Source organism: Aquarana catesbeiana, linkage group LG09 (assembly GCF_042186555.1).
Source record: "Aquarana catesbeiana isolate 2022-GZ linkage group LG09, ASM4218655v1, whole genome shotgun sequence".
Lineage (NCBI taxonomy): Eukaryota > Metazoa > Chordata > Amphibia > Anura > Ranidae > Aquarana > Aquarana catesbeiana.
In genome coordinates, this window is record NC_133332.1 from 301,798,213 (window position 1) to 302,773,889 (window position 975,677).

Sequence of the window (975,677 nt, forward strand, 5' to 3'; positions counted from 1 at the left end):
AGCAGGGAGCAAAGAGGACAGAGTGAGTACATCAGCACACCCAGGGATTCACAAGGGGAAAGACTGCCACATGTAGCAAGCTTTTAGTAGGACAGCGCTGTGCTTAACCCTTTCTATCACTTGCCCTGGGAGATCTTTGGAGCTGGTGAACAAGCAGCCAGGATGGCTGTTGGTTCCTGCAGGCAGTAGAGCTGGGAGCAGTTCTACAGAGGAGAGGAGATACTCCTGCCTGCAGCTAATAACATAATGTGCTATTTTCTAAGGCGACTGAGAGTTCCTAGTCCTCAAGGGCCTTTCACTTTTGATCACTAAAGACTGACAGTTTCCAGAAAGGGGGACAGGCCAGGATTTTGTACATAGGGAGGAAGTTGTCCCCGTGCATTGTTTTAGTCAAGTTGGGCATCCCATAACCCCTCTACCCATCCAAGTTATCACCCCTAATAAGACAATAAAACCAAGCTCAAAGACTGTTCCTTGTGTCTTGTTCCAACCCCTGGTCTGCATTAGATATGTGGTACAGCGCTCCCCACTAGTACTGCACAGTAAAACACACTGATAATGTATAATACGACACACTAAGAGCACACTACATGTGAGGTCCTATACATCATTAGAAACAAATACATTGTGTGGAATATATAAATAATAAACAACAAAAAAAACTTTAAATATACATCACTGTGATGCCTAAACCAGTGATAATCAGTTATAGGCAATTCCAGTGATAAAAAGTAAGCTTGAAACACAATATACTGGACTTTGTTGGCAAGTGACATGCTGCATCCAGTGGCAGGTGAAGTTGGCAAGTGACACGCTACATCTGGTGGCAGGCGATGGTGGCATGTGACACACTGCATCTAGTGGCAGGCGACGGTGGCAAGTGACACACTGCATCTGGTGGCAGGCAACGATGGCAAGTGACAAGCTGCATTTGGTGACAAGCAATGGTGGCAAGTGACACGCTGCATCTGATGGCAAGCAACAGTGGCAAGTGACACGCAGCATCTGAAGGCAGACAACGGTGGCAAGTGACGCGCTGCATCTCGTGGCAGTGAGGTGATAAGTGACATGATGCATCTGATGGCAAGCAACGGTTGCAAGTGACACGCTGCATCTGAAGGCAGGCGACGGTGGCAAGTAACACGCTGCGTCTGGTGGCTGGCGACGGTGGCAAGTGACACGCTGCATCTGGTGGCAGGCGACGCTGGCAAGTGGCACACTCAGGGCTCCCACTGATCCTGCATTATGGTGAGTGGAACTATTTCCTTGCATATTACAACGTAATAATAAAAACAATGCGCTTCAATCATGCTGACATCATATCAGTCATGGTGTCGTGATGACTAAAGTGCTAACACCAGACATTGCAGAAAGGTTGGAGACTGCTGATACAAAACGTCCAGAAAAGGACACGGGATTTGCACGATTGCTGAGTGCAGGACTATGAAGTGTTAACTTTGAACGGAGAAAACTGCTTTTGCAGATCTTTCCGGATTTTGGTATGTCCAGATGGGGCTCTGTAGTTTGGAGATTTCAAAGCACTGTGGGAGGGAGGAGATCTCCAACCTGGTGTCTGAACTTTGTGAAACACCAGCAGGGTGTATGCCCAGGTGCACACAGCCCGTTCAATAATGGTCTGGCGAAAGTTGCACGTGGAGTAGGAATGGGAGTTAGAGTTGCAGTGGCTGCCGTGTGGCGACGATCCCCTGTCAGCAGAGCTGGTGGTGCTTTTCAGAGACTACATCCCTGATGTAGGTTACTTCTTCAAAGAACTGAGAAAACCGGGACAGTTACATGGGCTTGGGTGACCAAGAAAGGGTCTGGGAAGCCAAGAAAACTGAGGCAGTTAGCTGGTCCAGGATGGCTGGAGGAAGTCTGGAGGTTTCTGAGAAAATGGGTGAACCCAGGGGGGTTATAGAATCTTGTTGAGGCCAGGAGTAGGCTGTGCAGAGAAGTTCTGCAAACTGAGACTAAGTGAGCCGGGGAAAAGCCAAAGGTGACTTGGCATTTTGTTGCTAGCATTATTTCTATTTTGCTGGAGAAGAACCCCCGCATGGGCAATACGTCTTATGTTGAACTTTTTGCCTTTTTCTGTTTCAATATATTTAATAAAGGTTTCAAAGAAGTATACAAATCATAAGCAAACTGCTATGTTTGCCTTTTTAATAACTGTGGGCTACCAGGCCCCGAAATAAAACAGACTGGCGTGAACTGATTTGCAAAAGCATCTACCACTAGCGCTAAACAACCTCCAGATCACAGTACAGACACTGCACAGTAACACTTCCCTTGTTCTTTATGCTTGGTGTCATTCTTAGTACCTGCTCCTATTCTATGTGTACGGATGATAGACAGTAACACTAATCTTATCCTACACAGTAGGTGTAATTCTAAGATCTTTTCCTATTCTGTATGCATAGAAATTGCACATTAACATATCTTTTCCTGTGTTTGCTGGGTGTAATTCTCAGTATATGGTATTGTGTTTTCAAGGACACAGCATGGTCTTCCACCCTGTAAGGCTGCATTCACACCTGAGCTTAGCGTCTTTGAGCATTTTTCTATTGTTTTATTTTTTCATTAGGGTAAGGGATTAGAATTAAGGTTGGGTTAGGGTTAGAAGAAGGAGTTGGGTTAGGGTGTCACATACCTTGGTTGGAGGCCGACTTGACGAGAGGGCTTCCCCTGCAGCTCTGGTCCGAGCACCCCTGAATGTGGTGACAGAGGCTCAAAGAAGCAAGGGTGCCAGTTGCTTGATAGCAGGTGACTGCCAAAGTCAGGGACGTAGCCAAGGTGAGCCGGGGTCTTACACGGTAAGATGACAGGGTGGTCAGGAGGCACCTACATGTCAGTGCACACTGGATATTAGCATGAGCACATCTGTGTGCTGGTACATATCCACAAGCATTATCTGTATAGGAATGAGAAATATAATTGGTATTTTATGTTTTACAATTTTTACGTTGAGCAGAAAATCGCACACAAATGCGCTACAAAATGCGCGAATGCATACAAAAACACGCAAATTCATCTCTATGTGTATAAAAACATGCCACAACTGCTCAAATCTGACCGATTTGAGCTACAAAAAAAAAAAGCTCCAAAACTTTTTAGAGCTTCAGGCGTTTGGCTTTAGGTGACTTGGAGTGGAAATGTGAACCAACTTCATAGAGAATAATTGTTTTTTTTTCTCCTCCAGCGTTTTGGAGCTTACAACTTCAAGCTACAAAACGCTGGGGTGTGAATGGGGCCTAAGTGATTCTTGGCATCTGTTCTCATTTGCAAAGTGCACTGTTCATCTTCCTATGACTGCTCAACATCTCTATTTTCACTGAACAAACGCATTAGTTTCCTTTTAAAGTCCGACTATGGGATGGAGAAAAAAACATCCCTTGCAGCAGCTCCCTTTCACCAACTTACGATGCAAGAGAAAATGCTCATTAGACCTAGGGGAAGCTGAAGAGAATGCAAAAATCCAGGCTGTGGAACCTTAGTGTCATCACGTATGATGCAGGCCTATTAACTCTAAACTGTGCATGGAGGAGGCAGGTGTATGACTGCAGCTATGAGTACTTTAGAAGGAAGGCTGGGAGGCTTTATGGGAGCATTCGAAAGTCCAGACAAAAGGTAGACATTTCAGGCTACTGCTTAGACACGATTAACATTAAAACATTTCCACTAAAGCATAGGAAATCTTCAGTTTTTGAGTTAAGTTCCACTTTGAGCTGTACTTCTGATGCATGTTCACAAAAAAAAAAAAAAAATTGAAACAATATCACATGTTTTATGTAGACCATTATATACTGTATACTGTGTATAGTAGAATCATTTCAAAACTCTTATGTTGCAGGTTTTACATTGACCAGCAGTGGGCAGCCTAGCCTGCTAAATGGCAGCAAACCACATGTACTATTTAACTATAGAAGTCCTGTTTGGCTCCAAACTTTTCTATACATCGATAAAGGTTTGCAAATGTGCAAAATATAAGGCAAAAAAGTCAAGTATTGTTTTATTTTTTCAATACAAAGAATCGCCATAGAGGCTGTTACCATACCATATAGAAGCATGGAATATATTTGGAAAATAAGCTGAAATAATAAATAACATTCACTGATCCAGGTAAGGTTTGGCCTGTCATGGATTACAGTCCAGAAAACTTTTCATTCAGCCTTAGAATTTAAAACAAAATGAAAGCAGCAAAAAAAGTCAGCAGTATATTTTATATATTTATATTTATGATTATATTTATCATTTTTAGAGTGTGGTTTATTTATGGGCCACATGACTGGTAGTGTGGCGGATATGTTCTTTACATAAATATTCTGGGCTAAAAGGTATTCCTAGTATGTTAGTTCTTATTGTAAAAAATTTTTTAAAAAACATAAATAAAGTGAGCCGCCACACCACCTTTAACCTGCCTTAACATTTAAACTTCTCATCAACCAAGCTCTAAAACCAAATGCTTTTACCAAGCATTACTGCAATTCGCATAAATGAGCAAAATGCATTTTGAATGCCCCAGTGCACTACTGAAGTAGAGGATGACAAACCTACGCTGCAGAACACCACAATGCACAGTGTACGCTGGGGAGTGCTTAGTAACAATATGTGTCAGGTACATTGTCTACTGTGCTAAGGGTTTTACATAAAATAAATAGTATGCCCTAACACAGTATGGGCAGTAATGCATTGTGTCAATGTCAGTGCAACTAAGTCTGAATGGGCCTTATACGGACCCTAAGTGCAGTTACTCTACAGGTTTTGAGACTTTTTTAGTTTTGGATGCCGTTGTGAGGGGTCAGAACCACTATAAGTCTTTTAATTACAGGATGTAGGGATGTCACCAGAAAAGGAGGTGAGGGAAACCTAATATTCTTTTTTTTATACCTGTATGTATAAAGGTCAGTTCATATTAGCCCTGCTGGAATTGCAATGGAACATTGCACATTCACAGATATTTGTAATATTGTGGCAAATGCGTGGCAAATGTGCTGTTAGTAAATTATACACTTGTCTACTGTTAACAAATTTTACATTTGCAGAAACTTAATGTATGCAGGTTTCAGCAGCAAATATACAGTATGAGCAATGTGTTTCCTAGAAAATGTGCATTTGGAACTGTCCATGGTGCTGCTTTTAAACAAGCCGCTATACTTTAAAGAAAAAAAAAAAAAATGTAATCTCAAAGCTTGGCTCACCAGACATAAGCCTGGTATCTCCATCACAGTAAAGTAGCAAGATCCCCCGGTTTTCAGGAGGGGTGCCAGCATAGGGGAGTTAATGTGCAACCTACATGTCAATTAATGAGAGCCAACTAGGCTGCCACCACTCTCCAGTCAAGGGGGAGGAGCACTTACTGGTTCACCAGTGTACATAAACATGTATAAAAATTAAATATAGCCTACAATTTTTTCCAGTTACATCCAAAAGAATAGAGACATGAATAGTCACATGGGTTTGAAAATAATGGTTATGGTGTATTGGATTAGCACTATATACAGTGGCTTGAAAAGGTGTTCAGACCCCTTGAAATTTTCCACATTTTGTCACGTTATAACCAAAAACATAAATGTATTTTATTGGGATTTTATGCGATAGACCAAAACAAAGTGGCACATAATTGTGAAGTGGAAGGAAAATAATAAATGGTTTTCAAAATTGTTTACAAATAAATATCTGAAAAGTGTGGTATGCATTTGTATTCAGACCCCTTTACTCTGATATCCCTAGCATTAATCAGAGAAGCAGCCAAGATGCCCATGGTAACTCTGGAGAGGCTGCAGAGATCTAAAGTTCAGGTGGGAGAATCTGTCCACAGGGCAACTATTAGTCTTGCCTTCCACAAATCTGGCCTTTATGGAAGAGTGGCAAGAAGAAAGCCATTGTTGAAAGAAAGCGAGAAGCCATGTGGGGGACACAGCAAATTTGTGGAAGAAGGTGCTCTGGTCAGATAAGACCAAAATTGAACTTTTTACGTCAAAAAAGTCTGACGGTCCTAGAAAGAGGACATGTTCTAAATTTTTCCGACTGAACCAATTCCTATCTGGAAAACTGCTCGTCTGCATGCTGTTCCGACGTACCAAAAACGACGCATGCTCTGAAGCAAGTACGAGACGGAAGCTATTGGATACTGGCTATTGAACTTCCGTTTTCTAGTCCCGTCCTACGTATTGTACGTCACCGCATTCTGGGTGGTCGGAATTTGGTGTGACCGTGTGTATGCAAGACAGCTTGAGCGGAATTCCGGCAGAACTCCATCGGAAAAACCTTCAGAGTTTATTCCAACGGGAAAACTGGTCGTGTGTACAGGGCATTAGAGACTGCAAAAGACTTGAAACTGGGGCAGAAGTTCACCTTCCAGCAGGACAACGATCCTAAACATACAGCCAGAGCTACAATGGAATGGTTTGGATCAAAGCATATTCATGTGTTAGAATGGCCAAGTCAAAGTACAGACCTAAAGCCAATTGAGAATCTGTGGCAAGACTTGAAATATGCTGTTCAGACGCTCTCCATCCAATCTGACAGACCTTGAGCTATTTTGCAAAGAAGAATGGGCAAAAATAGGATTTTTATAACAGCTTACCTGTAAAATCCATTTCTTGGAGTACATCACAGGACACAGAGCCATAGTAGTTACTATGTGGGTTATAGGCCACCTTCAGGTGATGGACAGTGGCACACCCTAAGACAGGAAGTCCAATCCCTATATAACCCCTGCCACTACTGGGAGTACCTCAGTTTTTGTAGCAAAGCAATATACGTGTATTAGAAGAGGGGAGGGACCTCTGTGTCCCGTGATGTACTCCAAGAAAAGGATTTTACAGGTAAGCTGTTATAAAAATCCTATTTTCTTTATCGTACATCATGGGACACAGAGCCATAGTAACTACTATGTATGATGTCCCACAGCAATGCCAACTGAGCGGAGGGAGACACAACAAAAGTAGGGCACCATGAGACTAGAGGACTTATACTGCTGCCTGCAGCACACTACGCCCAAAGGCAATATCCTCATGCCTATTTACATCCACCTGATAGAATCTGGTAAATGTATGGACTGAAGACCAAGTTGCGGCCTTGCAGATTTGAGCCATGGAAGCTTGGTGATGCACTGCCCATGAAGCACTAACAGCCCTAGTGGAGTGCGCTTTGATTTGATAGGGTGGAATCTTCCTCTTCAAACCATAAGCTTGAACGATTACTTGCAAATCCATTTAGATATCGATGCTGCCTGTCCTCTTTTAGGACCTTCAGGCAACACAAACAAAACATTTTTAGAATCTGAGCAGTCGCCTTCAAGTAGACTTTGACTGCTCTCACCACATCCAGAGAATGTAGAGACTCCTCTTCCGTAGAACCGGGTTCTGGAAAAAACGTAGGTAGAACAATATCCTGGTTTAGAGGAAAACCTGACACTACCTTTGGTAGAAAGTTAGGATGAGGACGCAATACCACCTTATCCTTGTGAATAATTAAATATGGCTCTTTATAAGAAAGAGCAGCCAACTCTGATACCCTTCTTACAGAAGATATGGCTACCAGAAAAATTAGTTTCCTTGTCAAAAGGACCAAGGCAATATGCCATATTGGCTCAAAAGGCTGTTTCTGCAATGCCGACAGAACTAAATTCAAGTCCCAAAGGGTTCAGAGGCGACCTAACCGGAGGATTAAGCCGTGTTACCCCCTGAATAAAGCTACGAACCAAAGAATGCAAAGCAAGTTGAAATAATACCGATAAGGCCGAGACCTGGCCTTTGATAGTACATAAGGCAAGCTTCATTTCTAACTCCATCTGCAGAAAGTAAAGGATTCTACCTATGACATACTTCCTGGGGTGCCAACCCCTGGATTCACACCAGGAGATATATGCCTTCCAGACTCTATAATATATGATTCTGCAGGCCGCTTCCTTGCATTAATCAAGGTAGATATTACTGAACCTGATAGCCCATGCTTCTTCAGAATGTTGGTCTCAATAGCCAAACCGTTAAAATTAGCATTTGTAAGGTAGGATGGAACACCAGACCTTGCGAGAGAAGGTCTGGACATAGTGGTAGGGTCCACGGGTATCCTACCGCCATCCTTATGATCTCTGCATACCAGGATCTTCTGGGCCATGCTGGGGCCACAAGAATCACCGACTTCCTTTCCTGCTTGACCCTGCGAAGAAGTCGTGGAAGCAGCAGAATAGGAGGGAATGCATAAATCAGTGAGAACTGAGTCCACGGGAACATCATCTGTTCCGCACGCTAGCAGTCCCTTGTTCTTGACACAAAGTTGTCAAGCTTTTTGTTGAACCTGGACGCAAACAGATCTACGTCTGGGATCCCCCATCTTTGGCATATTGTCAGGAAAATATTGGGGTGAAGGGGCCATTCTCCTGGGAACAACTGCTGGCGACTCAAGTAGTCCACCAGTAGTCTGCCAATTTTCTATTTCTGGAATGAAGACTGCCGATAGGCAAGGTACACTGATTTCTGCCCAAATTAGGATATGATTCACCTCTTTCTGGGCCGCACAATTCTCGTGCCCCCTTGGTGATTGATATAGGCCACTGCTGTGGCATTGTCGGCTTGAATCCTGACAGGACAATTCCGTAACCTGAACGTACAGGCTCTCAGGGCGAAGCGCACTGCCCGAATCTCTAGAATGTTGATGGGTAAGGTCATTTCTGATCTGGACCATTTCCCTTGGACAGTTGTCTCTTCCAGGACTGCTCCCCAACCTGAAAGGCTGGCATCTGTTGTTACTACCTTCCAGGTAACTGGTAGGAAGGATTTTCCCTTCTGCAGATTCTTGGTTATCAACCACCAACTGAGGCTCCGGCTCATCCTTGGAGACAGACACATTGGGAAATCTAGAGCTTGGACCTTCTTGTTCCAAGCCGATAGGATACTATTTTGCAGCAGCCTCAAATGAAACTAAGCATAAGGAACGGCCTTGAATGAAGCCACCATCTTTCCCAACAACCTTATGCAAAGTCGAATAGAATCCTTCTTTTTTGCCTTGACCCCCTAAATCAGTTCCTTTATGGCACTGATCTTCGCCTGGGGCAAAAATACCCTTTTCTGGGCTGTATCTATGATCAGACCCAAGTATTTAAATCTCCATGATGGTTTTAAGAAGAATTTCTCTAGGTTGACAATCCAACCTAGGTATTCCAGGTAGTTGACTGTGCTGACCATACTTTGGTCTAAGCGGGCTACCGACTGGTCTATCAAGAGCAGATCGTCTAGGTAAGCTATAATCGTTATACCTTGGACCCTTAATCTGGCTAGAGGAGGAACCAGGACCTTTGTAAACACTTGAGGTGCAGTAGCTAGACTGAAAGGCAGAGCTACAAACTGAAAATGAAGATTTTCTACCTTGAAACGTAGATATTTCTGGTGAGCGGGAAAAATAGGCACATGGAGGTATGCATCCTTGATGTCGATTGACGCCAGAAGTTCTCCACCTTGTAGGATGGAGACTACTGATCGGATTGACTCCATGCAAAAAGAGCGGATATTCAGAAACCAGTTTAGATCTTTGAGATCTAGAATGGGTCTGACATCTCCATTTGGTTTTGGTACCGTGAAAAGGTTTGAATATAACCCCTCTTCCATGGGGACCACTGAGATCACCTTTTGAGACAAATGATGGTCTAATGCTTGAAAGAGAGACTTCTTTTTCTCTGGATCCCTGGGAACGTTTGATCTGAGAAAACAAGGAGACGGGAACTTCCGGAACTCTAGTTTGTACCCTAGAGTTATTGAGGAAGTCACCCATCTGTCTCGACACTCTTCCTGCCAGACCCTTAAGAACTGCAAAGCTCATGCACAGCTTGAGGAGGCTTTAGCAAACCCAAACAAGAAGGGGGCTTATCAACTGACTCAGTTAGGGGTAGCATAAATGTGGAACGGACCATTTCAGTAAAAGATTGCACCATCAATCTTTCAGATTGTGCAGCTGATCCTTCCGCATTTGACCCCTCAGAAGAGGAGTCATCAGTCTCTTCTTCTCTCTCATGGTCCCCTGAGAGAAATTCATCTTCTCCCTCCCCCAGTTCCTCAGTTTGAGGGTTCTGGGTAAAGGAAAGGGACCTGACGCGTTTTGTCCCACACTTGGATGCGATTAAAGCTGCTAACCTTTCTTGCAAACCTATCATGGCTGCGGAAAAAACCTCTTCAGTAATATAGACAGGGGATGCAGTGTTGGAAACAGTTGCAACATTTGACAGCCCTGATGGCTCACTCTGACCAGCCACCTCAGATCTCTCAGGGGAGGATGCCATTGTAGAGATGAGTTTAGGCTTTTTTGAGCTTGAGGGAGTCCCTTTTGAGCCCTTTTTTGGGGTGATTCTACCTCCCCTTCTGACCATAGCCCGATGCACAAATGCAGAGGTACTACCAGAAGAAATTACATCCACTGCTTGAGCAAATAGTCCAGCAACTGCCGCTGCTATTAGTGCTCAGCCTGGTGCTTTAGTAAATGTGCCAAGGGAATGCCTGTGTCACCACTTACATGCCCCTTTTTTGATCTTGTGACCCTCTGACAGCTGCAGTCAGCAAAATGGAGCTTTTTAAATGTACTCCCGCGATGTAAGTTGCTGCACGCCAATGCTGTGCTAAGCCAAGCCCCATCCGTATTCGCACCACGTCCCCCCTCCTCTTTTTTTAAAAAGAGCATTTTCACGTGCGAGTGAGGGCCTCTGATCCGACGGGATTGGCGTGTGTGTGTGTGGGGGGGCGGCAAGGTGGAGAGCTGACAGAACCGCCGCGCAGAGGCGGTGGAGAACGAAGCGGCATCTGCCGATCGTTCTGGCTTCCCCCTCTATCCAGGGAGAGCTTTTGTCCAGGTGGGGGGTGTTTTTGTAAAAAAAATCCCCCCCAACATCTTGCCGGAGGGAAGTCTGCAGCTTCTGCTGATACAGAATGATCTGAGGAAAGCATGACAAGGTACATGCTCTATACAGCCCCCAGTGGTGACTTTTAGGCATGACAACATTTACTTTTAAAGGAGACAATTCATAAGAAAATTAAATTCCTTAGAAATCTCCACTTACTTTCCTGCCGCAGGGATTCTGTGGTAAAACCAACAGACCCAATCTTCACCCCTCACGGTGGGCTCCATTAAAAAACCTTCAGGAACCGGGGCCCCTTTTTATCAGGGGATCCACACTCCTGGAGCCGTAAAGCACCCCGCCAGGAAAATTTTATGGCTGAAAAAGTAAAAGCACTGGATCCCGGGGTCCAGCTCTCTAAAAAGAGAAGCGTTATGGGCTCCCCTCCCTCGGCAGACCCTCATGTTCACTGGGCCAGGGATGTGAGGAAGAAGCCCTTGTCCCCATCAAGTGTGCTTGTGGCCTCAGCATATTGTATTTTTGTTTTGTCTCTGTTGTGCACTTGTTAAAGATTGTGGAGGTCTGTAGATCTAATGGTGTTATATGCATGTTAAAGAATGTCTTCTTAACTCACTGTTGGGAGCTGTAATTGTTATTGTATTATACAACACAACCCCAAGGTTCTAAATAAGGTCTCTTAGAAGTGCTCTTGACAGTGACCGTATAACTTTTCTCTGTGCAAAGGTCTTCCATGTGCATCTTACTCTTAAAGCTAGTTATAAATTAAACCAATTGGCATTTTTGTTTAGCTAACTGGATCTGGCATGGGAACACCTTGGACGCCTTTAGCTGCCATTGTGCTCTATGTGGCTTCTGATGTGTCCCTGCTCCTTTACAGAGGAATAGGCTCCATTCAGGTATACCTGTCCTTAATTTATCCATTGCTAAATGGGCTCCACTATGGAGGATCTCATAGATTTCCGTTAAGACTGCACTATACAGAGGAGCTTTTAGGAAGCAGTGTGGCTTCCACATATATCTGCAAATGCTGTTTAAACTAAAACCTGTTGTTAATGCAAATTGTTAGAGAGTGTAATTTGTTTTATTTGGGGCTAGCTGGTAAGTGTGATAAAAAATAAATGTTGTTTTATGGACTCTCTGCAAAACTCTTGCATGTGCACCTTACTCTAATCCTATTTATAAATTGGGGTGGTTGTCAATTTTTAAATTACCGGTGCTCAGCACAGTGGCCATAAGAAGAAATTCTTTACCATCATTATGACTACCATATCACAGAGAACCCTTGAGATTACAAGGCAGGGCATAGGATGGAATTAATTTTTTTCCATGTTTAGAGTGTTCACCGAACGCTCCTCCAGTCCCCAACGGGTTAATGTGTTCCTCCTCTGCCTTGTCCAGCTTACTCTCCACCTTGATGCCCCGAAATACTGTGCCGTCTAGCCAGACAAGCTGATCTATTACAGGCATAAGAAAGAGGAGGAAAAATAGACCGAGCCGATCCATTATTCAACGCGAAAAATGCAAATTAGAGAGAAAAAAATTAATGATCATTTTCCCAGCCTTCTTTTCTCTGTATCTCCCCTTCTCCCGCAGAATGTGGGGTTACTGACAGGCCTTGCATAATTCCAGAACAGCCTGAGGCTTGATGCTGGCACAGAGATGCTTTGTCTATATATTATTGATGCAGAAAAAATTCCCAGAACTTTTACAAAAGGCAACAAACGGCGGATGTTTTAAGGTAACGGCGCAGGTTTTTACAGATAATCGTGCAATAATGGGGAATTAATAAAATATCTAAAGCTAGTTGAGTACCATCAGAATGGTACTCACTCTGGCAACAATCCCTAAAGGTGGTACAGGGGGGCATCCAACAGGATCAAAGTGTCTAAAAATAAAAAAAATACTAGTATACATTGCAGTATTTACATTAGTGTCACTGTTTTCAATTTCTTTTTTTTTTTCTTTGCTTCCTCTTCTTTTTTCACCTGTCAGTAAGTGGCCTTTCTGAGCATCCGATACTTGGGTGAGCACACTCCCTGAGCTGCCCCCTAAACAGGAACACCGTTGTTATCTTAGAATGGGGGATGTGTACATTTAAAAGACTGCATTTTAAAGACTTTACCACTTGCCGCCAAATCACGTACCTAGTACGTCATTTGAATTCAAGTGGTTGTACCGGGATGATGCCTGCCCTGGGAACCGTTTTATTAGAGCCAACGGTCTGCTCTCTTGTAATAGCAATCAGAGTGGCTAACTAGCCACACAATTAATATTACAAGCAGCCTGAGGGGACATCTCCCCGCCTTCCGCAACTCTCTCAGGCTCTCCCGTCCCAATGGGAGACCCGAGCTACTAGCCGACACATTCGCCGGCTGGCCGGACAGCAGTATAAATCTGAAATTGGCTTTGATCGGGTCTCCGCTATGGTAACCCAGAAGCTATCACATGACATCACTTCCGCTTTACCTGGCTCTCAACGGCAGCATTTTTTGAAAATCGAAAGTATTCATAAACGCTGCTCTTGGCATTTTGAATGCTTACAAGTGCAAGGAGGGATTTGGGACCCCTTTTGACCCCAGATCCCTCCATAAAGAGTACCTGTCACTTGTCTAATGCCCCGTAATCACGGTCGGATTTTCCGATGGAAAATGTGCGATCGGAGCGTGTTGTCGGAAATTCCGATCGTGTGTGGGCTCCATCGGACTTTTTCCATCGGATTTTTCGACACACAAAGTTTGAGAGCAGGCTATAAAATTTTCCGACAACAAAATCCGATTGCGTCAATTCCGACCGTGTCTGGACAATTCCGACGCACAAAGTGCCACGCATGCTCAGAAGAAATTCCGAGACGGAACAGCTCGGTCTGGTAAAATTAGCATTCGGAATGGATAGAGCACTTTCGTCAGGCTGCAATGTTAAAAATTGTTTAATACAGCGCACTCTCTTCTTCTTTACAATGCAGGAAGAACAAAGTAGTTTTGCTGCTGATATTCACACAGAGTTCTTACAAACTTCTTTCTTTATTATTTATCGTGATTCCCTCAATATATTATGATTTGTCACATCTGACCAAAAATCTATATCATTTTTTTTTGTGTTTTTTTTTTTTTTTTCAAGCCTGATGTGATTTTTTTTATTTTTTTTTGGTTTGTATTTTTTTCAAGGCTGATCTTGTTATTTTTTTTTTTTTTAGCTATTTAACATCCAGAATATTTTTGTGTGTGTTTTGTGTGTCGAGTTACCACAACACCATTATTATCTGGTATTATTTAATCTCAAGGAGGTTGCTTGGTGTTGGTGTCTCTTGTTAATTTCACATTGTATTTTTGAAATGTACCTGAATCCTCACAAACAAACTGTCCTTTTTGAAGGAAAACATACATAGGCGAGTATAATTGAAACAAAAATTCCTTTATTAAGGGCTCAGAACCAAACAAAGAGGGAGGCAATGCTGGAGAAATATCAGAAATTGGCGAAGCCTTTGACCCCCAGAGCACACATCAATTATTTGACAGCAAAATTGGTGGCCTGAGGAGTCCTTATCCTTACCAGTGCAGTCTGGTCCAGAAGTCACAGAGATCCGGAAAGCAGCAGATGACATGTATGTTCCCAGGCTGTGGTACTACAAGAGGCTGCATATTTTGCCAGACCAGACTGAACCCAGATCATCACTCTCTGGTCTTCCTTCCACGCTTCCTTCCCGGCTGTGGCTCTGGTGTTGGAGATGTGGCAGGAGGAGGAGTAGGACCTGGAGAAGGAGGAGGAGGACCTGGAGGAGGAGGAGGACTATGGGTGAGGTGACAAATGTCGGTTGCACATGTGAGTTGGCCCCTCAACCCCTTATTTAGAGCTTCCAAAATTAAGAACTCACACAGGAGTCGTTGGCCCTCCTCCATCTGCATCATTTTGCAGGCAGTTATGCCAGCAAAGTCCTCCTCCACACTGTGGGGTGTTCTGAGGGCCTCAGTAGCCTTCCAAAAGAGGCCTATTGCAGCCTCCTCCAGGTTACTCCTCTTCCTGCTACTTTTTCTTCGAAGGTGTAGGGGAGGGACCTGGATATCAGGCAGCCTACTTGGCCCAGCCATCTCCTGGCTGAGACTTCCCTGTGTATGAAAAAGGTACATGGTTTTAGTTTTTGCATCATCAATCACAATCATAAATTAGTACTCCTAACTAACATCTATTTAACATCATTGATTGGACAACCAGAAATATTTAGAAGAATGCTATACCTGGCTCAAGCTGGGCTCCTCCACGTGTTGCTGCCTGGAAGGCCCAGGTTGGGCATCTGAAGCCTCAGCTGGGGGGGTAGGAAGCGTGGAAGGAAGAGTGGAGAGTGCTGGCCTGGGTTCAGTCTGACCTGCCAGAAAATGCAGCCTGTCATAGCACCACAGCCTGGGGACATAAATGTCATCTTCAGCTCCTGATCTCTGGGAATCCTGGACCTTCTTGTGCTCTCTTAGATAAGTGCTCCTCAGACAACCAATTAGAATCTTCAAATAGGTGATGTCTGCCGTGGGGATCACCGGCTTCACAAATTGCATCAACTTATCCAGCGCTGCCTTCCTCTTTGTTTGGTTCTTATATTAAGGGTGGTTTATCTGCCACAGACAAGGCAGCTCCCTGAACATATCTATGAAGATTGGCATAAAGTCCTGATCCTTCAAGATATCCATTTTCACTGCAAGACACAACACAAGACAAACCCTAATGTCAGCCTAAAGTCTTATAAACTTGTGCAAATACAGGCCTCAATCTAGAAGCAGTATAGGCCCAATGTTAAATCTTACCTTCGCTATCATGATCGGCGTCTCCATTACTCCTTCCTCTGGTCACAGATCGTACGTACTACGCACGCATGTTACGCTTTATAGACACTGCGCATGTGTAAAACTCCGCCCGCCCCTGACGTTCTTTCTAGTCTATTCCCCACCCCTTCTCCTTCGGCGCAGTGGGGGAAGAGCACATGGCGGAGACACAGCAGGTGTCAGATAATTACACCAACGAGGAGGAGGAGGAAAGCCCGGAGCCAGAAACGTTCTGATTCAGAAGGAGACGATTTAAGGCATCGAATATGTCCTTTGGGGAGATGTTGGAGATGGTCGATATCCTGAAGAAGGCCGACTATGACGGGAAGTATGGACCTTACCACCAACCCCAATGTCAGAAAGGCCAAGATCATGGCGAAAGTGGTCAAGAGTCTGCACCGGAATTTCGGGGTACGACGATCGAAAGATCAGCTCAGGAAGCGGTGGTCGGACCTCAAATTAAGGGAGCATGAGCAGTACAGAAGGATCAGGAGAGTGCTGCAAAAAAGTAAGTAGTTGTGCAGTGTTCCTATTCTTTATGTCTTTTACGTTCGTGCTGCTCCATGTGCTTTTCTTTACTGTTGTACAGTTTAAAATGGCAACTTTCATGTTCATGGGCACATTATTCGTTCGTATGAAACATTGTTCGTTCGGCCTAGAACACACCATTGTTTTGGCCATATGCATTTTAAAACATTTTTTATGGCCTACTTGTCTGAAAATAATTTGGTTGTGTAGATGGGTTTGTAACTAGAATGAAATGCAAACTAGATTCTGTGTAAGGAGAGGACACTCAGCAGCAGTTTTCACATCTGGACACTGGAGCACTAGTGTGGGACACAAGAACACCCTTTTTATTAGGGGGCCCCACACAGGTGCTTCAGTGTATACTATAGGGGTGACTCCATCTGTGAAGCTTGTACTAAACAGGTAAGTATTCAAGCTTGACAAAGGACAATAAAATTTCAACATCTTGGAACTCTGCCAAAATAGACAATTGTACCCCACTTCCAAGCAATATTTCATATTTATAGTTCTGCCATCAAATATCTGTGTGCTAAGTATACCTATTTGTTTTTACATAGGGGATAAAAGACTCGGAGGAAACCCCTCATCCGAGGAGACCACAAACCCCCACCTCTGGAAGAAGGGGAAATCCACCCAAGCCAAGCAGAGCAGGAGGAGGAAGACATGGTGGAAATTGTCACCACAACAGGTGAGTGTCTGCAACCACAGGCTCAGGTAAGAGATGGATGCCGGCATATTTATAATACATGGTGTGTTTTTGTTTCTATCTTTTTAGGTGATCGTGATGTTGTGGATCCAGGGCATTTCACCTCAGAAAGTGCACAGAACCTGATCGGGGAGATCGGGGGGTGTAATAAGGACTTGGAAAACATCCTGAAAAACATCAATGATATTAAAAAAAAATGAAGAACGTCATTGATGTTTTAGGGAGAGTTTAAAACCCCTCCAAATTCCTTTGGTTTTTTGTGAGCTAAACATTTTTACCATTTTTTTACATATTTGCGAAAAGCCAAATTTTGAAGATGCACACAGTGTGTCAACATGTGCTATCTGCCATCACGGGAGATCAATGGATGCGTTTTGGGGGTGCAACCCCTTCCTCAATAATAAAGTAGCTGTGAGGAAGGGGTTGCACCCCAAAAACACGTCCCTTGATCCCCCATGATGGCAGGGAGCACGTGTTGACATTCGGCAATTTGTGTGCATCTTCAAAATTTGGCTTTTCCTGGGGTGACTTCACCCCATCTGAACGCAATATCAAACACAGTTTGTAAATACTTATGTCTGATATTGCCTTCAAGTTCTACCAAATGTGAACTTTGTAAGTTCAAGATTTGTGTCTTTCTTGTTGGTTTTAAACATGCCTGTTTTACCTTAAATGGACATTTCTACTTTTTCTAATGTGACCCCAAAAATTGTTATACAACAAACATGTTGGTTTGTTTTAAAAAACCTTTTCTAAATGCACATGTGATTGTGCTGGTATTAAAAAGATTGTTACTCAAGAATGTGTGGATTATTGTTTCAATGCTCCCAAACTTTTGTTGTGCTCTAATTGGTGTTTCAGTAACAATGGGGGTTATTTATTAAGGTAAAATACACTTTGCACTACAAGTGCAGTTTCAAGTGCACTTGTAGTGCAAAGTGTCTTTGCCTTTAGTAAATAACACCCAACAGCTTTGTAATGTTACACAATCACACCTTTCAGGACTCACTACATTTCTGTCAGGGTCAGCTAAAAGAAATACAAGCAGTAAATGTCACCAAAGATTTTAGTAGTTATTTTTTTATTATTATTTTAAAAAGGTTTCAGACATTGTCTGGCATATTCATAGCCCCCCTACCCACAAAGTATTCAAGGTATCCTAGCCGGACATCACGGGCACTCAGGGGGGGCAAGTCAGGACGGCCACTTTCAAGCGCCGTCAGGGTTGTTTCATTTAGAATTCCGGCCTCAGGCCCAACTGAGCCAGCATAGTTGGCAGAATGTTGCCGTAAAAAGCTGTGTAGAACACAGCACGCCAGGATGATATGATTCAGTTTGTACTCCACCATGTGTATGGGTGTAAGAAATAGGCGGAACCAGCTGGCCATGATTCCAAACGTGTTCTCCACCACTCTTCTGGCTCTGGCCAGCCGGTAATTAAAAACCCTCTGGTCCGGGGTGAGGGTCCTCATAGGGAATGACCGCATAAGATGGTCCCCCAGCGCAAGCGCTTCATCCGCAACGAAGACAAATGGGAGTCCTTCCGCATTGTCTTCTGGAGGTGGCAAGTCCAAGCTGCCATTCTGGAGACGTCTGTAGAACTCCGTCTAGGCGATGACTCCACCATCGGACATCCAGCCATTCTTCCCCACGTCCACATACAGGAACTCATAAGTAGCCGACACCAGTGCCAACATCACAATACTATTGAACCCCTTATAGTTGAAATAGTATGACCCCGAGTTGGGTGGTGGGACGATGTGGACGTGTTTCCCATCAATTGCCCCTCCGCAGTTAGGAAAGTCCCACCGCTGGGCAAAGTGGGAGGCCACAGTCTGCCATTCCTGTGGGTTGGAAGGAAACTGTGGAGTCAAACAACAACAAAAAATTAGTCATTTTGCACATAAACAGGGAAAGCAGATTAGACACAAACATTCTTGGCCAACATCAAGATAACATTTATTTGGAGGAGTTTTTAAAGACCAAAGTATAAGGTACACCTATCAGATTCCCCCTCCCCCCCTCTCATGGGCCATTTCTAACATTTTAGGGGGGGAGCTCTTGGACAGGTAACCCTCTCCACTTCATTGAGAAATGAATGCCTAAATAATGTGTATTACTTTGGCCAGCCCCTCCTTAGTTACACTCTTGACAGCCCACTGGACAGGTAAGAAGTGTCATAATACAAAGATATAAATACACATTGTACACATTTTAGCACATTTTTACATTCTGCAATTACCTATCAAGATAATAAAAGGATACAAAAACTTTAAACAGTACCATTTGAAAGTATTCAGGCAGGCCCTTGCACTACATGCTTTGGGGAATCCATCCATACATCTGACCACAAAAGAGGTGGGTATAGTGTGTATGGGTTTGGCAAAGTCAGCATATAGATGATTGAGGATAGATAGAGAATTGGTATCAGCTGACTTAGCAGTTGGGGGGAGGGTGGGTTCCAAATGATTTGGGGACCCCCCAAAAAAAGCCTCTGGCACTCTGCCAGAATTTAAAGCACAAATCCAATTTTACAACATTTTAGGGGGTGTTTGGGGTAAAGCACTACTATGGAGCTGATAAAATACATTGTTAAGTGACTACATGAGGTGAATATAGGGCCAGGAGACCATGCTGGGGAGGTAAGTGAAGGCAAATATGCATGAAGGACAAATAAAATAAGTACATAAAAATCCAGCATGCATGAGGACAAAAGGGACATTCACAGCATATTCCAATCATTGTAATTAGGGAATGAGGAAAGAAATACAATAAATTATCAAACATTAAATACACTAAAATGTGATGTTAAAGGATAAAAATCTTACCTTAATATACTCCTTCTGCAGGACCTGGATGACAGCAGAACAGGTCTCTGGGATAATGATCTCCAGAGCCTGGGGGGAGATGCCTGTCGGAGATGTCCTGCAGGCTTCTCCCCTTCGCCAAGTACCGCAGGGTGGCAACGAGCCTCTGCTCCGGAGTGATGGCTTGCCTCATGCAGGTATCCTGCCTGCTAATATAAGGGGTCAGCAAAGCCAACAAACGGTGAAATACGGGGTCCGTCATCCGGAGAAAGTTCCTGAAATCATCAGGATTATTCTCACTGATCTCACGGAGCAAAAGCATGTGACAGAACTGGTCACGCTGGAGCAACCAATTCTTGGTCCATGAACTCCTCCCCACCCTGTTCATGGACTGGGCTTGTGTCAAGGTAAGGACCCCAACACCAAGCCCCCGCACAGCACGAACTCTGCGAGGAGTGCGTATACGCAACATGGCTAGAAAACGGCCAGCCGCTCAGAACGAAGTAACAGAACGCACTGAAGAACAGCAAGGCCCGTGAAAAGTGACCTGAAAAACAGTAGCGGACGAACAAGAACACAATGACAAGAGTCACGCGTAACTCGCTGCACGCACTGAAGACCAGATGCAAACCCACAAGCACAAACTGAACAGCAGAAAACAATCTGAAAACCACGAGTCTGAAAAAGCGTGAATCGTCTCTCACCAAACTTTTACTAACACGAGATTAGCAAAAGGAGCCCAAAGGGTGCCGCGCTTGGTTCGGACCTGCCCTTTTCTAGTCTCGTCGTACGTGGTTTACATCACCGCGTTCTTGGCGATCGGAAATTCCGACAACTTTGTGCAACCGTGTGTATGCAAAACAAGTTTGAGCCAACATCCGTCGGAAAAAATCCATGGATTTTGTTGTCGAAATGTCCAATCAATGTCCGATTGTGTGTACGGGGCATAAGAGTGTTTATATTCCTTGTGACAGCAATAAAAGTGATACAAAAATGTAAAGCAACAGTGTAAAAATAAATAATATAAAATAAATGAATAATTAAAAGAAAAAAAATGAAGTGCCCCTGTCCCCCTATACAAAGGTGAACGTGTGCGTCTGTCCCGCACGCACACAAACAGTGATGGTCCCATACATGTAAGGTATTGCCGCAAGCGTCAGATCATGGACAGTAATTCTAGCTCTAGACCTCCTCTGTAGATACAGTCAGGTCCATAAATATTGGGACATCGACACAATTCTTATCTTTTTGGCTCTATACACCACCACAATGGATTTGAAATGTAACGAACAAGATGTGCTTTAACTGCAGACTTTCAGCTTTAATTTGAGGGTATTTACATCCAAATCAGGTGAACGGTGTAGGATTACAACAGTTTGTATATGTGCCTCCCACTTTTTAAGGAACCAAAAGTAATGGGACAATTGGCTGCTCAGCTGTTCCATGGCCAGGTGTGTGCTATTCCCTCATTATCCCATTTACAAGGAGCAGATAAAAGGTCCAGAGTTCATTTCAAGTGTGCTATTTGCATTTGGAATCTGTTGCTGTCAACTCTCAATATGAGATCCAAAGAGCTGTCACTATCAGTGAAGCAAGCTATCATTAGGCTGAAAAAACAAAACAAACCCATCAAAGAGATAGCAAAAACATTAGGTGTGGCCAAATCAACTGTTTGGAACATCCTTAAAAAGAAAGAATGCACCTGTTAGCTCAGCAACACCAAAAGACCCGGAAGACCATGGAAAACGACTGTGGTGGATGACCGAAGAATTCTTTCCCTGGTGAAGAAAACCCCCTTCTCACCTGACCTGAATCCGATTGAGCATGCATTTCACTTGCTGAAGACAAAACTGAAGGGAAAATGCTCCAAGAACAAGCAGGAACTGAAGACAGTTGCAGTAGAGGCCTGTCAGAGCATCACCAGGGATGAAACCCAGCGTCTGGTGATGTCTATGCGTTCCAGACTTCAGGCTGTAATTGACTGCAAAGGATTTGCAACCAAGTATTAAAAAGTGAAAGTTCGATGGATGATTGTTAATCTGTCCCATTACTTCTGGTCCCTTAAAAAGTGGGAGGCACATATACAAACTGTTGTAATTCCTACACCGTTCACCTGGTTTGGATGTAAATACTCTCAAATTAAAGCTGAAAGTCTGCAGTTAAAGCACATCTTGTTCGTTTCATTTCAAATCCATTGTGGTGGTGTATAAAGCCAAAAAGATTAGAATTGTGTCAATGTCCCAATATTTATGGACCTGACTGTATAAAGTGGTAACCTATAAAGGCTTTTAAAGCATTGCCTATGGCAGAGCCCCCCCCCCCCCCCTGCCCCAAAGCACACCCCCCATGTTGAGGGCGTGTGGCCTGGTATGGTTCAAAAGGCACTTGTTCACCCCCCCTTTCCTGGCCTGCTGGGCTGCATGCTTGGATAAGGGTCTGGTATGGATTTTTGTGGGGGACCCCATGCCATTTTCTTTTTTAAATTTGGCATGGGGTTCCCCTTAAAATCTATACCAGACTTTTCTATATATGTGGCATTCTTTTGTTTACAGTTCAGCTGTCAACAGGGAAGCAGAGTCATCGGCCCGCTCCTTAACCTGGCCCGCTCCTTAGCAACCAGCTATTCTTCACAAATAATTCAAATTGGTAGATCATTTTTCGACTGATCCGAATTTGAATCGTTCCAAAAATTTGGAATTTGTTAGGAAATTAATAAACAAAACAAAATTAAACAAAACTATACATATTCTGAAAGAAATCTACAAAACAAAATTAGTGACATAACAAATCTATCTGAAACAAAATAATTTTTCAGTTCTGCGCATGTCTAATAACAAGAGAGTTTTTTATTTTTAAAGAGTAGGGATGCGTTAAAACTGCTGTCATTTTGAACAGGAAGTAAGAGAAATTCCCCCCAAGTGAGGCAAAACCTCCTCTTAGCTAGTAGTAACCCGAACACAAGAACAGGTGTCCTCATTGGTAGATTTCCCAATATTTCCTTTTCTGGGAAGTTGTTGATGTTTTGTTGGATATAGATATACTAAAAACTACCTACACACACACACCCAATGAAAGATCATTACTCAAAATTGTATGTTCACATTGGGAAGATGTTTCTATGGAGGGGATGGAACTAAAAGTGCTAGCCTATAATGAAAAGAAATAATAGAGATTGAAAGATCAACACAGGCCATCGCCTCACCTGTAAGAATACACTGCCAAGGTTTTTGGAGACATTGCTAAGAGCCTGCAGGCATAAGAGCATTCATCCAATGGTTTAGGATAGAATGGAAAATGAAAAGCTCTATATATGAAAGCCAACCACATCTTGAATCCTGGCTTTTATTTGCAGTTATGATCACAAAACATGTTGGTAAATATCCTAAAAAGGATATACGGTAGAATTATGGGTAAAAGATCATGGCATGCTTTTAAGTGAATACCTCAACAAATGGGTTTATAGAGCTTCTGATGATATAGAACAGTGACTTGTGCATAGTACCATCTCCACCTCAACAAAGTACTGCTGGTTTTGGCCATGTAGGCACCAGATCAGTGCCTTCACTATAGTGCAAACTACAAGATGGGAAACTTCAGGGGATGCTCCCTTGGAAACTCAGGACAATAAGCAAGGAGATGTAGGTAAATGACAATTTTTCATGGCAGGCCTGTGGCTAGTACTATTTCAGTTTCTAGGCTTCATCAGTGCAGTGATTGTGACAAAAAAGTATATATGAAAAAGCATAATCACGTGTGTCATGAGCAGTATGAACGCTAAATATGGGTCATGGTACATGTCTTTTTTTTTTATCAAAACATTTTTATTTTTATTTGTTGCATAAAGTGACTGTACAATTGCGCATAGTTATAGTCATATCAGGTGTTCAAAACTATCCATCAGCATACAGATTAAGCATCAATAAGTCACATCATATAGATTAACATTCACAATGACATAACAGATATTAGAAAACTAGCACTTGAAGCAACTTCTATAGCATCAGTAGGAAGCTTCTTAATTTTTTTTAAACTAAAAAAAAATCATAAATTAAGCACTTAACAAAACAAAGTTAGAACATACAATTCTCTTCTCTCCTTCAACGTATCCCCCACTTACGACTCCTAGTGGGCTAAAGTGTCAATAACCTATCCATCACTAACTGTGGTGGGGCAAGGCTAGGGTCATCTAACCAAGGCTGCCAGATAAGGTTAAATTTGGACACAGCATTTCTATGCAGATAGGCCAGTTGTTCCCTGAGAAGAAGGGAATTAACATAGGCAATCCATTGTTTCCCAGAAGGTACTGTAGAAGCCATCCAATAACGAGCTATGAGTTTTCTAGCCAGGTACAGTAGTCTAGTAATCATATTATACATCCCCTTCTGGTACATTTTCTCATCGATTGCACCTAATAGGCACACTAATGGAGTTAGAGGTACTGTTACCTGGGCTAGACGAGATACACACTGTATGATCTTGGTCCAATAGCGATTACGTTTCGGCCACCTCCAGATCATATGTATGAAATCTCCTTGCTGAACTTTACACTTTGAGCATATAGGGGAGTCTTTCAAACCCTAGGCGTATAGTCTCTCAGACTCTGTACAATATAAATAGCTGCAATAGCCTATGAGACGCTGAGACAGAAACAACTGGAATTGACTCTAAGGCCATATCCCACTGGTCTCCGTCAATATCTCCAATGTCTGTCACTCATCGAGCTCTACATTTTAGTGAGGCATGATCTTGGCTAGAAGACAATAGTACTGAGTTTATTTTAGAGATTAAACCCCTCCTAACATCTGCCTGGGGGATCTCTAGCAACATAGAAGAGGAAGACACCTCTAGAGGGAGTGTTTGCCTTTGGGTATACAGAGCGTGTCGAAGCTGGAGGTATTGGTAGAAGCATCTCTTGGGCAAAGAAAACTCACACACAACTCACACACACAATTGTGTATAGGACTTTAGTAAAGTCCCTGAATAAATCTGAGGGAAGAATTATATCCCTTTTTGTCGCCATATAGAAAACTCCTGTAGTTTGTTTAGTTCCGGGTATTTGGGATTGTTCCAAAGAGGGGTAAACCTCAACAAGCCCTCCACAGATAAAGCTTTCCAGGTTGCCTTCCATACCCTTCTAAGGAGATCTGTTGTTGGGGAGGACTGGGGTAGGCTAGGCAGATCCATCTCCATATGTGAGCCAGCTTTTAGTGTTGGGCAGGACCGGGTCACCAATTGTACTATGGGATCATCATTATCATCCTGGCCCCATCCTGCTAATTGCTCCATTCGTGAAGATAAAAAGTATAGTTTAGGGTGAGGAACAGCAAGTCCCCCCTTATTCTTTCCGTATTGTAAAGTTTACAAAATGATCCTAGCCCTCCTCCATTTCCAAATGAGATCTCGCATCTGTGTGTCCACTCATCTAAACCACTTATTGGAAATCCACATAGGTGAATTTTGGAAGATATACAAGAGTTGCGGGGCCCAGACCATTTTAATTAAGTTCACCCTCCCCACTACCGAAAGGGGGAATTTACACCAGCTGAGGCATTTCTCCCTTTGTCTATCCAATAATGGGCTTAGATTTAACCAAAGATAACTAGTAGGGTCTGGGGACACTACTACACCTAGATATTTAAAAGAATTGGCAACAGTGATTTGTCTGGCTCCCAGAGGCAGGGGCTCAGTTAGTGGGTCTAGGGGCATGAGGATAGATTTCGACCAATTAATAGAAAAAAACGGAGAATTCCCTGAATTTTGTAATGGTCTCAATTACCTTCTGTAAGGAGGTATTGGTGTCCCCTAAGTATAGCAGAGCATCCTTGGCATAAAGGGACACTTTTTCCTCCAAAGGACCTCTACGAAACCCTACAATGTCAGGTGAGTTGCGTATCAATATTGCCAATGACTCCACCGCCAGGGCGGACAATAAAGGGGATAACGGACACCCTTGATGGGTGCCCCTATGTAATGGCATCGGGAGACGGAGACTATTATTAATACACAGCCTGGCCCTGGGTGCCGAGTAAAGGACCTTTAACCAATTTATGAATTGTTCCCCCAAGCCAAAGCGAGCCAGGATCTCCCAGAGCTATGGCCATTCAACTATCAAAAGCCTTGGCAGCATCCAAGGACAGAATGGCCCTACCCCCAGGATTATCCAGTGGTGTCTGCAAGTTTAAGAACAATCTTATAATATTATTGGCTGTGGACCTAGTAGGGATGAACCCAGATTGATCCCTGTGCACCAACCCTCCAACTACCTTAGAAAGTCTAGTAGCCATAGTCTAGTTATACTGCGGCAGGTTGGCTCCCCTGCGTGAGCCATCGTAGCTGTACGTTGGCTCTTTAAGACGCCTCCGGCGGCGCGTGCGCCTGAAGCGTGTTCCTGGAGCCGATGCGAGTGCCCGGCAGGTGCACCCACGATTGCTCGTTACAAAATGAGAACGGGGATGTGTGTGTGTAAACACACAAATCCTGGTTCTCTCAGGGGAGAAGAGACAGATCGTGTGTTCATACTAAGTATGAACATCTATCTCTCTCTTCCCCTAGTAAGTCCCATCCCCCTACAGTTAGAACACATCTAGGGACACACACACAGTTAACTCCTTGATTGCCCCCTAGTGTTAACCCCTTCCCTACCAGTGTAATTTATACAGTAATCAGTGCATTTTTATAGCACTGATCTCTGTATAAATGTCACTGGTCCCAAAAATGTGTCAAAAGTGTCCGATTTGTCTGCCACAATATCGCAGTCCCGATAAAAATCACTGATCACCGCCATTACCAGTAAAAAAAAAAAAAAAATAATAAAAATGCCATAAATCTATCCCCTATTTTGTAGATGCTATAGCTTTTGTGCAAACCAATCAATAAACGCTTATTGCGATTTTTCTACCAAAAATATGAAGAAGAATACATATCGGCCTAAACTGAGGAAAACATTTATTTATTTTTTTTAAATTTGGGATATTTATTATAGCAAAAAGTAAAAGATAGTGTTTTCTTTCAAAATTGTCGCTCTTCTTTTGTTCATAGCGCAAAAAATAAAAAACACAGAGGTGATCAAATAACAACAAAAGAAATGTTTATTTGTGGGAAAAAAAGGATGTCAATTTTGTTTGGGTACAGCATCGCACGACCACGCAATTGTCAGTTAAAGCGTCACAGTGAGGTATCGCAAAAAATGGCCTGGTCATTGAGCAGCCAAATCTTCCGGGGCTGAAGTGGTTAAACTATGTGCAGAGAAGATGACTACATACTGGTTATATTCCCTGTAATGTATCCTTGACGTGTATGGATCTTCAGCACAGACTAACGAAATGGACATATTGTTTGCCTTATAATTGATTGCGTCAATGTCTATATATTATTGATGTGATGTTCTGTACCTGCCTATTCCTGGTTTAATTAAAATATTTGCAAAAAAAAATGCTTTTTCAGGCAGTCAAGAAATAGCTGAAACATAAAGCATAGATGAGGCACAAATCATCCACAGAGATAAACAGAAAATTGGATAACATTTTGAGCCTCTTGTGACACCTACTCTCGGAGACTAATGCAGCTGTTTGAGCACAACTATGGCAGAACAGTGGAAGAATGGCCACCTTAAGATTTTAGGTGTGCCCTATTGGTATTCATATTGTTCAGCGCTGTGTTGATTGCTGAGTTAGGAGTAATGTCCAGCCCCCCATTGGTGACCTCCTCCCTTGTTTTACAGTCTCATGATTAATTCCTGCCTGCAAAGGCACGAGAAGCTGTGCGTCTGTGACAGGCAATCCTCCAGGAGGCAAGATTAGCTCACCAAGCAAATTTCTGTGCTTCGGTCTCAATCCATCAGACCCTCATTAGAATAGCTAGGACAGTTCATTGGATCCCACCCTTTACTGCTGTGCCCAGCACTCTTTACTCTGCTTGCCACTGTGTACACAGCTCTATTTTCATGGTGTATTAAATCTGTGACCACCAGCACTGCTTTCTTCAAAACAGACCATCACTCCAAAATACCCCTTTGCCCCATTATTTTCCTCCCTTTCCCTAATTAAAAAAAACAAAAACACTTTATCATTTATTTAGTTATCGTCTTTTCTTTTTATGGTCCACCCCATCCTCGTCTCCATTCTCACCTAGGTAAGAATGACATCTGCAGTGGCGGCTAGTGTTTTTTTTTTTTTTTTTTGGGGTGTGGCAAACAACCACCCACCCCACTCCCACCCACTCGTCTGCCGGTCGGTCTAGCACTTACCCCATTTAAGTGGCAGGTGGCAGGCAGCAGGCATCACCCAGCGGGCGTCGGCATTGGGAATCGGGCAGCGGCTCCTGTGTCCATTACTCCATCATGGCGGCCGCGCGTCTCCTCCCCTCCGCCTAGGCATCCAATAGAATCGCCTGTCCTTTCAGGCAATTTGGTGACAGGTCTCAAGACCCGCTTCCTGATTGGCCAGGAGGAGGATCAGTGCTACAATAGTGAACATTAATTCGCTATTGTAACACACCTAGGTGGGCTCCATTCGCAACTTCTCTGCGCCCCGAGCCCACCCTATTTGGAAGCCTATTAAAGCCTCTGGCTCTAATTAGGTGCTTCAAAAAAACACCCACGCCCGTGCGCTGTTAATGGACGGGCCGCTCCTGGACATCAGTATGCTTCTGTAGCTTCCTGGGATATTTACATCACATATCCCAAAATGTATCAGCTGAGGCATTCAGCGCTGAAGGACGAGGGGCCCAGGTGTGCACCATCATTAGGCCAGCTTCTAGAACCTGAAAGAGACAGCTGTTTTCCGATTACATCAGGGAGGTGTAGCCCTCTTTCAGGGAGGTTACGAGAAATGACATAAAGATCCCCACCAGTATAGAAATAATACCAGCTTTATATAACAAACGATTAATAACAGTACATACATTCAACATACAAATAGATATTATCAGCAAAGAGCCTGATAGGAGTCCTGGTGGAATTGTGCGTATACTGTATACCCGGGTATACACTCACCAGTCACTTTATTAGGTACACCTGTTTAATTGCTTTTTAGCCAATTAGTTATTCACATGGCAGCAACTCACGGCTTTTAAGCATCTAGGTGTGGTGAAGACGACTTGCTGTAGTTCAAATTGAGCATCAGAATGGGGAAGAAATGCGATTTAAGTGACTTTGAACAGTCACTTAAACTTAGACTTTGGCTGGTCTAAGCATATCAAAAACTGCTGATCTACTGTGATTTTCAAGCACAACCATCTTAAGGGTTTACAGAGAATGGTCTGCAAAAGTGAAAATATCCAGTGAGAGGCAGTTGTGTGGACAAACATGTCAGAGGTCAGAGGAGAAGGGGCAGGTGGTTCGAGATGATAGAAAGGCAACCATAACTCAAATAACCACTCGTTACAACCAAGGTATTCAGAATACCATCTCTGAACCCACAACACTTAGGACCTTGAAGCAGATGGGCCACAGCAGCAGAAGACCACACTGTGCCACTTCTGTCAGCTAAGAACAGGAAACTAAAGCTACAGTTCACAGGCTCACCAAAATTAGACAATAGAAGATTGCAAAAATGTTGTCTGTTTAAATGCCACAGCCTACCTGAGTATTGTTGCTGACCATGTCCATCCCTTTAGGGCTACAATATAGCCACCCATCTTCTCATGGCTAGTTCCAGCAGGATAATACATGCAATCCATGTCACAAAGCTCAAATCACCTCACCACTGGTTTCTTGAACATGGCAATGAGTTCACTGTACTCCAATTGCCTCCACAGTCACACAGTCACCAGATCTCAATCCAATTGTCAATATGGACCAAAATCTCTGAAGAATGTTTCCAACACCTTGTTGAATCTATGCCACAAAGAATTAAGGCAGTTCGAAAGGCAAAAGGGGGTCTAACCTGGTACTAGTAAGTTGTACCTAATAAAGTGGCCGGTGAGTGTATATAGTTAATCATAGAGATACCTCCAGATGAATGTTGCAGCAAATTCTTGTTGCAGGGTGTAACGAAACGTCCCACACCCCTCTTGAGTGCTTTCGTCATATACCGCTTCCTCCAGTCTGAATATAGATATCAGATATTTCAACAACCAAGAACTAGACAGTACTCATTTTAGCTGCTGAACATGAACTGTTTATTAGAACACAGAATACAGGCTTTTAAACATTTGAGTAGGAGGTTCCTGTCTCCTGCTCATATTACTCTAACAATACACCTGTAACCAGAAACCTAAATTAACATGAGCTAATTAACTAATCATTTCCAGACTAGGTAACTCAGAGATATGACCTGTCATGGCAACCTTTTTGTCTCCTAGCTCCCTAACTACAATACACATTATAGCAGGCAATCCAAGACAGGTGGCTGGCTGATGACATCAGCATTGGCTATGAGTCCCAACAGTGTGAAGCAGTCACTATTTCCAATATGGCATATAGGCCCTATACAGGGTTCCCAGAGTCTGTGTGTCTTGGGGGGGGACATGGACTTCAATCCAAAGTAACATTACTTCAAGGGTCCGCAGGCATACACCTCACAAAGAGTATTGTTCCGTTAAAACCCAGGGCCCATAATCAGTGGGTAAGAGGCTTGCTCCTAGTCCTCTCCAGAAGCCGCTATCTTGGTTAGGTCTGTCATATTTCTCCCCCCATCAAAAGTCGACTAACAAGGTCCCAGACCTCCACCTGGTCTGGACATGCGTTAGTTGGGCAGAGTGAACTCACATAGTCCGTAAGATCTCCATTCTTGGCTGCAAGGAATAGTTGTCATCAGTAGGTGTGGGGCAGAGGTCATTGACTCTTTGTCCAGCTGCCAGCGCTTCAGCTGGGTGGTTTCTAACATTCCGGGGCTCGGTCTGCTGCTGGGGAGAGGGGCCATTTGCCCCAGCTCCCTGAAGCTGTAGAGACACTGTAGATGCTGGGCAGAGGCCAGCGACACTCTGTCCCGTTGCCAGCGGTTCAGCTGGGAGAAGAAGCTTCACTACATCAGCTTGTCGCTGGGCAGGAAGGCCGACCGCCCCGGCTCCCTGGAGCTCCGCAGTTGTTGCCGCTGCTGGGCAGAGGTTGGTAGCACTCTGCCCTGTTGCCAGCACTTCTGTTGGGTTGCTGTTAGTGGATACCGCAGGCCCATCCACCGACACTAGCTTAAGGGACAGTTGTGAGGTGCCAATCGCATTCTCCCCCTGGATGCTGATCTGCCGCTCGGAAGTGACCGCCACCTCCTCACCCTGGGCCTCCAGAGCTGCTGCAGGTGTGGGGCAGAGGTCTTGGACCCTCTGTCTGGTTGCCAACGCTTCAGCTGGAGAAGTTTCTTGTAACTCCACAGATGCTGATGGCAGGAAATCCCATGTTCCTGTTGTGGGAGAAAGGCCGGCTGCCTCTTCTCTCAGGAATCGTGAAACTGTTGTTAGTGCTGGGCAGAGCTCAGTGATGTTCTGCCCTGATGCCAGCTGTTCCACTGGGAAGTAAACTGAAAAGTCGGTGGCCATGCACAACTCCAGGGTCACTGAGTGTTGTAGGCAGAGGTCAGTGGTGCTATTCCTGGATGCGCGCTCTTCTGCTGTAGGCTCATTGGGTTGTTCCTCCTCAGCAGACAAGTCTATTAAATCATCAGTCTCTGGAACTGGTGTCTGGGGATAGAAGTTCACCATCTCCTGTCTCTGAAACCCAGGAGATATTTCCAGTGCTGGGCAGAGGCTAGCAGAGCTCAGCCCTGTTGTTAGCACTTCAGTTTTGTGGACGGCCATCTCCAGAGTTTCCACTGCCGATTCTCTGGCATGCTGCTGAACGTGTTCTAGCAGTTCCCCGTATGCCCTTTCCAGATGCTGTTCCTTCCTTAGCAAATATTCCAGGTCCGGTTTAAGCTCTGAGACCCCTACAAGACTGAGCATAGCCTCTCTGTAAAAGATAAATAAAAAACAAATAAAAAAACATAAGGAGCTGTGCTAAAACATATAAAAACTAAAAAACCTGCAATTGAATAAGATCAATCAGATCAATCACTCCGATCGAATTGTGAAACAAATCACAAAGGATGACTACAAACAAGGCACATAATAAGTGAGCATTAATGATAAATAAATGAATCCACAGTCCTTGAAATCTCCAAAGAAAGGAAATTTTTGATAAGACACCATGTGATACAATCTTCAGTGATTTCTTATAAGACAATATGAATCCACCACCACATAGAGTGCAAGCTTACCAGCTGCACAAGCTGTCTAAGCTTGTGGCTAATACCCATCCAGGGCCTTTGATCCTCCCATCACCTCCAGTGACTGATAACCCAAACGTTCCTGGAGACTTGGAGTATATCCACCGGTCAGCAGCCAGTCACAAGAATGACCTCCGTATGAGTATTATACCAGCAGAAAAAAATAGAAGAGAGCTGCCATCGGTAAAACCGGGTGGTATTTTATTATATTAAAATCCCTTCATCTGGATATGCCAAAATCCTTGCTTCTTCAGGCTGAAGTAATGGAATTTACCAGAGTAGTATGAAGGATCTGAGCCAAAGATAATCTCACCTCCCGGGCTTGATTGAGTATCTCTCCTTTCTGTAGTGTTCTGCTAGATCTGTGACACCATTTCACATGTGTTGCTGGACTTCTAGCCTACTACTCCAGTAAATTTCATTACTTCAGCCTGAAGAAGCAAGGATTTTGGCATATCCAGATGAAGGGATTTTATTATAATAACTGATGGCGACTCTCTTCTACTTTTTTCTACTGGTATAATACTCATACAAGGTCATTGTTGTGGTTGGCTGCTGACCGCTGGATATACTCCAAGTCTCCAGGAAAATTTGGCTTATCGGTCACCAGAGGTGCTGGGAAGATCAAAGGTCCTGGCTGGGTATTAACCACAAGCTTAGACAGCTTGTGCAGCTGGTAAGCTTGCACTCTATGTGGTGGTGGATTCCATTTGTCTTATAAGAAATCACTGATGATTGTACCATATGGTGTCTTATCAAACATTTCCTTTCTTTGGAACTTTCAAGGACTGGATTAATTTATTTATCATTAATGCTCACTTATTATATGCCTTTGTTTGTAGTCATCCTTTGTGATTTGTTTTACAATTCGATGGGACTAATGGATCGGATTGATCTTATTCAATTGCACGTGTTTTTATATGTTTAAGCACAGCTCCTTATGTTTTTTATTTATATTTGTGCGTATTTCACTTTGAGTTGCAGCTGGTGTGGAGTATTTTTAAACAGCGCATTTTTTTTCTTTAACATTTTCTGTATTTTTGCAGGTCCTCGAAGGTAGGTTCCCCTTCATCGCCAAACACAAAACGATCTGTAAGGCTCTCCCACAGCAATCCAGGGCCGCCAAAGTCATATCCTTCCGGAGAGCATTCTGTTGTCTTCCCTAAATATTCCTGCTCTGTGTGCCGTTGAAGAGCCCGATAACGATTGTCCAGCTCTATCTCCTGCTGGACCAGCCTGTCCAACTCAGTCACCCATTGCTCCTGGGGCCACTCTCCCAGAATGCCAAAATGCCATCCTCATCCGCCCGTTGGTCACTGACCCGTTGCTCTGGGGTTGGAAAGCACTTTCCCTGTTGCATACCAGCGGCCTGGAGGGCTCCAATCCAGAGTCCTACCCGAATGTGCTGCCTGAGCTCCAGGTATTCATCCACAGACACAGTCCTGGAGTATGCTGAAAGGATGATCTGCAGCAGCTCTGGGAACCCTGATGCAAGATCCATATCTCCGCTGGGGTGACTGAAGTCTGCTATCCCGATCTTGTATCCTGTTGAAGGTTTGGATGTCCCAGACTTCAGGAAGCATCCCACTGCTTGCCACCAATGTAACGAAACGTCCCGCACTCTGCTTAAGTGCTTTCGTCATATACCGCTTCCTCCAGTCTGAATTCAGATATCAGATATTCCAAACCACTGACAACCAAGAACTAGACAGTACTCATTTTAGCTGCTGAACATGAACTGTTTATTAGAACACAGAATATAGGCTTTTAAACATTTGAGTAGTAGGTTCCTGTCTCCTGCTTATATTACTCTAACAATACACCTGTAACCAGAAACCTAAATTAACATGAGCTAATTAACTAATCAGTTCCAGACTAGGTGACTCATAAATATGACCTTTCAGGGCAGCCTTTTCGTCTCCTAGCTCCCTAACTACAATACACATTATAGCAGACAGTCCAAGACAGGTGGCTGGCTGATGACATCAGCATCTGCTATGAGTCCCAACAGTGTGAAGCAGTCACTATTGCCAATATGGCATGTAGGCTCTATACAGGGTTCCCAGAGTCTGTGTGTCTTGGGGGGACATGGACTTCAATCCAAAGTAACATTACTTAAAGGGTCCCCAGGCATACACCTCACAAAGAGTATTGTTCCCTTAAAACCCAGGGTCCATAGGGTAAGAGGCTTGCTCCTAGTCCTCTCTAGAAGCCCCTAGCTTGGTTAGGTCTGTCACACAGGGGCCCCTGAGGATGATGCCGCGTCTGTCTTTGCGTTAGAGACCTGAAGACAAGACCAGGAGTCCCAAGGGTATCCTCTAACTGTTGTCTGACCAGCCTGAAATAGGACTTCTCACTGGCAGGACATTTGGTGTAGCACTAGAACTCAGAGTCAGCCTATCTATTCTGCCCATTGGTCCCTTCCTAACAGTTTATAATAGTTCATTCCAGTCTGGGTGGAGTCCCCTTTACATCAGTGCCCCCTTTAGAGTCCCCCCTTACAACAGTGCCCCCATCAGAGTCCCCCTTACATCAGTGCCCCGATCAGAGTCCCCACTTACAAGAGTGTCACCATTAGAATGCTCCTTTGATGGCTGTGCACCCCAGCTGTCGGGAGGGGGAGAGACAGCGACTGTAAACATGAGCTGTAGGACAGATAAAATCATCAGCTACGGGCTAAATAAAATTTTGTTGCGGGCCATATGTGCTTTAGTTTGGAGAACTAGGGGGGGCTTCTCAAGCTAATGCTCCAATATAATATAATCGTTGAATATAATAAAATATTTGACTATTTTTACATTGCCGAAACTTACCCTGCATGGACATCTCTTAGGAGTAACTCCAGCAATGGAAAATTAAGTGGTAAAGGACTCTCTCTGTGGCTCAAGTACTTCAGAAGACTCTCTACAACTCGAGTAACACACAGCCGCCTTCTTTTCTTTCTGCCATGGTGGACTGTAATGTCCAAAAATAACTAAGCAAACTGGTTCTTCCAGTGCTGCATTTTGCCATTAAATAAAGCTTTGAGGAAAAAGACTAAATTAATAAATCTAAAATAATCCATTCCTCTCTGCCAGAAGCCATCAAAGTTACACCAGTCAATCAGCAATTTGCATATTTATAAATTCATGTTTTGTTTTTTTTTAACTCTTAGATATTCACACCTAGTTTTCACGAGTTTCCTTCAAGGGAACATTAAAAATGAGCTTTGGCTTCATCTGAACATGGTGTGTGTTAGATATTAAGCTTGTTTGGAAGAGTCCTGATTTAAAGAGAAATGTTTACCATAGAGAAAACGAGTGCCCCATTCAGGGTCTGGCTCCATGTGACATGTGAGTATCTCAAAGAAATCCAAATACCTGGCTGTCATCTTGATGCCCTGGTTTTTTTTCTGAGTAAACTTTATGTGAAATCCACAAAGTGACACTTCATTCATGTCACTGCACAGCAGGGCAGTGACATGCAGCGCCATCCAGAGCAATGTGATATTATGCAAATATATTTCATACTATTGCACAGCTTTGGAACACCGAGAGATTCACACTGCATTCTGGTGTGAATGTGACACGCAGAAAACAATAGTCACTGGGCATTGCCATTGCAGTTACCTGGGTTTATCAATGAGAAAAAAAATGCAGGTAACTGCACATAGTGTGAACAGGCCCCAAATTAAGTCAGTTTTCTTTTTGTACTAGAAAGGCCAATGACTCGTTTTCTTTAATTATATAAAACTTGCATTACATCACCCCCTGCAGCATGACTATGCAGCTTAAAACACTGGTGCCCACATACTAAACCACTCTGGTGTGCAGGCAGCAGCATTTTGGAGTGTGGGCTAGTGTGAATAGGCCCTCATGTATGCTCATCCTAGGTCAGTGATTTATAAGTAATACAAATCTCCCAATTGTCCGTAATTTTGAGAGACTGACGCTGATTTGGAAGAAAGTCCTTCTATTCCTCTTTCCTCATTAATGTCCCTCATTTTGGTTTGATCCATACAGTTGTATATAAAATTCATTTTTTATCTTTCAAAAAATGTTTCCCAGTACTAAACCTTTCATCCAATTTCTAAACTGCTGCATTTGTAAATATCAAAAGCCAATATAAAGGAATAGTAGCTGTAAAAAAAAAAGCACTTGTGGGTTTAAGTAATCATTTTTTTAATGTATAATTCTCCTTTAAGGAACGTGTCCTATTCCTACATACTTTTGCTAATAGGTATCCCTCGTTCCCATCTCAAAAAGTTGGGAGTAATGGTAATGTAGTTCAATATGGCCAAGAAACCAGAGGTCAGGAATGTTAGTTCCCATATTTATCTCATGAAAGGTTACTTTCAAGAGGAACTTCATGGAAATTCAGTAACATATGAAAGCTGCGCAAACATGGTCTCTTCACAGCAATGTCTGTGTGACTCAGGGTAACCCGTGGCTGCATAGCATATTCTTTATAAGGTTTCTTGCACAAGGGTGAAAAAAATGCTGTTTGTAGTCATATAGCCACCTGAAAACAATATCATTGTTGTTTATGGGACAGTGCTCAAAGCTGCCTAAAGATCTGTAATGCAACGATGCTTTTAAAAAAAGCACATTTAATGTTTGACTGCAGTAATTTATGCAAATACACAAGTACATACAAGGGTTTACATGTAAATTGTCAGACAGAAGTGGACAAAGAAGAATTTTATGCATGTATACACGCCTGTACTCATGTATACACAAGGTCTTTAGGGAACATAAATTGCATTTTTTACTCAGAATCTCTCAGCCTCTATAACCACAGACTATGACAGAGAATCTAGCTGAGAATCACTACTTCAGTAAAACAGTTCAGAACAAAAATGTGTGCTTATTCTCATAGACAATGTGCCTCTTAGTGAAGTCCAGGGTAGCTCTGGTAACACAGGTGAGCAGTTAAAGGGGTTCCAGACCCAAAAACAAAGAGCCACCCCACAGGAACCAAAGTGCTCTGGTAGCAATCAGTGAGGGCCCCCCCCACAGTAGCCGGGTATCCTGGAGAAGATATATGCCATTAAGCTCTGGCCCTGCTGCCCATTTGTTGGTTCTGTTAGTAGTGGTCCTCCCACTGCAGATCACTTGCCCAGCTACCGCTGCCTCATTAGGTGTGGCCTCTGTAAACTGCTGAAGAAGAGAAGATGAGGAATTTATACTCCCTGGATGTGTCCTGTCACCCGGGGAGTTGTGGGAAATGGAATTAAAGGGGCCTGCACCTCTATCTGAGCATGGTGAGTAAATGGGCACTCCACTACAATAACAAAAGCTCATAGAATATGTAGTGGAGCGGTAGATGACAATGTCAGTTCACAACAGCTAAGTTTGTGATTGTACAATATTTATACTGCACACATAATTGAGTGATCAGAAGTGGACATGTTCGTGGCCTCACACTAATTCAGATTCATTTAGGGAGGGGGAGCAAAAGAGATGCGGAGGAGGGCCCCTCATTTACTCCTGTCCAAAAAATGTGAAAAACAAACCCCGCTGTTGAGCACTAATTAATCCACAGGAACTGCACTTCAGATCCATGCAGACCACTTAAAGTGTTACTAAACCCACAATAGTAAAATCGGTCTGTATATGCAGTAAATCATGCTTGTTATACTCACTGTGGAACCCAAGGCATTGTGTAAAAAAGGCTGTTTGATCCTGTTTGCACAGATCCTCCTCTTTTTCCGCTGACTCCAAAACATGTCCGGATAAAGCAGAGTTACTGGAGGCAGGCTGCACATGCTCAGTTTGGTGTGTATTGCTAGAGAGTTTTTCTTTTCTTGGGAGAGTGCATGTGATCAGCACAGGGCCAATCAGCACTGTCCAGACAGAGCTTCAGGGGTCCTGGATCCTCATAGAACAGTCAGAGTAGAATAAAAACTCCTCCTACGAGCTTTAACCAGACACTGATAAAAGTCACAAGACTGCTATATACTGCTGATGAAAAAAGATATTTAGCAGTTTATATTTACTAAAATAATTGCATTTCCATGTTCTGTGTACTGTGGGAGACCAGATATAGTGAATGCAGGGTCATGGGTTTAGTAACACTTTAAGGTTAAGAACTATAGTACTGCACTTGTTACTTAAAAGGAAATATAGTGTTTTTTTAATTGACCTCATTATTTTAATTTTTTTGTAGTGTTTACCTTAAAGTCATTTTTTATGTTTTTCCTTTTATATTTGTATTATTGTATTAAATATAGAGAATTGTATAATAGCCACTAGAGGGAGCTTCCAGTGCAAACACTCTGCCCCTCTCTCCTTTCAACTGCTAGAATAAGATATTAGCTGCATGGGGAGTGCATTGTTTTAAAATTAAGTTTGCACTATGAGAAGGTGGTATAAACACACATGTGTCACAATGGAAAGCAAGAAGCAGAACCTGTATATGTAATGAGTAAATATGGCTACACACATGTATATATATAAAAGTACAGGCCATATGCAGAAACAACTGAAAGCACAATAAAAGTCAAGGTTGCCTATAAGAATACACAGTAGTAATTAAGTATATGGCACAATAAGTGTTGTATGTACATAAATGTCTATGCAGAACAGCAAAAAGCTCATAGAGTCCAACTGGAGCGTTCAGGATAACTTCCCGCTAATCTCAATTCACCAAATGCAGAACTTCTTAAGAGATTGAAGTATCTCTAGAAGAACAGATAAGAACAGCAGGGTGCAATCTGAATGTAGCATATTAATGTATTTATTGTGCTGAAAAGACAAATGGCAACTTACATTGTGACAGTTAAAATTAGGCTCATCACATATTAAAGCTCAACTCCATCTTTTGACATACTTTACAAAGTTTGTTTGGACCAGCTTGGCCCTAAGAAATTATGTCCCTTGCTAACAAGTGAGGCAGCTGGATGTGCAGTATAAACTGTATGTAGCTGCAGCTACATACACCATACCGCACCGTGTTTTCCGGGTTCGAGCTGAGACTTCCAGACCCATGGGAGCCCTTCCCTTCTACAGCGAATGATCACCACAGCATCCTATGGACTGATGAGAGGGCTACTTGCCCATTGATAATAATGATAACAGGGACTGAGCCATTTAGAACAGGCCACAAAATGTACCCAATCCATTTGGCACCCATACTGCCTCTATACCTCACTTATTCAAAACCTAGACTGCACCTATACCAACCCTATACTGCATTATACTGAACCTTTACTGCATCTGAACCACATCTACTTTGCACCTGTGCCAAGACTAACTGTAGCTATACTGCATGCAGGATCATTGGGACTAGTGTTAATTGCACTGATGCTCTTAAAGGGCCCCAACGATAGCTGCCATAAGAAATTCTCAAAGGACTACCCCTTTCGTAATAATTATTCTCCCTATGTTCCTCTGCCCCCTCTGCTACCATCCTCCTTTTCTTTTGGATAGTACAAAATCCCCATCTGTCTAGTACTAGCATTGCCATCATTATTGTGCTCTGGCAGTACAGTTTCAGAACTTATTGGGTTGAACTTTACAACTACTCACTACTTACTGCACTTGGGGTGTCCTTGTTACCATTGATGTTGATCTGGATGCCAAATGTCATCTTATACCTAGTCCCTACTGTTAATCACTTTGTATGCCAAATTGTGTTATTACCATTGTTAATCTATTTTATGCTTGCCTACTTGCCAACCAAATTGGGTGATAATATATTAAGTTTTCATTTACTACCTGGTGTGGTGCTGGTTTCCTTTGATATAGAACAACTATTTGGTACTAAGTATTACTGTTATTTCCTATGATATTGTATGTTTGTATATTCAACCTTATGTGTCAGAGTATCTGAGGTTCTTGAGGAGGTTGAGGCAAAGAACAGGACCCATCGTTTCCAGTGGCTCCTACAGGGGGAAGTTCTACACACCATTAAAAAAAAGGTTCTGGTGTCAGGTATGTAGGATCTATATAAATGTTGCTATTTAGGGAAGATGATTGACGCGGATAGAGTCAGCCAGCACCGCTTATCTTGTAGAGCACATAAATGATTACGCCAGGCTTCCTAATTAGCCAGATCAACTGTATCCACTAGCTGGCAAGATTGATGCATTCCTGATTTTGTAGCCTGATCTGCTAAAAAAAACAGCCAGATCAGGCACCTATCTAATCCTATTAGTAAGGACCTCATACATACAGAACTGAAGGAAGAAACTCAGTATGGAATTTGCTCTGTCTTTGTTCTGACCTTTCACCTCTAAGGCTAGGCCAGGGCACTCTCAGATTAAAAATGCATTTAATATTCATTATTGCGCAGCAGCCAGTATGGTTCTTTTATGTCTTAACGAGAACTATTATAAATGTAAGGTTTAACCTTTAGGTGTCAGCACTATTCACATCTCAATTACAGTTTGGGAGGTCACAATACACTGCCAAAATTATTTCAACGTGCCTTCTATTTAGGGGAATTGGCTATTTAAAGGAAATGTGCAGCCCTTTTATTTTAGATCATAAAAAAGTGTAGCGCTCCACTTCTGATAGTGATGAAGTTAAAATGTGAATATATACTGTATATTCAGCAATAAAATTACTAACTCTCTTAACTAAAAATATTTACATCACATAAATCGCTATAACATTTATGATCCAAAATTAATGAAAAATAAAAAACATTTTAATGGCACTCCACCCAAAAGTGTCACAAACCTATGTGCTCCATTAATATATGATTATAAACTCTTATGCCCTGTACACATGGTCGGATTTTCCGACGGAAAATGTGTGATAGGACCTAGTTGTCGGAAATTCCGACCGTGTGTGGGTTCCATCACACATTTTCCATCGGAATTTCCGACACACAAAGTTTGAGAGCTTGCTATAAAATTTTCCGACAACAAAATCCGTTGTCGGAAATTCCGATCGTGTGTACACAAATCCGACACACAAAGTGCCACGCATGCTCAGAATAAAATAAGAGACAAAGCTATTGGCTACTGCCCCGTTTATAGTCCCGACGTATGTGTTTTACGTCAACGCGTTTAGAACGATCAGATTTTCCGACAACTTTGTGTGACCGTGTGTATACAAGACAAGTTTGAGCCAACATCCGTCTGAAAAAATCCATGGATTTTGTTGTCGGAATGTCCAATCAATGTCCGACCGTGTGTACAGGGCATTATGCCGCGTACACACGAGTGGAATTTCCGTCGGAAAATTCTTGGATGGCTTTTCCGATGGAATTCCACTCGAGCTTGCCTTGCATACACACGGTCACACAAAATTTTGCTGAACATTCAACCGTCAAGAACGCGGTGACGTACAACACTACGACGAGCCAAAAAAATGAAGTTCAATGCTTCTGAGCATGTGTCGAATTGTTTCTGAGCATGCTTAGGAATTTCGTGCGTCGGAAAATCTTTTTCGGGCTTGAATTCCGCCAGCAAAAGTCCGATGGAGCATACACACGGTCGCATTTTTGGACCAAAAGCTCTCATACTTTTGCTGGCGGAATTTCCGCTTGTGTGTACGGGGGGCATCAAACGTTCATTAAAGTGTCCACAGAAATTAAACTGTTCATAAATATTTATCCAAAGTGCTCTTCATTCATTGTCACCCTGTGATCACTACACATGTGCACAAAATGTGCTCACAGTCAGAATTTGACCCCTATATACTGTATATAGAAGGTCAATGAACACTTGCTATCATATAGATATTATAGCCAGGTCCTCGGTCACACTCTCTCAGTTGAATGCCAGCCAATGCACTAAATTCTCCTTTTAGGAAGACATCTCTTTCACTGCTTGAAAATGAACAGAACTAAACAAAACAGAAATTTTGCAAGTAATGACACCTGTGTATTTACTCCACCGTCTGCTCTCACTGCAATCAGAGCAGCCCTTCACCGAGTTCACCCAAAGCTTTGCAGACAACTCCTCCCAGTAGCATGCTGATGTCATGGACCATCCTTGCCTGACGCTTTGCATCCCAGTGGGATTTCCTCAGAAGATTGTGCAGCCAAGTTCCTGGGTAAGAATGGCAAGTGAGAGAAACACTGGCTGCAGCTGCTCTCTGTAGCTGATGCCCTGCAGTGCTGAACTGGTTAACAGTTATATCAGCAAGATTGAAGCTGCTAATCAGAAAAAGATCAATAGATTCACTCACAAAGCATTGCACTGTGGGAACTGTAGTACAGTGGAGAGAGACTTTTCTCAAGCTGTACTGGACACAGATTCCTCTTACCATGAAGGAGTCAGGAAAGTGCATATTGGTGTCCGGTGTGCCACCACTGCTACATAAGGCCGGACTGAGCAGGATCCGGAGTGCTGAGACCAGGTGTGCCGATAGCCAGAGTCCACTGGGTTCAGAGCAGAATGTGAACTTATTGCTGTGTGTGACTGAATGGTGAGCTGCAATATCACTGGGACTGGTTAGCGGCTGCTGTGGAGATTTACTATCAGCTATTAGAGAGACTGATCCCTTTAGGAACTGGGCAAACAGCCATCTAGCAGCCTTACTGCAGCCTTGACTTGGACTATTCTCATGCGCATCAATGCTACAACTGGCCCCAAAACTTTATTAGTCATTTTTTTTGGTGCATATATTTTCACATTTTGATTTCATCATTATAAGAAGTAGAACGCTACACTTTTTTATTATATAAATCAGTCTTGAGGTATATATGATGTGCTTTTTGGTGTTAGCTAGCTCTACGAACAGGTTATGTGCTGCATGGTGAGGAGTGCTGCATGGTGAGGAGTGAAAAATGTGGGTGGAACTCCGCTTTAATGTCCTAAAAACCTTGTGTCTATGGGATTGATTTACTAAAGGCAAATAGACTGTTCAGTTTGCAATTTCCCTCAAAGCTTAGTAAATGCTGTGCAGCTCTGCTAATTTCCATCATCCAGTCGTGTGCAAGCAAAAACATTTCTTATTGTCCTTGCATGTGATTGGATTTTCTTTGCAAAGTGAAATTCCACCACATTCCCTGGGGAAGATTCTCATGCAAAGTGCAGCAGTCTAACTTGTCTTTAAACCCCTATGTGCAGGGTGTATTTTTTTGCATGTACAAGTGGGAACCAATGTTGTGCCACTATGTTATCATTACAATTGGTAATAGAGCGAAGGAGTAATTGCAATGGGCCCTCACTCCCTCTAGTGATTAATTTACAAATTTCCACAATTAATAGATAACAGAACTATGTAGAAATAAGACAGAAAAAATATTCAAATCACTTTCACCTTGATGCTGTGTTCATTTTTGGAAGGCAAAAAAGTGCATTCTCCATAGGAATGTAAGCAATCCATAGGCCAGAAATTTGTGGATGTTTATATTGCCCTGACAAACACCTGATTTATCCATACAATCATGATAACGTGTGGTTGGCACACTCTGGTAAACACAGGGGATTAACAAGCAGTCCACAGCATACACACGCACTGAAAAAATGTCATGTCATCATATAGCTAATAATAGTTCCATTCAGCTGGTCTTATTCTCTAATGTTAAATCCATTTCACTGCATATTCAAACAGTTTTTGGGTTTTAAAGTGTCCTTGCTGTTTTTTCATTTTTCTGCACCAGTTTCAGTTGATTAGAACCAAAGAAGCTCTGAACAAGTCCAGTTTAAAGTAAAAATAGGATGATGCCAAAAGTATATTGATCAGTTTTCCTTACTGGAGAGAATACTGTACTTGAGGACCTGCAGTGGAAAACTCTCCCTGCTTTATTCATTCCGTGGACCTGTAATTTTTGGATGTCTGCTACTGTTTGATCACGAGGAAGACTCCTACGTCAAGATAGCTGTCTCTACAGAGTGCAGAATAAGACATGGTAAGGCAGTAATGGGGAAACGATCAGCTGCAGGGGGACCACAGGCAATATTGGTGACAAGTCTTTTTTTGAGAACATCTTCCACAGCTCTGGGCCTCTTTAAATATCAACTCAACAGACGATGAGCTGGTGAACTGTGCTGCTACTCCTACACTAGCTCTACACTAGCTCTAGCACTACAGCTTTAGCATTTAAATTCTGATGTTTACTGTACCCCTGTCTTGGACGGGCGAGGTCTGGGGGGCCAGTGGATTATAGGCAAACTCAGCTGCATGGAACAAAAACACCTTCAGTCAGCAGACAGGGTCTGATTACTAGACAAGTGTTCGCTAGAGAGCTTATTAGCATCTGATTAAACCAGACCCCTGTCCTGCTTTGTTCCAGCATTTCATGATCTGGATGGATTAAACAGCAGACCATACAGTACAGGGAAAGGAGAACGAGAGGTAGAGGAATCATAATAATAATCTAAAATATCTTGTCTTGATTTTCTCGTGATATCCTGCTGAGCAGGGGCGGACTGACCATTGAGCCACTCGGGCACTGCCCGAGGGCCCTAGGCCACTAGGGGGCCCCATCAGGGTTGTCAGCCTCAGTAAAACCAGGGACAGTATGTATAAATCTGTGTTTTTTTTGCATCTGTCTGTGTATACTGTGTGTACATGTATGTGTATACTATGCTGTGTGATTGTATACTGTGTGTGTGTATACTGTGTGGCCCCATAATCTCTGATTGCCTGTGGGCCCCATAATCTCCTATTGCCCGGGGGCCCCATGAGTTATCAGTCCGCCCCTGCTGCTGAGCCTTTTTTTATTTAGAGCCCAGGAGTGGTTCAACAGCTTATGTGGACCAAACTTAATTATGCGGTCACACTACTTGAGGTGAGCACAGTCACACAGGGAGGGAACGCGTGTGTGAAGTCACCCTCTTTTAACCAGGATTTTCATTACAAGAGTCACTTTATGGGACATTATTGTATATATACATTTCAATTTATGTGGACTTGAAGACAACTGAGAAAAAAGTTTTTTGGACACTTGATACTAATGAAAATATTTTTTCGTCTCCGCCGCTTACCAGAGCCATCAGTAGGGGCAGAGACGATCGCGTCCTCTCTCCTGACAGACCTGGAGCCAAGTGAGGGAAAGATGGCCCCCACTCGACTCCATAACATTATATGGCTGAAGGGATGTCAAAGGTCACTTCCGCCCAATGGTCTTAAAGGGGAATTTTTTTTTTTTTTTTGCAAAAAAAAAATGACATTTAATTTTTTTTTTTTTTTTTTTATGAATTTAAGTGTAAATATGAGATCTGAGGTCTTTTTGACCCCAGATCTCACATTTAAGGGGTCCTGTCATGCTTTTTTTCTATTACAAGGGATGTTTACATTCATTGTAATAGGAACAAAATTGATCCACATAATTATTTTTTTTTTTAAAGGACAGTGTAAAAATAAAAAGTAAAATAATTTAAAGTGCCCCGTCCCGCGGAGCTCGGGAATGCATGCTTAAGTCGCGCCCGCATATGAAAACGGTGTTCAAACCACACATGTGAGGTATTGCCGCGATCGTTAGAGCGAGCGCAATAATTCTCACCTTAGACCTCCTCTGTAACTCAAAACTGGCAACCTGTAGAAATTTTTAAACTTTGCCTATGGAGATTTTTAAGGATCAAAGTTTGGCGCCATTCCAGGAGCAGTCGCAATTTTGAAGCATGACATGTTGGGTATCAATTTACTCGGTGTAACATTATGTTTCATAATATAAAAAAAAATTGGGCTAATTTTACTGTTATCTTATTTTTTAAGTCAAAAAAGTGTATTTTTTACAAAAAAATTGCCCTTGTAAAACCACTGTGTAAATACGGTGTGACGTAAAGTATTGCAATGACTGCCATTTTATTCTCTAGGGTGTCTGACAAAAAAAGAATATAATGTTTGGGGTTCTAAGTAATTTTCTAGCAAACAAAACTGATTTTAACTTGTAAACAAGTGTCAAAAAGAGGCTCAGTCCTTAAGTAATTAAAGTATAACTAAAAGCAAAACTTTTTTTTTTTCAGTTTTGGTTGGAGTGGAGAGGGATTAGACCTCCTGTCAGGTTTGTATTGCTGTTTGTGCCCCCATTAGGGAGATTCATCCTCTCTATTTGTCCCGTTTACTGTTAACATTAAAAGTAGAAGAAAATCCCAAATTTTGGGTTGTCCCCAGAAAAATAATAAATAATCGTAAGAGCAAGACTACGCATGCTCAGAATCGAAAGACTACATACAAAACTATTCAACACATTGCGTCACTTCTGAAGTTGTATTCTGTCGTACAAGAATTTTAATATGGTGAGTAACCTTTTCACTTTTGACATGAGACTAGTATGCAACAAAAAACGGACGAACAGTCATCTGAAAATCTGATCCTGTGTACGAGGCTTTACTTTAACTGACAATTATTCTGTTGTGCGACACTGTACACAAATAGAATGTATGTCCTTTTTTTGCCACAAATTGAGCTTTCTTTTGGTGGTATTTGATCACCTCTGCGGTTTTTATTTTTTGTGATAGAAACAGAAAGAGACAGCCAATTTAAAAAAAAAATATATATATATATTTTTTTACTTTCTGCTATAAAACATACCCAATAAAAAAATGTAAAAAATCAAATTTCTTCATAAATTTAGATCAATATGTATCGTGCTACATATTTTTGGTAAAAAAAATCCAATAAGCGTATATTGATTGGTTTGTGCAAACGTTATAGCGTCTACAAACTATGGGATAGATTTATGGAGTTTTTATTTATTTATTTTTTTTTTGTACTAGTATTGGTGGCGATCAGCAATTTTTAGTGGGACTGCGACATTGTGGTGGACAAATCGGACACTAAGTGACACTTTTTGGGGACCAGTGACACCAATACAGTGATCAATGCTAAAATAAATGCACTGTCACTGTACTAATGAGCAATGGCGGTGTGTCCATAAGGGCGCACGGGCGCCGCCCCCTCTCTCCTGCCACCCCTCTAGCACAAATAGATAGATTCCTGCATTGCATGAATCTATCTATGGCCACTGCTGCCACCCCCTATTCAGGCGCCCCGGCCCCTTTTCGGGCGCTGGGCGCCTGAATTACAGTGGCGGCGGGTGGTTTTGAAGCACCTGATTAGAGCCATAGGATCTAATAGGCGTAAAAAAAGGTGACCTGCGAGCGCCATGCCTCTCCGCCAATCAGGCTGAAACGACAGGCGCTGTGATTGGACGCCAGGCATTCAATCATAGCAGAGGACGGGAATAGAGGACGGGAAAAGACATCGAGGAGCATCGAGGAGCTGTCCCACCGAGACAGGTAAGTGCAGATGGCAGGCCAGTGGGGGGGGGGGCTCACTGGCAGCATTTGATATGGCACAGTGGCTGCGTTTGATGGGGCACAGTGGGAGCAACTGATGGGCACAGTGGTGGCAATTGATGGGCACAGTGGGAGCAATTGATGGGCACAGTGGTGGCAATTGATGGGCACAGTGGCTGCGTTTGATGGCACAGTGGCTACATTTGATGGCACAGTGGCGGCAATCGATGGGCACAGTGGCTACATTTTATGGGGCGCAGTGGCTGCATTTTATGGGGCACAGTGGCTGCGTTTGATGGCACAGTGGCTGCGCTTGATGGGCATGGTGGCTGTGTTTGATGGCACATTGGCTGCGTTTGATGGGCACAGTGGCAGCATTTGATGGGCACAGTGGCTGCGTTTGATGGCACAGTGGTGGCAATTGATGGGCACAGTGCCTGCGTTTGATTGCACAGTGGCTGCGTTTGATGGGAATAGTGGCTGCGATTGATGGCACAGTGGCTGTGTTTGATGGCACAGTGGCTGCATTGATGGGAATAGTGGCTGCATTTGATGGTACAGTGAGGCTGCAATTGAGGGTTTTTTTTTCAGAATTTTTTAGTTTGTTTGCGCCCCCCAAAAATTCTGAGCACCAGCCGTTACTACTAATGACACTGGCAGGGAAGGGGTTAACATCAGGGGCGATCAAAGGGTTAATTGTGTTCCCCAGGAGTGCTTTCTGACTGTGTGGGGGTGCATTTACTGTGGAAAGACAGAGATCTGTGTACCTGCTTAGCAGAAACACAGGATCTCTGTCTTCCCTTATAGAGCGGCAATCTGCCTCGTTTACACAGGCAGACCACCGTTCTGCTGATCTATGTAACGAATGTCGGATCCCGATGGACAACGGGTCCGCTGGACCTGCTGGTTGGCTCCCACAGTATCCAATCACAGTGGGAGAGGGTTGCCAGCAGAGTGCACGCCTGCCCAAGACCCGGAAGTGTCAGATTACATACTAGGTACATGATCTGGCACAGAGCAGCCACCCTGCCACAGTATATCTGCGTGGGGCGCATCACCCGGTGACCACGCCCCCTAAAACGTCACAGTCCCAGCATGCCCAGGGACTGTGACATCATAAGGGGGCGGGGTCTCCGCCTATATAAGTCACAACGGAGCCCTCAGGGAGCAGTCCAGCCGGAGAGAGAGCGTCGTGTCAACATCTGGAGAAGAGAAGAGGGAAGAAGACAAGAAGCCAAGAAGCCCAGAAGTCCGGACCTCCGCTGGCAAAAGAGCGGCCTGAAGACAGCGGAGGAGCCGGCCGAAGAACTGGAACACCGGGAGAAGAGGCCGGAGAGAGCGGAGAAGAACCAACCGGACTCCGGGAGAAGAGGAACCGGAGGGACCCCCGAAGCCGGAAGAAGACCCCCGAAGCCGGAGGAAGACCCCCCCGGAGCTGTTTAATAAATTATTTTAAAAACCTGTGTAGTGTGTTTTATTATTGACACTTTTTCCCTAGGTGAATGGGTAGGGGTACCATGTACCCCATACTTATTCACATAGGGTGGGGGTCGGAATCTGGGGGCCCTCTTATTATAGGGGGCTCCCAGATTCCGATAAGCCCCCCGCCCGCAGACCCCGACAACCAACGGCCACGGTTGTCGGGAAGAGGCCCCTGTCCTCATCAACATGGGGACAAGGTGCTTTGGGGTGGGGCCCCCCCTCCCCCAAAGCACCCACCCCCCATGTTGAGGGCATGCGGCCTGGTACGGTTCAGGGGGGGGGGGGCGCTCGCTCGTCCCCACTCCCTTTCCTGACCGGCCGGGCTGCATGCTCGGATCGCGGTCTGGTATGGTTTTTAAGGGGGTCCCCATGCCGTTTTTTCGGCGTAGGGGTTTCCCTTTATAATCCATACCAGACCTAAGGGCCTGGTATGCCCCGCGCTCGCCGCAATAGGAAAATGTGTTTTTCCTATTGCAGCGAGCGCGAAATGCAATACCCTGCCCTTGCATCGTATCTGGTCCATTGGACCAGCATACAGACGAGCTGGTTTTCCGTCGGACCAGCACACAGACGAGCGGAAAGATTTAAAACATGTTTCAAATCTAGGTCCGGCGGGCTTTTGGGAAAAAGTCCGCTGGAAAAGTCCACCGGAGCCTACACACGGTCGGATTGTTCGGCGGACTCCGGTCCGCCGGACCAAGTATGCCGGAAAGTCCACTCGTGTGTACGCGGCATTAGTGAACTGAGTCCACAGCAGTTAAATAGAGGTTTGTGGAAGGAACCACAGAGGAAGTGTGCTAGGAAGAGTGCCGTATTATGAAGACCTTTTAAGGGCCCCTCTTCAAATCTGCAGAGTTTGGCAGCCGGGCAATTGGACATGTAAGTGTAGTTAGTTTACATAGCATATAGTAATCATCTGGTTTTATTCAAAAGTAGTGGAAGGGGTGCTTAAAAAGTAAAGGGTCTTTCCTTGACTGCATAGTAAACATGGCAGAGACCAGGATTTTACCGTGAAGAAGTCTAGTCGTTTGTTAAAACCCAGCAAATGTGATTCAGTAGGGAAAATTTATAAGCGAATGCGGGCAGAAGGTTTTCTTTTCTCTGATGGGCATTTGGTGTCAAAAAGTATTAAAAAGAATCCCTTATTGATCCTTTGTCACTGTATAACAATGCCTAGATTAACTGTATAAGTAGGTAGGGGGAAGACCAATGATGTGAAATTGCAGGTTTGGAAGAGTGGTGCCGCTCTCCTTTTTTGGTAGGTACAGTTCTATTATATTTGGTTTTGGCTATACATGTACAGTATCTCACAAAAGCAATGTAAAGTAGTGAGTGTACAGCTTGTATAACAGTGTAAATTTGCTGTCCCCTCAAAATAACTCAACACACAGCCATTAATGTCTAAACTGCTGGCAACAAAAGTCAGTATACTCCTAAGTGAAAATGTCCAAATTGGGCCCAATTAGCCATTTTCCCTCCCTGGTGTCATGTGGCTTGTTAGTGTTACAAGGTCTTAGGTGTGAATGGGGAGCAGGTGTATTAAATTTGGCGGTACGGTACTGCTCTCACTCTCTCATACTGGTCCCTGGAAGTTTAACATGGCACCTCATGGCAAAGAACTCTCTGAAGATCTGAAAAAGAATTGTTGCTCTACATAAAGATTGCCTAGGCTATAAGAAGATTGCCAAGACCCTGAAACTGAGCTGCAGCACGGTGGCCAAAACCATACAGTGGTTTAACAAGACAGGTTCCACTCAGAACAGACCTTGCCATGGTTGGCCAAATACGTTGAGTGCACGTGCTCAACATCATATCCAGAGGTTGTCCTTGGGAAATGAATGTATGAGTGCTGCCAGCATTGCTGCAGAGGTTGAAGGGGTGGGGGGTCAGCCTGTCAGGGCTCAGACCATACGCCACACACTGCATCAAATTGGTCTGCATGGCTGTGGTCCCAGAAGGAAGCCTCTTCTAAAGATGATGCACAAGAAAGACCAACAACAAGCAGTTTGCTGAAGACAAGCAGACTAAGGACATGGATTACTGGAACCATGACCTGTAGTCAGATGAGACCAAGATAAACTTATTTGGTTCAGATGGTGTCAAGCGTGTGTGCTGGTAACCAGGTGAGGAGTACAAAGACAAGTGTGTGTATCTTGCCTACAGTCAAGCATGGTGGTGGGAGTGTCATGGTCTGGGGCTGCATTAGTGCTGCCAGCACTGAGAAGCTACAGTTTATTGAGGGAACCATGAATGCCAACATGTACTGTGACATACTGAAGCAGAGCATGATACTCTCCCTTCGGAGACTGGGCCGCAGGGCCTTATTTCAACATGATAACAACCCCAAACACACCTTCAAGACGACCACAGCCTAGCTAAAGAAGCTGAGGGTAAAGGTGGTGGACTGGCCAAACATGTCTCCAGACCTAAACCATATTGAGCATCTATGGGGCATCAAACGGAAGGTGGAGGAGCGTAAGGTCTCCAACATCCAAGAGCTCTGTGATGTCATCATGGAGGAGTGGAAGAGGACTCCAGTGGCAACCTGTGAAGCTCTGGTGAGCTCCATACCCAAAAGGGTTAAGGCAGTGCTGGGAAATAAAGGTGGCCACACAAAATATTAACACTTTAGGCCCAATTTGGACATTTTCGCTTAGGGGTGTACTCACTTTTGTTGCCAGCGGTTTGGACATTATTGGCTGTGTGTTGAGTTATTTTGAGGGGACAGCAAATTTACACTGTTATGCAAGCTGTACACTCACTACTTTACATTGTAGCAAAGTGTCATTTCTTCAGCGTTGTCACATGAAAAGATATAATAAAATGTTTACAAAAATGTAAGGGGTAAACTCACTTTTGTGAGATCCTGTATCTCTTCAGCTGCCCATTAGCTAGTTATAGTAAATAGTAAAGTAAATGTTCTCATGTTCTACCATACTGAGATGAAGTCACAGGAACTGTAATGAATAAAGTACAAAAAAATGGCAATATGGGAAACTAAGTGCTTATTCGGATTGTGCTAATGAGAAATGCCATCAAATCAGCTTTTACTTTACCGCTCACCAATTAATTAGCGCGCCTCATTTAGGCTGTCTACAAGCACATTCATGTCAGGATCACCTTGGTTTTGCTTTCCCTATAGGAGCAGCTGAAGGATCCAGAAGTTGACCGTAACAAGATTAATTAATGAGAAGCTCTTTGACCCCGTTTTAATAACATTGACAAAATTGCTCCACCAAGCTGGGATTTTTCAGACTTCTGTATTTTGTAGGTTCATTGGTATTTAAATGTGGTTTAGGGTGAAGTTTGATTCTAATTATTCCTTCCAGGTGCGGCCTGAACTGTTTCCCTCACGCTCTGATAAGTCGGACTGGCTGCTGTCACTAACAAGCAGAAAATTGCTCTTGCTTGACTGCTTTCAAGAATTCACATTGGTCTAGCAGATGATTCCTTGTTTCAAAGCCACAGAACACCTCATGGGACAGGCCATCTCCTTTAGAGTGGAGACAACTGTTACCACCTGGGAATGCACAGGATTATGCAGCTTTGTCTTCAGACTCACAAGACAGCATGAGCAGTTATTTATTTATTTCAGGTACTTATATAGCGCCATCAATTTACGCAGAGCAGTTCTTGCTGGGAATGGAGCCATTACTGATCCTTAGCCACAAAAGTATGTATTCATGGTATATAAACCTTTCCCATGTGACCAGTTTTAAGGTACCTACACCTTACCATTCTGCCAACACTTACTGCCCCCAACCTCTACTCTCACTGACTTAAGCTACCTAGGTTCTTCAAGGACAGAGTGACTGGAGTAACCAGATACAACTGCTTGACTGAAAGCTGTAACAGAAACTCTTTCTCAATGCAACAACACATTTACTATACTCAGTTCAATCTCACCAATGTGGCAGTTGTTAGCGGGGCATTCTCACTAATTTAGCAGTCTTTGCTGGATAAACTTTGCCTGGTTCTCTTCTCCAGGAGCCTTTTGTCTTTCCCTAGTTGAGTAGAAACAAGGATAATGAACATGTGCCCAAAAAATGGGGGGTGTTATCTCATTTTTGCATGCATGTTAAAATTAAGATTTTATGACAAAAGCAGAGACTCTGGAGATGGTGATAGTTGCAATTTTTTAGGTCACATGACCCATAGAAAAGAAATGCAATCAAGTTTATTTGAATGCACATAAACACAATAAACTACCTATTTTTTTGATAAAATATAAAATTTTAGGTTGTCCAGTAAATAGAAACCAAACATACCAAGCCTGAAAAATGCATGTGCCTGTGAAACAGATGCAAACTTCAGTAGCTAGAATTGTCCATTGGAAAATTTAAAAGCCTTTACAGGTCATCAGTTTAGAGTTAACTGTGACTGTTGGCCCAATAATTATTGCTCTCACTTTGGTGTGCTTTGTGATACTTAATTTATATGGCACAACTGTGGTTTCATTTGTAGATGTACAAGGCACAAGCGTTTACACTTGTATGTGTGTGATTGTGAGCAACTTTAATTTTTACACTTTTTTTCACACAATTTTATTGCTATCACATAGTAATAGCATAATGGACAAGATGGGGCTTCCTTGATACAACGTCACTGATCTAATAGACCCCTTATGTCTCCCTTGCAACTAATGAAGTAAAGATAGTGCTTAAATTAGCTGCAGCAGCCAGGGAATGACAGTTCTGAACCTGGAATTGATGCAATACACATCGCTTCCAGGTTCATCCACCAGAGGGACAATCAACAAATGGATGTTATCTGAGCTTCCTCTGCTCTACATTGAGCCACCTGCCATGTATGCCCTAGGCCCACAAGTGGAACAGCGGAGCCCAGGATATATAGCAAGGGTGAGGGGGGCATAGGGAATATTCCAGTGGTTGTGGAAATGAGCCAGTGGTTTTACAGTTCCCCAAATAATTTCCTTCAGAAAGCTGGCTTGGCTAGGCAAGTGTTCACACACCCCTGGTGTGCCCAGCCTATTGCATTAGGGCGTGCACCCCAAAGCTCTAACACATATGTGTGTGTGTACATGTGTATATATACCAGGGCTGTGTTTTGGCCTAAGCCTAGGGCGGCACTTTGCGTGGGGGGGATCAAAAAGGCCTGCCCCCCCCCGCATGAGAGGATGCCCCCCCACCCGTCTTGCCGATTCCCGGCTCCCGCTGCCGCCTCCCGCACACATGCAGCCCACGGCGGCCGGCTTTCTGTAGCGGTGCCGCGGTGTATTAGCGTGCTTGGCAGAGGGTGGGGGCGTGTACCTCATGCCCCCCCACTCTCTGCCAAGCATGCCCATACACCGCGGCGCCGCTACAGAAAGCCGGCCGCCGTGGGCTGCATGTGTGCGGGAGGCGGCAACCGGGAATCGGCAAGACGAGTGGGGGGGTTTTTCTCATGCGGGGGGGTGGCGTGTGTCACTCGCGCCCCTATAATCAGCAGGTGACAGGTGGAGCCTTAAGCTCCGCCTACCCTCCCCTGCAGTGAATCTTCTCCTCGGCCCTGGGGCGGGATCTGGCTGTGACGTCAGATGGAGGAGAGAGGAGCACGAGGGAAACCCCCAGGACAGCAGGTATAATGATTAAATAAATTATATCAGTGTTATGGGCACTGGCAGCATCTGATGGGCACAGTGTTAGCATCTGATGGGCACAGTGGCTACGTTTGATGGGCACAGTGTTAGCATTTGATGGGCACAGTGTTAGCATTTGATGGGCACAGTGGCTACGTTTGATGGGCACAGTGGCAGCATTTGATGGGCAGTGTTAGCATCTGATGGGCACAGTGGCTACGTTTGATGGGCACAGTGTTAGCATTTGATGGGCACAGTGTTAGCATTTGATGGGCACAGTGGCTACGTTTGATAGGCACAGTGGCAGCATTTGATGGGCACAGTGTTAGCATTTGATGGGCACAGTGGCTACGTTTGATGGGCACAGTGGCAGCATTTGATGGGCACAGTGTTAGCATTTGATGGGCACAGTGTTAGCATTTGATGGGCACAGTGGCTACGTTTGATGGGCACAGTGGCAGCATTTGATGGGCACAGTGTTAGCATTTGATGGGCACAGTGTTAGCATTTGATGGGCACAGTGGCTACGTTTGATGGGCACAGTGGCAGCATTTGATGGGCACAGTGTTAGCATTTGATGGGCACAGTGTTAGCATTTGATGGGCACAGTAGCTGCGTTTGATGGCACAATGGCTGCGTTTGATGGCACAATGGCTACATTTGATGGCACAGTGGATGCGTTTGATGGGCACAGTGGATACGTTTGATGGGCACAGTGGTTGCGTTTGGGCACAGTGGCTGCGTTTGATGGGGCACAGTGGCTGCAATTGATGGGCACAGTGGCTGCAATTGATGGGCACAGTGGCTGCGTTTGCGCACAGTGGCTGTGTTTGATAGCACAGTGGCAGCATTTGATGGGCACAGTGGCTGCGTTTGAGGGCACAGTGGCTGTGTTTGATGGGCACAGTGGCTGTGTTTGATGGGCACAGTGGCTGCATTTGATGGGGCACAGTGGCTGCGTTTGATGGGGCACAGTGAGGCTGCAATTGATGGGCACAGTGAGACCCCCCCCCCTGTGATAGCATTAAAACTCAGCAGCTACAAATACTGTAGCTGCTTACGTTTAATATTAGGACACTCACCTGTCCAGGGATCCAGCGATGTCGACACCTCAGCCGATTTTCGGATTGGCTCTCGGTTTTACCACTATCATTCATGGTAAGGGAAACCGACCGGTTCCCTACTGCACATGTGCGAAGCGCGTTGCACTTTCTGAATGGCCCAGTGGAGGAAGGAGGAGGGGGGGCAAACTTCAGAGGGGACAGCGCAGTCTCCCGGAAGTGGGGAAGGGTACCTGTCAGAAACAGGTACCCGTTCCCCCCTGAAAGGTGCCAAATAAGCCTAAAGAGGAAGGGGCGTGGTTTACAGATGATAGGGTGGGTCTTAAACAGGAAGGGGTGTGGCCTCAGCAGGATGGGGTGGGTCGTAGGGCAGCACAAAACCTAAATACACCACTGATATATATACTGATGGTGTCAATAGAGCAGTGGACGGTGTCAGTGGTTTTTATTTTGATTATTTGATTTTTTTTATCATTTTTTCAATTTTATTTTTTTAATTTGTATTTTTACTATTTTTTTTAGGATCTCCGGGGAATCTGCATCGCACGGTTGATTAGGGTGTGCCCAGGCACACACTGTCCGCACGCCTATGAGTGACAGTGAAAGGTTTAAGTATATCTAAGGCAAACACCTATTTTTAGTTTTCAGAAGATTAAGGAAGTGTAGCCAGGTGCTAGGCCACAGGAATATGGAGAAGGAGACATTACCTGTTATTCTTCTCTCCCTCTATTGAGATACTGATTTTATGCTGCACCACTCCCCTCCAGCCAACAGGGGTAGAGCTAAGCCAAGTAAGCCCATAGACATCTATGCAGAGCACTTAGAATCCTGGGAGTTGTAGTTTGAGACTGCAGCCATATAATAGGACGAATGGATTCCTTACACTGCAAAATCCAATGAGCACTGTGCAGTAGGAGTGGCAAGATGACTTTTATTAACTGCCAGGGAAAGTTCTTCCTCTTGGCACCAAGAGAGAGCACCTCTGTTTGGATGTTCACCTGCCAGCGGGAAACCATACCAGCAGAGATCCGAGCCTGAGCCTGGGAGTGGGGACACCCTGAGACAGTTCAGCCCCACCTATATCAAAGCACGTGCACCACTGCCGCAAAGAGACTGGAGCGTCCACTCATTCTCAGTTTACCACTGCTGATCACTGAAGGCTTTCAGGGAGAAACCGTGGGACCCCCCTTCTACAGCGAGAGGCCACCGCAGCATGCCAGGAACTGGTCGGATTTCTATTCGCCTATAGCTAATACACTAGCAGGGACTGAGCCCCTGAGAGCAGTACATATTGCACCCATACTGCACTCTATAAGGCACTTATTCAAAACCTAGACTGCACCTATACCAATCCTATACCACACCTTTACCGCATCTACCTTGCACCTGTGCTGAGACTATACCGTACCTATACTGCCTGCAGACTAACTGGAACTGTCGTTAAGTGCACTGACGCTCTTAAAAGACCCCAACAACAGCCGGCAGAAGAACTTCTAAAAGGACTGCTCCTCCCATAACAATTATTCTGCAAGCCCCTGTTGTTCTTCTGCTACTATCCTCCTATTCTTTTGTACAATGTATACTCAGTCTGTCTAGGACTAGCATCGCCGCAATGAATGCACTCTGGTAGTATAGTTCCAGCGCTTGGTAGATTAAACTTTACTACTGCTCACTGCTGCACTTGAGGTGGCTTTGCTGATGTCTACGCTAATCTGGACGGCAAAATGTCATTGTATGCCTAGTCCTATAGTTCACTTTGTATGCTAAATTTTAATATTACCATTTTTAATCCATTTTATGCTTGCCTAGTTACCAATCATATTGGGTGACAGTATATTAAGTTTTCTTTTACTTCCTGGTTTGGTGCCTGTTTCCTTTGATACAGCACTACTATTGGGCACTAAGCATTTTTTTCAGAGATTTTCTATGATAATGTATGTTTGTACACTCAACCTGTTGTGTCAGAAGGGCTGAGGTTCTTAAGAAGGTCAAGCCAAAAAACAGAGGACCCCTCCTATCCAGCAGCTCCTATGGAGGTAGCGCTACAGAAGGGTTTGAACTTAGGTTATTCCTTTTGTATGAGTTCCCCACTGGGGAAATTCACTCTCTCTATTTGTGCTGATAACCATTGTCACTGGGACTGAGGGTGATGGGAACTGTAACATTTTGAGTTGTTACCATAATAGGAATAGAGGAAAAATCTTCTAACAGGGACATTTTCTGATGAAAACTGTCAAAGAGGGGATTTGCCTCACTTCCTGATGTATTTATAGAACAGGAAGTGACGGGAACATTCCCCATTGTGATACAGACAGCAAAAATAAATGTAACTGTCAAGCATCTACATAAAGTTGAAAAAGCAGTTTAACTGCTGAGGTGAACTGGTCTTTTTTAACACTCATTAATGAGTTCATGTGTATAAATAATATAAATATATATATGCTCAATAATAAATATGTAAAGTGATGCGTAAATTGGTGGCGCTATATAAGTACCCCTAATAAATAAATAAAAATAAATATCAAGTTGACCATTTTCAACTACAAAATCATACCTGAATGCCTATTTATTGTGTATGTTCACATCACGGCTACAATTGTTGGATAGTGTTTTTTCTTCTGATGGCTACATTCAGAAACAAAGAGCAGACACTAATTCCCTTCCAGATGTATAATGAATGTGGTTTTGTTCATGCAGCCCTGCTTTAATTCCATGGGACGTAAGAAATATGCACCCTGCATGCAGATAGGAAGAGGTGCAGCGAGGACGCATGGGTCTTTCAGCACCTCGCTACGCCCCTTATCTAAATTATTCATGTCTGTTTATTTTGGTCTGATAAAGTCACCTTGTTCCTCAGCTATGATGGGATGGAAGGCAGCAGTGACGGAGATTGTCAGGCGATAATGCTGCCAAACCAATTGCTCAATATATAACCACAAACCCTTGTTTTATTTTTGCATTCCCTCTTACAAAGAGAGAATGTGATAATGAAGGTTAATATTTAGAATGTATAATGCCATAAAAAAATCTTTTTCAGCTCCACCCTCAGCTTCACAAAGTCTTAATTTTATCTAACAATACCATTGTTTTTTTTACATTCAATCTCTTTGAGCATCCCAAAAACTTTGAACAAAATAGGGAGATTGTATCCTACAGAGATTTGAGCATCCCCAAAATTTTGAACAAAATAGGGAGATTGTATCCTACAAAGAACATGTCAGGTAGTCTGCGCTGGGGACTGTCATTGGCAAGTACCAGATGTGGTGCTAATTGTGGGACAGGGATATCACTGCATGTGATGATATTTGGGGGGGGGGGGGGGGGTTGCCCAAGAATTGGCATCACTTCCAGATGTCAGCCAATAATAGCATGAATTGAAGCCCTGTCTGTGACATGTTCTCCTTAAAAGACAGCTCAACAATATGAACAGCATTGATAGTCAAGTGGTTAGCACTCCTGCTTTGCAGATCCTGGATTTAATTCCAATCAAGGACATTATCTGCCCTGATTATGTATGTTTTCCTTGAATTACACTGTATATTAGGAGACAACAATAAAATATATACTTACACCCTGGCCTAGGGGTCAATGATGTCACATGTCTTTCAGTGAAATCCTGGGACCGCTGAGGACCCCAAATCTCATGAGCAGATTCTCTTATGCCATGTACACATGGGCGGACTTTCCGACCGGACTGGTCCGATGGACCGATTCCGGCGGACAATGCGACCGTGTGTGGGCTGCATCGGACTTCCGATGGACCGTTTGGTCGGAAATCCGACAGACTTTAGATTTGAAACCTGCTTCAAATCTTTACGTCGTAACTCTGCCGGACTCAGTTCCTAACGGAAAGCCCGTTCATCTGTATGCTGGTCCGACGGACCAGATACGATGCAAGGGCAGGGTACTACATCTCGTGCTCGCTGCAATAGGCAAAACAAATTTTCCTATTGCGGTGAGTGCGAGGGGGAGGTGACGATGTCCCTTAGGTCTGGTATGGATTTTAAGGGAAACCCCCTATGCTGAAAAAACGCCCCCCAAAATCCATACCAGACCCCTATCCGAGCACGCAGCCCGGCCGGTCAGGAAAGGGGGTGGGAACGAGCGAGCACCCCCCCTCCTGAACCGTACCAGGCCGAATGCCCTCAACATGGGGGGGGTGGGTGCTTTGGGGGAGGGGGGCGCCCTGCGGCCTCCCAACCTCAAAGCACCTTGTCCCCATGTTGATGAGGACAAGGGCCTCTTCCCAACAACCCTGGTCGTTGGTTGCCGGGGTCTGCGGGTGGGGGGGCTTATCGGAATCCGGGAGCCCCCTTTAATAAGGGGGCCCCCAGTTACCGGCCCCCCACCCTAAGTGAATGAGTATGGGGTACATCGTACCCCTACCCATCCACCTAGGGAAAAAGTGTCAATAAAAAAACACACTACACAGGTTTTTAAAGTAATTTATTAGACAGCTCCGGGGGTCTTCCGACTTCGCTGCTCTCTCCGGCCTCTTTTCCCGGTTCTTCTCCCTCTCTCCGGCCTCTTCTCCCGGTGTTCGACCTCTTCTCGCGGTGTCCGGTTCTTCTGTCAGCTCCTCCGCTATCTTCTGCCGCTCTTTTGCTAGCGGTGGCCCGGACTTCTGCATCATCTTCTTCCCTCTTCTCTTCTTCCGATGTTGACACGATGCTCTCTCCCGCTGTAATGCTGTGTGAGCGCTCCGCAATGACTTAAGACGTCACAATTTTGGGGCATGTTGGGACTGTGATGTCATAAGGGCGTGGTCATCGGGTGATGTTGACCACGTCCCCTTATGACGTCATGGTCCCAACATGCCCCGGGACTGTGACGTCATAAGGGGGCAGGGTCACCGCCTATATAAGTCATTGCGAAGCGCTCACACAGCATTACAGCGGGAGAGAGCGTCGTGTCAACACCGGAAGAAGAGAAGAGGGAAGAAGACGACGCAGAAGTCCAGGCCACTGCTAGCAAAAGAGCGGCAGAAGATAGTGGAGGAACTGGCAGAAGAACTGGACACCGGGAGAAGAGGTCGAACACTGGGAGAAGAGGCCGGAGAGCAGGAGAAGAACCGGACACCGGGAGAAGAGGCCAGAGAGAGTGGCGAATTCGGAAGAAGACCCTCGTAGCTGTCCAATAAATTACTTTAAAAACCTGTGTAGTGTGTTTTTTTATTGACACTTTTTCCCTAGTTGACTGGGTAGGGGTACGATGTACCCCATACTCATTCACATAAGGTGGGGGGCTGGGATCTGGGGGCCACCTTATTAAAGGGGGCTCCCGGATTCCGATAAGCCCCCCGCTCGCAGACCCCGACAACCAACGGCCAGGGTTGTCAGGAAGAGGCCCTTGTCCTCATCAACATGGGGACAAGGTGCTTTGGGGTGGGGGGGGGGTGTTTGTCCCCACCCCCTTTCCTGACCGGCCGGGCTGCGTGCTTGGATAAGGGTCTGGTATGGATTTTGGGGGGACCCCCACGCTGTTTTTTCGGGGTAGGGGTTCCCCTTAAAATCCACACCAGATCTAAGGGCCTGGTATGCCCTGCGACAGGGCTCGCAAGGTGTCAATCTCGCCAATAAAAGCGGCGAGATTGACTTCCTTTTCTAGTCCCGTCGTACCCGAGTCACGTTCAAAATGAACGGACTTGTTCGTGTGTGGGCAAGTCCGTTCATTCGGAAAGTCCATCGTAACTCCTTCGGGAAGACTGGCGGACATAGTCTGCCGGAAAGTCAGATCGTGTGTAGGCAAGTCCATCCGTAGTCCGTTCGTGTGTAGGCAAGTCCGTTCGTAAAAAAAAGTCTGTCAAAAGTCCGTCGGAAAGTCCGCCCGTGTGTACGCCCCATTAGATTTTCTTCAGATTTTTGTCTTCAGATTAACCAAAACCATATAATATGAGGTCAAAGCTTAAGAGTATCAATTTGTATGCAATCAGGCAGACCCTTGCACTACATGGTTTAGGTAAATCTGAAGACAAAAATCTGCAGAAAATGTAATAGTGTGTATGTGGTCTTACACTGTGCTTGAATGTTTTGGCATGAGCTTTGGGATCCTTACCTTTTCCAGGATCTTGCTGGAAAGCTAGTTAAGTTACTGAGTCCTAGGTGTTATGGGCTGAACCCAACATGTAAATAAATGTCTTTTTTTTTGTATTGGTGTAATTCATTGTTTATACACGGTGGTGGTGGTTATGGTGGGGGGGGGCTCTAATATATAAATAGGCCTCACATTTTACAGGTTTCCTCCAGTAATACCAATCCCCACCCAATTTCAGCTCTATTATTTACAGTGGGGAAAATAGTTATTTGATCCCCTGCATATTTTGTAAGTTTGCCGACTTACAAAGAAATAAACCATTTTTTTTTCCTTTTAGGTTTTACATGAATAAAAGCTGTTCATTGTAAGCACCCCTGCCAGTGTTAAATGGGTTGTCTCATCTCTGTAAATTTGGTACAGCTGAAAGATAGCTTTTTTTTTTTTTTTTTTTTATAAACAGATGACCAGATAAAAAGTGAAGAAAGAAAGCTTAAAAAAGAAAACGAATGCAGCCATCACATCTAAGAATTGCTAAGCTGCAATATAATGTTTGATTTGGGATTTAATACTGTTTTAAGCCCTGTTGAATGGTGAAATGAATTAGAGTTTGAGGACCAAGACATGGATGTGCTGCTTTCATCCAGTGGAAAAAAATGGACTACTGAATCCTGACATTGGTGAGCCATAGTGGCTGCTTTATTGGATTGCTATATCAGAGAAGGAGAGCTCAGCAATGGCTCCCTCCATGTTTCTCACATAACAGCTTTCCTTTAAAAACAGAACAGAAGCAGGATAGAGAACCAGATTGCGGAATATTAGGTAGAGGGACTGGGAATCTGAGGGAGGGGGTCTCTGAAATTGCAGCGAGACAGCATTAAAAGCCCAGAATGAACTGAAATGAGCCATCTAAAATGATGTTCCAGACAGATATTAATATGTCATATATCCTGCATAGCAGAGCCTGGCTGTGATAGACAGATCCCATATTGTGTTACAGGCATTTCAGTTTCTCAATTACCTTTGCATTGTTTATTGGATCACAAGTGACACATGCAGGACTGGGTGTAGGTGAAAGGATGGTCATGTCTCATTCGACAGCTTAATTTGTCTTTTTTTTAATTGTGCCAAGTAATAGATTTGTTACTGTCTATTGCAGCTAATACCAGGAAAGTTCAGAAAAGAAGCACAGGAGGTCCGATGGATAAAATCTATCATTTAACATACAACGTATGGTATGGTTTTCTTGGTGGCTCTGTTACTTTAACTGCTTCAGCCCCGGAAGATTTTACCCCCTTCCTGACCAGAGCACTTTTTGCGATTCGGCACTGCGTCGCTTTAACTGACAATTGCGCGGCTGTGTGACATAACACCAAAACAAAATTTGACGTCCTTATTTTTCCCACAAATAGAGCTTTCTTTTGGTGGTATTTGATCACCTCTGTGATTTTTATTTTTTGCACTATAAACAAAAAAAAAGCAACAATTTTGAAAAAAAAGCAATATTTTGTACTTTTTGCTATAATAAATATCCCCAAAAATATATTAAAAAAACACATTTTATTCCTTAGTTTAGGCCGATATGTATACTTCTACATATTTTTGGTAAAAAAAAAAAATCGCAATAAGCGTATATTGATTGGTTTGTGCAAAAGTTATAGCGTCTACAAAATAGGGGATAGATTTATGGCATTCTTCTTATTTTTTTTTATTAGTAATGGCGGCGAGCTGCCATTTTTATCGTGACTGCGACAATATGGCGGACACATTAGACACTTTTGACACTATTTTGGGACCATCGTCATTTATACAGCGATCAGTGCTATAAAAATTCACTGATTACTGTGTAAATGACACTGGCAGGGAAGGGGTTGAACACTAGGGGGCGATCAAGGGGTTAAGTGTGCCCTAGGGAGTGAGTCTAACTGTGGGGGGATGGGCTACCACTGACATGACAGCGATCATTGCTCCCCATGACAGAGAGCAGTAGATCCCTGTCATGTCACAAGGCAGAACAAGGAATGCCTTGTTTACATAGGAATCTCCCCGTTCTGCCGCTCTGTGACACGATGGCGGGACACCGGCGGTCATTGTGTGCCCACTAGCCCTGCAAATTAAAGGGCATGTACAGTTACGCCCAATTGCCTACCGCTGCCATTGTGCTGACGTACATTGGAGTGCGGCAGTCGGCAAGTGGTTAAAGATGACATGACTCACTGGGGGACATTTTCATTTTTAATCACATAGACAAAGCACCATTGATTACCTTGATGGAATGATTGACCAGTGTTGCTTCATGCTAACTCATAGGTTGCTTTTGGCACCACGTCATTCACTTATACCGATTCCCCAGACAGGACCTGTAGTGGCAGCGTAAGATAAACAAACTATCTTGAGCCAAGGGGCGGAGCCAAGCAGAGCAGACATGCCTGTCTGAAGCTCTGCTCTCTGAGAGAACGATAAAGCCGAACAACGGCGGGTGTTCGCCATACACCCGCACATAAAATATATCAATTTGTGCCCACAGCACTCCTGAATTCGGGGGTCTCGGTCCCGGTGTCGCTGGACGGAATATGGGTCTCAAAATCAACAAAACAGTGCCGCCTCACAGCACAGCCAAAACGGCGCTGCAGGCATATAGACACAGGAAGGCTCCAAAAAAATTTGACCTTATATGGCAAAACTGGCTGGATGACCCCAACCTTGCTCCAACCCAATTAAAAATGGATAGAACTCTAATGCCCTGTACACACGGTCGGACTTTGTTCGGACATTCCGACAACAAAATCCTAGGATTTTTTCCGACGGATGTTGGCTCAAACTTGTCTTGCATACACACGGTCACACAAAGTTGTCGGAAAATCCAATCGTTCTGAACGCGGTGACGTAAAACACGTACGTCGGGACTATAAACGGGGCAGTAGCCAATAGCTTTCATCTCTTTATTTATTCTGAGCATGCCTGGCACTTTGTCCGTCGGATTTGTGTACACACGATCGGAATTTCCGACAACGGATTTTGTTGTCGGAAAATTTTATCTCCTGCTCTCCAACGTTGTGTGTCGGAAAATCCGATGGAAAATGTCCGATGGAGCCCACACACGGTCGGAATTTCCGACAACGCGCTCCGATCGGACATTTTCCATCGGAAAATCCGACCGTGTGTACGGGGCATAACGCTGTACGTAGGCACTCCTCTTGCGCCTGAGGCCTCTCCTGTAATGCATATGCTGTGCAGAGGGTAACCCATATGGTAATAAGGCCCATTGACAAGCCTGGAGGAGTGAACCGATGTCTTATAACATTTAATATTATTGTATTTTATTTTATTTTCTGTTAGCTTATTTTTGCTATTACCTAGTAGGGTGAACTTTCTCCCGTCTCCCTTTTATTTCTCTTATTTTCTTAGTTTTGTTTGTGTTAAGTTTATGTTCTACAAAAAACGAAGGTATGTGTACCTAATCCTTGGTAACGGTGTTATATGTATGCATATGTTTGATGTCATGTATAATTACAGAATGTATGCGCCCAGTTATTGTAAAATGGTTAGCCATTGATTCTGGTCAATAAAAAAGTTTTGATTTAAAAAAAAAAAAAACGACGCTGCAGCAGTCTGCCTCAGGTACCTCCAGCGGTGATGATATCAACTTAAAGGCATATACTGTCACACAGACTGTGTCATATGAAGTACACTGTGAGTATTTGGAAGATTCACCTCAGAACGAAATTACCTCACCAGTTACACTGAAACAAATAGAAAAAAATGCTTTAAAAAGCATTGAAAAGCACCTCTGACCATATTACTATAAGCCTTACCAAGGAAATAAGAGAGCTGGGTCAGCGCTTATCCACACTTGAAACCAGAGTAGATGACTTAGAAATTAACAATGTAGAATGCTATAATGAAATTGACAACCTTAAACAGGAAAATGCAACATTACAGACAAGATTGGAAGACTACGAAAATCGTGCTAGACGCTCAAATTTGCGTATTAGAGGTATTCCTGAAACTGTAATTGACTTACGAGCTACAATGACAGCACTTTTTCAGGAACTACAACCAGCTATCCTGATAGACCGTCTGGATATGGACAGAGTTCATAGAGCCCTAACACCTAAAAAATCAGATGGTCCACCCCGCGATATCATTGCAAAGTTTAATTTCTACAGAACAAAAGAACAACTACTATCTGCAGCAAGCAATAAAGGAACTCTTAACTTCCAATGACATAATTACCAGCTTTTTGCAAAATTGTCCCAACTTACAATAAATAAAAGAAGGGCCTTAAAACCCTTACTACAAGTATTACAACGCAATCAAATTATATATCAATGGGGATTCCCCTTTTCAGTGCGTTTCGCATTTCAAGGCTCTAAATTTACATGTAGTTCTGCTAACGAACTCCAAACTACCCTTCAAGACATGCATCTGCTGAACTCAACACAGAATCAAGAAACCACTCGACGAAGACCGACATCATCTTCTCCAAACAAACCTTCTGTGTTGCCAAGGAGAAATGAACACCAGAGCTCACATAAAAGGGGCCAATATCAATCACCTGATCAAGCCCCTGATGACTCTAGATTACTATATACTCATATTTCTCTCTCTACTTGATGGATAAGTTCACCAATCCTTACTGTCTATTTCACATTTTGCATCTAATTAATTCTTATTATATTTAGACACACTCGGTTATGATAATGTGAAAATGAGCTATCTTTTCCATTTTCATAACTTCATACTTCTATAATGCTTTCTTCATCTATCTCTTGATTAATAAATTTTTTTGTCATTTATCGCCTCAAGGAGATACTTTAATTGTCTTAACAAGTTCTTAATATAACATATTGTAACAACTGCTTTACTCCAGATCCAAGATAAATAGCTTAATGGTCAAAATGGATCAATTTTCAATATCCTTGTTTCTTTTCCATTATTTGTCCCCCAGTTCCTGCTAGTGCTAAAATATTCTCATTACTTATATACTTATGGAAACTTGCTACTAGTAGGCTTTGTTGTTTTTTCGGGAATGTTTCTTGTGCTCCCTTTTTGCTACTCTCGGTTAATTCTTTGATATAGTGGACAATCTACAGCGGCCAATGTACCCTTGGGGGGAGGTTTTTACCCCCCCAACAGAAATGTTATGAGATTATATATGTTTTATTTACTATTCAAAATGAAGAATATTTATGTTTTATTATTAAATATTCTACCCTTTCCTTTTCTATCCTTCCCTACCCCCCCCTTCTGGAGGCAGGTCTATCTACACAATGTTTTGGAAAACATAATATTTTACCTCATACATTCATAACCTTATGGCTCCGATAAATATACTATCCTTGAATGTTCAGGGCCTGAACATCCCACAAAAACGCACCAAAGCCTTTCGCTTCTTTGCCACTAGAAAAGCACATATCTTGTGCCTTCAAGAAACCCACTTCACACCACAATCCACTCCTAAATTTTTCAGCAAAATGTACTCACAGGTCTACATGGCCTCAGCTTCAACTAAACAGTGAGGCGTGCTTATTGCATTTCACCGCAATAACCCATTTACATTATTAAAGGAGATTAAAGACCCGGAAGGACGATATCTGATTCTAACAGGATATTTGCATGATACTGCCATAACAGTAATTTCATATTATGCCCCCAACAAAAGTCCTACTTCGTTCCTCTCTCACCTTTTACAGGTAATCAAATCACATAAAATAGGAACGTTACTTTTATGTAGAGATTCCAATCTAACTCTCTTTCCCTTTCTAGACAAATCACCTATATCTCAATCAAATGTCCCTAATACACACTCTTTTTCACAACTTATTACAAAACATAATTTAGTAGACTCCTGGCGTGAACTGAATCCAACTAAAAGACAATTTACGCATTATTCACATCCCCAACGCTCATTCTCAAGAATAGACCAGATATTCCAAAATTTTACCAATTCCATGATCGGATCATAGTGCAATACTTACCACTATAGCCTCTACCATTCCAAAAGCACATGATCTGACTTGGCTTCTTAGAGAATACTTACTTAAAAACCCAACACATAAACTTAATATTGAACTTGCACTGAAAGATTACATTGTAGACAACTATACCCCCATATATCCCTGCTTACTCTGTGGGAAGCTCACAAACCAGTTTTACGTGTTAAATGTGAGACAAGCGGCTCTATTTAATCCAGAACGTAGAGCTTTATATAACAAATTAGAAACCAGCTTTAACACTGCTACATGGCATTTCAATCCAATCCTACCCCTTTGTTACAATTGCAACTGGATAAGGCTAAACTTGAATTTGAAAAATGTACATATATGTGTCACTGGCGCAAAAAATTGTTTGTAGACAGTATTAATTATCTTATGTTTGAGTTGCTGCAATAAAATAAAAACACCGTTAAGTGAAAAAAAATATATACTGTATGTGTTGAGTGCGCTACCCTATTTTACAATACACCACTCTATTTAGCCTTTGGCCCGCACTAATATCTTAAACTCATACTCTATGTAATAGTGCCTTAAAAATCAGATAATATTTCCATAAAATAAATATCAGTATGTAGAACGGCAAACAAATAATGTAAAATTCAAGCATGCAAGAAATTCCACAAAATCATGTGCAAAGTAAATTCCAACATGCAAAAAATACAAAAGAATGCAAAAAAATCCACAAAAAATATAATATATAATGTCCAAATTCATGTGCAAAGTGCAATGTGCAATAGTTTGCAGTCTTCCTGTAGATTTACAATATGTGTTATCCGTGACTCATCGTTCACCACTTCCGTGACAAGACCACCACCATATGGATTGGCCACTCACCAGATGTTAATGACCAATACGCCTTTGGTTCATTAATAGGGATAACCACTCCACCTGAATCTTGCCTTTGCTGACCCCAATGCTCTATATAAGAGCCTTAGTTGTCCTCATAAGAAATAATAAACAGCGATCATTGCGCAGTATGTTTAAAAGCTGTTTATTATAACCAAGTTAAAAAAGTAAATTCAACACTCACATTTGGAAGTGCCCATGAGCCGGCACCAAGCTGTTCCAGCAGCTAAGGATGGGTGTAGTGATGGATTCGTTTGATTCCTGTACCGGCGTGCGATACAAGCCTCGTTCTCACCCGGCTTATGCTTCACCCCTCGCTTTCGCCCAGTCCGGAAGTGACGTATGGACGTGACAGAAAACCTCCCAGCAGCCTCTACGCGTTTCGCATCATAGTATGCATCAGCAGGAAGCTTCCTGATGCCTTCAACTCTATACTATCAGGTCACTCATTTAGACAGGAAACATTAACAGAAATTATTTGTATGCTTCCCAAACCAAACTCAGGCGATAACATCTGTTCAAACTATCGTCCTATCTCTTTACTAAATGTAGATATTAAAATATTAGCCAAAATCCTTGCTACTAGACTTAATACATTCATTGGTAAAATTATACATAAAGACCAAGCAGAATTTATCCCTATCTGACAAGCAAGTGATAATATTAGATGTGCCACCCTTCTATCACATGCTGCAAAATTATGCCGCATCCCAGCCTGTTTCCTCTAATTAGATATAAAAAAGGCATTTGATTCCATTTCATGGTCCTATATGCACTATACTCTTAGTAAATGTAGATTCAGCCCCCATTTCTTACAATGGATCTAAGCACTTTACTGCAAACCTAAAGTGTACATTAAATACGCAGGTTACAAATCTGAAACATTCAACATAGAAAGGGGCACATGTCAAGGATGCCCGCTCTCACTTTTATTATTTGCTTTGCTTATTGAGCCTTTAGCACAAAGAATAAGAATGGAACCTTCTATAGCAGGCATAGAAATGGGAGGTTGTTACCACAAGATATGTTTATTTGCGGATGACATCCTTCTATTTTTATCTTCACCTCAAATTTCAGCTTATAACCTTATAAATATACTAAAAATGATTTGATCATGTTAGGCCTTATGGTTAATACTCAAAAATCTTCAGCACTGAACATCTCGTTAACCACTGCAGAAAAATTAATTGTACAAGAATCATTACCCTTTAAATGGGCTACACATAGGATTCCTTATCTGGGTATCCAGCTCACTGCCAGCCACTTGGATTTATTTTCCACCAACTATCCTTCTTTACTAAAATTAACTACAAACTTGCTTTTAAAATGGTCATCTATACCGACTTCATGGGTTGGGAAAATAATTATAATAAATATGGCCATACTTCCTAAATTCCTATACCTTTTCTGAGTTCTTCTAATACACACCCCAGCCTATTTCCTTAGCATAATACAACAAAAATGTATAAAATTTACTTGGGGGAAACTCAAACCACAAATATCTAGAGAAATCTTATTCCTTCCCAAAATTCATGGTGGCCTAGGATTTCCAAACATCTCATTATATTATAAAGCCGCTCAACTAGCACAATCCATAAAATATCACTCCAAAACTTCCCCTGTGGGTTACCATCGAAGCAATAGATTGTGACCCTCTCTCCATACACAATATTTTATGGCTATGTCCAATAGATCGTAAAACTTTAAAAAACCCAACCACTAAACATACTCTAACTATCTGGGATACACTCAAAATCTCTCATGGTCTGCAATCCAAACATAATCCACTTCTATCTTTTCTCAAAAACCCATCTTTCTACCCAGCATGGACTTATTATCCCAGATCTTTCTGGGCTTGGTCCAAAGCAGGTATAACATGTTTACATCACATGATCCTAAATACAACAATCCGTCCCTTCCCAGACTTATGCAAGTCTTTTGGGCTCCTCCAATCAGAAATATTTTGTTACCTTCAAATTAGGAACTTTCCCAAGCATTGACGACTCTGTAGATGATTTTACTAAGTTTGAAAATATATGCATGAAAGACCCTCATGCCAGGGGTCTCATATCAACAATATACTCCATATTGCTTGTTAAATCAGATGTTAAGTTACCATGTGGTGAAATGGAAAAAGATCTTGATCGAACTATAGATAAAACAGAATGGTCTGCAATGTGGTCCAATATCAAATCTTTTTCTCCTAATGTGATAGATATTGAAACCACCTACAAGGTACTCTCATGCTGGTATTTGGTTCCTGCTACAATAGCTAAATTTGTGCCTGATTACTCAGGTCTCTACTTTCGCGGCTGTTCAGGACAAGGAACATATATACACATGTGGTGGAATTGTTCAATTATAAAAAAAAAAAGAAATTGCCCTTTTAAATATAAAACCTGATTACATGACTTGTAAACAATTCAAGCTATTCATACAACTTATGACGGCCGCGAAACAGACAATAACTAAAGCATGGAAAACGTCCTTACTAAACATAGCAGAAACCAAGCACAGAATGAATCGGTCATTGTTGCATGCAAAAATGAAAGCCCTAGATAAAGAAAATCTGAAAGGATATGAAGGTCTATGGAAACCAGGGATCACACATGTTGTTCACCTATAAACTTTGACCACCAGGTACTCCAGTCATGGTAACTAACATTTTTATATGCAACAATGATAAAACTATAAGAATAGATTATGCCTCCAGAACACTCCATGCCCTCTGCCCCCCCCCCCCCCCACACCTACCTTTCCTTACCCTTATTTTCTTTCTTTTTTCTTCTCTTCCTTATTTCTATCTTATTATCATTTCATAAGGTACCTAACAGCAACAGGTGATATGGAATATATTAAAAATATCACACTCAGTAGTTTGATACATATACTTTATTCAAATGTTTAACACACATAAGAACTCAGACACAAAAAGACCTAATTTTCTTTCATTAACTGATAATGATCCTCTAAATATTAATGTAAGCTAATATTGAAACAGTCTGAAAACTCTGTATCATTTTGATAATATGGGAACTTATCTAACATTAATTTTACCATCTGTGTGTTATATTAATACAATGTCGTAACCTGCTTCTTTATTTTACATGTAACTACTAAAATACCTTTAATTGATACATTATACTTGTTACCATATGTTAATCTTTCAATAAAAACCTTTGAACGAGATAAACAAACTATCTCAGTTTTTTCCATCAATTGCCCTTATGCTCTCACCATAAACATTACAAGCTGACTATACAACTACCTATTCAATTTGTCTCCATCCAGTTAGGCCAGGGTCTCCAGATTTTCTAAACAAAGGGCCAGTTTACTGTCCCTCAGATTTTAGGAGAGCTGAACTATGGTCAGTGAGAGTAGAAGATGCCCTAGCATCAGTGGGAATAGACAATGAGGTTGATTTACTAAAGGCAAAATATACTGTGCACTGCAAGTGCAGTTTTTCTAGATCTGTTTTTTTATTTTATTTTCCTTGCATGTTCTCCTCATATCTAGAGCAAGTGCACTTGTGGGTGCACTTGCAGAGCACAGACTATTTGCCTTTAGTAAATCAACCCCAATGTCTCAGGTTTTGTGGTTGTTGGGAGTAAAAAATTACATAGTAGTTGTGGGCAGTAGGAGGTGGAATAGTACCCCATCATTGGCATTAGTTGGAGTAATAGGCGTCAGTGAGAGAAATTGTGCTAAATTATTTATATCAGTGGGAGGAATTAAACCCTATTGTTAGTGTCAGCAGAAGAAATCATGATCCATTATTAATGTCAGTGGAAGGAATAATGCCCCATCATTAATGTCAGTAGGAGGAATGATGCCTCATTGATGGTGTCACTAGGACGAATAGTGTCTCTTATTAAAAGGGAAGAATAGTTCCTCATATCAGTGGGAGGAACAGTTCACAAAGGGCCACATCCAGCCCACAGGCCACCGTTTGTAGAAGATTGTACAATGAGCTTATTAACTTTGGCCAATATACAGCTCCACAGTCGGGAGATGTGGTGCTCTCCTTATGATTATAGGCTTATTTGGCAAGGTCTGTGGTCATCTTTAACGGTTGGTGCCATCATCTGTGTAGCCATAAGAACATTACCAGCATATCATACATGCTCAGCTTGAGCTTTTTATTTATTCACATGCAATATAAGCATTGTTTCAGAATAGTCGCTTCCTCAAATTATAGTGATGCGCTAAACAGGTAAAATCACGAATAAATAATACACATAGCCAATCAGCAGGAAAGTACCTTCGCGAATGAGAGAAAACACCCCCTGTCAAAGCATAAGCAAACAATTAACTGTTGTCAGGATGACAGGGGATTCCAACTTTCAGCATATTTGGCGATAGGCAGCCTCTCAAAACGTTGGCTAGTTACGTTGAACTTTTGGTTGTCAGCCCCATGGCGCAAACCTCCTCTGAACTTTTTGCAATTCTACACCACAGTCGCTATGAAAACACAAGGTCCCGCACTATGAAAGTGGGAGGTTCAGATACTTTCACATAATAAAACAAATGTGTGGATCTGAAGAAAAAGATGTTAATTGGCTGTTTAAAGTCCAACTCGAGACAAAACTGTTTTTCGTGTTTGACAGAACAAATAAGGATTAGAGCCCTTGCCTGATTTTGCTTCTTGTTCCTTCTGGGTCAGGACAGGAAGTAATGAGAAATTTCACAGTCAAAATCAGATTCTTGAAGAGTAAGTAAGAGGTAGAAATTCTGACAATATATTAATTGCTGTTGTAGCCAGGATTCTGATAAATGTAGTCTTAAAGAGGCACTGTAAAATGGAAGTGAATGGCTGCAAGAACTACAGGGACCGAAATCTCTGTACACAAAGGAGAGCCACAGGATGTTTTTCTTGGGCCAATCGAGATATGGAGGGGTCTGAGAGGAAGCCATGCTGCGTGATGTATTGTCTTTGTTGAGCCTGCACACAGACGGGGGCTCTTGCTGTGTCCACAAGAGCCTGATGACTGAGCTTCAGAGGGATCCCTTGCTGTGCCTACACCAGAGCTGGCAGACTGAGCCTTGTGGCATACTGGACTTGCAGAAAACCAGGAAGAGTAGAGCCGAACATCCATGCTTATCTCAACACTGATAAAGTTAATGCATCAGAGACTCCACCTTGTTTAGCAGCAGTCCACAAGCCATCTGCTGCACACTATTAAACGGACAGCTACACATGCACCATTTGAAGAAGGGTCCCAAAATAAGACGGCCAATGCAGACAATTAGGTTCCAGGTACTTCCAGACACCTTCAGGGATACCTCTATGTCAGCAACACATATACGCCCACCTGCTATATGGTCTGTATGCATAATGTACGCACAAGGACCCTTTAATTTCTTGAATTTGTTAATACTAAAAATTCAACCCTGTTGCCCCAGTTATAACTTTGCTGAACATTGTTATAGTTACATTTTCTGTCAGCTTGTAGATCAGTATTCATTTACCTAGTAGGATATCCTTGAATCTCTTCTTTATTTGCCTGTTAAATGGCTTGTGCTTTGTTTGACTTTATTTTGTCAATACATTCATATAATCCCCAACCAGTTGTTTGGACTAATTTCTGTCCATTGCTATAGAGTGGTAGCCTAATAACGTTTAATTCACACAGGTACGAACAGCCTCTAGCCTACGACCAGGTGGGTCAGTGGGGACTGAGCAGCTTTAAAAGTCATGGCAGAACCGAGAACCCATCATCACCAGCCGCTCCTGCAGGTGTAGCGCTACACTTTTGTTGCAGTGGCAGGCCCCAAATTCCAAACTGTGCCTCTTTCTCTTTGATTTTACCTATTTATGGATTGCAAGGGTCAAGAGTAAGATACACACACACATATATATTCTCACACACACAGTTAAACAGTTGTAAGTAAATTTGCTTCCAACGTAAGGGTTTTTTTTTGTGACAGCAGGATGCCCGCTCTTCCAAGTGCTAGGTGAGTCTACAGCATTGGATGGTAAAGGTTGGAAGCAAAACAGGTTAGAACTAGGGGGCAGAGCAGATACAGCCATCCCATCCCTCCATCCTCAGATCTCTTTATGGTGGCCTGGGTCGCACTCTGGCGACTGCTGAGAATTGGCAGTGATCGGTGCTGGACACATATACTGACAGCCAGGGTTTTTAATGGACCTTTTCCCCCGCATGTGAGGAGGAGGATGCAGCTCACCACATAGCACCACCCCCACCCCACATGAAAACACTGCACCCAGAACAGATGCCCCTCCTGCCCCCTTTCCCTTTTCATGGCCCTAGGTTCAAGCCATCCTGTACTAGGGACAACTTCTCCTCCCATTTCTTGTTCTGGTGTCACAAGGATATCAAATGAGAGGAATTCGCCCCATTCTGTTAAAAAAAAAGTAACTACAAGTCTCAGACAAGGTTCGCTGATTGTCCTCACTTCACTCCAGGAGAAAAAACAAGTATATTACATTTCTGCAGTTACGTTGCTTTTAATGTAACATACGTCACCTCAATCCATATCTTGGCTCTGCTCCTCTGCGGTTTAAGTAGTAACGTTTTTCACTACGTCCAATTGCTACCACTCATAAACACATCCATCACCCCAATCAGCATTCTTACAATGGGGAACATCAGTACTATAACTGATGTGCCTTTAATATGCACCAAGGACAAACAGATTGCTGATTCTCAGTTTTCCGTCTCGGTTACTCTCCATCAATCCCTGTGTATTGATCACACATTGGGTCCATTTTCCAGTCGACAATATTTTATTCCCTCTCCTAGTTTTAGTTCACCTCTTGGGGTTTCATTAAAGAAGGTGTGTTACTGACTGGAATACGATGAGTAAGAGAGGTTGATAGAGATACAAATCATTCATACATAGTGGACTTACTTGTGTTGCTGCAGGGAAGAAGCAATACATATAAGCAGAGTTGACAAGGGAGGAGGGTGGCTAAGCTCTTTAATATAGGCTTGTGAGATAACACACAATTGGCCATTATGTCGACTGACCAGACCTCCCCGATTTCCAGGGACATTCCCTGTTTTCAGGAGGTTGTCCCTGGAATTAAAATGTATCCCTGATTAAATATTGAGTCCCCAGCCTTTTAATCTACTTAGCAACCTGTTTGCACTGCCATCTCCATGACAGCTGTGGCCTCTTTGCTGTGTGAGGATGGCTCTCTTGAATAGGTGGGGAGTGCTGCAAGCTGTCACCAGAAGTGAGGCAGAACAATGCAGGCCCATTCATCTGTCACAGTGATACCTGGCTCCTCCTCTAATTGGTGACACCCCATAAATATTGCTTGCATTTCAGTGGAGTCAGTAGGCCTGTGGTGTCACTGCAGTCCTGCTTCTAAGGATACCACAGGCCAATACTAGCTAGTCTGTTGGAACTAAGTTTGTGTGTGAAACCACAGTTACAAACAAGATATTTGGGGGGCACACTCTAAAAAATGCATTAAAGATGGTGCAGCCATAAGACCATACAGTAGAAGAAAATATTACAGCGCACACATGCAAAAAATACATTTACCTCAAGCAAGGCTAGTTTAAAACACCTAAGCATTTCTAGAAAAACATTATCAAAAAATATGGGGATTTGGTCACACCATATTGCTATATGGTGCTAAGCCCACTTACTGCGACAAAGTACCCCATAATCAGTGGGTCCTACACTATCCATGGAGTGGGAGAACCTGCATCTCTGAACCATGAGAGCATTGCACTCTTCACCCATGACACAAGTGGACACTAATTAAAGGTACTTATGTTATGTAGTGAGGTGCTCCACACCCAAAAGGATTTGGTCAGAATCCATACAATATACAAACAAGATATTTGGGGGGCACACTCTAAAAAATGCATCAAAGATGGTGCAGCCATAAGACCATACAGTAGAAGAAAATATTACAGCGCACACATGCAAAAAAGACATTTACCTCAAGCAAGGCTAGTTTAGAACACCTAAGCATTTCTAGAAAAACATTATCAAAAAATATGGGGATTTGGTCACACCATATTGCTATATCAGTGGACCCACTGATTATGGGGTACTTTGTCGCAGTAAGTGGGCTTAGCACCATATAGCAATATGGTGTGACCAAATCCCCATATTTTTTGATAATGTTTTTCTAGAAATGCTTAGGTGTTTTAAACTAGCCTTGCTTGAGGTAAATGTCTTTTTTGCATGTGTGCGCTGTAATATTTTCTTCTGAAACCACAGTTATGCCCCGTACACACGGTCGGATTTTCCGATGGAAAATGTGTGATAGGACCTTGTCGGAAATTCCGACCGTGTGTAGGCTCCATCACACATTTTCCATCGGATTTTCCGACACACAAAGTTTGAGAGCAGGATATAAAATTTTCCGACAACAAAATCCGTTGTCGGAAATTCCGATCGTGTGTACACAAATCCGACGGACAAAGTGTCACGCATGCTCAGAATAAATAAAGAGATGAAAGCTATTGGCCACTGCCCCGTTTATAGTCCCGACGTACGTGTTTTACGTCACCGCGTTTAGAACGATCGGATTTTCCGACAACTTTGTGTGACCGTGTGTATGCAAGACAAGTTTGAGCCAACATCCTAGGATTTTGTTGTCGGAATGTCCGAACAAAGTCCGACCGTGTGTACGGGACATTAGTGTTTCCCTGGGTGATATTGGTGGGTTGTTCATACACACAGAAGACGTGTTACAAGGTAATTTCTTTGCAAATAAAGGCATAAATGTTACATGATGCTAAAAGATATACTGTATGTATATTTACATCAGGTTCAAACTGTGTGTTCAACACCATGGGATGATGGTTTTGGTGTGTGTGTGTGTGTGTGTGTGTGTGTGTGTGTGTGTGTGTGTGTGTGTGTGTGTGTGTGTGTGTGTGTGTAGGGGATAACTTTTGGTTTGAAGACAGTTTGTGCTTATCTTACATTTTACCTCTGAACTCTGTACATTACTTACTCCTGACCTTTCCTCTCCTTGTGTTACATACCCCTCACCTTTGCACTGTGTGCATTACTTACTCCTGACCTTCGCACTCTGTGTGCTCCTGCAGTCTGTGAATTGCTTATTCCTGACCTCTGCACTCTCTGCATTACATACTACTGATGCCTGCACTCTGTGAGTTATTTACAGTGTATAATGCACTCCAGACCCCTGCACTCTGTGCGTTACATGCTTGTGACCTCTGCACATTGTGATGTACTTACTCCTGTCCCCTGAACTACTCTTGCCCCCGATATCCTATGGGTTACTTACTCCTGAACCCTGCAGTTGGTGGGTTACTTATGGTCGGTTGCCCTCTGCACTCTGTGTGTTGCTTACTTTTGATCCCTGCTACTATTAGCCCTGCCTCTACTCTGCTTCTGCCCCACCCCCCATTAAAGTGGATGCAGTCAGTAGGGTGTCCCCAGATTTAATTTTGAAAACCTGGTCATCTTATGCTAAGAGTTACCTAGGATGGCTACAACAACTGAAAACAACTATGTCCAGGCAATAATGGCACGTACAGTTATGGGCTGTAAAGTAAGCACACATCTGGTATGGAAACATAACATTTCATAGCAACATTAGACAGGAGTTACAGTGCTAGCATCTCTGTGCTGTGTGACTTTTAGCTTTTGCCACTGACAGCCCTGTCACTGCATCAGGTAAGTATGGGACAAAATTGGTCTAGAGGAGTTAAGTATTATCAGTAATCAGCTTAAGGGTTAGATTAGGTAAAAAGACAGAATGCAAGCCTTGGTGGGGTGACCAGTGGCAAAGCAAGCACATATTGCTCACCTGTCCCACTGCCTACTTCATCAAATTCTTCTGCACTACAGAGAAATTCTTGAAAGATTTCAGGCATTTGACACTTCTGGGGTGTTGGATGCCTGTGTCTCCACTGTGCTCTGTGGTTCCCTCCACTAGCCACTGTGATCTTAAACTGGAACTGAACTGCTGAATGAATTGCCTTCCCCTCAGCCCTTTTCCGCACTGCCATTTTTCATACTCGGGTGAGTGCGCATATGCGCCACTAGTGTCTTCCAGTTATCTAGGACCTGGCAGAGACCAATGGCACACCTGCACATGCATGGCAAATTTCTGTGCATGCACACAAATGCTGCAAGCTACTGGCCAATTGCCATTATACCACCTGGCAGCATTTGTGCGTATGCGCAGAAATATGTCGCACAGTTGCGCCTTAGTAACTTACCGCCTCTGGGACAGCTGTGAAGTAGCAATTACAGGAGGCAGCAGTGCCTGGCCTAGGCCTGGAACCAGGAAATGCTGCCTTGCAGCATAGATAAGATCTGAAAAGTAAAAATTATATTTTCTTTTTCAATTTCTATAAGAGGGAGGGGGAGGGATAAAATAAAAAAGGTTGATGTAATGAGTTTAGCTCCAAGTTTGGGTGGTCGGTGGATAGAACCACAAAGCACATAGTTGGGAATCCAGACTCAAACCCTCCCAGAAATGTAGATTGTCTTTAAAGCGGAGTTCCACCCATAATATAATCTTTACATAAATCAGCAGCTTATAGCATGAACAACAACATTTGGGCAACATTTTTTGTTTTATTTACTCTGTCAGCATTGTTGCTATGAGGTCCCTTCTAATCTGCCACTTCCAGGCCATGGCAACTTACACCATATCCCACAGCGCCTGTGCTCCAGGGAGATGTGTGTCATCGTTTCCCAGGAGTCAGTGGGCAGCGCCGAAGGCTAGCATCACGCTCTTTCAAAACAAGAAATGATGCAAAATGCTGGAGATTAATTGCTTATCTTCATTGCCATAACAACGGGGCGGGACATTCCTCTGTCGCCGCCCATTGTGATGGCAACGAGACACACTGTCAGCTCTACGCCTGACTAACAATGTGCATGCGCGAGATCGAGAGGTACATGCTGGGTAGCCAGCAGGCACTTATCCTGGAAGAGAGTCCTAGTGGGCTTCACATGCCCACAATCAAGATGCAATCGCTCAGGAACACAAAAATAAGTAAATTATTAAAAAAAAAAAATACACTGGGAATGGGATTTAAATATATACATGTGTTAATGTATATTAACACATACAATCAAAGGGGATGCCTAAAATTAAAAAAATATATATATGTGGGTGGAACTCCGCTTTAAGCTGAGTTTGGTGGCATTCATAGCAAAACAGATGGGTTTTAATTGCATACTTTGCAGGGAAAACCACTGGTCAGTTTTCAGATATAATGACAAAGTCACCCTAATGTCGAAAACACAAAAAAACAAAAAAATACTGCGCTACCTATAGAAAATATCCCCCCAAAAAGCAGCAGTTAAACAGTGAGATGTGCACTAAAATAACTAATAAAAAAGAAAAAAAAAAGAGCGGTCATCCTAATGTCCACCCACCTCTGTAATCTTCATCTTATGGGCAATTACACCAGAAAACCACAATTCTAATTGTTTTCAAGAGGTTAAAAAAAACTTGTTGTTTAGCCTGACAGCTTCATCTTCTGTGCTTCTGGACCCCACAGCAGCTGCACAGCCTGCCATTGTTATAATAATGCACTTGGCTGGCATCTATGAGGGGACAGCTCCATGGTTCTGCATCACATCAATGTAATTATGCACATTAGAGGCCTCCAGAGTTCTGTATAACTGACCTTCCTAAGGAAAATGTTTCCCAAAAAGAGCATAAGCACACAGCGGAAAATAAGGAGCAGTAGCTGACACAAGGCCTTGAGGAGGGAACAGCACTATTTTTCTATGTCTTCATCGATATGAGCTCCCGAGGCAAGCAAAGAAAGAGAAGCAGAAAACGGCCATGAAAAATGCATGATGGAAGGGGGAAGAAGGCTCCCAGGTGACTCAAATAAAACAGTCCTGAACACGTGTGCAATGCTGACACTGGAATAAAGCTGAAGACAGAGGAGGTGAAGTTGTAAATCGGAAAACAAAAAAGCCCAAGAAGCTCTTCTGCCAGAGCTGCTTTTCTGTCTGTGATATCGTGATAGAGCTGGGAATACTTGTCAATTTTCCTTATATAAACATCACATCCAATCTATCTTGTGTCAGAAAGTAAGGTCCCTTTGTGAAGGATGGTGTAATAGTGAAGACTTTATTATTTCCGGAACATCTCCATCCAATGCCCTAAACTCTTCTACACTCCCCATTATGTTGGCTTCTTGTTTACTATGTTGGAGAAAACTAAATGATATGGGATGCCTATAGCACTGATCTGGCTAGACTCCTTTTGTAGACTGCTATGGCATTTATTAACAGCCCTCCTTTGTATTTTAGGTGTGTGATTTGGCAAAAAATTTCAGTACATTTCTGCAATAAAATCACATTTCACCATGTTTTACCCCTGTAAAATACTGAAAGTACAGTAAATACTTGTCGATCTGCCAGAAATACTTGTCGATCTGCCAGAAATCCAGTGTTTTCTGTTTGATCTCTGCTGTACTGAAATTCCCAGGAGTTGCAGAACTCTGCCTATCCCCACCTCACTCTGTCCCACTCCAGATGCATACTTTGATTTCTTTTCCAGCAGAACAATGCTGTTGTATTGACTGCCAAGAGCCTGTTTACACATTGTTTGCAGGAAAAGGGTTCTTGAGTTAAGAAGTTCTGGGAGTGTGCCTAAGCCAACAGGAACTGAGGCCTCAAAAATGCTTACAAGCCTGGTAATTATGTTAGAATGAGTAATAAAAGCTGTTTCATGCTAAGTGAAAGAAAATAATACTGGGACATAAGCTAGAGAGGGAGGTTTGGACATACATTTTAGAAATGCCTGGACATACACTTTAAAGAGCACCTTGAGTGTTGGAGAAAACATTAGGCTTCACAGGATTTAGGGGTTGCTTTGGTTTACTCTCACAACCCAAATATGCATTCATATGTTGATACACCTCCACTTACGTTGGTTCTTCTGCATGTGTGTGAGGGACATTAGACCCTATGCTTCTTCAGTCAGGGCTGGATTTATGCATAGCCAACATAGGCTCTGGCTAAAAGCAGCCTACAGCCACCCCCAGATTATGGTGATGACTGTCAATAATATATATGTATATCACTAGGTAGACTGCTGCCCTGCCTGTTATTAACATCCTATGGAGTCATCATTGTTATTGTTTTTTTTTTAGCTCATTCATCTATGTAGGCAGTGCTGTATTTTGGCCTAGGCGGACAAGGCCAGGGCCTAGGGTGGCACTTTGCGGGGGGGCAAAAAAAGCTGCCCCCTGGCACAAAAAAAATCCCTTCCCCTCCTCCCACACGCAGGGCCGTACAGCTGAATTCCGGAGCTCAGTGCCACAACAAGTTTCGGCACTGAGCCTGTTTACACATTGTTTGCAGGAAAAGGGTTCTTGAGTTAAGAAGTTCTGGGAGTGTGCCTAAGCCAACAGGAACTGAGGCCTCAAAAATGCTTACAAGCCTGGTAATTATGTTAGAATGAGTAATAAAAGCTGTTTCATGCTAAGTGAAAGAAAATAATACTGGGACATAAGCTAGAGAGGGAGGTTTGGACATACATTTTAGAAATGCCTGGACATACACTTTAAAGAGCACCTTGAGTGTTGGAGAAAACATTAGGCTTCACAGGATTTAGGGGTTGCTTTGGTTTACTCTCACAACCCAAATATGCATTCATATGTTGATACACCTCCACTTACGTTGGTTCTTCTGCATGTGTGTGAGGGACATTAGACCCTATGCTTCTTCAGTCAGGGCTGGATTTATGCATAGCCAACATAGGCTCTGGCTAAAAGCAGCCTACAGCCACCCCCAGATTATGGTGATGGCTGTCAATAATATATATGTATATCACTAGGTAGACTGCTGCCCTGCCTGTTATTAACATCCTATGGGGTCATCATTGTTATTGTTTTTTTTTTTAGCTCATTCATCTATGTAGGCAGTGCTGTATTTTGGCCTAGGCGGACAAGGCCAGGGCCTAGGGTGGCACTTTGCGGGGGGGCAAAAAAAGCTGCCCCCTGGCACAAAAAAAATCCCTTCCCCTCCTCCCACACGCAGGGCCGTACAGCTGAATTCCGGAGCTCAGTGCCACAACAAGTTTCGGCACTGAGCTCCGGTAACTGGGCAGACAGGGGTGCGCTAGCGCGGGCACCCGGGACATCTGCCGTCCGGGGTCCCGCAAGCTGTGGATCTTACAGCAAAGCCCTGGCTATCTCAGCAGTGGGGGTGGTGGTAGGAGAGGAATCTGGGTCCCTGACAGTAACAAAAACTCCATGTTGGGTTCTATCCAACAACATACATTTGTACATTAAGAATAGGCTGATGAACACACCATTAAGAAAGTGGCAGCATCTAATAGGGGCCTAGCAAATCGGTGGCTGTTAACATAGCTCCAATACCCCTATGTTGGACTGAGTATAGATACAGCAATATAAAATATTGTTATCGCCACAAGTCAGGTGTACCCAAGCAATTTTTCAAACATGACGAAGAAGAAACTTCATCTCAGAGAGTAGCAGACAGACAGGTAAGGATAAGCAGAGAAAGAACCAGAGCAGGTCCAATAGAAATCATAAGAAGAGGAGGGAAAAGATTTAGGGGAGGGGGAGGGGAAGAAAAAAGGGGGGGTTGGTTGTAAAAGCGAATGGTTATGCAATCATGCACAGTTACAATTGCTCTACCGAGGGGGTCACAAAGGTGTTTTATTAAATTGTTCCTCCTTTCGATGCACAGCTATCCACTGAACAATTGTAGGGGATTCTGAGCATTTCCACTTTTGTGGAATACATATTTTAGCGACATTAAGAAGATGGATCAAGAGGGACTTCTTATATTGACGCCTCGACATTGGAGTAAGGTGGAGTAAGCACTGCGCAGTTTCATCTGCCAGTGAAATGTCTGTCAGTCAAAAAATCACACGCCGGATAGCGTCCCAGAAGAGGCGGACCCGAGGGCATTTCCAGAATACGTGCAGTAGTGTACTGTCCGGTTGTTGACATCGCCAGCAGGTGGAGGGAACTGAAGGGTAGATCTTATGTAGGAGTGTGGGTACTCTATACCAGCGGGTCAGAATCTTAAACCCCACCTCCTGAAACCTACTCGCGATTGAGGAGCGGTGAGCAAAAAACAAAATGCGTTCTCTCTGGTCCTTTGAAAAGGCCCAACTTCAGTCGAAAGGGAGGTATAAAGCTGTCTTGGGGCTCAATCAGTATCCCGTACATTAATGACAGTAGATGGCGGAGAGGGGCAGGATCTAGATATAACCTCTCAAAGTCAGATGTGGAGTAACTAGCGGAAGGCAAGAAATGCGAGGAGGTGAGAAAGTGTCTTATCTGTGTGGCTAGCCATCTATCTGGGTTCTACCCTATTTAATGCTAGCCAAATAGAAAATATAATTTGATGGTGTTCAAATTTAAAGCTAAATTACAGGCACAACAAATATTTAAATGCACAAAGGATATAAATCCACTTTTTGTGTACCATATGCTATGCAAAACCCAGAAGTGACCTTGTAAAAGTGGCAGTGGCATTATCGCTGTACAGTATATTGGCTGTGTAGAGAGTAGAGCTGTAGGATTGGCCAAGAAAACTACAGGAGGGAGTAGAGACAAGACCAACCACCCTGAACAAGGAGAGAGAGCAGAAGTGACCTGTCTTTATTACAAGAAGCTTCTGCACAGAGGCAAATTTCACACTGGATTACTGCACAGATCTGGAAGAAATACACAAAGCACACCGATTCAAGTAGAAATAAAGATGGCTCTTGTATTTAGACTTGTTACTTATCTTGGAGTTCAGATTTAAAGTGTTAGTTCATCTAAAAGTGATGGTGAACTTGCACAGTACATCTTCCCCGGTCTCGGCTGTACTTATCTCCGGGGGTGCTAAGCTTTCATTGTTCATGTAGCCGGTTCAGCAGTCCGGGGATTTTATTGTTCTGGTCCATCCCAGAAGCATTGTACAGAGAAGAGGGAGAAGCATGAGAATTTCAAATCCCTGGACCCAGGGCTGGGACAAGGGGTGGGCAGGAGGGACGGCTGCCCTGGGCACAATGGTTTACTGTTGCGCAGTTTGGAATCTTTGCCCTGGGCACTGGATAACCTTTCCCAGCACTGTCTGGACCACTGGGCCAGCTGCATGGGTAATGAAAGCTCAGCAGACCCTGAGGTGAGAAGACAGGAAACCGGGGGGTGGGGGGGGGGGGTTGCACAGTGTTAGTTCACCTTCACATTTTTTTCTGCAAAGGTAAACACTAAGGATACTCTGGGAATTCCCATTAAACAGCTCTCAGCTCTGCTTAAGGTCAGCGTGACTCTGGAAATATTTTACAGTTTATAAATTAGTTATTGGAAAGAAGTAATAAATACAGGTATGAATTTTTAATTCTGATATAAGGAAGGATCATATTGGCTTTAAAAAGACTTACAAGACTTTGAAATGTCTTACATCCTTAAACTTGACAGAAAATTACTATTCAGAAATGGGGCATAAATAAAAAGTTAGAGAAAGTTCTCCCATGTTATAAAAATTCACTGCTTGTATATAATTATACTGATAATTTAGACAGGGGGCTGTAATGACCTTTTCAAAATGTGCAATTCATTTGGTACTTCTGTTTAATCAATGCCTAAAAGTGTGCTAAATCTCCAATTAGATCCAATAGCAGACACATTTAGCTTTATTATAAAGTACCATAAGATTAGTAGTATACAAATCTCATCCTCATTTAGGAAGTCACTACTTGACCTATCTTCTCATTTGATATGATGAGCGAGAGGGTGCAGGGCCAAAAACAGATTTCCTAGGCAAAAACATTGACAAGACAGAGAACACATGGTTTTGTGGTGTTGTAGAACAGAGCTAAATCTACATTAGGTCTCTATTACACGGCGGCCAAAAAAAGGCAGTTGAGTCGCGATTTCACCGCCTCCTGACCACCCACATAAACCACAGAAATGCAGCTGCTTAGGGCTGTACCATGCTGCGGGAAAAACATTAAATGGCATGTTGCATTTGGCAGGTACTTTTTTTTTCATTTAATTTAGGTGAACATGGTATCTTGTATATATCTATATATTTCCATCCAACAGGTGGAGCTCTAAGCCTCTTTTCACATGTTTTCTAGGCTAATCTTAAAGCCAAACTCTAAGCAGGTATAAAAGACACAAATTTGTGTAGATCTGTAAACATTAAATATCGTCAAATTCATTTTTGAAATGCAAGAAAGTATGTACCCAATTTTGACCTGGTATCAGCTTCTTACAGCTATGTTGGAATGTGAGAAAAAAAAATCATTACAAAGAACAATGTGTTCATGTGCTAACAAGAAATCTTATTGTTCTTTTGCATCCTCACGTAAAACGCAAGACTAATGGAACTGTTCATTGGACTTGATGATGTCAGAGGCCCCACCTATGTATAGAGCTGTTTGCATAATGCCCCGTACACACGGTCGGACTTTGTTCGGACATTCCGACAACAAAATCCTAGGATTTTTTCCGACGGATGTTGGCTCAAACTTGTCTTGCATACACACGGTCACACAAAGTTGTCGGAAAATCCGATCGTTCTAAACGCGGTGACGTAAAACATGTACGTCGGGACTATAAACGGGGCAGTGGCCAATAGCTTTCATCTCTTTATTTATTCTGAGCATGCGTGGCACTTTGTCCGTCGGATTTGTGTACACACGATCAGAATTTCCGACAACGGATTTTGTTGTCGGAAAATTTTATATTCTGCTCTCAAACATTGTGTGTCGGAAAATCCGATGGAAAATGTGTGATGGAGCCTACACATGGTCGGAATTTCCGACAACAAGGTCCTATCACACATTTTCCGTCGGAAAATCCGACCGTGTGTACAGGGCATTAGACTGAGCAGGGATGCCTACTAATAGTTGCAGACAGGAAGCCCCATTATAAGCAATTGAAGCCTGACAGCACCTGCCACTATTCACGGCCCTTTGCATGTTATTGCTCATGCAGCCATTAACTGGGGATGCTGGGCCCTGGACACAGAAAGCAGAAATTACTTTTCTTTTTCCCTTAGACCTCAACTTGCATTCAATCCTTGCAGTGCGACAAGGGCAGCCCCACCTGCAAAACAAACATTTTTACTTTCCTTGGTGTTCAGCTTTAACTTCTGTGCTTAAAAAAAAAAAATGCCTATTATTGCCAGAGCGTTTACCAACTGAAATGCTGAACATGTACATGTAGCTAAATACTTCAGAGTGACCCTTTTCCTGCCTGCTCTCTACACACCTATACAAAGTTTAAATTAGCTAGAGATAGTCTAAAAGGAAACAGCTTCTGCTGTGCTTCCAATGTAAAAAAAAAACATAATGCTCCCTGAATCTAGTGTCATGGACAAGCCAGCATTAAATGTTTATGTGAAAATAATAGTATAACAAATTAAAGCTAAAATAATTAATAAAAATATTTTACAAAGCCATTATAAATGACACAATAAAAAAATATTTCCAGAGAACTTCTAATCACGAGACTAGTGATTGTTCTGATAATTTTTTGCCTGTGGTTAATGAGGGGTTGATTGTAAACACAGTAAAATGATTGCTGTTTGTAATGTGAAACGGCTGGATTGGGGAGGCACAGGGCAATGGTGTGTGTCTACATATATATGGCCCTGGCACATTGATCTACCTGCCGGCACAGTGAAAGAGAAGTGCATAAACACTTATTTTATTGCAGAGCTGGTAAGAGGGAGATCTTTCCCATCTTCCTGCTGGCACACAGAGTGATAATGCTAATGCACATGAGGTGAATAGGTTGTGCCCAAACACACCCGGCACACCATGTTTGCACGCCTATGATTTTTGGATATGTTGAAAAAATTATATTGATACACTTGGATAGAGACATCCCAGTTTTTGAGGATGTTTCTGAGTTATACATACTATTGTAAGTTTCATTTTTGAATAGAAAGAGAGTTTGTGTTCATGAGACTACATACTGTAAAGCAACTAAATATAGGAGGGGTTTTGGGATTATTAGAAGGAGAGTAAAGGGGATGTTAAATGTGTTGAATGGGTTACTGGGCATAAGTGTGGGTATGGAATCTGAGAGGGTCAAACACATAAGGGATAATTGTGGGTGTTGTATGAAAATAAACTATATTTCAATAACATTGTACATAGAGAGTGGTGAATAAAGGGAGGCGTAAAGGCTAACGGGGATCAGATGTGATAAATGCAAGTTTTACATAAGGTTAAGTTGTGGTTCACTTAGTGAAGCGTGTGTTGTATTGGGGAAAGTAAGGAATAACAGATGATAGGAGAAGGTGTCGGAGTGTAACAGGTGTTGGACAAAGGTAGTATTTATGGGCTGTTACTTGAAAAGCATTTATATACTTGTTGAACTGGGAAGGGCATGGGGTAATGGGGAGATGATGGTTTAGTGGGGAAGTTATGGATTAATATTGATTGGGTTCGTGGATACAACAGGCTGAATTCAGAAGAATTTAGGAGCTCTTGGAGAAGAGGTTAAGGTGCTATAAGAAAAATAGTGGTAAAACATAGCCTACACACTATAGACAGATCTACTGCTGATACAGAGAATACGCTAAAGAAAAATCAGAAAGTGTGTGATTGAAATGCTAATTTGATTCTGATTGATGTTTTGTATCCATAATAAAGCATGCTATCATTCTCGCCCTGAATTAAGAGTGTCATACTCTGAAAAGCCATTTCATTACTTCACTTGCACTAGCTCTGAATACAGAGGCTAATTTGTGTAATTTCATTTAAGTCACAAAATATTGAGTTTTCTGCAAAAATTTGATTCGTATTGAATGTAGTCTGTAAAGATTAAATTCAAAACTGGGAATATGGTGGCAACATTTTCCCATATTCTCTTGTAGTATCATTTAAAGTAAATTTATGCCAATACAATCAGAGTATACAGTATATGTGCATAAATAGTACAGGAAGCATACTTTGTAAAGTACATGTGTTGCTTAATGTAAAATGGTTATAAATCCCAACGTAATAAAGAAAGGTCTCTTATGCCGTGTACACACGATCGGAAATGCCGCCAGCAAAACTCCGATGAGAGCTTTTTGTCGGAGCTTTTGCGACCGTGTGTATGCTCCATCTGTCTTTTGCTTTCTGGAATTCCAGCCAGCAAAAGATTGAGAACATGCTCTCTATTTTTCGGTCGGGGAAAGTTCCTATCCGAAAATGCGATCGTCTGTATGCAATTTGGACGCGCAAAAAATCACGCAGGCTCGGAAACAATTCGACGCATGCTCGGAAGCATTGAACTTCATTTTCTCGGCTCATCGTAGTGTTGTACATCACCGCGTTCTTGACGGTCGAAAGTTCAGAGAACTTTTGTATGACCATGTGTATGCAAGACAAGCTTGAGCGGAATTCCATCTGAAAAACCATCCAAGTTTTTTCGGACGGAAATTCCGATCACGTGTGCGCTGCATTAGAGTTGAACTCAGAGAAGGTTAAAAAAAAAAATGTATTAGTTATGTATTTAAAAATATCCCTTTTACTGCAATCAGTATAAATGCCTGCAATTGTTTCATATTGGGAGTGGGAGTGCCGATATCATGGACAAGCTGCAGTATGCAAATACTTACATAGAACATACTAATAAAAGACAGATGACCATATTGGTTTTCTACTCTCCTTCACCGTCCATTTACAAGCTAGGGATGGGAAGGGGACCAGGTTGCATTGCATAACTGCAAGAAAAATCAAGTCACAAGCCTTACTGTCCTCTCTGGCAAGGTTAAGTAAACCTCAGGGTTGGCTGGGCAGAAATACAAACCTTTTGGCACGAAAATCAGCTTCCAAATAGATAAGTCACCCATGTATTTAGCTGTTTAACTGGAGTTCAGCTTTCAAGAGAAAAAAAATGCTACACAAAATGTCATTTTTAATTTTAAACATATTAGGTGCAAATGAGGAAATTGGTAAGCCAAAACACCTACTGTGATATTCCAGGTTTCTGGAAATCTAGTGTCATTGTTTCAGGCTTTGTTCTGTATAAGGTGAACTGAATGAAAACACCACCTATTCATGGTAGCCAGTTGGTTGAAGCCAGGAATGTAGCATCTCCCAGGTAAACATTACAAGCGAATGCTTGCTTTAATTTACCAGTATTACCTAGGAACTGAAAAATGGAGATTAACACACTGACTTGGATGTAACATATATGCGGCATTAGGGTGTGGCATATTTTTTGTGCTGTCGCAATTTATCACCACTGTGACAGCCAATCATAGTGATGACTGTAAATGAAATCCATACTTGTACTGTTGCACCTCTGCAAGGAAGAAAAATGAATTGTATTTTTTTTTCTCCTCGCTAAAAAATCAGGTCTGTAAAAAAAAGAAAAAGATCAATACAAATAAAAAGGCTTATGCCCTGTACACACGGTCGGATTTTCCGACGGAAAATGTGGGATAGGACCTTGTTGTCGGAAATTCCGACTATGTGTAGGCTCCATCACACATTTTCCATCGGATTTTCCGACACACAAAGTTTGAGAGCAGGCTATAAAATTTTCCGACAACAAAATCAGTTGTCGGAATTTCCGATCGTGTGTACACAAATCCGACACACAAAGTGCCACGCATGCTCAGAATAAATAAAGAGATGAAAGCTATTGGCTACTGCCCCGTTTATAGTCTCGACGTACGTGTTTTACGTCACCGCGTTCAGAATGATCGGATTTTCCGACAACTTTGTGCGACCGTGTGTATGCAAGACAAGTTTGAGCCAACATCCGTCGGAAAAAATCCTAGGATTTTGTTGTTGGAATGTCCGATCAATGTCCGACCGTGTGTACGGGGCATTAAAGTGATTGTAAACAATCATCTTATAAAATTAAAAAAAAAATTCAGGTTATAACAGTAATGAAAGGCAAAACATTTGGGTATAGATATATATATAATTTTTTTTAAGAAAGCAAGGGGACTGGCAGGAACAATGGTATTGCATTTAGTGGGTGTACCATTTTTAATGTATGTTAGGATGAAAAAAAAAATGTTTGTATTTATTGTCAGTACCAGTGTTGGTGTCTTTGTGTTTAGGTAGGATAAAAAAGTGCAAAATGCACACTATTGCTTCGGGGCCCCTACTACAAGCATAAACAACAAATAATGCACACATATACACTCACGGGCAACTTTACTAGGTACACCTGTTCAATTGCTTGGTAACACAAATTGCTAATCAGCCAATCACATGGCAGCAACTCAACTCAACTCACCATGTCTAGATGCATTTAGGCATCTAGACATGGTGAAGATGACTTGCTGAAGTTTAAACCGAGCATTAGAATGGTGAAGAAATGGGATTTATGTGACTTTGAATGTGGCATGGTTTTTGGCACCAGATGGGCTGGTCTGAGTATTTCAAACACTTCTGATCTACTGGGATTTTCAGGCACAACCATCTCTAAGGGCCCTTTCACACTGGGGCGGTTTGCAGGCGCTATTGCGCTAATAATAGCACCTGCAAACCGACCCGAAAGTGCCGCTGCTTTGTCTCCAGTGTGAAAGCCCCTAGGGCTTTCACACTGGAGCGGTGCGCTGGCAGGACGGGAAAAAAAGTCCTGCTAGCAGCATCTTTGGAGCGGTGAAGGAGCAGAGTGTATACCGCTCCTTCACCACTCCTGCCCATTGAAATCAATGGGACAGCGCAGCTATACCACCGGCAAAGTGCCTCTGCAGAGGCGCTTTGTGGTGGTTTTTAACCCTTTCTCGGCCGCTAGCGGGGGGGTAAAACCGCCGCCGCTAGCGGGCGAATACCAACGGTAAAGCGCCGCTTACAATAGAGGCGCTTTACTGCCGACACCGCCCCCGCCCCTGTGTGAAAGGGCCCTTAGGTTTACAGCGAATGATTCAAAAAAGAGAAAATAGCCAGTGAGCGGCAATTGCGTGGAGGAAAATGCCTTGTTGATGTCAGAGGTCAGAGGAGAATGGGCAGACTGGTTCAAGATGGTAGAAAGGCAACAGTAACTCAAATAATACATTTTCCTCAAAACCCCCCAAAAAAATGGATACAGTGAGAGTGATTACTCGCTATTCAAACCAACATAACGAGATCAGAAAAATTCTGAATAGATCCTGGCCTCTTCTGTCAGCAGACCCGGTGGCCAGGAAATACATTAAAGATTTTCCAGAGATTACTTTTAGACGCGTTCCCTCTTTGAAGGACCGTCTAGTTCATAGCCATTTTAGTGATGTTCTAATCACTAACAATTTAAATAATAGGGTTACCTCTCCCTGTGGACACTGTGATGTTTGCGAGTTTGTGGACAATAAATCCCGATTTCTACTCCCCAATGGGAAATGGCTTTCCACAAAATCCAGAGTGACCTGCCAAACACCAGGTGTTATTTATTTAGCCCAATGTGTTTGTGGTGGTTTTTACATCCGGAAAACAAAGCGACAATTCCTAAAACGCATAAGGGATCACATCAAACCTATAAAGAAAAGAAAAATGGATACTGCCATTGGCAGACATGTTGGCACTCAACATGATTTTAACCCTCACACCATTAAATTCCTGGCATTAGAGCATGTCCCGCTGGATGAAAGAGGGGGCAGCGTTGATCGGACGCTGCTCCAGCTTGAAGCCCGCTGGATATATGACCTCAGAGCAACTACCTTTCCAGGTTTTAACGAAAGTTTGAGTTTCAGGCCTTTTCTATAAATTCAGTTTAGAAGTTTCCTCCCCCTTCCACCTCCCATTGTCTGCCTTTTTTCCTTCCTTCCCCTTCCCCCTTCTTTTCCTGTTTTTTGAATTTTTTTTTTTCTCTTTTATGTGCATATTGTTTACTTGCTTATGTAATGTACCTATTGGAACTTTCTTATATTTCTGCAATAATTTGGACATATAATTGGAGAGTGCAGGGTTCTTGCGACATATTGATGGGCTTAAGCTGTGGGTGGTCCTTTTGCCAAGTCCGTCATCTGCCCCGTCAGTTTTTCTCCTTTCTCGGTCTATCTCAGCTTTTCCCCTTTTCCACTTTCCCTGCTCGGGTCCATGGCAGTCACACGGACGCCCGGGGCACATCGTGACCTCACTTTGTGCCCTATTCACGCCTCGCCAGCAGGAGGTCAGAAGCCTCTTTTCTGGTTATGCTTTTTAGCGGTCCCATAGTAACATCCTACAGCCCCGGGATCCTACCGTGGACTGTGTGTGGGCGGCGCGCCGTTCACCCAGTCAGCAGTCTGCGTGTCGGTCACAGCCCTCGTACTGCCGCGCTGCATCCTGGGGCTTGTAGTCGTTCAGGCCCTCGGCTCTCTGTGCACACGCGCTCAGGCGTCCACGCGTCCGCATCGTGTTGGTGACGTCACACGCCAACATGATGGAGGACAGATATAGCCGGCCCTTCTGTCGGTTCTGCTGTCAGAGCTGAAGGGTAGGACTCTACACAGGCAGTGTCCGTGACTGGTAAGTTTTTGCCAAACACTGCACTATCTCTCTGCATCATTATCCATTGCCAAGTCTTTTATCACCCCTTGCTAAGCTGGTTCTTAATTTTCTTTAAAAACAATGCTTAATTGATTTATTATTTCATTTATTTATCCTTCTATACAACTTGGTGAGACTAAGCCCCCTGTATTATCTATTTACTTTAGATATTTATTTAAACTCACCACCTGGCTATATACCTCATTAAATAACTGGACAATTATTCCCTCTCTATATTTCCTTTTTCATTCCATTTTTTAATTCCCTTTATTTTATCTTTATATATATTTTTTTATTTAATAGCCACCAGAATGTTTTCCTGCAATCATCATCAGCAGGCTTTCTGAAGTGTTCCCCCCACCACATGCTTTGTTAATTAATAGTCTAAAAGTAAGTACTAACTGACCTTGTCTGATCTCCCTGGCTGTTTTCCTATCTTGATTGAGCCAGGATTTGTTCTGTCGTTTCCCCCCTTATGGATAGTTACACATACATATACTATCACGTATATATGTATTCTTTATATATATATTTTACGTTATTTTCAGTTTTACTTTTCTGTCCTCTGTGACTGCACCGATATGGCCTTGTCAGGGTCTCAGTGCCAGTTGTTGGTTGTGCGGTGATTGACCTGAGAGAGGACTACTGTGGGGTAAGCGCTTTTCTGTGCTATGTCTAGTGGACACTGTGCTCTCCTTCCTAATTTTCTTGTATTGTATTTTTTAAAGCATGATTTATATGTATTCCTTATTTTGTTGCTCATACCTTTGTGTCTCTATCATTAGAATTGTAGAGTGTTTGATGATAATAATCCTTGGCCTACATATCCCTTGAGAAAGCAACTCAGCGAAACATATCGGGCTAGTATGCGGCCATATCATCTGAAAAATATATCTGCGCTCTGTGTGACCACCGTAATTATAAAAACACTGCGACACCTGTAAAATAGTGTTTTTCATATGTTTTTTTAACCTTGAATGTACATTAAAAATTATATTTTTATTCATTATCATTCCTTTCTGTGGATCTTTCTGCACCGTTAAAATCCCTCGCTCTTCCCTACTGTTACCAAATAACCACTCGTTGCAACCAAGGTATGCAGAGTACCATCTCTGAATGCTGAGGAATGTTTCCAACACCTTGTTGAATCGTTGCCGAAAAGAATTAAGGCAGTTCTGAAGGCAAAAGGGGATCCAACTCGGTACTAGCAAGGTTTACCTAATAAAGTGGCCAGTGAGTGTATGTTATCCCCATGCACAGCATGAGAAGAAAAATATATTTTACACTGGTCTTTGGTGGTGGGTTATGTTAATGGCAAAAAAATATACAGCTAAGATTTGAAAATTAAATTTTGTTTGTGATTTTGGTCCCGTTTTCTTTTGATAATAATAGAAAAAAAATCAGAAGTCGTCTTGCAGGCTTTAAAAGTTGCAAAGATACAGTATCTCACAAAAAAGAGTACACCCCTCACATTTTTGTAAAACATTTAATAATATCTTTTCATGTGGCAACACTGAAGAGATTACACTTTGCTAGACTGTAAAGTAGTGAATGTACAGCTTGTATAACACTGTAAATTTGCTGTCCCCTCCAAATAACTCAACACACAGCCATTAATGTCTAAACCACTGGAAACAAAAGTGAGCACACCCATAAGTAAAAATGTCCAAATTGGGCCCAATTAGCCAATTTCCCTCCCCGGTGTCATGTGGCTCATTAGTATTTCAAGGTCTCAGGTGTGAATGGGGAGCAGGTGTGTTAAATTTGGTGTTATCACCCTCACTCTCTCGTACTGGTCACTGGAAGTTCAACATGGCACCGCATGGCAAAGAACTCTCTGAGAATCTGCAAAATAGAATCGTTGCTCTACATAAAGTGATGGAGAACCTTGGCACTCCGGATGTTTTGAAACTACATTTCCCATAATGCTCATGCACTCTGCAGTGTAAAACATCTGGGGTGCCAAGGTTCGCCATCACTGACCTAGGCTATAAGAAGATTGCCAAGATCCTGAAATGGAGCTGCAGCACAGTGGCCAAGACCATATAGCCGTTTAACAGGACAAGTTCCACTTAGAACAGGCCTTGCCGTGGTCGACCAAAGAAGTTGAGTGTATGTGCTCAGCATCATATCCAGAGGTTGTCTTTGGGAAATAGACGTATGAGTGCTGCCAGCAATGCTGCAGAGCTTGAAGGGGTGGGGGAGGGTCAGCCTGTCAGTGCTCAGATCATACTCCGCACACTGCATAAAATTAGTATGCATGGCTGTCGTCCCAGAGGGAAGCCTCTTCTAAAGATGATGCACAAGCAATCCCTCAGTTTGCAGACTAAGGATATGGATTACTGGAACCATGTCCTGTGGTCTGATGAAACCAAGGTAAACTTATTTGGTTCAGATGGTGTCAAGCGTGTGTGGCAGCAACCAGGTGAGGAGTACAAAGACAAGTGTGTCTTGCCTACAGTTACAGTCAAGCATGGTGGAGTGTCATTGTCTGAGGCTGCATGAGTGCTGCTGGCACTGGGGAGCTACAGTTCATTGAGGGAACCATGAATGCCAACATGTACTGTGAAATACTGACTCAGACCATGATCCCCTCCCTGGGCTGCAGGGCAGTATTCCAACATGATAACAACCCCAAACACAACTCCAAGATGACCAATGCCTTGCTAAAGAAGATGAGGGTAAAGGTGATGGACTGGCCAAGCATGTCTCCAGACCTAAACCCTATTGAGCATCTGTGGGGCATCCTCAAATGGAAGGTGGAGGAGCGCAAGGTCTCTAACATCCACCAGCTCCGTGATGTTGCCATGGAGGAGTGGAAGAGGACTCCAGTGGCAACCTGTGAAGCTCTGGTGAACTCCATGCCCAAGAGGGTTAAGGCAGTGCTGGAAAAATAGTGGTGGCCACACAAAATATTAATGCTTTGGGCCTAATTTGGACATTTTCACTCCCCATTCACACCTGAGACCTTGAAATACTAATGAGCCACATGACACCGGGGAGGGAAAATGGCTAATTGGGCCCAATTTAGACATTTTTACTTATGGGTGTGCTCACTTTTGTTTCCAGTGGTTTAGACATTAATGGCTGTGTGTTGAGATATTTTGAGGGGACAGCAAATTTACACTGTTATACAAGCTGTACACTCACCACTTGACATTGTAGCAAAGTGTAATTTCTTTAGTGTTGTCACATGAAAAGATATAATAAAATATTTACAAAAATGTGAGTGGTGTACTAACTTTTATGAGATACTGTATGTACAGTATTACTAGGTTTCCATATCCAAGGTTTGAGGAAAAGGCAGTGCCTCGAAACATGTAATTTTGGAGATGGTGCATGTCTATTGGTACTTGTTGGTGCTGAAGACTCCAAAAACATGAAGATTGAAGACTTCCTGTCAAGCGGTGACATACTTCCGGTGTGACAGTCTGGATTTCCTTGTTGGCTTGCATGCGCTCACATTCATCCTCTGCAGTTGTGGATTTTTTCATACCAGTCAGCTGTATGATACATCTTTGCCCTCCATGCCTGTTCCAATTGAGCACATATCATGCTGGTTCCTCATTGCACATTGCAGATACCACAGTAAGCACCTTAATAGTGATTGTGAAGTGTTATTATCCTTTTTGTGGACTTATTTTTTATTGAATAAAGAGCTTTAGAGCAAGTTTGGACATTTATTATAGTGCTGCAACCATCATAGCACAATGCTCACTTGGTCATATGTGGCTTTGAATCAATCCTATAATGAATGATTGAGGCTATATGTTTTATTTGTGAACAGACTGACAATATTTCATCAACCGCAAAGTTCTTGTGCTGTGTTTATATGCCTATTCCAGTTTTACTAACACATGCCTAACTTGTAAAACTGGTTTCAGGCATTAATATATATATTTTACTGTGATCATTATTGGGTTAACAAAGATTTCCGCTTACAAGGAATGCCTGTAAAGATTACCCCCCCCCCAAAAAAAAAAAAAAAACAAAAAAACTAACAAAATATATTATAAGGTTATGCACATTTGAAATGACTCCCTATTTACGAGATCCAGCTGTAACTCATAGGGATATGTAAATCAAATTTCATTATGTGTAATGGCAAATTGGTGTTATGGCCATAAAGAAGTGCCTTTATATTCTCAAGCAAGCTTTGTTAGCTACTACAGGCCCAAATGGAAAAGGGCTGTGTTTTTTCACATGCATACAGTGTATGTATGGTGGATATGAGTATAGCTGTTTTTAACAAATCATTCAGTTACATGCTATACTATGTGAGATTCCTCTTTTTTGGTACAACAACTTGCCAGCTTGATATCCTGAGGAGATAAAGCACAAGGATCAAGCAGATTGAATCCTGGGGGAGCAGATAATTGAAGCAGAACTTTACCCAACTTGACAAAAAAATAACGTTCTTAGCAAGGAATATACATTTCACATTAATAATTATGCTACCACAATTAGTGTGTGCTGTAAATTGTCTTCAGCATTGTTATGTTTCTTCTTGCCGGAGGCTGCCATTTTGCTGAAGCCTGGAGCCCCTGAACAGCAGTAAATCTTTAGGCTGTCAGCAGATGAGCCTCCAGTGGCTCCAATTTTCAGCACAGTGCCTGAAAATAGAGAACAACTGAGCATGTGCAGAGCAAGGTGAGACTGTATTACTGGAGGTAAAATAGTATAGGCACTTTAGGCCTAAATGCCTTACTTGAAAAAGTTAGACAGATAAATCTGGTCAGTGCAGTGGTGTGTCTCGATAAGTGGATGCACAAGGGATTCGTTGATGGAACAGATCAACACATAGTGGAATTGATTTATATATAGCTACCTGGTAATGATTACCTGGACATATTTTTGGACACTTTTGTGGTGGAATATATTTCTACACTATTCACTCATTTACATTTGGTTTTTGAACTCTGTTAAACGGACATTTTGGATTTTTTTGTTGTTTAAGAAAATAGTAACACTTTAAAGAAAACACGTTTATTGGGACTATAGTCGATTGGTAATAAGCTTTTGTTTGTTTTTATGTTTCACTATGTAATACAGTGAAATATATTTATTTTCATGTTTGTTTTTGATTTTAAGCACTGGGCTTGTTGGGGAAAATGTATCATCTTCAACTTTTTTTTAATACCTTTAAGAATAAACAATGACAGCTCCAATATTGGTAGTTTACTTTAAACGTTACTTATTGCACGTTGTTTGTTGACTGCAGCATTTTTCAGGGAATTGTATTAAAAAGAATGCTTGCTATAATATGTTTATTCTCGGAATTGAACTCACCAGTTTTACAATGGCCGGTTCCTCCCAGGTAAGAGAAAATCTGCATGAAGCACTTTAAGAGTTAAGGCCATCCAGGAACTGCCATAAAATAGTATGAGGAAGGTAATTGTGTGGTAAGGATGATCAATAATGATTATCAACAAGGCCTTGTCTCACTAGTCTTTGTAAGGACATGATACATTTGCTTTTTATGCTTAATGGTTTGCTTGTAGTACAGGCCAAGATGTCACCCAGAGAAAGCAATAGTATGTCAGGCCTAAGCAAGCCTTCAAGGGAAGGTTCTTTACGGCAGACAGACGCCAGGCTGCTGCAGGTGAAATGGCCAACTGCTAAAAGCTCTGCAGGCGCTTCATAGATAAGGACAAGCCCCATATATAATTTATGCTACTTACATAACTTCCAAAATTGTGCTGTCATCGGGTAATTCCTAGACTACATGCTACTATGGGAAGATGACTCTTAAAGTGAACCTATCCTCACCAAAGATTACCTAAACTAGCATTAGCACTGAATCAGGTCTGTGTATTACTGTCCTACCTAATACATGTCTGCAATATTACTTGCAAATATTGGTATTCATTGTGATTTCATAATGCAATGTGGGTGCATCAGTGACCTACAGAGGTATAGTTATGGTATATGAGCAGGGCCACCATTAGAAATCATGGATTCCCGTATAGCCTATCTGACAGGTTCACACCACACCCCCTGGGCACCCAGAAGAGGAGAAAGAGGCAGCACTTTTGGGGGAGGCAAAATTTTGCTAACAGTAGTGGGACTTGAAACTTGAGCCTACATTCAGAGTACATGTATCTGGAGTATTTAACATACAGAGTACAGGCTGTGTAATGCTGAGAGTGCAGGGGTCAGATGTACAGTATGTAAAGAACAGAGTGCAGGAGGTCAAAAGCCAACAGAACAATCCTTCATGCCACGGATCCTGACAAATAAAGTTCTGGACAGCCTCAGTGGACTGATAGAGAAGAAGAGGCCTGAAATTTAATTTAATTGTTGGAAGCCATTACATGGAGAAATACTCCACCTGCTCCAGAAAACCAGTAAATAGGTTCTACTCTGTCCCCAGCCCCTTGCTGAACAAGGCCCAACTGTTCTTTAATTGCTGGGAGCTGCAGAATTACTCTGTGATCCTTGGTACTTAAAGAGGACCCTCATGCCTCTGGCCCCCTGCTGGACTGAGGGGGTCCTGGCCCAATACAGAAAGGCTGTCTTTATCCACCTATGAGCAGTCATGTACATTATATTTATTGTTATATTAGGTAAAGTAAAACCCAAGTCAAAACTTTTTTTTAGGTTTTGGATACAGAAGTGGAGTGTTAGGTCTTTTATTGCTGTCCTTGCTGGGGAGATTTCCCCTCACTCCCTGCCAGTATAGAATGTAATAGGAAATCCCTCAAACAGGGGAACAGACACAAATACGCATTCTTAAGGAGAGTGGGGGAAGGGTCAGAACTTTTGGCAATATTTCATTATTGTCCATTCCTTCATGTCCCAGTGATAACCTCTACCCCATGTCTTGGTCTCACAGGAACAGGAAGTGAAGGAAAGTCTCCCCAATGGAGGCACGGGTAGGAAAAAAAAAAAAAACTGACAATAGATGTAGCTATTCCAATGTATTTGCAAAAATTGTCTAGAGGAAGGCTTTAAAGAGGAAGTAAACTTCCTCTGCTGACATTTACCTATAGGTAAGCCTATAATAAGGCTTACCTATAGGTAGTGTAAATATCTCCTAAACGTGCACCATTTAGAAGATATTTACATTACATGCAGCCAGTGACATCACTGGTGCATGCGCTCTGAAGGAACAGCCACCCGAGCCATTCCTTCTCAGTACTGTGCTGTGAACAGCGTATCCCGTGCGCATGCCTGGGAGTAATGTCTTCGCGGCTCCAGCCAGTCACTGAGCCCACAAACCCAGAAGCCAGATGAAGATGGAAGCGGCTGCAGCGCTGACATTGCGGCACTGGCTTCGTTATAAAGCAGGGTTCCACCCAAATTTTGAACAATATCTGTATGTATTCTCTTCCTTGCATAGATGCTGACATGCCGTTTAAAAAAATTTAAATCGCCGTAATTACCTTTTATTTTTCTATTCTTCTTTGCACTTCCTGGTTCTCCTCCCGTGGGAGTAGGCGTGTTTCTAGCCTCTCCCAGACTCCTGGGAGCTAGTCTCAGGCTTCCCAGGATGCCACTGAGCATGTGCGGGAACGAGCGGTGAATGCTGGGAGCACAGCATTCACCGCATCCAGGAAATAAATGCTTGTGGGCTTCAAATGCCCACAATGAAGATGGAAACCGCCTGCAGTGAATAATATAAGTTATTCTTTCCGACGAAATCTGACACAGGCGGACATATTACACACAATATGTGAGTATGTAATGCTGAGAAGAAAAGTTTGTGAATGAACTAAAAAAAAAAATAACGATAGATAGGTGGACCCCCGCTTTAAGGTAAGTTTCACATAATATGCAGTGCATAATAGCACATTGTGACTTTACCTTGCAGGAAGAAAAAAGAAACATCCAGCGGTATACAACCGCTTTAACAGTTAAAGAATTGTTTTAGGGGTTATGTGTTCAGTCATAGAAAGGGTTAAAATCTAAGGAAAGCTTTAGGGAACATTCAAACTTTACCACTGCATTGGGCTGTAATAATGAACACCTGCTAAATCACACATTTGTGTGTTTCATGAAGGCAACCCATTCATTTTGAGTGGGCTGTCAACGCACCACAATGCAGCCTACAGCAGGCATGACTCTTTTTTTTTTTTTTTTTTTTTACACAATTTATTGCACTACAACATATGGCATATGCATTGTGGTGTGCTGAAGTGTGGGTACATTGCCTGCTACTGTATTAGTACATTTTCAAAAACCCTATACCAAATACCGCAAACTGCTAAAAACTGACCTTCCCAATAAGAGCTCTTGAAATATCAGTTTATTTTCTTTTGTTGTTTTTCATCTCATCTTGCACAGCATCACATGCTCTTCAAAGATTGGAACTGTGACAAGTGTTGACCAGCAGATGATTAATAGGATTTATTACCTGGACTCCCCCCCACCCCATTAACAAATTCCCAGCTGTAGGAGAATGACCAAGCTCAGCACAAGGCCGATCGGGAACATGTGATCCACCCAAATCTAATTAAAGAGGAGATAGACTAAGGCGTTGTTGCGCTAGCTAATTATCTCCACACACAAAGATATTTTTTATTGGTGCTCTTTCCGTGAACCCTACTGGGGTGTTGAAACTGTTAAGGGGATGCTCACTTTGTCACCAAAAAAAAACCGTCGTGCAGGAATCACAAACTAGACAATTCAAAACTGATAAAAAATAACCTTGCTTCAGTTTATTGCATTTCCTCGTGGTCTTTTGATGAAGGCTTTTATCCACCTGGACTATATAAAGTCCAGGCTTCACCTATCACAGTGGACCCCACTTTTGAAGTCGTCTATGTAGTTACGCTAAGAATGATTGCTCAGTGGAGTCAAATACATCCATCACCTTAGGACACAAGCACAAAAATGAAGACTTATGGTGTGGTGTAGGGTTATCAGGGAGGCATATCCTCGAAAGCTTTGCCAGTGTCCAATCACCTGAAGGTATGAGCTTATAACCCAGGGTCTATGAATATGTTGACTGTGTCCTCTATGTATATGATAGGTTTTTATCCACTTTAGGTCAGTTACGATAAAGAGGCCACAAACTGCCTAACTGTGACAAGTAAGGCTTTCAGTTTCAAGCATTACAAAAACAAGGGCCTATGTAGACAGATTTTTTTTGAGTTCAGAACTGCTTCTATTCTCATATATCAATAAGAAAGGACAGAAGGAGGTTAAGTGAAGAAACGTATAAACTGTTGTTAAATGCAAAAAAACAGATCCATAGCTCCGCTTCAGACTGGCCTCTTCCGCACACGGATAACCTGGGTGCAGGCTATCACAGCCCGTCTCCACCCTCATTGAAAATAGGAAAAAATCAACCACACTCCAATTAGCTCTTCTTACAGTATTTTTAATAATCAGTGCATTGACTGCATACAGTAATGTCTCTAACCCAAAACCACCCTTCCTTTCTTGGTGCGTTTTACCACTCCTGGCTTGCTCAGGACAGAGGAATTCCCCTATCCTTGTGAGCAAGCCAGGAGTGATAAAACGCATCAATTAAGGCAGGATGGTTTTGGGTTGGAGACATTACTGTATTCAGTCAATGCACTGATTATTAAAAATACTGCAAGAAGAGCTAATTGGCGTGCGGCTGTTTTTTTCTTTCCTGTTGTCAAATGCAGGCCAAATGTACCAGACAGTACACTGACACTTAAGCTGTTTCTTCTTTCTTTAGAAGCGATAGTGAACACCTCCAGGGGTTTCAGATGTTTATAATGTTTGAACAGAGATTTTGCTGGAACATCTTCGTGCCAACTTCGTGCGTGCACTTGTTGCTTCTATAGACATTGGGGGGGTCAAAAGTACCACACTGTCGGCATCGCTTGAGTACTGTAATGTGCCCCAGGGCTATAGCAAGTCTTATCGGGAGAGACAAATATCTGCCTGTTGTTCTTTGCAGATACTAACCGGTCTATGTTCAATTTCAAGCCAAAATAAACCACTATATTCATTTTCAGCAAGATAAAGTTGCTGTGGTAGTTTTGAGATTCATAGCTTTTATCAGTAAATTTATCACAGTTTGCTATAAATGTGAATGACTAGGCACTCAATCATATGAGCTCTGCTGTAAGGAATGGTCAGAGTTCAGACTGGCCGATTTTTCTTTTTAGCAGAAATCATATGGCGCCTAAAGCTTTATGCATATAGTCAGCACTGAAAGGGGCTGACAGCAACATTTCCTCCAAGAAAGGTAAGAAATTCAGTTCTTATATTTACTAATTATTGATGGCAGCAAAACATTTAATATAGCTTTATGGTAACAATTTAATATAGGTTTTTATAAATTAAATATTCTTTCACACCCAGAACATCTCTGCTCACCCTCCTCTTAAAAACTTTTTTTTAAAACTTTCGAATAGACCCCCAGTTTTTACTGCTGCCTTATTCACCACACTGTTACTGATAACCATTATCATAAAAACTGAACGTAAGGGAGAATTCAAAATGTTCAAGCTGTCCCCAGAACAAAAAGTTAACCACTTGACCACTGGGCACTTAAACCCCCTTCCTAACCAGACCAATTTTCAGCTTTCGGTGCTCTCACAATTTGAATGATAATTACTCAGTCACGCAACACTGTACCCATTTGAAATGTTTGTCCTTTTTTTCACACAAATAGAGCTTTCTTTTGGTGGTATTTAATCATCGTTGGGTTTTTTATTTTTTGTGCTATAAATCAAAAGACTGAAAATTCAGTAAAAAAATTATTTGTTTCTGTTAAAATTTATTGCAGAGTATTGGCATAGTATGGCAGAGTACTGGCAGAGTATGGGCACTGAGCAGCGCTGTGGGCTGGATCTGTAGTGCCCACAGTGCTGCAAACAATCTCTCCCTCTCTTCCCCTCTCCTCTCACACTGTACTGATCGGTAGAGAGAAGGGAGGGAGGAACCGGCGTCATGATATGACGCCGGTTTGTTTATAAGTGATGCTCCATCATTAGATGGAGCAATCACATGGTAAACGGCCGCTATCAGCAGCCATTTACTATGATTTGTGATGCGCAGGGTCCCCCGGACCCAGCAGTCACGGATGTGCCGGGTGCGCGCGAGAGCGTGATTCTGTGAGAACGTCCATGGACGCCCACACAGAATAAGCCGACCGCGCTGTAGCCTTCTTTCAGCTATGGCCCAGTCGGTATGTGGTTAGGGGAAATCTCCCAATGGGGACACTTGTTCTGGGGACACCTGTCTAAGAGGGGAATTCTCCATACTTTGGGAGAATTACTCTAATGCTCTGTTGCATCCCTGGGACATAAAATGAAGGGAAATGTCCCCAATGGTACACAGACAGAAAAAAAACAAAAAACCTGTCAGGAGGTTTAACTCTTCCTTATTCTATCCAAACCTGTAATTTCCAATATTTGGAGTACAGACACATGCAAAGTATTTATAGTCCCTTGTGATTACAGGCTTGTACCTTCAAGTGATTGGAGGGGGTTGGTGCTTTCCCTACCTAGCTCCATGAGTCCTCCGTTAGCAATGCAGAGTAACCAAGGAACTGAAGGATGGGTGGTCTGTGTCTGTACTGTACTCCACTCCATGGAATTTATAGGCAAGTCAAAATTCCTCTTATTTTATTCGTACAGTACAAAACACAGACAAGTCTTCATAGACCCTGGGATGTCCCCAAGCAATTAATGTGAAGGGTGGGCAACAACTAGGCAAAAAGGCCCAACATCAATAAGGGTCAAAGGACCCAACGTCAGAGTGCCGTTGCAAGAACCTTGCGGCCAAAGCTGCATCCGCAGAAGATTAGATGTTCACCTGGTTGAACTCTGTAAAGCTATGAACAGAGGACCAGGTGGGCCTTACAAAGCCGAGCAAGATGCCGGAAAGCCCAAGAAACTCCCATCGATCTGGTGGAATGGGTGAGTAAAAGAGCAGGATTTCTTTGATAGTGTAGATAGCTTTTAGGGTAGATTCTTATGTCTCTGATTATGTCCAGGAAATGAAAACATATTTCCTTTTTATGATTTGAAGAAGGGCATAAGGATAGGCAGGCCTCTGGGGTTGATTTACTAAAGGCAAATAGACTGCGCAGTCTGCAAGTGCAGTTGCTTCAAAGGTTAGTAAATGAGGTAAAGCTTCACTTTATATTTGGCCTCTATAAGAGTAGTGTTAATGGAAATCTTGGCTAACTGATAAGCATATGTTGCCATTCAGTCAGATCAAGAGTAAGGTTCAAATCCCTTTCCCACTGGTCCATATAGGCAAGTTTTGAATCTGGCTCAGTGAAAGAAGTATATATCGCAGATATATACCAGAGGAAGCCTCTGGCCTGACATGTTAATTCAAATGCTGTAAGTGTGAGGGGGCCCACCACTTGGTTAAGTTTTGATCTAGGAAACATTGTGATTTGGTTGTATTGAAATATTTCGTTAGGAGGCATTAGAAAATTGTCAATCACGTGCAAGGAAAAACAACCTTTTTGCTTATACACAATTGGATGATGGAAGTCAGCAGAGCTTCTGCTCATTCATTAAGCTCTGGAGCTACTGCACTTGTAGAGTGCCACTATAGGATTTCCAGGTACAATAGTAGATATTTCTGGAAGTGTCTTTTCTTGCTTTCAGTGAAGTAGGAAGAGCAGATTCAGATTCACCTGTCTCTGAAGACCCAGGCTTCAACATGCCAATAATGCCAGAGTCTGAGAAGCAGGATGGAATAGAGGGCCCTGAGACAGTAGATCTGACCTGTTGGGAAGAGGCCAGGGGGTGTTTGCTAGAAGTCCGAGTATGTCTGTGCACCAGTTTCTTTAGGGCTATTTTGGTGCAATGAGAATCACAGTCTTTCTTTCTTGCCTTAACTTTTTGAGCAGGGGGGCGTGTCTGGACGTGCACGGGAGAGGACGTGTCTCGGCTGAGCTCCTTCAAGGCCTGGTCAATCCAGCACCATCCAGGCTCCAATCCTCCCTGGGAGCCTAGTCTTACACCTGGGCGGCATCCTGGGCTATTCTGCTGCACAGCTGGAGAACTATTTCCCGGATTGCTTCTCTCTCTGAGTCCCGGGCCTGCAGACTGCTTCGCGCCGGAGAGGCCCGCCGCCATCTTGGGGCCTACGTCCCGATCGCTGCCTCTGGCAAGCCTCCCCCTGTGAACCGGGCATTGTGTGACTGATCGTCCCGGTCGGGCAACCCTCCGTCCCCCCGGGATAATAAAGGGAGAAAGCGCCAGTGATCCCGGCCCTTCTGTCCGGCTCCACGGAGGCCTAGTCCCATCCCGCGGCCTGCAGACTATCAAAAGCCTCCAGAAACATCCGATCTGCTCCATCTGCATATCGGAGCTAGCGCACAGTGGATCTGCATCGCTTTGGGCCGCAGTGAGTAGCAGTTTCCCCCCTTACTCACTCCACATTCTCTAATAACAGCGGCGCTCACCCGGCCGGTTACAGCCGTTAGGAAAGTCCCCGGCTTCGGCCTACCTCTGGAGGACGGCGGCCATCTTGGTACTCCAAGTACCCCTCCAGCCTCTCTGCTCCACCTATTTATTAAATCTCTCCCTCTACACTCATCCTACAGCAAGATCCTTTATACACACAGCTTTGTTGTTAATCTAAATCTGGATACTTATAATATCTTAATAGGCCTGTGTGGGGACGAGATTCTATACACACCTTACCTGTCTTGCTCTGCTCGCAATATACCCCTGCACTATTTAAATGGTGATCTGAGCACATCTTACACCACAGTACCTCAAACACTCCACCCTACAGTGTCTCAAGCAGATGTAATTAACGAACGAATGATGGCAGTTCCGCTGAGAATGAACTATGTGCATTAAATGAGCTTGGAGACCCGTTTGCTCACCGAAACCTCTGCTACGCCATATTAAGCACCTATAGATTCAGAGGTAAGCTAGATTTCCTGCCACAACTCCTCCTTATTACATGGGCAAAGTTGGCCAACAACAGCGAACATATAAACCCCTATTCGGGTCACGTGAAGGTCCAAATATGGAACGCTATGTCACCAGAACACAACTTATGACCTCAAATACCCCCTCAGACCCCTCTATGGGGATGGACATACCCATGGGAGCAGAAAACACTGTAAACTTATCTACTGTTGCTCAAGGTCCAAATCTCGACTCTTCTACCCCACGTGAGATTCTTACCCCAGACATACTAGACGCCAAGCTTGATGCCAAGTTACAGCTCCTGTTACAACAAATTACAAATAATGTCTCGTTAGAGGTAAATAAGTTAGCTACGGAACTAAGAGGAGAGATCGATCAAATCGGTGAACGCACTGATACACTCGAAAATAAATTTGATGAGATGATAAATTATGTGCAAGCAATTGAAGAAGAAAACCACAATTTGCGTCTATCAGTTTCTCAATTCCAGTTACAGCAGGAAGATTTGGAAAATAGAGAAAGGAGACAAAACTTACGCTTTCGTGGTATCCCGGAGACGGTGGGAGACTCAGATCTACGTACCTACCTTCTGGGTCTCTTTAATACTCTGGCCCCTACAGTGGTGGATATTGACTGGCGCCTTGATAGGGCACATCGGTCCCTGGCCCCCAGACCTCCGGTGGGAGCCAGACCCAGAGATGTCATAGTGAAATTTCATTATTTCGAAAGCAAAGAAACACTCATTATTGCCACCCGCAACAAACCCCAACTTACATACAAGGGGGCAAAACTTCAAATTTTCAGCGATCTGTCTCCCATTACCCTTGCCAAACGTAGGAGCCTATGCCCAATCACACTCCACCTACAACATCACAAGATCCCATATTATTGGGGCTTTCCATTCCGTCTCATCGTATCAAAAGATGGAGTACAGCATACTCTACGTGAGTTATTGGAAGGTGAGGCATTTTTGAAAAGTCTGGGCCTGCCACCGCTCCCGGAAGAGGACTTAATCCCCCCAAATAATCAGGCTCGTCCTCCTCCCAATACACCCAGCCGCATCTGGACCCCGGTGAGAGACAGGTCCAGGAAACGCTTCTCTACACCTCAGCGTCTTCGTAACTCCAAGCAACCTCCTTGAAAGCACAACACTTGTTTTCCATGGATCCATACCCACTGCACTACTCGGAACATTTTACATGTTTTTAGAGTGGTAGAAATTAATACTCTGATCTGTTATGATTCTTTTGGCACTCACCCTGCTCCCTTTGGTTTTTTTTTTTTTTTTTTCTCGTAAGTCTTATAGCTAATTCTCATTTTTCTTCCCGGTCATGAGTGACTCAATTGACATACCGTTTAATACACCTCGTTAATTTGCTAATCACTTTAGTAATGACAGAATCTATTTTTACGCTAACGAACGCATAAGGTGAGCGGCGGGTACTTCCTGGTTCTCTACCTGGAATCTCCTGATGGGAGTCCGTATACGCCCCTACCTGGCCTTGACATCTGTTCAAGGCCTCCTGAGACGCAATTGCCTCTCAGGCCTGAGAGAATTTTTGTTTTTGTTTTTACTGTTTTTCCAGTTGGTTCTTGTTTTTTTTTTCTTTTCTCTCGTTTTTTTCATGTTCAAGGATATCACTCTGGTGCTAAGGATACAAATGTTTCGTTCTTACTTGTCTAACCAAATGCAGTTTTATTATAGGTTATGTCTGCTGACATGTGAGTGTATCTCTTTACCCCTTGGTGTCTGCAACCTTACAAAAGCGAATCTATTGGGTCTATATATATGGCTTTGAAAATTATGTTGTATAATGTCAAAGGTCTGGGTTCTGTTCGCAAGCGCTGGATGGCCCTGAAGGATTTCAGGGCCTCTGACGCAGATGTGGTAATGGTTCAAGAGACCCATTTTAAGTCTACTGGTACGCTTAAATTTGCCTCAAGGTTTTTCCCCACTTCCTTCCTTGCCTCGGATCACTCGGGCAGGGCGGGAGTGGCGATTTTGATTAAGAAGGCATGTCCCATTAAGGTAAAAAGATCTTATGCTGACCCTCTCGGTAGATATCTTATCCTAGATTGTGATTATGCAACTACATCGTTTTCTCTCATTAATGTATACGCTCCTAATACTGGCCAGATTGAATTCCTTAACACATTATTTGATTCTCCTCACTACCCATCGCAACCTTTCATGATTATAGGAGGGGATTTCAATCTGGTTATGTCCCCCAATAGAGACAGACAAACCCTTTTTAATACCGTGCCTTCTAAAAAGATTTTATCCCAAGCTAACTCTTTTCGCAAATGCATTAGATCTCATGGGTTGTTCGACTCATGGAGGATCCGACATCCCTCCTCTAAACAGTTCACCTTCTATTCCCCAGCCCACAAAATGTATTCACGCCTTGACCATTTTTTTATATCGGCCCCACTCATATCTTATGTGACTGAGGTTGATATATCACCTATTACATGGTCAGACCATGCCCCCATCATGTTACATCTTGCGCTTTTTCAGGCCCACCCTAAGTCATGTCATTGGCGTCTAAATGACCATCTACTACAATCTGAAGTTTCACGTAATATACTGGCAAAAAATTTAGAAGAATTTTTCCAACACAACATAGGATCAGTTTCAGACTTCTCCACACTTTGGGAAGCACATAAAACTGTCTTTCGCGGTGCCTGCATATCCGAAAGCTCTAGGATAAAGAAAGATAGAAACAGTCTTTTACAGTCTCTTACCGCTGCTCTGGTTGCTGCAGAGCAGAGATTGTTGAGAGGCCCTACAGTATCAAAATTACGAAGGGTAACCTCTCTTAGGGAGCAAATCAAATCACTTCATCTAGGTAGGGCAGTCAGATCTTTGCTATGGACAAAACAGAAGTTTTACGAGTACTCAAATAAACCGCATAGAATGCTAGTTAACAAACTCCGTCCACGCCCTTTCAACTCATTCCCTGATTTCCTTCAGCAGACAGATGGATCTAGAGTTTACTGCCCCCGTGGAATGTCTAGTGTCTTTGGCAATTTCTACCATAAATTATACAACTGCCTCACTCCTGAGCATGGTTTTAACTTTACTCAAGAAAAATTTAAAAAATTTTTTTCTAAGATAAAACTCCCGAAGCTAACTTCTGCAGACTTAGACAGTTTGAATACAGATATAACGACTGAGGAACTTCTGTCCGTAGTTAAGAAACTCCCACTACATAAATCGCCCGGCCCTGATGGTTTACCCTACTTTTATTACAAATCTTTTTTTGATATTCTATCTCCACATATGCTAACCCTCTATGAATCCCTGCTCAAAGGTATATCCCCTATCTCACAATTCTCTCATTCATTTATCTCTGTCATTCCAAAGCCAGGTAAGGATCCCTCTATCCCAGATAATTATAGGCCGATAGCTGTTCTAAATTCAGATTATAAGATTTTTACAAAAATTCTTGCATCCAGGTTATCTAGGATTATCCCCAAATTGATCCATGGGGACCAGGTGGGTTTTGTGCCTGGCAGGCATGCGGGGGACAACACCCGTCGTACAATAAACTTAATAGACCTTCTAGATAGAACCTCTAGACAAGCGTTGATCTTGAGTTTAGATGCACAAAAGGCCTTTGATAGGTTAAGCTGGCCCTATATGTTCAATGTTTTAGAGATGTATGGCTTTCGGGGTCCTTATCTGAAGGCTTTGAGGGCTATATATTCAACAATCACAGCTCAAGTACAGATGTCATCCTTCATGTCGCCAAGCTTCCCTATGACTAACGGTACTCGACAGGGCTGTCCTTTGTCGCCATTACTTTTTATTCTCTGCCTGGAACCCCTGGCCGAGTCCATTCGCACCCATCCGGATATTCAGGGGGTGGTTATGCGACAAGGGGAATATAAACTATCACTCTTCGCAGATGACATCTTGCTCACGATCACTAATCCAATGATTTCCCTCCCCTCTCTACACAAACTGTTGTCTTCCTTTGGGGCCATCTCGGGCTATAAAATTAATACGTCTAAAACTGAAGCTCTGCCCATACATATCCCATTACCCATACTATCACAACTCAAAGAGTCCTATCCCTATAAATGGTGTAAAACCTCTCTCAAATATTTAGGTATCCTTCTCACCCCATCCTACTCTTCTCTATACTCTGCTAATTTTCCTCCCCTGGTTCTGGAAATTAATAAATCCTTGAGGTCTTGGACTAAATACCCATTATCCTTATTGGGCAGGATAAATGTTTTAAAAATGTCTATTTTACCTAGACTATTATACTATTTTGAAACTTTACCAATTGCTTTACCCTCATCCCAATTAAAGACACTTCAACGTAACTTTCTAAAGTTCATATGGGGCGGAGGGGCCCATCGTATAGCCAGTTCAGTGGTGTTTGCTCCGAGGTCCAGGGGTGGAATGGGTGCCCCGGACATTTTCAAATATTATTATGCTTCACATTTAAGGCCTATTATTTCTTGGACATCCCTCTTTGCTCCAAACCAGTGGTCCGCTATTGAGAAGGGTGTGATATACCCGGTTCACCCATGTACCTTGGTTTGGGATGATTCCCTTCCTATAGATCCCACTTTTAGACACCAGTGCACTGGCCCAATGAATTTTACTATAACTATTTGGCGTAAATGTTTCAAAAAATACCAACTCATCTCACCCTGCTCTCTGCTCATCAATGTACTGTTAAACCCACTCATACCAGATAGTCTCTCCTTGAGCAGGATCTTCCCATGGCTCAACGCCTCCCTTTTTCAACTTCGAAATTTAGTAAACCCGGTTACGCGAAAGCTACATTCCTTTGATACCTTACGTGAGAAATGTAATATCCCCAACCAACCTTTTCTACTTCTACCTGCAGGTCAGACACTTTTTCCACTCCAAATCTTCATCATTATCACTCGAAAGTCCAACTAATTTCGAATACATATGTGCTCAGGGACCCCACCAGTTACACCTAATATCCTCCATCCATCGTGTCCTTCGTGAGTCGACACCTCTGACTGAGACCACACATCATTATATGGGAAAATGGTCCCATTTATTGGGCAGAGCTATATCAATTCAACTATGGGACAAGATTTGGTCTTCTGTCTCCAAATCTTCTAAGTGTGTGACCCAACGGGAGACTTCTATGAAAATTCTTATGTTCTGGTATAGAACCCCTGATGTTATTCATAAATACGACCCCTCAGCCCCGCCGCGCTGTTGGCGTTGTGGGATTGACACGGGTTCTTTATTCCATATATTTTGGCAGTGTTCAAAGATACAACCTTTCTGGGGGGAGGTGGGGCTCCTGATACAGAAAGTGCTGGATAAATCTCTCCCATTGGACCCGTTACACTATTTGTTGGGCCTCCCTTTCCCTGACTTAACCAAAAGAGCTAACCGGCTTCTTTCTTATATACTATTAGCTGCCAAACGACTTATCCCCCTTTGTTGGCTGTCCGGTGCTCCTCCCCCTTGGCCCAAATTTTTACAATTAGTAACTGATATCCGAAGGATGGAATATCTAACGGCCTCAGTACATGATACTATCCCCCAATTTGAAAAATTGTGGAAACCCTGGGATGAGTGGGAATTTGGGATTCCTATGCCAAACACCGTTCTTTAAGTTATGATATCCCACCCCCCCCCCCCCCACCTGCCACATGCCCCATTTTCATATGTTTTACTTAGAACTTAAAATCACATACCACATGTCCTCCATAGAATCTATGCTCCTCTCTCTTATGTAACTAAATTTTACACTTCTGATCCTGCACTTTTATTTTAGGAATAATATTTTTCTGTATCCTGGACAAAAGTACAGAGCGGTTTATGCTCTGTAATTCTGAACTTTGTTCTTATGTACTTATTTTGTTTTTGCTATAAAGATACTATCAAAACTTTATATTTTATATTGTACAACACTACTGCTGTACTTGTTCATTGTATATTGTTAAAATCTAATAAAAATACAATTATAAAAAACTTTTTGAGCAGGCAATGCAGAATTCACACAGGGGGAAAGTGCATAGATTAGCCTGAACTGAGACCATTGAATAATCAAGGCCTTCCAAGGGATCACTGGACAGTGAGTTTTTGTCCATGCTCTGAGCATCAGATGTTGATGGGGAGATTGGCTTCCACCGATGACCATGTTCCCTGGGCCATGTTGGACTGGAACAATCCTCCCCGGCCTGAAACACTGGCATTTGTTATCACTTTCCAGTGATAAGGAAGGGAAGACTTCTCTATTGTTAAGACTGGGTTGTAGATCCGCCAAATTAGCAGATTCCCTTCCTTGGCTGGTACAAGCATGGGTAGAACGAGGGAAGAAGCATGCTTGTTCCAGGTTGACAAGATGTTGTGCTCAAAAAGTCTGAAATTAATTTCGGTAAACAGTACAGCCTCAAATGAGACTACCATGAGACATAGGACTTTCATGGCGAATCTCACTGTGGGATGTTCTTTTTTTTTTGAAAATTTCTTTTTATTAAATTTTTTCAATAGCATGAATACAGCTGGGTGTGTCAATGTGACACTAACCCAGTTACTTGGCCTCGCTGGGCCTAACATGCCTAATTCTAACATATACACTTCTATCCTAACCGATACCCTTTATCCCCCCCCCCCCCGCCCTCTGACTTGTCACGGCTCAGATATATATACTGCCTAAATTATTGTCAATTGTATTTTGCACTTACATATATTCCATTTGTGGTATCACAGTAATTTCATCTTTAGCTTCTATAACCTCATACCTAATATCACTGCTATTTATGTGCACATATTGTATTTCACCTTTAAACCTTCTCAACAAGGATTTATCCTTTACCAATTAAGTTTTGTGGAAGTGTCACCTAGCCCACTGTAGTATCAGCTTCCCACCATACCCTCCATATTTTATCGAACTTTTTCTCACATCCTCTCGCTCTGTACGTGGATTTGTAAAATGGTAGCATTCCGTTGACTAACTGTTTCCAAAACCCACTCTCTGGAGCATTCTTATTCTTCCATTTAAGTAAAATAGCCTTTTTCCCATAAAACAGGAGGATGGTAAGTAACGGTCTCAGAGCCCTGGTTGGGACCACCTCATCCACCAGACCCAACAAGCAAACCTTGATTGACACTGGGATGGGCACTGATATCAGCTCCGAGATACATTGTATTATTTCCTTCCAATAAACTTGAATGAGTGGGCATGACCAGAATATGTGCTCCGCATTAGCTGGAGAGAAAGAGCATCTCCAGCACTTTGCCGAGTCACTACCATATATTTTTGCAAGCCTAGCCGGTATATAGTAGCTTCTATGTAGATATTTAAACTGTATCAGTCTATCTCTCGCTGAGACTAGATGATTAAACGGTTGCGCCCATAAATCATCCCAATCCTCCCCCTGTAATTCCGGAACCTCTTCCTCCCATCTAGTTCTACATTTAAGTACCGCCTTGGGAGTAGTTTTGAAGAATTCTTTATAAGTTGTTGAGAGGGTTTTTGGCAGGTCCTCCATGGAAAGCATAGACTCGAGTGCCAAAGGCAGAGACTCCACCCTTTACTCCTTGAATTGTGTTTGGTATGCTTGTCTGAGTTGGAGGAATCTAAAAAAGTATGAGTTAGGTAAGTCATGTCTGGCCTTAAGTTGAGGAAAAGTCAAAAGTTCACCAAATGAGGTAATGTCTTTAAGTGTCTTAATACCCTTGGCTGCCCATATCACAGGGTCCGGCATGTTGTAAAAATGTGGCAGTCGGGAATTCATCCACAGCGGGGAGGATGGCGACATCCCCTGATAACTAGGAGATGATAATTTTACTGCCAGTCCCCAAGCCCTAATTGTAGCTATCATTGACAGTGTGAGAGATAAATCTGTTTTTGTGCCCCTAAACAGGGCCAATCTTAGGCTTTCATATGACCCAAGATGAGCCGCTTCCAAAACTGTGGCCGCATCCCCATCATCTGATATTAGCCATCTGCGAGCAAAAACCATTTGCCCCGCCAGATAATACTTATACCAGTTCGGTAAAGCCAACCCGCCCTGTGCACTCGGCTCTTGAAGCACTTTTAGTCCTACCCGGGGGTACTTAGGAGCCCATAGAAATGACCCTAACAGGCTGTCTAATCACTTGAAATAAGTCTTTGGTATCCAGACCGGAGCATGTCTGAGAAAATATAAAATTACCGGAAGGATTTTCATTTTTAAAAGACATATTCTGCCCATCAAAGAAAGGGGTAGTTTAACCCATGACTGTACTTTTTGCTTAAGGAGAGTTATTAGTGGGAGTAAATTTAGTGTGTAGTAGTCCTGTATTTTCGCCGTTATTTTGACCCCGAGGTATTTAATATTGTCCACCCATTGTAATTGAAGATCTGGGTCCGCCCCTTCCTTAGCTTTAGCATCTATAGGCAATATGGATGACTTACTCCAAATCACGCTGAGCCCTGAGAAAAGGGAAAATTTATTTAAAATATCTAAAACTGCTTTTAAGGATTTCCCAGGGTCGTCAAGAAACAGGAGCATGTCGTCAGCATATAAGGCCAAAGTTTCATGAATAGTACCCACTTTAATAGCCCCTACACTACCAGAGGACCTAAGAGCTATGGCCATTGGCTCCATTACTAGTGCAAAAAGAAACGGGGATAATGGACATCCCTGTCTTGTTCCTCTACCCACTTCAAAATATGAAGACACTGTAGATCCTAATTGTATGGCAACTTTTGGATTCCTGTAAAGCATAGAGATCCATTTCCTAAAATGAGGACCGAAACCCATGGCCTCCAGCACCTTGAGCATATACTTCCAGTCAACGGAGTCAAAAGCTTTTTCTATATCTATGGAAACCACTATCCTTGTATCCGAGTCTGTGGGCGGCAACTGCAAGTGGGTGAACAGTCTTCTCAAGTTTGTGTCTGTAGATTTGCCTGGCATAAATCCCGTCTGGTCAATATTAACTAAGGCCGGTATTACCGTGGCCAGTCTTGTCGCTAGTATTTTGGTTAAAATCTTTAAGTCTGTGTTCAAAAGTGCTATTGGTCTATACGACGCACATTCCGTCGGGTCCTTCCCTGGTTTCAACAAGAGAATCATATATGCCTCCAACATGGAGCTTGGTAAGGAGGAATTCTGGTGACAGTACTCCATTAGCCAGCCAAGCCTACTCGCTAGCTGCTCCACATTAGCTTTGTAGAAATCTATGGGAAACCCATCCGGCCCAGGAGCCTTATTAGGCGGGAAGGCAAATATTGCTGCCTGTATCTCTTTAACTGTTATGTTTGCTTAGAGTATTTGACGGTCCCCATCCAACAGCTTCGGGATGGGTAAACCTTCCAATAGCTCAGACATAGCATCTGTATCATACTCTGGGATCGGTGAGTACAGGGAGGAGAAAAAAATCAACAAACTCCTGCATTATGGCGGACGGGTCCCTAACCAGTGTACCCTGCCCGTTCCTAATAACTGGGATATGAGCAGAGGGCAACCGATCCGCCACCAGCATAGCCAGGAGCTTACCATTCTTGTCCCCCTCTGCAAACACCATGTGAACCACTCTTGTCATTTCAGAACTAGTTATACTTTTCACATGTAAGGACAATCGCCTTCTTGCCTCCAGCAGTGATTCATAGGAGGTCCCAGATGGAGACCCAGCATGAACCTCCGCGCACTGCCTCTCGTACTGTTTCAAGGTGTCCAATTCCTCATTTTCATTAACTCTAACAGTTTTGATAGCTGATATACATTCACCTCTAGTTACTGCTTTAAAAGCATCCCAAACCATTGGTGGCTCAGTAGAGTCAGTGTTTATTGACCAGTATGACTTTATGGATCCCTCTAGGTGGGCTGTCGCTCATTTTGCAACCAACTAGCCGAAAGGCGCCATCCTCCCCCCCTTGCCCCGGTCGGGAGGGACAGTGCAAGAGAAAGAGGATTATGATCGGAAATGCTCCCCGCCAGATATTCAACATTTTCCACATACTGTAATAAATTATTATTACCAAAGGCTAGATCAATTCTCGATGCCGACCTGTGTGTCAATGATAGGTGAGAGTAGCTTCTGTCTGTAGGATGCTTCCATCTCCACAACTCCGTTAAACCTGCCGTGGAGGCCCATCCACACAGGTCCGCCGAGCTCACTCTACCCAGATTAGAAGAGTCCAACGCCGCATCCAACACAGCATTGAAATCTCCCATCAGGAGTAAAGGGAGATGCAGAAACTGAGCCAATCGGGTCAGCAGGTCATATAGAAGCTGAACCTGAAATGGAGGGGAAATGTAAAACATTCACTAGCAGTATCTTAGTGTAGAACACATCCATTACCACCGCCACATACCGACCATTGGGGTCAGTTATAATCTGGTGTATATTACACGGAATTGCCCTACTAACCAGCATCGACACTCCTCTGGCAAAAGTGGAATAGGTGGAATGGATCGCCTTTTGTATCCACGGTTTGCGTAAAGACAGCACCTTGCTACCATCCAAGTGTGTCTCCTGCAAGAACACAATGTGTGGTTTTGATTGCTTTAGGTATTGAAACACAGATGCCCTTTTAAACTTATGGTTCAGGCCTCTGACATTCCAAGATACAATGTGCAATTTAGCCGTCCCAGTCATTGTAGTGAAAAAAATATCTGTGACCACATATAGAAGAACACTCCCCCCTCCTGCATACTGCAAACCATATTATAATATACTCTACATCAAATTTATGAATCTGAGCCGTGACAAGTTTCTTATTCCCCTCCCCCCTGCTATTATACCAGTAAACAACCCCAACAAAACACAAAAAAGTCTGGCATGTAGCTTTATCCCAAAAAACAAAAAATCACAGCGGGCATCTGCCGCATCCGTCGAAAGTCTGGCAGCTCTCTTTAAAAACTCCAACCTTCACGGAGCTCCGATTGTCATAAGTTGTGGAGCGTGTGAACATTTAAGAATGTTGGGGACTTGTATAGAGAACCCTTTCTCTGAGATCAACCAACTGGAGAATTTTAAGGTAAGTAGAACTAAATAATTGTCCTCCATGTGACACCTACTCTAGGGGAGCAAAACCTTTCTATTAACAAGATGAAACCCCGGCATAGTAAAAGATAAGGACAATGGCGGAGCATTGAAAATAAAAATTAAAAAATATATAAAAAAAAGGGGGGAAAAACAAAATATGAAAAAGTAAGGCACCAAGTGAACGGAACAACCAGGAAGGTTGTCAGGACTACTGTCATACCACCCAACTTTGCTGGTTCCTGGAGTATGGAAGACACCGGATTCGCCGACCCAACCGATATAGGCAATACTCCTCTGAAATGTGATGATGATTCCAAGAGCACGTGTCCTTACTTTTATAATATTGTAGGGTACGCCCTCGTGACTGAAGATACGACCAAGAGCCAAGTGGCTCATTACTGTCTCCAACAGCGGGGTTTGGGGGTTAGAAACTTCCATCCTTGCCTTTAATAGTTATGCCCTTGAAGGAAGTTAAACAACAATGGACCATCTGGGCACAATTTTCCATAGTCTGCATTTAGGAGAGTTCTTTATCCATCCAGTCGCACGCTTCCGCGGGGTTATCAAAAAATCTCACATTTCCTTTATATTGTATCCGGAGCCTGCTTGGATATAGCATGCTGTACTGCACCTCTTTTTCACGCAGTCTTCTGCGGACATCATTGAAGGAACGGCGCTGTTGTTGCGTGGCTGCAGAAAAATCTGGGAACAGCATTATCTTGGCATTTTCATATTTCAACTCTTTGGCCTTTCTGGATTGTGTCAGGATCAGGTCTCTGTCCCTGTAATTTAGGAACCTGACCAAGAAGGGTCTAGGGAAGGCTCCTGGTGGTCTTTTACCAGTGGGGACCCTGTGCGCTCTCTCCACTATGTATGTGGGGGGTAAATCTTCCAGTGAGAGGAGTTTGGCAAGGAACTTTTCAGCAAAAAGTGCAGGTCTATCCCCCTCTGTACCCTCAGGCAGGCCGACCACCCTGATATTGTTTCTTCTTTGGCGGTCTTCAGCATCGTCTGCTCTGCGCTGAAGGGAACTGACCAAGCCACGGAGTTCAGCAAGCTGGGTGCTCTGGGTATGGGAGGTATCTTCAACCCCTGACACTCTGTCCTCCACTGTAGTAAGGCGTCTTCTGATTTTATCTAGGTCGTGCCTGATTAGTGTGCATTCAGATGACAAATGGTCTATTCTCCCCATTAACTCTGACTTGCTGGCACTAATAGCCTCCAGGATAGGCCTGGTGATCGCATCTGCATCAATCGCTACTGTTTGTTCCTCAGCGTGTCTGTGTCAGCCAGCAGCTCCTCTGTATCCTCTGCCTGCGCCATCCTGGATGTGGCTTGTTTGGCGCGCTGTTCAGGCTTCCGGGAAGACAAGATGGCGGGGGCGGAGCCTCTGTCCGTCCCCTTAGTGGAGCGGGTCTGGCGCTGATCAGTGTGCCCCTTCTGGAGCATTTTAGAGGCTGTGGAGGGCATCGCTGTGATCCTCTCACCTTCCCCCAGGTTCCGGAGCTGTTGTGGATCAGAGTATGTTGCTTCAACACAGCGGATCGTGCTCAGGATAGACGGAGCTCTGTAAAGGTGCTAGCTGCCTCGCTCACATCCGGCCACGCCCCCCCACTGTGGGATGTTCTTTGACCTCAGTTCTAGAGTGTGAGCTCAGAGAGAGAATTTTCCTATTTGGAAAAAAGACCTTTGTTTTGGGATGTGTCCAGGACCAGACCCAGGTATTCCAGGCAAATTGAAGGCTGGAGAGTAGATTTTGAAAATTGATCACCCAGCCGAAAGCCTGGAGCATCTGAATTGTCTTGTGGACAATTGCAGACAGCTGGAAAGGAGATGGGTCCTTCAGGTGAAGGTTGTTTAAATATCCTGTGTCCTGGATGCCCTGAGTTCTGAGAAGGGCAAGAAGAGATGCTAGGACCTTTGTGAATACCCTGGGAGGAAAGGATAGGCCAAAAGGCAGTGCAACTGGAAATGACTGTATTCCACTGCAAGCAGCAGAGGACGCTGATTATGTAGATAAATGGGAATATGCAGACAGGTTTCTTGGATGTCTACAGACACCAGGTATTTCTCTTGTTATAAACCAGGTACCCCTGTGAGAAGGGATGGTAGAGATCCAGAGTCCCGGGATGTCCCGGTCGCGGTCTCTGGGACAGGATTCACGATTGTAGGAGGCCTTATACGTGATCATCTGCATTGTGTACAAAATTTCTGAGATTGAAAAAACAAAAAAAAAAAAAATGAAAAGGAGAAGAGTGGAGAGAAGAGAGGAAGAAACAAGGGAAAAAGTGAAAGGAGAAAAGGGGTCGTCCTGGAATTCGCTATGGAGTCGAAATGTAGTCAATCCATGGTTCCCAATTGTTATTAAATTTCTTGGTTTTATTCTACTGATTTTTTGGGTGTTTCGTCAGCTAATTGGGGAATAGGGCAGCTTCAGGAGATCTGAGAATGTTTACCCCCATCACTGAGTTGATGAAATTCAAAATCTGAATCCAAAATCTGATTACGAGGGGGCATTGCCACCAAATATGGTGCATCGTCCCCAACTGTCCGCATCGTCGGAAGCAGTTTGGCGAAGTGGAAGGATGCATCTTAGCTACTCTGGTGGGTACCAAGTACCGACATAGGAGCATTTTTTAGTTGGCCTCTATAAGAGTAGTGTTAATGGAAATCTTGGATAACTGATAAGCATATCTTGCCATTCAGTTAGATCAAGAGTAAGGTTCAGATCCCTTTCCCACTGGTCCATATAGGCAAGTTTTGAATCTGGCTCAGTGAAAGAAGCATATATCGCAGATATATACCAGAGAAAGCCTCTGGCCTGACATGTTAATTCAAATGTTGTAAGCGTGAGGGGGCCCACCACTTGGTTAAGTTTTGATCTAGGAAACATTGTGATTTGGTTGTACTGAAATATTTTGTTAGGAGGCATTAGAAAATTGTCTTTAAAATATTGTATAGTGTGTAATTGATCCCCATTCAGAAAATCTACAATTCTCAGCAACCCCTTATTGAGCCACCACTGAAACAGTTGCAGAGTCAAACCAGGTGGAAACTCTGGGTTACAGAAAATGGGAGCTAGTGGTGCATGAGGGGATGGATAAGGGACTGCAATTGTGTTCCCTATCCCATATTGCCAGAGAATGTGATAAGGTGGGGCATAATATAGGCGGGCGTTGACGACTGGGAAGCCACATTAAGGCTCCATGTCTGAATGAACACAGGGAGCTGTGACTCGGCTCGGGAGCCCCCATAGCAAGCTGCTTGCTGTGGGAGCGCTAAACAGGAGGGAGGGGCCTGAGAAAAGGAGGATCCAGGCTGCTCTGTGCAAAACCAACTGCATAGAGCAGATAAGTATAACAGGTTTGTTGTTAAAAAATAAAAATAAACAAGACTTTACAATCAATTCAGGGTATTCATTGAGGGGTTTTATGTCCAAAATAGGACACAGTCCCCCTGTTGAGCTTTGGTACTGTGAACAGGTCTGAATAAAAACCTTTAAACCGGTCTTGTGTACTCCCTGGGACAAGAGATGGCCCTGGGCATTCTGCAAATCTGACTGTCCTTTGGCAGTTTTTAGTTGATTTGACAGAAGAAAGCAGTGTCAGGGTAGAGTTTTGAACCCTTTTGAAAACACAGACTGATCCACTTAGGCATGAGGGTGCCGCTCATTACTAAGAGGGTTTCGATGAAGACTTGGTGGGCTTTGCAGCCCAAGTTTTGTGCCAAAAGGAAAGGCTGAACTTAGGCATTGAAGTTAAAGCCTGGGTAAAGTAGCTAGGTGCTCTGCAGTTTGAGGAGGTAGAGGCTCCTGAGGAAGAGGGTTTTTTTTTTTTTTTTTGACAGTAAAGTTTTTTTATTACTGACACTTTAACAACTTACAATGCAATGACATTTGAAAGGATAAAATCTTTGCACCACATCACAGGTTTACATCAGCATTTCAGACATAAGGCGAGAGGTATCAATTAGAAGATACAATCAGATGAAATCGGAGCATTTGAGACTCTCTAGCTGAGCAAGGGAAAGGATTGGTCAGAGTCTATACGAACAACCACCCCACAGCAGTGTCTCCCCCCCGGCCCGGAAGGGGGGGGGGAGCAGGAGAGAAGTTTGATGGTACCAAGGTAGGCCGAGGTCACCAGGGCTTCAGCCATAGGGGTCGACCCAGCTCAACCAGATTTTATCAAATTTTGCTGGATAGTTTCTGCTCTCATACGTGATCCTGTACAGTGGTAACACCCTACTAATTGCAGTCTGCCAAGAGGATTTTGTGGGAAGTTCCGGTCCCCTTCAGCGTAGAATAAGGTGAAGGTGATGCATAGTTTAACATACCTATCTCCCTCATTGTCTCCCAAATAGTTAAGCAAGAACAGACGAGGATCCAGTGGTATCTCCACTCCACATATCTCAGACAGGGCTTCTGCCACCTCCTGCCAATAGGTGTGCAATCTGGGAAAGGACCAAACCATGTGAAAGAATGATCTGGGCTCAAGTGAGTATCGGGTGCACAATGGACTCCTGGAGGGATATATCTTAGCCAACCTCTGCAGGGTGTGCCCTATGCAGGAACTGTAGCTGGATGAAACAACCCCTGGAGGCAATCATGGAGGGGACATAGGAGGGGACACAGTCCTCCCACACCTCCTCGTTAAGATCGGGGATTTCAGTGCTCCATTTACCCAAAACCACTGCAGTATCAGTATCGTGAGCCACTGTGAGATATAGGTAAAGGGATGAGAAGGGCTTCCCCATTACACCCGATATCAGGAGATGCTTGATCGAGTCCGACTCCAGAGTCACTGGGTCCGGGAACTGCGAGTTGAGGGCATGTCGCAGCTGCCAATATCGGAATTGGAAGGAGGCGGGGAGGTGGTAAGTCGGTCTCAGGTCCTGAAATGACATGACCTTACCATCCAGGATCAAATGCCGAAGGATAAGACTTCCCCGTCGAGCCCATATTGCAGGGTCAGGTACCTTATGCAAGTGAGGAAGGAGGGGGTTGCCCCAAAGTGGGGTGTAAGGGGAGACAGTCTTTGGTTTAGTGCCCGTCGCCCTGGAGGACCGCCACACATCTATGACAGTTTTCCCTGTAATGGAAGGGTGTGCCTTACATCCCCTATAAAACAAATTGGAGAGGGCCGCGTACGAACCCAGAACGGTGGCCTCCAATATGACGGCCGGATTCTGTGTGGGCTGAGAGAATCACCACCTAACTGTAACACGTACCGCCGTCCAGTAATATACAAAGAAATTTGGGAGTGCCAGTCCACCACCCAACAAAGGGAGGTAGAGGATGCACCGCACCACCCGTGGATCGAGGGATAGGGGCAGGGGTCTGCCTGAAAAAATATAGCAGTTTGGGTAGGTAAATAATTTTGATAAGGTTCCCCCGTCCCACAGGCGTGAGGGGGAGGTTACGCCAGGAAGCACACCGTTTGGTCAGTTGGTCCAATACCGGGAGCACATTCTTGGCTAGGTAGCTCCCCGATTCGAGACCCACCCTCACTCCCAGATAGGTAAATTCCTCAACCTAGCGTAGGGGTGTGAGAGAGTCTATTCAGGGACGGGTGAAGCAGAAACAGCACTGATTTGTCCCAGTTGATGCGAATCCCCAAGAATCGTCTAAAGGAGTCAAACTGGGTCAACGCATTTCGCAATGAGGCGGAGGCGTCCGCCAGGTATAACAGAGAATCATCCGCATATAGTGACAGCTTTTCTTCCAATGGGCCCGCCCGTATGCCTCGAACCCCTGTGTCCCTCCGAAGATGAGCAGCCAACGGTTCCAGTGCCAAGGCAAATAGAGCTGAGCCGTGACAGTAGGCAGCCCTGCCGGATCCCCCTCCCTAGGGAGAAGGACTCCGAAAGGGTTCCGTTGGTGCATATGCGTGCTCGGGGGTGGACATACAGCATCTGTATCCGGGACAGGAAACAAGGGCCGAAGCCAAATCTAGAAAGGACTGTCCATAGGTAGCCCCACTCGACCGAGTCGAAAGCCTTCTCAGCGTCGAGTGAGGCCACCATTCCAGGGTTGTCTGGGTCTGCAATTGCCATACGGGTGTGTAAGCGACGTATAATTATGTCTGTGCCCCGCCCTGGCATTAGGCCCGTCTGGTCCGAGTGGACCAAAGTAGTATTCAACCTGTTGGCAAGGACCTTAGCGAATATTTTTGCGCCGACGTTGAGGAGAGAAATGGGGTGGTAGGAAGAACAGTGGGTGGGATCTTTACCTGACTTGGGGATGACCACTATCACCGCCTCACTCATCGGATCCGGGAGAGCCCTGGACTCTGAGACCCAAGATAAGAGCAACTGCAATCTAGGGGCAAGGTCCTCCATGTACGTTTTGTAAAACTCAACTGGGAACCCCTCTGGACCTGGAGTCTTACCCACCTGCATCATTTTTAGAGCAGCCGGCAGAATCTCCTCTATTTTAAAGGGGGCATCTAGTTTGTTCACGGAGGAGGGGGCAAGGACGGGGACATCAACAGCCTCCAGGTAGCCCGTCTGGTCCTTCTGGTCATATGCCACTCTGGAGCTGTAGAGCTGCTGGTAGTAAGTAGCAAAGCACTGGTTAATCTCCTGAGGAGCAGAGTGGAGGGCCCCGTCCTGGTCAAGGATTTGGCCGATGGTGGTCACTCCCAACTGCTCCCTGGATAGCCAGGCCAGGAGTCTCCCTGTCCTCTCCCCCTGCTCAAAAATATGCTGGGATTGATGAAGCAGTTTCTTTTTCGTTAAGGATGTTCCTAGAAGGAGGGCCTTCTGGGTTAAAGACTGAAGTCGGGCATATTGTTGGGGATCCCGGGACCTAACATAAAGGGCCTCCTGTCTGCACGCCTCTTCCTCCACCCTAGTGAGCTCTGCCTTACGCTCCCTCCTCACCTTAGCTATTATCAACTGGTAGTGCCCCTGGGAGGAGGCTTTAAAGGCGTCCCACACGGAGGTCTCAGCAGCCGTACCTGGGTTGTCACTCCAGTATTGTCGCTGTGTGTCGTGAAACTGGGATTTTACCTCTGCGTCCGAGATCCAAAACCTGGCGAGTCTCCATAGCCTGTCAGTCGGGTCCATTGACATTACCATCCTTCCTAGGGGGATGGTAATGTCCCGGACCATGGGCAAGACAGGCGCCCCCACATAGGCCAGGTCGATGCAGGAGAAGGATTTGTGAGTAGCACAGAGAAGGTCCGAGACATAGGGTGCCTCCACCTCCACACATCTGTGAGGCCATATGTATTGGCCCACGCCATCAGACCTTGACGGGTAGTGCCAGCTGAGGCGCACCTGTCCATACCAGAGTCCGGAACAAGGTTAAAATCACTCATCAGCACCACATTGTCAGAGGGAATTGCGCCAACCTAGCCGAAAGCTGATTCAAGACCTTAAGGGATGCAGGAGGTGGCAGATACAGTCCCACCAGAACCCATGGCAAACTGTGGATTAAAGCATAGACCAGGACAAACCTGCCATCAGGGTCCAAGACTAAATCAAGGAGCTTAAAGGGGAGTGATTTAAGAATGAGGACACTAACACCCCTGGCAAAATTGGAGTAAGTGGAGTGGTAGTGGTGACCTACCCACAGTTTCTTAAGGCTGAGGGTCTTGCTTCCCAGGAGATGCGTCTCATGGAACACACGCACATGAGGGTTATACTTCTTAATAAATTGGAACACTAAGGATCGTTTAATCGAGGAGTTCAAACCCTGTGTGTTCCAGGAGAGGACGTCAAGAGTAGCCATATAAACCTAGAAGGGAGATACAATAAGGAGCAGCAAAAGTCAAGAGCCATGGAGCGCTCCAAGCAGCCAGCATAGAGCTGAGGAAAGATCCATGTCTCCCTAGTAGTGCAATTAAAAGAAACATCAACATTACTGTCATGCAACATAAAACATTAAACTGAGAGCCAATAGGGCTTCCCAACTTATCCACCCCCCCTCCCACCAAACACGGAAGAGGGTTTGCTTCACAAAACAAACACCAGCCCTCAGGCTGGATATGAAGGCAATGAACAAAAGGCTATCAGCCTTTTTACGACAGAACAGTCAAAGGTTCCTGACTAATCTGCTGCAGGAGAGTTTGTGTAGAACACCCTGAGCCACGGGGGCACAGTGCTTAAAAGAACAATTCCTGAGTCTCCCAAAACAGCATTAAAGCAAGGAGGGGGCGGGAACAGCTCTCCAGGGGGGTCTCTGCATGGATATAATAGAGGATGTGAAGGTGTGGGCTGGGGTCATAACAGTACAGGTCCAGAGTCTGAGCATCCAAGGCAGGAAAAGGGAAAAAGGGGGGGGGGGGACGTGACACAAGGTGCTCCGGTGAAGCTGTAGAGCAGCACAAGAGCTTAACCCCTCATGTCTGGCGGAGTCGACCAGGATTGGGAAGTGGAAGGAGTCTAGTTACATGCTCAGGGAGGAAAGTGGGGGCACAATCCTGGAGTCGGGGCTGCTCGTGTCCCCTCATGGCGGGTAATAGTCATCAGCCTCCACGGCATGGTGGCATCCCGGGGTGGCCAAGTGTCAAGGGAAAAAAACACACCCTGTGGCCCATCACTCCTCTGGAAAGGCTGCAAGACCCCCCAGTCAGAATACTCACAGTTTAAGGCAGGGAGAAAAGATGCAAGGGGATTCAGCATGGCAGGGTCTCGGCCCAGGCAGCCGCGTCTCTGGGGGAGGTGAAGAATTGCACTCGTTCGCCATCTTGCACCCTCAGCTTAGCAGGGAAGAGCATGCTGTATTTGATCCCTTTCTTCCGCAGCATGGCTCGGACCTGGTCAAAGGACTTGCGCTGGTGCTGTGTCTCCATCGAATAATCCGGAAAGATCAATAGGCCGGTGTTTTCAAATTTCAACTCACCCTGTAGGCAGGCCGCGTAGAGGACCGTGTCTCTGTCCCGGTAATGGAGGAGCTTGAAGATGAAGGTGCGCGGTGGTGCCCCCTGCGGCCTCCTGGTCGCCAGTATGCGATGGGTCCTCTCGATGTAAAAGTGTGGGGAGAAGCGCGCCTTAGGTAGCAGAGAGGGAAGCAGTTGCTCCATGAAGGCGGATCTGATCCCTCCGCTACCTCCGGAAGGCCCAGCACCCACAAATTGTTACGGCGCTTTCGATTTTTGGCATCTTTAGCCCTGGCCTCAAGGATCTTCACCCTGGATTTTAGGGACAGCAGGTCTGAGTGGTGGTCTCTCTGGATGTCCTCAATGCCAGAGACCCGTCTCTCCACCTCCGTCACGCACTCTGAACTTGTCAATGTCCCAGCGGATGAGGGCCGTCTCTGTCTGTACATGGTCAATTTTGACGGTAAGAGTAGATTGGCAAGTAGTAATCGCCAGCATCAGGGCATCAAAGGTAGCAGAGCCGGTTTGAATCGCGCCATCCAGTGGAGCTTCTGTCTGAGTCTCCATGCAGCAGGGCGAGACTAAAGCAGTACGCCTGGGTTTTGGCATCGTGTTCACAGCAGCAGCGGAACGTCGTTTTTGACTCCTGTTTTTGTTCCTTCGCATTCCCCGGGGCTCAGGAAAGCAGGGAGGGATATGGGAGCAATCGGTGCCGGTTCCACACTAGGATTCATGCAGGATAGGATTCCGGAACGGGAGCTCTGTAACAAGACGTCTGCTCCCAGCGCCATCTTGGATACGCCCCCTGAGGAAGGGGTTTTGGAATCCTTCACTGTGGAAGTAAAACATTCCCCCTCCTGTGACACCTTTGATGAATTGGTCAACTGCTGCCCCAAAAAGAAGTCTACCTTAAAGGGGCATGTGTACGAGGTGATTTTTTCAGGCAGATTCAGCTGTCCAGGGTTTTAGCCACAAGATTCTGCACATGTGAACAGAAATGAGAACCATTCTGGAAATTTGTGTCATGACATGTTCTATGGCATCCACACAAAAGAGCAGTGCAAAAGATAACGGCTGTAATTGCGCTGATAAAGCACAGTCCTGGAATACAGGGCAAAATGGAGGTTCACACAAAAATTGAACCTCCACTTTTTGGAACCCTCCCCCCTTCTGGAGTCACATTTGGCACCTTTCTGGGGGAGGGGGGGTGCAGATACCTGTATAATACAGGTATTTGCACCCACTTCCGGGCATAGACTCCCGCAGGAGTCTACGCCTCTTCCCGCCCCCCGCTGTATGCTGGGAAACACACGGGTCCCAGAGACAGCAGGGACTATCCGGATTGCACAGCGCTACTTGTGCACTTGCTGCAAGGCTTCACTTCCTGATTCCCTTACCAAAGATGGCGGCGGCAGCACCCAAGAGCTGAGCGACAGATCGGCGTCGGGTGCCGACATCGCGGGCGCCCTGGACAGGTAAGTGTCCATATTTTAAAAGTCAGCAGCTGCAGTATTTGTAGCTGCTGACTTAAAAAAAAAATTTCGGTGGACCTCCGATTTCTGAGAACTGGTTGCAGGGCTGGATCTGCAAGGTTACAGAAAGCTTTTAAGAGCATCTCAAATTTCAATCTTCAGAATCTTTGCATGAAGCAACATCTTCAACTGGTACAGTGAGATGTTTAAGACTGATGGCAGGATCAACTACAGGGACAGACCACTTTTTAGTGAACTCTTTTTCCACTGTATAGAATTTAGCGAAGATTTGTGGAGGAGTGAAAATCTTTTCTGGAGTCATTCAATCTTCATAGATTGCACATTAACAGGGACATTTTTTATAGATTTTGCAGGTCTCTTTGTTCTCAAAAGGAACATGGCTAGACAGGAGAGAATCAAGTTTTACAATGCCAAAACTTTTTTGCACAGCAGCAGTGAGTTTATTAGTAGAAGGGAAAAACATTTATAGCTTCCTCTAACACTGTTACAATGATCCTTCTCATTCCCTTCTGTGCAGAATTATATGTAGAAACCAGTGTTAAAATAATTTTCAACTCTGGTGTGAGGGAAACATCATCACCCTGGAGTCGAGTGTTGAATGAGCTTTTAGCAAAGCAAATGTTCGCCTGAGATTTAGCCATGGCTCCCTTTGACGTGGTTTCCGTCATAGCCAGGGGTGAGGGTATTCCCTGTGGGGTTCTTAGGGAGTAGCGTGTATAATATAGGGTAATTGTTTCCAGGAGTACGCAGCAACCCAGGTGTAGACTGTCCTGTAACAAATCCTCGAGGTAAAAGGATGGGAGGAAATGCCTGGGTATCTTTCAAGGGCTCTAGGAGGAAGTTGCGCAAGTTTGCAACCTTTGGTGTAAAGTTGAATACATTCCAAATCTAGCCCTGGTTTTTACAGTAATGATCCGAGATACAGGGTGACCCTGCCTTACCTCTTCATAACCCTGGACTGTATATTAAGTTCAGTCTTTAGTGTACCCCAAAGGGGTCTTTAGCGTCTGGGTTTCATAGCAATGCACCACAACCCTGGACCTGTATAGTAGCCTGAGGCTGACTACAACACATTGCAAGCGGCAAGCTGAGAAACACTACAGGATGTCCCAACGGCATGGGGTCCAGGTAAAGCTTGCGCGGTTTTATGAAGGTTACGCCGATTTGGATGCACTGCTTTTGTTTTGATAATAGTAGGCAGTGAAAGAGATGGTGGAAGAGATGAAGAATTCAAAGATAAAACAAACTAATTAATATAAGAGTAATTACTCCACAAGAGAGAAGAGGTCCAATCATCTTAGGTAACTAGGAAAAACTAGTGGGGTAGGGTTATGGGGAAGGCACCCACAGAGTGTGGTAGGGTTATAGGGAAGACACTCAGGGGGTGTGTCCTCCAACTCTTTGCCAGTGTTCAAACACCTGAAGGTATGAGCCTCTAACCAGGTTCTACTATGAATACTTTCAAATGGAAACAGATGTATAGGCGCTACAACCCCCCCAACCCCCCCAACAACAGGTCTGCCCTGTGGTCAGACCTAGAGGCGTCTGACACCTCTAAGGTACCAGAATAAGGAAAGGGATGGTCGGCACTCAGGATGACATCCAAAAAATAGTCTTCTTTTATTGAAAAGACATGTAAAACGCTGTAAGAACAGCCTACACATTTCGGATGCTAGTCCTTGATCATGGTTTTACAGCGTTGTGCATGTCTTTTCAATAAAAGAATACTATTTTTTGGATGTCATCCTGAGTGACGACAATGCCTTTCCTTATTCCGGTCTATGAATATTTTGCCTATGTCCTGTACTGTACACTTAGAAGCAGAAGTCCACTGTAACACTAAAATCCCTGCATCTACAGACATCTACAATCTAACACTAACCTATCTAACCCTGTAAAGAAGAAATCAGTATACATAACGTTTTTGAAACCGATCTGACCCAATCCCACACTGAGCTGTCAGCTGCGGCTTCGCTGTGGAGGCGGGTACAAAGGACACATCCGACAACTGAAGCCCCATAGTCAGTCTATGGTTGACGTCACTCCCCATTCTTCTTACAGCTGATGTCGGCTGTGTCCTCTGCAGAACTTCTGCTGCTGGAAACCGGATCGGCTTCAAAAAGGTATGTATACCGATTTCTTCTTTACAGGGCTAGATGGGTTAGTGTTAGATCGTGGATGTCTGTAGATGCAGGGATTTTAGCGTTGGGCTGGACTTACACATTGGCTAAGTATACAATTTATAATTTCATTCTCAGCAAAGCAGTGAAGTAGTGATTGAGCTGGGACTGTAGGTGCTTCTCAGCAGTTCTCTTTACTCTTTGTCTTCTGCCCTCCATGCTCTGATTCTTGAATATTGTTACTCAGTATGTGGCTGCCACATAACGTCTGCTCTCTATGATGCCCAGCATTATCCAACCCCTCCTTTGGGGAAACACACTCCTGGTACTTTGTCACTATGTCACCAGCATGTCTTGTCAACTGTGTATTGATTTCTGAAATAAAGCAACAGCTTAGGCAACATCTGTGAGCCATATCTCTCCTTACAGCCCATTCCTATGCTACAGCTGGCAAGGACTTTCACAGTCACGCAGCAGCTAATATGTACAGCTAATTCATGAGTCAGCAATCTAGGGTATGCATGCCATGGTGCTGCAAAGCGATTATAGTGGCACCTGAGATATCAATAGTTACAAATCTACAAAAATATTTTTCATTAAAAACATAACTGTAGAAAAACATGTTAAATATTATATAGCCTGTAGTGTCAGTTACGAGTCCTGGAGCTTGTCTGGGTTCTTGTTGCCCACACCCGAAGCGGATGGTCCTCAGAAAATCTTAGTAAAGGACAAAGAACGGCGCCCTCTAATTGCAGCGAGTTTATAACCTTTTAATTTATAATAGGTAAGATTAAAAACACTCACAAGAGAGCGATAATTTCCAGCATGGGTATATGTAATACAGGTTTCATCCGCACAGTCCCTGAACGGTGCTAGGCATCACTGGCTGGTGGAAGCGTTCAGGTGTCCGGCTTCTATCCGGTTGCACTGTATGCTCACAGTGCTTCCGGAAGGCTGGAATGTGGTTCAGTGATGCTTCGTGATGTCATTTCTGGGAACAGGGTCAGTGGGCGGCGCTTCGCGTTTGGAGCATGAGTGCTCCTTCGTCAGGCTTCGGTTGTGGTCATCTTGGTGTAAGCTAATTATGCCATACAGGGGAGGAGGACTGGATAATGAGCATGCCCAGTAACCATAGAAATAGGTGGAACCAGGCTTAATAGCACGACAATATTAGTTATACTAAATATACTAAAAGACCTGCATAATAGCGTGGCTGTAATATGGTATTATCTATTACTACTTAACCTACTACAATACCATACTTACAACAGGCGACCGGTGGGATCATGACATTATATCTATAAGAAAATGATAATAATGATGGATGATTTAAAAGTTATATAATAAATACATAAGTATAACTACTAAACTATATATTAAGCTATATTATCATATATATATAATGTATAAAATATTTAAAAAAAAAGGGGGGAGGGGGAAATATTTTATTGATATTAGTGGCTGGTTGTTTGTCAATTGATTCAGTCGATTAAATAAACCAATCATAATAGATGGTGCTAAAAAGGTGGGTAGGGAATGCAGGGCATGGGGGTAGAATTGAATAAACTGGATTTAAAAACACTTTACATATCTCCTAGTTAAAATAGGACTAGCATAGGTGGGATAGAGGAAACCGGTAATAGGGATGGGGATATTTGGTATTGGCAATTATTTATAAGAAATAGCTCTTTACCAAATATGAGTATTAATAATTTTTCTATATTTTGTTGCACTGGTGTTTTACAATGATTAATAACACAAGTGTTGGAACCACATATCCATCACTCTAAGGTCAGGTTAGAATCATGGTAGAAATTTGTGGTATAAATTCCCAATAAAAAATTCCAATAAGAAAACTCAGTAAATCTTAGCCTGCTGGGGGTCTAGGCCTCCCAGACTTTGAACTTTATCACAAAGCAGCCATTCTGACTAGATTATCCGATGGGTTCCATCACAAGTCTGACAAAAGAGGGGTCCAACTGGAACAAGCTCTCTCCCCCCTTGACCTACGGGCTCTCCCTTGATTGTCAATTACCCAATGACTGCCGCTAACCTCCCTTCATTACCTGACCCAACACCTTCTTTCCCTTTGGGATATGTTTTTCCACGTGGACCCGTGCACAGACCAGGCCCCTTGATGCCTATTTTTGACAACCCATCTTTTGGACCAGATCTGCAGACTGCTACGGTAAGCATTTCTATCCAGAAAAGACTTGCTTTAAGTATCTCTATTCTACCCAGATTGCCAAGCCTGACCCTCCTGCCCTTCTACCACTGTGCACAGTCAGCAAAGGCTTCCTTAGCTCTAGCTCTCTGTATTTCTCCATAGGTTTAGGACTGAGGCCCGTCCAGTTCCTGATGTCACTCCGCTAGAGTACATTCTCATACAGGATGCACCCCCAGACCATACTGTATCCCAGTTGTATGGGGTGCTGAGAGAGGGGACTTCCAGGGGGGGATCCTCGATTTACATCAAAGTGGGAGAAATATCTTGGAAGCGCGTTTCACGAGGAAGACTGGAGGAAATGCTTTATCCTTACCCACAAACTCTCCACGTTTTCTTATTTCCAGGAGAAGAGTTACAGATAGTGTCACTATGGTACTGGCACCTGAAAGTTCTACATCGTATGTACCCGACCACCTCTAGCCTGTGCTGGAGATGTTCAGAAGGCTCATATCTCCATGGCTGGTGGGTTGCCACCTGCTTTTGTGGTTTTGGCAGAATGTATTCACTTCATTAAATTTTATGTGCATATCTAATGTACAGTCGTCCCCAACGGTTGCCCCGTTGTCGATGATCCCTCGGTCCATTTCAAAAATGTAAAAAGACATTTTACGGCATTGCCTGTTGGCAGCCTGGGTAGCTATATTCCGTCACTGGAAATCTACTTCCCCCTCCCCATCTTTTGGAACGGGCCCACATACTCAAGGACATTATAGCAATGGTTTCTAAACATTAGTGGCTGAATTCAGCCCCGACCCAGAAAAAAGTCTGTACCTCGTAGATGTGCTGGCAGAAGTATAGTGACTCACCTGCATTTCAAGCTTTGGTTGCAAAGTAAGCTGACAAAGATTTTTCAAGCGTTTTAAGTTCAATTACTTTTCCTTATCCCACCTCCCCCCATTTCCCAATGCTCTAGCCATTTAATGGCGTTTATACTTGTGCCTTTTGCAACTGAAATAATCCTCACAATTGTCTTTCGGCTCAGTAAACCTTCACAGTTTTTTTTTTTTTTTTTGTGCGTTTTACTTTGAATTTTGTATATTATGATCATTTAGATATCTATACATTGTTCATTTTTGGTTATCATACCTACATTTCTCTAACAATATGTACTTCAAATATGTTAACAATTTTGGATAAAAAGATATTTGACGGAAATATAGCCTGTAGTGTAGTGAGTTTACCAGACAATCTTTTATGTTTAGATAAAAATGTTTTTAAAAAACAAACTTCTTCATCAGTTTAGGCCAATATATATTCTTCTACATATTGTTGGAAAAGAAAAAAATCGCAATAAGCGTATATTGATTGGTTTGCGCAAAAGTTATAGCATCTACAAACTATAGGAAAGATCTATGGCATTTTTATTTATTTATTTTTTACTAGTAATGATGGTGATCTGCGATTTTTAGCGGTATTGAGACATTGCGACGGACAGATCGGGACACTTTTGACACATTTTCGGGACCACTGACATTTATACAGCGATCAGTGCTATAAAAATGCACTGATTACTGTGTAAATGTCACTGGTAGGGAAGGGGTTAACACTAGGGGGCGATCAAGGGGTTAAATGTGTGTTCCCCTCAGTGTGTTCTAACTGCATGGGGATTGGACTGAGTAGGAGAGGAGACATATCGCTGTTCCTACTTACTAGGAACAAACAACATGTCTCCTCTCCTCTGATAGCACAGGGATTTGTGTGTTTACACGCACAAATCCCTGTCCTGGCGCTCATGCATGCGTTCACGCGTGTCCGGTGGCGATCGCCGGCCACGCACATCGGGTCCCCCGCCATGCAGCGGGCGCGCGCCCTCTGGCGCCTCTTAAAGGAAACCCCGTACGGGTTTTTGCACAGGGGAGCCATTCTACCCTCATAAATAGACATGAGGCAGTCGGGAACTGGTTAATACAGAAATGTTGACTTACGGAAAGGTTTGTCCATGTACAGAATAGTATGCACTCAATACTTGGTCTGGGCTCTTTTTGCATGAATTACTGCATCAATGCGGTGTGGCATGGAGGCGATCAGCCTGTGGCACTGCTGAGGTGTTATGGAAGCCCAGGTTGCTTTGATAGCGGCCTTCAGCTCATCTGCATTGATGGGTCTGGTGTCTCATCTTCCTCTTGGCAATACCCCACAGATTATCTAAGGCAGGGGTGTCCAAACTTTTTTCAAAGAGGGCCAGATTTGATGAAGTAAACATGCGTGAGGGCTGACCATTTTGCCTGACATTCTTTGAACCATTAAAATTCGGTCTAAGTGTGTTCATCCGAGCACTAATACACTGCCCAACAAGAATTCTCTTGCCTTTGTGGCTGTGTGTGGTGAATAGATGAGCTTGGGCGTGTTATTTGGAGATATATATATATATATATATATATATTGTAATGGTGAGAGTCCCTGTCACTATGAAAATGGGGTTAAAGTGGACACAGAATATGCACATTTGCTTGGTGCAAGGCTGCAGAGCATAAATGTGGACTGGAGAAAACTGCTTTCGCAGCTTTCTCCAGATTTTGAGATCCACCAGCATATTGACTGGTCAGGTGTGTGTTGGGCTATTTGTAGACACCTGACCATAGTTCTGGGCTCCACCCTCCCGAGGAGTCCAGGCAAGCAAGGGAGAAGTGTGCATGTCTGCACAGGTCTGTCTGTCAGAGCAGACAGAGGGTCTAAGCCTGTGGGCTGGAAAAGAGTGCTGAGGTACTGGGTGTACAGGAAATCTGTTATAGAGCCGAGAGGGCTGAAGCATGTGTACAGGAAATCTGTTATAGAGCTGAGAGGGCTGAAGCATGTGTACAGGAAATCTGTTATAGAGCCGAGAGGGCTGAAGTATAAGTCTGAGCAGCAGTGCTGCTGAAGAGAGCCAGGTGGCTTGGTATTTTTGATTAAACTTACATTGTTGCTGTGGAAAGCTGAAACCCCTGTGTGGGCAACACTTCTGTTATTGGACATTTTCTTTCTTTAATAAAAGTGGGCCTACAAGCCCTTAAAACTGCGTATCTGGCGTGGACTCGGCTCACTGGTAAGCTCTACCTTTAAGCTAAATGAACCCCCGATGTTACAAGTGGTTGTTGGATGCGGGCAGAAGACGGTGGAATCCGGGTCCTTGCTCCACAGTGAGTTCAAGTCAGGAACTATTGGCTGTGTGTGGAAGTGCAGCCAGGCAAAAGGCATTGCATGTTGCAGGTGGTGTACCTGTGAATGAAAAGTCAAATTTTTTTTTTCTCTGCTATGAACTGTGTTTGTGTGCATGAGACAGCACAATCTGTGTGTGCACTGTGCAGGTGAGGAAAGCTTGCATGAAGTGAAAAGCAACTTGCTCTAAAGTGACAGTACTTCATTTTTTGCTGGAGGCCGCAAAAGTGCAGTGGAGTGACTGCGAATATGGAAAGTCCACCAGTGTTTGAATCGGCTGTGGACTGGTGCAAACGGCACCTGGCAGCGCTGGACAAAGCTACAGAGGAAAGAAAGCCAACCCTCAGTGTAAGGGGAGAGCGGCTGGATGTCCATAACTGGAAGAGGGGTGTTGTTGCCCCTGGTAACGCTGCTGCAGTTAAAACAGTAGCTATTGTGAAAAATGTCAACGTGTCAGGATCCAGCAGAGAGAAGCCCATGCTATTTACAAAGAGAGAGGCTGATCAAAGGCTGAGACCAAGAGTGGTTGCCCGTAGCAACAGAGAGGAAGCCAGTCGGGCTGTCTGTGTACCATGGGGTATGTCTAACCAGGATCGTGGCAAGTGGCTTCAGGAGAAGCCGATACATCATGTTGGAGAGAGCCAGCAAAGTTCTGCTGGGAGAGCGCGATCTCCCATGGCGACGAGAGTGAAAGTGGTGCCGGACAGGAGAAGCTGCAGAGGAGATTTGGCTCAGCGTCCCCGCAAAGAGGCTTGTGCGTTCCAGCCAGCTGGGAATCGCCAGGAGAGAAGCGCTCTGGGAAAAAGTCGTCCAGTACCATGCCTGGAATGTGGCCAGCTGGGGCGTGGCATGTTTTCTTGTCCTAGGTTCTGGAATTCAGCTGGAGATAATATTGCTGAGAAAAGGTCTTTATCTGCGGGCCCAGATTCCTGTGAAAATATGTTTGCAGTCACCCCTAGCAACAAGAAGGAGTTTCCTGTTGTGTCGGCAGGTGGTGCTAAACAGTGGAAGATGCCTGCTGTAGTTTCATCCCGTGGCCACCAGGGGGAGTTGGCCAGTAAAAGTGCAGCAGAGGATTGGTTCATAAGACAACGTACTCAAATGAAGATGGTGACCCCAACTACTGCGGTGGGTAAGACTGTCTTTAATGAAATGGTGGCTGGAACTGTTGATTTCCGGTATAAAAGGACTGGTTACAAGACTGTCCCTGATGATGTGAGAGTGACCCCAGTTAGTGGGGCCACTGAATGTGTTCTTGAGGGTGACTTGTCCCTGTGCAGTACCCTGTGCAGTGGGGAGGCAGGGGTTAAAGTCAAACCTGCACCTGTGTGTGCATCTCAAGAGGAAAATAGTGATGTGTCTAATGTCTGCCAGTCTCAAGTTGGCGGTGGGCTAGGACAGCCTGCAAGAGGTACAAATGCTGTCAATGTTGATGATTATGGAAAATGTATTGCTGTTGGGAAACCCCCAGGTTCTTGCAGAGCAAAAGCTGTAGTCAAAAATGGGCCATTGCCCATAGCAACTGGTAGTAAGACATCACAGTTGTCCCTAGACATCTCCAGGGAACTTCATTTATTGGAGCCGGAGGTTGCCCTGGACAACTGCGATGTCACTCTGGTGGGACAGTGTGGAACTGTACCGTGTAATGGTAATGTGTTAGTGCAAACTGCTAGTACTAAAAATGTGCAGGTAAATGGTGGGTTAACACAACCTGTGAAAAATGCAAAGGTGTGTGAGGTTTATGAAGCACCAGCCGAGCAAGGTGGTGAACATGGTATATTGCAACCTTCTGTGTTAAAACATGTATTACCACAGGCTAACATGATTCACAATGATTTGTGTAATGAGCCTGAGCCCATCTGTTATGTGTCCCCTTGGGCGGATGGATCGGTTCTGAGGAGTACAGGTGAATGGAGCGCACAAACAATGGATTGGGATAGTTGGAGTAAATATCTTATCTCCCTGATAGATGAGGTTTTTATGCACAAAACTGAGGTTGTCATGGAGTGTCAAAGTGACGTTGTCACTGGTAATGTTCTGGAGCCGTTCACTGATGCTGAACCTGAGAAGTTGGGTATGAGTCCAGCACCTGGCAGCGCTCTGGGTGAGCACCAGGCTGTGGTTACCTCCAGCTGGGAGGATGTTGGTTTGACAATTGCAACTTCTCAAGTCTCAGCCAATGAGTCTCTCTGCATTCCCAATCTAATGAAAGTCCCCAGAACGGACTTGGGTCTAGGATTAAGGGTCTGGTCTGTAACCAAAGCATTAAAGGAGCTGCTTAAACTTTGGGATGTACAGCCAATCTATATTGGGGTGTCTCCTCCACAGTCAGATGGCCTGGTACTGTGGAGTACCACTAGGTGGAGCACTAAATGGCAGGCTGTACAGAACAAAGGAGAACAAGACAGGAATGGTTTATTCTTGAAAGTATTACTCTTGTTAAAAGTTGCTTCTGGGTATGCTGCTGGGTTAATTCCTGAAAAAATGGTATATGGGAGATGCTTTGGAGAAACTAAAAATGAGTCAATGTCTGAGGTTTCACCTCCTAACAGCCCGATGGGAAGCATTTCTGCGGTTATGGTCCAGGGTGGTGCTGGTCAGTTGTCGGTGAAGGGCGCGTATACTGCACCGGTGGAAAAACCACGTGAGATGGAAGGGCCGAGCATGGACCAGAAAACAGCAGAAATCCTGACCGGGGCTCAGACAGAGGTGGTTAAAGAGACTGGGGTCACCAGTCCAATAGTAGGTTTATGTGACAAACCTGATATGGTCCCTGAGACAGGGAAATGGGTAAAAAGTGCAATAAGGTTGGTACGCGGATCAGACGAGAGCTCGCCTGTTCCGGTTTTGGATAGAAATCCAGGTGGTATTAAAGGTCAAGTGGTAGGACAGCTGTCTGCAGAGTGGGTGAACCCAGGGGAGGTGACATCCTGTGAGGTTCCTGTGGGTGATGGCGGCCCTCCAGTATGTGTGCCCTCTGCAGACTCTGCCCTAGCAAATGCTGAAAAAAAAGGCATTGGTGACATGTGCAACATTGAGAGGTGTAATGTTGGTTTGAAAATGTCTATCAATGATGAATCAAGTAATGTGTTAATGGTACATTATAATGTGGTGTCCAAAGGTACAGGTAAACCTGGTAAACAATTAGTGACTGCTGAGTCAGGTACCAGAAATAAGAGGAGGAGTCCCGTTAAAAACACCATAAAAATAGGCCCCCTACAGTCTCAGAACAGTAATGCTGAGAGAGGTTTTGGGAAACCAGGAAACTTGAAGCGGGGAGGCAAAAGAGTTGGTAAACCCAAGAGACCTATTGTGATGGGGAAAACGGGTACCAGTGAGGGAAAAGGTGGTTACTCATCAGGCGTAGTGTCTGGAGGAGGTTCTCTACAGAATCAGGAAACTGAGTTGGAAGGAAGTAGCAGAAAAGGCAGGGGGCCAACAGAAAAGAAATGTGAGCTCAGGAACCCCAAGGACAGAGGGAATAGGCTGAGTATAGGAAAATGTAGGACCCTGTTAAGATCCAGGGTGGGACGTACCTGGAAGCGCACCCGGAAAAAAGGTTGGGCCTACGTGGCTGACAGCCAGCGCAGAGGTGTCCCAACCATGACGGGTGCTGGTGTTCCTCCCTCCGGATCGAAACAAAGGGGGGGGATATGTAATGGTGAGAGTCCCTGTCACTATGAAAATGGGGTTAAAGTGGACACAGAATATGCACATTTGCTTGGTGCAAGGCTGCAGAGCATAAATGTGGACTGGAGAAAACTGCTTTCGCAGCTTTCTCCAGATTTTGAGATCCACCAGCATATTGACTGGTCAGGTGTGTGTTGGGCTATTTGTAGACACCTGACCATAGTTCTGGGCTCCACCCTCCCGAGGAGTCCAGGCAAGCAAGGGAGAAGTGTGCATGTCTGCACAGGTCTGTCTGTCAGAGCAGACAGAGGGTCTAAGCCTGTGGGCTGGAAAAGAGTGCTGAGGTACTGGGTGTACAGGAAATCTGTTATAGAGCCGAGAGGGCTGAAGCATGTGTACAGGAAATCTGTTATAGAGCTGAGAGGGCTGAAGTATAAGTCTGAGCAGCAGTGCTGCTGAAGAGAGCCAGGTGGCTTGGTATTTTTGATTAAACTTACATTGTTGCTGTGGAAAGCTGAAACCCCTGTGTGGGCAACACTTCTGTTATTGGACATTTTCTTTCTTTAATAAAAGTGGGCCTACAAGCCCTTAAAACTGCGTATCTGGCGTGGACTCGGCTCACTGGTAAGCTCTACCTTTAAGCTAAATGAACCCCCGATGTTACAATATATATATATCTCTAGATCAATGCAGCCTCACCATTGCCATCAATGCAGCTTTACCGTTGCAATCAGTGCAGCCTCATCATTGCAATCAATGTAGCCTTACCATTGCAATCAATGCAGCCTCATCATTGCAATCAATGCAGCCTCATCATTGCAATCAATGCAGCCTTACCATTGCAATCAATGCAGCCTCACCATTGCCATGAATGCAGCCTTACCATTGTTATGAATGCAGCCTTACCTTTGCCATGAATGCAGCCTCACCATTGTAGCCTGATCGATGCCCATCTACAGCCTCGGAGGGGACAGGGAGGGAGGCAGGAAGAGCGCCAATAGTTTACTCCTGTTTACTCGGCGGCCTCTTTAATACAAAGTCCCGCCTCCTATGATAGACAGAACAGTCGTCCAATGCCAGCCCAGGAGATGGGACTTCCTGTTACAGACGCCACAGAGTAAAAAGGAGATTCTCCTGTATGTAATCTGATGGCGCTCGTCCCTCCCCCTCCAAGGCAGCGCTGATAAATACAATTTATATCTTTTTTGGCCCTGGAAACTTCACACTTGACCTCATGCGACTTGGATTATGGATTATATGCCTCTCCATTCTTCCTCCAGACTCTGGGACCTTGTTTTTCAAATAAAATGCAAAATTTACTTTCATCCAAAAAGAGGACTTTGGCCCACTGAGCAACAGTCCAATCCTTTTTCTCCTTAGCCCAGGTAAGACGCTTCAGACACTGTCTCTGGCTCGGGAGTGGCTTGACACAAGGAATGTGACAGTTGTAGCCCATGTCCTGGATACGTCTGTGTGTGGTGGCTCTTGAAGCACTGACACCAGCTGTATTCTACTCCTTGTTAATAGATTTTTTCATACCTGAAAACAATGTCCATCTCAAAGTCGATTAAGGGTTGGTTGACACCACAATTTCTGCATTGCGGATGTGTTTATGCATGCGTTTTCCAAGCATTCCATTTCATTTTTCCCCTATTTCTTCATCTCAGTTGTGTTCCATACAGAAAGGCATGCAGCATGTTCTACTTTTGTTGACTTCACTGGAACACTGCACTGGTGTGAACTAGGGCCCTGCCAAGTGCCCCCATAGCAAGAAGCTTGGGAGTAAGCACCTGAGCAGGCTCACTCCCAAGCCACTGCTGTGTGTCCATTCACACATGGAGTGCTGCTCAGTACTTCCTACAATCCCTCCTCGATGGCTCACTGGCTGTGATTGAAAGTAGCGGGCGCCAATGGCACCCGCTTCTGCCTCAACCAATGCGGAAGAGCTGCTGCTCTCATGCACATTGCTGGATCGAGATGGGGCTCAAGTAAGTATTAGAGGGGGCTGCTGTACACATAGAATGCATGAAGGTAAAAAAAAAAAAACTTGAGCCTTTACAACTACTTTAAACACTGTTCATACATTATTTATGCAGAATAAAAATGCAGTGGACTGCATTTGGTGTGAACCAGCCCTTACAACAGATAATATAGCAGCATGTGTGCAGCTGAAATTGCAGCCAAACATTGCACAACTAAGCTGTGAAAGAAAGAGAAAGGGATCATGTTGAAAGTTCAGCTTGCTGTGCAGTACAGAACGTGAATTATGTGTGCACCTGATAAAATAAAAAACTAATTTCAACCTGCCATTACCAGAACTATGAGGGCAGAATTTGAAAATAAACTATACGAATATAGTGCTCTAGTGCTCACTGGTTGTCTAATGCTTGTAAATTGACACTTAGGGCCAGTTCACACCATAGAAACGCAGTCCGGATGCGTTACAGATGCTTTTCTGCATGAGCATTTTTGATGCGTTTTTGATACAGTCCAGTGCGTTTTTCCCTCATCTTTTTTCTTACCCTTAAATAAGGACAAGTGTGTTGCAGTGCGTTTTTTGGTTCATTTAGGTGCGTTCCGGTGTGTTCCAGTGCGTTCTAGCATGTTCTTTTTTTATGGAACTGGAACGCACTGGAACTGCAAGCACTGGTGTGAACTATGCCTTTGAAAACCATATAATCTACTTTCCATGCGAATTGATGCAGAAAAAAAGCGCACTGGACTGCATGTGGTGTGAACTGGCCCTTAAAGTGGAATTCCGCCCCACCCCCCAGCAAAGAATTCAAAGTCAGCAGCTGCACACTGTAGCTGCTGATTTTTAATATTTGGACACTTACCTGTCCCGGAATCCATCGATGTCAGCTCTTGGGTGCTGCCACCACCATTGTCTGTAGGGGAAACCGGCAATGAAGCCTTGCTCCTCCCAGGAGTAGGGACAGGTACCGGTCAAAAACAGGTACCCACTCCCTCTTCCCTCCCGAAAGGTGCTAAACGTGGCACCGGAGGAGTCAGATAAGCGGAGCTTCCACTTTTGGGCGGAACTTTGCTTTAATGTGAAATGTTGCTGATTCTTATCTATAGTATTTACAAAGTATATTTTTAGGAAGGGGATGTTGCTAATGTACAATGGAAGAATAAGGCTAATGAATAAATAATATGTTTAGTATCCTGGATTTCGGCTTTAAAGTCACTTACATGTTTCAAATACACAGTCATACCTGACAACTGATTATAATGTTTCCTAAACAGGAATCTCACTTCAAAATAAATCTAGACTTTCCCTCTAAATTATACCACACACTCTAAATGCCTCTATAGGTCTGGCATTTAACACATTCATTGAAAAGAGAACAACCAGTGCATATAGCTGTCCGTGAAAAGCATAGTCATAAGTGATGCTCCATGCAGCATTAAAGACAGTCCATGGGGAAGATGCCCTGAACAAAGGCAAACACATTTATACAGCCTTATGCACCCCTACTGAATTCTATTTTCCAGTTTATGGACAAATTCATAGCTACAAAGATGATAAAAACATTTTATCAAAAGCAAAACAAAGATATACAATAGCTCAATATGTAGCAAAACATGATAAAGGATAGAAAATTCTATATTTTTCTGGTCTCTTCGGAGATAAAGATGGCATTTGATAAGATGAGAAAACAGCTGTATAAATCAGGATATTCCCAACCTCCCCTTAGTTTTAGAATTCAGCCATATCTAAATGTCATTGATGTGCCCCAGTCACTGAGAATTGGCTGTACATTAGTTGAGCCTTTAGAGAGTTTCTTTTCTCATCTGTGGGGTTCAAAGGTCCACTTGTGGGTTTCAAACTTGTCCAGAACAATCACAATAAAGTGGCATGAAGATGGTGTCCCCAAAAGCCCCCACAGAGATCAGCTCTTCGACACTACTGGCGGCAGGTATCATGAAAAGCCTCCAAAGTACGGAAATCTCTCCATGTGGGTGGCAGGCCGTCCTGTAAAAACTTCCCGCAGCGTTGGCAAGGAGCCTGAAACAGCTTGATATAACTTCTTAACCAGGTCTGCAAAGAGGAGGGAGAGAAGGAGAAGTGGTGAAATTACAAGCATCACCCTCGCTGTCATGTTTAATGCTCGTGGTAACAAGATGACACACTCTGGCCCAAATCCAGCAAAGACACACTGAATCTGCAGGAGCATACAAACTGTGTCCCCCCTCTGTTTACAAGGTCACAAGATAGCTGAGCTGAAGGCTTTGGACTGGACTTTTTTTTTTCTCTAAGACTCAGCTGTCCTAAAATTGGCCTTCCATCTGGTAGGGAACTTTTTATTCAACACGCAGAAAAACCTCCACACTCTCCAAAAATAAGCAAAGCTGCATAGAGACTATGCTATAAATATATAGCTAAAACGCAGGAGTTTTGCAAAACGTAGACCTTTTAAATAAAACTGATCTAACCCATATTTATAAGATTTTTAATTAAAACCTGTGCAGGAGCGTAGGCTTGTGAGGTCTAGTCCGCAGGGTTCCCAGGTGGCTGCAGAAAGGACAGAGTGGCGTCTATGATGTCTAGGCAAATGAATGTGTGGGAGCAAGGGTCTGTGGTAAGTTTTTACTTTTTGCTGCAGTTTTTTCCCCTTTTTTTTTAGCATGAAATTTTACACGGGAGGTTGAAGACTAATAAATAGAGGTTATGCCTCTAACAAGTTCTCAAAAACACAAAATTATGCTGCAGGTCAGAGACAGGGGCTACAGCATTGTTGCTTTCTTTATAAATTATATGCGTGAAAGTGATCATCTTCCTGAAACAAATTCATAATGATGTGTGTTAATGTTTTCAAGTATACATAAACCCAATCACTAAAATGTCATTTAAAAAGGTAACATTTTTAGATCAGCAGATTTTATTAACCCCTTGACGCCGAAGTGGTACAAATATGCAGCCCCATTGCACAGGGATTTTTGCCGCATATTTGGGTATCTCCTATTGTGCTGGAAGTGCCCCCGCAGACGTTCTGGACTTGTCCTGACCCCGGAAATGAATTTCCCATGTACCTGGGCTATATAAATCACTGCTTCCTTATGCATGCAAAACTTTTTATACTCCTGATGATGTGTGTGTGCTGAAACAGCTGTAGAGGAGTGTTACTATACAACACTTGAGATCCTGGCTGCCACTCTGCTTCAGATCGGCAGTGCTTCATGTAAGTGTAAGCTTACTATCCACACATGATGTTTTGTATTTGAGGTCCTGCCACCATTTTCCCTGGTTGGATTGGTGTTTTTTTTATGTAAGTGCTATAGGCACAATTGTTTTATAGGTTTATTTTTATGCTAGTTCACCAATAAATACTGCATCATGAGATTTTTTTCTTTTTTGTCATTGGTGACTTATTACTATGGATGGGATAAACCGAGTTGTTTTTACCAGGAGAAATAAAGCTGTCTGGTCATGATCCATGCACCTGCATACATTCTAAAAGAAGGTCCTTTGAGTTGGATAGAGGTGGAAAGAGCGAGCTAAATGATGACTACATACCTCTGATGACCTAGATCTTATCTTATACGCAATTTTTCCTATTCTATTCATTATACAGCAACTATATTTAATGAGTGCATTTTCCTGGCATTGGTGGAGGTCGCATTGGGTGGTTGAAGCACTAGAGGAGGGAGATCACCTGAATCATATTACTTAATACTTCTTTACAAGATTTATTCTGAACTATTTTATATTTGATTTTTTGAATATTTTCAATGTTAGACTCACTATTTTAACACTTCAGGTGTTTTGAGTTCTATCATACTGTGCTGGGCGATGCAATTTTTCTTTGTTGTTATCCCAGTGTCTTGTATATTTGCACTAAGTGCTAGCAGCTATATATATATATATATATATATATATATATATATATATATTATCTATCATTAAGCGCCAACACAATTTTTTTTCTTATTCCCAAGTTCACATCTGGGCAAGCAGCAACCACCCGTACAGAAAAAACATGCCTGATGTGTGTGGGTGCTATTCATTTTTGCAGTACTTTGCACACACTGGAAATCGCACCCGCACTGGGAACTGCACTACACTTGCAATTTCCGTACAGGTTGCCATTCCAGAAAAGAAGCATGGCAGCCCATTCAAAACACGGCTTGCAGAGCCACATCAATGTGAACCTAAAGTTGCTGCACCATCACAAATTACACAGGCATAGTGCACAGTCCCCCGAGGAAACCTGCACTTAGAAATGCCATTGCTGTCAGGTTTTTATTGCAGGCTGTGCCCCAGTTAGCAAGATTTACTCTCGCTGTTTGACCACTGTTTCCGGGACTGACAGTGATGGGGAACCCAACAATTTGTGTTATCGTAACAGGAATTGCGTGCAAATCTTTAAAGGCACTTACTCTGGTGACAAGAGGGCATTTCCCCCATTTTGGAGAGATTTCCTCTTATTTCCTGTTGTGTCTACAGAACAGGAAGTGAAAGGAAATGTCCCCAATAGGATACGATGAAATGAAAGGGGTTTAAATATTCCCTACTCTATCCAAACGTAAAAAAAAAAAGTTTTGATATACTTTAATTGGAAACATTTTAGTTGCAGTCAGTTGGGGAGGGGGCATTGAATACACATTTAGTATTCTTATGCAAAGTCTTCTTTGCCCAATCAATAATTGGGAGAAAATTAGGGATTGGCTGCAGACTGGGTCCTGCATTTGTCTGTGCTCAGCAAACTGCTTCCCTGCAGTATCTGTCAATATGTTTTTCTATCACAAGCCAAGCACTTAAAGAGCCAGAAAAAAAACCTACATTAAATGTTAGCTTTATACGAAAGACTCAGCAATGATATCATTTGATTTTTATATGCTTGACTATATATAAATATATAGATATCTATATCTAGATATCTATATATTTTTTGGGTTAGTTTCCCCTTCGGTTTGTTGTTTTCAGACACTGGCAGCTAAAAAGCTGACTGCAGTGTATTTTATTGGGATTAAAAGGTACGATACGATCCAGTCCTATTAGAAAATTAAAGCCTTGCAATGCAAATGTAGACTAAATGCCGCTTACTCAGGGCTTCAGTTTTACATTGAGGCATCGTAATCCATGCCTCTTCTCTGTTGTTGGTGACCTAATGATCTGGGAACCCCTTTGCATACAAGTGGTGTAATGCAGGAACGCTATTCATAATCACATTTATGAATAGTGTTATGACATTTATGAGGTGGCAACCCTTAAAGAAGGGTTGCCACCTCATCCCTTTAAACTTGAACGAATAAAATTACACAGGTTCTGAGGCTAACAGAACCTGTGTAATTAATGTGTGTTTGGTTTTAAAGGGATGAGGTGGCAACTCTAGGGTAAAGGCAATCAGCCTGAACTGGACCCAGGCTCCATTGGATCAGTAGTGGGGCCTTGGCACTACAGGCCCCACATGCAGCTTTCCCGGGCCCAGGCCCCTTCTTAGAACAAAACCTTTCAGCGGCACGCTGTCACTGCTGAAGGTGCTTCCATCTTCACCTGGTCTTCCTTCCTCTGGCCTTTTGATTGGGCGCACTGCGATGCATCACTCCTGCGCATGGGAGTCACAGAGCTTTCACGGGATGGCACGGATATGCCATCCCTTCAGAGTGCATGTGCCAGTGACATCACCTGCTGCATGCAGTGTGAATATCTCCTAAGCAGTGCAAGTTTAGGAGATATTCACAGTACGTACAGGTTAGCCCAATTATTATATTATTTTACAACTGTACTTCCACTTTAAAGCCAAACTGTACTTTGCTTAAATGAACTAAATACATTCCAGATGCATCAAAACAAAAAGGTTTCCAAGCCTTGCAGTTTATTTTTAAAAATCAGCCTCCTTCTGAGTAAAAAAGCCACCCATCGCTCTCTATGTGGGAGCAGTGGTCTCTCTGTGGATGTCCGACAGAGCTCTCCAATCAGTAAGTAGCCCTGAGCATTGCTGATTACATGTTTTACTCATCACACTATATTGTGGCGCTAGCTGTCGAACAGTAACTCCTCTAAAATGGATGTTCAGCAAAGAGTTCATAACGTTCATATGGGACACATCATAGGCTAACTAATTTCCAACACTCAGTGCAGCTCAAGAGAGTGAAAAATTCTATAAAGCAACAAAAAGAAACAAGAGGGCGCATCCGAGTGTAGTAAAAACACTCACATTTATTGATAAACATGACACCCACCAGTGGATAAAGTTCATATGCTTAATTGTTCTTCAGTCGTTTAGTCATGTTCGACTCTTCGTAAACTCATGGACCATAGTGCGCCACGGATTGCTGTCCTCCACTGCCTCCCCGAGCTTGCTTAACTGCATGTTCATTGTTTCAACAATGCTATCTATCCATCCCGTTTTCTGTCGTCTCTTCGACTTTTTCCTTCCATGTTTCCCAGCATCAGGGTCTTTTCCTAAGAATCCTCTTTGCATTAGGTGGCCAAAGTATTTGAGTTTCAGCTTCAGGATCTGTACTTCCAGTGAATATTCAGGGTTGATTTCTTTCTAAGAAGTACTTTACTCCTTATTAAATTTGAGTTGCCATTGTTGTTTTTATCTATAAAGTATGTCTTTTTTTTTACTGCATTTGGATGCACCCTCTGCTGTTCTTTTTTTATCACAGAGAGAGCAAGGGTGTATGTTTTTTTTTTTTTTTTACTGCACTTGGATGCGCCCTCTGCTGTTCTTTTTTGTTATCACAGAGAGAGCAAGGGCCCTTCCCCTACAGCAGGTTGGCAGGGGTCACACTTTTCTCCTGAGGTTCTGGCTGCCTTCTACAGAAAATTAACTGCAAGGCTTTGAACACTTTTTTTATGCCCCTGGAATGGATTTAGCAGATTTAATCTGAAAGTTCAGTGAGCTTAAACATGTTAAAGCTTTACTAAAATGTAATTAACTAGATCTACATATATTTTAAATTGCAACTAACTTGACAGACTGAATGAACAATTTCGAGCTCCCAACAGCTTTTTGCAATGATGTGCAAGTATGTGCTGCCTACTTGCAAATTATGGCAGACTTACCCAACAAAGCGATCACCTCCAGCGCTGTGCTGTCCATGAACCCCTTCCCACTGATGGTATGTCTATCCTCTCCCAATCCTCTTCTGATGTTCATAGTCCTTGGCCACTTCAATTAGCCAGGATGACCTAACTTCCACACATGAGCATGGAAGTTATATTATCCAGGGACTGCATCATGCTAAGACTATACACCAAGCTGTGCATGCAAGTGTACATTGCAGAAAAATGTTCTGACAGGCAGGTAGAAGCATCTATGAGAAAAAGCTTGTTTTGCACATGTTAAAATATACACTTTAGGCCTGAAGATTAGTTAAAAACCTCAAATGCTATATATTTTCTGAATACAAAGACCCTGAAAAATAATATGGTGGTAGTTCCATTTTTTATGTCACGCAATATTAGCACAATGGCTTATCAAACGCATATTTTCAGTAAAAATGCACTAAATTTAATATTAGTGCACAGAAACACAACATATTCCTTTTTTTTTTTTATACTTGTAAAAAGATAAAAGATAAGGTTGTGCTAAGTAAATATATAACAAACATGTCAAGCCTTTAAGTTACATACGCCTGTAAAATGGCGACAAACTTTTGTACGGAAAATAATCCATAGGCAGTACTTTAAATGCCATTCCGAGTCATCAGTTTAGGGCTGACCATGAATAATGGCGCTAGAATTATTGCTCCCACTGCAGCTTGCGCAGCAATATATAACACCTGTAGCGCAATAGTCCATTTCATATATAGCCACACCTGAAACATGTATACGCATGTACACGAGGGTTTAAAAGAATCATTTGTTTTTATATTCATCACTAGGCTTTTTTTAAAACACTTTTTTTTACTTTATTGCTATCACATAGCGGGCCAATAGCCCTCCCCATGTGATGATATAACTTGTTACAGGCTCTCTTTAATGAGACATCAAACATCTACTGGACCCATGATGTCTCCCCTGCACTCCAGTGAAACTAATGGAGCACAGATGGTGCTCCATTAGCTCCTTTCCCAACCAATGCTCCCAAACGGAAAAACGTCTCTGAACCAGAAAGGAGCGTAAAGGAACGTAATACACATTTGCTTTCTCGTTCATTCACCGAAGAGAGGATTAAGCAAACGGATGTTTACTGAGCTTCTTTTGCCCTACCCAGCGAGACCCATCTTGTCTGCTCTAGGCATGGTGCTGGGACAGCAAAGCCTAGGATACATGATGTGGGGGGGGGGGGGGGGGAGTTCTAATGCCTGTGAAGTAATCAGGTGACTTTACAAATGTCAGAATAACTTCTACCAAATGTGAAATACACATACTTTCTCAAGCGCCCGTTGGAAGTGTATGTAAAAGCCACCCAACATTGGTTACAGATGAACTCTGAATAATAATAATAATAAAAAAAAAAGCGAACACTAGCAGCATTTTTTCTTATGGTACCATTGAAAAATAGGATTTTTATAACAGCTTACCTGTAAAATCCTTTTCTTTGAAGTACATCACGGGACACAGAGCCATAGTAGTTACTATGTGAGTTATAGGCCACCTTCAGGTGATGGACACTGGCACGCCCTAAGACAAAAAGTGCACTCCCTATATAACCCCTCCCACTACTGGGAGTACCTCAGTTTTGTAGCAAAGCACTACACATGTATACCAAAGAAGGGAGGGGCCTCTGTGTCCCGTGATGTACTTCAAAGAAATGGATTTTACAGGTAAGCTTTTATAAAAATCCTATTTTTCTTATCGTACATCACGGGACACATTACCATAGTAGTTACTATGTGGGATGTCCCATAATGCCAACTGAACGGAGGGAGAAACAACAAAAGTAGGACACCAAGAGACAAGAGAACTTATACTGCAGCCTGCAGTACACTGCATCCAAAGGCGATATCCTCATGACCTTTTACATCTACTTGATAGAATCTGGTGAATGTATGGACTGAAGACCAAGTTGCGGCCTTGAAGATCATAGCCATGGAGGCTTGGTGATGCATTGCCCAAGAAGCACTAACAGCCTAGGTGGAGTGCGCTTTAATATGAAAAGGAGGAATTTTCCTCTTTAAACCATAAGCTTGAACAATCACTTGACGAATGCATTTAGAAATAGTAGACTTCGACGCTGCCTTTCCTCTTTTAGGACCGTCTGGCAACACAAACAAAACATCTGTTTTACGAATCTGAGCAGTCACTTTCAAATAGACCTTGACGGCTCTCACCACATCAAGAGAACGTAGTGACCTTTCTTCCGCAGAATGAGGTTCTGGAAAAAATAAAGGCAGAACAATATCCTGGTTTAAATGAAAACCTGACACTACCTTCGGTAGGAATTTAGGATGAGGCCGCAATACAACCTTATCCTTATGAATAATCAAATATGGCTCTTTTACAAGAAAGAGCGGTCAACTTTGATACTCTTCTTGCAGAAGATAAACACATTGGGAAGTCCAGAGCTTGGACCCTCTTGTTCCAAGTTGACAGAATACTGTTTTACAGCAGACTTGAATTAAACTGTGCATAAGGAACGGCCTCGAAAGAAGCCACCATCTTTCCCAATAACTTCATGCAAAGTCGAATAGAAGGACTCTTCTTTGTTTTGACCAACTGAATCAGTTTCTTTATGGAACTGATCCTTTCCTGGGGCAAAAACACCTTCTTCTGAACTGTATCTACGATCAGCCCCAAGTACTGCAATCTCCTTGATGGTTTTAAGGAGGATTTCTCTAGGTTGAGAATCCAACCTAGGTATTCTAGGTAGCTGGGTTTGGTTGCATTCATCTTTGTTGTTCCACCTTTTACCCATCACTGTTTACCCCTTTTTATTCACCCATTTTTATTCAGCACAATTTAAATAAGTAAGGCATGATTCATATACTGATACAGTATTTTTGGCCTCTTTTGGGGTCACATATAGTTACCAGATACACTATTTTTATAATTTTTTTATATATTTTTTATATATTTATCATTTATTCAAGATGGATGTTGAGATAGATTGATTTTTGTTTCATAAGTCATATTTGTTCTATAGATACCGCTATGATGTGCATCAAATATGAGATAAAAGTTCCTCTTGTATATGTTTTTGAGTGTTACCAAGGAGTATATGAGTTCAGGAATTGATGTCCCCATGTTTTTAATATGTTTGCTATGCTTTTTCATTCTGATCTTTACAACAGTTTCGCCATGCTAGTACATCTGTGCTTAATTTAGGACATCCGGTGTCACATATAGCTGTCCACCTGCACTCGATCCTTCTGTGCAAAGATGATAGAGCGCGATGGGTGGGCGGAGCTACGCCCCTCCACATTATACATCCACACTAGCCTCTTCCTTGTATGATATTGAGGCTTGAAACACAGAGAGCCAGAGCGTGGGGAGGACTTCCTGCAATGTGATGTCAGGTGGTGGTTTTGGCAGCCCGTGATTGGGCTGCTATACCACCACAACCCACTCCTATCCACCTAGATTGTGATTGGTTGTGAGGTCCGCCCTACAGCGATCAGTCACAGCTGATAGGACATACTCAGCTTCTTGTGATTGGATAGCTGAATAAGTGTATGTTGTTCTTACTTACCTGGTTGTTTATTGGCTGTGAGGTCCGTTTCACAACGTTCTCTCACAGCTGATTATAGTCTGACAGCTGAAACAGATTTTAAATCAATTATGTGTCTATATATACACAAGCGTGATACCAGACAAGGGACAATATGCCCCATTAGAAGGACCTCTAGTCCGAAATATGTCGGGTTGCGATCGATTTTTTGTTCCTGGTACCACGCTACTTTTTATTGTGATCACTTTTATCTTGGCTGCTGTTATCTGGATTTTTACTCTATTTGGTTTAAAATAAACCTGCTTCTTTGGATTTAAGCACTATGTGGAGCCTTTTTTTCCTTTTCCATGTCCCCATGATGGCTTTGTGAAAGGTGCATTTCTCCTATATACACCTGTCGGAGAAGTGCGTACAACCAGACCTGGAACATCTGATGTCTTTAGTTCGTTTACCATTGCTACAAAGGAACCAGTGGAACCTGCCGTATACGCCTCTACAACAAACACCTATTTGAATCGATCGATCGATCCTTAAGCCTGTATGACACCTAGCCGTACGGCAAACGTGTCCACCTGTTCCGGTAAGCATATTTGCTCCATTCATTCTTTGCTGTGGATACTGAGTATTGGAACACCACCTCTGTGAAACCACGTAGCACCCTTGAGATACTTCTCACTCATCTTACATTTATACTGCTCACCTTTGTTGAACATTTACATGATCACAATGTTCACGTTATTGGTCGTTAATATGATCATGGACTCACTATAATAATACAATATTGTATTTTGCTTCCTGCATTTTTTATATTTAGTTATATACTATCATGCTGCACAGCTGATAGTCACATTTGTGTTGATTTTTATGTATAGTGCTGCATTGTTTTTTCTTTTCACTATTCTAGGTAGCAGACTGCAGTGACCAAACTTTGGTTTAAGCGGGTTACCGACTGATCTATCAAGAGTAGATCTTCTAAGTAGTCTAGTATCGTTATACGTTGAGCCCTTAACCTGGCTAAAGGAGGAGCCAGGACCTTTGTAAACACTTGAGGTGCAGTAGCTAGACCGAAAGTCAGAGCTACAAACTGAAATGAAGATTTTCTACCTCGAAGCGTAGAAATTTCTGGTGAGCAGGGAAAATTGGCACATGGAGATAAGCATCCTTGATGTTGATTGATGCAAGAAATTCTCCCCCTTGTAGGATGGAGTCCATGCGAAAGGAACGGATATTCAAAAACTGGTTTAGATCTTTGAGATCCAAAATGGGTCTGACATCCCCGTTTGGTTTTGGAACCCGTAAAAAGGTTTTAATAAAACCCTAATCCTTGCTCTTCCAAGGGGACCACCGATATCACTCTTTGAGACAAGAGATGATCCAAAGCTAGAAAGAGAGACTCCTTTTTTACTGGATCTCTGGGAACGTTTGATCTGAGAAAACGAGGAGACGGGAATTCTCGGAACTCTAGTTTGTAACCTAGAGAAATTGAGGAAGTCACCCATCTGTTTTGACATTGTTCCTGCCAGATCCTTGAAAACTGTAGAAGCCCCCCACTTGAGTGAGCGGGGGCGCCCCTTCATAAGGAGGCTTTAGTATTTTGTTTTGTGGGTTTCCTCCCCCAGGTCCTCTTTTGGCCCTGGGACTGACCCTGAGGTTTACCTCTTGAACCTGACGCCATTGGCACTGGAGAAGAAGCACGTTTAAAAGAAAAATGCTTCTTAACCGGTAAAAGGGAACTTTTCCCATTAGAAATTCTTTGGGTATACTTATCCAGATCGTCTCCAAATAACCATTCACCATGAAATGGGAAAATGGCCAAGGGCTTTTTTTGCATGGTGTTTCGGCTGACCAATTTTTCAACCATAGGATTCTACGCACATGTACCAGCCCTAGTATGAGCCGTGAGGCCTGGAGAATAAACTCTTTCATAGCCTCTACTGTAAAACACAACGCTTCTGATATACCGGCCAAATCCTGGGCCTGCTGATCAGGAATAACCTTGAGTACCTCTATAAAATGTTCCTTTAAGGACTGAGATACTCCAATCACTGCCAGCACAGACTGAACGACTGAACCTGGGAGCGAAATATAGTTTTTGAAAAGAAATTCCAACTTCTTATCTGTTGGAGCCTTTAGCATATGAGCATTGTCCACTGGACAAGTCAGGTTTTTGTTTACAGAGGATATATCAGCGTCAATTACTGGAATTCCCCATTTCTTATAGAACTCTTCCTCCATAGGATAAAGTATTGAACACTTTTTTGGAGGGAAAAACTGTTTATCTGGGTGCTCCCACTGAGAATACATTAGCTTTCTTAGCCATGAATGGATAGGAAAGGCATGAACAGATTGGGGAGGCTTTAGTGAACCCAAACCAGAGGTGGGCTCATCGACTGACTGCGTTACTGGCAGTAAGAATGTGGAGCGAACCAATTCAGTGAGAGATTGTACCAACAATCTTTCCTGCAATCCTCATCCTTCCATATTAGGTTCTTTGGAAGAGGAGACATCAGCCTCTTCCTGGTCCTTTGAGAGAAATTCATCATCTCTCGCCCCTTGTTCCTCAGCATGAGGGTCCTGAGCAATGAACGGGGACCTGCTACACTTAATTCCACTCTGAGATGCGATTAAAGCATCAATTTTTTGCTCCAAACTTAAGATGGTTGAAGAAAAAAACCTCCTTAGTAATATACACAGGGGCTGCAGTGTTAAGAACAGCGGCAACACTTGCCCCTTCTGATGGCTCACTCTGACCAGCCATATTACTCTTAGGGAGGATGCCATCTTTTTTGAAATGGTTCTAGGCTGCCGTGTGACTATAGTCTTTCTAGAGCCCTTTTTTGAGGTGTTTTTAACCCCTCTTCCGACCATAGCCCGATGCACAAAGCAGAGGTACTATCAGAAGGAATGCATCCACTGCTTGAGCAATAGTCAAGCTCTGCCGCTGCTATTAATGCTCAGCCTGATGCAGTAGTGAACGTGTCAAAAGGAATGCCTGTGTTACTAAAAACCTCTTGCATGCCACCTTTGCTCTTGTGTCCCTCTTGCAACAGCAACAATGGTGGTTTTTAAAACACACCTTCCCGCGCTGGGTGTTGGAGGATGCCAACGCCGCGCTAAGCCCTGCCCCCCCTGTCGTCTACAGCCCTTCCTCTTATTTTAAAAAGAGTTTTTCCTGCGCGAGCACAGGCTCCGATCCTATGGTATTAGAGGGAGAGAGGCGGTAATGGCGAATGCGGGGCCTGGAAGCCGCCGAGCGGCGTGCCGTTCGCCCCTTTTTTTCATGCGCTCCTTCCCCAAGAAGAGAGGAAGAAAAAACAGCACAGGGGGAGCATATGGTGGGGAGGTAAAAGCCCCCCAGACTTACCGGAGGTCTGCTGCCGGCCGGAGGAAGAGAAAACTGCTGTTTCCTGGACACATCGTGAGCTCTCTGAGAAGCAAGAGACAGTAAGTGCTCTACACAGCCCCCAGTGGTGACACATAGGCATGACAACATTTTCTAATTAAAGGAGACATCTTTAAAAATTTCTTAGAAGACTCCACTTGCCTTTCCCGCCACAGAGTTTTCTGTGGTAAACCAACAGACCCAATCTTCACCCTTCACGGTGGGTTCTGTTAAACCTTCAGGAGCTGGTGATCCTTGAGGAAACCCACAATCCTGGACCCGTAATAGCACCACCGTCATGGCCTTAATACCAAAAAGTACTGGATCCCGGGGTCCAGCTCTCTAGAAGAGAAGCGTTACAGGCAAAACCTCATTTCTTCAGACACGAGGCCCAGGTACCATTCAATTTGGCCAAAAAGACACTTTGAATGGATCCAGCTGCATGGCTAGCCCCAGCAAGGATTGCTCCAGTGGAGCTCAGCACAGCACATCTTTACTCGTGAACAACACCTTTGACACTGGCAAAAAAACAGAGGTACTCCCAGTAGTGGGAGGGGTTATATAGGGAGTGCACTTTTTGTCTTAGGGCGTGCCAGTGTCCATCACCTGAAGGTGGCCTATAACCCACATATGGCTCTGTGTCCCCTGATGTACGATAAGAAAGCCCTATTACTTACTATATTCCTCGCTCCCCCAGGCCTCTGTCATCATCATGTATAATTCAGGACAAGCATTCCTGCATGTAAGTAAGGATAACAAGGGCGAGCTCACAATCTAGGAGGATAGCGCCGGCTGCTGAGGGTGCGATGAGTAAGATAAGTAAAAGTGTTTCTTACTAGTACCCTAGGCAACAATGAGCATTTAACCATTGCAACATGATGGAATCCACACTGCATAAGGTAGTTTTTACATTTCCATGGAGTTCAACTTAAATATCTACTATCTCATGCTTATCACTCCCTTTTTCTTTTGTTTTTTTTTTTTTTCTTTTTTTACTTGAAGTGAAGGAAACATAGTGGATATGCACATAACATGTACAGCAGGTTGTGAGATCCACCATGAAATTAAAGCAGCCCCTATGCTGAGGGTAATTAAGACATGTCGGTACTTTACAAGCTTCAATGCTCTGCTGATTGGTGCAAGAACCAAAATATTGACACTTCCATTGAATGTCTGTCAGATGTTTAGGAAGCTGGACTCAGCTGGAGTTTTACAGATCAATCAAGGAGCCATCCTTCCCCTACTGATAATAAACACTGAATCCGCTTGCTGATTCTTCCCTAGTCTGGTGATTATGAGACCTTTCCACCTGTCAGACCAGATTGGCTAACTTCATAATGGGACAAGACGAGAAATCGGAGTAGATCGATGTAACTTTCAGCTTTTCCATGTTAACATCAAATGCAATGACTCCAATTAGCAGTTAAGTATAAAACAAATATTGTACAAAAGAAAAAAAGAAAGATATGCCCTTTCCTTGGGATAAATTATGAGGACTGCTTTGGATAAATATTCAGAAACAAGTATTTTATGGCTAGGCTTTGATATACTGTACGTAGTTGGGAAAGAGTTAGGCCCCTTTCACATATGCGGACCGTTTGCCCGTTTTTTATCCATCCGTTGACGAAAGAAAAAATGGACATCAATGCATCTCAATCGAAAAAAAAACGGATGTAAATGGATGATAATCCATTTACATTTGTCTTCATTTGCTTCCGTCAACATACCTTTTTTTAGAACAGATCAAAACCCTATGTTTCTTCCGTTAAACAATTGGATCAGACGAAAAATGGATGTAAAAGGACAAACGGTTTGTTTTTGCATGAAAGAATGGCTCCAGGACTCATGTGGTTAAGGACTCTAGCTGGCAGATGTAAAAACAGATGAAAAACTGATGTAAACTTCATACATTTTTCTTTGAAAAAAAAAATACTAAACTGATGAAACGAACATTCTGCATGTGTGAAAGGACCTTAAGCTGGCCATACACTGAGTGAATTTTGTCCGGTTTCTGTCCAAAATTTGCTCAGTGGGTGGCCTTGTTCTGCCTGATAAGTCAATTCCTCAATCAACTTTTGCTGGAGGAGCTTGTTGGAAAACCTTCAACTCAGCAGCAGTTGCGTCCAACCAGATGCAGCTGCTGTTGGAGTAAGCTGATTGCTGTCAACATACAAAAGCTCAGCAGGGGGTGGATGGCGCATGGATGGAGGAATCTTACATATCTTTTATTCAGTTTGAATGAAATAAATCTAACAGTGTGTGCCCAGCTTTAGTTGGGTAAAAATATGTGGAAGCAGGGATCAGCAAGGTGTCCGTACACGGACACTGGTGTCCTTGAGCGGTCCTTGCAGGGTCCGCGGCCACCCATTACACAGACATGGGCACTGGACTCTCTGCCCCCTGTACCTCCCCCAGCAGTTTTCCAGCCTCTCTCCTGCAGGCTGCTTGAGTGGGTGGGAGCCTCCTGGCTTCTGCTGCTTGAGTGGGCAGAATGGGGATGTTCCTGACCCCTGGGGGTCACGCCCACCTGGAAGAGGGAGGTGTGAGCAGATGAGCAGAGGGAGCCGAGTGAATGTTCCTGGAGGTAAGCTCAGCTAGCGGTACATCGTGGATTCATTTACAGGCACCTCTAAGGCAATTGTACACTTAAAAAAGGGTGCGCTTGGCCAATATAGTAAAAGACTGCAGCACTGAAAAAATCCCTGGATTGGTGGGATGTGGTAAATGTGGTATTATGTGTAAAGTGCACTGTCAAAACTAAATGTATAAGTTCATAGACTTATCTGCAAATACCAACGGTGTATAAACAATTGATAAAAAAAAATGACAAAAAACTTGCGGTGTATAAACAATTGATAAAAAAAATGACAAAAAACTTGAAACAAACCAACAAAGTCTGAAAAGCAAGAGTCCTGAAAAGAAAGTTCAAAGTTCAAAATGATGGGTATGTTAAGAACAACCTTAATGACAAAAAATGTGTGTATAAAAATTAGTCCATCTGTGAATCAACTGCTAGATCCAATGAAAATGTCCATCCAAAACAATACAAAAGTAAAGTTTCAGTGCAAACATATCCAAAAATGCTTCAGCATCATGCTAAGGAATAAATAGATGGCAGCTTACCAGATCCAAAGATCCTAAAAGGATCTATATGCACGTGTCTCCACAAGCAATTAGTGATCACTTGCTGAAACTCAGGCTGAACACTGACTCCCCCTGCTGATAAAAAAATTCCAACAGGATTTATATGTGTATCCCCACCAGGGTAATTCAGGTAGTTATGATCAGTCGCTGGGATTCACATTAGACACTGGCTTGAAGTGCTCAAAATTAAGCGTGTTGGAGAGGTATAAAAAAGCTCATAGTGCATTAACTTTTTAAACAGATAAAAGTTTAACTAAAAGATGTAATTACAAAAAATTAAAATAGCACAATAGTGTGTGCATGACCGCCTGCAGTACGGTCTGTGCTCTAAAACGCCACGCTGCTAGCTCCTTGTCCAACGCGTTTCCCCTGAATAGGCATCAACTGGGATTGGGAAAGCCCCTGCCCATTGGCTGAGATACCCCATATACCCATAACCTGACCTTTCCGTTGCCCTTCTCGTATCTAGTACCACCAAGTACACGGCCACCTAGTGGTAGAAGAGAAAAGTGCAACAAGGCCAAACTTAGGGATAAATCAATAGATCTCTAGCAATCAACCAGGATAACTACTCCTGGCAAGTAAATTTGTGAGGAGCTCCCTGCCTAAACCCCAGGGTGCTACACCTATTAGAGTTTTTTTGTACTCATAATTTTATTTCATTTCAGGACTCTTGCTTTTCAAACTTTGTTTCACTGGTTTGTTTCAGGTTTTTTTGTAATTATTTATCAATTGTTTATACACGTCTGGTATTTGCATATAAAAGTCTAAGAACTTACACATTTAGTTTTGACAGCACACTTTACACTTAATACCACCTCTATGCTAAGTCTGCTGAGTTACTGCAGCTTAGCATAGAGGTGCTAGCTCACAAATGGGGTTTGCATCTCCTTTTCATGTAGCACAGTGAGAAACTGTCCCATGTGCCATGTATGCAATCCCTGACTGTCCCATGTGCCATGTATGCAATCTCTGACTGCCCCATGTGCCATGTATGCAATCTCTGACTGCCCCATGTGCCATGCATGCAATCTCTTGACTGTCCCCTGTGCCATGCATGCAATCTCTTGACTGTCCCCTGTGCCATGCATGCAATCGCTGACTGTCCCATGCATGCAATCGCTGACTGTCCCATGCATGCAATCGCTGACTGTCCCATGCATGCAATCGCTGACTGTCCCATGCATGCAATCGCTGACTGTCCCATGTGCCATGCATGCAATCGCTGACTGTCCCATGTGCCATGCATGCAATCGCTGACTGTCCCATGTGCCATGCATGCAATTGCTGACTGTCCCATGTGCCATGCATGCAATTGCTGACTGTCCCATGTGCCATGCATGCAATCGCTGACTGTCCCATGTGCCATGCATGCAATTGCTGACTGTCCCATGTGCCATGCATGCAATCGCTGACTGTCCCATGTGACATGCATGCAATCTCATACCACAAGCAGTTTTTATATAAATGTTATTTTAAACTTATTTGTACTTGTAGAACTAGGCCAGAGAGTAGACAGTGTTTTTTGATGGTTTTAATTTGAAATGTACCTTGGTGTCCTTCACTAAGGTCTGTACTTTGGAAAATGTCCGCCACAGCCTTGGTCCATGCCTATTCCTGTGTAGAAGGGGTGGGGCCAACTCAACTTTTACCAAAAGAAGTGAATTTAAAAAAAAAATGTAGCTGTCTATATCTCTGTAGCTATCAAGCTTTTTGAAACGCAGTTTTTACAGAAGTATAACTTCTGCTTATGTGTCTTCTTAAAATATTCTCAGTCTGAATTGCTCAGGCTCATGATGGTTCACTTTAGTCATATCGTATATGTACATCGGGGCAACCATATTGAAACATTCAAACTGTGTTTTTTAGAGATGAAAGGTGATCGTGTTTTACTTCTGCTATCCATCAATGCAAGTCTATCAAACTGGCTGAAAACGATACGATATCTAGGTGGCTAAGGCCGGGTTCACACTGGTGTGACATACGCTCTGACTTTGGGAGCACATGTCGCATGACATGTACAAATCAATGGTTCCCTATGAGACCCGTCTTAAGTGGTCTGACATAAGTCGGTCCAACTTTGAAAAAGGTTCCTGCACTACTCTGATTTGGGCATGATTTCAGCCCACTGATTTGCATGTAAGTCGCATCCAAGTCATATCTTCCTCCTAACTGATCCGACATGTGGCATACGACTTGTGTTCTGAGGATTTTGAGGGGGGAACCCCATGCCTAAACTGATAAAATAAAAAACGGCGTGGAGTCCCCCTCAGAATCCATACTAGACCCTTATCCGTGCATGAAGCCCGGCAGGTCAGGAGGGGGGGGGGGAATGAGCGAGAGCCCCCCCACCTCCTGGACCATACCAGGCCACATGCCCTCAACATAGGGGCCCCCCACCCCAAAGCACCTTGTCCCCATGTTGATGAGGACAAGGGCCTCTTCCCGACAACCGTGGGTGGTGGTTGTGGGGGTCTGCGGGCAGGGGGCTTATCGCCATCTGGAAGCCCCCTTTAACAAGGAGGCCCCACAGCCTGTGGCAATCCGGTGACGTCATCCGGTGACCCCGCCCCATTGTGATGTCATCCCCCGGGGCATGATGAGCGGTAACGTCACATGAGGGCAGGCTCTCCCGATGACACTACCAGATGGCCACGCCCCATGGCTATACAAGTAATGGCACACGCCAGAGCTAACACAACAGTGGGAGCTATCATCGGGAGAAGACACCAGGAGGGAGAAGAACCGGAAGGAGAACCAGAGGAAGAAGACAGCGGGGGGAGAAGAACCCGAGCCAGAAGAACCAAAGGAAGAAGACAGTGGAGGGAGAAGAACTGGAGGAAGAAGACACGTTGGAGCTACTTTAATAAAGGACTTTGTCAAAAACCTGTGTACTGGTTTTATTTATTTTTGACGCTTTTTTCGGGTGAATGTACCCCATACTCATTCACATAGGATGAGGGGCCGAGATCTGCGATGAGCCCTCCACAAACACTGCCCACTGTTGTTGGGTAGACAACATGGGGACAAGGTGCATTGGGGTGGGGGCCCGCAGAGGGCATGTGGCCTGGTATGGTCGAGTGGGGGGGGGGGCTCGCTCATCGTCCCCTTTCCTGACCTATCCGGCTGTGTGCTTGGATAAGGGTCTGGTATGGACTTTGGGAGGGGGACCCCACGCCATTGTTTTTAAGATTTTAGCGTGGGGTTCCCCCCCCATACCAGACTCAAAGGGCCTGGTATTGTCGGATCCTGTTCATTGACGTCGGACATGAAGTCGTAGGGCAAAGTCGGATCAGATGTCGTGAAACTGTCTTTATCCTGGTTTGGCAACTGTTGTTCAGAAAGCTCTAAGTTATAAAAAAATTATACTTACACCTTCACTAACCTAAAAATTCACCTTTTTAGAATAAAAACGAGAAGATGAACACCCTTCACCAGGGGTGTCGAATTCAGCATCAGCATTATAGTTGCCATCAATTGGCCAGTTGCATCTCTAAGACTATATCCATCTGTAATTTTTTTTCTCTCAATAGGTGCAGGAACTCAAGCAGCCCCCCACACCCGTGGGAAGATCTTATCTAAATGCCAGAAGTGCTTATGCTGGAAGTTCAGGGGTGCGCTATGTACAGAGTGCAGGGTTCAGGGGTGCGCTATGTACAGAGTGCAGGGTTCAGGGGTGCGCTATGTACAGAGTGCAGGGTTCAGGGGTGCGCTATGTACAGAGTGCAGGGTTCAGGGGTGCGCTATGTACAGAGTGCAGGGTTCAGGGGTGCGCTATGTACAGAGTGCAGGGTTCAGGGGTGCGCTATGTACAGAGTGCAGGGTTCAGGGGTGTACAGAGCAGTGTGTCTCAATTCCAGTCTTCAAGGCGCACCAACAGGTCATGTTTTCAGGATTTCCCTCAGATGAAACAGCTGTGGTAATTACGAAGGCATTGAAACTGATCAAATTACCTGTGGAAAATAATGGCGAGCCTAAAAACATGACCTGTTGGTGCGCCTTGAGGGCTGGAATTGAGAAACACTGGTACAGAGTGCGGGGTTCATTCAGTCCACGGGCCTTGTGTTTGAAAAGTGTGCCCTACACCCTCCTCATCCCCCCCCCCCCCCCCCGGTCCCTGCTGTACTTACCTCCATGGGTGATGGGCTGTCAATGCCCTGCCCAACAAGTATAGCAGTCCTGGGAATTTAAATCCTTGCTCTCCTCCTACTTCTTTCCAGAGGACTTTCAGGACGGATCAGAGCAATTCTGATTGGTCAGTGGCACAAAGAATTGCTCTAATCCATCCTGGAAGCCTGTCAGAAAGAAGGGGAAGAAGAGCTTTTAAATCCCTGGACCTCTACACCGGCTGCGTGGGCACGGACAGCGGTAAACTAACCCTCTAAATGTGCCTTGTACTAAAATATGTACTCACTAAAAATACACTTTAGCTGGTTAAAATATTCAGCAAGCACACAATATTATTTTTCAAGTTATAGATATAAATTAGAACATTCCATTCTTACCATAAAAGATCGGACCACTACATCTGGCATCTGAGGCAGCTGGTAGTGCAGGAGGGCAGTTGTGGCATGATCGGTAACCTGAAGGATTAAGAAATATTGTTTTGTCAATGCTTAAAATACAGCATTAACAAGGGTGTTTTTGTCAGCACATTACAACACAACACTGCATTAGGACTTAAAACACTGTGTATTTTCTGTTTCATGCAGTACTCAGTGGCTCCTCCTGCCAACCCTACACAACCAAAGTATACAGAAATGACATAGGGGTCAGTGGAAGGAACAACTGAGTGCAGTCTGGGACCAGGAAGCTCTCTGGATTACAGCAGCAATCAGTGGCACAGGTACCAGGTGATGTAAGTATTTACTGTATTATTTATAGGGAGGGATTTTACTCAGGAACTGATTTTAAGGACAATGCCACTGTTTGTCTTAGGCTTTGTTCACATGGGCAAACTTAAAGTGATTGTCAAGCCACTTGTAAAGTCTCTCCAATTCCCTCTGTTAGATAATGCTATGTTCCCTAGTGTGTGTGATTAAAAAAAAAAAAAAAAAAAGCTGCTGTGTACCTTATTCCATAGCACCGATCGCTGCTCACGTGACTGCCCAGCTCTCTCCTTTACCAGGCTGACAGCTACAGTGGGAGGGGCCGAGAACTCCGGCTGATGTCAGCTGGGAGCAAGAGAGGAGAGCGCTGGGCGGTCACCTGAGTGAACATAGCATTATCTAACAGAGGGGATTGGAGAAACTTAACACTGTTATTCTATTATCAGGAAGGGAGGATTGGGGAGCTGACAGGCATGGAGGAAGGGGGGAGAGGACAGAGGAGAGCTTCGGATGATGGAGGTGCGTAAACTGACCATGGTGTCAGTGCTCAGCAGCCATGATAAACCGTGATCAGTTTACAGGGGGGGAGGGCAGAACCAGCCAGGTATTTCAGGTGATACAGGGGGGCCAAATTACACAGCACAAGCATTGTGCTGTATAATATGCTTTAAAGGAACAGGATCTGTCAATTAGAACACAGTTGCTGCTCCCAATATGACATCTGTGTCAACAAATGCATGCTGTCTGCGTTTAAGGGAACACACCCATACCCAGATTGCTGTCAAATTGGGAGCAGCGGCTGTGTCCATGCAGCCACTGTGTCCCAAGTAAAACAAATGGGGCTGCCTGCATGGGAATGCACAAAAGACTTGTGCATCCTTGTGTGCACAGCCCTCACAGAGGCTTATGCTTAAGAACACTTGTGTGAATGAGGCTTTATTCTGCAGATGCTAGCTGCCTGGATGTCATGCTGACTTCAATACTTTGTGTTACTGACTTGGAACTAGTATATGGATAAAGAGTACAGACTTCTGACCTACTGTAATACCTTCCAGAAGTTTGTGTTCAATTGGCTTTCTTTAGAAAGAAATAATGCACCTTATAAAACTAATCACTTCATAAATAGAGTTTGGATTAAAACGATACCACAGAAAAAGTATGGCTTTCACCCCACGAACAAAAGGATAAAACGCCTGCAGTATCCAGCAAGCCTAATCTCTGATTGGGACTAATTATGAACTGACTAATGAAAAACAAGAAGCTGTGCCAAGATGGTAGAAAGACTTTTTTTTCCCCTTTTTTTTTTTATATAAGATGATTTACCAGAGAAAACGGATTGTTTCCATTCACGCTTTTAAAAAGCCGATAACAGGCAGACGCAGACAGCTGCCCCGCGGAATATTCCCACATTCCCCGAAAATAATTTGACACATCTAAAGCGTGTAACTACACATCTGGCAAAAAACAAGCCTGCAGGCAACAGTGCTGTCAATCGGAGAGACAGCCTTTATCCGAACAAACATGAGCAAGAAAAACACTGAGATCAATGCTGGATGGAAGGCCGAGAAACACTGAGACGCTGGTGCTTTCAAAAATAAAAAAAAGAGCGAGAGAGTGATGGGAAAAGAAGAAAGAAGGTAGTTGGCAAGAGAAATGCGCACTGGGCAGAAATGAGAAGTGGGTGGTACATTGTCGACAGCTTACAAGGAAAGATACAGATCAATGATAACAAGAAAGTGAGAAACAGGTTTATCATCACCATCGTCAGACGTTGTCTTAAGAAAGACATGTTCTTGAATTTTCTTGCTTGTCGTTTGACGTTGCTGTGGGCCAAAATAAATTGCGCTCCCAAATTTCTTGAAATATTTCCAAGAAAAAAAGAAATGCGTCTGTAGGCAGTGCCATGTGTCAGTAATCTGTGCGGCTGTTGCACAGGCCCTGCAGATAAAGTATGACCTCTTAATTCCACCATAGGATTGGTGCTCAGTCACTTGAGTTTCCATATGAAATTGGGTGTATATTTTAGTCTGAGATCACACTTAAAGGGTTTTTACTTTTTGAACCGCAAATAGTCCCCCCTGTGACAAACTCCATTCACTGTTGGCATTCTGGTAGTGCTGCAGGTAAAACTCCAGTTGTTGGTCTCAGCAAAATGAGCGCAGAGCTAAAAGAAAAGGCCTTTTAAGGGCGAAGATTCAAGGATATTTTATTTTACTTTAGATTTAAAGTAAAAGTCCATGCAAAAACTAAAATTCCTGCATCTATGACCACCAAATGTTCTAACACTAACCTATCTAACCCTGAAAAGAAAAAATCAGTATACATACCTTTTCTGCAGGCGATCTGACCTGATCTCCAGCGGTGGAAGCTCTACTGATTACATGTCCGACAATGACTGTGAAATGAATGGGAAGTTACAGTGGGGATGGAAAGTATTCAGACCCACTTAAATTTTTCACTCTTTGATATATTACAGCCATTTGCTAAAATCATTTAAGTTAATTTTTTTTCCTCATTAATGTACACACAGCACCCCATAGTGACAGAAAAACACAGAATTGCTGACATTTTTGCAGATTTATTAAAAAAGAAAAACTGAAATATCACATGGTACTAAGTATTCAGACCCTTTGCTCAGTATTTAGTAGAAGCACCCTTTTGATCTAATACAGCCATGAATCTTTTTGGGAAAGATGCAACAAGTTTTTCACACCTGGATTTGGGGATCCTCTACCATTCCTCCTTGCAGATCCCCTCCAGTTCTTTCAGGTAGGATGGTAAACGTTGGTGGACAGCCATTTTTAGGTCTCTCCAGAGATGCTCAATTTAGTTGTTATGAAGCCACTCCTTCGTTATTTTAGCTGTGTGCTTAGGGTCATTGTCTTGTTGGAAGGTAAACCTTCGGTCCAGTCTGAGGTCCTGAGCACTCTGGAGAAGGTTTTCGTCCAGGATATCCCTGTACTTGGCCGCATTCATCTTTCCCTCAATTGCAACCAGTCGTCCTGTCCCTGCAGCTGAAGAACACCCCCACAGAATGATGCTGCCACCACCATGCTTCACTGTTGGGACTGTATTGGACAGGTGATGAGCAATGCCTGGTTTTCTCCACACATACCGCTTAGAATAAAGGCCAAAAAGTTCTATCTTGGTCTCATCAGACCAGAGAATCTTTTTTCTCACCATCTTGGAGTCCTTCAGGTGTTTTTTTTTAGCAAACTCCATGAGGGCTTTCATGTGTCTTGCACTGAGGAAAGGCTTCCGTTTGGCCACTCTGCCATAAAGTCCCAACTGGTGGAGGGCTGCAGTGATGGTTGACTTTCTACAACTTTCTCCCATCTCCCGACTGCATCTCTGGAGCTCAGCCACAATGATCTTTGGGTTCTTCTTTACCTCTCTCACCAAGGCTCTTCTCCCCTGATAGCTCAGTTTGGTTGGACGGCCAACTCTAGGAAGGGTTCTGGTCGTCCCAAACGTCTTCCATTTAAGGATTATGGAGGCCACTGTGCTCTTAGGAACCTTAAGAGCAGCAGAAATGTTTTCGTAACCTTGGTCAGATCTGTGCCTTGCCACAATTCTGTCTCTGAGCTCTTTAGGCAGTTCCTTTGACCTCATGATTCTCATTTGCTCTGACATGCACTGTGAGCTGTAAGATCTTATATAGACAGGTGTGTGGCTTTCCTAATCAAGTCCAATCAGTATAATCAAACACAGCTGGACTCAAATGAAGGTGTAAAACCATCTCAAGGATGATCAGAAGAAATGGACAGCACCTGAGTTAAATATACGAGTGTCACAGCAAAGGGTCTGAATACTTAGGACCATGTGATATTTCAGTTTTTCTTTTTTAATAAATCTGCAAAAACGTCAACAATTTTGTGTTTTTCTGTCAATATGGGGTGCTGTGTGTACATTAATGAGGAAAAAAAATGAACTTAAATGATTTTAGCAAATGGCTGCAATATAACAGAGTGAAAAATTTAAGGGGGTCTGAATACTTTCCGTCCCCACTGTACGTCACCCATAGAGTTACTATGGGGCTTCCATTGACAGACGTGTCCTCTGCACCCACCCACACAGCAAAGCTGCGGCTGACAGCTTGGTGTGGGATCAGAGCTTCCGCCTCTGGAGATCAGGTCGGGTTTGCCTGTAGAAAAGGTGTGTATACTGATTATTTTCTTTTTTTCAGGGCTAGAGAGGTTAGCGTTAGAATGCTGGTGGCTATGGATGAAGGGATTTTAGTTTTTGCATGGACTTACACTTTAAAGCATATTTAACCGCTTCACGCCCGCCTTATGCCAAATGATGTCCTCAGCTTTGAGCGGGGACATCTGAATGATGCCTGTAGCTACAAGCATCATTCAGATATCGTCTTTTAGAGCCGGCGAATCTGTGCACCATAAGAACAATCATAGCAGCTGTTCCGCCGCTTGATCGTTCTTACGGGAGGCGGGAGGCGAGAGGGGACTCCCCCCCCCCCCCGCTGCCCTTTGGTACTTCTACCGACTCACCGCTACGATCAGTTAGTCGGACACAGGATCCGCCGGCCCCGGATGTTCAGAATAGAGATTTCCGGTGGACCAGATGGTCACCGGAGTCTCTGTGATTGTTCGGAGGCCGGGCACGATGTTATGACATCACGCCCGGCCTCTGTATTAAAAAAAATGGTGCCGCTTCGGCTGGGAAATGGTGAAGCCAAAATAAAGTAAAATTAACAATAAAAAAAAAAAAAAATGTTAAAGCGCCCCTGTCCTCTTGAGCTCGCACACAGAAGCAGAAGCGAACGCATATGTAAGTCCCGCCCACATATGAAAACGGTGTTCAAACCACTCATGTGAGATAGCGAGAGCAATAATTTTGGTCCTAGACCTCCTCTGTAACTCAAAACATGTAACCAATAAAAATTTTGAAAGCGTCGCCTAAGGGGATTTTTAAGTAGTGAAGTTTGGAGCCATTCCACGGGCGTGTGCAATTTTGAAACGTGACATATTAGGTATCTATTTACTCGGCATAACTTCATCTTTCACATGATGCAAAAACATTGGGCTAACTTTCCCTTTTTTTTTTAAAGCACAAAAAAAAAAAAAAAAAAACGCATTTGAAAAATTGCTGTGCAAATACCGTACGAGATAAAAAGTTACAATGACCTCCATTGTATTCTCTAGGGTCTTTGCTAAAAAAAAAAATATATAATGTTTTGGGGGTTCTATGTAATTTTCTAGCAAAAAAATTATGATTTTTACATGTAGGAGAGAAATGTCAGAATTGGCCTGGTAGGCAAGTGGTTAAAGGGTAACTCCACTTTCGGGAGAAAAAAATAGCAAGTAAAAAAATAATAATATAGTATATACAATTGGGAGACATATTGTAATTGAATGTTATTAAAAATGACCTTTCCTTTTCAATCTGCAGCACTTTAATTTTCTGTAAAATGCAATGCAATATGGCTACCTGGAGGTGTTCTGTACACAGAATGTGTACAGAACGCCCACCAGAAACATCATTTCCTGTTTGTGCAATTAGCTCACTGATTTTCCCAGAAGTCTGCTCTAAGATACAAGATGCTAGTCAGATTTCCGGCATCCCCTGCAACAAAAATTTTTGGTGAGATACTCCAAATAGGAAATCACATCTAACTGAGCGATCAGCGGTGATCAGCTCAGTTTTCAGTCTTAGAGCCAGCGGGGGGACTGATGCTGCATCCACCTAGGTAAGTATGATTCTTGAAAAAAATTAAAATAAATCCTGAACTTCTCTTTAACACCATCCTTCAGTGAAACACCTGAACTCAATAATTTGAAGGGGTGTCCATAATGTGAGAGATTCTTAGCGAGCTGATGACTGCTCAATCATCTCAGTGCAGAAGTCAAAAGAATATTGTTGGTTATTAAAAGAAAGAGACCAAAAAAGCACACCTGGGAAGATCATTGTATTTTGTGACTTCCTATTGATGAAGTAGCTCAGTGAGCAATCTACTGCTTTCCGGGACAGCCTGGAAAAAGTCTACAAAGGCCAAGTACACAGGGATGACCAATGCCAAATTTGATTTCTGCCCACGGAGAAGTAAACATTGCACAGGATGCAGTTATGCTTCAGGAGGTAGGTAAGAAACTCAGGGAGCGCAGCTTATTTTTTTGTTCCAAATAGAGGATTTGTTGTTAAATCACAGTTTTCCTAGAGTGATCCTGACACATTTCCTATTCATGGAAAAATAATAAGTTACTCTTTAAATTAGTTTTCTTCCCCAAGCTAGCACATTAGCACAGAGATTATATTTTTACATCAAGCTGATCTTTATTACATATATATAAAAAATAAAATAAAAAAATAAGACTAAAATTTTCCTTTGAGGTCTGAGTAAGTCTGACAAGTGTAACATTCAACCCTTATTACCTACAAAGTTGCAGAACACCCTGAACAGTTGTACTGAAGTGCAACTTGCCTTTTAGCTATTGATGTTTGCTAATGTACGTCCGCCCGGACATGATGATAATGTGACATATGCTTCTTCATGTTGACTGTACGAAGGGTATTGATCGCACTGCACAAAGGAGAACTGATAAATACGATTTGGTTGTAACATTCCGACCCTATTAGTCTCATTTGAAGGCTTCTGGGAAGACAGATGGGGGACGGCTTTGTGAATGACCATGAAGTTGTGCCCTCTCTCACCTTGAGCACGTATTATCAATAGGCCGATCTATGGGCCTCATGAATGCATTCATCGTCTGGCACTTTAGCTTACTTGCACAATATTGATGAGAATACATTTTCATACATTACGCAGCTAACTCTGTCTCTGCAAGGGCCCCAGAGCACCTCTTCTGTACAGCAGGGGGGCGCTTCTGCCCTGCGGCCTTACCCAGTCACATCTCACATTCATTTACCTGGCCACAGGAAACAGGCCAGTCTGTGGGACAAGCAGAATTTACACTAAGGGGTCTCTGTGGAGATCTTAATATTTTAATTTTTTGTGTTTGATTATTACAGCAACAAGAAAAAATAGCAAGCCTTCAGGAAAAGGTGAGAATTAGAAAATATTCAGATTTAATTATTTCTTTAGAACAGGGAAATCACATTTAAAAAAAAAAAATGTAAATGCGATTTATTTTATGTAAACCTCCTAATCTTGTGCGTTAAGGTTTTTATTCCCTTATTTCTACATATAACCTAAATTTATATGCCATATTTTACTCATTGTGCTGACTGACAGCCATTGAATGGTGCACACACAAATATATCTAAAACATACGTTATCGTTTTTTGTGTCCCATTGGGTTCCTGTCTTGGATACACAACTGGAAGTGCAAGAAATGCTCTCCAAAATAAGGGGATATCCCCCTTGGACAGTTGTCATGAAAAAGGGGTCTCTTGAAAGGTTTTAAAAGGGGAAAAAGGTTACCAGGAAAGAGAGTGATAGCTTAGAAAGAAAGCAACTGCAGGTTCGGAAACACTATAAACCCAGAAGCTCCTGCAATGAATATAAAAAAAAAATAAAGTGTAAAGTAATTGCTATCGAAATCACACTATTTGCCTTTAAAGCAATTTTTGATACGATATATTTTTATATGCCTACAGTGCCTTGAAAAAGTATTTATACCCCTTGAAGTATTCCATATTTTGTCATGTTACAAACAAAAATTTAAAAGTGTTTTTTGGGATTTTATGTGATTAGACCAACACAAAGTGGCACATACAGTGGGGATGGAAAGTATTCAGACCCCCTTAAATTTTTCACTCTTTGTTATATTGCAGCCATTTGCTAAAATCATTTAAGTTCATATTTTTTCCTCATTAATGTACACACAGCACCCCATATTAACAGAAAAACACAGAATTGTTGACATTTTTGCAGATTTATTAAAAAAAGAAAAACTGAAATATCACATGGTCCTAAGTATTCAGACCCTTTGCTGTGACACTCATATATTTAACTCAGGTGCTGTCCATTTCTTCTGATCATCCTTGAGATGGTTCTACACCTTCATTTGAGTCCAGCTGTGTTTGATTATACTGATTGGACTTGATTAGGAAAGCCACACACCTGTCTATATAAGATCTTACAGCTCACAGTGCATGTCAGAGCAAATGAGAATCATGAGGTCAAAGGAACTGCCTGAAGAGCTCAGAGACAGAATTGTGGCAAGAGACAGAATTGTGGCAAGGCACAGATCTGGCCAAGGTTACAAAAAAATTTCTGCTGCACTTAAGGTTCCTAAGAGCACAGTGGCCTCCATAATCCTTAAATGGAAGATGTTTGGGACGACCAGAACCCTTCCTAGAGCTGGCCGTCCGGCCAAACTGAGCTATCGGGGGAGAAGAGCCTTGGTGAAAGAGGTAAAGAAGAACCCAAAGATCACTGTGGCTGAGCTCCAGAGATGTAGTCGTGAGATGGGAGAAAGTTGTAGAAAGTCAACCATCACTGCAGCTCTCCACCAGTCGGGGCTTTATGGCAGAGTGGCCCGACGGAAGCCTCTCCTCAGTGCAAGACACATGAAAGCCCTCATGGAGTTTGCTAAAAAAAAACACCCGAAGGACTCCAAGATGGTGAGAAATAAGATTCTCTGGTCTGATGAGATCAAGATAGAACTTTTTGGCCTAAATTATAAATGGTATGTGTGGAGAAAAATAGGCACTGCTCATCACCTGTCCAATACAGTCCCAACAGTAAAGCATGGTGGTGGCAGCATCATGTTGTGGGTGTTTTTCAGCTGCAGGGACAGGACGACTGGTTGCAATTGAGGGAAAGATGAATGCGGCCAAGTACAGGGATATGCTGGATGAAAACCTTCTCCAGAGTGCTCAGAACCTCAGACTGGGCCGAAGGTTTACCTTCCAACAAGACAATGACCCTAAGCACACAGCTAAAATAACGAAGGAGTGGCTTTACAGCAACTCCGTGACTGTTCTTGAATGGCCAGCCAGAGTCCTGACTTAAACCCAATTGAGCATCTCTGGAGAGACCTAAAAATGGCTGTCCACCAACGTTTACCATCCAACCTGACAGAACTGGAGAGGATTTGCAAAAAGGAATGGCAGAGGATCCCCAAATCCAGGTGTGAAAAACTTGCTGCATCTTTCCCAAAAAGACTCATGGCTGTATTAGATCAAAAGGGTGCTTCTACTACATACTGAGCAAAGGGTCTGAATACTTAGGACCATGTGATATTTCAGTTTTTCTTTTTTAATAAATCTGCAAAAATTTCAACAATTCTGTGTTCTTCTGTCAATATGGGGTGTTGTGTATATTAATGAAGAAAAAAAATGAACTTGAATGATTTTAGCAAATGGCTGCAATATAACAAAGAGTGAAAAATGTAAGGGGGTCTGAATACTTTTCGTCCCCACTGTAATTGTGAAGTGAAAGGAATATGATAAATGGTTTTCAAAAATTTTCACAAATAAATATCTTAAAAGTGTGGCGTGCATTTGGATTCAGCGCCATTCACTCTGATACCCCTAATTAAAATCTAGTGGAAGTAATTGCATTCAGAAGTCACCTAATTAGCAAATAGAGTGCACCTGCGTGTAATTTAATCTCAGTATAAATACAGCTGTTCTGTGAAGCCCACAGAGGTTTGTTACAGAACCTTAGTGAAAAAACAGCATCATGAAGGCCAAGAAACAGACCAGACAGGTCAGGGATAAAGTTGTGGAGAAGTTTAAAGCACAGTTAGGTTAGCAGATGCTCTCCATCCAATTTGACAGAGCTATTTTGCAAAGAAGAATGGGCAAAAATGTCACTCTCTAGATGTGCAAAGTTGGTAGAGACATAACCAAAAAGACTTGCAGTTGTAATCACAGCAAAAGGTGGTTCTACAAAGTATTGACTCAGAATACAAATGCATGCCACACTTTTCACATATTTATTTGTAAAAATTTGGAAAAAACATTTATCATTTTCCTTTCACTTCACAACTATGTGCCACTTTGTGTTGGTCTATCACTTAAAACCCAAATAAAATAAATGTACATTTTTGGTTGTAACATGACAAAATATGGAGAATTTCAAGGGGTATGAATACTTTTTCAAGGCACTGTCGTTTTGTTATGGTCTTAAATAAAGATGTTTGCATGTTTATAGAGAAGCTTTAGATTTGACTCCATATAATCATCATCTTGTAACACTGTTTGTAATAGGTCGGGCAAGAAACAGTCCTGTACTTATAAGGTAGAGCATAGAAGCACAACCACTGTGTAGCATAGCAAAGCAGGGAGCACAGCCTGGATTAGTAATGAGCAAATATGGCTGTTCCATGTACATGTACAGTGGGGATGGAAAGTATTCAGACCCCCTTAAATTTTTCACTCTTTCTTATATTGCAGCCATTTGCTGAAATCATTTAAGTTCATTTTTTTCCTCATTAATGTACACACAGCACTCCATATTGACAGAAAAACACAGAATTGTTGACATTTTTGCAGATTTATTAAAAAAGAAAAACTGAAATATCACATGGTCCTAAGTATTCAGACCCTTTGCTCAGTATTTAGTAGAAGCACCCTTTTGATCTAATACAGCCATGAGTCTTTTTGGGAAAGATGCAACAAGTTTTTCACACCTGGATTTCGGGATCCTCTGCCATTCCTCCTTGCAGATCCTCTCCAGTTCTGTCAGGTTGGATGGTAAACGTTGGACAGACATTTTTAGGTCTCTCCAGAGATGCTCAATTGGGTTTAAGTCAGGGCTCTGGCTGGGCCATTCAAGAACAGTCACGGAGTTGTTGTGAAGCCACTACTTCGTTATTTTAGCTGTGTGCTTAGGGTCATTGGCTTGTTGGAAGGTAAACCTTCGGCCAAGTCTGAGGTCCTGAGCACTCTGGAGAAGGTTTTCGTCCAGGATATCCCTGTACTTGGCTGCATTCATCTTTCCCTCGATTGCGACCAGTCGTCCTGTCCCTGCAGCTGAAAAACACCCCCACAGCATGATGCTGCCACCACCATGCTTCACTGTTGGGACTGTATTGGACAGGTGATGAGCAGTGCCTGGTTTTCTAGACACATACTGCTTAGAATTAAGGCCAAAAAGTTCTAGAATGGTCTCATCAGACCATAGAATCTTATTTCTCACCATCTTGGAGGCCTTCCGGTGTTTTAGCAAACTCCATGCGGGCTTTCATGTGTCTTGCACTGAGGAGAGGCTTCCGTCGGGCCACTCTGCCATAAAGCCCTGACTGGTGGAGGGCTGCAGTGATGGTTGACTTTCTACAACTTTCTCCCATCTCCCGACTGCATCTCTGGAGCTCAGCCACAGTGATCTTTGGGTTCTTCTTTACCTTTCAGGTGTGTGGCTTTCCTAATCAAGTCCAATCAGTATAATCAAACACAGCTGGACTCAAATGAAGGTGTAGAACCATCTCAAGGATGATCAGAAGAAATGGACAGCACCTGAGTTAAATATATGAGTGTCACAGCAAAGGGTCTGAATACTTAGAACATGTGATATTTCAGTTTTTCTTTTTTAATAAATCTGCAAAAATGTCAAAAATTCTGTGTTTTTCTGTCAATATGGGGTGATGTGAGTACATTGAGGAAAAAAAATGAACTTAAATGATTTTAGCAAATGGCTGCAATATAACAAAGAGCGAAAAATTTAAGGGGGTCTGAATACTATCCGTCCCCACTGTATAATACTATAAACAAAAAAAATTTTGCTTACGACAGCCCCACTCCCCCTTGATGATTTTTTTTTTTAACGAAACAGAATGTTCCTTTATTGAGACAAAAAGGTAAATCAAAAGACATAGTACAGGCAAGCATATTAGGCAGGTAATAGCGTGTACATCAACTAAACGACAATCCACAGTCGTGTAATTTAATTCAATCCTTAGTCTGCTTTAGCTAGGACCACAACAAGGCATAGCAGCCTACATTATCGAAGTCCTTCAGCAGGAGATAAGTCCTTCCTAAGCTGTCCATGGCTGCCATATTTTGTTGAACTTCTTAGGGCAGTTCCTATTGAGGTACGTCATTTTATAAAGTGGTAAAACAGCATTTATTGATTTTTCCCATGAGCCCACGGAGGGGGGGGGCAGCTGGAGGCGGCCATTAATAGATTCCACTACCTCCTTCCAGTATCTGGCAATCATCGGGCAGCTCCAGAACATGTGGATATATGTTCCTACTCCGTTCCGGCACCTAGGACAGTCCTGCAACCTTTGTGGGTACACCCTGTGCAGTCTCTGAGGTGCGTAATAAACCCTGTGTAGAAATTTGACCTGTATTAACTTTTCTTTAGAGGAAATCAACAAGCTAGTACTATCTGCTAAACAGTCCTTTCTGTCTAGGTCTGGAAGGTCTATTTTGGTGGAGTCAGCCCTCAGTAAGTCCAAGTATAGAGCGGACAGGGGTATTGACAGCTGTTCCTGGGCTAGTAATTCCTCTATGGGATCCATACTCAACCGAGGAGGGGTCGGGAACTGGGCCCGAGCAGCATGGTGTATCTGTAGGTATCTAAAATACATCCACCCAGGTAAATGGTATTTGGCTTTAAGGGTTGTGAAGGGGAGCAAGACACCCACCGAGAAAATATCTAATAAGTAATTTAACTCCATATCTAGCCAAAATCTGTGGATCAGGAAGAGATCTGAAATGTGGGAGGCTAGGATTCCCCCAGAGAGGGCAGAAGGGGGACCATCTATTAGGACTCACAAACCGCCGTCTGGCTACTGTCCAAACCTCGAGGGTCATTCTAGTAGGGTGTGGGAGGCTACCATATGCCCGATGACCCCTATAAGCTAAATTGCCCAATTCCCGAAGTGATCCCAGGACAGCTGCCTCGAGACACACGGCGGCATTGGATCTGTAGAGCACCAGTAGTAGGTTCGGATATATTATGGCGGACACATCGGACAATTCTGACACATTTTTGGGACGACGGGCATTTATACAGTGATCAGTGCTATAAAAATGTCACCGGTAGTGACGGGGTTAACACTAGGGGTGCGATCAAGGGTTTAACTGTGTTCCCTGCTAAATGTTCTAATTGAAGGAGGGATGGGACTTGCTAGGGGAAGAAAAAGATTGATGTTCATACTTTGTATGAACACACGATCTGTCTCTTCTCCCCTCAGAGAACCGGGATCTCTGTTTACACACACAGATCCCGGTTCTCGCTGTGTCACGAGCGATCGCAGGAGCCCAGGGTCATCGTGACTGCCGTATCGGCTCTGGGGGCAAGCAGCGGGCGCCCCTAGTGGCCACAAACAGAAGCAATGTAACATGACAGCGCAGCCGAGCCATGTTGCCGCATAGCTTCATAACTTAATTTGCAAACTTTAAAATTTTGACATTCAATTTTGGAATGAATGGCCTTTCCCAAATGAACGCCACATACACGGTTAGAAATTCTTTCAGGAAAAATTGTCCATCCAGCTCCTCCAAAATCTCATGCGACTGTGGTTCAAAACAAACGCTGATTTGATCCCACTAACAAATAAAAAATTGAACAAACTTTCTTAAAACCCCACATTTTGAACAATATTCTACTAGTGTATGACAAGCTTAAATATAACAGGAGATCACCTCAGAAGTCCTGAAAGCAGTGCTTTTAGTCTGCTCATAAGAAATCTGTACCCCATCCTGGATTTCAGGCTCTTGCCAGACCATGCAGTAAAAGGTGTAGGTTTTTAAACATCTATGTAAGGTATGATACCTTATTACATTTTTCATTGTAAATAAGCTGGGGGTGGTGGTGGATAACTTGTCAACTAAAGTGCACTTAACATTTATTAGGACATAGGGGTATGTGTTTAACTCACTGCTAGATGTTGGGCTTTTATCAGCCTAATGAAATATCTGTGAAATAGTTAATGTGGAACAGATAAACTTAATCAGGCCATCCTCCCAATGGTGCATTCAGAGCTTTTGTTTGGTGTTTTTAAAGCTCTGCGTGCCGCTGACTGTTGTGTTTACTACTCGCCGTCATTTATTTATCCTTCTCTTGGCTACCTGGAGTTCCATCAGAACAGGGCATATCTTCCAGAACCCTTTATGCCCAAAGGCGATCAGGGAGGCTGGCCAGAGCTACAGAACACACTCTAAACAGCCCATTTACTGGGAAAGTTTAAATGCCAAGTTAGAAAAAATAGAAAGAGAAGTGGAATATGCCTATCTGTGGTCAACAGGGAACCCTATTCATCCTCTATTGTGCCAGCTCCCCTTTGAGAATCAAACTCTCCCTTTTATCCTGACTCTATTGTTAACAGACAATGCCAGTTAGATTTAGACTTGCTGCATACAAAGGGAAGGCGTAGAGGCAGGGCTCTGCTCCCTGGTATGAAGTTCATGATCACTCCAGAGGGTGTTCAGTAATGTGAAGCTTAAAATTAGTAGCTATGAGACCAGTTCCTCATCCATAGTAAGAGCTGTTATTTAAGATATAATGTGCTATAATGTCAAAAAGAGGACACCAAATAAAGCATTTTCTTGCTATTAAATGTGATATCAGAAAAAATAAACAGTAGTCCAGTCTTAATGTGGCTCTTTAGACCAATTAAAATAGTTAACTGACAGTATACTATAAAACAATTTTAGTAAGAATAATTTTTTTGCTAGGGCCTCTGTGTTCTCTGTTCACTTTAATTTCCTTCTTGTCTAGCGGCACCAAGAGTATGATTTATTCAGCCTAGTGACACCAGGTAGATGAAATTATTGTTGTGTCGCCACGGTGGTGAGCAGGTGACACATGGGGGAGAGGAGGTTGGGAAACAGGGGCGGAATGACAACTCATGGGGCCCCCGGGCAATAGAAGATTATGGGACCCCCGGGGTTAAAGATGGCCGTCACGCCAAGAGTAAATAACAAACAAAACAACATATAGAGTACAGCAGTCAGGATGAGTGCCACGCTCACATCAGAGTCCTCCCTTACATCAAAGTCCCAACATTCTCCCTGTAAATCACAAGCCACAGAGTGCCACCTTATGGCAGAGCCCCCAGAGTGTCACCTTCCATCAATATCCCCTTACACACACCTTTGCAACTGTTACAATGCTTGGTGTGGCAGGCAGCTGTCTGGAAAAGGCTTTTAATTAGAAAAAAATCCACTTGTTGCAGCCTCTATACTGCACAAGCGAGTCTTAGAGCCAGCGGAATAGTGAACTGCTGTGGTTGGCCTCAGATCTGGCAGCGGGGCATGTGAATAAAGGCCATGCTTGATGTGTGCCATGATATCACTGCACAGGTGTATACCCAGACCTGCTGCCTGATCCAAGGCCGAGCTCTGCAGTACACTAATCAGATGGCTCCAAATGGCAACAAGTGTATTTTTCACGGGCATGGGATTGTTAGATCGACTTCGGTTGAGCAGCAGTGGGCACACCTGGTTCATACAGTATACACACATGGATGCACAGCATAAATACATATAGACACACATGCACAGTATACATAGACACATACAGTAAAACATGGACAGAAGAGGCAAAAATCAGCTGAAGATCAGCAGCATTGAAACGCAAAGAAAGATTTTTAAAAAAATTACACACACACACTATACATATAGTATACACACAAACAGTATAAATACACACATACACATATAAGGTATACATACAGTTTACATACACTATACACACACACATACAGTATAAATACACTATACACACACACATACAGTATACATACACATGCAGTATAAATACACACACACAGTATACATGCACAGTACACACACATACAGTATCAGTGGCGGTGCGTCCACAAAGGGCGCACAGGCGCCGCCCCCCTCTCCTGTCACCTATCACCATAGATTCATGCATTGCATAAATCTATGGTCGCCGTTGACACCCCCTATTCAAGTGTCCGGCCCCTTTCCAAGCATCGGGCACCTGAATTACAGCAGCGGGATATTTTTTGTAAGCACCTGATTAGAGCCATAGGCTCTAATAATAGGCACCCAAAAAGGTGCAAAAATGCTTGGCGCTTGCTGTTTACTAAGCGTTGGGTTAGCAAAGCGAATTAATATTCGCTTTCCTAACACTGAACTGCCTCTCAGCCAGTCAGGTGCTCGGGTCTGTTACCTGATAGGCGTCGGATCACAGCTCCTGTCGTTTCAGCCAATCGCAGAGGACAGGAAGGAACGACGGGAGAAGACATCGAAGAACGTGGAGGACACCGAACACCGCTCGCCGCGACCCACGAAGACAAGGTAGGTGCCGGACGTGTGGGGGATGCACGCTGGCAGCATTTGATGTGCAAAGTAGCGGCAATTGATGGGCACACTGGCAGCAATTGTTGGGCACAGTAGCGGCAATTGATGGGCACACTGGCAGCAATTGATGGGCACAGCAGCGGCAATTTATGGGTACAGCGGTGGCGTTTGATGGGCACAGCGGCTGCGTTTGATGGGCACAGTGGCTGCGTTTGATGGGCACAGTGGCTGCGTTTGATGGGCACAGTGGCTGCGTTTGATGGGCACAGTGGCTGCGTTTGATGGGCACAGTGGCTGCGTTTGATGGGCACAGTGGCTGCGTTTGATGGGCACAGTGGCTGCGTTTGATGGGCACAGTGGCTGCGTTTGATGGGCACAGTGGCTGCATTTGATGTTTTTTTTTTCAGTTTGTTTGCGCTCCCCCCAAAATTTTGAGCACCAGCCGCCACTGTACGGTATACATAGGTGGTGTAGTAGAGATTGGGGGAGAAATTCAGGACATGTTCTTCCTACAGGAGCATTGCACTTCTCGCACACAAAATCAATTTAATAGCCTCAGAGACAGGAGGAGCTCTGCTAGAGGTAACACATCCTCCCTCTCTGCTCACCAGGGTAATCCACTGACCAGAATCCATTTGCTCAGCCAGCTTACATTTATCAGGCAGCAGCCCGTCCCACACTGCAAGCTGTGTCCCCGCCTCCCTCTCCTCTCCTCCAGCAGGCAGCATCGCCTGCTCCTGTGTCAAAAAAGCAGCGCTGTGGAAGGGGGCGTGTACAGCATGTTCCTATTGGCTGAGGGGGCAGTGCAGAGGCGGAGCAGATATAATCTCAGGATTTTCACATCAAAATGATGTCAGTGTCAGACATTTCAGGGACAGATGTAAAAAAAAAAAACATAGATTTTTTTACATACTGTCCCTAGTTTTGCTGAGGCTGGCCACCCTGATGGGGGCCCCTAGTGGCATAGGGCCCTCGGTCCGTACCAGAGTGCCCGAATGGTCAGTCTGCCCTTATTGGGAAAGGTTTGTCTCTGACATGCTGTTGGTTTTGCCTATTGAAAAATGGCAAAGTGTATTTTGACTGCAAGTATAGATTTAGCCTTGGTGGTGACCACCAATGATAAACAAGCATTCCCTTCTTAATATATTGGGGTTTTCTTACTAAAACCAGAGTGTGCAAAACCTGTTGCAACTGCACAGAAACCAGGTTTTATTGCCAAAGCTCGATTGAACAAGCCGAAGTTAAAAGCTGATTGGCTACCAAGCACAGCTGAACCAGATTCTGAGTGCACCAGTTTTAGCAAATCTCCCCCAATATGTCCATCCAACCTCCAAGCATTTGTAGGGTAAAAAATCCTTTTTGTTACAAAAATATAACAATTTAGAAAATATGCTGCTAAAATAAAGTGCTTGTAAACCTAAAAGCAAAAAACTCTTCTATTACTTATGATTTTTCATCCATACTGAAAATAGAGAGCTAACACTTTGTCGGAGCCAAAGAACTTCATTAAAATAGCCAGGGATTGCTTAAAGCGGAGTTCCACCCAAAAAGTGTAACTTCCGCTTATACGCTTCCTCCCACCTCTGATGCCACAGGGGGAGGGGGGAAAGGGGACCTGTTTATGACAGGTCCCCTTCCCCACTTCTGGAGACAGGGCCGCGGCCTGATCTCCCGGAAGTTTGGCCCCCCTCCTCCTTCCTCCGCCACCGGGCCAATTAGAAAGGGCAGCGTGCTTTGCGCAATTGGGAACCAGCTGTGAAGCCGTAAGGCTTCACTGCTGAGTTCCCTTACCAGGAATGGCGGGACAGCACCCGGGAGTCCCCAGGTCAGTCTGTACCCGAGTACAATTCTACCTCCAGTTCAGTCCCTCCCCAAGGTCAGTCTATACCCCAGTATAATTCTACCCCCAGGTCAATCTGTCCCCTGGTATAATCCCCCCAGATCAGTCGGTCCCTCAGTATAGTCTTCCCCCACCCCGGTTAATCTTTTCCCCGGTATAATCCCACCCCCTGTTCAGTCTATCCCCCAGCATAACCCTCTCACCAAGGTCCCTTTTGTCCCCAGTACAATCCCCCCCACCCCCAGGTCAATCTGTTCTTCCAGTATAATCCCTCAAGGTCAGTCTGTAACCCAAGGATAATCCTTTCCCCCTCAGGTCAATCTGTCCTCCAATATAACCCGCCCAAGTCAGTCTGTCCCCCAGTACAATCTCCCCGCCAGTTTAAATCCCCACTAAGGGCCCTTTCACACTGGAGCGGGGTCGGCGGTAAAGCGCCGCTATTGTAAGCAGCGCTTTACCGTCGGTATGCGGCCGCTAGCGGGGGGCAGTTTTACCCCCCCGCTAGCGGCCGAGAAAGGGTTAAAAACCACCGCAAAGCACCTCTGCTGAGGCACTTTGCCGGCGGTATAGCCGCGCTGTGCCATTGATTTCAATAGGCAGGAGCGGTTTACGTAATTTGGGACACCGCACCTGCATGGACATTTGCTGTTCCCAATCTGAGATCTGTGTGGGTGCACAGCCCAGAATGCAAACAGTGTGAAAGTTCAGGGACATGCACCCGTTCCCACATAAATGCCAAATTGGGAGCAGCACGAAACACCTGTGCATCCCTGTGGGTAAACACAGTCTTGCACAGGTGTACGCTATAGTATGCTCCATGTAAATGAGGCCTTACTTTTTTTTTTTTACTTTTTTTTTCCTAGGGGAGAAAGGAGGGGTGGGGTTGGTAAAACATCAAGGGTCCAAAGAAAACCCTGATGTCTCTTTTTTGACACACATGAGGACATAGAGTCCTCTTTCTCTGCAGCCTCAATTGCACTGCCAATGAATGAAGTCTCTGTACAGAGGTTCCTATTCATTCATAAACTGAAGCATATTAAACACAGTTTACACTGCTTCAGTGACGAATGAACACAGTAATGATCAATACCGATCACTCATTGTGTTTATTTTAGAAGGGGCTGGTAAACATGACATCAAGTCTACATTAGTAGTCTGCGCCATGGTACAGCCTGGCAGCTAGCATAAAATATAGATTGATATACAGATCCCAAAATAAAATAAGAAAGGAAACATGCAGCGCCAGTGCAATATAATATCCCAATAAATATAAAATCCCAGTATGGTGACAAAATAAACAAAAATATTAACCATAAATGCAAGCAAATAAAGTCCCTTAAAGTGATTGTAAAGTCATTTTTTTTTAATAAAAATAACAAACATGTTATACTTACCTGCCCTGTGTAGTGGATTTGCACAGAGCAGCCCGGATCCTCCTCTTCTCGGGTGCATTTTCGGTGCTCCTGGCCTCTCCCTTTCTGTTGAGTGCCCTCACAGCAAGCAGCTTGCTATGGGGGCACCTGAGCCAAGGCACAGCCCCGTGTGTCCATTCAGACACGGAGCTGTGGTTCGGCCCTGCCTCCTCTCTCTCCTCATTGGCTAACTGACTTTGATTGACAACAGCGGTAGCCAAGGGCACCACTGCTGTGTCTCAGCCAATCAGGAGGGAGAGTCCCGGGAGACAGAGACACTCGTGGACATCGCTGGATAGAGATGGGGATCAGGTAAGTATTAGGGGGGCTGCTACACACAGAAGGGTTTTTATCCTAATGCATAGGATGTATTAAGATAAAAAGCCTTCTGACTTTACAACCCCTTCAAATCAAAGCAAGTCCATTCACGCAAAAATATGAAAATGTGACACAAACACTCATCAATTGAGTAAAAATGATTCAGGTGTGTATAATAAAAGGATCCTCCACCAACCAATCCAGGTTGTATTCAGATTCGTCTGTGTGTGTATATATATATATATATTCTGTCCTCTAATTTATCCAATGGCCACTCAACAGAAACCAATGCTACAAATGGCATAGCAAACACAGAATTTTCTTTCAGGTAAAGACCATATCAGCACCAGCCCGTAGCAGCTCACATTCGCACCTTCTTTCCAATATTGGACACTAATCACACAAAAGCAAGTGTGCGAATGTACCAATAGTGCAGTATTTTATTAAAAGACAGAGCATAAAAACATTCCTTTCATAAACAAACTGGTATAGCAGATATAAAACTTACTCACATGTAAAGCCACTGCTGACAAGAGATCGTGCAGCGGCATGATATCAGCACACAGACTGCGCTCCAATGCGTCCATTCCTCTAATAGGAGAGTCTCTGAGGCTCCCCTGCTGTAGTTGAAGCTGGTAGCACGGCAGGGAGGGGGTGCTGGGGGATTGGTAAGTGGGGCTCAGTGCAGGAGGCAGTTGGAGCAGCAAAGGCCTCTATATGTGAAGACATATTTGGCCCCACCCCCCCTCAAGGCCTGTATGCACTGCACATATTGCACAAATGGATGATAAGCCACTGATCCTGATAATCAGTAACACGTCCTCCTCCTAAGTGTCAACGATCAGCTGACTCATTAAGCTGCTGCAGCATTGCTGCCACAGTGTGCCCCCCTTTCTCTAGAAAGTAAGCTGTGTCTACACGTGGCTTACTGTGTGGGCGCAATGCTCCCAGCCACTCAAATCACCGCAGTAACGTCTGCAGGAGAGAGAAAATGTCTGACAGGTAGGCAGGTCCATCTTTATTCATTGATTGGACCCTGGGCAAACATTTTCTTGCCCCCCCCCATGCAATTTCTCTCTCCACCCCAACATCCCAGGTACTCTAGGCAGTTCATTGATGCTTCCTGTCATTCAGTAACTGTCTGCTTGCGCGGGGTACAAGCAGACAGCGCCATACACTGACAGTCTGTAGGAGTTCTACATCGTACCCGTGATCAGCTGATCGCAAGTGCAATGCTTTGCAGGCTCCTAATAAAAAATAAATAAATGCACAATTTTTTACCTGCAAAAATATTTGCATTTATTATTTTTTTTAAAAAGGCAAACATCCTTTAAGTCAGGGGTCTCCAACCACAGGGGGCCGCGACCCACTACCTGGCCATAGCATCCCTGCAGCCGGGCTGTGGCAGGCGGCATGAAATTGCAAGGTGAGCAGGCGGGCGAGAGAGCCCGATGGATCAGAGAGGCAGGCAGGTGGGCAGATGAGAGAAGTGGGCTAGCAAGCAGAGATGACATCTCTCTCCGCCCGCCTAGCATCACCGCTCTTCCGCCCTCACAGCGTGCGGAATGTCGGAGGTGCGGCGGGGAGCAAAGAGATGACACCATCTTTCACCACCCGTCTCGCATCACCACTCTCCTGCCCTCACTCAAGAATGACCACTGCACAGAGGCTTGCCTCTGTGCTAAATGAATCAGTGCCAGCAATGCAGTGACATTCCTAATCTGGTGGCAGCCGGCATGGCAAGTGGTATTCCTCCACTGGTTACAGGCGGCGTGGCATTCCTCATCTGGTGGCAGGCAGCGTGGCAAGTGGCATTCCTCATCTGGTGGCAGGCAGCGTGGCAAGTGGCATTCCTCATCTGGTGGCCGGCAGCATGGCAAGTGGCATTCCTCATCTGGTGGCCGGCAGCGTGGCAAGTGGCATTCCTCATCTGGTGGCAGGCAGCGTGGCAAGTGACACACTCGGGGCTCCCACTGATTCTGCATTATGGTGAGTTGAACTATTTTAATTATATTACAATGTAATATAAGAAATAATGCACTTCAATCATTCTGACACCATACCAATCATGATGCCATGATGACTGAAACGCCAACACCAGAACACCAGCTATTGCCCGCAAAAAATTGCTTCCCCCCGGTGCCAAAAAGGTTGGGGACCACTGCTTCAAGTGGTGATAACACATCTAAAGACTTATGTAACAGATTTCATGTCAATGAAACCAATAGAATGACTTTACTTCCTTATGGATACTTAAAAAAAAAAAGGCTTAGTTAAATCATAGTGGTTCTAAAGGTTTTTTTTTAATTTTTTTTTTAAATAACACATCATACCTGCTAAATGTAATGGTTTTGCATAGAGCAGCCCTGATCCTCCACTTCTCTGGTTCCTCGCTGGCACTTCTGGTCCCTTCTTCTTCACAGAGTAACTCCAGAGCAAGCTGCTTACTTTAGCACGCACAAGTGCCCCCAATGTGTGAACCCAGGCTAAAGGTTTTTACCTTCATGCAAAGAATGCATGAAGGTAAAAAACCTTCACCCTTTACAACCACTTTAAGTCTTAGGATAAAATATGGATTGGACATCTCAGAGATGACAATAGATAGCAGTGTTCCTCTGCTGTGAAAAATCTTTCTTGCCAATTGGATTACCCACATTCAGAGCTATTACACATGTCATCAGCAATATTTAAAGACCAATTAAAGAACATCAAGCAGTGTGTCTTCATTATGTGCTCTAACTGGCACAGACCAGGAATCAATCCAGAGGCAGTCTATGGGACATAATGACATGGGGAGAAGACTTTACCTGTCACCATCCGATCTGCGGTGTGGGGGCTCTCAGTGCTGCCTCTCCCACTCCTATCCCAGCTACTAGTGCAGCATTAGCCTCCCAACCATACAAAGGCTGTATGGGGTGGGGTCAGAGTGTCAGTAGAGCTCCCGGGTCCCCAATTGGCAGGCATCACAGGCTCATGGGGCAGCTGCTTTGGGTTCTACAACGATGATTGGGCCCGGGGTAGCTGTACCTTTTGCCCTGCGTTAAAGACGGCCCTGCAGGTAGGGCTGCTCTGTTCTGCATTACCTGAGGGGAGGGAATGAGAAAGCTTCAGCAATGTCAACAGGATATTCAGGGCTTGGTCCCACTCCTGACCCATGCCATGCTGAGCAGAATAGAAGAGTAATAAAGTATTGATACTATTAATGGTAAAGTGCTTTCCCTGTAAACTGATTGAGGATGGCGGTTTCTGATGGAAACTTTTTTTTTGCATGGGCCTTTCACTTCAATGCAGAGATAGTATTTCACAAACTGCCAAGAGTGTATTTAAATGTATATCCTAGTAAAAATTGAAAAATTACATTTGACCTCACTGGAGGAGGTGGGGCAGTGCCTACCCACCGAATAACTCTAGCTTTCATTCTGTGAAGCTGGCTGCTAGTATAAACTAAAACTAAACTTCTGCACTTGCCAATATTCTTGTTAGTCAGGCAGAAGTATCCTTGATCAGAAGTCCAAATCTAGGTGCAGCCATTCGTGAATTACCATTACACATCTATAGCGATGGAGTGTAGCATGTAGGGCAATAAATCGATAATGAATATGCAACATTCACAATTTGGGCAACCAATTGCTACTACATGCAACTATATGTCACAATTGCTGGTGATTTTAGTAGCACAATTTCACTAAAAATCAGAACTGAATGGAACAGAGAATTTACTTGTATATATCAGGCATGTTGAAACTAAAATAAGCTGCAACTGTCTTGGAGGTAACAAAATATGAAAACAATATATGCAAGGCTAAAACATTTTACTAAACAGGAGTGCCTTTGAATGACATCTGTCCAAAGAAAAAAATACACGACCATTGCTCTCCTCTTCCTGGAAATATAAGTTACTTGGCAGTCATGCTAACAGGGGCGGCCCGTCCATTAAGGCGCACGGGTGCCGCCCCCTCTATCTATGCCACCAACTATATGGTTAATGGACAGATTAATACATAGCATGAATCTATCCACGGTCACCCCTTATTCATGCGTTCAGCCCCTTTCAGGGCGCCGGGCGCATGAATTACAGTGGCGGGGGTGTTTTTTTGAAGCACCTGATTAGAGCCACATACTTCAAAATAGGGTGGACTCGGAGCACAGAGCATTGCGCTCGGAGCCCACCCAGGTATGTTAGAAAAGCAAATGAATATTCGCTTTTCTAACACTAAATCGCCTCTCTGCCAATCAGTAGGCGCGGGTCTGATACCTGTTTCCTGATTGGCTGAAAGATCCTATTGGATGCCTAGGAGGAGGGGAAAAGATGCACGGCGGAAGCCGTGGTGATCTCAGAAGAGAAGAGGACACAGGAGACGCTGCCAAATGCCCGTCGCAGCCTGATCCCCGCCGCTGATGGGGTAAGTGCTGGTGGACCAGCAGACAGGGGGTTGGAGGTTCCCGCGCGAGGGGGGAGGGGTTGGTTTTTGTTTGCCGCCCCCCCCCAAAAAAAAAAAAACACCAGAAGCCACTGCATGCCACCCCATACTTTGAAAATCCTTGGGCTTTATTACAGGTATAGGGCAAGTGACATGAGAACTTAAGGTCTGCATATTCGTTCTCAGGGTATTGAAGACTGAGGAAAATCGACATGACAGCCAGGCACATAGCAAAGCCCCTGCATTTGACTCATGATACGCTTCCTTTATGCTCAATTACAAGTTATGTCAGCTACAATATCAACTGTAAAAGACTGCAACAGGGCACAGCCAATGGATGTCTATGCATACTTTTGGAAAGATCTTTCATATTTTCAGCTCTGACTTCAGTGGATAAAGACTGAGCTTACTCTTGTAAATCTATTTTTCCACCAGCATGGGCATTGTATGAGATATGGAATAGAAGATGCACAGGCTCAGAAAAAAAACTCACTGCTCCGGGCCCTTCTGCCAAGGCAGGGGTTTCATAAACAAACCTAACTAATAAGGCAGACTTGCTGACTCAGCATGTATTGAGAAGCGAGCTGCAGAATGAATTTGTCTTGGATCTGGTGAGGCTGCGGGGTTGATGTCTCCCAAACATGAGAGTCAGGAGAAGGCAAGAGACAGATCTGTGGGGAACTCCTTACCATCTTGTTTCCAGATACAATTCCCAGTCTTATGTCTGGTACACACACGTCTTTTTTCGTTCAAATCAGCAAGCTGAACGAAAAAAACAAACAAACTGAGGAGCTTGCTGTACTAACTATGCAATGTTAGTATAGCGATCTTCCCACTGAACTATTGTGTTGTAACAGGGGGACCGCATTCCTGCCAGATCACACCAGTCAGCTGCTGGTTTTCCAACATGCATGTTCGACTGAAGCTGTCCGTGAGATCAGCTTCTGTCAGACAAGGACCTGCACACATGAGCCAAATGTCGGCCGTTTTTTTACCATACTAATATTGGCCCATGTGTACGGGGCTTAAGTGTTTGATGGTCAGAATAAATACAGGTGTTAAGCCTGGTACACACAGGTGTTTTTTTTTTTTTTTTGGTCAACCCAGGGTGCTGAACTAAAAACAACTGAAGAGCTCGCTGTACTAACTGAGATGTTAGTGCAGCGATCTCGCCTCTGAGCTATTGTGTCGGGCAGGCTGCTGTACACACTCACTGAATGTTGGCTGGTTTCTGTTAAACCGGCTAATAACAGGTAATAAAGCAATGTTACAGGGGAGACTCCGAAAAATAATAACTGCTGCGTTAATGTTAGTGGCAGCCTGTACTGTCTATCTTTTTTTTTCCTTGCTCATAGTTACCCTTTACATTACTCAACTAGGATAAGATATATTGCAAGATCTACAAAAAGAAAAGGGTTTAATCTTTGAAATTTAAACTAAAAAAGTCAAGTGAAAAAATGAAGTAGAAAAATAAGACATGCCAAAGAAAGAGTTAAATAGCTATCTCTAGAACTTTAATTAACAAAATCAAAGTTGCATTGACAAAGGATTATTCGTGTTTGTCTTAGCGCTACCTGACATAGCAAAGCAAATGTGCTATAATTATTTGGACAGGTCTCTGCGGAGCAGCAAGGGCGAGCAATGATGTTCTTTAACCATTAGGTTGGTTGTGATGGTTGTACATTAGAAGATCAGAGCAATAACAGACCTTTTGTAGGCATAGTATTTACATACAATATTGCATAATAGCAAATTATGTTGATCTTACCTTTTGAAAGACCTGATAGTTGGACTTCGACCAAATGTCCAGCTGTAACAGAAGAAACAAGCTGGTTAGATGTTGGTCCAGCATTACTTCAGAATCTATTTCAAAAATATATTATGGACAGACATGGGTGGGTTGACTCGATCAACAGCTGTTGACATCTGTTAGGGAGCCCACAGACACCACCAGGGAAACTCTATAGATATTTAACCACTTCAAGACCGGACCGTTTCACCCCCTTCCCGCTTAGACCATTTCTCAGATTTCAGCGTGGTCACACTTTGAATGACAATTACTCAGTTATGCAAGACTGTACCCAAATAAATTTTGCATAACTTTTTTGAGACAGATAGAGCTTTCTTTAGGTAGTATTTAATCACCGCTGTTTTTTTTTTTACTTTTTTTGGACCAAATATTTTGAAAAAAAATGTTTTTTCTTAGTTTCTGCTAGAAAACTTTGCAAATAAATTTTCTCCATAAATTTAGGTCAATATTGTATTCTGCTACTTTTTTTTGGTAAAAAAACTGGTGTATATTATTTAGTCTGTGTGAAAGTTATAGAGTCTACAAACTATTTAAAAATTGATCCATCCTGCCCATTTCAATTCTCAAGGCCCTAAAATGCCAGGACAGTACAAATACCCCCAAAATGACCCATTTTTTGAAGAGCAGACAGTTCAAGGGATTTTGTAAGATGCATGGTGAATTTTTTGAAGGTGTTTTTTTGCCACAATTCTTTGGAAAATTATGAAAGTAGACACTTTTTTTTTTTTCAGAGAATTTTTTTTTAATTACAGGTACATATATAGCATAATCAATTTATACAGTGCTTTACACATATATATTGTACATTCACATCAGTTCCTTACCTCAAGGAGCTCACAATCGAAGGTTGCTAACTCACATTCATACATACACATACTAGGGGGAATTCAGGAGCCAATTAAACAATTAGCATGTCTTTGGAGTGTGGGAGGAAACTGGAGTACCCAGAAGAAACCCACGCAAGCACAGAGAGAACATGCAAACTCCAGGCAGGTAGTATAATGGTTGGAATATGAACCGATGACCCTGGCGGAAGTACTAATTACTTAGCCACTGTCATTTTAACAAGTTATTTCTCTCCCAAGTATGGTGGATGTATGAGACTTTTTCACAGCCTAGACACCTAGAGGGGCCCAAAATCCAAGGAGCACCTTCCGGCTTTCTAGGGACATAGATTACTGATCTAATTTCCTGAGTAACATTACACATTTCTGGAGACCCTGGAGCACCAGGATGTTGGAAATGCTCACAAAATGGCCGCATTTTGGGAAGCAAACACTCCAAGGTTTTTTTTGGCATGGTGAATTTTTTGAAAATGTAATTTTTTTTTTTTTTTTTGCCACAAGCTTCTGGAGAATGTGGAAAGACAATCAAAATGTATCTTTTACACATATTTCTAATACAGCGCATAGGCATACTTAGAATTACACCCCAAAACACATTCTGTCACTCCTCCCAAGTATGGGGATACCACACGTGAAACTTTTTTCAAAATCCAAGGAACACCTTAAATTGCTTGTTACCCTAAAAAAAAAAATATTGATCTTGTTCCTGCAAAGCATGAACAGCACAGTGCTTGTGTCATTTGGCCCTTTCTATCACATGAAATACCTGGCTGATCCTGCCTGGTTCTGCCCTTCCCCTGTAAACTGACCACGGTTTATCATGGCTGCTGAGCCCTGACACCGTGGTCAGTCATCCGCAGCGCTCCTCTCTCCCTGTCCATCAGCTTGTGATAGTGCCACCCCTCCCCTCCTGCTTCTGAAATTACTTTGTAAAGTACATACAATCCTCTCTGTTAGAAAACAACTTATTTAAATAATTGGGACACGTTGTAACTGCCCCACATCCAGAGTTGCAGCGTGGTAGTCCAGCATTTAGGGGGTTAAAAATGGGCAGTGAGACGATACAGCAGCTCCTCACTGCATGTTAAATGCTTTTTGAAGAGAAATCTGAACATGGATCACTCTACAGGGCACGGCAAGTGTAAATGAGCCCTAGATAAACCAGAGCAGTGCAGTGTCACCATAGCGACACTGTACTGCTCTGTTCAATGATCAGATACACTGCATGCCTTACTGGCATACTGTGTCTCTGATCACTAACCAGAGCAGCGCATCGCCATAGTGACACTGCACTGCTCTTGCGACAGTGATCATTTATATTTATTTATTTATTTTACTTCTTGAGGGTGTAGTAGAGTGCCCAGCACTGCAGCCTTTGTTTACATGAATGATCGCTGTGGCCGAGGGACACAGCAATCACAGGTAGCCCCACTGTGTGGCAAGAATGTAAAGACGTATCATTACATCCTCCTGGGTCAAGGAAGCTCTCTCACAGAGCTTACGGGCAAATAGGTGGTTACATTTTTTGGCTGGGAGATCTCACCACCAAGAATCACAAGAGAGAAATAATCAGTTGTCAGTGAAGGTTCACATTATGATACAGCCAGTAGTAGGTTCAGCTGGACTTGTTCTGTAAAGCTGAATTTGTAACGTCTTCAAGCCACTTCCTCAGTTGTATTGTCAGGAAGATACCTCAGCATTAAGGCCTCATGCACAGGGTGTTAGAAAAAACAAGCTGCTTCACATGCTATGGAGATGCCCAAAACTCAATCGTTATTGGGCTGAGGTTATACAGAATGTCTCCCGTCTAGTCCAGGTACCTGTGCCTTCCACCCCTCTAGAGTGCCTATTGGGAGCAGTAGATGAAGAATGTACCAGAAAGGAATGTATATTATGATTACTAGACTACAGTACCTAGCTAGAAAACTCATAGCTAGACACTGGATGGCACCTACAGTACCTACTGAGAAACAATGGATGTAAATTCACTTCTCCTTAGGGAACAATTGGCTTATCGCCATGTGTCAAAATTTGATTTAATCTGGCAGCCCTGGTTGGCTGATCCTAATCCTACCCCTCCACAGTTAGTAATGGATAGGTTATTGCGGCTCTAAACTGTTAGGAGTCGGTGGAATGGATAGGCAGAAAGAGAAAAAGCAGTTACAACGTGTTTTCATTTTGCTTTGTTGGACACTTGGTTTATCTAAATACGATAGCTTAAAAAAAGTGTTTCCTACTGATTCAATGGATGTTATACCAGGTACTGAAGGTTCTTTCTATTTGTTATGACTAGGTGAATTGCAACCTATATGTTTTCATCTGCTGATCTTTAAACAGTTTTTGGACAGATTGTAACTATTATTGGATTTGTCTATCTATGGCATACATTTGTATGGTCATTTTGTGCATTAACAAATAAAAAAAGTTTTGATTTAAAAAAAAAAAAAAAAAAGAAAAAAAATGAGCTGCAAAGCCACTACCAACGCCAGGCAAAAAGTGGTTGTAAAAACTTTTTTTAGTAGCGTTTTGCATTGGTGTTAATGCATGTTTACCTGCACTGGCTTTTAGCAGAGTTTCTCTGCCTCTAGTCAAAATCAATGGTTCCCTATGAGAGATCATTGATTTGAATAAAAGTCGCACCATAAGTCGGATAACAGTTATCCGACTTGCAGTGCGGCTTGTGCACTGAGGATCTTGAAGGGGAACCGTCGCCAAAATGAAAAAAAAAATTGGCGTGGAGTCCACCCCAAAAGCTATACCAGAACCTTATCTGAGCACGCAGCCCGGTAGGTCAGGGAAGGGGGGGGCGAGCAAGGCTGCCCTCAACATGGGGGTGAGTGCTTTGGGGCAGGAGGGGCCCTGCACCCCCCACCCTAAAGCACCTTGTCCCCATGCTGATGAGGAGAGGACATGCTGGAGCTGCATTAATAAATGCCTTTGTCAAAAACCTGTGTACTTTTAAAATTTTTGACACTTTTTTTGGGTGTATGTACCCCATACTTATTCACATAGGTTGGGGGGCTGTGATCTGGGGACCCCCTACCCGCAGACCCCAACAACAACCAGCCAGGTTAGTCGGGAAGAGGCCCTTGTCCTCATCAACATGGGGACAAGGTGCTTAGGGGTGGTAGGCGCAGGGCCCCCCTGCCCCAAAGCACTCCCCCTATAATGAGAACATGTGGCCTGGTATGGTCAAGAAGGGGGGTCCCCGTTTCCTAATCTGCCGGGCTACGTGCTCAGATAAGGGTCTGGTATGGATTTTTTGGGGCGAACCCACATCAATTTTTTTGCTGTGGGGTTCACCTTAAAACCCATACCAGACCAAAGGGTTTGGTATGCTTTTAGGGGGGGACCCCACGACAGTTTTTGTTTTCATTTTGGTGAGGGTTCCCCTTTAAGATCCTCAGCGCACAAGCCGCACAAGGACATAGAGAAAAAAAAAAAATCAAAAATATATCTCAAAGAGACAACTAGAGACTGAACCAGAACCGAGCGGGCTTCATCCCAAAATTATATCCTACAGTGGGGAACATTACCAAAGGCAAAAAGTAATGATATTAAGGAAGCTCTAAGCTACAATGGGGACGGAAGGTATTCAGACCCCCTTAAACGTACTTTTTTACAAAATTTTATAACAGAAACGAAGAAAAACTTTTTTTCCCCCAAATTCTCTTTTTTTTGTTTAGCAAAAAATAAAAACCACAGAGATGATCAAATAACACCAAAAGAAAGCTCTATTTGTGGGAACAGAATGATAAAAATTTTGTTTGGGTACAGTGTAGCATGACCGTGCAATTGTCATTTAAAAAGTGGCAGCGCTGAAAGCTAAAAATTGGCTTGGGCAGGAAGGGGGGTAAGTGCCTGGTATTAATGTGGTTAATGTGACCTATAAACTGTACAACTCAGTTGAACAACAAACTGAAATCTTTTAGGTGGAGGGAAATAAAAAAAAAAAAAACTAAAATAATATGGTTGCATAAGTGTGCACACCCTTAAAATAATACTTTGTTAAAGCACCTTTTAATTTTATTACAGAACTCAGTCTTTTTGGATGAGTCTAGCATGGCACATCTTGACTTGGCAATGTTTGCCCACTCTTTGCAAAAACACTCCAAATCTGTCGGATTGCAAGGGCATCTCCTGTGCACAGCCCTCTTCAGATCACCCCACAAATTTTCAAATTCAGGTCTGAGCTCTGGCTGGGCCATTCCAAAACATTAATCTCCTTCTGGTGAAGCCATTCCTTTGTTGATCTGGATGTATGCGTTGGGCTGTTGCCATGCTGAAAGATAAAGTTCTTCTTCATTTTCAGCTTTCTAGCAGAAGCCTGAAGGTTTTGTGCCAATATTGACTGGTATTTGGAACTGTTCATAATTCCCTTTACCTTGACTAAGGCTCCTGTTACAGCTGAAGAAAAGGGGCCCCAAAGCATAATGCTGTCACCACCATGCTTCACGGTGGGTATGGTGTTCTTTTGGTGATGTGCAGTGTTGTTTTTACGCCAAACATATCTTTTAGATTTATGGCCAAAAGGTTCAACGTTGGTTTCATCAGACTATCACACATTTTCCCACATTCTTTTGGGAGACTTCAGATGTGTTTTTGCAAAATTTAGCCAGGCTTGGATGTTTTTCTTCGGAAGAAAAGGCTTCCGTCTTGCCATTCTACCCCATAGCCCAGATATATGAAGAATACAGGAGATTGTTGTCACATTGTACCTCATAACAAAGTATTTGACAGATATTCCTGCAGCGCCTTTAAAAATTGCTGTAGGCCTCTTGGCAGCCTCCCTGACGAGTTTTCTTCTCGTCTTTTCATCAATTTTGGAGGGACGTCCAGTTCTTGGTAATGTCACTGTTGTGCCATATTTTCTCCACTTGTTGATAACTGTGTTCCATGATATATCTAATGCCTTGGAAATTCTTTTGTACCCTTCTCCTGACTGATACATCTTAACAAAGAGATCCCTCTGCTGCTTTGGAAGCTATCTATGGACCATGGCTTTTGCTGTAGGATGCAACTAAGAAAATGTTAGGAAAGACCTACTAGAACAGCTGAACCTTATTTAGGGTTATTCAGAGGCACTTTAAATGATGGCAGGTTTGTAATGACTCCTATTTAACATTAGTTTGAATGTGATTGCTTAATTCTGAACATAGCTACATCCCCAGTTATAAGAGGATATGCATACTTATGCAACACCTTTATTTTAGGTTTTTTTTTTTTTTTTTTTTTTTTACTCCCCCGCCAAAAAAAAAATTAATTTTGCTTTTTAATTGAGTTGTACGGTTTATAGGTCACATTAAAGGTGGAAAAAGTTCTGAAATGATTTATCTAGGTCTCATTTTTTTTACATTACAGAAACCTGACATGTTAACAGGAGTGTGTAGACTTTTTAAATCCACTGTATGAAGAATACATGGGATTGGTGTTACATGCAGTACACAACCAAACTTGCCAGCAACTGCTGCACTACTAGCAAAATCGGTGGATTATTAAAACTACCCTTAGCAACTATTCATAGATGAAATTTTAGATTTGTGTGGACCAGTGCTTTCAATTTTTTTAAAGCTTCTGAATGGACTAAGGGTTCCTGTTCAAGATAGTTTTCAGCAGGTGACTGAATGAATGTGTGCTTATAGAGAAGAGTCCGCTAGCTAATAAAGATTATGACTGCACATTGTATAAATGTACAATCCAAACATCTCCAAGGCCGCTAATGTTTCACTGAAATTATACCTAACTTTTTGGTACAGAGGGCAACTCTGGTCTGAAATTCACCAACTCTCTCAGCTTTAACAGCCATTGTCCCATGTGATGTCAACACTTACTAACTGCATAATCTCTTGCCTCCACCACCAGCTGAAAGTGTGCCTAGTAGTGCTTTCATTTAGGTCCACCCATTTCTGCTTTTACACAGCAAAATATCACAGGTTAATTAAAGTGGTTGTAAGCCTTTGAAATGCAAAATGAACAAAGCATATCTTCATATAAAGTGTACTTTCTTTAATCCATAGCGCCTAGCATGGACCCTGGCCTCCCTTTCTTCCTCTTGTATCTGCCCATGTCACTCCTGACTGTTTTATCCAAAACCAGTCCCCCCACCTCTTTCTAGCACACTGGAGGTGACTGACAACTTCAGTGAACTGATGATGTGCATGTTTCCCAGAATGATAATGTAGGGCAGGGATATGCAATTAGCGGACCTCCAGCTGTTGCAGAACTACAACTCCCATGAGGCATAGCAAGACTTTGACAGCCACAAGCATGACACCCAGAGGCAGAGGCATGATGGGACTTGTAGTTATGCAACAGCTGGAGGTCCGCTAATTGCATATCCCTGATGTAGGGGAAGGCAGGTTTGTCTACTCCTCCAGATTCCCACCCACTGCCTCCTGAGAATTATGATCTGCTCTGTGTATTTTGGAGGACTCTGGAGGAGAGATATATTCAGCTTTAGGAGGTACAGCTCATGTTAGGAGGATTTGTGTCATCGTTGTTTATCATGTGAGGCTTGTCATTTCAGTGGGCTTATCTAAAGGTTTGTGATAAATATATTAAGCTGCGCTAAAAAATTGAACGTAATATTGTGAAAACACAAAAATGAGTCACTATAATGACAAAAACGTGTAATAAGTTTGATTTCATTATATTGATTCATTTTTGTGTTTTCACAATATTGGAGTTCAATTTTTTAGCGCTTCTTCATATATTCATCACAATTCTTGCATTTAGTGTCACAGATTGCTTAAGTGCCTGCTCATTTATAATTTATATGTTTTAGCGTGGATATCCTATATGATTTTTGATTTATATAAAGTTTTATTACCACTTTAAAACAATTCCTGCCTTCACTCATTGGATTGTCCTGGAGGATGTGTCAGGAAAGATACATTTGGAGTTCAAAATGCAAATGTGGGAAGCATATTGCTTAGTTATCCATAGAAAGAAAACGTGTCAATATGCGACATATGTCATTTTTCATCAGATAAATATCTGTGAATGGATATTTGCCCAAACAAAATTTGTATAATTTTTTTTCACACAAATAGAGCTTTCTTTTGGTGGTATTTGCAATATAAATAAAACAATAAAAATAAAAAAGCAATATTCTTTCATTTCTGCTACAAAACATAGCCAATAAAGAATAGGGATGGGCCGAACACCCCCAGGTTCAGTTCGCACTAGAACACACCGAACAGGCAAAAAATTTGGCAGAACACACGAACACCGTTAAAGTCTATGGGACACGAACAAGAATAATCAAAAGTGCTAATTTTAAAGGCTTATATGCAAGTTATTGTCATAAAAAGTGTTTGGGGACCCGGTTCCTGCCCCAGGGGACAAGTATCGATGCAAAAAAAGTTTTAAAAACAGCCGTTTTTTCAGGAGCAATGATTTTAATAATACTTAAACTGAAACAATAAAAGTGAAATATTCCTTTAAATTTTGTCCCTAGGGGGTGTCTATAGTATGCCTGTAAAGTGGCACATTTTTCCCATGTTTAGAACAGTCCCTGCACAAAAGGACATTTCTAAAGGAAAAGAAATTAATTTAAAAGTACTCGTGGCTATAATGAATTGTTGGGGCTCGGCAATACAGATAAAAGTCATTGAAAAAAACGGCCCCCCAGTCCATTACCAGGCCCTTTGGGTCTGGTATGAATATTAAGGGAAACCCCGTACCAAAATTAAAAAAAAAAAAAAATTGCGTGGGGGTCCCCCCCAAATTCCATACCAGGCCCTTCAGGTATGGAACCCTGCGCCATTTAAAAAAAAAATGGCGTAGGGGTCCCCCTAAAAATTGTCAGAGAAGTTCCTGAAATAGACCCAGTACCAGGCGCCCCGGGGTGCGCGCGTGCCCGTCGGCGTGCGCACGGCGTTTGGCGCCAATCACCCTATTTAAACTGCTGGAGCACTTTGCTCGGTGCTGTCTGATCTGTCTGGGAGCAGCTCCCAGTACCTGTGCATTCCTGTTTACCTGTCTGAACGTTTGATCTCCTTGATACCTGGCTTGTCTATTGGATTACTCTCTGCTATCTGCCTGCACCTGACCCCAGCCTGCCTTTGACCTTGAATCTGCCTGCTCCCTTGTACTACGCTGCCCGCCTGTTGCCAACCCTGCCTGTGACCTGGACTCTGAACCCGCCTGCTACTCTGTACCATGCTGACCGCCTGCTGCCAACTCTGCCTGTGAGCGGACCTGCCTATCCTGCTCCTGCTCTGCATCTGCTGCCTGTGCTCCAGCTCACCAAGGACTTCCAGTCTGCTTGCACTAGGATCCTGGGCCTTATTTCTGCAAGCCACCCGCCAGGCTCTCATACCACTCTGTGCTCCCGTGCCTTCTGTTTATACTATCAGGGGCCGGGAACCAGATACGTAAGGGAGACCTTCCCCTGCTGTATCGGGCTCGTCAGTTAGGTACGTGAAAGTCTGACAGTATCGGACAGCATGTCCGAGCCCAAGCAGGGAATCTCTCCCATGGAGGAACTGTGTAGACACCTGGCGGGTCTCACACAAGCCATGAAGAGCCTTCGGGAAGGCTATAAAAGACTGGAAGAACGAGTCCAGGTGTTGTCCTCACCTGCCAACCCTCAGGGTGCTTCTGCTGCCGGACTCTCATTTGCACCCTCTGTGGTAATGCTACCCACTGAACCTAGGGTCCCTACACCCAAAAGATTCGCTGGAGAACGTAGTAAATACCGGTCCAACGCCTGCGAACTTTACTTTGCAACCGCGCAACTTTTCTTTGGAAGCGACTAAGGTGGACTTTGTGATTTCTCTTTTGTCCTTTTGTCCTCTTTCTCTTTTGTACACTTCTGGAGCAGAAGTCATCATTCCTGGATAGCCTAGATGCCTTCTTTGCCGCTATGTCTCAGCTATATGAGGATCCCCAGTTAAAAGCCACCGCTGAATCCGCCTTGTACGCCCTACAACAAGGGCGTAGACCTGCAGAGGACTATGTGCTGGAATTTAGGTGCTGGAGTTCGGATACGGACTGGAATGACGCGGCCCTGCGTTATCAATTTTGCATGGGCTTGTCCGACTCGCTTAAAGATGAGCTGGCATGGGTTGGAATACCCCAATCTCTGGATGACCTTATTAACCTGTCCGTTCAAATAGATTGGCGCCTAAGGGAACGCCGCTTCGAGAGGTCCACCAACCAACTCCGCCCTACCTGGGTCCTCCCCAAGATTCCTAGTGCTACCAGCTCTGTCGGCCAAAGTCCTCGTGCACCATCTGCTCCGGTCCTCGATACTCCTGAACCTATGTAGCTCGGTCTTCTCCGCCCGTCTCTACTTCGGAAGAGCGGCAGCGCTGACGTGTCAACAATCTGTGTATGTACTGCGGGGAATCGAGTCCCTACGTGAGATCTTGCCCTAACAAGACACGTAAGTCCCTCTCAACCTCTCCTAAGTTTGCACCTGCCTTGCCTAATCCTGCTAATCATTTTGCTCTCTCCATTATTCTACAGCTTCCAGGACAGGATCTTCCAGTTTCAGTCATAATTGACTCTGGAGCATGCAGCTGCTTCATTGACTTAACTTATGCTGCTAACCACCGCATCCCTCTCCAATTGAAGACTCAGGGACTTGCAGTACACCTTGCTGATGGCTCCACCCTTAGTTCTGGTCCTGTCACCCAGGAGACTATCCCATTGCTGGCCATCATGGGCACTCATCATCGGGAACTTCTTCGATTGGACGCCATCTCTTCACCACTTTTTCCCATTATCCTGGGAATGCCGTGGTTACAGGCCCACATTCCTAACATCGACTGGGTCACTGGGGAAATCAAGTTTCTCTCCAGATATTGCCAACAGCACTGTTTACACAGTACCCCTGACAAACCCTCTCAACTTCTCTGTCTGGACATTAACACTGAATCGCAGCAGGCGATTTCTGCTCCTTATCGGGACTTTCTTGATGTCTTTAGCAAAAAGGGGGCAGAGACCCTTCCTCCCCACAGACCTTATGATTGCCCGATAGAACTCCTGCCTGGAACTGAAGTCCCTTTTGGAAGAATTTTTCCACTAACAGAGCAGGAGCTGGATACCCTTAAAATCTACATTGACGAGAATCTAAAAAAAGGCTTCATCCATCCATCCACTTCACCGGCCGGGGCCGGCATCTTCTTCGTCGAGAAGAAGGATCACTCTCTACGGCCATGTATTGACTACCGGGAACTAAATAAAATATCCATCAAGAACTGTTACCCTCTACCTCTTGTGCCCAAACTTTCCGAATACTAGGTTCTGCAATAATCTTCACCAAACTAGATCTCCGTGGTGCCTACAACTTAATCCGCATTAGAGAAGGAGATGAATGGAAAACAGCCTTCCGTACCCGGTTCTGGCACTTTGAGTATCTCGTCATGCCCTTTGGCCTGTGCAACGCACCAGCGACATTTCAACACTTTGTTAACGATATCTTCCGTGACCTTCTGGACTTGTATGTTATAGTGTATTTAGATGACATCTTAATCTTTTCCTCTTCAGTCACCGAGCATCGCAGGCATGTCTGAAATGTATCAACCCGGCTCAGGCAGCATGGACTTTACGCCAAGTTGGAAAAATGCGAGTTTGAACTCCAGTGCATCCAGTTCCTCGGTCTAATCATTTCTGTCAATGGCATTAAGATGGATCCCCAAAAAGTGAAAAAGGAAAAGCTATCCTGGACTGGCCCGCTCCCTCCGATAAGAAAGGAGTCCAACGCTTTGTTGGCTTCGCTAGTTTTTACCGGAAGTTCATAAGGAGCTTTTCTGCAATAATTGCCCCCATCACTGAACTGACCAAGCAAGGTAACCGATTCTGTTGGTCCCCTAAGGCGCAATCTGCCTTTGAAAAACTTAAGGAGCTATTTACCTCCGCGTCCATCCTGAAACATCCAGATCCTGCCTTGCCATTTGTCCTTGAAGTGGATGCATCAGAGGTCGCAGTAGGGGCAGTACTTTCCCAGCGGCAAGGCCCTCCTCTATCCAATAGCTTTTTTTTCACGTAAGCTATCCACTGCGGAGAAAAATTATGATGTAGGAGATCGGGAGCTTCTGGCCATCAAGGCCACTCTGGAGGAGTGGCGCTGCCTACTGGAGGGTGCTGCACATCCCATTTTGGTATATACCGACCACAAGAACCTGGAGTACTTGAGAACGGCCAAGAGATTGAAACCACGGCAGGCAAGGTGGGCTCTGTTTTTCTCCAGATTTCAGTTCCATATCACGTACAGACCTGGCTCTAAAAATATCAAGCCGGATGCATTATCCCGCATGTTCCATGATTATGGGGAATCCTTACCTCCAGACACTATCCTTCCTGCTGGAAATTTCTTACTTCAAGTGGATCTCCTGTCCCAAATAAGACAAGCCTCCATGAGTTGGTCCCCATCTTCCGAAGACAATGTAAGCATGCAAGATGGTTTGTTCTGGCACAAGGACAAAATTTTGGTTCCAGAGAATCTGAGAGTGGCAGTTCTGGAACTTTGCCATGACCATAAGTTGGCCGGACATCTTGGTGTTCTCAAAACGACGGAGCTGGTACAACGCACATTTTGGTGGCCTCAGCTGGCAAACGACTGCAAGAGCTACGTAGAATCATGCACTACCTGTGCTCGGAATAAGAATAGCTGAACGAAGGCCTGGGGCCTTACCTATTCCAGAAAGGCCATGGAAAATGATTTTGATGGATTTCATCGTAGAACTTCCTCAGGCAGAAGGCTTTTCTACCATCTTTGTCGTTGTGGATAGATTGTCTAAAATGGCTCACTTTCTACCCATGAAAAGCACACCTTCGGCATTGGAAACAGCAAAAGTTTTCATTAAGGAAATAGTGAGACTGCATGGAGTTCCATCAAGTATAGTATCTGATCGAGGTGTTCAGTTCACTTCCAGGTTTTGGAAGGCTCTCTGTGGGTCTCTCGAAATTGAATTGGCATTCTTGTCTGCCTACCATCCCCAGACGAATGGGCAGGCGGAGAGAACTAATCAGACTCTGGAACAATATCTCCGCTGCTTCTCTGCCTTCTCACAGGACGATTGGGTCTCTCTGCTGCCTATTGCCGAGTTTGCCTACAACAACTCTTTGCACTCTGCCATTAAGCAAATGCCATTCTTTGCCAACTATGGCTTCCATCCATCCTTTCTGCCCGGTTCCTTAACCGAGTGTACGATTCGCGCAGTCTCTGAAACAATGGACTTCTCCCTCACCAACAATAAGTTACTACAAGAGACCATGGCTAAAACCCAGGAATACAATAAGAGGATGTTTGATAGGAAGGAGCGAGGAGAACTCATCCTAGAACCTGGCAACCAGGTTTGGCTGTCTACAGCTAATTTAAAGATGGCCTGCCCCTCAAGGAAGTTGGGTCCCAAATTCATGGGTCCTTTTTCAGTCAAGAGGAAAATTAATGATGTGACTTACGAGCTTGACTTATCAGATACATTGAAAGTCCATCCTGTTTTTCACGTGTCCTTGCTGAAACCTGTTATCCCCAATTCTTTCCCCGGTCGAAATACCGGCCCACCTGAACCTGTAATCATTGACGAGGAAGAATTTGAGGTGGAAGCAATCCTGGACTGCAGGAAGAGGCACAACCAAGTCCAATACTTAATTAAGTGGAGGGGGGTATGAACCAGAAGATAATTCCTGGGAACCGGAAAGCAATCTGCATGCTGAAAAACTTTTAAGGGATTTTTGGAGTGCCCACACCAATAGACTGGCCCAGATGGGCATCCGGAGGCTGCCCTTAAGGAGGGGGCACTGTCAGAGAAGTTCCCGAAATAGACCCAGTACCAGGCGCCCTGGGGTGCGAGCTGGCACGCGCCCTTGCGCATCGTTGTGCGGGCGCATGCACGGCATTTGGTGCCAATCACCCTATTTAAACTGCTGGAAGCCCCAGAAGATTTCGGGCCCCGGAAGATTACGCTGCTTAAATGACCAGGCCATTTTTTGCGATACGGCACTGTGTCGCTTTAACTGACAATTGCGCTGTCGTGCGATGCTGTATCCAAACAAAATTGACGTTTTTTTTTCCACAAATAGAGCTTTGGTGGTATTTGATCATCTCTGCCGTTTTTATTTTTTGCGCTATAAACAAAAAAAGAGCGTCAATTTTGAAAAAAAAAAAACCCACAATATTTTGTACTTTTTGCTATAATAAGCTAACACCCACCTGCTATCCTGCTTAAAGGAGCCGACATACAGCTATGCCGACCTGCCAGCATAATGACAGTGGCTGGTCGGCAAGTGGTTAAACTTTTTTTCCCCTACAAAAAAAGCGTTTAAAAAAAATTGCTGCGCAAATACTGTGACATAAAAAGTTGCAACGACTGCCATTTTATTCCCTTGGGTCTCTGCTAAAAAAAAAAAAAAAAAAACATATATAATATTTTGGGGTTCTAAGCAATTTTCTTGCAAAAAATTATGATTTTTACATGTAGGAAAAAGGAGTGCTAGAATAGGCCCAGTATGGAAGTGATTAAGGGAATTCCTTGGGAATCCCCTGGTCCCCAGAATTACTGTCCCCATTAAAGATTTCCCCTCTTACTTTTCTGGGGACAACCAAAAATGTGGGATTTTCTTTTACTTTTACATGATAATGGTAAACAGGACAAATAGATAGGGTGACTCTCTTTAACGGGGGCGCACAGCAATAAAAGCTGATAAGTATTCTAATCCCTCTACAGTACACTATGCAAAACTAAAAAAAAATTTTGCCTTTAGTTATACTTTAACAAAAGAAAAGTAATGCAGCAATCACATCTAAAGACTGGTAAAGCTGCAATTTCTTACATTTTTGCTGTTGGGTTCAGATACTGCCATTATACAAATGAATCATTTGCTGGAGCTGAAAGTAATGCTTCAATATTTTCTGGTAACATCTTATAATATTTTTGGTAGAGAAAAATAAAATGTTTGCGGAAAGATACTTTGTATAACAGTTTGTTTAACTAAGGAATCAGGCACAGCCCTTGCAAGCACTAGCCTGTGTATTGGTATTCTTGGAACCTACCATTGGTAGTTGACCAGGTCACTTTAACATTGAATTCCATGCAGATAAGAAAAACACCATTTAGTTTAGTTTTGTATTCCTTGAGCAATGATTTTTTATGCCCTCAGCTTCTTGTAGTCCACAAAACACTGTTGGCACAGGTTCTAAAAACAAAGAACTGTCAAAAATACTACAATATGGCTCACCTCAACATCTGGCATGCTGAATATTATAGTCCTTCAGCAGCTGAAGACTGTCCCTGACTATTTTGTGCTTGTGTAGTGCTAATTTTGACAAATTCAAAGATAAAAAACTGGATCAAAACTGCACTTTGATTTCTGTTTATTGTTTTCCTTTCCTGCCCTTACTTCCCATAAAAAAGAATTTTAATGAGTCAATGTAAAAGGAAAAAAAAAAAAACAAGAAAACTTTTGTGCACGATAATGAGGCCCCCCCCCCCTAATATAAACCCCCCCCATTCCTGGCCAGACCTGCGTCCTCCTCTCGTTTACTAGCAGAGCGGGACGCCATGCCATTTTTCTGAAGGTCGTTTCGAATGATTTCAAAGTCGATAACGAATCACAACCTTCCTTGCATCTCATATCAAACAGGGACGATGCCAACCCCTATTATAGAAATCAGATTCCGCCCCCTCCCTGCCAGAGCGTTCCCCCCTCCCACGCGACTTCTACGCTCGTCTTTGAAGTGGTAGGGAAGCAAGGATCAGAAATTACCCCAGAGACGGCTGTGGTGATCTTTGAAGCTCGGCTTTGATAACTTTGTGCTTTTCACTTGCTGAGGTTCGGCCGGAGACGAGCAGCGGCTCCCTAGCCGAGGAGGGGTAATTAATGCAACTGTAGTTTTAACAGGAGCTGGTGCTGCTTAACAAGAGAATTCAATGAGGACGCTTAGGTTCTGTAACTGCTACAAGAGAGGATGAGCTGCTGCATGCTATTACCTTTCAATACACTACAGAACCCAGGAGGAATGGCCTGTGTCCTACCGAGGTGCCGATTACAGGGGTTCAAAAGATAAAAAAAAATCCTCAAAGTAGCTCGTGGTGCAAAAAAAGAAATATGAGCACAGAAATGGACCTCCCAGCATCTTTAGATGATCATGTACAAATAGCTACACACAGGCTACATTTTTCTCCTCTGAATGATCAATAAACTTAAAGGCTAGGTTTATATGAGAGGCCTTTGAAAAGTCTTAGAAAAATCTGAGAAGAGATCCGGACCTTTCAGGTGTAAAAATAGGCAAGCTCCTAGAAATAAAATCATGGTTTACAGAACAAAGCTATACATAAAGGATTGAGACTTATTTATAGTATACCTAAAGACCTACAAGCTTTGGAAAGAGTGGGGATGTGCTGAAACCCCTGTCACATTTTTTAATGCGGTCTATGTCCCCACAGGAGACATTTACCCTCTTATTGTACAACATGGAGAGAAGGTTTCAAGAACTGTAAAGAACCTTTTGACTTCTCCCGTAATACTCTGCACCAGCTTCTCCTGCAATTCTCTTGTTGAATTTAGAGCAGATGTAAAACCTGACATTTAAAAGTAAAGTCTACCGTTCTGACCATGTTTCACCCATATGTAGGGTGTAACAGGAAACATGGTCGGAGTCCGCAGCCCTCCACCCTCTAACTGCCCCCTTCTACAGAATCCGGGTGTTCTTTTCCCTGCAGGCTCCTGTCATTTTTTTTTTAATTTGGCATATCTGTATGAGGCTTTGTCTCACAATCGTGCCATCCATTTACAGTGATTTGTGAATGAAGAAACTACAAGTCCCATATGCCACCATAGCATAGGGACTCGGGCCAGGTTCAAATATGTGTGGTTCGTGCCTGGGATCCGGTGCATGTTTGTTCACCGGGTCAGGTGTGATTCAGGTCCGTATTTTTGCCTGAATTCACACCTGAACTGGACCCAAACACACACAGGAGCCTTCTGTAATCCGCTCCGCTCCTGCCCCGAGCCTGTGTAAACTGGCGCCATTGAGAGCGGGTCACACGAATTGGATGCAGGGAAACCCGCATCCAGTTCCCACATATGTGAATCCAGCCTCACTGTTCTCAATAACCATTAAAACCAGGAAATAAAGTTAAAGTGGTTCTAAAGGCTCGAGGATTTTTACCTTCATGCATTCTATGCATGAAGGTTAAACCCATTCTCTGTGCAGCATCCCCAAGCCCCCATAATACTTACCTGAGCCTGATCCTCCTCTGTGTATGAGAGCCTTGGCTCTCCATTTCTCATTGGCTGAGACAGCAGCAGGCGACACTGGTGCTCGTTGTTGTCAATCACAGCCAGCGGGCCAATGAGAAGAGGTAGGGGCGGGCCCAGCCACAGCTCTGTGTGTGAATGGAGACGCAGAGTAGCAGCTTGCGAGCGAGCCTTCCTGGGTGCCCCATAGCAAGCTGTTTGCTCTGGAGGCTCTCGGCAGGAGGGAGGGGCCAGGAGCGCCTGTAGGGGACCCAAGAAGAGGAGGATCAGGGTTACTGTTTGCAAAACCATTACACAGAGCACGTAAGTATAGCATGTTTTTTATTTTAATGTAAAAAATCTGCAGCTTTAACCACTTAAGGACCGAGCCTCTTTCTGAGATTTGTTGTTTACAAGTTAAAACATTTTTTTGCTAGAAAATTACTTTAAAAAATTCTACAGGTTGCATGTTTTGAGTTACAGAGGAGGTCTAGGGCTAGAATCACGGCGATACCTCACATGGGTGGTTTGAGAGCACCGTTTTCATATTTGGGCGCTGCTCATGTATGCGTTCACTTCTGTACGCTAGCTTGGTGGGATGGGGCGCGTTTAAAAAAAAAAAAAATTCTTATTTTACATTTTTACACTGTTCTTTTAAAAAAAAAATGTGTCACTTTTATTCCTATTACACGGAATGTAAACATCCTTTGTAATAGAAAAAAGCATGATAGGACCTCTTAAATATGAGATCTGAGGTCAAAAAGACCTCAGATCTCATATTTACACTAAAATGCAATAAAAAAAGAAAAAGAAAAAAAAAAAATATTTGCAATTTGAAAAAAAAAAAAAAAAGGCCCTTTAACCACTTCAATACCAGGCACTTAGACCCCTTCCCGCCCAGGCCAATTTTCACCTTTCAGCGCTGTCACAATTTGAATGACAATTGCGCGGTCATGCTACACTGTACCCAAACATTTTTTTTATCATTTTGTTCCCACAAATAGAGCTTTCTTTTGGTGGTATTTGATCACCTCTGCGTTTTTTATTTTTTGCGCATCAAATAAAAAATACAATTGAAGAAAATTTTGAAAAAAAAAACAAGTTTTTCTTTGTTTCTGTTAAAAATTCTTATAAATAAGTACGTTTTCTTCAATGACGGGCACTGATATGGCTGCACTGACGGGCACTGATATGGCTGCACTGACGGGCACTGATACAGCGGCACTGATGAGGTGGCACTTACGGGCACTGATCGGCACTCGTAGGTGGCATTGATGGGTACTTATGGGTGGCACTGACAGGTGGCATGGGTGGCACTGACAGGTGGCACAGATGGGCACTGACAGGTGGCACCGATGGACACTGACAGGTGGCACTGATGACACTGATTGGTGGCACTAAGGGTGGCATTGCTGGGCATCACTGCAATATACTGGTGCCAATCAGTGCCCATTTGTGGGCACAGATTGGGCACATGTGGATGGCCATGGGGTACATACATGGCCATCCACATGTTGCCCCTCTCCCTGGTGGTCCTAGTGGCGATCCCTGGTGGTCCAGTGTGGTCATCTGAGGGGGGGAGCTGCGCTAATAAACAATCAGCGCAACTCCCCCTGTCAGGAGAGCCGCCGATCGGCCGGGCGGGAAGTGGTTAAGAGCTATGGGCGGAAGTGACGTTTTGAAGTAGCTTCTGCCCTGCAATGATATGGAGATGGGTAGGGGCCATCTTTCCCTCACTTATCTCCATGTCAGGCTAGGGAGAGGATCCGATCGCCTACCGCCGGCTCCAGTAAGCGGCGGAGGGCACCGGAGTGCGGTGGGAGGGGGTCAGCCCTCTCCCGCTGCCGACAAAAGTGTTCTCGCGGCGAATCTGCTGCAGAGACCACTTTTATCTTGAAGCGGACCGCCCGCTGAAGAAGAAGATACCGGGGTTATGGCAGCTAGCTGCTGCCATAACAACGATATTCCTCTTCAAAATACCGATGTATAACGACGGTCGGCGGACCGTAAGTGGTTAAAGTGTTACTGAACCCAGAACCTGCATTCCCTATATCTGGTCTCCCACAGAACATAAAAATGCAATAGCTTTATTAGATATAAACGGCTAAATACCTTTTCTCATCAGCAGTATATAGGAGTCTTGTGACTTGTATCACTGTTTGCTTAAGCTTGTAGGAGTTTTCATTCTCCCCGATCCTGTCTGGCCCTGTGCCGATTACATGCTCTATCCCAAGAAAAAAAAAAAACAACTCCCTAGCAATACACAGTAAACTGAGCATGTGCAGCCTGACTCCTAATGCTCTGTTCTATCGAGAAATGGGTTGGAGTCAGTAAAAGGACAGAGGATCAAGCAGCCTTTTTACATAATGCAGAGGATTAACCCCTTAGGTTTATCGCATATACAAACTGATTTTAATGTTGTGGGTTTGGTAACACTTTAATATCACTAACAAAATAAATCAAATTTTTGCAAAACTGTCTACTTCTTTCAATACTTTTTCACTGTGTCATTCCATTTTATCACACGTAACTTGTTACCGACATGTGGTGAAAATTTCATGTCAATAGCATTTTTAGAAATATATTCACCTAGAAAAATGGTGACATGTTCAATACTTATTTTACCCGCTGTATATATAAAATAATTTCTTTTATTTTACTTTTCTTCAGTGGCTTCTTGGTTTCTGACTTAGGCCAAAATGAAACATCCCGGGAGCCTTAATGAGTATTTTAAATTTCATTTGGAAGAGGGGCTTTTCAGCTAAGCACATCCTCCTGCAAGCATGCCTGAGCTAAGGGCAAATGGATTCTAGGAAGTAAATGTTAACCACTTCCCGCCCGGCCTATAGCGGATTGACGTCCGGGAAGTGGTTCCGTTATCCTGACTGGGCGTCATATGATGTCCAGCAGGATAACATACCGCCGCACGCCCGCGAATCCCAGCGATCGGTGGAGCGGTGTGTCAGTCTGACACACCACTCCACCGATCTTGGTAAAGAGCCTCCGGAGGAGGCTCTTTACCACGTGATCAGCCGTGTCCAATCGCGGCTGATCACGATGTCAAGAGGAAGAGCCATTGATCGGCTTTTCCTCACTCGCGTCTGACAGACGCGAGTAGAGGAGAGCCGATCGGGGGCTCTCCTGACAGGGGGGTCTGCGCTGATTGTTTATCAGCGCAGCCCCCCCTCAGATGACCACACTGGACCACCAGGGATCGCCACTAGGACCACCAGGGAAGGGGCAACATGTGGATGGCCAGGTATGTACCCCATGGCCATCCACATGTGCCCAGTCAGTGCCCAATCTGTGCCAATCAGTGCCCACAAATGGGCACTGATTGGCACCATAAAATTGCCTAGATGCCCTGCAATGCCAACCTTAGGAGCATCAGTGCCACCAGTGTCATCAGTGCCACCTATCAGTGTCCATCGGTGCCACCTATCAGTGCCCATCTGTGCCACCCATAAGTACCCATTGGTGCCACCTACGAGTGCCCATTGGTGCCACCTACGAGTGCCCATCGGTGCCACCTACGAGTGCCCATCGGTGCCACCTACGAGTGCCCATCGGTGCCACCTACGAGTGCCCATCGGTGCCACCTACGAGTGCCCATCAGTGCCGCATACCAGTGCCACCTATGAGTGCCCAACAGTGCCGCATACCAGTGCCACCTATGAGTGCCCATCAGTGCCGCATACCAGTGCCACCTATCAGTGCCGCCTATCAGTGCCCATCATCAGTGCCACCTCGTTGGTGCCACCTCATCGGTGCCCATCAATGCCGCCGTAGCAGTGCCCGTCAGTGCAGCCATATCAGTGCCCGTCAGTGCAGCCATATCAGTGCCCGTCGGTGCAGCCATATCAGTGCCCGTCAGTGCAGCCATATCAGTGCCCGTCATTGAAGAAAACATACTTATTTACAAAAAGTTTTAACAGAAACAGAAAAACTTGTTTTTTTTTCAAAATTTTCGGTCTTTTTTAATTTGTTACCCAAAAAAAAAAAACTGCAGAGGTGATCAAATACCACCAAAAGAAAGCTCTATTTGTGGGAACAAAATGATAAAAAAAATTGTTTGAGTACAGTGTAGCACGACCGCGCAATTGTCCTTCAAATAGTGACAGCGCTGAAAGCTGAAAATTGTCCTGGGCGGGAAGGTGTCTAAGTGCCTGGTATTGAAGTGGTTAAAATTAATCATTTGCCCTTACTCAATATGGCCATGACTTGTGATTCTCTACAAAATAAAACATGGAGACAAAGATGAATGTGTTTGCTTTGAATATTAAAAATTAATTAAATAGCATTTTTTTTTAGTTTGTGGTGCTCAGGTGCAGTTAAGTTCCACTTTAACAGACAGAGATGTCCCATGCAGCCTGAACATGAGCAGTTTCAGAATACAATCTGCACAGGGAATTCAGACCATATGTGGACTAGAGAATGACACTGGTAATTCTGATAATGTAGCTAAATTACTTTGAAAAAGGATGGTATTTGTAGTGTTTTTTTTAAAGGGGTGACAAAGCAATGGCTAAAGTATGCTTTAAGATTTATAGTTTAAATATCTTTTATCTTCAAGATGTCAAACCCATGAAACAGGTAGGAAAACTTACACAGTGCTGATTTCACCCTTCACTGCAGACTTTTTATTCTGTATATAACCCACACAGCACTAAATACAACAGGGCAAGGTAAAACATCTGCATGCTAATTACACTTCCTGCAGCACCCCGCACTCATTAGAATGTGGCCTTTGGGTCTGAAAGAGCACTGTGTGAGCCATAATCAGTCAGCGGACCTGATTCCCATATTAATGCCTTCAATAAAGCAGGCAGCTCGGACAGAGGTACTGTATGCTCTGCTGGCCAGTTAAACCATCTGCTCCCGGGGGAAAGACCTAGGTTAAGCTTTGCGGATCCAATCCTTAACCCCTTCTGTTGCTGACACAGCAAATTCAAGGTTAAGACATTATTGCAAAGTCAATAGACCTCACAGTTGTATTTAAAGAAGAAAGAAACACAATGACACGTAATCTTAGGTTAGATGCACTAGCTGCTTGATTGTGAGCAGCAGAACACAAGATACGTTCTTCACACCGCAGTTCTTCAACTTAAAACCAACAGATAGTGGATGCTGGAAGGAGTTCACCGATAAACGAAACTGCATTTTGTGTTTTTACTTTTTTAAAGAATGTGAACATTATTATTTAAAGCGGAGTTCCACCCAAAAATGGAACTTCCGCTGTAAGGGAGGTGACCCCCTGACATGCCACACTTGGCATGTCATTTTTTTGGGGCGGGAGCGGATATTCTCTTTTTAGAGGGTCCCAGCTCCCACTTCCTCCCGGCGCACCGCAAGGGAGATCATCTCTCCCCCTCCCTCAAGGCAATCATCTGGGGCACGTCACAGGTTCCAGATGATTGCCCGGCCAGTCACAGCACGGCTCGCACATGCGCAGCGGGTGCCCGGCTGTGAAGCGACAGCCGGGCGCCCACAGTTACAATGCTGGCGCCACAGAGAGGAGGGGGAGACAAGCGGGGCTTCGTTCCCCCACATCGCTGGACCCTGGGACAGGTAAGTGTCCGATTATTAAAAGTCAGCAGCTGCAGTATTTGTAGCTGCTGACTTTTATTTATTTTTTTAAGCAGAACTCCACTTTAATATTAAACTGTCTTATCAGTGGTTGTTCATGTTTGATAACTCTGGTTTTATGCATTGCAGATACAGGTTTCCTGTTCCTTACCGATTCTTTACCTCACTGAAAGTCTACAAGACAGGGTCTGTTTAGCTAAAACAGACTCTCTAAAACCTCTATAGATTCTAAACACTTACCATGCACCCGCAGCCGGAGACCATGAGACCTTGACTAGGCTTTGGTTGGGACCTTTTTTTTTTCACAAGAATGAGACCCTTTTTTTTACTTCAAGTACAACTTTTTTTTTTGTTAATCTCGCGCACAACCAATTGGAATGGTCTTTTGGAAAAATTTGGGAGAGATAGGATATACACTATATTACCAAAAGTATCGGGACACCTGCCTTTACACACATGCGAACTTTGTCATTCCAGTCTTAGGGTTCAATATTGAGTTGGTCCACTCTTTGCAGCTATAACAGTTTCAACTCTTCTGGGAAGGCTGTCCACAAGGTTTAGGAGTGTGTCTATGGGAATGTTTGACCAACCTTCCAGAAGCGCATTTGTGAGGTTAGGCACTGATGTGGACGAGAAGGCCTGGCTCGCAGTCTCCGCTCAAATTCATCCCAAAGGTGTTCTATTGGGTTGAGGTGCAGGCCAGTCAAGTTCTTTAACCCCAAACTTGCACATTAATGTCTTTCCGGACCTCGCTTTGTGCACTCATATTGAAACTGGAAGGGGCCATCCCCAAACTGTTCCCACAAAGTTGTCCAAAATGTCTTGGTATGCTGACACCTTAAGAGTTCCCTTCACTGGAACCAAGAGGCCTAACCCAACCCCACACCATAATCCCACCTTCACCAAATGATTTGAACCAGTGCACAAAGCAAGGTGGTCCGTAAAGACATGGATGAGCATCAAGGTTTGATGTGTTTTGGAGTTTTGCGTGGAATGTGTCAGGATTTGGCTTTTGTTTCTCGACTTTTTTGTCTCATACCAATATGAACAAAAGAAATAAACATGAGAATGTCTAAACATTTATAATTGCAAGAATTTTCTGGGTGAAGTGGTGCATTATCTGACAGAAATGCGGGGGGGGGTTGTGCAGGGAGAATTGGCACATCATTGAATACTTACCACTTGCACTGCTGTGCCTTCTCAACAACTATACATAATATCATTATCCATCAACATTATTATATTAGTGATATGACGACTAGATATTCCCTTTGTTATTATTTCTAGACTACACTTTGCTGGTGTTAGCAATGTTTTCCCTCTTGATTTGCTTTATATCATGAAATGAAACAGTGGCCTGGCTCCTATTGGCACATGTATGTAAAAGTCTTTTTCTAACATCAAGTACACAAGTGGGATTTAAAGGTGATGCAATTATATGGAATTATGAAATAGAATATGCTGTATTAATGTGATTGTTCTTTTCACTAGTACCTCTATACTCCTAATGAAGCTCTTCAGCTAAACATTTTGAGTCTTGACTTGGTCTGTATTCAAGTCTGTATAAAAAAGTTGAATGAAGGAAATTTCGTACACTACATGACAAACTAAGAACTTAAAAAGACAAGTGATCATTTGAGGCTTTCATTGTATGTTGAGCCATTTCACTTTGATGTAACTATGTTGGTATAGACTTATTCATGGAATGTTACATGTTTTTTTTAAATAAATATACATTTTATGGAATAATTTGTGTTGCTGGTTTTGGATGGCACCAAGAAAGTCGCATGCTTTTTCTATGTTCTGTTTTGATCATAATTAGGTAACAGTCTATCTTTAAAGAGGAGACCAACTTAAAGTGGAAGTAAACCCATCCATAAAACCGTTTCATGTATGGCACGTGCCGGAAATGTAATACTCCCATTGGTTGTGCTCTCGACCAAACTGTCAAACCATCCAATGGCTGGTGTTATAACTGATCACATGTGCAGCATCATGGCAGTTGTAGATTAAACAGAGGCCAAGATGGCAGCTTCCTTGGCTGAAAACGATAGGAGTGTTTACTTACGCTTTAAAAGTCAGACATTGAAAGTTGTTGCAGGTCTAGGTGATTGCACTTTATACCTGTTAGCAGCATTTTTGAGGCTATTAAAATCACTGAGTACTTTAAGCATCATGGATTGACCTTGTTTCCAGTGGTGGCCTGTCCATTAGAGGAGCCGGAGCTCCGCCCCATCTATCCACACCCGCCACCCCCATGCTCTATCCACTGCCACTATTCCGACAGGACACCACCACCCCCTATTCATGCATCCGCCCCTTTCAGGACGCCGAGCGCATGAATCACAGTGGTGGGGGAATTATTTGAAGCACCTGATTAGAGCCAGAGCCTCTAATAGGCTTCAAAATAGGGTGGGCTCCTGGCGCAGAGCATTGCGCCAGGAGCCCACCCAGGTGTTACAAAAGCGAATGAACATTCGCTATTAAAACACTGATCCTCAATCCGGCCAATTTGAAGCAGGTCTGAGACCCGTTTTCCAACTGGCCTGAAAAGAGAAGAGTCCCAAATAGCCGTCAAGGAGGGAGGAAACGGAAGCCGCCGCGATGCCCGTGGAGAGCAGGGGAAGGGAAAGCCGACAGCCGCTGTGCAAGGGAAGCTACCGGTGAAGCCTGGGAGAAGCGCTGCGCACCATAGATGGGGTAAGTGCACCAGACCCACCCCACCAACTCCACCCCAAAAAAAAAAAATTGCCATCGGCCGACACTGCTTGTTTTCTACATAGCTGACCTACAGCAGCCCTAATAAGACTCCTTATTCCACAACTCTGTACTATAACATCCAGAGGTACTAGTACTTGAGGTGTTAATTCTGGAAGCCAAATACATGAGCACAGTAGGCTGTGAAAAATATAAACGTTATTCTTAATAAGACGATTATAAGATGACCAATTTTTTTTAAATCTCCGTAAATGTATTCATCTTTGTTGTTTAACAAATTTAGGGAACACTTATACTTGGATAACTCCAGGGGGACAGTAATATATACACCAGAGAAGCAAGAAGATGAGAGATGTGTAAGTGCAGTTTGCTCATCTCCCTTCTGTAAATATCACAGACACCTCGGTGAGATAGTGTTTACTGTGGCTTTCTGTGACCTCGGAATCGAACTACTATTGTCGCCAGTTAAGGCCAACACGCCAGAAAAGCAGAAGGGCACGACAACCTGTGCTAAGGGGCAAGAGGAGGAAAATATGAAGACTGTCACAGACTGATCCTCTCTGTCTTCTGTGTTTTGCTAAAGGGCACATAATGACACAGGGTGACATTAATACTTATCGATGGTTTTATTACACAGCTGAATGACAGGGTTCATACTTAAAGGAAAGCGGTTTCGGTGAAAAGATGATAACTGCAACTGCTGGTTAATTTTAAAGTTATAGGCTCTGGAGCGGTAATTTCTATCACTGCTTTCCTACTTGATAAATCACTAACCCAGAGCAAGTATGTAAGCGGGAAGCTTGCGCGTTTTAGGCTTTACTGTCCACATGCTTTTTCTGACTCAAAAATTCTTTAGGTAGTGATCCTTGATCAGGCTCCAGGACTGCAACTTTAAAAAAAACATTTAAACCTTCTATGCCTCAAAGCGTCCTACCTCCCTAGCTTTTCTGTAAGGGTTTTTTTTTTATTACGACGCTTGAAGTTTTCAACTAAAGCTATCTACCACCCAAGAATGGAAACTAATCTGAATATTAATTTAAGTGGCAATAATTTAAGCAGCAATTAGGTTGACACTACAAAAGTGTGGCGCTAAACAAATATAAAATCAAAATCCATAAAAAGTGTGAAAAACATAAATAAAACCATCCAAAATAATATCCTCCACCATGTGAAATCTCCGCCTCAAATGAAGCTAATCCTTTTTCTCAAAATGACCAACGTAGATCAATCACCAGAATTTCTGGCTGACAAATTAGAAGCAGCAATAAAAGTATAGCACACCACCTGGAATAGTGATGAATTCCCCCACCGTAAAGTATAAATGCACACTCGCCAAAAGTTAAGCAGCATAATGCGTTTAAAACTGAGCTCTGAACTCCTTCTCCTATCTGCTAGGGGCCGCGGTCTTCAAAAGTATAACCCAGGGATATGCAATTAGCAGACCTCCAGCTGTTGCAGAACACTACAAGTCCCATGAGGCATAGCAAGACTCTGACAGCCACAAGCATGACACACAAAGGCAGAGGCATGATGGGACTTGTAGTTTTGCAACAGCTGGAGGTCCACTAATTGCATATCCCTGGACTATAACCTCATGAGAAGTGAAAAACCCAAACAAAAAGGAGCGAATAGTGTAGTATTTTATTTCCCATAAAGTTCATCTCACATAAGTCTCAGAGGTAGAACACAGCATTCCAAATGTAAATAGCTATGATTAAAAGAAAGCCGCTCATCCGCCAACAGTACCAGGTTATCGTGGCGACATACACCCAAGCCCTGTTTAGCGCTGCAAGTTTTTTTCTGTTTATCATTGGTATTCTGCACTTACACCATAATTGCAAACTGCTGAGGTGGACTAGCGCTGACATATAATCTATTATAATCACATAATCTATTAGAACTACAAAAGATCAATCTGCACTAAAAATTCTGTCACCTGAATGAAGGAAACAAACCGTCCTAGGGTTCAAAAACCTGTAAAAACACTCTAGCCTTTGGAGATCAATCCTGTGACCAGCAGGGGCAGCACTTATTTACTGACAGAGTAAACTTGCTTGGTACCCTCCATCCTTCATTGGTAAGGAGCTCTCTGGAATCCTGCTGCAATGCATCACAGAGAACGCTAAGTAAGGTAAATTAAGGACCCCAGCTGGATAAACTAACCACAGCCATACTTTAAATGTATTTACAGTATATGCACACAATACTTAGAAAGCATTGCATGCTTCTTGCCAGCACTGTAAAAATTAATAGACAGGAAAAAAAAGCCGGGAGCATAGTCCGGCCATGAATTGGGGACAAATTGCAGAACGTGGTGTAGAGTAAGTGCAGCATCCAGAAGAGAGCAGAATCTGTTCTCTTCTATAAATAGTCCCCGTAGTGAACAATTAATCCCAAATCCTGGATAGAAATCACTGATTGACTTCACCTGTTGTCCTAGAAAGGACTGATAGTTGATAAGTCACTCACCTTGCCATCTTCTGTGTAAACATTTTCGTTGTAACCCTTCACAATGGTCCGATCAATAAACAGACTACGCATCACTACAATCACTTTCAATACTTTGCCCAATGTCACCTGTAGTGAGAAAATAAAGAAGATGGTTATTCAAGCAGATAATTAACGTCAATATCTTTAAGTAGAACTCCTATGCCTGGTTGGTTGCTGATTACTGTACAAACCATAATCATTTTATCCCGGTTACTACAGGCAAAAGCCTTGTATTCTTTTCACAGAATGCAAATTGTTCTGTGAATGGACAAGGTGAGATGTACTCACCCCCACCTCTCCCAGAACACCTTGTATTCTTTTTGTGAATGGATAAAGGGAGAACATATCACACTATCCCTGCACTGTACACTAGCTAGAACTGTGGGTTGCAGCGCCAGAAGAAAATTTCTACCAGTAGTATCCTGGATGAAAGAAACTAAGATGTGTAAAGTAATCAGCGGAGAAGACAGCAGTGAACACTCAGCATTAGAAATAACTTATTTCAATTGGTGCTATTGCAAACATTTTTTTTTTTTCTGGAGTTCGACTTTAAAGTATATCTAAAGCCCAAACTTTTTTTTCTATTTTTTGCTATAGTAAAGGGGTTACCATTCCTCTTATTTATTTTTTTGCCGTGTCCTGTTGGGCAGAATTCCTTTCACTTCCTGTCCAATGACACAGGAATTCTGCCCCCCCCACCGGAAAAATTTCCCCTCACTTCCTCTTCTGGTGGGAGCTGTAATCTTCTCTCTCTCCTTCTGCTTTCTCCCGCTATCAACGTGTCTCTTGTCAACACACAGGCACTGCCACATAACAAATTGGCCAACTGTTCTTCTCCCCTAGTCTGAGTTCTACTGTGCGGAGGATTGCAAGTGGCTGATACCAAATTCAACTTCGGAACTTACATTTTGTACATTTAAAAAAATGTAATTCAGTGATGTATTAATGAATACAGAGCAGCTTATTCTGCATCTTTTATACCTACCTGAAGTTCAGCTTTAAAGATGGTCATACACAGTGCATTGAACTATATTACCAAAAGTATTGGGACACCTGCCTTTACACGCACTTGAAATTTAATGGCATCCCAGTCTTATTCTGTAGGGTTCAATATCGAGTTGGCCCACCATTTGCAGCTATAACAGCTTCAACTCTTCTGGGAAGGCTGTCCACAAGGTTTAGGAGTGTGTCTATGGAAATGTTTGACCATTCTTCCAGAAGTGCAATTGTGAGGTCAGGCACTGATGTTGGACGAGAAGGCCTGGCTCACAGTGTCCACTCTAATTCATCCCAAAGGTGTTCTATCGGGTTGAGGTCAGGATTCTGTGCAGGCCAGTCAAGTTCCTCCGACCCAAACTTGCTCATCCATGGACCTTGCTTTGTGCACTGGTGCGCAGTCATGTTGGAACAGGAAGGGGCTATCCTGATGCTGTTCCCACAAAGTTGGAAGCATGAAATTGTCCAAAATGTCTTGGTATGTTTCCTTCACTGGAACTAAGAGGCCAAGTCCAACTCCTGAAAAACAACCCCACAACATAATCCCCCCTCCACCAAATGATTTGGATAATGAAGACATGGATGAGCGAGTTTGGGGTGGGGGAACTTGACAGGCCTGCACAGAGTCCTGACCTCAACTCGTCAGAACACATTTGGGATGAATTGCGAGCCAGGCCTTCTCGTCAAACATCAGTGCCTGACCTCAAAAATGCACTTCGGGAATAATGGTCAAACATTCCCATAGACACACTCCTACACCTTGTGGACAGACATTATAGCGGCAAAGAGTGGGCCAACTCATTATTGAACCCTACGGACTAAGACTGGGATGCCAATAAAGTTTATGTGTCACAATACTTTTGGTAATATAGTGTATATATACTTATTATGTGAGAGGGAGGCCTTGTCACTGTAAGAATAAAGGAAAATGTGACACAGGATTCACATTTATGGTTATTGTGAGGTTCAGAACTATTATTTCTGAGTGGAGAAAGCTGTTTGTGGCTCTCTCCAGATTCCGAAGTTCTGGGTCAGAACAGTCAATCCTGTATTCGGGTTTTGCTAGACACCTGCAACCTGGCTGACTACAGGTGTGCAGGGTCATTATATACTCAGGTCCCTCCAGTGCTGGAGATGGAAGGTCTCATCCGGGGTTAGGGGGCCCCAGCCATAAGCCACGAGACAGAGGTCTCATCAAGGGGTCACGAATGCCCACACAGAAACCAAGAGACAGCAAAAGTCTCAATTCCAGGAGTCAGGTTGGCTTCTATCGGGGGAGTCAGGAGAACCCGAATCCATAAACCAGAGGTGGGCCGTGCAGGAGGGTGCTGGAACTAAAGGCTAGAGAGCCAAGTGTTCCAGGAGAGCTGGACAACACAGTCAAAGGGACTGGTAAGAGGAGCAGCAGTGCTGCCAAAAAGAGAGCAAGGTGGCTCAGTATCTTCATTTGTGCACATTGTGTGGAAGAAACCGCTGCATGGGCAACTGATGTACATGTGAACTTCTCCATTTATTGAATAAAAGTGGGCTACCTTGCCCTAAAATACAATTTTGAACTGGCACAACTCATTGCAAACGCACCTACTGCTTGAGTTTAAGCTCCCCAATCCCACTATATATAGTGAATATAAGTTATTGTGCATTAATATTATATATATATATATATATATATATATATATATATATATATATATATATATATAACAATTCCACCAAAATTATCAACAAGTGCGTAGAAGGCAAGTTGCTCCAAACCATTAAATGACTTTATAGCATTGTCATATTACCTGGCACTTGGAAGAACTGTTTGGGCTGACCAATTAAAATCTCACTGTTTAAAATCTGCCTTAGGATTATCAGCACAGAAATAAATTCAAACTCCCTCAAGCAGTCAAGATTTCCCAGCTAAAGAAACAGAGTGAATCATTTGGAAGGGGAAAAGTGAAAAAGTCACTTTAGGGACAGAAATATTTGATCTTAATTACTGTGCATTAAGGCAAATAAATTTGAGTATTAACGAGTCTTGGCAGTTATTGTGCATTAAGAGCTAATATGTTTTTCCTTGTTACATGAATTTCTCCGAATGCGTCGAGGACAAACAAGTCCGGGTTCTGTTTGTCCATCTGGTAGAATAATCAGCTGAAGTATGGTGGAGATTTGTATGTAGTTGAGGTCTATGAGGCTGGAAGGAGGATAAAGACCCTTTTATCCTAGAAGACTGATGGAATGAACTACTTGGCACAAAGACATGTTTCTTCCACTCGCTGGACTGTCAGCCCAAGCATGCTGTGTTCTTGTGCCAGTGCAGATGGGCAATTTCTGCCTGGGGTCACTGACTCTACCAATTGCTGCTGAAAAGAGCTGGACCCACTATGTGCCCAGATGGCAGACCGCTAGGCAAGCTCCGGGTGGCTAAAGTAGTCCTGAGAAAATAACAGGGATGTGTAAAAGTTTGTTTTAGAGTTGTGGGCTCTCGAGGTGTACATTATGTACTCCTTTATACCTAGTGCTTACCACATTTCTTAGCATTAGACACCTTGAAACACAAACTGTAAGGCCTCATTCACATGGGCCGATTTGATCCATGCCCTGTGCAGGAATGTGTTAACCTGCACAGGGATGGACAAGTGTTCTGTGCCACAGCTCCCAATATGACATCTGTGTCGGTGCGTATCCCCAATCTCACCCTGGGTGCATGCAGCTAGACCAATATAGATGTCATGGTGGGAGCAGCAGCTGTGTCCATGCAGACAATGGACAGCTACAGGACTGCCGGGTGGGGATACATGCAACACCTGTGCATCCCCATGCCAGTGAAACGTGGCCCTACACAGGGCACGGAGCAAATCACCCTGTGTGGAGGAGGCCTTAGGTGATTTAACTATTCAGCATCTATAAAAAAATTTTTAAAAAAAAGGTTAAGATGCACAAGAGGGCGTATCTAAGTGCAGCAGATTATTCATTAATAAAAAAGTAAAATGGTCACTTACATGTTGTAGGGTTAAGAAAGGCAAATCATATACAACAAGGTCATCATCTCTGGAGCCCAGGCTGAGCAGTAGTGATCAGAGGCTAGCAAAACCTCCAGCAGCAGAAAACCAGAAGCAATACAAGCCAATCTGACAGCATGAGAATTGTTGCCGATGATTTCAGACACTGGGGGGTGGGGTGGCCAGTGCCATCTTAAGAGCATTATAGGCCCCCGGGCAATACAGTGCACTGGGGCCCTGTCTACACAATCACGCACCCCAGGACTTATGGAAGGTAATAAAACACAGTATCCCAAGACCAGTGGAAGGTAAGAAAAAAAGTACCCCCTGGGACATGCAGAAGGGGTAAGGGAGCTGGCAAAGGAAATAAAAAAAAAAACAGTACCCTAGGACCTATGAAATATATAAAAAAAGAAAAAAAACAGTGCCCCAGGACCAGAATGGAGAAGGAGGCTGCTGTGACCAGGAAGTTGTTTGCAGGAGAAAAGCGCACTAATATTCAAGGATCCTGGAGGCTGGTTTACTGGACAGAAGAACAGAAATGTCAAGTATCGGGGTTCTTTTTTTTTTTGTAATTTACCCACTCTTGCCACTGCCAAACTATTTGCCCAGTAAAATAACTCCTTTATTCCTTGATTTACCTACCGTTTCCTGTGGCAGAGGCAGGCAACAATCCGACTGTGGCGCAGCGGCGTTGGGAGCTGTAGCACGCGGTAGGCTGGATGCGCTGCTCTCCTCAGAGTGATTGACTCCATCCCCGTGAGCAGGGAGCTTGAGCACGCAGCCGCGGACCACAACTCCCATAATCAACCGCGGCGGCCGTCTCACGCGACGTCGCCTGACAGACTGACAGTCAGTCAATAGTGAGTCGAGATTCGGCGGGCGGAAAGTCGGACAGCCGCGGTGCTAACCATTGTTTTGGTATTACAAACAGACATGCTTGGCTGGGGTCGCTAGGCAGGTGGGGCCCCCGGGCAACTGCCCAGTGTGCCCATGCAAAAAAGTGGCCCTGGGGGTGGCTACACATTTTGAGGACCCAACATCTCTTTTTCAAGTCTACCTATCTACAGCTAGTACTCTCTGTTGTATATGCAGTGGGCAGCAGGAGTCTGCACCCCTGGGGTTAGGCATACAATGAGAAAGACTGGGAAACAACAATCACTAGGAACAGATGCATTGGGAAACAAAGTCAAAGATAGGGAGGGGAAGGAGAATCTGCAAACCACTGTAAACACTATTGGGAGAGCTGATGGAACTACTACAGTGACAAGTAATAGGAGTCATTCAAATTTTACAAATGGATTATAAATAAGTAAAACACATTTAAGTAAAGTCAATTAAATAAAGCAATGGGATGATACCCATTAAAATGACAGTCATTAAAGTGGACCTTCAGTCATTTTTTCAACTTTCCATCTATTAAATCTTCTGCCCTTGTTGTTTTAACTTTGGACAGTAAAACATTTTTTTTCTGCCAGTAAATACCTTATACAGTCCACTTCCTGTTTCTTGTCTGGTCATTAGCCTAGGCTTATGACATCATGCACAGCTCTCTCTCTCAGAGTTTGAGAGAGTTGGCCAGGAAGGGAGGGGGATGAGTCATAAGAGGGCCAAGGAAAGCTGCAGAGCTGGAGGTGTGTCTGTGTAAATCCAGGAAGTGAACAGGCAGCAGCTTCAGATGCCAACAGTTAAAATGGCTGCAGCCAGACTTAGTGGAGGGAGATTTCTGCAGCATATTTGGCAAGTACAGAATCACAGTATATATAAAATAGAATCACAGTATATATAAAATAATATGCAAAGTGGTTGGAGTGAAGCTTCAGAATGGCAAACATGTTTTTATTATAAATTATGTCAGCAGACTGCAGTTCCTCTTTAATAACACAAGTAAAAAAAAAAAAATGGACCAAACACCGGCATCTGATGTCATCGCCAACAATTCCCATACTGTCAGATCCGCTTGTGTTGCTTTTAAAGCTTTCTGCTGCCAGTGGTTCTGCGCTCCTTTGCTGCTCAGCCTGGGCTCCAAAGATGATGACCTTGTTATATGTAATATGCTTTTTTTTAATCCTACAACATGTGAGTGACCATTTTGATTTTTTATTATTACATTATCTATCTGCTGCACTTAGTTGCGCCCTCTTTTGTCTTAACCTTTTTTTGAATAGGAGCTTAAAAGTTAAATCACCTACGGTGAGGTTAGAAAGTATTTGATCCCCTGCTCATTTTGTGTATGTTTGCCCACTGACAAAGAAAAGATCAGTCTATAATTTTAATGATAGGTTTATTTTAACAGCTAGAGATAGAATAACAACAAAAATATCCAGAAAACGCATTTCTAAAAAGTTATAAATTGATTTGCATTTTAATGAGTGAAATAAGTATTTGATCCCCTATTAATTAGCAAAATTTCTGGTTCCCAGATGTCTTCTATCCGAGCCATCTCCGAGTATTTCAGAGTCTCTCTGGCATCCCCCACCTCTGGCCACATGCGGTATTGCATGCAATAGAAGTCAATGTGGAACAAATTATCTTCGTTTCCATTGACTTCTATGGGGAAACTCGCTTTGATATTCGAGTGCTTTGGATTACAAGCATTCTCCTGGAACGGCTTATACTCGTAATCCAAGGTTCCACTGTACGAAATTGTAGACCTACACAAGGCTGGAATGGGCTACAAGGTCACCGCCAAGCAGCTTGGTGAGAAGGTGACAACAGTTGGTGTGATTATTTGCAAATGTTAGAAACAAAATAACTGTCAATCTCCCTCATTCTGGGGCTCCATTCAAGATCTCACCTCGCGGAGTTTCATTGACCATGAGAACGGTGAGGAATCGGCCCAGAACTACACAGGAGAATCTTGTCAATGATCTATAGGCAGCTGGGACCATAGTCACCAAGAAAACAATTGGTAACACACTATGCCATGAAGGACTGAAATCCTGCAGCGCCCGCAAGGTCCCCCTGATCAAGAAAGCACGTGTACAAGCCTGTCTGAAGTTTGCTAATAAACATCTGAATGATTCAAAGGAGAACTGAGTGAAAGTGTTGTGGTCAGATGAGACCAAAATTGAGCTCTTTGGCATCAACTCAAATCGCCATGTTTGGAGGAGGAGGAATGCTGCCTATGACCCCAAGAACACCATCCCCACTGTTCTTTGGGGGGGGGTTCTGCTAAGGGGACAGGACAACTTCACCGAATGAAAGGGCGATGGACGAGGTCATGTACCGTCAAATCTTGAGCGAGAACCTCCTTCCCTCAGCCAGAGCATTGAAAATGGGTTGTGGATGGGTCTTCCAGCATGACAACGACCCAAAACACGGCCAAGGCAACAAAGGAGTGGCTCAAGAAGAAGTACATTGAGGTCCTGGAGTGGCGTAGCCAGTCTCCGGACCTTAATCCCATAGAAAATATGTGGAGGGAGCTGAAGGTTCGAGTTACCAAACATCAGCCTCGAAACCTTAATGACTTAGAGAAGATCTGCAAAGAGGAGTGGGACAAAATCCCTCCTGAGATGTGTGTAAACCTGGAGGCCAACTACATGAAATGTCTGACCTCTGTGATTGCCAAGAAGGATTTTGCCACCAAGTACTAAGTCATGTTTTAGGAAGGGGTCAAATACTTATTTCACTCATTAAAATGCAAATCAATTTATAATTTTTTTGAAATTCATTTTTCTGGATATTTGTGTTGTTATTCTGTCTCTCACTGTTAAAATAAACCTACCATTAAAATTATAGACTGATCATTTCTTTGTCAGTGGGCAAATATAAAAAATCAGCAGGGGATCAAATACTTTTCTCCCTCACTGTAAGGCCTTGTTCATTCAGGGCAATTTGGTCCATTCCCCGTGTAGGGCCATGTTTCACTGGCACGGGAATGCACAAGTGTTGATGTAAGATATGCCTTCTTAATCCTACATGTGAGTGACCGTTTTGCTTTTTTATATCATCTGCTGCACATAGATGTGCTTTCTTCTTCTGTCTCTTTACCAACAGATATCTCTTCTACCTGCCGCGGAGCTGCTTTAAGGACAAGCCTACTGTTTTATTCACATCATACTTTATGTGAACTGAAGAACTGGTTACTATTAGTATTACTATTACTGGTTAGTATTTATTCTCTCTGAGTCGACTGGCTGTTTTTGAATCACAATATTTTGTATTTGTCTATTAAAAAGGATAACTGATCTTTTTTTTTTTTTTTTCCCAAACAGCAGATGCAGTTTTGTGGCATGAAGGAACCCACTTCCATGGTGTTTCCAACTGAAATCCATCCAACCCCCCCCTCCCCCCCACTGCTGTTATGTTTAAAAGGATTATTAAACCTGGGTACCAGGTTTTGCAGTGCATTAACAATGCGTGTTAAACTTTTGTGCTTACAGGATCTTTAGAGCCCATTCACACAGGGACGACTTGTCAGGCGACCTAGTCGCCTGACAAGTTGCCTCCCGTTCTGTGCTATGGAACCGTTCTAAGGGGAGCGACGCAAGTCGCTCCAACTTAGAAAAAGGTTCCTGTACGACTTCGGGGGCGACTTGGGGCAACTTGCATAGACTTCTATACAGAAGTCGTTTTGCAAGTCACCCGGGCAGTCGTTTGCAGGTCACCTCGCTGAGGCGACCTGCAAGTCGTGTTGCCCCTGTGTGAATGGGGTCTCAGTCATACCGTGCAAGTATGTGCAGTATATTTGCACATTGTAGCAGACTTGCCTTGTAAAGTTCCCCCCAGCGATGTGTCATCCTCGGTCTCCCTCGTCAATGGTTCTTTCATCTTTTCCCTGGTTCAAGAATCTTTGCCAATCTTGAATGGCTAGAGCGAAGTGGAGTAACAACACGCATGCACACAGGTGTTCTGTCAAAACAGGCAACTTGTCAAAATTTCCAATTGCATTACTACCGGTTTCTCTCCAGTAATTGCAGATTTTCGATGATTTTGCTGTTTTCACAGAAAACCAGCAGTATATACACTTCTGTACACGACGAGTTGGCTGTTTTAACTGAACACCGGGTAAGGAGTAAAAAAAAGTTGTCGCCACTTTAGAGGCCACCATGTTGTTGGTTAGAAGCGGGCAGACTAACAATTTCCTCTCATTATATCGTGTACCGTAGTGTATACGCTGACGGTGTTCTGTAAAAACAGGCAAGTCGTCTAAATCCGCAATTACAGCTGCTGGAGAGTCACCGGAATTGACGTAATTGGAGATTTTGACGAGTTGGCTCTTTTGACAGAACACCGGCACAGACTCCCACATTGTGCATGAATGCTAGTGTATGATTCATAAAAAAACTCCTAGCAGGCAGGGATGGAGATTTTATGCTAGAATAGACATACATTGTCTCTTCCACTGTAAAATATCTATCTGCTAGCAGTTTTTGACTTTCCAAAGTAAGGGGTGCTAACAGCAAAGCTGCAACAATGGTCTTCCTAAATGTATTGTTAAGGTAAGAAATATTATGGATGACCTTTAAAGTGGTTGTAAACCCTTACATATATCCAGTGAAGTGACTGGCTTTAGGTGAGACACAGAGATGATGTCTCCATAAAGATGATCTGTCATCCCTTATTTCTATCACAAGGGATGTTTACATTTCTTCTGATAGGAATAAACGTGTTCAATAAAAAAAAAAAAAAAAAAAAAAAATGTAAAGCGTCCCCGTACGCAGAAGTGAACGCATACATACGTCGCCCCTGCATATGAAAAATATGGTTTGTACGAAACATATGAGGCATTGCTGCGAACGTTATAGCGAGAGCAATAATTCTAGCCATAGACCTCCTTTGACTTTAAACTGGTAACCTGAAAACATTTATAAAGCATTTCCTATGGAGCTTTTAAAGTATCACAGTTTGGCTTCATTTGACGAGCATGCGTAATTTAAACAAATTGGGTTATATATTGTGGGTTTTTTTTGCATTCAAATTAATTCAAGTGCATTTTTTTCATAAAAAACATGTTATGCTCTAGGGTCTCTGCCAAAAAAAAACCCAACATATATAAAGTTTGAGGGTTTCGATTAATTTTCTAGCAAAAAAAAATCAGATTTTTAATTATAGGAAGTAAATGTCAGAATTGGCCTGAGTGGGAACTGGTTAATAACCACTAAAATCTCCAGTAGTTTCTTTGCACTGTCTTTGTCCTATCTACATGCATGCCCTCCTGTGACTGGCTGCATGGCATTTCCCAGGGTGAGTGGATCATGGCTGCATAATGTTCTGAAACGGACACTTATAGTCACCATCAAAAGTGTGTGACATGGAAACAATGCAGTAGAAAAAAAAAAAGGGGGGGGGAGCAAGGGGTTGAGTGTTGTCGCTGTATATCCGAATATGCCTGAAGAAGTACCTTCATGACATGGTCACCGAATGTAATTTTAAAGTGTCACTAAATCCAGGACCCTGCATTCACTATATATATGGTCTCCCACAGAACATGGAAATGCAATAGTTTTAGTAAATATAAACTACTAAATACCTTTTCTTATCAGCAGTTGGAGCAGTCTTGCGACTCCTTATCAGTGTCTGGTTAAAGCTTGTAGGAGGTGGGTTTGGTAAAATTAAACAGGGAAATGTTTTTTTTTTTTTTTTTTAACCAAGTAAAGCCACTCTTCTTTTTTTAGATTAGCATAGTCTGACTTGTAGCTGTCACTGAGTGTGTACATACCTGACAGTTCTAAAAGTAATGCAATTTGATATTCACACATTTCTAACAAGTCAAAGGCAACAGCCTGCGATATACTATATAAGAAAAGGCAGATACGCATTTGCAAAAGATCAGAATTTAACAAAGTGGTTTTGGAATGCAGTAAATGTAGCATTATGAAAAAGTGGCGTTTCCCAAGTGGTCTCACTGAAGCAAGGGGAAAGAAAAATCGGAGATGTAGTTCAAATGAGGCTTACTCTCTTTATTTCATAAGCATTCTCACACCTACAACTGTTAAAAAGATACTTATGCTGTGAATATTCTATAGAGAAAATGGTGTCATTTTAATTAAGTCATTTGCTAATAAAATTACAAGTTCTATTACTGACTCATGCTATTTACAATAAGATTTGCATGATATAATTTAAGTAAACACTCGCAACATCAGGACTGCTGGAGGGCCGACAAAACAGTTTTGAAAGCAATCCTGGCAGCGTCTTTAGATTTTCCTGGCCCTCCTCCCTTCCTCCAAATTAATTCCTGATGCAGGGAGGGTATGCAGGTGGCACAGGGACTTTGCGCATCACCCCATCAGGACAGCTAATAAAGTGTGACACCACCTTGGCAGCAAAGGGGATGGGATGACAGATTGACATCTCTGAAAGCCCCAGACAGGAGATCGGTGAAAGAAAGAAAAACTTGCCCAACAACGGGGGAGCATGAAATATAGATGCATCTGAACACTTCCGAAGCCCACAACTGATGTTAAATCCCCAAACAATTTTCTGCCCAGTGCCCTGAGAAAAGTTGCAGGTCACCAGACAATTATCCCTTTTATCCTTCGGATACACAGTAGGTTAAATGGCCTTCAAAGACCAAAATACAAAGGCAGGAAGGAATTGGGTGTCTGTAATGCTAGTGATGGCAGGCGTGGGGTTTCTGATGTACGGACTGCTCGTGATCTAATTGTATCTGAGTGATCTTTATCTGCAGTCGTTCCTTTGTACTGTGAACAGCAGGTGTGTATAGAAGCCAAAATTCCAATCTGGATTGGGAAGAACACATTTCTTACTTGAAGATATTCAATTCTTCAGAAAGTACAAGGAACGGAACAACAACACTGTACTAATGCTCCAGAACCCAATTGCAAATAACCACCTCAGTTCCATTTTCTGCTATTAGCACTGCACTACTTTAACCACCTCAGCTCCGAAAGATTTTACCCCCTTTTTTTTGCTATTCGGCACTGTGCTACTTTAACTGGTAGTCATACAACGCTGTACTCAAACAAATTTGGTATTTGATCACCACTGGGTTTTTTGGTTTTTCTCGCTCTATAAACGAAAAAGAACATACATTTTAAATAAAAAAGAAGACAAAAAAATTTTTTTTTTTAAACTTTCTGCTATAAAACATATCCAATAAAAAAAAAAACAAAAAAAAACTTCATCAACTTTGGCCAAAATGTATTCTGCTACATGTCTTTGGTAAGAAAAAAATAAGAATCCCAGTAACTGTATATTGATTGGTTTGTGTGAAACTTATAGCGCCTACAAACTATGAGACATATACTGGAATTTTTATTGATTTTTATACTGGTAATGGCAGTGATCAGTGACTTATAGCAGGACTGTGTGGCGGACAATCTGACACTAACTTACACTGGGTGGGAACTCCCACTGACATAACCAGTGACATTAACACAGTGATCATTGCTAAATCTGTACAATGTCACTGTACACTGACACCGGCTGGGAAGGGGTTAACATTTCAGGTAATCAAGGGGTTAAATGTGTGCCTAACAAGTGTTAGTTTCTACTAAATCTCTCTTTGTTTCTTATCCCTGGTTTGGGGATAAGAAGCAAAGAGATTGTTCCTTCTGTACAGAGACGTGTGTTGATTGCCAACATAGGGCTCTCAAGGTACTCAGAAGTATCCAAACTAATGTATACATTTACTACAACTACCTTACCTTGAAGTGTTCAGTTTAGAGAATCCAGGCACATAACAGGGGATAACAGACATCGTGTCTACATTTCTGAAGGGGTAATTTTAAATACTCTGGTGTTGGGTGATGACGGACAACATACAAGTCAGGGTTCTACAGACATATTTGTAACCTTAGTGATTAACAGTCTCAGTCTTCAGGATACAGAAGACATGTTACACGGGGGAACACTGATGAACCAAGAACTTGATGCACAGGATTACTAGCAGGGCTAGTATTAAACCCAAAAGCAAGCATTTATTTTGCTGCAGTTTACAAATTCTTAGATGTGGAGAAAGATTAGAGGGGGAGAGGCTATAATGGACTTTGATGGTACCATATATCAACTGCAGTAAACAGTCGTGAATAAAATAATTTGTAGTTTTTATTACAAATATATATATATGTATGTATGTGCACACATTTAACACTCCAATGATAATCAACAAAAAAACTCTTATGCCGTGTACACACGAGCGGACTTTCGTCGGACTGAACTCCGAAGGACTTTTTGATGGAGTTCAGACGAAACGGACTTGCCTACACACGATCACACCAAAGTCTGACGGATTCGAACGTGATGACGTACGTACGACCGGACTACAATAAGGAAGTTCATAGCCAGTAGCCAACAGCTGCCCTTGCGTCCCTTTTTGTCCATCGGACTAGCATACAGACGAACGGATTTTTCGACTGGACTCGAGTCCGTGGGAAAGATTTGAAACATGTTCTACTTCTAAAGTCCGTCTGATTTTTCGACAGCAAAAGTCTGATGATGCCCACACACAATCAAATTGTCCGGCGGATTCATTCTGTCCGACCTTTGCTGTCGAAAAGTCCGCTCGTGTGTACACGGCATTAGTTCTGAAATCACATAGAGGTGTGACAACTGAATCATTTATTACACCTCTATGTGATTTCAGAACTAAGAGGTTTTTTGATTATCATTGGAGTTTTAATATTTAAGTGTTAAATGTGTATGTTATATATATATATATATATATATATATATATATAGTAATAAAAACTACTAATTATTCACAACTGTTTATCGTAGTTGGTATACGGTACCATCAAAGTCCATTAAGGCCTCTCCCCCTCTAATCTTACTCCATATTGTTGGGACGAAGGTACTATAATATAAATTTTACTGTTGAGGCACCTTTCTCCATTGAATTCTTAGATGTGATGACTGCATCAGTTACCCTTTTTAGGCTTTCTTTCTACTATTTTCATTTGGTGATCCAACCAATAAGTCTGTTTTTTACCAGAAAAGCTCTCTTGCAATTACAAGGATTAGACAGACCATTTAACACTGGCAGGGATGCTTACAATGATCAGCTTTATTTACTTATGTAAAACCTTTATCCCAAAAGCAAATAAAAAACTGTTTGCTGTAACTGTATATAAAGCGGAGCAGAATTAGGAACAGGAACTGGTCAAAATCAAGTACCAGCTTCCCCTTCCCCAAAAATGCAATTCTGTAAACAGGAGCAGGGGAGGAGGCCTAAAAACTGCAACTTACCCTTTTGGGTGAAGCTCCGCTTTAAGCTGCAATATATTACACCTTTGGTTTTGGGTTTAATACTTCTTAACCACTGTAACGGCTTTAAAATTATTTATTTTTTTGCTGTACAGCATTAGTCACTTTTCTACCAGGACAATTTTTTGAAATATTTAGCATTTTTTGCTAGAAATGACCCTTAAACCCCCAGACAAATACATATTTGCTCAAGCAGAGACCCTGGAGCGGGGGGTCAGCAACCAGTAGATCATGGACAGGTGACTGGTAGATCGCGGACGGGGCTTGCTGACCCCCCCCCCACATCCCAGAGCATAAAACAATGCAGAGGGACTATTTGTAAAGTTGTAGTAGGGAACAAGAGCCGCATAATCGGATGCCTCCTCTGTAGTGCTGGCTCCTGTCCCATACAGAGTGATACAAACTGCACTCAATCTCTTATCCCGGCTGGTGGTCTCCAAAGTGGTGCCAGCAGCAGGAAAGAAGAGATCTTCGGGTCAGTGTGAAGCAATACACTGGGCATAATAGTATAGGACTGCTTTCACAGAAATGTGCTGTGGCTTACCCACACCGTGGGTGCAGGTGCTGTGTAGTGCACCTGCAGCTTTCCTGTGGGTTTGCTGTGCTTAGCCATAGACCTCAATTATATCCTGCAGCAGGGGCGTAACTATAGAGGGTGCAAGAGTCCCGATCGCGACTCGGCCCCAGGCTGTGGGGGGCCCATGCGGCTCCCCTGTCAGTTTTGTTTACACTTGTGTGAGCCAGAGTCAGGGGGCGGAGCTGGCGGTCCTAGGTACGGAAGACTGCTTGCCTCTTCACTCTGGATGCAGCTAGCACCAGGCTGGATAGGAGGGCCGGCATATATGAGAACCGCTTCCTGTCTCAAGGCTGTTCCTGCTGCCGGAATGGTAGTAGAAAAGCTCCCTGCCCGAGGCCGCTCCTGGTAAGCCACAAACTCTCTGTCACAGCAGAGAGTAAAAGAATACTGCCCAGTGAGTATAGTGTTCCAGGTGTGCTGCTGACTATCACTCTGCTCCCTCCCATACTACCCCCCCTCCCATCATGCTGTCCCCCCACACTGCCCTCCACTGCCTCCCTCCCATCAAAAACTGTAAAAAAAAAAAACTATAAAAAATAAAATGATAAAATAAAATGGTGAAAAATAATAATAAAAAAAAAAAAACTACTGACCCCATTCTCTGCCCTACTGACCCCGTCCACCGCCCTACTGACCCCGTCCACCGCCCTACTGACCACGTCCACCGCCCTACTGACCACGTCCACCGCCCTACTGACCACGTCCACCGCCCTACTGACCACGTCCACTGCCCTACTGACCACGTCCACTGCCCTACTGACTGACATTCTCAGTCCACACTGACACCACTGGCCGAACTAGGGTTGCAAAGGTCGCACTTGTGACTGGGCCCTGGCCTTCCGCCACCATGGCAAAGCCCAAGACTGAAGGACTGCACAACATGTGAAAGGGATCCGCTGTGGGCCGTAAAGGGTCATGGGATCAGTTGGAAGGGCGTTGGGCTCGGAGGGAATGGCTCAGGTCGGAGGACGGGGGGCCCTTCATGATTTCTTGCACCAGGGCCCTGAAGGTTCTAGCTACACCTCTGTCCTGCGGGTTTGGTGAACTTTCTGAATGCAGGAGTTTTGATGCGCTTTCAGAAAGAGCACCACACTTGCAGGATATAATAGAAGTCTGTAGCAAAGTGCAGCTAATCCAGGAAGGTCGCAGATGCACTGGACTCGCAGTGCAGGTAAACCGCACCACATAAGTATGAAAGCAGTCTTATAGGGGGGTTCAGAACAGTAAGGGTTCATGTACAATTCTAGTTTGGGGGGGGGGGGGGTGAAAAAAACCCAGAGTTTATGTATGTTTTTACCCCTCCCTGCACCACCTTTGGCTGCAGTGACCAGGGGTGTACACATGTCACAGTATGTTGCCTTCTCACCACCTGATTTAAACCTACGATTGCCGTGCGAAGCTTGCAATTGCGACATGGTAGCACAGCAATTAGAGGTCGAAATCAGGTGTGAAGAGGCGACACTGCCCGGTGTTTTTTTTACTTTTCCCATGTTGTTCAGGTAGATTTCCACTTCTTTAAGGTTGCCTATCCCTGTACTAGAGAATAAAATCATGTTGCATGATATTTGTAAAACTGTTTATCAAATGCACGCTTTCAGGGATAAATACACCAAAATAAATTTTAGTGCAAACACAATTTTTTGCTCAATTTTTTTTTTAAATATAAGAGATGGGGGTTTCGTTGAGTAAACTGGATGTGAAACAGGTCAAACCTTAAAAACACCCATGAAATTGCAAAAAATGATGGTACCCAAAATTTACCATAGGCAATGTTCTACAAGTCTTTACAGCTTATTAGTTTAGCGCTAACCATGAATTATAGCCATAGAACTATTGCTCTCACTTGGATGTCTGCATTGATGCCTTACATGTGAGGTGTAATTTATATTTATGTACCGGAGCACACCCTACACAGTGTCTATGGTGGTGAAAGGGGTGCTTTAGATTTTTTTTTTTGTACTTATATTTATTTATTTTTTTCTTATTATATTTTTTCCTAATTGAATCGCTTAAGAACCAGTTGTTGCAGTTATACTGTGACAGGTTGGCTCCCCTGCGCTAATCGCCATCATGGTATGTCGGCCACTTTAAGAGCTCTAGGGGGTGCGTGCCCGCGACGACGCACCAGTGATCGCTCCTGAGAGAGACAGAACGGAGATCTGTCAATGTAAACAGGAGAGAGGAGACAGATCTGTTGTTCCTACTGATTAGGAGCAGCAATCGGTCTCCTCCTCCAGGCATTCCCACTCCCCACCCCCAGTCAGAAACAGTCACCAGGACACACATTTAACCCCTTGATCACCCCCTAGTGTTAACCCCTTCCCTGCCAATGACATTTATACAGTAATCAATGGATATTTTTAGCTCTGATCGCTGTATAAATGTCAATGGTCCCCCCAAAAAAAGTGTCAAAAGTGTCCGATCTGTCCACCACAATGTCGCAGTCCCGCTAAAAATCGCTGATCACCGCCATTACTAGTAGAAAAAAAATGAATACTAAAAATGTCATAAAGCTATCCCCTATTTTGTAGACGCTACAACTTTTGCGCAAACCAATCAATATTCGCTTATTGTGATTTTTTTTTACCAAAAACATGTAGAAGAATACAACAAAAAAATTTGGGGGGGATATTTATTATAGCAAAAAGTAAAAAATATTGTTTTTTCTTTTTCAAAATTGTTGGTCTTTTTTTGTTTATAGTGCAAAAAATAAAAAACCGCAGAGGTGACCAAATACCACCAAAAGAAAACTCTATTTGTGGGAAAAAAAGGACGCTGTGCCGAATCGCAAAAAATGGCCTGGTCATTAAGGGAGGCAAATCTTTCCAGTCCTTAAGTGGCTAACTTAACTGATATTACAAAGGGGCTTAACAAGCCCCCTATGTGATAACATGGGAAGGTGATGGGTCCTCTTTATGGAGATATAAGGGGACTAATTACACCCATAGTAGGCCCCTCGTCCTTCCACTGCGGGTAATCAAGCACAGCTCATGTTCCATTAGAGACTATCCTGGCTCCAGTGGCCAGGAAAAGACAGCTCTGAATCTGAAATGAACATAATACACAGATGTAATAACCATATTTGTTCTTTTTTCTGGCTAGTTTGAAAGTATGCTATGGACCCGTTTTGCACTGTTTTATTTTTTTGTTTGGTTTTTTTAACTGAAGAGTCTCTACAATGAAACTAACTTTTTGTATGTTTTATCATGGCAACTCTACCTGTCCACATTGCCTAAGCTTTTGGAGTTATCAGTGGGTTAAATGCATGCTTATCCAGATACCTGAATTAGAACCAGAAACACAGACTATACCAAGGGAATCAACTTGTAGCTCTGCGCCGTGCTCATTATATTGTTTTACAACAAAGCTATGAATTTCAAGCGTGTAAAAGCCCAGAGGGAAATGCACCAGATACTTATTAATAAGAAAACAATAGCTTGGATCTTACCTGCGCATTAATTCTGCTGCCCTGAAATACACCGCCAATATTGACTACTCACATTTGATCCAGTGTGAACAGATTACTAGCCAATGTAATGCCCAACCGTCGTGAACAAAAGGTCAGCTTAAAAATTCTCTGCTGATAATTGGCCACTTGTAGTCTGTCATGACTTCAAGGCTTAAGTGGCTGGGCTCTATTTTTGCTATATCATGGGTGAGAAACTTATGGCACGCATGTCCACACAGGCACGCAATGTCTTTTACAGTGGCACCCAGAAGCGACACTGCCATAGGCTGTATTATACAGCTTGCTATGTGTCAATTACTAAGCCTGGATGGCCCTTCTGTGTTCACAGCCCACCCTATACTCCCTGACACAGCTGACATTCAGGTGCCCGCTCTCCTTCAATTACCTCCAGTGGCTGCGGATGTAAGTGTATAGTGTAAAGAAATGTCTGTTTGTTGCTGATCTAAGGTGTGAAGATGCATGAATTGGGACGGATCTGATGATGCATAAATTACGGCTGATCAGACTGAGTTTAACAATTGAGTGCAAAAAAGTAAAGATGAACTTCAGGAATTCAGGCGCTCTCTAAAATATGCTGGATTACTATGAGTTAAGTCCAACAATGCGCATGCCACCTCGTGGACTTATCCCTTTACCTTACAATTTATATTTTTACTGAGCACAAAGAGCATAGCTATTGTTATGCTTCAGATGCCGACGCTGGACCTTCTAGTCTAAGCTTCTGTAGCTGTCGAGTCGAATGCAGCTGCAGAATCAATTCACAAAATACAAAGCCTTCTGTGAACGGACAGCAGCTTGGAGGGGCAGGCAGCGATGGTGCTGTGTTAGAAAGCAGTCGCTCGTGTCAAGTGCCAGGGAGTATAGTGAAGGCTAAACTTCCAGGGCTCTCAAAACTGCCAGTTGTTAATAAAAGAGATAAGTCCCTGAGGTGGATTACACTACATTGGACTTAACCCATAGTAAGCCAGCAGATTTTAGAAAGTGTTTGAATCCATGGAGTTCAGCTTTAACCACTTAAGGACCAGGCCTCTATTTTAGATGTGTTGTTTACAAGTTAAAAACAGTTTTTTATGCTAGAAAATTACTTAGAACCCCCAAACTTTATACACTTTTTTTTAACACCCTAGAGAATAAAATGGCGGTCGTTGCAATACTTTCTGTCACACCCTATTTGCACAGCGATCTTACAAGCGCACTTTTTTTGGAAAAAAATACACTTTTTTGAATTAACAAATAAGACGACAGTAAAGTTAGCCCAATTTGTTTTTATATTGTGAAAGATAGTGTTACGCCGAGTAAATTGATACCCAACAAGTCACACTTCAAAACTGCGCCCGCTCGTGGAATGGCGAAAAACCTTTACCCTTAAAAATCTCCATAGGCGACGTTTAAAAAATTCTACAGGTTGCATATTTTGAGTTACAGAGAAGGTCTAGGGCTAGAATTATTGCTCTCGCTCTACTGAACGCGGCAATACCTCACGTGTGGCTTGAACACCGTTTTCATATGCGGGCGCTACTCATGTATGCGTTCGCTTCTGCATGCGAGCTAGGTGGGACGGGGCGTGTTTAAAACATTTTTTTTTCTTATTTATTTTACCTTTTATTTTTACAAGGTTTTAAAAAAAATAAATAAATTGTGTCACTTTTATTCCTATTACATGGAATGTAAATATCCCTTTAATAGAAAAAAAAAGCATGACAGGACCTCTTAAATATGAGATCTGGTGTCAAAAAGAACTCAGATCTCATATTTACACTAAAATGCAATAAAAAAAAAAAAATTTAAAAAAAATTGTCTTTTAAAAAAAATGATTTAAAAAAAAAAAAGGTCCTTTAAGAGCTATGGGTGGAAGTGACGTTTTGACATCGCTTTCGCCCTACAGTGTCATGGAGATGGGTGGGGGCTATCTTCCCCTCACTCGTCTCCATGCACAGCCAGTGAGAGGACCGGATCGCCTCCGCCGCTGCCATGGCTCCAGTAAGCGGCAGAGGGCACGGGGGAGTGGCAGAAGGGGGGCCCTCCGATAAAAGTGATCTCGTGGCGAGACCACTTTTATCTTGTAGCCGACCGCCGGCCGAACACGGGGATACCGGGGTTATGGCAGCTAGCTGCTGCCATAACAACGAAATCTGTCTTCAAAGTGAGGACGTATATTGCCGCTTGGCAAGTGGTTAAAGCAAAGCTAAACTCTCAGAAATACTCACCACCTTATTTCAGGGAAGCTGAAGCTTCAGCAACTGGCTGGCTGGAGATTTTATTGTGGAGCCTCAGTGACTGGCTGGGCTCCATTATTTTTCAGGATTTAAAAAAAAAAAAAAATATATTCTCTTTTTCTAGAAGCTTGGATCCACGAGTGATGATCAGCAGAGTTTCCTTGGCATCTCTTAATTTCTGATTATAAAAATTTTGTTATTTTTTATCTAGTCATTAATTTATATATTCGTTTACTGCCGCACACTGCGTCTCCTTTATCTCTATTATTTATATTACTTTATATATCATAATATGTTTCATGTAAAGGAATTTTTTCCCCTGCTCTAGCAAATTGGAACATGCTTTGTTGTTGTTCTTTGTCTTCCTCTGGATCAACTGTGAGTGAAGTTTTTTTTTGGGTTGAACTAGATGGACTTATGTCTTTTTTCAACCTGACTATGTAAATTGTGTATATTTTATTATGTCTGTTCGTATTTTAGAAATAAAAGCGTTGTTTGTCCCCTGAAGAAAACTGAGTTGAAATGCGTCAACGCTCTTTGCTTAATACTAACAACAGTTAAAAATGTCATGTGACTACACAATTTGCGGCCTGCTTTTAGCAAGATGTTGTATTGTTTGATATATTTCTGTTTTTATTGTTCTGTAATAATAAAGTGAAAGCGTTTTATAAATTTTTTGTTTTTGGTGCCTATAAAATTGCATCCAAATTTCCTTAAAAATTCTAAAAGAAATTTTTTTTTTTTACAGTGGCAACAAAAACTGTACTCCTACACACACATATCTATGACCAGCTTTAAGCCCTATACACACTATCAGATTTTCTGCAGATTTTTGTCTTTACCAAAACCATGTAATATGAGGTCAAACCTTAAGAGTTTTAATTTGTATGCAATCAGGCAGGCCCTTGCACTACATTGTTTTGGTAAATCTGAAGAAAAAAATCTGCAGAAAATCTAATAGTGTGTATGGGGCTTAAGGGTCAGTAGGCAGGCTCCTCACTAAAGCTTGAGAGATTCGGTGTCCTGGGAGGTTTGATGCTCCTTGGAAAAGAACATAACCATCTGAAATGGTCTAGGTAGATTAAACTAGTCAAGGAAGTTAATGTGCCAATACTAGGTTATGCCAACTTGGAATTGGCCCCACAGATAACACAGAATATATAGTGGGGCAAAAAAGTATTTAGTCACCAATTATGCAAGTTCTCCCACTTAAAAAGATGAGAGAGGCCTGTAATTGTCATCAAAGGTATACCTCACCTATGAGAGACAAAATGTGGAAACAAATCCAGACAATCACATTGTCTGATTTTTGAAATAATTTATTTGCAAATTATGGTGGAAAATAAGTATTTGGTCAATATAAAAAGTTCATCCCAATACTTTGTTATATATCCTTTGTTGGCAATGACAGAGGTCAAACGTTTTCTGTAAGTCTTCACAAGCTTGTCACACACTGTTGCTGGTATGTTGGCCCATTCCTCCATGCAGATCTCCTCTAGAGCAATGATGTTTTGGGGCTGTCGCTGAGCAACATGGACTTTCAACTCTTTCCAAAGGTTTTCTATGGGGTTGAGATCTGGAGACTGGCTAGGCCACTCTAGGACCTCGAAATGCTTCTTACGAAGCCACTCCTTCGTTGCCCGGGCGGGGTGTTTGGGATCACTGTCATGCTGAAAGACCCGGCCACGTTTCATCCTCAATGCCCTTGCTGATGGGAGGAGGTTTGCACTCAAAATCTCACGATACATGGCACCATTCATTCTTTCATGTACATGGATCAGTCGTCCTGTTCCCTTTGCAGAGAAACAGCCCCAAAGCATGATGTTGCCACCCCCATGCTTCACAGTAGGTATGGTGTTCTTTGGTAGCAACTCAACATTCTCTCTCCTCCAAACACGACGAGTTGTGATTCTACCAAACAGTTCTACTTTGGTTTCATCTGACCATATGACATTCTCCCAGTCCTCTTCTGGATCATCCAAATGCTCTCTAGCAAACCTCAGACGGGCCCGGACATGTACTGACTTAAGCAGGGGGACACGTCTGGCACTGCAGGATCTGAGTCCCTGGCGGCGTAGTGTGTTACTGATGGTAGCCTTTGTTACGTTGGTCCCAGCTCTCTGAAGGTCATTCACTAGGTCCCCCATGTGGTTCTGGGATTTTTGCTCACCGTTCTTGTGATCATTTTGACCCCATGGGGTGAGATCTTGCGTGGAGCTCCAGATCGAGGGAGATTATCAGTGGTCTTGTATGATTTGTTGATTTCTTCACACCTAGCTGCTTGCCTATTGCAGATTCAGTCTTCCCAGCCTGGAGCAGGTCTACAATTTTGTTTCTGGTGTCCTTTGACAGCTCTTTGGTCTTCACCATAGTGGAGTTTGGAGTGTGACTGTTTGAGGTTGTGGACAGGTGACTTTTATACTGATAAGTTCAAACAGGTGCTATTAATACAGGTAATGAGTGGAGGACAGAGAAGCCTCTTAAAGAATAAGATACAGGTCTGTGAGAGCCAGAAATCTTGCTTGTTTGTAGGTGACCAAATACTTATTTTCCACCATAATGTGCAAATAAATTCTTTCAAAAATCAGACAATGTAATTGTCTGGATTTGTTTCCACATTTTATCTCCCATAGTTGAGGTATACCTATGATGACAATTACAGGCCTCTCTCATATTTTTAAGTGGGAGAACTTGCACAATTGGTGGCTGACTAAATACTTTTTTGCCCCACTGTACTAGAAGAGTGATATATTTTATATATTAACAGATAATATAATACTGAACAGGCTTGTATGTTTTGTTTGATGTACCATTCATTTTTAATAAACCTTGCTGAACTATGAGCTTGCTCCTTTTGTTTTGGTGAGTGGCGGAGCACATTGCTCTTAGGAGCTCAGGACCAACTCTGATGTATAGATCGGGCGAGTCTTATCTGGAGGTTGAAGTGGTCAGCTTCAAGCTCCTTTCACACTTGAGTGGCCTAAAAGTCGCTCGATTTTTGCCACAACTTGAAGCAATGCCTGTGTAATCTTGAGGTCTATAGACCTAAAGTCGCATCAAAGTCAGACTACATTGAAGTCGCTGTGACTTGAAGATGCACAGATATGAATGGCACGCAATGGAAATCATGGGGTACGACTTGTCATGCGACTTTGCAGTTCCAAGTCGCAGGACAAGTTGCACAAGCGTGAAAGGGGCCTCAGAGAAGTGGAATCTCTGGTTGCAGCCCTGCAGTGATTCAGGCTAAGTGCATGCTGATATTAGAGAGTGCATTTGTATTTTTAACAGCTAGATTTCTGGTGAGTGTGTTTTTCATTTAATCAGTGTCAGACACATATTCTAAGATTTTGCAATCAAATTTTTATTTTCACTGCGGCGAAGGATCAGCTCAGCTGAGGATTTGCAGCAATTCTGTGTGGACTTATCTACATTTGATTATGTATGACATGTTACATAGTTATTGTTAATGTTTCTTTTTATCTGCACAAAGTGTTTAGCACATTTTTGGTTTACAGTCAGACATTCTAGGTTGGGAGTATATATTAGCATTGCATTAACTTCACATTGTAACTGTTTAACTTTATTTCTAATTTAGACATTTATTTTGATTCACAAACACTGAGAATTTTCAGGTTGGGCATATATACTGGTGCTGCATTAACACAAAATATATTTTCACATGAGACATACAGTTTATACATCAGTCTTTATTGCTAGCAGCTTTTTTTTTTACAAACGGACATTTTATTTTTTGTGGATACATTTTATTTGTCTTTGTAATGGCCTGGAGAACCCAAGAAGAGCTGAACTTTGAGGCCAAAGAAAAGTCACAACACGCTGACCTTGCAAACCACAAAAGGAAATTTCCAAAGCAGGATGATTGTGAAAGTATTTTTACCCAAAACTAAAAACCCGTTTTAGCTTTAGATTGGGAAACTGATAAATTCACTGTAATTTTTTTTTTTTTTTTGCGCCGTCTGTCCTGTTGTGAAGATTTTGTTTCACTTCCTGTGCTAGAGATACAAAATTTAAAGGGAAATTTGTTCTCAGACAGTTGTCACCAGTACAGGCATCCTTGTTAATTTTCTCTCACCTTTAGTTCCAGTGACAACCATAAGATTTTGGGGGTTTCCCATCCCTTTCTGTTACCAGTACGAACACAAAAAAGGTATCTCCCTCTAGGATCACAGACAGTAATAAAAACCTAACAGAGATTCTAGGCCTTTCCTACAGTAATCAAAAAAATATGTTGCTTTAGATGCACTTTAAGGAGATTATGTCAGGTTTCTAAATTAATGAAAAGCCCAGTTTTCTGCTAGAGAAGAGGAAGTACAGTCATCTCTCCAGCAGCCTATGACCCCCTTCCTTCCCTTTGTAAAGGCTGGTACACAAAGGGCAAATATTTGCTGTTTTAACAGAACAGGGTTGTTGGGGTAGTCCCCCTGTCAGAACACAATAGCTCACCAGGGTAGATTGCTTGTGTTAGTACAGCGATCTATCAATAGTTTTTTCGTTCAGCCCACTGGGTCTCCCTGTGTGTACCAGGCAAGTCTTTTCCACCTCCCAACGTTTCTGGGAGTGTCGGATGCCTATGTGCCCTGCTACACATTGTAATTCCATCCTCACACGCGTCTATCACTGTTAAGTCCTGTAGTGATGTCAGAATCAGTGGGCAAGACCATCGTGCGTGGCAAGCGACACAGGCATCCAACAGCCCCAGAAGTGTTCAATGCTGAAAAGACAGAGGGGACATAGGAGACACGGCCACCAGAGAAGTGAGTATACTATCATTTGTCTTTCAGGCAGCTGACCTTTTGATTCATTTACAGACAGGGTCTCTTGAATTAGGGATTTATTCTAAAAAGAATAAAGAAGAATTTAACCTGGATAACCAAACTGGAAGCATTTCACACCTCTTGTGAAACCATAGATGCACCTCCCTATTTGCTAGCACAACCTGGAAGCAACCACATGAATGAAGCATGGCGAATGTGTTCGAGATTTCTGCTATCATTACAATGTCAAGGAAGGACGATCGGCATACTTTTGTCAAGTGAGTTAGAACAAGGGAATGCGCTACGTAAAATACAGCGGGATCGAAGGAGCATTAACAGCCTTAGGAGTCACTTTGATGTTTCAAAAATGTAAGGTGCTGAAATATTAATTAAGTGCACATTACAATACATCTCTTTAAAAATGGAGAGCTCCTCGCCTTGTAATGTGCAACTTTCAAGGAAAGCTCGAGAATTGCCTGGACTTTTCTCCAAGTCGCTAAATGGCCTAATTATTCCCAAAACATCTCTCGTTTGACAAGGGATCTTCTGAGAAAAAGTTTTGCTGACGGGCTCTGAGGATTGTGCGCGCCTTAAATGCCAGTGACATTGTGCTTGGCTGGGAAGAGAATTGTGCTGGCACTTATAAATATACATTTTGTTACATCAGTCTCTGTAATGAGCAAGAAGCATCTGCAGATAATTCACAATGATCACTGCTAGGAGACTATAAAATGAGACCTATACCAAAGAGGTCTGCTGTCTGGCTGCTCCCTAATTTAAAGGGATAGTCTATAAGAAAAACTAAAAAATGGCTACTTGTAGAAAGATCAGAAAATTTTACTAAATGTGCAATGGTGTGTGTATGGTAGGGGAGGATGCATACTGAACTGCCTGGTAACCAGGTAGTGGAATCTTAGGTAACCAGTCAAAAAAAAAAAAAAAAATTTAATTATTTTACTCACTATAAAATCCTTTTCTCTGAGTCCATTAAAAGACACGGAAAAAGTTATTCTGTCACCTACAGGAGAATTGAATGCGGACAAATATAAAGCTGCAGATCAGCCAAGCCTCAATTTTGTAGCAAAGTATAATCATAAACACAGAGGGGTGGGACTCCAAGAAAAGAATTTTACAGTGAGTACGAAAATTCTGTTTTCTTTGTTGCCCATTGAGGGACACAGGAAGTTTTAAAACCTTCAGGACCTCTAAATGTAGTCCACCTGAGGGGTGGGCAACACAAACAAATGCTAACAGGTCCAGAAAACAACAGAGAACTGGGGACTGCCTGCAGCTCAAAAAGTCACCTGAATGACCTTATGTCCGTGCTGTATCAGGTGAGGGTCAAATGGCTGGAGGTGACCGAGGTCACTGTAGCCAAGCAGCTGGAGTAGACTGAAGATCAGAGTTCCACATGGTGCTTGTAAGCAGAAGCAGCAGTATGGTGGGAAAGAGATTCTGCACTCCACCAAGGGGATGATGTCTGTGCTCAGTCCCACAGGATTGGCAGGCAAAAACTGTCAGGAATAGGGAAAAAAGGTACCCAGTGACCTATGTACAAGGTAGCATCTGCTGCTGGGTCCAATCGGGCGAACTGAGTCTTCAGAGACAAGGCAAGTCCTAGGCAACTCTGGCCCTGAAAGCCTATGGGAGAAAGCTAACTTGTTAGCAGAATGAAATCTGGAAAGTGTCCTATGTGGTACCCATTGCCCTATATTCACTTTCAGACTATCTCTACAGTGTGCTGTCCAAAGAGGTGTGGAGGCAGTAATCCAAAAGCCAGGCTGAAGGTGACTGCACCAGAGAGCTGCAATCAATTGAAGAAAAAAAAAAACACAGCAGAGCTGAAGAGATGATGTCCAACCTTCCAAGACTGTAGCAAAAAAAAAACTGAGGCATGTAGCAAGACATGTTACCCTGGGCTGGTCTATAATTTTTTTCACCAGTGTCCAATCTTCCTGTAAGCAGCAGAATATCCCAAAGTTTTAAGACTTTGTGTCCCCCCCATAGGAGAGATAAACAATTTTTCTCACTTTTATAGCACTGAGAATTTCACATCAGTACCGAATGTTGCCTACCAAAGTCACACACACAAATCAGTCTCAGTGGAAGGTAATCAAAGGAAGAACGGTCACAAAAAAAAAAAAAAAGAGAAAGGAAAAGTATTTATCTCCCCAGGGGACCAAGTGCATATAGCACAGACGCCACCACTAGAAAGGAGACAGATGTGTAACAGGCAGCACTGGTTTCCAGCAGCAAGATCCTTGATCAGTCATTCATAAAAGTGAAAACTCTAATGCCCCGTACACATGATCGGATTTTCCGACAACAAATGTTGGATGTGAGCTTGTTGGCTGAAGTCTGATCGTGTGTACACAAGTCCACACATGCTCTGAATCAAGTACGAGCCGGAGATATAACTAGCGTTCGTAATGGAGATATCACGTACGTCTTGTTCATCACTACGTTCGTAATTGTTGGCCAACATTTGTGTCACCGTGTGTATGCAAGAGAAGTTGGAGCAACATCCTACGAACAAAAATCCACGGTTTTGTTGTCGGAAAGTCCGATCGTGTGTGCAGGGCATTACAGCACTATGTGTCCATCGGTCAGGATGTGTATGTGCAAGGGTAGCCACTAACAGAGACAAAGAGCCACAGGGCTGAGTAATCTGTTACTAGTATGATGAATAGTCAGCATTGCTTGTTCTCTCATTTTAGTAAAAGATCACTCAAAAACTGTGTCTCTGATCAATCTGCAGCTGCTTTTCCACATAAAGGACACTGGCAGATACTTAACACAGAGCCACAGCTCAAAGTGATAACTAAGTATTATGAATGAGCAAGCCTCTGATTGCTCATTCATAACAGTGAAAGATCATTCAGCTTAGAGAGGGATCAGGGCTCTGTGCTGGCTGTACCTTCCCCCACACGGAACACCCAGAATTTTGAGCTACAGCAAACACATACAGTGCCTTGAAAAAGTATTCATACCCCTTAAAATTGTACACATTTTGTCATGTTACAACCAAAAATGTAAATGTATTTTATTGGGATTTTGTGTGATAGACCAACACAAAGTGGCACATAATTATGAAGTGGAAGGAAAATGATAAATGGTTTTCAGAATTTTTTACAAATAAATATGTGAAAAGTGTGGCGTACATTTGTATTCATCCCCCCTGAGTCAATACTTTGTAGAACCACCTTTCACTGCAATTACAGCTGCAAGTCTTTTTGGGATGTCTCTACCAGCTTTGCATATCTAGAGAGTGACATTTTTGCCCACTCTTTGCAAAATAGCTCAAGCTCTGTCAGATTGGATGGAGAGCATCTGTGAACAGCAATTTTCAAGTCTTGCCACAGATTCTCAATGGGATTTAGGTCTGGACTTTGTCACGTTTATAAGGGATTTTTCTTTGTTTTTCATACACTGTGTTCATATAGCCCGATTAGCTACATGGACTGTTTTAAATTGTATATTTAATAACACTCTGTCAATGTCCTTTGACAGTACCTAAACAATCTTGCTTCTCCATTGCACTCCAAATTTTCTTTGCTTTAAAAGTAGCTCACGTACATTTTTGGGCTTCAAGCTTTGAACTACAGCCTGAACACTTACATGTAAACAGGAACAGTTTAAAAGCATGAGATATTAGTTGTTTAGTGTTTTGGAACTTTAAGCTTCAACCTACAAAACGCTCAGGTGTAAATAAGAGCTGACTGGTAATTACAATTAGGTAACTAAAATGAATTTAGGAATTTTGAAAGAAAGCAAAATAAAATGCATTTTAAAATATGCTTGCTGTTCTATTAAGGTGTTTTCTAGTAAATATGCTGATTTGTATAATTCACACTTAAATGTATCCTATATGCCTTGGCATGAACAGGGGCATGACAGACCCTAAGGTGGAACAGAAGAAGATAAAAAAAAAAAACGTTTTTATATGTTGTATGTTCTGCAAAAAAAAAAAAAAAAAAAAAAAGAACCATTTCCCTTCAACAAGCAATTTTGTTTTTTGTATGAGCACTGCTGCCTATGTAGTTGCAGTGCAGCATACACACTGCATTTGTAAGATATCAAAAAGTGGAGCCTAGTGCCGGTAAGGTTTATGGCTGGTTACTACATAGGTGAAAAAGGAACAAGCGAGGGAGACCATGATGTTGTCATCCCAGAGAAACTGAAAGTGGTGAACATGACCCCTTTTTGATAGTTTTGATCAGCGACAGGTACTCTTTTTGGAGACATCAGGGGTCTATTCTCATGTGCCATTATGCACAATTGTGATCATATGGTACAGGTGTGCTGTAATTGGCCTCATCTGTACCATGTGACCAATCACAGGGATCATAATAGTACATGATGAATGGCTATGAATAAAAGCCGTTCATTTTGTACATTTGACATGCGATTGCTGATTGGCCACAGTGATTAAATAGTACTGGGGGCCGGCCTGGTACAACAATCTGTCATCCGCTGTGCCCGGTGGACACAGCAAGTGACAGACCGAGATGCAGCTCATTCGCTAGAGCGTACTTGAGGCATGACACTGGGAGGACGTCATAAGATGTCCTCCTGCAAGAATAGTGTTTGCATTTGGCAGTCATTTAACTATAGGCTGGGCAAGAGGTAGTTAAAAAAAACCCTCTCCCCATGATCCCAAGGTCACACCAAATACATCAGATGCTCTGGATGACATTTGCGTTTACTATGTAAGCAAGTGCAATGTCATTCAGAATTTTAACGATTGCAAACCTTTGAAAATGTCACTGCCATGCTAATTTCTGTTGGCGTGAATCAGACCTGATCTTGTCTAAGTGCCCATTTAAACTATGCATTGCCTTAAAGTGGAACTTCATGATTTTTTTATTTTTTTATTCAAAAGTGGTTCTAAAGTCACAAGACCTTTCACAGGTTGTTTGTACCCCCCCCCCCCCCCCCAAATACTTACCCGAATCCTGTATCGATCCAGTGCTGTGCCCGTCTGCAGCAACGTTGCTCTGTTTCACTGGTCTCACAGGGCAGATGGTGCTGTCAATTAAATCCAGTGAGGAGGGAGCAGGAGGCAGGGCCAAGCCGTGCTATGTGTGTCTATGAACACACACAGCCTGGCTCGGGAGCAAGCCCGCACGTCTGCCCCCATAGCGAGCAGCTTGCTGTGGGGGTAAACATAGAAGAGGAGAAGTGGAGAAGCAGAGAGAACCAGGGGGAACCCCAGAAGGGGTGGTTTGGGAACACTCTGTGCAATATCAGTGTAAACCTCTTTTTTCTTATTTTTTTCTAATACTGAGTTTTAGTGAAAAATATAGCGAGTCAGATAATTTTGCAAAAATAAAGAAGCAACCTGCATTCACACCTGCGAATGACAAATAGCAGAAGGCACATTTTAACCCCCGATAGCGGCTGAAGGAAGGGTTAATAGCGCCCGTGTTGCGCCGCTGCCGAAGCGTTTTGCAGGAACTTTCGGCATCGCTCCCCATTCATTTCAAAGGCAGGGCGTTTTGGGAGCGGTGTATACACCGCCCCACAGATAGTGCTTGCAGGACTTTTTTTTCCCATCCTGCAAGCGCACGGTTCCAGTGTGAAAGCACTTGGGCTTTCACACTGGGGTGGCTTGAGAGGTGCTTTTCAGGCGCTATTTTTAATTGCTAAAACGCCTGAAAAGCGCCCCAGTGTGAAAGGGGTCTTAATGTTGATGAAATCAGTATAAATCCAGTGAAGAACCACTGTTCTCCTAGCATAGCGCATTTATTTCCATGTGGCACGAAGATCCAGGCCTTCAAAGATACCTAATATGCACCATTCAGGGTTGGAAATATTGGGTAAATCAAAGAGAGTGGCAATAAAGTTAGTCATTTGAGACCAGAATGGTCTGGCCTTTTCAAAGCTCCAAATCATGTGTAGGAAATCCTCAGTTTGTTTTTTGCATTTGTGACAATCTGGCGTGTTTTTCTTGCGCATTTGAAACAGTCGCAAGGGGGTATAATATGTTCTATGAAAAAATCCCAAATGAATGCATCTATCTGTGGCTGATATAGTAGTGTCAAAATAAGAATTAGTAAACTCACTCCAATTTTCATCTGAAGCAACAGGAATGTCTTTCAGCTATTTACCTTGCACATTGGTAAGTTTGGTGGGTTTGGCTCAAAGCAGAGTAATACAAAAAGGTAGAAATAAATGTAGTGTGTACTGGCAGAAGTAAAACTTTTTCCAGTACAGAGTTGTAAAGGTGCACAGTTCTGGTCCCCAACTGGGCTTCAGTTGAAGGTATCTAAAAAAGCCATGATTCAGTGATGCCAAACTCTTGCTGAACCACTGAGAAGGATTCAAAGCAGCCATGTTCAAAAAGCTGGTTAACATATTTCAAAACTTTAGAAGTTTGAGTAGAAGGTTAGCAATGGAGAATTGAACCATATTGTGGTTGATTAGGAGGAACTATAGGTAGTCTGGCATCAGGGATACACATTGGGTATAGATTTTTAACAAACCCATCAAAACATCTGTTCCTTCTACTGGCAGTAAAGACTTTCCTGTAAATCAAATTAGCCAAAGTTTTGTAGGATCACCGCCTTAGTTGCATTATTTAAAGTCTTTGTTACCTTAATGCATTCAGGTAAAAAAAAGTCTGCCACAGGATCCCCCCTCATACTTACCTGAGCCAGATTTTCGATCCAGTGCTGGGAAGGAAAGCAGAATCTCTCTCCCTCCTCACAGGGCACCTTAAAATTCTGTGACAGAGGGAGCATCCCTGTTTGGTTCGCTGATGGATGGGGAAAGAATCCAAAACGCAGCCATTAACTCAGAGAGGCGCTAGAGGTTGGATACACAGTATTTGTATCCACTGTATACCCAAATTATCCCCAAATCCAAACTTACATAGGGTATAGAACAAAAGGGGACATTCAATCAAGTCAAATGCTTTGGCATCTAGGGACACTGCTGCTCTAGGAGTAAGGGAAAGATTGGGTATTTGTAGGTTGGTAAACAATTTACAAATATTAATATTCATGGAATTGGACAGGATGAAGTCCATCTGAGGCAAAGAATTTAGTCTGAGGGCAAGAATTTTAAAAAGATTTTTGAGATCCGTGTTAATTAGAGAAATCGGTCTATACGATAAACAAGTCAGTTTTGGGTTTGAGGATTAAGACCATCAGCACTTCCCTCAGAGGCTGGCAATATTTTTTCCTTAGTTTAGTGTGAAGTACCATTCAATAGAAAACCTAATAGAGCATCGCATCTTGTTTTTGGCAAAAGTTTTAAGCCAAAAAAGGCCCATGGTATCTCCTCACAGGAGATACGATCCTCTAGAAGTAGTTTTTAGGAAGGGGTGAGGGTAGGGAAGGGAATGGAGTCCAGATACGTGGAAAGCTCCTGAGAGTATATAATGAGCCTGAGATTCGTTTAGGTCATAATGAAATCTAAGAAGGCCATGCACATTTCATCATTGGAGGTTTGTAAAATTGAATCATGGTCATAAATTCTAGAAACGGTAAGGGGTTCAGGTATGGTAGATGACCATTTCTGTCTCCAGATGAAAAGACATGCTGCACCCGACATAATTTTTTTGAATTTTTGCCATGAACACCATCTCATATGCTCTATGTGAATCCTTCCAGATTTTAAAGTTTTGCAGACAAGTTTGAAGTGTAGATGGCTTTGCTTTCAGTGACCTTTTTCTAATCAATTTTGGGTCATAGCTTCCTGCCATTTATAAAGGACTATAGGCGCAGCGGGCTTATCCTCTATATACATGAGCCAGGTGGCTGCACAGCTTGTAGGCTGAGTTGCAGGGGAGCATGGCCTGACGCTGCTTTGGGTAAATAAGAAATACTGGAAATTTTGGTCAATATGTTGGGAGACACAAAAATCATCTAATCTGGACAGGGTTTTATGAGAGTCAGACTGAAATGAATATCCCCTACAGTCAGGGTGTTCCATCTGCATACTTCAACTAAATTTTAAGCCTCAGCTCATTCCTTTAAGTGGAGGGGGTGACTTTTAATGTTGCAAAGTCTGTCAAGAAATTAGTCCATCACTGTATTAAAATCACCCTCCTCTAGAAAGAGTGAGGACTTTGGCCATGCATTAGGTCAAATTTTGGATGTCAAAAGGAGGGGATATATAGATATTCACTACAGTATAGTACATATCTAAGCAACAAAATGTTAGGATAGCATACAAACTTTGAACGTTGGTGGCCATAACCTGTAAATTAATCAGAATAGGGACTCCTCTAGAATATGAGTAGCAAATGTCGTGAAAAACATAAGCTATCTGAGGTCTTTTGAATGTCATTACTGTTGAGCCAGTCAAGTGATTTTCTTGAAGTAGAATATGTGATTTTGTTCTTTTAATTTGTTAAGGGCCCTTGACATTCCAAGTCATTTAATGATTATGATTGGGGTCATGAAAGCCATGGACCAAAAAGCAGTTTACAGGATGTACCGTTGTGCCAAAAAATCAAAAGCACACCGCTCAGTGATACCTGGCTACAAAACAGCATGAGTCTATCTCCGTGAGAAACAGTAAAGGAGGTGGTTCCTTGTACTCACAGTACCCACCATAGGGGGCATCCAGAAGAAATGTAGCATGTTGTGAAAAGGATTCCTCAGGGTAGATTCAGTAGATCACAATGTATAGAGGGTGCAAAAGACGACATCCTGAAAACATTCGAATTGAAGATACACATACAGTTGTGCTCATAAGTTTACATACCCTGGCAGAATTTATGATCTCTTGGCCATTTTTCAGAGAATATGAATGATAACACAAAAACATTTCTTTCACTCATGGTTAGTGTTTGGCTGAAGCCATTTATTATCAATCAACTGTGTTTACACTTTTTAAATCATAATGGCAACAGAAACTACCCAAATGACCCTGATCAAAAGTTTACATACCCCAGTTCTTAATACTGTATATTGCCCCCTTTAACATCAATGACAGCTTGAAGTCTTTTGTGGTATTTGTGGATGAGGCTCTTTATCTTCTCAGATGGTAAAGCTGCCCATTCCTCTTGGCAAAAAGCCTCCAGTTTCTGTAAATTCTTGGACTGTCTTGCAGGAACTGCACGTTTGAGATCTCCCCAGAGTGGCTCAATGATATTGAGGTCAGAAGACTGTGATTGGCCACTCCAGAAACTTCACTTTATTCTGCTGTAGCCAATGACAGGTCGACTCGGCCTTGTGTTTTGGATCATTAGCATGCTGGAATGTCCAAGTTCGTCTCATACGCAGCATCCTGGCTGATGAATGCAAATGTTCCTCCAGTATTTTTTTGATAACATAATGCATTCATCTTGCCAACAGTTTTGACCAAATTTCCTGTGCGTTCGTAGCTCACACATCCCCAAAACATTAGTGATCCACCTCCGTACTTTTCATCATAGGCCTTGTTGATCCCTCTCCAGATGTAGCGTTTATGGTTGTGGCCAAAAAGCTCAATTTTGGTCTCATCACTCCAAATGACTTTGTGCCAGAGGGTTTGAGGCTTGTCTCTATGCCATTTGGCATATTTTAAGCGGGATACTTTTGCCATTTGCATAGTAATGGCTTTCTTCTTACGACTCGCCTATGCAGCCCATCTTTCTTCAAGTGCCTCCTTATTGTGCATCTTGAAACAGCCACACCACATGTTTTCAGGGAGTCCTATATTTCACCTAAAGTTATTTGTGGGTTTTTCTTTGCATCCCGAACAATTTTCCAGGCTGTTGTGGCTGAAATTTTAGTTGGTATACCTGACCGTGGTTTGGTTTCAACAGAACCCCTCATTTTCCACTTCTTGATTAGAGCTTGAACACTGCTGATTGGCATTTTCAATTCCTTGGATATCTTTTTATATCCCTTTCCTGTTTTATACAGTTCAACTACCTTTTCCCGCAGATCCTTTGACAATTCTTTTGCTTTCCCCATGACTCAGAATCCAGAAACAGTGCAGCACTGGATGAAAGAAGCAAGGGTCTGTCAGGAGTCCAGAAATGCATCGACCTTTTATACACACACACACTAATTACAAGCAAACAGATCACAAGTGAGGATGGTTACCTTTAAAAGCCATTCAAACCCCTTTGTGTCAACTTGTGTGCTTGTTATAAGGCCAAAATCACCCGGGTATGTAAACTTTTGATCAGGGTCATTTGGGTAGTTTCTGTTGCCATTATGATTTAAAAAGAGTAAACACAGTTGCTTGATAATAAATGGCTTCAGCCAAACACTAACCACGAGTGAAAGAAATGTTTTTGTGTTATTCATATTCTCTGAAAAATGGCCAAGAAATCATAAATTCTGCCAGGGTATGTAAACTTATGAACATAACTGTATAAGGGTGGAAGGCTGCACCCTTTGAAACAAACTGAAAAAGAGTAAGGAAATGAAAGAAAAAAGTGTCTGTATTCCCCCATCAATAGAGTCAGTGTTGATGGTGGAATATCTCCTGTGGAGCTATTGTGATCTCCCAGCAGGGGGGGGGGGGGTCATGCGATTTGGGGCACAGGTATAGTCGCTGACAAGAATCACATGCTTAAAACCTGACATGCTGGTTGTACCAAATTTGATCAATGGATCAGCATGCCCAGAGAAGGATCGAATCTCGAGCGATCTCTGCTGAACTGGCCGAGATTTGATTCATCTATGGCCAGCTTTAATCAAGGTGTAACAGGCACCTATGATGTGATAGCCTACCCTAGGCCGTCTAGCCAAGCAGACGCCTCCTCTGATGAGGTTAAGAACTGTGCTTTGCTATTGTTGATCAATACCAGTTTTGTGGAGTAAATCATGCTGTAGATGAGGCGTTTATCCCATAATCTGCGTTTAACCACTGAGAATGCAGCTCTTTGCTTTTGAGTTGCAGCAGAGAAATCCAGGAAGGTGGAAATGTTATTCCCATTGTAAGTAACATCTTGCAGGTTATAAGCAGTGCACAAAATGAGTTCCTGATCTTTGAACTGAAGGATTTTTGCTAGCAGGGGACAATGTGGTGCCCCGGATGGCAACAAGTGCACAGGTACTCGTTGTGGAGAAAAAAAGGAGTCAGAGGGAACACCATCTTCCCAGTTCCCTGCATTAGCCCAGGTCTCAAAGTCATCATTACTAAGTGAGTGTACAGTATTCGGTAATGAGACAGTCGTGCTAGTCTCTGCAAAATGGTTCTAGATGGTACTAGGAGGATCATTTTTACTTGGGAGTGAGACTGCTTGGAGATAGATGTAATAGATTCATCGGCGGCTTCTTTTGCTTCTCTCTCAGCGGGAGAGCACACAGGGAGGAAACTCCGGCACCATCTTTAGAACTGCCAGGAGGAAACTTAAGCGGACGGTTCCCTGTAGGCTTGGGCGCGGTGTGTAGGGATGCACCGAATGTTTTTTTGGGGGCCAAAACCGATACCGAAAATAAATCTTCCTTGATCCCGAAAACCGAAACCGATACTGAAACAGCACCGAAACAGAAAGTGACTGTTTTTAAAAAATATTTTTATACAGGAGATGATCAGAGACTAGGGACATGGTACAGGAGATTGCCAGAGACTGGGGACATGGTACAGGAGATTGCCAGAAACTGGGGACATGGTACAGGAGATTGCCAGAGACTGGGGACATGGTACAGGAGAATGTCAGTGATTGCAGACACATTACAGGAGATGGTCAGAGACTGGGCACATGGTACAGGAGATGGTCAGAGACTGGGGACACGGTACAGGAGATGGTCAGAGACTGGGGACACGGTACAGGAGATGGTCAGAGACTGGGGACATGGTACAGGAGATGGTCAGAGACTGGGGACATGGTACAGGAGATGGTCAGAGACTGGGGGCATGGTACAGGAGATGGTCAGAGACTGGGGGCATGGTACAGGAGATGGTCAGAGACTGGGGGCATGGTACAGGAGATGGCCAGAGACTGCAGACACATTATAGGAGATGGTCAGACACTGGGGATATGGTACAGGAGATGGTCAGAGACTGCAGACATGGTACAGGAGATGGTCAGAGACTGCAGACATGGTACAGGAGATGGTCAGAGACTGCAGACGTGGTACAGGAGATCAATACAGCCTCACCAGTGTCCATCAAATGCAGCTTCACAAGTGCCTGTCAGATGCAGCCTACCAGTCAGTTGTAGCAGCCTGTCTGTGCCCGTCACGCAGCCTCACCAGTGCCTGTGTCCATATGTAGCATCCCGCCAGTGCCCATGCCATGCAGCCTCACCAATGCCTGTGCCCATCAAATGCAGCAGCCCGCCAGTGCCCATGTTATGCAGCCTGCCAGTGCCCATCATGTACAGCCTCCCCAGTGCCTGGTAATGCAATGTCATGCTGTGTGTCAGATCTGAATCTCTGTGCAGCCAGTTTTATCCCGGTACGCGCCTCAGAGTCTCCCCTCCCTCTTTCTCCTCCTCTCACTTCTGTCCTACACAGCCTCCGAAGTGCCTGGTAATGAATGTCATGCTCACACGCTGTGTGTCAGAGATCTGTATCGCCGTGCAGCCGATGTCCCGCCTCCTATGACACACAGCACAATGATCCCTGGCATTGGATCAGAGTGCCATCTATCAGAAGAGGCGGTCTAGGAGGCGGGACATCAGCTGCACGGCGATTCAGATCTCTGACACACAGCGTGTGAGTGTGACATTCATTACCAGGCACTGGGGAGGCTGTGTAGGACAGAAGTGAGAGGAGGAGGGAGGGGAAACTCTGAGGGGCGCATGGGATGAAACATATGCGGCACCTGGCGGGATGGCTCCGTCCCTTTTTTCTGCACCAGTATCGACAAAAATTCTCTTTCGGCTTTTTGCCGAAAGGGCCATTTTCGGCCGATATGTTTTGGTGGCTGAAATTTCGGTGTATCTCTAGCGGTGTGTCTGATTTTAACTATACAGCATCTCACAAAAGTGAGTACACCCCTCACATTTTTGTAAATATTTTATTATATCTTTTCATGTGACAACACTGAAGAAATAACACTTTGCTACTAATGTAAAGTAGTGAGTGTACAACTTGTATAACAGTGTAAATTTGATGTCCCCTCAAAATAACTCAACACACACCCATTAAGGTCTAAACCGTTGGCAACAAAAGTGAGTACACCCCACGTAAAAATGTCCAAAATGTCCAAATTGGGCCCAAAGTGTCAATATTTAGTGTGGCCACCATTATTTTCCAGCACTGCCTTAACCCTCTTGGGCATGGAGTTCAACAGAGCTTCACAGGTTGCCGCTGGAGTCCTCTTCCACTCCTCCATGACAACATCACGTAGCTGGTGGATGTTAGAGACCTTGCGCTCCTCCACCATCCGTTTGAGGATGCATAACAGATGCTCAATAGGGTTTAGGTCGGGAGACATGCTTGGCCAGTCCATCACCTTTACCCTCAGCTTCTTTAGCAAGGCAGTGGTGTTCTTGGAGGTGTGTTTGTGGTCGTTATCTTGGAATACTGCCCTGTGTGTGGCCCAGTCTCCGAAGGGAGGGGATCATGCTCTGCTTCAGTATGTCATAGTACATGTTGGCATTCATGGTTCCCTCAATGAACTGTAGCTCCCCAGTGCCAGCAGCACTCATGCAACCCCAGACCATGACACTCCCACCACCATGCTTGACTGTAGGCAAGACACACTTGTATTTGTACTACTCACTTGGTTACAGCCACACACGATTGACACCATCTGAACCAAATAAGTTTATCTTGGTCTCATCAGACCGCAGGACATGGTTCCAGTAATCCATGTCCTTAGTCTGCTTGTCGTCAGCAAACTGTTTGCAGGCTTTTTTGTGCATCACCTTTAGAAGAGGTTTCCTTCTGGGATGACAGCCATGCAGACCAATTTGATGCAGCGTGCGGCGTATGGTCTGAGCACTGACAGGCTGGCTCCCCACTCCTTCAACCTCTGCAGCAATGCTGGCAGCACTCTTTTTTTAAATCAGAAAGGTTTTTATTTTGCATAGGGAACAAAATCATACATCATACATGTTAACATATTGATTGTACATATATTTTAGAGTATTAGTGCAGTTTGTCATGAACACAGTTGGCCACATTTTAAGATTGTCAAGAGGAGGTTCTATTTGTATTCCACCAAAAGTAAAGGTAATTGCATTATTATCCTTGAACAATAAATTTGACATATAATATGCCTCTTAGAAAGTACATGTCTGATTGTCAAATGGTGTACTCGGATATTGACTAGAATACTATCTCCCTTGTATAGGAAAACTCCTGTGTTATACAGTATCTTTAAGCTGTAAAAAGGGGGAGACACAGTTATCTTCCTATAAAATCAGCGAGATCCACCACAGTATAATACAGCTCTATTATGATTGTCTGTGTTCATTGTATTTAGTGCAATATAACTGTCACGGACCTGGCCGGGACGGAGGCTGTTGGAGAGGACTGTATGCAAGCCTGTTGCCCACCGATTATGGGCCCTAGCATTTGGGGGAATGGTGCTCTCTGTGAGCTGTATGCCTGGGGACCCTGGGGTTGATGTTACTATGGATTCAGCTCCATGTCCCCCCAAAACACACAGACTCTGGAACCCTTTATATGCCATATTAGAATGGTGACTGATTTATACCATTGGGACTCGTACTGTTAAATGCTAATGTCATCAATTCTGCTATAATGTGTTTAGTGTGGCTCTAAGAGTCTTTTCACCCATTGTTGTTTATGTTAATTGAGAGAGCTGATCACATTAGCCACCAGCACTGGCTAATAGACGAATGGTCTAGGCTGAGGAGGGGGGAGATTGTTGTTTGTATTGTTAATTGTATTAATGTGTGAAGCCCGGTGCCCACAAGACTGTCATCTGGTCTGGGTACATTTTGTAGTAAATTAGGTCATGTTAATTAGGTTAGCTTTGAGTCATCCCTGATATAAAAAGGTCTGTGAGATCTCAAAATAAAGGCAGTTCTGATGTACTCCAAGACTGGTGTTGTCTAGTTCTTGGGGTTCCTATAGCCAGATCCATTGAACTCGTGTTCCAGAACTTAGGAAGCGGTATATGACGGAAGCACTCAAGCGGAGTGTGGGACGTTCCGTGACATTGGTGGCAGCAGTGGGATAGCTTCCTGAAGTCTGAAGTCTGGGACATCCAAACCTCCAACTGGATCCAAGATCAGCATAGCAGACCTCAGTCACCCCAGCGGAGATATGGACCTGGCATCAGAATTCCCGGGGCTGCTGCGGATCATCCTTTCAACGTACACCAGGACTGTGTCTGAGGATGAATACCTGGAGCTCAGGCAGCTGATTCGGGTGGAGCTCTGGATGGCAGCCCTCCGTCTTGCTGGTATAAAACAAGGCAAGTGCTTTCCAACCCAAGAGCAACGGGCCAGTGACCAACGGGCATTGCGGATGGCATTCCTGGGAGAGCAGCCCCAGGAGCAATGGGTGACTGAGTTGGACAGGTTGGTCCAGCAGGAGATAGAGCTGGACAATCGTTATCGGGCTCTGCAATGGCACGCAGAGGAGGGATATTTAGGGGAGACAACAGAATGCTCTCCGGAGGGATATGACTTTGGCGGCCCTGGATTGCTGTGGGAGAACCTTACAGATCTTTTTATGTTTGGCGATGAAGGGGAACCTGACCTTGAGGACATGAGAGACTATAGAGAGTCTATGCTCGGTCTTGCAGGGGTCTCAGAGCTCAAACCTGATCTGGACCATTTGCTAAGGAAGGAACAGCATCTGGAAAGGGCATACAGGAAACTGCTAGAACAAGTTCAGCAGCATGCCAGAGAATCGGCAGTGGAAAATCCGGAGATTGCCGTCCCCAAACCTGAAGTGCTGACAACAGGGCAGAGCTCTGCTAACCTCTGTCCAGAAATGATAACATCTTCTGGGTTCCATGGACAGGAGATGGTGAACCCCTATTCCCCGACATCAGTTGCAGAGACATGGGATTTGATAGACTTTTCTGCTGAGGAAGAACAACCTGATGAGCCTCCAGCAGAAGAGCTGCTATCAGGGCCAAAGTTCACTGTGTTCTGCCCAGCACCAACAGTGGCTTCGGCCTTCCTGAGAGAAGAGGTAGTCGGCCTTTCTCCCACAACACTGACAGGGACATGTGATTTTCTGCCAGCAGCATCTATGGAGTTAAAACAAACTTCTCCAGCTGAAGATCTGGTAACTGAACAGAGGGTCCAAGACCTCTGTCCCACACTTTTACCAGTTCCAGAGACTGGGGATTTAATAGACATTTCTGTAGAGGAGGAACCACCTAGCAAACCCCCAGCAGAAGTGCTGGCAACCGGACAGAGGGTCCAAGACCTCTGCCCCACATCTGCAGCAATTGTGGAGGCTCAGGGTGAGAAGATGGCAATCACTTCCCAGCAGCAGATACAGGGGGAGAATGGAGAGGAGGTGTGTGTTGTCCCTCCCCAACAGTTGGCCAGGGTGGAGGAAGTGGGCTTTCCTCCCCAGCAAAGATCCGTGTACCTGGGAGACAGTACCATCGACATGTCGTCCCAGCAGCCAGATGAGGGAATGGAAAAGGAAGCAGCCGGCTCACCTCCCCAATGGCAGCTACACAGTTTGGGAGGGGAGGAAGCCAGCTGCCTGCCCCAACAGTTAGCTGGAGCAGAGGATGCGGAGTCCCCAGCAGAAGTGCTGGCAACAGGGCAGAGTGCTACCAACCTCTGCCCAGCACCAGCAACAACTACAGAGTTCCAGGGAGGCGGGGCAGTCGGCCTCCCTCTCCAACAGTTAGCCGGAACAGATGGTGTGGAGTTTCCAGCAGAAGGGCTGGCAACAGGGCCGAGGACTGCTGGACTCTGCCCTCAACTAACAGAGGATGGATTTCCTGTGAAGGTGGATGGGACTTCAGTCTCCACCTGTATACCCCAGGGATGCTGGGCAGTGGGCCCAGATCCCCAACAGCATGACAGAGAGGTTGGCTGGGTGAGTGATACTCTGTTTGGAATAATTTATTTGGGGTACGGTGTGGGTACAGGCAGTAGAGGACTGGAGCTGTTTACTAACTTCGGAGTCAACCCGTCTGGGGTCTCCTCCTGTGTTAGTCTCCTGCCGAAAGGGGAGAAATGTCACGGACCTGGCCGGGACGGAGGCTGTTGGAGAGGACTGTATGCAAGCCTGTTGCCCACCGATTATGGGCCCTAGCATTTGGGGGAATGGTGCTCTCTGTGAGCTGTATGCCTGGGGACCCTGGGGTTGATGTTACTATGGATTCAGCTCCATGTCCCCCCAAAACACACAGACTCTGGAACCCTTTATATGCCATATTAGAATGGTGACTGATTTATACCATTGGGACTCGTACTGTTAAATGCTAATGTCATCAATTCTGCTATAATGTGTTTAGTGTGGCTCTAAGAGTCTTTTCACCCATTGTTGTTTATGTTAATTGAGAGAGCTGATCACATTAGCCACCAGCACTGGCTAATAGACGAATGGTCTAGGCTGAGGAGGGGGGAGATTGTTGTTTGTATTGTTAATTGTATTAATGTGTGAAGCCCGGTGCCCACAAGACTGTCATCTGGTCTGGGTACATTTTGTAGTAAATTAGGTCATGTTAATTAGGTTAGCTTTGAGTCATCCCTGATATAAAAAGGTCTGTGAGATCTCAAAATAAAGGCAGTTCTGATGTACTCCAAGACTGGTGTTGTCTAGTTCTTGGGGTTCCTATAGCCAGATCCATTGGACTCGTGTTCCAGAACTTAGGAAGCGGTATATGACGGAAGCACTCAAGCGGAGTGTGGGCCGTTCCGTGACAATAACATTCTCCAGTATAGGGAGGAAAAAGAAAATATCAATCAATAAAAAGAAGAAGAAAAAAGAAGGAAAGAAATCGGAAAAAAAAACCATAACAAAACAAAACCAAATCTTGCCATACATTGTAATATTGCATAATCTGTCTCATACCTCTCGGGGAGTGTATTGCCTTGTTTATCCCTTTCTTTTTACATACTTTTATTATCCATATAGTGGTCATGTCCACATTAGCCCAAGAGTAACCTATCTTTGATTAGTTGGTGTGGGGCTAGACCAGGAACATCCAACCATGCCTGCCATATCGATAGAAACTTTTGTGGGACTTTTCTATGTTGGTAAGCAGTCTTTTCTCTTATTAAGAGCCTATTGACACTGTCTATCCATTGCTTCTTGGTGGGCACTCGCGGAGTGATCCACCACTGAGCAATTAATTTTCTTGCCATATACAGCATTCGGATGAGCGCTATGCGGGTGGGTGGTGGTATCGACTCGTCTTCTATCCCTCCTAATATACATGTTACTGGGTTTCTCTCAAGGGGTATCATAAATATTTCTGTTATTGTGTCTAGTACATCTTTCCAGTACCTAAATAGTTTGGGGCACTTCCATATCATATGGAGTAAGTCTCCATGATCACGTTCACATTTTGGGCACATGGGAGAATCTCTAATTCCCCACTTATATAATTGGAGTGGCGTTCTATATGCTCTGTGAAGTAAATAAAGGTGTGAGATTTTCTGAGATGCAGATAGAGAGACCAAGGGGGCGTTTGCCAAGCATGTATCCCAACTATCTCCGTCTATTGCCCCTATGTCTTCCTCCCAGCGCTGTCTACATGGTAGTCTAGAGGGGTCTTGTATTCGCGTGACAAGGGTGTTATAGCAGTGGGATATCGTTCCTTTTTTATTTTCTTCCATGAGAACTTCCTGAACAATCGGATGTTCTGTGTGGTGGATTCTGACAGTTCTGCTCTGGGTTTGTAAAGCATGTCGCAATTGGAGATACTTATAAAAATTGTTATGTGGAATCTCGAATTCTATTTGGATCTGTTGGAATGATTTGAGGGTATTATTTTGGTATAGTTGCGAAACAAATTTGATACCTGCGTCCTCCCAGTTCTTAAAACCTTTTAGTTTTTGTATTTCCTTAAATTGCCTGTTTCTCCAAAGAGGTGTGCAGGACAAAAAACCTGTAACGCCCAGTAGTTTTTTTACAAAAGACCATAGCATGATCAACAATTTAATTGTAGGGGCCTCAGGGTCTAGATGTAAGAACCCCGCTTCCAAATTTGCCAGTGCTGAATAATTATTTTCGTTTTCGTTCCCCACCACAAGCATTCGAATCGGGTCTGTGTGATCTGATAGACCCCATCCTCCCAACTGTTGCAGTTGGGATGCCAGGTAGTACGTTCTAGGGTGAGGGACAGCAAGTCCCCCCTCCTCCTTGCCGTATTGTAATGTGGATAGTTTTATCCTTGCTACCTTTTTCTTCCAAATAAGCTCCCTGAACTGGGTTTCTATCCTATCGAACCATCTCTTAGGTATCCATATTGGGGAGTTGTTAAAGATATATAATAGTTGTGGCGCCCAAACCATTTTAATAAGGTTAACTCTCCCAGCCACTGACAATGGTAATTTACACCATGCTCTGCTTTTTTCCCGGAATTTAGTCAGGAGGGGCGTTAGGTTCTGATCAATATAGGTGTCCGGGCTCGATGTCACCTGAATCCCTAGGTAGCGAAATGAGCTCACCTGTTGTATCATTTCTGCACCCTGGGGCAGCGGGGTATTCAGGGGGTCAAGCGGCATCAGCACCGACTTGTCCCAATTGATGGAGAAGCCCGATAGTTCCCCAAAATCCTTTATGAGGGACATGACCGTTTGTAGCGTATCTTTTGTGTCTCCTAAGTACAGTAGAGTATCATCTGCGTACATGGATACCACATCTCTATTTCCACCCCTCTGAAAACCCACTATTCTTGAGTCCCCTCTAATTTTGGCCCCCAAAGGCTCTAAGGCCAGGGCAAACAGCAGGGGCAACAGTGGGCACCCCTGCCTGGTGCCCCTAAACAGAGGAAAGGGTTCCGAGAGCTCCCCATTAATGCGGATCCTGGCGGTGGGTGTGGCATACAGACGCTGTATCCAGCGGATAAAGGTGTCCCCCAATCCCATGCTCCGTAGTGTCTTCCACAGATAAGGCCACTCGACACTGTCGAAGGCCTTAGCTGCATCTAGTGAAAAAATTGCCCTATTGCCTGGGTTGTCCACTGGGAGTTGTAGATTTAGGAATAGCCGCCTTATATTTTGGGCCGTGGATCTCGTGGGTATGAATCCAGATTGGTCTCTGTGTACTAGTTTGTGAATTACCTTGGCTAACCTGTTTGCTAACATACGAGCCAGCAGTTTAATGTCTGACGTGAGCAATGATATGGGCCTATAAGAGCCAGGGGAGTTCGCATCTTTACCTGGTTTTAAGAGGACAATGATGATTGCCTCGTTCATTGAGTTTGGTAGGGACCCTTCCTCTAGTGCCTCATTATAGACTTTTAGTAGTGCAGGGAGCATAGAGTCCGCGTAACGTTTATATATCTCTGACGGGAGACCATCCATGCCTGGTGATTTGTTATTTTTGGTTTGGGATAGGGCAAGGTCTAGTTCTTCTGCCGTTAGAGGGGCATTAAGCATGGTTCTGTCTTCTATCTGGAGACTGGGGAGCTCACAGCTTCCCAGAAAATCTTCTATTGCACTTTCAGTGGGCATCACCTTTGAGGAGTACAGATTGGTATAAAAATCACTAAATACTTTCAGGATATCAGAGGTAGAGGTTTTCAAGGATCCTTGCTCATCTCCAATGGCGGGAATGAGAGAGGATGATTGCTGGGACCTTGCCATTACTGCAAGCATATGTCCAGTTGTCTCTCCCTCCTCAAAGTGTGATTGTTGCAGAAAAAAGCGTTTATTTTCCGCTAACTGCAGTGCTAGTTGGCCCGACATTGTCTGCGCGCTTAACCACGCTCTTTTGGTATCTTCCGTGGGATCATTAGTGTAGGTATTTTCAGTCTCGGTGACCATATTTCGTACCAGCAATTCCCAAGCCTTAGTGTCAGTCTTGATTTGTGAGATTGTTTTAATAAGTTGTCCTCTCAAAAAGGCCTTCGCTGCATCCCAGACCACCCCCAGCTTAGCAGTGCCAATATTATCCTGCATAAACAGCCTGAGTGCTGCATGTATGGGGTCAGGTTCGGCAAACAGCGAAAGCCAGAAGGGATTAAGCTTCCAGACTGGGCGGCTGGTCTTATTTGGCAATGAAATGGTCACCCAGAAGGCAGAATGATCAGAGATATTCCTATCTGCATATCTCGATTCCAACACCAGTTGTAGCATCTTATAGTTTCCCAAACCCAAATCTATTCTAGACAATCCGGCGTGGGAGGCCGAGTAGCAGGAGTATTTTTTGTCCTCAGGATGTTTGCATCTCCACACATCTATCAATCCTATTTCTTCAAGCATTTTAGCAAAAGGAGTTTTGCTTTGTATTTGACCTGTATTAACAATGGGTATAGGCATTTTATCCTTAGTGGCGTTTAAAAAATTATTATAATCTCCCATTGCCAACAGGGGTACTTCTGGGTATTGGGCCATGAAACTTGCCAGATGTTTAATAATCTCGGATGTATACGGTGGGGGAATATAAATACTAGCAAGAATACATTTTAGGTTTGATATTGTGCATAGGAGAAATATATATCTACCGTCCGTGTCTATGCGTTTTTGTATACAATTGAATTGAACATCCCTCCTGATCAAAATACTTGTACCTCTAGAATAGGTGGAATGGGTTGCATGAAACTGGGTCACATATAATCGTGGGTTGAGGCTGGGGGTAGGGTCCGCCGAGAAGTGAGTCTCCTGTAGGCAGACCACCCCCGCGCCCAACGACTTGAGATGCCTGAGGACCGCCATCCGTTTAATTGGACTACCTAGCCCTCTGACATTCCAAGTCACGATCGTTAGCTTAGCCATCCCCATGTCACTTTAGAAACTTTAGGCAGTCTAATAAAACCTCTAGTAGCACCCACAAGTTGTGTACCGGTATGATACCAATTGTATAATAGAAAAAACATATCAAACTTAATTTCCCTCTTCTTGGGACAGTTAGGCATCTGTGGGCATGAAATCAGAATACAAAACAGCAAGAAAAAATATTTCAATATGTTAGGGTATAGGCACAGAAAAAAATAGCTTTCTAGCTCAAAATATACTGCTCTGTATGGCGTAACTCTAAAGGGTGATAGTGCACCCAACTGTAACAGTTGCATTGTTAGCTTTTCCTCCACACAACAGGTGTGGGGGGGGGTAAAAGCCTTGAAAACTCCCGGTTAACCAGCAGGTCAGTTCTTGCAGGTGTTTTACAGAAGCGGCAGGCACGTAATCCTTCCTTGCTTGCAATTCAAAAAAATGAAAAATAAAGAAGGGTGAGGGGAAGGGGAAAAAAGCAGGAAGAGTAAGTTGAGATGAACAGGACTCCTCATCCGCCTAAGCAACGGATATGGGTGTAGGAACTGTCCACATTTACCAGCAGGCTCAGGTCTTGAGGTCCGCATTCGGCTCAGGCGCCCTCTCCAAAAAAAGGGGGGGGGGGGGAGAGAGAAAGATGGGGGAGGGGGGGACAGCATGCTGGATCCCATCAGTCTAACATCAACACAAGACATAGCGCTTAGGGGGGAACATCTCTTTGTGGTCTAGCTGCTTTAAGGGCTCTATCTTCTCTATCCAGCCACTGAGCCGCCATATCCGGCCGGTCAAAAAAACGGGTTTCTCCAAGTGCGACTACTCGCAGGCGGGCAGGATACAGCATGGCGTAGGGCAAGTTTAGATCCCTTAATCTTCGCTTGACATCCATGAACTTTGCTCGCTGTTTCTGGAGTTCAGCCGAGAAATCCGGGAATAGGGATATCTTGGAGTTTTCTATAGCTAGTTTGCCTCCCATGGTTCTGGCCTTGGCAAGGATGGCATCTCTATCTTTGTAGTTGAGAAGTTTAAAGAGAAAAGCGCGAGGATGATTGCCAGGTGGTAGTGGACGAGATGGGACTCTATGCGCTCTCTCAACTGCAAATAATGGAGAGAAAGCGTCTTTTCCGAATGTGTTGAGAAGCCATTGCTCTATGAAGGTGACCGGGTCTTTACCCTCTATTCTTTCTGGGAATCCCAGTGCGCGTACATTATTGCGGCGCATGCGGTTCTCTAAATCATCCAAACGTGCTGCGTGCTGGTCTACTACATGACAGTTATACTTTAAGTCCCTCTGCATGGGTACAAGATCATCTTCCATCACACTGACCCTGCTCTCTATTGCAGCTGTGCGCTCTCTCAGTTTTTGCATGTCCTGTCTCACATATGATATCTCAGCTTTGACTCCTTTAACTTCATCCGTCAAATGTGATATGGATTTGTTGCATACAGTCACTGCTGAGAGAATGTCTCAGAGTGGGTTCAGTATTATCCACTGGCATGCTTGGTGTCTGGGTGTCCTGACATGTGTGTGATACTGTACTCACTGCGGTCCAATCTGTAGGGGATCCAGTGCCATCCTCTAGTGGTATAGTGTTGTCTAACTCCAGCTGGCCTCCCTCCTCTTCACTGAGGTCGGATGCGGGCGAGGATGGCTCTTTGGAAGACTTGTTGCCAAACAGGAGTCTCTGAGCGGCCTCCTTGTATTTCTCCTTCTGTGATCTCTGTGGCAGAGCGCCATCTTGGGCCTGAGTCACAGGCGGGCCGGTGCCTTCTTTTCCCCGTTTTGGCATGCTAAACAGCCGCGGATCAAACGCCGATATGGACCGGGTTAGTCACCCGTAGTGTGCGGTTCCGATCGGGGGTGTTATCGGGTCGGATGAGTGATCCGCAGGATCAATTACAGGATTCTCGGCGGAGCAGAGGAGAAGTGCGTCCTGCTACATGCGCTGCCTGGCCACGCCCCCCTGGCAGCACTCTTACGTCTATTTCTCAAAGACAACATCTGGATATGACGTTGAGCACGTGCACTCAACGTCTTTGGTTGACCGTGGTGAGGCCTGTTCTGAGTGGAACCTGTCCTGTTAAACCACTGTATGGTCTTGACCACCATGCTGCAGCTCAGTTTCAGGGTCTTGGCATTCTTGTAGCCTAGACCATCTTTATGTAGAGCAACAATTCTTTTTTTTAGATCCTCAAAGAGTTCTTTGTCATGAGGTGCCATGTTGAACTTCCAATGACCAGTATGGGAGAGTGAGAGCGATACCACCAAATTTAACACACCTGCTCCCCATTCACACCTGAGACCTTGTAACACTAAGGAGTCACATGACATCGGGGGAGGAAAAATGGCTAATTGGCCCCAATAAGGACATTTTAACTTAGGGGTGTACTGACTTTTGTTGCCAGCAATTTAGACTATAATGGATGTGTGTTGAGTTAGTTATTTTGAGGGGAGAGCAAATTTACAGTTATACAAGCTGTACACTCACTACTTTAAATTGTAGCAAAGTGTAATTTCTTCAGTGTTGTCACATTAAAAGATAGAATAAAATATTTACAAAAATGTGAGGAGTGTAGTCACTTTTGTGAGCTACTGTAGTTCACTATGCAGGACAGAAGCAGGGTTTGTGAGTAGCAACAGAGTTGCTGCAAAATATCAACAGGATGACTAGTAAGCGGTGCTGTGGGAGCTCAGAGAAAATGCTGCTCACATCCCTGACGCTGGCCACACCCACCCCTTTTTATTTTAGGTTTAAAAACAAAGGAGACTTTACAATCACTAAGTTCCCAATCCCAGTTAAAAAAAAAAAAAAAAAATCAATCTTACCCTCTCCACATTCCAGCACTGTCCAAGACTTCTTCCTTGGTCCAACACTTGGATGGCTTGCAAGTCGCGCCCCTTTCTCAACAGGTCTGTTAAGGGGCGCGACTTGCAAGCCATCCAAGTGCGCATGCCCAAGAAACGCGTCCATCACTGATGACGTCATCCCCCTGCAGCCAGCGGTCTCGTGTGTTACAAGCCTCATTCTGAGGCCGCTCCTCCGTTGTTTGAAGCCGGCTTATTACATCCGGAAGAGCTGTCATTACATTCATCGCAGAGACTGTCCATAGGCACAGGATTGGGAGCGCCATCCATGACTTTTATTACCATGCCTGTTTTTACTGCTACAATGTGAGTTCATTTACATTGTATTAAAGCATTTTATATATATATAAAAACGACTGCACCCAGAGGCGCCTCTCCATTTGTTTGTTTTACAGCCTCGGGAACATGGTTTCTTTCCTATTATGATGGCAGCCCTGCTTGCTCCTTATGGACGTTTTTTAGCCCTCTACCAGCAGAACCACATAGACTATTGGTTTGTGCCTGCTACATGGACTACCACTTCCCATTTTTCACTATTTGATTGAGACACTGATCCATTAATACATGTAGATTTGATCTTGTGAGAACCCTGAGTGACTGCGCTTATACTTGTCAATTTCTTCCTTGGTCCAGCACTGGATGTCCTCTTCAGAGCATAATGGATTTACGCTTTAATGCATGTGTGCCAAGACAATGCCATGCTGTCCATTATGGTGTGCTCTACATTAGGGCATCACATTCATTTTGAATAGATCATCAACACACCTTAACACACAAAAAAAATGACATTGCTCTTTTTTTACTGCACCACATGGTCTGTGCATTGTGGCTTGCATCAGTGTGGATGCCTTGTCTGGTACTGCAACAGTGTGTTGGGATGCCATTTAAAATCAATAGCAGAACACATGCACAGCACATTTGCACTGGTGACGCAATCAAAAATGAATCAACACTACTGTGCAGGTCTCTGAGCATGTCAGGAGCCACACTTGAGACCCCCTATCTTTACTAAGTCGTTGACCACTGGGCTAGATCCTCTGTTGGGTTTTTATGGCTGCCTGTGTACAAATGTTTAGAGATTACTCGCCTTTCTGTTCTGATGATGCAGAGAGAGGAAATAAAGGGAAATCTCCACAGGGAGGACAGCAATAAATTCCCAAGGTTTTAAACCCTTTCCATATCCAAAAATAGTCTTGCCTATTGTTAGACTTAGGTATAACAAATTAGTAGTTTTGGAACTTTTTACTGTACAAGTACAGCACCCTTTAGGTGAGTATCAAAAAAAAGACAGGTTTAGTCCACAGACAGCACTTTTAAGTAAAAAAAATGTTTTTCCACCCCGGAAATTGCACTGGGGTTGTGAAATAACGGAAATGGTGAGGCTGTCCAGAGGCTTGGCGTAAATAAAGAAAATCAAAGCCAAGTCTGTATAATGAAGTGTTTGCAGACTCAGAAAAGCCGTCCGCTTGAGCTACATTAATGATGACAGCCTACCCTCTTGCCGGCGAGAAAGTTTTCCTATTACGCCTTAAACTTGTTCCGTCGATACCCTGTTAGACAGCCCTTTGCTTTTTAATATTTCCCCCGTAGGACGAGCGCCAGCACGACCTTGATGTGGAAAATTTTAATTCAAATCAATACGTGTGCAAGGTCATTTTAAAATTCAATTAATATGAATGGAAATGTATGCTGTACCGATCCTACTGGAGGAAAATGGAGGTGCACAAACTTGTTTCTTTTAACATTATTTGTTCATTTGCTTTGCAACAGCCAAAATAATAATAACAAAAAAAAAAAAAATTAAATTAAAGAAAAATAAGCAACCCATCTGCTACCCAGAAGGGAAGCACAGGCACTTTAATGAGCTATCCTTTTAAAGGGCAAGTTCAGCTTTATAATATTTTCAACGAGACATGTTTTTCATCCTTTCCTCAGTTATTTTGAAAGGCGAACTCCAAGCAGATATATACAAAACTAAAAGCAGCTGTGTATTACCAAGAAATACAAAATGTATTTTCACATACAGCTACCATATATACCTGAATCTGTGCTATTCTCTGCCTTTTAATTTTTCATTTCAAAGATTGAAGTCAGCATCAGGGTGATAATAGGCAGCCAACAAAAGGATTAATATGCAAATCCTATGCAATCAGAAAAAAATGCTCATGAGGCACCTAAAATTATAAACCTAATAATTAAATGTGTTGTATCACGGAATGAGAAATAATGATACAGGCGGTCCCCGGGTTACAAACAAGTTAGGGTCTGTAGGTTTGTTCTTAGGTTGAATCTGTTTGTAAGTCAGAACAGGTACATTTTTAAAATTTAGCTCCAGCCAAAAAAACTATTTTTAAGCTTTTTGGATAGCATAGGGAAGGGTTAACACCCCTGTAACATTTGTTTGCTGTCTGTGCCCCTGTTCAGAAGATTTCACCTCACTTTCTGTCCCAATGACAATTGGATTTTGAAAATTTTGGGTTGTTGTGGAAACAAGGATTGGTGATAAAGCACCAGTCAAGTAGAGCTGCACAATTAATTGTTAAAAAATTGTGATCTCGATTCAACCCCCCTGACGATCTCCATTGCAGACGATTCTTTTATATAACAAGTGGAGAGACTTATCTGCTCACTCAGCTGTCAAAAGAAAACATCCGAGCAGTCTGCCAAGTTTTTAACATGAAACATTGTAACTAACTCTTCCTTCTTAGATCAAAGGGATAAACTTCTGTGAGTAAAGAGAAAATCCAGGCAGTCTGCCAAGTTTTTAACCACATGTAAATGCAGGAAGTTTAACCACTTAAAGTCTAAATCTTTTTCTGACACTTTTTTCTTAAGTTAAAATCAATATTTTTTGCTAGAAAATTACTTGGAACCCCCAAACATTACATATATTATAGAGACCCTAAGGAATAAAACCTCAATTGCTGCAATAATTTAAGTCACACTGTATTTGCCCAGCGCTCTTTCAAACGCAATTTCTTGGGAAGAAATACACTTCAATGAATAAAAAAAAAAAAAAAAAAAAAAAAATGAAACAGTAAAGTTAGCCCAATTTTGTGTTGTTTTAATGTGAATGATGATGTTACGCCACGAGAATCGTGATCTATCTTCTAAGCAAAAAAATTGCGATTCTCATTTTAGCCAGAATCGTGCACCTCTACAGTGGAGACACCTTTTTCCCATAATAACGCTTACAGGTGAGAATTTCCCTTCCTAGGGGTAAATTTCCTCTCACTTCCTGTTGTCGTCCTCTGTTTGTAAGTAGGAGTAAGTCAGATGTTTGTAACTAGGGGCCTGTATATAATAAAGTGAAAAAAAAAACCCCAAATAACCACTACATATCCATCAGTGACAAATATAACATATCATTATAATGAATCAAAGTATCAGAAATGGCCATAAAAATTCTTGTGCTAAAAAGTATACTTCACCACCAATTATTTTCAGGCACCAGATCTTCTAGTGTGTGACCCCACACCACAATCAGGTGGATTGAACACACTGGGGATGCCTCAGTACCATTTCAGACAGGATCTGTGCTGTTCAAAAGACTCAAGTACCCTTGTGGAGTCCAATGACCTTCGTTCACACATACCCTTTAGCCCTGAAAAGGGGAAGGCATTTTTTTCCCCAAAACGCGTTGGTTCAGTCGGTTGGTAGTCACCTAGGTTTCTCTGCTGTCAGAATACACTGATCAGCGCTGCAGCCTATCAAGCCCTGCTGAAGGGGCCAAATTGCAATGCATCTATGGACAGCTTTCCTGACTAGATCACCAGGTGAATATAGAGGAAAGAATGCCTAAAAAAGAAAACTAATTCAGCCATCACATTATTGTTTATTTATTTCAGGTACTTATATAGCGCCGTCAATTTACGCAGTGCTTTACATATACATAGTACATTCACATCAGTCCCTTCCCTCAAGGAGCTTACAATCTAAGATCCCTAACTCACATTCATACATACTAGTGACAATTTAGACAGGATCCAATTAACCTACCAGCATGTCTTTGGAGTGTGGGAGGAAACCGGAGTACCCGGAGGAAACCCACGCAGGCACAGGGAGAACATACAAACACCAGGCAGGTAGTGTCGTGGTTGGGATTCGAACCAGCGACCCTTCTTGCTGCTAGGCGAAAGCACTACCCACTACACCACTCTGCATCTAACAACAAAAGCTGCAATATAATAAATGTCTGCTTTTGGTGTTTATACCACTTTAAGAATTGAAGAGGAGCTGCAGTAGCATCTGCAGAGATCAGACAGAAAGCCATGCAAGGTGTGAAATAAAATTTTACCAAGCTGTGTGGCCGCCCTTTATTTATTGCTTGCTGTAGCCTTCTTCTCTGCCCAGCATGCACTCACTTCTGTTTAAAAAGGACTGTTTGTAAATAGCAAGATAGGTTGCAATTAAGCTATTAGCTGGTAAAACAAATAAGCATGCTAATTAGTTTCTTTACCAGAATGGTTTAGAGGAGCGCCTGGAATTTACCTTTCATTAATCTAACTTAATTGCAAGAGTGCATGTTTTGAGAGCTAAGTCAACAAGGGCTGCAAGGCAAGAAGGGGCAGATTGGCCAGGGCTATTTTGCTGGGTAAACACCAGCAGCAGCAATTATCCCTTTATATTCTTTCCATAAGGTTACCTAAAGGTTACACAATAACAGCAGTCAGGCCTAATGAGCCATTATAGCCGGTTTGAGCTCTGTGAGGCCGGGTGAGTGGGCTGCAAGACCTGCCCGCAAGCTCAACAGTGACAAAAACATGTGAAGAGTACTTGAAGGGAAAACAAGCTAAGGACATTTTATGCTGGATTATGATTGAGACGTTAACACAACATACAAAGAATGGAAAGGTGAAGCTCAATCTCAAGACAAATTTTTTACTTATTAATAGTTTGCTTCTTTTTTTTTTATTTCTACTGCTTTGTGCTAATTAGCATTACTGCAGCACGGTGATGTCTGTACAGCGATGTGACATTCGCACAGTTCGGGGTTTCCCAAAACAGTGGAATTCGCACATTTTCAGCCTGTTCTATTGTGCTGCTTCTATTGTCTGGAGAGCTTTCAGAAGATTGAGTCTACACTATGTGGAATAATGATTACACTTAGGTGATAATCGCCCAAGCCTGGAGTGATAGTGCTTACAGCAGAAATACAACCAAAAATAACTAGATAAAAATGAATAGTCCATTAAAAAAAGGAAAACACAACAAACTTTTTAAGACAATATTCCCTGTCAATCCATTTCTGTAGTACTTTTTTTTCTGCAGCTAGATGTTCCTCAGTCTGATGGCCATCATCGTACCTCTGAGCCCAGGTAGTTCTGGTTATCCTTCAGCCTGATACTGTGCAGTGAAATAAGCAGCACACCGATGAGCTCATCTCTCTGTCACTCTGTTCTCTCCTCCTATCAGCATGCTTTTTGTCAGCACATAAATGGACTGGATCCTTGTTTTGCCTTTCCTCTCCTACACTTTATCCCTGCTGTAGAGGGATTGCAAGAGGCCGATACCAGGTCAAATTCAAGTACTTACACTGCCTGCATTTAACGATGTAATAATGATTTTAGAGTTGCACTATTTCCGTCTTTGTATGTGCCTAGCATAAAGATCATAGCAGCAACATTTTATTGTATGCTATTTACCTGCACTTTACATCATCAGACCTTGATGTCTGAGTCCTGCAGAGTAGTATGTAAACTGTAGTAACAGAAAAGACTGCACAGTAAGAATTTCTGCTATGCACCAAGGGATGAAAAGGCAACAATGATAGGCCTACTGGCATATGGGTAATGGTTATACACAACTGTGCACATAAACACAAAAAAAAACCAAGTATTAACATGAAAACTGCATGGATGACAGTGCCCCTTGTAGAGGGAGCCTATAGTTTCTTCAGTGGGCCTGGTGGAAAACTCCTTTCTAGAAGGTTAAATGAGATAAACAGCCTTAAATAACAAGTATAGAATGTATCTATCCTTGGTCTTGTGTTAGCTGTTCTTCTGTCTCCAGTATTGTTGCCTAAATAAAAAGTATAACTTGAACCAATGAAACACACATTTTCAGACTTTGTGGCCTGCACCGTCCCAATCATTTGCATACGTTAACGACCTCTCCTACAGGTGCCTTCTGCTACAGTCATGGAAAAAAACAGCGAGCCAATCAAATGAGCAGAAAATTACACTTCTGGAGGACACAATCAAGGAAACCATATTGAGGTTTGACTTTTTTTTGTGCCAGATTTAGAAAATCATCTATGGCTGTAGATAGAAAATTATTTTTATGATGTACAGCAACTTACTTCAGCCAAAATTTAATATTTTTAATTTTAGCTTTTTGCAATTGCATGGAGTTGGGCTTAAAACTTCTGTGAGGTTATATTATCTGTCTGCAACCTCCACTGCAGAAGGAAGCAGAAGAGAATTATTGGAATAGTACCACTGGATTGGCGTAAGGCCAATATGATGTCTATACTTAAAAAGGGATCAAAGTCTTTACCAAGCAACTATAGAACTGTTAGTTTAACTTCTATAGTCAGGAAGATACTGGAGAGATTAATAAAAGACCATATAAATGAGTTCTTGCCAAACCATTTGACACAGTTCCCCCACTCACGGCTAATGTATAAAGTCTACAGGCCTGCAAAAATCAGTTTTGTAAATGGATAGAAAAATGGCTAAAAGACCGAATTCAGAGAGTAGTGGTTAATGATTCTTACTCTGAAAGGTCTAAGGTTCAGTGTTGGGACCCTTACTTTTTATTATCTTTATTATTATTATCTATATTATCTTTATAAATGATATAGGGTTTGGGATTAAAAGTACCATTTCAGTTTTTGCAGATGACATCAAGCTATGCAGTGGAATAACGTCCTTACAGGCCTTATAAGCAGACCTCAATGCATTGTTTAATTGGGCAACTGTGTAGCAAATGAGGTTTAATGTTGATAAATGTAAAGTAATGCACTTGAGGGCTAAGAATATGCATGCATCTTACATACTAGGAGAAGTACAACTGGGGGAGTCAATGGTGGAGAAGGATTTAGGTGTTTTGGTAGATCATAGGCTTAAAGTGATACTAAAGTCTTGTTTTTTTTCTTTTTCTTAAAAATAACAAACATGTTATACATATCTGTCCTGTGCAGTGGATCCTCCTCTTCTAGGGTCCCTCTCCGGTGCTCCTTTTATTGAGTGACCCCACAGCAAGCAGCTTGCTATGGGGGCACCCGTGCCAAGCCACAGCTCCGTGTGTCCATTCAGACACTGAGCCATGGGCTGACCCCACCCCCTCTCTTCTCATTGACTGACTTTGATAGCAGCGGGAGCCAATGGCGCCACACTGCTGTCTCAGCCAATGAGGAGGAGAGTCCCGGGCAGCTGAGACAATCCTACAACATCGCTGGATCTAGATGGGGCTGCTGTACACTGAAGGCTTTTTATATTAGATAAAAGCCTTCTGCCTTTGCAATCACTTGCAATGCCAAGCTGCAGTTTCCAAAGCAAGCAAAGTCCTTTCTTGTATTAAGAGAGGTATAGACTCCAGAGAGATATATCGTTTTACCCCTGTACAAACCATTAGTAAGACCTCATCTGGAATATGCAGTTCAGTTTTGGGCTCCAGTTCATAAAAAAGGATATCGGGAACTGGAGAAAGTGCAGAGAGGAGGAATCGAACTGATTAGAGGCATGAAGGAGCTCAGCTATAAGGAAAGATTAGAGGAACCTGAATTTATTCTCTCTTGAGAAGAGGAGATTAAGGGGGGATATGATCAACATGTTCAAATACATAAGTGGTTCATTTAGTGAACTTGGTGTTGAGTTATTCCCTTTAGGATCATCACAGAGGACAAGGGGGCACTCTTTACGTCTGGAGGCGATTTAGTCTCCAAATACAGAAAGGCTTCTTCACAGCAAGAGCTGTGAAAATGTGGGATAGAGTCCCTCAAGAGCTGGTCCTGGCCAGCTCAGTAGATTGTTTTAGGAAAGGCCTGGATTCTTTCCTAGATACACATAATATAACTGGATACTAATATTTATAGGTACCGTTGATCCAGGGAACATATGATTGCCTTTTAGGGGATCAGGAAGCGTTTTTTTCGCCTGCTGGAGCAAATTGGATCATGCTTTATTGGGGGGTTTTTTTGCCTTCCTCTGGATCAACTGTGGGTATAGGATTGTATACATGTTTTTTTCTTTCTATTGGTTAAACTAGATGGACTTGTGTCTTTTTTCAACCAGACCAAGATCCTTGCACTGCAGGACCCCAGGAACAGCTTACTGGCCATCAAGCAGAACATGCAGCACAATAGTGATATCACCAAGCAGGGGAAAACTTCCTTCCTGAATAATTTCATAACTGAACGGCATATTCCAGATGAAGACTTACTAATGAGGTCTCTCTTTCTCTCACTAGAGTATATACCTCTTATTACAAGAAGGTATTTTGCTGACTTTGAAAAATGCAGCTTGGCATTGCATTTAATTGTTACGTTTATGATCTACCAGAACTCCCAGATCCTTCTCCACTATTGACTCCCCAACTGTTCTCCTCCTAGTATGTATGATGCATGCTTTATGCCCCCAAAAGCATACTTTTACAAATTACAAACATGTCATACTTACCTGCTCTGTGCAATGGTTTTGCACAGAGCATCCCTGATCCTCCAGGTCCCTGCCAAGAGCCCCCATAGCAAGCCAATTGCTATGTGGGCACTCAATCGTGCTCACTCCTGAGTTGGCTCTCTGCCACATAATTGCCCAATTAAATAGTGCACTGAGGTTGGCTTGTAAGTTTGAGATATCTTGTAAGGACATTATTCCACTACATAAGTTTGGTGTCATCTGAAACACTGAAATGTTACTTTTAAAAGTACCAAAACAACAAAAAAGTCAATTTGTTCAGGGTCCTGGTAAGGCACAATTACTATTTCTAAACATTCCTTATTAGATAGTAGACCTTCACTTTGAGTTCAACCCCCCTCTAAGGGCTTATGTAGATGGACTATTTTGCCAACAACTGCTATTGGTATTGAATGAATGAAGTGACTTGTATAGCGCTACCTATGTGAACTGAATTGCCTCAGGGCGCTTTTTGCCGCCGGAGTCCATTTGCGGTATAGCACGGTCCTTTACCCCATGGGGTCCTGACACGCTTACAAACACATACACATACAACATACACATATTTGGCCAATTTTTTCGACAGGATCTAATTAACCTACCAGCATGTCTTTGGAGTGTGGGAGGAAACCGGAGTACCTGCAGGAAACCCACGCAGGCACAGCCAAGAATGCAAACTCCAGGCAGATGGTGACATGGTCGGGATTTGAACCAGTGATCCTATTGCTGCTAGGTGAAAGTACTAACCATTACACCACTGTGTTGCCCAATGCAGCTCTGCTCAACCACAAGTGTTTAAACACAAAACAATGCATGTGGTCAACGTTCATTCACATTAGTCCCTTTTCCAATATGCGTCTTTTGTCACATGATTCCCAGAGAGTGACAATGCTCAAGATGAAGAATTCCATTATTCTCAATGGGCTCCTTTACACCTGAGTGTTGTGTCACTTGTCACCTGTCGCATGAAGCTTTAAAAAGTACACAAGCATCTTTGGGGTAGAATTGCGCAATTTTAGCCCCCTAAACTTTATTAGCAGCACCTGAAAAACCCGTGTTTACGTGTATTTTGCAGGCACTCTCATTTAAAAGTGTATGGGGTCAAATATGTGCAATTCTGCTCCTGTACTACAGATCTCACATACAAATGCACAAGTAAAAGCCTCTAAGTCACTTGGCTATACTCAGACTCAAGTGTGAGTGGGGGGCCACTGACGTACGCTGCAATAATCTGAAAAAAAAAAATCCATATGCAAGGCGCCCAACAGGATTGGCATCTGTTGATAGTATATTTGAAGACAAAGCTAATTTTACTGTAAAGTTTAACGTTCTATAACCCTTTCTGATTTCATGGCAAAAGCATTGTCTCATGCGGCAGCTAAACTTGCAACATGAACATTTCATCGTTTTCCCCAACACCTATGTAATCAGACTGGAGCGGTTGTGGTAACCTTGTGAAAAGCAGGTAATGGCTGTTAACAGCAGTGAAAACATGCGCTGAGCTGGGCTCTGGAACGGAGCGATCCTGAATTGTTCAATGATTTAATTAGATATGCTTGCAGAAATGCCTCAGTATGATTCTCATTAGGATACATTAGCAGGATGGGAACAAGTGTCGACACACTCTTAATTAAATCTGGGTGCGAGAGAGAGAGTATCACATTATGCTCTGCACGCTCGTGAGCCATTTTCAGTAATCAAAAAGGCATCACGCTGAACTTAATGTGCTGCCCCCTAGGGGTGGAGCATTCAGCTGCACATTTATTCCCTAGGAACTGCAAAGCAAGAAGGCAGTGCAGAGTGTTTGTTTTGTTGTTCTATTCCCTGTATTCACACAGGGCTGATATAGAACAAAATTGCTTTATAGAAAATTCCAAACCATTAATATCAATGCCCATACCTCTAAAACTTACAATATCAAGTCAACACTGTCACAAAGATACACACACACACTCTGTAGGAGGGCTACTGTATCTGTGAGCTGGACTATCAATATTTTTTTCAGATGTGAGGGGGAACGGAAGCATTTGGAGGAAATCCATACAACCATGATGAAAATGTACAAACATTTAATGGGAATTGAACATCAGACTCCAATGCTTCAAGGCAAGTGAGCTAACTACTTAAAAAGAAAACCTGCCATAAGAGAAATATGTGAGCTGCTGCCCGACCCCCTGAAAATTCTTGTTGCCTGGCTACTGCTTTGATGCCAATGCTTGAGTCACAGATCTGAATTAAAGAGGAGCCCTATCTTGACTAAGGGAAACCGTCAGTGAAGATTTCCATCAATACCAGGTACCTGCTCCCCCCCAAAAGGTGCCAAATGTGGCAGCGGATGGGTGGGGGAGGCAGACAGACGGAACTTCCCTTTTTTGGGTGGAGCTCCACTTTAAGTACATGGATGAGGAATTCTGACTTTTTTATGACTTGCATGGGCTGCATGCTTGTTTACGATGTATCATTCAGAAGATTTGAACACAGACACAGCCAGGCAGCTAGCATTTTTCAAAAGGAGCCAAGCAACTGCAGCTTACATGTTTTTCTAATGACAGATGTACATTAACTACTGTGCTTCTGAGTGTAACTCTTCACATGGGTACTACACTCTGCAGTTCATCAGACTGATTGGGATTCCTCATATAACAATGTTACATGAAGGTGTATACATAACACTAACGTTTCACCTCTAACCATGAATTGAAAATACCTGATGGTTTATCCCTCTAAATCAGGTTTCTCAATTTGGGTTCCTCCAGAGGTTGCTAAGGGTTCCATGAGCAATTTCTGACTCTCAGATAAGTTCCCACTGACACCACTGATCTTTTTAGTTGTCTATGAGGGGTAATTCTTCCCAAATGACCACAAGTGTAAGGAGCATTCTTCCCACTGATCATCACACTAACACAGCATGAGTTGTAGATATTGAATTTTTTTTAGCAGGGATTCCCTAAGCCCTATTTTCAAGGGTTTCTCTGTGTTAAAAAGGTTGAGAAAGACTGCTTTAAACCAAGAACCGAATGTGATATGGCGCAGTTTACAGGTCCTTGTGGCTGCTGGGTTTTTTTTTGGCTACAGTATGTGCTCGTGTGGTACACAGATTAGTCCTATCAATTTAAGAAGTTGTTCCTAAGGACAACTCGTTATGTGTATAAAAGACGCCTGTCCACAGAATCTATTTCTTCTATTCAAACCCATCATGGGCAAGACCAAAGAGCAGTCAAAGGAAGTCAGGGAAAAGATTGTAGACCTGCACAAGGCTGGAATGGGCTACAAGACCACCAGCAAGAAGCTTGGTGAGAAGGAGTCAACTGTTGGAGTGATTACCCGCAAATGAAAGACGGATGAAATAACCATCAATCGCCTTGGTCTGTAACTCCATGCAAGATTTCACCTCATGGGGTAGGAATGATCATGAGAAAAGTGAGGGATCAGCCCAGAACTACACAGGAGGAGGAGCTTGTTGGGACCACAGGCACCAAACAAACCATTGGTAACACAATACGCCGCCATGAATTGAAATCCTGCAGTGCCCGCAAGGTCTCCCTCCTCAAGAAGGCACATGTACAGGCCTGTCTAAAGTTTTCCAATGAACATCTAATTGGGAGAAAGTTCTGTGGTCAGATGAGACCAAAATTGAGCTCTTTGGCATTAACTCGTCTCGCCGTGTTTGAAGAAAGAAAAATGCTTACTATGGCCCTATAAACAACATCCCTACAGTCAAGCACAAAGGTGGAAACATTATGCTTTGGGGCTGTTTCTCTGCTAATAGTACAGGCTGACTTTGGCGCATTGAGGGTCCAATAGACGGGGCCGTGTATTGTAAAATGTTGAATGAAAACCTTCTTCTCCCAGCCAGAACACTGAAGATGGATCGTGGATGGGTACAGGATTGGCTCAAGAAGAAGCACACTGAGGTCATGGAGTGGCCTAGACAGTCTCCAGACCTTAATCCTATAGAAAATGTATGGAGGGAGCTGAAACTTTGAAATGCCAAGCAACAGCCAAGAAACAAGGGTTTCACCACCAAGTACTAAGTCATATTTTGCTTGGGGATCAAATCCTTATTTTACTCACTGAGCTGCAACTCAATTTATAACATTTGTATCATGTGTTTTTCTGGATGTTTGGTTGATATTCTGTCTCTATCATTTAACCGCTTGACATCCGGAGGACGTCATATGATGTCCTCGACTTTCGGGGCTTATATCTGAATGATGAGGCTACAGACATCATTCAGATACCGGCATTTTCAGCCGGCGATTCCGTACACCATAAGAACGATCATAGCGGCTGTTCCGCCACTTGATCGTTCTTACGGGCGGCGGGAGGGGACGTCCCCCCCCTCCTGCCGCGCTCCGGTGCTACTACCGACTCACCTCAGCGATCGGTGAGTCGGATAGCGGATCCGCCGGCGCCGGATGTTCACCATAGAGATTTCCGGCAGACCAGATGGTCGCCGGAGTCTCTATGATCGTTCGGAGGCCGGGCCCGATGTTATGACGTCACGCCCGGCCTCTGCATTCAAAAAAAGGCGCCGCTTCGGCTGTGAAGCGGCGATCGTTTTATTTTTTTTTTTATTTTAGGCTTCCCAGCCTAGAGGTGAGATGTGGGGTCTTATTGACCCCATATCTCACTGTAAAGAGGACTGATCGTGTCATATTCCTATTTCAAGGGATGTTTACATTCCTTGTAATAGGAATAAAAGTGATAAAAAAAAAAAAAAAAATTTTTAAAGTGTAAAAATAAAAATTTTTAAGTAAAATTAACAATAAAAAAAAAAAAAAAATTTTTAAAGCGCCCCTGTCCCCGTGAGCTTGCACGCAGAAGCGAACGCATACGTAAGTCCCGCCCACATATGAAAACGGTGTTCAAACCACACATGTGAGGTATCGCCGCGAACGTTAGAGCGAGAGCAATAGTTTTGGCCCTAGACCTCCTCTGTAACTCAAAACATGTAACCAGTAAAAAATGTTAAAGCGTCGCCTATGGGGATTTTTAAGTACCAAAGTTTGGCGCCATTCCACGAGCGTGTGCAATTTTGAAGCGTGACATGTTAGGTATCTATTTACTCAGCGTAACTTCATCTTTCACACAATGCAAAAAAATTTGGCTAACTTTGCTGTTTTGGTTTTTTTTAAAGCATGAAACTGTTTTTTTTTAAAAAAAATAAACGCGTTTGAAAAATTGCTGCGCAAATACCGTGCAAGATAAAAAGTTGAAATGACTGCCATTGTATTCTCTAGGGTCTCTGCTAAAAAAACATATATAATGTTTGGGGGTTCTATCTAATTTTTTAGCAAAGAAATGATGATTTTTGACATGTAGGAGCGAAGTGTCAGAAATGGCCTGGATGCGAAGTGGTTAAAATACACCTATGATAAAAATTATAGGCCCTTCATTTCTTTGTAAGTGGGCAAACTTCAAAAATCTGCAGGGGGTCAAAACATTATTTTTCCCATTGCAAATCACGGATGGACTTGTGTCTTCTTTCAACCTGACTAACTATGTAACGCACATACTTGTACCGGTATAATGAAAAGATCAAAAAGGAGTAAATAAGAGAAGTTAACTCTTAAAGGGTCACATACTTTTACAATAGGCGCTAGAATCTGCATTCCACAATACACCTATGCACAGTGATATTCCTGTGATTGAAACAGACTAACCCCTACAGAGAGGAAATAAGCAGGAGCCAATTAAAACTGAGCTCCAGGCAGTTTAATTTAAATATATTCCTCATAACCACAAAGGATATAAATTAACTTTAAATGCACCGAGTGCTTTTCCAAACCCAGATATTATCTTGTAATAGTAGCAGTGACTTCCTCACTATGCTGCAAAGGAAGCAGAGTGTGGGAGGGACCCTGCAAGCCCCATTTAGAACAAGCTTCCTGCTACAAGAGGTTGGATACAAAACCAGTCAACTTGCACAAGTAGACTGAGCAGCGCTGACTGGTCTTTATTACAGGATAACTAAAAAGGAACTGTAGTCTGCCCTCCAACGGCTGTGTATATATATATATATATATATATATACACACACACACACACACACACACACACACACACACTGTGATTCTGTACTTGCCAGATATGCTGTATAGATCTCCTTCCACCAAGTCTGGCTGCAGCCATTCTAATTGTGGGCAGCTGAAGCTGCTGCCTGTTTACTTCCAGGATTTACACAGAGACACAAAAAAAACACCTCCAGCTCTGCAGCTTTCATTGGCCCTCTTATGACTCATCCCCCCTCCCTTCCTGGCAAACTCTCACGAGAGTGAGAGCCGTGCATGATGTCATAAGCCTAGGCTAATGACCAGACAAAAAACAGGAAGTGGGCTGTATAAGGTATTTACCAGCAGAAAAAAAAAATGTTTTACTATCCAAAGTTAAAACAACAAGGGCAGAAGATTTAATAGATGTAAAGTTGAAAAAAATGACTGAAGTTCCGCTTTAACCACTTGCCGACTAGCCGCCGTTATTATACTGTGGCAGGTTGGTACGATCCCGCTATTTGTCGTAGCTATACGGTGTCCCCTTTAAGCAGGATAGCAGATGCTGCACAGCAGGGGTGCTGAAGCTCGTGACTGGTGGTCGCGATGACTGCCAGCCACGAGCGATAGCGGGCACAAGAGGTAGAACAGGGACGTGTGTGTGTGTAAGTAAACACACATCCCAGTTCTGTGAGGAGAGGAGAGACAGATCGTGAGTTCATATGAGCTGGGAACCACGATCTCTTATCTCCTATAGTCAGTCCCCTCCCCCACAATTAAAACAGACAGGAAACACAGTTAACCCCTTGATTGCCCCCTAGTGTTAACACCTTCGCTGCCAGTGACATTTATACAGTAATCAGTGCATTTTTATAGCACTGATCACTGTATAATTGTCAATAGACCCAAAAATGAGTCAAAAGTGTCCGATGTGTCCGACATAATGTCGCTGATCACCGCCATTACTAGTTAAAAAAAAAAATAATAATAAAAATGCCATAAATCTATCGCCTATTTTGTAGACGCTATAACTTTTGCGCAAACTAATCAATATACGCTTTTTATTACCAAAAATATGTAGAAGAATACATATCGGCCTGAACTGAGGAAAAATTTAGCTTTTAAAAAAAAAAAAATTGGGCTATTTATTACAGCAAAAAGTACAAAATAGTTTTTTTCAAAATTGTCGCTCTGCTTTTGTTTATATCACAAAAAATAAAAACCACAAAGATGATCAAATACCACCAAAAGAAAGCTCTATTTGTGGGAAAAAACGGACGTCAATTTTGATTGGGTACAGTGTCGCACGACCGCGCAATTGTCAGTTAAAGCGACGCAGTGCCGAATCGCAAAAAATGACCTGGTCATTGAGCAGCCAATTCTTCCGGGGCTGAAGTGGTTAAAGATGGTGCAACCATAAGACCATAATGGGGTACTTTGACACAGTAAGTGGGCTAAAGCACCATATAGCCATATGGTGTGACCAAATCCCCATATTTTTTCAATATGTTCAGGTTTTTTAAATAGCCTTGCAGGAGTTAAATGTAATTTTGTACGCTGTAATCGTTTGCTCTGTTCATATGGTCTTATGGCTGCACCATCTTTAATGCATTTTTTAGGGTGTGCCCCCCAAGTCTTTGTTTGTCTATTGTATGGATCCTGACCAGATCCCTTGGGCTGGAACACCCCATTCCTCCCCACCATTACCTCGTATTCGTGTCCACCTGTGTTATAGGAGGAGTCCTTTAGTTCTTCCATATAGAGGAGTGTATTGCTCCCATGGTAGAAAACTCCCCAGCATGTATTCCTATGTGTTCATGTACACATAGGCTGTTATAAGCAATTTTTGGCAGGGGGCGTTTTCTGGCTGGAAACCACCCCCCAATTTTATATCTTTATGTTTGAAGCCTGAAATGTGGCAAAAGGTTGAAAAGTTCAAGGGGGCCAAATACTTTCGCAAGCCACTGTATAGCCATATGGTGTGACAAAATCCCCCTATTTATTGAATATGTCCAGGTGTTTTAAATAGCCTTGCAGGAGTTAAATGTCATTTTTGTATGTGTGCGCTGTAATAGTTTGGCTCTATATTGTGAAATAAATTACACTGCTAAAGCTGATACAATTAGGTATAGTAAATTTAGGGTACCTAAACAATTGGTTGATTTCAAGTGTCCCATAATTAGCGGTGTCAAAGCAAGCTGTTTGAGCACTTGTGTAGAAAGCTTAGCCACTAGGTGGTGCTCTACCTTCAGTGCATGTGGATAGGGGTTGTACAATACTCAAACTTAGATGATTCCCAGCAACAACACTATGTTTTTTCTAGCATATAAACTGGACACAAAATTAATTTTCGAAAAATGGTCACCTTTAAACAACAAAGGTAACTAAAAACCCTGTTTGGCAATGCATTTTCTGCAGACTATTGCAGCTGAGTAGAGCTGAAGAAGTAATAAGCAAACCTTCCATAATTAAACAGGAACAAACCTGCTGCTAGCTATACTACTGCGACTAGTGAACCAAATTTAGTAGAGAGGGTAGCACAGGCATAATTATTAGGGTACTGAGCTGTATTAGAATGTATATTAAACCTAATTTCTATTGTAAATAATGGTGCAAAATTGTTAGGGATGTTTTAGTTTTAGGCAGCTCCTGGTTTCTGCTATGATTTGCTTACTGCAACATTGAGATCTAAAATAGAGGCCACCTGACCATATCCCATTGTAAAGCTCATGTAAAGTAGAGAAGATATTGCCCCAGAGCATTCTGAAAAATTCAGCAGAGTAGCCATCCGGGCCAGGAGCTTTATTATTTGCTAGATCCTTTATTACCTGGGAGATTTTGTTTTGTGTTTTAGGCGCATGTATCTTTGTGAGATGAGAAAAAGTGACCAGGAGGAGGGTTAGTTTGACCAGAAAGGTCAGTGATAGATCAAAAAGTTCATGGACATACAGAGTGCATAGCTGCCAACATTGTAAAAAAATTTATAGGGACACTTTTTGGCCTGTAGACGGAGTCTTATAATTAGGGGATCGGGGGAATTGTTTTGACGTAGAGGGGGGGGGGGGGGGTTATAAAAATGTGGCGGGCACAGCGCGCCGCGGCAAACAATGGGCGTGGTTTGATCTAACTATTGGGCGTGACTTAAAGGGGGTGTGGTTAGAGTCTGAGATGAACGAGGGTTGAAGGGGAGAAACAAAGGGAGAAAGAGAGCAAAAGAAAGAGAGATAGTGATGCAGGCCCAGATCCTACACCACAATAGAAATATGTGTATTTCAGAAAGTTTAACAATCAGCAGATAAAGATACTCCAAACACCTGTTGGTGCTTCAATCATCCTGGCACCATGGTTGTTATGGTGTCAGGATGATTGAAGCGCATTATTTCTATTATTACATTGTAATATAAAAAGAAATAGTTAAACTTACCATAATGTAGAATCAGTGGAAGCCCAGAGTGTGTCACTTGCCACGTCACCTGTTATAAGGTGTCCCCAGCTGAGTCCCTGCATACACCAGGCATTTCAAGCAGAGTCCCTCCTTACATCAGGCAATCCCAGCAGAGTCCCTCTTACACCAGGTATCCCCAGTAGAGTCCCTCTTTACATCAGGCATTCCCAGCGGAGTCCCCCTTACATCAGATGTCCCCAGCGGAGTTCCCCCTTACACCAGGCAATCCCAGTAGAGTCCCTCCTTACACTAGGCAATCCCAGCAGAGTCCCTCTTTACATCAGGTAATCCCAGCAGAGTCTCTCTTTAAATCAGGTAATCCCAGCGGAGTCCCTCTTTACATCAGGCAATCCCAGCAGAATTCCTCCTTACATCAGGCATTCCCAGCGGAGTCCCTCCTTACACCAGGAAATCCCAGTGGAGTCCCTCCTTACACCAGGCAATCCCAGTAGAGTCCCTCTTTACATCAGGCATTCCCATCGAAGTCTCTCCTTACACCAGGCATTCCCAGCGGAGTTCCTCCATACACCAGGCAATCCCAGCGGAGTCCCTTTTACACCAGGTACCCCAGCAGAGTCCCTCCTTACACCAGGCAATCCCAGCGGATTCCCTCCTTACACCAGGAAATACCAACGGAGTCCCCCTTACATCAGGTATCCCCCAGTGGAGCCCCCCTCTCATCAGTTATCCCCCAGTGGAGCCCCCCTCTCATCAGGTATCTCCCAGTGGAGCCCCCCTCTCATCAGTTATCCCCCAGTGGAGCCCCCCTCTCATCAGGTATCCCTCAGTGGAGCCCCCCTCTCATCAGGTATCCCCCAGTGGAGCCCCCCTCTCATCAGGTATCTCCCAGTGGAGCCCCCCTCTCATCAGGTATCTCCCAGTCTAGCCCCCCTCTCATCGGGTATCCCTCAGTCAGAGCCCCCCTCTCATCGGGTATCTCCAGCAGCAGAGACTCTCTCCGCCATTACAAAAAACAGATCGAACTGGCAATCAGCGGAACATAATAGGCAGAGCCAGCCGGGTGGCTGCCAATAGAAATTGAGCTGCGGCGCCGCCCACCCCCACCCCTTCCCACATCAGGTCACAGACAGACCGGGCAGCAGGGCAAGAGGTGGGCGGTGCTGCAGCTCAATTTCTATTGGCAGCCACCCGGCCTCTTGTTTGTTTTAGTCTTCAGGAAAATGGAGGCTGGTGGAGACATTGTCTCCGCTGGCCGCGGACCTCTAGTGGCGACAAAAAAATGGGAAAACCAAGATTTCCCGGGACATTTCCCGGGAATCGCAAAAAAACGGGAAAAGGGTCTAAATCACAGGAATGTCCCGAGAAATTCGGGACAGTTGGCAAGTATGAGAGTTGAATAATAAACTTCCATTATAAAAGCTGTTCTTCACTTCTGTTTATCATAATTTCCAAGTCATGCAGCCTGGGAATGAGAGTGGCAGCTTCAATCAATGCTTCTCAAAAAGCAATTTTGGTTTGTGATGCATTCCCTTTAACTTGTTCCAAGGCTCATAACTCTTGGCTATTTTGGGAAACATTCATCAATCCCAACAACAAAAGTAAATAAAAGGTGGTCTAGGGGGCCACTGGCTTCACCCACTTTCATAGCCAAGCATTCTACAGTCTCTGTACTGTACTTCCTGTGGCTAATTAGCAGTCTCTAATTTAGAGATGGAAGTCCTTGACACTTCAGAAGGCCTTTTAATAATAATCACAGCCATGCCATCAATCACCATATGCTAATGCCACAGCAGACTTCCTCTTATCTTGTGGTTCATCATCTCTATTTCAATTAAATCCTAGGTCAGGCTCTTAATTTGTGGGACACCAGTAAGTTAATTTCCTGGTGGTGAGGTGGCCACTTTCAGGGACAAGCTTAAAGGGTTTAGTGTGCGTCTCTCTCTCTCTCTCTATATATATATATATATATATATATATATATATATACACACACACACACACACAGTATAGTATACGAGGTGTGACAATTTAATTCCCGAACACCTATACACTAGCGGCTGTTGTCACCGTTAAAGTAGTTTTTGTGAAACAACACACTTTTCTAGGCGACTGTCACTGCCAAAAACATTCCTGGAATTCCTTTTCCGGAACTCTGTGCAGTATCTTTTGAACTATGTGCTGGATGTGCGGAATGTCATCAAATCTGTGTTTAAGCCATTTTTTTAAATGCCATAAACAAGCCATAAGTCGCAGGGTGCTAAGTCAGGGAAGTAAGGTGGATGGTCATGATTCGGAATGGATTTCTGGGCTAGAAACGTGCAAACACTTATTGCACTATGTGCAGGAGCATTGTCATGGAGGAGAATCCACATGCCAGAATTTTGGTCTTTCACACCAAACAGATTACCTCAACTGTTTCAGAATTTCCAAGTAACAATGTTGGTTGACCTTTGTACCATGTTCTGTAAACTCGTAGTGAACTATCCCCTTGTGTTGAAAAAAATAAATAAAATAAAACACACCAGAACGGTTTTGAGCTGGAAACGAGATATTCGCGCTTTCTTAGGGCAAAGTGAATTCTTTGTTTTCCACTGCATGCACTCCCGTTTTGTTTCCAAATCATACAGGAAACACCATGTTTCATCACCGGTAATAAGACCTACCAAACACCCCTGCATTCTTCAAAAGATTGGTTGAAATTTGAAGACAATATTTTATCTAATCTTCTGTCAAGATTCGAGGTACCAACTTTGTGGAAATCTCTCTCATTGCCAAATTCGCTGTTAGAATCTGTTGCACTATTTCCCTGTTCACGTTCAATTCTTCTGCCACCATTCACACATTCAGTCTTTGATGTGAGCGTACAAGGGTTTGCACTCTGTCCATATTTGTATCTGTCCTTTGCGTTCTTGGCTACCCACTTCTTGCATCATCATAGGCAGCTTCCCGTTCTTTCTGTTTCTGCCTATGCAAATTGCCTGCTTATGCCTATTCAAAAAACACTTGACTGCTTCATGGAATCTTCACCGTAAGCCTGTTGTAACAGACCTAAAGTTCCACTCACACGTTTGTCAATTTTCATGCAAAATTTGATGTTGATCCCCAGCTCCAGATTCCTGTCACACATTTTCCACCAACAGCACAACGCACACACATGTTATTTCTTCTACTACTCCATAAAGACAGAGTCAACTGGTCTGTGACCCATGTGAGTGCAAGTTAGAACATGCCAAAACACGCTTGAGAGTGAAAGGCTGCGTGACTCACCACCATAGTGCTCTGCTGTGGGCATTCCGGGAATTAAATTGTATATATATATATATATATATATATATATATATATATATATATATATATATATATATATATATATATATATATATATATACACACACACACACAGTATATGAAATACTAAAAGATAGTCCCAAGGGTAGCGCCACACTACATGTTTGAGGTAAATACCCAGGTGCTCACCCACGGAGAAATCCATTTCAAATCTAAAACAGGTAGAGAGTCACTCACAGGTCTTGCAGAGGAGATAAATCAAAACAGCAGCGGCTTTATTGTTAACGTTTTGATGAAGCTTAGTCCATCTTCCTCAAAACCAGTGCCGGGTTACCAAATAGGCAGAGTAGTCTCTGACCTAGGGGACCCTGTGACAATTGATCAAAATAATATTGATTTGATCTTGAAAAAAAAAAATACAATAAAAGGTTTCTTAAATTGTTTACTAAAGATAGAAAACAATAATCAGCTACAGGTTATCCCACTAGACTAAAAAAGTGAGAGTGTTAATAGCATCCCACACAAGACAAAAACAATAGATCCAGAATAAACACAAACGGTGCACAAAGACAGGAAGACATACCAATGTATGTAATGTAAATCAATACTCCACAACCAGATAGAAAAAACCTGAGGACTCATATATGAAGAGCTGCAGAGGAGGAATGATGGTGAAAACCCCAGGATTTACAAACAACAGGAAAAAAGAACATGCCACCCCAAACAAATAGAATGGGTATGGAAATTTAAAGAGGCTTCCATTTAAGAAAAAGGGTCTGGACACCTGGAACTCCACACAGATCAGTCACATATAACACATAAATGGCAAAACATCGCAGTTTTCACATATATATCAGAGGGTTCGCCAAAGAGATCAGGGTCAGAACTCATGAGTATAAAGAAGACCATTGACTGGCTATCCATCCAGTGAGGGAGCATATATACCACTAAATGTTCTGCCCATCGTTTCTCCCTAAATCATGGTGCAAAAGCACCGATAGGTGGTCATCCAGAAGTTCCAAAGGATAAAAAGCATAAAAAGCAATTGAGACTGTTCATTAATCCCCTTAGGGGCCAAAGTCTGTAATTTATGGATCCATCAGCTTACCCTTTTTAACAGCAGACAATGGCGGTTACTCCCCCCAGGAAAGGGTGGGACATGGTCAATCGGCATGCACTTTAAAGCTGGTATAGAATGACTGTGTTCCAAAAAGTGGCATGCTACTGGTTGGTTAGAAATCCTGGAAGCAATTGGATGGATGGCAGATCTGTGGCTGTTGAGCACATCTCTGAAGGAGGTGACAGTCTTGCCTATATAGCACAGACTGCAGGTACAGGGAGCAAAGATTTAAGACCAGCTAAGAACTGGCCTGGGTGAGGGCAACACTGGATCTCAGGTTGGACCTGGATGGACCGGTAAGTGTCCTTTTATTAAAAGTCTGGATCTTCAAAATTTAGAGTTGTTGATTTTTTTTTTATTTTTTATTTTTTTTTGGGGGGGGGGGGCTACTGAAGATCCTCTAATTGCAGCAGAGGAAAATCAGCTGCCCTCACCTGCCAGGTGGTACTGTGCAGTGTGGCTGAGCTGTGTAACTCTCAAGACTGGACTGTCAGAAATGGAAATTCTTTGGCAGTTAAATCAGCTCCCAAATATGTATTTATTTCATCTGTGTAAATAAATTAGCTGTTTGCCTGGTCAACTTAAAAAAAAAAATGTAAATATGTAAGCCTAATAAAATACGTATGAGTTTCTTGTGCCACCATTTGGCTTGCATTTTCTTTGTAGAGTTTATTTGGGAAACTCCATATTTGAATATAATTAGACAACATAGGGAAAGCTTACTTCCTGGTGTCATCCTTCTCTCACTTCTTCAGACATTTTGTGACACTTCAAAAAAAAAAAAAAAAAAAAAAACTTTGTGTGCAGTCAGGGCTAAGCATGAGTGAAACTAAGCAACCCTACATATCAAAGCATAGTGCAAGTCCCAATTGTCCTATCAGCCTGGAACTGAATTATGCTGAGCTGCAAATAGCAACAAGCAGTGGGTACAACAAAGTTCTGTACACCTGAACATAAAGTAAGTGATATTAATACATAATGCACTTCCTAGCAATACAGATCACTTAGGAAGTCTTTAATTTAATTGCAGGTCTGCGTTAACTGAGGCCATACAGGGTCTGATCCCGACAATGCACCAACCTAGAATCACAAAGTTAGCACAGTGATAGTAATCTCAGGTGACGGCCACAATCACGGCCTTCTGATGTAAATCATGCAGAATAGGCCCCTCAGGGGCTCATTGTAAAAAGCTCAGACTTGGCCGCTTGTACACAGTATGTCAAATTATCCATCTTACACAGGAGGCTGGAGCAATGTGTTATGTGTTTACCAATGCATAAATGGAATATAATGAGAAAGCAAGATTAATTATTCACAACAGCCCAGTGTAAGCACATCCATTCACTACTTTACCTTGGAGCAGTGGCCTGGTTAGAAGAAAGGTAGGAAAGGATTTAATGCAACATTCAGAAAAAAACAACCTTTATTGCTTCAAAGCGAAGTCTTTATTAAAGCCATACCCTTTATAAAAAATAAATAAATAAAAAATCTCCAATATACTGTACATAATGCAATGGCTACACAAACCATTGTGCATCTGGATTTCATTAAATAAAACCTTTCTAATTCCATCACCACTCACTAAAATTTGAATGTCACTTCATCACAGCAAGGCAGCCTGGAGATGCAAGAGTATAGAATAGACCCAGAAATGTCATTCCCTTCTTGTGTGGTCAGAGGTCTTCTATTAGAGCTACAAGTCAGATTACAGGCATCTGTTTTTTTGGCAAGATACTTTCTAAGGCTTATCCACTAAAAAAAAAAAAAAAAAAAATTATATATATATATATATATATATATATATATATATATATACACACACACACTTATTTTTGTCAACTTTTCAACTAGAGGAAATTGTTTTTATAAAAGAAAAAAAAAATGGAAGTATATTTTAAAGCAAAACTCAAAAACTCAAGCCAAAACTTTTTTTCTGTTTAAAATAGGACATGACTATAACCTCTGTCAGATTTAGGGCTCTTTCACACGGGGGTTCCGTATGTCCGTTTTTCATCCTTCCGTTTTCGGATGAAAAACGGACATACATGTATCCCTAAGGAGCGTCGGATGTCAGCGGTGATATATCCGCTGACATCCGACCCGCTCCGATCTGAAAAGTGTAACGGAGGAAAACCCTACTTTTCCATCCGTTTTCGGATCGGATGACGACGGACACTACGGTCCGTCATCATCCGATCCCCCATAGGGGAGAGTGGCGCTCTGACAGGTCCGTCGCTGCACAGTGTGCAGCGATGGACACGTCATCTTCCTGCTCAGCGGGGATCGGCGGAGCGATCCCCGCTGAGCAAGTGGGTGTTCACGGGGCGGATCATCACTGATCCGCCCCGTGTGAAAGAGCCCTTATACTGCAGTTCTCATAAGGACATTTCCTTTTACTTCCTCTGTGGTCATCAGGACAGGAAGTGGGAGCATATCTTCCTAGCAGGAAAACATTTTTTTTTTGTCTGGTCTACCTCCCTGGTAGTCTCCCAGTCTTGGGAAGTCCTAGATTATGCAGACTGCAGTGCTGACTTGAATCCTAGGTGCCATCTGAAAAAGGCTCCTGTGGGTTCTGACCATCATGTAGGCTGGAACTGCCAGCTGTCAGTAACAGCTGGCATTTATCACTAACCCCAGGAGCAGAAAGAGAGAGAGAGAGAGAGAGTGAGAGAAAAAAAAAAAGAGAGACTGAGTTATTTTTTCATTTTTCCTTTGCTGCACTGATTATCAGGCCTGGAAAGTTTTAAAGCCATTAAAGTGGAAGTAAATCTATCTATAAAACAGTTTCATTTCTGGCACGTGCCGGAAATGTAACACTCCCATTAGTTGTGCTCTCAGCCAAACTGTCAAACCATCCAATGGCTGGTGTCATAACTGATCACATGTGCAGGATCATGGCAGTTGTAGAATAAACAGAGGCAAAGATGGCAGCTTCCTTGGCTGAAAACAATAGCGGGGTTTACTTACACTTTAAGTGTGAGAGAAAGGGTTATATTGGTGCATGTATTATTCACCTCACTGAAATTGAGGTGAAAGTTGTGCTGTATGCACCCTGTTAAATTAGAGACAACGTTTGCAGTGTTGTTGGTGTGCTACAACAAACTGAAAGTCTTACCAGCAGAGAATACAATACACCATAGTGAACTAGAAGGGCCAAACGTTGCAGAGGAAAAAAATTACAGTGTCAGTGGGAGAAAAAAATGTTGCAGCATTGGTGGTGTCAGTTGAAGAAAAAAAAAAAAAAAAAGATGGTGCAGTGGGAGGAAAGAAATGTCCCAGAGTGTTGGCGCTGTCAAAAGGAAGAACAAAATGCCCTGCTGTTGGCAGTGTCAGTGAGAGGAAATAAATTCTCCAGTGTCAGCGAGAGGAAATAAATGCCCCAGTGTTGGTAATGTCAGTGGGGAGAAAAGAAATGCTCCAGTGTCAAAGGTATCAGTAGGAGGCACAAAAAAAAATATGCCCTACTGTTGGCAGTGTTGGTGGAAGGAAAGAAATTCCCCAGTGTCGGCAATGTCAGTCTAGGGAAAGAAATGTCTCAAAGGGGGAAATGACTTTCAGGTTTTTCCTGAAGCTTAGGTGTATTAGTGAAATAACACTCCTTTCTAGCACCTATAGCTGCAAACCATACATGAGTGGTTGATTGGTAAACCTTCTAAACTTAAAAACACTCTAAAAAAATAAATCAAGTTTCGCAGATGTCATTATAAGCACTATGAATTACAGCTGGTTGAGCAGAAAGCTGTTGCTGCAAGAACGTTGAAGTGAAAGTACGCAGCTTACTCAAAACCAGCAGCATTCAGCTATTAGCAGAGGAAGCCGAGGTGGAAGAGCAACAGCGTAACCATACAAAAGTCAAAGTCTAGTAATCAGAAGCACAGAGACAGCCAGCCCTTCTTAGGAGTACAGTGCTGGACATTGTCTTGAAGAACATGACTGCTTATGTATTACTAGTCTTCATCATATAGCCTCCTTACACAGCACGGCAAGAAAAGCTCACCAATCTTCACAGAGATGACAACAACTGCTTTCCGTCTCATTGGAGAAGTTAAGGATTTGCAGGAAACTCCAAGTCAGGACCACATTTATCCAAGGTGCCTTGACATGGCAATGTGGCTTCCACATATGTTTGCAACTAAAACCCCTATGTTTAAACAAAGATGTTCAAGCAGAAATGTTTCTTTTTTCTGTCTAGCTTGCAAGTGTGCCCTTTGTTTTCAATCTGCCCATCTATACCTTTCCCAGTTTGCTAGTTTCAGACAGATCAGAGAGGCTACTATTTAACACACCTGCTCCCCCCATTCACACCTGAGACCTTGTAATACTAACAAAGTCACATGACACCTGGGAGGGAAAATGGATAATTGGGCCCAATTTGGACATTTTCACTAAGGGGGTGTACTCACTTTTGTTGCCAGCGATTTAGAAATTAATGGCTGTGTGTTGAGTTATTTTTGAGGGGACAGCAAATTTACACTGTTATACAAGCTGTACACTCACTACTTTACATTGTAGCAAAGTGTCATTTCTTCAGTGTTGTCACATGAAAAGATATAATAAAATATTTACAAAAATGTGAGGGGTGTACTCACTTTTGTGAGATACTGTATATCTATCTGTATTAGCTTTTTGCAACTCATTCAAGTGCCCCCCTCCCCCACTATTTGGAGATACTCAATGAAGTGGCACATGGCCAACAAGAGCAACCATAGAGTGTGGTGGGAGAAGAGACGTGACACACCTGAAAGTGTTGGAAGTGAAGATTCTTCAGGCAGCTTTGAGGTTCAGCAGTGTGAACATTCTCTGAAAGGGCTCCAGAGGCCAGGTAAGGAAAACCTCTCCACCTTTACAGCAGTTTTTTGTTTAAAACATTTTTTTATGTTTAGAATTCCTAAAAAAGAACATGCCCTGGATCATGTAAGAGTTTATTGAATATTTCTTTCACAATTCTGATCTAGTCTTGCATGCCTGCCCATTCCAAAATATTCTGTGAACTGAAAGCTAAACATCAATGAGTCTTGCAAAAAAAAAAAAACACAGTAACTGGACAGTTGTAAGAAACAGGACACTATCCTAAATATCCATAAAACAACATTTAAAAAAACTTAAGGGGGTGGGGGGCTGTGAGGAGGGTTAGAAGAGGTGCTCCAAGGTTTAAGCTTAACAAATGATACAAGACACATTTCAGCTGAAGATCCATCATATTTAGGTGTGGGATGGCAGGTCCAGGGAAGAACTATATTTCAATGGCTTTCATCTCACAGGATGTTCTGAAATGGCCTGTCTACTTTCATAGATAATTTAGGAGGGCTGCTTCACCTGTAATTTATGACAGCCCTACATAATCCTTTTCTTCCCAGCTGAACATAACAAGGGTGTCTTATTCCTTGCTAGCACGGGAGCGGTTTAACAATCGTGTTTTGTATCACTGTGTCACCACAATGGGTGCTGGTGACTTATCGCAACCCCTAAAGCACACCTGTCATCAGAGAAATGTGGAGTGTGGTATTGTTCACCTCTCCTTCTGAAAATGTTAGTTGATTTACTTGTATACTTGCTTTATAGGAGTTGTAAAGGCAGAAGGCTTTTTATCCTAATGCATGCTATGCAATTAAGATAAAAAGCCTTCTGTGTGCAGCAGCCACCCCAGCACCCCCTAATACTTACCTGAGCCCCATCTCTCTCCAGCGATGTCCACGAGTCACTCAGCTATCTGGGACTCTCCCGTCTGATTGGCTGAGACACAGCAGTGGCGCCATTGGCTCCCGCTGCTGTGAATCAAAGTCAGTTAGCCAATCAGAATAGAGAGGGCCGAGGCCGAACGGCAACTTCGTGTCTGAATAGACACACTGAGCTGCAGCTCGGCTCAGGTGCCCCCATAGCAAGCTGCTTGCTGTGGGGGCATTTGACAGGAAAGAAGGGCTAGGAGCAGTGAAGAGGGACACGAGAAGGGGAGGATCCAGGCTGCTCTGTGCAAAACCAACTGCACGGAGCAGGTAAGTATAACATGTTTGTTATTTAAAAAAAAAAAAAAAAAAGACTATTAAAAAAAAAATTAATGACCTGGCACTGGAGAGTGCCCAGTGGTGTTACCTTCACCTAATCGAGCTCATCAGAGGCCAGGTGCTGGGTAAAGCATTTTTACTTCTTTCTTCTAAAAGGTTTATTTTTTCCCTTTCTTGCTACACAAAATTAGGCTCTTGTGTTTTTATGCAAGGGCCACTTGAAAACCCATATCTGGGCAATCCCCCACCCCCCTTACAGTGGGGCTCTTCCCGCACAGTATGGGTCAGCTGCTCGTTTTTTTTTTAGGGATGAGCACAAAGTTTATACTCATCTGATCTGCTGATCCTCTGGAAAACTGCGCTCCTCAATGGTCCACCGGTGGACCTGTCTATGAAGCGTGGTCTGGGTGTGCCAACATCAGGAACGGTCCATTTTCAAGCCCGCTTGAGCAAAGAGGTGCCTGACTAGTCTTATGCTGGGAGAATTGGTGGATCAGGTAAGTATATCTCCACTGTCCTCTCCCCTAGAATAAAACAAGCAGTTAACCCGGGGGGGGGGGGGGGGGGGGACACACAGCCCCACTTCATGGAGTTCAGCTGTAAACTAATAAAAGAGAAAAATGTGAAATGTAAGTAAATTTACTTCCTGGTATGTGTTATAAAAAGAAAAAAAGAAAGAAAAAGAAAAAAAAAAACGTAAAATGTTCACATACTGTGAAAAATACAATAGTTTGTTTTCACTCACGATAAATAAGCAATAAAAAACCTGTGCTAAACTACCAAAATATGATCATTTGCGATCTTTTTAAATGATAACTGGTAAATGTAATGACGGTCCATTGTTATTTTTTAAATCATTGAGTACAACATTTAAAGTTTAGAATTTTTAAATGGAAATACTTCTGCGCCTACGTGTCTTTAATCTTCCAACTGTTGACACTAGAGATAACAGATGATTAACTATTAAAATATATGTATAACTACACCACACTAATAAAAATTATTTTAAAAAAGTCACATGAAGCAGAAGATGCCCCGGAGGCCTTATGCTCACCCGCAGACGGCCTTGCGTTCTGGCTGTGCTTAAACAGAGCACTTTGCAGCACTATGCCTGCCTTAGGAGCCACTTTGATCTGCATTTAGATACAATCAGGCTTAAGTTTATATTTATGTCGGTCCCTGGGCACTGTAACTTACATAATTGAAAAAAGAAAAACTTCCACTTAGTTACAGAATCCTTTTTTATTTTTATTTTTTTTATTTCTACAGAAAACTCTGTTCGCTTTAGTGCAGGCAGCTCATCTGTGTTTTGGCCATGGTTCCCAATAGGCTAGAGAGATCTTCCTGGTGCTATTCTGCAAGGTCATTATCATCAATTATCTGCCTGAGATTAATCAGTTTGTCCCTGGGATAAGCAGCCCCTTTATTCAACTCTTGCAAATGAATGTCAGAATACGCAACAACTTGTGACAATCTAACAAAAAGAGTAGGTGTCTGTGTTTAATGAGATGACCTATAGAACTGCATTTCATAGCATTATGATGGTTTTTGTGTCACACTTATTTTACATTTTTGTTTATAAATTGACATGTATATTTGATTAAAATATAATTAAAATAAGATTCATAGAATCTTTAAAAAAAATAGATTAAGAATTGCCCCCCTTTTAACAAGGACTAGTTTTGTACGTTTAAAAAAAAAAAATTGTCATAAGGCAAATAGAGAGGGACATCACTGTTCTCCCCTTCTCTGAAAAGCTAGTTGCCTGGATACCATGTGGTCCCACCTACTTTAATACAACCCCGATTCCAAAAAAGTTGGGACGTTGTATAAAATCTACATAAAAATAGAATGCAATGATTTGCAAATCTCAGAAACCCATATTTTCGTCACAATAGAAAACAGAAAACATTTAAAAATGTTTAAACTGAGAAATGTACAATTTTAAGAAAAAAAAGGTTCATTTTGAATGGCAGCAACACGTCTCAAAAAGTTGGTACAGGCCAACAAAAAGCTGGCAAAGTAAGTGGTACCAACAAGGAAGAGCTGGAAAAACATTTTCCAACTAATTACATTAATTGGCAAGTCAGTAACATGATTGGGTATAAAAGGAGCATCTTAGAGAGTCAGCAATCTGTGAAAAGCTGAAAGATTGTTGAACAATTTCAGAATAATCTTCAACGTAAAATTACAAAGACTTTATACCATCCTCTACAGTACATAATATCTAAAGATTTTGAGAGTGTGGAGAAATCTCTGTGCACAGGGGACAAGTCCAAAATACAGCATTGGATGCCCATGATCTTCGGGCCCTCAGATGGCACTGCATAAAAACAGGCATGATTCTGTGATGAACGTCACTGCATGGATCAGGATTACTTCCAAATGTCACTGTCTGTGAACACTGTGCCAACGAAAAATACAACAAAGACGATTCAGGACTGTTGAGCAGCTAGAATACTATATCAGGCAAGAATGGGAGAATATTACTCTCCCAAAACTCCAGCAACTGATCTCCTCAGTTCCCAGAGGTTTCCAAAACGTTGTAAGAGATGCTACAGCATGGTTACATTGGCCCTATCGCTACTTTTTTGTGATGTGTTGCTGCCATCAATTTCAAAATTACCCAATTTTTTTGACATGTTAAATTTTTTCAGCTTAAACATTCAATATGTTTTCTATTTTCTACTGTGAATAATATACGGGTTTATGAGATTTGCAAATCATTGCATTCTGTTTTTATATAGATTTTACACAACGTTCCAACTTTTTGGAATTGGTGTTGTATTTTGAGTCAATAACCTAGAAGCATTTTGACTTTTTCCAACTTTCCCAATCTGCATGCTTATTCTGGGTTCGTTACTCAAAGTTTTGAAGCTAGAATCTTCCAACTGCCAGGCAATTAGCCTTTTTGTAACAAAGATCACCAATAGCCACACTCCTGTATTTGTCTCATGACAGGTTTACTTCAAAAGACATTAAAGTGGTTCTAAAGTTAAAGCCTTTTTTTTTTATCTTAATGCATTCTCTGCATTAGGGTAAAAAAGGTATTACCACTTGTTTCTCCACCCCCCTTCCAAACACTTATCTGATTCCTGTTGATCCAGTGCCCATTGGAACCATTGGCTCCAGCTGATGTCAATCAAATCCTGCAGGGAGGGAGTGGGAGGTAGAGCCAAGCCGCACTGTGTGTGTGTATGGATGCACACTGCCTCAGTAACTAACTCAGGAGGAAGCCTGCTTGCTGATGGTCGGAGAAGAGGAGGGGCAGAACGCACCAGTAAAGGACCCCGAAAGAGGAGGTAAAAGACCACTCTATACTTTTATTATTAAATACTCCTTGAGCTATAGAGAGTTCCCCAAATTTACTTGGATGTATATACAATCGATTCACAAATTAAAGGGTGAGGCCTGCTGTCTAGTCTCCCCCTCTCCTCCCCTCCTTTTTCTTTCTTCTCTTCTTTCATTCCTCAATGCTATTCTTTCTCTTCGGATTTTCCTCTTCTTCCAATACTTCTTTCTGTCTCTTTCTTATACTTTTAGTTGAAGACTGACATTCCATACGACCGCTTATGTTCTAGGCTCTCTGTGTTTTTTACAGATAGTCAGGACATTTATAGGTACACTAGACCCGAATTCTGAATTGTAACATAGCATCTTTAGATACGTTTGCTTCCTTGGTCACCGGGCGCAGCAGGCTCCCAAAGGGGCGTCCGGACCAATTGAGCAGTAGATTTTCCGAATGTCAACATTTGATGTAAACTCATAATATCACCTATGGCTCTCCTAATCATTTACGTGTATGTATTGGAATGCATTATATAGATGTTAACAGACTTCAATCATACTGAACCAGCACACCTTCTGTTTGGTGTTTGGCTCAGTTTTTGTTTCTTCATGTTTAAAATGTTTTAACAAACAAATAAAAACTTATTGAACATAAAAGACCACTCTATGCAATAACACTCCACAGAGCAAGTAAAGATACCAGGTTTATTATTTTAATTGGAAAAAAAAATAACACAAGCCTTTACAACCACTTTAAAGAAACCAAAAAGCTCTCCACAAAACTAATGTGATGTAGAGCAGAGCATTCATAAAACAGAAGGTATCTTCAAGCCCAGCATCACAAATCCAAAAAACGAGGATTTATCCATCACTGTAAGATAGCAAAAAGAACCATGCAAATTATTCCTTTAGGCTCCTGGAACAACAGTGCGTGGCTGGCTTGCAGTACAGATAAATCCCAATATTATACAGCAGCATAGATATTTTCCATGTAATGTTCACTTTAACTGGCCAAATATTTGCCTGATACCCACAGCTAAAGAATGAAAGGACAGAATTCACCCTTGTGCTAGCTCTCCACTTCTCAGCCCAATGAACAGCTTGTCTGGGGCTGGTTAAGGTAACTCAGCAAGAAGTGCTGCGGGCTGGGAAAGGCAATCAGCAATCTTGTTAGCTGGAAGATGTAAATATGCACGTTTCCTCAATTTGTTTATAAATTGCACCGGATTGCAATCTATCAAGGTAATAGATCGGAGAGTCACGCCACGTGGAGTCAGATGAAGAATGGCAGCCTCTGTTCCATCTATCACTGGCACTACATTGCGGAGGCACACTGGAAAGGCAAGACGGCAGAACCTTTGCAGGCAGATACTTAAAGGAAAACTTTCTTTAGGATGAAGATTGTCAGAAAACTTATGTAAGGTCAGGTTATGTACAAATGGCATTTTTCCGTTTGTAAGCTGCAGGAACATCTCTAATACATAGGATTTCCCTGCAGGCATAGATGACAGAATGGGATGAAGGAACAATGTAGTATAGATGTAGGCAATAGCTAGTTGGGCATCAGCAGAAGGAAGATTTTATTTTCTGCTGAAGACAAAAACATTACCAAAAAAAGATGAAAACATGCCATTAAGTCACCTGTGACTTTTTGAGCGATATCGTTTATGTGCCCCTAAAACCACAATGTTTTATGTGTTTCTGAAGACAAAAAATTTGCCAGCAAATTTTTGTGTGTTTATGTGGCATCTTTTATGTTTGCCGTTTCATGTATTCATTGTTGCATTGAATATACACATTTGCAGATAGGACAAAATACAGTAACAGTATCATTAAAAAAAAAAAATCTCTCACCATTATAAAGAAACCCTTAAACACTGGTCAAGTGGTTGTGCAAAGGTACAGGTCTACCAAAGACTATACCAGAAGAAGGAGGTCATCTGATTTTTGCAGGCAGTGGGGAACATTGCCTCATTCTTCTTTCCTTTGTGATGACCCTGTTTGGAAAGATTTTCAAAGGTAGCCAACCTTTGCAAGACTGACTGATTTTTACACCAGTGGGTCACAGAGGGGCTGAACTAGAATGTCACACTAGTTGGTCACAAAATAAGGAGTACCTGGGGAAAAAGGCCGATAGGCTGGTCATGTGTGGTGTTTTTTTTTTTTTTTTTTTTTTTTATGGAGGCTGATCACAGATGAAGAGGAAGCAGAGAAACTGGGTTATGCGAGTATATTGGATTTTTACACTGGCTGATCACAGTTAGAGGCAGCAAGTGGCCTGGTAGCCATGTCCTTTGCCGAGCAAACAGAAATCCAAAATGCAAAAATCGCTATTCTTCTACCTTTTTTGTGCAATTCACTGCCCATTATGTGACTGTAATCCTCCTTCTTTCTGATTCTAAGGGGCGGCCGGTGAGAGTGTAGTATACCTTAGCGAGGGTGTGACATGCCCAGAACGCTCTCATGGTTTGAGGATGCTTTGATAAAGAATGTGACATTGTGGAAGGGGCGGGGCAGGGCTGGGAAGGCTGACTGCAGCTCGGAGGGGCTGGGTGTTAGAACAGACACCGAAAATGGTATTAGAAAGTGCGATTGAGCAGCCAAATGCAGGTAATCAGAAAGAAAAGAAACGAGAAGAAAGCACTTCTGTGATGTGAGAGATCAATACAAAAAAAAAAAATCTACACTCACCAGCCACTTAATTAGGTATACTTGTTCAATTGCTTGGTAACACAAATTGCTAATCAGCCAATCACATGGCAGCAACTCAATGCATTTAGGTATCTAGACGTGGTGAGGACAACTTGCTGAAGTTCAAATCGAGCATCATAATGGGGAAGAAAGGGGATTTAAGTGACTTTGAATGTGGCATTGTTGTTGGTGCCAGATGGGCTGGTCTGAGTATTTCAAAAACTGCTGATCTACTGGAATTTCCACACACAACCATCTCTAAGGTTTACAGAGAATGGTCAGAAAAAGAGAAAATATCCAATGATAGTTGTGTGGACGAAAACGCCTTGTTGATGTCAGAGGAGAATGGTCAGACTGGTTTGAGATGATAGAAGAGCAACAATAACTCAAATAACCACTTGTTACAACCAAGGTATGCAGAATACCATCTCTAAATGCACAACACATCAAACCTTGAAGCAGATGGGCCACCGCAGCAGAAGACCACACCGTTTGCCACTCCTGTCAGCTAAGAACAGGAAACTGAGGCTACGATTCGCACAGGCTTAACAAAATTGGACAAAAGAAGATTGGAAAGGTGCCTGGTCTGATGAGTCTCAATTTTACCTGCAACATTCAGATGGTAGAGTCAGAATTTGGCATAAACAACATAAAAGCATGGATCCATCCAGCCTTGTATCAACGGCTAAGGCTGGTGGTGGTGTAATGGTGTGGTGGATATTTTCTTGGCACACTTTGGGCCCCTTAGTACCAACTGAGCATCATTTAAATGCCACGGCCTAACTGAGTATTGTTGCTGACCATATCCATCCCTTTATGATTATAGTGTACCCGTCTTCTGATGGCCACTTCCAGCAGGATAATGGACCATGTCACAAAGCTCAAATCATCTTACCACTGGTTTCAGGAACATGACAATTAGATCACTGTACTCCAATGGCTTCCACTGTCACCAAATCTCAATCCAATAGAGCACCTTTGGAAAGTGGTGGAAAGGTAGATTTGTATCATGGATGTGCATCTGACAAAACTGCAGCAACTGTATGATGCTATCATGTCAATAAGGACCAAAATCTCTGAGGAATATTTCCAACACCTTGTTGAATCTATGCCATAAACAATCAAGGCAGTTCTGAGAGCAAAAGGGGGTCCAACCCGGTACTAGCAAGGTGTACCTAATAAAGTGGCCGGTGAGTGTATATCTGCCCCTTGTGCATATAAAATTACAAACTACACCAAAAAATGAACACACAAGTAAGCATACTTTATAATGGTAATATTCATATATGTAGAAAAAAAAAAAACTACAGATACAACTTAAAAAGAGCTTGAAAGAGTGAAAATCAAGGAAGTGAGGACAGAGCTGATGCACATTAACTTGATAAACCACAGGAAATTTTTTGGGGGGTTTTGATGGTAATTGGTGGTGACACTGAATATATTGTGCATCTTTTCAGCTGATTATGGTTTCTTAATTAGAAACCAGCCTATTGCCTCCTTTCATTGTCTGCTTATTCAATTTTGCCATTCCCATTCTTTCAGAAGCAGGTGTTCAGTTTACTTTTTAATTAGATGCCCTGTTTTACTTCCTCCCAGTCCCCCCTTCACTTCCCCTGAGGCGCGAATAAATGTGCCTCCCAAATGTCTTCAATTTCAAGTCCGGAGTCTACTATGAGGTTAAATTTTCAGCAATATGAGCTAAACCAGCAGAAACAAAGAGTAACTTGTATAGCCTCACAGGCTGTTTAATGTCAGCTTCCATCATGATTTGCCTGTAGAGGTGAGAACATCAATGGGCTTGTTATTCACCACTTTGTTAACTAAGGGCCAACATGGGCAGATAAGGCTCTGAGAATAACAAGCAGAGGAGTTATATGCTCATCACTAAGCAAGTTGTTAAACAGGTGATACTCACCCTTAACCATGATGGTAAGGAAAGTGAGCAAGAGACTTTAATCCTTGCTGCTTCCTCATAGAAGAGTGGAGGATTACAGATGCTCTAAAGCTGGCCAATTGCTCTGTAATTTGATTGTAAAACATGCACACAGGTTTCCTTAGATTTATCAGCAATTATGTAGTGTAAAGGCCTACCTAAATATCAAATTATATTTATATGTAATCAGACAGGCTGGTGCAATGCAGAGTTGTTGGAAAATTTAAAGCTGTACAGTCAGATTGTAATGTGTATAGCAAGCTTTGAGGCTTGCGTCTGAGGCTTTGTTGGGCAAATACAACATGCTTTTGACATTTGCGTCACTTCTGAGAAGATTCACTGCAGGTGCACTTGACCTGCATTTGGCCTACTCCTGATGCTTTTGCATTACAAGAGGCTTGAATACGGACAGAGGCAGTTCTGAAATGAACAAAAGCCCGCTGACGCAGGCCAAGATGGTAAATCACCTCGTGTGTTCTTGTACACCTCCGAGGGGCTCAGAAAGAGTTACTGGGCTTTCAAATCAAAGTGTAGGTAAACACAAATCCAAGCAGCGTAAAGAGGCATATCTCTATAAGGAAAATGCTTTTTGGCGTGTTTTGATTCCACTGCACTCAAGTTCCAAGTATAATTTTTTTTAGTGAAGGCTGAAGAAATAAAATTAAGGAGGACCTTTTCAAACTATTAAAATTCCCAAATAAGAATAGTGTGAGCATTTATTATCTGGAAACCCTCCTGAGTAAACCTCAGGCTAATTTACATTTATTTATTAAGGTGTTGCCTCTTGCTTAAGCTCCACCGACCACAATTACCTTGTGCCCTGAGGGTGCACTTACTGGCCACTAAGGCACTCGTGCACAGGGGTTAGCAGCCAGTGGGGCTTAAAGTTGCTAAGAGAGCCAATTGTAATCTCTTAATTGCACCTTTTTGTCTGTCATAATCTCTCTTACTGCCGTTGGCAGTAACTGTATGTAGAAAAATCCAACATGCTGGTTGTACCCAAGTCACATAATGGATCGACTTGGGTACAATCAGCCTGCCCATACATGGATCAAAATTAGGCTGGTCCCTGCTGAACCAGCACAATTTCGATCCATGCATGGCTGGCTTTACATAGCACACTCTGTACCTGACTTCTGATGGTAAAGTGGATTTTTACACAGAGCTTCAAGCTGCTATCTAGAGAGCTGTGTTAGGAGATAGGGCTTATAGTACAACTGGCTATATGCACATTTACCTTTTGATGAGATAGCAAGACAAATGACAAGCATTCATTCTGAAGTCACACCCCAATAACAAAGTGCAACCACTTTCCCAGAGGAGGTTCTGTAGACAGATTTTTGTAACAGATAGGAGAAAGCATGTTGTGGCATTTACTCACTTTTAAAATGACAGAGAGGTTCAATTTAAAGTGATACTAAAGTCTCTTTTTTTTTGTTATCCCTGATTGAAGCAAGATTGAAGGTGATTGCGCGATGGTACCTTGTTCCAGAACCCCCCTCTAAAATGTATCCGGATTCTGCCCCCTCTTGCTTTAGGGGCTGTGGTCAGGTTGGCTCTGCCCTTGATCTGTAGTGGACTTGTCCTAAGGTCCGTCGTTTCTTGATACGGGTTCATTCCTTAATTCATTTGGTCACCATGATTAACATTACTAAAAACCCTCAAATAGCCTTGCTTAACGAACCTGTGGAGAATATCCCAAGGTCCATACAGACTCTAATTTATTAGTTTTTTTGGCGGCCAAAATATCCAGCAACTGCTTGGAAAAGTCCACTGATCGACTTAGTTTTAATGAAGCGAAAACGAACCTGGGATCACGTTCCATGAAAAACTGGTCAGTGTCAAACAACCCCCGTTTAAAAAGGTGTGGACCCCTTGGTTTTCTTACTTGCAGGTGCCAAACACTTGGGATTGACATTGGATCAGTGTCTGGTTGGTCTCCTGGACAGGTGTGGTCTCGCTTTTTTGCTTCCTTTTCTTTCTCTAACTCACTCCTTTCTATTTTTTTACTCAGGTATAAGATAGGCCCTCTGGTCAGACCCTTTGTCTCGACTTTGGGGTTTCTGTTTAGGCTTTGTATGTAACGATATCCCTCAAAGGATATGATGCTGCTACACTTGATTTTTCTAAGTATATATATATTATTGTTTTTTTTGTTGGGGTAGGATAAAGTGTTATATGACACAAAGGTCATGCTTTGTTATAATTCCATTATGTCTATGGCTTGATCCTTACGAGGCGGATCCGTTGCCATGGAGTCCGCCAGCTCAGCGGGAGATCTCTCCGTTGATTTCTGCCGAGCTGGCGGATGACAGGTCCCTCTCAGCTCACTGGGAGGGGCTTGTCGAGCGCTGCTGGTTACTATGGAGAGATTGGCCGAAAACGGACGGCATGTCCGTTTTCATCAGATCTCATCCGATCCGATAGGGACGGATGCGAACGTAGGGCCATCCGTCTGATTTTAGCGGATCAGGTCGGATGTCAGCGGACATGTCACCGCTGACCTCCGTTGCTCCATAGACGAGCATGGAGCACCCGTTCAGGTCCGCCGACAAAACTGACAGGTGGGCCTGAATGGTCCGACAGTGTGAAAGGGGCCTAAAGCTAGCATCGGTGGTTGGGTCCTGCTTGACCCCTCTGCTGAATGTACATAGTTGGCCTGATGTAAGGCCCATGGGTTGTTTGGCCTATTTGTGGACTATAGACAAATATGTTTTTTACCAGTTTTTTATAGTTGACCACTCTGTCACAGTTCATAATACCCATTGGTGGATCTCCATGGATTAATGTCTTAATTCCTTACTCTAACAACATGTCATCATTGCTGACTTCTTGTTCACTGTTTATATTGTCAGAGCCAGTTTGCACTCTCTTATATTACATTATAATGTTTAACTGCAATTCTGAAAATTGAATAAAAAGATAGAGACAGAAAAAGAACGTTATACTTACCTTCCCTGTGAAGTGGTTTTGCACAGAGCAGCCCTGATCCTCCTCTTCTCAGGTCCCTCTGCGGTGCTCCTGGCCCCTCCCCTTCCTGTTGAGTGCCCCCCACAGCAAGCAGCTTGCTATGGGGCACCCGAGCCGAGCCGCAGTTTCCTGTGTCCATTCAGACACGGAGCCGCTGCCCGGCCCTTCCCCCTTTCTCTCCTCATTGGCTGAGTAACTTTGACAGCAGCGGGAAACAATGACGCCTCGCTGCTGTCTCAGCTAATGAGGAGGGGAGTCCTGGGTAGCCAAAACACTCCTGCAACATCGCTGGACAGAGATGGGGCTCTGGTAAGTATTAAAGGGGCTGAGGGGGGCTGCTGAACACAGAAGGTGTTTTATCTTAATGCATAAAATGCATTAAGATAAAAAACCTTCTGCCTTTACATCCACTTTAATCCTAACACTCTTTTCAGCACCGTGTTAATCAGTCACATTTGCTTTAATGTATAACTCCACCACTAACGCCACATTCTCTAATCCCTCCTCATGAAATGCCATCAATATTTCAGTTTATAGACAACATAGCTTCAACATTATCTGTAGAGCTTTAAAAATGCGGACATAGGTAAATCTTGCATATCAGTCCTGGTCTCCCATGCAAATGAGAACAATCACAGCAGCTCCGGGTTAAAAATAACCAACCTCCCATTATGTTTTTGGCAGGACACTAAAAATGCATTTATTTAGGGTTTGATGTAGAAATTGGTCCATGAAATGTTTTAGCAAGTGTTTACCAAAATGGGGGGGGGGGATAGAGAAAATGTTTGTGAAAAAATCTGTGTGCAATTAAAGCGGTATAACACAAAAATATATACCGTATATACTTGAGTATAAGCCAACCCGAATATAAGCCAAGGCACCTAATTTTACCACAAAAAACCGGCAAACTTTATTGACTCGAGTATAAGCCGAGGGTGAGAAATGCGCAGCTACTGTAAGTGGAAAAGAGGGTTAACAATGCCCATTTGCAGCCTCACTGTGCCCATTTGCTTGCCTCACTGTGCCCATTTGCTTGCCTCACTGTGCCCATTTGCAGCCATAGGTCCGCTGAACTTCAAACTCGGTAGTTAAGGGTTCCTAGATGCCCCCTAGCTGCAGCCAAAACTTGGGGTCTCTGGACCCAAAGGGTCCTGAAATGACATTGCTGCAGATGGACACAGTTGCCTGACTTTGGGGCCCCATATCTCAGGGGTCACTTGGTGCTAGAAACCCCAAATTTGGTGTGCAAACCCTGTGGAACTAGCACTACAACATATCCAAAGCTGGGGTTCTTAGTGCCATGTGGCCCCGAGATACGGGGCCCCAAAGTCGGTTCGAAAAATATCAAGCACTTTTCTGCAGCAGAGAATGACATTTTCCAAACAAACTTTGGGGCCCCGTATCTAGGGGCCAATTGGTGCTATGAACACCAGCTTTGGATATGTTGTAGTGCTAGTTCCACTGGTTTGCACACCAAATTCCAATGGGGTTCCTAGCACCAAGTGGCCCCGATATCCGGGGCCCCAAAGTTGGTTCAGAAAATGTCATTCTCTGCTGCACAAAAGTGCTTGACTCGAGTATAAGCCGAGGGGGGCATTTTCAGCACAAAAAAATGTGCTCAAAAACTCAGCTTATACTCGAGTATACACGGTATATCCTATATTGCAGATTACTGATTCTTAGATAAGGTGGTGGCTTTATTTTTCTGTTTTTATTTTTTTCCTTTATTTTGACTTCGCAATCCAGCCAGTAACACACTTTCTGCCTTCACTACATCTGTGGAAGAGCAACAGAGCCATCCCTGGACAGCAGCACCCTCTGGAGAGGGTACTGTTAAACTTTACATATGTGACCAAGGCAAGGTCCGTTTGTCAGTTTTACAAGCAGACCTAATTGGAAAGTCCATGTATTCCTATGGACAGGCAGGTATAAATGAACTTGTATCTGTTCATAACCGCCTACCTCAGGGTCTAATCGGGTCCACTAAATAAAAAAGGGAGAGGGCTCCCTCCGCTTCCATTTAGGCAGAGTGGATTGAGGTAGCTGGATGTAAATGGACAGCGGAGTCTGATTACTCTCAGCCACTCACAGCAGAGGGGGTTCAGTCCATGTCCACTCTGTAGAAAGTGAGCAGACATGGATGTGTCATACACCTGCTCTGCTCCGATCAGCAGGGAATCAGCTCACAGATCCCATGCTGATCAGAACAGAAAGGGGCCTAAACATTTAAAACCTAAATCTAGCTGACACTTTAAAAGTTATAAAAAACGTTTTTGTTTTTTTTTTTTATTTTTGGGATAAAGATTTAAGCAAATGAATAAAAGATGTCCGTTGTAAGCATCCCTGTCAGTGTTAAATGGTATCGACAGTCTACTTTTGCTGCACAACTTGGTCTGTTAAAGGATGTTGAGAAATAACAGCAGAAACAACTAAAAAAACCGTGTTAGGGTAGATTTACATAAGCTCATGCAATCTGCAGTGGATCACTTTTCAGAGTGTGGCAAAAGCAGCTGATGTCAGGTAATTTAACAATGGAGCTAATTCACTGCAAATGCAAGCTAAGTATTTGGCTTGTAATGGCCGAGTTTGACGTAGCAACTGCATCATGTGAACAGCCTCCTAGGACTTTAGGTGGACGGAGGATGGTAGAACCGCAGGTCAACGGTCTGTTTTTACCACCCTCCAGCTGCCTGTGTGAAAGAGGCCTTTAAAGGCTAAGTTCACCTCTTTTTTTTTTTTTTTTCTAAAATCCAAACCCCCCTATGTACCAATATACCATCAATGTGCTTCAGCTGCACAAAAGTAAACGTTTTCTTTGATTTTGAAAACAAGGCCTTACCTCATCCATGGCTACATTTCTCAGAAGTCTTCACAAACTTCCTGGTATACAGACACAGACAGACCAGCTAGTAAGGCACAGGAAGAAGTTTACCAGCCAACCTCATTAGCAAACCTTCCAGCATCAGCTACATTTTTACAGTATCCCCGGCATTCTTCCATGTGTGCATTTGCCTGGCTTCCCTAGACGGGCACAGGCTGCATGCTAAACTCCCTGGGGCCACATGCAGCCAACAGGACACCCCAAATGTAGTACAAGGGCCTGCCAGATTGTATACAGAGTGATTGGATTGATAGTGTGTTGTCCTATTATATAGTTTTAATAAAGCTAAAGAAGATTGTACAGAGATTATACAACCAAATTGTACAGTGTATGGCCACATTTATACACCTAAAATTACCTAGTTGTGCTTTTAGTTGTCATTGATAACAGCACACCAAACACAGAAGCAATCACACATTTTACCCTATGAAAAAACAGGTGACAAGTACAGTTAAAAAAAAGTGCAAAAATGTCCCACAAGCTACTTTGCCAGGTGTAGTGCAGCCCATTGAAATTACCAGGCTGCCCTATGTGTGCCACTGGAAAAACAAGTCAAAAAACATGCACTCCCCTCTACTCTAGGTGTGAATGGGGCTTGAAAGTGAAATTGGTGCGTTTACACAAGAACAATCAGGCTCCATTCACATCTGTGTGTTTCCAAACGCATGGCAAACTGCACAGAAAATGTGTGCTTTGCTATGTGTTTCAGGAATGCTGCAAATGTGCATCATGTTTGTGTTGTCATTACATGTTAAAGGCTCCCCAAGTGGAGCAAATGCACCAAAAACTACGGTAACACACCATGCTCCGCTCCAGAAATAGTTCTGGAGCTTCTTTTGGACGATTATAGTGTGTAGGGCAGCCCATTTAAGTGAATGAGCTGTCCTATGCGTGACGAGTGGAAACGCTCCAAGTCACCCTAATACAAATGCATGCAGGAATGTGAGTTTTCACAATGTGGAGATGTGAATGAGGCCTGACAACTTAGTGTCCCCATCCACTCCCTCCTATGTACTTGTATAAAGATGGCCATGCAATCTAATTGTGCAAGCTCTGTACAATTTACTTTATATTTTCCAAAACTATGGAATAAGAGGACACACCTGAACAATCAATTCAATTTGTATCTAATCAGACAGGCCTTCGCTGAAGGGAGATCTAAAGGAGATTGTACAGATTGTCTAGGAAGTGGGTGGAGGTGGTATTGTAATGAGGGAGGCGTGGTCCAGAGTGTTGAACACACCCGCTTCTGTGACGCAACAAGGAAGTGAAGGCTTCTGGGAGATGAAGTCAAAGCTGCTACAGGAAGTGATGGAATCTGAAAATCTGTTCAAAAAATACAAATAAACTGACAAGATTCTAAACATTCTACGGACAAGGTAAGTGAGAGAAAAGCACATTGGGATGGCTGGGCTAGAAATGGCATTGGAAAAGGCTTCTATTACGAAAAGTGAATTCCTGCCCGAAAAGGTGAACTTATCCTTTAAGGTCAACTCACAAAAATCAAGACTGCTTTGTTAACGTTAGTGATGGACTGTTTTTTTATTTTGCCTTAGCATCACACGAGTTCTAAAATTAAAGCGGGGTTCCACCCAAATTTTGAACATTATCTCTATGCATTCTCTTCCTTGCCTAGATGCTGACATGCTGTGTAAAAAAATTTAAATCGCCGTAATCACCTTTTTTTTCTAATCTTCTTAGCACTTCCTGGTTTTCCTCCCATGGGAGTAGGTGTGTTTCTAGCCTCTCCCAGACCTCCCACAGTCCCCTGGGAGCTAGTCTCAGGCTTCCCAGCATGCATTGTGCAACAGCGTCATCAAACATCTCGGTGAATGCTGGGAGCACAGCATTCACCGCATCCAGGAAATACATGCTTGTGGGCTTCAAATGCCCACAATGAAGATGGAAACCGCCTTCAGTGAATTTTTTAAGTTATTCTTTACAACGAAATCGGACACAGGCAGACTTATTACACAGAACATGTGAGTAGATAATCATGAGAAGAAAAGTTTGTGAATGAACTCCAAAAAAAAAAAACGATAGATAGGTGGACCCCCGCTTTAAATACAGAAACCTGAAAACTGAGGACAAAATCCAAACTGCCAATAAAAGATTTATGGCAGACAGAAGAAAATAGAAGAAACAAGTAAAAGAGTTATAATAATAAAAACTGTGTTGGGTTAATGTTGGTGCTAAAACAATGATACCTGGAAATCTAGATACAGTACAAGTGAGAGCAGCTGGTGCAATGGGTTAACACACCTTATAAGTGTCCCTTCATGCTAAGGAAGTGCCACTGTATCTGTCTTCAGGTCACTAGGCATCTTCCACACATGAGTAAGCAGCAGGCAGCAGCCTAGGTGTCCTCAAGTAATATCCTCAAATAAGACTGCTAGGAGTGCTGTTTCTGCCTGACAAAGCAGCTTTTTTTCCATAGGGAAACACAAATGCTGATTTCTTGCACTCCATGAGCTAATGGAATTTATATGATGAGGAAGATGAGTGCTGTGTCCTAATTCACGTAGGAAGACCCATATCCATTAATGTTGTACAGCATAGTATGCTGATTCAAGAGATTGGTGCAGATGTTTTTGGTACCGGACCATCAGTTAAAAAGCTTTGAAAGCCAAAAAACATGCATGAGCAAGTTTACACGGGTAATATGTATTAGGCACAAATTTATACTGCACATAAAGGCCAGGGAAAATAATAACTCAAAATCTAAAACTAAGAGGTCCACTTGTAGCTCTCCAATGGTCACTCTAGAATGCGGTCTGCATTTTATGGGTAATAAACTGTGGGCCCCAGTGTGGAGCAATAATCGATTGTTTTTCTAATGGGACTGTTATACAAAGTCAGTGCGTTATTCATGTATAGAGGAGAAGCTGGCATTCTGATTTCTGCTTATATTGCCTTCCCAAATAAGTGAGACAGAAAGCAGTCTGTGCTCTACAATGCACACAGAACTACTGATACATTTCTCAGAGACTGCCAGTTAAAGTGGTTGTAAACCCTTTTTGTTGACTATAGGTAAGCCTAGAATAAGGCTTACCTATAGGTAGTGGAAATATCTCCTAAACGAGCACTGTTTAGGAGATATTTCACTTGTAGTGCGCCAATGTCATCACTGGCGGATGTGCTGTGAAGAAACGGACCACCATGCAGTTTCCTGCTCCAGCGTGTGCCGTGATTGATGGCTCCCGCGAGCATGCGCGGGAGTGATGTAATGCGACCCCGTGGCCCCGGAAGGAAGAGGGGCGAAGATGGACGCGGCCTGCTCAGGGGACAACGTGGGCTTCGTTTGCAGGTAAGTGTCGTATAATGGGCTAGTATGCGATACTAGCCCATTATGCTTTTGATTTGCAGGCCTTGCAGTGTGCAAAAGAGGAAGTAAAACCCCATCGGGTTTTACTTCCTCTTTAACTTCTTCATTGTCAACACAATGTCATAGCAAGGCATTACATTTTCTGTGGAGGCTGAAACACAGCAAGAAACAGAATTCTTTCCACATCAGGAAGTAAGCAGGCAGGGTAAACACTCAGTTAAACCAACCTAGAAGGTTCAACAGAATTATGAAGCTGATAAACTGCTGGTTAATGTCAATCACTTATGATTTAAAAGGTTTGATTGCAAGTCATATCTTTCTCAACCGCCGATTGAGGTACTGCAACTAGGGGGCACTCTCAAACAATTCAGTGCTACCTATGAGATTCATCAAAGACTGTGCCTTAAAATGGAAGTTTAGTCAAACAGTAACTATACTTAAAGAATATGTAACCCAACATTTCATATTCCTGATATGTGGATGCTGTACCATGTACAGTGGGGATCAAAAGTTTGGGCACCCCAGGTAAAAATTTGTATTAATGTGCATAACGAAGCCAAGGAAAGATGGAAAAATCTCCAAGTGGCATCAAATTACAGATTAGACATTCTTATCATATGTCACAAAAAGTTAGATTTTATTTCCATCATTTACACTTTCAAAATTACAGAAAACAAAAAAATGGCGTCTGCAAAAGTTTGGGCACCCTGCAGAGTTAATATCTTGTACTGCCCCCTTTGGCAAGTATCACAGCTTGTAAATGCTTTTTGTAGCCAGCCAAGAGTCTTTCAATTCTTGTTTGAGGTATCTTTGCCCATTCTTCCTTACAAAAGTCTTCCAGTTCTTTGAGATTTCTGGGCTGTCTGTCACGCACTGCTCTTTTAAGGTCTATCCATAGATTTTCAATAATGTTGAGGTCAGGAGATTGTGTAGGCCATGGCAAAACCTTCAGTTTACGCCTCTTGATGTAATCCCCCGTGGATTTTGAGGTGTGTTTAGGATCATTATCCATTTGTAGAAGCCATCCTCTCTTTAACTTCAGCTTTTTCACAGATGGCATCAAGTTACCATCCAAAATTTGCTGAAATTTTATTGAATCCATTTTTCCTTCTACTCGTGAAATGTTCCCTGTGCCACTGGCTGCAATACAACCCCAAAGCATGATTGATCCACCCCCATGCTCAACAGTTGGAGGTTCTTTTCATTAAATTCTGTGCTCTTTCTTCTCCAAACGTACCTTTGCTCATTCCGGCCAAAAAGTTCTATTTTAACCTCATCGGTCTACAGAACTTGTTTCTAAAATGCCTCAGGCTTGTCTATATGTTCATTTGCAAAGTTCAAACGCTGATTTTTGTGGTGAGGATGTAGAAGAGGTTTTCTTCTGATGACTCTTCCATTAAGACCATATTTGCACAAGTATCTCTTTATAGTGGAATAGTGTACCACAACGCCAGTGTCTGCCAGATCTTTCTGGAGGGATCGTGCAGTCAAACGTGGGTTTTGAATTGCTTTTCTCACAATCCTGCGAGCTGTTCTGTCTGATATTTTTCTTGGTCTTCCAGATCTTGCTTTAACTTCCATTGTTCCTGATGACTGCCATTTCTTAATTACATTCCGAACAGAGGATAATGACATCTGAAAACGCTTTGCTATCTTCTTATAGCCTTCTCCAGCTTTGTGAGCGTCAACTATTTTCAGTTTTCTAGACAACTGCTTAGAAGAACCCATGGTGCTGACTGTTGGGGCAAGGTCAGATGAGTCTGGCCATTTAAAACCTTTGAGATTTACATCACCTGGTCTTCCCAGATGATGACTGAGAACAATCCATGACACTGGCAGGTCTCAGCTTTGCAAAGGGGGCAGTACATGCTATAAATTCTGCAGGGTGCCCAAACTTTTGCAGATGCCATTTTTTTGTTTTCTGTAATTTTGAAAGTGTAAATGATGGAAATAAAATCTAACTTTTTTTGACATATTATAAGAATGTCTAATCTGTAATTTGATGCCATTTGGAGATTTTTCCATCTTTCCTTGGCTTCGTTATGCACATTAATACACATTTTTACCTGGGGTGCCCAAACTTTCGATCCCCACTGTACTTGTATAAAACGGTATCCTGTTCTCTTTGTATTGCTTCCTTTGTGTGAAATACCTGGTGTTCCTGCCAGTCCCTCTGCTTCCCTAATACAATCTGACCACACTAGCCATGAGAGCACAGTTTTCTGGTCAGTTTTCTAGCTGTGCTGGGAACTCAGTCTGCCCTTCTCTAATGATCAGACAGTGCTGACACATGCCCCCTGCACAGCCATGGACTTGGAAGACATGTGTAATGCTGTTTTTCCTCCTCCAGGTCTCTAAGCTTATGCAGCTGAGAACAGAGGGTATGTGATCACTTATAAAATAAGAAAAACTAAAAAGGTATTTATAACATTTATATAATTATACACAAATGTTTTGCCTTTCATCTCTATTTTAAACTGAATGGTTTGTTTTACAAGGTAAGAGTTCATATAAAGGGGAAGTTCTGCTTTCTCACCGCCCCTGTCCCTCTTTGGAATTTTCTTTTGGAAAACTGGTACCTAATTTTTTCAGATACCTGATCCTACTTCCCCTAGAATTGCCTAGGCAATACCATCAGAAGTCCCCTCAAGTATTTGTAGCTGCTGACTTTTTAAAAAAAATCTGACTGAAGAACTGCTTTAAATCTACTTACATCCCCACTCTAAGCCTATTCTATCTACCCTACAAAAGTATACTTACCTATTCTGAGGGCACCCCGTTCCAGCCTCATGATCGAGTCTCAGCACTGGATTCAGGGTAAAGGAGAGACACCTGATGTCCCATGGTAAGCCTATGAGTGACATCATCACCCAGGCTCTGCATCCGTTGTCAGCGTTCGATCTCTGCTCTTTACTGAAGCCAGCGCTGAGTACTCTCAGCATAGGTAAATATACAGATCTTTCCTTTACAAGGTAGATAGATTAGGCTTAGAATGAGGGTGGGAGTAGATGTAAGTATAGCTAGTGTTTGAGTGAACTTCCACTTTGAACATACTAACTTTCTAAAGCGGTACAACACTGAAGAGTCACAAGAAAGATTAAAGGGATTTTATGAGCTTAAAGTGTCACTAAACCCAGTAATATGAAAATAGTTCATCCACCCCCCAGTGCCCACAGCTTATAAATCTTCTTTTTTACATTAAAATACTGCCACTATATACCTTTTTGGATGATCTGTATACCACAGTTACATGATAAACTGCACGGTTTCTCCAGTGCTGAGAGTTCAGATAGGAGATTTCCACTACAGCCTGTGACCTGGCTAGCTCTGAGAACAAGTAAATGTTCTCTCCAGCATACAAGACACAACTGAGCATGTGAACACTACCTTGCCTGTGTTAGCTTGCCTTCCCCAGATACAGGGTGCAGGAGGGGGAGGATGAGTGCATGCAGGAAAAAAAAGCCTTTTTACACAATGCAGAGGATTAACCCCTTAAGTTCCACAGTGAGTATAACAAGCATGCTATGTGGTATATACAGACTGATTTTACTGTTGTAGGTTTAGTAACACTTTAATCTAGAGAGAGACAGTTTAGTACTACAAAGACAAAAGCAGAAGGGAGAATCAGATAACTTCATGAATCCAAATTTCATCACTCTGCATCTACAAGACACTCCTCCAGCTCTGCTAAGTCTCTACAATCAAGATCTTCCACTCTCAGCCACCAACTTATCAAAGCTCATCCCAAGGCTGAAGCTTCCAAAATTCAGGCAGCCCTGGCCCAAAAGAAAGCAGAGATAGATGCAGAAGAAACTGAACATAAGAGAGCACTGATGGGAGTAGAAACTGCACACAAGAAAGCACAGATGCAAGCAGAGGTGAAAGCAGAAACTACATCCAATAGAGCAGAGATGAAAGCTTTGGAGAAACAATGTGAGCACGCCACAACCATTGCAAGGTTAAAAGTCTTAGAGCAAGCAACTAGCGGAAGTGAAAGGCGTAACAGCAGCAAACACTCAGTTGTATCATATGCATCATAATCCTCTTAAGGAGCCGGGGAGCCAAGTCCTCTACATTTACCTGGTACCATTGTAAGGGGAGGCCATCTAGACCCGGAGTTTTACTGGTTGGTAATGAACGTATGGCTGTAGTTACCTCCTCCAATGTGATAGGTTTATCTAAGAGGAATTGCTGGAGGGTACTAAGTGCTGGGAATGCAAGTGATTCAAAGAAACCCATAAAGGCTTACTCGGGAGGTACAGTCGTATCCTCATATAACCTGCTATAGAATTCTGCGAAGGTTTGGTCGATAGTCAGTGCATCAGAGGTAGTTGACCCATCTGGGAGTTGAATTTCAGCACTCAAACTGTTCTAAAAAAAATCTGTGTGGGCGAGACACGCAAGAAGCCTACCGTTTTTTTCCCCCATGCTCGTGAATACGAGCAGGGAGGTACAATTGTTGCTTCCTAGTCAAACCCACCATATGAAGCTGCAGCGCACGATGGGCGTCTGTCAGCATACCACAAGTCTCAGAGGAAGGGCTACCCGTGTGACAGGAGCGTGCCTCATCCAGTGCTTTCTGGAGAGCCTCCTGCGTGGTCCGCCCAACGGATCTATAGTGCTTAATGCATGAGGTATAGGAAACCCTGACCATCGCTTTAAAGGCATCCCCGACAGGCCCCCCGGCTTCAGAGTCAGAGTTAGAGGACCAGTAGTTGGCCATGTCAGTTGGAATGGACTCAAGTATGTCCGGTGTGCAGAACCAGAGAGGGCTGAGTCTCCAAGCCCGAAACAAGGGTCTATGGCCCAAAGTCAAACCCACCTGTACTACAGAATGATAAGACACCGTCTGGGACAGATATGCTATGGACTGAACACAAGACAAAAGCACACCCGTGGCCAGTGCATAGTCCAATCTGGAGAGGGCAGCATAAGACCTGGATTGGCAGAAGAACACCTTGTCCCTGGGGTACTTCCAGTGCCATAGATCCACACATCCATAGGTGTTGCACCACACACTAAACAATTTAGATTGTAGAGGCTTCAACCTATATAATTCAGGCTGCAACACAGTGTTAAAAATCCCCAAGAATAAGCATAGGACAGCTAGGCAATAAGGCAAAATGCACACTTAGTTCAGAGAACACTGCAGCCGTGACCAGAGGGGGCAGGTAGACCGTGACCAAAAGGAGGTAAAATCCATATATGGTCACATGTAAAATAATATACTGCCCCTTAGGGTCCAAATAACTTGATGACATGAGAATGATAACCCTTTACGAATTAGAACTGCAACCCCCGCGGGCATAGTTAGAATAAGTAGAGTGGTAGTTATGAGCCAACCAATGTTTTTTCAGAGCTAAAATCTTAGAACCTATCAGATGAGTTTCCTGGAGGCACAGGACATGCCGTTTAGATGGCTTCAGGGCCTCAAATACAGATGATGCTCTTTTACATTTAGAATTCAGTCTGCAGACATTCCATGAACAAATATTTACCATGGACAGAGTAGAAAGGAAGAGGGAGGACACAAATAAGTCTCCCCAACTCCGGTCATAGCTACAGAGGGTCTAGAGCAGGGGGTGTCAAACTGGCGGCCCTCCAGCTGTTGCAAAACTACAAGTCCCATAATGCATTGCAAGACTGACAGTTGCAAGCATGACTCCCACAGGCAGAGGCATGATGGGACTTGTAGTTTTGCAACAGCTGGAGGGCCGCCAGTTTGAGACCCCTGGGCTAGACGGTCGCAGTGGCGCACAAACATACATCCACACATACAACATACACACAAAGGCACAACTATGTACAATAGCATAGTCATTACCCAATAAGGGTATCATAACCCCTGCCCAGCTCCAAAAACATGGATGCATGGCCGACAACAAAAAGCAAAGAATTTCAGAAAAACAAAATAGTCCGTGTTCAACAAAAAAATAGGGGGGTAGAAAAGTTCACCCCACGGCACCTCGGGCTGGCTCAGTAAATGAGGGCCAGTTACTCTCCCACAGGGGAGGTGTATGGTAGACCAAACTTTTGCTTAACAGAGCCTCGATGAAGGATAACAAAAGGACAAGGGGAAAGGGCAGGGAGAGAAAAACAAATCAGCTTTTCAAGCTTAGTGGGAAGACATCCATCAGGCAGGTGGCTTAGGGAGTGAGGTAATGATTCCCACCAAGATAAGGCATCTATGGGGGATTGGAAGAAGTGAACCCTCCCTTGATCGGTAACCCGGTGGGTAGCAGGGAACAGCATAGAATATTGGATATCATGCTCCCGGAGTTTCTGCTTGACATGCCGATAACTGGCTCTTCGATTGCGGACTGTCGCAGAATAATCAGGAAACAGACACCACAGCGTTGTTAATCCGGAGACTTCCCTTCTTCCTGGCTGCCCCCAAAATGGAATCACGATCCCTGTACTTAAGGAGGCGAATCACCATCATACGTGGAATGTGACCCTCGGGGAGGGGAAGCCCAGGGACTCGGTGGGCCCTCTCAATCACGAAGCAAGGGGAGAGTTGATTGCGGCCAAATTATTGTTCAAGCCAGCTTTCCAGGAAGGCTACAGGGTCTGATCCCTCCACCCACTCCGGGAGACCAACCAGATGCAGGTTATTCCTGTGGAGACAGTTCAAGGTCATCCACTTTATCTTTCAACATTGCAATCTTCCCCCCATAGGTATTAAGTTTGGACAGGATGGGGTTAATAGTGTCCTCCAGGTCACTAATACATTGCTCAGTCTCAGTAACCTGGCCACAAATTTTTTGCATGTCCTGCCGCATGATCGTTAAGTTGATCTTTAGGCCATCCACCTTCCCCATAAGGTCTGTGTGGTTAACCTTAATGATAGCGAGGACCTCCGACAGTGTAGGCCCCTCATCATCATCCGTGACATCCTCCCACGGGGTCGCTTGCAGGGACACGGCCGGGGGGTCCGGGATCTCGGGGGAAGGTGATGGGGAAGTGTCCTGGCTTTCCCCAAAGACATCAGGAGAGGAGGCTGGTGATGCACATGGAGGGTACTGCGGTAGACATCTTGGCAGGTGCGGGTAGTGATGGCCATTGTGGCCAGGGGTTGCTTCTTCCCCTGCTGCTTTCCCATCCACCAAAATGGCTTCCTAAGGTGCGGAAAACGTTCCTGCCAGGGTAGGCGTGATTAGAGTCGAGTTTCACTCATGAACGACCAGGATAGTAAAAGGAGAGACTGGAGCTGCACAGGAACATGTCTGATCACATACCGCACTAGGCCACACCCCCCCACAACCGCTTTAATATAGAACACACTACAAGGTAGCGCGGGATAATCCATTCACCTTTTATATCAGGGAAAAATGGGTATCAGTTGAATCGAGGTATAAGAAAAAATCAAGTTTCCTTTCCTCTCTTTTCATACTTCTGTGAGTTCATTATGAGACTTGCAGATTCTTAGAGACCTTGGGGAGTCCAACCCTCTCAGGACACCTTCTCCAAGGCCTGCAAGCTCACACATTTCCCAGAGAGACCACAGAGGTCCTGCAACTGTGAAAAGGACTGATATTCTACTTGAACTTACTCCAGTCCTTGAAAAGACTGATCAGAACAAGAAAACTGAGAAACCAAAAGTCCTATACATAAACTACAACCGCTTTGGAAGCGTATTGACTTCAAAAAGTAACCCTAGCAAGAACACAAAGGGCTTTTAAAGAAATTTGGGGTTTGCCTCAAATGCTGTGCTTCCACAGAACACCATGCTAAAGAAACTAAGGCTACTATAAAGTGCATAGACTGCAACAATGATGATCAGGTGCAAAAGCTTTATTCATTTCGAGACAGTTCTACTCTGTCCAAAGGTGATCCTCCTGAGCAAAGCATGACTGCGAAAGCATAGACCAAACAGCGTTTCATACTCCCAATTTTCTCTACATGTACAGACATCTGTGGAGAAGGACTCTGTGATAAATCCTGTACCAAAATACATTGGTTTGTGTATACCCCAAGGGTCAACCCAGAAAAGCTGTAAGACGGTATGCTATTCTAGATTGCCAGAGTTACAGCTCTCTTGTAGGAGCAAAGCTTTTTGACCGGTTAAACATTAACAGGAGATGCCTTATTACAGCCTTTTTTAACCAGGGTGCTGGTGTCCTAAAAAAACAATTATGTCATTGGTTGATTAAGGAGTATGTGAAGTGCCTAAACAGTATCCTTGTTTGCCCCTCCTCTCTCCCTCTCTGTCAGCAATGGGATCACATTAGCTAAGTGAGGGAGAGGAACTGAGGGAGAAGAGAAACTCAGGGATACTAGTCACTTCCAGTGTGCAAAGGTGTGTTTGCTTTGGAAGAATAAATCACCTCAAATGTTCAGTGTCCTACAGTACATATGTGCATGTCGCTGTGTTATGTAAAATTATTGGGTCGGTTTTTTACATTTTAGAATGGGGTGTCTCGAGATTGTACAAAATTTTAAAGGGTGCCTTGACCTAAAAATGTTTGAGAAACACTGCCTTACCATATAGCCTGGGCCCCTATGCTGGCATTATAGAAGAGACAGGCAGGAGAGCCACTGGTCTGATAACATCGGGACCAAGGTGTTCGTTGTACTAATTAAAAGGAAGCCATCATGAAAGATGAGGAGTTCCTAAGAACTATGAGTTTGAGAAACACTGCCTTACCATATAGCCTGGGCCCCTATGCTGGCATTATAGAAGAGACAGGCAGGAGAGCCACTGGTCTGATAACATCGGGACCAAGGTGTTCGTTGTACTAATTAAAAGGAAGCCATCATGAAAGATGAGGAGTTCCTAAGAACTATGAGTAAGGAGTTCCAATCAGGACAATTTAAACAGCTGGGTAGTATCACTACCATTTCTTGCCTCAAGAAAGAAACTACCAAATAATAATCAACAACCAGAAGCATGAATTATTTTTTACAGCACGCCCTGAACAGCAAACCTGCAATGTAAAAACACTTTGTTGACTTTATGCAGAAGGTGTTTGCGAGAAATTATTAATATACAGGATTTATATAGTGCCAACAGTTTGCGCAGCGCTTTACAACATGAGGGCAGACAGTACAAATACAATACAGGAGGAATCTGAGAGCCCTGCTCGTTAGAGCTCACAATCTACGAGGCGATCATACTGAGTCTGCACCACCCCTCAAGGAAGGAGAGGAATATTGATACCTCCCATGCTTTGGCATGCACCATTCTCACAAGCCGGATGAGATCAGGGTGGTCTTCAACTCACATGCTTGATATGAAGGCGTTTCCCTTCACAAAGTCCTTCCCACATGGCCTAATCTGAACAACAGCCTTGTAGAAGTTTTGCTCTGCTTCCAGCCAGAACTAATTGCTGGTATAGCCGACATTCAGCAAATGCTCCACTGTTCCATCATTTGAGAAGACAACAGGGTACATGTTTTTGGCAACAGCCCTTTTCCTTCTGTAGCAATTTATGGGCTGAGAAAGAACGCTCCAGAAGGTGAAAAAGAATCTGGATCTGATGCATGTGAATTTGTGGAAAATAATTTCTATGTAGATGATGGGATCAAATCTCTGCCTATAGTAGAAGCAGTAATTGATCTGAAAATAACTCAGGATATGCTTGACACTGCCAACCCTAAGGCTTTACAAAATTATCTTTTACAGTGACAAGGTAATAAAGGCAAAGGATACATCCCATGAAGCTGCACATCAATGCAGACCCATTGGTATTGGAATGAATGGCAGTCTTAGCCTGGGCTCTCATCAGGCCACGCCCCAACACAATTCACTTTGCCTCTAGGCGCTTAATCATGGGTATTAAGCATCAAGGCATTAGGGGCATGGCCTGGCGGGAGCCCAGGCCGAGACTGCCATTCATTCTAATACCAGTGGGTCTGCATTTATGTATGGCTTCATGGGATTTATCCTTTGCTTAACAGTTTTATGGAGCCAAGACAATATCCCTCCTTGGCCTGCACTCACAGCCATGGACACAGGACTGCTTTACCTTGTAGCCTGAGCGGCACATAATTTATTATGGTTCAAGGTAATAAAGGCCTTTTCCTCTGATGACAATGCCGGTTGTGTAAAGGGATTTGAGCTAGGAATGGAGCGGACCAACACCAGCAGATGATATGGCTCCCCAAATCATCACTGACTGTGGAAACTTCACACTGGACCTCATGCAACTTGGATTCTGTGCCTCTTCACTCTTCCTCCAGATTCTGGGACCTGGATTTCCAAATGAAATTCAAAATTTTCCACAGTCCGTGATAATTTGGGGATCCAGGTCATCTGCTGGTGTTGATCTACTGTGTTTTATCAAGTCCAAAATCAGTGCAGCCCTTTACCAAGACATTCTAGAGCACTTCATGCTTCCCTCTGCTGACCAGCTTTATGGAGATGCTGATTTCATTTTTCAGCAGGACTTGGCACCTGCCCACACTGCCAAAAGTACCAATACCTGGTTTATTGATCATGGTATCACTGTGCTTGATTGGCCAGCAAACTCGCCTAACCTAAATCCCATAGAGAATCTGTGGAGTATAGTCAAGAGGAAGATGAGAGACACCAGACCCAACAATGCAGGTGAGCTGAAGACTGCTATCAAAGCAACCTGGGCTTCCATAACACCTCAGCAGTGCCACAGGCTGATCGCTTTCATGCCACGCTGCATTGATGCAGTAATTCATACAAAAGCAGCCCCAACCAAGTATGGCATGCATACTATACTGTACATGGAAAAACTTTTCAGTAAGCCAACATTTCTGTATTAAAAATGCTTTTTTTTTATTGGTCTTATGTAATATTCTAATTTTGTGAGATACAGAATTTTGGGTTTTCACTAGCTGTAAGCCATAATCATCAACATTAAAATAAATAAATCCTTGAAATATAGCACTCTGTGTGTAACGCATCTATATAATATAAGAGTTTTACTTTTTAAATTGAATTACTGAAATAAATGAACTTTTTGATGATATTCTAATTTTATGAGATGCACCTGTATATATACATACATATATTTGTTTTTATACACATACACACTGCCCCTGCGTATGCATTCATTTTAAAAGGTCAGTCAACCCAAAACTGATATTTAACTTTTTTAACCACTTCAAGACTAGCCTCGTTTTGGATTTTAGGTGTTTACAAGTTTAAAACAGTTTTTTTTGCTAGAAAATTACTTAGAACCCCCAAACATTATATATTGTTTTTTTTCTAACATCCTAGAGAATACAATAGCGGTCATTGCAATACTTTTTTTTGCACCGTATTTGCGCATGAGCGGTCTTCTAAGCGCACTTTTTTTGGAAAAAATTCACTTTTTTTGAAAGAAAAAAAAAGACAACAGTAAAGTTAGCCCAATTTTTTTTTATATTGTGAAATTTAATGTTACGCCAAGTAAATTGATACCCATCATGTCACGCTTCAAAATTGCGCCCGCTCGTGGAATAGCGTCAAACTTTTACCCTTAAAAATCTCCATAGGCGACGGTTAAAAAATTCTACAGATTGCATGTTTTGCGTTACAGAGGAGGTCTAGGGCTAGAATTATTGCTCTCACTCTACCGGTCGCGGCGATACCTCACATGTGTGGTTTGACCACCGTTTTCATATGCGGGCGCTACTCATGCATGCGTTCGCTTCTGCATGCGAGCTCGTCGGGACAGGGCGCTTTAAAAATTTTTTTTTTTTTTTTTTATTATTTATTTTATTTTATTTATTTTTTCACTGTTTTTAAAAAAAAAAAAAAATTTGGATCACTTTTATTCCTATTACAAGGAATGTAAACATCCCTTGTAATAGAAAAAAGCATGACAGGTCCTCTTAAATATGAGATCTGGGGTCAAAAAGTCCTCAGATCTCATATTTAGACTAAAATGCAAAAAAAAAAAAAAAAAAAAAAAAAAGTCGTTTAAAAAAATGACACTAAAAAAATTGTGCCTTTAAGAGAAGTGGGCGGAGCCGTCGTAATGACGTCGCTCCGGCCGTCACATGGTATGGAGACGGGTGGGCGCCATCTTGGCCTCACTCGTCTCCATACCTCAGCAGGGAAATGACCCGATCGCCTCCGCCGCTACCGACGGCTCCGGTAAGCGGCGGAGGGTGCGGGAGAGCGGCGGGAGGGGGGGTGGCACCTCTCCCGCCGCCGATAACGGTGATCTCGCGGCGAACCCGCCGCAGAGACCACCATTATCGTGTACGGAACCGCCCGCTGAAAAGATGGATACCTCGGTTGTGGCAGCAGCTGCTGCCGTTACCGAGATATCCATCTTCAAAAAAATGACGTATATATACAGTGGGCGGTCCAGATGTTGGAGAGATAAACCACCTGGCAGGTGGCAGGCTAAGCTAGGCCCACCAAGCATGTTTAGCTGAGCAGCACGTATAACTTACCAGCAGCATAGCCGATGAGCCATTGGGTCTTGATAAGTGGATGGTCATCTCTGGAAACATGCGATCTATACGGCTGATAACATCATCGATGTAACTAGGAGAAAGGATACATGATTAATACTTGACTTGAATCTTGCTAAGCTGAAAATCACAGAATTCAAACACAAAGGCAATTATATAATTCACATGTTGAGTATATATTGAACTGATAAAACCATAACTTGGTATTAAAGGCAACTCTTCCAAAAACAGATATATCTGGTTTTGGTATATGTTGGAGATTTAAGTCAACTTGCAATCACTTAGGACCCCCAAGGATCCCAGCAGATTGATCTATGAATCTGGGCCCCCATGTCTGCATACTTTCCTCACCAATTGCACATGTCCCACCTTCAAAGACTGTTAAAACTTAAAAAAAAAAAAAAAAAAATATTTAGACAAAAAAGGTAGCACAAAGTACTAAAGAAGATCACAGTGGCTGAAATTCCAAAGAACAAGTAGACAATAACTGTCACACAGCACAACGGGAGGCGAGTGTGAAGTATAATGGCCAATAGGTAGTTAGCTTTTCCTTCAGTTTTGCTGTACACATTGCTTGTAGGTATTTATTTAATAATAAGTTAAACAACCACCCAGGCTAGGCTCCGAAAAAGAAGCTATGACTTTGGAATGCGTCAGTCAGCAGCAGCCCTGGTGTCCTTCCCATAGCTATCTGGAGACTATTGTTCATGGACTGTTCGCCACGATCAGGTGGCTACGCTAAGCGCCTTATCTCCATATGTTTGTGAGTAGTACTTTATTCTGGTTTTATTAAAAAAATTACCTGGGATAATGCACAAAAAAAAAGAAAAAGGAAAGCACCCCATTCCCTCCATGATCGCGCGCTGAAGTGAACACATGCTTAAGTCGTGCTAGCATATGTAAACAGTGTTGAAACCAAACATGTGAGGTATTGCCACAAATGTTAGAGCACATTATACAAAAGAATTGGGGTAAAAAATTGTGTTTTGGTGTTTTTTTTTTCGTTCATTAAAGTGTATTTTTTCCAAAAAAATAGGATTTTTTAAAACAGCTTACCTGTAAAATCCTTTTCTTTCGAAGGACATCACGGGACACAGAGCCACAGTAATTACTGATGGGTTATATAGGGTATCACTGGTGATTAGACACTGGCACACCCTATCAGGAAGTTCAACCCCTTATATAATCCCTCCCCTTGCAGGGATACCTCAGTTTTGTAGCCAAGCAATATAGTGTATTAGAAGAGGGGTGGGACCTCTGTGTCCCGTGATGTGCTTCGAAAGAAAAGGATTTTACAGGTAAGCTGTTTTAAAAAATCCTATTTTCTTTCTCGAACATCACGGGACACAGAGCCACAGTAATTACTGATGGGATGTCCCAGAGCAATGCTACCTGAGGGGGGGGAACCACGACCAAGTAGGGTGCAATCAGACCTGAGGACCCTGTACCGCTGCCTGCAGCACACTACGCCCAAAGGCGATATCCTCATGCCTTCTCACATCCACCTGATAGAATCTGATGAATGTATGAACTGAAGACCAGGTTGCGGCCTTGCAGATTTGAGCCATAGAGGCCCGGTGATGCACTGCCCAAGAAGCACCAATAGCCCTTGTGGAATGTGCCCTGATCTGAAACGGAGGAATCTTCTGTTTCAAACCGTAAGCTTGAATGATCAATTGTCGAATCCATTTAGAAATGGTAGCTTTTGACGCTGCCTGTCCTCTATTGGGACCCTCTGGCAGCACAAACAAAACATCCGCCTTGCGGATCTGAGCAGCTGCCCCGAGATAGGCCTTAACTGCTCTTACTACATCCAACGAATGTAGAGATTTATCTTCCGGAGAACAGGGATCTGGAAAAAAGGAAGGCAGAACAATGTCTTGGTTTAAATGAAAATCAGAAACCACCTTCGGTAAAAAACTAGGATGAGGGCGCAGTACCACTCTATCCTTGTGTATAATCAAATAAGGCTCCTTACAGGAAAGGGCTGCTAATTCTGAAACTCTTCTAGCAGAAGAGATGGCCACCAGAAAAATTAACTTCCTTGTCAACAAGACCAAAGGAATCTGACTTATTGGTTCAAAAGGCTGTTTCTGTAACACAGCCAGGACCAAGTTCAAGTCCCAGGGGTTTAGGGGCGCTTTAACCGGAGGATTAAGACGCATCACCCCCTGCATAAAGCTTTGGACCAAAGAATGCGAAGCAAGTGGCCGCTGAACTAATACTGATAAAGCGGAGACTTGGCCCTTGATGGTACTTAAGGCCAGCTTCATCTCTAATCTTAATTGTAGAAAAACAAGAATTCTACCTATGACATATTTCCTGGGATGCCAAACCTCTGGATTCACACCAGGATACATAAGCTTTCCAGACTCTATGATAAATCATCCTGGAAGCTGGCTTCCTTGCATTAATCAAGGTAGATATGACAGGACCTGAGAGCCCACGACTCTTCAGAACGTGGGTCTCAATAGCCAAACCGTCAAATTTAGCATTTGTAAGGCAGGATGGAACACTGGACCTTGGGATAACAGGTCTGGGCGTACCGGTAGGGTCCACGGGAAACCCACCGTCATCCTTACTATTTCTGCATACCAAGTCCTTCTGGGCCAAGCGGGGGCCACCAGAAGTACCAACTTCCTTTCCTGCCTGATCCTGCGAAGGAGTCGTGGTAGTAGCAGAATAGGCGGGGATGCGTAAATCAGTGAGAACTGATGCCACGGAATCACCAACGCATCCGTACCGCATGCAAGAGGATCTTTTGTCCTTGCCACAAATCTATCTTTTTGTTGAATCGAGATACAAAGAGATCTACATCTGGAACCCCCCATCTTTGGCATATGGCCCAAAAGACGTCGGGATGCAGAGACCATTCCCCTGGAAGTAACTGCTGGTGACTTAGATAGTCCGCCTGCCAGTTCTCTATTCCCGGGATGAAAACTGCCGATATGCATGGCACATGCATCTCTGCCCAGACTAAGATCTGGTTCACCTCCTTTTGAACAGCTCGGCTCCGGTGCCTCCCTGATGATTGACATAAGCCACTGCTGTGGCATTGTTGGACTGGATCCTGACCGGACAAACCTGTAGCCTGATAGTCCAGGCTTTTAGGGCTAGATATATCGCCCGGATCTCCAGAATGTTGATGGGTAAGGTCCTGTCGGTCTTGGACCATATCCCCTGAACCGCAGACTGTTCCAGAACTGCTCCCCAACCTGACAGACTGGCATCTGTTGTTACCACCGTCCAGGTAACCGGTAGAAAGGATTTCCCCTTCTGCAGGTTTTCAGGTATGAGCCACCAATTGAGGCTCTGACGCACTGCATGCGACAGGTGCATCGGAAAGTCTAACGCCTGAACCTTCTTGTTCTAGGTCGACCGAATACTGTGTTGCAGCATTCTTGAATGAAACTGAGCATAGGGAACTGCTTCGAATGAAGCCACCATCTTCCCTAGTAGCCTCATACAAAGGCGGACAGAGGGACCCTTCTTGGTCCTGACTGCCAGAATCAGCTCTCTTAAAGCAGCGATCTTTGCCTGGGGTAGAAATATTTTCTCCTGGCTTGTATCTATAATCAGACCTAAATACTCCAGTCTTCTTACTGGTTTTAGGAAAGACTTTTCTAGGTTGAGGATACAACCCAGGTGTTCTAGATACCTGACTGTGGTCCTCAAGTTTCCATTCAAAGAGGCTACCGACCGGTCTATCAAGAGCAGGCCGTCTAGGTTTGCTATGACAGCTATACCCTGAGCCCTTAATCTGGCCAGAGGAGGAGCCAAGATCTTTGTGAACACTTGAGGTGCAGTGGCTATCCCGAAAGGCAGAGCCACAAACTGGAAATGGCGCCCTCCTACCTCGAAGCGCAGAAACTTCTGATGAGCAGGAAAAATGGGCACATGCAGATATGCATCTCTGAGGTCTATCGATGCCAGAAATTCTCCTCCCTGCAGGGTGGGAACTACTGTCCGAATTGATTCCATGCGGAAGGATTGAATCCTTAGGAATCGGTTCAGATCCCTTAAATCCAGAATGGGTCTGACATCCCCATTTGGTTTTTGGACCGTAAAAAGGTTGGAATAGAAGCCCAATCCCTGGTCCTTTGCGGGAACTATCATAATGACCTCCTGCGACAAAAGTCGCTCTAACGCTAGAAGGAGCGACTGCTTCTTCTCTGGGGACACTTGATCTGAGGAACCGAGGAGAGGGAAATTCCTGAAACTCCAGCTTGTACCCTAAGGTTACCGTGGAGATTACCCATCTGTTCTGGAAATCCTCCTGCCAGAGCCCTGAGAACTGTCGCAGTCTTCCCCACCACTCGAGTGAGCGGGGGCGCCCCCTCATGCAGAGATCTTAGTGTTTTGCCTATTAGGCTTCTTCCCCCAGGACTTCTTTTGTCCCTGGGGTTGACTCTTGTCTCTGGACCCAGATGAAGGTGGCCGTCGAGACTGCCTGGAGGCTGAAGCCCCCGACCCTGGGGAAAGAGTCTGTTTGAAAGAGGGACGCATACTCTTCTTTTTGACAGGTAAGAGAGTGCTTTTCCCACAAGAGATTCTCTTGATATAGTTATCCAAGTAATCTCCAAACAACCTTGCACCACGCAATGGAAACCCAGCCAGCAGCTTCTTACATGGTGCTTCGGCTGACCAATTTTTCAACCATAGGATTCTACGTATATGCACCAACCCCAGTGAAAGAAGGGAGGTTTGCACGATAGAATCTCTAATGGCGTCAACCACAAAGCATAAGGCCGCTGGAAGGTTAGCAAACCCCTGTTTCTGTTGTTCAGGTAATACTTTGATGACCTGCTTAACATGGTCTCTTAAGTATTGACAGACTCCAATCGCTGCTACTGCAGGTTGAGCCACTGAACCTGCTAAGGAAAAAACATCCTTCAATAGGGATTCCATCTTTTTATCTAGAGGATCCCTGAGCATCGTCTACAGGACAAGTCAGACTATTATTTACGGAGGAAATGGTGGCATCGATGGCCAGTATTCCCCACATTTTAATAAACTTTTCTTCCATCGGATAAAGTGTTGAAAACTTTCTCGGCGGAAAAAAACGTTTGTCTGGGTGATCCCACTCAGAATAAATGAGCTTTTCAAGTAAATTATGAACAGGAAAAGCCCGTGCTGCTTGGAAAGGTTTCAGTGACCCCAAAGCAGAAGAGGATTCTTTAGCAGTTTCAGGTACGGGCAACTTAAATGTGGAGCGGACCACCAATCCAGTAAGGATCTGCACTAAGACTTTCTCCTCTTGGGAAGTCGCAGAGGGTCCCTCTCCACCTGATTCCTCCGAAGAGGAATCGTCTGTCCCATCCCAATCCTCTGAAAGGGACTCATCTCCTTTATCCCAGAACTCCTCTTCCTGAGGGTTTTGGGGAACAGAGGAAGGCCTAGTGCATTTTCTTCTACTGAGTGAAGACGTAATCACGGCCATTAATCTTTCCTCTAGACCATTAATGGTTGAGAAAAAAACCTCTTGTGTAATGTATACAGGGGCTGAAGTGCCAGAAGCAGGAGTAGCCCCTGACCCCAACGGCTCTCCCTGGCTAGCCGTCCCTGGCCCATCAGGGGGGAGGATGCTGCTGACAGGGGGCCCTCAGAACCTGAACGTGATCCCCTAGTGTCTCTGGTTCTTGAACTTCTTCTACCCATAGTGCAAAGCAACAAGGTGTGAGGTATACAAATGAACACTGACTGCTGAGCGATGTAGTCTGGCTAAAAGCCTTGCTACCCAATGCTCAGTCTGGTGTTACTTCAGTAAATGCTGCCTAGGAGAATACCTGTGTCCCACCTTACATGCGACTGTCAGCTCTGTGTCTCTCCAAAGGCTGTGTGCACCTGTACAGAGTGCCTTAATAGCCTGCAGCTGGCCTGAGTGGGAGTCTAAGCACCTGTGCTGACGTCCCGCCCCCCCCTCTACCGCCCCCCCCCTCGAATTTTGAAAAAACCAAGCACGAGCTGGCCGACTCTCCTGTAATACTATGGAGGAAGGCTGGGGGAGGGGGAGGAGGGAGAGAAGCTGGTAGTGAAGACCTGCCTAAACGGCAATGGTCGGAAATGGCGGCCGAGGCAGCGGTGCCCGAGCGGTATAACCACCTTCTAGACCCCTGTGGCCTCTCTCTAGCCTGGGGGGGAACATTCAAACATGAGAAATCCCCCCATCCATCCTACCTTTGCAGCCGGCCTGAGACGCTGTGAAAAACATGTGCAGCATCAACACTGAGACAGACAAGCCAGCATGTGAAGGTTTGTGCTCTTGGCAGCCCCCGGTGATCACAATAGGCATAGCATGCATTTACCTTAAAGGAGAAACCTACTAGAATTAGAAAATTCTGTGGAATCTCCTCTTTCCTTATCCATCCGCAGGGTTCAGTTTACACAGACCCAATCTTCACCTCTCACGGTGGGCTCCGTTTGAAAAAAACGTCAGAGACTGGGGCCCCCTACGAATAGGGGGATCCTGCAGTTCTGGGCCCGTAAAGCACCCGACTAGAAATTAGGCTAGAAAACCATTTTCTAATATGCGGGGTCCAGCTCTCTAAAAAGAGAAGCATTACAGGTAAAACCTCGTTTCTTCGGACACGAGGCCCGGGTACCATCCAATTCGGCCTAGAAAGGACACTTTGAATGGATCCAGTCTGCCTGGCTTGCCCCACTATAGGATATAGGATATTCCCTTTGGAGCTCAGCACAGGACATCTTTACACGTCCATCACCTAAGACACTGGCGTAAAAACTGAGGTATCCCTGCAAGGGGAGGGATTATATAGGGGATGGAACTTCCTGATAGGGTGTGCCAGTGTCCAATCACCAGTGATACCCTATATAACCCATCAGTAATTACTGTGGCTCTGTGTCCTGTGATGTTCGAGAAAGAAAAATGTGTTTGAAAGACAGCTGCGCAAAAACTGTGCGGCATAGGGGGCGTGGCCTGGACGGAGACCGTGATGGCAGCATAAGCCAAGAGCTCCTGTGATCCGGGGACAGATCTTAGCTAAACGGGGAGCCCACACCTTGATTTCAGCATGAGCAGATCCACCCGGAGTTCCTCAACGTCCCGTACCACATTGGACCCAGGTACGCAACTCAGTAGGAATATTCCTGACATATTCCGCACCCAAAGACCGTCCGCACACGTGGCCTCACAGGCCCAAACACCGGCCTCTCCCACTGAACGGCCCGACATGCAGACCATGGGTACTCTCACTCCCACAACCGACTCCGGACGAACACACATGCTAAACCTATGCGACCTGGAAAAAGTAGCATCGGACATTAAAAGCACGGTGACAGCAGCTATTGCCGACCTAAAATCAGACATGCAGGCGATTGCACACCGTATTGAAACGGTAGAACAAACAACCCTGACTCATGCAGCAGCCATCCGCCAGGTCCAATCTGCCTATGATTCACAACTCTCCCAAATGTTTGACCTCCATAGACATGTGGAAGACCTTGATAACCGCGGTCGCCGGCATAATGTAAGGGTAAGGGGTATACCCGAAAGCATTGATCCAAATTCAGTACAGCAAACCCTCTGTGCACTATTTAATGATTTAATAGGAAGACCTGCAGATTCACCCATTGACATGGAAAGAGCACACCGCGCTCTACGCCCCCAGCCCAGGGAGAATGAACCACCCAGAGACATTGTTTGTTGTCTGGTGAACTTTCCCCTCAAGGAGGAAATCCTACGGAAAGCTAGGGAAAGAGGCCGAGTAATCTTTAATGGGTCTGAAGTAAAGCTTTTCCAGGACTTGTCGCAGATCACGCTACAAAATAGAAGAGCCCTAAGACCTTTATTAGAGGCACTACGCACTAGGAACATCCAGTATCGCTGGAAATTCCCCTTTGCTTTATCTGCGTCCACCAGAGGTCGCACTGCCATCCTCCGCACACCAGATGACTTGAAGAATTTCTGCGATCAGCTTGACCTTCCACGGATCGAACTTCCGGAATGGTATGACCTCTTCTTCCCCTCGGAACCATGGCAGCCGGTTACTCTCAACCCATCTCCGAAGGCACCACGCCAGAGATCGCGCAGGCGTAAAGCAGGATCGGCATCACCGAAACCACACTCATCCCGTCGAGATCTCTATCAGCAAAGTCCTCCTCGTGCTCCGATGTCTCCCCCGGGACGCAATCATCAGGAAGACTGAAGTCAACCACATTGCAACAGCAGTGAGTTTTCGATTTAACCCCCGATGCACACTACCCCCTCATCGTACTCTGTACTCTAAATCTTGCAGCAGGAACGCAGTCACCTGATATCCCTTGGCATCTCTCATCCACATCCGACTAACCCCTATCTAGTTTTTTCCATCTTATTACTCACAGGAACCTCTTCATGTCTCACTAACTGGCCAAATTTCCACATATAAACACGCAGGAGTTGAAGGAACAGAACTTTACAGCTTCCCCCTCCCCTTTTTTTTTTTTTTTTTTTTCCTTTTTCTGAATGTGTCTAGTCCTGCCTCACTTATATTTAGTTATGGTACTATTTCTTCCTAAGCCTTAAATATCCTTGCCGGGGGATGAGGATCAGCAGATTTTACAGATTTTTTTTTTTTCATTGTTATCCACATACCAAAATTACCTTACTTATATTTTCCAAAAGACAAATTATGATCTGCTTTCCTTCTCCCACTGTAAGACAAGACCATGCATTTCCTCTTTGTATATAAACGTAGATGAGGCATGTATGTCATTACCAGTCTGTAAAAATGCATAATAAGCGATATCTTTATGGTAAATGATCTTATACATATAGCAAAGGTAAACTCATAGCTACCCTAGTCATCAGGAAAACTGTCCTTACCCGAACTGAGGTACCCCCCTGAAGAGTTCCACTTCCTTAACTTAGCTCTAATTATCTCCCGCACATTCTACACCTGAGGTGGATGGGAAAGCTTCTATTATCCCAGATGTCTTTGGCCTTCAGTGAGCAAACCACCTATCATAGAAGCTAGATCACATACAATGCGCTTTATCAGGTTACTGGCTCCTCTGATAGGGTTATGGAAAATGCCATAACCTCACAACTTCAGGATCGCATGGTTAGTCCCTTTAGCCCAAACGATAACAACAATTATCTCCCCCCTCTCACCACCCTTCTCCCATACCATCCCCCCTTACCTCCTTCTCTCCCTCCCTCACCCCTGCTCCCGACCCACCCTACCCATCCAATCCTCCCCCTCCTTGCCCTTCTCCTTTGCCCCCCACCATGAGATCTGCCATCTTACCTTCCGCCTCTAGGAATAATGCTTAACCTCTCGTTTATTAGGAAAAGCATAAGCTTGAGTTTGTTATCTTTCTTACAGTGTGCATTGGATGTCGATTACCCTTATTCCTGTTAAAATTCTTGTATTTGTGTTAAGGGAATCAAGCTGTTATAATTTTTTATTTCTCCCCCTTGTTTGATACGCACAATACATGGTTGAAACGATAAGGTTCGCAACTTATAGGTTATTTTTACTAAGATGTATTACGTTTATGTTCTCCTGACAAATGTTTTGTGATCTTCTACATGGATCCTTTGACTGTGTGACCTGTGGCCCTATAGTAAATCATAATGCTGAGTGGGCTCCCCTCAAAACCACAAAAACACAAAATCATATATCTGCAGCTAATATCTCTCCACCTAAACTGTGAAGCGGACCTGTACCCCGGTTCACACCCGATCTAGGTTCCCCGTCTTCTCTCACCCCCCCACACAGCAAGTCCCTAAGGACACTAGCTGACACTCCAGAACCCTTTTTCCTCCCCTAGGCGAGGTAGACTCTCTAACCTCGTCTCTGGTATATTTTCTTTGCCCGATCCCTCTCCTCTCCCTTATCCTACCCTACACTACCTACCCCTTCTTCACTTTCCTCCTCACCTCACCATCCTCCATTCCCATTTCTTCTCTCCCTACTCTCCTTTACTCAATACTCACTCTTGCTGCTTTTCTCCTCTTCTATCCCCTCCCCTCCTCCTCTTTTCTTTCTTCTCCTTTCTCCTCTCTCTTCCTTAGCCAATATCCCCCCTCTCTTGCCCCGCTCCTAGGCTCCGGGGGGTGGCTGACCCCGCTCAGCCCCTTACTTAACAGCCCTCACATACTGTACACCGGCACCCACCGAACTACACCTGGGTGGGGTCTGACTCCCGGACGTTAACAGTGCATAACCATGCAATCGAAACCATTAACCAATCTTTCCTTAACACTAAAATGTATATCCCTCAACGTGAAAGGTCTCAACCTTCCTGAGAAACGCTCCCAAGTCTTGACATCTCTTTCCAAACACAAAGCTCATTTTATTTTTTTGCAGGAGACCCACTTCCGCTCCGACTCAATACCCAAACTTTCGAACCACATATACCGTATAGCCCACCATGCTACGAACCCAGATGCCAAAACGAAAGGTGTATCAATATTAATCTCCAAACATGCAAACTTTTTTCTCTCAGACTCACTGATTGACCCAGCTGGTAGATATATCTTCCTCAAAGGGAAATACGCAAACAAACCAATAACTTTGGCGAACGTTTACTGCCCCAATGATCACCAAGTCTCCTTTTTTCGAGACATCTGCTGCCAGCTGGCAACCTTTCAGGAGGGTTTAGTTCTCCTTGGTGGAGACTTTAACGTCCCCCTAAATCCACTATTAGACTCATCATCAGGCTCTTCTACCCTAACATACATGGCTTTACGCCAGATTAAAACCCAACTACAAAACCTGACCCTCCACGACACATGGCGTACATTATCACCCACAGTAAAAGATTACACATTTTTCTCGGCCCCACACCAAAAGTATTCTAGAATAGATTATTTTTTCCTTTCTCAGTCAGATCTCTCATCTCTAAAACAGTCAACGATAGAACCCATGTTTTTATCAGACCATCACCCCATTACGGTTACCCTATCCTTCCCTGAAACTCAACCTCGAACTAAAGTATGGCGATTTAACCCCTCGCTGCTGGGGGATCCGGCCTCCCTAGACCACATGTGTACATGCATCCTCAACTACTTTGCTGAGAATTCGTCACCTGAAATCTCTCCCATCTCCCTTTGGGAGGCTCATAAGTGTGTGGTCCGGGGGGATCTGATTGCTTTAGCGGCTAAAACCAAAAAACGGAACCAAGAACTTATTAATTCACTCATCGACACAATTAAATCCCTAGAAAGAACACACAAACAAACACAGGCAATCGCCACCTTACAAGAACTGTCTCATACCCGTGCTCTTCTTAAAACAGAATTAGACAAACGTTCTAGTAGGCGCTATATCCTCTCCCAGAAGATCTTCTACGAGCAGGGGAACAAATGTGGACGCCTACTTGCTCGCTCAGTTCAATCTGCTAAAACCACCACCAGAATACATCAATTACGCAATCCTAAGGGAGATCTCCTGGTCAAGAATGAGGAAATAGCTAAAGAATTTGAGATCTTTTACTCAAAATTATATAACTTAAACCCTGACCAAAGATCTCAAAACACACAGAAAACCCGCTCTGACCTCATTAAATCTTTCCTCTCCAAAAATAGTCCCAAGCCTATATCGCCCCAACTTAAACTAGAACTCGATAAACCCATATCCCTAACTGAAATTGAGGTGGCAATAAAACAAATGAAACTAGGCAAAAGCCCTGGCCCTGACGGCTACACTCTCCAATATTATAAAACATTTTTAGATATCCTTTCCCCTACACTCTTATCCACATTCAACGCCCTGGCTGATGCCCAATTCGATCCTTCCAAAATGCTAATAGCCCACATCTCGGTCATACCAAAAGAGGGCAAAGACCCTTCATCAGTCGCGAACTACAGGCCAATATCCCTATTAAATGTAGACATCAAAATATATGCAAAAATCCTCGCAAATAGACTACTCCCCTTAATACCAAACCTCGTGTCCCTAGACCAGGTAGGGTTTGTCCCGGGCAGGGAAGCCCGAGACAACGTAATCCGCACGTTAAACCTACATCACTGGATCTCGGCTACTAAAACCCAAGGTTTTCTCCTCTCCCTAGACGCCGAGAAGGCGTTTGACAGGGTGGCCTGGGACTATATGCACGAAGCTCTTTCGGCGATCGGGATCGGAAATCGCATGCTTTCCTCTATTATGGCACTATATTCTGGTCCCACCGCTGCAGTTAGAGTCAACGGCCTCCTGTCAGACGCCTTCTCGGTCAGGAATGGCACACGCCAGGGCTGCCCTTTATCACCACTTCTCTATATCCTCACCTTAGAGCCCTTCCTCAACAAACTAAGAAACAACCCTGATATCCGTGGCATCACAGTGAAAGGGAGAGAATACAAGGTAGCGCCATTCGCCGACGATATCCTGCTGTCACTACAAGCACCCCGGGTTTCACTCCCAAATCTATTACATGAAATTGATCTCTTTAGCAAAATTTCCAATTTAAAAATCAATCACACAAAATCACAGGCCCTGAACATTTCACTCCCCCTTCAAGAAGTGACAAGTTGTCAAGATTCTTTCCCGTTTCAATGGCAAAAAAACGCCCTTACTTACTTAGGAATACAAATCCCACCCCTCTTATCAAACCTATACGTATTGAATTTCCAGGGAGCTCTACTTAAAGTCCAAAATCTCCTCAAAGAATGGAAGATGTTAAATGTTTCTTGGTTCGGAAGAGCAGCCCTGATTAAGATGCTTATCCTGCCACGCCTGCTATATCTCATACAAACAATACCAATAGCCCTGCCACCTAGCTTCTTTACAACATACCAAAAAATCTGCTCAACATTTTTATGGAGAGACTCTCCCCCTCGCATTAAGTACTCTAGACTCACCTTATCTAAATCCAGGGGTGGAATTGGACTTCCAGATCTGGGCAAATACTATAGCGCAAGCCATCTCACGAGGGTAGCGGATTGGAATATCCACGCCCTCAAGAAATCCTGGATTCCCCTGGAAAACGCCATATCACATCTTCCTATACATTTACTCCCATGGCTTTCCCCTAAACACTGGCCGCAACCGATAACGACTCATCCACTAATCTATCCGTCCCTACTTGCATTTAGAAAGGTCTCACTAAAGGGGAACTTGGCCTCAATCCCGGGCCCCTTAACCACATTAAGAGGAAACCCTGCCTTCCTTCCAGGCTCCCATAATAATTTCCTACAGAAAGAATGGCCATATGATGACGTTCTAGCCATGCACTTTTACCAAGATGGGAAAATCATACCTCTTGAAAAACTCATAGAATTATCCAAAACTTCAACATTTTCCTTTTGGACTTACAGGCAAATCAGACATTTCCTGGAATCTCACATCAATCAAACTCAAGTGCTTAAACAGCTCACTCAGTTTGAAACCCTGTGTCACCGTAAAACTCCACAAAGACATCTCATCTCTCTCCTGTATTCACTACTTAATGACCCCTTAACACCTACTACTTCACCTTCTCAGAACTCATGGAACAGGGATCTTCCGACACCTTTAACTAGCGAGGAATGGAATACGGTCCATGAGTACATACATAAGGGCTCATTGAATGTCACTACACAAGAGAATGGGTATAAGATAGCTACCAGATGGTATAGAACCCCCTCAAGACTCCACAAATTTAAATCCTCTATCCCCAACATCTGTTGGCGATGCGGAGCGGAAGTGGGCACTATGCTACATATATGGTGGGATTGCGCAATTATCCAACCTTTTTGGAAGGAGGTTCATAATTTAATAGCACAAATCACCACATTTACTCTAGATTTTACCCCAGCCCAATATCTTCTGCACCACACTTCATTATCCAAGCGTAACTACTTTAAATCCCTAGCGATGCATCTGGTGAATGCTGCCAGACTATGTGTCCCAAAACACTGGCAATCGACATCTGCACCATCAATCAGTGAATGGTTTGCAAGAATCTCCAAAACGAAAGACATGGAAGAGCTTATTCATGTTTCTCAGGATAGGACGCAGAAGTTCACGACTACATGGTCTTGTTGGATACACTTCACGACCACCGAAGGATATCGTCAATATCTGCCAAGAGTGTCCACACAAACATAATCGCGTATAATCAGGAGGGCACTCCTGTTGATGCCTTCCCTGTAGATTCTGGAGGGGCGGATTCGGTCACTCCCTGGAGCCGTCCCCTACTAGTTTCTCTTATCTCACCTCCAAACATCATTCTTCCTATTCCCTTTTTTCTTTCTTTCTTACACACCTCACTTTTTTCTTCCCCCTTCCCCCCTACCCCTTCTACCCTTTCTCTTCCCCTTCCCTCCTCTTCTCCCTCTTTTTGACTATTCTATCTTCCCTTCCCTTGATTAGCAACTCTTACACAGTTGTCCTACGCATAGTAGGCCCTAAGATGAAGGCACCCTCTCGTCATTCTTGAAACCTCGAGACATTCAACATTGGTGCCCGGTGGGGTCACGACACTCCCTAAACCCCTACCCGGGACTGGCACGGTGCCCGACTCTCCCCCTTGTACTCACCAAGAGATGATGTGAGTGGAGAGAGTCCTGTACTGGATAACAACACCCTATTAAGAGGTTTCATGTTTTTACCCCCAACATTACTAAAAATCCTTCTCCAGATCAACCTCCTTTTAGCATTTTGTTGGAAAATGTATGTATTCAATACTGTTTGCTCTTTATGCCACGAGATGATTGTGCAAGTTGCTATGTACGATTTCTGTATGTGTTATATATTTTATATACAATAAAATCTTTATGGAAAAAAAAAAAAACTGTGCGGCATAAAATATTGCAGTGATAGCCATTTTATTCTCTAGGGTCTCTGCTAATTATATATATATATATATATATATATATATACACTGTATATAGATAGATAGATAGATAGATAGATAGATAGATAGATAGATAGATAGATAGATAGATAGATAGATATAATGTTTGGGTGTTCTAAGTAATTTTCTAGCAAACAATGCTGATTTCAACTTTTAAACAAAAAGTTCCAGAAAAAGTAAAACTGAAAACTGTATATGTTTGCTGAAGAATAGGAGAATTCTTCACATAATCTATCCTCCGATTCATAAAGTATGGAGGAAACTACATTTTTTTTCCCGTGATGTCCACAGCAAGCAATCAAGTTCTATCAAGTGCAGGGTGCCAAATTGAAGGAATGCTCTGATTAGTTATGGGGGAAAAACCTATGTTCAGTATTTGCAGTATAACGTATTGACCAGGACATTTTTCCATTACAGTATTAAATATACTTTCTAAATGCATTCTGGCTTAAGCAACTGGTTTAAAAAAAGCGAAACAAGTGCCTGTTAAAGCACAGTCTTGAACAACACTATTTTGCGAAGCACTCTTTCACACTTTTCTCTGGTGTGAGTGACAACCAGCGCCATTACCACAGTCCAGCGCCAAGCCCGACTCTTCTTCTGAGCTCAGCAAAACCATGTTGTCGCTTTGCAGAAGAACAAAGGTCAACACTAACTATATGCTAATAAAGACATAAGGCATTTCTCTTCCGCCGATGTGCAATCAATAAACATCCTCAGTCTTGGACACTGGCTACAGCATGCAGAATATAATGAAGCAAGCTCAAGCAGTGTGAGATCAAGACAAATTGGAAAAGCTTGCTGGAGAAATAAGGTGGGTGCATTCCGGCATACTACAGTCCAGATGTAGTACAACCTCCATTTGAAATAGATACTGGGGTTGATTTACTAAAAACTGGAGAGTGCAAAACGTGGTGCAGCTGTGCATAGAAAACAATCAGCTTCAAGTTTTTTTCATTTTTTTGTCAAATAATCGTACAAGCTGACGTTAGAAGCCAATTGGCTACCATGCACAGTTGCAGCTGATTTTGCACTCTCCAATTTTGGTAAATCAACTCCACTGTATTCACATATGACTTAAACCACATGATATAAAACACATAGAGCAAATTATATAAAACACATAGATAAGAAATTGGTCTAAAACATGCAGTTTAGAGTTTTGTCAATGGAAACAGCATTATTTTTATCTTCATTTATTAAAACAATATTTGCCAGAGAGACATTTTCCAGAAAAATCAGTTGGAATTATTTTTTCCTATTTTCCCCCTCTAGTAATCTTTTCGCAGGTCGATTTTGCCATTGTAGGATAATGAATTGCACATAATACACACAAAGATGAAAATTCAGTTTTGATAGTACTTAACATCACTGTACATATATTGTTTGCACACAGTTAAATCCACAATGTTGACACCATAGCTCTAAAGGTATTTTAGAGCTTGAGATTATAAGTCTTCATATAAGGACTTCATCACAATCATTCACGGGTAATACTTCACCAGTGCTACCCTCTTCCAACTCCAATCTTTCTCTGAACAACAAAAAAACAAAAAGGACGCAGAGGCCTAGTGCATTACCAAATGATAATTTATTAAAAGACAATCATCAAAAAAGATATACTCGCAAGCAGCAAAATGGCTAAAGGTGTTGAGAAAAGCAAAACCCAAGTGACAGTCAGGTCAAGATGGTGGACATGTTGCACAGAGACCGAGGACTCAGATGCACATGCTAACACATTTCAAAAGGCTGAGAACTCTTCCTCAGAGCATAGCATATATGCTTTGAAGCAAAGGGCTTGTCCTTAGAAACACATCAGTATGTACGTCTGAGAGATTCACATGCAGGTTTCTATACAACATGTCCACATCGTGACTGGTCATGCTTGTTTTGCTTTTCTTAATACCTGTAGCCCTTGTGAGTATGTTTTGGGCATTCATTTTTTAATCAATTGTCATTTGGTAATGCACTAGGGTCTTTGCTCCCTTTTGTTATTTTTGTTTAGGACATGTATTTTAGATACAAAGGTTTTTAGAATAAAAAGTCACCACTGTTTGTGGAACAATCTGTTCTATAAAACTTGGCATAGCAGATGAAATGGCCTACACACCTATGGTAAGTTTATCCTAAGGTCTACCACCAGCTTAAAACACAACTGTTCATGGTACAGAGTCCACCAGAGTGTGTGACAATGTAGCCGTGTAAGAGGATAAATGCTCTCAATAGTCGAGAACCAGTCTCATTTCAATGTTTTGTTTTTTTTTCCAAAAAAAAAAAAAAAAAAAAAGAAAACTATAGGCAACTAATATAAAGATTTGGGTATTTATACTAGCCAAATGCCTTTTAGACAGAGTGGCTAAGGGGGTAGAACCTTTGTCATGTGTTTATTGCAGTTTGTGTCCCCACTAGTGATATTTCCCCTCACCTACTGTTCTGTATAGGAAGTAACATGAAAATGTTCTCATCTTTTCCAGTAAGGGAAGGAAGGGTTTGAACCTCCATCAGTTTAGGCGTTCCTGTCTCAATGACAACTAATCCAATGGGGTCACAGGCAGCGCTAAGAACTTATACATTCTTATCAAATCTATTCTAAAATGAAGACAAAAGCTTTGGTTGGAAACGGGCATTCCATTTTTAATGTCCCCCCTGCCCCATTTTTTAAGTTTTTTTTTTTTTTCTTTATACTCACCTTTTTATGCTGCTTGAAGATCGGTCACATGACAAACAGGATCCTATTCTCTTCCCTGGTGCTAGATGGACCTAAATGATGTCCCTGAAGTCATGAGGTCGATGGTGATTCGTGTATTATTTTATATATGGGTGCAGGGTGCCATAGTGATGTCCCCCAGCGTCATTGAGCCAAGAACAGGATCAATGTTGGATCACAGGGCAAGTAAGCACAGGGAACAGTGCAAGAAAGGAGGTGAATATTGCAACAAGAGCTGCCTTTCTTACAACACTTGGGCTATTTTTTTTTTTTTTTTACTTATAGTTAAAAGTTAGAGTTTAGGAAACGGACTTGAATAAATGCTGATCAATAATAAAAAAACAAAAAAAAAAATGTTGATATGTTAACTGTGTTGAGGTACACTACAGTTATAGGTCCCCGTTCTTGATTTATGCTACTCTATGGGAATCCATTCTGCTAACTTCCACAGAGGCAGGATCCTATGGCATTTGTCAACAACCGCAACTCTATTAACATCTGGACAGATGGTGACGAGTTTGAGTCTGACCCCTCTTCTGGGGCTGGATGAGTTCCAGTGCTGGTGTGATGCTGCTCAGTTTCGTTGAAGATTTAAATAGCAAACGTATCCCACACAACGTGTAAGAGACACGCTGTTCATTTCATACACCCATGCAAAGTTGAGAAATTAGGCATCTCTAACATGAAAACAGCAGTATTGAGGGAAAACAAAAGGCCACAGCAGCTAGCATTAACATGCACAAACTTCACTGTACAGAAGAGAAAGAGACTCTGATCCCTGTGTACAAAACTTAGCACATCTGAAAATAATTATTTTGCCCAAAGCAGTTCAGATATGGTGCACACCCAAAGAGGAAAGTTCCGCTCCTCCTTTTACTTATTTTTTCTTCTTTAGCAAGTACCCACTCCCACGTCTGGTCAGATCACCCAGGCATTTTTTTGTAACTTCTTACTTTTAATTTTTTTAACCCTGGGTTCACACTGCAGCACAGAGCGGCTCACGGCAGGGGTCTGGTGCATCCCCGTTAACCGTTTCAAGTCCGATTTTAACCCGAATTTGGACCTGAAACAGACCAGAAGACGCACAGGACTCCTGTCCAATACACACCGGAGCCGCTATGGAGATGTGTGAACCGGCTTCATAGAGAGCCGGTCACAAGCTCCTGACATGCAAATTGGATGCGGGGGGGGGGCATAAACAGCCATGGTGTTAATTATATATTTCTTTGCTGAAGATGTGGACGACACCCTGATACTAATTTGATCCATCTCCTCACACAACATGCTGCCACTTCCCCTCCAGTTATTCATACCTCCTTTAAGCCTAAGTCTATTTTTAACCCTTCCCATATTAAAGGCCACTATATAGAGAGTTTTTATAGGGTCGTGTTTGCTGACTTCCAACAACTGTCAGTCATCCAGCACCATTAAAACCAGTAATCTGTCACCCCAGGAGATTGGTGCTCTCAAATCTCTGATGGAAGCAGACATCCTCGTTATAAAATCAGCTGACGGGGGGGGGATTGTTACAAGATAAAAATGATTACATTGAAGAGGCTAGGAGGTTACTTTCTGATGTTACCACATACAAAAAAATCAGCAAGGACCCTACTTTAGAATTTGCCAAAGAAATCAATATTTCGGTCTCTAAGGCCTTCCAAAATAATATTTTGAATAAATCTGAGAAGTCCTTTCTCCTTAAAGACTTCTATCAAATTCCCTATTTTTACCATCTTCCCAAAGTGCATAAAAACCTTGACAATCCTCCGGGCAGACCAATTGTAGTTTACGTTTGTATATCAATCACTTTCTTCAACCCATTGTCCATCAGTTGCAATCTTATATTAGGGACGGAACCCACTTACTTGAACTCCTTTCTGCATACAAGTGGGAGACAAACTATGTTTGGCTCTCACTTGATGTCAATTCATTATATACATCCATTCCTCACTCCTTCGGACTATTGGCTTTGGAAAGTTTCCTAGCCAAAGATCCTTGCATTAACCCCCGGCAGGCAGCCTTCATTTTGGATGCTACGTCTTTTTGTTTGACACATAATTATTTCAATTTTGACGGTGATTTTTTTTGCAGATACAAGGAACTGCTATGGGTGCTAATTTTGCGCCCTCCTACGCAAACCTATCCATGGGTTTTATGGGAGAATCTATATATTTTCCAAAATAAACCCTTCACACAAAATATCATTTTTTCGGTCGCTACAGCGACGACATAATCATAATCTGGGATGGTTCTGTCGACGCGATTGACCTTTTTGTGGAATACTGTAATAAGAATCAATACGGGCTGTCTTTCACGTTTGTCACTAATTCCAATACGCTACCGTTTCTTGACCTCGAATTAGGTCACGATGAGGTCACTTCCACCATAGTCTCAAAAAATTATATAAAATCTACTGCAGTTAATTCTTACCTTCTTTACAACAGTTGTCATAATCCTAAGTGGATCAACAATATTCCGAAGGGTCAGTTCTGTCGGTTACGACAAAACTGTACGAGAGAGAACGACTATGTTGATCAGAGTTTGTTACTGAAAAAGAAGTTTAAAGATAAAGATTATCCTGAAGCTCACGTTGATCAAGCCTTCCAATACTATCTAAAAGGAAAACCTCCTAAAGTGTCCCATGAACAAAACAATTATACTGCACGGTTTATCACCATCTTTCATTGTAACTTCAAAAAAATGGAAAACATTTTGAAGAGACATTGAAGCATCCTATTGCAGGACCCATTATTGGAACCGTTTATTCCAGAGAGACCGAGGGTCACATACCGTAGGGCACCTAATCTGAAAACAAAAATAGCTTCTAGTAAAATTAAATCTAGATGCAACCCCTCTGATAAGCCTGTTCTCATCCCACTGGTCGGTATGTTTCAGTGCCGTAAGCCCCTATGCAAAATGTGTAAATATGTTCAACATGGTCAAAAGTCCTTCACCACAAAAGGGAAAATGTATGAATTGAAGGACTTTTACAATTGCTCCTCAGATTTTGTTGTTTATGGGCTCAGCCGTCCATGTGGCCTAGTTTACGTAGGTCAGACTAGTCGAGCCCTCAGGGTTAGATTCAGAGAACATAGGAGAGCGATTGAAGGTCGTACTGACCCGCATAGTATCCCTAGACACTTTTTTGAAGCTCATCAACAGTCTACGGTTGGCCTGCAGGTCTGGGTGATCGAGCAAATCTCTAACTCTATCCAGCAGCAGAACGTTTTAAAAAGCTGTGTGCGAGAGAAACGTTCTGGATTTATAATTTAGACGTTCTCTCACCTGGTAGAATTAACGAAGGAATCGAAATTTCCACCATTTTATAAGAATATAAAATAATTTATTATTCCTTTGTATTAGCTTTTACGTTTTTGGCATTATCTCTAGCTTCTATTGGTTGTTTTTATTAGTATTTACTACACCTAGTCTCATTGTTCTTAAATATGAGTATTTTTTAGATTTTATCTCTCTTTTTATTACGTCTCCCCTGCCATGTGTTTATTTTCTTAAAATTTTTATTACATCACCCCTGCCATTTCTTTTATTACGTCACCCCTGCCATGTATTTTTTTTTTTATTACGTCACCCCTGCCATGTGTTTATTTTTCTTAATTTTTTTTTATGCCATTCCAATGGTAACATTATATTACATATGACCTTTGTCCAGAACCGCTTATATGATTGATTCTTTTTTAATTGCCCTGTTTTTTTATAACTGCTTAGTTTTTAGCTTCATATTGTGTTTGTTCTGTATACATGCCCCTTATATCTTGCTCGTTACATGACCCCGCCCACGTTCCCATGTCAGCCCTCTATAAAGTCTAGACATGGTATTTCTATTTTAATCTGTTGACAAAGAAGCGTGACTTGCTTACATCCAAGTGCGCACGTTCTCGAAACGCGTCCAGCTTTGATGATGTCATCCGTTCGCAGAAAGCTGTCCTGTGCGTTCCACACCTCGCTCTGAGGACGCTCTCTGGAGCCGGCGTCCTCCATCTGCCGGAAGATCTCACAGTTGTCAGCAAGGATTCCATACTGCCTAGGACTTGGGGATGCGTCACTGTATTATTAATACCATGCCTGTTTATTCCTACAAAATGTGAGTTGATCTACATCTATTATTAAAAGCATTATTTCTTAAATACTGCACCCAGAGGCTCCTCTCTACTTGTGTTTTAAATGCTGTACCAATACTCAGGGATCAATCTTAGGTGTCTTCCCAAATCTGAATACCATCATGCATTCACCATTGCTACAATATGCGCACCACCACCCCCAACCCCACCCCACACACATTTTGTAAATCGCCAATTACTTCTAGATCTTTCTTTGTTAGTTTGTAATCTGCTTGAAGAGCTCTAATGCATACTAGTATTTGTGTAAAGGACTGTATAATTATGAAAGATTGAATAGTAATAAGGAGCAGGGTCGTGTTCTAAGAAATTAAAATACAGTGTAACTCACTGCCTCTATGTGTTAGTGGTCATCTTATGTTTAAAGGGGTTTGTGTCTGTCCTTGCTGGACTGGATCCTTGGCTCAATTCCTACCAAGGACACTATCCAAATGGAGCCTGTACATTGACCCTATAACTGTGTGGGTCTGCACTGGTTTCCACAGAATCCAAACTGGCCCTACTGTGTATACATGTTTGTGTGAATAGGTTGTGCCATACTGTTTATACCTCAACTTTGTAATGTGTTTTCCATGTGGTCCTACTAACCTCTATGTACAATGTATCTGCTGGAAACCACACCAAAGGTGCAGGATGTAGCATTTTTTATGCACACCTCAATGAACTGCATAGATCTGGGCACAGATGCAGAGGTTCAAGTGCAATGTTCAGTGTGTTCTGTAAAACATTTCAGAGCTACATACATGAATCTGTTGTTATCGCTGATTACAACCCCTCAGTTTTATCGAACCTTCCACTCCACCTCCTTTTCCTTGAGGTTGATTTTTCATTTATTTATTAACCTGTGATGGGAAAAATAATATTTTCATCTCCAGCACAGCTGTCTCCAACACAAGTCTATACATGCCAGCAGAGAAATAAGCTCCGTCCTAGCAACACCAATTAACAATGTTTAATAGAGCAGAAAGGGAGGGAAGGTATTTGGAGGGAGCGCTCGGTGACACATGTTTATTTTATTTATTTATTTATTTCAGGTACTTATATAGCGCCGTCAATTTACGCAGCGCTTTACATATATATATTATACATTCACATCAGTCCCTATACCCTCAAGGAGCTTACAATCTAAGGTCCCTAACTCACATTCATACCTATACTAGGGCCGATTTAGACAGGATCCAATTAACCTACCAGCATGTCTTTGGAGTGTGGGAGGAAACCGGAGTACCCGGAGGAAACCCACGCAGACACAGGGAGAAAATGCAAACTCCAGGCAGGTAGTGTCGTGGTCGGGATTCGAACCAGCGACCCTTCTTACTGCTAGGCGAAAGTGCTACCCACTGCGCCACTGTGCCGCCCGCTAGTTGAGTGTTCAATTCTCCCCAATAAAAAGAATGATGATAATCTGGACTGCAAGAGGGCCCGTTGCACTGCTGACTTAGAAAAGAACCTGACTAATCAGGTGACATTACAAAGCAGAGAAGGGGAAGCCTAAGTAGGTAGATCAGCACTGATGTACATCTGGTTTACTCTTTAGAGTTGATTTACTAAAACTTAAGAGTGCAAAATCTGGTGCAGCTGTGTATGGTAGCCAATCAGCTTCTAACTTCAGCTTGTTCTATTAAGCTGTTAAAAAAAACCTGGAAGCTATGCAGAGCTGCACCAGATTTTGCACTCTCTAGTTTTAGTAAATTAACCCCTTTGTGTTGTTGTGATCACCAAGTCGGGCATTTTAACTCAATAAGTCAAACAAAACCTCTTCATATATGAACAAAAAGATAGTAAGAAAGTAACAATTAAATTGTTTAAAGAGGTTGTAAACCTCCCTGCAGTACCTATAGGTAAGCCTAGAATAAGCCTTACCTACAGGTACTGTAATTATCTCCTAAACGTGCACCATTTAGGAGACATTTACTGTATACTGCGCCGATGAAGGAACAGCCGCATGTGCCGTTTCATCAGGAGCGAGTGCCGTGACTGGCGGCGCCCGAGCGCATGTGGGGGAGTGACGTCACGTGACTCTGGCCAGTCACATAGCTGGAGTCCGCTGCACCGGAAGGAAGAGGGGCAATCAAGGATGCGGCCTGCAGTGGTAATGGCTTCATTTGCAGGTGTCACATAATGTGCTAGTATGCGATGCATACTAGCACATTCTTTACTTTGCAGGGAAGGGGAAAATTTTTTTTCCCTGCAGGGTTTACTTCCTCTTTATGACCAGAGCTTACTCAAGTCTAGATACCCAGATCAATTGTAGCCGCTGCACTCTATTTAAAGCAGGATTACGGCCAGCTAAAAAAAAAATTTAAAGTCAGCAGCTACAAACACTGTAGCTGCTGACTTTAAATAAGTAGACTTACCTGTCCCGGGTGCCCGCGATGTCGGCCGCCCGAGGCCGAACCGTCCCTCGGCTCTCGGGTCCCGGCACCGCCATCCTATGTAAGGGAAACAGGCAGTGGAGCCTTGCGGCTTCACTGCCAGTTTCCTACTGCGCACGCACTAGCGGCGCGGCGATCTGTGAATGGCCCCGTGGTGTTCTGGGAACACACACAGTTCCCAGAAGACAACGGGGCTGCTCACCGAGGAGAAGAACACGCCACGGAAGAGGCAGATTAGGAAGACCGCCTAGCAACAAGGGTTTAGGTAAGTATAAAAAAAATTTTTTTTTCAAAAGTAATTTTTAAAAATTTTTTTAGGAATTTTGGTGATATTTTTTTTTTACGGGTGGCCCTCCGCTTTGATAACCCTATGACTAATGTTCTTATGTCAATGTTTTTAGGCAATTTTATTTGTTTCTTATTATAATCTGTGAAATAAATAATTATTGGTTCATTTCCACATCGACAGATTTTATTCAAACTTTTTTTAATTTTTTTACACACTGTAATAATTTCCAACACAGTACTTCTTTCTCTGTTCACAGAAAATACACAAAGGAGGCTTAATTCCATCTGCAGTCTGGAGAAGTTTGTTTTTAAGGCTGGCCATACATGGTTCGAAATAAATCGGCCGAGATTCGAACCGCTAATGAGCATTCTGAATGTACCAAGTCAACTGATTGATCAGCTTGGGTACAACCAGCCTGCCGGATTCTCTTATGATTATCGCTAGCAACTGCGATAACCACTGCCTTCTGCCAGTGGGGATGGCAGGAGAATACAGTTGCTGATTCTCCTGTCAGAATTGTCTGTGTTGAAGTGGAATCATGCAAATTTCTTTCTGGCAACCCGCGAATTTCCCAAAATTTGCACCGTGTATGCTGGCCCAAACTAGATTTATCATTACGATTGTCTGTTATGGTGATCACATGATCAGTAGGCACACAGTAGCTCTTAGCTGAAACATAAAAGTTGCACATGGCACAGTAAACTCTCTGGAGGTTAAGAGAGATATGTGCTTTTATTCTATAGTCTTCTAGTATGGAAACCAGACCCTATTAATTAGCAAAGGCTGAAGTTTCGCATTTAGTAGTTGTCTTATGCTATCCTCCATTTTATATACAAACAGTACTTTGCTGAGTAGTTCATTTTAATAAAGAGTTGTGTTGAAGTGTTGCAGCCTGATCAGCATGCAGCAGGTTCACACGCAGAAAAAAAAACATTATCCGCAAAGGTGATTTCTGATAAAAGTTTTGGAAGCATTTCAAGACCAATAAACCTGGCTGGAGGGGAGTAATGCCTTTAAACATGGAGATGTGGGAACCCAGTGCCAAGCAGTGACAGATGAGGGGAGTTGCTGTCAATTTGCAGAATCTCAATAATGTTGCCCTGTTGCAAGACCTGCTACGACTGCACAATGTTTCCACCCTTCAGGATTGATGGTGGATGAAGAAGACTGCCTCAGCTCACCATATGCCTGAGGCCATTTATACATTTATCTACGCCGAGCTTCCATTAACAAGAGGTGAAAGGGGCAGCTCATTCTTAAGAATGGCTCTAAAAGCCCTGAATCAGGAGGGATGCCTTTGAAAACAGAGATCTCATGTGTATGTAGATACACTGATACATAGTACCATGTCAGTGCCACATAGAATTTAAGTGTATTATCTACACTGACAGTCTCCATGCATGCAAAAAGAAAAACACATTAGCCCAAAACACATAGCAAACATATATGACACTGGAGTAGAGGAAGGGGTTAGAGAGGTCTATTAGTTGGCATTTACCAGGGGGACCAAGTCTACCCCATATCAATATGCTATCAGATTGGTCTAGTCAACATACAGTGTCTTGAAAAAGTATTGATACCCCTTGAAATTTTCCACATTTTGCCATGTTACAACCAAAAACGTAAATGTTTTTTACTGTGATTTTATGCGATAGACCAACACAAAGCAGCACAATTGTGAAGTGGAAGGAAAATGATAAATGGTTTTCAAATATTTTAACAAATTAATATCTGAAAAGTGTGGCGTGTACTTGTAATCGCCCCCCCCCCCCCCCCCCCCCCCGAGTCAATACTTTGTAGAACCACCTTTTGCTGCAATTACAGCTGCAAGAAAAGTGAACAGCAATTTTCAAGTCTTGCCACGGATTCTCAATTGGATTTAGATCTGGATGACTGGGCCATTCTAACACATGAATATGCTTTGATCTAAACTTTTCCAATGTAGCTCTGGCTGTATGTTAAGGGTCGTTATCCTGCTGGAAGGTGAACCTCTGCCCCAGTCTCAAGTCTTTTGCAGACTCTAACAGGTTTTCCTCAAAGACTGCCCTGTATTTGGCTCCATGCATCTTCCCATCAACTCTGACCAGCTTCCCTGTCCCTGCTGAAGAAAAGCATCCCCACAACATGATGCTGCCACCACGTTTCAGGGTGGGGATGGTGTGTTCAGGGTGATGTACAGTGTTCATTTTCCGCAACACACAGCGTTTTGCTTTTAGGCCAAAAAGTTAAATGTTGGTCTCATCTGACCAGAGCACCTTCTTCCACAGGTTTGCTGTGTCCCCCACATGGCTTCTCGCAAACTGCAAATGGGACTTCTTATGGCTTTCTTTCAGCAATGGGTTTCTTCTTGCCATTCTTCCATGAAGGTTAGATTAGTGGAGTGCACGACTAATACTTCTCCAGAGTTACCATGGGCCTCTTGGCTGCTTCTCTGATGAATGCTCTCCTTGCCCAGCCTGTCAGTTTAGGTGGACGGCCATGTCTTGGTAGGTGTGCAGTTGTGCCATACTCTTTCCATTTTCGGATGATGGATTGAACAGTGCTCTGTGAGAAGTTCAAAGCCTGGGATATTTTTTATAACCTAACCCTGCTTTAACCGGTTCAATACAGGGCATTTTCACCCCCTTCCTTCCCAGAACAATTTTTAGTTTTCAGCGCCGTCGCATTTTAAACGACAATTGCGCGGTCGTGTGACGCTGTACTCAAACAAAATTGATGTCCTTTTTTCCCACAAATAGAGCTTTCTTTTGGTGTTATTTGATCACCTCTGCGGTTTTTATTTTTTGCGCTATAAACAAAAAAAGAGCGACAATTTTGAAAAAAAACACAATATTTTTTACTTTTTGCTATAATAAATACCCCAATTTTTTTTAAAAAAAACAAATTTTTTCCTCAGTTTCGGCCAATACGTATTCTTCTACATATTTTTGGTAAAAAAAAAAAAAAATCGCAATAAGGGTATATTGATTGGTTTGCGCAAAAGTTATAGCGTCTACAAAATACGGGATAGATTTATGGCATTTTTTAAAAAAACATTTTTTTTTTTACTAGTAATAGCGGCGATCGCAATTTTTTTTCGTGACTGCGACATTATGGCGGACACATCGGACACTTTTGACACATTTTTGGGACCATTCACATTTATACAGCGATCAATGCTATAAAATTGCATTGATTACTGTATAAATGTGACAGGCAGGGAAGGGGTTAACCACTAGGGGGAGACGAGGGGTTAAATGTTTCCTAGGGGAGTGATTATAACTGTAGGGGGCGGGGACGTACAAGGGGAGGAGACCGATCAGTGTTCCTCTGTACTGGGAACACAGATCGGTCTCCTCTCAACTGACAGGACATGGATCTGTGTGTTTACACACACAGATCCACGGTCCGGCCCGGTTAACAGGCAATCGCGGGTGCCTGGCGGACATCGCGGCTGCGGGGCACACGCACCGGGTCCCGAGCAACGCGGCGGGCGCGCGCGCCCCCTAGACGGCCGGGAAGCTCAGGCCGTCATATGACGTCCACCCAGGATGGGAGATCCTATCTGTGGACGTCATTTGACTATGGCCGGGTAGTGAAGGGGTTAAACTTCTCCACAACGTTATCCCTGACCTCTCTGGTGTATTCTTTGGCCTTCATGATGCTGTTTGTTCACTAAGGTTCTCTAACACAGAACAGCTGTATTTACACTCAGATTAAATTACACACAGGTGGACTCTTTTTACTAATTAGGTGACTTCTGAAGGCAATCAGTTCCACTAGATTTTAGTTAGGGGTATCAATTATGTCCCACTTTGTGTTGGTCTATCACATAAAATACATTTACATTTTTGGTTGTAACATGACAAAATGTGGAAAATTTCAAGGGGTATGAATACTTTTTCAAGGCACGGTACACCTGTATTAGGAAATTAAACTATGTTCAGAAAATTGACAGCACTTTTAGCAGATGTCCTGATAATTCACAGGCTCCATAAACAGATAATATGCAGAAACAAACTTTTCTTTAAATGGAGCCCAAAAAGAAAAATATGAAGACTGCCATTTCTGGCCTTCTGAATTTACAAATTATTTTGAATTTTAGTACTACCTGAGTCAATGACCCACAGAAAAGTCAAAAGTCCTTATCTGCCATATGTGCCTTACAATTAAAGCCTCTTTTACACAAGAGGTCAGATCGGGACCAGCTGTCAATTTTACAGCCGGACCCAATCAGAGCCTCCATTCTTTTCTATGGGCATTCGGATGTAAACGGTGTCTGTTTACTCCCGGCTAACTCTGGGTCCAATCTGGCAAAAAAAAAAAAAAAAAAGAAAAAAACAGAAGGGGAGTCATTCCCCTCTGTCTGGCTGGATTGGATCGGAGGGCAGTCAGGCGTTTATATTTAGCTGCCTGTAAAGTAGATTGGGCTGTGTCCGTGTCCACTCTGTATAAGTGGAGCAGACAAGAACCTGTTCCCCTGCTGAGAAAAACAGATGTGGCCCTTGTGAAAGGGGCCTAAGGGGTGCAAAATACTGGAGCAAGATGGTTACTCTCACAGCTAGACAATACATATATTCCAAAGGAGAGGTCGTCAGTGAAACAGTCCATGTTTTCTCATCAGAGGACAAATTTTATTATCACGTTGTATATAATTGGGTGCGACCTGGGAACTCTGGAGATAACTTAACCAAATCAAACACCACGGAGTGACAATCCAAAAAAATTTGGATAGTGTGTTGAAGGGTTAGAACTTCCAACTGGTATTTTTTCCAGTCCGCACTCATTTTTGTTATGAAAACTAGTCACGGTATCCGAGGCTCTGTTATTGAAGAAGCTACTTTAGGTGAAGGTACCCATAAATCTGAATTGTGCCTAAATGTTCTCCCTTGAGGCTCATCAATAAAGAGGGAAAACGTTTAGGGGCACAGTTTTGATATTTACATCCAAGGTAGCTCCCCAGATCTTAAACATTACTATTTGAGGCAGGTGTCTTACTTGAGTATTGCATTTGTTCTCTGTTACCAATAAATCTGAAAAGGATGGGACTCTTAAATGGGCTATACATTAATAGATTTTCAAACAATCTTCCATACAAAAATGCTCTTCAGTACCTTTAATGGCATGGTGAATGTTGTTCTAAAGTACTTAAGAAAAAGTTTGCTTTTACTATTCAGTTTTTGAGAGAATCGACTTTCCTGAATGAAAGCAACATACACTGGTAGAAATCTGGTCATTTGCAAAAATGTTCCAACCTGCTACTTCAAATTTCTTTGTAATGTAACAAAAATTGAGACTGAAGCACCGCACCATTGCTAAGAGGTCCAGATAAAACTTTATTCTGAAAAAAGTCAGGAAAAGTTCAAAAGGTAGGCAATGTGGGGCCCAAGAACTACCCCCTGACCAAGGTCAAGGCATCAGTTCATCTAACATCAGTTCATGAGCTCACAAATGAGCTTCTGGAAGAATGGTCAAACATTCCCATAGACACACTCCTAAACCTTGTGGACAGCCTTCCCAAAAGACTTGAAGCTGTAATGGCTGCAAAGGGTGGACCAACTCAATATTGAACCCTATGGACTAAGACTGGGATGCTATTAAATTTCATGTGCATGTAATGTCCCAATACTTTTGACTATATATATATATATATATATATATATATATATATATATACATATATATATATACACACACACACATTACACACATACATACACACACACTTTATATAATTGTGCAAAAGTCTTAGGCAGGTGTGAAAAATGCTTTCAGAAATAGAAGTGTTAATAGTTTATTTTTATCAATTAACAAAAAGAAAAGTAAATGAACAGAAGAGAAATACAAATCAAATTAATATTTTGTACCATCAATTCAGAACAGTGCATGCTCGTGAGTGACGTCATCGTGGCTCGGGCCATTTAAAAGGTTGGAGCCAATGTACTTGAAAGGAAGCCTGGGCAAAGATGGAAGCCCTATCAGCAGTGACAGCGCACCACTGGAGGGATCCCTTTTACAGGTAAGTCTGTCATAATGCAGCATCGCAAAATGTCCCAATGGCACATTATGCCATTGGGACATTTTCTTTTTTTAAAGGACTTTACTACCGCTTTAACCATACAGGTGTCTGTTAAACAATTTTACATTTCCCAAGTTGCAAAGTTCATCAGGGCTGCAAAAGGCGGTTGCAAATGCACAGACTGCTCTTCTAGAACAAGCCACTATATTCCAGCAACAGATATTTTTATAAATGTATAAGTAGCTATTTAAAGACAGCATGCACACATTTCCACTTAAAGCTGAAAAAGGGAAGAAAGTTGATACTTGGCGTGACGTCACACCTCCATGGGGAGAAGCAGCCAGTCTGCTAAAACCCCAAGTTTGCAATTGGTAAGTCTGTTCTATTCCCACTACAACCGAATGTGTTGAAAGCTCCAGTTCCTTCTGGTTGACTCTCTTTGAATAGTAAGTTGGAAAGGCTGACATATGGTCACATATGTTCAGATATTATATAAATACCAGCAGATGAGACACTGGATGGAACACCAGAATACACTGTGCTCACACTTGATTAAAATATAGAAGATGAAACTAATATTAATCATGCCGGTTTTAGTACAGAGGTCCAATGAGTTTGTTTGCAAATATAACACTGTGAAAAAAGAGAGAGAAACAGCAATGAACTTTTAGCTCATACAGTGCAGATCTAAGCTTCTCTGATGTGTTTTTGTCACACAACACTGTGGTCAAGCTGCAGGACTCTGAGTACCTCACAAAAGACTGATGATTTTTAGAAGGCTGGAAGAAAATAAAAAGCAAGTTATAGAATAAATCATTTAATCTGGAAGATATCATGGGTTCAAGGGGGAACCACACTGTTTTTAAAACTGAAATCTAAACTAAAAACATACATTTTCTTAATATAAGAAGCATGTGTATATTCTTTAACCACTTGCCTACAGGGCACTTTCACCCCCTTCCTGCCCAGACCAATTTTCAACTTTCAGCGCTCTCAGACTTTGAATAACAATTACTCAGTCATGCAACACTGTACCCAAATGAAATTTGCATCCTTTTTTCACACAAATACAGCTTTCTTTTTTTGGTATTTAATCACTAGTGGATTTTTTATTTTTTGTGCTATAAATAAAAAAAGACTAAAAATTTGGTGAAAAAATGCCTTTTTCTTTGTTTCTGTCATAAAATTTTGCAAATTAGTAATATTTCTTCATAAATTTTGGCCAAAATTTATGCGACTACATATCTTTGGAAAAAAATAACCCTAATTAGTGTATATTATTTGGTTTTTGGAAAGCTGACACCCCAACGTATAATCTATGAGGCATAATGAGTCTTTTGAACGGTTCATTTTTTTTCAGAAGTTTTAGGAAAGTGTGGAAAAAAAAATGAAAATGCATTTTTTCCCACAAAGTTGTCTATTTTTAAGATATTTCCAACACATAGCATAAATGACACCTCAAAATACATTCTGCTACTCCTCCTGAGTATGGCGATACCACATGTGTGAGACCTTTTATACAGCCTGGCCACACACAGAGGCCTTCCAAGAAAGTAGCACCTTCAGGCGTTCTACAAGCACATCTCATTTCTCAACCACCTATTACAGTTTTGAAGGCCCTGGAGCCCCAGGACAATGGAAACGCCCACAAAATTACCCCATTTTGGAAATCAGACACCCCAACATATAATCCATGAGGCATGAGTCTTTTGAACTGTTCATTTTTTTCCAGAAGTTTTAGGAAAATGTGGAAAAAAAATGAAAACGCATTTTTTTTTCCACAAAGTTGTCCATCTTTAAGATATTTCCAACACATAGCATGTACATAGCAAAAATTACACCCCAAAATACATTCTGCTACTCCTCCTGAGTATGGCGATACCACGTGTGAGACTTTTACACAGCCTGGTCACATACAGAGGCCTGCCAGAGAAGTAGCACCTTTAGGCGTTCTACAAGCATAAATTACACATCTCATTTCTCAACCACCTATTACAATTTTGAAGGCCCTGGAGCACCAGGACAATGGAAACGCCCACAAAATTACCCCATTTTGGAAAGCAGACATCCCAATGTATAATCTATGAGGCATAATGAGTCTTTTGAACTTTTTTCCAGAAGTTTTTGGAAAATGTGGGAAAAAAAATGAAAACTCATTTTTTTTCCACAAAGTTGTCAATTTTTAAGATATACATTCTGCTACTCCTCCTGAGTATGGCGATACCACATGTTTCAGACTTTTACACAGCCTGACCACATACAGAGGCCCACCATTGAAGTAGCACCTTCAGGCGTTCTACAAGCATAAATTACACATCTAATTTCCTGACAACCTATTATTTTTGAAGGCCCTTATATTTCTAACACATCGCATTTACATACCAAAAATTACACTCCAAAATAAATTCTATTGAGGAAAGCGTAAAAAAAAAAAAAAAAAAGTATTACCTGTGGTTTTAGTAGTGTCCCCAGAGGAGAGAATTGGTGCAGGCAGCAGGCAGGAATGTACTTAGCAACAATAGTAATTATCCAGGCAGCAGGCAGGAATATTGTCTATAGTCAGCACAAGGATATCGTCAGCACAGCCAAAGCGTTTGTCCATAGAAATTGTCCAGGCAGAGACAGCCTGCACAGCCATAATATTGGTCCTGGTACACCGTTACCTCCCTGCACTCATTATTGTACCTCTCCCCAGCCCTTCTCTTGCTAATTATTTCCATAGTCCAGGTAGCAGGCAGAGGTGTGGTCGGTTTTTACTGCAAGCAGGGGGATGGCATCAGTAAGTCAGCAGCAGGCTGCGGGCCACAATCAGGTAAGACCTGTGCACAGGGGTAGAGGCTTCGACCCACCCAAATCTCTATGAAGCCTCCGGACTCCAGACCCTAATCCGGAAATTACAAAACCCGGAGACAACAAAAAAAAATGGTTCTCTCCATCCAGAAAAACATTTCTGGAGCCCCTCACATGTGAGACCCCTGTGTCCTACAGTAGCAGGCCAACAGATCAGTCCAAGCGGTAGGCAAAAGCATAGTCCATAAAACAGGCCAGGGTCAGATAACATGCAAGCAGTCCAAGTGGTAGGCAGAAGCGTAGTTGGTAAAACAGGCCATGGTCAGTTCACATGTAAGCAGTCCAAACGGTTGGCAGAGGCATAGTCAAAAAACAGGCCAGGGTCAGTTCACGTCGAAGGCAGTGGCATGGTTATTTGAGGAAGCATGGGAAATGGTCAGAACAGATGGTGAAAATGGGGAAATGGTTAAGAATATGGGCTAATATTTTTAGGGATGTGTGATAAAGTCTGAAGCATTCACCAATGCAAAGGCCGGGTTCAAAGGGACACTGGGGATAATGGTAGCTGGTATCTCTTCGAAATCCTTTACTGCTGCATACTCGACATCTTTTTTGGTGTCTTCAGCCTGCTTCAGATGGTGGAATGTGGTCCGGGAAGTGGCGTTCATGAAGTTGGCTAACAGCATCAGAGCTAAGGTTTTCTGGGGGGGGTCTTTGATGGTAGATGAGGGACGTGACAACTTCTTCAATGAATTTTAGGAAGTGGGCAGGGCTTTCGGTGGATTTTGGTGTAAATTATGTAGGCATTATAAATGGCCAAATGAATTAAATAGAGTGCTACTTTCTTGTACCAGAAACGGGACCTCCTTATTGCTAAATAGGGCTGAAGCATTTGGTCATTGAAATCCCCCCCATGTACAGATTGTAATCTTGTACACATTTTGGCTTTACAATGGGACCTCATCTTCTCTGAACTTCAACTGTAGTGTAGTCATGGATGGTGGACATCATGTACACATTCCTGGTATCCTTCCACCTCAAGGCCAGCACATCGTTGCATCTCAAAGTTGCTCTTTCTCCCCTGCGCAATTTCTTATTTACTATGGCTTGTAGGAAGCCCTTTCTATTCTTTCTGGAGGTTCCACAGGCCAGGGTTTGTGCGAGGTATAGGTGTTTGAAAAGGGGCAGGCTTGTATAAAAGTTATCCAGGTATATGTGGTAACCTTTGTTTAGCAGTGGGTAGGCCAGGTCCCATACAATTTTACCAGTTGTGCCCATGTAGGTCGGGCACTCAGGGGGCTGGAGCTGGGAATCTCTTCCTTCGTATATGCGGAACGCATACAGATATCCCGTGACTCTCTCGCAAAGCTTATAAAATCTCACTCCGTATTCGGCCCTTTTGCTAGGAATGTATTGTTTTATTCCTAGCCGTCCTGAAAAGGGTACCAGGGACTCATCTACACATATATGCTTATCGGGGACATAGAGTTCTGCAAATCGTTGGGAAAAGAAATGAATGAGTGGGTGAATTTTATATAATTTATCATAATTTGGATGATTGCGGGGAGGGCACTGGGTGTTGTCACTGAAATGAAGAAAGCGCATTATCATTTCGTATCAGGACCTAGACATTACAGAAGAATAAATGGGCATGTGGTGAATGGGGTGGGTGGACCAATAGGCATGGTGTCCTTCATTTTTTTTTGTAAGCCCTATGTTTATGGTGAGGCCCATAAACATTCTGAACTCCTCCAGAGTCAAATCCTTCCACTCGAATGGACGGGCGTATGAAGATTGGGGGTTGTTGGCAATATGCTGCTGGGCATATAAATTGGTCTGGTCCACGATGAGTTGCAGCAAAGTGTTGGGCAAAAATAAATTAAAACAATCTATTTCAGAAAAATTTTGGGTATTGGCCTGCACACCTGGCTGTGCGGTGAACGGGGAAATTCTTGCTGATCCTGAGTCTGAAGGCAGCCATGTTGGATTGGCAAGACCATCTGGGAGATATGTAGCAGCCCTGGCTCTTGGGGGACGTGGCACTCCTGTGCTGGTAGTTGGAGTGTCTGTGCTGGCATTTGGGCGTGATGCTGCGGAAGTGCTGGTACTGGGCATTTCTTGTGGCCTTTCGCTGGCGGCAGCTCTGGTACTGGGCCTTTGGTTTTAGGGTCTGTCGCTGACAGCAGCGCTGGTACTGGGCCTGGGAATTTGATCCTGGGGTATATTGCTGGTGGCTGCCTGGTTTCCAGAGCGTCGTGCTCTTTTAGGAGGGATCCATTCTTCCTCTGATTCGTTTGCCGATCCACTACTATCGATCGGTTCAAATGCTGAATTCGATTCACAATCGGAATTGGCATTTGAATCTGATGAGAACTCCCCGCTGCTCTCATCAATCATGGAGAGGATCTGAAACGCCTCCTCACTTGTATAAAATCTTTTGGACATTTTTTCTGATGGGCTGTGCGACAGGTGACAAATTATGGGCGCTGATGGGCGACAGGTGATGGGTGACAGGTGGCGGTCACTGATGGGCGACAGGTGATCGGTGACAGGTGACTGTCACTGATGGGTGACAGGTGATGTGTGACGGTCACTGGTGGGTGACAGGTAACGGGTGACAGTCACTGATGGCAGTCTCTGATGGTGACTGGTGCACTTTATGGGACGGATAGGTGACAGATGAGGGTCACGGATGGGTCACTGATGGGCGACAGGTGCACCGCTGACAGCAGTCTCTGACGGTGACAGGTGCACTTTGTGAGCACTGATGGGTGACAAGTGCACTTTGTGGGCACTGATGGGTGACAGGTGCACTTTTATGGGCACTGATGTTGTGACTGTTGGGTGACAGCTGTAATGGGGGGGGGGGGGGCGATGTGACAGGTTCTCTTTTATTTGTGGTGTTGGTGCAGTACACTACAAACATAGATTGGTCACTCACTGCTCCTGGCCGGTAACAGCTAGTAACCGGTCTTTGTTTACATTTAGTGATCGGCTGTGAATGGATCACAGCCGATCACGTGGTAAACAGCCGCCAGCCACCGACATGACCGCGCTCCCGATCGCATGCGTGGTCTAAAGCGGGGAATACCCCTTTGTGATCGGCCGTGACGTAATCACGGCCGATCACATGTGAACAGCCATGCCCAATGGCTGTTCACCCCTGTCGGTGATGCGCTGTGTCCTGGGGACACGGCGACACCGACAGAGCAGCCCATGCCCTATGTGAATCAACCGCCCAGCGGCCCAGAACAAGAGGTGCACCGCTCCGCCGTCATATGACAGTGGGCGGGCGGCAAGAGGTTAATCACCTCCTGCCCGCCATATAGACAAATGACAGAGGCGGGGTTGCTCTCTCGTTCTGGAACGAGCAAGCATGGCAATCAGCAGCATGCTGTGTCCCTGGGGTACAGCACATCCTTGATCCCAGTAAAGAGCCAATGATGAGGCTCTTTACCCATGTGATCAGCTGTGTCCAATCACAGCTGATCACATGTAAACAAGAAAATGCTTGTTATTGGCTTTCCTCTCCTCACACCGACAGCGTGTGAGGAGAGGAGAGCTGATCAGCAGCATTTTCTCACAGGGGAGACCTGCACAGATAATTAGGGCACTGATCATTGGTGCCATGATTTTCGGTGTAGCCCCAACAGTGCCCAGCAGTGATGCCAGTCAGTGCCCAGCAGTGATGCCAGTCAGTGCTGCATTTTAGTGCCCGCCAGTTCCACTTATCAATGCTGGCTATCAGTGCCACCGATCAGTGCTCATCAGTGTTGCATATCATTGCAGCCCATCAGTGCTGCATATTATTGCCTGCTCATCAATGCCCATCAGTGCTGCATATTAGTGCCTGCTCATCAATGCCCAACAGTGCCTGCTCATCAATGCCCATCAGTGCTGCATATTAGTGCCTGCTCATCAATGCTCAACAGCACACATCAGTGAACAGTGAATCAGTGAAGTTTTTCTTCAAAAACCTACGCTTTTTTTTAGTTTAAAAAAAACCCCAGTGGTAATACATTTTTTCATCTTTCCATCTATTAAATCTTCTGCCCTTTTAACTTTGGATAGTAAAACATTTTTTTTTCTGCCAGTAAATACCTTATACAGCCCACTTCCTCTTTCTTGTCTGGAAAAAAGCCTAGGCTTATGACATCATGCAGGGCTCTCCTTCTCTCACTTTCATGAGAGTTTGCCAGGAAGGGAGGGGGGATAAGTCATAAGAGGGCCAATGAGAGCTGCAGAGCTGGAGGTGTGTGTCTGTAAATCCAGGAAGTGAACAGGCAGCAGCTTCAGCTACTCACAGTTAAAATGATTGCAGCCAGACTGAGTGGAGGGAGATTTCTGCAGCATATTTGGTAAGTACAGGAGCACAGTATATATAAAATAATATGCAAAGTGGTTGGAGGGAAGCTTCAGAATGGCAAAGATGTTTTTCTTACAAATTATGTGAGCAGACTGCAGTTCCTTTTTAAATACCACCAAAAGAAAGCTCTGTCTCAAAAAAATGATAATTTAATTTGGGTACAGAGTTGCATGACCGAGCTATTGGCATTCAAAGTGCAACAGTACTGAAAGCTGAAAATTGGCCTGGGCAGGAAGGGGCTGAAAGTGCCCTGTATTGAAGTTGTTAAACACCTGCTGTCCAGGGCAACTTTTCACACAGTCCCTGGAGAATAACATACACCTAGATGAATTTTAGTGCAAACACCGAATAATACCCAATTGGTAAAATATAAAAGATGACGTTTCATCAATATATACCAAACATCTCAAGATTCAAAACTGCACATGCCTGTGAAACGGGACAAACTTTTGTGCTGAAAATTGTCCACAGGTGACGCTTTAAAAGCCTTTACAGGTTATCAGATAGGAGTTAATCATGAAATATGGGCCTAGAATTATTGCTCTGCTGTTCATGGTGGTACCTCACATGTGTGGTGCAATCACCATTTACATATACAAGCCAGGCCAACGCATTAATTTGCATTTGGTGTATGCACAGGGGGGTTCTTTTCATTTTATTATTTTTACAAATTTTTTTTTCCCTTTACATTTAGTTCCCCGTGCCAGATAACAGGTACTCTTTAGGGACTCTTAAGAGGTCTATAAGACCCCTGATGTCTCCCCTGCCGTCAAATTAACTAACCGATCAAGATGTTCCTCCATCTTCTCTGTGGGAAGCTGTCCTGACCATTTACCGTGATCCTGGGCTCGCCGATGGAATGGGAGAGGCTGGGAACCACTGCAGGTGGCAGGGCCTTTGCAGCACTGCAAAAGTGATTAGGCTATAAAGCCGCCAGAATAAATTTACAAGACAGCTGACCACCAGCTGAAAGGAAAAGCAGTATAACCGCTTGCCGACAGGGCCTTTTTATACATACATCGGTCAGCAGGTATTTGTCCCTACAAAAATTGCCAGAGTGTTTTTTGTATGTCTGCACATGTTAAAATGCATATTTTAGGCCTGAAGATTAGTTAATACCCCCCACACATTAGGTGTAAAAGCCACCACTGCCACCAACATAAGACTTACGTCAGTGAAGCGGTAAAGGCAATACCAGTACAGAGTAATATCTGTTGATCTGCCAGAAATGCACTGCAGGGTTGACAGCATACAGCCTTTTGCGGACTGAGTGGTATCAGCCCAACCCAGTTTTCTCCTGCCAAACTACTCAGACCCACCTACTCTCCCATCTCCCCAACACAAATGCTCATCATTTTCGAAGTAAGAACTGGGAGGGCTAAAAACTCTCCCCGAAATAACACAGGAACTGCGCACATGACACAGCACAGCTCCAAATTTGCGGAAAAATGCAGATAACTGCACATAGTGCGAATGGGCCCTTAAGTGCAAAGGGTCGATCAGGCAAGTGTAAAAAAAATGTTGTTGCCCTGAGATAAACCAGAAGTTGGAGACTTCTGTCCACACATCCTCCTTCCTGCTCCATAGCATGAACACAACTCTTGTAGCAAAAGAATTCCAATAGCCAAACCATATCTGTATGTCTGCCAATCCGCTGATGTCTATGGCCCCCACATGGTGTCGTTATGCTCCATAATTTATCACAATCAAGTCTCCACATCCTTATTCTCTTTCTACTATATAAACTTTACTGGACTCTCCATTTTAGCTTCATTAGGTAAACTGATTACAGATCATTATAATGTTCAGCCCCTGTGTTTGTGTGAAATAAGCTGCTGGATGTGATTCATCTACATGTTGATAGCTATTGTTTGGAGTGAGCAGAAGCCAAGTAGAGACACAATCTGTCATTTAGTAAGTGTAAAAAAAAAAAAAAAAAAAAAAAGAAAAACGTGTTTTGAAGCTGCCCACACTAGTAATCAATGAATTGGGCAGTATGGATATTATTTATTTGGAGATGCAGGTGTCTGCCACAGACTGTTATAGGATGGTCTCTCCTTCACCCCTTGAACCTTCCCTATTGATTCTTAAATGTGATTAAAGGCCTTCAATGGCCAAAGCTTTCAATAAGAAAGGAGATCACCTACTTCTTTTAAAATAATGTTAACCAAAAACAATCATGACTGCATAATTTAACGGATCAGAAAACAACCACTAGCATCAAGCTGAAATGCTACCTTGAGGTGGGGTGACATTAAACCAGTATGCTGCAAATAAAGACAAAGCAAGGAATTTGCATACATGCTTTAGGTCAGTGGCTTAAAAGTGATTGAAGCCAGAACGAGGCAGCTATACAGTCCCCATATAGCTACCCATGACAAGGTTCCTTTATATCAAGGGTCTCCAAAACTGCGGCCCTTGGCTTGCCTTTATCTGGCCCTTGGGGAACTATTCATCCCACTGATATGAGACACTATTCTGCCTTCTGACATCAACAATGGAGCACCATTTCCCCCACTGCCACCAAAAATTGGGGCACTATCCCTCCCCCTAATACTAAAGATGGGGCACGGTTTACTTCCACTGATGGCAGAAAAAAAAATTCTATTCCTGCTGGCCACTGTCCGACCCCCTAAAGTTTGAAGGACAATAAACTGGCCCTTTGTTTAGAAAGTTTGGAGACCCCTGCTTTAAAAAAAATAGCAGGCTGGAGTTTGAGCCGTGAAAATAATGTTGCTCCCAAACAGATTTTGGCAGCAGGTAGGACAATAGTTATGGTTAGGTACATTTCTAAGGACAAGTCAAACCCACCACTGTCCACAAATATTACCCTGCAAAGGATTAACCATAGCATACTAGAGGAGGTTTATCATAGAACAAATAATAGTTATAATAATATACTCTGTATGATGGCACCGGTTTTTAATACACTAAATGTCAGATCAAAATCACAAAAATGGTTGCCTTCCACAGGTACTGCGATAGACACTTTAACTTTCCAGATAGTACACTGTGATGCGGCTAAGAAGCTTGTGCAGTGGACAACTTTTAACAGGTGCTTAAAATGCGACATGCATCACTGCCGTAATTTATTTATAAAGTGTAGACAATGTATTCTGCAATGCAGCACAATAGGTGTGAAAATTAAAATGATAGGATAAATATGGCTATGCTACTGCTGGTGGGCGCTTCCTTTAATCTCTGAGCATGAAAGGTGAAAATGGGAAAAACAAGAATGATGGTGGGGGGGAGATGATGAGTCTAGCAGAATTTTTTCTTTATATTAAAATTTAGGAACTTCAGGGTTGACGGCAAAGATGCCCATGTTTTGAGGTGATTGGGTGGAAGTTTAAAGTGGCATGCTTGCTAACATATTACACCCTACAGACTTATTGATGTACAACATATGCAATGTAAGGATCTAAAAGTAACCTGAAAAAAACTTTCCACTTTGAGAAGAAAGCATATCTCCAAAAAGCTTTTTCTATTAATAATAATTATGCTTGAAGAGGGGAAAGAATTGGAACCTCTGACAGTAGGAAAACAGAGGGTCATTATCAACTTTATGGTGCATCTTCTATGACCTGCCAGAAAAAAGAAAATGAAAGCTGATGGGTTCAGGAATACCCCAAGCATATTTAAACCCATCACTTTACAAATTTTTAGGAATAAAATGATTTTTGGATGTTTGTCCATTAATATTATTCCTGGATAAAACACAGAAAATACATGATGATAGATTTTCTTCCCTGCACGTATTGAAGATTTAGTTTTCCATTATGACTGCCATGTTTCTTTAAAGCTTCAGCATCATAAAGCCCCATGGATGCTAGAGGAAGCTGGGGGGGGACTGTGAAACAATATCTGAGAAAACAGCTCTTCCACCCACCTCCTAATGAAATGCTCTCTGACACCTTGTGTGTCTGCCTTCATTAGTCGTTGTGATGGCACACGTTCAGGCGTAGGGACTGTTGTTTACAGGGAAAGTTAAAAAGAAGCCCAGCGTGAGGAAGAGATTCTGGTACACTGTGTCCAAAGAACGCGGCAGACCGCAACTTGTCACAGACATCTATTGATTTAATTAAATCCAAGAGGCTAAACGCTGTTTAGATTAATGGCGACGTAGATTCTCTGTCTTCTTTAGCGCGCCCGTCTCTCCTCTGTCTCATTTTTAACTATATTATGCCCAAATACTGATCATTTAAGTGTCTTTTCATCTACCGCAGGTCATTAATGAGCCCCAGTGAGGAAGGGAAAAAAAAAAAAGATTTGGAATCTTTTACTTGGAACTTTTACTTTTGAAATCTAAAATATAGCGACAAGATAAAACAAAACAGAGAATCTATTTTCCAAAGACAAACTAAAAAAATCAGGGCAACTGCAAATCCTACTCACATTGCACAGAAATGCCACCATGACTGGTTTAATTATGTCCTGTTAAGTGCAGCAAGAATTTGGACAGTTTAGAGTTTACCCCATGCCAAAAAGTTTAAAAAGGAAGCTTAATATTGATAACTGTAGCGCCTCAGCTTCTCCCATCTGCGAAATTAGCCTCAACCTTCCAATGTTCAAGCCTGACTAGTACAGGCTCTGCTATTGGGACTGTTGTATAATGGAGCTGGCTTAACATCAGCTAAAGCAGAAGTCTGGGTTCTGTATGCAGCCTGGCCCTAGAATCAAGGGGCTCCTGAGAGAGAATGCTTTGAAAATGATTTGCAGGTAAAACAAGACATTAACACTTTACAGTAATATTAGCTGAACCAGTTTTTAGAACATGACAGTGTAATTTCAACATGCATTTGAGTCTGTGGACTAGAGCTGCATGATTAATCATTAAAGATTGTGATCTCGATTCGACCCCCACACGATCTTACTCAAGCATTTCCACGATTCATGTAAGTGCAGAGCAGTTTCCTTGCTCAGAGCTGTCAAAAGAAAAAAAAAAAAAAAGCAGCCAGCAAGGTTTTTTTAAATTATTATTTATTTTAATTATATCCACATACAAAAACTAATTCCGTAGGTTCCAACATTATTACATTTATTGTATACATTTTACATCCCCCCTTGTGAATCCCCCCCCCCAATCACTTCTCCGCCCGCCCCCATCCCTTATCTAAATTTTCTCCCTTTCCCCCAGTTCTACCGGTTTACCCTATCTTATCCTCCTACAGCCTTCACATATCTCGTCGTCTTCTTAAACGCCTTAGAATCTTTCCATCTGTTTATCATTCCCTCTATTCCCTCCTCTTCACAGTATCTCAGATATTCCATGTTATATGTCTCTTCTACCCTTCGGAACCAATCTTTTATTGTGGGACTTTGTTTCTTGCCAATACCTTGGTATCTGACTCTTAGCTGCATTGATCGGGTGAGGTATCACGGATTATTTATATTGTTTTATTGAACTTTCTATCCCGTGAAACAAACTCGTCCAAGGTTCTTCTAAAATTTCTCTATTAGTAATTTCTTTTATTAACAGTAAGATCTCTTTCCAGTAGCTTTTTATTTTTGGACAAAACCACCATATATGTGCCATCATTTCCACTACTTTGCATTCCCGCCGACAATATGGTGATTTCCCTATTTGATATTTACTTATTTTATCTGGGGTTATACATCACCTTGTAAAGGCATTCATAGTTCATCTCAGCTGTTATGCCCTGTACACACGGTCGGATTTTCCGACGGAAAATGTGTGATAGGACCTTGCTGTCAGAAATTCGGACCGTGTGTGGGCTCCATCACACATTTTCCATCGGTATTTCGGATACACAAAGTTTGAGAGCTTGTTATAAAATTTTTCGACAACAAAATCCGTTGTCGGAAATTCCGATCGTGTGTATACAAATCCGACGCACAAAGTGCCACGCATGCTCAGAATATATTAAGAGACGAAAGCTATTGGCTACTGCCCCGTTTATAGTCCTGACGTACGTGTTTTACGTCACCGCGTTCACAACGATCGGATTTTCCAACAACTTTGTGTGACCATGTGCATGCAAGACAAGTTTGAGCCAACATCCGTCGGAAAAAATCCATTGATTTTGTTGTCGGAATGTCCGATCAATGTCTGACCGTGTGTACAGGGCATTAGTGTCAACTGCAGAGCTATGTACCAATCTCAGAATTTTTTTTTTTTTTGTTCCCTCGTGTCCCCAATTCTTTTCCCCATTTTTTTATGTATGGTGGGACCTCCAGCCCTTCCTCTGCCATTAGAATTTTATAAATCCTTGATATACCATTTTTTTGCTTGATGCCATACTCAGCCGCTCCAGCGGCGTTATGTCTTTCACTGATCTTACTGGTTGTGCCAAAGTTATGACAAAGTGTTTCAAATGGAGGTACCGCCATTCATTAATCACCATCAAATCTGTCTTGCGTTTTAATTCTTGAAATGTGCATAAATTCCCCTTTTCTGTTATATCATTTAATTGTGCATTTTCATTTTTTTATCCAGTCCCAAATAATTTCCCTTTTCCCAGTGTAAAATTATTTGTTTCTTTCAGTGATATTAGTGGAGAGTTATATTTCTATATGCCTTGTTTATGTATTAGATCCCAAATTCTAAGTACAATTCGTGTCATTGCACGTGTATTCTCACCCAGTGCTCTATATTTAGGTGGAATCCAAATGATTCTACCCAGCCGTGTAGCACTCATTATGTTCTCAATTTGTACCCATCTTTTTTCATTTTTCTCCCTTGTCCACGCCATTACTCGTGGAATTAAGAAATGGGGGAAGCTGCGCTAAAAATGAAGTCCATAACGTTTACCATCAAGGAAAACAAAATGTCCATAGGGAACATGAAAAATAATAATAATAATAACACCACAGTGTGCATATACAAGCAGTGTGCCCAACCACCGTAGCTGTTGATTGAGCTTACCAGACGGCAAGCTTAAAAAGGCAGATGGCTATAGCCCAGCCAAGGCCTCTAAGCTTGCTGATGACCACAGTGTTCGGATGGCAGGGGATCACTCAATAAGGCCCACTTTTATCTAGTCAGGTTATCACATGACTGGAGAGAGGAAGGAGAAGCTGCCTTCAAAACTTCTTCTCTTCTGGGCTACCTGGGCTTTCTATTGAGTACGTGGAAACCGGAAGTGGGCCTTATTGAGTGATCCCCTGCCATCCAAACACTGTGATCATCAGCAAGCTTAGAGGCCTTGGCTGGGCTATAGCCATCTGCCTTTTTAAGCTTGCCGTCTGGTAAGCTCAATCAACGGTGGTTGGGCACACTGCTTGTATATGCACACTGTGGTGTTGTTATTATTATTTTTCATGTTCCCTATGGACATTTTGTTTTCCTTGATGGCAAACGTTATGGACTTCATTTTTAGCGCAGCTTCCCCCATTTCTTAGACATTGTGGTGTTATCGCACTGTATGCTGCTGCTTTTTGCCACTGTTCTGTTAGCGCGGTATTTCTACATTTCTATACTCGTGAAATTAACACCGCATTATAGCATTTTTTAAAGTCTGGTACCTTTAGCCCACCTTGTGTTTCATCTCTCTTTAATACCGAGAATGATATTGTCGGTTTCCTATTCTGCCAAATAATGTATTTATTATATTTTTTAATGTTTTAAAATATTTCTGAGGTAGGGGAATAGGCAACATTTTGAATTTGTACATAACTTTCTGTAATATTGAGAGGGGCCTTGTTGCAATTTTTCCTATTTCCGTTTTTATATCATTTAATAGTGGGATAAATATAATTTACCTGGTATAATTTCCCGGGGGATGATGTTAATCTTATTCCTAAATATTTTAGTTCTGTCTTCAATATAAATTTAAATTCTTGCTGTTGGCACCTTTCTTCCTGTTTATTTACGTTTATGTTTAAAATCTCTGATTTAGAAAGATTTATTTTTAAGTTTGATAATTCTCCGTAATCTTTCAGAGTCTTCATTAGATTGGGCATTGTAATCCTATGGTTAGAAATATAAAAAAAACATCATCAGCGTAAGCTGCTATTTTAAGTTCCTCCTCTCCTATCTTAAACCCTCCTATGTCTGGGTTGTTCCTTACTGTTGCCAGCAGAGGTTCTAGTGATAATACAAATAAAAGGTGTGATAGGGGTCACCACTGTCTCGTTCCGTTGTACATTTCAAAGGGGAAAGATAAAGTCCCATTGACCTTTACATTTGCAGTAGGATGCTTATATAATATTTTAATCCACTGGACCATCCCCATGGCTTCCAAGGTATTCATCATGAATCATATGCTATTGGAAATGTACTCAGCGCTGATTAATTAACGGACAACTCAAAAGGTAAATGCAAGCAAACACTAAGGTAAATTCAACAAAACCTCAAATGCATAAAGTAGAAAACAGTGCTACACAAATAAAATGTCCTTGAAGTAATATATCAAAATAAAACAGATGAAGAAAGGAGATGAGACCACCAGTGGACACTCAGGACGACAGGGGATGTTTGTTGATTGTTCATCATGAATCCCCAGTCTACCCTGTCAAACGCTTTTTCTGCGCCAATCAACAGGAGTAGACCTGGGGTATTTTCCTCTCTAATTTTCTGAAGCAAGAGCAATGTTCTGACCCCATTGTCTCTCCCTTCTCTGCCAGGGAAAAAACTCAACTTGGTCCGCATGTACCAAATCAGTCATCAGATCTTTCATCCTGGTAGGTAATACTTTTGCAAATAATTTAGTGTCTGTGTTCAGCAGAGATATTGGTCTGTAACTTGAACATAAGGTACTATATTTTCCCTCCTTTGGGATGATTGTGATTGAGGCCAACAGGGCTTCTCTTTCAATCTCATAATTTGTTCCAAGTCGATTCATATGTGAACATAATTTAGGTAAAAAAAATTTCTTTACATTTTTTGTAATAATAAATTGTGAACCCGTCAGGACCTGAACTTTTTCCCCACTGCCGATTCTTTTAAGCCTGTATTGATCTCATCTTCTGTTATGGGTTTTTCTAGCTTATTCTCGGTTACTTGAGGTAATCTGGCATTTTTTAAGAACTCTTATATTTTCCAGTCTTTCACTTCCCTCACAGTTTATGGTTAGCTTCAAGGTCGTCAGTCCTCACTTCTGCACACTATTTCCTTTTTACTAGCACGGGTCCCCTGCCCACCTTCTCATCCTCACTCATATCTTAGAGACTTCCCAGATTCACTTAATATTTTCACTTCCTACACAGGAGTGCCTTGTGGTTCCATGCCTGCCCTGGTTGATGCTTGTGTGGGTCGTCCCTGCCGAGTTGTCCGCCACAGCTCCTGGTTGGAGGTGCCCTCAGATGGCTTGGGGTGCCCGGCACCATATCATCAATACACAAACTACAGTAAGCATGCATCGGATGTAGGGTCTTCTTTACCCTACATAATAATTCTATTTTAGATACATCACGCGCTTGCTCCTGACGAGTGGCTCAAATGCCACAAAACACGTAGCGCTACCAGACGTGTTTCTACTATTACTTACCCAGACCTTTAAGTCATTATGCAATACCACCTTTACAGGACTAGTGATGCCATGGGTCCTGCAGGCACTATTTAACAATTTATGGTTTTATACAATCTTGCTATTGGTGAACTATGAAACATTATTGTAGTTATATCATGAGATACCAATGTAATTACCATGTTTGTTATTACCATTCTCATTGTCTATAATTGATACCAGCATTATATGTATGAATATACTATATAAAAATCAATACATTTCCTATATGTTCACCAATTTACTCTATTGCAACCACGTGCTTCATGTAAAGTCCCACTCTCTTGCTCTCCTCATTTTTGACTTCAACAGGGATGTAAATACATGACCTTACCAGGCCATGGCTTCATTTAAAGTCCCCAGGGATGGAAATGCCAAAAAAAACCCTCCACTTTATCACTCTAAATAGGGATGGAAGCACATGGTAATGCTCTATTGGTTCAGTTCTATTACACCCCTTTCATTTAATTGACCTAATGCTAGCCTCCCCTAGTTTATCTGATCTACCTCCTTATCAGTAGTATCTTGTTATTCGTTAATTCATCTTTTATAGTTCAATTTGGACATATAAACTTTGGCTCGTTGTCACTGTTGGTGGTGTGCATGCTCGGGCTGCCATGCCGTCTGTCTCCTTGTCCGGGAACTGTGATGCGCCTTGCGGGCCTTCTCCCATCCCCTGCCTCCTAGGATGCCTGGGGGGAGCGGCTGCACCGTCACTGCGCATCAAGGTCACGCATTCCACGCTGGACGTGCGGCATCCTTTGGGCGCTGTCACACCCATGCAGGTGGTTTCGATGCTCGTGAGCAACATGGGAGATATGTTGGTGCCGGTTGGCCAGGAACATAGCTACCCGGTTGACGGCGCCCCTCCTCCCACTCTGCTACACAGCGTGACGATGGTGGGCTGTTCTGTGGTGGCGTGTATATGGGCGTCTCCCCGGGCAGTCTTGGCACTTGAGGCTCTCTGCACACCAGACTCCACGTAGATTGGGATCTTGTTTTTTCCCCTCTCCTCGGTTTCTTCATCTACATTAGGTAATATTGCACTCCTTATCACTGCCCCTCGGGCCTTCCACTCCCACCTCCCAGGTGCCACTGGTGGGTAACAACTTCCCTCACACTTTCATCCCACAGAGTTTATATTTAGCTTCAGATGTCAGCCACAGCTCTTGGTTGGAGGTGCCCTCGGATGGCTCACGGTGCCCGGCACCATACCATCAATACATAAACTACAGTAAGTAAGCATGCACTGGTTGTGGGGTCTTCTTTACCCTACTCCTGTTCACGTTTATATATATCACACTATTCATATATAATAATTCTATTTTAGATACATCACACGCTTGCTCCTGACAAGTGGCTCAAAAGCAACAAAACGCGTACAGCTACCAGACGCAGTGTTTCTACTTTCTACTTTACTGGACTGGTGAGGCCATAGGTCCTGCAGGCACTATTTTGCAATTTATGGTTTTATACAATCTTGCTAATGGTGAACTATGGAATATTATTGTGGTTATATCATGAGATACCAATGTCATTACCATGCTCATCGTCTATAATTGATACCAGCAATATATGTATGTATATACTATATAATAATCAATACACTTCCTAGATGTTCACCAATTTACTTTATTGCAACCACACGCTTCATGTAAAGTCCCACTTTCTTGCTCTCCTCCTTATTTCTGTCATACCTAAGGAGGGAAAAGACCTATCCCTCTTGTGGTAGCTACAAGCCTATCTCTCTCCTAAACATTGACCTAAAACTGTTCACTAAGATCTTAGCCACACATCTCGCACACCACTTACAGCAAATTGTTAATTTAGATCAGGTAGGATTCATTCCATCAAGAGAAGCCCATGATAATACAGTTAAGGTATTAAACCTAATCCATGTAGCGAATGTGACCCATACCCAGTACGTTATCTTAAGCACAGATGACGAGATAGCGTTTGATCAAGTGAATTGGAAATTTATGTTTTAGGTCATACATTACATTGGCCTAGGTAACATGTTACAATGGATCACAAAGATATATTCTGACCTGGCAGCTCAGGTCAAGGCTAACAGAGTTCTCTCCAACCTGTTTTCTATATCTAATGGAACCAGACAGGGGTGTACCCTTTCACTCTTCTTTTTGCTTTACTCCTGGAACCTTTCCTCTGAAAAATATGTCTTATAAGAGAATGTATAAACAACTTTGACTCCATTTTAGATTCCCCTCCATTTTACATAAAGTAGAAATGAACTTTTGTATGTATGAGTTTTGCTATAAACAGCTTAACAGTTTGCACAGAACCACAACCTACGAGTTACTGTGGTTAAGCTGATTCCTGGAGCAACATCCTGTGTCAGCAAGTCATCAGCTATTTCTTGTTATCTAGTCAGCAGTCTAACTCATGATAAGAAAGTACTGAGTGTAAGTTTGTATAACCCTTAGACACGTATATATAAAAACGCAGCCATTCCCTTCTTTGTTTTATTGTATATAAGCTACTGTTGTACGCAATAAAATCAGACACCTTATGAAAACACTCAAGCCTTTTTCCCGTGTCTCATGGATCCGAGGGTCCCGGTGGTCTGCCTGCATAAGGGTGGTCGTCAAGGTGTACAATTCCTTTCAAATGGAGGCTCGTCCTGGATAAAGCAATCATCTGTGGTAAGTAAACTTTTGTCTTATTTTGACAAATTATTTTCTTGCCTCAGCTCTGATAAAGCTTTAGTCCCTTAAAACTTATATAGAAAGGAGACGGACCACGCCTTAAAGTGTGAACGGTCTTTGGGAGACCCGAGGGTCCTAAAGAGAGGATTCATTAACATTAGACAAAACAGTACTGTAACTCCTTTTGGGAAGGAGAGAAATAGTTTATGGGGTAACCACCACCGTGACCCAAACCTCTGTTTGCTTTGTCTTTCTGTCGCATAAAAGTATAAGATAATTTGTTGCGTGGAAGAAGCTGTAAGGTAAGACAGTCTCTCGTTAACTGTAATATGGGTCAAGAACATGGCAAAGAGTAGCCGCCTCCCCCTAACCCCAGGGAAACTTGTAAGGATTATAAATACAGAAGGAGAACTAAAGGGATTTTGACGGTGCAAATAGACTATACGTACAAAAAAATATCTTTTTTTTCTTTAAAAGAACACAATTTATTGTTTACATCAATTAAAAAGAGAACGTATAGATTGTACAAAGTATCACAAACACTTTTTCTTTTTTTCAATCATAAAAGCATAGGTGGTCAGAGGGGATGAAAAGTGTAACACTTTTCATCCCCTCTGACCACCTATGCTTTTATGATTGAAAAAAAGAAAAAGTGTTTGTGATACTTTGTACAATCTATACGTTCTCTTTTTAATTGATGTAAACAATAAATTGTGTTCTTTTAAAGAAAAAAAATATATTTTTTTTGTACGTATAGTCTATTTGCACCGTCAAAATCCCTTTAGTTCTCCTTCTGTATTTATAATCTTTGCCCAGGGATGTGGTGCCTATCAATGAGGGTGTTTTTCCCATATTCGGAACCGAAACCATAAACAATTGTAAGGATTATGTTGCTAGGGTTTGTGGTACTGATTATGAATTTATAAATCCTTGGGTGTCAAATTTAGCAGGGTGGACTGAAACTATGCATAGTAGTGATCCCTTCCCCCGAGATGGAGATAATGATGAATTTCATATGGATATGGTGAAAGGTTTATGTCTTGGTGACATGAAGGCTTTCCCATGGTTTTCAGGAGACCCTCAGTGGGATATGAAATACATGAAAGAAGGAGGGGAAAATTGGCTTAAGTTTGCCCCATACTGGTTTCAGAGGGATACAACAGACACAACAGCCAGCGGCACAAACTACACAGGCACCCGCCACCCCACAAAGACAAGCATCAAAATATTCTGAGGATAGCGATAGCGCCTCAGAAGAAGCAACAGGGGGCCACACACCGACTACCCAATCCCCCCCTGCTGTTATAGTAGAAAAGGAAGATGAGGAAGATGATCTTGACATGATAGGAATGACAAAAGCTATTGGAGGTGCTATTGTAAATTTTTTAAGCTCAAACAGAAAAAAAGAGTGGAAAGATATATGGGATGGATGCAGATGTACAGGGTGTCAGCATAAAGGCTTCTTTTATGACTATAGAAAATGACATGCTTAAAAAGGTAATTGACATTGAAGATATAAATCACATTATTAAAACCTGTCCTAAACCCACTCAATCATCATCCGCTACACTGAGTTACTTAAAAAGGCTTGTAATGGTAGAAATTATACACAGGAAGATATGCGCTTGATTGTTGATGGGGTGATTGGGCATACATCTGCCATTGATTGGACAAAAGTTCCCAGTATTTCAACAATAGAAGCAAATAATGTTCGTGCAGATCAGTATAGTCTAAATACAGACAGGGGCAGAACCACAATGTGGGACCAATTGGAGGCAGAATTAAAAAATGCTTTTAAAAACAGGACCTCTCTCCCCACTGCCATAGCATGTAAATAGAAATCTGGAGAAAGTGTATTAGAATTCTGGAAAAGGTTTGTAGATGTATGGACACAGGAAGCTGGATTATCCACATTGGCAAATATGCACAGCTTAATGATCCAAACTTTCATTAGCAACCTTAAGTCACACAATGGCTTAATGGTAAAGCAGAGGATTTCTGATTGGCCCACAAAATGGGGGTCTTTCAGAAAGCCCTGACTGAAAAGGATGCAGCATGTTGCTTTGATATACCGAAGGATAAAGCTACAGGTACCCTTCTTCAAGGAGATCCACTTTAACAGGATATAAGACCACAGGATAATTCTGGGAATGGGAGGCAGTGGGGTAGTGGAAGGGGGAGATGAAGAGGCAGAGGGAGAGGAGGAGGGAGAAGTTTTTCCAGAAGACCCCTCCCTCTAGAACCGAATGCTTTAATTGTGGAATCAATGTCCTTATGAGATCTATGACCCAAATAATAATTGAATAATACTAATCCTGGTCCTCAAAGATCCCAGAGTCAACCAGCTCCTGGCTCAAGGTTTCCAATCCAGTGGACCCAAACGAAACAATAATGAAGTTGCCCAGGAGGTTGTATCCCAGCATTTCCTCTTGTGTCTCACGCTTTTGATGACCAACCTCTAGTGACCCTACATGTAAATGGGTTACTGATCCCGTTTCTCCTCGGCTCCGGGGCGACTCAGAGTACTTTAAGCCAAGATTATTATAGAGGTGAGACCACAAATGCTGAGCCTTCAAATGGGAATTAATGGGATACTCACCAAGACCTACAAAACCTCTCCCCTCCCGATTGTAGATGATTAACATGGGTCCCTAATAATCCATCACAGTTTTAGGATCATACCAAATTGTCCTGTAAATCTCCTGGGAAGAGATTTGTTGGGGAAGCTGGGCATGAAATTAGTAATGTCTCCAAGTGGCAGTCTAACTGTATATTCTAAAAAAGGTCCCCATAGTACCTATTCTAGCTTTAAATGTCGAAGTACTGGAAGAGGAATTTTCAAAGGACTTACAAGGGTCCTGGTTGGATGGACCTCTGGATGTAGGTCTTATCTCTTGTACCCCATACAAAGCCACCCTCAAACCTTGGGCAGAACCTATATACCACAAACGATACCCTTTGTGAAAAGAAAGGGAGGATGGAATTGCTTCCATGGTGGAACATTTCCTTAAAGCGGGGTTCCACTCAAATTTTTAACTTAATCTTACCCCCTTCAGTTAATTGCATAGATGTTCAAATGCCGCACAAAATTTTTTTTTATCGCTGTAATTACTTTATTGTGGCACTTCCTGTCTCTCCTCCCATGGGAGTAGGCGTGTTTATTGCCTTTCCCCGGCACTGTCTCCTGGGAGCTTAGTGTCAGACTTCCCAAGATTCAGTGCGGGAACAATGATCATGCGTGTGAACAAGCTGTGAATGAACAGCATTCACCGCATCCAGGAAATCAATGCTTGTGGGCTTCAAATGCCCACAAGCAAGATGGAAACAGCCAGCATCACATTTTTAAAGTTATTCTTCAGTACGAAAACAGACAGAGGCGGAAATATTACACCCAAACTGTGAGTATTATTTTAGGATTAGCAAAGTGTCTCAATGACCTAAAAAAAAAAAAAAAAAAAGGATTGGTCACCGGACTCCCACTTTAAACAAAGAATTTTAAAAGGAAACAATTTCACCTTACAACACTCCTATAAATCCAGTCAAAAAGCCGGATGGCAGTTATAGGTTTGTTCAAGACCATAGGGCCATAATAATCTTGTAGTACCCATAGCACCTATAGTACCTGATGTGCCATCACTCCTGACTTCCATACCATCCGTTGCAGAGTATTTCACGGTAATTGATTTAGCAAATGCATTTTTAGCGTCCCGGTGGATGAAGAGACACAGCCTATTCTTGCATTTTGTTTTAGAAATCGCCAGATGACCTGGTGCAGAATGGCCCAAGGGTATGTAGACTCCCCTATAGTCTATTCAGTTGTACTCCAGGCAACCCTGCGGTCCTGGACTCCCTGCTATCTTTTCTTGGTATGATTGGTTACTGCCGCCAATGGATACCTGAATGCTCTTTTTATGATAACCTGAGGCAAGCCACAGGCTCAGACATGCCAGATTGTGTAAAATGGACAGATGACATGTGTGATGCATTTGTGTACCTTAAGACATCAATGCTAATGGCCCCTGACCTCGGATTGCCTGATTATAGCATGATGTTTCACTTGTTTGCCAGGGACAATTGTAAAACAATGGCGGCAGTCCTGGCACAGGAACACGGAGGAAAACTCCACCCTATTGCATTTTTTTCAAGAGTAGTGCCAATGCTGGTACAGGGCATGCCAGCGTGCCTCAGAGCTTTGGCATCCTGTGCTATGGTAGTAGAAATGGCTACTTTTACTCTAGGACATCCAACCAACTTACATACTACTCATAATGTATCCATTTTGTTAAAAAATATTTACATCCAACATATGTCAGCCCAAAGATTGAGTGAATACAAGGTTATTCTCCTCTCAAATCCAAATCTTGAAATAAAATATGCTTCACCCACTTCAGGCCCAACCCCAATCCTAAATGCGTTACTAGGTCTAAAAGGAGAAGATGGTGGAGGTAGTTCCTCAACAAGAATGCAATGAAATAATCCACCAGGACACATCTCCACGTGCAGATATGTCTTCCACTGCAATCCCTGAATGTTTTTGTTGATGGTTCTTGTTCTAGACCAAATGACAACACATATCATGCAGGATATGCTGTAGTCCAGTTGCCTGATGTAGTGCTCGAAGCAAACCCAGTCCCATTTCAATCAGCACAGGCTGCAGAACTGATTGCCCTTACAAGAGCATGCCAGCTCTTTGAAGGACAAGATGTGAATATTTATACGGATTCTAAATACGCATTCGGTGTAGTCCACGATTTTGGTACTCTCTGGTTAAGAAGAGGGTACATAGCAGCAGATGGCAAATTAATTTCACATTCAGCATTAGTGTCCAGTCTTTTGGAAGCAATTAAATTGCCTCGCTCTATAGCTATCCTCCATTGCAAGGCACATACCACAAACCAAGATGATGTTTCAAAAGGAAATGTCTTAACTGATAAAGCAGCAAAGGAAGCAGCTTTCTAAACAAGACGCTACCATACAAATGCCATCACTTGCACCTGAAATGCCCCTGTTAGACCAAACCTTGTCAGATCTTCAGACATATGCTACAGACACAGATATTCAACAATGGAATATTGCAGGAGTGCAGAAAAGCCCAGATACTGGACTTGTCTGTCAAGAGTGGAGACCATGTATACCTGTAGCTAGTGCACCTTTATTTATTTTTCAGTATCATGGGGTAGGGCACAGAGGCTGGCAGGTCACATGTGAATTATTTGACAATGATTTCATTATCCCCGGTTTTCCCTCTTCGGTCAAATTATATGTTGCCAGATGCATCTGAAACAACCCAAGAAATCCACACAAGGCAAAACATGAACACCTTACATATCCATCCACACCTTTTACACACTTACAGACTGACTTCACCCATATGCCTAAGTTAGGTAAAAGACAGGAATATTTACTTGTGATAGTAGACATGTTCTCAAGATGGACAGAAGCATTTGTAACCACAAAAGAAGATGCACAAACAGTTGTAAAAATCCTCATGCAGGAAATTATCCCTAGATGGGAATGCCTGCTCCAAATAAATTCTGACAATGGTCCTGCCTTTATTTCAAAAGTGTGCCAAGATTTAGTGAAAGCACTTAAAATTGATTGGACATTTCATATACCTTACCACCTGCAGAGTTCAGGTATTGTTGAGACAATGAACAGGACCATTAAAGATAAAATAAGAAAAGCAACAGGAGGCACATATAATAAGTGTCAGAAAGTTCTACCAGCAGTTTTGGCCAAAATTTGAATGACCTCCTCTAAGAAACAGGATACTCTTCATTTGAGGTCCTTATGGGTAAGGCCATTTCCCACCCCATGGGCCAGACAACCACTTATGTTAGAAAGAGGGGACCTAGAAGTAATACTGGGAGAGTATATTAGGAAACTCATTGAAACTCTGGACAGAGTTGAAAGAAATGTTGCTCCCACCTCTCCTTTCTCTTCACAGGAACCTACATACCCTTTCCAGGTAGGAGACATAATGGTCGTCCAACAGCTGAATCGTACTAAGAAGCAAGTACCCATTCGGACCCCCCGACCACTGTGATCGCAGTCACACGTACCGCAATCCTTACCAAGGGACAACAGTCCTGGATTCATGCCAGTCGTGTGAAGAAGGTGAACCACACACCTAAGAAGCAAGCCAAGGATAAAGGAGGTGAAGCAAGTGAAATAAAGCCTCAAAAAGAGAGTGAAGCCGGTAAAAAAAGTCTCTGAACAAGATGACCTCGCTTATGGCACTACAGACTTCTGGGAAGGCATTTTGCCTCCTGTTCCTAATCTCTCTGATAGTGTTCCTACCTACATGGATCATAACTAATTGTATTTATCATCCTGAGGACTTGGGAGCCCTTAAAGGCACATGTGGGTCACCCAATAACACCACCGATAATACACATACCAGACACAAGAGAGATACACAATCAGATAATGAATGGGTTAAAACCAATAGTTTTACAGACAAAATGTTGCTACTGAAATTCAAATATAACTATGCCCAGAAAATATGGTATGAGAAATGTTGGATATGCAGTAAACTGCATCCTAGTACAAGCCGTATTCCCCTTATGCTGTACCCTTAAATAAAACCCTTTTTTTAAAAGGAACTCCTCCCGTTGTTTTAACCAACATATCAAGTTTATATATAAACACCACCGTTACTTTTCCAATAATGGGTAGGAGTCATTCCCCTGACTGGTGTTTTAATTTAGGGAATGAGACACAGACCAACTCCTCTACATGCAGTGAATATTTAACATTTTCACATGTAAACCTAAGGGAAACTCCTCCTATTCACTGTTCCACATATCTGATCCTGATTTAAACACCGTCTAATTTTTCTTCACTCCCTGATAATGTAAGTGATATACTAAACCAATTCATACTCGCAGCACAGAACAAGGACACTCATGGGCTTATTGCTAAGAAACCATTTGCACTAGGACAAAGTGTCTGTGTGTTGTGGGAAGGTATGCTATCCTTGGGTCCCCCTCCATGTCCAGGGATGGTGTTATTTGGCCTCTTTAGTCCCGATTATGGGAGTAATGGGTAACAATAAGGGAGACCACCTACTTGAGGCCAGTATGCATCCAAGATACCCTCTTAAGCACAGAATGAAGTGAGAAACGTTTCTTGAAAAGGACATGGCATGGACATGGTTTCCCTCAGGGACAGGATGGGAGATTGATATGATTTAGAAATTAAATCATTATTCTAAGATACTAGATGAAATACTGGATACAAATTCAGATGACATCACTAAGTTAAATTTGGAAACGAGCAATCAGAAAACAACTAGAACTTCATGACATGGCCATAGAAAGTATGAGTGCAGCCCTTACAGCAGTGGTTCTCAACCTGGGGGTCCAATGATGATTTGCCAGGGGTCACCCAATCCTGGGCTGTTCCTGAAGCCCGCATCGCTCTCCCAGCCTTTTCGCAGCCGCCCAGCAGGGCTGTCCCTGGAGCCTGTGGCCGCCCATTCAGTTCACGGCATGGCTGGGGGGGCAGAGACTAGAGGTCAGCTGACTGGTAAGGAATGTGAAGTGGGAGGGGCTGGATGATAAAGAGAGATAAAAGGGAAAGAAAGGAGAACAAAGAGAAAGAGTGGTACATCCTAAAATGTACCATAAGGGATTAATAAATTAATATTGTAGGAGTGGAAGGGACTCAAGGAGCGCTAAATGTCCGTGGATTAGGTGCGCAATTTATTTGTCTTGCCTTGGGTGCTGATAACCCATGCTACAAAAATTTTACTGTTAAGGGTCCCCGCAGCTTGGGAAATTTTATCAAGGGGTCACGGCACTAGAAAGGTTGAGAACCACTGCCTTACAGAGTTATGTGAGATGACTGAAGACTATGAATGTTGTACTTGGCAATAGTGTCATTTCCCAATCTTCTCCGCAAATTAGAATCATATGGCCTGCTATTTGTACAAAGACCCAGGAAAACCATTATAAATTTATGACACGGTGGTACCATACCCCTCATATGCTACACAAATTTTACTCTAACACCACTGATCGCTGGAGATTCCAGGAGGATAGGGAAAAGCTGCTTCATGTCTTTTGGTCTTGCCCTAAACTTGATAACCTTTGGAGTGAGGTCCGGAAGGTTATCCGGGAGTTTACCGATTTTGAGACCCCCGATGACCCAGCTTTTTCTTACTACATGTCTTGACCATCCCGGAAAAAAAGTACAAAAAATCCATAATACGTCACCTACCGAATGCTGTAAAATCTTGCATAACCATGGATTGGAAAAAACAGCAACCGCCTAGTGTCAGTCGTTGGCTTCATAGGATGGAAGAAATAATATGGAGGATATAATATTTATAGCGCAGCATAAACGAGAAAAGTGCTCCAAAATCTGGAGACTATGGAATGTTTGTCCTTTCTGAAAGGGGGAAAGAGATTATAGGTTCATGATTTTCTTAGCAGTCTTTGATCTGGATAAAGCCATGTCCTGTTACTGGATATCACCTTAAACTCCCAGTACTCCTCATCCTCCACCCCCCACTTTTTTTTTCTCTTCTTTTTTCTTCTTCTCTTACTCTACCTCTACTTCCTTACGACTCTACAAAAAATATAAAAAAGGAAGTGAACGCTTCTTAACGTTTGTTTGATACACCATTGGAAATACCATTGTCCACATATTGTTGTTGTACTGTATTGGATCTGCCTGTTTCTAACCTTTAAATAAAAATATTCCCCAAAAAAAAAAAAAAAGTTATTCAGAATCGTAATTCTCATTTTATTCAGAATCATGCAGCTCTACTGTGGACAAGGCAATAATATTAAGCCCTGTGTGGAGAATCTCTTTATTTTAGACCATGTATCTTTATTTGAGAGAAAAAAAAGCTGCAAACTTTTGTCAACTTTGGAAAGTCAATTGCTTGATTTTTTTTTTATCAGGAGCACGGGCAACAGATATTCTCCAAGTGATTATGAGCTACAAATTGGTAGGGTAAGGCACGCTGGAACTTCTGGTTCTCTGTAGTCCTGCAGGCTGCTCAAACATGACTGCCACAAGCATGAGCTGAGTTTTAAAAACTACAGCAGCATGTGGTAAGAAGCGCTAATGATGACCTAAAGGCTCAGCAAGGCTGTTGCATCAGGGCCGGCTGACTCATTTATTTATTATCTGTCAAAAGACTTGTTACAAATGCACCGGGATCATTTGCCAATATCTCCTGAAAGAGATTGGGGCATTCTGAATGTTCTTGAAGCAGGCAAAACTAAGATATAGGGCAAAACGCTGAATAATTTATTAGTAACATGGAAAATGAAACGCATCCAGTACACTTTAAGGCTACTAAACAGCAGTGCCATCCTTTCATGCCCTTAACCCTATCAGTACGAGGAATTATTGCAGGACAGCCTAAGTGATGACTGAAATCTGATTTACTTTCAACCATTTTTAACTTGCTGGCTATATATTCTTCATGATCTCAAAGTAATATTTATTCACCTTTCAATGCTGTGAATGCCCAGTTATGGGTGACTTGTACACATATTGTACCCATATCAATGCAATCGTGATCTACTCTGATTTTAACTGCTGGCCATTGTACACCATAGCTTAACCATCTCAATACAGGGCACTTACACCCCCTTCCTGCCCAGGCAATTTTTCAGCTTTCAGCGCTGTCACACTTTGAATGACAATTGCGCAGTCATGCTACACTGTAACCATGTGAAATTATTATAATTTTCTTCTCCTGGGTTGTTTATTTTTTCCTAAAAAAAAAAAAAAAAAAAAAAAAAGACCAAAAACATTTGGGGAGAAAAAAAAACATTTCTTAGTTTCTGTCAGTAAATTGTGTAAATAAGTAATTTTTCTCCTTCACTGATGAGGCGGCACTGATAGGCTGCACTGATGCGGTGGCACTTATAGGCACTGATGAGGACGCACGAATATGCCGCACTTATGGCACTGATAGGTGGCACCGATATGTGGCACCGATATGTGGCACCGACTGGCATCACTAATGGCCACTGATTGCTGGCACCTGTGGGCACCGATTGCTGGCACAGATTGGTGGCAATTGTGGGCACTGGTTGGCACTGATTTCTGGCAGTGGTGGGCAATCATTGCTGGCACTGGTGGGCACTTAACTGTAATCAGGGAACTGATGATCAGTACCCTGATTACACACCTAGCTGTCCCCTGTGAGGAGATGCCGCTGATTGGCTCTCCTCTACTCACACTGTCAGTGTCAGGCAAGGAGGGCCGATTATCAGCATCTCCGTGTTTACATGTGACCGGGTGTGACTGGACACATCACATGGTTAAAGAGCCGCAGCTCTTTACACAGATCGGGACCACGATCGTCGCGCTGCGCATTCCCGGGGGTGCGCAAGAGTGGTCATTCTGGGAGGCCGTCATATGACATCCACCCAGAACGAGAGCTGCACCGCCCAGCCGTCATTTGACGGTGGGCGGGCAGCAAGTGGTTAAAGTGATAAAAAAAAAAAAAAAAAACAACAAACATGTCATACTTACCTGCTCTGTGCAGTGGTTTTGTACAGAGCAGCCCCGATCCTCTTTTTTTCACCACAATATATACGTTTAGGTATGGCAGCAATTATACCGGGATCATGGTTGAGACTACAACTGTGATCCCTGTAACAGTTTTTAGTGCCATGTGTGGGGGAGTAGGAGCTGCTAAGCCCTTTACTTCATTACATAAACTAAAGTAAAATTCTTTGAACTTAAAAATATGAAAAGAAAAGATGTATAGCGATATATCGTAAGAGTTATCAGCAAGCGCATCATAAACTTGCACTTTAAAAGGGATATATTGTAAAAGGTAAAATCACTAATTGGCTAATTAAAAAGCCAGAGATTGTTCTAAAATGATGAGCTAATGGAAGGACCAAACACAAGCAAGTGAAACAGCGAGTTTTGTTGGAAGAAAAATAAACATTGCTTTCAAGTCAACTGTCTACATTGCAATAATTTAACAAACTTGATTGCAGGTTTCTGACAGTTGTTCTGTGGATAGCTGGGTCTATTCAACAAACGTACTGAAAATGAAAACCAGGTTGTGTCTACAAAACAGCCCGTGCTGCAATGATAATTTTTCAAGCCTTACCGCTACTAGAGGGTTCCCTTAAAGAAAACAAGTCATGATTGCACCTATGCAAAGTCCTAAACTGTTATGCAATAAGTATAGACTTTCTTATGAAACATTTTACTGAAGTTTTTAAATTATATATACACACACACACATATATATATATATATATATATATATATATATATATACACACACACACACACACACACACACACACACAGTGAGGGGGAAAAGTGTTTGATCCCCTGGTGATTTTGTATGTTTGCCCACTGACAAAGAAATGATCAGTCTATAATTGAATGGTAGTTTTTTTTTTTTTTTTTTGTTTTTGTTTTTTTTTAACAGTGAGACCGAACAAAAAAATCCAGAAAAACGCATTTCAAAAAAGTTATCAATTGATTTGCATTTTAATGAGTGAAATAAGTATTTGACCCCTTCGCAAAACATGACTTAGTTCTTGGTGGCAAAACTCTTGTCACAGAGGTCACACATTTCTTGTAGCTGACGTTTGGTGACTCAAACCTTCAGCTCCCTCCACATGTTTTCTATCAGATTAAGGTCTGGAAACTGGCTAGGCCACTCCAGGACCTTAATGTGCTTCTTCTTGAGCCACTTCTTTGTTGCCTTGGTCTTGTGTTTTGGGTCATTTTCATGCTGGAATACCCATCCATGACCCATTTTCAATGCCCTAGTTGAGGGAAAGTTTCAGCACGGGGACCTTGCAGGCGCTGCAGGATTTCAGTCCTTCATGGCATAGTGTGTTATCATTTGTTTTCTTGGTGACTATGGTCCCAGCTGTCTTGAGATCATTTACAAGATTCTCCCGTGTAGTTCTGGGCCAATTCCTCACTGTTCTCATGATCATTGAAGCTCCACGAGGTGAGATCTTGCATGGAGCCCCAGACCAAAGGAGACCAATAGTTTTTCTGTGTTTCTTCCATTTGTGAATAATCGCACCAATGGTTGTCACTCCTCTCACCACTGCTTGGCGATGGTCTTGTAGTCCGTTCCACACACACACAGTGAGGGGGAAAAGTGTTTGATCCCCTGGTGATTTTGTATGTTTGCCCACTGACAAAGAAATGATCAGTCTATAATTGAATGGTAGTTTTTTTTTTGTTTTTGTTTTTTTTTTTTAACAGTGAGACCGAACAAAAAAATCCAGAAAAATGCATTTCAAAAAAGTTATCAATTGATTTGCATTTTAATGAGTGAAATAAGTATTTGACCCCTTCGCAAAACATGACTTAGTTCTTGGTGGCAAAACTCTTGTCACAGAGGTCACACATTTCTTGTAGCTGACGTTTGGTGACTCAAACCTTCAGCTCCCTCCACATGTTTTCTATCAGATTAAGGTCTGGAAACTGGCTAGGCCACTCCAGGACCTTAATGTGCTTCTTCTTGAGCCACTTCTTTGTTGCCAGCCTTGGTCTTGTGTTTTGGGTCATTTTCATGCTGGAATACCCATCCATGACCCATTTTCAATGCCCTAGTTGAGGGAAAGTTTCAGCACGGGGACCTTGCAGGCGCTGCAGGATTTCAGTCCTTCATGGCATAGTGTGTTATCATTTGTTTTCTTGGTGACTATGGTCCCAGCTGTCTTGAGATCATTTACAAGATTCTCCCGTGTAGTTCTGGGCCAATTCCTCACTGTTCTCATGATCATTGAAGCTCCACGAGGTGAGATCTTGCATGGAGCCCCAGACCAAAGGAGACCAACAGTTTTTCTGTGTTTCTTCCATTTGTGAATAATCGCACCAATGGTTGTCACTCCTCTCACCACTGCTTGGCGATGGTCTTGTAGTCCGTTCCAGCCCAATGTAGGGCTTGGTCTCGGCCATGGTGGAGAGATTGGAATCTGATTGATTGCTTCTGTGGACAGGTGTCTTTTATACAGGAAACAAGCTGAGGTTAGTAGCACTCCCTTTAAGAGAGTGCTCCTATTCTCAGCTCGTTACCTATATAGAAGACACCTGGGAGCCAGAAATCTTGCTGCTTGATAGGGGACCAAATACTTATTTCACTCATTAAAATGCAAATCAAATTATAACTTTTTTTCTGGACCCTCAGAGAGTTCTTTGCCATGAGGTGCCATGTTGAACTTTCAGTGACCAGTATGAGAGAGTGCGATAACACCAAATTTAACACACTTGCTCCCCATTCACACCTGAGACCTTGTAACACTAACGAGTCACATGACACTGGGGAGGGAAAATGGCTAATTGGGCCCAATTTGGACATTTTCACTTAGGGGTGTAATCACTTTTGCTGCGAGCAGGAACAAACATTAATGACTGTGTGAGCACCTGTGGGGTCTGCAAAGTTATTAAAATTTAGTAAACCCAAAATTTCATATTCCTGATTTGTGCCTGTATTGCTTCTATTGAGTGAAATCCCTGGTATTCCTGCTAGTCCCCCTGGTTTCTTATTAAAAACTGACTACACTAAGCAGGAGAACATGCCGTGGGCAGTCCTCTAGCAATGCTGGAAACTCAGTGTGCTCTCCTCCAACTATCAGACTTGTCCCCACTCCTGCACAGCCATTCACTGGGTAGATCAGTGTGCTGCTTCTTCTCCTCCCCTAGCTCTTATGCATCTGAGAACAGAGGTAATGTAATAACTTATAAATAAGGGGAAAAAGGTATTTATAGTGTGTGTTTTTTATCTACACATACTCACATTTTGCCTTTCATTTCTGTTTTAAACTGAATAGGTATTTTTTTTTTTTTTTACAAATTAACATTCTTTATTCAAGAAAAGTAATGGTTACAAGATATTAGCAGTTATGATGCAATCATTGTACAGTTATAAAGAGAAAATGCTATAAAACAGAAAACATTAAGAATAATAGTGTAGACATAGATGAGTGTTGACATTAACATGACACGTCCTAACTTCACTAATGTACTGTAAGGAGAATTTGCCCTGCATTCTCCCAGTTCAGATGGGGTCTTCTGCCATCTCATTACTTGTGGAGGCCTTTTCCATCCAGGCATCCCAATTTTTTTTTCCATATTTGGCAGGACATCCTCTATGAGCATAAAGCACTTTTTTGTAGGGTAGCACGTTATTGATTGCGGCTATCCACTCTTGAACAGTAGGTAGTAGTGCCCTGAGCCACTTTTGTGCTATAAGCAGTCTAGCTATAAACAGTGTTTCCTGTAGGAATATGTGGTGGAACTTATCAGAGTCTCGGAACATGCCCAGTATACATCGTTTAGGGCATAGTGTAAGGGGGACCCCATCTTGTCAAGTATAAATTTCACTATTTGGGACCAATAGTCCTGTATTGTCAGACAGGACCACATAATATGGAAGAAGGTGCCTGTAGAGCCTTCGCATCTGGGGCATAGTGGACTATAATTGTCTCCCCAGTCCATCTGTCTTTTAATTGGTAGGCGAGAGCTGTAGCAGTTGGGCGTAGGAGATAATTGTAAAATGTAGAGATGTTAGTTTTTGAGACTCCTACCCGAATATTACACTCAGATTATCTAGTTGTTCTAGGTTTGGGGGGGTGTCTTGGAATTGGGTCTGGAGGGCGTGGCAGAGCTGGAGGTAGCGAAAATGCATTGAGCTGGGGAGGCTGAACTTGTCCTTAAGTTGCTGGAACGACTTCAGGATATTTCTACAATAAATGTCTGTTAGGTATACCATTCCCCCAGTGATCCAAAGGCTCCCATAAGGGTGTCTGCTTATGTGTGAGGGGGGGGTCCCGAGTTTGCGCCTCACCACCTCTAACACCTTACACTGATTGTATAGTAAACCCTTTTGACTTTCCAAGGTCCAGGGGTTACCAGGATCCCCAAGGAGAAGTTGTAAGGGGTGCTCGTGAATTCGGGTGAAGGGAGAACATACGAGAGCCAAATATCGAGCCTTATCTCCCCTGTCCAGGTAAAAAAAAATGAGATAGTTGCGCTGCCAGATAATACAGGTTAAAAGTCCAATAGAGCTGTACCCCCTAAATCAGTGGGGTTCTTCAGCACTTGCCAGTTTGTGACGAGCTTTACCCCACACAAATGAATTTAGAATGGCTTCTAGGGATTTGAAGATTCGCAGAGGTATATACACTGGAGCATGCCATAGGACATATAGAAATTTGGGTAATAGAATCATTTTAATTATATTTATGCGGCCTATGATGCCCAAAGGTAGTCTGGTCCATGTCTGTGTTTTCGTTTTTAGGATCATGAATAGGGGTTCTAAATTCAGTTTAACGTAGTCTTCTAGGTAATTATAATGCCAAGGTATTTCATAGAGCTAACACGAATCAAAGGGGAAGAAGCTTGCGTCTCTGTTGGAGCCCCTATGTCTAAGGGAAGGATCTGGGATTTGTCCCAGTTGATCTTTAGGCCTGAGTATCGTGCACATTGTTTTATTACATCTAGAGCTGTCATTAGAGAAGGTCCTGCGTCTTCTAGGTATAGTAACATGTCGTCTGCGTATAAGCTAAGCGTTTCTGTCAGTTGTCCGCAGCGTAGACCCCTGATCCCATGTGCACGGAGCGATGTTGCTAGGGGATCCACCGCGAGGGCATATAATAGTGGGGAGAGTGGACAACCCTGACACATGCCCCTGGACAGGGGGAAGGTATCTGAGATTTACCATTGTCCAAGATCCTGATAGAGAAGCTGAATCCATTTAATAAAATTGGGTCCGAAGCCAAACCGGGCCAGACATTCCCAGAGATAGTCCCATTCCACTGAATCGAATGTCTTTGCGGCGTCTAGGGACACTACAAGTCTGGAGCCTATTCAGTCACGTTCAGCCTGTAGATTCATGTAGAGTCTACGCAGGTTAAATGCTGTGTTTTTTGCAGGCATAAACGCAGTTTGTTCTGAGTGGATAAGATTCAGCTTCACCTTATTTAGCCTTAGCGTCAGGATCTTGGCCAATATCTTAAAGTGGAGTTCCAGCCACTTTTACAACTCTTCAGCATCCCTCACTAAACTGTGCACTGTAAACGAATTGGATATTTTTAAATTTTTTCTCAGCACCTACTGTATATCTGCTGTATTCATTTTTCACTTCCTCCTCCCTGGCCGTGGCTCATCACATCATTTCCTGTTTGCAATGCCTTCTGGGAAGGGGCGGCAACTTCCTCTGACACTGCCATTGCTATGGAAACCTGACCCGAAACTTATTACACTGCTTGTGCTGCACTGAGCATGTGCGAGATCTGTAAGGATGAGATCCAGGAAGAAATACAGTCTGGCTTCAGATGCCCACACTTAAGATGGCCACGGCCTGCTGTAAGTTTATAAAATAACAAAACAGAACCTTAGTTTACAGACTAACTTTACTAGAATACATTAAGCTTGTGTATTATAGAGGTATTTTTATTTAAAAAGTATAATTTCGGCGGGAACACCACTTTAAGGTCCAGTTGAAGGAGGGAGATTAGGCGGTATGATTCGGGGAGTTCTGGATCTTTGCTTGGTTTGGGTATAAGTACAATTAAGGCTTCGCCCATCGATTTTGGTAGGGAGTTGGATTTGAACATATATATATATATATGTTAACAGCTCATGCAGTTTGGGGACTACGAATTTCACTATAGGTCGTGTAGAATTCAAGGGGGAGACCGTCTGAGCCAGGGGCCTTGGACGGGGCAAGGTGGGACACTGCTTCCGCAATATCGTCTTTGGAGATGGGAGTCTCCAGCATCTCGACCCGAGAGGAAGTTAGCTTAGGGAAATCAACGGTGGATAGAAATTCCACTAGAGTCTCTTTAGGGTTGTTAATGGTGGACGAGTAAAGGGATGCGAAAAATGAGCGAAACTCCTTGGCCCCCATGTCTGGGTCACATATTATTTGGCCGGCTGCATCTCGTAAAGAGACCACAGTGGGTGGTTTATGCTCCAAGTGTGCCAAGTAGGCCAATAGGCGGCCTGCTCGCTCCCAATACTCGTATACCCTTTGTTTGCTATAGTAGATTTTCCTTTCTGCTCTTTCAAAGTGGGGGCTGTTTACTATCCGGGCCTGTAGTTTTATCTGGTCTGCCATCTCTGGCGTGGGGTTGTTAGAAAAGGTTGCTTTCTCCACTTATGCCATTCTTTGTTCTGCCTGTTGACTACCTGGGTAGAGGTCTTCATGTATCTAGAAATATGTTGGGAGAGTATCATGCGAGCATGGGATTTAAATGAGTCCCAGTTCCTGTCCGTTCAGCAAGGAACCTGCCCTGCGGATCGGATCTCAGCGCCAACAATGAAAATTGGGCGGTCTTAGCCACCAGTATTGCAATTCCTCTAGAATGTGCAGTGTAGGGGGCTTGGTATAGCCATCCCACCCAGGGTTTCTTAAGGGACAGCTGCAGCTGACCCATAAGGTGGGTTTCAACCAACACCATGACGTCTGCTCGTTGTGCCTTAAGGTAAGATAGGGCAGCATTTCTCTTAGGTTTGGCTCTGATGCCGCGGACATTCCACGTGAGACAATTTATGTTAGGCATGGTAGGAGGCTCAAGTTATTAATGTCTAACCCTGTCCACACCCCCACTGTATATGTGGGAGGTGCTGCATGTGCAGCCTGGGCTGGTGTAGACAGATTGCAGGGGCAAGATTTGTGGAGGCATGGAAAGCATGTCAGCAAAGTGGGCACCTGAGAATTGCTTACATGCAGAGGCGGCTCTCTAATTAGGCAAATTAGGCAATCGCCTAAGGCCACGCACTCACAGGGGCCTCGCGGCAGCCTAATTTGTCTGTGATCAACACTGATGTCAAGGTCTCATCATGGAGCATCCCGGTCTGGTGGCAGCAAGTGCGGGGAGCGGGATTATAGAGGCCTCTAGGTGGCGGCAGCGGCTGGATAACAGCATCTGGCTCCAAGGCATGTGGGTGGCATGTCCATGTGGGACCCGCAGCTAAGCTGCTACTTCAGCCTGCGCCGCTCACCCGACCTCTCCGCACCTGCCTCCTATTTGGTTCTGTAGTCAGGGCCGGGGGGGGGGGGGGGTCGCTGAAGCTATCCAGCTGAGCTGCCCCATGATTGTGAAGAGGAAGGAGTTCTTATGCTGCCTGGCTGACCAGAGAAAAGATGAGTGCCCGTGCAGCCTCCCTGTGTGCCTGAATAGGAGGAGCGGTGGGGAGACTGAACATAGTGGGACTGATTTTTCCATATTCCTCCATGCAGCCGCTGAATGTCTGCAGGAAGGAGAGGAGACGTGATCATTCAGCGGCTGCATGGAGGAATATGGAAAAATCAGTTCCACTATGTTCAGTCTCCCCACCGCTCCTCCTATCTAACTTTTTCTGCATCCTGTGCTCTCCAACCTTTCCTTGTGCTCCCTGGCTCCATCCCTCCTGCTCTCCAGCCCCTCCGTGTGCTCCCTGACTTTGCCCCTCCTGCTCTCCAGCCCCTCCTTGTGCTCTCTGGCTCTGCCCCTCCTGCTCTCCAGCCTCTCCTTGTCCTCCCTGGCTCCGGCCCCATTTCACCAGCACTTCCCTGCTCTCCACTCCAATTCTTTCTTCTCCCCCCTCTCAAGCTCCCCTCCAGCGCTCTCCAGCCCCCACCCCTCCTGTGCTCTCCACCTTTCCCAATTCTCTCTGCCCCCCAGCACTCTCCGGCCCCCACCCCTCCAGCACTCTCTGGCCCCAGCACTCTCTGGCCCCCACCCACCAGCACTCTCCGGCCCCCATCCCTAGCACTCTACCCCCACCCCCCCCAGCACTCTCTGCCCCCAGCACTCTCCACCCCCCAGCACCCTCCGCCCCTCACCCCCAGCACACTCCAGCTCCTCCCTGCTCTTTGCCCCCCCTCAGTGCTCTCACAGACTGGGACATGGGGCACAGGAGGGGCTGCAGACAGGGACATGGCCAGGGATCTCTCTCACCCCCTTTCCCTCACCCCCTCTTTTTCACCTCCCCCCTCTCTCTCTTACCCCCTCTCACCCCTCTCTCTCCCCCTCACTCCATCTCTCCCCCCTTCTCTCTCTCTTACCCCCTCTCAACCCTCTCTCTCCCCCCTCACTCCCTCTCTCCCCCTTCCTCTCTCCACCTCCCCCCTCTCTTTCTCTCTCTCTCCCTCCCCCTCTCTCTCCTTCCCTCCCTCCTCTCTCTCCCTCCTCTCTCTCACCACACTCCTTCTCTCTCTCTTACCCCTTCCTACCATTCCCTCCCTCTCCTCTCCTCTCTCTTCCCCCTCTCACCTCCCCTCCCTCTCTCTCTCCCCTCCCCCTCTCTCTCTCTCCCCCTCCCCCTCTCTCTCTCTCCCCCTCTCTCTCCCCCTCCCCCTCTCTCTCTCTCCCCCTCCCCCTCTCTTTCTCTCCCTCCCCCCTCTCTCCCTCTCCTCCCTCCTCCCCTCTCGCTCACCCTCCCTCTCTCCCACTTTGCGCACCCTTTCTCTACCCCTCTCTCTCACCCCCTCTCGCTCACCCTCTCTCTCTCCCCCTCTCGCTCACTCTCTTTCGCTCACCCTCTCTCTCTCACCCACTCTCCCTCCCCCTCTCTCTCTCCTTCTCCTCTTTTCTATCTCCCTCCCCATTTCTCTCTCCCCCTGCGCTGTACTGGGATCCCCCCACTCTACTTCCTCTATGGATGTGGAATGACTCAGTGACATCCACTCCCCATTCTCCCAAAACACGGGAAATTCTTAGAGGAGTTGCCACCTTGCTGGGTCCCAGATGTTTTATTGGCTGCATATGTCTAATGGGTGAGGAGGGTGCCCTGGAAGTGGTGCTGATGAACTGTGTGCTAGATCTATGCATCTTTTTGCAGCCATTTTTATTGCTTTTTTTCCCATTATGAGCGTGATTGGGGCCTCATGTGTAAGTTTCGCTTAAGGCCTCACAAAGCCTAGAGCTGCCTCTGCTTACATGTGATACTCTTGTCTGTACATATACATTTACATCTCTTCATCTCATCTAAGGGTTGTAGAACAATTAGCCAATAGCAAAACTTTAAGCAAACTTGAACATATATACTGGCCTGGCTGGGTGAGCATCATCTAGGGTATGTGCCAGTGACAAAAAGATGTGTCCAGACAGGCCAGGGAAACAACACTTGGGTTACGTTGCAAACAGTGCAGTTGTAAGTTTGAACAGCAGGGTCTGGTGGGACTCCCTTATCTAGGGAGGCGAACATCCGCTGAAGAACGAACAGCAGCATGAGGGGTATGATCCCCGCTGTAGGGCATCCAGGATAACATGCAGGGGGGAGGTAATCGGATAGGGGAATGTACACCCATGTCCCGGACATCAGAGCGGGTAGCAGCTTGAGGTGATCTAGCTGTTGTGGCTTCTGTCTTTTCCTACCAGTAGTGGCTTGAGCATAGGGGATAGGTGGGGATATGTGGTACATATAGAGTCTTGTGCATGGAATGGGGCCTATGGTCTCCTATGTAATATTGAGCTAGGGACCGGGCACACAGTACCTTTCTTGGGCAATTCACACTATCAAAGCAGGTTAAATGTCTGGCATGTGTTCCCACTTTGCGTGGCCGAGGTAATGGGTGTCAGGTAAAGGCTGGGTTCTTATGCAGGGGCCTGATTGGGTGCCGCTCGGTCCTCCAGCCAGGCGAATGAATGGATTGTTTTACAAGGTGATTGTTTACAATCACTTTAAAATCATCCGATTCTTAACCTCCAATGCATACCAAAGCACAGCATATTCCTAGTGGTTTTAATCGTTTTCTTCAGGCACTTTGCAAGCTTTGTTTTTGAACATGTATTAAGCTTCTGGTGATTGTTTTCTGGGCTGGACAAGGGGAGGAGACGAGTCCTTTAGGCGCAAAAATGCACACAAATGCATGTCACGCAATTACAGATGCACCCATTAAAGTCAATAGGGGTAAAAACCAGTAGAAAAAGCTCATGTACTCTTTTGAGCGTAGGGCAGAGTGTTAAAAGTGAAACTGTCAACAGGAACAGTTAGAAAGCAATTTTTTTTTATCTCTTATGGTGTACATTGCCCACAGCACAATGCAACGTATGCTTCCTGGCCCTTGTATATTAAAATACATTCATATGGTACAGAGACTGCAGGCAGATGCAGGGACAATGAAACTTCAGCAAGCATATGCAGGAGTTGCATCATCAGTGCTTGCCCAATTGCCAAGAAAAAAAAAAAAAAAGAAAAGAACACCTGACCCAGAACAAGAAAAGAAAAATAGCATTGGAAGCAATAAAAAAGAAGTCTCAGTTGGCAAGTGTGATTAAAGTGAGGTCAGACTGAAATGCAGAGAGAACAGGAGCACCCTTCACTTCAAGCCTAAATTTCTATATTTGTGCAAAAGGCAATTGGTGAATGGTTCTCTTGGGCCTATTATAAGTTTTCTTATTCTTTATCTTTATCAATATTCTTTATCATGCTGCTCATAATTGCATTGAAAAGAAAAAAAAAAAAAAAAAAGAAATGTATACAACGTACAATCTTTAGGGTGTGTTAGGGCCTACAGTTTCTTTTTTCATCCTAAGATGTGTTTTTCAGGAAGTGTTATCCATGTTCTTGCCTTTAAAAAAAGTAAAGAATTCTAATCTGTCTGTTGCTCGTACGATATACTGCACTAAAATGGCCTAACCATGTTTTGTACTGTGTTTCTGTGAATTCTATAGGCCAGTAAAGCAAGCAGGAATGTGGTAATAAGCAATCAAGCCACGTTTTCTCTGATATGTTGCAGTGCAGAGGTCCAAACAGTTATTTACTTTCACGGTTACTCTGTGTTTGCCATGGTACTTCAGCAGTAGCTAAATGCAATCTATTGCTGGAAACCACTTTTACTGTTAAGGGAGGCCTCGAGGCCCTGTGCTTTGTGATTTGTATTTATTTCTGAATAACCTAACCCTACAAAAATCCTGCCTCTCCCATGAAGCTCAGCAGCTGGCTGGTTCAACAGACGGCAGGCCAAATGTTACTCATCCACCTACCTTTAGACTCCAAATATTTCCATAATTAAACATGGGCACATTTATATGCACGCATTAAATATTTCAGAAGGAGAAGACGCAGCTGAATACAGAGAGACCCTCACTCTGCGGCGCCTGGCTGGTTGCAGATGGCTCTCATGCAATTGAATTAAAGCCCATTCTTACATCTCCCACCATAAACAGGAGGGGTCAATCAAGATGTAGAGCAAAGGGGGAGAAAAATGTAATTACACCTGTGGCCCCAACTAAAGCTGCTGATGAAAGGCTTTTAAATATGCAGATGATTGACAGGAGCAGTGACATTACAAGGTTACTGACACCTTGATAAGATACAGTGGACCCCTCGCTGGCTGCGGCCTCTTGTCAAAGCAGGACTGACAGTTACAGGTTCCATCCTTCACACTCTCCTTGTAACCAAGTGCTACTCCATCTGAGCAAGATATTTCAGGAATCACAGTGCCTGTTCTCAGACAAGTCAGTCCTGAAAACGCATAGAAAAAGGACAGACATGTGTTAGGATATGAGGTTTGATGGATGTGTCTATGAATAAAACCTCATGTGTAAGAGCTTGTGTTAAAGTACATAAAAAATGACTATGTAAAAGATGTATGGTGCAATTAAGAACATTGGTCATAAGAAAAATACGGAGATAAGGCTATGGATTTCCTACTGAAGATACTAGTTGCCTGGTTGTCCTGGGCTTTAATACTTTCTAAGAAACTGCTTGAGAGAAAACATGCAAGTCCTATCACAATAAAGTCGAAACTGTATATTTCTCAATAGCCACAAAGGATATCATTCTTTGTTAGCACCAAATGCCTTTGCAAGACTAGTTATTACCTTGTAAGAGCATGCATAATAAGGTGCATGTACTGGGCCTATTTGATCTTCAGGATTCCCCCAGCCTAAGCAAAATGCCTTAAATTGTCCACATCTGGAGCTATTCTACCACTGAGGCCTTCCCTAATGGAAAGTGTATGGCAGGATTGTGCTGGAGCTCCATAATAGAATAGGTCCAGGCCTCCATCCTATTGAGTGCTGCCCAGCTTAGAGTCTTCTGAAGATCCTTTGGACCTGTTCACATTTCTTACTTAAAGTGATTGTAAAGTCTTGTTTTCTTTTTTTGGAAAACATGGAATCGCGCTAAACGTATGAAAAATATATAAAGTGAAAGTGCTCTCATGCACCAATCAAATGGCAAAAAGAGGTCATATAACTGAATTTGTATGACCATATAGTGAACAACAAAAGTATACAAATTATAAATTAATTAATTGGTGTCCATCCATAAATGGTGAAATCTTCACAGTTGAATGAAGGACTAGTGCAGAAATCCACCACCAGAATATAAGGGATTACTGCTTACCGGAAGGCCGTGATCCCCCGTTACAGAGGATCAAGGGAAGCCTGTTTATAATAAGCCCTCCAGAATATATCAGGTACATCAACTGTCCTTGATGTATTTGGGGTGATAGTACGATCTCCAGAAATGCCCAACGACCCTCGTAACATTCCAACACTCTTCATTTCATTTCAAACTCATGTGCATGGCATGGAAAGATAAAAGTGCTCCATAGTGAAAAACCTTCAAGTTTATTAAGTATTAAAAGCAGTATTGCACTTACATAAGCAAGCAGATAAAACGCCTTGGTGTCTGGTGCGCCGGCCGGTAGCACACATTTTGATATTTTTTGGACCTTTAATACACAAACTGTATAGGTGTTTGTTAATTTATAATTTGTATACTTTTGTTGTTCACTATATGGTCATACAAATTCAGTTATATGACCTCTATTTGCCATTTGATGCATGAGAGCACTTTCACTTTATATATTTTTCATACGTCTAGTGCGATTCTATGTTTTCCAATTTGATTACTGTATTTATGTTGTGTAGGAGAATTGCTGCTGGTATTGTATACACGGTATTTCACTTAACCATTAGGATTTGGTATATGTGTTTTTTATTTTTTTTTACCTTAGCACAGTTTGTTTTTTTCCTTTTTCTTGTTTTGTTTTTCTCTAAAAAAAAAAACAAACATGCCATACTTACCTTACCTCTGCAGGGGTTTTGCACAGAGCAGCCCAGATCCTCCTCTTCTCGGGTCCCTCTTCGGCTCCTGTCAAGTGCCCCTAAAGCAAGCAGCTTGCTATGGGGGAACCTGAGCCGAGTCACAGCTCCCTGTGTCCATTCAGAAATGGAGCCCCAGTTCGTCTCCACCCCTTTCTCTCCTGATTGGTTAACTGAGTTTGATTGACAGCAGTGGGAGCCAAAGGTGCCACTGCTGTGTCTTAGCCAATCAGGAGGAAAGTCACGGACGGCAGAGGAACTCATGGACATCGCTGGACAGAGATGGAGGACCAGGGGACAGATGCAGCATGGGATCGATGCTGCATCCACCTAGGTAAGTATGATGGGGAAAAAAAACCCAAACCCATACTTCTCTTTTAAAGCAGACATCAGATTCACAGGATTTGCAGTTCTGCAAAGTAATATATCCTAAACAAATATCACATTTAGTGTTTTTAGTCATTTCAGAAGACTAAGTTAAAACATAATATACAGAGGTTCTATTAGAATGGTATTCTGGCCTTATGTTTAAGTAATGAAGACAGACAATAATTATTTCTAATGCAAATGACAATGTAGTGTAATCATACAGTGAGCCATAACGTTGGCACTAGGCACTGAATAGCCTGGTGTGTGCCCATGCATAAACAGAACAAGCAGATGTCTTGTGACATCAGTTATGGCATCATAGCAGGCCCTCCAACCTCTTCTCGCGTGTCACCCCGCAGTCACAACACAGTCAATACAGAACCACAGCAAACTGTCTGACAATTTATGCTCTGCTCTCCTGCTATGTCAAGAATGGTTTCTGCGATTTTGTCGATTCATTTGGCAGGTAATCACCTGCAGTTCATGAGCGTTCATTAGGGTTAGCACGCTGAATACTGCCACAGGGCTGAGATAGAAAGACTGCAGATGTCTGGACTCCAAGCAAACAGATTTATAGGTGGACTGACTTACTGTTAATCTCTATTCAGTATATACTATAATGAAATATACATGTAAGGCAAATACATGCTCTGAAATCTGAAACATTGAATTGATGACATAAAAGTGAGCCTTTATTTGTTAAAGTTACAGAGAAACCAACTCAGTGTGTGTAAGTAATATCCAATTTTATGAACTCAAAGTAGAGCTCCAGTCTCCCCCAAAAAATTAAATGTCAGCAGCTACAAATACTGTAGTAAATATAAAGACACTTACCCGTCTAGGGAGGGGGTAAGTGGGGGGGGGATTTTGACAGGTACCCGACCCACTTGAGCTCCGACCGCCTTGGTGACCAGAAGCGGAAGTTCTCCTCCCTCCTTGCAGTCTTCTGGGACACGTGACAGGTCCACAGTTACGATGCCGGCGCCAGGGCCAGACCACAGAAGGAGAAAACGGCTGAGGTGAGCCCATTGCTGGATTGTGGGACAGGTGAGTGCCGGTTTAAAAAAAGTGAGCAGCTACAGTTTTTGTAGCTGCTGACTTTCAATTTGTACACAGGAGACTGGAGCTCCTCTTTAAAGGGGAGGAGGCAAACAAGCGGAACTTCCCCTTTTGTGTAAAGTCCTGCTTTAAACACCAACTGCTGTGAAGAGCAATTTAAAAACACATGCCAGAACCTGCATATAGTGGGGTTGATTTACTAAAACTGGAGAGTGCAACATCTGGGGCATGGTGGCCAATCAGCTTCCGAATTCAGTATGTTCAACTAAGCTTTGACAAAAATCCTGGAAGCTGATTGGTTTCTTTGCAGAGCTGCACTAGATTTGCACCCTCCAGTTAATCATCCCCTATGTGTATGCTATGCATTATGGTATGAACAAGCCCTAAGTTGTAAAGTGAAGACAAGGATGACCATGGAAAAAGCTTGCTGCTTCAAAACCATGTCAGCAATAGCTGCTCCTATATTTATGTTCTGTCATATTGCCACTAAGGCCCCTGACATTTATCAAACAAGTGCTTGCATTTGTTCTCATCCATAAATTCACATGGGTACAGGGACAATAAAGAGATATTGCTCAGCTTTATCTACCCCGAACGCTGACAAATTAACTGTAGGGTGCCTATTAGCATTCTGATAATCCTGTGGTCATTCTTTCTTTTGTCACCATATATTCCGCAATTTGCGCCTGATACAGTCAAAGTTACAGGTATCAGATGATCAGAACGTGGCAAGTATGCTTCTAAAGAGAGAAACAGATTTCTAAACTGAGCATTATGCGCCATTCAATAGCAAATTACACAGCGCCAAGGGTAACGTGAGCAAGTGGCGTCTGCTGCTCCAGCTCAGTAAAGAGCTTTATTACATGTGAGCAAATGTTCGGCAGCTCATCACAAGCGCTGTGCAGGCAGTTAAACAAATCTATTTTTTACTGTAATCTGCTAAGTAAAACAATTAGCAGTCAATTAAACTGCATCGCCTGCAAGCTGTTCCTTTTTAACTTACCTTCTAAATGACTAGTAGTGCTTTAAGGTGACAAAAGAACCTTTCAAAGCTGCCTGATCGATTAGCAGTTAGTAAAAATAACAGATTTTACTGTCATTACAATTCAACGACACGCTCAGTATTTATAAATATTTGACTACTTCCAGGATGCAAAAATCGAGAAAAAAAAAAAAAACCTGCCAGTTATTTTTAGTCAGGTGTTCTCAAAAGAGTCTTAGGGCCTGTTCAAACCAGCGGCATCTGCCTAAGGTCGCAGAGCATCACACTTTTTCCATTTTTATTTATTGAAATGTCAAAAAGTGACAATTCATTGGGTTCTCTTGGCCACAGCGTTGTTGGTGGCAGTGGGCTGCCTCACACTGGACTGTGATGAACAAAAGAGTACAGCATGGCATGCTTTTTTCAGCACACATAACGCAGTGGTATGAACTGGCCTGGTAACAGGCTTGCGATGGTAATACAAGGGAATAGTTGCCCAGCGCAGTCCCACCGCACCTGGTATGAACAGGCGCGTACTGATTTTTAAAACTGCAACCAGAAATACCTAGTTCTCACCATTTAAAGCAACCCTGTCACAACAAACTAGTAACTCAAACTGAGCATATGATGAAAAAATGGATCATCAGAGGCTATTTACAGAGAAGACCAAGCTTCAACCTAATCAATAGATCCAGAATTACAGACTGCTGAAGTTCTAGGAGAATGCTGGCCTTGCCTTCTCCAGCCTCCAAGGTTCTTTAATTTGATAGGTGTCCTCAGTGATCAATAGGAGACTTGGGAGGTGGAAGAAGGTGAGCCAAGCTCAATTTTTACAGGCAAAGCAAGATCTGCAAAAGGCACCAGATGCATTTACTTCTAGATTTATTGATCAATGACTGTAAAGAGGTTTTTCTTAGGTTTACTTTAACCACTTCCCACTCGTAGGGATCGAATGATCCCTGCAGCTATTATTTACATATCTTTTTTTTTAACAGGCAATTCCCTGCAAAATAAAATCAACCATAGCAGCTGTTTAGCCGCTTGATTGCTTTTACAGTCAGCGGGAGGGGACGTCCCCGCCTCCCATGCTTCTCCCAGGCTTGCCTTTGTGATCGGGCAGCTGGAGAATGAATCCGGCGGAGGTTTACCATAGAGCTGGCCAGGGACTAGATGGTCCCTGGCCAGCTCTATGACCCTCGAAGGCCGGATGCAACTTCATAAGGCTCTGGCAGATGTAAAAACTGACGTTTTTTTTGCTGGAAAGACTGAGATCATTTTTTTATTTTTACTATCTCAGGCTTTCCAGATTTTTAAGTACCGAAGTTTGGTGCCATTCCATGAGTGTGTGCAATTTTAAAGCGTGACAGGTTTGGTATCTATTTACTTGGTGTAATATCATCTTTCACGTTATATAAAAAAATTGGGCTAACTGTAGTGTTTTGTTTTTTTAATTCATGAAAGTCGTTTTTGAATCATGTTTGAAAAATTGCAGCGCAAATACCGTGAGAAAAAAATGCAACAACTGCAATTTAATTCCCTAGGGTCTCTGCTAAAAAAAAAAATATATCTAATGTCTGGGGGTTCTGAGTAATTTTCTAGCAAAAAAAAATTACGATTTTTACATGTAGGACAGGAATGCCAGAATTGCACGGTATGGAAAGGGTTAAATACATGAGAAAACGTATAACCAGAACACTTTTTAGAATATAGAAATGACACAAGCCACTTCGACTGTTTGAGTGGTGAAGGCCTCATAAATAAATGTATCAGGCATAAGAATCTAAACACTGGCCTAATTACCACCTGTAGTGTAATTGAAGAGAAAATGTAGCCTTTTTAATATTTTTTTTCTTTCAAGATTTACATTTTCTAAATGTATTTTCAGGTTTCAAAAACTTGTCTATATGCAATTTTAGTACATTAGGACAGACATATTTGCTCATTAATTGCTTCCCGCCCATGTCATTGTAAAATGAAGGACGGGAACCCTATTGTTCTGGGACATCATATGACGTCTTCCTGGGAACGAGCTACGCGCCGGTGCGATCTGTCACTCACTGTGTCCACCGGACACAGCGGATGACCAATCACTATACCAGCCTACTGCCGGTCATGTGATCAATCACAGCAGAACATGCCATTCATTGTATACAATTGTGTTGTTAGCTGTGATTGATCACATAGGAACAATCAGGGCCAATCACAGCCCATTTGTACCATGTGATTAGCTGTGAACTCCTCATAGTGGTACAGTTGGTACAGTTGTACCATGATAACACTGTATTGTTAAAAAACAAAAGAAAAAAAAAATGTGAAAAAATTGAAAAAAAATATATATATATATATTTTTTACATACTGTCACCAGTCAGTGTGCCTGGTCACCATCATACCAGACCAAACTATTTTTTTTCTTTATTTTACAAAAAAGGGACAAATAACTTTAAAAAACATGCCATGCCTCTTACTAATTACTTCAGACTGTCATTTGGGGAGTACTTGTACTGTTCTGGCATTTTTGTGCCTCAAGAAATTAGATTGATCTTGAGAAATGTGTCGTCAGTACATCGAGATTGATACATTTTCAGATATATATCATAGTTTGTGGACTCTATAACTTTCCTACAGACTAAATAATATACACTGATTTGGGTTATTTTCGCCGAAAAAATGTAGCAGAATATAATTTGGTCTACATTTATGAAGAAAGATTTATTTCCAAAACTGTATAACAGAAACGAAGAAAAATGCAGTGGTGATTAAATACCATCAAAAGAAAGCTCTATTTGATAAAAAAAAAAAGATAAACATGTAATTAGGGTACAGTGTTGCATGACCGCACGATTGTGATTCAAAGTGCGACAGTGCTGAAACCTGAAAATTTGCCTGGGCAGGAAGGGGGTAAAAGCACCCAGTATGGTGGTGGTTAAATATGCTGGCTTACTAGTAATGCACAATGACTGCCATACTGATTCTCCTATCGTGTCTGCAATAGTCTCTTTTCTCCAGTAATGGGTAAGATCTACAATGCTCCTGGCAGACAGAGAGCATGTGTTCTCTTCATAATGGGTAAGTTCACCTTTACAGAAAAATCTGTACGGTGAACTTACACAGGACCCCCTCCTCAAACCCCCCCCCAGTCCCGCTGACCTGGAGCGCAGCGATCTCCCGTTATGAGCCCTGCTATAGCCACCTCACCGGCCCGGGGCTTAGAAATCCCCTTGGCTTAATCTCCAAAACGTACCCAGTCAGGAGGTACGTTTAGGAGCATTCTAATTGGTCGGTGTCGTCACATGGGCAGCGTGGACCAATCAGAACCCGCGTAGCCCATTTTGTCAGCAGGGAAAAAGAAGAGAGAAAGCCGAGGGTGTTTCTAAACCCCGGAGCGAGGGGGTGCTGTGTAAGTTCACCTTAAAGATTTTTCTGTAAAGGTGAACTTACACTTTAAAGGGGTCCTGAACTGCTCCAAAATGTTAAACTTGTTCTTTAGTGATGTGATCGTTCTGCAATAAAAGCTTTGGACTACATTTGAAGATCTATGGTGTGCTGGCAAACATGTGCATTGATCCGTGTTGCATCCAGTTATCCAGCTGATAGTCCCTACAGCCCCCATTGCTGATGAGCCTTGTGATCCAGGAAAGTGCACAATGGGAATATAGATAAGACTTCTTACATTTTAGGTCACACCAAAGGAGCATTTTTTTTACAACTCACATAAAAAAACAGTACTTTTTTGTACCCATAATAAGAATTAAAAAAAAATGGTACTGATAAGTGTTCTTTTGATATAGTCTAAATTTTAATAATTCTGTAGCTTCACCATAGTTTAACATGGAATATATAAAATTCAAAGAACATTAAGGCTATATGCTACACAATGTCAACCTACATGTGTCAAACCCGTGCTGGAGGTACAACCAAGTAACAGGTACTTTGTATCATATGTTCTTCATATTTCTTATATTCAGCCTTTCTTCCAGTCCATGATGCAGCTGCTGGAACAAACTTCCTCTAGATCCTCTGCATTGCCTTTTGGGGCTTCATTTTTCTGGTATCTCCAAGACTTCCATAAAATTGGCTAACCATATTTTCACGGCTGCCTGAAGATTGATCTCCTCCCATTGGAGGTCCACCATACCCCCTCTGGCACAACTTCTAAATACTATACTGGCTATACAAAGAATGGAATCACTTACAGCCAAGATTCATCTCAGGTTGGAACCTTTTAATCAGATTTGGCACCTGTTCTCCCTATGGTCTCTCCCTAAATTCTTCATATTCCTTCGATGATACTAATCAGTCTTATTTGAGATAATTATGTTAATTACCCTTTGCCTGGTGTGCACCCCTACCATTTTCCTTTTTAAAGCGGACCTTCAGTCATTTTTTTCAGCTTTCCATCTATTAAATCTTCTGCCCTTGTTCCTTTATCTTTGGATAGTAAAACATTTTTTTTCATGCCAGTAATACCTGATATAGCTCATGTCCTATTTTTTGTCTGGTCATTAGCCCAGGCTTGAGACATCATGCACAGCTCTCTCTCTCACTCTTGTGAGAGTTTGCCAGGAAGGGAGGGGGGGTGAGTCATAAAAGGGCCAATGAAAGCTGCAGAGCTGGAGGTGTGCCTCTGTGTGTAAATCCAGGAAGTGGAACAGGCAGCCGCTTCAGCTGCCCACAGATGCAGCATATTTGGCAAGTACAGAATCACAGTATACATACAATAATATGCAAAGTGGTTGGAGGGAAGCTTCAGAATGGCAAAGATGTTTTTATTACAAATTATGTGAGCAGACTGCAGTTCCTCTTTAAGTAGGACATAAGCAGTGTATTTTATGGTAACATTTACACAGTTATGTATTAGATTTTGTTTCTCAGTAACTTCATTATGGCTTGTGTATAGCTGATGTTCACGGTCTCCTTGGTTGTTTTTTCTTATAGACAACATTTTTGAAAAATGTTGAAAAAATGACCAGTTACACTTACCGGTAACTGTGTTTCTGGGAAGTCTTCCAGGACGGCACCCTGAGAGATGACTGGTCCACCTGACAGGAAACACAATCAATCAAAGAGGTTAAAAGCCCCCGCTCTTCCCCGTGCTCATCAGTTGTGACAAAGTATTGACCCACACCAGTGCACAAGAGTGAAGAAAACCAACACTACCACACTCTATACATTAAATTATCCCTACAAAGAACAGGTGGGAAGTAGGCCTGCCGTCCTGGGAGACTTCCCAGAAACACAGTTACCGGTAAGTGTAAATGGTCATTTTCTCAAGTCGTCTTCCAGGACGGTACCCTGAGAGAGGAGCAAGTAGCTCAGGCCTACCTTAGGGCGGGACAACGGCTTGTAGGACCTTCCTGCCAAACACCAGATCCTGAGGGGACAGTAACTCCACAATGCAATGCCTAAGGAAGGTGTTCTGGCTTGTCCATGTAGCAGCTCTACATATCTGCTCCACCAAAGCTTCAGCCCTTTCCGCCCAAGAGGTTGCCAGAGATCGCGGGGAATGTGCTTTAAGGTCCCTAGGAGCTGCCTTACCAGACTGCTCATAGGCTAAAGAAATTAATCCTTCTAGCTATGGATGCTTGTTGGCCCTTCTTTTGGCCGGAAAAATTAAAAATTACCCTTCTGTTTTTCCTGCGGGCGAAGAGATCTATCTCTGGAACGACGAACTGCTGACATACCAGGGAGAAAACTTCTGGATTCAGTTCCCATTCTCCCTGCAGAATTGGCTGATGACTGAGATAGTCTGCCTCTGTATTCAAAGTTCCCTTTATGTGAACTGCGGAAATGGAGAGAATCTGATGCTCCGCCCAACCCAAAAACTCTAATGACAGGGCTAGGAGAGTTGTAGATCTGGTGCCCCCCTGATGATTCAGGAATGCCACTGCTCTGGCATTGTCTGATAGGACCTGAACTTCCTGGTCCTTGATCCTCCCTTCGAAGGCTTTTAGTGCTTCTCCGATGGCCAAAAGCTCTCGAAAGTTGGAGGAGGACCTCCTCTGTCTCAAGTCCCAGGACCACTGGGCTCTTAGATCCTCTAGGTGGGCCCCCCACCCCCAGAAACTAGCGTCTGTAGTTATCCTGAGAGGCTGAAGCTGACTCTAAGGGAGACCCCCTTGAAGCCTCTAAGGGAGAAGCCACCAGCGAAGAGAGTCCTTTACTTCGACCGGAATGACTACTTTATGTCCAGAGAGCTTCTTTTCCTGTCCCAAGAGGATAGGAGGAAGTGCTGGAGGATCCTGGAATGTAGCTGTGCCCAAGGAACTGCCGGAATAGATGCAGTCATAAGGCCCAGCACTCTCATAATATCTCTGTATGAGATCGTCTTTGCCTCTAACAGGGATGTGGCTGCTGAAACTAGGCCCTCTACCTTGTTCTGAGGAAGAACTAATTTCTGTTCCGAGGAATCGACCAGGAAACCTAGATACATTTTTGTCTGGGCCGGAACCAGCAAGGATTTTTCCTTGCTGATGATCCACACCAGAGATTCTAAGGTCTCCACTACCCTGGTTAGATTCAAAAGCAGCTGTTCCGGATTCTGATTGTAAATCATAATGTCGTCTAGATAAAGGATCAGCGTTATTTCCTGGAGATGCAGGAAGGCCACTACTTCTGCCAGCACCTTCGTAAAGACCCTTGGACTGGATGACAGTCCGAAGGGGAGGGCCGCAAACTGCCAGTGCTGAATTCCCTGTGGAGAGGCAAGTGCGAATCTCAGGAAGGTCTGATGATCCTGAAATATAGGGACATGAAGGTAAGCATCCTTTAAATCCAAGGTTACCATAAACGCATCCTTGAGGAGGTGTTTTCTTAGGAAATACACACTCTCCATGCAGAATTTCTTGTACCTCAGGAAGACATTGAGGTTCCTTAAATTTATGATGAGACGATACCTTCCTGAGGGCTTGGGTACCACAAATATGTGGGAGTAAAACCCCTGACCCTGCTGGCCCTCTGGGACCGGCACTATGATCTCCTGACTGGTCAGTTCTTCTATGTTCTGTAGGATTCCTGCTGCTTTGCAGGGATCCCTGGGAAGGCGAGTCAAAAGGAACTTGGGGGAAGGAGGGGAGAGAAACTCTAATCTGTAACCCTCTCTTATGTTCTGTAGCGGTTCTTTGGCTGGGGGCCTCAAAAAAACCTCTTCCTATCCCTCCTTGGTTTAGTGGGGAATTTCTTCCCCTTTTCAGTAGACTTAGCAAGGGCCTGATCTAAACCAGTACCCAAAAAGGAGGAAATCCTCAAAAGGGAGGCCACAAAGACGTGTTTTGGATGACCTATCCCCATCCCAGGTTTTAGCCCAGAGGGCTCGCATGGCTGAGTTAAGTAAGGCACCTGATTTGGCGGTAGCACACACCGTCTCAACTGCAGCATCCGCTAGGGGTATGCGACAGCACTTCCTATGACCTCCAATGAATCTAAAACTTCCTTAGATTTGGATGTTCGGGATACATGGTCCATCAGCTTACAGACCCACATGTCCGCATTTCTTGCGATGCAAGCTGAGGCCAACGCGGGGCTCATAGCTCCCAGGCCCTGCGTAAATTGGTTTCAGCCCTCCGATCCTTGATGTTCCCAGTGTCTTCAAAGGAAAGATCGGACTGCTTAGAAACCTATGCTAGGGAAGCGTCTAGCCTAGGAGTCTTGAAAAACTTCTCCTCATTCTCTTCAGTAAAGGGGCATCTACGCTTCCACATTTTGTATTGCAGGAGCCTCCTCTCTGGTTCCTTCCATTCTCTTAAGATAACATCTTTAAGGGCAGAATGTACAGGCAGAACTCTGGCCTGGGGTTTAATTAAGCCTCTATACGTTTTATCTTGGGCAGAGACCTGCTCGGTGGGCTCCTGAATTTCTTCGGAAGCATAAATGGCCCTCAGAAGGCCCTCCATGTCGTCAGATGAAAAGATATGCCTACTAGACCTGAAGTCCTCCTCCTCATGCTCCTCCTGACTGTCCACTACCCCCTCATCCGAAAATCTCTGCTCAAGGGATTCAGACTCAACTTCGTCCTCTGAATCCTGAGAAGGGAAATACTTTGGGTTATCCGCCCAGCGTGTAGACCCCCTAGAGCAGTAGTTCTCAACTCCTGTCCTCGGGACCCACCAACAGGCCAGGTTTGCAAGATAACTGAAATACATCACAGGTGATATAATTTGCTGCTCAGTGATTGCAGTATTCTAGTCTGCATCTCCCCAAGGTAATACTTAAATTCTGGACTGTTAGTGGGTCCCGAGGACCGGAGTTGAGAACCACTGCCCTAGAGGAAGCGGAGCCCTCCTGGGAGGAGGCGTCCTTACTGGTATGGGCTTAAGGGAGGATTGAAAGGCTTTTAAAGTGGACAGCATCTGTGTTTGTACTGTGAGAAACTCCTTCATAATCTGAGATGTCTCCTTCCCTGTCAGCTTCTGTATACACTTAAAGCAGAAGGGTTTAGGATGATCTGGGGGTAATCTATCATTACAGTTCCCGCATCTCTTAGAGGGGGTAGAAGGTTTCACGGGACAGCTGGCAACCTCGTGGGTAGTGGCATCGTCCCTTGAAACAACATAATACAGGCATCATGATATAGCACTGTAGCTCCCAGAGGAGAAGAGTTGGGGTAACCTCCCCCATCTAAACCTCCGGCGGCAGTTCAGACTCACCCCGTGGTCTCCTCCATGGCCGTGGACCCTGTGGGTCTCTCCTCATATTCCATTCTGCTGGGCTTTTGGCTCTTGTACAGAAAGCGGCAGCTGGTCTGTAGGAGAAGTCGGCACCTGCTCCTTCTGGATTTATATCCTCCTTTTTTCTCCCCACCGTGCTGACGCCACTGCCATTTTGCCAAAGACCGGAAATGATGCGACGCGTTGAGCTCACTTCCTGTCTAGTGGAGGAAGTGATGTCATTCCTCCACAATACTCAGGAAGATGGCGCTGAGCTCACAGAACGCTGAGCGGTGTCCTCAACACATGTAAAGAGGGAAAAAACGCGCGAGCACAGCTGGGGGCGCAGGGCGTGGGGGGTGCACAGCGCATCCCAGCCACAGACTCACCCCTGCTGATTAAGGCAACAACCCTGACTGTTGGAAGGAACACTAGACTTCCTTTTTGTACTGCCACCGCACAGGTAAGGAGAGGAGGCAGGAAATTTGGCCCCTGAAGTTCTGGGTACACCACTGTACCCAGGGTCCTTCAGCTCTCAGGGGGGCTCTTCCAGTTTCTGCTGCCCCCCCTGAGGAAAGGATAGGGGAACCCACCCAGGAAGAATAAAAATATCCTGCCAGACCCAGAGGCTTCCCAAGCATTTGGTCTCGCTCCCAGGGGGAGACCACCAGCCCCAGGCTTCGGGTCTTATAGGAAAAATAACAAACGGTTTCACTGTGAGGAAACACAATCAAAAACTGAGGAGCACGGGGGAAGGGCGGGGGGCTTTTAACCTCTTTGATTGATTGTGTTTCCTGTCAGGTGGACCAGTCATCTCTCAGGGTGCCGTCCTGGAAGACGACTTGAGAAATAAAATAACAATTATAAAAAAACAATAAGGCTGCATGCACACCTGAATGTTTCCTAAACCCACAACAAAAAAAAACAAAAATGTGCGTTTTGCTGTGCATTTTGGAAACACGCTGCAAATGCACTGCAATCAAGGGTTGTGCTTGCAGTGCCTTTAGTTGTTATATGCTATATTTTATTTTTTTTCCTACGAAAGTGGAGTTATCCTTTAACCACTTCAGCCCCGGAAGAATTTACCCCCTTCCTGACCAGAGCACTTTTTGCGATTCGGCACTGCGTCGCTTTAACTGACAATTGAGCGGTCGTGCGACGTGGTTCCCAAACAAAATTGAGCTCCCACAAATAGAGCTTTCTTTTGGTGGTATTTGATCACCCCTGCGGTTTTTAACAAAAAAAGAGCGACGATTTTGAAAAAAACGCATTTTTTTACTTATTAATATAATAAATATCCCCCAAAAATATATAAAAAAACCACATTTTTTCCTCAGTTTAGGCCGATACATATTTTTCTACATACTTTTGGTAAAAAAAAAAAAAATTTGCAATAAGCGATTATTGATCGGTTTGCGCAAAAGTTATAGCGTTTACAAAATAAGGGATTTTTTTTTTAACTAGCGGCGATCAGCGATTTTTATGACTGCGACATTATGGCGGACACATCGGACATTTTTGACACATTTTTGGGACCATTGTCATTTATACAGCAATCAGTGCTATACAAATGCACCGATTCCTGTGTAAATGACACTGGCAGTGAAGGGGTTAACCACTAGGTGGCAGTGTAGGGGTTAAGTGTGTCCTAGGGGCATGTTTCTAAGGGCCCTTTCACACTGGGGCGGTTTGCAGGTGCTATTGCGCTAATAATAGCGCCTGCAAACTGACCAGAAAGTGCGGCTGCTTTGTCTCCAATGTGAAAGCCCCGAGGGCTTTCACACTGGAGCGATGCGCTAGCAGGACGGGAAAAAAAGTCCTGCTAGCAGCATCTTCGGAGCGGTGAAGGAGCGGAGTGTATACCGCTCCTTCACCACTCCTGCCCATTGAAATCAATGGGACAGCACGGCTATACCGCCGGCAAAGCGCCTCTGCAGAGGCGCTTTGCGTTGGTTTTTAACCCTTTCTTGGCCGCTAGCGGGGGGTAAAACCCGCTAGCGGCCGAATACCAACGGTAAAGCGCCGCTTACAATAGAGGCGCTTTACCACCGATGCCGCCCCCGCCCCAGTGTGAAAGGGCCCTAACTGTGGGGGGCATGGCTGTGTGTGACACTTCACTGATCTCTGCTCCGATGACAGGGAGCAGAGATCAGTGACACTGTCACTAGGCAGAATGGGGAGATGCTTGTTTACATTAGCATCTCCCCATTCTTTCTCCCCGTGAGGCGATTGCGGGTATCTCCGCGGCGATCAAGTCCGCGGGACCTGCGACCCGTCTCACGGAGCTTGCCGTGGGCGTGCGCACGTGCCCGCCGGCGGTCTCTTAAAGGGGAACGTACAGGTACGTGATTCTGCCTGTACGAGCCCTTCTGCCGCAGTATATCTGCGTGAGGTGTTCGGCAAGCGGTTAAGCTGCGAGCCATTGAGAGTACTCGAACACCAGATTCTTGCTGTGTAAACAAGTCCATTACATCTAATGCCCCGTATACACGGTCGGATTTTCCGATGGAAAATGTCCGATCGGAGCGTGTTGTCGGAAATTCCGACCGTGTGTGGGCTCCATCGGACATTTTCCATCGGATTTTCCGACACACAAAGTTGGAGAGCAGGAGATAAAATTTTCCGACAACAAAATCCGTTGTCGGAAATTCCGATCATGTGTACACAAATCCGACGGACAAAGTGCCATGCATGCTCAGAATAAATAAAGAGATGAAAGCTATTGGCCACTGCCCCGTTTATAGTCCCGATGTACATGTTTTACGTCACCGCGTTTAAAACGTTCAGATTTTCCGACAACTTTGTGTGACCGTGTGTATGCAAGACAAGTTTGAGCCAACATCCGTCGGAAAAAATCCTAGGATTTTGTTGTCGGAATGTCCGAACAAAGTCCGACCGTGTGTACGGGGCATTACGTCCACTCCTCTTTACAACACATAGGGAAAAGGCAAGTATGTTTCTGCAACACAAAATGTCCATTGAGTTGCAAAATAACCAACTCACAACTACAATCCTCTGCCAAGCTACAGTCTTTCTAGGCTTATCAGAACCACAAAGTTGAATAGGATTTTTAATTGAAATATAAAATGCTTTGTTATTTGTTGAATGGCATAAGTTTTGAAAAAAAAAAAAAAACACCCCTTTTCATGAATTAGCCACACATTCTCCTTACAAGGACAGTAGGTAAATGGTGACAATGGTTTATTTATAAGCAGTTTAATTGCTCCTCAGCTTAAAATGGTGTCTGCCATTTCCACGAGGTTGCAATGGTGCTTACAAATAAAGACATTTCTACCTAAGCGGGATAGTTGACCAGTGTATGCTTTGTTCCAGTAAGCTGTGGATGAACGGTTTGTGCACTCTGAAAACAGAGTTATTGACATGTAATGCCTCTTGGCCCAAAGCAGAAGTAGACACTTTCCCCCCTTTTGTTAGGAATAAAAATAATCCACCTGGGGCTCTCTATTGTCTGTGTACTCATCTGAAGATTCCGCACCACACTGTGAGAGCCTCGGATAAACCGCCATTCACCCTCCCAACGGGAACAGCTCTCCTGGCCTTGGAGTATAGATTTACTTTAACAAGACACGGTGGGAGGAAGGGAGAGGAAAACAAATAGATCTCAACCTACCTGGTAGGGTTCTCCTATATGTTTCAATGTTTGGCAGTTGGTGGAGATATCGCGAAATGAACTGCCAATTGTGACTGGGTATATAGGGTGAGTTACCAATTACTATTAATATCCAGGAACACTACGCTATTTTAAAGTGTAATTCTTGTAAAGCCTTAGGCTACCCAGCAGTAAAGGAGAAGTCTTACTAAACAGTTAATTTCAAGTTGAAAGTTCGCTGATATAAAAAGATAAAGTTGTGCTTCAGCAACTGCCAGATTTAAAAATCTTTCCATAGATCTGACATTTTTCAGCCATTTTCCAATGAATGATTTATTTGCATGTCTTTTTTCCCCCTACTGCAATAATAAAATCAATTACCAGCCTTTGGAATTCTCCTATAACAGGTTCTCTTTCATTATTGTTTTAGTAGTATAATTCAATTCAATCACACACAGCAAAGCATTTTGGGAGTTGTGGTCCAGTCTATTACCTGGCGCTGATTTATACTGCAGATATTTTGCGCTAAAATTAGGACAGCAGAGATTGTGTGTGCAGAGAGGGGAAAACTAGAGGAATCTCAGCAGACAATAGGAATAAATTACAGCGGGCATATTATTTTTAGCCAAACTTGCACAATTCCAGAATTGATTTTCTGTCTGTCTGATTCCAACAGCTGTCTCAGATAGAAGAAATAATAAAATGAAATAAAGGATTAGGTTCTGAAAACATCAAACATGCATGAATTTCCCCAGTCAATGCCAACTGGATACTAAATATACATCAATTTGAAACCAGATAAAAAAGATACCCGCACTTAGCAGTCACAACCAAGCATTTCACATTCATTTTCTGTTTTTACTTGCAAATGTGCACTAAATTGTCCAACACATTAAAGACACCTTAGCTTCTTTAAAGAGAACCGGTTGGGAATGAGACTGCCAAGCTCTTCCAGGTTTACTTACAGTGGCAATTTAAAAAAACTATATTGCAGTTATGTATCCAATAAATAGATAATTTTAAAATATTCAATACAGCTAATATGAATACAACATGTCAACATATTGGCTTCCTGTAACCCTGTGAGCAGATGTGCTCAGACTGTAAAGCGGCACACTGACCCCTTTGAGGACATGCTGCAGCTGCTGTTCCTTTAGCGTTCTGTCCAATTACAAGCTCAGGGAGCAGAGGTGACTAAGGAAGCAGAACTTCAGCAGCCATATTTCCCTAAAATCACCAATCACATGGATGTGTGTTCCTACCACAATGGCCTCAGAAGTGAACAACGGTACAAGAGAATTATAGCCAAAGATTTTTTGGCCATACTTCTCTTCTGGGTCAAAGGAGTGCACTTACAGTGGCTATAGAAAATAATCATCCCCCTTTAAAATAGAATCTTGTTGCTTTGCAGCCTGAAATGAAGACAAACTGTTCTTGTTTTATCCAGCTGTATTTATTCAGTGCAACTTGTAACATCCAAGTGAAAGATATAACACCAACATGTCTTAAAAAAATTAAAAAATCCAAAAACAGAATCGCTCAGGTTGAAAAAGGATCCCCCCTTGTCTCAGTATTTTGTTGAACCACCTTTTGCTTTAATTACAGCCTTTAGTCTGTTGGGATGTGTCTCTACCAACTTTGCCCATCTAGACTTTGCAATATTTGCCCACTCTTCTTTGCAGAACTAGTCAAGTTCAGTTAAATTTGATGGTGACCATTTGTGGACTGCAGTCTTCAAGTCATTCCACAGATATACAGTGGGGTTTAAATAAGGGCTGGGGAAAAAAATCGATTTTAATCTTGAATCGAGTTGAGAGGTCAAATCGATTCAAAATTTCAGCAAATTGATTTTTTTAGATTTTTTTTTTCCATAGGCCGAAGCCGCGGCCTCGCCTAAAAACTGCTGTCTGTAGCTCCCCAGGACTGGCGCTGACATCGCGCCGGTCCTGAGGAGCTGCGGGCAGGAGTTTTCAGGTGAGGCCGCGGCTTCGGCCTAGTCCGCAAGGCCGGATGCCACGGACTAGGCTGAAGCCGCGGCCTCCCCTAAAAACTCCTGCCCGCAGCTGCTCAGGACCGGCGCGGTGTCCAAAAAAAAAAATTGATTTGAATCGTGAATCAAGTTTGTTTTTAAAAAATTGCTGATTTTTTTTTTTTTTTTTGAGAAAATCTCCCATCCTAGTTTAAAGTGGTTGTAAACCCTTTACAACCACTTTTTACTACAGGTAAGCCTACGGTAAGGCTTACCTGTAGCTACCCCGGATATCTCCCAATGAAGTAATGGCACGTACAGTGGGGACAGAAGTATTCTGACCCCCTTAAATTTTTCACTCTTTGTTATATTGCAGCCATTTGCTAAAATCATTTAAGTTTATTTTTTTCCTCATTAATGTACACACAGCACTCCATATTGACAGAAAAACACAGAATTGTTGCCATTTTTGCAGATTTATTAAAAAAGAAAAACTGAAATATCACATGGTCCTAAGTATTCAGACCCTTTGCTCAGTATTTAGTAGAAGCACCTTTTTCATCTAATACAGCCATGAGTCTTTTTGGGAAAGATGCAACAAGTTTTTCACACCTGGATTTGGGGATCCTCTGCCATTCCTCCTTGCAGATCCTCTCCAGTTCTGTCAGGTTGGATGGTAAACGTTGGTGGACAGACATTTTTAGGTCTCTCCAGAGATGCTCAATTGGGTTTAAGTCAGGACTCTGGCTGGGCCATTCAAGAACAGTCACGGAGTTGTTGTGAAGCCACTCCTTCCTTATTTTCCTTGTTGGAAGGTAAACCTTCAGTCCAGTCTGAGGTCCTGAGCACTCTGGAGAAGGTTTTCATCCAGGATATCCCTGTACTTGGCCGCTTTCTTCTTTCCCTCGATTGCAACCAGTCGTCCTGTCCCCACAGCATGATGCTGCCACCACCATGCTTAACTGTTGGGACTGTATTGGACAGGTGATGAGCAGTGCCTGGTTTTCGCCACACATACCGCTTAGAATTAAGGCCAAAAAGTTCTATCTTGGTCTCATCAGACCAAAGAATTTTATTTCTCACCATCTTGGAGTCCTTCAGGTGTTTTTTAGCAAACTCCATGCGGCCTTTCATGTGTCTTGCACTGAGGAGAGGCTTCCGTCGGGCCACTCTGTCATAAAGCCCCAACTGATGGAGGGCTGCATTGATGGTTGACTTTCTACAATTTTCTCCCATCTCCCAACTGCATCTCTGGAGCTCAGCCACAGTGATCTTTGGGTTTTTCTTTACCTCTTTCACCAAGGCTCTTCTCCCCCGATAGCTCAGTTTGGCCGGACGGCCAGCTCTAGGAAGGGTTCTGGTCGTCCCAAACGTTTTCCATTTAAGGATTATGGAGGCGACTGTGCTCTTAGGAACCTTAAGTGCAGCAGAATTTTTTTTGTAACCTTGGCCAGATCTGTGCCTTGCCACAATTCTGTCTTTGAGCTCTTCAGGCAGTTCCTTTGACCTCATGATTCTCATTTGCTCTGACATGCACTGTGAGCTGTAAGGTCTTATATAGACAGGTGTGCAGCTTTCCTAATCAAGTCCAATAAGTATAATCAAACACAGCTGAACTCAAATGAAAGAGTAGAACCATCTCAAGGATGATCAGAAGAAATGGACAGCACCTGAGTTAAATATATGAGTGTCACAGCAAAGGGTCTGAATACTTAGAACCATGTGATATTTCAGTTCTTCTTTTTCAATAAATCTGCAAAAATGTCAACAATTCTGTGTTTTTCTGTCAATATGGGGTGCTGTGTGTACATTGAGGAAAAAAAATGAACTTAAATGATTTTATCAAATGGCTGCAATATAAACAAAGAGTGAAAAATTTAAGGGGGTCTGAATACTTTCCGTCCCCACTGTAAGTGCCATTGCTTCAGTTAGTGTGCCATTACCGGTGGCTCCCGAGCCACCGGTAACGGCTGGATTCATAGGAGACCAGGCAGAATTCTTGCTGCTACAGTAGACATGGTGGCAGGTTCACAGAAGACAACCTGGGAGCCTAGTTACTGCAATAACGTGAACAGATGTTTTAACAGCATGATGGGACATACATCCCTAAATTGACAAGGGTCCACGAGTAGGATTTGGAAAGTCCTTGTAAATCTCCTTAATATGTAAACTATCTGCTTTTGTGACGCAGCAAGTAGGAACGAGTGGTGGAAAGGAACAGAAAGAGGACAGCAATAGAAGCTACTTTGTGTACCTCTGTTAAAACTGAGTGAAATAAAAAGTCCAGGACATCTCTGCACTAAGCTGGAACAAATGTCAGTAGACATCCTTCCACATCTAGGGGTGGAGGTAAACCTTCAGTGTGAAGAAGGCTTCTGAGCAGGTCTGGTGGGCTTACAGGTGGAGGGCCTACCATGAAAAAGATGAACCTGCAGTAGTTAATGACACTTGGAGGGGCGAACAGATTGTATACATAAGGCTCAGGCAGACAAATCAATTGGGAAGAGTAACTGAAGATAACCACCTCAATGTATTCATCAAGAGATTTTGTAAACAGGAGCTCACCTTCAAAAGGCATGTGCAAAAAGCACCGTTCTTGAGCAGGGTCAGTCAACCAAGCTCTATGCCAAAAAAAAATGCAATCCTTATACACTGAAAGTAAAGACATTCTGGAGATTTGATGAATTACATTCTCCGTGACGTGTAAGCAGAGTAATAGGGCTGAGGGCAAGAGTTTTTATCTTACGGAAAGAAAGGGATTATTTATATCAAGAAGTTCACTATTGAGTTCTGCAAAGCAGTTTGCCAAAGTCTGGTTAACTGATAAGGTGGTAATAGCAGACTGCAGGGCTGGACCTGCCAGAGCAAAGAACCTCCAAAGGCCTATGAACTGAATCCTTAAAGTGGATGTAAACCCACCATTCATGATTCTAAACTCTTGCCAGCATACTAAAATATATATGTATACATGCCTTCTGCATGTATCCCTACCTATTAAAAGTCACCCCCTTCCTTATACAGAGCCCCACAATTCTCTGGATTCGATGGGTGGGTCTTTGCTCCGGCGCTCGGTGGGCAGAGACATGACATCACCTCTACACTCCCCTTGGCAAGCCAGCCACGCTTGTTATGATGAGAAGTGCATGCACTGGGGACACAGAGCGCCTTCTGGGCAGAAGTAGAGCGTGCTCACAGCCCCCTGTGACTCCTGTGCATGTAGAAGGACTTCCCTTACCCGTGGAAATGGCTATTTATTTTAGGAGCTGCTTGTTCTAGGGCAAAAAAACATTAACTATGCGAAAAATAATTAATTTAACCGAGCTCTCTAGTGCCTTGTAAGGAGGAGCTTCTGCGCATGTGTCACACTCTTAGAACACAGGCTGTGTGAGGGGGATGTGAAGCTGGGTCTGCTAGCGCATGAGATAAGAAAATGAGCTAGTTTTCTAACTAAAAAAAGTTAAGAGGATTGCTCAGAGCTGAATTAACTCTTTGTGGCAAGACTGGGCACAGATGACATGACATTGTGTACTCTAAAAGGTACAATTCTTCATTTAAATTTTTTTTTTCGAGTTTACATCCACTTATGAGGGAATGCCTTCAATAGAAGCAGTTGATCAGTTATTTAGTACAAGAATAGCTGTGTCAACAGTAATAGCCTATTTCCTTTTGAATTCTTCTTCCATAGGGTACAAGGAAGCAAAAATGCCAGGATGACTAATAACCTCTCAGAATTGGGCCAGTTATTATACAAAGCCCAGTCGGCTTCATCAAGCATAGGGAAAGGCTATCTAAGAATTGCCCTCTTTTTCATGACTATTGGGAGTATGTGGAAGGTGTGCAGAGCTAAGTGTGGTTAGCCAGATACGAATATACACTGCATGATCAATGAGTCCTCCATAGCCAGAATGTGGCAAGAAAGTGAATAATAAACCTCACAAAAAATTCTGGTAGTGAAAAACCTTCATCAGCCTCTGCTAAGATGTCCAAGTCCCCTCTGAGTTCTGAAAATGTGGCAGGCAACTGCCTCTTAAACCCATGAATATAGTCAAGGGGAGTGGAGGCAAAGGAGCGCTTATAGCTCTTGGCATCTTCTTTTTCCAGAAGTGGCAATAGTCTTTGGAATAGATCAGACAAATCACCAGGAGATTCTGCTTTAGTTAGATGGGCCACATGTTGCATGCCTGTGCCTGTTAAATTAGGGTGAAGCCACGTCAGTGTAAAGCTGGCCATACATTATAAAATTTTCTTGTTCAATTTCCTTTAGATTTACATTCAACTACGTAGTAGAAAAGCCTGCCTGATTGCATACAAAATTGAAAGTATTTAGGTGTGACCTCATATTATATAGTTTTGGTAAATCTAAAGAAAAGTTGTAGAAAAAAAATTTGTATAATATATGGCCAGCCTAAGACCTTGTCACGAAACAAGGAAACTGCTATCAACCTGAGAGAAACTTCCTCAGAGCCTGCAGCAGAATTCACGCTGTTTGCATTATATGCTCCCACCCTAAGCACCTGTAATCTACCATTCTAAGTGAGGATTTATCCCCGTGGAGTACTCACAAAATGGATGTGGACTAAAAAGTTCACCATGTTTGTTATGAAGGAATTGCTGTTCCTGTGGCTGTGTCAAACACGGAACAATCAGCTTGCGCTGTAGGTGGATGTCACTAGCCAGAGAAAAACTTTCGTTAGTGAGGTGGAAGAAAAGACCACCACATTTAAATAGGTAAAAGCTATAATACCATTATCAATGCATTTACCTATAAGGTCAAATAACGCAAGACAATAGTAGCCACGGTAAAAACACTCAGTGTAGATTACCCCATAACCAATGCCTTAAAATCAGCTTGTGTACTTAGCACCGTGGTGTGTCTTTAGGATAGAATGTAATGTGCACTACAGATCCAAGTAATGATCCAACAAGACATACACTATATTTGTATCTCACAAATGCACTTCTGGAAGAATGGTTAAACATTCCTATAGACACACTCCTAAACCTTGTGGACAGCCTTCCCAGAAGAGTTGAAGCTGTTATAGCTGCAAAGGGTGGGCCAACTCAATATTGAACCCTACGGTGTGTCTAAAGGCAGATGTCCCAATACTTTTGACAATATAGTGTATATAGCCAGGAAGCAGTATGTAAAGGCTCTGCTACTGTGGGGTCTGCGTACGGTTCCCAGGATGTAAATCAAAAAGTAGCCAATATGGAAACTGCTAGTGAGCCATGAAGCAATAAGCATTCAGAACTTGACAGAAGTGTCACATGAAAAAGGAAAAGAAAACCAGTGAAAAATGAAAAAAATCTTCTCCAATAGCAGAAGGGGTCCATCCACTAACAAAAAGTTGGAGCTTCAAGGAGTGGGTAGGATTATATGGGTACACTGGGGGGCGGTTTCCAGCAAAGCTTTTGCCAGTGTCCAATCACCTGAAGGTAGTGGCAAATAACCCATGGTGCAAGAAACAATTCCTGTGTCCTGTATGATTAGGATAAATATGAAAATATTGTAGCTAGGAATGAGGATAGTAGGGGGGAGTGTGGTCATTTTATATGCCTCCGATTATAGAAAAGAAGCTCTGAGACAGTAAGCCCCGGTTCACACAGGGGCGGCACGACTTACAGGTCGCCTCACCGAGACGACCTGCACATGACTTCCACGGCGACTTGCAAAACGACTTCTGTATAGAAGTCTATGCAAGTTGCCCCAAAAGAAGTACAGGAACCTTTTTCTAAGTCGGAGCGACTTGCGTTGCTCCTATTAGAACGGTTCCATTGTACAGAACGGGAGGCAACTTGTCAGGCGACTAGGTCACCTGACAAGTCGCCCCTGTGTGAACCGGCACTTAAGCTCTAGTTTAGAAGGCTCCAACCTCTCTTTTCAACAATTAGCAATCCTAGTGTCTTATGGAGTATTATTTTAAATATATTGACTCAATAATTAGTAGTTGAAGTCCCCCACAAAACCTGTCTTTTACCATCTTCCTAAAGTGCATAAACACCAGACTTCTAGAGGAATGTCCTATTGTAGCCGGCATTGGCTCCTTGGTAAGTGAGTGGCAACATTTGGTGTTTAGATCAACAGGATGTGTAGGTTACACCAAAGCGGTGACATCCTAGTTACAGCAAATGCAATGGGAACAGAATTGCATGTGGGTAACTTTGGATGTTCGGGCACTTTATTCATCCATTCCTCATGACAAAGCTGTCACTGACGTATAGTAACTTAAAGTAATCAGAAAATTCTCTGCACAAGCCCTCAACAATTGAGCTGCATGCACTAATAGGTGTAAAAGTGATAAAGCAAGATAAGTGCTGTGCTACTGTACAAATACAGTAATATAGTTTAAATGTGCAAAAAAAAAAAAAAATAGATAGAGATTGATATATATATATATATATATATATATATATACATATATATATATATATATATATATACACATACATATATATATATATATATATATATATATATATATATATATATATATATATATATATCACAAACACATGAGAAATACAAAGTGATAATGTTCAAAGTTTTTTTTATAATAAAAGTCGACAAATACTGAATAAAAAGTGAATCCAACAAAGTATATGCCACCTCCACCAGGACTCCCAAGGGTGTGCTCTCACCTCGTAGCTTGACCCCCCAATACAAAGGTCAAAAAAGCATGGACAGAGGGATATCTCAAAGGTAAATCCACCCTGAACACTCCCACAAAGAATGAAGACACTTTCCACTGCTTTCAAATAAAAATCAGCACCACAAGGTTTATCATTACATTTCTGTAGCACTGTGCGTCCAAGGCTAGGATCCAAAGTTCACATCAGAGCTTCAGATTAAAAAAAAATGTCTTTGGTGATGTACTGTAATGCCGTGTACACACGACCGGACTTTGACAGCAAAGGTACGACGGAACGAATCCGCCGGACAGTTCGATCGTGTGTGGGCTTAATCACATCTTTGCTGTCGAAATAGAACATGTTTCAAATCTTTCCGACGGACTCGAGTCCGGTCGAAAAATCAGTTCATCTGTATGCTAGTCCGACGGGCAAACAACAACGCAAGGGCAGCTATTGGCTACTGGCTATGAACTTCCTTAAGGGCAATATGGATTGTTTTTCGTTCTCTTCCAAAGGGAGATTTACACTGTTTTATATTTAGGATTGGCTGATTGACAGCTGCAGGAGCCAATGGCGCTGCTGCTGTGTCTCAGCCATTCAGGAGGAGTGTCCCGGATGGCTTAGACATTCGTGGACATCGCTGGAGAGAGATGGGGCTCAGGTAAGTAATTAGGGGGCTGCTACACAAAAGGCTTTTTATCTTAATGCATTAAGATAAAAAACCTTCTGCCTTTACAACTCCTTTAAGACCAGAATGCCCCTCGGACCTAAATTTAGGTGGGACATTGACCTCCTTATCGAATGTCACCATGTAACGTACCCCCTCCCCCCACCTTCATATGCAGTGTTGTTTGTATATTGCGTCTGGTGAGCATTTTTTAGATGTGTGATTTGGGGATCCTGCTGGTAATCCAGTTCATTGTTACCATTTCCTTGGCTTTGCCTACCTTGATGAATGGGTATACAACTATAGGAGTTTCCATCCATTCTTTGCTACAAATAAGGTTTTGTATGGTATTTATTCTGTACTTGCCAGGAAGAAATAAGCTGGCATTTTGTGGCTTATCAAGGGTCTAGTGATATGATAAACCTGTCCAGATTGTAATTGAATCTAGAACACCAGAGGTTTCTTGTCCAGTGTGCCCCACCTGTGGCACAGACCTTGCTAGATGCGGAGCAAATACCCCAGGATCCAGATGATAATGACTTAAAAAGTCTGCCAATTTTCTACGCCTAGGATGTAGAAAGCAGACAGGGCTGGAAAGTGCAGTTCTGCCCATGAAAGGATAAAGTAAATTTCCCTTTGGGCACCAATACGGCCTGCGAATTCCTGTTGGTATGCCTAACTGGATTCTTGTTGGGTAACCTTGCAACTGAGGTGTCCAGCATTGAAGGTACAACTAAATTACCCTGAGTTCAAGAATGTTGATTGGAATAATAGCTTCTTCTGATGATGAAGTTCCCTGCACTAAGAAGGCATCAAATGTCATGAGCACTTTCCCCATCTTTGAGTTTCCCTGACTCCAGTTCCAGATTGGAAATCCATCATGCAAGAGAGACTATGGCCTTGCAGGTCAGAAGCATAGGGAAGTCCAAGGACCAGGTCTGTTTGCCCCACACTGCCAAAATATTAAAGAAATTGTAAAAGAAAAATTTTTATTCTAAAAAAAAAAAAAAAATCACGTCTATTTACCTGCTCTGTGTAGTGTTTTTGCACAGAGCAGCCCAATCCTCCATGGGTCCCCCAGCACAGCTCTGCCCCCTCCCCCCCATTGCCGAGAGCCCCCATAGCGAACAGCTTGCTGTGGGGGCACTCATACATGCTCGCTCCTGAGCTGGCTCTTTGCGTTCATAAGACACAGTGTGGCTCAGTCCCGCCCCTCGCTTCCGCCTCACTGGCTGTGATTGACAGCAGTGGCAGCCAATAGCCCCTGCATCTCAGCCAATCAGGAGGGAGAGACCCGGGAGAGCCTCTGGTCTTGTGCACATTGCTGGATCAAGATCGGGCATAGGAATGTATCAGGGGGGTTGACAGTAGAGCTGCACACTGAAGGTTTCTTAACCTTCATGCATAGACAACCAATTTAAACTTTTACAACCAATTTAAGTTGCAATGGTCTGGAGTAAATCTGAGTGTATGGCACTGCTTGGAAAGAGGATAAAGAGGGATCCAATAAGATGGAGCTTGGGTCTTGGGCCATGCACTTAATTTAAGCAAGGTTCTGGCAGACTGCCATGGAAGCAACCATAGATTGCATAATGGAGCCCGCCAAGGAAAAAAGTCCTTAACCACTTTTCTATCAGAGCCATTTTTTCCGGTTTTGCACGTTAGCTAACCACCCCATATATTAGAGCTGCACAATTAATCGTTAAAAAATCGTGATCTCGATTCACCTCCCCTGACGATCTCTCCTGCTGAGTTTGACGATTCTTTCATATAAACAAGTGGAGAGATTATCTGCTCACTCAGCTGTCAAAAGAAAACATCCAGGCATTCTGCCAAGTTTAGAACTTGAAACATTGTATCTAACTTCCTTCTTAGCTCAAAGGGATAAACTTCTCTGTGTAAACAAATAACCTGGGCAATCTGCCAAGCTTTAAACAACCTGTAAATGCAGGAAGTTTAACCACTTAAAGTCTAAATCTTTTTCTGACACTTCTTAAGTTAAAATCAATATTTTTTGCTAAAAAAAATTACTTGGAACCCCCAAACATTAGAGATAAAATATATATAAATTATAATATGGAATAAAATGGCAATTGCTGCAATATTTTATGTCGCACTGTATTTGCCCAGTGGTCTTTCAAATGCAATTTTTTGGGAAAAAATACACTTCAATAAATAAAAAAAAAAGAAACAGTAAAGTTAGCGCAATTTTTTTTGTTTTAACGTGAAAGATGATGTTACGCCGCGAGAATCGTGAGAGAATCGTGATCTATCCTCTAAGCAAAAAAATCGTGATTCTCATTTTAGCCAGAATCGTGCAGCTCTACCATATATACTGTATATTTTCTGAAAGCAGAGACCCTGAAGAATAAATTGGCGGTAGTTGCAATTTTGTCACATATTAGCATGTTTATCAAATGCATATTTTCAGTGAAAAATACACTAAAACTTTTAGTGCACATAAACAATATATTACCCATTTATTTTTGTGAAATATAAAAGTTGACATTAGGATGAGTAAATAGATACCAAACATCTGTCTGTGAAATAGCAACAAACTTCGGTACCCCAGGTTGTTCATAGGAAATGCTTTAAAAACCATTACATGTATCAGTTTAGATAAGGTCTTATACTGCTCTCAATCTGACATTGAAAGGTGATATGTAACAAGTGTAGAGCAATTGGCAGAAAACAAGGCTATGCCATGTGGCCTAGGCATAGAGTTCCAGTGCCTGGGGACAGAATTTAATGGCACAAGCAATGCCCTTACCACAGCAGGCATCTTCATACCCAAGTCAGAATTCAAGGAACCAGACTTGATACTGATTTCACTCTCTATGTTGGCATACCCCTGAAAGGGTTCACCTGGTATGGGGCTCCACTGCCCTGGGACCCTGAACCTGTCTAGCACTCTGCATCATAAGCCAATGTGTGCGCCCACGCAGGTTCCAGAACTTGAAGCAACTTTGCAGGTCAGCCCCGCATCTGCATTCTGGAGGGATTTTGTGTATATTGCCAAATGCTCAGCAGAAGAGTCAACCAATCCAGAAGCTGCAAAAGGAAGGGACAACTATGCATTTTGGTGCTCAATAACACAGATGCATTTAGAGTTAATGTATATTTGCATTAAGTCGCTATTCAAAAAGAATGGCTGCGCAATGCAACACTAATATAACGCAAAAGGCACATCAAAAAGCACATTACCACAATGCAGCTGTTTAGAGCCAGCTAACCCCCAGCCCCATACCAAATTTCCAGGTGCTGTAAAAGGTTTTTAACATGTCAAAGATTTTGGGTAGCAGTTTTTTTTTTTTTTTTTTTTTTTTGCAATAATACTTATCTGATACTTATATAAACTCATAATAATCTCTTCTTTGATGGAAAATTTAGATACTATACATTTTTTGTGTGCAATAAAATAATGCATATATTTACTGAAAATATCGATTTCATAAACATGATATAATTTCCATCCACCTGGCTGACAATGTAACACTGGGGAGCGTGTGACTCTTTCTCCTCTAATGCAGCGCTGGGTTGCCTGAGCAGTGAGGGTAAGAGGCAATTAAAAAAAGCCTGTTGCTTTTCCCTGCATAACCAAAGCAAAGGTTCACTTTAAGCAAGGAACGGTGGAATAGAACTACAAAATATGTTTTATACAGGACAACACAGACAGAATGATAAGCAAATGCTCCTGATTGACTGGCAAATCATCAGTGAAGCTTTGTTGCCGTTCCAGATCTCCCCCCCGTACTATAACAAAAGTGCTAATTGGAACCACAGTAACAACATCACAGCTTTGATGTCGGCTTCAAAAATGAACTTGAGCTGACTTTTCTGTCTCTGTCCGACTGTATTAAATGTTTTTAACTCTATTCACAGGCTGAATTATGGCGTACAGAGACAGACAGGGGCATCTTTAACAATGAATGCTGATTTATTATGACAGTTTGGTAATGAATTTATTACATTGCTGGCACCTATAGGATGTTAATGAGACCTGTACAACGGGTGCAAGATCCTGGAGACAATACCTAAAGTGGAGATACGGGGGAAAAGGGGGGAAAGGGGGGAAATTGTGTCCCAATAGCCGGCAGTTGCCATTCAATTATTTATAGAGGTCATCTTCTATAGTCCATGTAAAAAACTCAAGCAGAACACAAGACAGAAAGCAAATTACTCATAGTAATTACTTGGTCCTAGCATACCCTATATACTTAAAACGTTTCTACTGACAGTGCCTGCATTTGTCTCCTTTTATCTGACCCTCTCCATTGTTCCACTTCAGTTATTTGCTATTATGGTGCTCTGTGATACAGCACTGCTAGGACTAAAATCTTTATTTAAAAAATCCTGTACAAGTATATCAAAATTTTCCAAAACTATTTGAGGACAAACTTATATAATTTATTCAATGTGTATCAAATTGCACATTATATAGTTGGCAGATCTAAAGAGATTGTACAATCAGATTGTATAGCGTATCGTTTTAAGGCTTCAGGCATCAACTCTCAGTGTGCTCAGATGCCAGCACTTGTGTCACATCCAGATGTGTCAACTCAAGTTGGTAAACGTGGCTCTGTGTGACCGACTGCTGTACACAGGAGCAGAAGGGCCAATTCACACTGGAACGCAGAGCGCAGGAGAGATTTATCGCTTTGGCCGCTCTGCTTTGCTGGCTGTGCTAGGGGGCAATCTTGTGCACGATTTATTGTATCGCACTGCTCCCTTTTTTTTTTTTTTTTGGTTTGTAGGAGCTTTATTTCAAGTGTACACTTCATTCACTTCAATATCCGGCAGCATGCTTCGCTGCCTGACATTACAGTGTGATTTGGCCCGGAGCATTAACTGCATATCTGCATTTTATCACAGCACACTGCAGGTTGCAGTATGAATGGGATAAATAGGAATTAACTGCGGTGACAGACGGTTTATCATGTGGTAGAATGTGTGTCACCGCACATCATGTGACTTGGCCCTAACTCTATAAGTAAAATTGGGAATTCGACTCTAAAGATGCTGGCATGTATGTTTTTGGCAACTGGTCACTGGTAAGCAAGTAATTTTTTTCAATAAATATATAGCAATGTTGTTTATGCTGTGCATGTACATTCCAGTAGGGCTGAAACAACTAATCGATTATGTAATTAATCGATTACTATTTTCATAATCGATTAATCGGCCAGTAACATAAAAAAACTAAAATTAGCCCTTTATAGTACAAAAAGAGTAAATCGCTACTGTAAAATATGAACCCCTTACAGTAGTGATTATCTGCTTTTTTTGTACTATATAGGGCTAATTTTTCGTTTTTTTAACCCCATTATGTTACTAAACGAAAAAGCAAACTGCATAGGTGAGTACCGAGCCTTATGCTGGCCACACGGATCAATTTTCAGGCGAGAATATTCAGATGAAAAATCTTTGTATATTCACTGAATGAAAGAATGTTTGAAATTTTCACTTGTTTTTAACATTCTGTTTTTAAAATGAATTTCTGAACGAAAACCACATACACTGTCTGAAAATTCCTTTGACCAAGACGTTTTCTATTTTCCCGTCACTGTGGTTGAAAACGAACGTCGATTTGACCCCACTAACGATTAGAAAATCGAATGAACGTTCTTAAAATTACATTTTTTTTGAAGGAAGGCATTGTTTTTTAATAAAAAAATGTGATCTCTGAGTCTGATGACATTTACCAGATTCACCCTCTAATAGTATATACAGTATACCTCCTCTAATAGTTTACACAGTATATCTTCTCTAATAGTATATACAGTATATCTCCTCTAATAGTATATACAGTATATCTTCTCTAATAGTATATACAGTTTATCTCCTCTAATAGTATATACAGTATATCTCCTCTAATAGTATATACAGTATATCTCCTCTAATAGTATATACAGTATATATCTCCTCTAATAGTATATACAGAATATCTCCTCTAATAGTATATACAGAATATCTCTTCTGTCTGTTAATCTCAGAGTGGATTCGATATTTTGCTCCCTAACCATATAGTTGGTTATTTATATTTACCACTGCATAGAGATATTTGAGAATGAATTGCCTTTTTTAAAAACTTTACATATTAACTAAATTATACACCATACTTTTTTTTAAGGTTATTAACCGATTAATCAATTAATCCACACAATAATCGGCCAACTAATCGATTATGAAAATAATCGTTAGTTGCAGCCCTACATTCCAGAATAATGCATAATGCTTTAGAAACCATGTTAATACTTTTAAAACCGCCACACTCCAAAGACATGCTGGTAAGTTAATTGGATCCTGTCTAAATTGTCCCTAATATGTATGAATGTGAGTTAGGGACCTTAGACTGTAAGCTCCTTGAGGGTGTAGGGACTGATGTGAATGTACAATGTATATGTAAAGCACTGCGTAAATTGATGGTGCTATATAAGTACCTGAAATAAATAAATAAAATAAAACACATTTAGGGGCATATTTATGAAGCAGGTTATCTGACATTCACCAAATATTCACTGCAGGTACATTTTCCATGTGTAAGCATTTTAAACAACAGTGACTGCTTCACCACCAGTGAATGTTTGGTGAAAGTCACATTCACTGCCCCTAAATGACTTGCTCTTAACTTTGCATAATCTTAACCCCTAAAGCAAATCTATGCTTTGTCCATCCATGGTATCCATAGGTTTTATTTAAAAGAGAAGTATGGCCAAAGCTTTTTTGGCTATACTTCTCCTGTGGGTCACAGAAGTGCACGTTACAGACCTGTAACAGGCTTCTGGGCGGATCGACCATATGGTAGGGATCCGCCCAGAAGCCTGGGCTAGCTGCTGGCTCAGCCTCTCAGCGAGCCAGTGGGAAGCTTGAGCCAGTCGCTCCCACCCCCTCCACAGCCCAAACCTCCAGTGAGCGCTGAAGGGGCAGAGCAGAGAGCCAATGAATGACAGTCACCAGCTCTCTGCAGGCTGAAGACTGAGAGCTGAGCAATCGGTGGTGTCCGATCGTCCAGTTCTCGGTCGTAGAGGCAGCAGAGGACAGATGCAGCTGGGATCAGTGCTGCAGTCATCTAGGTATGATTTTTTTTATTTTTTATACTTTTTTTTTTTTTATAATTTTTTATTCTTATACTTTTGTTTTAACATTGAACTCTGGCTTTGTTAGAGGTAGAGGAACAGGGTGTAATTATGACCTTATTCCTTGCTTTAGCTTGACCAGTGCCATCCTCTTTTCTCAAAAACACTGGGCTGAGTGGGGTCTTGATGTCCTCACACAATGCAGCACAATTGGTTCTGCATTGTACTTGATGACATCAGCATGCAACTGCTGGCTGGAGCGCTAAAGATAAGGCTTCAGAGAATGGGTCATGCAGTACGAGGAAGCCTGCTGGAGAGAGAAATTAGGCAAGTATTGCACCTTATTCCTCTACCCCAAGACTTAATAAGCATTTAAAGTGGTATTTAAACCCAAAAATCGAATATATTGCAGCTTACCAATCACTAGTTGTGGCTGCATCAGTTTTCTGTTCTTTGGCTTTTTTCCCTCCTTTTTCAAATGGCCAGTAACACACCTCCTGTATAAGTGAAACACAACTCTAGAGGAATGCGCACATGAGGCATAGCAGACAGCAGCATTGTCAGTCTGGGAAGAAGGGTAGTGTTCAATCTATTAGCAGATTTAGATACACTAACAAATTGAAGCCAAACTCCAGCTCACACTTTATAATCAGTTACAGAAAACAGTTTTTTTCCTTTTGGGATAAAGGTTTTGTATGAATTAATAAACACTGATCTTTTTAGGCACCCCTTGAAATGTTAAGAGGTTTTTCTGATCCATGTAAACATTCTGCTGGAGAGCTTGAGCTTGTGAAAAACAACAGATTTGCTGGCTGGATCACAAGACGAAAATAGAAGAAAGCTAGCCTAAAAAAAAAAAAAAAAAAAAGTGTAAACAACCATCACATCTAAGAATTGGTAAGCCGCAATATAATAAATGTTTGCTTTTGGGTATAATACTGCTTTAACCCTTGTAGTGTGTGTGTGTGTGGGGGGGGGGGGGGGGGGGGGCACTGCAAGATCATTTTTTTTGCCTGGAGTGGAGCTTTAAATATTTATATATTTTTAACAAGCAGTAAAAAGTTTTAAAAAGGTAAATGCATAGTCGTTCCCCCCCCACTTTTAGCTCTTCTAGTTTGTGTCTGTAGATGTCTGTATTGAAGTGAACCTGTTGCTTTCCCCTGTATAAGCAAAGCACAGATTAACTTTAAACTGCCCATAGACAATATAATACAATATAAATGGTCATTATACATCTTAAATGTGTTCCTGGATCTGCACACTTGGGAGTATTATGAGGGGTTCCCAGTCGCAATGTGATTTTTTAAAATGTATTTATTTTATACTATAGAGCAACAGAAGGAGCTGGAACATGCAAAGATTGGGGGGGGGGGGCGACACCTAAAACACCCAGGTGGGCTAGAACAGTATTAGGAATCACAGCAGTGAGATCTTGCTATTTGAGCTAAGATATATAAAGTTGCCAGGGGCATCAAATGACACCTATAAAAAAGAAAAACCAACAGCGAAGGTGGTCAACAAAATATGACGTTTACTGGGGTAAAGGCTGAAGTAAAGAATGCCTAACCCTTGAATGCAGGGAAAGAAAGGTTGGACAGACAAAATATGTCCAAACAAAGGGAACAACCAGTTAGCAGCCATAGGCTCTATAGCTTTACTGACCTAACTTACCTCTGTCTCTGGTCTAAATTCAATAGAAGAAACGCCCGACAGGGACAAGTCCTCTCTTCCATTGAGAAAAGTACTGTCATTGCTTTCACCGCATGTGCACAATTTTGTGAATGGTGTACAGGGTTCTGTCATATATCTCACTTTCCATCCAGTCAGTTACAGGAGGAATTCTTGATTTTCTTCCAGGAAGATGATCTTGCAGCCTCCGGTTGAAGTCCAGCAGAGGTCAAATTAAAAAAAAACTGACCAGAGAGATTCTTTGACATTGGGAAACTGACTGGATAGAATGAACCAGACTTATGGTGTAGAAAAGTGGATATTTCTGTAAGGAGAATCCACCCAGAATGAGAAGAGGAGAAAGAATAATTCCCAATCTTACTAGAGTTCATCAATAGTTAGCAAAGTTTACCGGTCCTAAAGGACCAGTGATGTGCACTGTCCAAATTTCACATTCTATAGCTTTGGAGGAGAAACAAAAAGTACTAGGAGGGAAAAATCGGAAGGACTTTTAGCCTCAACATCTGCTGCTTGAGTCAGAGGTAGACTGAGAAAGTCTGCGAAGTAGAAGAGGAAGAATGGGGATCTTCTGCTCTGAGGCAGACACACGTCCTTAGCAGTAGAGGCATCAGGGGGTAACAAACAAGGGTAAAACCAAATGGATGCCTACCCTTAAAGGCTGGGTAAATTGAATGCTCCTTTAGCATATCTTCGGCGTGCCAGGCAGAAAACTGATGTGCCTTATGTCCATGCGAGACACAAGCTTAAATGCTTGCAAAAGACATCACAGCTGTACTGCAGTATTCCAGAACATAAGGAGGTATGAATAGAGCAGTATCATTTAACAGGGTTGATCCACATTGACATGGATTTACACATCTGAATGAATCACTGACAATAAGCAATGGACAACAGTTGCACCAGGTACCTGAAATCGAGATCTAAATAGCGAATCTAAATGATAGATAGTGAAGTCCCTAAAGGTAAGAATATCATCAACCTGTTTGGTAGTATGTTTATTAAGGTGGATGACTGGCATGTCTACAGTGGGCACATGTCATTTAACAGTAAATTGATTCCCTTTCAAAAGGGAAGAAAGCTAATCCACAGTGTAAGAAGGAATGTCACCACAGATTGTTCCCAATCCTCATAGAGGAAGGTCTTCCAAACTGAATGCATTGGGAATGTCTAGTAAGAGTAGGCTTATCCTCCAAATGTAGGGCAGAACACACTGCTGCCTGAGGTAGAGGCCCTTAGTGGCTTGAAACGTAATTTTCTGTTGGTGACAATAAAGTGTCCTATCTGTTTATGTGAACATGGTGTGCTGTGCATATATTTTGGACTAGACTTATACTTTGGCAGCCTCATTTCACTACAACACCCTCCTCTGACTGGATCTCATTGCTTTATGTCGTGTGCTGGACTCTTTGTATTTCTGATTTTCAAAGATGGGTCACACCAGAGGCTGTACCACAGTTCTGAACCTGGAAAGCATCCCGTGACTAACACAGTACACAGAGTTCTGGAAAATGCTACAATACGGAGCCCAGGAACTGAAGGTCAGATTCAAGGCTAACCATGCAATCTTCAGTCCTACAGGATCTGGGTTCGGCCTCCAAAGCCGAGGATATGCAAAACCAGGTAGTTGCTGGGCAGAAACTAGCTCAAAAAGTGTTCCTGTGGCGAAACATAAATGAAGATATCCAACCTCCTAGGACACTAGCACAAAACATGAGAGCTGAAGTTAGGGTTAATACAGGAGCTGGCTTACCATTTTTGTCTTCCATTGTCCAGACAACTGAAGGCAGCAGTATAACCTAAATGCCTAAGAATATACTACATTCCCATGTGTGGTTTTAGCATTGTTGAATGCTTGGCATGAAATCCACATAAAAATTAGTTTCCTCCAAAAAGAGAACCAGTGTTTCTAAAATTAGAAAATGCTAAAAAAACATAACTGGTTTACATAAACCTATCATTGGTCACTGGGGGGATCTTCAAAAATGAAAAATATCTCAAGATATTTCAAGCAAATCTTGATGAGATAAAGCAAAGGCACCAGCATGAGAAAATATATATATCTGAGCCAGGAATGACGAGTTCTGGCTGAATCTGTGTTGTTCAATATTTAAAAGGGCTTGTTAGCACTATACATGTCCATTCATATGATTTGCAAAGTATGGATGAGCAGGCCTGCTGGAAAGGAAAGAATATACCCACAGTCATTTAAATCTCAGTAGGGAATCTAGGCTGAGACGGCCACCAGCTAGAATCAGCTGTCTACTGTCACGTTCGGAAAGAAAGAAAAAAAATCTCCCTGGATTAGATCAGTGGAAAGGGTTAGACACATACGAGGCAGACTTAATATTGTATCAGATACCATGAAATGAAACATGGGAAGTATAGACAGATATGTCAAGCAGGATGTAGCAGGAAACATTAAGCCAATTGTGATTTAATGGCTTGGTCACTAAAGCCTCTCGATAGCTTTATAAGCCATTATTCAATGTGATGAATGGGATGTGGGTAGACAGCACAGATGTGTACTAGGTCTAAAGCACAAGGTTTTGTGTGCGGACAGGCTGGCACAATATTTTTTCTGTTGTTCTGTGGCAAAACGAAGGACAGGTAAAAGGGGTGAAAGGGGGGAATTTAAGCTTGGAAACGGAAGCAATACATTCTACTTCTATACTAAAGCGCAACTCCATTTTTTTGGACAAACTATAGCAAGGCACGACAAGGAATAACAACTTTGTAATAATAATAGTAATAATAATTTGTTTCATTATATCTGAACAGTGTTTTTAACCACTTGCCTACTGGGCACCTGCCCAGACCAATTTTCAGCTTTCAGTTTTCTCACACTTTGAATGACAATTACTCAGTCATGTAATACTGTACCCAAATGAATTTTTTGTCCTTTTTTTCATACAAATAGAGCTTTCTTTTGGTGGTATTTGATCACCTCTGGGTTGTTTATTTTTTGCGCTATAAATGAAAAAAGACCGAAAATTTTGAAAAAAAAACGCATTTTTCTTAGTTTCAGTGATAAATTTTGCAAATTATTAATTTTTCTTCATAAATTTTGGCCACAATTTATAATGCTACATATCTTTGGTAAAAAATAACCCAAATTAGTGGATATTTGGTCCGTGTGAAAGTTAGCGAGTCTACAAGCTATGGTGCAAATCATAAAAAATTGATCACACCTGATGCGCTGGCGGCCTATCTCATTTCTTGCGACCCAAACAAGTCAGGAAAGTACAAATACCCCCCAAATGACCCCTTTTTTGAAAGTAGACATTCCAAGGTATTTAGTAAGATGCATGGTGAGGTTTTTGATGTTGTCATTTTTTCCCACAATTCTTTGCAAAATGAAGATTTTTTTATTTTTTTCCCCACAAAATTGTAATTATAATAGGTTATTTCTCTCGCATGGCATGTATATACCACAGATAACACCCCAAAATACATTCTGCTACTCCTCCTGAGTATTACGATACCACATGTGTGGGACTTTTTCACAGCCTGGCCACATAGAGAGGCCCAACATGCAGGGAGTCCCAACACGTGTTCTAGGAGCATATATTACACATCTAACTTGTTGACTACCTATTACACTTTTGAAGGCCCTGGAGCACCAGGACAATGACACGTGACACTGACGTGGCACTGATGACAGATGGCACTGATACGTGGCACTGATGACAGGTGGCACTAATACGTGGCACTGATGACACTGATGACAGATGGCACTGATACGTGGAACTGATGACACGTGACACTGACAGGTGGCACTGATGACAGATGGAACTAATAAGTGGCACTGATGACAGATGGCACTAATATGTGGCACTGATGACAGATGGCACTAATATGTGGCACTGATGACAGATGGCACTAATATGTGGCACTGATGACAGATGGCACTAATATGTGGCACTGATGACAGATGGTACTGATGACAGACGGCAGTGGGGACAGACGGCAGTGGGGACAGACGGCAGTGGGGACAGACGGCAGTGGGGACAGACGGCAGTGGGGACAGACGGCAGTGGGGACAGACGGCAGTGGGGACAGACGGCAGTGGGGACAGACGGCAGTGGGGACAGACGGCAGTGGGGACAGACGGCAGTGGGGACAGACGGCAGTGACAGGTACTGTGTTCACTTTTTTTTCCGTTTTTTTTTTTTGACACTCAGGCTGCAGTGGTTCGCTCTACCTCCTCACGCGCTGTCTCTGTTTCTATGTTTACATATGAGATCATCTCTCATTGGCACCCCCGATCGCACTGTAAATGGCCGCTGTGATTGCCCGTTTACGGCGATCTGCGACTGGCTGTGTCCAAGGGACACGGCCAGCACAGAACTTCCCCGATGCGTGCCCGCGGGAGCGTGCATCGCAGAAGTAAACAGCAGGACGTCCAGGGACGGCCTCCCGGCAGTTAGGGTCCGCACTGCAGCCGTCTTTCGGCTATAGCGCGGGCGCGAAATGGTTAAAGTGGATGTAAACCAGAATTTTTTTTTTTTTTTATGTCATAATGTGGAGTATAAGATTTCCTATCATGTGAGCCCAGTCTTGCCACAAAGAGTTAATCCATCTCTGAGTAATCCTCTTATTATTCAGTGAGATAAACCTTGACAAACAGAGAAAAACTTTGTCAAATCCTCCCCCTTGCTGTGAGTGACAGGTGATTTACATATCTCGTGTACTAGCCTAAGAAATGCATTGTTTTTTAATTCCCACCCCCTCTCCTTTTCTTCAGCAGCTCTGCAAGGATTGGCTGTTCCACACCTCAGCATGATTTGGCATGCTGAAGTCATGTGGTTACTTTCCTGTCTTTTCACTGGATGTTAGAGATCATAGCAGAAGTTCAGTGTAAGAAATACACAGGAGAAAATGCATATTGACAAGGGGAGTGTAGAGGTGGGCGGGGAGTCTACTGACATCACGACTCCACCCACCGAGCTCCAGACAACAGACCCGCCCAGAGAATCTGCAGTTTTTCGGGTCTAAGACCCCTTTCACACTAAGGGCGTTTTGCAGGCACTATAGCGTTAAAAATAGCGCCTGCAATCCGCCCTCAAACAGCTACAGCATTGTCTCCAGTGTAAAAGCCTGAGGGCTTTCACACTGGAGCGGTGCGCTGGCAGGACGTCAGGAAAAGTCCTGTCAGCAGCTTTTTTGGAGCGTTGAAGGAGTGTTTACCGCTCCTCCACCGCAGCTCCTCATTGAAATCAATGGGGCAGTGCTGGGATACCGCCGGCAAAACGCCGCTATTGCGGTGCATTGGCGGGCGGTTTTAACCCTTTCTCGGCCGCTAGCGGGGATAAAAGCCGCTAGCGGCCGAAATGTGCCACTAATCCGACGGTAAAACGCAGCTGAAAATAGCTGCGTTTTACCGCCGACACTATGGGCGGCTCGGTGTGAAAGGGCTCTAATAACAGAGGGGAGACATTTGACAGGTAAAGATACATGCAGGATATCCTTATAGATAACTCCTATGGCAGCAGTTTAGAAAGGATGACATTGGGTTTACATCCACTTTAAGTTTCAACTATGTGCTAAAGGCAGTGGTCACATTTTCTTCAGGGCAACCATACAACTGATGACAGAAAGTTAATCAAAGTAACACTGAGAGAAAGCTGTTGTCCAGTGTAGATAACTACATAGGAAATGGCTACAAGGAAAAGCTAAACATTCTCCTACAAAAATCAAGGGGTTTGAGTTACTAAAGGAGTTGGGACTATTAATTTGCAAAGCTTAGTAAATAAGGTGAAGCTAAATCACAAGCAAATAAAAATTCTATTTTTTTTTAATTTCCCTTGCACATGATTGGGTACTTAAAGTGGTTCCAAAGGCTAAAGCTTTCTTTTACCTTAATGCATTAAGGTAAAAAAACCTTTTTAAGTGCAGCACCTCACCCCTCCCTAAATACTTACCTGAGCCCGATCTAGGTCCAGCATTACTGCTCTCTCTCTCCCTCCCAAACAAATCCATCCTAATGAAGGAGCGGGGGTGGGGCAGAAAAAAAACAGACACTGCACATTCGGCGCAGTACAAATCCCATATCAAATCAAATCACTGTGTGGCTCGGGGGCAAGGTACCCACCTAGCAAGCAGCTTGCCAGGGGGGTACTCAAAGGCAGAAGGAGCCAGGAGCGTCGGTGGAGGATCCCAGAAGATGATCAGGGCTGCCCTGTGCAAAATCATTGCACAGAGCAGGTGACTATAATATGTCTGTTGTTTTTTTTTCTTTTTTTAAATGATTTTAATATTACTTTAAATAGACATTTTCTAATATTTAAGTAAATCAAACCCAATGCACACATGGGCCTCTAAATGCATACATGCAATAATACCTTAGTCTATTCCTGTTCACCTGGGAGCTTTAGATGCTCCCTTTTACCTGCATGTTTTTGTTCCTCTTATTGCAATTTCAGGGAGAGGGGGTACCCCTCATAATGGGCACAGCGGGTGTGCCGGGAACACAACACACAGGTCCATCCCCAACAGAGTACTTGAGACTAAACCATCAAGTGGTTTAGGCTGAGTTCACGCTGGAACACTTTACCTCTCCGGGAGCTGTCCGTTCCAACTACAGTAGGAGGCAGTGTAGTGTACAATTCAGCGCATGGTGCACGATTTTTTGTATAATCTTTATTTAAAGTTTACAAAAGTACACTTCATTCACGTTGCTGTACAGGGACATGTGAACCTATATGGTGTGTGGAGATAAAATGCAGCATGTCACACAAAAAACAATTGTTTTCTGTGTGTCCTTACAGCGACTAGTGTTAAAACCACACACGTAGTGCGAATTAGCCCTTAACTTTCCAGTATCTACCAAACATTAAAATATTTGTGAGTGTACTGACCCTCTAATGGAGGCAAGTATGGATTCATGTAAAGTTTTCCAGCAAATGTGTTTAATGTTCTTTAATCACTTCAACCCTGAGCTTCTTTTTTACACTTGTTGTTTACAAGTTAAAATAATTTTTTTTGCTAGAAAATTAATTAGAACCCCCATATATATATATATACATATATATATATATATATATATATATATATATATATATATATATATATTTCAGTTAATTATATAGCGCCATCAATTTATGCAGCACTTTACATATACATTGTACATTCACATCAGTCCCTACCCTCAAGGAGCTTACAATCTAAGGTCCCTAAATATATATATTTGCGCAGCCATCTTACAAGCGCACTTTTTTGGGAAAAAATACACTTTTTTAATTAAAAAATAAGACAACAGTAAAGTTAGCCAAATTTTTTTTATATTGTGAAAGATAATGTTACGCCGAGTAAGCTGATACCAAACATGTCACACTTCAAAATTGCGCCCGCTCATGGAATGGCAACAAACTTTTACCCCTAAAAATCTCCATAGGCGATGTTTAAAAATTTCTACAGGTTACCAGTTTTGAGTTACAGAGGAGGTCTAGGGCTAGAATTATTGCTCTCACTCCAACAATCCCGGCGATACCTCACGTGTGGTTTGAACACCGTTTTAGTATGCGGGCGCTACTCACAAATGAGCTCGCTTCTGCGCGCGAGCTCGTCGGGACGGAGTGCTTTAAAAAAAAAAAAAAGTTTTTCTTATTTATTTTACGTTTAAATTTTTTATTTTGACAGTTTTTGTTTTTTTTTTTAAATTTGGGTCACTTTTATTCCTATCACAAGGAATGTAAGCATCCCTTGTAATAGAAAAAAAAGCATGACAGGATCTCTTAAATATGAAATCTCATATTTACATTAAAATGCAATAAAAAAAAAAAAAAAAAAAAAAAAAAGTTACTTGGAAAAAAAAAAATTCTCCTTTAAGAGCTATGGGCGGAAGTGACAATTTCCGCCCTCCCATGCCATGGAGCCGAGCAGGGGCAATCTTCCCCTCAGTCGGCAGCCAGGCATCCATGGGAGAGGACACGAAATGAGTGCGGCGGGAGGGGGGTGGGCACCTTTCCTGCCGCCGATAAAAGTGATCTCGCTGCGAATCCGCCACAGAGACCACTTTTGTCTTAAAGAAAAACACACAATGTTCCCGAAAATACCAGGGTTATGGCAGCTACCTGCTGCCATAACCCCAGTATTTAGCGTCAAAGTACTGACGTACAGGTAAGTCGTTTTGCGTGAAGTGGCTAGTTTGTAATAATATCTGTATGCACTGTATGGACCACCACATTTCCTTATTAAACATGTGTGATCTGCTTATCCCTTAGCAAAACTGCACAGTTTTTGCACCTTGCAGATGACTCACTCAAACCTATCACACAGGGTCTAGCCTGAAAAGTAAGAAAAAAGAATAGACACTTAACCATCTAATTTAGATGAAAAAAAAAAAACATTTTTTAAAATTTTGTTTTAGATTTAGAGTAGGGAAGGGTTAAATCCCCTTTCAGGTTACTGTGGCCACCTAGAGAGATTTTTCTATATGTCAAGCCCTGGAGAAGCAACAGGAAATGGGAGGAAATCTCTAGAAAGAGAAAGTTCATTTTCAGGTGTCACCCACAGCAGGATTTCCCCTCACTTCTTGCTCTGCTAAGAACTTTACAATTTTGTATTTCCTATCATTTTCTGTATAATTAAAAGATTATTTTCCTCACCGTATCTCCACAGATTGGTACTGTGGATACGATACTAAGTTAAAATTATTTTGCCACGTCCCGATATTTGGAGTATAAGAAAAAGATTTTTGGATGATGGACTTTTTAGGCATAACACATTCTTTATAAAAAAAATTTGATATTTATTACAAATTTAAAATCAAGACAATTACATAGATTTCTCATATATTTCATTCACATAAAATAGCCTATGAGCATGAAAGGCACACCACCCATAAACAATAAGGTCAAACACCGGAGGGCCGGACTGATCACTCTTGGAATGATAGAGCTTGACGAGGTAGCGTGTCATAAAATGCTCAACTCTGCTCTACATGTTACGCATAAGGGAACGCTTCTTCAGGAGTTATGGTGAATTATTTAATCATAGGTAAAAAAGAAAGAGATGGGATGAGGCAGAGAGTAATATCCTCAATGATGGTAGAAATTCACAACAATTCAGAGGCAGGTAACACTTCAGGAACCATATAGGTTTAATCTACAGGGTAATTCTATGCCACTGTCAACAGGGAACAGCTGTCCCTGCTATCTGTGCGGTGCGGTTGCCAAGAGGAGACTCTGCCAGGTACCTAGTGTCTAAGGGACCAGTGTTTATGGGACAATAGGCATGGATACAATGGGAGGATTCCTTACATTGAACAAGCCAGCGTTTTAATAGTAGTCCTGTGTACCATTTTTTACCTTAAAGACTACTTTCTAATTGTTGACAGAGGCATAGAATTACCCTGTAGATTAAACCTATATGGTTCCTGAAGTGTTACCCGCCTCTGAATTGTTGTGAATTTCTACCATCATTGAGGATATTACTCTCTGCCTCATCCCATCTCCTTCTTTTTTACCTATAATTAAATTATAATTAATATAATTAAATAATAATCCAAAAGTCATGCTGGTAGGTTAATTGGCTTCTGTCCAAAATTGTCCCTAGTATATGAATGGGGACCTTGGATTGAGGGTAGGGACTGATGTGAGTGTGCGATGTACAGGGTTAGGGACAAGGGTCAGGGTTGTAGACACACACCCACACACACTCAGGTTGAACTGGATGGACTAGTGTCTTTATTCAACCTTACTAACTATGTAACTATATAATTCACCATAGCTCCTGAAGAAGCGTTCCCTTACGCGTAACATGTAGAGCAGAGTTTAGCACTTTATGACACGCTACCTCATCAAGCTCTATCTTTCCAAGAGTGATCAGTCCGGCCCTCCGGGGTTTGACTATATTGTTTATAGGTGGTGTGCCTTTCATGCTCATAGGCTATTTTATGTGAATGAAATATATGAGAAACATATGTAATTGTCTTGATTTAAAATTTTCCTCCCATTTCCTGTTGCTTCTCCAGGGCTTGACGTCTCTCTAGGTGGCTACAGTAACCTGAAAGGGGATTTAACACTTCCTTACTCTAAATCTAAAACAAAATTAAAAAAAAATTTTTTTTTTTTTTCATCTAAATTTAGATGGTTAAGTGTCTATTCTTTATTCTTACTTTTCAGGCTAGACCCTGTGTGATAGGTTTGAGTGAGTTATCTGCGAGGTGCAAAAACTGTGCAGTTTTGCTAAGGGATAAGCAGATCGCACATGTTTAATGTGGAAATGTGGTGGTCCATACAGTGCATACAGATAACCCTCCGGGGTTTGACCTTATTGTTTATAGGTGGTGTGCCTTTCATGCTCATAGGCTATTTTATGTGAATGAAATATATGAGAAATCTATGTAATTGTCTTGATTTTAAATTTGTAATAAATATCAATTTTTTTTATAAAGATCGTGTTATGCCTAAAAAGTCCATCATCCAAAAATCTTTTTCTTATACTCCTATAATTTTCTGCCTCTGTGACGACTGTCACAAGACAAATAGAGGGTTGAAATGCAAAGCACCCTTAATGTTTTTAGAAGTTCTAGTAGCCAGTCATGTCAAGTAGTCAAGTCATGTTATTTAGGTCGACAGGAGCCAAACAACCGGCTTCTGTCGGACCGGCTGACATACACACTGGCTGAATGTCAACAGTTTTTTTTTTTTGAACCAGCCGATATCTCCCGACATTCGGCCCTTGTGTACTAGGTATTAGAAACCTTAGATTGTGAGCTCCTTAAGGACAGGGACTGGTGTTAATGTACAATATATGTACCTAAAGTGCTGGGTAAATTGACTGCGCTATACAAGTACCTGTAATAAATAAATAAATTGGTGGGCTTATTATAAAGCCAATTAAGTGTTATCTGTTTAACTGGAACGTGCATCATGCGGTAGGGAGCCTAACATACAATAGCTGCTCAAATCCTGCTTGATTCTATCTGTATAAGACTTCCTCAACATTGATCTACATTATGGGAGGGGTCATTTGAAATGTCTTTTTAGGTCTGTGAGTGGTCACACTGTTCTCCTGTGTCCAGCTTCTAAAAGGTTACATATTTCCCTTTGATTATCGTTTGTCTGCCTTGCTTCTTTGTGAAACCGCCGGAAGGAGAAAAAAATTTAAATCATTTACTAGCCAGATAGAGACAGAAGCACTATTAGCCATGATGACGTCACAGGGGTCAGACGACAGGTCCTCAAGACTAGCTATTAGTAAACTGCCTGCTGCTTATCACAACATGGCATTCTAAAATATCCTAGTCATGAGTTACTTTCTATGGTAGACTAAAGTAAATACATATATATTTACATAAGATGTAAACACAATTGGAAGAAAGTCAGTGTTTTCCACTTAATGACAATAAAATCTGAGATGCCTGAATTTCAGTCTTCTAATGAACGGTAAAGCTATTATCAGTTGCTAACGATCAATTACATGGAAAGGTTTTCACCCAGATTACTGCTCTTAGGAAGGGTAATTGCAGACTTCTGGGAGGTAGGGCAACAATACCCCTCAAGTCATAATAAATATATGTAGTTATTTAAAAATTACATTGACGTCAGTAGTTTTGTATTAAGCATACATTGCTATAGTTAATATGCATAAATACTCAAAACTGCAGTAAACTCTGCTCCAGTAGGGTATTTCACATACTGTCTATACATAAAAAAAAACAAATAACAAAAACACAATTGTGTCTAAAAAATAGCTTGAAATTGAAAAGTAATTAGAATTCATCACCATGCATTCCATATTTAATTAAAATCAGATTTTTTTTTTTTCTGAACATATTCATTTTTAAATAATAAAACAAATAACAATGGCACTGACAAGACTGACGAGAACCTTAACCTAATACTTTGTTGCAGAACCTTCAAAAAGAAAAGAAGCGCAGCACTACTCCTACAAAATCAGGAGGATATTCCACTCACTATGTGAATATTTATATAGTTGGAAAAAAATATACTGTAAACTACTAAAATGTTTTGTAACACTCCACACATGTTGTGGATATATAAAGTATGCAATAGATCTAAAAGAATCTGTGATATCACAATCCCAGTGCTATAGAATAAATCAAAATAAACTATACATGAATCATCCATATCGCTGGATGATGTAATAAATGAATGTGCAAAATGTCCACAATAAATAGAGATATTTTGCTGCAAACATATCTACAGTGCATTCATAAAGTATTCAGACCCCCTTGACTTTTTTAAATGTTATGCTGCAACCAGATACTACAGTTTTTTTAATTCTCATGAATTTACACTCAGTACCCCATAATGACAAAGTGAAAACAGAATTTTAGAAATGTCTGAATTTATTAAAAAGAAAAATAAACTGAAATATCACATTGGCATAAGTATTCAGACCCTTTGCAACACTTGAAATTTAGCTCAGGGGTCTCCCATTACTTTTGATCGTTGCTGAGATTTTTCTACACCTTGATTGGAGTCCACATTTGGTAAATTACGTAAATTGATTGGACATAATTTGGAAAGGCAAACACCTCTCTGTAAAAGACCTCACAGCTGACAATGCATACTGTATCATAGTAAGGCCTCATGCACACTGGACATTATAAAAACGCCAGTAGCGTTAGCTGTAGAAAACTATAGAATGAGTTTTGCAGCGTTTTTTTTTTAAGAAAAGCTATACTCCCACAAAAACTTGTGGCTGATAAACGCTGAATAGCTGCATTTTTCAGAGATAGAGCGGTTATACAGCTGAAAAACTCTATTCTGGGTTTTTTCCCTGCCATAAAACGCTGATAACAGCCTTATGGGCGCATGGACAAAAAGGACAACATGCTGGGGAGTTTACTGGCCACAGAAAAATAGTGTCTGGAGCCAAAAACAGCAGCTATAAAAACGTCCAGTGTGCATGAGGCCTAAAAGCCTTGAGGTCAAAAGAACTGCCTGCAGAGCTCAGAGACTGGATTATTGCAAGGCACAGATCTGGGGAAGGCTACAAAAATAACTTCTGCTGCACTGAAGTTTCCCAAGAGCATAATGGCTTCCATAATTCTTAAATGGAATTAGTTTGTCACAGCCAGAACTCTTCCAAGAGCGGGTCGCCTGAACAAACTGAGCAATCAGGGGAGATGGACCTTAGTAAGAGAGGTGGCCAAGAACCTGATGGTCACTCTGATTAAGCTCCAGAGATCCTTTGTGGAGATGGGACAAATTTTCAGGACAACCATCACTGCAGCCCTCCACAGAACTGGGCTGTATAGCAGAGTGGCTAGACGGAAGCCTTTCCACAGTGCAAAACACGTGAAAGCCTGCTTGGAGTTTGCAAAAAAAGCACCTGAAGGGCTCTCAGACTGTGAGGAACAAGATTCTCTGGCCTGATGAAACCAAGATTGAACTGTGTGGCGTCTGTTCTAAACGGTATGTCTGGGGAAAACCAGCACCGCTCATCACCTACCCAATACCATCCCAACAGTGAAGTGTGGTGGTAGTAGCATCATGCTTTGGGAGTGTTTTTCAGCAGTAGGGACTGGAAGACTGGTCAGAATTAAGGGAAAGCTGAAGGTAGCAAAGTACAGAAATAGCCTCAATAAAAATCTGTTCCACAGCGCTCAGGACCTCAGACTGGGCGCAGCCAAGACAACACAGGAGTGGCTAAGGGATAACTCTGTGAATGCCCTAGAGTGGCCCAGCTAGAGGCCTGGCGTGAACCTCCTTGAACATATCTGGAGAGACCTGGAAATGGCTGTTCACCGACAGTCCCCATCCAACCTGACTGAGCTTGAGAGGATTTGCAAAGAAGAATGGCAGAAAATCCACCAATCCAAGTGTGCAAAGCTTGCCGCTTCATACCCAAAAAGACTTGAGGCTGTAATTGCTGCCAAAGGTGCTTCAACAAAGTACTGGGTATAGGGTCTGAATACTTAAGTACATGTGATATTCCAATCTTCTATTTTTAATAACTTCACAGGCATTTCTAAAACTCAGTTTTCACATTGTCGGTATGGGGTACTGAGTATAGATTAACCGCTTGCCGACCAGCCACTGCAGTTATACTTCGGCAAAGTGGCTCAGCTGCGCAAATCAGCGTAGCTGCAAGTCGGGCTTGTTTACGGCCCAGTGTGGGCGCGTGTGCGCCGATTGGCCAGCGGGGGAGCCAATCAGCAGGTCCGGTGGACTCGATGTTCGCCAGCCACCCACAATCGTTTCCCACAGAGACAGAACGGGGATCTGCCGAAGTAAACAAGTTCTGACAGGGGATGACACAGATCTTGTCTTTCTGTTATCCAGGAAGACGAATCTGTGTGTTATTGCAGGCAGCCCCATCCCCCATACAGTTAAACACACCCAGGGAACACAGTTAACGCCTTGATCACTCCTGATGTAAACCCCTTCCCTGCCAGTGTCATTAGTACAATGTCAGTGCATATTAGCACTGATCACTGTAATAATGTCACTGGTTCCCAAAAAAGTGTAAAAAATGTCAGTGTCCGTTCTGTGCACCGCAACGTTGCAGTCCCACAAATAATCGCTGATCACTGCCATTACTAGTAAAAAATAAATAAATAAAAATGCCTTAAATCTATCCCCTATTTTGTAGACGTTATAACTTTTGTGCAAACCAATCAATATACGCTTATTGGGTTTTTTTTGTTTTTTTTTTTACAAAAATATGTAGCAGAATACATATTGGTCTAAATTGATGAAGAAATTCGATTTTTAAAATATTGGATATGTTTTAAAGCAGAAAATTTTAAAAAATGTGTCGTTTTTTTTTCCAAAATTGTCGCTCTTTTGTTTATAGCACAAAAAACAAAAACTGCAGAGGTGATCAAATACCACCAAAAGAAAGCTCTATTGGGGGGGGCATCAATTTTATTTGGGTACAGCGTTGCACGCCCGTGCAACGGTCAGCTAAAGTAACGCAGTTCAGTATCGCAAAAAATGGCCTTAAGGGGGTAAATCCTTCCGGTCCTCGGTTCACACAGGGGCGGCACGACTTGCAGGTCGCCTCACAGAGGCAACCTGCACACGACATCCACGGCGACTTGCAAAACGACTTCTGTATAGAAGTCTATGCACGTCGCCTCAAGTCGCCCCAAAAGAAGTACAGGAACCTTTTTCTAAGTTGAAGCGACTTGCGTCGCTCCTATTAGAACGGTTCCATTGTACAGAACGGAACGGTTCCATTGTACAGAACGGGAGGCGACTAGGTCGCCTGACAAGTCGCTCCTGTGTGAACTGGCACTGAGTGGTTAAGGAGAAAAAAAATGAATTTAAACAACTGTATCAGGCTGCAATGTAACAAAATTGAAAAAAGTAAAAGGAGACTGAATACTTTAGGAATTCGCTGTAGGTACTACCATCCTAAAGCTGGTCATAGACGATCCGAACCGTATATGGGCAAAGCTGAATGTACCCAAGCTGATCGATCAACTTGGGTACAACCAGCTAGCCAGAATTTACATGCGATTATGCTAGTGGCTGTTAAAGCCGCTAGAAATAATGACTGTGTTTTCCTGTTCAAAGATTTTCTCTTCCCAAAACAACAATGAAGAGACAAGCCTAAGGGAATGCAGGTATTTCTGCTTCCAATGCACCTTGTCGCCTGCTGCATTGTCTTGTTACCAAACAAGCACCTGTACTGAAATTCAACTCGCAATGAGACACAATTCTTTTAGGGCTGGTTCACACCAGCTGAAGTACAGTGAGGTTTATTTTGCATCAAAACCGTATGGACAGCGTTTAACAATTATTCCAATGACCCTAGTTCGCACCAGTGCAGTGGCGTTCCAATGCAGTCAACAAAAGTAGAACATGCTGCATTTTGTCTGTATGGAACACAGCAAAACACAACAGAATGCACATGTTCTCAATTGAGGCGAAGAAAAAAAGAAAGGGGGGGGGGCACGATGGAACGCATCATAAATGCAAATACAAAAAGGCCTTAGAAACTCAGAAATTTGTGTGTGAACCAGCCCTTACAGCTTACCTTGTTCACCTGTAAGAAACACTATGAGGTTAATCAGCTACAGAAACACAAAATTAAAAGGCTCAGGTACTTGGCATGACCTTGCCATCCACATCTAGCCTCCAACTAAAAGCTACGTGTCCTTTGTGGACCGAAGAGTGCTTGAGACTATCTTGGTAGCAAGAGAATGTGTCCACTAACCAAATATCTGCTAGTGTGTGGAAGACATTTTTACAGAGAGTGCAAGGAGTAAAGTATCCACAAAAAGCAACCAATATGCACCTACTGAAGTTAGACTGCACTTTGCCTTACTGCTTTGTTCCTTGCACTTTTCCATTATATAGACAGAGAATACACTGTATGCACCCATACATTGATCTGCCATAACGTTATGACCACCCACCTAATGTTGAGTAGGTTCTCCTTTTCCTGCCAAAGCAGCCCTGACCCAATGAGGCATGTATTTCACTAGGCCTCTTAAGATATGCTGTGTTATCTGGCACCAAGTTATCAGCAGCAGATCACTGCCAGCTTGCCTTTCCCCTCTATAGTGCATCCTGGTGGCATTTCTTCCCCACATAAGTGAAACAAATGCACCCAGTCGTCCACATTGTGTAGAAAAAAAAAATTAACCAGAACAGGCCACCTCCTTCTATTGCTCCGTGGTCTAGTTCTGATGCCCAATGTAGGCGCTCTTGGCTGTGGATATGGGTCAGCATAGGCACCCTGACCAGTCTACAGCTACGCAACCTCATACATGACAAACTGAGATGTGTGTTCTGACACCTTTTATATCAGAACCAGCATTAACTTTTTCAGCAATATGGGCTACAGTAGCTCTTCTATTGGACTGGACTACATAAGCCAGTCTTTGCTCCCCATGTGCATTAATGAGCCTTGGCCGCCCCCATGACTCTGTTGTCAGTTTTCCTTCTTTTTTACATTTCATTACCTGTTCTGCAATTTTCAACAGTTTTTTTTTTTTTTTTTTTTAGAAGCTAATAGAAGTTCCAACTACACTGGTGGAATACATGATTAGGGTTAGTGAATCATTAGAAAAAGTCTAACACAGACCCCAAAGTGGTCTGGCAGTTTTGTCCAGGTTCTATTCCCTATGATCTAAACAGCAACAAGGCACACAGCAGCTCCACAGTCACACAACTCAAGAAACAGGCAGCACATGTCTTTTTGTAGTTTCATTCTGGTTAAACTTGGTTAGGGAAGAGGGTAGGCCTTGGGATACTCCAAATTTAGTGAAAAGTACAACAGAGGACACTTTTTCCCTATAATGGAATTCTTCAAGGTGAACCCCTTTGTGGCTAGTGGCAGGTAAACATACCGTTCAGGAAGCTCCCATGAATAAGCAATCCTGAGCCAGAAACTCTGAAACAGTCCCTTCAAGGGTCAACAAGGACAGTCACGAGGATCTCTTTCTCAGGCCTTTACGCACTGTGTCCTGTGTACCTAGATGTCTTCTTCTATGTACCAGCCAGACTCTGTATTGTGAGCCTCCAGGCCAGGTCCTTAGTAGACTTCCTCCAAACTGTACCAGCAACTCACGAAATTAGTTCCTCATCTCCCAGGCATGAGGCACTGATGGCCTCCTGCAACCTCCAGTAAAGTGACCCAGAGAGCCACAGCCCTCCAGGTTGGGTCTTCCCCAACAGGAGAAGGACCCTGCTGTTGCAGGTCCCAGCCTATTTATACACTAAACTCACTAAAAACCAAGGAGAAGCAGTTGCTTCCGCTTGCTCCCGCAACCAACAGAACAGCTAAAAGCAATCAAACTTTTCCTCCATTGGCTACAGAGGAGCCAAAAATCAAAACACCTAACTAGGAGGTTGCTGCAAAAGAATTATGGCTATAAGGCAGGTACACTAGTCAGTCGAGATGCATCGAAGTTTCAGCGGCTGCAAAATATCGTCCGAAAATGGTGTTATCGGCATTTTGCCAATAAGAGAAAAAGGTGCCGATAGTGGCACCGAGAGCGCACGCGACTATCATGATTTTACTATGCCTATGGAGTGTTTTTCATCAAAAATGCTTCAATAACGCACCAGGGTTATGTTTTTGATGCCGTTTTTGAGTCACATGACGCAACTCAAAAACCGCATCAAAAATATAACACTGGTGCATTACTGATGCATTATTGATGCGTTCTTGCTGCATTTTCAATGCATTTCAATAGGGAGGTTCATTTTGTTTTAACTGACCAAAAATGCAGCAAACAGGATTTTTAATACTGCAATGAACCAGTGTGAAGACATACATAGAATTTAAAGGGATACATTTTTATTTAACTTTTCTTGTGCTAAAAGGTGCCAATAATGGCCAGCAATAAATTCATATTCATTTAAATTCATGATATTAATTAAAAAGTCAAATAAAATATAATTATATATAAAAAATGTATATATTTTTTAAAAACTGTCTTTTTCGGTCAAGTGCATCCTGCATTTTCGGTACCAACATTTTTATTCGGTGCACCTCTACTAGTTAGTGAACTAGTTATTTTTGAAGAAACTCGCCATTAGGGGAATTCTTTCTGCAAAAGTTCACTTTAAGGAGACACAAGGTCATTTTTGTCCATCCAAGACAAACCGACACTGACCCCAAAAGAGGTCCCTGGATCCATTAATTGATCCCCTGCTGCTTTATCCACTGCATTAGCTGGGGGAAAAAAATCTGGTGGTTCTGGATATGAGAAGCATGTAGCCTCCTCCCATGCAAGATTGTTAGGGTCTAACTGCCAATCACTAGGCCCAAGTACTGTCACATGACTGAGGAAGTGATGCCACTGCTCCCCTAATCACTGTTCTTTTCTCCTGACAGCATATTTGAAACAGTCAGACCTCACTGGCTTAAAATACATGTAATTATTTATTTAAATACAGATCTGCATTTATGGATTTTTCCCGTTTGTGCCTGAAGTTCAGACTTTAGCAAACCTGTTGCTTTGTCCTGAATAGACAAAGCAACAGGTTTAGATTAAGCTGCCCAACCTTGTTACAATCTGACTGTACAATCTCTGTATGATCTCCTTTAGAGTGGGTCACAACTGCGTAGATCACACATCTTCACAAATAATGCAATAAATTATTATTTAAACTGAAGGTCTTGCATACTACATAGTTGTTGGGCAACCAGATTGTTACATGTGTGTCCAGCTCAAAGGTAACTCTGCTCAAAATTGATATTTTAGCTCTGACATTTGCCTTTATATACAGTATCTTTCAAAGCCTCCAAAAGGGAGATTTCCTTTACCAATTTCTATCAGTTATTATGCCCTTCTAGAAGGCCAATAAAAGGGTGTCCATCTCTCACAGGGATATTCCCAATTATTTTTACAGTATGGGAAATTCACTGGGGGGTGGAGCCAGATACCATTATCTGGATTTGGTAGTTATTGTGGCACCTAGTGGAGCTAAGAATTCCTGTGGGAACTAAACAGATAATTCATATGAGTAATCTCACCACTAGGGTCTGTTGTAATGTGTTGGTAGATGTATGTGGGATTTTATATTATCACATATATGTACACATACAGTACAAGATTAACCAGGCCAGATTTCAGCTGACGATGGTTGAGTTGTTCGAGCCAACTCAATATTGACATATCAAAGGGGAAGTGGCCAAACAAGATTTACTCCACATATCATATAAAGGGGACAGATAGTGACTCTGGGCTATGTTTATGGCTAGGGGTCATCGTCTGTCACTCTGAAAGACAGAAGCAGAACAAAGGCCTAATGGAAACGGCCAATCAAATTGCTCAGCCAGTGTATAGAGAATATAACATGGCGTTCAGACTATTCACTCTGGGTGATTATGAAGGCACAGGTCTAGGAAACATGGGACTCTGAAGGCCAGTATATTTACTAGCGTTGTCATATTTACTCTGTTGAATTTTATCATCTGTTGCAAGACTTTGTTCTGTGTTGGAAGTCAATAAAATGCATGTCTCTGGAAGAATTGGGTTGCTGCGGAAGATTACTTAATTAATTATCTACCCATTATACTATATCACTACAGGGTCCTTAAATGACAAAAACAAAATATTGGGGTTTGCAGTGGACGATGATTGGAGCTGAGAGCTTGTGTTGCGATATCTCACCTCTGGCCCCCAAATGAAAAGAAACCAGTGAATGTGAATCACCAGGCAAACCAATGGAGTTGTCCTTTAAGATATACCCCCAGGAAGTTATTTGTCCTATGCCCATAAAACCTATTTTTTCAAGTTTGCAGAAAGGCTGGTAATGCATCCAATGTCTTTATATCTCCAGAGCTGCTGTGATGGATTGATAAGGCCTAGACGCCACATCCATTTGTCCAAGCCATCAAACAGCTCACCATGTCTGGGAAAAATTGTCTTCAATCAAACGCCGTTAAGTGAATTTGCAGTCTCTTGAATGTCGAGGAACAGAATTATCATATAACATCCTGAGGACTCTCAAGTAGATAAAGCAAGTGCCTGAGTGTGTTAATGCAATTGGATGGTCACAAGAGACTCTTCAATAGCTGGTGAAAGCGCATGATGGTCTGACTAATCAAATATCACACGAAAATTGTGTACCAATGATAAAACATGAGACGACTTTTCTGCTCCGGTGAATTTAGTGCCACAACACGAAGAGAACTTTCCCCACAACACAAAAACAAAGGCACATTGCCATCAAAGCAAGTGCTTACAGGATACAGAAGCCACTAAATCTGACATTTTTATCAAAGCCAGGGTGGATTTGATTTAAATCATAATTTTTGAAGAGCAACTGTCATCTCTGTCCCACAGCATCTCCTCCTCTGACCTGCTGTTGACTCACCGACAGTCCCATTCACTTTAATGGGATGGCTGGTGACCTAGCCAGGTGAGGGACGTGGTGGCAGCAAGTGAGTGGATGCCCGCTAACAGGCGCTGCCATGATGGATCTGAAATGACAGGTGCTCTTTAAATGTAAGGACTTATTCTTGCTAGTAGTTAGAATCTTTAATATTTGCAAACAAAATTAAGGTTTCCTATTTATAATAATATGATGTCAGGTTAGTAAAACAGCGATATCCGAACCGATTCAATCATACAGTTTGTAGTGTACATAGATTTGCAAAACAATGGGATAAAGGAATATTCCTGAACTTTGTTTTTATCGCATGCTTATTGTGACATTGTGTGAATGCATCAATGCAGTGCATGTTATCTCAGCTTGCAGAGCTTGGATTCATTGAATGAGTTTACCAAAAATGTAAATATTGCAGAATATACAGCCTCATGCTACATAACTAAGCTCCATTTCGTGCTGAATAAACAAAATTATTAATGTATCCTAAATAGAAAACTATCTTTAGATAGACTTTTACTCCAAAAGCATTTTATTAAAATAAATTTGATAAAAATAAAATAAAAAAAATAAAAATAAAAAATCGATTTAAAGAAAAAAAAAAATCAGATTTAAAAAAAAAAAAAAAATATATATATATATATATATATATATATATATATATATATATATATATATGTATATATATGTATATATATTTATTTTTTTTTTTTTTTTTTTTTTTTTTTCATTGATTTATATCCACCTTGGTCAAAGACAATTTCAACTTTTTCCTTCTCTGATCCAAAGCTAAAAATGGCCATAAAAGTGCACATTCTTGTTGCAGTCACATGACATGTACTGCAGATACTGCATATAACAGGCGGCTATAACAGACTGATTCCAATATGAGGAGAGGAACAACAAGCACTTCCAAAGTTTGACTTATCCCGATCATTGTATTCACATTGCCTAGATATATTGGTCTGCACAAGGCCAGCTGTCCTTGGGAAGTCTGGTGCAGTGCTTTTCTACTGGACAAATATAGAAGAGGACTTTGAGCCTCATTAAAAGGCAACCCCATCTAAATTGGATTATTTAGCTTTGGCTTGACTAGTACATTTTTGCTCTTGCATGTAAAACACTTAGGGACCCTAAAAAAATACAATCACAACATGTAAAATCAAGGTTCTGCCCTATGCAGCAGCCATGATGACAGTGGCGTCACCTGGGTCTCCCAGCCAACCTTCTGATTTTTACAAGTATGGAAAACCAAGCTATCTTGCTTCTTCCAATGTTGTCATGTTACCATTAAATAGTACTAGTCTCAAAGCAGCCATAACACTGAGATTAACCAGGCATTATTAAACTAGAACGATCAATTCTTCAACAAGACCGTCCTTTATATATTGCTAACATATTCCACAGTGCTTTGCATAATACACCAAGCCATTTTCAGCAGATTACCAAAAGAGCTTAAAATTCAATTTCTGTATCCTAGTTATACAAATGTATACACTATACTGTGTGAAAAAAAAAAAAAAAAAAAAAACAGCATATCCAGAGAAAGCCCATGGAAACATGAGACATAAAAGTTCCATGCAGACAGTATCCATTTCAGATTTCCAACCCAGGACCCCGATGCTGCAGTGGAAGCAAACTAACCAAATAACTATTCTACTAAGCAAAGAAAACCAACACTGACCAAGATATGTGACTGTGCCTGGTAACAACTATCCAGATTCCTTTTAAACAAAATCATTATATAAAAAAAGGATTATACTTTAAAATAATCAGCTTGGCAGCTCCGACACTTGTCACCCATCAATCCTTTACATTCTGTGTATCTTAGGTCCATCTATATGCTACTTGCCTGGATTATGACCGTTCCCGAACATTCGCCGTTGTTGCAAGTACATTTGTTTCTTCCTGCAATCTGGACAGAGTTCAACGCGAAAGGATGATCAGTATGGTGGCAGCAATTTTTAAAGACACCTTGATCAATGCTTATTAAAATAAAAGTGTTTTCAATACCGGGGGGTGGCCATCTTGGATGAAACCAAATCCATTAAGGAATGGATTATGACATGCTGAAGGGCAGCCAGGAAGGAGAAGGGTGGAAGGAGGAAGCACAGAGTTGACAAGGGGGAGCACAGAGGGATGTAGGTAGAGGTGTAGGATCCTGGCAGCTGCCACCTCTGATACTGGCTACCTTCATTAAGTAAAAATAACCTTGCTGCACAGTAGGCACTGTCCTGATTATGACCTACTACCCAGAGTCACTGCTTCACTGACTGCCAGTGCAAGAGAAGGACTACAAGCTCTAGCCTACATGGAACTGGATGGCTGCCAAATTACGATCCCAGGAAAAGAGTAAGACTACATTCATCAGTGTGCTTAGAACTGTGTGGCTGTGCCAGGGACTATTTCTAATGTTCCATCCCAAGAGCCAGAACTGGGACTTGCGAACTATAAGTGATGAAACATTGCACAGTAACCCCTGGCACTGCATAGCCACTAAAAAACAGAGATCATGTGTATGCTAGGACCCAGCAGGGAAGACTTATCATGTCTGTGTGAGGCCATCCTGCAGTAAGGAAGATTTTGCATTCATTACCAATTTGTGAAGTGGGCCCCTCATATCTTTCACCGGGTCATCAGAGGCTGCACCCACATCCTTAGGAGTGGTGAGAGACTGTAGGGCCGACAGACAACTCAGGGTCCCAGCACCAGCCAATGTTTCACACAGTCTACTGTCGTGTTTTTGCCACATTTTCTGAAAGTGCACCAAAGATGCAGCATGCAGAACTTTTAGTGCACTTTCAGAAAATGCAGCAAAAATGAGCAACCTAATAGGAAGCCTTATGGGAGCGCAGCTAAAACCAGGGGTAAATTACACGAAAGCGATCGCCAAACCGCAGTGCATCAGTGTGGAGCTGGCAAAAGAAATGTTCAAATCCAACCAGTCCCATTATATAATGATTTTGCTATGTCAAAGAAAAAAAAAAAACAAACAAACAAACTAAAAGGCAGACTCCCAACTGACAAAGAGCTGTTTACAGACAAAAGCAAACTATAAAAATAGCACCAAAAAAAAAAAAAAAGGTAACATATTTGCACACTGCTGATAATTTTGCTGCATTTATCACCAACAAAATACATAAAGGTAAGTTTGCTTGTTTAAACTTTGTTTATTTATCCACATAATGGAGGTGCTCCCTCCCTTCCCAAGCAGGGGTAAAACCGTGTACTAAATGTTTACCTGCAGCATGCCAAAACAACACATCTTGTAACGTGTTAGCTGCACTTAATGCTGCAGGCTGCTAACAAGGTATCCTCAGACCGGAAGAGCACAGGAAGCTCTGTAAGGGGTCGTCATTAAGTAGTAAACTATTACACAATTATTCCAATCTCCAAGTCATTTAGCCTACATGCAAAATGACAATAATAGCCTGGGATCCCTTTTGCTGGAGCGCTGCATGGAATTTTAGACAGCAACCATTAATTCTGCCAGGGTTCTGGGGACGCCAAGTAGACAATCCCTGAGGTTTCAGTTAATGGCTGTGGCGCAGAAAAGGATCTGTCAGTGAAGCGTAGTAAGCTATTTAAACAGGCTGTCGTCCTGGCCCAACGATTCTGTAATTATGTTCTCTGCCAGGGAGAGACAGGCGCTTGGTTAACAATCACAAGACACGGTATGTTAACACAGAACGTTTTTCAACGATGCCCACGAGGGATTGGAAAATTAGTGAATTTCGCACCACACCCAAAAAAATTATCTAGTTTGTATTCTAAAATGTGGCGACAGCTGTGCTAATGAAAAAAATCTAAATATAGGACTTCTCTGTACTGCAAGAAAAACAGAAATGGAAGATGCGCACACCTAATGCATTACCAGACATCATTTAATAAAAAGAAATTTTTGTCTAAAAGTGGGAACTCACAAAATACAACTGACAAAAGCCCATGAACACAGTGCATGGACATGCACAGAACACGGGGTACAGCCAACGCGTTTCAGGGGCGCACCCCCCTTCCTCAGAGCTAGGCCTAGCCTTTTTACAGCTGAAAACCTCCTCTTAAGCCCTGTCAAATTGCATGTCAAATCGGCAGCAATTGCCATCAATGGCACCTTCCTAATCGGTGCGACACCGCATCTGCGGCGCCGCACCGATTTCAAAAAGTAGTTTCTGTACTACTTTTTGCGATTTGGGGCTGCAATTTACATTGACATCTGACAGAAACATGCACAGAAGTCTCTGAAATTGTGACCGAAATCTGGACTGACATGCGGGAGCAAAATCCTGCGAGTTCAGCTGAACTTGCACGGCTTCATTTCCGCACCTCAATGTGAACCTGGACTAAAAACCACTAGTTCTGGGGGTTTTTTCCCAGCCAGAAACACCCCCCCATAAAAAACACTGATAACAGCCTGTGTGCGCATGGACACATAGGATTACATGCTGGGGAGTTTACTGGCTGCAGAAAAAGACAAAAACCACAGCTGTAAAAACATCCAGTGTGCATCAGGCCTAACACTTCCAAGAAAGCAGCACCAGGACACAAAACATAAAGCTGCTATAGCTGCACAGTGCAGTCACATTTTATGTACTGTAGATCACTCCTGCTCTGCTCCTTCAGCTTTCATTTCAACAGTGTACTTACTCCAGCATTAAACTTTCTCTGTGCAGGAGCTTCCTGTAATAAAGACAGATCAATGCTGAGCTCTCTCTTTTTGCAGGGTGACTGGTCTGGTCTCCGCCGCCTCCTATAGTTTCAGCAGGCAACCTGTAGTGGGTGGAGCCTGCTCGGCCCCTCCTGCAGTTCTGCTCTTTACACAGGATATGCACAGCACAGAGATGATGTCACGACTCCTATTACAAGATAATAACTGGCTTTGCAAAGGTCACCGGCGCATACAAAGTGGATTTAAATCCTTTGTGGCTTTTGATGAATACATTTAAATTAAATATTTTGTTTCTGGAATTCAGCTTTCAGACCAGCGCTAAGAATTTTTGATGTAAGGCTTGTCAGCCGTGATTTCCTTTTACTTTGCTACAGGGCCCAAATTTTCCCAGTTGTCCCTTGGCATCTGCCCTTTCCACTTTCCTATTAAAGAGCCTCTTTAGCAATAAGGACACATTCGCTTTTCAGGTGAATGGTAGTTGACAAAGCTTAGCCAGGAAGTCAGAGAAAGTCAGGCATCAGTAACACAGTAACGCTAAATCAGAGAGAGGCGCAGAAGATGGGTGACCGTTCTTAGGCAAGATGTTCACTTTGTAAAGTAAAAAATACTGCACGTTAAAGACAATTGTAAGATCAAATCAAGAAAAATTATAGACAAAAAAAAATCCTATAACGGACTCCAATAACAGCTGAGGTAATTTTAAATGAATGTACTTTCCTAAATAAAATGTACAAGCATATAGGAAGCATCTAAGGCAGGGGTGATGTGGTTTTACTTTGGTCTGCCCATGTGGTTGAATGGTAATGTTGCCTGCCAGCAAGGCGGAATGCTGTACAAAGTTGTGGTACTGTAAGTAGGAGATACAGGGCAGAGTTCACAGCCAAGAATGCAACCCTGCCAGCAGCTGAGATGGATAACATTGTAAGTGGTGATAAAAGTCACTTTGTGGAAATCATTACTCTATGATGTGTGCTCTGTAAACTTTATCAAAATATTTAATGTTTTGCAGGCAGCAGGAAAACTATATAGACAAAAAGCAGGCCCAACACACACAAATCAATCTGCAATTTAAAAGAGAATGTTGTTAGCAGGCCACACACACAGCTACAAATTGTGTTCAGGTCTTTTACATCACTACAATCACATCACTCACACAGGATAGAGAAATGTGGGTACATTAGATACCATATTATGTACTGTAAAATCTCTTACAGGCAAACTTTGCTCCCTTTTCTTATTGACTGGACCATAAATGGAGTTGAACCCACAGCAGACAGGGCAATTCCTTGTTTAAGTAAAACGGAGAAAATAAAATTGCCATTTTGCAGGCCCTTTGGGGGCTCAAAGGGGTATAATTAATTAAACCTAAGCCTATTTTCTGTATACACTGCACATATAAAACACACAGCCCGGGTCGGGAGCACACCCACATGGGTGCCCCCATAGCAAGCAGCTTGCCAAGGGGGCACTCCGAAAAAGAAGGAGCAGACAGCGCCAGCTGGAGACCGCCAAACAGGAGTTAAGGGACTGCAATACTACTGAACAGAGCAGGCAAGTATAACATCTTTTTTTTTTTTTTTAAAGTAAAACATTAGACTTTATAGTTGGGAACTATTTAGCAACCAGCAACTGTTGGACCCATGCACACATTGGTCTAGACTATAGCATACTCTACATAATATAAAATAAAGAGTGCAGGAGCAAGGAGTATAGAATTGTACGGAGTGCAGGAGCAAGGAGTATAGAATTGTACGGAGTGCAGGAGCAAGGAGTATAGAATTGTACGGAGTGCAGGAGTTAGGATCACATAATGCTTATAGTGTAGGGGAAAGGAGTATAGAATTGTACGGAGTGCAGGAGCAAGGAGTATAGAATTGTACGGAGTGCAGGAGCAAGGAGTATAGAATTGTACGGAGTGCAGGAGCAAGGAGTATAGAATTGTACGGAGTGCAGGAGCAAGGAGTATAGAATTGTACAGAATGCAGGAGTTAGGATCACATAATGCTTATAGTGTAGGGGAAAGGAGTTTGTATCGCACAGCGCACAGGGCTCAGGAGTACTTAACACACAGCATGCAGGGCTCGGGAGTATGTAACACAGAGGTTACTAGTATGTAAACAACAGAGCACAGTGCTGATGGTTACAGAGTGCAGGGGACAGGACTATGTAACATACAGAGGGCAAGGGGAAAGCAATGCAAAAAGGAGGAAAGCGCACAGGGGACAGCAGGAGTATGTAAGGCACAGCGAGCAAGGGCCTGGTGTACGTAATGCAAAAAGCATAGAAGCAGCCAAATGCACATCACACACAGCTAGAAAAATGCAGCTCTGAGCATAATTTGCAGGGATCAAAGGCAAAGGCATTACACGTACTGGAAAATCCCTGCATCCCCAAACTCTGATATTTCCCAATTCTATTCAGAGAGCAGAATGCAGTTTTGAGAAAAGGAGAAGAGAACCTGCTGTTCTTAGTCAGATATCTGCTCACTCATGGTCACTCTAAAGGTGCCTTAACATGTATGAATACAGTCATTTGATAACCAGATATTTTCCTAAATGTCTGTGATAGTGGAAGCTGGACACAAAGCATCTTTAGTTTACCTGCATAACCCTTCACAAACCACTCAAATTTCAGGTATGAATTTAAAAGATTTCCAGGTACAGATGTTTTACATAGTTATATTGGTCCAGCTTGGACCAGTGTAAGCATGCATATTCCACATCTAGCTGATCCTTGTGGAAGTGGAGGATCACTGTAGCAGGATATTTCTAGCTATAATAGTAGTGCTAGCCATATATGGCTTACATTTCAGACAATTTCTGTTGACTAGTCTAAAATGAGAGCCCCGGGAGCTGGACAGAAAACTGCAAGCTCAACAGTGACAGCATCCAATTAGCCACAGTCACTGTTTGGGTATCCAGACAGCCAAGAGAACCGTCTGTCTGAATGCAATAGCCGGCAGAGGGAATTACTCCATCTACAGTGTTTAGCACAGGACGGGGTAAACATGGGATTTCTCTCGTTCAGCCCAATTCCTGAACCAGAGAAATTTAGCCATGTAAGTTAGAACATATGTATAAAACATATATCGGAATTAAGATCCCAAGCTAATAATTTTTTCCTAGCGTTCCACTCTGTTTTCACGTGTACAAAATCGCCTCATGTGTCTGTATAACGTGGATACTTACACCAAAGGAAATAAATAAAAGCCTACCAGTTAAAGACCTTAATTAATAAAGCCCAGCTTGAAATAAGAAGGGGAAGAAGATTACTGCAGACTTTGTCGGCTTTTCTATTCTTTCTGCCATTGGACAGAAAACCCCGCCTCACGTGCTTTTGAACGCGTCTATGTGTAAGGAGATTATACAGATTCTGTTAAGGTCAAAAGTCTAAATAAGGATGAGGGAATCAGATGCGGCTTCTGCCAGAAAAAAGCACATCCATCAAAGTTTCGCTGAAAAGTTGCATTATAGATCAAGACCCTGAAGCAAAACTTGCTGGGATGCTCAGTCCCTTTAAATGACTACTATACCACCTCCGGAGGTGAAATCTCTTTTGTGTCCATCCACCAACACATTTATCAATTGCCAGTTTCCAAATGAGACTTCTTCATTTGAATCTGTAATAGTTTTACACTCGGGATACCAATGGGTGATCTGAAACTTTGTAACGGAAACCAGAAGGTTACATACCACCACCAGCATCCACGGACTACTAATATAGGGTGACTCGGCATGGCCTACTACAGTTTGGACCATCGAGCACACAGTAAAGTGTACATTTATGGCTTGGTTTAATGGCCTACAAGATTTTGGAAGGACTGACAATGTAAAACCAGGAACTGGGCTCTTTCTATGAATTCTGAACTTACCAAAACGTGGCAGAACACAAAATACACGGGAAATACAGATCATGTTTGGAGCAGACAGTGGTGTTTGTACCCTATTACAGAACTGATACACCATGTAGAAAGAACTTGGAGCAGCGCTAAGGAAACATAAATTAATTAAATAAAGCGACCCTCATAAAACACAAAAATATATATCTACCACCATAAAATATATATATATATACATCATAACCAATATATCACATTTAAATTGCATCTGTCTTTTTAAATAGGTGCAATAGAAGAAAAAAGGTCACTGCAAAAAAGTTCCAAAAAAAAAAAAAAAAACAAACAAAAAAAACAACAATGAGAAGTTTTCACTATGCGCCTGCTGAAATCACACAATGCCTAAAGTCCTTAAAAATCACTGTGCTTATGTGCTGTGACCATCCCAATAATATATCTTCAAAGTGCGGGGGGGGCACAACATACTAGCACATTATGAAATACTTACCTTAGAACGAGGCGCCGGTATCTCAACCGATCCATGCCGAGGGAGCTGTCATTTTTCCTCGGCGTGTCTTCCGGGTATCACGGCTCCGACGTTGTGAGTGGCCGGAGCCGTGACCGCGCATGCGCACGGGAGACTTCTTTTCAGCAAGGTCCGGCGTCTGCCGGACTTTCAGCCGAGAACCCCCGTAACGCATGCGCTGCTGAAGTCAGTGACTCATTGCGAGGGGAATATCTCCTAAACTGTAGAGGTTCAGGAGATATTCATTTTATCTAGAGGTAAGCCTTATTATAGGCTTACCTCTAGGTAAAAGTTAAAAAATTGACTATACTACCACTTTAAAGATGAAAAATGTGCTTTTATCTATGGTTAGAAAGAAATGCCTCTTCGTGATTTTAGGTATTTCCAGTTTCTTGAAAATCTCCTTTCCCCTGCCCAAAAACACGAATAAACAGGAAAATTATTATACAATAAAAAACAACTGCTTCTTTCGGACATCAATTAGAGAAAAAAGTGCTAAAATATAAAATATTAGACTAGCTAACATTTCTGGACATTGTCCATCGAACAATCATATCTTTTCTTGTGTTCTGCATTTAATACTGCAAATTGGATTATAAACTTCTTGCTGGTGTTTACCGTCAACTAATAGACCAGGATTAACACGTATTAATAATAATTAAGCTTGTATATGTAGATAATATCAGTGAACCTCAGCAAGTAATCCTGGAGGCGCTTTAAAACACAGCGACACAGATCTTAGTCGAGGCTGCGAAAATGACTAACATTTCTGTTTACAAAGCATACACACATAAAAGCTATCAATATCAAAGTAATAAGTCACTAAAAAGTTGCCTGAAAGTAAAATGTTGTTGCAAATTCTCACTGCCAAAGCTTTATACAGTTTATAAAAGACAAATGAAAAGAAAACATAGTCTCCATTTTTAATCCTTGTTGCAGTTATGTTTTCAGATATCAGGGAATGGGCACTGGATAGAAACCGACCACACTGTAAAAAGGCAGTAGGATCAAAATTGCAGCATGTTTTAGGTTTATTAAAAAAAAAAAAGGTAGAAAACATATTGAATTATAACTAAAACTAAAGACAACTTGTAGAGGCTGCAATTTTTGCTTCTGCCCAGATTAAAAACCTATTCAGGCTGGGTTCACATTAGTGTGCTGTGAGACATCGCATGTGATTCGCACCGCACTGCTGTGCAAGTCACATGCGATGTCTGTGCATTGCAAATTCAGCCATACAGATTGTATGGCTGAATTTGCATCGCATTCGGACCAAAGTCATACAGGACAGTAATAAGGAGAGCCGGCAAAACTGTAATCCTTGAAGTGACGTTTATTGGTACATCAACAACAAAACAAAGCTGACGCGTTTCGGCAATAGCCTTAGTCGTAGCTTAAGTTGTAAAGTCATACAGGATCCTTTTTTGGTCCGCACCAGAATTAGATCGCATGGGTTCATTCATGTCTGAATTGACAGTTTGCACTGCGATATGCGAACCAATCTGGGGGTGTCATTGACTTTGTATGGACACTCTCAGCAGTTCGCATATGGCAGTGTGAATTGCCTGTGAGTCGGGTGAGAAGTGGGAACCTGCATTGGATGTCGCCGGGGCTTCCCGCATTGCACCAATGTGAACCTAGTCTAAAGCATAAGTTCGCCTTTGGAGAATGTTACATGTTCCTCCCGATTTTAACATGTGGAACATGTAACACGTTTCAGCGAATGCACCTCCTAATCCCCCCCACCCTATCTGCCCCCCTCCGCTCACACAGCCAAATAATTTATTCATAGTTTCCTGTGAACAAATAAACTACAAGTACCGTCAACCACCATGGCAGACATAAAAGTTTGAATGAACGGCGGGTGCACTGATCAGCACTCCTACAGCTCTGCAATGACAGCCTGTTCAGAGGTACGGGCAACAAAGAGTTAGGCAGTGGGTGCAGGAGCCTGACACTCAATCTGCTGATCGTGGGCACAATGCTTTCCAGGCTTCCATTTTTAAAAATAAAAAATGCACATTATTTATCTGCCAAAAAGTTGTTGTGCATGCATTATTTTTTATGTAAAGGTGAACTTTAAAGACTGAATTTAAAGCTATCTGCATTTACATATAATATGCACTATTATATAAACTAGCACTGCATTGTTGTTGACAGTGGTACACCCAAGCTTGGGATGTGTTGTTGAAGACCTCTTTAAAATAAAACTGTTGATTCTTGCTATGTAAGCTTGTCAGTTGGGACACAAACTGGTGTTTTCTTGGCCACTTCTGCTGCTGTAGCCCATCTGCTTCAAGTTTTGATGTGTTGTACGTTCAGAGATGGTATTCTGCATACCTTGGCTGTAACGAGTGGGTATTTGAGTTACTGTTGCCTATCATCTAGAACCAATCTGCCCATTCTCCACTGACCTCTGACATCAACAAGGCATTTTAATCCACACAACTGCCGCTCACTGGATATTTTCTCTTTTTGGAGCATTCTCTGTAACCCTAGAGATGGCTGTGCGAAAATCACAGTAAATCAGCAGTTTTTTAAATACTCAGACCAGCCCATCTGGCACCAACAACATGCCATGTTCAAAGTCACTTAAACCCCCTTTTTTCCCCTATTCTGTTGCTCTGTTTGAACTTCAACAGGTCGTCTTCACCATGTCTGGATGCCTACATGAATTGAATTGCTGTCATGTTATTGGCTGATTAACAATTTGTGTTACCAAGCGAATCAACAGGTATACCTAAAAAAGTGGCCGGTGAGTGTATATTTTTTTTACCATGAAACACAAAATTCTGGGGACTGATCTGACCATTGCTTTAACAAAGTCAGCAGCTGTGTGTATATACATCTTTAGCTGCTAGGGGCCCTGTTGCAATGGAACCATTGCATTCTAATTTGGTCCATAAAGCTGGCATGAATGGCATGTAGCTGTGGTGGAAATGATATGACCAATCATAGCACAGTCAGAGAGGCTGCATGCTAAAACTGAAGAGAACCTCCAAAAAAACGAATACAATTTTGGAGATCAGAACCCAATAATCTGCTAGATGCAGGATAACAATGCTAGTGTATGTGTAAAGAATAACTCCATATGTTCAAGGTAAGATCACATTGCTGCATTTTATGGTTCTGTAGCATTACCACGGCAAACTGTGAATCCACCCAAATCCCCCCAGTAATATGAAGAGGAAAGAAATGGCTAAACCTGGTAGTGTCCAAAAAATGGCCCACACATACAAAAAACACTTCATAATTTGCACATAAATAGCCCAGAATAAAATAGAAAATGTGAACTTTGCCTCCATACCTGGGTTTTAAGTAAGAAACTATAAACTAGAAATATTCTTTTTTTTGTATACAGCGGGAAAGAGGTGTTAATAAGGTTTTATAGTTCTCATTGAGGGAATATTCCTTCAATTCCTGTCCATAGGACAGTAGAATGTCCCCAATCCCCCCCCCAACAAGGCAGTCACCCACCAAAACAAAGATTAAAAACATTTTTTAAAAATTCACAAAAGATTCCAAGCCTCCTCCAGTCTCTACAAACCACAAATTGTAGTACACCTCAGCCGACATTACTTTCTGACCCATTCAAGGGCCGGGATATGTTTATTAGCAGAACTCCTTCCTCCTAGATTCCAGGCTAAGGATGGGTTCCCCCCATACTGGGCAGTCTGCAGAGAGTCAGTCTTCACCACAGTGTATAATAGACAGACGATAAACACTATGCAGACCCCAGTCAGCGAATAAGATGTTTTTTGCTAAGTGAAGCTTTTCAAAGAGTTTATTTTCTGTAGCGGCTAAGTGGATGTGAATTTGTAGGGGTTTTTTTTGTGTTTTTTTATTTATATGTGCTTATTTTTAATTAAGCCCGGATCTTTAGAGCGCTTTCACACTGCCAGTGCCCGAAAAACACTGGTAATGCGCCGCTTAAACTAGCGGTGCTTTACCAGCATTTTTCGAGCGCAAGCGGGGCAATTTTAACCCCCGCCAGTGGCCGAATAAAGGGTTAAAAGCGCCGCTGCCAAGGCTCTTTTCGGGCACTTTTCAGATGCTTTCCATTGATTTTAATGGGAAGGGGCGCTTTAGGAGTGGTGTATTCACCGCTCCTAAAACGCTGCAAAGAAGCTGCTTGCAGGCCTTTTTCTGAAGTCCTGCCAGCGCAGCGCCTCAGTGTGAAAGCACTCGGGCTTTCACATTGGGATTGCAGATGAGGCTTTTTTCAGGCGCTTTTTTTTTAACGCTAAAGCGCCTGAAAAACGCCCCAGTGTGAAAGGGGTCTTTAAATTCCCCCAGTTAGTAATCACTCCCAGAGAACGCATTTAACCCCTTCCCTGCCAATGTCATTAGTACAGCAACAGTGCATTTTTTTTTTTTTTTTTTTTAGCACTGATCAATGTATTAGGGTCACCGGTCCCCAAAAAGTGTCAGTTAGGTGCCCGATTTGTCCGCCGCAATATCGCAGTCCCACTATAAGTTGCTGATAGTTGCCATTACTAGAAAAAAAATAAAAAAATAAAACAAATAGATAAAAATATCCTATAGTTTGTAGACGCTGTAACTTTTGTGCAAACCAATCAATATACATGTATTGGGATTTTTTAACAAAAATATGTAGCAGAATACATATTGGCCTAAATTGATGAAGAAATTAGATTTTTTTCAATTTATTTATTGGGAATGTTTTATAGAAGAAAGTAAAAATTTTTTTTATATATATATAGATAGATAGATAGAGAGCGCAAAAAATAAAAACCGCAGAGATGATCAAATACCACCAAAAGAAAGCTCTATTTGTGGGAAAATAAAATTTTATTTGGATACAGCGTTGCAGGCCCGCGCAAATGTCAGCGAAAATAACGCACTGCCATATCGCAAAAAATGGCCTGGTCATGGGGGGGGGGGTAAACCTTCCGGAGCTGCAGCGGTTAGTAGTTAGACATTTATAAACCATCTTATCTCTAAAGAACGTCCTTACCGTTTCCTACTAGCATACAGCCAATACCCATGCAGTGGAATTCTCTCAAGGGAACAACAATGTAACCACTGAAAATCCTCAACGACTATTCTCATGAGCGTCTGATGGAGTTTGAAGGTCAGCATAGTTAATGTCTATGTCTATGGGAACGTTCTTTGACAGAACTTCAGTAATCTACAAATGAGGCCAGAGCATGAGAACAACAGTGAGATTTCCTTTTGCTGCCAATTTAACAATGTTCTTGTGGGTTAGTCTAGCCCAGAGAATAATGTATGAGCTGACTGATAATGAAACTTATTGGACACTGATCTTGTTCTTATTAGCTCAATCCCGGCCTTGTACAAATACCTATCTTGGTGCGCGTAAAATGCAAACAGTGTTTTAATTTTTAATTAGGCTGCTCTTTGTGCTCAAATTCAAGGGAGGAAAAGAGATGCCGCTGTAAGGATTACTACTTCATTACAAGTTATCTGCAAGCTATCCCGTCAATATTGGTAGTTAATACATTGCAATAAGGAAAGGGGGCTTGTGGCAAACTCCCTAGATTTTCTGAGATTATATGGAAATATAGGGAAATTGAAACAATAACAGTGCACTTGAACTTGACCTCTTCCCACTGGCCGTATACATATATGCGGCCTCTCGGCAGGTGGGCTTTAATGCAGAGAGGCCACATACACTATATTACCAAAAGTATTGGGACACCTGCCTTTACACGCACATGGCCTTTAATGGCGTCTTAGTCTGTAAGGTTCAATATTGAGTTGGCACACCCTTTGCAGCTGTAACAGCTTCAACTCTTCTGGGAAGGTTTAGGAGTGTGTCTATGGGAATGTTTGACCATTCTTCCAGAAGCACATTTGTGAGGTCAGGTACTGATGTTGGAAGAGAAGGACTGGCTTGCAGTCTCCGCTCTTATTCATCCAAAAGGTGTTCTATTGGGTTGAAGTCAGGACTCTGTGCAGGCCAGTCAAGTTCCTCCACCCCAAACTCGCTCATCCTGGTCTTTATGGACCTTGCTCTGTGCACTGGTCCAAATAATTTGGTGGAGGGGGATTATGGTGTGGGGTTGTTTTTCAGGGGTTGGGCTTGGCCCCTTAGTTCCAGTGAAGGGAACTCTTAAGCCATCAGACCAAGACATTTTGGACAATTTAATGCTCCCAACTTTGTTGTTCCAACATGATTGCACACCAGTGCACAAAGCAAAGTCCATAAAGACCAGGATGAGCGAGTTTGGGGTGGAGGAATTTGACTGGCCTGCACAGAGTCCTGATCTGAACCAGATAGAACACCTTTGGGATGAATTAGAGCTGTGACTGTGAGCCAGGCCTTCTCGTCCACATCAGTGCCTGACCTCACAAATGGAAGAATGATCAAACTTTCCCATAGACACAATCCTAAACCTTGTGGGCAGCCTTCCCAGAAAAGTTACTATAATTCAGGGAAAGGGGGAAATTGGGACTTTAAATGAGGCCATGGCCTGGTAAGGTCATGTGCTTCTATCCCTGTCAATATAAGAAGGAAGAGGGTGGGATTTCTTGCACACTTTATCCTCATCATTCAGTCTTTACTAATAACCACTTAATTATTTACATAGTTTTCACACTAGGTTACTTGGTTTATTTACTGATTACCAATATCTCTCACGCTTTGTATGCCCAGATCAGCCCCTGATTGTTGCCTATGATGGCTGCCGCCACTGAGCATGTCTCCTCAGCTCCCGATACTGGAGCCCTTGGGTGGCCTACGGTCCCTGACATTGCGCCATCAAGTGCACATATACCTGTAAGTGATCTTTAGGGGGCGTGTCTCTGGATCTATCCTCCCCTTTATTTATACAATTAAACAGGAAGTTGGGACTTTAAATGAAGCGCTTGGGTAGTGGAGGTAAAGTAAACCATATTTGGAGATGCATTATGAAATGTTTATTGATTATACACAATGGCAAACAATACAAAAGTATTCATTTCATATACAGTAAAACGTTTTAATAATCTATATGTATAGGAGATGTACACATAGCATGATAAAAAATATACACATATAGTAGCACATGATCTAGTATAGATAAAAAGAAGTAATAGAGCAATAAACCTTTACCTTTACACTTATTCCTATGTTATCTACCCATAGGCAAGATCCCCATACACACACACTTCTATCCACGTATATTACTACCTGTCTTGGAACTCACTGGGTTCATTATTTACCACTTAACTATCTATAAGACTACTATAGATCATACATACACTAATGGATTATACTACTTTGTTCCCAGATTCATATGTTCCCATGACCAATACATTCCCGCCTGTGGATACACTCTGCTCCATCTTGTTTCTCTCTCCTGCCCGATGTCGCATCTATATATATCTATGCTGCCTCAGCTCCCGTGGAGAGGCCATGCCCTTGGCCCACCCTGCACCCACCTCCGCGCACTGCACTTGCTGCCTGAGCTGGTGAGTGTGCTTTGCAATAACAGCTACATAGATTTAATGTTCATTTGTCATTTTTATATGGACACTAAGGTTCATTATATATATATATATATATATTTTTTTTTTTTTTTTTTTTTTTCTATATATATTTTATAGGAAATTTCACTCCATCAGCTCCTGATGAGTGGGGGAATACCCACGAAATGCGTTGAGCTTTAATACTTTTTGATGCCCCAGCTACATCCTACATGGAACCTTAGTTATTTATATTTTTTACTCCTTCCAACTATAGTAATTGTTTTCATACCCAATAAATGTACATTCACCATGTGGGTGCACGTGTCCCCACCAGGCATGTTGTTGCTAGCAATTATGCTTTATTGCTCTATTACTTCTTTTTATCTATACTAGATCATGTGCTACTATATGTGTATATTTTTTATCATGCTATGTGTACATCTCCTATACATATAGGTTATTAAAACTTTTTACTGTATATGAAATGAATACTTTTGTATTGTTTGCCATTGTGTATAATCAATAAACATTTCATAATGCATCTCCAAATATGGTTTACTTTACCTCCACTACCCAAGCGCTTCATTTAAAGTCCCAACTTCCTGTTTAATTGTACCAATTACCGGGATGGAGCCACTTAATTGTGCCTCATTTAAAGTCCCAAAACCCCTTCTTATTTCCCCTTTATTTATACAAGTTAGCTTACCTAGACAACATATTTTCCATTTCAGATACAACACGTGCTTGCTCCTGAAGAGCGGCTTAAAGCGCGTCCACCTATCAGATGCCGTGTACCATATGATTACATGTTGATCAGATTACTGTGCCATTACACATATACCTTATATATCGTGACAGGGATTAGAAAGATCATAGACCATGCAGAAGCTATTGTACAATATATGTATATCCAATCAAGAATTTTGGTGGAATCCTTAACCTTATCATGCAAATCATTTTTTAATCATGTTTTAGAAATCAACAATACACAAGTGTGAATTTCTATGTACTGTATATGGTTATTAACGTATGTAAATATTTGCTTATGGAAAATTAAATCATTTTATACCCACCACTGTACTCAACTGCTACCACGTGCTTCATTCAAAATCTCACCCTCTTGCTTCTTCCTTCCCAGAAGAATTGAAGCTGTTATAGCTGCAAAGGGTGGGCCAACTCGATATTTAACCCTACGGACCAAAACTGAGATGCCATTAACCACTTCCGGACCGCCGAACGCTGATATACGTCCTTGAATACGTCCTTAATTTGAGGACAGATATCATTGTTATGGCAGCAGCTAGCTGCCATATCCACAGTATCCTCGTGTTCAGCCGGCGGTCCTCTACAAGATAAAAGTGGTCTCTGCAGTGGATTCACCGCAAGATCACTTTTATCGGCAGCGGGAGAGGGCCCCCCTCCCACCGCACTCCAGTGCCCTCCACTGCTTACTGGAGCCGTCGACAGCGGCGGAGGCGATCCGGTCCTTCTCCTGGCTAGACATGGAGACGAGTGAGGGGAAGATGGCCCCCCCACCCCTCCCTATGACATTGCAGGGCGGAAGCGACGTCAAAGCATCACTTCCGCCCATAGCTCTTAAAGGGCCATTTTTTTTAAATGACAATTTTTGTTTTTTAATTGCATTTTAGTGCAACTATGAGATCTGAGGTCTTTTTGACCTCAGATCTCATATTTAAGAGGACGTGTCATGCTTTTTTCTATTACAGGGGATGTTTACATTCCTTGTAATAGGAATAAAAATTACACTTTTTTTTTTATTAAAACAAAATATAAAAAAAATAAAAAATAAAAAGGTACAATAAATAAGAAAAAAAAATTTAAACGCTCACCGCCCGCCGAGCTTGTGTGCAGAAGCGAAACGCATACTTGAGTAGCGCCCGCATAAGAAAACGGTGTTCAAACCACACATGTGAGGCATCACCGCGATCATTAGAGCGAGAGCAATAATTCTAGCCCTAGACCTCCTCTGTAACTCAAAATATGCAATCTGTAGTATTTTTTAAACGTCGTCTATGGAGATTTTTAAGGGTAAAAGTTTGTCGCCATTCCACGAGCTGGCGCAATTTTGAAGCATGACATGTTGGGTATCAATTTACTCGGCGTAACATTATGTTTCACATTCTAAAAAACAATTGGGCTAACTTTACTGTTTATTATTATTTTTTTATTCAAAAAAGTGTTTTTCCAAAAAAAGTGCGCTTGTAAGACCTCTACGCAAATACGGTGTGACAGAAAGTATTGCAACAACCGCCATTTTATTCTCTAGGGTGTTAGAAAAAAAATGTATAATGTTTGGGGGTTCTAAGTAATTTTCTAGCAGAAAAAAACTGTTTTTAACTTGTAAACAACAAATCTAAAAAAGAGGCCCGGTCCTTAAGTGGTTAAAGTTCACATGCGTGTAAAGGCAGGCGTCCAAATACTTTTGTTAAAATAGTGTATATGTGGCCTAAATGTAAACATTTCTGTGCTGAGCGCACGCACACTGCATGGTCCCAGCACAGTTGCTGGTGGGGATCGGGAAGCTCCCGATCCATACTGCGATCGGGGGCTTGCCAATCACAGCAGTCACATGACCCAAATGTCCGCCTCCATCTCCTGGCATCTAGAAGCTCTTAAAAGGCCAGAAGGAGGCGGCGTGAAGGAGTTAAAAAAAAAACTGGTTAGGGTCACCGAAGATAGTGCATCTGAGCACCACAAACCAAAAACACACTATTTAATTCATTTCTTTTTTTCATGTCTCCAGGCTTTATTCTGTTTGAAAAATACCCCCCTAACATTTCTGGCTGCAGCCATCTTGAGTAATTCATGTAGCATTTACTTCCCTGGAATCCATCTGCCCTTAGCTCGGGCATGAAGGCTGTGAAGAGGCTGTGCTTAGCTGAGAGAAACCCCCCCCCCTCCTGAAAACTCTTAGAATGTAAAAAAAAGCATAGGGATTAAAAATAGTCAAAATTGATTGAAAGAGAGTGAAGTTCCACTTTAAAGGACTATGCCACATAAAACAGAAAATGTACTTTTTAGCCTTCTTAAAGGACAAGTTCACCTTCATAACATGTTACACCCATATTCAGGTTATGTGATGGGGGTTAATCAACTGACTAGTACCAGTCAAAGCGAAGCGGGTCACATGCTCCCCATATCTTAAGGTAAGGGAAATGAAAGCACTGGTTCCTGGTAATTGGCCTAGCACCATCATATGGGTCAGGCAGCGAGTCCTCAGCCCTGTATGAGGCGCAAAGTCACAACAAAGGTTTTTTGCAGGGTTTATTCTGTGTGATTCTGGCAGCTGAATGGAGTGACAGATACGCAAAGGGAAGTTGTGCCTGTGTTGCTGGAGAGAGGAAAAGAATATTGAGCATATTGTTTTACCCTGCATAAAGGGCAAGCTCCCTTTTAACATTTTAAAGAGGAACTGCAGTCTGCTCACATAAGTAATAAAAACATCTTTGGCATTCTGAAGCTTCCCTCCAACCACTTTGCATATTATTTTATATATACTGTGATTCTGTACTTGCCAAATATGCTGCCGAAATCTCCCTCCACTAAGTCTGGCTGCAACCATTTTAATAGTGGGCAGCTTGAGCTGCTGCCTGTTCACTTCCTGGATTTACACAGACACATGGTGGCACGCCTCCAGCTCTGCAGCACTCATTGGCCCTCTTATGTCTCATCCTCCCTCCCTTCCAGGCAAACTCTCATGAGAGAGAGAGCTGTGCATGATATCATAAGCCTAGGCTTTTTACCAGACAAGAAACAGGAAGTGGGCTGTATAAGGTATTTACTGGCAGAAAAAAAATGTTTTACTATCCAAACAACAAGGGCAGAAGATTTATTAGATGGAAATTTGAAAAAAATACTGAAGGTCCGCTTTAAATATGCTTCCAGCTTCCTCTTTTACTCATTCTACAGTGTCACAGTGTTGATTAGAGTAACCAAAGAGGACAGCATTGACTTCTCTTTCCATACAAAGAAAGCATTAATATCAGATGAATGCAGACAGAAAACAAAAATGAACATTAATGGGACACAGAATAGCGAATTTCAAAACTAAAAAAGATTCACTAAGTAACAACTGAACATATCTGGTATATAAGACCAAACTTACTGTGGTGGAAGAACGAGGGTTGTAGGCTGGGCCTTAGGCCGACGCTTGGCAGACACTCCCATCTGATTGGCTGAACGTTTTAGTGACTGCTGATTTAGCAGACCGGAAGCTAGGCCAGAATGGTACTGCAACTGGAAAAATAAAGCAAATAAGTATGGGTCAATTCCCAAAGAGAAGAAAATTCAAGCTAAAAGAACAAACAAAAAAAACACCAATTTTCCCATGCAAGTTAGATGCATTAGGGAATGGTTGAAATCAGTCAGAATTTTGGCCATCTGGGCCTCATTCGAGAGATTTCCACTAACTTCCTGTCCTGTAAAAAGCATAGGAAGTGGGAAGAAATCTCTCCAAAAGTGAGAAACATTCTAAGTCAGTTGATGAGATTCCTCATTTTCTCTTCCAGAAAACTCAAACGTTTGGATTTCTGACTTTAGATACATTATCTTTGAAATATAGCAAATTCTTGGTGTACACAACAGTAATTGTTTGCAAAATAATTTTCTGTTTATTCAGCATGAAATGGAGCTTAGTTATGTAGCATGAGGATGTATATTCTGCAATATTTACATTTTTGGTAAACTCATTCAAATAATCCAAGCTCTGCAAGCTGAGATAACATGCACTGCATTGATGCAGTCACACAATGTCACAATAACCATGAGATAAAACAAAGTTCAGGAATATTCCTTTATCCCATTGTTTTGCAAATCTACATACACTACAAACTGTACGACTGAATCGGTTCTAATATCGTCGTTTTAGTAATCTGACAGCTTATTATTCCAAATAGAAAACCTTCATTTTGCTTGCAAATATTAAATATTCTAAATACTAGCAAGAGTAAGTCCTTACATTTAAAGAGCAAATGTCATTTCTGAACCATCATGGCAGCGCCTGTTAGCGGGCATCCACTCACCTGCTGCCGCCACGTCCCTCACCTTGTTGTGTCACTGCCGCATCACCAGCCGCCCCATTAAAGTGAATGGAACTGTCAGTGAGTCACCAGCGGGTCAGAGGAGGAGCCTCTGCGGGACAGAGATGACAGTTGCTCTTTAAAAATGATGATTTAAATTGAGTTAATTTAAATCAAGCCTTTTTACTAGTGATTTAAATCAAATCTACCCTGATGTGATCAATTATAAAAAAGGAAAAAAACTACACACAGTTTTAAACTGAATGGGTTGTTTTATAAGGTGATCGTTTACAATCACTTTAAAGCAGAACTGCCTTTGTAGAACAAATTGGTTATACATAACTGTCCTCTACGAAATCCTGTTATGTGTGACAACCACTGCAACTTTTTCCTCTAAAATCGGGTCACACGATCCCTCTTTCCTACTTCCTATTCGAAAAGTTTCAGCTTGGAGGACTGATCATTGGGCTGGTAACATGTTGTTGTCAGATTACTAAAGGGAGATTTACTCTTCAACACATAGAACAGGTATGACACTGGGAGATACAATGATGTTAATCAGCCAATATGGATGTAGGCAGAGACTGAGCTGGTGTCACCGGAAACCGCTTTTTGCTATTTTAATGCAGTTCCATTGCTACAACACACAGGAACCATTATTTGAGATTTAGTGCCGGATATATTAAGAATGCCGGAGGCAAAGCATGTAAAAGGTAAGGCACATTGATCAGGGAATCTACAGATGAAAAATCATTTTGTCTCAAGTTCCTCATTAATTATTATCCAAAATAAATAGCCACTCATTCTTTACAGAAATAGAAGAGAAAGAAAATCATTTTATTTAAAAAAAAAAATGAAGAAAGGTCTTAAATTTTAAACTGATCACAGATAACAAAACCATTCTGCCCAAAGACAGATCAACCAGAAAATCTCTGACGAGACTATAAAAAGACCTCAAACCTTCTGGGGTCTTCATCAACAATGGCCTCTTACCATACCCAATGTTCATTAACTGCCAGCTGATTGAGGAGAAGAGAATTTAATGAACGAGTGGACTTCAAGCAATTTAAGCACAGGCAAAAGAAAAAAATAAATAAATAAATAAATAAAAAAAAAAAAAAAAAAGAGTATTTGACACTGAAGATAAAAAAAACCCTTTTTTTTATCCCCCTAAAGATACATGCAGGATCGACACCAATTCATTCTTTGCCGTAATCATGTCGGGAAATGATGATGTGACTGCATACTACACGTCCACTTCTCGGAGTTCCCAGTATCAGCTTCCCAGGCTATTGTGTTCTCTACTCACTGTCATGAAGCCCTTTATAAAGTGCCTTCAGGCAGACATCCAGAACACGACTCTTTTTAACACACGTAGAACTATATTCAAACGTGCTGCTTGCATCCCAGTGCCTAAGGGGGCTTTCAACTCACTATCCAAACTAATGATAAGAAACGCAGCTCTTGCAACACCAAAGTTAGCAATAGACAGAATACTCTAAAAATACCCAGGTTTAAATGTATCTTTGTTTTTTTTCCAATATTCAGATCAAAAGTTTGAATGTGAATCTCCCAGCCATTTTGAAATGAATAAAGTCAACTGAATTTTGTTAAAGTAGTGTAAAAACAATGAACTGTAATAGCATTGTATACATTTCTATTTTAAGTTTTATTAATATGTGAGTGTTCATGCAAGCACACATACAGGTACATCCCAAAAATATAGAATATCAAAAAGTTCATTTATTTCAGTAATTCAATTCAAAAAGTGAAACTCATATTTTATATAGATGCGTTGCACACAGAGTGATATATTTCAAGCATTTTTTTTAATTTTGATGATTATGGCTTACAGCTAACGAAAACCAAAAAATGCAGTATCTCAGAAAATTAGATTATTACATAAGACCAATGCAAAAAATAAAGGATTTTTAATACAGAAATGTTGGCTTACTGAAAAGTATGTACAGTATAGTAAGCACTATACCAATACTTGGTCGGGGTTCCTTTTGCATGAATTACTACATCAATGCGGTGTGGCATGGAGGCAATCAGCCTGTGGCACTGCTGAGGTGTTATGGAAGCCCAGGTTGCTTTGATAGCAGCCTACAGCTCCTCTGCATTGTTGGGTTTGGTATCTCTCATCTTCCTCTTGACAATACTCCACAGATTCTCTATGGGGTTTAGATCAGGCGAGTTTGCTGGCCAATCAAGCACAATGATACCATGATCATTAAACCAGGTATTGGTACTTTTGGCAGTGTGGGCAGGTGCCAAGTCCTGCTGGAAAACTAAATCAACATCTCCATAAAGCTGGTCAGTAGAGGGAAGAATGAAATGCTCTAGAATTTCCTGGTAGAGGATTGATTGTGGAAACTTCACACTGGACCTCATGCAACTTGGATTCTGTGCCTCTCCACTCTTCCTCCAGACTCTGGGACCTTGATTTCCAAATAAAATGAAAAATTTTCCACAGTCCATGATGATTTGGGGAGCCATTTCATCTGTTGGTGTTGGTTCACTGTGTTTTATCGAGTCCAAAGTCAGCGCAGCCCTCTAGCGGGAAATTCTAGAGCACTTAATGCTTTCCTCTGCTGACCAGCTTTATAGAGATGCCAATTTCATTTTCCAGCAGGACAAGAGCACCTGCCCACACTGCTACCGATACCTGGTTTAATGATCATGCCATCGTTGTGCTTGATTGGCCAGCAAACTCGCCTGACCTAAACCCCATAGAGAATCTGTGGGGTATTGTCAAGGGGAAGATGAGAGACACCAGACCCAACAATGCAGACGAGCTGAATGCCACTATGAAAGCAACCTGGGCTTCCATAACACCTCAGCAGTGCCACAGGCTGATAACCTCCAGGCCACGCCACAGTGATGCAGTAATTCATGCAAAAGAAGCCTCGACCCAGTATTGAGTGCATACTATACTGTACATGGACATACTTTTCAGTAAGCCAACATTTCTGTATTCAAAATATTTTTTTTTTTTATTGGTCTTATGTAATTTTCTAATTTTCTGAAATACTGAATTTTAGGTTTTCACTAGCTATAAGCCATAATCATCATAATGAAAAGAAAGAAATTCTTGAAATAAATCACTCTGTATGTAATGAATCTATGTAATAAATGAGTTTCACTTTTTGAATGGAATCACTGAAATCAATTAACTTTTTGATGATATTCACATTTTTTAAAAAACACCTGTACATACACCAGTGCCGCCAAGTGTCAGAATTTGTATTGGTAGCTCGTAAAAAACAGGCACCTTTCGCCTGCAAGTAACAGTGACAGGAAAAGGTTGCCAATTAAAATATGGCTGTGATGCTTGGCTTGGAACTACACAAGCGCAGTTCTGATCCGGAGCCACCGAGACCATCTGATTGCCTACTAATGTGTGCAGGCGGCGGTTCTGGCAGAAGTGGTGCCTGAACAGGTCATGTGATGTCATGGCACAAGGGAGCGGAGTGGCCAAAGCCGCATGTGTGGGTCGGGAGCAAGGCAAATCAGGAGTGGGACTGTCAGCGCTGTTTGGACTGGAGTGGACTGAAGGGACCACCTGGTGTGGGGAGAGACTGTCACTGCGACTCAGGAGGAGACGGGTCATGTCGGTGATCTGTGCTGCTGCACACGGCTGTCAGTGTCACTGTGAGAGTCAATTTCATGTGTGTGTGCCCTCCCATTCTAATTTCTTGCCCTCCCGAGTTCTGTCCCTGAGTTACTTACTTACAATATCAAAAATAAAATAAGAAATATGTTTTTGCCTTAATATCTACCTTAAATCACATTGCTAATGCATATTGTACATTTTTGTACTTGTAATTTTGTAAATGTCAGTAAAAATGTGGTTGTGCCAGTAAATTTTGGGTGTCATGTCAGTAAATGTCTATCTGGTAGGTTGGCAACACTGATACACACACACAGTATGACAGAGGACGATCTTCACACTCACAATTTGAGACAAACCTGGTCAAATCCAATGTGCTAAACTAATAGTAGTAGGGCAATACTATGAATTTTCAAATAGCAATACTGGTTTTCAAGAGCTTTATTATGTGACCAATGTTTTGGTGGGTTGCAGTCCTCTATCAAAGCAACATGCACAATCTTTACTTAACAAATAAACATTTAATACAGGGTGCACTATACAAACCACAGATGAAAAAAAAAACATTCAGTACATCCCTGGAAAAAAAAAGCACATTCCCCAAGGTTTTGTGCCCTTCAAAAAGCTGCAAGAACAGAAAAATACTTGTTAATCAGACAGAAATAAAGTAAGCTTCTAACTTTCTGTGCATTCAGCTTCTGTACTGAATTCTCAAATCTCCCCAGTAGACTACAGAACACTTTATGTTGAGAGATTAGCAGAGAGTGAGGTGTTCTAACAGATCACGTCCTAGGGCAATGATGGTGAACCTTGGCTCTCCAGATGTTTTGAAACTACTTTTCCCATGATGCTCATGCACTCTGCAGTGTGGTTGAGCAGCATGGGAAATGTAGTTCCAAAACATCTGGGGTGCCAAGGTTTGCCATCACTGTCCTAGGGTCACATCACTGCTTCACCACAGCTACAATACAGTGAGTGAGCACGGTCACCCTAAGATAGGAAGCGTGATACTGGCAAAATCACCCAGTGAAAAAAGCCTAAAAAACGAGTGCAGCGGCTAGATCTAAGGTAGGGGTGTCAAACTCAATTTAATCACAGGCCACATCAGCATTATGGTTGTTCTCCATAGGCCGTTTGTATCTGTAAGACTGTATTAATTTCATCCAGGCTTTTTCTTCCCAGAGAATATGTGCAGGAACTCAACCAGGGCTGCACCCTCTGAATCGCATCAAATTGTGAGTGTGGCAAAATTGCAGTGGGAATAGCTTAATGGGGTGTGTTATTATACAGAGTGCAAGTTTGAAGAGTACACTACATACAGAGTGTTGAGTTTTGGGGTGCGCTATGTAGAGAGTGCATTGTTCAGCTTTCACAGGTTGTCCACATCTCGCTTCCACACCTCCTCAGCTCTGACCTCTGAACCACTCTCCCCCATTCCCAACCTCTCCCTCCACAGCCCTCATTTTTCAGCTCCCCCTCCCCGAAAGCTTCCTCACATTTCACCAACCTGGCCAAGCTTCAGTACCTGCTGGCAGTATAGGCAGCTCCGCTTCTCATTGGCTGGCATCCGTGCACCTGGCCACAGATGGGAATTACAGTGCAGCTTACCACGTGATGTCTCCTCCCACATTGCATCTCCCTTGTCCCAGCCATGAGTGCAGGGCAGGCAGGAATCTGGGAGAGTCATTGAGAGGAAGGCTGTCCTTGTAAACATAGAAGGTTTCTGTGTTTACAATTGACAGTGGTGAGTGGGGAGCGAATGGTGAGAGCCAGATGTGATAAACCACAAATGATGTACCATTAAAGCGTTTGTTATCCCAAAAAAAAAAAAATCCTGTATCCCCCTCTCTGCGCTGACCACGAAATTCATGGTTTGCTAAGCCATGACCACCGTGGTGGTCAGAGTACATCCCACCATCATACGTTGCCTGCTCTCAGCTCTCCTCCCTCCCCCTCAACCCCCTCCTTCTTGCCTCTCAGCTCCCTGTCTGTCTCCGCTCAGCCCCCCCCCCCACCCCCAATTATTGAAAAAAATATAAAAAATTGTCACCTCACAGCCTCTCTCTCTGGCATACCACACCGTGTGAAGCATTTTAAAAAATGAGCAGTGTAAACTACCATTTTTCAGCTGTCTTCAGGCCGGCCACGTGACTCATGGCCGCTTTACAGCTATGAGACTGGGCTTCTGCGGGTGGAGCCGAGGAGCGGCCACATGAACTCCCTGGCTGACGTTAGAAGGAGATCACATCCCCTCCCGCAGAAGCAATCCATCGGAGCTGGAAAGTGGCCGCGAGTCACGTGACCGGCCTGAAGACAGCTGAAAAACCGTATGTGCCTCCACTGTGGGGACACTTATAAATTAGTGTTAGGTACCACAGATACCAGGGTGCCTTGACGAGGCTCTGTGGTTTACGCATGCATTTGCAAATGTGTGCAGACTAAACCCCTGCTTTTAACGCATACTGTTAGACATGTTATTTGGTTGTCTGCGGGACGGTGGTAAATAAGCTTGGCTTTTCCCTTGGATTTATCCGTGGTCTTGTTTGAAAAACGGTATTTACACTGCTCATTTTTTTAAATGCTTCACACAGTGTGGTATGCCAGCCTCTAATAGAGGGGCTGGCATAGACTTAGACAAATGGGTTCACAAACCCTTTAACTATACATCTTTGACACTCCTCCTGGGGAGGGGGAGGTTGGAAAGTGACCTGGAGCGACTTGAGGTCTGACAAGTCGGATCTCAAGTCGCTGTAGTGTGAACCGGCACTTAGTCAGATACTGGTGTGTCCTCATCACAGACAGCGTTAATTTTAGTCTTAGGACTAAAAATCACATGCACTTATTGATTTAAAGCACATAACACTTATACTCAGAGCAGTGAAAAGAAGTGTGCATTAAAAAAAAAATATTCCATATAAATGTCTCTAGTAGGAAGTATAGCATACCTACAGTGGGTGCAAAGCCAATCGTTCTCATGCCTTACAAGTTTCAGTCCCTTTGTTGTGAATAAAAAATTTGCAGGTTTTGTTTTCTTGGGAGGACGTCTGAATTTTCAGACACAGATGTTTGTGTGACTCTAAGCTCTTAAATCTGCTGTGCTTTCCCTGCAGATGTCGCCTTGCGCAGCCAAAAGGCCTATGCTGCTATTTCAGGCCAATGAATTACAAACTTAAATAGCTGGTCAATAGCAAAACAAGGGCTCTGAATAGATAAGTATGTTTATATGTATTTGCAGAAATGCTCAAAAAAATACTTTTTGAAGACAGCACCCTCACTTCATGCTACAAAGTTCTTTTTGGCTAAGGAGGCATTTCAGTGCCAGCAATTTCGAGCAAACAAATCTGCTGTAAAAAATTCGTTTGTAATTCAGGCAGATGTTTAAAAAAGATTAGTTAATACAGTTATATATTCATATAAATAATGTTTAAATGCGGTTATCTGTAAATACAAACATTTGACTTATTAGCTTTCTGCAACTCCTGGTATACTACAGTATAGTGTTCAGATTGGGACAGTTAGGAGCATTATGAGGAGTTACATACCCATGAGCAGAAAAGGAATATGTTGTCTATCTGTTTGTCCAATCATAGACAGAGCTGTGAGGTGACACAGAAAAACTATAGTAAAGCTGACTGGACTGTCTGTAAATCGCAAGACTGGATGGACAGAAACACAAATTCTTTGGCAGGTAAAACTGTCGGACATGTTTTAACTATGTATTTATGTGGTTCTCTGGAGTTCAAAAGGGATGTTAAAGGTTGTTTTTTTTTTTTCTTACGTGGTTCTAAAGGCTGAAGGTTTTTTTTTTGTTGTCTTAATGCATTGTATGCATTAGGATAAAAAACCTTCTGTGTGCAGCAGCCCCCTAATACTTACCTGAGCCCCATCTAGATTCAGCAATGTTGCAGGAGTGTCTCGGCTGCCCAGGGCTCCCCTCCTCATTAGCTGAGACAACAGCGTCGCGCCATTGGCTCCTGTTGCTGTCAATCAACGCTAGTCAGTCGATGAGGATAGAAAGGGGATGGGGCCAGGCTGCAGCCCTGTGTCTAAATGGACACCAGGAGCTGTGACTCAGCTCGGGTGCCCCATAGCAAGCTGCTTGCTGTGGGGGCATTCAACAGGAGGGAGGGGCCTGGAGCACCAAAGAGGGACCAGAGAAGAGGAGGATCTGGGCATAACCATTGCACAGGGCAGGTAAGTATAACAGGTTTGTTATTTTAACTAAAAAAATTAAACAAAAAAAAAAAAAAAAACAAGACTTTAAACACTTTTACTAAAATAATAATAATATTCTACTAACCTGCCCTGAGCAATGGTTTTGCTCAGATCAGTACAAACCCTTTTTTTCTTGGGTCCCAGCCATTTGCTATGGGGGCACTTGTGCATGCTCCCTTTCAAGCCTTGTTCTGTGTTCCCCACCACCTGCTCCCTCCTCACTGGCTCTGACTGACAGCAACACGAGTCAATGGCTTCTGCTGCTGTACCTAAGCCAATAAGATGCGAGAGAGCAGAGTGCCTCAGCTCTTGTGCACAACACAAAATCAAGTATGGGCTCAGGTATGTACTGTACTAAAAAAAACACCTGCATACAGCTCCCCCCACAGCCCCTCCCAAAGGTCTGAGGGTCCCTGGACCTGGTGACAAAACTGCCCGGTTGCTGTTGAATTTAGGTGCCAGAAGATCCACATCCAGGGTACCCCATTTGTGGCAAAAGGATAATAACACTGTCAAGCAGAGAGCCCATTCCCCTAGATCCAGAGGCTGATGGCTGAGAAAATCCTTCTAGCAAGTTTCCAATCCTGTGATTTGGATGGCCAACAGTGCCAAAACATGCAGTTTCAACCAACAGAGAATCAGGTTAGATTCTCTTTTGAGCAGCATGTCTTCTGGTGCCTCCTTGATGGTTGATGTACACCACTGCTGTCAAGGGCCAATTTCGAGACTAAAAAGCCCAGGTACACAATCCAAAGGACAGTTTGCCCCAGAGTAGGAATATCATGGACAAGGTAGTGTCCAAAGTCAGGCCCAGGTAATCTAATCAGTGAGACTGCTTAAGCAATGTCTTCTGAAGGTTGAGGATCCAACCAAATCTCTGCAGATCATCCAGGTATCGCACAATACATATCCCCTAAGAAAGGATCAGAACTGGGACCAGGGCAAATAACTTGGTGAAGACCCAAGGGTCATGAACAGGCCAAAGGAAAGTACAACAAACTGGTAGTGCTGAGCGCCCATAGTAAAATGCAGATATCATTGGTGAGGAGGATCTGTTAAAATAGAGTTAGGGTCTCAAGCCATATGCCAAGTCCTGACAGCAAGGATCTGACAAATGGTCACTTAGACAACAACAGGCTGCACAATGGAGACTGCCAATAAAAACTGGGCCTTCAAGGGGGCTTCTATCCTAAGTGCCTAAATACAGTATTATCTTCCACAGAGGTTATTTGTGTCTTGTTGAGTCATGAACTGGCTGGGTCAACCACAGGTATTGTCCATTTTTATAAGAAACCCTCCTCAATAGGATATTGCTGAGCAAAAACCTTAGAGGCAGCAAAAAGCAATTCAGGGTGAAGTCAGGCTCCAAAAGAAAGTGTAGGGGGAAGGTCTTAGCAGGTTTGGGCAATTTCACAAAACCCTAGGAGAGACATGATCACTCCTTTCAGGACCTGTGACAGGAATCTAAGCCTACTGAGGCCATCTGCCCCCTTTGAAGTAATCTCTCAAGAAGCAAAGAGCCTTTAATGGCTTTCAATCATTCACCAAACACCACTGGTCACAGCTGATAAGGGCTCACAATATTTACCTTGTCAGAGGTTACACAACCAGCACTTTTAATGGGTTATGCGATCTCCAACTGCCACACATAGCAGACACTCTGCAATAAAAAGCACGAAACATATTGCCATGTGAAATAAAATTAATTTACCTAACTTGAGATAAGCAAGTCCCACTGTGGAAGACAATGTAATTAAAATAATTGATTTAGTAAAGAGAGTACAGTACACAGCAATGCATTCAGATATGAAGATAAAAGCAAGTAAACTCATGTCCAACAACTTTACGTTGTGGCCACAAAAAAAAAAAATGTAACCCCAAATATATTTTTTTGATCTTTCAGACTTTCTGTAAGGGAAATCACCAAAAATAAAAGAGTGACAGTGGGTATGAAAGACAAGTGTTTTGAAATGTCAGCGGCTCAAGGCTTCGATCTCCAATATTGGAATTTGCAATGAAAGCAATATGTAGAGTGTGTTATGGAATTAAAGCAAGTGAGACAGCTTGGCACACACAATTCACGCTCTCAAATGTTCCTTTAACTTCTCTCTGATCTTCTCTACTAGATGCGGCTTATTAAGAGCTGGTTGCAAGCTCAGCCATTTAAAACACAGCTGGCTATAGGCTTTCCCTAAAGTGAACATCACAGTTTCTGTTATATCTTCATAGACAGCAGAGATGCACTAGAAGAGCGTTTTCAGGCAACAAGTAAAATCAGTCAGTGAACTGTTATGCAATAGGGGAAATACAGCAACTGTGCTAAATAAGCCTGATATCTACTGTAAATTCAGCATGCTTTTCACAGCAGCTCTGGACCAAACAGCAGCCTCTTGCCATTGGGTTGTGAGCATCATCTCCTACATCTGTGTTTCTCAACTGCAGTCCTCAAGGCGCCCCAACAGGTCATGTTTTCAGGCTTTCCATTATTTTGCATAGGTGATTTGATCAGTTTCACTGAAAACATGACCTGTTGGGGCGCTTTGAGGACTGCAATTGAGAAACACTGCCCTACATGATTCAGTGAGCTTAACAAGAGTTCTGTGCAAGAATTACTTGGCACTTTCGCCTGCTTGTTGCACACTAAGATACAAGGTCTTTCAAAAGATGAAAATACCATCACACACAGGGTTTTAGATTGATGAATAAGTCCATGCCAGGGTAAGTCAGCTGGTGGAAAATTTGTGCCTCTGGGTCAAGTGCATAGTATTTGTGGACTTTAGGCCACTTTCACACTGAGGCGCTGGCCGCATTGACGGTAAAGCGCCGCAAGTTTTAGCGGCACTTTACTGTCGATTTAATAGCGCTTTTCAGCCGCTAGCGGGGCGCTTTTAACCCCCACTAGCAGCCAAAAAAGGGTTAAAAGCTTTGGCAGTGCTGGCCATTAATTTCAATGGCAGGGGCATTTTGGGAACCAGTGTATTCACCGCTCCACAGATGCTGCTTGCAGTACTTTTTCTCCTGTCCTGCAAGAGCACTGCCTCATTGTGAAAGCATTTGGGCTTTTACACTGGGGCTGAAAAAGAGGAAGTTTACAGCGCTTTTCGGGTGCTATTTTTAGCGCGAAAACACCTATAACACGCCTCAGTGTGAAAGTGGCCTAAAGGATAGCTTGAATCCTCCTTTGCAGTGAATGAAGTAGATGGTGGCCACCACTGGAGGGAGCCATTGGAAAATAAGTTATGTCTTAGGGTAATGCGTATCTATCAATGCAGCCACAGCAGGATGCAAACAGGCCCTTAGAAGGCTTAAACCAGGGATATACATTTAGCGGACATCCAGCTGTTGCACAATTACAAGTCCCATCATGCCTCTGGGTGTCATGCTTGAGGCTGTCAGAGTCTTGCTATGCCTCATGGTACTTGTAGTTCTGCAACAGCTGGAGGTCTGCTAATTGCATATCCCTGCTTTAGGCCACTTTCACACTGGGGAATCGGCGGTAAAATGCCGCTATTTTTAGTGGCGCTTTACCGTCGTTTTTGCAGAGGTTTTTGGCCGCTAGCGGGGTGTTTTAACCCCTGCTAGGGCCTCAAAAAGGGTTAAACCGACCCGATGCAGCAGTGCTTTGCTGGCGGTTCTGCTCATTCATTTCAATGGGCAGGCACAGTACATCCATTGAGTATACACCGCTCCTTTACTGCTGCTTACAGGAGTTTTTTTTAACGTCCTGCCAGCGCATCGCCTCAGTGTGAAAGCACTCGGCCTTTCACACAGACTGCAGGGGAGCCGTTTTTCAGGTGCTTTACAGGCACTATTTTTAGCCCAAAAGTGCCTGAAAAACGCCTCAGTGTGAAAGGGGTCTAAGACTATGATGCATCAGACACAATAATTCAGACGAGACTGGGAAGTAAAGAAATTTCATTTCTTTCAAGGGCTAAATAGAAAAGGGCACTTGAAGGATGTGCACTGCAAGTACAGTTATCATTCAAGTAGGGTTTGTATGAAAACAAATGTAGTTATAAACTTGACTATCAGATCCCAAAAATGGTATTCAGTTGCTTAACTGATGCTCACAAAAGTTACAAGAGCATGTTTTACACTCTCTTATTTCCTGGTACCTATATGGTTGCATAAAAACAATTGTAAAATACTTTCACATTCCTGTGAAAAATGGATTATTATTTCACCATTTTGAGAATAAAAGTCATAGTGAGAGGGACTTAGACCAATCCCTTCCAGAGTCTAAATCAGAGGTCTCCAAATTATCTAAAGAAAGGGCCAGATTACTGACCTTCAGACTTTAGAGGGGCCAGACTGTACCCAGTTGGAGTATCAATCCCCACCATTGGTATTTGGGGAAAAAAGTTGGTATCAGTAGGAGGAATAGTGGCCCATCGTTGGGGGCAGAGGGAGGAATAGTGGCCCATCGTTGGGGGCAGAGGGAGGAATAGTGGCCCATCGTTGGGGGCAGAGGGAGGAATAGTGGCCCATCGTTGGGGGCAGAGGGAGGAATAGTGGCCCATCGTTGGGGGCAGAGGGAGGAATAGTGGCCCATCGTTGGGGGCAGTGGGGGGGGGGGAATAGTGGCCCATCGTTGGGGGCAGTGGGAGGAATAGTGGCCCATCGTCGGGGGCAGTGGGAGGAATAGTGGCCCATCGTTGGGGGCAGTGGGAGGAATAGTGGCCCATCGTCGGGGGCAGTGGGAGGAATAGTGGCCCATCGTCGGGGGCAGTGGGAGGAATAGTGGCCCATCGTTGGGGGCAGTGGGAGGAATAGTGGCCCATCGTTGGGGGCAGTGGGGGGGGGAATAGTGGCCCATCATTGGGGGCAGTGGGGGGGGAAATAGTGGCCCATCGTTGGGGGCAGTGGGAGGAATAGTGGCCCATCGTTGGGGGCAGTAGGAGGAATAGTGGCCCATCGTTGGGGGCAGTGGGAGGAATAGTGGCCCATCGTCGGGGGCAGTGGGAGGAATAGTGGCCCATCGTTGGGGGCAGTGGGAGGAATAGTGGCCCATCGTTGGGGGCAGTGGGGGGGGAATAGTGGCCCATCATTGGGGGCAGTGGGGGGGGGATAGTGGCCCATCGTTGGGGGCAGTGGGAGGAATAGTGGCCCATCGTTGGGGGCAGTAGGAGGAATAGTGGCCCATCGTTGGGGGCAGTGGGGGGAATAGTGGCCCATCGTTGGGGGCAGTGGGGGGAATAGTGGTCCATCGTTGGGGGCAGTGGGGGGGAATAGTGGCCCATCGTTGGGGGCAGTGGGGGGGAATAGTGGCCCATCGTTGGGGGCAGTGGGGGGAATAGTGGCCCATCGTTGGGGGCAGTGGGGGGAATAGTGGCCCATCGTTGGGGCAGTGGGGGGAATAGTGGCCCATCGTTGGGGGCAGTGGGGGGGAATAGTGGCCCATTGTCGGGGGCAGTGGGAGGAATAGTGGCCCATTGTCGGGGCAGTGGGAGGAATAGTGGCCCATTGTCGGGGGCAGTGGGCGAAATAGTGGCCCATTGTCGGTGTCAGTGAGCGAAATAGTGGCCCATTGTCGGTGTCAGTGAGCGAAATAGTGGCCCATCGTTGGTGTCAGTGGGCGAAATAGTGGCCCATCGTTGGTGTCAGTGGGCGAAATAGTGGCCCTTCGTTGGTGTCAGTGGGTGAAATAGTGGCCCTTCGTTGGTGTCAGTGGGTGAAATAGTGGCCCATCGTTGGTGTCAGTGGGTGAAATAGTGGCCCATCGTTGGTGTCAGTGGGTGAAATAGTGGCCCACCGTTGGTGTCAGTGGACGAAATAGTGGCCCATCGTTGGTGTCAGTGGAAGGAATAGCGCCCCATCGGTGTCACTGGAAGGTATAGTGCCCCATCGTTGGTGTCAGTGGTAGCAGTAGTGCCCGATTGTTGGTGCCAATGGGAGGAATAGTTTTTGATTTTTGGTGTCAGTGGGAGGAATAGTTCCCCATCATTGGTGTCAGGGATATTACCTCAGATAAAAAAGGTTGATTACATTCATTTAGGCTGTTTAATCAGGAGTCTCTCTCATCACTGCAATACTTTGTGGTCTGCCCCAAGTATGGTGGCTGGGCTTAGCACCCTGGCTCTTAGCCATTCAGGGCACAGTGACAGCCTCCTAAAAGTTCACCTCACCTATATCTCAACCCCCTATACTTACCATCTCTCATACCCACTGCCCCTCCATTAGAGGATCCGTAAAATAACAAGACGGGACATTTATAAAGCAAATTGGTAACATGTGGACACAAATCATTTAGCCTGCCAGTTGAGTCTATTTGTGTGTAGATATATATATGTGTGTGTGTGTGTGTGTGTGTGTAGATATGTGTGTAGATATGTGTGTGTAGATATGTGTGTGTGTGTATGTGTGTGTGTGTGTGTGTGTGTGTGTGTGTGTGTGTGCGTGTGTGTGTGTGTCCGTCCCCTGGTACCTGTAATCCTAGGCAGCAAACTACAACAAATTTGCCACTAAAGAGGAGACAGATTTTCACTCAAAACAGATGCATAATTAAGAAGTTGTCAGCATTCAGTTTTGCTAATGCTAGTGCTATTTCAGAGCGGCTTCAGAGGAATTTATAAATTACGTTGCCTTATTAAAAACAAATCTGTCTCAATTTTATTCTCACCGTTTTCAGGTAGGGGGAGCATGTGACCCTCTCCCATAATGCTGGGCTTGAGTAGCCAAATGACAAGCCCCAACACTGTCACAAAAAGGAGGAAGGGGGTTATCAATAATCCTGTGTAACTCCATCAGGGAGGCTCAGTTAACCAAAAATGGTAAGACAACAAAGCAATGGAGCATGGGGAAAATGAGTATAAGTGGGTCACAGGGTGTGATTGCCTTAAACAGGAGAAGCGGCGGTATCTTTAAAGGGTTTATTCATCTTTACTAAAAACTTTCTGTGCAGGTAAGGGGTGCCTGAAAATCTACAAGAGAAGGTATTAACCCCCCCCCCTGCCTTGTTGCTAGGACATTGCAAAGACACTCCTGGCCAATTCAAACCCCCTCACATGCGTTCTCTCTCTCCCCTCCCGCAGTAGCACTGAGATCAAAAATGCGGCAATAGAGAAGATAGTGGCTCCCACGTGCATGGGCTTGGGCACTCACTCCTGTGACGATGGGGATAAGCAATAACAGCTGAGAATGTCTTAGCAATGCCCTAGCAACAAGGCAGGATGGGATGATGCTTTCTCTGAGAATTTTTCAGTCAGGCTTTAGGAGGTACATAACTAGCCTACAACTAAAGTAAGGGCATTATTCAACTTTGGTCAAAGCTGCAGAGTTTTTCTCTACAGGTGCCCTTTACTTATATTTGTTTTTGGTAAAAGTGAACTAACCCTAAGGCCCCTTTCACACTTGTGCGGCTTCAAAGTCGGGTGATTTTGCCGCGATTTGGAATCAGTACTACTTTGTACGACTTTACAGGGTTGGGGTTTACAAAAGCTGCTTGTGCTTACAAAGTTGTACTGAAATCGTGTCTATATTATTCAGGTACAACTTGCATGCCTTTGAGGGTTTAACATTGAGGTCTATGGACATCAACTCGCATGGAAATTGGACCAAAGTAGTGCAGGGACTACTTTGAAGTCGGCACGACTTAAAGTCGACTTAAAGTCGTGCCAATATGAATGGTAGTCATTGAAAATCATGGAGCATGACTTGTCATGAGATTTTGCAGTAGAAAATCGTGGGACAAGTCGTATAAGTGTGAAAGAGGCCTTATTCTTTTTTTTTTCAAACATCTTATTCCAATTTAGTTGGTACATTTCCTTTACCTGCCGCATTTGAGGAAAATGTAATAAAACTTTTGTAACTTAAAGCAGCACAGACTCCACGTTTTATTGTACAGTTAGTAATTCTTTTTAAGGTGCATTGGCAACCTGACAGCTGGGATTTGTTTAGGCCCGCCGAAGAAGGTAACAAAGATGAGCCATTAGTCATATGAACATATAACAAAAATAATCTCCAGAGAGTTGTATTGCTTACTATCCAATGACAATACCCTGTACATGGCCATCTTAAAAATCCAAAAGCTTCTGTTGTGCTAATCAGAACTGCCATCAACCGTCCTTCCAATGACCAGGGCTTAAAATCTATACAACATTAAATATTTAGCCAGCTTCTTTTTTAATGGGCAGAAAGGTCAAAGTTAATAAAAATGACCAGCAGTTTTGGTCTGACCAGATCTATTTATAATTTATGCATCAAGGTAATATGAAAGCAAACGCATTTTAGAACTTTAAAGCGAAGTTTCGCCTGGGGAAAAAAAAAATTAAAGTCAGCAGCTACAGTATTTGTAGCTGCTGACTTTAATTTTTTTTTTTTCCCCAGGCGAAACTTCGCTTTAAAGTTCTAAAATGCGTTTGCTTTCATATTACCTTGATGCATAAATTTTAATAAAAGGACACTTACCTGTCCAGGGAGCCCACGATGTCGGCACCCAAAGCCGACCTGTCCCTCAGCTCCAGGTGCAGGCGCCGGCATCCTTACTAAGGGAAACAGGAAGTGAAGCCTTGCAGCCTGTTTCCTACTGCGCATGCGTGAGTCACGCTGCATGTTCTAAATGGTCCCTGCTGTCTTCTGGGACCTGTGTCTCTCCCAGAAGGCAGCGGGGGAAGAAGGAGGGGTCAGACATTGCATAGTTCGCTGCATCTTTCCCCGGAAGTGGGAGCAGATACCTGGATTTGACAGGTATCCGCTCCACGCTCCACGCTCCCCCCTCCCCCGAAAGCTGCCAAATGTGGCACCGGAGGGGGGGATGAATCCGATCTGCGGAAGTTCCATTTCTGGGCGGAAAATTTGTGAATTTGTGGGCACAATGGAGGATTTAGAATTTTACTTACTGCAAAGCAGACACCCCCTTTCCAAATGCTTGGAGAATTTGCACTGAAACTGGCCCAGCACATGTGAATAGGCTCTAAAGAAAAGCCTGTTCCTGCTAGCATGCTGTAGAGACCTTTGGTCTTAGTACGGTCTTAGTACGGAAGCAGTGGTGTCTCTGCAGAGGTCCAGCACACCCCTTCCTGAGTCAGACCTACAGCTCTACAGTCAGTAAAGTTCATGCTCTGCCTTTGAGGAGGTGTTTGTCTCATCTCTTCAGAGAGGAGAGCATGCTGACAGGGGACTGGCTTTTCTACTCAGGCTGTGGCTGCATTTCAAAGAGAATATGCAGTGGACCTCTTTTGTGTTGGGCTGCTTTAAACCAAATAATTACAAGAAATTAGCATTTTCGGAAGGAGAGCTGCACTGGTAGCCATAGCACATGAAGGGGCTGTCCTTTATTTAAAGAGACTTGCTTTTTTGGAAGCAAATTTTTCTGTCCCTCTTTCTAGTTTGCCATGAGGACCTTTATAAGTGTACTATTTAACAATATAATGTATTTTTTATCTACCCTCTAAATTATTGCAGAGATAAAATAAAGGACTTATATGGGTTTAACATATCAGTTTTTACATATTTATTCTTTGGGGGTGCAGCAGAGGTGTGCCCCTTTTCCTACACATTTTGTAATGAGAAGTGTCCCCTTTTCTCATCACAGAAACCAGAAGGGACCAAATAATTATCTCTTAAATAAAGTTGTAATTAAATTAGACACACACGTAAAAACTCAACTGAAAGTCCAATGTTTTTACTACTTTGACTGTTTTTTGTACAGCAAATAAGGAGAGGATTTGGCATAAATGATTCAATATAAAGGATACCATATGTCAGAGACCTTGCCCATCTTCCTTGCAGTGTCCATATGCATGGACTAGAATATTGCCATCTGATTTACATGTTAAAACATACAATGTTTGTGAAACAGAATACAGAAATATCCCAGGAATAACAAATACAATTTTCCAGCTCCCATTGGAGAATGGCCAGAAATACTAAAACAACTTCAAGCAAGATGCAAATGTAAAGTGTGTCATGGGAGAAGTGTGTGAGAAAATGTATACCAAAGTGGGTTAAGGATATCCCACAACATATATTTGAATGGCAAAACTAATAAATTAAATATTGATAGGTATGTATTGAAATGTATCAAATTTGTAAACAGAATTTCTTAGCTGTTCTCTCACACATGCACAAAAAAGGGTCTTTTGGGTCACTTTTAGAACATACTGCATATAAAAATGCAGAGAGAACAGGAGAGGAGCAGAGGGGACAGGAGAGGAGCCGAGCAGAGGGGACAGGAGAGGAGCCGAGCAGAGGGGACAGGAGAGGAGCCGAGCAGAGGGGACAGGAGAGGAGCCGAGCAGAGGGGACAGGAGAGGAGCCGAGCAGAGGGGACAGGAGAGGAGCCGAGCAGAGGGGACAGGAGAGGAGCCGAGCAGAGGGGACAGGAGAGGAGCCGAGCAGAGGGGACAGGAGAGGAGCCGAGCAGAGGGGACAGGAGAGGAGCCGAGCAGAGGGGACAGGAGAGGAGCCGAGCAGAGAGGACAAGAGGGAAGCAGAGCAAAGAGGATAAGAGCAGAGCAGAAAAGACAGGAGAGGAGCAGAGCAGAAGGGACAGGAGAGGAGCAGAGCAGAAAGGACAGGAGAGGAGCAGAGCAGAAGAGACAGGAGAGGAGCAGAGCAGAAGAGACAGGAGAGGAGCAGAGCAGAAGAGACAGGAGAGGAGCAGAGCAGAAGAGACAGGAGAGGAGCAGAGCAGAGGGGACAGGAGCAGAGCAGAGGGGACAGGAGCAGAGCAGAGGGGACAGGAGCAGAGCAGAGGGGACAGGAGCAGAGCAGAGGGGACAGGAGCCGAGCAGAGGAGAACAGGAGAGGAGCCGAGCAGAGGGGGCAGGAGAGGAGCCGAGCAGAGGGGGCAGGAGAGGAGCCGAGCAGAGGGGGCAGGAGAAGAGCCGAGGGGACAAAAGCATAGTAGAGCAGAGAGGACAAGAGCAGGGCAGAGCAGAGAGGACAAGAGCGGAGCAGAGCAGAGAGGACAAGAGCGGAGCAGAGCAGAGAGGACAAGAGCGGAGCAGAGCAGAGAGGACAAGAGCGGAGCAGAGCAGAGAGGACAAGAGCGGAGCAGAGCAGAGAGGACAAGAGCGGAGCAGAGCAGAGAGGACAAGAGCGGAGCAGAGCAGAGAGGACAGGAGAAGAGCCGAGCAGAGGGGGCAGGAGAAGAGCCGAGCAGAGGGGGCAGGAGAAGAGCCGAGCAGAGGGGGCAGGAGAAGAGCCGAGGGGACAAAAGCATAGTAGAGCAGAGAGGACAAGAGCAGGGCAGAGCAGAGAGGACAAGAGCGGAGCAGAGCAGAGAGGACAAGAGCGGAGCAGAGCAGAGAGGACAAGAGCGGAGCAGAGCAGAGAGGACAAGAGCGGAGCAGAGCAGAGAGGACAAGAGCGGAGCAGAGCAGAGAGGACAAGAGCGGAGCAGAGCAGAGAGGACAAGAGCGGAGCAGAGAGGACAAGAGCGGAGCAGAGAGGACGAGGACCGGAGCAGAGAGGACCGGAGCAGAGAGGACCGGAGCAGAGAGGACCGGAGCAGAGAGGACCGGAGCAAAGAGGACCGGAGCAAAGAGGACCGGAGCAGAGAGGACCGGAGCAGAGAGGACCGGAGCAGAGAGGACCGGAGCAGAGCAGAGAGGACCGGAGCAGAGCAAAGAGGGCCGGAGCAGAGCAAAGAGGACCGGAGCAGAGCAAAGAGGACCGGAGCAGAGCAAAGAGGACCGGAGCAGAGCAAAGAGGACCGGAGCAGAGCAAAGAGGACCGGAGCAGAGCAAAGAGGACCGGAGCAGAGCAAAGAGGACCGGAGCAGAGCAGAGAGGACCAGAGCAGGGCAGAGAGGACAAGAGCAGGGCAGAGAGGACAAGAGCAGGGCAGAGAGGACAAGAGCAGGGCAGAGAGGACAAGAGCAGGGCAGAGAGGACAAGAGCAGGGCAGAGAGGACAAGAGCAGGGCAGAGAGGACAAGAGCAGAGCAGAGAGGACAAGAGCAGGGCAGAGAGGACAAGAGCAGGGCAGAGAGGACAAGAGCAGGGCAGAGAGGACAAGAGCAGGGCAGAGCAGAGAGGACAAGAGCAGGGCAGAGCAGAGAGGACAAGAGCAGGGCAGAGCAGAGAGGACAAGAGCAGGGCAGAGCAGAGAGGACAAGAGCAGGGCAGAGCAGAGAGGACAAGAGCAGGGCAGAGCAGAGAGGACAAGAGCAGGGCAGAGCAGAGAGGACAAGAGCAGGGCAGAGCAGAGAGGACAAGAGCAGGGCAGAGCAGAGAGGACAAGAGCAGGGCAGAGCAGAGAGGACAAGAGCAGGGCAGAGCAGAGAGGACAAGAGCAGGGCAGAGCAGAGAGGACAAGAGCAGGGCAGAGCAGAGAGGACAAGAGCAGGGCAGAGCAGAGAGGACAAGAGCAGGGCAGAGCAGAGAGGACAAGAGCAGGGCAGAGCAGAGAGGACAAGAGCAGGGCAGAGCAGAGAGGACAAGAGCAGGGCAGAGCAGAGAGGACAAGAGCAGGGCAGAGCAGAGAGGACAAGAGCAGGGCAGAGCAGAGAGGACAAGAGCAGGGCAGAGCAGAGCGGACAAGAGCAGGGCAGAGCAGAGCGGACAAGAGCAGGGCAGAGCGGACAAGAGCAGGGCAGAGCGGACAAGAGCAGGGCAGAGCGGACAAGAGCAGGGCAGAGCGGACAAGAGCAGGGCAGAGCGGACAAGAGCAGGGCAGAGCGGACAAGAGCAGGGCAGAGCGGACAAGAGCAGGGCAGAGCGGACAAGAGCAGGGCAGAGAGGACAAGAGCAGGGCAGAGAGGACAAGAGCAGGGCAGAGAGGACAAGAGCAGGGCAGAGAGGACAAGAGCAGGGCAGAGAGGACAAGAGCAGGGCAGAGAGGACAAGAGCAGGGCAGAGAGGACAAGAGCAGGGCAGAGAGGACAAGAGCAGGGCAGAGAGGACAAGAGCAGGGCAGAGAGGACAAGAGCAGGGCAGAGAGGACAAGAGCAGGGCAGAGAGGACAAGAGCAGGGCAGAGAGGACAAGAGCAGGGCAGAGAGGACAAGAGCAGGGCAGAGAGGGCAAGAGCAGGGCAGAGAGGGCAAGAGCAGGGCAGAGAGGACAAGAGCAGGGCAGAGAGGACAAGAGCAGGGCAGAGAGGACAAAAGCAGGGCAGAGAGGACAAAAGCAGGGCAGAGAGGACAAAAGCAGGGCAGAGAGGACAAGAGCAGGGCAGAGCAGAGAGGACAAGAGCAGGGCAGAGCAGAGAGGACAAGAGCAGGGCAGAGCAGAGAGGACAAGAGCAGGGCAGAGCAGAGAGGACAAGAGCAGGGCAGAGCAGAGAGGACAAGAGCAGGGCAGAGCAGAGAGGACAAGAGCAGGGCAGAGCAGAGAGGACAAGAGCAGGGCAGAGCTAGGTTAGGAGTAGAGCTTTAGAGGAGAGGACAGGAGGGGAATGGAGAGGACAGGGGGGGAATGGAGAGGACAGGAGGGGAATGGAGAGGACAGGAGGGGAATTGAGAGGACAGGAGGGGAATGGAGAGGACAGGAGGGGAATGAAGAGGACAGGAGGGGAATGAAGAGGACAGGAGGGGAATAGAGAGGACAGGAGCGGAATAGAGAGGACAGGAGTGGAGCATTGTAGAGAAGACAGGAGAGTAGCGGAGCTGAGAAGACAGAAGAGTAGCAGAGTAGAAAGAGGAGCGATCCAGAGAGGACTAGAGAGGAGCAGAGAGGACAGAAGAGGAATGGAGCAGAGGGCAGATGAGAGCAAAGCACAGAGAAAAAGATAGGAGTGAAGCAGAAAAAAAAGAAGTAAAGTGGAGCAGAGAGAACAGGAGATCAGCAAAACAGAGGACAGTAAATCAGCAAAAGAGAGGAGACAGGGGAGCAAGTGAAGCAGATTAGCGGACAGAGGAGCAGCAGAGCAAAGAGAACACAAACAAAAGAAACAAAAAGAAAACATGAACATAGTTTGCGCGCAATATAAAAAGAGGAATAAACTGTATGTATGGACAGATGGATAATGAGAGGGATTGAAATGACACAAGTGAAATTATATAACAAAAAGACAAAAAAAATGGATAGGCGAGTCCCATGGTGGATTCAATTTAAATCAAGTCGATTTAAATCACAATTTAAATTATGATTTAAATCACTAGTAAAAAGGCTTGATTTAAATCATAATTCTTAAAGAGCAACTGTCATCTCTGTCACACAGTGGCTCCTCCTCTGACCGGCTGTTGACTCACCAACAGCCCCATTCACTTTAATGGGATGGCTGGTGATGCGGCAGTGACACAACAAGGTGAGGGATGTGGTGGCAGCAGGTGAGTGAATGCCCGCTAACAGGCGCTGCCATGATGGATCTGAAATGACAGGTGCTCTTTAAATGTAAGGACTTATTCTTGCTGGTAGTAATCTTTAATATTTGCAAACAAAATGAAGGTTTCCTATTTAGAATCATAAGCGGTCAGGTTAGCAAAACAGCGATATCAGAACCGATTCAATCATACAGTTTGTAGTGTAGATTTGCAAAACAATGGGAAAAAGGAACATTCCTAAACTTTGTTTTATCTCATGGTTACTGTGAAATTGTGTGAATGCATCAATGCAGTGCATGTTATCTCAGCTTGCAGAGCTTGGATTCATTGAATGAGTTTACCAAAAACGTAAATGTTGCAAAATAGACAGCCTCATGCTCCATAACCAAGCCCCATTTCATGATGAATAAACTAAATTATTAATGTAACCTAAATAAAAAACTATCTTTAGATTCATTTTTACACCGAAAGCATTTTATTAAAATAAATTTTTTAAAAAAATCTCAAAAAAATCAGATTTTTTTGTTTTTGTTTAAAAAAATCATTGATTTATATCCACCCTGGTGAGTGCAATAAATGACAAGGGATTTCATTTTGCAAAAAATACAATATATTAAGCGATTGCAACTGATAACAAATTTAACCAAAGGAAATGCACATCGCTTCTAAATGTCTACATGATAGCAAAAAACTGTTCTCAAAGAATAAAACTAGAGAAAAAGACAATACATACACATACTGTACATACGTATATTAGATGCAAAACTATTTTTTTTTTTATTATTATTTTACAATAAAGCTGAGCCGATCTAAATACCTCATGTCAGGATATCTCCTTTCCCTTAGGGGAATCAATGCATTATTTAACAGATGCCAGGGCCTAATAGGCATAGGCTCCTTTATACATGCATTTGGCATAGACGCTTCTGTTCCCTTTTTAAAGAAACAAAAAAAAAAAAACATAGGCCCTTGTTTCTCCTCATTAAAATCTTTTTCTTTTTCCCCTGTTAATGAGGGAACGTTTTTTTTTTTTCTTCTACTCTGAGAAAAATGCAGCTCGTCTTTTGAACGCAACTCTGAGCGGGCAGAAGCAAGCGGCCCCTGGTTTCATCCTGGTAGAAGAAAGCTAGTGAGAGAGAAAATTACACCGCTTTAATTGATTAAAGAAAAGCTCTGCGGTAATGAGCCCAGTTTGAGGAATGTTTGTCGTTCAAACAGCGTTTGATCCGCTAACAGGGAGGTAAATTCTCAACATGGACAAATGCCGCATCCAGGGTGGCTCTCTGGTTATTTACCCTGTTCGGGACTTTGTTCTTCTGCGGCATTTCGGGGCTTTCAATTAACGAGTAACCGAGGCGCGCTGTGAGATGCGGCCTGTTTTCTCTTCCAATTAGGTGACCATTAGTTAGACTGTGCTGAGCAGTGGGAGGGGAAGAGAGTCAAGCAGAGGCAAAGAAACATACAAAGGGTCAGGCAATAATGGACCGATGGAATCAGTTACCAAAACAAGGGTAAGCAGAACATTTAGAGGTGTTCCCAACCAAAAGTCACAAGGATTTTTCCAAACTCAATCAAGCAAAATAAATGTAGCTGGGAGTCTATTCTTTAAAGGGGACCTTACGGGAAAGTGATATAGAAGCTGCCATTGCAGACCTATTATTAAAGGGAGGTCATTCTTGCCTCACAAATAGGCATTCAGCTAGTGAAATGTCGGGACGTCAAACCTGCATTCTTGTCAGTGGGCAACATCAATCTATGTAGCTATCAAGGATGGTGATAAATACCCTGGTTGCATGCAGCTTTTAAAAAACAAACAGTCTGTAAAGGCAGGGCCAAATTTCTATCCTGATGGGCTACGTTTAAAGACTCTCACCCAGCAATTTATATACTTTGCAAAGGTTTTAGCAAATGTCACTACAGAATCTGTCTACTCAAACAGGTCACTAACGTCCTCAAGTTGACTATTAAATGGGAAGGTCTGCCTGCTATACTCAAACGACCTCCATGTTGTGAAAACAGAAAATGTACATCTCAGCATCCCTGTACACATGTTTTGGCCAGTAACTCAATTTGATCAATTGATCAACCTGGGTATAACCAGCATGTCAGATTGTTCATGCAATTATTGCCAGCAGCTGTAACTGCGTGTTCTCGCTCTGTGTGTATCGCCTATCATTAAGCCTTGCACAGAATGATGCACACTCTCAACTGGCTGATGATGTTGAAAGTCAGACTAAAAAAAAATGATCCTCCTCCTAATATAGGCTAGCCAATGGCCAGCCTTCTAACATATCTTCAAAAATAAATGTTTGCTCCCCCTTATGTTGCAAAGTCAGCGTACTGGGTTGTACAAATGCCTTGGCTGTGATGCTTTGCACTGGGGCATGGCAGAATTTATGCCCACTGTTGCTCTTGGCAGGGCAGTACCGCCCCCTAAATGCAACTCATTCAACTAAATGTTAGCGCATGCAATGCACGGTTGGTGGTTGCAGCACAGTGTTGTGGGTGTTTAAGGATTGAAACAAGCAATGAGGATGCAATACAACGTCTCCTCATTGTCTGCCAAATGCCAGCCTCCTCGGCGCCTGTTAAACGCTTGCCGACCGGCTCACGCCGATATACACCGGCAGAAGGGCACACACAGGCATATTAACGTACCTGTACATTGCCCTTTAAGAAGCGGTTTGTGGGCCCGCGCCCACCCGCTGCGAGCTCCGTGAGTGTGATCGCAGGTCCTGTAGACTCCATGTCCAAGGGGATACACGCGATCGTCTCACGGAGAGGAAGAACAGGGAAATGCTAATGTAAACAAGCATTTCCCCATTCTGCCTAGTGACACTGACACTGATCACCGCTCCCTGTAACCGGGAGCGGTGATCAGTGTCATGTCACGCATAACCCCCCCCCCCCCCCCCCCACAGTTAGAATCACTCCCTAGGGCACACTTAACCCCTTCACTGCCCCCTAGTGGTTAACCCCATCACTGCCAGCCACATTTAATGTTAATGTCGCAGTTACGATTAAAAAAAAAAAAAAAAATCGCTGATCGCCAACATTACTAGTGAAAAAAAAAAAAAAATTATTAAAAAAAATGCCATAAAACTATCCCCTATTTTGTAGACGCTATAACTTTTGCGCAAACCAATCAAAAAACGCTTATTGCTATTTTTTTTTTACCAAAAATATGTAGTAGAATACGTATCAGTCTAAACTGAGGGAAAAAAATGTTTTTTTATATATTTTTTAGGGATATTTATTATAGCAAAAAGTAAAAAATATTATTTTTTTTTTAAATTGTCGCTTTTTTTTTGTTTATAGCGCAAAAAATAAAAACTGCAGAGGTGATCAAATACCACCAAAAGAAAGCTCTATAGCTCTATTTGTGGGGAAAAAAGGACATCAATTTTGTTTTGGAGCCACGTCACACGACCGCGCAATTGTAAAAAATAATGTGTTTTTTTCAAAATTGTCGCTATTTTTTGTTTATAGCGCAAAAAAAAAAAACGCAGAGGTGATCAATTACCACCAAAAGAAAGCTCTATTTGTGGGGGGGGAAAAGGACGCCAATTTTATTTGGGAGCCACGTCGCACGACCGCACAATTGTCACTTAAAGCGACGCAGTGCCGAATCGTAAAAAGTGCTCTGGTCTTTGGGCAGCCAAATGGTCCGGGGCTTAAGTGGTTAAACGTCCTCTAAAGAGCAAACCACGGCAGGTTGCTCTTCAGCTGCCAACTGAAGTGTAAATAAGCCCTAAAAGCTTAAAAACTTTTTTTTAAATATATTTGCTGGGTATAAATACACTGTGCCATATAAAATAAGGTAACAATTATTTAGGTTATTAGGCCTCATGCATATAGGGCCTTGGCTTTGCTCCTCTTAACTCCAGGACTGATGGCAAGAAAAAAAAACTGCTTAAAAAACGCACCTAAAGTTGCGTATTGCACATAGCATTTAGGCACTTTCAGTGTTTTTTCTGCTCTTCAGCTCCTCTAAACAAGCTTTTGATCTTTTTTTTTCCCAGCCTGTAAACGGTTCTTTTGTAAAACACATGTAAATGCCTATGTGTGCATGGACACTTAGGCTGGGTTCACATATATGAGAATTGGATGCGTTTTTAACTGCATCCAATTTGTATAACATGTGAATATGACTGGCTTTCAATGAAGCCGGTTCACACATGTGTGGTGCGGTTTTGAAAAGGGTGCAAATTCAGGGGAAAATTTGCATCTGAACCAGTGAACATAAATGCACTGGACTCCGGTATGCAAACCGCATATACAGTGCTCAGCATAAATGAGTACACCCCAACAGATTTGTCAGAAAAGCTTTGCTTTCCTTTCACAATCAACATTTTCTATTGGACGCTATACTACAAAATACTCCCACAAATGCGGGCCATTGCTAGCAACTAGGGCTGGGAGACTTTCTTAAAAAAAAAAATCTTCAATTCTCTTAAAAAAAACTCGATTCACGATTCGAATTGCGTTTTTTTTTTTTTTCTTTGGAAACCGCGCCGGTCCTGAGGCGCTGCGGGCATGAGCTTTTAGGCAAGGCCGTGGCTTCGGCCTAGTCTGCGGCGTCCGGCCTCGCGGACTAGGCTGAAGCCACGGCCTCACCTAAAAACTCCTTGCCCGCAGCTCTTCAGGCCCGGCGCGGTGTCAGCGCCGGTCCGAAGGCGCTGCGGGTATGAGTTTTTAGGCGAGGCCACGGCTTTGGCCTAGTCCGCGGCGGCCGGCCGTAGCCGCGGCCTCGCCTAAAAACTCAAGCCCGCAGCGCCTCAGGACCGGCGCGGTGAAAAAAAAAAAAAAAAAAAATCTAAAAAAATCGATTTGCCTAAATTTTGAATCGATTTGACCTCTCAATTCAAGATTTAAATCGATTTTTTTCCCAGCCCTACTAGCAACAAGATTTGTTCATTTGCACATACACAAAAAGTATTTTTTCTAACAAATGCATTTAGGACCTTGTTGCAAAAATAAATACACCCCAATGAAAGTCTTAGGAGCAAAGCTACATTTTTGACAACACAATCCTGGGGCTCAGGTAAGTAATTAGGGGGTGCTGGGGGGGCTGCTACACACAAAAGGTTTTTTTATCTTAATGCATAAAATGCATTAAGATAGAAAACCTTCTGCCTTTAAAACTCCTTTAACCACTTCAGACCCAGAAGATTTTACCCCCTTCCTGACCAGAGCACTTTTTGCGATTCTGCACTGCGATGCTTTATCTGACAATTGCGCGGTCGTGCGACGTTGAACCAAAACAAAATTGACATCCTTTTTTTCCCCACAAATAGAACTTTCTTTTGGTGGTATTTGATCTCCTCTGCGTATTTAATTTTTTGCACTATAAACAAAAAAGGAGTGACAATTTTGAAAAAAAATGCTATATTTTTTACTTTTTGCTATAATAAATATCCGCCAAAAATAAATAAAAAACTATGTATTCTTCTATATATTTTTGGTAAAAAAAAAAAAAAAAAAAATTGCAATAAGCGTATATTGATTGGTTTGCCCAAAAGTTATAGCGTCTACAAAATAGGGGATAGATTTATGGCATTTTCATTATTATTTTTTTTTTTAAATTAGTAATGGCGGAAATCTGCGATTTTTATCGTGACTGCGACATTATGGCGGACACATCGGACACTTTTGACACTATTTTGGGACCATTGTCATTTATACAGCGATCAGTGCCATAAAAATGCACTGATTACTGTGTAAATGACACTGGCAGGGAAGGGGTTAACCACTAGGGGGCGATGAAGGGGTTAAGTGTGTCCTAGGGAGTGATTCTAACTGTGGGGGGATGGGCTTCAACTCACATGACAGCGATCACTGCTCCCGATGACAGGGAGCAGTGATCTCTGTCATGTCACAAGGCAGAAGAGGGAAATGCCTTGTTTACATAGGCAGTTCCCTGTTCTGAGGCTCCATGACATGATCGCCGGGCACGGTCACACTGTACACGGTGGCGCGCGCCTGCTAGCCCCGCTAATTAAAGGGGACGTACAGGTATGCTCATTTGCCCACCGCTGCCATTGTGCCGATGTATATCGGTGTGCAGCGGCCGGCAAGTGGTTAAAATCTTTAGGTTATCAGAGCGGTGCTTTTACACACGGAAAAAAAAAAAAGCACCAGTAAAAGCAACATTCTGAATGAAGCCTTACTATTACTGTTCTAGAGTTATTATTAAGTTAACCGACACATACTGACACTGGTAAATTTGGGTTTAATGACCTATGGCAGCAAACCTTGGCACCCCATCATCCCATGATGCTCATGCACTCTGCAGTGTAGTGGAGCAATATGGGGAATGTAGTTCCAAAACACCTGGGGTGCCAAGGTATGCCATCACTGACCTATGGTCACATAAGAGGTAAAACACCAATCCAAGAAATTATTAAAAACCTTCATAAAAAGTATAACGTCAGCATTTATCCCTTTCACTTATGCAGCAAATTAAACCAAAATCACAGGTTGATTTTAAAGTAAATCTATCAACCATTTTAATTTAAAGTCCTACCCAAGAGCAATCATAATGGCAACAGAAACTACCCAAATGACCCTGACCAAAAGTTTACATACCCTGGCGATTTTGGCCTGATAACATGCACATAAGTTGACATAAAGGGCTATTAAACGTAACCATCCTCACCTGTGATCTGTTTGCTTGTAATTAGTGTGTGTGTATAAAAGGTCAATGAGTTTCTGGACTACTGACAAACCCTTGTATCTTTCATCCAGTGCTGCACTGACATTTCTGGATTCTGAGTCATGGGGAAAGCAAAAGAATTGTCAAAGGATCTGCAGGAAAAGGTAGTTGAACTGTATAAAACAGGAAAGGGAGAAAGGGATAGAAAAAGATATCCAAGGAATTGAGAATGCCAATCAGTAGTGTTCAAACTCTAATCAAGAAGTGGACAATGAGGGGTTCTGTTGAAACCAAACCACGGTCAGGTAGACCAACTAAAAATTTCATCCACAACTGCCAGGAAAATTGTTCGGGATGCAGAGAAAAACACACAAATAACTTCAGGTGAAATACAGGACTCTCTGAAAACATGTGGTGTGGCTGTTTCACGATGCACAATAAGGAGGCACTGGGCTGCGTGGTCGAGTTGCCAGAAGAAAGCCATTACTACACAAATGCCACAAAGTATCCCGCTTACAGTACGCCAAACAGCACTGTAGAGCTGCACGATTCTGGCTAACATGAGAATCATGATTTTTTTGCTTAGACGATAGATCACGATTCTCTCACGATTCTCGCGGCATAACATCATCTTTCACATTAAAACAAAAACATTGGGCTAACTTTACTGTTTCTTTTTTTTTTTTTATTCATTGAAGTGTATTTTTTCCCCAAAAAATTGTGTTGGAAAGACCGCTGGGCAAATACAGTGTGACATAAAATATTGCAGCAATTGACATTTTATTCCATAGGGTCTCTGCTAAAATATATATAATGTTTGGGAGTTCCAAGTAATTGTCTAGCAAAAAATATTGATTTTACCTTAAGAAACAAGTTTCAGAAACATATTTAGACGTTAAGTGGTTAAACATCCTGCATTTACAGGTTGTTTAAAAACTTGGCAGACCGCCTGGATTTTTTTTTTTTTATTATTTTTTTACACACAGAAGTTTCTCTTTGATCTAAGAAGGAAGTTAGTTACAATTTTCATTTTAAAAACTTGGCAGACTGCCCAGATGTTTTCTTTTGACAGCTGAGTGAGCAGATAAGTCTCTCCAATTGTTATATGGAAAATCAGCAAACTCTGCAATAGGGATTGTCAGAGGGGTTGAATCGAGATCACGATTTTTTAACAATTAATTGTGCAGCTCTACAGCACAGAGACAAGCCTCAAACCTTCTGGCACAAAGTCATTTGGAGTGAGGAGACCAAAATTGGGCTTTTTGGCCACAACCATAAACCCTACATTTGGAGAAGCGTCAACAAGACCTATGATGAAAGGTACACCATTCCTACTGTGAAACACGGAGGTGGATCGCTGATGCTTTGGGGATGTGTGAGCTACAAAGGCACAGGAAATTTGGTCAAAATTGATGGCAAGATGAATGCAGTATGTTATCAAAAAATACTGGAGGGACATTTGCATTCAGGAATGGGAAGCTTTACCATCTGAGAAGATAAAGAGCCTCCTCCACAAATACCACAAGAGACTTCAAGCCGTCATTGATGTTTAAGGGGGCAATACATGGTATTAAGAACTGGGGTATGTAAACTTTTGATCAGGGTCATTTGGGTAGTTTCTGTTGCCATTGTGATTTAAAAAAAAGAGTAAACACAGTTGACCGATAATAAATGGCTTCAGCAAAACACTAACCATGAGTGGAAGAAAAGTGTTTGTGTTATCATTCATATTCTCTGAAAAATGGCCAATAAATCATAAATTCTGCCAGGGTATGTTAACTTATGAGCACAACTGTGTGTATATGTATATATATATATATATATATATATATATATATATATATATATATATATATATATATATGGAGAATATATATTATATTATATAGGGAGAGAGAGAGAGGAAAAAAAAACATAAGAATCAGTCATTATCCATTCCTTATAATTCTATAGCTCCTGCCTATCCACTAAATTGCTGTACATAGCAATTGCACAAAAAGAGGGTTTCAACGCATTCTCTGTATTAATCTTCTGGTATCAGTTCCAGTTTGCAGTTACATAGAAGGTGGAATAATAGAATGTACACCAATCTGTCATATATATGCTGCTTGGCAGGAGCCCTTAAAACAGCAAGAACAAGATTAACTTCTGAATGTACAAAACCTATAACCTCTTAAATGCCACAGCTGGGTCGTCAAGCACCACCTGATACAAAGACCAAGAATGACTGACTAGAGCTGGCTAATATTAAAAGACAGAGGGCTTAAATCACAAAGCAGTATTTAGCGCTTTAAAGTGATTGTAAAGTCTCATTTTTTTTTAGTTAAAAATAACAAACATGTTATATTTACCTGCCCTGTGCAATGGTTTTGCACAGAGCAGCCCAGATCTTCCCCTTCTTGGATCCCTCTTTGGTTCTCCTGGCCCCTCCCTCCTGTTGAGTGCCCCCACAGCAAGTAGCTTGCTATGGGGGCACCCGAGTTGAGCCACAGCTCCCTGTGTCCATTCAGACATGGAGCCGTGGCCCGGCCCCGCCCCCTTTCTCTTCTCCTTGATTGACTGACAGCAGTGGGAGTCAATGGCGCGTGCTGCTGTCTCAGCCATTGAGGAGGGGAGTCTCGGACAGTCGAGCCGATCCTGCAACATCGCTGGATCTAGAGCAGTGGTTCTCAACCTTTCTAGTGCCGTAACCCCTTGATAAAATTTCCCAACAGTAAAATTATTTTCGTAGCGTGGGTTGTCAGCACCCAAGGCAAGACAAGTAATTTGTGCCTCTAACCCACGGACATATAGCGCTCCCCGAGTCCCTTCCACTCGTACAGTATTAAAATCCCTTATGGTACGTTTTAGGATGTGCCACTCTCTTTGTTCTCCTTTCTTTCCCTTTTACCTCTCTCTGTCCCAATTTCTTGTTTTTTTCCCCCATCCCTCTCTCTAGCCATCTTTCTTGTTCTTTCTCTTATTCTTTCTCTCCCTTTTTCTTTGTTCCTCCCCCTCGTTTCCTCTTCCTTCCATGTATTCTCTATTTTTATTCCTTCTCTTACTCCTTGGTGGGGGGTAGGGGAAATGGGATGAGTGGCAGTGCTGGCAGGGAGTTGGGATGAATGGCAGTGCTGGCGGGGAGTTGGGATGAGTGGCAGTGCTGGCGGGGAGTTGGGATGAGTGGCAGTGCTGGCGGGGAGTTGGGATGAGTGGCAGTGCTGGAGGGGGGGGGGGGATCAGTGGCAGTGCTGGGGGGAGTTCTAGTCATCTGCTGATCTGAGAACTGTAGTGGGGACTTTTAATGGCAACTATAAAATTACAGGCAGTGTCTCCGGCTTCAGTGTGTCTCTGACATTGTGGTGTCTCGCAGCAGTGACACCTAAAACCAGGAGATAGGGTCTCCTCCAGCCCCTCCCACTTCACATTCCTCACCAGTCAGCTGACCTCTAGTCTCTGCCCCCCAGCCATGCCGAGAACAGAATGGGCAACGGTGAAGAGGCTGAGTGGGCAGCCGCAAGCTCCAGGAATAGCCCTGCAAAGAGGCTGGGAGAGCAGTGCCTCAGGAACAGCCCGGGATTCGGTGACCCCTGGCAAATCATCATCCGACCCCCAGGTTGAGAAGCACTGATCTAGAGGAACCTCAGGTAAGTATAAGGGGGGCTGCTGCACACAGGAGGCATTTGATCTTAATGCCTCAATGCATAACTTAGCTCCTTTAGCTGTATACAGCAGGTTTCTGTGATGTCACACCTCCACCTGCCTGAATTTTTAAGGGATCTGACTTCCAGCTTCCTTCCCTTGCCAGTCCTGATACTACATGTCCCATGATCCTTCGAGCCTCTGTAGTTTCAGGGCGAGCTATGGGAGTCACTTGTACCAGTTATGGGAATTGACGTGGGTGGGTGTTTCTGGACCTGAAAGGTGTAAATATGTCACAACTCCTCCTGTGTCATTCCTATCTTGCATCATGCAAAAGAATAATGGCTTACTGCAAGACTACAGAGGAAGGGCTATGGGAACTTATTATGGAGGTGTTTCCTTCATATGTAATCACTTCACAGAGAGCTGGGCTCTAAGAGGGTGGGATCCGAGGGCCAGGCCCATATTTAACTGGGCAGGATTAAATTCGAATTGTGAGCTAATCAATCCTGCCCAGCAGCAGCACAGCTAGCTTCCAGAATAGGCTGTGTAAGAAGGTGTCTCTTTCTTGAATAATGCTGTGACCTGTGAGGCGGGACTTGGGAGGTTTGGACTCTTCCTGTAGGTGTGACTGGGTGGGATTGAATGCTAATTAGGATGTATTGAATCCTACCCATCATCAGAGCTGTGAAAGAAGTTCTATTATTTGTAAAGTCTGAAAGACTACAAAGAGGAGTGTTATAGATTGTAGCTGCTGCATGAAGTGGCTGTGGAAGGAATGAGTCTATCAGCAGGATATACAGAGTCACATGATACAAAGCCACAACTAAACCCCGCATATCAGGAGATCTACAGACAACAGAGCAACATGGTACAGAGGTAGGATCTATGCTTGGACTGATCATTCCATTCAGTTCTAGTCAAAAGAATGTTGGAGTTTAGCTTTAAAGAATCTTCTACTGATGTGTGTGTGTGATTGAGATTTTATGATATATATATATATATATATCTATATATAGATATAATATCTATATATAGATATACATACATACATACACACACACACAAATACACACACACAGTGTACATCAGGGCTGGGAGATTTTCTTGAAAAAAAAAATCTTCGATTCTCTTAAAAAAAACTCGATTCACGATTCGAATGGAGTTTTTTTTTTTTTTTGGAAACCGCGCCGGTTCCGAGGCGCTGCGGGCATGAGCTTTTAGGCGAGGCCGTGACTTCGGCCTAGTCCGCAGCGTCCGGTCTAGCGGACTATTCCGAAGCCGCGGCCTCACCTAAAAACTCCTTGCCCGCAGCCCTTCAGGCCCGGCGCGGTGTCCGCGCCGGTCCGGAGGCACTGCGGGCATGAGTTTTTAGGCGAGGCCGCGGCTTCGGCCTAGTCCGCGGCGTCCGGCCGTAGCCGCGGACTAGGCCGAAGCCGCGGCCTCACCTAAAAACGTATGCCCACAGCGCCTCGGGACCGGCGCGGTGAAAAAAAAAAAAATCTAAAAAAATCGATTTGCTTAAATTTTGAATCGATTTGACCTCTCAACTCGATTCAAGATTTAAATCGATTTTTTTCCCAGCCCTAGTGTACATATACATACATATATTTATATATTTATTAGAGAGTGAGACACACACACAGCCAGACACAAAGATGCCGATACCAGCAACCCTAGGGATCATACATTAATGGCTACCAAATGGTATTCCAGTTGGACATCAGAGGCGTATGTCCTATACAGGCTATTCATATAATTCAAATGACCCACAAATCTTGGCCTGCATTTTCCTCATGCAGATTTGCCAGTTATGGTTATACGGTTTCTAGATTGAAAGCTCAACGAGCAGGGCCCTCTGATTCCTCCTGTATTGATTTGTATTGTAAGTGTACTGTCTGCCCTCATGTTGTAAAGCGCTGCATAAACTGTTGGCGCTATATAAATCCTGTTTAGTAATAATACTATATAAACTCACTTCCCACAGAGGAGATTGCAGTGCAGAGTTTTAACAGACTCAGGTAAATGATAAATTGAAAGATGACACTTCTCGTTGAAGAGAGAAAAAAACAACTAAAAATTATGGGAAAATGCTAAGTAAAAAGATCTAATTTCAGCAAAAGGATCGTCAACATAAGAAGACAACAAAATGAGTCACTTGTTATAAGCAGCAAGCAGAAACTAAACCTGATGTCTGTCTCTCTCTAGATATTGGCCTGGAACAGCTTCCTAGGCATCCGCAAACTGCTTTTGTAGAAGGGTTTTTTTTTTTTCTGTTTTTTTTTTTGCCTTTGCAAATTTTTTACATTCATTATTTTGTTGCTGTGTTCTTTATTTTATTATGATGAGGATGTTACAGAAGGCTCAGGCATTTCTGCTGTAAGTGATGTTTTAATTATCCTCGCCCTCTTTGGAGTGCTGCCGTTTCGGTCGGATTTCTTAGCCTCATCTTCTCAAAACACTTCCCCTTAGGGAGAACGCTGACTGCGGAACACGGAACCCATCAAACTTGTCCTTGATTTTCATTTGAGCTGACAGGGGAAGCGCTGTTTGATGGGATCAGCAGGATAGGGCATTGGGAATGGAGCAAGGGAAAAAAGGAGGTTTAAAAGGAAGATTATAGATTAAAGTACAAGTTGTTCCCCCAGAGATCAAGCAGCCTAAAAAATAAAAAACAAAGCAGGTGGAAAAAAAAATGTCTGTCCACTAACAGGAAGGCTCAGTGGGGTAGACTAAATGTAAAGTAAAACTCCAGGCTGCTAAGAAAAAAAAAAAGATTCCTTCTATTATAGTATGCCTGCAGATTACACTGCAAAGATTGCAGCTCGTGTCATTGCTCGGCTCTATAGCTACTGAGACGGATCTTTGCAGTGTATGTCCAGAAAGTAAGTGCATTGAGAAGACTTCAAGAAAAAGCTATGGAGCCAATGCCAGGAGCCTGGCGGACAAGATGGGTGAACTAGAGATACTGTTGTACAAGGAGGATTTGGATTTTGTGGGAATTTCAGAGACCTGGTTCAACAGCTCTCATGATTGGCTGGCAAACATTCAAGGGTATACCCTATACCACAAGGACAGAGAGGGTAAAAAAGGGGGAGGGGTATGCCTATATATCAAGAATAATGTACAAGTGAATGTGAGAGATGACATCACTGAGGGGGCTAGGGAGGAGGTGGAATCTTTATGGGTAGAGCTCCAAAGGGATGAAGCTAAGGGGAAAATAATACTGGGAGTATGCTATAGGCCCCCTAACCTGAGGGAGGAAGTGGAGACGTATCTCCTATCACAAATTGGATTAGCAGCAAGGATGGAAAGTGTTATCATAATGGGGGATTTTAATTATCCAGACATAGACTGGGCGGAGGGAACCGCGCATTCATTTAAGGCTCGCCAGTTCCTTAGTGTCTTGCAGGACAATTTTATGGGTCAGATGATAGACGCACCAACTAGAAATAAAACATTACTAGATCTACTGATTACCAACAATACAGACCTGATAACAGATGTGGAAATACGGGGCAATTTAGGTAACAGCGATCACAGGTCAATTAGTTTCAGTATAAATCACACAAATAGGAGACATGAAGGGAACACAAAGACACTGAATTTCAAAAGAGCCAACTTCCCTAAACTACAAACCTTGCTAAAAGGCATAAACTGGGATAAAATATTAGGAACAAAGAATACGGAGGAGAGATGGGTTTGCTTTAAGAGCATATTAAATAAGGGCATTAGCCAATGTATCCCATTGGGTAATAAATTTAAAAGAGCGAACAAACATCCTGGATGGCTTAACTCCAATGTAAAAATGCATATAAAAGCAAAGGAGAAGGCCTTCAAAAAATACAAGGTTGAGGGATCATCCACAGCATTCAGAATTTATAAAGAATGCAATAAGAAATGTAAGGGTGCAATTAGGATGGCTAAGATAGAACATGAAAGACACATAGCTGAGGAGAGCAAAAAAAATCCCAAGAAATTCTTTAAGTATGTAAACAGTAAAAAAGGGAGGACAGACCATATTGGCCCCATAAAGAATGAGGAAGGACATCTGGTTACAAAGGATGGGGAGATGGCAAAGGTATTGAATTTATTCTTCTCCTCAGTCTTCACGAGTGAATCGGGGGGCTTCAGTAACCAAAACTGCAGTGTTTATCCTCATGACACAACACAGGAAGCACCTACATGGTTAACAGAGGACGGAATTAAAATTAGACTTGAGAAACTTAACATTAATAAATCACCGGGACCAGATGGCTTGCATCCGAGGCTACTTAGGGAACTCAGTCAGGTGATTGCCAGACCGTTGTTCCTAATTTTTACAGACAGTCTATTGACTGGAATGGTACCAGCTGATTGGAGAAAAGCCAATGTAGCACCAATATTTAAAAAGGGCCCAAAAAACATCCCTGGGAATTACAGACCAGTTAGCCTAACATCAATAGTATGTAAACTCCTGGAGGGGATGATAAGGGACTATATACAAGATTTTAGTAATAAGAATGATATCATTAGCAGTAATCAGCATGGATTCATGAAGAAATCGTTCTTGCCAAACCAATCTATTAACCTTCTATGAGGAGGTGAGTTGCCATCTAGATAAAGGAAGGCCCGTAGACGTGGTGTATCTGGATTTTGCAAAAGCATTTGACACAGTTCCCCATAAACGTTTACTGTACAAAATAAGGTGCGTTGGCATGGACCATAGGGTGAGTACATGGATTGAAAACTGGCTACAAGGGCGAGTTCAGAGGGTGGTGATAAATGGGGAGTACTCAGAATGGTCAGGGGTGGGTAGTGGGGTTCCCCAGGGTTCTGTGCTGGGACCAATCCTATTTAATTTGTTCATAAACGACCTGGAGGATGGGATAAACAGTTCAATCTCTGTATTTGCAGACGATACTAAGCTAAGCAGGGCAATAACTTCTCCGCAGGATGTGGAAATCTTGCAAAAAGACCTGAACAAATTAATGGGGTGGGCGACTACATGGCAAATGAGGTTCAATGTAGAAAAATGTAAAATAATGCATTTGGGTGGCAAAAATATGAATGCAATCTATACACTGGGGGGAGAACCTCTGGGGGAATCTAGGATGGAAAAGGACCTGGGGGTCCTAGTGGATGATAGGCTCAGCAATGGCATGCAATGCCAAGCTGCTGCTAATAAAGCAAACAGAATATTGGCATGCATTAAAAGGGGGATCAACTCCAGAGATAAAACGATAATTCTCCCGCTCTACAAGACTCTGGTCCGGCCGCACCTGGAGTATGCTGTCCAGTTCTGGGCACCAGTCCTCAGGAGGGACGTACTGGAAATGGAGCGAGTACAAAGAAGGGCAACAAAGCTAATAAAGGGTCTGGAGGATCTTAGTTATGAGGAAAGGTTGCGAGCACTGAACTTATTCTCTCTGGAGAAGAGACGCTTGAGAGGGGATATGATTTCAATTTACAAATACTGTACTGGTGACCCCACAATAGGGATAAAACTTTTTCGCAGAAGAGAGTTTAATAAGACTCGTGGCCACTCATTACAATTAGAAGAAAAGAGGTTTAACCTTAAACTACGTAGAGGGTTCTTTACTGTAAGAGCTGCAAGGATGTGGAATTCCCTTCCACAGGCGGTGGTCTCAGCGGGGAGCATTGATAGCTTCAAGAAACTATTAGATAATCACCTGAATGACCGCAATATACAGGGATATGTAATGTAATACTGACATATAATCACACACATAGGTTGGACTTGATGGACTTGTGTCTTTTTTCAACCTCACCTACTATGTAAGACTTCAAGAAAAAGCTATGTGCTGTTTCGCAAACAGGGATGTGAATGCTGAAAACTCCTTTCCTCCAAGAGAGTATTGTTGCTACATCTGCACAAAGGCGAAATCTGATTTTTTTTGACAGTTTTAGAAATCCACAGCTTGTGACAGAGAAAATACAAAAAGTATTTTGTTTTAACATTAAAGTAACACCTGTTATGGCCACAGCAAGCAAAGTGACCCTGCAGGCACCTTCAGATAACAAACAATACCGTTACATCTGCTTGCTGCTTCAATATACTGCTTTAGCCATCAATCTTTCTAAAAAACACCTAAGGTTTTAAGAAATGTTCTAACAGGTAGCTTTCCATAGCAGAAGAAAGTTTGAAAGTGAATCTTAAAGTGGAAATACACCCAAAAATGGAAGTTCTGCTTGTTTGCCTCCTCCCCCCTCCTCCTCGCTACCATTTAGCCCTTTTTTAAAAGGAGGGGGTGGGCACCTAGTTTTGACAAGTACCCGCTTCCACTTCCACCCCTCTTCGCTCGCAGCTTTCTGGGTCAAATCACAGGTCCAAGAAGACTGTGGGACCATTTACAAAGCACATTGTTAAGCCTGGTGAAATTAACAGGCATCGAAGGGTGGCTATGAAGCGTTAAAATTGCTGAATAAATGCCACTTAAATGCAGGGTATTGGTGTACATGTGAACGAGCCCTTACAGAAAGCTACAGTGTTTTAATATATTAGAGCTTAAGCCAGTCATACATGGAGCAAATTTCTTTCCTGCAGCCAAAAAGGAAAGAAATTTGCTTGATTCCCCCATTAGCACAGACAGTGCCGATGCAGAAATCCCTCCTGCCATTGTCTTCTCCTGGCGGGAAGCCACCCCCATCAGGAGAAGACAGTGATCATTGCTAGCGATAAGCGCAAGGGAATCTGGCAGGCTGGTTGTGCCCAACTTGATCAATATATCAACTTGGTACATGTAAACCCTTACAGACCACTTTGTGCTACAGGTGTGTACCTACCCAGGATATCTCCTAAACCTGCACTGTTTAGGAGATATCCCCTGTACGCGTCATCGGCACATGCGCACTGACACAAACTGAAGCAATGGCACGTATGTGCCGTTGCTTCAGTAGACGTGCCGTTACCGCACGCATGCGCAGGAGTGACGTCATTGCGGCTTCGGCCAATCACAGCGCCGGAGCCACAATATCCGGAAGTAACCCCTGGGAGTGATGTCGCCGGCCGGTGCTGTGTACGGGCACCGCAGCAAGGGCTTCGACCTTAGGTGAGTATTACATAATGAGCTAGTATGCTGTGCATACTAGCTCATTATGCCTTTGTCTTGCAGGTGTTAGTTTTTTGTTTTTATTTTTTCTTTCCAAAGTAGGTTTACAACCACTTTAAGCCTGCCCATTAACGGTTCGCATCTCAGCCGGTTCCTGCTGAGATGCAGAGGTTGCAATAGTTTCCCTGATTTCAGGCTTTTTTTTTTTTTCTTTTTCACTTGTTGATCTGGTCAGTAAGTCCCCTTACACACTGAGGCGCTTTCATGCCAAAAAAAGCACCTGAAAAGCTCCTGAAAACTGCTTCCCATTAATATCAATGGATGTTTTCATACTGGGGCAGTGCGCTGGCGGGGCGGTGAAAAAAGTCCTGCAAGCAGCACCTTTGGAACGTGTTTGGAGTGCTTAAAAAAGCGCCTCAAAAATGTCCCTCTCAATTAAAATGAATGGGTAGCACTTCAAAAGCGCCTGAAAAGCGCACAAAAAACTATTCAAAAGCAGTGCAAAATGGTTCTTTTGAGTCACGTGACCTTAAAAAAAGAGCACAGCTAATGCCTCAAAAGCGACGCAAAAAGCGCCCTATGTTTTATGGGTAGTTTTCAAGCTCCTCAGTGTGAAAGGGGTCTAACACACTTAGTGAGTTCACCGCTCCAAAGAAGCTGCTGGCAGGACTTTTTCTGACGCCCTGCCAGTGCACCGCTCCAATGTGAAAGCCCTCAGGCTTTCACACTGGAGTGAATGGAGCGGCTGTTTTAGGACGGTTTGCAGGCACTATTTTTAACGATATAGCGCCTGCAAAATTCCCCAGTGTGAATGGGGTCTTAGGGGTTGATTTACTAAAACTGGAGAGTGCAAAATCTGCTGCAGCTGTGCATTGTAGCCAATCAGCTTCAGATTTAGTAAATCAACCCCTTACTGCTCTTAAAGGCGTAAAGTCAGAAGGTTTTTTTTTATCTTGATGCATTCTATGCATTAAGATAAAAATCCTTCTGTGTGCAGCAGCCTCAAATACTTACCTGAGCCCCATCTCTCTCCAGCGATGTCCACGAGTGCCTCAGCCACCTGGGACTCTCCCCGTGTGAAAGGGGCCGTAGGCAGCAAAATATGACATCTGGTTATTGGATTTAGATATCCTTTATAAATCTTTGAAACTGATATTTTATATCTGTTTACCATTTATATATAATCTTTGTTGTAATAATAAACATTTAGTACAGGGAAAACTCATGATACAGGATGCACAGAGCATTATGATTTTTTTTAAATGAAAGAGCAGAGCAGAAGCTGTTTAATGGCAGACTGTCACTGATTGAAACATCATGGGGAGGGATGGATCTCTGCACTGACTCAGAGCTGTGTGTATATTTCAGCTTGAGCTATACAGTTCTCTAAACAAGATTATTCCACAAAGTAGAAGTATAGAATATAAAACACAAGCAAATGAGTAGGGGTGCGCATCTTCACTGGCCTCACGATTCAATTCGATTACAATTATCAGGTCCACGATTCACGATGCATCACGATTACTGCGCGCGGTTTTCATCCAAAAAAATTAAGTAGTCAGAAGAACTCAATTTTTTAAGTTTTATCTGTTCTTAAAAAAAAAAGACAACACTCCTTGCATGTAGCAAAGTGTAAACAGTGCAGACAACTTAAAGAGGAGCTCCAGACTGCCCCCAAATGACTACAGAAGATGGTCAGAGACTGCAGACATGATACAGGAGATGGTCAGAGACTGCAGAAATGGTACAGGAGATGATCAGAGACTGCAGACATAGTACAGGAGATGATCAGAGACTGCAGACATGGTACAGGAGATGATCAGAGACTGCAGACATAGTACAGGAGATGGTCAGAGACTGCAGACATAGTACAGGAGATGGTCAGAGACTGCAGACATAGTACAGGAGATGGTCAGAGACTGCAGACATAGTACAGGAGATGGTCAGAGACTGCAGACCTGCTGGACATGGTAAGGGAGGTGCCAGACTGTCCTATCCAAGATGAATAATACCCCGCCCCCCTCACCACTAACCTGTCCCCATATAATACTATTACCATAGCGCTCCCATGCCCAGTGTCACCACAGACTAATTCCCATCCTTCTTCCCCCACCTCTACACAGTGAACATGCAAATAGGGCAATAAATCAAAAAATTGTGTGCAGAGCTTTGTGGTGATAATAAATGCACAAAAAAGTCTTACTTATTCAAAGTAATTCCAGTGCTGAGTGTTCTCTGCTGTGTTCAAATCATTCACCAGAAATCAGGAATGGCACAGCAGAGAACACTCAGCACTGGAATTACTTTGAATAAGTAAGACTTTTTTGTGCATTTATTATCACCACAAAGCTCTGCACACAATTTTTTGATTTATTGCCCTATTTGCATGTTCACTGTGTAGAGGTGGGGGAAGAGCAGAGGTGTCCTCCATGCGGCCCCCTTACCTGGCTTGACATGCCGCGGCTCCACTCTCCTCCTCGGAGCTCCGTGCTCCACAAGCTGGCCGCCGCCACTCTTAGCAGCAGCAGCTCCAGGTCCCCGCGAACATGCATACAGCGTCGCTCCTCGCAGGGCAGCAGGGGGATGACGTAAGTCAGAGGCAGCATGAAGGAAAAGCCGGCGCGGCTTACTTCCGCGGCTCTTCGGCGGCTTTCGGCTCCCTTCGGTCGCGGAGGTGGGGCATAACGCGGCGCGAGGATGACGTCATCCTCAATCGATGCCTTAAAGCTATAGCATCGATGCCGCATCGTGGACGGTCGGATGCCGATGCATCGATTCGGCGATTAATTTCAGCAGCCCTACAAATGAGTCTATTGCTATGTAGTGTGGCTAAAAATAAGAACACAAACTATTCACAAGCACCAACAAGAAAAACAAACAAAAAGAAAACCCGCACACACACAATCCTATACCAACATTTCATACTAATTTAATAAATGTTTGCTTTTTGATTTCTTAGTGCTAATCATAATAAATAGAATATATAAAAAGCACTAAATGTAACAAGGTTTTCAGCAATTTGCAGCTCTGAAACAAGCAAAATTCCCTCAGTTCGGATGTTTTCCATCAATTCAGCCCAAGGCAAAACTAGAAAACTGATATACATTATAATATTAAGAAGACTACCGTGTGGAGGGTTTCATAAAAAAGAAGTTTGGGATTTTTTTTTTTTTTTTTAAGAATCATACTTACCTGGGTGGATGCAACATTGCTCCGATGCTGCATCTGTCCCCCGCCAGCTCTAAGACTGAGAACCGAACGATCAAACACCGCTGATCGCTCGGTTCTCAGAGCTCTGCGACATAAGCAGAGAGCTGCTGACTGTCACCGCTGTCTGCTCTGACCGCCCCGCCCCAAACCCCCCTCCCCCTCCTTAGCGCTTACTGGAGCACTGGGCTGTGGAGGGGTGAGAGCAGCTGGCCCAGGCTCTCAGCGGCTCCTTGAGAGGCTGAGCCAGGTGCCGGTCCAGGGTTCTGAGCAGATCCCGACAAGATTGTCACAATCTTTCCTGAGCCTGGACTGGCTCTGTGACGTCAGCCTGATGTCTCCTGCAAACAGGTAACAGGAGTGCAGAATGCACTGCACTCCTGTGATCCACAGGAGAAGTAACAAACAAGCTTTTTCTCAGTGGCCACAATGCAATTTTAGACATAGGACAGATACAGCACAGTTCCCATGCTCTACAAATAATTTTAAAGCTGGGTGGGCAAAGACAACAAATTATTCTGATGGCTGGTTTAGTAGATCAGGAAAATGTGTATAATGATAATACTAATAAAAAAATAAAAAACAATGGAAGTACTCTCTTCAACTGAATCCAAGACCTAGTAAACAGGTAACACACGAATATCTAATTAATACCCTATTAGAAATAACACAAAGGTTTATGCTTAGACAGAAGATCTTTAATATACACATCTAAGCTATAACATAAAGCACATAAAAAAAATCTACCATTCATGTTGGTGATACATAACATAGGGATAGCTTCTATATAAAAAAAAAATTAAAAATAAAAAGTCAAATCTCCCAGCATTCGCTTCAATTCACAAGGCGGCCTGGAGAGGAATGTTACAGATGAGATGCAATACAGTTTAAAATTGGTGACTATATTAAAATACCAAACTATGAGAAAGATAGGAAAATGCAAGAAATTTCCGAGTGATTGATAAACCGGGAGGTTTTTTCTTCCTTTGCAACCGCTGTTGCTTTAGTCTAATTTGTTTTCTTGGCCGTTTTGCACTATGCGGCACATAAATCAAAGAAATGCTAAGAGAAGCACATGCTTCAAGGATTGGCATTTCAAAACGACTTGCAAAACGTGTATTGGACGCAGGGCAAGAGACAGGACTGGGTGACCCATGCAGGCGGCAAGCAAAGCCATGGTGATGTGGTTAATTAAGCTTGTTTGGAAACTTTCTGGCCTACACAAAATGGCTCTACAGAAATGTTCTGCCTTCAACTTTTAGTACTGCTTTATGGCAAGATTTAAGACTCAAAGTACAACTATAGGCAAAACATTTTCATGTTTAATTTTTGAATAAAGGAGGGTTATGTCCCGTTATTTTGTATTTGCCATCTGTGTCCTGTTGGGGTGGAGGGGTATTTACATTCACTTCCTGTCCCATTGCCAAAACCGGAAGTGATAAGAGGAAATCCCCGCAAATTAAGGGAATCCCTTGGGGCCCCCCAGGTCACCAGAACCAGTCTCCCCGTTTGAAGATTTCCTCTCTATACTTTTCTGGGGAAAGCCCTGAATCTGGGTTCTTCTTTTACTTTCAGTTACAACGTTAATGGGAAACAGGAAGCATAGAGAGGGTGAATCGCCCTAAAGTGGGCAGACAGCACAAAAAAAATAGGATTTTTTCATCATACTTACCTGTAAAATCCTATTTTCTTTTTCATACATCATGGGACACAGAGTCAGGCTAATATTCATTACCTGCTGGGACGTCCCAGAGCAATAGCCTTGAGGGGAGGCAGACACCCTGCCAAACAATAGCCATCAGAACTTATACCGCAGGCCGCAGTACACTGCAGCCGAAAGCCGAATCCTCGGCTGCTCGAACATCCACTTGATAAAATCTTGTGAACGTATGCACTGAAGACCAGTTAGCAGCCTTACAAATCTGAGCCACAGATACCTGATGGTGAAAAGCCCAGGAGGTTCCTATACCCCTTGGTAGAATGAGCTCTCACCCTAAAGGGAGGAGCTTTATGTTTCAGACCGTAGTGCCTGAATGATCAATTGACAGACCCAATTGGCAATGAAAGCCTTGGAAGCTGCCTGCCCCTTTTTGGGTCCTTTTGGTAAAACAAAAAAAGTAGTCTGATCCTCGGATCACAGCAGATCTAGACAAATAAACCTTGACTGCTCAGACAACATCCAATGAATGCAGTTGTCTCTCTTCTGCCGAGCGAGGTTGAGAGAAAAAAAAGAGGGCAAAATAATGTCCTGATTTAAATGAAAGGCCAACACCACCTTTGGCAAAAAGGATGGAACAGGTCGTAACATACCCTGTCATGGTGAAGGATCAAGTAAGGTTCCCTGCACAAAAGGGCCGCCAAACTTCGACACCCTTCTAGCCGTGGTGATGGCCATGAGGAAGGCTGATGGCCATGAGGAAGGCCTAGCTTGTGTGACAGCAAGTCTAATGGAATTTCCTTGATAGGTTCAAATAATTGTTTCTATAACACAGACAGCACCAAGTTCAAGTCCCAAGAACACATAGGTGACCTAATGAGGGGAAGCAAACGAGTCGCCCCCTGCATAAAAGTTCGGACTAACAAATGGAATGCTAAAGGCCTTTGGAAGAATGCTGACCTCTGATTGTACTCAAAGCCAATCTGCAGAAAATGCCTAGCTATGATAGCCTGATGAAGGAGCACGCATGCTCCGAACGCGAAGCACCGCCCGCCTCACCCCGCTCCCGGAAGTGAAGACGCAGGTCAGCACGGCGCTCCACGGAGGATCCATGACCGACATCCTGGCCGCCCGGAGGCTCTGAGGACCCTCGGCACCACTGGAACAGCTACCAGGACCCAGGTTACAGGACTCACATCCCAGGAACCCCTCCACTGGCCCGTGACACCCACATACCCGAGAGCACGCGGATGAAACTACTTTACATGCTGGTTTTTAGCAACTCAAATGTGAGTGTTTTTATCTATTGTAATAAATATTTTTAACATACATGCTGCACTTAGAGGGCGCCGTCCTTCTTTCTTTTTTATTTGTTCCAGAGCTTCTTCTAGCTTTTATAGACTGGCTGCCTTCCATTTATTCAGCATAATTTTATCCTTACATGGACTAATACCCGAACTTGTTGTGAAACATTAACTACCACCATCAAGTTCCCCCTCTCAGGAACCCCCAACCCACCCCCTTCCTCCCACCATTTTTAGTTATATGTACTCGGCTACCTCCATTGTGTGCCATATTAACCCCTTGATCGTTTTATTTACCAGCCACAAACTGAGTACTTGAGCGTAGTATTAAAACACCTCATAAGGCAGACCCTTTAATAGGGCTCACCAAGCCCCTATGTAACAATCCCGCTAAGCACCTTTAGCCTGCCAAGCAACAATTGGTGTCTCACGTGACCCAGGTAAGGCGGAATGAACCACTGCAAGTGTCTGTTCAGAGCCTGCTCTGTGTCCCACAACTGCCTTCTGCCTTGGGTGTGCGCCGGAACGTCCTGTGCGTGCGCACACCCGTGCGCGGTCCTGGCAAACGGGCGTGGCTGTATTCGCATATGACGCAAATCTTTGTGCGCCCAGATACATGCTACTGTGCATGTGCAGTGAAGCCGCGTGCGCCATGGCCGCCAAACAAACTGCTATGTCCAGCGGCGCTTTTGCGGATGCATGTGCGACACGGTGAACCAAAGAGAAATGGCGCACCGTCGTTCGCCATCATACAGGTAAAAAACAGCCAGGCACAAGCAAAAAAGGTACACTTTGCAAACACCCACAGCTAGCCCAAAACTCCCCTGTATGGTCACCACACACAGGTGTCCAGCCTCTAGCTAGCTTGACTGATTGTTACAATCACTGGGACATCCCACAATAATAAATAAAGGGGTTTCACTTACCCGTCCAGGCGCAGGGCAGCTTAGAAACTAAGAGGCCAAACTTCACCCATCACAGCGGGTTCCTGTCACTTGAGGACCTTCAAGGACTGGGTACCCTTTTCATGTTTAGGGTCCACTCTCTTGGACCTGTACAACACCCTGCAGGAATGCCTTAGCGCTGTGACATTGCTTCAAGGGGTTTTACCAGGGTGATGCATGCAGCTGCATGCATCACCCCGGTATCGTTCTTTAGAGCGGATGGTCGGCTTTATTGTAATAAAAACCGATGCGACTCAGCAGCCGCTCAGCTATTATTACAAGCAGCGAGAGGGGACGTCCCCCCCCCAACCGCTGCTCACACCGGCTCTCCCGTCCCACCGGGAGGCCCGAGCAACCAGCCGGCACGTCCACTGGAAGGCCGAAGACCCAAAACAAAGTCAATGCTTTGTTCGGATCTTGGATCTAGTAATACAGAAGCAATGTTATTACATCACTTACGAGATTATTGGCATCTTAAAGGTGGCAGTTTTAAAAATAATAAAGTATTCAAATACCCTGATGTTGACATTTTCAATACTTTGAAGTGCAGAGGAGGGGTTTGAGGTCTTATAGACCGCCCGATCTCTCCATAAAGCGTACCTCTCACATGCCTATTACTGTCACAAGGGAGGTTTACATTCCTTGTGACAGCAATAACAGTGATAAAAAACAAAAACATTTAAAATAACAGTGTAAAATACATTTTTTAAAACGTAAAAAAATCAGCTATCGGCAGGAGAGGTGGCCGAACTATTGGTATTTTATCGGCACCGAAAAAACGATATTGGTTGAACTCTAATGCCCTGTACACACGGTCGAATTTTCCGACGGAAAAAGTGCGATCGGATTGTGTTGTTGTTAATTCCGATCGTGTGTGGGCTCCTTCGGACTTTTTCCGTCGGAATTTCCAACACACAAAGTTTGAGAGCAGGCCATAAAATTTTCCGACAACAAAATCCGATCGGTTAAATTCCGATCGTGTGTACACAAATCCGACGCACAAAGTGCCACGCATGCTCGGAATAAATTAAGAGACAAAAGCTTATAGTCCCGACGTACGTGTTTTACGTCACTGCGTTCAGAACGATCGGATTTTCCGACAACTCTGTGCGACCGTGTGTATGCAAGACAAGTTTGAGCCAACATCCGTCGGAAAAAATTCATGGATTTTGTTGTCGGAATGTCCGATCAACATCCAACTGTGTGAGAGGTAAATAGAAAACACCGCGCTAACCAGTAAAATGAATGAAAGCTGCTGCATACAGTTTGACAAAAACAACAAAATAGGCATATGGAAAAATGCAGCGCATGTACAAATGAATATAGGTCTTTAAAATGGTGAAACAGTCAAGAAATAACTAATTGACCACAGGTGCCTTGAAACACAAACGTCCATAGATGGATGTAAATGTCCAACCGCACAGGAGGTATAAGTACTCCAAGGGGTGGTGATGGTCTGATGGTTGTCAGAAAACACCTGGCATCATACAGCGACTTCCCAACCGAGAAACCGGGTCCCAATGGGTCATTCAGAGAAAGTGCAAAAAAGCCTCTTACCAGATCCTGTGGATTCCCATGTCAGCGACAGGGAATCGCATGCGCAGTTTGTCACAAATGACGTGGAATGGGAGCTCAGGAATCGCCAATCTCTTGGATTGTGGTCTGTATGGATCTCGGCCAGCAACCGGATGGGTCCTCACAACGAACCGTCCTCACACCGAACCGTCCCAGCGTGCATCAGAAGTTTCACAAACGGTCCCCCGAAAGGAGCAGTTGGAGGGACTGGATCTCATGCGGTAAATGTGGAAACAAAAAGAATGTGCCTCCACATGGTGCAGATAAAAAAGGGTGTTTTTATTGACAAAAACGACCATACACAAATAAAAGCGTGATCACGGTGGATAAAAACAAATGGGCAACAAAGAGAGTGGTGTATGTACCCGACGCGTTTCGACCTAGGGGTGTTGAAGACCCCTAGGTCGAAACGCGTCGGGTACATACACCACTCTCTTTGTTGCCCATTTGTTTTTATCCACCGTGATCACGCTTTTATTTGTGTATGGTCGTTTTTGTCAATAAAAACACCCTTTTTTATCTGCACCATGTGGAGGCACATTCTTTTTGTTTCCACATTTACCGCATGAGATCCAGTCCCTCCCTCCAACTGCTCCTTTCGGGGGACCGTTTGTGAAACTTCTGATGCACGCTGGGACGGTTCGGTGTGAGGACGGTTCGTTGTGAGGACCCATCCGGTTGCCGGCCGAGATCCATACAGACCACAATCCAAGAGATTGGCGATTCCTGAACTCCCATTCCACGTCATTTGTGACAAACTGCGCATGCGATTCCCTGTCGCTGACATGGGAATCCACAGGATCTGGTAAGAGGCTTTTTTGCACTTTCTCTGAATGACCCATTGGGACCCGGTTTCTCGGTTGGGAAGTCGCTGTATGATGCCAGGTGTTTTCTGACAACCATCAGACCATCACCACCCCTTGGAGTACTTATACCTCCTGTGCGGTTGGACATTTACATCCATCTATGGACGTTTGTGTTTCAAGGCACCTGTGGTCAATTAGTTATTTCTTGACTGTTTCACCATTTTAAAGACCTATATTCATTTGTACATGCGCTGCATTTTTCCATATGCCTATCCAACTGTGTGTACAGGGCATAATAGTAATTAAAAATCCAGTCTTTATGGAGAAACAGCAACTTAATAATCATACCAATCTAACAGGGGTTCTAATCACTCTCCACTCTGCTCAAAACAAAAAACTTTGCCTTTAGTTATACTTCAAGTTCATAAAACACAGCCCCTTATGGGGGGTTCTGTACAAGTGAAGATAATGATGTATTCCAAAAGCAACCAATCAGTAAATGGCCTGTCTCTTTTGTAACAGTAGTAACATGTCATAGGCCACAAATGGAAATGTGCCAATGGCTTATGTACATTTCACCAAGCCCCTGATGTCTGCAAAGTTCTGTTGAATATTCATCAAGATGGAAGTTTGGCAACCAAAGAAACTCAACAGTGTACCTTAGAACTGAAACCACCTTAACCTGTGTAAACTCAGTCATGGGGTAATGCCAGAGTAGTAAATAAAGAAACAAAAAAACATGTTTGCCTCCAAAAATCATCTGATCTCAGCTGGGCCAGCTAAGTATTCCTCATGTCAACAGTTGTCTTGATGGTCTGAGAGCTGCTGTATCTTTCCATGATTCCTTCGGAGTCTCATGAGAGGTTTAACTTGTGCCAAAATCCAACAACAGTTGATTGAGAAAAGCAAAAGTTAGTGCGCTTGTACAAGACTTTGGCACATCATCAGTGTGCTGACACCCCCCAACAGGAAGGGGATACTGGTCCTTGGGAGTAACATGATGTGACCAGTTCCTTTGGGGCAGCAGAAGATTCATCTGCTAATCGGAAAAGGTTTAGTTTAGAAATAGAAAGAAGAAGCACTCAGAGGCCTCCCTACTTTCTACCAAAGTTGAATCTAAATTTTTGACTGGAGACGTTTTCTAAAAGGGTAACTGGAATTTTGAGCAGACTTTTAGTGGTTAACAAAGTGCGTCTTCTTTAATGCACTACACTTCATGCACCCAATAAAAAAAACACTCTTGCAGTGCCCCCCCCCCCTGCATTGCAAGGAATAAATTCTTGTTAAGTCTTAAGGTAGAGAAAAAAGTTGCAATGCTTATCTTGCTCTTTGTTCCATGCTGTGCAACCAGTTCCTCAAAACCTCTTCTCCATGGTGCTCCACTGTGACATCATCGCATACAATGCAGCATCAACAGTCCTGCACAGTATGTGAGGATTGCAAGGACCCATCCACAACCTGGAGTGTCAGGAAAAAGAGTTGAGTGGTTGAAGCCTGCTGGAGCAAGGAATTAGATAAGTATTTTACTTTATTCTTTTACCCCTACAGCATTTACCGTTGCATAGCTGTTCTGCCCCCCCCCCCCCCCCCCCCATTTCTTATCCCAAAGTTCAGCTTTTGGGGCCCAATATATCAACTTACCTTAAAAAAACATCCTCAGGAAAAAAGAAAAAAGTTTACACCAGTAAGACCCCAGTAAAGCTCTCCATAGACAGCAGCAGAAAGAAAAAAAGGTTTTATATTATTGCTGAAAACTTGCTTGATTTGTGCAGATATAAGAACAAACAAGTATTCTTTTGAAACACTTCTGCCCCATCTCACTGGCATTCTATAAACATCAACTGAGAAAGGGTTACATCCATCAAAAAACAGCCATTAGATTAGCCAAGTCTTTAATTAGTGCCGACATGCAGTTTTCCGAAAAGTAAAACATCATTATTTGCTTTATATTACAAAAATCGTCATGGAAACTTGAACTGTAAGACTGTGTACATCAGAATCTTACAAAATGTTTCATCATTAGTGTTTGCTTGAAGAAAACACACTATATATATATATATATATATATATATATATATATATATATATATATATATATAGACACATATACACACACACAGAGAGAGAGAGAGATAGATGTGTATATTATATATATATTCCTGCCAATTATTACACTATTCAGCCTGAAAGCTGACAAACACTAAACATAAGGTAAGTACAGATTTAATGAGCCCGAATGGCCGGTGTACATCACTGCCAGTAACTGGGTCATGTTCACACTTCTTAAGAACTCAAGCCTTTAAAGAACAACCTGCAAAACTAAATTTAATGGAAAACATCACCCTAAATAAACGGTTTAATTTTTACTGTAAACAAAGACTATGTATTTTACATGTATTTTCTTTTTTCAAATCTACACATAAGATTGATGAGTTTAATGTGAAAATCTTATGTAAGTTTACAGTATGTTTAAAGACCTGGTTTATGTGTCTAGTTTCTAACAATATAGTTACAAGGGGCCGCCATACTTCCTCTTTACACAGGCATGTTGTATTTCATGCATGGTAGTGCTGCACAGAGGTTGTGCCTTAGGGCCCATTTCCTCTGGTTTGTTAGGTTCTGATGTGTTCCTGCATGCACGTTAACGTGCAACATTGCAGCCCATTCATTTGGAGGGATTTAAAACGTTTTCTCAATACAGATTACCTCAACGCACAGATGGTTCACATAGGTATATTGCAGTGCATGACCACATAGGACATTATCAAAGTACACATTCACCAATGGAACAAATTGCATCTGTGGCCTCCACCACCCTCTTTCACAGCATTTAGGGCCCTTACATTGCACTTGAAAGCTCCTTTCCAGTGTGACCAAAGTGCATCAAAATGTTCTTCTTTAATTCCTATGTAAATTTTCACATCGCTGTGGTGCATTTGCGATGTGGTCTGAAAAGTCGTGCATGAAGCATTTTTGGTGCACTGTTCAAAAAAAAAAAAAAAAAACCACACACACACACCTTCCATTGTAAGTCAATGGAATTGCACCAAAAATGCACCCAGGGTGAATTTATAGGTGCGTTTTTGGGGGTCACATTATTTATTTTTTTTTTTAAGATGCTGGTTGTTAAAGTGATAGTACTCTTCCATTAGAAAAAAAAAAAAAAGAAGAGAAAGAAAAAAACGTCTCCATTGCATACTAGCACATTATGACAAACTTATCTTAAAGTGGTAGTAAAGTCAGTTATTACAAAACTGGCTGACAGGCAGGGTTTTTATAACAGTCATAACTGTCATAAATCTCCCCCATGCCTGTCAGCGAGTAATGTGATCTGAGTCGCACATACAAAGCTCAGACCACATTTACAGCCCGCTCTTGCGTGATCTCGAACCGGCATAGCTAATCAAGCGGTCGGAGGTGGCAATTCCAGAAAAAAGACCAGGTGAAGATGGAAGCTGCAGGGGACAAGGGAGAGTGGTGAGAGCGCAGTACTGGAGGGCTGCATTTGTAGGCAAGTCTGTCATAATGTACTAGTATACAGTGCATACTAATACATTATGGCTTAAAGCTGCAGGGGGACCCATTTCTTTTAACAAAACAGTAAAGACTTTACTACCGTTTTAAAAACAAAGCTCTCCAGCAGCGCGCTGTCATGGCTTCCATCTTCATCTAGTCTTCCTTTCGGGTTTGCAGGCTCCGGACGTTTAAATGAGCAAGCTGCAATGACATCACTCCTGTGCACGCACATGGGAGACATGGCCGCAGCACAGAGCTCTGAAGGGACAGGATTAGTATTCCATCCCTTCCGAGCGCATAAACCAGTAACGTCATTAGCTGCAGAAACAGTGAATATCTCCTAATCGGTGCACATTTAGGGTTAGACACATTATATTAACCAGCTATTCATCACATAAGCATTGCACTAAATTTTAACGCAATGTACTTAAAATGTGTTATATGTGCTTTTTAAATTGCATTGCATGTTTTAGAAGTGTGGCAGTGTGAAAGCAGCCTTACTACATTACAGACACTGATTGTATTAAAATTTATCCTAAAGAATTCTGCCATCCATCAACTCATCACGCATCAAAAAAAGAAAAATGCCGGTTGTCGGCTTTTCTCTCCTCACACTGACAGCGTGAGAGGAGAGCAGATAGATCAGTGGCATTTCCTCACAGGGGAGACCTGCACATACCCGCTTCAATAATTTGAGACACTGCCCAGGAGCATAAGTGATCATCATTGTCCTGATTATCAGTGCAACCCCAACAGCACTCAGCAGCAATGCCAGTCAGTGCTCCCTTCAGAGCCCGCTTATCAGTGCCTCCTCATTAGTGCAGCCCCATCAGCGCACATCATTGAAGGAGAAAAATTACTTATTTACAAAATTTTCTAACAGAAACTAAAAAAAACTTTTTTTTATTTTTGGCCAAAAAAATTTAAAAAAACCACAGTGGTGATTAAATACCAACAAAAGAAATCTCTATCAGTCTCAAAAAATTATAAAAATGTAATTTGGGTACAGCGTTGCATGACAGAGCAACTGTCATTCAAAGTGTGAAAGCACTAAAAGCTGAAAATTGGCCTGGGCAGGAGGGGGGTGAAAGTGCCCCGGATTGAAGTGGTTAAAGAGGTGTTCCAGCCTGGGGGAAAAAAATGTAAATCGTCAGCAGCTACAAATACTGCAGCTGCTGACTTTTAATATATGGATGCTTACCTGTCCAGGGAGCCCGTGATGTCGGCACCCCAGCCGATCTTCGGATTGGCTGTCGGGTGCTGCCGCTGCCATCTCCACTAAAGGAAACCGGCAGTGAAGCCTTTCAGCTTCACAGACGGTTCCCTACTGCGCATGTGCAAAACGCTTTCTAATTGCCCCGGCGGCAAGAGTGGGGTATCCTGGAAGTGGGGACAGGGACTTGTCAAAAACAGATACATGTTCTACCCCCCCAAAGGTGCCAAAAGTGGCACCGGGGGGGCAAATAAGGGAAAGTTCCACTTTTGGGTGGAAGCCTGCTTTAAATTGCCACTTCCTCCATTCAAGGTGATACAATTGGTGTCCAGTCTTTATCAGCCACTAGGGGGAGTGTAGTGTTTGTGGAAATTATGCCATCTAGGTGGATCACATGTAGACTCTGTTGAGTCCCTAATGCAGCTCTGCTACGCATTTCAGGTATGAAGACACAGAAAAATAGGACTCCAAGGTTATATTAAATAGATACAATTAGTCTTGCACTGTAAAAAAAATAGATACAATTAGTCAGATTGTTGCTGCTTTCGTGCCATCAAAAAATGGAATTGCGGTACAATGAATGACGATGTTACTTGCGTGTCATCTGAAAAAGCAGGAAAATTTTCCACTTTGGTTTCAGGTGTAACGATGCAAAGAATCCTGCTTCAATAGTCTTTTTAATACACCCATCATTTGATTCTCATACGCCTAAGATGTTTAATATATGTATGCTTTATGTGGCCTACGCACTGCAAATTCCAGTATATTAACACTAACCTTTAGAAAGTAAAAGCCTTTATCTATTAGGCTAATTTGTACGGACGTTCGTGCACCACCAATAAAGATTTGAATGCATAGAGGCCGAAGCTTTCAGGAAGACAATTGCAAGCAAAGTTTGTGCCAAGATTATATGGAATAATGGTCCCACACAAACCCTACTGTACCTGTCCCCTTGAGTCGCGTTCAAAAGATTTCTATAAGTTATATTGCCTCATACGGGTCACAGTCCTCATACAGGTTAGATTTCTGGACTGGGTATCTTGCTTGTCGCAGGCCATAGTTAAAGCGATTATTTTATGAAAGAAATAGAGGGGTTGAAAACTCTACATGCCTGGCTATGTCTTGCTTCAATAATTTGAGACACTGCCCTGGAGCATGCATTCTGTAAATGAGAAAAGGGGTCCGAATTTCATATTGCTCACATGTTTGCAGTCAGTCACTCAGAAAGCACTGAAGGAAATGCTTCAGCACAACAGCCAAGCAACTAGAATTTCCAGACGATAGCCAGCAACGGCAGCCTTCATATTTCTCTCATGACAATATCCTTTTAATGCCCTGCATTTTACAATATTTAAAGTATTCCAGGTATGGATATTTTATACATACTTAAATCATGCATACTGTATACCATACCTGGTCAATCCCTCTGGAAGCTGGAAATCACTGTGGCAGACACCACTACTCCAATGATCTACACTTGCCTCTGGGTCCAGTGGCTTCCCCGCTGCACACAGGAGCTCTGCCTAGGTGTCATTCAGAGAATGCATTTGAATTCCCTGAATGAATGCAAAGCGTTCTCTAATTGGACAATGTGTAAAATGTGATGGCACTGCCCACGCCTCTCCACATCCTATAATCAGAGCATGTTTTATATTAATTCAGAAAACGCAAAGTATTCTCTAAATGATGCCAGTGCTGGATGGCTGACATGATGTGTTCAGAATGTAGCAGCACAGCCGCTCGGCATGGGACCTGGAGGCAAGTGCTGATCACAGGCGTAGCAGTGTTTACTTCATGCATAGTTACATTGTTCCAGGTTAGACCAATGTAGCTCTCTAGAAAATATCGCTACCTGGAATTCTTCTTTACAAAAAGGATATGCATGCACAATACTAATTTTAAAACAAACAAGGCTGCTCTCTGTTTTATGATGGCTTTTTATTCTGGTAACCCAACCACTCTCAGCACAGGGCTTTGATATCCACCTCCAGGCTTTGTAATAAGAAAAGCTTCAAATGTACGGTCTCATGCACACCGGGCTTAAAAACGCCACATTTACTGGTACTTGGTGGGTTTTTCTTAGACTGTAAAAGCACCTCTGTGTTATCGGCTATGTGTGCATGAACACAAAGGCTAACAGGCATTTTACAAGAGGAGGTTTACATGCTGAAAACAAAAGCCATCACCAGCGCGTTCGGGAGAGGAGCATTTGAGCAGAAAAAATGCTAAATACACCTAAACACATCTAAAACACTGGGTGCTTTTGAGTATTATTATTACTACAGGTACCTGTATAGTGCGTACATTTTACACAATTTTATTGTACATTCACATTAGCCCCTGCCCTCAAGGAGCTTACAATCTAAAGTCCCTCATTCACATTCATATATAGACATACTCAGACCAATTTAGATAGAAGACAACCTACCAGCATGCCTTTGGAGTGTGGGAGGAAACTGGAGTACCCGGAGGTAGTGCCATGGTTGGGATTGGAACAGACAACCCTAGTGCTACTATGCGGAAGGGCTTACCACTTAGCCACTGTGCCATTAGCCACTATTTTACCCAATGGAATCCATTAAAGTTTGACTTGCATAGACAAGTGTGCAATATGCAGTTTTAGGAGAGTTCTTTTAAGTGGTTTCCAGTTCAGGCTTTCAGGGGAGAAAAGCAAACCCCAGTGTGCAAGAGGCCTAAGAAGATCCAGAAACAAAGTTGGAATCTACAGTATGTCCACTTCTGTCACTAAATCCAACTGACTGCACAATCCATTAAGCATTAGTGCAGTGAAAGTTCAATACATCACTTTCTCTTCACTCATTTCTACTCCCCTATGGCATGTTAAAATTCTAATTTGTACACATTTTAGATACAGACAGTGTTTAGTGGAGTTCTCCTTTAAATGCTGCAAACACTTGCACATTTCAAGATGTTGAGGTAAGGGCAACTGGGTTAAGCAGCAACTCACTCTATCACCGAGAATTAACATACTGTGCAGCATAATGAGGGCAGGAAAGTAGAACTGCGTGTTCCAACACAAACTGATTAATTGGAAAATTGCACGAGACCTTAACTGTCACAACACTCACTTTCACCAGTCAGTAATACACGTGGACACCGAACATATGGGGGACTGATCCTGGAAAAGAAATCTTTTGTATGGGTGGGTAAACCTTGTCAGTCTACAGCACCTCCTGCATTGGTTACAAGGGAAAAAAAAAAAAGAAAGTGGATCTGCAGCTGATATGGAACTAAAAATTTGAAAAAGCTCAAGCTTATAGTTGAAAAGTAGACTTTTAGCTGCAGGCTAACTAAGCAACAGGCATTATTTAATACAGTAATGTTGGGTAGATCTCAGAAGGCAGATAACCCATGTGAATAAAATGTTATAGCTGACATCTGTTTAAGCCTAGGTTCACACTGGGAACCGCATCACATTCCTGTGTAAATCACATGCAATTCTGTGTGGTGCGATTTGAGCCAGTTCATGTTTGATGGCTCAAATTGCACCACATCCACATCAAAATACTAACTTTTAATTGACACCCGCAGAACACAGTGCAGTGTGGGAAACAAACAGGATTCGCTGCGTTTCCTGCACTGCATCAATGTGAACCAGGGCTTAAAAGGAGTTGTAAAGTCTCAAGGTTTTTCACCTGAAAGTGGAGTTCCACCCACAAATGGAACTTCCGCTTTAAGTAGTCGTGACCCCGACATGCCACATTTGGCATGTCATTTTTTGGGGGGGAGCGGGTACCTAGTTTTCACAGGTACCCAGCTTTCACTTCTTTTTCCTTCCACGGCGCCAGAAGGAAGTTCACCTCTCCTCCCTCTCTGCGATCTTCAGGGACATGTCACAGGTCCCAGAATATTGCCTGGCCATTCATAACGCGCAGTGCGTGCTCTGCTGTGAAGCTTCAGCCGGGCGCCCACACTTGCAATGCCCGCACCACAGAGAGAAGGGGAGAGAAGTGAGGCTTCAGGCAGCTGCATCGCTAGACCGTGGGACAGGTGAGCGTCTGTTTATTACAAGTCAGCAGATACACTTTTAGTAGCTGCTGATTTTTAAATGGGTGGAACTCCACTTTAATGCATTTTATGCATTAAGGTGAAAAACCTTCTGTGCTGCAGTAGCCCCCCAGAGCCCTCCTTTTTCTTATCTGAACTTGATCGTTCCAGTAACAAGAACGAGCCCAGCAGCTCCAGCCGCTGTCTTGGGTCTTCATTCTACAGATTAATAGCAGCAGGAGCCATTGGCTCTCGATGCGGTCAATCAAATCCAAAGACGCAAGAGCTGGGGGGCGGGGTAGAGTCCTGCTGTCTGTGTCAATGGACGCAGCAGCAGGACTCAGGAGTGTGCCCGCTTCGAGTGCCTCCATGGAAAGTGGCTCTTTGTGGGGGCACTCGAGGAGGAGGAGCCAGAAAAGGAGGCTCGGGGACACTCTGCAAAACGTGCAAAACCCTTGCACAGAGCAGGTATGACGTGATTTTTTTTTTTTTTTTTTAAACCCTTTACAATCACTTTAAAATAAAATACCAGCTAAACCTCTTTGTCTGGTGCTCACTTCCTGTGTTATCTCAAGAGGAGTAAATTGCTTTTCCAGAACTTATCTCAGGGCTATAAAATGATTAGCCTTTATTTTGTGAAGATGGTAATATGGGAAAGTCTGAATAGTTTGGCAAGAGAGAAGGGCAGGGCTGAGAATACTTAGGCAGGCCATAGATGATGCGATTTTCTTTTTTGCAACCACAGGTTGCAGGAAAGTAAATCGCTTGATTCCTCCATCAACAATGACTGTGAAGATACTGTCAAATTTCAGCCAGTCCCTGCTCAACCTGCTGAGATTCAGACCATCTATGGTCAGCTTTAGTGCAACATAATGCTGAGGATTATCAGCCCACAACAGGACATTAGAGTCGAGTACATTTCTAGCAGATAACAAATATTCTTCTATACTTGCAGAGTCATTATAGGGATAAAAAAAAAAAAAAAAAAAGGGAAATGTGCACATACTGTAGATAAGTAGCACAGTGGCTAAGTGGTTAGTACTTCTGCCTAGCAGCACTAGGGTCCCGGTTTGAGTCCCAACCATGGCACTACCTGCCTGGCGTTTGTATGATCGGCTCCTGTCTAAATCGGCCCTAGTATGTGTACGTATGAATCTGAGTTAGGGGGGTAAATTGATGGCGATATATAATAAAAATAAATGTACTGTGTGTCTTTTTTTGTTTTGCCCTGACATGTGCTTTATCAATTTATTTATACTTTATCAATAGGTCTTTTTATGTAGCAGATTGTGTACTCTCCTCTGTTCAACCTATAAGCATTGGTGAAATGCTTGCATCTTGTGAGTAACTGCTCCCTCCCCTATTCCTCCACCGAATACTGGCAAAAGAGAGACAAAACAACAACAAAAATATCCCAAATACCCAATATCAATACCGATTCCCAGGATTTTTTGTAAGGATGTAAGTACCACACCTCAGCCTCAGTACAGGCATGCACTAGTGCTTCAAGGGCAAATGCAGCCTTATGTCACATGGTTTTATGATGTATAGTTTAGGAGAGGGGTGGGCAATATTTTTTTCAGAGGGTCAAACCAAACTCTGCTCAATATTGATTTTAGACCTGGGAGGGTCCGCAAGTACATAAACACAAACATTTGTCAGAGTGCCTCTCTGCACCTGTCATATTCCATAGTGATGGATTAGGCTAACACGGCAACTGGTTGATAGATAGATAGTGTATATAGATGACTGCCCGGTAGTTCAGCCTTAACTTTAATTCTATAGAGCTGTTATACTGGTAAAATCAGGAGTTACTGATTATATCAAAAGAGAGCTTTGTTCAATATTTAATCTGTAAAGCATATCAAGCAAACGTTTCTGTAAATTTTATGATAATCTGGCCACTGGGGGCACTGTTTTACAAGAGCGCATGGCTTCACTCTGGCAAGCAAACTGGGAGGTCCCAAAGATGTTCTGATATGCAAATATGAAGATCAAGGAGATATTCTGCTAAGCAACCTAAGCTCATATGCATTATAAAAATCTAAAGCAAAATAAAATGGGGAAATGAACCCATACGTGAGTATTAAAAACATAGAACCAGAGAAATAAGAGCACATTTTATGCACCACCTATTATTTTTCTGTAAGGTCCATTGGTCTCATTAATACGTCTGCTTTTACTACTGTCTAAACATCTTCCCAACTCAAACCTGGCAACTAAAATATAAGACCATCACAGATACCAAATATGTCAAGCCTCAAACATGCACAAGCACCCAAAACAGCAAGAAAGTACAAACCAAAGATTGTACATAGGCAATGCATTCAAAACCTTTATAGCTCATCAGTTTAGTTAAACATAAAAGAGTCCTTGAAGTGTGTCTCATTCCAGCGTGCATGGCGATACCCAACATGTGTGTACAAACTACATGCACTTTTGTTTTTGTTTTATTCACTTCACTTTATTGGAATTAGAAGACAGCCAACTATCCCCTATAGTAGGGGTGCCCAACCAGTGGCCCGTGGAGCCCTCTGATGTGGCCCGTGACCTCCTGCTCTGGGATGGAGGATTGGCAAGTCCAAATTGTGGACTGCCGACTGCCAATCAGTGTGAATGAAGCTGTCGATGCTTCCTGTATAGCGCCAACTCCTGTCACAAGCGAAGTGATACGAAGCTTTGGTGCGCTTTTTAGAAAGTGCACCACACCTGTAGGATATAATAGAAGTCCAAGTGCGGCTAACCCGCAGGAAAACTTCAGGTGCACTGCGCTGCACACTCGGTGCGGGTACACCACAGCACATCAGTTTGAAAGTAGCCTTAGGCCCCTTTGACATGATCAGTCCAACCCAATCTGACCCTCCTTTCACCTCTATGGACAGGTAGATGCAAACGGAATTGTGGCCATTTACACTCCACCTACCTCCAATCCGATCCACTAAAAAAAAAAAAAAAAAAAACACAGAATGGGATACGTCCCCCTTCTATCTGGGCAGATCGGAGGGGCCATAGAGCAGAGCGAGCTGTGTCTGTGTCCGCTCTGCATATCCAGAGTGGACACGGACCTGTCATTCATCAGCTCCACTCATTGTGGCCCGCGACCGGTTACCAAGTCGCTTAAGTGGCCCTCACTCTTCAAAAGGTTGGGCACCCCTGCCCTATAGTATACAGCAGGTGACAGTTCCTCTTTATGTAGACATTAAGGGTATTGTATTCCCCCAATGTCTCGACTGCTCTCTGCACAGGGGAGTTTGGGGACAGAAAGGACAAAAACAGTTGGCGCTGATCTCTGAAGTGCTCAGAGCTGCACACATCTGGGTTCATATGCAACAGAGGAGAGTAAGGAAATTATGTACCATAATCCCCTGCTGCTTGCCATCCTAAAAAAAAAATTTTTTTTTTTGCCCTAGAGGAGCAGGTGAGCCCAAGAACCACAGGGCAGGGGCAGTACCTTCTGCAGCCTTTATTATAAAGTCCAGAAGAAAAAACTTTCATGGCTGCTACTGCACAGTTCCACAATATACAGCAACAGTAGAATTAAAAAAAAACTGTACATTTTATCATAAAAACACCTGTGCTGCAGTCCAGTGATTTTGACCAGAAAGATGATTGAGGCTCGGTTCACACTAGGGGCGGCACGACTTGCAGGTCGCCTCACACGACTGCCACGGCGACTTGCAAAACGACTTCTGTATAGAAGTCTATGCAAGTCGCCCCCAAAGTAGTACAGGAACCTTTTTCTAAGTCGGAGCGACTTGCGCCGCTCCGATTAGAACGGTTGCATTGTACAGAACGGGAGGCGACTTATCAGGCGACTAGGTCGCCTGACAAGTCGCCCCTGTGTGAACCGGCACTTAGGGCTAGTTCGCATCAGCTGAGCTAATCCGTGCAATGCCAGGGCACATAGAAAGCAATTGTTTTCAATTTACAATATACCGTGTTCACACCACAACACTGCTTTAGCTGGGCTGTGGTGAAGTATGTAAAAATGCATTTTTTTAGTCCTTAGATGTGGTAGCTGCAAAAGTTTTTCAGGCTTTTTCCTTTATATTCACCTGGTGATCCTGCTAGTAACACACCTCCTCTCCTAGCAGGACAACGTTCACTAGCTGTACTGCATTCCTGGAGGAGCAGTGTGATAAACCTATGACTGGACTAGAGCTTCACAATTCTGGCCAAAATGAGAATTTACGATTTTTTTGCTTAGAATAAAAAGATCACGATTTTCGTGATGTAAAATCGTTCACATCATACAAAAAAATTGGGCTAACTTTACTGGTTAGTTTTTTTTTTTTTTCTTTTTAATTCATTAATGTAATTTTTTCCAAAAAAAATGCATTTGAAAGACCACTGCTGTTGCAACAACCGCCATTTTATTCTCTATGGTCTGTACTAAAAATATATATATATATAATATATATAATGTTTAGGGGTTCTAAGTAATTTTCTAGCAGAAAAAAAAATGATTTTAACTTGAAATCAACAAATGTCAGAAAAAGGATTAGTGTTTAAGTGGTTAAACTTTCCTCATTTAGGCCCCTTTCACACAGGGCTGTCTGTTTTCACTACTCCGCTTGGTCAGCAGGGATCGTTCCGTTGATCCCCGCTGAGCCGGCGGATGACAAGTCCGTCTCTGCACACTGTGCAGGGACAGACCTGTCAGAGAGTCAGTTTTCCCCTATGGGGGGATCGGATGATTACGGACCACCTGTCCGTTTTCATCCAATCCGATCCGCCAGACGGATGGAAAATAGGACATCCATCCATCTGGATTTTGCAGACAAGATCGGGACGGATCGGATGTCAGCAGACATGTCACCGCTGACATCCGATGCTCCATAGAGCTATATGGAGCAACCGTTCAGATCCGCCGGAAAAAAAACGACAGGCGGATCTGAACGGTCCGCATGTGTGAAAGGGGCCTTACACACAAGTCTATTCCTTTGACAAATTGTTACAATGTTTATACTTAATTTCCACTGCTAAAGAATGCTGTGATTCTTGGCAGACTGCCCAGTTTTTTTCTTCCTTTCTTTTGATGGCTGTCGGCTTTAGCAGAGCAGAGAGAATTCTCTGCATAGAAAGAATCGGGAAATGCTTGTCAAGATCGTGATAACGATTCTTGACGATTAATTGTGCAGCTCTAGACTGGACTACAGAATACTTCAATTCTCCCACAAGAAAGGCTTGGGGTGGTTAGTAATGCATAGAGATAACTTAGGTAGACTGTACCATTCCTTACAGGATCAACGGGTAAAAAACTAATTTTACACAGCAGGGTGGCCTGGCTTTTTTAAGAAAAATAAAAGCCAAAAATATTTAAATGGTGCCACTAAAACGATTTGTATTGTCCGCTGTCGAGTCAAATTGGAATGTACCTTTAAATTTTTATAGACAAACTATACCAACGCAGGTGAAACTGGACGTTCAGCAATATTTTTTTATCGTCTTCCCTTCCGCTATTTAAAGCCAAATCCTTTGTGGTGATTTATTAGCAGGGAAACGATGCCTAATTGAAGAGCATTATTGGGAAATGATTGATGCACGTTTCTTTTCTCATGCATCAGCTAACTTGTACGGACACTGCACAGTAAACGCAGCAAATGGCAAGAGCCTAATTACCTTTAAATGTCTCCTTTTTCCAGACCCGGATAAGTGCTTCCTTTTTTCTGGCACGGTTACGGTCTCACTAGAACTTGTGCCGAGCACACACAAAGGCCAGGACAATGCTCAGGCAGCAGGAGGAGAGATTCATCAATATACGGCCCGAAAATACCAAGTGGGGCGGAAGCTCGACTCTCCCCTGTGCTCTATTATTAATGAAGTCAAAAAAGCATTCCTATTTCATTTCACGCCTTTGTGCTGGCCGGCCAGAATGACAGGGCGAGTAGAGGACAATTGTAAAAAGCAAGCTTCTTGTCCAGAGCCAACGGAGATGGAGATAAATCCAAGGATAGAAGAGAGCTTCAAACCCCACTCCAGCCAAAACCTCTTTTTTACTTTTCCTCGCTTCCTGTCTGACGGTTGTCAGAACATGGAAATTAGAGGAAATAAATATATATATATATATATATACACACACATACACACATACATACATACATACATACATACACACACATATATAGTTCTCTTGTTTTTGTAAGGTGAGGAAAGGTACTAGTACCTGTCTTTTCTTTTTTTTTTTTTACAGCTGTTTCCACTGGGAAGATGTCCCCTCACTTCCTGTCCAGGGGATTAGTGTTGGTCCTTACTGTGCTTGGTAAGAGAATGAAAGCAAAAGTGGAGCAGTGAAAAAAATGTCCTTAATGCGAACCTGTGGCCAGGCAAGGAATCTAATCAATTACAAGTACCATAAGCAGAGTTCCAGTATCTTAAGTGAAAATTAAGTCAGCAGCTAGAAAAACTGCAGCTGCTGACTTTTAATAAACCGCCACTCACATGTCCCTCGATCCAGCAGTGTGTTCACCCCAGTCGTGTTCTCCCTCGCCTGCAACTTCACTATGGGCATTCGGCTATTACAGCTTGCAGCTTCACAGCCGGGTGTCCACTGCGCATGCGTGAGCGGCGCTGCGCTCTGTGAGTGGTCCTGAAGTCTTCTGGGACCTGTCATGTGTTCCAGGAGACTTTGGGAGGGAGGAAGGAGAATTTTGCTTCCGGTTGCCTAAGGTGATTGGATTGGACGTGGGAGTGGGTACCTGCCAAAATCTGGTACCCCCTCCTCCCCAAAAGCTCCATTTCACAAACAGGAGCCGGAGAGGAGGGCTTAAATTAGAACGTCCCTTTTGGGTGGAGCTCCGCTTTAACAAGCATGAAAATACCTCATCAGTAAGATTCCTGATCCCAAAATGTGCAAGTATATGCCTTAAGATAGTGGCCATATCCCCACAATGCAATGTCCGGCAACTGGCCAACCAACATTACCACACAGGAAGCAATTATATCCCTATCATCTAAATTTCTGAAAGTCCGCGCTGGAATAATACTTCTGCAAAATATAGTTGTTTAGTGCAGCCAGCCTTGTGATTAGGGTACCCAGTCTTGTGATTCAGGTATCCATGCCCTTGTGACCAACTCCTATCCTGAGGCCATCAGCCTTTTCTCTGGTTCCTCTGTTACTAAGGTCCCAGTGTAAAGCTGGCCATAAAATGGTAGGGATTCATTAGAAAACATTTGGTTTTCTACTGAGGAAGAAGAGAAGAGGGAGGGGGTGGGGTGTAGATTTAGAAAGTCCAATATATATGTAAAGTGCTGTGTAAATTGATGACGCTATATAAGTACCTGTAATAAATAACAGAAAACTTCTTCCCAGAGCTCTGCTTAAAGATGGTGTGTTTAGTCTCCGTCAATGCTCTTAATAACCAGCTTCTATCCATAAAGATTCTCAAGGGATCAAATTCTTCTCAGGAAGTAAAATGTTCTTTGGGAAGCCCATTCTACCCGATGGGTGCTTCAGTGAGTACAAATCTAATCCAAGCAGTGCTGCTCGCCTTAAAAATGCTAATTACATCCAAAGATTAAATACCTACTTTGCTTAAATACTCTTGATAATGAGTTTTTTCCCTTTTTTTTAAACATCTTTTAAAAGGTGTTTCATGTTGGCAACTGCTGGAATCTGGGCTAAATTGTTTTCATTTGAAACAGCACCATCTGTTGTTAACATAACCAAGCATGGGACTAAAGCAGCAAGGCAGCCCTGCAGAGCAGTCACCGTTCTGTCAGAACGGGAAGGGGGTAGACAGGGGAGACCGACTTCAAGACAGACTAAATGGTGAGAAAATAGCACAAGAGCACTGAGTAAAGGAAATCCCCAACAGCATTATTTTAAATGGTAAAAATATATACCTACGCATGTTAAATAATTATTGTTATGGGTATGGCAACTGTGGCTTATATCTCTTTCTTATGCAGTGCTGGGTGGATTACATGGGACAAGGACATCAAAGTTTATCTCTGCAATGTACATTACAGCAGCTTACAATTACAAAAAAACATGTAAACTAATACACTCACAAGCACTGAGAGTAAGGTGACCTCAGCGGCCAAAGGAAGAGCAATGCTGGTTCTTGAATGAGGAACCCAATGTGCTGCGACCAGTGGTGGGGTTTATGAACGAAAGGAACTTTCCACCATATGATATACATTTCAGAGCAGTTTGGTGAATGGTTCATTGTTTGTTATGTAGTCTTTTGCCCGTCTCCCTGTGTATACGAGTGACAGATCTAGTTTCATCCAATTAACCAATTGAGTACCAGCCTGTATATAACTCTTAATTCCGGTCTCTACTTAGACCTCTTTCACACTGGGGCGGTGCGGGTTTTAGCGGCGCTTTACCGCTGTAATGGCGGCGCTTTTCGGCTGCTATCGGGGCGCTTTTAACCCCCGCTAGCAGCCGAAAGGGTTAATAGTGCCTGTGTTGCAGTGCTGCCAAAGCGCTTTGCAGGCGCTTCAGCAGCACTGCCTATTCATTTCAATGGGCAGGGGCAGTGTGGAAGCGGTGTATACACCGCTTCCGCACCGCCTCAAAGATGCTGCTTGCAGAACTTTTTTTACTGTCCTGCAAATGCAGGACGGATTCTGTGGATTCTGGCTCTGTGACTGGCTGGAGTCGTGTGACGTCACTCCCCAATCCCCCCCCCTGCATGTGCGCAGGAGCCGCCTGTCATGGCAGGGGCCCTTTAGAAACGGCAAGATCGTGCCCTTTCTTCAGTGCACATGCACCGATGACGTTGGCACAAGCGTATATGGTAAATATCTCCTAAACCGTGCAGGTTTAGGAGATATTTCCAGTACCTACAGGTAAGCCTTATTATAGGCTTACCTGTAGGTAAAAGTGGTGTAACTAGGTTTACAACTACTTTAAACAATGAACTCTTAGCTACTGCATCGGCTCATCATCCTTTTGTACCCTTTGCTCCTCCCTTTCAAATTTGTAAGCTTCCAACAGCAAAGCCCTCCTGACCCTCTTGTATTAAATTGTAATGCAACCTTTTTTTCTCCCTTTATATTATAAAGCTCTGCACAAACGTTTGGCGCTATAAAAATCCTGTAGAATAATATTAATATAAATAATAATAAGTAGGTCATTTTTGTGGTGCAGTGATACTTTGGCAACTACTCGGTCATGCAACACTGGACTCAAATGTTATCATTTATTTCTTTTGCAATACATTTTTATATAATCCAAAGACAAACGCAAAGATACTTCAAACGTACAAGAGTACACATCTTGACACTGGGTACAATAAGGGTCGGTTCACACTGAGGCAGCACGACTTACAGCGCGACTGTCTCAGGCGACCCAGGACACGACTCAGCGGCGACTTGCAAGACGACTTCTGTATAGAAGTCAATGCAAGTCGCCCCGAAAGTCGTACAGGAACCTTTTTCTAAGTCGGAGCGACGTTCCATTGCACAGAACGGGACACTACTTGTCAGGCGACTAGGTCGCCTGACAAGTCGTCCCAGTGTGAACCGGGGCTAAGAAAGTAGATATGAGTACATCAAATTGTCACACATGGCCAAACTGTATGTATCTTTTTTTTTCCATACAGTTTTTTTTTTGGTGGTATTTAATAACCACTTTTTTTCACAGACACTCAGCAGGCACTCTGGTCATCCAAGTGTGTTTTTTGCAGCGTCTAAATAGTTTTCTAAAGAGTACTTCAGAAAACATTGTCCTGCTTGCCATTTTTTTCTTTTTTACTATGTGGTGGTAGTAAGGTGTTTAAACAGTATGCCCAGCCAAGATTTTTTTCCTTTAATTCTGGATAATAGAATATGGAGCAGTTAGAACCCTTGTCAAGTTTCCACTGCTGCCATGTCTGGGTGACCATGCTGATTTAGGTATAAAGTGATGGGAAATCCAATATTTAAGAGCTGTCACCAGAATAAGAGCTGAAGGAAAATCTTACTAGGACACCTGTTGCAATAACAACTGTTAATTTCCCATCACATTCAGCAGCATTTGCGAAACAGTAATGCCCCGTACACACGGTCGGACTTTGTTCGGACATTCCGACAACAAAATCCTAGGATTTTTTCCGACGGATGTTTGCTCAAACTTGTCTTGCATACACACGGTCACACAAAGTTGTCGGAAAATCCGATCTTTCTAAACGCGGTGACGTAAAACACGTACGTCGGGACTATAAACGGGGCAGTGGCCAATAGCTTTCATCTCTTTATATATTCTGAGCATGCGTGGCACTTTGTCCGTCGGATTTGTGTACACACGATCGGAATTTCCGACAACGGATTTTGTTGTCGGAAAATTTTATATCCTGCTCTCAAACTTTGTGTGTCGGAAAATCCGATGGAAAATGTGTGATGGAGCCTACACACGGTCGGAATTTCCGACAACAAGGTCCTATCAGACATTTTCCGTCGGAAAATCCGACCGTGTGTACGGGGCATAAGAGTAGCGATGTCTCCTGTAATGATGTGTAAGGTCAACAGGAGGAAACAGTGAATGTTTCAGAGGATGCAGGAGAATGACAATCCCGGAAGGGTATGTTTTCCAGCAGACGTTCACATCGGCGCGATTTGACAGGTCAAATTGCAGCCTATTGCCGGAAATGGGAGCGTCCCAATTGGTGCGGCGCCACACCGATTTCCCAAAGTAGTTCTTGCACTACTTTTGGCGACTTTGGGGGCAACTTCAATAGACAGCTGTGCATGAACCCGCACAGATGTCTTTCAAGTCGCCTCCAAAGTCAGACTGAAATGTGGCTTTGAAATCATGCAAATTCAGATGAACCCTCACAATTTCTTTTCCAATATTTTTATTCAAAAGATTTTTAACAAGTACAAGATCAACAGTTTCCATTGTTGTAGGGAGTAATTGTACATTTAACAGATCGGTTATGATTCGGTTCAATCACAGTATTTTCTATTTATGTAAGGATTTGTATATCATGGTCCTCATTTTAGATTTATATAGTATGGTCAAACCTGAATCGAAAAAAAGGAAGAAAACTTCTAGGTGGTGCGCAGGTGTCCTCCAACATGCAGCATGGGGAGCCATGGGGGGAAGGATCCCCATCCCCCCTTGTTACCATTACTAGAGGCACCCTATTGAACTCACACAATTTCAAAGGCATGTTTTTACCAAAACCATGTAGTGCAAGGGCCTGCCTGATTGCATACACACTGAAACTCCTAAGGTTTGACTTCATATTATATGGTTTTGGTAAATCTGAAGGAAAAAAATCAGAAAAACTGATCGTGTGTATGGGGCTTTAGAGAGAAAAGGTTTTGACTTTACATACACTTTAAACAGACCCTTGTCTCTAGCTTGAAGGCCTCATGTACAAGGACTTATTTTCATAGAGAGCATTATTTCTGTCAGAATTTGGCAGAAAAAAAAAAAAAAAACACTTCTATGTTACAATATGGCATTTGCGCGTAAATGCATTATATTAGCCAGAATATTCATTTAATTTATGCAATACATTTAAACACATTCACGTGTGTTTTTCTGCTCAAAAGCTCCTCTAAGAACCCGCCTTTGGTGTGGTTTATTTTTTGCCTGTAAACACACCTCTTCAAATCCACCTGTACGTGGCCACATAGGATAACAGAGAGATGCTTTTACAGGCTTAAATAGCTTGTGTAAAAGCGGCATTTTTTAGGCTTTTTTTTTTTCCCAGTCTGTAAAAAGCACATATATAAATAAAAAAGCCAGTGTCCTCATGCACACGTTTGCAGGCTTGTTAGAAAAGGAGACTTTATTGCCTAAACGTAAAAAAACGCTAAACGCTTGTATAAGCGGAGTTTCAGCTTCATGAGGCCAGAAAGCTGCAGGCACTTGACTCATGCACACAGAGTTAAAGCAACAAAATGCAGCTTTTACAGGCATTGAGCTTTTTTTCAGCTTTTTTTTCAGCCTGTAAAATCACCTCTTTATGACCCTGTGTATTCATGCACAGGCATGTTAGAAAAGAAAAGGAGAGTTCACGGTCTAAAAAAAAAACCCCAAAAAACAAAAGGCATGACCAAGAGAGGAGCTGAAGAGCAGAGAAAATTCAGAATGTGCCTAAACTTGCATTAATGTATTCCAAAGGCCAGAATAAATTAAACCTTGTGGGTTTTTTTTTTTTACCTTAATGCATTCTATGCATTAAGGCGAAAAACCTTCTGTGCTGCAGAAGCCCCCCCCCCCCCCCCCCCAGAGTGCCCCTTTTTCTTATCTGAGCCTGATCGTTCCAGCAAGGGGGACGAGCACAGCAGCTCCAAGTCTCCAAGCTCAGTCTTAGCTCTTCCTCTCTCAGCTGTTGGACTGGTGAGCTGTTTTAAATGTACTGTGATGTTGTATTGATGGCACATTCTACTATATATGTAATCATCTGTATGTTTATGGACTACAGCTTTTTAACTCCCCTCCACCTCCTGAGGAAGCGTGATCCTCCCACTAAATGCGTGAGGTACAAACCTATATAGAAGACATATTGAATGAGTGTTAAAGTAATTGGACTCAATTACTGGATGACCACTTGTTTTGTTACCGCTAATTCTTAAATAAAAATTATTGTACCAGAAAATGATGGTCTGACACAACAGAGTGTTTTTTTTTGTTTTTTTTTTTTTAGGTACAATGGAAGATACCCTATTTTAAAGCGGGGTTCCACCCAAATTTTGAACAATATCTGTATGTATTCTCTTCCTTGCCTAGATGCTGACATGCCGTTTAAAAAAATTTAATTTGCCGTAATTACCTTTTATTTTTCTATTCTTCTTTGCACTTCCTGGTTCTCCTCCCGTGGGAGTAGGCGTGTTTCTAGCCTCTCCCAGACTCCTGGGAGCTAGTCTCAGGCTTCCCAGGATGCCACTGAGCATGTGCGGGAACGAGCGGTGAATGCTGGGAGCACAGCATTCACCACATCCAGGAAATAAATGCTTGTGGGCTTCAAATGCCCACAATGAAGATGGAAACCGCCTGCAGTGAATAATATAAGTTATTCTTTCCGACGAAATCTGACACAGGCGGACATATTACACACAATATGTGAGTATGTAATGCTGAGAAGAAAAGTTTGTGAATGAACTAAAAAAAAAAAAAAAACGATAGATAGGTGGACCCGCGCTTTAAGCATATTTGAGGCACCTCAGAAGTAATGCTATGTTCAAGAGACAAAAGGTATGGAATTGAGGGTGAAAACTAAGCAGACATTGTGTGCTATTATTGGTGCTGGACAATTATATCAGCAAGAACATTTAAATTAATGTACTACATTAAAATGCAAGACAGAGTTAAAAAAAAAAAAAAAAAAAAAAAAAAACAACTATCTGCAATGTGTATATTACATTTTATATATTTGCTCTCCATGATTAATAGGGTCCCCTTCAAGAGGACCAGCCACCAGGTCAGCTCTCTCTGATCACATTTCAGCACATCTACATAGCTGTTCAGAGAAAATATATGTTCTCAGCATGCTTCACTCCTGTTTTATGCAACCCCAGCAATCATTAATCTTTGCAGGATGAATGCAGCAATCAATAAACTTGTACTATTCATAGTAGTTCTATTGTACCAATAATTTGTAATTATTTAACTAGTCCCTGTAGAAATCAAAGGGCTCCTTAGATTTACATTCATATATTTTGAAACGTCTCTCGTTTATTAACCAGGATACCAATTTTCCTAACATTGTTTTGTCCTCTTCCTCATCAAGATGCTCTAACAGTTTGCTCCGGTCCAACTATTACAGTACAATGGACATATTTTTATCAACCCTTTGTGTTACTTGCATGACTAAACAAATTGAGGGCTTAAACCCCCCCCCCCAAGAACCCCACAAACTTCTAGGTACGGGAAACATTTGCATACTCCTGTGGCTTTCCCACTATGCACTGCTCAGTGCCTAAAGAATTGATTGAGCACCAGCAAGTGCAAATATCAACATTAATCACTTCAATACAGGGCACTTATACACCTTCCTGCCCAGACCAATTTTCAGCTTTCAGCGCTGTCGCAGTTTGAATGACAATTGCGCGGTCATCCAACACTGTACCCAAACTAAGTTTTTAGCATGTTGTTCCCACAAATAGAGCTTTCTTTTGGTGGTATATGATCACCTCTGCGGTTTTTATTTTTTGCTAAATAAATAAAAACACGAAAATTTTGAAAAAAATAAAAGTTTTGCTTTTGCTTCTGTTTACAAAAATTACAAAATTTTGAAAATAAGTAAGTTTTCTCTTTCACTGATGGGCACTGATAAGGCGACACTGACAGGTACTGATAAGACGGCACAGATGAGGTGGAACCAATGAGCGGGCACTGAAAATGGGCACTGGTAGGCGGCACTGACGGGTGGCACTGATATGCAGCACTGATGGGCACTGAAAGGCTGCAAAGATGGGTTCTTATGGGTGGCACTGCTGGGCACTGAGAGGCGGCACAGTGGTGTAGTGGTAGCACTCTCGCCTAGCAGTAAAAAGGGTTGCTGGTTCGAATACCAACCACAACACTACCTGCCTGGAGTTTGCACGTTCTCCCTGTGCCTGCGTGGGTTTCCTCCGGGTACTCCGGTTTCCTCCCACACTCCAAAGACATGCTGGTAGGTTAATTGGCTTCTGTCCAAAATTGGCCCTAGTATATGAATGCGAGTTGGGGACCCTGGATTGTGGGCTCCTTGAGGGTAGGGACCGATATGAGTGTGCGATGTATATGTGGAGCGCTGCCTAATTTGACGGCACTATATGGGTACCTTAAATAAATAGGGATAATTGTAGACACACACCCACACTCACTCAGGTTGAACTGGATGGTGTCTTTATTCAACCTTACTAACTATGTAACTATGTAACTATCCCTGGTGGCACTGGCAGTGGTAGGCATTGTGAGTGGGCACTGATTGACAGCTGCCTGGGCAGTGATTAGTATTTACCTGGGGGTCTAGGGGGCATACCTGGTGGTCCAGTGTGGATGGCTTCCCTGGTGGTCCTGGGCGGCTTCCCTGGTGGTCCTGGGTGGGAAACCCATGGGGGGCTGTGCTGATAAACAATCAGCACAGACGCGCCCCTGTCAGGAGAGCAGCCGATCGGGTCTCGTGTCTGTCAGACGCGAGTGAGTAAAAGCCGATCACCGACTCTTCCTAATTACATCGTGATCAGCCGTGATTGGACACAGCTGATCACGTGGAGTCTCCGTCAGAGACTCTTTACCTAGATCGGTGTTGTGGGGTGTCAACAACAATCGCCGCAAAGCGCACCCCCCAGGAGCATGCAGCGGCTCAATATACTGGGGACGTCATATGACGCTCAGTCAGGATATTGAAACCACTTTGCCGCCGTCATTCTTCTATATAGCGGGCGGCAAGTAGTTAAAGAAACCCTGTTGACCGATCATTCATTTCAACAATCTTCAAATGAGGTAGTGTGCATTAAAGTGGAACTTCACTCTCTCAATCAACATTGACTATTGTTAATCTTTATGCTGCTAGCATTAGTAAATAGATAGGAAAGATTAATTCCCTTGAGAATGTCACGTGACCTGTGACGCAACGCGTTGAGAGGAGGAGCCAGTGACGTCAGCCACGAGTGTGGAAACACTCGATCTTGCTGAGAGGAGGAGTGATTACCTGACTGCTGAATACACTACATGCGCTGCTGTGAGAGCGAACACATGTGAGTGCAGCAGCTTGAGACGGCTGTCTCATAGTCTGTCCAGTACAATACTATTGTGATTTCTCTTTTTTATATGTCGGATTGTGGGAGAAAATGGTGAATATTAGGAATAAGTGATCCAAACACCTGGGCACAATTCACCATCGCATGCAAGAGTTACTGATTTCAAAATCGGGTATTTTTTCAGCTTGCTACTATATGTTCATGTGATTGCATCTGCCTACACTTCATCTCTATTAGGATAAAAACATTTTTCCTTTTTATGACAGTTTCTTAACTGCAAGCACTTCTTATAAAGCATATGGTTATGTTCTTAAAATTCACGGTTTGTATGTAATCAATTCACATTTATATATCTATTTATTTTTACGCACATGTTTGCGGTCTAGTTATTATAGCACTTTGCAGTGGTGGTCTAGAATCACAGAGAGACCATTTTAATGCACAGCAGTTTTGCACAAGAAGATGCACACAGGCCAGCCGCTGCCTGCCAAACTCTGCACACAGGCCAGCCGCTGCCTGCCAAACTCTGCACACAGGCCAGCCGCTGCCTGCCAAACTCTGCACACAGGCCAGCCGCTGCCTGCCAAACTCTGCACACAGGCCAGCCGCTGCCTGCCAAACTCTGCACACAGGCCAGCCGCTGCCTGCCAAACTCTGCACACAGGCCAGCCGCTGCCTGCCAATCCCTGCACACAGGTCAGCCGCTGCCTGCCAATCCCTGCACACAGGCCAGCCGCTGCCTGCCAATCCCTGCACACAGGCCAGCCGCTGCCTGCCAATCCCTGCACACAGGCCAGCCGCTGCCTGCCAATCCCTGCACACAGGCCAGCCGCTGCCTGCCAATCCCTGCACACAGGCCAGCCGCTGCCTGCCAATCCCTGCACACAGGCCAGCCGCTGCCTGCCAAACCCTGAACACAGGAAAATATCAGAGGGGGGGGGGGGGGGGTTATGTGTGCTTTTACATGCAATTTTTTTTAAGCTGATAAGATCTTTTTAAGGAAGTGGGTATTTACTTTACTGTCAACTGGCCTAATTTTAACACAGCTCAGGTTTACATTAAAGTCAATTCATTTTTAAACACCCAAGCTCTATTATATCCATAAAATCAAGCAGGTTTGTATATATAATTTCTCTCATTTTCATAGGATGAGATTTCGAAGGTCCTGCCAAAACAAACTTCTTTCAATATCTTGATAAAATCCTCTGTAGGTACAAGGCTCTTGGTATACTCATAATAAGAAAGAAGGCATCCCTTTAGATGAACATGCTCTCTAGGCTAGTTCACAACCGTTTGTAAGGGACATTTGAACATACAAAGACATACCTTCTACCATCCTGAAATACATCATTCCTGGCACTCGATTAAAGTATATTTTCACTTTTGCAGTCAAATTTGTGGAAACCCTTATACCCAATAATGTTTAAAAAATATTTCTTACCTTTCTAAGCATTTATTTGGACATTCTGTCCCTACTGACAAAGGGGATACTGAGTTTCTCCTCAATAACTTACAGTGTGTAGAAGCCTACATTTTCATAACACTGAGAAGGGCAAGGTAGGATTTTGGGTAACATAAATCCAAAAACAGAAAAAGTTGTCCGTTATACAGAGAAAATGAATAGATAGGCATTAGCCATTATAACAGGTTAATATGTTTAAAGTGTAGTGTTTAAATATAAAAATTCTACTTTGAGGAATGTTTTCTAACCTAGCTCTTTGACTTGCAGCATCACAGCTCGTAACTACCCTGTGCTGCAAATCAGGCTTTTGCTGTCCAAGGTGCTGAAATCTGTCTTTAGCAAAGTAGCAGGGCTAGATTAGGCATAATTTATCAGACTTTGTCCCACCTAAATATGGTTGCCAATGTGGCTAAGCAGACAACCAGGACTAAAAAATTCTAGGTGCTGAAGAGGCTTTTCATATTCAGAATTAAAATGGTAAACCATCTCACACCTTTCCCCATACTCAAGTGCAAATTCAGAAATTAAATCAAAGGCCAAGTTCACCTTAAGTCCTCCGCCACCCTGGGTTCATACAGCTTTCTTCTTTATTAACGATAACAATGAAATAGGTACACCAGAATGGATTAAACCAAGTAACTTGTTTACTTGGAGAAATTAAAATGATTGGAAAATCAACACAAGTTTACAGTTCAGAATGGTATTTCTTATAGGAATGTGATCAATGACCAAATGGCAATCACATATTAATATTAAACATTCAACAGTGAGGACTATAATCTTTGTACACAGCAAGGCAAATACAATGCCTGTGTGAACAGGTTACAGGAGAGCAGAGGAATGGCTCATATTGGTGTCAGACCCCTCTCTTCTATTCCTCAACACATAGATGCAGAATAGTAAGTACAATGTAAGGAACTGTATTGAAATTCAACCTGCTCTTTCAGAGAGTTCTTGGTGAATTGCAGCTCTGTGAGCTCAGCAGAAACAAATCCCTGAAGTGGGGAAGGCGGTGACAAGTAGTCCTATATTACTGTGCGACAATCCGGTTGATCTTCAGCTAGCCCTTGAAGTAACTGCATGCAAGGAATTTCTGAATGGCAGAGCAAAGCAACCAGAATCAAAAAAGCAAATCTTCCTGTGTGGAATAAACTGCAACTGGAATCACAGTGATCACTGACTCAAAGATGATGCTCTCTGTAGAACTACAAGTAGAAGCGGGGTGATAGAAGGTAGAGATGTCTGTATATAGATCCTAGATCCTTGGCACTAAAGCTAATAGAGGGTGGAGGAGGCAATGGTGTCTATAAGGTTGGGCTATTGCCTGCTCACCATACTGGAACAAGAGATGATGACGATGGCTGTCTCTCAAGAAAGCGGCTCAGGGGATGGCATCAGGCCTCTGCCGCACCGCGTTACGGCTCACGCGAATCTGATGTCACTGCAGAATAGATGGAATAAGAGCGGCTTCAGGCTGCCGCCAAACAGCTAAAGGATGCTGCCCGCAGGTGTCCCTCCGAATATCCGCTGGATGGTTCTGCTGATGCAGGCCGTGACTCTGCTGCAGCACACACCTTCACAGAAACCCTGCATTCAGATCCAAGTAGGGTCCCAAGAGAGCAGGCCTCAATCTGTTCCTCTTCTAATCTCTCCCAGCGGTCTATGCTTCCCCATCAGCTATCTGGTAGTTGTAGTTCCTGATGATTCAGGGCAAATCCCATCATTCGGACTACATGTCCCAAGATGCTTTGCTCTGCCTTGTCTCTGTATCAAGGAGGTAACAGGTCAGCATCAAACTCAGCACTAGAGGGAAACAGCTCCCCGCAGCTACAAGTCACACAGTGTCTACAGCAATATATATATATATATATATATATATATATATATATATATATATATATATATATATATTCAGGTGCATAAATATTGGGACATCGACACAATTCTAATCTTTTTGGCTCTATACACCACCACAATGGATTTGAAATGAAACAAACAAGATGTGCTTTAACTGCAGACTTTCAGCTTTAATTTGAAGGTATTTACATCCAAATCGGGTCAACGGTGTAGGAACTACAACAGTTTGTATATGTACCTCCCACTTTTTAAGGGACTAAAGTAATGGGACAATTGGCTGCTCAGCTGTTCCATGGCAAGGTGTGTGTTATTCCCTCACTATCCCATTTACAAGGAGCAGATAAAAGGTCCAGAGTTAATTTCAAGTGTGCTATTTGCATTTGAAATCTGATGCTGTCAACTCTCAATATGAGATCCAAAGAGCTGTCACTATCAGTGAAGCAAGCCCTCATTAGGCTGAAAAAACAAAACAAACCCATCAGAGAGATAGCAAAAACATTAGGTGTGGCCAAATCAACTGTTTAGAACATCCTTAAAAAGAAAGAACGCACCGGTGAGCTCAGCAACACCAAAAGACCCAGAAGACCACGGAAAACAACTGTGGAGGATGACCTAAGAATTCTTTCCCTGGTGAAGAAAACACTCTTCGCAACAATTGGCCAGATCAAGAACACTCTCCATGTGTATGTGTGTCAAAGTCAACAATCAAGAGAAGACTTCACCAGAGTGAATACAGAGGGTTCACCACAAGATGTAAACCATTGGTGAGCCTCAAAAACAGGAAGGCCAGAGTTTGCCAAACAACATCTAAAAAAGCCTTCACAGTTCTGGAACAACATCCTATGGACAGATGAGACCAAGATCAACTTTTACCAGAGTGATGGGAAGAGAAGAGTATGGAGAAGGAAAGGAACTGCTCATGATCCAAAGCATACCACCTCATCAGTGAAGCATGGTGGTGGTAGTGTCATGGCGTGGGCATGTATGGCTGCCAATGGAACTGGTTCTCTTGTATTTGTTGATGATGTTACTGCTGACAAAAGCAGCAGGATGAATTCTGAAGTGTTTCGGGCAATATTATCTGCTCATATTCAGCAAAATGCTTCAGAACTCATTGGACGGCACTTCACAGTGCAGATGGACAATGACCTGAGGCATACTGCGAAAGCAACTAAAGATTGTTTAAGGGAAAGAAGTGGAATGTTATGCAATGGCCAAGTCAATCACCTGACCTGAATCCGATTGAGCATGCAATGAAGACAAAACTGAAGGGAAAATGCCCCAAGAACAAGCAGGAACTGAAGACAGTTGCAGTAGAGGCCTGGCAGAGCATCACTAGGGATTGAACCCAGCGTCTGGTGATGTCTATGCGTTCCAGACTTCAGGCTGTAATTGACTGCAAAGGATTTGCAACCAAGTATTAAAAAGTGAAAGTTTGATGGATGATTATTAATCTGTCCTATTACTTTTGGTCCCTTATAAAGTGGGAGGCACATATACAAACTATTGTAATTCCTACACTGTTCACCTGATTTGGATGTAAATACCCTCAAATTAAAGCTGAAAGTCTGCAGTTAAAGCACATCTTGTTCGTTTCATTTAAAATCCATTGTGGTGGTGTATAGAGCCAAAAAGATTAGCATTGTGTTGATGTCCCAATAATTATGGACCTGACTGTATTTGTTTTTTTGTACTTTTAAAATATGACATCACTGCCCAAGCAGCTGAAGCTTTCTGTACTGTTTCTCGTGGCCTTGTTTTTAAAGGATTGTGCACAGAAAATAACACTTTGCTGAATGGCATAATTGTTGCCATACTGGATTTGCAATTCACCACGCTCTGCATGCAAAAGCAAACATAACCTCTCCCAAAGTGCTTTGTATCCTGCCCTGAATACAGAATATTTTTGGTGGCATTATAGCTTGCCTGAAACGCCATTGACAGCAGATGCCTTCAGAGCTTAGTGTTCGTCTGTGCAAAAACCACTCAGCCTGTTAGTTAAATAAATCATAGCTTCTTCACGCATTGAGTGCTGAAGTTCCCACCAGCCTTGTCTTGTGGCTGACACAGCAAGAGTATGGGAGGTCTAAAGTAAGAGGCTAGTCCAAAGGAAGCAAAGAGAGAGAACATGAGAATGAGAGAAGCTCTCCTGGGACATCACGTATGTGACTACTGCAGACCGTTCTGGGTCAAGTTACTGCTGATTCTAAGGTCAACAGTGAATTAATTGCTTTTACTGTGAATAAAGAATAAACTCCCAAAGGCTTGTTTAAAACTTCAGTGCTAAGTGGATGCAATGTCAAAATATAACTAAAAATGAATGATTAGTGATAAAAATGTAAAGCTCCGTTGTGTATAAAACAACAGTATCAACACTTGTGACATAGAAGTATATATATATATATATATATATATATCTGCAGCCAGCAAACTTAAGAGGAGGTCCAGTCCCCCCACAAAAAAATTAAAAGCCAGGAGCTACATATACGGTAGCTGCTGACTTTTAAATATTCGGACACTTACCTGTCCTGGAAACCAGCGATGTCGGCACCCCAGCCGATGTTTTCATCGGCTCTCGAGTGCTGCTGCTGCCGCCATTGTCTCTAAGGTAACCTGGCTGTGAAGCCATGCGGCTTCACAGCTGGTCCCCTACTGCACATGCAAGAAGTGCTTTGTGAATGGGCCAGAGGCGGGGGGAAGGAGGTGGGGGGGACGAACTTCCGGGGGACGTCGCCGCATCTTGCTGTAGCCAGGTCTCCTGGAAGTGGGAACGGGAACCTGTTCCCCCCTTCCCCCGGAAAGGTGCCAAATGTGGCACCAAAGGAAGGGAGGAAGCAGATAAGCATAGCTTCCACTTTTGGGTGGAACTCCACTTTTATATATCTTAGAACAATCTCAGCCCCAAATCTATCCAACATTTCTGTGGGTAAATTGTTGGCACAAAAGAAGTTATTTTGTCAGTTCCATCAGAACTGTAACTCAGAGGGTGCACTGAAGGTGGAACCCTGCCATTAAAACAATTCTGAATCAAATCTAGAGGATATCTAAATTGTGCGTCCTGTACAAATTCACACTATCTTAACTATATCATCATAAACGTTGTGTATGTTGTAAAACTCCAGAATTTTTTTGTTAAAGCTTTGTCAAACAAATCAAGTTTCAAGGTTTTTGATGTCATGAGTCCCCCAAGATTTCTTCCAACTTCCAGTCTTAGTGTCACTGGGAAAGGAAATGAGTTTTGGCTTAAGTGCAACGTTAAGGTTTTCTTCTTCCCCTATGGAATTCAAAACCAAAAAACTGATATATTTATAACTGAATTTTGTCTCCTTTACTTGGAAATAGTTAAAATAGCTCAGGATTCAACTTCAGTCACGTTGCACGTATTAGATCCAGAAGGTTTTACCCCATTATCCCCCCCACCAGGCCATTTTTTGCAATTCGGCACTGCGTTACTTTAACTGGTTCCCGACCGGGTCACGCAGATATACTGCCGCACAATGGTTCTCCTGGGTGAAACCCCATATGGGTACATCCTTCCCTTTAAGAGTCTGCCGGACCCACTGATTGGCTCCCCCAATTATATTTGGTATATTTAATTTTGGATGTGGCACAACTTTGCAGTTAACTGTCGATCTACAAAATGTTTTCCTCTGTCCAATCAGCACGCAATTGTGCCCTCAGTGGTGTGTGCGCACGCCCCCAGAGCTACTGCATGAACCGGTGTACAGGTGTGTCGTTTCGCGCAGGCGGGGCGCCTTGCCGCAGTAAATGTAAGGAAGGTAGTCCGGAACCTATTAAGTATGCAGACACGGAGTTAGACAATACCATATTCACATAGACTGTGGTCATGAAGTCCCAGACCTTAAAGTGGTTGTAAACCTCGGGCATGAAATATGAACAAAGCATATCCCTATATAGTGTGTACTTGTATCAATTAGGAGCACCAACTGTCATCTCTGTCTGATGCTTCGTTCCTCTGCTATCAGATTGAATCACTTCTCACAAGTTTTCCTGACACCAAGAAAAAAATGGTGACAGGGGAGGGACCTGCAGCTGTTAGGGTTACGCTTTAAGTTAAAATTCTACTGATATATATTGTGAAGTTTCACTGACAGTTTTTGTAATGGAATGTAGGAAGTTTCCTCCTATTGTTATACGAGTACCCCAAACCCTAGTGGATACGGATTGCTTCCTTGTACAGGAGATGTTGATATCCATCCAGAACCAGAACCTTTCATAAGCAACACAGGTATGGTAATGCACCCTTATTCTGAGCCTCCCTTAGGGAGTGAGGAATTTCTTCTGATTTCTACTCCCGATCCGAGGGCAGAGTTATTAAGAATGTCCACACCATTAGGGCAGATGATCTTGGGGAAGGTTCCTGACATGAAAGCAGAATGGGTGCAAGATCTTGCAAACCACATTGTTGCTCTCTTTAGTAATTAAGTCCTGCTATTGCTTTTAGCAGGGACACACAGTTTAGGATATGCTGTTGTTAACAATAGCCTTTGCTTTACGGCCAGCTGCATTAAGTTCAATCAGCATAGCTGGCAGTGCTGATTCTTCTAATGCTGCTCTTTTGCAGGTTTGTATAATAGGGAAATGTATGATCATCTATGTGTATTTAGATCTATAGTATGATATTTGCCACTGTTCTGGTTTGCCCAAGTTTGTTTTCACATACTGTAGCCATTATCGCATGTTGAGCCCATGCCAAGGGACATGTTTAATTTAAATGGGAAATGGTAAATATGACATCATTTCTAAATTGTATGCATTACAAAAGGTACCTAAACATTTTGTAGCTACTTTCTCTCCTAAGGAACCTGATCAGGTAACATTACTAATTTTAAGACACTTGCAATTGCACACTGATCAAAGTACAATGAAGGGTAACACCATAGGTGTAAGGCCCCATGTACACAGGACGCTGAGACAAAGTCCTCTGAACAAATTTTTTTTGACACCTTGAAACGAGAGTTTAAAACGTCTGTTTAGCCGCGTTTACGTATAGAAGCGTTTATTAAGATTACCTCATTTAAGACCCTCCCCAAGCTCAAAAAACTTTGTAAGTTAACTATTTCAGCCATTTTGACCAGAGTGAGTAGCAGCAACAGAGAGAGCAGCTGTCTACTTGTATTTGCCTCTATTTCTATGCTTTTTTTTTTTGCAATGGATCCCCTAATGAGCATATGTGAGGAAATGCTCTTGACATTGCTCTTGATGAGGCTAGAACGACGTAGAAAATTGCGTGAGAGGTCCAGAGTTCGTCGCTATTGGACCCATCCTTTGATTGCGCAGCGAATGTCAGCAGGATATTTTGTGAACATGTATGTACAGCTGCGTACCTACTATATATGGTCTATGAATCATCGTAGTAATTAAAACATTTTTAACTATCTTTTTTTTATGTTTTTTTATTGTTTTCCATCATATTTTTGTCTTTTCAGGTCTAAAATATAGGGTACCTTTAAAAACGCTTATAAACGAACACGCGTCTAAACGCCGGTACCGCGTTTAGCATCTGAAACGTAGAAATCTTCGGCGTGTGAACCCATTTTTTTGCTTCCAAAGAAACTCTGTTAAATGCATCTGCATAAAAACGACAATAAACGAGACTGTGTAGATGGTCACATAGGATAACATTGAATGAGTTCAGGGGCAGTTGAAAAAAAGCATCCAACTGCCTCTGAACGTACGTTTAACAGCGTCCCATGTACATGGGGCCTAGCACTTATATTTTTAATGTCACTGCTGCGTTCTGCCTTAATTTTATATGTTGACATGCCTTTTTCCCCTCTTTAAAATGCCTGTTTTTGAACTTGCAGATACTGGCTTAGCTGTTCTGCAACTACTAGTATCATATGAGGGGTTTGGGTTATTTACAATGGTTTATTGTCAAACATATGAGGTATATGGAGGATTATATTTTTTCTGCTAACATTTTGTATGCTTATACTTTGAAGTACTAATCGCTTATGATAAAAGGTTATAGATATTCTGTATTGACTTAATATAGTTTGTATATTGCCTTTCTGGACTGTTATGGGCTGCTACCCTTCATGGTTGTTTTTTTTTTTAGTTCTGTTGGGTATCAGGTATTTGTTGTCTTATTGATACAATTTACAGTTGTACCTCTATTTTCTGGTAAAACTCAGTCTGTTCTGCATTTAAACCCCTGACAACAGGGCCTTTTTGATGGGATTACCATTGCTCACATTGTTGCCAGTCTTGCGGGTATTTGAATACTTGTGTATAAGGTTCATGAATTATGCATCAAGTTGATATATTGCTTTACACTGGCTACAATGTGAGTACACTACATGGTATTGTGGTACTCTTTACTTTCATAGGCCCTCTGGTGGTACATACCTGCGATTTATGCAATACATTCTACTTTCTCCCTTCTTTCTAGAACTTGCCTACTTGTAATCTGTCCCAAATGTTTGCTGATAAAATAGAAGTTCCTTTAGTCCATGGTATCCAATCGATTTTTCTAAGCTATGATATTTGTGTGAAGTGCTACATGCAGTGTTGTGGTTTTGTAAGATGTTTTCTGGTTCCATTCAGTTTATTTGCTTGCTCTAGCCCCGATTTACAACATAAAAAAAGAAAGGGGGGGATAGCTGGTGTAATGTTATGTTTAATGAACTAAAATATGATGTGCTAATGACATGGGTTTGTCATAGATATGCATAGGTATATATGTATATGTGTGATAAAAATATATGAAAGAATGCTTTCTGTTACTGAATAAGTGAGTGAATGGATAATCAATGAATGAAACAAGGATAGGTGTATTTGTATAGGTTCTAATCTATTTGTATAGATTAGGTGCAGCGCAAGTAAAAAAAATACCCATAGACCCTCCGATCGCCAAGTGTGGGTAGTAATCACACAGTCCATGGGATATTAGTAGAAGAGTGAAAGGGAGAGGATAACCACCACCGACACCCAGACACACTGCCACTTACCCTCCTCTTTGGACCCTTATTACAGGGGTCAAATGAGCATTGAATAAGAAAGGAACCCTTGTTTTCGATCAGCCACGATCAATCAGGTACTAGCAGGTATAGCAGGATGGATACCAATCTCCACACTCGATCCCCGTGTCCACAACATTGATTCCACACACATAGTTAGCCCACGTAATAAAAATAAATATGCCTCATGGTGCAGTTTTCCTTTAAAGGTTGTTTATTCGTAAAAACAAATGATATTGCACTCACTTCTGGCATATTGTTCTTACTATTAGCATTTTGTCTTAACAATATTTGTTCCCAAATCGTCTATCAGCATTTCTATGAGCTCATTCGATAGAACTTGCTGATCCAGTTATTTAACCACTTGCCACCCACCCACTGCTGGGCGGTGCGGCTCTCATTCTGGGTGAACGTCATATGACGGCTTCCCAGAACGGCCGCGCTCATGCGACCTTTTTCCTAGGACACGGTGCAGCCGCAGCTCTTTAACCACGTGATCGGCTGTGTCCAATCACAACCAGCCACATGTAAACACGGAGATGCCCGTAACGACAGAGTGTGAGGAGAGGAGAGCTGATCAGCAGCATCTCCTCGCAGAGGACATCTAGGTATGTAATCAGGGCAGTGATCATCAGTGCCCTGATTACAATAAAGCCCCCACAGTGCCAGCAATCACTGCCCACCACTGCCAGCAATCAGTGGCCATTAGTGATGCCAGTCAGTGCTGGCTATCAGTGCTGCCCATCAATGCCCATCACTGCCGCCTATCAAATCCGGATATCTGTGCCCACCAGTGCCACCTATTAGTGCCCACCAGTGCCGCCCATCAGTGCCACCTTTCAGTGCCCATAAGTGCAGCATATTCGTGCCCCCTCATCCGCGCCCACTAGTGAAGGAGAACATTTTTTACAAAATTTACTGACAGAAACTAAGAAAAACTTTTTTTTTTTTCAAAATTTTCGGTATTTTTTTTGTTGGAAAAAATAAAAAGCCCCAAAGTGATTAAATACCACCAAAAGAAAGCTCTATTTGTGTGGAGAAAATTATAAGAATTTCACATGGTTACAGTGAAGCATTACCGTGCAATTGTCATTCAAAGTGAGACAGCGATGAAAGCTGAAAAATGGCCTGGGCAGGAAGGGGGTGTAATTGCCATGTATTGAGGTGGTTAAATATGTCCGCTCACTTAAATAAGATCATTGAGTGGTGTTCCGGTCAGTGGTCAGTCCGTGTGGTTTTGCTTCCACCGGCTGTTTCCACCGCAACTCTGATGTCCTGCCTATATAGAACACTTCTATGCACGTCAAGCAGCAATGGTGGTCCCTGACATGGTGGCCCCCGACAAGCAGCACTGGTGGCCCCCGACAAGCAGCACTGGTGGTCCCCGACAAGCAGCACTGGTGGTCCCCGACAAGCAGCACTGGTGGTCCCCGACAAGCAGCACTGGTGGTCCCCGACAAGCAGCACTGGTGGTCCCCGACATGATGGTCCCTGACAAGCGGCAATGGTGGTCCCTGACATGCTATTCCCCGATAAACGGAACTGGTGGTCTCTGACAAGGTGGTCCCAGAAATTCAGCACTGGTGGTCCCTGACATGGTGGTTCCCTGACAAGCGGCACTGGTGGTCCCTGACAAGGGGCACTGGTGGTCCATGACATGGTGGCCCTTGGCAAGCGGCACTGGTGGTCCAGGACATGCTGCACTGGTGGTCTCTGACATGCTGCACTGGTGGTCCCTGACATGCTGCACTGGTGGTCCCCGACATGCTGCACTGGTGGTCCCTGATAAGCTGCACTGGTTTGCATTTATATTAAAATGAATTAATTTATTAATTGCATTAATTACTATATTAATATGCATTTATATTAAAAATCTTTGTATTTATAAGGCTGTAACCTATTATACCGTGTGTTATGTATGGCTTGCTGGCTGCAGAATGAGGGGTGTGATTTATGTTGAAGTGGGCAAGTTCACATTTGCATGTACAAGCCTAGCGTACCTCCCACATTCACTCCCAACCCAAGTATTCATGGGAAATGTATTCTGATTACAGTTGAAAGAGAGAGAAGAGGATATAATGCAATCCCTGTTCTAACACCTCCTACATGCCAGAAAAGATGGTGCATTTTTTGAATCACAAAGCTGACTTCCTGTAAATTAAATCAGTCATATCTCTTAAATGGTAAGAAATCTCACAAATGCTCACAAACTGTTTAGTGTTGTGTGTGTGGGTGTGTGGGGGTGTACTAATGGGGGATTTTTTGAAAATCCCAGAGTTCTACTATAAAATGTATATAAATAAGTGTTATATGCATGCCTTTGAAGAAAATGCTAAGATTTATTGGTGGGAAAGTTTGTTTGGTCACAATTCTAAACTGCCTTTTGGATACTTTACTTTATTTTTACATTATTCACATTCACTATTTTTATTTTCTTATGATAATCATGTATTGCAAGGTTAAGAAACTATGTTCTGAGATAGAATATGTGTTGAAGTAAGGTTTTGTTCTGGGATTACTTGGTTCCACATTTGTCCAAAGGATAAGGAACTGAAGGTGTTTTGCCTCAGGTCACTTCTAAATCCAATCTGAGAATTGGAAGCTTTCTGATTTGTTGAATTCTGCTGCAATATTGAGTGACATGATGGTCCAATGGTGGTCCCTGACATGGTGAAAAATGCTGCTAGAAAACACTTTATTTCTGCATACTTAAAAGTTATTGTAAAGCTTCAAGGTTTTTTTTTTTTTTTTTAAATAACCACCATGTCATACTTACCTCCACTGTGCAGTTCATTTTGCACAGAGTGGCCCCGATCATCCTCTTCTGGGGTCCCTTGGTGGCTCTGGTAGCTCCTCCCCGCATTGTATAACCTCCTAGGAGAAGCACTCTCCCAGGGGGTTACCTTGCGGGCGTGCTCTCGAGTCCAGCATTTGCGTCCGTAGACGCAGAATGCCAGACTGGGCCCCCGCCCACCAGGAGCCGCATCACTGGATTTGACTGACAGCAGCGGGAGCCAATGGCTGCGCTGCTATCAATCTATCCAATCAAGAGCCGAGAACTCCGGGCACAGGAAGAGCGTGTCTCCACCGAAGGAAATTACAGGGCTCAGGTGAGTAAAACAGGGTGGCCAGTCACTAGAAGTTTTTTCACCTTAATGCATAGGCAGCATTAAGGTGAAAAAACGTGAGGGTTTACAACCCCTTTAATGGACTTATGTTTGAATTCTTAAAATGGCAGAATATTTTTTTTTTAATTACCTCCAATGGTTACGAAAGAGCTTATCTATGAGTGAGGTTTATGTGGTTATTCATGCTGTCTGGAGAAATATCCGCCCCCTACACCTTTATCTGGATGTTCTACTTGAAGAAAAATGATTGAAACACCACATGGAAATCCTTGTTGTTACATAGCTATGCAGGAAGTCCTGGAATGATTCCAGAACCTTTAACAAGCCATCACTTTGGAAACACTTCTCTACCTTTACGCAAGCTGAAGGTTGGAGACACCTGTTGGAAAAGTTCCTGGGAAAGCCTAGAGGAAAAGAGCTATAATGCCAACCCGAGGCCTGAAAGTCCAGTGCACATCACGCGAGAGAGATTTGACGTACCAGCCTAAAGACTTGAAGGTTGATTTCTTTGCAACATTAGTTCCGGTTTGTTTGTGGAAGTTTTGTCCTTACTGAGAGGCAAGTTCTTAAGGGGTGGTAGATCTATTCTGGATGCACGAATAGATTAGATACAGAATATTTGGAGGTATTTTTAGAAGTTAGAAAATTAACTTGAGGAGTTCATGGTCTGGAAAACTTATAAATATTTGCAAGGCTCAATACAAGAGACTTTTTTGTTTTTATTTTTTTGCTAAAGACTATTTTATTAACCTAACGACTGTTATACTCTTTTCGTTTCATGGACATTTGCTAAACAATTGGGATAACAGCTGAGCTGATATAGCATTATCCAGCCATATGTTAATTTAAGATGTATATTGTTTTATGTTTCTACACATGCTTATAAAGATATGCCCATGCAATTCAGGATGATGCATATTAAAAAGGCAAGATTCATAATTGTCACTTTGTGACAAATGAGAGGAAATTATTAGGGTTATGGTTTAAGTTAAAATTCAACGGATATATATTCTGACGTTTCACGGACAGTTTTTGTAATGGAATGTAGGAAGTTTCCTTCTATTGTTATCTGACCGGTGGGAACAGTCTTGTTTCCCTGTTATTTTCGCTATTCTGTTATCTTTCCTCCCTGACTTAGTTTTCCTGATTCATACACATCTGTTTCCTTTACGTAAAGGCCTGTGTATGGTTATTTGTTTCTTGCTGACCAATTATTGTAAAGTACTTTTTCCTGTTATACACAGTATGTTCATGATATATATAATATGACGTGTGTAGAACTAAAACAGGATACTGGACTTTCCAGTTTCAAACTGTATTTAGGACTGAGACACAGGAAATAAAAGTTAAGTCAACATTCAGCATGTTTTGAGTTGAGTCCAGAGTGGCTCTGAGATGTGGGACGTGTGGAATGATGCCGGCAAAAGGTTAGTAGAGATTACATAGACAGATAATATAGAAAGAGATAAAACCCTTAGGTAGATAGATAGTTAACTTGTTGCAGTTCTGGGATAATCTTATATTTAGAATAAAGTAATATATAAGGGTAATATGGATATGGATATGTACCATTAATTTGTTACGTATCAGATATATTAATCTATCACGAGCTGATTGACAGACTCAGCTCTGTTCCTGTGTGAAGCTCCTAACTGAGCTCTGCAGAACTTCAGCTCTCTGCCTCGTTTTCTGACGACTCAGACAAGCTTTATAAATTCTGGACTTTGAATGGACATAGAGAAGAGAAGACTGCAGATAAACAAGTACAACTTATGTACGATTATTTTTTTAAATTCTGTGAATCACCTAAGGTCAGTCACTTCACTGGGTATATGGAAGGGTTTGCAACCACTTAAAAGCCAAGAAAACTTTAGCTTAGCTTTGGTTTAAACATTTCTTTACAAGGCTAAATCTAACCATAGCTTAAACATGTACACAATACCACATTCTCAAAAAGCAACTTGTTTCTATGAAACCCATCTGGATTTTAAAAATGACATGCGAAAAAGAAAAAAAGTAAAAAGAACAGGCAAATCTAAAAGCTCATCAAGACTGCCGATGGACTGTTTCCATCTGTGTTTTGACTAAGTATCTGTATTTGTTTGACAAGAATTGTAACTTTCTCCTATCTCCTCTGATAGGAGTTGTACATAAAGAAGCGACTTTATTAATGTAGCAATTATCTGGCAAACAAAGTATACATAGAATGAGAGTGACAAGAGGGAGGACGTGTAGCCAAAGCAAGCTGACTGTGTGTGTATGTGCGAGTGGGAGGGTGGAGAGAGAGTACAAACCCTGCTTTAAGGAACATTATAGAAAACTGACATGATCTATTATGGAGGAATGCACAAACAGTAGTCTGGAACAGACTAATGAGCTTTTGTTTTATAGGGATAAGAAAAACAAAATTTCCAACAAGAAGAGAGAGGTTAATGGTTGACAAATGCATGTAAAATGCAGAAGCAAGTCAAAGCAATCTAGGAGTTTAAAGTGGTTCTAAAGCCAGAAGGGCTTTTTTTTTTTGTTTGTTTTTTGTTTTGTTACCTGAATGCATTACCTGCATTAAAGTATACGTTCACCCTTGGAACATGTTACATGTTCCTGTATATAGGCAATAATGAATCAATTAAATTAGATAAATATATAAATACACAATTATAAATATATAAATATATAAAGTGTCTCTTCAGTATTGCAGCAGCGCTGTGCACCCCAATTGAACAGGGTCTCTTTCTTAATCTATTTCAGAAAGTTCAAACATGGATCTGATAGCCAGAGTTCCACCAATAAATAATCAAGATGTATTCTGTGAGGGTAGTAATCCTTTCACCAAGCGATACACCACGTGCTGGGGTCCCCAATGAAAACTCACTCACCAGAAATCAGATCAATAAAAGCCTTGATTAATAGTAGTAAATCTGCATCAATATCCAAAGCGACCACCAGATGTCAGTATTATTCCCAGTAGTTCCAATAGGATATGTAGAAGAAACAAAAATGCTCACATAGCGTGATACTGCTAAACATCTTTATTTGAACCATCCAAACATCCCCTTAAAACCATGCGTACCAAAATTTAATAAACATTGAGCAAAGATAACAAAGTGCACTGTGCCTGATTGCGTCCTCCAGTCGTGAAAACCTGTCAGGAGCGCTCCCTGTGTGTAACCACAGTCACACGCTTCCTGGTTCCTCGGTTGGTGGAGCACATGCGTCACTTCCTGTGCGACACGTCCCTAACGTTTCGTCACTTCCTGGACTTCTTCTGAGGGCGTGACACACAAGAAAGGAGGCCGGTATTTATATAAGTGGCAGGCGGAACAGCCAATCAGCAGAAGCAGACGCCCGGATGACTCACACATCCCCGCCCCTAATGCTAAATACTGTCAGCAATGTGTGAAATAACATCATCCGGACATTCTGCTCCCACAGGTCGTATTAAGCATGACAATACCGGTTCTAGTGGAAGATGACCTAATGCATAAAAAACAAGTACCTTGAATACCTGCAATCATTCAGTGTATGTGGCGCGGACATTGATCCGCAGCGCTATCATTGAGCAAGCACACTTTCGGTATTCATTAAAACTGATTAAAATATTCTCTCAAAATATAAAAGTATTTAGTAAACAAGAATTGTCTAGCAATTTTACATCATACATTGCTTATCCTATGAATAAAGATAAAACTGCATAGCGATTTCCTAGCATGTATTGAATAATCGCATACGCTAAATTGCACCTGATAAACATATGTTGGAATATTAAAATAAATATATTGTCTAGCAATTTTACATCATACATTGCTTATCCTATGAAAAGATAAAAACTGCATAGCGATTTCCTAGCACGTATTGAATAATCGCATACGATAAATTGCACCTGATAAACACATGTTGAGATATTAAAATAAATATGTATTAAAATTGTATATCTAAAATGTATATATGTACATATATAAAATATATGACAATCCACATGTAAATATATGTATATAAAACATTTATATAAAACGTGATCATATTGGAGTCAAAATTATAATAAAAATTACACTGTGATAAAATGAAACTGGAACCATACCCCAGGGTATGTCTATGTGTCACTGATGAAACAATTTATGTCAAGCTCTATGTTAAGACCCTTGGGGGCAATCACATCCACAGAATAGATCCAATGGGTTTCACGTTTGGATAACTCTCGGATGCGATTTATGCCCCTCCAATGGGACTGGAGATGTTCAACCCCCCAAAATTCCAATCCCGTCGGGTCACTATCATGTTTTAATTTAAAATGCAGTGAGACGTTATGATCCTTATAGCCTATTTTTATGTTGTTTATGTGTTCAGCTATTCTCACCCGTAATAGCCTTTTTGTACGGCCTATATAGATTAAACCGCAAGGACATTTCAATGCGTACACCACAAAGGTGCTGTTGCATGTAATGAATTGTTTAATCCCGAAACTGCGATTATTAATCGGGGAAAGGAAACTATCAATTCCTCTAAGAGGTCTGGAGACCTCCCTGCAGGCTTTGCATCTCCTGCATGCAAAAAAGCCGTTGCGATCCCAAAATGTCGGAGGACGTTTAGGAGGGTCAATCACTTTCTTCACCACTCTGTCTCCAAAACTTGTGGTTTTTCTATAAATGAACTGGGGCTCAGAAGGTAATACTGTGGTGAGTTTCTTATCTAACCGGAGTATATGCCAGTGTCTTCTGAAGATCTCCTCCACTTCCTTGTATTGAGTATGAAATTGAGAAATAAAGCCCCACTCTTTATTACGATTTTTTTCTGTTGGTGCTACCTCAGAACCCACCGGCCGTGATTCTTGTAAGCATGTAATTCTAGGTATTTCAGCCACTTCCTCCACTACCTTCTTCAGTTTCTTCGGGTCATATCCCTTGGCTTCAAATCTCTCTGTAAGGACTTTAGATTGAATCCAGAACTGTGTATCTTCAGAGCAGTTTCTTCTTACTCTCATAATCTGTCCTTTTGGGATATTCCGGAGCCATAAAGGATGATGACCGCTTGAGATGGGCAAATAACTGTTCCTGTCTGTTTTTTTAAAATAAACTCTTGTTTCTAATTTATCGTTCACCCTATAAATGGTGACGTCCAAAAAGTTTATTTCTTCTTTATGCCATTCTGAAGTAAGCTTAATATTATTATTATTATTATTCAAGGCCTGTATAAATGCCCCTAATGACTCAGATGTACCATTCCAGATAAAAAACAGGTCATCAATGAAGCGTTTGTAAAATATAAGTTCCGGCCTTTGTTCTCTAAAAATGGTCTTATCCTCCCACTCCGCCATGAACAAATTGGCTATGCTGGGCGCGAATTTCGCGCCCATCGCAACGCCTCTTTGTTGTGAGTAGAATGTACCGTCATACCAAAAATAGTTATGACAAAGGCAGAAATCCAAGGCATTCCTAAGGAAAATCTTTTGGTTATGGGGGAGATCCTCTCTTTGACTAAGGGCCCAATTGAGCGCCAATAAGGCATCATCATGCTGTATGATGGAATAAAGAGAGGAAACGTCGGCTGTGACCAAAATTGCCTGCTCTCTTCCTATCAGGCTCACATTCTGCAAACAATTTAAAAAATTCTTAGTGTCCCTTATATATGAACGGGTATTAGTGACACTCTTTTGCAAGAACCGGTCCAAGTACTGACCCATTCTGGCAGAGACCGAATCAATACTGTTGACAATAGGTCTTGCTGGAGGATTAGAGGGGTCTTTGTGAATCTTCGGCAAGGTGTAGAGCGTGGGGATCCGACTGCTGGTGGGTAACAGGAACCTTTTCTCTTTGTCCGTTAGTACTCCGCTTTTTAAACCCATGTGTACTAGAATATCCAATTCATCCCTATAGGGCAGGGTGGGGTCATTCTTCAGACGTTTATATGTTACTTCATCTGAGAGCATCTCCATAATCTGGTTATGATAGAACTCCTTTGAGAGTATTACTACCCCACCCCCCTTATCAGCTGGTCTTATGATGATATCTTTTCGTTTCTCCAACATGGTAATCCCCTCACTGATATGCCTTACATTCATTTGTTTATCGGGTTTCAGATGTTCCAGATCTCGTAGTATTAACCCTTTGAATACCTCAACTTGATGGTTGGGATTGTTGAGGGGGTTAAATAGGGACTTATTTTTAAGACCACTATTGATCACCTCCCCTGGCTTATGAGTTACCGCTGATATATTAGGGGTGCATCCCAAAAAATACTTTTTAATATTTATCTTCCTAATATATTTGTGGATGTCAATGAAGACGTCGAACTTATTGATTGGTTTTTTCAAGCCACATTTTAAGCCTAGATTCAGAATATTCATCTCTTTGTGTGTTAGTTGTTTGTCAGTCAGATTGAAGATGCCCTCTACTCCGACTCCCTTCTTCTTTTTTTGGGTCCTAGATCCCGCTCTGCAACCACGATATTTTCTTCCTTTGATTGTGGGTATTGCGGAGGGTCCCTCTTTCGTTGCGGATGTTGAGTCTTCCAATATGGGGTATTGGGGTTGTTCTGGGGTTGCTGGTCCCTGTATTGAACCCACGGGTGGGGTCTCCCTCCACGTCGGGGTTGGTTCCGACCTCTGGACGGACGACCCCTTCCTCTCCCTAAAAAAGGACGGGGGTGTGGGTGATTATTAGCATAATTCTCTTGGTTATTTCGATATTCCTGCAGGGGCTGAAACCTGTTGTGCGTGGGTATGTCATAGGTGTTGGGTTGTGAATATCCATTCTGATTAGAACGTCTTCCATTCCCCTTTAGTTTCCTTCCTCCTTTCTGTATGGGAGTGGAACACCTAATCGGTGAATTTGCATACGAGGTGTTCCCTGCACGATCATTCGTAGATACCGGATAGTTAACCGATGGTAATCCTGGTATCAGTCGCCGGATCTGCTGTGGAGGTGCAGAAGGCTCTTGTATAGATTGATCTCCTGCCTCATTTCTACAAGGCACTTGTTGCCACGAGTAAATGGAATTCTTTTTGAAGTCCTCCAAATCCCTATGGTATTTCTTCAGTTTCTTTTTTTGTGTCTCTCTATCAACTTTTTCCAATTTCTTTTGTATTCTGGCATTAAACTCTATAATTTGTTGACTATCTTTTATTGGGTCTAATTGCTGTTGTAGATCATTGATTCTTGACTCCAAATTGGCCATTTTGCGTTTTTTTCTTTGTAAGACTAACTGTTGTAGCTTGAAACCCACACCGTTAAAAAAGTCCAACCATTCTTGCATGGAACCTTGGTCATCCAACCCATCCTGTGGGGTGACATCCCATCTAAGGCTCCTAATGATGACTTTTTCCTTGATGTATTGTTCAAGACTACATATGTCCCACCAAGTACGTACTTGTTTTTCTAACACATGGCCCAGTGCTGACATTGCTCCATTGTAATTGGTTTGTGTGGTGGTCGGTTCATAACTGGTGAACAAAGCGTCCACATCAATGTGCCTATTACTTAAATACCGTAGGACGTCCATAGCAGCAGAGAACTAAATATGTGCCTTGAATGAATGTATGTTGTATATGCCCGTCCCAAAAAAACAACAATGCTCTGCGCTTAGTACAATATTCTAACGGTGTATGTGCGGCACATAAATAATTATATGACTAGTAGCAGCTGCTTAAATAGTAGAACATGTATATAGGCAATAATGAATCAATTAAATTAGATAAATATATAAATACACAATTATAAATATATAAATATATAAAGTGTCTCTTCAGTATTGCAGCAGCGCTGTGCACCCCAATTGAACAGGGTCTCTTTCTTAATCTATTTCAGAAAGTTCAAACATGGATCTGATAGCCAGAGTTCCACCAATAAATAATCAAGATGTATTCTGTGAGGGTAGTAATCCTTTCACCAAGCGATACACCACGTGCTGGGGTCCCCAATGAAAACTCACTCACCAGAAATCAGATCAATAAAAGCCTTGATTAATAGTAGTAAATCTGCATCAATATCCAAAGCGACCACCAGATGTCAGTATTATTCCCAGTAGTTCCAATAGGATATGTAGAAGAAACAAAAATGCTCACATAGCGTGATACTGCTAAACATCTTTATTTGAACCATCCAAACATCCCCTTAAAACCATGCGTACCAAAATTTAATAAACATTGAGCAAAGATAACAAAGTGCACTGTGCCTGATTGCGTCCTCCAGTCGTGAAAACCTGTCAGGAGCGCTCCCTGTGTGTAACCACAGTCACACGCTTCCTGGTTCCTCGGTTGGTGGAGCACATGCGTCACTTCCTGTGCGACACGTCCCTAACGTTTCGTCACTTCCTGGACTTCTTCTGAGGGCGTGACACACAAGAAAGGAGGCCGGTATTTATATAAGTGGCAGGCGGAACAGCCAATCAGCAGAAGCAGACGCCCGGATGACTCACACATCCCCGCCCCTAATGCTAAATACTGTCAGCAATGTGTGAAATAACATCATCCGGACATTCTGCTCCCACAGGTCGTATTAAGCATGACAATACCGGTTCTAGTGGAAGATGACCTAATGCATAAAAAACAAGTACCTTGAATACCTGCAATCATTCAGTGTATGTGGCGCGGACATTGATCCGCAGCGCTATCATTGAGCAAGCACACTTTCGGTATTCATTAAAACTGATTAAAATATTCTCTCAAAATATAAAAGTATTTAGTAAACAAGAATTGTCTAGCAATTTTACATCATACATTGCTTATCCTATGAATAAAGATAAAATTGCATAGCGATTTCCTAGCATGTATTGAATAATCGCATACGCTAAATTGCACCTGATAAACATATGTTGGAATATTAAAATAAATATATTGTCTAGCAATTTTACATCATACATTGCTTATCCTATGAAAAGATAAAAACTGCATAGCGATTTCCTAGCACGTATTGAATAATCGCATACGATAAATTGCACCTGATAAACACATGTTGAGATATTAAAATAAATATGTATTAAAATTGTATATCTAAAATGTATATATGTACATATATAAAATATATGACAATCCACATGTAAATATATGTATATAAAACATTTATATAAAACGTGATCATATTGGAGTCAAAATTATAATAAAAATTACACTGTGATAAAATGAAACTGGAACCATACCCCAGGGTATGTCTATGTGTCACTGATGAAACAATTTATGTCAAGCTCTATGTTAAGACCCTTGGGGGCAATCACATCCACAGAATAGATCCAATGGGTTTCACGTTTGGATAACTCATGATAGTGACCCGACGGGATTGGAATTTTGGGGGGTTGAACATCTCCAGTCCCATTGGAGGGGCATAAATCGCATCCGAGAGTTATCCAAACGTGAAACCCATTGGATCTATTCTGTGGATGTGATTGCCCCCAAGGGTCTTAACATAGAGCTTGACATAAATTGTTTCATCAGTGACACATAGACATACCCTGGGGTATGGTTCCAGTTTCATTTTATCACAGTGTAATTTTTATTATAATTTTGACTCCAATATGATCACGTTTTATATAAATGTTTTATATACATATATTTACATGTGGATTGTCATATATTTTATATATGTACATATATACATTTTAGATATACAATTTTAATACATATTTATTTTAATATCTCAACATGTGTTTATCAGGTGCAATTTATCGTATGCGATTATTCAATACGTGCTAGGAAATCGCTATGCAGTTTTTATCTTTTCATAGGATAAGCAATGTATGATGTAAAATTGCTAGACAATATATTTATTTTAATATTCCAACATATGTTTATCAGGTGCAATTTAGCGTATGCGATTATTCAATACATGCTAGGAAATCGCTATGCAATTTTATCTTTATTCATAGGATAAGCAATGTATGATGTAAAATTGCTAGACAATTCTTGTTTACTAAATACTTTTATATTTTGAGAGAATATTTTAATCAGTTTTAATGAATACCGAAAGTGTGCTTGCTCAATGATAGCGCTGCGGATCAATGTCCGCGCCACATACACTGAATGATTGCAGGTATTCAAGGTACTTGTTTTTTATGCATTAGGTCATCTTCCACTAGAACCGGTATTGTCATGCTTAATACGACCTGTGGGAGCAGAATGTCCGGATGATGTTATTTCACACATTGCTGACAGTATTTAGCATTAGGGGCGGGGATGTGTGAGTCATCCGGGCGTCTGCTTCTGCTGATTGGCTGTTCCGCCTGCCACTTATATAAATACCGGCCTCCTTTCTTGTGTGTCACGCCCTCAGAAGAAGTCCAGGAAGTGACGAAACGTTAGGGACGTGTCGCACAGGAAGTGACGCATGTGCTCCACCAACCGAGGAACCAGGAAGCGTGTGACTGTGGTTACACACAGGGAGCGCTCCTGACAGGTTTTCACGACTGGAGGACGCAATCAGGCACAGTGCACTTTGTTATCTTTGCTCAATGTTTATTAAATTTTGGTACGCATGGTTTTAAGGGGATGTTTGGATGGTTCAAATAAAGATGTTTAGCAGTATCACGCTATGTGAGCATTTTTGTTTCTTCTACATATCCTATTGGAACTACTGGGAATAATACTGACATCTGGTGGTCGCTTTGGATATTGATGCAGATTTACTACTATTAATCAAGGCTTTTATTGATCTGATTTCTGGTGAGTGAGTTTTCATTGGGGACCCCAGCACGTGGTGTATCGCTTGGTGAAAGGATTACTACCCTCACAGAATACATCTTGATTATTTATTGGTGGAACTCTGGCTATCAGATCCATGTTTGAACTTTCTGAAATAGATTAAGAAAGAGACCCTGTTCAATTGGGGTGCACAGCGCTGCTGCAATACTGAAGAGACACTTTATATATTTATATATTTATAATTGTGTATTTATATATTTATCTAATTTAATTGATTCATTATTGCCTATATACATGTTCTACTATTTAAGCAGCTGCTACTAGTCATATAATTATTTATGTGCCGCACATACACCGTTAGAATATTGTACTAAGCGCAGAGCATTGTTGTTTTTTTGGGACGGGCATATACAACATACATTCATTCAAGGCACATATTTAGTTCTCTGCTGCTATGGACGTCCTACGGTATTTAAGTAATAGGCACATTGATGTGGACGCTTTGTTCACCAGTTATGAACCGACCACCACACAAACCAATTACAATGGAGCAATGTCAGCACTGGGCCATGTGTTAGAAAAACAAGTACGTACTTGGTGGGACATATGTAGTCTTGAACAATACATCAAGGAAAAAGTCATCATTAGGAGCCTTAGATGGGATGTCACCCCACAGGATGGGTTGGATGACCAAGGTTCCATGCAAGAATGGTTGGACTTTTTTAACGGTGTGGGTTTCAAGCTACAACAGTTAGTCTTACAAAGAAAAAAACGCAAAATGGCCAATTTGGAGTCAAGAATCAATGATCTACAACAGCAATTAGACCCAATAAAAGATAGTCAACAAATTATAGAGTTTAATGCCAGAATACAAAAGAAATTGGAAAAAGTTGATAGAGAGACACAAAAAAAGAAACTGAAGAAATACCATAGGGATTTGGAGGACTTCAAAAAGAATTCCATTTACTCGTGGCAACAAGTGCCTTGTAGAAATGAGGCAGGAGATCAATCTATACAAGAGCCTTCTGCACCTCCACAGCAGATCCGGCGACTGATACCAGGATTACCATCGGTTAACTATCCGGTATCTACGAATGATCGTGCAGGGAACACCTCGTATGCAAATTCACCGATTAGGTGTTCCACTCCCATACAGAAAGGAGGAAGGAAACTAAAGGGGAATGGAAGACGTTCTAATCAGAATGGATATTCACAACCCAACACCTATGACATACCCACGCACAACAGGTTTCAGCCCCTGCAGGAATATCGAAATAACCAAGAGAATTATGCTAATAATCACCCACACCCCCGTCCTTTTTTAGGGAGAGGAAGGGGTCGTCCGTCCAGAGGTCGGAACCAACCCCGACGTGGAGGGAGACCCCACCCGGGGTTCAATACAGGGACCAGCAACCCCAGAACAACCCAATACCCCATATTGGAAGACTCAACATCCGCAACGAAAGAGGGACCCTCCGCAATACCCACAATCAAAGGAAGAAAATATCGTGGTTGCAGAGCGGGATCTAGGACCCAAAAAAAGAAGAAGGGAGTCGGAGTAGAGGGCATCTTCAATCTGACTGACAAACAACTAACACACAAAGAGATGAATATTCTGAATCTAGGCTTAAAATGTGGCTTGAAAAAACCAATCAATAAGTTCGACGTCTTCATTGACATCCACAAATATATTAGGAAGATTAAATATTAAAAAGTATTTTTTGGGATGCACCCCTAATATATCAGCGGTAACTCATAAGCCAGGGGAGGTGATCAATAGTGGTCTTAAAAATAAGTCCCTATTTAACCCCCTCAACAATCCAACCATCAAGTTGAGGTATTCAAAGGGTTAATACTACGAGATCTGGAACATCTGAAACCCGATAAACAAATGAATGTAAGGCATATCAGTGAGGGGATTACCATGTTGGAGAAACGAAAAGATATCATCATAAGACCAGCTGATAAGGGGGGTGGGGTAGTAATACTCTCAAAGGAGTTCTATCATAACCAGATTATGGAGATGCTCTCAGATGAAGTAACATATAAACGTCTGAAGAATGACCCCACCCTGCCCTATAGGGATGAATTGGATATTCTAGTACACATGGGTTTAAAAAGCGGAGTACTAACGGACAAAGAGAAAAGGTTCCTGTTACCCACCAGCAGTCGGATCCCCACGCTCTACACCTTGCCGAAGATTCACAAAGACCCCTCTAATCCTCCAGCAAGACCTATTGTCAACAGTATTGATTCGGTCTCTGCCAGAATGGGTCAGTACTTGGACCGGTTCTTGCAAAAGAGTGTCACTAATACCCGTTCATATATAAGGGACACTAAGAATTTTTTAAATTGTTTGCAGAATGTGAGCCTGATAGGAAGAGAGCAGGCAATTTTGGTCACAGCCGACGTTTCCTCTCTTTATTCCATCATACAGCATGATGATGCCTTATTGGCGCTCAATTGGGCCCTTAGTCAAAGAGAGGATCTCCCCCATAACCAAAAGATTTTCCTTAGGAATGCCTTGGATTTCTGCCTTTGTCATAACTATTTTTGGTATGACGGTACATTCTACTCACAACAAAGAGGCGTTGCGATGGGCGCGAAATTCGCGCCCAGCATAGCCAATTTGTTCATGGCGGAGTGGGAGGATAAGACCATTTTTAGAGAACAAAGGCCGGAACTTATATTTTACAAACGCTTCATTGATGACCTGTTTTTTATCTGGAATGGTACATCTGAGTCATTAGGGGCATTTATACAGGCCTTGAATAATAATAATAATAATATTAAGCTTACTTCAGAATGGCATAAAGAAGAAATAAACTTTTTGGACGTCACCATTTATAGGGTGAACGATAAATTAGAAACAAGAGTTTATTTTAAAAAAACAGACAGGAACAGTTATTTGCCCATCTCAAGCGGTCATCATCCTTTATGGCTCCGGAATATCCCAAAAGGACAGATTATGAGAGTAAGAAGAAACTGCTCTGAAGATACACAGTTCTGGATTCAATCTAAAGTCCTTACAGAGAGATTTGAAGCCAAGGGATATGACCCGAAGAAACTGAAGAAGGTAGTGGAGGAAGTGGCTGAAATACCTAGAATTACATGCTTACAAGAATCACGGCCGGTGGGTTCTGAGGTAGCACCAACAGAAAAAAATCGTAATAAAGAGTGGGGCTTTATTTCTCAATTTCATACTCAATACAAGGAAGTGGAGGAGATCTTCAGAAGACACTGGCATATACTCCGGTTAGATAAGAAACTCACCACAGTATTACCTTCTGAGCCCCAGTTCATTTATAGAAAAACCACAAGTTTTGGAGACAGAGTGGTGAAGAAAGTGATTGACCCTCCTAAACGTCCTCCGACATTTTGGGATCGCAACGGCTTTTTTGCATGCAGGAGATGCAAAGCCTGCAGGGAGGTCTCCAGACCTCTTAGAGGAATTGATAGTTTCCTTTCCCCGATTAATAATCGCAGTTTCGGGATTAAACAATTCATTACATGCAACAGCACCTTTGTGGTGTACGCATTGAAATGTCCTTGCGGTTTAATCTATATAGGCCGTACAAAAAGGCTATTACGGGTGAGAATAGCTGAACACATAAACAACATAAAAATAGGCTATAAGGATCATAACGTCTCACTGCATTTTAAATTAAAACATGATAGTGACCCGACGGGATTGGAATTTTGGGGGGTTGAACATCTCCAGTCCCATTGGAGGGGCATAAATCGCATCCGAGAGTTATCCAAACGTGAAACCCATTGGATCTATTCTGTGGATGTGATTGCCCCCAAGGGTCTTAACATAGAGCTTGACATAAATTGTTTCATCAGTGACACATAGACATACCCTGGGGTATGGTTCCAGTTTCATTTTATCACAGTGTAATTTTTATTATAATTTTGACTCCAATATGATCACGTTTTATATAAATGTTTTATATACATATATTTACATGTGGATTGTCATATATTTTATATATGTACATATATACATTTTAGATATACAATTTTAATACATATTTATTTTAATATCTCAACATGTGTTTATCAGGTGCAATTTATCGTATGCGATTATTCAATACGTGCTAGGAAATCGCTATGCAGTTTTTATCTTTTCATAGGATAAGCAATGTATGATGTAAAATTGCTAGACAATATATTTATTTTAATATTCCAACATATGTTTATCAGGTGCAATTTAGCGTATGCGATTATTCAATACATGCTAGGAAATCGCTATGCAGTTTTATCTTTATTCATAGGATAAGCAATGTATGATGTAAAATTGCTAGACAATTCTTGTTTACTAAATACTTTTATATTTTGAGAGAATATTTTAATCAGTTTTAATGAATACCGAAAGTGTGCTTGCTCAATGATAGCGCTGCGGATCAATGTCCGCGCCACATACACTGAATGATTGCAGGTATTCAAGGTACTTGTTTTTTATGCATTAGGTCATCTTCCACTAGAACCGGTATTGTCATGCTTAATACGACCTGTGGGAGCAGAATGTCCGGATGATGTTATTTCACACATTGCTGACAGTATTTAGCATTAGGGGCGGGGATGTGTGAGTCATCCGGGCGTCTGCTTCTGCTGATTGGCTGTTCCGCCTGCCACTTATATAAATACCGGCCTCCTTTCTTGTGTGTCACGCCCTCAGAAGAAGTCCAGGAAGTGACGAAACGTTAGGGACGTGTCGCACAGGAAGTGACGCATGTGCTCCACCAACCGAGGAACCAGGAAGCGTGTGACTGTGGTTACACACAGGGAGCGCTCCTGACAGGTTTTCACGACTGGAGGACGCAATCAGGCACAGTGCACTTTGTTATCTTTGCTCAATGTTTATTAAATTTTGGTACGCATGGTTTTAAGGGGATGTTTGGATGGTTCAAATAAAGATGTTTAGCAGTATCACGCTATGTGAGCATTTTTGTTTCTTCTACATATCCTATTGGAACTACTGGGAATAATACTGACATCTGGTGGTCGCTTTGGATATTGATGCAGATTTACTACTATTAATCAAGGCTTTTATTGATCTGATTTCTGGTGAGTGAGTTTTCATTGGGGACCCCAGCACGTGGTGTATCGCTTGGTGAAAGGATTACTACCCTCACAGAATACATCTTGATTATTTATTGGTGGAACTCTGGCTATCAGATCCATGTTTGAACTTTCTGAAATAGATTAAGAAAGAGACCCTGTTCAATTGGGGTGCACAGCGCTGCTGCAATACTGAAGAGACACTTTATATATTTATATATTTATAATTGTGTATTTATATATTTATCTAATTTAATTGATTCATTATTGCCTATATACATGTTCTACTATTTAAGCAGCTGCTACTAGTCATATAATTATTTATGTGCCGCACATACACCGTTAGAATATTGTACTAAGCGCAGAGCATTGTTGTTTTTTTGGGACGGGCATATACAACATACATTCATTCATGTTACATGTTCCACCCATATTTAGCGTAGAACATGTAACATATTTCCAGCTCCTGCATCCTCCTCCCCCCCACCTCATGACAGGGATCTTCTCCCCGCTGTCAGCGGGGCTCCACCCACATGGCCGCATCTTTCATTCACTGCGTTCTGTGAATGAATGAACTACGCCTACTGTTGGCCTCCACGGCTGACGGCTTGTATTTTTCAATGCACCGCGAGGGGGCTGCAAACCAAAAATAGGAAGCCTGGAAAACACTTTCCAGTAGCTGGGAGCAGTGACCATAACCAAAGTGGGCTACATCAGGGAGGGAAAATGGAAGAGCCACTGCAGCAGCAGGTGAGACCAGAGATGGATGCTGCAGGGGCAGCGGGTATGAGGCTGAGCTGCAAGGTGTCCGGACACCACAGGACTCCTCCCCAGCCATCGGCAAAGCCTGATGGATCAGAGTAGATGTGATGAGAATCACAGCAGCTGTCGGGGCTTGAGCGGTATAGAATTACATGTTTCGGGGTTTAACCCCTTCCTCAGATAACACGCTCAAGATCCAGCATAGAACAGGGATTATTCACGAGGCGGGACAACCAATCGATCCAACACCAATCATCCAATACCTGGATATCGTAACGAATATCATGGAAAAACATTTAAAAACTAAAATAAATATTAATAAGAATTCATTATCGTACAAGAGATTAAAAACACTGTTTATCAAATGAATAGTAACAATATAAAAACTACTCATAGCCAGCCTTTAGAAGCATTTTTTGATCCTCCTGTGGAACATACTAATTTTCGCCCCATCTCTACATTTTACCCTTCACAATCCAAGGAACCATACATTGATACGTTTTATTAAGTAGTCTATAGGGATCTGATACAGATGTGTAATGAGCAGTCACGCCCTACACAATACCTCGTCAGGCTGAACGCCAGGCATTATGCTCGATAGAGAACGATTCTAGTGTCGCTATCAAACAAGCTGACAAGGGAGGCAGCTTGGTTGTACAAAACCATAAGGACTTTTTAGATGAATCCTTTAGGCTACTTGCTGATACCGATACCTACAAGATACTGCCTAGAGATCCCCTTCCTGAATTCCAACTTGACCTGAGAGACTTAGTTGATGAGGCCACAAAGGATGGTGTACCAACGAAGAGCTTTTCCTTCTACCGACACTATGTAGTACTCCCTACTTCTGTCATTTGCCGAAAGTGCACAAATCTTTATCGAATCCCCCGGGAAGGCCAATCGTGGCTGGCACTAACAGTTTTACTTCCAGATTGTCCTAATACATTGATCATTTTTTACAGCCGATTGTTCAATTACCTTCATACATTAGGGATTCTGGACACATTATTGAAATATTACATGAGTATAGGTGGGAGAATCAATACCTATGGGAGTCCCTTGACGTGTGCTCCTTGTACACCTCAATTCCACATGAAGTTGGAATAAGGGCACTTAGTCACTTTCTATGTACTGAGCCACCAATGAACTCACGACAGGCTGAATTCTTGGTGGACAGTACCAAATTTTGCTTAGCGCATAATTCTTTTGTTTTCCAGGATAAATTTTATCTTCACACCAGGGGCACAGCAATGGTAGCCAGCTTTATTTATTTATTATTTATTTATTTCAGGTACTTATATAGCGCCGTCAATTTACGCAGCGCTTTACATATATATATTATACATTCACATCAGTCCCTATACCCTCAAGGAGCTTACAATCTAAGGTCCCTAACTCACATTCATACCTATACTAGGGCCGATTTAGACAGGATCCAATTAACCTACCAGCATGTCTTTCGTGTTATGCCAATATAACAATGGGTTTGTGGGAACAACTTTTTGTTTGGCATAGCAATTCCTTCTCAGAGCACATCGTCTTCTATGGTCAATATATTGACGATGTGCTTCTGATTTGGGATGGTACTAAAGATCTTTTTCTGTCCTTTGTGAAGCATTGTAACGCAAACTATCTGGGTCTCAGCTTCACGCACGTTGTCGACCCAGACCGTTTGATTTTTCTGGAGCTAGAATTGTTACATGATGCCGGCATGATACATTCCAAGAACCATTACAATCCAGTGGCAGGCAACTCTTACCTTCATTTTGAGAGTTGCCACCACCCGGCCTGGAAAAGGAACATATTTAAGTGCCAATTTCTCAAACTGAAAAGAGAAATTGCTCTTAACCTGAGGACTACACATCCCTGAGCCAAACCATGACCAAAAAATTCTTGGAAAAGGGGTATCCCTCAGAATCTTCTTTCAGAGGCCTTTACATTCTGTGCGGATAGTTGTCCGAAACGTAATCACAATAACACTCCATCCCAACAGATTGCTAGATTTCTCACAGGATTTAATAGCAACTATAGAAACATCACTAAGGTCATGAACTAACATTGGCATAGTCTCCAAGCTGACCCGAATTCAGGTCCTCTTTTCCTAGAGGTACCCAAAGTTGTTTTTAGAAGAGCTCGTACTTGACCATGAAAAACATGGTTGCTCCGAGCATCTCCAAATTTCAGTGTGACAAACCGACCAATATTAGAGGTTATTTTGACAGTTGTGTTGGTATTTTCCAATGGAAAAAGGGGGGTGTCTAACCTGCCAGTCCGTCCCCTGTGGCCACCCTTCCATTACAGATAGGGTGGGCAAAGATTATGTCATTAGACAGTTTATCACTTGTTCAACTCAGTTTGTAGTCGATGTGCTCATATGTTAATGTAACCTGTTATATGTAGGCCGGACCATACGCACGTTGCACAATAGGGTAGGCGAACATCACAGATTTATACAGAAAGGCCTGGTCCAACTTAGTGTGCAAAGACATTTCTCTCAACATCATGCGAGAGATTTCAAGACCATGACAGTTTTAGCGACTGAACATATACCCAAGTGGTCCTTTACAGATAATGAGAGATTCTCATTATTAGGCAAAAGGGAAACCATGTGGATATATAAATTCAATTCTCTCTCGCCCCATGGGTTAAATCAGGAGTTGGATACCCATACCCTCATTGAGTCATAATTTATAAGTTATTATCAACCTGCTGGTCCCCCGTTTGCGTCATTTTCTGTTTTTGAGGATTGTATCATATTTTTTTTAAAAACATTGCTGGTGGATCATGAGTTGTGTCCGAGTATATGTGTCCACTTTTTTTCAATATTGAATGGATTTGTATATGTACATGTATGTAAGTATATGTATATATTGATTTCTATATACAATTTTCCTTTTTTTTAAATTGTTGCTATTCATTTGATAAACAGTGTTTTTAATCCCTTGTACGATAATGAATTTATTTAATAATATTTATTTTTGTTTTTAAATGTTTTTCCATGATATTTATTACGATATCCAGGTATTGGATGATTGGTGGTGGATCGATTGGTTGTCCCGCCTCGTGAATATAAAATCGCTGTTCTATGCTGGATCTTGAGCGTGTTATCCGAGGAAGGGGTTAAACCCCGAAACATGTAATTGTATACCGCTCAAGCTCAGACACCTGCTGCGATACTCATCACATCTCCTGCTCTGATCCATCAGGCTTTGCGATGTCTGCCTGCGGTCGGAGTGTGTGACATGGCTGGGGAAGAGTCCTGCGGTGTCTGGACACCTTGCAGCTCAGCCCCGTACCCGCTGCCCATCCAGCATCCATCTCTGGTCTCACCTGCCGCTGCAGCGGCTCTGCCATTTTCCAATCTGGTCATACAGTGATCATGCTTCCTGGATCTGAACCCAGCCTTTCCCCTCCCTGATGTAGCCCGGCTTTGGTTATGGTCACCGCTCCCAGCTGCTGGAAAGTGTTTTCCAGGCTTCCCATTTTTGGTCTGCAGCCCCCTCTGTGACTTTTCTAATTTCTCTGGCTCCTTGGTTTACTTTCTGTGCTTGGCTCCCTGTTGGAATTTTCATTAACTTGACTACAACTGATGTTAAACTCACTGGCCTGTAATTGCCAGCTTCTACCTTGCTGCCCTTCTTGTGGATAGGTACAATATTAGCTGTCCGCCAGTCATGGGGAACTTCTCCTGTTAGAAGAGATTGATTAAAATGATCTGTTAATGGTCCAACAACTATACCTCAAAGTTCTCTTAGAACTCTGGAATGAATACCATTGGGGCCCATTGCTTAATTAAGCTTTAACTGAACCATTTCCTCTGCTACCTCGGTCTTCAGAAATCCTAAAAAATCATTACTAGAACCAATACGATTCCCCAACTTGTTATAGCTAGCACAAATAATTTGAGAAGACTGAACAGAAGTAGTTTAAACGGTTTGCTACTTCACTTCCAGGTCTCCCTCAATGTAGGTGTTGTGCCCAGTTTTATTTTTAGTGATCCCACTGTATTTATTCCTTTCATCGCTAATGTACCTAAAAAAGGTTTTGTCTCCTTTTTTAAAAGAGAAGTGTGACAGACTCACCCAGGACAGAGGCTTTTGGAGGGGACTGAATGCTAGCCTCTTGACTACTGACTATGGGCCCTGGCATTTGAGGGAGCTACAAGCATTTAGGAAGGTATTCTGTTATGTAATGCAAAAGGACATTATTAAGGAGGCCATGATGGTCTCTGCATGCTTTGGACCCATATAGCAGATGTATGTGAAAGGATTGCTGATCAATGAGATGTGGAAAGCCCTGGGTCTCCTGTTGTCTACTAGTGTGGCTTCTAAGAGTATTTCACCCATTGTTGTTTGTGCTAATTAACCCTGCTATTATATGAAGGAGTTCTGTGTCGATGTTATGATAATGTGTATTGTATAGTCAGTGAGCTAGGAGACATGAAGTCTCCCCTAAAAGGTCATATCTCTGAGTCACCTAGTCTGGGTAAATGATTAATTAGCTCATGTTAATTAGGTTTCTAGTTACAGGTGTATTGTTAGAGTAATATGAGCAGGAGGGAGGAACCTCCTCTTTTACTGTATATAAGACTTGTATTTTGGTTCTAATAAAAGAGTCCATGTTCAGCAACTAAACAAGTATCGTCTTGTATTGTGCTTGTGAGCGGTTGGAATATCTGATATCTATATTCAGACGGGGAGGAAGTGGTATATGACGAAAGCACTCAAGCAGAGTGTGGGACGTTTAGTTACCAGAGGTATGGGATTTTTTTTTTTTTTTTTAAATAAGAATTATACATTCCTAGGTGGGTGCAGCATCTGTCCCTCGCTGTCTCCAAGACTGAGATGAACTGAGTGATCAAACACCGCTGATCACGTGGTTCTCAGGACTCCCTGAGAAGAGAGCGGATGACTGTCAGTACGTCACCTTTAATAGATTTAGCCATTTCCCCCTCTTTCTGTGCTTTAGCAGCAGTGATGTATTTGGCCTCCTTTAGTCTATTTTTTTACTCCTCTCTATCAGCTACTCTGTTTCCTTGAATCTTCTATATCAGGGCTATGCAATTAGCGGACCTCCAGCTGTTGCAGAACTACAAGTCCCATGGGGCATAGCAAGACTCTGACAGCCACAAGCATGACACCCAGAGGCAGAGGCATGATGGGGCTTGCAGTTTTGCAACAGCTGGAGGTCCGCTAATTGCATATCCCTGTTCTATATGCTGATTTTTTTCCTTTACTATCCTACTTACCTCTTTAGTGATCCATATTGTTTTTTTTCTTCTATTTACCCTTACTAATTTGCTTGCTCAATAATCTAGTTGCCTCCAGGATTGTAGACTTTAACAGTGTCTTCTGATTACTGGCTGTTTTTACCCCAACGTTTCAATTAATTGTCTAGAAATTCCCCCATTTCAACAAAATTTGTCCTTTTGAAATCTAAAACTTTTGTTTTTGTATACGATTTTTCACTTCTTGCTTTAATATCAAACCAAAGACATTGGTGATCATTAGAACCTCGGTTTAATATCGCTTTTTAAGTAACTACATATCTGGCAGACATGTGATCTGCTGCTAGCTCCCCATAATTCTCTGGATCCCCCCCCCCCCCCGAGGTATATTAGTATGGTACTGTACTATAGTCTTCTGTACAAGCTTAATGCTTCTTATGTCACTGTGCAGAATTTATTGAGCATACTTCATGTGAAAACTATGGTATTGCTCTTTGTATGAACATATCAAAGTGGTTGTAAACCCCATTCATGAAAGCTGAACTGAGCATATATATCTGTACTTAAATAAAATCTTGCAAGCTACCTATACAAAATGCTTACAATTAATACTGTGTGCGCTACACACCAATTTGTGTGTTAAGGGTGATCAGAGGACCAGCTGCCAATACTGATCACATCCCCATATTCATGTGCTAGAATAGGTACATATATCTGTAGTGTTTACTTATCTCTCTCCAAAGCTCTAAGTGCCATTTCTCTCTGGTGCTCTGTTTCTCTTATCAGCATAACTCACTTCTGACAAGTTCTCAACACATGAGATAACATGAGCTAAAAATCTGTGTTCGGGAGGGAGCTTAGAGGGAGATAAGCACACAGCTTGTCTACTCATATTACAGCTCTGCATGTTCCTTCCTTCCTCTGCCTATGTGGCTGGGGTAAGTGTCCTTTTCATCCAATCAGCTCTCACACAGTGTAAGTCCAGTCTCCCCACCCACCCATATGTGCTGCTGAAAGAAGAAGAAAGATTTCTAACACGATCTGCACTTTTCAAAGAGTATAGGAAGGGGAAGACTGCAAATATACAAGTAAAACTTATGTAGGAGGATTTGTTTCATCTGTGTATCACCTGAGGCTATTCACTTCATTGTGTATAGGACAGGGTTTACAACCACTTTAAGCCTTTTTGTGAACCTCCAATTTCAAATGAACTTTGCTCTTCTGAGCCCACTATGTATGCAAATCAGAAAACTGAGAAAATAACTTTATTGTTATAAGAAAATAACGATATATTCTTACAGCGGACCTTCACCATAAATTGACCTAAATTTTGGCCTGACTCCTCCCCCCTCCCTCATGGAATTATGGTCACATGTGTGGCTGCCCTTGGTCAGCCAGCAGCCACTATCGGTGAGTAGAGGGAGCACTAACAGATCGGCCGTTTACGTGTATGGGTGATGTCATGTGATGTCATGCACGAACAGCAAATGGATCACCACAGAGCCCAACACATTTGCACACACAAGGTGTCTCCCCATGCATTCACAATGATAGAGCTGCCATGTATGTCCCAAACTTGCAATGTCTGTGCATGTGCATACAGTATGTTCTGAAGGACTCTGCCGGGTCAGGAAGGGAAGGTGGAGGAGGCAGAGCCAAAAGAAAAGACTGAAGTTTCTCTTTAAGCTGCCATTAAAACTGAAGTTTAGCTAAAAAAAAATAAATCCTACAGCTTTATTGACCTAACTTTCCTGTAATAAAGTCAAAAATTTTGCACCAAACCTGACATTTCTTATAGGTTGCTATTTAAAATTAATACGGATGGGACATTTTTAATAGAACTGGAGGTGGTGATTAATTGCACCCATCTCAAATACACTTCAAAAACCTTCACAGAGAAAAAAAATGGCACCTTCCACTGTCTTTGTCCTCTTTGCAGCCTATAGTGACAAGAGCCCTTTAAGAATATCATAGTTACTGAAACAGAATATCTATAAACTACAAAATTGGTATGTTATGACAGACAAGCTGATCCACTTAAACTTTTCCACACCGGTCTTGAAACTAAAATAGCTAAGCACAATCTTTTTAAAGAATTACAATGTTCAGATTATTAGAGGATCTGTCACCAAGACCAATTATAGACAAATAATGTGAGCTGTTGGGACCGTTTATGCTCAAAGTCCCATTCCAGACAGGCACAACAAGGTTGCAAAATGAGCCATTGTTAAGTGCGCAGTGGTTATATCACATCCAAGGCAGCCCAGCGGAGACAGAGTCACTGACGAGGCACAGAGACACTCATTCTTTAAGGCTTCAATAGTTCTTTTTGCAGCCAATTCCCCAGGAATACACAACTAGCAAACAACAAAAGCTACAATGAGCCCGGACACAGCAGGGGGACTTCATTTTGGCTCCTATTAAACGATACCTTGAATGAAAGGTCACATGGGCTAATTGGTATGAATGCTTCCAACGCAGTTTCTAATGTCCTTGCTGGGCCATGGTGAGGTTTGTGATTCATTACCTGAAGACCCGCGCTGCAATGTCTACCCCCAGCAGGAGCCTGTCATACAGGAGACAGCAAGGCCTGGCAGTATCAATTCTAGGCTCAAAGGGGGAAGCAGAGATAAAAATACTGACAATACAAGGCCATTGTTACAGCTGAATGTGTTTAACATCTTTAGCAGCGCAAAGGGAGCTGTCAGGGACTTGTCAGCTCCAGCAAACAGTTAAATGATGGTTGGTGGCCATCAACCTTTATTAGAGCCAGTTTAGTGGAGCAATAAACTTAAAACACACAGTCTTGTACAAATACTGGGAAGTGGGCAGAGATGAAAATTAAGGCACAGAATAAAACTAATAGGAAACTGCATAAATGGCTAATGCTGAATAAATAATTATTAATAAAGAAACTATAGTGGCTGAGTATAGTGACCAGATCCAGCTGTGATTGGACAAAGCGGGAGCCAATCATTCCCAAGAGAGGCAGAGCGTCAGTCTGCCTATGTAAACAAGGCAGATTGTCGTTCTGCTAGTAGGGAAAACAGAGATCTTGTGTATCTGCTAAGCAGGAACACGGATCTCTGTCTTCTCACAGCCAGACCCCCTCTCACAGTTAGCAAACACTCCCAAGCAGCACATTTAACCCTCCGATTGCCCCTCATGTTAACCCCTTCCCTGCCAGTGTCATTAGTACAGTGGCATTAGTACAGCGATGTTTTTTTAGCACTGATCACTGTATTCGTGTCACTGGTCCCAAAAGGTGTCACTTAGTGTCTAATTTGTCCGCCACAATGTCGCAGTCCCACTAAAAATTGATGATCGCCGCCATTACTAGTAAAAAAAAAAAAAAAAAAAGCCATAAAAATATCCCATAGTTTGTAGACGCAATAACTTTTGCGCAAACCAATCAATATACGTTTATTGGGATTTTTTTTTACCAAAAACCATGTAGAAGAATACATATTAGATTCAAATGATGAAGAAATTAGATTTTTTACATTTTTTGATTGGGTGTGTTTTATAACAGAAAGTAATATTGTTTTTTTTTTTAACCACTTCCCTACCCGCCTATAGTCAAATGACGTCCACAGATGGGATCTCTTATCCTGGGTGGACGCCATATGACGGCCTCGGGTTCTCGGCCGCCTAGGGGCCGCCGCATTGCTCGGGACCCGGTGTGTGTGCCCGGCGGCCGCGATGTCCGCCGGGCACCCACGATTGCCTGTTAACCAGGCCGGACCGTGGATCTGTGTGTGTAAACACACAGATCCACGTCCTGTCATTTCCGAGGAGATCGATCTGTGTTTCCAGAACAGCGGAACACTGATCGGTCTCCTCCCCTTGTGCGTCCCCTCCCCCTACAGTTAGAAGCATTCCCTAGGAAACACATTTAACCCCTCCCCGCCCCCTAGTGGTTAACCCCTTCACTGCCTGTCACATTTACACAGTAATCAATGCAATTTTATAGCATTGATCGCTGTATAAATGTGAATGGTCCCAAAAATGTGTCAAAAGTGTCCGATGTGTCCGCCATAATGTCGCAGTCACAAAAAAAAAAAAAACGCTGATCGCCGCTATTACTAGTAAAAAAAATAAATAAATAGTTTTTTTTTTTTAAATGCCATAAATCTATCCCATATTTTATAGACGCTATAACTTTTACGCAAACCAATCAATATACGCTTATTGCGATTTTTTTTACCAAAAATATGTAGAAGAATACGTATTGGCCTAAACTGAGGAAAAAATTAGTTTTTTTTAAAAAAAATTGGGATAATTATTATAGCAAAAAGTAAAAAAATATTGTTTTTTTTTAAAATTGTCACTCTTCTTTTGTTTATAGCGCAAAAAATAAAAACCGCAGAGGTGATCAAATACCACCAAAACAAAGCTCTATTTGTGGGGGAAAAAAGGACGTCAATTTTGTTTGGGTACAATGTCGCACGACCGCGCAATTGTCGTTTAAAGTGCGACAGCGCTGAAAACTAAAAATTGGTCTGGGAAGGAAGGGGGTGAAAATGTCCGGTATTGAACCGGTTAAAAATGATGGTCTTTTTTTGCCTGCTGCTGCTGTAATCCTTAGAGGCTTCCCATATGTGGTGAGTAGACAAGCCGGCTCCAGGTGTCCCACTACCTGGTTCAGACAGGTGAGTCTGGCTGTGTGCTAGTAATCTACGTGGCATGGCAGGGAATAGGGGGGCCACCCCCACGTCGACATGTTTTATTCCGCCCACACAGGTCCTGAAGAAGTTGTGGTGGGTAAAACAATGCCGATCCTATGCATTTGGAGGCTGGTCCAACTGACAGAGGGGATATGTGATGCTGTATATATTTTGATGAGTAATTAAATTCTGAGGAGTTAGCCTCTGGGTACGCAGTGTTCTTTTTTGTTTTTTTGCTGAATACTATGTCTTGTGAACACACCCTCCCTGTACGTTAGGGGAGCACCACCTCTGAGTATTGGAAAATTGCAGGGCTCGCATGACTGCTAGCTTTTTGGAATAAATAATCTCTAACTAGATGGAGATATAACATTTACGTTAAAGCTCAATTGAACTTTCAGCTTAAATCAGCTTCTAGGTGCACCAAATAATTTGTGCAAACTTTTGTGGTCTGTTTTCTTTAAAAATCAGCCACAGCTTGAGTAGAAAAGCCCAACCCCTGCTAGCAAGATGCAGTGTGGAACCCCTGTTCTCTGTGGGCAGTGATCTCATTGCAGAAGTCCAAAATGAACTATGCTTAATCAGACTCACAGCGATCGATCAAAGGGGAGCGTAAGGTTTTCTGATTGCAGAGCTATAGGTCTGATGGGCCTCTGCAGAGAGATCACTGCTTCCCCACAGAGTGCAAGCGTCTCACTCTGCAAGCTGCTGGTCTACTCATACAGCCATAAAAATTTGTTCACAATAGAAATCATAACAAATGTTTATACTGGTAGAAAACATACAATTTTAGGGGAAAAATAAGATTTTTTTTTTTAATTGATGGCAGCAACATTTCTCAAAAAAGTTGGGACAGGGCCATGTCTACCACTAGAATCCCCCTCTTCTTTTAAAAACATTCTGTAAATTTCTGTGAACTGAGGAGTTTTGGAGAGTTGGAGACTGAATTTTGGGAGAGGAATGTTGTCCCATTCTTGCCTGATATAGGATTCTAACTGCTCAACAGTCCGGGTCTTCTTTGTCGTATTTTTCATTTCAAGATGCACCAAATAGTTCAATTGATAAAAGGTCTGACTCATTAGACAGGCTCCTGGGAAAATCAGTAAGCCAATCACACAAGCAGGAAATTACATTTATGGTGGACGTTCTGTACACCTATATTACAATGGACGTTTTAAGTGTATGTCTATGCAAGGGCCATATTTGCCAGTAAAAGGATGCAAAGGTGTTCCACGCAGGCAGTCCCATTCATGTCACTTGGGACACAGCAGCTGCATGGAGGCAGCCACTGCTCCAAATTTAACAGCTGTGTTGGTGCAAGTCCCTAAATGCAGACAGTGTGTGCGTTCAGGGACCTGTAGCTGCACAAGTATCAAATTGTGAGAAGCTGTTGTGTCCATGCAGCCACTGTGTCCCAAATTACATAAATGGGACTACCTGTGCATCCTCTGGGTGGGCAAACATGCCCTCACATGGGTGTATGCTTAAGTACGCCTGTGTAAATGAGGTCTAAATGTTTACATGCAAAAAAAAAAAAAGTTATAGTATACAAATTTAATTAAATGAAAAAAGATACATCAGTTTACCAGCTTTACAAACAAAATTCTAAAAAAAGATATTTTAAATACATTTAACCAAGAACCATTATTAGACTCCTTTTAAAGCTGCATTTGTGAAAGTCAACCTCAGATTCACCCCAAGTGGTCTCTTAAGGCTATATTTATATACGTATATAAAAAAAAATTCTCAAACACTTCACAAGCTAAGAAACATTACATTGCTCTTTGCTCAGTATACTGTCTTCTTCCATTCCTAATAGAAACACACAAAGCCCTCCACCCCACTGCCGACCTTTCCTCTGAAGAGAGCTTTGGCAGGGAGCCATAGTTATCCTGCTGTAAATTAATATAAGGCTCTAACAACTGCATTTTTCACATAACTGAGAGCAGCTTAAGGTTGACAAGGTCAGGTCAAAAGGGACATATGGGCTGAGAATTAAACCCAACCTAAAATGTCCTCCAGCGTCAGAACTCCTGTGCCTCCTTCCTACTAGGGAGAGCGCTACTGGTATTGGAGCTACAACACTCAATCACCTATTCAAATAATATTTTATTTTAAAGGGAGTCTGTCAGCCATTTTTAGAATGTACACTCCGGTGTTTTACCAAACTAAACTGGCTGCTGGTCTGTTAAACAGGCACCACTTTACAAAAACACAGCTTTTACAATGAACGCTCCTGGAGTCATACTTTCCAGGTGCTCTATAACAGAATTTATGACCTTGGTACAAAAGGTCCCCTTCTGTACCCTCTGGTCTTCTTTTAACTAATAGGATCACCCTTTACATTTTCTTTCCAAAAGGAAGGTACAGGCAAAAGAAAGGGGAGCGCTACAATGCAAACATATGGGCTCTGTTTACAACTTCCATCACAGGGTGTCCACTAACCAAACCAGAAGGTTAACATTGTTGCTCTATCAAGTGTCTGCAATTACAATGTCTCTCTTAAATTTTGAGTAAATCTGTCACAAAGCTGGGCAACTCAATCTGGATATACAATAAAAAAATTTCATAAGCAGCGAAATGTGCATGCCCAGAAAATCAGAAGACCCAGAAATATAAGCGGCAGAAGTATTATGCAAATCTTGACTTTTCCTATAAAAGTCAAGCTTGGTTGACACACATCTCCTGTCATCCAGGCCTCTGTATTGGGTGGCTACTGAACAATGGGGAGGGGTGAGGCGGTATAAAGTAGGGGGCCTAAACCTTAAGCAGACTTGTGGTCTCAAAAAAAGAGTTTGTTCCCCGCCAACCCTCCCCCGTTCCATAATTAAAAGTAGTGTTCCTTTTATTTGTTTGCCTTTTTTTTTCCTCCCGCCCCAACCCCCCTGCCATCAATCTCACCTGGGCAAGGAAGCGGTGTCCTTGGTCCCACAGCTTCCTGGGATACGTCACATCTCTTAATATGCTGCAGGGCCAGGGACACAGAGCAGGCAGATGGTAGGCTCAGCTAGATCACCTGAACAGCGGATTGCAGTTGAAACACTGGATTTACTGGACAATTGGGTACATGTTTTGAAGACAACCCAAAACGGGTATTGGAAGAAAGAATGGGACATGGCAAGAGTGAAGTTCCCCTTTGGTTTTCACTCAAGTGAATCACAAGACAACCAATTTTGTGCCAGAGTGCAACATTCTCAATTCTATGAACACCCGCCAGCTGACACCTCTAAGTGAAAATAGTGTTAGAAAACCTTGTCTGTTTGGTATGGTTTTGCTCAAGAAAATTAATTACTGGTGGTGTCTGGGTTCGCCCCATCCTCCCTTATACATAGCCTAAACATAGATGTCCAGCCAATGTTTATGCAGCAAGCTATATCTAGTGATTGCTGGGTTGTGCTTGCAATGCTATTTTAAGCAGTGAATAGATGGTTTATAGCACTTTTTATATATCGGTGACACTACTTGGGTCTGTCTGTATTTTTTACATTTGTTGATAAATCTTGCAGAAGCACCAAGATGACTCCTTATGAAATATGAAAATAAAACACTGCAATGGGTGAAGGTAAAATAGGTAGATCCAGCAAAAAGTCGCCAAGAGGTGTAACAAGTAAATGAGTGGTCCAACCTTTTCATCATTTGCTTGTACCCAAATGATACATTTTGGAAGGACTGAACCTTTAAGAACACTCTTCATACATGATGCGTATTGTCTACAAATGCATTACAAGCCACCAGATTCCTTTTCTTTCCAATAAGTAGCCCTTGAGTAATATAAATCTATTACAAGTGTCATGTTCTTGCTGGCCTAATCATATACAGTAGTGCTCTATCCCTATTAAACATTACATTACAGCAGCCGATCTGCATGCGCACTCTACACGTACAGGCATCTATTCATCAAAGTCACGGCTCGCCATACCTGTAAGGGTTATTTGTTCCCTGTAATTCAGCATTCTGTGACAATTTCAAAGCCAAATCAGCGTATTAACAAATGCATCTAAAACTACAGGAGCGGACAGATAAAGGAAAAAGGGTATAAAATTCAAGGCTGCTGTATTTATAAAGGACAATTCTGCAGAACAAATAAATTCTTGTTTTTGTTGCCTGGTGCCAAACTGGAGAGACTGTAATTGCTGTAGCTTAATAGCTTTTATACTGTATAAAAAAAGAGGACCATTTTCCAAACATAGGGGATAAAGCAAAAGTTAAAAGGGTTGCGTTCTAGGCACAGCAAGTCCATAGGGTCAAGTCAGTCAACACGAGATTGATTATTTCCTAGTATTTGTAGATGTTGTCTAGGTAAAAAATAAGCACATTTTTAAAAGAAGAAGCAATTTTAAAATGCTTTAGTTCCTTTAAAGAGACCTGACAACCAGACATATGAAACCACACACATCCAGTATAGTATTCACAAAAATAATTACATGTATTTTTACAATCTTGCATAAATACACAAATTATTTTTTGGTCATTAAAGCGGGGGTCCACCTATCGTTTTTTTTTTTTTGAGTTCATTCACAAACTTTTCTTCTCAGCATTACATACTCACATATTGTGTGTAATATGTCCGCCTGTGTCAGATTTCCTCGGAAAGAATAACTTATATTATTCACTGCAGGCGGTTTCCATCTTCATTGTGGGCATTTGAAGCCCACAAGCATTTTTTTCCTGGATGCGGTGAATGCTGTGCTCCCAGCATTCACCGCTCGTTCCCGCACATGCTCAGTGGCATCCTGGGAAGCCTGAGACTAGCTCCCAGGAGACTGTGCGGAGTCTGGGAGAGGCTAGAAACACGCCTACTCCCACGGGAGGAGAACCAGGAAGTGCAAAGAAGAATAGAAAAATAAAAGGTAATTACTGCGATTTAAATTTTTTTAAACGGCATGTCAGCATCTAGGCAAGGAAGAGAATACATACAGATATTGTTCAAAATTTGGGTGGAACCCCGCTTTAACCTGACTGTGGGCAGGTTAATGACCAAGCTGTATTCTTAATGTCAGTAGAGTATAGCAAAAAGAGGAGAACACCAAATTTCAACACAGGATGGATTTGTGGAAATTTACTAGGTAGGGCAGTGCCACGTCCTAACTCTACATATAATTAACAAAAAAGGAAGTGGAAAAAATGGACTTTATAGGCACCAGTCATAACATTAAATATATTTTATTATACACATAGTACACAAAACCAAAAACACAAACATGTTAAAACATTGCAATTAAAGTGCAAAAGACTAGCTAGTTCTCTCTCAAGGGGGTCATAGACTCTAGAGAGGCATACCCTTGAAACAGGGACATATCCCTCTAATCAAAATAAAGGACATCAAACTAAAAAAGCTCTACATGTTTCGCAATTGTATGCTTCTTCAGGAGCTCGTTTGAATAGTCTGTAGAGGAGAAGAGAGAGAGAAAAAACACATAAACAAAAAATACATACAATTAATATTGACTTTGAACCTTTTGATATTACGTCTCAATCAGTAGCAGGGAGTACCATAAAGAAACCAGCGGGTGGACTCCACATACGACATGCAAAAGGTGACAGAAGCTCACATGTGGGGACGTGCCTGGTAGTAGAACCATAAGAAGTGTAAAAAAAAACAAAACGGACAAAGGCAGCAGAGAGACAAAAAGGTTGTAATCTTGACTGCCAAGAATGAGAAAAAAGTAATATGTGTAACCATACCAAGCTTCAAAGGTAGTAAAATAAGAAGTATCACTTCATGCATGGGGGGGGGGAGGAAAGGGGGGGGGGAGGGGTAAGGGGTTATGGTGGTAAAATACAAGCATTTAGAACTGAGCCTACCTTGGGGGAAACGATGAAAAAAATGTGAGTAAAGAAAAGTAGAGGTCATGGTATGTTGTATTGAAGAGGAGTCTGAATCACACAAATGGACGATCACAATATAAACCTAGCTGTTTGCCTAAAGTCCAGCTTAAAATATATGTAGAAAGGAGATCCACACACCAGTAGTTGCTCTTAAAAAAAAAAAAAAAAAAATCTTCATATTTATTCAAGAACCACAGTATACAATCGCAGATAAGATTAGTTGTTGCGTTTCAGCCGGCGATCAGCTATCCGAGTATAACAACCGATGCGGCTAAAAGTCGCTCGGCTGTTATACCGGAGGAGCAGGAAAGGACATCCCTCCCTCCCGCCGCTCTGGAGGGAGGCCCGGTGTTCAATCAGCTGTCTTCGGCGGCTGGGGGCGGGCTGGAACGAAGCTGTGGGCGGCTTCGTTCCAGCCTTCTCAATGTAAACGCGGAAGCGACGTCATGACGTCACTTCCCGTTTACTTGGCTGCCAATGGCGCCGGTTTTAAAAAAATATACAGTGTTCAGAATTGCCGTTTTCGGTGATCTGAATACTTTGAAGTGCAAAGGAGGGATCAGGGGTCTTTTAGACCCCCGATCCCTCCATAAAGAGTACCTGTCACCACCTATTACTGTCACAAGGGATGTTTACATTCCTTGTGACAGCAATAAAAGTAAAAAAAAAAAAAAAAAAATTGTGTTTAAAAAAAAAAAATTGAAAGTATAAAAATAAATAAAATAATAAAAAAAAATTTTAAAGCGCCCCCGTCCCCGCGAGCTTGCGCAGCGAAGAAAACGCATACGGAAGTCGCGCCCGCATATGTAAACGGTGTTCAAATCACACATTGAGATATCGCCGCGATCGTCAGAGCGAGAGCAATAATTCTAGCCCTAGACCTCCTCTGTAACTCAAACCTGGTAACCGTAAAAAAAATTTAAAGCGTCGCCTATGGAAATTCATAGGTACCGTAGTTTGTCACCATTCCACGAGTGCGTGCAATTATAAAGGGTGACATGTTTGGTATCTATTTACTCGGCGTAACATCATCTTTTACATTATACAAAAAAATTGGGGTAACTTTACTGTTTGGATTTTTTAAAATTCATGAAAGTGTCCCTTTTCCAAAAATTTGCGTTTAAAACACAGCTGCACAAATACCGTGTGATATAAAATATTGCAACAATCTCCATTTTATTCTCTAGATTCTCTGCTAAAAAAATATATATGATGTTTGAGAACTCTAAGTAATTTTCTAGCAAAAAATATGGATTTTAACTAATTTGTAAACACCAAATTTCAAAAATAGGCTTAGTCATGAAAGGGTTAATAAATAGTAGCTCTACATATCACAGGCTCCACCCATTGTCTTAATTGACTGCACACAATTGGCAAAGGGGAAAATCAGCTGTAGTGTATACTAGGGATTCCCATCTGTGTGCCACTAGTGTTCACGAACTTCACAATAATAACATACATAGACAAAAATCAAAAACAAATGACAAAAAATAAAAAGTTAGTTAAAACGATAATAAAAAGAGTCATAAAGAGACCAGGAAAGAGAAGGGATACTGGAGAGAGACACTTCATTGTAGGTGCAGATCCAGATCCCATCTCAGGTTTAACCCCCGAGGTGATCTAGTATTTAATCTAAAAATTCACCATGCCCCACTCTCTAGTAACCTTCTCTCTTTATCACCTCCTTCTACATCAAAATAAGGAAAGATCACCCTGATGGCATTCCCTGAAATGACGTATTGCATTGGAAATATTCTTAACATTTAAATTATTTGTGTCACAACAGTGTCCCCCTATTCGGGTTCTCAAGGGACGTGTAGTGCAGCCCACATATTGTAGGATGCATAACGTACAATTGATAAAATAAACTACAAAACGCGTGCCACAGTTGGCATATCGTTGTACAGTAAACTTCACCTGTAGCAACAAAAGTTTTGCCCACCACACTCAAGTGACAGTACCTACAAGTCTTGGAGCTGCAAGGATATTTCCCAGGGTATGATAGCCAGGTAGGCTGGTATTGTTTGGATGAGAAAGCACTGGGTGTTAAAGCATTTCCTAATGTGGATGCTCCTTGACTAGAAAAAAACAGCAGCCTGCTCGCATTATCCCATTTAAACCTTTGTCTGTGTAGAATACAGGCAGATTTCTTTTTATTATCTTAATTATTTTATGATATTCTTGAGAGAATGTAGCTACAAAAGTAATGGGATTGCCTTTTGCTCTATTTCTGAAGTTATAGGGTTTATCTCTATTGTCTTAAAGTGGTTGTAAACTCTAGAAAAAAAAAAAAAAACCTGCAAGACAAAGGCATAATGAGCTAGTATTCATTGCATATTAGCTCATTATGAAATAAATACTTACCTTAGAACAAAGCTGTTGTAGCGGTCGCCGTACACCGCTGTGACGGGTGACATGTCTCCGGAATGTTACTTCCGGGTCCGCAGGCTCCAGCGGGTGTTATTGGCCGGAGTCGCGATGAAGTCACTCCCGCGTATGCGCGGGAGCTGCCGGTAACGGCACAGCAGCTGAAGAAACAGCACGTACGGGCCATTTCTTCAGTGCGCATGTGCCGATGATGTTGGCACATGCGTATACAGTGAATATCTCCTAATATCTAATAATTTTTTTAAATAGTTATTGTGCATATTAGCAGCTCCCCAAATCAAACAAGGAGGCAAAATCATTTATAGGTTACATTTGGACACAAATAGTTGTCCAGCCAATAACTACAATCAGCTGATTTTAAAAAAAATGGGACCTTTAACATTGCTCATCATTGATTCGCAATGCAGAAAAAGTAAATAAATAAGAAATCATAAAATTGCAGCCTCAGCAGACACTAAAGGTCTGGGCTCTATGCAGGATGTGTTTCCTATCAATAGTTATTATGAGGTATTCGTACAGGGTACACACTAGGGAGGTTGCGGAGAGGCGGCTAATCTCTGTTAATCCTACAGCTGCCATAGCCAGGGCTTTAAAGACTGTGGGAAATTGCAGCACATATTTCACCGATTCAAGGACCCTCACTGGAAATCATTACTCTTGACAATCATGAGGAAGACCCCCTTGGTTCATAGTCGAAGGCACACAGCAGCAATTCCTCTGTGTCAATGTCTCCATGCTATATAGCCAAAACAAACACTAAAATGCTAACAAGTTCATATCACTAGGATTTTTAACATAAAACTGTTCACAGGTCAGCTATACACATCATACGGGTTTTAACAAGTACATTCTACATCTTCATCTACCTCTGTTACTTAGAAGAAATATTTTAAAATGAGTGCTAAATGGGAGGAACTACCTTTACTGTAAGTAAATGATTGGTACCAGTCATTTAAAAAATGAACATTGCATACCCAGCGTTCACTGAAATGTTATTATCCTACTAAAGCAGAAAGCTAGGTGCAGCAAAGTGAAGAAATACATTTCTTTATCAAACAAGCTGTATATAATCTGGTTGAATCCAGCCACTAACTGGCTGAAAACTTTCCTTGATTTTTCATTCGAGGGATGTCAGGCGGGAGGTGGCTGACAAGGCCACCCACTTAGCAAATTTCGGTCCAGCTCAGCGTACAGCGTATAGCCAGCCTAAACATAATAGACTCAAGCTTTGTATTTTCCTCAAACATAAAAGAAAAACTAAAACTAAAAGGGTGCACAGAAGTAATCAATGAAAGCTATACAGCAATAATGATAACCTTTTAAACAATGAAAAGGTTTAAAAATGTATTAGATGGATGTAGAAGTAAACTAGAGAATCTTTAGAAAATAAGATTAAGGTATAGACCATAGAGGACTTATCTGGTATTCATTAAATAGATTCCTAGATTACCTGTGCATGCAAATTCTGATTTTGGATCCATTTTTACCCTATTTTGATATCCAGATTGATCGAGTCTAATACAATGATTAAAGATGGGTACAGGCAGTTCCATTACCTGCAATTGTTGTATTTGGCTGAAAAGTCATAGAAAGCGTTCACACTTGCCACAAAATTAGCAACGTATAGCCATTTCCCACCAACACTTGGCAGTACTCGTACAATTCTAGGCTTATACCCCTCACAACTTACAGGACTTAAAGTGACGGTAACGTTACTATGTGACTTTACATGCATCTCCTCTGGTATTCTGCCATTACCAACAGTGTATTTGTTTTTTTTAATACCTTTACTCATACCGCAGCTGTGCGTTCACGTGATCCCCTATGTTGTCCGGCACCGATTCATGGAGAGAAGCAGGAGGAGCCGAGATTCCCATCAGCCGGCCAGCACAGGGGGATCTCGGCCCCTCCCGCTTCTCTCCATAGACTGGGGCCAGCCAGTACAGGGGTTCACGTGACTGCAGAGCAGCGGTGTGGGAAAAGGTATTTAGCCTTTTCAATAAAAATAAACAAATAGACAGTAGTTAATGGCAGGATAATCAGGAGGGGGTACATGTATATTTGCCACATTCTGCAGCTGAATAGTGGCAGAAGTGGTGGGGAAGAGAGACACTCTCATGCTGGGATGGAGGGAGGGGAAGAGAGACACTCTCATGCTGGGATGGAGGGAGGGGAAGAGAGACACTCTCATGCTGGGATGGAGGGAGGGGGAGAGGTAAGAGACTGTCAGAGCAGTGCAGCGGATGCAGAGGCAAGTAAACTGACCTTGGTAATCACATGGATGTGCAGCCATGATTACTGTGGTCAGAACAGACAGGGGGACACGGAAACTGGCAAGATCAATCAGGTATTTACAAGATAGGAATGAAAAAGTACATAGAACGAGAACTGTACTATAAAGCATGCCTTAAAGAAACAGAATCTTAGTTTTTGTGTTTTAAAGGATCTGCTACTGATGGCTTGGTGCAAGATAACACAGAATACCTTCAGAGGTCTAGAGGCTTCCATGCTTCAATGGGTCAGGAATGTTTTGCCGGCAAAAGGGGGGCCTGCTGAATATTAGGTGGGTCATAAGTTATGCCTGATTGGTGTATAAGTTGAGAAAAATTTGCTTTAAGCACAAAAAAAAAAAATAAAAAAAAAAGATCAGTTCAACTTACTAAAGCCAGACCAGCATATGCAGGATTCTAATCGGCTTCTAAGGGTACTGCACCCTGCACTTAGCACTTCCCCCCATATAATATTTTAATGAATACGCCCGATTAAGACCAAGAAAGAGATATCAAAATGAGCTAACATGTTTTTTATGCCAGAGCCCTTAACATCAGAGAACCATTTTGTACCTCCAGCATCCAACAGCGGCTTTAGCAAATCCAAAACCCTCAGCCGTTCAGGCGCTCTGTAGGGAGGGAAAATATAAAGGAGTTTGCTGCTTTTTTAGCTCAGTGGAGGAAAGATCGTGTCTTGGGTCTCTCACTTAGATGGCACTGAAATAATTTCCACTTCAAAACATGATCCTGTCTCCCTGCTTACTTTCATCTGCTACAGCAAGGATTTGTTAGAGCTGTCATGGCAGGAGACTGGAAGGGGGGTTACAGAGGAAAAAATAAAAGACAATTCACCTACAGTCCTGTTCTATGGAACACACCTCTGCAATGGCTTTTATCAAATTGACCTTATACCTAAAAAAAAAAAAAAAACTGTCTGGTTTAAACAAAACTTTTCTGCCATTTTTAATGGCAAAACTGTTTATATGCCTTAACATAGCCATTACAAATATTAATATCCACTTCCAAAGCTGGGAGAGTTGTAAATATGTAAACGAGCTGATCTTCTACACCACATACCAATAAATATTTTGCTTACGTCTTCCTTTCATTAAAATCAATGTAAGTCAGTGGGGACCATGCTGCCAAGCATTGGTAGCAATCAAATGCCGAGGAGGAGTGGCAATGACCAGCTTCTGTGGGATCTTAATCCAAAGATGCGTGAATAATTCACCTACAATGCTCTTGGGTACCCAGAGACCATATGATTTTTTTTATATATACTTAAAAATTACATGTTGCATAGTAAAATATTGTACTCACATTTTGGGGAAGAGTACCATCATCCCTGCTACATACTTTCAGAATATTGCATCCAACAAATAAATGGGACTATCCTGGTACCATAAGAGTCTAGAATTCAAAACTATTAAAACATATAGAATTTCATCCAATAAGGTTTAAAACCGTTTATGTGAATATACAGACCAATGCACATTACAACCGGTAAATTAAACTAGCTGATGGGAGGAAGGAATCCAATGGGAGACCTTCTAGTTATTGGACACAGTGTCCGGTACCACATCCTTGGTTAAATTATATATACAGAGAAAAACCTAACTATGGAAAAGAGGCCTTTAAAGGTACCACGTGTTTGTATAAAAGGTCAATGTTTTTTTCCACAAATATTAAAAAAACATAAATGATGTTTAAGACAAACATATTGCATGTAAACTTTGCAAGTAAATGAGATACTACTATATACCATCACGCATCATCCCTGTCACACTTGGCCGATGGAATGCTTGCTGTAACTTTTGACGCATTTCACGGGTCAATGCCCACTTCATCAGGAAGAGAACAGTCAAGCTCTGTACTTTGCACATAAAACAATCATGAACAGAGTGATACACACAACCACCAATTGTAAGCTTTCTGGAACAGATAGGTCAGCTCCTCTAAAGTTAGTCCACGAAGAGAGGTGAGAGGGAAAACCCTCAAAAGGACTAATATTTTATAATGTTTAGGAATACTTAAGTGCCGTCCTGTTACTTTCAGAGTCTCTCTGTCCCAGTAAGGAGGTAGTGAAGGGGAGGCCAAGTCTCCCTCACGATGGCTGTGGCCGCTGATACAAACCGTAAATAACTTTCACCTACAGGAATAGTATCTGTGACACCATGAAAAGTACAAGGGAATCCAAATCAATAATTATACAGAATCAGTATTGCTAGGATATTCCTCCCAAATACAGGAATTGATAACAAACAGCTGTTCACCAACCACTTACGATGACACTCCTGTTCAAACATACCTCATAAGGCTATTCCTTAACATCCCACACCCAGATTCCCTGAGACCATCCATGTTCAAAACCCAACTCCATTATGACTGTCATCTCATGGATTCCAGGTCTGCACTGGAGCGGTAGTCAAGAGAAAGTAACCAACGATGCCAGGTAGCAAGTGTAAACAACATGGTTTCTGACATGGAGCAAGACAAATACATTTTCTGAACTATATGCAATTTACATGTCATATTAGGTTCTTTTTAAAGCAAAACTGTGCTTCACCTAGTCTAAGCAAAACACCAGATTCACAGACACTAGTAGTTAAAACTGCCCATTGCTCCCCTGCCACCACAATCTCTTAGTTAAGCCTTTTTTAACCAGGGTGCCATGGCACCCCAATGTGCCTTCTGGGTTTTCAAGGTTGCCTTGGTAAAATGCCTAAAAATTGCTCTATATTGCCCTAAAACGGTCAACAAGCTGAATCAAGCATGCCTTTTTTGTTACACAAAGCCACAGATTTTTATTTGTACAGCAATACAACCCAGGGAACCGTGTAGGCCAGCTGCCGGAATCTTTACAGCCAATGACATCATTAGCTTGATGTAGATGTTCTTGAGGGTCCTTTTTACCCCTACCCTGCCCCTCTTCATTAGCATTGGGATCATGTTAGCTGAGTAAATCACCTCTAATGTTTGGTGTCCTACGTATGTAGATGCCGCTGTGTATGTAAAACTATTCATTTCGGGATGCCTCGAGATTGTGCAGAAATTTCAAAGGGTGTCTTGACTGCAAAAAGGTTGTGAAACACTGTGTTGGATCTTAGCAGAAAAAAAAACAGGTCAAAAATTTTCAGAAAAAATGCCAGCCCTTATATACTATTTTGCTAAAAGTTTGTGGAGACCTGACCATCACAACTACAGTAAGTGATCAAAAATATGTGGGCACTCTTTAAAAATTACTGCGTTTGGGTGTTTAATAGTGAAGGGCTACAGAAAAGTTAATGCTATAGGATACAGAGACATTTTCAACAACTGTATCCTTCCAACTCGGTGGCAAAATTTTGAAGACCTTTTTTTGTTCCAGCAAGTCTGTGCCCTTATACTCAAAGCCATATCCATAAAGACATGTTCTTATGAGTTTAACGTGGAGGAACATAAAGAGTAGCTCCAGGCTCCTTATCAAAAAAATAAAAGTCAGCAGCTACAAATACTGTAGCTGCTGACTTTCAATATAATTACCTGTCCAGGGATCCCGCAATGTCCTCACCGAAGGCGGTTCTTCATTTGGCTTTGAGTGCAGGCGCCGGCATCTCTAGATTAGGGAGAAACAGGAATTGAAACCTTGCGGCTTCACAGCCTGTTTCCTACTGCAAATGCATGAGTTGCACTGCTCCTTGTGAATGGTTCTGTAGGACTCTGGGACCTGCGATGTGTCCCAGAAGACTGCGGGTGATCTGAGCTGGAAGTGGGAGCAGATACCTGTCAGAACCAGGTACGAACCCCCCAAAAAGAGTGCCAAATGTGGTCGTGGAGGGGAGGGTGCAAACAAGCTGAGTTTACCCTTTTGGGTGGAGCTCCACTTTAAATGATCTTTACAAAGCCCTGACCTCAACCATGCTGAACAGCTATGGGATGAAATGGAATACAAAGTACAAGCCAGATCTTCTTGTCCACTTTTAGCTAAATAGGCACAAATTCCCACAGACACGCATGAAATCTTGTGGAAATTCTTTCCAGAATAATGGAAGCTGTTATAGCTATAGCATGGGGGAAAGGGAGTGACCTCTAGATTACTCCCCATGGTTTTGGAATGAGATATTCAACAAATTTGTGGCCATGTAGTCTATTTCTTTCAGTACAGGATCTATTTAATTTGTGAAATATAGTCTAAACACATGATAATGAAACTGCCTAAATGCTACGCTTACTGTATAAGAAGCTGGCAGATATTCAGCATTCTTTGTGGACTAAAAACCAGCAAAAGCAGAGACTGAAGCTAACAAATTCTACTTGCACTACATGATTAAAAGCCTGCTGAACTTAATCTTTACCCCCCTTATAATTTCTATTTCAGTAACAAACCCCTTCTCTGCTGGAATAGACTTGCAATATATCTCAGATAATATTATTAAAAGTAGAAAATAACTAGGATGGAGCAGACCCAGCCACCTCAAAGGACACAGAGATGGGAAGAAACGCAGAACACTGACTCAGGAAGACAGGTCTGGAAACACAGATCTAACGGAATCTTGGAGCTGTGCAGACAGCGACACAAGATTAGCCAAGTTACAGTTTATTTAAATTCTGTATCAAGGGATTTTAGTAACCTGCAACGACCCTGGGATGTGAGCGAGATATAAAACCTATTCGGTTAGAAATGAATATGGTGTAGTGATTACAATACAGCAGTTAGAGATGAATAATGTGTACTGACTTGGCTTGTGGATAATGCATTTTTTTCCCCAAGAACTTTAGGTATTAAAGTGAACCTGCCCTTGCCAGACCTAGGGTATACACAAAGCCTGCATTTCTGCCCAATTCCAAATTAGATCCTGCACAGAACTGACAAGAGGCAAGATGGACCTCAGAAGTAGGGAAAATGGGTTACATTAATTTATTCTCTATGTAAAAGGGGATGATGATCACCATTTACATGCAAATAAACAATCCATATAGTGAACCTGATGCAAAGTTATTCACTTTAAGGTCTAGAAGAAAAGAAGTTTAATTCCACATATAGAAAGGCTTCTATGCAGTAAGATCAGTGAAAATGTGGAATAGAGGACCTCAGAAAGTTCTAGCCTGCTCAGTAGATTATTTTCTAAAATTTGGATGCTCTCCTAAATGCACAGATTGTTACTAGATATTAACCATAAGTAATAACATCAGATATTGATGATCCAGGGAATATCCAACCACCTTAGGGGATCAGGAAGGATTTTTGCTCTTGTTGGAAGAATTTGGATAATGCCTGAGGGGGTTATTTTTTGCCTTCCTTTGGATCAACTGTAGGTACAGGGTTTTGTATATGGAGGTTTTAAATGCAATTTATTTTGTATTTTTCTAATGGTTGAACTTGATGAACTTGTGTCTTTTTTTCAACCTATGTTTTATCGAATGCCAGAACTTAAGTGGGGCAGTCATTAGACAGTAGGTCTAATGTTCCTGTGTTTGTATCGCCCCCTCACCCCCCTTTATATTCACCCCAGTCCTATCTTGATCCAGTTCTGTGCTCATCTGTAGCAGCTCTCTCCTCTCTCTGCTAACAGAGGCAGCAACAGGAGCCATTGGCTCCTGCTCCTATCAACCAAATCCTGTGAGCAGACAGCAGGGGGGTGGGGCTGAGCCACATTGTGTGTGTCAATAGACGCACACAGCGTGGCTCGGGATCGAGCCCACAGTTGTGCCCCCATAGCAAGCCGCTTTCTATAGGGGCACACTAAAAAGGAAGGGAGCCAAGAGCACTGGTAGGGGACCGAAGAAAGAGAAGATTCAGGGCTGCTCTGTCCAAAACCATTGCACAGAACAGATAAGTATAACATGTTTGTTATTTAAATTGAAGAAAAATGACCTTGACAAACAGTTTATATACAGGCGGATGAAGCTATATGCTACTCACAATTTTTTCTGTGCAAATTCGAGGATGGCCCCAATTCTTTTTTCTTCTTAAGCCCCATACTGGACTACCCATAGTACTGAAGGACCAATAGGGAAACTTAGGAGCTGGGAGAGGAGATTCAAGCTAATTTTTCACAGAAAAAAAAATAGTACTTTTGACTTGCAAGTAAAACCTGTTTTTTTGGAGTACTCAACAAGACGCAGAATCTTTAGCCTTTATTGGGGTTATATGAAGCTATAATTAGGGAACTGGACAATGGACACTGCTGCTGGGACATCCTCAATAAAAAACCCTTCCACTTCCAGGTAGTCTCAGTTTTGTAGCAAGCAACAGGGAGATAATAAGAACAGAGGGGATGGTCCTGTAATCCTAATGTACTCCATGAAAATTATTTTACTGGCAAGTCAAAAATCCTACTTTCTTAGGCAGACCATGCACGATAATTTTTTTTCCTTCAAAACCACAAATTAAATCGATTCTCCAATCTAAACATTAGGGGTGGATGTCAGAATCTCTTCTGCAGAGCTATTGTATTCTGACAATACACTTATCAGCACTGCTAGTGGCACTTCTGTACAACCAGCCTGTGTATAGATGTATAAAAATACACCCGGTTCAGCAGAGACCAGCCAAAATGTGATATATCTATGCGCATAAAGAGGACAGGACAGATGGAGCGGGTGAATCTCCTTAACAGGGGCACAGCCAGCAATAAAAGCTGGCAGAGGTTCTAATCCCACTCCACTCTATCCAAAATTAAAAAAGAAAAAAAGGTTTGCCTTTAGTTACACAAATCATTTTTTTCTAAATCAGCACAAGGGACAGCATCTACATTTAATGAGAAGATCCCTTGTGCTGGTGGCTATCCTAGTTTAAATCTGCTGCACTCCCTCCTTCCCCACTAAAAAAGAGGTTCAGGAGCTTACAGAGGAAGTTACAAGGGGGCAGAAAAAACAGTTTCTTACCAGTCCCCCCCCCCCCCCTCTATTTCATGAAGCATAGATTGCACTGCCATTGGAAATAAAAGTCCATGTATTATTTTTGGAGAATAAGGATATTGTTTGGTGTCACTTTAACTCAAACACTGAAGATTTTCTATAGGAAACACCTAGAAATGCTAATAAAAGTATTAAATCCCCTATCTAGAATAAAGATATCCCCCCTTGACCTCTTCTATCTGATTGCTGTATTAAAAAATTAAACAAACCCTACCCAAATGTTCCTTTTTACTTACCTTAAGCAGCAGTCTTCTCCCCTTTTGTTTACTTCCTGCTTGGAGTCCTTCTTTGGATGTCCACATCACTGCCTGCATGATGTGGACACTTTCTATTGGATGGGTGCTGACAGGGTCCCAAGTACCAGCGTCATCACACAGTGACAGTAGATGACTGGTGATCTCAGGGCACCGCTGCAGTGCTGGATTAGCACCCCCCCTTCCAAGTACCAGAAGTAATGGGGGCAAGGAACCCTGGTTGGGGAGGGGGGGGGGGGGGTGGAATCCGAGATGAGGAAGCAGACTCTGCATCTAACAATATGGCTCTACACAGACACAGTTTGGAACAAGACATGATATGGCAACATGAGGAAAAGGTTAGCGGCAGAAAACCTACAGAATCTCTCAGTGGTGGCCCGTCTATAAGGGGCGCCTCCCCCCTAATCTACATGCAGGGTGCCGGACGCAAGAATTTCAATGGGGGTTTTTTTTTTCGAAGCACAGGATTAGAGCCAGAGGCTCTAACTGGCTTCAAAAAAGGGTGGGCTTGGGGCGCAGAGCTATTATTTCGCTATTGTCTTCCGGATTTTCCTACCAGCCAATCCAGGAAGAGGGTCCCAGACCCAGGAAGAGGGTCCCAGGACCCAATTGGCCAGGGAGTCTTAGGACTCAGGACTCGTTAGCTTGTTGCCGCCCCCCCCCCCCCCCCCCCCCCCCCCCCCAAAATATTGAGCACTGGCCGCTATTGGGATTACTGCTAACTAGTTCTTTGCCCTCTGCTTTCTCTTTTGGGTACAGCTTCCACTGTACTTGTTTTTACAACTTAAAATGAATTGGGAACACATTATAGCTGCACTGGATGTTTGCAGACTTTATATTTTCCCTGTGATAATTTCATAGTAAGCTCCAGCAAGATTCCATAGAGCAGCAGGCAGGAATCCAGCTGGGAAATACACTTATACGTCGGATAAATACATTAATAAGGAAGCAGCACGTTGCCACATGGTACCAGGCTCCTGCAAACCAGTAACGTGATAAGCAATTTAGAAGAGACATGTACCAACAAATTTACAAGCACTGGCTTGATCACTCAGCAGTGATAATAGGTAAACTAGGCCTGACGATCTGTATGTATGTACCCAAGAAAGCAAAACAGCTAAAATCACTTGAAATAACACAACATAGCATGTTGAAAATAAGACCTTGTGGGCAATAACAGTCATTAGCACAAACATGCATGGAAAAAAAAATCTGCCTAAATCACATCCTGAAAGAGAATATGTCGTTTTTAAATCAAGACGAAAATCCAAGAAAACCGATAAATACACAGCTGAGATAAATATATGTCTACAATTCTGTATGGCCAGTCTTGTGATGTGGACATCCATTCCACGCAACACTGGCAAGTCTAAGGTTGGCCATACACTGCTCGAATTTCAGCTGAATTCTGCTGGTATGGCCAAAATTTGAGCAGTGTATCGTCCAACCAGGATCGGTTCATTCAAAGTCAATTGTTCGTCAAAGGAGCCTGTCAGAGGATTGTTGGCCAAACAACACATGGTTCCATTCAGATGCAGGCACTGTTCAGTTATTCTCATAGACAGCTGGCTGTCAAAGTACAATATCCCAGCGGAGAAGGAGGAGGGGAGGTACATCATCAACTAAATTGTAGTAAGAACACTAATATAAAATATATTTTTTTTAAATAGTAGTAAGTGCTTAGCTCACCAATTACTCAAAAAAAAGTATTTTTTTTCATACTTAATTATGGTTATAAATGCCCAATCCCTAATGTACAGTATACTTGTAAATTAATCTTAATACTTTTAACAGTAACCTATGGTAATTTCCATGGGTAGATCCTTAAATATACTTAGGGCATCTATGGGCTTTATTGTACATTTTCAAGTTGTTAATAGTGTATTTTTTCTTCTTGTAAACCTTAATACATTTCTATGATGAAAATTTCAATAAAAAACAAAAAAAACCCTTACATTAATTGAAGAGCTTACTTTCAAAAAATGTTCATGCAGGCTGTTAAGATTTAGTACGTAAAGAAATTGAAAGGGTAATGAACACTAACAAAACACAGAAAAAGATCCAAAGCTTTATTATTTCTGTTTAAAAACAATGCACACCACTGTACAAAACATCGTACCTCATGCAAACAAATTTTGTTGCGCCAAGTCTTTATCAAGTCTGAGCCCAGGTTCACACCTGTGCGAACACAGACATCCCATGTGATTCGCACCCGCACTGCAGTGCCGATTGCATGCAATTTCTGTGCAATGCGAGTTCAGCCATACAATTGTATGGCTGAACTCGCGTTGGATTCGCAGGAAAATAGCGCAGGAGTTTTTTTTTTTTTCCCGCAGTAGAATCGGATTGCATGGGTGTTGTCACCCATGCGATCTGATTCCTGTGCGAGTTCACAGTTCGCACCACGATCTGTGAACCAATCCGTGGGTGTCATTAACATTATATGGACACCCACAGAGGTTCATAAAGGGCAGTGTGAACTGCCTGTGGGAACCGGCGCTGGAATTGCGCTGGTTCCTGCATCTCATATATGTCAACCTAGGCTTAAAGGAGAAGTTCACCTTAAAAACTAAAAATAAAATAAATGCACTTTTTTTTTTTCTTTTTTTGAGCCTGTAAAAGCATTGCACTAGTCATTAGCATATCAGTCAGTGTATCCGTACATGGAAGCCGATACTCTGACAGAAAGAATCAACGAACTACCACGGCGCTGGTCATTGAGAACTACAAGCCGACAGCCACAAAGGATGTTGGGGCTTGAACTTCATTAAAGCGGAGGTTACAACAAAACCTCCGCTTTTCGGAACCCTCCCCCTCTCCGGTGTCACATTTGGCACCTTTCAGGGGGGAGGGGGGTGCAGATACCTGTTTAAGACAGGTATTTGCACCCACTTCCGGGCATAGACTCCCACAGGAGTCTACACCATTTCCTGTCCCCTTGCGCTGTCTGCGGGGACACACATGGGTCCCGGAGACAGCAGGGACCATTCGAATTGCGCAGCGCGACTCACGCATGCGCAGTAGGGAACCGGGAAGTGAAGCCGCAAGGCTTCATTTCCTGATTCCCTTACCGAAGATGGCAGTGGCAGCATCCGAGGACCAAGGGACGGTTCGGCCTCGGGTGCCGACTTCGCTGGACCCTGGGACAGGTAAGTGTCCTTAATTAAAAGTCAGCAGCTGCAGTATTTGTAGCTGCTGACTTTAAAAAAAAAAAAAAAAACATTTTGTGGGACTCCCGCTTTAACACACAGAGCAGATTTCAAAAAGTGACAGCTAGTACGGGAAACTTCTCCCTGTACTGCTGTCGAGCAGGGGCTGCAGCATTGGGAACATGTCATCCCTGTGGAAAGCAGTGTTTTATACAGTGGTATATATTGTATACAGGCAGAAAAAAAAAAGCTTTGCATTTTACTCCTGTCCTGGGAGGACTGATCATTCGTAATAAGTTTATTAATGTCCATGTGAAAAAGCACACGGATTGTGCACCCCATGAAAGTCAGCGAGTGAGTAAATCAAGCGTGAACTGCTGGCTTCTTCGCATATATGGTTCAGTAACTAACCTGGTCTAGAAAATACGATTAGGGATTCTGGCCTGCTGCAAGCTTGTTCCAGGTCAGTGGCTCAAAGTACTAAAGCCAGAGACAGCCAGGCAAATAACATTTTTAGACAGCTCATAAACAGCAGCCTGCGTATTTCTCTCCATACCGATTTCCTTCAAAGCAATCGTCCAACTTGTGCCAAACCATAGGCAATCTTTTCTACAAAGTTCTGTAGAGCTGAGGAAATGGCTACAACTCTGGGTGCACTGTCAGGTCTACAAATTGCCGGAGATTAGCAGCAAAGCAGAAAGATTCTGGTGTAAGGTTCGCCCCCTCCGCAGGCATGATAACCAGCAAGGAGACTAAAAAGAGGACTGTTCACGCTCAATTGACCATATAGATTTATAGAGATGTCTCTCTCTTTGTTAACTAGAAACAAGTGATGGTACGTTTCACATCTGCTAATAAAGCAGCATCTTGACAGTGGCAGCCAGCCAGTGGACAATATATAGCACCACCAGAGCACAGAAGAGCTAATGTAGCCTGCCAGAGGCCTGAAATGACGGCACAGGACTTTCACCATACAGTATAATTAAGGGAAGTGATATTAAAGTCCATGAAATTTCAGATGTGGTTGTGCTTGGCTTGTGCAGACAACCCAACCAATAAAAAGAAAGCAAAAAAATATTTTAAGTTGTTATAATGGTCACCATAAATCCATTGTGTGCAGGATGTACTTGGTTCTATTAGTGGCCCTCACATGATAGAACACCTCTACTCTAAGGCTCCATGCACACTGGCTTAAAAAACGTTGCTTCTACCGGAGTTTTGTGTTCTGTCTGTAGAAGCAGTTCAATGTTATCCTATGTGTCCATGCACATTAGGACGTTAAGAGGCATATTTTAAGTTTAAAGGCAGAAAAAAAAAAAAACCCTTTCGGTTTGCGTTTCTGATTGGAGCTTGGAGGCAGAAAAAACGTAAAACTCTCCTAAACTCGTCTAAACTTTGTACAAAAAATGCTCTATATGAGCGTTTTTTACTCCCGAGAGAACAGACGTTTTCTTTAAGCCCATTGTTCACGAAGCCTTGGAGTCCTGTTAAAACGTTCTTGCTCTTAAGCAGCCCATAGATGATTCATTTATATATTTTTTTTCAACCAGGTGGTTGAATGAAAATAATCAGCTTACTTTCCCCATCCACACATTCAATGTGTATTTTGGGGTTTACTAGCGGCCATTTTCTCATGGGTATTCATGAGGTTCCATGCTGTAGTATATGCAGGTATGTGGCCCCATTTGAGAGTATAAATCCCATTTATACTCCAAAAAAATGGCCACCAATACAAAGACCTAGAACCTCGACAAAATGGCCACTAATCAATTAGAAACCTATGACGCTCAGTCTGCCGGTGTTCCGTCAGAATCAGCGACCTGTCAGATTAGGTAACGAAAGTGAAGTTCCGACCCCAAAAGACTGCACATACGTCCCACCGTGCTATGCGTTCCACTATTATTATATTATTAAAAATATGTAACAGAATACATATTGACCTAAATTGATCAAGAAATTAGTTTTTTTTACATTTACTTACTGGGTATGTTTTAAAGCAGAAAGTAAAAAATTGTTTTGTTTTTTTCAAAACGGTCAGTCTTTTTTTTTTTTAGAGCGCAAAAAAAAAAAAAAAAAGCAGGAGGTGATCAAATACCACCAAAAGCTTTATTTGTGGGGAAAAAAAAAGGACATACATTTTATTTGGGTACAGCATTGCACTACTGCACAATTGTCAGTTAAAATAACGCAGTGCCGCATTGCAAAAAATGGCCTGGTCAGGAAGGGGGGTGAACCTTCCAGGGCTGAAGTGGTTAAATAAACCATTTTAATTCACAACAATACTGCACCATACGAGACTATTTGCTATCTCCCCATATACGAGTAAGGCATGCGGTCAGCATGAATCTGATGGGGTATTAAAAGGTATAATACCCTAAAGCATTGGATCTAGGAAGAGGTAACAATTGAGGGCTCCCTAGAAAGGAAGAGGAGGGGAACAGCCCTCTAATCTGGGAGTATAATCATGTGTGTGCTATATGACACCTATTTTGAGGTGAGTGTTTTGAGACCACAGAGCACCAGGGTGGCACAAAGTGTATGAAGATTGCAGATACCCATTGGGAGACACGCAATAACAATTATTGGGAGTGCTTTGGCACCATTAGTATATAGTCTAGCACATCGTATCACATGTATTTGATTCTACTGCAATTTTATGCACAATTGCATCACATGAATTTCACTTTAATGGACCTTATTTTGCACATTTAAATCATTTGAGTGGGACACTAATTATGTACAATTATGAAAATAATTGTACAAATTATTGGTATCCCTAGTGGTTACCTGTTTAATTTGAGCACATATTCAGAGCAGCGCGGCATCCATATTGTTATTTAATGTAGTCCTAAGACAGTTCTTTTCCTGGGGTGACAACACTGCTCAGTGCAGCTGTCACTCTAGGACAGGAAGTGTGTTAATGGCAGGATTACCAGGTTAAAATAAAAGAGAAAATGTGAAAAAAGAAAACGAATGCAGCCACCACATCTGAGGACCAGTAAGCTGCAATACTATCAAATTTTGTTCTTGGGTTTAGATACGCTTTAAACTGTAACCTTGTAGTGAATCTGTCCCACAATCCGTCTTACTGCTCTTTTTTAGCACTGCCTTGCTGCGCAACAGAATTGATAAATATTCCCCAGAGTTCTTGATCTGCTGTCTACCCGTTTGTTGCCACTGGGATTCTGACAGCTCTGAACCCTGAAGCATTCAAAGCAAAGTGCTTTTGGGTCATTTAGCCTAGTGGACACTGGTGAAAAGTGGTTCCTCAATCCCTGCCGCCCTTCATAAGGCCCTCTCTAAATTGGTCACAGGCTCATAGAGTAGGCAGGCAAACCCATGGACCATGATGGGGAAGAAGACTCAGCAGAAGTTGTGGAGTTTCCAAACACTCGGCAAAAAAGGCCATGGGAGAACGTGACATTTTATAGGTTCTTGATCGAGTGAAGACCTCTTACGGTTGGGATTGGGGGTCAGCCCTACTAAATACCTTCAGAGATAAGATTAATTAGCCACAGAGAGGAGTATATTGATTTCAGTCTGTCTGTGAGCAGACTCTGTGACTTATCGTTATAGACGGGCAATAAAAACATCATCACAATGCTGTGCTAATAAGCAGGAAGCATACATGTGAATGTAATGCAGTATATATAACTGCACCCATGTAAATTAATATTTACCAATTACAGTATAGAACAGACTGGTTACAATATCCCTTGGAAAAGAAGATTTCTTTAAAATAGTTAACTTTTTATTTTACTTTGACTGCAAACTATTAAAATATTTTTTTTAAATTTCAATAGTCCCGGATGTGCAATTTCTTGCTGAACACTAGACAGTGACATTAAGCCGCATATGTGGGACAGAGTCAAGACTTCCACTAAGCCCCAGTGACGCCATATATCACCCCCTCCTTAAAACGACACACAAACGAAGGTAGCAGCAAGCCATGTCATCCTGTGGCCGCCGGAGAGATGACTGCATGCATGACAGGTTAGTGTAAGCTCACTCATCCATTATTAAACATCAGGACTCAGCTTGTTCAAAAAATGCTAAATTGGATTTAACCTCTCTATAGCCAGGCATACACTAGATAAACAAAACCAAGCATCTTTAGTGGAGATTATCAGACTTAGGAGAAAAGAAAAGTTTTGCCTTTGGCAAGAAGACCTAAGATGGCCATACTTGGCACACATTTTGGCCAATTGCAACTTAAAGCGGAGCTCCAACCAAAAGGAGCTTGTTTGCACCCTCGCATTCCCTTCACTGCCACATTTGGCACTTTTTTGGGGGGGTGAGCAGGTACCTGGTTTTGACAGGTACCCGTCCCCACTTCCTGGTAAGAAGGCCGCACAGCAATCTGTGTCACTTGTCTGTCATTTCCGGCCCCTCCTCCGCTGCCTCCTGGGACACACAGAGATCCCAGAGGATGGTGGGACCATTCAGAAAAGAGGAGCATGACTCACATGTGCAGTAGGAAACAGGCTGTGGCTTACTACAGGTGCCGGCGCCTACACCCAAAGCCGACTGACCAATCAGCTAGGGGTGCCGACATGGCGGGACCCCTGGAAAGGTAAGTGCCCTTATGTTAAAAGTCAGCAGCTACATCATTTGTAGCTGCTGACTTTTAACTTTTTTTTTTCTACAGACTGGAACTCCGCTTTAATCAGCCAAAATGCAAACTGTGGATGGCCCCAGCTTAAAAAAAACTCTTAAAAAATCAAAAAGGTGCCAGGATGAAAATTTTTCAGGCCAACATTCAGTAACATGCAGTCACTGTCAGTATATTCAAGTATCCAAGCGTGCTGCGACTGCTTAAAGTAGAACTTTATTTTGGGGGGGGTGGGGGAGCAGGTACCTGGTTTTGACAGGTACCCACTTCCACTTCTGGTCAGATCACTGCGACGATCAGAGCGAAAGTTCAACCCCCCCTGCAGCTTTCTGGGACACATCGCACGTCCCAGGAAGCTGCGGAATCATTCAGATAGCACGGCTCACGAATGCGCAGTGAGCAACTGACTGTGAAGGTGCAAGCAGCACAGCCAGCTGCCCACAGTTAATATGCTGAAGCCAGGGACCGAAGCCCAGTGAAGGAACTGGCCTGGTGAGGACAGTGCTGGATCCTGGGACAAGTGAGCATCTATTTAACAATAAATAAATATTATATTTATATGAATAAAAAATTACTTAAAATGTATATTTTTCAAAAGGCCACTAAAGAACCTCTTTAATTACAATAGCAGGTACTGGAGATTCCTCCATCCATGCTGTTTAGTGTGGATGGAGGAATCAATAGATTTTCTCTCATTGGTTGTGTTTTGCATATCCTTTGGGGCCAAAATCGAGCTGGAATTGCACCAAAATAGTAGGACCCTTTTCCAAAATGTCATCGTGCTGTGCTCATTCACATCAGTGCAGCACCATTGAAAACAACGTGATTTCCATTACCAAGCGATTCTGTGCATTAGTGTGAGCCGGGCCTCAGAGATTATAAATGTATGTTGCTGTCAACCATACAACTGCTACAGATCAGCAGTGGGTGGTGAGTGAACACACAAAGAGCATTTGGCTTCATAATCACAAAAATTGCTATTACAATCAATGAGAAGCTGAAAAGAAAAACAAGTCAGGTGGCATTATTTTAGGTTATTCTGAAGTTAAGGAACTTGGACTGCTGCACACCTCCTCATCTATGCTAAAATCTCTGTACGCTCTACAAGAAAACTTATGTAAGAAGCCTGAACAGATGGTGTCGGGTAGAGAACAGACTTGAGCTTGAAATAAACTTTTTTTTTGTGTGTGTATCGGGAGGGGAAATGAGAGGGGGGGGGGGGTTGCAATAAATGTGCTGCTTTTTCTTTTTTTTTTTTTTCTTAACCACAACCACAGCCGAGAGATGAAAAAATTAGAAAAAAGAAAGATTTCAGGTAAAAAGATTTTCTACCACAGGGACAAAACATCCAATTAGCATTTGTTTCATCCGCCGTTTGGACACCAGCACTTGTATTTGTTAAACTGCTGATTAGCAAGAGCAGCTCAAACATTAATATAATACTGGAATGAATTAGTAAATATTTTATATGCGGTTCAGTAGATTAAACGGATTTCAGCGCAGCCTGTAGGGAAAGCACCAAAAGTTTCTGGAAACAATTAAAAAGGATCGCTTTTAAGATGAGGCAAGGAAGGAGTTATTAAATGAGGACAACTCAGGATCGCACACAGGAAGTAAATGGGAGATCAACAGGGTCAACCTACTAGGAGGGAGCAACAAGGCCCTAAAATTCTGTGCATATAGGAAATACTAGAAGCAAAACATTTCCAAAAAGGACAAGATATTAGGGTGTCAGTGCTACACATCTCAATGTCAAACATTAGTTAACATTCAGGGATGTCAACAAAACTGGTTACAAAAAAAATTTGTCTCTAGACAACTTTGCCTGTCTGTGCAACCAGTACCACTGCTAGTGTGTGGATTAGTTGATCTTTTTAAAGTTTACCTAAAACAAAAGCTTTTTTAATAATATTTAATTTGCAATGAAATAAATTAAAATCTCCATCATGTGTTTTTTTCCCCCATTGGAAAGACACAAAAAGAAAGCTAAAGGAAATTTTTCCACAATAAAGAAAATCTCCTCCTAGGTAGCTGTCACCTGAACATGGTGTCCCATTTGGAAGATTTCCCTTCACTTCCTGATCCAGGGACAACCAAAAATGCTGGATTTTTCTTCACTTTTTGTTCTGGTGACAATACAGACATAATATAAACATACACCTCTATAGATATTAGAGCACAAATAGCTTCTGTGACTGTGTTGATGGGTGAATCAAGCGACTTTCTTTTCTGCAACCCAAGGTTGCAGGAAAGAAAATTGCAAAATCTATGGGCTTGCCTTACACAGTAGACACATGACTCACTTTCATACCTGGAGTCTCAGGCTTCTATCTATGGACTCGGATCATTTTAAATCTTATTTATAACTTGGGCTCAATAACAATGGTTGGCAATGAACCCCATCTTGATCATGTCTCTTCTGTTGCATGCCCAGTGTGATATTATACCCTTCTAAATCCCTTTCCTCCTTTCTACTCTATATGTTTTTCCAACTCTCCCTCTGTACATTTTGCTTCTTGCACGACACTTACAAAACATCCATTGGTAAAATAACAACAAAAATAATATTTTTCATGGATGATTTATCTGGTTTCTTTGGTCAAATTGGTTATATACAGTGGGGCAAAAAAGTATTTAGTCAGCCACCAATTGTGCAAGTTCTCCCACTTAAAAAGATGAGAGAGGCCTGTAATTGTCATCATAGGTATACCTCAACTATGAGAGACAAAATGTGGAAACAAATCCAGACAATCACATTGTCTGATTTTTGAAAAAAATAATTTGTCAATTATGGTGGAAAATAAGTATTTGGTCAATATCAAAAGTTCATCTCAATACTTTGTTATATATCCTTTGTTGGCAATGACAGAGGTCAAACGTTTTCTGTGTCTTCACAAGGTTGTCACACACTGTTGTTGGTACGTTGGCCCATTCCTCCATACAGCTCTCCTCTAGAGCAGTGATGTTTTGGGGCTGTCGCTGGGCAACACGGACTTTCAACTCCCTCCAAAGGTTTTCTATGGGGTTGAGATCTGGAGACTGGCTAGGGCACTCCAGGACCTTGAAATGCTTCTTACAAAGCCACTCCTTCGTTGCCCGGGCAGTGTGTTTGGGATCATTGTCATGCTGAAAGACCCAGCCACGTTTCATCTTCAATGCCCTTGCTGATGGGAGGTTTGCACTCAAAATCTCATGATATATGGCCCCATTCATTCTTTTATGTACACGGATCAGTCGTCCTGTTCCCTTTGCAGAGAAACAGCCCCAAAGCATGATGTTGCCACCCCCATGCTTCACAGTAGGTATGGTGTTCTTTGGTTGCAACTCAGCATTCTCTCTCCTCCAAACACGACGAGTTGTGTTTCTACCAAACAGTTCTACTTTGGTTTCATCTGACCATATGACATTCTCCCAATCCTCTGCTGGATCATCCAAATGCTCTCTAGCAAACCTCAGATGGGCCCGGACATGTACTGGCTTAAGCAGGGGGACACAACTGGCACTGCAGGATCTGAGTCCCTGGAGGCGTAGTGTGTTACTGATGGTAGCCTTTGTTACATTGGTCCCAGCTCTCTGCAGGTCATTCACTAGGTCCCCCATGTGGTTCTGGGATTTTTGCTCACCGTTCTTGTGATCATTTTGACCCAACAGGGTGAGATCTTGCATGGATCCCCAGATCAAGGGAGATTATCAGAGGTCTTGTATGTCTTCCATTTTCTAATTATTGCTCCCACAGTTGATTTCTTCACACCAAGCTGCTTGCCTATTACAGATTCAGTCTTCCCAGCCTGGTGCAGGTCTACAATTTTATTTCTGGTGTCCTTCAACGGCTCTTTGGTTTTCACCATAGTGGAGTTTGGAGTGTGACTGTTTGAGGTTGTGGATAGGTGTCTTTTATACTGATAACAAGTTCAAACAGGTGCCATTAATACAAGTAATGAGTGGAGGACAGAGGAGCCTCTTAAAGAAGAAGATACAGGTCTGTGAGAGCCAGAAATCTTGCCTGTTTGTAGGTGACCAAATACTTATTTTCCACCATCATTTTCAAATAAATTCTTTCAAAAATCAGACAATGTGATTGTCTGGATTTGTTTCCACATTTTGTCTTGAGGTATACCTATGATGACAATCACAGACCTCTCATCTTTTTAAGTGGGAGAACTTGAACAATTGGTGGCTGACTAAATACTTTTTTGCCCCACTGTATTAGGCCATTACAAATACAATACATTACATTACAAATATGTGTATAAAAACAAACACAAAATGTCAATACAGGGTGAATTGCAAACCCATAATAGTAAAATTTGTATATGCAGTACAGCATGCTTGTTATACTCACTGTGGAATCTAATGCCCCGTACACACGATCGGAAATTCCACCGGCAAAAGTCCGATGTAAGCTTTTGGTCGGAAACTCCGACCGTGTGTATGCTCCATCGGACTTTTGCTGGCAGAATTCCAGCCAGCAAAAAATTGAGAGCATGTTCTCTATTTTTCAGTCGGGAAAAGTTCCGATCAGAAATTCTGATTGTCTGTACCAATTCCGGCACGCAAAATTCCTACGCATGCTTGGAAACAATTTGACGCATGCTCGGAAGCATTGAACTATGCTCATCATAGTGTTGTACGTCACCGCGTTCTTGATGGTCGAAAGTTCAGAGAACTTTTGTGGTTCCGTGTGTATGCAAGCCAAGCTTGAGCGGAATTCCGTAGGAAAAACCATACAAGTTCTTTCCAACGGACATTCCGCTCATGTGTACGGGGCATAAGATGTTAATCCTCTGCATTGTGTAAAAAGGCAGTTTGATCCAGTAATCTATGATCCTCCCCTTATTCCACTGTCCCCAATCCATCTCCTGACAGTACAGAGCCTTGGGGGCACTCTGCTGAGATTGGTGTGTATTGCTAGAGAGGTTTTTTTTGGGGGGCGGGGGTCCATGTGATCAGCACAGCAATCAGTGTTGTCCAGACAGAGGGTCAGGGGTTATGTAGCCTCGGAGAACAGTCAGAGCAGAGTGAAAACTCCTCCTACAAGATTAACCAGTGCTTGGTCAGACAATGATAAAAGTCACAAGACTGCTATATACTGCTGATGAGAAAAGGTATTTAGCAGTTTATATTTACTATAATAATTGCATTTCCATGTTTGGTGTACTGTGGGAGACCAGATATAGTGAATGCAGATCTGAAGAAAGATGGCATCAACAGCATTAGATTACAATGGGGATGGAAGAGGTGCCAGCTCATGTTTGGTCCACCCCAAGCCATAGCCCAGCCAAATATATATCTGATTTCCTATCCTCGCCCTGTGAACAAATGAATCAGAGACATGAGTTTTTTACTACTGACATGTCAGCCTGCTGTAAGATTCCTTGAGTCTTCCATATGCTCTCACCTGTAACTAGAGCTTGCCTGGATTTTGTATCTATTGTCCTTATGAACAGAGATCTCTTTGTATCTCTTCTGTCCTTCCTAATGAAAACACAAAAAATGTATCAAGAAAAAAAAAAAAAAAAAGGAATCAAGGACAGTACTCCACTGAAAAGAATAACAAATTCTTTGGCAGGTATAACAGTTCCTATTTTTCTGTATAAACGGTTTATATAGGAGTTTGACTATCTCACTTTAAAAGAATCTAGTATTCTATAGAAAATAATGATAAAGACAGGAGATGAACCTCTAAATTCAATAGCGCTTGGAATTTAAAAATGATTGGTCTGTGTTACAGTCTCATGACTTTGTGTGACCTTCATATATTATAGTTTACTGTTATCTTTATGAATTTTGACATTTGTAAAACTAATAAAAATCTACTGACGTGAAATATAATGTCACTGAAGGCCACATAGGTCAACTATATCACATGACTCTACTTCCTGAGGTCCCTCAGGAGTTTAGTGAGGGACTGCAGGAATTAGAATTTATAACTGAAATGTCCCTTTAACAAAATTCCATGGAAATCTTAGAGAAACATCAACCCTTTCTGTGTGAAAACACTTCCTGAGCTGGGGGTCTATGGGCTCGAAGATGAAGAAAAATTCAACATACAGCAATCCAATCCTCCTATGTACCTCACTCACTCTGGGCAGCTGCAAAACACTGAAAAATAGCTGAAATTCAGCATCCCTTGGTTCCCAACAGAAGTGACCCTCCCATTCAGCCGTTAGATTGTATTGTAAATATAGTGAGCAAATGACTTCCTCTATTAGATGTCAGTGTTAAAAAAAAAAGCTTTCAGTCCTCTTAAGAAATTATGTCAAAAGCCACCTATTTTAACACATTTAAAACAAAAATAACACAACAGCACACAAAAGCTTAAAGGATAAGTTCACTTTAAAAAAAAAAAATTAATATATATATATATATATATTTTATTTTTTTTGTTAATTTTTTTTTTAAGGAGCCTGGAAAGCATTACACACACAATCAGCAGATTGCTGATGCCATGCAGGTCTCCTGCAGACTGTCAGTGTAAGTCATTTGGTTTGCTCCTACATCGTACGGCCAGGCAGCTTTACACTGACAGGAAGAAGCAATGAACTTCCAGGGAGCTCAACAGCGCCATGGTAGTTCACTGAGAACTACACGCTGACAGCCGCAAAGGCTGTCGGTACTCGTATTTTTCCTATTCACAGAATACTGTGAATGAATGACGCAGCCAGGCAGGGAGAGCCCCGCACGGCCCTGATTTTTTCAGATTGAGACAGCTAGTGGGGGGAGAAGATCCCCCACTAGCTGTCAAAACGGGATTGGGGGGAGAGGAGGCCAGTCCATCTGTAACATGTTACACCCGGATTATGGGTGTAACATGTTACAAAAGGTGAACTTTAATCTTAAAGAAGGAGTCCCGCGAAAACATTTTTTTTTACAAGTCAGCAGCTACAAATACTGCAGCTGCTGACTTTTAAAATAAGGACACTTACCTGTCCCAGGGTCCAGCGATGCCGAACCGTCCCTCGGTCCTTGGATGCTGCTGCCGCCACCTTTGGTATGGAAATCAGGAAATGAAGCCTTGTGGCTTCACTTCCCGGTTCCCTACTGCGCATGCGCGAGTCACGCACTGCAATCTGAATAGTCCTTGCTGTCTCTGGGACCCGTGTGTGTCCCAGCAGACAGCGCGGCGGGATGGGAAGAGGCATAGACTCCCATGGGAGTCTATGCCTGGAAGTGGGTGCAAATACCTGTCTTAGACAGGTATCTGCACCCCCCTGAAAGGTGGCAAATGTTACACCGGAGGGGGGGAGGTTCCGAAAAGCGGAGGTTCAATTTTTATGTGAACCTCCACTTTAATCTACTAGAACACTAGGCTCACTATACTTCATATTAAAAATACCCAAATTATACAGGTACCCTAGGAGTATCATGTGGTATATAAACACACACACACACACACACACACACACACACACACACACACACACACACACACACACACACACTAGAGCGGCACAATTCTGGTCAAAATGAGAATCACAATTTTTTGCTTAGAATAAAGATCACGATTCTCTCATGATTCGGCGTAACATCATCTTTCATATTATACAAAAAAAACTGGGCTAACTTTGCTGTTTTTTTTAAATTCATTAAAGCGTATTTTTTGTTCCAAAAAAAAAAAAATTGTATTTGAAAGACCGCTGCGCAAATACAGTGCATTTTAAAACCCGCACTATTTTATTCTCTAGGGTCTCTGCTAAAAAAAAACAAATAAAAAAAATAAAAAATTATATATATATATATATATATATATATATATATATATATATATATATATATATATATATATATATATATATATATATATATATATTGGGGGTTATAAGTAATTTTCTAGCAAAAATGTATTTTAACTTGAAACCAACAAATGTCAGAAAAAGGTTTAGGGTTAGTCTTGGTTAAACGGACTTCATTTACAGACCGAAGTTCATTCCTTCCTTCCATTCCATTCCACAAAATGGTTTTCAATAAAATGTTACAACCAGGTTTAATACCCTTTTACCAAGATGGAGTAGCAGGTAATTATGCAAATACTATAAAAAAACACTAACAGTATGGATGTTAAGCGACTGTTTTAGATTGAATTAAAATGAAAATCTGACATAAGTAATGGTATGTACAGGGTACATATACTGAGATGCAGAAAGCACACAAATGGCTGCAGGTCAGCAGTGTCGGCAGCTTTGGGTAGTCAGATCCCAGCAAGGCCGGAAATCTGAGCTTCAGGATAAAATGATGAACATAATAAAAAGAAAAATGTTGCAGAAGACACTGATCATTTAAGGTTCTACTGACGCACCCAAAAGGCCCCACTGCGGAAGACATCACTTGCTCCATATATTTCACTGTCACCATTTGTTGACTAGCATAAAACTTTGATCCTTTGAATAAATGGCTGACATGCTAGGACAAGACCGTTGTACTAAAGCGAAGAATTCTCCAAGGAAGACGCTGTTGGATAGAAGCCCTGATGGTGGCTGTCCTGCCAAAACTGTAATTCAGTTAGTTGGACCCTGCTGCTGATAAACTACATTACAATTTAAATGTTTTCAGCGTATCCAGCAATTAAATCCAACAATCTCTGGAACGACCGCTAAAACTGTAAAATTGATGGGAAAAAAAAAAGAACGGAAGAGTAAAAGTTGGAAGAATGAAGTTCCTCTAGTAAGAGGAATGTTTCTTGGATTTTAGACACTGAGGTTCCAAAAGCTAAATTGTGCAAAATTAAAAATATATTTGAGTAGAGATTCACAGTTCACAAAATTGAAATCAAGTTGCAGACATTCAGTGAACATGACCAGTTATAAAGCGCTAATTATGAAAGATTACATGACCTATTCTAGGCGGTAACAGAAGAGAGATCAGACCCTATAAAAAGGAGCAAATCCACAGAAACCATGTAATGCATTCCATTCTTTCCTTAGGTACACCCTTCAACTGCTGCAGACAGGCACGTTACTGTGAACATACAGTACAGGGAAGTAGTTTGATGTAACTGTACACATTATATTGCACTTTACTGCACAATATAATGACTCTTGCCATCATTTTTTTTTAAAAAGCAACAGGCACAAAAAAAAAAATCATTAATTCTGGCATTAATATTCAAGTCAGGCAGTAGCTTCACTCTTTTGAAGAGGTAAACTGCTGAAGAATCTTCCACATTCAACAAACTTCCAGGTACATTAGATACCTAGTCCCCAAATGTGTGCTGGGGCTCCACCTGCTGACCGCTATCATTACTTTTTTCTGTAGTGTCATAGTGGCCAGTGGGAGGAACAACAGTGCGGTTCAGGGCACCAGGCTTCTGATGTACTTGGAAGTGTACTGAATGCAGAAGATTCTTCAGCAGTAATAGCTCTTTAAAAAAAAAAAGACTGGTTTGGATAGTGGGATAAGTAATTCTTAACAGTGAAAAGAGATCTTCCAGTTGGTACACAGGCGGTAATTAGGATGTTTAAGAAAAAAAAACTGATAGGTGTTCTAATCCTTCCACGCTCTTTTCAAAGAAAATGTTTTTGCTTTGCATACATTTTTATATGAACCTATATTTTAAAAGATAAGGGTACCCTATGTGTAAAGTAGGTTTGTTTTCAGCAGCGAACCTCTGTGTGCCAAGAACTGCTGTGCCCCCATACCAAAACCCCACACAAATACCATTTGGGTAAAACAGTTGGAGATGAGATGCCTTAAAGCCCTGTACACACGGGCCGAATGTTGGGAGACATCAGCCGGTTCAATAAAAAACTGCCCCATATTCGGCCCGTATATGTCAAGGTCAGTCGGTCGGACAGAAGCCGGCTATTTGGCCGGCTTCTGTCAGACAAGCATGCTGGTAAAAAAAGCATCAGCCGACCGGAGTGTTCTGGGGGGAGCCATCCCTCTGTCAGAGCACAACAGTTCAGAGGGAGAGATTGTTGTACTAACATCGAATCGTTAGTAGAGCATCTCTGACTGGGGCCGTCTGTTTTTTCTTTCATTTAACCCGCTGGCTTGAACAAAAAAAAAAAACTATTAGTGTGTACAAGGCTTCAGACACAAGTATGGCGGCTGCCACTATTGACCTCCTTGGGGAATGCTAGGTGCCTGGCCAGTACGAAGATCCAAAGAGTGATAAAGTCATAAAACATTTCATACATCTCTGCAATAAATGTTCATTTCCATAATTTCTTTGTATCCTTTTAAAGTCTATCACCAAGGTAAAGAAAAATAGTCCCGTATAGTTGAGCTGTCCCCACACTGCAAGGGTTAAATTAGAATTTCAGCCAACACCTAACGCTAAATCTACTTACAGCCACTATCTAACACGAATCTATGTAGCCATGTAAAGAAAAAAATTGCTATACTTATCTGTTCTGCAGGCACTCCGGTCCTGAGCTGTCAGCAGCAGGTTCAGTGTGTGTGCAGAAGAGGCAGCCGACAACGGAAGCCCCACAGTAACTCTATGGGTGACCTCACTTCCCAGGCATTTCCCAGCCATTGTCGGTTCTTTGCTGCACACAGCATCCACCGCTGAAGACTGGACCGGATCAGTTTCAGAAAAAGTATGTATAGCGATTTCTTCTTTACAGGGCTAGATAGATTGGTTTTAGAATGTGGCTGCAAGTAGGTTTAGAGTTTATTTAGGTTTTGGGTGAACTTCCACTTTAAAACGCTCTTACCCAATGCTCCACTCCCCCAGCAGCCAGAGCACTCTACACTGTGGCAGCAGACTATGCCCCAGCACCCTCATGTCCGCTACAGGGTGATGACATTGGAAGACCTGCGACTGCTAGATCATAGAGAAAGAGGCTGTAGAGATCCGCCTTACAGTGTGTGGGAGAGGATTGCATTAGTAAAACTGCTTTTTGTGGCCCCCCAAGACCTAAACAAGCACTTCAAACTTGCAGTGCAGAAGCAGCCCCAGAGCAGGGAAGCAGTTTCTTTTCCGTAGAGTTCAAATTTACCCATGTCTACTAAGGCACTTTATAAATGTCCTGGAATTCAAGGAGTTAAAGCAAGCTCACATATGTGAGCTTGGTATTGATTTTTTGAGTCAAGTCCCCCCCCCCCCCCAGGCTCTCCTGAAAAAGAGGGGTAATAGTGCTGCCTTGTTCTCTTGTAGATATACATACATATATACACACACACATACACACAATGTAAATCTTATAATAAAGTCCCAAATAATATAACATGTCAACATACGTGCCCATGGTCAGTGCCAATGCTAGCAAGAATTAGGGGTGCTGAAATTAATCGTTGCATCGCGATTCGGGTGTCCTCGATGCGGTAACGATGCATAAGGACCGGAAAATCGATGTCGGGTGACGTCATTACTACTAGCCCCGCCCCTCCCGGGAAAGCGCTCCGAGCATATTTTTAAAATGACTTTATTTTAATAAATGTTGTGTTACTATGGATGCTGTGCCCCCGCTGTATGTGCATTTTAAAAAACTATGTCACTTCATACAGAATTTCGCCGTAGTACGATACGATTCATGTGACTCCCGGCCCGTCACGCCCCTCTCCTCTCTCCTCTTCCGTCTCCTGAGTCCTGACGTCAGCGGGGAATTCTCAGTCCCGCCCGCCTCTCTTCTGATACGATAACTATAGTCAGCGGGCGGGACTGAGAATTCCCCGCTGATGTCAGGACTCAGGAGACACGCGAGAGGAGAGAGGAGAGCGGAGAGGGGCGGGACAAGCCAGGAGTCACATGAGCGGGATCGTACTACAGCAAAATTCTGTATGAAGAGACAAAGTTTTTTAAAAAGCACATACAGCGGGGGCACAGCATCAATAGTAACACAACATTTATTAAAAGAAAGTAATTGTGGGGGGGGTTAGTGATGGCTGCATTTAATGGGCACAGGTGGCTGCGCTTGACGGGCACAGGTGGTTGAGTTTGACGGGCACAGGTGGCTGCGTTTGACGGGCACAGGTGGCTGCGTTTGACGGGCACAGGTGGCTGCGTTTGACGGGCACAGGTGGCTGCGTTTGACGGGCACAAGTGGCTGCGTTTGACGGGCACAGGTGGCTGCGTTTGAAAGGCACAGGTGGCTGCGTTTGAAAGGCACAGGTGGCTGCGTTTGAAAGGCACAGGTGGCTGCGTTTGAAAGGCACAGGTGGCTGCGTTTGAAAGGCACAGGTGGCTGCGTTTGAAAGGCACAGGTGGCTGCGTTTGAAAGGCACAGGTGGCTGCGTTTGAAAGGCACAGGTGGCTGCGTTTGAAAGGCACAGGTGGCTGCGTTTGAAAGGCACAGGTGGCTGCGTTTGAAAGGCACAGGTGGCTGCGTTTGAAAGGCACAGGTGGCTGCGTTTGAAAGGCACAGGTGGCTGCGTTTGACGGGCACAGGTGGCTGCGTTTGACGGGCACAGGTGGCTGCGTTTGACGGGCACAGTGGCTGCGTTTGACGGGCACAGTGGCTGCGTTTGATGGGCACAGTGAGGCTGCATTTGATGGGGAGGTTAAGTATTTTTCAGTTTGTTTGCGCCCCCCAAAAAAATTTTGAGCACCAGCTGCCACTGGTCAGCACAGAGAAAGTATAGGGAACTTCACAGGGCTGTTTGTCATCTGTGGATTCTATCCCTTCTGACCTCCCAGCAGCCGTGTGTGTGTGAATCTCTGTACTTTGTAGTGCACCAGATTAGTGCACTTTTTAAGGGAGTGAGGTTATTTCTAATTCAAAGCGGAGTTCCAGTAAATTTTTTGTTTATTAGAAGTCAGCAGCTACAAAAAAAGTGCATCTTCTGACTTTTAATAAATAGACACTCACCTGTCCCACAATCCAGCGGACTGGCCACCCAAACCCTCCCTTCTCTCCCCTGCCTGTCCACAGCGCTGGCAATACTACTGTGGGCATCCGGCTGTGACAGCTTGCAGCTTCACAGCCGGGTGCGCATGTCTCACTGCGCTGTCCTGCACAGCCGGGCAATCTTTTGGGAACTGTGATGTCTCCCAGAAGATTGCAGGGTGGAAGGGCCGCCCAAGCGGAAGTGGGAGCTCGTCGGTAATCGTGATGCATCGCGGAATCGAATCGAATCGTTGACCAGATAATCGTAATCGAATCGAATCGTGAGACCAGTGAAGATGCGCAGCCCTAACAAGAATAAACAAAAGCGACAATAATATGCTCCAGAAAATGGTTCTCTTGAATGGGATGCCTCTACAGAAACACTATAAAGATCTCACACTGCACTCACTGGATGATACAGACTCCTTGTGTCGAGAAGCGAGTCAGTAGGGAGCTCCAAACAGATCCAGACTTTCACAGCTACTCAGATCCCTTGTGTGGCCTTCATCCAGCTACCCAGTATGGTGAAGAAATTCCCCTTAATGTGACTCAGAGTTTATCCTCCATGTATACACAGAAGAGAGAGGGGTAAGCGTCACATAGTGAAAAGTACTGCTGTATTATAAAAAGGATCCAAAGCAATATTCACGTACATCATAAAACAAAAATTTCTGTAGCCTTAATAATAACCAGGAAGCACCGCTTTCAATATGGCCTCTGTGCGCCTTAGGTAACAGAATGACGTTGGCCGAAAGCACCACATTAAAAAGCAATGTCTTCAGGAGCATGTTCAGTATCCATTTACTGTACTAAAACAACCCCATCTTTATTATTTTGCCAAACAACTGGGTATTATATTGTGTTTGCTCTAAAATTAATTTTAGTGTATATTTTCCTGAAAATATGCATTTGATAAAAAGCAATGCAACATAAAAAAATTTCAACTTCTTTATTTCCAGGGTCTCTGCCTTTAGAACTGTATAATTGTTTGGAGGTTTAAAGTGGGAGTAAATTCATCTCTGACTTTTACCTATAGGTAACTACTGCACTGTTTAGGAGATATTTACTGTACATGCAGCCGGTGATGTCACTGTTGCATGCGCTCTAAAGGAACGGTCACCCAGGCAGTTTCTTCAGAGTCCTGTGCTGTAAGCGGTGGCTCCTGTGACCTCATCGCGGCTCCGGCCACTCACACAGTCGGAGTCCGTGAACCAGGAAGGAAGACCAGGGGAAGATGGAAGCCCTCTCAGCTGTGATAGCCTGGCGCTGGAGGGCTTCCTTACCAAGTAAGTTTCACATAACGTGCTAGTATGCGATGTTAAAAAAAAAAATCAGCAGTTTACTACCACTTTAAAGTGATTTCTAGCAAAAATGCAGATTTTACTTTGTGTGTGAACATTTTTTTAAAATGCCCCATAGTCAACTGGTAAATACACTGCAAGTACAATAAAATAATTGTTGATGTTGCAGGAATATAGTGTGTTTCTACCTCCTTCTTTGACATGACAACAGAGTGCATTTTCATATAAGGCCCCTTTCACACTGGGGCAGGAGGTGCGTCGCTATTATTAGCGCCGCTTTACCGTCGTTTTAGCGGTGGTATTCACCCGCTAGCGGGGCGGTTTTACCCCCCCCCACTAGCAGCCGAGAAAGGGTTAAAAACCACCACAGAGGCGCTTTGCGACGGTAAAGCCGCGCTGTCCCACTGATTTCAATGGGCAGGAGCAGTGTATACACCGCTCCTTCACCGCTCCGAAGATGCTGCTAGCAGGACTTTTTATCCCGTCCTGCCAGCGCACAGCTCGGGCTTTCACACTGGAGACACAGCAGCGGCTGTTTCGGGTTGGTTTGCAGGCGCTATTTTTAGCGCAATAGCACCTGCAAACCACTCCAGTGTGAAAGGGGTCTAATAATTCTTCCCGTTTGTTATAAGCCCAACCTATTTCCCTTCTAATGGATCAAAGAACATAGGCCTCTCCCTCATCCTATCTCCATAACACTTCATTGAACACTGGCAGACAGCACAAGGAAGTCATCAGCTTACACAATTTTTGGCAAAACCAACAGGTATTTTTTGCACCTATAGAACAGATATAACAAAAAATCTTTTAATGGCATAATTAGCAGACCAAATGAGAGCACATAAGCTGCCTACCCCTGAAAAACGAAACTCAGCATCAACGCCAGGCCAGTAACATTTGCACACTGATTAGCCAACAATTTCTACAACTTTTTCTCAGGCAAGGTTTCCTTTAACACTTTAAAAATTCTGCATACAGCAGGGTTTGTTTTTATTGTGTTATAACAATTTGCACCTATTCAATAGCAACTTGTTGAGAGGCCGAGAGCCCTTGACAAAGATGTATTGACCTGGTGGCAAAATATGGGCTTTTGTAAGTAAAACCCAAGTCAGGGAAATGTTGCTTATCCTCACAGTACAAAATCAATTCATAAATGCTGCTGATTTATAAAAGAAAAAAAAAAGGAGCAGCACTAACATTTATTACTACTCACACACTCATAAGGGAGAGCTTGTCAGAAATGTGAAAAACACACTGATTTATTCATAAATAATAGATCAATTATTTATCAGAAGAAATCATCCCTTATTAAAATTCAGATATGCGATATAACAAGGTTTCAGCTATAATGATACATAGTTGCATTTGATTGCATTTGCACTGAAGCTAGAACGTGGAAAAACAATGAATATATGAAATGACTGTTATAAAAAATGAAGAGGATGTATTGTCTTCAATTAAAAATGCACCACTGAGAAGAATCAAAGTATATTATCTTACAGAGGCACTGCTTTCTGAAAGAAAATACATACAGTATATTTGCCAAAGGCAAAAGTTGTGCTCCAATATACAAATTGGTTCTAAAATCTGTTTAACCACTTCAATACAAGGCATCTACACCCCCTTCCTGCCCAGGCCATTTTTCAGCTTTCAGCGCTGTCACACTTTGAATGACAATTGCGCGGTCATGCTACACTGTAACCATGTGAAATTGTTATCATTTTCTTCACACAAATAGAGCTTTCTTTTGGTGGTATTTAATCATTTTTTTTTTTTTTTTTTATTTTTTTTTTTTAGGGAAAAAACAGAAAACAAGTTTTTCTTAGAGCCCTTGCACACTGGGGCGGGGTCGGCGGTAAAACGCCGCTATTATTAGCGGCGTTTTACCGTCGGTATGCGGCCGCTAGCGGGGCGGTTTTACCCCCCGCTAGCGGCCGAGAAAGGGTTAAATACCACCGCAAAGCGCCTCCGGTATAGCCGCGCCGTCCCATTGATTTCAATGGGCAGGAGCGGTAAAGGAGCGGTATACACACCGCTCCTTCACCGCTCCGAAGATGCTGCTAGCAGGACTTTTTTTACCGTCCTGCCAGCGCATCGGCTCCAGTGTGCAAGCCCTCGGGGCTTGCACACTGGAATGAAAGTAGCGGCACTTTCGGGGCGGTTTGCAGGCGCTATTATTAGCGCAATAGCGCCTGCAAACCGCCCCAGTGTGCAAGGGCTCTTAGTTTCTGTCAGTAAATTTTGAAAATAAGTAATATTTCTCCTTTACTGATGGGCGCTGATGAGGCAGCACTGATGGGCACTGATAGGCTGCACTTATGGGCACTGATGAGGAGGCACAAATATGCCGCACTTATGGGCACAGATAGGCGGCACTGGTGGGCATTGATGGGCACTGATAACCAGCACTGACTGGCATCACTAATAGCCACTGATTGCTGGCACTTGTGGCACTGATTGCTGGTAATGGCATTGCTGGCACTGGTGGGCACTTAATTGAAATCAGGACACAGCCGATCACATGGTTAAAGAGCCGCGGCTCGGGGGGGTTGCGCCGTGTCCTAGCAACACGGCACAGCCGTGATCGCCACGTTGCTCGCCCCCGGGAAAGCGCAAGAGCGGTTGTTCAGAATCACCTTCTCATCTGTCCTAACACTGAACCCATCTGCTCATCTGCCGCACCACTGTAACCGGCTATCTCATCTGCCCCACCAATGTACCTGCTGCACATCTGTCTCACCTCTGTTCCCCCTGCTCTCCCGCCCCACCACTGTAACCCCCTGCTCACCTGCCCCACCAATACACCTCCTTTCACATCTGCCCCACTGCTCTACCCCCCTGCTCTTCTGTCCCACGACTGAACCCCCTTCTCACCTCTTCCACCACTGTACCTCCCTGCACATCTGCCCCACCGCTGTACCCTCCTGCTCTTCTGTTCCGCCTCTGAATCCCTCCTGCTCATTTTCCCCACCGCTGTACCCTCTTCTCATCTATGATATGCAGAGTGGTGAAAGGAAGCACAGATGAGACACATCTACCTGTCCTGGCACACTCATCCCGCTGATCCACCTCTCGCATCCAGCCCACGTGCTTGTATGGGATGTATGTGATGTCACATACAAGCATCTGGCATGGATACGCAATGATGAGCTCAGGTCATGGGCTTTTTCTGAAAGCAGTGGGCCTGTGTGCAGGATCATAAGTTGGGCCCCCGCTGCTGAGAAAAAGTGGCTGGGTGTGATTTTCATTGTCCTGAATACTGGCTGTGGCTTAAAGGGACACACAGTGCTGGGGTTCAGTAGTAAGTGATTCAAAGGTTCAAGAATAATTTTAACAAAGTTACCAGAAGCTCAACAGTAATTCCACAAACTGTCATCTGATTGTGGTTTTCTCAATCACAATGAAATCCCTTCTTTCTTAGATTGGTAGTAGCAACCAAGCGAGTCATCTTCCTCCAGATGGTGGACGGGGCTAGCAGGACTGTGATTGGCTTTAGCAGTGGCCGATGACAGTACCCCTCCTCCTGGAAACAGGGACTGCCCCCCCCCAGCAGAACTGCACCCAATCTCTTCCCCATTACAAAAGCTGACGATCTCAGCTACTGCAAAGTTAGAGAACCAAACAATGTTTCCCATCTTTTACAATGTGTGGGAGCACAGTGCCTCCCCCTCAGTGCAGGTGCGGTGTGGGGAATTCTAAAATTGGAATGCATTAGTGTCTCACTGACACTTCCCTGCGCTGCTCTGCTGATGGGGAGGGAGTCGAGTGCTGGCAAAAGAGGTTTCGTGTGCCACTTGCGGCACTAGTGACGGGGGTTGCCTACGCCTGATCTAGGTTATAGAAAAAAATTATTGCAAACTTGTATCAAAACAAAGTATGCACGTTACAAGTAAATATTAATGAACCAGCAGGATAATTTACCTTGCATCTGGTCATATGACCTTTGCCAAGAAAACCCTAAAAAGGGCCTGTGTAGCATTTTTAGGCATTTCAAGACTTTTAGCAAGAGCCTTTTCAGAACAAGAAAGCAATCTGAGCTATGCTGTCCAGCAAACACTGCAAATCTGCAAGTTTAATAAAAATAATATGATACTGGGAGTTCTCTATAATATCTTTTAGCTGACTTGGAGTGTCCTTGTAACTCAGTCATGAAAGAATCGTGGAGGTGGCCATTGCTAAACTCTCCTTTGGAGAATGCTAGCTCCCTAGCTGTCATGCTTTGATGCAGAGTTGCTGACCTGGAACAAGCATAGAGAGAAGGAATACTGGCTAAACCTGTAGTAGGATGTGTGTTCTTTTTATTCAAAAGAAAGTTAAAAGGCAGACATTGCCAGGAAGCTAGCTTTTCTTTAGCAATTGCAGTCCCCATAATTCCTTCATGACAGAGCCACTCAAAGTGTGTTTGGGAATCCCTCTCCTGGATCACAAGTGGGGTTCCCAAAACACATGACCACTGACAAAAGGGAGTGGCGTGAACTGGAGCAGAACAGCAATGCCTGGATAGAAAAAAATGAAAGCATATAAGTATAGGCCCCCTGTTAATTGCCAACCTTTACTCCTCTAACCTTTGCTGAAGCAAAGTGAAATACCCAGTGGTGAATGTGGATAATGCAACCCCCCCCCCCCCACAATAAAGCATTGGGTGCCTAGCTAGGCCCAATCTCTGTAACATGGGGCAAGAAGTGAAAAGACCTGTGCAAACTTCAATCAGACAACACTAGGAGCTTACACAGGGACAACAATTCAGTGAATCTACAGGACAGGACAGAGCACAAGCAGTAGAACTATACTCCAAACTGACAGACGCAATCCCAGAGGTTGCTATGGTCAAGACACCCAATATTCCCCTCTCTGGTTTTCATAATTCAGGCACACCAAGCTAACAAAGGTTTGCTAAGGATTAACCTATCCACTCCCAATTTGTGCCTCACATAAAAAGACATCCTGCAAAAGGAAGATATACAAATCTACAGACATCCATAATCTGTCTTGTAATGAGTTAAGATTTTTCCTTTTCTTTTTTTTCTTTTTTTTTTTTTTTTTTATTAATAACACCGAGTTTAAAATAGTCTGTGGCTTTTCCTCGTTTAATTGGTGTGAAAGCCAGCAGGGAAAAAAAATCTCAAATTCTTAACATAAATAAGCTGCCTCTCTAAGCAAGCATTTCCATCTAGCATCAACCACTCGCAGCCACCAGAGACATCATGCAAATTATTTTTCCTGGGGCAAACTGAGCACGGGCAGATAAACCTTAACCAAATTATGTAAGTACAGTTTGTAGTTACCCTGCAAAGAAAAATGTTTCCAAAGACGCTTTAAACTTTTTGTTGTTGGAATGATGTTACAAGGACAGTGCAAAAGTGAAAGAGTTTGTTATTGAAATGTGTGTGTGGAAAGGGAAAAACAATGACGAGAGTTTTCAACAAAGCACACTAAGGCACATCCACTTTCTACTGGACATTAAAGTTTAAGTAATGGATCACATGCACATGTGATCAGATAGGATGCCAGCCATTCAATTTATCATTCATGTCATGCCTTAAATGCAACCGTTTTGGAAAACTGTTAAAATGGGTTTAGGTCTGCTTTAACTGTGGTGAAATGGGGGACCAGTCTGTGCTCAGACCACATAGTTGGCTTAAAAAATTTACAAATTCTTTAAAATATGAAACAGTTCACACTTACGTATTTCAGCTATGTATTTAAACTTTTTCTTTTTCCCATCTGGCTCTCAGATGGGGATTTCTCAAAGGTAGAGTCCCTGTCAGGTATCTAAACAAACAAAACCATCAGTTCTCTGCAATAGAACATTGAATAAACTCACCTTTCTAGCAGCTTGTGTCTCCTACCTTCCCTCAATTTCAGAGCTGCAGTCTCCAACGGTCTCATCGGCATGTCCCGGAGTGCCAGAAGCCTATGCCTACGCCTCCCGCTGCGTGCCAAGTTGCCAAGTATTCATCCTTCCACCCCTATGTCATTGCTCGATTCAGCAGTGATGTAGGCGTCGGAGGAAAGAAACGCAAAGTGCAGCGCAGTGATAAAGGCATCTGACGCTCTTGAAATGCTGAATGCTAAAGAGTCCGAAGAAGGCTTCAACTCTGAAAGGGTAGGAGAACAAGGCGGTTTCATCCGTTTAGAGACATGACAGGTTCACTTTAGAAGTTCTTGAGTAAAAAGAACAATTTTTGGGACTGTCCCTTTAAATGAAAGCCTACAACTACATATGTGAAAGATGCGTTATCTGATAGAGTTCACCAGAGATCATCTTGCCCTTATGCCAAAGCAAACAATCCAATGTGCAGATTATTCCCAAATAGTTGGGATTTTAAATATTGGCTAGCAATGACCTCGCTGTCAAAGAAAGTATCTTAAACAATGCAACCAAAAAAGAAGCAAAAGCACTCAGGCAACTTTTTAATCTGTACCACCTTGAGAACTGTATGCTGCTGACATAGGACTTTTGATAACCTGATTTTCAAAATTCTAACTTCGAGCTTGTTAAACATCTCAACTTTGATGTCAGATTTACCATTAGCACTTTCAGTGCTCTTATTGCAGAGATTCTTCATGCGCCCTTCAGAAGCGTCCTTCTGGAATTTTGGCCTGTTTTCTTCTACTAGACTATCAGCCTGCCACGGAGTTACTCAACCAGGCAGTAATGTTAGAACAGGCAGAAGGAGGGAGAGAGGAGATGCCCTTCTCTCAGCTCATCAAATATACAAAGTGGAGGCCTTGAAATGGGAGGGGGGACACATTAATTATTAAAATGCAGGGAAAACAAAATAACAAACAGCAAAAAACAGCTGCCACTTCAAAAATGCAACACTAAACAGACAGAAGAACAAGAGAAGAAAGGGGGGGGGGGGGGGGTAGAGAGTAAAATGTAGCACAGAAAAGATGTAGGGGTAGCAAAGATTGCATACAATGATTTGCTAAAAGTCTTTATCTTTTTACCTGCCAGTTAGTTACAGTCTTTTCTCCTAAAGCAGACCCTTCCATACAACACTGACATTAATATAGAAGTTACATTGTTCTGGGCCGTATTCTGCTACAAGTTTCTGATTGCAGCTCGGAAGTTCTCTATGCTGAACTGACAGTACAGTTCTGAAATCCTGGTCTGCTGGTCATGTAACAAGTCCACCTGCACCGATGACTGTTTACAGTCTTTCCGAGGCCAATAAATAAAAATAAAAAAAAGGATGAAAACGGAGCGTAATCTTTTTCCATCAAATCTTTCAAAAGGTCACCTTCAGAATACACTTCTAAACAGAAAATGCAAAGAACATCTGGGCTTGAGAAATACACTAGCAGTTCTGTTATGCAAACTCCAGGGCACAATTGTTACAAAATTGCAGGCATTTATTTTCATCTCTGGCTCTACTGCAGAGAGTAAGGGAGGATAAAAACCCCTATTAGGTTTTTATTTATTTTTTTGCCATCTGTGTCTCCTTGGAGAGAGTTCCCTTCTATTCCTGTTCCATAACAGGAAGTTAGAGGAAGTAACCAGGATCACTAGAACTAATGTCCCAACTGAAAGATTTCCCCTCTATTCCTGTGTTTTGATGACCATTCAAAATTTGGGAATATCCTTTCCCATTTAGTGAGAATGATTACCTGGACAAATAGAAAAGGGTACATTTCCCCAACGGGGACACAGACAACAATAAAAACCTGGCCAGCATATTCATCCCTCTTTTGCTTCAAGTTACACTTTAAAACAAGCTTAAAGCGTCCAACCTTTTTTTTTTCTCAGGTAAACTACTTCGCACTTTCCGATTTCTTGCCTAGGTGAGAAAGATGTCCCAATGTTGCCTGCAACCTCCTGGGATACTCTCGACCAGTGTTAAATTTGACATTAAATTTTTATTTCGTTTTAGACAGTCTTTTGACTAAAATGCCATTTTAGTTTTAGCCATATTTTAGTCCAAAAATCTCCAAATACATTTTAGTTGACTAAAATCGAATGGGTTTAGTTAAATTGTAATGCATTATTTTAGGCATTCTCTTGAATTTCTAAACTCATTACATGTTCCTGGTGTAAAAATCTTACATTGTGTTATTAATGGTATTAAGGTTTGAACATGCACTGCAGACACAGATTTAGCCATTGTGATATAGAACGTCTTTATAAATAAAACCAAGTTTCACCAACAAACAAAAATATTGCTTTTTGACAAACAGTAGTGCAACTTTAAAATATTAAAAAAAAACAAAAAAATAAAAATCGTAAACTCTATTGATAATATATTCAAGTAAAATGTGCAATGGCATTACAGCCAAAAGAGTTTACAGTTGTTTGGGCTTTTTATATTTTATAGTTGCACTTCTGTTTGTCAAAAAGCAATATTTTTTTTGTTTGTTGGTGAAACTTGGTTTTATTTATAAAGATGTTATATATCACAACAGTTAAATCTGTGTCTGCAGTGTATGTTCAAACCTTAACACCAACACAACTAAATTGAAATTTGATGTCAAAATTAACACTGCGCTACCACATAAAAATAAGTAGCGGGCATCTACTAAGCTGCTGAAAGGGGGGAGAAAAAAAATAGCTTTTCTTTTTTTTTCTTAATATTTAACGTTGGGAATATATTCAGGTGATATGTGCAATGGCATTACAACTAACATTACCCATTTTTTTTTGCTCTACAAATAAAAAATAAAAAAAAGACCAAAAATTTTGAAAACAAATATTTTTTTCTTCGTTTCTGTTATAAAACTTTGTAAATAAGTAAGTTTTCTGCTTCACTGAGCACTGATGAGGCTGCACTGAGGGGCACTGATGATGAGGCACTTATATGTAGCACTGATGGGCACCGATAGGCGGCACTGATAGGCACAGATTGGCATCCCACGTGCCCTATCCCACCAGGAAGCCGACACTGCACACGGCTAATCACAGGCAGTGAAACATTTCCCTGTTTGCAGCTCCACAGATCGGAAAATGTCTCACTGCCTGTGATTAGCCATGTGCAGTGTTGGCTTTCTGGCAGGATCGGGCATATGAGATTTCTATCCATCTCTACTGCTTAGATATGCAATTTAGGCTGTTGTATGTCACCACAAGCTCATTGAAAGTTCAACTCGATTTTATAAAAATTATTAAAAAATAGTCCCCCATCACTTTAACAAACCCAAATATCACAGAAGAATGGTGCAGGGAATGGCAAAAATGTGCTGACATCAGTCAGGCTCTCTGCATAACTAAGGAATTCACAGCTCTGGAGAATAAGTAAATAAGAAGACGTCCATGCATGTAAGGGGAGCTATCTAAAAATTTCTGGAAAAAAAAAAAAAAAAGAAAGTAAAATGGGAGAAATCAGCCAGGGACAGCTAGAGTTGAGCTTTACATATTGAAGACATTTTAAAATACAGGTTTGTTTTAAAAAGTGAGTGCCCTCGCTGGGCACTGAGCATTAGTGAGCCCATTCTCCAGATGTTTTATGGGAATGAATGTAGTCCATCGATGCAAGAAGAGCATGGTGCAAATGGGAGGATTTTAAAAGCCTCACCGCTAGGATATCAATGAACTAGGGACAGGTAAACACATGCTCTTACAGAATTGCTAGGGGACAGGGACCCACAAAAGTAACTACTGTAAATGTGTGCTTACCCATTAAACATGTACCGTGTTAAAATACTGGATGTGAAGGAGAACACAGAGCACTGAAACATGAGAATTTTAAACTCCATTGTGATAACGGAGATACCTGAGCTGCAGAGAAGTTAAGCACAAAAAGAGCCCCTTTCAGTAAACTTCCTGCAATCAAACTATAAGCTAAAAAAACATGTAACAAAGAGAACAGCAATATAACTATTTACATGCCGTTTGTTCAGAGATCTGTTTAATGATTCTGCAGTAAGACAACCTTAACTCAATGACTCATAGGCATTACTAAGTACACCATCAGCTATTTGATACAAGTCGAGGTGATGCAGTTATTAAAACAGCACTTTTATGTGTTTAATCTCAAGGCACTGGCTAAAAATGATGATCAATTAATATCTGCACATTTCTCTGATCCTCACAATTTAATGAGCCTGTGTCAGGCTGTAATCTTCCCCTGATAGATGCTGGATAAAATATGAAATGTCTAGACACACCAGTCGACGTTATGCGCCGACAGCACAAAAATTTTTTTTTTTTCAAAGTGAGCGGAAGTTTCAATTTAGACTTTTGAAAGATTGGAAAATGATAGAACAATCTATGAAGATGAATTTGTGTTTGCTGCGCCGCTGCTTTAATAAATCAATCACTCGTCCTCGTTTTAGCAGATTACTGCAGTAAGCGGGGAAAAAGAAAGTGATATCACAAGAGTTACAAGAACTCTTAGGCCTCATACACACGCTTTGATTTTCGGACGACAGAACATCTGATTTTTGTGGCATGCTAGTCTCATGTCAAAAGTGAAGAGGTTACCAATAATACGAGAATTTTCGTGTGACAGAATACGTCAGAAGTGACGTAACGTATTGAATAGTTTTGTATGTATTCTTTCGTTTCTGAGCACGAGTAGTCTTGCTCTTATGATTTTTTTTGGTCGAAAACCATACTAATGAAACGAAAATCAGACGTTGAGCTCACATCCGACAAAAAATTTATAGTCTGCACATCCAGATTTTGTCTGACGAAAAAGAGAAATCGGCTGTCGAAAGCACCATACTAACGGTAAGATTTGCAGACAATCAGTCGTCGTAACACAATTTACGTTCGAAAATCAAAGCGTGTGTACGGGCCTTTACTCTCGGTTTATAAGGAAACGGATGACATGCTCAATCCAGGATCAAAAAGGAGAAGAAAAGAACAAGCATTATAAATTGTAATTAAAACAATGTGAACAGATGAGGTGCTTGACATGCCTAAAGAGACCCAGTCATTAAAGAAAAATCCAAACAGGAACATCTAGAAAAGTACAGTATGAATACTACCATTCCCTCTGTATGTGCCACCAGAATGTGGCTTCACTTCAATCCACTGTTGAATTCTGCCGGGAAAACCAACACTTCCGGTAGTAATGATTTCCTAGACATGGAGGCTGCCGGAAGGAACCACAGAGCAGTGCACCGCAGGACTATCTTGTGAATGGAGCCGCATTTTTTGTTAATGGCAACTCCAGCAAAAACCTTTTTGTTGGTTCTGAAAGTAGTGGGGAAGGTTGTTAAGTTTTTTATTGCAGCTTATGCTTCCATTAGGGAAGGTTACCATCACCTCCTGTCCCTGTACCACCCAACGCCAGGACAAGAAGAGGGCACATATCCCCAGTGAAGAAAAATCAATACATATGTTATGGTTTTAACCCTTCTCCTATCCAAAAATAAAGAAAGTGCCTTGAGATTGGAGAATTGGTAGCCTATTTTCAAATCATTTTACTGGTATTTTTTTCATTGGAAACAAATGTAGAGTGGTGCCAACAGGGCCACTCACAAAATTCATTAGGAACCAGATGAAATTCACTCACATTTTTGCCAGCTTGAGAGGGCATTTCCTCTCTGTCACTCAGGAAGGGGAAGTGAAGTGGAATCTCCACAACTGGACCAATAAAAAAAAAAAATAAATAAACCTTTACCTACTCTATCCAAAACTCAAAATAAAGTGTTGGCTAGAGATACCACAGATCTAAGCCTCAAAGAAAAACTCTAGGATAGTGATAGTAATTTGCACATTAGCCCTGTGTAGTTAGTTAAGCAAAATTGCTAATGCGATTTGGATTAAAATTGTACGCTGTGTACAAAACTCTGTTTTAAGAATCAGTGATGGCATCTTTTTACACAGAATTTTTTCTATATCTGGGCTCCAAGGAGGAGGGATCTCTGAAATGGCGACATCACTTCCCGCTAGGGTTTGTCACCATATACAAAAATACAAATCCCATCATGCCCCGGGATTTAAAGTCTGAATGGCTGGCAGTGTAGGTAGGACTGTGGGCATGTATGAAATAAGTCAGACTCCTGGCTTGTCCATCTAAACTATGCTGTACAGTGGGCTGACCCGAGAGTCTCAGACTCGCTGTCTGATCCACCCACTGTACAGCATAGTTAGATGGACAAACCAGGAGTCTGACTTATCCCATACATGCCCACAGTCCTACCTACACTGCCACCCATTCTGACAGTAGTTTTCAGTAAAGCAAGCTCTTGATGCAGTGGGTGGACCAGATAGTCTCAGACTCCCAGTCCGATCTGCCTACAGTCTGTATGGACGGCAATGTGGCCATGTACGGGATAAATCAGAGTCCTGGCCTAGGCTGTTCAGTGGGTGGATCAGACCAGGAGTTTGAAACCATTGTGCCAACCCCCTTCAGCGAGTAAGGATGTAATCCCCTCACAACTCACTTTACTGAGAACTAGAAGAGGGAAAGTACAAGACCGGTGGCCAGGGGATAGAGGGCACAGAGGCCACTGGTCTCATGAACAGGATATGAGGGGAACAGATGGCTCCTCAAAGGATAGACAAGGCTAGATTTCTGACTTCAAAGGGGACTGTGCACTATAATGCAAAGAAATTATTCAACGGTATGGGAACACCTGTATATGCAGTATTACATTTCTGCCTGGAGTTTAGCTTTAAAGTGAAATACTCAACATGACTGAATGGAGATTGCACCATGCATGCTTAGGTCCTGCTGAGATGACAACTAGTTTTCCGGTGCTAACCAGGCTGCACAGCTGGGCTGGTGAAAGAGAGAGGGGCTAATCAATTAAAATGAAACTGCACTAAATGTGCAATATGTAGATATATGTAGGCTACTATTCCTGACCTATGAATAAAATGTGTTGCACTATCCCTTTATCGAATGTCACTATAATAAAGATTCAGCAAAAACAAACAACTACAGATACAAAAATGAAAAAAGTGATAATCCAACTATAAACCAATAGTGTCAAACCACAGTGTATAAATATAAAATAAACACACAAAAAGAAGTGTCCATCAAAAAGTAAGTGCAGAAGAGAAGTTCAGTATGATCACACACTATATCAATCTTCAAAATCCAACTTCAGTGTCAGACCGAGTGTGCAGGGTGGAGAGAATGTGGAGGGCTGTCATCCTTCCCATTCATCCCACAGACTGGCCATGAATATCAGTTGTCAGTTGTGACAAAACGCATTGGACAGAGTTTACCAGTGACGTCATCATGCCTGCTCAGCCGAGCAGCGGTGTTCTTACGTGTTATGCCATTTACTGTTTGCACATGTACCGTTCTTTTTAAATAAATGGTATATCTTTCTTGCTAAACCTTGGAGTTCCTCTGTTTTATTCTCTATGTTACATATCATCTGGCCTGATATTAATGGAATTTAGAGCTGCCAAGACGTGGTTAGAATTACCTGTGGATTATCCTGGTTTAATTAGGCTCTCTAAGACCAGAGTGCTGAGATACAGTGCCTTGAAAAAGTATTTGTACCCCCCTTGAAATTGTCCTAATTTTGTCATGTTACAGCCAAAAGAGTAAATGTATTTTATTGAGATTTTATGTGATAGACCAACACAAAGTGGTACATAATTGTCAAGGGGATAGAAAGTGATAGATGGTTTTCAATTTTTTTCTTACAAATAAATATGTGAAAAGTGTGGTGTGTATTTGTATTCAGCCCTCGAGTCAATACTTTGTAGAACCACCTTTCGCTGCAATTACAGCTGCAAGTCTTTTTGGGGATGTCTCTACCAGCTTTACACATCTAGGAGAGGGACATTTTTATCCATTCTTCATTGCAAAATAGCTCAAGCTCTATCAGATTGGATAGAGAGTGTCTGTGAACAGCCATTTTCAAGTTTTGCCAAAGATTCTCAATTGGATTTACAGTAGGTCTGGACTTTGACTGGGCCATTCTAACACATGAATATGCTTTGATCTAAACCATTCCATTGTAGCTCTGGCTGTATGTTTAGGGTCTTTGTCCTGATAGAAGATGAACCTCCACCCCAGTCTTAAGTTTTTTGCAGACTTATGCCCCGTACACACGGTCGGACTTTGTTCGGACATTCCGACAACAAAATCCTAGGATTTTTTCCCATGGATGTTGGCTCAAACTTGTCTTGCATACACACGGTCACAAAAAGTTGTCGGAAAATCTGACTGTTCTAAACGCGGTGACGTAACACACTTACGTCGGGACTATAAATGGGGCAGTGGCCAATAGCTTTCATCTCTTTATTTATTCTGAGCATGCGTGGCACTTTGTCTGTCGGATTTGTGTACACACGATCGGAATTTCCGACAACGAATTTTGTTGTCGGAAAATTTTATATCCTGCTCTCAAACTTTGTGTCGGAAAATCCGATGGAAAATGTGTGATGGAGCCTACACACGGTCGGAATTTCCGACAACAAGGTCCTATCACACATTTTCCGTCGGAAGATCCGACCGTGTGTACGGGGCATAACAAGTTTTTTTCTAAGATAGCCCTGTATTTGGCTCCAACCACCTTCCCATCAACTTTTGACCAGCTTCCCTCTCCCTGCTGAACAACAGTATCCCCACAACATGATGCTGTCACCACCATGTTTTACAGTGGGGATGGTGTGTTCAGGGTGTTGTGCATTGTTAGTTTTCCACCACACATAGCGTTTTGCTTTTAGGCCAAAAAAGTTCAATTTTGGTCTCATCTGACCAGAGCACATTCTTCCACATGTTTCCTGTGTCACCCACATGGCTTCTCGCAAACTGCAAACGGACTTCTATGGCTTTCTTTTAACAATGGTTTTCTTCTTGCCACTCTTCCATAAAGGCCAAATATGTGGAGTGCTTTGGACAGATTCTTCCACCTGAGCTGTGGATCTCTGCAACTCCTGCAGAGTTACCATGGGTTACCTCTTGGCTGCTTCTCTGATTAATGCTCTCCTTGCCCGTCCTGTCAGTTTAGGTGGACGGCCATGTCTTGGTATGTTTGCAGCAGAGCCATACTCTTTCCATTTTCAGATGATGGATTGAACAGTGCTCAGTGAGATATTCAAAGCTTGGGATATTTTTTTTATTTTTTTTTTAAACCCAGCCCTGCTTTAAACTTCCCCACAACTGTATCCTTGACCTGCCTGCTGTGTTCCTTGGCCTTCATGATGCTGTTTGTTCAGTAAGATTCTCTAACAAACCTCTGAAGGCTTCACAAAACAGCTGTATTTATACTTAAATTAAATTACAAACAGGTGGACTCTATTTACTAATTAGGTGACTTCTCAAGGCAATTGGTTTCACTAGATTTTAGTTTGAGGTATCAGAGTAAAGGGGGCTGAATACAAATGCACGCCACACTTTTCAGATATTTATTTGTAAAAAAAAAAATAAAAAAACATTTATCAGTTTCCTTCCACTTCACAATTATGTGTCACTTTGTGTTGTTCCATCACAAAATCTCAATAAAATACATTTAGGTTTTTGGTTGTAACATGACAAAATGTGGAAAATTTCAAAGGGGTGTGAATACTTTTTCAAGGCATTGTATCCATCCAGCAGCATTACAAGTCATATGATCCTGTAGTGCACCCTCCTTGGACGCTACCTAAGTTGAGAATTACAGGAAGCCTGCAGTGAGCAATGACGGAGGCTTCCACTGTTGACGCTCTTCCCTAAACACACTGGTTCCCTGCTTGTCATGCTGATCTAATGGTGTGTGTGCTTTTAAAACCTCGGAACACAAATGCAGATTAGAAGCCCCTACTTCACCCGAGTGCCCAAATCTGTATGCTCATCCAGGTGAGTGTTTCAAGGTACTCAAGCATTTTAGGAAGCAATGACAGCCTTCGTAATTCTCTCAGTAGAGGTTTCCTTTACAGTACAGTACCACTCACACAATTTTCGCAGCTCACAAGTGTTTATTTACTGATTACATAAATCTACGCACACATATGTTCACAGAAACTTTCAAAGATGAGTCAGAACAATGAACAGTGAATTATATTTTTAGCAAATGACTCTACTACTCTTCAGTTAGAAGTGACAGCTCTAATTTTGTGCTGTAAGAACATGTAAACATGACTGATTTCTTATACAAGCAATAGGGAAATGTTGTCATTTTGTCAATGCTAAAGAAAACCTGCCACTACATATTGTTATGGAACACTACAGCTGAACAGCTCCATTCTAAATGTAATAAAATGTAGCAGTCTGCCTCAGTATACTGGCCACCACTCATGCGGCTTCTCAAGGTGACAAGAATGGGCAAAGGAAAGAGGAACCTTGTCATCAGGTGATCTGCAGGTCTACCATTGTGAAAGTGACAAATCGCAAAAGAGCAGCAATTTAATGAACAGAACAATTGTATAACTATTTTATATTAAAAGCAGAGTTGCAGCTTTAGTTTTTAAAGCAACCCTGTTAGGTCTTTTTTTTTTTTTTTAAAGAGAAAACCCAGCTCCTGTTAATAGGAGGTAATATACTATAATGTCAGGAGGTCTGTATCTCTTATCTTCACTATTTCAGTGTTGCAGCGGTCAAGCAGTGACATCACTATGCCGGCTCGGATGAGCGGCGGTTAATTCTTGTTAATGCACTGCTGTCTTCTTTGCTTTGAGAGTATGCAATATGGATTTAAATACCGTATTTATCGGCGTATAACACGCACCTTCATTTTAAGTTTCAGGGAAAAAAAAAACATTTTAAATAAAACAACTTTGAAGCAAATTAAGGGTCAGCGCCCATGAATGCAGCCTGATTAGTGCCCATCTGCAGCCTCCTCATCGCCCATTAATGCAGCATGATCAATGCCCATCTGCAGCCCGATTAATACTTTTTTTTAGCCTCACTACCCATCTGCAGCCTCACTATCTCTCATAAAGCATCCTGAACCGTGCAGGAAATCACAGAGCCGTCATCTCCTTTTTACTTGGCTCTCACACACACACAGTCTCGCCTCCGCCATCAGCATTGGACCAGCTCCTGTGATAGACAGAACACTGGTCCAATGCTGGTGGCGGAGGCAGGACTGTGTGTGTGACGTGAGAGCCGAGTGGGAGAGTATAAATCATTCATAAGTACAGCTACACAATTATAATTATAATGAAAATAAAAGTGAAATCCATGTAGATAAAACCAAATGATGCAGGTAGGTGTTTATAAAACATTAAAGGGGTTGTAAAGGCTCGTGGTTTTTTTTCACCTTAATGCATCCTATGCATTAAGGTAAAAAAACACCTTGCAGTCACCGGCCCCCCAGCCCCCCCGTTTTACTTACCCGAGCCCCGAATTTCCATCGGCGCGTCCCCGCCGTCCTTCCCTCCACGGGTCCCGGATCTTGACTGGATAGATTGATAGCAGCGCAGCCATTGGCTCCTGCTGCTGTCAATCAAATCCAATGACGCGGGCACCGGGACGAGTCCAGCATTCGTGTCTGTGGACGCAAATGCTGGACTCGGAAGCGCGCCCGCAAGGTAACCCCCTCGAGAGAGCGCTTCCCCAAGAGAGTTATCTAATGCGGGGAGGAGCCGCAAGAGCTGCCGAGGGACCCCAGAAATGGATGTTCGGGGCCACTGTGTGCAAAACGAGCTACACAGTGGAGGAAGGTATGACATGTTTGTTATTTTAAAAAAATAATAAACAATCCTTTAGCATCACTTTGTGTATACTTTTAAAAGCAACTGGTGTTAATTCCCTGAATTTGGCTTGATATCAGTCTCTTGAAAACCCATGTACTGTAAAGCTCAGACTAAAAGAGGGAGAAGCAGCACACAGAGCCAATCAGTTATGCTGCACTGTTCATATGCTAACAAGGAACATGCTGATAAGAGAGGAGAGAAGAGTGGCAGAGATGAGCTCATCAGTCTGCTGCTTCTTCTCTGTCCAGTCATATGCTGGGGAGGGACAAGCTCTAGCTGTATTACTAAACTGAAGTAGAGAAAGGTCAGGTCACCAATATAGTTGTCTTGTAGGGCTGTGTAAACATGGAGGAATGGACAGAAATAAAAGTTCTCCAACAGGTAAAATAGCCCTCATATACAAATTTCACCTGTGTATTTAGCTATACGCCCAGAGCCTAACGTTAGTTTAGAATATTCATGACTACTTGTCTTGAAGTGAAGGCCTCAGCTGAGGTGCACCACAGACTGTGGATCAGGCACTACCCAGGTGCACAGTAGATTTAGCTAGTAATAAAGGAGCCTGCAGGCACCTTGTGGTGCCTTCTTTTAATCTGTAAGTCAGTTATGACAATTACATGACATCACAGTTTAAATTTAAGGCAACATGCTACTCTCACAATTTAAAAATTTCAAAGGATTGTGGGACTACTATCCTATATGTATACATTGGCAGCAAATGGCAATAGTCATTTTTTTACCTTGTTAGACCACTTGTAGGCCTGAAGCAGCTGGCTGTACAGAGGAGTCTTATCATGTACCGGATCAAGGCTGAGCAAGCCGCTGTTGTGGAGTGGATGGTTTTCAGAAGGTTTCCCAACTAAGTTACTGAGACGTTCCAGCTCACTATCAAGAAAGGAAAGAAAGAAATTAATTCACATTTGTATAAAAGCAGCTTGCATTATTTATGTACACAAATATGGCCTCAAGTCTAGCAACACTCGAGTGCCTGGCCAGCTAGTTTGTTTGCAGTGGGTAGGAACCAATCTGCGTTTTACGGACCATTTGCTCAAACTAACAGACAATCACATTTTTGTACATTTTCTTACAAAATGTCAGAATTACAGCGACACCCTTGGCAGTACCAGGACATCTGCAGGAGTCAGAGAAGGATGCTTATTGCTTGGTTCTCTTTAGAGCTCCACAAAGTAGTAGTTGAAACTCATTGTTGTAGCTCTCCCATAACACTTTACTAAGGAATTAAAGATTTATCTGATCTGGAGATAGCTTGATTATATAGGTCAAATAGTTAAGCCAGCCATACATGGATCAAAATTTGGCCTGTTCTGCAGGGACTGGCTGATTTTCAATCCATGTATGAGCAGAGAGGTTGTACAGAAGTCAATGTCTGCACAACCACCCTGTTGGATTTTCCTTATTAGATCAGTGCTGCAGGCTATAGCAACGCTGATCAGTGTATTCTGATGGCAGGGAAGTCATCCCATTGTCAGAATACAATAGCTCAGCGGGAAGAATTCCTCCATCCACATCGAGTCAGTTTTTTTTCACAGTTGAATGACTCATCTATGGCCTGTCTTATACTCAGGAGAAGGAGATTAAAGTAGATGTAAACCTGATTCATGAAATATGAGCTGGGCACATATATCGGCAGTGTTTTTTTATCTCTCTTCAAAGCCCTAAGTCAACTGGCTGTCTCCTTCTCCGTTCTTCTGTTATCAGCATAACTTCTGGTCAGTTCTCTGTAAACTGTGATAAAACCAGCCTGAATTTTGAGTCAGGGTGGGTTCTATAAATAGATTATCAGAGAGCTGGTCTATTCACAGCACAGCTCTGCAAGCCTCTGCCTATGTGGAAGGGGTGTGCGTACCTTTCCTCCAATCAGCTGTCTCACAGTGTATGGCAAGAATCCACACCCACAGATGAATCAGGAAGTGAAAATTCTAACAGGATGTGCACATTCTAAACAGCATATAAAGATGAAGACAGCAGATATAGATGTAAAACTTATGTAGGGAGATTTGTTTAATCTCTGTGTATCATCTGAAGCTGTTCACTTCACTAGGTATATGTGAGGGTTTACATCCACCTTACGGAAGAGATCACTGGGACACTGTGTTCAAGATGTGGTCAAGTGTCTAATAGCGCCAGAGTTTGTTTGTTTTTTTTCAGCAATGTAAGGGGTACATTGATGTGTGAATAGATGGGAATATAACCCATCGAGTTGTGTCTGCTATAAAATTAGAAAACCTCTCACATGAGAGGTATATAGGCATGCATTCGGAGACCAAAGAAAGAGACATAGCGATCACGCCAAAGTCAAGTTACTGTAGTCATTTTAGCGTTTTTGGGTAATGAGAGGATATGCATCACTGGATGGACAACAGTCCCTGTGTAGGATTTGCAAATCCTCTTATTCTTCAAATCAACTTGGGTACAACCAGCCTGCCGGATTTACTTGCAGTTATCACTAGTGGCTGCTATAGCCACTATCAATAATCACTCCTCTCCTGGAGGGGGGCGGCTACTGCACTGGAAGAAGACAATGTCTCAGCAGGAGGGATTCCCCCGTCAGCACCGACTGTGTTGATGGGAGAATCATGCCTGTAACCCATGGTTCCTGGAAAGAAATTTGCACAGTCTATGGCCTGCCTAAAGCCTCGTACACACTTTTTTTTTTCCATTCAACCCCAGCGGGTTGAACTAAAAAAAAAACCTGTCAAATCAGGTCAGAGGTGCTGTACTAATAATCCAATGTTAGTACAGCGATCTCCCCTGCTGTGCTATTGTGTTCTGACAGGGGGACGGCCCCCAGCCTGAACACTCCAGTCAGGGCTTTCAGCCATTGATCAGGAGCCCCCCCCCCCCTTTTTTTTTTCAGTACTATTATCTTTCTATTTTTGTTTTACATTTCTAGAATATGCTATGGTAACTCTGCCTCATCTTGAACGTCCCTGGTGAAGGGACCCCAAGCGTCCCGAAACACGTCGGGCTGAATGTTTACCACGCATGAACGATACAGTTTTTGTATACTTGTTGTTGTTTTTTAACTTATTATATTTTCGGTGGTGTCTGCACCTGAATAATTTTATATATTGTTTCCTATATATCAATAAAATTTAACTTTTTAATGTTTACTTAGACCCCCCTTTTTTCTTGTTGCCTGAAAAGTCCTATTGTTTATCTGGGGGACATTTGCTCCTTTATATATTGTATTTGGGATTGGCAACTTCCAGCCCCGACCCCCCCCCCCCCATTTTCGGTGGATCTCTTTATCTCTTTAATCATATAGTGTTAAGATTCATTTTGCACAGATGCTAGCAAGTCATTTACATGGCGTCTGCTAATCCTTCTCTAGTTTTTTTTAGTTTTGAAGAAATCCCAGGCTCACCAGTACAAAACATCACAGTACCCACCCCCCTCTCCATCAACAATTTTTCTTAAAGGGAAAGAATGGCCATACTTCTCCTGTGGGTCACTAGAGTGCAATTAGTTCTGCACTCTTGTAACCCACATTCAGCTGACAGTGGGCTAAAGTCTGCTGACGGCTGACATCAAAGAACCGGTCCAAGCTCTGCAGGGATCCCAAGAATGCCAGGTCATCCGCTTAATGTGCTGCTGAGAGCCTGAGCCAGCCGCTACCGCCCCCTCCACAGCCTGGCGCTGCATTGAACGCTGGAGGGGTAGAGCAGAGAAAGCCAGTGACAGTCATCACTCTCTGCTCAAAGTGGACCCAAAATTTGAGCAATCAGCAGTCTTTGATCACTCAGTTCTAACTGTAGATCCAGCGAGGGACAGATGCAGCATCAGATCGACACTGCATCCACCTAGATGAGTATGAAGAATGCTTATTTTTTTAAATCCTGCACGTCTCTTTCAATGTAGAATACATAACCAAGTGCAACTTTCAAATGTGAGACAAAGTTATCTTAGATACTGCTATCCAGGAGGAGTAGAAGCTACCAACTACAGTAGGGAAATTTCATCACTGGAGTTTAGAGAAAAAGCTGAAAAAACCACACACATCAGTTTTGGGTGGAAATACTGGAAAAGAAAGGAAGCATTTAACTGTAAACAAAAGCATGCCCCACTCCATACCACTGCAGCAGTTCAGCCTGTACAAATATGTGCTTTGTGTACAAATATACAGTATCTCGCAAAACTGAGTACACCCCTCACATTTGTGTAAATATTTTCATGTGACAACACCAAAGAAATGACACCTTGCTGTTACAATGTAAAGTAGTGAGTGTACAGCTTGTATAACAGTGTAAATTTGCTGTCTCCTCAAAATAACTCAACACAGCCAATAATGTCTAAACCGCTGGCAACAAAAGTGAGTACACCCTTAAGTGAAAATGTCCAAATTGGGCCCAAAGTATCAATATTTTGTGTGGCCACCATTATTTTCCAGCACTGCCTTAACCCTCTTGGGTATGGAGTTCACCAGAGCTTCACAGGTTGCCACTGGAATCCTCTTCCACTCCTCCATGATGACATCACAGAGCTGGTGGATGTTAGAGACCTTGTGGATGTTAGAGACCTTGTGCTCCTCCTCCTTCCATTTGAGGATGCCCCACAGATGCTCAATAGGGTTTAGGTCTGCAGACATGCTTGGCCAGTCCATCACCTTTCCCCTCTGCGTCTTTAGCAAGACAGTGGTAGTCTTCGAGGTGTGTTTGGGGTTGTTATGTTGGAATATTGCCCTGCGGCCCAGTCTCCGAAAGGAGGGGGATCATGCTTCAGTATGTCACAGTACATGTTGGCATTCATGGTTCCCTCAATGAACTGTAGCTCCCCAGTGCCGGCAGCACTCATGCAGCCCAGACCATGACACTCCCACCACCATGCTTGACTGTAGGCAAGACACACTTGTCTTTGTACTCCTCACCTGGTTGCCGCCACACGTGCTTGACACCATCTGAACCAAATAAGTTTATCTTGGTCTCATCAAACCACAGGACATGGTTCCAGTAATCCATGTACTTAGTCGGCTTGTCTTCAGCAAACTGTTTGCAGGCTTTCTTGTGCATCATCTTTAAAAGAGGCTTCCTTTTGGGACGACAGCCCCAAAATGCAGACCAATTTGATGCAGTGTGCAGCATATGGTCTGAGCACTGACTGGCTGACCCCCCCACCCTTTCAACCTCTGCAGCACTCATACGTCTATTTCCCAAAGATAACCTCTGGATATGACGCGGAGCATGTGCACTCAACTTCTTTGGTCAACCATGGCAAGGCCCGTTCTGAGTGGAACCTGTCCTGTTAAACCGCTGTATGGTCTTGGCCACTGTTATGCAGCTCAGTTTCAGGGTCTTGGCAGTCTTCTGATAGCCTAGGCCATCTTTATGTAGAGCAACAATTCTTTTTTTTCAGATCCTCAGAGTTCTTTGCCATGAGGTGCCATGATGAACTTCCAGTGACCAGTATGAGTGAGAGCGATAACACCAAATTTAACACACCTGCTCCCCATTCACACCTGAGACCTTGTAACACTAAGGAGTCACATGACATCGGGGAGGGAAAATGGCTAATTGGGCCCAATTTGGACATTTTCACTTAGGGGTGTACTCACTTTTGTTGCCAGCGGTTTAGACATTACTAGCTATGTGTTGGGTTATTTTGAGGGGATAGCAAATTTACACTGTTATACAAGCTGTACACTCACTACTTTAAATTGCATCAAAGTGTCATTTCTCCAGTGTTGTCACATGAAAAGATATCATAAAATATTTACAAAAATGTGAGGGGTGTACTCACTTTTGTGAGATACTGTATGTGTGTAGTTGATATATATACACACACACACACACACACACACACACACTACTGTGCAAAAGTTTTAGGCAGCTGTGAAAAAAATGCTGTAAATGAAGAATGCTTTCAGAAATAAAAGTGGTAATAGTTTATTTTTATTCATTAACAACATGGAAGGTAAATGAGCAGAAGAGAAACCAAATCAAATCAATATTTGGCGTGACCACCCTTTGCCTTCAAACAGCATCAATTCCCCTAGGTACACTTGCACACAGTTTTTGAAGGAACTCGGCAGGTAGGTTGGTCCAAACATCTTGGAGACCTAATAAATGTGAGTAGCACCTTTAAGTAAGGGTGTAACATTATTCAAACATAAAACATGTAAACACATAGGTATTGTTACTAGACTAAAGAAACAGTCCATGTATAGCAATTCCATCAAACAGATAATAGTCCATGATAGAGCCACCAATCCAGTGAGCAACAGCAGGGCAATAGCGTCCAATAAAATTAGCAGCCACCAATAGAAAGATTGCAAACTCACCGAATATTTTAGCTGCCATTACAGCAGCATGAAAGCCTCAAACAAATATTAAGGTCCCTCTGGATATCACGCAGTGGATCACTTCCACCAATAGTTCATATTGGGATTCTACTGTTCTTATAGTGTAGTAAGGTTTATTCCATAAGTAGAATACTCAGCAAGTGCAAAATAAAACAATAAAAACTCACATAGATTGCTGCTGGCGACCCAGAATCGCTCAGCAACAAGACGTCAGTGCCAAATGCCACGCCCCGATGAGTTTCCTCCAAAAGGACGTTGTCAAGGGGTCCCATCTTATAGAACTAACCACAGATCTTCTGTGGATGTGGGCTGTCTCAAATCCTTCCGTCTCTTCATGTAATCCCAGACAGATTCGATAATGTTGACATGAGGGCTCTGTGAGAGCCAAACTATCACTTCCAGGACTCCTTGTTCTTCTGAACTGAAGATAGTTTTTAATGACATTGCTTGTATGGTTAGGGTCGTTATACTGCTGCAGAATAAATTTGGGGCCAATCACACGCCTGGCATGATAGACAAGTATCTGCCTGTATTTCTCAGCACTAAGGACACCACTGATCCTGACCAAATTTCCAACTCTATTTGCACAAATGCAGCCCCAAACGTACAAGGAACCTCCATCATGCTTCACTGTTGCCTGCAGACACTCATTATTGTTCCGCTCTCCAGCAAACTACCACCTTCAAATTTTGACTCATCAGTCCAGTAGGACCTGATGCCATTTTTCTGCACCCCAGTTCTTATGTTTTCGTGCATAGTTGAGTCGCTTAGCCTGGTTTCCAGGAGGTATGGCTTTTTGGCCGCAATTCTTCCATGAAGACCACTTCTGGCCAGACTTCTCTGGAAAGCAGATGGGTGTACCTGGGTCCCACTGGTTTCCAGAAGTTCTGTGCTTCTGGACATCTTCCAATGTCGAAGGGAAGTAATCATGATTTGTGTTTTTCATCTGCTGCATGAAGTTTCTTTGGCCGACCACTGCATCTACGGTTCTCAACATTGCCGGTTTCTTTGTGCTTCCTCAAAAGAGCTTGAACAGCACATCTTGAAACCCCAGTCTGCGTTGAAATCTTTGCCTGCAAGAGACCTTGCTGATGTAATAGAACTACCTTGTGTCTTGTTGCTGCACTCATAGTGTATGGCCAGTGAGATGAAACAGTCTTTCACAACCTCACCCTGGCAGCAGAGTTTGGCTGTTCCTCAACCACAACCTACATATGAAATCGGTGATCATTAGCACCTGCTTGGTATAATTGGTTAATTAAACACCTGACTCTAATCCTACAAAATCCCTGACATTATGCAAGTGTGCAAGAATTGATCCTTGTTTGAAGCCAAAGGGCAGTCACACCAAATACCAATTTGATTTAGATTTTTCTTCTGTTGGTCCACTTTGCATTATGTAAATTGATATAAACAATTAAAATACATATTTTTGCAAGCACTCTTACTTTACAGCATTTTTCACACCTGCTTAAAACTTTTGCACAGTGTGTGTGTGTGTGTGTGTGTGTGTAATTATATATACAGTAGGGACGGAAAGTATTCAGACCCCCTTTAATTTTTCACTTGTTATATTGCAGCCATTTGCTAAATTCATTTAAGTTCATTTTTTTTCCTCATTAATGTACACACAGCACCCCATATTGACAGAAAAACACAGAATTGTTGACATTTTTGCAGATTTATTAAAAAAGAAAAACTGAAATATCTCATGGTCCTAAGTATTCAGACCCTTTGCTGTGACACTCATATATTTAACTCAGGTGCTGTCCATTTCTTCTGATCATCCTTGAGATGGTTCTGCACCTTCATTTGAGTCCAGCTGTGTTTGATTATACTGATTGGACTGGATTAGGAAAGCCACACACCTGTCTATATAAGACCTTACAGCTCACAGTGCATGTCAGAGCAAATGAGAATCATGAGGCCAAAAGGAACTGCCTAATGAGCTCAGAGACAGAATTGTGGCACGGCACAGATCTGGCCAAGGTTACCAAAAAAATTTCTGTTGCACTTAAGGTTCCTAAGAGCACAGTGGCCTCCATAATCCTTAAATGGAAGATGTTTGGGACGACCAGAACCCTTCCTAGAGCTGGCCGTCCAGCCAAACTGAGCTACCGGGGGAGAAGAGCCTTGGTGAGAGAGGTAAAGAAGAACCCAAAGATCACTGTGGCTGAGCTCCAGTGATGCAGTCGGGAGATGGGAGAAAGTTGTAAAAAGTCAACCATCACTGCATCCCTCCACCAGTCGGGGCTTTATGCCAGAGTGGCCTGACGGAAGCCTCTTCTCAGTGCAAGACATATGAAAGCCCTCATGGAGTTTGCTAAAAAAACACCTGAAGGACTCCAAGATGGTGAGAAATAAGATTCTCTGGTCTGATGAGACCAAGATAGAATTTTTTGGCCTTAATTCTAAGCGGTATGAGTGGAGAAAACCAGGCACTGCTCATCACCTGTCCAATACAGTCCCAACAGTGAAGCATGGTGGTGGCAGCATCATGCTGTGGGGGTGTTTTTCAGCTGCAGGGACAGGACTGCACAGGACACACAAAACCTTCTCCAGAGTGCTCAGGACCTCAGACTGGGCCGAAGGTTTACCTTACAACAAGACAATGACCCTAAGCACACAGCTAAAATAATGAAGGAGTGGCTTCACAACAAGTCCGTGACTGTTTTTGAATGGCCCAGCCAGAGCCCTGACTTAAACCCAATTGAGCATCTCTGGAGAGACCTAAAAATGGCTGTTCACCAACGTTTACCATCCAACCTGACAGAACTGGAGAGGAGGAAAGGCAGAGGATCCCCAAATCCAGGTGTGAAAAACTTTGCTTCTTTCCCAAAAAGACTCATGGCTGTATTAGATCAAAAGGGCGCTTCTAATAAATACTGAGCAAAGGGTCTGAATACTTGGGACCATGTGATATTTCAGTTTTTCTTTAATAAACCTGCAAAAATGTCAACAATTCTGTGTTTTTCTGTCAATATGGGGTGCTGTGTGTACATTAATGAGGAAAAAAATGAACTGAAATGATTTTAGCAAATGGCTGCAATATAACAGAGTGAAAAAATTAAGGGGGTCTGAATACTTTCCGTCCCCAGTGTGTGTATGTATATGTATATGTATATATATATATATATATATATATATATATATATATATATATATATATATATATATATATATATATATATATATATATACACATATACACACACACACAGTTGTGCTCATAGGTTTACATACCCTGGCAGAATTTATGCTTTCTTGGCCATTTTATTTATTTTTATTTTTATTTTTTTTAGAGAATTTGAATAACACAAAAACTTTTTTCACTCATGGTTAGTGCTTGACTGAAGCCATTTATTATCAATCAACTGTGTTTACTCTTTTTAAATCATAACAGAAACTACCCAAATGACCCTGATCAAAAGTTTACATACCCTGGTGATTTTGGCCTGATGACATGCACACAAGTTGACACAAAGGGGTTTGAATGGCTATTAAAAAAGGTAACCATCCTCACCTGTGATCTGTTTGCTTGTAATTAGTGTGTGTGTATAAAAGGTAAATGAGTTTCTGGACTCCTGACAGACCCTTGCATCTTTCATCCAGTGCTGCACTGACGTTTCTGGATTCTGAGTCATGGGGAAAGCAAGAGAATTGTCAAAGGATCTGCGGGAAAAAGTAGTTGAACTGTATAAAACAGGAGAGGGATATAAAAAGATATCAAAGGAATTGAGAATGCCAATCAGCAATGTTCAAACTCTAATCAATAAGTGGAAAATGGGGGGGTTCTGTTGAAACCAAACCACGGTCAGGTAGACTAACTAAAATTTCAGCCACAACTGCCAGGAAAATTGATCGGGATGCAAAGAAAAACCCACTGTTTCAAGATGCACAATAAGGAGGCACTTGAAGAAAGATGGGCTGCATGGTCGCCAGAAGAAAGCCATTACTGCACAAATGCCACAAAGTATCCCGCTTACAATACGCCAAACAGCACAGAGACAAGCCTCAGACCTTCTGGCAGAAAGTCATTTGGAGTGACGAGACCAAAATTGAGCTTTTTGGCCACAACCATAAACGCTACATTTGGAGAGGAGTCAAAAAGATCACCCCCTAGTGTTAAACCCCTTCCCTGCCAGTGACATTTATACAATAATCTGTGGCTATTTTTAGCTCTGATTACTGTATAAATGTCAGTGGTCCCCAAAGTGTCAAAGGTTTCTGATCTGTCCTCCGAAGTGTCGCAGTCCAGATAAAAATCGCAGCTCGCCATCATTACTAGTAAAAAAATTAAAATGCCATAAATCCCCTATTTTGTAGATGCTATAACTTTTGCACAAATCAATCAATAGACGCTTATTGCGATTTTTTATACCAAAAATATGTAGAAGAATATATATATTTGACTAAACTGCAGGACGAAATTAATTTTTCATTTTTAATTTGGGGATATTATAGCAAAGAGTAAAAAAATAGTGTTTTTTTCAAAACTGTCGCTCTTTTTTTGTTTGGGTGCAGCGTCACACGACTGTGCAATTGTCAGTTAAAGCGACGCAGTGCCGTATCGCAAAAAATGGCCCGGTCAGGAAGGGGCTGAAGTGGTTAAAGCCGCAGTATTTTTATGCAAACTAGACATTTGGCAAGTGTCACGGGCTAAATATAAGCATTTGGCTCCTCTCGGTTTGTAAATGTGACATCTCATTTGAACTGAAGGTGAAGAAATTATTTTTGCTGCAGTTCAGCAAAGTCACCAATTTATTTTAGGAGTCACAAATGGTCGGCAAACTGTCTTTATTGTGTTGCTATTGCTGATCAACCACGTCTTCCAATACTGCATATGTTTTTTGAATGAGGGTTTTTGTACCAAATAGTATCTGCTGGCTCAGCAATTGAAAACAAATGGAAATTGGATTTATAGACCACCTCCTAATCAACAGGCTACTGGTTTGAGCAGCTTGACTGATATTCAGTTATTACAGAATGCAGAGTAATATATTAGTCACCCTCTCTGCGACTTTTAAAGCACAAAAGTGAGTCAGCCACATGGCTGCTCAGCCATTCACAGGAAGCTTTGTATTTTATGAATGAATGTAAAGTTTCCTCTGATTGGCTGAGGTAGATATTGGGATGCCATCTGCCCACCTCTTTGCCTCAGCCAGAGGAATACTTGTATTCATTCATAAGCTGAAAAGCTTCCCATGTATGGCTGAGTAGCACTTAGCTTGACTATTTTGTTCCAGGAGTAAGACAGGAAGTAGGAACTACTTCCAAAACACAGCGCTGTATACTGCATGTAGCTGAGGCTATATACATTTAATACAGCGTGACCAGCAAGCACACCTACTAGTAAAAGTAAATAGTTTGTTTGGGCTAGCCTTGACCAAAATAACTATTTAACCACTTCCCGCCAAGCCAATGTACATATGGACGGGCAGGTGTTCTCCAGTTCCAGGAGGACATCCCTAGACGCCCTCCAGCTGGTGCGCAGCAGCGCTTGCCTATGACCACGTGTCTGGTGGACACAGCGAATCACAGTGCTCGGCACCAGGCTGACTAATCGCAGTGATTACATGACAAGTAAACACAACTGTTATGCACGGCTTTCATTCATGAGAGCTTGCTTAATATTGTAATCTCTGTGAGTGGTCACAGTGAACATATGGTACAGGGCCAATCACATCATTTATAGCCAATCACAATAGTAAACTATGAAAGACATTCATAACAGTTAAATGATTGCTTTTACAGTGATCATCACTGTACAGGAAATCATAGTAGAAAAAAAAAAAAAAAACACAGATCGCCTTTCCAGAGCAGTACAGTGTCACTATGAAAAAAAAAAAAAAAATACATACTGTCACCGTGTTCTTAATAACTGACGCACCAGTCACAGTGTCCCTGATCTCCGCTACCCCAGTTACAGTGTCCCTGATCTCTGCCACCCTAGTTACAGTGTCCTTGATCACCTCCACACCAGTTACCATATCCCTGATCTCTGCTGACCAGTTACAGTGTCCCTACCCAATCCTACACAACATCAGTCCAAGTCATCCGCTGCGGATAACTGCACTCCTGGAACCACAGGAACTCTTTTGTTCTTACTTTCTTTAGCCTCCTGTACTTAATTGCTAGTGAACATAGTATTCCTGAGCGCAGCCACGTACCTGTAGGCTAGGCTTGCCTGGCTTATAGGAACAAGGACTGCTATAGGTGACACTACACTAAGCTATATTCCCTGACCACTCATACATACAGAGGCGACCATTACAGTACATTACTTTTGATACAACAGGTTAATTTGAGTGATATACAAGATACAATGTCTGGCACATAAGCAGTCCAGGCACTGAAAAAGTCTCACACATGCGGTGTCACCATACTCAGGAGGAGTAGCAGAATGTGCTTTGAGTTGTAAGTCTAAGTTTACACATGCTATAAGTGAGAAACATCTTATTAAACTGACAACTTTGTGTAAAAAAAAAAATTTCATTTTCATTGCTCATTTTCCAAATATATGTGGCAAAAAAATTAAATCTTCAAGAGTATTTGCTTTCCAAAATAGAGTCATTTTGTGGGTGTTTTCATTGTGCTGGTGCTCCAAAGCCTCCAAAAATGGGAGTCAGGAAATTAGATGCATAATGTATGCTCTTAAATTCCCAAAAGTGCTCCTTGGATTTTGGGCCCCTCTACGCAACTAGGCTGTAAAAAAAAAAAGTCTCTTGCGTGGAGTACCCCATACTCAGGGGGACACAGCAGAATGTGTTTTGGGGTGTAAGTATTGCTATGTTGTGTGTGAGACATCATTTGTTAAAATGACAACTTTTTTTTTTTCATAAAAATTATTTCATAATTTTCCCAAAAATTGTGACAAAAAAAAAAAAAATAGAACTTCAGAAAAAAAATAAAATAAAAAACACAGCTCACCATGCCACTCATCTGTACTGTCCTGCCATTTTAGGATGTCAAAAAATTAGATAGGCAGTCAGTACATCAGGACTGACCAATTTTCAAATATAGTGGATATAAAAAGTCTACACACCCCTTTTAAAATGTCAGGTTTCTGTGATGTAAAAAAATATGAGACAAAGATAAATCATTTAATGTGACCTATAAACTGTACACCCTTAAACTAATACTTTGTTCAAGCACCTTTTGATTTTTATTACAGCACTGGGTACGAGTCTATCAACATGGCAGATCTTGACTTGGCTTGACAATATTTGCCCACTCTTCTTTGCAAAAACACTCCAAATCTATCAGATTGTGAGGGTATATCCTGCGCACAGCCCTCTTCAGATCACCCCACAGATTTTCGGATTCAGGTCTGGGCTCCAGCTGTTGATTTGGAAGTATTCCTTTGTTGATTTGGATGTATGCTTTGGGTCGTTGTCATGCTGAAAGATGAAGTTCCTCTTCATGTTCAGCTTTCTAGCAAAAGCCTGAAGGTTTTGTGCCAATATTTACTGTTATTTGGAACGGTTCATAATTCCCTCTACCAAGAGTAAGACCCCTGTTCCACCTGAAGAAAAACAGTCCCATAGAATGATGCTGCCACCACCATGCTTCACTGTGGGTATGGTGTTCTTTTGGTGATGTGCAGTGTTGTTTTTGCGTCAAACATAACTTTTGGAATTACGGCCAAAAAGTTCAACCTTGGTTTCATATGACCAGCACACATTTTCCCACATGCTTTTGGGAGATTTCAGATGTGTTTTTGCAAAAATTTAGCCAGGCTTGGATGTTTTTCTTCGTAAGAAAAGGCTTCTGTCTTGCCACTCTACCCCATAGCCCAGACATATGAAGAATATGGGAGATTGTTGTCACATGTACCACACAGTCAGTACTAGCCAGATATTCCTGCAGCTCCTTTGATGTTGCTGTAGGCCTCTTGGCAGCCTTCCTGACCAGTTTTCTTCTGGTCTTTTCATCAATTTTGGAGGGACATCCAGTTCCTAGTAATGTCACTGTTGTGCCATATTTTCTCCACTTGATGATGACTGTCTTCACTGTGTTCCATGGTATATCTAATATCCATGGTATATCTAATGCCTTGGTAATTCTTTTGTACCCTTCTCCTGGCTGATACCTTTTAACAATGGGATCCTCTGATGCTTTGGAAACTCTTTGTGGACCATGGCTTTTGCTGTAGGATGCGACTAAGAAAATGTCAGGAAAGACCTACTAGAACAGCTGGACTTTATTTGGGGTTAATCAGAGGCACTTTAAATAATGACAGGTGTTTACTGACTTCCATTTAACATGAGTTTGAAAGTGGTTGCTTCATTCTGAACACAGCTTACATCCCCAGTCATAAGAGAGTGTGCACACATATGCAACCACATTATTTTAGTTTTTTATTTTTACCCCCCCCCCAATAAAAGCTTTCAGTTTGTTTTTCAATTGAGTTGTACGGTTTATAGGTCACATTAAAAGGTGGATAAGGTTCTGAAATGATTTATTTTTGTCTCATTTTTTTTACATTACATAAACCGGACATTTGAAAACAGGGGTGTGTAGACTTTTTATATCCACTGTATATATACCATAGTTTGTAGACTATATAACTTTCACACAAACTAAATAATGTACACTGTTTCGGGTTATTTTTACTAAACAAATGTAGCAGAATACATTTTGGCTTAAATTTATGAAAAAATTATTGCTAAATTTCTAGAAAAACTTTTTTTTTTTTTTCCAAAGTTTTGGTATTTTTCATTTAAATAGCAAAAAATAAAAAATCCAGTGGTGACTAAATACCACCAAAAGAAAGCACTATCTTTCTAAAAAAAAATATTTGGGTACAGTGTTGCATGACTGGGTAATTGTCATTCAAATTGTGACAGCACTGAAAACTTAAAAAAATGGCCTGGGCAGGAAGGGGGTGAAATTATCCAGTATTGAGGTGGTAAAGTGATATTAAATATGTAGTTAGGCTTTAATCATTTTTAGCATGGATCATTGTAAGCAAGCTTTTTTTTTTCCCAAGGGAGATTTAAGACCCTTAGGCCTCTTCCATGTGGGCTTAGAGATGTGGCAAAAAAACAAGTGTTTGCGCCTATAGCACTTTTCACACATTTAGGACCCGTTTTTGAAGTTTTCACAGCATTTACTTCCTCGTATGGAAAAAAAAAAAAAAAAAACACACAGACAGAGGTGGAGTTTGCAATGCGTTTAATAACAGTGTCTTGAGCAGTGGCGGCTGGTGAAGTTTTAGGATGGGGGGGGGCACCAGATCCCGCCCTTCCTTTTTGACCCCTCCTAGTTCTCATAAGCCCCACCCCTTACAGAATCTACCCGCTCCGTCCCCTGTATTCCACTTGCTTCCACCCATAGTGTCAGGAGTATACAGCTCAGCATCAAAGGACAAATTACATGACTCAGCCTTACAGATCAGGGTATACAGATCAGGGTACAGCAACCCTCCCTCCGCGGCTCTGCACACCCCTCCTTGCGGCTGACAGCCCCCCTCTGCTCGCGCCACTGACAGCCCGTGGCAGCAGGATATGCATCCTCGTGTCTCCTCTGTGCCACCTCCTTCCTAAGCACCAGGCATCCAATAGGATGCCCTGGTGCTTTGGCCAATCGGGAAACAGGTCTGACGACCTGCCTCCCTGATTGGCGAGGAGGAGTGCTAGTGTGAAAATAGCAAAAATGAATTAGCTATCGTCACACAATTGGGTGGGATCAGGGCGTACTCTCTGCGCCCCGAGCCCACCCTATTTTGAAACCTATTAGAGCCTCTGGCTCTAATCACATGCTTTAAAAAGTACCACCCCCTCCCGCCCCTGCCATAGGAATCCATGAGTCCGGCATCCTGAAAGGAGCCGGATGCATGGATAGGGGGGAAGCGTTCGAAATGCACAAGCCACCCCTGGTCTTGAGCGCAGGTTAAAGCTATAGCTGAGTAAACCTGTGTGTCATTTTGCCATAGTTCTTTGCCTATGTAAAAGAGAATGGTACTCTTTTTCTCGTTTTATCTTAGAGCGGAACTTCAGCTCCTCCTTAAATAATACAATACTGTAGCTGCTGACTTTTAATATTAGGACACTTACCTGTCCAGGAATCCAGCGGTGTCTTCACCCGAGCCAATTTTTCAATCGGCTCTCGGGGGCTGCTGCTGCCATCTCCAGTAAGGGAAACTAGCAGGCAAATAAGCAGAGCTTCCCCTTTTGGGTAGAGCTCTGGTTTAACTCTAAAAAGTCCTATCTGGAAGTACTGTTTTGAGAAACAAAATTGCTCTTAATCTAACAGGTAGCTAACGTATTTATGGATTTGATCTGTCTAATATTCTGATTTGCATTCCAAAACTGCCTTACATTGTTGGAATACAGAGTACTCTTTATTCAAAAACCAATAAAAACATCTAAATATAAAAGCCAACACCAAAAAGACATGTTATTCAAAACGTCTGACCTCCTACCAGCATGCTTGTGCCAAGTCAATGACTCACTTAGTATATAAGCTGTGGGATAAACATGACAGAAAGGGGACTATCAACTTCTACAAAAATATCCACAATGACAGTGCCCATATCTCTGTCATGGCAAGTCTAAGTTATGGTTGAAGCCTCTATTATCCTGTTTCTATAAAAAGCACAGGTGATCTTTTGCAGAATTGGGATCTATTTAGCATTTGGTGTGAAGTGTAATGAATGCAGCCGTCATCAATTTCAATCATTCCCTGTTCTAATCCTTAGCTGTAAAAATGCATTATTACCATCTTTCTCATTACACTTAATACAGATGGTTCTTAAAGTACACCATGATTGAGATCCTGGAAACAAAGATGTAATTCAAGTTTTGCCTAGTTAATTTTCTTTAAATATAATGGTAACTGCTACAATTGTATTCCATGTAGAAAACTGACTCTGCTTAATTCCTTATGGATGTAAACAATAGGACCTACCATACACGTCAGTACTGTACACTACATTATTCTGAACAATTAGGAAAACAATGGGGCATTGGGGACAGGGTGGATATAAATCTTTTTTATTTTAAATAAATAAATAAAATGAATCTGATTTTTTAATTTAAATCAATTTTTTTGATTTTTATTAAATTTATTTTAATAAAATGCTTTTGGAGTAAAAATATATCTAAAGATACATTAATCATTTAGTTTATTCAGCATGAAATGGAGCTTAGTTATGTAGCATGAGGCTGTATATTCTGCAATATTTACATTTTTGGTAAACTCGTTCAATTAATCCAAGCTCTGCAAGCTGAGATAACATGCACTGCATTGATTCTGCATTCACACAACTTCACAGTAACCATGAGATTAAACAAAGTTCAGGAATATTCCTTTATCCCATAGTTTTGAAAATCTATGTACACTACAAACTGTATAAATTAATCGGTTCTGATATCGCCGTTTCACTAACCTGACAACTTATTATTATAAATAGGAAACCTTCATTTTGTTTGCAAATATTAAAGATTCTAACTACCAGCATGAATGAGTCAATTTAAAGAGCACCTGTCATTTCAGATCCATCATAGCAGCGCCTGTTAGAGGGCATCCGCTCACCATGTCCCTCACCTTGTTGCGTCACTGCTGCATCACCACCCGTCCCATTAAAGTGAATGGAACTGTCGGTGAGTCAACAGCAGGTCAGAGGAGGAGCTTCTGCGGAAAAGAGATGACCGCTGCTCTTTAAAAATTATGATTTAAAATCGAGTTGATTTAAATCAAATCCACCCTGGTTGGGGATGAGGGCATATTATACTTTAAAATCAAGAAAGAGGTGCAAGTGATACCTGTATTATAAATAATGTATACCGCAGAAAGAGATAATGAAGTACAAGGTATGAATACCAAAGAATTAGAGAGATAATTGTATTGTAAGTTAAACTTTATAATATAAAATAAACCATAGGAAATGAGACAATGGGGAGCAGGGGGGTGTATGTACATATATGTACATTGCATAACAAAATAAAAAAGGGGTGCATACGATAATTGTATTATATGTTATACCTCTACTGAAACCTTAAGCGTAACTTCACTTTTGATGAGAAAAAAAAATAAAAAACATTTCCCTCTAGGTGATCTATGTACAGTACAAGGATTTTAACAAACTTTGTTGCAGATTCCTACCTTTTGTTATTCTGAAGAAATCACTGTGTGTTTGTCTGTGTCCATGTGGGAAAGTGAATCTAAGGCTGCTTTCACACTGCAGCTGTCCGAGCTAAAACGAGCGGCGCTTTACCGCTGTTATAGGTAGGGCTTCTATGCAGTAGCTGGCACTTTTAACTCCCAAGAAGGTGTTACGACCACTTTTTCAAGTCAGTTTTTAGCCGCTTCAGAAGCACTGCCCATTCATTCCAATGGACAGAGGTGGTCTGGGAGTTGTGTATACACCGCTACTAAACCGCCCCAAAGATGCTGCTTGCAGGACTTTTTCTAACGTCCTGCAAGCGCACTGCCCCAGGGGAGGCAGTTTTCAGGCGTTTTCAGTGTGAATGGGGTCTAATGAGAGTGGTTTCATAATTATCAATCAGCTGGGCACCAATGAGGAAAGCTGCTAGGCCTGCATCCCTTTAGATGTGATTTCCTACTGAAAGTATCTCACCAAAAATGAAATTTTTGCTGCAGGGGATGCCTGAAATATGACTTGTATCCTTGTGCAAACTTCTGGGAAAATCAGTGAGCCAATCACACAAGCAGGAAATTTTGTTGCTGGGGGCAGTTATGTACACATTTTGTGTACAGAACACCTCCAGGTGGCCATATTGCATTTTCAGAAAATTACAGAGCTGCAGATTGAAAAGGAAAGGTAATTTTTAACCACTTACCAACCGGCCCATAGCCGAATGACGGCTGCAGGGCGGTTGGATAACTCTGGGAGGACGTCATATGACGTCCTCCCGGAATTCCCCTCTCGCGCGCCCCCTGGGGCGCGCACCCGAACACATCCGTGACCGCCGGGTCCAGAGGACCCGGCGCATCACGGATCCCGGTAAATGGCCGCTGGTCGCGGCCGTTTACCATGTGATCGCGCCGTCAAATGACGGCGCGATCACATGTAAACAGACCGGCGTCATCTGATGACGCCGGTTCCTCTCCTCCCCTCCTGTGTACCGATCGGTACACAGTGAGCGGGGAGGGGGATGGATGGATGGATGTCTGCAGCGCTGTGGGCTGGATGTGTAGTGCCCACAGCGCTGCACAGAGACATCCAGCCATCCATCCATCCATGCTCAGCCATCCCTCACTACTCTGCAATGCTGTGTAATACTCTGCAATACCCCCACAATACTCTGCAATGCTGTGCAATACTCTGCCATGCCCCCGCCATACTCTGCCATGCCCCCGCCATACTCTGCCATGCCCCCGCCATACTCTGCCATGCCCCCGCCATGCTGAGCCATGCTCAGCTGTACTCGCCCTCTGTATGTGGCCAGGCTGTGGAAGTCTCACACATGTGGTATCGCCGTACTCAGGAGGAGCAGGAGAATCTATTTTGGGGTGTCATTTTTGGTATGTACATGTTATGTGGTAGAAATATTGTATAAATGGACAACTTAGTGTTAAAAAAAAAAAAAAAGCGTTTTAACCACTTCCCGCCCGCCGGCCGTCATACAATGTCCTTGACTTTGTGCGGGGATATCTGAATGATGGGTGCAGCTACAGGCATCATTCAGATATCAGCTTTTTCAGCCGGCGATTCCCTACACCATAGGAATGATCATAGCGGCTGTTCCACTGCTTGATCGTTCTTACGGGAGGCGAGAGGGGATGTCCCCCCCCCCCACGCTTCTACCGACTCACCGCTACGATCGAAGCCAGGATCGTTTTTTTTTTTTTTTTATTTCAGGCTTCCCAGCCTAGAGGTGAGATGTGGGGTCTTATTGACCCCATATCTCACTGTAAAGAGGACCTGTCATGCCATATTCCTATTACAAGGATGTTTATATTCCTTGTAATAGGAATAAAAGTGGTTAAAAAATTTTTTTTTTTTGGGAAAAAAGCATCAAACTAAAATAAATAAAGTAAAATGAACAATAAAAAAAAAAAAAAAAATTTTTTTTAAAGCGCCCCTGTCCCTGTGTGCTCGCATGCAGAAGCGAACGCATACGTAAGTCCCGCCCACATATGAAAACGGTGTTCAAACCACACATGTGAGGTATCGCTGCGATCGGTAGAGCGAGAGCAATAATTTTGGCCCTAGACCTCCTCTGTAACTCAAAACATGTAACCAGTAAAAAATTTTAAAGCGTCGCCTATGGGGATTTTTGAGTAGCAAAGTTTGGCGCCATTCCACAAGCGCGTGCAATTTTGAAAGGTGACATGTTGGGTATCTATTTACTCGGCGTAACTTAATCTTTTACATTATGCAAAAACATTAGGCTAACTTTACTGTTTTGGTTTTTGTAAAGCACAAAACAGTTTTTTTTCCAAAAAAAACTCGTTTAAAAATTGCTGCGCAAATACCGTGCGAGATAAAAAGTTGCAACGACCGCCATTGTATTCTCTAGGGTCTTTGCTAAAAAAACATATATAATGTTCTGGGGTTCTATGTAATTTTCTAGCTAATAAATGATGATTTTTACATGTAGGAGAGAAATGTCAGAGTTGGCCTGGGTGCTCTAGAACGCCTGAAGGTGCTCCCCTGCATGTTGGGCCTCTGTATGTGGCCACGCTGTGTAAAAGTCTCACACATGTGGTATCGCCGTACTCGGGAGTAATAGCAAAATGTGTTTTGGGGTGTAATTTGTGGTATGCATATGCGGCGTGTGAGAAATAACCAGCTAATATGACAATTTTGTGGGAAAAAAAAAAAAGTAAAAAAAAAAACCTTGATTTTGCAAAGAATTGTGGGAAAAAATGACAACTTCAAAAAACTCACCATGCATCTTTCTAAATACCTTGGAATGTCTTCTTTCCAAAAAGGGGTCATTTGGGGGGTATTTATACTTTTCTGGAATGTTAGGGTCTCAAGAAATTAGATAGGCCGTCAGTACTTCAGGTGTGATCAATTTTCAGATATTCGCACCATAGCTTTTGGACTCTATAACTTTCACAAAGACCAAATAATATCCACCGATTTGGGTTAATTTTACAAAAGATATGTAGCGGTATAAATTTTGGCCAAAATATATGAAGAAAAATTACTAATTTGCAAAATATTATAACAGAAATAAAGAAAAATGTATTTTTTTTACAGATTTTTCAGTCTTTTTTCTTTTACGGCGCAAAAAATAAAGAACCCAGCGGTGATTAAATACCACCAAAAGAAAGCTCCATTTGTGTGAAAAAAAGGACAAAAATTTCATATAGATACAGTGTTGCATGACTGAGTAATTGTCATTCAAAATGTGAGAGCACCGAAAGCTGAAAATTGGTCTGGTTAGGAAGGGGGTTTAAGTGCCCAGTGGTCAAGTGGTTAATAACATTCAATTACAATATGACTTGTGTCGCATTTTTGTATACACTATATTATTTTTTCTTTGCTATTTTTTTCCCCCACGAAAGTGGAGTTACCCTTTAACCTTATTCTGAAAAAGAGACAATGGGGTGCAGGGACACCTGTACTATGCACTGTATACTGTACAATAAGAGGGACAATGGAGTGCAGGGATACCTATCCTGCTGTATATAAACAGTATACTGTACAATGAGAGAGACAATAACTCTGAATGTTTACTCACTGGAAATCCTCTGTAACCTTATTTTAACAGGATTGTGTATTTATTATATACATATTTATGAACTCCTCTCACATATAACAGAACATTTCACAACACAATAAAGGTGTTTTTCACATCCTAAGGTTGGGTTCACACTGCTCTGACATGGACCATACCAGGCCACATGCCCTCAACATGCCCCCTATGTAAAGGAGTATGGGGTACCCCTACTTATGGACCCAAAAAAGTAAGCAAAATAAAAAAAATCTAAATAAATGAAAAACAGAAACACAGGATTTTGACAAAGTCCTTTATTAATAATGAAGAATGTGCCCCGTTGTAGCTCAAACGTGTCTTTTTTCTCCGGTAATATCTTCTCCAAACGTGAACTCCTGCTGTTGTGTCGGCTCGTGCTGTCTGTAATTCCTTATACAGCCATGAGGCTTAGCCATCCAGTTATGTTGCCCGGAGACCCCACCCCTTATGACGTCACCACCCTCATCATGAAGTCACGAGGGGTGGAGTCTCCAGATGACATCAATGGGTGGCCACACCCCATGGCTTTATAAGAAATGGCAAACAGCAGGAGCCGACAAAACAGATGGAGCTAGCGTCGGGAGAAGACATCAGTAGAGGGAGAATAAACGGCAGAAGAACCAGCGGAAGAAGACATCAGTGGAGGGAGAAGAACTGGACGGAGAAGACATCACCGGAGAAAGAAGTGTTGGAGCTACGATGGGAGACATTCTTCATTATTAATAAAGAATAGAGCTCGATTAATCGTTAAAGAATCGAAATCGCGATTCAACACCCCCTCACGATCTTAAAACAGCTTTTCCTTGGTTCAGTGCAGAGAGTTCTCTGCTCACTGCTGACAGCTGTCAATAAATAAATAAATAAATAAATAAAAACACAACAACAGACAGCCTGCCAAGTTTATCACAACATCACATTTAGTTCTTTTAGATCAAAAGGATGAACTTCAGTCTGTAAATAAGGGCAGTTTAACCATTTAAAGCGGGGTTCCACCCAAATTTTGAACAATATCTGTATGTATTCTCTTCCTTGCCTAGATGCTGACATGCCGTTTAAAAAAATTTAAATCGCCGTAATTACCTTTTATTTTTCTTACTTCTTTGCACTTCCTGGTTCTCCTCCCATGGGAGTAGGCGTGGTTCTAGCCTCTCCCGGACTCCTGGGAGCTAGTCTCAGGCTTCCCAGGATGCCACTGAGCATGTGCAGGAACGAGCGGTGAATGCTGGGAGCACAGCATTCACCACATCCAGGAAATAAATGCTTGTGGGCTTCAAATGCCCACAATGAAGATGGAAACCGCCTGCAGTGAATAATATAAGTTATTCTTTCCGACTAAATCTGACACAGGCGGACATATTACACACAATATGTGAGTATGTAATGCTGAGAAGAAAAGTTTGTGAATGAACTAAAAAAAAAAAAAAAAAAAAGATAGGTGGACCCCTGCTTTAAAGACTAAACCCTTTTTCAGATACTTGTTGCTTACAAGTTAAAACCAGTATTTTTTTTTACTAGAAGATTACTTAGAACCCCCAAACATTATGTTTTTTCTTTTTTTTAGCAGAGACCCTAGAGCAGTGATGGTGGACCTTGGCACCCCCAGATGTTTTGGAACTAATTTCCCATGATGCTCAAAATGTAGTTCCAAGACATCTGGGGTGCCAAGCTTTGCCATCACTGCCCTAGAGAATAAAATTGTGTCTGTTGCAATATTTTATGTCGCACTGTATTTGCATAGCAGTCTTTCAAACACTATTTTTTATTTTTTTTTTAAATTAATAAAAAAAAAAAAAAAACACAGTAAACGTTAGCTCAATTTTTTTGTATAATGTGAAAGATGATGTAAGGCCACAAGAACTGTGAGAGAATCATGATCTTTATTCTAAGCAAAAAAAATTGTGATTTTCAATTTGGCCAGAATCATGCAGCTCTAAAAAAAGAAGGACTGTCAAAAACCTGTGTACTGTTTTTATTTATTTTTGACACTTTTTTTGGGTGGGGTTCCTATCCAACATCCTCAGAGCACATGTTGCATCCCACAAGTCAGATCAGTTAAGATGATGATCCGATTTGGATGCGACTTGCATTCAAATGAACGGGCTGAAATCGTGCCAAAGTCAGACCAAAGTAGTGCAGGAACTTTTTTCAAAGTCGGACCAGTTAAGATGGCCCTCATAGGGAACCATTGACTTATACACGTCATGCGATATGTGCTCCCAAAGTCAGAGCTTATGTCGCACCAGTGTCAACCGGGCCTAAAGAATAACTGAGATTTCAGTGCAACAGAAGATCAACAAGTTTTTTTTCTGTACTTCCAGTGTTTTAAAGAGACAAACCAAGAGGAAATGTGCATGCACTTTTTTGTCCATACATACACTTTAAGCATTTGACCTCTGGAAGATTTTACCACCTTCATGACTCAAGCATTTTTTGCTATTCAGCACTGCACTACTTTAAAGCGGGGTTCCACTCTCTCCGATCAATTTTTTTTTTTTTGGCCAAATGACAATGATTACGATATAGCAATAGGGAACTCACCTGTTCCGTTTTCCAGTAACATTGCTGTCTGTTTTCGCCTAATAAATGAACTTAGATAATTAAATCTACATGGTTGTTATCTTGCCTGTGGGCATGTGAAGCCCACAGGCATCCTCTTCCGGGATACGGTGCTGCTGATCGACCAGCATGCACCACCCGTTCTTTTCCTGATCTCGCGCATGCGCATTACACAAAAATCGGAGCGCCGTCAACAGCTCCGGTTGCCATCACAACGAGCAGCGTCGTAGGAGGTCCCGCCCCGTTGTGATGGCAACGGAGCTGTTGACGTCACTCCCACTATGGAAATCTCGAGATGACTCTTGTAACAGGCTGCCGCACTGACTCCTGGGAACAATGACACAAACTCCCAGGAGCCAGTGTGGCTAAGAGGAAGTGACTAATTAGCCGCTCTAAACACACCCCTAACCGCAGCCTGTGCTTCCTGCAAAAAAGAAAGATCTTCTACAAGAAAGGTACAGCCAGAAAAAAAAAAAAAAAAAGTGCCGTTTTGTCATTAGGAGATTGCGGTAATCAGCTGCAGCTAGTGTAGAAAAATCAGGTGGAGCTCCGCTTTAACTGGCAATTGCTCAGTCATGCAACATGTACGCAAGTAAAATGCATACCATTTTTTTTTTCACACAAATAGAGCTTTGTTTTGGTGGTATTTAACGACTTAAGGACAGCCCCCCGCATACATACTGTGGCAGGGTGGCCCGGCGTACCCGTATGCAGGAGATACTGCGGGCGCACCCGCTGCACGCCCAGGGAGCCAATGCGCGGGTCAGGCGGCCGCAATGATCGCCGGCCACCCGCAATCGCTCCTCAGAGAGGCAGAACGGGGATCTGCCTTGGTAAATAAAGCAGATCCCTGTTCTGACAGGGGAGCACAGAGTGATCGTCTGTTCCAAGTGATCAGGAATAGCGATCTCTCTGTACTCCCAGTCAGTCCCCTCCTCCCCAGTTAGAAACACCTCCCTAGGATACACTTAACCCCTTCCCTGCTAGTGTCATTTATACAGTGATCAGTGCATATTTTTAGCTCTGATCACTGTAATATTGTCACTGGTCCCAAAAAAGTTTCAAAAGTGTCTGATTTGTCCGCCGCAATGTGGCAGTCCCGCTAAAAGAAAAAAATAAATAAATAACTCTAATCACGGTCATTACTAGTAAAAAAAAAAAAATAATAATAAAAATGCCATAAATCTATCCCCTACTTTGTAGACGTTACAACTTTTGCGCAAACCAATCAATATACGCTTATTGCGATTTTTTTTTACCAAAAATATATAGAATACTACATATTGGCCTAAACTGATGAATAAATTTGATTTTTTTCAATTTTTTTATTGGATATGTATAACAAAAAGTAAAAAATATTGTTTAGTCGGCCTTTTTTGTTTATAGTGCAAAAAATAAAAAAGGTGATCAAATACCACCAAAAGAAAGCTCTATTTGTGTGTGTGTGTGTGTGGGCATCAATTTTGTTTGTACAGCGTCACACGATCGCGCAATTGTAATTTAAAGTAACACAGTGCCGTATCGCAAAAAATGGCCTGGTCATTAGTGGGTAAATCGCCACTTGGTTTTAACATAGCTTCTGTTTTTTTAATTTTAAAACGTATAGTTTTAAAGACGTATAATCTTTTTTCATAACTTTAGACCAAAATGTATTCTGCTACATTTCTTTGATAAAAATAACCCAAAAGCAGTGTATATTATTTAGTCTGTATGAAACGTACAGTGTCTACAAACTATGGTATATATATTGAAAATTGATCAATCCTGATGTACTGACGGCATTTCTTGAGGCCCTAAAATGCCAGGACAGTATAAATACCCCACAAATTTACCGGCTTTACTGGAAAGGAAACCTCCACATATCCCGGAACGCACTGGCCCTAAAGTCCTCTCAAGAAATCTGAGCTGGCTGACCCTGCAGAGAAGCGGAGTATTTTCCAGGAGTTGGTTGAAGTGGCCCTTGATGTAGTAGCACCCTGTAGGATGAGATCCAACCCCCGTCCCCTGGGCAAGAGCCCCCAATGGTTCACCGAGGAGCTTAGGCTCCTCAAAACAGCAGGTTCAGTCGAGGGAGAGACGCCAGCAGAAGTTCTATCTGGAAGATGATAAAAAGCTGCACTTTGAGGCCCTCTTATAGCCCTTTTTATAAGAGGGCTATAAGAGAGGGTAAAAAGACCTATTTCCAGGAGCTAATCAGGGAGGCAGCCAACAGCATGGCTGAACTCTAAGATCTCTTCTGAGTTAACCCACTCTGAAGCTACCAGCTCTGCTCCTAAGGAGTCATAGAATTGGTGCCAGGAGCTTGCCGACTTCTTTATCTCTAAGGTTAAGACCATTAGAGACAATATCATCAGGCCAGAAATTGTGCAGGATGACATCTGCCAAACAGTGATGGCCCCTGGACTGTCCTGTTTCCAACCGGTAACTGCTGAACACGTGGTTAAGGCAATTGCCTCTTTGAGACCATCTTCCTCCCCCTGGATGTCTGTCCTGCCGGTTTGGTTAAAGAAACTGCTGTTCTTCGTGCCCCTTTATTGGGGAGATAGTTAACTGCTGCTTCAGGACTGGCACCGTCCGGAGCGTTCTGAAGCGGGCCGTGGTCTTGGCCCTGCTGAAGAAGCCGACCTTGGACCCTGCTGTCCTGGGCAACTATAGGCCGATTTCCAACTTGCCTTTTGTGGCAAAGGTGATGGAGCGCTTTGGTGGTTATCCAGCTACAGGCTTATCTTGAGTCGTTTCTACCTTCTGGACGAATTCCAGTCCGGATTTCGACCTGGCCACGGAACAGAGATGAGCCTCATCTGTGTCTATGATGATGTCCGTCACAGTCTGGACAGAGGTGACTCAGTAGCACTGGTTCTCGCGTTTGATACCATAAACCATACAATTTTACTGGAGCGGATGAGTTCAGTTTTGGGCATAAGCGGGTCGGTTTTGGCATGGGTGGACTCTTTTTTAGAGGACAGAGTTCAGGGAGCCAAGACTGGCTCCTTTTTACTCTAAGAACACCTCCTTGGACTGCAGAGTGCCACAGGGTTCTGCCCTGTCTCCTCTGCTGTTCAACATCTATATGAGGCCTCTTACCGACCTCCTAAAGACCCTCGCCATCCAGTACCATGTATATGCGGATGACACCCAGGTTTACCTGAGGATTCCTAGGAACCAGTCGGCTGATGCCACTCTTGCCAACTGTCTGGAGGCCGTCAACATATGGATGTCCACCGATTTTTTGAAACTCAATGGTGGAAAAACCGAAGTGAACATCTTTAGTGATTTGGCAATTCCTCCAGATATTCCGCCTTGGCCTCCCTCATTTGGTTCTCCTCCGGAGGCGGCCTCCCAGGTTCGTGACTAGGGATTAGTCTTAGACTCAGGTTTAACCCTGGTCCCTCAGCTAAATAAGGTGGTCAGTGCATGCCACTGGCAGCTAAAACTCCCGAGGGTGTTGTTCAAATACCTGGATCTTCCGGACAAGAAAACCGTCATCTGTGCCAAGATAGGCAGCTGCCTAGACTATTGTAACTCATATCTGGGATTGTCAAAGAAAATAGTGCAGAGGCTTCAACTCATACAGAATTCTGCGGCAAGGCTACTTATGGGCGTCCCTTTGAGGGATCATATCTTTGTGCCTTGCACTGGCTGCCAGTTTACCATCGTACTCGGTTTAAAGAAGGTTGTATCATGTTTAAAATCATGAAAAGCCTTGCTCCGAGTTACCTCTGTTCACACTTCCACAAACGAGTTCTGGGCAGATCACTTCGATCGAGCAGAAGAGACCTCCTCCACATCTCTGTGCCTAAGAAAACCCGGCGTGGTGGTCAAGCTTTCTCCCACCAGGGTGCCGTGCTGTGGAATAGCCTCCCTGCTGAGCTCCAGGAGGCCCCTACCATCCTGGTCTTTCGCAGGAAATTGAAGACTTGGCTCTTCACACAAGCTTTTCCTGCGTAGCCTTTTTGGTTCCATTTTTCATGCTGCTTCCCTGCTGCTGTCTCCTCCTAGTCCCTGGGGTTTTTTTCTCCAGGGACTCCGCCAAGCGCGTCGGGACCCTTTAGGTTAAGACCACGCTATATCAAGATACCTTTCAAGTCAACCCAAATAACCCCTTTTTGAAAAGTAGACAGTCCAAGGCATTAAGAAGTATAGTGAGTTTTTTGAAATTGCAATTTGTCACAATTTTGGGAAATTAAGAAATTAAACAACAATATATATTTTTTTCTTTTTAAATACTGTCATCAGTGCAGTACAGCATCATCATATTGCTGGTGTGGTGGTGATCATGGTGATTAAACTCTTGCAGCCAAATCACGTACCTGTACATCATTCGACTTCAAGTGGTTGTACCGGTTGCACCTCGGTAGTACCATTTTTTTAGCGCCGATGGTTGGCTCTCTTGTAATAACAATCGATGCGACTAAGCAGTCACTCAGCTGTTATTACAAGCAGCCCCCCCCCCCCAGCTGCGTTCCGCTGCTCGCCCGGGCTCTCCCATCCCACTGGGAGACCCGAGCTACTAGCAAGCACGTCCGCCAGCTGTCCGGAGACCCGAACAAAGAGGAGATCGGGTCTGGGATATGGTAACCCGGAGGCGACGTCATGACATCACTTCCAGTTTACTTGAGCCTTAAAGATGCCAGTTTTAAAAAAAAAAAAAAATTGAAAAGTATTTAAAAAAACGCTGATCTTGGGGTACCTGCCACGTGCCTATTGTTGTCACAAGGGATATTTACATTCCTTGTGACAGCAATAAAAGTGATCAAAAAAAAAAAAATGTAAAGCAACAATGTAAAAAAAATAATTAAAAAAAATGGATAAACTACAAAAAAATAAAATAGTTTTAAAGTGCCCCTGTTTGCGATAGTTTCACACATGTGAGGTATCACCCCGAACGTCAGATCATGGGCAGTAATTCTAGCACTAGACCTCCCCTGTACATCCAAAGTGGTAACCTGTAAAGGCTTTTAAAGCGTTGCCTATGGATAGTAAAATTTACGTTATTTGTCAACGTTGTGCAGGCGTCATATGACGGCCGCCCTGTAGCCGTCGTTCGGCTATAGCGCGGTCGGCAAGTGGTTAAATAATTTTTAATTCAATTTTTTTTCTTAGGATTTTTTTTTTTTTTTTACATACTCAGAGTAGTTCAGTGTTACCATTTTTTTTTACATGGTTATTGCTTATAAGACTGATGTTCATGGTTATTAGAAATAGTTTTAACTGTCATGGTTTTCATGTATGACAGCTTGTTTTCTATGGTGATCTGCGATTAGCTACAGCTAATAACATTGTACAGGGTGCCAGGTACCATGTGACAGTGTAAAGGAAATTTGTAAATTCTGCAAAAAAATTGTATTCTATTTTGTACGCTTTGCTTATGTATTGCACACTGCAGACACTAAGGCCCCTTTCACGCTGGGCCAGTAGGGGGGCGTCGGCGGTAAAACAGCGCTATATTTAGCGCTGTTTTACCGCGGTATTCGGCCGCTAGCGGTGCGGTTTTAACCCCCCCCCTAGCGGCCGAAAAAGGGTTAAAACCCCTCATATAAACATTCTGATCAAAAAAGACAGGAAATTACAATGAGACAAAAGGGCTTTTGAGGAGGGAAGAGCCTACAAATGGCACTCTGATCCTAATTATGGTAGATCTCAACCCAAACATGGCAGAAATGGACACAATAGTAATTAAAAACTCTGATCCATCTGCACACTCACATACTATTTCTCTCCCACAGTCCTCCTCCCAACAGAGAGGTTGGGGTAGACAAAAATCCCATAAACGGGCAACAGGATCATGTAATGATTTCTCCCATACGGAAGCTTCCCTCTCTAGGACAGGTAATACCGATCAATCTCGATCTGCCACAAGTAGTGACATATCAGACACATCGGTTTCACTTAGTAGCTCTAGATCCTCAATACATTTACCCACTACTTCAATAATTACACGTTCACAATCTGTACCAACGGGTACTTTTTTAGATCAAATGAGAAGCCATACACAGGCACATCAAAAGAAATCACAACCACATCCATCAAAAACTCACAAATCCAACAAATAAAAACGTCGCTAAACGTAGTTAATCTGTCTTCACGCTCCCTTACTCAATCCGAGATGAGTGTCCTCGTGGTCTGGACAAATTTGACGCCATCAAGGACATTCATCTCTTTGTCCGAAAAATCTTACTTAAAAGTATGTTTAACAAAAAAACTGATCCGGACCCTCAGCAGTCTGACCAGGAGAGCCTGGCGTTGGCCAATTTGATTGCATTACTCGACGAAAACGACCCCAGTGAGGGCCCTGACTCCGAGGACCCTTCCTATCTAACAGATTTCGATTACCTTTCTGAAACAATTGACTATACGGCAACTCCCTCAATAACTGAGGAGGCTTCCACTACGCCCACCACAGTACCGGTTCTTGATCTATCGAGAAAAACCAAAAAGAAATCCACACTTTATCCATCCCCGAGTTCCAATCCAAATACTTTTGCTTTTCTGAAGCTCGTTACAGCTGACATTGACAATATGAAACTTTTTCACAAACCCACAAGTAATCTTAATCGTGAGGAGCGTGAGGCGCTCGACACTTTGGCCCATGACCACGGCATTGTCATCAAACCATCTGACAAGGGTGGCAATGTCGTGGTCATGGACAATACCCAATATATCGAAATGTGTCAGAATCTACTTAAAAACATTGAGTGGTACCGCCCTATCGGACGGTCCTCCTTAGACAAATTCACACACGAGTTTTACAATCTCGTGGACACAGCATTTTATCACAACATCATAACCAAAGATACTTGGGAATTTGTCAGAACTGACCACCCAAAAGAAGCTACTTTTTATGCACTGCCAAAACTGCATAAGGGACTAGACAAACCACCAGGGAGACCAATCATCTCCGGACGTGGCAATCTCACGGAAAATCTCAGTCGAGTGGTCGACAACCACCTGAAACCGATCGTCGAATGCCAAGCATCGTACATACGCGACACCATACATTTCTTACAAGCACTACGAGATATACACATCCCTGAGGGTACTCTCCTGGGCAGTATTGACGTTGAGTCCTTATATTGCAGCATACCACACAATTTAGGCCTTGCAATGGTGCGTCGCGCACTCACTCAATTCAGTGAATCCAAGCCAGAATACGATGAGTTTATTTTAAACTCCCTCGAATTCATTCTCACAACGTGTTTTGCTTTGACGGTTCCCACTACCTCCAGGTACAGGGTGTTGCGATGGGGACATGCTGTGCCCCATCGTACGCCAATCTGTACCTGGGGGAGTGGGAACAATCCCTGATCACCAACGACTCTCTGTCTATCTATATGTGCCACGTTTCAACGTGGCGCAGGTATATAGACAATGTTTTTCTTATATGGGAAGGCTCAGACCAACTTTTACACGAATTTGTTGCTGCTATCAACTGCAATGAATTCAATCTAGCCTTCACCATGGTATACAGCGAAACTGAGATCACCTTTCTGGACGTGTCTGTCAAAAAACAGTCTGACGGCAGTCTTTCTAGTCAACTATACCGTAAGCCCACAGCGGGAAATTCCCTTTTACACGCTACTAGTTTTCATCCCAAACCCCTGTTGTCCTCCATACCTTACACACAGTATCTTAGGACACGCAGAAACTGTTCAAACGACTCTACATTCAAGGAAGAGGCTGATAAATTAAGGATTAGACCACTCGAAAGAGGCTACTCTCGATCCTCCCTCAAAAAAGCCTACAAAACAGTGGCTCTGTCACGACATGACCTACTGGATTCATCAACACGACTCTCTACTGATAATACTACCAGAATTATTACCACGTACACCACACAACATCGACGGCTGAAACAAATTTTGAATAGGTATTGGCACCTATTAAAAATGGACCCGCTTCTGTCCCCTTTTGTCCCTGACACACCGGTGGTGACTTACAAAAGGGCTCCATCTGTTGGTGACCGAATAGTGAAAAGCGAGTACAGGTCACATAGGGGGGATACCTGTAAAACCCTGGGTACCTTTTCATGTGGGGGATGTCCCTACTGTCAGTATATGGACCGGCGTAGGGACATCCACCTACCCAATGGACAGCTATTCCACCCAAGACACTTTATTAATTGCAAAACCCCAGGTGTGGTTTACTTATTTACATGCGAGTGTGGAGGTTATTACATCGAAAAGACTATTAATCCTCTATGGAAGAGAATATATCAACATGTCTCAACAATCCTAAAACGTGACCCCGATGTAACCATTGGCCGACATATGGCCCTGGCACACCCCACCTCGATTCCCAAAATTTATTTTCTGGGACTGGATCGCATCCACTTTGGTTCACGAGGTGGTGACTTTAACAAAAGCCTCCTCCAGTGTGAACTTAGGTGGATTCATAGGCTACGAGCTACTGTGCCACCAGGTTTGAATGAGGCTTTTAATTTTAGACCCTTCCTCCCAGGCTTCTCATCAGGGGTCTGTGAACTCAATATGTAGGTTACCAGCTTGATACAAATTTCTTTGAATCATTCTAACCATATATACCAACATATTCTGGTATACAGTGTGGGCTTGTTGCCCTATGCTCTGTATACAATTACTGCTATTCTCCCTTTCCTGTTTATGTTTAGTCTTTTTCGGTTCTTTTTTTTTTTTTTTTCCTACACCATTCATCCATTATTATTTATTTTTTATCTTTATTTCTTATTCATGTATATCTATATTTATGTGTATTTCTTATGACATACCATGTTCACTTTTTTTGTTTAACATGCTGGTTGTCTTTTTTCATTCATCCACTAGATGGCAGGGTCTGGCGTCTATGGTTCCTGTGGTGCCGCTTGTGCGCTGACACCCGGCGGGTGGGCTCCCCCTGTTGCAGCCGAGGACGGTGATGGTTTTCCCTTCCCGTCTTGTGCTGGCTGTGCAGGGTGGAGCGTTTACATGCCCTCGGCGTCGTCTCCATGACGATCAGCGAGGCCTTCCCGCCGGTGGCTGTGCCGCGCGCCCTTGTGCCTGGGGTACGCCCCTTTAGGCATGTCCCCGCCCGCCGTGCGTGTCAGCGCGGCGGCCGGGGCTGTCTTTCGGTCTGCCTTGGATTGGCCCTCTCTTACACCCCCCCGATCCAATCATCCTCAGCTGTGTCACTACACAGCTGCATCGTTTTGAGCAACTCTGCCATAATCACCCTTTGGCTCCTATATATTGGCCACTTTTCTGCTCAGATCCGGATGTCTTATGCCAATACAGTGGCAGACACCGGACTGTCAGCAGCAGTTGTCCCTGATCCACTTTTAATACCCAGGTAAGAACCATGCCTTTTATGGATTCGGCGCCTCACAGGGCCTGTTCTTACTTAATTTATAAAGCAAAAAACATACTTTTTTGGCCTCTCCTCTTGTGCAATTTTTCCCCCTAATGCTGACATTGTTTGCTACAGGGTGGATTAGGCGTACCTTGTGAAGGTGCCCTTGCGGTTCCGCATGTTGTCGCAGGCGCTCTCCCTGACACCCTAGGACCCTCACAACCAGCATGTTGATTTCCTTATCTGCTTGTTTTTATTCATGACATGAGCTTCACTAAGTACTATGATTGATGATTTTTTGTTATATAACAATAGCTACAAAGTAGACCATTCCTTTGGTCCCTTTTTCTGCTATGTTACATATTGATGTTCATATTTACATTTTAGAGACAAGAAACCATTCTCTTTCACCCATCTGTATGTATAAACAATTCCCCTGAAGAAGGAGTATACAAGTTTGACTACGGTCTTCTCCGAAACATGTCGGGATATATGCATTAGCCACCTACCCCCACCACACTCACCCTGTGTGGGTGGATGGTTTGGGTTCGCTGGCACTGGGTGATTTCATTCATGTTCTATTTATGCTCTACATGTCTCAGATACAATTTTCTGTAAAGAGATTGATTACCTTTTGTATATGTTTGTCTTGTCTTTTTAGACATTTTTTATCTATTTTTTTGTATACTAATAAAGTTGGCACTGCCGGTGCCTTTTATGGTTACACACTCTCCATACTCTTTCTCTGCCTTTAAAATCCAAAGGGGTGTCCCTTATATGCACGTGGTTGCAGACAATCTTTTTCTAATATATATAGGATGATGGCAGTCTCTGCACGCCAGTATGGTTTCTCTTAATTCAATCCTTTTCATGTCTCTGAAATAGGTCCACCACAAAGAGCCACAGAAGGCAGGATATAGTGTGATACCACTTAATTTTTATTGCTTAAAATTAGCACTTACATAGTCCAGCATAGGATCACAAACAATCCGCTCAAGGGGAAGCAGAAGCCGGTCAGACACCGCTATAGGACTCGGTCTTATAGTCACTTCCTGGTGATGCTTCTATGCATTTCACGCTAAAGCACGCATTCTGCAAGTGTTCTAATTCACCATTGCTGTTTTCTAGCTTGTCTAAAACCACTTTTGACGTAAAGGGACACTTTTTGGTTGCTATGGACAATCTTCAGTTTCCGGGCAGAAAGAACAGTATATATCATATAAAACTGCATGCAGGGCATAGGAAAAAGCACTGGGGACAAAAGGGATGTGAAATGATTTAGGAGATATCCCCTGTTTCAGCATGTGCCAACGTTATCTGCACGTGCGCACTGAAGCAACGGCACGGTTCGTGCCGTCGCTTCAGTGGACGTGCCATTACCTGCGGCTACCACGCGAATGAATGACATCATCACGGGTCCAGCCAATCGCAGCGCCAGAGCCCGCGATACCCAGAAATAACTCCGGGAGACATGTCGTGCGGCAGAGCAGTGTGCTGGGACCGCTGCAGGGGCTTCGATTTAAAGTGAGTATTTTATAATGAGCTAGTATGCTATGCATACTAGCTCATTATGCCTTTTTTCTCCATGTTTTTTTTTTTTTTCCTTTTAGTGGGTTTACAACCACTTTAAGGTTTTGAGGCAGATTTTTGAAAACTCAAACCTTCAGCTCCCTCCACATATTTTCTATGGGATTAAGGCCACTCCAGGACCTTAATGTTCTTTTTGAGCCACTCCTTTGTTGCCTTGGCCGTATGTTTTGGGTCATTGTCATGCTGGAATACCCATCCAAGACCCATTTTCAATTTCCTGTCTGAGGGAAGAAGGTTCTCACCCAAGATTTGACAGTACATGGCCCCGTCCATCGTCCCTTTGATGCGGCAATGTTATCCTGTCCCCTTAGCAGAAAAACACCTCAAAAGCATATTGTCGCCACCTCCACGTATGACGGTGGGGATGATGTGCTTGGGGTCATAGTCAGCATTTCTTCTCCTCCAAACACGGCGAGTTGAGCTGATGCCAAAGAGCTCGATTTTGGTCTCATCTGACCACAACACTTTCACCCAGTTCTCCTTCAAATCATTCAGATGTTCATTAGCAAACTTCAGATGGGCCTGTACAAGTGCTTTCTTGAGCAGGGGGACCTTGCGGGCACTGCAGGATTTCAGTTCTTCACAGCATAGTGTTACCAATTGTTTTCTTGGTGACTATGGTCCCAGCTGCCTTGAGATCATTGACAAGATTCTCCCGTGTAGTTCTGGGCTGATTCTTCACCATTCTCATGATCTTTGAAATACCACGAGGTGAGATCTTGCATGGAGCCCCAGACTGAGGGAGATTAACAGTTATTTCATGTTTCTTCCATTTACGAATAATCGCACCAACTGTTGTCACCCTCACACCAAGCTGCTTGGCGATGGTCTCTGTATCCCATTTCAGTCTTGTGTAGGTCTACAATCTTGTCCCTGACATCTTTGGACAGCTCTTTGGTCTTGGCCATGGTGGAGAGATTGGAATCTGATTGATTGCTTCAGTAGACAGGTGTCTTTTATACAGGTAACAAGCTGAGATTAGGAGCACTTCCTTTAAGAGAGTGCTCCTAATCTCAGCTCATTACCTGTATAGAAGATACCTGGGAGCCATAAATCTTGCTAAATCATAGGGGATCAAATACTTATTTCACTCATTAAAATGCAAATCAATTTATAACTTTTTTGTAATGTGTTTTTCTGGATATTTTTGCTATTCTGTCTCTCACTGTTAAAAAAAAAAAAAAAACTACCATTAAAATTATAGACTTATTTCTTTGTCAGTGGGTAATGTATAAAATCAACAGGGGATCAAACACTTTTTTCCCTCATTGCATAACTAAAAGGTATAACTTTTTATTGGATAGAGTGGGGAGAAATTTTAACACCAGTCATTAAATTGTTGCTTGTGCCCCTGTTAGGGAGATTCACCCTCAGCATTTGTCTTGATTACCATTATCACAAAGAGTGAAAGAAAATCATAAATTTTGAGTTGACACCTGAACAAGCATAATGAGGAAATTTTCCAATAGGGACACTGGTTCTGATGACTACCAGGAATTTCATCTCACTTCCTGCTTGACTATGGGACAGGAAAAAATAGGAAATCTCAAAAAACTGGCAGGGGTTATGACTAGGGGTACACCGAATGGAAATTTTGGTGCCAAAACCGAAAATGAGGGATCCACTAGGCCGAAAACCAAAACCTATACTGAAAATGACAGTTTTTTAAAAATATTTATATTTTTACATATAATTGTATAATATTCCACTTTTTAAATTAATATCATCAGATTAAATTAATATGAATTTATTGTTGGCCATTATTGGCACCTTTTAGCGCAAGAAAGGTCAAGAAAAATGCAGACTGCAGTCTCTAACCATCTCTTGTATCATGTCTGCAATTTCTTACTTAAACACACTGCTAAAAGTATTAACAAAATTTCTATTCGGTGCACCTCTAGCAAACATGATACAAGAGATCAATGCAGCCTCACCAGTGCCCGTCACATGCAGCCTCACCTGTGCCCAGCAGCCTCGCCAGCGCCCGACACATGCAGCCTCGCCAGCGCCCGACACATGCAGCCTCGCCAGCGCCCGACACATGCAGCCTGCCTGTGCCCAGCAGCCTCGCCAGTGCCCGACACATGCAGCTTCGCCAGTGCCCAGCAGTCCCACCAGTGCCCGTCACATGCAGCTTGCCAATGCCCAGCAGCCTCACCATTGCCCGTCATATGCAGCCTGCTAGTGCCCGCATCAGTGGCAATCACTATGTGTCACGGAGCTGGATTTGAATTGCCCGGGCCGCAGTAACAATGTCCCGCCTTTGTATGCAATCAGGCAGTCCCTTGCACTACATAGTTGAAGGTAAATCTAAAGAAAATTGAATAAGAACATTGTATGGTGTATGGCCAGCTCTCTATCTAAAATGGAAAAAAAAAAAGTTTTGCTATTAGTTCTACTTTAATATCCTGGGATACACCTACCAGTATATTCTAAGGTACCCACCTACAGGAGATGGCAGTTCAAACTGCATTCTTTACAGGAATCAGGCCATGGACAAGAACATTAGCATCAGCTGGGGGTGTAGGATTGTGCACTAAGAAGACTCCCCATTGCACTGACATCATATCAGGGGAGCGATGGCCACATGTACAATAAGGCCTCATGCACACTGAGCGTTTGTTCAGTTCCTCTGAACCCCTTTTCTCCTGGCAGGACAAAAGCTGCTTAAAAAAAAAAAAAAAAACACACCTAAGAATGCATGTTTAGGCACACCGAGCGCCTGAGCGTTTATGGCTTCTATTGGCCAAAATGTTAATTTATTCTGGCCGCTGGAACGAATGAACGCTCAAGCACTAAACGCAGCTAGCATTTAACCACTTGCCTACAGGGCCAATTCTGACACTTCTCATATATGTAAATATCAGTGTTTTTTTTAGACAGAAAATTACTTATATATATTGGTTTATCTGTTTACTCAGCGTATTATCTTTCATATTTTACAAAAACATTTGGTACGTATTTGGTTTTTTCTTTTTCAAATTCATTAAAGTGTATTTTTCCCCAAAACGCATATATCGTGTGACATAAAAAAATGCAATGACCCCTATTTTATTCTCTAGGGCCTCTGCTAAAAAAAAAAAAAAAAAGAGTGTGTGTGTGTGTGTGTGTGTGTGTGTGTATTATATATATATATATATATATATATATATATATATATATATATATTTATATTGTGTGTGTGTGTGTGTGTGTGTGTGTGTGTAAGCCTATATTAAGGCCTACCTGTAGGTGCTTGAAATATCTCCTCCACGGTTTAGGAGAGATTTACAAAAAAGCCGATCGCCGATGTCTACGACGCATGCACACTTTAGAAAGGGCACATCGTGCCGTTTCTAATAGGGGTCATGCCGTGACTGTCGGCTTCCGTGCGCATGCGTGGGAGTGACGTCACGCGACTCCAGCCAGTCACAGAGCCAGAGTTCGCGGCCCTGGAAGGAAGAGGGGTTGAAGATGGATGCTCGCTGCTAGTGGGGAGAGCGGTAACATCGCAGGGTCCTGTGTCAGGTAAGTGACACATAATGGGTTATTATGTGATGCATAGTAGCCCATTATGCTTTACCTTTGCAGGGAAAGAGGAGGTAAAACCCACCAGGGTTTACTTCTTCTTTAAGCACGTTTAGACACCATTTTTTCCTGCTCTTCAGCTCCTCTCCTAAATGCGCTGGTGGTGTGTTTTTTTCTTCTGCCTGTAATCGCCTATATGTGCATGGATACATAGGTTATCACAAAGGTTTATTTCCAGGCAGGAAAAAAAAAAAAAAGTCAAACGCCTGTAAGCCCTGGCTGACACAATAAATGGCACAGGAATGCACGCCACGCACTGCATATTCGCAACCTGCCTTTGGGGTGACGTTAACATCGCACTCACAGCTACGGCAGATCACAAGGTTTTCCTGCACTGTGCTCTAGTGTGAACCGGGGGCCATTCGCACCAGAACGCGGTGAGGGAAACCCCTGTTCCATGCACATTTCCGGTACCGTGTTCAAAACCGCACTGGGTGTACGATCTGCTACGGGTGTCATATATTCCTAACAATGCCCCAAACGCAGATCACAAATGCAGTGCGTTTGCCTGCACCGGGTCGCACAGGACTGCAGGACCATGAGATCCGGTGCAGTGCGGTTTTAAAAATAGTCTATGGACTACTTTTGGTGCAATTTCAGCTCATTTAAATGAATGGATTGAAACTCGCATCGCACTGAAATAAATCACAGGAATGGGGAGCTGGTTCCTGTGCGATTCCGGTGTGAACCGGCCCCTAGCGCTGCGATTTTAAAGCCCGGTGTGTATGAGGTGTAGTAAGAATAAATTCTACTGATCCCACCTGGCTGTTCCTGTATTGCCCTGACACTGCTCAGCCACAATATGATGCCTATGGGGCTCTACACTGATATTCTGCTGACTGGCAAAGCATTCTGGGCCTTGTAGTTCCTGTCAGCACCTCCCCTCCCCCAGCCCCAGCAGAAGTCGGGAAGTGTCCGTACTTGAGGTCCCGGTTGACGCAGTCGAGGTTCTCCTGGAACTCGTTGAGGAAGGACCTCTCCCGGACCTCCTGGCTCTCCTTGTTCTTCATGCCATCCTTCAGACACTCGAAGACCCGGGTGACGCTGGAACGTAGCGCCTGGATAGAGTGAATAGCCAGGGAGAAAGCCTCCAAGTTCTGCGCCTCCGCCATCCCTTCCAACCACCACAGGAACCGTCCCCGGCTGATGACGTCCGCCGCCTCCCTGCATAGCAACAGCCTGGGAAGCTGTCGCTGGGTGGTGACGTCACGGGTCTCAAGGAAAGCCTTGCTTTACAAGCAGAGCTGTGACCAGACTATGCTTAGTAACTTGTGTAAACACACTTATTTTTATTATCTACTTATTTACACATTATAGTATAGATGGGATTTTTTTATTCACTTAAAGAGGAAGTAAACCCTTGAAAATAAAATGTTCTTCTCCCTCCACTTCAAGTAAAGGCATAATGTGCTAGTATGCACTGCATACTAGCACATTATGTGACACTTTCCTGCAAACAAAGCCCGTGTCGTCCCCGCTGTAGGTCACCTATTATCCTGCTGGGGGCGCAGACTCCAGCTATGAGCCGCCGGTCGCGGCACTCGCTCCTGAAGTAATAGCCCGGGTGGCCGTTTCTTCAGAGCGCATGCGCCAATGACATCATCGGCGCAGTATACAGTAAATATTTCCTAAACGGCACACGTTTAGGAGATATTTACAGTACCTATAGGTAAGCCTTTTCTAGGCTTATCTATGGGTACAAAGTATACAGGGAGGGTTTGCAACCTCTTTAAGTGTCGGTTCACACTACAGCGACTTGGGATCTGACTTGTCAGGCCTCAGGTCGCCCCAGGTCGCTGGACATAAGAAATTCCATTGAAGTGAATGAGAGCTGTCTTAATGTACACTACTGAAGTCGCTCCGACTTCAGAAAAGGTTCTTTTACTACTTCAAGGTGCGTTCTAGCCGACTTGTACCAATAGATTTCAATGGAAGTTGCCTCCAAGTCAGATCCTTATCTTAACCCCTTCCCGCCGACCGAACGCACATATGCGTCCTCGGCTTTCCGGGGTTATACCGGGATGATGCCCGCAGCTGCAGGCATCATCCCGGTACCGTTGTTTTCAGCGGGCGATCGGCTACCCGAATATAACAACCGATACGGCTAAAAGCCGCTCGGCTGTTATACCGGAGGAGCGGGAGGGGACATCCCCCCCCTCCCGCCGCTGTTACCGGGCCTCCCGTGCGATCGGGAGGCCCGGTGTCCATTCGGGAATCTCCGGCGGCTGGGGGCGGGCTGGAACGAAGCTGTGAGCGGCTTCGTTCCAGCCTTCTAATTGTAAGCGCGGAAGCGACGTCATGACGTCCCTTCCCGTTTACTCGGCTGCCAATGGCGCCGAATTTAAAAAAGTACACAGTATTCAGAATCGCCGTTTTCGGCGATCTGAATACTTTGAAGTGTAAAGGAGGGATGGGGGGTCTTTTAGACCCCCCATCCCTCCATAAAGAGTACCTGTCACCACCTATTACTGTCACAAGGGATGTTTACATTGCTTGTGACAGCAATAAAAGTAAAAAAAAAAAAAAAAATTTTAAACACAATTTATAAAAGTACAAAAATAAATAAAATAAATTAAAAAAAAAAAAAAAAAATTTTAAAGCGCCCCCGTCCCCGCGCAGCGAAGAAAACACATACGGAAGTCGCGCCCGCATATGTAAACGGTGTTCAAACCACACATGTGAGGTATTGCCGCGATCGTCAGAGCGAGAGCAATAACTCTAGCCCTAGACCTCCTCTGTAGCTTAAACCTGGTAACCGTAAAAAATTTTTAAAGCGTCACCTATGGAAATTCATAGGTACCGTAGTTCGTCGCCATTCCACGAGTGCGTGCAATTATAAAGGGTGACATGTTTGGTATCTATTTACTCGGCGTAACATCATCTTTCACATTATACAAAAAAATTGGGGTAACTTTACTGTTTGGATTTTTTAAAATTCATGAAAGTGTCACTTTTCCAAAAATTTGCGTTTAAAACACCGCTGCACAAATACCGTGTGATAAAAAATATTGCAACAATCGCCATTTTATTCTTTAGACTCTCTTCTAAAAAAATATATATAATGTTTGGGGGTTCTAAGAGTAATTTTCTAGCAAAAAATACGGATTTTAACTTGTAAACACCAAATTTCAAAAATAGGCTTAGTCATGAAAGGGTTATAATTAATGTGATTTGGATCCGACATTACAGGAAGATTACCCAGAAATGAAGTTGCCTCGAAGTTGCCTGGCAAAGTCGTGCCGACTTTCAGGTCGCTGTAGTGTGAACCAGCACTAAAGAGGAGTTTCAACCCCCTCCCAAATAAAAGAAATTAAAAGTCAGCAGCTACAAATACTGTAGCTGTTGACTTTTACTATTAGGGTACTGTCCAGGCATCCAGTGGTGTCATCTCCCAAGCTGATGCTTGAATCGGCTCTCGGGTACTGCCGCTGCCATCTTGGCTAAGGGAAACCAGCAGTGAAGCTGGTTACCTACTATGCATGCGGGAATCACGCTGTGCTTTCTCAATGGGCTGGCTGCGGGGGGGGGGGGATGCTGAACTTCCGAAGCCAGGTACTCGCTCCCCCCTCCTAAAAGGTGCCATATGTGACAGCAGAGGGGTGGAGGAGACAGACAAGCTTTAACATCATGACCAAACGGTTTTATCCCCTTCAAGACCAGGGTGTTTTTTTTTTTTGCATTAGCACCGTGCTACTTAAGGCTGGGTTCACACCTATGTGAATTGGATGCGGATTTTACTGTATTCAATTCGCATAGCAGGATAATGTGACTGGCTCTCTATGGAACCGGTTCACAGATCCCTGCAGCAGGTCTAGTGCATTTTGCACGAAAAACGTGTGCCTTTTTTGAACCATTTCAGGTCCGAATCTAGACCAAAATTCAGGTTGAAATTGGACCTGAAACAGTGAACCAGCACGCCCTGGACCCCTGCTGTGTGACGGATGTGGCAATGGTGTGAACCCAGCCTTAAAGAGGAGCTCCAGCCCCCCACCAAAAAAGAATAAAAGTCAGCAGCTACAGTACAAATACTGTAGCAGTTGATGTAACAGGTCCTCTTTATGGAGATATCAGGGGTCTGTTAGCAGCCAGAAGTGATAAATACTCTTTACTTCTGACCTCATTCATCACAAAGGAGATTGGGGAACAGATGTTCTCCAAACTCCCCACACTCTCCACCCTAAAGCGAGTTACTGTGGTCCAGGGCTCCCTGGAGCAGCTGAAGAGCCAAGGAACCACCACAGACCCATTTCTGAGTACCATAAAAGTACCGATCAAAGGTGAGCTGTGAGCTTGCTTTAACCATTTAAAGTCCCCAATGTTTATAAGTGACAAGTGGTCAAAGTATAACTAAAGGCAACATTTTTTTTTTTGGATAGAGTGAAAAGGGAGTCGAACACCTGTCACCCTCTCTACCTGTCTACCATTATCACTGAGAGTGAAAGATAATCTCAGATTATGGGTTGTCGCTAAAACAGGGATAATGGGAAAATCTTCCAATGAGGACACTAGTTCTGGTGACACTTTGGAAGGATTTCCTGTTATTTCCTGTTTGGCTCTGGGACAGGAATTGAATAGAAATCTCTACAATGAGATACTGATGGTAAGAAAAAAAAATGATGGCTATAAAATGGCTCTATCAGATTTAAAAAAAAATCCCATAGGCAGTTTCCTGCAATACAAGTGCTATACTCAAATCTCTGGTGGCCTGTGTCTCTTATTTCTGCTCCTTCCCTGTACTGCAGCCTCTGTCAGTCTCTTACTCATTCCATATTCATGTCTTTGTTCCCTGCTGCATGCCAGGTCATACCTCCCAACCGCCCTGGATTCCGCGGGACCGTCTGGCGATTTAAAGTAAGTCCCGGGGTCCCGCGGATCTGGGCTGGATTCCCGGAATCCAGGGCTGGAATTTTTTAGAGCCCTGGGCTCCACTCCGTAGTGGTATCCTCAATGGGTGCAATGTGTGCTATCACACACAGCACCAAGTAGGATTCCTGCGAGAAGATCTGGCTGGCAATCTCTGTTCCCCCCCTCCTCAATGCAGTCACCAGTTGTTAGGACCTCCGGCTTCCTAGCAACCAATGACATTATTTGCAGGCCACCTCTCAGCTCCGCCCCCGATCCTCCTGTCAGTGACCCTGTTCCTTTCCTCTCAGCGACCCCAATGCTCTCCTCTCAGTGCCCCGATGCTCTCCTCTCAGCTTCCCCGTTCCTGCCTGTTAGTGGCTTGTGGAAGGTAAGAGGAACTGAACTCCTTGTCACACAAGCACTCCACATTCTTCTGTGTGTTAGCGCCAAGCACCCAGGGGGGACATGGCCCACATTTGCTGGTAGGTGCCCTGGGTCCTGGTGCCACAACTGCCCACATTGCTGCCCTCACATTTGGGGATGCGAGAGGTGTCTTTCCCCGCCTGTTAGGACTGTAGCATGGAGCCAGTGAAGTGCTGTGAAACTCCTTGGCTCCATGCTACAGTCACTGCACTGGGAGCTGTCAGCAGCACTGTGCTTAAAAAAAGCACAGGGATAAATAATTATCTGCATTTGTGAGAGAGCTGGGGGGACATTAGTAAGAGGGGAGGGGGGGATTTTTGGGAGAGCTGGGGGGGCATTAGTAAGAGGGGAGGGGGGATTTTTGAGAGAGCTGGGGGGGCATTAGTAAGAGGGGAGGGGGGATTTTTGAGAGAGCTGGGGGGGCATTAGTAAGAGGGGAGGGGGGATTTTTGGGAGAGCTGGGGGGCATTAGTAAGAGCGGAGGGTGGGACTTGTGAGAGAGCTCGGGGGTAGGGGCATTAGTAAGAGGGGAGGGGCGGATTTTTGGGAGAGCTGGGGGGCATTAGTAAGAGGGGAGGGGGGATTTTTGAGAGAGCTGGGGGGGCATTAGTAAGAGCGGAGGGGGGGACTTGTGAGAGAGCTCGGGGGGGGGCATTAGTAAGAGGAGAGGGGGGATTAGTAAGAAAGGAGGGGGAATTGCCAGGTATATCTTCACTTCTTTACACCCCATGGTAAAGTGGAGTGGGAGTAAAAGAATAGTACGTGAGACTGGGGAGGAGGAATTATAGTAAACCTTTTGCTTTTCCCTGCATAGACAAACACATATATTATTCAATGAAAACCTGTCATAAGAGAAATATGTGGACTGCCCTTGCTAACCTTTCCTTCTGACAATGACAGTTAGTGGTCATGCTAACCCTCTGCTTATGATACATTCTGAGCCATTGATTCAGATCAAGTTTGCAGATAAGGAGACATGACTTTTCTCAAACTCCTGACCAAAATACTTGTTCGGGTCAGAGACTTAAAGAAATATTAAAGCCAGTGGGTCAGCATTACAAGTAGAAAACTAGTATTTTCTAGGAAGCAAGTAATGGAAATCCCTGTTTCTTTCTTATGACAGATTTACTTTTTAATTCAAGTTCTGAATCACTGATCCAAAACGAGCATCAGGAGTTGTGAATTCACTGCATGCTTCTTTTACATAGTAATGCTAGCCATACACTAGTCGAAAAATTGTTCAAACGCGTTTTCGAAAACAGAACACACGGGAGAGCAAACGATATTGACTGATTTTCGAACAATAAATCGTTTTTTATTATGGCTTAATTTTTATCTCTATTTTTCTTAATTACATTTTTTCAAAAAAATGGTATATAAACATTGTCTATCTTGATGGCTGTATGTTTCTTTTGCGTACTATTGTTATTCTCTTTATTTCAGCCCCGGTTCACACTGCCATGCCACAAAGTCGCATGACAAGTCATGCCCCATTAACGGCAATGGAACCGTTCTAATCAGTGTGACTTATGTCGATCCGACTTAGAAAAAGGTCCCTGCACTTTGGGGCGACTTCATCAGCACTTGCATTGACTTCTGTTAAAAAAGTAGTATGCGATCTTTGGTAATTTTTACATGTTTTTAGCCCCTGCGTGGGCGAACAACTAGCTTTTTCTATTTCTCTTGTTTACTCAAAAAAAAGTAATAAACATATTGAAACGAAAAAAGTCGTATGCAAGCCATGATGAAGTAGTGCAGGGATGTTGGATTCAAAGTCACAACTCCTGATTATATGATCAACATGTATAAATACATAAGTGGTCCAAAAGTGAACTTGGTATTGAGTTATTCACCTTAAAGTCATCACAGAGGACAAGGGGGCACTCTTTAGGTCGGGGGGGGGGGAGAGATTTAATCTCCTTAATCTCCAAATATGGAAAGGTTTCTTCACAGTAAGAGCTGTGAAAATGTGGAATAGACTCCCTCAAGAGCTGATTCTGTCCAGCTCAGTAGATTGCTTTAAAAAAGGCCCGGATTCTTTCCTAAATGTACATACTGTAATATAACTGGATACTAACATTTACAGGTAAAGTTGATCCAGGGAATATCTGATTGGAGGATCAGGAAGGAAGTTTTTTCTCTGCTGGAGCTAAGTGGATCATGCTTTGCTGGGGTTTTTTTGCCTTCCTCTGGATCAACTGTGGGTAAAGGTTTGTGTATATGAGATTTTAAAAGTTTTCGAATTGTTTTCAAATTCAAAATGTTCGCAAATGCAAATCGTTTTCGAATAGAATTTGAATCATTTTTTGAATTCGAAAGGTTTTTGAATTCGAAAAGTTTTCCAATTTCCAAATAGAATAAAATAGAATAGAAAATAAAGGAATAGAATAGAAAAAAATTGAATAGAATAGAGAAGAATATAACAGCAAATAAGAGAATAGAATATAATAGAGTAATAGCAGGAATACACGGTTAGAAAATCTACTGATTGCTCGACCGCCGATCAAGAAACAGCATTCGTTGGTCGAAATTGTCACCAACGTTAACCAATCAAAAAAAATCTTTAAAAGAACAATCGATTCCATACATAGTGTTGACGTCTCACGTACAAGTGGGGTCGTTTACTAGTTCCACTCATGCGTGATAATGTTCAAGAGATGTTTTACGTCGTCCTTCACACCAAAGAATAGAATATTGTTCGTTCGCAAACTATACGACACAATTTTTCCATTTTTTTCAATCGGTCTTTTTCGTTCACAATATCGATATCGGGTATTACTTGCTGGGCATCAACAAATAGAAAGTCGAACGATCGTTCGCAGAATGGAAATTTTGCACTCGGTTTTCTTAGTGTGTATTGTGCTATAAAACAGAACAAAATAGGATAGAAAATAAAAGAACTGAATAGAATGGAATAGAATAGAAAGGAATAGAATAGAATTTAAAAAAATATATAATTGAATAGAAAGATTATAACCATCTTCTGAAATGCGAATAGAATAGAAAAGAATAGTATAGAATAGTAAATAACACAATACTATAGAAAAAAAAACAACAGAATAGATTAGAATGAATATAACTATCTTCCTATTCTAATCTATTCTTCCCTATTCTTTTCAAATTTGAATTGATTCTATTTGGATTTTGGTAAAAGATTATATTCTTTCTATTCTTTTTTTTTAATTCTTTTGTTTTCTTTCTATTATAGTCTATTCAATTTTTTCTATTCTATTCTTTTCTTATGTATTCAAATATAAATTTATTCTATTTGAAATTCGAATTTCAGAAGATGGTTATATTCAATGTTATTCTCTTCTATTTGTTTCTATTATATTCTAGTCTATTCTGTTCATTATTTACTATTCTATTTTGTTCTGTTTTACTCTATTATAGTTTTCGAATTTCCAAAGAGAATAAACTAGAATAGAAAATAAAGGAATAGAATAGAAAAAAAATAATATAACAGAAAAGAATATATTCTTTTATTTTCTGTTACAGTATATTCTTTTCTGTTATATTTTTTTTTTCTATTCTATTCCTTTATTTTCTAATCTATTTTATTCTCTTTGGAAATCCGAAAAACTATTCGAATTTGAAAACTATTAGAAAACTAATTGAATTTGAAAACTATTCAAATTTGTAAAACTTTTCGAATTTGAATTTGAAAACTATTCGAATTTGTAAAACTTTTCGAAAAGTATTCGGAAACTATTCAAATTTCTTCCAAATCTTTTTTTTCGTTATTTCGGATTTGTTTAAATTCGGTATTATTGTAATTCGGAAATTTGTATACGTCCAAAAAATGAAAATTTGTCCAAATTTCAATTCGGAACAAAAAAGAACCGCACATGTCTAGACAGAACCATGAGCTGGTGCTGGTGGGGGTATGTATCACCCACCAGGTCAGCAAACAATTGCAATATCTTGTCCCAAAAAGGGGTAATACATGGGCAAGTGCCCCAGATATGAGTCATAGTGCCAGATGCCCGCAAACAGCACCAACATAGGTCAGGGATGGTAGGATTAATTTTATGGAGAATGGAGGGGCAGCGATACCACCTGGAGAGTATACGATAATTTCATTTTTGGACAATAGAAGATGCTGAAAGCTTGTAGAATAACCCAAAGATTTTAGTCCACTGGAGTTTATCTGCTTGTATATTCAGTTCCTGCTCCTTTATAGATAGAAATAAGGGTGAGTTCAGATAAGATTCCTGTAACAAGATATGATATAGCTGAGAAAGCAGGTGGTCAGGTCTGGAGGACTGGGGATCAATTATTCCATAGGTGTTCTAGTCAGGACATCCAAAGAGGAGTACTGTTTAAGGAAATGTTGTAGCTGCATGTATTCCAGCCAAGCACTCTGTGAATTGTGGCAATTCGAGAGGATTCAGGAAAGTGGGACCAATGTTCCACCACACAAGGTGCAGCATAGTAGAGGATTATCATTTTTCCACCAGGAGAGAAATTTAGATCTAGCAAGGGTGGGGGTAAAAGAAGCATTACTGAACAAGGGGGTCAGGTGGTCCCTCTTGATGAGAGCAACCCCCTGCTCAAGTACCGGTCCCAAACATGCAAGGTAGCGCTAGTGGGAGTTGGTAGAAGCTCCCTAAGTTTAGTCCAGAGTAAAGCAGTGAGATCAGGAGAAAGTAGGACATCTTCATATTGAGTCCATAATTTAGATGATCTGCTATGGTACCAATCCAATATGCAAAGCAGGGACATCACCTGAGAATATAAGGTAATGTGAGGCAAGGCCACCCCTTCTCAACACTTATGTAAAGAAAGGGTAGACTGGCTAATCCTTTGTTTCTTATTATGCCAGATGTAGGAGCGAATAGTTGTATGAATAGAGCAAAACAATGCTGAAGGGGGGGGGGGGGGATGGAGGGAGAGGGATATCCATTTTTTTTTTTTTAACAAAGGTAGGGATATCCATTTTGATTACACTTATACGGCCAAACCATGAAATATAAAGCTTATTGTAAGAGTTAAGGCAATCGGGAATTGTACGTAACTGAGGGGTATAGATAAGGTCCATCAGAGCAGACAAAGCAGACGGAATTTGAACACCTAAATATTTTATAGCTTTATGTTGCCATTTAAATGTAAAATTGCTTTGAAGTCTAGACACAACAGAGTGGGGCAAAGAGATATTCAGGACCTCAGTCTTATCAAATTTAACTTTAAAATTGCTCACCACACTAAACTCTGGAAATGCACCAATTATAGAGTGGATAGAGACGTAAGGTTTCGTCATGTATAATAAGAGGTCATCCACGTAGAGCGAGAGTTTGTAGTGGCTTTGACCTACTGAGTGGCCCTGAATGTTGGGGTCTTGTCATAAGGCAATGGCGAGGTGCTCCATAGACAAAACATAGAGCAGGGGTAAAAGAGGGCACCCCTGCCAACTGCCATTATGGATCCAAATAAGAGGAGGCCATGGGATCGGACTCTCGTAGACAGATGTCCATAAAGGGCTACGATTTTATAAAACAGATTCAGGCCTAGACCTATCAATCATAAAGTATGTTCAAGGAATGTCCAGTTAACCTGATCCAATGCCTTTTCAGCATCTGCTGAGATTAGACATGCAATGAGATGGCATATTTGGGCATATTCCATTAGGAGAATTGTCTTAAGGGTCTTATCCCTGCTTCCCAGTAGGGGACAAAGCCCACAGTAATAGAGGCGTGAGGTGGGTAGCAATCAATTTGGAGTAGAGTCGTATATCTATATTTGTCAAGGAAATAGGACGATAACTCCCACACAAGATGGGGTTCTTGCCTGGTTTGGGTATAATGGTAATGTGGGCCTCCAAAATCTGTGACAGGAATGGAGAGTCTGGTGAGATATCATTGTATGTTTTAAGGAGGATTGGGATTCACAAAGGTTGTTGTAAAATTGAATGGTATGGCCACTCATAGATCATAGAGTGCAACACTGCTTCTAAGCTTTGTGATAGACAAACAGTGATTACCACACTAATCAACAATTAAAAGATATCTTACACGCTGAAACTGTACAGTATACTTCATTCCAAACAATGAACAAATAAACCAAAATACATAAATATACTGTATATGTGGACATGAGCTTTAAAGGAGGGAGCATAATTAAATATTACCTCAAAGAAATTAGAGAAGCTTGCGTTATTGAGGTGTTACTGAGGGTAATGGCTGTTTTAACTTTACTCCCCCCCCTTATCTTTTTAATAGGTTGAACACAAAAAAAGCATACTCATATACCTAGCAAATCCAGAGGTGTTCTGTAGGAATCCGCCACTTTCCTGCTGCTTACCTGGTCTTACAAAGCCAACTGTCTCTTTTTGGTGCTTGCAATTGAATCTTGCGCATCATCAGGGGACTGGGTGCTGGAACCAGGAATAATAATAACATTAATAACAATGACGTGTTGCAGTGCGTGCAAGTTCTGAGGCCTCCTGGGATGCATGACCTAAGTTTCCAAGGAAGCTCTGGCCTGTTAATATGTCGTTCTTCCAAAAAAAAAAGTGTGCTGTTTAAATCTGCATATGATCAATACATATGCAAAGGAAAAAGAACTATGCAAATGACCAAAACAAACAAGCCCTCCAATCCCAGATGACGCCAGTTTTGGGGAAAAGCATCGGAAGGAGAGTGTGATGTCACCGTGTGCTGGCAGAGTATGAGATACCACGGCAGGCGTATTGAAGTCTGCTGTTTTAAGCCTGAATGTGAGTGGATATTATCGTTTTTATAAAATTTTACATGCTGTATCACGCTATGAGTCTCACCCTACTTGCTTTTTTACACATGATTTCATGGTGAGCGTTCTAAGGATGGTATAAGAGCTGATCCTAAGTGACTCGAGTGTATGTGGAGTAATTTCCTGGATGCAATTCCGATATGGATGTCACCTTTTGCTGGATGGATAACATGCCTATGTGATCCCTGTAATTTGGGATGCATTCCATGTGGTAAGTGGCCATCTTCATTAAAGGAGCACCTCAGCACTTTGGAATTTCATTGCACATTGAGCACCTTCTTTAATAACTATTGCTGATGGTTCTGTGTGTGTTCCCAGAACACCATGGGGCCATTCACAAAGCGCCACTTGCGCATGCGCAGTAGGAAACTGGCAGTGAAGCCACAAGGCTCCACTGCCTGTTTCCCTTACCTAGGATGGCGGTGCTGGGACCCGAGAACCAAGGGACGGGTCGGCCTCGGGCGGCCCACATCGCGGGCACCCAGGACAGGTAAGTGCTTATTTAAAGTCAGCAGCTACAGTGTTTGTAGCTGCTGACTTTTCTTTTTTTTTTTTTAAGGCCGCTTTAAGCTCTATCAGATTGGATGGAGAGCCTCTGTGAACACCAATTTTCAAGTCTTGCCACTGATTCTTAATTGGATTTAGTTCTGGACTTTGACTGGGCCATTCTAACACATGAATATGCTTTGATCTAAACCATTCCATTGTAGCTCTGGCTGTATGTTTAGGGTCTTTGTCCTGCTGGAAGGTGAATCTCCGCCCCAGTCTCAAGTCTTTTGTCTTTTATGATTAGAGGAAACCCCAGGCTTGGCTTTTGGTATTCTTGCTTCGGGTGCATATTACACAGGAATTCACATACCTTTTGCAGGCGTCTTCCAGGTCCGGCCACCAGAATGTTCACCTCAGAAGCTCAAGGGTCTTGTGTATCCCGAAATGACCTGCAAGGGGGTGATCATGGCAGAGACCCAAAGTGGTTAAGCGTACATTTTCAGGCACAAATACCTTGTCTTTGTTCCAGAGCAGTCCCCCCTGAAGCGTCAACGTGACCCCTGGAGGGCTGGGAGCACCTGCCAAAGCCTGCTACATCTGGGAAAGAAGGTTAGTCTGTAAAAGTAAGAAATTACCTTCTGAGAGGATGGTATCTGGTACAGGTGGCTCCCTGGGGTCATCAAACATACGAGACATCCAGTTTCACATTTTTCCAGCCTGGCCTGATAAGGTGATGTGAAACACAACTCGGGAGAAGAACAGGGCCCAGCACACTTGGCGCAGCTTCAAAAACTTAGCAGTCCTGAGATAGTCTAAGTTCTTGTGGTCTGTATAGACCAGTATGGGATGTGCTGCTCCTTCGAGAAGGTATGTCCACTCCTCCAGTGCTGCTTTTATGGCTAGCAGTTCCCGGTGTACAACGTCATAGTTCCTTTCCACTGGGGAAAGCTTGCGGGAAAAGAAGGCCACGGGGTGTAATAGATCCTTGGGTACTTGGCGTTGGGAGACGACTGCTCCAATGGCCACCTCGGATGCGTCTACCTCCAACACATATGGCAGGGATGAATCAGGGTGACTGAGGACAGGTGCCGATGTAAACAGTCTTTTTAAGGTGTCAAAGGCAGTCTGTGTCTCGGTTGTCCACTGGAAGCGAAGGTTCTGTTTAGTCAGAGGTGTGATGGGCGTAAGGATAGCAGGAAAGCCTCGGATGAACCTCCTATAAAAATTAGTGAATCCCACAAAACGTTGTACCCCCTTTTTGTCAGTCGGTGCGGGCCAGTCCAGAATGGCCAAAACTTTATGGGAATCCATTTTGATGCCTTCGGGCGAGATCACCAACCTCAGGAACTGGATACTGCGCTGCTCAGACTCGCATTTCTCATCCTTGGCATATAGTCCATGTTGGCAAAGCCGACCCAGCACCTTCCTCACGTGATCCCGATGGGCATCTAGGGAGACAGAAAAAAATCAAGATATCGTCCAGATACACAATCATAAATATATCCAGGAAATCTTGGAAAACATCATTAACTAGGTGCTGGAAGGTCGCTAGGGCGTTGCAGAGGCCAAAGGGCATCATTAGGTACTGGAAGTGGCCAAACCTAGTGCAGAAGGCCGTCTTCCACTCATCCTCCTGATGGATGCGGACCAGGCTGTAGGCCCCCCGTAGATCCAGCTTAGTGAACACGACAGCTGATCTCAGTTTCTGGAACAGATCGGGTAACAGGGGAGAGGGTACAGATTTTAACAGTTATTTTGTTTAAGTCCCGATAGTCCACACAAGGACTTAGGGAATGATCCTTCTTCTCAACAAAGAAGACCTGCACCTGCTGGGGAGGTAGAAGGTTGGATGAACCCCTTCTTGAGGTTCTCCTGGATGTAGTCTTTTAATACCTCCTGTTTTCACTCTGCGAGGGGGTAGATTCTGTCAAAAGGGATTTCCACTCCAGGAAGAAGTTCAATGGGGCAGTCATACGGCCGATGCGGGGGAAGAGCATCAGCCCCTTGTTTGCTAAACACATCCAAGAAATCATGGTAGTGTTCAGGCACAGCTTGTTGCACCTCAGCTTCAGAGTCCATGCAGAACAATGTGGAGGGCGGAGCTAGAGGCTCTGGTAGACAGTGTTCCTGGCAGTAGGGGTAGTGAAACTGGATTCTCCCTGTGGCCCAGTCAATTCGTGGGTTGTGGGTTATGTGCACGTAGCCAGGGTAGGCCCAAAATAACAGGGAACAAAAGGGATGCAATGCGTTGAGGCTGAGGATCTCCTTGTGTTGGGAGGAGGTCAGTACAGGAAGAGGAAAAGTCTCTTGCGTTACAGGGCCAGATTTGATGCATGACCCATCAGCCAAATAGACAGAGAGCCCATGTGCCTTAATCCTTAAGGGGATGCGTTGCTGGGAAGCAAATGTCAGGTCAATAAAGCAACTGCAAGCCCCAGAGTCAATAATGGAGGTGACTGGCACTTCCCTTTCTGGCAACTGAAATGAAATAGGGAGAGTGAGGTGGGTGACACTGATAGAAGAAGGAATTGGTTGAAAAACGATATTGTTCACCACTTCCGTGTCTTAGCTGGACAGGTGCGTACATAGTGGTCAGTTCCCACGCAATAGAGACAGAAGTTGTTTTGCTGGAGGTATAGGTGTACTTCAGGAGACAGAGGGGGGGCGTACTAGACCAAGCTGCATGGGCTCCGGGGCTTCAGCTGCAGAACTGGCTGAAACAGGCTGGACAGGAGCAGGATAGGTGGGAGCTGGGATCAGAGGCATTACCCCAACTGGACGCTGCTGCTGGGTGGACCTCTCTGATCGCCGCTCACGGAACTGGCCAGTGTAATGAGGGCCTCCAGGGTGTTAGGAACTTCCACATGTGCCAATTTGTTGATCAGGTTCTCAGAAAGTCCTAAACAGAACTGGTGTTGCAGTGCTGCATTGTTCCACTGTGTATCTGCACTCCAGTGCCTGAAGTCCATTACATAGTCCTTGGCCATCCTGCAGCCTTGCTGGAGTGCATGAAGGGCAGTCTCTGCTGTGGAGGTGCGCAGTGGATCATCATAGATCCTTGCCATGGTGTCAAGGAAGGCAGACATAGACTGCAGGAGCGCGTCATTCCTCTCCAGCAGCTGGGAGCAGGCAGTGCACTATGGGAAGTGCCATGTCTATGCAATCACGTGATTGCAGACGAGACTCTTCATTTGTGGGGTTATGAATTGCCAGGCGGCGCAATCCATCGTGCCGGACAACTTCCGCCTGGCCGGGTGCTTTGTTCTCCAAGTTAAGACGTCACTTCCGTTTCCCCTGTGCAGTGATAAACCGGAAGTGACGTCAGTGGAACGCACGACCCGAGCGGAGAGATACAGAGCGGAGGAAGCATGAGGAGCGGACTCCTCCACCGCCGATTCTGCCTGCTGCCCACTGAAGGAGACACAGCAGGAGCAGAGGACACCACAGCCTGGTAAGTGAACTGCTTTCTGACACCTGTGGTGTCTCGATCTGAGGCTGCATTTGATGGAGCACCGTGAGGCTGCATTTGATGGGGCTCTGTGAGGCTGCATTTGATGGGCACAGTGGCTGCATAAGATGGGCACAGTGGCTGCATAAGATGGGCCACATTATCTGTATTTGAAGGGGGCACAGTGGCAGCATTTGATGGCACAATGAGAGCATTTGATATGGCACAGTGGCTGCGTTTGATGGGCACAGTTGCTGCGTTTGATGGGCACAGTGGCTGTGTTTGATGGTTCATTGGTGGCAATTGATGGGCACAGTGGCTGCGTTTGATGGCACAGTGGTTGCGATTGATGGTACAGTGAGGCTGCAATTTTTTCAGACTTTTTCAGTTTGTTTGCGCCCCCAAAAATTTTGAGCACCAGTCGCCACTGAACAGCAGGTGTAGTCAGCTCAGCAGACAGAAAGCAGGGTGTGTGGTCAGACAAGCTGGATTCGGTAACAGATGATCAAGCAGACACAAATAGCAGGCAGAGAATCCTCAGGATATAGGCAAAGTATCGGTAACAGGGTATCAGTCAATATAGAGATAAGCATGGTTACAAGGCAAGCCTGGGTCAGGATAACAGAGATCAATCGTAGTCAAACGAGCTGGGTCAAACACAGGAAACAGATTGGATCTCAGGAACAGGTATGAGCTGCAGATCAAACAGCAAAGATACATTGCTGCTGAGTAAGGATGAGCTTGGGCGTGTTTGCAACCCGCACATGCAGTGCCTGCCAGAAAGTCGGCACTGCACAGTGTTAATCACAGGCAGTGAGACATTTTCCCGATCCGCGGCTGCAGAGACTGAGAAATGTCTTACTGCCTGTGATTAGCACTGTGCAGTGCTGACTTCCTGGTGGGCTCTGCACGTACAGGTTGCGAACACGCCTGAGCTCATCCTTACTGCTGAGGTGTTTAAACAAGGAAGCCTGGCGCCAATCACTGAAATCAGTCTGCACTATTGTTAACCCTTAGGTGACAGATCCATGACAAACACCTGCTGTTTGAAGGAATGCCTGGGATTGGCTGAACTGTATAGTCACCAAGCCTCTTTTGTTACCCCTGTTCAAAGTCCTATAAATAAACGGAGCTCCCATAACAACCCAGGACTGTCTGTGGAGTTTCCCATGTGAGAACAACTATCGTGTCTGTCTTACTTGGTAAACATGAGTGCACTCAATTGCATTATCCAAAAGAGCTGAAAAGTGAACCTATTAGCGCAAGTGAAGTTAATTGTGCAATAGCGTACATTAATTTCCACAACAACAGCAGTGGCTGTGGACAGGGGGGTGGGATACAGAGGTGGCTGTGGGCAGAGGAGACAAGAAAATGCTTGCCGAGCATTTAATAATGTAATCTGCAAAAATGTCTGTGTTATATAATAAAAATCCAGCTATATACCTCATTAAGAGCACCACTCGGCGCTCACGTGACTCGGCACCTTTCTCCTCTCGTCGTCTGACAATTGCAGCGGGCGGGGTCGAGAATGACGTCAGTCGGGAGGGGGGAGAGAGGAGAGAGGCAGCAAGTCACCTGAGCTCCGAGCGACACTGGTATATAGCTGCATTTTTATTATATAACACAGACACTTTAAAAAGAGACCCACTTGTCCGCTGGCCTGGGTGCCCGTGAATTAATCACGGGCACTGAGGGGCCGGAGTTTTAGCGATGGCAGGCCGGGTGCGGGCCGTGGGTTGCCGACCCCTGATATATATTGTTTCTCTCATAGTATAGACCAGGGGTCATCAACCCCTGGGCCGCGGCCCACTACCGGGCCGCGGCCCACTACTGGGCCGTGGCCTTTCTGCAGCCGAGCCGCGGGTGTGGGTGGGCGGCATGAGAGAGCCCGGCAGGTGGCATGAGACAGCCGGGCGGCCAGCATATGAGCGCCGGGTGGAGGAGATAAGCAAGCGGGCAGGCAACATGGCAGGTGACATCTCTCTCCGCCCCCTGCATTGCTGCTCTTCCGCCCTATCAGCCTCAATGTTAGAGGTGCGGCGGGGAGCAGAGAGATGACATCATCTCTCTCCGACCCCCGCATCGCTGCTCTTCTGCCCTGTCAGCCTCGGAAGTGCGGCATGGAGCAGAGAGATGACATCATCTCTCACCGCTCTCCTGCCTTAACTCGGCACCCCTCTGTGCTAGATAGACCAGTGCTGCCACCAATGCAGTGGCAGGCAGCGTGGCAAGTGACAATCCATATCTGGTGACAGGCAACATGGCAGGTGACATGGCAAGTGACATTCCGCATCTTGTGGCAGCCAACGTGGCTGGTGATGTGGCAAGTGACATTCCGCATCTAGTGAGAGGCAACGTGGCAGGTGACGTGGCAAGTGGCATTCAACATCTGGTGACAGGCAATGTGGCAGGTGATGTGGCAAGTGACATTTTCCATCTAGTGACAGGCAACATGGCAGGTGATGTGCCAAGTGACATTCCGCATCTGGTGGCAGGCAATATGGCAGGTGACGTGGCAAGTGACAATCCACATCTGGTGACAGGCAACATGGCAGGTAACGTGGCAAGTGACATTCCGCATCTTGTGGCAGGCAACGTAGCAGGTGATGTGGCAAGTGACATTCCGCATCTGGTGACAGGCAACATGGCAGGTGACGTGGCAAGTGACAATCCACATCTGGTGGCAGGTAGCGTGGCGAGTGACAAAATCGCTTACCCCCCGCATGCCAACCCCCGCCCCCGTGCCAAAATAACAGTGAGGGGAGTAAGTCAAAAGAAAACAATGTATTAGTGTGTAAATGTTATGGCCTTATTTCAGGAATGTAAATCATTTGTAACATTGTACAAGAGGGAGATCATTCCATACTTTTGAGAAAAATACCACAAGTTATTTTAATGCAAAAAATGAGTGCAGCATTTATCTCTTATGCCGCGTACACACGGTCGGACTTTCCGGCATACTTGGTCCGGCGGACCAGAGTGTGCCGGACAATCCGCCCGTGTGTAGGCACCGGCGGACTTTTCCCAAAAGCCCGCCGGACCTAGATTTGAAGAAAGTTCTAAATCTTTCCGCCGGACTCAGTTTCGGGCGGAAAGTCCGCTCGTGTGTGTGCTGGTCCGACGGAAAGCCCGCTCGTGTGTAGGCTGGTCCGACGGACCAGATACAACACGAGGGCAGGGTATTGCATCTCACGCTCGCTGCAATAGGAAAAACAAATTTTCCTATTGCGGCGAGCGTGGGGCATACCAGGCCCTTAGGTCTGGTATGGATTATAAAGGGAAGCCCCTACGCCAAAAAAAACGGCGTGGGGTCCCCCCTAAAATCCATACCAGACCTAAGGGCCTGGTATGCCCCGCGACGGGGCTAGTAAGGTGTCAATCTCGCCGATAAAAGCGGCAAGATTGACATCCTTTTCTAGTCCCGTCGCACCTGAGTCACGTTCAAAATGAACGGACTTGTCCGTGTGTGGGCAAGTCCGTTCATTCTGAAAGTCCGCCGGAACTCCGGCGAAAGTCCGTCGGAAAGACGGGCGGACTTAGCCCGCCGGAAAGTCCCGGCGTGTGTGGGCAAGTCCGTCCGTTTTAAAGTCCGGCGCACCTGGCGGACAAAGTCCGTCGGAAAGTGTGCCGGACCAAGTAGGATAGAAAGTCCGCTCGTGTGTACGCGGCATAAGTTGATCTCATAATGCAGATATATAATGCAATTTTCAGATAGAATTCAAAACAAGTTAAATCTTTCAGGGACCGCAAAGGCACATTTAACATGTTTCTTATACAATAGCAAACTTTTGCTTTTTAAATTCCAGGTCCACTTTATGGAAGAGAGAAGACATATGAGATGGGCCAGCTATAGTTTGGATACATTTAGAGTGACACTAAACTCTCATTTGAAAAAAAATTCTATTCCAGGTTGTATTCTCAACTTAAAAAAGTCCCTTCTATTGCTCTCGTTAGGGCTGGAGACCACGCTGGACTGACTCGATCAGTCACTGGTTGTGGGTGATAGCATGGACAAGCAGAAAGAAGTCTCTTCTAGTGGTTCATGCCCAGTTTGTGGATGGTGGTGGTGAGCCCTCTTGGGGCTTGGGCTGCTGCCTTTTAGTACAGCCTTAAAGTGGTAGTAAACTGAAGCCTTTAAAAGAAAAAAATAAACCTCCAAAACAATGGTATAATGTGCTAGTATGCAACGCATACTAGCACATTTTAAATTACTTTCCTTACAACAAAGCCTTCCAGCGGCGCGCTGTCACCGCTGATGGGGTTTCCATCTTCACCAGGTCTTCCTTCCAGTTTCACGTGCTGTGGCAGTCTGATTGGCCAAGCCATGATGATGGCATGTGGGTGGGAGTCACGGCCGTGGCACGGAGCTCTGAAGCTTTGAACCTCGTCAGTTGTGCCGTCCCTTCAGAGCGCATGTGCCGGTGACATTACCGGCTGCATGCTGTGTGAGTATTTCCTGAACAATGCAAGTTTAGGAGATGTTCACTATACCTCCAGGTAAGCCTTATTATAGTCTTACCTGTAGGCAGGGCTGGGACAAGGGGTGGGCGGAAGGGACAGTTGCCCTTGGCACAATGGTTTACTGTAGGGATGGGGTGCCTTCCTTCTGTTGTAAGGCTTACAGGAGAAGTGACAGCGGCAGTTATTTTAACAAGCGAGTGACTGCTGAGTGTAGGATCCCCTAAGCTTGCACATCATGAACAGGGGAAAGGAGGTGGTTTGGCATCTTTGTCTTGGGTGCTGGATGACCTTGTCCCGGCACTGCCTGTAGGTAAAAGTAAGGTTCTTTAAAGTGTTTGTAAATGATCACCTTGTAAAATAACCAATTCAGTTTAAAATAGAAATGAAAAACATTTTTGTATAGATATAAAAAAAAGTATGAATAATTTTTTTACCCCCTTTTTTATAAGTGATCACATTCCCTCTGTTCGCAGCCTCATAAGAGCTGGAGGGAGGAGAACAGCAGCAGCACACTCTTCCCAGTGAATGGCTGTGCAGCAGGGGCATGTCAGGACAAGTCTGATCATTCGAGGAGAGTGCACAGAGAGTGCCAGCATAGCTAGAGAACTGACCACAGTGTTCTCTCCTGCTTAGCGTGGTCAGTGTTTAATAGGAAAGCAAAGGGCAGTGCTAGGAACACCAGGGATTTCACACAAAGGAAGCAATTCAAAGAGAACAGGATACTTTCTCATACAAGTACATGGTACAGCAGGCTCACATCAGTAATATGAAGTGTTGGGGTAACAAACGCTACAAAGGGCAAGTTCACCTTTTTTTTTTTTCTAATTTCTTGACACAGGAAGGAATTTGCCATCTGAGGGTAGATGATGCAGGGTGTGTGCTAATGAGATCAGCTGGTCAACTCCTTCCTGTGTCATGACCTAAAGTCTGTCCAGGAAGTAAGGCAGAAATAATCTAGCAGTGTGTTTAAACAACCATGAGGACAGTGAGGTAAGGATGTGTAGAATTAATGGAAAGCAGTTTTATTTTTGCAAAATAAGTACATTAATGCTAGAATTTAGAGGAAAAAAAAGGTGAACTTAGCCTTTAAGGTTAGTTCCGCATGTAGACTTGGAAAGGTAAGTGGAGAAAGGAGTGCCCGTTGTCCAATAATATGTCCAATAATATGCAAGTGAAATGGTGAGTTAGAAGGCGTTTACTGAAAATAGAAACAAGTACATTAAGCAGACGTGTTTCGGGGGAACAAAGACTCCTCCTTCTTCAGGGCTGTTGCTGCATGCTAAAAGATGGGGAAGGTTCCAAATCAGATGTGTTATTAGCCAAGAATCTGAATGATTACTGTCAGAGTGGCTTTGGTTGCAGAGGCAGCTTTTAACATTATATGGTCTAATAAATGCCCGATGTATGAGCCCTAATAAAACATAATCCGGGTGTGGAGTGCAATGTCCTCAATGTCTCTCCTGAGGACATTGCACAACACACCCTGATTATGATGCTAACATATGGGATCACCAGAAATTCACTGGAGTTGTCACCTGAATTTATAACCATTATGACACAGAGACCCATATCTCTATGGGGGTTTGCATGTTTGTGCCTTGGGTATATATGAATTATAATATTATTATCATGATATAATTATCATGATACCTGTGCGTGTGTCTGTGTATGGAGAGAGAGAGAGAGAGAGAGAGAGAGAGATCTATATATAGATATATAGATATCTATATATAGATAGATATAGATCTATCTATATATATATCTATATATAGATATATCTATATCTATCTATCTATCTATCTATCTATCTATCTATCTATCTATCTATCTATCTATCTATCTATCTATCTATCTATCTATCTATCTATCTATCTATCTATCTATCTATCTATCGATATAGATGTGTATATATATATATATATATATATATATATATATATAGATATATATAGATGAAAGATATAGATGAAAGATTAAATGTGCCATCATGCATTTGACCACTTTACCAGCTATATGTCACAAGCTTCATTTAAAGTCCCAGACCTTTTCCTTTAGAGCATCTTATTTAGATGAGATTTCTGGGCTCTATTTGTTGGATGCTCTCCAATAATTTTCCTTGTCAAAAGAAGTTTATTGAGTATACAATGTTATAAAGATACATAAAGTAAGTTTACAAGGATCTATAAAGTAAGCTCATTGTTTTACAGTAGGGTTTATATAGGTAAATATCATGAAATTTCAAATATTAAACATTGGGTTCACGTAAACCTAAATTAAAGATATATATCATTTCCTTAGTTACTTTTGTAGGTATTTAAATGATTTATACCTACTATACATATTGTTTACAAGTAGAGTGTATATAGGTCAAATAAATTCTGATAATGAGCTTTAATCGTGAGGTGGAGAAAAGGAAAGAGAAAGAAGAAAAAGGGTTGAAAGGTAGAGGTATGGTCCACAAGGTTGTCCCGCTCGTCAGTTTATTATTCTTTTTAGTTCTCTTTGAAGCCTTAGAATGGGTGTCTCTGTAAGTCATTTAATCTGTTACCATGGCAACAGGACAGAGTCATTGAAGTTTGACAGGAACTGTTGTTTTATCCAAGGATGCCAAAGTTTTTCAAATTTTGGAATTTGATTTTGATCGATGGCTACCATCTTAGCATGGGACATTGTATTATTCATTCTGTGAATTGTTTCTGCTAGTACCAATGTAGGAGATTTCCATGCCTTGGCCACTGTCTGTTTTGCAGCCGTTATTAGTTGGATCATAAGTTTGAATTGAGAGAGTGTTAACCATTCCGGTTTTAGATTAAGTAAAGTTAAATATGGATCTGGTTGTATTATTTTTTTAAATATTTTAGATGCAATCACGAAGACTTCCTTCCAGAAGGTTTGGATTACTGGGCACGTCCACCATATGTGTAAATATGTGCCTATTTCTGGGCATCCTCGAAAATAAAGAGATGAGGTATTAGGTGAATATTTTGCCACTCTAGCGGGTACAAGGTACCAGCAAGTTAGGACTTTATAATTTGTCTCCAGTGCTAAGATGTTGGGTGAAGATGACTTAGATGTGAGCCATATGTTAGACCAGTCTGTGTCTTCTAAAGTTCGTCCCAGGTCCTCCTCCCACCGCTGAACGTAAGAGGGTCTATTAAGATTTGCTACTCCATATAATTGATTATAAAGTGATGAAATTGTACCTTTAGCAAATGGATCTATTGTACAGATTGATTCAAAAATGGATAATTGGGATAATGGTGTATCCCCCTTTAGGAATGGTGTATAGAAATTTTTGATTTGGAGATATCTAAATATCTCAGAGTTTGGTAGATCATATTTTTCTCTAAGCGATGGGAATGAAAGGAATGATTTAGATGCTATGAAGTCATTTAGTGTCTGAATGCCTGATGTTGTCCAAGCTTTAAAAGAATTTGGGTAGATCCATGACGGATAAAAGGCCGGATTTCTGATAAAAGAAAGGAGAGGATTGTGTGGAGATTGTAACTGATATTTGGTTTTTAGATTATCCCAGAGAGATAGGAAGTGTTTAGTTATGGGATTATGAATTTTAAAGCGGTCTTTAGGATCAAGCCATAATAAATTTGATATTAATAGAGGGTCATTTTCTGAAGCCTCTATAAATACCCATAATGGGATTTCCTGTTTTGCATGGTATTTGGACAGACTGGCCAAATGTGCTGCTCTGTAGTAGTTAGTAAAATTAGGGTATCCCAGGCCTCCTTTATTTTTGGGAAGATGTAGTGTGTGTATAGGTATACGTGGTTTAGAAGAGCCCCATATAAACGAAGTTGCTCTTTTTTGTACTATTCTCAAAAAATAGGAAGGAATTGGAATAGGGAGGACTCTGAATAGATAAAGCAATTTGGGTAGAATAGTCATTTTGATTGCATTAATCTTCCCTATCCAGGATAAAGGAAGTTGCGACCATTGTTTTATTAGATTTGTGATCTGTCTTAATACAGGAGGATAATTGTTTGAGAATAAGTCAGAATGAGATGCTGTTAAATGAATTCCAAGATATGGGATTGATTTTTCTGCCCATGTGAATGGGAGTGCAGCCCTAGCCGGGATCAATTCCATGTTTGTGAGTGAAATATTAAGCACTAGGCATTTCTTAGGATTAATCATAAGGCCGGATAGGGCTGCAAATCCATCAAGAGCTGGTATTAAGTTAGGACCAGAGACCTGTGGTGATGATAGAAAAAGTAACATATCGTCTGCAAATATACATAATTTGTGTGTAATACCTCCTACTTCAATGCCAGTTATAGTTTGGTTTGTTCTGATGTATTGGGCCATGGGTTCGAGTATAAGGGCAAATAATAAGGGAGATAATGGGCAACCCTGTCAGGTACCTCTTTCGATATTAAAGGCTTCAGATTTGTATCCAGCATATTTTATATAGGCTTTGGGTTTATTATATAATGCTTTGATCCATGTTAAAAAGTGGGGTCCAAAACCCCATTTTTGTAATGAATATTGCATATATTGCCAGGATACTGTGTCAAATGCCCTCTTAATATCGAGAGATAGAAAACATAAAGGGATTTTCCGTTTTTTAGCAATATGTGCCAATAACACTGCCCTGCGTATATTATCGCCTGCCTGTCTATTTGGCATGAAGCCTACTTGATCTCTATGTATTCATTTTCCTATAATGCTATTGAGGCGTTTTGCTATTATTTTTGCTAATAATTTAATATCGAGGTTTAACAGAGAGATAGGCCGATAATTCACACAGGAAGTATCATCAGAAAGGGGTTTTAGGAATATACAAACAATTGCCATTAGTGTTTCTTGCCGAAAAGAATGTCCATCTAGAAGTTTGTTAAAAGTTTCAGTGAGAATGGGAGAGAGTATTTCTGAGAATGTTTTATAGTATAAAGCCGAGTAGCCGTCTGGGCCTGGTCTTTTGTTAAGTTTTAGGTCTTTTATGGCGTTAGCAACTTCATCTATAGTTATAGGCTCATCCAAACTGCTTTTTTGATTCTGAGATAACTCAGGTAAGGTTATTTTTGAGAAGAAGGATTCAGCCTCTGTAGGATTAAATTCATTGTTTGTCTTGTATAAAGTTGCGAGATGTGAGTGAAATTTATGGACTATTTTAACTGGATTACAAGTGTAAACATTTTTTGATAATTTCAAACGTATTGGTTTGAAAGATTTGTTAGTTGAATTTAATGCCCGAGCCAAATATGTACCTGGTTTGTTTGTATTCATGTAGAAATTGTGTTTGGAGCGTTTGAGGGATTTATCAACTGACTCAGTGAGAAATAGATCGTATTCCAATCTAGATTTTTCCAGATGAGATTTTGTACTCTGAGATGGATTATCTTGAAATGATATGTAGGCTGCATTAAAATTGAGTTCTAGTTTTTTTGCTAGATTTTTGCGTTCCCGTTTAAATAGTTCCATTTGTCTTTGTATTGTACCACGCAAGACAGGCTTATGAGCTTCCCACAGTGTTATTGGGGAGATGTCTGTTGTATTATTAATTGATATGTATTCCTTTAAAGCTTGTTCAATGGCCATCTGATGTAGTGGGTGTTTGAGCATTATGTCCGGTAAGTACCACGTTGGGTCATGCGCTTTTGGTATGGCTCAGGCTATAGTAGTGTATACTGCATTATGGTCAGACCACGGAATCGGAATTATATCTGATGCAATCATTTCTGGTATCATTCCTATTGTTAGAAAAATATGATCTATTCTGGTGAAGGTTTGATGAGGGTGCGAGAAATAAGTGAATTTCTTTTTCATTGGGTTACTTTCTCTCCACGAATCTACCAGATTGTATTTGGAAAGAAGTTGAGAAAAAGGTAATCTAGAGGTTATTTTGGATGGTGTAAAAGGTGATTTATCTAGAAATGGGAGGAGGACCTGGTTCGAATCCCCACACATTATCACTGTTCCTATTTTGTGTGTATTAATCACTTGTAATATATGTGAGAGGAATGGTGTAGGTTGTTTGTTAGGAGCGTAGTAGGAAATCACCGTGATTGCTGTATCCATTATATAACCCATGAGTATCAGGTATCTACCTTCTGGGTCTTTAATTTCTGATGATAAGGTGAATGGTGTGGATCGGTGAAATGCAATTAGAGTTCCCCTTTGCTTGGTACAGGCAGAAGCCGTGTAAATTTGTTGATAAAAAGGAGAAATATATTTTGGAGTAGAATCTTTGGTGAAGTGTGTTTCTTGGAGGCATACTATGTGAGCCTTCTTGTTATGGAAAGTACAGAAGGCTTTGGTCCTTTTTTGAGGGACATTTATTCCCTGAACATTCAGGGAAAGTATATTCAGTGGTGCCATGGCAATAGATCAAATAGTTTTGACTTACTTTTTGTTATGCAGAGCTGACTGCGCAGATCAACCTGTGTGGACTGAAGAGATGAATAGATAGAAAAGAAACCAGTGAATTCTGGAGTAAAGAGTAAACAAAAAACATATGAGATTAGATGATACATTGTATAAATTATTTTTTGCAAGTAATCACAATTTACCCGTGAAAGAGAATAAATATCTCTCTCAGGGGAATAAGTGCCTTCGTCACACTCCCACATAATATGGTTGGGAGAATGAGGAGGGCTAATGGGGGTACACGGATCTTCCGCTTACAGGAGAGAAGTGCTATGTCAAAAGACATCAAAATGATGTTTCATTAATTGGAGTGCAGAATATAGTTTTTGTTGAATTTATTTATTCCAGGGTGGTTGTATATGGTTAGTCTTGCCCTAGGCTAAATAATTCAGTTAGAAAGGTACTGTTAATAACTTTGGTATTGATGAAGATAGTTTGAATTATTTTGGGATTTTAACCCTTTTAGAGTAAACAATTACATATTTTATTCATATGTAACTGTTTAGATATGTTAACTCATAAAATTGAGGTTGTATTGCTTCAGATTAGAATAAACAAAAACATAATTCTAGGAACTAGTTAGGTAATAATATATTTGATTTAAGAAAAGAAAGAAAAAGCTTCCATTACTTCTGGATTATTGAACATATTTGTCCTAAAAAGTAATAAATCTATTGTTATTACCTGATAATATATAACTGAACAAGAATTTCCTTATTTCACTTATATATTCTAAGGCTATATGAATCAGAAGTAATAAGAAATATAACTGGAATGTAACATGATCCCACACAGTGTGTGACTATCAGAATGCAGTTACATTCAGTTATAAATATAGGTTTTTTATAGAGAACCATCTCTTAGTATAATAAATGAAGAGATATCAGGAATTAGGATGTCAGTCCATTGAATCTTCTTGGTCCATGGATGATGTGGCATAACGGCCTCTTTTGTGAGAATGATGATTCCCATTTTGTTCTGAAATTTTCTGGGTGCTGCCTGAAGGTGAAGATGATGCCATTCTTCTGCGTGTGGGAGTGTTGCTGCTTGTGGGTTCTGTCAGATTTAATTTTAAAAGGGTTTGTTGTAGTTCATCTGCTGATCTGCTTCTGTAAATTGTATCTTGGTAGTTAAATCTGACTGAAAAGGGGAAGCCCCATTGATACATAATGTTGAGGCGTTGCAGTTCCATTAGTTGGGGTTTCATGGATCGTCTTTTAGTAATAGTAAGTTGGGATAGGTCAGCAAAAATTTGATAATTGTGTCCTTGAAAATTAAGTTCCTTTTTTTCTCTTGCAGCAATTAGTATTTGTTCTTTCGTTCTGTAATAATGAAATTTTGTGATTATATCACGTGGGGGTCCATCTTTCTTTTTGGCTGTGAGGGCTCTGTGTACTCTGTCCAGTTCTAAACGTTCAATAGGGATATCTGGCTTTAGTTCTTGTAATAGAGAAGTAATAGTAGATTGCAGGTCTGTCACAGTTTCAGGTATTCCCCTTATGCGCAAGTTTGAACGTCTGGCTCTATTTTCGTAATCTTCAAGCTTAGTTTGAAGTATTAAATTCTCTTTTTTTAATTGTTCCAATTCTGTTATATTTTCTTGGGTTGTAATTTCAATTTCATCCATTTTTATTTCTAAGGCTGCAGTGCGGTTTCCCAGCTCTCTTATTTCTTTGGTTAGGCTTTTTGTTATTTGGTCTGAGGTTTGTTTTAAAGCCTTATGAAGCATCTTTTCAAATTGTAATAATATTACTGGGGATACTGAGGAGGCTTGTGGAGAAGTTTGTGAGAGGATTTGTTCTGTATCTGACTCAAATGGAGAGTCTTGCTGTGACATTTTCTGTCTGTGAGAGCGCCCTGATGCTGTATCTTGTGAGGTGACTGGAGCTGCTTCAGCTGCAGTGAGTGCCTGTGAGCTCTTTGTGAGGTGATTTTTATTTCTGCCACGGTTTCCTCCCAGTACCATATTTCCTGCCCAAACTTTCACAGTTTGTTCCCTGGGGCAAAAAGGTTCAAATGGATACCTTTTGAGCCTGCAGGCTCCACTTTGTCCTTCTCTTCTCTCCTCAGCGGTGTGGAGCTCTAACAATGCATGTCTGCTCTGCTAGGCTCCGCCTCCTGCCCCCCCCGCTCTCCAATAATTTTCAATCTCGATCTGCATACCTGTTCCAGGCCAGTAACCTAGAAATAATTTAAACCTATACATCAGCATGGCAGTCAGTGGTGGCTGATGCTAAACTTTTTTTTTTGGGGGGGGGGGTGGCAAACACCCCCCCCCCCCAGGTCCGCACTCAACCCTCCAGGGTCATGGCGCCTGGCTTTTCCTCCCGGCTACCCTGGTCTTCTTTAGATCCACCTCCTGTCCTGACTGGCCAGGAGGAGAAGCCGGAAACCGTTAGCGAATATTGATTCGCTAGTGTCACAATCGGGTGGGTTTGGGATGCAGTGCTCTCCAACTTTTTTCAAGCCAATTAGAGCCTCATGAAAAAAAAACCTTGTAGAAAGCTATGAGCTCCTGCGCCCCGCATGAAAACAAGGGGGTTGGCGCTCCTGCGCCCATTATGGACCGGCCACCACTGATGGCAGCATGACAACCACTATTTCTCTCAGTGCAAGTTTCCTTTAAAATCTGTGTACCCCTACTTCAAGAATCATTGACAAATACAGGTGCCCATAAGCTACTCCAGACACGGTTCCACAGAATGAAGCAAATACTCTAGAAATCCTTCAACTATATCAAGCCATGTGGCTCAATACACTCTTTAGGTCCAAGCCTGTGGGAAAGTGGGAGCCGTACTTTTGATATTGGCGTATACTTAGCGATTGCTTGATCCAGCATTCGTAAATTTAAGATCTTTTGAAAGCTCTCTATTTATCTTTGTGAGAGATAAATATTCCCTTAGCTCTCTGCCTTGCAGAGATTATTTACTGATCTTCTATTGACAGGGCTTCTGTTAAAAAATCTAAACATAAAAAAGAAGCACATTCAGCTTGGGATCATTTTTCATCGTCATTTAGTGACAGTGCGCCCTGTAGTCAATTCCAGAATATTTATCTTTCCTCATATTGATTCAGTCCATCCAGGATTGCTTGCAGATGCATCAGCTTGAGACACAGGTGTACCTGGACTCTTATCTTTGCAGCAAAAATACAGATACTCGGGCATATTTATCCCAGATGCAAAAAACTAAAAAAGACTAAAACAAAATCACGTTTCTGAGCAAGTAACTGGTTTCAGGACTATAAATAAAAATGTCTTTTTTCCACATAAAGTACTACAGTTTTCTAAAAGTAGAACTAGCTGATACTATTTTGATGTTTAGATTGTTGGGCTGGCTTACACTACAATGCCTTTCTGCATGGCGTGTTTTTGACAACCCATTCATTCGAATGGGCTGCTAAATGTGCAGGAAAGTGATGCAGGCATGACTTTTAAAATAATGTCACATCAAACTGCATGGTACCATGTGTTTTGGTGGCCACAACATCTGCAAATTTGTTAGAAGCATTTTGGGTGTCATTAACATGTGCTCCAGTGTGGTGCAAGAAAAGTGCATTTCCCAACTGCATTTAGTGTAAATATGCCCTTAGATAAAAATAGTGTTTTAAAGGTTAGTTCACCATTAAGAAAATGCTCATGCAATCATAATTCTAAACCAATCCTATTTTAAAAATATCTATTTATGCTCCTTCCATACATATAGGCCATTTGTGCATGCAGTGAAGCCTGTCCCAAACAGTTCTGATATTTTTCACAGCTCCATCCTGTCCTCTTCTATAGAATGGACCAGCTGTTAGGACAAGTGCCCCCTAGTGGTACAGGAGTGAGTGCTATTTTCTGAGCTCCACACATGGACAGTGCTATCTCTTGTTGTTGAAGATGACCTTAGCAGCTGCAATCTTCTATCTCTGATCACAGCCTCTTAGCTCATCTGTTCAGCAGTGAGCACAATGCACATGTGCAGGGCTAGGTATAAGGACAGCACTCCCTCTGATATTGCTAGGGGTTGCTGGTCCTAATGGCTGGCCCGTCCTCGAGAGAGGGCAGGACGGAGCTGTGAAAAATATTAGAAGTGTTTGCGGCAGAATTCACTGTGTGCAGAAACGGCCTACAGCTATGGGAAGAGCACAAATGCATATTTTTAGAATAGGATTAATTTAAATCATGGACTTCATAGAGTTTTTTTTTTTTTTGTTAATGTTAGCTAACCCTTTAAAGTGGTCATCACCATAAACTGATATTTCAGTTGGTGCTAGATGCTAGAGAATGTAAGTAGTTGTAAACCTCTGAAATTAAAAATTTAAATGAAGTACATCCCTCTATAGTATGTACTTGCCTCAATCCAAAACACTAATGCCGCGTACACACGGTCGGACTTTTCGTCTACAAAAGTCCAACGGACGCCGACGGACTAAAGCTGGCTGGTAATCCGATCGTGTGTGGGCTTCTCCGGACTTTCAGCAGACTTTTTCAGCCTCAAATCCGACGGACTTTAGATTTGAAACATGCTTCAAATCTTTACGTCGTAACTACGACGGACCCCGAAATCCGCTCGTCTGTGTGCTAGTCCGACGGACAAAAACCCATGCTAGGGCAGCTATTGGCTACTGGCTATGAATTTCCTTATTTTAGTCCGGTGTACGTCATCACGTACGAATCCGTCGGACTTTTGTGTGGTCGTGTGTAGGCAAGTCCGTTCGTTAGAAAGTCTGCTGCAAGTCCGCCGAAAGTCCGCAGGAAGTCTGTCGGACAGGCTGTCGGACTTTTGTAGACGAAAAGTCCGACCGTGTGTACGCGGCATTAGTGTGGTTCCTACCTGCTCTTCCTTCCCTCTGCTATCTGTATGAGTCTTACAAGTTATGTTGACACCACAGAATCCCAAGGGATGGCCCCATTCCTCCCCCAGCACACAAAAGGGGATTGGCAGCCCAGCTGTGCATGTTACCCTATAATGCTTTGTAGAGGGGGTGTGTCCTTTCCCTCCACTCAGGTGTCAGATTACACTCAACTCCCTGCTCTATGCTTGGTATTGTCTGGTGTCAGAAGTGTCAGATCCCCGCCCCCTGCATCCTGAATTTTCTGAAATACCCATTGATGTGTGAAATTTGAACAGCTGCAGATAAACAGGAACAGCTAATGTAGGAGGATTTGTTACATCTCTGTGTATCACTTGAGGCAAGTCATTGGGTATACATAAGATTTCATGACCACTATAAGCTTGCCACGCACTAGAGAATTTCATTCAAAAATTTTCCATGTAAGAACATTATTATTATTATTATTATTATTAATATACAGGATTTATATAGCGCCAACAGTTTACGCAGCGCTTTACAATATAAAAGGGAGACAATACAGTTATAATACAATAAAATACAAGAGGATTAAGAGGGCCCTGCTCGAGCTTACAATCTAATAGATCTAAGAACATTTCTTCAATATTCTAATCATTAGTGGAGCCAAATAGACATCCGTTTTTGACCATGTAGGTGAGAAAATTTGCAGACTGGAAAACTTTTCTCAAACAAATTTCTAACAGTAAACAAAGAAGATATTTTGCGCTAAGTGTAGTGATCTAAAGTCACTGATTAATAATTCATAAACATCTGCACTCGCTGTATTGCACATACTAAAACATATCAATCATATATGTACTGTGAATAAACTCAAAAAAATGGTTCCAAATATTCAAACTATGCAGTGCTCATACACTGATGAGAATAATGTGCTAAAAGTGCAAAAAGTGCAAAAAAGAAAATGCATCCATATATACACATGTAAACATATACATAATTAAATAGTTTTTATTTTAAAGTGTCACATAGTTAAATAGTTAGTCAAGTTGAAAAAAAAAATCCATCTAGTTCAACCAATAAAAAAAAAAAAAAATCATACAATCCCATATACACAATCCTATACCCACAGCTGATCCAGAGGAAGGCAAAAAACCAAAGCAAAGCATGTTCCAATTTTCTACAGCAGTGGAACAGAGAAAATTGAGTACTGTCCGTGATACTTTTTTTATTTGCACTAACATACAATTTTTCAGGACAAGCTTTCCTGGTGTGTCCCCTTCTTCAAGGACCAAGCAGTACTGATTCACAAATTTTTAAGCAGAATGTTAAAGAAGAAAAAAAAAAAAAGAGAAAACCAAACACATACAAATGAATGGTAATAAAGATAGCAGCAGAGTTAGTGAGATAAGACAGAGGGAGAGCCATAGAATGCAGGGGGGGGATACTAGTCACAGAGGGGGTTGTAAAACTTTAGCATAATGTGTAAGGAAACCGATATCTAAATTCAGGCCGTTATTTTTCGTGTCAAAAAGAAGTATCATTCTTAATTCAAACTATTTCCTTTCCTGGATAGTTCTGAAATTCCCTTTAAGAACTAAAACATTGAGGTCTTCTATAGTGTGGTCCAGTTGTGAGAAATGATGTCCCACAGGCGTGCATAAATTGTCTTTCTTATGTTTTTTAATGGTATGTCTGTGCAAATTTATACTCGCTTGCAACATCTGTCCTGTTTCACCAACATAAGATCCTTTGCTGCACCTTTTGCATTGGATGAGGTACACAACATTACTGGCGGTACAGTAAGATCCCATGATATTGAAGGTCCTATTTGTGTGTGTGTAACACTTTTGGATAGATTGATCTACAGCAGGGGAAAAAATCTCTTCCTGATCCCCTGAGAGGCAATTGGATTTTCCCTGGATCAACTTTACCTATACATGTTAGTACCCAGTTATATTGTGTACATTTAGGAAATAATTCAGGCCTTTTTAAAAGCAATCTTCTGAGCTGGCCAGAACCACCTCTGGATGGAGTCTATTCCACATTTTCACAGCTCTTACTGTGAAGAAACCTTTTGAAATATCTTTTCCTCTAGACGTAAAGAGTCACCAAAGAGAACCAAGTTCACTATATGGACCCCTTATGTATTTGTACATATTGATCATATCCCTCTTAATTTCCTCTACTCAAGAGAGAATAAATTCAGTTCCTCTAATCTTTCCTCATAGCTGAGCACCTCTATGCCTCTTATCAGTTTGGTTGCCCTTCTCTGCACTTTCTCCAGTTCCCCAATATCGTTTTACGAACTGGTGCCCAAAACTTAAATGCATATATTTCAGATGAGGTCTTACTAATGATTTGTACAGGGGCAAAATGATGTTTCTCTCTCTGGAATGAATACTTTTCCTAATACAAGAAAGGACTTTGCTTGCTGTGGAAACCACAGCTTGGCATTGCATGCTATTTTTAAGCTTATGATCTACCAAAACCCCCTAGAGCCTTCGCCACTATAGATCCCCCCCGGTTGTACTCCCCCTAGTATGTATGATGCGTGCATATTCTTAGTTCCCAAGTGCATAACTTTACATTTATCAACATTAAACGTCATTTGCCACATAGTCGCCCAATTAAACAGTGCATTGAGGTTGGGTTGTAAATTGGAGACATCCTGTAAGGACGTTATTGCACTGCATAGCTTGGTGTCATCTGCAAAGACTGAAATGGTCTTTTTAATCACAGACCCTATATAATTTATAAAGATATTAAAAACTAAGGGTCCCAACACTGAACCTTGGGGTACACTACTGATAACCTTAGACCATTCAGAGTAAGAATCATTAATCTCTACTCTCTGAATTCTGTCTTTTAGCCAGTTTTCTATTCATTTACAAACTGATCTTTCCAAGCCTGTAGACTTTACCTTACACATGAGACGTGTGTGGGGAACTGTGTAAAACGCTTTTGCAAAATCCAAGTATACCACGTCCACAGCCACCTCTCTGTCCAAGGTTTTACTTTTACTCCTCATATTCATACATTCATAAATCTATAATCAAATAAAGTGCCAAGTAAAGTGCGGATTAGATCATGTCCAAATAAAGTGCCAAATATTCTGTGCAAAGCATGAAAAGCCTCAAACAATGTTCATTCAGAATGCCAAATCTTGTACTGCAATTTGACTATCTGGGAACATGGTTCCCTTTTGTTGAACCCTTAACTGTACTGTGATGCATACTAGCATATTATGCATTTGTGTTACAGGGGATTTTTTTTCTTTTTGCAGTGGTTTACCACCCCTTTAAACTTTAGGCTGCACTCCACTTCTTGTACCTAGGAGCTTTTAAAGTGGTTGTAAAGGCAGAAGGTTTTTTATCTGAATGCATTCTATGCATTCACATAAAAATACTTCTGTGTGCAGCAGCCCCCCTCAGACCCCCCTAATACTTACCTGAGCCCATCTAAATCCAGCGATATAGCTGCCTGAGACTCCCCTTCTTATTGGCTGAGACAATCAAAGTCAGTCAGCCAATAAGAAGAGAAAGGGGGCAAGGCAGCAGTTCCGTGTCTGAATGGACTTACAAAGCTGTGGCTTGGCCCGGGTGCCCCCATAGCAAGCTGTTTGCTGTGGGGGCACTCGGCAGGAGGGAGGGGTCAGGATCACAGAAGAGGGACCCGAGAAGACGAGGATCGGAGCTGCTCTGTGAAAACCACTTCACAGAGCAGGTAAGTACAACATGTTTGTTATTTTTAACTAAAAACAAACAAGACTTTACAATCACTTTAAGCACAACTTTTCCCGTGATTTGGGGTTACTTCTTCGTATTTCTAATGATTGTTACACTGAATATTGCTCCAAATAATATTGTTTTTGATATTGTTAACTTGCATGAAAACTTCTGCATGAACGTACGTTATTATAAGAGTGTACAGCAGCATATTTCTGGATTAATCTGAATAATGACTGTACACTGGTCTATCAACCTAATAAAAATATTGAAGAAAGATTTTCTCATTTTCCACAAACAATACACACAGACACATATACTATCATAGAATATGTACTGTAAATGATGACTCAGTATGATGACTTCACTTGTTGTTGAACAAGAGCTTGGCCAAGTAGAGTATTCCTACCCGCCATCTGAAGAGTTTATTTTAGTGATTAGAAGCTTAACATATCTTCTAGTCTTTCGAAACATCTCCGTGCAATGGGCGCTCAAGATGGAACATTACCAATGTTGTAAATAAAGTCAATCACTTTAAAATCACCAGGAGGCAGGGCTAATAGCAGAGTGTTAAACACACCAGTGTGTGGATTCTAGTGGTTTGTGTCCTGAAGAATTGAAGGGTTTAATAGCACACAATTCACCATGACATAACATAGGGATAATAACAGCGCAGTCTGATATTCACAGGCCTGCAGGGGGATAATATTACAGTGTTATGCGGCTCAATTCATAAAGCTAACACACCGGAATAAGAATAGTAATTTCAAATAAGTGACAGTTATTTTCTGGTGAGTTCAATGATTGAAAATGACAGTCACCTGTCTGAAATAAATATCCTTATCCTGGTTTCAGAGCTTTGTGAATTGAACCTCTGATCCTTTAACAGCACTGATTTGACTGTATAGGCAACAAGCATCAGGGCCATAGATAAGGGGGTACCACTGTGGTAGCAGCCCGAAATGGCTACATTTAGGCTAAGATGGCTGAATTTGAACAAAATGGTTGCTTCTGATAAAATGTTCTTGCTTGTAAAAAGTTAGATTTTGTACATTTAAGTGTGACTAGCAAGTAGCAAGAAATTGCAAACGCTTGCATCTAACTCCCCCTCCTCCCCCTCCTCCTCTCCTGAGAAGCCAGGATACACAATGCTGTAACCACCCATAAAGGGTACACTTGGCTCCTTGGCGTGAGTGGGGGCTGGGTGTATTTTCCTAGCAAAAATAAATAGTTTGAATAGTTTGTTTTTCTTAGAGTCTGTTATCCAGAGTTACCACTGATTTCCCAAAACAGTTTTCCCGCTACACCACCAGTCCCCCTGTACGGGGCCCGGGCCAGCAGGGGGGTCCAGGTAGCATAGTGATCTAAATGTGGGCAGGGAAAGTGATTGGTGCAGCAGGCAGGCAATTTCTGGAAAGAATTCCCAGTATGGCTGTCTCTGCAGCAGCTAAAAGCTGGCTTCTTTTCCTCTCTCCCCACCCCTTCCCCCCCATTGGCTTTCAGTTGCTGCAGAAAGAGCCATACAAGGGACTGGTTCCAGTAATTAGCCCCCCCGCCACACCGATCACCCTCCCTCATTTGTTTCCCCCTGCTGCTCAGGCCCCCCTGTGTGCCCCACTCTCGCAGTGCTGCTAGCTTCCCTCCTCTTCTTTCCACCGGCAACTGCAAGCACATAATAGGATACTTCAAGATTGAGAGTGGGGGAAGCGTTAGGTAAACATGACATATTTACCAACCCCTTCTTTTCCTGAATGAATACAATGAGTGATGAGTACCGATCATTTACTGTGTTCATTTATAGCTTGAGCATTGGCTGTATGGGGCCTCGTGTCAGGTTGTCTATATGGGTCCCTGTGGTTTCCAACAGCAGCCGTGACAAGCAGGCAATTGTTACACTGACAAACAACCGAAAAAACAAAATTGCATATGTGTGTGCATATGCATACACACATAAGCAATTTCGTTTTTTCCGTTGTTTGTCAGTTTGGTCAAGTTCTCCCACATCTTGAGCCACAAGTTTACCAGGCAAGCATACACGTTGTTTTGTTTATGTTTATATGTAATTAGTCTCTGTGTATATGTACTCCTCCTGGAGAAATGTTGTAACAATCATAATTCATACTTATATAGATTTATACTACATTGAATACTTACACATGTACTCTCTTGTTTTTAACCACCTCAATACAGGGCACTTACACCCCCTTCCTGCCCAGACCAATTTTAAGCTTTCAGCGCTCTCACACTTTGAATGACAATTACTCAGACATGCAAGACTGTACCCATATGCAATTTGCCTCCTTTTTTCCACACAAATAGAGCTTTCTTTTGGTGGTATTTAATCACTAGTGGGTTTTTTATTTTTTGTGCTATAAATGAAAAAAGACTGTAAATTTTGTGAAAAAAATGCCCTTTTCTTTGTTTCTGTCATAAAATTTTGCAAATTAGTAATTTTTCTTCATAAATTTTTCACACCTGATCAGGCCTTCAGTACATCAAGTGAATCTCATTTCTTGAGAGACTAACAAGTCAGGAAAGTACAAATACCCCCCCAACCCCTTTTTACAAAGTAGACATTCCAAGGTATTAAGTAAGCAGCATGGTGAGGTTTTTTTTTAGGTTGTAATTTTTTTTCCCACAATTCTTTGCAAAATGAAGATTTTTTTTTTTTTTACAAAATTGTCATATTATCAGGTTATTTTTCACATACAGCATATGCATACAACAAATTACACCCGGGGCGTGGTTTAACCTCGCAAGGAGATGGACGCCTAACTCCGGAGCTCCCGCCGCCAGTGTAATCTACAGCTGAGCTACGGAAGTACACCCCGCTCCGACCACACAGCATGGGGACAGCCTCCCGCACCTCCTCCGCATCGCGGTCCCGCTCCCCCCGCGAGCAGAGCGGAGAAATCAGCCAGAACATCCCCGAGATGTTCAGATCACAGAGGGGCAATATGGCGTCTTCCCGCCCTGCACACAGACAGACCGCATCCCCTCAGGAGATGGGATCCCTGCTAGCACACTCCTCACAAGGTACAGCGGGACCGGAAGGCTCAGGGTCCCCTGTCCCACCACCACAGCAGCTAAGTATCCATGACCTTAAGACCATAGCTGCAGACATTAAGGACACCCTGTCAGCCGCCATCTCAGAGCTCCGGCTGGACATTCACACACTGGCTGACAGGGTTCAGGTAGTGGAGACTGTCACACAGCAGCATGACACAGTACTCCGCAGAGCCACCCGGAGAGTAGACACTCACACCCTCCAACTCAGGGAGCTGCAGAGGCACATGGAGGACTTAGACAACAGGGGGAGACGCCATAATCTAAGAATCTGTGGCATGCCTGAATCCATTGAATCGGATCAGCTCTCCCCCACAGTTGTAAGCCTGTTCAATGACCTCCTTAACAGACCACCACAGACGCAGATCACTATGGAAAGGATTCACAGAGCCCTTAGACCTAAAGGCAGGGATACAGACCCCCCCAGGGACATTATCTGCTGCATAGTAGATTACAAAGTAAAGGAAGACATACTGAAGCAAGCCAGAAGCAGAGCACAGGTGCTCCATGCAGGAGTACCCATCCAGATATTTCAGGATTTATCCAGCATCACCCTGCAGCACCGCAGAGACCTGAAACCCCTGCTGGATACCTTACGCGCTAAGGGGATACCATACAGGTGGAAGTTCCCCTTCTGTCTCTCTGCTACCACACAGGGCCGCACCGCTCTGCTGAAGGTACCTGAAGACCTACCACACTTCTGCTACACCCTAGGCATCCCGCTGATTGACGTCCCTAACTGGTAAACAGAATTCCGCCGTACAGTGACCAGGAAGGATCCACAACCGGAGGAGCCCATGGATGCACAAGACACCCACTACTGCAGGCTCCGGTCCCCCTCAGGAACCCGAAGCCACCCAGGCACCCAAGGTTCCCACCAGGCTACAAGCCCAACTGACTCGCCAAGATCAAGGAGAGCCCGACGAGACCGCTAACGCAGCATAGGGGCCCCCCGGATGACCTGTAACCTCCAGCAAAGTCTGACACAGTTTAGTTAAGTTCAGAAGTTTCCTGTTGACTATGTTCTCGAGATTCCCAAGTTACCTTGTAACACTGATCCCTTTCCACATACCGCTCCTGCCATGGAAACATGCAAGTGTCCTTACCACGTTATGCCTTACCTACACATGATGTCCACTGCAGGACATGCGATCCATACGTGTGTAGGCTTGCACCCTTTCATTTCATGGGCAATGGGTCATCTATATACACCATAGTCACCTATGCTCCGTAATTGGTCGTCTATCATCACACTCAGCTCTCGGAGAGACTGTATTCCTTGTAGTGCTGCCGGTTAACAGGACTTCCACAGTCTATGAACACTCACTTCCACTTTCAAGCTTCTACGCTGACCAACAGAGATTGCACACTCTAGCAGACTTTTGGGTAACTAATGCTATTTATTTTTACAGGACATGGTCATAGAGAGGCAGAAGTTGAGGTTTCCATCACCACCAGGATAGCAGTAACGCCCCTCCCTGACCCATGGGGACACAGGGGAAATTTAAGGTACAGGGTTCCCCCACCCACAATGCCTTTCAGTTGTCTATACATTATACATAGGGGGCCACGATTGAAACCTCAGCGTCGCCCCAATCACCTCTCCCCATGATTAGGGATTACACTTTAGATCCTTGGTTATTAAACAGCTATTGTAACAGCGTTTTGAACGCACCCTGCATTAGGAAGAGCCACTGCAGAGCTCTACGCTACCTCCCTCCCCTAAAGCAGTACCTGTCATTGCCGACCTACTGATCCCTTGGTACGTATTGTGACTAGGTGCGGGCGCAACTGGAAGGGGATAGAAAGGGGTTCCCCATACCATTTGAATCCCTGGTACACAAAGTTTAAAACACTCCTAGACATGGGAGAACTTGGGTCCCCCCCATTGGCTTTGCACATTGGAAGTCGACCGAGCTGCAGGCTATCAAACGCCTGCAACCCCCTGATTGCACAGCTAGGTGTGCCACCACACCCAAATAATGCCTCTCTCTCCTCCTTTCCCCCACGGGCCCGTTACCTAATATTAGAGCGGGAATTAGAAAAAACATGGTAACCTGTTCTAACTTTACTCTGCTAGTTGTACAACTGACTGCTATGTGTTATCGTTATCAGACCATTGGTTGTAGAAGTGCTCTGTCTTGAATGTCAGAGCTTCATAAAAGCTCCTTCACCTCCACAACACTGTCCCCCCGACAATTTCTGGATACCGCCCCCCCTGTCACCAGATTTGGCAGCTACCCCTCCTCCTTGAGCTATACCAGGGGGCGTCCATAAACCCAGCCGGCGCCTACAATCTCGCACGGAGACCCAGGCCTAAGACCTGCTCAGGCAAACACGCTGCCTATTAGCTATTATCACTACCAGCTCTAATGTAGGATTTATAGACCAGGAGCCATGGTTCCATGTAGTAATCTCAGCACCCAAGGAATGTCATTACAGTTTATGGTAAAAGGTCACTTTTGTTACAAAGTTCCTAAGTTAAATTGCTGTCTATCATTCTGTTGTCAATTTACTGTTTTGGTTTGTGTGCACAAAACATATGTCCATCCAATTTTTGGTCTGGCCAGCAGAGGTTTCGCTGTCCACTCCACGATATTGTGGAACACAGGTCCAGCAACAGGGCTAAGCTAACTATCTGGAACCCCTGCTGTACCCTCTTCTACTCTAATCTAGACAAGTTGCTAACAACCTACAACCATCACCACCTATCCCTCGATTAACCATCAAATGTATCACACCCCTCGGAATGTACCTCCACCCAGGCGTTTCTATGCCCAGTGGCAGTGGGCCGACACAAACTCATAGAGCCTCTTCTTCCAGTGGTTTTACTCAACCCCCCCACGGTGACGTAGCGCAGTGTAGGTTACCCTTCTGTTCCTACACACGGGCTACTCACTGTACCATACCGACTTGCCACTCTTTCGGTTAGGAGGGCTGGTCCCCCCTATACCTCGGTCCTACTTACAGGATAATTAATCCTACTCCATTTATACTATTCCTGGGATTGCTCTCTTCGTGCACTCAGGAACACCCCCTTTTACACCCCTTCCCCCACAATTGCAGTACCTAGCACTCACAGTATGACTCAACACAACTCAGTCCAGACCCCATTACAGGTCAAACTTTGCTTGTTGAACATCCGTGGCCTTAACACCCCAAACAAAAGGACCCAACTACTATATACCCTACAAAAGACCAAAGCCCATATAGTATTTCTCCAAGAAACCCACTTCCGATCAGACAACATCCCCAAATTGCACAGTAACTTCTTCCCACAAGTCTACCATGCCTCCAACGTTGAATCCAAAACTAAAGGAGTTTCGATCCTGATCTCCAAGCACTGTCCCATTCAAATACTAGATGTACAGCGTGACACCAACGGGAGATACTCGTTCCTTAAGGGATCAATTCACAACAGACCTATCACATTAGCCAATCTCTATGCACCTAACAAGCACCAAGTTCCTTTTTTCCGCAAGACCCTACAACTGCTCACATCCTTCCAAAATGGCATCCTTATTGTAGGTGGAGACTTTAATGTAGCACTCTCCCCTCCTCAGGACACCTCCACAGGAACTTCCTCTATCACATATAGAGCCCTGCGAGCCATCAAAACTCAACTTAGCAATCTGACCCTACACGACACTTGGCGCACGCTCCACCCAAACGATAAGGACTTCACGTTCTTCTCCCCACCGCACGGCAAGTATTCCAGGATTGATTATTTCTACCTATCACAAAATGACTTGTCACTTCTAACCAAAGCGACTATAGACCCTATACTTCTATCAGACCATAATCCCATCTCCATGACCTTAACATTCCCCACCACACGCACCGCCTCCACCATCTGGCGCCTTGACAACTCCCTACTGACTGACTTAGAAATATCCCAAACAATCGCCAAGCGACTCTCACAATATTTCAAGGAAAACACTTCTCCGGATTCCTTGCCTGCTACACTGTGGGCAGCACACAAATGTGTTATCAGAGGGGACCTAATTTCCCTAGCCGCCAAAAGATCTAAAACCAGAAGAGCACGTATCGAGGAATTGTCCACGCGCATTTGCGATCTCGAATAGACACACAAACAAACTTTAGCCACCAAAGCACTCACTGATTTATTGAAAGCTAGAGAGGAGCTCTTAGAGGAATTAAACAAAACACTGCAACGCAAATACGCTCTCACACAAAAAGTATTCTATCAACATGGGAATAAGTCAGGGAAACTATTGGCCAGGGCACTACAAATAAAAAAAGCAGCATCGACCATTCACACTATCAAAGACCCAGCGGGCAACACACTCGCCTCCCCTGAAGCCATTGCTGACCAGTTCGTACAATATTTTACTAAACTCTATAATTTACCCACCACGAGTGAGACTGGACAGACCCCAGATCGCAAAGAAACCACTGACAACTTCTTAAAACAGTACTGCCCTACACCCCTCATGATAGAGGAATCACAGGAAGTGAACGGCCCGATTTCAATAGATGAAACCATAACCGCCCTAAAACAACTGTCACCGGGCAAGAGCCCCAGCCCGGACGGCCTAACAGTCAGCTACTATAAATCCTTCAACGATGTACTAAGTCCTCACTTCACGAAAGCCTTCAACTCATTATCCTCATCACCACATACCCACAAAGACATCCTAGAAGCCCACGTGACATTAATACCAAAGCCTGGCAAGGATAACACAATAGTGTCTAATTACTGACCCATTTCACTCTTAAATGTAGACGTGAAGCTCTACGCCAAGGTTCTCGCAAATCGGATACTCCCCTTGCTCCCTAAACTGATCTCTTTAGACCAGGTGGGATTTATCCCTGGACGCGAAGCCAGGGATAACACCATAAAGGCTCTTAACATACATCACTGGCTCACAACGATGTCCAAACCGGGCTTCCTGCTGTCCCTTGACGTGGAGAAGGCGTTCGACAGAGTGGCCTGGGACTATATGACCACGGCATTAAAAGCGATGGGATTTCCAGACCACCTACTCCAACTAATATTGGCGTCATATACGTCATACATAATATATACGTCACCCACAGCCAGAATCCGAGTCAATGGCCGTCTGTCGGACGCCTTCTCCCTGTCGAACGGTACACGCCAGGGGTGCCCACTACCCCCCCTTATTTTTGTACTCACCATGGAGCCCCTTCTACGCAGATTAAGAGCCAACCCAGACATCAAGGGCATTTCTATCAAAAACAAACAATACAAAGTTGTGGCTTACGCAGATGATATCCTGCTATTCCTTTCAGACCCCATAACCACTATACCAAACTTGCTAAAAGACTTTACCCTTTTAAAAAAATCTCCAACCACCAAATTAACTTCTCAAAGTCCAAGGCACTGAACATATCCCTCCCCACTTCCGTTGTAGCGCAATGCCAGTCCAACCTCCTCTTTATTTGGGAAAAACATGCCATCACCTACCTGGATATAAAAATCCCTACAAACCTGACCGAGCTATACTCTAGAAACTTCCTGCCTATACTTCAATCCATACAACAAGACCTCCGCAAATGGACCCTAGGCACTTTCTCTTGGTTTGGGAGAGCTGCCATTATTAAAATGAACATCCTGCCTAGACTACTATACTTATTTCAAACCTTACCAATCAAAATACCCCCTTCATTATTCACTTCTTACAAAAAGCTCTGCAGAAACTTCATCTGGTCTGACAATACCCCGAGATTAAATTGGGATAGATTGGTCCTTCCTAAGATGAAGGGCGGAATCGGACTTCCAGACGTACAAAAATATCAATGGGCTTGCCAACTAACCAGAATCGTAGACTGGCACATACACGCTAAGACCAAAGACTGGATCACCTTGGAGGACTCCTTCTCACGGGTGCCGATTACACATACGCCTTGGATAGAACAAAAATCAATCCCTTCAGAACAAGTAGGCCACCCGTTAATAGGCCCTACCTTACTGATATTTCGGACGATATGCAAGAAACTCACCCTGATCCTGACCCCCGGGCCTCTGACCCCGCTAGACCAAAACCCAGAATTTCCTCCCGGCCTTATGGCCCACAACCCATTCATCCCAGGCTGTGATTCCTTACTTAGAGCAGAGCAATTTTTTTTTGAGGGCCAGCTGATACCGTTTCAGAACATCGCCCAACGATTTCCTAATCGTACCATTCCATTTTTCCACTAGCTACAAATCAGGCACTTTCTTAATAGGATAAAACCCCTCTCTAAATGGTATAGAGACTACACTCCCTTTGAAGCACTGTGTACCAGTTCAGTGCCACTAAGACACTTGATTTCGGTGGTATACTCGCTCTTTTTCAGTGATTGCGATCCCAAGGCGAACAAAATCAGCCAGCAATGGGAAAGGGAACTATCCTTGGACTTACCTACGGAAGAATGGGAGCGAATATACGACCACATCCATAAGGGATCGATTAACATTTCAGCTCAAGAAAATGGGTATAAAATATACTCTAGATGAGATGGTATAGGACGCCTGACAAAATTCACAAGTACCACCCACTGATCTCCCCGCAATGCTGGAGATGTGATACAGCAACAGGCTCTTTGACACATATCTGGTGGGACTGCACAACCTTACAACCCTTCTGGCAAGAAGTCCACCGCCTGATAGCCAAAATAACGACCTACACCCCAGATTTCACCCTGGCCCAATATCTGCTCCACCACACGTCCATACCCTATTCAGCCTACAAAAAATCACTTACACCTTATCAGCCAAACAATGTATACCACTACATTGGAAAAGCCCCAATCCCCCCACTATTGCTGATTGGTTCCTTCGCATAGACAGAATAGTGGAAATGGAGAACTTAATTCACCAAGCAAAAGAGACACCAACCAAATACCAAACAATTTGGGTATGTTGGATCCACTTTAGAGAATCCAAGGAATTTCAAACAATATACCAAAGTACATGTAGACCGGACCACTGAAACTATCACAACAAATTCTACATACATGTTCTTATCATATGCAAGCAGTTACCCCATCCCCCTGCCTCCCCATTCATAACACCCTCCCCCCCTCCCTTACACTCCTATTTTCTCCGTTACCACGGACCGTAGGGTTAACAAACATTGACTTCACATGACCCGTCCGGTGCCCCCACCCATTCACAGTAAGCTCCCAATAGGGGTGTTTGGGTCCAAGGGTGGCACTGAGGCTCATCCCCCATTTCCCGTATCGGTCACCTTAAGTGAAACATCACAAGTCCCTTTAGCTATCTCAACTCTGAAACCATTTCTGTGCACTCAACAGTAATACTTCTTTTGATTAGATTTAAGTGTTAAATCATTTACATATTGCAATGTACTTCTTTCCAGTTTGCAACCTATAGTAGCTATGCAGATATACTTCTTCTGTAAGACCTTTTGGACTGATTTGATTGTCTTTATACGGATTGTTAACTTGAAAATGAAAATAAAAACATTGAAACAAACAAAAAAAAAACAAATTACACCCCAAAATACATTCTGCTACTCTTCCCGAGTATGGCGATACCACACGTGTGAAACTTTTACACAGCCTGGCCACATACAAGGGCCCAACATTGAAGTAGCACCTTTAGGCGTTCTACGAGCATAAATGACACATCTCATTTCTCAACCACCTATTACACTTTTGAAAGCCCTGGAGCACCAGGACAATGGAATTGCCCACAAAATGACCCAATTTTGAAAAGAAAACACCCCAACATATAATCTATGAGGCATAATGAGTCTTTTGAACGGTTAATTTTTTTTCCAGAAGTTTTTGGAAAATGTGGAAAAAAAATGAAAATGCTTTTTTTTTTTACACAGAGTTGTCAATTTGTAAGATGTTTCTAACACATAGCATGTACATAGCAAAAATGACACCCCAAAATACATTCTGCTACTCCTCCTGAGTATACCACATGTGTGAGACTTTTACACAGCCTGGCCGCATACAGAGCATTGAAGTAGTACCTTCAGGCGTTCTAGGAGCATAAATTACACATCTCATTTCATTCCTACCTATCACACTTTTGAAGGTCCTTGAGCACCAGTATAGTGGAATTACCCACAAAATAACCCCATTTTGGAAAGCAAACACCCCAACGTATATTCTATAAGGCATGGGCTGCAGATAGGTACTCGGGTACTCTGATGGGCTGCAGATAGGTACTCGGGTACTATGATGGGCTGGAGATAGGTACTCGGGTAACATGATGAGCTGAAGACAGGTACTCGGTTACTCTGATGGGCTGATGACAGGTACTCAGGTACTCTGATGGCATGGTGACTGGTATTCGGGTACTCTGAAGGGCGGTTACAGGTACTCAGGTACTCGGTACTCAGATGGACTGTGACAGGTACTCAGGTACTCAGATGAACTCTGACAGGTACTTGGGTACTCAGATGAAATGTGACAGGTACTCAGATGAACTGTGACAGGTACTCAGGTACTCGGGTACTCAGATGAACTATGACTGGTATTTGGGTACTCAGATGAACTGTGACAGATACTCGGGTACTCAGATGAACTGTGACAGGTACTCGGGTACTCAGATGGACTGTGACAGGTACTCGGGTACTCTGGTACTCATATGGACTGTGACAGGTACTCAGGTACTCATACGGACTGTGACAGGTACTTGGGTACTCAGATGAACTGTGACAGGTACTCAGGTACTCAGATGAACTGTGACAGGTACTCGGGTACTCAGATGGACTGTGACAGGTACTTGGGTACTCAGATGGACTGTGACAGGTACTTTGATGGGTGGTGACAGGTACTTTGATGGGTGGTGACAGGTCCTCTTCATTAGGGGGGGCAATCAGTGTGGTTGGTGTACACTGTAAGCAGTAACAAGATGTTACCGCAATCTCCTTCTCACACACGATCGGTGTGTGAGGAGGAGAACCCGGTAACATCTCATTAACGCTCTATGTTTACATTAATGATCGGCTGTGAAAGGATCACAGCCGATCACGTGGTAAACAGCCGCTGGCCAATGGCTGTTTACCAGCATCGGTGACGAGCAGTGTTCCTGGGAACACGCTGCCACCGACGTGCACGTGCAGCGAGCTCTAGATTGCATGCATGCGCCGTGCAAAGTGGGGCGGTACGATCTGTGATCGGCCGTGACTTCATCACGGCCGATCACGTGGTAAACAGCCATGCCCAATGGCTGTTCACCCCCCTCGGTGGCAAGCGGTGTCTCCGTGACACGCCGCCACCGAAGGTACAGGGCTGCGTGCACGCGATCGCATTCTCCTCCTCTGGTCCCGACTGACATCAGTGGGGGATTCTCGGCCCCTCCTGCTCTAGCTGTCAGATCAAGAGGGGAGGGAGGCTGCCAGTCACATGAGCGCCGAACGGCGCTCTGAAATCAGGAATAGACGGCATTTTTTTATAAAACACAGAGACTGGGGAACATAGCATAACGAAACACACATGATTATATAAAGATATCACAGTGGGTTAACAAAGACTTTAAGTTTGCCTTTACTAATTGGTTCAGTGCCTGTTTCTTGGACATGGTATTATTACTAGTGACCAGATATTACTTTCAGTGATTTTCTATGGTAAAACCTAGAGTGGGTTTAAGTTCTTATGGAGGTCGAGGTAAAGAACAGAGGACCCATCTTATCCAGAGGCTCACACTGGGGTAGTGCTACACTTTTTTTGCTGAGTTACCATTTACTAAATGTTTGATGTTTCATCACTGCTCACCTTTAATTTAATTTCCTTATCTTTGTTTCTATTTGACCATGAAAATACAAGTAATCCCCCAGATCAGAGGATGTATAGCACCATTTGCTGTATCTCCATTACCTTTATGCCTGAAAAGATCATTTTAGGCATAGTTACATGAAGAGTCTGGTAGGTTGAGTCAGCCCCTAACATCTATAATGTCTTGGATATTCCTACAGCAAAATCTCCCTGACATAATTCCCGACTCTAAGCGGCCATACATGGTTTGTTTTTTGTTTGAACGTTCCTACCAAAATTCTGCAAAATCATCTGAACATTCTTTCTTGCCACCACTTAGCAAACAAATTTTGGAAGCTCTTAAAATTTCTCCTAGATCTGATATTTGAATAGAATCCCATAAGAGTTAAAGAGGTTCCATTTCAATATGTACATCTTTTCTCGTCACTATGGACAAAAACAAACATTGTTTTGACCCCAATAATCATCATAAAGATAAAAGAACATTATAAACACAACATTTTTCTAATGAAATTCTACTGGTGTATGGCCAGTTTGTTTTTTCTGTCCACCTGTGAGTTTTGTGTGTTGCAACAGCTGAGGAATGTCCATGGCATTCTAGGCTCAAAGGAAGTGGGTCCGAGGACACTGAACCTCGTTCAACCTGGAGGAGAACCAATGCTAAATTGCAGTGCAATGAGTCTGTTGGGAACAGGAGGGGGGGAGCACTGGAGTAGAGGTTAAAATGGTAGTAAAATTGTTTTTGATTATATTAAAACCTGAAGATCAATGAATTAATTGTTAAAACAAAATGTTGTGCTGGGCTTTACTTCTCCAACTTTTTTCCTAAAATCTTAAATTCCCTATTGGGTAAATTAACCCCTAATATTTGCCTGTATTCCTGGCTTTGCTTTCATTTGTATACAATATATTTTAGGAATATGTAAGGCAACTTTCCTTGAAACTACATCAGATTTGAGCAAATCAGGCAAGTAAATGCTTCTAGATTTGCTGGGTTTATGAACAGAGCCCTTGCATATGAAAAGAAGATTTTTTTTTAGAGAAATTTAAAAAATGCCAATGCCCAAAGTTGCAGGCAGAATTATGGCGCAAAGTAAGATATTCAGTAACTAAGGAACAGCTGACCTTGGCACAGATTATTCATAGCAGGCAGCAGGACGAGAGTGAGCTGAAAGGGAGGTAGAGAGGGGGCTGATTATTCTGTCTGCAACTTGTCCATTTTTCTCTTCTAACATTCCAATAAAGAAAAGATCGATTTGGTTTTCATAAGTAGCTGTTGTGAAGTTCAGCTTTCCATGTTGTTGGTTCAGCAGAAAAAGCTCCTCTTAAGATCTCTCCACTCATTCTGCTTTAGATATGGTCAGGGAAAGATGGTTTGCCAGCAGAAAGTAACCCTTTTTTAAACAGAGAGGAGAACAATTAAAGGAAGCCAGTATCATGGAAGTATGCAGGCTGCCATTGTTACCTGCTGCTTCTGAAAATGCCTACTGTCTGGCTGTCATATTAAATTATTGGCTTCAGTTCTTCAGGTTTTCTTTGTAGTAATCCACAAGAAACTACTCCTTCACTTTGCCTCTGCACAAGAGTTTCATGTAATGAAGATCAATCAGCTCTGCGCTTACTCCTTCTGCAGGGTGACTGGTCTTGTATCCGACACCTCTTGCAGTTTTCTAAAGGCAGCCTGCACTGGGAAGACATGCTGGGACATACCCACAAAACAGCTCTCTGCACAGGCTATGTGCAGCCCAGTGATGATGTCATTTCTACTTTTACAACAAAAAATCTGGGTTTACAAGGGTATTTGGTGCACAAGTAGAAGTCCACCCTAACACTAAAATCCCTGCATCTACAGACATCGATGATCTAAAACTAACCTATCTAACCCTGCAAAGAAGAAATCAGTATACATTTCTTTTCGGAATTCCAGCCAGCAAAAGATTGAGGGCATGTTCTCTATTTTTCGGTCGGGAAAAGTTCCTATCTGAAAATGCGAACGTCTGTACAAATTCTGAAGCGCAAAATTCCTACGTATGCTCGGAAACAGTTCGACGCATGCTCAGAAGCATTGAACTTAATTTTCTCGGCTCGTCATTGTGTTGTACGTCACCGCATTCTTGACGGTCGAAAGTTCAGCTTGAGTGGAATTCTGTCAGAAAAATCATCCAAGTTTTTTGGAAAATCCTCTCATGTGTACGGGGCATTAGGCTGGACTTCTACTTTAATATCCTTTGCGGCTATTAAGAGATATAATTAAATGATTAAAGTAATTGTAAACAATCACCTTGTAAAACAACCAATTCAGTTTAAAATAGAAATGAAAGGCATAAAATTTTTGTGGCTTTGCAACGGGGGGGGGCATGTCAGGACAAGTCTGATCATTTGAGGAGAGCAAGCTGAGTTTCCAGTATAGCTATAGAACTGACCATGGTGTGCTTCTGCTTAATGTGGTCAGTTTTTTAATAGGAAAACAAGGGGCTAGCAGGAACACCAGGGATTTCACATAAAAGAAGCAATCCAAAAAAACAGTATACTTTCTCACACAAGTACAAGCAGACAAATATCAGGACTATGAAGTGTTGGGGTAACAAACGCTTTATATTAAAGTTTTTGTGCCCAGAATTCAGCTTTAAGGTGTTTCTAAACCCAAATTTCTGCCCCCCCCCCCCCCCCCCACACACACACTTTTTGTGTAGACAGGGTACACAACCAGCCACAGTGCAGGCTGCCTTTAGAGAACTGCAAGATGGGTCTGATACATTGCAAGCAACTTTATACAACATAATCAAAATACTCCCCTCGAAATGCCCTTGGTTAGATTGAATGAGGCGATGGACCTAACTGTCTGCTCAGCATCAGGACTTTCAATTACTGAAGATTGCTCAGAGGCCTCAGGTGCTTGGGAATTATCATGGTCATGCATAAAACCCTCACCTGGGCCTGCAACAGTGTCCATAGAGGGGTCTGTAGGCTCAATAGGACACTTAATGTCTTCACATGGGTCTTCAACAATGTCCTTGGGTTTAGCAGAGGAACTTTCCCAATCAGGACAGCCAGGGTCCAGTGGCCTGGACTCAATGGAATGCAGATACCACTCCATGGGACTTCTTGGAGGAGAGGAATGTCCATAATACTAGTGTCCTCCCAGTCTGTAACGAGTCTTGTCAGAACACAGAGCCCCGAAAGGTTTTGGTGTAGATGTTTCTTGACACACTCGGGACTTTGAGACACCACCTTGTACACAGGGAACAGTGGGAATGGTTGTTTCTCCACTGCATACAGGATAAACTCCCACCTAGGCTCCAATTTGCTCCCTCTCTCTCTCGCTTTGTTTTTTTTCCCACTAACACCCAGTTGCCCAATGCATTATGTTTTTGTAAGCCCACACAACGTCTCCTACATATTGGAACCAGCAGTCCTGTTGCCCTTGCTCCAGTGTCTGAAAAATGCTCAATAATATGTGATTGAAGCGTTCACAGACCCCATTGCTTAGAGGGTGGTTTGGGGTAGTGTGAGAATTACGGATTCCACTCAGGTGACACAGTTCAGAGTATACCTGGGGCTCAAAGGTAGGGCCTTGATCTGACAGAACTCATTTGGGGCATCCATAAGGCTGTACCACATGGCTCCAGAACAACTTAGTAGTAGTTGCGGTAGTCTGGTCTTTAGTGGATACCACGACAACTAATTTCAAGAAGTGGTCCAGGAACACTACAGCGTAGTGGAACCCGAAAGAGGAAGCTGTTAGGAAATCCATGGTCACGAGTTCTAAAAGCTCTGATATGGCAATGGTCATGGAGTAGGCTACTCCGGCGTGGTGTTTTGCAAGGTACAGGAGGCACACCCATGACAGGCTGGCTGTAGCCATTCTGATAGCCTCAGGTAATATAAGTATTTCCTGACATAAGCCTAAAGTGGTTCTAAAGCCTTGGGTTTTTTTACCTTAATGCATTTTATGCATTAAGGTAAAAAACCTTCTGTGCACACTTCTGTGTCCCCACTGCCCTCCTCTTTTTCTTACCTGAGCCCAATCCGATCCAATGATGTGCATGAGGGCAGCAGCTCTCACCGCTGTCTCCCTCCACATTGGGAAGATTGACAGCAGCGGGAGCCATTGGCTGCTGTCAATCAAATGCTGTAATGAGGGAGTGGGGGGCGGGGTGAGACTCGTTGAAGTGAAGGGGCCTGAAGCACCATTGGGGGACCTCAGAAGAGGAGGATTGGGGCTGCTCTGTGCAAAATCATTGCACAGAGCAGGTAAGTATGACATGTTTGTTATAATAAGAAGAAATAAAAAAGAAGGTTTAATGTCACTTTCAGTATGGTCCACTGCAAAATGTCCAAAAACCGCATGCATCAACCTGCAGAATTGTAGGATGTGTGACTCGGGGACCACAGTCTGCAGGATGTCCCTCTGCTCTGTAGGTATGCAAGCTCAATGATATAGCAGATTGTCCTGGATCTCCAATCGGTCCCATTGCCATAGAAGGACCCTAGATGTATTGAGTAATCCCTGAGGTTTTCTTAAGGCAGGCATTTGCTGTCTAGAAATGAACCCTTGTATCTTGGAATTATCAGTATCCTTTTACTATAGGGTGGCACATTCAGACAAAGTGTATACTTTGGCTACCCCTAAAAGCTGATTTGCAGACTGTACCACTGATACACACAAAGGGAGGTCCGCTGGGGTAGAACAGGGGCCATCTCTCTTCTAGCCCTGATTCACATCTCATTGGGGCTACTCCACAGGGAATCAAGAGAGGACATCAGCATGGCCATTGAGTTGCTTGTAGCGTATCTTATAATTTAAACGAGCCAGTTAAGCAACCCATCTCTGTTCCAAGGCCCCAAATTTAGTGGAATCCAAGTAGGCTAAGGGATTGTTATTAGTGTAAGCTTCGATTTGAGCCTCGATTTGTCAGAGACACAACTATAAACATCCAGTATATACACACTCCTCTTCTTCTACCTCCAGCACTCACTTGTTTGTAGAACTACAACTCCCAGGACCAGCTAGCACTAATGAGATGATCTGACACTGGCTCAGTCAGATACAAAGCTGTCCTATTCCTGTGGCTACCACTCCCAGTACCACCTCTTTAGGCACTGCCAGGCCGCCTGGCCGCAGTTGCCCCTCTCACCAGCCCTCCTGCCTACTTCTCCACAGTACTCCCAGACTGACTCTGCATCCATCCCAGACTATTTGCACCCAGTGCCTTCAGGCATGCCTCTCAGTCCTCTGACTGCGACACTCACCAGCCCATGTGGCTGTCTTTCTCCCTGGAGATTTTCCCGGCAGTGTTCTCCTGCTGTCCTCTCCTTGATCCCGTGCCTCTTGGTTAGGATCCCTCCGTGTGTCATGAGAAGGTTTCCCTTCCCCATATGAGCCCAGGCCTGAGTTCACCCCCCCCTGGGGAGCTACTCTCGAAGGCCCTGACAGCCTAACACTCCATCTCCATCTTCCACCTGAACTCCACACTGCCCCTGCTGGGCTGACCCTGAGTATTTGAGGGGGCCTGCCCCCGCCAACCCTTCTGTTTGGGATTGGTCAGGGCCCTCAGAATACTCGAGCTAGCTCCCCCTAGACTCATCCTAAGTGCTTCTGGAACCTTCTACAAGTTTCCAGCAAGCAGGGAGGAGTTACCAGAGAAGGTGCTGCTGAGTCATCCAGCCTACTGGAGTCACTCACCTGACCCAGAAAAAAACACACAGGCTTGGCTGCCACCCAAGCCTGAAAATTTACCTACACTAACACAAAAACATCCTACTCTAGCACTCAACGTTCGGGGTGCTACATTCAGCAAACTTCTTGGTGATAGCCCACACCAGGGCTAGAAGCCCCAGTTTGAATGAGCTGGTAGTTATGGGGGTTTCACTCATAGGGTCGGAGACTGTGACTCGTATAAGCAATCACTTATTCACATCCATCCTGTTCTTGTGCTAAGTGTCCAAACCTTGCAGTCTTTCATCTGTGTAGACCCTGAAGGACTTAGTATAGTCAGTGTAGGCCAGGAGAGAGGCTGAAGTCAGACTCTATTTTAGGGTGTCAAAGACTCATTGCTGTGGTCTTCGCCATTGAGCCTGGATGGAAGGCACAGGTGACCCCTTTTGTTAGGGAAGTTATACACTCAACAACTGGGTGAGAGGCGCCACAATGCGGGTGAATTTAGGGATGAACTTCTGTAGTACCCTGCCAGTTCCATGGAGGAACGCAGTTCAGTCAGTGTCATTGGGGAGTTCCAGTCTAGCACAGCTTGAATCTTAGCAGGCTGAGGGAATACCCCTCCCGCTTCAACAACATGTCCTAGTATTGTATTTTCTTCTGCATCAAGGAGCACTTGCTAGGATTCAAATTCAACCCATACTGCAAGAGACAAGTGAACACCTGGTCTAGACGCTGAATGTGATCTTCAAAGGTCTTAGAAAAGATCATAATATCTGTATTGTTTCAAAGATTTGATCTCCCAGGCATTGCTCCATCAGTCTTTGACAAATACTAGTGGCAGTAGTTAGCCCAAAAAAACATAAAATTTAATTTGTATAGTCCAAGTGGTGCTATAAAAGCAATATTTTCCTGATCTTGCTCCCTTAGGCCCCTTTCACACTTGTCCTGCGACTTCAAAGTCGCATGACAAGTCGTTCCCCCTGATTTCCAATGATTACCATTCATATATGTGCGACTTCAAGTCGTGCCAAATTCAGAGTAGTCCCTGTACTACTATGGTCCGACTTTCATGCGAGTTGAGGTCCATAGACCTCAAGTTTACAGAGGCATTCCCTGAAATCACGGTGAAATCGCAGCAAAATTGCGGCAAAATCACGCAACATTTAAGTCGCGGCAGTGTGAAAGGGGCCTCACTGGGATCTGCCAGTAGCCATTTGCCTGATCCAGTGTGGAGAAACCTGAGTTCATGAAAGATTACTCTACCTGAGGCAACGGGTAGGCATCCTGATGGATACAGGCATTGAATTTTCAATAGTTTACACAGAGCTGCAAGCTGCTGTCTTTTCTCACACAAGGACATTAGGAGCAGCCCAAGGACTGCGGCTCTCTATAATTTGCAGCATATTGCAAATTAAGTCCTTGACTTCTTGGCACAGATCAGGTGGTATGTGCTGGTATGGCTCCCAAACAGGTGTGGCATCCCCTGTATGTATGGGTTGATCCATGGCCTCGGTACACGCATAAATCTCAGGGCCAGCAGCGAAAAAACCCAATATGTGTTTCTCAAACAGCTGATGTAGCAAGTGCAGCTGGAACAACAAATATTCCTGAAAGGGGATAACCAACTGACCAAGCAGCTGTTGGTATAGATCGACATCCAGGGAGGACATGCCAGCTTGCAGAGGGGTGCAGATGGCATGGACCATAGGGTGAGTACATGGATTGAAAACTGAATGAGAATGTTAAGTCTGGAGCATGGCAGTACGGAAACTTTCTGGGACAAAGCAGCGGTCACAAGGTTTCTCAGGAGGAGCATGGACCTGAGCAGCAAAAATCTTGTCACTCAAAGGAGAAGTGAGACTGGTGCGTACCGTAGCCAGAATATGATCAGGAGGAATCACAGGAACGACTCCATCTTGGAAGTGGAGGAAAATTGTTGTGACAAAGCGTCAGCCCTTACATTCTTAGTACCGGGTAAGAATGAGACAATGTAATTAAAACTTGACAAGAAAAGAGCCCATCGTGCCTATCTGGGAGAGAGGCATTTAGCCTCAGACAAGAATGTGAGATTCTTATGGTCAGTAAGAATGAGTACCGGCAGAGTGGTAGCTTTGAGGAGATGTCTCCATTCTTTCAGGGCTAAAATGATCACTAACAGCTTTCTGTCACCAATCTCGTAATTGCAGGTGACAATTTCTTGGAAAAGTAGCCACAAGGATGCATAGCGCTCTCAGAGGTAGTACGTTGAGACGGAAAGGGTGCCAACACCAGTCTCAGAAGCATCAACCTCAAGGATAAAAGGTAACGTAGGATCAGGATGTGCCAACACAGGAGCAGAAAAAAAGGCAGCCTTGAGATTCTCAAAGGCCTTAATGGACTCCGGAGACCAACTCTGTGGGTTACCGTCCTTTCTGGTCATATCAGTCAGGGGCTTGACCAGAGACCAGAAGTTACGAATAAACTTCCGATAATAGTTGGCAAAACCCAGGAAACGCTGCAGATGATGTAAACCCACGGGTCGGGGCCACTGTAGGACTGCTGAGAGTTTCTCTGGGTCCATCAAAAAACCAGCAGTGGAAATGACATAGCCCAGGAATTTAACCTGTTCACGATGGAATTCGCACTTCTCCAATTTACAATATAGATTGTTCCCTCTTGGTTTCTGAAGCACACGACAGACATCTGTGTGGTGGCTGTCCATTGACTTGGAAAATATGAGGAAATCGTCGAGATAAACCACCACACATAACTGCAACAAATCTCGGACGACAGCGTTAATAAATTACTGGAAAACTGCTGGGTGTTAAAAAGGTCAAAAGGCATAAGGAGGTACTCATAATGGCCTGCTCTGGTATTAAACGCAGTTTTCCACTCGTCGCCGTCCTTAATCCTCACGAGATTGTATACCCCTCTCAAATCAAGCTTCGTGAAAACTGTTGCTCCCTTGAGGTGCTCAAATAACTTTGTAAGCAACAGAATCGGATAGGCATTCTTAATCGTGAAACGATTGAGACCCCTATAATCAATACAAGGTCTCAGTTCACCACTCTTCTTCTTCACAAAGAAGAAACCAGCAGGAGATGAGGATTTGCAGATGAAACCTTGAGAAAGTGCGTCTGCAACATACTCCTCCATGGCCTTTGCCTACTGTCAGAAACCATGAATCAGACCGAGACAGAAGTACAGTTAAATCACACTTGTTTAATAATAAAAGTAAATAGAACAAAGGTAGTCAAAACATAGCCAAAGTTCGGTAACCGGAATGGATAGTCAGCCAAGCCAGAAAGTCAGGAATCAGTGTAATGGAACAGCAAGCAGGATCTGGAGCCAGAAGGAATGTCAGCCGAGCGAGTCTTTAACAGGAACACAGGAGATAGTCTCTGTGATGTTGACCAAGTCAAAGGCAGAGATCCTCTGGGCTGGACGGCTTAAGTAGGCAGGACTGTTGAACAGGATATCATCAACAGGTAAGTAACTGTGGAGAGATAGGCGCTGGCAATTAACCGACAGCTGAGTGGCCAGCTCAGAGAAGGAAGGGCTGAGCCCAGCCCTGATAGACACACGGCCATTCACTAAAATTAGAAGAAAAGCGGTTTAACCATACACTGCGTAGAGGGTCCTTTACTGTAAGAACATTAAGGATGTGGAATTCCCTTCCACAGGCAGTGGTTTCAGCGGGGAGCATCGATAATTTAAAAAAACTATTAGATAAGTACCTGAACGACCACAACATACAGGGATATACAATGTAATACTGACATAAAATCACACACATAGGTTGGACTTGATGGACTTGTGTCTTTTTTCAACCTCGCCTACTATGTAACTATGTAACTATGTAGCTCTCTGAAGTTCCCAGATAGCAGAGACAGCAGTGGTAACTCTGCCCTGTCCCTCCTCACCAGGAACCTCTCCCTAGTGCTAAATACACTGTCCCTAACCAGCAGGGATCCTGTCCCTACCCTATCTACTTTGCGTGCTAACTGCAGTGGGACAGTGCTATTTATTAGCATTGCCCTCACTAAGACCCCTTTCACATTGGGACAGTGCGGGCAGGGCGGTTTGGGTGCGGTATATACACTGCTTTCACATCACCCCAAAGATGCTGCTTGCAGGACTTTCTTTTTCCATCCTGCAAGCGCACCGCCCCAGTGTGAAAGCACTCGGGCTTTCACACTGGGGTGGCTTGAGAGGCGCTTTTCAGGTGCTTTACAGGCGTTATTTTTTGCACTAAAAAGCTTGAAAAGTGCACCAGTGTGAAAGGGGTCTAAAGGTGGCCACGGAGGTCAACCAGTGTTGGAGCATTATATCAGACAGCTGCTCCACTCATGACACTTATGGAGGCATCAGAAGGACAAGGCTCCTCTCAACCCCTATTTCCTTTCTACAGCGGCCAGCTAAACAGCACTACCTACAGAGAGGAGGGTAAACTGCACCTGCCTATAAGCCTATCTAGATGATGTAGTTATCTTTAGTAAACAATGGGAAAGTCACTTCTCTAAAGTTCAGTCCATCATAAATTTCATTAGGAAAGCAGGCTTAACAGCAAGCCTGCCCAAAAAATGTGACATGGAGTTAGAAGTATCTTGAGTTTGCCATTGAATGGGACATGATAAAAACCTTAAATCCATAAGATTTAAGCAATGAGGGAGTGGCCTTCACTTGTTACCAAGAAACAAATCAAAATCATTCTGTATAGGACTGGAGATTGTGCTGTCCCAAGTGGTAGGTGGAGAGGAGCATCCAGTGGTCTATTTGAGCCAGAATCTGACCGGGCAAAGAAAAGGTATAATATTTTGGACCAAGAGTAACTGGCCATTAAGTGAGCCTTGGAGGCTGTACATTATTATTTGCTGGGGCAGCGCTAATAACAGAATACACTCCCTTAAAGTGGAACTTCATTCATTTTTTCAACTTTCCATCTATTATATCTTCTGCCCTTGTTGTTTTAACTTTCTGACAGTAAAGAAGACCTTATACAGCCCGCTTCCTGTTTCTTGTCTGGTAAAAAACGTAGGTTTATGACATCATGCACAGTTCTCACTCTCGTGAGAGTTTGCCAGGAAGGGAGGAGGGATGAGTCATAAGAGGGCCAATGACAGCTGCAGAGCTGGAGGTGTGCCTCTGTGTGTCTGTGTAAATCCAGGAAATGAACAGGCAGCAGCTTCAGCTGCCCACAGTTAAAATAATTGCAGCCAGACTCTGTGGAGGGAGATTTCTGCAGCATATTTGGCAAGTACAGAATCACAGTATCTATGAAATAATATGCAAAGTGGTTGGAGGGAAGCTTCAGAATGGCAAAGATGTTTTTATTACAAATTATGTGAGCAGACTGCAGTTCTTCTTTAACAATTTGAGGGTTACCAGCCTTTTCCTGGGCCTCCAGGATTCTTCTTTGCAAGTGAAGCAGTGGGTGGGTTGTATTTAGAAAAATGCAGATCCACTCTCCAGACTCATTGTTTGATAACTGGTGTTTGAACCCATAGGTTCAAATAGAAGATGTGGGTTTGGGACAAACAACCCCTTTTGATTTGGTTGTCTTGGTTGTGCGGATTTATGCAGTAAGATAATCTGGTATAAATTATAGGTCTGTCTAGTAGTAGGTTAAGCACTGTCCATACCCTTTGTGTTGGAACAGGTCTGCTGGTCTAATCAGACCCAATTTTTTCACAGCTGAATATGTTGTTGAATATTGCATACCTCCCAACTTTTTAAGATGGGAACAAGGGACACCTATTAGCAACACATCTCTCACACTTAAAGGAGAATTATCCCCCCAAAAATATTAGTTAAACCCAAAAGTGCTTTTTTTTTACCACTACTATTCCTTTATATTGGCTTTTGGAATTTACAAATGCAGCAATTTAGAAATTGGATGAAAGGCCTATTAACGGGAAACACTTTTTGAAAAATAAAAAGTGCATTTTATATACAACTATATAGACTAGACCAAAATGAGGGACAAACCAGGAGGAAAGAGGGACAGAAGAACTGTGTTCCAAATCAGGGACAGTCCCTCAAAATCAGGAACAGTTGGGAGCTATGATATTGGACTGTGCTGACACAGACCTCTGCAACCGAATGTCTTTTGCTTGTGTTGTGAAGCTGATGAATAAACACATGCAGGAAGCCATAGTACTTTGGCATTGGGACTACTCCTCTGCAATACTATAGCATGATATGACACATAAGTGGAGTCTGAGAGACTGCGCACCCCTAAATGGTAAATTTTAAAGAAAGAAGAAAGTTCCCTGTGGGGTTTTAAAGCAGCAATTGAGAGTCACAAAGAGTATGTAGTAAAAAATATGGGTATTTTTATTAACAAGGGACAATTGTCAATTGCCAACTATGCCTCAGTGTCCATCTGCATATGCAGGCCATGTCACTAAATTCACTAGGCTCAAACAAGACAACCAGGCAAAACTGATACTGACCAATTCCACATGGTAATCTATTATTTTCTATTCTGCAGATCTGTAAAACCAGGCAGTCAGAGCTTTTCTTTCTACCCAGCCAGCTGCCAGAGCTATATATTTTCATGAGTTAATTCCCATTTTACAACCATTATTGTTTAGCCTCTGTTGGACTGTTAAAAACATCAAATCACAACCATTGCAATCTGCGTGCAGTCCTCAAGTCGCATCGTAACCCTTAATTAAAGTTAATTATGTAATGACATGCATTTTCAGTATATTTATCAGGGCAGTTGTTAAACAGTATTTAAACGTGCAAATATTAGCTAATTATGGATCCAGATGGTTGATACTATGCATGGTATGTTCTCATTGCTAAATACATGTCATCTGCTGTAGAGTACAGAAACATCATACTGCCACTTTTGCTGTTTTCTTGAAGTGTTTCTATGGTGAAATTTTAAAACTATATATTAATTTCCATTTTGAATTTCAATTATTTCTGGCCTACTTCTATTAATCTGAAAAATCTTGAAGTTTGAAAATGTACCTTTTGAAAATCCGGACCCCACACATTTACTTCCTTAAAGTGGAGTTCCACCCAAAAGTGGAACTTCCGCTTATACGCTTCCTCCCCCCCTCCAGTGCCACATATGGCACCTTTCAGGGGAAAGGGGGGAACGGGGATCTGTTTTTGACAGGTCCCCTTTCCCACTTCCGGAGACGGGGCGGATCTCCCGGAAGTTCAGCCCCCCTTCTCCTTCCCCCACCGCCAGGCCAATTAGAAAGCGCAGCGCACTTTGCGCTTGCGCAGTAGGGAACCAGTTGTGAAGCCGAAAAGCTTCACTGCCGGGTTCCCTTACCAGGAATGGCGGAGGCAGCACCCGGGAGTCAATCCGAAGATCGGTTGGGGTGCCAACATCACGGGCTCCTTGGACAGGTAGGTGCCCTAATATTAAAAGTCAACAGCTACAGTATTTAACTTTTAATTTTTTTTCACCCAGGCTGGACCTCCTCTTTAAATGGAGGTCCAGCCTGGACCTCTATTCACTAGCTCTGTAAATATGCACTACTTTGTCATCCATTCCACAGAGCCTGCCTTCTGAACTTCAACTAAACTGCTTAGGTGCTGAAGAGGAGGAGTTTTGGGAGGTGCAGTCAGTGCAGGAGAAGTCCCACATGTGACATAATCACTGCTTGCAGGCAGGCAGAAAGGTACCATGGGATATTCAGTCTTTAGAAATTAAAAGCAAGCCAAAGAAATGAGCAGAGGAGAAGCTGCAAAGCATGCAGAGAAGCCATTTTTTACAATTAATATGTTACATTTCATGAATGTCTGTGTCCCTGCTACGGAGATACAGAGATTAATCTGATTTGGGTGTCCTAATGGGCATTGTCATCATAACAAAAAAAATCTCAGTTTCATCAAAGGGATGAGGGTAAATACGGTATTTTAATTGGGATATCTGTTCTGGATAGCATTAAAAGAGAAGTTTGGGAATTGAAAAAGGCAAACAATTATACTCACCTAGGTGGTTGATCCTGGTCTGACCCTGCACCTGTCCCCTGCTGCCTCTACACCGAGAACTGAGCAATCAAAGACTACTGATCGCTCAGTTCTCAGTCCTTAGTGAGTGACTGTCAGTGACTTGCTTTTAGTTGTGATCTGTGATTGGCTAAGCTAATCACATGGTACAGTACAGGTAGCCAGGTACCATTTGGTTGCTTTGGGCCAATCACAAATCACAACAGTAAGCAAGCTGTTCATGAATGGAAAGCCATTCTTAAGAGGTTGCTTACATTGCTATTATGTGATTGCTATGACCAATCATAGCAATCATGTGATAACCCAGTTACCGATTACCAGTAAGCTGTGTCGGGTGGACAGGAGGAGTGCGCTGCATGCTCCCAACCCAGAAGAGGCCAGATCACACACACACACATATATATATATATATATATATATATATATATATATATATATATATATATATATATGACTGAGCCCGCCTGTGCCGCCCCGATGCAATATATCTGTAGATAGAAACGGGGCTGCAAGTGGTTAAGGGCCCTTTCACTGGAGAACTATCCTGGAGCTAGTGCCCTCTGTTTCTTTGTCATCTGTACAATGGCTCACTGAACTATTTATAGTTCATAGGGTTTATTGGACTCTATTAGAGCTCCTCCCCTAGAGTGTCTGTGCTGTCAGGGTGCCCCAGCAGACTTAATCTACATGTTGTGGAATTGCCCGAAACTGGTCTGGTACTGGTGTAAGCTGTTAGATACTAATAATTCCGCTTTCCAAACAAATCTAGAATTGGATCCAAAAAAATGCCTTTTAGGATATTTAAATGAGGAAACATTTTCACAGGATGCTAGGGTTCCAGTAACCAGGCTGTTTACAGCACGTAAAACCATTGCCTTGAAATGGCCATCACCTAAGTCCCCATGTTCAAGGACTGGTATTTACAGGTTAAAGTGGTATTCCGGCCGAAATTATACTTTTTAAATAAAAACACCCCTATAATACACAAGCTTAATGTATTCTAGTAAAGTTAGTCTGTAAACTAAGGTCTGTCTTGTTAGTTTATAGCAGTAGTTTGTTATTTTATAAACTTACAGTAGGCCGTGGCCATCTTAAGTGTGGGCATCTGAAGCCAGACTGTATTTCTTCCTGGATCTCATCCTTGCAGATCTCGCACATGCTCAGTGCAGCACAAGCAGTGTAATAGGTTTAGGTCAGGTCTCCATAGCAACGGCAGTTTCAGAGGAAGTTGCCGCCCCTTCCCAGAAGGCATTGCAAACAGGAAATGATGCGATGGGCCGCGGCCAGGGAGGAGGAAGTGAAAAAATGAATACAGCAGATATACAGTAAGTGCTGAGAAAAAAAATAAAAAAATATCCAATTTGTTTACAGTGCACAGTTTAGTGAGGGATGCTGAAGAGTTGTAAAAGTGGGTGGAACTCCACTTTAATACCACTTTATTAAAAGAGCAGCAGGTTTTCAGGAACAGAGGCATGCCAAATAAATACTCAAATTGTGGGAGCCATGGTTGGCGGTCCCTGGACTGGCCCCCTTTTTCCCTGATTTCCTTTAGACTGTTGCAATGCTGAAAATAGACTCATTGAGTGTACCGATGACCTCTTTCGTACGGCCATTTTATGAGTAGGGATGGGCGAATGGTTCAGCCCGAGCATAAGTTTGGGCCGAACTTAAGCTGTTCGGACGTTCGGCGAACAGCCAAACAAACGGGTCGTTCGACTGTTTGTTCACCCCCCAAACCGACCACAATGCATTACGGCGCTGAACAGTGCATTGCAAGCCCCGATTGGCTGAAGCATTGAAAGCTTTAGCCAATCAGGGCACAGAGCACTATCAGAGTCATGGTTGGACACTGTCATCATGACTTTATCCAATCATGGCTCATTCCCGCCCCACAGTAAAAAAGTATTCTTTCAATGGCAGCCATTTTCAGTGTGATTTCGGCATGGAGAGAGATAGAAAAGTGTTACTGCCAGTTTAACTCCATTTACTTCTGTGTGTGTTACTGCCAATTTAAGGCCATATTGTTTTGCGTGCTTTACTGCCAGTTTAACGCCATATCGTTTTGCGTGCGTTACTGCCAGTTTAATGCCATATAGTTTTGCGTGCGTTACTGCCAGTTTAACGCCATATAGTTCTGTGTGTGTTACTGCCAGTTTAACGCCATATAGTTCTGTGTGTGTTACTGCCTGTTTAACACCATATAGTTCTGTGAGCGTTATTGCCAATTTAACGCCATTTACTTCTGTGTGCGTTACTGCCAGTTTAACACCATATAGTTCTGTGTGCGTTACTGCCAGTTTAACGCCATTTACTTCTGTGTGCGTTACTGCCAGTTTAACTCAAGATCGTTTTGTGTGCGTTACTGCCAGTTTAATGCCATTTACTTCTGTGTGCGTTACTGCCAGTTTAATGCCATATAGTTTTGTGTGCGTTACTGCCAGTTTAACGCCATATAGTTATTTATTTATTTTATTTATTTCAGGTACTTATATAGCGCCGTCAATGTACGCAGCGCTTTACATATACATTGTACATTCACATCAGTCCCTACCCTCAAGGAGCTTACAATCTAAGGTCCCTAACTCACATTCATACATACTATATATACGTATAGTTTTGCATGCGTTACTACCAGTTTAACACCATATAGTTCTGTGTGCCTTACTGCCAGTTTAACGCCATATAGTTCTGTGTGTGTTACTGCCAGTTTAACACCATTTACTTCTGTGTGCGTTACTGCCAGTTTAATGCCATAACGTTTTTCCTGAATCCAGTAGGTTACAGTGTCACGGAAAACGTAGTTTTGAGTCTTCTGTTGGTCAAGAGAGGAGTGTTGGTGAAGGCGTCCGCCTAAGTGAGGCATTTCGGAAATTTTTTTAGTCCTTGCCGCCCAGGGCTGTCAGCTTCCACATCCCATAGCGTATGCATCACATGGTGGACGATTACCTCGGGGCCAAAACAGAGATGGAGAGCTTTTCAGCTGACAATCCACTAACTTACTGGGTAATGAGAATAGACCACTGGCCAGAACTTGCCCATTATGCTATTAAGTTGTTGGGCTGCCCTGCATTCAGCGTGCTTTCAGAATGGCCATTCAGTGCTGCAGGAGGTTTTGTTACTGATTATAGAATGTGTCTGTCCACAGACTCCGTGGACCGTTTGACTTTTATAAACATGAATCAGTCCTGGATTACCAGCTATGAAGCCCCTGATGCAGATGTCACTGATTAAGTCTTTTTGGGATATGGAATCTCTGCAGCACTTCGAGGCTGCCTAGCTTTGAGGGTGTTCAATCATTTCATCTGGAAGAATGTTTTTGGTATAAGTTTCATGGGCAATTAACACCCAAATGAACACAATTAACACCCAAAGACCAATTTTCAGCCCGGTTTGACAGGTGCATATCATTGCAATTTTTTACAGCATGGCCAATTCTTGCTTTCATCAAGATTACCTCTATAGGGTTATGGTGGGAAGGCGCCACTGACACCCAAAGACCAATTTTTCTGCACCTGTTTGACATGTGCATATCATTGCAATTTTTTACAGCATGGCCAATTCTTGCTTTCATCAAGATTACCTCTATAGGGTTACGGTGGGAAGTCGCCACTTTTTCTCTTCTAATGGAGCGTGTTTTATTTGTGTTTGTGAAAAACCTAATAAAAACTATTTGGGAAAAAAGAGCCCTTTCACACTGATCAGTTTTTCAGTTTAAAAAAAATGGAAGAAAAATGCATGAAAAAATGCACCCTTGAAATCCTATGGAACTCTTCACACTGGTCAGTTGTGTTTCAGTTGAGTTTTAAAAAGTTCTGCTTGCTGGATTTTTGCTGCGTTTTTCAACCCTACCAAAAAGGCATCACTTTATTGAAATGAATAGAAAACGCATCAAAAATTTGTAAAAAATGCACCTCGGTTTTGTTTTAGGGGCATTTTGAATAACACATGCGTGCTGTGTGTCAGGCAACCAGAAAACGCACAGGAAACATAAAACATGCATATGCGTTTTTAAACACTTTTTTTCAACGGAGCAGTGTGAAAACAGCCTAAAAGACAAACAACCTAATAACGTAAGTGCTGGGTCTTGGTTTTATTTAGGGTTTAATGGCACTTTAGGTTTGTCAGTTGACGTTTTATATATAAAAGCTACTCTATAATAAGGTCAATGTAGCAGTTTGAACAGTTAAAAAGGCAAATGGTTGATTGAGAAAGTACAAAGTGATCTTTTTTTGTTTTAAACTAAGTTGTGTGTTTCTCTATTACAATTAAACCTCTTCCTGCTTGTTTTATCTCCCTCGGTCCCCCTGGGAAAGGCAGCAATAACCGGACTTTCTCGCCCTCCCCGCACTGCATTAAAACCTTTTCACTCCCATTAGAAATTCAATATTTAGATCCTTTCCGACAAACAAAAATAACCTTAACTCCTGATCTGCTGCTGAGCAAGCACAAAGTAGCCAGCGAGCAGGAGGCAGAGAATGGCATGCTGGGTAATATGGGGTAAATGAAACATCAAATGTAATACAGACTTAATCACCTTTTTAAAGAACAACATTGCGGATCACCATGTGCATCCAAACTGGCCGCATAACATAATCTCAGTGCAATTTTGGAAATACAACAACCTTTTCTATACTTAGTGAGCTATTTATAAAAACCAGATAAGAGAAAATGGTGACAAAAGCAGAGTGACCATTCAAATTCGGTAATTTATTTTACACGAAATTAAAAATAGGATTTTTATAACAGCTTACCTGTAAAATCCTTTTCTTGGAGTACATTACGGGACACAGAGCCATAGTAGTTACTGTGTGGGTTATAGGCCACTTTCAGGTGATGGACACTGGAACTCACTAAGACAAGAAGTCCACTCCCTATATAACCCCTCCCACTACTGGGAGTACCTCAGTTTTTGTAGCAAAGCAATATATGTGTATTAGAAGAGGGGAGGGACCTCTGTGTCCCTTGATGTACTCCAAAAAAAGGATTTTACAGGTAAGCTGTTTTAAAAATCCTATTTTCTTTATCGTACATCATGGGACACAGGGCCATAGTAGTTACTATGTGGGATGTCCCAGAGCAATGCCAACTGAGAGGAGGGAGACACAACAAAAGTAGGGCACCATGATACCAGAGGACTTATACTGCTGCCTGCAGCACACTACGCCCAAAGGCAATATCCTCACGTCTTTTTACATCCACCTGATAGAATCTGGTAAATGTATGGACTGAAGACCAAGTTTCGGCCTTGCAGATTTGAGCCATGGAGGCTTGGTGATGCACTGCCCACGAAGCACTAACAGCCCTGGTGGAGTGCGCTTTGATTTGATTTAAGCGGGAGGAATGTTCCTCTTTAAACCATAAGCTTGAACAATTACTTGCCAAATCCATTTAGAAATAGTAGATTTCGATGCTGCCTGTCCTTTTTTAGGACTTTCAGGCAACACAAACAAAACATCCGTTTTTTGAATCTGAGCAGTTGCCTTCAAGTAGACTTTGACTGCTCTCACCACATCCAGAGAATGTAGTGATTTCTCTTCCGTAGTACAGGGTTCTGGAAAGAATGAAGGCAGAATAATATCCTGGTTTAAATGACACTACCTTCGGTAGAAAATTAGGATGAGGACGCAATACTACCTTATCCTTGTGAATAATTAAATATGGCTCTTTACAAAAAAGAGCAGCCAACTCTGATACCCTTCTTGCAGAAGATATGACTACCAGAAAAATTAGTTTCCTTGTCAGAAGGACCAAGGAAATATGCCGTATCGGCTCAAAAGGCTGTTTCTGCAATGCCGACAGGACTAAATTCAAGTCCCAAGGGTTCAGGGGTGACCTAACCGAAGGATTAAGCCTCGTTACCCCCTGAAAAAAACCATTAACCAAAGAATGCAAAGCAAGTAGTCGTTGAAACAATACCGATAATGCCGAGACCTGGCCTTTGATAGTGCTCAAAACCAACTTCATTTCTAAACCCATCTGGAGAAAGTCAAGGATTCTGCCAATGACATACTTTCTGGGGTGCCAACCCCTGGATTCACACTAGGAGACATATGCCTTCCAGACTCTATAATATATAATTCTGGAGGCCGGTTTCCTTGCATTAATCAAGGTAGATACCCCAGAACCTGATAGCCCACGCTTCTTCAAAATGTGGGTCTCAATAGCCAAACCGTTAAATTTAGCATTAGTAAGGTAGGATGGAATACCGGACCTGGCGAGAGAAGGTCTGGACGTGGTGGTAGGGTCCATGGTTACCCTACTGCCACCCTGCGAAGAAAATGCGGAAGCAGCAGAATAGGAGGGAATGCATAAATCAGCGAGAAATGATTCCACGGGAATACCAAGGCATCTGTTCCGCATGCTAGTGGATTCCTTGTTCTTGATACAAAGTTGTTGATATTTTTGTTGACGACTCAAGTAGTTCGCCTGCCAATTTTCTATATCTGGAATGAAGACTGCCGATAGGCAAGGTACATTGTTTTCTGTTACCTCTCTCTGGGCCGCACGACTTCTCGTGCCCCCTTGGTGAATGATATAGGCCACTGCTGTGGCATTGTCGGATTGGATCCTGATAGGACAATTCCGTAACCTGATCATCCAGGCTCTCAGGGCCAAGCGTGCTGCCCGAATCTCTAGAATGTTGATGGGCAAGGTCATTTCTGATCTGGACCATTTCCCTTGAACTGTCGCCTCTTCCAGGACTGAGAAGACATTAGGTGTGGGTGTGGCGCTGTTCTGGTTTTATGGCAAAGTGTTATGACACTGTGATAACATGTTAAGGTCACCTTTGATAGGTGAGTGAAAATGTAAACATGCTGGTTGATAAAAATTCATGTTATCATGTTTATTTTATTTTTTTTTATTATATTTTTTTTTACTTTCTTATATCGTGTTAACATAACACGATCCGGGATTGCCAGGAACTGCTGCACAGTGGCATAAACTGTGACCGCGCAATAACCCTGCAGGGGTGAAAGTATCCGGTGAGTGTTTGCACAGTAAGAGCACAAATATCAAGCACTGTCACTAATGAACACTGGAATAAGAAGATTGTATTGAGTAATATTGTTTACCAAGAGGAACAAGCTTTCAAGCATACCTATCACCTGTGCGCTATAATTAAGACTATTCAAAGCAACATTGTCTTTTTCTGATTAACACTTGTAATTTTGAGCACAAGTCACTTTACCATTGACTGGATTTTCCCCCTTTCCCTTCCATTTCCCTCTCTCCCCCTCCCCCCCTTCCTTTTTCCCTTCCACTCACCATAGCACTTTATATCAATGCACGGTATGAATACATGGACATATTTTGATATAAAAGCATCACATGGTAGACAGTAAGTTGCATAGGATCAGCCACTGTCTGAAGCAAATTACATATACATAATTTTCTATTTTTATGTTAAATCCCTTTTGGTTGTTACTTCTTTTTTGGGATAAAGTTTTTCAAGAATTTTTATCAACCAGCATTTTTACACTTTCACTCACCTATTAGAGGTGACCTTAACATGTTATCACAGTGTCATAACACTTTACCATAAAACCAGAACAGCGCCGCACCCACACCTAATCTCTTCTCAGTTCAGCTTTTTCCACTTCGGTGGTGATTGCGTTTGTGGAGTCAGCAGTTCTGAACCACTATTTTACCTACCCCATTGCGCGGATTCATCATTATTTTCCTCTTCCAGGACTTCTCCCCAATCTGAAAGGCTGGCATCTGTTGTTACCACCTTCCAGGTAACTGGTAGGAAGGATTTTCCCTTCTGCAGATTCTTGGTTATTAATTACCAACTGAGGCTCCGGCGCACCCTTGGAGGCAGACGCATTGTGAAATATAGAGCTTGGACCTTCTTGTTCCAAGCTGATAGGATACTGGTTTGCAGCAGCCTCGAATGCACCTGAGCATAAGGAACGGCCTCGAACGAAGCCACCATCTTTCCCAACAACCTCATGCAAAGTCGAAATGGAAGGATTCTTCTTTGCCTTGACCACCAAATCAGTTCCTTTATGGCACTGATCTTTGCCTGGGGCAAGAATACCTTTTTCTGGGCTGTATCTATGATCAGACCCAAGTATTCTAGTCTCCCTGATGGTTTTAAGGAGGATTCCTCTAGGTTGAGAATCCAACCTAGGTATTCCAGGTAGCTGAGTGTGGTGGTCATGCTTTGGTCTAAGCGGTCTACTGACTGGTCTATCAAGAGTAGATCGTCTAGGTACGCTATAATCGTTATACCTTGGGCCCTTAATCTGGCTAGAGGAGGGGTCAGGACCTTTGTAAACACTCGAGGTGCAGTAGCTAGACCGAAAGGTAGAGCTACAAACTGAAAATGAAGATTTTCTACCTCGAAGCGTAGATACTTCTGGTGAGTGGGGAAAATCGGTACATGGAGGTATGCATCCTCGATGTTGATTGACGCCAGAAGTTCCTCCTTGTAGGATGGAGACTACTGATCGTATTGACTCCATGTGGAAAGAGCGGATATTCAGGAACTGGTTTAGATCTTTGAGACCCAGAACGGGTCTGACATCTCCATTTGGTTTTGGCACCGTGAAAAGGTTTGAATAAAACCCCAATCCCTGCTCCTGCATGGAGACCACCAAGATCGCTTTTTGGACAAAAGACGGTCCAATGCTTTAAAGAGAGACTTCTTTTTCTCTGGATCCTTGGGAACGTTTGATCTGAGAAAACGAGGAGACTGGGACTCTCGGAACTCTAGCTTGTACCCTAGAGTTATTGAGGAAGTCACCCATCTGACTCGACACTCTTCCTGCTAGACCCTTGAGAACTGCAGAAGTCTTCCCCCCACTCGAGCGAGCGGCGGCGCCCCTTCATAAGGAGGCTTTAGTATTTTGTTTTGTAGGTTTCCTCCCCCAGGACTTCTTTTGTCCCTGGGGTTGACCCTGAGGTGAACTGAGGCTGATGCCCCCGGCACTGGAGAAGGAGCTCGTTTAAATGAAACATGTTTACTCCTCTTCCTAACTGGCAAAAGAGTACTTTTTCCACCAGAAATTCTTTGGATGTATTTATCCAAATCATCCCCAAACAGCCGTTCACAGTGAAAAGGAAAACTAGCCAGGAGCTTTTTGCAGGGCGCCTCGGCTGACCAATTTTTCAACCATAAGATTCTTTGCATATGCACCAGCCCAAGCGTAAGACGCAAGGCCTGAAGAATAGAATCTCTCATGGCGTCTATTGCAAAACATAACGCTGCTGGTAGTTCGGCCAGATCCTGGGCCTGCTGATCAGGAATAACCTTGAGAACCTGTTTAAACTTGTCTCTCAAGGATTGGCAGTAAAAAGGGTCGCTGGTTCGAATCCCGACCACGACACTACCTGCCTGGAGTTTGCATGTTCTCCCTGTGTCTGCGTGGGTTTCCTCCGGGTACTCCGGTTTCCTCCCACACTCCAAAGACACGCTGGTAGGTTAATTGGATCCTGTCTAAATTGGCCCTAGTATAGATATGAATGTGAGTTAGGGACCTTAGATTGTAAGCTCCTTGAGGGTATAGGGACTGATGTGAATGTATAATATATATATATGTAAAGCGCTGCGTAAATTGACTGCGCTATATAAGTACCTGAAATAAATAAATAAATAAATAAATAAATAAATAATAAGGATTGACATACACCAATGGCTGCCAGTACAGGCTGAGTCACTGAACCTGCCAGAGAAAAAGTGTTTTTTAATAGGAATTCCAAATTTTTGTCTGTTGGATACCTAAGCATTTGAGCATTGTCTACCAGGCAAGTCAAACTTTTATCCACAGAGGATATAGCAGCGTCAATTGCTGGTATCTCCCACTTTTTAGTGAATTTCTCCTCCATAGGATAAAGTGTTGAAGATTTTTTAGGAGGAAAAAATGTTTATCTGGGTGATCCCACTCAGAATACATAAGCTTTTCCAGCAATGAATGGACAGGAAAGGCATGCACAGCTTGAGGAGGCTTTAGCGAACCCAAACAAGAAGTGGGCTTATCAACTGACTCAGTTAAGGGTAGCAAAAATGTGGAACGGACCATCTCGGGAAGAGATTGCACCAACAATCTATCAGATTGTGAAGCTGATCCTTCCGCATTTGACCCCTCAGAAGAGGAGTCATCAGCCTCTTCATGGTCCCCTAAGAGAAATTTGTCTTCTCCCGCCCTGAGATCCTCAGCTTGAGGGTAATGGAAGGGGACCTGTCGCGTTTTGTCCCACACTGGGATGCGATTAAAGCTGCTAACCTATCTTCCAAATCTACCATGGCTGCAGAAAAAACCTCTTCAGTAATATAGACAGGGGCTGCAGTGTTGGAAACAGTTGCAACATTTGACTGCCCCGATGGCTCACTCTGACCAGCCACCTCAGATCTATCAGGGGAGGATGCCTTTGTAGAGATGAGTTTAGGCTTTTTAGAGCTTGAAGGATTCCCTCTTGAGCCCTTTTTTGGGGTGTTTCTACCTCCCCTTCTGAGCATAGCCCGATGCACAAATGCAGAGGTACTACCAGAAGAAATCGCACCCACTGCTTGAGCAAATGGTCCAGCAACTGCCGCTATTAGTGCTCAGCCTGGTGCTTTAGTAAATGTGCCAAGGGAATGCCTGTGTCATCACTTACATGCCCCCTTTTTGCTCTTGTGTCCCTCCGACAAAAGCAGACAGTAAAATGGAGCTCTTAAAAAGTTCTCCCGCGCTGGACATTGCCGCACGCCAACGCTGCGCTAAACCACGCCCCCCGTATCCCACCACACCCCCCTCCTCCTCTTTTTAAAAAAGAGCATTTCCCGCGTGAGCGCAGGCCTCCGATCCAACTGGATCAGCATGTGTGTGTGTGTGGGGGGGGGGCGGCGAGGAGACCGTGACAAACTGCCGCACAGGCAGTGAAAAAATGCAGCGGCATCCGCTGATTTTTTCTGGTTTCCCCCTCTATCCAGAGAGAGGGGAGAGCTACTCTCCAGGTGGGGGTTGTTTTTAGGGAAAAAAATCCCCCTCAACACCTTACCGGAGTCCTGGGACTGCTCGCTCTAAGGAGATCTGCAGCTTCTGCTGAGACAGCATGATCTGAGGAAAGCATGACAAGGTACATGCTCTATACACCTCCCAGCGGTGGCTTTTAGGGGCATGACAACTTTCCTTTTTAAAGGAGACAATTCATAAGAGAATTTAAAATTCCTTAGAAATCTCAACTTACCTTTCCCGCCACAGGGATTCTGTGGTAAAACCAACAGACCCAATCTTCAACCCTCACGGTGGGCTCCGTTAAAAAAACCTTCAGGAACCGGGGCCCCTTTTTATCGGGGGATCCAAACTCCTGGACCTGTAAAACACCCCGCCAGGAAACTTTATGGCTGAAAAAACCAAAGCACTGGATCTAGCTATCTAAAAAGAGAAGCGTTACGGGCTAAACCTAATTTCTTCCGCCACAAGGCACGGGTACCATTCAATTCGGCCTGAAAAGACACTTTGAATGGATCTGGTTGCATAGCCTGCCCCAGCAAGGAATATTCCAGTGGAGCTCAGCATAGCACATCTTTACCAACACCTAAGACACTGGCGAAAAAAACTGAGGTACTCCCAGTAGTGGGAGGGGTTATATAGGGAGTGGACTTCTTGTCTTAGGGTGTGCCAGTGTCCATCACCTGAAGGTGGCCTATAACCCACATAGTAACTATTATGGCTCTGTGTCCCATGATGTACGATAAAGAAAGGTAAATTATGTTTTTTTCCTATGAAGATGTCCACTGCTCTTTCCTTTTTATTCTTTTAGAATCTTAAAACCTTACAGGGTCTTCATGAAACTAACAATCTGATATATACAGGCTTTATCCATGTTTTTTTTCTCATCCTCAAATGGTTGATGAGTAGATCCAAACCACTAAAAGAAAACTCAGCAATTACTGTATATTATGAATTAAGAATGCCCCATGATAGTGCGGTGCCCTGTCACGGTATGAGAAGGGTTAAGTATCACCCACGATTCTCATCCAGGCAGGTTGAGGGGTTGCTTGTGTCATACAAAGGAAACCAATTTCCTCGGAGATGGGTAGAAGCCAGTCTGGAGCACAGAGGTTTCATAGAGACTTGACAGGGATAATATCTTCAATCCCAGGTCCTGGTTTTGCGGTTAGAGAGGTGACTAGTGTTCAGGGCTTTACTACCCAAGGGTGCAAGGGAGCAGCTGCATGTCTGCACAACACAGGTGAAGTATGTGATGTGAATGAAGTTTCGGTGTTATTTTGTAGCTGCAGAGAAGGAATGCTAAAAACCCCTGCAACACTAACCTTTTTGTTCCAAAACTCAACTTTCTGTAAATAAATATGGGCTAGAAACCCCCTAAAAAGACCAATTTGATGAGTGATTGTGCTACACTTGAGCTGAAACACACAGCCCTTAATGCCAGTCTAGGGCTAAAAAGCATCTGTGAAACACACAATATGGCCAAAGGTTTGTTCATAACCACTCTAGATGATCAAAAGTACATGCACAGGCCTCCACATTATTATTTGGGTTTTTACTAAAGACAGATGCTGTTAATGCTACAGCATGCAAATCCATTTTGTACAATTGTGTATTTCCAACCTTGTGTGAATAGTTTTCCAGTGTGACTGTGCCCCTGTGCAGAAACCAGCTCCACAAAGACATGATTAGATAGGTTTGGTGTAGAGGAACTTGAGTGACGTGCACAGAGCCCTGACCTTAACCCTACTGAACACCTTTGGGTTGAATTGTAAGATTGTTAACCAGGTCTTGTCATCTAAAACCAGTACCTGACTTCACAAATGCTTTTTGGCTGACTGAACTTAAATTCCCACAAACACGCTCAAAAAAAAAAAATGTCCTTGGCTTTATATTTGTTGAGCTCACCAACTGGATTATATTTCTAATGCAGCGTACACACAAGTGGACTTTTCCACCGGACTGGTCCGACCGTATGTGGGTATCTTCGGACTTCCGACGGACCTTTTCAGGCGAAAATCCTCCGGACTTTAGATTTGAAAAATCTTTCCGCCGGAACTCCGTACCCCTACCCATTCACCTGGGGAAAAAAGTGTCAATAAAAAACACACTGCACAGGTTTTTAAAGTAGTTTATTAGGCAGCTCTTGGGGTCTTCTTCCGACTTTGGGGGGTCTCTTCTGACTTCTCCCGGTGTCTGGTTCTTTTCCCGCTCTCCGGCCTCTTCTCCCGGTATCCGGTTCTTCTCCCGCTCTCCGGTTCTTCTGCCGGGCTCCTCTGCTATCTTCTGCTCTTTTGCCGCTCTTTTGCTAGCGGTGGCCCAGTCTTCTTCGTCATCTTCTTCCCTCTTCTCTTCTTCTGATGTTGACACAACGCTCTCTCCCGCTGTAATGCTGTGTGCGAGGTGTGCAATGACTTATATAGGCATAAGGCGTGGTCAACGGGTGATGACCCCGCCCCTCATGATGGCACCGTCCCACCATGCCCCGGGACTGTGATGTCATAAGGGGCGGGGTCACCGGGTGACCTAGTCTGACGGAAAGCCCATTCGTGTGTAGGCAAGTCCGTTCGTTCGGAAAGTCTGTCATAAGTCTGCCGGAAGTCCTTCGGGAAGACCGTTGGATCTAGTCTGCCAGAAAGTCCGGTCGTGTGTACGCAGCATAAGGGATTTCAGTGAGATCATTCCACTAGGTTTTACAGCTATGAATCTAGAGCACCATGGAATTCAAATTCTATGTAAAATAAATTGAACATCAAGAGATTCACTTGTAATAGTTCAAGTTGGGTGAAAAACTAAAATCTTGGCTTACGACGCGTTTACCATTTAAACTGCATGAACAATTGGAGTCAAAGCATTAATGTTTTGTTGTCAGTGACAGTTGATCTTCCCTGGCTCCACTATCTTTTAGGTTGCTGACCAGGCCGGACTGGGTTGCTCTAGAACTCTTCACTAACTTTCTCCTAGGCTGGAATTTATTGGGGGGTTATGAGCTGAGTTTATGTTTTCCACAAAGATAGTGTCTAACAGTATCTTAAAGATCAAGGACATAGAACTTTTGACCGACCTGGTCTGATGCAAGATTGTGTCAGGGACCCCATGATCCATCCTCTCATAAGTGAACCCATTGTCATCATCCTAATAGGTCTGCTTAAGCAGGAATGCAATTGAACACTACAGTATGTGTGCACCTTCTCGAGGTGACACAATGTCATATGAAGAAGTAGGAGATTCAGCATACTGGCTAAGCAGCTAGCATAATGGTGTCTTGACGATCAAGGACATATAACTTCTGACTTGATCTGATGCAAGATTGTGTCAGGGACCCCGATATCCTCCCTCACATAAGTGAACCCATTGCCATCATCCTAATAGGGCTGCTTAAGCAGACATGCAACTAAACACTACAGTATGTTTGCACCCTCTTGGGGTGACTCAATGTCCTATGATAAAGTAGGAGGCTCGGCATACTGGCCAAGCAGCTAGCAAATTAAGAAGGACAGGAATAGCAAACCCCATTGTCTCTTTCATGAAAGATTCTATTTAGGGTGACATGGAGGAGGGCATTTGAATGTTCCTACAACCACCCAGAAGCATATGGTGGGTCAGATCTTTTGCCACTCCTGCTCCTATGCCACTGAGCAGGCACGCCTCACAAATATATGCAACGCAAATGTTATTTAGTGAACCAAACCTTTTTTTTTTCTCAATACCAAACCTTTATACAAAATAACTATTTTCAAAAAAATAGCTTGAATGGTATGTGCTGTTGGTGACTGCTTGCCATCCAATATACCAATCACCTTTGTTTTTTTTTCCATTTACACTCTCCGCTTTATTGCTACTAACACAATTACTAATACAGCATACTGCAGCATTGTTTCTAAATACAGCTCAGACAATGCTGTATATCTCTTATAGTGCACATATGTTCCTATCTGACATTACACAATATTAATCATTTATGATTAAATTGCTCTTCTTCAAAGGTGACTGGCTGTGACTGATATATCAAAATATAGATTTTTTTCCCCTTTGCAAGGTGCCTATCCTCACCGCTGCGGCAATTCTCTGTTGTCACTGGTATAAAAATAGGGATTTTACTGTACTTGTCCTACAGTATCGGATTCCAGAGGTAGGAGTTGTGAATGAGCCGAGTCTTCCTTTACTGCATCCTGACTGTGACCTTGCTGGGTCGCATTACACAGACCCAGCACAAAAGTAAAGTCTCCCCAAGAGCACTGCTAAGTGCAGACTTCTGCAAGGTTAAGTTGGTACAGAGGTGTGAGATGGATTTTCACTCTTATCAGCTATTTGCCTTCTTTTAATAATGACCAGAGGTGAAGGGCATAAAGGACATATAAGGGGATATACTGGACTATGGTTCTTAGGAGATTCCAAAGTTATAGTTGCCATTGCTGACCTCTAAAACAGGATTTATAGACTTTGTAAAGTGAAAGTATACTTTATTTTTCCACAGAGTGCATATTTTGTATTATTACTGGAATACATAACTCCAGGAAAAACAAAGGTTAACCCTTGCAGTGGGCCCCAATCCACACTGCAAGGGTTAAATGCTCAGTTTGCCTAGGGGCAGAGCAGGGGTCTCCAAACTTTCTAAACAAAAGGCCAGTTTACTGTTCTTAAGACTTTAGGGGGGCCAGAGTAGCCAGTAGGAGTAAAAAATGCCCCAGCTCCAGCGGGAGTAAAAAAATTGTTGGTGTCAGTGGAAGAAATGGTGGCGCCATGTAAATGTCAGTGGGAGGAATGGTGCCCTAAGGGTCGGATAAAGGCAAGCAAAGGGCCACATTTGGCGCACAGGCCGTAGTTTGGCGATCATTGAGGTAGAGGAATAAGCAGAAATACGTATCTTATTCTTTGCTCCCTCGGCAGCTGATGTTCTTTCATACTCTCCAACGTTCCAAGATGTTGATGGAGACCTCATTTTCTTCATGTACAATTCAGCACCACTGGTCTTGCATTGCTTGGGATCAGTGGCGAAGCTAGACATTCTTTCATCCGGAAAAAACAATAGGTTCCCCCCCCCCGTACTGGGACAAGGTCAGTCAGTGTCCTGGATAAAGATGCCAAACTGCCGATAATGCCTAAATAGGCAGATGCTGCAGGGGGGAAAAGATAATCTGTTCTAGTAAATGCCAACCCTCCTGTTCAGTGTTGCAGGGAGGCACCATGGGAGCATAAGTGGGGTTGCCATTGCGACCCCTGATGCTACACCCATAGATAGTGGCTTTTTCAGCATTCAGCAATTTGGCAGTGTAAGGCCCCTTTCACACGGGCGGACCCTCCACTGCCCTCTATATAGTGGCGCATGTAAATAGACAGATAGGGGATCTGTTCCCCATCCATCTGGTGGATCGGATGACAGTTGGATGTAAACGGACAGGCAGTCCGTTAACATCCTGACTGCGCATAGAGGAAAAATGGTCTGTGTCTGTGTCCGCTCTGCATAGGTGGAGTGAACACAGACCTGTCATCCGCCTACTCAGCAGGGATCAGCAGAGAGATCCCATGCTGAGGAGGCGAATCTGCTGGCGAAGTCCACCCGTCCATGTGAAAGAGATAATGCAAGCAGGGCAGCTGATACAATAGACAGGGGGAAAATCCGAGGCCATAGCTGTTGAGTCAGTTGTCTGTCCCTTCTCCCCCTTGCGCCTCTAGTACCCCCTAGCTCCTCTGGTCCCCCCTGTGTTCCTCTGATCCTTCCTGTGCTTCTCTGGTCCCCCGTGCTCCTTTCCCCCCCCCACCCCTTTGGTTCCCCCTTGCTCCTCTGGTCCCCCCTGTGTTCCTCTGGCTCCCCCTGTGTTCCTCTTGTTCCTCTGGTTCCCCCTGTGTTCCTCTGGTTCCCCCTGTGCTCTTCTGCCCCCCCCATGCTTCTCTGGTCCCCCCTGCTCCTCTGGCCCCCCTGTGCTTCTCTGGCCTCCCTGTGCTTCTCTGCCCCCCCTCTGCTCTTCTGCCCCCCGTGCTCCTCTTGTCCCCCCTGCTCCTCTGGCCCCCCTGTGCTCCTCTGGTTCCCCCTGTGCTCCTCTAGTCCTCCCTGTGCTCCTCTGCCCCCCCTTCTCTGGTCTCCCTGCAGCGCTCATTTCCTCTCCCTGGCTAGTTGTAAAGTGCGGGCTGAATAATGACAATACCCTCAGCACGGAGAAGCTCATCATACAATCCGGATGACAACCACACAAAGATGTAACATAACCTTCCCTATGGCAGCAGACAGGATGGAGAGCTGGGTCAGCTTTTACAGTTTATATACCGATCCTTGTATATTCCTCCTGCAGCAGCTGAATGCTAGCAGGAGGTAGAGGAGGAGAAGAGGCCTTTCAGCTGGTGCAGGAGGATCAGTACCAGCTGCGGCCCCCCTCTCAAAGCCGTATCCAAGTCAGCCGCCCCCCTGCCCTCCCTAGTTTCGGCCCTGGGGATGATGTCAGAGAGGCCAAGAAAAGTTGAGCGGCAAGAAGGGACTGGTTCCACAGCAGTGATGAAGCCTGAGGGAGTGAGGATTAAGGTAAGTATTTCTGCTTATCCTTCTACCCCTAGACAAAATGAGCAATTAACCTTTTCAGTGTGGAGGGGGACCCAAAGCAAGGGTTATCATTTGTTTGAGCACTAACTGGATAAAACAGTCCCTGTCAGCTTTAAAATAGTAAAAAGCTGACATTCTTATCAAATCTCTTCCTCTGCCCCCCCCCCCCCCCCCCCAAGACTTATCAATCCAGCATTGCTGCACCGGTCCTTTTCTGCTCAGCGTCATTCAACCCGCTTAATGTGAGAACAGGGTGTCAAGGCTCCACCCACTGCCCTGAACTCATACTATGGTGCTATTTTCTGTAGCATTTAGGATCTAGCCATTGCCTAAGGAAGAAGAGGGTGAAGAGGACCCATGACATCATTGGGCCGAAGATACAGGTAAGTAACTTGCTGATTATTGCTGAACTACTTCTAAGAATACTAGTTGCCTTGTTGTCTCTGGCTTTAATACTTTTTGAAATACTGACCTGGAACAAATATGCTGATAAGATACAGTAAAGTCACAACTCCTGATCTGTATAGATTTTCCAGTACCAGATTTTTTTAAAACAGTTAAATAGTTACAGTGACACTAAAGATATCAAGATCTTGACATTAAAGAAATAATCTTCTATTGCTCTCAGCCTCCTCTAAACTCCTTTTTTTTTTTGCTGCTTCGATCCAACTTCCTGTTAGAGGGTGGCTACTAGGGATGAGCCGAACACCTCCCTGTTCGGTTTGCACCAGAACTTGCAAACAGGCAAAAAATTTGAACACGCGAACACCGTTAAAGTCTATGGGACATGAACATGAATAATCAAAAGTGCTAATTTTAAAGGCTTACATGCAAGTTATTGTCATAAAAAGTGTTTGGGGACCTGGGTCCTGCCCCAGGGGACATGTATCAATACAAAAAAAAGTTTTAAAAATGGACGTTTTTTCGGGAGCAGTGATTTTAATGATGCTTAAAGTGAAACAATAAAAGTATAATATCCCTTTAAATTTCGTACCTGGGGGGTGTCTATAGTATGAATGTGAAGGGGCGCATGTTTCCCGTGTTTTGAACAGTCTGACAGCAAAATGACATTTCAAAGGAAAAAAGTCATTTAAAACTACTCGCGGCTATTAATGAATTGCCGGTCCGACAATACACATAAAAGTTCATTGATAAAAACGGCATGGGAATTCCCCACAGGGGAACCCCGAACCAAAATTTTTAAAAAAATTACGTGGGGGGTCCCCCTAAATTCCATACCAGGCCCTTCAGGTCTGGTATGGATATTAAGGGGAACCCCGGCCAAAATTTAAAAAAAAAATGGCGTGGGGTCCCCCTCAAAATCTATACCAGACCCTTCAGGTCTGTTATGGATTTTAAGGGGAACCCCGCGCCAAAATAAAAAAAATGGTGTGGGGTCCCCCTAAAAATCCATACCAGACCCTTATCCCAGCACGCAACCTGGCAGGCCGCAGGAAAAGAGGGGGGAACGAGAGAGCGCCCCCCCTCCTGAACCGTACCAGGCCACATGCCCTCAACATTGGGAGGGTGCTTTTGGGTAGCCCCCAAAACTCCTTGTCCCCATGTTGATGAGGACAAGGGCATTATCCCCATAACCCTGGCCGGTGGTTGTGGGGGTCTGCGGGCAGGGGGCTTATCGGAATCTGGAAGCCCCCTTTAACAAGGGGACCCCCAGATCCCGGCCCCCCCTGTGTGAAATGGTAAGGGGCTAAAAAAGTGTCAAAAATGTTAAAAATGACAAGAGACAGTTTTTGACAATCAATTTATTTAAATGCTTCTTCTTTCTTCTTTCTTCTATCTTCCTTCGGTTTCTTCCTCCATCTTCTTCTTCTTCTGGTTCTTCTGGTTCTTCCTCCGGTGTTCTCGTCCGGCATCTTCCTCCGCGACATCGGCATCTTCTACCCTTCTTCTCCTCGGGCCGCACCGCATCCAGGATGGCATGGAGGGAGGCTCCCGCTGTGTGACGCTTCTCTCTTCATCTTCTTCTCTTCATCTTCTTGTCTTCATCTTCTTTTCGGGCCGCTCCGCATCCATGATGGCATGGAGGGAGGCTCCCGCTGTGTGACGCTTCTCCTCTTCTGACGGTTCTTAAATAACGGGGGGCGGGGCCACCCAGTGACCCCACCCCCCTCTGATGCACGGTGACTTGACGGGACTTCCCTGTGGCATCACGGGGAATGCCACAGGGAAGTCCCGTCAAGTCCCGTGCGTCAGAGGGGGCGGAGTCACCGGGTGGCCCCGCCCCCATTATTTAAGAACCGTCAGAAGAGGAGAAGCATCACACAGTGGGAGCCTCCCTCCATGCCATCATGGATGCGGAGTGGCCCGAGGAGAAGAAGGGAAGAAGACGCCAACGCCGCAGAGGAAGATGCCGGACGAGAACACCGGAAGAAGAACCAGAAGAACCAGAAGAAGAAGAAGATGGAGGAAGAAACCGAAGGAAGATAGAAGAAAGACGAAAGAAGAAGCATTTAAATAAAGGAATTGTCAAAAACTGTCTCTTGTCATTTTAAAAATTTTTGACACTTTTTTAGTGAAATGGTAGGGGTACTTTTGTATCCCCTTACCATTTCACACAGGGGGGAGGGCCGGGATCTGGGGGTCCCCTTGTTAAAGGGGGCTTCCAGATTCCGATAAGCCCCCCGCCCGCGGACCCCCACAACCACCGGCCAGGGTTGTGGGGATGAGGCCTTTGTCCTCATCAACATGGGGACAAGGTGTTTTGGGGGGCTACCCCAAAGCACCTTCCCAATGTTGAGGGCATGTGGCGAGGTACGGTTCAGGAGGGGGGGCACTCTCTCGCTCCCCCCTCTTTTCCTGCGGCCTGCCAGGTTGCGTGCTCGGATAAGGGTCTGGTATGGATTTTTGGGGGGACCCCACGCTGTTTTCTTTTTAAACTTTGGCGCGGGGTTCCCCTTAAAATCCATACCAGACCTAAAGGGTCTGGTATAGATTTTGAGGGGGACCCCACGCCATTTTTTTTTTTTTATTTTGGCCGGGGTTCCCCTTAATATCCATACCAGACCTGAAGGGCCTGGTAAAAATTTAGGGGGACCCCCACATCATTTTTTTTTTTAATTTTGGTTCGGGGTTCCCCTGTGGGGAATTCCCATGCCATTTTTATCAATGCACTTTTATGTGTATTGTCAGACCGGCAATTCATTAATAGCCACGAGTAGTTTAAATGACTTTTTTTCTTTTGAAATGTCATCTTGCTGTCAGACTGTTCTAAACATGGCAAACATGCGCCCCTTTACAGGCATACTATAGACACCCCCCAGGTACGACATTTAAAGGGATATTACACTTTTATTGTTTCACTGCTCCCAAAAAAACTGACATTTTTAAAACTTTTTTTGCATTGATCCATGTCCCCTGGGGCAGGACCCAGGTCCCCAAACACTTTTTATGACAATACCATGAATATAAGCCTTTAAAATTAGCACTTTTGATTTCTCCCATAGACTTTTAAAGGGTGTTCCGCGGCATTCGAATTTGCCGCGAACACCCCAAATTGTTCACTGTTCGGCACCCATCAGGGTTTATTATGCTGTACACAGCAGGGCACATTATTGAGCACAGCACAGTGCATAACAGGGGGCACAGGGAACATCAGGGGGTACACAGCAGGGCATGGGGCACACAGTAGGCACATCATGGGGTACACAGTGGGGCACATCAGGAGGTACACAGCAGGGCATGCAGCACATCACCGCGCATGTGGCACATAGTAAGGCACACAGCAGAGCACAGGGCACACAGTAGGGCACATCCCAGGGCACATAATTGGAAACAGGGCACATTTGGCGGTACACAGCAGGGCACCTCACAGGGCATGGGGCACACAGTAGGGTACATCAGGGGGTACACAGCAAAGCATGGGGCACATCAGGGAGTGCACAGCAGGGCACAGAGCACATCGCAGGTCATGGGGCACACAGTAGGTCACATCACAGGGCACACAGTAGGGAACATCATGGTTCACAGGGCACATTAGGTGGTACACAGCAGAACACATCACAGGTCACACAGTAGGTCACATCAGGCGGTACACAGCAGGGCATGGGGCACATAGCAGGGCATAGGACACATCACAGGGCATGTGGCACACAGTATTGCACATCCAGGGGGTACACAGCAGGGCACATCACAGGGCATGGGGCACATCACAGGCCACGGGGCATGCAATAGGGCAAATAGCAGGGCACAAACTAAAACACAGGGCATACAGCAGAGCACTAGGATCCTCCAGACTCAGCACAGTGTCTCTCAGAGCAGCCATTAAGGGGGGGGGGGGCACCGTGGGGAGAGAAAGGACAGGGGCACACCGTGGGTGGGTGGAGGGCACAGGGGGACACTGTGGGGGGGTGGACGAAACAAGGGGACACTGTGGGGAGGGGGTGGAGGATACAGGGGGAAACTGTGGGTGGGTGTAGGACACAGGGGGACACTGTGGGTGGGTGGAGACAAGGGGACACTGATGGTGGGTGGGTGAAGGACACAGGAGGACATTGATGGTGGGTGGGTGGAGGACACAGGGGGGCACTGATGGTGGGTGGGTAGAGGACACAGGGGACACTGTGGGGGGGGTGGTAGGCACAGGGGGACACTGTGGGTAGAGGACACAGGGGGACACTGTGGGTGGGTGGAGGACACAGGGGGACACTGTGGGTGGGTGGAGGACACAGGGGGACACCGTGGGTGGGTGGAGGACACAGGGGAACACCGTGGGTGGGTGGAGGACACAGGGGGACACTGTGGGTAAGTGGAGGACACAGGGGGACACCATGGGTGGGTGGAGGACACAGGGGGACACCATAGGTGGGTGGAGGACACAGGGGGACACTGTGGGTGGGTGGAGAACACAGGGGAACACCGTGGGTAGGTGGAGAACACAGTGGGTGGGTGGAGGACACAGGGGGACACTGTGGGGTGGTGGAGGATACAGGGGGACACTGTGGTTGGGTAGAGGACACAGGGGGACACCATGGGTGGAAGACACAGGGGGACACCATGGGTGGGTGGAGGACACCGTGAATGGGTGAAGGACACAAGGGGACACCGTGGGTGGAGGACACAGGGGGACACCGTGGGGACACTGTGGGTAAATGGAGGACACAGGGGGACACTGTGAGTGGGTGGAGGACACAAGGGGACACCGTGGGTGGGTGGGTGGAGGACACAGGGGGACACTGTGGGAGGGTGGAGGGCACAGAGGGACATCGTGGGTGGGTGGAGGACACAGGGGGACACTGTGGGTGGAGAACACAAGGGGACACCGTGGGTGGGTGGAGGACACAGGGGGACACCGTGGGTAAGTGGAGGACACAGGGGGACACTGTGGGTAAGTGGAGGACACAGGGGGACACCGTGGGTGGTTGAAGGACACAAGGGGACACCGTGGCTGGGTGGAGGACACAGGGGGACACTGTGGGAGGGTGGAGGACACAGGGGGACACTGTGGGTGGGTGGAGGACACAGGGGGACACTGTGGGTGGGTGGAGGACACAGGGGGACACTGTGGGGGGGTGGAGAACACAGCGGGACACTGGGGGGGTGGAAGGCACAGGAGGACACTGTGGGTAGAGGACACAGGGGGACACTGTGGGTGGGTGGAAGACACAGGGGGACACTGTGGGTGGGTGGAGGACACAGGGGAACACCATGGGTGGGTGGAGGACACAGTGGGTGGGTGGAGGACACAGGGGGACACTGTGGGTGGGTAGAGGACACAGGGGAACACCGTGGGTGGGTGGAGGACACAGGGGGACACTGTGGGTAAGTGGAGGACACAGGGGGACACCATGGGTGGGTGGAGGACACAGGGGGACACCATGGGTGGGTGGAGGACACAGGGGGACACTCTGGGTGGGTGGAGAACACAGGGGAACACCGTGGGTAGGTGGAGAACACAGTGGGTGGGTGGAGGACACAGGGGGACACTGTGGGGTGGTGGAGGATACAGGGGGACACTGTGGTTGGGTAGAGGACACAGGGGGACACCATGGGTGGAAGACACAGGGGGACACCATGGGTGGGTGGAGGACACCGTGAATGGGTGAAGGACACAAGGGGACACCGTGGGTGGAGGACACAGGGGGACACCGTGGGGACACTGTGGGTAAATGGAGGACACAGGGGGACACTGTGAGTGGGTGGAGGACACAAGGGGACACCGTGGGTGGGTGGGTGGAGGACACAGGGGGACACTGTGGGAGGGTGGAGGGCACAGAGGGACATCGTGGGTGGGTGGAGGACACAGGGGGACACTGTGGGTGGAGAACACAAGGGGACACCGTGGGTGGGTGGAGGACACAGGGGGACACCGTGGGTAAGTGGAGGACACAGGGGGACACTGTGGGTAAGTGGAGGACACAGGGGGACACCGTGGGTGGGTGAAGGACACAAGGGGACACCGTGGCTGGGTGGAGGACACAGGGGGACACTGTGGGAGGGTGGAGGACACAGGGGGACACTGTGGGTGGGTGGAGGACACAGGGGGACACTGTGGGTGGGTGGAGGACACAGGGGGACACTGTGGGGGGGTGGAGAACACAGCGGGACACTGGGGGGGTGGAAGGCACAGGAGGACACTGTGGGTAGAGGACACAGGGGGACACTGTGGGTGGGTGGAAGACACAGGGGGACACTGTGGGTGGGTGGAGGACACAGGGGAACACCATGGGTGGGTGGAGGACACAGTGGGTGGGTGGAGGACACAGGGGGACACTGTGGGTGGGTAGAGGACACAGGGGGACACCGTGGATGGAAGACACAGGGGGACACCGTGGGTGGGTGGAGGACACAGGGGGACACTGTGGGTAAGTGGAGGACACAGGGGGACCCCATGGGTGGGTGGAGGACACAGGGGGACACCGTGGGTGGGTGGAGGACACAGGGGGACACTGTGGGGGGTGGAGAACACAGGGGAACATCGTGGGTGGGGGGAGAACACAGTGGGTGGGTGGAGGACACAGGGGGACACTGTGGTGGGGGGGGTGGAGGACACAGGGGGACAATGTGGGTGGGTAGAGGACACAGGGGGACAACATGGATGGAAGACACAGTGGGACACCGTGGGTGGGTGGAGGACACCGTGAATGGGTGAAGGACACAAGGGGACACCATGGGTGGACGACACAGGGGGACACCGTGGGGACACTGTGGGTAAGTGGAGGACACAGGGGGACATTGCGGGTGGGTGGAGGATACAAGGGGACACCGTGGGTGGGTGGGTGGAGGACACAGGGGGACACTGTGGGTGGGTGGAGGGCACAGGGGGACATCGTGGGTGGGTGGAGGACACAGGGGGACACCGTGGGTGGAGAACACAAGGGGACACCGTGGGTGGGTGGAGGACACAGGGGGACACCGTGGGTAAGTGGAGGACACAGGGGGACACTGTGGGTAAGTGGAGGACACAGGGGGACACCGTGGGTGGGTGGAGGACACAAGGGGACACCGTGGGTGGGTGGAGGACACAGGGGGACACCGTGGGTGGGTGGAGGACACAGGGGAACACCGTGGGTGGGTAGAGGACACAGGGGGACACTGTGGGTAAGTGGAGGACACAGGGGGACACCATGGGTGGGGGGAGGACACAGGGGGACACTGTGGGGGGTGGAGAACACAGGGGAACACCGTGGGTGGGCGGAGAACACAGTGGGTGGGTGGAGGACACAGGGGGACACTGTGGGGGGGTGGAGGACACAGGGGGACACTGTGGGGGGGTGGAGGACACAGGGGGACACTGTGGGTGGGTAGAGGACACAGGGGGACACCGTGGGTGGGTGGAGGACACTGTGAATGGGTGAAGGACACAAGGGGACACCATGGGTGGAGGACACAGGGGGGACAGCGTGGGGACACTGTGGCTAAGTGGAGGACACAGGGGGACACTGTGGGTGGGTGGAGGACACAGGGGGACACCGTGGGTGGAGAACACAAGGGGACACCGTGGGTGGGTGGAGGACACAGGGGGACACTGTGGGAGGGTGGAGGGCACAGGGGGACATCGTGGGTGGGTGGAGGACACAGGGGGACACCATGGGTGGAGAACACAAGGGGACACTGTGGGTGGGTGGAGGACACAGGGGGACACCGTGGGTAAGTGGAGGACACAGGGGGACACTGTGGGTAAGTGGAGGACACAGGGGGACACTGTGGGTAAGTGGAGGACACAGGGGGACACTGTGGGTGGGTGGGTGGAGGACACAGGGAGACACTGTGGGGGGGTGGAGAACACAGGGGGACACTGGGGGGGGTGGAAGGCACAGGGGGACACTGTGGGTAGGTGACACAGGGGGACACTGTGGGTGGGTGGAGGACACAGGGGAACACCGTGGGTGGGTGGAGGACACAGGGGGACACTGTGGGTAAGTGGAGGACACAGGAGGACAGCATGGGTGGGTGGAGGACACAGGGGGACACCGTGGGTGGGTGGAGAACACAGGGGGACACTGTGGGGGGTGGAGAACACAGGGGAACACCGTGGGTGGGTGGAGAACACAGTGGGTGGGTGGAAGACACAGGGGGACACTGTGGGTGGGTAGAGGACACAGGGGGACACCGTGGATGGAAGACACAGGGGGACACCGTGGGTGGGTGGAGGACACCATGAATGGGTGAAGGACACAAGGGGACACCGTGGGTGGAGGACACAGGGGGACACCGTGGGGACACTGTGGGTAAGTGGAGGACACAGGGGGACACTGTGGGTGGGTGGAGGACACAAGGGGACACCGTGGGTGGGTGGGTTTTGGACACAGGGGGACACTGTGGGAGGGTGGAGGACACAGGGGGACACCGTGGGTGGGTGGAGAACACAAGGAGACACCGTGGGTGGAGGACACAGGGGGACACCGTGGGTAAGTGGAGGAGACAGGGGGACACTGTGGGTAAGTGGAGGACACAAGGGGACACCGTGGGTGGGTGGAGGACACAGGGGGACACCGTGGGTGGGCGGAGGACACAGGGGGACACTGTGGGAGGGTGGAGGACACAGGGGGACACTGTGGGTGGGTGGAGGACACAGGGGGACACTGTGGGTGGGTGGAGGACACAGGGGGACACTGTGGGGGGGTAGAGAACACAGGGTGACACTGTGGGTGGGTGGAGAACACAGTGGGTGGGTGGAGGACACAGGGGGAAACTGTGGGAGGACACAGGGGGACACTGTGGGGGGGTGGAGGACACAGGGGAACACTGTGGGTGGGTAGAGGACACAGGGGAACACCGTGGGTGGAAGACACAGGGGGACACTGTGGGTGGGTGGCGGACACCGTGAATGGGTGAAGGACACAAGGGGACACCATGGGTGGAGGACACAGGGGGACACCGTGGGGACACTGTGGGTAAGTGGAGGACACAGGGGGACACTGTGGGTGGGTGGAGGACACCGTGGGGGGGTGGAGGACACAGGGGGACACTGTGGGAGGGTGGAGGGCACAGGGGGACATCGTGGGTGGGTGGAGGACACAGGGGGACACTGTGGGTGGGTGGAGGACACCGTGGGGGGGTGGAGGACACAGGGGGACACTTTGGGTGGGTGGAGAACACAGTGGGTGGGTGGAGGACACAGGGGGAAACTGTGGGAGGACACAGGGGGACACTGTGGGGGGGTGGAGGACACAGGGGGACACTGTGGGTGGGTAGAGGACACAGGGGGACACCATGGGTGGAGGACACAGGGGAACACTGTGGGTGGGTGAAGGACACAGGGGGACACTGTGGGTGGGTGGAGGACACAAGGGGACATCGTGGGTGGGTGGAGGACACAGGGGGACACTGTTGGTAAGTGGTGGACACAGGGGGACACTGTGGGTAAGTGGAGGACACAGGGGGACACGTGGGTGGGTGAAGGACACAGGGGGACAATGTTAGTGAGTGGAGGACACAGGGGGACACTGTGGGTGGGTGGAGGACACCGTGGGTGGGTGGGTGGATGGAGTACACAGGGGGACACTGTGGGGGGGTGGGGAACACAGGGGGACACTGTGGGTGGATGGAGAACACAGTGGGTGGATGGAGGACACAAGGGAAAACTGTGGGTGGGTGGAGGACACAGAGGGACACCGTGTGTGGGTGGAGGACACAGGGGGACACCGTGGGTGGGTGGAGGACACAGGGGGACACTGTAGGTGGGTGGGCGGAGGACACAAGGGGACAGCATGGGTGGGTGGAGGACACAGGGGGACACCGTGGGTAAGTGGAGGACAAAGGGGGACACTATGGGTGGGTGGAGGACACGGCGGGACACCGTGGGAGGGTGGAGGACACAGGGGGACACCGTGGGTGGGTGGAGGACACGGGGGACACTGTGGGTGGAGGACACAGGGGGACACTGTGGTTGGGAGGAGGACACCGTGGGTGGGTGGAGGACAAAGGGGAACACTGTGGGGGGTGGGTGGACCGGAGGACACTGTGGGGGAAGAGGACACGGGAGGACTAGGAAAATATCACGGGGCCTCCTGCGGTCTTGTTGGGACCCGGGCCCCCTACACCTGACCTGTACTGTCTGCCGCGCCACCTGCTCCTGCCCCCGCAATGGCGGCCATGGCACCTCCAGCAATAAAAAACAGCGCCTCATTGTCACCCGATGCCTGCAGCCTGAATACCTCTCACACTGTTCTGCCCACCGCTGGCCCCTCCTCTCTTCTCGTCCGTTCCCAGGTGATATCATGTACAAGCACCTGGGGTGGACGGGAGAGAAGGAGGAGACGGCAACGAGCAGCACGCTGTGAGAGGTATCACAGACGCGTCCTGAATCCCTTCTCCTTGCATCTATTGCGGATGCAGAGGCTCTCACGGGCCCCCTAGCGGCACGGGTCCTTGGTCCGTGCCTGAGTGCCAAATGGGTCAGTCCGCCCCTGTGTAGGAACATACTGTAGTAACCCTCTCTTACTTTTTTACTGATATGGACTATGGGAAGTTTAGTGTGCATAGAGAAGCAAGCACATGACTCGGGCAAGTTTGGGAACTTAAGGATGCTACAAGGAAGTAGAAAAACACAATCACCTTGTAAAACAGCCCCTTCAGTTTAAAACTGAAACAGAAGGCAAAACATTTATGTATAGATATAAAAAAAAGCATTATAAATACCTTTTTCCCCCTTTTTTTAAGTGATTACATTTCCTCTGCTCCCTCTATTCCCAGCTGCATCAGAGCTGGGGGGAGGAGTAGCAACAGTTCACTGATCTTCCCAGTGAATGGCTGTGCGGGGGGGGGGGGGGGACTGACAGAAATACCAGGGATTTTACACAAAGGAAGCAATACAAAGAGAACAGGATACTTTCTCGTACAAGTACATGGTACAGCAGGCACTGGGGTAAAATGCTGGGGTAAAAAACACTTTAAGTAATGGTTGGGTATGAATACATTTTTGGATAATAATGATATTGTTCAATGTCAATAAACTGTAAAGTAACCCACAGCAGCCAATTACATTTCTCTTTGCTGATGTCAGACAAGCAGAAGATGGATTATAATTGCACTTTGCCTTTTATTCAAAGAATGGCAGATAAAAACAAACATATATATATATATATACACACAGTATCTCATATTTTTGTAAATATTTTATTATATCTTTTCATGTGATAACACTGAAGAAATGACACTTTGCTACAATGTAAAGTAGTGAGTGTACAGCTTGTATAACAGTGTAAATTTGCTGTCCCCTCAAAATAACTCAACACACAGCCATTAATGTCTAAACCACTGGCAATAAAGGTGAGTACTCCCCTAATTGAAAATGTCCAAATTGGGACCAAAGTGTCAATATTTTGTGTGGCCACCATTCTTTTCCAGCACTGCCTTAACCCTCTTGGGCATGGAGTTCACCAGAGCTTCACAGGTTGCCACTGGAGTCCTTTTCTACTCTTCCATGATGACATCACAGAGCTGGTGGATGTTAGAGACCTTACGCTCCTCCACCTTCTGTTTGAGAATGCCCCACAGATGCTCAATAGGGTTTAGGTCTGGAGACATGCTTGGCCAGTCCATCACCTTTACCCTCAGCTTCTCTAGCAAGGCAGTGGCTGTCTTGGACATGTGTTTGGGGTCCTTATCATGTTGGAATACTGACTTGTGGCCCAGTCTCCGAAGTAAGGGGATCATGCTCTGCTTTAGTATGTCACAGTACATGTTGGCATTCATGGTTCCCTCAATAAACTGTATCTCCCCAGTGCCGGCAGCACTGATACAGCCCAAGACCACAACACTCCCACCACCATGCTTGACTGTAGGCAAGACACACTTGTCTTTGTACTCCTCACCTGGTTGCTGCCACACACGCTTGACACCATCTGAACCAAATAAGTTTACCTTGGTCTAATCAGACCACAGGACGTGGTTCTAGTAATCCATGTCATTAGTCTGCTTGTTTTCAGCAAACTGTTTGTGGGCTTTCTTGTGCATCATCTTTAGAAGAGGCTTTCTTCTGGGATGACAGCCATGCAGATCAATTTGATGCAGTGTACATTATGGTCTGACCACTGACAGGCTGACCCCCCCACCCCTTCAACTTCTGCAGCAATGCTGGCAGCACTCATATGTCTATTTCCCAAAGACAACCTCTGGATATGACTCTGAACACCTCTACTCAACTTCTTTGGTTGACCATGGCAAAGCCTGTTCTGATTGGAACCTGTCCTGTTAAACCGCTGTATGGTCTTGGCCACCGTGCTGCAGCTCAGTTTCAGGGTCTTGGCAATCTTCTTATAGCCTAGGCCATCTTTTTGTAGAGCAACAATTCTTTTTTTCAGATCATCAGAGAGTTTTTTGCCATGAGGTGCCATGCTGAACTTCCAGTGACCAGTATGAGAGAGTGAGAGCGATAACACCAAATTTAACACACCTGCTCCCCATTCACACCTGAGACCTTGTAACACTAACGAGTCACATAACATTGAGGAGGGAAAATGGCTAATTGGGCCCATTTTGGACATTTGCACTTGGGGGTGTACTCACTTTTGTTGCCAGCTGTTTGAACATTAAGGGTTGTGTGTTGAATTATTTTGAGGGGACAGCAAATTTACACTGTTATACAAGCTGTACACTCACTACTTTACATTGTTGCAAAGTGTAATTTCTTCAGTGTTGTCACATGAAAAGATATAATAAAATAGTGAGGGGTGTACTTTGTGAGATACTGTGTGTGTGTGTGTATATATATATATATATATATATATATATATATATATATATATATATATATATATATATATTGTACATACCGTTTAAAAATTATGAAAAAAAAAAATAACATTTACATACCCAGAGCTTTTTTTCCCTTTCTAACAAATTCTATTTATTTGGTTTAAACTAAGTCCTTGTTTGTATCCACTAACACCTCGTCTATTTTCTGAGCCTCAGTTGGAAGATGGATGTGTTGATAATCCCAGGCGATGAGAGGGATGAGAGTTGACCTCACGTGTTTGCCCCTTTTAACAGAGAATTGCATACTGGGAGCAGGGATCCAACAAGAGGTCACACACTCAACCTTACTAGTATAGTGAGTCAATAAAACTACTGACCCTTATCAGGGAGGACTGTGGGGTGCCCTGCATGTCACTGTGTAGTTTTTGTTTAAGCAATGTTCATGTTGATCATAAGTGACATCTCGAAGGTCCCTATAGTCAAATGAAACATGTTCTGAAACATGATATAATAAGCACTCATTTGTAAGCCACTTCAAGCACCTATACGCATCCCATTAATGTGATACGTTAGGGCATACATCTAATATCTTTAAAGAATATCTAAACAAAAGAAGATGTATGTAATACACTATATTGCCAAAAGTATTGGGACACCTGCCTTTACACGAACATGAACTTTAATGGCATACCAGTCTCAGTCCTTAGGGTTCAATATTTAGTTGGCCCACCCTTTGCAGCTATAACAGCTTCAATTCTTCTGGGAAGGCTGTTCACAAGGTTTAGGAGTGTGTCTATGGGAATGCTTAACCATTCTTCCAGAAGCTCATTTGTGAGGTCAAGCACTGATGTGGACGAGAAGGCCTGGCTCGCAGTCTCCACTCTAAGGGGAGGACTCTGTGCAGGCCAGTCAAGTTCTTCCACCCCAAACTAATGTCTTTATGGACCTTGCTTTGTGCACTGGTCCAAATCATTTGGTGGAGAGAGGATTATGGTTCAGGGTTGTTTTTCAGGGGTTGGGCTTGGCCCCTTAGTTCCAGTGAAGGGATCTGTGCATGGATCCTGTAGCAGCAGAACACTATACCCTTGATACTAGGCATGTGATAATAAGCAAAAAGGAAGTGCATGATAGCATATGTGAACAAAATAATTCAGTTGGTGAACCACATTAATCACAATGTGACAAATCAACTCATATAAATGAATAGTGATGAATGTAAAACAAATAAATAAATTGGTTAGAAAGTGTCCATAAAGAAAAGTCCCAACAGAATTCTGTGCTGAGTGAAGAGGAAATTCAAGAATAGCAAATGTGACACCAAGGTATAATCTCACTGGAGGCTTATCAGAAGGCCAGTGACCACCCTTACTCAGGGTGGTCAAAAAGCGCTTGGTCAGTGGTCAGATCCACTGGCAATAGCTCTAATCTCCACTCAGATGACCAGAGGCCTATCTAGTGAAAATGGCGCCTGTGGCAAGCACTGAAACTGCGACCCCTGTAACAACAAATAAAAAAAAGCTAACAAAACTACAAGTCCAGCTCTTTAATCTTTCAATTAACACATTAAATGGGTCAGTCCGCCCCCTGCTCATTAAACAGTCTACATTGAGTAAAAGTTCATGTACTGCAAAGTTTGCAGTACATGAACTTTCACTCAATGTGGACTGTTTAATGAGCTTGTTGCACAATTCACTTTATTACACTTATATACAGTGGGGGCGGAAAGTATTCAGATCCCCTTAAATTTCACTCTTTGTTATATTGCAGCCATTTGCTAAAATCATTTAAGTTCATTTTTTCCCCCATATTGACAGAAAAACACAGAATTGTTGAAATTCTTGCTGATTTATTAAAAAGAAAAACTGAAATATCACATGGTCCTAAGTATTCAGACCCTTTGCTGTGACACTCATATATTTAACTCAGGTTCTGTCCATTTCTTCTGATCATCCTTGAGATGGTTCTACACCTTCATTTGAGTCCAGCTGTGTTTGATTATACTGATTGGGCTTGATTAGGAAAGCCACACACCTGTCTATATAAGACCTTACAGCTCACAGTGCATGTCAGAGCAAACGAGAATCATGAGGTCAAAGGAACTGCCTGAAGAGCTCAGAGACAGAATTGTGGCAAGGCACAGATCTGGCCAAGGTTACTAAAAAAATTCTGCTGCACTTAAGGTTCCTAAGAGCACAGTGGCCTCCATAATCCTTAAATGGAAGACGTTTGGGACGACCAGAACCCTTCCTAGAGCTGGCCGTCTGGCCAAACTGAGCTATCGGGGGAGAAGAGCCTTGGTGAGAGAGGTAAAGAAGAACGCAAAGATCACTGTGGGTGAGCTCCAGAGATGCAGTCGGGAGATGGGAGAAAGTTGTAAAAAGTCAACCATCACTGCATCCCTCCACCAGTCAGGGCCCTATGGCAGAGTGGCCCGACAGAAGCCTCTCCTCAGTGCAAGACACATGAAAGCCCGCATGGAGTTTGCTAAAAAACACCTGAAGGACTCCAAGATGGTGAGAAATAAGATTCTCTGGTCTGATGAGACCAAGGTAGAACTTTTTGGCCTTAATTCTAAGCGGTATGTGTCGAAAAAAACAGGCACTGCTCATCACCTGTCCAATACAGTCCCAACAGTGAAGTATCATGGTGGCAGCATCATGCTGTAGGGGTGTTTTTCAGCTGCAGGGACAGGACGACTGGTTGCAATCGAGGAAAAGATGATGCTCAGGACCTCAAACTGGACTGAAGGTTTACCTTCCAACAAGACAATGACCCTAAGCACACAGCTAAAATAACGAAGGAGTGGCTTCAAAACAACTCCATGACTGTTCTTGAATGGCCCAGCCAGAGCCCTGACTTAAACCCAATTGAGCATCTCTGGAGAGACCTAAATATGTCTGTCCACCAACGTTTACCATCCAACCTGACAGAACTGGAGAGGATCTGCAAGGAGGAATGGCAGAGAATCCCAAAATCCAGGTGTGAAAAACTTGTTGCATCTTTCCCAAAAAGATTCATGGCTGTATTAGATCAAAAGGGTGCTTCTACTAAATACTGAACAAAGGGTCTGAATACTTAGGACCATGTGATATTTAAGTTTTTTTCTTTTTTAATAAATCTGCAAAAATGTCAACAATTCTGTGTTTTTCTGTCAATATGGAGTGCTGTGTGTGTGTACTACTAAGGAAAAAAATGGACTTAAATGATTTTAGCAAATGGCTGCAATATAACAAAGAGTGAAACATTTAAGGGGGTCTGAATACTTTCCATCCCCACTGTATGATATCTATGGCTATGCATATTTATTTAATCCATAGTGAGCACTATATTTGATTGGCTGCTTCTGCTTGGCACACACGCACAATCGCACATGATGATGACTTAAAAGTCATCATCATGTGCGATTGTGCGTGTGTGCCAGGCCCAAAGAGAAGCAGCCAAGCAATGATAGTGCTCAATATGCATTCAATAAATATACATAGCCATAGATGACATAAATAAAGTGTAATAAAGTGATTTGTGCAGTGCGATAGCAAGTACTACTTTTACAGGAAATAACCAGAGACTGCGAATGCGACTACAGGAGATGACCAGAGACTGTGAATGTGACTACAGGAGATGAGCAGAGACTGCTAATGCGACTATAGGAGATTACCAGACTGCGGATGCGACTACAGGAGATGACCAGAGACTGCAGATGCGACTAGAGGAGATGACCAGACTGCGGATGCGACTACAGGAGATGACCAGAGACTGCGGATGCGACTACAGGAGATGACCAGACTGCGGATGCGACTACAGGAGATGACCAGACTTCGGATGCGACTACAGGAAATGACCAGAGACTGCGGATGCGACTACAGGAAATGACCAGAGACTGCGGATGAGACTACAGGAAATGACCAGACTGGGGATGCGACTACAGGAGATGACCAGAGACTGCGGATGCGACTACAGGAAATGACCAGACTGCGGATGCGACTACAGGAAATGACCAGAGATTGCGGATTCGACTACAGGAGATGACCAGAGACTGCAGATGCGACTACAGGAGATGACCAGAGACTGCGGATTCGACTACAGGAGATGACCAGAGACTGCGGATGCGACTACAGGAGATGTCCAGAGACTGCGGATGCGACTACAGGAGATGACCAGAGACTGCGGATTCGACTACAGGAGATGACCAGAGACTGCAAATGCGACTACACGAGATGACCAGACTGCGGATGCGATTACAGGAGATAACCAGAGACTGCGAATGCAACTACAGAAGATGACCAGAGACTGCAAATGCGACAACAGGAGATGACCAGACTGCGGAAGCGTTTACAGGAGATGACCAGAGACTGCGGATTTGACTACAGGAGATGACCAGAGACTGTGGATGCGAGTACAGGAGATGACCAGACTGCGGATGCGACTACAGGAAATAACCAGAGACTGCGGATGCGACTACAGGAGATGACCAGACTGCGGATGCGAGTACAGGAGATGACCAGAGACTACGAATGCGACTACAGGAGATGACCAGAGACTGCGAATGCAATTACAGGAAATGACCAGAGACTGCGGATGCGACTACAGGAAATGACTAGACTGCGGATGCGATTACAGGAGATGACCTGAGACTGCGGATGCGACTACAGGAGATGACCAGAGACTGTGGATGCTACTACAGGAGATGACCAGACTGCGGATGTGACTACAGGAGATGACCAGAGACTGCAAATGCGACTACAGGAGATGACCAGACTGCAAATGCGACTACAGGAGATGACCAGACTGCGTATGCGACTACAGGAAATGACCAGACTGCGGATTCGACTACAGGAGATGACCAGAGACTGCAAATGCGACTACAGGAGATGACCAGACTGCGGATGCGACTACAGGAAATGACCAGAGACTGCGGATGCGACTACAGGAAATGACTAGACTGCGGATGCGATTACAGGAGATGACCTGAGACTGTGGATGCGACTACAGGAGATGACCAGAGACTGCGGATGTGACTACAGGAGATGACCAGAGACTGCAGATGCGACTACAGGAGATGACCAGAGACTGCGGATGTGACTACAGGAGATGACCAGAGACTGCGGAGGCGACTACAGGTGATGACCAGAGACTGCGGATGCAACTATAGAAGATGACCAGACTGCGGATGCGACTACAGGAAATGACCAGAGACTGCAGATGCGACTACAGGAAATGACCAGACTGTGGATGCGACTACAGGAGATGACCAGAGACTGCGGATGTGACTACAGGAGAAGACCAGACTGCGGATGCGACTACAGGAGATGACCAGAGACTGCGAATGCGACTACAGGAAATGACCAGAGACTGCGGATGCGACTACAGGAGATGACCAGAGACTGCGGAGGCGACTACAGGAGATGACCAGAAACTGCGGATGCGACTACGGGAGATGACCAGAGACTGCGGAGGCGACTACAGGAGATGACCAGAGACTGCGGATGCGACTACAGGAAATGACCAGACTGCGGATGTGACTACAGGAAATTACCAGACTGCGGAGGCGACTACAGGAGATGACCAGAAACTGCGGATGCGACTACGGGAGATGACCAGAGACTGCGGAGGCGACTACAGGAGATGACCAGAGACTGCGGATGCGACTACAGGAAATGACCAGACTGCGGATGTGACTACAGGAAATTACCAGACTGCGGATGCGACTACAGGAAATGACCAGAGACTGTGGATTCAAATACAGGAGATGACCAGAGACTGCGGATGCGACTACAGGAGATGACCAGAGACTGCGGATGCGACTACAGGAAATGACCAGACTGCGGATGCGACTACAGGAAATGACCAGATACTGCGGATTCGACTACAGGAAATGACCAGACTCCGGATGCGACTACAGGAGATGACCAGAGATTGCGAATGCGACTACAGGAGATGACCAGAGACTGCGGATGCGACTACAGGAGATGACCAGAGACTACGGATGCGACTACAGGAGATGACCAGGGACTGCGGATGCCACTACAGGAGATGACCAGAGACTGCGAATGCGACTACAGGAGATGACCAGAGACTGCGGATGCGACTACAGGAGATGACCAGAGACTGCGGATGCGACTACAGGAGATGACCAGAGACTGCGGATGCGACTACAGGAGATGACCAGAGACTGCGGATGCGACTACAGGAGATGACCAGAGACTGCGAATGCGACTACAGGAGATGACCAGAGACTGCGGAGGTGACTACAGGAGATGACCAGATACTGCGGATGCGACTACAGGAGATGATCAAGTAGCCATTTTTAAAATTCTACCTTTCAGCAATGCGCAGCTATACAGGGGGGTAAACAACACTGTCAGGGAGGGTTTAGCGTAACAGTAAGTCTACTGTCTACAGGCAATGTGTATTGGCAGAAAGACCTACCTGGCCAGCCGGGCTCACCTCTCGCTCTTAGAGGTCCGGGGCGGAGCTTCCGGCGGTAGGGGGTGGGGCTTTTGGCGGTAGGGGTGGGGATTTTTGCGGTCTAGGGTGGGGCTCTCAGAAGTCCAGGAGAGGCGATCTCAATGCTCCCATTTTGCTCTGAGCACATCAACTACATGGGGCTGGGAGGGGCAGGGGCAGAGCGTCAGTGGAGCTCCTGGCCCCGCCCCTCCCTGCTGACAGAGCCTCCCTCAACCTAATCCGAGCCCAACTGTCATGTACCTGGTGGAGACTGAGCTGTAGAGAGGGCTTCTCTTGCACCCCCTGTCTAGCACCCCTGATAGAGATGACAGGGAATGAAAGACACAGAGTGGCACGAGGGCCGATGTAGCAGGTGGCTCAGGACGGGTCTTGGCAGGAACCCGATAGCTGCGGATCACCGGATAGGCACAGAGGACTGGAACTCCGTGTTGCTGGATCAGCAGTCGTGGTCGGAACATAAGTCAGGAGGTCATCAAAAGCCAAGCGGAGTAGGTACTGGAATGTGAGACAGAATCAAAGACAGGATACAGGCCAGATTTGGTACACAGTCGGACAGCGCAGTACAGGAGCATGAAGCAGGTCAAAACACAAGCCGGGGTCACAGGAAGGCAGGCAGAAGTCCATAGGAGTTTCAGGTACAAACCGGGTCAAACACAGGAACACTAGAACAGATCAGATTCAGGTAACAGGTACTAGCTGAAAGACCACTCAGCAAGGCTCATGTGTCAGTGTTCAGTTTAAATAAACTACTTGGCGCCCAGACGTGCACGTGTGCACGCGCATCTGTGTGCACACATTGGCCCATGCGACAATACAAGTCCTTTTTACACACACTGGTGTGCCCGTGCTTGTGTGCAGGTGCGCATCTGTTAGCCAGACTTCTCTTACACCAACAGCCCAGGCCGGGTAGCAGCTATCTGACAGAACACCGGCGCCGCGCTCCAGCAGGCCGGCCACGGCGCCAGGGGCTTTATTAGTCCAGCAGGATGGCCGCGGGAGGACGGGTGGGGTTTATTTTTCATGCGGGGGGTGGCTTTTTTGCGGCACCCCTCCCCCCATGGCACTTGCCTTGCCTGCCATACCTTAGATATTCCACTGCAGGTGACCCCAGGCAGAAAAACAGCAATGGAAGGCAAACGAGTGCTTCACTGGTATAAGCATTCATAATTTTCCTCTCCTCATAAGGTAATCTTGTACAACTTCCATGTGTACTCTGGACCAATTGCAATCAGTACTAGGGGTTTCATTGAGGCATTCCAAATAAATGTTAGTCATGAAGTAGATGATCCATTCTTGACTGAAGAAGGGCAAAAAAACAAAAAAAGCTAAAGAAAATGGTGAAGTAAGTCCAGGTGACAGACCTGAGGTAACTGCGGTTTTTCCCTTTCTCTCCTTCCTCCCCCCTTCCCTTCTCTTTTCTCTTTCACTTTTCTTTTCCCCTGTCTCTCTCCCTTTTCACCATTTTCCCCTTATCCCTCCTCCTCCCTCTTGCCCCCCCCCCCCCCTTTTCTTTATAGATTTTTTTTTGCTATCAGGATTGATTCCTCCTTCACGATCCTTGTGAGCAGCCACTTGCGCCAGTGTGGGTACACCCCACATCTGCTTCTCATCGGCCCACCTTTTTACTGTATGGGATCATTTTTATCCTTTCACATGCCCTCTTCACGTTGGGTTCAATGTGGTGGGGCACACCTGGGAGACAAGCCTTATTGTATACTTCTGTTGACAGAGCTATATATCGTAAGTATAAAAGTTTGCTGCTATAGTGGATGTTTTACCTGTATTGATATTAACTGTAGACTATATATACCTATGAACATACTGATTTCTTATTATTACACCCTTAGAAAACTGTATTTTGCTCTGACTTCCCCCTGAAGAAGAAATGATGTTATATTCTGAAACATGTCAGGAATTTCCTGTGAACTCTCTCTTGGTTTGGCCTCCTACCATATGAGACCAACCGTGTGTTCCAGACCATGAGCATTACAATATTGTTATCTATGTCTGTTTGATATTGTATTATTCTTAATTTTGTACTCAGTAATTGTAATCACTATTTTACTATAAACTGAATAAGCGTGCGAGCAAACCAAACAAATGACTCAGAACCTTCTTAATTGATACAGCTGCTGGCACTGATCACAATCTTATAAGTGCATAAATATATAAAAACAAATAAAATGCCGCTCTATATTAAGATTACCAATGTGATATGACACATATAAAATGCATGAATATCTTAGTGCATGCATGATATTAAACATAATAACATATAGTATATAAAATGTCCATTGTGCTGGCAAATTAAACAATAACAAATTAAAAGTGCCGCACTATATTGAAGTAACCAGTGTGATATGACACATATAAGCAAAGTGCTTGAATGACTTATTGCAAAACGATAATATCAAACATATTACATAATAAAATAAAAAATGTCCATTGTGCTGGCAAAGCAAAATCCTCCAAAGGTGACAAGGTGACAACAAACTTGTGCCCCCCCCCCGTGTGAATCTGCTCACCTCAGGGCGTTTGACCGCACACCGTTTTTTTCTTTTAGCTGCTATAGAGTGATACGTTTCAGCACCTGGAAGATGTGAGTACCCAGAATGATGTTTTATAAATAAAATAAATTTTTAAACGATAAAGCACCATTTAGACTTTATTTTTATACATGGACGGAGGAACTTACTGCTGTTGGGACTGTATTGGACAGGTGATGAGCATGCCTGGTTTTCTCCACACATACCACTTAAAATTAAGGCCAAAAAGTTCTATCTTGGTTTCATCAGACCAGAGAATCGTATTTCTCACCATCTTGGAGTCCTTCAGGTGTTTTTTAGTAAACTCCATGCGGGCTTTCATGTGTCTTGTACTGAGGAGAGACTTCCGTCGGGCCACTCTGCCATAAAGCCCCGACTGGTGGAGGGCTGCAGTGATAGTTGACTTTCTACAACTTTCTCCCATCTCCCGACTGCGTATCTGGAGCTCACCCACAGTGATCTTTGTGTTCTTCTTTACCTCTCTTACCAAGGCTCTTCTCCCCCGATAGCTCAGTTTGGCGGCCAGCTCTAGGAAGGGTTCCGGTCATCCCAAACGTCTTCCATTTAAGGATTATGGAGGCCACTGTGCTCTTAGGAACCTTAGGTGCAGCAGAAATTTTTTTGTAACCTTGGCCAGATCTGTGCCTTGCCACAATTCTGTCTCTGAGCTCTTCAGGCAGTTCCTTTGACCTCATGATTCTCATTTGCTCTGACATGCACTGTGAGCTGTAAGGTCTTATATAGACAGGTGTGTGGCTTTCCTAATCAAGTCCAATCAGTATAATCAAACACAGCTGGACTCAAATGAAGGTGTAGAACCATCTCAAGGATGATCAGAAGAAATGGACAGCACCTGAGTTAAATATATGAGTGTCACAGCAAAGGGTCTGACTACTTAGGACCATGTGATATTTCAGTTTTTCTTTTTTAATAAATTTGCAAAAATGTCAACAATTCTGTGTTTTTCCTGTCAATATTGGGTGCTGTGTGTACATTAATGAGGAAAAAAATGAACTTAAATGATTTTAGCAAATTGCTGGAATATAACAAAGAGTGAAAAATTTAAGGGGATCTGAATACTTTCCGTCCCCACTGTATGTGTCATATCACATTGGTAATCTTAAAGTGCTTGTAAACTCTTTACAACCACTTTATACTACAGGCAAGCCTATAATTAGGCTTACCTGTAGCTACACTGGATACGTCCTAAGCCTGCATGGTTTAGGAGATATCCCTGTATTTGCATGTGCCGACGTCATTGGCACATGCGCACTTAAGCAAACTGAAGCAACGGAACGTACGCAGGTAAGTTGTACTGTGCCGTTACCGGCGGCTCTCATGCGCATGCGCGGGAGTGACGTCATCGCGGCTCCAGCTAATCACAGCGCTGGAGCCACGATACCCGGACGTAACCCCCCAGGGAGATGTCGGCTGTCGGAGTGGTGAACAAGGACCGCTGTGGGGGCTTCGATCTCAGATAAGTAATTCATAATGAGCTAGTATGCAATGCATAAAAAAAAAGTGATCCAATTTTATAAAAAAAAAGAACAGTGTAAAAATAAAAAATAAAAGGTAAAATAAATAAGAACATTTTTCTTTTTTAAATGCGCCCCATCCCGCCGAGCTCGCGTGCAGAAGCAAACGCATATATGAGCAGCGCCCGCATATGAAAACGATGTTCAAACCACACATGTGAGATATTGCCGCGATCGTTAGAGCGAGAGCAATAATTGTAGCCCTCCCCTGTAACTCAAAACATGCAACCTGTAGAATTTTTTAAACGTGGAGATTTTTAAGGGTAAAAGTTTGGCGCCATTCCACGAGCGGGCGCAACTTTGAAGCATTGGGTATCAATTTACTCAGCGGCGCAAATATGGTGTGACAATAAAGTATTTCAACGATTGCCATTTCATTCTCTAGGGTGAATGAAAAAAATATATGATGTTTGGGGGTTCTAAGTAATTTTCTAGCAAAAAAAACTGTGTTTACCCTGTAAACACCAAATCTCAAAAAGTGGCTCAGTCCTTAAGTGGTTAAAACTAAGTAACTAAGTAAGTAACTAAGTCATAGGGGAGCAAAGGAAGTGGGACTTTGAGTGAAGCACATAGTAGCGAAAAGGTGGTTGAGCTGAACAAGGGAATTTTATTTATATACACACTTGTGACCATACATATAATGTTGATATTAGAATAGTTGGTAAATACAAGTATTTACAAGTAAGTATCCATAAATGATAACACAATTATCTCAAATTGTGATCACTGATGTCAAGAATAAAAGGTTTACACATAATAATAAAGTGATTAAATTGATGATACAATGTCATGATAAATATCATAATAAAATTCCAAAGTTCAACAAGGACAAGGTTAGATACAAATATCGTTGCGAGATAATGTCTGCAGGACCTAGGGCCTCACTAAGCCTGTAGAGGTAGAAATTGTATAGTAGCTTGAAGATCTAGGTATAAGTAAATGAAAACATGGCATCAGATAGCTCTACGCATTTCGTGGGTGATAACGCCACTCGTCAGGAGCATATTGTGGACAAGGAAAGATTACTCCTGCGCTTGTGAGAGTCTGTTTGGATTTGAGAAAAGTAGTATTGTGAAATTATAGCAAAGCTGAAAGAGATGGTGTTGCATGTCCCGCTGCCTAGAAAATGACCCCGGGGTGGTCAGGTAAGACTATATGGAGAGTGATGGATGAAGGACGCGTGATCAGTTGCTCACATCAAAAAGTATAAAATTTATTCATATGAAAATAAAAGCCAATGAAGGCAAATAAAAGCAAATAATGCCAATACTACGTATCAATACAAACAGGTAACAAAATATAAAAAACATGGAAATTTAAAGATAAAAATGGGTTAAAAGTATCATGAGCCCATATTGAGACTCGCCAGGAGCATGCCTGTGATAGTCTAAAATGTGAATAATATGAGAAATAATCAGTCATCATTAAAGAGGTATAAGGGGGTAGGGTAGAACCCTGATTAGCACCGAAGTGCATACCTACCGGTTGAGGCCCGTCGGTCAACGGTGCGGTAGCAGGGCGCCAAAAGACACCAGAACACATCTCCAACCAGGGTCCCTGGTAGACAGTCCAGTGGGGACGACCAAGCAGGCAGCAATCAGGGTGGGCACGAGACTACGAGACATCTCTGGGGTGAGTGGAGGATAATAAGGTGAGATGGGGGCAAATTTAGGTATTATACAAAGAAAGGTTTCGCTGCTGTTGATTAAGTGAATGTGATCATGGACCATTTATATGGCCATAACATGTGCATCCATGTGTGATAGAAAACACTTCACGATAAAAAAAAGGAATAATAATTGTTAGGACAAACATTGAACGTAATTACCACCAATTTGAAACAAATGTGATTAAACTACATCAATGAACAGTCAGATATCCAGTATGTTATGCAACGTCCATACATAAACGTTCCTTTGCTGTAAAAGTCTTTCACCAATAAATAAGAAAGGTTATATAATGAACCACCACTCTTCTGATGATGTGAAACATGCAATGTTGTCACCCTGCAGATTGTGATGATAGGGAAATTCCTCCACCAAAAAAAAACGATCTGCCCCTTACCAGATTTTCTGATCTCTTGTTAAGGAGATCGTGAGTGCAGGTGGCTATATCCCCCAGCCACTGGGTCTCTGTCAGAGGTATGGCTCCAAGGGTCACCTTTCAAGAGGTCCACTAGATGACATACTGGCACTCAGATCCTGAGAATAAATATATAAAAAAAAAGGAGCTCCATAGCGTAATCCTGATATTATTTATTAAAAAATCACAAGAAATACACTTACAGTATCGTAGCTTTAAAATCGCGTGTGCACACAAACTATGCCGGCCGATTCACAGCTGCTGCCCGTCGCTTCCGGGATCAGCGATGTGGTGGTGACGTCAGCACGTCGCTCCTCCCTACGCCGTTTCGACAAAGCTGTCGTCTTCCTGGGGCAAATTTAGGTGGCTGGAAAATAAAAATAGTGAGGAAAGGACCCATGCAGGTGAAAATCCTTCCTCGACTTATTTACGATGGAAATGCATGAGCTCACCAGGTCATGATTTCACTTAAAGTCCCATAGGGATGGAAATACGTGACCCTACCTGGTCTTGGCTTCCTAAAAGTCCCTAAAACTCCTCCTCCTCTTTTTAACTAAGTAATAGGGCAGCACAGTGGTGTAGTGGTTAGCACTTTCACCTAGCAGCAAAAGAGTCACTGGCTCAAATCCTGACCACTACACTACCTGCTTGGAGTTTGCATGTTCTACCCTGTGCCTGTGTAGGTTTCCTCCCACACTCCAAAGACATGCTGGTAGGGTAATTGGCCTTAGTGTATGTATGCATGTGAGTTCGGGATCCTAGATTGAAAGCTCATTGAGGACAGGGATGAATCTGAATGTACAATGTATATGTAAATTGATGTTGCTGTATAAGTACTTGAAATAAATAAGTTAATGTATGTGTTCCTAACTTAAAATTTTCTAGAAACTGGATAAATTGAGTTGGCTTTAATTGAACCTATGGTCTATAAACTGGAAAAATTGAGTTGGCTTTACTTGAACCTGTGGTGTATAAACTAGGAAAAATTTGTTGGCTTTACTTAACCACTTCAATACAGGGCACTTAAACACTTTCCCGCCCAGACCAACTTTCAGCTTTCAGTGCTCTCACACTTTGAATGACAATTAGTCATGCTACACTGTATCCAAACAAAATTTTTATAGTTTTTTTTTCTCTCACAAATAGAGCTTTCTTTTGGTGGTATTTAATCACCGCTGGGTTTTTTATTTTTTGCGATATAAGTGAAAAAAAGTGAAAATTTGGGGTAAAAACAACTTTTTAGTTTCTATTGTAAAATTTTGCAAATAAGTCATTTTTCTTCATAAATTTGGGCCAAAATGTATACTGCTACATATCTTTGGTAAAAATAACCCAAATTAGTGGATATTATTTAGTCTGTGTGAAAGTTATAGAGTCTACAAGGTAGGGTGCAAATCACTTAAAATTGATCACATCTGATCACACCCGATGTACTGAAGGCCTATCTCATTTCTTGAGATACTAACAATCCAGGAAAGTACAAATACCCCCAATACCCCCCAAATGACCCCTTTTTGGAAAGTAGACAGTCCAAGGTGTTTAGTAAGAGGCATGGTGAGTTTTTTTAAGTTGTAATTTTTTCATACAATTCTTGGGAAAATGAAGACTTTTTTTTTTTTTTACACAAACTTATCGTATTGACAGGTTATTTCTTGAACACAGCATATGCATACATGCAAATACACCCAAAAATACATTCTGCTACTCCTCCTGAGTATGGTGATACTACATGTGTGAGACTTTTACACAGCCTGGCCACATACAGAGGCCCAACATCCAAGTAGCACCCATAGGCATTCTAGGAGCAAAGTTACACATATAATTTTATGATGACCTATCTCAATTTTGAAGGCCCTGGAGCACCAGGACAATGGAAACGCCCACAAAATGACCCCATTTTGGAAAACAAACACCCCAACGTATAAGCTATGAGGCATAATGAGTCTTTTGAACGATTCATTTTTTTCCAGAAGTTTTCGGAAAACGTGGGAAAAAAATGAAAACGCATTTTTTTACATAAAGTTGTCTATTTATAAGATATTTCCAACACATAGCATGTACGTAGCAAAAATGACACCCCAAAATACATTCTGCTACTCCTCTTGAGTATGGCGATACCACATGTGTGAGACTTTTACACAGCCTGTCCACATACAGAGGCCCAACATCCAAGTAGCACCTCCAGGCATCCTAGGAGCCAAATTTCACATATAATTTCATGACGATCTATCTCAATTTTGAAGGCCCTGGAGCACCAGGACAATGGAAACGCCCACAAAATGACCCCATTTTGGAAAGCAAACACCACAGCATATAAGCTATGAGGCATAATGAGTCTTTTGAACGGTTCATTTTTTCCAGAAGTTTTCAGAAAATATGGGAAAAAATTGAAAACGCATTTTTTTTTACACAAAGTTGTGCATTTATGAGATATTTCCAACACATAGCATGTACATAGCAAAAATGAAACCCCAAAATACATTCTGCTACTCCTCCTGAGTATAACGATACCACATGTGTGAGACTTTTACACAGTCTGGCCATATACAGAGGCCCAACATCCAAATAGCACCTCCAGGCGTTCTAGGAGCATAAATTACACATATAATTTCCTGACTACTGATCACATTTTTGAAGGCCCTTCATATTTCTAACACATAACATGTGCATACCAAATAACAAAAGATTACCTGTGGTTTTAGTACTGCAGTGGTCCACAGAGGACAGCATTGGTCCAGGCAGCAGGCAGGGATGTGGTCAGCGACAGCAAAAGCAATCTTCCAGGCAGCATGCAGGAATACTGTTCATAGTTAGTACAGGCAGAGAATACTGTCAGCACAGCCAATGCATTGGTCCAGGTAGCAGACAGAGATGTCCAGGCAGAAATACTGTCCATAGTGCAGTAGAGGCAGCAGGCAGAGATATGGTCAACACAGCCAAAGTATTGGTCCAGGCAGCAGGAAGGACCATCAAGCTTAAGGCCAGGGGGCCAGGGGTAGAGGCTTCTCCCACCCAAATCTCCTTGAAGCCTCTGGGCAACCAGACCCTGTCCTGGGAACACAGAAAACAAAAAACTAATTTTCTCTACTTAGAACGTTATCCTGAAGCCCCTCACATATGTGAGACCAATGTGTACTAAAGTAGAAGCGCAAAAGATCAGTCCAAGTGGCAGGCAAAAACATGGTCGATTAACAGGTCAAGGTCGGTGCACATCGGAAGTCAGAAACGAGGTTAAAACATCAGGCAAAGGCATCATCGGTAAACAGGCTGAGGTTGATGTATGTGAAAGTCAGAAACATGGTTAAAACTGCAGGCAAAGGCATCGTCGATAAACAGGCTGAGGTTGGTGCATGTGGTAGTCAGAACGTGGTTAAAACGGCAGGCAAAGACATCGTCGGTAAACAGGCCAGGGTCAGAAACATGGTAGCAGGCAAATGATCCACACAGGCATTTGAAATGGGGAAATAGCAGTCTGTTACTAATAAGGGGAACTAATATCTGATGGATGTGTGATTATTTCAGAAGCAATCACCGATACACAGGCCAGGTTGGGAGGGATATTGGAGACAATAATAACTTGTATCTCTTCTAACTCCTCCACTTGTGCATACATGACATCTCTTTTGGCATCTTCTTCCTGATTCTGCAGGTGGAATGTTATAGGGAAAATGCTGCTCATGAAGTTCACGTCACACTATCAGAACGAATGCTTCCTGCGGTGGGTCGTTGCTGGTAAATCAGGGCAGTGACAATGTCCTCAATATATTTGAGGTAGTTGATGGGTCGGTTTTCAGGTGAATTTTTGATAGCAGACAAATGATTTGAACATGGCCATAATGAAAACAGATGAAATGCAACTTTCTTATACCAATAATGGGAATTGCGGTTTGACAAATATGGTTGTTGCATCTGATCATTTAAATCCACCCCCCCCCCCCCCCCCCCCCATATACAGATTGTAGTCATGGTCACATTCAGGCTTTACTACGGGGCCACGTCTTCTCTGATCTCCTCACCAAGGTGTCATTGTGGATGGTAGCCATCATGTGAACATCCTTCTTGTCCCGCCACTTCATGGCCAACACCTCCTCATTCCTCATGAATGTGGCTTCCCCCTTTTGTAGCCGTTTTGATAGTAAACTCTGTGGGAAGCCCTTCCTATTTTTTTGAAAGGTACCGCAGGCCAGGGTTTGTTCACGATACAGGTAACGGAAGAGGGGCAAGCTGCTGTAGTATTTATCAACATATAAGTGGCATCCTTTTTTTGAACGGGGGTATGCAGGGTCCCACGCTATTTTACTACTGGTTCCTATATATGTGGTTCCTATATATATCACGGGGCTGGAGCTGGGAGTCTTTGCCTTCATAAATACGAAATGTGTACACGTATCCAGTGGCTCGATCACACAATTTATTCAATTTCAACCCGTTCCTGGCTCTCTTACTTGGGATATACTGCTTGAACTGCAGCCGGCCACTAAAGTGGATAAGGGATTTGTCTACACAAATATTTTGGTCGGGGATAAACACTTCAGAAAAAAATAATCTATTAGGGGGCGAAGCTTATATAATTTGTTGTGGTTGGGATGATCTTGGGGAGGGCACTGAGAATTGTCATTGAAATGTAGGAAACGCATAATCATATTGTACTGTTTCCTGGACATGACAGCAGAATATATGGGCTTGTGGTGGATGGGGTGGGTGGACCAGTAGGCATGCAGTTTGTTTTTCTTTGTAAGCCCCATATTAAAAGTAAGGCCCAAAAACAATTTTAATCGCCAATTAAACATACGGGTGTAGGACGAATTGGGGTTGGCAGAAATAAATTGCTCTGCTTAGAGATTTGTTTGGTCCACCATGTACTGCAACAAATCTTCTGGGAAAAATAAATAAAAATAGCCCAGTTGTGAAAAATTTAAAGTTTTGGGCTGCACACCTGGCTGTGCGCTGAAAGGGGGGATTGTAGCAGATCCTGAGTTGGCAGGCAACCATAAGGGGTTTGCCAGGGCATCGGGAAGGTAGGACTGGGCCCAGATTCTTTGGGCTGGATGTGTAATTCGAGTACTTGCACTAGGCTCCTCTTCCTGGGGTCTGGCGCTGCTGGTGGCAGGCAGGTCTTCTGATCTTGGTCCTGATCTAGGTCATGATCTCCTTACTCTTTTAGGAGGGGCGGTTTCCTCCAATGACTCAGACTCCGATCCAATACCCTCTACTGGCTCATATTTCGAACCAGAATCGCATGATGGGAGCTCCCCGCTGCTCTAATCATCCGACATGGTAAGGATGTTATATGCCTCCTCATCTGTATAAAATCTTTGAGACATGATGACGGTACTTTTGGCGGGCCTGTGTGATGGAACTGGTGGTGCTACTGACAGCTCATTGATGGCGGGCCTGTGTGATGGTACTGACAGGTTACTGATGGCCTGTGTGACGGTACTTATGGCGGGACTGTGGGGTGGTAGTGATGACAGTATTGATGGCGGGTCTGTGTGACAGATGGGCTATGACAGATGGGCTGTGACAGATGGGCTGTGACAGATGGGCTGTCAGATCCAGATGGTACCGATGGCGTTACTGATGGTGGTATCAATGGTAGTACTAATGTTGGTACCGAGGGGGGTACCGTTGGTGGTATTGATGGCGGCCTTTGTGAAAGGTGGGCCGTGACAGATGGGCTGTCAGATCCAGATGGTACTTATGGTGGTACTGATGGCGGTACCGATGGTGGTGTTGATGGCGTCCTGTGTGACAGATGGGCTGTGACAGATCCAGATGTTCTGTGTGACAGGTTTTCTTTATCGGGGGGCGTGTTGTGCAGACAGTAATGTAGTAAAATGTTTCATTCACAGATCACAGATCTCAGATCTCTCTTTCTCTCTCCTTACACGATTGGTGTGTGAGGAGAGAGAAGGAGAGATCCCTGGAAACTGCCACAATGTTTATACTTGTGACCGGCTGTGATAGGACACAGCCAATCACGTGGGTAAACAGTCAATTTCATTGGCTGGCTGTTTACCCTGATCAGGGATGGGTTATGTCAGAGGGACACGCACCATCCCCGATCGCTCATCCGATTTGTTTTGACATGTGACCGGTTGTGATTGGACATAGCCGATCACGTGGTAAACAGCAAATTTCATTGGGCCTGATCGGGGATGCACTGTGTCCGAGGGGCAAGCGTCATCCCCAATCGCCGCGATGCACGCCCCAAGGGGCGCGCAATAGTGGGGCATCCTGGCCGACGCCATATGACGCCTGGCCAGGATATTCAAACCACTTTGCCGCCATCATTTTGTAATAGGGCGGGCGGGAAGTTAAACTTATGGTCTATAAACTGGAAAAACTGAGTTGGTTTTACTGAAAAGTATAGTTCCAGACAAGTTAAGGTATGTATACCTACAGGCCCGGATTTACTCCCTTTGCCGCCCCAAGGCCGGGTCCTTCAATGCCGCCCCCCACACACACACACCACCATTCTCGTCCTTTATCGATGACTGCTACAATAGATCAATTAAAAACATATCTCCACACACGAGAACACTGAAAATAACTGACTTTAATTGTACAGACTGAAAATACTTCAGGGTAGGCGCGCGAAGGGTAAGGATTTTTCGCGGGCAATGGCTGGTGATAGTGCTTCAATCATCCCCGGCACCATGGTTGTTATGGTGTCAGGATGATTGAAACGCATTATTTCTATCATTACATTGTAATATAAAATGAAATAGTTCAACTCACCATAATGCAGAATCATTGGAAGCCCTGAGCGTGTCACCTGCCACCATCGCGTGTCACTTGCCACGCTGCCTGCCACCAGATGAGGATGTCACTTGCCACGCTGCCTGCCACCAGATGGGGATGTCACTTGCCACCATGCCTGCCACCAGATGGGGATGTCACTTGCCACGCTGCCTGCCACCAGATGGGGATGTCACTTGCCACGCTGCCTGCCACCAGATGGGGATGTCACTTGCCACCATGCCTGCCACCAGATGGGGATGTCACTTGCCACCATGCCTGCCACCAGATGGGAATGTCACTTGCCACGCTGCCTGCCACCAGATGGGAATGTCACTTGCCACCATGCCTGCCACCAGATGGGGATGTCACTTGCCACGCTGCCTGCCACCAGATGGGAATGTCACTTGCCACGCTGCCTGCCACCAGATGGGAATGTCACTTGCCACGCTGCCTGCCACCAGATGGGAATGTCACTTGCCACCATGCCTGCCACCAGATGGGAATGTCACTTGCCACACTGCCTGCCACCAGATGGGAATGTCACTTGCCACCATGCCTGCCACCAGATGGGAATGTCACTTGCCACCATGCCTGCCACCAGATGGGTATGTCACTTGCCATGCTGCCTGCCACCAGATGGGAATGTCACTTGCCACGCTGCCTGCCACCAGATGGGAATGTCACTTGCCACCATGCCTGCCACCAGATGGGTATGTCACTTGCCATGCTGCCTGCCACCAGATGGGGATGTCACTTGCCACCAGATGGGGATGTCACTTGCCACCAGATGGGGATGTCACTTGCCATGCTGCCTTCTATCAGACGGAGGAGGGCGGAACAGCGGTGCGGGCAATGAGAGATGTCATCTCTCTCCCCCGCTGCCGCACCGCTGACAATACATTGATTTTTTCAAAAATGGCGCCGGGCTGCGCAATCACGCTACTGCGCATGCGCCGCCCGGCCGAGCGCGTACGAGCTTTCCCGAGCCCGGCCGGCTTCGGAACGGCGCATGCGCAGTTGGGTGGTTGGCTCGCGGCCATCTTTTCTGCGGGCACCGGTGCCATTGATAGATTTTAATGGGCAGCCCGAATAGGGGGGCGGCTGCGAAGTCGCCGCAGGAGCGGCGCCGCCCCTGCACCACTGCCGCCCCGAGGCCTGGCCTCGGTGGCCTTGTGGCAAATCCAGGCCTGTATACCTAACTTAAAAAACTATAGTTTATAAACTAAAAAAAATTGAGTTAGCTTTACTTAAAACAACAAAGTTGAAAACATGAAAAGTCTAATGAGTCAGACAAAAATAAGTTTAGTTGACAGTACTTAAAAAGCTGATGCAAATAGTTGCCTCAATTTTTTTGAGTAGACCCAGCACAATATTTTTTACAGTGTAGAGAGTGACACTTTCGCCCATTCATTGCAAAATAGCTCAAGCTCTGTCAGATTGGATGGAGAGTGTCTGTGAACAGTAATTTTCTTGCCACAGTTTCTCAATTGGATTTAGGTCTAGACTTTGACTGGGCCATTTTAACACATGAATATGCATTAATCTAAGCCATTCCATTGTGGCTCTGTATGTACCTCTGCCCCAGTTTCAAGTCTTTTGCAGGCTCTAACAGGTTTTCTTCTAAGATTGCCCTGTATTTGGCTCCATCCATCTTTCCATCAACTCTGACCAGATTCCCTGTCACTGCTGAAGAAAAGCATCCCCACAACATGTTTCACAGTGCGGATGGTGTATTCAGAGTGATGTGCAGTGTTAGTTTTCCACCACACATAGCGTTTTGCTTTTAGGCCCAAAAGTTAAATTTTTGTCTCATCTGACCAGAACACCTTCTTCCACATGTTTGCTGTGTCCTCCACATGGCTTCTCTGCAAACTCATACTCTTTCCATTTTCAGATGATGGATTGAACACTGCTCCTTGAGATTTTCAAAGCTTGGGATATATTTGTAACCTAACCCTGCTATAAACTTCTCCACAACTTTATCCCTGACCTGTCTGGTGTGTTCCTTGGCCTTCATGATGCTGTTTGTTCACTAAGGTTCTCTAACAAACCTCTAAGGGCTTCACATAACAGCTGTATTTATACTGAGATTAAATTACACACAGGTGGACTCTTTTTACTAATTAGGTGACTTCTGAAGGCAACTGGTTCTGCTAGATTTTAGTTAGGGGTATCAGAGTAAAGGGGGCTGAATACAAATGCATGCCCCACTTTGCAGATATTTATTTGTAAAAAATTTTGAAAACCATTTATCGTTTTCCTTCCACTTCACAATAATGTGCCACTTTGTGTTGGTCTATCACATAAAATCCCAATAAAATACATTTACGCTTTTGGTTGTAACATGACAAAATGTGGAAAATTTCAAGGGGTATGAATACTTTTTTAAGGCACTGTGTGTATATATAGATCTATATATATATATATATATATATATATATATATATATATATATATATATACATATATATCAAAGAAAACGGACACCAAACCAGGTAGTAAAGGCAAACTTAATATGTTAGAAACTGAAGGTAAACAAGAGAATCCACCCAGGCCTGTATTAACACCTCTGCGCTAAATGGAATAAGAAACACAAAAGGAGCTGCCACTTAAAGTGTAAAATATGTATAAGCTGAATCCACCCCCCAATTGTGAAGATGGATAGTGGCGCTATCCCTACCAGTAATAGGAATGGGTCAGGTACTTAGCGTTCTCACTACTGAGTGAGTTGGAGGTGCACTGAATCTCAAAGGTGATGAATGAATAAATCAGTTAACACACCCTATTACTATAACACATAAAAATCATACATACATCTAAATAAATGTGACACTCAAATATAAACAAATAATGCCACCAGCAATGAAGCTGCAATGTGATGACAATTAAATAAAGTCCACCACGTGATAGTAGTGTGTAAATGATGACTAAAAATGCAACCAGTGAAAGGCAAAAAATTATATATAAATAAAAAATATATAAAAAAATAGTCCACATAAATAGTGATGATAATGTGTGACAAAATCCAAAAAAGAAGTGCAGGTGTCTTCAAAACCATTCTGCTGTGATCCGCAAATTTCACCACACCTCAGTGACGTGATTCCACTCCCGTCTGAAGTTCAAACTCACCAGCTAATAAGGCCTCCCACTCTCGTGTTTGGCCAAACAGAGCCTCAACCCACTCTCATGGGGGTTAGCATGCGACCCAGATCTCCACTGCTAAACACCGGCCTCTCTCCTTAAGATGATGTTTCCATATGTGGAATGAAAGAAATGCTCCAATGGTGTAGTACCGTTAGAAAGATATTTATTCACACTAAAACAGCGCCAATACACTCACATTCAAATAAAAACTAGTAGGCAAATCACTTCACAGCAGTTGGAAAACAGCACGGCACACTGAACGGTGATATTTGAAAACGAAACCACAACAAACGGCCACGGCGGACCCAGGGAGTATGGATGCTGGAGATCGTCTCACCCGCCTGCAACAACACGTCCCTTGGCTGATCCCCGCTCCGTCACTCCTTCCTCTACCACTCGTGTTAGATTGCCGTATAGCCATGCCCCGACATGTTTCGTCACCAGGACTTATTCATGGGGTTGGCTATCCGGCAAGGCAATCACACCTTTATGCAAATCACTCTGCGTCTACACACTTCCTGTGTCCCTGTGTCCGTGATAGATGCAATATCTCCTCATTTCAAGACCTCTTGTGATATCTAAAGTCACTTGAATATTATTATTATAGTATTTCACTTATCCTGCACTAATCACTCAATAGCTAGGATTATTTGAACACTAGGATACACTTTAAATTAATGGTATTCTTCACTTTTAAATTATTAGTACTTTTTTGGATATATAATTTTATATATATATATTTTTTCACTATTTTTTTTTACACAATGATGTAACATTATTGACATATCTAATATTTAATATATTCTCTGATCATTGTTAATTTATATATGTATATTTGTATATTTTTACACTTTTGTCACAAGGTATTGATATATAAGTTACAAACATCCCAAAAAGAGTATTTGGATTTACTTTACTATATAAATGAGTAACACTGACAGTTATCTATTGTAGCAATCTAAATGCATCCACCCTCTGTATTAGGTGCTTTCTATGAGGAGATATTGCATCTATCACGGACACGGGGACACAGGAAGTGTGTAGAAGCAGAGTGATTTGTGCCCGCCCACTAAGCATCCGATTTGCATAAAGGTGTGATTGCCTTGCCGGATAGCCAACCCCATGAATAAGTCCTGGTGACGAAACATGGCGTGGCTATACGGCAATCTAACACGAGTGGTAGAGGAAGGAGTCACGGGGGACGGAGCGGGGATCAGCCGAGGGATGTGTTGCTGCAGGCGGGTGAGACGATCTCCAGCATCCCTACTCCCTGGGTCCGCCGTGGCCGTTTGTTGTGGTTTCGTTTTCAAATATCACCATTCAGTGTGCCGTGCTGTTTTCCAACTGCTGTGAAGTGATTTGCCTACTAGTTTTTATTTGAATGTGAGTGTATTGGCACTGTTTTAGTGTGAATAAATATCTTTTTAACGGTACTACACCATTGGAGCATTTCTTTCATTCCACATATGGAAACACCATCTTAAGGAGGGAGGCCGGTGTTTAGCAGTGGAGATCTGGGTCGCATGCTAACCCCCATGAGAGTGGGTTGAGGCTCTGTTTGGCCAAACACGAGAGTGGGAGGCCTTATTAGCTGGTGAGTTTGAACTTCAGAGGGGAGTGGAATCACGTCACTGAGGTGTGGTGAAATTTGCGGATCACAGCAGAACGGTTTTGAAGACACCTGCACTTCTTTTTTGGATTTTGTCACACATTATCATCACGATTTATGTGGACTATTTTTTAGTATATTTTTTATTGATATATAATTTTTTGTCTTTCACTGGATGCATTTTTAGTCATCATTTACACACTACTATCACGTGGTGGACTTTATTTAATTGTCATCACATTGCAGCTTCATTGCTGGTGGCATTATTTATTTATATTTGAGTGTCATATTTATTTAGATGTATGTATGATTTTTATGTGTTATAGTAATAGGGTGTGTTAATTGATTTATTCATTCACCACCTTTGAGATTCAGTGCACCTCCAACTCACTCCACAGTAGTGAGAACGTTAAGTGCCTGACCCATTCCTATTACTGGTAGGGATAGCGCCACTATCCATCTTTACAATTGGGGGGTGGATTCAGCTTATACAAACTTAATATGTTGCCACCCAATATGGTTGGTAACCTGGCAAGCATAGAATGGATTACCAATGGTAATAACACAATTTAGCATAAAAAACGATTAACAGTAGGGATTAGGAAAAAGATGATATTTAGCACCCATATTAGCATAAACAACAAGAAGGTCACCTTAAGGGCAGCAGTGAGCAGTAGTAAAATTGAATCTACAGAGTGCTTGAACTATACTGCCAGAGTGCATTTATGGCATGATGCTAGTTCTAGATGGACTGGGTATGCAATGTTGAAAAGAAAAAGAGGATGGTAGCGGGGGGGGGGGGGGGCAGAGGAACAAAGGGAGCTTACAGAATAATTATTACAGGAGGGGAAGTCCTTTGAGATGTTCTTCTGCCAGGTATCATTGGGGCCCTTAAAGAGCATTGGTGCACTTAATGACAGTCCCAGCCCAATAGCAGTACATGCAATATAGGTACAGTATAGGTACGGTATAGACTCAGCACAAGTGCAAGGTAGATGTGGTTCAGATGTGGTAAAGGTTTGGTATAATGCGGTATATGGTTAGTATAGGTGCAGTCTAGGTTTGGAATAAGTGTGGTATAGAGTGCAGTATTGGTGTGATATGGATTGGGTGCTCTTGGTGTCCTGCTCTAAAAGGCTCAGTCCCTGTTAGCAGTATCAGAAATGGGCGACTAGCCCTCTCAACCGACCCGGGGATGCTGCGCTGACCACTAGCTGTAGAAGCTAGCTCTGTCTGTCCCTGAAAGCCTCTGCTGATCAGCAGTGGGAGGCAGAGGGTGAGTGGACACTCCAGTCTCCTTGCAGCAGTGGTGCAGGTGCTGTGAAGTGGGTGATGCTGCACTGCCCTTGGGTGTCCTCACTTCCAGTCTGGTATGGTCTCCACCGGCAGGCAAATATCCAGACAGAGGTGCTCTCTCTCTCTCACTCTCTCAGTACCAAGAAAAAGAGCTTTCCTGGGCAGTATAATAAAAATCATCTCTCTGCTCCTTCTACTACACAGTGCATATTGTCTCAAATCACAACTCAAAGGATTCTCTGCTCTGCATACAAGTCTATAGCTTGCTTGGCTTTAGCTCTACCCCTGCTGGCTGGAGGAGAATAGTGCAGCATAACATTAATATCTCAGTAGAGGGGGAGAAGAATAAAAGGCAATATCTCCTTCTCCATATTGCTTACCAACTATGTACCTATTAGTGTTAGGCGAACGGTTTGGCCTGAGCATGAGTTCGGGCTGAACACTGGCTGTTTGCCCCGTTCGGGGAACACCCGAATTTGCAGGGTGTTCATCGAGTGATCGCCCTGCCAAACGCCCTGTAATGTACTGCGCGCTACACAGTGAATTCTGCGCTCTGATTGGGCAAAGCTTTGCCCAATCAGGGAGCAGTAAAAGCTAGTTGTTGAGGAGTGGGGCCGGGAAGCTGGCTGCGGTGTCCTTAACAACCGATGAGTCATCAGCTGTCAATGGGCTTCCCCACTGACAACTCAATAAAAAAAAGGTCAAAAGGTCAGGTCAAAAAAAAAAACGGCGTGCCCCCCCCCCCCCAAATCCATACCAGACCTTTATCCAAGCATGCAGCCTCCATATTGCTTACCAACTATGTACCTATTAGTGTTGGGCGAACAGTTTGGCCCGAGCATGAGTTCGGGCTGAACATTGGCTGTTTGCCCCGTTCGGGGAACACCCGAATTTGCAGGGTGTTCATCGAGTGATCGCCCTGCCGAATACCCTGTAATGTACTGCGCGCTACACAGTGAATTCTGCGCTCTGATTGGGCAAAGCTTTGCCCAATCAGGGAGCAGTAAAAGCTAGTTGTTGAGGAGTGGGGCCAGGAAGCTGGCTGTGGCGTCCTTAACAACCGATGAGTCATCAGCTGTCAATGGGCTTCCCCACTGACAGCTTAATAAAAAAAAGGTCAGGTCAAAAAAAAAAAAAAAACCGCGTGGGGCCCCCCCCCAAAATCCATACCAGACCTTTATCCAAGCATGCAGCCTGGCAGGTCAGGAAAGGCTACTCCTGAACCATACCAGGCCACATGCCCTCAACATGGGGAGGTGCTTTAGGGCAGAGGGCTCTGCCCCCCCGCCTCAAAGCACTTTGTCCCCATGTTGTTGGGGACAAGTTTCTCTTCCCCACAACCCTGGACTGTGGTTGTGGGGGTTGGTAGACGGGGGGCTTATCTGAATATGGGGGGCCCCAAATCCTGCCCCCCCCATGGGAATGAGTATGTTGTCGAAAAGTAATAAAATAACAGAGACAGGTTTCAACAATTCTTTTATTAAAAAATTAAAAAACAGTGTCCCCCCGATGTAAAGCCATCATCAATCACGCCTGTCGCACCTGAAAAGGAGCACAAAAAAAAACACTCCACCCTCATTGTGACGTCACCAACCCAGGGCAATTGCAAACGTGAGTAAATTTAAATGTGATTTGACTCGTTTTTTTTTTACTGCAGCATATTCTATGCATGCTACAGATGCACCACTTTACAGGCAGACTAAGGGGACCCCAGGCACTATATTAAAAGGAATTTTTCATTTTTATTGTTGCACTTTAAACATCATTAAAATCACTACTGAAAATACAATAAAAAAAAAACATTTTTGCATTGATACATGTCCCCCAGGGCAGTACCTGGATCCCCATACCACTTTTATGGCCAATTACTTGCATATAAGCCTTCAAAATAGGCACTTTTGATTTTCCCTGCTGGGCTCCCATAGAGTTCAATAGGGTTCAGGTTAGAACTTTTCCCCTGTTTGGGAGTTCTACTGCAAACTGAACAGGGGGGTGTTCAGCCCATCTCTAGTGACTATATAACCAATCAGGAATGGAAGTCTGGAATTCAGGTCATAAGGTCCCCACAGAGGCTAAACTCAGGGCTGATAATTGACACTCTCTACAGGCTGTTGGCATTGGATGATACTGTAAATGAACAAAGCCTTTAAATTTCTTTTATTACATTTTAATAGTATTTTTGTTATTTGAGAGTTTTATCAGGGTCTGTATTTAGTTATATGCCAAGGCAAGATATAAGACTTCCTCTATAGTGGGTTTTTATCCTGATGCTGAGCCAACACTTCTGTCCTGAGAAAGAAGACAAATATCTATCCATGAGAGCAAAGGCTTTACAATTATATACTGTACCCCCTTACTGTCCCTCCTGGCAGCCTTTTAAGTGGGTCTTAACACCAGAAGGTGGGACGGAATCACACGATCACTGTGATTGACTGTCACAGCGCTCACATGATCAGTAGCCCATCCCACCAGCTCTATCATAAATAGAGACTGGGAGTTATGTGTGACAGCTCATTCACTGTGCTGGTAGTGCATAGTGAGCACATTCAAAGCATAAAAACTTCAGCCTCCATGGACACATATGTGCAGCACGTGGTTGTTAAGGGCCGCCATCTCTGTGGGTGCACATATGAATTACGTAGTCAGCAAGAGGTTAAGATTGGAGATAAAGATTATAAAAACTGTAGCACTTCCATGTCCTTACATTTCTTCAATTTTAAAAGATGTTAATAGAATTTAAAAAACAAATTCATGTACCCCCCTATGTGGTGTTTATCCATTTCCCTTTGTTTTGGAGTGAAGTCTTTAATAAAGAAGTTATCTTCAAACCATAGATCCAGCGTTTCATCTGTCCTGACCCAAATACATATTTTCAGAGATCTTGACAAGCCTGTAATGAGATGCTAGAAAGAGTTAAAGCCCAACTCCGGGCTCCTTGCTTCCTCCTTCAGTCTCTTCCCCTCTCCCGAAGGCCCCCAGCAAGTGTGTTATACTGGGTTTTTAATTTTTTTTACCTTTTTAGAAGTCTTTAGGCCAGTCACGTGATTCCATGGGGTCCTCTGCCTGTTCCCCAGGCTAGGTGATTCTTAGTGATGCATCATTACACTTTTTTAATTCAATAGAAAACAAAGCAAATTAATACAATTAATTAAAGCAGTTTAAAATCCCATTTGACTACCATTTGATCTAAATAAAGTTTACTAGAAGAGATAAAGACATGAATTCTAAAAATGGAATTTGTATATAAATTAGGACTCAACACATATTGATAGGTAAAACTTACATGATGTATTTAATAGCATTAACATAACTTATCAAAATGTTACATTAAGGTTGTCATTTGGATGAATACTTTTATTGGTTGTCATTTGAAAAAAAAAACCCTTACCTTTATGCAGGGCAAAATATTAGGCTCTCTTAGATCCAATCCTTCTTACATCTTCCATAATTCTCTGTACAGCTTAGACTGGCAGAGGAACGGGCAGCTCTGTAAACCAATAGGTTCTACAGTGCTGTCAATTTAACACTTGTTGGTATAAGGAGAGAACTCAAGAATTACTTTGTCAGTGATTACCTGCCCTTTGACTGTCCAGTTACAGACTTGAGTTGATCTTTGACCAGACTCTACTGTTTTAAAGTTTAACTTTTGGAGGAATGGTTGACTGTCGGAGTGAATGGCCACACTTCTTTGAGACTTTGAGAATGGCGTCATCAAATTGGCCATTCACAGAGGAGGAGAGTGGTGTTTCAACAACCTCCCAAATTGCTCTGCACCCAGGAATGTTTGGAGCATGATGGTGAAGCAGAGGACGAGCAATGGGCCCCACAAATTAACAGACTTCTTTGGTCTGGCAGACTCACTTGGGACACTAGATGGCCGAGTGGCTGCATCACCTCACTCATCTCAGAGTTCATCCCTTGGGAGATACAGCACATAACCAGCAGGAGTGCACTTCTACTATACGTTTTTCAACCCAATGTTAGCAACAAGGAGCCCAGCCAAGCACAGAGCGAAAACAGCTACAGATTTCTCACAATTAAGTGCTAGAATTCTCAGTACTGACTCCAGAATGCATGTGAAATAGATTGATGATTTTCCTACCACAGGGAAGGTAGGTATTGATACCATACTTAAAGATATGCTAGTCTCCTTATGGGGATCCCTCCATAGTGACATGATGGCAATCAAGCAGCAAACTAAGTCTGTAATTAACGCCATAGGAGAAAGGGTGAACCACAAGGAAAACAAAATGGGGAAATCCGTTAAAAAGACCACAACGAGCTTGTGGTTACATACAATGAGATGGATGATAACCTTCAGAAAATGAAATTGAAAATACCTAGGATACAGGTCACGCTGAAACAATATTAAATTCAGGAGGGTCGCAGAAACTATTCCAACTGCAGTTCCTAGGCAGTATATATAGCAAATGATCACCACACTTCTGCCTTGTCCTGTTACCCTTCAAGAAACTGCAGTAGAGCACACAGGCTACCTAAGCCTCCACATCTCCCTGAAATGTCACCTAGAGATGTTCTGGCAAAAAACAATTTCTACCTTAATAAAGAGCAAGTCATGCAGGTCACCAGACAAACTTCCCAATTTTCAGATCCTTATTCTGGGAATTATTTAGATGCTGATCTCTCACAATCTACAATCCAAGCTCATAAAGAAAACTTCTTCCTGTTACCAATCTGCTAAGGAACTACAGGCTTCCATATAGATGGGGGTACCCTACAAAACTGATTATTGCTAAAAAGGATTCTACTTATGCCATCTCCTCCATAGATGAGGGTTTGCAAATTATAAAAACATGGGAGCTCTCACTAGAGGTGGACGAGAGTTCTTCTGGAAAATCCTCTTCTGGCAGGTTTTCCCCTCAACAGAACTCTAAATCAGGCCAAATATAATTCTTACACTGATCTTCACGACAGTATTCCAGAGTAAATTCTTAAATAGTGAAACACACCACTCTCCTTTATGAACCACTGCTACAATGGATTGTATGCCTTCCTGTCTTCATTCCCAGGGAGTTGTGACCCCCTCAGTGGTTACTGCAGCAATATGTTGTACTTAAGAGATTTTTTAGGTTCATATTGTTTACAGTTTGACTCTGTTTCATTGTTCAGTTGTTGTTCCTGTTACCCAGTTTTCTTGCAATTGAAACTCTCTCTTATTGAGCTGACTATATTTTGGTGGTGCGAAACCCAATGGTAACACTCCAGAGTTGGGCCCCTGTCTTCTACTCATAATTTCCTTTACACAGAGTTACTTCCGCTGACCAAGTTAATCTCCTTCTTCTTCTGTTTAATGGGACTTAACATACTTTCTTAAAATGCCAAAGGGTTGATAGCCCCTACAAAATGATGACTCCCTGGCATAAGGCTATTAAATCTAAGAGCGACATTATTTGTGTGCAGGAGACTCATCTTCACTCTTCTAAACCCTCCCACATGCTCTCATAAGAAATTTCCACACACATTGTTTTCCTAAAAAACAGAATGGAGTTATGGTGGCAGTTAAAGATTCTCTGGTTTTTAAGCTTCATGATCTATATCAGGATCAACATCGCAGATACATCATCTTAGTATGTGACATTGCAGGATCTACTTACACTCTTGTCAATCTGTATGTTCCCAATGTGCATCCCTTATGGTTCTTGAATAAGCTACTAAATTGTGTTAAAAAAATGCAAAAAGGATGAATTCTGCTCTGTGTAAATTTTAACTCTATAACTGATTCCAGTGGCAGTGCGTCCATAAGGGCCCCTCTCTCCAGCCACCCACTCTATCACCAATAGATACATTCATGCATTGCATGAATCTATCCACAGCCGCCGCTGCCACCCCCTATTCAGGCGAATACTGAATTACATCAGCGAGGGGGTGTTTTTGAAGCACCTGATTAAAGCCATAGGCTCTAATAGGCGTAAAAAAATGTGATGTGCGAGCGCCATGCTTGGCGCTTGCAGTTCACCCAGGTGTTAGAAAAGTGAGTGATGGCACAGTGGCAGCGTTTGATGGGCACAGTGGCAGCATTTGATGGCACAGTGGCAGTGTTTGATGGGCACAGTGGCTGCATTTGATGGGCACAGTGGCAGCGTTTGATGGGCACAGTGGCTGCATTTGATGGGCACAGTGGCTGCCTTTGATAGGCACAGTGGTGGCAATTGATGGGCACAGTTGCTGCGTTTGATGGCACAGTGGCTGCGTTTGATGGGCACAGTGGCTGCATTTGATGGGCACAGTGGCTGCCTTTGATAGGCACAGTGGTGGCAATTGATGGGCACAGTTGCTGCATTTGATGGCACAGTGGCTGCGTTTGATGGCACAGTGGGGTTGCAGTTGATGGCTTTTTTTTCAGAATTCTTCAGTTTGTTTGTGCCCCCCAAAAAAAATTTTGTGCACCAGCCGCCACTGACTGATTCTTCTTTGGACACTTCCTCACCTAAATCCTCTAAAAGGCCATCACTTCCCTACTTCTTTTCACAGACCTGCATGAGCCTTGGCATTGTCTACATGCCAATGAAAAATACTTTCTTTCTTTCTTTCTACTCTCACTCACACAATTTGTATTCCTGAATAGATTTTTTTCTTCACAGATAAATGACTATTGCAAAAAGTAGTGGAGGCTAACCTTCATAATACCACATGATCAGACTATACTCCTATTACATTGTTCCTGGAGAATAATCATTACTACCCTACATACTACTTATGGGGAAACAACACATATCTAATGAACAATATTCATTACCGTGAAGGAATATCTAATCATCTGAGTGAGTTTTTAAAATCAATGCTTCATCGACCAAACATCTATTCGCTTTGTGATGTGCTCATAAGGCCTACTTGGGAAGTATTTTGATTCAAATTGCAGCAAGGGAGAAAAAGAGAAAGATGCAGCAAATTAACACTTTGTTGGCAGATATCTCTAAACTAGAGATGGCGCATAAGGCCTCTCCTTCATGTCCTGTAGCCAATCAGCTACAGTCTCTCAGAGAGGAACTCAAGGAAACCTTTACTAAGATAAACATTTGAAAAGATTGAAGTTAACTTGCTAATCCCAAAACAATAGAGTGGGCAAGTTGCTTGCTGCACAAGTTAAACATAGATGTATCAAAACTAAATTGTCTAGCCTGACTCACCATTTAAAGCGGGGTTCCACTCAAATTTTTAACTTAATCTTACCCCCTTCAGTTAATTGCATAGATGTTCAAATGCCGCACGAAAATTTTTTTTACCGCTGTAATTACCTTTATATTGTACTTTATTGTGGCACTTCCTGTCTCTCCTCCCATGGGAGTAGGCGTGTTTATTGCCTTTCCCCGGCGCCGCACTGTCTCCTGGGAGCTTAGTGTCAGGCTTCCCAAGATTCAGTGTGAACAAGCTGTGAATGAACAGCATTCACCGTATCCAGGAAATCAATGCTTGTGGGCTTCACATGCCCACAAGCAAGATGGAAACAGCCAGCATCACATTTTTTAAGTTATTTTTCAGTACGAAAACAGACAGAGGCGGAAATATTACACCCAAACTGTGAGTATTATTTTGGGTTTAGCAAAGTGTCTCAATGACCTAAAAAAAAAAAAAAAAGATTGGTTGCCGGACTCCCACTTTAACGAACATTAAAGTACATAACCTTCAAACCACAGCCAATACATTTGGAGAATACCATGGGGGAGATTTATTATAACTGATGCATACCACCACTGTAGAAATAAAAAAAAAGTAACACAGTCAATGTCCCTTAATAAATCACCTGGAATTGATGGGTTCTTGGCAGACTATTAAGAGACATTTTCTGATATTTTGGCTCCCTGTCTTTTGTCAGTCTTCAATTATGCTTCAACCTCTGGCAATTTCCCCTCTGAAATCTTAAAAGTGGTTATTGTAACCTTACCAATGTCGGGCAAAGATCCCACCCACAAAATGTTAGACCCATTTTGTGGCTTAACTCTGATTTATGCCTGACGAAGGGGTCATGAGCGACTCCGAAACATTGTACTTGTCTTTGTGATGTGATCTCTTTGCAATAAAAACCTTTGGATGGTGATTGAAGATCCCTGGTGTGCTGGTGAATATGTACTTGATGTTTCCAGGATCCAGCTGGTAATCGCTACAGCACCCACCATTGATGAGCCTTGTTTACCAGTATTGTGTGCGAAAGGAATATAGACAAGATTAACTCTGATTTAAACATCTTTGCCAAAATACTAGCTAATCACTTGCTTGACATAAGGCCCCTTTCACAATGTCGGATCATTCAGGTGCACCTGTCAGTTTTGTTGGCGGACCTGAACGGGCGCTTCATGCTAGTCTATGGAGCGACGGATGTCAGTGGCCGACCCGGTCTGATCCGCTAAAATCAGATGGATGCCCCTACATTCGCATCCATCCCTGGCGGATCGGATCGGCTGAGATCTGATGATCTCTCCATAGTAACTAGCAGCGCTCAACAAACCCCTCCCCGCTCAGTGAGCAGAGAGGGGCCTGTCATCCGCCGGCTCAGCAGAGATCAACGGAGAGATCTCCCGCTGAGCTGGCGGACAGAGGCGGACTCCGAGGCAGCGGATCTGCCTCATGAGAATGATGCCTTACACTAGTACTCTTTGGCTTAGATCAGGCGGGATTTGTCAAGGAAGACAAGCGCCTGATAAAACCAAAAGAATGCTGATCAAATATGTGGAATCCCATGGAATGCTTTCGTTGTTGCTGGCTTTAGACCCGGGTAAGGCATTTGATAGAATCCACTGGGGGTACCTGTCATAAGCTTTACAGAAATTTGGCCTGTGTGGCATTATTCATTCTGCTATTATGTCTTCATATACTACTCCTTCAGTGTCAAGGGTGTCCACTATCTCCCTTGATTTTTTCCTTAGTGATTGAGGCATTTGTGGTTACCATAAGATCCAGCCTTCTGATAACAAGTATTACTGTGGGAAGTTATGCCCATAATTTAGGTCTGTTTGCAGACAACATCATCCTCTCACTAATTAACCCTGCCATCTCTTTGAAAGTGGCGCAAGCCTCTATTGATTTGTTTGGTAAAGTCACCTACTACAATGTGAAGATGACAAAATACTATGTGTTAAATATGGGACTTCGCCACAGGTTGTAACAACCTTGACACATGGATTTCTTTGGAACTGGGACAGGTCCTCAATTTCCTATTTGGGCATCTAGCTAACTTACCTGTCTCATAAACTGTATGCCTCAAACTATCCTTTGTTTCTTAATCTGATATCTCAGGAGCTAAAACATATTGGAATAACTGAACTCACCTGGGTTGGTCGTATGCATTCAAAATGAAAATACTTCCAAAGATTCTGTACTATTTTAGAACATTACAGATCCTAATTTCACAAAAATGTTTCTCCCTGGTAGATTCTTTACTGAAATGTTATATATAGGGCAAGAAAAAGGCTAGAGTCCCATTTTCCATTCTGCCGAAGCATTAACTGAATGGAGGAGCTGGACTTCCAAATATAAAAGATTATTATAGTGCCCTAATGCCCCGTACACACGATCGGAATTTCCAACAACCGAAAATCCGAAAATTAGAAATTAGAAAATTTGAAAATCCTAAAATAAGATCAAAAATCCAAAAATTCAAAAGAAGGAAAACCTGAAAATTCAAAAGAATGGAAATCCAAAAATAAGAACAAAAATTTGAAAACCCAAAAATTTGAAAACCCGAAAATTTGAAAACCTGAAATAATTATTAATTAATAATAACTATTACAAACTATTAAATTATAGGTATTGGAATTTACTTTCAAATTCGGCTGTTAGTGAAAGTAACGAATACGAATTTATCCAAAGTTACGAATTATCCAAAATAATGAATGCTGCATCTTACAAATGGAACATAACTAATTAATCATAATAAATAATAATAAAAAGTTTGTAATATTATTATTATTAGTTACGTTCTATTCGTTTACATGTGGCATTCGTTTAGATGCGGCATTCCTTATTTCGGATAATTCATAACTTCGGATAAATTCGTATTCGTGACGTTCACTAACAGCCAAGTTTGAAAGGAAATTCCAATACCTATAATTTAATAGCTAGTAATAGTAATATTTTGAATTTTCGTTCTTTCGAATTTTCGAATTTCAGATTTTTTTTTTGTGCTTTCGAATTTTTGAATTTTCGTTTTCCGAAAAATTCATTAAACAGGTTTTCATTTATTCAAATATTTCTGAATTAACTAATTATTGAATTAAAAAAAAAAAAAATTTGGAACGAAACGAATAGCACATGTCTACTTCTGAATACTCAATCCCACGCTGCAGGCTTGATTGTAAGAGAATATAACTTTTTAACACCTACCAATAGATATAAGGCATAGGGACAAATATAAACAATACAGAATTAAACACTTCCATAGATCATGTCCATGTACAACTGTCCCCTTTACTCCCACCGTCTCTAAATGTTTTCACATCAACATCTACTTTTTAGAGTAAAGGGAATATCCTTATTTTATAATGTGCATTACAGTGGTTGTAAAACCTCTCATATACCCAGTGAAGTGAACAGCCTCAGATGATACAGAGATGAAAAAAATCCTCCTACATACATTTTACTTGTTTATCTGCAATCTTCTCTTCCCTACACCCCTTCAAAGTTGCAGAATTATTTTAAAATCCTTCTTATTCTGTCAGGAGCACAGAGGAGGGGGTGGAGCTGCTGTTACAGTGTGAGAAAACTGATTGGAAGAAAGGCACACAGTGCACAGGAGTGAAGGAAGGAATACAGGACTGTGTTTTGAATAACTGACAAACTGTGTGCTGAGCTCTCTCCCCGTCACCGATTTATCTCATGTGTTGGGAAAATTTCTCAGAAGTGAGACATGCTAACAGAGGAATGAAGCATCAGAGAGAAACAACACTTAGAGCTTTGGGGAGAGATGAGTAAACACAACAGATATATGTGCTTTGTTCATATTTCATGACTGAGGTTTACAACCACTTTAACATATACAGTAGAAGAACCCTATAAACCTTTCTCTATGCCGAAATGGGAGGCACATTTACAATAAGTGTTTTCCCCAAAACAGTGGTATAAGGCTATCTATTTAAATAGCAAATGTGTTGACCATTGGGACAATTCCCAGAAAATGCATTTCAAGAGAATAGGGCCTATAAATGGAACCGTAACCAACAATTTAAGACCAATAGATTTGCACATAAAAAGGAACACTACTCAGCTTCTTCTTAATCCTCTTCCAGTTTACCCTCTGTTTCATCACAGGTATCCTCTAAAAGTAAGAAGACACCGTGGTCCAAGCGGAGAAATTCTGGTGATCGTTCACAAGGACAAAAAAACAAATAAGTCAAATGTGGATACTATACCACATAATTCCAATGACACTGCACTTGGGTGTTCTTCTGTGGCACCAACGCCATCAGGTAAGGTGCCAACTTTGGTGAGGGGCTCGTCTATCTCTTTACTTACACAAACTCATGGGGCGGGATACTAGATCACAGACTGTACAGGGAATGGACAGATCTCTTTCTTCCCCTTTTGTGGAAGCACTTTTAACCAGCACCAAGTCAACTCATGCATCTTAGATGCTGAACCAATGAGGGACCCATTTTGGACACTGATGAACCCCAACAGGTTCTAAACATAGTCAACATTTCCTACCACATACTCTCCACAGATGAAGCTCAGATACTCCACAACGGTCTAAGCTTCTGTCCCAACGAGAATTTGGACAAATTCAAATAGGTTAAGGATCTGCAATTATTTGCACGAAAGCTGATTCTTAGGAACATGTATGAGAAATCTGACTAACAAATCGATCTAACACCTAGAGAGACAAAAGCACTAGACCTATTGGTCTCCCTTTTGGAGGAGAGTGACACTGCAGACCTTATTGATCGCATTGATTTATCCAAAGTCCTTTTCTGTCTGAGGAAGCCAATGTTGGTGCAGCTCAGGAGTCCTTGGCTGGATCCAAACTCAAGAAAAAATCCGATAAATTTCCGGCCCCCAGTTCAAATCCCAATATTGTTGACTTTCTTAGGTTAGTGAATGGGGAAATTGACACATTAAATATCCATTCCCCTAGACTGACCAATATAAATGACTGGGAGAGGCAGGCACTTAAACAACTTAGAGAAAATACCACTATCACCATCAATCCAGCCGATAAGAGGGGAATATTGTCCTTATGGACAATAATAAATATATAGCCATGTGCCACAAAATTTTGAAGAACAAAAATTGGTATTGAAAAATCACAACCAGTATAGTGAAAAAATTCAATCAAGAATATTATCCATTAGTTGACTTGGCATATTTCAACAATACCATTATGAAAACCACATGGAAATATATTAGAACCAATTTTACAATTGTTCCCACCTTCTAGTTCCTTCCTAAAATCCATAAGGATGCCCTCAACCCCTCTGGGAGACCGATCATATCGGGCAGGAGATCGATCAGCGAGAATGCTAGCCATCTTATTGACAAGCATTTAAAACCGCATGTTACATGTCTGCAATCCTACGTAAAGGATACAATTCATTTCCTCCAGATCATTGACAACCTAACAGCTCCAGAGAATGCCTACTTTGTAACGATAGATGTGGAAGCTTTGTATAGCTCCATCCCCCATGACAAGGGTATGACAGCGATCAAACACATCATCTACCAAAGAGGGGATGGGGATTAGGGTTACAATTAATTTATTTTGTCTCTTTAATGCCCCGTACAAACGAGCAGAATTTCCGTCGGAAAAATCTTGGATGGTTTTTCCGACGAAATTCCGCTCAAGCTTGGCTTGCATACACACGGTCACGCAAAAGTTCTCTGAACTTTCGACCGTCAAGAACACGGTGATGTACAACACTACGACGAGCCGAGAAAATAAAGTTCAATACTTCCAAGCATGCGTCGAATTGTTTCCGAGCATATGTGGTTTTTTCCGCGTCGGAATTGCATACAGACGAACGTAATTTCCGTCAAGAACTTTTTCCGTCTGAAAAATAGAAAACCAGCTCTCAATATTTTGCTGGCGGAAATTCAGACAGAAAAAGTTGGATGGAGCATACACACGGTTGGAAAATATCCGACCAAAAGCTCTCATCACACTTTTTTTGATGGAAATTCCGACCGTGTGTATGCAGCATAATGTATGAGTATATTTTACATCATAATGTCTTCAGCTTCAATGGCTCCCACTATCTCCAGGTACAGGGGGTGGCGATGGGGATGTGCTGTGCCCCGTCGTAAGCCAACCTGTACCCGGGGGAGTGGGAGCATATATCCCTCACTGACGAGGCCTTGTCGATATACACTGACCATTTTCTTTTATGGTTTAAGTATATCAACAACATTTTCGCTGTGTGGTATGGCTCTCTGGAGTTGTTGTCTCAATGTCTGGAGAGAATGAATAGGAACAACTTCAATCTGACATTTACTATGGTATCCAGTGCTGATCATATCGCCTTCCTTGATGTGGAGGTTTCCAGGGGGGTTGATGGCACCCTATGCAACGGTCTGTACCGCAAGGCCACAGCAGGCAATACTATACTGCACGCCTCAAATTTCAACCCTCAGACTCTGGTAAGGTCTATTCCTTACAGCCAATATCTCAGAGTGAGACGCAATTGTACCAATGATGATACTTTTACAGCTGAGGTCAACAAGTTGCGTGACAGATTGCTGCAAAGGGATTACTCCCATACCTCTCTGAAAAAGGCTTTTAGACGTGCCACACCACACACCCAACATGATCTCCTGTACTCTCACAAATCTCCGAGTCAGGACAACCCCTTAAGAATCATCACCATTATTGTAATCAACATGTCGAGATTAGGAAAATTGTTTCCAAGTTTTGGCACATTTTAACTGAGAAGTGAGTTCAAAGGTAATTCGGGTACTGAACATTGTAAGTACAGAGGAACTTTCATGTACGATTCGTGTGGGTATTGTAGGTACATGTATACCAACAAGAAGCCAATTTTACCAGATGGTAGGGTCTTTAGACCCAAACATTTTGCGAACTGTAGGACTTTCGGAGTGGTCTATATGTTGATATGTGACTGCAGTTGCCTTTATGTCGGTAAGACCAAGATCAAGCTTTGGAAACAAGCTTACTGACATATCAGAAGCATGCAGACCTGTAACCCTGACCTGCCTTTGGGTAGACACACCATGATTGTCCATCAGGGAAAGTTCCCCAGGATTAAGTTCCTAATTTTGGATCATGTCCACCCTAGCTCCAGGGGAGGAGACTGGAACAAAGATCTCCTTTAGCTAGAGCTACGCTGGATACACACTTTAAGGGCTACACAACCCCCCGGGACTCAACGAGGGGGTCTGCTACAAGCCCTTCCTTGAGGGGTTCGCTTCTGGGGGGATAGAGAAATAGCCTTCTATTTTCTTTGATGGTGGATCTCATCTCTTGCTTTTCCTCCCTTGCCTTTTCTGGTATACTCTCCTCCTTCTCTAAGTTGTTTATCACATACATATATATATATATTTTTTTTCTCTTTTTTGCATAATCATGTCTGTTTGTTTGCTGTTGTTGTTTTTTTGACTTTTGTTGCTGTATATTTTGTTGTATACATTGTCACATGGAGTGTCTGTCCCTCTGGCTGCAATGTGTGTTAATTGTTTAGATTTCCACTTATACAAGTGGTATTTCTACTTGCTAGACACATGTGGGACTTCGATCCCTTTCTGTTTCCCTTTTGCCCCTTGGGTTTTTTGCTGTAGTTTTTCATTATATATTTTTTTACCTGTATTAGTATCATTACGCCTGGCACAGCTAAGACACCCCTTTTCTGGGGCAGTCTTGGGATTGGCTGTCCTGTGACAGTTTCCATCCGCTTTGCGGCCTCCAGGAGACACTTCCGTGCTGGTGGGATGCTCTTGCGTGACCTCACTACGTTGCACGTGTGCATGATGATACATCGAGCATGCGCGGTGTGGAGGCGCAGTGCAGGAATGACTCAGGGGGCCTTTGAGGAGCCCTGGGTCTTTTCCAGCTGCACACAGCTGCCACCTATTAGGTGGGAGGTGCAGCGGAAATCAGCTGGTCTTTATATATCCTGGCTTTGCTTCAATGGCAATATGACCACTGACAGGACGAGCCAGTGATGTCTTTCTATGTTTGGAGTTTAAGTGCTATTTATCTAGTTTTATTCCCTGTTTCAAGGGGTCAGTGCTCTTTTTGAGCATTATATATATCAAACTCAGGGATGTGTACTGTCTGTCTTTCCACAGCAGCAATACTTACTTCAAATTTTTGGGTTCCTTTTCAGCAGTTGCTGATTTTCAACCTTCCCAGGCTTTGACATCACGGTCCCGCAGTGATGCTATATTCTAGGTATGGTATCACTAGTATTTTTTCTATTGTTCACTTAGTGTTTTTTGTATTTTGTTGTACTTATATACATCTATTTGTCCATCTGCTTTTTTTCCCAGGTCTCCCCTCTCTCAGGCCCCAGTGTTCGTCTGCTTTTGTCTCTACAAGGACTCGCCCAGACCCTTTTCTCAATTTTTGGTTTGGGTTGGGCAGAGTCCCCTCATTTTTTCATGATCGTATATATTTTCAGAAACAACTGTTTTCTTACAATGGGGCATTTCTATTGCAAATATTTATCTTAAAGCAGACACAAAGAGGGCAGAGTCGATGGAGACCGCATGTGACAGTGTTTTTAATGTGAACATGGATTTTTCATGCATATACAACAGAACCAGATGTGAGTTGTTGAACATATATGTTTCTCTCATATTTGTATGTGACGAGATAAATGTTTAAACTCACTGTTGACTGTATGTATTTTAACTTCATAGATTATATACATTATATAGATTATATACATCTTGCTAACATCCGATGAAAGAGACGACAATCAGCTCTGAAATGCGTCGGGTACAGGATATTGTATCTACAGTTATTGTATATTATTCTCTTCTAGTATTCATGACCATGTTCAGTATTTTTGTCTATGACATATTTTTTCAATAAATTATATTTTTTATTTATATCATTGATTTCTTTGGTAGTGCCCTTAAAGTCCCACTCCTAGGGGTTTTCTTCTTTTTCCTTTTTTTGTCTGTTAGAAGCCTTAAATCCTTAAACTAGTTACACGTATCAATCATGTCTTATTGTAACATTTTCCTCTGTCTTCCATTTTTCTTAGAAGCATCATGGTTGAAGCACACCATCATGAGATCAGAGATCCACCAAGGTCAAGGAGAACTCCTGGCAAGGGCAAAGAATTGATCTTAAACCTCTTAAGCCCTCTGGGCTGACATAGCTCTGTCAGTATTGCTGCTTCCCTATAGATCACACTGATACTTCCACATCATCTCACACTACAAGATTTTAAACACAACAAGAGTGACATCAAAGCCAAAAGGACAGGACAGAAGGTCTGTCCTAAGTCCTTGGTTTATTCCATTGCTGTTGCTATTGATTTATGTGTCCTCATAATAGTTTCTTTATTCTCGTATTTGGTGTGTCTCATCCTTAAACCCAATCTGTCTTTTTATTTATTATTAAGTCCTTAAGTCTTTTGGATCTATCAGTTGCTGGAGAATTGAGCTTCATATTACATGTGCTATTCTGGTATAAGATAAAACAGTGTCTATTTTTATACCCTTGTGTAAACTGATGCATTGATCTGAGTATAGGCTTATGTGTTGGAAATGTGACTGTGTTCGGGAATACAGGCTGGGATAATCTGTTCTATAGATGTAGAGTTATTCACTCTGGGTAAAGCTTAAAGTGAACATGTGCTTTGTCCATGTATTGAAGTATCAAATATTTCTCTTCACTCCGTCGAGGGAAATGGAAAGGGTGGGGTGTGGGTATTTAAGTGTATCTGATGCATGGACAAAAAACATATTCACCCAAAGGCTACTGATTTTCAAATACAGACTAGGGATGTGAGCCTTGGATCCCTTACCATTTACAAGGCCCGTGCATATTTTATTAAAGTGCTCCTGTGAAATAATTATTATAGTATATGTAAACTCAATCATTAAAATCTCATAAAACTTTTAAAACCGTATGTGATTTTACATGTGATTTTTAGTATTTTTAAATCTGTTTCTTTCAATAAAAAATACTGGGTCCTTGTTCAGTAACTTCCTGATATAAAGTGACAATGCTCTGTCCTTGTCTGCTACTTCTCATATGAGCTTCTAGTGGAGAAAACTGTTCCAAACACATTACACAGGTGTAGTCCATCATTGTCATTTTTAGGAAATCCTCCCTGAAAATTTCAATGCAGCCATCACTGGAGTGCATATATACACAGAAGTATCTTTGAACAGACTGCAACAGATCAGCAGTACTGAGATGTAACAAAGGTAAAATGGGTGAAAATGATTATTATTTTTTTTTAATTAAACGAAAAAAAATTCAAGTGTTTATTATACATGGTACTTTAGCAAACAAAAGGGTACACTAGGGTTTACATCCACAGTAAAACGATTCAAAGGATCAGTCTACTCAAAACTGATATTTTATACCAGGGTACAATCCAGTAGGTGTCCTTTATCTACATGTTGAGAAACTGCATACATTAGATCTGTGCTCCTGTGTTCCCAGCCCTGTCAAACCTTTAAAGGCTCTAAAATCGGGTGTCAGTCTCTGTGTTATATTTAACTTGAGCAAACCCAATTTATATTTGATAAAAGCTGTCATCATCATTCCTGTTACATACAGCACGTTTGATAATATCTAATACAGTTCAATCTGTCAGACCAGTTGCATAGGCAGTCAGTTACTTAAAAGGGATATACTGTATAGCAGTTACCTTCAATGTGTATGACTTGAAACATCCACAGCTTTTATAGCTCAATGCACCAGAAGGGAGCTGGAGTTGTTCTGCTTCACAAAATCTTGACTAGTTATTCTTTACAAAGTACCAAACACTCAGAGCAGAAGAGGAGAGCCTTTATTAAAGCAGGCAGATGATGCAGATATTCTGGCATATTTCACCATTAACAAGCTTAAGCATAGACATCTGAATTCAAATATTTCGCACCAGATTGGATTTTTTTATTAATAAAATGGGTTCAGCCTATGAAGATCTAAATCTATATAATACATAATTAGAATTTTTGTTGACACATAATAAATTTGTGTTTAAGGTTCCTTTCATACAGGTCCTGACATTTTCCACATTTTGTCATGTTAAAACCAAAAACGGGAATGTATTATATGTACTTTGATTGCTGCTATAATGTATGTTTAGTCATCGCGCCATTATTTCCCTTTTCTGATACCCACTGAAATTTACTACAATTTTGTCATGTTATAACCAAAAACATAAATGTATTTTATTGGGATTTTATATGATAGACCAACACAAAGTGGCACATAATTGTGAAGTGGAAGGAAAATTATAAATGTGAAAAATCAGAAACATCAGAAAAGTGTGGGGTGCATTTGTATTCAGCCCCCTCTGAGTCAATACTTTGTAGAACCGCCTTTCACTGCAATTACAGCTGCAAGTCTTCTTGGGGATGTCTCTACCAGCTTTACACATCTAGAGAGTGAAAATTTTGTCCATTCTTCTTTGCAAAATAGCTCAAGCTCTGTCAGATTGGATGGAGAGCATCTGTGAACAGCTATTTTCAAGTCTTGCCACAGAATCTCAATTGGATTTAGGTCTGGACTTTGACTGGGCCATTCTGATGCCCTGTACACATGATCGGACATTGATCGGACTTTTCGACAACAAAATCCATCGGATTTTTTCAGACGGATGTTGGCTCAAACTTGTCTTGCATACACACGGTCGCACAAAGTTGTCGGAAAATCCGATCGTTCTGAACGCGGTGACGTAAAACATGTACGTCGGGACTATAAACAGGGCAGTAGCCAATAGCTTTTGTCGCCTAATTTATTCTGAGCATGCGTGGCACTTTGTGTGTCAGATTTGTGTACACACGATCGGAATTTAAACGATAGGATTTTGTTATTGGAAAATTTTATATCCTGCTCTCAAACTTTTTGTGTCAGAAATGCCGACGGAAAAAGTCCGATGGAGCCCACACACAATCGGAATTTCCGACAACACAATCCGATCGCACTTTTTCCGTCGGAAAATACGATCGTGTGTACAGGGCATAACACATGAATATACTTTGATCTAAACCATTCTATTGTAGCTCTGGTTGTATTTTTAGGGCCGTTGTCCGAGCTGGAAGGTGAACCTCCTCCCAGGTCTCAAGTCTTTTGCAGACTTTACCAGGTTTTCTTCTAAGATTGCCCTGTATTTGGCTCCATCCATCTTCCCATCAACTCTGACCAGCTTCCCTGTCCCTGCTGAAGAAAAGCATCACCGCAACATGATGCTGACACCACCATGTTTTACAGTGGGGATGGTGTGTTCAGAGTGATGTGCAGTGTTAGTTTTCCACCACACATAGCGGTTTGCTTTTAGGCCAAAAAGTTTTATTTTGATCTCATCTGACCAGAGCACCTTCTTCCACATGTTTTCTGTGTCCCCCACATGGCTTCTCGCAAACTGCAAATGGGACATCTTATGGCTTTCTTTCAACAATGGCTTCTTGCCACTCTTCCATCAAGGCCAGATTTGTGTAGTGCATGACTAATAGTTGTCCTGTGGACAGATTCTCTCACCTGAGCAGAGGATCTCTGCAGCTCCTCCAGAGTTACCATGGGCCTCTTGGCTGCTTCTCTGATTAATGTTCTCCTTGCCCAGCCTGTCAGTTTCAGTGGACGGCCATGTCTTGGTAGGTTTGCAGTTGCACCATACTCTTTCCATTTTCGGATGATGGATTAAACAGTGCTCTGTGAGATGTTCAAAGCTTGGGATATTTTTTTATAACCTAACCTTGCTTTAAACTTCTCCACAACTTTATCCCTGACCTGGTGTGTTCCTTGTCCTTCATGATGCTGTTTGTTCACTAAGATTCTCTAACAAACGTCTGAGGGCTTCACAGAACAGAAATTACACACAGGTGGACTCTATTTACTAATTAGGTGCCTTCTGAAGGCAATTGGTTCCACTAGATTTTAGTTAGGGGTATCAGAGTATAGGGGGGACTGAATACAAACGCACGCCACACATTTTTCATTTACTTATTTATAAAAAAGACTGAAAACCATTAATCATTTTACGTTCACTTCACAATTATGTGCCACTTTGTGTTGGTCTATCACTTAAAATCCCAATAAAATACATTTACGCTTTTGGTTGTAACATGACAAAATGTGAAAAATGTCAAGGGGTATGAATACTTTTTCAAGGCACTGTATACAGTATACTGTCGATATATTTAATACATGGGAGGCCAGTATATATAAACCTCATCAGTAAAAGGATGCTCCTACGGAAATGGAACAAAGCTAAGTTTCTCATTTAATCCAGGGTTGAAGGTAACTTTTAATTAGTAAATCTATTTTGTTTCAACCTGAAGTACTATTTTATCAAAATCCCTTGGGGATGTGAACGTGAATGAACTCTATATAAGGTCGCATAAGATTAATCCTCTGTTTAGTATTTATGTTTTTTCAGCAAAATGTCTGCCTACAGGGGTTTGAAGATGAGAATTCATAATTTGTGTAAACACTGTCATTGATTCTTTTCCAAAAGGGTCTTTTGGTTTTTCCCAACATAGAATGCAACACATTCACAATTTAGAAGATAAATCACCCCGTTAGTTTAGCAAGTCACAAAATGTCCTTACATGTTGATGGCCATCAGATAAGATTTATGGTTTTTGTGTATTATTGTTTTTCCAGTAGGCGTGTCCACTACACCTAAAGATACGCTTCAGTAATTAATTACATGCATAACCTTTCTTAGGCACATAAAAATGACTAGGGACCAATTATGTAAAGGTGTTGTGTAAACATGGGCATCTAAACATACTTGGATGATCAGCAACAAACATTTTGATTAACCTGTGATTTGCTAGATTACTTGTCATTGTCATTTTCCAATGTTTCAGACATTTTTTATTTATGTTTTATTGTAGGAAAGTAATATGGTTATTGAACTTGATAATCAATTAAACAATATTACATTTGCATTGAACACCAATCTTGATATAAAAAGCAAATCTGTCAGTATTTTTAATGGGCAAAAACTTAATTTGAAATGTAGAACTTATTTCTCATTTGAAGTTAAGATAAGATAAGATAATGATTTCAAATCCCTTTTCAAAATCTACTGTATGTCTTTTTGATCACAGATTGGTCCATGTTTGACACTCAGTTACAGGATTTCCTGCAATTTTGCCATCTTTTACTATTTAATAGACATTTTTACCTAAAAAAAAATCAGGAGTGATCTAGGAATGGCTCCTGAAGCCACAAACGTGACTGACCTAAGGACTAATGCCCCGTACACACGATCGGACATTGATCGGACATTCCGACAACAAAATCCTAGGATTTTTTTCGACGGATGTTGGCTCAAACTTGTTTTGCGTACACACGGTCGCACAAAGTTGTCGGAATTTCCGATCGCCAAGAACGCGGTGACGTAAACCACGTACGACGAGACTAGAAAAGGCCAGTTCAGAACCAAGCGCGGCACCCTTTGGGCTCCTTTTGCTAATCTCGTGTTAGTAAAAGTTTGGTGAGAGACGATTCGCGCTTTTTCAGACTCGTGGTTTTCAGATCGTTTTCTGCTGTTCAGTTTGTGCTTGTGGGTTTGTATCTGCTCTTCAGTGCGTGCAGCGAGTACCATTGACTTGTCAGTGTGTTCTTGTTCGTTCTTTACTGTTTTTCAGGTCGCTCTTCACAGGCCTTTCTGTTCTTCAGTGCGTTCTGTTACTTCGTTCTGAGCAGCCGACCATTTTCTAGCCATGTTGCGTATACGCACTCCTCGTAGAGTTAATGCTGTGCGGGGGCTTGGTGTTGGGGTCCTGACCTTGACACAAGTCCAGTCCATGAACAGGGTGGGGAGGAGTTCATGGACCAAGAATTGGTTGCTTCAGCGTGACCAGTTCTGTCATATGCCTTTGCTCCGTGAGATCCGTGAGAATAATCCTGATGATTTCAAGAACTTTCTCCGGATGACGGACCCCGTATTTCACCGTTTGTTGGCTTTGCTGACCCCCTATATCAGCAGGCAGGATACCTGCATGAGGCAAGCCATCACTCCGGAGCAGAGGCTCATCGCCACCCTGCGGTACTTGGCAACGGGGAGAAGCCTGCAGGACTTGAAGTTCTCAACAAGCATCTCCCCCCAGGCTCTGGGAATCATTATCCCAGAGACCTGTTCTGCCATCATTCAGGTCCTGCAGAAGGAGTATATTAAGGTAAGATTTGTATCCTTTAATATCACATTTTATTGTAGATAATGTTTGCTAATATATTGTATTTCTTTCCTCATTCCCTAATTACAATGATTGGAATATGCTGTGAATGTCCCCTTTGTTCTCATGCATGCTGTATTTTTATGTAATTATTTTTTTTGTCCTTCATACATATTTGCCTTCACTTACCTCCCCAGCATGGTCTCCTGCCCCTATATTCACCTCATGTAGTCACTTAACAATGTATTTTATCAGCTCCATAGTAGTGCTTTACCCCAAACACCCCCTAAAATGTTTTTAAATGTGATTTGTGCTTTAAATTCAGGCAGAGTGCCAGAGGCTTTTTTTGGGGGGTCCCCAAATCATTTGGAACCCTCCCTCCCCCCAACTGCTAAGTCAGCTGATACCAATTCTCTATCTATCCTCAATCATCTATCTGCTGACTTTGCCAAACCCATACACACTATACCCATCTCTTCTGTGCTCAGATTTATGGATGAATTCCCCAAAGCATGTAGTGCAAGGGCCTGCCTGTATGCTTTCAAATGGTACTGTTTCAAGTTTTTGTATCCTATTATTATCTTGATAGGTAATAGCAGAATGTCCAAATGAGCTCAAATGTGTACAGTGTGTATTTATATCTTTGTATTATAACACTTCTTACCTGTCCAGTGGGCTGCCAATAGTGTAACTAAGGAGGGGCTGTTCCAAGTAATACACATTATTTAGGCATTCATCTCTCAACGAAGTGGAGAGGGTTACCTGTCCAAGAGCTCCCCCCCTATAATGTTAGAAATGGCCCATGGGGGGTGGGGGGGGGAATATGATAGGTGTACCTTATACTTTGGTCTTTAAAAATTCCCATAAATCAATGTTATCTTGATGTTGGCCAAGAATGTTTGTGTCTAATCTGCTTTCCATGTTTATGTGCAAAAAGCCTAATTTTTTCTGTTTTCCTCAACAGTTTCCTTCCACGCCACAGGAATGGCAGACTGTGGCCTCCCACTTTGCCCAGCGGTGGGACTTTCCTAACTGCGGAGGGGCAATTGATGGGAAACACGTCCACATCATCACACCACCCAACTCGGGGTCGTACTATTATAATTATAAGGGGTTCAATAGTATTGTGATGTTGGCGGTGGTGTCGGCTACTTATGAGTTCCTGTATATGGACGTGGAGAAGAATGGCCGGATGTCCGATGGTGGAGTCATCGCCCAGACCAAGTTCTACAGGCGTCTCCAGAATGGCAGCTTGGACTTGCCACCTCCAGAAGACAATGTGGAAGGACTCACATTCGTCTTCATTGCGGATGAAGCCTTTGCGCTGGAGGACCATCTTATGCGGCCATTCCCGATGAGGACCCTCACCCCGGACCAGAGGGTTTTTAATTACTGGCTGGCCAGAGCCAGAAGAGTGATGGAAAACACGTTTGGAATCATGGCCAGCCGGTTCCGCCTATTTATTACACCCATACATATGGCGGAGTATAAACTGAATCACATTATCCTGGCGTGCTGTGTTCTACACAACTTTTTATGGCAACATTCTGTCAACTATGCTGGCTCAGTTGGGCCTGAAGCCGGAATTCAAAATGAACCAACCCTGACGGCGCTTGAAAGTGGCCGTCCTGGCTTGCCCTCCCTGAGTGGATGTGATGTCCGGCTAAGATACCTTGAATTCTTTGCGGGTAGGGGGCTATCAATATGCCAGACAATGTATGAAACCTTTATCAAATAAAAAAAACATTAAGCAAATCTTGGGTGACATTTACTGCTTGTGTTTGTTTTAAAAATAACAAGGAAAAAGAGATTCCCCAAAAGAAGGCAAAAACCCAAACACGATCTGTCAAAAAAAAAAAAACCAATTTATTTAATAAGCTATAAACACCACACAAAGATACAAAATGAAGACAATAATGGGCAATTCAGGGAACATAACAGATGATTAATAAAAATTGATAACGTTATCATTAAAAACACCGGAGCCGCGGCCAAACATACCCCATACACACACCAATCACAGCAGCAGATTCCTACTAAATAGGTAAGTAATTGGGTGATATGAGTCCTCAAATCAACAGTATAGATGGTATGGCGGTGTGGGGGTGGGTGGATGAATGCAAGTTGACTTTAAATTATTTCAAGAGGTTTCAATGTTGTATGAACACAAATAGAAGATTAATAACAGTCCGGGAGCTGAACATATGACATATGCAGGCTGATCACAATGACCGGCAACATCTACTGTAGGCGATAGTAACTCAGGACATTCAAGCAAAGAAGTTCATGTAAGTGGCAAGCAATGAGGGGGAGCAGATACGACAAGGCTGCACTGGTATTATAAATAGGAGTGATACTACTCTCACCAGGTGGATCAGCAGCTCACAGGATCGCAGGCTCTACCCCAGGTAGTTACTTGTTGATGAAGAAAATTGCATTTGCTTGTGCCGTCTGGTGGAGAAAGTTCCGCTGTGTCCTCGCTCTGAGGAAACCAGCGGTGATTGGCTGGTGAAACGCGTCAGCACGTGACGTCAGCACGTCATCTCGGAGCCGTGATCACAGGGCGTTTGAATGTTTCAACGGGAACTAACAGCTGACGACCGGCTTATACCATCTGATAGAAGGCGCTGACACAGCGGAACTTTCTCCACCAGACGGCACAAGCAAATGCAATTTTCTTCATCAACAAGTAACTACCTGGGGTAGAGCCTGCGATCCTGTGAGCTGCTGATCCACCTGGTGAGAGTAGTATCACTCCTATTTATAATACCAGTGCAGCCTTGTCGTATCTGCTCCCCCTCATTGCTTGCCACTTACATGAACTTCTTTGCTTGAATGTCCTGAGTTACTATCGCCTACAGTAGATGTTGCCGGTCATTGTGATCAGCCTGCATATGTCATATGTTCAGCTCCCGGACTGTTATTAATCTTCTATTTGTGTTCATACAACATTGAAACCTCTTGAAATAATTTAAAGTCAACTTGCATTCATCCACCCACCCCCACACCGCCATACCATCTATACTGTTGATTTGAGGACTCATATCACCCAATTACTTACCTATTTAGTAGGAATCTGCTGCTGTGATTGGTGTGTGTATGGGGTATGTTTGGCCGCGGCTCCGGTGTTTTTAATGATAACGTTATCAATTTTTATTAATCATCTGTTATGTTCCCTGAATTGCCCATTATTGTCTTCATTTTGTATCTTTGTGTGGTGTTTATAGCTTATTAAATAAATTGGTTTTTTTTTGACAGATCGTGTTTGGGTTTTTGCCTTCTTTTGGGGAATCTCTTTTTCCTTGTTATTTTTGCATGCCTTAAAAGGCGACCCAAACTGCATCCACTATTCTCCTGGATGAATATCTGTTCATACGCAATAAATTAGCATTATCTTTTCTTGGAGGTTGATCCGGGCTACAAGCACCTTTTTTCTTGTGTTTGTTTTAGCTGACCCTGACAGAAATGTGTAGAGTCCTGAAAATGGCATGATTGTGTAACCTTACAAAGCACTGTTGGGTGTTATTTACTAAAGGCAAAGACACTTTGCACTACAAGTGCACTTGAAACTGCACTTGTAGTGCAAAGTGGATTTGTCCTTAGGAAATAACCCCCATTGTCACAGAAAGCAGCAATTAGAGCACCACAAAAGTGTTGGAGCGTTGAGACAATTATCCACACATTCTTGATTAACAATCTTTTTAATACCTGCACAATCACATGTGCATTTTGACAAGGTTTTTAAAACAAACCAACATGGTTGTTGTATAACAATTTTTGGTGTGGCATTAGAAAAAGTAGAAATGTCCATTTAAGATAAAACAGGCTTGTTTCAAACCAACAAGAAAGACACAAATCTTGAACTTACAAAGTTCACATTTGGTAGAACTTGAAGGCAATATCAGACATGAGTATTTAGGAACTGTGTTTGATATTGCATTCAGATGGGGTGAAGTCACCCCAGGAAAAGCCACATTTTGAAAATGCACACCAATTTACGAATGTCAACATGTGCTAGCTGCCATCACGGGGGATCAAGGGACGTGTTTTGGGGGAGCAACCCCTTCCTTTCAGCTACTTTATTATTGAGGAAGGGGTTGCACCCCCAAAACATGTCCATTGATCTCCCGTGATGGCAGATAGCACATGTTGACACACTGTGTGCCTCTTCAAAATTTGGCTTTTCTACAAATCGACAAAAAATTTAAAAATTGTAGCACAACATAAAAGAAAGGGATTTGGAGGGGTTTTAAACTCTCCCCAAAACATCAATGATGTACTTATTTTTTTGAATAACATCATTGATGTTTTTCTTGATATTTTCCAATGCAACATTACACCCCATGATCTCCCAAATCAGGATCTGTGCACTTTCCGAGGTGAAATGCCGTGGATCCACAACATCACGATCACCTAAAAAGATAGTAACAAAAAAAAACATGTATTATAAATATGCCGGCATCCATCTCTTACCTGAGCCTGTGGTCGCAGACACTCACCTCTTGTGGTGACAATTTCCACCACGTCTTCCTCCTCCTGCTCTTCTTGTCTTTGGGGGATTTCCCCTTCTTCCAGAGGTGGGGGGTCTCTGGTCTCCTCGGATGAGGGGTGTCCTCCGAGTCTTTTCTCCCCTATGTAAAAAAAAAATGGTATACTTAGCACACAGATATTTGATGGCAGAACTATAAATATGAAACATTGCTTGGAAGTGGGGTACAATTGTCTGTTTTGGGAGAGTTCCAAGATGTAGAATTTTGAGTGTCCTTTGTCAAGCTTCAATACTTTACCTGTTTTGTCCAAGCTTCACAGATGGAGACACCCCTATAGTATACACTGGAGCACCTGTGTGGCCCCCTAATAAAAAGGGTGTTCTTGTGTCCCACACTAGTGCTCCGGTGTCCAGATGTGAAAACTGCTGCTGAGTGTCCTCTCCTTACACAGAATCGAGTTTGCATTTCATTCTAGTAACAAACCCATCTACACAACCAAATTATTTTCATACAAGTAGGCCCTAAAAAATGTGGTCAAATGCATATGGCCAAAACAATGGTGTTTTATAGGCCGAAAGAAAAATGTTTGATGCGAACGAATAATGTGCCCATGAACATGAAAGTTGCCATTTTAAACTGTACAACAGTTAAGAAAAGCACATGGAGCAGCACGAACATAATAAACAGAATAAAAGAATAGGAACGCAGCACAACTACTTACTTTTTTGCAGCACTCTCCGGATCTTTCGGTACTGCTCATGCTCTCTTAATTTCAGGTCCGACCACCGCTTCCTGAGCTGATCTTTCGATCGACGTACCCCAAAATTCTGGTGCAGACTTTTGACCACTTTCGCCATTATCTTGGCCTTTCGGACATTGGGGTTGGGGTAAGGTCCATACTTTTCATCATAGTCGGCCCTCTTCAGGGCCGACTATCTCCAACATCTCCCCAAAGGACATATTGGAGGCCTTAAATCTTCTCCTTCTGGATCCAGACGTTTACGGCTCCGGGCTTTCCTTCCCCTCCTCCTCGTTGCTATAATTAGCACGCACCTGCTGTGTCTTCGCCATGTGCTCTTCCCCCACTGGGCTGAACGAAAAGGGGTGGGGAATAGACTAGAAAGAACGTCAGGGGCGGGCAGAGTTACACGCATACGCAGTGTGTATAAAGCGTAACACGCGTGCGTAGTACGTACGATCTGTTAGCGGAGGAAGGAGTATCGGAGGCGCCGATCGTGGTAACAAAGGTAAGATCTAAACTTGGGCCTATACTGCTTCTAGATTGAGGCCTATATTATAACAAGATTAGGAGGGTTTTGCCTGACATTAGGGTTTGTCTTGTGTTGTGTCTTGCAGTGAAAATGGATATCTTGAAAGATAACGACTTTATGGCAATCTTCATTGATATGTTCAGGGAGCTGCCTTGTCTATGGGAGATAAACCACCCTGAATATAAGAACCAAACAAAGAGGAAGGCAACACTGGATCAATTGCTGGAATTTGTGAAGACGGTGATCCCCACGGCAGACATCACATAGTTACATATAGTTACATAGTAGGTGAGGTTGAAAAAAGACACAAGTCCATCAAGTCCAACCTATGTGTGTGATTATGTGTCAGTATTTCATTACATATCCCTGTATGTTGTGGTCATTCAGGTGATTATCTAATAGTTTCTTAAAGCTATCAATGCTCCCCGCTGAGACCACCGCCTGTGGAAGGGAATTCCACATCCTTGCCGCTCTTACAGTAAAGAACCCTCTACGTAGTTTAAGGTTAAACCTCTTTTCTTCTAATTGTAATGAGTGGCCACGAGTCTTATTAAACTCTCTTCTGTGAAAAAGTTTTATCCCTATTGTGGGGTCACCAGTACAGTATTTGTAAATTGAAATCATATCCCCTCTCAAGCGTCTCTTCTCCAGAGAGAATAAGTTCAGTGCTCGCAACCTTTCGTCATAACTAAGATCCTCCAGACCCTTTATTAGCTTTGTTGCCCTTCTTTGTACTCGCTCCATTTCCAGTACATCCCTCCTGAGGACTGGTGCCCAGAACTGGACAGCATACTCCAGGTGCGGCCGGACCAGAGTCTTGTAGAGTGGGAGAATTATCGTTTTATCTCTGGAGTTGATCCCCCTTTTAATGCATGCCAATATTCTGTTTGCTTTATTAGCAGCAGCTTGGCATTGCATGCCATTGCTGAGCCTATCATCTACTAGGACCCCCAGGTCCTTTTCCATCTTAGATTCCCCCAGAGGTTCTCCCCCCAGTGTATAGATTGCATTCATATTTTTGCCACCCAAATGCATTATTTTACATTTTTCTACATTGAACCTCATTTGCCATGTAGTCGCCCACCCCATTAATTTGTTCAGGTCTTTTTGCAAGGTTTCCACATCCTGCAGAGAAGTTATTGCCCTGCTTAGCTTAGTATGGTCTGCAAATACAGAGATTGAACTGTTTATCCCATCCTCCAGGTCATTTATAAACAAATTAAATAGGATTGGTCCCAGCACAGAACCCTGGGGAACCCCACTACCCACCCCTGACCATTCTGAGTACTCCCCATTTATCACCACCCTCTGAACACGCCCTTGTAGCCAGTTTTCAATCCATGTACTCACCCTATGGTCCATGCCAACGGACCTTATTTTGTACAGTAAACGTTTATGGGGAACTGTGTCAAATGCTTTTGCAAAATCCAGATACACCACGTCTACGGGCCTTCCTTTATCTAGATGGCAACTCACCTCCTCATAGAAGGTTAATAGATTGGTTTGGCAAGAACGATTCTTCATGAATCCATGCTGATTACTGCTAATGATATCATTCTTATTACTAAAATCTTGTATATAGTCCCTTATCATCCCCTCCAAGAGTTTACATACTATTGATGTTAGGCTAACTGGTCTGTAATTCCCAGGGATGTTTTTTGGGCCCTTTTTAAATACTGGTGCTACATTGGCTTTTCTCCAATCAGCTGGTACCATTCCAGTCAATAGACTGTCTGTAAAAATTAGGAACAACGGTCTGGCAATCACCTGACTGAGTTCCCTAAGTACCCTCGGATGCAAGCCATCTGGTCCCGGTGATTTATTAATGTTAAATTTCTCAAGTCTAATTTTAATTTCGTCCTCTGTTAACCATGTAGGTGCTTCCTGTGTTGTGTCATGAGGATAAACACTGCAGTTTTGGTTACTGAAGCCCCCCGATTCACTTGTGAATACTGAGGAGAAGAATAAATTCAATACCTTTGCCATCTCCCCACCTATTTGAAGATCCTAATTGGTGGCCTGAGGAGCACTTATCTAAGGGAGCACAAGAAGGTCCAGGATTCCCAGAGATCTGGAGCTGCAGATGACATTTATGTCCCCAGGCTGTGGTACTATGACAGGCTGCATTTTCTGGCAGGTCAGACTGAACCCAGGTCATCACTCTCCAGTCTTCCTTCCAGGCTTCCTTCCCCCCCAGCTGAGGCTTCTGACGCCCAACCTGGGCCTTCCAGGCAGCAACATGTGGAGGAGCCCAGCTTGAGCCAGGTAGAGCATTCCTCTAAATATTTCTGCTTGTCCAATCAATGATGTTAGCTAGATGTTAGTTTGGAGTACTAATTTATGATTGTGATTGATGATGCAAAAACTAAAACCATGTCCCTTTTTCATACACAGTGAAGTCTCAGCCAGGAGGTGGCCGGGCCAAGCAGGCTGCCTGATACCCAGGTCCCTCCCCTACACCTTCAAAGACAAAGTGGCAGGAAGAGGAGTAACCTGGAGGAGGCTGCCATAGGCCTCTTTTGGAAGGCTACAGAGGCCCTGAGAACCCCCCACACTGTGGAGGAGGACTTTGTTTGCATAACTGCCTGCAAAATGCTGCAGATGGAGGAGGGCCAACGACTCCTGTGTGAGTTCTTAATTTTGGAAACTTTCAATAAGGGGTTGAAGGGCCAAATAACATGTGCTACCCACATTTGTGACCTCACACATAGTCCTCCTCATCCTCCAGGTCCTACTACTCCTCCTCCTCCTCCAGGTCCTACTCCTCCTCCTGCCACATCTCCAACACCAGAGCCACAGCCGGGAAAGAAGCGTGGAAAGAAGACCAGAAAGTGATGACCCTGGGTCTAGTCTGGTCTGGCAAAAGATGCAGCCTCTTGTAGATCTTGTAGTACCACAGCCTGGGGACACAGATGTCATCTGCTGCTTTTATGATCTCTGGGACTTCTGGAACAGACTGCACTCCCTTAGATAAGGACTCCTCAGGCCACCAATTTTGATGTTAAATAATTGATGTCTGCCCTGGGGGTCCAAGGCTTCGCCAATTTCTGCTGTTTCTCCAGTGTTGCCTCCCTCTTTGTTTGGTTCTGAGCCATTAATAAAGGATTTTTTGTTTCAATTATACTTGCCTATGTGTGTTTTCCTTAAAAAAAGGACAGTTTGTTTGTGAGGAGGCAGGTACATTTCAAAAATACAATGTGAAATTAACAAGGGACACCAACACCAAGCAACCTTCTTGAGATTAAATAATACAAGATATCAATGGTGTTGTGGTAACTTGACACACAAAACACACACAAAAATATTAGGGAGTAAAACTAACTAAAAAATAAAACAAAGATCAGCCTTGAAAAAAAAACAAACCCCCCCAAAAAAACAGCCTTAAAAAAAAAAAAAAAAAAAAAGAAAGAAAACAACCCAAAAATAATTTTGTCAGATGTGACAAATCAAAATATATTGAGGGAATCCCGATAAATAATAAAGAAAGAAGTGTGAGAGAAGTCTGTGTGAATATGAGCAGCAAAACTACTTAATTCTTCTCACATTATAAAGAAGAAGAGAGTGCGCTGTATTAAACCATTTTTTACATTGCACCGTGACGAAAGTGCTGTATCCATTGCGAACGCTAATTTTACCAGACCGAGTTGTTCCATCTCGGAATTTATTCTGAGCATGCATGGCAGTTTGTGCGTCAGAACTGGCCACACACGGTCGGAATTGACGCGATCAGATTTTGTTGTCGGAAAATTTTATAGCCTGCTCTCAAACTTTGTGTGTCGGAAAATCCGATGGAAAATGTCCGATGGAGCCCACACACGGTCGGAATGTCCAACAACACGCTCCGATCGGACATTTTCCATCGGAAAATCCGACTGTGTGTACGGGGCATAAGTGTTCCGTAAAATAGCCCTCTGTGTAGAATTATTTGATATGATGTGTTTTAACCATAAATTATCCATGTTAGATGACTTATTTTTTTCCTTTTTTTATTATGTGTGCTGTGAGAATTATTATAGTTACCACCTTAAACCATTGGGCAGATATTTGATTGTTTGCTGACCCATTTGTATTCATCTGAATTCCAAGTGAGAAAAAAATTATAGGATATAGATGATGTGTCAAAATTGTTGCCATTATCATTTCTAACATTAGAAACTGGTTTAGTCAATTTTTTATTAAGTATTTTTAAAATATTTATAGTCCCTTCTATTCAGTTTCCCCATTCAATTAATTATATCTTTATTATGTTGCTTTAAATGTATTTGTAAAGGAGTCACAGAAAAAGTCATCTTCACCAGTAATTCATAAAATTTCTTTATTCAATTTATTAGTTTCTTGTTCATAATGATCCTTCAGTAGTGTCATCATATTCAATGAGCATTGGTTGGGGTTGTACTCTTTTCTTTTTTGAACATTATGACAACAAATCAAAATAATCTAAAATCAATTTGTATTATCTATGTCCACCCAGATGGTGTCTATCACCAAATTTTTATCAAAAGAAAATACTGATGGGGCGGACACAGGTATACAATTTACATTATTTAAAATTATATCATCCCAAAAAATAATGATTGTTTGAAAATGGAACTTTCAATGTAACAGACAACTACTTATTAAAGGTACAACATTTAATTACAAATGCAATAAAAACTCAGTAGACAATTTTACATTGATAAAATTTGCCGCAAGTGCAACATTTTAACCACCCCGATTCTAATGCCCTGTACACACGGTCGGATTTTCCGATGGAAAATGTGTGATAGGACCTTGTTGTCGGAAATTCTGACCGTGTGTAGGCTCCATCACACATTTTCCATTGGATTTTCCAACACACAAAGTTTGAGAGCAGGATATAAAATTTTCCGACAACAAAATCCGTTGTCGGAAATTCCAATCATGTGTACACAAATCCGACGGACAAAGTGCCACGCATGCTCAGAATAAATAAAGAGATGAAAGCTATTGGCTACTGCCCCGTTTATAGTCCCGACGTACGTGTCTTACGTCACCGCGTTTAGAACGATCGGATTTTCCAACAACTTTGTGTGACCGTGTGTATGCAAGACAAGTTTGAGCCAACATCCGTCGGAAAAAAATCCTAGGATTTCGTTGTCGGAATGTCCGAACAAAGTCCGACCGTGTGTACGGGGCATTATAGTGCATACTTGCTTTTTTTTTTTTTTTTTTTACATTTTACACCATTTCACAGATACAGATTGATGGGTTACACAGAATAAATCTACTTCACTGGGACCATTGTGAAAGGATCTCCTCTGAGTGCTGCTGTGCAGAAGGCTAATATTAAGCCAAATTCAGATATGATTTTATATCTATTTTTGTTTGTAAGGACTCATTTTTGCTATTGTTCACTTAAGAGGTGCCACTGAACCTCATATCTCAGGAAATACATTTCACAATGGTCTAAAACAGGGGTGTCCAAACTTTTTTCAAAGAGGGCCAGATTTGATAAAGTGAACATACGTGAGGGCCGACCATTTTGCCTGACATTATTTGAACCATTAAAATTCGGTCTAATGCCCCGTACACACGGTCGGACTTTGTTCGGACATTCCGACAACAAAATCCTAGGATTTTTTCCGACGGATGTTGGCTCAAACTTGTCTTGCATACACATGGTCACACAAAGTTGTCGGAAAATCCGATCGTTCTATACGCGGTGACGTAAAACACGTACGTCGGGACTATAAACGGGGCAGTGGCCAATAGCTTTCATCTCTTTATTTATTCTGAGCATGCGTGGCACTTTGTCCGTCGGATTTGTGTACACACGATAGGAATTTCCGACAACGGATTTTGTTGTCGGAAAATTTTATCTCCTGCTCTCCAACTTTGTGTGTCGGAAAATCCGATGGAAAATGTCCGATGGAGCCCACACACGGTCGGAATTTCCGACAACACGCTCCGATCGGACATTTTCCATCGGAAAATCCGACCGTGTGTACGGGGCATTCGTGTATTCGTCTGAGCACTAATACACTGCCCAACAAGAATTCTCTTGCCTTTGTGGCTGTGTGTGGTGAAGAGATGAGCTCGGGTGTGTTATTTGTGTATGTATATATATATATATATATATATACAGTATCTCACAAAAACTAGTACACCCCTCACATTTTTGTAAATATTTTATTATATCTTTTCATGTGACAACACTAAAGAAATGACACTTTGCTACAATGTAAAGTAGTGAGTGTACAGCTTGTATAACAGTGTAAATTTGCTGATTATAGCATTATGAATCATAATTTTTGTTGGTAATATGGGGCCGTGATGTGTCCACCTTTCCCCAAGATCAAACAATTGATGGAATTTAGTACACTATATTTTGTTATAGCTATGTCATTGTACTAGTCCATCCCTTTCCTTAGCATTAGTCTTTATCCTACACAGTATCTCACAAAAGTGAGTACACCCCTCAAATTTTTGTAAATATGTTATTATATCTTTTCATGTGACAATGCTGAAGAAATGACACTTTGCTACAATGTAGTGAGTTGTATAACAGTGTAAATTTGCTTTCCCTTCAAAAAATACACACAGACATTAATGTCTAAACCCCTGGCAACAAAAGTGAGTACACCCCTAAGTGAAAATGTCCAAATTGGGCCCAATTAGCCCGGTTTCCTGTGACTCATCAGTGTTACAAGGTCTCGGGTGTGAATGGGGAGCAGGTGTGTTAAATCTGGTGTTATCGCTCTCACTCCCTCATACTTTTGTTGCCAGCGGTTTAGACATTAATGGCTGTGTGTTGAGTTATTTTGAGGGGACAGCAAATTTACACAAGTTATACAAGCTGTACACTCACTACTTTACATTGTAGAAAAGTGTAATTTCTTTAGTGTTGTCACATGAAAAGATATAATAAAATATTTACAAAAATGTGAGGGGTGTACTCACTTTTGTGAGATACTGTATGTGTTATGGCTTCAGTGGGGTGTTTGTACACCATATAGTATGTACACGTTTATATTTTAGCACTTTTTTTTTTTGTGTGTGTTTTTGTTGCTTTTGTTGCAATGTATATACCACTTTTGTATTAACATTTTGTATGTTAAAATATCTCAATAAACTTAGATTAAAATAAGAAATGTAAGGTGTATGACTTTTTCCACCCATTTAGTATTTTATATCAATATAACTACATACCTCAGATGGAGCCTTCTTTGGCTTTAATCTTCCTGTTATGTCTAGGACCAGGCAGGGTTTACATTCTCCTGCAATAGGGCAGAAGTACCATTGCTGACCTTAGAGAATACTGTTCTGATTGTCAGGCACAGCCATAATCGTCTATTTTTGGTACTGGCACATGTATGGTGCTACAGAGGTCTCTGGCTCCCTGTATGATATAATTTCTGCCTGATCATGCCAAGGTTGGATGATGGAAAGCCACATAAGTCCGCTTTGTAGAATCGTATATTTATTTATTTGAAGAATAAGTTGAGTAAGTCCTGTGGTATTTTTTAAATTAGAAAAGGTAGTTATCTCCTTTGCTTTAAAAAAATATAAGCATGTACTGTCCAAGGTGCTGAAAGTCATTGCTAGCAGAAATTGAACGGAAACCACAGTTTGGTATTTTGGTATCAAAGGCTCTCTGCTATAGAATTGTGTACAGACTTTACAGTAAGAGAGCCGTGTCACAGAGAGGTACTGATGAGAGCTGGCTCCAGAAAAGAGGAAAATATTGTTCAGATAGACAGTGTCCTTTATAACTGGTTAAAAACAGTTTTACTAACTGAAATGTTTACTAAAAGATTTAAAAAACACAATATAATCCAAACAAATATTAATTAGAATTCAAAGAAGGTATGGTATTTTTTCTTACACAATTAGATTAGTCCAACTTGGACCAATGCAACTATGTATATACACCATACCTGTGGAATCCCTCTAGAAAACCCTTCAACCAGGGTTCTGTGGAATCCTAGTTTTCCTCTAAGAGATTCCTAGGAGTTGCTTGAGCAATGGACAATTTTTGCCTTTCAGATAAGGTACCACTGACAACAATGATCTTTCTACCTATCTGTAAGGGGACATTCTTTCCAATGACTACAAATTTAAGGAACATTTTTCACCAATGACCGTCATGCTTATGTTCTGATAGCTGTAGATATAGTGTTCCCTGAGACCCAAAAAGTTTTTTCAATGTTTCCTCAAGGTTTCAAAGGCTTAGAAAGGCTGCCCTAGAACATGGCTGGATCTATGGGGCTTCTGGGGTGTGCTGTGCCCCCCCTCCCCCATATTTCAGCTGTGCCCCCCCCCCCCCCCAGGCCAGCACCCACCATGGACATTGTGCCTAGCCCACTTAGCTTCTACCCCCATTCCTGCACTCAGGGCCATGATGGGGGGAAGGGGGGGCAGCCAGGCCCAGTGAACTAAAGTGAACAGTAAAGCCCCAACAGTAGTGACAGCGACAGAGAGGAATGAGCTGGGAGGAGGTGCAGGCTGTGCTGTGCTGTGCTCTCCCCTCATGTCACAACAGCGATCCTCCATACAGCTTTTTTTTAGAGGATCACTCTTAGATCAGACTGCACATGGTTCGATTACCTGTCCCCTATGAACTTGAAGGACTGCTCATCTACCAGCAGCAGGAAATGTGGGGGGAAATCAAACTGTGTACAGACCAATCCAAGAAAAATTGTGTGTCATCCACTGTATGGATGAGCACTGTTCTGAAAGGAGGGGGAGAGCACAGCACAACTCAAACTTCCTTCTGCTGTCACTACTCTGGTAGCATTCCTCCTGTAGGTTTGGGGGGGGGGGATTGTACTGGGAACACAATAGGGGGGATTCATTTGTGCTGGGGAGAGGTTTGGGAAGGAGGGGGGCTAGAGAGGAATTTGCACTGGAGGGAATGATTTCTGCTAGGAGGAGGAATGGGGGGGGGTGTTAGTAAGAGGGACTGGGGGGAATTTGTGTTAGGAGGGCGATTGGGAGTGGAGAATTTGTGCTAGGAAGATGAAAGGAGAGGCTTTGTGGTTGGAAAGGATTTGTGGTAGAAGGGGGGATTGGGGTGAATTTGTGCTAGGAGGGGGTATTTATAAGGAGGAAAAGATTTGTGCTAGCAGGGGTGATTAGAGGGTTTTATGCTAGGAGGGTGTGGGGAGATTTGGGTTAAGAGGAGGTATTGCAGGAATTTGTGCTAGGAGGAGGAATAAGGGGGAGAGGCTTTGTGCTAGGAGGGGAGATTGGGTGGAGGGGATTGGTGGTAGAATTGCGATTGGGGGGGAATTTGTGCTGGGAGGGAGTATTTATGAGGGGAAAAGGATTTGTGCTAGGAGGGGGGATTGAAGGGTTTAGTGCTAGGAGGGAGGATTGAAGGGTTTAGTGCTAGGAGGGGGGATTGGGGGAGAGAATTTGTGCTAGGGGAGGAGGTGGAATGGAGGAAATTTGTGTTAGGAGGGTGTGGGGGGAGTGTTCTATAAGGGGGGATTGGGATGATTTGTGCTAGGAGGGGGGAACAAGGGGAATATTTATACAAGGAAGGGGGATTTGTGCTGGGGGGGGGTTTTGGAGAGAATGAATTTGTGCTAGGAAAAGGGGGTTTGGGTATGGGAGGGTATTTGTGCTGGGAAGAGTAACTTGAAGGGGAATGTGCTAAGAGGAAGGATTGGGGATTTGGGAAAGGGGATTTGTGCTGGGAGGGGGATTTGTGTGTGTGTGGGGGGGGGGGGCTTGTGCTAGGATAGGAAATTTGAGGGGAAAGAAAATGTGTGCTAGGAGGGGTGGATTTATTTGTGCGGGGGAGATTTGTGCCAGGAGGGGGGAATTGGGGGAATTTGAGCTGGGAGGTAGGATTGGGGGCAAAGATTTGTGCTGAAAGGGGGATTTGAACTGGAAGGAGGGGGAGTTTTTGCATTATTACTGTAGTTGGGAAGAATTTTGGCTTGCAAAGGCAATTTATGCTTAGGGGGTGAGCGTGCTCATTAGTGCTGTTTTCTTTTGGGGAGTGAGGATTTCTGCTGCGACATGATGCTTACAGATGGGGGGTTGTTATCTTCACCCTGGGCACTAGATGACCATGTCCCTGTCCGCACTGCAAACCGAGCATTCAAAAGATCTCCTCTTCCCTACACATCACATAGCTGAGATTGGATTCCCTTGGAGACACAGCCTAGATCTGCACAGTGTGTAGCTGGCTGCTATGTTACAGTTCTGAATGTGAAATTTCAGACCAGAATGGCAGCTGCAGTAGCCTGCTACACAGATTACGGTGTGCAGATTGAGGCTGTGTCTGTAAGGGAATTCATTCTCAGCTATGTGTTGTGTGGGGAGAAGGAGATCTGCTAAGTGCCCTGCCAGCAGTGACCCTGTCCTGCTGACCCCATGTAACCTTTCTCTGCTGACCCCTATCCTCCATCCTATTGACCCCTGTACACTGCCTTTCTGACCACTGTACAGTGCCCTGCTTACCACTATCCTTCTCCCAGCAAAACCCCTGTTTTCTGCCCTACTGACCCTGTTTCCTCTATTCTACTCATCCCTATCCTCTGCCCTTGTCACCTCTGTTCTCTGCCATACTGAGCCCTGTTAACTGCCTGCTGACCCCTGTACACTGCCCTGCTAACCCTCGTTTCTCTGCCCTGTTGATCCCTGTCCTCCACCCTGGTGACCCCTGTTCTTTGCCCTGCCGACCCCTGTTCATGGTCCTGCTGACCCTTATACATAGTCCTGCTGACCCCTGTCCTTTGCCCTAATAATTCTTGTTCTCTTCCCTGCTAACCCCAGTCATCTGCTCTGCTGACCCCTGTCCTCTACCCTGCTGACCCCTTCAACCTGTCCTACTGACCCACTTCACACTGCCCTACTGACTTTTGCACATTCCCCTGCTGACCTCCCATCCTTTGCCCTCCTGACCCCTATCCTCTGCCTTACTGACCCCCTATACACTGCCTTGCTGACCCACTGCACACTGCTCTGCTGCTCCCTGTCCTTTGTCCTGCTAACCCTAACACTACCCTGATAACCCTCTGCACACAGCCCTAAATTTGTCAAATATTTCACGGCTGCATATTTGCATTTTTGTTCATGTCACAAGAAGCCACTTTATGGGTAGACCTGGAGGTACTTTGTTGTTTACCAGTATCCCCTGTTTTGTTTTTCTGGCTTCCACCCAAATCTAGGCCCACTATCATGAGCCTTTTAACTTATCTTACCACATTAATCTTTACTACCCCTTTCGGGCCACCCTTTATTCCCTTCAGGACTAAAATTACCCAACACTTTTCATTGGTGGCACTGCCATAAACTTCATTATGCTTGTTCATTTATCATTGGTTGCTTCATGTATACTTGTGCAAACCTCAAAGACAAATATCAAGCCCCACTTCATGCATAAAAAATATTATCTCACAACGCTGCCAACAAAGACCTTACCACCCAGCTTTCTGTTTCTGAAAATATCTGCTATTTATGACTCTCTCCCCCAAGCTAAAATTACATTTCTACTTGCAATTAAACAGTAATAACCAGTGCTGGGACAAGGTCATCTGATGCTCATGGAAAACTGCACCCCCCCCACCCCGTGTGAAGGAAGAGTCTGTGTCATTTCAATAATGACAAAAATAATACAAATTAAATTAGGTTTAATTCAATAATTTAATATGCAATAATAAAACACACATCAGTTTCTGCAACAATAATCCCCAGCATGGTGCTAGCTTATGTAATAACTTCCAGCATTGATGGCAGTGTCTGTGATCCCCATATGAACTGGTTACCTTGGGGGGGGGGTGATAAGTTAATTAACCACTTGAGCTCTGAAAGATTTTACCCCCTTCATGACCAGTCCAGTGTCAATGTGCTACTTTAACTAGTAATTGCGCGCTCATGCAACACTGTACCCAAATGGAATTGCACACCACTGGGTTTATTAGTTTTTATCATACTAATGAAAAAAAGACTGAAAATTTAAAAAGAAAAATATATTTTTTACTTTCTGCTATAAAACATCTAATAAAAAAAAAAAAAAAATTATATATTTGGGAAAAAATATATTCTGCTACATGTCTTTGATAAAAAAAAAAAAAATCCCAATAAGTGTATATTAATTGGTTTGTGTGAAAGCTACAGCGCCTACAAATGATATATGCTGGAATTCGTTTTTATACTAGTATTGGTGGCGATCAGCGACTTAGGCGCGGTTCACACTGGGGCTACCTGTCAGGCAACTTAGTCGCCTGACAAGTTGCGCTCCGTTCAGTGCAATGAAACTGTTCTTGAGTCGCTTCGACTTAGAAAAAGCATCCTGCACTACTTGGGGACAACTCTAGAGCAGCTTGCATTGACTTCTAATAAAGAAGTTGTTTGCAAGCTGCGCTGATGTCGTGCTGTGCAGGGCGGCTTCAAAGTTGGATTCAAAGTCGGGTGACACTGGCTGGAAGGGGTAAACATCTAGGGGCAATCAAGGGGTTAACTGTGTGTCTAACAATGTGTAATGTACACTGCTTTTTACTACTGATTGATTTGTTTCTTTTCCCTTCTTTGCACAGAAAAGAAAAAAAAGCAATAATTCCTTCTGCACAAAGCTCTGTGTTGATTGTCAACACAGAGCCCTGGGTTTGTGATTGGACACAGCCGATCAGCAGGTCCCAGCCATGAATCATTGGCTGGGATCTGCTGACTTACTCCTGCTGTGTACAATCACAGGGGAGTAGGCAGGAGGAGCATGCCCCCGAAACAGGCAGCAACATGTGGGTACGTCCCAGTGCCCGTAGCTGCCACCTGGGGTGGGTTGGCAAGTGGTTAATTAGCAATGGTATTGGTAATATGCAGCAGGAAAGGGGGTTAATGTACTATCACTGATGCATTAGTGACTAGTGGCAGTTAATTAACCCCTTTGTGCTGCATTAGTGACACCAGTGTCAGTGTTAATTAACCCACTGGTGCCACTAATGCAGCACAAATTACACACTCTACTGTTCCCCCCTTCATCCAGTAAATGGTCCTGCCCAGGGCATCAACCCCCCTTGTACTGGCCCTGGTAATAACCACCACTCAAGCCACACTTACACTTTTTAATGGTGAAAGAACCTTAAGTGCACTAAGTCCAAGGCTGACAAACCTGGTCAACTATCATCCTCTACCAATATAATCATAACTGAATTGGCATTTAAGACAGTAACAAGATGGGACATGGTCCCATCTCACCCAAATGTCTGTTTCAAGGCTGTACGGCATTGGGAAATGCACTACATATCTAGTGGACCTCATGCTCACCAGGCACGTACAAAACCTTTCCAATTGCCCCTCTCTGAGAGACCCATGGATTATTTAGCTCCATCCTAAACTCCCAGATCTCATCAAAATCCAATTAGCCTCCTACATTTTATTGGCTGTGAAACAGACTGTAGCAAAAGCTTGGAAAAAGCAGGTTGTCAGTTTTATAGAAGTTCGTCATCGACTTGATGTGTTTTTTATTCATGAAAACACTCACTAGTATTCTTTTATACACCAATGAGAAATTCCTTGCAGTATGGTCTCCTTGGATACAATACACACATCCTTCGCTGCCAGTAGAAAACCACCTTTAGTTCTGGAGCCCCAGGGACTCCACTTGGATACCCCTTATGTCCGACCCAACCCCCCCCACCACCACCACCACCACCCTACGTCCTTGACTTTGGTTCCTACTTATCCATTCATTTCTTCTTCTTTTACTTCTTCCACCAACGCCTATGATTTAATTCTGTCATTACCCCTTTCAGCTTTCTACAAAGGGTATTTCTCACAAACTCAACATCCTCCCCCTCCCGTTCCTGAAATGAACATTGTCCCCTAATCAGATCTAGCATATTCTGGCCAGTTCTTTACCAGATGTCTAAGTCAGTATCTAATATTTGTAGGCCATTTCTATATCATTGTTTCATTGACCGGCTTATCTGTAAGTTTCTGCTGTGTTTAACATGATCCTTTGCTACTGGCTGCTACAATCCAGGCGACTAATTGTGCACTGCTAGCATCTGCACCTTATTCTGAAAAACCGCCTGTATCTTGTTATTCTCTAACAAAAATGTATTGAAAGTGAAAAATATTACCCTCTAGAATTGCGTTTATACATTTTTAAATTGTAGGGACAGCAAACGACTAATTTGACATTGTCAGATATTTAGTATACATGTCTCCAGTTATCTATTACAGTATGAAGGATTGACATGCATCTTACGCCCACTTTACTGCTGGCTCCCGGACTCTGGGATATTTTTCATAAACAGCTAAATGTGTCAGAAAATGCAGGAGGAATGGATTCTTTTTTTCCTGTCCTCATCCTGTGCCAGAAAGTGTGTTCTCTATAAAATGTCCTGTCTTGTCAGCGGCTTCCGTATGTGTGGATGTTACACAATAACATGTTACCATGGCAGTACAGGATCCCATCTCTAAATATCGCTAACTGATTCTGGCAACTACATGTGCACAATCTGCTATCTAGTCTGCCTGGAATTTAGTCATCCAGTGATGAGTGCCTGAACCACCTCAATGCTGCTCCAGTTCTCACATTACAGGAGATCAGAATAGGCTGTCACAGAGATGTGTGGTTTATTATATGTGCCATGTTTACTGTAGCAGGGGATGAAAGAAAACAGAGCGTTTTCCTACCGACATCAGAGAACTCTCTTCTGATCTGGCCATTGACGGTCAGATTGAGGAAGGTTCATTATCTCTGTAGGCCTTCCTTCCCCATAGCTATAATCCATGTTCTTTTGATAGAGAGTCAATTGTCCATGTTTCATTCTTACCAGCCAATTTTTACTGATTTTCCCCAAAGATGGCTGGTTCCGGAGATACAATATATTATCAAAAGTATTGGGACACCTGCCTTTACACGCACATGAACTTTAAGGGCATCCCAGTCTTATCCATAGGGTTCAATATTGAGTTGGCCCACCCTTTGCAGCTATAACAGCTTCAACTCTTCTGGGAAGGCTGTCCACAAGGTTTAGGAGTGGGTCTATGGAAGTGTTTGCTCATTCTTCCAGAAGCGCATTTGTGAGGTCAGGCACTAATGTTCGGATGAGAAGGCCTGGCTCGCAGTCTCCACTCTTATTCATCTCAAAGGTGTTCTATCAGGTTGAGGTCAGAACTCTGTGCAGGCCAGTCAAGTTCCTTCACCCCAAACTCGCTCATCCACACTATACTGCCAAAAGTATTGGGCCACCCCTCCAAATCATTTGGTGGAGGGTGGATTATGGTGTGGGGTTGTTTTTCCAGGGGTTGGGCTTGGCCCCTTAGTTCCAGTGAAGGCAACTCTAAAGGTGTCAGCATACCAAGACATTTTGGACAATTTCATGCTCCCAAATTTGTGGAAACGGTTTGGGGATGGCCCCTTTCTGTTCCAACATGACTGCCTATCAGTGCACAAAGCAAGGTCCATAAAGACATGGATGAGCGAGTTTGGGGTGGAGGAACTTGCCTGGCCTGCACAGAGTCCCGAACTCTACCCAATAGAACACCTTTGGGATGAATTAGAGTGGAGAATGCAAGCCAGGCCTTCTCATCCAACATTATTGCCTGACCTCACAAATGCACTTCTGGAAGAATGGGCAAACACTCACATAGACACACTCCTAAACCTTGTGAACAGCCTTCCCAGAAGGGTTTGATGTTGTTTTAGCTGCAAAGGGTGGGCCAACGCAATATTGAACCCTACGGACTAAGACTGGGATGCCATTAAAATTAAAATTAAAATTAAAATGTGCATGTAAAGGCAAGCGTCCCAATACTTTTCTAATATAATATATCTTCTTAGCGGTTCCCCCTCTCCCCCTACCCCCCTACCCCCCTACCCCCAAATAGGCACAAGCTTGAATATTCACAGTTGAAAATGCACACATTTGTGCCATATACTTTAGTTAGAAGACTGTCAGTTGAAATGTGATCAAAGTAATGATTGACTTATCCATTTATGTAGGTAGCCCATAGAAAACCTGTTAGTGACCCTTTGAAACAAACATCAATAATAAAGAAAAAAAACCCCAAAAACAATAACATTTATCACCTTTTTTCACAATGCTTACATTTATAGGTGCTCATACACTATTCTGACACTTGTTGGTATAGGGCAGGGGTCTCCAAACTTTCTAAACGAAGGGCCAGTTTACTGTTCTCCAGTCTATAGGGGGGCCGGTCAATAGGAGTCAACAATGCCTCTGGCTTGGGACTAAAAAATTATTAATTGTGCCCCATCATTAGTGTCAGTGGAAGGAACGGTTCCCTTTCGTTGGTGTCAGTGGAGGGAATCATGCTCTATTGTTGGTATCAGTGGGAGGAATAGTGTATCAGCATTTAGATCAGTAGGAAGAATAATATTCCATTATTGGGTGTCAGTGGAAGGAATTATGCCCCATTGCTGGCATCAGTGGAAGAAATGGTGCCAGTAGGAGGAATTGTACTTTGTAACACTAGGAGGAATAGTGCCCCAAGGGCCAGATAAATGCAAGCAAAGGGGCGCATCTGGCTGCAGTTTGCAGACCACTGGTATAGGTGAATATAGCTCCTTGTGGGTATAGGTCACAGACCTTCCAATGATGCAGCACTTGTGTCCTAAGTAACCAATTCCTAACACCCAGTGCTGTCACATACAGTGGTGTCACTGTGGGGGTGCGGAACGCACCCAGATAACACCCACCAGAGGGGTGACACCAGGCCCGTCTGTCCTAACAAGCAGGCACCAGCTTTCGGCAGCTGCTGTTCAGTCACACATTTCCCATTGGCGTCCTCGGCCTGCCCATCTTTCCTGCCCCATAAAAATGCCACTCAGTGCAGTTTTCTCCCCAGCCAGAGTCCTGAGACTCCCCCCGATTCTCCTCCATTCCGTTCTGTGCACAGAGCCCTCTATTGCTGGACAAACGAGCTTCTCGCACACTGGTGCCGCTCAATGAGAGTAGGCTTCCCGCAAGACACCATAGGCTTACCTCCCACCTCATGCACCTTCATGCAGAGATCTCCCTCAGAAAGCCCATGGAGTGGAGATGCGGCCTCCCATGCTGATTGTTAGTGGAGCTGCCAGCCTCAGCGGACACAGCCAGACCATCCAGGCTGGGATCTAATACCGCACTACATTAACCTGACCCTGCACCATGGTCACAGTGGGTGAGTGAGACAACCCCATCACCCTCTCACACCAACCCATACCCAACCCCATCTCCCCTGAGGACAGGGACCCCCATCTCCCCTGGTGATAGGCACTCCATCACCCCTAGGGACAGAAACCCCAGCTACCCTGACATCTGCCGGCGATGGTGTCACCCCCATCTGTGACAGCATGCAGATTTTGGTTGCGCACCGTGACCAAGTGCTGCCGGCCCTACACTAGCCTACCCAGGGCCCTGCAAGGCCCGGTGGCAGGCTAGACAGGAGAGAGTCCGATGCACTAGCCTGCCCAGTGTGTGCTGCTCTGTCCTGCTGTCACTCCACAGCGGCAGGTCAGAGCACTCTCGCAGGCCAGAGAGAGCAATTATTTAATTATTAAGCTGGGGGGGGGGGGGGTAACACCATGTTTTGCCACACCAGGTGACACCAACCTTAGTGACGCCACTGGTCACTTGTGAGTGGGGGTTTGTCACAAATTGTATAAATTTCCACAATATTTTTAATGGCTCATCTATGAGTTTCTGACTGCATTGCCATTCAGCTTGACTATATAATACATACACTGAAAATATGTTTAGTGTCTTTCATTGTAGTGTTACCTGTACTCGAATACTGCAATCTCTCTTCCATCGTGACTAGTGTAACTTCCATATAAAGGCTCCTTTTTCAGTTGTGTGTCTTTCTTTAATGAAACTCAAACTATGAAAAAAAAAATATAACCCCAATTCTTCAGTTTCTGGATCTCACTTGAGTTAAATTTCTACTATCTCATTATTACAGAGCAATTCCAGGCAAGAACTAAAACCAATAAGCTTTTATTACAGCACACTGCAGCTGTGCTAAACTCACTTAATTTACTTATATCTGTGTTTTCTGCAATTTACTGCAGCAACACCACACACAGTGCACCCCACAGGGTCAGTAAAAGGACAGTATTAGTTCCTAAAGACCATACTGAGTTAACTGTGTAAAGGCTCTTTCACACAAAACCGAGCCTGCTCTAATCAGCGGATCCCATGTTGAATCAGAGCTGAATGGGATAAATGTTAGTTTTTTTACATCTGTGCATGTTCAGTTTGTGTCTGGCAGACATAAATGGACCTGTGATGGGTGGCAGGATATAAATGGACTCCAGTGCCCATTTACATCAAGCCACCTCTGATCTATCACATTTTAGTTGTCTTTTTTTTCTGGACCTTTATGGACTTAAGCTGGCCATACATTGTACAATATTCTTGTTCAATTTCCTTCAACTATGTAGTGCAAAGGCCTGCCTGATTGCATACAAATTGAAAGTGTTTAGGTTTGACCTCATATATGGTTTTGGTAAAGCTAAAGGAAAATTGTGCAAGAAAATTAGAGGTAGATAGTGGGTGTAAACAGACACATATCCATTTACATCAATCTGTCCATGCAGGTGCATGGAGCTTCCAACCAGGTCTGCCTAAAAACTGACAGGTGGGCCTGGTTGGAAAGCCACGTGAAAGGGCCCTTGTTAGCTCTGCCCTGCTTTTCCCATCACCAGCAACATTCAGATTTTAAAGTTAGGTTTGATTCTAAAAAAGAAAAAACTGTGCTATAATATAATCCAACACACATTATAATATAATCCAATACATATACGTTGACACTAGATGGTGTCAATGTATGACGAAACACGTAGGGTGGACGGCATACCTGATTATAAATGCAATTATTGGACTTCTTTGATGTAAGTGCATTGTATGGTATGTGGAATAAAGTGTTTTAAGGATTTTATGCTATGTGGAGCCCTCTATACTTTGGGTTTTACCTATGACCATACTCCTTGGATGATTGGTTTGCATGTTGCAAGAGAACTCTCAGATGACTTTTAACCTCTTCCTGCCCGTGCTATAACCTGAAAGACGGCTACAGCACAGACCTAAATTGCAGGGAGAGCGTCCATGCACGTCCTCCCGTGCATGAGCTGCTTGCGGACCCCCTGTGGGGTGTGCGCGGTGCGCTGTATGATCAGCCGGTCTACAAAACTTGGCTGATCATAAATCGGAGTAAGGGGCTGAGTAGTTAAAGCCCCTGGCTGGGTATTTAGCCACAAGTGAGGTTGACCTTCTGTGATAGGAGGTCAGTATGAGCTGGTAGGCAGGCATTTCATTTATTTTTGGTTGCGGTTCTTTTAAAGGATTATACACTTCAAGGTGGTGGCTGGTGGAGATATGGACTAAGGACACTTTTCACTATATTAATTGTGGACTGCATTGGATCATGCTTAGGTTTGATTTTGACTGGTGAATGTGAGCAACATCTCAGCACTGAAAAGTTTGCAAGCTTTCTGTAACAAACAGCCAGTAAGAAGGGTGTTCCATTATGAACTTGCAAGGTACATTCTATGATCCTATACTATTGACAAAAGGGAGTGGGATGGACTATGGCTTGGATGAAAAACTGAAGCGATGAGTAGGCTGTGTTCCCTGTATGCATCTTAAAGCATCATTTTTAATTTTGGCTGCAGTGTACCTGTCTTATCATCTATATCCACTTAGAACATTTATTCTCATTGTTACATATCCTGGTGAAATATGTCAGATGTGAGCGTTTTTAAGACATTTTATCAGTGTACTGTTGAAGTATATGCAAAAATGAAAGCTGACAACATGCAGCCTCCAATATTAGATTTAATCATTTGTTTTTAGCCAAAAAATCACATCACACATGGGGTGGAGCGTGTACAAAAGGGTGTCATCATTCAGGTCAGCTTACAGTACATAGATGTGCATGGCCTATTGCATTATGGTGTGCACCCCAAAGCTCACACACACATGTAGGTAGGACAGTGGATGGTGTCAGTCAGTAGAGCAGTGGACTTTGTCAGTTGGGTAGAGAAAGGTGCCAGTAGTTTTTTATTTGTATTATTATATATTCTAGAATTTTTTACAATTTACATTTTTTAGAATTTTTTTAGGAGCCTCATTGGTGGACTTATATATCAGGGGTTTAAACAGAGCCCCGATGTCTCACTTTTGAGACAGAGATTCCCCAGTTCCTTTCTTTGTAACCTCAGCTGCACTGGACAGTTGATGAATAGGAAGTGCCCTGTGTTGAGAGGCGTCCTGTTCATTCACAAACTGAAGTATAGTAAACACAGTTAACTATGACTGTCAGGGCTGGCTCGGCCCTTCCTTCTCTGAGCTGGCCGCTCAGCTGTCGGCTAATTGCCAGCTCTCATCTCTCTCCACAGTTAACCAGCTGTTGTGGATCTGCTCGTCAGTCCTGCCTACTTAAAGATCTCCAGCTCACTTCATTCCTGCCTTCGCCTTGGTCACATCACAAGAAACCATTTCCTACATTCCTGTTTAAAGACTGGCTTTGCTGACATCCCTTCTGGCTCCTTATCCTGCTTGCTGTTCCTCTACTTGGATCCCTGACTTCTGGCTTGGCTGATTACCCAATCTGGTTACTGAACTCTGGCTTGGCTGACTACCCAATCTGGTTACTGGACTCTGGCTATGCTTTGACTACGCTTACTCTATTTACCGTTTTATTTTTAGTAATAAACAAGTGTTATTTTACTGTACTTCTGTCTCGGTCTGGTTCATTGTTTCTGACAGTGTCTTAGTTATGAATGAACACGAGAGCGACTGGCACTGATCACTCACTGTGTTTATTCAGAAAAGGAAGAAACTGGTAAATTACATATTTACCAGCCCCTTCACCTGCTCTCCATCTTGAAACACCCCCTGCAGTAGCTGGCCGGAAAGGAGAGGAGGGAAGCTGTAAGCGCTGCAGATGGGGGTTGAGAGGGACACGGGGGTAGCAGGGGGAATTGGTGCCACTGATGGGCACAGGTCATCCTGCATTGATGGGCACAGGTCACTCTTCTTTGATGGGCACAGGTCAGGCTGCATTGATGGGCACTGGTTACGCTGCACTGACAGGCACAGGTCAGGCTGCATTGATGGGCACAGGTCAGGCTGCATTGATGGGCACTGGTTACGCTGCACTGACAGGCACAGGTCAGGCTGCATTGATGGGCACAGGTCAGGCTGCATTGATGGGCACAGGTCGGTCTGCATTGATGGGCACTGGTCACCCTGCATTAATTGGCAAAGGTCACGCTGCATTGATGGGCACAGGTCAGGCTGCATTGATGGGCACTGGTTACGCTGCATTGATGGGCACAGGTTAGGCTGCATTGATAGGCACAGGTCACGCTGAATTGATGGGCACTGGTGAGACTGCATTGATGGGCACTACTGAGACTGCACTGATGGGCACTGGTGAGACTGCACTAATGGGCACAAGTAAAGTTATTGTTAATATTTATTTTTGTAACTTAATTCTACATAAAACATTTAAGTGTCATTTCATAAGATAATTTATGAGGGTGTGTTTAGAGGTGGGGGGGTATTGTAAGGGTTGGGTGGGGTCTGGCCTTAGCTTAAGGACTTTTTTTGAAATTTTGAGCCCTGATGTACCTTCAGAATCCCTTTCTCGGGTGCCGCTAGAAGAACAAAAAAAAATCTACAAAACTAGAGAAATTATCTTGACTGCAAACTATAGTAGTGAGAGCAACAATGCAAAAAAAAAAGCTTTAGGTGTCTCTCGGTATAAAAACTACCAAGCAGCAAAATACAGAAATCAATACATATGCCAAAAAACAAACAAAAAAACTATACATTTTGTGAATTGGGTTACATATTATTTTCTCTCGTTTTACATAATTCACACTATATTATATCATTATAATTTTTGTTTGACTGCTAGGTTTATTAATTCTACTCATCAGTTTCTCAGTGCAGTTATGTGAGTAAAGACATACAGTGGGGACGGAAAGTATTCAGACCCCCTTAAATTTTTCACTCTTTGTTATATTGCAGCCATTTGCTAAAATCATGTAAGTTCATTTTTTTTCCTCATTAATGTACACACAGCACCCCATATTGACAGAAAAACACAGAATTGCTGACATTTTTGCAGATTTATTAAAAAAGGAAAACTGAAATATCAGTATTTAGTAGAAGCACCCTTGTGATCTAATACAGCCATGAGTCTTTTTTGGAAAGATGCAACAAGTTTTTCACACCTGGATTTGGGGATTCCCTGCCATTCCTCCTTGCAGAGCCTATCCAGTTCTGTCAGGTTGGATGGTAAATGTTGGTGGACAGCCATTTTTAGATCTCTCCGGAGATGCTGAATTGGGTTTAAGTCAGGGCTCTGGCTGGGCCATTCAAGAACAGTCACTGAGTTGTTGTGAAGCCACTCCTTCGTTATTTTAGCTGTGCGTTAAATTGTCATTGTCTTGTTGGAAGGTAAACCTTCGGCCCAGTCTGAGGTCCTGAGCACTTTGGAGAAGGTTTTAGTCCAGGATATCCCTGTACTTGGCCGCATTAATCTTTTCCTCGATTGCAACCAGTTGTCCTGTCCCTGCAGCTGAAAAATACCCCCACAGCATGATGCTGCCACCACCATGCTTCACTTTTGGGACTGTATTGGACAGGTGATGAGCAGTGCCTGGTTTTCTCCACACATACCGCTTAGAATTAAGGCCAAAAGGTTCTATCTTGGTCTCATCAGACCAGAGAATCTTATTTCTTACCATCTTGGAGTCCTTCAGGTGTTTTTTAGCAAACTCCATGCGGGCTTTCATGTGTCTTGCACTGAGCAGAGGCTTCTGTCGGGCCACTCTGCCATAAAGCCCCGACTAGTGGAGGGCTGCAGTGATGGTTGACTTTCTACAACTTTCTCCCATCTCCTGACTGCATCTCTGGAGCTCAGCCACAGTGATCTTTGGGTTCTTCTTTACCTCTCTCACCAAGGCTCTTCTCCCCCGATAGCTCAGTTTGGCCGGACAGCCAGCTCTAGGAAGGGTTCTGGTCGTCCCAAACATCTTCCATTTAAGGATTATGGAGGCCACTGTGCGCTTAGGAACCTTAAGTGCAGCAGACATTTTTTTGTAACCTTGGCCAGATCTGTGCCTTGCCACAATTCTGTCTCTGAGCTCTTCAGGCAGTTCCTTTGACCTCATGATTCTCATTTGCTCTGACATGTACTCTGAGTTGTAAGGTCTTATATAGACAGGTGTGTGGCTTTCCTAATCAAGTCCAATCAGTATAATCAAACACAGCTGGACTCAAATGAAGGTGTAGAACCATCTCAAGGATGATCAGAAGAAATGGACAGCACCTGAGTTAAATATATGAGTGTCACAGCAAAGGGTCTGAATACTTAGGACCATGTGATATTTAAGTTTTTCTTTTTTTTATAAATCTACAAAAATGTCAACAATTCTGTGTTTTTCTGTCAATATGGGGTGCTGTGTGTACATTAATGAGGAAAAAAATGAACTTAAATGATTTTAGCAAATGGCTGAAATATAACAAAGAGTGAAAAGTTTAAGGGGGTCTGAATACTTTCCGTCCCCACAAATATATAAGTACAGTACTTTTTTCCCCTTTATTGTATATGTATAAGTTTTGCCTTTTGGTGCATGATAGTTTTTGAGGGACACCTACATTTCTTTATACATTGTTGCTCTCACAGGTATAACATTAAACTTATGCAGTACATACTTAAAGAGTAACAGCACTCTGTTGAGAAAAACACAATACCCTCTGGGTGATCAATGTACTTTGCAGGTACTTTATTAAACTTTGTAGCAGATTCAGTGGCGGCTGGTGCTTCACTATTTTGGGGTTCCGCACTTACCCCATCCAAGTCACAGGCAGCTTCCCCGGCTTCTCCTCCCGGCCAATCTGTCTTAAGACCCCACTTCCTGTCCTGATTGGCCGGGAGGAGAAGCAGGAAGACAATAGCGAATGTTGATTTGCTAATGTCACAAGTGGGTGGGCTTGGAGCGCAATGCTTCAGGCTCTAATCATGTGCTTTAAAAAAACAAAACAAAAAAAACTTGTAGAAACCTATGCATCTGGCGTCCCGCATGGACTAGGGACCGGTGCATGGGGATTAGGGGGGTGGCGCCCCTGCGCTCCTTATGGACCAGACGCCACTGAGCAGATTGCTATCTTTTGTTGTCGTGAAGAAATAGCTATTTGTTTCACCAGACTGATCACAGGCTGATCTGAATGGGAGGATCTGGTGCAATATTAATCAGGTGATGCACTTTCTGTGTTCTAATGGGGAAAGCTGCAGTGTCTGCACACCTTTACAAGTGATGAACCCTTGGGGAGTATCTCACCAAAACGAACAATTTCATTGCAGAGGATGCCTGAAATTTAACTTATATCTTATTGCATACTTCTGGGAAAATTAGTGAGTCAATCACACAAGCAGGAAATTACATGTTTGACGTGTCTTGTACACAATCTGTGTGCAGAAAGCCTTCAGGTTGTCATATTGCATTTGATTTTACAGAAAATGATAGTGCTACAGATTGAAATGGAAAGGTAATAACGTTAAATTGCAATATAGCTTGTGTAGCAAGAACCTCATTCACAGATGTAATTTCCTGCTTGTGTGATTGACTCACTAATTTTCCCAGAAGTCTGCACTAAAATTCAGAGGGGCCCAAAAAATGCATACCCACTTCAACATGAAAAATATATGAAAAGGATTTAGGGTACTGAAAAAGCCGAAGCAGGCACCACATCTCTAAAAATATGAAATTTTAAGGATACAGAAAGTGGGACTTTTAAGGTGCCAATAGAAAAAACAATATATATATATATATATATATATATATATATATATATATATATATATATTTATTTATTTAAATATTATTTTTATTTGATAGACAATATATTTAAAAAGAATACATTTAATATTCAGCTACAAATTTCATACACTACATACAGCCACTTTTACTCAACAAGTTTCGCTCTGCAAGAGCTTCTTCAGGAGATTTATGGTGCTGCATGAAGTTTAATACTGTAAAATAATATTACCAATCATGGATAACAATAAAACATCATTACAAAACAATTCAATAATAATAATCAATTTTACATTTCAAAAAAATCATCAAATTATTATCAGACTGAGAGAAAAACCTACCTATTAATCTAAAATCAATTCTTGTAATGAATAAACCAATCTTCCAAGATCTAGGTCAAGACACTATGTTGCAACCATAGGGAGAGAAGATTTCCTTTATGCTGTATAAAAAAAATGTTTGAAATAAACTGAATGAAATAGGGATTTCCCAATATCCAATATTAGGCTGCCTATTTAATACACTTTATGAGGAATTACCTTATTTTTAGGAATAGATAGAAATATAATATAGATTTCCAGAAAATCTGTGAGAGAGAGGTTGTCAGCCTCCTCTCTCCCTCCTTATTGGCATTACCTTGCTTCCTGTTTAGGACTTGTAAGTATTATGAACATTAATGGGGCGTACACACGGTCGGACTTTTCAGCTACAAAAGTCCGACAGCCTGTCCGACAGACTTTCGAAGGACTTTCGACGGACTTGCGGCGGACTTTCTAACGAACAGACTTGCCTACACACGATCACACAAAAGTCCGTCGAATTCGTACGTGATGACGTACACCGGACTAAAATAAGGAAGTTGATAGCCAGTAGCCAATAGCTGCCCTAGCGTGGGTTTTTGTCCGTCAGACTAGCATACAGACGAGCGGATTTTTCGACCGGACTCGAGTCCGTCGGAAAGATTTGAAGCATGTTTCAAATCTAAAGTCCGTCGGATTTGAGGCTGAAAAAGTCCGTTGAAAGTCCGGAGAAGCCCACACACGATCGGATTACCAGCCAGCTTTAGTCCGTCAGCGTCCGTTGGACTTTTGTAGACGAAAAGTCCAACCGTGTGTACGCGGCATAACAATTGAATATATTTGGATTATGCATGTGCTGGTGAACCGCTATTACCATTTAAATGGGGCTAGTAATGCCATTACCAGCAGGCTATTAGCAGCTTCTGCATGGGACGGATTGTTTGCCAGGCCCATCTTTTATGCCGAATTGGCGGCAAGCCTGCACATAGCATTAGATGATCTTTTATTTATTCTATTTAGTTTAAACAAATAGCCATTTTTTGTTTTTCCTTTGTAGGATTTTTTGCTAGAACATTGTTTTTTGAGCTCATAAATTTATGCAATAGCGGAAAATCCCACTGCTGGATATGTTTTCCTCATTCTGAGGACGGCCCCCTGAGAATCAGGTGAATCCAACTGCTGATTGGCTCTCACAATTTTCCATTTTGTTGACCTCTTCATAAAGAAATGAGGAAATCTATTGGTCATATTTCTATTTATCCCTAAAAATAAGGTAATTATCAGGTAAATTGACTGCTTTGTACATATGAATGTGAGGATTTTCTGGAGCCCAATAAACACAATTATGATGGTTTACTGTACCATTTAGTTTAACTGCTTAGTGACCGCCCCATGCAGATATACTGCAGCAGCTCTGTGCCAGATAACATACCTAGTATATGATCTGACACTTCTGGGGTCTGGGGCATGCGCGTGCACCACCGGCGATCTTCTCCCGCTGTGATTGGACACAACGGTTGCAATTCAGCGGGTCCAGTGGATCCGATGTCCACCGGGACCTGCCGATCATTCCCGAGATCAGCAGAAAAGTGGTCTGCCTATGTAAACAAGGCAGATTGCCATTCTTTGAGAAGGGAAGACAGAGATCCTGTGTTTCTTCTATGCAAAAACACATATCTCTGTCTTCCCACAGTACAAGCACCCCCCACACTGTTAGAAAACACTCCTAGGGAACAGTTAACCCTATGATTGCCTCTGATGTTAAACCCTTCTCTGCCAGTGTCATTAGTACAGTGACAGTGCATTTCTTTTAGCACTGATCACTGTATTGGTGTCACTAGTCCCCAAAAAGTGTCACTTAGTGTCAAATTTGTCTGCCACAATGTCGCAGTCCCACTAAGAATCGCTTATTGCCGCCATTACTAGTAAAAAATAAATAAAAATAAAAATTCTATAAATCTATGCCATAGTTTGTAGACACTACTACTTTTGCTCAAACCAATCAATATACGCTTATTGGAATTTTTTTTTTTTTTTTTACCAAAAACCTGTAGCAGAATACATATTGACCTAAATTTATGAAGAAATTAGATTTTTTATTTTTTTTTATGAGATATGCTTTATAGCAGAAAGAAAAAAATATAGTCTTATTTTTTCCAAAATTACCAGTCTTTTTTATAGCGCAAAAAATAAAAACCTCAGAGGTGATCAAATACCACCAAAAGAAAGCTCTATTTGTGGGAAGAAAAGGACATCAATTTTATTTGGGTGCAGCTTTGCATGACTGCGCAATTGTCAGTGCCGTATTGCAAAAAATGGCCTGGTCATGAAGGGGGGGGGAACCTTCCGGAGTTGAAGTGGTTAAACTTAGTTTAAAGGAAAGAAGGACTTGTTGCTTGTGCACATCACACACAGTGCCATTGTTTCGAATCATAAATTTGTGTGATTGTTAGCCGCGTTGATGGTTCTGTTACAATCACATCGCTATTGTCCTTGAACTTCACACACATTTTAAAATTTACAATACCACTTAATAATGGTACCTCCGCCATTTTTTTTACTCTCTCCTGACGGCCACCTGATGTCATCAACAATGCTGTGAATATTGACATATTTAGGGAAAACATAATACTACACATTGCTGCCATTCAATTTGGGTTTTAACCACTTGCTTACTGGGCACATATACCCCCTTCTTGCCCAAGCCAATTTTCAGCTTTCAGGGCTGTCACACTTTGAATGCCAATTGCGCGGTCATACAACACTGTACCCATATGAAATTTTTATCATTTTCTTCACACAAATAGAGCTTTCGTTTGCTGCTATTTAATCACCATTGGGGTTTTTATTTCTTGCTATACAAACCAAAAAAGACGGAAAATTTAGAAACCCCCCCCCCCCAAATTTTGCAAACATTTCTCCTTCATTGATGTGTGCTGATGAGGCTGCACTGATGGGCACTGATAGGCTGCACTGATAGGTGGCACTGATGTGCACTGATGAGACAGCCCTGGTGGCCACTGATCAGGAGGCACTGATGAGGCTGCACTGAGAGGTGGCACTGATAGGCGGCATTGATGAGCACTGATAGGTGGCACTGATGAGCACTGGTAGGTGGCACTGATGGGCAGCACTGATGATGAGGCACTGATGGGCACTGATTGGCAGCACTGATGGGCCCTGGTAGGTGGCTCTGGTGGGCACAGGTAGGTGGCACTGGTGGGCAGGGCCATCTTTAAGGCAGGGCAAAAGGGGCAGCTGCCCTGGGCCCTGTCATTGTTGTGGGGCCCAAAGCAGCTGCCTCATACTTGCCAACTATCCCAGTTTAAATTCCCTTGTCCCTTGAAGTTTTAGTCCTATGCTGTGTCCTGATATCTCAGTGTGAAGTGCTGGTACTAATGCAGCCCAGCTTTGCCCTATTGTTGTGTACAGACGACTCACCTGAAGACCCTGTGTTTATATGTAAATAACCGGCATTCATATGTAAATAGTGGCAGCATTACTAAGTAAATAGCTGCGGTCGGCATTGATATGTAAATAAAGGCGGCATTCATATGTATATCATTCTCCCCTGCAGTTGAGTAGATGATGTGCTGTAACCTCTAGCAACCAGTGAGCAGTATTACTGTACAGTAATCTCTAGCAACCAATTAACAAGCGGAAATCATTTGCCGTAACCTCTAGCAACTAATCATTGAGCCGTAATGTGTGCTGTAACCTCTAGCAACTAGTTAGAAAGTGGTAATGATATGCTGTAACTGCTGGCAACCAATCGCAATTGCTGCCTGATCTGATACTGTAAACTGATTTTAAGTCTAGCTGCTATTTGTTGTATGTCTCAGAGTTGGTGGAGAGTGAAATTGCATGGGGGGGGGGGGGCCCAAGAAAATTTTTGCCCAGGGTCCAATCAATATTAAAGACGGCCCTGCTGGTGGGCACTGTTTAGCAGCAGTGACTGTCGCTGAATGGGACCGATTTCTCATTTACACAAGACGGTAATTGGCTTATTAACAACAAAAGCCAATTACCGACTTCTGTTTACATCATGTGATCAGCTGTCATTGGCTGACAGCTGATAACGTGGTAAAGGGCCGGGATTGGCCCATTACTCTGATCTGTGCAGTGGCGTTGCTAGGGGGAAGCGGGGGGTGCGTGCTGCACCCGGGTGACACCCTCCAGAGGGGTTTGAGAGAGGTGCCGTGGCTCTCTCCTCTCTCTCCTTCCCTTGCACTCCGGTATTTTTGCTGTGACTACACAATGTTAGGGGAGGGAGGAGAAGAAAACGGCATAGGCAGACAGCTCAGTGCTCAGACTAGCCCAGTGCCTCGCGCCCGCATGTTTTCCAGGAACCGGCACTGCAATCCCCTATTATTGTGACAGGCAGGCGGGGAGAGATGCCGGCTGCCTATCACAATTACACTCCTCACAGCCGATGGAGTCTAGGCTAGGAGGAGGGACATCCATGTGGACAAAGCCACGTTGTTCTAAGGTCTGTAAATGTCAGGAGGGGAGAGATATTATACACTATATAGTCACAATCGGGAGATATACACGGGGGGGTTTACATTAGGGGATTACAGGGGGGGTTACATTAGGGGAATTACACAGGGGGAGGGGAATTACATGGGGGGGGGTTATATTAGGGGATTACATGGGGGGGGTTACATTAGGGGATTACACAGTTACACAGGGAGGGTTACATTAGGGGGCTTACATTAGGGGGATTACACGGGAGGGTTACATTAAGGGGATTACACAGGGGGAGGGGGATTACATGGGGGGGTTACATTAGGGGGATTACACGGGGGGGGGGATTACACAGGGGGGTTACCTTAGGGGGATTACACAGGGGGAGGGGGATTACACGGGGGGGTTACATTAGAGGGATTACACAGGGGGAGGGGGATTACACGGGGGGTTACATTAGGGGGTTTTACACAGGGGGAGTTACATTAGGGGGATTACACAGGGGGAGGGGACTTACACGGGGGGGGGTTACATTAGGGGATTACATGAGGGGATTACATTAGGGGATTACACAGTTACACAGGGAGGGTTACATTAGGGGGCTTACATTAGGGGGATTACACGGGGGGGTTACATTAAGGGGATTACACAGGGGGAGGGGGATTACATGGGGGGTTACATTAGGGGGATTACACAGGGGGAGGGGGATTACATGGGGGGGTTACATTAGGGGGATTACACAGGGGGGGATTACACAGGGGGGTTACCTTAGGGGGATTACACAGGGGGAGGGGGATTACACGGGGGGGGGGTTACATTAGGGGGATTACACGGGGGGTTACATTAGGGGGTTTTACACAGGGGGAGTTACATTAGGGGGATTACATAGGGGGAGGGGACTTACACGGGAGGGGTTACATTAGGGGATTACACAGTTACACAGGGAGGGTTATATTAGGGGATTACACAGGGAGGGTTACATTAGGGGATTACAGGGGGGTTACATTAGGGGGATTACACGGGGGGGGGGGGATTACACGGGGGGGTTACATTAGGTGGATTACACAGGAGGAGGGGGATTACACGGGGGATTACATTAGGGGGTTTTACACAGGGGGAGTTACATTAGGGGGATTACACAGGTGGAGTTACATTAGGGGAATTACACAGGGGGAGTTACAGTAGGGGATTACACGGGGGGGGGGAGGGGGTTGTTACATTAGGAGGATTACACGGGGTTGGAGTTACATTAGGGGGATTACACGGGGTTGGAGTTACATTAGGGGGATTACACGGGGGGGGGGGGTACATTGGGGCATTACACGGGGGGTTACATTGAGGGGATTACACTGGAGAGTATTTACACAGGGGGGGAAATACACTGCGGGGGTTTTACACTATGGGGATTTACACCGGGGAGTACAATAGTGTGGGGATTTACGCGGGGTAGTACAATGATGGGGGGATTTATACTGGGGAGATTAAACTGGAAGGATTTACATTGGGGAGGGGGAATTACACTGTTATACTGGGAGGATTACACTGGTGGGGGGATTTACACTGAGGGGGATTTATACTGGGGGGAGTGGGTTCCACTGGGCTGCTCAGTCTAAAATGCCTGGGTCTATTTTTTGTCCCAGTTCAGGCCTGGGTCACACTATTAAGAAGGAAGTGATATCCGACCATGATGGTGTCACCCCCATCCGCGACAGTGCATGGATTGGCGCACTGGCATAAACCACAACATTTACAGGGGCCGGTTTGGGGTGTGCATCGTGATCGTGCCCTGCCATCCCGAAACAAACCTGCCCAGCGCCCTGCAGAACACTGTGGCAGGCTAGGCAGAAGAGAGCCCGATGCACTAGCCTGCCCAGTGTCTACTTCACTCCACAGCGGCAGGACAGAGCATTGTGGCAGGCTAGGGGGGAAAGCTAAGCTAATGCGTTAGCCTGCTAAGTGTCCCCGATTGCTCAGTGACGAGGGGGGGGGTGACCATCTTTAACCGCACCTGGTGACACCAACCCTAGTGACGCCACTGGATCTGTGATCAGCTGAGTCCCAAGGATCACACAGCGGTGATCACACAGCGTGCTGCCTGCCCCCCATGGGGTGCGTGCGAGCAGAGCCAGCATAGGGGAACGTACATGGACGCCCTCCTGGACGTCTTTCGGCTATAACATGGGCGCGAAATGGTTAAAAAAGGCCATAGATAACAACTATTGAAGTGTGTGCCCATTATTTGGGCACCTCTGTATAAGTCAGATTTTAGGCATCCTCTGTATATGCTATATCATTTTTTAATTTGCTGTATTTTTTCTACAAAAGTGGGGCTATCTTTTAAACTGTGTATTTAGCTGTCAGTCTGGAGTCAAGCTTTCCACAGCTCTGTAGGAAGAAGACCTCCATACATGTCAGTAAAACTAGTTCTTAGTTCATTTAAGGCCACCACTATTTGATTTCACTACAGAGGTTCAATGTTACTGTCAGGCTAGCAAATGCAGATAGTGCAGGGATTACAATTCCCAAATCTGCCAACGTCACCACAAGAGCTGAACCTGCTTCGAATGGGCAATAATACAGCTCGCTAACAGGTTTGCATCTGCCCACATCTGCTGTTTTCCATCCACACAAGACGCTGAATCAGGGATACTAATGCATGCCTTAGTGTGCTGGTACAGCCGCTCCCCCCTGAGCTGATTGGGCATTTTCTCAGCAAGATGCCACAATTTATTCAATGTTCCTTCCCTTATTGCATGCGCCATACTGCTGTAACACAGAAATTGAAGCTCAGATGAAGCAGGAGAGACAGTAATACTTCTTCTTCACTCTTTCCATGCCAACGCTACAATATCTATCATCAATTTTTACGTAAAGACCATCTGTTCTTATAGTTAAGATTTAAATTAAAACTACTTTTCTTAAGGGAAAAAAAAAAGACTTTTCCAAATGATCTTCATACAGGAAAAGGACTGTAGCAAAGCTAATAGAAAATGTTCAGTTGCTTCTCCTCTAGAGATACTGAGACATGCAATTTCTATAACTTTGTGCAACAAAAGTGTTAACTTGCCGCCATCACCATATGATCAGTCTCAGTTACATATAGTTACATAGTTAGTCAGGTTGATAAAAGACACAGGTAGAGAACCATCATATACAGAACCCTTTATCCCTGGGCAGGACAAGGGGTGGGCATGAGGGGTGGCTGCCCTGGGCAATGTAGTATCATGAGAGGTGGTGTGTGTGTGTGTGGGGGCGGGGAGATTGAGCTGAGGGGATTTGTGTTGGGAGGGGGAATTTGGGGGCAGCAGGTGGTGTGAATTGTTCTAGAAGGGGAAATTTGGGGGGGATGCTGGGAGTTGTGATTTGGCGGTATTTGTGTTGGGAGGGGTTGTGGGGGAAGAGGATTTGTGCTAGAATGGGGTATTTGGAGTGGGGGGGTGTATACTGGGTAGAGAGGGGGGGGCAAAGATTTGTTCAGGGAGGGGGTATTTCAACAGGGGGGTGGATTTGTCCTGAGAGGATGCTGAATTTATGCTTAGGGGGTAAGCATGCAGATTATTGCTCAATTTGTTGGGGGGGATTTTTCCTGACACATAATGCTCATACATATGGGGAGCGCAGTTTGGCATATTCATCCTGGGCTCTAGATGACCTTGTCCTGGCACTGCCTTTACCTATAGTTGATCCAAAGGAACTTAAAAAAAACCCTATAAAAGCATGGTCCAATTTGTTTCAGTGGGGAATCAGATATTCCCTGGATCACCAATCTCTAGAATGCCAGGCACTTTTGCCCCCTTCCTGCCCAGGCCGATTTATAGCGATGTCGCACTTTAAATGATCATTGCGTGGTCATTCAACACTCTACCCAAACTAATTTTTATTATTTTGTTTTGAGACGGATAGAGCTTTCTATTGGTGGTATTTAATCACCACTGGGTAAGCAAAAAAAAAAGTTTTTCTTCTCCCGGCCTCCCTGACCAACCGGGCCTTCTTCTATCTCCGCCCACAAAGCTCGTATATCCTCCCGTTCTACCCGAGGCTCCGAGCGGCCGACATCCCGCGCACCTCCTCACACAGCGCCCTAGTTCGTACTGACCCCCTAGTACCCTAGTACGAACTAGGGCGCTGTGTGAGGAGGTGCGCGGGATGTCGGCCGCTCGGAGCCTCGGGTAGAACGGGAGGATATACGAGCTTTGTGGGCGGAGATAGAAGAAGGCCCGGTTGGTCGGGGAGGCCGGGGAAGCAGATAAATACTTCGCTGAGGAATATCGGAAGGAACTCTGAGGATCATTTCCTCCACATTGGTGCCCCTGCTATCAGGGCCGGATTTCCCACAAGGCCACCGAGGCCAGGCCTCGGGGCGGCAGTGGTACAGGGGCGGCGCCGCTCCTGCAACGACTTCTCGGCCGCCCCCCACACTAACATAACAGCATGCAGCGCACCCGGGCACCAGAGAGGTGGAGGCGCTGAAGCGCTAGAGTGCTCCTCTCCCTCCTCCTCCTCTCTGTGTCCAGACTGAGGCGGCTCCCTCCGCAGGTCACCGCCGCCGCTGCTGTTTTTTTCGTGGCTCTAGCCTGTCCCCCTCCCTCCTCCTTTCAGAGAAGGAGAGCAGCCGCCGGAGATCGGAGCGGCTGGTCTCTGTGCGGGGGGGGGGCATGTTCTCCTGTGTCTCTCACTCCCGCCCAAGCCTGTCTCCATCTGTTCACTTATGGAGGGGGGGTTGTCCTGGGGGGTCTGTACTAATGGAGGGGAGGTTGTCCTGGGGGGTCTGTACTAATGAAGGGGGGGGTTGTCCTGGGGCTCTGTACTAGTGAAGGGGGGGTTTGTCCTGGGATGTCTGCACTAATGGAGGGGGGTTGTCCTGGGGGGGTTTGTACTAATGAAGGGGGGGTTGTCCTGGGGGTCTGTACTAGTGAAGGGGGGGTTTGTCCTGGGGGGTTTGTACTAATGAAGGGGGGATTTGTCCTGGGATGTCTGTACTAATGAAGGGGGGGGTTGTCCGGGGGGGTTTGTACTAATGAAGGGGGGGGTTGTCCTGGGGGTCTGTACTAGTGAAGGGGGGGGTTGTACTAATGAAAGGGGGATTTGTACTGGGATGTCTGTACTAATGAAGAGGGGGGGTTGTCCGGGGGGGTTTGTACTAATGAAGGGGGGGGGGTCGTCCTGGGGGTCTGTACTAATGGAGGGGGGTTTGTCCTGGGGGGTCTGTACTAATGAAGGGAGGGGTGGTTTGTCCTGGGGGGGTCTGTGCTAATGGAGGGGGTGGGGGTTGACCTGTGGAGGGTTTGTACTAATGGAGGGGGGTTGACCTGGGGGGGTTTGTACTAATGGAGGGGGGGTTGACCTGGGGGGGTTTGTACTAATGGAGGGGGGGTTGTCCTGGAGGGTATGTACTAATGGAGGGGGGTTGTCCTGGGGGGGTTTGTACTAATGGAGGGGGGGCTGACCTGGGGGGGTTTGTACTAATGGAGGGGGGTTGTCCTGGGGGGTTTGTACTAATAGAGGGGTGTTTGTCCTGGGGGGGTCTGTACTAATGGAGGGGGGTTTGTCCTGGGGGGTCTGTACTAATGAAGGGAGGGGGGTTTGTCCTGGGGGGGTCTGTACTACTGAAGGGAGGGGGGTTTGTCCTGGGGGGGTCTGTACTAAGGGAGGGGGTTTGTCCTGGGGGGATCTGTACTAATGAAGGGAGGGGGGTTTGTCCTGGTGGGGGTCTGTACTAATGGATGGGGGTTTGTCCTGGGGGGGTCTACACCCAGGAAAGTACACCCAGGGTTCCAGAGGGAGAGGGCAGTGCTGAGGGAAAACCATTAGAGAGAGAACCCCGCTGCCCTGCGCCACCAGAGGGAAATCCACACAGCCTGGCATCATCCCTGGCAGAGGAAGGAATGGAGTCATTGCAGGAATACAGATCTGGGTGCTACCCAGCGGAGTCGCCACGGGCAATTCAGAGTGAGCTGACTCCTGATCAGGGGAACCATTGCTGTATCGCTGGGTCAGGTGAGAGGGCAGATCGGCCATTATCTACTAATGTCCATAGGAACTGCAGTCTCTGACCATCTCCTGTACTATGTCTGCAGTCTCTGACCATCTCCTGTACTATGATTGCAGTCTCTGACCATCTCTTGTATCATGTCTGCAGTCTTTGACCGTATTATGTCTGGGGGCTCTTTCTGGTGGTGTGTGTGTGCGGGGGGGGGGGGGGGGCGGCATTGAAGGGCCTGGCCTTGGGGCGGCAAAGGGAGTAAATCCGGGCCTGCCTGCTATTGCGGATCAGCCATGGAAAGAGGTGACCAGTAGGACAATGTAAGGAGTACATTGTGGGAGATATCCAGGAGTTCATCTTCCACTACTAAGCCTGTTTTGACCCCCCTGAGTAAGGGCGGTCGCAGGCTTTCTGGTAAGCCTCCAACTTTATCACTTGGTGGTGGGCTGCACTGATGGTGGATCATGTAACTCCGGACCCTTTATTTGGCTCGTTTGTGGATTCAACACCTTCATTTTGTCACACTTATGAACTTTCTTTATTCTAAATATTTTTTGATATGTTTATATAGTCACATATATGAACTTTTTAGTCAATATTTTGTCATTATTTACATATAATATTTTTTTTGTCACTCATAGTTTTGTATACACTTATTTAGGGTATGGTTTCATATTACCTAATATCACGTATTGACTTATGATAATCCTTTAGGTCTTAATTTATTTATATGTGTGTTAACACATGTGTCCTTTTTCACCAGTCCAGCGCTACATTGTCCTTTTTGTATATTCTATGTGCCCTTGTATTGGGGTTATTGTGTTTCAGCAGCAGGACTTCCTTCACGGTCCCCTATTTCAGTTCTCAATAGTATTTATGATCAGCACCTAGCACAATTTCTTTTTGTTTTTGGATATGTATAAATGTGTCTATTCCTATAGTTAGCTAGTCTATTAAAACTCTGATAATGTTAATGTTGACAGCACAATGGTATAAGGTTAGCTATGAAAACAAACACACTGCTTAGTAAAACAACGTCTTATTTATTTCCCAAGAAGATAGGAAAATGCTAACGTGAAAACACTAAAGGAAAATATTATAGAGCTTATAACAAAAAACATCAAATATACTTATCGCAAGGCTGTCCTCTAAATATTGTCTCGTTAGCTGGGCTCAAAAATGTTAACAGAGAGCCACGAGGCTCAGAGAACCATCAGGCAAGAGCCAAGAGCGAAAAGGGACGATTTTCCTTCTGTGTGTACTTTTTACACATTCATTCAGACCCATTCGTAACCACCCCCACTAGCCTCCTGTCCAATGAGATTATGCCAAGAGCTAGTCCTTTTAATATATTATATGTAGTACTGACCCCCGAAGGAGCTGCTGATATTTCATTGGGCCTGTACTCTGCTATCTTACCCCTAAACGAATTGGCTCAACCAGCTTGACACAGCTGTGGAACAGTATTGGGGTGAAGTTAACAACTAAGGACAATCCCACAATACACAATATACCAATAATGTACCTTTAGCATTACTTGGGTATCCATAGTTTCACCTGCAGAAGAATGAACAACACTTCTCACCAATTGTAATTAACCAGAATATAATTTTACTGAGACTGGTATAAACAGTAGTTACAATAACTGCATTGCCACACAAACGTAATATGACAATACAATGACTATTCATAACGTATTAATATGTAAAGATTTCTTGGATGTCCCCTGCAGGCACGTCTCCAAGTGGGACTAGTGCTCAGAGTGACAATGCCTTGACACTGGGTATCTTCCCACTTCCAGCATGGCCGTAATAAACACACTAATGCAAGGTCATCAAACACAGCACACTACATTTGCTTAAGAGCTCCCCCTGAGGTATGAGGCAGTCCTTTGCCACTGTAACCGAACACAAGGCCTCCCAGTGGAAAGATATAGTCTCTGATCTTCTGTCTTCTGCTAGCTATTATACTGCAGTGTTTGTAATCCAAGGGGTTAACAAGCAAAGAAGTAACATAAGCTGATGATTTAGAACAGTTCCTGCGGTGCACGCACTTATACCTGCCTCTGGTAGTTAGCTGTTAACCGCCACAGTGTTAGCGCTTAGTGAAGTACAGGCTTGAGGCCTGCTTAAACTCAGTCTATTTGAATGAGACCCCTCTGTGGAACTGCAGGTCTCAGCAACACTGTGGTATGAGTTTAAGTGTGTGAAGTGTGTTAAAGAACTTTGGGCGACAGCCCTCTCACCACACCAGGCCTGGAAAGTTGGATGCCTCCGCTCCACAAAATCTCAGTCTATTTGCTGCAGCCACGCCGTCACATTGTTCTGTTCCATAAGATGACTGGGAGTTCTCAGTTACCTCCGTCAGGTGTCTCTGGATACTTCCCGATCCGACCACATTGTTGCTCCAGCGCGCTGTGGTGTAAGCTACTCCTTTGGCTCCAAGTTCGCTCCGCACAATGTAGGCCGCGACTCTGTGGGACATACACACCCACAGAGCCCTTCAGACAGGCCATACATCCCAGGAACAAGAGAGCGAAAATGGCCTTCTATATCCTACCCAGCATGCAGTTCAGTCACTGAGTGTTCATGGGTAGGTGAGTGAGCACTCTGGGTATGTGAGTCCCTTCACAAAGTAATTAAGTCACTTCCTGTAAGGCTTTCCCTATGCTCTTCAAATGAAAAATAAACAAAGTCTCTTTCAGGTTTATACCACTAGAGGGAGCCAAATACCAATTTATAGCATTGTCCATAGTTTAGCATTACGTGGCATTAGAAGGCAAAAATACTAGCGCTACATATATTTCTGTCCATCCTGCTGTATTGGCTTCCTGGGGCAGTTCTTAGCTTGCCCTTTGATCTTCTGTAGCAGGACATTCATCATCTTGTTAGCCATGGTCCTTTTTGAAGCATGCTTGCAGAGCTAATCAAGGATTTCCATCACACCAGTTAGTCAGGAGCCAAGCTTTTGTTCTACAAAGCTTTGATGTGCAACTTGTTACATTCCAGTCACCTGGTATCAACCAGAAACAGAAACTCCAGAAATATGATATTAACCCATGTTGCCTTCCAACAGGGCTGCCATCATAATCAGGGCACAAATTATAAGTGCAGATGTCTCCACTGAGGAAAACTGCTTATCGGCTCTCCTCTCCTCACGTGCTGTCAGTGTGAGGAGAGGAATGCCAATAATCAGCCTTTCTTATTTACATTGTGATCGGCTGTGATTGGACACAGCTGATCACATGCTAAAGAGCCTACGTCATGAGCACTTTACCATGATCAGTGATACGGTGTGTCCGAGGGACACACAGCACCACCGATCGCCGCGCTGCACTCCCCCTGGAGTGCGCACGAGTGGCCTGTTCTGAAGGACATCATATGACACCCAGTCAGGATGGTAAAGCCATCGCCCCACCGTAAATCAGCTATAGGCCGGGCAGGAAGGTTTTAAAGTGTTACTTAACACGCAACAGTAAATTCGGTCTGTATATGCAGTACAGCATGCTTGTTATACTCACTGTGGAAGGGGTTAATCCTCCACATTGCATAAAAAGGCTATTTGATCCTGTCTCCTCTGATCCTCTCCTTCTTCCACTGTCCTCAATCCATCTACTGACAGTACAGAGCCTTGGGGCACTCTGTACATGCTCAGTTTGGTGTGTATTGCTAGAGAGTTTTTTTGGGGGGGAGGGTGCGTGTGATTGGCACAGGGCCAATCAGCACTGTCTAGACAGAGGGTCAGGGGTCATGCCACCTTATAGGACAGCCAGAGGAGAATGAAAACTCCTCCTACAAGATTTAACTAGTGCTCGGCTGGATACTGATAGAAGTCACAAGACTGCTATATGCTGCTGATGAGAAAAGGTATTTAGCAGTTTATATGTACTGAAATAATTACATTTCCATGTTATGTGTACTATGGGAGACCAGATGTAATGAATACAGGGTCCTGGGTTTAGTAAAACTTTATTGTAATAATAGAAAAACAACACAGAAGAGTAGCAAGCCAATCGCAAGAAATTACACGGCATGTGTGCATCTCCCTCTGCTGCCTTTGCAGCTTTGAGGGGAGTGAATAGGGGAGGTAAAAATACAGCTCATACACGTTTTTACCCCCTCCACAACTGCAAGTGTAAACATAGCCTTAGAGTTAAAGGAAGGGTTAGCGTTAGTCTTACAGATGTTTCTAGTGTAAGGCTAATGCCGCGTACACACGAGTGGACTTTACGGCAGACTTTGCCCGGCGGACTTTTCGACGGACTTTGCGACGGACTTTCCTAACGAATGGACTTGCCTACACACAATCAACCAAAGTCCGACGGATTTGTACGTGATGACGTACGACCGGACTTAAATAAGGAAGTTCATAGCCAGTAGCCAATAGCTGCCCTAGCGTGGCTTTTTGTCCGTCGAACTAGCATACAGACGAGCGGACTTTTCAACCGGACTCAAGTCCGTCGGATTGATTTGAAACATGCTTCAAATCTAAGTCCGTCCAACTTTTGAGAAAACAAAATCCGCTGGAGCCCACACACGATCAAATTGTCCGACGAAATCTGGTACGCTGGACCTAGTCTGCTGTAAGGTCCGCTCGTGTGTAGGCGGCTTAAAGGTTACATGGATAATTGGTGCTAGAATTATGGAAAGGGTTAGTATTAGTGCTTACAGTGCCTTGAAAAAGTATTCATACCCACATACCCACTGAAATGACGCACCTTGTCTTTTCTTCATTTGTCTTCCAGAGTATTTGCTTCTACTCCCAAGGGGGCTGCCGCTGGTGCAAACTATTTTATTTCATTAATCTCCTCCTATTTCTTATTGCCGGGACTATATATATATATATATATATATATATATATACATATTTATATATATTTTTTTCTGATATAAACATTATATATTATCATTTATTTTATTTTACTTTGATTGCTGCTATAATGTATGTTTAGTCATCGCGCCATTATTTCCCTTTTCTGATACCCATTGAAATTTACTACAATTTTGTCATGTTATAACCAAAAACGTAAATGTATTTTATTGGGATTTTAGGTGATAGACCAACATAAAGTGGCACATAATTGTGAAGTGGAAGGAAAATGATAAATGGTTTTCAAATGTTCTTACAAATAAATATGTGAAAAGTGTGGAGGCGCATTTGTATTCAGCCCCCCTGAGTCAATACTTTGTAGAACCACCTTTTGCTACAATTACAGCTTCAAGTCTTTTTGGGGATGTCTCTACCAGCTTTGCACATCTAGAGAGTGACATTTTTATCCATTTTTCTTTGCAAAATAGCTCAAGCTCTGTCAGATTAGCTGGAGGGCATCTGTGAACAGCAATTTTCAAGTCTTGCCACAGATTGTCAATTGGATTTTGGTCAGGACATTCACTGGGCCTAACACATGAATAGGCTTTGATCTAAATCATTCCATTGTAGCTCTGGCTGTATGTTTAGGGTATCGTTGTCCTGCTGGAAGGTGAATCTCCGCCCCAGTCTCAAGTCTTTTGCAGACTCAAACAGATTTTCTTCTAAGATTGTCCTGTATTTGGCTCCATCCAACTTCCTATCAACTCTGACCACCTTCCCTGTCCCTGCTGAAGAAAAGCATCCCCACAACATGATGCTGCCACCACCATGTTTCACAATGGGGATGGTGTGTTCAGAGTGATGTGCAGTGTTAGTTTTCTGCCACACATAGCGTTTTACTTTTAGGTCCAAAAGTTTAATTTTGGTCTCATCTGACCAAAGCACCTACTTCCTAACAGTGGCGTCTCCAGCTTTCAAATTTAGGGGGGGCACATGGGGGGACAGGGACAAAAGTAGGGGGGCAACTATAAAATGCATATATATATATATATATATATATATATATAAAAATATATATCCTGGGGCCCTTTACTACGACCCCACAACGGGCCCTTTCACATGTTCTGCAGTGAGCTCCCTTCCTACTGTATTGGGGTCCCCCAGGGTGGCAGAAAACAAGAGATATATGTCACCAGCATATCAAGAAAATATAAGGATCCAAAGCAGTGGGAGAACTATCAGGGTTGCAAAGGTTGTCTTGCCTCCGGGCCCTGGTGTTCTGCCACTGTGGGGTTCCCCAGCCTCCTCTTGCTGTCCTGCCCCTGCTATTGACAGCGCTGGTCTGGCATCTCTTGGAATTTACAGGCTGGTCCTCCTGTCCTAAGGATGGGAGAAATCAGTCTGTTTTTTCAGTAACTGAAAGTCCTGGTGGAGTCCTTCCTGCAACTCGCTCTTCTCCCTGCCAATGAGGATGCAGGTGAAGGAGCAGATCAGGCGGCCGTGGTTGTGTGAACACTCGCATTATGCAGTGTCAGCGAGCAGGGGAGGGGGGAGGAATCACCCGCAGGAGCTGACTGGGGACTCTCTCCCTCTTAGACATTGATTTTTTGTAAAAAAAAAAAAAAAAATTTTTTTTTTGGGGGGGACAGGGTGGGGCACAGCATAATGTTGGGGGGGTCAGGGCCCCCTCTGGCCCCCCCCTAGGGTCGCCATTGCTTCCTAATGTTTGCTGTGTCCCCCACATGGCTTCTCGCAAACTGCAAGCGGGACTTCTTATGACTTTCTTTCAACAATGACTTTCTTCTTGCCACTCTTCCATAAAGGCCAGATTTGTGGAGAACACGACTAATAGTTGTCCTGTGGACAGATTCTCCCACCTGAGCTGTGGATCTCTGCAGCTCCTCCAGAGTTATCATGTCTTGGTAGGTTTGCAGTTGTGCCATACTCTTTCCATTTTCAGGTTGATGGATTGAACAGTGAGATGTTCAAAGCTTGGGATATTTTTTTATACCCTAACCCTGCTTTAAACTTCACAACTTTATTCCTGACCTGTCTGGTGTGTTCCTTGGTGTTCATGATGCTTTCTTCACTAAGGTTCTGTAACAAACCTCTGAGGGCTTCACAGAACAGCTGTATTTATACTGAGATTAAATTACACACAGATGGACTCTATTTACTAATTAGGTGACTTCTGAAGGCAATTGGTTTTACTAGATTTTAGTTAGGGGTTTCAGAGAAAAGGGGGTTGAATACAAATGCACACCACACTTTTCAGAGATTTAATTGTAAAAAACGTTAAAAAACATTTATCATTTTCCTTCCACTTCAGAATTATGTGCCACTTTGTGTTGATCTATCACAAAAAATCCCAATAAAATACATTTACGTTTTTGGTTGTAACACGACAAAATGTGGAAGATTTCAAGGGGTATGAATACTTTTTCAAGGCACTGTACATGAATGGTTAGTGTGAAGGTTACAGGGAGGGTTAGCGTGAGTGGGTTTCTATTGCAGGGCATTGCTCTCTACACCAGAATCTCTTTTTTTCCGAAAACCAACAGCAACAACTTTCCAGCACTGAAAGTTTACTTAATTTCTATAGTTAACAATGGAATCTTCCATAGGTGTGCGCAGCCTAATGCATTAGGGTGTGCACCCTTAAGCTCAAACACACATGCGTGTGTATGTATCTACATATCTACATATATATGACCCCGGCACAAGGATAAACACTTCTCTTATGGCAGAGCCGGTAAGAGGGAGATCTTTCCCAGGTTCCAGTTGCTACACAGAATGATAACACTAATGCGCATGGGGGGATTAGGGTGTGCCAGGGCACACCCGGCACACCCTGTGCGCACACCTATGGAATCTTCATAATACATTGTTTATGAGTTCAAGGCGTTTTAATTGGCACAGTAGAAACTTGGAGGCCTTGTACAAGCATAATGCATGAAGATGAGTGTACAAGCATAACAGAGCAAAACATGTAATGAGTAATATTTCTGCAGTTGATTGATTTGTTGTCCTGACCCTGATTACCAATTTTGATTAGCTGTGGCTTGTGTACATGTTCAAATGTTGCTTTTCAATAGGAACAAAATTATGTCAAAACTATTCTATTCTTTACTTCAGTTCAGCTAATGAACTTTTCCTTAGCACTCACTTTGGTTCCTCACACGTGATGTTAGACACTCATCATTTTTATATTTATGAAGGCCAAAATTATACAAAATGGTTATGATTGATAACCTCTAGCACCAACTAGACACGTGAGCCGTCAATAAATTTGTTTCGTTTCGTTCCATTTCGTATTAAAATTGATTCGTAATTCGTGATTCGTGTCCGAAATTCAATTCGGATTCGTACAAAAAACGAATTTTCGTTAGGTTTGTTAACTTTTTGTACTTTTTGAGTTTTTAACTTTTAGGTTCGTTAACTTTTCATAACAATAACGAAAGTTCGTTATGATAATTGTATCATTATGAGGGGCTCCCACCATCCCTGTGCTGTACTGACTTCCTGGGGTTTTTAACTTTTAGGTTTGTTAACTTTTCGTAACAATAACGAAAGTTTGTTATGATAAATTTATCCAAAGTTCGTAAACGAAATTTCGTATTTTGTACAAAATTCGCATGAATAAAAATTCGTATTTCGGATCCTCATTAATGTATGAATTTCCGATTCGTACGAAACTAATTGCACATGTCTACCAACATCGCAATATGGATCAGTATACAGAAAAGTTTGAGTAAGTGGGACTTTGAGGGTGGGGGCACACTTGAAACGGATGCGGCTGATGGCAGAGGTCCTGTGCGTCCCTCTTCTCCGTTTCTGGGATGAATCAGGCAGAAGTTTTGCCTGAATTCAGACCTGAAACGGCGCCAAAGACGCACAGGACCCCTTTGCAATTCGCTCCAGAGATGTGTGAACCGGTTCTATTGAAAGACAGTCACACATCTCCTGACATCCAATTCGCACTAGTGTGAACCCAGCCTTAAGGTGAATACATACCACCCTCAGGAAAAAGCACATGGACAACATATATACCATATTTATCAGCGTATAACACGCACTTTTTCCCCCTGAAAATAGGGGGCAAATCACGGGTGCATATTATACGCCGATAGTGTACCTCAGAGGGGAAGGAAGGGGACGAACACCGCCGAGCGCTGCCGGAATTCACCCAGCCGTCATCTCCTGTCTTATTGGCTCTCACCCGGCTCTGACGTCACACACACAGTCACCGGCATTGGACCAGTGTTCTGTCAATCACAGAAGCTGGTCGAATGCCGATGGCGGAGGCGGGACTGTGTATGTGACTGCCGAATAAGAGCCGAGTAAACAGGAGATGACGACTCGGTGATTTCCTGCATGAGACATGGTGAGGCTGCAGATGGGAATCAGGCTCCATTGATGGGAGTTAGGAGCAGATTAGGCTGCAGATGGGCACATATCAGGCTGCATTGAGGCTGCAGAATGGCACATACCAGGCTGCATTAAGGCTGCAGATGGGCGCATATCAGTCTGCATTAAGGCTGCAGATGGGCACAGATCAGGCTGCATTGAGGCTGCAGATGGGCACATATCAGGCTGCATTGAGGCTGCAGATGGGCACAGAGGCTGCATTGAGACTGCAGATGGGCGCATATCAGGCTGCATTGAGGCTGTAGATGGGCGCATATCAGGCTGCATTAAGGCTGCAGATGGGCACAGATCAGGCTGCATTGAGGCTGCAGATGGGCACAGATCAGGCTGCATTGAGGCTGTAGATGGGCGCATATCAGGCTGCATTAAGGCTGCAGATGGGCACAGATCAGGCTGCATTGAGGCTGCAGATGGGCACAGAGGCTGCATTGAGACTGCAGATGGGCGCATATCAGGCTGCATTGAGGCTGCAGATGGGCACAGATCAGGCTGCATTGAGGCTGCAGATGGGCGCATATCAGGCTGCATTAAGGCTGCAGATGGGCACAGATCAGGCTGCATTGAGGCTGCAGATGGGCACATATCAGGCTGCATTGAGGCTGCAGATGGGCACAGATCAGGCTGCATTGAGGCTGCAGATGGGCGCATATCAGGCTGCATTAAGGCTGCAGATGGGCACAGATCAGGCTGCATTGAGGCTGCAGATGGGCACAGATCAGGCTGCATTGAGGCTGCAGATGGGCACAGATCAGGCTGCATTAAGGCTGCAGGTGGGTACAAATCAGGCTGCATTGAGGCTGCAGATGGGCACAGATCAGGCTGCATTGAGGCTGCAGATGGGCACTAATCAGGCTGCATTGATGGGCACTGACCATTATTTTGCTTCATAGTGGTTTATTTGAGGCTGCAGATGGGCACAGATCAGGCTGCATTAAGGCTGCAGATGGGTACAAATCAGGCTGCATTAAGGCTGCAGATGGGCACAGATCAGGCTGCATTGAGGCTGCGGATGGGCACAGATCAGGCTGTACTGAGGCTGCAGATGGGCACATATAAGGCTGCATTAAGGCTGCAGATGGGTACAAATCAGGCTGCATTGAGGCTGCAGATGGGCACATATCAGGCTGCATTAAGGCTGCAGATGGGTACAAATCAGGCTGCATTGATGGGCATTGACCATTATTTTGCTTCATAGTGGTTTATTTTGAAAAAAAAAAAAATTCTTTCCTGAAACTTCCCTCTTAAATTGAAGGTGCATGCTATACGCTTGTGCGTGTTATACACCAATAAATACGGTATATAAAACCATAAATTTTATTGCATGAAAAATTAAAAATCGGTTAAAAAACCCAGGATAAAAGGCAATTATAATTGAATCCTACAAAGTTCAGCAAACCCCCTTACAGCTTCCCTTAATGTAATATTACAAGTACAACCAATATTCATATTGCTGAATCAGCATATCATGTCATGTAAGTTGTGGGGAAGTGTATGATCCCAACGCGTTTCCAAATTGAGCTTCTTCAGGGTTTCAGGGGGGTGCAGAAACAGATGCATATGCAAAGCCAAGAGTAGAGACAGGCCAAGTGGCAACGTGCCTGTTGTTCCAATGTTACACAAAAAAACACTGCAAGGATGGAAAGGACACATCCAAACTTTTCCCCTAATACACTATATTATCAAAAGTATTGGGATGCATCCCCAAACTGTTCTCACAAAGTTGGGAGCATGAAATTGTCCAAAATGTCTTGGTATGCTGATGCCTTAAGAGTTCCCTTCACTGGAACTAAGGGGCCAAATCCATTCCCACACTATATTCCCCCCTCCACAAAATGATTTGGAGGGGTGGCCCAATACTTTTGGCAATATAGTGTGGATGAGCGGGTTTGGGGTGGAGAAACTTGACTGGCCTGCATAAAATCCATCCTGACTTCAACCCGATAGAACACCTTTGGGATAAGAGCAGAGACTGCGAGCTAGGCCTTCTCGTCCAACATCAGTACCTGACCTCACAAATGCGCTTCTGGAAAAATGGTCAAACGTTCCCATAGACACAAAATGTTCCCATAGACACACTCCTAAACCTTGTGGACAGCCTTCCCAGAAGAGTTGAAGCTGTTATAGCTGCAAAGGGTGGGCCAACTTAATATTGAACCCTACAAACTAAGACTTGGATGCCATGAAAGTTCACGTGTCCCAATACTTTTGACAATAAAGTCTATATGAAAAGTGGATTGTGTTCTCACAGAACACATGACAGTAGTGGGAGCTCCAGCTGCTGTCAGTCAAATCCTGTGAGGAGGGAGTGGGGAGGCAGGGCCAAGTCACTCTGTGTGTCTAGAGACGCACATAGCCGCGGCTCGGGATCAAGCTCACACGAGTGCCCACATAGGAGGTGGCTTGCTATGGAGGCACTCAGAGAAGAGGAGGAGCCAAGATCATCAGCAGGGACGGACCCCAAAAGATGTTCGGGGTCACTCTGTGCAAAACCATGGCACAGAGCAGATAATGACAGGTTTGTTATAAAAAAAAAAAATCTTTATAATCACTTTAAGTGATGCAAGTAGGACATGGGTGTTGTGGGAGGGCAGAGCTAGGAGCTCCAAGTAGAAAACCTTGCCAATGGAATCCCCAAAAAGTATAAAAACCAGGGGTTCTTTAACAACTATTGTATTCATTTTGGATGGACCGATCCTGTAAATCAGAGGTCTTTAAACTTTTTAAACAATGGGCCACTTTATAGTACTTCAGACTTTAGGGGGGTGGACTATGGCCAGTGGGAGTAGAAAATGCCTCATTGTCAGTGGGAGTAAACAATGTCTCAGGCTTTGTGGTCAGTGAGAGCAAAAAAATGACATAGATCCTTTGGTCAGTAGGAGGAGGATTAGTGCCCCCTCATTGGTTTAACCACTTCAGCCCTGGGAGATTTGGCTGCTCAATGACCAGGCCATTTTTTGCGATACGGCACTGCGTCGCTTTAACTGACAATTGCGTGGTCGTGCGGCGCTGTACCCAAACAAAATTGACGTCCTTTTTTTCCCCACAAGTAGAGCTTTCTTTTGGTGGGATTTGATCACCTCTGCGGTTTTTATTTTTTACGCTATAAACAAAAAAAGAGCAACAATTTTGAAAAAACACAGTAATTTGTACTTTTTGCTATACTAAATATCCCCATTTTTTTTAAAAAAAAGCTAATTTTTTCCTCAGTTTAGGCCAATATATATTCTTCTACATATTTTTGGTAATAAAAATCGCAATAAGCGTATATTGATTGGTTTGTGCAAAAGTTATACAAAATAGGGGATAGATTTCTGGCATTTTTTAATAATTTTTTTTTTTTTACTAGTAATGGTGGCAATCTGCGATTTTTATTGGGACACATTGGACACTTTTGACACATTTTTGGGACCATTGGCATTTATACAGCGATCAGTGCTATAAAAATGCACTGATTACTGTGTAAATGTCACTGGCAGGGAAGGGGTTAAAACTAGGGGGCGATCAAGGGGTTAACTGTGTTCCCTAGTGTGTGTTCTAACTGTGGGGGGAGGGGACTGACTATAAGAGACGACAGATCGTGGTTCCTAGCTACTAGGAACTCACAATCTGCCTCTCCTTACAGAGCAGGGATTTGTGTGTTTACACCCACACGTCCCTGTTCTGCTTCTCATGCCCGCGATCGCGTGTAGCCAGCGGTCATCGCGACCGCTGGCCACAAGCATCGGCACCCCCGCAGTGCAGCGGGCGCGTGAACGCCTCTTATGCCGCTTAAAGGAGCCGGTGTACAGCTACGTCAGCTCGCAGGATCGTGCCGACCTGTATAATGAAGGCGGCTGGTCGGCAAGCGGTTAAGTTGGAAGAATAGTGCCCCATTGTTGATGTCAGCGGAAGGAATAGTGCCCCATTGTTGGTGATGGTGGGTAGAATAGTGCCTAATCATTGGTTTCAGCGGAAGGGGCACTATTCTTCCCACTGACATCAAAGATGGGCATTGGTGTAGATATGAAGAATAGTGCCCCATCATTGTTGTCAGTGGGAGGAATAACGCCTCATCTTTGGTAACAGAGGGGAGGAATTGTGCCTCACTGTTGGTGCCAGTGGAAAGGAAGAATGCCTTATTTAAGTGGGAGAAATAATGTGCAAAGGGCTGGTTAAATGCAAGCAAAGGGCCACAGCTTTAAGAACACTGCTGTAAATTAAAGAACTCTATGATATCTTACCGATTTGATGCATTTGGTAGATTGCCATATTGATAAAGCACCTGGGCCAGATGGCATCCAGCTACTGATCCTAAAATAATTAAGCTCTGTCATTTCAAAGCCATTGTTTCTAATTTTTAGGGACTCTTAAATAACTGGAATAGTACCACTGGATTGGTGTAAGGCCAACATGGTGCCCATATTGGTGGAATGTCAGGGCTGGGCTCAGCCCTTCCTTCTCAGAGCTGGCCACTCACCTGTCGGCTAATTGCCAGCTCCTATCTCTCCACAGTTACTCAGCTGTTGATGATATCCTGCTCGTCAGTCCTGCCCACTTAAGCCGTCCAGCCCAAAGGATCTCTGCCTTCACCTTGGTCAACATCATAGAGCCTATCTCCTGCGTTCCTGTTTAAAGACTTGCTTTGCTGACATCCCTTCTGGCTCCAGATCCTGCTTGCTGTTCCACTACATTGATCCCTGACTTCTGGCTTGGCTGACTATCCATTCCGGTTACTGAACTTTGGCTATGTTTTGACTACATTTGTTCTTTTTACTTTTGTTATTAAACAAGTGGGATTTAACTGTACGTACTTCTGTCTCGGTCTGATTTCATGGTTTCTGTCAGTAGGCGAAGGCCATGAATTCAGAAGATGCAGTCAATTGTTGGTAATATTTTTTCCAGATTGGATTAACTGGATCACCGCATGGATCAGTTTGCCTTGGCGTTACAAACGCTCCTGAGTCACACGGCTCACCTGGAATCTCTCACTGTGGCCACCCCGGTACAACCTATGTTGCAGGCCATCCCTGGTAATGTTCCAGTTTCGGTGCAGACACCCGCCTCAAGTATTACCTCTATAAGAGGTATGTCTGGTTCCGCTCCGCTTCCCCAGCAATTTGGGGGTGATCCAGTCCAATGCAGAGGGTTTCTTAACCAGGTTGGGATATACTTTGAGATACTGCCCCAGGTGTTTCCTACGGACAGAAGCACAGTAGGTTTCGTGATAACTTTGCTTTCTGAGAGAGCCTTGGCCTGGGCAAACCCTCTATGGGAGACGCAAAAACCTGTTGTCTTGAGTTACCCTGAGTTTGTGGCTTTGTTTAAAAGGGTATTTGACATTCCTGCATGCTCCGCTTCTGCTGCCAAGTGCCTCATGTCCATCAAACAGAGTACGAGAACTGTTGTTGACTACACCATTGAATTCCGTACTCTGGCAGCAGAGGCTGCGTGGAAAAATGAGGCCCTTGTGGCTGATATCTCATGGTCTCTCAGATACCATCAAGGATCAGCCTGAGATATACCCACTGAGCTGGAGAAGTTGATCATGTTTGCCATCCTCATTGACTCCAGACTCAGAGAAAGACTCTCTTTTAAGGAGCGCTTGCGGAAGCCTCCTGTATGTTTGTCTCTGATCTTTGCAGTCCCACCTGTGCCTCCCTCACCTCCCATGCCTCCTGGTACCCAGTCGGTCAGTGAAGGTGAACCCATGCATTTGGGTTTCACGCGTCTCTCTGTGGATGAGAGAACCTTTAGGAGGAGGGAAAGATTGTGCCTTTATTGTGGACAGGCAGGTCGCTTTTTGAAGTCTCGTCCTACCCCTGAGAGAGCTGTTGGCGATCATTTTAGCCCTGAAAAAATGGAGACATCTTCTTGAAAGTACCACTGTGCCGGTTCTTGTCTGAGGCTAAACGCCTCTCTCCCAGAAGAGCGCGATGGGCTCTTTTCTTGTCAAGTTTCAATTAACATTGTCTCATTCTTACCCGGTACTAATAATGGAAGGGCTGACGCTTTATCACGACAATTTTCCTCCACTTCCAAGATGAAGTCGGTTTCGGTTCCTGTGATCCCTCCTGATCATATTCTGGCTACGATTTGCACCAGTCTCACTTCTCCTTCAGGTGACAAAATTCTTGCTGCTCAGGTCAATGCTCCTCCTGAGAAATCTTGCGATCGCTGCTTTGTCCCAGAGAGTCTCCGTACTGCCGTGCTCCAGACTTACAATTCTCCCAAGGCTGCTGGCCACCCTGGAAAGAATCAACTCTTTTGGGTCATTTCTCAACAACTCTGGTGGCCTAGTCTACATGCTGATGTAACCACCTTCATAGCTGCCTGTTCCGTGTGTGCTCAGAGTAAGACTCCATGACACCTTTCAGTGGGCCTCCTACAACCCATACCCAATGGAGAGAGGCCCTGGACCCACCAGTCTATGGATTTCATTGTGGAGTTACCAAACTACCGGGGCAATACAGTTATCCTTATGGTGGTTGACCAGTTCTCAAAAATTTCTCATTGTATTCCACTTAAGAAGTTGCCCACTTCTAAGGAACTGGCTTTCATTTTTGCTCAGGAGATCTTTCGCTTACATGGGCTACCTAAGGTGATTGTCTCGGACAGGGGTAGTCAGTTTGTGTCCCGTTCTGGCGAGCCTTTTGTGCACAGTTGGGAATTCAGCTTGCTTTTTCCTCTGCGTATCTCCCGCAGTCTAATGGGGCTGCAGAACGAGCCAATCAATCCTTGGAGCAATTCCTACGTTGCTATATTTCTGACTATCATAACAACTGGTCAGACCTATTACCGTGGGCAGAGTTTACTCACAATAGTGCCTTGAATTCTGCTTCCCGATTGACCCTGTTTATGGCGAACTATGGTTTCCAAACTTCCATGTTGCCTGACTCATTTTTTCCGCAGAGTATTCCTGTGTTAGAGGAGCATCTCCATGGTCTTCGTTCCACTTGGGCACAAGTCCAGGAGGCTTTGCGACCTGCTAATGATAGGTACAGACTCCATGCTGACCGCAGATGCCTGCCGGCGCCTTTCTACCAGGTTGGGGACAGGGTCTGGCTGTCATCTCGCAACCTCCGACTTCGTGTTTCCTCACAAGTTGGCACCACGGTTTATTGGGCCTTTCTGTATTCTTCACAGGATTAACCCAGCATCTTATGCATTAGACCTTCCTTCTAACATGTGTATTTCAAATGTATTTCATGTATCCTTATTAAAACCTTTGGTCTGCAACCACTTTACCACCTCGGTGCAACGTTCTCACCCTGTACAGGTTGAGAACCATGCTGAGTATGAAGTACAGTCCATTGTAGATTCCTGTAGGTTCCGTGGGCGCATACAGTACCTGGTGCATTGGAAGGGATACGCTCTTGGGTCTAGTCCTTGGACCTACATGCCCCTGTCCTCCTCTGTGATTTCGATGCACATTTTCCCCTCAAGCCTGGTGGTCCTCCGAGGGGGAGGGGTTGTTGAGGAGAGGTACTGTCAGGGCAGGGCTCAGCCCTTCCTTCTCAGAGCTGGCTGCTCACTACATTGATCATTGACTTCTGGCTTGGCTGACTATCCGTTCCGGTTACTGAACTTTGGCTATGTTTTGATTGCGTTGGTTCATTTTACTTTTATTGTTAAACAAGTGTGATTTAACTGTACTTCTGTCTCGGTCTGATTTCATGGTTTCTGACATGGAACTGCAATGTTCCACCAATGAAAACATATTTTCAGTTCTAAAGACATAAATGTCACAGGGTCTTGTTTTAGAAGTGGGCTACACTTCATTGTTGAATTAAATGTCATCTAATCTGCTTAGAGATTAATAGTAGCTTTGTAGCAAACAGAATGTAAACTATCTCAGTTCCTTGGTATTATGGGAGACGCAGCTGGGAAACTCCAGAGACTACAGAATTTCTATAACTAGAGTATTATGGGATACATCACTTATTTATTTATTATTTATATTATTTATCTGGAATGTTGATGTGTTCAATGACTGTGGAATGTTCACACATTAATTTAGAATATTGATGTTTTTAGCGTATAGCACACACCCAGTAATATCATAGTTGACATGGTAATGGGGAATGAGGCTTTTGGTAGGTTTAGAAAATCACAGTAGTGGAAGACTGACACAGACAGGTACTTTATAATAACCTTAAATCACAAACTTTATCAATTTAAAAAAAAAAATTATGATTGAGTTTTTTCAAAAAAAAAACATGACTGATATTAAAACCCAGTTCCAACATTTTATTTTATTTTGGATAACATAAGGGACGGGTTAGAACTTCTGTAAGGTTTTATTGCTGTCTGGACCATCCAGTTCCAGTGACAACGTTCTTCCCTATACTGGTGTCTGAGAAGCAGGAATTAAGGGGAAATCGTGACAGTTTACTTACAAACGTAACAAAAAAATCTGAAAAACATGTTATTTTTTTCCCACTCAAAAATTCAAAATGAATGACAGATTGCAAAAGATAGTAGGACAAACCCCCACAAATTATTCAAATATATTAATAGTAAAAAGGCAGGTCTGAGCATGTAGACCCTTTACAAAATAATCTAGAGTGGGTGACTGGGGACAAAGAGAAGGCACATTTTTTAAATACCCTCTTCAGCTCTGTGTATATAAAGGAGCATGGGGGAGCTCATGTCCATAATGGGGGTGGTAGTGACACAGCCCCAAATGATCCACAATGGCTCAAAAGTGATATGGTCCAGAAATATTTAGACAGAATAAATATGGATAAAGCACCTGGACCTGATGGCATCCAGCCACGGATCCTAAAATAATTAAGCTCTGTCATTTCAAAGCCATTGTTTCTAATTTTTTGGGACTCTTTAATAACTGTAATAGTACCACTGGATTGGCGTAAGGCCAACATGGTGCCCATATTTAAAAAGTAACGAGACCTGTTAGTTTAACTTCTATAGTTGGGAAGATACTGGAGAGTTTAATAAAAGACCACATAGATGAGTTCTTGCTGGAAAAAAATATTTTAAGCAACAGACAGCATGGATTCATGAAAGACAGAAGTTGTCAAACAAATCTGATTTCTTTTTATGAGGAGATAAGTAAAGCCTTGGACAGAGGGGTGGCTGTGGACGTAGCACACTTGGATTTTGTAAAAGCATTTGACACAGTTCCCAACACATGGCTAATGTGTAAAGTAAAGTCTACAGGTCTGGAAAAATTTGTTTGTAAATGGCTAGAAAACTGGCTAAAAGAACAAATTCAGAGAGTGGTGATTATTGATTCTTACTCTGAATGGTCTAAGGTTATTAGTGGTGTACTCCAAGGTTTGGTGTTGGGACCCTTACTTTTTAATATCTTTATAAATGATATAGGGTCTAGGATTAAAAGTACCATTTCAGTGTTTGCAGATGACACCAAGTTAGGCAGTGGAATAATGTCCTTACAGGATGTCTCCAACTTACAAGCTGACCTCAATGCACTGTTTAATTGGGCAACTATGTGGCAGATGAGGTTTAAAACGGAGCTCCACCCAAAAGGGGTAGTTCCGCTTTAGGGCCTCCTCCCCGGCTCCTGTTTGTAAAATGGACCTTTTGGGGAGGATGGGGGGAGCAGGTACCTGATTTTGACAGTTACCCACTCCCACTTCTGTCCCGGTCGCCTTGGGTGATCCGAAAACTGGAAGTTCTCCTTCCAGAAGTCTTCTGGGCCACGTGACAGGTCCCAGAAGACTTCAGGACCAGTCAAAGAGTGCAGCGTCACTTGTGCATGGGCAGTGGCCACTTGGCTGCGAAGCAGCAAGCTGTCACAGCTGGGTGCCCATAGTAAAGATTCCGACACTGCCGAGGGAGGACAGGATCAAAATGGCTGGGTTGAGTGCACCACTGGGATGTGGAACAGGTGTGTGTTTATTAAAAGTCAGCAGCTACCCTTTTTGTAGCTACAGACTCTTAATAAACAAACAAATGGCTGGAACTCCGCTTTAATGTTGATAAATGTAATGTCCTGCACTTGGGGACTAAGAGTATGCATGCATCATACATACTAGGGGGGTACAACTGGGGGTATCCATAGTGGAGAAGGATCTGGGGGTTTTGGTAGATCATAAGCTCAATAATAGCATGCAATGCCAAGCTGCGGTTTCCAAAGCGAGCAAAGTCCTTTCCTGTATTAAGAGAGGTATGGACTCCAGAGAGAGAGATATAATTTTGCCCCAGTACAAATCATTAGTAAGACCTCATCTGGAATATGCAGTTCACTTTTGGGCGGGAACTACTGCCTGCTGAACGCGGCTCATTCAAGTGAATCTGGTCACACTGAAACCACCCCGCACTGTGTGCAATGCACGTGTTTGTGGTGCGGCATTTACAGGGTTAACGAGGTGGTGAGGAGGCGACATATCACCCCCTCGCTGCCTGTCAAACACCCCATACCTGACCATGGATCAATTTTCAGAGACGCGGTAGTCTTTGCCACATGTGTAAACGAGCCCTAAAAGCAGGAACAACCCCTCCTATGTTATTACATCTCATGATTTCATCAAGAACCTTGCTTTACCAGAGGGAGCTGGCTTGTTTATTAGAGAATTACCGTATGTAAACTTTAATTTAGTAGGCCAACAGCACGCCTAAGCTTCTATTCCGCATAGGAACAAGGATAATGTGTCACCGAACAGCATGGAAAAGCTGTCATTTAGTAGGGGAGCATGTGTAAAGTGGTATTTATTACAGAAACAGCATGCTGGGCCTCTTATTTACTGCAGAAACATGTAGAATCTGTCATTTAGGAGATAAATAGCGTGTTAGCCCTGCCATTTGTCATTGGAAAATACAGCAGCATTACCATATAGTGAAAACATATCAGCAGAATGACAACTGTCCCGATTGCTGCAATACAAGCTGCCCGCCGCAACCTCCTCTTGTAAATCAATGAATTTCATGCATGCTCAATAGAGAAGACGTCATTTCGTGTTACCGACGAAGAGAGATGTATGAGACATGTAATGCGGGCAGCTACCGTCAGCAGATGTTTAATGGAAGGCTTGCTTAAAGGGGAACTCCTGATAAATGCAAAGGTATCCTAAATATGATTAATTAGTGTGTAAATTTAATGTAACAATGCTCTCCATGGGGGATGTAATAAAGGGAAGAGATGAAAATACAAGGCAATTTCCTTCCTTCTACCAGTCACCTAGCTTTTGACAAAGTGGGTCAGCGTTAAGGAGATACATCATTACAACAAGTAAAGCTAAATTCCAGCTATTTTTTACAGTTACAACTTGGACCAGTGTAAGTATGTATGTGTATAATAGCTAAAAAATGTGCTACAAATGCTTTACATATGCATGTTAACTAGCACGCTTTACATATGCATGATATACGCATGTGGACTACACATTGAACGTGGGGATTGCGGTGTAAATGAGCCCTAGAGCTAGGCTTTTCTTCAAGTCAAACCCGAACACTTTAGCGGTGCACAGCAATCTTTTTTTATAGTATGAACTATACATATATTTTGCAATTAAATAACATTTCTAATCAAATGAAGTTAATCACAAGAGTCCCCCTTTACATCAGAGTCCACAGAGTTCCCCTTATACTTCTGAACTCGCAGAGTTCCCTTACACTGTAAGGGGGGACTCTGTAGACTCTGATGTAAGAGAGAACTCTGGGGACGCTAGCATAAGGGATGCTCTGGGAACCCTGATCTAAGGGGGAACATTGGGATCTCTGATGTACAGAGAGGACTCTGATGTAAGGGGGAACTCTGAGAACCCTGATTTACCTTAGTGTACTCACTCAGAGGCAGGAGAGAGAGGGGATAGACTTCAGTCACAGACAGGGATGGATGGTGAGCTCACTCACCCCTTGGTGATGTAGCTGAGGCTGCTGGAGTGTGGGTAGACACAGAGTGGTAGGGGCGGGAGGAAGAGGAGCAGATCAAGCCATTTCTCCTCTCCCATCTGTGTGGGGGGAGGGGTAATTGTTAGTGCTGGCTTTGGGCAGTGTGAAAGAGAGTGTAACAGACACTCTCGGCTTTCACAACTGCAACCCCATAGTCTGGTCTGAATAATATGTCCGGGTTTCAGGAGGTCTGAAACCCGAACGCATGATTCCAAACCAAAACCGTCCGGGTGAATTCCGGACAGGTGGCAACCCTACCTAGAGCAGAATGCAGAGCACAAGTTTGTAAAGAACAAATATGGCTGCCCCCATATAGTTATATAAATACAGATGTGGCCAAACATTTTGAGAATGACACAAATATAAATTTTGACAAAGTCTGCTGATTCAGTGTTTTTAGATATTTTTGTCAGATGTTAACATGGTATGGCATTTTATAAGTGTCGAAAACCTCTGCAAAAACTACAGTAAAGCGTCGCTAAAAATAGCAGCGCTTTGCCGCCGACGCCCCCGATGCCCCAGTGTGAAGGTAGAATTCCAATTCGCCCTGGCATGTTGTCAGTCAATTTCTGGGCCACATCCTGACTGATGACAGCTCATTCTTGCATATTCAATGCTTGTAGTTTGTCATAATTTGTGGGGGGTTTTTTAGTTTACCTGCCTCTTGGGGATTGACCACAAATTCTCAATGGGATAAAGATCTGGGGAGTTTCCTGGCCATAAACCCAACATTTTGATGTTTTGTTCACCAAGCCACTTAGTTATCACCTTTGCCTTATGGCAATGTGCTCCATCAGGCTGGAAAAGGCATTGTTCATCACCAAACTGTTCTTATATGGTTGGGAAAAGTTGCTCACAGAGGATGTTTTTGTACCATTCTTTATTCATGGCTGTGTTCTTAGGCAAAATTGTGAGGGGCTGAGAAGCAACCCCACACATGAATGGTCTCAGGATGCTTTACTGTTGGCATGACACAGGACTGAGTGCTTACCTTTTCTTCTCTGGGCAAGGTTTTTCTGGATGCCCCAAACAATCGGAAAGGAGATTAATCAGATGAAATGACTTTATCCCAGTTCTCAGCAGTCCAATCCCTGTACCTTTTGCAGAGTATCAGTCTGTCCCTGATGTTTTTCCTGGAGTGAAGTCCCTGATGTTTTTCCTGGAGTGAAGTGGCTTCTTTGCTGCTCTTCTATACACCAGGCCATCCTTTAAAAAGTCTTCATCTAACTGTGCGTGCCGATGCACTCACACCTGCCTGCTGCCTTTCCTGAGCAAGCTCTGCACTGGTGGTGACCCGATCCCACAGCTGAATCAGCTGTAGGAGATGGTCCTGGTACTTGCGGGACTTTCTTGGGAGCCTTGAAGGCTTCTTCACAACAATTGAACCTCTCTCCTTGAAGTTTTTAATTATCCAATAAATGGTTGATTTAGTTGCAATCTTAGTAGCAACAATATCCTTGCCTGTGAATCCCTTTTTGTGCAAAGCAATGATGACTGCATGTGTTTCCTTGCAGGTAACCATGGTTAACAGAGGAAGAACAATGATTTCAAGCACCATCCTCCTTTTAAAGCTTCCAGTCTGTTATTGTAACTCAATCAGCATTACAAAGTGATTTCCAGCCTTGTCCTTGTCAACACTGACACCTGTGTCAACGAGAGAATCACTGACATTATGTCAGCTGGTCCTTTTGTGGCAGGGCTGAAAAGGCCATGTTCTATCCTAACTTTTGCTTGGCTCAAATTGTTTGTCCAACTTTACTGCAGAGTAAAGCATCTAGGAAGTCTCCTGCCGCTTACAGAAAAGTGGCAAGCTGTATGTGACAATGTGAATTAAGGGACCCATGTGTGAGGGTCTTCAATGACGGTCTTCAATCCCACCCAGTAAGACAAATTCCATCAAGATACTTGGGCGACAGCACCACGTGATTCCATTCCCCCAGGAACTGCACTTACCAGAAATATGTCAAATCACAATTCGGATATGTTATGCCCAAACAATATCAAGCGATCATCTTCCAGGATATCTCAAATAAATCACCAGGACCATGGATTGGTACACTCCGAATCACATTATTCTCACTCATGTAATCATAATTAGTTCCCTGGGCTCAAACATAAAGGAAAACAATCCTCATAGCGTAACTCTGTAAAAATGTTGTTATATATCGAATCCCCCCTTAACCCTATGCACTTACAAACAACAGTTAAAAGCCAGCATTCAATAAAATATTGCACTGTGTGCCATCATTCGTTACTCTCTCACTGCTTGTGAAGGTCAATTCATCTGCGGTGATTCCTGGGAAGAGATTGAATACAGTAGACCAGTGCAGCAAGCCGTGTGGTCACGCCTAGACGCGTTTTGTCATTATGCCTTTCTCAATAGGCGCGTTCCTGCTCGTTTTTTGTGTGTTTTGGAGCATTTCTGCTAGTTGCAAGCGTTGCAGAGAAGTTCCAATACCTTTTTTGGAGCGGGGTGTGGCACATTTTTTCACTGTGCATTTGAGTGCATTTGTAGCAAGTTGGCCACAAGACAAAACATGCAGCGAACACGCGCCTGCTACCTGTGTTTGGGGTACCGTAATCAATTAATGACATAGAAGGTCCCTCACAGAAGGTGAGCACATGCTCTGGGTGTTTTTCAACACAAAAGTTGGCTAATGAGGAAAAGAGGAAATGGATTGAAGGCATGAAGGATGTCAAAAGTGGTTTATGGCACAAACGTTTGAATTAAAGGAGAACTTTGGGGTTTCTAAGAAAACAAACTACATTCTCAGCTCTTTGCTGCAGCATTGGTGTGATGCTGCAGCTATCTCACCTGGGCTCTAAGCCCGAGAACTGAGATATCATATGACCGCTGACCGCTCAGCTCTGGGTCTTCCCAAAGCAGAGAGTAGGGACAGTCACTACTCTCTGCTCTGCTCTTCCAGGACTCTGGAGCATCAGGCAGAGTAAGGAATGGACACAGCTGGAATTGTCTCTCAGCCATGCACTGAGAGGCAGAGCCAGCTGTCAGTCAGGCAGCTGGGTGGATGCCAACAATATTGTCAGGATCCTTCCAGAGCCTGAAGCAGCTCTGCCACATCAGCTGTTAGTGGACCATAGCCCACTGTCAGTCGACCCTGGGTCACAGGAGTACAAAAGTAAGTGCACTCCTGTGACCCACAAGAGAAGTATAGCCAAAAAAGCTTTGGCCATACTTCTCTTTTAAGGGACTGTGTGTTTTGTCTTTAGAAAAAGGTACACGGATGAAGCACGTGCACTTTTATGGAGCAAAGTATTGTTTGGGCACAGAGCACTTTATATATGTAGTTATTATGCACTTGATTTTCATAGATTATATATGGTTTTGATATAAATCCATAACAGCCTATCAATAATTCTATGATACAGAGAGGGAAGAGAGATGTGAATGATAGTAGCTGTCATTTGCTTGAATTTGGCACCTTCGGCAATGTCAATTTTTAAAATACTAACCCATATTGATAAGATTATTCATATCATGCAGAGCTCTCCTACATGATTATCTAAGTAAACTTTGAAAATCTTCTACATATTCCCTAACGTACAAATTTGTAGATGATCAATGCAGTTATATGTTAGACAGTTACTATTCTTGTAATATGGTTGCTGAGATAAAATCACTTATATGGTTAGCCATACAATGTAGACTCTCCTTCTTTAAAAGACTAATAACAAGTCAAAGCTGGTGTTGCTCAATGCCAGTCATGCAGTGCTTGTTTTTCATCTCTCTTTAGAGACGGACAAATGACAAGATTAGTGTTGTTCTCTAATGCTGCCCATACACTTGGCAGTTTTGGAGCTTTTCATTAGCTTTCATCCGTAGCAATCTGTCACCCACGGTTTCATTTGCTTCCAAGTTTTAAGCAACCGAACAATCAAAATTGTGTGGAAATTGATCAAAACAATTGCAGTGTGAGGGGAAGGGCAATTTTGCTTATCTGTCTGGTAAGGGGGGCAATCCCGAAGGTCCGTTTATTATTTATTCTTTGGTGTTGGTTCCTGTTTTTTCACTAATCTGCATATGAGGGTCAGCCCTCTGGTAAGCAGCTTGCACTACTAGCTGTCCCAGCACCTGGTGGGAGTTTTTTTCACAACCCTTCACTTATTTTTGGAGTGCTTTACACACGCCGACTGTCCAATTACATCTGGTAAGCAGATTTTGGAAGTCGTCGCAATTTACACCTATATTATTTATCTTCACCTTAAATAATATACATATAATAATTTTTTCTCTCAAATTTTTTTCACTTGTTTGCATGATTGCATGACACTCACCCCATGGTCCTAGCTATTTAGCGTAGGATTCTATATGATCACACGTGATTTAAGGATAATTGAGTGTCACTTTCTCTTTTTGGTGTGGCGTATTTCCAAAACAATATTACGCTATATTTTTGTTATATTCTTTTATATTATATCTGTGGATATACGGGACGAGGGCGCCCTTCCTACTTCATCTGGAGTGCACATCTAAAGGCCCAGGCTGGGTTTAAGCCACTCGCCCTTTAAAGTCTTACTTCTGGTAAGCGCAATATAAGTTGGAGTGTTCCGCTGATTGTGTCCACTATTGCCGTTTCCTTTGGAAGAAGTTTACCACCTATTGATCCTTCTGGACTACCATTGGGACTATTCAATTTATGTTATAGGGGACTTCATATTTGGACTCTTTTACCCCCTTTTGAACTGATGAGGCCTGGGCCCAGTACAGGAGGGCTGGTTATACTGCCTTATCAGTGGCCCTAGGTGTCTCTCTCTCTTCAAAATGGAATTCACAGAGGAAAATCTGCTGCACCTTGTAGACCTACTGGAGCATGTGGCCCCCTCCTGGGTCACCCTGCTGGGATTCTCCCTTGACTAGGAACCTACCATTACACTCCCGCTTCCCTGCTGGGTCCCTGGCTTGGCACTCCAGATACTCCTCAAGCGTCACCCCACTGGCTGGGTCCATGGCTTAGCACCTGCTGAAGTTTCCCGATTCTTCACCATCCCCGGTTGGTGAGAATACTGCTCCGGTACTTGCTTCAGCTACTCACTGTGGTCCTTGGTAACACGGTGATTGGTCCCTTAGTGGTGACAGCTTCCCCTCTACCTCCGACCACAACAGGTTCTCCAGCCGGCAGAACAGTCACTTCTGGTTGGACTGCAAGTCGCAATCCCAACCCTACGCTGCTCTCTTGCTTCTGGATAGGCCCTCAGACAGCCTAGCAGCCAGATGTGCCGGGGATAGGCCCAAACTCTGGCCTAGCAGCCCGGGCAGCACAACACACGTCCACCCAGACAGCCGTCCAGATGGCACAGAACCCCGATCACCTAAACTCACCCAAAAAAAATAGGCTCTCCCAGCAGGCCAAGGGACCCAAGAAAATCCCTGCCCATTGGCTAAGATACCCTATCTATTCCTAATCTGTCCTTGCAATGCCCTTATTTAATGGCACCAGATACCCGGCCATCTGGTTACAGAAGAGAGAAGTACAGCAATTCCAGACTTAGGGTGAAATCAATTGATACCTTACAATTGGCCAAGGCAAATACACCTGGCAGGTAAACTTAGAAGCAACCCTGCCTAAACATTAAAGGGTGTTACAATTGCAATGTCCTTCTTTGCCATGAAAATGAACTTATTCCAATAAAAATAATTTCCACTGCATTTGTGAAGAAGGCTTCAGGGCGCCCAAGAAAGTCCAGCAAGTGCCAGGACCGCCTCCTACAGTTGATTGATTGGGGCACCACCAGTGCCGAGCTTGCTCAGAAATGGCAGCAGGCAGTTGTGAGTGCATCCGCACAAACAGTGAGGAGAAGACTTTTGGAGGATAGCCTGGTGTCAGGAAGGCAGCATAGAAATGACTTATCTCTAAGAAAAACATCAGGGACAGACTGATATGCTGCAAAAGGTACATGGATTGGACTGCTGAGGACTGGGGTAAAGTAATTTTCTCCGATGTAACTCCTTTCCGATTGTTTGGGGCATCCATAAAAAACCTTTCTGTCACTGAGAGTGAGGTGGCAGAGGTATGCTGGGCTGGTGGAGAGGGTTCAGCAGTGTCCCTCCCTATGTAATATACAGAAGGGAAGTGTGTGTAGTGACATGGGACAGCATTCTTCCGAGGAACTCTGCACTTGTGGTACTGAACACAGTCACACAGATCATCTCTAAGCCAGAGAACTGCCTTAATATTTGATTCTCACATGACCGCAGTCCATACCTGGTCTCAGGCATTGATGAGTTTGTACATGAGCAAAGATACCACGCCACATTCAGGGTGAGTGGCCCTGCCCACACAGTACTTAATCCCAGTCGTGGCTGGTGCTTGATAATTCGGGAGAGACGAGGACGTCCCCCCCCTTTCCCATGGGAGACGGACATGAATGCAGGGAACACCAGGAACACCCCCCTCCGCAAGAGATGAAAGGCCTCCTTACCTTAGGAGGCAGATGTCCTGCCCGAGATGACTCCAATCTCCCCTCATCCTCCCTCCCCTGGCCGTGCGTCTCCTCCGACCGTGCGTCTCCTCCAGCCGTGCGTCTCCTCCCTCCTCCCCCTTGGCCAATAAGATGGCTTCTTCTTTCTCACGACCCGCTTCCTGATTGGCTGGGGGGAGAATCAGTGTGAGAATAGCAAATAATAATTCGCTATTCTCACACAGCTGGGTGCGCTCAGAGCGCAGTGCTCTGCGCTCGAGCCCACTCTTTTTTGAAGCCTATTAGAGCCCCTGGCTCTAATCCCATGCTTAAAAAAACCCCAAAACACCCCCCCATTGGAATCCATGCATCCAGCGCTGGTTCAACAGCTGTCATGATTGTCTGGCAACCATTCAAGGCTATACCCTTTATCGCAGGGATAGAAAGGGTAAAAAAGGGGGAGGGGTATGCCTATATATCAAGAATAATGTACAAGTGAATGTGAGAGATGACATCACTAAGGGAGCTAGGAAGGAGGTGGAATCTTTATGGGTAGAGCTCCAAAGGGATCAAGCTAAGGGGAAAATAATAATGGGAGTATGCTATAGGCCCCCAAACCTGAGGGAGGAGGGGGAGATGAATCTCCTATCACAAGTTGGATTAGCAGCAAGAATGGGAAGTGTTATCATAATTGGGGATTTTAATTATCCAGACATAGACTGAGTGGAGGGAACCAGACATTCGTCTAAGGCTTGCCAGTTTCTAAATGTCTTGCAGGACAATTTCATGGTTCAGATGGTAGATGCACCAACTAGAAATAATGCGTTACTGGATCTACTGATTACCAATCGTACAGACCTGATCACGGATGTGGAGATACAGGGCAATTTAGGAAACAACGATCACAGGTCAATTGGCTTCAGTATAAATCACACAAATAGGAAACATAAGGGGAATACAAAGACACTGAATTTCAAAAGAGCCAACTTCCCTAAACTACGAACCTTGTTAGAAGGCATGAATTGGAATAAAATCTTACAAGCAAAGAACACGGAGGAGAGATGGGTTTGCTTTAAGAGCATATTAAATAAGGGCATTAGCCAATGCATCCCATTGGGTAATAAATTTTAAAGAGCCAACAAAAGTCTTGGATGGCTTAACTCCAATGTAAAAAGGAGAAGGCCTTCAAAAAAGACAAGGTTGAGAGATCATCATTAGCATTCAGACTTTATAAAAAATGCAACAAGAAATGTAAGGGTGCAATTAGGGTGGCGAAAATAGAACACGAAAGACACATAGCGGAGGAGAGCAAAAAAACCCCAAGAAATTCTTTAAGTATGTAAACAGTAAAAAAAGGAAGAACAGACCATATTGGCCCCATAAAGAATGAGGAAGGACATCTGGTTACAAAGGATGGGGAGATAGCGAAGGTATTGAATTTATTCTTCTCCTCAGTCTTCACGAAGGAATCAGGGGGCTTCAGTAACCAAAACTGCAGTGTTTATCCTTATGACACATCACAGGAAGCACCTCCATGGTTAACAGAGGACAGAATTAAAATTAAACTTGGGAAAATTAACATTAATAAATCACCGGGACCAGATGGCTTGCACCTGAGGGTACTTAGGGAACTCAGTCAAGTAATTGCCAGACCATTGTTCCCAATTTTTACTGACAGTCTACTGACTGGAATGGTACCAACTGAGTGGAGAAAAGCCAATGTAGCACCAATATTTAAAAAGGGCCCAAAATACATCCCTGGGAATTACAGACCAGTTAGCCTAACATCAGTAGTATGCAAGCTCTTGGAGGGGATGATAAGGGACTATATACAATATTTTATTAATGAGAACGGTATCATTAGCAGTAATCAGCACGGATTCATGGAGAATCATTCTTGCTAAACCAATCCATTAACCTTCTATGAGGAGGTGAGTTGCCATCTAGATAAAGGAAGGCCCATAGACGTGGTGTATCTGGATTTTGCAAAAACATTTGACACAGTTCCCCATAAACGTTTACTGTACAAAATAAGGTCCATTGGCATGGACCATAGGGTGAGTACATGGATTGAAAACTGGCTACAAGGGCGAGTTCAGAGGGTGGTGATAAATGGGGAGTACTCGGAATGGTCAGGGGTGGGTAGTGGGGTCCCCCAGGCTTCTGTGCTGGGACTAATCCTATTTATTTTGTTCATAAATGACCTGGAGGATGGGGTAAACAGTTTAATCTCTGTTTTTGCAGACAATACCAAGCTAAGCAGGGCAATAACTTCTCTGTACAATGTGGAAACCTTGCAAAAAGATCTGAACAAATTAATGTGGTGGGCAACTACATGGCAAATGAGGTTTAATGTAGAAAAATTTAAAATAATGCATTTAGGTGGCAAAAATATGAATGCAATCTATACACTGGGGGGGATCTCTGGTGAAATCTAGGATGGAAAAGGAACTGGGGGTCCTAGTAGATGATAGGCTCAGCAATGGCATGCAATGCCAAGCTGCTGCTAACAAAGCAAACATAATATTGGCATGCATTAAAAAGGGGATCAACTCCAGAGATAAAACGATGATTCTCCCGCTCTACAAGACCCTGGTCCGGCTGCACCTGGAGTATGCTGTCCAGTTCCGGGCACTAGTCCTCAGGAAGGATGTACTGGAAATGGAGCGAGTACAAAGAAGGGCAACAAAGCTAATAAAAGGTCTGGAGGATATTAGTTATGAGGAAAGGTTGCGAGCACTGAACTTATTCTCTCTAGAGAAGAGACGCTTGAGAGGGGATATGATTTCAATTTATAAATACCGTACTGGTGACCCCACAATAGGGATAAAACTTTTTAGCGGAAGGGAGTTTAACAAGACATGTGGCCACTCATTAAAATTAGAAGAAAAAAAGTTTAACCTTAAACTACGTAGAGGGTTTTTTACTGTAAGAGCAGCAAAGATGTGGAATTCCCTTCCACAGGCGGTGGTCTCAGCGGAGAGCATCGATAGTTAAAAAAAACTATTAGATAAGCACCTGTACAACTGCAACATAAAGGGATATACAATGTAATACTGACATATAATCACACACATAGGTTGGACTTGATGTACTGTTGTCTTTTTTCAACCTCACCTACTATGTAACTATGTATATAGATTAGGGGGCTAGATGCATGGATGGGGGGGTGGCGCCCGTGTGCCCCTTGAACTATGTGCTTTACCTAATCCTGACCCCTGAACTCTGTTCATTACTTAATTTTGACCTCTGAATTATGTGCATTACTTAATCTTGATCCCTGCGCTAGGTGCGTTACTTAATCCTGGCCCTTAACTATACCTGTTCTTAAAAACCTCCCCTCCCCTCTCCTCCTACCTATCCTGCTTAACCTAGGGGTGCCAGATTTCCAGCTGCGCTTACATGCAGGAAACTCCTCACCACATTAACTCGCTGTCACAGAATCCAGTGCCCTGACTCTGCCTCTGCTACCATAGACGTAGATAATGGATGGTAGGTGGGTGGGAGGTGGGTTTCCCCAGACCCCCACCTACCACCCCCAGAGCCTCCTGCATAAATGCCGGGTAATGTCCCTGCTTCTGCGGCCACGCGATCAGCCTCATCAACAGTGCAGGCTGCAAAGCGAACAGAGGTGGCAGTGAAAACATGCCGGCTGACAGCATCCACCCAACGCCGCCGCCCACTGCCTGTCAGTTCTAGTGGTTGGTTGCTAGGACCACAGGTATTCTAGCAACCAATCATCTACTTGCCCCGCCCCCAGGCTCTGACATTCAGAGGAGGAGAACCGAACTTCCTCTTCCAGACTTGCTGGGTCCCAGTGCCTCAGTTTCCACCTATCTGTCCTGTAGCTGCCTGCTGCACTGATGTAAGTGGGATCTCTGTGGACCATGACCTAAGGGAGGGCTCTGGGGACCCTGATATGGGGGGGGGGGCTTTGGGGACGTGAGGTGGGGAATCTGGGAACCCTGATGTAAGGGATGGTGGCCCTGGGCACCCTTATGTATGAAGGAGAGACTCTGGGGATCCTGATTTATAAGGGGAGGCCTCTAGGGACCCTGATGTAAGGAGGAGGGCTATGGAGACCCTGATAAAAGCTGGACAATGATGAAAGAGAGTGAAACTCTAAGAACCCTATTGTAAGGTGGGCACTTGGGACCCATTTGGCATCTTTGCCCTGGGCATCGGATGACCTTGTCCTGGGACTGGTGTACTTACCTATTTGGATGATTCTCTAATATATTTTCCATTCATATAAGAAAAACCATAAGTACATAGAACCTGGAAGAGAGAAAAGTAACCAGGGCTATATTCATATATCACACTGCCCTAGACCATTTAGAATCAAGGTGTCCCTTTGTACAAGCCACATTCCATATTTTATGTGATTATTTTAGTAAAAATTAAGACAGCATGGAGCAGAAGTAAAGCTAAAAAACAAACTTTTAACAGCAGGTAGGGTCTTTTGGTAGAAAAGAATTTATAAATCTCTTCTGCCAAAATACTTTTTTACTTTCCTACTAACAAATCTGTATACTTACTGCGGAGCACGCACAGTAGACAGGCTTGCCATCTTATACATGCCAACAATAGAGCCAGGAGGCAAGATAATGTACCTCCAGCATGCATCTGCAGCACTTACTTCATCAGTGCCTGCCCAATGGGTGAAGCAATAAGACAGCAGACTGGGAAAAGGAAGTGCAAGACATGGCACTGCTGTGGATGGAATGGATGGTTGGCCAATTGCACTGTAGAAATCAATTATGGTAACATTCATGAAGTGTGTGCAATGTGCAGCCGCTGCTTATTATGTAAAGCTGGCTATACTGTACAGCCAGGGGCTTTTCCCACTTGTCAAATGCACTGATCAGTGTAGCCGACAGCAAGCACTAATTGTTCAGGAAAAACCCAACAGGCTGGTTGTACAGAAGTTGATCGGTAGATCGACTTCTGTACAACCAGCCTGGCTATACATGGATTGAAAATTTGACTGGTTCAGCAGGGACCATCCAAATTTTGATCCATCTATGGCCACCTTAATACTGTTATTTTCATTTCCTGCCTGGTATAGTACAAGCAGTGCTGAATCTAACAGTTCTGGCTAGACTACACAGATCACAGCAGGTTGCTCATTCTGCAGCTCACCCATTCCAAAATCGCTTTGTACTTCTTTCAATGAATGCAGGGTGCTTTGTGATTGGAGGAGGGAGATTGTGACATTCATCCGCACCTCCTCCAATCATAGAACACCTTGCACTCATTGAAAAGAATGTAAAACGTACCAAACTGCACAAGCCATTGAGCCAGAGAAGGAGAGATGTTTTTTTTTTAATTGTTGAACAAGTGAGTTTATTATTCTCTTCAAATCCCTTGCATCGCTTTTCTCTACAGGTTCTTCTGATTTTAGCTGCAGTGTCCAGAAGAGACCGATAGAGTGAAATAAAATAAGCAGAAAATGAATTACATTGGGGTGTATTTAAAAAAAAGTGCATAGTTCATTCATTGGAACTGCATGCAAATGAGACAAAATCAAACATTCCTAGGCTATATTGTCTGCAGATTAAAGCGCATCTATAGTCAAAATATACAATTATGTATTCATTTCCACATTATGTTTCAATTATTTCTGGCCTACTCCTATTACTCTGAATGATCTTGAAGTTTATAATCACAAATCACTGCAGGAAGGCAGCAAAGTACCATGCGATATCTAGTCTTTAGAAATGGAGGAGAAGCTGCAAAGCATGCAGGAATCCAGGAAGTTGTAAAAAGAGACAGGCAGCAGACAGGCAGAACTCACAAGAAAGGAGATTTTTCAAGTAAGAACATACTGGATTGTAAAAATAACTATTGTTTGTAGTGTTATTACAGTGCTGATGTTATAAAAGGGTATGCTCAGGGCCAGGATAAGGGGTGGGGGTGGGAGGGGCAGTTGCCCCTGGCACACTGAACTCATGTGAGGGAGGGGGCGCTACATGGGGGATAACAAACATTTGTGCTTGGGGTGATTGTGCTAGGAATGGGGGATTTGGGGGGTTGTACTGGAGGGGGAATTGGGGCTAAGAGGGGGGTGGGGGCAGTGGCGGTGCATCCATTAAGGGTACACAGGTTCCGCCCCCTCTCTCCAGCCACCCCCTCTGTGTAATATGGATAGATTCCTGCATTGCATGAATCTATCCATGGGCATTGTAGCCACCCCCTATTCAGGCGTCCAGCCCCTTTTCGGACACCGGGTGCCTGAATTACAGCAGCGGGGGGGGGGGGGGGGTGTTTTTGAAGCACCTGATTAGAGCCATAGGCTCTAATAGGCTTCAAAAAAGGTGAACTGCGAGCGCAAGCCATTGCACTCGCAGTCCACCCAGGCGTTTTAGCAAAGCAAATGAATATTTGCTTTTCTAACACAGAACCACCTCTCAGCCAATTAGGAGGCACGGATGCAATACCGGTCACCGGGCAGACCGCGGGTGGGGGGCAGAGTGGCTGCATATTATTGGCACAGAGGCTGCAATTGATGGGGCACAGTTGGCTGCATTTGCTGGGCATAGTGACTGCATATTATGGGCACAGAGGCTGCAATTGATGGACACAGTTGGCTGCATTTGCTGGGCACAGTGGCTGCATATTATGGGCACAGAGCCTGTAATTAATAGGGCACAGTTGGCTGCATATGATGGGCACAGTTGGCTGCATTTGATGGGCACAGTTGGCTGCATATTATGGACACAGTTGGCTGCATATGATGGGCACAGTTGGCTGCATATTATGGGTACAGTTGGCTACATATGATGGGTACAGTTGGCTGTATATGATGGACAGAGTTGGCTGCATATGATGGACACACTTGGCTGCATATTATGGGCACAGTTGGCCGCATTTGCTGGGCACAGAGGCTGCATATGATGGGCACAGTGGCTGCATATGGTGGGCACAGTTGGCTGCATATGATGGGCACAGTGACTGCATATGATGAGCAGAGTTGGCTGCATTTGCTGGGCACAGTGGCTGCATATGATGGGAACAGTGGCTGCATATGATGGGAACAGTGGCTGCATATGATGGGCACAGTTGGCTGCATATGATGGGCAGAGTGGCTGCATATGATGGGCACAGTGGCTGAATATGATGGGCACAGTTGGCTGCATATGATGGGCACAGTTGGCTGCATATGATGGGCACAGTGGTTGCATATGATGGGCAGAGTTGGCTGCATTTTTGGGGCACAGAGGCTGCATATGATGGGCACAGTGGCTGTAAATGATGGGCAGAGTTGCTGCATATGATGGGTAGAGTGGCTGCATTTGCTGGGCACAGTTGGCTGCATATGATGGGCACAGTGGCTGTATATGATGGGCATATTGGCTGCATTTGATGGCACAGTGACTGCAATTGATGTTTTTGTTTCAGTATTTTTCAGAATTTTTTTAGTTCGTTTGTGCCCCCCCAGAAATTTTGAGCACCAGCCACCACTGGGTGTGTGTGTGTGTGTGTGTGTGTGTGTGTGTGTGGGGGGGGGGTTGTGCTGGGAGGGGGAATTTGGGGAGGGGGGATTTATACTAGGAGGGGGATTGGGAGGAATTTCTGCTAAGAGAGGGGATGGGGGGGATTTGTGATAGGAGAGGAGATTGGGGGGATTTTTGCTAGGAGGGGGTTGGGCAGGAGAGGATTTGTGCTGGGAGGAGGATCAGGGGGATCTTGTACTAGAAGGGGAAATTTGAAGAGAGAGAGAGGATGTGTTCTAGGAAGGGTGTTTTTTTTTTTGGGGGGGGGGGTTGTACAAGGAGGGGGAATTGAAGGAGGAATTTGAACTAGGAGGTGGGATTGGGGGGGGCAAAGATTTGTGTTGGGACATGATGCTCACATACTGGGGAGGGGGAGGACGCAGTTTGTCATCTCCGCTTTGGGCACTAGATGACTTTGTCCTGACACAGAGTATGTTGTGACCATAGAATGGCTATAATTGAGAAAAGCTGAGTGAATGGTAAAAATACCACATTATGGCCAGTAGATGGAGCTGAGGAGAATACTTTTTTCTTATAATAGTCAGCACCATCTAGTGGCCATAATGCTGTTTTCCTATGCAAACAATTTTCTCAATGAATAACATTCAATATGCAGAGAATATAGCCTAAGAACAATTGATTTTCCACATTCGCACAGAACAAATTTACATGCAGTTCTGTTTGACCAACATAATTAATATATATATATATATATATATTTTTTTTTTTATAAATGCACGTCACAGTGTACATTTTGAGGCATGCACCTCCCCCATGCTCCCCAACTCTGCTACCCTAGACACTGGTCCACAACTACCTTATGAAGCTTTGAAGGTTGTCGCTGATGGTAACTAAATTTCAGCTGTCAGTTTTCTGGGAAAGATGACAACTTTAGAAACTCAAGAAAGCAGCAGAAAGATTTGCTGTTATAGGAAATGTTTCTTTTTCTTTATAGGAAATGTCTTTATCTTTTCACAAGGAAATTTTACACATCAAAAAATACAGAACTGCACTGCGAACAAACAAAACTCATGCTGCAGAGATTGCTGGAGAAAGACTCGGTGACATCTATGTATTTATTTATGTATTTATTTATTTATCTTGGTTGTAATTGGCAATTGCTTAGCTGGGGTTGTTGTTTGACTTCCTGCAGATCGATAGAAATAAAATTGCAGGATGAGAATAACACAAGAAGCTATGCAGGTGGTTGATGGACCTCTGCCTGCGTTAAAACCCATCAATTATATTTAAACCCGGTGAGGGTCAGAACATGATTATTGGATTATTAAATATTTCAAAGTACTTCGCAAGACTTTTTATGTCTCTCTGAAGATGAAAAAGCCGGACGCACAGACCATTCTGCCCCCAATAAAAATTCACTCTTATGTGTCTGAAAAGAACTTGCTAGAGAAACATACTAAACTCAAGCTAAAAGAAACCCGGTTCACCATTGATGACTGTCTTTTGAAATTGCTAACTGCCTGGCTGCCAATAAGATCCAGTTGCAGTCTTGCACTGAGGTACCAAATCCTAACAAGTATGCAGATGGGGTGGTCTGACTTCAGGCTGATATCAGCCACGTGTGTGAGCTGTGCCACAGGGCTTGCTTGGTACCCAAAGCCCTGTGGCAGATCAGGGGACGGGAAAAAAAAGCATATTTCTTACCTAGGTGAGGCACGTGGAAATGGTTTAAATGATTCTGGCCATCGGACTTAAGACATCTAGTGTCAAAAAGTACTGCTGGGATAATTTTTGGATTGAAGATAATTATTGCAGCAACATTGGTTTTGTTATGTTATCTTTTAATGGGCTATTCATTTTTATCTTCTTTTCGTCTGGAGTTCTGCTTTGAAGGGTGTGCTCTGAAGGCAAGTGAATGAAGTATTGCAAACAACTGAGTGTTAGCTCTGTTGCTAAATGGAGCATAATTAAATCCCATCTTGGGACATACATTAAACCACCTCTCACCCATTCCCCCATTAAACAAAAATCCTCTGACAGTGTTTTCAAGCTACTAGAGTTTACTAATGACCCTTCACTGCACCTCTTTTATGAGTAATGACTGGTAATTCAGTGCTGAGGTCTAGGCTCGCTGCTGACTGGTCTTGGTGCATTTCCTTTTTTGTGACCTCATCATGCCACTTCAGTCCTTAAGACCTGAGAGGACCCCACCACTGAACAGCCAATGGGAAATGGCCACATTATTATGTCACTGCAGTCTTCAGCACCTAAGAGGACCCCAGCTCTCGACAGCCAACGGGCATTGTCCACATCACCATGTCACTGCTGGTTGGGCTGCCTACCGTATTTAAAAAAACTACTGATCTACTGGGAAAGAGAAAATATCCAGCGAGCGGCTGTTATGTGGATGAAAATGCCTTGTTGATATTGAGATGATAGAAATGCAACAGTAACTCAAATAACCACTCATTACAACCAAGGTATGCAGAATACCATCTCTGAATGCACATCGAACCTTGAAGCAGAATGGCTACAGCAGCAGAAAACCACACCGCCACTTCTGTCAGCTAAGAACAGGAAGCCAAGGCTACATTTCACACAGGCTCACCAAAATTGGACAATAGAAGATTGGAAAAACATTGCCTGGTCTGATGAGTCTTGTTTTCAGCTGCGACATTCTGATGGTAGGGTCAGAATTCGGTGTAAACAACATGACAGCATGGATCCATCCTGCCTTGTCTCAACGGCTCAGGCTGGTGGTTGCAGTGTAATGGAATGGGGGATATTTTCTTGGGCCCCTTAGTACCAATTGAGCATCATTTTTCTCAATGCCACGGCCTACCTGAGTACTGTTGCTGACCATATCCATCCCTTTCTGACTACAATGTACCCATCTTCTGATGGCCACTTCCAACGGGATAATGCACCATGTCACAAAGCTCAAATCATCTCAAACTGGTTTCTTGAACATGACAATGGGTCCACTGTACTCCAATGGCCTCCACAGTCACCAGATCTCAATGCAATAGAGCACTTTTGAGATGTGGTGGAATGGGAGATTTGCATCATGGATGTGCAGCTGACAAATCTGCAGCAACTTTGTGGTGCTCTCATGTCATTATGGGCCAAAATCTCTGAGGAATGTTTCCAACACCTTGTTAAGGCAGTTCTGAAGGCAAAAGAGGGTCCAACTTAGTACTGGCAGTAATAAAGTGGCCAGTGAGTGTATGTTCTATGGACCACACTGAAATCATGGTCTGAAGACTATGAGTGAGCAATAGACAACAAAGGTCCCTTCACGACAAGCTGCAGAATAAAAACATTTAAACTGGGGGCAGTTTCCCCCATTGCCACCCCCTCCAAATGTTCATAACCAGACATACACTATATTGTCAAAAGTATTGGGATGCCTGACTTTACACGCGCATGAACTGTAATGACATTCCGATCTTAGTCTGTAGGGTTCCATATTGAGTTGGCCCACCCTTTGCAGCTATAACAGCTTCAGCTCTTCTGGGAAGGCTGTCCACAAGGTATAGCAGTGTGTCTATGGGAATGTTTGACTATTCTTCCATAAGCACATTTGTGAGGTCAGGCACTGATGTGGACAAGAAGGACTGGCTTGCAGTCTCTGGTCTAATTCCTCCCAAAGGTGTGAGGTCAGGACAGGCCAGTCAAGTTCCTCCACCCCAAACTCACTCATTAATGACTTTATGGACCTTGCTTTGTGCACTGATGAGCAGTCATGTTGGAACAGGAAGGGGCCATCCCCAAACTGTTCCCACATAGTTGGGAGCATGACATTGTCCAAATTGTCTTGGTATGCTGACACCTTAAATGTTCTCTTCAGTGGAACTAAGGGGCCAAGCCCAACCCCTGAAAAACAACCCCACACCATAGTCCCCCCTCCACCAAATGATTTGGAACAGTGCACAAAGCAAGGTCCATAAAGACATGGCTGAGTGCCCCTTAGTTCCATTGAAGGGAACTCTTCAGATGTCAGCATACCAAGACATTTTGGACAATTTCATGCTCCCAACTTCGTGGGAACAGTTTGGGGATGGCCCCTTCCTGTTCCAACATGACTGTGCACAAAGCAAGGTCCATAAAGACATGGATGAGCAAGTTTGGGGTGGAGGAACTTGACTGGCCTGCACAGAGTTCCGATAGAACACCTTTGGGATGAATTAGAGCAGAGACTGTGAGCCAGGCCTTCTTGTCCATCATCAGTTCCTGACTTCACAAATGCGTTTTTGGAAGAACGGTTAAAAATTCCCATGGACACACTCCTAAACCTTGTGGACAGCCTTCCTAGAAGAATTGAAGCTGTTATAACTGCAAATGGTGGGCCAACTCAATATTGAACCCTACGCACTAAGACTGGGATGTCGTTAAAGTTCATCTGCATGTAAAGGCAGGCGTACCAATACTTTTGACAATATTGTGTATATTGTTCCAGGTTATTACAAGTTTATGTCTCTGGATACCTTTCGACAATAGAGCTCTAATAAAGCCTGAAAAGTTTTTTATTATCCCCTTATGCAGAGTCTCATTAAACTGCCAGACAAAGACATTGCCTGCTATCTGCCCCGCTGTCCTAAGAAGCGCAGACCTTGTGACCCCCTTGGAACCTATTTCAAAGGCTGCGTTACGGTCTTAGATTTGTTTCTCTACAGCAGAAACTCTAATTATCCCTGTGACTCTATGAACTGTGTATCAGCCAGCAAATGAGGCTCTTGTACAGCACAGAAGCTGAAAACAGGTGCAAAGCTGGGTTACTTCAGGTTACAACAAGAGGAAGGAATAATGCTGAATAACGAAGCAACCAAATCCAATAAGAAGGCAGAAATGAGCCTTGATTCACGGCTTTCAGCTTAACACACTGAGTAGTTAATTTACAAGGGATCCTTGCTGTGCTGATGCAGAGCAGATCCTGTTGTAGCTTACAGAGTTAATTCTGTACAATGAAGGAGAGCGGTACCTCTGCAGAACGCATCACATTTCACAAACAGCCCTATCAATCAAATGCTGCAAGAGAGAAAATACTTTGTGTATTAAGACTTCATCCATATGATCAATTCAGCTCAATTAAGGTCAAAAGAAAAATCTTTGTGTTCCCACGCACCTTTGCAGTGCAGCTGTTACCATTACAGTGTAGTGCGGTTTGCATGGCAATTGTAAGCGAAGGCATTAGCTTGGGCCCCGAGGGACCACTGGCCCTGGGTTTATTCTATAAGATCAATCCTGTTATAATGGTATTCTTACTTATTTTTTACTTGCATTGCACTTTACTTTATTTGCAGTCCATATTTCTTTTCATTTAAAGCAGACGTGCATAAAAATGCAAACTCTACTTATCTAAAAAGCCCCCAACCCCATGAAAAAAAAAAACACTTGGTGAAAAGCATAAAAGAAATAAAAATGTAACAAATGTTCAAACTGCACCCAGCTTCCAGTTGCTTCCTGTAAACGCTGCTGACATCACTGCGCCTCAGTATGGAAATTGAGCATCGCAAATCTTATCAGAAGATGCCCTAGCAATGTGCAGGAGCATATTGTTAGATGATGTTTGGGATCCCCAGCTTTCCCAGGTTTCCATAAGAAGGCCCAGTGATGTCACCCTCTCTTGGGAGATCCCAGTAGGAGTTGGAACAGTGCCTATCACATTGTGTCATTCAGTTATTTTCTAGGTCTTTCGCCGAATGCTTATGAATAGGAGGAAGGTCCTCAAGGTGTCTTGACCTGGCCTTTTCATGTAAACAGTGGCGTAACTACTTTTTATCTAAGCAGTGGCATAGCTGTTATTGCCAGGGCCCAGGAAGGTGGGGAACCCATTTGGCATAGATGTTCATGGGACAGCTGCAGTGTCCCCTCCCTGTTGCAGGTGGTAGTGGTGGGTGCTTTGCGCTGGAACTCTAAGGTCTTCATGCTGGAACACCCAGCATTCCACCCTGCAGTGCTCCTTTAGTCTCACAAGGGGACAATGTAGATCAACGCCTACCATGATGCAGAGCAGCAGCAGATCCACCATTGGTTAAGATGCCCACCAGCAAGTGAGGTCCCATCTTTACCCTCCCTGGTCATTTGACCAGTTACATGACTGAGATTGGAGGAAACTTTGATGGGGTGGGGTTGGAATATTTGCTTAATGCAGCCTCAACTGTGCCCTCCTGGCCCCATGAGAGCCTCCAGTCATCTGAAGATCCCCTACCACAGTGCCCCCCAGCTCAGATAGTAACTCACAAACCCCCAATAGTGCCCCCTAGCTTTCTCAACCTCTGGTAGTGGACTGAAATGTCCCACAACCTCCCACAGAGCCTGGCTCCCTACAGTACCTCCTGGAGAGACCTACAAGCAGTCCAGATCCCCATCCCTCATAGTTCGCTCCAGCCCTCTCCCGAACCCTTTTTCTTCACAGGGCCACCCAGTCTGCTGACCCCTAACTTTTTTAAACCCCCCCACAATAACACCCAGCCCAAGCCAAAATCTTCCAACCCCCCACAGAGCCCTCCATCTCAATCTGTGCTCCATATAAGCCCCATATAAATTTCCTCCCACTGACCCCAGTATCAGGAAATATTTTCCTCCTACCAACCACTTATTTAAGAGTGTTATTCCTCCCACTGACCACCAAATACCTGGAGAATTTTCACTCCTACTGACCACTGGCACTAGGGTGTTCTTCTTTCTCCTCACCAATGACACTGGGTCAATTTTTTCTCCTATAAACCATTAGCACCAGGGCATTTTTTCCTGCTACTGACTATCAATGTGGGGCCATTTTTCTTCTTACTGGCCACTGATGCCAAGGAATTTTTTTCATCTGTTTGCACTGATCACCAATGTATGACAATTGAATGTTTGTACTAATTATCAATGTATAACATGGCTGTGATTGCACTGTCCACCAAAGCATAACAGGGGCCTTTGCACTAACCATCAGTATATAACGGGGGGCACATTTTATTGACCCCCATAGGGCGGCACAGTGGTGTAGTAGGTAGCACTCTCGCCTAGCAGTAAAAAGGGTCGTTGGTTCAAAACCCAACCACGACACTACCTGCATGGAGTTTGCATGTTCTCCCTGTGCCTGCGTGGGTTTCCTCCGAGTACTCCGGTTTCCTCCCACACTCCAAAGACATGCTGGTAGGTTAATTGGCTTCTGTCCAAAATTGGCCCTAGTATATGAATGTGAGTTGGGGACCTTGGATTGTGGCCTCCTTGAGGGTAGGGACTGATGTGAGTGTGCGATGTATATGTGGAGCGCTGCGTAAATTGATGGCACTATATGGGTACCTTAAATAAATAGGGATAATTGTAGACATGCACCCACACTCACTCAGGTTGGACTTGTGTCTTTATTCAACCTTACTAACTATGTAACCAATGCACTTAAAGGAAAATTTCTCTGCTGACCACTAATTTAATAAACGGGCCCTTTTTACTGCCCTCCAATTATAAGAGAATTGTCATCAGAGGTGTAGTATTGCATCGGTGAGAGGTGCGCCCTTACTTGCAGCATCTAGTATGAATGACGCAATGTTCTTATAGAATCAATTGGCCATCTGTCTGTGTGTCTATCTGTCTGGTGTGTGCTGCCTTCTTGGAGCTGTATGTTCATTGAGCATCCTAAAAGGCACTTTTTTTATTGTTATCGTTTGCCCTAGACATGCCCTTAACATGGTACGGCGGCTATACTCTCTAACAATGATCAGTAATATTGCTGCATAAAGTGCTCACTCTGCACAGAGCATGAGTGTTGATTGTGCTCCCAAACACACCGAGAACGCAAAGCCTCAATATCTGTTCACACACAATGAATGCACACATTTGTCAGCCCCTGTCCTTGAGCTCGAAGTGTGATATATTATTACTAATTCATTTATCCTCTTACTCTGTTCTTGTAATCTGCTCAGGGACGAGCCTGGGATTCTCACATGGGAGCTCCGACCTTCTACCCTATAGCAAATTTTCATATTCTCCCTATATATATATACTCGTCAAATCTGACATTTATATAACAATCCTATTTTCCTTGCATGGAAAAATTCTTCTCAGCAGACGGATCTGTTGTTCTTAAGTTGCTACTGCTAGATGCAATCATAAAACAGCTCTGGGTCTATGATTTAAAGAGTCAGTCCACCTAAAAGCAATGTTTTATTTACAAGAGAAACCTGTAAATAAGTCAGTCCTCACTTTCTTGTATGTCTTGAATAGCCCAACAGCAATATCTACCTGCCATGGTTCCTGGCTCACCTGTCCACTTGGGAGTTTTGGGTGTTCCTGTCCACCTTTTTTCTGCTCCAGCTATTACTGTTACATTCTCCATGCTATAAAAAAAGAAAAATTCAATAAGGAGAGTAGCAAGGCTGGACTGGGACAAAAATTTGGCCCTGGACTTCCTCATGACCGGCCCACTTTAATTTTGAGTGTCCCCAACAGCGTCCCCCTTACATCAGAGTGTCCTCAACAGCGTCCCCCTTACATCAGAGTGTCCTCAACAGCGTCCCCCTTACATCAGAGTGTCCCCCTTACATCAGAGTGTCCCCAACAGCGTCCCCCTTACATCAGAGTGTCCCCCTTACATCAGAGTGTCCCCAACAGCATCCCCCTTACATCAGAGTGTCCCCAACAGCGTCCCCCTTACATCAGAGTGTCCCCCTTACATCAGAGTGTCCCCAACAGCATCCCCCTTACATCAGAGTGTCCCCAACAGCATCCCCCTTACATCAGAGTGTCCCCAACAGCATCCCCCTTACATTATAGTGTCCCCAACAGCGTACCCCTTACATCAGAGTGTCCCAATCAGCAGCTCCCTTCACAGAGAGTCCCCACCAGCAGCCCACTTCACATCAGTGTGTCCCCATCAGAAGCTCTTCACATCAGAGTCCCCTTTAGAGAGTCCCCACCAGCAGCTCCCTTCACATCAGTGTGTCCCCATCAGAAGCCCTTCGCATCAGAGTCCCCACCAGCAGCCCACTTCACATCAGAGTCCCCACCAGCAGCCCACTTCACATCATCGAGCCCCCATCAGCAGTCCCCTTCACATCAGAGTGTCCTCCCCCTCCCACATATACTCACAGTTTTAAGGCAGTTTCTCATTCCTCTCTCCAGTCATGTGATAACAAGTCATAAGGGGAGAGAGGAAGGAAAGTCTGCTATTGGTCTATCTCCTCCTGCAGGCTGGAGGGAACATAACACCTAATGCTCTCTCCAGCATATGACAGAAGCTGCTCCTCCTGACAGGAGTGAAATTGCGATCACTCACTGTCAGAGAGGAGCGGCTGCAGGTCCGCACCTGACTGGCCTACTGAGCCATCGGCCCACCGGGAATCTCCCGGTAGTCCCGATGGCCAGTACATGCCTGGAGAGTAGAAACCCCTCCTAAGGGGCACATTAGGAGTGAAGACCCTTTAAAAGAAGAAGTATGGTTGAAATTTGTTGGCTAAATTTCCCCTATCGATCACAAGTGTGCAGTTTGTTCTGTACCTCTGTGACGAGTTTGCTGCCCAGAGTAGGCTAAAGTCCACTGTCGGCTGACGTCACAGAGTGCAGGCTCTGAAAAGATCCCAACCATATGGTCAGAATCTGCCCAGAAGCCTGGATCGGCACCTGGCTCAGCCTCTCAGCTAGCCGCGGAGAGCCTGAGCCATCCTCTCCCGTCCCTTCCACAGCCCAGCACTCCAGTGAGCACTGGAGGGGACAGCAGAGAACCGGTGACTGACAGTCGTGGCTCAGTTCAGAGAGGAGGGGGAGAACTGAGCGATTAGCAGTGTTCGATCACTTAGTTCTCACTGCAGAGCCAGCAAAGATGCAGCAATGGCTCCATGCTGTATCCACCTAGGTGAGTATAATTTTTTTTTTTAATTCCGAGCTTCTCTTTTAAAGAGTTAATCTATCAAATACAGCCAACGCATTTCAGGGGAAAAAGCCCCTTTCTTCTGAGCCTTAGAAGCCAGTGTTAATAGAATGACAACAGAATGCACTAAGGAACCTGTGTTAAGTTGTGATGAAGACTAGTATCTCCTGATGGCACAAAAGTTGGCCAGCCTTAACACAGGTTCCTTGGTGCATTCTGACATAATTCTAATAAAATCGACTGCTCAAGATCTGTAGAAGGAGGAGCCCCCCCCCACCAGAATGCTTTGGCTGCATTTATTGTTTTTAACAAATAAATGTTTTTCAAATGTCTTTTAAAGTAGAACTAAACACCCAAAAATACACACCTCTACCTTCAAGCAATGTGGGTTTTTTTTCCCTTGCTGATCAGTGTCATCTTCTCTACAGGCAACTTTTGGGTGTAGGATTTTCAGCCTCTTGTTTGGCATGTAGGGGGATGATATCACCCCATGCATATGCATAGGAGTCAGCTATTCAGGCACAGCAGAATGCAAGATTACATGCTGAGCTGCACATGCATGGCTCAGTGTACGTTTAACAGAAGACTGCGAGCAGGGAGGTAAGAGTGTGTTTGCTGACCAGGTCTTTTTCTGACACTCTTTGTTTACAAGTAAAAATCTGTATTTCTTTGCTGGAAAATTACTTAGAACCCCCAAACATACATATTTTTTTTTCAGCAGAGGCCCTAGAGAATAAAATGGCGTGGTTGAAATTTTTGATGTCACAGTTTTTCAAACACATTTAATGAGTTTAAAAAAAAACAAAACAATATATACCCCAATTCTTTTTTGTAAAATAGGAAAGATAATGGTACACCGAGTAAATAGACACTACTAAAATTGCCCCGCTCGTGAAATGGTGCCAAACTATGATACTTAAAAATCTCCCAAAAAAAAAGTTCTACAGGTTACCAGTTTAGAATTACAGGTCTACTGCTAGAATTATTGCTCTCCCTCTGACATTCTCGGCGATATCTCACATGTGTGGTGCGAACACTGTTTATATATATATATGTGGGTGTGACCTATGTATGCATTCCCCACTGTGAGCAAGCATGGGGGGGACCGGGGTGCTTTATTTATTTGTTTTTTTATTGCATTTTTTTAACTTTACACTTTCCCTTTGTTTTTTATTTATTTATTGTATCACATTTATTGCTATCGCAAGAAATGTAAACATTCCTTGCGGTAAAAATACCTCTTTATGGAGAGATCTGGGGTCTACAGGACCTCAAATCTCTCCTTTACCTTTAAAAGGAAAAATATAAAAAATAAATAAGTCATTTAAAAATAAATAAATGTTGATCTTTTTCTAATGGCGTTGTTTACATGGGGCCGGAATCGGAAGTGACATCATGTAGGCCATAGAGATGAGAGGCCATCTTTCTTTCGCTCATCTCTGTTACCATCCGCCACCGGTGCCGGATCGGTTCCCGGAGCTACTGATCATCCAGGTAAGCCCAGGAACCACTGAAAAAGCCACCCGCCCCTTCTAAAGTGATCTAGCAGTGAATCCGCCACTCAGATCACTTTTAGCAGAAAGTCTGGCTCCTAAGGGAAAAATTAATACCTGGATTATGGCAAAACCCCGTATTAAACATCAAAGTAATGATGTATTTTCCCAGTTAGGAGGTCGGCAAGTGGATATGTAGAAGAGACTTTGCATGTCTTTTCTGCAATAAAGAGCTGCCTGCTTGCAGTTTTTACATGTTAGGTTTACTTCCAATTTAAGTGAGACAAACATTTGCATCAGGTGCTCCTCCTTACACATCCAAGAATTTACCATTTGACAAGCGCTCATTTTGTTGTTCATTTCAGAGAAGTAGCGGCTAGGACCAGAACAGGGTCCACCCACACTATATTTTCATCATAAATCTGCTCCTTTGATGGAAAATGCACCTTACGGTATAGCCGTCAGAACCTATTTTCACTCAGCTCAGCGCTATCATGCACACATCAGGCATTGGTAAATGGGAGTCTATAGCTGAAATATTCTGGGTTGATTAAGCCTTTAAAACAATAACAAATTTAAAGACTACGGTGCCTTGAAAAAGTATTCACACCCCTTGAAATTTTCCACATTTTGTCATGTTGCAACCAAAAACGTAAATGTATTTTATTGGGATTTTTTGTGATAAACCAATTTGTGAAGTGGAAGAAAAATGATAAATAGTTTTCAACATTTTTACAAATAAATATGTGAAAAGTGTGGCGCGCATTTGTATTCAGCCCCCTTTACTCTGATACTCCTAACTAAAATCTAGTGGAACCAATTGCCTTCAGATGTTACCTAATTAATAAATAGAGTCTACCTGTGTGTAATGTAATCTCATTATAAATACAGCTGTTCTGTCAAGCCCTCAGAGATTTGTTAGAGAACCTTTGTGAACAAACAGCATCATGAAGGCCAAGGAACACACAAGACAGGTAAGGGATAAAGTTGTGGAGAAGTGTAAAGCAGGGTTCGGTTATAAAAAAATATCCCAAGCTTTGAACATCTCACAGAGCACTGTTCAATCCATCATCCGAAAATGGAAATAGTATGGCACAACTAAGGTTGCCACCTGTCTGGGATTCACCCGGACAGATCGGGTTTGGAATCATGTGTCCGGGTTTCAGACTGCCTGAAACCCGGACACATTATTCAGACTGGACTATGGCTTCCCAGCAGGGTTGCTGGCTGTAGTTGTCTAAGCTGAGAGTCTCTGTTAAACTCTCTTTCGTGGTGCCCAAAGCTGGCACTATCAATCCCCCCCCAAACACACACACAGATGGGAGAGGAGAGAGGGCTTGATCTGCACCTCTTCCTCCTGCCCCTACCCCTCTGTGTCTGCCCATACTCCAATCTCCAGGGCTGTGCCTCAGAAAAAGAGAGTGAGGGCTGGAAATTTGAAGTCCAGCAGGCTCAGATACATTGGGATGAGAGTTGCTGACTGCCAAGGGGTGAGTCGTCCACGTCACAAATCTGGTCTTTATGGAAGAGTGGCAAGAAGAAAGACATTGTTGAAAGAAAGACTTAAGAAGTCCCGTTTGCAGTTTGCAAGAAGCCATGTGGGGTACACAGAAAACATGTGGAAGAAGGTGCTCTGGTCAGATGAGACCAAAATTGAACATTTTGGCCTAAAAGCAAAATGCTATGTGTGGCGGAAAACTAATACTGCACATAACCCTGAACACACCATCCTCACTGTGAAACATGGTGGTGGCAGCATCATGTTGTGGGGATGCTTTTCTTCAGCAGGGACAGGGAAGATGGTCAGAGTTGATGGGAAGATGGATGGAGCCAAATACAGGGCAATCTTAGAAGAAAACCTGTTAGAGTCTGCAAAAAAATGGAGACTGGGGTGGAGGTCGACCCTAAACATACAGCCAGAGCTACAATGGAATGGATTAGATCAAAGCATATTCATGTGTTAGAATGGCTCAGTCAAAGTCCAGACCTAAATCTAATTGAAAATCTGTGGCAGGACTTGAAAACTGCTGTTCACAGACTCTCTCCATCCAATCTGACAGAGCTTGAGCTATTTTGCGAAGAAGAATGGGCAAAATGACACTCTCTAGATGTGCAAAGCTGGTAGAGACATCCCCAAAAAGACTTGCAGCTGTAATTGCAGCGAAAGGAGGTTCTACAAAGTATTGACTCGGGGGGGGGGCTGAATACAAATGTACACCACACTTTTCACATATTTATTTGTAAAAAAAAAATTTATCATTTTCCTTCCACTTCACAATTATGTGCCACTTTGTGTTGGTCTATCACCTAAAATCCCAATAAAATACATTTACGTGTTTGGTTATAACATGACAAAATGTGGAAAATATTAAGGGGTATGAATACTTTTTCAAGACACTGTATTTCTAAGAAACACGTATACCCTTCATGGTATGTGACTACTGCAAAGCTCCTGGGTTTTTAGCGAAACCTTGAGCTGCAATTCCAGTTATCACCTGCGCTGCCACCTGCTGTTGAAAATTTGGTGCTGCAGCACAATCATACAAAACATGGTTCTCAACGAAAATATTTCTATACAATCCACCAATCACTTTTTTCTCCTGCAATTCATCAAAGGGCTGATGATAATTTTACAAAATTAAAATTGCTGTAAAACTGTGGAAGATTGGTGTTCCTTCCTGCAAAATTACAATTTCCCCGAAAATCCCTCAAATTCCGGCTCAACCCAAAATTAAAGAAAAATGTTTTGACTGGAGTTCTACTTTAAGTATTTATAGATCACTAGAACGCGGTTGTGCACTTGGATAGTGACACCGCAGAAGGCGTGTTACAATAACAGAAATGATAAGACTGTGATTCATATCTGCTTGGTATTTTGTGTTATAGTCACACGTCTGAGTGCTCCATTCATAATGTTTTCTGTGACCAGCATTATGCTTAATGTTAAATTATTCAATGTTATTGTCACAGCTTTATACACAAGTCTCTGGTGGCACAAGGATGTCGTCACAGGGAGATTGTAGATGGGTCTGATCATCTTCGCTTATTAAAACTGATATGGAAAGATACATAATTTATTAAGGAAATACAGATTGCATCATTGAACAGTCATCTGTCACTAACAGCAGGTTCATAATTATCCTTATCAGTCCCATGGTTGCCGACTGTCCTAATGTTACAAGGAATGTCCCATAATGTAGAAAGTTGTCTCTGGATATCCTCCTAGCTTTAGTCCTGGTTCACACTGATGCGATGCGGGAAATGCACCAGATTCGCTGCATTTTCCCCCCGCATCGAACTGCATGGCAATTGCACGGCATCCAAGCGATCTGCTGCAGGTGTGAATGTTAGATTAACGACACCCCGAAACAGATTACAAAATGCAGTGCGATTGCCAGATTCAGGTGCGGGGGGGAAAAAAGGGTCCTGCACCATTTTTGTGCAGATGCAATACAATTTGAGCCGCACAGGCATCCCTTGTGACGCGCACAGGAATGCGGTGCGCTTCCTGTGCAAATCACATGCGGTGTTCTGCACGCACCAGTGTGAACCGAGACTCAAAGTGTAAATCTAGCCAAAACTTTTTATTAAAAGGCAGGGATGGGTTAGGTTTACATTGTTGTCTTTATTTGTGTTGGGTAAATTTCTGCTCATTTGCTTGCAAGTGACACGATGGGATGTGAGGAGAAATCTGCCCAGTGGAGACACAGAGAGCAGTAAAACCTGACAGAGGCCCTAAATCTTACCTATAAGTGGAAGATTGCTAAACTATAAGGACTGATACAGAGGAAAAATATAAGGAGAGGAAAGCAAACATAACTGCGCTCCTAAATGTACTTTCAATTAAACAACACCACAGTGAATATACAGATACATACAGTGGATATAAAAAATCTACACACCCCTGTTAAAATGTCAGGTTTCTGTGATATGAAAAAATGAGACAAAGATAAATTATTTCAGAACTTTTTCCACCTTTAGCCTAGGTTCACATTGATTCGGGATTGAAATCATCTGAACTTGCACGATTTCATACTCACATGTCAGTCCGACTTCGGGGGCGATTTCGGAGACATCTGTGCGGGTTCCTGCACAGATGTCTATGGAAATCACACCCGAAGTCGCCAAAAGTAGTACAGAAACGACTTTTGGGAATCGGTGTGGCGCCGCAAAGTAGGCATTGCACCGAAAAGGGAATAGTAGGCAATAGCCGCTGATTTGGCATGCGATTTGACATGGCAAATCGCATCAATGTGAACCTAGGCTCAACGTCACCTATAAATGGTACAACTCAATTTAAAAACAAACTGAAATCTTTTAGGGAGGGAGTAAAAATTAAAAACTAAAATAATTTGGTTGCATATATGTGCACACCCTCTTATAACTGGGGGGTGTAGCTGTGTTCAGAATTAAGAAATCACATTCAAACTCGTGTTAAATAGGAGTCAGTACACACTTGCCATCATTTTTAAAGTGCCTCTGATTAACCCCAAATAAAGTTCAGCTATTCTAGTAGGTCTTTCCAGACATTTTCTTAGTCGCATCCTACAGCAAAAGCCATGGTCTACAGAGAGCTTCCAAAGCATCAGAGGATCCCATTGTTAAAATGTATCAGTCAGGAGAAGGGTACAAAAGAATTTCCAAAGCATTAGATATACCATGGAACACAGTGAAGACAGTCATCATCAAGTGGAGAAAATATGGCACAACATTGACATTAGTATAAACAGAAATTTCCGAGCTATTACCCATACACCACATAGATAGCAGAGCTCCCAGGTGCTCGATCCATAGTCGCTGGCTGAGTAGAGTAATGTTGAAAAAATGATCCGCATTCCAGTTGTTGCTCTTAAGATTTCTTCATTTTATTGAATAGCCACAGTGAACAAATGCAGATTAAGTCAGTTACAACAGTGACATTACCATGAACTGGAAGTCCCTCCAAAATTGATGAAAAGAAAATTGGTCTGGGAGGCTGCTAAGAGGTCTACAGCAACATTAAAGGAGCTGCAGGAATATCTGGCAAGTACTGGCTGTGTGGTACAATGTGACAACAATCTCCTGTATTCTTCATATGTGTGGGCTATGGGGTAGAGTGGCAAAATGGAAGCCTTTTCTTATGAAGAAAAACATCCAAGTTCGGCTAAATTTTGCAAAAAAATATCTGAAGTCTCCCAAAAGCATGTGGGAAAATGTGTTCTGGTCTGATAAAACCAAAGTTGAACCTTTTTGCTATAATTCCAAAAGATATATTTGGCGCAAAAAACAACACTGCATATCACCAAAAGAACACCATAACCACCGTGAAGCATGGTGGTGGCAGCATCATGCTTTGGGGCTGTTTTTCTTCAGCTGGAACAGGGGACTTAGTCAAGGTAGAGGGAATTATGAACAGTTCCAAATACCAGTCAATATGGGCACAAAACCTTCAGGCTTCTGCTAGAAAGCTGAACATGAAGAGGAACGTCATCTTTCAGCATGACAACGACCCAATTCATACATCCAAATCAACAAAGGAATGGCTTCACCAGAAGAAGATTGAGTCTGGGTTCACACCATTGCGAATTGGATGCGGGTTCCCCCATAGCTGGAGATTTTGACCTGCTCTCTATGGAGCTGGTTCACATATCTCCGCTGCGGCTCCATTGCGAATTTGCACAGGACCCCTGTGCGTCTTTTTTGGGCCGTTTCAGGTCCAAATTCGGCCAAAAATTCTGGCTGATATCGGACCTCAAGCGGTAAACCAGGACGCACCGGACCCCTGCTGGGAGCCGCATGCGGCGATGCTGTGAACCCAGCCTAAAGTTTTGGAATGGCCCAGCCAGAACCTAGACCTGAATCCGTTTGAAAATCTGTGGGGTGATCTGAAGAGGGCTGTGCACAGGAGACGCCCTCGCAATCTGACAGATTTGGAGTGTTTTTGCAAAGAAGAGTGGGCAAATATTGCCAAGTCAAGATGTTCCTTGCTGATAGACTCATACCCAGGCTCATATGTTAAACCCATATACAGTAAGACTTTTATTTTATCTCTGCAATAATTTAAAGGGTGGATGAAAATTGTATTATATTGTTAAATAGTACACTTATTTATAAAGGTCTGCATGGCGAACTAGAGAGAAGAACAGAGGCATTTGCTTCCAAAAAGCAACAGTCTCTTTAAATAAAGGACAGCCCCTTCATGTGCTATGGCTACCAGTGCAGATCTCCTTCTGAAAATGCGTGTTGTAATAAAATGAGTGTTGTAATAAAATAAAAAGGTGCTTCAACAAAGTATTCATTTAAGGGTGTGCACACTTATACCATATTATTTTTTTATTTATTTTTACTTCCCTCCACCTAAAAGATTTTAGTTTGTTGTTCAACTGAGTTGTACAGTTTATTGGTCACATTAAAGGTGGAAAAAGTTCTACAATGATTTCTCTTTGCCTCATTTTATTACATCACAGAAACCTGACATTTTAACAGGGGTGTGTAGACTTTTTATATCCATTGTAAAATACTTCAAATATGCACATAATAAAATAAAAGACAATTGTGATTCCATATATATCCCAAAATTGTGAATGGCGTCCTTAGTGAGTATAGGAAAGATTCCTCTCCACCAGCATGCAGTCACATTATGCGCTCACCAAACTTAATGGCCCCCTATTACAGGGAGTCAATTTCCGTATATTGGGAATGCCCAAGATGTCACACATGAAGTCACAGATCGCTATCGCCTTCCATTCAAAACTCCAGTATTGCCATATCGATGTAGAGAGGGAGAGGAAAGAGCACTCTCATAGTGTAGTATTTTGAGTAGTTTATTAAAAAAAAAAGGTTATATTTCACTTACATATAATAGAATGAAAATCAGCATAAAAAATGTAGGAATTGCCAGTTTGCGCTCCACCTGCATTTCAGCTGATCAGAAATTACGTATCTCGAGAACACCACCCACCACCACACCACCTAGGGTGGTGTTCTCGAGATACGTAGTGTACAGTGCAGCATAGAAAGCATTATAAATGGATTTATGGCTCTGACAGTGATGTTACTGAATCAATCAGATACTGATACCTTGCATGTTCTCACTTTTTACTTGCAGTTATTGAGCAGACTGCATGTAAGGGGGCTTCTGATTGTCTTGGTGTTTCTGCCAACAGGTACAAGCCCCCACCCGCTTCTTCTAAGATAGAACAGCTGACTACATCTGCATAGGTATGGGGTAACTGCCTCCTATGTCCCATCAGCAACTAGGCTTCTACCAATGTGGCTTCTATATGGACACGGACTACGCCCATAACATCACTACAGACAGGCTTTGTTTAAAAGGGACCTAACACCCAATTACATTATTCACTGTTACTATACACTATTTTGGAACAGAGCCACCAAGTGGCAAACTAGCTAACTACACCTGCTTGCAAGCAGACTGGTTAAATATATACAGGGCAATGGTTACTCTAGCCTGCACCTTTGATGGCAACTCTCAAAACACAGGAAAACTAGGAAAAAGTAATTTGTTATTTTAGTAAAGTTGCTTGGCATCCCTTGTAATAAAATGATCTTCTGATATTAATCTCTCTGTATCTTGAATTCTTGCATTGATTCCAATGGCGGGATCTTTGTAGTGGTACTCTTTGAAGATTCCTACTGAAGCCTACATTATACTGTATTCAAATATACAGTAAGTGTCTAGCTGGGAAAAAGGGACCCCCTCTTAATTTCCATAGGTTGTGAATAGAAAGAGTGACCCAGTGATCTTGGCACTAGAGTTCTATCTCTCTGAGACTCCGGGAGTAAGACCTTTCTGCCAACCCAGAGTCTCAGTTCCCTTTATGAATTCACCATACAGGAAAACTGCACAGTGTTAGGCCAGCCATAGACGGTTTGAATCTCGGCTGGTTCAGAAGGAACCGGCCAAGATTCAAACCGTTAATGGGCAGGCTGACTGTACCAAGTTGACTGATCTATGAACTTGGGTACATTCGGATTCTCTTGTGATTATCGCTAGCGGCTCTTATAGCTGCTAGCGATAATCACTGTCTTCTCCCGGTGGGGACGGCTTCCCTGCCCCCCGCCAAGAGCAGACAGTTGCTCGGCAGGAGGTATTCCCCTGTCAGCACTGTCTGTGTTGATGGGGGAATTATGCAACCCAATGGTTGCAGGAAAGAAGTTTGCACCGTGCATGGCTTGTCTAAGACACCCTTGGTAGATTGGAGGAGCAGAGAACAGTGCTCTCATTGAAGGAGTCTTAAAGCATTATTAAACTCAAAAGCAAACATTTATTATGTTGCAGCTTACCAATTCTTAGATGTAATGGCTGCTTTAGTTTTCTTTTTTTAGGCTTTTTTTCTTCTATTTTCATCTGGTGAACCAGTCAGCAAGTCTGTTGTTTTTCAAAATGACAAGCTCTCCAGCAGAATGTATCCGTTTACATGGATGAGACAAACCACTTAACACTGGCAGGGGTCAGGGCCATCTTAAGAGCATACTAGGCCCCAGGGCAATACAGTGCACTGGGGCCCTGTCTACACAATCACGCACGAGAATAAAAATGCTAATTATCAATAAGGCTATATTTCTTGGTACTTCCAACAAAATCAGTGTTTAAACTTTAACACAACGTTTGGACAATATAACACGGGTTTGATGGGCACAGTGGCAGCGTTTGATGGGCACAGTGGCTGCGTTTAATGGGCACAGTGGCAGCTTTTGATGGACACAGTGGCAGCTTTGATGGGCACAGTGGCAGCTTTGATGGGCACAGTGGCTGGGTTTGATGGGCACAGTGGCAGCTTTTGATGGGCACAGTGGCAGCTTTTGATGGGCACAGTGGCAGCTTTTGATGGGCACAGTGGCAGCGTTTGATGGGCACAGTGGCTGCGTTTAATGGGCACAGTGGCTGCGTTTAATGGGCACAGTGGCTGCGTTTAATGGGCAGAGTGGCTGCGTTTAATGGGCACAGTGGCTGCGTTTAATGGGCACAGTGGCTGCGTTTAATGGGCACAGTGGCAGCTTTTTAGGGGCAAAGACAGTGGCTGTGTTTGATGTACAGCTTGAACTTATTTAAGTAGACAGTGTTAAACTTACTTGAGGCCGCCGGCCTGGTGCAGTACAGTGTGTCACTCACAGTAGCAAGGCAGCGCCAGCTATCAAGGGGCGTCTTTCCACTCCACTCCCTCTCCACTCTGTCTGAAGAACATGGCAGAGATGGGCGGAGCTTGTGCACTAGCAGCTGGGGCGGCCGTGGCACACTATGAATGCTGGGGCGGACGCGGCCTCTGACTGACGTCACAGGTTGCTAGCTAGATGCCGGGCGGCCGGCGATCCTAGCAAGTGAGCAACCAGTGCAGTTCAGTCAACTAAAGCAGCAGATTGCAGCACTGAGAATCAGCCCTGGATGGGGCCCTCCAGACAAGTGGGGCCCCCGGGCAACTGCCCAGCGTGCCCAGTGGAAAAAACGGCACTGGAAGGGGTGATTAAAATGATTGGCTTTTGTTTATTCTTGAAAAACCTTTGTTCCAAAAGGAAAAAACTGTTTGCTGTAACTGATTATAAAGTATGAGCTGGAGTTTGGCTTTAATTTTTTAGTGTCTAAATCTGCCAAAACATTTAAGACTACACTCCCCCTCTGTCTACTGTGCCTACTATGCTCATTCCTCCATTACTGTGTTGTGTCTCACTAAGACCCCTTTCACATTGGCAGCGCCCAGCCATTAGGGCTAAAGCACCACTCATTTTTGCGGCGCTTTATTGCTGTTTTAACTACACTTTTGCGGCGCTTTTCGGCTACTAGCAGGGCGCTTTTTACCCCCCAAAATTGGGAAAAGTCCCGTTTTGCGGCGCTTTCAAATCGCTTTTCAGGTGCTTTGAAAGCGCTGCCCATTTATTGCAATGGGCAGGGTGTTTTGGGAGCACTATTTACAGCGCTCCCAAACCACCCCAAAGATGCTGCGTGCAGGACTTTTCAAAACATCCCACAAGCGCACTGCCCCAATGTGAAAAGACACACTGTAATGAATGGGAGGAGGTTTTCAGGTGTATTTCAGAGGCTATTTCTAGTGCTAAATGGCCTGGAAACCACCTCAGCGTGAAAGTAGCCTTATACAGGAGGTGTGTTGCTGGCCAGATCACTGAGTGAAAACAGAGGAGAAAAAGCCAAAGAAAAAAAAACTGATGTAGCCACCACATCTAATGATTTGTAAGCCTCAATATAATACGCTTTTGGTTTTGGGTTTTATACAGCTTCAAGTTCGCCAGACACTAGTAGATTTTCAAACGATGATTTGATGAATGCTGTTTGAAAGTAATTCAATTATTTGTTTGCTTTCATAATTTGATTTTGGTATGTAATTTTCCAAATGAGACCTCACTACATACACTGTTAGAAATGTGTTCTTCTGAGAACGAAATTGCATTTTGCTCCTATGAACTTTCTTGTCACTGTGATCGAAAACAAACGTTGATTTGACCCTGCTAATAATCAGAAAATCAAACAAACAAAAAATTTGGGACAAACTTCCAGTAGTGTAGGCCAGCTTTAGATGCGAGGTACCAGTGGTCAATTCAGTCCTCCAACATCGGGGGTAATTTGATCTCAATGCCAGGACCTGGTTTGGATGGTGTCATCCTCATTTAGTGAGCCGACCTTCTGTCTCTGGCCACCATCTCCTGATTTTTGGGTTTTCAGTTGTCGATCCACCAAGATGGCCTTGTGATCCTGAACTCATCCCAAAGCAGCATCACACACTAAGAAAAGACACACCTCTGGCTTCTTTATTGGACAACGAAGTAGCTGTAGCACATTCATGAGGACCTGATTTGGATGATTATATCCTTATTTAGCAAGCCGACTTTCCTTCTCCGGCCACCAGCTCCTGATTGTTGGGTTCTCTGCTGCCATTTCTACCAGGATGGCCCCGTGATCCTGAACCCAGCCCAAACCAGCAGCACACACTGAGTAAAGACACGCGCCTGGCTTCTTGATTGGACAATAAAGTAGCAGTAGCAAACCCACGAGGACCTTGTTTGGATGGTGTCATCCTTATTTAGTAAGCCGACCTTCCGTCTCCAGCCACCAGCTCCTGATTGTTGGGTTCTCTGCTGCCATTTCTACCAGGATGGCCTTGTGATCCTGAACCCAGCCCAAAGCAGCCGCACACACTCAAGACACCCCTCTGGCTTAATTGGACAATAAAGTAACGGTAGCATACTTATGAGGAGTTCCGGAACTTTAATGCCTATGACTGACGAGTGGAGACACCAACCTGTTAGTATGTAGTACACATGTGGACTTTTTTAGATTGCATTTTATTTGTATTATTGTCAGTTTTTGAACTGCACCATATCACTTATATTTATTCACTATAAAGCTTTGCATATCATGTTTATTTAATATGTATATAGACATCTCAATTTTTGGTATACCGATGATTTGAATTTATTAGCCTCTGGCTATACAAAAGCACAACAAAAATGTTATAGAATGACAAGTGTGTTAACAGTCAAAGAATCTTGTCTATTTAATTTTCCGCACCTTCATAAAAAAATTCAAAATAAAAAAGATATTGAAGCACAGGCAATATATAGTGTATTATATGAAAAGAACTTAGCAGCAAGCAATAAAAACAACAATCCATGGAGCCTGTCACTGAGCTGTCACTCTGCAGGGCTGCAGATTTTGCACAGCTGCAACACACTGATCCAGATTTGCATATTCACTGCAGTACGGCTTCAGGGGGCTGCGATCTGACAGCAGACACTGTCATCAAAGAAGCCTGTCACTCCTAAGTCTCATCATAATGATGTCAAACTGAGCTTTCGGTGTCAAAAACATCCAATGAGAAAAAAAGGGAGCCAGGATACTAGGATACCCCCGTGTCAGGTTACACAAGGTGGCAATCCACCCCCTCCCTATGAGGAAGATGTGTGCTCTTCTGTGTGCGTATGATTTAATTTTCATTTAAAAATTTTCATCACTCTTATTTTTTATTTTTTTTTATATAGCTCCAAAATCTGAACTGGTGCTTTAACCAGTCAGGCTGAATCAGCCCTCTTGTTATTTTAGTAAAGGAAAATTAAAAAAAAGAAAAGAAAGAACTGTACAAAAATAAAAATATAATAAACTAATATAACAAATTAAAATGTTCCTCGATCCCCATGCAACCAACACACACGCACATACTTCCACAATGTTAGGAAATATGCATGTACATAAATGCCTATTGCATCCTAGACAACCTCACACACACCAGTGGTAGAATAATAATTTTATGGACATCATTTTAGTTTAAAACGACACTAAACTCTGGTTTAAAAAAATTAAAATTAAATTCAAGTAGGTATTCTTAACTCGGAAAAGTCCCTTCTATTGGTCCTAACCTCCTCCAAATCTCCAAGTTCTTTTTTTTTTAGTTGTCGGGATCTGACACCTTCTTAGAGGGTGGCTATGTTCATTTTCCACGGTACTTATGTACGTAGGATCTTCTTGCTCATTCCTGAGATAGGCTATGGACCATGGGATGTGTAGTGTGCATAAAGCAGTGTACATGACTGCAACTAATGTACATTGCGTGTTCCAAACAAATGCAGGTGAGGGGGAAAGTAGAGGTTCACCCCAATACCATCAGAGATGAAGGCTTTTAAACAGATAACAAGCCAGAAGGTCCTTATCCTCTTTAGTCTGAAGGATGTGGCGCCCATGGTTGCCAAAAAGCATGTCAAATTTCCATTTATCTGACCACAGAACAGTTTTCCACTTTGCAACAGACCATTTTAAATGGGTTTTGGCCCAGAGAAGATGGTGGCGGCTGGATCATGTTTACATATGGCTTCTTCTTTACATGATAGAGCTTTGCCTTGCATTTTTGGATGGCATGGCAAACTCTTCACAGACAGTGATTTTTGGAAGTATTAGCCTCCCATGGCTTCCAATACCATCTCTACGCTGAACAACACACAAATCTAATTCTCTACCCCTCAGCTCACTCCCTCTGTCTTCCTCATGTATCACTAATTTACTAACAGATATATCAGTTTGGATGTCACACCACTTCCTCAAACTCAATCTATCCAAAACCAAACATATCATTTTTCCTCCCTCACGTGCCCCTTCCCTTGATCTCTCTGTCAAAATTGACATAAGCCCATCCCCGCATGCCAAGGTCCTAGGTGTAGTACTGGACTCTGAACTCTCCTTTAAGCCCCACGTCCAATCACTGTCCAAATCTTTCAACCTCAGCCTCCGCAACTCTCCAAAATACTTTCCTTTCTAACCAATGACACAATAAAGCTCTTAATTCACTCCCTGGTCATTTCTCGCTTTGACTACTGCAACTCCCTTCTCATTGGTTAACTCTACATAGTCTATCCCCCCTTCAATCCATCATGAACGCTGCTGCCAGACTCATCCACCTTACCAATCGCTCTATATCTGCTACTCCTCTCCGTCAATCCCTCCACTGGCTTTCACCCAACTAATTAAATTCAAAATACTGACAACTGCTTACAAAGCTATCCACAACTTAGCCCTCAGCTACATCACTAGCCTAGTCTCAAAATACCAACCTACTCGTTCTCTTCGTTCCAATCAAGACATCCTGCTCTCTAGCTCCCTCATCACCTCCTCCCATGCTCGCCTTCAGGACTTTTCCAGAGCCTTTCCAATCCTATGGAACTCCTTATCCCAATCTGTCTGATTAATTCCTACTATATTAGCTTTTAGACTATCCCTTTCAACCCTCCTCTTCAGGGAAGCCTTTCCTACCCACACCTAACAACCAAGGGGGGGGGGGGGGGTTGGGACTTTAAATGAGGCACATTATATGTACCTCCCTCCCGGGTATGAGTATGTAAACAGAAAAGGGAATGTGGGACTTGAGGCAATTGACTTGTGGAGGTAGAGTGGCTGGTAAACAGTATTTATTTGTAAGAATAATATAAAACAGATAAAAAAGTATTTTCATATATCTGCACATACACATGGCATAAAAGTAATAGATACATATATGTCAACTTGGCAGCACATAAGAGATAGTAAATATTAATAAAGTATAATACAAGGTATTCCCTATTAGCAGGCATTGGTAACCCATATGCAAAAGAGCTGCTGTAAGATAGATGCACATACACATGAGTGGTTACATACTACTCAATGAATTTTAAATGTATAAAAGATATATATGGGCCAGTGAATAGGTAGTGAGCCAGGCTTGACTGAGCACCCCATGGAAACTCGACGCGTTTCTGCCATTCATCAGGAGATGGGTACAGAAGTAAACTGTAAATACAAATGGATATGTAGTATTAATTAATATGTCCTACCCCTTTACGGGGAGAAAAGACCTCATGGGGAGAAAGAAATCTATACTCACAGATCGGCTACAATACTGTACTTGGCTGGCAGCGAGGAAGATGGGACTCCAAATGGTTGTCTGTTCCAGAGCTGAGGCAAGGGACCCCACCTCAGCCAGGAAAACACCCACATGACATGCCCGACTGCCACAGCACATTCCACATGTGTGGGAAGGATTGTAAGTATGGTGTTCTGGAAAAAATAAAAAACAACTGTATGTCTATTTTCTCCATCAGCTCATCCCCCACAGTTATTACCTTTTGTTTCATTTGACCCTCCCTTCTACATTGTAAGCTCTAACGAGTAGAGCCTTCTGATTCCTCCTGTATTTAATTTTATTGTAATTGTACTGTCTACCCTCATGTTGTAAAGCACTGCGCAAACTGTTGGCGCTATATAAATCCTGTATAATAATAAATAATAATAATTCCTGAGCCGATGCAGTGATGTCCATCACAAAATAATGCCTGTTTTTAATGCAGTGCCGCCTGAGGGCCCAAAGAGCACTGGAATCAAATATTGTGTTTCGGCCTTGTCTCTTGTGTACAGAGATTTCTCTAGATTCTCAGAATCTTTTGATGATATATGATGTACTGTAAATGATGAAATATTTAGTCTTTGCAATTTTATGTTGAGGAACATTATTATGAAATTGTTCAACAATTTTTAGACACAGCTTTTCACAGATTGGTGAACCTCTGTCCACCTTCACTTCTGAGACACTCTGACTCTCCCTAAGGTGCTCTTTTTATACCAAATCATGTTACTGACCTGTTTTGCTGACCTGTTAGCCTTAACCAAATTAGTTGCAAAATATTCTTCCAGCTTTTCCTTGTTACTACCACTTACTTTGTCAGCTTTTTATTGTCCTCTCCCAACTTTTTTAGACATGTTGCTGTCATCAATTTCAAAATCACCTTATTTTTATTTTATTTTTTAATGGTACATTTTCTCAGTTTAAACCAGGCTTTCTCAACCTTTTAACCCTAGAGGAACCCCGGAAATAATTTTCACGTCTCGAGGAACCCTTACTAAAACCAGTTCATTAGTGGTCAATAGGAACATTGCTCCTTATACCGGTGGTCAATAGGAAGAATGTTCCCCTAAAAGTGGTGCTCAGAATGCCACCCTTAAAGACAGCTAAAAAGATATTTTGTGTCATGCTGCTGGGCTGGCTTTGTTAAGGTATGTTGAACCTTGAACTTTTGTAGGCACCATCAAACAGGTGGTTCATCACACAGCTTAAGGAACCCTTGAAGGAACCTCAGGGTTCCACGGAACCCTGATTGAGAATGGCTGGTTTAAATATTTGATATGTTTTCTATTCTCTATTGTGAATAAAATATGGGTTTATGAGATTTGCAAATTATTGCATTCTGTTTTTTATGTAGATTTTACGCAATGACCCAACATTTTTGGAATTGGGTTTTATTATTTTTTTGTCTTCCTCATACTCATGTCTTGATTATACATTATAATGAATATTTCTGTGAGACAAAATTATTTCTTTATGTTTGTACTTTTCTTTTTTCAAATAACTTTATTAAAAACGTATTGTAACAGAAAATGCACAACATTGCCATGTGTTTTTATTGAATTTGATGAACAACTCATCGGGGGAAAATGCATATGTGTAAAGCTAGTCTAATATTCAGTCTAGTCCTGAAGGTTTTGAATACACCTGGATATGACAAGGTTAAGCTAAGCTAAGACATGACCAAATACAAAGCATGAAAGAATGATCTTTACTCAGTGGAAATACACTATATTAACAAAAGTATTGGAACGCCTGCCTTTACACACACATGAGCTTTAATGGCATCCCAGTCTTAGTCTGTAGGGTTCAATATTGAGTTGGCCCACCCTTTGCAGCTATAACAGCTTCAACTCTTCTGGGAAGGCTGTCCACAAGGTTTAGGAGTGTGTCTATGGGAATGTTTGACCATTCTTCCAGAAGCGCATTTGTGAGGTCAGGCACTGATGTGGACGATAAGGCTTGTCTCACAGTCTCCGCCTTATGTTCATCACAAAGGTGTTCTATCGGGTTGAGGTCAGGACTCTGTGCAGGACAGTCAAGTTCCTCCACCCTAAAATCGCTCAACCATACCTTTATGGACCTTGCTTTGTGCACTGGTCCAAATCATTTGGTGGAGGGGGGATTATGGTGTGGGGTTGTTTTTCAGGGGTTGGGCTTGGCCCCTTAGTTCCAGTGAAGGGAACTTTTAAGGCGTCAGCATACCAAGACATTTTGGACAGATGGCCTCTTCCTGTTTCAACATGACTGCACTCCAGTGCACAAACAAGGTCTATAAAGACATGTATGAGCAAGTTTGGGGTAAAGGAACTTGACTGACCTGCACAGAGTTCTGACCTCAACCCGAGAGAACACCTTTGGGATGAATTAGAGCAGAGACTGCGAGCCAGGCCTTCTCGTCCATCATCAGTGCCTGACCTCACAAATGCGCTTCTGGTAGAATGGTCAAACATTCCCATAGACACACTCCTAAACCTTGTGGACAGCCTTCCCAGAAGAGTTGAAGCTGTTATAGCTGCAAAGGGTGGGCAAACTCAATATTGAACCCTACAGGCTAAGACTGGGATACCATTAGAGTACATGTGCGTGTAAAGGCAGGCGTCCCAATACTTATGGTAATAAAGTGCATAATTAGTAGTCATTTAAAGCTGATTTTAGGTGTCCATTGGTTATAAATATTAATATATAAATTACTACACCACCATGAAGTATCTCAGTATCACATGTTTAAAAATTCCAATTTTGATTCCAATACTCTGCACTAACTGCTCTCCTCTGAGATTTCCACCTTCCACCCGACATATACTTTTGTGCTGTAAGCAATAAAGCTCCTGTATGCTCTATTCAGTCATAGCAGGCGTAGAGGGAATGTATAGTGGCTTTCTGAATATTTACTTTTTTAATGGTCAGGATTGAAAAACAATATTGGATAGTAATATTTAAAATTTTCATATGCAGTAAACAGGTGGAGCTCTTGGTTCCCTTTCACATGTTTTCTAGGCTTCCCATAGATTGTAAGCTCTAATGAGCAGGGCTCTCCGATTCCCCCTGTATTGAATTGTATTATAATTGTACTGTCTGCCTAATGTTGTAAAGTGATGCGCAAAAACAGTCAGCGCTATATAAATCCTGTATAATAATAATAATAATAATAATACCTCTTCTATTACAAATGGCTGTTGTTTACAAAGCTCAATAACAAAAGCTGAAATTTGCATGCACATGTAAACGAGTCAGAGTAAATGACTTCTTCGCCATGCTCCCTACAACCAAACAAAAGTACACATTTGATACACACTTTGTATTAAATGTTTATTTATTATTATTCCTTTAAAACAAATAGTGCCTGTACGTTCAGGGCTGTGCACCCGTCTCTGCGTATTTGTCAAACTTAGCTAAGCAGATGAGCCTGCACAGCTGGTGCATATCTATTCACATATATAGGCTGCCTGCATGCAGCTAAGCGCTAGGACAAAAAGCTAGATAAATAGTAAACTTCACGCTGTACAGGGTCAAGCTCCCGTGTGACTAAGCCCTTAGTATAATTAATATTTCAATTTAAAGGGCCATTCCCTGATTTGTCTAATCACTGAACATACACATTCCTTGTCAAAACAGGATTTTTCATTAGTATAATGAGCTTCTATTTTTCAAATAGCAGAAACGTGTACATCAATTTTAATTGTCAGTTGCAAGGACACATGGTAGATGGTGGTTATGGGGAGTGTCAGTCATGAGGTCCTAATCCAAGGCTAACCAAATGCAATATTGGCACAACTAGTGTCTGTACAAAAAAATAGGTAAAACATATGTTGCCAGTACACCAATTTCATGAAAGTGTATTTTATTTATATGTGGATAATTATTAAATTCACAAATTTTGCAGCTCCTGCAGACAACTGATGCCTCTGCAAGTACAGCTTTATGTACATCCATGTGGGGCCAGAAGGCCGGCAAGCGCTATTCTGATCCATGCATCGGTCCTGCATAGATGTACACTCAGGGATGCACTTGGAGATCCATGCAGATCCATGCAACTGCCCACCTGTCACTGATTTTACCAGGCTGCTTGCACACAGCTGTATGGAACACCTGAACTTTCTGTTAGGCTCCATTCACACCTGAGCGTTTTTTCGCACATTTTTATGCACAATTGTAGCATGTTTTTGCATATTTTTATATAGCGTTTTTAGCTCGGATGTTTTTTTATTAGCCAATAGAAAAAACTATCATCTGTTGCATCATTTGTTGCTAGGTTTTTCAGCTATTCCATCAGCTTTTATTTTATTTTTTTATCATTATTGTTAATTTATATTTATTTTTCAGGGTAAGTGGTTAGAGTTAAGGTTAGGGTTAGGATTAGGGGGTGAGATTAGGGTTAGGATTAGGGGTTAAGGTTTGGGTTAAGGTTAATATTTTATTTATTGCCTTATTACTTATTTTTTGTTTTTATTTGTTTAAATTGTTAGGGTTAGGGTATTAATACTACTACTATTACTACTACTAATAATAATTAAAATAAATGAACAAATGTAAAATAAATAAAAATAATCATAAATAATCAATAAATAAATACAATAAATGAATACCATGTAATAATAAATAAATATATAATTAACCCTTAATCATAACCCCTAACCCTTAAAAAAATGTAATATTAATAATAAAATAATAATAAACACCCTAACCCTAACACAAAATAGATAAATAAATGATTATTTATTATTATTAATAATGTTAATGATGATGATAATGATTATTATATAATATATATAATATACAATAATATATAATAATAATAATAATTATTATTATTATTAATTAATACAGTAAAACCTTGGATTGAAAGTAACTTGGTCTGCAAGTGTTTTGCAAGAGGAGCAACATTTTTTAAAATAAATTTTGACTTGATAAACGAGCGATGTCTTGATATAAGAGTAGCGTAAGTTCACAACTGAGTATAAAAGAGATGAGAGGCGTCTCTAAGTGTAGCAACATTATTACATTTAATAACGGTATAACATTTAGCAACTCACATTGTCGATGATTAAAAGAGGCACATCTAAGTATGCAGGCATCCGGGGTAAAGCTGTCCACGTAGACCGCTCTCCGCACCACCATCAACGTCATCCCTTCCACGCTGCGCTCCACTAGCGCTTCAAGTCTCGCTTTCAGATCACTCTACTGCAGGGTAGTCTTCCCGGTCACCCTTGCAGACTTACAGCGGTGAGAGCCAGTGGTGCAGAGGTCAGGCTATGTGGACAGCTTTACCCCAGATGTTTGCATACTTATGCCCTGTACATACATGTTTTCCGATGGAAAAAGTGCGATCGGATTGTGTTGTCGGAAATTTGTGGGCTCCATCGAACTTTTTCCATCGAAATTTCCGACACATAAAGTTTGAGAGCAGGATATAAAATTTTCCAACAACAAAATCCGATCGTTTAAATTCTGATAGTGTGTACACAAATCCGACGCACACGCATGCTCAGAATAAATTAAGAGATGAAAGCTATTGGCTACTGCCCTGTTTATAGTCTCAACGTACGTGTTTTACGCCACCGCGTTCAGAACGATCAGATTTTCCGACAACTTTGTACGACCGTGTGTATGCAAGACAAGTTTGGCCCAAAATCCGGCAGAAAAAATCAGATGGATTTTGTTGTCAGAATGTCCGATCAATGTCCGACCGTGTGTACAGGGCATTAGATGTGCCTCTTTTAATCATCAACCATGTGAGTTGCTAAATGTTGTACCTTCATAAATGTAATCATATTGCTACACTTAGAGGCGCCTCTCTTCTCTTTTATACTCTGCAGTTCCTGCTGGATTTTGCTTCTAATCCCCTTTGGAGGTTGCAAATTGTGCATTTCTATTCATTTCTATGGGAATAAAAAAGCGCAAATCTGCCCAATTTGAGGTACAAAAAAAAGGGTCTAGAACTTTTTTGAGCTTCAGGCGTTTGGCTTCAGGTGACTTGGAGTGGAGATGTGAACCAACTCCATAGAAAATAATTGATTTTTTTTTCTCTTCCAGTGTTTTGGAGCTTCGAGCTTCAAGCTACAAAATGCTGAGGTGTGAATTGGGCCTCAGGGTAAAGAAGACTTTTGCATGGGTGTACGAAACCGTGAACCTGAGTTAATAAGCCTTGTAGTCACAAAATTAAATATGATGTATCACCCTGTAGTTTAGGCAGGGAGCTCCTCATAAAATTACTTGCCAGGAGTAGTTATCCTGGTTGATTGATAGAGATCTATTGATTTCTACCTAAGTTTGGCCTTGTTGCACTTTTCTCTTCTACTGCTAGGTGACTGGACTTGGTGGTACTAGATATGAGAAGGTCAACCCAAGGTCAAGTTATGGGTATGTGGGGTGTCTCAGCCAATGAGCAGGAGTTTTCTTGAGTCCCTTGGTATGCTGGGAGAACCTATATATTCGGGTGGAGTCAGGTGAACTATGTTCTCTGCCACCTAGACGGCTGTCTGGGTGGATGTGTGTCATGTGCCCCAGGGTGCTAGGCTGGAGTTTGTGCCTATCCCAGGGGCATCTGGCCACTAGGCTGTTTGAGGGCCTATTCAGAAATAAGAGAGCAGCACAGGGTTGGGATTGTGGCTTGCAGTCCAACCAGAAGTGACGGTTCTGCCGGTCTGAGAACCTGTCAGTGGTCAGAGGTAGAAAGGAAGCTGTCACTACAAACGAACCAACCACCTTATTACCAGGGACCACAGTGAGTAACTGAAGCAAGTATCGGAACAGGCACGGTGGAGAATCGGGAAACATCAGGCGGTGATCAAGTCAGGGACCCAACCAGCGGAGGTGACGCTTGCAGAGCAGCCTTGTGTGTCAAGCTAGGGACTGAGCCAACAGGGGTGAAGCTTGAGAAGTATCTGGAGTGCCTAGCTAGGGACCCAGCAGGGAAGCGTGGGTGAAGCTTGAGGGAGATACCACCGCAAAGCTTGGAGGAGCTCAAGAGATTCAGAGTCAGTGAATCAGAGGGTCTAGTGAGAGATCGGGAGCTCAGTGTTGAAGAACTACAAGGATAAGTTGTAGTCAAGCTGAAGGAACTGTTCCGTTTGAGTAAAGGATAACAGTTCCCATAGACTGTTGCCATAGGAGACAGCATTCGCGCATGTGCAGATGTGGTACCTTGCTGGGGCCTATCCCTGCACGGCTGTCCTCCCATTGAAGTCTCAGAGTCTGCCAATTTAATTTACAGCTACTTAAGAGTGTCCTGGCCCTAACCCTCCTTCCCCCAAAAATACAAAAAGGACTGTAAAGAGAAATAAAACCTCTTTTACATCCAAGAAGTGTCTGGTGCCCATTAACTCTGCACCCACTATGCCTTACAACCCACCACATACAGAAGGATGTCAGCTATCTTTGGCCTGTAAAGTTCTCATTAGACTGGACAAGGCCAGAGACCTTGCTACAATAATAATAATGTAGTATCTGTAGTGTAGGAGCTGATGTCATCCTCCTGCCAACAAGATTCCGGGGAATGCTGAGCAGCCCAAATCTTGCTAGAATTGCAGCACAGTGGAGGATCGTCTTCTCATGAGCTTTGCGCTACTCAGCATTCCCCAGGATCTCACCAGAAGGAGATAACATCATCTTTGACTAGCTAATTTAGAAAGGAAGTGGGGGAAAGGTACCAGTAAGTAAATGATCAAACTTTTTTCCCCTACAGGTGTTTTTTTTTTTTTTGTGCAATTTTAACTAGCATTTTATGAAGGGTGAGGGGAAGGAGGGCCTTGAATAAGGAGATATTACCCCTGAGTTGCAAGGTCCTCTTTAACAGCTTCCCGACTAGCTGGCGTCATTATACTGCAGCAAGGTGGCTCACTCCCGCAAATCGCCGTAGCTGTACGTTAGTGCGGAAACTCGCATTTGTGGGAGCACATGCGCTCCCATTGGCCAGCGGGGGAGCCAATGAGCAGGTCCAGCAGACTCGATGTCCGCCGCCCACTCGCGATTGTTCCCCGCAGTGACAGAACAGGGATCTGCCTGTGTAAACAAGGCAAATCTTCGTTCTAACACAGATCCTGTCTTTCTGTTAAGCAGGAAGACAGGATCTGTGTGTTTCCCCAGTCACACAGTCCCCCATATAGTTAGAACACACAGTGAGGGAACACATTTAACCCCTTGATCACCCCTGATGTTATCCCCTTTCCTGCCAGTGTCATTAGTACAATAACAGTGCATATTTTTAGCACTGATTACTGTAATAATGTCACTGGTTCCCAAAAAAGTGTAAAAAATGTCAGTTAGACGTCCGATCTGTCCGCCGCAATGTCGCAGTCCTGCTAAAAATCACTGATCGTCGCCATTACTATTAAAAAAATAAATAATAATAAAAATGCCATAAATCTAGCCCCTATTTTGTAGATGCGATAACTTTTGTGCAAACCAATCAATATACGCTTATTGTGATTTTTTTACCAAAAATATGTAGCAGAATACATATCGGCCTAAACTGATGAATACATTTGTTTTTTTACATTTTCTTTTTGGAAATGTTTTATAGTAGAAAGTAAAAAAAAAATAGAATTACATAAGATTCAGATTAAGGTGAAGTACATGAATTTCTGATTGTAGCACGGTCGCAGGGTTTGCTAGCACCAGCGGATCACTGATTGGTTTCACATGAAGCGAAACTGAAAAAAAAGCTTCCAATGGACGCTGCCTTTTTCTGATCTCCAAGCTGAACAGTTCTTGAGTTGTAAACCTGAACCTATTCAACTTTGAATAGAAGAACTGGAACCAGACTGTGGCTGCCATTAACAACAGAAAGATGTTGGCTGCCACTTTAATCTCCTTCTGAAAATACTAGCTGCCTGGCTCTCATGCTTATCCTAAGGCATCAGTGTTCTTGAGGTATTGATCACATGCAATAGTCATCTTTCACCAAACTGGATGTGATCTGTAGATTCTCCATCTTTGCATGTCTCTGTATTTCTCCAGAAATCTGTACAGAATTGAGGTTTTATTTTAAGTTATAGCCGGAGAACAGATTGCAAAAGTTCCCTACTTTATAACACTGCAATGTTTAATCTAATTTTTAATACTATGCTAAAACATAGAATAGGCTGCTTTGGCAGCACTATGAATATATATTAGGAAAGACAGACATTTATCCAGGAGTTCTGACTCTAGCAACTTGTTCTGCAATTATAGCCTACAGATCTCTTTTAAATACTGCACATACACCAGACCTGCTTAAAGTATAGCTTAGTGCTGGGTTTCAAAATAACAAACATACATAGAGCTGATGGGGAAACCTGTGCTATTGGAATTTCCAGGTGCCTCCAACCTATCGGGCTTTGTATTGGCTCCATTAATGATCCTTCAAGTGGGGGATCCCAAACATAATTTTAATAAGTCTTTTTTTTAGCTACATCATAGGGGGGAAGGTAAGGGAAGAGGAGTGGGGAGGAAATCTGGAGGATATCTTTGTGTAAGCCCGCCGGCCGCGGGGGTAATCCGATAAAACATCCGAATCTTCTGAAGCTGGTGAGATCAATATTCAGTCAGTCAGTTAATTAGTTAGTATGGTGTCATTTAGTCATTCGAGTCGCTGTCCAGGAGGTCTCTTCCTTCATCCGAGAAGATAAAGACGTGCCATGGTGACCAAGTCTTGGAGTATCGCTCCTGTTGGTTTCGTGCAGTTAAAACAAGATCTTCCAATCTGCCTATTTTTTTAACCTTTCGGACCCACATCCCTACTGTTGGGGGTTGCGACGATTTCCATTTAAGGGGGAGCAAGTTACATTTTAAGTGGAGGTGAAAGAGATACTTTTTTGTCTTTGTGGCTCTTTTGAAGGTTGACACTACTCATGACACTCAGATCTGAACCGATGAGTTTAAGCCACTAACTCCCCAGTCGCTACCTTCAGCTCTAGTTTACCCTCACCACTATACCTTAAATAGATAAATATCTTTGTCCCAGTTACCAGAGAGGGTGGAACCCACCAAATTTGGGGGTCCTATATGGGCTTGCATTTGTTGATAGCCCCTGGATTTCAACCCGTTGAAGGAATGTTTTAAGTCTTTTAGTCCATCCCGTGTGGCGACATCCATCACCTGATGTTCAGGGCCAATCAGCGCCTACCCATTTCTGTCCTGAGGAAGCAAGTTAATGTGAAATGCGTTGATTAACAAGCTTGGAGGAATTCATGGACCCCAATTCTTGATACACATATATTCTTTTCTTAAATGGACTGTTTCACAACCTTTTGAAAGAAGCCATGCCTCCTTGTTTGGTATCTGGGTATCTGTTGACCTTGTCCAGTTGAGGGTGTTGTTGTTTCTATATGTATTTTTGTATTATTGCAATAAAGATATATACTTTTTAGCTATTCATTCCGCCTCATGTTGTGCCCACAAAGTCCTTTTTTCTTTGAGAAAGTGTATACTGCCTCAATCTATTTTTGAACTATTATGGATATTGGCAAAGTGGGGGTCCTCCCTTCTTAAACAAACATACATACTCACCAAGGTGGATGGAGCATGGCTCCAATGCTGCATCGGTCCCCCGCCACCTCTAAGACCGCTGATCGGTCTTCAGTTAGAGCCAGTGACTGTCAGTTTGGATAGAGTGGATAGAGTAGAGGGGGATTAAAACTTCTATCACATGTTTATTGCTGTCCGTGTCCCGGTTAGTAAGATTCACCCAATTTGTATGTTCTGGTGACCATTATCACCAAGAGTGAAAGTGAAAAGAAATACAAAATTTTGGGTTGTCACCGGAACAGGAATAAAAGAGAAATCTTCCAATGGGGACACTAGTTCTGGTGACAACCAGGGATTTCCTCACTTGGATGGGACAGGAAGTGAAGGGAAATCTTCCTATTGAGGCACAGGGGGAGATTTACTAAAACTGGTACACACAGAATCTGGTACAGCTGTACATAGTAAACATTCAGCATTAGTAAAAAGTGGTCTGCCCAGCTACATAGGGTGACAGTGGTATACAGTGGTACACAGTATATAAGACTTACCTGCAGTTTTCATAGATATTTTTCAGCTGCATATGATTTGCAGTTTCTCCTGAAGTTTATATATTAGATATTCTTGTAGGCAGGTGCAGTCTATATTCTCCAAAGCAGGTGGCGCTCATCCACAGTGCAATGCAGATAAGAAAGGAAGCTGAGAGAAGCTATGTTTTTCTATGATTTCGTTGGTCACTTGGTTAGTGATCCGATTGGATGCACATGCCACATGTGACCCTGGTGGCCATCTTGGGTCAGGCAGAGTCTGTTTAAGACTCTGACCCCTGGGGGCGTGACCAGATGTGGTCAGGGCAAGACATGTCTCTTCTGAGCTCCGGCTTTCCTCCTGAAAATGACCCCTTTGGATCCCTTCAAACCGACCCTTGCCCGGATAACTGCGCGAATTCAGGTAGTGGGTACTGCGGAGCGCATAAAATGCCATCCTCAACCTCAAAAAAACACAAGGAGATTCGTCCGCCGCCACCATGGGATCAAAGGCAGCTCCGCACCCAGCGTGGTGGAGACGTTGGCCCTGCCCCCGCCATCTTTGCTCCTGTGTCATCCTCACAGCATGCCAGGCAGCAGAGCGCGAGGATGGAGCAGGGATCAAGAGCGGACATTGCACACTGTGCACCGGAGCTATCACCACCACCACCCCCCAGAGTTAGAGGTGGATACTGCGGCAATCACGGGTCCAAGCCTGGAGGCAATAGCAATGTCCAAGACTGAGCTTATGGGTCGTATTGACTACCTGGCATCTGAGTGTAATCTCATCAGACACAGCCTGGACAAGATCAGAGGCAGGCTCACAACGGCAGAAGACCGCATCTCTGAGGTGGAAGATGTCTCCCACTCCCAGGGCTCCCAATTGTCTGAACTCAGGGACATGGTAAGATCACTTCAACATTGTGCTGATGATGCTGAGGACAGGCAGAGGAGAAATAATGTGAGGGTGGTGGGATTGCCTGAAGGTGCAAAAGGAGCCAGACCGGTCCTGTTTGCTGAACAGTTTTTTAAAACCCTGCTTTCCCTGGAGGATCTCCCACCCACATTCCTGGTGGAGAGAGCACACTGGGTTCCCAACGGTGCTAGACCCCCTGGTTCTCTGCCTTGGCCCTTCCTAGTCAGGTTTCTAAACTACAGAGACTGTGATATGCTCCTGGCTGAATCAAGAAAGCATCAAGATTTAAAGTTTGAAAATGCTCGCATCATGCTCTTTCCAGACTTTTCTGCTGAAACACAGAGGAAACATTGCTCCTTCACGGATGTGAGGAGACGCTTCCGAGAAAAAGAATTAAAGTACAGCATGTTGTATCTTAGCCATCTTTGGGTTCAATACAAAGGCTCGGTCAAATTCTTTGACACTCCGCAAGATGCATGTGATTGGCTGGATGGTAACCCCTAACGCCACCTGGGTGCCCAATTCTCCTCGGATGAGGCCTGTTCTATTTCCATGCTTTTCTGCTACACATGGGAGGTTTTTCACTATCACATTTGTATCACCACCATTTACCATGCTGGCTAGCACTGTATGTTGCTGCTAAGCGCTGTTTTCTCACTAAAGACACTCTAACCTGAGGTTTGAAGTATGCACTGCTCTTATAATTGGTTGGCAAGGAGTTCTGTGTGGAGATGCAAGTTTTTCATATAGCAATGCCGAACTTTCAACGCCAATGGTTGGACCTTTTCAGTTTTTTTGGTTTTCGGAGCAAGCTGCATACTGGACAATTTTTGTTCTCTATTTTTTAGTTGCAAGTTTATGGTATAACAGCAGGGTTTTTTTTTTACCATTCAGCATGTTCCTTTTTTATTTTTTTAGATGTTTTGCACCAATTATTGCTTAAGTTCAGAAATTATGTCACAGGATCTGGATAGCAACAGGTATATGTGTAATATCCTTTCCCTTGAATTTTACTGATGGATAGCAGACTCAAGGTAGTGTCTTGGAATGTAAGGGATTTGAACAGTAAATTTAAGAGTAGCTGTTTTTCAGTACCTTAAACAAGTAAAGCCACATGTCGCCCTCCTGCAGGCTACCTACCTGGAAGGAAGTAAAATCTTATCCCTGCGCAAATCCTGGATTCAAAGGGCAGTACACTCCACATACTCCACTTACACAAGAGGGGTTTCCATCCTAATTAGCAAGGCTGTCCCTTGCACTATTCACCAGGTGTTCTCTGACCCAGAGGGTCGATATGTAACTGTGGTGCTGGATATACAGTATACCACCAGAAAATGTTGATTGTGAATATATACTTGTCCCCTCCTATTCAAATGTAAGTGCTTTATGATCTAATGGTAAAACTGGCACCCTTTATTAGCCTGCCTACACTATTCATGGGAGATTTCAATGCCATTTTAGACCCCACACTGGACTCTTCCAATACCAATAGGCCTGCCTCCGCTGACCTATGCTCTTGAATGTCTGTGACTGGTCTCGCTGAGTTATGGCGCTGGAAACACCCCAATGTCAAATCCTATTTACACTTACAGTGGGGCAAAAAAGTATTTAGTCAGCCACCAATTGTGCAAGTTCTCCCACTTAAAAAGATGAGAGAGGCCTGTAATTGTCATCATAGGTATACCTCAACTATGAGAGACAAAATGTGGAAACAAATCTAGACAATTACATTGTCTGATTTTTAAAAAATTTATTTGCACATTATGGTGGAAAATAAGTATTTGCTCACCTACAAACAAGCAAGATTTCTGGCTCTCACAGACCTGTATCTTCTTTTTTAAGAGGCTCCCCTGTCCTCCATTCATTACCTGTATTAATGGCACCTGTTTGAACTTGTTATCAGTATAAAAAACACCTGTCCACAACCTCAAACAGTCACACTCCAAACTCCACTATGGTGAAGACCAAAGAGCTGTTGAAGGACACCAGAAACAAAATTGTAGACCTGCACCAGGCTGGGAAGACTGAATCTGCAATAGGCAAGCAGCTTGGTGTGAAGAAATCAACTGTGGGAGCAATAATTAGAAAATGGAAGACATACGAGACCATTGATAATCTCCCTCGATCTGGGGCTCCACACAAGATCTCACCCCGTGGGGTCAAAATGATCACAAAAACGGTGAGCAAAAATCCCAGAACCACACAGGGGGACCTAGTGAATGACCTGCAGAGAGCTGGGACCAACGTAACAAAGGCTACCATCAGTAACACACTACACCGCCAGGGACTCAGATCCTGCAGTGCCAGACGTGTCCCCCTGCTTAAGCCAGTACATGTCCGGGCCTGTCTGAAGTTTGCTAGAGAGCATTTGGATGATCCAGAAGAGGATTGGGAGAATGTCATATGGTCAGATGAAACCAAAGTAGAACTGTTTGGTAGAAACACAACTCGTCGTGTTTGGAGGAGAGAGAATGCTGAGTTGCAACCAAAGAACACCTTACCTACTGTGACGCATGGGGGTGGTAATATCATGCTTTGGGGCTGTTTCTCTGCAAAGGGAACAGGACGACTGATCCGTGTACATGAGAGAATGAATGGGGCCATGATCGTGAGATTTTGAGTGCAAACCTCCTCCCATCAGCAAGGGCATTGAAGATGAAACATGGCTGGGTCTTTCAGCATGACAATGATCCCAAACACACCGCCCGGGCAACTGCTCTAGAGGAGATCTGCATGGAAGAATGGGCCAACATACCAGCAACAGTGTGTGACAACCTTGTGAAGACTTATGCCCCGTACACACGGTCGGATTTTCCGACGGAAAATGTGTGATAGGACCTTGTTGTCGGAAATTCCGACCGTGTGGGCTCCATCACACATTTTCCATCGGATTTTCCGACACACAAAGTTTGAGAGCAGGATATAAAATTTGTCGGAAATTCCGATCGTGTGTACACAAATCCGACGGACAAAGTGCCACGCATGCTCAGAATAAATAAAGAGATGAAAGCTATTGGCCACTGCCCTGTTTATAGTCCAGACGTACGTTTTTTACGTCACCGCGTTCAGAACGATCGGATTTTCCGACAACTTTGTGTGACCGTGTGTATGCAAGACAAGTTTGAGCCAACATCCATCGGAAAAAATCATAGGATTTTGTTGTCGGAATGTCCGAACAAAGTCCGACCGTGTATACAGGGCATTACAGAAAATGTTTGACCTCTGTCATTGCCAACAAAGGATATATAACAAAATATTGAGATGAACTTTTGATATTGACAAAATACTTATTTTCCACCATAATTTGCAAATAAATTCTTTAAAAAATCAGACATGTGATTGTGTGGATTTGTTTCCACATTTTGTCTCTCATAGTTGAGGTATATCTATGATGACAATTACAGGCCTCTCACATCTTTTTAAGTGGGAGAACTTGCACAATTGGTGGCTGACTAAATACTTTTTTGTCCCACTGTATCTGCTACCCATAGATCCTCTGCCAGAATTGATTTGGCGTTTGGCAATCCTCCACTGCTAATGTATGTTCATGATGCTGAATACTTGGCTGGGGGAACGTCAGACCACTGCCCACTTTCGGTTACCCTGACTCTCCCGGTTGGGAGAGGCGAGGAGGCTGGAGGTTGTCGCCAGATTGGTTGCAGGAGGATCAAGTGGCTTCCCAGATACAGGGCTCTATTGTAGCTTACTGGTCATCCAATGTTGATGTGGCTGAACCAACCTTGGTATTGGATGCATTTAAAGCTGTGGCGAGGGGGAATGTATCTCTGCGATAAAAGCAGCCAAGAAACATCACAATGCACAGGGAGAGCTTCTCCTAGCCAGTAGTGTATTTAGGTTTTGTGCTGCCCTAGGCCTGACTAAACTCGTGCACCCCTTAATTTAAATATGACCCACTCCTTCCTGTCAAGGCCACACCTTTGCTGTTTAAGACCAGCCCTGAAATTTTCGAGTGGGGACACTGAGTGCCTTGGGGGGGCAATGGATTCCCTTAATTTGCATAGATTTCCTCTCACTTCCTGTTTGGTTATGGGGCAGGAAATGAAGGGAAATCTATGCAATGGGACAGGGATGCAAAGTGCTGCCCTAGGCCAGGATACAGCGTTGCTCCTAGCTAATGAATGAGAATGTGCAAGTGCTCATGCCGACTCTTCATCAGAGACCAATTTTACATCTCTGCTAGAGACATGGCGACTTTTGTCAGTGCACTTTTATGAACTGGGCCGCACTGAAATAGGGAAGAGGGCGGAATTGATATTTGCTCAAGGGGACAAAAATGGCAAGCTTTTGGCCCTCTTGGCAGCAGATCAAACAATACCTGTCAGTATCCCTGTTATTAAAACCACTGGGGGGAACATGGTCACTGACCCTTCCGGTATCTTGGAAGAATTTGTGCGGTATTATACTACACTTTACTCCCCTATACCAGCATATGACACCAGTGACCTAGATGACCCACAGGAGTGTTCATCCTACCACCCCATTGCATTAGTGAATGTGGATCTAAAGATCCTAACCAAGGTGTTGGCATCACGACTGGCCAAGGTCATCCCTTCACTGGTGGACATTGACCAGACGGGATTTATGCCCAGGAAATCCACGGACACTAACCTACGGAGATTATACACTCATTTACAATTAAACACTACAGAAGTCCCAGAAAAAGTTATAGTATCTATTGACATTAAAAAAGCCTTTGATTCAGTTGACTGGCTATATATGCATAGAGTATTGGAGAGTATGGGATTTGGGCCTAATTTCCGGCGATGGGTCACTTTACTGTACAGCGTCCTTCGGACGGCAATTCGGTTGGGGCTTTCAACCTCTGTTCCTTTTGTTATTGGAAGGGGCATTAGACAGGGATGCCCTCTTTCCCCCTTCCTCTTTGCCTTAATGATGGAGCCTATGGCGAGAGCGCTATGTCAATCTAAGGAGGTGGGTGCAATCTAGGTAGGATCGATACAGGAAAGCCTTGCACTTTATGCTGATGACCTGCTCCTGTTCCTCAGAGACCCAGGACCATCCATTCAGGTGGCATTGCAAATACTCAATATGTTTGCCTCTTTTTCTGGTCTTCAGGGGAATTGGGGCAAGTCATCGATATTGCCGTTGGGTCCGGGGGTACAGAGAGCAGAGGGTGACAATCTTCCGCTGCAATGGGTTTCAGCTATCACTTACTTGAGGGTAAAAGTTACAGCTAACATCCGGGATTATATACCACTGAACCTTCTGCCATTAGTCTCCCAGCTTAACCAAAAAACACAGGCGTGGAAACGGTTGTCTCAGTCCCTACTAGGACATATAAATCTCCTGAAAATGAAGTCCTTGCCAGTAATTTTGTATTTTTTAAGGCACTCTCCAGTGTGGGTTCCCAAGTCATTTTTCCACAAATTTAATAGTATTATTGGATCCTTTCTGTGGTCTCCCCAATCACCCCGAATAGGCATAAAGGTACTCCAAGAACCATGGGTGCAGGGGGGTTAGCACTACCAGATTGGCAGAAGTACTACCTGGCTGGCCAGCTGGTTTTTGCACAATGCTGGCTGTTGGCGGATGATGGAGACTCTGCACCCGTTCTTGATGCAGCTCAGTTAGGCTCCTATGAGAGTTTAAGTCTAGCGCTGTATAGAGGCCCAAAATCCAATCTACCTTTGACTGTGTCAATGAAAGCTACCATAAAAGCCTGGGAAGTAGCTAGGAATCTAATGTCTCCCAGTTACTTTGGAACTACGCCCTCTGTTACCCTATGGATGAATCCTAACCTGCCTCATTTCTACTCCGTACCAGACCCAATGATTTGGGCTAGTAGGGGTGTTAAGGTACTAGGGGACATTACAAGGGAGGGAGAACTCATAACGTTTGACCAATTGAAAACACGACATAACCTACCTAATCCATACTTTTTCCGGTATTTACAACTGTGCCATGCGTTTCAGACACAATTTTCCACCCGAAGGGTAGAGGTGCTACCCTCTGCCCTTGAGGATCTTTTAACTGATGAAGAATTGTCCAAATCTCTATCAGCTATGTACAAATCCTTCTTCAAAAAAAACTAGATGTCGGGAATGGTGGATGGCAGAAATCCCTGAAGTCCAAGGAGAGGACTGGGAAGATATGTGGGACCTCCCTTTTAAACACTTGTTATCCGCTAGGGACCACCTTGGACCACCTTATACAGTTTAAGTTTTTACATAGGATTTATTACACTCTGGCCAGGCTGGCGCGCATTTATCCCTCTGCTACGGATGAATGCTGGAGGTGTTCCTCCTCGCCTGCGAATGCAGAACATATTTTCTCGAGCTGTTCTCAGATCCGGAGCTTTGGTCTGCAATCACTTCCTGCTTGTCAGAGGTTCTCAGTATTCCAATCCCCACGACACAAAGAGTATGTCTAATTAGGTTTGGTGGAAGAGGTCGTCCTTCTGTAGCTCATCGCATCTTACTCAATATAGGGTTGTTCTATGGTAGGAAGGCCATCTTAATGCATTGGAAGAAGCCAAATGCTCCTACAATATCATACTGGTAGGGTCTGATAAACTACGTGATCCATCTTTACAAGACCACATATACCTCGAGGGGCTGTAAAAAAAAAAAGGTCTGGCAGCCATAGTTGGACTCTTCTGCAACAGTGGGCTGATTTACCCCTTTTCACCTATTGGAATGTATAGTCTTATGGGATAGGAGAAAGGCACTATGAATTCTTGCCAATGGTGTGAATAAAGTTCTCTAAATCTATACACAATCATCCTGAAAATTCTTCCCCCGAATCCAGATGGACAAGTGACATAACCAAACTCTGATTGTAACTTACTGGTGCTCTATGTCTCCTGGACTGGTGCTGATGGTTGAGTTTAGGGGGGGTGGGGGGGGGACATTTTGAGTTTTTTGATTAGTTGAACTATGTTAGTTCTAGTTTTTGGCCCTGTGAGGCCAAGGGGAGAGTGGGTATGTCGCCTTCTCTGTCCCTTGTGTTTTGAATGTATAACATGTTAAAAAACTGAATGAAAAAAAAAAAAAGACTCTGACCCCTGAGTTTGGCACCTTTTATGCCTGGCAGCGACAGTGGCAGCGACAGGGAAAGCCCATAAAAGTTTGAGAGGCTGCAGCTTCTGTGGCAGGTTGGGGCTGAATGGTGCAGACTGCTTGCATTCTGAGCATTTGTCCCTGGGCACATACTACCCTAAATGTAAATACCACTTGATGCACCATCCAGCCACAGCAGCTGACAACTTCATAGACTTTTATAGGCTGTCAGCAGTGGCCCTGAACAGTGGACCTGAATCTTCCACATGCACCTAAAAGTGGTATTAAGCCCGAATTCAAAAATGTAATATATCGCAGCTTACCAATCATGGAGCTATTATGAACTATTGCCCAGTGTAAGTGGGGTTAATTGCATGCAGTGGTGCGTGGGCCAGAGGCAAGGTCACTTCCCATTACGAGGTTATAAAGGGGAGTGTTCCCCAGGGTGTAGAGCTTTTTTTTTTTGACCTACTGGAAAGCAGGAGAAGCCACATACCGTGATGTGATTGTTAGTGGAGAAGGGAGTTCACCCGTAACAGGATCCGGAGTCAGGAAGCGTAAAGTTGCCAGCCATTTGTGTGGGAAATGCTTAAGCCAAAGGTATGCACACCATTCTACAGCCTAAACCCTTCACTGTTGCCTCAGTCTAAGCAATCTCTAGGGCAGTGGTCATCAACCTTGTCCTCAGGGCCCACTAACAGGCCAGGTTTGCAAGATAACTGAAATACATCACAGGTGATATCATTTTCTGCTCAGTCATTGCAGTATTCTAGCCTGCATCTCCCCAAGGTAATACTTAAAACCTGGCCTGTTAGTGGGCCCTGAGGACAGGGTTGATGAGCACTGCTTTAGGGGACTGTCATTATTAATACTGTGTTTACCACAGATAAGTTGGGTGACCTGTATTCAACGAATGGGTTTGTTGCTGAATAATGGAAATTAACCCTTGAAATAATTTTCAGGTCCTGGGTAACCCCTGCTAAAACAAATTCAGCGAGGAAATGTTTGTTCTACAAAGTCTTGTTTGGTCACATAGGGGTCAATTCACTAAACTTTACTGCATGCGATAAGGGTATCATATTACTCATTTGCATAAATTATCGCATGCGGTAAATTAAGTCTAATTAAAAAAATAAATATGCAGTATTTACCAGAAAAAAAAATGCCAGTAAATATCGCTTGAAGTGCTTCAGCCCCAGAAGATTTTAGCCCCTTCCTGACCAAAGCACTGTTTGCGATTCGGCACTGCGTCGCTTTAACTGACAATTGCGCTGTCGTGCGACATTGCACCCAAACAAAATTGACGTCCTTTCTTTCCCACAAATAGAGCTTTCTTTTGGTGGTATTTGATCGCCTCTGCTGTTTTTATTTTTTGCACTATCAACAAAAAAAGAGCGTCAATTTTGAAAAAAAACGCAATATTTTCTACTTTTTGCTATAATAAATATCCCCCCAAAAAATATAAAAAAACATTTTTTTTCCTCAGTTTAAGCCGATACGTATTCTAATAAGTGTATATTGGTCGGTTTGCGCAACAGTTATAGCGTCTACAAAATAGGGGATAGTTTTATAACTTTTTTAATATTATTTTTTTTTTACTAGTAATAGCGGCGATCTGCGATTTTTATCATGACTGCGACATTACGGCAGACACGTCGGACAATTTTGACACATTTTTGGGATCATTGGCATTTTTACAGTGATCAATGCTATAAAATTGCATTGATTACTGTAAAAATGTCACTGGCAGTGAAGGGGTTAACCACTAGGGGGCAATGAAGGGGTTAAGTGTGTCCTCGTGTGTGTTCTAACTGAAGGGGGGATGGGACTAAGCAGAGGAGATGAGAGATAGCTGTTCATACTCTATATGAACAGACGATCTGTCTGTTCTCCCCTCAGAGAGGGGAGATCCTGGTTCTCCGTGTGCCCCGAGCGATCACAGGAGCCCAGCGGTGATCGCATCCCCCTGGGCACTCACATCGGCTCCGTGACAGAGCAGGGGACGTGCGTGCTCGCCCCCTAGTGGCCGTCTATGCTACCGATGTGATTGATGATGGATTTACATCGGGGGACACAGTTTTTTTTTTTTTTACCTTTTTATAAAGGAATTGTGTTTTTATTACTTTTTGACACTTTTTTGGTGAATGAGTGGAGGTACTATGTACCTGATACTCATTCACATGGGGGGCGACCGGGATCTGAGGACCCTCTTTTTTAAGGGGGCTTCCAGACTCCGATAAGCCCCCTGCCCGCAGACCCCTACAACCACTGGCCACAGGACAACATGATTCTTGCAGCTGTTTTTGCCACCTGAAGGTGGCTACCTGTGACTCCCAAGCCTGTGTGTTTTAATGACAGGTCAGTGGCGGCTGCATCTCTCCATGGCTATTCGCTCTGTCAGTGATTACCTGCATATTGCACATAAAGTGCATCCAGCAGCAATCCTCGCAGGTAATCACTGGCTGGGCGGATAGCTGCAGCCACCACTGACCTGTCATTAAAGCGTACAGGGCTTACAGTGACTAAAGCAGGCTAAATATATAACTAAAAGACATTGAGTAGTTGTCATTACTTGTCATTTGGGCTGTAAAATGGGCTGCTCAGTCTAAAATGCCCAGGCCTATTTTTTTGTCCCAGTCCAGGCCTGCCAGTGATGGAGGGTTCCATTCAGACGAGTGGTATATGTCTAAACATGCCCTTCTCAGTGGTGGGTCCCTATTCTAGAAACATTCCTAGAGACGGAGCCTAGACCAGGGAAGAAGGGCAGCCTCACATGTAAGTAGTGTTCCCCTTCCATACCTATGGGCTGGAGCAAGACAAGTATGCTGTGCCGGAGAACCAGTGGAAGGTATTTAGTGTTCTTCACTGTTAGCTTTAAAATGGCTCTGTAGTCTGGTGCTGGGACAGGTAGGAACCAACCAATGTCACTGGCTGAGGAAGATATGCATTCCTTCTGGTGTGGGGCCTGGCAGAATGATCTAACAAATGGTCATTTGTGGGTGGTAAATTATGCATTTATTTAATGTACATTTATTTAATGTAGTGGGGCAGGCAGCATGTACAGCACATGTAGTACACTCCTCTAGTTAGGTTTCTAGGTTAAGTGATTGATTGTTTTGTCTTGTAGTGCTACCCCTGAAGGAGTCGCTTAATTAGATGGGTCTTCTGTTCTTGTCTTCGACCTCCTCAAAGACCTCAACCCTTTTAAAACACCCGCCTGAGTATTCAAAACCCACAATATTGCAAAGAATCACCAATATCAGTATTAGATGTTCAACAACAATACTGTTTCAGGAATCACTTGCAGCGATTACAAGAAAAAGGGAGAACTGATTGTATTATAATTAGCAGAAATACAAGGATCAAGACAATAATAACAGTTGGGATACACCTTGGTATGCAAAATAATAAGCATCTGCTATCCAGATCAGCATAAACTGTGGCAACATCACCTGTAGTGCTGCAATGATCAGTAAAATTAATGTGTAACAATCGTAGGAAGGCTATATTGTCAATGTGCACTAGTTAAGGCTATGTAAAGTCGTCTGGTAAGCTCTATCACTGCTGCACAGAATAGAAGTTATCAGTGACGGACTGGGTTAACGGGCGCGTTATATGACAGGGGCAGTCCTTAGGATGTTCCTTCTGCTGGCTTTCATTGGGGCCCTTTAAGAAGAGTTGGTGCACTTTACAACTGGCCTAGCAGAACTGTATGCAGTAGACATAACCTCAAATCTCAGCTAACACCCGTGCAAAAAAACTTTGATATCTACAGTAAATGGGTGACTATGAGCCGTATGTCTAAAAGCTAAATGAAGCTCTAAATATGTTCTAAAAAGAAACCGCGCTCAATGAACAATAGACAATAGTGCAAAAAAATATAATACATTGCCAATACTGATGAAATTATATAAACATGATGAAATTAGATGTGTCTATATGAAACACAAATAATAACAACAATGAAGTTAACAATTAAAGTCCATAAACTGTGTCTTCTGTGTCTTTAATTCCATCCATAAGTGAAGGAAAAAGTGCTACCAAACAAAAGAAAGTATTGCCTCATCCCCACCAGCTCACTCCACATGCACCAGAAGGATTTGACCCACTTTTTTCAAAGTTAATATAAAAAATCACTTGAATATATATCTTCGTTTGTATCAGTTGTAATCTTTTGTTTCCCACTGGTGTCCTGAACAGCTTGGCCATTTTTTTTGGTATCTGTGCTCCTGCTCTTTTAAAGCTCTCTGTATGAAACTCCCTCACCAGGAATAAAGATATAGGGATTTCTCATAGTGCAGTAAGTCATAAAAGATGTTAATTTAAAAGGTTTAAAATGCACTTACATTCAAGTAGTGAAAAACAAGCATCTCTGAGTACGTCAAATGAAAACTGAAGCTACAGCTGCCGCTATGCACTCTACTTGAGCTCCAAATGTCGGAAGTCAAACATGTGCCACACACACACACATAGGTGCAGTGGTGAAGGAAGGATACGAATCCATAGCCAGTTGCATGTGGCTACAGTCTGCTCAGGGTTCCCTTAGCTGGGTGTTTGATTTCTCTCATCTGCTTCTGGAAGAGGCTTCCAGATTATAGAGCATGGAGATTAAACTAGCCAACATGAATATTTATCATGCTACAGCCACCCTCTGGAAGGAGGCATCCATAAGGTGGCTGGAGAGGTAATAAATGTTTGGGAGGCCTGAGCAGTGTGATTCTTCCTCTCCAGTGAGCTTTCTGGTTCTCCTGGGGCTGCTGTCCTTAGGAGAGAGTTCCTGAGACAAGAGATTGCAGTCTGGGCCTCAGCAGCATCTGGGCTGAGGCCCTTGCGGGAATTTCTAATGGACTTTTTGCTGGAGGGTGCTGTCCTGGGGTCCTGGTCTGGAGAAGGATGTTTTTTCTCCCTCAGTGAGGTTCTACCTGTGGATGCTGAGTGGCAAACAGCTCCTAGGACATTGTACAACCTGATTTAGGACTGTAGTGCGTGCTGCTCCTGTAAGGATTTTTCAACTAGGAAGTTTGTTCTCCCATTGATTACTATTAATGTTTTGGAGTATCCTCTGATCTTAAACCCCTCTCCCTTTAATGTTCTTCAGCAATAAATACTAAAAAGACATCCCCTAGACTGAGCCTGAATTATTGGTGTGCATGGGACCGAGCTTGAGTGACTGGCAGCCTCTGTACTACATTGGGTATATTCTCAGCGACCCCTTCAGAGGCAAACACTCTGTGTCACTGGAGAGTGGCACCCAATCAGTGGCCTCAACTACATACATTTCTTTGGGCAATTGTGATGTGTTATGCCCTGTACACACGGTCAGACATTGATCGGACATTCCGACATCAAAATCCTAGGATTTTTTCCGACGGATATTGGCTCAAACTTGATTAGCATACACACGGTCACACAAAGTTGTCAGAAAATCCGATCGCTCTGAACGCGGTGACGTAAAACACGTATATCGGGACTATAAACAGGCAGTAGCCAATAGCTTTCGTCTCTTAATTTATTCTGAGCATGCGTGGCACTTTGTGCGTCGGATTTGTGTACACACGATTGTAATTTCCGACAACGGATTTTGTTGTCGGAAAATTTTATAGCAAGCTCTTAAACTTTGTGTGTCGGAAATTCCTATGGAAAATGTGTGATGGAGCCTACATATGGTCGGAATTTCCGACAACAAGGTCCTATCACACATTTTCCATCGGAAAATCCTATCGTTTGTACAGGGCATTAGTATGTATTGTGTTAAAGTATAATTCTGGGCTTTTACTAACTAAGCTTAAACACGCTCCCTCTCCCTCCTAACACCTATACTAATTGGCCTGAATAAACAAGAGGTCTATACTTATCTATTTTGAGGCCACTCTAATGAGGTCACATGATTGGTTCCCCTGTGTCAGTCAGTGGCCGCTGTAGGGGAAAGAAGGGAATGGTGACAAAAGGTGGGCCATAGCAATACTTTGGGGTGAAATCATTGCTCGTGCATTACCAGCCATTGTTGGGTGCTCTCTCCTCTTCCCTCTGTCTGGCACTGGCTGACGCAGGGGAGATCATGTGACCAGACAGAAGTGGCCTGAAAATAGGTATGTAGCACCCACTACTGTGCTACTAGTATCAGATTAGGTAAAACATATTTTGACTAATGTTTAAAACCTGTAAGTCTTAATCTAGGTCAGGGTTATTAGAGTTCAGGGCAGCATGACTCATACAGACAGCTTTCTGGTGCCTCCCCCTGGTTCTGGAAAGTTAGAGAACATTCTGGAAACTAGAGGGTGGAGGCTAGGAGGGCTGCTCTGCATAGTTATGGGCGCTTAGCCAATCTCCAGGAGATGAGCCTGGCAGGGGACTAAGTGAACTCTTGAATAGGAATGAGTCATGCTGGGAGGGGAGTCAGGTGGAAGATGGAGATGTAGACTTGAGGAGGCTGTCGGTGGCTCTTGAGGCAATCCCCCTAGTTTGGGGGGAGGGTTGCTATGCCATGGGCCAGGGCTCAGGTGCTGACCTGGGAGGATTCTGACAACAGGAAAAGCTTAAAAGGAGTGCTCCCAGAGAGGCAACAGTGTGAGTACCATAGCATGGTGCAGGGACCTACAAGGGGTGAGACTGCCACATGATGCAGGTCTCTCTGGAAGTTAGCGGTGCGCTTAAATCTTCCCTATCTTGCCCCGGGAGATCTCCAGAGAGTCAGTCAATTAGGCTGGTGAGAGAGTCAGTCGGGTAGACTGGTGAAGAGGCAGCCAGGTGGGCTAGCATTTCCTGCAGTGGTAAAGATGGAACTAGTGTCTACAGGGGAGTTGGAGGCACTGGTTCCAGTTCTACCACTGCACAGCAAGAAATTCTAGGAACTGCATCTCCATCTTTCACCTGACTCCCCTCCCAGCATGACTCATTCCTATTTAAGGGTTCACTTAGTCCCCTGCCAGGCCCATCTCCTGGAAATTGGCTAAGCGCTAAATATGCAGAACAGCTCTCCTAGCCTCCGCCCTCTAGTTTACAGAATCTTCTCCAACTTTCCAATTCACAACACATTGTTCTACTTCCTAACGGACTGAGAGTCCTAGCCTATAAGGGACTGCTGCTTATCTAACAGAGACTGTTAGCTACTATAGAGGAAGCAAATGGAGTTGTACAGAGGAATCAAAGCTCAAGGACTGTTCATTGTGTTTGGATGAAAGCTGAAGTTGTTGTGTGCCTGGCAGTGGGGAAACCTGTCATTTGCAACCCCTACGGGGATGGTACTATAGGTAAGTATATACATTTTATTTTTTTTACACAGGCTAATTAGGATAGGTACTAGGCAGGGGGAGGGGTGCTTTTAAGCATAATTAGTAAAACCCCCAAATTCTATCTTATTTATATCAAAGGGGCTGCCAACGCAAGGCAATAGTCTAAAAATCACACATATTCCCTTTTTCTTTAATGCAGTACACCATATAATAGTCACCTATTGGAATAGTGCTTTGGGGTAATATAGTGTGTGCAGATGTGAGCACTAAAACACCTTTCAAAACTTTCAAAGTGGGTATACACAAACTATAGTACATATGTAGTGTGGGCATACAGCACAACTCCCCCCATGCATTCATACTAATAAGATTTCTTCATTATGGTGGAGCCTCTAATCAGCAAACAGTTAATACACTTATTACGGCTGCTTCACCCACACATAATCTCTGTATTAGCACAGTGTTCTCTGCAAACCAAAAGCAGCATTTGGAGATGTAGACCCTGAAACACAGATACATCAATATGTATCACAGGCTTAGAGACAAACACATTTCTTACAACCCTGCGTAACCCTTCTAGAAACAACGTGCTACTGAAAATAATGTATGAAGACATTTCCTTTCATTCTGTTTAAAATACTAGTATTTATATCTAATGTGCACACTGGGTATTCTGCCACTCGGGCGTTAAAGGGACAGTCCACGCATAAGTGATATTTCAGTTTCGGACAGATGTTGGTGGCTTAAAGTTAACCTGTGCAAAGCAATTACTTGAAAGAGCCTGCATGTGTGCTAACCTAACCTGTGGAGCAGTGCTGGGACAAGGTCATCTAGAGCCCAGGGCAAACATACAAACCCCCCCCAAGATGTATGAGCATTAAACATCAGCAAAAATCCTAATAATAAAAAAAATGGTGCGCTAATTCAAGAAGCTATGCAGAAAAAAATAGACAAATATGTATGATTAACTATCCCTAATTTTTAAAATAATTAGAAAATGCAGTAATATGCGATAATGTTGTGAAACAATGATAAAGCGCTCTAATTCAAGAAGCTTTGCAGCAAAAATCAACAAATATGCATGAATGACTATCCCTCATTTCAAAAAAACACAAAACAAAAATTGCAGTAGTATGCGATAATATGTGAAACTGTGATGAAGTGCACTAATTGAAGAAGCTATACAGCAAAAATAGACAAATATGCATATATTCCTAATTAAAAAAACAAAACAAAAAATACAGTAATATGCGATAATATGCTATAATTTGTGAAACAGTGATTAAGGCTCCATTCACACTAACACGTTTTTTGATGCATTTTGCAGAAATGCATGAGAATTTTTTAACACGGGTTCCTATGGAACATGTTCACATCAATGCATTTTTGTACCTCTGCGTTTTTGGAAAGGGTTAGGGACTTTTTTTCATGCAAAATTTTGCATGTAACAGAATTCAATGGACCAGCATCAAAAACGCAAGTACAGCGTTTTTGCAGCGTTTTTACACCTTTTTTGCAGCTTTTTTGACGCGTTTTTGGCATTTTTTTAAAATTTATTTTCTTAGACTGTATACAGTCTAAAAAAAAAAACAAAAAAAAAAAAACGCAAAATGCAAAACGCTGCAGAAACACAGCAAAAACGCTGTAAAAACGCTGCTCAAAAACGCGACAAGCACCACAAAAAACACTGCAGAAATACTCAAAAGCAACATGCATAGGTGTGAATCGAGCCTTAGGCCTGATTCACACCTATGCATTTTTAGTGCTTTTTGCATTTTGCAGATTTGCACTACAGAACGTGTTCCATAGGAACACGTTTGCAAAATGCAAAAAAGTACTAAAAATGCATAGGTGTGAATCATTCAAACTTGTGCAGGTTGCAGTTTGCATACTGCGGGAGCATATTACGTTTTTCAATACACATCTTTAAGCCATTGAAGTCTATGGAACCAAAAACCAGAAAAAAAAAACCCTGGCCCTTTCCATAAAATGCACAGATGTGAACATGACCCATAGGAAACCATGTTAAAGGTACTGTAATGTGTTTCTGCAAAACTGAAAATGTACTTAAAAATGCATAGGTGTGAACCAGTCCTAAATGCTCGAATTAAAAGCAGCTATTCTGATTTTACATAAAAAAATAATAAAATAAGCCCCAAATAATAAAGTGCATGTGCAGATTAAGGCTGGATTCACACCTATGCATGTTGCTTTTGAGCGTTTTTGGAGGTTTTTTTTCATGCTTGCCGCGTTTTTGAGCCGCGTTTTTGCCGCGTTTTAGCAGCGTTTTTGCCGCGTTTTTGCCGCGATTTGCGTTTTGCGTTTTTTTGTTTTTTTTTTCATTTTTTTTTACAGTCTTACAAAAAAATTACAAAAAAATAAAAAAAAAAAAAAAAAAAAAAAACGGCAAAAACGCACCAAAAACGCACCAAAAACGCATCAAAAACGCTGCAAAAAAGGTGCACTTGCGTTTTTGATGCTTGTCCATTGAAAACCATTACATGCAAAACGCTGCATTTTGCATGAGAAAAAGTCCCCGACCCTTTCCAAAAACGCGGAGATACAAAAAAGCATTGATGTGAACATGTTCCATAGGAACCCATGTTAAAAAATTTCCATGCATTTCTGCAAAATGCAAAATGCATCAAAAAACGCGCTAGTGTGAATGGGGCCTAAGGCTGGATTCACACCTATGCATGTTGCTTTTGAGCGTTTCTGCAGTGTTTTTTGTGATGCTTGCCACATTTTTGAGCAGCGTTTTTGCAGTGTTTTTACAGCGTTTTTTGTTTTTTTTACAGGTTTTTTTAGACTGTATACAGCCAAAAAAAAGGAAAAAAAAAGGCCAAAAACGCTGTAAAAATGCTGCAAAAACGCTGTACTTGCGTTTTTGATGCTGGTCCATTGAATTCTATTACATGCAAAACGCTGCATTTTGCATGAAAAAAAGTCCCTGACCCTTTCCAAAAATGCAGAGAAACAAAAAAGCATTGATATGAACATGTTCCATAGGAACCCATGTTAAAAAATTCCCGTGCATTTCTGCAAAATGCAAAATGCATCAAAAAATGCGCTAGTGTGAATGGGGCCTAAGTGCTGATTCGCCGCTGGATTGCTTTTACAGGAAGTAGGAGGGGACAACCTCTCCCGTGCAATCGGGGACCCGGAGACCTGTGGACCAGCTATCTCTATGATCCTGGGAGGCCGTAAGTGACGTCATGATTTTCCCCTGGTAAGAAGAGATCAATGTTTTTTTTTATCTCATGTTTTCTAAGGTAGAGGAGATATCTGGAGTCTTATTGACCCCAGATGTCTCCATAAAGAGGGCCTGCCATGCCTTATTCCTATTACAAGGGATGTTTACATTTCTTGTAATTGGAATAAAAGTGATAAAAAATGTAAACAAATTTAAGAGAAAGTGTTAGACCCGGTTCACAGAGGGGCGACTTGTCAGGCGACTTAGCCACCTGACAAGTCGCGTTCCGGTCTATACAATGGAACTGTTCTAATAGGAGCGACTCAAGTCGCTCCGACTTAGAAAAAGAAAGGTTCCTGTACTACTTTTGGGGTGACTTCAGGCGACTTGCATTGACTTCTATACAGAAGTCGTGTGCAGGTCGCCTCTATGAGTCGCGCTGCAAGTCGTGCTGCCCCTGTGTGAACCGGCTCTAAAAAATAAAAATAAATGAAAATAACTTTTTAAAGTGCATACACAGGTCGTGCCCGCATATGTAAACGACATTCAAACCACACATGTGAGGTATCGCTGCAAACATTACAGCAAGAGCAATAATTCTATCACTAGAACTTCTCTGTAACTCTAAACTGGTAACCTGTAAAACATTTTAAAGTGTCGCTTATGGAGATTTTTAAGTATCGTAGTTTTGTGCCATTTCACAAGTGTGCGCAATTCTAAACTGTGACGTGCTAGGTATCTATTTACCTAGTGTAACATCATCTTTTATATTTTACCCAAAAATTGGGTTATATAATGTGTTTAGTTGCATTAGAATTCTTCAAAGTATATTGTTTTCAAAGAAACTGCGTTTGAAATATTGCTGCGCAAATACTGTGACAAAAAAATTTGCAACGACCACCATTTTATTCTCTAGGGTCTCTGCTAAAAATATGTAAGTATATATAATATGATATTTTGGGGTTCTGAGTAATTTATTAGCAAAAAAATGCTGATTTTTACATGTAGGAGAGAAATGCCAGAATTGGCCCAGATGGGAAGTTAGGTAAGTTATAAGGTGAGGCCTCCATGGAACAGACTTGTTTTTCCAGCACGTCTTGCAGATGCTCGATTGGACTGAAATCTGGAGAATTTGAAGGCCAAGTCATCGCACTGAACTTGTTGTGTGCCTCAAACCATTCTTGACCCATTTTTCCAGTGTGGCAGGGCACACTATCCTGCTGAAAAGGGCCTCTGCCATCAGCGAATACCATTGACACGAAGAGGTGTACTTGATCAGCAACAATGGTTATATAGGTGGTACATGTCAAGTAACATCCACATGAATGGCAAGACCCAAGGCTTCCCAGATGAACATTGCCCAAAGCATCACACTGCCTTTGCAGTTTGCACTTATTTGTTCTTGGGGACATCCCGGCTCATTTTAAGAAAAGCAGTCTTTCTCTACCTGCTACATTATCAATACTGCTACAGAACCCTGCAGTAAAGTTGTGACACTTTCATGATGACTCAGCATTTGGATGTGGCCAAGGAGCTCTGTCTTAATTCCAAGGGTAGAGACTTGGCTGGCCAGATCATTTTTGCCTAACCACCCCGTTAAATGGAACCTGTGCTTAGCTAATGCAGGGCAACATAAAATATTTAGGTTAATGTCATTCTCTCCAGCAGCACAAACACATATTTGCTTTACTCTCCATTTGTTTCCCTCACCCACCATGAGCAAGGAAAGAAGACTTGTGCAAGCTCTTAACCTAGTTGGAGTTTACTCAGGGTTGAGAACAAACTGCACATGGCACTTTTCTACGTATGGCTGTTTTTATACGTAGTGTAAATCCAGAGCTAGTGTGGTCGACAGTGCCCCTCCCTACCACCACCCACTTACCACTGTCCGACCACTTTGCTCCAAAGAAGAAAAATGATTGATGTGAGCATTTCGACATTATTGGTCTGGGCACCAGGCACTTGGACCAGTAATTGAATTTTCTATAGCTCCTGGGACTTCTTTTTTAGGTTACAATATTACTTGCGGAGTAATAACAGACCCTATAGCATTTTTAAAATGAAAATGGTGTTTTCTTTTTAAGTAGATCTAAGGTCTGAATGGACAACATTTAGGATGCTAAAGCACTGCGTATCATAAACACTTGCTATTTTTTAAAAGAGGAATTCCAGGTATGACATTTTTTGTTTAGTTAAATTGGTCCAACTTGGGCCTGGAAGCTGGAAATGACTAAAGTGGGCACGGCTATTCCAGTGATCTCCGCTAGCTTCTGGGTCCTCTGCTGAGCAGCTGTCCTGCTGCATTGTGAAGTGTTGAAGGTAGAGAAGAGTTGACGTGGACTGGATGAGAAGGTGTTAATGAGTGTGATAAAGTAGGTCTGTTTGGCAGTATGAAGGCAGGAATAGAATTTTAGGAGGGCAGATTTATATTGTGTGAAGTCTTCCTGGGTCTTAGTCTTATGCCACAGGCGCTCAAGAGCGCGGCTACGTTTTCTGAGACTTCTGGTGTCATCTGTTTTCCAGGGTTGTAGCAGTCGGGGGCCTAATTCTGCGTGTAGTGAGGGGGGCAAGCTTGTCTAGGGAGGAAGACATTGAGCTGTTGTAGATGAAAGTGGCTAGGTTGGGGCAGGACAGAGGTGAGATTTTGTCATAGAGGTGATCAGTAGCAGAGTAGAGAAGAGAAGGGTTGAGGTGGCGAAGGTTTCTATGTTTAATTATTAGGCTGTTGGAGGGAGAAGAGGTGGAAGACAGGGAGAGAGCAAAACTAATAAGGTGGTGATCAGAGAGTGGGAGTGGATTGTTGGAAAGGTTGCACGGAGTGCACAGATAAGAGAAGGCGAGGTCAAGGGTGTTGCCGTTGGAGTGGGTAGGAGCCTGTATCCATTGCTTCAGGTCAATCGATGAGGTTAGACTGAGAAGTTTAGAAGTAATAGTAGTGTTAGTGTTAACGGGGATGTTGATAACTTCTGATAAGTTCTCTGACACATGAGATAAAAGCAGCTGGAGTTTTGTGTTGGGGAGTTTGCTATAAATAGATTAGCAGGCAGCTTGCTGTATCACAGAACAGCTCTGAGAGTCTTTGCCTATGACGAGAGGGGGTGTGTGCCTTTCCTCCAATCAGCTGTCTTGGCTGTATGCCCAGACTTCACACTCCATGTTAAACAGGAAGAGAAAATCTAACACGATGTGAACTTTCTAAACAGTATATAAAGTTGAATACAGCAGATATACATGTAAAACTTATGTAGGGAGATTTGTTTCATCTCTGTGTATTATCTGAGGCTGTTCACTTCACTGGGTATATGTGAGGGTTTACATCCACTTTAATTCTTCGTGGCATAGATTCAACAAGGTGTTGGAAACATTGCTCAGAGGTTTTGGTTACATGATGGCATCACCCAGTTGCTGCAGATTTGTTGGCTGCACATCTATGATGCGATTCTCCGTTCCACCACATCCTAAATGTGCTCTATTGGATTGAGATCTGGTGACTGTGGAGGCCATTGGAGTACAGTGATCTCATTGTCATGTTCAAGAAACCAGTGGTGAGATGATCTGAGATTTGTGACATGATGCATTATCCTGCTGGAAGGAGCCATCAGAAGATGGGGACACTGTAGTCATAAAAGGATGGATATGGTCAGCAACAATACTCAGGTAGGCGGTGGTGTTTAACCACTTACTTACTGGGCACTTAAACCCCCCTCCTGTCCAGACCAATTTTCAGCTTTTAGCGCTGTTGCACTTTGAATGACAATTGCGCGGACATACAACACTGTACTCAAATTAAATTTTTATCATTTTTTTCCCACAAATAGAGCTTTCTTTTGGTGGTATTTGATCACCTCTGCGGTTTTTAGTTTTTGATAAAAAAATTGAAAAAGACCGAAATTAGAAAAAAAAATTATATTTTTTTAATATTTTGTTATAAAATTTTGCAAACAGGTCATTGTTCTCCTTCATTGATGTACGCTGATGAGGTGGCAGTGATGGGCATTGATGGGTAATAGTGATGGGCACTGATGGGTGGCAGTGATGGGCACTGATTGCTTACACTGATGGAAGCACTGCTAAGTGGCACTGATTGGCACCACTGATGGGCATTGATATGTGGCACTTGTGGGCATTGATAGGTGGCACTTGTGGGCATTGATGGGTGGTTCTGCTGTGCACTGTGGGCACTAGCAGGTGGCAATGGCAGGTGGCACTGGCTGGCACAGATGAGGCATATGTGCCTCCTTCCTCTTTGGGACTGATGTCCCTTTAACATAAGCCGGTGATCTGCTTTTTTTCTCCTTAGTAGAAAAAAAGGAGAAAAAAGAGGAGAAAAAAAAAAACGATTACCGAGCTTTTGTTTACATCATGTGATCAGCTGTCATTGGCTGACAGCTGATCACATGGTAAGGGGCCGGGATTGGCCCTTACTCGGATCTGTGATCATCTGAGTCACCGTGGCTCAGTGATCACAGCGCGCGCACCGCGTGCCCTGCAGGGTGCACGCGGTGCGCGTGCACAGGGGAGGATGTCCCATGACGGCCTCCCGGAAATTGAGGTCCGCGCTGTGGCCGTCATTCGGCTATGGCCCGGACCTCAAGTGGTTAAATGATGCTCAATTGGTACTAAGACCCCTTTCACACTGGGGCATTTTTCAGGCGTTTTTCAGGCTCTTTAGCGTTAAAAAAAAGCGTCTGTAAAGCGCCTGAAAGAAGCCTCATCTGCAATCCCAATGTGAAAGCCTGAGCCCTTTCATACTGCCAGCGCCCGAAAAACGCTGGTAAAGTGCCGCTTAAAACCCCTTTCACACTGGGGCGTTTTTCAGGCGTTTTTCAGGTGGTGGCAGTGTAAAAGGGCTCGGGCCATTGGCGCACCCACCCCGGTGGCAAAAACACAAAAGCGCTGCAAAGAAGCTGCTTGCAGGACTTTTTTTGATGCCCTGCCAGCGCAGCGCCCCAGTGTGAAAGCACTCGGGCTTTCACATTGAGATTGCAGATGAGGCTTCTTTCAGGCGCTTTACAGGCACCTTTTTTTAAAGCTAAAGCGCCTGAAAAACGCCCCAGTGTGAAAGGGGTCTCAGTGTGAAAGCACTCAAGCTCTCACATTGGGATTCCAGGTGAGGCTTCTTTCAGGCACTTTACAGGTGCTTTTTTAACGCTAAAGCGCCTGAAAAACGCCTGAAAAATGCCCCAGTATGAAAGGGGTCTAAGGAGCCTAAAGTGTGACAAGAAAATATCCCCCACACATTATACCACCACCACCAGCCTGATACAAGGCAGGATGGATCCATGCTTTGATGTAGTTTACACCAAATTCTGACCCTGCCATCTGAATGGCGCAGCTGAAATTGAGACTCATCAGACCAGGCAACGTTTTTCCAATCTTCTATTGTCCAGTTTTGGTGAGCCTGTGCGAATTGTAGCCTCAGTTTCCTGTTATTAGCTGAAAGGGGTGGCACTCGATGTGGTCTTCTGCTGCTGTAGCCCATCTGCTTCAAGGTGCGATGTGTTGGGCATTCAGAGATGGTATTTTGCATACCTTGGTTGTAACGAGTGGTTACAGTGCCTTGAAAACGTGTTCATACCCCTTGAAATTTTCCACATTTTGTCATGTTACAACCAAAAACTTCAATGTATTTCATTGGGATTTTATGTGATAGGCCAAAACAAAGTGGCACATAATTGTGAAGTGGAAGGAAAATGATAAATGGTTTTCAGAATTTTTTACAAATAAATATGTGAAAAGTGTGGAGGTGTATTTGTATTCAGCCCCCTCTGAGTCAATACTTTGTAGAACCACCTTTTGCTGCAATTACAGCTGCAAGTCTTTTTGGGGATGTCTCTACCAGCTTTTCACATCTAGAGAGTGAAATTTTTGCCCATTCTTCTTTGCAAAATAGCTCAAGGTCTGTCAGATTGGATGGAGAGCGTCTGTGAACAGCAATTTTCAAGTCTTGACACGGATTCTCAATTGGATTTAGGTCTGGACTTTGACTGGGCCATTCTAACATATGAATATGCTTTGATTGAAACTATTCCATTGTAGCTCTGGCTGTATGTTTAGGGTAGTCCTGCTGGAAGGTGAACCTCCGCTCCAGTCTCAACCCTTTTGCAGACACCGCCATCAACACAATACTATTGAAGCCTTGTAATTATAATAGTATGACCCCAAATGGGGTGGTGGGAGGATGTGGACATGCTTCCCATCGACTGCCTCTCCACAGTTGGGAAAGTCCCAACGGTCGGCAAAGTTGGAGGCCACAGTCTGCCATTCCTGTGGAGTTGAAGGAAAAACAAGAAAAAAAAAATATTCATTTTGCACATAAACACTGCAAGCAGATTAGACACAAACATTTTTGGCCAACATCAGCATAACACTGATTTTAAGGAGTATTTAAAGGCAAAAATCTAAGGTCCACGTAGCAGATTCCTCCCCCCCTTTGATGGGCCATTGTAAAAAATTTAGGGGGGGGGGTATGTTTTGGACAGGTAACCCTCTTCACTTCATTGAGAGCTGAATGCATAAATAATGTGCGTTACTTTGGCCACACCCTCTTTACTTACACTATTGGCAGCCCACTGGACAGGTAAGAAGTGTCATAATACAAAAATATAAATACACACTGTATAAATTGAAGCACATTTTTACATTCTGCAATTACCTGTCAAGAGAATAGGAGAACAAAACTTTAAACAGTACAATTTGAAAGTATTGCTTTCACTACATGCTTTGGTGAATTCATCCATAAATCTGAACACAAAAGAGGTAGGTATAGTGTGTATGGGTTGGGCAAAGTCAGCAGACAGAGGATTGGTATTAGTTGATTTAGCGGTTGAGGGGAGGGAGGGATACAAATGATTTTGGGCCCCAAAAAAAAGCCTCTGGCACTTTTGGTGTTTAGGGTAAAGGACTACTATGGAGCTGACAAAATACATTATTAAGTGACTAGGCTAGGTGGGTATGGGCCCAGGATAGCATGCTGGGGAGGTTAGTTAAGGCAAATATGCATGCATGAGGACAAAGGGAACATTCACAGCATATTACAATCATGATCATTAGGGAATGATGAAAGAAATGCAATACATTAGCAAACATTAAATACATATAATGTGATGTTAAAGGAGAAAACTTACCTTAATATAGTCCTTCTGCAGGACCTGAATGATGGCAGAACAGGTCTCTGGAATAATGATCCCCAGAGCCTGGGTGGAGATGCCTGTCGAGAACTTAAGGTCCTGCAGGCTTCTTCCTAGTTGCCAAGTACAGCAACATGATGACTATCCTCTGTTCAGGAGTGATGGCTTGCTGCATGCAGGTATCCTGCCTGCTGATATAAGGGACAGCAAAGCCAACAAACGGTGAAAAACGGGGTCCATCATCCGGAGAAAATTCCTGAAATCATCAGGGTTATTCTCCTGGATCTCCCAAAATAAAGGCATATGAGAGAATTAGTCACGCTGGAGCAACCAATTCTTGGTCCATGAACTCCTCCCCACCCTGTTCATGGACTGGGCTTGGGTCAAAGCCAGAAGCCCAACACCAAGCCCCCGCACAGCACGAACTCTACGACGAGCAACATGGCTTCAAAACGGTAAGCTGGTCAGAACGAACTAACAGAATGCACTGAATAACAGCAAGGCCTGTGAAGAGCGAGCTGAAAATCAGTAACGAGCGGACAAGAACACACTGTAAGACAGATACGAACTGTCTACACGCACTGAAAAGCAGATACAAACCCACAAGCACAAACTGAACAGTAATAAAACGATCTGAAAAAGCACGAGTCTGAAAAGCGCGAATCATCTCTCACCAAACTTCTACTAACACGAGATAAACACGAGATTAGCACAAGGAGCCCCAAGGGTGGCGCACTTCGTATTGAACTGCCCTTTTCTAGTCCCGTCGTACGTGTTGTACGTCACCGCGTTTTTGGCGGTCGGAATTTGGTGTGACCGTGTGTATGCAAGACAAGCTTGAGCGGAATTCCGTCGGAAAAACCATCATAGCTTTTTCCGACGAGAAGTCTGATCGTGTGTACGCGGCATAACAGGCTTTCTTCTAAGATTACCCTGTATTTGGCTCCATCCATCTTCCCATCAACTCTGACCAGCTTCCCTGTCCCTGCTGAAGAAAAGCATCCCCACAACATGATGTTGCCACCACCATGTTTCATGGTGCAGATGGTGTGTTCAGGGTGATGTGCAGTGTTAGTTTTTGGCCACACATAGCATTTTGCTTTTAGGCCAAAAAGTTCAATTTTGGTCTCATCTGACCAGACACTTCTTCCACATGTTTGCTGTTTCCTCCACATGGCTTCTTGCGAACTGCAAATGGAACCTATTATGGCTTTCTTTCAACAATGGCTTTCTTCTTACCACTCTTCCATAAAGGCCAGATTTGTGGAGTGCGCGATAGTTGTCCTGTGGACAGATTCTCCCACCTGAGGTTACCATGGGCCTCTCGGCTGCTTCTCTGATTAATGCTCTCCTTGCCCGGTCTGTCAGTTTAGGTGGACAGCCATGTCTTGGTAGGTTTGCAGTTGTGCCATACGCTTTCCATTTTCGGATGATGGATTGAACAGTGCTCTGTGAGATGTTCAAAGCTTGTGATATTTTTTTTTTATAACCTAACTCTGCTTTAAACTTCTCCACAATTTTAGCCCTGACCTGTCTGGTGTGTTCCTTGGCTTTCATGATGCTGTTTGTTCACTAAAGTTCCCTAATAAACCTCTGAGGGCTTCACAGAACAGCTGTATTTATACTGAGATTAATTTACACACAGGTGGACTCTATTTACGAATGTAGCAGAATCTCTAACCTTTTCCAGTCTAATAAGAACCTTTGAGGCCACAGACCACTGACATATGTAGTGGGTTGTGAGGCATAGTGGGTGCAAAGGTGGTAAAAGTCATTGGGCACCAGACACTTCTTGGATGCAAAAGAGGTTTTATTTCTTTTAACAGCCCTTTTATATTTTGCAAGGGAAAGAGGGTTAGGGCCAGCCACAAATTGCAAAGTAGTTGCAATTTCAATAGGCAGACTCTAAAAATTCAATAAGAGGACAGCCGTACAGGCAAAGGCCCCAGCAAGGTGCCACTTTTGCTGACCCCTATGGCTACAGTACTTAACATTCCTAATTCAACGTAACAGTTCTCTCAGCTTTACTACAACTTCAGCTTGTAGTACTTGTAGTACTGTAGTACTTGTAGTACTTCAGCCCCTTGAGCTCCTGGTCTCTCACCGGACCCTCTGATTCACTAACTCTGAATCCCGTGAGCTCCTCAAGGCTTTTGCGGTGGTATCTCCCTCAAGCGTCACCCACGCTTCCCTCCTGGGTTCCTAGCATGGCACTTCGGATACCTTCCAGCTTCACCCCTGCTGACTGGCTCGGTCCCTAGCTTGACACACAAGGCTGCTCTGCAAGCATCACCTCCGCTGGTTGGGTCCCTGACTTGATCACCGCCTGAAGTTTCAAAAGACTCTCCACCATGCCTGTTCGGTGAGAATGTTGCTCCGGTACTTGCTTCAATCACTCACTGTGGTCCCTAGTAAAGGTGGTCGGTCCCTTAGTGGCGACAGCTTCCCTTCTACCTCTGACCATGACAGGTTCTCTGGCCGGCAGAACCGTCATTTTTGGTTGGACTGCAAGCCGCAGTTCCAACCCTGCGCTGCCCTCTCACGTCTGGTTAGGCCCGCACACACCCTGGCAGCCAGATGCCCCCAGGACAGGCCCAATCTCCGGACCAGCAGGCCTGGGCCAGACGACACACCTCCACCCAGACTGCCGTCTGGGTGGCACAGAACACAGATCACTTGACGCCACCCAAATATATAGGCTCTCCCAGCAGGCCAAGGGATTCAAGAAAACCCCTGCTCATTGGCTGAGATACCCCATATACCCATAACCTGACCTTGAGTTGTCATATCTAGTACCACCAAGTGCCCGGCCACCTAGTGGTAGAAGAGAAAAGTACAAGGCCAAACATAGGGAGAAATTAATGGATCCCTAACAATTTAACAATGGTAGCTACCCCCGACAAGGAATTTAGAGAGGAGCTCCCTGACTAAACCCCAGGGAGCTACACAAATTAGGTGATTTCTGAAGGCAATTGGTTCCACTAGATTTTAGTTAGGGGTATCAGAGTAAAGGGGACTGAATACAAAAGCACGCCACACTTTTCATATACTTATTTGTAACAAATGTTGAAAACCATTTATCATTTTGTATCCACTTCACAATTATGTACCACTTTGTGTTGGTCTATCACATAAAATCCAAATAAAACACATTTACATTTTTGATTGTAACATGACAAAATGTGGAAAATTTCAAAGGGGTATGAATACTTTTTCAAGGCACCGTATTTGAATTACTGTTACCTTTCTATCATTTTGAACCAGTCTGTCCATTCTTCTCTGACCTCTGACATCAACAAGACATTTATGTCCACACAACTGCCACTCGCTGGATATTTTCTCTTTTTTGGAGCACTCTCTGTAACCCTAGAGATGGTTGTGCATAAAAATCCCAGTAGATCAGCAGTTTCCGAAATACTCAGACCAGCCCGTCTGGTACCAACAACCATGCCACGTTCAAAGTCATTTAAATCCCCTTCTCCCCCATTCTGATGTTCGCTTTGAACTTCAGCAAGTCCTCTTTCGCCATGTCTAGATGCCTAAATGCATTGAGTTGCTGCCATTTGATTGGCTGATTAGCAATTTGTGTTACCAAGCAATTGAACGGGTGTACCTAATAAAGTGGCTGGCAAGTGTACTGTATATCAGTGCTGCCAATCTCCTGCAGCTTCTTTTAGCCACTTCTAGTAGCTTCTTTTAGCCACTTCTTGTATGTGTTCCATCATTAGCTGCTAATTATTGCTTAGTAAGGGTTTCCTGATAGAGACAATGGTGGACTGTGTGCAATGTGTCAGCCCATTCACCTTTCACCAAGGAGGCATGTGAAGGCAGGCCTGTACTGGCCATAGGGACTACCGGGAGATTCCCGGTGGGCTGATGGCTCAATGGGCCAGTCAGGTGCAGTCATGGAGCCACTCCTCTCTGACAGTGAGTGATCGCAATTTCACTCCTGTCAGGAGGAGAAGCTTCCTTCCATTAGGCGTTATGCTCCCTCCAGCCTGCAGGGGGAGATAGACCAACGGCAGACTTTCCTTCCTCTCTCCCCTATCACTTGTTATCACATGACTGGAGAGAGGAACGAAAAGCTGCCTTCAAAACTGTGAGTACATGTGGGAGGGGGAGGAGAGGGAGGACACTGATGTGAAGGGCTGCTGATGGGGGCTCTCTGATGGGGACTGTGATGTGAAGTGGGCTGCTGGTGGGGACTGTGATGTGAAGTGGGCTGCTGGTGGGCACTCTGTGAAGGGAGCTGCTGATTGGGACACTCTGATGTAAGGGGGACGCTGTTGGGGACACTCTGATGTAAGGGGGATGCTGTTGGGGACACTCTGATGTAAGGGGGATGCTGTTGGGGACACTCTGATGTAAGGGGGACGCTGTTGGGGACACTCTGATGTAAGGGGGACGCTGTTGGGGACACTCTGATGTAAGGGGGACGCTGTTGGGGACACTCTGTAAGGGGGACTCTGTTGGGGACACTCTGATGTAAGGAGGGTGCTGTTGGGGACACTCTGATGTAAGGGGGATGCTGTTGGGGACACTCTGGTGTAAGGGGGACGCTGTTGGGGACACTCTGATGTAAGGGGGACTCTGTTGGGGACACTCTGATGTAAGGAGGGTGCTGTTGGGGACACTCTGATGTAAGGGGGATGCTGTTGGGGACACTCTGATGTAAGGGGGATGCTGTTGGGGACACTCTGATGTAAGGGGGATGCTGTTGGGGACACTCTGATGTAAGGAGGGTGCTGTTGGGGACACTCTGATGTAAGGAGGGTGCTGTTGGGGACATTCTGATGTAAGGGGGACGCTGTTGGGGACACTCTGATGTAAGGGGGGCGCTGTTGGGGACACTCCAAATTAAAGTGGGCCAGTCATGAGGAAGTCCAGGGCCAAATTTTTGTCCCAGTCCAGCCATGTGTGAAGGTGTAAGAAAGCAGGAGCATATTTGGGAGACTATAGGCCACTGTGCTCAAGCTCATTCAGCAGGCATGCTTTGCAATTGTCACCCTCAAGAAACCCACCTTGAGTAATGACTAAATGTCATCCAGTAAGGCATTACATCTGTTATAGGCGTTAACACATGTACTTCCATGCATTGTCAGGTGTTGCACTTGGTAATGATTGTATGATACTTTAGTTGCTTTCATCCGACAAAAAAGCTTACGTTAGATATAATAGAGAAAATACAGTAAATACGGTACAAGCAGAATGCGTAATTAAGGCAAACTTGGTTTTTCTTATTAACGCAACAAGGGAGTTTTTTGGGCACTAGAGCAGATGACGAAAATGTTCTTACACAAAAGCATAACAGCATAACAGAAGCAAAGGGAAACATTAATACATAAAGCTTTACAGCATTTATACTGTTATTATTTCCTACAGGACTAAGTATGGTTTTGCTGACTGAAGATAAAGCTCAGTGATGGAAAGCACATTAGTACAGAAAAACATATTGGTGTGACTCACGCAGCTGAGATGTCTGTAATTTTCATGTGTAAAACCTAAGGAATAACCAAGCTGTCATCCATGGCAACTTTATTCTCATCCTTGCTTGAAAGTGTAAAATGTCCCTGACCTGGAGCAGGAATGGCATTAGAACTACAAAAGTGGCACGTGTGCTCTGAGTCGGTGACCTGGCAGGTAGCAGAGCACGCAGTCTTGAAATTTGCATCTCCCAACAAAAGTCTGACTTTTCAGTAGCCGCTGGTAATTTGAGCATATTTCCTCCCACTTTACAGCATACACAGCCAGGCACACAGCATTTTTCACCATTCTTCCTTTTTGGCTCAAAGATTAGTTTAGGGGTTTTATTTAGGGTTTTTAATTGAATAGTAACTTGGGTAGAGATGAGGAGCATGGGATACCCTTGAACTGTAGAACAACTTGAGGACTGCTTGGCTTCTGGCTGTTCTGTACAAAAATGCAGGCTATATTGAACAACCTCTGGCAGCACAGTACCCTTTTGGCTGTCTTGTACAACTCCTGGTCTTCTTGCACAACTCCTGGCTGTACTGGGCAAACTTCTAAGCAGTATTGCATGCTCCTTGCTATTTTTTTTGCACAACTCCTGGCTACCCTGAACTTGCTTGGAGGGGGGGGGGGGGGGGAGTTAAACCACCCCACAGTCACTTCTCCTCTGTATAGTTGGATCAGTTACTCAACCGGTCCCAAAATGGTTGGGCTTCCTCCCACCAACTCCCTTCTGGCTCTGCTCAGTCTCTGGACACAGCTCTCTATGGTAAGCCTAGCTGGGACCTTGATGTCTTCAAAGTCTCCCCAGAGGATGCCTTATTAGGATGAAACGTCGGGACGGGCTCTGCTGATGCCACTGCGTTGCTTTGATTTTGTCCATGCATTTAATTTCTTCTCAAATGTGAGTGACCATTTTATCATTTTTAATAAATGTTTTACATCTAAACGGAATCACACTATGTGGCCCAATTTTTTCTCCTTTTGCTATATGTCACACTGAGAGGAACTGCTCATGAATTCCGGTTGCTATTCATATGGTGGATACTCACTGATGTCATAATTAGATTGGAAGTCGTGGTTGCTGTACCTCCTCAGGTGTGTTACACCAAAAGCTTGGTTGACTCATCAGGCATATGCCTTGTTGGGTTCAACCTGTCTGGTAAGCCTCTTTCCTTACGGTGGTGGATTATCTACAGACAACCAGTTCACACTCATTTATAGTCACCATTTTGATGTCATACATGGACTATATGCACTTTATATACACTATAACTGTTGATCTACACTTCAACAATATTGTGGTTTAATAATTGTATTGTATTTGCACTTATATATATCCCAATTTCCCATTGGGATAACTTCACAGTTTTTTTCATTGCATTAGCGCTGCACTATACTATCTTATTTAGTTTACGTCTTCAAAGTCTGCTCTAGCTTCCTCTCTGTCTCTCTCTGCCCCAGAGACAGAGCCCCATGAACAGGGGTTTTCTCCTGCAGGACTGGACCCAAGAACCCTGCACCCTGGCCTGGGATCTCCCACCACCATCTGGATACACCTCCCCAGGCCTTGGCTGGAGTTTCATAAATATTCAGGCTGCCTGCCCTGCTCTCCCTCCCACTATACTTCTAGAAGTCTCTAAAACAGCAAAATGGCAATATAACTCACTACTAATTTCACTAGCGGGGACAAATTTTTTTCCACTTGGTAATGGGACAAATTTTGGGAATTGGGTAAATTGGGTAAAGAATGCACAGTTAAAAGACATAATAAAAAAAGGGCAAATATGACCATATCATGAATTAAACACAAAAGAGAACTGATGATATTGGATGAATGGAGGTATTCGCAGTTAAAACATTTTGTGGGAAGTCTATCACAGCCAATAAGAGATGAGGAAAATTTGAACTCAATGGAACAACTATGTAGCCCAATGAAAATAAAAGAAACATGGGGTATCTCAGACTTTGAAGGCTCTCATGCAGTTGGAAGGAACGGGAACACCTTAATTCATCGAAAAATGGCAAAAGGAACTGGGGTCACGATTAAAAGAGCCACAAATGTGTAAAATACTGGGGGCAGTATATGGTTATGCAGCAGACATAAATACAATAGAAATTAACTCTAAATGCTTGGTAAGATGGTACATGACACTGGACAAAATACAGAAAAATCAATCAGGAAAATCCCATCTATGTTGGAGAGGATGTACTCAAAACCGTACTATGACCCACACAGCGTGTGCCAGGTGTGCCTGGGCACACCCTCATCACCCCATGTGGCGTTGATTTTCCATTTAGACCCCTGACATTTCACCAAGGCCCCCTAACGGGGCTTCTAAAAAATAGTAAAATAAAAATAATAAAATTGGAAAAAATAATAAATAAAATACAGTGGAACCTCAGATTGCGAGTAACGTGGTTAACGAGCGTTTCGCAATACGAGCACTGTATTTTTAAAAATCGTAACTCAGTTTGCGATTGTTGTCTCACAAATCGAGCACAATTCAAGCCAAAGTGGAGTGCAGTACCGCATTTGGCCTGAGGTGGGGGGGCGCTGGAGCCAAGCAGAGTCGAATGTCACGTTCGGAAATGCACGGAAAGGCCCGAGTACAGCGCGTCTGACCTCGGCAAATCTCGGGTAGGAAGTCTTTCCAAGGTTTGCCAAGGTCCACCAAAGTGTCCCCGGGCCTTTTCGGCCATTTCCGAGGCTCTCCGGCGCCTCCCCGCCTCTGGCCGCATGCGGTATTGCATCCCATTGAAGTCAATGCGGAACAAATTATTTTCGTTTCCATTGACTTCAATGGGAAAACTCTCTTTGATATGCGAGTACTTTGGATTACGAGCATACTCCTGGAACGGATTATGCTCGTAATCTGGGGTTCCACTGTAATAAGAATGAAAACTACTGACTCCATCCACTGCCCTACTGACACCAATCTCTGCCCTACACCGTCTATTGCTCTACTGACACTGTCAGTATATATACACATGCACACACATGCATATGTGTTTGAGCTTTGGGGTGCACACCCTAATGCAATGGGTTGTGCACACCTATGGTCCCACATGTGGTGGGAATGCCCAAAGATAAGGGAGTAATGGCAGGAGATATTACAGTATGTGGGGGAGATTATGGAGATAGAGATTCCTGATGACCCATGGTTGTGTTTATTCCATAATGTAGATATTACAAAAAAAAACAGTATAAAAACACAGTTATACCATACTTAATGAACGCAGCAAAAGGGGCAATACCAAGAAAATGGTTAGACCTAGAGAGGCCTACAGTTAGAGACTGGTTTAATGGAATAGAATACATATATAATATGTAATATCTGAAAAGCAGGGAAGAAGACCAGGTAGAAAGATTTATTAGTAAATGGAAAACATGGATGGAATTTAAGAAAACCAGGCAATATGTTGAAAATATAGTAGAGTAGAGGGGGAAGGAGAGGGGGTGAAGTAAGTAGAAATATGAGTGGTTGGCACAAGGGGAAAAAGAGGGAGGGAAAAGGAGGGGGAGGGATAGGAGTAAATCGAGAAACTTATATATTATTTCTGTTTTTTTTTTTTACTTTTGCGGTAATATGTTAAGAATATGAATTATATATTTTTTTATATGGAAATTCAAATAAACTTTAAATAAAAAATAAAATAAAGAAGTCTCTAGAACAGGGATGTCAAACAATTTCATTGTGGGCTGAATCAGTATTATGGTTGCCCCCAAAGTACAGTGAGGGAAAATAGTATTTGATCCCTTGCTGATTTTGTACGTTTGCCTACTGACAAAGACATGGTCCATCTATAATTTTAATGGTAGGTTTATTTTAACAGTGAGAGACAGAATAACAACAAAAAAATCCAGAAAACACAATTCAAAAATGTTATAAATTGATTTGCATTTTAATGAGTGAAATAAGTATTTGACCCCTTCGCAAAACATGACTTAGTACTTGGTGGCAAAATCCTTGTTGGCAGTCACAGAGGTCAGACATTTCTTGTAGTTGGCCACCAGGTTTACACACATCTCAGGAGAGATTTTGTCACACTCCTCTTTGCAGATCTTCTCCAAGTCATTAAGTTTTCGAGGCTGATGTTTGGTAACTCGAACCTTCAGCTCCCTCTGCATATTATTTATGGAATTAAGGTCTGGAGACTGGCTAGGCCACTCCAGGACCTTAATGTTTTTCTTCTTGAGCCACTCCTTTGTTGCCTTGGCCCTGTATTTTGGGTTATTGTCATGCTGGAATACCCATCCACGACCCATTTTCATTGCCCTGGCTGAGGGAAGGAGGTTCTCACCCAAAATTTGACGGTACATGGCCTTGTCCATCATCACTTTGATGCAGTGAAGTAGTCCTGTCCCTTTAGCAGAAAAACACCCCCAAAGCATAATGTTTCCACCTCTATTTTTGACGGTGGGGATGGTGTTCTTGGGGTCATAGGCAGCATTCCACCTTCTCCAAACACGACGAGGTGAGTTGATGCCAAAGAGCTTGATTTTGGTTTCATCTGAGCACAAAGCTTTTACCCAGTTCTCCTCTGAATCACTCAGATGTTCATTGGCAAACTTCAGACGGGTCTGTACATGTGCTTTCTTGAGCAGGGGAACCTTGTTGCCACTGCAGGATTTCAGTCCTTAACAGCATAGTGTTACCAACTGTTTTCTTGGTGACTATAGTCCCAGCTGCCTTGAGATCATTGACAAGATTCTCCCGTGTAGTTCTGGGCTGATTTCTCACTGTTCTCATGAACATTGAAACTCCACGAGGCAAGACCTTGCATGGAGCCCCAGACTGAGGGAGATTGACAGTTATTTTGTGTTTCTGCCATTTATGAATAATTGCACCAACTGTAGTCACCCTCTCACCAAGCTGGCGATGGTCTTGTAGCCCATTCCAGCCTTGTGTAGGTCTACAATATTGTCCGTGACATCCTTGGACAGCTCTTTGGTGTTGGCCATGGTGGAGAGACTGGCATCTGATTGATTGATTGCTTCTGTGGACAGGTGCCTTTTTTATACAGGTAACAAACTGAGATTAGGAGCACTCCCTGTAAAAGAGTGCTCCTAATCTCAGCTTTTTACCTGTAGAGAAGATACCTGGGAGACAAAAATCTTGCTGATTGATAGGGGTTAAAATACTTATGTCACTCATTAAAATGCAAATCAATTTATAACTTTTGATGTGCGGAGTTCAGGGGTGTCCTATGCTGAGTTCAAGGGTAAATTACATACCAAGTGCAGGGTTCAGGGATGCGCTATGTACAGAGTGCAGTTTCAGGGATGTGTTATGTATTGTACAGAGTGCAGGACTGAGAAGTGAGCTACATACAGGGTGCAGGATTTAGACGTGTGCTATGCACAGTGTGCAGGGTTCAGGTCTCTTTCACAGGCTATCCACATCTCACTTTAACCACTCCTCGGCTCTGATCTCTGCACCACTTTCCCCCATAACCAACTCTGCACACATCTCCCTCCACAGTTCACATCTCCCTACCCCCCAAAAAAGCTTCCTCTCATCTTACCTACCCAGCCCGGCTCTAAAGCTCTAAGACCTCTTTCTGAGGTGCTCGAAAACTGCCCATAAAACATTGGGCGTTTTTGCAGTGCTTTTCAAGCTATTTTGCAGCGTTAGAAGAGTCCTTTTTCTTTTTATGGTCATGTGACTCAAAAGAAACGTTTTGCTGTGCTTTTGAATCGCTTTTTGTGCGCTTTTGAAGAACTTCCCATTCATTTCAATGGACAGGGGTGTTTTTGAGGCACTTTATAAGCAGTCCAAACATGCTCCAAAGATGCTGCTTGTAGGACTTTTTTCACACTGAAGTGAACTGCACTGAACTATAACTGAACCATGATCAGGATCACCTTTCCCAAGTAGTCTGGGGCTCGGTATGCTTAACTGTTTCTGTGCATGGTTCAGAGCACTCACACTACACTGAACCAAACTAAGGGTTTGAACCATGCCTGGGCATGGTTAAAACTGTCAGTGTGAGTGCACCTTGAGAGATCAAAAGATTTTATGGCCATCCAGGCTAGCTATTCAAAGTTTTGAGTCAGCACAACAGCCAGGCAACTAACATGTTCAGTCAGGGAAGCCCCTGCATCTCTTTCTTGACGGGTCTCCTTTACAGTTCATTGAGATTGGTGTGTTGCCGTTTCATGCGGTAAACTTTGTAATGTATGAAACATGTGCATTGGGCTGCAGTGCTATTCATTGTAAATGGCACCCCAATGGGTTGTTCAATAGTGGCCATTGCACAATAGTGTGCTGCAATGAATGTGTTGTGCTGCCTTAAAAAAATGTGTTAGCGGTATGCATCATTTGACGGAGGTATCAAAGGAAACCTTCCCAGAGAAGGACACGGAGGCTGCCCTTGTTAGTTCCCATTCTCCAAATGCCATGTTCCCCTTGCTCCTGAAAGAAGAATAAAGTATTATTAATATTATTATTATACAGGATTTATATAGTGCAAACTGGATTCATTTTGATCTATCTATGGCCATTCCCAATCATGGGAAGACGATCTAATGATCGACTCCTCATGAATGGGTTTATTGGAAAGTTCTTATTTGATCAGCACTGCAGCCAATGGACTACCGTGCTCTTCAGTGTATTCTGACAGAGGAGAAATCCCTGCTGTCAGAATACAATGCCTTAGCGGGGAAGACTACTCTATCCACCTCAATTGTGTGGATGGAAGAATACGTTCAGTTTTTTTGAACAGCCTGATGGCTGACCAAAAAGGAAAATATTAATGTATTTTCCATCTTTAGGATTGCCCTGCTCGTATGAGCTTACAATCTAAAAGGGAGGGGAAAGTGACCCCGTCCGCACCACTTGTTAAACTCACACTAGGGCACAGGGTGGGTGGCACGGCAGGTCTGCATGGAGGGCGAGAACTTTTTAAATTAAAAAGAGAGTGATGGGTTGCAAGGTGATCTTAGCAACCCATTACTCACTTGTTAACAAATAGAGTTGGGAAACCTCTGCCCTCCATGCAGACCTGCATTGCCTCCTACCCTCTGCCCTCCTGTGACTTTAACAGCAACAGTGGCAGCAGCAGGAAGGTGAGTATACACAGAAGAGAAGTCTATCCTTCCGTGCCTCCTGCCCTCTGCCCTGTTCTGTTAATGTAAGACTGTGAAGGGGGGGGGGGGGGCTGTAACTGCAATCGGAACTGTGGTTTAATGGGGAGCTGTGATTGCAGGGGGAAACTGTGATTTGGGGGGCTGTGATGTGAGGAGGGGGTGTGGATTGCAAGGGGGACTGTAATGTAAAAGGAGGTATTGTGATTGCAAGAGGGGCTGTGATGTGAGGAGGGGGGAACTGTGATGTGAGGGGGGCTATGATGTGAGAAAGGGGCTGTGAATGCAAATGGGGCTGTGATGCAAGGAAGCGGGGGAGCTGAAATTTAAGGGGCTGTGATGTGAGATGGGGGTTGTAATTGCAAGGGGGGCTGTGTTGTAAGGAGGGGGGTTGTGATGTAAGGGGGAACTGTAATGTGGGGGGGCTGTGATTGCAAGGGGGGACTGTGATGTGAGGAAGAGGGAGCTGTGATGTGGGGGGGGGGTGTGATGTGAGAGGGGGTCTGTGATTTCAAGTGGGACTGTCTAAAGGGGACTGAGATGTGAAAGGAGGGCATCTTTGATGTACGGAGGGGACAGTGAGGGGACTAGAGGACTTTTGTTATGAGGAAAGGCACTGAACTTATTCTCTCTGGAGAAGAGACGCTTGACAGGGGATATGATTTCAATGTACAAATACCATACTGGTGACCTCACAATAGGGATAAAACTTTCTTTACTGTAAGAGCGGTAAGGATGTGGAATTCCCTTCCACAGGTGGTGGTTTCAGCAGAGAGCATCAATAATTTAAAAAAACTATTAGATAAGCACCTGAACGACCACAACATACAGGGATATACAATGTAATACTGACATATAATCACACATATAGGTTGGACTTGATGGACTTGTGTCTTTTTTCAACCTCACCTACTATGAAACTATGGAAGTGATCTGAGGAGGGGAGAGCTGTGATGTTGGGGGGGGGGATGGCGGGGCAGTGACATAAGGGGGGCTGTAATGTGAGCAGGGGGATCATAATTGCAAAAGGGGGACTGTGATGTGAGGAAAGGGGAGCTGTGATGTTGGGGTGGACTGTGACATAAGGGGGGCTGTGATGTGGGAGGGGGGTCTGTGATTTCAAGCGGGACTGTGTTGTAAGGTGGTTGTTATGTGAAAGAAAGGACTGAGGACAGTTATGTAAAGGGGGCTGTGACAAAAAGGACCTGAGTCATGGAACAAAAATGAGATTCGGACCTCGGCAGGAAGAAAATTTTTACTGACCGAACCTCTGTGAATTTTAATTCAGTACCCCTGCTGTAATGGCTTTTAAAATGTTGCCTATGGATAATTTTAGGTACTGTAGTTTGTCGCCATTTCAGAGGCGTCCACAATTGTAAATCTTGGCACATTTGCAATTCATTCACTCAACACAACATTATCTTTTATATTTTACCAAACAAATGGCTATTATATTGTGCTTGTGTGCTCTAAAATTCATTAGTGTATTTTTTTCCTAAAAAATATGTGTTTGATAAAGGGCTGCGGAGATATCAAGTGATATCTAAAAAGTGCAATTATTACCATTTTATTCTCCAGGGCCTCTGCTTTCAGAAATATATATATAATGTTAAGGGTTCTAAGTAATTTTCTAGCCAACAAAATGCTGATTTTAACATGCATTTTAAAATGGTCAAAATTGCCCCTGACGGCAAGTGGTTAAACTTTATTTGTGGTCTGATTGGAAGCCAGTGAAGGTGTGGAGGGCACTGATTAGTTGGTAAGGAGAATGAGTCTGGCAGCAGCATTTATATAGTTTATAAGTAGGCGTGCGCACAGGGCACCCTGTGTGGTGCCGATTCCCTCTGCTTCCTGGTATCTCCTATCTCTCCCCTGCAGTGTTGCCAGCTTACCTTCTCTCCTCTCCCGCTGGCTGCTGTGGAGGATATTTCAGGACAGGTGAATGAATGAACACAGTGAGTGATCTGTAGCAATCACTCCTGTGTTCATTCTTAACTGAAACATAGTAAACTATGTTTACTATGCTTCGGTCTGTGTATGAACAGGAAGCCGCTCAGCAAAGAGCACTTCCCATTCGTTCACTGTCCAGTGCAGCTGAGGATGCAGAGAAGAGGACTGGGGAAGCTCTGTCCTCAGTTTCTTTTTATCTGTTTAGACCCCTGATATTTCACCAAAGCCCCCCCCCCCCAATGGGGTGCTAAACAACATTGTAAAAAAAAATAGAAAATAATATTGCAAAAAATAATAAAAATAAAAACTACTGACACCATCCACTGCCCTGCAGACACCAATCTCTGCTCTACTGACATGTCCACTGCTCTGCTGATATATACATGTGTTTTTGTGCTCTGGGGTGCACACCCTAATGCAATAGGCTACACACACACCAATGAGTATGTATGTACCTTTTCCCGCAGATCCTTTGACAATTCTTTTGCTTTCCCCATAACTCAGAATCCAGTGCAGCACTGGATGAAAGATGCAAGGGTCTGTCAGGAGTCCAGAAACTCATTTACCTTTTATACACACACACTAATTACAAGCAAACAGATCACAGGTGAGGATGGTTACCTTTAATAGACATTGAAACCCCTTTGTATCAACTTGTGTGCATGTTATCAGGCCAAAATCACCAGGGTGTATAAACTTTTGATCAGAGTCATTTGGTTAGTTTCTGTTGTGATTATGATTTAAAAAGATTAAACACGGTTGATTGATAAATAAATGGCTTCAGCCAAACACTAACCATGAGTGAAAGAAACGCTTTTGTGATATCATTCATATTCTCTGAAAAATGGCCAAGAAATCATAAAATCTGCCAGGGTATGTAAACTTATGAGCACAACTGTATGTACACTTTTTCCAGCGACTCAAACTTATTGAACCCATTTGGCCAGGTTACTAGCCAGGCAACTAGCATCTTCAAGAAAAGGTTGGTAAAGACAGACACCATAGAGGGCGATTTACTAAAGGTAAATAGACTGTTCACTTTACCAGCGGATTTTCCCCACAGCTTAGGCTGC

At 43.2% G+C, this 975,677-nt stretch overlaps 1 protein-coding gene across 1 annotated transcript; it reads right to left on the bottom strand.

Moving 5' to 3' along the window:
- Positions 1–142,167: 142,167 nt before the first annotated feature.
- MED27 (mediator complex subunit 27) lies at positions 142,168–682,774 on the bottom strand. The gene is made up of 8 exons (XM_073600521.1): positions 682,517–682,774; positions 643,327–643,471; positions 471,674–471,804; positions 324,018–324,111; positions 216,330–216,437; positions 188,479–188,520; positions 162,247–162,324; positions 142,168–142,688 (listed from the first exon to the last, which is right to left on the bottom strand). The coding sequence occupies exons 1-8, from the start codon at positions 682,705–682,707 to the stop codon at positions 142,554–142,556; spliced, it is 924 nt and encodes a 307-aa protein (XP_073456622.1). The 5' UTR covers positions 682,708–682,774; the 3' UTR covers positions 142,168–142,553.
- Between the last annotated feature and the right edge of the window lie 292,903 nt (positions 682,775–975,677).

Coding starts and splice junctions, on each gene's coding strand:
- MED27 (XM_073600521.1), bottom strand. CDS start 682,707: ATGGCGGAGGCGCAGAACTTGGAGGCTTTCTCCCTGGCTATTCACTCT. Junction 324,112..471,673: donor ACCCTCGTTCTTCCACCACA/GTAAGTTTGGTC, acceptor CCTTTCTCCTAG/TTACATCGATGATGTTATCA. Junction 162,325..188,478: donor ACTATCAGGTCTTTCAAAAG/GTAAGATCAACA, acceptor TTAATCCTTCAG/GTTACCGATCATGCCACAAC.